The sequence below is a fragment of the Hyperolius riggenbachi genome, chromosome 3 (genome assembly GCF_040937935.1).
Source record: "Hyperolius riggenbachi isolate aHypRig1 chromosome 3, aHypRig1.pri, whole genome shotgun sequence".
Classification (NCBI taxonomy): domain Eukaryota; kingdom Metazoa; phylum Chordata; class Amphibia; order Anura; family Hyperoliidae; genus Hyperolius; species Hyperolius riggenbachi.
The window spans coordinates 331,112,553-332,125,157 of NC_090648.1; the positions used below are offsets into that span (position 1 = coordinate 331,112,553).

At 43.8% G+C, this 1,012,605-nt stretch overlaps 6 protein-coding genes across 17 annotated transcripts; 3 read left to right on the forward strand and 3 right to left on the reverse strand.

The window, feature by feature from the left end:
* Positions 1 to 10,318: 10,318 nt before the first annotated feature.
* Positions 10,319 to 420,045, forward strand: PPFIA2 (PTPRF interacting protein alpha 2). 9 transcript variants are annotated; one of them, XM_068276855.1, is made up of 32 exons: positions 10,319 to 10,547; positions 74,473 to 74,723; positions 127,639 to 127,725; positions 229,818 to 229,919; positions 237,195 to 237,359; positions 260,535 to 260,609; positions 271,225 to 271,335; positions 283,690 to 283,914; positions 285,881 to 286,027; positions 287,770 to 287,904; positions 307,893 to 307,976; positions 312,046 to 312,177; positions 315,546 to 315,608; positions 315,756 to 315,847; positions 317,326 to 317,461; positions 317,841 to 318,058; positions 325,452 to 325,689; positions 327,191 to 327,220; positions 328,438 to 328,568; positions 329,159 to 329,313; positions 332,012 to 332,105; positions 344,019 to 344,100; positions 350,530 to 350,730; positions 353,243 to 353,305; positions 355,615 to 355,644; positions 366,361 to 366,536; positions 369,495 to 369,592; positions 381,449 to 381,624; positions 384,280 to 384,348; positions 386,829 to 386,988; positions 391,583 to 391,688; positions 417,846 to 420,045. In XM_068276855.1, exons 2-31 carry the CDS (start codon positions 74,475 to 74,477, stop codon positions 391,642 to 391,644), a joined length of 3,786 nt encoding a protein of 1,261 aa, XP_068132956.1. In that variant the 5' UTR covers positions 10,319 to 10,547; positions 74,473 to 74,474; the 3' UTR covers positions 391,645 to 391,688; positions 417,846 to 420,045. The 9 variants fall into 9 exon arrangements, with proteins under 9 accessions (XP_068132956.1, XP_068132957.1, XP_068132958.1 ...); XM_068276856.1 differs by having other exon boundaries at positions 283,690 to 283,911; XM_068276857.1 differs by lacking the exon at positions 127,639 to 127,725.
* Positions 152,230 to 155,809, forward strand: LOC137560763 (uncharacterized). Its single transcript, XM_068271912.1, has 3 exons — positions 152,230 to 152,767; positions 154,587 to 154,749; positions 154,903 to 155,809. Exons 1-3 carry the CDS (start codon positions 152,437 to 152,439, stop codon positions 155,807 to 155,809), a joined length of 1,401 nt encoding a protein of 466 aa, XP_068128013.1. The 5' UTR covers positions 152,230 to 152,436.
* Positions 420,046 to 432,700: 12,655 nt separating the features above from the next.
* On the reverse strand, positions 432,701 to 645,079 carry ACSS3 (acyl-CoA synthetase short chain family member 3). Its single transcript, XM_068276864.1, has 16 exons — positions 644,560 to 645,079; positions 530,980 to 531,124; positions 516,939 to 517,127; positions 515,487 to 515,621; positions 503,470 to 503,610; positions 495,258 to 495,338; positions 494,589 to 494,684; positions 488,271 to 488,422; positions 477,561 to 477,664; positions 468,500 to 468,595; positions 456,865 to 456,928; positions 452,151 to 452,232; positions 440,063 to 440,185; positions 434,163 to 434,262; positions 433,373 to 433,548; positions 432,701 to 432,969 (listed from the first exon to the last, which is right to left on the reverse strand). Exons 1-16 carry the CDS (start codon positions 644,910 to 644,912, stop codon positions 432,877 to 432,879), a joined length of 2,130 nt encoding a protein of 709 aa, XP_068132965.1. The 5' UTR covers positions 644,913 to 645,079; the 3' UTR covers positions 432,701 to 432,876.
* Positions 645,080 to 746,028: 100,949 nt separating this feature from the next.
* LIN7A (lin-7 homolog A, crumbs cell polarity complex component) lies at positions 746,029 to 915,764 on the forward strand. 4 transcript variants are annotated; one of them, XM_068276867.1, is made up of 6 exons: positions 746,029 to 746,209; positions 826,088 to 826,206; positions 863,490 to 863,561; positions 894,419 to 894,628; positions 907,133 to 907,347; positions 914,940 to 915,764. In XM_068276867.1, the coding sequence occupies exons 2-6, from the start codon at positions 826,138 to 826,140 to the stop codon at positions 914,965 to 914,967; spliced, it is 594 nt and encodes a 197-aa protein (XP_068132968.1). In that variant the 5' UTR covers positions 746,029 to 746,209; positions 826,088 to 826,137; the 3' UTR covers positions 914,968 to 915,764. The 4 variants fall into 4 exon arrangements, with proteins under 4 accessions (XP_068132968.1, XP_068132966.1, XP_068132967.1 ...); XM_068276865.1 differs by lacking the exon at positions 746,029 to 746,209 and adding an exon at positions 746,552 to 746,673; XM_068276866.1 differs by lacking the exon at positions 746,029 to 746,209 and adding an exon at positions 746,554 to 746,673 and having other exon boundaries at positions 907,133 to 907,351.
* Positions 915,765 to 937,798: 22,034 nt separating this feature from the next.
* Positions 937,799 to 941,646, reverse strand: MYF5 (myogenic factor 5). The gene is made up of 3 exons (XM_068272786.1): positions 941,044 to 941,646; positions 940,178 to 940,253; positions 937,799 to 939,082 (listed from the first exon to the last, which is right to left on the reverse strand). Exons 1-3 carry the CDS (start codon positions 941,542 to 941,544, stop codon positions 938,889 to 938,891), a joined length of 771 nt encoding a protein of 256 aa, XP_068128887.1. The 5' UTR covers positions 941,545 to 941,646; the 3' UTR covers positions 937,799 to 938,888.
* Positions 941,647 to 966,594: 24,948 nt separating this feature from the next.
* Positions 966,595 to 976,203, reverse strand: MYF6 (myogenic factor 6). The gene is made up of 3 exons (XM_068276869.1): positions 975,654 to 976,203; positions 969,666 to 969,756; positions 966,595 to 967,542 (listed from the first exon to the last, which is right to left on the reverse strand). Exons 1-3 carry the CDS (start codon positions 976,161 to 976,163, stop codon positions 967,409 to 967,411), a joined length of 735 nt encoding a protein of 244 aa, XP_068132970.1. The 5' UTR covers positions 976,164 to 976,203; the 3' UTR covers positions 966,595 to 967,408.
* Between the last annotated feature and the right edge of the window lie 36,402 nt (positions 976,204 to 1,012,605).

Below are 1,012,605 nucleotides of genomic sequence, written 5' to 3' on the forward strand. Positions count from 1 at the left end.
CAGCGGGGCTGCCGGGCAACTGGTATTGTTTATCAGGAAATAAATATGGCAGCCTCCATATCGCTCTCAATTCAGTTGTCCTTTAAAATTTAAAATATATACAGATAAGAAGTATGTTTTTTCCAGAGTAAAATGAGCCATACATTACTTTTCTTCTATGTTGCTGTCACTTACAGTAAGTATTATAAATCTGACATTACCAACAGGTCTTGGGCCAGCCCATTTCCTCATGGTGGATTCTCAGGGTTTTCTTTATTTTCAAAAGCACTTAGGGCCTGTTCAGACTATCTGCGTATGAAGAATGCGTTTAAAATCAAAGAAACGCAAGTTGAAAAACGCATGCGTTTTTCTTGCGTTCTAATGCGTATTCTATTGCATTTTGCACACACACGTGACCCAGGGGAAAAAAAAGAATTATGGGAACCGCAGAGGAAAACGGACGCTAAAAACGCAATAGTACGCGTTTTTGATACGCGTCCATAGACTTTCATTGCGTCCGTTTCTATGCGTGACGCACAGAACTGCGTGCAGCAATGCGGATGAGAAACGTATGCGTCTCATACGCATACATGTGAACTAGCCCATTCAAAAGCATGAGGGCTCGTTCCCACTGTTGCGACGCGATTTCGGCCGCATTCCGACGCTTGTAAAAACGCATGCAGATGCGTTTCCGCATGCGTTTTTACCCGCGATTTCGCATGCGATTTCACATGGCAGGGTGCCATGCGAAATTAACCATGACACTGCCAGGGCTAAATAAAATTTAAAAAGGTGCGAAATCGCACGCGAAATCGCGGGTAAAAACGCATGTAACAAACGCATGCGTTTTTACTATTAAATACATTAGCGGCGATTCGCACGGATTCCCGACGCAGGCGAAATCGTTGGCTCTTTTGTGCGTTTTTTTACCGCTGAAAAAAACGCACCTCAACAACACTACAGTGGAAACAGGCCCATCCACTTGCATTACATGTGCGGATCTGCATGCGTTGGACGCATGCAGATTCGCGATAGTGGGAACGAGCCCTGAGGAGCCGTTTCTATGCGTTTTTGGTACCCAGACAAGTTCCCTGAAAACGTCTAGGAACGCGCATAGTCTGAACAGGCCCTTAGTGAATGGAAGTTGCTCCGTCAACTGCCAAAAAAGTGTTCAGCGAGTAGGCATGGACTCACAAGTTGTTACGAATCCCTAATACTGGGCATACACGGTGCGTTTATGCGCCGGAATCGAGCCGCTGGCTCTATGCCAGCTCGTCCCCGCTCATCCGCACAGGTGCGTAGATCAATTCCTGCTCGTCCCCGCGGGCGCTTCTTATCTGCCGCTCGTTTTTTTTCTATTGTCCGCCCGCGGGGATCAAGCGCAGAATTGATCCGCCGCGGTGATCGGACACGTCGGATATTATCAATCGAGCCATCAGCGGCTCGATTGATAAGAGGAATCTGGGCCGTGTATGCCCAGCATAAGGACTCGAATTCATGATTTAAATGAGGCTTAACTGTCTACGCGCACTTCCTCCTTCAAGCCGGAAGGAGGAAGTGCACGGTGGTGACGCTTGCAATGGGTCCAAAAGGACACTTGCAAGTTGTTTGGAGCGCAGGGAGGACTATGGACCCATGGACTTATGGGTAACTAACCACTTCAGATCCAGCTGCACACCTGAGGCAATTAAGCCTCATTTAAATTACAAATTCGATCCTTAGGGACTGGTAACAACTCGTGAGCCCATGCCTTGGCAGCGAGCACGGAGGCTGGCCATAAATCTTTTTCAAGGACTGTCTTTATAAAGAATAAAGGCCATGCTGAGAATCCCCTATAGAGAGATGGACTAGCCCAAAACCTGTCGGTAATGTCAGATTTCTACTACTTACTGTAAGTGACAGCAACATAGGAGAAAAGTAATTTATGGCTCATTTTACTCTGGAAGAAATATGCTTCTTATTTGTATGTGTTTACATGTATTTAAAATGTAAACAGTAGTTTACATTTAATTGTGATGTTTAAAGGACAGTAGTCCTTTAAACATCACATTTCTGTCACCTATTAGACTTTGTTCACATCTAAAATCGAAATCACAAATGCCAGCGTTTTGTGAGTGATTTTTTCCCCCACCCTGCGCTTACCTGCGTGCTACGATTTTGTGTACAGCGCTTTTGCAGAGCGATTTGTTTTTTTTACTCCCTGATGCAAGTCAGGTAGTGAACTATTTGACCCGGAAAAGAATAGATACAATGTATTTATTCTTAAAAGCACGAACGCAATCACTGCACAAAGTGATTTTGTGAGAGTTTTGTGTTTTCCCTATACCTTCCATTTTAGCAAAATCGCCATAAAAATGGTACATGCAGCATTTGCAGAGCGAAAAGCTGACTTATCGCGCTAATATGAACTATCCCATAGGGAATTGCCGGTGCTGAAAAAATGCGCAAAACGCCCTAGGTGTGAACCAGCCCTTAAAAGGGTACTCCTCTATAGGTAAAGCCTGGTACACACATCCAATTTTAATTTGTCAATGACTGGTCAATTTTGCCACCTTAATGCAGTATGGGGCAAACAGATTTTGAACACTGTGAACAGACTGTGCAGGTCTAGCTCTCATTCTACATGAAAGTTTTAAAATTGGGCAATCAAAATCCGATGTGTGTATATACCTTTAGGCTACTTTTCACAGTGGTTGTTAAGTTGTGTTCCCTCTAACAGCAGGAACACAATGGAATGGGACAGCAGCGCTGCATGCTATCCACATGTTGCTCTGGGTACAGTGAAGCATATAGACAATAAAAAGTATGCTTCACTTTTACTAGTAATACACTGCATTACCATAACACACACGATTATACTGCCATGCACTCGCTGCATTTTGAACATCACTATAGGTTGTGCATTGCAGTGTGGCAGACTGCATTACAAAGTGGGCCAATATGCCACGCTGCATTGGACCACTGTGAATGTAGCCTTGTGCTGCCATACAGCTTCTTAGTGTCTAGCAGTTGTTAGTACATGTTATGTTACAATGTTATTTGGTATCATCCTTACACCCCTGCTATTTCTTGCTAGTTGGTTACTGCTATACTTCCTTTCCCACTGTAAGGCCTAGTACACACCAGAGCGGTTCGGCAGCGTTTTCAGATCCGATTGCGGATGTGGAAACGCTTTGGTAATGAATTTCAATGGGGTGGTGCACACCAGAGCGGGAGGCGTTTTGCAGTAACGCATACTCCCGGGCTGCTGCAGATTTTGGATTGCGGCGGCGTTTCAGCCTCCAATGTAAAGTATAGGAAAAACGCAAACCGCTCTGAAAAACGGCAGTTCAGAGCGGTTTTGCAGGCGTTTTTGTTACAGAAGCTGTTCAGTAACAGCTTTACTGTAACAATATCAGAAATCTACTACACCAAAACGCTTCACAAAACCGCAAAATGCTAGCTGAAACGCTACAGAAAAATAAGAAAAAGCGTTTCAAAATCTGCTAGCATTTTGCGGATCTACTAGCGGTTTTTGGTGTGTACCAGGCCTGTGGGCCCTTTTCCACAGGCTGTGATTTGCTTAAAAAAGCGTATCGCAGGCAGCCATTTTGCTGATTGCTAGAGCACTGCGATTTACACATAAATTGTAGTGCTCATTTTCCACTGTTGTGTATCGCTTTTTCCTCACATGCAATTGCCGGGCTGTGTAGGCTTCTCATTGTGATCTTGCTCAGTTTCTAATGGGTAAACAGTGCGATCACAGCCAGTGGAAATTGCTGCTTGCATGCAGCACGAGTGCGGGCGGAAGAGCAAGCAGCAATGCAGAAGGGTCATAACTTCACTTTGCATGTTTTTTATGGAGTGACTGCAGAGTGTGTGAGCTGTGTAACTTAATTGTAAATTTACCTATGGAAAACTCTGAAGCATAAGTAAGCATTAAAAAACACCTTGAGTCTTTATTCACTGAGTATGCTGTTTGTCGAGATGATCATTCAACCTGCTACACACATCCTTACAGACTGGCTCTAAACCGGAGCTCACTGCAGGTACAACCACACATGCACAGTGGCTCGTCGACTCACTGGCTGGAAGAGGGTCGCTGCGAGGCACTGGAGGAACACTTAGCGACAGCGCGGGCACAGGGTGGCTGCAGTGGGCTAGTGGAAGCCCCAGGTAAGAATTTTTTTTTTTTTTTTTTTTTACTTCAGTTTAGGTTTCTGTTAATCAATGGGTTTAGGTCACGTTGCTCCGTTAGAACTGATCCATTTAGCACATACTGCCAAACGGAACTTAAGTTTGGGGAGGCTGCAATAATTCTGGGGTGACTGATGCGTCTTATTGACCCAATGCAGATGGAACGCATTAAAACTGAAGCCCATTGCTAAATGCAAAACTGATCCGTTTCACTGACAGTGAACTGATGTGCAAGGTGTAATGTTCATATTTCCCCATGGCTCAAGTATGTGAAATTACAGGTTAACGGAGTGCTGACCCAAAAGCTTTTAGGGGTCATCACCATTTTTAAAATGGAGGACGGAGAATTCCATGGATCAAAGGAACAAACAGGACGCAGATGAGGAGAAAGAGATTGCCAAGTAGACTACACGGGAGGTAAGTATGATGTGTGTATGTGTATTTTGACTTTTATTTTTCAGTGCAGGTTTGCTTTAATGGGAACCTGAAGTGAAAGGAATACGAGGCTGCCATCTTCATTACTCGTTAAAGCTAATGCGAATCATAAAAACAAACAATCAGATTCTTACCTAAGGAGAGAAGAGGCCCTTGGCCTTATAGAGCTGTCTTGTCCCTTTCACAGTCCCCTCGTTCCATCGATGTCACCTCCGTTTGAATCCCTTGCCGCAGGAGACTTAGGAAGTCTTTGAGAGCATTAGTGCTCTCAAAGACAGGCAGCACCGTACTACGCATGAGAGAGCGCGCAAGCACAGACACAGTATGGCGCTGCCTTGCTTTGAGGGCCCTTGGGCTTCCGAGGCCTCCTGGGGTGGCAAAGATTAGTATTAGACCGATCTGACGAATACTGCTATCGGGGGTAACATAGGCTATCATTCATAAAGCATTTCCGCATGCGGAAATGCTTAAAACAGCTGACTTTACCAACCACTTAGCAAAGTCAGCATTCATAAAGGCTCTTTCCGCATGAAAAAAATGACACTACCGTGCAGATAAGAAAAAGACACCGAGAGCCCAATATGGTGTAGTATGCTCAGGACAATAGTGAATAATGTAATGTGAGAAGGTTATACTCACAAACAAGGGTTACAGCTGAGGCAACCACTGTGAATGCAGGTGAGGAGATTAGACCTGTCCTCACTCAGGGTTAAGAAGTCGCTCTCCGTAGATAGAAGAAAGGTAGGGGTGGGTTCCCCTTCCACCAAGGGTGGACACTATAATGACTTTGATGAACAGAGGCGCCAGCAGAATAAAAACAATAATTAAAAGTTTTAAAATATGCTGAGGGGGGCAGTGGTGGACTTACCTCCGAAAGCAGACTAGACTACTTGTCTGACATAAATAAACACTTTATTAGTACCCCAATAGATGCAACACGTTTCGCAGGACAGTAGCTATATGTGCTACCTGAGAGCTACTGTTTTGTCCCCTGTTTTATTGCCTGATGAAGCGGGCTTGGTCCTGCGAAACGCGTTGCATCTATTGGGGTACTAATAAAGTGTTTGTCAGACAAGTAGTCTAGTCTGCTTTCGGAGGTAAGTCCACCACTGCCTCCCCAGCATATTTTAAAACTTTTAATTATTGTTTTTATTCTGCTGGCGCCTCTGTTCATCAAAGTCACTACCGAGCAGAGTGATAAATCACCGCCTTGTGCGGTGATTATCGAAACAAATGTAGCAAAATGTTAATTCATAAAGATCACCGCAAGCGGTGTGAGGTCGGGAAGTACCGCTCCCTCTGATGTGGCGATACCAATGTAAGTGAATGGAGACACACAGACCTCCCAGGCAGCTGCAGCAAAGCGGAACATGGAGAAATGTATCAACTCTGCAGCTTTCGTGTCTCTGCAAGCCTACCGCCTGCCTACCGCCAGCCTAGTTCGGGGAATCTCCGCACTGCTACCGCACATGGATACTTTTTTATGAATGCCCACCCAGAAGTCTAAAACACCGCCAGCGGTGTTTTCCCGCACTGATTCTCCATACCGACAGCACTTTCATGAATGATAGCCATTGTTGGAATGAGGGGACTATGAGAGGAGTGGGAAGGCTATATAGGACCCAGGGCCTTCCCTCTCCTTAGGTATCTGTTTGTTTGTTTTTTCTTCAGTTCACATTAGCTTTAAAGAAAACTTGTAACAAGAAAAGTGCCCCTGGGGGTACTTGCCCGGGAGAGTGAAGCCTCTGGATCCTATCGAGGCTTCCCCTGTCCTCCTCCGTCCCACGGTGGTTTCGATGTGTCCCTTCGAGCAGCAGGTATGTAAATATTTACCTTCCCGGCTCCAGCTCAGGCGCAGTAGCGGCGCTCGGCTTGGGATCAGACAGAAATAGCCGATCCTAGTCAGGTCTACTGCGCAGTAGAGTGGACCCGACTGGCACCCGCTATTTCCACCTTTTCCCCAGCCGAGAGCCACTACTGCGCCTGCGCTGTAGCCGGGGAGGGTAAATACTGCAGACACTACTGCGCCTGCCCTACAGCCTGACAAATTGTCGGCTGTGGCTTTTGGAGAGGCCCAGCGAGACCACCGTGGGATGGAGGAGGACGGGGGAAGCCTCGATAGGATCCAGAGGCTTCCCCCTCTCAAGGTAAGTACCCTCAGGGGCACTTTTTTTGTTACAGGGTCTCTTGAAAGCCTGGTACACACCATGCAATTTTGATTTCAGATCCTATTTGAGTGAGTGATCAGATCTGACATTGATTGGCTATAGAAGACAGGTAGTGTACACACATGCATTTTTTTTTCTATTTCCGATCAGATTTCAAACTATTTTCCAAAGAGATATAAATTGAAAGTCAGTATTTTGATCATTCTGATTGAGGCCTGGGGCACACCAAAACCCGCTAGCAGATCCGCAAAATGCTAGCAGATTTTGAAACGCTTTTTCTTTTTTGTAGCGTTTCACCTAGCATTTTGCGGTTTTGGGAAGCGTTTTTTGGTGTAGTAGATTTCATATATTGTTACAGTAAAGCTGTTACTGAACAGCTTCTGTAACAAAAACGCCTGCAAAACCGCTCTGAACAGGCGTTTTTCAGAGCGGTTTGCGTTTTTCCTATACTTTACATTGGAGGCAGAAACGCCTCCGCAATCCAAAAAATGCCTCACCCCGGGAGTATGCGTCTCAGCGAAACGCCTCCCGGTCTGGTGTGACCCACCCTATTGAGATACATTGACCAAGCGTATCCGCATGTTATGTTATGGTGCCCATGTGGGTACCAATATATTGGTAGAACCACCAGGCAGATGAAGGAAAGAATAGGGGAACACACTCGGAATGTGCAAAAAGGGAAGCACAATCACAGTGTGCCTGTGCATTATGCCCAGGCACATGCAAGTGATCCCAAACTAATGTCATTCTGTGCACTAAAAAAAAAAAAAAAAAATGTGGAGGGGAACTGATATGACCAGAAAGATATCACAGGAAGAAACCAAACTAATTTATGAAATGGGAACACTTAGACCGGGAGGATTAAATATTGATATCGATCTGGTGTGCTTCTTGGGTGAATGAGGACAATTTGAAGCTAATACTGTCATTTTAATATTATTATTGAATATGTGGGATTTTATATGTACTCTTCTTTGACGTTTTTGTATGTACAGATGTGAAACGGGCTCTCACCAGGATGCTGTGGGTCTAAAAAAGGTGCATACTCGCTATGGCCGAGCCAATGTTAATTGTAAGTGTGAGGAGGGTAAGGAATGAAGTAGGTTAACGCGGAGAGAGTTATGTAGTACTGTTGCTTTAATGGTGCGGCCATGGAGACTGACATGCACGCGTAGGCTTCAAAGCGGCGGCACGGCGGTGCGAGCTTGAGCTGTCTGATTGGCTTTAATGGGGCGTCAGGGAACGACAAGTAGGCGTAACCTCAGAGTGGCTGCTCAATATGCATGAGACTGGAGCCCTCTGAATGGTTACAGAGGAGCGGAAGCCGCAGACGTCACGGGGTAGGCGGATGCGGAGAGGAGGGGTTGAGCATGTCTTATGCACTCACAGCCACTCCGGGTGCCAGCTCCTGATGAGTCAATTGACGAAACCGGTAGGGCGGTCCCCGAAGTGGCGGCAGAGTGCAAGGACCTGAGCGTTCGGTGAGGAGTGGACGGCTGTGCGCGCGGCAGCTGATACCAGCCTCGGCAACCAGGACAGCCCTCGGTGGCCCACACAAACGGGGGAGAGCCCGTCAAAAAACTCATGTGCTGAAAAACTACTTTTAACGTGTAAGTGCAATATTTTTTAGCATTAAACCTTTTAAAACAGTATTACGCTATGTTGTGCCTCTTTTTGGAGGTCTGTATCTAAGTTTATATGAAGAGGAAAACGTAAAGTTGGAGAACTGGAGATCCATTAACCCTGTGCTGGAAGTCCCAATATCCATAAAAGGCAACTCAGGTCGATTGGTCGGGGGTGACCAGGGAATAACCCCAAGGCGCGAATAGACCATATTGTTGGTCCTATAAGAGGGTGAGTCGTATTCCAGTTGGGTGTGGTGGTGGTGACAGAACCCGAATAAGGACTGTTTAGCAAGAAAAAAGCACTTAGGAAATAGGACTGTGCTGCGCTAGGGGTCACTGATAAACTGTCATATATTTTAAAATCTCAGCGCACTGCCTGATAAGAGGACTCAATTGTTTTGTGTACAGTGTGCGCGGTGTTACCTGCAATAAGCGTATCCGCAGCCGCAAGCGGCTGCAGAAACGCTCAAAAAGCCGCTCGGTGTACCCCAGCCCTGAGAAAGATCAGTTTTGAGCTTGGGACTGGTTGCTGGCAGTCAGCGGGCTATATATATATTTTTTTTTTTGCCTGATCTGACCATTTTCTTAATCCGAAGTGAAAAGTGAACAGTATATACAGAGCTTGATTATAATATTAGATGCAGATCATTAGCACAGAAGTCAGGCAACTGGCATTGTTTATTAGAATGAAGGCAGCTTCCGCATTCCTCTCACTTTAGATTCCCTTTAACCCTGTACCACCACCATCATAAAAAAGTCAAAATGAGGCTGGCAGAATAAAACAATAAATGGATGAAGATCTAGGACCATGGCTAAAAGTATCGGAGGCAGAGGATTAGCAGGGCAGCCAGGCAACATGCATTGTTTAAAAGCAAACAAATATGGCAGTCTCCACATAACTTCAGGTGTCCTTCACTGACGGATATTAACACTACTATGGGTATCATTCATAAACAGGCTGTCGGTAGTGCGGGAAAACACCGTTCTTCTCCGCAACCGGTAATTAAGACTTCTGGGTGGCCATTCATAAAGAAGTCTGCCTGTTGCGGAAGAAGTGCGGAGGTTTTCTGGAGGAAGCTGGCGGCAGCGTGGCGGAAGACATGCGGAAACATAAAAGCTGCCCGATTCCCTCCCTGCGCTGCTCTGTCTGATGCTGCTTGGGAGGTCCCTCCCATTCATTTATATGTATGCCGCCCGCCTATCGCTACTGTCGAGCAAGCGGTATTTTCCTTCCGGATACCGCTTGCTCTAATCTTTATGAATGGATGTGTTTGTTACTTTTTCTAGATTAATCTAGAAAAACTCCGCACAAGGCGGAAATGTATCGCTCTGTCACCTTTTCATGCGGAAAGAGCCTTTAAGAATGGGGCTTATGCTGAGTGGTCGGGAAAGTCACCGGTGTTAAGCATTTCCGCATGCGGAAATGCTTTATGAATGATACCCAATGACTGACACATTCTGAGTCTTCAAATGTACCCCCTCCTCCTTGTGATAGTAACAGTGTATTCCAACCTTCAGATCAATCTGCACCCATTTATGAGTCTCTGTAGAATAGCCATAATTTTTTGAAAGTAATTTAATGGAAATCTATTTGCATGAACAATATAACACAAATGACTTGTCTTTTTCACCCTTCCTTTTCCAATCATGAGGCTGAGTCATTGATTACACATCACAATCAACATTTCCTGCAGCATAAAATTATACCAAACAAGAATCTGTTTCACAGATTAGGATACATCTTTTTGCATTGCTTCTGTCTATGAAATCAGTTAATTTGCTATGCAGCATCTAGGTGATGCTTGTGCAGCTGTATCAAGAGGAAGGATGCTGGGGCTTTAAGAGACACCTCCCCTACTCTGCTGTAACAATGGTTTCTACCGAGCTCTGCTACCCATTGCAAAATTTGTAATGTGCCATTTTTGCCATGGATGCCTTTCCACTTGGGTGCTGACAGGGGAGGCAGACATGCAGAGGTGCCAAGCTGATTCTGGCTCCAGACGCTTGCCTGGAGGCTGCACTGACTTTAGCATATTGTGAAGAAGATTTGTGCTGGGATTGATGGGGATATGGTCCAGGAGGAGTGCTCTGTGTGAAGCCAGAGGAGACTGCAGACTGATTCCATTGATCTCTTGAAGAAGCAAGCAGACATATAAAATATTAGGTACTGACACATCTTATGCATGGATTGCTCATGATTTGGGGGGAAATAAACAACCAGCTTAGCCTTGCATGCCAATACCTCCCTAGCAAGTGTATCACTTGCTGCTGCAAAAACGTATTATTAAACGTGTTCCTGTCTATGGTGTTGTGTCATAATATGCAGACCTTGAGTAGTTGCATGCCTGTTTGTGTGTTTTTCATTACTTCTGCTTGCTATTTTCTGTGCTCCTTAAAAGGGCTGCTGGCTGGAAGGAGTTAAATAGGAGGAGGGATGTGCATGATGTAATGCAATTGAGACAATGGCAAAGGATTTTCCTGTAAGAATTAAAGCGTGCAGGTCTTACTATTCCAGCGCTGATAAATGATTTCAGGCTTGTGGGAAGAGGATGCTTTTTTTCCTAGGGATGCGGCTAAGATAAATTGATGGCTGCATGATCCCTGGAGGCATCTCTCTGACAGGCAAGAGGGATCTCGGCATCCATTCTGAGGATGGGGAGGGGGGGGGGAATCTGTAGCCTTAAGTGCTTGTATAATAAATAAGCTTCATTCATGAATAGAGAAATAAGCCGTGACATTGAAGCGTCTCAGCTCTCCTCCACCTGAGATGCATCAATAACGGAGGAGGATGCTGAGCCCTCATTAGGGGAGATGCAGAGCACCTGTGCTAGGCTCACCACCATGCAATCAGGTGCTGCTGGGGGATTACAGGCGAGGAGGAGACCCAGCAGAGCTGCATGGACTCTCTGGGGAGACTTATCAGGGGGTTCTGTGATAACAGATACTGGAGGAAGAAGAAGGTACATTGGAAAGTGTGATTCAGCGAGGGAGTGGCAGCCAGGGATGTCTCTTGTTAGGTGTAAATTCGGCTGCACCTTGTGACTGACGAGAATAGGAGTGCTAATTTGCAGGAGGAGGGATGACGATCATGTGACTTCAGTAAAATGCCACTGCACATGGTGTAGGAACTGAATGAAGCTTGGTGTAGGGCATTACACCCCATTGCTGGACAACGATCATTTTCTGTATTATAAGATATACCAGATGAAAGTATTTAACAGTTCTAATAGTTATAGCTAAATCTGAGATTGGTATCACAACTTTTTAGTCAAATGGTTGAGTAGTATGCTGATTTTATTAAAGGACACCTGATCTGAGAGGTATATAAAGGGTGCCATATTAATTTCGTTTTAAAGGACAACAGTAATGAGCGATATGGAGGCTGCCATATTGGTTTCCTTTTAAACAGTATCAGTTGCCTGGCAGCTGTGGCTAAAAGTATTAGAGGCAAAGGATCAGTAGGATAGCTGGTATTTCTTGAAGGCAACCTGAAGTATGGCTCTGTGCTCAAGCTGTTTCCAAACAATCCTCCGGGCCCCCTGGCATGGCCCACTTTGTTTCTTCAGTTACCGCCCACTGTACCTGTGTTGCCCTGGCCGCATGCATCCTCATTCTCAATACCATCACCGGGAGCATTCTGCGTAGGCACAGTAGAGGTTTTCTTGTACTGTGCCTGAGCAGGATGCTCCAGTGTAGGTAGCTAGTATAGTTCTCCCCAGTATAGGTATATGTGCCTCCAGTGTTAGGTAGTTAGTATAGTTCCCCCGCAGTACAGGTGCCTCCAGTGCGCCGGTGGAAGAGTGGGCAGAACCTACTCTCCTTCCTTTTGCCACACGGTGTCTATCTTGTTCCTCCCAGGTGTTGTCACTTTAATAACCGTGCCCCCTGTGATGACATGTGGCGCTCTTACCAACGCGTCAACGCATGGGAGGAAGTAGATTGTAGCCACATGTGGCCGAAGGAAGGTGAGTAGTTTCTGCCCGCTCTCCCCCGTCGATGCAGCCGTTCTCCCCCACGCTGATGAGCCGCTCTTGCCCCACCCCTTAATACTGGTAAACCGGGATTGTGCATGGTATGATTACCATGCACAATCAAACCGCGGTATACCGTCATACCAGTATACCGCGGCAACCCTAGTATCAGTTAAAACCTGTTGCTCCAGGCAATTGCATCACTTTCCGCACACTTTGCACCAGTTCTGATAAATTCACACTGTGTGTGAGGGCTGCTGCACACTACAAAAGCTTCTCTAATTGCTTTGTGATTTTAAAAGCTCTTGCTAATGTTATCCTATGTGAGTGTTCTTACTTATAGCATTGCATTAGCTAGAGCTTTTAACATTTCTAGCATTTAAAAAGCTCTTGTAGTGTGTGCCAGCCCTGAGATAGATTACTAGAAGGGATATTTCTGCGTGCTAGTGCAGTTTAGGGGACCCAGCAGGAAACCTTATTGGGAAATTCTGCTAATTTGATTGGATGGACAGCACCCTCGAACTGCTAGGTTGAAATAAACTACACCCCCACTATTCAGCCAATCGCAATGCTTTGTGCTCTAGAGATTGGAGCATTGTTCCCTATGAGGTTTTTTGCTGGGTCCTCTAAAGTAGACTAGCACATATTTCTGTTTTAGGTTCTGAACCATCCAGGTCATGGTAAATCCATAAAGAAAAAAGGTATCTTTTTGTCCTAGAAAGACCTCTCCTCCATGGGTGGCAGAACTGTTTGTCCGGCAGTTAAGCCTGTTGGCTGCCGGCCACAAGCGCCATTTGGCTGCAATTGCATAAAGCCAAATGTCCGTGTTTGGTAACGCCACACTTGTCACCCGGAGTGAAAAAGTCTCGTGTGTGTGTGTGTGTGTGTGTTAATTGCGTTGTCTCTTGTCCATCTTGTGTGCTGAGTGATACCAAGTACCCAGCCAGTAGAAGGAAGAAGCCCATGGAAAAGAGGCCTTCAGGACTCGTTCACACTAGAGACGTTTTTGGCCCGATTTTTAAAAGTACCTACAAAATGCTTGTGCAATGAATCTCTATAAAAGGTTTATATCAGCGCGGTTCATGCACTGGGCATTCAGCAAAGCGGTGCCTGGGCCATTTTCGGGGCAATTTTGCTATAATGAAAGGTATAGGAAGAGCGCTAAACGCTCACAAAAGCGCTTGTGGGGCATTTGCGCTTTAAAGAATAAATACATTGTATTTATTCGTTTCCGGGTCAAAGAGTTCACTTCCTGACTTGCGTCGGAGTGAATTAAAAAAACGCTCGGGAAAAGCACTTAGAAAAGCACTTTTTACAAAAACAGAACTCCCACCCATGCGCCGTTGGTGGGTCTTGAGGACAGGGTTGGGGAACTCTGCCCTATAGGACACCTGGGACAAACTCCTTTTTGTAAACCATGATTAACCCTCTACACTCACACTGAAGTAGGAACTCTTGTAATGTTAAAAACAACTTGCATGAAATTAGCATTCAGTAGCACTAATGGAGGCTGTTCACTCCCATGCACATTTCATGCAAATTAGTGCAACTGAAAGGAAATTTAATGCAAGTTGTCTTTCTAATTACTAGAGTTCCTGCTTGATGTAAGTGTCTGAGTGTAGAGGGTTAATTGTTGTTTGCATGTAAGTTAACCACTCCCCTCAGCACCTCCTTTCCGATTTAAATTCTGCGCTCTCCATAGGATGAGCACTGCTTCCCTTGCTTGTATGTTTGGGCATGAATCCTCACGCCCACCGGTCCACTATTCATGCCTGTCCCCCTTTGTTCTGGTGTAATATCTTCTCTGTCAGGGCTGGTGTAAAAATCCCGGTCAGGTTGCGCACTACTGCGCAAGCACTGGAACTGCAGCGCATGTCCTTGATCACACTCTTGTAGCTGAGAGCACATTGCGCATGCGCAATAAGTCATTAAGCAGAGCACTCCCGGCCTTGGTGAGCACGATCAAGGATGTGTACCGCTGTGCCAGCGCTTGCACGGTAGCATGAGACCTGGCCGGGACTTATGGTATTTATTGCACTAGAATGGAGGGAGATGGATGTGAACAGGGGGAGCAGAGGACATGAAGACTAATGCCCACACATGCCTGGAGCCTTGATTTTTGTAAAGAGGAGTTTGCCTTGGGTATTCTTTAGTGCCAATGCTCTTAGGGCCAGTTCAGAAGAGCCTGAACCAGCTGCCTGGCATTTCACATGAATGCTATTCTGAAAGCGTGCATTAAAGGCGTACGAGAGGGATCGGCGCAGGAGACTTGGGCGTAGGATACAGCCAGTATATGACTGACCATGCTGCTGCACAAGTTCCCGGCCGTGTTAAATACTATTCTCCCTCCAGACCGCCATGGATGGTGGGGAATGAAATAATTCAACTTCCAACAATTGCTGGAGGCTGAATTATAGTGTTTTAAAAGTAACTCCAGCTCCGTCTTCTGACGGCACCAAAGTTACCCCCTGTGTGCCGCTATAGCTGTAATTCCTACTACGGCCTATGGTGGCGCCGGCTGCACCCAGGTCTCCTGCGCTGGATTCGGTGTGTTCGGTGAGAGGAATATAGAGGCTTGACATATTTATTTCCTTTTACACAATACCAGTTGCTTGGCTGTCCTGCTGGTCTATTTGGCTGCAGTAGAGACTGAACAAAACAGGAACAAGCATGTAGCTAATCTTGTCAGATCTGACAATGTCAGAAACACCCGATCTGCTGCATGCTTGTTCAGGGTCTATGGCTAAAAGTATTAGAGTTAGAGGATCAGCAGGACTCCCATGCAACTAGTTTTGCTTAAAAGGAAAGAAATATGAAGCCTCTATATCCCTCTTGCTCCAGTTGTCCTTTAAGCAGATTTAGTTGTTCTTAAAGAGAATCTGTATTGTTAAAATCGCACAAAAGTAAACATACCAGTGCGTTAGGGGACATCTCCTATTCCCCTCTGTCACAATTTCGCCGCTCCCCGCCGCATTAAAAGTGGTTAAAAACAGTTTTTAAAAGTCTGTTTATAAACAAACAAAATGGCCACCAAAACAGGAAGTAGGTTGATGTACAGTATGTCCACACATAGAAAATACATCCATACACAAGCAGGCTGTATACAGCCTTCCTTTTGAATCTCAAGAGATCATTTGTGTGTTTCTTTCCCCCCTGAGGGGGGAGTTCATAGCAGAACCACAACACTGAAGAACTTGGCAGCCTTCCAGACACAGGCTGACAAGTCTGACAAGGGAAAGATACATTGATTTATTACAGAGACTGTGATAGTACAAAGTGCTGCAGTAAGCCAGAACACATTAGAATAGCTTTTGGAACTTGTAGGATGATAAAAAACAGGATGCAATTTTTGTTACGGAGTCTCTTTAACCCCCGCACAGGGGACACTAAGATACGGTGGTAAGCAACCCTGGAAGCAGCATGTTACCTCAAATGACTGGGAAAATTGGGATCGGAACTAGGCGTTAGCTCAAATGTCAGTAAGTGAAGGTACCTGTGCTGCTAATTTATCTGAATTGTAGAAACCCGTGTGAACAGGCCCTTATAGAAACAAGGGGGAACTCTTGATTATTGAAGAGTACCCATTGCCTGGCTTTCATGCTAATCCTTTGCCTCTATTATTTTAAGGGCTCGTTTACACTGGCGGCATTGCCACTTTGCGGTGCGAACCCCGCACCGCATACACCCGCATGTACTTCTGGTCGAGCTGTGGCTCACTACAATCACTATGGGACCCCCATGCAAACTGCAGCATGATATCCATAAATCTAGACCCACCGCCTCTCAACGTGACCAGAAATGTGCGTCAGTGAAAATGATTCTATTGATTGACCTGCAGTTTGGTTGTGGTGTGGCAATCGCACTGCACCGCGTGCATGGTCTCTATAAAGGATGGACCATGAGACAGATCTCTCACTGATCAGAGAGAGCTATGTTGCCTGCTCATACACTGCAGATTGATTCCCAATAGATTTCAACATGAAATCTATCCAGAATCAGCCTGGTGACCCCGCCTTCGCTGCCTGCCTGGCCACACCCTAAATATATAATATCCCACCCATGCAGTGTACAATCTAAACTGTCCCACTGATGCACCTCCCATCCTTATATGCCATTACCCCCATGTCTGCCATTATAGCAAATGCCGCCATGTGGTGGCATGTTTGGTGTCTTACACGCCCCTGGTGCCACATTGTGATGATGGTGGAGGAGACCAGGAGTTGCTCCAACAGGATAGATGAGAATTCTACTACATGGATGGAACATTTAGGGGTCTGTGATCGGGGGTCCGTCGCCTACATCGGTTGTCATAATCTTGCACACCATTGCCTCTGTCCACCCGATCGACCACATCAGACCGAAATTTTCCAGCACGGTTGATCGATACCTTTAGACGATTTCTGGACGAAATTGATCTGATCATCGAACAGGCATGTTTGTTGCGGCGCCTGTCACAGACACATACACATACGCAGTAGATTATGCTCCTTTAGTGCATGTCCATCCTAAGACAGCCTTTATTTCTGTTGCTATAGTTTTTTTATTTTTTATTTCTTTGTTACCTTCTTATCCACTTAAAAGTAAACTTAAGTGAAGAAGGGGGGGGGGAAGCTGGGCTGTTGCCACCAGTCAGCGGCTACAGCGCATGTGCGGCCTATAGCTGCGTGGTCTCGGGACTGTTCTGCGCATGCGCAGTAGTGAATTACGCATACTATGCATATGCAGAATGCTCCCGGGCACGGTGCGCACTGCCCAGTAGCCAGGGCCGGATTTAGGCCAAGGCCACCTAGGCCATGGCCTAGGGCACCACAGGAGGAAGGGCACTAAAGCAGCAGGCTAAACTGGTGCAACATTTGCAAGCTTGCAAATGCTGCAATGCAGGGAGATCAGGCAAGCACCTGAACACGGTACTCTGCTGACAGCCGCCTGTGCAGCAGTTACCTTGCTCTCTGTGCACTTTTGAATTGTGGCTTGCAGCTATTGACTTGGGCAGCATTGGAGATGGAAAGCAAGAGGAAGCTTCTGCACTGGAGTCGAGCAGAGAAATGAGCGACACTGATGGCTGCTGCAGTGTTAAGGTGAGCTGGCTACCTATAGTGAAAGGTGGGGGGTGGGAAAAGGAGGGATTCATCTTAATTTAGGGAGTCACCTAGCTACCTATACTGGAGGGAAAGGAGGGAGGGGTCATCTGGCTACCTATACTGAAGGAAAAGGGGGAGGAGTCATTTGGCTGCCTATACTGGGGGGTCATCGGGCTACCTATACTAGAGGGAAGGAGGGGAGGGTCATCTCGCTACCTACATTGAAGAGGGGCGGCTGGTGACAGTGGCCTAGGGCAGTAAAGAGTACAAATCCGGCCCTGTCAGTAGCCCAGCTTTGCGGGGTCATCGCTACTGCCTGAAGGGGATCAGGAGGTTGTAGTGGGCAGAGTAGGAGTCCAGGGGCTGGAAGAAGACCCAAGTAAGTTAAAATGCTTTAGATTTCCTTTAAGAATTGAACTCCAGGGAAACACAGATTGCTGGTACAGATTGTATGTATTTTATGGGTGCAAAGGGTTAATTCTAATGACATTTAGAGTGTCCATCGTCTCACAAGACAGCAGTGACTTAGTTCATGGCAGTTTGGTAGGAGAGGAGGGATCCCAGTAGATGAACAAACTGTTCTTTTTGCATTACTGGACTCTGTTCACACTCCTGAAGTTGGAACACTACACACCTGTTGCTCTGGAAATCAGTTAGTCCACAGGGATAATACAGCATGTATGAGATTACATATTGTTTGAATGAAAGACAGGTGGTCCCCTACTTACAGACAGGTTCTGTTCCTGAGAGGTTGTTTATAAGTTGTTGTTGAGGCTGGATTCACAGTGGTCAGTTGCAAAACGCATGCGTTACAATGTCTGAAATGTAATGGAGACTGGACAAAGACTTTACAATCAGATACAATGCAGTGCTGTGAACAGACCCATAGAACTGCATGGGCACTGGGCAGTGAGTTGACATGCAGAATTATTCTGCAATGTAACTAGGGATGCTCATTCGGATTTTGCAGAATTGAAATTTCCGAGTTACGGTCGGAACTCTGAAAACTGAACTCAGAAATCAGATTTGTGCGGAAATACTGCATTACTGCAATTTGGTAATTTTAGCCCAATCACAGAACTCGGAAACACTGGACCAATCGGAGAATGCAGAGTCAATTTGTAAGTATTTGGCCAATCGGAGAATGGCAAAAATGACCCAAAAAAACCAATACTTGGAAATCCGTGAAATCTGTAATCGCCAATGGCAGAGATCGGAAATTTACATTTCCATCGTCCCTAAATGCAACTGAGCACTGTGAACTAGTCCTTAGTGTTTTCATTTGCGTTCACCTTTACACAATATTATAAAGTATCACCTAGATCATGGGGACACTCTGGTTAGAGGACTGTCCCATGTGGTGGGACCTGTGGCTTACAGTTATTGATAAACACACAAGAGACCTGCTGGATACTCCTATAAGAGAATCCAAGTTTTTAGAGGCAGTTAAATCCCTTAATCCTGGCAAAAGCCCAGGCTTTGGTCAGTTAACAGCTGAATATTATTATCTATACGCAGACCATTTAGCCTTGGACTTCTGTGATTTTAATGAATAATAACTGTAATATAGATACCTTTTTCGAAATGAACTAATAAAGCTGTGATATCTTTGATGCTTAAGAAGGGGCGTTAAAATGATTGTGAACTACAATGGAGACTTGACTTTAATGCAAAGCCTGCATGCAGCAAGTTAGCATAAGGGCTCGTTTCCACTATCATGAATCCGCATGCGTCCAACACATGCGGATTTGCACATGTAATGCAAGTGGATGGGCCTGTTTCCACTATAGCGTTGTTGAGGTGCGTTTTTTTTCAGTGGGGAAAAAACGCACAAAAGAGCCGCAGAATTCACCTGCGAGTGGAATGCATGCGAATCGCAGGCAATATATTTAATAGGGAAATCGCATGCGTTTTTCTTACGCGTTTTACGCGTGTGATTTCGCATAGGAACCAATGTAAATTAACACAGGCAGTGACATGGTTAAAAACGCATATAGCCTAACCTATGCGAAATCGCATGCGTAATCGCAGAAAATAACGCGGAAAAACCCACACCTGCATGCGATTTCATCAACGGTGGAATCCAGGTGATTCCGCACCGCAATAGTGGAAACGAGCCCTAACCTGATCAGTTAGAATGCAGTACTGTGAACAGGCCCATAGGATTGTAAGGGCAGTGACTTGACAGTTGACACACACATAATTATCCTGCAACACCGCTGAGCACTGTGAACAGGGCCTGAACCTTATAATAGGCTTAAAGATAAGGTTCAGGCACACTAAAAAAATAAAAATCGAAATCCACTTACCAGGGGCTTCCTCCAGCCCGTGGCAGGCAGGAGGTGCCCTTGGCGCCGCTCCGCAGGCTCCCGGTGGTCTCCGGTACCCAACCTGGCCAGGCCGGCGGCCAGGTCGGGCTTCTTCTGCGCTCCATTATGCATGTCACGCCGGCGCGCTGACGTCATCGGACGTCCTCCGGGTTGCACTGCGCAGGCTCAGAACTACTGATAATTCCCATTCACCGATCTAAGCCCCCCAGAGAAATACAGACGCTTTCTAAGCCGAGAGCGCGGTATTTCTGCTCGGAAAAATTGTTTGCAGCCTCCTAATAGTTCCTGGCAGCGTGATCGTATTACTTTGGATTCTATGTTGGGATACCTGCAAATTGTTTTTTGCAAAGTATGGCAAATAAGCGAAAATATCTATACTGCCATACGTTTGCCCATATATGTCAGACCTAATAGTCACAAAGCAATATTATTGGCACTTGACGCCGAACAGGCATTTGGCAGGTTTTTTTTTATTCTGTTTATAACAAATTTTTTTGTTTGGGAGAGAACTTTGCTAGCAGACTCATGAAACTGTATGCTAATCAATCTACTTGTATTAAACCTGAGCGGTCTGGACGAGCTGAGCTCGTCCAACACCGCCGGAGGTCGCCGCTCAGGCCCTGCTGGGCCGATTTTAATCAAATAAAAAGCAGCACACGCAGCCGGCACTTTGCCAGCCGCGTGTGCTGCCTGATCGCCGCCGCTCTGCGGCGATTCGCCGCGAGCAGCGGCGAAAGAGGGCCCCCCTAGCCGCCTGAGCCCTGCGCAGCCGGAACAAAAAGTTCCGGCCAGCGCTAAGGGCTGGATCGGAGGCGGCTGACGTTAGGACGTCGGCTGACGTCGATGACGTCACTCCGCTCGTCGCTATGGCGACGATATAAGCAAAACAAGGAAGGCCGCTTATTGCGGCCTTCCTTGTTTATTCTGGGCGCCGGAGGCGATCGGAAGATCGCCTCCGGAGCGCCCTCTAGTGGGCTTTCATGCAGCCAACTTTCAGTTGGCTGCATGAAATAGTTTTTTTTTTATTTAAAAAAAACCCTCCCGCAGCCACCCTGGCGATTTAATCAGAACGCCAGGGTGGTTAAGATTAACAGGACCAATTTTTTCAGAATTTAATATCTCCGATGTTTTGGGACAAGGGTGTTTCCTCTTTCTCACCTCCTGTACAACCTGGCACTGGAACCCCTGATTCGGACCATGCAGGCAGTGGCGTAGCTAAGGAGCTATGGGCCCTGGTGCAAGTTTTACATGGGGCCCCCCAAGCACTCTATACATAACAATTGATACAGCGCACCAAAATTTGCCAAGGATTTCCACAGTGCCAGAGGTGCGAGTAGGAAATGGGAAACAGTTTGTTAATGATCACTACCATATAAAGCATCTATAGAAGTGATTATTAAAGAGAACCCAAGGAGGGTTCTAAGAATCCTATTGGCACACAGAGGCTAAGTCTGCATATAATGCCCAGCCTCTGTTGCTATACTGACTCCCCCCAGCCCCCCCCCCCCCCGGCGCTCTGCTGTCCCCCATAAATTAAATGCCGTGCTAGCAACATCGCTAGCCGACTTTTTACATCTCCACTGTCACTCTCGCCGCTCCCCGCCTCCTCTATGTTGCCACTCCCCGCCTGCGTCTTTTCCCTCCCCGCTGATTGGAGGGAAGGGACGCAGGCGGGGAGTGGCGATATGAAGTTGGCGGGGGAGTGGCGAGAGTTACAGTGGAGATGTAAACCGCCTGCTATCGACACACTGTGTGTCGCTAGCACAGCATTTGATTTATGGGGGACAGCAGAGCACAGGGGGGCCTGGGGCAAAACAGTATAGCAACAGAGGCTGGGCATTTTATGCAGACCCAGCCTCTGTGTGCTAATAGGATTCTTAGAACCCACCTTGGGTTCTCTTTAACAGCATGGGGCCAATAGAGAGCTAATATTGTACTTGAGGGAGGGCCCCTCGGGGCCCCTCTGACTCACGGGCCCCGATGTGGTTGCTACCTCTGCAACCCCTATTGCTACGCTACTGCATACAGGATAATGAGTCCATTACTAAACTGAAAAAAGGCTCGAAAGGCTTCAAAATCTGTTAGGGGTAAAAACTAGTAAAATCTCTCCCAACTATTTCTTGTTAATTATGCACCATGTTGTGACTTGGAGAGAGGTTGGGAGGTATAGGAATAATGACAACTATTGGGCTGGAATGGAATTGCAGGAATTGCACATATTGAAAGATGAGGCAGCACTGTCCAGGAACCCAGAAGTATTAGAAACTCTTGCTAGATCTTACACACACCCCTTGCTAAAACCAAGCCTGACAGTATGGAGGGACTATGGGTAATACAGTGCATGCGCAGCAATATCACTGTTACTTCCGCACGTAAGTACCATGAGATACACTAGTAGTGTGACCTGCAGTGCTCTAGTAGCGTGCTCGCTACTACAGTACCGGTAATGTTACCAATGTTTAATGAATCAACCCCTATATCAGGACAGTGGCAGGTAGCCCACCCTTACTGCTCTCTCTTGCACACAACCACGATTTTGTCCATGGTCTGGAACAGGCCTGGTTCTGAAGGGCAGGACTCGAGCTTGATAACAGAATTTGCAAAGACTGCAGAATGGTTGCGCTGATGGCAGCTGACCCAGGTGGGAGGAGCCCTGTGTACAGTCTGCTTCTGCTACATGCAACTGGCTAGCTATATAAATTATATAAATAAAGCAGACTTTGAAAAGTTTTTTCTGAACAAGACTAGACCTCAAAGCCCTTTCGTATTTATAGCAACATTTTATTTAAAGCCAAACATATTACCAATATAAGGGCTATGCTGGGAACAGGATCTTTCATTAGTGCTTGATAACAAGAGTTGGTCTAGAATTATCAGAGAGTGATATATGGCTCCCAAAAAACACTGCCTTTCAGCTTGTGCTGTAGAAGTTAGCCATGAGTTAGTACTCCTTCCCCAAAAACCGTTTTGGTAAGGGGATTGTCAACTCCTCAGAATGTTGGAGATGATGAACCAGAAGAGGGTTCTATGTGAATATATGGTGGTCCTGCCTAGTGTTGGGCGAACAGTGTTCGCCACTGTTCGGGTTCTGCAGAACATCACCCTGTTCGGGTGATGTTCGAGTTCGGCCGAACACCTGACGGTGCTCGGCCAAACCGTTCGGCCATATGGCCGAACTAAGAGCGCATGGCCGAACGTTCCCCGAACGTTCGGCTAGCGCTGTGATTGGCCGAACGGGTCACGTGGTTCGGACCCGAACGCGCTCTGATTGGCCGAACTGTCACGTGGTTCGGGTAAATAAATACCCGAACCACGTCATATCTCCGCCATTTGTCTGTGGGTTTAGCTTTGGGTAGGCAGGCAGGGTAGTTCGCGCTCCAGCCACGCTAGCCAGGGTCCCCCCCAGTCATTGTGTGTCACTGCTGGGAACAGTAGTACACCGCTCGTTCAGCCACACTATATAGCATTCTGTGTACTGTTCTGTGTCTGCTGGGAACAGTGGTACACCGCTCGTTCAGCCACACTATATAGCATTCTGTGTACTGTTCTGTGTCTGCTGGGAACAGTGGTACACCGCTCGTTCAGCCACACTATATAGCATTCTGTGTACTGTTCTGTGTCTGCTGGGAACAGTAGTACACCGCTCGTTCAGCCACACTATATAGCATTCTGTGTACTGTTCTGTGTCTGCTGGGAACAGTAGTACACCGCTCGTTCAGCCACACTATATAGCATTCTGTGTACTGTTCTGTGTCTGCTGGGAACAGTAGTACACCGCTCGTTCAGCCACACTATATAGCATTCTGTGTACTGTTCTGTGTCTGCTGGGAATAGTGGTACACCGCTCGTTCAGCCACACTATATAGCATTCTGTGTACTGTTCTGTGTCTGCTGGGAATAGTGGTACACCGCTCGTTCGCCACTGTATAGCATTGTGCTCTGTGTCGCTGCTGGGAATAGTGGTACACCGCTCACCCGTCACTGTATAGCATTGTGCTCTGTGTCGCTGCTGGGAATAGTGGTACACCGCTCACCCGTCACTGTATAGCATTGTGCTCTGTGTCGCTGCTGGGAATAGTGGTACTGTATAGCATTTCTGTACTGCCACTGTACTGCTGCCAGTCAGCGTGTACTGTAAGGATAAGTGAAATGAGGAAGAAATCCGGTGAAAGAGGGAGGGGCAAGGGAAGAGGTGTTTCCCCTGACGGTTCACGTACAGGCCACAGGGGAGCACCCAAGAAAACCCACTCAATACCGCCCATGTTGTCCAGGACAACAACCCTCACAAATCCAAAAGAACAGGACCAGATAATTACTTGGATGACCTCTCAAGCGTCCAGCAGTGGGTTAAGCAGCACCAGCACATCACGCACGAGGTCCGAGTCCTCAGCCAGTTACAAGGAGCCAGTGGGCACAAAGCTGACACAACCGGCAGCGACACCACGCACACAACTGCCAGAGAACCAGTCCGATGAATTACCTCAGGACACAATGGGGTATTCGCAGGAGCTATTCCCAGCCCAACAAACTTCCACCTTTCAAAGGTCAATGGAGGAACAGCCAGAAATGTTGTGCCTGGATTCACAACCGTTAACTGTGGGAAATGCACCGCGCACTGAAATACAAGGCGAGTCCGAAGAGGACTCGGAAACCCAAATCCCAGAGCAATTTGGGCAGGAGGGGTTGCAATTGCAGGAGGTCGGCCGACAAGATCTGGAAGACGACGTTGGAGTGTGCTGCGCAGAGGTTGTTGTGGGGAGCTCTACTCCACGGCGGTGGCCCACAATGACATATGACGAGTTTGAGGAGATGGAAGAGGAGGGTATGGACAATGTGGACAGAGACCCAGATTTTGTTTGTGAACGAGAACATCGCCGTCGTAGCAGCAGCACAGATGAGTCTGTTGAAGAACACACTGCTGCACGAGTTCGCCTTGTGCCACAAGGTAGGCGGCGCGCAATTTCAGGCACCACAAGCGTGGAAGTTCAAGTGAGAGGCAAAAGAGGAGCAAACAGAAATCGCCAGCAAGGAGGCAGGTGCTCCAAAGTCTGGGCTTTCTTTGAAGACTGCACTGAGGATGTTACCATGGCGATTTGCAAGGTGTGCAAGACCCGCCTGAGCAGGGGGAAAAATATTAACAACCTCTCCACCACCAGCATGAGCCGTCACATGCTATCCAAACATCCCACTCTTTGGGCAAACGCGTCAGGACAGGGTACCAGAAACAACACTGCCTCCCTTGGGTTCACCAGACTCACCACCAGACCCGCCTCAGCAGCAGCAGTAGCCCAGCCATTGCGTGGTTCACAACATTCACAAACATCAGACGACGCTGACACTGTCACTTTCCGGAGTAGTGCTCTTGAGGTCTCCCAGTGTTCATCAAACACAACAACCAACAGCCCTTCCGTGTGCAGCGCTACGGTTCAGTTGTCTGTGTCGGAGATGTTTGAGCGCAAGAGGAAATTGCCAGCAAATGACCCCCGGGCCGTGGCAGTAACAGCCAGCATAGCCAAGCTTCTGGCCTGCGAAATGCTGCCATATCGATTGGTGGAGACAAACAGCTTCAAGGGCATGATGTCAGTGGCCACCCCACGTTACGTGGTTCCCAGCCGCTACCACTTTGCGCGCTCTGCAGTGCCTGAGTTGCATGAGCACGTGGTCAGCAAAATAACCCGAAGCTTGAAGAATGCCGTTGCCTGCAAGGTTCACCTCACCACTGACACCTGGACGAGTGCGTTCGGCCAGGGTCGATACATCTCCCTTACCGCGCACTGGGTGAACCTTGTGGAGCCTGGCAGCGATTCCTCACCTGCTACGGCACGGGTGTTGCCCACGCCACAAACAGCTGCACCGCCGTCCCTCCCACTGGATAACAGCAGCACCTACCTCTCTGACTCCTTCTCCTCCAACGCATCTCAAAGCTGTACCTCATCCGGAAACGCTAACCCAGCAGCAGTAGGATCGTGGAAGCAGTGCAGCACAGCTGTTGGCATGCGTCAGCAAGCGTTGCTGAAGCTAATCTGCCTTGGGGATAAGCAGCACACAGGGGAGGAAATTTGGAGGGGAATAAAGGAACAGACGGATTTGTGGCTGGCACCGCTGGACCTGAAACCGGGCATGGTTGTGTGTGATAATGGGAGTAATCTCATTCGCGCTTTAAGGTTGGCTAAGCTGACACACATCCCTTGCCTGGCGCACGTGATGAACCTAGTAGTTCAGCGGTTCCTGAGGACATACCCAGGCGTGCCCGATCTGCTGTTGAAGGTGCGTCGAGTGTCCAAACATTGTAGAAATTCCAGTACTGCTTCGGGGGCACTCGCCAAGATGCAGGAGCGCTTCAATCTCCCCCACCATCGCTTGCTGTGTGATGTCCCTACGCGCTGGAATTCTACGCTGCACATGCTAGCCCGCTTTTGCGAGCAGAAGAGTGCAGTGGTCCAGTACATGACGGCGCAGTACCGAGGCGCATCCGGCCAGCTGCCAAGCTTCTGTGGATCCGATTGGGCCAACATGTTGGACCTCTGCCAAGTCCTCCAAAATTTTGAGCAATCCACGTTGCTTGTGAGCAGTGACAACTCTTCAGTCAGCATTACCATACCACTGCTGTGTTTACTGAAGAGGTCGATGTTAAAAATCAAGGAAACAGCTGTCATGATGCAACTGGGGGAATCTGAAGGAGAAAACGATCAGCGTGATGGTACCAACATCAGGCCATCCGCCTCAGGGAACGCTGGCCCCAGCAGCTATGACGAAGAAGAGGAGGAGGAACAGCTGGAGTTGGAGCAGGAATTTCATGCCACCACTGACGAGGGCCAGAGCGGTGCACGTTGGACTTCCACAATTCAACGCGAATGGTCATGGTCAGCAGAAGCAGACCAGGAGGAAGGTGACGACTATGATGCATCACAACAACTATCACAACGCTCACAAGAGGATGATGAGGATTCTGGTAGGACTCTGGCACACATGGCTCAATTCATGCTAGACTGCATTGAACGTGACCCACGCATTGTGCGCATTCTGGACAACACCAATTACTGGGTTTATACCCTTCTGGATCCACGGTACAAACACAATGTTCCAAAACTGCTTGAAGAAAGAGTCAGACAGGTCAAAATGGAAGAATACCAGCAGGCCCTTGTGGAGACTTTAGAGAGGAGATTGACATCCTCCCCCTCCTCTAGCCAGTTGTACGCAGACAGACTGACTTCCGCAAACCCAGGACGACCAGGAGGGCAGCAAACAACGCAAGCCGCAGCTAGTACCCAAAAGGGAATGGTATCGGCAGTGTCCTTGGAGTGGGAAAATTTTCTGACACCCATGCAGCCGCAGCCCACTGAACAGCAAGCGTGCAGATCCACCTCCAACACCGATCGCCTGGAGAAGATGGTCAAGGACTACATGTCAGATGGCGTAGCTGTGTCGAACCATCCATCTGCACCCTTCAACTATTGGGTATCGAAGCTAGACACCTGGCACGAACTGGCAATGTACGCAATAGAGGTGCTGGCTTGCCCGGCAGCCAGCGTTATGTCGGAACGCTGTTTCAGTGCTGCCGGAGGCATCGTCACAGATCGGCGTATCCGCCTCTCTACAGAAAATGCAGACCGTCTGACTCAAATTAAAATGAATCAATCCTGGATTGGAAATGACTACGCAACACTCCAGGACCCCAACCAAGTAACATGACCAATGAACATCTGGGATGGTGTTGCGTTTCCGGGCCCTGTTTATTGAACCTCTCATCTGTATTACATTTATGACTGCATGGCGGCAAAAAGCATTGCTGCTATATCCGCACGCTTTTTGTCCACATGCAAGGCCTGGGTTGTTGTGTCTCACAAAGCGTGGCCTTCTCCTCCTGCGCCTGCTCCTGTTCCATCACGTCTGCTGCTGCTGGGTTAGCGTTGCCGCGTGGTCCCTGTTTATTGAACCACTTATCTTTATTACATTTATGACTGCATGGCGGTACAAAGCATGCTATCCGCACGCTTCTTGCCCTCATGCAAGGCCTGGGTTGTTGTGTCTCACAAAGCGTGGCCTTCTCCTCCTGCGCCTGCTCCTGTTCCATCACGTCTGCTGCTGCTGGGTTAGCGTTGCCGCGTGGTCCCTGTTTATTGAACCACTTATCTTTATTACATTTATGACTGCATGGCGGTACAAAGCATGCTATCCGCACGCTTCTTGCCCTCATGCAAGGCCTGGGTTGTTGTGTCTCACAAAGCGTGGCCTTCTCCTCCTGCGCCTCCTCCTGTTCCATCACGTCTGCTGCTGCTGGGTTAGCGTTGCCGCGTGGTCCCTGTTTATTGAACCACTTATCTTTATTACATTTATGACTGCATGGCGGTACAAATCATGCTATCCGCACGCTTCTTGCCCTCATGCAAGGCCTGGGTTGTTGTGTCTCACAAAGCGTGGCCTTCTCCTCCTGCGCCTGCTCCTGTTCCATCACGTCTGCTGCTGCTGGGTTAGCGTTGCCGCGTGGTCCCTGTTTATTGAACCACTTATCTTTATTACATTTATGACTGCATGGCGGTACAAAGCATGCTATCCGCACGCTTCTTGCCCTCATGCAAGGCCTGGGTTGTTGTGTCTCACAAAGCGTGGCCTTCTCCTCCTGCGCCTCCTCCTGTTCCATCACGTCTGCTGCTGCTGGGTTAGCGTTGCCGCGTGGTCCCTGTTTATTGAACCACTTATCTTTATTACATTTATGACTGCATGGCGGTACAAAGCATGCTATCCGCACGCTTCTTGCCCTCATGCAAGGCCTGGGTTGTTGTGTCTCACAAAGCGTGGCCTTCTCCTCCTGCGCCTGCTCCTGTTCCATCACGTCTGCTGCTGCTGGGTTAGCGTTGCCGCGTGGTCCCTGTTTATTGAACCACTTATCTTTATTACATTTATGACTGCATGGCGGTACAAAGCCTGCTATCCGCACGCTTCTTGCCCTCATGCAAGGCCGGGGTTGTTGTGTCTCACAAAGCGTGGCCTTCTTCTCCTCCTGCGCCACCCTCCTCCTGTTCCATCACGTGTGCTGCTGCTGGGTTAGCGTTACCGGTCCCTTTTCCTGGAACCTCTTATATGTATTACATTTATGACTGCATGCCGACAAAAAACATGTTACCTGTGCAAAGAAAACAGACATTTCCCGCATTTAAAAGACAGTTTTCCCTTTGAAACTTTAAAATCGATTTTCTCAAAAACTATAAGCTCTTTTTGCTAATTTTTTTTTCCTCTTGTACCCACTCCCAAGGTGCACATACCCTGTAAATTTGGGGTATGTAGCATGCAAGGAGGCTTTACAAACCACAAAAGTTCGGGTCCCCATTGACTTCCATTATGTTCGGAGTTCGGGTCGAACACCCGAACATCGCGGCCATGTTCGGCCTGTTCGGCCCGAACCCGAACATCTAGATGTTCGCCCAACACTAGTCCTGCCTTCCTTTACTTTAATTTTTGAAAGGAAATAGTCTTTCCTGAGTTTGATGCTGGTATAATTAATGAAGTTTGGTCCTTATTTTGGATTTGTTCTGTTTGGGTTGTAAGACGGGCTCAAAAAAATGGTGTATACTGCCACCTTGATTGTGTGGAATTTTATTTTTCAAAGTGTGGGGCACAACAATCTTAAAAACAATCCTCGGAATGGCTTGCACAGGATTTTTTATAGACCAAAACAGCTAAGCTCTTTGATCTTGTCCCAGTGGAGAATAGCAGTTGGTATGTTCTTGGGGCTTTGTGGACATCCACTCAAAATACTGCCTTGTGAGTAGGCATGATCAAAGAGAGCTGCAAATGCTTCCGAGTTTATGCAAATATATGCAATTTGAAATGGACCAATCAATTTAAACCCAGGTTTAAAAACTTACTGCACCCGGTACAGTATAATCGCGCCCTGGTAAACTTCATTTAAAGTCCCAGGGCCGCGAAAATTAGTCAATGGGAGCGGGCGGCCGCTTCCCACGTGCACTACCGTTGCCGCCGGTTAGCAGGGACATGAAAGAATGGGAACACAGTTAACTGGAAGCCGAATTACATAATTCCCTACCATTTACGTGGACCTGGAGGGGGAATAGTAATTAATACCAGCGGGACTTGTGCAGGTTGTCCCAAAAAACCAAGATCTTTTCTTTGTTTTCAATCGATAAATTTGATCTATTTTTTTTTTTTTTTTTAGATTGGATATGTTGGAAATTTCAGACCAACTTTTATCAAGAATTGTATGGTGTGTGTGTGTTTGATGGTTTGTCAATTTATGTACAGCTCCAATAAATTTTTTCTGAGCTTTCAATTTTTATTCATGATTGGGGGGAAAAGTGAACATAGGTGTGTGGTACATTGGTCAGATTTTTGAATTGTTACAATCAGTCAGAAAAATTGATTGCTATCCTTGAATTGATAATAGAAATACACATACACATCTATGTTTTATCATCTTTACAATACGTTTTCAGCACCTGGCCAGTGAAAAAGCGCTAAAACATGGGTTAAGAAAGTAGTGTCAAACTTAAAGCAAACCTGAAGGCTTTGTTCACATCTAAAATCGCAAACGCCAGCGTTTTGTGAGTGATTTTTTTTCCCCTTCCCGGCGCATACCTGCGCGCCACAATTTTGTGTACAGCGCTTCAAAGCGCCTCTGTAGAGAGATTAGTTTTTTCACTTCCTGACGCAAGTCAGGAAGTTGACCCGGAAAAGAATACATACAATTAATACATACAATGTATTTATTCTTAAAAGCGCGAACACAATTGCCGCACAAAGCGATTTTTGTAAGCATTTTGCGCTTTTCCTATACCTTCCATTGTAGCAAAACACCCTAAAAAATGGTACATGCATCGCTTTGCTGAGCAGAAAGCAGACAAAAGGCCCTGATATGAACTATCCCATAAGGATTCATTCAGGGGTCTAGTCCTGGGAAAAGAAGTGAGTGGACTCACTTGGAGAACTCCGGCGCGCCACAAAATGGGCGTGGTCAAGCAACCCGTGGGCGTGGTCATGAGTGGGGCCAAATATACTGACCTTAGCAGTGATGTAAAAGGTCTGCCGAGGAAGTTTGAGCTCTGCCGTAGTGTATCCCCCAAAAATAGATGTAATCTGACAGCATTTCACCAAAAAGACACATAATCTGGTAGCAGTTCCTCCAAAATACAGATAATATGGAAGTGCTTCCCCCAAAATAGACAATGTGGCAGCAGCAGTTCCACCAACATACACATAATTTGGAAGCCGTTCCCCAAAATACGCGAAACCTGGCAGTGGATCACCCAAAATACATGTAACACCCAAAGGACATATAATCTGGCAGTAGTGGTCCCTCAAACATACACAATCTGGCAGCAGTTCCCCAAAATACACGTAATCTGGCAGCAGCCGTTCCCCTAACATACACATAATCTGGCAGCTGTTCCCCAAAATACATAACAGCGGTTCCACAAAAATGCAGATAATCTGACGGCAGTTCCTGCAAAATAGGTACCCCCAGGTAGCCAGGTCTGTAGGTGTCCCCAGTATAAGTAGCCATGAGTATAGTAGTCCCCAGTATATGTAGCCAGAGGTATAGTTGCCGGGTATATGTGCCCAGTATATGTAGCCAGTGAGATAGGTCCCCAGTATATGTAGTCAGGGGTATATGTGCCCAGTATATGTAGTCAGGGGTATATGTAGGCAGGGGTATATGTGCCCAGTAAATGTAGGCAGGGGTATATGTGCCCAGTATATGTAGGTAGGGGTATATGTGCCCAGTATATGTAGGTAGGGGTATATGTGCCCAGTATATGTAGGCAGGGGTATATGTGCCCAGTATATGTAGGCAGGGGTATATGTGCCCAGTATATGTAGGCAGGGGTATAGTCGTCCCCAGTTTATGTAGCCAGGGGTATAGTCGTCCCCAGTATATGTAGCCAGGGGTATAGTCGTCCCCAGTATATGTAGCCAGGGGTATATGTGCCCAGTATATGTAGGCAGGGGTATATGTGCCCAGTATATGTAGGCAGGGGTATATGTGCCCAGTATATGTAGGCAGGGGTATATGTGCCCAGTATATGTAGGCAGGGGTATATGTGCCCAGTATATGTAGGCAGGGGTATATATGCCCAGTATATCTAGCCAGGGGTATATGTGCCCAGTATATGTAGCCAGGGGTATATGTGCCCAGTATATGTAGCCAGGGGTATATGTGCCCAGTATATGTAGCCAGGGGTATATGTGCCCAGTATATGTAGGCAGGGGGTATATGTGCCCAGTATATGTAGGCAGGGGGTATATGTGCCCAGTATATGTAGGCAGGGGGTATATGTGCCCAGTATATGTAGGCAGGGGGTATATGTGCCCAGTATATGTGCCCAGTAAATGTAGCCAGGGGTATATATGCCCAGTATATGTAGGCAGGGGGTATATGTGCCCAGTATATGTAGCCAGGGGTATATGTGCCCGGTATATGTAGCCAGGGGTATATGTGCCCAGGTAGCCAGGTTTGCTCCCAGCAGGAGGGGAGCAGCGCAGAGAAGGAGAGCTATGGGGACAGCGGGGATGGGCGGACATCCCCCCCCCTCCCCCATCCCTCACCTTCGTGCTCCCCTTCCTGCCTCTCCCCTCCGGTGTTTTGAAGTGTCGGGCCCGGCGGTGAAAGTGGGCAGAGACTTACCGCGTTCCAGTCGCAAGGGACGCTCCGCTCTGTGTGCGGCTAGTCTGGTCTTCTAGCCGCACACAGAGCAGAGCGTCCCTTGCGGCCGGAAGAAGGCGGAAAGTCTCCGCCCACTTTCGCCGCCGGGCCCGACACTTCAAAACACTGGAGGGGAGAGGCAGGAAGGGGAGCACGAAGGTGAGGGATGGGAGGGGAGATGTCCGCCCATCCCCGCTGTCCCCATAGCTTTCCTTCTCTGCTCTGCTCCCCTCCACGCAAGCCAGGGTGAACGGCGTCCACGCTGAGGAAAGTGGGTGGACGCCGTTCACTAGCGATTTTAGGGCATTTTTTAAAATCGGCGCTCAAAAAAAAGTGAAACGCCCTAGGTGTGAACGAGCCCGAAGTGAGTAATTTTTTGCGCCTTTTGCTGCCTCTGGTCGCCCTTCATAGATTGTAATATCATACACCCAGAGTTTCTAAATGGCCACCAGAATTCAGTTGTTAACCCTATAAATCTCATTAAAATATAACATTACAATGTAATGAGTTAGGGTGGAGCGGAGGTGAATCGGAGTAGGCTATGTAGCTAAATCTGCTAGACAGACTCCATTACCTTGGAGTGGTTATTAGAGCAAGCTGGCTGGCTCATCCTGAAAGTTGCTGTAGCCCACACTGGGGCTAGGGGGCAGTACAGTGTTGCAGTGTGTGGTAATTGCACTCACATTTCCCCAGGGCCCTTTCACACAGGCAGCTGATAAGCCTGTCAGCTGCTCTTTAGCCCCCGCTGGGGGGGGGGGGGGGTTGGGATCGCTCTGTGCCGGCGCTGTACAGGTGTCCCCCTGCGCAAAACGAGATGCACTCAGACTCAACATGTCGCATCCTACCACCGCTCAGTACACCCACCACCGTGTGTCAATGCTTGATCTGGAGTACACGCTTGACACGCGTAGTGTTAAAACCTCAGCAATTTGGCTGCATTTAAAGGGAACGCGAGACGAAAGGGATATGGAGGCTGTCATATTTGTTTTGTTTTAAACAATACTAATGGCCTGGAAATCCTCCTGATTATCTGCCTCTAAGGGCCCATTTCCACTGCTACGGAAATTGGGTGAATCTGTAGTCTCCCCGCAAGCAAATCACGCGGGGAAACTCTACCATAGGGGATAATGCTGCCGCTGTCTGAATCACTTGCCTTAGCGATTTGGTCGACATTGCAGCATTTTTCTGTGTGGGCAGCAGCGGATCCCATAGCTGTGCATGGCACGGATTGTAGGATTCGTCTGCATACCAGGAAGTGAGTGTGGTGGCTAGTGGAAACGGGCCCTTATACTTTTAACCATAGGTCCCGAACAAGCAGGTACTCTGACTCAGCTGACTCTGGGTTATGCCAGAAGATCAACAGGGTTCCCAGGCAACTGGCATTGTTTACAAGGAAATAAATATGGCAGCCTCCACATCCCTCTGATCTCCGGTTCCTCTTAAATTGCTCCAGAATTGCACTGGCGGCAAGCTGATGCCCACTTCCTATGTGGAGTCAGGAAGCAGTTTTATTTATGTGCACTTCTGTAAGGTGACATTGCAGCCAACTTTCCTGTCAGTGCTGGAGCTGCTGTTCTGACAACATTGCTTGAGAAGCAGCACAACACTGAAATTAGCAGACTAACCACTTGTTATGTTGTTTTCTCAGAAAGATCTGTAGGAGGTTAGAACTGTAAAAACATATAATTATGTGATGGTAATCTTAGGGGGAGTGATCTGAAATTCAAACACACAATATTCTACTATTGTTTAATTGCCTAGATGACTGGGGCTTCCATTATACCGCTCTGTAGGGATGAACAAGAAACAAGAACAAACTGTTAAAGTAATAGATTTCTGTATAGGCTATTAAGTGCTGTTGATTTTAACTATACTTTGCTGGACTATATAAAAAAAACCTTCACACTGGGAGAACCTGGAAGGCTGAAATCTTTCAAAGGAATTCAATAGTTCCTGTACTGACCTACAGCGTTTTGAGTTGTGATTACAATAGATCATATAACAATTGCCATCATACAGTTGTGTATAGGCCAGCATGTGAGCCAGTGGTGGCAGGTGAAGGTGAGCTGACAGAATGCAGTTAATAAGCCATTGTAAGATCATTCAGAACACAAAGCATGTGTGTAGAATATGTCCCTATTAGCCCTTTCCAGTCTATTTTTATTATCATCGGTTCAAAAGCTTTTTATTAAGATATGAAAATATCACCTGGCTGGATAAATAATTTTCTGACAGGTCCGATCTGATCTAGCTCGTTTCTCTTAACGATTTTTTCATAGAAGTAAACAGAAATTGTTGAGAAAAATGATTGGAAAATCAAATAGAAAAGAATACACATTTTTGTTTACATTTTTTAATCTTATTTGGGACAATACTGAGGATTTGATACAATGTAAAGTAGCAAGTAGTGCCTACACAACACATAGCACAAAGTCCAATTGGGTACAAGAGTAAACTAAGAACCTTGTGTTCAATAGGCTTCTATTGATGTCTTGTTCAAAATACTGTATCTTCACCGTGACTACCTAGAAGTGAGTGACCACCACCAACACCCTATGTGAGTTTACTCCCTGGACCTTCACTCGGTTCTATTCGTGCTTTGGACTTCTCCCCCACCTCTCTGGCTCAAAACAACTAGGATCAGGGTGTAAGAGATTCTCCTCGGTGACCCTGTTGATCCTCTGGCATAAGCAGTCTGAGTCAAAACCCTGGATCAAGCATATGGCAAATCCAACAAAACCTGAGTCAGGGCTGCATGCTTGTTCGGGGTCTATGGCTACAAATATTAGAGACACTGGATCAGCAGGACTGCCAGGCAACTGGGTTAAAAGGAAATAAGTATGGCAGCCTCTTTATCCCTCTCTCCTCTGTTTGCCTTTAAAAATCTAAAAAGATATTACGCTCACAGATTCCTCGATAAAACACTTGCATAGAGTTTTTTTGAGGGCTGCTCCCCCCTGTTACGTTGGGCACCGACTGGCTCTGAGGTCCTGCTTTTTGTGCGGGTTGGCAACTTGGCATGGTCCGCTACCACAATGCCAGGATGCCATTCGGGATCCTTACATTCTCTTGATGCTCTTAGTTCCACATCCAGACTCCGGGTGGAAACTCAGAAGCTCAAATCATGCGTTACAAATTCAGTGTGAGCGAACCCCTTGGAATGCTTTACTAGGCCCGCCCTTGAAGCCAGAACTCAAACTATATCCTTCTGGCAGCTAGATTGCTTATTGCAAGTGCCCAAACTATTAATTGATCATTCAAGCAGTATTGCAAAATAAAGCAAATCTGTGTTTACAAGTGTGTATGGTGGCTAGAATATGAGTCCCTAGTGTATGGATTCATCTAGTATGGAATTACAGGAAGCAAGGCAATGTTCCTTCATAAGCAAAGTGAAAAAATATATTCTATTGCAAAGGAATGACTCACATGAGCTTAATGATGGTAATGAGACACTAGAATACTATATCAGAGCCTCAGATAGGTAATAAAGGGACAGAGAGACTTGTTTGTTTGGCTATAGTTACTGTTATTCTTTGTCAATCCTAACAAAAACCGCCATAGAATAAAATGTTGGGTAGAATATAGTTTGTCATGGAGCAATTGTGCAGAATATATTCCAGTATTCAAGAATACTCTGTTGCATAATATAAACTTTACCCTGGCAATGAAAAGTTAATAAAAAAAGATTTTTGCAGAAAATGACAAGATAGTGTAAACATTTTATTAGAAAATATTTCTGGTTTACATTACATTTACATTTCATAGCTATATTCCTTGGAGGCTACAGCGTTGCATAGAATGAGACCTCCCAAACACAGTTCACTGTTCTAAATAAAACATCAACCATTGCTGCTGACCACTGCAGCCATTGCCAGGATTGTACCAAGGCATGGCAATGGCGGGTGAATGCATGGGGTGTGATTGAACGGTAACTCTACCAGACTCTTTTTTTTTTTTTTTTTTTTTTTTTTTCCTTTTCTCTCTCACCCCCCCTCCCAACATCCAATCAGATCACTGCTCCGTGCACGTCTGCAGTGGCCAACATTCACTAAGCTTATTTCTTGTCCTTTCTGAGTTGCTTTTAATGTTATCAGCATAGGGATGTAATTTAGTATACACTAAGCAATCTACCTCATGCATTCTTAAAGTTAAGGATTATGCCATTTAAAGTGAACATGAGAGCTTAAAATTATAAGAAAACAAACAGAGGCCTCTGGGTCCTTATGAGGCTTCCTCAGCCAGCCCGATCCAGCACTGGCACCCCTAAACAAACTTTAGCAATAATGATGGTCACCGCTGCACACATGCACACTAGTGGCTTTCTGCTCAGGCTCTGGTGGAAATAGACGAGCCCAATCAGGTCTGCTTTACTACACAGTCAGTTCTGGCCGACTCCCTTTTTACATCTACATTGTGTGCTGCTCATCGTCCCTCCACCTGTCTGCATAGTAGCAGAATAAGTTGCTAGTCTAAAGGCTAGCAACACACTTGTACGAAACTCACCCCTAAACTTATGTCCCAGGGATAAAACTGCAATCTCTGCGACATAAGTTCAGAGCATGTACCTAACTTTATGACTGACAGCTGTCATATATTCTAGTGTAGTGGGCCTCAAACTACAGGCCGAATGCGGCCCCCTGAGGCTTTTTCACTGGTCCCCAAACACAAAATGCAAAACTTATAGATGTGGCCCACTGCACCTTTATCGGCGGCCCGCAATACTGGCACCACCCATCCACATACTGTAAAAGCCAGCAAGCAGTCATTTGCTGACATCCAATTCTGCATCAGGTGACACTGTTTTCCAACTAGATGGCAAGTTGTCACCTGGGTATGCTTCACTGTCTGGTGCACAAAGACATTCTTTGGGTGCTGCATGACTGAATAGCTGCTGCTGGGAGTTCTCCTCCCCGCATGATTGGGGGAAATCAATACCTATTAATTAATAATTATCAATATTCAATGTAATGTTTTTCAACATCCATTTTATGAATGTTCCCGCCCCCCGGGAGTCTGAAGTACATTGACCTGGCCCTTGACTGAGAGAGTTTGGGGACCCCTGCTCTTTGTGACTCTTTAAAGGACACTGAGGCGAAAATCAAATGAAATAAACGATTGTATCTATCTTCCTTCTCCTAAAAATGACTTTTTAAGATTATTCCACAGCAAAGTTTTTGCTCAATGACACATTCATTGAAGTATGCCAGAGCTAAAATCTATGAACTATTGAACCTTTTTATCTCTTTCCTGCTCTCAGCCATTTTCTGCTAGGAAAGTGTCTTATAGTTGGATTTTCTTATCAGTGAGGGTCATACTGTAGTCACTTCCTGTCTGAGTCAGCCACTTACATACCTGATATTTAACTCTTTCGGGCAGAGAAAGAAAAAAAGGAACACAGCATAGTTATTTGTGTTCTCGGCACTGTACATACCCATGTCTATCTCATCATGTCACATGTCACCTCGGGTATCCTTTAAATGCCGGGGGTGGGTGTTCAGCAAACAATTAGATAATGAGCCATCCTCATTAACCCTACATGTGTTTTCAGGATATTATGCACTGAGAAAACACCTTTAAACAGACAGCCCATGTTAATATATTGGCTTATAATTTTTTTTTTTCGTTATGCATTTTAAAATGCACATGCAAAACCACAAATGAGTTAATGAATACGGCCTGATGCATGCAGTGAAAAGCATGTACACGGCTGCAGTTGACTCCGTGTCACAAGGTCATCAGAGGGCTAGGATGTGAAAGCTTGTTTCCTGCTATGACTAAGACAAGATCCCCGCTGTACCTCATGTAGGGAATGGTGCTTATCACATTGTGTCATGTTCCTACCTGTGTGGGGAACACAGCACTGAAGCGTGGCATTTGGCATTTTTCCCTTTTACAGGTCAAAAAGATGAGAAAACAGTGCTGACATTGCCCTTAGGTGTAAACTAAATGAGATTTTGTGGCTGTGTGATTGCACAACCGTTCCTGCAGCCCTTCTACATAGCATTTTGCAAGGCTGCTGGAGATTCATTGTGACCTCTTTCTATTTTAAATAGAACTGAGATTTATCTTGCAGAGGTATATTAGAAAAATAGTAAGCAGCATTCTCCTAAGTCGAATGATTCACTTGCCCTTTTTAGTCACTGGAAGCAATTTCTCACACTTCCCATGATGAATTTGGAGCAGATGTAGCCGGTTTTATAGGACAATCAAAAACTTAGTGATGCTTCAAACTACATTAGTGATTCTCCCCCCATTCCTATCAACCTTGACAGTGTCTGCAAAGCTCTTCATAGCTGCCATACACCGACAATAGAGTGCTTCATCACATCTGACCAGGAGATCTGATCATTGCTATCTGCACAAGCATGTCCGTTTCATGAGTGCCTCTTCTGCTTCAAGGGCAGACGCAGAGACATTAATGGATATGCAGACAGCAATGATCTGCTCTGATGTGTGTTTGATTTGTATGGCTGTTAATTTCAGTGCTGATAATAGAATATCAGTAACAGCACTTTATTTGGCTTTGAGATTTCCCTTCTGTTAAAGAGACCCTGTAATGAAAAAAAAACCCTCTGGAGGATACTTGCCTCGGGAGGGGGAAGCCTCAGGGTCCCAATGAGGCTTCCCTATCCTCTGCAGCTTGGGGGAACCCAGCGCTGTCCCTCGATAGATCCTGACAAGACAGCACAGGTGCAACTAATATTTACCTCTCTGTGACCCTGCGCAGGCGCACTAGCAGCTCTTCGTTCGGATAAGGCGGAAATAGCCAAACCCGAACGTATCCGATCTACTGCGCAGTAGAGCTGCTAGTGCACCTGCACAGGATCGCGGTAGGTAACATTTACCTCGCCGCTGTTCAGAAGCAATAGCGCTGGATTGCCAGGACACCGGAAGACCAGGAAACCTCGATAGGATCCAGAGGCTTCCCCGTTCTGAGGTAATTATCCCCCAGGTATTTTTTTTTTCCACCATTACAGGTTTTCTTTAGAGGAACTGTCGCAAAAATCTTAAGATTTAAAACACATACAAATAAGAAGTACATTTCTCCCAGAGTAAAATGAGCTATAAATTACTTTTCTCCTGTGTTGATGCAGTAGAAATCTGACATTACCGATAGATTTTGGCCTAGTCCTTCGCTTCATAGGGAGTTCTCAGGGTTTTCTTTATATTTAAAAGCACTGAGTGAATGGCAGTTGCTCCGTCCAACTGCCAAAAAAGTGTGCAGAGAGCAGGGGGGCTGGCCAGCATCTTTGTATAAATCTTTTTCAGGGATTGTCTCTATAACGAATAAAAGCCATGCTGAGAATCCCCCATGAAGAGATGGATAAGCCCAAAACCTGTCGGTAATGTCAGATTTCTACTGCCTACTGAAAGTGACAGCAACATAGGAGAAAAGTAATTTATGGCTCATTTTACTCTGGGAGAAATATACTTCTTATTTGTATGTATTGTGAATTTTAACATTTTCGCGGCAGTTCCTCTTTAAGTCTGGTACTAATCCACTTTTGGCCAGTTTTACCATGTCCATGTAGTGTGATGGTTAACAGATTTAGGAGCACTGCCAATTTCTGTTTCAAAAAAATTTGGTAAACCATTTTGGTACTTATCCGTTAGCCGGGCGCATCCGGCAGGTGGCGCTAATTACTATTCCCCCTCCAGGCCGCCATGGATAGTAGGGAAAGATGTAACTCTAGTGGAGTTTTGTCGCCACCTGCCGGATGCGCCCGGCTAACGGATAAGTACCACCATTTTATGGCCAGCTGCCCCCAGGTTCACACTGGTTTTTGTTAAAGAGAACAGATGCGGACATTCAGTAGGACTATCAGCTGTGTATCCACCTGACTTCTCCACAACGCAACTGATGGTCCCAACCCCATTTATAAGGCAAGAACCTGACAGGGCACACCTGTGAAGCGAAAACCATTTCAGGTGACTACCTCTTGAAGCTCATCAAGAGAATGCCAAGAGTGTGCAAAGCAGTAATCAAAGCAAAATGTGGCTACTTTTCAAGAACCTAGAATATGACACTTTCAGTTGTTTCACATTTTTTGGTTATGTACTATACTTGCACATGTGTTAATTCATAGTTTGGATGCCTTCAGTGTGAATCTACAATGTTCATAGTCATGAAAATAAAAAAAACTCTTTGAATTAGGTGTGTCCAAACTTTTGTTCTGTACTGTGTATATATACACACACAAACATCACTTCCTGGTTAGCGGCCATGTTTTTTGTTTGTAAACACTGCCTAAAACCTGGCGATTTAAGAGCCAAGTTCGCGTTGGACAGCGACAGAAATGGCAAAGAGGGACCCAGGAGATCATAGTGACTTGATTGGTATGTTTTTTTTTTTTTTTTTTGTACAAATTGGACAGTACAGATTCTCTTTAAGCAGTAGTATCTTTTAGGTTACTTGAAATTCTGCATTTATTCTAATATTTTCAAATGGTTATGTTTAGTCTCCTGCTTACCTCTCAATGATTTACCATCCCGCGTTTCATCATTTACCTGTAAGCAACTTCTAGTTCCAAGTGCTTGGATCTGGTTTTTTTTCCTACTGTACTGCTTAATTGATCAGCAACACCTTTATTCTTCAGCTAAACAAGGGTTTGGAGAACACATGAGTATACAGTAAATACCCAGTGACACTTTCACATGTTTACATTGTCTTGTGAATTACTACATAGCAGATCTCTGCATTATCTTGTTATAGAAGTCTGAGCTTTGTTCCAACATCCAGGGCCTAGCGCTGTCACACTGCCTTTACTTGCTTTGCTGAAGGCTCGTGAACTAAATAGAGGTAGCTTAGAGTTCAAACTCCTCCAGGCTCCAAAGCCTCCCAGAAGGCAACCTAACATGACTGGAACCAGCAGAGGCAGCCACCTATATTAAGTGTAGTAGGAGGAAGAAGATTGCCTTTAAGTAATACAATTTTAGGCTGGTCTTTAAAGACTCCTACATAACAACTTTGTGATTCAAGGAAGTGAGGGTGAGGGTGGGGGCGTACGGTTTGTAGTTCTGCCCTGTTGAGCAATATAAATATATTTGGTATCCTGACCATGTTATCTGACTGAGCTACCTGCATAAGTGTTGCAAACTTACTAAAGCCTAAACGGGATCTTGTACTTCACTTATAATACATGACTTCACACACAAGTATCTGGAGCATAACAAAGGACATTGGAGCTTCACTGTGGGAAGCACAGAAGAAATGGCTCATAAGGGCGTATGTGAAATCCTTCCCAGGTTGATTTGAAGCAGATGTGACTTTTAGACTCATACATATTTTATCACAAAATTCAAGCGGGCATATTGTTAAAGGATGCATAGTTATGAAAAAGGTGTATGTTTGTTTGAATAAACCATAATATTGGACAAAGGTAAGGTTGCTACTAAAATGTGTAGTATACATGGAAAGTGTCCTGTATGATAAGTCTGCTCTATTCAACCTTGAGTGAAAGAGCTAAAAATAGGGCCACCCAGCATCTCATTTCAGCTGGGTGCAGCTGTCTCCCAATAGCTGATGGCAGATAGAGGCTCACATGAGGTGACTGCTACATACATTCTACTCTGCTGCTTCCTGTCACTTACCTGGGAACAGACTGAAAGCAAGGCACTTACATCACCCTTGAGACTTCAATGTGGAAACGCAATGGAAAGTTTGCGTAAAGCTTTATTGCAGTGCTGAGTGTTTGCGGGCAGCACACCATTTCATGTACATTTGTTAAATTGCATTTTAGAGCCAATAAAACGCTTGCATCTGTGCAAAATCAAACTGACAAGTTTTTAAAGCAGGCCTGACTTCCTCTCTGCGCTATGAGATAAGCAACAGCATAATAACCTTTAAAGGAAAAAAAACGTGTTTGTTACAGCTGATAAAAATCCTGCAATAAATCTGCAGTGTCTACTTTTATGGAAGCAGACAAAGGGTTAACACCCTATGTTGCTGAGATTCTTGAACTGACTCAGCTGAGAGGTGAAATTACACTTGTGATTAGTCACAGATAAGAGGGAATTAGACAGGCTAAACTCTCTAAATACTTGCAGGATGCATTCCTCTGGTTTTCCTTCTGTTCTGTGCAAGAGTTAAGGACCACTTTTAGGTGACCATACACAGGCGGATTCTGCCATTTATCCAATGTCCCCAACATATCCAGTCATTTCATACAGATTATCGATTGATTGGGGAATGTGTTATTCAGGGGAATCTGCAATCAGGTTCACACAGCTTGGGCAGTCTCCCCAATTCAAAACTATATATATTTTGCAACTCAAGATATGCTTCTGCCAGAAAACAAACAGAAAAGTGCAGCTTACTTCATCCAAAAAACCTATGCAGTTCCACTCAGCAAATCAAACAAAAGTCCTGCGTTTCTTCAGCAACCAACATTATGAAGTCTTTGCAGACCAATATTGTGTACAGTCCACTTATTGACACATCTCAGGGTTTTGTTGTAGCAAGAGGGTTACCTTCCCTGTAGCACTGGGAAGGCCAGGCAATCTGTCACAGCTTGACTCCCCAGCTCAGCAGCAACACCCCTGCTCAGGAATCGCTTCCTCTTCCTTTCCAGAGCCCAGTAAAAATTAAGCCACACCTGCAGGCGAGGTAAACCTCTTGTGTGTCAGTCATCTGTTTAGCTAAGGAGACCAGCCCTGGGGTAGAATGGAAAGACCCGCCTAACCTTTCCTTTATATTCCATAGTCCAGGCACTGAACAACTGAGGAACGTGCAACCTTGAGTTGCAAATTATCCCAGACTCCTTCCCCAACTGCCTGTCTAGAGAGAGCCAGAGCCAAAAATGGCAGGAAATGTATCTTTCATATAGGACCCATCACTGGAGCCCCATACACCAGTGTTCCCCAATCCTGTCCTCAAGGCCCACCAGCAGTGCATGTTTTGTGGAAATCCACACAGGTAGTTAATCATCTCTGCTAAGACACTAATTACCCCACCTGTGTATGTTTGTGGTTCCTGCAAAACATGTACTGTTGGTGGGCCTTGAGGACAGGGTTGGGGAACTCTGCAGTACAAGAAGGAATGTCAGAGGTTTGAAGCCTTCATTACTTTGGGTTTGCATTAAGAATTAATGTGCTACAAAGTCCTAAAATTCACACAAGACGCTACCATGATTCAAATATTTAACTCCTGCAGATTCCAAACCTAATCTTCCTTGAGAAGGGTACCTCTCTTATTAAACCAGTGGTGAGTCAAATATTACAATCTTACATCCATGGCTACAGACTCCTGACACAATCTTTCTTTGTTCTGTGTTGTTTGCTAAGAGTGCAACTCAGATTGGCTTTTATGATTTATTACGGTTTGTATCCCAGCTAAGCGAGTGATCCACCAATTGCCCTTTTCGGTTATACAACAAGATTATTAACCTCCCTGGCGGTAAGCCGCCGCAGGAGATCACATGGCCCTGGGAGGGTTTTTTTTTTTTTTAATAAAAATGGTTGTATTTTATTAAGCTAGCACTTTCACTAGCTAACCATGTGGCCCAAGTCCCTCCGGTCCCGCCTGATCGCTGCCGTTATACGTACCCCCAGGGATCCCGCAATGACGCAGCCTCCCAATCAGCTCCAGGCTTCGCTAAGGAAGGAGGATCGGGACTGCTCATGACGTCGATGACGTCATGTCCGATTGTCGCCATAGCGACGAGTGAAGCTCATTGAAGCTGCGGCTGTCACGGGATTGCGGACGGATAAATATTGCCGGCGGCAATCGGGGGGGGGGGGGGGGGGTCGGTTTTGTCAGAGAGGTGCCGGGGGACTTTGGGCACATAGTTAGCTAGCAAAGTGCTAGGTAACAAATAAAAAAAAGCACTTAAAAAAAAAAAATCCCTCCCGTGGACGCAGCCACTGAAACTGCGTACCGCCAGGAGGGTTAACGTGTAACAAATAGTGACTTTGATTGCATATAACTAAATTATACTAATTGTTGTGTTTTTGTTTTTTTTTTACTTATTCTTGAGCCAGGGTTAAATGAGTATCTGTTGGCATACTTGTTTTGGATCAGTGGAATTGAAAGTATTTAGGGCAGAGGATCACTCAGCACAACAGCCATACAAGTAGCAGTTTTCATAGCAGGTTGGCAACGGTCCATTGAACTCTGCAGTTTGGCACATCCCTTTCAGATCGCATGACCTTCTGCTTGCTGTTGGCGGATATATCGGGTTGCTTTTCTCCCAGTATTTGTGAATGACAGCAGTGACTTTTCTTTCTCCGCTACTCTGGACTCATTTTACATTCCTCCTCCTTCATGCACTCAGATTTGTCTTAGTTATCCTTTTTTCCTCTACAATCAGGAAGTGAACTCTTTGACCTGGAAATTAATCAATTAAATGTACTTTGTGAGGTAAATCGCTTAGCCAAGGGCAATTTTTTGTATACCTTCCATTGAAGCGCACCCGCTCTAAAAATGGTGCAGAACCCGCATTTGCGATTGAAAAGAAAGCACATCGCTTATGTGAGAACAAAGTGTGAGAAGTAAAATTATTGCTCAAACTCTTTTAAAACTCTTTTTAAAATAGCCAGAACTTTTAAAAAGCTCATAGTGTGAACAAGCCCTTATAGCCCCCTATTGACCGGGTCATTTTTTACAATTTGGCACGTCACAGATTTAATGGTTTTTTGCTCGTTCATACAATTTAGCACACAAATTTCTTCTCACAATTAGAGCTTTCTTTTGGTGGTTTTTGATTGCTGCTATTTTTAGTTTTTATTTTATTAATAAAAAATCCCAAAATTTTGTGGAAAAAAAAAAATACAGATCAGTAAATGGGCTTCTTCTTAAATTGGCCCTAGACTAAGATACATACACTACACAATACATACATAGACATATGGCTATGGCAGGGATTAGATTGTGAGCCCCTCGGAGGGACAGTTAGTGACAAGACAATATACTCTGTACAGCGCTGTGTAAGATGTCAGCCCTATATAAATTATATAAAGTCTTCTAGCGCCAATTGTTGGCTGATGGCTGGTCCCCCACAGGAGCTCACGATTGTGCAAACTCGTGCCAAATCTCGTTCCTTGCGAGATGACTCATATATGCGTTGCAAAAAAATAGGTGTGGACCCACTGCCATTAAGCATTAGGTTATGCCCCCATATATAAGACCACTCCATCACCTCGTAGCTTGACCATCCCTGAAAATGTGTCATCTAGTACAATTACTGTATATACATAATATGTATTGTACCTGGCCATTCCATTGGAATTTCTAGATGATGGTGTTTGAATCTCCCAAACTGCCTAGGACTTCACTTCTCAGCTCGCGTGATTGGGTGGGTCTTCCACGTGTGCTTGCCACTGAAAAATTAACCAGGCTTAATTGGAGAAGTGCTTGCTTGCTTGTTAATGAAAGTCGATGTGCATCATGTTCAGATAGTGAAAGCTGCTGTATTTGCTGAAATGTTTTCTTTTTTCTATTTTTTTTTTCCTCTGCAAATTTGTGGTTTAGTTTTCAAGTTAATTAATGATCCTTTTAGCCAACACAAGCAGTTTATAGAATAAATCAAGCAACTATTGATGCAGAGACTGGACTGGTTTTTCCTAAGGCTTTATACTAATTGTTGGCTATGATAACCCAGCATGCCTCAGTGCTGGAGTGGTTAAGAATAATATAATGAGCCCAGCCAGAGAATGTTTTTTTTTTTTTTTTTTTAGATTTTTACTATTCTCAATGGAAAGGAAATAAACTATATATATATATTATAATTTTTTTTTTTTTTTATTTATTTATTTTTTTGCTGGAGCTACTCATGCTGGTTGGGATACCAGTCCCACTCTTAACTCTTAAAGCCAATGGGTACCGGTAAAAAAAAGAAAAAGTCAGATACTCACCTAAGGAGAGGGAAGGCTCGGTCCTAATGAGCCTTCCCTTTCCTCTCCCGGTGCCCTCGGTGCTGCGCTGGCTCCCCCGTTCGCGTCCGCCGCCGCAGGGACTTCGGAGGTCTTCAGGTGCACTCGGGCTTCCGAAGACGGGCCGCTCCATACTACGTACGCGCGAGCGCATCATAGAGGGCGCTCGTGCATGCGTAGTATAGAGCGGCCGCGTCATCGGGAGCCCGAGTGCTCCCGAAGGCTTCCGAAAGCTCCCGAAGGCATGCGGAAGTGGCAGTATTTGACCGAACTGGTTGAATACTGCCACGGGAGATCCTGCGTGGGACCGGGCACTGGGAGAGGAGAGGGAAGGCTCATTAGGACCGAGCCTTCCCTCTCCTTAGGTGAGTATCTGACTTTTTCTTTTTTTTACCAGTAAACATTCACTTTAAGCCCCGTCTACACGAGGCGATCGGTGGCTCGATTAGCCACCAGATCGCCTCTTCCTCATCCCCGCGCGTACCCACTCGCCCGCGCGTGCGTCAGATTCGATCCCCTGCTCGTCCCCGCCGGCGCCACTTATCTTCCGCTCAATTCCCTGCCATTGTTCCCTCGTGGGGAACGAGCAGGGAATCGGCGGTGGCGATATCCGTCCTGACGGATCTTATCAATCGAGCCGCATCAGCAGCTCGATTGATAAGTAACATTGCTGTTGCATCGCTTCGTGTAGACGGGGCTTAAAGGTGCATACACACATCCAATCTTGATTAGCCAATGTCACTTCCATGCAGTATGAAAGCTTACTTATGCAATCTGTTCAAAGTACGGTATTCAAAATCTCTTGGCCCTCATGCTACATGGAAGTGGTAAAATTGATCAATCAAGATTCGTTGTGTGTACCAGAGTTTGAACAGCAATGCCTCCACTTATTAACATCTGAGTGCAAGTTCCTGCCTATCAGATGTTCCATTCAAAGATTTTGTAATGTAATTGCACACCCAATAAAGCCTCAAAGCTCCAAACTGTTCCTCTTTTGTCCCACTTTAAGAATTGAGGAACAGATCTGTAAAATAAAAAATATATTAAGTAAAAATAGATATTTTTCCCTTACGTTACCTCCCACATTCTCCAATAGTTGCCCCCAATTTTTTTTGGGGAAAAAAAGTACAATAAAGAAAACATAAATAGTTACCATTAGTGACTGAACTTGTGTTACTGTTAATTTGTAAATTATGGGCTTGTAATTAGGGATAGACGCAAAACAGAAAAAATGCACCTTTTTTATTTACAAATAAATATTGGCACCATACATTGTACTAGGGAAAAATTGTAAACGTTGCAGTAACCAGGACAAATGGGCATATAAAATGTGTGGGTTTTAATTATGGTAGCATGTATTATTTTAAAACTATAATGTCCGAAAACTGAGAAATAATGAATTTTCCAATTTTTTTTCCCCTTAATTTTCCTATTAAAGCACATTTAGAATAAAATAATTCTTGGCAAAAAGTACACCCCAAAGAAAGCCTAGTTGGTGGCGAAAAAAACAAGATATAGATTGTTTTGTTGTGATAAGTAGTAATAAAGTTACGGGCGAATGGAAGGAGTGTTGAAAATTGCTCTGGTTTTTTTAAGAGGCCATACCCTTTAGTATCATAATGAATTGCATATGTAGTACAGATAATAGAAAAGCATTGGTATAGGGAGTATTCTGTGTGAGAGTAGGGTTATGTCACAGTGAAATACTGGTATTTTACTATTGTAATTAACCACTTGAGGACCGCCTACAGGCTGGGCCTAAATGACCGCAATACGCCCATCGGCGGCGAGTCCTCTTGTGGCTTCTGGCCGGGGATCGCGCGCTGTTATCCTCCGGCAATAGGCTCCACCCACCCACGTCATCAACCCACCGGCCAATCGGAAGCGCCGGTGGGTTGTTAACCCGACGATCGCCGCATAGGAAGCGTATAATACGCTTTGTAATGTATACAAAGCATATTATACAGGCTGCCTCCTGCCCTGGTGGTCCCAGTGTCCGAGGGACCACCAGGGCAGGCTGCAGCCACCCTAGTCTGCACCAAACACACTAATCCTGCCCCCCCTTCCCTCTGATTGCCCACAGCACCACTAAGACCCCCCCCCCCCCCGCCCACCCCTCAGACCCTTGTTTACACCCAATCACTCCCCTAATCACCCATCAATCACTCCCTGTCACTATCTGTCAACGCTATTTTTTTTTAATGCCCTAAACTGCCCCCTGGGGACTCCTGATCAACCCCCCCGCCGTGTACTGTATGCATCTATCCCCCCTGTATTAACCCACTGATCACCTGTCAATCACCCCCTGTCACCACCTGTCACTGTTACCCATTCGATCAGACTAAAATCTGCCCATTGCGTGCACCCAATCACCCGCCCAAACGCTCAGACTGCCCTCAGACACCCTCCCCCCTTATCAATTCGCCAGTGCATTATTTATTTACATCTGTTCTTCCCTGTAATTACCCACTGATCACCTGTCAATCATCCCCTGTCACTGCCACCCATCAGTCACCCCCTGTCACTGCCACCCATCAATCAGCCCCTAACCTGCCCCTTGCGGGCAATCTGATCACCCACCCACACCATCAGATCGCCTGCAGACCCGCCGTCAGATCACCTCCCAAGTGCATTGTTTACATCTGTTCTCTCCTCTAAACACCCACTAATTACCAATCAATCACCCATCAATCACCCCCTGTCACCACCTGTGACTGCTACCCATCAGAGTAGACCCCTATCTGCCCCTAGGGCACCCAATCACCCGCCCACACCCTCAGAACGCCCTCGGACCCCAGCCCTGATCACCTCGCCAGTGCATTGCTTGCATCTATTCCCCCCTCTAATCACACCTTGAGACACCCATCAATCACCTCCTGTCACCCCCTAGCACACCTACCCATCAGATCAGGCCCCAATTTGCCCCGTGTGGGCTCCTGATCACTCGGCCAAACCCTCAGATCCCCCTCAGACCCCCTTCCGATCACCTCCCCAGTGCATTGATTGCATCTATTTTCCCCTCTAACCACCCCCTGAGAGACACACATCAATCACCTCCTGTCACCCCCCCTAGCACTCCTATCCATCAGATCAGGCCCAATACAACCTGTCATCTAAGAGGCCACCCTACTTATGACCGGTTCCACAAAATTCGCCCCCTCATAGACAACGTGTCATCAAAATTTGCAGATGCTTATACCCCATAACAGTCATTTTGAGACATTTGGTTTCCAGACTACTCACGTTTTTTGGCCCGTAAAATGCCAGGGCAGTATAGGAACCCCACAAATGACCCCTTTTTTTTTAAAAAAAGACACCCTACGGTAATCTGTTAGGTGTATGACGAGTTCAGAGAAGATTTTATTTTTTGTCAAGTTAGCGGAAATTGATTTTTATTTTTTTCACAAAGTGTCATTTTTCACTATATTGTGACAAAAAATAAAATCTTCTATGAACTCACCATACACCTAACTGAATACCTTGGGGTGTCTTCTTTCTAAAATGGGGTCACTTGTGGGGTTCCTATACTGCCCTGGCATTTTAGGAACCTAAACCCTAAACCGTGAGGAGTAGTCTAGAAAACAAATGCCTCAAAATGACCTGTGAATAGGACGTTGGGCCCCTTAGCGCACCTAGGCTGCAAACAAGTGTCACACGTGGTATCGCCGTACTCAGGGGAAGTAGTATAATGTGTTTTGGGGTGTATTTTTACACATACCATGGGTGGGAGAAATCTCTCTGTAAATGGACAATTGTGTTTAAAAAAAATAAATCAAAAACTTGTCATTTACAGAGATATTTCTCCCACCCAGCATGGGTATATGTAAAAATACACCACAAAACACATTATACTACTTTTTCTGAGCACGGCAGTACCACGTGTGGCACTTTTTTGCAGCCTAACTGCGCTAAGGGGCCCAAAGTCAAATGAGTACCTTAAGGATTTCACAGGTCATTTTGAGACATTTGGGTTCAAGACTATTCCTCACGGTTTTGGGCCCCTAAAATGACAGGGCAGTATAGGAACCCCACAAGTGACCCCATTTTAGAAAAAAGACACCCCAAGGTATTCTGTTAGGTGTATGACGAGTTCATAGAAGATTTTATTTTTTGTCACAAGTTAGCGGAAAATGACACTTTGTGAAGAAAAAAAAAAATTAAAATCAATTTCCGCTAACTTGTGACAAAAATAAAATCTTCTATGAACTCACCATACTCCTAACGGAATACCTTGGGGTGTCTTCTTTCTAAAATGGGGTCATTAGTGGGGTTCCTATACTGCCCTGGCATTTTAGGGGCCCTAAACCGTGAGGAGTAGTCTTGAAACCAAATGTCACAAAATGACCTGTGAAATCCTAAGGCTGCTTCCACACAGGGACGTTACAGGCGCACGTTCGTGCAGCCTGTAACGCTCCCCCAATGCACAGCAATGTAACACAAGTGGGCTGTTCACACAGCCCATGTTGCGTTACATGTAACGCTGTACGTTCTTAAGAAAGCGCAGCATGCTACGGTGTTAAAGCGGCTTAAGCCGCGTTAGACTGTCTGCACACGCGCAGTCATGTTGGGGAGGAGCGGACGTGCAGTGTGACGTGTGCAGTGTGACGCTGTGACGTGCAGTGTTTACTTCCTGGAGCGGCCGCTCTGTGCGGTGATTGGCCGGCGGGATCACGTGATGCTGCATGCGTCCAAGAGTACGCATCACGGCATCACGGACGCCAGAGTGAGCTGCACAACGCGGCTCACTCTGATGTCCACAACGAAGAGCACCAGGCGTCGCGTTAGGTGCAGGTTATGCGAATTTAACGTGGCACCTAACTTAGTGTCTTAGTGTGTAAGTAGCCTAAAGGTACTCATTGGACTTTGGGCCCCTTAGCGCAGTTAGGGTGCAAAAAGGTGCCACACATGTGGTATCGCCGTACTCAGGAGAAGTAGTATAATGTGTTTTGGGGTGTATTTTTACACATACCCATGCTGGGTGGGAGAAATATCTCTGTAAATGACACTTTTGTGTGTAAAAATAAATAAATTAAAAAAAATTGTTATTTACAGTACCTTTAGGCTACTTGCACAAAGTCCAATGAGCACCTTTAGGCTTTACAGGGGTGCTTACAATTAGGCACCCCCCAAAATGCCAGGACAGTAAGCACACCCCACAAATGACCCCATTTTGGAAAGTAGACACTTCAAGGTATTCAGAGAGTAGCATAGTGAGTCCGTGGCAGATTTCATTTTTTTTTTTTTTGTCGCAAGTTAGAAGAAATGGAAACTTTTTTTTTTTTTTTTTTTTTGTCACAAAGTGTCATTTTCCGCTAACTTGTGACAAAAAATAAAATCTTCTATGAACTCACCATGCCTCTCAGTGAATACTTTGGGATGTCTTCTTTCCAAAATAGGGTTATTTGGGGGGTATTTATACTATCCTGGAATTTTAGCGCCTCATGAAACATGACAGGTGGTCAGAAAAGTCAGAGATGCTTCAAAATGGGAAAATTCACTTTTGGCACCGTAGTTTGTAAATGCTATAACTTTTACCCAAACCAATAAATATACACTGAATGGATTTTTTTTTTATCAAAGACATGTAGCAGAATAAATTTGGACAAAAATGTATACAGAAATTTTACTTTATTTGAAAAATGTCGCACAGAAAGTAAAAAAAAAAAATCATTTTTTTGACAATTCATGTCTATTTTGATGAATATAATAAAAACTAAAACTCGCAGCAGCAATCAAATAGCACCAAAAGAAAGCTGTATTAGTGACAAGAAAAGGAGGTAAAATTCATTTAGGTGGTAGGTTGTATGACCGAGCCATAAACCGTGAAAGCTGCAGTGGTCTGAATGGAGAAAAAGGCTCTGGTCCTTAAGGGGCAAAAAGACTGTGGTCCTCAAGTGGTTAAGTAGTAAGATATCTGTAATTTTACTGATATTCTACTAGTGGGGATCTCCAGCGCCCTTGTTACCGGGTGCCTTCTTTTACCTGCATGCTGTTATCACATTTTGGAGCTGCTCTTTCCTCACAGAAATATAAAAATTATCAAGAAAAAAAAGGAGGCTGGGATTTTAAAGGTGGCCACTAACAGTCCAATTTCTAGCGAAAAATCGTTCGAGCGATCGGATTGGTTGTAAATAATCTCAGTTGATGGGCACAACCGATAACGAATGATTATAAAAACAATCGCCCGATTGAATTTCCGTCGAACCAAAATTTGGAATTTCTTGTTGGTCGTGATAGATCGGAAGCAATGATTGGTTAGTTGATGGTGTAGTGAACGATTTTTCGTCCGATCAGAATTTCTGATCGATCGAACGATTTTTCACTAGAAATTGGACTGTTAGTGGCCACCTTAAGGGTGACAGGCACACCGCGGAAGTACCATAGACCGCAATACAAATTGCCCATATGGTGCTACAAGGCGGTCTAGTTTGGATGCATGCACTCGGCTATCATGAGTTCAGCTACACTGTAGCCAAACATCTATATAGTGTTGGGGGTGGCTCAACACCCAATGATTATCAGTTTGGTTTTACTGCAGCTGACCTGATATAACAGTGGGGATTGCGGGTGTATCGATTTTATGTTTGGCTACACTGTAGCCGGGCTCAGGTAGCCTCAGGGCCAGAGGCTTGGGGCCCGTTTCCATTAGCACATAAACCTAGCCGAATCCTTAGAGTTTTCCCGCAGGCAAATTGCGTGAGGAAACTCTGCCGTGGGAAATAATGGCGCCGCCAGCCGAATCGTTTGCCCTAGCGATTTGGCCAACATTGCCACCAGTTTTTGTGCGTGAGGCAATGAATCACATAGCCGTGTATGGCACGGCGTCTGGGATTCGTGTGCGTACCCGCATATCCGGAAGTGCCGCTGCGCGTGGTGGCTAGTGGAAACGGGCCCTGAGTATTAGAGGGCGGGAAGGGATTTAGCTATTAAAAAAAAAAAAAAAAAAAAAAAAAAAAAAAAGCTGTGCACCATAGGTTAGGATGGTGTTAGGCATGAAGAAGAAAGCTAGGGGTAGGAAAGGAGAGGGGAAATCAGTGTAAGGCGGTTACAGGAGAGGTTAATGTTGGTCATCAGGAGGAGAAGTTAATGTGAAGGAGGGAGAAAATTACCATTTATTTGTACCTATACTGATTTGGGGATGGGATATGCACATATCAAAATAAATATTTACACAGTGTGCGTTGCTTTACATTTTTAAATTACGTAAACAGCACGGTATGAAGGAACAGGGAGTCATCTCAATGGTGGCAGAGTGAAATTGAGTCAGGAGGACACAAGACATGCCAAACTTTTTCAGCTGATGCTGGCAGAACAGCCGTTGCGACATTTTTCTTTGTTTTGGAGGTGTTTTCTTCCCACCTTTAGGTCACCTGAGATGGTTCTAGCCAGAAAGCAAGCATTTGGAGTCCTCAATGAGAACTGCGTTCAGGGGGGTTATGCCTGAAGTTGATGGTCAGTTTGGCAGTTTTTGATGAGTTGAGGCATAGTCTATTGTCCTCACACTACCAGTTGCATATCTTCTCAGTCTCCTGGTAGACTTGTCCAAAAGGCCTATGATGGTGGGATCATCTGCAAACTTGATCACCTTGACAGAGTTGTCCTGTGAGGTGCAGAAGTTCGTGTATAGGGAGAAGACGACTGGTGACAGGACGCATCCTTACGGGGCGCCAGTGTTAGCGGTTTGAAATTACAAGGTGCAGGGCTGGCCTTTGACCTGAGCGAACGGAGCGGTTGCTCATGGCGCCGGCTTCCAGGGGTGCTCTTGTGATGTGTATTCAACTGGTCCTGGCCGCATTTCTACCTGCTAGCTGCGGCTGCAGGCTCTGGGTCCTTCTGTGGCTGCTGCAAGTGGTAGCTCCACCCTCTGGTGCCGCTGGGGGTGATGGGGGCGAAGACTCGAGGAACCTGCTGCTGCCTCTTGCTGAGTCTGTGCGAGTTGTGCGTGCCAGTAGTGCCGGCCCTCGCTCACAGGCGATGTTTTTGCTGCATACTAATCAGAGAGAGATCTGCTTGCAACTCCTGGCCATCTTCTGTTCCTAGCTACAAGCAGAAAAGTAAGATTTCCCAACTGCCTCCCAGTTGGGGAAGTGTGTGTGGGGGGGGGTACCTATATACGCTAAAGGGGGGGGGGGAATCTGCCTATATACACTAAAAGGGGGGGAGGAGGGGTAGATCTGCTTCTATACACTGAAAGGGGATCTGACTATATATTAAAGGGGATCTGCCTCTATACACTAAGGGCTCGTTTCCACTATCGCGAATCTGCATGCGTCCAACGCATGCAGATCCGCACATGTAATACAAGTGGATGGGCCTGTTTCCACTGTAGCGTTGTTGAGGTGCGTTTTTTTCAGCGTGAAAAAAACGCACAAAAGAGCCAACGATTTCGCCTGCGTCGGGAATCCGTGCGAATCGCCGCTAATGTATTTAATAGTAAAAACGCATGCGTTTGTTACATGCGTTTTTACCCGCGATTTCGCGGGCGATTTCGCACCTTTTTCAATTTTATTTAGCCCTGGCAGTGTCATGGTTAATTTCGCATGGCACCCTGCCATGCGAAATCGCAGGCGAAATCGCGGGTAAAAACGCATGTGGAAACACATCCGCATGCGTTTTTAGAAGCGTCGGAATGCGGCCGAAATCGCGTCGCAACAGTGGAAACAAGCCCTAAAGGGAGAGGGGGATAATCTGCCTATATGCACTAAAAGGATCTGCCTATATATACTAAAGGGGGGGGGATCTGCCTATATACACTAAAAGGGGGGAGAAATCTGCCTATATACACTAAAGAGGATCTTGCACATGGGCGTGTGTGCGCGTGTGCACGTGCAAAGAGGATGAATGGGGGGGTGGGCACCAAAATCTGGTTACGCTCAGGGCGCTGTGAAACCTAAGGCTGTCCCTGACGAGGTGAAAATGTCATCATTATTTGGGTCCTGTTTGTAAGGCAGACCTTGAGCCATAGGCAGAGGGTGGGATGCATGTTGAGTTGTGTCAGCTTGTCGAAGAGGATGTTTATTTATAAATGTTTATCAAGTCACGTCTCATTTTTTTTTTCAAAGCTAAATAAGTTAGGCCAGTTTGTCCATCCGTTCTTGAAAAATAAGATCTTCCATCCTAATTAATTTAGCTGCCTGTCCTTGTACACGTTCTAGAAGGTCAATGTCCTTTTACATAGTGTGGTGCCCAAAACTGTATCCCATACTCCAGATGTGGCCTCACAAGTGATTTATGCAGAGGGAGTGGCATATTAGCATCTCAAGATTTTATTTCCCGTTTTATGCATCCCAATTTTTTTTTGTGTATGCCATTTATTTTATATGGTGCTCTGCCATTCAAGGTAATTCTACCAATACCATTCATTTCCAAGGTGCATGACTTTACATTTATCAACATTAAATTGAATCTGCCATGTGCCTGCCCATATTTTGTTAAGGTCATATGGGCATGTTTATAAAAGCATTCCCTGGAAAGTATCTATATAAAGATGTCGGTCGACCTCTCTACGTTTGCAAATTATTTTGGCAGTTGGACTGAGCGAGTGCCATTCAGTATGTGCTTCTGAAAAATAAGAAAACTCAGAATCCCCGTGAGAAGATGGACTAGTCTAAAACCTGTCAGGTTTTTTTCAAACCTCTAGGAATTTTGATTCTGCTTGATGGCGTCTAACAGGTGGTCTGTTTTCATTATCCTAAAAATTTATGCCGTCCTAATAAAACATTTTTTTTATCAGTGTGTAAAATGTGTAGATCTGTGCTATCAGAAAATGTTAGTATGGTTTGAGTGTTGGGAACACTTCAATTTCTGAAGTAAATGCTATGTTTGTAGCTGGAGATGGCACAGCCTATTTGGCTTTCGGGCATGTACTTAAAATCTGGCTCCGTCTTAATCACATTATTCCAAGTCAAATTTCAGTGGGCTTTTCTGCTGCCCTTGTCCTTCATCCAAAACAGCACTATGCCAATGCCAGGATGTAGGAGCAGCACAATGTGAACAACGTGTGACAGTGGAAGCACTGTGAACATGAAGGGTTGCTCAAAGCTCAATTAAAATGTCAGTGTTGTGTATACAGTCAGACTCTTGACATGGCTGGAAAGGCCACGTCTTGCCTGCAGACATGCATCATCTTCTGAATCTCTAACTGTAATTATGTACCATTGAGGCAAGGAACTTGAAAATGAGATGTGCAAATGAATGGGGCTTCATGGATGCCCCCCCTAGGGAGCCACAATCTCCATCTTTCAGTGCCAGCTTATTTTGCATGGGCACTGGTGTACTGAATCTGGAAGGCCAGACCTGTATGCCAGCACTGTCACCTACTTTGCAGTAAGGTCATGATCCCTCCTAGATGTGATTACAATTATGTTATTAGTGTTAAATTTGGATACCTCCAAAGTGCCTATGTATACTTGTCTATAGTCAGAAATATTCAGCCAGTCTTGTAACTCATGCTACGTACACACATGCGACAATGATCGTTCGTTGAGAACGACGAACGAACTTTTAATTGATGAAAGAACGACCTAAGTAAAGTTAGTTTTAAAAGGTGTGTAACGATCTGATCGTTAGAACGAACGTTACATCACGTAAAGCAACTATTGCGCCTGCGCATAAAAATGAGAAGTTTCACGGAGAAATTGTGAAATGCGCATGTCAAGCCTAATACGAACGACCGTTTCCAACGAGGCTCCCTTTGCTGAATCTGTCATTTAGTTTGGCACTGTTATTGGCCTGAGGAAGCGAGCTCTGACCCGCGAAACGCGTTGCCTGTGCTACTAATAAAAACCTTTGTAAAATACAAAGATTTTTTTGTCACTGAGGTAAGCCACCTCAAATTTATTTCCCGTTTTTAAACTGTTTTTAGATGCTTTTATTACACCAGGGCGCCTCTTATACCCTTATTGTACTTTTGCAAACGATCGTCGTTGGTTAAAATCCGCAGAGACAGAACTTTCTTTTGTAGCGATTTGGCTCGTTCGTCGTTTGCCTTAATATTCGGTGGTTCGTTTTTTGTAACGATCGTCGTTGGTAAAGATCGGGGAACGATCGTTACAAACGAGTATAGTCGCATGTGTGTACGCACCTTAAGACTCTTGTCTTGCTAAATGCTGTTCATGACATAATTCCCCCCTCCCCCTCATTTCTGATTTCACCCTTCCTGTGTCACATCCCTTCTTATTGTGCAGTAGACACAGGAAGCTGGATGGTTTTACTTCATAAATGTCACATGACTGGCTGTGCAGTGTAGTTGGGGCCTGAGAAGCATAAGATAAAAGCTTATGTACAGTAAATTAACTTTATGTATTCAGCTGCAGATGAGGTTGGTAGTAGGGATTGGCACGTGTCCAATAAACGCCTGTGTTATCTATAGACGCCCAAGCAGTGAGTTTGGCACCTGATGCGTATAGTAGTCTATTGGCTTCTACATAGGAAAAAATGGTTGTAGTTAATCGTAGCTGATCAACTGCAACTAGCCGTTGTTTGGGTGCTGGGGTTAGTGGAGTGGGACGTTAGTTTTGGGCACTTGAAGGGGGATGGGGCCCCCAGTGCACAACTCATGCGGCAGCCCCACAACGTGCTTATTCAACGGTTGAATTATAAGGATATTCATTGTTCGTGCTTTAAAGAGACTCCGTAACAAAAATTGCATCCTGTTTTTTATCATCCTATAAATTCCAAAAGCTATTCTAATGTGTTCTGGCTAACTGCAGCACTTTACGCTATCACTGTCTCTGTAATAAATCAATGTATCTTTCCCCTGTCAGACTTGTCGGCCTGTGTCTGGAAGGCTGCCAAGTTCTTCAGTGTTGTGGTTCTGCTATGAACTCCCCCTTCCAGGCCCCTCTATGCACACTGCCTGTGTATTATTTAGATTAGAGCAGCTTCTCTCTTATCTTTTACAAGCTGGATAAATCGTCCTCTGAGCTGGCTGGGCTTTCACACACTGAAGAATTACAGACAAGGGCAAAGCTGTTAACAGGAAGAAAAGAGCAGCCTGAAACTTCAGTGCATGAGAACAGGGGGAAGAAACACACAAATGATCTCTTGAGATTCAAAAGTAAGGGTGTATACAGCCTGCTTGTGTATGGATGTATTTTTCTATGTGTGGACATACTGTACATCAACCTACTTCCTGTTTTGGTGGCCATTTTGTTTGTTTACAAACAAACTTTTTAAAACTGTTTTTAACCACTTTTAATGCGGTGAGGAGCGGCGAAATTGTGACAGAGGGTAATAGGAGATGTCCCCTAACGCACTGGTATGTTTACTTTTGAGCGATTTTAACAATACAGATTCTCTTTAAGAAAAATACCTGTTAAAACCTGACTGGTTGCTGGTAACAATATTTTTCTTATTTTCTTCACTTTTTATGAGACCTGAAACTGTGTGGCAAATATTTTCTCAAGTGCTATTTGTTGAGTAAGTGGAGCATTTTAGTTCAGTGATGGAAAGTGTTTATTGCTGTTTTTCGTGTATTTGTATTTATTTCTCAGCATGCATTACTGGGTCCTCTGCTATTTACCAGCATTGTTACTTTAGTCTCCTGTTTGTTACAGTATAGAAATGGCCCTCTAAAATTACCCTTGTTTCAGCGTTTAGCTGGATTTCCTTTGAGCAGGTTGTAATTTTGGCAGACATAAATGTCATATAGAATGTCTGTTTACGTTGATGTGACACACACCGGTTATTCAGGAGGGATTTTTCATGTTTTGTCATGAAGCATACGCATACCTGTCATTAAATACTAGGCACCACTTCTACCACAAAGCATGTGGAAATATATAATTGTAACCCTTCAGGAAAAGAACCCGCTGTGGATTCTAAAATTGACAGTTTTGTACGTTTTGCATCTGAGAATATTGACGATACTTCTGTAACATAACTAGTATTTTTAAATTCAAAACAGACCTATTAATCCATACCACGGCAACCACAAAAATTAGTCTTAACCAATCAGACAGTTGGGCTGCTCAGCATTTTAGGGTGGCCACACAAGTTACAAGTTTTCTGTTTGATTTTACCCCAATTAGATAAAAACTACCAGTTAAAAAAAGAGGGGGACACAGAGAGCCCAGTATAGTGTAGTATGCTAAACAAAGGGTTGGATTTGAACAGTATATAGTGTATACAGGTCCTTCTTAAAAAAATTAGCATATTGTGATACAGTTCATTATTTTCTGTAATGTACTGATAAACATTAGACTTTCATATATTTTAGATTCATTACACACAACTGAAGTAGTTCAAGCCTTTTATTGTTTTAATATTGATGATTTTGGCTTACAGTTTATGAAAACCCAAAATTCCTATCTCAAAAAATTAGCATATCATGAAAAGATTCTCTAAACGAGCTATTAACCTAATCATCTGAATCAACTAATTAACTCAAAACACCTGCAAAAGATTTCTGAGGCTTTTAAAAACTCCCAGCCTGGTTCATTACTCAAAACTGCAATCATGGGTAAGACTGCTGACCTGACTGCTGTCCAGAAGGCCATAATTGACACCCTCAAGCAAGAGGGTAAGACACAGAAAGAAATTTCTGAACGAATAGGCTGTTCCCAGAGTGCTGTATCAAGGCACCTCAGTGGGAAGTCTGTGGGAAGGAAAAAGTGTGCCAGAAAACGCTGCACAATGAGAAGAGGTGACCGGACCCTAAGGAAGATTGTGGAGAAGGACTGATTCCAGACCTTGGGGGACCTGCGGAAGCAGTGGACTGAGTCTGGAGTAAAAACATCCAGAGCCACCGTGTACAGGCGTGTGCAGGAAATGGGCTACAGGTGCCGCATTCCCCAGAAACAGCGGCAGAACCGCCTGACCTGGGCCACAGAGAAGCAGCACTGGACTGTTGCTCAGTGGTCCAAAGTACTTTTCTCGGATGAAAGCAACTTTTGCATGTCATTCGGAAATCAAGGTGCCAGAGTCTGGAGGAAGACTGGGTAGAGGGAAATGTCCAAATGCCTGAAGTCCAGTGTCAATTACCCACAGTCAGTGATGGTCTGGGGTGCCATGTCAGCTCCTGGTGTTGGTCCACTGTGTTTTATCAAAGGCAGGGTCAATGCAGCTAGCTATCAGGAGATTTTGGAGCACTTCATGCTTCCATCTGCTGAAAAGCTTTATGGAGATGAAGATTTAATTTTTCAGCACGACCTGGCACCTGCTCACAGTGCCAAAACCACTGGTAAATGGTTTACTGACCATGGTATAACTGTGCTCAATTGGCCTGCCAACTCTCCTGACCTGAACCCCATAGAGAATCTGTGGGATATTGTGAAGAGAAAGTTGAGAGACGCAAGACCCAACTATAATGGATAGCGGAGATACCGCCGCAATAGCAAGCGGCATGGCGGCTATCTCCGCGTCGCAGCCGGCGGTTTCCGCTGCACAGTTACATGCTGGTGCTTTGCCTGGTCCTTCTATTGCTCATAGACTAAGGGCTACGTGCACACGCCGAGCGAAAGGACCTTTATGCATCTAGAAGGGGAGTCAGCTGATCACTCGGTCAGCTGACTCCAGCTATGCTCTGGATTGGCTGAGTGACTGGGGCGGCGCTATAGAGCGCGTTTAGTATATATAGGACCTGACTGTCAGTTGTTCCGCGTCTGCTGTTGCATATGCTACGTGTTAGCACTCAGACCTAGTCCGATCCCAAAGTGTGCAAGAACGAGCTGGAGCTGTGGATCCACACTTAGCCAGATTCTGTTGATAGCTTAAAGTACTAATTGAATTGTAGTATTTATGACCTTCTGCTAGTTTGACCATTCTTTTGCTCTCTGATTCGGTACCTTTGCCTATCTGATATAAGTTGCCGACTCTGCCTGAACTACTACTCTGATTTAGCTTCCTGTCTCTGTACCGTATCTGTCTGTGTGTTGCCAAACCTGCTTGTCTGACTCTTCTGCCCTCACCAGGGAGCTTAGTCGTGGTGAGGGACTCTCAGTTTAGTTATCACCTGCTCCTCAGGTAGATAGCTGCAGTATAGTCTGAATCACCTGCTCCTCAGGTAGATAGCTGCAGTATAGTCTGTATCACCTGCTCCTCAGGTAGATAGCTGCAGTATAGTCTGAATCACCTGCTCCTCAGGTAGATAGCTGCAGTATAGTCTGTATCACCTACTCCTCAGGTTGATAGCTGCAGTACAGTCTTAATCACCTGCTCCTCAGGTTGATAGCTGCAGTACAGTCTTATCACCTGCTCCTCAGGTGACTAGCTAATACAGCACTGTCGGGATCTCCTGCCCCTCAGGGAATTACCTGCTGCAGTACAGTCTGAATCACTCGCTTCTCGAGTGATCACTCTGTATTGTCTCTCTGTGCATCACCCACTCCAGCCTGCTGGGGTACTGATTACTATGTTCCTTAGAGATACCAGCCCCTCTGGGATAGTGGGTATCTCCATCAATATTTACTGTTGCACCAAAACACTATCTTACACCTGGTTGTCCTGTGTCTTGCTATACTTGTATTATTGGTGATTCTGCAGATCACCACATAATCAGGTATAACATCTGTATTATTGGTGATACTGCAGATCACCAATAATCAGAAAATCTGTTCTTGCTGACACCAATTGTTACACCAACACTCTGGATGAGCTTAGAGCCGCTATCGAAGCATCCTGGGCCTCCATAACACCTGAGCAGTGGCACAGGCTGATTGCCTCCATGCCACGTCGCATTGAAGCAGTAATTTCTGCAAAAGGATTCCCGACCAAGTATTGAGTGCATAACTGAACATAATTATTTGAAGGTTGACTTTTTTTTTGTTTTAAAAACATTTTCTTTTATTGGTTGGATGAAATATGCTAATTTTTTGAGATAGGAATTTTGGGTTTTCATGAGCCGTATGCCAAAATCATCAATATTAAAACCATAAAAGGCTTGAACTACTTCAGTTGTGTGTAATGAATCTAAAATATATGAAAGTCTAATATTTATCAGTACATTACAGAAAATAATTAACTTTATCACAATATGCAAATTTTTGGAGAAGGACCTGTATACTCACAAGTGTGGGTTACCGCCTAGGTAACCACTGTACAGGCAGGTGAGGAGATTAGACCTGTCCTCACTCAGGATTAAAAGTCGCTCTCTGTAGATAGGAAAGAAGATGGGGATCGACCCCCTCCACCAGGGGTGGATAATGGTAATATAAGAGTAAACAGAGGCACCAACAGTATAAAAAGTATTAAAAAGTTTAAAATCCTCAGGAGGTGGTGGACTGGCCTCCCCGAAGTAGACAGGATACTGTCAATTTTTATACAACAGGTTTATTCATATACTCTAAGACAAACAGTGCAACGCGTTTCACGGGCATATTTCCACTTCCTCAGGCAATAAACAGGAGTACACAGTATAGTCTCAAGGTCACGATAAGCACCTCTGTCGTGACTTTGAGACTATACTATGTACTCCTATCTGTTTATTGCCTGAAGAAGCGGGAATATGCCCGTGAAACGCGTTGCGCTGTTTGTCTTAGAGTATTTTTTTTCCTGCTTTCTAATTTCCTGCTTTCTCTATTTATTTATTTATTTATTTATTTATTTATGTATTATTTTAAGATTGGACACATTGGAAAATTCTGACCAAATTTACCAATAATTGTATTGTGTGTTATAGATTGTCAAATTGTATTCAACCAGAATACATTGTATTTAACCATGTAGTACATGCCAAAGTTTGTTGTTAGTATAAACAAAAAGGATGGAATTATGAAATGGTATATGTATATAATGGCAAGATAATGCATGTAGTGTGAAAATTTATATACTTGGAGTTGTGGTGGTGTTTTTTGTCTGTCTTTTGTAGAATTTATAAAAATGTCACAGGAGTTATTTTGTGTGGGTGAAGTTGGTGAGGCTTCTGTTCTCGGAGCAGTGCTTTTCAGCGCTGCTAGATTTGGGCGCAGCCGGCGCCTTCATAGGCTTCAATAGGAATCATCCCTAATGAAGCGCTCAGTGAGTAACGTCGGCTCCGTCAGACGACGGAGCCGAGGTTGCTTAAAAACATTATAATTTGGCCTCCAGCAATCGCTGGAAGCTAAATTATTTCATACCCCCACTATCCATGTCGGCCTGGAGGGGGAATAGTAATTAAATCGGCCCGGACTTGTGCAGCAGCAGGATCAGCTATATACCGCTGTATCCTGCGCCCAAGTCTACCGGCGCCGATTTCAAATGTACTCTTCTGTTCTTCATATCATTTTTATGTTTGAGAGCTGCCAGTGGCATGGGAGGTGCTAATGTCAACTAAATTAATGTCCTTTTGATTAGCTAATAAAGCATCCTTTAATACAACAGAGGAACATGGATAAATAGCTCTTGGTCCTTAAAGAAAACCTGAACTGAAAATTAAGTCAAAATAAGCATACACAAGTCATACTTACCTTCCATGTAGTCTACTCCTCAGTGTCTTTCTCCTGTCCCACGTCCTGTTTGTCCACTGTGATCAAGGGAATTTTTCGTCCTCCATTTTGAAAATGGCCATTACCCATAACAGCTTTCTGGTCAGCACACAGTTAAACTGTAAGATCACCCACTTGAGCCATAGGGACATTACCTGGTACATCAGTTTTCCTCTCAGCTATAACTGAAAGCAACTGATATTTTATTGACAGCAACTGATATATTTCAGATCTGACAACATATTGTCAGAACTGGAAGGGATTATTGTCAGAAGAAAATGGTGAGCTTCTGAAAGTAACGGATGGCAAGGTAACTATGTAATGTTGATTTGAAGTTACCTCGTGTTTATTTTACATATTTTTACTCAGTACAGGTTCTCTTTAACCACTTCCCAACTGAGGGGTTTTACCCCTTGACCACCAGAGCAATTTTCACCTTTCAGCGCTCCTTCCATTCATTCGTCTATAACTTTATCATTACTTATCACAATGAAATGAACTATATCTTGTTTTTTTCGCCACCAATTAGGCTTTCTTTAGGTGGGACATTATGCCAAAAATTATTTTATTCTAAATGTGTTTTAATGGGAAAATGGGAAAAATGTGGGAAAAAATGTATTATTTTTCAGTTTTCGGCCTTTATAGTTTTCAAATAATGCATGCTACTGTAATTAAAACCCATGAAATGTATTTGCCAATTTCTCACGGTTATAAAACCGTTTAAATTATGTCCCTATCACAATGTTTGGCGCCAATATTTTAATTGGAAATAAAGGTGCATTTTTTTCAGTTTTGCGTCCATCCCTAATTACAAGCCCATAGTTTATAAAGTAACAGTGTTATACCTTCTTGACATAAATATTTAAAAAGTTCAGTCCCTAAGGCAGGGGTGCCCACACTTTTTCGGCTCGCGAGCTACTTTAAAATTTGCCAAGTCCAGGAGATCTACCAACATGTAAAGTGTTGCAGACCCCCCCCCCCCGTCACGAATAGCCCCCAGGTACAAGTGCCTCCAGTATAGGTAGCTAAGTATAGGTTCCTTCAGCAAAGGTAGCTGGGTACAGGTGCCTTTAGCATAGGTAGGTGGGGATAGGTACCTTTAGCATAGGTAGGTGGGGATAGGTGCCTTTAGCATAGGTAGGTGGGGATAGGTGCCTTTAGCATAGGTAGGTGGGGATGGGTCCCATTAGTATAGGTAGGTGGGGATGGGTCCCTTTAGCATAGGTAAGTAGGTGGGGGTGGGTCCCTTTAGCATAGGTAGGTAGGTGGGGGTGGGTCCCTTTAGCATAGGTAGGTAGGTGGGGATGGGTCTCTTTAGCATAGGTAGGTAGGTGGGGATGGGTCCCTTTAGCATAGGTAGGTAGGTGGGGATGGGTCTCTTTAGCAAAGGTAGGTGGGGATGGGTCCCTTTAGCATAGGTAGGTGGGGATGGGTCCCTTTAGCATAGGTAGGTGGGGATGGGTCCCTTTAGCATAGGTAGGTGGGGATGGGTCCCTTTAGCATAGTTAGGTGGGGATGGGTCCCTTTAGCATAGGTGAGTGGGGATGGGTCCCTTTAGCATAGGTAGGTAGGTGGGGATGGGTCCCTTTAGCATAGGTAGGTAGGTGGGGATGGGTCCCTTTAGCATAGGTAGGTAGGTGGGGATGGGTCCCTTTAGCATAGGTAGGTGGGGATGGGTCCCTTTAGTATAGGTAGGTGGGGATGGGTCCCTTTAGTATAGGTAGGTGGGGGATGGGTCCCTTTAGTATAGGTAAGTAGGATAGGTGCCTCTAGCGTAGGTAGGTGGGGATGGGTCCCTTTAGTATAGGTAGGTGGGGGATGGGTCCCTTTAGCATAGGTAGGTAGGTGGGGATGGGTTCTCTTTAGCATAGGTAGGTAGGTAGGGATGGGTCCCTTTAGCATAGGTAGGTGGGGATAGGTCCCTTTAGCATAGGTAGGTGGGGATGGGTCCCTTTAGCATAGGTAGGTGGGGATGGGTCCCTTTAGCATAGGTAGGTGTGGATGGGTCCCTTTAGTATAGGTAGGTGGGGGATGGGTCCCTTTAGTATAGGTAAGTAGGATAGGTGCCTCTAGCGTAGGTAGGTAGGGATAGGTTGCATTAGCATAGGTAGGATGGGTGCTCAATCACTTACCTCTCTCCAGCGGCGATGTCTGGTCTCCCCTCTCGGACTCGGAGCGATCCGGTGTAGCGTGAGCAGCCCCGCATGCGCAGTAGGAGCCAGCGTCCTGTGCAGCCACTGTCTAGCGTGTGCGCGTGTGCCCGGCGCCGCCAGCCAGCCATGACGTCGCGTCAAGGCCTCTACAGCCGCGCCTCCTCTCTCTTCCCCGCTTCCTATTGGCTGGCGGCTGGCAGCAAAATATGATGGGAAAGCTGCCGGCCGCAAATTGTGATGGGACGCGGCCAAGAGGCCGCGATCTACCAAATAGGCGGTCGAGATCTACCGGTAGATAGCGATTGACCTATTGGGCACCCCCGCCCTAAGGTAACTATTTATGTATTTTTTTTAATTGTAATTTTTTTTTTTTTTTAATTACAAAAAAAATAAAAAAATAAATAAAAAAAAACAAAATGGGGAGTGTGGGAGGTAAGGAGGTAATTTTTAGTGTAAAACTAATTTATTTGTATGTAAAAAATGCTTTAGGGTGTAGTTTTACTATTTTGGCCACAAGATGGCAACAGTAACTTTTTGTTTAATGCAACCTGCAAGCGTCCTTCCGGACGCTTGCAGGAAGTACTCGGAGGCTGAGAAAGTTTTTTTTTTTTTTTTTTTTTTTTTTTCTCCTCACAATGATCGCGCTGCTTAGCAGAGAAGCAGCGGATCATTGCGGGGCTTAGATCAACGAACGGGAAAGGATTTTCCCGTTCATTGATCTCCGGGCGAGCGGCCAGCGGCGTATTTACCAGCGGGAGTGCGCGCTAGAGGGAGCGCGGGCAGCGACGGGAGCACGGAAAGTACGGATTTCTCTGTCCCTGGGAGTGAAAGGATGGAAAAAGGGACGTAGAAATTCGTATGCGTGGGGGTAAAGTGGTTAAAGGACAACTGTAGCGAGAGGTATATAGAGGCTGCCATATTTGTTCCCCCTTAAGCAATACCAGTTGCCTGGCAGCCCTGCTGATCTATTTGGATGCAATAGTGTCTGAATAACACCAGAAACAAGCATGCAGCTAATCTTGTCTGTTCCGACATTAATGTCGGAAACACCTGATCTGCTGCATGCTCATTCAGGGTCTATGGCTAAAAGTATTAGTTAGGCCTGGTGCACACCAAAAAATGCTAGCAGATCCGCAAAATGCTAGCAGATTTTGAAACGCTTTTTCTTCTTTTTTCTGTAGCATTTCAGCTAGCATTTTGCGGTTTTGGGAAGCGTTTTTGGTGTAGTAGATTTCATGTATTGTTACAGTAAAGCTGTTACTGAACAGCTACTGTAACAAAAACCGCCTGGCAAACCGCTCTGAAGTGCCGTTTTTCAGAGCGGTTTGCGTTTTTCCTATACTTAACATTGAGGCAGAAAGGCATCCGCAATCCAAAATCTGCAGCAGCCAGGGAGTATGCATTTCTGCAAAACGCCTCCCGCTCTGGTGTGCACCACCCCATTGAAATACATTACCCAAGCGGATCCGCACCCGCAAGCGGATCGCAAACCGCAGCCGAAACGCTCTGGTGTGCACTAGGCCAGACAGAGGATCAGCAGGACAGCCAGGCAACTGGTATTGCACAAAAGGAAAAAAAAGCATGTCAGCCTCCCTACAGTTGTCCTTTAAACATACAAGACCTTTTACATTGAACACAGAGAGGCCCAAATAAACCAGAATTTTGTCATGAAATGGTGCCATATGCAAGCCATTTCTACTGATTTTTCTTGCCAATCTCTGGTGACTGATTTAGAATTGGCCAATTAAAACCTCTTGCTTCCGCTTAACCAGCTGTAAGCTAATTGATCATCATCAGCAGCAGCTGTTTTATTCATTAAGATGTATTTTTTTCAGGGTACAGTGTTAATTCGCTGAGTACAATTAAGAATAATCTTTAAGTAGGCTCAACTTTGTTCATATGAACAGTGTTTTCCATTAAGAAAAACAAAATCCACAACCACGATTCCACCGCAATCCACAGGGTTAATGGGGAAATTGCGAAGCATTTGCAATTTTCTGGCAGGAGAAAAAAAAAACAGCTGGAAATATTTTGAACCACCAAATTGCTGAAAAATTGCATAATTGCAATTCCAATGCCATTTTTCTGAGCTCATATACAGACACGACATCTGCAATTGGAAAAAAATCACATCTCAAAAGAAGCGCATTAATGGAAACACTCCCGTGTAGTGTCCATTAGTAAAGTGAGTAGCTAACGTTTTTTGTGATCAGATCACAAAACGCACTCTAAAAATTGCCCTGAGTGGTTGAAAACTGAAATGCTAGTGGTAGGAGGTGCCCAGAGTAATAAAATACATTGAGGTCAAGAATGATGGGTTAGCCTACCTCTCTTTAAGATTGAGCCAGCTACTGGAAATGATATTTTATTGCATAATAACTACGCTTTTCACAGATTTGGCCCTGCTTTTTCATGTCAGTAACAAGTTGTGCCATGTGGCATAGATAAGACCGGAACGAGCACCCTGTATCATTACCTCTTTCATAGGTGTTTGTATGGATCTGCTTTCACAGACAATTAACCCAAATACAGATGGAAACTTCACAGCTGCCCCACGACCAACAGAGTTTACGTTTAATGGACATGTTAAGCTTTGACAAATGCTAGTTGTGGATCACCTGGAATGCCTGATAACTGCTTTGTGAAAACACTTACAAAATACTGCTTGGTTGACAGCTGTTAATTCTGTTTGTATCAGAAACCATGATCACACCGTGCCCCAACCATACTGAAATAAGTTAGAATTTTAAGTGAATGTGTTTAAAAGTGGATACCAAGGTCAAGTAATTGTGCAAAACTCACTGTGTTTTGTCTGGCCATATGTAGCCACCTCTTTAGCAGCAGCTGCCGTTAGGCACATACCTGCTGTGCCAATTTGCAAACCTGGCTTAAGTGCACTAAGGTGCACATGGAAGTGCTGAAGATAGTTATGCTGGTGGGGTTTCCAATGTTGCTAATGCCATAAACATGCCCTTGTGGCTTTAAAAATTGACAACTGGATAGCATGCTGGTAAATGATATAACGTGGGCTTAATTTTGAACAATCTTCTCTGCGACGGTCCTGTCTTTCCGACACTAACAGACCAATCTTCCAAAAAAATGAAATCGACCAGCACCAGGGATTTTTAATAGTTATATTCACCTTTCCACAGTAAATATGGAGACATATGGTCCACTCACTGTCCCATGCCTTCTCAAGGGTACCTGCCACTTAAAGGAGTACTATCGATTGAAACGACTTTTTTTTTTAATACTGTATATTAGTGTACACATTACCACTAGTGCTAGGGGCACTTTATTTATTCACCCAGGTCTCTCTCTCACTATCCCTGCTTAAAAATTCATTTCTCACACAGCTCATAGTAGTTTGGGTCACCCTGAGCTGCTTGGTTACTCTGCCACACAGCTCACAAATATATTTCACTGTGTCACTCACAGCATGCAGGAGACATGAGGAGAAATAGGCTGATCTGAGGTGGTAACAGGTAACTAAATGAGCTGTAATATTGCTGGAATATAACTAGCTATAAACAATAGTCTGTGTTTACACTCAGTCTGGCTGCTGCTTGAGGTGATTCACTCCAGGCTGCATCCACTTTACAAGCTGCTGAGAGGGGCAGACCACTGTTTACAATTAGCATTATTAGTATCTTTATCAGTCAAGAGAAGCAAAGATAATAAACACACATTGCTAGAATCTTTAACCCCTTACCACCATATCAATAAGATTCTTTCAGCAAGGTGATAATTAAACTAGAAACTGAGGAGTTGATAGCAACTCCCCTGTGCAGACATGGGCTTAGCCCTCTGGGAGCAGTCAGCATATAGATACATTTGTATCAAACACTGACGGCCAAAACTGACGGAGGATTTTACAGCTGAGAGGAACAGCTGTGTGAGGAATCAAATTGCTCCTAGTACTTGTCCTAATGTGTGCTACAACATACAGCATTTAAAAATAAATGCATACATCGATAGTATTCCTTTAAGAAAGGATGGGATTACTATCCCAAATGGCAGCTTTCCATTAGGGACCATACCTGATGCAATGTGTTTGGACATTATAGACAATGATGTCCCAGCCGCTGCAACCTGAGTTAGTGGTTGTTGACTTTAGGAAACGCGCTCCCGCCCCCCCCCCCCCCCACCCCCAATCTGCATTGACGGCTTGGAAGTGGAAATAGTCCCCTGTGCACGTCTCTTGGGCACGACCATCTCCAGGGACTTAACCTGAAAATCCAACACCACATCCACACAAAGAAAGGCCCAGCAGAGGCTGTTTTTCCTCTGCCAATTGAAGAAGTTTGGTATGTCCCAGAAACTCCTGACGAGTTTCTATTCCGCCACAATCGAATCTGTACTCTGTTCCTCCATCCTGGTCTGGTACGCTGGTTCCTCCGCCAGCGACAGACACAAACTACAGTGGGTGATAAGATCAGCGGAGAGGATAATCGGGAAACCACTCCCCCCTCTGGACCTCCTCTACAATTCCAGACTGCGCTCCAGAGCACTGAGGATTACTAGCGATCCCTCTCATCCAGGTTACCGCTTTTTCAGCCGACTCCGCTCAGGCCGGAGGTTCAGGTCCATCGCCACCAGGACCTCAAGGCACAGGAACAGCTTCTTCCCCTCTGCTTTTAACTCTCTAAACTCTATTCATAAACTCCCTACACACGCTGTTAATCCCCCCTCGCAAGCAGGGTTGGTCAGAACCCGATTACATTGACGCACCTTACGCAATTTGTAAACCTGGGGATGAGAATGCGGAATCATCCAGGATGATGATCTATGGCAGTCCAAAGTTAAAAACATTTTATAGCAGTAGCGCAATTGTGTTCGAAACTGTATTTGTATTGCATTGTGTTTTGTTTAACATTTACACTGTTTTGTGTTTTTCTCAGCCCTATATGCCAAGTCCAATTCCGGGCACGACCCAGTCGTGCTTGGCGAAATAAAAATGATTCTGATTCTGATTCTGATAAATGCAATCCTTAGAGCTGTAATTGCTGTGTTCCTGAGTGGACCCTATGGCAATGGGCGTCCGCAGAAAATTTTCCAGGGGAGGGGGGGGGGGGGGGCAAAAAGGCGGGGAAGAAGATTCCGGTGAAGTTGTGCTGCGCGTGCCGAAAAGATATGAGGGCTAAGTTGTGCTGCGCGCTTAGCGCACCGCACCTAAAAATGGGTGTGCCATGTACCAGAATGTGGGTGTGGTCAGAGGGGGGGAGACATGAACTTAGCAATGTGGGACATTAGATTAGGACAGTGGTGGCAAACCTTTTGGAGGCCGAGTGCCCAAACGGCAACCCAAAAGTCACTTATCTATCGCAAAGTGGCAACAGCAATTTAAACTAAATACAAACGTTTTAACTCAAGTTAAAAATAAACTGTGAAGATGAACAATTTTATCAATCCTACTCCTGAAAAATGTATTCATTTTTTTTTTAGAACCTCCCAGTTTTATTTTCTGTTTTAAAAAGCAGGTTTAATGCTATTGTCTCATATGAAGATGATTCAGCTTTTCCCATAGTCTCGCAGTTAGCAATCATGTGACCCCCCAACAAGACAAATTCAGCAATCATGAGGCCCCCAACAAATCATGAGGCCCCCAACAAGACAAATTCAGCAATCATGAGGCTCCCAACAAGACAAACTCAGCAATCATGAGGCCCCCAACAAGACAAATTCAGCAGTCATGAGGCACATAGACAGCATTTCCCATAAGAAGGCAGAATGCCCCCTTAATATGGTAGACACCTCTCACCTGGCTTCTCAATTCTCCTCTACTGGCTGCTGTGCATGGCTGGCCTGGCAATACTGTTTTTGGCTGGATTGGGGAGGATGTGTGGGCTTAAAGGCTTTGCGGTGATGCTGTGGCCGGGCTGGCTGGCGGTGATGCTGTGGCCGGGCTGGCTGGCGGTGATGCTGTGGCCGGGCTGGCTGGCGGTGATGCTGTGGCCGGGCTGGCTGGCGGTGATGCTGTGGCCGGGCTGGCTGGCGGTGATGCTGTGGCCGGGCTGGCTGGCGGTGATGCTGTGGCCGGGCTGGCTGGCGGTGATGCTGTGACCGGGCTGGCTGGCTGGCGGTGATGCTGTGGCCGGGCTGGCTGGCGGTGATGCTGTGGCTGGGCTTGCTGGCGGTGATGCTGTGGCTGGGCTTGCTGGTGGTGATGCTGTGGCTGGGCTTGCTGGCGGTGATGCTGTGGCTGGGTTGGCTGGCAGTGATGCTGTGACCTGGCTGGCGGTGATGCTGGGCTGTGCTTGGCTGGTTGAAGTAAAGGCTGGCCTGACTGGTAGTGATGCTGTGGCCTTTTTGACAGTGATTCTGGGCTGGTTGTCTGGTGGTGATGCTGGGCTGGCTGGCCTGAATAGTTTAGGTAGTGACAGGTGCCCCCTAATTTAGGTAGCGCCAGGAGCCCCCCAGTTAGGTAGCGCCAGGAGCCCCCCAGTTAGGAAGTGACAGGTGCCCCCCAGGTTAGGTAGTGACAGGGACCCCATGTCCAGTTAGGTAGTGACAGGGACCCCCAGGTTAGGGAGTGACAGGGACCCCCAGTTTAGGTAGTGTCAGGGACCCCCAGTTTAGGTAGTGTCAGGGACCCCCAGTTTAGGTAGTGACAGGGACCCCCAGTTTAGGTAGTGTCAGGGACCCCCAGTTTAGGTAGTGTCAGGGACCCCCAGTTTAGGTAGTGACAGGGACCCCCAGTTTAGGTAGTGACCGGGACCCCCAGGTTAGGTAGTGACAGGTGCCCCCAGGTTAGGTAGTGACGGGGATCCCCAGTTAGGAAGTGACAGGCGCCCGCAAGAGTAGGAAGTGACCGGTGCCCCCCAGGTTAGGTAGTGACAGGGCCCCCCCAGGTTAGGAAGTGACAGGGACCCTCAGGTAGTGACAGGGGACCCAAAGTCCAGTTAGTGTCAGGGACCCCCAGGTTAGGAAGTGACAGGCGCCCCCCAGGTTAGGTAGTGACGGACCCACAGTTTAGGTAGTGACAGGGACCCCCAGGTTAGGAAGTGACAGGCGCCCTCCCTCACCTTGCAGCGTCAGACCTCAGTATCAGCCGGCGACCCGACCAGTTAGAGCGGACGCACCACGCTCTATATGTGGAAGTAATGTCACTTCCGCATATCGGTGTGGTGTGCTAGGTCCTAGCGCCCGCACTATTGGTCACCGGCTGATCGAGGTCTGGGAGCAACGGCTAGAGGGGGGGCAGCGGGCGTCCAGGGCAGATGCCCCAATTTGCCGGACGTGCGGACGCCCGTGCCTATGGCTTTAAATTCATGGTAGAAAGGTGAATAATTAAACCATTGCTAAAAATCTCAGGTGCTGGTCGACTATGTTTCTTCGTGCTGATCATGTGGGATTAGAGCTTTTTGACCAGGGTTCACATCCCGGCTCTAGCCAGTAAGCAAAACAGTAAGGGGTCTTTGGGCAAGGCTTCCTAATGAGTCTGGTCACCCATGAGCATGTTGCAGCTCTGGAGCTTTGAGTCCGCCAGGAGAAAAGTACAATATATATGTTCTGTGTCTTGTCTTGTGTGTCTACTTAAACCAAATCCACATTTATTGGGAACATTGCCTTTCATTATCAATATAAAATTGAAATTGGGGTAAAAATTCTGGAAATAATAGGTCTCCGTTCTAGCCTTCTATTCTTTTAATAGCAAAAGATGGCATTAAACGTGTCTGTTTTGTTTACACCTCACAATATTTTTGGAAACCATAGTAGCATCTATGCAAAGAAGAGAGATTGACAGCCCTTCACAGTTCACACCAAGCATTCAGTTTCATGTCCAGGTTTACAGCCTGTTAATCCCTAATTACAATGATCAATAATACGGTTGGCAGCATGAAAGAGTAGTTGGCAATACAGGAGAATTGGGAGCGAAATTAAAACTGTTCAATAATGTAGCTATGCTGTCTGATTAAATCAGCTAAGCCCGTGAGTTCCACTCTTATAAGACTATTGTTGGTTATAGTGATCCTTTATCCCACCCTCTATGTAGCAAGAAGTGAGGAACATGGTGTGATTTTTTTTTTTTATTATTCAAGATTCTTCTAATGCCAGCATCTACTGTGGGACTGTGCAATAAACAATACATAGGCCCATATGCAATTAACTTTTTCTCCTGAGTTTTATCTTTGGAGATAATTTTTCTGCTTCTAGTTACAATAACTTTTCAGTAGCAACAAGTAGCTGAACAAGTATATCAAAAATATTTTGAGTATGTTTCTGTTTTGCTGGTGGCTTAGAAAGCATTTTAAGTTATGAAAAAAAAAATTGAAAACTCTGAGAAAATTGCTTGTGCGCATGCATCAGAAAATTGACAATCTACCATACACCATTAGATTTTCATAAAAATTGATTTAAATAATCCACCACTCCTGATTTAACTTGCATCGGGGGGGGAGGGGGGGATGACACACTTCTAGTTTTTTTGAGGGACAACCAATAATTTTTAGCGCATTGCATACAATCAGATCATTTTATTATTTAGTGTGTGTGTGGCCAGTTGTGGGGGCCAGTTGTGTCAGTTGTGGGGGCCAGTTGTGTCTGTTGCATGTTTGACGCATCTTAAAATGTTGAAATAGTTTCTTTGCAATCTTTATAGAATTCTCCTCTCTGTTCCCCTAGAAATGATGTGTGAAGTAATGCCAACGATAAACGAGGACACCCCTATGAGCCAGAGGGGGTCCCAAAGCAGTGGCTCGGACTCCGACTCTCACTTTGAGCAGCTGATGGTGAACATGCTGGATGAGCGCGACCGGCTGCTAGATACACTGCGAGAAACCCAGGAAAGTCTCGGCTTGGCTCAGCAGCGACTTCAAGATGTCATCTATGACAGAGACTCCCTCCAGCGCCAGCTGAATTCTGCACTGCCCCAGGTATGCTCCGCCTACACTGCTGCTTTGCCTCTTCTCTTGTAAAAGAAATGTTTTCTGAGAGCTGTAATTTAGTTAGACCTGTTTTGTGAAGGGGACTGTCCTCAGTGGTTTATTACCTGCATTCTTTTACTTCAAGTATAAGATGTGCCGTAAAGAGAACTGTTGGTAGATCTAGAATACTTGGCAATGGAATTTGCTCTGTCAGGCATTATGTTAAGTTACCTCTTGAATCTCAGAATATGTAATGTCTATGACCAACTTTTTCCTCCTGTCACCTCTCCCTAAGGATTACATGAGTACATGTTGACTGGGTAGAATAGAGTTCTAATGAAATGCTACTGAACCAATTTGGTTTGAGTACAGAATAGTTAGAACCTCTGATGGACCAATGTTTGTTCCCATTGCAGAGCTTTCACTTTATCTCTTGCTGTTATAACCAGTACTTGCCAGAACGGAAATTAAGGCGTTCTATCCGTAATGTAGATAGAGGCCTGGAAAGCTTTATCCATTGCCATTTAAAAAGCTTCTCTAAACTTAAAATTAATAGTAAAAAGCTAGAGCTGGCTAGTTCAGGAGTGTCATGAAGTGCTTACTGCACCACTTCACTATTTTCCCCAGGTAGTTGGATGTCCAGACTACTCCTCCCCCTTCCAGGTGTCTATCACTATCCTTTTAGCTAGAACCACATCGCTACTATTTAGTTCTGACAGGCGAACACTGCAAATGCAGCGCTGGAGACTTGAGCGCAGCCGGCACCACCATAGACCGTAATAGGAATTACAGCACGGCGCACAGTCAGTAACTTCGGGGCCGTCAGAAGACTGAGCTGAAGTTACTTTTAAAACACTGTAATTTGCCTTCCAGCAATAGCTGGAGGCCAAATTACATCATTTCCCACTATCCAAGTAGACCTAGAGGGGGAATAGTAATTAACGCTGCCAGGAACTTGTGCAGCAGCAGGATAAGCCATATACCGGCTGTATCCTGCGCCCAAGTCTCCCGGCTGTGAATTCTCCCAGGCGCCTGGCAGGCTCTAGCTCCCTATGACCAATGCTAGCCAGGGCATGCATGTGCCATCTAATATTAGATTATGGGAGCCAGGAGAACCAGAGCTAACCAGCCGATGATACACTAATTCAGGAATGCATCCATAAAACTGCAGTATTATTAACCAAAGGTTACAGGTAGGTATGCATTCTTTGAATTAATAAAATGAGATGTTTAGAAGCTCCTCAAACCTCCTCAAAATCCTCAGTCACCCCCCCCCCCCCCCATTTTTTTTCCTTTGAAGGTTTCAGGCAAGTAAAAAAAAAATGCAGGCTTTTATTTTTTGTTATTTCTTGCTTAGCATGAGCTTTAAGGCTACTTGCACACCAAAACGTTGCGTTAGGTGCTACGTTAAGGTCGCATAACGTGCACCTAATGCAAGGCCTGGTGCTCCTTGATGTGGACGTCAGAGTGAACCGCGTTGTGCAGCTCACTCTGGCGTCCGGGATGCCGTGATGCGTACTCTTGGACGCATGCGGCATTACGTGGTCCCACCGGCCAATCGCCGCACAGAGCGCCCGCACCAGGAAGTAAACACTGCACGTCACAACGTGCAGTGAATATTAATTAGCCATGTGCCTGGCCGCTCTCCGCTCCTCCCCAACATGACTGAGCATGTGCAAACAGTCTAACGCGGCTTAAGCCGCTGTAACGCCGTAGCATGCTGCACTTTCGGGAGAACGTGCAGCGTTACATGTAACGCAACGTGGGCAGTGTGAACAGCCCACTTGTGTTACATTGCTGTGCGTTGGGGGACCGTTACAGGCTGCACTAACGTGCGCCTGTAACGTCCCTGTGTGTAAGCAGCCTAAAGGTATTTTATGGGTTAAGTTTGAAAATACCTCCCTGGGGAAAACTCAGAATAGTGTCCCCTCAGAATGATGCAAGTATAGCGAAAAATTGGTCCGTTTGCCATCACAGTTCTTGAAAACCAATAATCTCATAACTAGCTGCATCTTGCAGTTGCTTAAAATTACAGTTGATGAGTTTTTGTTTTTTTCAATTTAATTTGGTATGTAGCCCCACAATGTACACTATAAGAGCTGTGTTCTGTATATACATTTTGGGTAGTGTTTCCAACTTAAAGTCCTCAAATGGATCATAATCAAGCACTGAACTCTCTATAGCATAATCTTGCTTTTGTGATTTGTCTGTAGACCAGTGCATAAAGGTTTAGGGACAAAAGTGTGAATCTTTATGGTAAAATATAGAATATAGGTCAAATATAATCCTCATCTGCATATCTACAACTTCTTTGAGTCATTTCTGTCAACCTTATGAGTCATCTGCATGATCCTTTCTGTGCAGAGGAGTCGTTAGCACTGTAACGTGTGCTGGCAAGCTTTTTTTTTCTTTTTCCAAAGGTGCCAAATAAAGACTGCGATGATCTATATCAGAGTAGTGCCCTCTATAAGCTATATAGGAAGTCGTGCTTACAAAGGCAGCATGCTGAAGTCTTTGCCTTGAGGATGATCGCTTCATGCCTACATATCCAACCACCCACGGTGTATGAGGTCCTCCAGTCAGTGGGAACAATGCTGGAAAGGGAAGAAAATGTATTGGGGCTGAAAGCTTGAATCTATTTATAGCAAAGTGCTCATAGTGAGCTCTGTGCTTTCCTGTGGCAGCAAGCAAAATGTGGAGTTATTTTAGGATCACGATTGATAATTGAACGTGTGCAAGCTCTAGTTAGGTGGGCAATTTTTCAATACTGTTGCTTTCCGCGCTTTACTTTAAAGCAGACCAGAATGCCATATAAAACGAAAACCTAACCATAAATGTACATCCTCCCAACTGTGCCCCTTAATTTCAAACCACGGTCTTGTCTTCATTTAATAATGCACATGTGGGTAGCAGAGCCGGATTAAGGCCAAATGGGGCCCTAAGCAAAAGTAGCAGATTTGCCCCCCCCCCCCCCTTCCGTTAGCCCCCTCTGCTCCCCACCCCTGCAAAAAATGTAATATTCTTTAGTATTTATATAGCGCAGACATCTTCCGCATCGCTGTACAGAGTATATTGACTTGTCACTTAACTTCCCCTCAGAGGAGCTCACAATCGAATGCCTGCCATAGTCCTATATCTACGTATGTATCATGTAGTATATGTATCATAGTCTAGGGCCAATTTAGGGGGAAGCTAATTAACTTATCTTTATGTTTTTGGGATGTGGGAGGCCTGACTGAAACATTGTGCTATCTGTGTGTTGTACATCTGCATCATGGAATAAAGACAGTTTTTGGATACATATCCTTTATTCGGGTCGAGTCCTGTATGGCATATTGTTCACTTTGGTCAGGGCCAGTTGACTGTCTGTTTTTTGGTGGGTTTGTTTGGTTGGGAGAGGAAATTGGAGCATTTAGAGGGCACCTGCACAAACCCAGGGACATAAAACACTAAACAGGCTGTGTGTTGGCTCGTATTCTAACCTAGGACGCTATTGCTGTTGGGCAACAGTGCTAATTATTTAGCCACCACACATATCCTCCTTGTGGCGTAGCTAAGGTGCTGTGGGCCCTGATGCAAGTTTTACATTGGGGCCCCCAAGCACTCTATACATAACTGATACAGCGCACCAGAACCTGCCAATGGCAAATACAGTGTCGGAGATGCAAGAAGGGGATGGGGAACAGTTTAATGATTACCACTATTCAAATCATCTATAGAAGTGATTGTTATGAGCATAGGACCAATAGAGGGCGAATACTGCAGTTGAGGGAGGGCCCCTCTGGCCCAAGAGCCCCAATTCGGTCGCAACCTCTGCACCACCTATTGTTACGCCCCTGTATCCCCCCACCCACCCTCTGCTGCAGGGCACCACTTGCTCATGCACCCCCTGTTGTCACGTTACCCTCTTCATTAAACAGTACATGCTGCTCGTGTACATCTGAGCACAGTGCCTGTACAGTGCTCATTCATTTAAATGTAGCAATAACATTTGATAATTTGATCCACAATAATTAAGTGCAACATTAAATGTGGGTACGTAGTTTACGCCTCTGCCCATAACATTTGCCATTGACCCAGTAATATGTCTTTCCCTTGATGCATATTTTTTTTCCCTCAGGTCCGTATCTTTAAAGGATACCCGAGGTGACATGTGACCTGAGATAGACCTGTGTACAAATAACTATGCTGTGTTCCTTTTTTTTTTTCCTATGCCTGAAAGAGTTAAACATCCGGTATGTAAGTGGCAGTTCCTGTCTGAGTTAGGACTGGGTCAGACTACAGTGTGACCCTCACTGATAACAAATTACAACTATAAAACCCTTTCCAAGCAGAAAATGGCTTCTGAGAGCAGGAAAGGGATAAAAAGGGTCAATAATTCATAGATTTTAGCTCTGGCGTACTTCAATGAATGAAGAAAACATAAAGACGAACAGACTGGGCACTGTCCCGTTGTCAGCATTTATTGCCAGCATGCAGCCATACATACATCAATGGACGTTGAGTTACATCAAACCTGTCAGGCGTCTTGCATCTGTACAAATGGTGATGTATCCAGTGTGACTTGCGTGGGGGAGCGTGGTGACCAGGGCAAGGTGGATGGGCACAACAGCCGTTTCACGCTGCTACAGCACTTGCTCACATGCGTATCCAGGCAAATGGCGCGTCCGGGTCTCCGACATCAAGGCAGGAGGCCCCGCCCAGTGCGCACGCCATTGGTCCGCTGGCCGGAGTTGGAGGAAGTGTTTAGAGTGGAAGGTGAACGAGCGTCAGTACTGGCGGAAGTGCACGGGCAAAGGGTCCATGCAGACGCCAGTACTGACAGAAGTGCAAAATCCGTATTGGTAATTAAATAAAGATTTGTGCAAACGTGTCACAGTGACTAATTAAAGAAGAACCCTATTCATTATAGTGACAATTATGGCTGCACAAAAATGTGTGTATTACACACCATTGAAGTCATGACAGGTCGCTGCAACGTGACTGCAGCAAGCTGACTTAACCCTTGTTCCACAATAGAGTACGAATAATTAAAAACATTTTTATTTATTTGAAAGGTTACCTATCTACTACTATAAAAGCACTATGGGAGGGGGAGACCTCTGTTCTAGGAGGAGTAGTCGAGTGGAATTCCCGACACATTGTGCGATTATGATCGCAGCGCGTGAGTCCAGTAAATAGGACTCAAATAGGGTTAGAGTGGGCAGAAAAAACAGAAGAGCACTCTATCAGCACAAGAGTGTTCCCTCATATGTTGGCTGCAGTGGCAAATGGTCCCCCGACTGGAAGACCATAATTAGCAACCCATTTCAATCGTTCAACAAGTGCCCACTGCCACCATAGCATACTGATATTTATTCAGCCAGGAACACCCACATCTAAAGGGAAAAAAAACAGGATGCCCCAATCGGCACAGCAGGGAGTGGGGACCGCGCACCGAGCAGGGGGGCAGTCACCGCATGTGTCACCTAGGGGCAGCTGCTGCTCAGGCTGGGAGGGGGCAAATGTACTACCAAATCCTCCCCAACACCAATTGAAGTCGTGGCACGACTGTCCCCCGCGTGTGCACCAACCCCCGCCCTGCTGAAGCCAAAACCCAGCAATCTAATCGTTACTGGGATTACGGGAGCCTGAATGGCACCCCGGTGCAAATTGCATCTATAAATATAGGGCACACTGTGAATCACCTAACATGGGTGCCACTGGCTGGACAAGAATATGACATCATGGGGGTCAATTGACCACAAGAAAGGGGCAGTTAGAAAATTACAGGTGAGGGCAATCAATTTACAAGTATAAAAGAGTCGGGGGCAGATCGCGAAAAATCCAGGAAAGGAGCAGAAAAAGCTATAAAAAGTCGTAAAAAATCAAGAGGGGAGGAAAAAGGGGGAGAAGGAAAGTAAGGAGCGAGGTCCAAAGGACTAGGGGGAAAATATCTCCAACAAAAGTGGATAGGGGTCATCCAACCGGGTAACCACCACGAGGTTAGGGGTCAAGGAAGCACGCCAATTCCAATCTGTCGTTGGGGCCCAAAGGCCCCATGGCTTCCGTTTGCAAAATGATTTGCGATTCCTGTCTGGTCAATTTGTGGTTGCGATCACCCCCTCGCATCGAGGGTGCAATGTGCAAGAGGCCCGCAAATTTAAGACACGAGGATTTACCCCCATGTACATTGCGGACATGTTCGATAAGGCGTTGGCACCCCTTGCCACTCTTTATGGAGCCATGATGTTCCCCACTCTCTCCTTCAAGGGCCTGGTCGTTTTGCCCACGTAAAAAAAAAACATGGACAAAACATGACATATGAAACAAATTTTGTTTGACAAGTTAGGAAAGCTATCACTTTCCATCTCACTGTGCCCAATTGGTAGCTCGTGCCTTCTACCATGTATGGGCAGAACTTACAATGGCCGCAGTGGTGGTTCCCTTTAGGCCATCTAGCAGATTCAATTCAGGGGTGAAGGTGACCGATATTCACTCCGGATTAAGGTGTCTCCCAAGGTGGGTGCTCGTCGGAAGGCTACTTGTGGGGGTTTAGGGAAAACCTTCTGCAGGTTGGGGTCCCTAATAATCGTAGACCAATTCTTCTTCACAATTTGTTTGATTTTGTTGGACATGGGAGTATAATCGAGCGTGAAGGTGATGGATCTCTCATCTCCCCTTTGCTTCTTCCTTACTAGAAGAGAGGCACGGTCCTTACTTCTGGCCTGATCCCTTGCTGCACCCAGGAGGTCCATCCTGTAGTTTCTTGCTACAAGACGTTTAGTTAGTTAATTGGGCACGTCACTGTGCATATCAAGCTATAGCCTGAAGTGTGGACTTGTGAACGGGATATCACATGTTTACTGCAGGTGTGATCTAACCCCTCCTATTGCCGGGTGCCCAGCACAACTTTCTTTTTTCTAACATGTACTTCAATGAATGCGCCATTGAGCAAAAACAATAAAACAGTAAAAACTTAAAAAGTAGATTTAAACAGAAATTAAAACTTTGGAATATCCTAAGTCATTTTTAGGAGAAGGAGGATAGATACAATTGTTTGTTTCATTAGTTTATTTTCACCTCGGGTGTCCTCATTTTGTTCCAGCTTTCCAGGTGGGACACTGACAGTGCAGTGGAACACAATTCTTCAAAGTCAATAACCAATTATACAATACAATAACATTTGTAAAGCACTTTTCTCCCATAGGACTCAAAGCGTATATATGTTAAGCTTGGAGGTGTAATCTCCACAGTCAGCATGCAACACATAAGCTGACGTGAAGGAGGTACACACACCAGCACAAGGAATCAGGATATCCCCAGTTTAGTGGAGGAGAGGACTGACTCCAATAGGAGATTGTGGTGCACAGAGCCGGTGCAGATCCGAACAGCCACAAACAACACTTTCGTAATAACGTCTCAGCGCAAAGTAGCGCTGAGCGCATAAACCAGGACTGAGGAGATCAGGACAGGTAGACAGAATGAACGCTTGCTTAACTAGCCACTACTTAGTGACAGCAAGCGTCCACAATAAAACAGACTGGAATGAGGTAGCCAATGCGTTTGCAGCAATGGCGTGCCTCACCAAGACAGGACAGGATAGTCAGGAAATAGCAGGATCAAGATAGATGAACGTAACACAGAAAAATATACAATAAGTATGATTTCCTAGCGTAGTACAATTACAGCTATCAATGAAACTATTTGTAACGTCTGACTAACATATGTATATATCGGCAAGGAACCGATATATGACATAAGCAGGAACTCTGACTAAGACTGGAGTAATACAGGGAACAGGACTCAGAAGGATTCGCTATCTCTTCGCAGAGATGAACGCAATCCACAAACAGGACCAGGAACAGGATTCTAGCTCAGCACGGGTGCTCACGATACGCGCAAACTACCAAAACGTGCTGGAAGGCTGACTAACTGAACACAGGAAATAAACAGTTCGTGTACGTATATATCAGCGACACTGATGTATCAACGTAACACTAATACAAGGAAAATAACAAAATGCGCAAGTATGCGTATATATTGGCGATGAACCAATATATGACACAAGACAAGCAAGTAACAACTTCTAGAACAAGAGCAGAACTAGGAGGACTCGCTGACCCCTTCGCAGGAGTCAGCGCAGTCCACACGGACCAGGAACGAGGTGGGGCACGAGCAGAGTAACAGACAGAATCTGAGACTATGGTAGCTCATGAGGCATTGCAGGAAGCAGTTCTTTATACTGAGGTCATCCAATGGGAGCAGACCTGCAGATTCCCACACAAGTGAATGGTAATTAATCACAGGCTGATAGCAGGAAAAGGCAGACAATGATCTGCAGCCTGCAGGAAAGGGATTGCCCCTCCATTGCAGCAGACAATGTTTGTTTACACAAAAGCATATTAAACTGTCATTAACTTCAGAGCGACTGCAGATGGAATCAGCAACTAGTTTAAGTGCAAACCAAACTATGCAAGCAAATGCATGTAATGACATTAGAACTGCTTGGTTTGCAATACCACTGCAGTCAGCAGTAAACGCTGCAGAAGCGATCATAACAGTATAGATACGTCTCAGATCAATACAGGGTTGCAGGCTGGACTGTGTTACAAAGGAAATAGTCAGGTGTTCCTCCTAAATGCCAGACTAAACAGGTGGTCTGTAGAAATGGATACCTCCTAGTGAAAAGGCATCAGAATAAATGTATGAATACCTAATTATAGTCATTTATGGATAGTATTTATGCTAATATTAAGCCATATTTCTTGTGCACTATTTGTTTAGGAAAAGTTATTATATATAACATAAATAGCTTTAAAATCCATTTCCTGGCTTTAAATGTATAGCTATACCTGTGTGGTTACTGTCTGGAAGTGGTAGCAGTCTGAGAGAAGCTGTATTGCCAAACATGCTTGGTATAAACATGCTCTTTACAGGGACTGGCTAATCATGCAAAGTGTACACGTGTTCAGTTATGGTCCTGCAGCTGTGCTTTCATTGTTGAATAAATAAAGAGAAATGGCCAAAGTGTTACTAATTTGGGTTGTCTAAAATGGGCGTGGTTCAGGCTGTAATCTACAATGTCATAGCATAGAAACTCTCTATGGTATGTATGCAAAGGCTTGTAATTAGGGGTGTTAATGCGATGCAAATAATTCCCAGTTGATGCAAAGTTATGCAAATTAGGTATGCAAATGTATTCAGCTTGAAAACAAGGTCCAGCCATGGGAGTGAGACAGGGGCACAGTAGGACCGTGCGTGCACGGTGAAACATGTCTGGCTGCTACCAAAAAATATATACCACTGGGGGAGACAGCAGAGGAACGGAAGGGCCCAGGAGGACAGCGATGGAGACCACGGCCTGCATGGGGCTGGACTCAGCACCAGATAAGTATAAAAGCTGCTAGGTTTAAGGCCTCTTTTCCATGGATGTCTGACTTGATCGTGTCTGAACTGCTTGTTTGTTGAGCAGTTCAGCGTCCTATCTGCCGCCTACAACTGCCTTTTTGGGTGCAATTTAAATGCAACTGAATGGCAGAGGTTGTAACCCCATGTGTGTCAGGCGATGACATGTGGCGGCATTACCATGTGGCATAAAACCGTGTTATGCCTTGTCTGAGCACAGCAACCTCTGTGCTCATATGCAACTGCGTGGGGGAGGGGACCTGTCCGCCGCCGTGCCGAACACTAGCAAGTGCATGGCTGGTGGTGGATATTAGCAGCTGATAGGCAGTGAATTCATGGCCTGTCGGATACATGTGGAAAAGAGGCCTAAATGTCTAAGGTACACTTAAATAACATTGTGAAATCGGGGATACTGCTCTTTTTCTTCCCTGATTGAATGGCTGGTAGTTACTGACAGCTCCAGGCTGGAGATCAATACCAAACCACTCACTTGTTTTACCACAGGTTATTCTTTGTGAATTGACACCTGTTGAGGTATGTACCTTTTTATAAGTTGGGCATTTCAGATCCGAATCAGATTTATTCGCCAAGTACGTCAACGACATACCCAGAATTGCTTGTGGTTCACATGGCATAGGCAGAGAATACATGATGATAACATACATCCAATACTACAATAAATATACAATACAAAGATACATAGACCTTAACTTACATCCAATAGTGCAATAGATATGCACTATTGGATGCACTATTGGATCCATACAGCCAGTGGTGTAGCTAAGGAGCTGTGGGCCCCGATGCAAGTTTTACAATGGGGCCCCCCAAGCACTCTATACATAACAATTGATACGGTGCACCAAAACCTGCCAATGGCAGCCCCAGTGTCAGAGGTACAAGAAGGGGATGGGGAACAGTTTGTTAATGATTACCACTAGTCAAAGTATCTACAAAAGTGATTATTATGAGCACAGGACCAAGAGAGCTAATACTGTAGTTGAGGGAGGGCCCCGAAGCGGTCACAACCTCTGCAACCCCTATTGCTACGCCCCTGCATACAGCAAAAGCCTTAGTGAATCGTCATTTTACAAAACCTTTGCTAATATCAGGTATTTTCTGCTTTACCGAAAGTAGTAATGCTTAGTGAATTGAAACCATTGTGGTAAAGTGAAAGACTGGCTTGATGTCCATTTTACAAATGAATCCATATAGATATAGAGATTGTTTAACTTGCAATTACTCCCACTGTAAACTGTGGTACATATTTGCTCTTGTAATCATTAGCAAGTGAGGCTTACCAAATGTTCCAATCCTTTGCTGCCACAAGTTTAATTGAGCCAGTGCCATCTAGTGTATAAACGTTTATTTGCTAAGATGTTAACAAGCTGCATCTTACATAACTGCTTTTTTTAAATTGCATTGTGTTTAGGAAATTCTGCTTTTATCGTGCAGCCTTGTGACAATCAGGTTGAAAGTAATTAGGAAAGAGACAACCATTTGAATTCTACATTTTACAATGTGTATTTACTTTTTACAAGTTTTATACATTTTTCATTCTTTGCCCATTGTAGAATCTTCCCTCATCCAGAATTAGAGGTGTTGACTTTTTTTTTTGGTCCTTTAGTGCATCTCTGCCAAAAGTTTGTTTTACTGAGAGCTCTGAAGACAGTACAAAATATACCTGGTCTCCCAGAAAGCTCTGGGTGGAGAATGCAGCATAGCTTAACAGCCTAGGCCCAGAAAAATTACCATAAAAGTTGGTTTCCTGAATCATTGACCAAAATCTTATGTCAAATCAAATCAAATCAAAGATAGCTTTATTGGCATGACCAAGATTCATACAGGTATTGCCAAAGCAAGGGGAAAAAGGGGGACATGGGAGGGGGTGGGGTAGGGGGACAATGGCTAAGCAGTCTGTGGACATTTTTAGGTTTACAGTTCCGTTATGCTCCTCTCAGTCTGTGGCATGCTGTGACATAGCGTGCAGCGATTGTCACTGTGGATTCCTCTTCTCCCAGTAGGATATATGTTTTTCTCTCATCTTCTAGTGTGAGAAAGTCTGGGAATAGTTCCGACAATTTCTTAAAGTAAGTGTCCCTGGTTGCAGTATATTTGGGGCAGTGCAGCAGGAAGTGGCTTTCATCCTCACGGGTCTTCTGCTCACAGTGTTGGCATAGTCTCTCCTCCCTGGGTTTGTACGTCTGTCTGTGTCTCCCAGACTCTATTTCGAAGTTGTGAGCACTCAATCTGTAGACACTCAGGATTTTTCTCTCTTGAGAGTTTTGCAGCTTTTCCAGGTATGGGGCCATTTTATATTCTCTTTGTAGAGACTGGTATATGGCTAGCTTTTGTGACTGTTTTATTTCACTCCTCCATTTTTCCACATAGTCTTCTTTGCTCTTAGCTGTGGTGTGTTTTATCTGTACTTTTGTTATGACCTGTGGGTCGGGGGTTGGAGGGAGTATAGAGCTGACCACGACTTTCAGTGCACACGGCTTTTCTTGGTCTTCATTGTGCAGCATGGCTTTGTAGTGGGGTGAGTCGGGGCTGCTGCTCTGTAGGTGGGCCCAGAAGGACAACACTCTCTTCTGTATCTCAAGCAGTAATGGGAATCTCCCCAGCTCAGCTCGGCAGGCATTGTTTGAGGTACTCCGATGGACATGGAGAAGGTGTTTGCAGAACTCAAGGTGGAATATTTCTGTTGGGCTGGATTCCCATTTTGATTAGTCTGGGTAGGTGGTGGGGCCCCATACTTCACGTCCATACAGTAGGATTGGGGTGATGACACTGTCAAAAACCTTCAGCCAGACCTTTACTGGTGGTTTGAGGTGGTACAGTTCTTTCCTGATGGCATAGAACGTTCGGCATGCTTTGGCTTTTAGGGCCTCCATGGCTGACTTAAAGAGAACCTGTACTGAGTAAAATTATTTAAAATAAACACATGAGGTAACTTCAATTGAACATTACATAGTTACCTTGCCATCGTTCCTCTCAGAATCTCACCATTTTCTTCTGACAATAATCCCTTCCAGTTCTGACAACATTTTGTCAGATCTGAAATCTATCAGTTGCTGTCAGTTTTATATCAGTTGCTGTCAGTTACATCTGAGAGGAGAACTGATGTGTCCATGTTTCTCTATGGCTCAAGTGGGCAATATTACAGTTTAACTGTGTGCTGACCAGAAAGCTGTTATGGGGTAATGGCCATTTTCAAAATGGAGGCCGGAGAATTCCATTGATCACAGTGGACAAACAGGACACAGGAGAGGAAAAAGAGATTGAGGAGTAGACTACACGGGAGGTAAGTATGACTTGTGTATGCTTATTTTGACTATTCATTTTCAGTACAGGTTTTCTTTAAAGGACTTACGAGGCCAAAATGTCTAAAAAAGCAAAGTACCTGTAAGCTGTTTAAATGCACGGAGGACGCCGTCCGCGCCCTCCGTGCAGTTCCGCCGGGTCCCCTACGATCCACGCTACAGTGCGTGGTTCGGGGGGTTGGCCGTAGAGCTGCGCAGCCGCACTCGCGGCCAGGCGGACTGCGCAGCCGCGGCCAATGGAAGCGGCCATATTGAGAGCGGCACGAGAGCCCGACCCGGCCTGGGGGGTTGGGGTCGGCGCGGGGGGCGATCTCAGGAAGGGGACCCGGCGGAACAGCTTACAGGTACTTTGCTTTTTTTAGACATTTTGGCCTCGTAAGTCCTTTAAGGCTTCCTGATTGGTTGATTTCCAGACCAAGGTATATTTATCGGTTCTGCTGATTTTACAGTCATTGAGTATAAAGGATGGGCTCTGGGCTGACCTGTTTTGCCTCTGGAACACCATGGTTTTGGTTTTCTTTAGATTAATGGGGAGTGCCCATGTTGTGCTAAATTCCTCCAGGATTTCTAGGCTGTCTTGTAGACCTTCTTTAGTTGGTGATAGCAGTAAGAGGTCATCTGCATACAGTAATAATTTCACTGTTGTTTAGGGATGATAGGACGGTCGTAGCCGCTTCATCAGGTCAAATATACGTGCTGAGGTATCCTGCCGTATGCCTGGGCGCCAAGTCGGGCTCATTGGCGCCCAGGCATACGGCAGGATACCTCAGCACGTATATTTGACCTGATGAAGCGGCTACGACCGTGAAACGCGTTGTCGATGTGCACAATTAAACTTTGAACCTCCTTTTATACGGTTTGATTACTACTAATAAGGTAGGCTATCTCTAAAGTTATAGAGTTGTTATATTAGTTGCCACATACATGCACACAAACCAGGGACGATACCTAAAGTCTCCCCGATCCTACACGGGCGCCTCCTATCATCCCTAAGCTTATGCTATATCCTCTTGGAGGATCCACAGATACCAGGTATACCCTGTCAGATCTGAATTTTTCCTGGAGAGACGACCGGACCGGACGGGAAAAGGCCGAGTGAGGGCGGTACTCCCCCACACGCCTAGACAAGTGGTTGCCCTTAGCAACCCACACTTGTGAGTATTATTCTTTACTACTAGTAACTTGACGTCAGTCCAACGATAATACACCAGATTGGGCTCCCGATCTCCCTGTGTTTTTGTCATTTCAAGTTTGAATTTCACTGTTGTGTCATGCAGGGTGAGTCCTGGTGCTGGTGAAGCCTCTAGGGCTGAGGCTAATTTGTTGATGTATATGTTGAAAAGTATTGGACTCAGGCTGCAACCCTGTCTTACCCCCCGACCTTGGAGGAAAAAAGGTGTTCTTTTCCCATTTACTTTCACACTGCACTTGTTCCCAGTGTATGAGCTCTTTATGACATCATATGTTTTCCCTCCTACTCCGCTCTCTAGGAGTCTCAGGAACAAACCTGGATGCCACTGAGTCAAAAGCCTTTTTAAAGTCCACAAAGCAGGCAAATATTTTTCCCTTTCTTCGTCTGTGTACATGGTGCTTGATAAGGGTGTGCAGGGTGTAGATGTGGTCGGTGGTGCGATGGTTAGGCATAAAACCTGCTTGGCTCTTACTGATAACATTGTGCTGTGTGAGAAAGGTGAGGATTCTCTTATTCAGGATGCTGTTGAACAGTTTTCCCAGTGTGCTGCTCACACAGATGCCTCTGTAGTTGGCTGGGTCATAGCGATTTCCACTCTTGTAAATAGGAGTTATGAGTCCTTCATTCCAAGCCTTCAGGGAAGCAACCGGCGTACAGGACCAGGTTGAATAGTTTCCATATTGCAGCATGGATTTCTGGGGTGCCAGATCTGATCATTTCTGATAGGATTCCATCTGTGCCACTAGCTTTTTTTTTTTGCCTTTCATGGATTGTATCTTCTCTTTTATTTCCTCCAGTGTGAAAGGTGTGTCAAGTGGGTTTTGAAAATCTTTCACCTTCTCCTCCAGGTTCTTTAATTTGCTGAATATTTGTACTTGTTCTGGGCTGAGTTCTTTTATAGGCATATCTCTGTATAGGTCTTTGAAGTATTGTAGCCAGACTTCGCCATTTTGGATGTGCTGATTATTTTGCTTGGGTTTTTTGCCAATTTGTTTCCAGGTCTCCCAAAAGGAGTTGTCTTGCAGGGATTCTTCAAGACGTTCGAGTCGATTTTGGATGTGATTTTGTTTTTTCTTTTTAATGGTCGCTTTATATTGACGTTGTGCGGCGTCATGTGCTGTCCTCAATTCTATGTTGTTTGGATGTCTGTGTTTTTTGTTTGATATGGCTCGTAGGTTGTTTCTTAGTGACTTGCATTCACTGTCGAACCATTTGTTTGAGTTTTTCTTTGATGGTCTCTTTTGGGCAGTCCTTCTTATGTTGGCCATTTCTGCAATGGTGTGTAATATCTGGTTGAAGTACTTTGCTGCTTGCTGCACACCTTGTTGATCAGGGTTGTAGGTATACGTTTGATAGTCCAGAAGTAGCTGTATTGCTTCTGGTCTGTTGAGAGTCTCCTTGTACTTTATGGTTGATTCTCTGGACCATTTAAAAGTGGGTGGTAGGTTACACAGGCTTCCTGGATGTTGTTGTACAGAGGGTTTGCTTGAGGAATTGATGTATAGTAGGATTTGGTTGTGGTCTGACAGGTGTGATTGTGGGGTGACTATGAGAGCGCGAATGCTTGCAGGGTCCATGTCACTGATGGCATAGTCCACCACACTGCTACCTACATGGGAGTTTAGTGTATATCTCCCTAGAGAGTCCCCTTTGGTTCGGCCATTAAGGATGTGAAGTCCTAGACCTTTGCAGAGGTTCAGCAGTTGTTTCCCATACTTATTGACTGTGCTGTCATAGCTGTTTCTATCTTTCTGTATGGTTTCAGGGTACTGGGTCTCAGGTCCAAATATATGGAAATTGCCTTCTGAGGTGAGGTAGTCTTTTTCTGTTCCTGTTCTGGCATTTAGGTCACCATAGATAAGTATTTTCCCCAAGGTTTGGAAGTGAGCAGCTTCCCTTTGTAGGACTTGGTAGCTCTCTGGATTAGAGTATGGTGATTCTGCTGGTGCAATATATGCTGCACAGAGGTAAATGTCAGTCTGAGAAGAGATGATGGGGCTGCTTAACTTTAACCAGATGTGGCTCTTCCCTCTCTTCACTGGTTTGATGTATTCTTGGAGCTCCTCCTTATACCAGATAATAATCCCTCCTGAGCAGCGGCCCTGCTTGATATGTTTGTGTTTCTGGGCTGCAACAGTGAATTCCCGATAGCCAATGGGTACTGATGACTCGTCCTCTGTCTGGGTCCATGTCTCTAAGAGGATCTGTATGTCCACCTTTCTTAGTCTTTCTTCAAAGTCTGGGTCGTTTATTTTGGTTCCAAAAGCTGAAGCATTCAAGCCTTGAATATTCCAGCTGCTAATTATGAGGGGTTTCATATTGTGTTTGGTTTTGTTTACCTTGTAATGAGCTGTTTATAGGGCAGTCAGTTTTCCACAGTCCATCCTTCAGCATATTGTGTGTGGCAAGTAGCAGTTTCCTTAGTTCTTCTGCCATGTCAGTGCTCTGTGGTGTTATCTCAGTTGTAGGTCTTGTGGTGGCTGGGTTTCTCCTTTGTTGCCATCTCAGAGGATTCACATTTTGGTTTACAGAGCGATTTATGTTATGCCTTTTGGGGGTAGTCTGGCTTGGATTGGCTGGTACTACAGCTGTCTGGTGTCTGGGCGTCAGAGGCCTCTTAAGCACCAGGTCTTTAAACTCTTTTGCCAGCAGGCTCACTCCTCGCTTATCGAGGTGTTTATTGTCATATAGATGCTGATCTGATATAGAGAAATGTTCTGCCAGTTGTAGGTTTGCTGATGGGCTGATTTTGGTAGTCAGCTGCTTATTTATATCCTGGATTATCTGGGGAGAGATGTATTTTCTTGGTAGCAATTTAGACAAAATGATTTTGGAGCTAGGGAATTGTTTTTCTGTGGCCATTATTAAGGAGGACAGTTTGTCTGCAATGAGGTCTTGTCTATTGTCCAGGTTGTTTGTCCCTGTATGTATGATGATATGCTTAGGGGCAGTGAAGTTTGGCTTGTTTATGGCCTCTGCTGCTTTTTCAATTGTTGGGCAGGGTATTGTTTTAACATGTTTCCCAGGAAAAAGACGTCTTGTATTGATGTATTTCCCATTAGAATCAATTATCAGTGCTATGTCAAAGCTTGGTCTCTTTGGCTGGAGTCTCTCTGCAGAGGTGTTATTGCTGTTCTTTGAACTTTGAGATGTGTACTCCCGGGCTGCTGCAGATTTTGGATTGCGGAGGCATTTCTGCCTCCAATGTAAAGTATAGGAAAAACGCAAACCGCTCTGAAAAACGGCAGTTCAGAGCGGTTTTGCAGGCGTTTTTGTTACAGAAGCTGTTCAGTAACAGCTTTACTGTAACAATATATGAAATCTACTACACCACAACTGCTACACAAAACCGCAAAATGCTAGCTGAAATGCTACAGAAAAAGAAGAAAAAGCGTTTCAAAATCTGCTAGCATTTTGCGGATCTGCTGGCGGGTTTTGGTTTGCACCAGGCCTAAAATGAGCTGTAAATTACTTTTCTCCTATGTTGCTGTCACTTTCAGTAGTTAGTAGAAATCCGAAAGAACTGACAGGTTTTTGACTAGCCCATCTCTTTGTGGAAGATTTTCAGTATTTCATTTATTCTTTACAAAAGCACTCCCTGGGAAGGATCTATACATGGAGGCTGACACCCCCCTAAGCGCCCCCACCACCACCTTTTTTCACACTGTTCTAGCAGTTGGCCAGCATCATTGTATCAATCCTTTTCAGGGAATGTCTTCATGAAGAATGAAAAGCCTTGCTGAGAATCCCCCATGAAGAGATGGACTAGTCCAAAACCTGTTTTCTAGATTTGCCAGATTTCTACTACCTACTATAAGTGACCGCAACATAGGAGAAAGGTAGTTTATAGGTCATTTTATTCTGGGAGAAACATACTTCTTCTTTGTGCATGTTCATGTGTATTTTAAATTTTACAATTTTTCGTGATAGTGGTCTTTTAAATCCTGCACATTTCTGGTTCTTGTTTCAAATGGAATTCTTTCACCTGAGGCACATCTTTCCTTCTCTCTAATAATGTGGCATTCCAGACCTGCAAGTTTCAGACTCCTATAGACAATTGGAATTCATTAAAGTGAACTTCCAGACTAAAACTCTACTCAGCAGCACTCAAAAGGCTTGGTGTTTCTTTAACAGTTTCACAGCATCAGAACTTTGTTTTTGTTACCCAAGCCTCATTTTTAGCTGCACAGAAGAAAACTGCCCGGGCATTTTTCCCCTGATGCTGTGCAAAGCATGATGGGATTTCTGATGATCTTGTTCTGCTGTTTTGGTGCAAATTTATTTATTTTTTTGAATTTGAGATATGAAGCCTAGCGCGCACAGCTGGGAGGGGTGATCAGGACACAGGACAGTTGGAACTGTGTCTCCCTGTCACCTCCTTTCAACCAAAAAGATGGCTTCCCCATGAAATCACAAACATTTGCCTGTTCCTATTAAAACTGGGTGGGTAAGAGAATATATTACCTGTCTATGTTAATTAACATAACTAATGTAACTTAATGACAGTAAGTTTGTTTAGGCTGGAGTTCCCCTTTAAACACCACTAAACTTTCCATAACACGTGCTTGTTCTATAAATAGTGTAACTTCCATTATGCTGCACCCAACATGTCGGTTACTTGTTAAACATGCGTTTCTGTTTACTGGCTGACTTGGGCAGCGTAAGCCAAAGTATGTTACACAGGCAGTTTTCTAGGTATGACTTGTACACTTATTGACCAGCGATTTCCCACTTACATGCATTAGACTTTTTAACTTAGAGAGAAGTATACGATTTCCTGCTGAAATTAGAGTGCACAGATGACTCTGAAAATACTTTCATAAATACCATTTTCTTGCTACCACTACACATGTAAAGCAAGTATAAAGTTTGATTCATAATTTCCTTTTACATTTCTTTATAGCCAGTTGGGCACTAATCTTGAGATTAGTAGATGGTGCCAAGTTGTTGTTTTTTTTACTCCAAGATGTATACTGTCACCTTGGATTCTAACAAGTTTATTATAATGAGAGTTGAAACAATAGCAGACTAAGTTGATAGGTAATGGTTAATGACCTTCAGGCTACTTGCACACTAAGACGTTGCGTTAGGTGCCACGTTAAGGTCGCATAACGTGCACTTAACGCGACGCCTGGTGCTCTTCTATGTGGACGTCAGAGTGAGCCGCATTGTGCAGCTCACTCTGGCGTCCGTGATGCCGTGATGCATACTCTTGTGCGCATGCGGCATCACGTGGTCCCGCCGGCCAATCACCGCACAGAGCGGCCGCTCCAGGAAGTCACAACGTGCAGTGAATATTAATTAGCCATGTGCCTGGCCGCTCTCCGCTCCTCCCCAACATGACTGCGCATGTGCAGACAGTCTAACGCGGCTTAAGCCGCTCTAACGCCGTAGCATGCTGCACTTTCGGGAGAACGTGCAGCGTTACATGTAACGCAACGTGGGCTGTGTGAACAGCCCACTTGTGTTACATTGCTGTGCGTTGGGGGAGCGCCTGTAACGTCCCTGTGTGTAAGCAGCCTCAATTATAAAATGGTGATGATATGCTATATAGAACTAGCTTTCAATTTTAGTGCACATATCTTCACTATTCAATAAGATACTAGGAGCCGTTTGGTGCTTGCAAAACTTATAATGTAAACCATCAGGTGGAGCTCCAAACTTTATTTGCTGTTTTCTTGATCAGACGTCACTTGGTAGATAAAACACACCTAACCTGAGAAGCAGGGCCGGGCCGAGGCAGAGGCTGGAGAGGCTCCAGCCTCAGGGCGCAGTGTAGGAGGGGGCGCACAATTCATTCAGTTGTCATTCCCAATTGTGTTTGAAGCAGAAAGAAATAGGAAAAGGGGATACATGGCAGTGACTGCAAGTCAGATAACTAGATATTAAGGTATTGTGGAGGTTGGGGGCCCTGGGGCGCCTCTTATTCTAGTAGCAATCAGTGTGTGATGGCTGGGGCGGAGGGATGGAGGGGCGCACTTTGGTGTCTCACCCTTGGGTGCTGAAGGACCTTGTCCCAGCTCTGCTGAGAAGTTACTGCAGATTACTTTAATATTAATTTATTCTTATTAATGTATAAAGTGCCAGCATATTCTGTGGTGCTTTACAGAGTAAGAAACAAACATGGGGTCTTTTCCTGATATTCGGTGAAGGGGCATACAGTATCATTTTTTTTTCTCACAATCCAATTACTTCCTGCCCATCTTCATCTATCTGGTTATTTCAGCAGGCTTAGGAAGTGGCATCCATTTTCAGATTCATCGTCCTTTAACGATTTAGGATCTTTCAGCCGCTGGCATATTGATCTCTGCTCACTTGCCTTGCTGCCAGCTTCCTCTCCTGTACAGACAGTCTGAGAAGCCTTGAGCTCTTCAGCTTCAGCTTGATGGTCTCTGAGGAATGATTTAACATCCTGTGTGAAAAGTATACATAAAAATATGATGGGGGTAATGGTGTTGTAAATGTGTAGTGAGAGCCTGGGAAATACCGTGTTTTTACAGTTCATGTATTTAATCTGTATTTTGTGGCCTTTCCTGCTGTATAGTGTGCCAGTGCATGCCAATTCCAATGCTCCTGGTCTGGTATTACATAAAGGTAGAGATCGATATCCAGTGTAAAGATGAGATTTATAAAATGGGAGACTAATAAAAGCTGTACACAGTCTTCCATGGCATTGTGTCAATGGTTTAAGTATTAAAATGTGTATTACCAAGCTGCTTGAAAGATTCCGCTGTGCGCACAAGCACTCATACTGTCCTGGCCTTAAAGGGAAGATCCGCGCATGATATAAAAAACAAACTGCACTTACCTGGGGCTTCTTCCAGCTCCTGGCAGTCGATCGGTGCCCTCGCCGCAGCTCCTCCCCTCCTGGCGTCCAGTGGTGAAGAAGCTGACCTCACCAGGTCGGTTTCTGGTTTAGCTTCATATGCGCTCCGCGGCGCGGGTCACATGGTGTGACGTCATCTGGTCTCTACTGCGCAGGCGCAGTAGAGACCCGATGACGTCCCTACACCACGTGACCCCCCCCCCGCCGGTGTTATTCACAGAGATTGGGTCCGACCAGATACATTTTAGATAAAATAATCAAGTAGTTACATGCCTCATGATAATTCATCAAGTAGTCAAATGGCATCAGATTTTCCGACAAAATGCAATCAGATTGGCGGCAGATTTCCCCACGAAATGCAAATAGATTGGTGGCAGATATCCCCACAAAATGCAATCAGATTGGCGGCAGATTTCCCCACAAAATGCAAATAGATTGGTGGCAGATATCCCCACAAAATGCAATCAGATTGGCGGCAGATTTCCCAACAAAATACAATCAGATTGGCGGCAGATATCCCCACAAAATGCAATCAGATTGGCAGAAGATACCCCCACAAAATGCAATTAGATTAGCGGCAGATATCCCCACAAAATGCAATCAGATTGGCGGCAGATATCCCCACAAAGTGCAATCAGATTGGCGGCAGCTATCCCCACAAAATGCAATCAGATTGGCAGCAGATATCCCCACAAAATGCAATTAGATTGGCATCAGATATCCCCACAAAATGCAATTAGATTGGCAGCAGATATCCCCACAAATTGCAATTAGATTAGCGGCAGATATCCCCACAAAGTGCAATTAGATTGGCAGCAGATATCCCCACAAAATGCAATTAGATTGGCGGCAGATATCCCCACGAAATGCAATTAGATTGGCGGCAGATATCCCCACGAAATGCAATTAGATTGGCGGCAGATATCCCCACAAAATGCAATTAGATTGGCGGCAGATATCCCCACAAAGGCAGGCCCCCAGTTAGTGAGGGCCCCCATGCTGGAAGGGGGGGCAGCGGGCACAGAGGGGATGGGGAGGGGGGGAAGCTTCCCCCCCTCCCCCACCTAAAGCCCCCCCTTCCATGCTCCCCCCCAATTAGGTATGCAGGTCTCAGTGCCCCCATGCATGCTGGAAGGGGGAAAAGTGGGCACAGAGCAGCGGGGAGGGGGGAAGCCACCCCCTCCCTCACCTAGGGCCCCCCCCCTTCCGCACCCCCCCCCTCCCTCCAGAATTGCACCCAGCAGCGGCAGCAAGCAGGAATCAATTACCAGCATCAGATTGATAGCTCTGCGTGCCGCTGCTGGTCTCGGTCTCCTGCACTGCTGTCCAATCACACTCTCCTAGGAAGTACTGCGAGAGCGTGATTGGACAGTCAGTGCAGGAGACCAGCCCAGCCCAGCAGCACGCAGAGCTATCGATCGGATTCCGGCAAGCTATTCCCCGCTGCTGCCGCTGGCTGGCTGGCAATTCTGGAGGGGTGGGGTGTGCGGAAGGGGGGGAGGCTTCCCCCCCTCCCCACCGCTTCTGTATAAAGATATTCCCTGAAAAGGATTTAAACAATGATGCTGGCCAGCTTCCCTGCTTGCTACACAGGTTTTTGGCAGTTAGACAGAGCAACTGCTATTCACTAAGTGCTATTGAAAATAAAAAAAATCCCTGAGAATCCCCTATGAAGAGATCAACTAGTCAAAAACCTGTCACTTTCTACTACCTACTGTAAGGGCCCATTTACACTTGAACGTTTTGCCGGCTATTTCGGCAAAACTCTCAAACGCTAGTGCTTTTGAAAGCGCTAGTGTAATGAAACCCTATGGGCCCGTTCTTACTTGGGCAATTTGCGGTAATCGCCGCAAATTGCCCAAAAACCGCTAAACGCAAAATGCGTAGCCTGCACCATTTTCAGGCGATTTCCCGGCGATCAGGTTTCAGTGCTATAAAAGCGCTAAAAACGATAGAGGAAAAATTGGCAAGTGTGAATGTCAATTTTTTTTTGCGTTAATCGTGCAAAATCGCGATAGCAAAACACTAGCAAAAGCGCTAGCGTTTTGTGATCAGCAAGTGTGAATGGGCCCTCAGTGACAGCAACATAGGTGAAAAGTAATGTATGGCTCATTTTACTCTGGAAAAAATTTACTCATCTGTATGTGTGTCCACATATTTTAAATTTTAAAATGTTTCCCCATAGTGCCCCTTTAAGGGTGGCCACTAATGATCCAATATTTTCCATCCAGCCTTAGCAAATTTATGTAGTAGAAGAGTAAACTACTCTGGGTACAAGAGGAAAAAAATTGTTTTGCCTGCATGGGGACAAGAGGTTAAAGAGGCTCAGGAGGGGGGACCCCACATCATTTTTTATTAGTATTATTTCTCACACTCTGTACTTAAAAAAAAAAAAAAATAAATAAAAAAAAAGTAAAAAAAAAAAAGTAAAGTTGCCGGAGATCTTTATACGGCTATATTGCGGCTGTATAGTGATCCCTGGCCAAAGCGTTGCAGCTCCGGAGGGGTTTCCAGGGGGTCTGTATGTAATGCGTATGGATCCCCTGGAAAACTCATGAAATTCATTGCTCTTTCTTTTGATATATGTAAAATTACACTACCGTTAGGTTTGCTACATTATCTGTCATTTATGGCATTTAAATGTATACTTTTTTTCCTATGAAACTTTGAAAATCTATTTTTTCAAAAACTGAGGTCTTTTTTGAAAAATTAAATGTTTTCCTCTTGTACCCACTGTCCCTATTTTCATACTATGAAGTGTTAGTGTTTCTTGCATAAATGGGGGCTTTGCTATTAGCCTGCCAATTAAGTCTATGGAGCACACTGCAAACAGCTGGTTCGCAAATTTTTTGAGGAAATTCGCGTTTGCCATTCGCAAATGGAAAATTCTATGTTCGCTACATCTCTAGCTACCTATACTAGAAGGGAGGGAGAGATCTGTGGCTCTCTATCTGTGGGAACCAGAATTCTGCCTAGGTTGTAGGGTAGGGTATCCAATACTTTTACTCAAAGCAAGACGTTTTGAAACCGGATGATACCATTTATTGGCTAACCTGATTCAAAGCTACTTGGTTTTACTGATTAGCTAACACAGTATAATACTCTACTGTTATTTCACTCAATGTAATGCAAAACAATTCAGAACTTATTTAATGTTACAGACTATCCAGCAAGCTCATGGTGACCCAGAACTCAATGGCGTGTGTAAGGGGCTACAATGAAACAAAAAGCCCTCCTACTAAAATGTTAAGCAAAACAAGTTTGCCTTCTTAGGCCTCTTTCACAGTGCGGCGACAGTCGCACGTTAGAAAATGTTTCTACGCAGACTAACGCACAGCAATACTAAGTCTGTGCGACATTCACAGTGCACATGTTGCGTTTGTGTGTAAAGTGTAGAATTATTAGAAAGTGCTGTATGCTGTGCGTTATACACGTTATTAGCTGCGTTAGACTGTTGCACATGCTTAGTAATGACTTGGAAGCATACTTTTCATTGCCTATATGCTCTAATGTATGCAACGATAACGGGGCATTAAGTTGTGTTGCGACTTTTTGGGTGGCGTTGCGTTGTAAATTGCGTTGCGACTTTAACATTGCATCAAACCGCAACCTCATGTTGTGATAGAGGCCTCAAAACAGAAGGTATTTGTGATAATTCAGGTTGAAGTGAGCATATGCTTGCAGGGTAGTCTGTAACTCTGGGTGTTTCAAGTCCTACTCCATAGAGCCACATTAATCCATTCCATGCACTGATAAGGCTCAACAAATCCGTCTGTATGCATGTTGAATTATTGGGGCTCTGTACAATTAACAAGCTGACACATCATTGCATTCCAGCCGTTCTGGAGGTGTGACTAGCTTACAGGGGCATAAAGGGATAATTTGCATATTCAGCAGTGATGCATCGTGGAAGACAACATATGCTCACTCGAACCTGAATTATCGCAAATACCTTCTGTTTAAAAGAGTACCCGAAGCGGTGCAGTGAGGGGGCAGATGGGACACAGTCATGTTCCCTACTGTAGGATATGCCTCTGTGTCTGCCCCACGCCGCTCTCTGCCCCCAAGCGATTGTTGCTACTCCAGAGGGTAAGGGAACCCTTATTTAAATAAATGGGTTCCCTTACCCTCTTAAAGCTAATGGGAACCCTTATTTAAATAAAAAAAGTCAGATACTCACCTAAGGAGAGGGAAGGCTCGGTCCTAATGAGCCTGCCCTCTCCTCTCCCGGTGTCCCCGTGCTGCGCTGGCTCCTCCGTTCACATCCCCCGCCGAGGGGACTTCGGAAGTCTTCGGGAGCCGAGTCCTGAAGACAGGCGGTGCACACGCGAGTGCGTCATAGAGGGCACGCGTGCGCAGTGTAGAGCGGCCCGTCTTCGGGAGCACTCGGGCTCCCGAAGTATTTCCGAAGCCTCCCTTCGGCCGGGAGACAGCGGTATTTGACTGAAACGATCGAATACCGCTACGGGGGAGCCAGGACAACAGCGAGGACCGGGAGAGGAGAGGGAATGCTCTATGGGACCCAGAGCCTCCCTCTCCTCAGGTGAGTATCTGACTTTTTTTTTTTAATATGGGTTCCCATTCACTTTAAACATTTAGGCCTTCTGGGCGTAGAGGCTACGTTCAGAAGGCCATGTGTGCTCCCGCGGCCTGCGCGTCTGCTCCTGCGGCCTGCAGTTCGTTAGCCGAGGGATCAATGAATCTGGCCATGGTGCCCGATCCCTTTCCCCTGCAGAAAAATCTACGGCTTCTCTCGGAAGCCTCGCTTTTTCTGCCTCTTGCGTCCCCCTACATCCCTCTAAGCGTACATGTTACGCTTAGAGTGACGTAATTGTAAACAAACTCATGGCTAGTAAAACTACAACTACATATAAAAAAAAATAAAAATACATACATTTACATAAAAAACATTACAATTTACATCTCACCCTCCCAAAAATACCCAAATAAAATGTTTATGAAAAATTTTTTTTTCCAAAAAACAAAAACAAAACGTAAATATTTACCTACGGGTCTAAACTTTTTAAATATGCATGTAAAGATGAAATATTTCATATATTTTTTTTTTTTATTATAAGCTTGTAAATAGTGATGGATGCAAGATGGAAAAAATGCACTTTTATTTCCAAATAAAATATTGTCGCCATGCATTGTGATGGGGACATAATTTAAATGGTGTAATGCCCGGGACTATTAAGCAAATACAATACGTGGGTTTTAATTATGGAGGCACATATTATTTTAAAACTATAATGGCCGAAAACTGAGAAATAATGATTTTTTTTCTTATTCTTCCTGTTAAAATGCATTTACAGTAAAGTAGCTCTTAGCAAAATGTACCACCCAGAGAAAGCCTAATTGGTGGCGGAAAAAACAAGATATAGATTAGTTCATTTACCTAGTGATAAAGTTATAGGCTAATGAATGGGAGGTGAACATTGCTCGGATGCATAAAGTGAAAAACGACTGAAGGCTGAAGTGGTTAAAAGTCCACAGCTGCTCCCCCGCCACTTCGCTGCCTCCCTGCACGCTGCTCTGTGTGTCACACACAAACCGAGAGCTCTTCCAGCGTCGTGACCCCAGGGGTCACAGAAAACAAAACTGGACTGCTCTGTACATAAAATCTGTCTGCTGTGAAAATTGCACTAGACAAATGGCCAGGGGTCTCTGCTGACCCCCACCCCCCACTACTCCTGCGGTCTGTTGGAGTGTGGTGTAGCTATCCCCCAGCCACTCAAGTGCAATTACTCATGAGATACTGATATAAGGCAAATTATACTGAGCAATCATATACTGTATGTGCAGTCTCAATGACCCAGTGTATACAGCTAAACCTGAAAGCAGACTTTCAGGGTGGTGTCTAAAACAAACGTACACACTTATGGGGTGCTCATATTATATTACAGTGCTACCACACACATACAATCCCTCGGCTGTGTTCTTTTTTTTTTTTTTTTTTCTCTGCCTGAAAAAGTTAAACATCAGGTATGCAAGTGACGGTTTCTGCCCGGGTCGTGATTGCGTGGGACGGGGTCAGACTACAGTAGAACTCTCACTGATACGTAATTACAGCTATATAACACTTTCCTGTTAGTAAATCACTTCTGAGAGCAGGAAAGAGATAAAAAGGGTCAATAATTCATAGATTTGAGCTCCGGCATACTTCAATGAAGGTGTCATTAAAGCGGACCCAAACTAAACGTTTTTTTAATTCAAAATATTTACTATATACTCGAGTATAAGCCGCCCCGAGTATAGGCCGACCCACTAACTTTTACCTAAATATACTGGGAAAAATGACTGACTCCAGTATAAGCCGAGGGTAGGAAATGCAATGTTCCAACGGTGCAGAAGAAAGCATTGTTTAGAGAATATAGATGGATTGGAGGAGGAAGAAAGTACATATACAGTGGAAAATGCCAGACTGGAATGGTGTGTGTAGCTGACATCTGTACCCCTGCCATTCTAAAGTGCATACAGGTGTCTCCTGACCTTGCTGGACTCCACCATAGCAGAGCAGTTTGAGACACATTTGTTGGTTCCCAAAGAGGGACAGTTGGGAGCTTTGTATGTGGTGCGTCTTTCTCCCTCTCACCTGTGCCCCCCTCGCATGTGCTGCATATGGCCCCCCAAGTGCCAATATGCGATCTGGAAGTGCGCAGTAACGGCTGTCCACGTAGTGCTCAGCGTATGCAGTGTGCCCGTGCAGAATTTGGGAGAGACTTCTGTGCCGCCCACCCCCGTACTGAGTTCCTGTGTGTCCCCGGGCATATGCGGTGCTGGTGCATCCGTTACTCACCCTCTGGTGCCCGATTGTCTCCCCGGCATGTTCGGCATATGCAGCGGTGGTGTTTGTCACTCTGCCATCTAGTGACACCTGTAATCACGTCATAGCAATGAGACCGCGGCTACGAGAGGCAGAGGGATTCCGAGCGGCGCAGACCGGTGAGTGACTAACACACCACAGCTGCATATGCCGCACATGCGGTGGAGACAATTGGGCACCAGGGGGTGAGTAACGGGACGCACCAGCACCGCATATGCCGGGGGACACACAGGAACTCGGTACGGGGGTGGGCACACAGAAGTCTCTCCCAAATTCTGCACGGGCACTCTGCACACGCTGATTACTATGCGGACAGCCGTTACCGGGCACTTCCAGATCTCATATTGCGGCAGGGGCACCTGGGGGGGGGGCTCTCTGTGCTTATATGACTCGAGTATAAGCCGAGACCCCCACATTTGGGCCACTTTTTTGGGCTCAAAAACTCTGCTTATACTCGAGTATATATGGTAGTTGCACCACTCTGACACATACAAAGATAAATAAACACTCCTTTAAGCCTATGAGCATTTCAGTGCAAGCTTTTCACCCTTCTCTTTTCATAACTAGGGTTATACAGGTGGCAGCTATTAGCAATTCCTACTTTGCTGGACACCATCTACTCCACCAGTCTGCCGGATTCTGTCACGGCAATATGAAAGGAAGGGAGGGGTTCCTCCAATAAATGTAAACTATTTTATATTCGTCATCATGCAGCTGAAAAAAGGCTGCTATTTATTATTATAATTTAGAAAATTTTATTTCAGAAATCTTGTATTTTTAATTTGGGTCCACTTTAAGCAGAGACAATTAAACAGTAAAAACTGAATAAACTACATTTAAATATAAAATAAAACTGTGGGATATCTAAAAAAGTAATTTTTAGGAGACTAAGGATAGATACAATTGTTTTTCTCATCGGTTTATTTTCACCTCGGATGGCCTTTAACAGTGTCGGTTGTAGACTTCTTTGCTCCCTGAGGCAAACTTGTGAGGATGCACTTCCCACCCCAATTTGGAATGATCGCACAGCACCCGAAAATCTACTTTGCTTCATTTAATGTTCTCACATAACATGTTGCAGCTCTACACAATAGCACACTGGCTGGCTGTGAGTCTGTGACAAACTGCTCACTCTCAGCCACTTTATTCCTCCTCAGGACGGTACACACAATACAAAAATGCTGCCCCTGAAATCTCTGCGCCTGATGCAAATATTTCACCTTGCTTCATGAGAGAACCGTCCCTGTTTATAAATGACGGAAGATGACCGCCTCTGTATTCCTCACTTCAGGTTCCCATCTGAGCTCTCTCTCCTCTTGGTCATAATATTAGTCTCTGTGGCTATTACTGTGGCTTTCATTCCCATTATTTTAACATGCAGCACTGTGCAATGTGTTTGTTATACAGTATATGTTTTGCTTATAAGTATATATACAGTAGTAGTATTTTTATCAACACCAAATTTTCAGATGCATAAATCTTTAGTCCACTAGATGGCGACAGGAGCGTGCTTTTTGTTTCAACTGATGAGCTACAGAATTCCTCTTGGTTAGTATTACAGCTATGGTGCTGCATAGATTGTGTATACAGTATATGTATGGGAAACAGTAAATTCGGGCGCCTGAGGCTAGTGGACAAATCGGGCGCCGCCATTCACTCCTATAATAAATATCGTTTAATGGGCGCCCGATAGGAAAAAAGGGCGCCGGTGAAAAATAACGTTTTAAAAGCGGCGCCCGGAGACTTAATGTTTTATTACTGCTTCTCATGATTACACATTATTTAATGATTTATACATTTTTAAATATTATTTTTAAACGAAAAACAGTGCAATATTTTTTTTAAAACATTCTTTTTAAACGAAAAACAGTACATTTTTTTTTTTACATTATTTTTAAACGAAAAAACCAACAGGGGGGTCTTAGGTTTAGGCACCAACAGGGGGGTCTTAGGTTTAGGCACCAACAGGGGGGTCTTAGGTTTAGGCACCAACAGGGGGGGTCTTAGGTTTAGGCACCAACAGGGGGGGTCTTAGGTTTAGGCACCAACAGGGGGTCTTAGGTTTAGGCACCAAAAGGGGGGTCTTAGGTTTAGGCACCAACAGGGGGGTCTTAGGTTTAGGCACCAACAGGGGGGTCTTAGGTTTAGGCACCAACAGGGGGGTCTTAGGTTTAGGCACCAACAGGGGGGTCTTAGGTTTAGGCACCAACAGGGGGGTCTTAGGTTTAGGCACTAACAGGGGGGTCTAGGGGTTAGGGGTAGGTACAGGGAGGGTTACTTAGGCACCAACAGGGGGGGTCTTAGGTTTAGGCAGCAACAGGGGGGCCTAGGGGTTAGGGGTAGGTACAGGGAGGGTTACTTAGTAATTTTTTTTTTTTAACGTTATTATACGTTTCAGTATTTAAACGAAAGATTAAAGTTTTTACAATTGCCGATTTAATGCACATTATTTAATGATTTATAACTTTAAAAAACATTAATTTTAAACGAAATACAGTACAATACATTTTTAAACGTTATCCATGCTTATCGTTAAAAACCCGGCGCCCTTTTTTCCCAGCGCCCCTTTTTAACGTACGCATATGTATGATCAGAGAGAGAGGATTCCTAATTTTGTCTTGCAAGCAGTTTTGCAGAAATGTAATAATCTTCAGTTTCCTCAAGGTGTGTCAAAGTTGATGTCAATGGAGGATGCAAACAGTTGTAATAGGTTGCCATGCAGTGTCTTACGACTTCTTTGTCTCTCTATGAATCTCTGAGACCCCACAGTGATGCACTACTTACTTAGGCTTGATGTGACCTGGGCCACTGTAATTTCAGCAGCAGTTGCAGCAAGCCCACTTGTAACAGCGCCAAGAGGTGCTGGTTACTGAATCTGTTCTCAATTATACACAGAGTTTGTTCTTCAGAGGTTCTTGTAGCAATATGTAGTATTGCAGTTTAGCCACTAGATGTCTCACTACTGTTATTAAGGATTCAGCTTTGTACAACTTGTTGGTTCCTCCCTGTGTATGTGTAAAGGACACAGGCTTGTGTGATAAGCATGAATAAAGCCTCTCAGTTATAATCTACCATGTGTGTCTGCAAATAGAAGAAACCTAACATAACAAACAGTTCTAGCCATTTGAACCTGAAGTGAGCGGGATATGGAAGCTGACATATTTACTTAATTTTAAACCCCACTAGTTTGCCTGCCAGCCCTGCTGATCCTCTGGTTTTAACTATAGACCCTGAACCAGACTGCAGATCAGGAGTTTCTGGTAATAATCTGATTGGATGGAGTCCCTGCATGCTTATTTCAGGTGTATAATTCTGATATCACTGCAGCCGAAAAGATCAGCAGGACAACCAGGCAACTGGTATTGTTTAAAAGGAAATAAATACAGTGGCATCCATATACTTCTCGCTTCAGGAGTCCTTTCAGTAGGAAAACAAAGATGGAGCTTGGGGCATATATGTTCTGATCTTTGCATAATGGCATACATATGGTGTGTGCATATGGAGAATAGACCTGCTGATTTCAGTAATAAGGAAAATACTTGTGAAAACACTTTTCCCCTCATAGAGAAAGTCTGTGAACTTGTTTGTTTTTGTAAATATGTGCACCTTCATGTATATGTATACAGGCCACAGGGACATGCGGTAACTACAAATCTTGATGCCCCCAGCAAACATTTGCAGGGGGTTTCCCTATGTTCAGCCTCTGGCAGAGCAAGGCAGGCGGGGGACTGCAGCATGTAGTTGTCAAATCCCATACGCTTCTCTACTCTGCATGATCATCATTGTAGGCTACAGAGGTAGCACTTAGGGGGCCTATATTAGTGTGAGGATTGGAAGTAGGGGCGCCTTCTGTGGCTGCAGAGGCTGGATACCTTATAGACCTCTGATGGATAGTAAACTATTGTTGTCAGAAGGTGACTGGTCAGTCATATTCGGCTTTCTCTAATGCTTTTTCTTACATTTCTGTTAATAATTACGGTAGGTAATCAAAAGTAGGGCTGTGACGAATCCACAATTTCTTCGAATCTGAATCCGGATCCGAATCTAAAAAGGTTCTCGAATATCTCGAACCTTTCGAATCCCGAATCTAACGAATCCTGCACATAAGAATTGTGCGATCCATGGTATAGTTGCCCGCAGTATAGGTACCCAGGCATAGGTAGCGAGGTAAGGTGCCTTCAGTATAGCTAGCTAGGTATGGGTGCCTTCAATATAGGTAGCTTTCAGTACAGGTAGCAAGGTATAGGGGCCTTCAGTATAGGTAGCAAGGTATAGGGGCCCTAAGTATAGGTAGCAGGGTATATGGGCCTTCAGTATAGGTAGCAGGGTATATGGGCCTTCAGTATAGGTAGCAGGGTATATGGGCCTTCAGTATAGGTAGCAGGGTATATGGGCCTTCAGTATAGGTAGCAGGGTATATGGGCCTTCAGTATAGGTAGCAGGGTATATGGGCCTTCAGTATAGGTAGCAGGGTATATGGGCCTTCAGTATAGGTAGCAGGGTATATGGGCCTTCAGTATAGGTAGCAGGGTATATGGGCCTTCAGTAAAGGTAGCAGGGTATATGGGCCTTTAGTAAAGGTAGCAGGGTATATGGGCCTTCAGTAAAGGTAGCAGGGTATATGGGCCTTTAGTAAAGGTAGCAGGGTATATGGGCCTTCAGTAAAGGAAGCAGGGTATATGGGCCTTCAGTATTGGTAGTTAACTAGGTATAGGGGCCTTCAGTATAGGTAGGTAGGTAAAGGGACCTTCAGTATAGGTATATAGGGTATAGGGCCTTAAGTATAGGTAGGTATGTAGGTAGGTATAGGGGCCTTTAGGTAGGTATAGGGGCCTTTAGGTAGGTAGGTATAGGGGCCATTAGGTAGGTAGGTAAAGGGACCTTCAGTATAGGTAGCAGGGTATAGGGCCTTAAGTATAGGTAGGTATGTAGGTAGGTATAGGGGCCTTTAGGTAGGTAGGTAAAGGGACCTTCAGTATAGGTAGGTATGCAGGTAGGTAGGTATAGGGGCCTTTAGGTAGGTGGGTAGGTAGGTGTAGGGGCCTGTAGGTAGGTAGGTATAGGGGCCTTTAGGTAGGTAGGTAGGTATAGGGGCCTTTAGGTAGGTAGGTATAGGGGCCATTAGGTAGGTAGGTAAAGGGACCTTCAGTATAGGTAGCAGGGTATAGGGCCTTAAGTATAGGTAGGTATGTAGGTAGGTATAGGGGCCTTTAGGTAGGTAGGTAAAGGGACCTTCAGTATAGGTAGGTATGCAGGTAGGTAGGTATAGGGGCCTTTAGGTAGGTGGGTAGGTAGGTGTAGGGGCCTGTAGGTAGGTAGATGTAGGGGCCTTTAGGTAGGTAGGTGTAGGGGCCTTTAGGTAGGTGGGTAGGTAGGTGTAGGGGCCAGTAGGTAGGTAGGTGTAGGGGCCTTTAGGTAGGTGGGTAGGTAGGTGTAGGGGCCTTTAGGTAGGTAGGTAGGTAGGTAGGTATAGGGGCCTTTAGGTAGGTAGGTATAGGGGCCTTTACGTAGGTAGGTAGGTAGGGGGGCCTGTAGGTAGGTAGATGGGTGGGTAGGTATAGGGGCCTTTAGGTAGGTAGGTGGGTAGGTAGGTATAGGGGCCTGTAGGTAGGTATACGGGCCTTTAGGTAGGTAGGTATAGGGGCCTTTAGGTAGGTAGGTATAGGGGCCTTTACGTAGGTAGGTAGGTAGGGGGGGCCTGTAGGTAGGTAGATGGGTGGGTAGGTATAGGGGCCTTTAGGTAGGTAGGTGGGTAGGTAGGTATAGGGGCCTGTAGGTGGGTAGGTAGGTATAGGGGCCTGTAGGTAGGTATACGGGCCTTTAGGTAGGTAGGTATAGGGGCCTGTAGGTGGGTAGGTAGGTATAGGGGCCTGTAGGTAGGTAGATGGGTAGGTAGGTATACGGGACTTTAGGTAGGTAGGTATAGGGGCCTTTAGGTAGGTAGGTAGGTAGGTATAGGGGCCTGTAGGTGGGTAGGTAGGTAGGTAGGTATAGGGGCCTGTAGGTGGGTAGGTAGGTATAGGGGCCTGTAGGTAGGTATAGGGGCCTGTAGGTAGGTATAGGGGCCTTCCCCATGCCTCCTCCGCTCACCCCCCTCCCCCCTCCCCGGCCTCCTCAGCCTCCTCCGCGCCCCCCGTGCCTCCTCCGCTCCCCCCCCCCCCCCCCCGTGCCTCCTCCGCTCACCCCTGCATGAGTATCTACTCACCTTTCCGTGGAGCGCAGAGCGGCAGACCCCTTCGATACTTCCCTGTTCCCTCTAGTGGCTGGACCGGCTCTTACTGATGACATCATTGTAAGAGCCGGTCACTAGGGGGAACCAGGAAGTCGGCGAGAGGTCTGCCGCTCTGTGCGCTCCGCTCAGGTGAGTTGATGCTGGCGAACGGAGGATGCGCGGGGGGGTCGGAGAAGGTCGGGGGAGGACGAGTGCGGGCGGGGGCAGCGGCGTATGCGGCGATGCAGCGTCGGGATTCGGCGGATTCGGAAAGTGAAAAATGGCGTCGGGATTCGAATCCACGAATGTCGAATATTTCCCAATATTCGAGGGATTCGTGGATTCGCCGGATTCGTCGTCCCACCCCTAATCAAAAGCATTACCAGACATCTCACCAAGCTGTAACACCTCTGCTGATTTTGCAGCACAATGGAAAATGCTTTTATTCACAACTCTACACAAGATAAACCGTGCTTTCGCTGAACATGCTTATATAAAGTGAAACTGCATTAGAAGTGAAATTTCTCATGGCTGAAGTGGATGCTTAAAGGGTTCCCGAACTGACATGTGACATGAGATAAACATGTATGTACAGTCTCATTCCTAATTATAACTACTAAGCTCTTCATTTTTTTTTTCTCCCTGAAAGCGTTAAGTATTCAGGTATGCAAGCGTCAGTTTCTCTCTAGTTGGGATCTAGTCGTACTATAGTGTAACCCTCATTGAAATGGAATTGCATCCATAAAACTTTTGCCTGGCAGAAAATCACTTTTGTTTGCAGGGAATATAGTTCAAAAAAAAGTCAATAGTTCATAGATTTTGACTCTGAACTGTGTCAGACTGTGTGAAAGACTGTGTCAACCACCAGAGAGAGTAAAACATTAAACTAACATTTTAAGCCCTTAAAGAGAAAATAAAACCGAGATTTTTAAAAAGTCATTTTTAGGAGTAGGAGTCTTGATATAATTGCTGATCACATGAGTTTATTTTCAGTTCAGGTTCCCTTTATGATGATTTCAATTTTTTTTTCGTTAGGTGAGAATCTGTAAACGAATCAATTTGCTAGGGGAAAAATGTATTATTATTTTTTTTATTATTATTTGGTTTTTTGTAACTCTTGGCCATCTATGGCAGAACACCAAAATGTCTTATGTGTGCCACCATTATTTTATCCACCTACCAGCCTTAAAGAGAATCTGTATTGTTAAAATCGCACAAAAGTAAACATACCAGTGCGTTAGGGGACATCTCCTATTACCCTCTGTCACAATTTCGCCGCTCCTCGCCGCATTAAAAGTGGTTAAAAACAGTTTTAAAAAGTTTGTTTATAAACAAACAAAATGGCCACCAAAACAGGAAGTAGGTTGATGTACAGTATGTCCACACATAGAAAATACATTCATACACAAGCAGGCTGTATACACCCTTCCTTTTGAATCTCAAGAGATCATTTGTGTGTTTCTTTCACCCTGCAGCTATCTTCCACTGAAGTGTCAGGCTGTTTCTTCCTGCAGAGTGCAGACAGCTCTGCCTGTATGTAATTCCTCAGTATGTGAAAGCCCAGCCAGCTCAGAGGAGGATTTATCCAGCTTGTAAAAGATGAGAGAAGATAGAAGCTGCCCTAATCTAAATAATACACAGGCAGTGTGCAGAGAGGGGCCTGGAGGGGGGAGATGCATCACAGAACCACAACACTGAAGAACTTGGCAGCCTTCCAGACACAGGCTGACAAGTCTGACAAGAGAGAGATAAGTTGATTTTTTTACAGAGATGGTGATAGTAGAACGTGCTGCAGTAAGCCAGAACACATTAGAATAGCTTTTGGAACTTGTAGGATGATAAAAAAACAGGATGCAATTTTTGTTACGGAGTCTCTTTAAATACTGGGTACAGCTTCAAAAATCTTCCTACTGTACAGCTCCAGTAAATGGTTAACAGGATTTTCCTAACAGTTGAGTTTGTTTTCGTGTTTAATCCACCATGTGACGCTGTGTATCTACATTTGCACTGAGACTGCTTCAGTGACTAAATCGCTCACCATGGTGAGATGCTGCAGCCTGGTATTATGTAAATGTAGGTCATGTGCTGCTCTAATGCTCACACCATTGTTTTCATATGAATTTAATCTCTTCTGATAACAGAACGGTGGCTACATTTGTAACATTTTATTTATTTAAACCTTTTTGTATAAAGTCATGATGTAGAAGAACACAGATACGGGTTGTATGCATTATGAAATAAACTTCTGATGTAACTACTTAGATAATAAATCTGTAGACATGGAAACCATTTTAGGAGACAGCTATGTGTATGCTGGATGAGATTTTTGAACTGCTGAAAAACATGTATGGGTATATAGTGATGTGCAGAGAATACTATAAATAATTGGTTTGTATTTACATAGCACTGACATATTCCTCATTACTTTACATAGTTATCATTATGTTGCTAACTGTCCCTCAGAGGAGCTAATCCCTATCACGTCATGAGTCTGTTTGCAAACTAAAGCTTGGTGCACGCATCCAATCTTGACTGGTCAATAGAAGTGCGGTTTCTGCCATCCATCCTCTGCTGTAGCCCTCCTCTCTCTGCTTCCTGGTCCCAAGTCTTCCTGCATGTCACATGATCCTCCGATCGGGTCGCTGTTATGTCCCTCGAGAACCTCCAGGCGCAGGAGCATCTTCTTCCTCCAAGCAGTCCTCCTGCTAAACTCCAGGTCCCATGGCGGACAATCCCTCTGGCAGCACTGCCGTCCGATGGCAGCTGAACATTCTAGCTGCCTAGCTCAACACCCCCATTGTTGTTCATTGTTGTTATTTTCCATGTGGATGACGATATGCATGTCATTTGCTTTATTGATATCCCTATGTCTGTCTTTGCTCTACTGCCATTGCCGTGTGAACCACAAATAATTCCGGGTATGACACTGGTCATACCTGGATAATAAAGGTGATTCTGATGATTACTTGTAATGTGCAGATGATTATTGTTACAATTTTTTTTTTCAGTCCAATCTTACCAAATGTATAGAAGAAAAGTAAACTGAGTGAATATACTGTTGAATGGATATTTAGGTAGTCCCTTTATTGCACAGAAAATGGTAAGATTGGACATAAAAAGATTGTATCATTAGAGAGCAGGCAGTTGCAGCAGAGCACAGACACATGTATATACTTAATAAGGGAGCATAGAATATCTGCTATACAGTACTATCAATATTATACTATCACAGTACCTAACCTGCCTATCACACTAACCCTCCCGCTGCCTGTGGGGCAATTGCCTCCTTAGCCTCTATGGTGGTGCCGGCCCTGTATCCAGTGGAGGTATCCATTGGAGAAGGAAGAGAGCCACTTCCTGTGAATATGCAGATAGATTTAGGGTTAGGTATTGTGTTAAAGACTTCTGTTACTACTTTCATTGTCTTCATTTTACTTTAATAAATGTTATTTTTTATAACAAGACTATTTCTTTGCAATCAGTGGACCCCTGGCCAGCCTTCCCCAGATTTTGAATCTGACTGTCGATCTGGTTGCAGATTGAGAAGTAATATGGGCACCCTAAAGAGGAACTTTAAGCAAGGATTTAACTTCATTCCAATCAGTAGCTGATACCCCCTTTTCCATCCATTAGAAATCTCTACCTTATCTTGAATAGAACATCAGGGAGGGTCTGTATGGCTACTGTGGTGAAATCCCTCCCACAGTGTGATGTCATAACATGGCCCTAATAGCTTGCTGTCTGTGAACCTCTTTGCATTGTGGCATATAATTTTTTTATTTATTTTTTTTTACCACTGCCATGCAAGCAATGCAAGTCCTCTCAGTAACAAACATTCCACCCAGATCACCTGGCAGAGCTGAAGATTTCAGCACCAGTAATACATTTCAGAATGTAAATCGGGGAGAGAATGATTTCACAATGGGCAAACACTAATACTTTATAACTGAATATTGTAAAAAATAAGCAATGTTATTCATTATTTTCACTACAGTTTTTAGGATTCATGGTTTCTGTTCAGTTTTGAGTGAAGATTAATTGCTGATATGTCCGCATATGTTTAAAGCGGACCTGAACTCAGAATGTCCTCTCTGCTCTAAAAGATACGCAAAAGCATAATAACCTTTAAACAAAAACATTTTTCTGGTTACAGCTGATAACAAATCCTAAACTAAATTTGCACTGTTTCTACTTCTTGTATAATGGAAGCAGACACAGTGTTAACATCCTGTGCTTTCAAATGAGCTTATCTGCCATCTCTGCCGTGGCAGTCATGTGACACAGAGGAGAGATCAAATTACAACTTGTGATTAGACACAAATGAGGGGTAATTAAAAAGGCTAAACTCTCGAAATACATATAGGGTTCATTTCTCTGTTTTCCTTCTGCCCTGTGCAAAAGTTCAGGTCCATTTTTTAAGATAAAATTTTATATGGGGTAAACTTTTCACACAAATGTGCAGTTCGTAAGATAAATGAAAAAGGTCTGAATGAACAAGGAGTATGAAGGACTTTATGATCCCTGCTGATGTGCAGACAAAGCCCCAGGGATGGGAGAATAGTTTATGCATGAAATAGTATTTTGTCCTCATACTTACTAATATTACTAATTCTTGTTGTTGTTAGTTACAAATTGTAACTGGTGCTGTTATTGTGGGCCGCTAAATCTTATTGCACACTGAGCCAAATATAGCTGTTCTTCCATTAATGTTCATATCTAAAAACTGCTTGGTTTATCCTTAGTTGACTTGAATTTATTTTTTAACACTACTATATGTGGAGCATTCCTGAACTCTCACTTTTCTCCAGCTATGAAATAATCATGCTGACATTATACTGTTTCACTGACACGATTTGCTTCATCCATGACATGGTGCTGTAGGCCCAGTGGCCCTGGGGAGACAAAATCTAGCACTGTAGCTCTCAATCAGCTTCTGTGACAAGCATAGACTACATCACAAACAAATGTCAACAAAATGTCAGGAGCATGCACCCGGAATGATCAACCGCCTTAAAGAGGCATCTTATAAATATGTAGCATGTTGAGAAAAAGGTGATGATTGGCACGATTTTAACTGCCTCATTCCAACATTCATGTCACATTTGGCCTTTTATAACATACATTTACACAACTTTTTGTAACTTTAATGGTTGCTTCGGTAATAGTTTCTGACAGGTTTAAGAAAGTTGCTACTTTGAAGCGTGTACATGTTTAAATAAAAAAAATAAGTGTGGTGGTAATTTGGGCACCTTGGATAGCTGTTAGTAGAATACTGGTAAATTACCGACATTGTACTATTGAACAGTAGGGATGAAATAACCAATGCGCTGCCTCACAGTCCACTACTTGAAGTCTACAAAGTGCAACCTTTTCTGATTCCTTCACTTCAGGTCTTCCACTTTAATGCACCTCAGAAAACAATAAAAAACCACAGATAATCGCACAGGATGTATGACTTCGAGAATCTTCCACCATATGTCACCCGTGTGGTGTGGTACAGTTTCACCTCCTGTGTATATTCCACCACCACTAGGAATCTCTCTCACCTTTCGGTATGGCTGCCCAGACCCACAGACAGCACACCCAGCTTAATAATCACACTGATGGCTTCCAAGATACTTCTACTTTAAAATATGCCTCGCATTCATGCAAAAAAAATATAAAACATGGCATAGACTGTTTCACAGGTACTATGAGGGATACCACTACCATATATGTCACCGTGTGATGATTACTGGGGGTACCACCTCAGCACGCTGTGCACCCAGCACCATCAGGGATTGTGCTCACCTTCTATCTATGCTGCCCAAACCACAGACAGCTTCAATCACTTGTGTGCACAATCCTATGGTAAATGGTCGTTCCCCTCTCTGTGACCAATGGCTTCTCAACCCAGCAAGTACCAGACCAGCTGCAACTGGATAAGCTTCAATAGTGTAAAACCTTTTAATAAGATCAAGTATAAAAGTAGCACTACTCGCAAACATCAAAATTTGTCAGGCATATCAAACAAATCTGAGGACGTCTCCTCCATGCACTTCAGCATTTCCTCCCTTTAGCCACGCCCAACCCGTTTCGTTACACGACTCATGCTGCGTAGGAGAAATATCTCTGTAAATGGACAACTTTCTGTAAAAAAAAAAAAAATAAATAAATAAAATTCTCATTTACAGAGCTTTTTCTCCCACCCAGCATGGGTATGTGTAAAAACACACACCAAAACACATTATACTACTTCTCCTGAATACGGCGATTCCACATATGTGACACTTTTTTGCAGCCTAGGTGCGCTAAGGGGCCCAACGTCCTATGAGTACCTTTAGGATTTTATAGGTAATTTTAAGGCATTTGGTTTTTAGACTTCTCATGGTTTAGGGCCCCTAAAATGCCAGGGCAGTATAGGAACCCCACAAGTGACCCCATTTTACAAAGACACCCCAATGTATTCCGTTAGGTGTATGATGAGTTCATAGAAGATTTAAAACTGACCCCAGATTAGAAAGACAACACGCCAATGTATTTCATTAGGAGTATGGGGGGTTCATAGGTTTTATTTTTTGTCACAAGTTAGCAGAAATTGATTTTTTTTTTCACAAAGTGTAATTTTCCGCTAACTTGTGACAAAAAATAAAATCTTCTATGAACTCACCATGCCTCTTAGTGAATACTTTGGAATGTCTTCTTTCCAAAATGGGGTCATTTGGGGGTATTTATACAATCCTGGAATTCTAGCACCTCATGAAACATGACAGGTGCTCAGAAAAATGCATGTCTTTTAAAAATCAGCAGCAATCAAATAGCACCAAAAGAAAGCTGTATTAGTGACAAGAAAAGGAGGTAAAATTCATTTACATAGTAGGTTGTGACTGAGCAATAAACCGTTAAAGCTGCAGTGGTCTGAATGGAAAAAGTGTTTGGTCCTTAAAGGGACACTTAAGTCAAAACAAAAAAAATGAGTTTTACTCACCTAGGGCTTCCAATAGCCCCCTGCAGCTGTCCAGTGCCCTCGCAGTCTCCCTCCGATCCTTCTGGCCCCGCCGGCAGCCACTTCCTGTTTCAGTGACAGGAGCTGACAGGCTGGGGACGCGAGTGATTCTTCGCGTTCCCAGACACATTAGCACCCTCTATGCTGCTATATGGTATATGATATATGCTATAGCAGCATAGATGGCGCTATTGTGGCCAGGAACGCGAAGAATCACTCGCGTCCTCAGCCTGTGAGCTCCTGTCACCGAAACAGGAAGTGGCTGCCGGCAAGGCCGGGAGGATCGGAGGGAGACGGCGAGGCCACCGGACAGCTGCAGGGGGCTATTGGAAGCCCCAGGTGAGTAAAACATTTTCTTTTTTTTACTTAAGTGTCCCTTTAAGGGGTTTTAAGGCTGCAGTCCTTAAGTGGTTAAAGTAGAAGAATCTTGGAAGCTGGGTGTGCTATCTGTGGGTCTGGGCAGCCATACCGAAAGGTGAGAGAGATTCCTAGTGGTGGTGGAATATACACAGGAGGTGAAACTGTACCACACCACAAGGGTGACATATGGTGGAAGATTCTCGAAGTCATACATCCTGTGCAATGATCTGTCTGTTTTTAATGGGTTTCTGAGGTGCATTAAAGTGGAAGACCTGGAGTGAAGGAATCAGAAAAAGTTTGCACTTTGTGGACTTCAACTAGTGGACTGTGAGGCAGCGCATTGGTTATTAATATATCATGGTTTTTGATGTTAATGTGACACTGGACTTGTGCAGCAGGCCCACAGTATAAGCAAACAGGTTGTAGTGATAGATTGTGGAGCATGCCAAACACCCCCCCCCCCCCTCCATTTTTTTTGTAAACCGTAGGGATGGTCAATGAGAGATTCTCCTTGTATTCAGATTTCATGTAAATGTTATGCAGCTTGGACCAATTAAAATTGACAGGGAATTATTCAGGTTTGTCCAATTTTGTGTGTTGCCTAAAACTAACCGCCGCCTAGGTGGTGCCTAACCCTAACCACTCCCCTTGGTGTTGCCTAACACTAACCACTCCCCTTGGCGTTGCCTAACACTAACCACTCCCTCTGCAGAAACACCCTTTTAGATATATGAACGATAATACCTTTGAAAACGTAAAATCTGTACTTATTAAGGAAATAATATGACAAATGATACCGTTATAAACTTCTAAAACGATAACTACCTCAAAAACTTTAATGTTATAATCTTATTAGCGAAATTTTTCATGGCACCCTTTTATTCATGCTTTTTTTGCCGTATTAACGATAATTGCATTAAAGTCTATGGTGGTGCCCTTTTTGTCCACCTTCAGCCGGCGCCCTTTTTTTCCTGCTCCCCTTAGAATGCAGATAAAGTTATGTGCATTGCAGATGGTCAATGAGATGCTTATAATTCCAGGTTATTATTATTATTATTATTATTATTATTATTATTATTTAGTATTTATATAGCGCCGACATGTTACGCAGCGCTGTACAATGTATATATATATCTTGTCACTAACTGTCCCTCAAAGGAGCTCACAATCTAATCCCTACCATTGCCATATGTCTATATTATGTAGTGTAAGTACTGTAGTCTAAGGCCAATTTTAGAGGTAGCCAATTAACTTAGCCGTATGTTTCTGGAATGTGGGAGGAAACCCACGCAGACACGGAGAGAACATACAAACTCTTTGCAGATAGTGCCCTGGCTGGGATTCGAACCAGGGACCCAGCGCTGCAAGGCGAGAGAGCTAACCACTATGCCACCGTGCTGCCCAAAATTCATGCAAAATGTTTGCCGCTTGGAACTGGGCAAATCCAAATCGTTAGGAAGAGCATTTGATTGGCCCAATTCCAAACTGGGGACAATTTGTGTTAAATTTGCATTCAAGCTGGAAATTAGCATCTCATTAGTCATCTCTACTTGCAATTTATGGGGCAGATCAGAAGCCACTCAGTGTTAGGGAACCCATTCCTGTTTCTTGCCCCTTCTTAGCTGGAGGGGAATATGGTAACCTTTTTACACAAATGGGTGACATTTAATTGTATGGAGACCGTGAAAAAAATGTGACTGCTGGAGGACCCTGAGCATCTTCAGCATTATGGTCACTGGAGTCGGCATGACAACTGAGCTGTTCGTTGTATGCCTGCCTTGGAGTGTGTCAGGGCCACCTAGACAGCTGCTTAGTTTCTGTGTAAGTGATACAGAATCTTTGTTTCTGAAACCATGCATAATAAATACTGCTATGTATTTATACATTGCACAATAATTCTTTAAAGGGATACTGTAGGGGGTCAGGGGAAAATGAGTTGAACTTACCCGGGGCTTCTAACGGTCCCCCGCAGACATCCTGTGTTGGCGCAGCCACTCACCGATGCTCCGGCCCCGCCTCCAGTTCACTTCTGGAATTTCAGACTTTAAAGTCTGAAAACCACTGCGCCTGCGTTGCCGTGTCCTCGATCCCGCTGATGTCATCAAGAGCGCACAGCGCAGGCCCAGTATGGTCTGTGTCTGCGCAGTACACTCCTGGTGACATCAGCGGGAGCGAGGACACGGCAACGCAGGCGCAGTGGTTTTCAGACTTTAAAGTCTGAAATTCCAGAAGTGAACTGGAGGCGGGGCCGGAGCATCGGTGAGTGGCTGCGCCAACACAGGATGCCTGCGGGGGACCATTAGAAGCCCCGGGTAAGTTCAGCTCATTTTCCCCCGACCCCCCTACAGTATCCCTTTAAAATAAAAGCATTCTATGGTATTAACCCTGGGTGTAAGCAGAGCAGAGGATATGGCAACAGTAATGTCCCTCTGAAAGCAAAAAATGTACAAACAGCGTGCATCTAGTAAATGGAAGAACACCTCTAGAGTTACCAATAACATGAATATACTATAACTGAACTGCACTATTGTCTGAGATATTTAGGCTCATATATATGGCCTCAATTCACTAAGCTTAACTCCTGTCTTTAATAACTCTTCTGAGCTGTTTTACAGTTATCACAATTATATCACCATGGTGATGACTGTAAAACAGCTCAGAAGCGTTATTAAAGACAGGAGTTAAGTTTAGTGAATTGAGGGATTATTACTAGTGACAAACAGTTGGTAAAACAACAAAAGAAAGCAAGACATCTTTCATATAATGAGCTGTGATGTTACAGAAGCATTTTGGCTTATTTTGGGCTCAGGGACCAAATTTATCAGAGGACCCAGAGCGCACAAAAGGTCAGTGATGAAGACAATGTACAGATGGCACTGAGTGAATCATTTTACTTGTCGCACTTTTTTTTATACACATCACTGACTTTGTGTACAGTCTATAATTAATAAAATGGGGGGCAGGGCCAGTTTAAGCAACAATGGGGCCTCAGGGCAAAATAAACCTGCCCCCCCCCAACAGATACCCTGGAACAAAAATCGGCATTAAGGGACCTTTTTTTTTGCAGCTGGTATAGTCAGGGTGTGAAGCCCCAATCGGTCGGAGCTCCGCATTCTGGCTACCCCAGCCTGCATGGGGGACAAGGGGTTAAAAGTTTCAGGAGGGGGGACCCCACATAATTTAAAAAAAAAATCCTACACTAAACATAAAAAAAAAATTGGGAAAATAGGAAAAAATGCCAAGGATCTTCATGCAGCCATATTGCGGCTGTATAGCGATCCCTGGCCAAAGCGCTGCGGCTGCATATGGACCCCCTGGCAACCCCGTCAGGAAATGTATTGCTCTTTCTTTTGATGCATGTAAAATTACACTACCAATAGGTTTGCTACTAAAAGTGACATTTACCGCATTTAAAAGTATACTTTTTTCCTTCGAAACTTTAAAATCGATTTTCTCAAAAAACTATAAGGTCTTTTTGAAAAAAAAAATGTTTTCCTCTTATTTCCAATTATCTCCTTAACATATCCTGCAACTTTGGGGTTTCTAGCGTTTAAGGTGGATTTGCTATTAACCATTAAAGTCGGCGGGTTTTTAAATGTGTATTTTTTTTCCTTTGAAACTTTAAAATCGATTTTCTCAAACTATAAGGTCGATTTGAATTTTTTTCCCTCTTGAAGCCACTGGGGACCCCTACAAGCTCTGGGGCCCTGGGGCAATTGCCCCCTTTGCCTCTATAGTAGCGCCGGCCCTGATGGGGGGTAGAGATGAGCCCAGAAAACAAAAAGTAGAATAAGGCCTGGGACCCACTACCAGCGCTTTTCTAAACACTTGTGAATTGTAAAGCACTTGCAAATATAATGCTATTGGGTAATTGGGGGGGGGGAAAAAAAAACACATCCCTCAAGTGGGATCATACACATAGCATTAAATTAGCAAGAGCTTTTCAAATCACAATCTTTAAGTAAAGTGCTGCTAGTTGGTTCCAGGCCTTAAATTGATCAAATCCATTAGGAGGTGGCTTACCTCAAGGATCACATAGTATATGGAAAAAGCAAAGTTTATTTGCTCTATGACAACTCTTTTCATGAGCACCTAAGGAAAACTTCCTTAGGCCAAGATTCTGTGCTTAAAAATAATACGCTAAAGGCTCATACACACATCAGACTATAGTCTTTGGAAAATTAAAGATCACAGACCAATCTTACCACCCTTCATGTAGTATGAGAGCCATACTCTACACAGTCTTTTCTATGGAGCTGAACTCCACATCAGAAAAAAATATTTGCAAGATGCTGCACACACAGATGCTGTACAGATACAAAAGATCAAGACAAGACAAGACAAATAACATTTATATTGCGCTTTTCTCCTTGCGGACTCAAAGCGCCAGAGCAGAGCAGCAGCCACTAGGGCGCGCTCTATTGGCAGTAGCAGTGTAAGGGAGACTTGCCAAAGGTCTCCTACTGAATTAGTGCTGGCTTACTGAACAGGCAGAGCCGAGATTCGAACCCTGGTCTCCTGTGTCAGAGGCAGAGCCCTTAACCATTACACCATCAGTATCTGCAAAAGATCTGTTCCTGCCAAAGATCCGTTCCTGCAAATTGCATTCATAGTCTATGAGATCTGCAGATCATCATACACACATGATTTAACTGACATTCATCTGCAGATCAAGCAATCATCTGCAGATCTGAAAATCCATCCTGGTGGATCTGATCTGCAGATCAATGTCAGTTAAATCATGTGTGTATGATGATCTGCAGATCTCAGGCCTAGTGCACACCAGAGCGGTTCTGCTGCGGTTTGCGATCCGCTTGCAGGTGTGGATCCACTAGGGTAATGTATTTCAATGGGCTGGTGCACACCAGAGCGGGAGGCGTTTTGCAGAAACGCATACTCCCGGGCTGCTGCAGATTTTGGATTGCGGATGCGTTTCTGCTTCAATGTTAAGTATAGGAAAAACGCAAACCGCTCTGAAAAATGGCACTTCAGAGCGGTTTGCCAGGCATTTTTTGTTACAGTAGCTGTTCAGTAACAGCTTTACTGTAACAATACATGAAATCTACTACACCAAAAACGCTTCACAAAACCGCAAAATGCTAGCTGAAACGCTACAGAAAAAGAAGAAAAAGCGTTTCAAAATCTGCTAGCATTTTGCAGATCTGCTAGCGGTTTTTGGTGTGCACCAGGCCTCATAGACTATCATTGCAATTTGCAGGAATGGATTTTTGGCAGGAACAGATCTTTTGCAGATACTGATCTTTTGTGTCTGTACACCATCTGTGTGTGCAGCATCTTGCAAAGATTTTTTTCTGATGTGGAGTTCAGCTCCATAGAATAGACTGTGAAGGTATGGCTCTCATACTACATGAAGGGTGGTAAGATTGGTCTGTGATCTTGCCTTTTCCAAAGACTATAGTCTGATGTGTGTATGCACCTTAAGAGGTACTCAATACTATATGCCAGTAATTAGTGTCTCAGCTAGGTGGATTCCATGTAGCTGAGACACTGATTACCCCCCCCCCCCCCCCAGTGTGCATATGTGAGGTTGCTTGCAAAACATGCAAACTTGCAAAACATGCACCGCTGGGGAGTTACGAGGACAGGTTTGGGAAACACTGCTATATGCATAAAACCATAAGTTTGATTCACTAATGAAAAATAAATTGCGGTTTTATGCGTATAGTATTGAGTACATCTTATATTATCTCTTCCCCCCCCCTTGTGTTTCATACACTCCCTTGGAGGGCCGAGCTTTTGCCAGCTCTATGTAGTCAGTTTTATCCCTGGTTTTTCAAGAGGACAACCAAAATAGAGAGAGGCTCTTGTACCTGAGTGGAGATGGTATTTATCCGCAGGCCTTATTGGTTGGTTGCCCTGTGGAGAGTACCATTCTCCTTTATTCTATACCTACATTGCCTAACATACTGCACCATCTGGGCCTCCATTGTCTGCGTTGGTTTGTCAAGGAACCTATCCTCTCTCAAGCCATGCTATAATTCATAAGCTGGACAACTCCAAATTTTGATATTTTGATAGATGGGATTTTGCACTTATTGGTGGACATGCTAATTTAGCTGCATCATTCTTTTTATTTTTTTTTATTTTTTTTTGGGGGGGGGGGGGGGGGGGTTGAAGTTGGTCCTTGTTCATAGAATGAGGATTTTTGTGAATTTGAAGCTCCTTACAAAAGTTACCCTGCTCCTCCCCCTTGTTGTTCTACCAACCATTTGCCAGTTATCATTTTTTTCACAACTTGGGCACCAGAGCTGTTTATCTACTTACCAGTTCTGTACGTAGTAAGTGATATACTTACAAAGGAAACTGGCTCTCGCATCTCGCACATCCTCTGGCCTTTTATAACCAATGTTATTAAAAGAAAAGCTTTTATAGTAAAGTCATTTTTTCACTTTCTGTAGTGTATAGTTATACTATTTTTAGCCCCAGAGATGCTCTGTTCCTTGTCTCTAATATAGGTAATTTGAGAGAAAGTGGAATAACTGGGTTCTAATCGCTGTGGATATCCACACCTCCATCCATTTGTGTTACTGCTTGTAACAAGGTCATTTTGTTGTTCCCAAACACATCTCTCCCCTCACAAGAAACACATAGTGGATGTTTCTGGTAAGGCTTCATGCCTAGGGATCTCTCTAGGCAGTGAGAGTGATACAGACTGTTATTCAGGGCCAGTTTAGACTTTTTGCTGCCTGAAGCAAACCTGTGAGGATGTGCCCCTCTCCCTAACAACCCCCCTCCATCCCAATTTGGAATGATTGCACAGCACCCGACCATTTACTCTGCTTCATTTAATGTCCGCACATGACACTCTCTATTCCTCCTTAGTCAGGACAGCCGTGCCACCTCCTCCCTGCTACTGTGCAAGTCAAATTAAACACTGCTGCTCTCCTGCCTCTCCCCTCCTCACTCACTGCCAGACTCCTCACACAGCATAACAAGCTGCTTTTCCTCACCTGCTTTTTCTCCTCCTACTCTGGCTGCATGCTGTTAGTGTAAGCACAGTACAAACATGCTGCCCCTGTAATCTCTGCATCTGATGCAAATGTTTCACCTTGCTTCATGAGAGAACCGGCTCTGCGGTTATCTCTATTTTCTACTCTTTACTGAGGAAAGGGCCAAGGCCAAAAGTGACATGAGGAGATAAACATGTGCATGTACAGTGCAAAACATAATAACCAGACTGTTTTACTTGTTTTGTTTCGCTGCCTGAAAGATTAACATTTTAGGCATGGAAGTCACAGCTAAAGAGATAATAGAGATAAAAAAAGAGATTAAGGGTCACTTAATAGGCTGCCACTGAGCAGAGACAACAAATTATTCAATCTACTTTGTAAATGTTTAAATATAAAATAAATCCATGGGATAGCTAAAAAAAGTAATTGTTAGGAGTAGGAGGATAAATACAATTGTTTATCTCATCATTTTATTTTCACCTCGGGTTAACTTTAAAAACGTCACTATCTGTGCTTTGTGGTCACCACAGCACCCATTTCTGTATTATTTCCAAGCACTTTGTGGGCAGCTGTACAGATGTGTTTCCAGAGACTTAAATAAAGCTTCCCTCATAAAGTGTTTCCCATGATCCTTGGATGTGGGGTCTTCACACGCATATGTGATAGCAAAAGGGTAATGCCAAATGTGGTGTCTGATTTTCTGCACTGCTGCCATTGTCGCTGTATGCAGGAGCAGCTTGCTCCGTGACGATGATTCACACGCCTAATTATACGTGATAGCTCAAGATGTTTGTAAAACTGGTATTTAACTTCATCTTTTCAGCATTGTAACAGGAGGAGTTCTAGATATACCTGTGAATTGTGATCACATATTACTGCATCCAATATTTAGGAGCAGCTTGGGGGAATCAACTGTTATTGACAAAGTTTGTATAGAAAGACATGGAAAGGATTTAGGGTTCAGTAATGACGTGTGGAGTATTTTTTTTTTCCTCTTGTGTATGTTTGGGATTTTGAATATTGAACTAGATACATTTAATTTCCTCAGACTTGAGTACACAATGCTCACAATGTAGTCAGTAACTCAGACAGATCTTTTCATGTGGTGTTTTGGGTGTGCATGTTTCAGCATGTTCTTAGCCAAGGAGGCTGTTTGGGGCCATTGCTTCTGAAAGAGTGAGAACAGCCACCTTAATGCCTCACCAAAAAATGACAGATCTTTTCAGCTGAGAGCATTGTTCTCCTCCTTGCCACACGGAGAGGAAGCTGCTCCATTGTGTGCCACACTCTAGTTCCTTCCCCCTTCCTCCACAATAGAATGTGCTGCAAGGTGTGCATGGCAATGGATGGGGCACAACCTCCATGCAAAAGATAAGACAAGATAGTAGCTTCACGATGCAGTTCCTGCTTGCTGATGATCTGAGTTTGCAGAGGACCAAAGTTTAGATATTTTACAGAACCTCTCAAGGATAAGGATACATAAGTAGCTCAGGTGCTTGGCTCTGTATTTTGGTTGCTCATCCTGTGGCTCAGGAGCATGCCTCGGTAGCTCAGGTGCTTGGCTCTGTATCTTGGGTGCTCATTCTGTATCTTGGGTGCTTGGCTCTGTATCTTGGGTGCTTGGCTCTGTTTCTTGGGTGCTTGGCTCGGTAGCTCGGTTGCTTGGCTCGGGTGCTGGTCCTGTGACTAGGTGCTCGGCTGTGGAACTTGGTCCTGTGGCTCGTAGACTCGTCCTGTTCAGGTGCTTAGCTCTCCATCTCGGCTCTGTGGCTCGGGTGCTCGACTCTGTAGATTGGTTGCTTGGCTCGGGTGCTGGTCCTGAGGCTCAGGTGCTCGGCTCTGTAGCTTGGTTGCTTGGCTCGGGTGCTGGTCCTGAGGCTCGGGTGCTTGGCTCTGTAGCTAGGTTGCTTGGCTCAGGTGCTCATCCTGTGGCTCGAGCACTGGTCCCCTGTGGCTTGGGTGCCCAGCTCTGTAGCTTGGTCCTGTAGCTCAGAGGCTTGTCCTGTTGTTTGGGTGCTTTGCTCTGCAGTTCAGGTTTGTGCCTCGGGTACTGGTCCTGTGGCTCGGGTGTTCTGCTCTGTAGCTTGGTCCTGTAGCTCGGAGGCGTGTCCTGATGTTCGGGTGCTTTGCTCTGCAGTTCAGCGTTGTGCCTCGGGTGCTCTGTTCAGTGGGGCAGAATTCTATACTGTACGGACATCATTCACTTGTTGTTACTGTATATACTCTCCTTTGATCTGATTTCACAGCAGTAAGACTTTCCACCTTCTGGGAACAAGTCATAAACATGAAATCAGATGGAGTTTCAGAGCCACCTTTTTGAAAATTAATAAATAAATTAGGTCGTACTCAGATGCAGCATATACATTATTTCAAAGAACTTGAAACCATTTTGGGACTAAATATTTTATACTAACAATGACATTTTGGACTCCCAATTCTTTTGCTCTAACTAGCTCTGCTAGGTTTATTTGATGAACCCTCCTCTGGTAAACATGCACAATATTTGATGCGTATCCTATGTTAATATTCCCGCAAGGAAATATTACAAGTTTGGAAGGGTGACACCTTACCATCCTATACATTTCTGGAAACGCACAATAAATAAAGCCCTTTCGTTACTTCGAATAATGTATAAAAATTGTAATTATCCACAGCGATTTGATAAGATCTGGGCGCCATGGTATAATAATGTTACGACTTCTGGTATTCTTCTTTCTGACACTTTTCATTTTATCCCTTCCTTCTATTTTCTCTCTGGTTTCTGGCGGCACTAGTTCACTCAGCTTGGATTTTATTTTAATTCACTGTGTTTTATTGTTATCCTTAAACATATATTCAACATTATCTACAGCTACTGCACATGTAATAACCTTACGATTATATATTATTTTACCAACGCGGTTGTTACTGCTAATATCTCTGTATTATCTTTTACTGCTGGAGAACAATGCTGTCATATCTGTATCTTGTTCTGATGTGTAAATAAATATTGATTTGTTAAAAAAAACTAGTGAAGCCTGACCTTTCAGAGGTGATATGTGTCAAGATTACTGCTTACCTAGGTTTGATTCCAGATCCTGATTTCTTTTCCTGAATGTAGATGATGAATACACTGCTCCTGTATACATAGCTTTATGCTGCAATTAGAGCTGTATATACAGTAAACACTCTATCTGAGGACATCAGGATTGTTGCCACTGTTATATTTTCTAATAAAAAAAATCATTAAAGGGAAGTGTTTGCCCTGCATTGCTTTTTCATGCTTCAGTGCGTTTATCTGTCTATGGAATGAATGGGGATCAATGTATTCAGAAGACATGTTTGTTTCTGTCTGCTGTGTGCCAAATGCCAGTGTTTAGCTGCCCCATCATTCTCTGTTGACGTGCCTTTATCTGACAATGCTTTGCTATTGGTCTGAGTTCATTTTAGACTCTATTCTGATCGTGCCTTTTGGCATATTGTCAAAAGTAAATTGTGTTTGTAAGAGTGCAAATGACACGGAGTATGAGTAAAATATTCTGTGAGGGCTGGTGCACACCGAGCGGCTTTTTCCGCGTTTTCAGATCCGCTTGCGGCTGCGGATCTGCTTGGTCAATGTATCTCAATGGGGTGGTGCACACCAGAGCGGCAGGCGTTTTGCAGAAACGAAAAATGCCTGGGTGAGGCATTTTTTGGAATTCGGATGCGTTTCTGCCCCAATGTTAAGTATAGGAAAAACGCAAACCGCTCTTAAAAAACGCCTGTTCAGAGCGGTTTTGCAGGCGTTTTTGTTACAGAAGCTGTTCAGTAACAGCTTTGCTGTAACAATATATGAAATCTACTATACTGAAAACCGCAGCAGCAATCCGCAAAACGCTAGCAAAACGCCTCATAAAAATAAAAAAAAGCGTTTAAAAATCTGCTAGCGTTTTGCGGATCTGCTAGCGGGTTTTGGTGTGCACCAGCCCTAAGTCTGACATTTATACACAGAGGAGAACCTTAGTGCTGCAAAATGCAGCCTGCTTCAATCTCATTTTTGTCTATAGTAATTTTTTATAAAAAGATCAAGGTTTTTTTCCCAGCCAAACGCCAAATTTCACTTCAAGCTTCGGGCCAGGGTTTCCAAATCTTATATTTTAATATTGACACATCTACGTTATGCAGATTCTGGGGCTACTTACACCTACTCAGTGGCTAGACTGCATTTAATGAGCCACGAGACTTGTATAAAATCATATGTGTCAGTAGTTAAAAGGAACCTGAGGTTTGAGACCTATGGAAGATGCCATATTTATTTCCTTTTAAACAGTACCAGTTTCCTGGCAGTCCTGCTGATCTTTCTAGTCAGTAGGGTAAAAATTGCACACCTGAAATGAGCATGCAGCTAACCTTGACAGGTTTGTCATAGACCTCTGATCTGCATGCTTGTTCAGGGTCTGTGGCTTAAAGTATTAGGCTAGGTTTCCACTTGAGCGTTTTGTATTAGATTTTTTGCATAGTAAATGTGCATTAGTTTAGCAACAAATGGTGGTGAATCAGGCCATTTCCATTTCATGTGAATTTTTGTAAGCGTTTGCATGCAGAAAAAAACTGAGGTCCTGCTTAAGCGTAAAATTCCGATATTTTACGCTTATCAGCCACAATTCCCGTACAATGCTTTGCAATGGCATCAGATAGCAATGCAAATTTCCGCTTTATTTGCGCGAAAATTCGTATTAAATGCATAATTACAGGAAGTTGTCAGCAGTCATTACTAAGCTGTTACTAGGTAGATCATGGTTAATTTGACTAATGCGAATTTTCGCGTACGAAAAGTCGCATAAACGTGTACAAATTTACATGCCTTTTTTTTTTTTTTGCCAATCAGAAAAATCGCATACAACTTTTGGATGTGAAAATGCCACACTACAGTGGAAGCGTAGCCTTAGTGACAGAGGATCAACAGGACAACCAGGTAATGTGCATTATTTAAGAGGAAATAAATGTCAGCCTCATTATCTCTCTCACCTCGGGTTCCCTTTAAAGGAATGGGTTGGCAACACGTGCATCCGGAAAGTATTCACAACTCATCATTTTTTTTACATTACATATATTACAGCCTTATTCCAAAATGGATTAAATTCAGGTTTTTCTGAGAATTCTACACTCAACACCCCATAATGACAACGTGAAAAAAGTTTACTTGAGGTTGTAGCAAATTTATTAAAAATGGAAAAAAAATTGAGAACACACATGTACTGTGATGAAGCTCACAGTTGAGCTCAGGTGCATCCTGTCTCCCCCCCGATCATCCTTGAGATGTTTCTGTAGCTTAATTGAAATCCACCTGTTGTAAATTCAGTTGATTGGACATGATTTGGAAAGGCACACACCTGTCTATATCAGGTCCCACAGTTGACAGTTCATGTCAAAGCACAAACCAAGCATGAAGTCAAAGGAATTGTCTTCTAACCTCCGAGGCAGAATTGTCTCACTACACAAATCTGGGGAAGGTTACAATTTTTTTTTTTTTTTTACTGCTTTTAAAGGTCCCAATGAGAAAAGTGGCCTCCATCATCCATAAGTGGAAGAAGTTCAAAACCACTGGGACTCTTCCTAGCACTGGCTGGTCATCTAAACTAAGCGATCAGGAGAGAAGGGCCTTAGGTATGTTACCAAGATCCCGTTGATCACTGTTAGAGCTCCAGAGGTTCTCTGTGGAGAGAGGAGAACCTTCCAGAAAGACAAACCTCTCTGCAGCAATCCACCATCTGAAGTCCTGATAGGGACAACAAATGGCCTGGCAGGCTTTAAACTTTTTTTTCTTTGGAACCAATTCATACCTATGATTTCACATTTTGGAAAACCACATTGTCAGAGCAAGGGTGATGTGTGTACAGTGGTATTACAGAACATGACTAGGAGGACAAAGTCATGCATCCAGCAGTTTATGCGTGTCTTACCCTGGCACCTTCCCACCTTACTGAAACCTCGTTTGACCAGCACATGCCATTATATGAACTGCCTGGCTGCCGAAATACATGCACACAGCATCTGTAGCACTGACAGTGGTTAGAACCACTGGAGGCTGATAGACCGGAAGTGATGATGGGACCAGTTGGGTGTAGTCACTGAGTGTGTGGATCGAGATGCTGTATAGCTGAGAGTACGGGAGGTGGAGTATCTGGGTCAGCCTGTGAGATGCTGTGGTTGGTGAGGTCTGGGATTCCTGGGAGATGCCAGGATATTGCGCACTGCTATTTGATATGAAGTTCATGTAACAAATTAATTTCAAAGTAAGCATGGTTTTATTGGCATGGGCAATTACATTTGTTGAGGATTTTATGCTATAGGAGAGTTTGTTCATTCCCGAGGTCTTCTTATGTAGAAGAGAAGAGAGAGAAGCATATATGTAAACCACGCGTATTTCCGCTGCAGTTAATCCCTGAAGTGGAATTATATCTGGTCTTTGCTTTCCTGACTCTTTAGGTAAACATACAAAACAAAAAGCTAGCTTTTGCATTACTCCCAATGAAATGTGCAAAAATGGCCACTCTTTTCATATACACGTAATTACTGATCAAATTTGAAGAATTTGTATTCCGCAAATCGAAAACAAAAATAACAATTGTAACTTGTGTGGCCACCTTAAGGCTAGGTTCACACTGGTCAGTTGCATAATGCACACGTTATGAGTGCGAGCTGCAATGGAGACTGGCCATAGACTTTAATACAAAGCCTGCCTGCAGCATGATCCATTACAACGCAGTGCTGTGAGCAGCTCCATAGAATTGTATGGGCATTGAGTTGACATGCAGAATTCTGCTACGCAACTGAGCACTGTGAACTAGCCCTTACACTTTGTTACTGTCATAAAATTAGCATAATATCAACTTGGAATTATCCAAAAGTGTCTAATTGACCACCCCTGCTTAGCATTTGTTCTTGCCTTATTGATGGTTCTACAAAATGAGTACAGCATTATTTATATTTGTTTGATCTGATGTTTCGAATGAGGGTATGCATGGCTACTTATCATTTGTTTCCAACAGATAGAAGCAACATAAGCATATTGTGGATGCCTGTAGGTAGTGATGGATGAACATTGCTTGCTGACCATTTGCTGATTTGCGAATGGTCCACTGAAAATTTAGCAGTTTGCGGTGGACCCCATTGACTTTAATGGCAGATGAACTTTAAAAACCTTCAGGGCGCATTTGAAGCCACAATATCTTTTTGAATAGGTGCCAAATCTGTTCATAAACATGGGCAGGGGCATTTTTTACACAAAATAATTATTTTATGTAGAGGCTTTTTTAATATGTAAATGTGAAATTTGCATTTAGTTTATAGATTTTTTTTTTTTAAATAAGTTCTTTAGAATGGCCGTCATGTACACCTCGGTCAGGTGTGATTAGGGCCGGCTAAATTACAGTTTAACATATTTATGATATAGTTATAGAGAATGTTTAACAAAAAAACAGCCCCTGGTGGTTACTTACCTTAGAAGGGGAAAGCCTTTGGACCCTGAGGCTGCCCCCATTCTCTTCACTCACCGGCTACCAGTGCTGAGAGCCCCTGAAAAAGGTGCAGTAGTGGCTGAAATATTTACCTACTGCCCTCCTGCCCAGATGCAGTAGTGGCTTTCCGATGGGCACCAGCGGAAATAATCGAGCCCTTTAGTTCCGCTATACTGTGCAGTGGTATTTATCTAGTACTAGTACTATCTTGTGTTGCAAATAGTCTTTGTGACAGGAACTCATTCATGTCCATGTACACTTTACCCACTTTCTGCAGTATAATTTAAAAGTCTTATTTGTGCACTTTAAAGGGAACCAGAGATGAACGATTCACACAAAATAAACATATCAGTTGATAGCTTGTAAAGAATAAATGCTCTACCCGATAATTTTGCCACTCTGGTGTGCCTTTTTGAGTGCTTTTCATCCATTATTGCTCCAGGAAATATCCAATATGGCCGCCGGCTCATATCCCTTCTGCTTCCAGGTTATGAGGTGTTCTGGATGTGCTGTCTAGCCTCTATGAGACTATAGACAAGCAGGGCTGCTGCTGCAGCATTTCATCTGTGTGCTTTCAACTTCATATTCTGGTATGCTGTGTGGCTGCCTGTAGGAAGTGTCTCTCATAGTAATGAAACTGCATACAGTAGATAATAATGACTGGCTGCACAGACAGAGCACACAGATCACACAGCCACACTTGTCTGTTTCAGAGATTTTTCCTGCAGCAGCAGCCCCTCCTATGTCATCAGAGCTCTCAGTATGTAAAGCAGGAAATCTGATCCAGGAGGGGGAAGGCTTGGGCTTGAAAAGACTCCACAAAAGAGTGACTCAGCTATAATGATTCCAGGTCAAACCTCGACTGACTCAGTCAGGGATTCTTATCACAGCTGATTATAGACAGATTAAGCAGAGAAGATTTAAACTAAAAGCAGGGTAGGTGTTTACTGTCAGGTTCCCACTGATAAATGTAATGTAATGTAATTATATACAGTGGTATGCAAAAGTATTCGGCCCCCTTGACGTTTTCCACATTTTGTCATATTTCTGCCACAAACATGAATCCATTTTATTGGAATTCCATGTGAAAGACCAATACAAAGTGCTGTACACGTGAGAAGTGCAATGAAAATCATACATGATTCCAAACATTTTTTACTAATAACTGCAAAGTGGGGTGTGCGTAATTATTCAGCCCCCTTTGGTCTGAGTGCAGTCAGTTGCCCATAGACATTGCCTGATGAGTGCTAATGACTAAATAGAGTGCACCTGTGTGTAATCTAATGTCCATACAAATACAGCTGCTCTGTGACGGCCTCAGGGATTGTCTAAGAGATTATTGGGAGCAACAACACCATGAAGTCCAAAGAACACACCGGACAGGTCAGGGATAAAGTTATTGAGAAATTTAAAGCAGGCTTAGGCTACAAAAAGATTTCCAAAGCCTTGGACATCTCACGGAGCACTGTTCAAGTGATCATTCAGAAATGGAAGGAGTATGGCATAACTTTAAACCTACCAAGACCAGGTCGTCCACCTAAACTCACAGGCCGAACAAGGAGAGCGCTGATCAGAAATGCAATCAAGAGGCCCATGGTGACTCTGGATGAGCTGCAGAGATCTACAGCTTAGGTGGGGGAATCTGTCCATAGGACAACTATTAGTCGTGCACTGCACAAAGTTGGCCTTTATGGTAGAGTGGCAAGAAGAAAGCCATTGTTAACAGAAAGCCATGTGGGGGACACAGCAAACATGTGGTCAGATGAGACCAAAATGGAACTTTTTGGCCAAAATGCAAAACGCTATGTGTGGCGGAAAACTAACACTGCACATCACTCTGAACATACCATCCCCACTGTCAAATATGGTGGTGGCAGCATCATGCTCTGGGGGTGCTTCTCTTCAGCAGGGACAGGGAAGCTGGTCAGAGTTGATGATGGATGGAGCCGAATACAGGGCAATCTTGGAAGAAAACCTCTTGGAGTCTACAAAAGACTTGAGACTGGGGCAGAGGTTCACCTTCCAGCAGGACAAGGACCCTAAACATAAAGCCAGGGCAACAATGGAATGGTTTAAAACAAAACATATCCATGTGTTAAAATGGCCCAGTCAAAGTCCAGAACTAAATCCAATCGAGAATATGTGGCAAGATCTTAAAACTGCTGTTCACAAACGCTGTCCAACTAATCTGACTGAGCTGGAGTTGTTTTGCAAAGAAGCATGGGCAAGGATTTCAGTCTCTAGATGTGCAAAGTTGGTAGAGACCTACCCTAAAAGACTGGCAGCTGTAATTGCAGCAAAAGGTGGTTCTACAAAGTATTGACCCCGGGGGCTGAATAATTACGCACGCCCCACTTTGCAGTTATTTATTTGTAAAAAATGTTTGGAATCATGTATGATTTTTGTTCCACTTCTCACGTGTCACCACTTTGTATTGGTCTTTCACGTGGAATTCCAACAAAATTGATTCATGTTTGTGGCAGTAATGTGACAAAATGTGAAAAACGCATGCTTTTGCAAACCACTGTAAGGGCTCATTGCCACTATCGCGAATCCGCATGCGTCCAACGCATGCGGATTCGCACATGTAATGCAAGTGGATGGGCCTGTTTCCACTGTAGCGTTGTTGAGGTGCTTTTTTTTTTCAGCGGTGAAAAAATGCACAAAAGAGCCGCAGAATTCGCCTGCGAGTGGAATGCATGCGAATCGCATGCAATGTATTTAATAGGGAAATCGCATGCGTTTTCCCCATGCGTTTTTTGCCACGAATTCACATAGGTACCAATGTAAATTCACACAGGCAGTGACATGGTTAAAATCTCATATACCCTCACCTATGCGAATTTGCGGCAAAAAACGCATAAGGAATCGCATCCGCATGCAATTTCATCAGCGGTGGAATCCAGGCGATTCCGCCCCGCAATAGTGGAAACGAGCCCTAAGTCTGGCTAGTGCATGCATGCTGCTGCCCATGGCATGAATGGCATAAAGTGGCTAACCAACAAAGATTGCAGTCAGATTCTTTAGCTGTGGACAAAATCAAAAAGCTCTGCCTCCCCCCCTCCCCCCCTTCAAATTGTCTCTATTTAAATATGTAATATAGATAATGATATTCTTTACTAATTTAAGAGGACCTGTCACTGCATTCTAACTTTTTTTTAAATTCAATAACCTTCTGATCAAACTGAAACTGCCAACATATGTTGCACAGAGGCCATATACTATGCAGATAATTAGTATTGGACAGGTGAATGCTGATCTGCACTGCTCTCATTACTCATTAAGAACAATGCTGGTGCAGAATTCACTGAGGAAAAAATGTATCTTGTTTTTTTTCTGTGTTTATAGCTTCAATTGCTTGTATAGGCCAGACGAGACACAGGCCTGATTGTGCCATATTCTATCAGATCATGTGTTGCGTGCAGCTAGGTGAAAAGTGTTTGGGTTTCATGCAAGACATCCTGTTCTCAGCGGTGAGACATCTGTTATAATGCATCTTACCAGGTTACATAATCTCCGAAAACATGAGGACACAATTTGTTTAGTAATCATGTGCAAATGTTTTATCGTGTCAAGATGGTGCTATTGTGTCAATATTACTATTAATAAATATCAAACTAGTGGAAAAAGACAAACCTTTTTTTTTTCTCCCGACTTCATCCGGCATCTAAACTGAGACTGTTTAACCTTTGAAATACTGAAAACTAGTGGCAAATCAGTACTCCAGGCCATCAGCAATGCAGTCACAAATGCGTAGGCTACACAATGTTCACAGGGCCCCCTGCAGATCAAAGAACCAACTCCCATTAGTCACAAATTATCCTATAGCCACCAAAAGCCTCCCCTCCACGTAGTAGCCTAATCCTGTCTTATTGAGCTATGATGGATTAGCGCCATTAACCCCTCCCTCCCCCCACAACATTGTGGCTAGTAGTCTCGTATCCCCCACCCCCTGCATTGTGGCCAGTCCTTCTGCCACTCGCCACTCATCACCATGCAGAACAGTAGCGTAGGGAGTGGTGTCAAACCAACCTAATCCGTTGTAGGCTTTGAGTCTCCTCTCCCTCCCAGGAGCTGCACTGTATGCTGCTATATTCTGGCTGCTGAGTGATGACCTAACTTCATCGGAGGCTGGAGTGCGTTGTCATACAGCGTGGTTCCCAGGACAAAGAGGAGACCCGATGAAGCCTATGGCAGATTAGGTAGGTATGACAGCGATCCCTGAACTACTCTGCATGATGGTGGGGTGGCTCGAGTATAGACAGCTGTGGTGCCGCTACACGGTTATCGCTAATGAAATAACTCATGCACAGCACCCAAATGGTTAAACACAATTTAATTCTGTATCCATCTCTTTATGATGTAGTAAACACTGCCTTCCTCTTGCTAAGCTGCTCCCACTTGGTCAGCTGGTACCATCCCTAGTCATGTGATACTGTTGACAGGATTAGTGGACCTGGGTCTTCTAGTTAACCAGAAAGAGCAGATCAGTGAGAGAAGAAGGGACTGGTACAATTTACAAGTCAGGCGTGAGTCTCGCTCCATGAGCAGTTGCACACAGGTTCACTTTAAAGTGTATTTTACACATTAAAAACCCAGCTTTTATAATTAGTGGAATTTAAGCTGGCACAAAGCAGAAACTTGAATCTTATTTTCCATCTTCCATTTTATAGTGGTGGTTTTTTGAGATCTGCTAAAAGGGTCACCAAAGTGCTTTTTGAACAATCATGCAATTATTGTGCATTACTTAATCTCCTTAATAGCTGTGGACCCATTGGCTGCCTATTTATGAACAAATTATACGCTGTGTACACTGTCTGTACACTAAAGCTAATATCTTTCCTCACTGCTATTCCCTCCATATTTGTAAAGAAGGGTCAAGCAGGGGCTCCATATCTCTTTAGGGTAAGAAAGAAAAAAAAGGTAATGCATTATACTGTGTATTTGGACTATAAAACGCAATACTGTATTTCTCTACCAAAAGTGGAGGGGAAAAGTCTATACATCTTATGGTCCAAATAATACATATTTGGACCGGCGCCAGATGTCTCAGGTTGTCCCTCACAAATACCTATACTGTATATTGCAGCGCCTGCTGCCACCAGTCCCCCTGTGTCCTGGTTTGTCCCCCTGTGTCCCCATTCGTCCACTGCCTCATTGGAAGATGGCTTCCAGAAACCTGTGGTTACTTCCTGTCGATCGGAGCTGTGTGCACCTGGCTGCATGTATGCACATGAGGACAGAGGACACGGAGACAGAGGGGGAGAAAGTAGGACACAGGATAAATGGGGACCCAGGAGGTACAAGGAAGGAACAAAGGGGACATAATGATGGGGGAGGGGGGGGGGGGGGTCCATAAGATGCCCCTGCAGCATAGCCGCACCGGGTTTTGTATGTATATATTTTTCCCCCTTGTTTTTATCCTGTAAACCTAGGTGCGTCTTACAGTCTGGAGCATCTTATAGTCCAAAAAATACTGCAATTTTTAATGTGTTGCCCTTGAAAGACCTCTTTACTAGTTAAGGTTAAGTTCACATTGCATGCATCCACTGCATAGATTGCTAAATTGGCGGTTTCTGGCAATGCATATGTTACAATACGTGGTATCTCACCGCCATGTATTTGGAATGTGGGCAACGTGTGCACGTTGTCCGATAGACCACAACACGACTCACATTATTACAACGGTACCCGACACACTATGGATCTACTGTGCCAATGGCGTACATGCAAAAAGGGCGTCGGGGAAAAAAGGGCGCGGGGTGTAAACAGTAAGTGGCAATAACGTTTATAAAAAATATGTTGTATTTTGTTTACAATAATGTTTTACAAATTAAAAAAACATTAAATAATGTGAGTTCGCAAATTGTAAAAATGATAATCTTCCCTATTTTGAAAGTGAAACTTATAATAACGTTTGTTAAAAAACGATAATATATGTATAATAATTATAATTGTATAATATTGTGTATAACCTTCATTTATCGTTTCTTCATGTAATAAAATCTGAAAATATTGTTTAACAATGAAAAATAACTGTAGTAAAACATTTCTAAATATTACTAACATTTTAGTACAACTAAACCTAACCCTACACTCACACAGAACCCCCCTGGTGGTGCCTAACCCTAACCACTCCATGGTGGGGCCTAACCCTAACCCCCCCCCCCCCCCCCCCCTGGTGGTGCCTAACCCTAAATCTCCCCTGGTGGTGCCTAACCCTAACCACCCCCCTGGTGGTGCCTAACCCTAACCACCCCCCTGGTGGTGCCTAACCCTAACCACCCCCCTGGTGATATGTTTAATATATTTGTAAACATGATTTGTCACAGGCGCAGTTATAAACGTTAATAATCTCCGGCGCGCTTTTTTCCTGTTCGGCGCCCATTAAACGATATTTATTATGGGAGTGAATGGCAGCGCCCTTTTTTCCACTAGCTGCCGGCGCCCTTTTTTTATGCTTCCGTGCCAATGTGAATGGGCCCACTGTAAGACCACTGCAGTGCTTTGCTGTGTGATTATTATATGTAAATGACATTATTTTACGCACCGCAGTACATATAGTGTGAATGCACCCTGAGGCCTGAGATACACTGTGAGTGCTTTTTGAGCGCTTTTTCTGACCATCCGCCCTTTAAAAACCAAACAAAAAAACCCCGCTCCCATTGACTTGCATTAAAATCGCAGTAAAATCATGATTTTTCAAAAAAAAAAAGCAATTTCTTTTCATTGACTTTCATTGCTTAATTGTATGCGATGCAACACACAGGAAACATGCAGCACCGTTTTCTCCTTCTGTTACATTCCTGCTGTAACAAGGAACGCAAGCCCATTGTGAACCTAGCCTAATAGGTAAAGATTTTAAATTAATGAATGCGTAATAAATAGGCCTCACTTCCTGGCTAAAATTATTGCATTAAACTTATTAAGCTGTCTTTAGCAAATAACGTTGTCTTAGGCCATCTGGGGCATATGCCTGATGAGGTACCCATATTTTTGTTTTAGGCAGGAAGAGAAAAAGGGGGTTCTAAATGAAACCTAGAAACAAAACGAACGTGAACTTCCGCAAATGTTCACGAACCTGGCGAACCGCCATAGACTTGATGATGTATAGGGGTGGGTTGAACACGCTATATGTTCGCAGAGAATGCAAACAGCGGAAATTCGCTGGAAACTTCCCGCGGGCAAACTCTCTAGTGATAAGGTCTTTTTTTATTCTATTTAAAAATTGGTATTTGCCAGACTGTCATGCACCCTCTGTTTGTTTGTTTTTTGCCTTTGTTTGTTTGTTTTTTGTCTTCAAGACTAAAGTGCACCCAAGTGCATACAATCATGTTTTGGTAACTTGGCAATCAATAGGCAAAACCAAAAACCCCACCATTGTAAGGCACAACATCATGATTGTTGGTTAGGAGAACAGTTACGCAGATGTTTGGGTGGTGAAATGAAAGAATCTGCAGGACTAGGAATGTTTTGGAGCCTGGACAAAAATAGAATAGCTAATGTGTGGCCAGTGTAATGCTTAAAGATCACTTTTCATTAGAAAACTATGTACACAGCCATCTTGATATCGTTAGGTCTGGTACACACTTTCAATTATGATTGGCCAATCATTGACCAATTTTACCACCTCAATGTAGTATGAGATTTTATCTACACAATCTGTTTGGAGTATTCTATATCTGTTGACCCACATACTACATAGAGATGGTAAAATTGGTCAATCATAATTGAAAGTGTGTATCAGGGTATGTACACCCATCCAATTTTGATTGGGCAATTTGACTACTTCCATGTAGTCCAAAAGATTTTCAATACTTTGAATAGATTGTGTAGGTAAACTGTCATACTATATGGAAGAAGGAAAATTGACAGCTTTTGAAGTTGGGAAGCATTGACAGGCCTGCCCTGACTTAAGTCAATATATGCCGAAACCATAGCATGAGTCTGACAGCCCTGAAACGGTCACATATCTGTAGAGTTGTCCCGAACGGTTCGGCCATGAACATATTCACGTGAACATCTGTGGTTCGCGACGAAACGCGAACTTTATGGCGAGTTCGACCCGCCCCTATTCTACATGATTGGGCTAATATTGACCATCTACATCACAGTCAGCAGACACATGACAGCCAATCAGGCTGCACACCCTCCTGGAGACACAACCCCCCCCCCCCCCCCCCGCCGCGTCGGCCATTATCTCATTCGATGTTGCTGCAGTAGTAAGAGAAGGGAGAGAGTTGCTGCAGAGATTAGGGAAAGCTTAGTTAGGCTCTTGTAGCTTGCTCCTAGCTGATTTTTGTTGTTGAAAAGCGCCACAAAAAGAGCTCTGTTCAGAGCGAATGTTCTTGTGAAGTTTTTTATTTTTTGTGTGTGTGCCACTGACGCTGCATTATACAGCCCTGTGTGTTGCAGCTGCCCCTTGCTAATTGCTATACTGTGCAAGGCCCAGCACACTCAGTGCCTACCTTTTCACTGCACCTGTGTGTGACAGCTGCACATTTATAATACCAGTCCGACCGTGCATACCTGTTCCTGTTCACTGCACCCTGGGTGACAGCACGCAGTGTTATATAATACCAGTCACTGCATAACTGTTAACTGCACCTGTGTGTGTGACAGCTGCACATTGTATTGATACCAGTCACTGCATACCTGTTCACTGCACCTGCGTGACAGCTCAGCGGTGTTTAAATTTTTGTGTGTGTCTGCCTCAGATGAGAGCAATGCCATCTGTACTCTCTGCCACCAAAAATTGAGCCGTGGAAAGACCAAGACAACTACCTTACGAAGGCACATGATTACAAAGCACAAACTGCAATGGGATGACCACCTGAGGAAATTCGGCACACAAAAGCAAAGCCACACACCGCAGTGTAAGATACCATCACGCGATTATTTCTCAAACAAGGCAATACCCAAACTGTACCATGATGTTGAAAGGCAAGTGGTGTAATCTCTGGCACACAGCGTTGGGTCAAGGGTCCATCTGACCATGGATGCCTGGTCTGCAAAGCACGGCCAGGCCTGCCCGAAGACTAAGTTAGTCCCCACACACAGCATCTCTGCCTGCATGCCGTGTGACTGCCTGCCCCAAGACTAAGTCGGTCCCCACACAGCATCTCTGCCTGCAGGCCGCTTGACTGCCTTCTCCGCCACCACCAACAGGGTCCAGGACTTCAGGTGGATTCCTGAATTTTTAAGGCCGCTATAATAATTTTTCTGGTGCGTGTAGATGCCTACCTAATTTTTCTGGCTGCACTGCGGCTGCAGCAACAAAACAAAAGGCATGTACATGTGCCAATTCCCCTTCGTGATCGTTACCTTGCCGCAATGAAGGGGCTTACGTATCACAAAGAAGCAATGACCGGCTAAATGAGTGTGTTGGAGTTGGGGTGCACACTTGACCCAAGAAGATAGATAATAAGGTCGTTGCTTCATTGTGGACAGACCAAATTCGATCAGCTGGACACCCGGTCACTGTTGTTCTGTCATTCAGCTACCTCAGCCCGACCATATGGGCTTGAAAACCGCCATCGCCTGCACTCTCGACATGGTGCGCACCAGTCCAGCACGGCCGTCACTACACAAACAGCTGTTTGCGGTGCGTTACACAGTGAGTTTAGTCTGTCAGTGTGAAGCAGTACACTAATTACACTACCTGATTGATGTATACAAGATGTATATATGTATATATATGTATATATATGTGTATATATATGTATATATATATATGTATATATATGTATATATATATATATATATATATATATATATATATATATATATATGATGTTTTGAAGCACTTTAGGCCTCCAATTTAGCAATACAATGTGATTTCTGCCCTTAAACCCTGCTGTGCGTAAAATGCAGATTTTTCCTCGGGACTTTTGGCGTTTATCCCACTCCGCCATGCCCCCCTCCAGGTGTTAGACCCCTTGAAACATATTTTCCATTACTTTAGTGGCCACAATTAGAGTTAGTTTTGAAGGTTCACTTGCCCATTGAAGTCTATGGCGGTTTGGAAGTTCGCATGTTCGCAAACTTTTTTTTACATGTTCAAGCTTGAGGTTCGCGAACCAAAATTGGAGGTTCGCGACAACTCTACATATCTGTTGCTCCAGGGTATCTGTACTGACACGTTACATCATGAGATAAACAGGAAAGTGGTCATGTCTGCAGTACTGCCAGAACAAAGTGCTTGGGCTACAGCAATACTGACATAAGCTGACCTAGAATACCCATAAAACTGCACCGCTTATATTTTTTTTTTTTTATCTGTAATTGGTGCGGTTTTATGGACATTTTTGTTTTCCTCACTTCACTCATGAGATACTGTATGTATATTTACAATGCCATGTCTGCTTATAACTAGTGTTCATTTTATTTCTCACTGAGAGGATTTGACATACAAGCATGCAAATTATAGTTTTCTCAAGTCAGGACTTAGTTGTAATATAGCCAGGGCCGGTTTAAGCAACAATGGGGCCCCAGGGCAAAATAAACCTGGGGGGCCCCCGCAACATATACCCCGGAACAAAAATCGGCATTAGGGGACCTTTTTTGCAGCTGGATAGTCAGGGTGTGAAGTCCCAATCGGTCGGAGCTCCACATTCTGGCTATCCCAGCCTGCATGGGGGACAAGGGGTTAAAAAGTTTCAGGAGGGGGGACCCCACATAATTTTTTAAAAAAAAGAATTCCCACACTCTAAACATAAAAAAAAAAATTGGGAAAATAGGAAAAAATGCCAGGGATCTTCATACAGCCATATTGCGGCTGTATAGCGATCCTTGGCCAAAGCGCTGCGTATAGACCCCCTGGAAACCCCGTCAGGAAATGTATTGCGCTTTCGTTTTGATGCATGTAAAATTACACTACCGTTAGGTTTGCTACTAAAAGTGACATTTACCGCATTTAAAAGTATACTTTTTTCCTTCGAAACTTTAAAATCGATTTTCTCAAAAACTATAAGGTCTTTTTGAAAAATTGTTTTTTCCTCTTATTCCTAATGATCTTTTTAATATATCCTGCAAATTTAGGGTTTCTAGCATTTAAGGGGGATTTGCTATAAACCATTAACCACCCTGGCGTTCTATTAAGATCGCCAGGGCGGCTGCGGGAGGGTTTTTTTTAAATAAAAAAAAAACTATTTCATGCAGCCAACTGAAAGTTGGCTGCATGAAAGCCCACTAGATGGCGCTCCGGAGGCGTTCTTCCGATCGCCTCCGGCAGCCAGAAGTAACACGGAAGGCTGCAATGAGCAGCCTTCCGTGTTTGGCTTCTCCTGTCGCCATGGCGACGAGCGGAGTGACGTCATGGACGTCAGCCGACGTCCTGACGTCAGCCGCCTCCGATCCAGCCCTTAGCGCTGGCCGGAACTATTTGTTCCGGCTGCGCAGGGCTCAGGCGGCTGGGGGGACCCTATTTCGCCGCTGCTCGCGGCGGATCGCCGCAGAGCGGCGGCGATCGGGCAGCACACGCGGCTGGCAAAGTGCCGGCTGCGTGTGCTGCTCTTTATTTGAGCAAAATCGGCCCAGCAGGGCCTGAGCGGCAGCCATCGGCGGTGATGGACGAGCTGAGCTCGTCCATACCGCTAAGATGGTTAAAGTCGGCAGGTTTTTAAATGTGTATTTTTTTTCCTTTGAAACTTTAAAATCGATTTTCTCAAAAACTATAAGGCCGATTTGAATTTTTTTTCCTCTTGTAGCCACTGGGGCAGCTGCCTCCTTTGCCTCTATAGTAGCGCCGGCCCTGAATATAGCTAACCATCACTGGTAAATTACAGCCATAAAACTCTCTTGCCTGGCACAGAACAGCTTCTGAGTGTAGGGGCGAGATAAAAAAGTCAATAGTTCATAGGCATACCTCGGGCAGTGGCATAGCAATAGGGGTTGCAGAGGTAGCAACTGCATCGGAGCCCTTGGGTCAGAGGGGCCCCGAAGGGTCCACCCTCTATCACAGTATTAGCTCTCTATTGGTCCTGTGCTGTTAATAATCACTTCTATAGATGCTTTGAATAGTAGTTATCCTTAACGCACTGTTCCCCAACCCCTTCTTGCACCTCTGGCACTGTAGTTTTTTTGTTTTTTTTTGTATGTTTTTATACGCCGTATCAATTGTTATGTATAGAGTGCTTGGGGGGGCCCCATGTAAAACTTTCACCGGGGCCCATAGCTCCTTGGCTACGCCACTGACCTCGGGGACACTAGAAGACCCTGCCATGTAGCTGAGATGGTAAAATATGTAACAGTATTTTTTTTTTTAGTTTTTTATACAGAACATACTGGGGGAATTCTAAATGAAAATAAAATTTCAGTATTATAAAGAAGACTTGTAATGACTCCTATAAGAACATACAATATTATTCAAGATAGCCATTTTTACTTCAACTATCCTGATTTCAGATGCTTTGTCTAACTATACATTTCTATATTGTTACGTAGTCACGCCCTCCACCCCAGTGATGTTTAGCCTAGACTATGTCATGCTGCCTTTTGCACCAGAGCACTCTGGGAGATTAGCTGATGTTTCTACTCCTTAACACAGAGAAGGGAAAAATACCACCTCACCTTGCCAGCGGTAAAGATGCCAGAATCACTTACAAATTTAAGAATGTAAATCGGGGAGAGGTAAGATTTTACAATGGGCAAATACTGACTAATTTATAAATGACTATTGTAAATGGTACTTGTACTGTAAATCAGTATCTTCCATCAGACCCCAGCTCAATTGTAATTTTTTGTTCGTGCACTGATGAAATATGATTTTTTTTTTCCATTTGAAAAGCTTTGTTACCAAATGTAGCAAGGCACAAACCTGTGGAGCTAAAATAAGCTCATAAAATGAGAATGTGCGTGCATTTTCCAGCACGATTTATAGTTCCAGCTGTCAGTGGATGCTCGGCCAGATGTGTGCTCAAGGTACCACAAACTTTACGCTAGTGATTAAAAATCTATTCATCTCTTAATGCCCACGCTTGGTAAATGTACATTTAATTAGGGTGAGGTTTGTTGTGTTAGCGCAGCCATGCCTTTTTATATGTATCAAAGTGATTGATATTATGGGAAATGCTGTAGGCTGCTGGTAAGCGTACAGGGTTAGTGATAAATAAATCTGCTGTGCTCTTAGTGTGATCCTAGCAGTGACAGTGTCTGACCTGCAATCAATCTGAAGTGTCATTTCATTCAGGTTGTGTGTCAGTAGAGGTCCCTGCCTTGCACTGATCACACACGCTGCATAGGATGCTGTGTGTTTATTGGTTAGCTAGCTAGGATGCTTAGCATAATCACTTTGCTAGACTGTGGTTGAAGGGAGGTGATTATCACTGAGAACAGATGGGCAGGACCAAAGCATTGCCAGATTCTGTGCAAGCTTCATACTGTAGGGCTCCTCTCTTTTCCCCATCTGATTCCCTATGTGTTTTTATGTCACTGCGTTTACATGCCCTGTGAGGTTCAAATGAGAGCAGAGGCTGAGTACCGATCTTGCCCTCTGCTCAGAAATGCCGGGGATGGAGCCTTTTAAATGCTCGTGCATGGAAGGGATAGGGCAGCTTCTGCATTGCACAGTAGTCTTTCGTAATGCATGAAAGGATTTATAAAGGACCCTTAAATCCCTCGCCTGCATCTGTATCATTTTGTGGATTGTATCGCTTGTGACATCAGAAATGATTTTCTCGGAGATGAACACAGTTTCCGGATCTCCTAAAGTACATCCACCAAATGGGACCAGGTACTACAATTTCCAGGTATGTTTGGGACACGCAGCTTTCACAATTGCTTGATCTTTGGTTGTCTACTATAGCTTTAAGTTATTTTTCTGCTCTTCTTATTGGTGTAATTGTTTTGGTGAGTATAACATGCAGCCACTGACCCTGTGTAGTGATTGGTATTGACAGAAGCAGACTTAAAGTGCAATCATTTATAGGTGTAAATCAATAGATTTAAAGTCTAAGCTTTTGATAGGAACTACTCAGTCTTGTTCATCAATGTTATCTTGATTATCTTCTGCCATAGATTATAATCGCACACTATTATAATAGAGCTAGATGCAGCTCCTGAAGTTGCCATCCTTTGATGTGTAGAAAAGAAAGCGGAATAAAGCATATTTTGTTTGTGATCAATGTCAATGCGTACATGAGCCTTCAGTGTGTGGTGTAAGCACTGCAGGGGGCACTACCACCCCGATGAGCCATCTACTGCTTCAACAAGTTAGTAGCAGACCCCTAACAGTGAGATTAGTACAACCTGCATTGTCACGGTTTCTTCATACCGAGAAGCAAAAAATCCCATAATAGCTTTAATTTTATATATTCAACCGTGCTCAACTCTTGGCAGTACTTGGGCTTTGAATAAGCATTTCTAAAAATGTTACGGGGAAAAAAAGACTATTTTTGCTTGCTTTTGAATTATTCATGGACTCTGACATGACTATGGAATAGCGTAAAAGAAATTATTAGCTCTCATAGGATATGGATTCCTATTGCTGTTTTGTCTGACTGTATTTTCACAATAGGGATTTCTTGTGAATGTGCCGTGTGTGCAGTTTTATAGGTCTCAATGCATACATTTAATTAGATGTCTGAGAAATATCAGGTTGCCAAGAGGACGATTCATCTGAGGATCTTTAAATAGCTCTGATTTTTTTTTTTTTTAATATAATTCTATTGCTATACAGAAGGTAGTAGCATGCAGGGACCCATAGCAATCATTCCGACAGTCTATGGTGACTGCCAGTTGATGCTCCTGCCCTGCTAGGTGGGAAGGTGCTGTTAGTACACAGCTGTAATAATGTGCATATTGAATGGTCAGGTGAAACATTCAACCCACACTTCAATATAGCCTTGGGGTTTTTTGCAGATTTTATTTATTTTTTGTAAGTAGACCATTTCAGGGCTCATTATGATGTTTTGGAAATGAAGCCTCATGTGTAAGATGCGATTATATGAGTAGCTGCCCACATATGTAATATTGTGGTCTAGGTGGAATCCGTTCTGTTCGCTGATAATGAAGGTACAAAAAAGTCTGTGTGCCATTTTTTTGAAGGGAATTGTATTTTCATTTAAACTCAACTGAACTTTTTTCACTTTTATTCCAGTTCTAACATTGTTTTAGTAACTTTCCTGGCCAGAGCTGCAGAACCTGCAGTGTGTTTCATGAGCCTGCCATCTTTCCTTTAGGAAATTACTTTACCTGCAGAACTGATTCACATTGATTGAAATCTGACAGCTGCTGCAAACGCTAAAGGGTTAGTTGTGCTCCTGCATTTTTTATATGTTTTGTTTACAAGGCACAGCAAGCTGATGCTCTTATTCTGTGCTGTCAACTCCATAGAACTTCACTGGTTGGGTGTGTATTTGTTATATATGTGTATGCATCCATACCAAGAAGTATAAATATTTGTTGGTTCCCTCACTCTGCTGGCAAAACTTGTTTATTGAAATGAATAGCACCAGTGTATGGTGCTCAGACTGGCCAACACCATTTTGTACACTGGACATATGTGGCACAATTCAGACAATTAGCACTGTTCACACCAGGCCAGCTGCACTGCATTTTGACAGAAAGCAAACTGATTCAAACTGGATAGATTGAAGCCAACAGTGTTTTGCTTTTTGTACCGGTTCACATATATCCGTGTGTACCATGTTCATTTTTTTCTGTTGGTTTTCTGCAATGGACAAATTCACCCAGAATTAGGGAACATGTTGCCTGGCTGGATAGTGTACTGGTTAAGGGATCTGCCTCTGACACAGGAGACCAGGGTTCGAATCTTGGCTCTGCCTGTTTAGTAAGCCAGCACCTATTCAGTGGGGAGGCCTGCTACCGCCTATAGAGCCAACCCTGGTAGCTGTAGCTCTGGCGCTCTGAGTCCGGCAACAGAAAAGCGCAATATAAATGTTTGCTGTCTTGTCCAATGGCATTCATCTGTATTGATCCTTGCAACTGATCACAGTGCCTGTCTGGACTGGTACAGCTTGCTCATGCAGTATACTGTAGATATGGCCTGTTATTGTGAGAACCCAGCCTTATTAAATAGGGTGGCGCAATGCCACCCCATTTCACAAGGCAATTCACTATGGTCAGTTGCCAGTGAATTGTTTTTTAGGTTTAAAGGGAACTGGAAGAGAGATGGATATGGAGGCTGCCATGTTTATTTCCTTTTAAACAATAATAGTTGCCTGGCAGCCCTGCTGATCTTACTGGCTGCAGTAGTGTTTGAATCACACACAGGTATGCAGCTAATCTTGTCAGATTTTAGTCAAAAACCTTGAACCTGCATGCTTTAAGAGTTTTTGGCTAGAGGATCAGGACAGTCAGGCAACTGGTAAATTAAATCAATTAGTAAGCCTCCATAGCTCTCTCACTCCAGGTCCCCTTTAAAGGCTAGTTTTAGTGGTTTTAAAGAAAACCTGTACTGAAAATAAAAGTCAAAATAAGCATACACAAGTCATACTTACCTTCCATGTAGTCTACTCCTCAGTGTCTTTCTCCTGTCCCGCGTCCTATTTGTTCACTATGATCAAGGGAATTTTCCGTCCTCCATTTTGAAAATAGGCATTACCCCATAACGGCTTTCTGGTCAGCACACAGTTAAACTGTAACATCGCCCACTTGAGCCATAGGGAAACATGAACATTACCTGGTACATCAGTTTTCCTCTCAGCTATAACTGACAGCAACTGATATTTTACTGACAGCAACTGATATATTTCAGATCTGACAAAATATTGTCAGAACTGGATGGGATTATTGTCAGAAGAAAATGGTGAGCTTCTGAGAGGAACTGATGGCAAGGTAACTCTGTAATGTTCACTTGAAGTTACCTCGTGTTTATTTTAAATATTTTTACTCAGTACAGGTTCTCTTTAAGAAATGCTTCATTGTGAAGCAGTTTGAAGTATTTAGGTCTTTCACACAAAGTCTGTTGCGTTGCATTGCGATTGACAATAGTAATCCGTAGCATTCTTTGCATTAACTCAGTAATGCGTGCATTTACAGTAGTGGTGAAACATATTTTCATGCTGCTGTATGCTTCACTGTATCGTTGCACCGCGTGTGTAATGCACAGTGCAACTTTTCGGCAGTGTTCTATCACAATAAAAGTAATTTCGCGACATGATTTGCAATTACAATTCAAAATTGTAATGCAAAATTTCTGAAAAAATCCTAATGAAATTTGGTTTTAACCGTAACTTTACAATTTTGCATAATTTTTGCGTCATTTTGTGCCAATTTAGTGATTAATAGCAAGCCCCCATATGTGCTATCATAACCAGAATTGCTATTTATGTTAAGGGGAATAGTGGGAACAAGTGGGAAAAAAAAAGTCCCTGTAGTTTGAGACTTGATTTTGAAAATTAAGGACGCATTCACACTGAGACATGGCGTTTAAAGTCGCAGCGCGTCTACGTTCAGAGGTAATGCACTGCAAGCAGTGAGTTACCACAACGCAACATTTTTTTCAACGCGACTTTAACGTCGCACTGTGAATGGCAGATAGGATTATCATTGCAGTGCGGTAAGCTGCGTTATAAGACTTTTTATAACGCAGCTCTGCAACGTGAATGCGACCTTAAAGGCAACTGGTTTTTAAACTCTGTAAAATGACATTTTGCATTTAAAAACCATTTTTCCATTGAACTTTTAAAATCCATTTTCTCAAAGACTACCGGGTACTTTTGAAAAAAACATTTTTTCTTTAACTTGTTCCTGCTATTTCCGTTAAAGGAGAACTGAAACGAGTGGGATACTGAGGCTGCCATATATATTTCCTTTTCAAGTGACCCAGAGAAGAAAAATATATAAGACTAGTAGACCTAAGCCCGTTTCAAAACGGGCTCTAGGTCTGTGTTGAAACCCCACCTCCCTCCCCTCCCCTCTCATCCCCTTTCTTCCCTCTCATCCCCTTCCTTCCCTCTCATTCTCCCCCGTGACCGCCGCACAGTCACTGCGCATGCGCGCGCCCATCGTGCACCCGCCGCATGCCCCTTCTGGCCCCATCAGCCTCAGCTCTCCTTAGTCTCTGCATCCCGGGACACACACACACCACACACACACACACACACACACGCACACACACACACGAAGTGCAGGGATGGGACGTAGAGACACAGGAGTTTTATTATAGAAGATTTTTACTTGCCTGGGGCTTCCTCCAGCCCCATAAGCATGGATACGTCCCTCGCTGTCCTCCTGGGTGCCTCCGTTAAGCCGCAATCCGCTCCCGGTATTCGGCTCAGTTGGGTCCAGTCTGACTCGGTGACGTCAGCCGTGGTCTCCTGCGCTTGCGCAGAAGGCCCACTGCTGACGTCACTGAGCCGAATACCAGAGCTGATTGCCGCTTAACGTAGACATTCAGGAGAATGACGAGGGACGTATCCATGCTTATGGGGCTGAAGGATGCCTCTGGTAAGTAAAAATCTTTAATATCCGTAGTCTCTGGTACACTTTAACCTCTTGAGGACCCTGGGCTTAAACCCCCCTAGTGACCAGGTCATTTTGTTCAAAATTGGCCACTGCAGCTTTAAGGCCAAGCTGCAGGACCGCACAACACAGCACACTAATGATCCCCCCCTCCTTTTGTCCCCACCAACATAGCTCTCTATTGGTGGGGTCTGATCGCCCCTGCAGTGTTTGTTTTTTTAAATATAAATATTTATGTTATTTTTTTTTAATTAAATTTGTGTATTTTTTTAAATATTTTATTCCCTCCATCCCTCCCACCCCCCAGGCAGCCAATAACGGCGATCGGCTGTCATAGGCTTCAGTCTATGAGAGCCGATCGCTCTCTCGTCCTCCAGGGGGACAGCCGTGTCACACGGCTGTCCCCAGTACAGCGCTGCTGCAGATCGCAGCGCTGTACAATACAATTAAGCGGCGGTTTCGCCGTTACAGTCTCCAGAGCGGCAATCGCCGCTCGGAGACTGAAGGCGGAGCTCCGCTCCGCCCACCAAGCAGGAGATGCGCGCGCATCCTGCGCGCGATCTCCTGCAAATGCAAGCCCCAGGACTTTCCGCCAATCGGCGTTAGGCGGTCCTGGGGCTGCCGCCGCGGCCACGCCTACCGGCGTGTAGCCGTCGGCAAGTGGTTAAAGGATACCCGAGGTGACCTGTGACATGAGATAGACAAGTGTAAGTACAGTGCCTAGCACACAAATAACTATGCTGTGTTCCTTTTTTTTTCCTTTCTCTCTGAGTTAAACATCAGGTATGTAAGTGGCAGTTCCTGTCTGTCAGGACTTGAGCAGACTACAGTGTGACGCTTACTGATAAGAAATTACAACTATAAAACACTTTCCTAGCATAAAAATGGCTTCTGAGAGCAGGAAAGAGAAACAGTTCATAGATTTTAGCTCTGGCATGCTTCAATGAATGTGTCATTGAGCACAATCAATACAGTAAAAAGTAGATTTAAATATTAAATTGTGGAATATCTTATTTTCACCTCTGGTGTCCTTTATGCAATAACAGTTACCTGGCATTCCTGCTGATCCTTGGCCTTTAATACTTTGAGCTACAGACCCTGAGCAAGCATGCAGCAGATCAGGTGTTTCAGATATTATTGTCAGATCTGACAAGATCAGCTGCATGCTTGTTCCTGGTATTATTCAGACACTACTGCAGCCAAATAGATCCGCAGGCAACCAGGTTTGTTTGAAAGTAAATAAAAATGGCAGCCTCCATATTCTTTTCACTACGGTTGTCCTTTAACATGCTTTGCTATTAATTGATAGTCACCATGAAATTTCATAAAAAGCTTTCCAGATTGTGACTACGTATGGCTGTAATTCAACATTTTTCGCAGCATTTCATGTAATAGTTATTAGGAGATTATGATCATCGTTTGTGTTTTCATCCATATTTGATTGTGCACCATCATCACCACTTTTGTGGTGCTACCTACTAGTATGACGGCTTTCATCTGCTCTTCTGCTGCAAGTAAGTTCTGCCATGAGCTTCCCATGCTGTGCCTGGCTGACAGGATTACTTTGTACAGTAATATGAATCCTATGTTTTTGATCAGCACATCAGGACTGAAAGTACAGGTAGGGAAAGGACTGCTGAGAAGTGATCAGGCCTAGTTGGAGAAGTCATGTCATGTGTCAGTGAGTGAGATCAGACATGTTAGTAAGGTTTTTTGCTGTTGCACAGGATGTAAAGAATCAGGGAATTACAGAGAGCTGGATAAGTAAGATGAAACAATTAAGCCAGCAGACCTCACATGTTTGTCTGGTCGGAGGGAAACACATGACAACCAAAGGCTTCTTAGCTCTCTTCAGAGGAGCAAAATCCAGTAATTAGTTAAACTTGCATTATTGATTAGTGTATAACTGGGGGTGGTTAGCAATAATATAGCATTATACACATCAGCTACACAATGTGAAATACTGGAAATACCACTATGAAACAGGATAGGAGAATAATGCGGTTGAGGTTGCAGTAAGAAGGGTATCACTTACCCAGTACTTAGTACTGAATGTTACCATGCCATATCCACATCAGGGCCCGCACTACCACAGGGGCAACTTGGGCAATTGCCACAGCCCCCCCCCCCCCCTTTCTCTCCCATATTCCCCCACTTGTGCTCACTGGGGCCACTGTAAAGCTTTTGGCAGCAGCAGCATAGAAAGTCGCCTCTCTGGTAGACGGAGAGCATGGACTAGTGGAGCAGTGTGACAGCATGCCAGACACGTGAGTTACTACTATGCTGCAGCTGCCAAAAAATAAAGTTGGGCAGTGGAGACCTGGTAGAGGTGGAGGGCAGTCGGCCTGAGGGCCCTGGAGAAGGGGAATTAGTTTTCAGGAGGGGATGTCAGGTAAGTGGATGTGTGGGGGAGGGCTGATTACGTTTGCCCTGGGGGCCTCATTGTAGTTAGAACCAGCCTTAACCCACATACACCCAAATATAGGACGATTTCACTTATTTTCCTCGCTGGTTTTCTTCCGTATTGCAAAACAAAAATACAGTACGTTTAAGATTAAAAAAAAAATAATAATAATAATCCCCAAAATCTGTGATTGTGGAGGAGTGATCAACAAATCCATCTCCAAAGTCCCAAAACTATAGTGAGAGTTGCTTTTGAATTTTTGTCAAAGTAATTTTCGCATTGAAAATTACATTTTTGATTTCAAGAAAAATATTCGTGAAGATACATTGGGCTCTATTCACAAAACTTCTCATACATGACTTATTTATCACCTAATTGATAAAAAATAACATTTCAACAAATTTACAGGCAAAATTATCACTCAAAGAAAGTTGTTCTTGGTTATCTTCATTTCAATATTTCTTTTCTTGCCTGAATCATAATATATTTTTGCTCTTTGGGAACTTAAAAATGTAACATAGATAAGGTGAAAACAGGTGAAAAAGCTTTGTGAATCATGCCCATTGTATTTTCACAATATGATGAAAATGCAAAAAATCATTTTAGTAAGCAAATGTGCAGAAAACGGCAAAATTTATGACATTTTACAATAGCATTTTCACTCGAAAATTAATGCAAAAAGAATATTGGCATTTTTTGCTCATCACTGATATTTACCCCAACATATTCAGGGAAAACATTTCTCATTGAGAGTTGCTCATATACAGTATTTATTTATTTTTTCAGGGAAGATGAGGTAATTCTATAGGAAGGCTTAGCCGGATTTGCTAGGTTCCTTGCATTAAAGCAGCTTTATCTAATTTTCTCTTGATCCCAAGGTTTACCCAATGGCTTTCCTAAATACACAATATACACTGACAGATGACTAGTTTACATTTGCATTTTCCATAATTTATATTTTACATGGCTCTTCTTTACAGAAATGTTACAGTATAGGTTTTGGCCATAACATCGTTAATACTTGATGCACAGATATCTGTATGAGTAACCTGCCTCCCCCTGCCTAAGCCCTATTTCATTTTCTGTAGCATAAAAAATACCCTTGCCACTAAGGCCTAGTCCACACTAGGTCCGGAAACGTATCCGTGGCTGCGTTTTTCAAACCGGATGAAAAACGGAGTCCCGGATACTAATGTTGAAAATAGCAGCCAGCCTCACCCAAGTAAAAAACGGATCCGTCTGCGTTTGCGGGGACCCGTTTTCAAAACCTGAACGGAAGGTCCGGATCTGCTGCATTTTCACGGACCACGGATACACGGATGGGTAGCGCAAAGCAATGGGAAAACGCATCTCCATCTCCACAGGCAAAATAGCACCAAAAACGGATGACAAAACGGAAAGCCTGAACTTCCTTCTCCTCCCCTCAACGTCATCTCTGACAGCTTCCTGTTTACGAGCTGGGAGAGACACGAGTGCAGCCATCATGCCCAGGAGCTTCATCAATGTGGAGGACTTCATTATGGCCGTCCAAGAGCGGCCAGAGCTGTACGATAAGAAGAATGACCTCTATAGTGACCTACAGCATGCCAGGAGGGTATGGGAGGAGATCACAAAACAATTTGTTCCTGAGTATGACAAGTTTCCATCCAGGAAGCAGGCCAAGGAATGTAAGTGTGCCCCCTCATATCTGTGTTGTTTGAAATACATGTTTTTAAGTAATCTAAATGCCACTCTCTGCCCCCCCCCCTCCAGTGTCTCCTAAACTGCCACTCTTTAGCCCCCCACCGTCCCCTCCCCCCCCTCAATCTACCCCCCCTCAGTGTCTCAAAAATGCTCTGCCCCCCTGAAGTGTCTCCTAAACTGCCACTCTTTAGCCCCCCACCGTCCCCTCCCCCCCCTCAATCTACCCCCCCTCAGTGTCTCAAAAATGCTCTGCCCCCCTGAAGTGTCTCCTAAACTGCCACTCTCTGCCCCCCACCGTCCCCTCCCCCCCCTCAATCTACCCCCCCCTCAGTGTCTCAAAAATGCTCTGCCCCCCTGAAGTGTCTCCTAAACTGCCACTCTCTGCCCCCCACCGTCCCCTCCCCCCCCCCTCAATCTACCCCCCCCTCAGTGTCTCAAAAATGCTCTGCCCCCCTGAAGTGTCTCCTAAACTGCCACTCTCTGCCCCCCACCGTCCCCTCCCCCCCCCCTCAATTTAGCCCCCTCAGTGTCTCAAAAATGCTCTGCCCCCCTGAAGTGTCTCCTAAACTGCCACTCTCTGCCCCCCACCGTCCCCTCCCACCCCCCCCCTCAATCTAGCCCCCTCAGTGTTTCAAAAATGCTCTGCCCCCCTGAAGTGTCTCCTAAACTGGCTTCCCCAGTGCCACACATGTTGCATTTATAAGAACACTCATCTGTAAAAAGTTTAGAAAAAGTTTATTAAACAAAGAAAGAAACAATTAAAAATTTACATATAAAATGTGTAACTAAAAACAGCGTAATCAACCCCCCCCCCCCCCCCATCACCCACCCACTAAAAAAAACAAAAACAAGTACAGCAACAACAATGTCCACTCAAAGAGGCACAATAATGTCTTGGTATGGGAAGTACTCCTCCGGCGACAAGAAGTACTGTGCCAACCGATCCCGATTCCTCTGGGCCTGAACCCTACCCCTTGTCGCATACCGGCGAATTTGGGGCAAGTAGTCCATGTCGGCATGCTGGAGATTGTACCCTTGCTCCTGTCGAACAAAGTTGTGGAGGATGCAAGCTGCTTTAACTACAGCTGTGGCGTTGGCAGGGCTCAGCTGTAGTGGCGAGTGGAACATCCTCCACTTGTTCGACATGATGCCAAATGTACACTCCACCATCCTACGAGCCCTTGTCAACCGGTAATTGAACACGCGTTGCTGGCGGCCGAGGCCTCTCATCCCATACGGCCGCATGACATGGTGTGACAAGGCAAAGGCCTCGTCGCCAACAAACACGTAGGGGTAGCTGGGCGATGTTCTTCCAGGCCATGGCTTGTCCCCGGGGATGTCCAGCCGGTCCTCATTCAGTAGTCCATGTAACCTGGAGCGCCGGAATATCCCCGAGTCACTTGAACCGCCGTAGGAGCCAACGTCGACGTATACAAACTTGTAGTCTGCGTCGGCTACAGCAAGGAGTACCAAACTAAAGTACTTTTTATAATTAAAATACAGACTCCCACTCCTCGCTGGCTTCTGTAGCCGCACATGTTTGCCGTCAATGGCTCCTAGGCAGTTTGGGAAGTTGCACCTATCCCAGAACAGTTCAGCAACCTCTATCCACTTTTTAGAGTCGGGAACCGGCATGTACTTCTCGACGAGCTTGCTCCAGATCACCCGGCTTGTCCTGTTCACGATGTTGGCGACGGTGCTTTTGCCCACTCTGAATGTTAGATGTAAACTTGCATAGCTTTGTCCCGTCGCAAGGAACCTGAAATGAAATGACAACATATTGTTTGTTTGTTGTTTACACAGTTGAAAAAATGAAGACAAAATGGCGAAGTATACGGGACAGTTTTGTCAAGGAACTTAAGGTGGAGAAAGACGAACAGAGGAGTGGAAGTGGGGCATCGAAAAGGACTCCATATTGCCACACTCGCCTTCTTTCATTCTTACGACCACTCGTACAAGCGCGAGGGTGAGTGAGTGACGTTTGCAACTTGAAATTGCTGTTATGTGTATGCTCTCCCACAACAGTTTAATCTTTGTAGTTCAATTTTTTTTTTTGTAAACACCGATGCGCCTCTACTTTTCACACATGTAACCATTGCTGTTTATTTTCTACCCACAGTACTGAAGATAATTTTGATGCACTCATGGATGATTCTAATGAAGCACCTGCCGCGACAAATAGGGATTCGTCCCCTGAACATTCCTTTGAAGACTTGACAACCATCAACGTGGATGACATAGTAGAGGATGATTCTATGACATCTGAGTCACCAACCCCTTCCACATCTACTCCACGGCCAGACGCACAACCTGCCACCGACAAAGCAAATGCTGAAACCACTCGTTCAGAAGCCAGACGACCAGCTGCTCGCCCTACAAGTGCTCGTGGACAGAGCAGAACAGCTAATGTTCAGATGGCTGGAGCTGTTTCAAGTTTGGTGGGAATGATGCGCAATCAAGAAAGTATGGTTTCACGAAGACTACAGGATCCAAGTTCTGGTATATCACAACAATATTTGCAACACATAGAAATGCTAAAAAATCAATTAGATGAATCCAACCAAGTACTCCAAAAGGAAAGGCAGATGTTTCAGGAGCAGATTCAATCTCTACACATGCAGCATCGCCACGAGATTGACCGGATAATGCAACACCAGAACAGCCAAGTGTACTACTCGGTGATGTCACTTTTGCCTTTCATGGAACAAGTGCCACGACATCGTTTAATACAGTGCCAGTGTAGTTTGCTTGAGTGTATCAAAAGTCATTTTGAATTCTCAACTGCAACAAGTAGGCCACCTAGCGCATGGCAACCTTCTCACACTCAGCCATACCAGGGTCCATCTCCCTCTCAGTCATACCAGAGTTATCAGCAAGGCCCTTCCTTCCCTCCCTCTCAAGCAGATGAACGTCCCGTTTATACTCAGCTAGGTGGCAGTATGCAACCCAGCCCCCTTAATACGTCTCCCCAGCAAATAGGTGGAAACTACTCCTTGTTTTTTTATGAACAAGATCCTAAAAAGTAGGATTTGCTGCTCATGTCCAATGTCCCACACCCCCTGGTTCACTAGATTTGCTACCTGCCTTTGAAGGCCTTGTGATCAACACATGCCCAACGTAGCTTTCCATCAGCACGACAAAGGGATGAAGTTGATCCTAGGCCTTCAATGGCAGGTAGCTCAATCTACTGAGGCAGGCAGTGTGTGGGATCCACCTTGTGAGCAACATTGTTGACATTTTATAGAAATTTTAAGATGTGTTCTAGGTACTGCACTTAAATTACTTTGCACTATAGAGCTTTGATGCTCATGGCCAATGTCCCACACCCCCTGGTTCACTAGATTTGCTACCTGCCTTTGAAGGCCTTGTGATCAACACATGCCCAACGTAGCTTTCCATCAGCACGACAAAGGGATGAAGTTGATCCTAGGCCTTCAATGGCAGGTAGCTCAATCTACTGAGGCAGGCAGTGTGTGGGATCCACCTTGTGAGCAACATTGTTGACATTTTATAGAAATTTTAAGATGTGTTCTAGGTACTGCACTTAAATTACTTTGCACTATAGAGCTTTGATGCTCATGGCCAATGTCCCACACCCCCTGGTTCACTAGATTTGCTACCTGCCTTTGAAGGCCTTGTGATCAACACATGCCCAACGTAGCTTTCCATCAGCACGACAAAGGGATGAAGTTGATCCTAGGCCTTCAATGGCAGGTAGCTCAATCTACTGAGGCAGGCAGTGTGTGGGATCCACCTTGTGAGCAACATTGTTGACATTTTATAGAAATTTTAAGATGTGTTCTAGGTACTGCACTTAAATTACTTTGCACTATAGAGCTTTGATGCTCATGGCCAATGTCCCACACCCCCTGGTTCACTAGATTTGCTACCTGCCTTTGAAGGCCTTGTGATCAACACATGCCCAACGTAGCTTTCCATCAGCACGACAAAGGGATGATGTTGATCCTAGGCCTACAATGGCAGGTAGCTCAATCTACTGAGGCAGGCAGTGTGTGGGATCCACCTTGTGAGCAACATTGTTTACATTTTATAGAAATTTTAAGATGTGTTCTAGGTACTGCACTTTAAATTACTTTGCACTACTGATGTTTGCTGCTCATGGCCAATGTCCCACCCCCCCCCCCCCCCCCCTCGGGGTCAATAGAGCTAATCTTTCTCCCTGAACAGCAGATAGCAAAGACAATTGTCTATTGTCCAAGCTGGGCTGACCCCGGTCATGTGCAAGACATGTGTTCTGGGGGGAAGGGGAAAACAAAGACACAAAATGTAAAGACTTGAATGCCTGAACAGCAAGTACATGTTCTGAACCTGTCTCTTCCAGGTTGGAAGGAGAACTTTATAACCTACCATGTTGGTAGTTTTTCAATAAAAACTCCAAAAAAAATAAAGTTTTTGTTTGTTTACAAAATTGTCTCCTCATCAATACAAAATGAAAAGTGGTATAGGTAAAGCAGACATTACTTACCGCAAGGTGATCAGAAGTTGTTCCTCTGGGGTGATGGACTTCCGCAACCTGGTGTCTTTCTTCTGAAGATGGGGCCTCAACATCTCCAGAAGTTTATCAAAGCTTCAAAAAGGAAAGGAAAACACCATTAGCAATGTGACAAATATGGGAACAGGACAAGGTAAAGTATAGGTAAAATTGTTAATCAAGTGTACTTACACACTCACAGACATCCGGCAGTAGTTGAAGAACTTTGGTGGGTGTCGTCTGAGGTCTCTGTAGAGCTGAGAGAACTGCCCTTTCCTCTCCCTCTCTTGTAACAGGGGATGCACCCACCACCGTCTCCGACTTGACTCCAGGAGGTTTCCGGCATAGTACAGCAGGACACCCAGCCAGGCTAGGTTAAGCCAGTACATAAAGACAATGGGGTCCATGGCCTTGGCTGGGCAGCAGTGCTGGAGTGGCTGGAGTGCTCTCCTGCTGGAATGTGCTGAAAACAGGTGTTTCACACAATAGACATCAAAGCCACTCCCAAAACACTCCCCTGTACATTAAAAATATCCTTACATGGTGCTCATCTACTTTCTTTACAGAAAAACCACTCCCACTTCCCTGCTATTGTTCCAAATCCACTCCCACAGCCACCGCAACTACATTCCCCATGCTCAAAAAAGGTTATTTAACCTTTTTTTTGAAAACATTAACCACACCCATGTCCTGCCCACTGAATTGACCACACCCATGTCCTGCCCATTGAATTACCATTCAAATTTATTGATTATTGTCCCAAAAACTCCTCCCTTTTGGCTTCAATTCCATTGAAAGGCATAGAAACGTTTTCTGTCCGTTTTTTGGGGTTAAAAACGGACCGGAAACGGATGCAAAACGGATGCACTTTTTGGTAAAACGGATCCGTTTGCGTTCCGCGGGAGTTCCCCTGAGCACGGACTGCTGCATCCGTCCTGCAACTGGGTCTAGTGTGGACCTAGCCTAAATGGGAGTCTTAAACAAAACCAAGAATCCCTCTACTGGGTGCAAACCTAAAGGTGGCCATACACCAGGCGACTTGACGGCCAATCGACCATCCAATTCGATTATAATCAAATGAAAATCGGTCTCGCCAAGTGCATACCCGAGCCAACAATGCAACCAATTTCAGGAAGAAAATTGGTCACATTCTCGATCGCGCCTGCTGTAAGATGTTTCTCAACTGAGTGCCCGGCGGTGCGGCGTGCAATTTCCTGACGATCAACTAGTGCGACTAAATCCCAGATGCTGTCCCCTAATGTAATTGTCCCCTCTAATGTAATTGTCCCCTCGTGCCCAGTGTAAATGTATACATTACCTCTCCGTGGCCTCCGCTTGTCCCCCTGATGGCTTCAGGCATTCCATCTCTGCATACACCCACGCCCCACGTGGTTTCCTTACTAGGAAAAGACGTGGGGCCAGTGGGGACAAGCGGAGGCCGTGGAGAGGTAATGTATACATTTACACGGGGCATGGGGGGCATACATTAGGGAGGCAAGGCACAGCGTCGAGGCGGTGGATGTGGCGTACAAGGCCAATTCCGAATCGATTTCAGCATGAAATTGATCGGGAATCGTCCTGCGGTGTATGGGCAGCTGAAAGATCTCTCATCAGATTGGATAAGAGAGAGATTCGTCTCTTGTTGGAATCTGCCCATACATAGCTAGATGTATGGGCACCTTAACATTTGCCCTAAATAAAACCTCAGAAATGAACAGTCTTTATCGGCTCAAATTCCAAATACCCTTTGATCAGTCAAACACAAACACATGGTTCCCAGTGCAAGACTGGTTAGACCAGGGGTGCCCACACTTTTTTGGCTCGCAAGCTACTTTATAAATTCCCAAGCTTGCGAGATCTACCAACATTTAAAATAGCCAGGTATAGGTGCCCCCAATATAGGTAGCTAGACATAGGTCCCCCCCATATAGATAGCTAGACATAGGCGCCCCCATATAAATAGCTAGGCATAGGTGCCCCTCACATATAGATAGCTAGACAAAGCTTCCCCCTCATATAGTTAGTTATAGGTGCCCCCCATATAGAGATCACCTTAGGCATAGGTGCCCCCCACATATAGTTAGCTAGGCATAGGTTCCCCCACATATAGTTAGGTATAGATGCCCCCCTTATAGATATCACCTTAGGCATAAGTGCCCCCCACATATAGATAGCGAGACATAGGTGCCTCCCATATAGACAGCTAGGCATAGGTGCGCCCCTCTCTCCACCAACCACTGCTCTCCTCCACATTGTTACTACCCTTCACTGACCCTGCATGCCCGGAGGAGCATGCAGCATGGGACCTCACATTAGCGGCGACCAGCAGTGGAGAGGAGAGTGGAGGGTAATGGCGTGTATACAGGAAAAGCACTTCTTCTATACACGCTGTTACCCTTTGCTCTCCACTGCCGATCGCCACTAATCACAGGTCTCAGTGCTGCTCCGCCGGGCATGCAGGATCAGTGAGGAGGATCCCGACAATGTGGTGGATGAGAGCAGCGGACTGGAAGGAAAGGGGCGGGCCGGGGAGGAAGGAGGTGGGCATGGAAAGAAGGGGGTGGGTGGGACGAGGCTCTCGCCTGCCGCGCAGCTCCCTTTTGCCTCTTCTAATCGTCGATTTGCTGCTCTGCGTAAGGCACGGCATGGTACGCCAGCGCTGCATAGTCAGCGTCTGATGTACTAATTGAAAATGCCGACCGCGATCTACCAAGCAGTCCTTTACGATCTATTGGTAGATTGCGATCTACACATTGGGCAGCCCTGGCTTAGACTGATCAAATCAGCCTTTTTATCTTACCAGAGCATTGGTCTCAGCACATCAAGTCCTGGAGAGGACTTTGGGTAATTGGAAGTGCAGAGGAGAGAAATCTGAGGCACATGTACACACCACCTATCACTTTCCTGGAGACCCTCTCCCTGCTACTGTGCCACACTTGTTTTGGGATATAAAATATATGGGCATCTTTATTGTCTTATGAGAGCTTATTCAACCACTTCAGCCCTCAGTCGTTTTCACTTTATGCATCCGAGCAATATTCACCTCCCATTCATTAGCCTATAACTTTATCACTACTTATCACAATGAACTGATCTACATCTTGTTTTTTCCACCACCAATTAGGCTTTCTTTGGGTGGTACATTTTGCTAAGAGCTACCTTGCTGTAAATGCATTTTAACAGTAAGAATAAGAAAAAAACTGAAAAAATTCATTATTTCCCAGTTTTTGGCTATTATAGTTTTAAAATACATGCCTCCATAATTAAAACCCACGTATTGTATTTGCCTATTTGTCCCGGTTATTACACTGTTTAAATTGTGTCCCGATCACAATGTATGGTGACAATATTTTATTTGGAAATAAAAGTGCATTTTTTCCGTTTTGCATCCATCACTATTTACAAGCTTATAATAAAAAAAGGAAAAATTTAATCTTTACATAGATATTTAAAAAGTTTAGAACCTTAGGTAAAAAAATTTTTTTTTTAATTGTAATGTCTTTTTTTTTTTTTTATTAACCATTTTATTTGGATATTTTTGGGAGGGTGGGATGCAAATAGTAATTTTTTAATGTAAATTTATTAAATTTTATTTTTTAATGTAGATGTAGTTTTACTTTTTGGCCACAAGATGGCAACCTTAGGTTTGTTTACATGATGTCACTCTAAGCGTAATATGTACGCTTAGAGGGACGTAGGGGGACGTAGGAGGCAGAAAAAGCAAGGCTTCCGAGAGAAGCTGTCACTTTTTCTGCGGGGGAGAGGAATCAGTGATTGGGCACCATGGCCCGATCCATTGATTCCTGGGCTAACGATCCGTGGCCGGGAGCATACGTGCACGTGCGTGATCGGCAGCGGGAGCGCACATGGCCTCCTGGACATAGCTACTATGTCCAGGAGGTGAAAGTGGTTAAACCATACCTGTATTGACATGTGACATGAGATAAACATAAGCACATGTAGTAATAGTTCTAATAAGTCTCCAGTCCCTTTCCGTTTCCCAGTACAGCAAGAGTTCTTCTAAAGCTAGAAACTTAAATTATCTTTTCAAATTAACTTGTTCAACAGCTTGTCAATTTTAGTCCAGTCTCCTGAAAAGTAAATAGAATCTAAAAGGCTGGTATCTGGCGGGAAGAAGGCAGATAATGAGAATTTATGCAGGAAAGTTCAATAGGTCATTAATTTGGTTTATTTTGCAGATTTTTGATTCTAAACTGAAGCTTTGAATGTTTGATGCAATCTTAAAATTAAGCAAATAAAAATATGAGACTGTTCTATGTTACTAATGTTATGTTTATCATCAGTACTACACACCCAATTATCTCAGTTTATTTTCACTTTAGGGAGAGGGTTACTTTACAGTTTACCCAGACAAATCAATGATTAGACAAACTAAAAGATACAGTACACAGAATTTAATCATCAGCTTTCAAATCTGTTCCTCTCTGATTATCTCAGAAGCAAAATTTACAATTTCTGCAAATTTCTTGATGATCACTAGTGCCTCCCATGTAGTCTACTCATCAATCTCTTTCTCCTCTCCTGCGTCCTGTTTGTCCGCTGTGATCAATGGAATTCTCTGTCCTCCATTTTGAAAATGGTCATTACCCCATAACAGCGTCCTGGTCAGCACACTGTTAAACTGTAATATCGCCCACTTGAGCCATAGGGAAACATGGACATTACCTTGCACATTCAGTTGTAACTTACAAAAGCTGATATATAACTGACAGCAACTGATATATTTCAGTTCTGACAAAATCTTGTCAGAACTGGAAGGGATCTCTGTAAGAGTGGGTCCACACTAGACCCGGTTGCAGGACGGACACTGCAGTCCGGATCAGGGGAAGTACCCACCGTACTGCAAATCAGTTTCCGTTCAGGTTTTTCCCTGACAGAAAACGTCTCCATCATTAGGAAGGAGTGGGAGGATTTTTTTGGGCCAATCATAAAGCTCAGGCTATCCGTTTTAACATCCGTTTTTTGCCTGTGGAGCTGGAGATGCGTTTTCTCATTACTTTCACTACCCCTGTGTGTATCCGTGGTCCTGATCCGTTGCGTGAAAATGCAGCAGATCCGGACCTTCCGTTCAGGTTTTGAAAACGGATCCCTGCAAACGCAGACGGATCCGTTTTTTACTTGGGTGAGACTGGCTGCTATTTTCAACATTAGTATCCGGGACTCCGTTTTTCATCAGGTTTGAAAAACGCAGCCACGGATACGTTTCCGGACCTAGTGTGGACTGGCTCTAAGAAGAGAATGGTGAGCTTCCGAGAGGAACTGACGGTGATGTTAGTATGTAATATTCATTTGCAGCTACATCATGTGTTTTAAATAATTTTTCTCAGTTCAGGTTCCCTTTAATTCACTTGTTTTTATTGTGATTGTGGCCAATAAATCCATGTGATTTTTGTCAGTGTTCTCTGCTTCTTTCAGTTCAGCATTTATTGTCCTCCCTGGTTACGCGTGTTGATATGATTGTTAAAGGGGACTGGCTTACAAATAGTTTTCTGCTTCTCATGAGCTTCTTTTGACCCTATTTTTTCCTCTTCAGCATATTGTATATGCAGTTTATGGTATCGACTAGGGATGGTCCATAGAATGCAAATAATTCCAAGAAATACAAATTCCACCTCAGTGAATTTGATTGGTCAATTTTCAAGATGCATAGATCATCATAATTTTGTATCAATTCAGGATTATTTGTATCTCATTGAACATCCCTAATGTTGGCATTCTGATATTCCTTGCGCCTGATGAAGTGGCGTCAAACCCCAGTAGCCTGAATGATCTCTGTTTCTGGGGCCTTCAGACGTATCCTTGGATTTATTGTGTTTCTGATAAGGCCTCCTTTCCACGGACAGTTGAACTGTGCGCTCAGCAAGCAGTGGCCAGACTGCAGTGAGCAGCTATCAGGCAGCAGTAAGCAGTTGTGATAGTTTGAGAGGCTTTTCACTGCCTATCAACTGTCCATGGAAAAGAGGCCTAAATGTTGCATCTTGGCCTCCACTGGTATGTAAAATAAATGACTTGCTCTATGCTCATACATGAAATCTAGATGTTGGGTAAGAGGTGTTTGTGTTTAGAAAATAAAAGCTTAATAAGGTGTGGGATTTAGCACTGAATTGCTGATGAGCTCCAGCTCACAAAACAATTGTAAATCTAGGTGTACCTCATCCTTTTCTCACATGGATCGGTTTTGTCTCTTTAGGAATGAGGAATAAAGATAAAATATTCAAGTTGTATAATCTTAAATGCCTCAGTTTCTAGAATGCTGCAAGACTTTATGATAGGGCACCAGCTATAAGCCACTCTTTGACGGCATGCCATGTGTTCTTTAGATGCTGACGAGCTGCAAACTGCTACCACTGCTGTCTGCTAACATGCCATAATTCACTTTCTAGCATAATTCTAAGTAGACAAGCTTTTAACTTGGAGAAGGAAATGAGATGTGTTAACAGCAGGGATGGTTTCAGCAGAGGTAGGAGCAGAGCAGGATCATCCACAAGCCAAACTGGGTAGGGGCCTTCTCTGACCCCACTCCACCTCAGAGTACCAAAAGGACCATAAGGGGAGCGACAGCTACTACATTGCATAGGGCCATATTAAATCTTAAAGGAGTGCTGTAGTGGGGTCGGGGGAACATGAGCTGAACTTACCTGGGGCTTCTAATGGTCCCCCGCCGACGTCCTGTGCCCGTGCAGCCACTCACCGATGGTTCGGTTCCCGCCTCCAGTTCACTTCTGGAATTTCCAACTTCAAAGTCAGAAAACCACTGCACCTGCGCGGCCGCACCCTCGCTACTGCTGACGTAAACAAGAGTGTATTGCGCAGGCCCAGTTTGGTCTGCGTCTGCGCAGTACATTCCTGGTGACGTCAGCCGAGCGAGGACACGTCTGTGCAGGCGGAGTGGTTTTCCGACTCTAAAGTCAGAAATTCCAGAAGTGACCCGGAGGCAGGGCTCGGAGCATCTTTAAGTGGCTGTGCGTTCACAGGACGTCTGCGGGGGACCATTAGAAGCCCCAGGTAAGTTCAGCTCATTTTACCCTGCCCAACCCCCCGGGGGTAGTCCTTTAATCCATCTCTGGGTAGGAGCTTTGACGTGGCCATAAGATCAAACTGATCATGTATGATGCTATCCTTTTGTAAGAAACCATTTCAACTACCATACCTCCCACAAGAGACAAGACAAGAAGAGGATTTCATAGTTTTAAAAACTTGTATGACCACCAGTTTTGACATTTTTAATCCATGAAAGTGTTTAAGTTAATCAATAACTCTACTACAAACTCTACTTCAAGCAAAAAGCCCGGTTCTCACGGGCGTCTCACTGAAATGCTTTTCTGCAATCTTGCAGAAAAGAATTTAGCTTCAGCATTTCCAGGTGAGCTGCATTTTTCACCCTTACAGGGTGACACTGAGATGCGGCGGTAAACGGAAGCAACATGTTTCGTCCTGAATCACCTCAGACAACTGCAAAATCTGGATCAAAACATGGCATTTGCGCAAACAACTGTAAATGTACTGCTTATTCATTTAATGGGCAGCAATTAAACCAGTGCCACAGCTGTCATTTACCGCCCGGCAAGCATCCGTGTGAGCCAGCCGTAACTCTACTTTAAAACTCTTTAGTGGTGATACAGACAGCAATGGGACTCCCCACTTGTTTTCATGTACACTGGTCTGTAAGGCTCAAACTGCATGGTTACATTTCTCAGAAGCAAGAGATGCAAATAGCTCATATATTTGGGATTTTATTGGGCTGAGGATAAAGTGATTATCAGCAGGAAGTACAGTTGCTCTGTAGTATGACATTGATAATACAATTCTCTTGTAGATACAGGCTGACGACCTTAGTGCCATGGCATCCGCTTCTTGTGAATCATCTTTAGAAGTTATTGGAATGTGTGATAACTGCTTGATAATAAGTGATCGCTGGAAGAACTGGAACTTCTCTGCTCTAGCATTTGATAACTTTTTTATTCAAATTGTTGGTTTTCCTCTCTAGCCACTTTACTGAAATTGTCATTACTAAAGGAACCAATGACTCACTGAGAAATCTGTAGGCCTATTCCATATTTCTTTTTTGAGCATAGATTTTGACAGGGGGCAACCATCCTCCGCTACTCTTGACCTGCAGAGCTCAGCTTTGTCCTGACTCCTATTTTAGGATAAAGTATTCAAGATTGAATAAGAATGCAGTGAGAAGCTGACTCCTCAGCCTTCCCCCACACTTGTCAGACTGCTGCCTGGCCAAGCTGGAGTATGAACTAGGCAAGGAACATACAAATTTTGTATGGTCCAGAAATCCCGGTAGCTTTGTTGACCTGACAGAGCTCAGTAGAACTTGGTTTTGAAAAGTTAGGCCCCTTTTCAAGGAATTCACCACCTGTCATCTGGTCCTGGGCACCAGCCAGGAGTTGGTAGCACTCAGAATAGGTGCTGGAAAGGCAGCCTACTACATAATTACATTTAAGCATGGCTGAGCCCAGATACTGCAGGTCATATTTTTTATTTTTATGCTAACACCACCGCACATTAAACGATGACTCGCGTGGTGTTACAAACGCTGCATGAAATCGCAGCCAAAGGGCCCTCATGGCCAGGAGACTAAACTGCCCAACAAGCCTGCAGTTCAGCTGTTCATGGAAAAGAGGACTTAAAGGGATACTGAAATGAGGGCAATACGGAGGCTGCCATTTTTTTGCTTTAGTCAAAACCTTGTCCGTTACCTGACTTTTTGTGCTGATGCTCTGCCTCTTATACTATAATTAACTGGCCTGGAAAGAGCTTGCAGCTTGCAGATCAGATGCTTTGACTCTGGTGGGATTCCACTGGCTGCATGCTTGTTCCATGTGTATGTGACCGTGACTCAAAAACACTTAAAGCCAAAAGCTCAGAATGACAGCCAGGCAACTGGCATTGTTTATATGGGAATGAAGATGGCATTGTACATATTTTTCAACTTCAGGTTCCATTTACAAATTTACAAATAAGGCCCCATTCACACTTATAAAACACAAAATGCTAGCACTTTTGCTAGTGTTTTGCTTTGGCTTTTTTTTGGCGATTAACGGCATTCGCACTTGGGGCGATTTTCCGCGATCGCAATTAGCGCTTCTATAGCACTAAATGCGATCGTCGGGAAATCGCCTGAAAATGGTACAGGATACAATTTTTTGGGGGGGCAATTTGCGTTAATTGCCGGCGATTAACGCAAATCGCCCAAGTGAGAACAGGCCCATAGGTTATTATTGCACTAGCGCTTTAAAGAGCGCTGGTGCCTGAGCGTTTTACCGAAATCGCCGGCAAAAGCTCTAGTGTGAATGGGGTCTACAGTTTAACCACTTAAAGAGAACCTGTACTGAGCAAAAATATTTAAAATAAACACATGAGGTAACTTCAAATGAACATTATATAGTTACCTTGCTATCAGTTCCTCTCAGAAGCTCACCATTTTCTTCTGACAATGATCCCTTCCAGTTCTGACAATATTTTGTCAGATCTGAAATATATCACTTGCTGTCAGTAAAATATCAGTTGCTGTCAGTTATAGCTGAGAGGAAAACTGATATACCAGGTAATGTCCATGTTTCCCTATGGCTCAAGTGGGCGATGTTACAGTTTAACTGTGTGCTGACCAGAAAGCTGTTATGGGTAATGGCCATATTCAAAATGGAGGACGGAAAATTCCCTTGATCACAGTGAACAAACAGGACGCGGGACAGGAGGAAGATACTGAGGAGTAGACTACATGGAAGGTAAGTATGACTTGTGTATCCTTATTTTGACTTTTAATTTTCAGTTCAGGTTTTCTTTAAGGACCACAGGCTTTACCGCCCTGATAAGTGGTCGGTGTGGACAGTACTACACGGATTGCACTAAAAGGAGAAATGTAAAATAATGATTTAGTCAGTGATATTTATAGATGCTACAATATTCACCTGTTTATAGAACGGTTTTCTCACAGCACATAATTTTACTGTGGATGAATAGAATTTTATAAAAATTGTGCATTATTACTGTATTTATAAAACTCACTGGAAGCAGCTTTAGTTGAGCCGTGGACGTGTTTCATTGGTGTGACATTTACTGGCAGGTCTACCTTTGTGTCAATACTTGTGTTTTTCTAAAGAGTTCCTATAATTCGAGTAATTGTGCCTCAGCTAGGCTGTATGATTTGCTGTGTGTACATCATTGGGCTTCCCAGGAGGGTTAACTAGCTTAAAAATGCTAGCACAGTGGTTGTTAAGGTCTTTCAGTATTGCCAAAGCAAGAGTTTTTATCCACCCACTGAAGTAGTAAGGAAATGTGTTTTTAACATTTGTCTAATCTTCTTTTCAGTGAAAATGTAGGTAACTCCTGCTTTTATAAACACTTGAATAAAGCTCGCCATGATCATTAATCTATTCTATTGGGTGGTAGTTATTGATGTCCCATTCAGTAGCATACTACATGCGATTCCAAATTTTTTTTTATATATACGATCCAATTTTTTTAAAATTCCGATTTAAAATAAGTACCGCATGTTGCTATGTTTAATCTGGATCAAAAATCGGTTTGTATAAAAAAAAAAAATCGGGATCGCATGTAGTGTGCAAGATGCCTCCATCATATTTAGGCAGAAACCGATTTATTATATAATGCAAACTATTGCAGTTCATAACAGTGTGCTACTTAAAGTGAACCTTAACTGAGGATAAAAAAGAAGTTTAACTTTCCTGGGGCTTGCTAGCCTGTGTGTGCGTCGGGACAAACCAATCCTCCGGTCCCCTGCAGAGAGCTAGTTTTGTTTCTGGCCAGTCAGTGGCCACTGGGTGCGCACATTCTTGATCATGCTCCCGTCACTGTCCTCTGTGCATGCGCAGTACGAGTAAATCTTGTACTGGGTAAAATCTCGTTCTGGGCATGCGTAGGACTGCTATGGGAGCATGTCCTGTCGGACTCAAATAGTTTGCAAGGCAGCCACTAAGAGCGCACTCAGTAGGCAGTAGCAGTGTTGGGGAGTCTTGCCCAAGAACTCCTTATAGAATAGGTGCTGGCTCACTGAATAGGAAGAGCCAAGATTTGAACCCAGGCCTCCGAAGTCAGGAGCAGAACCCTTAATTATTACACTATACAGCAATGAACAATGCAGTTATCAGCATAGTTTAAGCTGGCCCTTGTCACTGAAAGTTCGGGTAATGTTTGTAAAATTGTTAGTGAATGAGGCCCATTTCTTGCGGAGCGTATGTTGTATATTAACAAGGTTCACAGTTTTGATGATAATTTTGCTGCTTCTCATCACTTGAAATGAGTCTCCAAGCTCTAATCTCCTGTGTATATTTCATCAAAGCAATTCAAATTCAACACTTCTTTTAGAATATGTTATGTAAAATGAGTAAATGCAATATGACAGTTTGGGCCAATTCAGATGCGATCTTTATTTTTAACTGTGAAAAAGAAAATTGCAAAAATGTACAAATAAACTTGAATGCTCCGTTTTCATGTTTAGAAAGTGTTTTGTTTAGCAAAGTGATATGAACTTGGTATCTCTAGAACCGCTTATTCGCTTAAGCATATTGAGGGCCTTTAGTGAATCAGAGCCATATAGAGAACACGAAGTACAGCTTCTCCCCCTTAAGGTAACCCCTGCATGCATTTTAATGATGCTCTATTTTTTTTTTTTTTTCATATTTTGTAGATTAGCAACTGTCGTAACTCTTATAAGGTAAATGAATGTTTTGTGAACCGCATAAATACAGACTGAAGAGCTTCATAACCTTTAGGAAAAAGACCTTATGACATGTGCAAGTGATGCTGGTTAACCTCTTGAGGACTGCAGTGCTAAACCCCCCTAGTGACCAGGCCATTTTAAGCAAAATGTGCCACTGCAGCTTTAAGGCTAAGCTGCAGATCTGCACAACACAGCACACACGTGATTTCCCCCCCCCCCCTTTTCTCCCCACCAACAGAGCTTTCTGTTGGTGGGGTCTGATCGCCCCCAGATTGTTTTTTTTTTTGTTTACAAATATTTTTGTTTCTTTTTTTATTAAAAAAAGCGTGTTCTTTTAAATCTATTCCCTCCCTCCCTCCCTCCTTCCCCACAGCCAGCCAATTGTGGCGATCGGCTGTCATAGGCTTCTGCCTATGAGAGCCGATCGCTCTCCAGTGTCCCAGGGGGACAGCCGTGTCACATGGCTGTCCCCAGTACAGCGCTGCTGCCGATCGCAGCGCTGTACGGGTAAATAGACGGCGTGATCGCCGTCTATCAGTCTCCCGAGCGGCAATAGCCGCTCGGAGACTGAAGAGGGGGCGGAGCTCCGCCCTCCGAGAATGAGATGCGCGCGCAGCGTGCGCGCGATCTCATTCAAAACAGAGCCCCAGGACTTTACGCCAATTGGCGTTAGGCGGTCCTGGGGCTGCCGCCGCGGCCACGCCTACCGGCGTGACGCGGTCGGCAAGAGGTTAATGAATCCATTCTATGTAAGAGTGTATAAGTGCTTATGTCTTTGATTAGACTTTGATTGCAACACTGAAAAGAGCATAACTAACAATATATGAAGGAGAAAAAAGGTTCATCTGCATTCTTTCACAAATATTCAAGGGTTCTAATTTAAAAACCTGTGCTGTAACCTATTGTAATTGGATATCATTATTGAGCTCAAATATATAATGCTCACTTCCTGCCATTTTTACATGGTCCACAAACAGCCCATCAGCCAATCAAGTGCAGTGGTATACACCCGTGTCTGCAGTGCCAAATATCTTGCAGGAATTGCGAAAGTTCAACAACATTCAGGTGAGATGGCTCAGTCAGCCATAGTCATAGACTGTCACCAGCAGGGGGCACCACATGCAGGTATACCCTCTCCTTGCCCTGATCCCTAACCACTCACCCGATTCTGCATACTGGAAGCTGCAAAAAAATTAAAATGAATTAAAAAAAAGTAATTAATAGAAATTTTATTTGAAAACCTATGTTGGGCTGTAACATATTGTATCCAAATTGGATATCATTATTGAGCTCAAATATATAATGGACAGTTTGGTTTTTCATCCTACTTCTTTACTCTGTTATATCAACCAGGTAGATTAATTTTTGTACAACAATCTTTCTACAATTCTTGCATGCATGAGTGTGGACACAATACACGGATGGCATAGAGACTTAAGCTGGCCACTAACGGTCCAATTTCTAGCGAAAAATTGTTCGAGCGATCAGAAATTCTGATCGGATTGGTTGTAAATAATCTCCATTGGTGGACACAATTGATTATGAATGAGTGAAAAATATGTCGCCCGAATGAATTTTTGTCGAACGAAAATTTGGATTTTCTTGGTGGTCGTGATAGATCGGAAGCAATGATTGGTTAGTTGATGGTGTAGTGAACGATTTTTCGTCCGATCAGAATTTCTGATCGCTCGAACGATTTTTCACTAGAAATTGGACCGTTAGTGGCCAGCTTAACCCATTCGCGTTCCGTCATTTTCACTTGAGAAATGTTCACCTCCCATTGATTAGCCTATAACTTTATCACTACTTATCACAATGAACTGATCTAGATCTTGTTTTTTCCGTCACCAATTAGGCTTTCTTTGGGGGGGTACATTTTGCTAAGAGCCACTTTACTGTAAATGCATTTTAACGGGAAGAATAAGAAAAAAACGGAAAAAATCATTATTTCTCAGTTTTCAGCCATTATAGTTTTAAAATAATACATGCCTCCATAAATAAAACTCACGTATTGTATTTGCCCATATGTCCCGGTTATTACACCATTAAAATTATGTCCCTATCACAATGTATGGCGACAATATTTTATTTGGAAATAAAGGTGCATTTTTTCCGTTTTGCATCTATCACTATTTACAAGTTTAAAATAAAAAAAATATAGAAATATTTCATCTTTACATTGATATTTAAAAAGTTTAGACCCTTAGGTAAATATTTACATGTTTTTTTTTTTTATTGTAATTTTTTTTTTTTATATTAAACATTTTATTTGGGTATTTTGGGAGGGTGGGATGTAAACTATAGTTTTATAATGTAATCGTGTGTTGTTTGTAATTTTTTTTACTTTTAGTTGTAGTTTTACGCAGGGGGGAGGCAACGGCCAGAAAAAGCACAGCTTCCGAGAGAAGCTGTCGCTTTTTCAGCGGGGGAGAGGAATCAGTGATCGGGCACCATAGCTCGATACATTGATTCCGTGGCTACCGAGTCCGCGGCCGGGAGTGCGCGTGCACGCGCGCAATCGGCCGCGGTAGCGCGCATGGTTCCTGGACGTCCGGGAACCAAAATGGGTTAAGGCTTTGTTCACATCTAAAATTGAAATGACTGACTCCATCGATTTTCAATTTTGTGAGTGAGTTTGGTTTTACCCTCCCGGCGATTACCTGCACGCTTCGAATTTTTGTAAGGCGCTTTTCTATGTGATTTTGCACAGCGATTTGTTTCTTCACTTCCTGACGCAAGTCAGGAAGTGAACTCTTTGACCTGGAAATGAATAAATACAATGTATTTATGGAGAAATCGCTATACAAAGCGCGATTTCGAGCGTTTTGCGATTTCCCTATACCTTCCATTGAGGCAAATCGCCCCAAAAATTGTAAAGGTGAGCGGATCGGACTTGAACCGCTCAGATGTGAACACTCTCATAGGGAATTATTGCACAAGCGCTTTTAGGGCGATATTGAAAATCGACGGTGCTTTAAAAGGCTAAAACGCCCAAGGTGTGAACAATACCTAAATGGTGAGCACTCCATACTCTCATATGTTGCTCCACAAAAGCTGAGGCTAGGGAGGCGCCCATTTCAAATCAGAAATGGTAATTAACTGTAAGGAATAGGCACAGGTGACTCAATGGATTCACATTAAATGTATGCTACTTTCTAAACGGCTTCATATTAACCTACATCATTATCATTCGATCTAAGGGCTCGTTTCCACTATAGCGAATCCGCATGCGGGCACTGCACGCGGATTCGCATAGGCAATGTAAGTGGATGGGGCCGTTTCCACTTGTGCGGCTGCGGGAGCGTTTTTTGGTGCGGCAGAAATCTGCACGGCAGAGCCGTCAGATTTCGCGTGCTGAAGGAATGTGCGCGAATCGCCGCTAATGTATCTAATAGGGAAATCACATGCGGGGTGACCATGCGTTTTTTGCCGCAAAATCGCATGCGATTTCGCATAGGTATTAATGTTAATTTACACAGGCAGTGACATGGTTAAATTCGCATATACCTTACCTATGCGGAATCGCATGCGAAATCTCGGCAAAAACGCATGCAGAATCGCACCCGCATGCGATTTCGTCCGCGGTGGAATGCAGGCGATTCCGCACTAGTGGAAACGAGCCCTTAACCACTTGCCGACCGCACACTCATAACGTGCGTCGGCAAAGTGGCAGCTGCAGGACCAGCGACGCAGTACTGCGTCGCCAGCTGCAGCCTAATTAATCAGGAAGCAGCCGCTCGTACGAGCGGCTGCTTCCTGTCAAATCACGGCGGGGGGCTCCGTGAATAGCCTGCGGGCCGCCGATGGCGGCTCGCAGGCTAGATGTAAACACAAGCGGAAATAATCCGCTTTGTTTACATTTGTACGGCGCTGCTGCGCAGCAGCGCCGTAAGGCAGATCGGCGATCCCCGGCCAATCAGCGGCCGGGGATCGCCGCCATGTGACAGAGGACGTCCTGTCCATGGCTGCACAGGACGGATAGCGTCCTGTGCAGCCCGGATCACTGGGGGGACAGGTAGGGGAGGGAGGGGGAGGGAATGTCGCCGCGGAGGGGGGCTTTGAGGTGCCCCCCCGCCACCCACAGCAGGCAGGAGAGATCAGACCCCCCCAGCACATCATCCCCATAGGGGGGAAAAAAGGGGGGCAATCTGATCTCCCTGCCTGCACCCTGATCTGTGCTGGGGGCTGCAGAGCCCACCCAGCACAGATCAATCAAACCAGCGCTGGTCCTTAAGGGGGGGTAAAGGGTGGGTCCTCAAGTGGTTAAAGTGACACTTGTGAATGCTTAATGGTAAGACATTAGTCCATATATCATAAACCCAAAGACAATATATACTGTATATTTTAAATCACATTCCAAAAATACTATTTAGCCCATTTGAATTGCAGCTATGACTGCAGCAGTGCTACGGCCCCGGTGTAGAAACCGCTACAGGCTTTGTACAGCTTCAGTCCAGATTTCACTAGTAGGGTGCCAGAGGTGGGGTTTTGGCAGTGATTACAGAGGCTACTTTGGCTGCACTATTGTGTGAAATTTCATGCCGGGGACAATGTTTAGAGGTGTTGTTGGGTGTAGTTTGGGGGGGGGGGGGTTAGCTCTAATCATACATGGCAGTAGATGCAGGGTAGGTTAGTGTGACAATAGGATAAGATAGGGGATAGTAGAATATCTGTAACCCTACTGAACCTATGATAAATAACAGGTGAGGTCGTATATTGGTAGACTTACTGCAATAGTTCACACCCATTTTTCTTCATGGCATGATGTATGAAGGAACAGTGCCATGGAGTAATTTCAATAAACTGGCTGTAGGGTCATGAGATTTATAAAAAGGGGATATTGAGCTCATCTGTAGCAATCCTGTGTCCAAGTGCTAACTATCTGACCAAGATGGATGGCAAGAGGGTCTTATGGGGAGGAGTGAAGGTTCTGGGAGGGATGGTATCTGGGTGTAATAGTAAATCTTAATCCATGTTGATTACTTGGTAGAATAGAACAGTGTTTTATATGCAGATAAAAATATTGTTTCCAACAGAGACTATCAAATAGGTTTGTCAAATATGGTTGCAGGTCAATGCATTTATACAGATGTAATTCTGCAGTACGATGGTGTATTCAGCTTCACATAATGCATAATTATAGTACTGTACTGTGATTAAATATTCAAGCACTACTGTATACCTCTGAATAACCACACATGCATGCATAACTGCTCCATTATAGCTCTGGAAAACAAAAATCTGCTTTCTTACAACAGAAAGTATTCGCAATACTTCAGGTTGCAGTGAGCTGGAGATGTCTCTCAGTGCTCCACTGCTGAAATATGCAAATTACCCATTGTTGTCCCTGTGAGCTAGCCACACCTCCAGATCTGCTGGAATGCAATGATCTTTGTTTTCCATAGCATTTTAGTAAGGGGGCTTTTTGGTCCATTGTAGCCCCTTACACACTCAATGAGTTCTGGTTCACCATAAGCTTGCTGGGTAGTCTGTAGTATTATAGCTCTGTAAAACGAGTTGGGCTAAAGGCAGGCTTTAAGACAGCAGTTCTGCATGTGTGTCTGGCTGTTCAAGGACATAAAAGAATATTCACTTACCGTATTAACTATTAATAATTGAATACTGGAAAACCTATGTCACTTGGGCTTACTATCAATTTTAAAAATGTGTGGCTAATTGAAATGTAAAGCCAACGGATACATATTTATTGCATTTTTTTTAGGAATTAATTTCATTTTAACCCATGGACCTGAAGGGAGAGGAATATGGAGCAGACATATTTATTTCCTTGTAAAACAGTGCAACTTTCTTGGCTGTCCTGCTGTTCCTCTGCCTCCAGTACTTTGAGCCATAGACCCTGAACAAGCATATGCAGATCAGGGGCTTGATTCACAAAAGAGTGTTAACTGATAGCACGGCCGTTTTTGCGTGAATTTTCCCATTGCATGTGATCGCAAATTTTCGCGTGAAACGATATTGTTTTCGCGTGAAAATTCGCGATCATGCGCAATGCGAAAATTCGCGCGAAAACGCCCGTGCTATCAGTTAGCACTCTTTTTTGTGAATCAAGCCCCTGATTTTTTTTTTTATTTCAAAAGATTTGTATTGGGTTTATACACATAGCGATCACAACTGGTACAGCAAAAGGCACAAATTAAAACAAAGTCTTAACTAAAGATCATAACAATAATTATTCTCAACAAGCATAATATAACACCTCTGTAGTTAAATGCTGTATCTAGAGCTAATTATGCCACTCCTCTATCCTTCATTCACATGACAACCCATTTTCTTCCACCTCCTCCAATACCATATTCCAATTAAATCCCACCCCCCTAAACCAGTCCCACCCCGACTACACTCCCTCCCCCCACCCCTCTCTTCTCTCTCTATGAATCACCAAATAAAACATTAAAACACATCAGATAGTATCAGACCGTATTAGACAATGGGCCTCAATGTCCAAAGGTCAATACAATATATCAACCATGAACCCCAAACATCAGTTTTCCTGCTTCAGATATACACACACACACACACACACACACACGAATCAATTTTATTGGAATTCCACGTGAAAGACCAATACAAAGTGGTGTACACGTGAGAAGTGGAACACAAATCCTACATTATTCCAAACATTTTTTACAAATCAATAACTGCAAAGTGGGGTGTGCGTAATTATTCGGCCCCATGAGTCAATACTTTGTAGAACCACCTTTTGCTGCAATTACAGCTGCCAGTCTTAGGGTATGTCTCTACCAGCGTTGCACATCTAGAGACTGAAATCCTTGCCCATTCTTCTTTGCAAAACCGCTCCAGCTCAGTCAGATTATATGGACAACATTTGTGAACAGCAGTTTTCAGATCTTGCCACAGATTCTTGATTGGATTTAGATCTGGACTTTGACTGGGCCATTCTAACACATGGATACAGGGCCAGATTTACCATAAGGCACTGTAGGCCCGTGCCTACAGGCGCCTGATGATGGCGGGGCGGCTCACTTCCCTCCCCTAGTGCCTCCCTCCTTCCCTATGCAGAGTCCTGAGCAGAGCGTAAATGAGAGTTTAGTCACCTGGCTCTCGACATTCCAATGACAAGATCTCCCATCAGTAAGGAGACACCTGTAGCTACCTATGACTGGTAAGGGAGAAGTCACAGCTGGGTCAACCAGCACACTTGTGGGGCGGTTCAGCAGGGGTTTCTGGGTTTCTGGAGGGCAAAGTTTAGAGTGGCAGGACATCTGTGCCTATAGGCTCCTGTGATGTAAATCCGGGCCTGCATGGATATGTTTTGTTTTAAACCATTCCATTGTTGCCCTGGCTTTATGTTTAGGGTCGTTGTCCTGCTGGAAGGTGAACCTCCGCCCCAATCTCAAGTCTTTTGCAGACTCCAAGAGGTTTCCTTCCAAGATTGCCCTGTATTTGGCTCCATCCATCTTCCCATCAACTTTGACCAGCTTCCCTGTCCCTGCTGAAGAGAAGCAACCCCAGAGCATGATGCTGCCACCACGATATTTGACAGTGGGGATGGTGTGTTCAGAGTGATGTGCAGTGTTAGTTCCATTTTTGTCTCATCCGACCAGAGCACCTTCTTCCACATGTTTGCTGTGTCCCGCACATGGCTTGTGGCAAACTGCAAACGGGGCTTCTTATGCTTTTCTGTGAACAATGGCTTTCTTCTTGTCACTCTTCCATAAGATCCAACTTTGTGCAATGCACGACTAATAGTTGTCCTATGGACAGATTCCCCCACTTGAGCTGTGGATCTCTGCAGCTCGTCCAGAGTCACCATGGGCCTCTTGACTGCATTTCTGATCAGCGCTCTCCTTGTTCGGCCTGTGAGTTTAGGTGGACTGCCTTGTCTTGGTAGGTTTACAGTTGTGCCATACTCCTTCCATTTCTGAATGATCGCTTGAACAGTGCTCTGTGGAATGTTCAAGGCTTTGGAAATCTTTTTGTAGCCTTAGACTGCTTTAAATTTCTCAATAACTTTATCCCTGACCTGTCTGGTGTGTTCTCTGGACTTCATGTTGTTTTTGCTCCCAATATTCTCTTAGGGCTGGAACCCACAAGAGCGGTTTTGTGAGCATTTCTGGAGCGATTCAAAACGCTAGCGTTTTGCCAAAACGCTCAGCTAATGTTAATGGATGGGGCAACTTCCACTGGAGCGATTGCGCTTCCTGAAATCGCAAGCGCAGGACATGCAGCATTTTGGGAGCGTTGGCGCTTCAATGTTAAGTATATCATCGCTGGCGTAATCGCTCATCAAAACCTGCAGGGAGCGATTTTGCTAGCGTTTTAAAGTTACTGCATACTGTAACAAAATTAAAATTAATTGAACGAACCAATCCTACTTTAAAACGCTAATCGCTACACAGCCGCTGGCAAATTGATACACTTTGTAAAATCACTTCATAAAACGCTCATGAAACCACATACAAACTGCTCATACAAAACGCTAGCGCTTGCGATTAGCGATAGTGTTTTGCAGTGGGTTCCAGGCCTAAGACAACCTCTGAGGCTGTCACAGAGCAGCTGCATTTGTACTGACATTAGATTACACACAGGTGCACTCTATTTAGTTGTTAGCACTCATCAGGCAATGTCTATGGGCAACTGACTGCACTCAGACCAAAGGGGGCTGAATAATTATGCACACCCCACTTTGCAGTTATTTATTTGTAAAAATGTTTGGAATCATGTATGATTTTCATTCCACTTCCCACGTGTACACCACTTTGTATTGGTCTTTCACATAGAATTCCAATAAAATTGATTCATGTTTGTGGCAGTAATATGACAAAATGTGGAAAACTTCAATGGGGCCCAATACTTTTGCAAACCACTAAGTAAAACTAGATTTATTTCTCATGACTCATGAGTCCTTTAACAAGGCAGAGATTGTGTATTATAAAAAGCAGCTGTGATAGTCTGATGCAATCTTAAACATTAAGCTATTAAACTGAAAATAGTAACACGGAAATTCGTATCATATTTTTAATGTTCTAATTATACTCCATACTACACATATAATAAATTATCTCATGAGTTTATTTTCACTGCAGGTTCACTTTAAGTGTGAATGTGTGTCAGGCTCGCACACGAGATGCAGCAAGCGTGCAGTTTCTTATGCCATATGGTGACTGCGCAGTGAACCATGGCCACAGTGATTCTTTCATCTGTATAATGGCTATGTGTCAATCTATATTATGCATCTGACCCTGTGAACAGGAATACCCATGCGGCATTTCTGTAAATTCTATAGTTAATCATCTGTTGTTCCAGTGTAATTGGTATGTAATATGGCCTTAGGTCCTGAGTGGGAGGAGTCAGTCATTGCTTGCCAGTTTTCCATGCTGGCAGTACACTGCGGTGGTGACTGCATCAGAGTTGGTACAGCGTGATACAGGCATCCCTCTCTGATTCCATCTCTTTGGTAGCTGTAGTGAGTTTATATTTCTCTGTACTTAGTACTTTGTTTCCTAATCCAGCACACAGAAGCTGTGATCATTGCTGAAAGCGTTCAATATTCTTTCTGCCAGTGACAGTCCTGAAGCCTGGTACACATTTTCAATTATCATTGGCCAATCAGTGACCAATTTTATCATCTCCATATAGTATTAGGGTCAACCGATATTGAATACTATGAACAGATTGTGTACATCATTTCTCATACTGCATGGAAGTGGTAAAATTAGCCAATCAAAATTAGATCCGTGTAACAGGGATTAGACTGGCAGCAGCAGGCATGTGATATAAATGCTTTTTAGATAGGTAAAGATACCTAAAAACAAAAGGCTTCCTTTACTATTTTACTTTAAAGGACAACTAAAGCGAGAGGTATATGGAGGCTGCCATATTTATTTCCTTGTAAACAATACCAGTTACCTGGCAGTCCGCCGATCTATTTGGCTGCAATAGTGTCTGAATAACACCAGAAACAAGCATGCAGCTAATCTTGTCAGATTTGTTGTAGACATCTGATCTGTATGCTTGTTCAGGGTCATATGGCTTAAAGTATTAGATGCAGAGGATCAGCAGGACAGCCAGGCAATGTGCATTATTTAAAAGGAAATAAATCTGTCAGCCTCCATATCTCTCTCACCTCGGGTTCCCTTTAAAATGCAATCAAGGATGGATGATGAGGATTGGTTAGAATGCTTCTCCACTCTTACAAGAGGAAGTTTGTATTTTTTGCTGATTGAGACCAATGTTAAGATATATTCCATAGGGCCTATTTAACCCCTTCTCGACTTCACCAAGCTAATTCGAACCTGTCTTTATTTTGTTTCAGAGGGTGTGGAGGAGTGGGGACATTTTCTCATATGTGGTGGACCTGGCCGTTAGTGTCTCACTTTTGGAATAGAGTAATCTCATTGATTTATAAAGTTACCTCCTTCTCCATTAATTTGGACCCAGCAATCGTTCTCTTGGCCCATAAACCACTTAACTCTACACGTCAAATCCATCGACTGATTCAAATCATTGCAATGGGGACTAAATCATATTTAGCAGCCAACTGGAAATCATCCTCCCTTCTAATTGACCAATTAATTAATGAGGACCACCAAATAATGATATATGAAAGGATGTTAGCCATATCCTTAGCTAGAATGGACCATTTTCAAAAAACATGGGAACCCTGGGTACAATATGCAGAAAATAGGAGTTTGAGATACTTTACTTTAGCTAGGTTTTGATTAAGTGGTATGGGACCAGAAGTGTGACTACTTCTGCACTCGCTTTAGTGATCTGCCTGTCCAGTGCTGAGTTCAGACCGCTTCATAACTATTATATTTATAAGGTTTAAACCTGGAAAAATCCTTTATTCTTGACCACCACCTGAATCCTTTATTTTTTGGTGTACTGTATTTAGTAGAGTGGGAGAAAGGCGATAGCTAGGATCTTCCTGGCCTAGGTTGCCTTCCCACCTACATTTTTTTTTTATGTGTAAGTGTTGATATTTTTATGTTGATTTAATTTTATTCAGAAAGCTTTTTAGCTATTTTGATGAAGGTTTATAGGACTTCAGTATCCATCAGGATTGATAATTGGATGACTTGTATCATTGGTGCCTTTTTACCCTTTGTTGGGGTATTTCCAGTTTATAATTCTGTTCATAGATTGGCACTTTTTCATTAAGGTGTGGTGCTGGTATTATTTGGTAACTAGCATACTGTTATATTCCTATATTATGTCATTTTTATGCAATGCTCTTGCATTGTATGTTAACTTTGAAGCTTTCTTTAATAAAACCGTTTGAAACTAAACTGCAATTAAGGAATGCTGATCAGTTTACTGGTCGATTAAGCTATTGTTTTCTATCAGTGGCCTGTATGGGGTCTGCAGTGAGGATGCACAAACTGGTAGTTGACTGAGTTTAATAAAAAAAAAATGCCACCTGAGGCAGATGCATTCCTATCACTAGGTACAGTGAGCTCTGAGCACTAGTTTCTGCAGAGTTTGTACAACTCGGTTATCATTTGAGTCTTCTCTTTGAGTCCTGCTAATCAGTAGCAATAGGGGATGCAGATGTAACGACCTCACCGGGGCCCGATAAGGGCCATCCTTCAACAGCTTTATTAGCTCTTTATTGGTGCTAAGCTGGTAACGATCACCTCTGTATGTGCTTTGACTAGCTGTAACCATTAATAGTGTTCTACCCCACAGCCTATACCTCTATGACACTGCAGTTTTTCTTGGCAGGCTTGGTGCCCCATATCACAAATGTATGGAGCGCTTGAGGGGGCCCATTGTAAAACTCCCACTGGGGCCCAGAGCTCCTAAGCTACGCCTCTGCTGGTAATCTTTAACATTTTCTGTCTCCCTGCTGCTAACTTATCTTAATCCTAACCTTCCCTGCTTACCGTATATATCCCCAGTGGTCACCTCTCCTGGGTCTACTGTAAACCTTTAATGACCACATTCTTCACCCTTCCCGATAATCCAAACCGCGTCTAATGAAGAAAACCTCACCATAACCCTGTTTTGTTTTTAATGTAGCTCGTCTAAATGATCCCTATATACCAAACTCAAAAAACTTCAAATTAGATTTTTACCTAGCCATAGAAGACAACCCAACACTAACTTGGTCATTAACACCTCCAGCTGTACTGCATTTTCTTAGCAAAAAAAAAAAAAAATGCAGAAAGCAATATCCCATTTTAATGGTGCATAATAATAATAATAATAATAATAATAATAATAATGCAAAACATGCCGTGTTTCAGTACTCTAAAATAAATCCTGCATGCTGCTTTTTGATACTTTGACCTGCCAGCTGTACATGTAGAAAGACCACGCAACACAAAATATGTATTTCTGGCATGAGCAAACTTTCACACTAACCCACCAATGACGTGACTGGATCTCGCTCACCCCTGAAACTGGTAGTACTTGCCTATCAAGTTGATGAGTACTGACAATTCAGTGACCTCTGCACTGTGCTAAGGCTTTGCTGCTCCATACTCTTCTCTCTGTTCCTGGTCAGAACTGGGCGTCCCCTTGTATCCAGGAGACTGTCACGACTGACAATGAAATGAGAAATGATGGTTTGTCCTACTGCAATCTCTTTCCCTACTGGGATGTCAGATTAACCTACATCCCAGAGGAAGCTGAAAACGTGGAAGTGATTAAGCTGTGGTGAAAAGACCTTTGCTTTAGAATGTGTAAAATACTCTAAAAGAAAAAAAAATACATTAAAAAAAGAAAGCAACTCCTTTTCTTTCATAGTGGATATTTTAATCAGGAAAACATCTTATCTTATTTCCGTATATGAAACCTCTCCGCACATAGATCAGCACAGCATTTATGACACTTCTCCCCAGGCTGGTTATAGTGGATCTGCCATGAAACAGATCAAACCTGAGCTGGAAAGAAAATCGGTCATGTGGAATGATCACTGCCGAGTCCTTCTGACACCGGATCTGGTCACTGTGCTGCGCTCACGTTAATGTGACTTTCAGCAATTTAAAGCGGAATATAACCCTGCATTTCAACTTTGCTCTAAAACATTATATACAGCATATTATATGCAACCAGCATTTTTTTTTACTAGACCAGCATTGGAAGGGTTACACAGGGTTTTAAAGTTCCTGGAGATTTCTGCAGACACATCCGAAGCTGTAATAGATACATTTTGTTTACATAAATGTATCTAAGTGTTGAATGTGACTCACTCTCTCTGACTGAGCTGGAGGACAGCCAAAGTGTGTAACATTCAACACTTAGATACATTTATGTAAACAAAATGTATCTATTTCAGCTTCGGATGCGTCCGCAGAAATCTCCAGGAACTTTAAAACTCTGTGTAACCCTTTCAATGCTGGTCTAGTAAAAAAAAACTGCTGGTTGCATATAATATACTGTAAATAATGTTTTGGAGCAAAGTTGAAATGCAGGGTTATATTCCGCTTTAAGATGACAGATTGCAGCTAATACAGCATGAAGTAGGAAGCAACTGAATGTGTCAATATAGGACATGGAGAGTGTCTTCCAAGCAGATATTTATCCCACTGTTTACCTCGCCCAATCCATCTTCATTCTCTGCTCCAGACCATCTATTGCCATATTTCCCACAAGCACTGACTGTATGGGTTTTGGGTAGGAATGATTAATGAGATGCAAATATTTCCAAGTTTATGCAGGATTATGTACATTTTCATGCAAATATATGCAGCTTGAAAATTAACCAACCAATGTAAACCTTGGTGGGACTTGATTGGTCCATTTTCTACCGGTAGCTGCATATATTTGCATAACAATTTACATAATTCTGCATGAACTCGAAAATATTTGCATCTCATTAATCATCCCTAGTCCTGGGTCCATAAATGCTGTCTCATGATTTGTCCTCTACTCATTAGACACCAAAATGTTAGTCTCCATAAAATATTTTGCTATTATCTAGCAGTGAGGATGCTACAGCCAGCAGCACATCCAGGGACTGTTAGGGACCTTTTCACAAGGGAACTTTTTCTTTTTAAACCTCAAAATTGTTTAGGAAAAACAACTTTACTTATGTTAGCCTGGGTCATAAAAAATGAGTACTTCAAAGAGATATTCTAATGGTGGCCATACATAGTACAATTTTTTCATACAATCTTACGATTTCTGTGTAATATAGGGAACTGCCTAAATTATCCTTTCAGTATATTCACTTAATTTACCCTTATACTACATAGAAATGGTAAGATTGTATGAAAAAATTGTACCATGTATGACCACCATAAAATGTATGTACATAACGTGTCGTAGATCGTGAACTTGGTCAAGATGCTTAGGTTGTGGGTATTCCTGTGGAAAGGGGGATGGCACGCAAGTATGAGACAGGCAGTTCTTCACTTCCTCAGATGGTGATTGCTGATAGTGGCACCCCCTATTTTGTGAACATAACACTAATCTATCATATCTCCTACCACTTATACTAATACTACACTTTACTAGAGATGGCCCGAACCTCCGCTTTTCGGTTCGCGAACTTCCGCGAAAGTTTGGTTCGCGCAAACTTTTGCGACCCGCAATAGACTTCAATGGGGAGGCAAAATTTGAAAACTAGAAACACTTATGCTGGCCACAAAAAAGATGGAAAAGATGTTGCAAGGGGTCTAACACCTGAAGGGGAGCATGGTTGAGTGGGATAGACGCCAAAAGTCCCAGGGAAAAATCTGGATTTGACGCAAAGCAGCGTTTTATGGGCAGAAATCACATTAAATGCTAAATTGCAGGCATAAAGTGCTTTAAAACCTCTTGCATGTGTAATGTGTATACATCAATCAGGGAGTGTAATTAGAGTACTGCTTCACACTGACACACCAAACTCACTGTGTAACGCACCGCAAACAGCTGTTTTTGTAGTAACGGCCGTGCTGGACTGGTGCGCACCATGGCGAGAGTGCAGGCTGTAGCAGTTTTCAAGCCCATGTGGTCAGCGGGCTGTGGTAGCTCAATGATAGAACAACCATGACTGTCCAGCTGACCAAATTTGAACTGTCCACAATGAAGCAACAACCTTATTATCTTGGGTGTAACTCCGACCCCCCCCCGCCGACACACTCATATCGCTGTCGGTCATCCCCTTCACCGCGGCAAGGTAATGATCACGAAGGGGAATTGGCACATGTACATGCCTTTTGTTTTGTTGCTGCAGTGCAGCCAGAAAAATTAGGCAGGCATGTACACACACCAGAAAAAGTAGTATAGCGGCTGCTGCTACCAGCGGCCTTAAAAATTCAGGAAGCCACCTGGAGTCCTTGACCCTGATAGTGGTGGCGGAGAAGGCAGTCAAGCGGCCTGCGGGCAGAGGTGCTGTGTGGGGAGCGACTTAGTCTTGGGGCAGGCAGTCACACGACGTGCAGGCAGAGATGCTGTGTGTGGGGACTGACTTAGTCTTCGGGCAGGCCTGAGCGTGCTTTGCAGACCAGGCATCCGTAGTCAGATGGACTCTTGACCCAACGCTGTGTGCCAGAGATGTCACCACTTGACTTGAACATCACGGTACAATTTAGGTATCGCCTTTTTTTTAGAAAAAATTGCGGCCTGGTATCTTCCACTGCGGTGTGTGACTTTGCTTTTGCTTTTGTGTGCTGCTTTTCCTCAGATGGTCATCCCATTGCAGTTTGTGCTTTGTAATCATGTACCTTCGTAAGGTAGTTGTCACTACGCAGGTCTTGGTCTTTCCACGGCTCAATTTTCGGTGGCAGAGCGTAAAGATGGCATTGCTCTCATCTGAGGCAGATACACAAAAACATTTCCACACTGCTGAGCCCTGGGGTGATGGCACTTTGGTGGTGGCGGCCGACTGAGTGTTAAGTAGGGTGCCAGAATCGGAGCAGGAGGAGGAATATATGTCACGCTTCCGTGCGGAAGCTGAGAAAGATGAGGTGTTATGTGTTAAATAGTCAACTACGTCCTGACAATATTGGGAGTTGATGGCACGTGCCTTCTTCTGAACATTCAACTTTGGTTGAGGGCCGCATGAAATCACGACAGTGCGACCTCGAACAGACCTGCCAGGTGGCCTGCCTCTGGCACAGTAGTAATTATATTACCAAGGGGCCAAAGGCCAGCTTCGACTGACTGATAGGGCTTTATATGATGCAAGTGGGCCACACACACAAAAAAAAAGATCACAAGAACAAGATTAGCTCTCAAAAGAGCTGTTGAGGGGTGCTTTTTTAGCAATAAGAATCAGCAAGGAGCAAGCTAAGAAGCCTACAAGAGCCTAACTAACCTTTCCCTATAGGTCTCTGCACAGCAGCTATGCCTTCTCTAATTACTGCAGGCACACGAGTGAGTCCAATGCCTGACACTGCTTGCCTTTTTATAAGGTGGGGGGCCTCCAGGAGGGAGTGTAGCCTAATTGGCTACTATGTGCCTGCTGACTGTGATGTAGCGGGTCAAAGTTGACCCTAATGATGTAGTATAGGAGGCAAATCCAACAGCCATAAAGTTCGCGTTCGAACCACCGAAGTTCGCCAGGAACCGTTCGGGCCATCTCTACACTTTACAGTTTCTGTGATCCCTTGTGCTTTTTCTTCTTGGATAGATTTGAAATAACATTTTGTCATCTTAAAGAGGCACCGTAACAGCATATATTAACATGTAATATAATATTATAATGTTCAAGATACCCAATTTTACATGAATTATCCTGGTTTTGACATCAGAAATACTTCTTATATCTATCTATATATAGCTTTATATTGGTATGGAACCCCACTTTCCCAGTGATGTTTAGCCTAGGCTATGAGGTCACACAGCCTTCTGCCGCAGAGCACTCTGGGAGACCAGGGCCCATATGCAATTCACTTTTTCTCCTGAGTTTTCTTCTAGGTCAGTGTTCCCCAACACTGTCCTCAAGGCCCACTAACAGTGCCTGTTTTGTGGAAATCCACAGAGGTAGATAATCCGCTCTGCTGAGACACTAATTACCCCAGCTGTGCATGTTTGTGGTTTTCTGCAAAACGTACTGTTGGTGGGCCTTGAGGAGACGGTTGGGGAACTCAGGTTCTAGGTGATATTTTCATACTGTGTCATAAAATGGCTTTTAAGCCACAAGCAAGCAAGAAAATACTCAAAATAATTTTGTTAGTACTTGTTAACCCACTTTTGGGTACTTTTTGATTGCAAAATGCTGAAACGTTATTTTAAAGAGTAGATGAAAATGATCTCTTAGGAGAGAACTCAGGAGAAAAATGTAATTGCATATGGGCCCAGGTGTTGTTTCTGCTTAATTCAGAACAAACATTCCTCCGGAATGCACCTTGCCAGCAGTAAAGCTGTCGCTGTGATACATTTAAGACTGTAAATCAGTGAGAGGAGAGATTTTACAGTGAGCAAAGCAAACACAGGCTAATTTATAGATAAATATTGTAAAATATAAGAAATTTGAATGTTACATTCGGTAAACTTACTATTTAATTACTTTGTGCTCATGTATAAAACAAAAGCATTCCACAGTAATTCTAAAGAATCTGGCAGATGGAGCATCAAAATTAGCTGCCAGTCAATGGATTGGTGTTGAAAATAAGTAATACATCTATATTGCCCCATGCAGGTTATTACTCCAGCAAGGTGGGAATTGCTGAGCAGGTTCATGGCAACATTTCCTCTACAACGATGCTGTTGCCATGGATGCATACTGCGCTTTCTGTGAGTTTTTAAAAGCCTTAGCAGATTGAAACAGTGCAGCACTGATCTTTGTTTAGGGTAATTATCTTGTATTGAAACAGAGTTCCCCTTTAAAAATCAAGCCATAAGCACTCAATGCTGTGTGCAACATTTTCTCCTTATAACCATAAATAATCTCCCTTTTCCTATTCCTTTAATACTTTAATATTCAGGAAAGCTCCACTCAGTCTGGAAAGCCTCTGGGTAATGAACTACTTTAATTTGCAAATTTTAAGCGTTCTTTTCATAGCTGCTGGAAATCTAATGGCAAATCATGTGGTTGACTGATCAAGAAGGATGCAGTCTTTTCCCCAGTCAACTTTCAGCATAATTATGTGCACAACAAGCCGCGCATTATTATCACCGTCCACCTGGGACTATCCATAAGCGGCATAGGAACTCCATTTGTGGCTTGAAAGTGGGTTTTTGTGTAAAGCTACATACACAAGCTGGTTTGAATTCTGCTTTGACAGACGATAACGACCGCCTCGGCCGAGAATCTTGAAAGAAACCAGTGTGTGTGCAGTGGCTGTCTGACATCTGCCAAGGAACCAGCATACCAGATGTTTAGAGATCCACATGAGCGCATTGTTCTCCTCACTCCTTCGCGTGCGCAGTACTGTCACGCCGGCCGCCGTGATGACGCGAGGCGGCCGCCGTGGTGATGTCAGACGTGATGTATGAGGAAGGAGCCCAACACTCGAGCCCAGTGTCGCTGGGAGCCACCGGGCAGCCATTTCTGACCAGGCCCTGGGAGAAGAGCTGGATGGATGCCGTGGGACCTCCCAACCTACGGTGGGCTGCAGAAAGCCCCAGGTGAATACCAATTTTGTTTTTATTCAGAGCTCGGAGTCCTTTTAAAGATGCATACCTTTCTGTAGCTTGTGCTCTCCTCTTTCATTTGATGCCTGAATCGCCATTCTACTATAGTTTTTGCTCTATTTCAATTTAAAAATTGCGGCTGCCATCTTGGCTATGTTATAACTTCCGGGTCACCCCTGTCTTCTCTGTTAGAGAAATGCATCAATGAATGAAGCAGGAAGAGGAAGTGACACGCATGGCCATTGCAAGAGGCTCCTCCAGAGAGGTCATAGCACGACTTTGTCGGAAGTCGTCTGGCTTAAAGGCATGCCCATGAGAAGTGCTTGGAGTCCCTTTAATGCGGAATATAATCCTGCATTTCAACTTTGCTCTAAAACATTATTTACAGCATATTATTTTCAACCAGCATTTTTTTTTTACTAGACCAGCATTGGAGGGTTACACACAGAGCTTTAAAGTTCCGTGGAGAGAAATTCTGCCGCAGCCGAAGTTTAGATAGATACATTTAAGTAAACACAATGTAACAAGTTTATTTACATCTTACTGCATATCCCAATCACATTTCCAATGATTACACATTATCTTTTTCGGAATGTATGATGCACAGAATTGATTGTTCCTCCAATAGTGTCAGTTATTGACATTTGGTTGAAAAGCATTGTACATCTTTGTACTATGGCCATCATGTTTGATTGTTGGCATGACATTCTTCCATTAAATACTACTTTTTTTGCACCAAACATAATGATGCCTATATTCTAGCATTCCATATCTGACTCGCCTATCCCCAGAAAAGTATCCATCAGTACTGTATTGCTATTTGCAATAAGAAAAGTATATATTTTTTTATTTTGATAGCATAAGCTTTTGTTGTCTAGCTTAAAGTGGTCAGAAAGCCAGCATTTCTACTTTGCTCTAAAAGATTCATCACAGCTTGAAAGCTACTATCCCAGATTTTTTTTTTTTTTTAGCAGAACATCACTGAAATGGTTAAACAATGCACTTTGTCCTGCTATTCAGCTTCAAATCCGCATCCAAACTGGAGATAACAGTATCTTTGTTTACATTCCAATGTTTTGTGTGTAAACACAGTGTAACAAGTAAAAAGGAGCTCTTTGTGAAGCTCTCTGTGCTTCAGGCACACACACAGTTCAAAATAGCACATGTGAAGATGTCAATATATAATAAAAAGCAGTTTGAATAAAATGCAATGACAGCTTTTAGGGCATGAGAAATAACACTTTGGAAACTTGTAATTTGTAAACAGACAATATTACTTATGCACAAAAGCAAATATGATAACTGTATGAGTAATAAAAAGTAGGAAAATACATTTTTATTGAATGTTATGTCTGAGTTTCAGACCACTTTAAGGCTACTTACACACCAAGACGTTGCATTTTAAGGGACGTTATGGTCGCATAACGTGCCCCTAACGCAACGCATGGTGGTGCGGGACAGGACGGTAGAGTGAGCCGCGTTAGGCGGCTCTATCCGCATAAGGTCTCCCAGAGTGGCGCTGATTGGCCGGCGGGACCATCACTCCGCATCACGTGGTCCCGCCGGCCAATCAACGGCCGCCAGTGCGGTACATATTAAGTAGCCATGTGCGCGGCTACTGTAGCGGCATCTCCCTGCCTCCTCTCTGCCCCCCACTGAGCATGTGCAAACAGTCTAACGTGGCTAAAGTCGCTAGAACGCACATCATGCTGCACTTTCACTACAACGTGCAGCGTTACATGTAACGCAACATGGGCAGTGTGAACAGCCCACTTGTGTTACGTTGCTGTGCGTTGGGGGAGCGTTACAGGCTGCACTAACGTGCGCCTGTAACGTCCCTGTGTGGAAGCAGCCTAAAAGAGTCATCAAGCTAATTAACCTACCCCCGATCTACTTACCTGTGACTTCCTCCAGCCCCTTGCAGCTGACCTGTCCCATGCTGCAGCTCCGCTCTCAGCCGCCGGCCCGGGATCCCCGTAGGTGCTGAGGGCGACCTCGAGGTCGTCCTCTACTGCACCTGCGCTAGTGCCGCTGTCAATCAAGTCCACTTTGTCCAGACTGTACTGCGCAGTAATTCTGAGCCTGCGCAGTACAGTCCGGACAATGTGGACTTGATTGACAGCAGCGTTTGTGCAGGTGCAGTAGAGGACGGCCTGGCGAGACACAGTGCGGGGACCCCAGGCTGATGGCTGAGAGCGTGGCTAGGGTGTGGGACATGTCGGCTGCAAGGGGCTGGAGAAAGCCACAGGTAAGTAGATCAGGGGGTGGGGGTACGTTAATCAGCTTGATGACTCCTTTAAGGTGGCCACACACGATACAATAAAATTATCCGATTTTATGGCAATTCCATAAAAACGATCGGATTTCCTGGAAGATCGAAAGGTTTTTTTGGTACTTATCCGTTAGCCGGGCGCATCCGGCAGGCGGCGCTAATTACTATTCCTCCTCCAGGCCGACATGGATAGTAGGGAAAGATGTAACTCTGGTGGAGTTTTGTCGCCACCTAGAGGATGCGCCCGGCTAACGGATAAGTACCGTTTTTTTTTTGTTTTTTGTTTTTCTTTTATGCATGCTAGTAATCTGATTGGATTTCCTGTTTTTTATTGATTAAAAATCGATTGGGAGTGGTGGATTTTTCTGATCAATTTTTTTGAAAATTGGATGGTGTGTGGTAGATTGTCAATTAGTGTATACACCCAACCAATTTTCTCAGTTTTCAATAAATTTTTTCATAATTTGGGGAAAATTGAACATGTGTGGTACATTGGTCAGATTTTTGAAATGTTACAAAAATTGATTGCAGAGTGTGTGGCCACTATTGGGCTACAAGCATGCAGATCCTCAGATTTCTATTTTTGATGGTTTGTTTTGTGACTTCTTGAAAGAGTTGTGATGTGCTTGGAGTAGATTAGGCAGGTTGCAACATGCTTAGAGTAAGTTGGGCAGGTTGTTGTGACATGCTTGAAGTAAGTTTGGCAGATTGCTATATGCTTCAAGTATGCTACACAGGTTGCTACGTGCTTGAAGTAAGTTGGGCAGGTTGCTGCATGCTTAGAGTAAGTTAGGCATGTTGCTACATATTTGGGGTACCGTATATACTCGCATATAAGCCAACCCGCATATAAGCCGACCCCCCCAACTTTTCCCTGAAAAACCAGGGAAAAATGATTGACCCACATATAAGCCGGGGATAGGAAATGCTGGATTGGTGAAGCCCCCCAGTGTGTCCCAGTATAGCTAGTATAGGGCCCAATATGGGTAGGTAGTGCCTCAGTATAGCCAGTATAGTGCCCAGTATAGCTAGTAAAGTGCCCAGTATAGCTAGTGTAGTGCCCAGTATAGCCAGTATAGTGCTCAGTATAGCCAGTATAGTGCCAAGTATAGCCAGTATTCTGCCCAGTATAGGTAGGTAGTGCCCAGTATAGCTAGTATAGTGCCCAGTATAGCTAGTAAAGTGCCCAGTTTAGCTAGTATAGTGCCCAGTATAGCCAGTATAGTGCCCAGTATAGGTAGGTAGTGTCCAGTATAGCTAGTATAGTGCCCAGTATAGCTAGTATAGTGCCCAGTATAGCTAGTAAAGTGCCCAGTATAGCTAGTAAAGTGCCCAGTATAGCTAGTATAGTGCCCAAGTATAGCGCTCCCCCCGCGGCCGCCGCTGCTATTACCTGCTTAGGCAGCGGCTTACTCTAATCTGGGTTCCCGTCTCATGTTCCTTATAAGTGTATCACAGCAGCGCGCCCGGCGCTGCTGCTGTGACGATACAGGGGGCAGGAAAGAGCGCGGCTCCCTGTAGCGGCGATCTGTATCGCCGTTACCAGGGGAACCGCTCTTTCCTGCCCCCTGCATCGTCACAGCAGCAGCGCCGGGCGCGCTGCTGTGATACACTTATACGGAACATGAGACAGGAACCCTTATTAGAGGAAGCCGCTGCCTAAGCAGGTAATAGCAGCGGCGGCCGCAGGGGGGAGGGGGGAGCGGGGCGCGGACCATCCGACCACTAGACCACCAGGAAAGACTCGCATACAAGCCGACACCCCAACTTTTGACCCCCTTTTTGGGGGTCAAAAATTCGGCTTGTATGCGAGTATATACGGTAATATAAAGCAAACAGAGGTGCCAAAAGATTAAACATATATATTAAAATTCTTAAAATTGCTATGGAGGCAGTGGTGGACTTGCCTCACGAAGCAGACATGAGAACTGTCAATTTTGAAACAAATGTAAATTTATTGGAATACTCCAAAAACAAGGTTACAAAGCATTTCGCAGGTTTAATCCCGCTTCATCAGGCAATAAACTAGGAGTATATGCAGAGCCGTCTCTGTCATTAGGCAACTCTAAATTTTGGCCTAGAGCGCCGTGGGTGGAAGTGGGCGCTCTTTCGCCGCGCTGTGTGTGTGTTTATTTTTTTTTTTCACTATCAGGTCGGCGCCGGCTGTGACAGGCAGCTCAGCCTGTGCCTGGTGCCGCCTACTGGTCCGCCCCCTTCCTCTCCCTTCAGAGCGAGCAGCCGGCTGTGACAGGCAGCTCAACCTGTGCCTGGTGCCGCCTACTGGTCCGCCCCCACTACCTCTCTGTGCAGAGCGAGCGGCCGCACGCTAGTTCGTCTATACGTGCGGCGCCGCCCCTACCTCCGCCCTCCGCCTGTCACACGTGCTTGAAGGCACCGTGTGACGCACCAGGGACCAGTGCCACCGCCGGCTGGCTACAGGAGACTTCAAGGCACCGTGTGACGCACCATGGACCAGTGCCACCGCCGGCTGGCTACAGGAGACTTCTGCAGGTGAGTAAATGCTGCCCACATTAGCATAATTTACTGGTGATTATCTCCTTATCTCCTACGATTATCTCCTGGTGAACGCTGGCCGCATTACGATTATCTCCTGGTGAACGCTGGCCGCATTACGATTATCTCCTGGTGAACGCTGGCCACATTACGATTATCTCCTGGTGAACGCTGGCCGCATTACGATTATTTCCTGGTGAACGCTGGCCGCATTACGATTATTTCCTGGGGAACGCTGGCCGCATTACGATTATTTCCTGGTGAACGCTGGCCGCATTACGATTATTTCCTGGTGAACGCTGGCCGCATTACGATTATTTCCTGGTGAACGCTGGCCGCATTACGATTATTTCCTGGTGAACGCTGGCCGCATTACGATTATTTCCTGGTGAACGCTGGCCGCATTACGATTATTTCCTGGTGAACGCTGGCCGCATTACGATTATTTCCTGGTAAACGCTGGCCGCATTACGATTATTTTCTGGTGAACGCTGGCTGCATTACGATTATTTCCTGGTGAACGCTGGCCGCATTACGATTATTTCCTGGTGAACGCTGGCTGCATTACGATTATTTTCTGGTGAACGCTGGCCACATTACAATTATTTTCTGGTGAACGCTGGCCACATTACGATTATTTTCTGGTGATAGCTGGCCACATTACGATCATTTTCTAGTGAACGCTGGCCACATTACAATTATTTTCTGGTGAACGCTGGTCACATTACGATCATTTTCTGGGGAACGTTGACCACATTACGATCATTTCCTGGGGAACGTTGGCCACATTACGATCATTTTCTGGGGAACGCTGGTCACATTACGATTATTTCCTGGGGAACGTTGGCCACATTACGATTATTTCCTGGGGAACGTTGGCCACATTACGATTATTTCCTGGGGAGCGCTGGCCACATTACGATTATTTCCTGGGGAACGTTGGCCACATTACGATTATTTCCTGGGGAACGCTGGCCACATTACGATTATTTCCTGGGGAGCGCTGGCCACATTGCAATCATTTCCTGGGGAACGTTGGCCACATTACGATCATTTTCTGGGGAACGTTGGCCACATTACGATTATTTCCTGGGGAACGCTGGCCACATTACTATTAATTCCTGGAGAACGCTGGCCACATTACGATTATTTTCTGGGGAACGCTGGCCACATTACGATTATTGTATGGTGAATCATTGCTGCATTATAATTATTTTATAGTGAATCATTGCTGCGTTATGGTTATTTTCTGGGGAAAGTCTGCCGCATTACTTTTATCTTATGGTGAATCTTTGCTGCGTTACGATTATTTGCAGCAGGGGGGCACCACACGGGGAGGGGGGCGCCACCGGCATTCTCGCCTGGAGTGACAAAATGGCTAGAGACGCCCCTGAGTATATGGCAGTACAAGGTCAAGATTTCGCTCAGGGCCGCTGACAGAGGCCACAGATGAGGCCCCATAAAGCCTTGCTAGCCTGGTAAAAGTAGGGTCTGAGTCTGCAGTTTTCTCTGTAGAGACGGTCAATCACTGCCTCTAAATCTACCCACAGAATAATGAAGTCTTTTTGCCCATATTTAACTGGAAAAGCCTTTGGTGAGTGGGTTCATTGAGGTGGTGTGAAGCTCTATGGTATCAAGCTAGACTAATTGCACAGAATACATTATGAATACCATATCTGACATTATTGCACATAAATGACATATAAAGAGAATGAGTGACTCTGGTGAAGGATTTGGGTACACACATGACCTTAAGCCCCATCTCAAATTTTCCATTGTTTGTCTTTCATTTTCCACTAAAATGCTATACTCTGCTTTATTGTATTATCCTTGCAATTAGGAAGAACAAATTTGGCATGTCCATGGTCAAATCAAATGTAAAATGGGTTTAATGGAGTTAGTGTCACTGTTAAACATATTTTAATTAAATGTGAGCCTAATAAGCCTGTAAATAGAGAGACGTGCTTGGAATAAAAATGACACATGTAAAGGAACTTTCTTAGAACAAAAAAAGTGTTTTAATAAGCCTGTACGGATATGAGTGATAATGTAGTGCATTCATCTATGCCAGTTTTAAAGGGACACTTAAGCCAGGAATAAAAAAAATCAGTTTTACTTTCCTGGGGCTTCTACCAGCCCCCTGCAGCCATCCTGGGTCCTCGCAGTCACTCACGGAGCCTCCATTACCCCGCCGCCAGCTAGTTTCGTTCTCTGACAGGACTGGACATACGTATTTTTTTTTTTTTTGCGTTCCTGTCCGCAGTAGCATCCTGTGCAGGACACTATTGAGGGTGGGAACATGAAGGATACGCTTGACCAGGCCCTGCGTAGGTGCATAAAGCCCGCCAACTCCCTGTCAGGGAAAATGCAACTAGCTGGGGGCGGGGGACTGGAGGATCCACAAGTGACTTCGAGGGCACGGGAGAGCTGCAGGGGGCTGTTTTTATTCATGGCTTAAGTGTCCCTTTAATATTTGTCCCCTGAGTGTTTTATAATTTGCTTGAAACCTCCGAAGGACCCAGAAAGTTCACAGTGGCCACTGCGTTGCTTTCCCTACAGCAGCAGGAACTGAACAAAACAGATTGGGAAAGGGTCTGTACTGCAATCCACCAGTGTGAATAAAGCCTAAAGGTGCGTACACACATGCGACTATAGTCGTTTGTAACGATCGTTCCCCGATCTTTACCAACGACGATCGTTACAAAAAACGAACCACCGACTATTAAGGCAAACGACGAACGAGCCAAATCGCTACAAAAGAAAGTTCTGTCTCGGCGGATTTTAACCAACGACGATCGTTTGCAAAAGTAGTACATCGTTGGAAACGGTCGTTTGTACTAGGCTTGACATGCGCATTTCACTATTTCTCCCTGAAACTTCTCATTTTTATGCGCAGGCGCAATAGTTGCTTTACGTGATGTAACGTTCGTTCTAACGATCAGATCGTTACACACATTTAAAAACTAACTTTACTCAGGTCGTTCTTTCATCAATTAAAAGCTCGTTCGTCCTCCACACAAACGATCGTTGTCGCATGTGTGTACGTAGTATTAGGCAAGGATCACACCTGATAAACACAAATTTGCATTATAATGGACAGCCCATGGAAATGAATGGGCTTGTTCATGTCTATTGTAGGGACAAGCAATGATATTATCATTTTCCAAGTTGACGCAAATGTATGCACATTTTTATTCAAATATATGCAGTTTAAAAAAAAGGACCAATCAATTTAAACCCGGGTTTAAATTGATTGGTCCATTTTCAAGCTGCATATAGTTGCAAAAAAATTTGCATCAACTTGGAAATATTTGCATATCATTGATAATTGTCTGTTGCTAAAATTAGCATGTAGGAAAAAAACTGACAGACTGCTGCATCCTACAAAACACAAAATGCTCACTCCCAGACAGCACTCTGCCATTTATATAGTCTGCAAACTGTTAGTCAGCCAATAAGAAGTGCAAATGCCCTACAACTAGTCTGAATGACTCAGCCTCTGCTTAATTAAGTATTGCAGCCATAAACAGGAGAGGGTTCAGTCACACAATGGCTATCATTCATAAAAGTGTGTTCGGTATTTTAGACTTCTGTGTGCTAATTCATAAAAATGTTTACAGTTGCGATAGAAGTTCGGTGATTTCCCGAACTAGGCTTGCTCTAGGCTGGCGTTAACATGAGAAGCTGCCTGAGTTGATACATTTTCTCCTGCAGAGACAGCGTTAGAATAAAAGAAGCATCCTCAGCTTCCCTTTAGATGTGCGGTTTTTTTTTTAAACAGCCTCTGTTTGCCCTGAATCTGCGCTGAATCTGTCTATTATGCTACATACACACTTGAAAGATTAATGAAAGATCTTAGACCAATTTTACCCACTTCCATGTAGTATGAGCGCATACTCTACACAGTCTATTCTATGGAGCTGCACTCCCCATCAGATAAAATCTTTGCAAGGTGCTGCACACAAAGATGCTGTACACATTCAAAAGATCCAGTGCAGTTTCTAGGCTAAAATGCACCCAGGGCGAGTGTGTACAAATTGCGCCCCCCCCCCCCCCTTCCCAAGCAAGGTATGGGTGCCCGCAGTATAGGTTAGCCAGGTCTAGTTGCACTTAGTATAGGTCCCCCCAGTATAGGTAGCCAAGAATAGGTAGCCAGGCATAGGTGAGCCAGTATAGTTGCCCCCGCTATAGGTTAGCCAGGTAGGTGCCTCCAGTATAGGTAGCCAGTATAGTTGCCCCCAGTATAGGTTAGATAGGCAGGCGCCCCCGGTATAAGTTAGTTAGGTAGGTGCCCCAGTAAAGGTTAGCTAGGTGGGTGCCTCTAATATAGGTAGCCAGAATAGTTGCCCCCAGCATAGGTTAGATAGGTAGGTTCCCCCCAGTATAGGTTAGATGGGTAGCTGTCCCCCAGTATAGGTTAGATTAGGTAGGTGCCCCCCAGTATAGGTTAGATTAGGTAGCTGCTCCCCAGTATAGGTTAGATTAGGTAGCTGCTCCCCAGCGTAGGTTAGATTAGGTAGGTGCCCCCCAGTGTAGGTTAGATTAGGTAGGTGCCCCCCAGTGTAGGTTAGATTAGGTAGGTGCCCCCCAGTGTAGGTTAGATAGGTAGGTGCCCCCCAGCGTAGGTTAGATTAGGTAGCTGCCCCCCAGTATAGGTTACATTAGGTAGGTGCCCCCCAGGGTAGGTTACATTAGGTAGGTGCCCCCCAGGGTAGGTTACATTAGGTAGGTGCCCCCCAATAGGATAAATAGGTAGGTGCCCCCCAGCGTAGGTTAGATAGGTAGCTGTCCCCCATAATGGAGGGGGGAGCCGGAGCCGCTGGGAGGGCAGCCCGACCTCTCCCTCCCTCCCTCTCCTGGGCCGCCCTCCGTGCTCCCCCCTCAGATGTTGAGCGCAGCAGCAGCAGCAGCAGCCAGGGAGGAAGCGCTGTAAACAACATACCTCCCTGCGTTCCAAGCGCTGCTCTCTCGCCGCCGGTCTCTTCCTCTCTGCCGCCTATACGATGATGCACACGCTGGTTCCTGTTAGCCGGAACCAGCGTGTGCATCATCGTATAGGCGGCAGAGAGGAAGAGACCGGCGGCGAGAGAGCAGCGCTTGGAACGCAGGGAGGTATGTTGTATACAGCGCTTCCTCCCTGGCTGCTGCTGCTGCTGCTGCTGCTGCGCTCAACATCTGAGGGGGGAGCACGGAGGGCGGCCCAGGAGAGGGAGGGAGGGAGAGGTCGGGCTGCCCTCCCAGCGGCTCCGGCTCCCCCCTCCATTTCAGCGCCCACCTCCCAACAGCGCCCCGGGCGGCGGCACGGGCCGCACGGCGCTAAAAACGGGCCTGAAAAGATCAGTATCTGCAAAAATCTGTTCCTGCAAAAGATCCGTTCCTGCAAAATGCATTCATAGTCTATGATATCTGCAGATTCTCATACACACCTTGTTTAACAGACATTCATCTGCATATCTGGCAATCATATGCAGATCTGAAGATCCATCCTGGTGGATCTGATCTGCAGATGAGAACCACTACAAAACGCTATCGCTAATCGCAATCACTGGCGTTTTGTATGAGTGGTTTGTAAGCGATTTCATGAGCATTTTCGGTATTCTAAAAAGTGTAATCAATTTGCCAGCGGTTGTGCAGCGATTAGAGTTTTTAATTCTGAATGGACCTTTCAATTAATTTTCATTTTCTTACAGTGTGCTGTAATGTAAAAACGCTAGCAAAATCGCTCTGTGTAGGTTTTGACGAGCAATTATGCCAGCGATTATATACTTTACATTGCAGAAACGCTACAGAGAAGCTACAGATTAGTATTGCATGCGGTTCATTCTATCAGGACAACAGAATTTCCCTAAACTTTATGAAGCCAGAAACTGCTCCCTGTGACCGACTGACCGTGTGAGCATAAAAAAGAAATACTGACCTGTATAGGCAAAAACTAAAATGTTTTCCCCATGTTAATGGTGCTATTAAAGAGAGATTGATGGCCATAAAAAGGGCAGCACGGTGGCGTAGTGGTTAGCTCTCTCGCCTTGCAGCGCTGGGTCCCTGGTTCGAATCCCAGCCAGGGCACTATCTGCAAAGAGTTTGTATGTTCTCTCCGTGTCTGCGTGGGTTTCCTCCGGGCACTCCGGTTTCCTCCCACATTCCAAAAACATACGGATACGTTAATTGGCTCCCCCTAAAATTGGCCCTAGACTACAGTACTTACACTACATAATATAGACATATGGCAATGGTAGGGATTAGATTGTGAGCTCCTTTGAGGGACAGTTAGTGACAAGATATATATATACACTGTACAGCGCTGCGTAATATGTCGGCGCTATATAAATACTAAATAATAATAATAATAATAATAATAAAATCAAATTCCTATTACCCACTACTCTGTGTTTTATTCTGTAGTCTACATCCTGACCCTGAACTGCAAGCATTCCAATATCATCATAAATGTATCTGTTGTAATGAATCTTATCTCAGTCTGGCTCTTTTCTTGTACATTGCCGGGGAGATGGAAGCTAAAAAGAAAAGTCTTGTTATATCACCTTCTTCCCACATTCCTGCTCCTTGCTAATTGGCTGAGGGCAGTTCAGTGTGACACAAGGCTGTGAGAAGGGACATAGACGATAAATCACCTCATCCCTCTGCAGAAGCTGCTGAAATCTGCTCACGAGTTTACAAAGCAAACTAGATATGACTGTGTAGTTAAAGGGGCACTATGGCGAAAAATTTTAAAATTCAACCACTTCGCCCTATCTGGACGGATATATCCGTCCAGATGGGCACTGCTGCTGCAGCCGTGTGGTGCGCGCGATCGGGCGCGCGCCCGCGCGCGCTCCCGCTGCCTCCCGCTGCCCCCCCGATCAGTGAATGGGAATATAATTCCCATTCACCGATCTAAGTCTCCGGCAGAAATGCCGACGCTTTCTCATCAGAGAGCGCGGTATTTCTGCCCCCAGGAAACATCACCTTCTTCTTATAGTTCCTAGATGCGAGATCGTTCGCATCTAGGAATTTTTTGAATGTGGCCATCTTGTGGCCAAATAGTAAACTGCACCCACATAACTAAATTAAATAAAAAAATACATTATATTACATCTAAAATTAGCTATTTACCTCCCAAACTAAAATTACCCAAATACATTTTTGTATTTAAAAAAAAATAAAAAAAATTACAATTAAAAAAAAAAAACTACATAAATAGTTACCTAAGGGTCTGAACTTTTTAAATATACATGTCAAGAGAGTATCTTATTAATTTTTTTAAAATTATAAGCTTATAAATAGTGATGGACGCAAATTGAAAAAATGCACCTTTATTTCTAAATAAAATATCGGCGCCATAAATTGTGATAGGGACGTAATTTAAATGGTGTAATAAGCGGGACAAATGGGCACATAAAATGCATGGGTTTTATTTACTGTAGCATGTATTAATTTTAAACTATAATGGCCAAAAACTGAGAGATAATTATTTTTTTCCATTTCTATCTTAATCTTCCTGTTAAAATGCATTTACAGTAAAGTGGCTCTTAGCAAAATGTACTACCCAAAGAAAGCCTAATTAGTGGCGGAAAAAACAAGATATAGATCAATTAATTGTGATAAGTAACGATAAAGTTATTGGCGAATGAATGGGAGGTGAACATTGCTCGGATGCTTAAGATTTTCGACGCTGTAGGCTGAAGTGGTTAAAATATGTGCAAATATAGACAAATAAGAAACTACATTTTTTCCAAAGTAAAATGAGCCATAAAAGTATTTTCTCTTATGTTGTTGGCACTTATAGTAGGTAGTAGAAATCTGACAGAAGTGGCAGGTTTTGGACTAGTCCATCTCTTCATGGGGATTCTCAGCAAGGCTTTTATTCTTTATAAAGATATTCCCTAAAAGGATTTAAACAATGATGCTGGCCAGCTTCCCTGCTCACTACACAGCTTTTTGGCAGTTGGACAGAGCAACTGCCATTCACTAAGTGCTTTTGAAGATAAATAAATCCCTGAGAATCCCACCATGAAGAGATGGACTAGTCCAAAACTTGTCACTTCTGTCAGATTTATACTACCTACTGTAAGTGACATCAACATAGGAGAAAAGTAGTTTATGGCTCATTTTACTCTGGAAAAAACATACTTCTTATTTGTTTGTTTGCACATATTTTACATTTTTCAATTTTTACCATAGCGCCCCTTTAACCTCCTTGCCGGTTATCCCGAGCTCAGCTCGGGGTAACCTGCGCAGGAGGATTTCTCAGGCCCCGCTGGGCCGATTTGCATAATTTTTTTTTCCCTACACGCAGCTAGCACTTTGCTAGCTGCGTGTAGTACGCGATCGCTGCCGCTCGCCGCCGATTCGCCGCTACCCGCCGAGCCGCCCCCCCCCCCCGCCCCAGACCCCTGCGCAGCCTGGCCAATCAGTGCCAGGCAGCGCTAAGGGGCGGATCGGGGTTCCCTCTGACGTCACGACGTCTATGACGTCGGTGACGTCATCCCGCCCGGTCGCCATGGCGACCGGGGAAGCCCTGCAGGAAATCCCGTTCTCAACGGGATTCCCTGCATACTCTGATCGCCGAAGGCGATCGGAGTGGGTGGGGGGATGCCGCCGCTTAGCGGCTATCATGTAGCGAGCCCTGGGCTCGCTACATGATTTAAAAAAAATAAAATAAAAAAAAAGTGCGGCGCTGCCTCCTTGCCGGATTTTTTAGACCGGCAAGGAGGTTAAGGAAGGAAATTACATCAGGATTGGCTTCAGTCACAGGCAGTAAAAATGGAACATTTCTGCATTATTTTATTTTTATTTACTATATAAAATTCTCTGAAATCAAAATGTGGGCAGTACAATACATATGTTATGTAAATGGTTACATAATGTTATGTATCTACGTTTATCTATTTGTTTTTTCCCCCCTTAGGATAGTATGGCTGACCCTTGTGCTTTAAGGGTTAGTTCACAGAGCTCAGTTCTGTTACAGAATAATTCTGCATGTCAACTCACTGCCCATACATTCCTGTGGGCTTGTTCACAGCTATTGCATTGTAACTGATCGCATTAGGGCCCGTTTCCACTGGAGCGGTTTCCGCTCCGAATCCACAGTTTCCCCGCAGGCAAATCACGCGGGGAAACTATGGCGCGCTGGCTGAATCGCTCACCCTAGCGAATCGGCCGACACTGCCCACAGTTTTCATGCGCGAGGCTGCGAATTCCATAGCCATGCATGGCACAGCTTCTGGGATTCGCCTGCGTTCCTGCAGACCCGGAAGTGCCGCCGCGCGTCTCAATGACGAGTGCTGCACAAGTGGAAACTGGCCCTTATTCTAACTTTGCTTTGTATTCCATTCTATATTCCGTTTCCATTGCAGTTCACACTCATTATAGTACGTGCATTATGCAACTCACTACTGTGAACCTAGCCTGGGGGATTCAATTGGTCTGAAATTACAGGGAAGATTCACTGAAAATGCATGAAAATGTTTAGGAAATGTAGCTCGTGTTTGTTGCCAGAGTCTTGACAGCACATGAGATTTCTAGGTACTAGTGAAGAATAACAAAAATGGTGTTTTCTGCATTGTAAATAGCTTAGCCATATTCAGTGAGTGTTGTTAAGCAGTTATGGAAGAAGAGAGCACTGATTACTTGATTATGCTGTCAAGACACTGTTATGAATGGCAAGCAGCCAAAGAGTGGTATACAGGAAGGTGAAATCACTCTGATCCATGTGCTCTTTTGTAAACTGCCCCCTAGTGGTGGAGTTGTGTACACAGGAATATAAATTCATGTACAGTACTTTGATATTTCTGATGGATCACATTTCCCTTATTTTATATTGCATGGCTTTGTTTCAGCTGTTCTAGAGCAGCATTTGTTGTAAACATTCCCTGTATGCTCCTATCCAGGCAGCCCAGTATAAGCAGTGTATGCATCACACACACACACATAGGTTGTTCTGGATTATACAGTTACAAATTTAGCAGAGCTGTGATATTTCACACGTGGAGGTGTGAGGCGTGTTATTTGTATGTACCCAGAGCGGTATCTTAGCAACCTGCAAATGAAATGGCATACTCTGGGAAATGGAAATGGTGTTCTCCATTTAATATTTAATGTAAAACATGTAAACGCTGAAAATACGAGTCCTTGTCACTGGTGTATTTTAATATTTATGGTAAACATCATTTTTACTCCAAGTGACAGACTTGCAAACACAGCATCTTGTAGATTTAGGTAAGCACTTATTCATATCATGTAGTTATTCTCTTCTTGTCACCACGTTGTTACACGTGGCTGTTTTCAGTACTTATGAACAAGGCAGACAAACTATTCAAAAAAAACAGTCAGTGATGTAAAAAATAGAAAAAAACTTTGAGGCAGATTTATAAAAGCCAGTGCATGCAAAAATGGTTAGGCACCACCGGGGAGGTGTGCTTTGAGGTAGGCAACACCAAGGGCAGTGGCGTAGCTAAGGAGCTATGGGCCCCAGTGCAAGTTTTACAATGGGGCCCCCTAAGCACTGTATACTTCACAATTGATACGGCGCACCAAAACCTGCCAATGACAACTACAGTGTCAGAAGTACAAGAAGGGAATGGGGAACAGTTTGATTACCACTATTCAAAGTATCTATAGAAGTGATTATTATGAGCACAGGACCAATAGAGGGCTAATACCGTAGTTGAGAGAGAGCCCTTTGAGTCCCCTCTGGCCCAAGGGCCCCGATGCGGTCACAACCTCTGCAGCCCCTATTGCTACGCCCCTGACCAAGGGAGGTCTTTGGGTCAGGCACCACCAAGGGGGGTGTTAGGGTTAGGCACTAACGGCAGGATCTTAGGGTTATGCACCACCAGGGCGGGGTCTTAGGGGTAGGCACCATGGAGGGGGTGTCTTGAGATTAGGCACCACCAGGGAAAGGTTCTGTGTGAGAGTAGGGACACGTTAGGTCATATTAATCGCTTTTCTTGGCTATATCTAGCGCCCTTTTATAACCAAAATCATTTTTCTTGGCTATATCCCATGCCTTTTTTTAAACTAAATTCCCTTATCTCAGCGATATCCTGCACCCTTTTATAATCCAAAGCACTTTTCTCGGCTATATGTGGCACCATTTTGTACCATAAAATAGTTTATACATAAGATATTTCTTTAGCGTAAGAGAATGTTCCCAGCCAGGTGAGTGTTACCTTTGAGATCTGAGACTGTTGGGTTTTAAAACTATATCTGCTTCTAAGGAGATTAAGATGTTAAGTGTAGTTGTGATAATTAAAATGTTCACACTAAATCTCTCCTTTTTGTAAATGCAATTGTTGATTGTAATGTGTGAGCCCTTACCAGACTCGCTCACTTCATGTCTACGTCTAGAATGGTGTGAAGGAACCTGTTTTGCAATTCAATGTCGAACTTCCTTTTTTCCCACGTTAACTTTAGACTGTTACAAAATTACTAACAGAACATTTGGTCTGATGTTGGTTTATAACGCATGTATACAGGGCCGCCATCAGAAATTTTGGGGCCCCTCACACATCATCAGGCCTGGGCCCCCCCTCCCTGAGCCCACCCACTGGTTGATGTGCCCACTAGCCACCCCACCACCGTGTCGGTGCGCGAAGTGCGCTGCAGCGAAACGTGCATGACTGAAGAAAGCGGCATGCACAGTTTGATGCAGCAAAAAGTTGGCGTGACCATGGCATGTTGTGGGTCGAGCCAAATACTAGCAAAATACATGTAATCCCCAGTTAACAAATGAGAGAGGGACTTGTAGGTCCATTGTTATCCTTTATCCGTTCTCGTTTGTTCCTCTCTTTTCTTCCTGTGCTTCTTTTGCCCCCCTCTGTCTCACCTCAGTTTGTGCCTCTTTTGTGTCCCTGTGTGTGACCTCATGTTCCCATTTCATCTCTTTTCTCCCTGTGCATCTTCTGTCCACCTCTGTTCCCCCTGTGCCTCTTTTATCCCCCTGTGTTACCTCTTGTCCCCTTCTGTCTCAGCTCGTCCCCCTGCCCTAGCCAGGTATAGGTGCCCCCAGTATAGGTATCCAGGCATAGGTGCTCCCAGTATAGGTAGCCAAATATAGGTTTCCCCAGTATAAGTAGCCAGCTATTGGTGGTGCCCCAGTATAGGTAGCCTGGTGTAGATGCCCCCAGTATAGGTAGCCTGGTATAGCTGGTGCCCCAGTATAGGCCAGCAAGATACAGGTGCCCCAGTATAGGTATTCCACTATAGGTGGTGCCCTGGTATAGGTAGCCTGGTATAGTTGCCCCCAGTATAGGTAGCCTGGTATGGGTGGTGCACCAGTATAGGTTAGCCAGGTACAGTTGCCCCCAGTATAGGTAGCAAGCTATAGGCGCCCCAGTATAAGTAGCCAAGTATAGGTGGTGCCCCAGTATAGGTAGCCAGATACAGGTGGTGCCCTCAGTAAAGGTAGCCAAGTATAGGTGGTGCCCCATTATAGGTAGCTGGGTATAGGTGGTTCAAGCCCCAGTGTAGGTAGCCAGGTATAGGTGGTGGCCCAGTATAGGTAGCGTTTAGCCAGATATAGGTTAGGCCCCAGTACAGAAAGTCCACTGTAGCGGGCTCACTCATCTGCTCCCCACGTTCAAGCGCTGATGTCACTCTTCTCTCAGTGCTGCATCGCGGTGTACTTGTTAGTGAGCCACAGGCCCGCAGCCAGCACATGCGGCCCTTCCAGTGCTTTGGGGGATGCAGGGCCCCCAGAAGCCCTGGGCCCCTCACTGCAGTGTCAGTTGTCGTCGTCGTCCCCCCCCCCCCCCCCCGATGGCTGCCCTGAATGGATAGTGGTTAAAGCACCCTACACCAAAAAATAAATGTTTTTATACATTGTGAGTGCAATACTTGTTCTTTTAATTGTGGAATAAATGGAATTATGCTATGTTAGGCGTTCTGTTTGAGCTTTAAAGGCCTGCCATGCCATTTTCTGGATTGTCTGGAAGTTGTGGATAATTTTTAAATGCTTAAGCTGGTCCTATAAATGGTCAGCCATCCTGTCCAGTGAGCATATAGCATGCCAAACCAGGCACTTGCTGGTGGATTGGAGCTCGTTTTTTGACTGGTCGTGTTGGGAAAGGAAGCAACATCGTGAGACTGGATTACGCTGTGTTGTTTTGTCTTTGCTCTGAGCCCTCTTTCTAGGGCCATTCAAAGTCGGTGGAAAGAGGCACTACAGCGGGCAGATGATATGTACTGAAGCTGCACTTATATAGTCAGCCCTCCTATCTGGTGAGCCTGTACCCTATCTGTTTGAGAGACTGGTGGAGGCAATAGTGTCGCAAAGCTACACACAAGGCTTTAAATGTAGTGTGATTGCCTATACAGGATTACGCGGTTTCTCTCTATCTCTGAGTGTAGAGTAAAAGAAGATTACGCTGGAGAGACACTACACCTCATATATGAAAGCTTGTATCGCTGATCTGTAACAAATCAGCAACTGACATCAGTGAGCGTTTATTGTACTATTATTTTGTGGACACTGATCTTGGACATTTTGGACTTTTGTACTACTGTGCGAGCGCTGCAAATACTCTGCTACATACATTAACTAGGGTGTTGATGCCCCCAATTTATTGCAGCAATCTACAGTAGGAATTTTGTTGGGGCTAACTGAGAGGAGCGCATTAACCACTTTTTTGTGTGTTTTAGTTTACTTGAGCATTGGCTTTATTATTCCACTTCTCCTGGCATCACATTCCACCTCTCCTAATGCCACACTCCACTGTGTGTGTGTAAGATCTATAGCATAGGGTGCTGAAGATCGTTAGTTGCAGTGGCGGCGCTACACTGGGGCTTACCCAGGCTTAAGCCCCAGCTGACAAGCTGTCAGCCCCTGCAAAAGACCCCCTCCGCAGGGTTGCCAAGCAGCAGGAGGGGTGGAAACAGAGAGAAGAGGAAGCTGTGTGGACAGTGGCGGAGAAGGGGGCCGTCTCCCCCCCTTCCCTCACCTTGGGGCTCCCACTCTCTGCCTCGCTCCCCCCTCCGATATCAGCGGCTGGCGTCAGAAGACTCACTCTCTTCCCAGCGCGGCTGATCTGTGCGCCGCTCTGGTCTAGTCTAGACCAGAGTAGCGGCGCACAGATAGATCTCTCTCTCCCGCGCTGGGAAGAGAGGAAGTCTTCTGACGCCAGCCGCTGATATCTGAGGGGGGAGCGAGGCAGAGAGTGGGAGCCCCAAGGTGAGGGGAGGGGGGAGACGGCCCCCTTCTCCGCCGCTGTCCACACGGCTTCCTCTTCTCTCCGCTTCCACCCCTCCTGGGGACGCCTATACACATGGTTAGTCCTACCTACCTATACTGGGGACAACTATACACCTGGCTACATATACTGGGCACATATACCCCTGGCTACATATACTGGGCACATATAGCCCTGGCTACATATACTGGGCACATATAGCCCTGGCTACATATACTGGGCACATATACCCCTGGCTACATATACTGGGCACATATACCCCTGGCTACATATACTGGGCACATATACCCCTGGCTACATATACTGGGCACATATACCCCTGGCTACATATACTGGGCACATATACCCCTGGCTACTTATACTGGGCACATATACCCCTGGCTACATATACTGGGCACATATACCCCTGGCTACATATACTGGGCACATATACCCCTGGCTACATATACTGGGCACATATACCCCTGGCTACATATACTGGGCACATATACCCCTGGCTACATATACTGGGCACACATACCCCTGACTACATATACTGGGCACACATACCCCTGGCTACATATACTGGGCACATATACCCCTGGCTACATATACTGGGGACATCTATATCATTACATGCATTTAGTGGTGAAAGGCTGTCTCTCATTACGTGCATTTACTGGTGAAAGGCTGTCTCTCATTACATGCATTTACTGGTGAAAGGCTGTCTCTCATTACATGCATTTACTGGTGAAAGGCTGTCTCTTATGTGCATTTAGTGGGGAAACGCTGTCTCTCATTATGTGCATTTACTGGTGAAAGGCTGTCTATTATGTGGATTTAGTGGGGAAACGCTGTCTCTCATTATGTGCATTTACTGGTGAAACACTGTCTCTCATTACATGCATTTACTATTGAAAGGCTGTTTCTCATTACATGCATTTACTGGTGAAAGGCTGTCTGTCATTGCGTGCATTTATTATTGAAAGGCTGTCTGTCATTACGTGCATTTACTTCATATTTTTTTTTTATGTAACTACATTAGCTGGTACAACTACATTACAGTTTGCCCCGCCCACATGATGTCATGACCATGCCCACTCCTGTCTCGTGCTGCAAGTTCCCCCCCCTTGAGCCCCGCCAGCCAGCCATTGTGCCCCTTTTGAGCCCCCCCCCCCAAATTCTGAAGCTGGAGCCGCCGCTGGTTAGTTGCCTAATTGCAAGTTACTAACTGGGTCCTGTTCATTCTTATTTTGGGCTTGAGAGCAGTTATAAAAGAAGTTGGTTCATACTAAGATCACCAGTTTATTTTTATTGCAGTTGGTCTGACAGTGATTTTATGGGATGGAAACCTGCTCAAACACTGGAAAAGCTTACCAATGCCTTACTTGTCATTGAGTTTACCTGCTATGATTGAAAAACTTAAGTAGTCCTTCAAAGTATTGATTACAATTCTGTTATTATTAAAATCTAACCTGTGAGGAAAAGAGCAGATACTTGCCTCTCCAGGAATGCTCCATCTGTTCCAACTCTTATTTTCTTTCAGGTCTATTCTCTCCCTTCGCGTCACTGATGCAGTAGTGATGTATCTTTCACAACCCAGTTAACTAAAACAGGCATAACAATATCATGTTTAGGACAGTAACCCAGGCATCAAACCCAAAAATGTCAGACTGCAGGGCAAGCGTGGTAATTACTAGGCCACTGTGTTACTCCTAAATGACATTACTGAATGCACTTATTAAATCTTTTATGCCTACTTATCATTCTGACAAACTTCTAAAGTGTGCATCTTCCTGCAGCCTGACTTCTGTCGGGAGCATATCAGTTTATGAAAGGGTTACTGCCAGAACAATGGATACTTTTGGAGCATTCATCTGCTATTGGTGAGGCAGACTGAACTCGTTTCCTTGGATCATGAAGTATTCTCGTCATCAGCAGGGACTGCATCCAATTTTGCATAACATCTGCCACAGGTTTCTGATCACCAGTGCCAGGACATATAATTAATCTGTATTAGTCACAAGGTAGTGTGTGAAAGCTTGGAATTCTTCATAAAACTATGCTGGAAAATGCCTCTTAGAATCGGTTCATAGCTTGATGTTCTGTCTTTTCATGTGTAGTTGTCCGACTACTATAAAACCATAGCCTATGCTAAGATGGCATAGCTAATTAAAGTGGCAGACCAAATTTTGTTTTTGTATAGTTTGAGAAAAGGTTCAAATATTTTTTTTTTTTAATCCGGTTTTAATTGCTGTCTCAGTACCTTGGGAAAAGACCCCCTTTACAGTGACACTTCTCCAAAGACTACAATGTGCCTAAATGTGAAGTTCAAGTCCTATCCAAAATCCTAAAGAAATAGCTGTTTTGGAGGTGTCAGTGGTCACTACACTCTACCTTCTAGCCACTAGAATCTACCGATCACTAACTTCTGGCCTCTACAATCTACCTATGCCTACCTGCTGGCCGCTACAATCTACCTATCCCTTCCTGCTGGCCACTAAAATCTACCTATCCCTACCTGCTGGCCACTAGAATTTTAATGATCACTACCTGCCTGCTACTATCTGCCTATTACTACCTGCCTGCTTCTGTAATCTACCTATTGCTAACTGCTTGCCATTACAATCTATTTATCTGTATCTGCCTGCTACTACAATATAACTATAGATAAGGATTTGGTGTGTGGGGGCAGAGGGGAGTCGGGGAGACCTGTAGGTTTGGCCTGTATGGGGCCCAGAAAATTCTGATTGCGGCCCTGGGTGTTGCCACTCAGTTCTTCTTGGTCTGCATTTGACCCACATGGTGTTATGAATGCTGTAATTTGGCTGCATTAAAATTGCCCCTGATTTGCACTGGAGGAGCAGCAAACGGTAGACTGAACTGCTCTGCATGCAGGCAGTTCGGCCTCCCTTCTGAAAGAGGCCTAAAAGCACCGCTATCTTTGCTGAAAATGGAACGTGGGAAGTAGTAGCGCACAAAAGACTGCAGAAGTTTTACGCTGATCAACCATCAAGTTTCTTCCTGCTGTCTCCCTACACCAGTGCAACTATCTGTGAAAGTTATTGTGTTTGTGAGTTGGAGTGTGCAGAAGATTAATGTGCAAGTATGCTTTAGATCTTTAATTCTAGGTGGTTTTATCAGTGAACAGTATATTTGTTTTTAGGCGCTGGTCCTATAGAAAATGGTGCAATCAGTATGTTAGACTCTATTTTCAGTATTGCAGCCTCCACACCTGACCATAAGTCTTTATAATTAATCGAGAGCATCAATGAATGTTTAGAAGGCATTTATACACAATTATAAAGTACGTCTAAGCAATGTGCATGCATCAAGGGGTACTTGAGATTGCATCGTGTGTACCAGGCATAGGATCTATATCAAATCTGCATGCAAGCTAGGATTATTTGCATCTCATGGACCATCTCAAGTCAGTATGTGGTGGATAGTAGCTCTGTGTTGGAGAGTTAAAAGTCCCTTGGAGGGCATCTTCTAATGTGCTGGTTTCTTCCCAGAGTTCGTAAACCAAATGAGCACCTTTACATGGGTGCTTGTGTGACTGCAGCAAGGAAAGTGGGATATTGGCTCCTTTAGAGATGGATCTCCATATTTCTTGTCCTCAGTCTAGACCTTTTTTCACATGGGCGGCTTACCTGCTTGCTTGTTGTACAGTTTACCATCTTATATGCTCCTTCTGGATGCAATTTAATGCAGCTAAAAGGCAGCCTTTGTAACCCCGCACGTATCAGCAATTGAAACCCCTGGTATGTCACGCAGTGGTCCACCCAGCAGCTGAAAACCACATATAGTTGTGTCTGAATGCGGCTGTGCTCCGCCTGCAACGGATGCCTCTCACTGCCCATGCCAAGCATCAGCAAGGGAGAGTCCGGTGCACAAGAGCAGCTGACAGGTGGTGGATATACTGCTTTTAACCTCCTGTAAAAAAGTGGCCTTATAGTGCCAATACTATATAAATAAAGAAAATATAATTTGTTTTGCAGAGTATTTCTCCTTTGCTGGTGGATTTGCAGTACATCTTAATGAAGACTGCATCTCAAAATAATTGTACTCTTTAGAGATTATCCAATTTTCTTCCCTTCTGCATAGTGATTAACATGCTTAAAAAAAAATATATGTATATTCTGTCTGCAGGGACTCTTTGCATTCTATTAGCTTTATCTAGCAGTAAATTGTTCTATGTGGTTGTGGTGGAAAGAACTATATACTCCTAAAAACCCTCAGCAAGCATGTTCAGAATTAATTGAATTTGCACATAATTTACATTTCCCTACTTTTGATCTCTGCTGAATGACTTTTATTCTCTGAGGAATAAATTCATGTCTACCTTGTAGTTAACAGTATGTACAAAAGCAGATCTTGTACAGATGTTCCCCAGTCTGCCCTCACTGCGTTCCAGAAGAGTTGTGGGAGAGGCCCTGCCTGGGTCTTAACTTGCCCTCTTCTTCTTCTATTATCTAGTGGAGAAGGAGACGGTAGTGTCCTGGCAACCAGGCTATGGAAGAGAGCCTCACAGTCTAACGGGTTGATCATATGATCATTTCCTCTAACAGCACTTTCCTGTACATATACAGGGATTACTGCATATGTGCATCTGCTTTTGGATTCTACAAATGGATCAGGTTGCAGGGAGATTGTGTTTTGTATGGGTTTTAGAATTTGGCTCTAAAAGGTGTTTAGGTATTTCTAGGTTTGTCCCTAAACTTTTATTTTATGTGACAGTAAATGCCCATCACACAGGATTCATGTGTGATCATTCTATAGCAATTTGGATGTTCTAAAATGATCACATGAAATGATGGATTAGGCCTGCAACCCACTACAAAGTACAAAGCGCTATAGCAATCGTTAGTGATTTGTGACAGCGCTTTGCAAGAGATTTTGGGAGCGATTTCCCAGCTCCTATACAATACATTAGAATAGAAACGCTCCCAAAATGCTGCATGTCCTGCAATTGCGATTTGCCTTGTCGCAATTGCTCTAGTGGAATTTGTCCCATCCATTTACATTGGCAGAGCGTTTAGGGAAATAGCTAGCGATTTGAAAGTGGGTCCCAGCCCTAAATTGTGAGTGCTTTTAAAAGAAATTTGATCATTTCATCATCACATAGGAGCGCCAGAAAGTATATACTTATAGTCCAATCCAATAGACCATTTCAAAACGTACAAAAAAGCGTTTAACCCTTTAGCAGCCAATTTATTTAGAGGCTTGCAAGTGCTCTAGGCCAATTTATTTTAGCACATTTTTTTTATTTCTTGTTAATTTTCCTTGCGTCTAATTAGTACTGCTGTAATGTGCATTTATGGCCACTTGTCACTAGGGGGCAGTGTGAGACAATAACAGAGGACTCTTGCTTTCAGTTTTTATATTTTCTGCAAGTAGAGAGAGATTAAAGCATTCCAAGACTTTACAGCGCAACAAGTTCTGCCGAAAAGCAGATCACTATTAAAGCTGCTAATAGGTAAAGGGGCCCATTAATGATTGTACAATCTAACCACTTCTATGCAATAAAGAATCCATGGAAAGCATATTACCCTTCTACTACATAGATTTGGTTAGATTGTACAGTCAAGATTGTATCATTGATGGGTAACTAGATTATTTTGCAACTGTTTTAAAACTTTTAAAATCAATAGTTTAAGATGATTGCCTGAAACACAGCCTTGTCACACTATATATATCTGTGTGTGATTCCATGGGCATCATTAAACCTTGTTTTCTACTCTTATAGTGCTCTGGTGATGCTCCGCTTGAAAGGAAAAAAAGCTACATTGACTGAGTCTGATAGACTTTCTTTTTGGAAAGCCCAAAGCCTGCATTGTTCTGCATGACTGTCCCGTGATGGTATGGCTTGATGTATCTATTCATCCTGTTCTGCTTCAGGAGTACTAGAGATAGTATCCCATTCTCCTTGTGTGCTGTATAATCACCCCACATGCCAAGCTTTTCCTTTGTATCATTTTCCTTCTTTGGCATGTCGTCACCACACCAGCTCCCTTATTGTGTAATTAATACTGTAAAAAGCTAATGCGGTGATTCCCCCAGTGTACTCTGTATTTATTGTACAGTTTTGCTTTTGCAGTGAGTTGCCCTTGTTCTAGAAGAGGGGGGGGGGGGGGCTAAAGGAAACTAACTACTGCCTTCGAATATTTCCTGATGCTTTCAGTGGAAGAACTCTTCTACTTTGTTGCTGGCGCCTATTTTTTCATATTTTCTTTAAAAAAGCGTTTACACATTTTACAATTGAAGAAATGAAAGATGAAAAAGTACTATCAAAATTTGAGTATTTTCTTGCTTGCTGGTGGTTTAAAAGGCATTTTATGGCAAGGTGTTAAAATATCATCTAGGAGAAAACTCAGGAGAAAAAGTGAATTGCATACGGCCATTGTCTACAGATTGGGGCAGTAATTGCCATGCAATATACTAGTACGTCACACAGTGCATACATAGCACTGCCTCATGGGTACACTGATGCTCTATGCAGCAGTTTGTTGACACAATGCACTACTGCATTTTGAGCACAATGCAGAGCAGTCCCATTCAGTATAGTTGAGTGGGGCCGCACTGCAATAGAGAACATAGCTGATGCATACCTCCCAACTTTGTGAGATGAGAAAGAGGAACACTTAAGTCACACCCCGTCATACCCCTGATCACGCCCCGTCACACCCTTAGTCACGCATACAATAAAGCTTTTATAAGAAAAATATGATGTTTTATAATTCAAATCTCACTCGTCCTTACTATCCTGGTTCATTTTCCTTTATTTTAGCATTTTAAAATTAAGTAAAATATCAATTTTAAAAATGGGAATAAAGTTTAGAGTCAAACGCACACATTTTTTAGTAGAGAAATGTATATATTTACATAGAGGGACAAATGAGGAGGAAACAGGGACAAAGGGACAGGGCTCCCAAAGAGGGAACTGTCCCTCTGAAAGCGGGACAGTTGGGAGCTATGCAGATGCAATGCATTCGTTTATAATGCACGGCCACCTGTGTTGCTAAAGAAAGTGCAGTGTGTTCAGGCCTTTATATCTTGCTCCAGAGAAATAAGACGGCAAACAGAATACGCAATTCCAGATAAACATTAGTTTGTGTCATGTGCAGAAACAAATCACTAAGAAGCCTTTATGGTCACTTTCTGTAATGCATTGCATTGTGTCCAGGATGGGCTGATCCCTCCATTATACAAAGAAATAAGAAATCGCTTAAATTGTGTCTGTTACTTATTCAGATGACAAACTTCTTTGAAATTGCCCCATTTTGAGCATTGCGCTGAAATCCCGAGCAATGTAATAGTTCCACAAACACTGGTTCACACGACAGCTGGAGGCCCCGAACTCTCTCACTGGCCGGAGCCCCTACACCACCATGCGATACCTAGAGCAAAGTGCGGGTGGGCCCCGGGAACTCTCATCCCCAGGGAATTCACCCTCACTGCCTCTGAACTTAATGCAAACAGCAACACACACAATTGCTCACTCCCAGCTAAAGCGATTTCCTACCTTTATCTGGTCAGCAGGCGCCTGTCAGCCAATCAGGTGCACAGTTATACACCCTTTGCTTGCTGTACCAAATCTAGCAGGAATTGCATAAATAAGGCAGCATTCAGGTGGGAGACTTTGGTCGGACGTAATCGTATGTCGCTAGCAGGACCGCCTTGTGCAGGCATCCCTCCCACAGGGGTCCCTCCCTAACCACTCACCTGTCGCCCGCATCCTGGAAGCTGCAAAAAAAAAAAAGAATTTAAAACTACAAACACTGGTTCACATGACAGCTGGGGGCCCAGGACTCCCTCACTGGCTGGGGCCCCCAAACCACCATGCAATACCTAGAGGTAGGTGCAGGTGGGCCCTGGAATGTAATAGTTCCCATAGTTCCCATGTTCTATGTTCTGTGTATATCACTTATATAACTGCATCCATGGGAATTGGATCGGGCCAAATCTCTCTTACCTAGAATATGACAGAGTGCTGAAAATTATTTTAAAGGAAACCTGTAATGAAGTTAAAAAAAAGTTGATCTTACCTGGGGCTTCCACCAGCCCCCTGCAGACATCCTGTGCCTGCGCCGGGACAAAGTGATCCTTCGGTCCCCCACTGTGCCCACTTTCAGTTTTGCAGTCGGCGGGCCACTGCGCCTGTGCGGCCCTGGATGTGCATGTCCTCGCTCACGTTCACGACACTGGGAGGGTACTGCGCCTGAGCAGGATGCTCCTGGCATATGGAGTGTGAATAAAGATGCGCAGGGCCAAGGCTGCACAGGCGCGCAGTGGCCATCGACTTGTAAGTCGGCAAAACCGAAAGTAAGCCGCGACAGGGGACCGGAGGATCGTTTTTTGTCCCAGCGCCGGCACAGGACATCTGCAGGGGGCTGGTAAACGCTCCAGGTAAGTTCAACTTTTTTTTTTAAGTTCATTACAGGTGTCCTTTAAACAGAAGATGAAGAATTAATTCCTAGGCGAAAACATAGAGGAAAAAGTGAATTGAATAAGGGCCCAGGGGCCATATGTAATTCACTTTTTCAACTGAGTTTTCTCCAAAGTGATATTTTTATAACTTGTCAACATGTCTTTTAACCCACCAGCAAGCAAACAAATACTCATAATAATTTTGGCTTTACTTTTTCACCTACTTTTTGGTACTATTTCCATAGCAAAGTGCTCAAAATTTATTTTAAATAGAAGATGAAAAATTATCTCCTAGGAGAAAACTCAGGAGAAAAGGTGAATTGCATTTGGCCCATTTTGTCTTTCCTCCTTTGAAAGAAAAAGCATGTTTAATGGAAGAATGATGATTCATGCACATAAGAGAATGCATTTCATGGGTGCTGGCCCACTTCCTCAGGTCAATAAAGTGCTTTGGCAGTCACGAGTGTAAACACCTTTAATATGCACTGCTTGTGCCACTCTGAGCTATAAATAAAACAGGACATGGTGAATGTGGCATATATTTTAAAAGTAAAACGTCAACAGAGCCAGAACACCTGTAGAAGGTCATGGTCCAGCATGGGGGGAAAGCCATGGCCACACATCGGCAGGGAGGGTGGATGGTCCCCCCTCATCTTGGGCTCTCTCCTCTGCGCAAGAGATGGCCCGAACGGTTCGCCCGCGAACTGTTCCATGCGAACTTTGGGTGGTTCGCGTTCGCCGGTGAAGGCGAACTTTTGTGGACGTTCGATTCACCCCCATAATCCTCCATTGAGCAGAACTTTGACCCTCTACATCACAGTCAGCAGGCACATTGTCACCAATCAGACTACACTCACTCCTGGAGCCCCCCCCCCCTTATAAAAGGCAAGGTTCTCCTGTCGTTTTACTCACTCGTCTGCCTACAGTAATTAGTTAAGGGACAGCTGCTGACAGACTCTGCTAGGGAGCGTTTAGTTAGGCTCTTGTAGGCTTGTTCCTAGCTGATTGTTATTCTTTATATTACTCTCTCTCCCTCCTCCCTCTCTCCCTACTCCTGGAGGGAGGAGGATCTTGTCTTCCAGGGAATTGTAGTATTTCAAAAGCCAGCTTGCATACCTTGGTTGGGAATTGAACCCAGGTCTGAGTGCGTGGTAGGTAGCTCACTTCACCACTATACCACCACCAACACTACATGCTGAAGCCAGCGTAGCATGTACCATTATGATCTATCCAAGAGAAAAATTAGCTTGCTTAAGGATTTGTAGCATGTCAAAAGCCAACTCGCATTGGCTGGGAATCAAACCCAGGCCTACCGCTCTGTAGGCTGCTATCCTAACCATTATACCACCAACACAACACACTACAATGCTACATGCTGAAGCCAGCTTAGCATGTACCATTGTGATATACCCAAGAGAAAAAAGATCTCTTGGGTATATCACAATGACCAATTTCCACCCAAAATTAAATACAATTCCGCGGAAAGTGGAATCAGTATCAAACTGGAATGCCCACAAATATGCACCTATCTGAATTTAAAATTTGCAATTATTTTTATTTTGTGATATTTCTTAAATTGTTTGTTTATGCCTAAGTCCATTTCAGCAATTCCATTCCAGCAATGGATTTTTCTTTATAAACCAAGGCAGCGAACAACCACATCTTTAGTGTTGCGTAGAACGAAGATGCAGCAGATGAAGTGGTTCTAAGGCTGATCTGCCTTTAAACAGTAAGGCCAAGTTCACAGCAGGGGCATTTTTAGGCATAGGCATTACAAACTATTGCCTGGAGAGCCATTGGCCCTGGGGGAGGTGCCACACCCCTGGATTAAGCCCTGCCCCTGAACTAAGCCCCACCCAGGGACTAAGCCCCACTCCCACAGGTGTTCCACTACCTTCTTCTGTGTGCAGAAGCAGGAAGTTCTGTGTCCTGCTGTCCCCTTTTGTGCCTTCTTCTGTCCCCCTTTGTGCCTCCTTCTGCCCCCTATGCCAACTCTAGCCCCCTGTCCTCCTTTGTGCTTTCTTTGGTCTCCCTTTGTGCTTCCTTCTGTCCCCCTTTGTGCTTCCTTCTGTCCCCTTTGTGCCTCTTGTCTCCCTGTGCCTCCTTCTGTCTCACTGTACCTCCTTCTGTCTCACTGTGCCTCCTTCTGTCCCTCTGTGCTGCCTTCTAGCTCCTCTGCCTCCTACTGTCCCTCTGTGTGCCTCCCTCTGTCCCCGTGTGCCTCCCTCTATCCCACTGTGTGTCACCTTCTGTCCCACTTTGCCTCCTTCTGACTCACCTGTGTGCCTCCTCCTGTCTTCCATGTCCTCCTTCTGCCCCCCCCCCCCCACATGTGCCTCCTTCTGTCCCCTTGTGCTACCTCTGCTTCCTTGTGCATCCCTTTGTCCCATTGTGTCGAGACTCCTTACATCTCATGTCCCTGTATTAAGCATCCACCCTATACACCACATGGTTCATATATTCTATAGTGTGTACATGTTTTTTTTTCTGCCCTGGTCCACAGTAAGGCGTTGTGGTGCAACGTAATGGCCATATTGTAATGTGGCTTTCCTCACTGTGATTAAATACTGATGCAACATTCACAGTCCTGCTGGTGCGGCCTAACATCGTGTTGCATCCCAACGCACTGCATGCAATGTATTAACTCAAAACGTGTGTTAAAGTGCTGAAGCGACCTAATGGAGAAAAAGGCAGAAACTCACCTATGCAGAAGGAAGGCTCTGGATCTAGTGCCTTTCTGATTCTCTCTGTGCCCTGGTTCAAGCTATGTCACCCATTTTGCAGGTGTTTCACCAACTGGTCAAATATGCCTTTAGGGATTCTTAGCAGGTTTAGACGCACTCATGTCCATGAGTTCTTCAGAAGATGGGTGGCTATGTACTGTGCATGTGCAGGAGCTGCCAGTCTTCAGAAGCCACCAGTCTTCTGATGCCCTTTGGGGACAGCACTGCAACGAGGATACCAAGAGAGAACTGTAAAGATGCTATATAGGATCCAGAGCCTTACCTCTCCATAGGTGAATGTCTTTTTTTTTTCTTATTCGCTTCAGTATTGCTTTAACAGTGAAACATACTTTTCATTGACTGTATGCTTCACTGTATGCATTACAGCACACAGAAAAAATGTGGTCCAAATTTTCTGTTGCATTCCCTACTTTTGATGAGAACCCAATGCCCACGGAGAATCTAGTCTAAGGCTATGTTCACAATAACACGTTGTGGTACATTGGACAATATAATCACATTGCTAATTATATTATAATGTTATGTTCACATTGATGTGTCAGCAGAGTGGTGCAACAGAATCGGTTGACATAATGCAATGCATGCAGTGTGGTAATGCAAAATGTGTGCCTTAGCAGTTGCAGTGAAGTATACTGTCTATGCACTATACACTCAAAATGTTTGATGCAACATTTTTACCTCTGTTACGCTGTGATCCTGCTTTTTCAGGAAGTCTTAAAAGTAGCCTTAGGCTGCTTTCACAGTAAGACGTTACAGGCGCACGTTAGTGCAGCCTGTAACACTCACCAACGCACAGCAATGTAACTGCAATGGGTTGTTCACAGTGCCCACGTTGCATGACATTGTAACGCTGAACGTCAATCTGAAGTGCAGCATGCTACGGCGTTAGAGTGGCTTTGCCGCGTTAGCCTGCTTGCACAGGCATAGTGATTAGCCACATGGCTAATTAATATTCACTGCACTGTGCTGACGTCACTGGCGGGACCACGTGATGCGTAGTGTTCCGCTCACGTGGTCTCCACCAGCGCATGCGCACTACAGTACGCATCAAAGAGCCGCTTAATGTGACTCTTTGCTAACGTCCTCTGCCACCACCACCATGCGTTGCGTTAGGGGCACGTTATGCGACCTAAACGTAGCACCTAATGCAACGTCTTGGTGTGAAAGATGCCTAAATGTGTAGTAAGTCTGAGTGGAGACTACTAAATTCCATAGAATCTTGGAAGTACCATATTTTTCAGACCATAAGAAGCACTTTTGCAAACTACTTTTTGAAGATTATCATCTGATCGCTCATTGATTGTTCATTTTCTATAGATTTGGATCTAACGTGTGTATGCAGCTTTACTTAAACAATGAAAGTAAAATAACACATGATGGAGTGCCATAATGCACTGCCTTGCACAATTACCTAATGAGAAGCTACTGTACCCTTAGTTATCTGCACACTTCCAGGATAACTCAGATGTGTAGACAGTAGGGATGATCAATGATCAAATAATGTGTCCTTGCATTCAAATGTCATGTAAATGTTATGCATCTTGAACTTGGAACCACAAACACTGGTTCACACGACAGCTTGGGGCCCCGGACTCTCTCACTGGCCAGGGTCCCCAATTCACCATCCAATATCTAGAGGAAAGTGTGGGTGGGCCCCGGGAACTCTCACCACCAGGGAATTCATCCCCACTGCCTCTATACTGAATGCTGATTGCAACACACAAATTGCCAGAGCTGGGAGTGAGCAATTGTGTGTATTGCAGTCAGCATTCAGTATAGAGGGAGTGGGGGTGAATTCCCTGGTGATGAGAGTTTCGGGGAGTGAGAGAGTCCGCGGCCCCCAGCTGTTGTGTGAACAAGTGATTGGGGTTTTAAATTATTGTTTTGCAGCTTCCAGGATGCGGGTGACAGGTGAGTAGTTAGGGAGGGACCCCTGTGGGAGCAGTGCCTACACGGGGTGGTCCTGCAAGTGACATAATCTATGATTACGTCAGACCGAAGCCTCACACCTGAATGCTAATTTATGCAATTCCTACTAGATTTGGTACGGCCAGCAAAGGGTGTATAACTGTGCACTTGATTGGCTGACAGGCGCCTGCTGACCAGATAAAGGTAGGAAATTGATATACCGGGAGCTGAGTGAGCATTAGCAATTGTGTGTGTTGCATCTTGAACTCGGGCCTTGTGACATCACTTTTGTTTACAGCTGCAAGTGTGGTTAAAAGAAGGGATGACCAACGAGATGCAAATAATTGGACCTTGCACACAGCTTTTCAACCTCAAGGATGTAAAATTTGATCTTGCACACAGGTGCAGCGACATAGTTCAGATGATTGTGGAAAGTATCTCCGTATATTTCCAGTCATTTGCTTTTCAGCATTCCTCGGAGAATGATGAAAAAAATAGATGTTTCCTAGTATTCTCCCACACTTTCACAGAAAAACAACTTTGATCACATCGTTCTGGGGCCGCGGCATACTACAAGATTGCAGGATGACAGAAACGCAGACATGGCAAGCAATCCCTCAAAGCCAAGCCTTGTAATTGCTGCTGATTATATATAGTGGTGTTGATGACTTTGAAAAAAAATAAGAAAAATAAAGAGATGACTAACTCTGTGGGCTGGGTTTTGTATTATTAGCACCAATAACAGTACACCCACATTTGTGTTCTCAAGAAAGTTGTGTTTCCATAGAAACTGTTTTGGGAGATCGCTTTTAGCGCAGCAAATTACTTTAATTAGACTGACATAAAAACACGACTATTTTGTTGTCCAGTTTAGATTGAAAGAGGCATTTGTTTACCAAACTGAAGTATATTTTTCTTTAGCATATCAAAGGGCTTATATAACACAATTGACTGTTAACTTGTTTCTGTAGGATGGCTTTCCTGTATGCACGTTATTTAGCAGGTGTTCAGCAACTGAAATGTCAGACGTTTGTAAGCCTTTAATTAGCACACCACATATATTTTCCTAAGCATATCTAGCACTATGCTGTCAAGTAAAAAAAAAAAAAACTAAGGTTTTTTTTTTTTCATTTTAAGGTGAAAATAAACTGCAAACATAGATAACTGCATCTGCAATCCTAATCCTAACTAGGACTTTCCTAGAATTCAATTGTCTTTATTTTGTATCTAAAAGGTAAAAATGTCACTTTGATTTTGCTGTCTCAGGGGAGCATTGTTTTGAAGTACAACTGAAGTGAGAGGGATATGGAGGCTGCTTTATGTATTTCCTCTTAACCACTTTATGCCCGTGCATAAAATGGATGTTTATAAAACCTCCTATTTCCGGTTTCTAGGTTAGTGTTAAGCACATACTGGGAGGTGGGGGGGGGAGGGGGTTTCATAAAACCTTCATAATGCCTCATAGGACATTTCTTTTTGCTAACCACCTACTTCACTCGTATGTTAATGTTATTGGTAGACCTGGTAAAGGGCAAGGCATTAGAAGGCTCCTCATTAGAAGTCTAGGTTGTGTTGTTTATCCAGAATATGATGGTCTAGTTCTCTTCAGCAATAGAACACTAGCTTTTAGAGCGAATACAACAACGTTTGATTCACAGGCAGGAGTGAACCTTTCTTGTACATGAGGGAGGACCAGATCCTAGTTTGGCTTTAAGAGCAGTTTTTTTTCCCCCCTTCCTTTGATAGAGACACTATCAGGTTCACATCAAAGCCTTTTGAGGCAGCAGAATAAGAATCGAGGGAAATTCTCTCCACTGTAGACACTGGCGACAGTTAAGATGTAACATGTTGAAATACGGATAACACCGTTTAGTTGAAATAAAAGTGGTGGTTAGGTGAAAAAAAATTCACCGACCACAAAGGGGGATCCATAAGAGGGAAGTGCAGGTACTTTCAAAGTATTCGAGCAAATCTCACGTAAATGGAGTAGCAGCATGAAATTCTAGTGTTACTGGTTTAGCTGCTTCACTGCCAGATCTTAAAGTGAAACTCCTAAATTGCTGCAGATGTACATATATTCAATTTGCTGCTCCACACGTTTTTTTGTTGTTGTTGCTATTTTATGTTCAAAAGTAAAAAGTATCTCTCTAATTCCGTTTCCAGCCACTGTTGCACCCATTGCACTTCATATAAATAACAATTGGGCATCTTTGGTGGTGTTTGGGGGGGGAGAAGGGGGTTAAGGTTAGGCATGGGAAGAGGGATTTAAGGTTAGGCATCGGGGAGAGGGTTAGGGTTAAGCATCGTCTGAGGTGGGGTCGAGGGGTGGTTGGGGATTGGTGGGTTGTTGGTTAGTGTTAGGTGTAGGTAGATGGGAGGGTTCTGTGTGAAAATAGGGTTAGGTTTAGCTGTAATCAATTATCGGTACCCTTTACTGATATTTTGCTATCTTAATATAAACTTTGTAGTAGTAGAATATCTGTAAATTTGCCAGTATTCTACTAGCCGATATTTTGGGTGTCCAAATTTCCCAGCACCCTTTTTCCATGTACGCAATTATAATTTATAGAAAATGTATATGCTGCATGGTGATGCCCTTTGGATACTTTCTGTAAACATTGTTCACGAGCACAGAGTTTGACATTTGTTTGTTGTTTTTGATTTTTTTTTGTTTAAATATTAAAAAAAAACATGACCATCTACATATTTACCCCTGAGGGCCCTTTCTCAGTGCTGTACTTTGTCTTTGTCTTCTCACTACTAGTATTTGAGATCCAATTCCAATTGCTTCTGAGTGCACTCATCATCCTGCTTGAATTTTTGGTATAGTTGAGCTCCTAGACTTTGTATAAGAGCTCAATCGCAGTAGTGCAAATTGGGAAGGAAAACAATCAAATCACAGCATGATTGCTTTCTAAATGGAAAAAAGACCCTTATTCCCTATGCAGCCATATATTTGCCCAGTAGGCAAAATGGTAACTGTGGGAATCCACTCATCCCTCTCCATGAGAGCAATACCAGCCCACAGGGTTATTAACACTGAAAAAGAGTGCTGGGTAATTAGGCATGTTCTTTGCTCCCCTTGAAATAGTTGCCCCATACAAATTAAGGACAAGAAGCTTGTTCCCATCTTATGTGCCCCAAGAGGTAGGGGTAATGGGGTAGGAGACTTTAAAGGAACCCAAGGGTGAGAGACATATATGGAGGCTGCCATATTTATTGCCTTTTAAATAATACCAGTTGCCTGACAGTCCTGCTGATCATTCTGGTCAGAAGTGTCTGAATCACACAAGCATGCAGGTAATCTTGTCAGATTTGTGTCCAAAATATCTGCTCTGCATTCTTGTTCAGGGTCTGTAGCTAAAGGTATTAGACAGTGGATCTGCAGGATAGCCAGGCAATGTACAGTTCATTGTTAAAAAGGAAATAAATATGTCATATGTCCCTCAGCTTGGGTTCCTTTTAAAGACTCTAAAGACGCCTTTAAAGAACACCTGAACTAAGAGGTATATGGAGGCTGCCACATTTATTTTCTTTTACACAATACCAGTTGACTGTCTATCCTGTTGACCTTCGTCCTCCAATACTTTTAGCCATAGACCCTGAACAAGCATGCAAATCGGGTACGTGGCCTGACTGAAGTCTGACTGGATGTTTCAGATGTGTAATTCAGCCACTACTGCAGTCAAAGAGATCAGTAGGTCTGCCAGGCAACTGGTATTGTGTAAAAGGAAATAAATGGCTACCTACATATACCTCTTGGTTCAGGTGTTTTTTAAAAGCATCTTTAGGGTCTTTAAAAGGAACCCAAGCTGAGGGACCTACGGAGTCTTACATATTGATTTCCTTTTAAACCAGTGGCGGACAAAGCCAGCGATGGGCCCCTGTGCAGAATAAATGAAGCCGGCCCCATGTGAGTGGGTGTGAACATAACAGATCAAGACTGGATCCAAATAATGCCGATAAGATAAAAGTACATGAACCTAGGTCACATTTTGTAGGCACTGTACTAATATAGCACACATTTTAAACATGTATATGACTGGGGCACAAGTTAATAACACTGTTTCTCTTGAGTTTCAAAGAGAGATGCATGGAGAAAAGCCTAGAGGATAATCAGGCCCTAACTGGTCCAACTGCATGGGCCTTAGAGGACATGGGGCCCCTGTGCTGCTGCACAGCCTGCACGGGCCTATGTCCGCCTCTGTTTTAAACCATGATCTGTACATTGCGTGGCTATCCTGCGGATTCCACTGTCTAATACCTTTAGCCATAGACCCTGAACAAGCACGCAGATCCGATATTTCAGACATACTGTATATGGCAGCCTCCATGTCCCTCTCACTTCAGGTGTACTTAAATAACAAAGGAATCCCTGTTATTTATCCCCCCCCCCCCAAGAGACTGAGAACAGGGTTATATATTTATAAGCTTATTCATTCCATAATCAGCTTACATGGTAAAGACAGGAAATAGACACAGAAATACAACTTTTTGTGAATGTTCTGCTTTTGTAATTAATGCCAATACAAGAATCACAGTTGTTATCCTTTGGAAGGCTTTACAGAGTCTTGCTTGTCTGAGCCCAGAGATGGATTATGATGTAATAGAGCCCTAGGCAAGGTAGAAGATTATCTTTGTGCCCCTTTGTGTTTCTTTTGGTAAGCTGAAATAGAGAGAGGTCAGAGAAGTTGACAGGTGGGCCCCTTGACACTCACTAGGCCCCAAGCACCTGCCTAGGTTGCCTGGTGGATGATCTTGCTCTGTCTGAGCCCCCTGCAATCCCAACATCATGACATCTAATACCCCAACGTAAGGTATTAGAGGCAGCAGGACAGCCACACAAGTTGCATTGTTTAAAGAGAAATACATAGGCAGCCTTCATATCCCTCTCACTTAACTTGTCCTTTAATAAATGTATACTACATTCTCCGCATCCTTTATTAGTAAGATTTAATACACAATGGCTGTGTTGTGAAATGTATACCTGCATCATTCAGTGGTAGAAATGTCAACTCTGAAAAGCATTATTACCCCAAGGACATTGCTATACAGCTGGGTAACCTTGCTGTGGACTGGGAAACAGGAATGTATTAAAAAAACATGATTAGTCCATCTCCCTATACGCTCCTAAGGCATTGTCAGATGCTGAAGAAAGCCAAATGCTAAAACTCCAGTCAACACTGTGTCCACTCTGCATTGTCTGCTGCAAAAATGCTGAAGTTAATTATTTATGAGTTTAATTGTGCTTACTTTCACCCGCTTCCCAGCTGAATAACTTGTGTACAAACTTCAAGAGTGCAGTTGTGCCTGTCATATTTTATTAGCAATGCAAAGGCTTCCTTACCTCTGGGCTTGTAAACTATGACCAGACGTACTTTTCTGTTCCAAACAATGATTGTGGATGACAGAATTCCCCTGCTTCGTGTACATTTGGAAGGGAAATCTAGAAGTCGAGGCCATTAGCATCTCCTAGCATTGTGCATAACTCAGTACTACACAAGGGAAGAGAAAATGCTTTAACTTGTGTCAAAAATATGTTGAGTGAAAGTGGATACAAGCCATCTTGTCGTAGCTTTGATTAAACACAGTTTTAATATGGTAAGCTTGTGAAGACGGGAATGTACATTTGCTGCTAAATTAAATGTGCAGCTTATCCTCCTAGCTTCATTACTTAGGGACTCCCTGAGACCAGATAAGCGTGCAGGATGTAGGCTGGAAAGGGCAGAACTCTCTCCCCTGGTGTGTTTTTTTTACTGCTGTGGTATGTGTGTGCATACTTTCCACCTCTATGTACATTCTGGTACCTGATCATTTATTGTGTATTGCTGTATCACATAGGCTGAAAAACTGATAACTGAATGAGCTCTGCTGACTGTTTTGCGAATGAAAATACCAGTTTTCCATTGACTCACTAGGTAGTGATGCCAAGTTTAAAATGATAATTAAGGTGTGTGTGTGTGTGTGTGTGTGTGTGTGTGTGTGTGTGTGTGTGTGTGTGTGTGTGTGTGTGTGTGTGTGTGTGTCAGTTACTGGAAGGGTCAATAATTCAAATTTTCACTCCACTCAGAGGCTAATTGAGAAGATTGCCTTTGCATTACAAAATTCTATGGTTGTGTTGAGGTGTACTGAGGCGTAAATAATGCAGAAAGGCTTCTGCTGTGTTTTTGGTGCTAGGAACTTTCTCAACTTTGTTTGCACAGCAATTAATTAAAGTGTACCCGAGGCAACCCTTGGATTAAAAAAGACATACTTACCTGAAGAAGAGGGAAGCTTATGGATCCTGTAGAGGCTTTCCTCAGTTTCCTCATTGCTGAACACGACCCCCTAAAGAAAACTGGCAAGGGCTTTACGGTAAGAAGATCTGGGTCGTTCCTCGGCTCTCCAGGCAATAGCGGCTCCATGCTACTGCACAGGGCCGGCCATGCTTGCACGGGTGCAGAAGAGTAGATTAGATCTGATGTTCCAGAGGGTCCTGGCAAACAGAGGCTTCCCTCTTCTCAGGTAAGTATGCATGCAATGTCATCAATAAGCTTTGGTGAAGTTTAACTTCTTGCCGACCGCTCCACGCCAATTGGCCTGAACGCAGCGGCAGCTCCAGGACCACTCCACACCGATTGGCATGAATGGCCTTCTATTGGGCTCCGTCTTCAGTCTCCCAGCGGCGATCGATTGCCGTCTAATATACCTGTACAGGACTGCGATCTAAGGCAGCGCTGTACTGGGGACACAGAAGCGATCGCTGTGATAGGCTGACAGGGGGAGGGAGAAAGGGTGAAAGAAAACAAAAATAGGCATTTTATAAAAAAAGAAAAATATTTGTAAAAAATAAATAAATAAATAAACGTTGAGGGAGCGATCAGACCCCACCAACAGAGAGCTCTGTTGGTAGGGAGAAAAGGAGGCGGGGGGAATAATTTGTGTTCTGAGTTGTACGGCCCTGCAGGGAGGCCTTAAAGCTGCAGTGGCCCAATTTATGAAAAATGGCCTGGTCTTTAGGGGGGTTTAACACCGCGGACCTCAAGTGGTTAAGTATGCCTAAGTGACACTAGACCAGTCTTTTAGTGTTTTATATAAGTATTTTGTTTAATTATTTAGAGAAAAAAGTGTGAGCTCCTCTAAAGGAACAGTTGTGGACATGAATTTAGTACTGTGAGTAGTTTGGAAAATGTCAGCACTAGAAGTATAGATAATTATTATAAGAGGTTTTGCATACAGCACTGTCGGCATTCTAGTCAGTTTGGTTTAGGTGACTTTGTGATAGCTTTATGCTATAATTACTGTAAGAGTACTTTTGGCTGAGGTTCTGCTCTAAGAGGAAAATAGAAAAGGCATTGCTATTTATACAATTTGTAAGTGGTTGGTATTGTTTCACGTGAATGTTTTTTATTTTAACTGAAACGGGGTTATCCCATTATTTAGGCCCGTTAACACGCTCCCTCCTCCACAGCAGCTGAATTTCATAGACTGAGAGTGATGCCATTGCCATTGTTTGGTTTGACATGACAGCCACACTTTGGCAGACTAGGCTGCAGCAGTATTTTCTGCTTATGGATGGCAGGAGTATTACTTGCTATGTATAACATGTCTGGTGTCAGGAATGATCATGTATGACACAATGGTGCAGTCTGCTCAGCGCAATGGACACAGAACCAAGCTGAAGGCTGCCTTCACACTACATCTGCTGAAAAGTCACATCACACATTTTCAGTGCGATGCGACTTGTACAGTGCAACATACAGTCCATAGACTTATGCTTGCACCGCATCTCAAACTGTGCGTGTCCCTTGGTAACACACTGCATTGTTCTGTCAGGACTTGATGCACCGTAGCACAAAACTACCAGTGTAAAAGGCTCTATTGAAATGTAATTGCATCAGGTTTCAATGTGATAATATTGTCATTGCAATGGACATATTGTGAGATGTGCCTAAGGGAAAACTACTGTGATATCTTCTCCCATACAAAAAAATGGCTATACACCATACAGTCTTAATTGCAAAAGCTTATGCAATTCATACATAATTGTAGCATTAGGGACAACAATTTGAGAGTACTTTGTACAGATTTCCAGAGTGCCTAGAAATGGTAAGGTTAAACAAGATTGTATTAGGGATGGTTGGAAATGCTGATTTTTGCCGATTTGCCATTTCTGTTTTCTGTTTTCTGTCCGAGTTTTTGGTTATTTTTTACATTCTCTGATCGGGTTCTGTGAATGGGCTAAAATAACAGAGTTGCAGTAATGCCAATCGGAAACGCGGATATTGCATGAAAATCCGAATGGTTTATGTTTATGCACCTCCTCAGACCATTAGCCAAACACAAATATAGATTTTTTTTTTTAATGCAGTTTATTAAAATTATAGAAAAAAGTAATTATTTTCAATTTCTTTCCACCCACCATCCAAACACATGCCACAGTTAAGCAAATTTTGCACAGAAATGTGAAAAGCCATCTATAAAAAACAAAACTTTGTATAACAAGCTTTGTCAGTAGTGTTGGAAACTCCTGCAATCAAAACTTTAGGGTCAACAATTCAGTTACCGGAGACCGTATCATACATATTTGTGTAATTATAGCTTGAATTTGTCATGTATTTTTTTTACAGTTTTAGTTGACGTGTCAGTTGCTATTTTGCATTGGCCAGGCACTTGCTCGCACTAAGCATGAGCCATGCACGTACAGCCGTCATATTGAGTCACATCTGGGCAAGGCTGTACTCAGGTGTAACAAGATGCAGGTTCATTTTTTGTTTGCTACCAGGTAACTGCATAGTGTATCAAGCACTGCCAAGTGTGGGGTTACAAATTGCAGCTGGAAGACACCCGGCTCTGGCTGAACTGCTGGACAAGTGCCTTATGAAGGCTCTGGGTACCAAAGTATTGGTAACCTGTAACAATGCTTGACACAAAGTACAGGATATCTCATATCATGTAATAATCTTACATCCCAGGCTCATGTCCAAAAGCTTTCAGTGATGTAGCAATACCAGAATGTGTTCACCAATGTTCCCATGGCGCCACAATTTCTAAAACCATCAGGGAAATTCTGTGCAGCTTTTTCATGGTATTTTACAACCTGAACTGTCTTTATACCAATTCTCTGGAAATATTCCTATTATGTGGGGAAAAAATGTTTAGTGCGAATTGGGGATTGCCCACCCTACTTTCCATGCCCAAGTTAATTAAGATCTAGGAGAGATCTTAATACGGTAGATGATTATAAAGAATAATATAAGACCCAGGGCATCAAGCTGGTTATGACAGTGATTCTAATAGCCTTCGAGGAAGCAGCTGTGTAGAGTTATTGCTAAGAAAGTGCCTGATCTGGAGAAGGGGGGATCCTGCCCCCATAGGACAGATCTTATGTACCCTCATAGATTAAAATCCTGAATCCAAAATATATTTGAAATGTTCTGATTATTTCTATCCTGCCAGCTCAGTGCAGGCCTGCTCTATAGTGCAGGAGGAAAATCAGGGCTTCCCATAACCTCTATTTTACCCACGACTGTCTGCAGATCACTTTCTATATAGCCTTACATAATCACCAGATTTTTATAGTTTGACCCACCACTAAGCCACACTAAAGTTTTAAGGTTTTACAGACTCCCAGATATATCTCCTCCAGATATCATTGAGTAAGCTGGGCTCTGCTAGCAGTGGGATAATGTCATAAATTTGGCCTGCCTGAGATGCAATGTCTGGCCCTGTAGAGAAAATTTCTCACAGCCTTGTGGGTCTACTTTCTCGCCTGCGAGGTAAACCTGTTTATTTGCCTGATTTCAAATCTAAAGTTTTACAATAACCAACTCTATTTGATGTTCTAGCATTCATAATTGATTAAATGATCACATTGAAAAAAAATCACAATTCATATAATGTTCTTAATGGGCCAATTTGTTTCTTTTGATGTGACCATTTTAGTGAATCAAAGGTGCTGTTGAATGGTTGACAAATCTGCCTTCCAGTTGTGAATATTAGTCACACTGTATGTAAAATAAAATAAAAATTAAATGCATAAATATTTTTCATACTGGTTGTCAGGACTTCTGTCTAGAACTGTATCATGGCAGTGCAGTGATCTGAAAATGAGCTCATTGTAACTTCTCTGCACATGTGTGCAGTTGAAAGTGGCCCTCAGTGTGAGCTCTAGTAAGCCCTAACATTCATGTTGTTTTGGTGTCAAGGTCCTTGTGAATGTACTGCTGTGTTTGCTGCTCTTCAGACACTGCAACTGCTGGATCTAAATGGTGATAAATGTTTAAGCAATGACCTTTCTTCTTTGCTTTTTACAGGAGTTTGCTGCACTTACGAAAGAACTGAACGCATGCCGGGAACAACTTCTTGAAAAAGAGGAGGAAATTTCAGAACTGAAAGCAGAAAGGAACAATACAAGAGTAAGTTGAAGGAATAATAATGTTATCTTGACCTGTTACCTGATGAGGAGGTAATGAAAATGTGAATTGTCTGTGTAAGAGACACACACATGATAAAGCTACTTTCTAGGCATTATTATTATTATTGATCATTGTTCATAAACCTCTAACATATTAACCAGTGCTGTACAATAAATATGAAGACATAGACAAGTCATATATCACAGTATGGGGTCAATATGCATTTAAACTGTTGGGAGGGGGGGGGGGGGGGGGTGTTGACAGAGTACAATGGAGATGGAGAGTAGGCAGGGGTAACAGATGGGTCTTTAAGGCCTGCTTGAGTAGGTTAAAGGGGGGGGGGCAAGCCTTTTTGGGGTGGTGGGGGGGAGTTCCAGAGAGTAAGGGCTGCTCTGGGAAAGTCCTGGAGCCTTGCATGTGAGCATTTGATGCATGGGATGGACATCCATAGATCCATAGAGTGGTGGAGGAGTGAAGGGTGTGATTTGGAGAAAACTGAGTAAGAACCTAGGTGTTTGAGAGGGAGGTATGCTGGATGGATTTATAGGCCAGTCAGAGGAGTGTGATTTTAAAGGCAACCTGAAACAAGAGTGCATGAAGGCTGCCATAATTGATTTCCTTTAAATACCAGTTGCCGGTCAGTCCTGCTGATATCTTTAGCTGCAGTAGTGTCTGAGTCACATACCATGAAGCTAATCTTGTTTAGATTTTTATCAGAAACCTCTGATCTGCAAGAATGTTCAGGGTCTATGGCCTAAAGTGTTAGGGGCAGAGGATCAGCAGGACGCATGCATGTAATTATGGCCCCGGCAAATGTGGGTGCAGGGCAAAGCCAAAAACGTCTCACCCTGCTTCTGCAAAAGTTCTAATGGCATTAATTACCATTTCCCCTCCAGGCCGCCGTGGACTCAGCATAATTCACAATATCTGAGAGCTGACTCCTGTCTTAGCCCTGTTTTTATAGTCATTTTGACTGCACCCAAATAAATGTCTGAGCCCTGCTATAGCTGTAATTCACATTACGGCCTATGATGACACCCAACTTTCCTGCACCATTTTTGCCTGTCTCGCAGTCGGTCAGCCAGTCAACTAGTGTTGTTTAAAAGGAAATAAATATGGCAGCCTCAATGTCCCTCTCACTTCAGATTCCCTTTAATTCTGAATGAGACCAGGAGCCAATGAAGGGGTTTGCAGAGTTATGCAGCTGATGAGGGAATGAGCCTGGCAGCCACATTCAAGACGGATTGCAGGGGTTGGAATCTGGTCTTTGGAAGTCCAGAAAGGAGAGCATTGCAGTAGTCCAATAGAGCGCTAACAAGTGTATGGACGAGGAGTTTGGTGGTATTGATAGTAGTTGAAGTCAAATGAGGAGATAAGACTGTTATAGTTGTAGTTGTGGCTAGTTTTGTCTAAGATAATTGGGGACCGCCAGTGCTGTCTCGGTAAAGGAAGCAGAATGGAAACTGGATTGGAAGTGGTCAAATAGGGAGTTTGAGTTAACCTCCCTGGCGGTATTGACGGTTATACAGGTCAATACAAAATATTCTGTGGACAGTATTGACGTTCTTACACGTCCATACTCTTGTGCACTGTATACTAAACCATTGCTTGATACATTTTGGCAAGAAAAAAAAAGGTTATGAAATTTCATTGGATCACTTTTTGCACAGAAATCCTGGGGAAATTGAACAAACACCAGGGAGGTTAAGGAAACTTTTTCCTTTTTAAACTAAATAGGGCTGTACTGAACTTCAGAGGGTTTCCGGTTTTGGCTGTAATGCTTTGCAGTAAATTCCAACTCGGCTCTCGTTTACTCCTCTCCTTCTTCAGCCACACCTCTTCCTACCCGTCCAGCCTCTTTATACATGACCACTGTCCTAATGCAAAGTCCATAGTAGTGATGGTCAAGCAGATGCAAATAACTTCGTGTTGATGCAAATTTATGCAGTTTGAACTTCGAATTTTACCTCAGCAGGATTTGATTGGTTCATTTTCAAGCTGCATAAAATAAGTTTTCATACATTTGCATCAAATCGAAGCTATTTGCATCTACTTGACCATCACTAGTCCATAGAATGACCATGTGTGAAGGGGAAGGGATGTAGGTCACATCTCATTGGACTCTTGAAGGCTCAATATACAGCTTTACTACATTGGCTTTTTTTTGGAAGGGGGGGGGGGGAGAGATTGTTCAAGATCACAAAATAGGGAAATTTTTAAAATCTATCAGAATTTTTCTAGTCTCTGTGGCCACTTGGGAGATGTTCTCCACTGAGACAGGAAAATCTATGCAGACACAGAGTCACAGAGTGCTTCATGTCACAGAGGTTACAAACCTTTCTCATACTTCTAGGAATATTTGCTGCTGTGTTACAGTTGGAGTTATCACCTAACTACTTGTTCTCAGTGACCCTCTCCTGAGAAATGTCCCCTTGGACAGCTGTTCAAACACACCCCGACAAAACTAAAACTAGTCCATTTTTCTTTCTTTCCATGTGAATTTCCACATTATTAGCAGTTGAATCACTTTTTCAGTAGAAATAAAATCTCTATTAGCTGTAATCTGTGTATCTATGATCTATATAGTATCATTATTTATAATTTATGTAACACCAACATCAAAGCAAAAAGTGGAGCTTTCATCCTCAAACCATCTGCAGAGAGCTGAATTATGGAATCTGGTGGTTACAGAGAAGGGCTATGCTTTCCTTTTGCTTTTAAATTTGACTCTGGCACTACTGAACATACTTGGAGTATCCTAATGGGTGTAATTGTGACAGTTATTGAATCTTGCTGTGATATTTCCGACCTTACTTGATGCAAACAAACATATTTTGAAAAACTCCAGTGGCCAGGTAGCTAATACGCCTCGCAGATACCAGCTGCTACCTAACTCTCTAGAGTCTTGTCTATGGCTTTCAGTGGAAGCACATTAATATACTGTTGGCTCTTGCACTGGACTGACTGGCTCCCATTATTTCCATTCATTAGATCGCTGCAAAAGGAAGCAATTAGTTTGTAATATCAACATTAACTTAACATAATTCACAGTATTTGATATTTAAAGCCCAGCTGTGAGCACAAATGGTGTCCTAGTCCTATAGGTATCTGGTATCAAAGCATGTTTTCATTTGTGTATGAGCTTATTAAATAGCTATTGAAAAAAATATTTAAATGTATCCGGTTAGAAGCAACTTCACCAGTTTCTGCATACATGAGTTAGTTTCAACTCCCCTTCTCCTAACTCTGTCATGCTCTCTTGAAGTGTGAACAGCACAATTAAGTGTAACCTAGAAGCAGCAGTTCCACTTGAAGAGCTTACTTCGATCTTTCAGTTGTTTCAGTTCATATGACCTAACTTTTATATCAGAAGCTTTATTGGGCACTAAACAAAAATGTGGTCACTGGTCAATCAAAGCTATCCGGTTGGTGAACTAGAAGGAACTGTGCAGGAGCTTGAACCCAAACTTGATCAGGAAAATTAAACTGAGATATAAATAGGACTTTCCCGCAATCCCACTGTCTTATTTTGTGTTTAAAAGTGTAATTTACAGTCCTAAATTATTAACCCTTACAGTGGAAAAAGCAGAAAGTTAACCAGCCTAGCTCTATGTAGACTTGGAATTGAACATACTGTACACATTTATCTTGTCTTATCATGTCAATTCATGTGCCCTTTACCAGCAGTCGTAAAGCCTGTATTATGCTGAAGTTGATAACATGCAGTCATAAAAAGTAGTAGTGAGTTTGTAATAGGAATGGAAAGTAACACATTAATTTAAAATCCTAACTTGCAGCACAGCAATTCTATTCATGTAATAAAATATGCGTGAAACAATGTAGGTTTTGCAAAATTAAAAACAAAAAAAACCTGATGTAATAAAATCATAGACCCTCACTACTTATTGCAACCTACAGCTGCCTGCTCACTCACCCATCCCCTCCTTTTCCCTCCACTAGTCAGCCTAAGGTCATGCCTCTCCATTAATGATCAACTGGCATGAATTGGCTAGTAGGGCACAGGAGTTTTTGACTGACTGGTAGTGAGCAGGTAGCTGGAGGCTGTGGAGGAGAAGATGAGTGTCTGTCGATTGGTGTCAGTTTTTTTTTCTCTTACAGGAATACTGTAGGGGGTCGGGGGAAAATGAGTTGAACTTATCCGGGGCTTCTAATGGTCCCCCGCAGACATCCTGTGCCCACGCAGCAACTCACCGATGCTCCGGCCCCGCCTCCGGTTCACTTCTGGAATTTCAGACTTTAAAGTCTGAAAGCCACTGCGGCCTGCGGTGGGGCCAGAGCATCGGTGAGTGGCTGCGCGGGCACAGGATGTCTGCGGGGAACCATTAGAAGCCATGGGTAAGTTCAACTCCTTTTCCCCTCCTACAGTAGTCCTTTAAGTTAGTGCTATAACTTTTTGCAAGACTTAATTAACAAACACAGGAGAATTGTATAAATTTGATGAGTCACAGATTGGGATGGTGAATGAGTTGCTAATAAGTTGATGTATTATATGCACCTTGGAAATGACTCAATCAAATGCAGCAGCAACTACTGTGCCTAACCGTGCCATTTTCAAGCTGTACGTATAATAATGCATAATATTTGTATCATCTCAGAAATGTGTAAATTGTGTTTCTCGATAGCCATCCCTAGTCAGAGAAACCATTATAGACTTTTTGTTGGGACATTACCATGATCTACTTTAAATTGAAGGAAGAGCCACATATGTCTTAAGGGGTCTATTAATAGTGTGATATTTTTATTTCACAATCGTATTTCCAATCAATTATTCACGCTGAATTGTATGGAAACAGAAGCTCACAGACCCAAGCAATACAGATCAATTACATCAGGGCTGTGGAGTCGGTACAAAAATCATCTGACTCCAACTCCGACTCTGATTCCTCAGTGTATGAAACCACTGACTCCGACTCCAATTCCGACTCCAGGTGCCCAAAATGGCTCAGACTCCTCGACTCAGACTCCAACTCCGAATCCACAGCCCTGAATTACATTATAAATCATTTACTTAAACTAGTCCATCAGCATGGAAGATTGTGTGCATACATATGATCACTACTGGCTTTAATATTGTGGATAGTTTCGACCCATTAATGCTGTGTGATCTGAATGATCTGCTTGAAAATCCAATTGTTCACTAAGAATCGCACCATTAGTGTGCACCCTAATTACAAAACATCTTTTTTTTTTCCCCAGACCATCTTTTTCCACTTGTATGCTTATCACTGGTTATGGCTAGAAATGAGCAGCAAAATTTTGTCATTCCATATATAGGGCCAGATTTGCAACTCTGAGCCACAAAGCAAGAGACTGACTTAACCATTGCAATTTTGATTCAGTGTTTTGCATTGAAGTCTATTATATCAAATTTCTGTGTTAATTGCAAAGCCCTCAAACATACGGTCATCAATGAATTTGCTATGTATGTCAAGGCACTTGTTGAACATTTCTGGAAAAAAAATCTTAAAAGCATCTTTTAATTTTTGCAAAAATCATTCTTGGCAGAGAAATGAGTTTATAAATCCGGTGGGGTGGGATTGTGGAATCTTTTTAATTTTCTTTTTGTTTGTTTTTTTGCTAATTTGCATCTCTTTGCTCCAATCTACAATATTTTTCAACTGGCGAATCTATTAAAATGTAAGGTTGCAGAACACATTTAAATACACATTTCAAAAACTCACAGCTTGGGATCCTCCCTCCTAAGCACTTTTAACACTTTGCCCCTCATTTGGGCTTATATTTACAAAATTGGAGGATGCAGGTACCTCCACACCTTGGGTGGAGCAATACTAGCCCACACAATCAATCAGATCTGGCAGCACTCTTAAAGCGGATCCGAGATGAAAAACTAACTATAACAAGTAACTTGTCTATACCTGTATATCTTATCTAAAGTTTAGATGGTTTGTACAGCAAATCTAGCTGCAAACAGTTTTAATAGAATATGATTATTTATTCCTGTGATACAATGACAGCAGCCATGTTGTTTGTAAACATTACACAGAAGCAGGCTTATCTGTATATTGAGCCATCAGCCTAATCCCCTCTCCTCCTCTCTCCTCCCCTCTGCCTCTGAAATTAATGGCTAGTAACACCTCCCCCTCCTCCTGCCCAGACTGAGCTCCCATGAGCCCTTGCTACTGCCAAGGCTCTGAAAACCTGTGGGCGTGGCTTTTTTAGTTTATAGGGAATTAGAGTATTAAAACAAAAACAAAGAAGTATTTGGCTTGAGGAATGCCCTATAAACAATAGGAAAGGAACACAATTATGCAATGTGTAAAAGTTCACCTCGGATCCACTTTAACAATAACACTCTAATAATAACTCTTCCTCCCCCCCTCCCCCCCATACTTGCATTGCACCATTGTCCAATGTTAAGTACAATGAGCTCATACTCACCTTGCATTTAGCGAGATCGTGTAACTACTTCCCTGCATTGGCGGTAGGCTCTGACAGAGTAACTTTTGTGGAATCTGGAAGCACCATTTTATATCCGAGACCCTCACATGTTCACCCACAGGGGAAATTAGTATTTAAATACATTCGTACCCCTTAACCATTGCCACAAAGGGTTACAAAATAAAAAAAACCTACTGATTTTAAAAAAAGAAAAAAAGCATTAAAAGATTTTATTTTTTTTTTAAACAAACTACAAACACTTTTATAAGTGTCCCCACATTATTATCCTGTTATAATTTTGACCAAAAACCCAAACCATCCCTGCAACCAACACATGTCCACAACAACCCCATGGCAAGCTTAGTTTGTTTTCATTTCAGTTACTGTTGTATCTTTTATCGTGCATTTTTGACTTTTCGCTATTTGATCAAACTGCTATGCACTCTTTTTGATTCTGAATTGACAGTCCAGTACAACTGACCTTTTTAAAGCACCAGTCATTAATTTATTCATATTGTCTAATGGATCATGTGTCTGGAGAATGTTGCTCATCTTGATTTGATCATCGCGCACCTGAACATCGGAGAACGCAACTAATGCACGAAAGCGTGAGCTGCATTTTTTGACACATAGGACTCATGATATGAAACCCAAGGGGAGGACTTTGATTTATAGATTTTTATTATTTTTTTTGCTTTATTTTTGTTATTTCGCTTCATGATATCTTTCTACTGTACCACATAGTATTCTGTATGCATATATTGAGACTGAAATTTCAGTAGCTGTTTCAGTATATTGGTGTGAGCGCTTTATAAGCATAGAAAAGCATTAATTTATTGACATTAAATTTAACAGCTATTGTTGGAGCATCTGGAGTGCCTTGTTTCAAGACACGAGAGGTCATTAAGGATGACGGTGGTAAAACGCCAAGCGCAGTCCCCCTCAGGTGTTTCCAGCGAAGTTGAAGTTCTCAAAGCTCTGAAATCCCTCTTTGAGCATCACAAAGCTCTGGATGAAAAGGTATGCCATTATTTTCATTACCAGCTTTTACTCCATTTTGTTGATTTGTGATTTGATCAGCTGATGTTTAGTAGTGTCCTACCATGACCAAGATCTCAGGCTAAAAATATTGAATATATGCTGACTGTCAGAGGCAGAGCAGACGAGCAGTAATTAGGAGCTCTATATTTAACTGCACCTTCAGGCTGCTGACATGCCTCTCTGAATAATGCTGAATCTGTCAAATATTTAGATACTCACTGCCACAATTCCCCCTTTAGATGTCCATTTATGGGAGCAAGTTTCTCTAAAATAGAAACCGTGATGTCTGACCTGTGGACTGTAATTAATTGCAGAGAGTAATGAACATTTGTAGATTAAAGTGTCATTCAAGTTGGTGGCAAAGTGTAATCACAGGATTATTGTACAAGTCCTGCTGTGATATAATGGAACAATGTTTTAATGAGTGTGTAGGCAGTAAAGCTTATGAGGTTAGCTACGTAATCCCCAGTGTTCTATATTCCCTGCTAGTGCTATAAGGAATATGCACATTCTATTTCAAGCTAAATTCCACTTGCATTATTCAATTACTACAAACATAGATCCGTGATTCACAAGTCTTTTTGCAATTATTGTGTTATTAAATGTTATCTTAAGATTTTAAATCTTCAGCCAGCTAAATATTTTATAAAACTTTCAGTATGCTTACAGGGCACTTCTTTTAAAGCTTGGCAACAGTTCACTCTGTACTGATTGGAGTACTGTTGCTAGAGTAACAGAGTGCCCAGCAAGCTCATGGTGAAGCAGAACTCCTAGGAGTGTGTAAGGGGCTAAATAGGTAAATAATAAATGAATAATAGGTAAATAATAAATAAGTAATAAATGCTATGCAAAACAGAAATAAGCCTTCATAAAACAGAAGCTATTTGCAATTGTTCAGGTTGGAGTGTGCTTGTGTGTACCACAGTGCATCACTGCTGAATTGCATTGCATGTTGGATTATTGCGGCTCTGTACAATTAACAAGCTGACACATCATTGCAACCTAGTAGTTCTGGAGGTATGTTTAGCATTCAGGGACATAAAAGGATGATTTGCCTATTCAGCAATGATGCACTGTGGGACACCACAGAAGCACACTTCAACCGAAGTACTGTTGCTATAACGGTTTCTAATAACTTCCATTGTGCTAAGTGAGTAATTAGCTGCCCAGGGCAGGACCCTTCTTTACTTTTAACACCTACACTAATGCATTTGTTTGTGCGTAGATGGACAACAGGAGGCCATATATGCTTACTTATTTAGCCTTATGGCTTATAGCTATAATTGCTACAGAGCATTGTTGCAAATCATTACCTGCTTGTTCCCCTTTGTCTGCCTGGATAGTGCACACCATTTTAATAGGCCGATTATAGCATATTTTTTCACTGTAGCCTTATCACTCAATGAGAAGTACTTAGCAAGCCAAACAAATTTATTTTAGACGCTTTGAATGATGATATTAAAAGATTTGAGCTCCATCCATTCATACATTTTACTGAAATTGTTCTGGTTATCTATATCAAAACAGCAGCTTTGTGGTCTTAGTCATTACAGGCATGAAATAGTGAGGGGTAGTTTTCTTTTTTTCCCAGAAATGTGATTTGAATTGAAAACTATGTGAAATATTTTGTAACAGTAGAGCCAGGCATAAAGCACTCCTGCATGTAATCTCTTGTAACTTTGTGTTTTATACCTGTTTTGTCTGTTTCATGATTGCTTTTTACTTGACAGTTACGTTTTGCATAGGTGTGATCATTTTATTGATCAGAAAACCCTTTTATTTTATTTTCCATAAACTTTTTTAACATTTTTAAGTTTACCACAACTAAAATAGAATTTGCATAGATAAGACAAAGAAATAGGGAGGGTCGGAAATGTGGATTTCCAATTCTGATGGATTTCCACTTTCCAATAAGCGGCTTTCTGATTTCCATGGACTTTCTGATTTCCACACACAGATTTTAGTTCTTTGTTCTTTTTTTGTCAATAAAGTTTAATTGAAAAAATGAAAACCACCATTTTTACGGAAACTTTTTCTTTTTTGAGTGGATGTACATTATTATGCGGAATATGCATTGCTGATTGGCAACTGCAGTAAACTTCTGCAATTTCTGATTGGTTTAATACTTCCGAGTCTTCTGATTGGCCTAAAATTTCCACAGTAAGCCGATTTCTACAGCACGATACGGATTGTACTGGTAGTGGAACCCACTAGAAGCACTTTTCTAAGCCTTTTCTGAGCACTTGTGATCTGAAAACTCTTGCTAATGCAATGCTATGGATGTGATTCTACTTGAGCAGGGGTCAGGAACCTTTTTGGCTGAGAGAGCCATAAACTCCACATATTTTAAAATGTAATTCTGTGAGAGCCATACAATATGTTTCAAACTGGGACAGTAGGGCTTATGTCCTTGTTGCCATGGTGATGTGTATACAGTTGAGCCGCCGGGTAGCGGAAGTGTCAGACATGTCTTCAGCTTCTTTTGGGTTTCAGCAACATCAGCAATTTCCCAGAGAGCCAGACAGGAGAAATACAGACTAACAGCTTGTACAATTAGCTAGCTGACTTGGGGGTTGATTCACTTTGTAGGAGGAGATCCCCTTAAGTGACAGGCAGCCTATTGGGCCAATCAAAGTGTGGGGATCTTGTTCTAAAAAGTCACTGGACCTGACAGGATCCAGAGTGGGACAATTGGAGCAGCTATTCATTTTGAGGTAGTGCAAGTAAGTTAGTAGTGTATGCTACAGCAGTAGCGTGCAGTACTTTGAAACATTTACTTGCACTGCCACACTAAGCTGCGCTGCTTGAGCATTGTAGCTTAGTGAATCAACCCCTACTGATTTGTCTGTGAGCCAGATGTAGCCATCAAAAGAGCCACATCTGGCTCCCGAGCCATAGGTTCCCTACCCTTGCACTTGAGGGATGTGATTTTTTTTTTTTAAATCCCCCATAGCATTGCATTAGCAAGAGCTTTTCAAATCACTAGTGCTTAGAAAGTGCTGCTAGTAGGTTCCAGCAACATGTTGTATCCAGCGCAGGAGATTTGGGCACAGCCGGCGCCACCATAGAAATATTTATTTCCTTTTAAACCAAAACATTTGTCTGTCAGTCCTGCTGATCATTCTGGTATCAGTAGTATCTGAATCACACACCTGAAACAAGCATATGGCTAATCTTGTCACGTTTTAGTCATAAAGCTCTGATCTGCATGCTTGTTCAGGGTATAGGGCTAAAATTATTAGAGGCAGATGATCAGTGGGACTGCTAGGCAATGTGTATTGTTTAAAATTAAATAAGTATGTCAGCCTCCATATTCCCCTCACTTCAGGTTGCCTTTAATATAATCCATACAGTTAATGTCTAAACATGCCAGTCATTATATAATATAAAGATTACGTTTCTTATCAGTATTCCAAACTCCTCCTGAGGACTTAACCTTCCTGGCTGTAACCCCGAACGTAGTTCGGGGTAAGCCGCGCAGGAGGTTTTCTCAGGCCCTGCTGAGCCGATTTGCGCAATTTTTTTTTTGTTGCTGCACGCAGCTAGCACTTTGCTAGATGCGTGAGCACACCGATCGCCGCCGCCCCGCGCCGATTCGCAGCTATCCGCGTCGCTGCAGGCCCCCCCCCACCTAGACCCCTGCGCTGCCTAGCCTATCAGCGCCAGGCAGCGCTGAGGGGTGGATCGGGACTCCCTTAGACGTCATGACGTCGGTGACGTCATCCCGCCCCGTCGCCATGGCGACGCGGTAAGCCCTCCAGGAAATCCCGTTCTTTGAACGGGATTTCTTGATCGCCGGAGGCGATCGAAGAGGGTAGGGGGATGCCGCTGCACAGCCCTAGGCTCGCTACATGATTTAAAAAAAAATCAAAAAAACTGCTGCGCTGCCCCCTGGCGGTTTTTAATAGACCGCCAGGAGGGTTAATCACAGTGGGACGTTGCAGTGCTGCGTTATAAAGTCTTATAACGCAGCTTACCGGCCGCACTGCAATGATAAGCCTATGGGACATTCACAGTGTGACGTTAGCGTTGCATTGTAACGTGTAGCGTTATGGTAACTCACTGCTGCAGTGCGATACCTCTGAACGCACACGTTACCAGCTACAGGAAAGCATACTTTTCATTGCCTGTATGCTTTACTATACCTACTGTATGCGCCGGTAATGCAGAGTTTATGTGCATTACCACCTTTTTATTTGTTGCGTTGTAATGCTGCATTGTGACTTTAATGTCGCACTACAATGCAACATCCCATTGTGAATGCAGCCTGAATGTCCAGGTCTTCTATAGGTGAGCGCTAATCTGAAATGCTGTATGTCAGGAACAGTCATGCCTGGGAGATTCCTTCTAAACTGCACTGGAAATAAAAAGGAAAATGTAAGCTACTTTACCTATATTATAGTTCTTATAAAACATATGCTCATTACCGTATCATAATGAATCTGAAGTGCCATCAAAGATCACAAGTGAAACCTGTGTGGCTAGTATAAAACAGAGGCAAGACGCACATCGATTCTCTGCTTCATGTGACAAATACTTTGGCCAACACAGGGGGCGTTTTCTTTAGCACATATTCATTTCCAATGGCTTTGCTTTTTGTCCCTTCTCCTTTAACTCTGGTGTGATGGATCAGTGATTTTAAAATAGCTGGCAGTGACAGAATTTTAAAATAGCTTGCAGCTATACTTAGAACATTGGTCCATTTTAATTAAGTGCCAATGAGTAGTGTAAATTTTAAGGTAAATCACAGAAGACGTGATGTGAGTAATAACACGCAATAAAAGCATTGTAGTGGTTTAAAAGGGCAATTATTCTGCTTGCTTGGGAGCTGCATTGTGCGTTGTAATTTTGTTTAAGTAGAAGACAGCATGAACTATGTGTATTTGCTTGGCTAAAAGCAGCACCACACTATGTAAATCAGATTTCACAGGCAAGAACATTAGGAGACAGAGAGGAGATATTTTTAGTGCTGTTATGAAACTGGTGCATATGCTTAGGAGTTGCCATTAACAACCTTAAAAGCTGTTCCACCACCACTACATATAGTACATATTTTCATTAATCTTTAATAATTGCCTTTGTATTGGAAGTAATAAATCACCCAGAGTGAAGTTAAAAAAAAAATCTTTTTACACTAATTACTATAACATTCAAATACCTCATACACTCAGTGATGTTCTCTCTTTTAAAATTACTGTTTCCCTATGTGATAAGGCTCAGCTAAAGCACAATTGAAGTGAGAAGAATATGGAGGCTGCCATATTTATTTCCTTTTAAACTATGCCAGTAGCCTGACAGCCCTGCTGGTCTATTTGGCCGTGGTAGTATCTAAATAACTAGTGATGCTCATCCGAGCTCGGATATCCGAAATACTCGGATATCCTAGCTCTTTTTTCACTATTCGAGCTCGAATACCGAGCTCGAATAGTATTAGCTATCCGGGCTGTGCTGTCCGAGCGCACTCGGATAGCAATCAGCTATCCGGAGATATCCTAGCTATCCGAGCTCAGATAGCGTCACGTCAGACGTCACCTCGAGTCCTCACAAGCGAATCAGAGGGCTCCCAGCCCTCTGACTGCAGTCAATCACAGAGGGGGAGCCTGGCTAAGCCCCCCTCTATAAATAGCGGGCGCCATGTTGCCTCACTCGTCCTGCTGGCGACTTACTGACTGACTGTACGGAGAGATTGCTCCAGTGCTTTTTTTCTGTGCAAGTGCATTTATTGTTCAATACAGTAAGCGTTTTTACACTCCAACACTTTATATTCACCTGTATTGCTTTGTATTGTAGATAGATTGTATTTTAGGCAGTTTAGTTTGTGTTATTAGGGACTAGGGAAGGAGACTGTCACTGGTGCTGCTGCAGCCAGCAGCTAGGCGCTGTGCCTAGGCAAGGCAGCCTGCTCTGCTCTGTGCTCTAGTCTCTAGTTACATGTGCTCTCACCTGTCCTACTCTACTGTACTACTTCTGTGTTAGATAGATTATTGTACTATTTTGTAGTTAGCAGGCCCAGCTTTACTGCTATACCTGTCCTGTAGCTGCTCTCTGTAATCTAGCCACACCTGTTCTATTGTTTAGCTAGATTCTTCTATTGTTTAGTTAGTACTGCAGTACTGCAGTCAGTGCTAGTAGTTGTTAGAGTAGTAGTAGTACTACTGTGTTATCTTTCTACAGAACTGCTGTGCTGTGAGCAGTGCCAGTGTGACAGTTAGTGTGCACTAGTGTCTTCTCCTCTGCTGTCTGACTGGCACTTGGCACGTGCCACATCCGGCATGCTCCTGGCACACGTTACACCTGCTGCTGCTGCTGCTGCATTGCCCTGCTCCTGCTGCCTGTGCAGCTCCCACCGCCAGGGTGCCACAGGCCACTGATACCACCTATATTTAACCCAAAACACAATTGCTGCGTAATTTTTTGGAGGTGTCTGGTGTGAAAACTGTCATGTCCCAGTTGTGCGGTTGGACTTTGGACACAATGTGGGCTGCACGACTGCTGTCTGGAACCTAGGCCTGATGTTAATTTACAGCTATTTTTTGGGGGGGGATGGGGGGGGGGATTTTAAGTCCCCACATTATCAATTAGTGTTCCCCTTTACCAAATAATGATGCTACATGCCTCATATACCCTAAAAACTTTTTTAAAGCAATTTAAAGGCCACTTCCGGTTTTTCTATCCGGATATCCGAATTTGCCCGGATAGCCCGGATACTGTGGTCGAAAATCCGATTTGCATTCGTATCCGAAAATTTTGAACTCGGATATCCGACCCGGATCGGATATCGGGGTATCCGGATCCGAATCCGATCCGGATTTTGAAAAGGGGTATCCGAGCATCACTGTAAATAACACCAGAAACAAACATGCAGCTAATCTTGACATACAGTGGGTTGAAAAAGTATCCGGCCCCCTTGAAGTTTTCCACATTTTGTCACATTACTGCCACAAACATGCATCAATTTTATTGGAATTCCCCCTGAAAGACCAATACAAAGTGGTGTACACGTGAGAAGTGGATCGAAAATCATACATCATTCCAAACATTTTTTACAAATCAATAACTGCAAAGTGGGGTGGGCGTAATTATTCGGCCCCTTGAGTCAATCCTTTCTAGAACCACCTTTTGCTGCAATTACAGCTGCCAGTCTTTTAGGGCATGTCTCTACCAGCTTTGCACATCTAGAGACTGAAATCCTTGCCCATTCTTCTTTGCAAAACAGCTCCAGCTCAGTCAGATTAGATGGACAGCGTTTGTGAACAGCAGTTTTCAGATCTTGCCACAGATTCTCAATTGGATTTAGATCTGGACTTTGACTGGGCCATTCTAACACATAGATATGTTTTGTTTTAAACCATTCCATTGTTGCCCTGGCTTTATGTTTAGGGTCATTGTCCTGCTGGAAGGTGAACCTCCGCCCCAGTCTCAAGTCTTTTGCAGTCTCCAAGAGGTTTTCTTCCAAGTTTGCCCTGTATTTGGCTCCATCCATCTTCCCATCAACTATGACCAGCTTCCCTGTCCCTGCTGAAGAGATGCACCGCCTGAGCATGATGCTGCCACCACCATATTTGACAGTAAGGATGGTGTGTTCAGAGTGATGTGCAGTGTTAGTTTTCCGCCACACATAGCGCTTTGCATTTTGGCCAAAAAGTTCCATTTTGGTCTCATCTGACCAGCGCACCTTCTTCCACATGGTTGCTGTGTCCCCCACATGGCATGTGGCAAATTGCAAACTGGATTTATTATGCTTTCTGTTAACAATGCCTTTCTTCTTGCCACTCTTCCATAAAGGCCAACTTTGTACAGTGCATGACTAATAGTTGTCCTATGGACAGAGTCTCCCACCTGAGCTGTAGATCTCTGCAGCTTGTCCAGAGTCACCATGGGCCTCTTGGCTGCATTTCTGATCAGTGCTCTCCTTGTTCGGCCTGTGAGTTTAGGTGGATGGCCTTGTCTTGGTAGGTTTACAGTTGTGCCATACTCCTTCCATTACTGAATGATCGCTTGAACAGTGCTCCGTGGGACGTTCAAGGCTTTGGAAATCTTTTTGTAACCTAAGCCTGCTTTTTAATTTCTCAATAACTTGATTCCTGACCTGTCTTGTGTGTTCTTTGGACTTCACGGTGTTGTTGCTCCCAATATTCTCTCAGACTACCTCTGAGGCCCTCACAGAGCAGCTGTATTTGTACTGACATTAGATTACACACAGGTGCACTCTATTTAGTCATTAGCACTCATCAGGCAATGTCTATAGGCAACTGACTGCACTCAGATCAAAGGGGGACGAATAATTATGCACACCCCACTTTGCAGTTATTTATTTGTAAAAATGTTTGGAATCATGTATGATTTTCGTTCCACTTCTCATGTGTACACCACTTTGTGTTGGTCTTTCATGTGACATTCCAATAAAATTGATTCATGTTTGTGGCAGTAATGTAACAAAATGTGGAAAACTTCAAGGGGGCCAAATACTTTTGCTACCCACTGTATCTGTCAGATCTGCTGCATGTTTGCTTAGGGGTTATGGCTATGTCTTTAAAACAAGGCACAAGATGTCCTCCCTTCATATCTTACAATATGATCCACCTTAAGGGCATGGAAACTATTTTTCAAACAAACTCTCTGGATACACAATGGCAACATGAAAAAAAAAAAACCATTAGAATATTGCCTAAAAAATGGGTTGAAGCTGGGGTACAATATATTAACTACAACAATAATCTTTCTATAGCAATTTTCTCTCTTAGGACTCAAAGCGCACGGTCTTGAGAGACTGGCGAATTGGGTGAGTCAATCCATCTCACCATCCACATGGAATGCTTACGCAAGGGTGTGGAGTAGATGGGCGGATCTAGAGAGCATGTTCCCAGCTGGGAACCCCCGGGACAAGGGGGAACTTATGCTATATTTTCTATTTGATATCTGCAATGGGGCCTCCTCACCCGCTGTAGTGGACAAGGCATTAGCAGCCCAGCATTCCTTATTAAAACTTAAGGGCAAGGCGGATTTGACAAAGGGTTTCTTGATCTGTCAGGTGGTTAAAGGGACACTTAAGTCAAACAAAAAAAATGAGTTTTACTCACCTAGGGCTTCCAATAGCCCCTGCAGCTGTCCGGTGCCCTCGCCGCCTCCCTACGATCCTCCTGGCCCCGCCGGCAGCCACTTCCTGTTTCGGTGACAGGAGCTGACAGGCTGGGGACGCGAGTGATTCTTCGCGTTCCCAGACACATTAGCACCCTCTATGCTGCTATATGGTATATGATATATGCTATAGCAGCATAGATGGCGCTATTGTGGCCAGGAACGCGAAGAATCACTTGCGTCCCCAGCCTGTCAGCTCCTGTCACCGAAACAGGAAGTGGCTGCCGGCGGGGCCAGGAGGATCGGAGGGAGACGGCGAGGGCACCGGACAGCTGCAGGGGGCTATTGGAAGCCCCAAGTGAGTAAAACTCATTTTTTTTGTTTGACTTAAGTGTCCCTTTAAAGGTATGTTGATGAACGGATAGGCCTGGGTTGTATCAAATCCTTTCAAGATATTCGTAATAGAGGTGCCCACCTGTTTTCAATTCTGACATGCTATACCCCATATCCAGAAAAATGTCCCTTTAATCCCACATACCTTTAAAGTTGTTTTATTTGCTACTCTCCCAAAAGGAATGTGCGCATATAATAAAGGCTCGGATTAAAAAGGGCGCCAAAAAGGGAACTCTGATGTAGAGGATGCCAGACACCAGCTGCAGCAACTGGCCTGGCAAGTAGAAGAAAGGAAGTGGAGTGAATTTTCTTAGGATGGGACTAAATACCATGTTCACCTTTGCTCTTGTACCTCTTCCACTTCTTGAAAGGGTGGTACCTCAGATCGGACACCATGTACTCTGATCACAGGAAGTTTTCTTAGTAAACTCTAGCTAAACCCTACTAACACTCTAAAAACACCAGCGTCTAAATCAGATGTTCTTTGTAGTATAGCTTGCTAAAGTATATATTCAGCTGTTGCAGTAACCATCAGGGATACCCTCATTAATGTGCCCTTAGACACTTTGCATGAAAGCCTTTTGCTTATAAAGTATTTCAAACATACAATTAATATGGTTGTGTGGTAATTAACTTAAATTGATATTCTAGACCAAAGGGATGTGAAATCATTGATTCAGTAGGTTTTAATGTAGTGCCCTGATGGTCCAGTTTTTTTTTTTTTTTAATTGATCCTATTTAAGTATAAATGAAAGCATGATTCCGGAGACTGACCAGATACCAAACTGTGCTGTAAATTGAAAATTAGCAGTTATATTTTGTGTTAATTGCTTCTAGCAATTTTAATAATTGTTTAGCTGTGTGTTAATGTGAATCCTGCCTTCTGTGTAAAAACATAACCCTTAGTAACATTTTCATCGGCTAGATAATTTCACATTTTGTTTTTCTTTTTGTAAAGAGAATATCATTTAAAGGGCCTTATTCAGTTCACAGATATAGGAGGTGCAGAGAAATGGTTGGTGAAGCCAAGTACAACCTCACCGGGTTGGTGCCTGTACGTGTTTCAGCCACCCTAATCTAGCTCTTATGGAGGGGTGGGAAGCAAACAATTTAGAGGCATGTGACTACTGCACAATTTGGGTGCTGCTATTATTGAGTATAATGTTACAATAGCGGCAATCTAGCACCAAGACAGAAATTTGGGTACACAGAAAAATTGGTGGCTACAGGAAATGGCAGATACAACACACTTATGGTGCCCATACACGGTACAATAAAAACCGTTTTATTTTCCCCCGTATTCGATCTAAACGATCGAATCGAATGAAAGTCAAAAATCTTTTATTTTCTCAAGAAATTTGAAGGATAAATCCTATTTTTTTTCGAGAAAAATCTGATCAGACATGCTGGAAAAATTTTGATGATTGTGTGTTGTAATTGTATCATGTATGTTAAATTGTATGAAAAGATCTTTTAGATCCTAATTGTAAGAATTGTTTCAAATACTGTAATCTTGATTTGCATTGTCTTCATAACAAGATTAAAGGTAAAATATTAAAGTATGTGTATGATTATAATAATGTTATTATAATTATATTTTTTTTACTAAAGTAAAATAAGTTTGTTCTCATCAAGGAGAGTCCACAGGTACAATGCAAATACAATTTTGGCCTTCTTCCTGTTAGTTAATAGAGCCATTTGTAATCTCTCTGTGGTAACAATTCCCTCAGCATGAAAAAAACAAAACCTTGTGAGGTAAAACACACCTATATAGTTGCTCTGAGGTAATATTAACTTCACAATAAATAAATTGAAGCACTCAGAGGAAAAATACAGCTCAATAGCCGCTTTGAGCTACAACTGCTCGAGCTGAGAAAAAAAGATACCTGTTCAAAAAAGTAACTTCCGATCGAATAAACCATTAGTTCGAATACTTTATTTTTTTATCTCGACTTTTTTTTCTCAATTAGATTTTTCAGCATATTCGATCATTTTCCCAGGATTTTCAGCCTAATCGAATACTCGTGTATGGTACCTCAAAAACAACTATATGATTTTTCTTTTTTTGATCTAACGGGAAAATCGAAACAAATTTATCTAATTGAAAAAAATTGTACCATGTATGGGCACCATTAGTATCGGGAAAGCTAAAGCAATAGCGGCTGCAGCACATTTGGTACCAGGAAAGCAAAGCAGCTCTAGTGGATAGAGTAAACGGAAAAACGTAGCGACTACAGCAAAGTGAATATAGCGGCTACAACAATAAATAGCTGCTGCAGCACACTTGGTACAGGAAAACGAAAGCAGTTGTAGTGGAAAGTGTAAACGCAAAAGTTAGCAGCCACAGCAACATTGCAACAGTTGAAATTAACAGCATATGCAACACACATGGTATTCACAAAACAAAGTATTACAAATGTGCAGCTGTCACACACACAGGTAGTCACTGAATGTGCTGGGCCTGGCAGTGGCACAGTAGGAATTACCAAGGCTGTATATGCAACACAAGTGTCTGTGGGACACACACACACACACACACACACAAAAATAGATCACAAGAACAACATTAGCTCTCAAAAGAGCTGTTGAGGATGAGGAGTGCTTTTTAGCAATAAGATCAGCAAGAAGGAGTAAGCTAACAAGCCTAACACAAGAGCCTAACTAAGCTTTCCCTATATCAGCAGCAGCAAAGTTTTCTCCCTTCTTTAATTACTGACACTGCCTGTGTTTTATAAGGGGGGGCCCCAGGAGGGGGTATAGCCTGATTGGCTACCCTGTGCCTGCTGACTGTGATGTAGAGGGTCAAAGTTGACCCTAATGATGTAGTATAGGGGGCGGTTCGAACCGCCATAAAGTTTGTGTTCGAACGCGAACCACCGAAGCTTGCACGAATAAGTTTGCGGTCGAACGGTTCGGGCCATCTCTACTTTTTGGTGAAAAAAATGTCTGGCCTTTTATAAATATGATGATAAATATGTTTTAGGTTTTTATAATAAAATATAGGTTTTAATTATTAGATGATCTGACTCAAAACTTCTCTATATCTCTGAATACATTGAGAAGTTGGTGTTCCTAAAAGCCCCATTTGCCCATATGAAGATTAGTATCTTATGAGGGCTAAAAGGGACATACCTATATGTAACTTAAGAGACACTGGAGTCTAATAAAAATCATCTTTTTATTTCAAAAATGTCTTTAACATGATAGCCATAACTAAAAAGCTGCATCCCCGTGGTTGAAATCTAACTAAATCCCCCCTAACTCCCCCCTCCCTCTCCCCCACAAAATCTACAACATTCTTGGTCATGGATTTTGCTGCTGGAGAAGGCAGAGCTTTCAGCCGCAGCTCTGCCTCCTTACGTGTCAATCAGCGCGTATCTCCGCCTCTCCCCTGCCCCTCTCGGTGAAAGAAGACTGAGAGGGGCAAGGAGAGGCGGCGATCCGGGCTGATAGACGCGTGGAGAGGCAGAGCTGCAGCTGAAAGTTCTGCCTCTCATGGAAGCGCTGCCCCGATTGCTCCCCGGGGAGTTTGGGGGGGATTTAGTTAGATTACTGCCGCACGGATGCGGCATTTTAGTTAGGACTATCATGTTAAATACATTTTTGAAATAAAAAGATGATTTTTATGAGACTTTTGAGTCCCTTTTAATTGGATAATATTATTTATTAGGACCTTTTTGGTCCATTTTTAGGGCATTTGAATCAGATATATGTGATAAAACAGAGAAACCGAGAGCCCAATATAGTGTAGTATGTATTGGATCAGGGAGAATTAGTGTGGAGTAAGTATTATACTTACAAACATGGGCTACCGTTTAGGCAACCACTATATAGGCAGGTGGGGAGATTAGACCTGTCCCCACTCAGGATTAAGATGTCGCTCTCTGAAGAAGGAAAGGAGGGTTTGTCACCCTTCCAACCACCAAGGGTGGATATCTTGACAAGTAGATGTACAGAGGCTCCAAAAGGATAAAATATGCTAAAATTTTTAAAATATTCGGGTGGCGGCGGTGGACCGGCCACTCAGAAATAGACTTGATGCTGTCGCTTAAGATAAAGACAATTTATTCACATACTCCATGAACAGAACCGCCTCAGAGGCGCTATTCGTGACCTTGAGACTGTACTGTGTACTCCTGTTTATTGCCTGAGGAAGCGGGAATATACCCATGAAACGCATTGCGGTTCTGTTCATGGATTACCGATATATGTGATGATTTCCAACAAACACTGGAGATGGTGAATAAAGAAAACCGAGAAATGACTAACTCTTATAAAAACTTTTATGCATATGGCAAATATAAATCTTCCAAAGTTTATCAAGATTTGTGAAAAAGAGGAAGAAAAAAAAATTGATCCGCTCATTCACCCCTTCATAAACAACCACTTGCATGTTACAGAACCTGTGGTCAAAGCAGGAGGTGCCAAATCCTTGAATATTGATCTTGAGATGCCATTGTGTAATGACATTTGGCTCTTGAGATGCCATTGTGTAATGACATTTGGCTCATTATCTTCAGCTTGATTATGACTGCTTTTACCTGCCAAGAAGATTGGCCATAATGGCTATTGCAGTGCTGGGGCTGTCATGGTTACCTACTTGGAAAGGGGACCTTTGGTATCGAATGAGCTTGCGAAGAAGTGACCTGATTTTTCCTCTGTCCTAATAAACTGCATAATGTGACTGTTTACATTGGCAAAGTGCAACAGGTAACTGGTGCTAATGTATTGAAATGTATTAGTGCCTCGACAAGGTCAAGAGTAAGAAATGCCAAAATGTGCTGCCTTCCTTCCCCAGCACTCCTATCATTGCTTCCTTAATTTCCCTTGAGGTGCTATAGAGGATTTGAGCAGAGATCTGTTTCTAGACAGCACACGTATTAAGTGTTGCAGAAAGATGGGAATGGGTGATTCTTCTATGTTAGGAAAGATGTAATGACTTCATATGTTGCAGGTTAACATAGTAAAAGTTCACAAATTACCAGCATTGGAGTGTCAGAGGATAAGTGTGAGGGAGTTTAGTTGTAGCTTTGTGTTGCTAGGCATGGAGTGGCTTCTGCTAACCCCTAAGACTATGATTTGTGCACCTGCCAAAAAAACAAACAAAAAAAACACATTGTAAATGTAACCCTACCATCCCCCCAGCCTCCATAACTGTTACAGTACTTACACTGCATACACACACTAGACCAGGGGTCTCAAACTCAATTTACCTGGGGGCCGCAGGAGGCAAAGTCAGGATGAGGCTGGGCCGCATAAGGAATGTCACAATTGCGGCGCATCGCCGCCTCTGCCCGCCCCTCTCACTCTTCCTTCACAGAGAGGGGCGGGGAGAGGTGGCGATCCGTGTGGCATTGACGTCAGGAGGGGCAGAGCTGAAGCTGAAAGCTCTGCCCCTTCCAGGAAATGCCTGCGGATTGCCCCTCGGGCGATTTGGATCGTTTAGCGGCGGGGATGCGGCGGATTACTTGGGAGCCCTGAAGCGAATTATAAGGAAGCTTTTGACGGCGAGGGCCACAAAATATTGTATTGAGGGCCGCGAGTTTGAGACCCCTGTTACTAGACTGACAGTTTTCACTGTACTGGAAGACAGTCACAACCGACATCCAATATAAGGTATTCTGCCTGATCCAACTTGTAGATCAATTCAGACAACTATTAGGTGGATATTGTGCAGTCAGCCAAATGTGTACAAGGTTGTTCACATGACATTGTTCTAGAGCAGTGTTTCTCAACATTTTATCAGTGTGTACCCCTTTTAAAACCCTGTGCTCACCAAGTACCTCCTAGCATAGTAAACATTCTCACAAGTACCCCTTGACAAATATATATTTAAATTGTAGTACATAATTTATTCTACACAATTTCCAAGCATTTACTATTGCTTTTAAATAAGATTTATCATTACCTAAAACTCAAATTTTTTTATATTTGGTTAAGTAAATCAAGCCCGAGTACCCCCTGGAACAATCAGAAGTACCCCCTGGGGTACGCGTACCACACGTTGAGAACCTAGGTTCTAGAGCATGCGCACATGTAGTGTAATATGTCACTTGCGCTTGCAGTTTTTAATAAGATTGTTGTTTTGAATTTGTGTGTGTGGACCATGTCTTTTGAAATACTTATTGCTTCGTTTACCCAGGTAATGCCATCGGCGTTTATCGAATGTGTGTATGGACCTTCACTGTCTTGCAGCACCGTGTACACACACCATAAGATGCTTAGCCAATCTAGCCATAAGACCTCCCCTCTAGAACCAGATTCTCTGCTCTCCTCACCCATTCTGAAGAGGAACCGGTTTCTTGTGCTGGCCAAAGTCTCTTAGATCTTTTATTTTTTTACCCATAAAGGTTATCATGCTGTGACCTGTAATTTTTTAGAGCAGAGAGGAAATTTAGTAACTAGTAACTAGTTCCCCACTGCTGCATCGTGTATGTACGCCCCTGTGGACTTCACTTAAGCACCAGTGGCTTAGATTCACATATTGCGCTGTTTACATCATTGCAACAAAAAAAATGTATAGATTATTTTGGTGCCATAAGTGGCGATAAAGTTATTGGCAAATGAATGGTAGGAGCATGAACTGTGAAGATTGCTCTGGTTTTTAAAGAGACACTGAAGCGAGTAAAAAACTTGCTTCTTCTCTTATATTCAGCAGAGGTATGTGTGCCCCTGCTAAACCGCCGCTATCCCGCCGCACAACGGGGGTCCCTTACCCCCCAATTCCCCCCCCTGCAAAATCTATGACCAACTTGGGCGTAGATTTTGCTGCTCCTAGAGGCAGGGCTAACGGCTGCAGCCCTGCCTCACAGCACGTCTATCAGCGGCGCATCGCCGCCTCTCCCCTGCCCCTCTCAGTGAAGGAAGACTGAGAGGGGCGGGGGAGAGGCGGAGATACGCGCTGACAGACGCGCGTGAGGCAGGGCTGCAGCCGTTAGCCCTGCCTCAATCAGGAAGAGATCCCTGGCGAGGACGGAGGGGATTTGGGGGGTAAGGGACCCCCGTTATGCGGCGCGACAGCGGCGCTTTAGCAGGGGCACACATGCCCCTGCTGAATATAAGAGAAGAAGCAAGTTTTATACTCGCTTCAGATTCTCTTTAGGAGGAAATAAGCTGTGGTGGGGCAGTGGTTAAACACAGTGTAAAAGCTATACGGTACATACTGGGGTTAACATGCAGGTATAACCTGGTAAAATGAGTTAGGCATGTACTGTAAATTGCATTATTGGTTAGTGCCTAATTTTCAGTTCTCTTAAATACAGTTATGTGTAATAACACAAATACGTTATTATTATTATTATTATTATTATTATTATTTATTGTATTTATAAAGCGCCAACATATTATGCAGTGCTGGACAATAAATCTATACTATGATGCAAGGATGACAGACATAACAAGGTTATACAGCATAGAACAAAGTTATACAAGGCAAATTGTACAAAATACATGATCATGTGATATGGGTTGGTTAGGTAGGCCCAGTAATACAAGTACAGGCAGGAGCACATGATCCTGTAGATTACACTAGGGAATGGAGGACCCTGCCAGAGGCTTACAATCTAAAGGGTGGGGTGGAAACACTAGGATAACCACTTTATCCACCACTACAGTATATCTACGTCCTCTATAACTTTATCTAAGCCACGAGTCAGTAGAAATATGTCTTGTAGCAGAAGCAGTGTTGTGCAGGATTGGGCTTGCTCCTGTGCACATTTCTGGCACTATCTGATGCAGCACTTATTGGTAAACGGGAATATATGTTTCCTGAGCTAATGAGATTGATTTTTACCATTAAAAATACTTTTATTTTCTCAGTCCATTGTGAAAAATACACTCTGTAGCATTATTTCAGAAGTGAACATAATCTAAGTTTTGTGGTAAGCAGTAAGAAAAGCCAAACAAATTTGTGTTTTTTATCTACAGTAGTGCTTTTTATTTTTAAACGGGAATTGGTAAAACTGAGAAATGTTTTTTTTTTTCTATTTTTTTTCCTAGTTTTCCCATTACAATTCATAGAAAACAAAACTGTTTGAGGGAAAAATAGCATACAATGAAAACCTAGTTTGTCTTGAAAAAAACAATATATATTTCATTTCTGTGTCATAAGTAGAGATACAGTTATTTTTGATTAAATAAGGACAATAAGACATAGCTAAACTGTCAAAACTGCTCTGGTCCATAAGTGGGAAACAAGGTCTGGATGCGAAGTGGTTAAAGGTAACCTGCCAAGACTATTACCTGCTATTTCTGATACTTCCATCCAGAGCTCCCAGAATTCGTATAGGTTGGTATCTGTGGTTAAATAGTACGAGGAATGGGTGCTTAATATGTCTATGCATATTGTTTTGTGTCAGGAATACCACTTTAAAGTATATAGACACAGTAATGTAGGTATATACAATTATCTAGATTTGCATATTTATATGCAGTTACCATAGTGATGGTGATGAATATGATCTTTCCAACTTAGAAATACAGTGGCAAGTTCCGATTTAATCACCTCAAAACATTTTATTGTAATTTGACTGTTGAGCAAATGTAAACTAATACCCGACTCCTGTGAGTTACAGCTCTAAGGAGCAAAGAGGAGGGAGAGCAGATCCCAAATGATTAGGAGTATAGTGCAAGGAGCTGACTAGATGTACTGTAGGTTTATGTAAACATGGTGCATCCTCTGTCCTGTGACATCTAGCTGTAGGACTATGTGAACATGGGGCATCCTCTGTGCTGTGACATCTAGCTGTAGGTTTATGTAAACATGGTGCATCCTCTGTCCTGTGACATCTAGCTGTAGGACTATGTGAACATGGTGCATCCTCTGTCCTGTGACATCTAGCTGTAGGACTATGTGAACATGGTGCATCCTCTGTGCTGTGACATCTAGCTGTAGGTCTATGCAATCATGGTGCTTCCTCTGTCCTGTGACATCTAGCTGTAGGTCTATGTAAACATGGTGCATCCCCTGTCTTGTGACATCTAGCTGTAGGTCTATATAAACATGGTGCATCCTCTGTCCTGTGACATCTAGCTGTAGGTCTGTGTAAACATGGTGCATCCCCTGTGCTTTGACATCTAGCTGTAGGTCTGTGTAAACATGGTGCATCCCCTGTCCTGTGACATCTAGCTGTAGGACTATGTGAACATGGTGCATCCTCTGTCCTGTGACATCTAGCTGTAGGACTATGTGAACATGGTGCATCCTCTGTCCTGTGACATCTAGCTGTAGGACTATGTGAACATGGTGCATCCTCTGTGCTGTGACATCTAGTTGTAGGACTATGTGAACATGGTGCATCCTCTGTCCTGTGACATCTAGCTGTAGGACTATGTGAACATGGTGCATCCTCTGTGCTGTGACATCTAGCTGTAGGACTATGTGAACATGGTGCATCCTCTGTGCTGTGACATCTAGCTATGTAATCATGGTGCTTCCTCTGTCCTGTGACATCTAGCTGTAAGACTATGTGAACATGGTGCATCCTCTGTCCTGTGACATCTAGCTGTAGGTCTATGTAATCATGGTGCTTCCTCTGTCCTGTGACATCTAGCTGTAGGTTTATGTAAACATGGTGCATCCTCTGTCCTGTGACATCTATCTGAAGGTCTATATAGACATGGTGCATACGCTGTCCTGTGACATCTAGCTGTAGGTCTATATAAACATGGTGCATCCTCTGTCCTGTGACATCTAGCTGTAGGTCTGTGTAAACATGGTGCATCCCCTGTGCTGTGACATCTAGCTGTAGGTCTGTGTAAACATGGTGCATCCCCTGTCCTGTGACATCTAGCTGTAGGTCTATATAAACCAGGTGCATCCTCTGTCCTGTGACATCTAGCTGTAGGTTTATGTAAACATGGTGCACCCCCTGTCCTGTGACATCTAGCTGTACGTCTATATAAACCAGGTGCAACCTCTGTGCTTTGACATCTAGCTGTAGGTTTATGTAAACATGGTGCATCCTCTGTCCTGTGACATCTAGCTGTAGCTCTATGTAAACATGGTACTTCCTCTGTCCTGTGACATCTAGCTGTAGGTTTATGTAAACATGGTGCATCCTCTGTCCTGTGGCATCTAGCTGTAGGTTTATGTAAACATGGTGCATCCTCTGTCCTGTGACATCTAGCTGTAGGTCTATGTAAACATGGTGCATCCTCTGTCCAGTGACATCTAGCTGTAGGTTTATGTAAACATGGTGCAGCCTCTGTCCTGTGACATCTAGGTCTATGTAAACATGGTGCTTTCTCTGTCCTGTGACATCTAGCTGTAGGTCTATGTTAACATGGTGCATCCTCTGTCCTGTGACATCTAGCTGTAGGTTTATGTAAACATGGTGCATCCTCTGTCCTGTGACATCTAGCTGTAGGTCTATGTAAACATGGTGCTTCCTCTTTCCTGTGACATCTAGATGTAGGTTTATGTAAACATGGTGTTTCCTCTTTCCTGTGACATCTAGATGTAGGTTTATGTAAACATGGTGCTTCCTCTGTCCTGTGACATCTAGGTCTATGTAAACATGGTGCTTCCTCTGTCTTGTGACACCTAGCTCTAGGTCTATGTAAACATGGTGCTTCCTCTATCATGTGATATCTAGGTCTATGTAAACATGGTGCTTCCTCTGTCCTGTGACATCTAGGTCTATGTAAACATGGTGCTTCCTCTGTCCTGTGACATCTAGGTCTATGTAAACATGGTGCTTCCTCTGTCCTGTGACACCTAGCTCTAGGTCTATGTAAACATGGTGCTTCCTCTGTCATGTGATATCTAGGTCTATGTAAACATGGTGCTTCCTCTGTCCTGTGACATCTAGGTCTATGTAAACATGGTGCTTCCTCTGTCCTGTGACATCTAGGTCTATGTAAACATGGTGCTTCCTCTGTCCTGCGACACCTAGCTCTAGGTCTATGTAAACATGGTGCTTCCTCTGTCCTGTGGCATTCATCAGCATACTGGTCTATAATTATAGTGCATTATATTTATATCGATCAATGATTATTATTATTTTTTTTGTATCTCTATAACTATACTTGGTCTTGATTTTAATATTTTTATTAGTTGATTGTTGTGCCTTTATCCAGTTTGTGAGGAGTCTACAAAGAGCTGAGCTTTTGTGTGACTTGTGTACAAGTTAAGTTTGACTAAATAAGGTGATTTCTGGAAATGTAAGGCAGTGTTTGCCCATTGTAAAATCTTTCCTAACCCTTATTTGCATTCTTAATTTTATCACAAGTTGCAACTGATGGGAAGGTGCATCCTTTTGAATGTTTGCTGTGTGTTCCAAAGTGCTCAGAAACACCTGATCGCCCAGAGTACACTGGGAAAATAATGCTTCAGAACATCATGGCCTAGGCGAAGAATCACTGGAAGGGCAGGGTTTCATACCAATATAAGGCAAATTTACATAAAATTGGGTATCCTGAGTAATGTATAACTTTCTACTTTGTTACATTGCCTTTTTTTTTTAGCAGGTGCTTGTGACATTTCGTGCAAATGTTTATCTTCAGTTTAGAATGCACTGACATTTTTATTTGGTTTGTACACTATTTGAGAGCTTTTTTTTTTTTTTTTTTTTTTTAATTTTTTTTTTATTACAGCTGTGCAAAGTTAAAAATAAAGCTACCCGTACACTGCGTTGATTTCCTGCCGATATACAGCAACTTCGATCACTGTGATCGAATCTGCTATGAAATTGATGACGCAATTGTTGACAGATCGATCGATTTCCATCCAAAATCAATTGATTCCGTCTATCTGTCCTAGCGGAAGATTTTGCTCGGTTGTGGTCAGGTCGGGAGCGCGTTGTAAGCGGTAATCTACCGACGCAGCATAGCGGCAGTGATACAATACCGGTCCGCTGGCGCGAGTCCCCGGTCCGTGCTGACACTTACTCCGGCTGACATATCTCCTCATTACTTCTTGTCTCGTCCTGTGACAAGCCAAAGTTCAAACAGAAGAGCACCCTCTACTGTTTGTACTTCCGCTCATCACAGGAGGAGACAGGAAGTAATGAGGAGACATGTCAGCTGGAGAAAGTATCAGCACGGACCGGGGACTCGCGTCAGTGGCCAGGTAATGTATCACTGCTGGCGGGGGGAGCACACGGGGCAGCAAGCAGGCAGCAGGCGATTCAAAATCTGTGTGCAGTGTATGGGCAGCCAATAGATCCCTCTGTGATCAGATTCGATCAGAGAGGGGTCTATCTGTTGGTCGATCTGGTGCCAATCGACCAGTGTATGGCTGCCTTTACGGATTTTCCAAACCTCAAACAAATTCTCCCAGAATTAAAACCACGTCCTTTCAGATACAGTATATGTGAAACATTTAAAGGGGTACTATGGCAAAAAATTTTAACATTTTAAATACGTGCAAACATAAACAAATAAGAAGTAGAAATCTGACAGAAGCGACAGGTTTTGGACTAGTCCATCTGTTCATAGGGGATTCTCAGCAAGGCTTTTATTCTTTATAAAGATATTGCCTAAGAAGGATTTAAACAATGATGCTGGCCATTTTTCCTGCTCGCTACAAAGTTTTTTGGCAGTTGGAGGAACAACTGTCATTCACTAAGTGCTTTTGAAAATAAATAAATCCCTGAGAATCCCACATGAAGAGATGGACTAGTCCAAAACCTGTCGCTTCTGTCAGATTTCTACTACCTACTGTAAGTGACAGCAACATAGGAGAAAAGCAATTAATGGCTCATTTTACACTGGAAAAAAAATGTACTTCTTATTTGTATATGTTTGCCCATATTTTAAATTTTACAAATTTTCACCATAGCGCCCCTTTAACTATCAATAGATTAACTATATCACCCCAGCAGGCTATCAGAGCCTGATAGATTTGTGAGGCTGATTTGTTATTTCCTGTTTTAGCACTTGATCTCAATCAGCAAATAAAAGGCATGCAGATCTATTATCTAATCAAATTGGTTCTACTCCACGAATCCTCATACACCTACATGAGCATCACTTTTTAGGATTCAGGAAGTCTTTCCTCCAACTGTTAGATTTCTGTCTGATGGTACCTACAGTATAGGCATAATACTTTGGTCAGCTTGTATGGCTTATATTGCCCATATATCTTCTAAACTCTAATTTATACTGTCTGACAAATTGCCAACTCTGAACAAAACCTTTCCTTCAGTGCTTTACAGAGAACACATCACTGATACCACATATTCCCTCTTGAGCAGGCTTAAAATAAATGGTCAATTTTACTCTCTTGAGTCTATTTTATTTTATGTGAACCCCTTTTATAGATCCATTTTGTCTTGTGTGCAGTCTTTTGAAAACGTTGATTTAGTCACTGTTTATATTTAGGTCAAACACTGATCATATCTACCGTAGTTTAAAATTTCATGTAATTGCATGCCATTGAATTTCATTATTTGCAGTTTTCCTTCTCCAATGTTTGTATGTAAAATATCACTAAAGTTGCTACATGTGTTTTTTAAGTATTTTTGAGATACTGGTGAAAAATATTTTCTCTTATACCTTTGTTTTTGCTATTATGAATGCTATGGGGTTTTTTTTTTTTAATTATGGTATAGTTTGAACTACTGGAAATCCCAGTTGTTGTTTTTCTTAACAAAATAAAAATAACTGAACCCGAATGAATGCTCTTGAGTTGTAATGGGAGCAAGGAATATGTTTTAATGCACATTTTGTTTTTTCTTTCAGGTGAGGGAGCGGCTGAGGGTATCTTTGGAAAGAGTGTCTGCATTGGAAGAAGAGCTAGTTGTTGCCAACCAGGAGGTAACCATAAGATACTTTCTTCCCCCTTTTCACATTGCATCATTTCTCTACCTGAAGTGTTACATCTTTGGAAACTGTCAGCAAATAGCTGAATTTGTGCAGACAACTAAGCCTAGCCCACTGGAACTAGATGTCAGATGGAAGGCTTCCTTCTTATTTAGGTTATAGCGTGAGGAAAGCCATAGTGGCAGCTCCCACTGCGTCCATCACCCTGCATTAAACATACTGCAGCATTAAACATACTGCTACACATATGGCCACATTCTTAGCTCATTGACGTGTCTTCTTAGATTGCTATTTCTAATGAAAAGTAGGATAAGCACACTTGCAAACCTTTGAAGCAGCATATCTGTTACTGATTTAAAGTGATACTGTTTTGTCTAAAACAAGCATGTGAATAGTGTGGTCAAACTTTTGTCAGGTCACCTTATTTGCAAAATTATTCTGGGTATGTGGCCTAAAGTAATGGAGAAAGTGGATGACCAAGACAGCCAGGTAATCATTGCAACTACAAAACAAACAAAAAATACCCCCCCCCCCCCCCCAACTACCCATTTCTACCACTTTGAGATTCTGGCTGTGACACATTTGTAATAAGCTGAATCCATGTGTAAAATGTACATGCTATTGGATTTTCTTTACTTCTACCAGGCTGTAAGCATCTTCCTAGAACTATAAAGCTGTCTATTGTACTTTCTGAGTACCAATGGGCTAATTTATCAAGACAACTGATTAGAACAGTTCAGCATTAAACACATCTGCTTGTGTAGGTCTCCCTTGTGTCACTGAAACTGCTGAGACCCATTAAGGCTAGGATTCCACAAGACAACTGAAGGTGTCCTGTGATTTATGGAACCAAAACATTAGTTCTTTAAAGTCTGGGGAACTTAAATGCTAAAGAACCCATGATTCCTCAGATCAGGCAATCTCAAAGCATACATATGAATTGGCTGCCAGGAGACATTGGCGCAGGATACAGCCGGTATATGGTTTATCCTGCTGCTGTACAAGTTCCCGGCAGCGTTAATTACTATTCCCCCTCCAGGTCACCGTGGATAGTGGGGAATTATGTAATTCAGCTTCCAGCTATTGCTGGAGGCCAAATTACAGTGTTTTCAATGCAACTTCTGCTCCGTCTTCTGACAGCGGTGAAGTTACTCAGTGTGCGCTGCTATAGCCGTAATTCCTATTATGGCCTATGGTGGCGCCGGCTGCACCCAAATCTCCTGCATGTATTTTTTTTCTTGGGGGAGGGGTGGGGTGGGTGAAGCTAACCCTATTTTCAATACTCCTGTGCAACTTTGCAATGCCACAATACATTTTTTTTTTTTAATTTAAATTAGACTCGTTGGCAAAGTCCAAAGGTGATTTTAACATACGATGGAACAATTAAGGAATCAAGATTTACCAAAATCTCTTAAAATTCAAAGATGCACCGGGTCAGAAACTCCATTAGATGTGGATACTTCCAGGTGCATAGACATGTAATGCAGCTTGGAATTAGTATAGAAAATATCCATACAGGTAAGAAATTGGGTTTTTAGGAGACTCAAAATAAACATTATGCAAGATGCAACAACCGTTCATAAACGGGCTTTATTAAATACAAATCTTAAAAGTATTAATCCAATAAATCATGACTGATGAATAGGGATGAGCTTGCGGATTGGGAAAAGTTCAGATTTTTACATCAGAATTTCGACAGTTCTGGGTAACAATGTGAATTTCGGAAATTAACAATTTTCGAGTTCTGTTCCAACAATTTACATTGAAGTCAATGTCATGCTTACTTCCGTAGGTAATAGAAAATCCTACAAAAAAAGCTATCAGACTTTTTGAAGACACCGGGTAGTTTTTGAGAAAATGGATTTTAAAGGGAAAGACAAAGGATTGAAACTTATCTGTGGCTTCCTCCAGCTCCATGACCACCGTTGCCTCCCTTGCTGTCAGGCAACAGTGGTTATGGGTTTGGAGGACGAAACAGGAAAAAAGGGCGCAGGAGCCCTTACGGAAGAAAGGGCGCCCCATAATCTCTAATATTAAAAGCCATGATTAGTGTCATAAAAGGGAAATTTTGCCTCTATCAGGCGCCTGCCGACACAAAATGTACCCTTTTTGCCGCAAATTGTGGCTTTTACTTTGTTACAAAGCAGCTAATGCAATGCCGCAATTTGCATTTAAACAAACCCCTGGCGCCCGCGATTCCATCAGGCTCCTGTGGATGTGGAAATCTTGAATAATTTCCACTAATTGGGCGCCCTTCAACGCCCAAAATTAACTGCTTGGCTGTAGTAACATGAATTTACCTGGGGGGGGGGGGGGGGGGATAAGGGTTAGGAGAGGGGGAGGCTGGGCACCACGGGGGGGGGAGGAAGGGGGGTGGTGTTAGGTAGGGTTAGGCACCCCTGGGGGAGGATCAGGGTTAGTCACCACCCGGGGGTTATGGTAGGGTTCTGGGTACATACTAGCAATATACTACTATGGAAATTTAAGAGTAGAATATCGCTAATTTTAGCGACATTCTATTACCGGCAAAGCCGGCGCCCTTATTTTCCAGACTCCTTTTTTTCATGTACACCTGGAGAAAGCCCCAGGTAAGTATCAGTTCTTTTTTTCCCCTTTGTCTCAGGTTATATTTAACTTTCCATAGGAAAAGTTAATGTAAACCCAGTAAAAAAAAAATAAAAAAGACATTTTGCTGTGGTACACTTGCATTCAGAGTTCTGTGTTTCGAATAGACGTTTTATACATTTTAGGAAAGCATACCCAAGCCCCCAAGCGCTCCCAAGCCTCTTTAACCCTTTTGTCATTCATGCAAACTGATGTAGCCAGAATTGAGAGCCCGGACCGTGTGTTGCTTTGTACCCTGAGCCGTACCAGCCTACATGGCCCATGATGTCCCTGAAGTGGATTCTCTTTGGTCCTGTTAAAGGAACAATGGGGAGCCCCGGCAGCACATTTAAAGTTGCTTTGTTGGGGCTTGCTATACTTAAAGCGGTTTAACACCCAGCATTACAACTTTGCTTTAAAAGATTGCTTACAGCTTACAAACTATTATGCCAGATTTTTTTTTAAGCAGAAATTCACTGAATGGGTTAAACATGACATTTTAGTGTTGGATTTAACTAGGAATCCGCATCCGTTCTTATCTTTTAGTTACAAGTGTATCTTTATTTGGAATACAAATAGACATTTGAAAAGCCTGCCAGGGAAGCCCTCTTTGTTCTCTCAGAGCAGTGTTTGTTTGTTACATTGTAGATAGATACATTTTGTAACTAAACAAGCAAGCACAGAGGAGGATTTCTAGCTAAATGCAGCACTAAAATGTCATGTTTAATCCATTCAGTGAATTTCTGCTAAAAAAAAAATCTGGCATAATAGTTTATAAGCTGTAAGCAATCTTTTAAAGCAAAGTTGAAATGCTGGGTGTTAGATCACTTTAAAGAGACTCCGTAACAAAAATTGCATCCTGTTTTTTATCATCCTACAAGTTCCAAAAGCTATTCTAATGTGTTCTGGCTTACTGCAGCACTTTGTACTATCACAGTCTCTGTAATAAATCAATGTATCTTTCCCCTGTCAGACTTGTCGGCCTGTGTCTGGAAGGCTGCCAAGTTCTTCAGTGTTGTGGTTCTGCTATGAACTCCCCCTTCCAGGCCCCTCTATGCACACTGCCTGTGTATTATTTAGATTAGAGCAGCTTCTCTCTTCTCTCTTATCTTTTACAAGCTGGATAAATCCTCCTCTGAGCTGGCTGGGCTTTCACATACTGAGGAATTACAGACAAAGGCAAAGCTGTTTGCAGGAAGAAACGAGAAGCCTGAAACTTCAGTGCATGAGAGATGCAGGGGGAAAGAAACACACAAATGATCTCTTGAGATTCAAAATGAAGGGTGTATACAGCCTGCTTGTGTATGGATGTATTTTCTATGTGTGGACATACTGTACATCAACCTACTTCCTGTTTTGGTGGCCATTTTGTTTGTTTATAAACAAACTTTTTAAAACTGTTTTTAACCACTTTTAATGCAGTGGGGAGCGGCGAAATTGTGACAGAGGGGAATAGGAGATGTCCCCTAACGCACTGGTATGTTTACTTTTGTGCGATTTTAACAATACAGATTCTCTTTAAGTTATGCCGGCAGGTGACTAATTTTCTGCTCTGGTGGTTTCCCAATTCCCATTGCTGACAGAGTCCATATCCTACTCTACGTGCCACTATACAGTAGCTACAATTAACATTGCGTTCTATGCGTGCTCAAAGTACCAGGTGCCCAAATCACCCACTTTGCACCCAGAGGCCTCTTTTTCTCAAGGGCTCAATCACCTGTCTCTTCCAATAGTCATCTAACTTTTTAATCTATAAAACATACAGAAATATACGTGCAATTATGTTTGCCAGTGTCTTTGTGTTTTTCATATATTTGTATGGTAGGGATTTTTCCTCTATGAAGATTTAGATTCTCTTTTAGAGAACTTATCAGTGCAGCATTTGTGTGTGTCGCAAAATCTGAGCTCTTTGCTTCTGAGCAATCATGCTAATGTATGTTGCGCCAGCCCTGAGCCATAAATAAAAGGTACAGGAGTCGGGACCCCCAAGTGAAATCTGATCAGAGCACAGCTTTATTTTTCCATTTCACATCTAAAGTAGTGCAAGCTGATTTGATGAATGTGTGAAAGAACACACATATCCGTAATTTAGCATTAGCTGTGTATCACTAGCTAAGTAGGCTGAACACCAAATATCTGAAAAAGAAATGTAGGGCATTTGAGTATTAAAGACTTCTTCGTCTAGATTCATTTTAATCCTTTGTATTGAAAAGATTGCAGTGGTCAGCACAACATTGTGTTTGTTTGCACTTAATCACGGTGTTCATTGCAGAAGTTATTCAGGGCACATTTTCCCATGGAGCAGTGTCTCATATTCTGCTGAAGCTATGTGCAGGTCCATATGTCTAACAGGGGGCTGGCTATATTTTCATTCTCATGAGAAGGCTAGGATAGTGTACTGGTTAAGAGCTCTGCTTCTGACACAGGAGTCCAGGGTTTGAATCTTGGCTCTTCCTGTTCAGTAAGCCAGCACCTATTCAGTAGTAGACTTAGGTAAGAGTCCCGCTGCTACTGCCTATAGCGCACTCCCTAGTGGCTGCAGCTTTGGTGCTTTGAGTCTGCCAGGAGAAAAGCGCTATATAAATGTTCAGTGGCTTGTCCTGCATATGTACATATGTTTCTGTTTGTGTGTTTTTCACACTTTGTTAATTAAATTATTACATTTTTCTAACAGCTAGAATATCTAGTGAGAAAGAGTGACGCACTCAGACATTTAAAAGAGATATGTGACAGCTCTTATGTGCATATTATTTACTTGGGCATACTTATCAATATAGGTGCACAGAACACTACAGCAAAAGTATAGCAGTTACCATATCCACTAGTCAGGTTGTTTTTATAAAGCAGACATTCTGCTTGGTTGCTCTGGTAAACCTTTGCTCCAGGTTTCTTTGTACCTTTTTTATAACTGCCCTCCAATGTCTACAGCTGTACCACTCATCACTGCAAAATATCTTGTGTTTAAATAAAAGAAAAGTTGCCCTGGATCATTGAGCCACACCAACTTAAGCAAAATCCTGTACCGCTAATCCCAGAATGCAATGGTGGCAGCACTTATAAACTCTTGTGAGGTCCCAGAATTTCTACAGTAGATGTAGGGAGTACAAATGCTTGGAGGAAAGGAAAGGAGAGACCGCTGCACTCACGTGTATAACCAAAAGGGAGCAGGGAAATCAAATGCCAAAGTCCACATGCAACCAGAAAAATCCCGCTGCACCAGTTGGTTGGGTGAAATTAGAAAATCCTTTTATTGCTCTTTAATCCATCATCAGTGTTACAATAAAAAAGCTCACGCGTATCGGAGCGTAAGATGGCTCCTTAATCATAGCTTACAAACAAGAGTATGTTCACAGGTTATATAGTGCATCAGGTCACACCCTTAGGGGTGTGAACCCCAGACTTAAAGGTATATACAACACAGTGCTATTAAAAGGGTGGTATATATCACCATAATGCATAATATAAAATCCCTATTTAAAAACAAGTTATTTTATGTTTGACGGGGTGTACTATCTCCAGAGATGCGGAGCTTCTATGGGAGCCAAGTTCTCCCCATCCCTGGCAAACCTGTACATGGGATGGTGGGAGGAGCTCCGCATCTTTGGAGAACTTAACCCCTTTTCTGAGTCTATATTTTGGTATGCTAGATATATAGATGATCTGCTGCTGGTTTGGAGGGGGCCTGAGGGGGGCGTGTCACAATTTTTGGAGTACTGCAACAACAATGATCTGAACCTGTCCTTTACGATGTCCCATAATACCACGGGAATTGATTTTTTAGATTTACATCTGACTGGCTGTGTTACGACGGGGAAGATACTGACCAGAACCTTTAGGAAGGAATGTGCGGGCAACTCTTTACTTTTAGCCACAAGCTGCCATCCGAGACACACCTTAAGATCCATTCCATATGGAGAAATGATTAGAGCGGCAAGGAACTGTTCAGATCCAACAAAAATTAAACAAGAATTGGATCTAGTACAAACCAGACTTAGAGATCGAGGTTATCAGGATGGCCTCATTTCGGAGGCCAGAGACCGGGTTTTACATAAAACTAGAGCTGATCTATTAACTCCTGGATCTGGCTGTGGGAACAGGCAATCTAATAAAGGTATAAATTTTGTCACCTCATACAGTCTGGAATATGCCCAGATCGTCAAAATTATCAAAAAATACTTGCCTGTCCTCCACTCAGATCCTAAACTGCAAGCTGTATTAGCAGAGGGTTGTGGCTTTTCCTCACGACGCGCTCCTACTTTGGGCGCAAGACTTTCCCCTAGCTTGTTCCAAAGTGTCGATAGACCTAGACCCACTTGGCTGAGATATTTAGGCTCCTACAGATGTGGCTACAGCACATGTAGGTACTGCGATGTTCATGAACAAGCACGGGAGGTTCTCTCACTCTCCAGACATACCAGTTATGACATTAGACAATATATTAATTGTAATACCTATAATGTTGTATATCTGGTCATCTGTGTGGAGTGTGGGATGCAGTATGTGGGTTGTACTACCCGTCCCCTCCGGCAGAGAATTTCCGAACACTATCATGGGGCTGGAAGATGTCTCAGGAACGCTGCATATATTACCCGCGCCTCGAGCGTTTCCAGACATTTTTTCCATGTCCACTCAGGCAATATGTCAGGCTTTAGGTTCCATGGTATAGAAAGGGTATCACATTCCTTGAGGGGAGGTGACATTTATGGGAGACTTTTAAGGCGAGAAGCTTTCTGGATCTGGAAGTTGGGGACGCGTTCCCCTTTAGGACTAAATTCCAGATTAGATCTCAACACATTCTATGATAAGTAAGGTTAGGTATCATCCGAAAAATATAAAATAACACTAACAACTATGAATACTGAGTAGTTATTATGGTAGGTTGCTATGATATCATGCTGTATGAACTTGTTTTTAAATAGGGATTTTATATTATGCATTATGGTGATATATACCACCCTTTTAATAGCACTGTGTTGTATATACCTTTAAGTCTGGGGTTCACACCCCTAAGGGTGTGACCTGATGCACTATATAACCTGTGAACATACTCTTGTTTGTAAGCTATGCTTAAGGAGCCATCTTACGCTCCGATACGCGTGAGCTTTTTTATTGTAACACTGATGATGGATTAAAGAGCAATAAAAGGATTTTCTAATTTCACCCAACCAACTGGTGCAGCGGGATTTTTCTGGTTGCAGATGTAGGGAGTACCGAACATGTGTTCTGACTTTCCTAATCTGTGCCTGTCTGATATCTCTTAAAGGGAATCCAAAGTGAGAGCGATATGAAGGCTGCCATATTTATTTCCTTTTAAACTATACTAGTTGCGTGGCTGTGCTGCTGCTCCTCTGCCTCTAATACTTTTAGCCATAGATCCTAAACAAGCATGCAGATTAGCTGTTTCTGACAAAAATCTGCCAAGATGAGCTACATGTTTTGCTTCAGGTGTGTGATTCAGACACCATGGCAACCAAAGAGATCAGTAGGCTGCCAGGCAACTGGTGTTGTTTATAAGGAAATAAATACGGCAGCCTCCATATACCTCTCGCTTCAGGTTCCCTTTTACTGCTGTTTCCCTTTAATTCTGTTGCAGTGAACACTCATCATCTGTGAATTTTGTGAAGGAAGATCTCCACAGGTGACATGTCAAAAACCGTGTTTGACTTTTCTTATCCCTCCTATACATGGACAGCAGAGAAACCTATCTTTCTCAATAGGCTTCCTTATGTAGTTACAGGAACCAGTTTTTCTTGTGTGTTTCAAAAACACACTACAGATCACAGACAAGAGACCAAGTTCAGATTGGAAAGAATAAATCTCATCAGCCCACATGAGTGTGAGGTGTTTAAAAAAATGTACTCCACCTATGCAAAAGGCAACTCTAGGCAAAAGTCCCCAATAGCACCAGTTGGAAAGATTTGTTTGTTTTCGCTTGTGTACAGTACAGCGAAGAACATTAATGCATAGGTTTTTATCTTGGGGCCTGAGCAGATTTGGAAGCTCCTGTGCATTTTCCAGTAACACATAAATATTACAGACTGATAAGCATTGCTGAAAAATGCACAGAAGCATGCAAGTGTGCTTGGGCCCTTAGGCATTTGGAATGGTATTGTTTAAAATGGGGAGCTGTTATTTTGTGCCCGTGTGACTTTGATTGGTTTAGTTAGATGACCTTGTTGCAGCTGTCTAGGTGGCCTTACCTTTTGATTATCCTCTACAAACATACGCCATTAACCCCACCAGGACTAATTCTTTCTGATGTCACGTTGCTGACAGAAGCCCTTAGTTCTGTGACACTCATTGTTTTTATGAAACCTGCACTTTAAGTGAACCATTGATTTAAAAACAAGTTTTTCCTGAGCAATGTATTTAGTAGGGTGTCTGCCACACTCTTTCATAGGTGTACATGTGTGTGTGTGTGTGTGTGTATGTTGTATCTAGAATATTGTCCCAGGCCCTTACAGGTTGGAGAATAATTATCATGTATTGTGTACTGTGTGTGCTTCCTAACAAAAAAGTATGCCTAGGAGCATACTTCACTTGCTCTCTATTATATGTATTTGCCACTGTTATCTGTTCACTGCTTATAGTGACTTGTAACTGTCATGCTTTGTACCATATACAGCATACAAATATATATGCTTGGACTGAATGTAAATGCCCTAAGAATGTTCTTTATAAAAGATTACAAGCGGAAGTAACCCGTGCAGTACTGGGCAGAGCTGTAATTTAAGCCATGAATCAATACACATAAAGCTTTCAGGATACAAGTGACACAGGAAACGGAGTATCAGTAGCTGTAACCACAAACTTGGCTGCCCTCCAGAAGGATCATCACACACTCTAGCAGCATCTGAATGTCCCCTAGTTCATATTGTTGGTGACGTTTATTGCTTACCATTGTATGCATTTGGGATAGTCCTTATTGAAATGTCTGGATGCTCAGACCAGCCAGTAGCAATCGAACACAAGAAATTCAATTAGAATGCCAGCAACAGTTCCTCCTGCATTTATTTTAGGAGGAGGGGAGGGGAGGCTTATACGATTTTTTTTTTCTATGGCACTGGTAGAGATTCCACTTAGCTCCTTTTCTTAATCACACTTTCCGTTTTGGTCGCAAATATCATTATGTCCTCAGTACTGACCTGGCCACAGAGATCTCAACAAATTGTTTTTACAGGGAAAGGCAATATGAAATAAGTAATAATTTCAAGACCATTATATGTACCACACAAAAAAAGTACAGTAGCTCAAAAATCCCAAAAACTATACTTAATTAGTACTCAATCTGCAGTATGAAGAACCTCAACATTAATTCAAAAAATAAATACAAACTTTGCATCGATCAGTGATTAGAGACATCTTCAACAACAACAAAAAATAGCACATAGCTGACTATGCTGTAACAAATCTCTTGCTCTCGCTCTGCACTCACACAACACACAAACCTCTGACCCTAAATTAAGAGGATCCGTCCACTTGCCAAATGTTCTCATTAACCTATATCGTCCAACCCAAAAATTATCCTGGGGTTATGCTCCATCCGCAGAAAGGTAGGTAGGATCAAGCATGTTAGTGATAGAACAGTTGGTTGTCCAAGCGGGTTAGCAGGATACATAAAGTGCTATTCACCATCAAACAATCATCCTACATGTAGAAACCATGACTTGCTCTGGCTCTTAGGCATTCAACCGGATTGATCGGATCCGACATAACTTGAACATGTTGACACCACAGGATACATGAATACTTGCAAGGGTATCTCACCAATGTCCTTTCTTATGCTTCTATCCCCGGCTCTTGCTGAGTTGTTAGCAGAGTAGCTGTTCCATGTTGTTAAATCATTTTGTATCCTTTCATGCTTAGACAGTTACCTATGACAACAGTAAGCATTTTCTTACAGGTGCCAATAAATGCGAAGTCCCAGCATGCTTTGCACAACCCCAGATGTTTAATTTTGTTCCTGATTGCAGAATAATATTGGTGTCCATTTCTGTTTTTACAGATCGTTGCATTGAGAGAACAAAATGCACACATCCAGAGGAAGATTGTAACTGGAGAAGAAGATGAGGAACCGATGGAAGGAATGGAGCAAGGGCAGAAGGTCCATGACAAGGTAATGCATTACCTAATATCCTGTTGTTCTGTCGTAAGGTAAGTCTACCTCACTGAAATGCAACACATATGACTAAAGGTAATGCACGTTGTGCAGGATTTTAATACCCCATGTCTAGGCCTTCTGTGTTAAATGTGAACTTCTATGCTGTGACTTTCTCTCATGTAGGATAAGTCAACAATGGTGTCTTTACTCTGGGGCATTTTTAATCTTGCCTTTACTTATTTTGAGATCTTTGAAAGAGGTGGAGATCTGATCTTACAATACAAACGTGAATTCTTTCTTTATTTGTCTTTGAAATGGATAACTATTTGAATATGTGGAGAAAACGGCATTTTCTAAAGTAGGCTAGCCATTGAACACTAGAATGTTTGTAATCTTCCTACACAGATGACACCTATCTAGGTCTTGGTTCTGCCATTGACTGGGGTACAATATATTGTCATATGTCTGAGAGAGCATTCTTGGTTTACAAGTATGTGTTTGACAAAATAAGGAGACCCACTTCAAACACTCCTGACATATGCCAGCCCAGACTGTTGTACTACCTTTAGATGCAGATATTAGTGAATTATATGCAACAATGACCTATACATTGATGAAAAAATAGTAGATACAAAAATATTTTAGATATACTTGGTGTTTGATAGACAGGCTAATAAAGAAATGGCAACTTTAACTTTGATCATGTCAGCCTCATCTGCCCAGCAACAAATGACACATGCTGCAGATAACAAATATAATAATGATAATGAAATGCTACAAAAAATATAATAAATACTGTATAATGCTTTGGTCTTCTGACATGTCAGGTTGGGATTAATTTAAAAGGTCAAACTGTTCTCTTCTCCATCATGGTGGACTTAGACTTGATTCTACACAAATCCTCAGTATGTTTAAAAGTAAAGCCCAGAAAGTGGGGCTTTGCCATAGATGCTATGACTGAATTAAATGTACCTGCTAAGTTTAGGTTTAGTTATCCAAAGAATATTGTTCTAGACGTGGGCAAACTTTTTAGAGGTTGCCAGACAACAGGGCTGGTTCTAGCTACATTGGGGCCTGGGGCAGAAGTAACTTGCCCCCCCCCCCCAGGGCTGGCCCTAGACTTTTTCCGCCTGAGGCAAACTTAGAAAAAATCGCCGCTCCCCCCTTCTTTAAGCCGTGGGTGGAGGGCCGCCGAGCTGGAGGGGGTAGCAGGCAGGAAGGGGGTATTGGGCAACGCGGCGGGGAGGGGGGGTCGAACCCCTTCTCCCTCGCCTGGGTCCCCCGATCTGCGCTCCCCCTCCAGCTTTAAAAAGTTAAGTAGCAGCCGCTACTAGTAAGAGGCAACGGGCGGGGATCACTCACCTCTTCCACGTTCCAGCGTGCGTTCCACTGTCCTCACTGCCTGCAACGGCGCCCACTGTATTGTAAGTGGACAGCGTTGCAGGAAGTGACGTAAGTGGAGCGCACGCTGGAACGCGGAAGAGGTGAGTGATCCCCGCCCGTTGCCTCTTACTAGTAGCGGCTGCTACTTAACTTTTTAAAGCTGGAGGGGGAGCACAGATGGGGGACCCAGGCGAGGGAGGCGGGGTCCGACCCCCCTCCCTGCCGCTAGGCCCAATACCCCCTTCCTGCCCGCTACCCCTCCAGCTCGGCAGCCCCCCCCCCCCCGCACCCACGGACAGGCTGGTGGCGCCCCTCCAAAAGTGTCACCTGAGGCAAATGTTTCACCCCGCCTCATGAGCGGGCCGGCCCTGGCCCCCCCTAGCAATGATTCAAACCCCCCCCATGCAGCCCCAAGTCAACTCCCAGGATCCATCCCACCACACTACCAGCCACACATAATAATTAATGTCCATCATATGTCCCCAAAAGCATTGTTAGGGACCCCATTATTCCCCTCCTCCTTTCCTTACAAATTCAGAGTGTACGCACATTGGGGTCTTAAAGAGGAACTCCAGTGAACATTTTACTGTTGGCAGGTGATGTAGCTGCTGCATGGTTTTTGGCAGTTGGAAACAACAGTGAACAGCTATTTTCCACAATGCAACAAGGTTCACAGAAAGGAAACTGCCAAAAGTTCGAACTTTTCATGTGAGAGGGGTTACTTGTGAGAGGGGTTTCACCACAATATCAGTCATACAGCGCCCTCTGATGGTCTGTTTGTGAAAAGGAATAGATTTCTCATGTAAAAGGGGTATCAGCTACTGATTGGGATAAAGTTCAATTTTTGGTCGGAGTTTCTCTTTAAGTAATCCAGGCAGGACACAGGAGGCAGCACTGTGCTCTCCACTCCGGACTTCTTCCCATGACGCCTCGCTTCCTTGTTCCCTTCAGGCATGTATGGGATCACAATAGCTGAAGAAGGCATACATCTTTGGGGCCCCTACAGGCTCTGGGTCCCTGGGGCAATTGCCCACTTTGATTCTATGGAAGCGGCTGACAATCTAATCTTTCCTTCCTTTTCTTCAGACTTACCAGTGGATTGCACCCTCTTATAAATCCTTTGTTTGATATTTTTGAAGGCCTCTCTTAATTATAGACTCTACAGTGATCTAATTACCAACTGGAGAGTTTTCATGTCTGTGTTGTGAAGATGTATAATGATGATGAGTCAAAACAATGTTTTGCTCCCTATGTATTAAAGTGGACCCAAATAAAAAATACAAGATTTCAGAAATAAAATTATTTTCTAAATTATAATAATAAATAGCAGCCTTTTTTCAGCTGCATGATGAAAAATATAAAATATTTTACATTTATTGGAGGAACCCCTCCCTTTCTTTCATATTGCTGGGACAGAATCCTGCAAACTGGTGGAGTAGATGGTGTCTGGCAATGGAGGAATTGCTAATGGCTGCCACCTGTATAACCCTAGTTATGGAAAGAGAAGGGTGAAAAGCATGCACTGAAATGCTCATAGGCTTGAATGAGTGTTTATTTATCTTTGTACGTTTCAGAGTAGTGCAACTAAATATTTTGAATTAAAAAAATGTTTGGTTTGGGTCCGCTTTAATGACAATGGTACACACAATAAAATAAACAAGCAAGGGTTTCAGTTCTATAAAGTTTTACGATTAGAAAAGCATAACTTCTAATATGCCGTCTAAAAATATGATAAGAGGACAAATATATAAAATTCAGCAAGATATCACAGTAATAACATATAGTGGAGCCTGAGGTGCGTTTCGTGACCACAGATGGTCTCTTCTTCAGAAGCAAATAGCATAAATACATATCCCTCTGATCCCTTTAATAGAAATCAAGAAAGTGACCACTCAACAAGGTCTGTACCTTATTATCATCAGTAGCAAGGGTGTACGTGTGCTGTACATATTATCACCAGTCTAGTGATAGCACGACCAGTTCCAACTAGGGGATAATGGGCTATTGTAAAATCGCAAATAGGACGGAATGGTGTGGTAGTGTGCCAATAAGGATCTGTTAAAAAAATGCATGTTCCTTACCGGTGTCCAACCATACCATTCTGCCCTTCTGTGAACCCTTGCCGGTACAGAGAGAACAGTAGGTTCACAGTAGACCGATTTCCCCTAATTGGGGCTAACATGCTATCACTGGAGCGGTGCTTATTTAATGAGTATATCTCATACACCCTAGCTACTGCTGATAAGGTACTATTAAAGGGTTTGTTTGATTTTAACACCTGATCATGGAGATATGTACTAATACAATATGCCTCTGAAGAAGTGAATCTATGGTCATGAAACACGTGTCAAGTTGCACTGCATGTTATTACTGTGACATATCTTGCTACATTTTATATTTCTGTCCTTTTGTATGGATTTTTATATGGCATTTTAAAAGCTGTTTCATATTTGGGCGCTTGTTTACTTTAGGGGATAAGGAAATTCAACTACCATAATTGAATGGCCGGCACCCTCTCAAATTGCTAGGTTTACAATAGGTTGTAGTAAACTATGCCCACCCTATTCTGCCAATCACAACGCTTTGTGCTGTAAGAGGGTACTGTGAGTGGAGAACTGTTCCCTATGAGGATTTCTGCTAGGTTCCCTACAGTAGACTAATTGTTATCTATATATGTTATACTTTACACAACTCAAACCCTCACTTGTTTGCTCATGATCCACTTAATTCGCCAAGTACGACAGATGTCACACTTGGAATCATTTGTGGTGCATATAGCGTTTGTCTTTGTGCAATTAACAACATAGGTCATAGTGCACATACAACAGTGATCGCTAACATTGAAGACACACATATAGAAAATAAGACATAGGTTCAAAAAAGGATTCCAGAGGCAGGAGAGGGAGTCAGGGAGGTTTGCTGGGGAGGGGGTTTGAGTTCAGGAGGCTCACTGCTTGGGGGAAGAAGCTGTTCCTGTGCCTGGAGGTTTTGGTTGGGATAGCCCTTCCTGTAGTTGCGGCCTAAAGGGAGGAGATTGCCGAAAAGGCTTCCGGGGTAGGAGGGGTCATGTGCTATCTTCTTATACCAGGACCTCACTCTAGATTTGTGAAGGAGGTCCAGTGGTGGCAGGGGTGACCCGATGATCCACTCAGTGGCATTAAGTACCATTTTTGTGAAAAGGTCATCCTCACCATAAAAAGAATAGTTGTCCAGGTGTTTTGATAATGCATCGAGTAGTACAAAGCAAGTAACGGAGTAATATGATCAATTTTTGATGAGATTTCTGTTGACATCTGATTGAATAATGAGTATCTCAATGCCTTAGACCAGGGAAACCATCCATAAAAGTGAGTTATTAATACTTTTCCTGATCTGCTATGATCCTTACAGTGTATGACCAGCATTCCTTTTCCAGCTTGTGAGGTCTTTACACACAGAGATTTTGTAACGTATGATTCCCTTAAATTGCCGTTTCTTGAGAGCGGATGTTTTATCCACAATTCCCCCTTAGATATTTACTTTCACAGGTGTTTACAGAAAGTAAATGAGATGCAAGTAACCCGCAGCTGTGTCCTTTGGTACAATATTAATATGCGTACATTTTTTTTCCTTCTACTGAAGTGCGCTGGAAGCAAAAAAAACAGCTTGAAGCTCCTAAAAACATCTGTATTGCTGTGCTTTTTTGTGGCCATGTAGTGCCTGTGCAAAACATAGTGTATGAATGATATGAAGAAACTAATAAATTCCTTTACCCTATGCAAAGCTTCACTTGTAGTGACATGAGCAGCTTATGTTCTCTGTTTCTGCATCTCTAGCCTGGAGAGGAGGTAAAATCTCTCACATGTGTAGAACTATCACTGTCGTAAAAGGTTGGAAAGTAAGCAAATGTTTTTAAACAAAAAACAAAAAAATGTCCTCATTAAAGGTTTACCAACAATTTTTAAGGCATTGGCTACTATATCAAATGTATTCTTTTTTAGATTGAGAGCAACAATATTCTAGAGGAATATTTCCATTTACCTGAGCACAGTCATTCTAATGCAGGTGCCTGTGAATGTATTTCGCACAGGCTCTGTTCACACTATGGGCCTTATTCAATTCACTTTTTCTCCTAAGTTTTCTCCTAGGAGATCATTTTTAATCTTCTGTTTAAATTAACTTTTCAGCACTCTGCAATTGAAAAAGCAACAAAAAGATGGTTAAGAAGTACTGTAAAATTATTCTGAGTATTTTCTTGCTTGCCGGTGGCCTCAAGTCATAATACTGTATTGCTAATGTGTACAAATATCACCTAGGAGAAAACTTTGAAACAAAAGTGAATTAATAAGGGCCAGTATTTCCTGCTGGAAAGTTTGACTGACCATTCTGCGGACTCAAAACAGAGATTTAGAGGACTACAATGATTTTCTGTGGACCAGTTCACATTGGCCCATTCCCTCGGAGTCTGTTGCGAAAAAACTCGCTGCCTATACATATTTTTCGGGACAGTGGATTGCGTTGCTATTCATCTATGGTTAACTTTTGTAAAACTTCAGAGGAGGAGAAGAAAAAGTAGCATGAAGCAGAAGCCTGCTAAGGGTAGTATAAATTGGAACTTTTTGCGAATAAGTGTGATTAGATGCTAATCAGATTGGGTAGATTAATCACCTGTGGGGAAAGCCCGTCACCCGATTTGGTCTTTGCTTTCTTCCGGTTGCAATGCAAACGGCAAGTTGGGATTGGGTTTTAGCCTGGACAGAGGAGGGTCAAAGTGGGGTGATCTACTTCAAAGTTAGAAACTTGAGCATATAAAGTGTGTTTTGGGGGTGCCCAAGGTAGTGATTAGTAGAGGTAGAATTAAATAAGTATATTAATATAGCAATTGCTTCTAAAATTCATATGAGTCAAGTATGTAGCTTTTAAAGAGGCACTCATACCACTGTGAGAACAAGCTAAATAGATGCAATATCTGAGGTAGTGAGCCAGACCCATAAAACACATTTACAAATGGCAATAGATGCCCTTTAAAATTACCCTAAATGCATGATGAATTTGTGAGGTAAGTGCTATTCTTGCCTCTTTCACAGTTAAGATTATTTATTTTTCTTTATAGGGCTGCCTTTGAATTTTAAGCCGCAGTTTAGGACTTTTTGTTACATTTAGTAGTAGAAGTGGTTTGTAGTGTATTGCAGTAGCCGTCTCACATGGCTATGGGTGAAGAATGACTCCCATCCCACTTACAGCTGAGATAGCCATGTAAGGCATTTTTCACAAAAAAACATGCAAAGAATTGTTTTTATTTTGAAGCTGTATTGTAAGATCTTTTATTTCAGTATGTACATTTGCATAAATACTGACATAGTAACATAGTTTGGTTGAACAAAAAGATATCCGTCCATCAAGTTCAACCATAAAGGAAACTCAAGCTTAGAGACATATAAGGCTGCCTTATTTCTTTCCTTTTAAACCATGCACATTGCCTGGCAGCCCTGCTGATCCACTGCCCCTAACACTTTTAGCCATAGACCCTGACCAGGAACATCAGCAGGATGATGGGCCTTTTGTGTTTTTTTTTAGAAGGAAATAAATATGGTGGCCTCCATATGACTCACCTCTGGTTCCTTTTAAATTGCCTTTCTTACCAGGCTATTTACATATTGTTCTTGTATTTTTTTATGTGCCATACCGCATTCATTTTTTGAGAGTAGTAATTTTACTCACCAGGCTGTTGTTTTCTCACCAGTGACCTGGAGAGTCAGGTGTCGCATCACTGCGGTCACTTCAGAGGAACTTGCACAGCCTCCAGTGTGTGAGACTCATAGAATTAACAGCATGCCAGATTAACGGCCCCTGACATGCCTTTAATCTACATAGCATGGGAGGGAAGGGGTTAAGCGTTCTTCCTAGCAGGGGCGGACTGACAACTCATGGGGCCCACGGGCAATAGGAGATTATTGGGGCCCCATACCAGTGTTGGCCCACATTCCACGTTATTTTTTACAGACTAAGATATAATAATTTACTGACAACAGATATTTTACACTGATAAACAACCCTGCGCCGTGCTGAAAAATGGGTGAGGCAAAATATACATGATCTTAGCAGTAGTGTAAAACGTCTGCCGGGGAAGTTTGAACTCTGCCATAGCGTTTCCTCCCAAAATACATGTAATCTGACAGCATTTCACCAAAATCCATGCAATATGGCAGAGGTTCCTCCAAAATACAAATAATATGGCTGTCGTTCCCCCAAAATAGACGTAATCTGGCAGCAGCGGTTCCCCCAAATACACATAATTTGGCAGCGGTTCCCCAAAATATGTGTAATCTGGCAGTGGATCACCCAAAATACATGTAATCTGGCAGCAGTGGTTCCCCCAACATACACAATCTGGCAGCGGTTCCCCAAAAATACACTTAATCTGGCAGCAGCGGTTCCCCAAAAATAGTTAATCTGGCAGCAATTCCCCCAAAATTGGTGCCCCCAGTATAGGTAACCATGTCAAAAGTTATCCCCAGTGGAAGTAACCAGGTCTATAGGTGTTGCCTGTGCAGGTTTCCAGGTCTATAGGTGTCCCCAGTATAAGTAGCCAGGTCTATAGGTGTCCCCAGAATAGATAACCAGGTCTATAGGTGTCCCCAGTTTAGATAGCCAGGTCTATAGGTGTCCCCAGAATAGGTAGCCAGGTTTATGGGTGTCCCCAGTATAGATAGCCTAGGTCTACAGGTGTCTCCAGAATAGGAAGCCAGGTCTATATGTGTCCCCAGTACAGATAGCCAAGTCTATAGGTGTCTCCAGTATAGCTAGCCAGGTCTATTGGTGTCCCCAGTATATGTAGCCAGGTGTATAGGTGTTCCCAGTATAGCCAGGTCTATAGATGTCCCCAGTATATGCAGCCAGGTCTATAGGTGTCCCAGTATATGTAGCCAGGTGTATAGGGGTTCCCAGTATTTGTAGCCAGGTGTATAGGTGTTCCCAGTATTTGTAGCCAGGTGTATAGGTGTTCCCAGCATTTGTAGCCAGGTGTATAGGTGTCCCCAGTATTTGTAGCCAGGTCTATAGGTGTCCCCAGTATATGCAGCCAGGTGTAGAGGTGTCCCCAGTATAGCCAGGTCTATAGGTGTCCCCAGTATATGCAGCCAGGCGTATAGGTGTCCCCAGTATATGTAGCCAGGTGTATAGGTCTCCCTAGTATATGTAGCCAGGTGTACAGATGTTCCCAGTATATGTGGTTAGGTCTATAGGTGTCCCCAGTATATGCAGCCAGGTGTATAGGTGTCCCCAGCATAGCCAGGTCTATAGGTGTCCCCAGTATATGTAGCTAGGTCTATAGGTGTCCCCAGGAAGGGAGGCAGCCAGTGAAAGGGAGCGATGGGCACAGCGGCGGAGAAGGGGGGACATCTCCCCCCCTTCCCTCACCTTGGGGCCCCTCTTCCTGGCTCTCCCCTCCAGATGTTTAAGTTTCGGTGCAGCAGCAGACAGCGGGCGTGGACTTACTACTGTTCTTCCAGCCAGCGGAGGGAGCTCTGCGCGCCGCTAGTCTGGTCTTGAATAGACCAGACTAGCTGCACACAGATCACAGCTCCCTCCGGCGTCTGTGTAACAGCGGTAAATCCCCGCCCGCTGTCAGCCGCTACGCCGAGACTTAAACATTATCCGGAGGGGAGAGCCAGGAAGGGGGGCCCCAAGGTGAGGGAAGGGGGGGAGAAGTCCCCCCTTCTCAGTCGCTGTGCCCATCGCTCCCTTTCACTGGCTGCCTCCCCTCCTGCTCAGGGTGCTCTGGGTACTCGGCCCGTGCCCGAGTGCCCGAATGGTCAGTCCGCCCCTGCTTCCTAGACAGTGTGCCCCAGTTAAATCTAGGCTATTTCCTAATAGTCCAGGAAGAAGAGTGCCTTCTCTGTTAAGTGTGCAGCTTGTTCAATAAAGAGAATAGATTCTTCTATTGCAAAGCTATGGTCTCTGATGATTTATATCTTCTGGCATGCATCTTTTCTCATAGACCTTATCAAATTCTGGAGTCCAGCCAGAGACTTTAGGATTTATGTACCATGGATTGTATGTAGGGGAAGTGAATCCTGAAAAGCTTGGTTACTAGTATTGGTACCTGCTAGTTATATGGGAAAGATTAGTAGCCGTGTAAAACCTGTTTAGCTGACTCCAATGTTTCAGTGGCAGAAGCAAACCATATTACCCTGAACCGTTATGTACTCTATTGTACTTTTGTAAAGGTGTGTACATACGCACGAGTACGGTTTCTCACAGGGATTGAAACCCGTTTCCTCGGGCGACAGTTCAGGGCCCAAAGCTGTACAGAGCTGTAGAGGTGAGTGGAGGAACAACACATGGCACATGAAGGTGCGGCACAGAGCGGGAGTGGTCAGGAGTGAGAATTAGACTTGGGCAGCACTCAGACAAGATTACTTGGTAGCCCAACACATGAAGTGGTATCAGTGCTCTCCATACACAGCCACCTTGGCTGAGAACCACCTATTATGTGTACAAGACACTATACTATAAACTAGATTCCCTATGCTACAGCCCTATATTGTATATGGTGCTGGTCTTGATATACATCCTAATAGAGCAGGATCATCCACCAGGAAACCTAGGCAGATAAGTGGGGCCTAGTGGGTGTCAAGGGGCCTACCTGCCACCTTTTTTGACCTCTCTCTACTTCAGCTTACCAAAAGGACCACAAGGGGGCCCAAATCTACTATCTTGCCTAAGGCCCCATTACCTCTTAATCCATCTCTGCTTCCTGTTCATCTATAATATCTTCTGTGCTTTATCATAAATTTTCACTTATCCACTATACACACTGTGCTGTACCATATATATTCCACACTGCTCCATTTTATGCAATATGTTGAATTATGTATACTCTTCACAGGTGTCACGCTCGCTGTTCCGGCGTCCTTTGGCATCTGCATGTGCGTGTCCTTGCACACACGTGCCTAAATGCGTCTGGCTTTATTGCTCTTTCCAATTTCCTATGCTGTGCTGCGTCACTTTGTACACGTACACACATTTCCCATTACGCACGCATGCACAAAGACGTGCATGCTTAAACCATTATGCGTGCGCATGTGCAGAGATGTACGCTTCCTACTTTGCAAATTCCAGTGCCAATCCTCAGGAGACGCCAGTATATAAGCAGCACTGCAGTGCTGCCCGTTCTGACAGCTTGGCTAACAGTTGTTGGCGAACCTCTGCATTATTCTCCTGTCTGATCCCGTTGTGACCTTTGGCTAGTGATCTCGACCTCCGCTGGTTATCCGCCTGCTAACACCCTTGGCTTGTGCCCTTGACCTCCGCTGTTTATCCACCTGCCCTGATCTTTGGCTTGTTACCTCGACTCCAGCTATTGTTATCCTTGTGATATCTAGACTATTCCACATTGTAGCATCTCCTGTTTGCCTCGCTAGGAGTAGCGGCTCATCATCCCGTGCGGTGTGCTCTAGTAAAGACCAATGGCTGCTTAGACTCAATGCCCTGGGAGAGCCCGCACTTACCACTTGTAGCTGGGTCAACAGATCATGCTTCCTGAATTGCCTCGCAACAGGTCTGCTATAGACACAGTGCTATACCTGTATGCCCCACTGCATGCACTGTAAATGAGCACTTGTACTTTGTCAATAGTCTGACCCTATTCACCTGCCAGCCAATCAAAATCTAAACCCAAAAAATGTGTTACTTGTTGGCAGGCATCAGTCATCACCATATCCTACATAGTATATAAAGATAAGCCATTCACTGTTTTATATGAATTACTAGCTTAATAAAAATAAAGATTCCTCCATGCTAATATTTGCCATTATGATTTCCATTAAACTGTACTCTAGCTGAGGATACCAAGATACACCAGCTGCTAATTGAAAGAAAATTATTCAGTGGAAAACCTGTCATATCTCATAACTCCTTCATTTGCACCTCATAATAATGTTCCCTTTTTTCGTAGTATAATTATACCTACAGAAGATTACGGAGAGTTCATTTTACACTTCTAACAAATTATCCTGCTCATGAACCAAATACATGCTAATTTTCTACTCTTATTTACACTTGGTGTTCACCTGACTCTTTCTTTTTCATCTAATAAATGTAACCTCAGAATTTTTATGCAGATGGTTCCATAAAGTAAATGATCTGGTGAGGTGGAATTTTTTCTCTACTTTATCACCTAAAGAAAGCTCTACCCATTGCCATAAAATAGTGTTTAGGGAGGGGAGTTTGACTCTTGCTTATAGGCATCTGAAAAAAAATTAAAAGTACTAAACCTCACAGTAGGCTGTATTTATTTTGTTAAACTGTACTTTAAAGTCATTGGGAGTCATTAAAGCAACAAAAAAAGCCAGATAATTACCTAAGGAGAGGGGAGGCTCTGGGTCCTAATGAGCCTTACCTCTCCTTTCCTGGTGCCCTTGGTACAGTTCTGGCTTCCCCGTTTGGATCCCCCACTGCAGGGGACTTCTGAAGTCTTCCTGAAGACAGGCAGCTCCATACTGTGCTTGTGCAAGTACACGATAGAGGGTGCTCGCACGTGCAGAGTCTGGAGCGGGGCCGGTCTTTGGGAGCACTCAGGCTGTCTTCGGCAGCGGGGACAGAAGCATTTGACCAAATTGGTTGAATGCTGGGACGGGCAATGGGAGAGGAGAGGGAAGGCTCATTAAGACCCAGAGTCTTGCCTCTCCTAAGGTAAGTATCTGGCCGATTAAATTGGCCCCTGGCCGTGTCTATCAATGTAAGCAATTCCCATAGGCTCACATTGATAGACACAGTCAGGAGCCAATGAAAGTGGCTCCTGACTGGCTCACATGACTCTGCCGTCATAGAGACGGCAGAATGGATGTCCTCAGGCTCCCGGCATGCGGTGGGTATATGCGGCGATTCGTCGGGATTCCGTTGTTATTGTACAAGTGGTCTCTGGTCCATAAGGGGACACTAGAAAATAACTGTTGAATCTGCTTTCAAATGTGTAACTTATGTTTTTTTTCCTCCTTCTTGCAGAGATTATCGAATGGCTCTATAGACTCAAACGATGAGGCCAGTCAGATGGTGGAACTCCAAGAACTGCTTGAGAATCAAAATTACGAGATGACTCAAATGAAAGAGCGTTTGTCATCCTTGTCTGCGCGAGTTGGAGAGGTGGAGCAGGAAGCTGAATCTGCAAGGAAAGACCTTACCAAAACTGAAGAATTGAATACAAAATATCAGAGAGACATCAGGGAGGTAGTGCTGCTTAGTATCTACTGTAGAGAAATTTATATTAATATCAATTTATTATATTCTATATTGTATCTTTTTATTTATGGGTTGCTAAGCATGTGGATTAGATTAATAGTAACTGTGGAAGTTTTTTTTAGGCTTTTCTTAAATTAGTTTTTCTTAACTGTCTTTATCTAAAATAAATGCTTTAGCATTGTTATGGCAAGCATAGTGAAAGGCTGAATGCAGATTTTGAAGTTGTCATTTTTCCTGACAAGAGTTGGCGTAGTGTCAGGAGTGCATATAGAGTAGCTATGGGACCTGCCAGAAACTGTAATGGGGTGCAAGAAAGCAGACATTACCAAGTGTTTTGCTTAGGTGCTCAGAATAATACATTCATAATTAAAGTGCTGACACATGAGATAACCCTGAAGGCCTAATCAGCAATTTTTAATTGTGGGATGTTAAAAGTAATCTCATATTTAAATATGCAGGATTTTAGGTGATTTCTAATGGAATAATTGACTAACGTTGAATCCAAATCTAGTTGGAGCAAGTCTTTACGCATTCCAAGATTCTTGTTTATTTTCTAACCCATTTAACTCTACTAATAGACCAAAGAACTCTCTGCAGGCTGGAAGTCCCTGATAATATTTGTGCTATAATGCTAACGACTTCTCTGTGGCTGATATTGGGATTCTCTCACCATCTTGATTGCCCTCTTCTTCCTGCCTGCTGTGCATCACTGATCCCAAAGTGGATTTTTCATAATTCTTTTTGCCAAGTAACCATGGCCCATACGCAATTACTTTTTTTCTCCTTAGCTTTATCCAAGTTGAAATTTTCACAACTTTGCCCATATTCTATTAACTTTTTCTCCTGAGTTTTCTCCTAGGAGATATAATCTTCCATCTAAAATAACTTTCAGCACTTTACAGTAGAAAAAGTACCAGAAGTAGGTGAAAAATATCAAAACTATTTTAACTACTTGCTGACCACTCCACGCCAATTGGCGTGAACGTGTCAGCAGCCCCAAGACTACTCCAGGCCGATTGGTGTGAATGGCCTTCAATGGGGCTAGCAGGAGACTGTGCGTGCCGATGCGCGTGCATCTCCACTTGGAAGGTGGAGCAGAGTTCCGCCTTCAGTCTCCCAATGGCGATTGCCGCTCGGAAACCGCCGTCTAATATACCTGTACAGTGCTGCGATCTAAAGCAGCGCTCTACCGGGGACAGCAGTGTGACACCTGGTCTTTAGGGCGGGTTAACACCGCGGTCCTCAAGTGGTTAAGTATTTTCTTGCTTGCTGGGAACTTAAAGGCATTGTACAAAATACCACCTAAGAGGAAACTCAGAAAAAAATGTTAATTGCATATATGTGCTTGGCAATAAAATGCACTTTAAATCCCCAGCAAGCAAGAAAATACACAAAATAATGTTGATAGTACTTTTTTAAGCTACTTTTGGTACTTTTTCAATTTCAAAATGCTACAAAGTATTTTAAAGAGATAACTTGGGAGAAGAAGCGATTTGGAAAAACCTAAAAGAAAAAGTGAATTGAATAAGTGCTCTCCTAGGTGATATTTTCATCAATAAAATGCCTTTTAAGCTACTAGTAAGTAGGTAAAGCTCAGAGTAATTATTACACTCTATTGTAGTTAAACAAACACACCCAGCTCAGTGCAGTGGATTTACTCAGCATCTATATGTGGAATAAAAATTGCAAACACTGCAGTGAGAATGGTCCCATGGGGATACATAGTTGCAGCTTTTTTCTGATCACCAGGGATCAGCAAAGTGAAAAGTGCCCCTAGTATGAAGTTGGTTTTAAAGTCAGAGTGGAACTTCAGAGATGAACGGTTATTGGCTAGTAGTGCTGTAAGTAAAGACTTTAACGTGACCAGTAGTTTTGACTACTGCATATTTAGGTTAGTCTGTTTCACCTGCTCCTGTCTTTTAATTGCATTATTACAGTTTTCTGTTTGGTTTTCCAGGCTATGGCTCAGAAAGAAGACATGGAAGAGCGCATCACAACTCTGGAGAAGCGATATCTCAGCGCACAAAGGGAATCCACATCCATTCACGATATGAATGACAAACTGGAAAATGAATTGGCAAACAAGGAAGCTATATTACGCCAGGTTCAGTACATTTTTTTCTTGCTTTGCCTAAGTGGGTAAACCTACACATGACTAACCTCACTGCTCTTGCCATTTGTAGTAGCTTTTGAAATAAGAAACGTTTTTTTCTCCAATCCAAGTGTCAGAATTGATGTTCTCATATTCACTAGTAGGGTAAAACCACCCTGAGAGTATGGAGACTAAAATTATAAAAATCTCATGATTAACTGTATGAATTAAAATTAATTCTTGATACTGTATGATAAAATGAGGATTCATTTATACCCACAGAGTGTATCCTGTGACTCCCTTCAGTTGAGGGTAAAATTGCAGATACTCCATGACACACATAAAGTATACTTCTATTTACTAGGAGTGATCAGCATGTGAATGGTTTCAAAATATTCATTTTAGTTTTATTGAAGCATTACATATTCAGGTTTCTTTATATATGATTTATTTATCTAAAAAATTACTATAAATTAATTGACTATGACAAGTACCGCGCTAAAGCACCCCTGAGATGTACCATGGATTTTTGCACATCTGTTCCCCTAACACACACACGCACGCACACACATTCACTCTCTCCCCTTTACCTATATAAGGGTAAAGGACAGGCATATGGGGATTCCTTATTGAAGGAGGCTCACAGATATTCCCTCCAATACCTATCCTCACATACGGTGTGGTGAAGCCAACCTTTAACACACAGGTAGGGATGAGGCCCTCGTCTATGATATGGACAGTGCTTTGTACGAGTGGGCAGAGGCTTTGTCCCCCCTCTCTTACAGAGCACCCCATATCATGGACCGTGTGGGCTGGTAAAGGTAAGTATGGTAATGCCCCACACGGGTCGGCTCAGCCATCCTACCTATACCTGCAGGAGGAAAAATGTGTTAATAAAAGCTTGGGTGAGGTGGGCTACATCATAATGTTTTAGATTTCGCCATTTTTTAATAGAAAAACCAAAACCTAGAGAGTTAGGCGGATGATCGATAGGTTCCTCTCACATTCAGCATGAAACCGGCAATTGCACAGGGGGGGGAAGGAACTTGCTTGGAAATAAAGTGCAATCAAAAGCAAGTTTATTTTTTTTTTCTGCCCTCTCAGGTGAAAAGTACAATGGTTTGTGGTGACGGACACAGTGCCTGGTTTTTAGAACTCACCATCGCTTCACGCTGGCCAGTTCTGCAGTTGCATAGGGCCCATTGTGTTTGTAGCATTTGTGAGAGTTTTGAAGCGAAGGTGGGAAGACAATTAAACGGTACCGTAATCAATTTTGTAGCATCTTCCCTGGTGGCAAATGTCAACAAACGTACAATTACTGCGGATAAGGGATGGTCAATGAGATGTAAGTCCTCCAGCGGAATACAGGATTATGCACATTTTCAGTGCAAATGTATGCAGCTTGAAAATAGACTAATGAAATTCCAACTTGCCAGGTTTCAGTGGGCCAATTTTCAAGCTGCATGAATTTGCATTGAAAAATCTGCATAATACTGTAGGATGATTTGCATCTCACTGACCACTCCTACTGCTGACCCCAAAGGCAAGTTTAATTTATCCCATCTGGTTTCATGAGCACCAGCTGAATGTCAGTCAATACTTGCTTGTTAATTGAACCACCTTGGAATGCTGCCAGTGAACTACTTATTGGAATTTATCCTAATGTTGCACTCAAATAATAAGTGTTATACACATTTTTAGTGTGTTTGTCTTTTTATATCTAAAGGATTCTTATTGTTTTGTGTTAAGTGTAGATGGAAGAGAAAAACAGACAGTTGCAGGAACGATTGGAATTGGCCGAACAGAAACTTCAGCAGACTATGAGAAAAGCAGAGACTCTGCCGGAGGTAGAAGCTGAACTGGCGCAAAGGATAGCCGCACTTACAAAGGTACTATAAGAACATGGACAAGTTTATTTTTAAAGGACCACTATGGTGAAAAATTGTAAAATTTAAATTGCATACATTTAAAATGTGGATTTCTCCCAGATTAAAATGCACTGTACATTGTTTTTCCTATATCGCTGTCCCTTTGACCAAACCAGGTTTTGGACTAGCCCATCTCTTCATGGGGATTTTTTTTTCATTTACAAAAGCACTTGCTGAACAACAGTTGCCAAGTCCAGTTGCCACACTAGTGTGCAAATGAGTAGGGAGGCTGGCATCTTTGTAGAGATCCTTTCCAGGTATTTCTTTTTTTAAATAATACAGGTAAACCTGAGAGCCCCGTGTGAGGAGATGGGCTAGTCCTAAAGTCCTGTCAGATGTGTTTTTTACTGTCTATTGTACAGCAACATAGGAAAAAGGTACATTTTATATGAATGTAATTGTAAATTTACACTTGTTCACCATAGTGGTCCTTTAAAGGTTTCACCTAGCAATCTGCATTCTAGTAGATGTGGATCATTAAAGAGACTCCGTAACAAAAATTGCATCCTGTTTTTTATCATCCTACAAGTTCCAAAAGCTATTCTAATGTGTTCTGGCTTACTGCAGTACTTTGTACTACCACAGTCTCTGTAATAAATCAACTTATCTCTCTCTTGTCAGACTTGTCGGCCTGTGTCTGGAAGGCTGCCAAGTTCTTCAGTGTTGTGGTTCTGCTATGAACTCCCCCTTCCAGGCCCCTCTATGCACACTGCCTGTGTGTTATTTAGATTAGAGCAGCTTCTCTCTTCTCTCTTATCTTTTACAAGCTGGATAAATCGTCCTCTGAGCTGGCTGGGCTTTCACATAGTGAGGAATTACAGACAAGGGCAAAGCTGTTTGCAGGAAGAAAAGAGCAGCCTGAAACTTCAGTGCATGAGAGATGCAGGGGGAAAGAAACACACAAATGATCTCTTGAGATTCAAAAGGAAGGCTGTATACAGCTTGCTTGTGTATGGATGTATTTTCTATGTGTGGACATACTTTACATCAACCTACTTCCTGTTTTGGTGGCCATTTTGTTTGTTTATAAACAAACTTTTTAAAACTGTTTTTACCACTTTTAATGCGGCGGGGAGCGGCGAAATTGTGACAGAGGGTAATAGGAGATGTCCCCTAACGCACTGGTATGTTTACTTTTGTGTGATTTTAACAATACAGATTCTCTTTAAGTAAATGAGATGGCGTTTAATGTATAAGCCATTAAAACATGAAAAGTTCTTATGTTATTGGTACAATGCATTGAGCTTTGATATAGGCTTATTTTGCTCATAAATTATATCCATCGTTATGTTAATTTGGCTGATTTTTGTGTAAGGCTTGTGTACTTGAGCATTCAAAATTCAGTGAGCGTTGTTCACTGTCCGCCATGATCTATAGCAATGCAGTACTTCACCTATATATTAAGATTTGGATCAATAGTTTTAATAAAAGTTAAAGTATCTCGGTTATTGACAGAACAATCGATCTTGTGCACTGGCAGCATCATAAATGAGAAGTGCATGCCATCCTTCAGCAAATAACAATCCATCTAGCTTGACAACTGATTATTCAGTGCAGAATTTAAATTGATTGCTTAGTTAACCTATGTAATTTTTCCTTTACAGTCACTATTAAACGCACATTTCTGCTTTTCTTTCTTCAGCAGCAATTGTAATTTTCATTACATAGAAATACTTTTGTTGTTATGATTTATAATTGGGATACCAAGTTTATGGCAATATGTTGTTTAGAGCTCTCAAAAGAAGTGCAAGGACAACTGGCTTTTTAAACCAGGGCAACATGGTGGCGTAGTGGTTAGCTCTCTCGCCTTGCAGCGCTGGGTCCCTGGTTCGAATCCCAGCCAGGGCACTATCTTCAAAAAGTTTGTATGTTCTCTCCGTGTCTGTGTGGGTTTCCTCCGGGCACTCCGGTTTCCTCCCACATTCCAAAAACATACAGATAAGTTAATTGGCTCCCTCTAAAAATTGGCCCTAGACTACAGTACTTACACTACATAATATAGACATATGGCAATGGTAGGGATTAGATTATGAGCTCCTTTGAGGGACAGTTAGTGAGAAGATATATATATATATATATATATATATATATATATATATATATATATATATATATATATATATATATATATATATATATATATATATATATATATATATATATATATATATATATGCTGTACAGCGCTGCGTAATATGTCGGCGCTATATAAATACTAAATAATAATAATAATAACCGTTCATGTTTCAGCTATTGAACAAAGCGATGTTTTGATTCTAATGGGTTAGCCAAGACAACTACCGGTACTCCACTTTTTCTCCAGTTTTCTTTTGCATGTGTGTTGATAAATAAGCCCATAGACAGTAGTGGATGGAACGATGTGCAGACCAAATAGGTATTTATTCTCTGACCAGTACACAGAGGCGTAGCTAGGGCTTTCAGCGCCCGGGGACAAAGACTATTAATGCGCCCCCTAAAGGGAAGGCTGCGCCGTGCCAAAAAAGGGGCGTGGGCATATAATAAATGTGGGTGTGGTTATGGGTGGAGCCAAATGTACAGGAAGTTAGCAGGCTCACGCTCACCCACCCTCCCTCAGTATGTACCTTCCAGCATGTTCCAAGACAAATTCAGCAATCATGAGCCCCCCCCCCCCCCCCCCCATCAAGACAAATTCAGCAATCATGAGCCCCCCCCCCCCCAATCAAGACAAATTTATCAATCATGAGGCCCCCAACAAGAAACATTCTGCAATCATGAGGCCCCCAACAAGACAAATTCAGCGATCTTGAGCCCCCCAACAAATCATGAGGCCCCCAACAAGACAAATTCTGCGATCTTGAGGTCCCCAACAAGACAAATTCAGCGATCTTGAGGCCCCCATCAAATCATGAGGCCCCCAACAAGACAAATTCAGTAACCATGAGGCCCCCAACAAGACAAATTCAGCAGTCATGAGGCACATAAATAGACAGCATTTCACATAAATAGGCAGAATGCCCCCTTAATATGGTAGACACCTCTCACCTGGCAGCAGTTCCCCAAAATACACTCAATCCGACAGCAGTGGTTCCCCAAAAATATGTTGCCCCAGGTCTATAGGTGTCCCCAGAATAGGTGGCCAGCAGTATAGAGGTCCCCAGAATAGGTGGCCAGCAGTATAGATGTAGCCAGGGGTAGAGATGTCCACAGAACAGGTAGCCAGGGGTATATGTGACCAGTATATGTAGCCAGGTGTATATGTGCCCAGTATATGTAGCCAGGTGTATATGTGTCCAGTATGTGTAGTCAGGGGGTATATGTGCCCAGTATATGTAGGCAGGGGGTATATGTCCCCAGTATATGTAGCCAGGGGTATATGTCCCCAGTATATGTAGTCAGGGGGTATATGCGCCCAGTATATGTAGTTAGGGGGCATATATGTGTCCAGTATATGTAGTCAGGGGGTATATATGCGCCCAGTATATGTAGTCAGGAGGTATATGTGCCCAGTATATGTAGTCAGGGGGTATATGTCCCCAGAATATGTAGTCACGTGTCCCCCAGCATGAAGGGAGCAGCACAGTGGAGGGAGAGCTGTGAGCAGCGGTGGACAAGGGGGGCCATCCCCCCCTCCTTCTCTCACCTTAGGGGGCTCTCCCTCGCTCGCTCTCCCCTCCACAACTAATGTCCGGGTGGCTGGCAGCGGCGGGCGGGACTTACCTGCGTCTCGTCGCAGCGCCGGCTGGATTTGCCACTACTCTGGTCTAGTCCAGACCAGAGCAGCGGCTGCAGGACCCGAGCTTCCGGCGCTGGAGCGAGACGGAGGTAAGTCCCGCCCGCTGCGCCAGCCACCCGGACATTAGTTGTGCAGGGGACAGCAAGGGAGGGAGAGCCCCCTAAGGTAAGGGGGGGGGGGATGGCCCCCCTTCTCCACCGCTGCTCACAGCTCTCCCTCTTCTCTGCGCTGCTCCCCTCCCCCCCCCCCCAAAAAAAACCCCCTGCAGCTCAGCTGGGTGCCCTCGGGGACCTAGCGCCCGGGGGCACCCTTCCTACCCCGACCCCTACCCCCTAGCTCCGCGTCTGCCAGTACATACATGGGAACCAAGGTTGACAGTGTATGTGTATTTTTATATGATTTATCAAAGGTAAAGTAAAATGGTTTTGTAACCCATCACTTTAATCCTACTCTAACAGCATTTAGTCAGGAACTGCTGCCCAGTAGTGTTGATCGAACACCCAGTTATTCGGGCTCATGTCGGCTCGGCCGGACATGGTCCAGATGTGCGGGATATTGGGCAGAACACCGAGCCTAATTTAAGTCAATGGGGAACCTATGCCTAACAGGAACCCCCCATCTATGCCTAATAGGAACCCTTCCCCATCTATGCCTAATAGGAACCCTCCCCTAACTATGCCTAATAGGAACCCCCCATCTATGCCTAATAGGAACCCTTCCCTAACTATGCCTAACAGGAACCTCCCATCTATGCCTAATAGGAACCCTCCCCTAACTATGCCTAACAGGAACCTACCATCTATGCCTAATAGGAATCCTTCCCCATCTATGCCTAATAGGAATCCTTCCCCATCTATGCCTAATAGGAACCCTCCCCTAACTATGCCTAACAGGAACCCCCCATCTATGCCTAATAGGAACCCTCCCCTAACTATGCCCAACAGGAACCCCTCATCTATGCCTAATAGGAATCCTTCCCCATCTATGCCTAATAGGAAGGAACCCTCCCCCATCTATGCCTAATAGGAACCCGCCATCCATGCCTAATGGGAACCCTCCCCTACCTATGCCTAATGGGAACACTCCCCTACCTATGCCTAATAGGAACCCTCCCATAACTATGCCTAATAGGAACCCTCCCATAACTATGCCTAATAGGAGCCCTCCCCTATCTATGCCTAATAGGAACCCCATCTATGCCTAATAGGAACCCTCCGCTACCTATGCCTAATAGGAACCCTCCGCTACCTATGCCTAATAGGAACCCTCCCCTACCTATGCCTAATAGGAACCCTCCCATATCTATGCCTAACAAGAACCCTCTCCTATTTATGCCTAACAGGAACCCTCCACTATCTATGCCTAACAGGGACCCTCCACTATCTATGACTAACAGGGACCCTCCATTATTTATGCCTAACAGGGACCCTCCATTATTTATGCCTAACAGGGACCCTCCATTATCTATGCCTAAATGGAACCCTCCCCTATCTATGCCTAAATGGAACCCTCCCCTATCTATGCCTAACAGGAACCCTCCCCTATCTATGCCTAACAGGAACCCTCCCCTATCTATGCCTAACAGGAACCCTCCCCTATCTATGCCTAACAGGAACCCTCCCCTATCTATGCCTAACAGGAACCCTTCCCTATCTATGCCTAACAGGAACCCTTCCCTATCTATGCCTAACAGGAACCCTTCCCTATCTATGCCTAACAGGAACCCTTCCCTATCTATGCCTAACAGGAACCCTTCCCTATCTATGCCTAACAGGAACCCTTCCCTATCTATGCCTAACAGGAACCCTTCCCTATCTATGCCTAACAGGAACCCTTCCCTATCTATGCCTAACAGGAACCCTTCCCTATCTATGCCTAACAGGAACCCTTCCCTATCTATGCCTAACAGGGACCCTTCCCTATCTATGCCTAACAGGAACCCTTCCCTATCTATGCCTAACAGGAACCCTTCCCTATCTATGCCTAACAGGAACCCTTCCCTATCTATGCCTAACAGGAACCCTTCCCTATCTATGCCTAACAGGAACCCTTCCCTATCTATGCCTAACAGGAACCCTTCCCTATCTATGCCTAACAGGAACCCTTCCCTATCTATGCCTAACAGGAACCCTTCCCTATCTATGCCTAACAGGAACCCTTCCCTATCTATGCCTAACAGGAACCCTTCCCTATCTATGCCTAACAGGAACCCTTCCCTATCTATGCCTAACAGGAACCCCCTTCCCTATCTATGCCTAACAGGAACCCCCTTCCCTATCTATGCCTAACAGGAACCCCCTTCCCTGTCTATGCCTAACAGGAACCCTCCCCTGTCTATGCCTAACAGGAACCCTCCCCTGTCTATGCCTAACAGAAACCCTCCCTTGTCTATGCCTATCAGGAACCCTCCCTTGTCTATGCCTATCAGGAACCCTCCCCTGTCTATGCCTAACAGGAACCCTCCCCTCTCTATGTCTAACAGGAACCCTCCCCTCTCTATGTCTAACAGGAACCCTCCCCTCTCTATGTCTAACAGGAACCCTCCCCTCTCTATGTCTAACAGGAACCCTCCCCTCTCTATGTCTAGCAGGAACCCTCCCCCTCTCTATGTCTAACAGGAACCCTCCCCTCTCTATGTCTAACAGGAACCCTCCCCTCTCTATGTCTAACAGGAACCCTCCCCTCTCTATGTCTAACAGGAACCCTCCCCTCTCTATGTCTAACAGGAACCCTCCCCTCTCTATGTCTAACAGGAACCCTCCCCTCTCTATGTCTAACAGGAACCCTCCCCTCTCTATGTCTAACAGGAACCCTCCCCTCTCTATGTCTAACAGGAACCCTCCCCTCTCTATGTCTAACAGGAACCCTCCCCCCTCTATGTCTAACAGGAACCCTCCCCTCTCTATGTCTAACAGGAACCCTCCCCTCTCTATGTCTAACAGGAACCCTCCCCTCTCTATGCCTAACAGGAACCCTCCCCTATCTATGCCGAATAGGAACTGTCCCCTATTTATGTCTAATACGAACCACCCTCTTGCTGCCATTTTGCATTGGAGTCCAGTGAACTACTGTCCCAAGCATACCTGTGGCTGTTCCTGCAGAGTGGCGCTACATTTTAGCAAAACACTGATGCCACTGTTTTTTCTGAGCACTTTTGGTGCCTGCTATTTTTATCAGGACCAGGGCCGGATTTGTGCTTTCCAGTGCCCTAGGCCTGCTGTCACAACCCTACACCCCTCACCCACCACCACCATCACCACCATCAAAAAATATTCTGTCCAACACTCTGACTAGCGATCACTGGTTTGAATGGGCTCATTTCAGTTGCACTGCTCTGCCCCCTATTCAACAAATATTTCCTGTAATTTGCCCGAATGTGCACAGAAGCCGATATTTTTTCTGGGCATGCATACTTGAGAAATGACGCTGTTGTATGACCGGTACTTGCCAAGAATGCATAACGCTGTACCGGCCTTGGTTGCTGGGCAGGAGCGAGAAATTACAGGGAGCGTAAGTGGCCAGAGCATGCGCTGCTTCTTTGTCATCTGTGCGACTGGCTGCAGTCAGAGCCACAAACAGGGGAAAATCAAAAAGACAGGAATGTCAGGCACTATAGTTTAATGGTGAGCATGTTGACAAAAACATATACTTGACAATGCATAAGCAAAGTGTTGCAAGTTGCAAAATAAGGTCCAAAGCTGTACCTGGGTGTGGGTGAGAGGCAGCGGTGGTGGGCGCCAGTGAGGTGCACGGCCTAACGACCGCTTCGCATAGGCTAACGCCAAGCTTCTTCCGAGGTTAGTGCACTAACCTCGGAAGAAGCTTGGCGTTAGCCTATGCGAAACGGTCGTTAGGCCGTGCACCTCACTGGCACCCACCACCGCTGCCTCCCACCCACACCCAGGTACAGCTTTGGACCTTATTTTGCAACTTGCAACACTTTGCTTATGCATTGTCAAGTATATGTTTTTGTCAACATGCTCACCATTAAACTATAGTGCCTGACATTCCTGTCTTTTTGATTTTTGCCAAATATCTACCATTGTCATGAGCACATAGTTCTATGGGTGTGGTTTTTGCCTGATCTTCACAGCGTTTGCCCGAGTGCCTGCCAGCTCTCTCATAGCCACAAACAGGGGGCAGGGCAGTGCAATGGAGAGAAGCCCATCCAAAACATAGAACAGGTAAGTAGCAAACATCCTGTCAAGACCCACTTTGGATGTTCTGTTGTAATTAGAGTGGACCTGAACTCAAAACTTCCTCTCTGCTCTAAAAGATATGCAACAACATAACCTTTAACCTCTTGAGGACTGCAGGGCTAAAACCCCCCTAGTGACCAGGCCATTTTTAGTGAAATTGGCCACTGCAGCTTTAAGGCCAATCTGCAGGGCCGCACAACACAGCACACAAGTGATTCCCCCCCTTTTCCCCCCACCAACAGAGCTCTCTGTTGGTGGGGTCTGATGGCTCCCCCATGTTTATTTTTTTTTAATAAATATTATTGTTCGTGTTTTTTTTTTAAAAAAAACACTGTTTCTTTAAATCCCTCCCCTCCCTCCCTCCCCACAGCCAGCCAATTACTGCGACCGGCTGTCATAGGCTTCTGCCTATGAGAGCCGATCGCTCTCTTGTCCCCCAGGGGGACAGCCGTGTCACACGGCTGTCCCCAGTGCAGCGCTGCTGCTGATCGCAGCACTGCACAGAGTAAATAGACGGCGATCACGCCATGTAACAGTCTCCCGAGCGGCAATAGCCGCTCGGAAACTGAAGGCGGGGCAGAGCTCCGCCCCCCAAGCAGGAGATGCGCGCGCAGCCTGCTCGCGATCTCCTGCAAAACAGAGCCCCAGGACTTTTTGCCAATCGGCGTTAGGTGATCCTGGGGCTGCTGCCGCGGCCACGCCCGTCGGCGTGACGCGGTCGGGAAAAGGTTAAAGAAAAACATTTTTTGTTAGAGCTGATATAAATCCTGTAATAAATCTGCAGCGTGTCTACTTCATGCTTTCATGGAAGCAGACATATTGTTAACATCCTGTGCTTTCAAATGAGCTTAGTTGTTGTGGCAGTCAGGTGACACAGTGTAGAGATCAAATTACAACTTGTAACCGATGAGGAAGGATTAGACAGGCTCTCTAAATACATACAGGGTGCATTTCTCTGTTTTCCTTCCTTCCTGTGTAAGAGTTCAGCTCCACTTTAAATCTGAATGACATTTATTTATATTTGCTGAAAAATCTATGCATCTCTTTTGAATGCTGAATGTACATATGGTGGTGTGCTCTAACATATTGACAGTATACAGCAACAAAGTCTGAAGACTTTTTCTTTCAAGCCAATAAATGGTATCATCCTGATTCAAAACTCTCAAAACTCTCTACTTTCGCTGATGGCTAAGATGGTACAATGCTCTACTGCTACAGGAAAGGAGAAGGTTGCCAAACCATACACACTAGCATAGAGGTAGTAACAGCTCAGGTGTCCTTTAAAGTGACAGTTTAGCAATGAAAGGGAGGCAAACAGCATTTTTATTCCTGCAGTTCTCATATATGGTAGGAGCTGAAGGACAGAAAATGAGTCAGGAAAGAGTTAAACAAGACCACTGCTGGCTAGGAAGAAAGGGTTAGATAAGAAAGTAATTAATAGCTGCTGGGGTCAGTGTCACAGCTGTAAAAGAGAAGGTGAAGAAACTAGCAGAGCTCACTGATGACTGTGAATGCCTGCATTAAAACTCAGCGGAACTTAGTTCTATCTGCTTTGTAATGTAAATCCCTGGCATTTATCAACTTGTATGTCCATCATACAGAAGAATGATTGTCATAACACATCAAGATGTGTGAGAGAGAGAAGCAGGGATTGGGGAACTCTGGAATTCAGCTATTAGTACAGAGCAGGGCGCTGGCAGGCTACACTGCGGGACCAGACGAGATTATTTACTTTGACATATGACCTCTTCTCTCTCCAAGTCCTGCCGCCCTTCTGATCTTATCTGATTTTTTCGCCCTAGGCCATGGCCTTTGTGGCCTTCCCAGAAATCTGGCCCTGATCAGGACCCCCCTTGCCCCAAATCTCCCCAGCTCCAATTTAGCCCAAATTGTCTGTTTCACAATTATCACTCATAATGGATAGATAATGACCAGGATAGGCAACTATCTTTAAGGCTGGCTATTGTAGCAGTTCATCTAGTTTATAATACAAATCATTATACATAGTATATGTACATTAGAAACAAGCAGTTACATAATAGCATTCACAAAGAACACATAATAGCATATTAAGGTATATTTTGAAACTTGGAAACTGTAACATTTTACAGAATAAGTAGGACCCAAAGGGAATGTTTTTCTTCATAGTTACACTTGTTTAATGCATAAGATTATCTATACTGTTATGGGGTTGTTAGTTCCTGTTCTGCCCTAACTAGGAACAGTTTGTGACACTGTTTATGTAGAGAGTTAGTGAATCCTTTAAAGAGAACCCAAGGTGGGTTCTAAGAATCCTAATTGCACACAGAGGCTGCTGGGTCTGCATATAATACCCAGCCTCTGTTGCTATACAGTTCCCCCTACAGGCCCCCCTGCGCTCTGCTTGCCACAATAAATCATACGCCGTGCTAAGCGACGCACAGCGTGTTGATAGCCGGCTGTTTTATGTCTGTACTGTTATTCTCGCCGCTCCCTTGCCTCCTCTATGTCGCTGCTCCCTGGCTGCGTCCCTTCCCTCCAATCAGCGGGGAGGGAAGGGACGCGGGCGAGGAGCGGCGACATAGAGGAGGCGGGGAAGCGGTGAGAATGACAGTACAGACATAAACAGCCGGCTAATGACATGCTGCGTGTCGCTTAGCATGGTGTATGATTTATGGGGGCAAGCAGAGCGCAGGGGGGCCTGTGGGGGGAACTGTATAGCAACAGAGGCTGGGCATTATATGCAAACCCAGCCTCTGTGTGCAATAAGGATTCTTAGAATCCATTTCGGGTTCTCTTTAAATAAACCTAATTTTAGTTATCCTATCTGTGTGACTACTGAAGATTTAGAAAGACCATTTCTGCTTTTGTGCCTGACATTTAAATATTTGTAATTTTCACATGCATGTTTCTTTTTATTTCCTTCTTACATTCCTTTATTCAAGAACTTTGTTATAGAAATAATGTCTACATACAGTTAATGATCGCTTAACAGTCACATTCACATTAATGTTTGTAGGTGAATGAAAGGTATATATTAAAAGAAAAGCATAACCCTTGCTATTGCTGTCCCTTGGAGCTGGTAGCAATCGATAGTTGTACTTAAACATCTCCCATAAACCTCTCACATTCAATTTATCTAGGAAGTTTCCTCAGCCTTCTCACTAGTCTTTTACTGGAAACTGCACTGTATATCTGTCAAGCATTCTTGTTGCTCTCAGTAAATTTTGCCAGACATCTCATCCTGTTAAAATCTATGAATAGTTACTATTCTCACTTTTTCTAGACTGGATTTTTCTTTTATGGTAAAAGCAGGGATAGATTTACCATAAGGCACTGTAGGCACGTGCCTACAGGCGCCTGATGATGTAAAGGCAGCTCACTCCACCTCCCCTAGCGCCTCTCTCTCTCTTTCCCTATGCAAAGTCCCAAACGGAGTGTAACTGAGAGGTTACTCTCCCACCTCTTGGCATTCCACTGATGAGATTTCCCTTTAGTCAGGGGCACCACTAGCTACTTTATACTGAAGGGTATTTTTGGCTACCTAATACTAAGGGACACCTGTAGCTACCTATGATGGGCAAGGGAAGTAAGGTAGAAATGACAGCTGGACTAGCCAGCACACTTGTGGTGTGGTTCAACTGGTGTTTGTAGGTTCTTGGAGGGTGAAGTTTTGGGTGCCAGGACATGTGTGCCTATAGGCTCCTTTTTTTCACTCTCCTTGGTTATGAATTTCATAATAATTTCTTACATCATAATGCCAGACATCTAGGTCCACCGCACCTATCTAACCTGCTCACTTTTAGTCAGTTTTGGACAGGTTATAAATAGAATATTTGATCTGACCAGTTTGAGAATGTCCATGCAAGCAGGCATGCAGGCAATGTAGGGAGAGGCAGTGGAGGATCCATGACTGCATGGTGCACTGACTAGTAAAATACTAGCAGTTCAGCTGATGTGCACTAGATTTATGCTTTAAGAACTCCTGAACTGAGAGGGATCTAGATGCTGGCATATCTCTTTCCTTTTACACAATGCAAATTGCCTGGCTGTGCTGCTGTTCTCCACTTCTAATACTTTAAGCAATAGACACTGAAGCATGCCAAGCAGGTATTAATGACTGAACTCTGGCTGGATTAGCCTCATGCTTGTTTCATAATGTGTGAATCAGACACTACTGCGGCCGACGAGATCAGCAGGATGCCAGGCAACTGGTATTGTTTAAAAAGAAGTAAATATGGAAGCCTCATGATATGTAATTATCTCTGCGTTGTTTTTCAATAAACTTTTATTGTTAAAAAATAAGTATATATATATGGAAGTCTCCATATCCCTTTAAGTTCAAATGCACTTTAAAGGGAACCTGATGCGAGGAAAATTATTTAAAATAAACACATGACGTAGCTGCAAATGAATATTACATACTAACCTCACCGTTAGTTCCTCTCAGAGGCTCGCCATTTTCTTCTTACAGTGATCCCTTCCAGTTCTGACAATATTTTGTCAGAACTGAAATATACCAATCGCTGTCAGTTATATATTAGCAGCTGTTAGTTACAACTGAATGTGCAAGGTAATGTCCATGTTTCCCTATGCTCAAGTGGGTGATGATACAGTTTAACCGTGTGCTGACCAGGAAGCCGTTATGGGGTAATGGCCATTTTTAATATAGAGGATGGAGAAATCCACTGTTCACAGTGGACAAATGGGACGCAGGAGAGGAGAAAGAGATTGAGTAGTAGACTACGCAGGAGGTAAGTATGACCTGTGTATGGTTATTTTGACTTTTAATTTTCAGTTCAGGTTTTCTTTAAATCAAAACCAGATTGAATGTGCAGTGTGGAAGGAATCAATTAGTAACCAATCGATTTCCAATTTCAAATTTTTGATCATCTTGTCATGTATGGATAGGTAAAATATTTACTTTTTTTCACTTAGTAAATGTAATTCAAATTAGTTAGACCTACATCCTACTCCAATGCCTAGTCATGTGCTATGTAGGGATGGTCGGAATGCCAATTTCCGATTCCGCGGTAAATCCGCATTCCGTCATGTACCGATTCCGCCTTCCGCTACCAATTTCCGCATTCCAAATCGCGGAAATTCCGCCCGATTTTAACATCGATTTTCTCAAAAACTATAAACTTTTTTTTGCATCTTGTTCAGAAGATTCTGTTTAATAAGCCCTGAAAATTTGGTGGTTCTAGGACTTACTGGGGCTTTGTTATTAACTGCTAAAATCGGCTGATTTTTACTGTAATGTAAAATGCAGAAAATAGGCAGATGCAGATTTTCTGCATTTTACATTACAGTAAAAATCCGCCTACTTTAGTGGTTAATAGCAAAGCCCCCTTAAGTCCTAGAAACACCAAATTTTCAGGGTTTATTAAACCGAATATTGTGAACAAGATGCAAAAAAAGTTTTCAAAAAGACCTTATAGTTTTTGAGAAAATCGATGTTAAAGTCGGGTGGAATTTCCGTGATTTCCGGCGAAAATTTCCGCGATTTCCGGCGGAAATCCGCCTACGGCACTTACATTACCGATTTCCACATTACGATGCAGAAATGCAATTTCCGATCGGAATTTCGGAAATTGCATTTCCGCGGAATCCGAATGAGCATCCCTAGTGCTATGTAACCAGAACTGAGAAGTGCATGTTTCACAAGTCTGTCACATTTTTGAGGTTTGTTCTGAGGGCTGATTTGTTCATCATTGGGGATTAATAAAACAGAAGGGGCCTGATTCACAAAGCGGTGATAACTCAGTTATCACGCCTAAAACCATTTTGTGCTCTTTATCGCGCGCAAAATCCCGCGCGCAACTTCGCGCGCAGCGCCTATAGGGTTTAATGGGCACATCGCGCGCACTGCACCGTCCGCCGCGGGATTGCGCGCGCAAAACTTTGCGCGTGGGATTTCGCGCGAGTTTCATTTTATCACGCCTAAACTGAGTTTAGGCGTGATAAAGGGCTTTTCACAGGCGTGCAAACACTTTGCACCGCTTTGTGAATCAGGCCCATGATCTGCATTGCACCATTTAAAAAAACCATCAGAAGCATATTCCAGAAAAAAAAAAAACACTTTATAAGGAGCGCCAGATTTGGTCTTAAAGCGGAAATCTGTGCATCACATGGAAAAAGCTGCATGGGTTGCTAAAGTGAAGCTACAGAAATGCTATAGCAATTTAAAGGAATTCTGATTTGAGAGGGATATGGAAGCTGCCATATTTATTTTGAAAATTGCGCCTAGCTGTCCTGCTGACCCTGTGCTTGGAATACTTTGTCATACACCCTGAACAAGCATGCAGATCAGGTGCTCTGACTTAAAGAAACTCTGAAGCGAGAATAAATCTCGCTTCAGAGCTCATAGTTAGCAGGGGCACGTGTGCCCCTGCTAAACCGCCGCTATAGCGCCGCTAAACAGGGGTCCCTTCACCCCCAAACCCCCCACTGCGACACTTGGTCGCAGACTTGGTCGTTCCTGGAGGCAGGGCTAACGGCTGCAGCCCTGCCTCAAGTCGCATCTGTCAGCGGCGCATCGCCGCCTCTCCCCCGCCCCTCTCAGTGAAGGAAGACTGAGAGGGGCGGGGAGAGGTGGAGATACGCGCTGACAGACGCGCGTGGGGCAGGGCTGCGGCTGTTAGCCCTGCCCCAACCAGGAAGCGCTCCCCCGCATTACGGAAGGGATTTGGGAAATCAGGGACCCCCGTTAAGCCGCGGGATAGCGGCGGTTTAGCAGGGGCACACATGCCCCTGCTATCTATGAGGTCTGAAGCGAGATTTATTCTCGCTTCAGACTCTCTTTAGGTCTGACAATAGTAGCTGCATGCTTGTTTCAGGTGTGTGTGTGTGATTCTGGCACTACTGCAGCCAGAAAGATAAGCACCTGGTATATTGTTTAAAAGGAAATACATATGGCAGGCTCCGTATCCCTCTCACTTCAAGCTCCTTTTAAATGCTAATCCTGTATTTTTACAAAAGGGTAAAGTAATGTCTTACCAGCATAATTATAGTTATAGTTTGTAAAACAGCAGCATATTGCTCCCGTCAGAACCAGTGGCGGACACAGCCAGCAGTGGGCCCCTGTGCAAAATTGCAATTGTGGGCCCCTATGACCTGCGGCACGCTAAGGCAAAAATGGGCGTGGCTACAACCTGCGTCACGCGAATTGTGTAGCGGCAAAAATGGGTGTGCATACAACCTGCGCGGCGTAGCAATGACCGGATTAGGGTGGAGCTAACTGTAATTTAAAGTGAACCTGGGGTGAGAGTGATATGGAGGCTGCCATATTTATTCCCTTTTAAACAATACTAGTTGCCTGGCGGCCCTGCTGATCTATTTGGCTGCAGTAATAAACTGAATTACACCAGCAACAAGCATGCAGTTAATCTTCTCAGATCTGACAATATTGTCAGAAACCCCTGACCTGCTGCATGCTTGTTCAAGGTCTATGGTTGAAAGAATAAGAGGCAGAGGACCAGCACGGCAGCCAGGCAACTGGTATTGCTTAAAAGGAGAGAAATATGGCAGCCTCAATATTAATCTCACCTCAGGTTTCCTTGAAAAGTGCAACGCAAAGACAGTGGGCCCAAGTTTTGGTGACCCTTTCCCCAGAAAATTCACATAATTGTGCAGGTTTTCTCAAGAAAATACACATAATGTGAGCAGATTTGCCCAGAAAATAAATTCAATCATGTCGGCAGATTTGCCCAGAAAATACGTGCAATCATGTCAGCAGATATGCCCAGAAAATACGTGCAATCATGTCGGCAGATATGCCCAGAAAATACGTGCAATCATGTCGGCAGATATGCCCAGAAAATGCGTGCAATCATGTCGGCAGATATGCCCAGAAAATACGTGCAATCATGTCGGCAGATATGCCCAGAAAATGCGTGCAATCATGTCGGCAGATATGCCCAGAAAATACGTGCAATCATGTCGGCAGATTGGCCCAGAAAATACGTGCAATCATGTCGGCAGATTTGCCCAGAAAATACGTGCAATCATGTCGGCAGATTTGCCCAGAAAATACGTGCAATCATGTCGGCAGATTTGCCCAGAAAATACGTGCAATCATGTCGGCAGATTTGCCCAGAAAATACACGCAATCATGACGGCAGATTTGCCCAGAAAATACGCGCAATCATGTCGGCAGATTTGCCCAGCAAATACGCGCAATCATGTCGGCAGATTTGCCCAGAAAATACATGCAATCATGTGGCAGACCTGCCCAGAAAATACATGCAATCATGTCGGCAGATTTGCCCAGAAAATACAATACATGCAATCATGTGGCAGACTTGCCCAGAACATACACCTGCTAATATAAAAAGAAAATTTACTCACCTGCAGCAGCAGACCTCCTGTCCCAGCCTCCATCTTGCGCGCAGCTCCCATTTTTGGTGGGTGGGTAGGTAGGTAGCCAGGTGGGTGGATAGCCGGGTGGGTAGGTAGCCAGGTAGGTGGGTGGGTAGGTAGCCGGGTGGTTGGCTGGGTAGCCGGGTGGGTAGGTGGGTAGGTAGCCTGGTGGGTGGGTAGCCGGTTGGGTAGGTGGGTAGGTAGCTGGGTGGGTAGGTAGCTGGGTGGGTAGGTAGGTAGCATGGTGGTGTGGGTAGGTAGCCTGGTGGGTTGGTAGGTAGCCAGGTGGGTAGGTAGCCGGGTGGGTAGGTAGCTGGGTGGGTAGGTAGCCAGGTGGGTGGGTATGTAGGTAGCCTGGTGGGTAGGTAGCCAGATTGGTGGGTGGGTAGGTAGCCTGGTGGATGGGTAGGTAGGTAGCCTGGTGGGTGGGTAGGTGGTTAGGTAGCGGGTGGGTGGTTAGGTAGCTGGGTGGGTGGGTTGGTATCTAGCCTAATAGGTAGGTAGCCTGGTGGGTGGGTAGGTAGGTAGCCGGGTGGGTGGTTAGGTAGCCGGGTGGGTATGTACCCTGGTTGGCGGGTGGGTGGGTAGTTAGCCTGGTAGGTAGGTAGCCAGGTGGGTGAGTGGGTAGGTAGGTAGCCGGGTGGGTAGCTATCCGGGTGGGGGGCCCGACTCCTATCCTCCCTCCCTCACCTCGGGGGGCCCCCCCTCCCAGTATGCGCGGCCGCAGAGCGGCAAATACAGGAAGTCTCCGGGGCTCCAGCAAGCGCTAGAGGTTCAGCCGATTGGTCTCCTCTGTCTCCTCTCCTCTGTATACTGCTCGCTACTTCCTGGTTTAGTAGCGAGCGATATACAGAGGAGGAGACAGCGGAGACCAAGTGGCATAACCTCTAGCGCCTGATGGAACGCGGAGACTTCATATGTTTGCTGCTCTCCCGCCGCATAAGGGGGGACCCCGAGGTGAGGGGGGAGGATAGGAGTCGGGGCCCCCCAGGAAAAAAATAAGAAAAACAGCAGTACTTAATGGGCCCCTGAAGCAATGGAACTTCAGGGGCCCTCGTGCGGCTGCACGGCCGTATGTCCGCCCCTGGTCAGAACACACCTTTACCTAAAGTGACTTTGAGCCCACTTGTATTATTGTACGAAAATCATTCTTTAGTCACAAATAATTCCGGGTGTGGCGTCTGTCGCACTTGGCAAATAAAGTTGATTCTGACATCTGCATTAGCATGTTATTTCCCCAGCAGCGGCATAGGGGCCACGATCACAAGCACGACCAGGCCCGTGCATGCAGGGTGCCCACATGTGCCCCAGTCCTGATTCCCTTTTTCCCGCCCGATACTCACCATGCTACACGAAGGAGCGTGGCCGGCCCTGCTCTGCAGGGATGTCTGCTCCTCTCCCTGCTGGTGTTGTTCACAGCTCACTGTTCTCAGCACTTCCTACTCACTTCCTCTTACTTAGCACCGGACATTTGAACCAAAAGATTTCCGTGGCCATGCCTCCTGCAGCTCCCATGGAGACCACTTCTGTGCTGAATTCCAGAAACCTAGCCCTGCTGGTTCCCGAGGTTTGTATGACATATTAGTGGGGCTAGGGGTCTGCAATTCTGCACAAAGGTGACTTGGGGGTCCCCACCCTCCAATTGATGTCTGTAGTTGGTATGGCTGCAGAGGCCTTGGAGGGATAGTTAGAGCTAAACTGGTACTTCTAAGCAGGAGCACGACTACAGGGGAGCAGCCCCGGCAACCACAGGGGGCCCCAGAGCTGTAAGGGAGCGCTAACTACTATCTTTCAGATCAGGTGTTTTTTGTTGTTGTTTTTTTCTGGCTACGCTTGCTATGGTTGTGAGGATTATGAACGAACACACACACAGGCCTGGTGCACACCAAAACCCGCTAGCAGATCCGCAAAATGCTAGCAGATTTTGAAACGCTTTTCTTATTTTTCTATGGCGTTTTGCTAGCGTTTTGCGGATTGCTGCAGCGGATTTCAGTATAGTACATTTCATATATTGTTACAGTAAAGCTGTTACTGAACAGCTTCTGTAACAAAAACGCCAGCAAAACCGCTCTGAACAGGCGTTTTTCAGAGCGGTTTGCGTTTTCCTATACTTAACATTGAGGCAGAAACGCATCCGAAATCCAAAAAATCCCTCACCCCGGCATTTTTCGTTTCTGCAAAATGCCTCCCGCTCTGGTGTGCACCACCCCATTGAGATACATTGACCAAGCGGATCCGCAGCCGCAAGCGGCTGCAGAAACGATGAAAAAGCCGCTCGGTGTGCACCAGCCCACACTCACACACACTCGCACACACTCGCACACACTCGCACACACTCTCACAAACACTCTCTCACACTCTCTCACACACACACACACTCTCTCTCTCACTCACTCACTCACTCACTCACTCACTCACTCACTCACTCACTCACTCACACACACACACACACACACACACTCTCACACACACACTCTCACACACACACTCTCACACACACACTCTCACACACACACTCTCACACACACACTCTCACACACACACTCTCACACACACACTCTCACACACACACTCTCACACACACACTCTCACACACACACTCTCACACACACACTCTCACACACACACTCTCACACACACACTCTCACACACACACTCACACACACACACTCACACACACACACCTATCAGATTGTTTTGTTTTCCTGATAAGGGAATTGTGGCAATTTTCTTTATTGACAATAAAAATCTTATTATTAAGATTTTAAGATTATCATAACGAAGTATACAAAGCAGAGCTGAGTCTTGACAAGTCTATCAGATCACAAGATGCACCATATTCATCACTTGTTAAAAAAAAAAAAAAAAAAAAAGAAATAGGAGACCTCCTTTTACTGAGGATTATAGGATTATAAGGCCAAGCCAGTTTCTGAGCATTATTTACATAGCTGCCTCAGCAATGAGCACTCTACGCATACATCTTTTTTATCAAATCATTACTTCAGCCAATGGCATTTTGTTTTTCTTTGCTATAAACATTATCATTTTTGTTGCTTTTTATTTTTTTTATTTTTCATTTTTTCTTTAAAGACTTTGTGCCATTTTATTTAGTGTTTTTTAATCTTCCTTTGTGGTTTTATCAACTTTGTCCCTCTCCTTTTCCTTGATTTGTTAGTCTGATCCAACTTCTTCTACCTCATCTGATGATTATCAATATGTTATGGAAGCTAAGCTACAAGAAAAGGTCTCCATACGTAGGAAGGTAGTCCTACTGGACTTTACTTTCTATTGCTAAATAGAATCCATCTGATTTAGTTTTCCATTTCACTCTTCTTTTTCTTTACTTTACGCCTTGATTATTGATAATCAACCATTGTGCAGTTTAGTGCTTCAAGGGCTTCTGATTTACAGTAGCAGGTTTGTGTTTAAACCTTTGAGAAGTCTGCATGTTACATTTGGCTGATTTCACTGCTCATAAAACAGCCCTAATCTATTGCTAGCGCTTGGATGTAGCAGGCCTCTGTAGCTGACACATTTCAAGCAATGCTGTCCAGCTGCCTGCTTCAGTACTCTTTCTGTATCTAGAGTAACTCTGCAGTTAGTAGTAGCTTGCTTTAGTCTTCTTCTAACTTGCTGACCACCCCAAATCCTGCAAATATTCCCATTTCAGCTCCCTGTGGTTTTCTTTTTCTTAGGCAGAAGAAAGACATGGAAATATTGAGGAACGGATGAGGCATTTGGAGACCCAGCTTGAAGAAAAGAATCAAGAACTCCAGAGGGTGGGTATAATATGCTGCAATAATATACATATATAATAAAACTTCTAGGGTAAAACATGTGAATAGGTAGGCACTAGTTGTGGTGTTCATACATCTGGCCTGTATATGGCACTGTCCTACTTTCATTTCTTATAAATTGATCTCTACTGCTGTGGGTTGTTGGTTCCTGTTTATGCATACTGGAGACCCGAAGGAAAATACTGCTTTATGTAGAGAGCTGCTGAAGTTTGTAAATATACCTATTTCCAGTTAAACACTTACCTTTTTCAGAGTTCATATACCTCAAAGCCAAAACTAGTCAGATGTAAACCCTTTTAATTTTATCAAACCAAAGAGCTAGAACCTACTCCCTGATAATTGCATTTTCAGGTTGACAAGTCTTGAAACTCAATAAATGTGTGTAGTTTATTCCACATTGGTCCCAAATCTGAGTTGATTTGCACAGTAGTTATTTGAACTGCCTAATACATTTGGTAATAATTACTAAGCTAATAACAACAACTAAAATTGTAAAAAAATGAAATCTGTACCTATTTTGTCACAACAGCAAGAATCCTCCATGACAAATTCTCCCGAAAATTGCTGCACTGGCTGCTCCTATACCAATTCATAGAGACGTAGTTTGTCTTCCCAAATGGAGTTATTAGCATTACACCACTGATCTTTTTCCCGCTCTCAGAGTAATTTTCCACTGAGTAGAGAAACTGGCTCTCTCTGAAGGGCACTTGAATGGCACCCAAAATGTAGACTTTATTAAGCCACAAATGTTGTAGTGTGGTGTTTAATCCCAGCGTTACTCAGCCAGATAACACGAGGAACACAATAGACTTGTGAGCCTCAGATTCCGCTATCATAATCTAAGGAGAGCATGTGACTTCATGTTAGTTACCTTGTGTCATATTTGAGGATGTGATTTCAGATTCAAATCCTAATTCTGAAAAGAGATGGAATCTAACAAAGTAACACTTTTGCAATGGGTGTTGTGCTGTGTTGCTTCGAACAAGATAATTGAGTTGCTAATTTGATGCAATTATACTGAAATGGTATGGTCATATTAGCACATTATCAGTGCAGTGCAATCTGTTGACGTTATGCAGTGCGCATAGGTCGGTACCACATAACGTGCATGTTTGGTTGCAGTGTACCATGGCAGCATGGTGGTGTAGTGGATAGCACTCTCGCCTTGCAGTGCTGGGTCCCTGGTTCAAATTCCAGCCAGAACACGATCTTCAAGGAGTTCGTATGCTCTACACCAGTGTCTATGTGGGTTTCCTCCGGGCTCTCCGGTTTTATCCCATATACTCAAAACATACAGAGAAGTTAATTAGCTTCCCCCTAAAAATTAACCATAGACTATGGTGGACATATGACCATGGTAGGGATTAGACTGTGAGCCTCTCTGAGGGACAGTTCTGGTACAAGACTATATACTGTGTTCAACACTATGGAAGATGTCAGCACTATATAAATACTAAATAAAAATAATAATATGTACTGTATGTGTCATAGCACACACATGCAGTTTTTCCCCTCTGTTGCATTGCAATCCTGTTTTTACAGGGAACACAAAGCCCTAGTGCGAAAGTAGCAGTTTTGATAACACTATACGATCCAATAAGGGCTTGATTTCCTTTTTTGCAACATATGGTAGATCCATGTCTTCCTTCTGCTTCTTTTCAGACCAAATCAGCTGTCACAAGTCGCATCTATTCATCCTTAAATCCAATTCCAATTATCTTGTCAATTTATGGGCACTATGGAATGTTTTTCACCTGCTTCAGTTGGTAATGGAGCCAGGCTTGACAACTTGAGCTTTGAAAATGTGAGCTTAAATTCAAGCACCACTTGACAAAGGTCATACATTAAAGGGATACTTAATTCAAAAATAAAAAAATGATTTTTACTCACCGGGGGCATCCCTCAGCCCCCTGAAGCTGTATGGTGCCCTCGCAGCTTCGCTCCGATCCTCTTGGCCCCGCCGGCGGCTACTTCCGGGTTCGGCGACAGCCGCTGACAGGCTGGGAACGCGAGTGATTCTCCGTGTTACCAGCTGCTATATCACCCTCTATGCTGCTATAGCGTATATGTTATACGCTATAGAAACATAGAGGGTGATATAGCAGCTGGGAATGAGGAGAATCACTCGCGTTCCCAGCCTGTCAGTGGCTGTCGCCGAACCCGGAAGTGGCCGCCGGCGGGGACAGGAGGATCGGAGCGAGGCTGCGAGGGCACCATACAGCTTCAGGGGGCTGAGGGTTGCCCCCGGTGAGTAAAAATAATTTTTTATTTTTGACTTAAGTAACCCTTTAACTATTTAAACATCCAAATTAATTAATCCTTTCTACTTCTTCTGGTGATAAAGAAAGTGAAAACTTATCACCACACATCAATTGGTATTTGAAGTGTTAATTCACTAAAGAAGCTTGACTTATGTACATGTAGTGATAAGCTTTCACAGTGAGAGTATTATCGTATCATACCAATCTTTAAGTTATCACTTTTGTAGTTATCCTCACAAGTAGTGGATGGGGAGGGGAGGAGCACACGCAGGCAGGATGTAGCTCCACACTGCTGCCTCCTCCTGCCAGTGAGATTACAGCCAGCCTGAACTTGTGTATTGCAGCCAGGGAAGAGAGAAAGAGAGAGAGAGAGTGTGTGTGGTCTAGAATAGGACATCAGTAAAAAGGGGTTTATGTCGGGGGGGGGAATGGTTAGGGTCAGGCATTTGAAAGGAGAAAATAATGAAGGGAGAACAGATTGATCGGGAGAAGTGATGAAAACCGCAACGAAAACACTGTTGTATATCAGATAGTAAAATATCAGTAATAGCACTTCACTGATATTCTCTCGGCCTCAGCTGGTACCCAAGCAAATTGGAACGTCTATTCAAATATTTGAGGCTAAAATATATTTTATAGAAAGCAGCAGTACTTGCAATTAAAAAGTAGTATTTTCTGCTATGTATATTTTAGCTGGAGTTGATCTATATTAAAGTGAGAACCTGAGGTGAAGATAAACTGATGCGATAAACAATTGTATCTACCCTTATAGGCCTAGTGCACACCAAAAACCGCTAGCAGATCCGCAAAATGCTAGCAGATTTTGAAACGCTTTTTCTTCTTTTTCTGCAGCGTTTCAGCTAGCGTTTTGCGGTTTTGTGTAGCGGTTTTGGTATAGTAGATTTCATGTATTGTTACAGTAAAGCTGTTACTGAACAGCTACTGTAACAAAAACCGCCTGGCAAACCGCTCTGAAGTGCCGTTTTTCAGAGCGGTTTGCGGTTTTCCTATACTTAACATTGAGGCAGAAACGCATCCACAATCCAAAATCTGCAGCAGCCCGGGAGTATGCGTTTCAGCAAAACGCCTCCCGCTCTGGTGTGCACCAGCCCATTGAAATACATTACCCTAGCGGATCCGCACCCGCAAGCAGATCGCAAACCGCAGCGGAAACGCTCCGGTGTGCACTAGGCCTTACAGCTATTTTTTTTTTTTTTACATTCCACAGTTGTAATTTATGTTTACATTTTTAAATAGTAGGTATGAAGTTGTATTGTGTCTTCTTATTGACAGTATTTCCATATCCCAGAGCTAAAATATATGAACTATTGATCTTTTTATCTTTCCCCAGCTGTTCTCACCCAGGCAAGAGTTTTCATGGCTGTAATTCCTTATCAGTGAGGGAGGCTTTAGTCGTCTGGGTTCTGACTGGAGAGAAACTGCTACTTGCATACCTGTTTAACTTTTTCAGGCAGAAAAAAGGAACACAGCCTAGTAATTTGTATACTTGCCAATGTACATGCAGTATATGTCCATCTCATCATGTCACTTGTCACCTTGGGTACGCTTTAGGAAAGGTGGTGTCATTGACCTTTTCGTAATGTAGTAAGGATATACAATAAAGAAGAATGTTTAATACACCAGGGCAAATGGTATTAAGAAGATTGTTAAAGCTTTGCTGTATGCTCTTTTGGTTTTTAGTGGTGCTGACAGACAAGGACCATGGAGATCGTATAGATTTTTGGAAACAGTTAATGAATGTTATATATTTGTGTTTTTTTATGGTTTAGGCAAGGCAAAGGGAGAAAATGAATGAAGAACATAATAAAAGGCTCTCCGATACAGTGGATAGACTTTTAACAGAATCCAATGAACGCCTGCAGTTACACTTAAAGGAAAGAATGGCTGCACTTGAAGACAAGGTAATGTTGGTACTCCACATCTATGCTTTTGTAAGGACATCTCAGCATTTTTTTGTTATGCTCGGGTTTCCCAGTGATGCTGTACAAAATCTATACTTGGCAATAACTAATTATATTAGTCAGGCAGAGGACTGGGGGGAGGGGGTGGTGTGTCAGGTGTAGGTAGGGGGGAAGGGGTAGTAAGGGGTATATAGCTCATTAATGCCGATAGTGGAATGCTGGTAATGGAATTAAACAGTCAAACTATTGGCAACATCAGGAGCCCGATACAGATGCCTGTAATGTTTGTACTCTGCCATGTATCGGAGGGAGGGAAGAAGTTGGTGCCCCTGTGGCTTCAGGAGCTTCTCTCCTAGTAGCTATGCCTCTGGTGAGAGGAAGGGGGCCCAGCAGTGGTACAAGAGGCAATGTTCACATAGCTCTGAAGTGCATGAGGTAGTCCAAAGTATACGGCTTAATTGTTTGACCGTTACACAAGATTCCTCCTGAAGTTTTGTGTAATAACTGATGCAAGGAAGTACTGCAGGCTGATTTCCATTACATACCTAATATATCACCAGATGTATACTGTGTGCCAATACTTAAGCCTCATACCCTCTGTGATCTTCTGGTGGAAGTTCTGGTGTTAAGCTCATATTTATAGAGGAGAGCATAGCATTAAATGAGTTATCAGGGAAAATCTACAAAATGAGCTTTACTTACCTGGGGCTTTCTCCAGCCCCTTACAGCCGACTGTCCCACGCCGACCGCTCCGCTCTGCGCCGCCGTCCCGGTCTCCATGCGGAGGCCAACTCCGAGGTCGTCCACAATGCACCCGCGCGAAAGGCCTCTGTCAATCAAGCCCACGTTGTTTGCGGCTTACTGCGCAGATGTTGTTATCCGTGCCTCGGCTGAGTTTAGCTTCAGTTTTATGTACTGCATATACACATTTATCTTATGCTACATGTCCCTTCAGGTACATATATCAAGAAAATGCTGGGTACTTTTACTACTTTTTAAATATATTGCTCAGGTTTTGTTTTTTTGTTTTTGTTTTTTCCCCGAAGTTCAACTTTATATGACCTAACAATTCACTTTAGTTAAAGTGCAACTTTTATCAGAATTTCCCTTCTGCTCCAAAGGATTAGCCTCATCACACTTCGAGGGACAAACTATTAACTTTTTCAATAACCTGTTATCAAATAATTGAGTGTGTTTCACTCTGCTCCGAAGCTTATCAGTTGCATTGCCGTAGTGCGGCAGCAGCTACTCAGATTAGTCTCTGATCACTAACTACAGCTGACAAACTGAATCCTGTAGAGAAAATCTCTCTGCTGTGTTTACGCTGTGACTGTAAACAGAGGAGAAATTTCCCTCACTGAAGAGTGTTTGAATGAGCATGATACAGATTTACATGATGGCATCTCCCAGAATTGTTTTACTCTGAGCTGGCAAGACTTGTGATTTTGACACAGATTATATTACTTTGGGACAAAGGTAAGCAGTATAACTGTAAGGTAAATACTTAGTAGGGAAACAAGTTTTTGTTGTATGTTATTGCATACTGTTATTAGAGACTGTCATCATGCTGGATCAGTAAGGAACAACTGCTATTGTTAGTGCAGGAATATCTTTTGAAGTACACGGTGCAACTCCTGCCCATACTACACCTTTCTCTTTCTCCATAGAACAGTGCAGGCTGCAGTATGGCTAAGGCTAAGCTACCACAGTGATTATCCCTAAACTGTCACCTGAAACAATCACACATATTGCTTGGAGTGGTAGAAATTTTAAAATGTGTGTATAGCTTAACCTAGTGCAGTCTGTGCTGCTGCATTCCCTGAAAGAGCAGTTGGTTAAGATAAAGCTATGTAAACACACTGGATTAAAATTTGCCGGGACAGCCGTTAAAGGGGCACTATGGCAAAAACTAGGCTACTGGCTACTTGTCTGCTTGAAAGGTTATAGGCAGCATATTTTTGGAGATCCTGCAAGTCCTCCCCCTTTGGTGACCTGGGCTCTCTGTAACTGATCACCTCTCCTTTTTCCCTGCTGAATCTGTGCAGGACATTGGAATGCAAGCTGAGGCTACTCGGGAAGAGCTGGAGAAAAGAATGTAAATTAAGAAGTAAGCAAGATAACTTACTTGTATAGACTACGTTTTACACTGGGCTTGGCTCCATCTGCTCCCAGTGCTACGATCTTCCTCGGCACTCCGAGTACTCGCTGAACAGTTTGCATCTCCGTAAAGCATCAGCAGGGGGAGAGGAGAGTAGAAATAGCTGTTATAGCACAGACGGAGTCAGCAGAGGGGGGAGGACACATCGCATAACTTAGAAAGCGATGGGCAGGATTTCTGCATATGCTTTCAATAACCTTTCAAGCAGACATTTAAACAAAAAAAAATGCTTAGCATCACTCCTTATATTTGGCAATGCTACCAGGGTTATCCCAGTAGCCTAATTTTCACCACAAAGCCCCTTTAAGGACCATCTCGACCTAGAATCTAGCATGTGTACAACAGCCCCAACATCTGAAGATCCAGCATGCTGGATCTTTAGTGACGTCTGTCTACCCCCCAAGTGCATTGTTCTTTTCTCTCCACTAAGGCCTCTTTCACAGTGGGACATTGCGTTTGATACGACGTTAAACGTGCCCCTAACGCATCGCATGTAGGTCATGAAATTGGATGTTATTTTGCACTGCGTGTATCTTGGTGCGCCTTTTTTTAGCGCATACTGATGGAACGAAAATGGCGCATGCGTTACATTTAAAAAAAAAATTTTACTGAGCATGTGCAACACACATAACGCAGCAAATGTATTGCTAAAAGCACAGCATGCAGCACCTTCTAAATATTGCTACACGTTACACACAACACAACGTGTGCACTGTGAATGTCGCACAGACTTTGTATTGCTGTGCGTTAGCCTGCGTTATTTTTTATAACATGCGACTTTAATGTCCCACTGTGAAAGAGGCCTTACAGTAAGCCCACTCCACCATGCGTCATATGTCGTCCCTCCTCCTTTGCAGCAGATTGCTACCCTCTTGGCTGGTGACATGACTGTACACAACACTCCGCCCTAAACTGTAGCCTGATGGTTTGAGTCCCAATCCATACGGACGACAGTACGTACTGCAGTACAGTACTCGATAACCAGAAGTCTTTTTTTTTTTTTTCTTGCAGCAATACTAAAGGGGAGTAAGTATCACATTACCTGCCCAAAAGAAATCAGTCAGTTGCTTGTTTACTAAGCTGCTGTGAACCAGCTTGAATTAAAATATTTTTGCTCACTAAAATAAATGTGTTACTGTATCTATTATATTGAGACAATTTCAGCTTTAGATTACTTTTGATGTAACCTCTCTCTTTCTCTCTCAAACAGAATATTTTACTTCAGGAATCAGAAAATTACAGAAAGCAATGGGAAGAATGTTTACATGACAAGGTAAACAACCCCTTTTGTGCTTTATCTGCTGTGATCATTTTTACAATCTATGTTGTCCAAGTGATATAACTGAATATCAATGTAATATAAAATGTGTTTACAAGCACAGCACAACATGTATAATTAAACTGAAGTTCTTGCCTCTAGGAAAGATTAGCAGAAGAGCTTGATAAAATGAGAGCAGACGTGGATCAGATGAAGATGCGTACTGGATCCTTGATAGAACCAACTCTAAATAGGTAAATGTGGCCAGTGGTGTTGTGTTTCTGTCACTGTAATTCTTACAAATGCTTAAAGCGGACCTCCGGATGTAAAATAAAACCCAAGCTATCAGTACAGGCAGCAGTAGTTATAACAGAGTAGCAGGAAAACATGTCTAGAAACTCACCTGTCATGCCATACAATGAAGGTTTGTTGGTTAGCCACTCCCCCTTTCTGAAAAACGTTAACCTCAGAGCCACTGTAATGTTCCACTATTTGTGGTCTATAAGAACTGGAGTTCCATGCATGGGGTTAGTGTCTAGTGAGGTGTATTTTGGATGGGTGCACCTCTATGCATTTAGATCTTTACATTTTATAGCAGTAAAGGAGACAACAGTGGCAGGCACCACGGTCGCATGCAAGTAGCAAATAATATTACCACAACACACAATTTGTTGGGTACTTGGTATGGATAGATAACAGCGTGCTCTACAGTAGACCAGAAACTGTAGATCATTGACCTCAGAAAAAGTGAAGAGAATATATGGTCTGGCACTGCATTCACATTCCATAAAAAGAGCTTTAATGTGCTCGGCTCAATACGGTGGGCTGGAGGAAGCCCCAGGTAAGTTCCACTTTTGTTTTTATTTACTCCTGAGTCCCTTTAAAATCCATTTTCTCAAAATTTACAAGGCCTTGTTGCCAACCTGCATGCGTGTGTAGCGGTGGACTGTACCACTGATAAGCGAGTTGTTATTCTGCATTTTGTAAGTAGAACTTTTAATTTGCAATTAAATCATCCTTTGGTAATGCACAATGGAGCGCTTCATCTTTTTCTAGATTTGCTTTTTACAAAAAAATTTTTTTTATTTATTTTTTTTGCTGTTGTATTTGTTTTGCTTTTTCCCTACCATACGTGGCAAATTTTATGACAATATCATGTGTTGCCTGTGAAACACAGAATTTCACCGAAATGAGAATTTGGCTGCAAATTTTTAAAAGATTAGCTTTCAGGAGCACAGCTTCCCTCTGACAGATCTCATATTGATTTCATTTCAAATTAAGAGCTGAACAAGCACCTGCATTTTTTTGTTTTACATTCACACTAAATGACTGATTTTCAGGTTCACAATACTAAGTAGTACATTTCTCACAGTGATCTTGGACAACTATTGGACAACTATTTACTCCACGTTCACATCATGAGCCGCAGATGGCCGTGCGTTCAGAACGCAATGCATACGAATGCACGCCATCTGCGTGTCTATGCATTGTGTGGCTGATCCCATTCACTTAACGTGAATGAATCAGCCGCGCGTTTTGGTAAAAAATGCGTGCTGCATGCGTTCCCGGACCGCACTGGTCCAGAACGCATGCAGTGTGAACATCAGACAGTGCAGTCTATGCAGTCGGCCTCCTGCACGCGCTGCCGAAATCCGGACGGCAACGCGTGCAGTGTGAACGGGGCCTAACTGTGCCAGTCTGAATATGATACATTGTTTTGTATTTCTATCAGGCCTCACCTGGACACATCAGCAGACCTGAGATACTCTGTGAGCTCATTGGTGGACTCTCAGCCAGACTATCGCTCCACTAAAGTCATCCGGAGGCCACGCAGAGGAAGAATGGGAGTAAGAAGAGAAGAACCAAAGGTTAGATTTCTGAAAATCTTTTTGTATTAATTATAGTTATTTAATTATGTTATTTCCAAAGTCTGTTAGCCATTAAATCTCACAGAATGAAAGGAATATGCAGTAGTCAGTTAACTCTTCAATTGCATTGTGCCATAAAGTTTTGTAACAGCAGTTGTCTCTAGCAAATTGTGGCCGATATTCTTCAATGGAGTCACTACATGAAACTCCATAGAACTATATTGTAGCTAAAGTAGACCTTTCAATAAAATATGCCCTGCTTATGTCAATATGGACTATGTATTTTAAGCAATAGAACTGGGTGTGTGGGATAGATGCATTTATTTTAACACATTTATATGATTAACCAGAACAAACTTGATTTTTCTATCTGTTTTAGGCAAAATCTCTTGGGGACCATGAGTGGAATCGAACTCAACAAATGGGTGTCCTTAGCCATCCCTTTGAAAGTGATACAGAGATGTCCGATATAGATGATGATGATCGTGACACGATTTTTAGCTCAATGGATCTCTTATCTCCAGGTGGACATTCTGATGCTCAGACATTAGCAATGATGCTTCAGGAGCAGCTGGATGCCATCAATAAAGAAATCAGGTACATTTTCTTTCTAGCTCCTTTCATTATGGCATTGCCATACCGTAAGAATGGAGCAAAGTCCAAATCATTATTTAGGCCAGCAGCTTCCAAGGCATTCATTGTATAAATCCACCGGCTTTCTTTTTGGAGGAGAGCCTTCTCCCTATCCCCTCCCCTCCCTCTGTCCGGCAATTTATATGTACCTCTAAACCTTAAAGAGAATCTGTATTGTTAAAATCGCACAAAAGTAAACATACCAGTGCGTTAGGGGACATCTCCTATTACCCTCTGTCACAATTTCACCGCTCCCCGCCGCATTAAAAGTAGTTAAAAACTGTTTTAAAAAGTTTGTTTATAAACAAACAAAATGGCCACCAAAACAGGAAGTAGGTTGATGTACAGCATGTCCACACATAGAAAATACATCCATACACAAGCAGGCTGTATACAGCCTTACTTCTGAATCTCAAGAGATCACTTGTGTGTGTTTACCTTCTGTCCCCAGCTTCTCTCATGCACTGAACATTACAGGCTTCCTGCAGACAGCTCTGCCTATGTCGTTAATTCCTTAGTATGTGACAGACCAGCTCCTTTCACAGCCTCCAGAGGAGGATTTTTATCCAGCTCTCTTCTATCACTGATAAGATAGCAGAGAAGCTGCGGCTTATGTAAATAAAACACACACTGGAGTGTGCATAGAGGAACAGTTCAACACTGAAGAACTTGGCAGCCTTCCAAACACAGGCCGACAAGTCTGACAGGGGAAAGATACATTGATTTATTACAGAGATGGTTATAGTAGAAAGAGCTGCAGCAAGCCAGATCACATTAGAATAGGTTTAGGAACTTGTAGGATGGTAGAAAAAACGTTGTAATTTTTGTTACAGAGTCACTTTAAGCCAGTCGGGTCACTTCTGTGTGCCACCCCAAAATGTTTGGCTACTGCGTTCCTAAATTCACCATTCTTCTGCCTGGCCACACCTAATATCGCTTAAATGTTGTCCAATATGTTTCTTTAAAGCTTTCATGGTCATCCCTACATATATCTTTTTACACGGACAGGTGAGTTGGTAAACAATCCACTCCGACTTAGTTTATGAAACTCCGTATCTCCCACTCTTTGTCGCCTGTTGAATTCAGAAAGATCTTAGTCACATCTACAAACGGACATACCAAGCATCCACCACACTTAAACATGCCATTTAGGGGTTTACCTCCCAACCACATATTGTTTGTTTTAGCTAGTACCTGGGAGTGGACTAAAGCATCACGCAGACTCTGTGCCCTAAGGGCTACCATTAACGGTCTCTCCCCCACAGCTCTTGATATATCAGGGTCCGTCATCAGGACTGACCAATGTCTTCCCAAGATTTCTCATATTTTGGACCACTGGGCATTACAGGGGCTAATAAAGTGAATAAGGTTAGATCCCTCTTTTTACTCTCACCCCACCCCTCCGCCCAAAAGATTCTGTCTGGGCATGTTTATGGCCCTATCCACACTAGAGCACAATGTCTCATGTCTATACCCTCTATCGCAGAATCGACCGTACATCTCTCTAGCCTCCAATTCGAAGTCACTTTCCCGCGAGCCGTTATGGCAAATCCACAGGAATTGACCCGTGGGTATACCATCTTTCAGACTACGTGGATGATGGCTGGCGGCATGGAGGAGGGTATTATCTGCAGTTGGTTTACGGAAGGTCCTAGTTAATAGGCTTTGTCCCTCCATCCAAATCCACAGGTCCAAGAAGGAGATACCAGATCGGCTCCACACGTGAGGTTGCTGTTTCACTGATTTTGATTAAGCAGATCAGTAAAAGCCTCCAATCTCTCTTCCCCACCCCTCCACACCACCAGCACATCATCCATGTACCGGAGTGAAACCTGTACGTGTCTTTCAAACATCTCCAAGGTATAGACATCTTGGCGCTCCAACATGCCTAGATGTAAACAAGCATAGGCCGGTGCTCAGGCCGCGCCCATAGACGTGCCTCGCACCTGCCTATAGTGGGAGCCCCCAAAAAGGAAACTATTGTGCTCCAGTATGTAATGCAGCAAGACAGATGAAGTCATTGTGAGTGGGTATGTCTGGGTAGGTATCCCATAAAAAGAATTCAAGGGCAAAACCCCACCCCAGGACTTGATGCCAATTGGTGTTAGACGGTCATGTGGCTGCTGCCGCACTCACGCCTTTGGCGTGAGGCGGTAGTTAGAAAGTTAACGTGTATCGAGATGGGGGTAAGAAGGTCTTGCTTTCAAGATTTAAGTTTTACCTTAAGTTATTTGTGCATGTAGGGCAACAGGTTTTACAACACAAGCTGCTTCATGAGGTAAAGTAACCTACATGGGTTCCCAGGCTGTGTGGTGAGAACAGCAGTGTAGAGCGTTCAACCCACTTAGAACCGGTGACCGAGCGTAGGCACTCCATGGGTCTACACCAGTGGAGAGGCGTGGAAGCTCTGGACTGGAGTGGATGGTGTCCGTCCATTTGGATCAGAGAGGAGCATGAAGACACACCGCAGCACAGCCACAAGCCCTCAGGATAGGGAGGCTGTGACACTGTGCACATCGGCTTCTGCTCGAGTGCCAGTACGTTGGGAAAACTGCACTTATGTACTATAGGACCAGCATGCTGGTGCATCAGTGCATAGGAGAGGAGCAGTGCTAATTGTTAAACTATATTTATTGTATATAGAACATGTTTCCCCAGGGTCCTCCCTTGCTTCGTTAGGTGTCCCCGTATTTGTTCTCTTTTTGTCTACAACAGAGATGTATAACGCCAGTCTTCATGGGCCGAGGTCCTTACACATTTTTGGCACAGCTCAACTGAATTGTTGGGACTGAATCAGGGAAGGTGTGAACACATTTTTCTCAATTTCTCTATCCATCCTAAACACTGGCATGGGTATGGCCCCTGAGGACTGGAGTTGGATAGCCCTGGTCTACAAGCCCAGATTCTTGATAAAGTGTTCATTGACATGCTGCTAGTTGCAGCATATCAAACATTTAAATTAATTCATATTACCTAAAGCATAGGAAAGTATTCCCCAGATGTGCACGATCAGCAAGTTTGCATGTTGTAGCTCAGAATCTTAAGAGAAAAATGCTTATTGTGTTAGTGTTCTTAGCTGCAGTGGGGTGGAGGGAGGAGGGAGGTTCCATGGCGGGGAAAAAAAAGACACTAGGTCCCATGGGCTACCATTTAGCAAAAACGAGGTTTCATTTGCGATCACTTTAATTTTTCCGCCGGAATGCGGAATTCCGCGTAAATGTAATGGCGACGGAATTTAGCACTAGCGGAGTTCCGGAGAAAACGACAACAAAAAAGATTCATAACGATTTAATTCAGTGTTATATTATCGGTAAATTTACCTAAAATGTTGAACCTAACTATAACCTACCTCTCCCTACTCTCACACAGAACCCTCCCCTGGTGGTGCCTAACCCTAAGACCCCCTGGTGGTGCCTAACTCTAAAACCACCCTGGTGGTACCAAACCTCAAGTCCCCCTGGTGGTGCCTAACCCTAAGACCCCCTAGTGGTGCCTAACCTTAACACCCCCTGATCTCTGCTACCAATAATGCAATAAATTTCAATTTAATTGCAGCCACCCACTAAATAGCATAACTGCTTTCTATATTACGATAAATAACAATTATGCCCACATATATCAATAAATTACAATGGCGTCCATTTTTGGCCGAGACTTTTTCAACTGCTCCTAGATGTGAGATGCCAGTATACATTAAAAAAGGTAAAACCAATCGTGAACAGATTGCATTTTTATGATGTGTTAACAGTACTTTAAGTATATGCACTATTTAAATGTGCTCAACTTTACGATGCTGATGGTAAGACTTTACCAAAGCACTACCAATCTGTAAAATGATCATTGTACGGACATGTATAGGTTTATGCATTTTTCAGACACCCTAGTGTAACTTTATATGACTAAAAATTCTAGCTGCTGATGATCTGCCTGAATCGGTTGGAAAGGGGAATATTTGCTAGTCTTTCTTTTATTGTTTCTTAATCTGACTATAAAAAACTGGCAGGGCCGGAGCTACCATAGGAAAAAATGGGCAATTGCCCCAGAGCCTGTAGGGGCCCCCAAGATGTCCCTCCCCATCTTAACTGTTGCTCCCCAGGGACTCTGCAGAGTCTGTTAAGTTGGGAGGTGATTGGGGGAGGGTCAGCAGCCAGCTCAGGGGCCCAGGAGGGAAATTTGGCTGCAACAAAGGGCCTCTAATGGCGCTTTTTGGTTGGGGGATGTCTGTTGGGGGGGCCCAGGCTAATCTTGCCCTGGGGCCCAATTGTTACTTGAACTGGCCCTGAAAACTGGATAGGTCAGTCAATTAACTACCAGTGTCAATTGGCACCATTTTGACATTACAGCCATTTTATATGTGAATGGGGTTTTTCTTTCTTTCATCCCATTTATTATTATTGCTTTATAAAAAACTAACATATTCTGTGGCATTGTACAGCGTAAGAAACAAACGCGGGGTACATAATACAAACATTGGTATACACAAAATATAGACATTGGTACATAATGCAGAATTGGTAGTTATAGTAATTATAGCGACAAATGTAACCTGATGAACAAAATGTATAGCAAAGTCCTAGACACAAAAGGAATAGTGATCCCTGCCCTTACGAGCTTACAATCTAAAGTAGCAATATAGGCCAATCTAGTAAGAGAGATAATAGAGGAAAGATGCGGATTAGGTACCACTGCCCTGAATACATCTGAGCAGCAGAACAGAGTTGAAGGCAGGTCAGTAGATTACATTCACATTGACTGAAATGTCAAGTCTGCTTCTACCAGCAGCACCTGAGAAAAAAACCTACAAACATACATGCTGGTGACATTTGAAATAAGCTTTGTTACTTTGAGGGGGCTAAGCAACAGTGACTGGGTTTCAAGCTATTTTTAGTCATGGCAGTTCAGCTCTTTTGCCTGTGGCTGCTGTTCAAAAACATCCTGCTTCTGTCCTATTCTTGGGGACGCTGAATATACACTGAACACAAGTTTCGTGAGGATAGGCTGTGCCCGCAATACCTGCATTTTCTGTACATTTTTTATTGAATCATGCTGTTGTTCACAGCCAAGTGCTATGTCACACTCAGACATAACCTGCAATTAGCCAGAGAAAAAAACAAAACCTAATGTATGACTACTTCTAACTCTGAAATATTACATGGATTTATGAGGGGACGATGTGCATTTATATCAGAAAAATTTAGATTGTCATTCAGCAGTCATTAACGTTTTAAAGCTGGAATTGAAGAATTTGAATGTTGGCCAAGGAGTGAGAGGTTAGTACATTTATTAGGTTATGATCCTGTTAGTGTTCCCTTTGCAAACAATTGCAGTTTTTTCCTGTCTGGGACACAAACTGAATGAAGCATCGTTGGGCACAGAGCTACACTACAGCGCTCTCCATCCTGATTGGCTAAGATTGCTGATACCATCTGGGAAGGAGGGAAAGTGAGGGTGGAGAGGAGGAGTAACATTAGGCTTTAGGACAGTTTAGGATTAGGACAAACTTAGAGGCACCACAATAACAGTAGAATATAGTAAATTTATTCAGGATACACAATTTTATGGTAATTATCCGGGTTTCAGCTTCAGGGGCATAAAAAGATAATTAGCATATTCAGCAGTATGCATTGTGAGTTACACACATAAGTCTGAATTATCGCAAGTACCTTCTGTTTTAAGAAAGCAAACCATACTAAGCAGTTTCAGCCACAGAAACCCTTCATGTATCTATCCATGTGTAACCCCACTCTCCCAGTGATGTTTAGCCTTGCCTATTTAGTTATGCAGCCTTCTGCCCCAGGGCACTCTGGGAGACCAAGTGTTGTTTCTGCTCACTTCAGAACAACAACAAACAGTTCCACAGTGCTGCACCTTACCAGCAGTAAAGCTGTTACCACCTGTAACAAATTTAACAATGTAAGTCAGGGAGAGGACAGAGTTTACAGTGGGCAAACATTGAATAATTGATTGATAAATATTTTAAAATATTAGGAATTTAATTTGTTAAATTCAATACATTTTTTGCAATGTGGTTTCGACATTTTTGATCAAAGGTAATGGTTAAACATTTGGGTGGTAAGGAGTTCAGGATAGGCACAATGTTTCTTTTGGGCTGTTGGCAAGGTTGCACTAAGGGGGTCACAATTAGTGACGCGGGAAGTTAAAGGAAACAGGAATAGGCCCAGTGAAGAGGGTAAGGTTAATCAAGGCCAGGGAGGATTGTATCAGAAACACAGAGGCGCCAAAAGGATAAAACAATGTGAATAAAAAATAGGGGAAGAGGTACTCACCTCCCCATTGCAGATTCAACAAGATAAATGTTTCAAAAGTATTCTTTAATGGTGTACTCCAATAAATGCATTTAGTCAAATGCATTGGGTCTACCACCGTTCTTCCTGCCGACAGAGAGCGACCTCTTAATCTACCCCGAGGGGATGGGTCAAGTTCCCCTAATGCCTTGAAAGTGGTTGCTTGTCAGCAACCTACCTTTGTGAGTATATCTTATATTGTTTTCTTTTTACCATATTGGACAAAATACTACACTATAGTGGGCCCTCGATTTCTCTATTATTTTTACAAGGCCAGGGAGGAGGTAGTGGGTTAAAATTTGCATCCGTATAAAGGAGACAGGACCAAGAAAAGTCATGTTGGACCAATGTTACTGAAAGTGTCTGCCTTACTCAATTAATTTGAATATGTTGCATCTGGCTAAGTGCACTATTAAACATATATACTAATCTGGGGCAGGTGTAAAGTATCCAACTTTAGAACAGATTTTATTCACTTTTTAACCCGGGGAGGAGTGGATATGTTCTTAGGTGAGTGTGATGTCCTTCAGACTCTTCACTGAAAGTAACATGAATTTTAGAGGGGTAAAGGTTAGCTTTCATTGGGGCACCTTGTCTCTCTAAAAGCTCTATAGGCCAAGCATAGACAAACCAGTTAATGTGAAAGACAGAAGATATAATACTAATCTGGCCTGTTTCATTATTTCATATTTTATAATAAAAAAAAACAAACCCTCTGTTACATAGAGATGTATAATTGAGTGTTTAGTTTTGAATGCAATAGCCGACAGTGATTTTGGCTCCTCAGGGATAGCAGTGAGCTAAGTGGGCATGAAATCTTGCCATGCATCTTTTAGCACAGTTACACAGTCTGTGTTATGATCCTGCACTCTGAGGAGAAATCTGCCTGTCAAGAAGAGCTTAAATTATGTACAGGTCTTCCAAAGATAAAAATCTTGAAAGGAAGAGAATGAATGACCTCTTCAGCACAGCACTGACAAAGTGCAGCGTTTATTCTCTTTGGCGCCGTGTATGGCAATGCAGTATAAGAAAATATTTTATTTTTTTACCAGACTCATTCAAGAAGAAAAGGAGTCTACGGAACTCAGAGCAGAGGAAATCGAGAACAGAGTAGCCAGCGTCAGCTTGGAAGGGCTTAACTTGGCCAGAATGCATCCATGTACCTCTATAACTGGCTCAGTGACGGCTTCATCCCTGGCAAGCTCATCCCCTCCAAGCGGGCATTCCACTCCTAAGCTCACGCCACGCAGCCCTGCGCGGGAAATGGACCGCATGGGAGTAATGACGCTAGTAAGTTGCGAACGCCAAATAGTTTTACAGCTATTCATTTGTAACTACAAGTGCTTTTAACGCTTCCAGAAGTCCATTTGTCTTATACGTTCTGTGTTTTGTTTTATTTGCCAATGCATTTTTACTACACCAAAAATGTCCAGCTCCAGTCCTGGAGGACCATAGCCATGCCAGTGGTTAGGAAGGGCTGAAAATGGAAAAAATGTGTTCTACTTGATGAGCCACACCTGTCTTGATTCAGCCCCAGCAAATAATTTGAGCTGTGCCAAAAATGTGTGAGGACCTCGGCCCTTGAGGACTGGAGTTTGACATCACTGGTGTACACGGCAACAGTGATATGAATTTTCATATCTGGCAATCAAAAATGTTTGTTTTTTTTGTTTTTGTTTTCTATTTCAAATATTTTATTAGATTTTTTTCACAAAAATGGGTTACAGCAAATTGAGCAGTCACAAACCCATAAGATTAGACCCTCATGCCTTTAAATATACAGTAACTGGAGCATAATAGCGGTCCCCAGTGCATTTTGTATGGTTGTAGAGATATAGCAGAGCAGTGCTGTTCAGTGCAGGTAGATTTGGGCGCAGCCGGCGCCACCATAGACTGTAACAGGAATTACAGCTATAGCGGCGCTCAGTGAGTAACATCAGCGCCGTCATAAGACGTCAGCTGAAGTTGCTTTTAAAACATAATAATTCAGCCTCCAGCAATAGCTAGAAGCCAAATTATATCATTCCCCACCATCCATGGCGGCTTGGAGGGTGAATAGTAATTAACGCGCCCCGGACTTGTGCAGAAGCAGGATCAGCCATATACCGGCTGTATCCTGTGCCCAAGTCTTCTGGCGCCGATTTCAAATGTATGCGAGATACAGTGCCAGCACTGATATCATTAACCTCATATTGGGTATTAATCTCTTGCAAATGACTTTAACTCAAAAAATATGTGTAAACAATACAGCTGCTACATGCCGATGGTGGTCTTACTGTTCCACAATCTGCTTTGTAAAAATCTTTTTCTTCGGTGTTCACTATTACTCTGTCTATCATTCAGCTATAGCTAAATATTTCCTTCTCCTTCCTAACATCTAAAGCTGATCAGTCCCCTAACATACCCTTTTCGATGCCTAACTGTTGCTAGCTTATACTCCAATTTCATTGTCTTTGTTCACAGAATTTTATTTTACGAACTCTACAGAAGGTTATGTTATATAGATAAACACCAGCTATCAGTTATGTCGCACGTTAGACACCACTGTTTGGATAACATGACGCCCAAGCACCAGCGCTCAATTTATGTCTTAACCAATAACCAGAATTCCACTATGCTAACTATACTTTTATACCATTCCTTCTAATACTAAAAATACTTGTACACTTATCTGTTGTATCTTCTGTTCTTTGCCGAAAAAAAATAGTTAAAATTTGGATGTGTAGTACACTTTTTTGTATAATGTTACCTATTAATACTAATGGGATTTTTACCTTTTCTCTTATTTTAGCCTAGTGATTTGCGAAAGCATCGACGGAAGGTAAGGACTATTTTTTTTAATGGAGTATGCATTCAAAATTAATATGTGGCCATTGTTTAAGAATTCTGTTAATTCTTAGTCTGTATAGACAATGGATACTGTTCATCTTATGTATCATGTAGACCGATTTGGGCAACAAAGAATGGAAATTTGGATTGACACTGTAAGGCTGTTATAATAGGCAAAGTACCATAATTAAACTGATCACCCCTGCTTAAGGGCTGTCTTAAAAGATCATCGGGCAAACAAAGTGTCTACAGTCAGATCACCACTCCTTCTTTTATAAAAATACCTCACTGAGCCAACTACTTTATTTAAGCCATCTTTTACTAGATTAACTCTGTTCAGAACCTTCAGCAACATAGCTATCCTCTATGCTAGCCACGTCTGTACAGTACTCAGCCACAAGCTGTTCTGGTCCCTGTGGGCAACAGTCTTCGTACATGTGTACTAAGGCTTTAGACAAAGTCAACCACACCATTCTTGCCCATGTGTAACATAATTATAGATCTTTCCATTGAGTAAGGCAGGTATATATGGTTTAAATTATTCCACATTTAAATTACATGAGATTTCATAGAATACAGCCCTGGCTTAAACATAGTAAATAACTTCTTGCATCAGTAGTGGTACAGTAAAATTACTTATTTTATTCAACCTTATAGAATATCAAAGCTTAAAAATATGGGGGGCAAATATTATTTGATTATTTTTGGGAAACCATTGTTCAATTTTTGTGAAATATGATCTACACACGATCCTCTTGACACACAGCTGAGAACCTGCTCTTCATTGTAATCTAAATAGTACAAATTTGCATTGGATTGGTACTTATATGTCTACAGCAATAAATCTGTAAAAGGGGCAATGCTTACTTGAAAAAAGTACATATATATATATATATATATATATATATATATATATATAAAATTATTTATTTTTATTTTTTTGCCTTCTTATATGCTCTTCACTTTTGGTTTGGAATAAGATGTTTCCAAGGTTTTGTGGACTACTAAAAATGATTTTCTCTGAGATGTCACAAGGTTATTGCTATTTTGTTTAGCACGACTTAGAGCTGTGTTGCCGGCTTAAGTTGTATAAATCCATGCCAGTGGCAAAATAATATTAAAGTAATATGTTTTATATCGTTCTGATAACCAATATCTCATTCTGAGTCAGAATGGTATTGAGATAGCTGTGTATGAAATTACTTGCAGATTGCAGTTGTAGAAGAAGATGGTCGTGAAGATAAAGCTACGATAAAATGTGAAACCTCCCCTCCATCAACACCACGTGCTCTCAGGATGACTCATACTCTGCCATCTTCATATCACAACGACGCCAGAGGGTGAGAGGGATCATCTTTCTCAGCCTACCAACTAATTCTCTCTCTCTTTGTTATGGCTAAGATACATGGTTACATATAGGTAGTTAAAAGGTCTTCGTATGGAGCCATTGTTAGTTGTGCAATATAATTTCAGTATTTATTATATCCCTAGTTTAAGATAATAACATGGCATCCCCATTATTTATAAAAGCTGGCTTCTGGTTGGCTGTCCTGCTTGTTTCCTGCACTGGTTCGCTTTCCCCGTGTTCACTCCCATGTAGTGTGTGCTGATATTTAGGTGCAACAATGTGCACAGAGTGGATAATGAGTAAAGGCACTTTACAAGTGAGGAGGTTGCGATGTTGTGTTTCCTTCTGCACTCATTATACTGTCTGTGCAGACTGCTGAAGTGCAGGCAATGATAAACCCTGTAGGGAAGCAAAGTAGGCTGACCATCCAGGAGCCTGCTTTATTGTAAATATTGAGGGTGACTTATTGGTATATTACAATCGGGAAAAAATAAACCAAAACTCTTTACTTCTATACAGTATTTCTGACAGAAGCTAGTTCTTCCATAGTTTGCTAAAATAATCCTTCTTTACTTTTTATAGTAGTTTGACTGCTTCTCTTGAGCCTGATGTCCTTGGTCTAGTGAGTGCCAACAGCAGTCAAGACTCCCTCCACAAAGCTCCAAAGAAGAAAGGAATAAAATCCTCTATAGGAAGGTTGTTTGGCAAGAAGGAGAAGGCAAGACTCGGACAGCTTAGTAAGGAGTCATTGTTCTTTGAAGGGATTGTGTTACCTTGTCTGCAATATATATTGTATCTCCCCTAACACTGGCAATAATGCAAATGGGGTATACTCCATTCTTCACAGCACTGCTGACTGTGGTTGTCCTTTACTTGTACTGCTACATTCACACCAATGACAATGCGTGTGGCAGTATGTTAAGACTGTGCTCCATTCGCTTGGTTGGAATAGAGCGGCACCACACTGGATATCATAGTCATCGGCAGCAGAGCAAAATAGTGCACATAGCCCTTATAATTCCATCAGTATATAATGGCTTTGCTGCCCATGACTGTAGAAATATATCTCAATTATTATGATTTGAAGAAAAAAACCTTTGGTAATGGTTGAAACTGCATAACTCTGTTGTGTCTATTTACTTTGCTGCTGGTTCTTGAAATTGTGATCATTTTATGTAATATGACAGCAAACATTAATCAACATACGGTAATTTACAGCTTGTGGCCCCTGCAGGTACGTGCAGTGATCCTTTGGTTGATTTCTGAGGACCAAGAGCTGCACTTTTAACTGGGACCAAAGTAATTACATGACACAACCTTATCCATACGGTCACATTTGGGCCCCTAATTCAAGTCTGCAGAACATAAAGCATATTTTCTGCCGCCATTTTGCAGTGACAGAAATTATACTCTACAAGGAATCAGTCAAACGTCTACATTCATTTGTAGATGTGGTGGTTTTAGAACATGTGTATGTATGTTACATCCCTTGAAAGATTAGTTGGGGGAGGGGAAATGAACCCTCTGAAGCACTAACCCCGTCCCTGGTTTGAGTGGCTGGAGAGTGTAATGGTTAAGGGCTCTGTCGATGACACAGGACACCAGGGTTCGCATCTCGGTTCTTCCTGTTCGCTAACCAGCACCTATTCAGTAAGGAGTCCTTTGGGCTATACTCCCTGAGGGCCTGTCCACTCTTGTCAGTTGTTCTGTGCAATTTCTGCACAGGAAAATTGAGAATTAATGTTAATAAATGGGCTAGTTCACACTCCAATGCGTTTTTCACATGCATAAAAACAATTGATAGCAATGCGACAATGTCCGCCAACTCATGCAGAAAACTGATAGACAAAGTGGATCCAGCCTAACACTGCTACTGCCTATAGAGCGCTGCGTAGTGGCTGCAGATCTGGCGCTTTGAGTCCCCCAGAATAAAAGCGCAATATAAACGCCATTTGTCTTGGCTTGTCTTGTCATGGCGTTTCACTCCAATAACTCTATGGTGACTATTACCAGTAGATTGCTTTTGAAGCCTGGATCAATAACATATTTCCCAGTACATCACTCAATATTTAATCCGTTTAATTAATTTGCAACCACTGGTATTCGTTATTGAGCAATACTAAAGAGTATACTTCACTACTAAATACTACAGTTTACTTCATTTGCAACCACTGGTATTCATGATTAAGCAATATTAAAGGGCCACTATGAAAAACTAAAATGTAAAATGCATGTGTACACTACATATACATAACTTTGTCCCAGAGCAAATAATGCACAATAAATGATTTTATCTTTTTTAACGGTTACCTCTTTGGCTACATATACAAACTACATGACACTTGGCCAAGGTGGCTGTTTTAGATGGTTTTGGTCAATAACATAGTGTGTGTACAGGTGTCCCCTGAGGTTGCAGAAAAATGTAGCACTTTGGATCTTTAGTGACGGCGATGCCCAAGTCAATTGTTCCTCTCCCCCTCCTGCCTGTCTCCCGCCTTACTTATTTCTGACAGATTATAATATTTACTAAAAGTGACAGCTACTTATATGTTCTTATGTATTCTAAATATTACAGTTTTCAGCAATATTACCTCTTGAAATAAGAAAAGTACTTAATTGCATGGCTGTTTTTCTTATAACCAGTTTTGTACCTTATTCAACTACATTGTGCATAGACATAAAGCGAGTGAAAGAGTGTTGGTCACACACATATCCATGAATCTATGCTAATGGATCAGCCCAGCAGCTCCCCCTGGTGCTTGGTACTGTGATTTTAAAAGTAGAAGCTTCCAATGATTCATATTTTATTTTGATTGGTGTTGAGGCACCAGGCAAGGTCTAGCATGCTGATGTGGCCATAAAGATACATACCTACTCAGGATGAATGAGATATGGGGTCTTGTGTTTTTATTAGTAATCAGTGTTATGTGGGCTGAGCGTAGAATTGTCCACTAACATTTTCTCTGGAAAGTGAGGTTTAGAAGCATATTAAAAAATGTAAAAAAAAATCTAAACTGATGAATGAGATGTTTAACAATGTATTCGTAATATGTGTATTGAAATTATCAAGATTTGTATATCTTGAAGTGTGATTGTCATCGTATTCATTAGGACAGTTTATGAAAACAAATGTAATTCTTAATCTTTGATACAGGAGCACATGCTGATAAAATAGGTCAGCAATCCTTTTTGAAGAGTCTTGTGTATTTTATATGGATACACATTTATATTATTTCAGTAAAACAGAAACCAAAAGATGCATGTGCGTGCGTGTGCACACAAAGGTGTGTACACACAGACACATTATACAACATACTGTACATACATTTTATGTGTAAGGACCAGGAGAGGACTTAATTATAGAAATGTTTAGTTGGAAAGCTGTGTGTGATTACTGGGGCCTTGGTAAAGTCATGTGCTCATTCTTGGCTGCAGGAGCTTTCATGGATGCCGATCCTGGCGCTCAAGATTCTCTGGGGTTGAGTAAACTTGGAACTCAAGCAGAGAAGGATAGAAGACTCAAGAAAAAGTATGTCACTTTTAACAAAGCACGTCATATTTTATTTGATTGTACTCTGCTTAAAGTTCTGCATTGTTTGTGCCCGAGACAGTGGGGAGTATACCATTAAATGTCCACAGGTAAAGCCTACATAGATTTCCCTGTGAATATGTAATATCTGTTAAGGAAAAGAATCAGTTTCCAGGGAACAGATAAACAATTTTGTAGATGGCATTGGGTGCCAGGACACAGTGACCTAATGACCATTCCCTATATTCCCTCACTTCATATGTAATCACTCCATATAACCACACCTCTCCTCCCTACCAAATTGCACCAACCAATTAATTCCATCTGATGCTCCTAAAAGGCCCGACACTTCATAAATATTTGGATTTGGATCAGGGTCGGACTGACCCAGCGGTAACTCTGGTTTTCCCCCGGTAGGCCCTGTTGGTGGTATGCCCCGCTCACTTTTGTGTTCCTGTTACGTGGTGGGAGCTGGGGAGAAAAAGAGCCAACAGGCAGCTGAGGGTTGAGGCTGCTACTTTGCTGTGCCTGTGAGCGTGCACGTCTCACTGCTCACAGGGCTCGCAGTCCATCATGCCTCCCCGCAGCGGTCTCCATCTGGAACAATTAAGAGAGTTGCCGGCAGTATAAGCCCCGCCCCCTGATCACGGAAGCCCTGCCCCTCACACGGACACAGAGTATAGGAGGCTGGCTAGTGTGATCTCTGGCCTTGTCACTCACACACAGGAAGTGTGGTATCGAGCCCTGTGGTTGCTCACTAAGGAGCATGTGTCTGGCAGGTGAGCCCTGCCTGGAGGAAGCCCAATATTCTGTCCAGAGGAAGCCCCACCCCCGAACAGAGCCTGGTGGAGGCTAAGGAGGGTGTTTGTCTGGCATGTGGAAGAACGGATGGAGGAAGTCTTTCAATGCAGTGAGTATCCATCTACCTCCCCCCACTACCTACAGTGAACTTCTCCCTCCCCACTAGCTCCAGTTACCTTCTCCGCCCACCCACTAGCCCCAGTGACCTTCTGCCTCCCCCACTAGCTCCAGTTACCTTCTCCGCCCACCCACTAAACCCTGTGACTTTCTCCCTCTCCTCCCCCCCCCACCCACTAGCTTCAGTGGCCTTCTGCCTCCCACACTTGCTCTAATGACCTCCTTCTTCTCCCCACTAGCTCCAGTTACCTTCCTCCTCCCCCACTAGCTCCAATTACCTTCTCCATCCACCCACTAGCCCCAGTGACCTTCCCCTGCCCTCCCCCCCCCCCCCCCACTAGCTTTAGTGGCCTGCCTCACCCACTAGCTCTAATGACCGCCTCCCTCTCTCCACTAGCCCCAGTGACCTCCCCCTACTATCCCAAGTCACAATCTAATCCCTACCATAATTATAGTCCATTGTCCTACTATATTATTATTATTATTATTAATAATAATAATATGTATTTATATAGCACTGACATCTTCTGCAGCACTTAACAGAGTACATAGTCATGTCACTGACTGTCCTCAGAGGAGCTCACAATCTATTCCTACCATAGTCATAGTCTTATGCCCTACTATATTATTATTATGTATTTATAAAGCACTGGCATCTTCTGCAGCACTAATCTAATCCCTACCATATGTATGTTAACCGAGGCATTACATCTTATTAAAGGAGAGGGGGCTTCATCCAAAGTTTTTCAATTATGCTAGGTGCACACATACAGTTTTTTTTGACAGGTTTACCTTCCAGATCGATTTTTTTCCAACATGTCGGATCTGATTTTGATTGATTTTCTGAACGATTTCCGTTCACTTCTATGGAAATAGAGCAGAAAATCAATCAACATTTAGATCAGACATGTTGGAAAAAATCGACCTGGCTGGTAAATCTGCCAGAAAATTGTATGGTGTGTACCTAGCATTAGGACCATTATCTTTGCATAACACCACTACTTATTTTATGTACATTTGGCAATGCCTATGACCCATCCTGACCATGGCCATTTTCCAGTGCATTGCCAAACCCTTTTTTTTAACTAACCAGCTTCCCCACCTAGTGGATCCATCACCTGCACACTACACACACTAAAATATTCCTGGAACCACCCCTGCATAGTCATGTCGCTGTCTATATTTAGAGGAGCTCACAATCTAATCCATACAGTAGTCTATCATATTTTTATTATCATGTACCACTTACATCTTCAGCAGTAAAATATCAAGTAAGTAAGTGGCTGACTGAGCCCTGACTCAGGAAGTGACTACAGTGTGACCCTCACTGATAAGAAATTCCCCTTTTTATCTCTTGCTCTCAGAAGCCATTTTCTGCTAGGAAAGTGTTTTATAGTTGGCATTTCTTATCAGTGAGGGTCACACTGGAGTCACTTCCGGTCTGAGTCAGCCACTTACATACCTGATATTTAACTCTTTCAGGCAGAGAAAGAAAAAAAAAGGAACACAGCATAGTTATTTGTGTGCTAGGCACTGTACATACCCATGTCTATGTCATCGTGTTACATGTCACTTCGGGTATCCTTTAAATTATGGGGTGAGCAGGCCCCAGGCTGAAAATTCCCTGGTGGGCCCTCCGTGTCCCAGTCCAACCTGGATTTGGATGCTGCCCTGTATTTCAAGGATGACTTGAGTGCACTATGCTATGTCTTATTTACCTCCTTCTGACTGGAATCCAAATACTTCTTATGATGATTCCTTCTCCTCCTCCCGATTTTTGAGCGTCTATTGTGTTGCCTCCAATTAAATTTCAAAAGAAAATGCAAATAATGTTTCCTAAGTAAAGTAAAAGATGATTGACTACTACAATATATTCAATCATTAGAACACAGACACTAGTGTACAAGGATAGAGGTTTATGACCCAAGAAGATATTTCAAACATCACATAATTGCTGAATATTTAGTCACATAGGTAGGTGATTTGCAGAAATCGATATATGATTGTTGCTAAATCTAGTACAGTCTTTTTCCCTTTGTGAAACTTAGGCCTAGTGATAGACAAGCAGATACATGAGCAGATTTTCTCATGCAGTCGAATCAACAAACTGTTCAAATGACTGGTTAGTCTGAAAATGTAATTCTGCACTTGACTGGTGAGAAACCGAGCCTTTGATTGGTTGCTTAATGATTGGATGTGCTGGTATTAATCTGTTGTACAGCAAATGATTGATGGATGTAACGTGACAGGAGCAGGAACCTACCTCAACTTGTTTTAGAACAAAGCATTTGATGGACAGATTATTGCTTGAACAATTGTCCACATATCTGCCCATGTTTATCCAGTGCTGAATGGCTGCTTACTGGAAGGGAGTGTTACTTGGGTTAGATTTTCCTGGTTTATCACTGTTGTTTCCTCAAGACTTCATAAGATTAAGTGCATAGAAAGTGCAGAAACATGAATTAGTATCATTTATTTTCCTCTTATAAAATTGGTCATTTTTGTATTTTGACTGAAGGAGGAGGAGAAAGATGGTGATGTGGATTGTTTCGTTTCCTCTGTAAGTGCTGCATAAATATATGAATACAAAATAAATGTGTATGAATAAGACTATAGCCTCTTCACAGCTTATAACCGCCCCTCCATATAATCATGGACAGGCACTGCATGCACCAGTCAGAGCTATAGACTGACTTCATATATACAATTCCTGTACAAGAATGCAAAGCCTTCTGCTTGTCCTCTCTGACAGTGATGTTCACTAGATGAAATCCCAAAAGGTTTTATTTGGATTTCATCCAGGTAAGTAAATCACCTGGGCAGGTGGGCGAGGGGGGTTAAACCTACCCATCAGACGTCTTCTTTGATCCATCCCATGGTGCCTCCCATGATACATTCCAAACACTTGACGTGACTACAAACACTTCCTCCAACCCGGAAGGAGGACGCGTTTGTAATCACGTGACCACAGCTTGGAAAGCATCGTTGGATGCGCCGAGGGACAGATCAAAGAAGACATCTGATGGGTAGGCTTAACCCCCCCTCGCCCACCTGCCCAGGTGATTTAATTACCTGGATGAAATCCAAATAAACGGGCATAGGGGCCAGGGTCGCAGCAGTAACCCGTGCGACCGGACCCGCTCGTCCTCCCCACCTGCTGCTGCTAAGGGAGTCAGATACTCACTTTGCCATTTTCCAAGCACTACAAACTTCTTCCTGTTCTTGTGTTCCATCTCACAGTAAGAGTGCCCTCTAGGGGTGCTTTTACTGTGAGATGGAACAGAAGAACAGGAAGAAGATTGTAGCTGCAGCACGTGGATCGTTGCAAGTGAGTATCTGATGACTGCTGGTCCTGCTGCTGCGTCCCCCCTCCACCTGGCTACCTATACTGAGGTACCTATTCCTGACTATACTCAGTCATCTAATCCTGGCTATCTATACTGAGGTACCTATTCCTATCTATACCGAGGTATCTATCCCTGGCTATCTACTGTATATTGATGTACCTATTCCTGACTATCTATACCAGTCGTCACCAAAGTGTTTATGTCAAAGGCCGGGGTCAACATACTTCAGACTGCTGGGGGGCCGGAGTATACATAAAATAATGTAGAAAAACATAACATTGAGCCTATGTATTGTAAACAGTGCATATTAACATGGGCATCCCTCATGTCTCCCATTTAACCAGAGCACATTTTATGCTCCCAACACAACATTGCATATAGTATCCACCTACACAGCATGTGCAGGTAGTATGCCCCTCAACTCAGCAAGTGCAGTTATTATGCCACCAATACGGCATGTGCAGATAGTATGCTCAGCAACACAGTATGTGCAGATAGTATGCACTCCCAACACAGTATGTGCAGGTAGTGTGCCCTCCAAAAGAGCATGTGCAGGTAGTGTGCCCTCCAACATAGAATGTGCAGCTATTATGCCACCAACACAGCATGTGCAGCTATTATGCCCTCCAACACAGCATGTGCAGCTATTATGCCACCAACACAGCATGTGCAGGTAGTACGCCTTCCAACACTGCATGTTGATGTGATTATGCTTATTACAAGTTATCTCCTCCACCCATTAACCCAGAAGCCAGCAAATAACTGCTTTCTGGCTTCAATGTGGAAGGGCGTGCCAGAACTGCTATTCTATATGCGGGCCAATATTTAAAGATGCAGCGGACCGCATCTATATGTAATACATTTTTTGTGTGTGTGAGGGGGGGGCAGTAAAAAAGCCTCAGGAGGCCGCATTCAGCCCGCGGGCCTTAGTTTGAGGACCACTGATCTATACTGATACATCTAATCCTGGCTATCTATACAGAGGTACCTATTCCTGACTATCTATACTGAGGCATCTAATCCTGGCTACCTACATTGGAGGTAGCTACTCCTGGCTATTTAATGTAGGGTGGGTGGACCCAGGTCCAATTTCCACATCGGGCCCCGAGATTTGTAGCTACACCACTGCGGATAAACCTATTTGGATTTCATCCGAATACGTTTTTTTGAGCAGCCCTCAGCTCTCTGATCTACCACTGGATCTTTCTCACATAAACAGTTTGCTCCCTTTTCTCCACAGTAATGAAGCTGATCACAGTCTGCTTGCAAAAATGATTTCCAATTGGGTTTAAGGACAACTTCTTTACATTTAAAATACATGTGTAATAGTTGTAAGTTTGTCCTAGAATAAAATGGGTGCCAGTAAAAAAAGGGCGCACAGGGATAGTGGACAAAAAGGGTGCCGCCATAGACTGCAATGCAAAATATCGGCTATTCGACGCCCGACAGGAAAAAAGGGCGCCCGAGAAATAGCGGTTACAGGGATCGTGTTAACAAAAGTTTTTCGTTTACAGAATAAGGTTTATAACAAATATCGTTTACAAGTTCGTTTTGACTTTGTGTTATACTTATTTTTTCGTTTTTAAATTTCGCTTATAGCAGTTTTTACTTATTTTTTTCGTTTTAAAATTTTGCTTACAAAAGTATAACAACTCAATTTTTCGTTTATACTTCTTTGATCATTTAAAAATTCGTTTTCATATGTATAATGCTTAAATACCGTTTTTAACCTTATTATATTAGAAATACATCGCTTTTGGTATTAACTTTGTTTTTACACTTATAATGCGTTGATTATAGTTACTAAAATATCGCTTTTAATATTACTGTTATTTTAAGATTTCTAATGCGTACGTGATTGTAAGGCTATCTATTGTATTGTATATATTTATATATACTTTTCTCTATTTATAATATTAATGTATGTTATTTTAAGGCTATTTATTCTATTACAAATACTGTATATAAATTATTTTATTCATGTTATTTGTAGTGAAGTATTTTTAGGATTAAATATATTATTGTTTATATGTGTTTAGGGTGTTCGTGCGGTGGGGATGGTTAGGTTTAGGCATTACCAGGGGGGTCTAGGGGTTAGCGATAGGTACAGGGAGGGTTAGGTATAGTTACAGTATAATATACGCAACCAGGGGGTGGTTAGGGTTAGGCACCACCAGGGGGGTCTAGGGGTTAGGTACAGGGAGGGTTAGGTATAGTTACAGTGCTATATATACACCACCAGGTGTATATGGTTAGGGTTAGGCATCACCAGGGGAGATTTAGGGTTAGGCACCACTAGGGGGTTGCTTAGGTTTAGGCACCACCAGAGGGCGGTTAGGTTTAGGCACCACTAGGGGGTCTTAAGGTTAGGCACCACCAGGGGGGTCTTAGGGTTAGGCGCCACCAGGGGGGTCTTAGGGTTAGGTGCCACCAGGGGGGTCTTAGGGTTAGGCGCCACCAGGGGGGTCTTAGGGTTAGGCGCCACCAGGGGGGGTCTTAGGGTTAGGCGGCACCAGGGGTGTCTTAGGGTTAGGCACCACCAGGGGGGGGTCTTAGAGTTAGGCACCACCAGGGGGGTCTTAGGATTAGGCACCGCCAGGGGGGGGTCTAGGGGTTAGGGATAGGTACAGGGAGGGTTCTGTGTGAGAGTAGCTTTAGGTATAGTTACAGTACAATATACACCAGGGTTAGGCATTAGGCATCACCACGAGGGGGGGGGGGAGGTTAGGGATAGGTACAGGGAGGGCTCTGTGTGAGAGTAAGGATAGGTATAGTTACAGCACAATATATGTAATATATTACAATTTATTAAATTATGTATATTTAAACAAAGAGGGGGTCTAGGGGTTAGGGATAGGGAGAGATCTGTGTGAGCCTACAGTTAGGTATAATTGCAGTAAAATATCTGTAAAATATACCATTGCATTGCTATGCTTAATACAAGTGTAAATATCGATTTTGTTATAGACGCTATTTGACGTTTCATTTCATAATTCGTTTGTTGTTATAGACGGTATTTTGCCATTTCATTTCCGTTTATTTAACCTATTTAGCACTAAATTTTCGTTTACAACCTCTTAAACGAAAAATATGGTTTTGCATTAAAACTTAAAATTTCGGCTATACCCCGCGCCCTTTTTTCCAGGTGCCCTTTTTGATACACGCAATAAAATGCACTACAATTTTCTTATGCCAATGTGTCACTCTCTGTCCATCTCCTCGTGGGGAGTTTTCTGTTTTTTACTTACTCTCTGGAAAGGACCATCACAATGGCGCTAGAAATCCAGTGTCCAACTGTCTATTCAGGCAGTTGGAGTATGCCTCTGCCATACAGAGAGTGCTTTTAAAAATAAAAGAATTCCTGAGAATCTCTATTGAGAAAATTGAATCATCCAAAATTTGTCACAATTATACTGCCTACTGCAAGTGACAAGAACATACAAATAAAATAATTTATAGTGCATTTTACTCTTCGACAAATGTGTATTTTAAATGTTACTCATTTTTGTGATAGTGGTCCTTCAAGCTGCAAAGATCTTTTGATAGTCGACCAAAATGATTGTTCATAATTATCCTGGGCAAAAATGGAGTATGTATAGTGTCCACTGATGTTATTAGAATGGTCATTTGTGATGCATAAGGCTGGATCACTAAGAACCAACTTCTATTGTGGCGATGTCTCCTGTATTTTTTTTCTCAGCAGGTGGTCTGCTTGTTCTTGGTCTCCTATCTCTATAGTACAGAATACATTGTTTGCCATGGAGCCAAGCAATATCCACACACAAGTCAGACCCAAACTGTCACCTGACACAATCCAGAACAATCATGGACAACAATGCTCCAATGTAACTTTAGTAACTCTTTGTACAATAATGAATACTTCCAAATGGTCCGCTTCGCACAGATGGTCTACTACATCATAGGTTCTCAACGTGTGGTACGCGTACCCCAGGGGGTACTTCTGAGGGTTCTAGGGGGTACTCGGGCTTGATATACTTAACCAAAAATAACAAATTTAGAGTTTTAGAAAATGATACATCTTATTTAAACAGCACCAAATTAGTATTTTAGCTAATTAAAAGCAATAGTAAATGCTTGGAAATGGTTTAGAACCAATTATCATGTACTACGATTAAATATATATTTGTCAAGGGGTACGTGTGATAATGTTTACTATGCTAGGGGGTACTTGGTGAGTAGAGGGTTTTAAAAGGGGTACATACCAATAAAATGTTGAGAAACACTGTACTACATAAAGCGACTTATTACAATACCAGTGCCACATGCTCCATAGCGTCTTCACAATATAGCGTCTCCTTTTATGTTAAACATTAATATGTTTTTGCCTGTAAATCTTTATTAATGGCTACGGACAGAGCATTTTTTGTGGTTATCTCCATCACATTATTGCAAGATGAAAAAGAGGATGTAATCTAAAAAGCACCAAGAATGTAATTATATCAGTCTCAGATTAAAGCCAATAATTCCCCACAGAAAACTATTACTTCCTCTTTTCTTAAATCAGAAAACTCCTTGACTACAGATCTCTGCTAGCTGCGGTCATTGAAATGCAATTAGATTATCCGCAATACAAGCAAGGTAATGAAATGTAAAATCACAAAATCAATTATAGGACTAGCTTACTGAAAGGCATTAAGCCTTTTTCACAATCTTTCTTCAGGGTCTAAATCTATGTTGGAAAAGCTACAAAGTATATTTTCTTTATTCACTTGTCTGGTTGTCTAAATACAGTATGTTTCAGGCATCTCAGAAAGCAGTCTGGTTAGGCTTATTCCCTGATGACTGTTTTGGTAATGTTGCCTGCAGAGGGAGATCCCATAGACTTTTCATGATGGCTTTACTTCTGTTACAAAATATTGATATTTCTAGAATACTAAAATGTTTCTGAACAGACGTGTGACATGATTAGATAAACATGGGTACGTATACAGTAGGACTAAGCATTCAATTTGATTTTTTTTCCCCCATTGGAAGGGTTCAAAACTCTTGGTGCAGCTCTACTGAAAAGTAAATGCAAACACAACACTTTTATCTGACTTTGCAAACAATACTTAATGAAGAAAATGCTGAAAAGCACATACTGGTACTTTTTTTTTCTTTGTTAGTAGGTTAATGAACCAGCATTTACTTCATACAGAAATGGCTGCTGTGCAAAATTCAGAGTAAAAATGTAACCCATTTTAATTAAATTAGTCCTTGGTCTTTTCTTTTTTTTTTTAAGTATTTTGTTCTTATAAAAGTTGCATGTCAAATATTAAGTCCAGGAAATCTGCCCCACCCAATCTTCTCCTTTACCCCAGTACTCACATGCAAGATGTACCGTTTCAGGAGTGAGATAAACCTACTCAGTGTCCACATTGTCGCTCTTTCTGACATCAACCAGGTTTCCAGCTGTCCGTATGCCATCACCTGTTCCCCAAGCCATATCTCCCACCATACACTAGCTCTACAATCCCTATTGCTGCATCTTACAAGGCAGTGCCCAACAACAGTGCAATGCCTCCTCCAAAAGAACTGAATGTGCCGGTGCAACAAGTGGTCAGTAGAAATCAGATAGTACTGAGGGAAGCTAGGATGATGTGATAACGCAGTAGTCTTCCTCTAGACTTCCTGTGAGCTACCTTGTTAGAAGCTTTCTAACATCCTTGCTGGGCCATCACCAGCGGTTTGAAAAGTATTGCATCATTTCCTGCCCATGTGTTTTAAGTACTCAAATAGCTGCTAATCGTAGATACTGGAGATCCAACACTGATGGAGCATCATGTTACACATTTTTATGTAGAGAGAGGAAAGGTCTGCCTGTATAAGATTTCTAATTATTTTATGATGTGAAAACGTTAGTAAACTGAGAGAGATTATCTGAAAAGGTCAGCTAATCTTGGACAATTTTGTACATCCATGTTTTATTCATTAACAATTTCAGATTTACTGAATGATCTGCATGCCCCATTGAGTTTCAAATTGCTCGTGTATACTACCTGTTGGTTTGAGAAGGCTTTCATCTCCACAGGCTTCTATTCAGCACTTGTATTTCAAAATGACTTTCTTAAACACATTATTCAAGCACAGAGAAACAGCTAGTAAACTGGAGACTGGTAGTAGACAGGATTTAGATACATTTCATAGCATACAGTGTTCTGTCTCAATATTGATCAGCAGTTTTTGAAAACTCTGTGTACTAAAGATGCTATGCTTAAAGGGAAGGTCCAAGCAAAATAAAAAAAGAGTTTCACTTACCTGGGGCTTCTACCAGCCCCATGCAGCCAACCTGTGCCCTCGTAGTCACTCACTGCTGCTCCAGTCCCCTGCTGGCAGCTTGCCGACCTCGGAGGTCGGCGGGCCGCATTGCGTACATTTTTACGCATTTCCGCTAGTGCAGTAACATTAACACATACATTTTTACGCGTTACTGGTTCAATGCGTACGTTTTTACGCGTTGCACCACTAAAGCGTAAAAATGTATGTGTTAATGTTCCTGCACTAGCGGGAATGCGTAAAAATGTACGAGATCGGCAAGCTGCCAGCGGGGGACTGGAGCAGCAGTGAGTGACTACGAGGGCACAGGATGGCTGCATGGGGCTGGTTGAAGCCCCAGGTAAGTGAAACTCATTTTTTTATTTTGCTTGGACCTTCCCTTTAACCATTTAAAGGAAAACTGAGTGTTGGTGAGTGGAATTCCAGTGGATGGTTGGTTCAAGCAGTGGGGGTGAAGGGGATGGTAAAACCCTTTCCCCGACTGCATAACGCCTATAGCGCCAAAGGAGGCTCTCCCTGGACTGCCTAACGTCGATCGGCATCAAGTCCTGGGGGCGGAGACTAGCAGGGATCGTGCACGCACATCCCCGCTGTGGCACTCACAAACCACCTGCCATATCGTGGCTGGCAGGCTGAAAAAAAAAGAGAAAAACTGCCAAAATCACTTGTACAGATCTGTAAATGGCTCTCGGGGTGGGGGGGGGGGGGGGAGAGGGCGGATGGGCGGAGACAAAAAGAGACATTTTCATAAAAAAAAACAACAATAATATAAATGAAAATTCAATCAAACATAGCAGCAGCAATCAGGTGCCACCAACAGAAAGCTCTGTTGGTGGCAATAAAAGGGGGCAAGATTCATTTGTGTGTTAAGTTGTATGGCCGTGCAGCAAATTGTTAAAGCTGCAGTGGCCTGAATTGTAATAAATGGCCTGGTCAATAGGGGGACGGGGGTGTAAGCCTGTGGTTCTCAAGCAGTTAAATGGAGACCATCCCTTTGTCAGCTTAAATTAGCAACCAGCAAGGAGAGATTCACAGTCTGTTTGGGCAAGGGGGCATGTGGAAGCAGGTTGCTTAAGGCCTGAGCAAGCAGTCAAGGTGTAATGGGGCGGAGGGACACATTGTGGCACCTCTGCCTTGGTTGCTGGAAGAGCTTGTCTTGGTCCTGGATGCAGCTGTGAACTGTTTGCAGTGGCTTTTAGAAATGTTCATAAGCCTATGTAGTGACTACAACATCAAATCTATTTTTTCTAGCCTGAGAGCCCAAACATTTTGATTATCATGTGTGTTTACATAAAAGTGGTTATGAATTACTGCACTGTACTTTTTTCTAGAGAAAATTTGTTTTATTGTGTGTTTAAATCTATTTTTGCAGACACGAACTTCTTGAAGAGGCCCGTAGAAAAGGACTACCATTTGCACAGTGGGATGGGCCCACAGTGGTAGCGTGGCTAGAGGTGAGAACTTAAAATATTCTGTATATATAACTGTAAAAATATAGGAAATTCTGCTAAAACATCCATAAACAATTCAGCCAAATCTAGTAAAAAATGTACTGAACATTCACGGAACAATGGCATGTGCTTATACATAGATGATTATTATTATTGATTTATAAAGCGCCAACATATTCCGTGGCACTGTACAAAGTAAGAAACAAACATGGGGTACATAATAATGCAGACAATGGTGTACACCAAAATACAAGATACATAATTAGTGACAAAATACAAAGAATGATACAAAATATAGAATTGGTAATGACAGTGATAAAAGTAACATGATGAATAAAATGTGTAATGATTTCCAAGACACAAAGGGGGAGTGAGCCCTGCCCTTGCGAGCTTACAATCTAAAAGGAATGTGGGGGGGGGGGGGACAAGAGGAGGGGTAGTATGCAACAAATGTATAGAGGCAGTGTGTTTTAGGATACCTAGTAGGAGTGCAATTTGGTCTTAGAGCAAAGGGAAGTGGCCTAAGGTAGCACATATGCTTGTCGGAACAAATGTGTTTTTAGAGAGCGTTTAAAGGCAACAAAGGCTGGCGAGTGACGGATGTGTTGTGGGAGGGCATTCCAGAGGAGGGGTGAAGTGTGTGCGAAGTCTTGTAAACGTGAATGTGAGGAGGTGATTCTAGAGGTGGACAACCGAAGATCAACCGATCTGAGATTGCGATTGGGTTTGTATCTGGAAATTAGTGAGGATATGTACCAGGGAGAGAGATTGTGGAGAGCTTTGTAGGTTAGGGTTAGGAGTTTGAACTGAATCCTCTGGTTAATTGGCAGTCAGTGAAGAGGTTGACAAAGAGGGTCGGCAGAGGAAGATCGAGAAGAAAGATCAATGAGACCAGCAGCTGAGTTCAGTACCGACTGGAGTGGGGCCAGTCTGTTAGAAGGTAGTCCACAAAGTAGTATGTTGCAGTAGTCCAGACGAGAAATTATAAGAGCATGTATTAACATTTTAGTTGTGTCTTGAGTAAGAAAAGGACGGATGCGAGATATGTTTTTGAACTGAAGATGGCAGGAACTGGTTATGGAGTGAACACGAGGATCAAAAGAGAGAGATGAGTTGAATATTACCCCCCAAGCACCGAGCTTTGGGAACTAAAGTTATCGGAGTGTTATTAACATTTATTGTTACTTCAGGCGGAGAGGTGGACAGAGACGGTGGAAAAATTATTAGTTCTGTTTTACTCATATTAAGTTTTAGGAAGCGAGAGGAGATGAAGGAGGATATAGCAGACAAGCAGTCAGGAACACATTTGAGGAGGGAGTCAAGATCTGGGGCAAAGAGATACAGTTGTGTATCGTCTGCATACAGGTGGTATTGAAACCCGAATGAGTTGATTAACCTCCCTGGCGGTAAGCCCGAGCTGAGGTCGTGCTATGCCGCCGGGAGGCACCGCTCAGGCCCCTCTGGGCCGATTTGCATAATTTTTTTTTGTTACACGCAGCTAGCACTTTGCTAGCTACGTGTAACCTCCGATCGCCGCCGCTACCGCCGAGCCACCGCTATCCGTCGCGCCGCTGATCCCCCCCAAGACCCCGTGCGCTGCCTGGCCAATCAGTGCCAGGCAGCGCTGTGGGGTGGATCGGATTCCCCTTTGGCGTCAGTGACGTCATCCCGCCCCGTTGCCATGGCGACGGGAGAAGCCCTCCAAGAGATCCCGTTCTTTGAACGGGATCTCTTGATCTCCGTTCGCCTTCGGCGATCGGAGGGGCTGGGGGGATGCCGCTGAGCTATCATGTCTCGCTACGTGAAAATTATTATTATTATTTTTTTTTTAAAACGTATTTGCTGCCCCCTGGCGGAATTTAACAAACCGCCAGGGAGGTTAAGTCACCAAGACCGTGCATGTAGATGGAAAAGAGGAGGGGACCAAGGACAGAGCCTTGGGGAACCCCGACAGACAAAGCATGAGGAGAAGAGATCTGATCTGAGTAGGAGACTGTGAAGGACCTTCCAGAGAGGTAGGAAGATAACCATGTTACATAGTTACATAGTTACATAGTTGAGAGCAAGGCCTTTTATTCCTACATTTGAAAGTATTTGTAAGAGTAAGGTGTGGCCGACATTATCAAATGCTGATGACAGGTCAAGAAGGATGAGTATGGAAAATTGACCTTTGGATTTGGCTGTAAGAAGGTCATTGGCCACTTTGGTAAGGGCTGTTTCCGTGGAGTGCCAGACTGGAACTGAAAGCCAGACTGGAACTGATCAAGTAGGGAGTTAGCAGATAAATAATGTCTTAATTCTGCATGTATATGGCATTCAAGTAGTTTGGATGCCAATGGGAGAAGTGACACTGGGCGGTAGTTGGCAAGTGTGGTAGGATCTAGAGATGTTTTTTAAATAGTGGTGTCACAACAGCTTTTTTTGAGTGGGGACAGAAAGATGCCAGTGGAGAGGGACAGGTTAAATAGTGATGCTCTTGCAGGCATGAGAGATGAGGATAGTGGCGGAATGAAATGGGAGGGAATAGAATCCAAAGAACAGGTGGTTAGATTAGCTTTGGAGATTATAGAGGAGAGAGAATGTTCTGAGAGTGGAGAGAAGGCAGTTAGAGAGCAGTCAATGAGAGGTGTGGAGGTGGGATTTGAGGGCTGCATGGAGAATTCACTTCGGATTTTGTCAATTTTATCAGTGAAGTATGTTGCAAATTCTTCAGCTGATAAGCAAGATGAAGGAGGAGAAGGAGGGGGATGGAGAACGGAGTTGAAGGTGCTGAACAAGCGTTTTGGTTTGTGTAAATGGGCGGATGTTAGGGAAGAATGGTATACTCCTTTTGTTAACCCCGCCCTCTTTCCCACCACACAACACACCTTTAAAGCTATTCTTCTGTTTAATGCCATTCTCCAGTCCACAGCCTCTTCAGAAGACCCAGGTACAAATTGGCACCTCAGGGAGTTGAAGGTGTTAGTGAATCAAACCCCAAATCTCTATATTGTTCTACTTCATACTTAATCACAATAAGGCCTGAAACCCACTAGCAGTGCTCTTCTATGCACTTGTGATTTGAAAAGCTCTTGTTAATGTAATGCTAGGTGTGTGATCCCACTTGAGTCAATCACCCGTAGCCAAAATCTTTTTTTTTTTTTACATTAGCAAGTGATTTACAAAAAATAAGCATTTAGAAAAGCGCTGCTCGTGGGTTCCAGGCCTAATGGTGGTGGCTTTCTATCAAAATTTTAAAAAGAAAAAAATTCCCAAAGCTTGAAAGACTGCAACTAAGCTTATTATGTTTATGTATACTTTTTACTCTTCTCATGTTTGCATTGTTTTTCTCCATATGCTCCAGTTCCCCTTCTGATGATAGATATTCTTATCATAAATTATGGTAAAATGGTAAGAATATCTATCTGGTGGACACTGACAGTTATCTGCTAGAACCATTTCCTTCAGTACATGTGAGCCAAGTTGGAAGGGTTGTTTGAGTAATCGGGTAATAAAAGGGAGTGGACACAATACAAACATTATTATTTGTCCATAGTACTTTGTTCTGCTTAGCCTTCCCTACTTGCCTTTTGAGACAAATGTATATTTACACCTTGAAAAGTGGAGTACTGACTATCAAATTAAGATGCATTTTATACAAGTGTCTACAAGGATAGTCTGAAGAAGGCCTACTGGCCCAAAGCTTACTTTTTCCAATGGTTTAAGTTAGCCAATGTATGATATGATCCGATTCAAATCCTCTTGCCTTAACTGATGGCTATCACAGTATATTACTCTACTGCTACTAATATATATATATATATATATATATATATATATATATATATATATATATATATATATATGTACAGTAGCAAGTAAAAGTGACTTAGATGAAGATCAGATCACATTTTATGACCAATTTGTGCAGAAATCCATATAAAGGGTTCACACTCTTTTTTTCGTGCTACTGAATATCATTTGGAGTTGTTAATTTGTGGGATTATATGGATCGTTCCTCGGTACTCCATTTTGCATTTACCCAAGGCTTATCAAGGCATCAACAAATATCTTTATCAACAATATTCCATCCAATAATATTTACTAGCGAATCGTAAACCCTTCACAGGTAAGTAAGTATAAGTAAAGGGGGCATTTGAAGCTATTCAGAATCCAAATGATGAAATATGCAGAACCCCATACCAATCTACTGCTTAATTTGTTGTTACAAACATATAAAGAGTTCCTGAATCTGGTTCCTTCATCTCATGTTGATGTTTACTTATAGGGCTAGATTCACTAGGGGCTTGATTCACAGACAAATAGCATGCCTCATCAAAGTTAACACACCTTATCAGAGTAGCACAACAAACTTATGCCTCCTAATTGGCAATGACGAGAGCTCCACTCATTCTGCCGAGTCCCTGCGGATTCCCAGCGCTGTCTATGTTAGTTGATGTGTGTGGGACTCTGCTCACAACCCCCAACTGCCGACAGTGCAGGAAACAGGGCTGCTCTGACCCAAAGTCCAATGCTGTAGAAAGTGAGTTCCGCACGATGTCGGTAGAATCAAACGGCTTTATTGAATTAACACATAAGGGCTAAAACCATCACCACATGCTGACATGTTTCGGACGTTGCACGTCCTTAATCATAGCATAGGTGCAAGTGAGCAAGGGTGATCCTTAAAGAGAGTGGGACCACACCCAACAGCACATGCTCAAAGCTCCACCTTCACAGAAAAGTGCATCATAAAAGATTGGGCAGTGACCCAAACAATGTGATCAGAATAAAAAACATATACAAAAGTATGAATGCTTATGATTAGATACGTTACAAAAATACGCAGCAATAAATACAAAACAATATTGTATAAAGCAAACCAATAGATCAAGATGTGTGGTCCCACTCTCTTTAAGGATCACCCTTGCTCACTTGCACCTATGCTATGATTAAGGACGTGCAACGTCCGAAACATGTCAGCATGTGGTGATGGTTTTAGCCCTTATGTGTTAATTCAATAAAGCCGTTTGATTCTACAGACATCATGCGGAACTCACTTTCTACAGCGCTGTCTATGTTACTTGGATAGGGAGCGTTAACTTTGAAAAGGCATGCTATTTGTCTGTGAATCAAGCCCCTAGTCTTTATGAACAGGCGCTAGAGCATGAAGCATGTTACAGGCTTTGCGTTTGGTACATGGTTTTGCAAATTTTAAAAACCCAAAAGCAATAAAAGGAAAATAGTTTCTACTTAGAGGAATGCTGGTATTCAAATAAGAAAAAAAAATACGATATTTAACATGTGATACAAAATGTTAACCCTACATAGCAAGTTTCTTCCTGCTTCCATGTGTCCAAAGTAATTAGAGAGTTCTTTATTTACTGGAATTTATATGAGATGTGAACAGTGATGGCCCACACCATGCTCAGCTCAGTACCACCACCAGTATTCCCCAAAACGGTCTCACTGCAACGTGAAAAGAACACGTGTTTATCTAACTGGATTCAATGAGATCTGGCATTCTGGTACAAAAGGAGATAGTTGGAGCATGAAGGATACCCTGATAATGTAAGCATGTTTTTGAATCTTTGCCACAGAAATGATATAATGGTATACAGAATAACCTTAAAGCAAGTCCTTCTTTTTACAGAAAGTTACCCCCCTTCCCCCAATCCCCGTATATATTTTGGTCATGCCAATAAAGCTAATTTTAATTGAACTGAGCCGTTTAATCAGCAAGTGGCTTAACCATGTGTGAACTTTAAGTTCAGGATAGAAGAATGAACATTTGTATATATCTAACTTCTTCACAGTTGCTTAAAGTGAACCCGAGGTGAGAGTGATTATGGAGGCTGACATACAATATATTTTTTTTTTTTAAACAATACCAGTTCTCTGGCAGCCCTGCTCATCTATTTGGCTGCAGTTGTGGCTAAATCACAACAATAAACAAGCACGCAGCTAATCTTGTCAGATCTGACAATAATGTCAGAAAAACCTGGTCTGCTGCATGCTTGTTCAAGGTCTATGGCTAAAATATTAGAGGCAGAGGATCAGCAGGGCAGCCAGGCAACTGGTATTGCAAAGGAAATAAATATGGCAGCCTCTATATCCCTCTCACCTCGGGTTCACTTTAATTCTTAATGAACACCCTGATGAGATCACCATTTACTTAGGATTTATTCCAAATAGTTTTTGTCTACGGTTGTCCAGTCCATACAAAAACAAGGTTATAAAAAGTCATACAGTTATATAGTTTACCATGAAGTGTTCTGAAATACACTGTAGTTACCGTATATTTTCTTGAATAAGAAGTACAGTAATAATCCGTTCAAATGTTATAATTAATTTTACTTGGCATTTGAAACAACGGATTTTGTACTTTTTTGTTTCCTGTTCTTGACAATGCACTTATGTAATTGTTGTTTTTTTCCCCCTTGTTCTTCTTAGTTGTGGCTTGGAATGCCTGCCTGGTATGTAGCAGCTTGTCGTGCCAATGTAAAGAGTGGTGCCATTATGTCTGCGTTGTCAGACACTGAAATTCAGCGAGAAATTGGGATTAGTAACCCCTTGCATCGCTTGAAACTGCGCCTTGCTATTCAGGAAATGGTCTCGCTTACAAGTCCATCAGCTCCTCCAACATCCAGAACAGTGAGTAAGCTTCTTCCTGCAGCTAGCGAGATAAGCAGTATACCGAGCTCAGAAAACCATCTGCACGTTTTTCACTTTCATTCTACTTTTCTCAAGCAAATTTTAATATAACATCACCCAAGCTAACACATCTGTTTCTTCTTATTTTTTTCTTCAGTATACATGAAAATGGATTTTTTTTCTTAAGCTACATATTTGCATCTTTAAAATATACTGCACTTCAGAAAGATTTAAACCATTATGATCTTAAATTCTACAACAGTGTTTGCTGGCCCCATAGGAGATGCACAAAAAAAAGCAACATTAGTGTTGCGTTGTAAATGTTGCATTATGGGTCACACACTTTTGCAGTGCGTTACCTCTAAAGGCAGACGGTAACAGATACAGGGAAGCATACTTTTCATTGCCTGTAAGCATCACTGTACCTACTGTATGCGCCGTTAAGGCAGCAATAATGTGCATTGCAACTTTTTAGTTACGTTGGGTTGTAATTTTGCTTTGCAAAGTTAATGTTGCATCACAACGCAACGTCCCACTGTGAACCTAGCCTTTTTGTCCTTAAAAAAAATGGTACAAAGATTTATTGTTGAATTAACTGTGTAAGGGCTATGATAAGCGAAGGTGTCACAATAGTCTAGGCAGGAAAAGAGGTCAGGTACCTAGAGATGTTTTAGTAGTGTAGTAATGTTAATTTCTAACTTTCACATTTTTTTACGTTTCAAAATTCAGCTTTTTTTCCAATTATTTTTGTAATATTTGATAACTAAAACCTTCTCTGTCCATACAAAACAGTACCAAGATTTCCTGTTGGAATAATTACATAAGAGCTATGATCAGCAAAAGCGTCACTATATTCTAGACAGGAAAAATGGACAGGCACCGAGAAGTGTTGGTACTGTAGTTAGGCTAAAAGTATTTGTAAGTAAAGAGTGGTTGGGCTAATTATTTTAAATTCCGGGAAGTCTGCTTTAATTAGAACATACAGTGATGTTTTCATCCTGTATGTCATATGTTCACTTGATTACTAAAAATACAGAAGGATCTCAGTAATCCAGACCAGCAGTCCCAATAATTGAGACCAGCAGTCTCAACCTACCAGCACAAATTGTCAGCAGTACTCAGTGCTGAAGGCCAACTTCCTAGGCTGTTTGTGGTCTCTGCTGTGCTTAACAGTGCTCCCGACTGCCTAACACCAATAGGCGCGTGGAAGGTGGCAGCCCCAGAACAGCCTAATGCCAAAAGGTGTCAAGAATGGTGGGCGGGGATTAGCAGGGAATGCACACACATTCGATCTTTCCCAACCGTGACTTCGTGTTCAGCTAGCTAGCCGCGATTGTGGCTGACAGGCTGTGTAATGGCTGAAAACAGCGTACAGCGCTGCGATCTCCTGCAGCGCTGTACGGGGACAGCTCTGTCACTGAGCTGTCCCCTCGAGTGGCCCAAAAGATGATCGCCTCTCATAGGCTAATACCTATGAAAGCCAATCACAGTGACTGGCTCTCCATGGGAGGGATGTTGGGGAGGGAAATAGATAGAAAAATAAGTTGTTGTGTTTTTTTTATTTAAAAATAAATAAATAAAAATATAGCAGCAGCAATCAAATGCCACCAACAGAAAGCTCTGTTGGTGGCAAGAAGAGGGAGCTAAATTTTGTGCTAAGTAGTATGGCTCTGCAGCACTTGTAAAAAATAGTGTGGTCACTGGGTGGGGTGGGGTTACTATGTAAGCCTGTGGTCCTCATCTGGGGCTCCATTTCTTCCCACTATATTAATATACTTTCATTTACTGTATTTTAACATTTAATACAGAGTTTTTAGTACGCATATAGAGTGGGGTATAGTAGCTAGGCCTATTTCTAACATTGAGTCTCAAGCAACCAAAAAGCACACTTATTCGGCTCTCAGCTGATCTCACTTGCTGCCGGATAACCGAGACTCTACTGTAAATCTATGAAATTAAAGGTTAATGATTACGTTTCACCTGCTATTTCACTGACCGTATTTGTAACTACAAAATATCCTTATTTTACAGGTAACGTAAGCTCATTGTAGATACTAAACATTCAAAAATAAACAGATATGTTAGCCTTTCTTTTTATTAGAGATTACCAATTAGATGCGAATAATTTTGAGATATTTTACATTTTACACAAATTTTATACAGTTTAGAACTGGACCAAACAAACAAACAAAAAAAAAAAAAACAACAAAAAACTGCTGTACCCAATAGGTTCAATTCTGAGCTACATATATTTGTATAAAATTAACATATAATTTGTATCAACTTGAAGTTATTTGCCTCTGACCATCAATACTATACATTTAAAAGTTTAAATGGGTTAAAAATGTGTAGCGTGTGGGGGATTGTGGAACACGTATGTTGTGGAGGCACTCTGTATTTTTGCTGACTGTACTATTATTGCACTGTTAACTTACAGTGGTGCTGACTTTCTTCTTTAATGCTGCCTACCTAATATGGATCTCACCTGCACTCCCATGGGCCCTCTCATTAGCCATCTGGTAATGTATGGGTGACTCATGAGGAGATGGAGACTCTTACCGCTCCTGCCAAAACGGTACGTAACTTATATGGCATGTCTTAGTATTTACAATGTTTGTTGCATGATAGACAATGTTAAAGGGCTACTCCACTTTAGTACAGAAATCGTTATCACAGCTATAACATTATTTTGTAACTACAAACCATTACATACTACAATTAAACAATCACACCACAATACTGCAAATTGCATGCATTTTTTTTCAACAAGGTTGAACCCTGCATAACTCCATGGGGTGCATTTTTGTTCCCCCTAACAGGGATTCAGATCTACTGAAGCCAACTGATCAGCATAACAAGCAGACAAATGTCAGTTTTTTAACAGAGATAAATGGCCTCCCCTCACCTGAAGTGAGTAGTACCGTATATACTCGCATACAAGCCGAATTTTTGACCCCCAAAAAGGGGGTCAAAAGTTGGGGGGTCGGCTTGTATGCGAGTCTTCCCTGGTGGTCCGTGGTCCGCGACCCCCGCTACCCTCTGCCCGCTCCCCCCGCCGCCGCCGCTGCTATTACTTGTTTCGGCAGCGGCTTCCTCGTCCCCGGCGGCGCTTCCTCTTCCCCGCTCTCATGCCTCTATGAAGAAATCACAGCAGCGCGCCCGGCACTGCTGCTCTGATGATGCAGGGGGCAGGAAAGAGCGGTTCCCATGGTAACGGCGATGCAGATCGCCACTACAGGGAGCCGCGCTCTTTCCTGCCCCCTGCATCATCAGAGCAGCAGCGCCGGGCGCGCTGCTGTGATTTCTTCATAGAGGCATGAGAGCGGGGAAGAGGAAGCGCCGCCGGGGACGAGGAAGCCGCTGCAGGTAATAGCAGCGGGGGGAGCAGGGCACTATACCGGCCACTACCTACCTACACTGGGTACTATACTAGCTATACTGGGGCACTACCTACCTAAACTGGGCACTATACTAGCTATACTGGGTCACTATACTAGGTACTATACTAGCTATACTGGGGCACTACCTACCTATACTGGGTACTATACTAGCTAAACTGGGCACTATACTAGCTAACCTGGGCACTTTACTAGCTAAACTAGGCACTATACTAGCTATACTGGGGCACTATACTGGCTATACTGGGAACTATACTAGCTAAACTGGGCACTTTACTAGCTAAACTAGGCACTATACTAGCTATACTGGGGCACTATACTGGCTATACTGGGGCACTATACTGGCTATACTGGGGCACTCTACTAGCTATACTGGGGCACTCTACTAGCTATACTGGGGCACTCTACTAGCTATACTGGGGCACTCTACTAGCTATACTGGGGCACTCTACTAGCTATACTGGGCACTATACTAGCTATACTGGGCACTATACTAGCTATACTGGGCACTATACTAGCTATACTGGGGCACTACCTACCTAAACTGGGCACTATACTGGCTAAACTGGGCACTATACTAGCTAAACTGGGCACTATACTAGCCATACTGGGGCACTACCTACCTATACTGGGCACTATACTGGCTAAACTGGGCACTATACTGGCTAAACTGGGCACTATACTAGCTAAACTGGGCACTATACTAGCCATACTGGGGCACTACCTACCTATACTGGGCACTATACTGGCTAAACTGGGCACTATACTAGCTATACTGGGGCACTACATACCCATACTGGGCACTATACTAGCTATACTGGGACACACTGGGGGGATTACGCGGCCTGCACCAATCCAGCATTTCCTACCCCCGGCTTATATGGGGGTCAATCATTTTCCCATGGAAAAGTTGGGGGGTCGGCTTATATGCGGGTCGGCTTATATGCGAGTATATACGGTATATGGAGGCTGACACATTTATTTCATTTTAAACACCAGTAGCTCGGCTGTGCTGCTGATCCTCTTCCTCTAATAGTTTTAGCCATAAACTGAACAAGCATGTACCTCAGATTTTTCTGACAAGATTAGCTGCATGCTAGTTGAGGGGGGGGGGGGGGGGGTATTCAGACACTACTGATGCCAGAATGATCAACAGGACAGCCAGGCAACTTGTATTATTTAAAGGGTAATAAATATGGCAGCCTCCATATACCTCTCACTTCAGGTTCCCTTTAATACACAAGAATCAGAAAAAGTATCATAATCCGCTGCAGTGGTAAGTCCGTAGGAATCTTTCCAATGTGTAGACACATAACTTTTTAATCAGACATACAATCAAAGTGTGTGTGTGTGTGTGTGTGTGTGTGTGTGTGTGTGTGTGTGTGTGTGTGTTTCTCTACACAAGTTGTGGGAATGGCTAAATACTGAACTTTTATTTTCTTTTTCCATGCATTTCCATACTAACAATCTACTGCTGACTACATAGAAAGAGTCAGAAGAAGGGAGCTGGGCACAGGTATGAGATTAAATATTACTACGAATAAAAAGTACTTACAATAAAAAAAGGAAACTAATTGAACAGAAACATTTGAGGTAAAAAATGTTATTGTACCACCTGTTTAATGTGTTTTGAAATAAGCAAAATAAATATGCTCTTGATTGTTGTAGAAAATTCCGGTCTAGGCCAAACTGTGTTTTTAATATTTAGAAACATTTTGCCAGTGGTCACACAAGCTTACAGACATAACCTTAGAGGGGGATTTTTAAAGAGACTCCGTAACAAAAATTGCATCCTGTTTTTTATCATCCTACAAGTTCCAAAAGCTATTCTAATGTGTTCTGGCTCACTGCAACACTTTGTACTATCACAGTCTCTGTAATAAATCAATGTATCTTTCCCTTGTCAGACTTGTCAGCCTGTGTCTGGAAGGCTGCCAAGTTCTTCAGTGTTGTGGTTCTGCTATGCACTCCCCCCTCAGGGGGGAAAGAAACACACAAATGATCTCTTGAGATTCAAAAGGAAGTCTGTATACAGCCTGCTTGTGTATGGATGTATTTTCTATGTGTGGACATACTGTACATCAACCTACTTCCTGTTTTGGTGGCCATTTTGTTTGTTTATAAACAAACTTTTTAAAACTGTTTTTAACCACTTTTAATGCGGCGAGGAGCGGCGAAATTGTGACAGAGGGTAATAGGAGATGTCCCCTAACGCACTGGTATGTTTACTTTTGTGCGATTTTAACAATACAGATTCTCTTTAAGATGAGATCAGAAGTAAAGTAATATCCTACTGGTAGAAGGTAGGAAGGGTCAAGGAGGTGCAAATAATTATGCACATTCTGCACACAAATTTATGAAGTTTGACCATTTACTGTAAATCCCGCCAAGGTAGAATTATATGCCTTCTCATTGACTATCCCTAGTAGACTTCCTATAGCCATGACTCATTATAAAATGAGGTGTATATTAAAGCGGTATAAAACCCTGACATAATAATCGATAAAAACATGTTTTCCTACTTTTTATATGCCATACGGTTATCATATTTGCTTTTGGGAACGTATAATTTCTAAATGAATAATACGTATGCACAAAGTACACTTTTTTTGCTCTGAAAGTGGACTTTGCATTTTATTCATAACTGCTTCTAACGTAGGCAGTCCTGAGCCCCCTAAGAGTCCCTACAATGCTAGAAAATTTGCCACTGCTGAGCCATCATCCTTTGGAAAAATGTGAGATTTTGCAAAGTGAAATCGGAAGCCCTATGAAAGCCAATGGCAAAATTCAGCACATTTGCACCCCCATAACTCTGGTTGATTTATCACCCACCGACTTTAGCAGTTAATAGCAAAGGCCCCTTACATCCTAGCAACTCCAAATTTGCAGGATATGTTAAAAAGATAGTGGGAAACCATATTAAAATAAAAATTTTTTAACATTTTTATTTTTGAGGAATGCTCTGAGTGTGGGAAATCTGAAAAAAAATGGTGTGGGGTCCCCCTTCCCGAGCCTCTGTAACCCCTTGCCTCCCATGCAGGCTGGGATAGCCAGAATGCTGAGCCCTGGCCGACTGGGGCTTAGCACCCTAAGCTATACCAGCCCGCATGGTCCATGGTATGGGGGGGCTCTGGGGGAGAGGGGCGGCCAAGCCTTCCCCTCTCCCCCTTGTCCAATCCATGGACAAGGGGCTCTTCCCCACCTCCTGTGCCCCAGGAAGAGGTGGGGGCGACGACTCCTGGGGGGGGGGGGGTTCATGGTGGCATCTGGGGTCCCCTTTAAGAAGGGGACCCCAGATGCCCAAATCCCTCCCAGGAGAAATGAGTATAGGGGTACAAAGTACCCCTTACCCATTTCCACAAAGGGTTAAATGAAGAAAACCCACAATCACGAAAAAAGTCCTTTAATGTTCTTAATTAACCAGAAATACTGTACCTTAAAAAAAAATGTTCCCACGCCAATATCCTTGGTAATGATTCAACGAATACAGTATCCTCCAATCTTGCGATCTTCAATTACTTTGATTGAAGATCTCCCACGGCCGGCAATTAGCTGCTATAGCTTAGAATGCGTCCTGCAGACGCATAGCGCCGGCTCCCGCTGTCCTCCCCGCCTCCTCACCTGTCATCTCACCTAGCCTGGCACCTAGCAGCACCCATGGGTGCTGCTAGGTGAGGTGTGACAGGTGCAGCCAGGTGGGGAGGAGAGCCAGGAGCCTGCAGCTACGCGTCCAAACAGGACGCATTCTAAGCTATACTAACTGGCTCATGAATGAGCCGGTTCATTTGTATTGAATCGAATGAATCGGCTCCATAAGAGGATACTGTAATTCATTGGATCATTACCGAGGATATTGGCGTGGGAACATTTTTTTTTAAAGGTACAGGTACATTTTTCTAGTTAATTAAGAATATCAAAATACTTTGCTCGTGGTTGTGTTTTTATTTCATTTGTACCCTATACTCATTTCTCTTGGGAGGGGAGTGGGAATCTGGAGTCCCCTTCTTAAAGGGGACTCCCAGATTCTACCATGTACCCCCTCCCCCAGGGAGTCGTCGCCCCCGCCTCCTCCTGGGGCACGAAGGTAGGGAAGAGCCCCTTGCCCATGGATTGGACTCGGGCTCAGGGGGAGAGGGGAAGGTTTGACCGCCCCTCTCCCCCGGAGTCCCCCCATACCATGGACCATGCGGGCTGGTATAGCTCAGTGTGCGAAGCCCCAGTCGGCCGGTGCTCCGCATTCTGGATATCCCAGCCTGCATGAGGGACAAGGGGTTACAGAGGCTAGAGAAGGGGGACCCCATGCCATTTTTTTTTCAGATTTCCCACACTCAGACAGAACAGTCCCCAAAATTAAAAATGTTTAATTTTTTTTTTTAAATATTGTTTCCCACTATCTTTTTAACATATCCTGCAAATTTGGTGTTGCTAAGATGTAAGGGGCTTTTGCTATTAACTGCTGGGAAATATTTCCCACACTCTTTGACCGGCGTCATTTAAATGTATTGTTTTTTTTCTTTAAACTTTTAAAATCGATTTTCTCAAAAAGTATAAGGTCTTTTTGAAAAAAAAATTCCCCTTGCTTCCACTTTTCTTCTCAACATTACCTGCAAATTTGGTGATTCTGGCATTTAAGGGGGCTTTTCTATTAACCCTTAAAGTCGGTGGGTTTTGGGCGACGGTATCTGAATCTGGATTCGTGATCACGGGTTAACACCCGTGATCACGGCCGAATAAGTGTAAAATTCAGATCCAATCGAATTCGAAATCTGTATCGATCTTCGAATTCGAATTAGAGTTCTGGATTCATGAAAAACTACCTGTAATCATGGGTAAATTCGAATTTCGAGATCACTGGCGAGCAACCCTGATGGCTTACCCTGCTTCTGTACAAGTCCCAGCAACGTTAATTCCTATTCCCCCTCCAGGTCGACGTGGATGGTAGAGAATTATGTAATTCAGCTTCCAGCTATTGCTTGCGGCCGAATTACAGTGTTTTAAAAGTAACTTCAGTTCCGTCTTCTGATGGCGCTGAAGTTACTCCCTGTGCGCCGCTATAGCCATAATTCCTATTACCGTCTATGGTGGCACTGGCTGCTCCCAAATCTCCTACACTGGATACAACGTGTTCGATATTTACCACTTTTCCACCGGGGCGTAGAAACACAAACCATCCCTGGTGGTACCGCCGCTATGCACGCCGCTGCCGCCCGCACTCGTGCACGCCGCCGCCTGCTCGCCCGGAGATCAATGAAGGGGAAAAACCATTCCTGTTTGTTGATCTCAGCTAGTGTTGGGCGAACATCTAGATGTTCGGGTTCGGGCCGAACAGGCCGAACATGGCCGCGATGTTCGGGTGTTCGACCCGAACTCCGAACATAATGGAAGTCAATGGGGACCCGAACTTTTGTGGTTTGTAAAGCCTCCTTACATGCTACATACCCCAAATTTACAGGGTATGTGCACCTTGGGAGTGGGTACAAGAGGAAAAAAAATTTTAGCAAAAAGAGCTTATAGTTTTTGAGAAAATCGATTTTAAAGTTTCAAAGGGAAAACTGTCTTTTAAATGCGGGAAATGTCTGTTTTCTTTGCACAGGTAACATGCTTTTTGTCGGCATGCAGTCATAAATGTAATACATATAAGAGGTTCCAGGAAAAGGGACCGGTAATGCTAACCCAGCAGCAGCACACGTGATGGAACAGGAGGAGGGTGGCGCAGGAGGAGAAGGCCACGCTTTGAGACACAACAACCCAGGCCTTGCATGAGGACAAGAAGCGTGCGGATAGCATGCTTTGTACCACCATGCAGTCATAAATGTAATAAAGATAAGTGGTTCAATAAACAGGGACCACGCGGCAACGCTAACCCAGCAGCAGCACACGTGATGGAACAGGAGGAGGCGCAGGAGGAGAAGGCCACGCTTTGTGAGACACAACAACCCAGGCCTTGCATGAGGACAAAAAGCGTGCGGATAGCATGCTTTGTACCGCCATGTAGTCATAAATGTAATAAAGATAAGAGGTTCAATAAACAGGGACCACGCGGCAACGCTAACCCAGCAGCAGCAGCAGCAGCAGCACACGTGATGGAACAGGAGGAGGCGCAGGAGGAGAAGGCCACGCTTTGTGAGACACAACAACCCAGGCCTTGCATGAGGACAAAAAGCGTGCGGATAGCATGCTTTGTACCGCCATGTAGTCATAAATGTAATAAAGATAAGAGGTTCCATAAACAGGGACCGGCAACGGTAACCCAGCAGCAGCAGCAGCAGCAGCAGCACACGTGATGGAACAGGAGGAGGCGCAGGAGGAGAAGGCCACGCTTTGTGAGACACAACAACCCAGGCCTTGCATGAGGACAAAAAGCGTGCGGATAGCATGCTTTGTACCGCCATGTAGTCATAAATGTAATAAAGATAAGAGGTTCCATAAACAGGGACCGGCAACGGTAACCCAGCAGCAGCAGCAGCAGCAGCAGCAGCAGCACACGTGATGGAACAGGAGGAGGCGCAGGAGGAGAAGGCCACGCTTTGTGAGACACAACAACCCAGGCCTTGCATGAGGACAAAAAGCGTGCGGATATAGCAGCAATGCTTTTTGCCGCCATGCAGTCATAAATGTAATACAGATGAGAGGTTCAATAAACAGGGACCGGAAACGCTAAACCATCCCAGATGTTCATCGGTCATGTTACTTGGTTGGGGTCCAGGAGTGTTGCGTAGTCGTTTCCAATCCAGGATTGATTCATTTTAATTTGAGTCAGACGGTCTGCATTTTCTGTGGAGAGGCGGATACGCCGATCTGTGATGATGCCTCCGGCAGCACTGAAACAGCGTTCCGACATAACGCTGGCTGCCGGGCAAGCCAGCACCTCTATTGCGTACATTGCCAGTTCGTGCCAGGTGTCTAGCTTCATGCCTGGTTTCAGGTCCAGCGGTGCCAGCCACAAATCCGTCTGTTCCTTTATTCCCCTCCAAATTTCCTCCCCTGTGTGCTGCTTATCCCCAAGGCAGATCAGCTTCAGCAACGCTTGCTGACGCATGCCAACAGCTGTGCTGCACTGCTTCCACGATCCTACTGCTGCTGGTGCTGGGTTAGCATTTCCGGATGAGGTACAGCTTTGAGATGCGTTGGAGGAGAAGGAGTCAGAGAGGTAGGTGCTGCTGTTGTTATCCAGCTGTTTGCGGCGTGGGCAACACCCGCGCCGTAGCAGGTGAGGAATCGCTGCCAGGCTCCACAAGGTTCACCCAGTGCGCGGTAAGGGAGATGTATCGACCCTGGCCGAACGCACTCGTCCAGGTGTCAGTGGTGAGGTGAACCTTGCAGGCAACGGCATTCTTCAAGCTTCGGGTTATTTAGCTGACCACGTGCTCATGCAACTCAGGCACTGCAGAGCACGCAAAGTGGTAGCGGCTGGGAACAACGTAACGTGGGATGGCCACTGACATCATGCCCTTGAAGCTGTTTGTCTCCACCACTCGATATGGCAGCATTTCGCAGGCCAGAAGCTTGGCTATGCTGGCTGGCTGTTACTGCCACGGCCCGGGGGTCATTTGCTGGCAATTTCCTCTTGTGCTCAAACATCTCAGAGACAGACAACTCAACCGTAGCGCTGCACACCGAAGGGCTGTTGGTTGTTGTGTTTGATGAACACTGGGAGACCTCAAGAGCACTAGTCCGGAAAGTGACAGTGTCAGCATCGTCTGATGTTTGTGAATGTTGTGAACCACGCAATGGCTGGGCTACTGCTGCTGCTGAGGCGGGTCTGGTGGTGAGTCTGGTGAACCCAAGGGAGGCAGTGTTGCTGGTGGTACCCTGTCCTGCCGCGTTTGCCCACAGAGTGGGATGTTTGGATAGAATGTGGCGGCTCATGCTGGTGGTGGAGAGGTTGTTAATACTTTTCCCCCTGCTCAGGCGGGTCTTGCACACCTTGCAAATCGCCATGGTAACATCCTCAGTGCAGTCTTCAAAGAAAGCCCAGACTTTAACTGGCTGAGGACTCGGACCTCGTGCGTGATGTGCTGGTGCTGCTTAACCCACTGCTGGACGCTTGAGAGGTCATCCAAGTAATTATCTGGTCCTGTTCTTTTGGATCTGTGAGGGTTGTTGTCCTGGACAACATGGGCAGTATTGAGTGGGTTTTCTTGGGTGCTCCCCTGTGGCCTGTACGTGAACCGTCAGGGGAAACACCTCTTCCCTTGCCCCTCCCTCTTTCACCGGATTTCTTCCTCATTTCACTTATCCTTAAAGTACACGCTGACTGGCAGCAGTACAGTGGCAGTACAGAAATGCTATACAGTGGTGGGTGAGCGGTGTACCACTATTGTCAGCAGTGACACAGAGCACAATGCTATACAGTGGCGGGTGAGCGGTGTACTACTGTTCCCAGCAGACACAGAGTGGAAGTAAACACAATGCTATATAGTGTGGCTGAGCCGTGTACACAGAGTGGCATTAAACACAATGCTATATAGTCTGCTATATAGTCACCCCGAACAGGGTGATGTTCTGCAGAACCCGAACAGTGGCAAACACTGTTCGCCCAACACTACTGGGAGGGAACGCAGATTTTAGTACCTAAACACACGATACAACATGTTTTCCGGGGTCGGACTCTGAGGCACATACAGATGGTCCCGATCATCATCCTCATCATACAACTCTTCTCCTGAGTCTGACCCACCCACCACCTCTGCCACCCCAACATCCCCAGACACAGACCCCTCATCGTCCTCAACATTAACTTGGGATGCTGGCCTGAGCCAGACCTCCTCCTCCACATCAGGCCCCATCATCTCCTCAATGGCAGCCCTCATTAATCGCTCTGGCGACGGACTGATGGACACAACGTTCTCCTCCGGGGAGGGCTGCTGCTGACCACTGGCTGCTGGGGTGGATGTTATAGCTTGCGTGGGGCGTTGGCTGTTGCTGTTGTTGGGAGTGCTGCTCACAGCGGAGGTCTCTGGGGAACTCATGTTGAGCTCATATAGTGGTTGACGGTGAGTGGAGTATTACTGATCCCAGCAATATACACACTGACTGGCAGAGTACGCAATGCTATATAGTGTGGCTGAGCGGTGTACACAGAGTGGCAGTAAACACAATGCTATATAGTCTGGCTGAGCGAGCGGTGTACTACTGTTCCCAGCAGAATCAGAGTGGCAGTAAACAATGGTATATAGTCTGGCTGAGCGGTGTACACAGAGTGTCAGTAAACAATGGTATATAGTCTGGCTGAGCGAGCGGTGTACTACTGTTCCCAGCAGAATCAGAGTGGCAGTAAACAATGGTATATAGTCTGGCTGAGCGGTGTACACAGAGTGTCAGTAAACAATGGTATATAGTCTGGCTGAGCGGTGTACACACAATGCTATATAGTCTGCTATATAGTGTCAGTAAACAATGGTATATAGTCTGGCTGAGCGAGCGGTGTACTACTGTTCCCAGCAGAATCAGAGTGGCAGTAAACAATGGTATATAGTCTGGCTGAGCGGTGTACACAGAGTGTCAGTAAACAATGGTATATAGTCTGGCTGAGCGAGCGGTGTACTACTGTTCCCAGCAGAATCAGAGTGGCAGTAAACAATGGTATATAGTCTGGCTGAGCGGTGTACACAGAGTGTCAGTAAACAATGGTATATAGTCTGGCTGAGCGGTGTACACACAATGCTATATAGTCTGCTATATAGTGTCAGTAAACAATGGTATATAGTCTGGCTGAGCGAGCGGTGTACTACTGTTCCCAGCAGAATCAGAGTGGCAGTAAACAATGGTATATAGTCTGGCTGAGCGGTGTACACAGAGTTTCAGTAAACAATGGTATATAGTCTGGCTGAGCGGTGTACACAGAGTGTCAGTAAACAATGGTATATAGTCTGGCTGAGCGGTGTACACAGAGTGGCAGTAAACACAATGCTATATAGTCTGGCTGAGCGAGCGGTGTACTACTGTTCCCAGCAGAATCAGAGTGGCAGTAAACAATGGTATATAGTCTGGCTGAGCGGTGTACACAGAGTGTCAGTAAACAATGGTATATAGTCTGGCTGAGCGGTGTACACAGAGTGTCAGTAAACAATGGTATATAGTCTGGCTGAGCGGTGTACACAGAGTGGCAGTAAACACAATGCTATATACTCTGGCTGAGCGAGCGGTGTACTACTGTTCCCAGCAGACACAGAACAGTGAACAGAATGCTATATAGTGTGGCTGAGCGAGCGGTGTACCACTATTCCCAGCAGACACAGAACAGTGAACAGAATGCTATATAGTGTGGCTGAGCGAGCGGTGTACCACTATTCCCAGCAGACACAGAGTGGCAGTAAACAGAATGCTATATAGTGTGGCTGAGCGAGGTACACAGAGTGGCAGTAAACAGAATGCTATATAGTGTGGCTGAGCAAGCGGTGTACCACTATTCCCAGCAGACACAGAACAGTAAACAGAATGCTATATAGTGTGGCTGAGCGAGCGGTGTACCACTATTCCCAGCAGACACAGAACAGTAAACAGAATGCTATATAGTGTGGCTGAGCGAGCGGTGTACCACTATTCCAAGCAGACACAGAACAGTGAACAGAATGCTATATAGTGTGGCTGAGCGAGCGGTGTACCACTATTCCCAGCAGACACAGAGTGGCAGTAAACAGAATGCTATATAGTGTGGCTGAGCGAGGTACACAGAGTGGCAGTAAACAGAATGCTATATAGTGTGGCTGAGCAAGCGGTGTACTACTATTCCCAGCAGACACAGAGTGGCAGTAAACAGAATGCTATATAGTGTGGCTGAGCGAGGTACACAGAGTGGCAGTAAACAGAATGCTATATAGTGTGGCTGAGCAAGCGGTGTACTACTGTTCCCAGCAGTGACACAATGACAGGGGGGACCCTGGCTAGCGTGGCTGGAGCGCGAACTACCCTGCCTGCCTACCCAAAGCTAAACCCACAGACAAATGGCGGAGATATGACGTGGTTCGGGTATTTATTTACCCGAACCACGTGACCGTTCGGCCAATCAGAGCGCGTTCGGGTCCGAACCACGTGACCCGTTCGGCCAATCACAGCGCTAGCCGAACGTTCGGGGAACGTTCGGCCATGCGCTCTTAGTTCGGCCATATGGCCGAACGGTTTGGCCGAGCACCGTCAGGTGTTCGGCCGAACTCGAACATCACCCGAACAGGGTGATGTTCTGCAGAACCCGAACAGTGGCGAACACTGTTCGCCCAACACTAATCTCAGCCCCGATCATTGTAAAAAAAAAAGTTTCCCAACGTCCTGTAAGCGTTCTTCCGACGCTTACAGGTCGCATGAACAAAAAAGTACTGTGGCCATCTTGTGGCCAAATAGTAAAACTACATCCAAAAACATTTTCCATATATAAATACCTAGTTTTACATTATAGATTAACCCATTACCTCCCACACGCCCCAATTTTTATTTTATTTTTTGTAATAAAAAGAAAAAAAAATTACAATTAAAAAAAAGTACATAAATAGTTACCTTAGGGACTGAACTTTTTAAATATTTATGTCAAGAGGGTATAACCCTTTTACTTTATAAACTATGGGTTTGTAATTAGGTATGGACGCAAAACTGGAAAAAATGCACCTTTATTTCCAAATAAAATATTGGCACCAAACATTGTGATAGGGATATAATTTAAACGGTGTAATAACCGGGACAAATGGGCAAATACAATACGTGGGTTTTAATTATGGAGGCATGTATTAGTTTAAAACTATAATGGCTGAAAACTGAGAAATAATTATTTTTTTCCGTTTTTTTCTTATTCTTCCTGTTAAAATGCATTTACAGTAAAGTAGCTCTTAGCAAAATGTACCACCCAAAGACAGCCTAATTGGTGGCAGAAAAAAACAAGATATAGTTAATTTCATTGCGATAAATAATGATAGTTATAGACGAATGAATGGAAGGAGCGCTGAAAGGTGAAAATTGCTCTAAAGGTCAAGTGGTTAAGATCAGTTTTAGGGCTATGTTTTAAAGATTAAATTATATTATACTTTTAATTCAACGAAATCCTCAAAAAATAGTTTCACAGGTTACAAAATAAAAAATTGAATGGTCGAAACAAATTGTTGATGAGAAACTTTAGACATATTTGATTTTTTTTTCCAACAGTGCTTTATATTGATCTGTACTGTGGGCTAATATTGTAGTCCTATACTGCAAACCATACCAAAATCACTAATCACTTTCTGTATAAAATGTATTTCTCTAGACCCTGGCCTATGGAGACATGAATCATGAGTGGATTGGCAATGAATGGTTGCCCAGTTTGGGATTACCTCAGTACAGAAGCTACTTCATGGAATGCCTGGTAGATGCAAGAATGTTGGACCATTTGACAAAAAAAGACCTTAGAGTGCACTTAAAAATGGTGGATAGCTTTCATAGGTAAGTATGCTGAAGTGTGGATTGGTTATGTCTTTATTGCATGCTGATGACGTAGGTAGAGAAAGAAAGAGATATATGGCCCAATTCATTCAAATCTAACACTAGCGTAACTGTCAGGCATAAAATCAAATATAATTTCTGTATTTTTATCTTGTAAACAAGTAATAAGGATGCTTACCAGGCACTCCAAAAGTTAAAAATCACTATTACTTTTCTTCTCCATGAAAAGATCATTCCTCTGTTTCTTAGGCTCGTATTTGGTACATCTGCCATACAAAGGAAGTTGCAGGGCTTGCTAGGTTTTCTTTTTTTCTTCTTTACTTTCCCCTCAGGCATACAGTGGGATGCAAAAGTTTGGGCAACCTTGTTTGTCATAATTGTCCTGTATAAATCGTTGGTTGTTACGATAAAAAATGTCAGTTAAATATATCATATAGGAGACACACACAGTGATATTTGAGAAGTGAAAAGAAGTTTATTGGATTTAAAGAAAGTGCGCAATAATTGTTTAAATAAAATTAGGCAGGTGCATACATTTGGGCACTGTTGTAATTGTATTGATTCCAAAACTTTTAGACCTAATTATGGAACTCAAATTGGCTTGGTAAGCTCAGTAACCCCTGACCTACATACACAGGTGAATCCAGTTATGAGAGAGTATTTAAAGGGGTCAATTGTAAGTTTCTCTCCTCTTTTAATTTTCTCTGAAGAGTAGCAACATAGGGGTCTCAAAACAACTCTCAAATGACCTGAAGACAAAAATTGTTCACCATCATGGTTTAAGGGAAGGATACAGAAAGCTATCTCAGATATTTCAGCTGTCTGTTTCCACAGTTAGGAACATATTGAGGAAATGGAAGACCACAGACTCAGTTCAAGTTAAGGCTCGAAGTGGCAGACCAAGAAAAATCTCGGTAGACAGAAGCGACGAATGGTGAGAACAGTCAGTCAACCCATAGACCAGCACCAAAGACCTACAACATTATCTTGCTGCAGATGGAGTCACTGTGCATCGTTCAACCATTCGTCACACTTTACACAATGAGATGCTGTATGCGAGAGTGATGCAGAGGAACCCTTTTCTCCACCCACAGCACAATCAGAGCCGCTCGAGGTATGCTAAAGCACATTTGGACAAGCCAGCTTCATTTTGGAATAAGGTGCTGTGGAATGATGAAACTAAAATTGAGTTATTTGGGCATAACAATGGGCGTTATGCATGGAGGAAAAAGAACACAGCATTCCAAGAAAAACACCTGCTACTTACAGTTTATGGTTGTGGGGCTGTGTGGCCAGTGCAGGGACTGGGAATCTTTTCAGTTGAGGGATGCATGGATTCCTGGAGACCAATGTCCAGGAATCAGTGACAAAGCTGAAGCTGCGCCGGGGTTGGATCTTTCAACAAGACAACGACCCTAAACACTGCTCAAAATCCACTTAGGCATTCATGCACAGGAACAAGTACAATGTTCTGGAATGGCCATCTTAGTCTCCAGACCTGAATATAATTGAAAATCTGTGGTGTGAGTTAAAGAGAGCTGTCCATGCTCGGAAGCCATCAAACCTGAATAAACTAGAGATGTTTTGTAAAGAGGAATGATCCAAAATACCTTCAACCAGAATCCAGACTTTCATTGGAACCTATTGGAAGTGTTTAGAGGCTGTAATTTCTGCCAAGGGAGGATCTGCTAAATATTGATTTCATTTGTTTTTTGTGGTGCCCAAATTTATGCACCTGCCTAATTTTGTTTAAACAATTATTGTGCACTTTCTGTAAATCCAATAAATTTCATTTCTCAAATATCACTGTGTGTGTCTCATATATGATATATTTAACTGACATTTTTTATCGTAACAACCAACGATTTGTACAGGAAAATCATGATGATTAACAAAGGAGGTAAGTCTACCACTACCTCCTCTATTTACCAAGAATTTGGTTTTAAAGCTCATTTAGCTTCCTTTTATCCTCTGTTCTCCTGCATTATGATGATTAACAAGGTTGCCCAAACTTTCACATCCCACTGTAACTTATACAGCCTTTCCCTCCAGTTTTCCCCTCCCACACTCTGTTCCTCTCTGATTGGTCAATATTTCTCATGCTGAGACAATGCACTCTAGAGCTCAGCTGGCTGGGAGTGTCTGAAGACTGGGAGGAGGGTGGGCAAAGTATGCACAGAGTAAGGGTGGAAATGTCAGGATTAGCTTCAAGATGGACAGGCAAAATGGAAAATCCTAAGAAGGATTTTCGTTTTTTTTTACCATAGAAAAATCACTAAAATCAAAATGTGGACAGTGCAATACATATGTTATGTAAGTAGAGCAAGTATTTATCTACTTATATATGTGTTTTTTTTCTGATATAGTATGGCTGACAGCTCCTCTTTAATGACTAACATTAGTCTAACACAAGTAAATACCTTATTTTTCCGATCATAAGATGCACCTGACCATAAGACGCACCTAGGTTTGGAGGGCAAAAACCAGGGGAAAAGAATATACTAAACCTGCTGCTTCTATGGTGCAGGGGCATCAGACCCGCCAATCACAGCCACCTACTGCTCCTTTGCTAACTGGTGCCATTGATCTCACGGGTGGAACCACAGCACCATCATTGGATACACTCCCTGCACTCGCTCAGTAGCCGTGACCAATGAGATGTCACTACTACTGAGCGAGTGCTGCAAGTGGCCCCAATGACGGTGCTGTGGTCCCACCCGCAGGACCATAGGAACCAGTTAGCAAAGGAGCAGTAGGTGGCTTTGATTGGCAGTCAAGCATTCAACATTATTAAAGGAGATTTGCATTCCTAGAAGTCTATAGGCTGAAGTTTCTTTTCTGTTTTTTTTTTTTCCTTATCAAATTTACATTCTTTTATTTTTCAATTGTTGCTTATTAGTCAGCGTTAATAAATGTGAGTCTTGATGTCATTTTCATAAAACCATTTTTACTCACCAGAACGAGCCTACAGTACGGAATTATGTGCTTAAAGAAGTTGAATTATGACAGAAAAGAGTTGGAAAGGCGAAGAGAAGTCAGCCAGCATGAAATAAAAGGTAAGCTCCATGTATTGTCTCGGTTTACCATGTACTGTGACTCATAGCTGAGCAATTCGTTAGGAAATGAGACGTCACTGCAGCCAAGCTCCATTATCTTGTATGACAGTTTTGGAGCATTGCTGCACTGCTTGTTCTGGCTTCCTTAGTATTTACATGCACCGTGTCACATACAGTTCCACTAAAGCCATACAGAGAGATTGGCGTTTTGTTTCTCCTTAAGATATTCTACATTTTTTTCAGCTACAGATAAATGCATGCAATGCAGACGTTTGCAGTGGTAATGTAAAAAGTAAAATGTTTGACTGGCAGTCAGTTTTATCCTTAAAAAAATCTGTTTATGATGCACTTTACCTTTTCATTCACTGGTATGTACCGTATATACTCGCATATAAGCCGACCCGCATATAAGCCGACCCCCCAACTTTTCCATGGAAAAACAGGGAAAAATGATTGACCCCCATATAAGCCGGGGGTAGGAAATGCTGGATTGGTGCAGGCCGCGTAATCCCCCCAGTGTGTCCCAGTATAGCTAGTATAGTGCCCAGTATGGGTATGTAGTGCCCCAGTATAGCTAGTATAGTGCCCAGTTTAGCTAGTATAGTGCCCAGTTTAGCCAGTATAGTGCCCAGTATAGGTAGGTAGTGCCCCAGTATGGCTAGTATAGTGCCCAGTTTAGCTAGTATAGTGCCCAGTTTAGCCAGTATAGTGCCCAGTTTAGGTAGGTAGTGCCCCAGTATAGCTAGTATAGTGCCCAGTATAGCTAGTATAGTGCCCAGTATAGCTAGTAGAGTGCCCAGTATAGCTAGTAGAGTGCCCCAGTATAGCTAGTAGAGTGCCCCAGTATAGCTAGTAGAGTGCCCCAGTATAGCTAGTAGAGTGCCCCAGTATAGCTAGTAGAGTGCCCCAGTATAGCTAGTAGAGTGCCCCAGTATAGCTAGTAGAGTGCCCCAGTATAGCTAGTAGAGTGCCCCAGTATAGCTAGTATAGTGCCCCAGTATAGCTAGTATAGTGCCCCAGTATAGCCAGTATAGTGCCCCAGTATAGCCAGTATAGTGCCCCAGTATAGCTAGTATAGTGCCTAGTTTAGCTAGTAAAGTGCCCAGTTTAGCTAGTATAGTTCCCAGTATAGCTAGTATAGTGCCCAGTATAGGTAGGTAGTGCCCCAGTATAGCTAGTATAGTGCCCAGGTTAGCTAGTATAGTGCCCAGTATAGCTAGTATAGTTCCCAGTATAGCTAGTATAGTGCCCAGTATAGGTAGGTAGTGCCCCAGTATAGGTAGGTAGTGCCCCAGTATAGCTAGTAAAGTGCCCAGGTTAGCTAGTATAGTGCCCAGTTTAGCTAGTATAGTACCCAGTATAGGTAGGTAGTGCCCCAGTATAGCTAGTATAGTACCTAGTATAGTGCCCCAGTATAGCTAGTATAGTGCCCAGTTTAGCTAATATAGTGCCCAGTTTAGGTAGGTAGTGCCCCAGTATAGCTAGTATAGTACCCAGTGTAGGTAGGTAGTGGCCGGTATAGTGCCCTGCTCCCCCCGCTGCTATTACCTGCAGCGGCTTCCTCGTCCCCGGCGGCGCTTCCTCTTCCCCGCTCTCATGCCTTTATGAAGAAATCACAGCAGCGCGCCCGGCGCTGCTGCTCTGATGATGCAGGGGGCAGGAAATAGCGCGGCTCCCTGTAGCGGCGATCTGCATCGCCGTTACCATGGGAACCGCTCTTTCCTGCCCCCTGCATCATCAGAGCAGCAGCGCCGGGCGCGCTGCTGTGATTTCTTCATAGAGGCATGAGAGCGGGGAAGAGGAAGCGCCGCCGGGGACGAGGAAGCCGCTGCCGAAACAAGTAATAGCAGCGGCGGGGGGAGCGGGCAGGGGGTAGCGGGGGCCGCGGACCATGGACCACCAGGGAAGACTCGCATACAAGCCGACCCCCCAACTTTTGACCCCCTTTTTGGGGGTCAAAAATTCGGCTTGTATGCGAGTATATACGGTATTCACTATTTAGAACATGCATATCCTTAAAGAGACTCAGAGACAAAAATATTAATAGATTTATACATACCTGGGGCTTCCTCCAGCCCCATCAGCATGGATCGCTCCCACGCCGCTGTCTCTATTGCCAGTTCCGTATCCAAATCATCGGCCAGTCGACGCAAGAGCAGTGCGCTCCCTCCGTATTGTGCATGTGTAAAGCAGGCGCCGGCGAGATTGAGGGAGTCCCTGCGCATGTGTACAACTGGCCGTGTCCAGCGGAAGTGACGGGACCCAGTACCGGCTGTAGAGGCAGAGGACGGAGACGTGGGAGTGATCCATGCGGATGGGGCTGGAGGAAGCCCCAAGTATATATATAAATCTGATAAATATCTATAAAATGACATCTGAAGTGAGAGGTATATGGAGGCTGACATATTAATTTTCTTTTAAGCAATACCAGTTGCCTGGCTAGCCTGCTGATCCTGTGCCTCAAATACTTTTAGCCATAGGCCCTGAACAAGCATGCAGCAAATCAGGTGTGTCTGCCATTCCTGTCAAATCTGACAAGAATAGCTGCATGCTTGTTTCTGGTGTGATTCAGCCACCACTACATCCAAATAGATCAGCAGGGCTGCCAGGCAATTGGTATTGTTTAAAGTCAATGTTACCCGACCTATAAAAACAAAAGTCAGATACTCACCTAAGGAGAGGGAAGGCTCTGAGGTCCTAATGAGACTTCCCTCTCCCCTCCCGTTGCCCGGTCCCCCTCAGGATCCCAATAGCAGTATTCGATCAGTTCGGTCAAATACTGCCACTTCCGCCGCCAAAGGGAGGTTTCGTAAGTCTTCGGGAGCACTTGGGCTCCCGAAGACGGGCCGCTCCGTTCTGCGCATGAGCCCTCTATGACGCACTCACGCGTGTGCAGTATGGAGCCGTCTGTCTTTGGGAGGAAGTCTTTCGGCTCCCGAAGACTTCCGAAGTCCCCCGCGGCGGGGGATTTGAACAGAGGATCCTGAGGGCACCGGGAGAGGAGAGGGAAGGCTCATTGGGACTCAGAGCCTTCCCTCTCCTTAGGTGAGTATCTGACTTTTGTTTTTATATGTCGGGTAACACTGGCTTTAAAAGGAACTAAATATGGCAGCCTCTGTCTATATACTTCTTGCTTCAGGTTCCCTTTAAATAATAGTAGTAATAAGAACATTAGCAGTCAACATGACATTTATCATAACTTTTGTAATTATGCCTTGTTCTTCATGTACAATACAGCCAGAGATTGCCGGCATATAGTCATGTAGGCTTTTTTTTTTTTTTTTTTGCACTCACCTATCTCAGTTTCACCCAAAACTTTTGTATGATTTTGCAGAGCTGATGTATGGGAATTGCGATTTTTGTCCCTTCCTATTATCCCTATAAAGTTTGCCAGCTGATAATATAAACTTAATATGTTGAATGGGTGTACTACATCAGTGTTAGTGATCCAATGCATTTACCTACTATCCCTTTTGTCATTTGTGGATTTTATAAATCAGGCAAACATCAGCCTCCATTGGGGAATTTAGGTGAAAATGACTTGTTTCCCCTGGAATGGTTGTACTTCTTCAAACTACCCTTTGCCATGTTGTTCTGCAAATTAAACAAAATTAAACAAAACAGATGGTTGTTATGGGCAAAAAGCACAAACATTCCCCACACATCAGGCCCTTGGCCACAGCTTCATCTTTCTCAAGATGATCTATATTGGGGATACTGAAGATCAGTGCCCAATGATCCTGCCCCAATATCCCATAACTAGAGGTGGAGAGAGTTGGCCAATAGGAGGAGGGCAAGAGGAGCCTCACTCCTAATAATATGCAACATAAGAGTAAGGACAAACGACTATTAGGCCTGGAACACACTGAACCATTTAAGACACGTTTTTGAAGCTCTGGCAATCACCGGCACTTTCAAAAACACTTTGCTAGTGTAAGTCTATGGTGTTGAGCACAATAGAGCACTTGCAATTTTGGAAATTACAAACGCAGGACATGCAGCATTTTGTGAGCATTTGGCCAATACATAGTATGAGTTACCCTAATCGCCTAAAAATACATCACAAATCACTACCAAAACACTGACACAAAGCGCCAGCACTAGCCATTGCGCTTTGTCAGGTTATGACTAAGGCTTGGGATGCACTAAAAATCACAAACGTCATGCTTTCACTGATATGTCTTACTACAGGATTTAGGCATCGTTCTCACATTTTTCTTTTTTCTTTAACTCCTTTTTGCAATTTAACTTATATTCGGTAAGCCTTTGTGATTATAGTATACACTGTATACCTTGGACCTCACAAACAACTAATCAAGATCCTGTAATTTCTCTCTTATGCTTCCCCCTCTTTTTTCCCTGTATAGTTAATAAAGCTAATTATCTGAAGTGATCTCCAGGGGTCCATGTAGATATTCTGCAGATGTACAAGGGCTGTAGTGCTTATTAGTTAAAGCACTTAGACAAGTTATTTTTAACTCGTCTTTAACTGTTCACTTCCCAGATAAGTTTACATAAATATAAGCAAAGTAGCTTTAATGGATCATCTGTCTGCTCTTAAAGTGAACCTGAACATATAAATAGCTTTTATTAAAGCATTCAGTGTTCTACTCTTAGGGCCTGAACACACAAATGTGCTTCTGTCTGCTTTTCAGCAATAGGTATCAGTCTATTAACATTGATATTTGCTAAAAACTGACAGAAGCACGTGTGTTCAGACCCTTAGGCCTTTTACAGTGGGACGTTAAAGTAGCACGTTATAAAAATGTATAACGCAGACTAACGCACAGTAATACAAAGTCTGTGCGACATTCACAGTACACACGTTGCGTTGTGTGTAACGTGTAGCAATATTTAGAAAGTGCTGCATGCTGTACGTTTAGCAATACATTTGCTGCGTTGTGTGTTGCACATGCTCAGTAAGGTTTTTTTCTTAAAATGTAACGCATGCGTTGTTTTCGTTCCATCAGTATGCAACGAAAACAGCGCACCAAGAGACACGTAACGCAGTGCAAAATAACATCTAATTTCATAACCTACATGCGCTGCGTTAGGGGCACGTTGTGCGACTTTAACGTCGCATCAAACGCAACGTTCCACTGTGAAAGAGTCCTTAATCAGTTTTATATGATAATTTTTTGTGACACCACCGCATGAGTTGGGCGCAGGGTGGTGTAGCTAGTAAAAATATCAGTACTTAAACCACTTTGAGACACTGTGTCTGTGGCCCTTTAAAGACCAGATTATTTTTTTCTCAAAAACTGGTAGTGATCGTGGTTATTAACTCACAATGATTACGGGGTCAGGAGCCAATTGGCTCCTGACCAAGATACAGAGCTCTGCTGTCAGTGTGGGGTTGGGTTGCAGCATTGCAGTATCGGTGTGAGCACAAACGTGGAAGTTGAAATCTACGCCCTGGCTGAGATAAGTGGACATAAACAGTACAGATGTGGCGAACGGTTCCCGAACCGTTCGCCGGCGAACATCTGTAAATCCCTGGGGCTTTTACTACTTCCGGGTCGCTCTGACCCGGAGTAGTACGCCTGTGCTGCCCGGCGGAGCGTGTCCTAGATCGCGCTCCTGTTGCCGGGCACTTTCTGCGCATGTGCGTGACGTCATGAGCGACGTCACGCTCATGCGCAGATAGTGCCCGGCAACTGGAGCGTGATCTAGGACGCGTTCCGCTGGGCAGCGCAGGCGTACTACTCCGGGTCAGAGCGACCCGGAAGTAGTAAAAGCCTCAGAGATGTTCGCCGGGCGAACAGTTCGCCACATCTCTAATAAACAGGGTGTAGATTTCAACTAGCCCAGTCCGGAAGAGGTTATATTACCAATATTGTATTATATACACAGCAATCTATTCACAAACAAACCCTCCCTTTCTAGTGCTTAAAACTAATACTGGTGCCCATCACAAGCCCAACGCACCACCTAGGTTCCTTATTACTGATAATTAGCACAGGGGACTAGGGACTACTAGTTAGACTTTCATTTAAAAAAAAAATTATGAGGGTGTTTTTACACCATATGAGTTTGCGCTACTTTTTAAAAATGTATGTATTTTCCGTGGGAAAACCAGCTGCAATGCACTTCTTAAAACCAGTATGTGCTTTCAAATTTGTGTGCCCATGTTTTTCATATAACCTTTTTTTTGGGGGGGGAAACAAATATAATTTAATATAATAGATGGCAGGGAAAAATTCAAACTTGCATACTAATGTGCACCAACATACAGAAACACCCATGTTAATAATGCAAGCTATAAACACTATCCTTTTCAAATATCCTCCCTTTTCAAATATCCTCCTTTCAAGTGGGGCTACCGACTTATGTATCGCTTCTCATAGAGTAAAAGGAAAGTAAAATAGTATATAAATATAACATTTGCATATTTTGCCACACTTTACAGCAGTCAAAAAAAAAACACAAGAAGGCCTATTTTTAAGTGAGATTTTTAACAGAGTTGAATCATAATGCACGTAACTTGAGAGTGACGTATACGATTGATAACAATTGCATAACCTTTTTGGATCTGAAGATCAAAAAGGGAAGAGAGAGACTGGAAACAAATGTGTATAGGAAAGAAACAGCTGGGAACACTTATTTGCACGGGCACAGTTTCCATCCCAAAACCCAAAAATGGGGGATCCCATATGGACAAATGGTAAGATTAAGGCGAAATTGTTCTGGCGACCATGATTTTGTAGAGGAAGTGGAGAAAATGAGTAATAGATTTAGAAAACGAGGATATCCTGAAGAAGTGCTAGAAAAGGCAAAAGATAGAGCTATGGAGTTAGACAGACCTCATTAAAAAGGAGAAAAAAATATGAGGTAGATGAAAAAGTGAGACTCATTACAAGATATGTTTCACATTGGCCTCAGTTGAAAGACATACTAAACAAGCACTGGTATTTGTTAGAAAGGGACCCGGTTCTTGCTAGAATTGTGGGCTCCTATCCAGCCATGACGGCGCGGAGAGCACCAAATTTGAAGGACGCATTAGTAAAAACTGAAGTTTATTCAAAATCCCAAGCCACCAATGTACAGAGTAGGGGTTTTATTGGCCCCAAACCAGTGGGAATGTACCCGTGCGGAAAGTGTACCTACTGTAAATTGGTTCATAAAACAAAAAAGTTTGAAAATGCAGCAGGAGACAAACAATAAGATATAAGAACTTATATAAACTGCAATACAGTGGGAGCCGTATACATGATAACGTGCCCGTGCGGCCTCAAATACATTGGCAAGACAGGTAGATTACTGAAAAAACGCATAGGGGAACACATAGCCAACATAAAAGGTGCAGATGAAGATAGCCCCCTGGGAACTCACTTTGCTGTGTTCCACAATAGTGATCCGAGTCTATTGAGATTTAAAGGCATAGTGAAACCCAAACAGAGCCTAAGAGGGGGTGATTATGATAGGTTGCTATACCAGGTAGAAAGCAGGTGGATATATACCCTAGGCACTTTATATCCTGGAGGGCTAAACACAGACTTAAATCTGGCGGTGTTTTTGCCAGATTAAATTCTATATGATCTTGCCTTGTTTAGTAGGAGCAGAGGGTTACGTTGCCATGGATGTAATCTTACAGCAGCTTTATGCTAATTTCCACTAATATTATCACTTTAAGTAGTTGGGACATTGGTGTTGCAAGAAAAATAGGTTGCACCAATGCCGAAATATATGTTGTGATATGGGTGGAGGTATGCATGTTGGTTGCATCTGGACTACATAGGATAGCAGTGGATGGATAAAATCCTGTTCAAAAAATGCTCAAAAAACGCTTACAAATGCTCAAAAAATGCTCAATAAATGTTCAAAAAATGCTCAAAATATGCTCAAAAAATGCTCCAAAGATGCTCTAAAAAAACGCTTTAAAAATGTTCTCAAACTGCTTTAAAAATGCTTTAAAAATGCCATAAAATAGGATCTAGAAATGACCGAAAAATGCTCTAATAACGCTTCAAAAATGATTAAAATAGGATCAAGAAATGTTGAGAGAACGATATATGAATGATCAAATAAGGGTCTAGAAACGATTGTTCAAAGTCGGGTAAGAAGCAATAATGACGAAGGACTGTGTATCAGGGTCCCTGTAAAAAGGAAAGTGTTAAAATGAAAAAGTGGCTGACTCCTCCCCTGGGCGTAGGCGTTTCCGTAAGGAAGAGAGAGAGAAAAAAAATGCACTACGAGATAAAAGGGCTGGGCGATGTTCCTCTGTCACATCCACAGCAGATGCACTGAGGAAGCCCGCGTGACGACTAGTGGGCGTAACGCGTATGCGAGGCGTGGTACATGCCGCTGGAAGAGAGCGTGTGACGCTATGTACCCCTCCACCAGCACATAGATTTAGCAAGTCTGGCCGGTCAGAGAAGACTACCCCTCAACTCGTGGAGTATCATTCAGTGATGGCAGAGGAAGCCGCGGGACGCCGCGGACACAAGTCTACAAGCGCTGAGATGATCTTATAAGAGACGAGACGTGATATGAGGTGGTGAGTGCTGCTGAGCAGCATTGGAATAAGCATCATATAAGGACTATGCATAATTAAGAAAGCTCAAGGGAGCCCTAACCATGCTGTGTGAGTGCAGCCCATTGTAGAGGAAGGTGTAGTCCATGGACATTAGTATTTCCGTGGAAGATTAAAGCAATATATGGAACTGTGATGCGGAAATTATACTGACTAGATCTCAAACAGAATTCCATTGATAAATGCGATGCTGCAAAGAAAACTAGATAGATCTTGAATTGCTATTCAAACTGAGCATTTTTTGTGCTGACCAGGCCATAATTTGCATGTGCATGTGTTGGTGTGAATGGGGAGCGCTCCAATCCAATATAGGCATTGTTTTTAGGGGGGTAGGGGTTGTTTATTGCGGGGTTTGTATACTGAATTAATAAATTGTGAAGCATTGTGAGAAATTGGTTCCCTTGTTTTGTTGTTAAGGATATTGGCACCCTTTGCTCTACCTAAAGGGGTAAATGCACATTAACCACCCTGGTGGTATTGACGAGCTCAGCTCGTCCAGGAAAAACTTGCTGAAAGCGGTATTGACGAGCTGAGCTCGTCAATACTGCCAGGGAGATTTATTGTTTCTCTGCCCCGCCGGCTGCACTTTTCCCTCATCAGAGGGATTCCCCAGGATGGCTGGATGCCTGTCAGCACGCTGTGGGTAGCGATCTGTGCTACCCACAGCGTGCAGAACTAGCATCCAGCCACCCTGGGGAATCCCTGTGCAGCCATCGGAGCAGAGAATGTGCTCAGCAGCATGCGGGATTCCCCTTCTGTGCTGCGGGTGGCTGGTGCGGGGATCCCCTCTGTGGGGGGGGGGGGGTCCCCTGCTGTGCTGCGGGTGGCTGGTGCGGGGATCCCCTCTGTGCGGGGGGAGGGTGTCCCCTTCTGTGCTGGCTGGTAGTGGCCGGTACCGGCGGGGATCCTCTCTGTGGGGAGGGGGGGGGGGCATCCCCGTAATTTGCGTGCGGGTGACCCTGTAGTGTGTGTGGGGGGGGGGCGGGTATCCCCCCTATGGGGCGAGTCTTGGCCGGTCGGGGACACCCCCTTCTGTGCGGGGGGGGGGAGGTGGGTATCCCCTTCTATGAGAGCTGTGGGTGGCCTTTCCCTCCTCCCTCTCTGTCCCCCGTGCCCTCCTCACCCCCGATCCTGTGTCCCCCCCCCCATCCCGTGTCTCCCCCCTGTCAGTCAAAAGCCCTGCTTTACTCACCTGAGGGCTTTCTCCTGCGCTGGCCGAGATGCACACCCTCCATCTCCATCGCCGAAGTCCCGGTCTCTGTAATTACAGTACGTGGCTTGGTGACGTCACCAAGCCGCGTACAGTAATTACAGAGAACACGAGACTTCGCGATGGAGGAGGAAGTGCGCCGCTTCCGCCGCAGGAGCAAGCCCTCAGGTGAGTAGATCAGGGCTTCTGACGGGGGAGACACGGGATTGGGGGGGGGGGGGGGGCACGGGGGATCGGAAGGGATGGGGGGAAGAGGAGGGAGAGGCCACCCACAGCCCTCATAGATGGGGACACCCACCTCCCCCCACAACAGAAGGGGGTGTCCCCGACAGACCATGACTAGCCCCCATAGAAGGGGATATCCCCCACACACACAGAAGGGCCACCCAGCCACCTGCACGCACAGTATGGGGATCCCCCCCCCCCCACAGAGGGGATCCCCACCGGCCACTACCAGCCAGCACAGAAGGGGAGCCCCCCCACAGAAGGGACACCCGGCCAGAGTCAGGGGGCAATGGGGGGGGTGGGGGGGCAGAGGCACCCGCAAACCTGGCTCCCTATACATATGACTCCCTACACCTGGCTGCACATCTGTCTCCTATACACCTGGCTGCACATCTGTCTCCTATACACCTGGCTGCACATCTGTCTCCTATACACCTGGCTGCACATCTGTCTCCTATACACCTGGCTGCACATCTGTCTCCTATACACCTGGCTGCACATCTGTCTCCTATACACCTGGCTGCACATCTGTCTCCTATACACCTGGCTGCACATCTGTCTCCTATACACCTGGCAAACATCTGTCTCCTATACACCTGGCAAACATCTGTCTCCTATATACCTGGCAAAACATCTGGCTAAACTATTCCTGGCTAATACATCTGGCTAACTATACATCTGGCTAACTATACCTGGCTATACATCTGGCTAACTATACCTGGCTATACATCTGGCTAACTATACCTGGCTATACATCTGGGTCTTATACTCACCATTGGCATGCTGATCCCTCGTCGCGTACCTCTGATAGCTTCCCCGGTGCCTTCTTCCATGTCCCTTGGCGGATTTTGCTTCTCCCTTGGAGATCACATGTCCCCCGTCGATCGGCGTTGATGGAACCAGTGTCACACAGCATCATCAAAATCTCGCAGCAAACACTTTTTTTTTTAAATTTAATTCAATACAATAACCTGTATTGAATTCAATACAAAAAAAAAAGATTGCAAAAAAAAAAATTGGTTGAAAATTATGGGAAATTAATTGAACCACTTTTTGCACGGAAATCCTGGGGAAATAGAACGCCAGGGTGGCTACATAACCTGTTCTCCATAATTTAATATGGTCCCCGTGTTTTTCATATAACCTTTTCTTTTTTTTTTGGGGGGGGGGGGGGGGGGGGACAAATATAATTTAATATAATAGATGGCAGGGAAAAATTCAAACTTGTATACTAATGTGCACCAACATACAGAAACACCCATGTTAATAATGCAAGCTATAAACACCACCCTTTTCAAATATCCTCCCTTTTCAAATATCCTCCTTTCAAGTGGGGCTACCGACTTATGTATCGCTTCTCATGGGGTAAAAGGAAAGTAAAATAGTATATAAATATAACATTTGCATATTTTGCCACACTTTACAGCAGTCAAAAAAAAAAAAAAACCCCAAGAAGGGCATATTTTTAAAATGGGTTATTTCTGAATTTTTCTGGTCTTTGTGTTTATAAAACTATTTTCAATGTGAGTGGCACTTTCGCATTACTGCAAAGATACAATTTTTTGCATCCCTTTAGTGATGTTAACCACATTTTATAGCATGATTTTTCTATATATATATATATATATATATATATATATATATATATATATATATATATATATATATATATATATATATATATATATATACACACACATTTGTGTCAGTGATCTTTATCTTTAATTTCTTGGCAAGAAAGAAATAATTTTTTTTTTTTTTACTTTTTTTCTTCTTAAAAAGATGCCCTCTGGTCTTCAAGCACTTTTCTGAATATACCGAAGTGAAGGTGATAGATTGAAATGTGTGACTAATGATGATTGTAATGCTCTGTGTTTTCCTGTGCTAGATGTGTTGGTGTGGAGCAATGACCGGGTAATCCGCTGGATCCAAGCAATCGGTCTAAGAGATTATGCAAACCTCATTCTGGAAAGCGGGGTACATGGTTCTCTCATTGCTCTGGATGATAACTTTGATTACACCAGTCTGGCACTGTTGCTCCAAATCCCAATGCAAAATACTCAGGTAAAGCAGCCTAAGTTTGTCTTTTAGACCTGTAATTGTCATGCTGTAGCTAGTTCCATTTCTAGCATAAATTGAAACCATAGCAGTTCTAAGGTGCAATACTTTGTTTAAAGGAATTTATTATCCAATACCTAGAATAACTGGGCATACATCTGTTAGTGAATTTCTCTGAGAATTTGGGAGTAACCCAAATAAGAGTTGATTTATTAAATTATCTGCCAGTAGTAGACATTATAGCAACTTTGAGCCAGATTATTTTACATGCATCACAGGGGACTTACCATCATCAGTACATTACTCCTTCCTATAAATATTTTACTTTTCTGGGTTCACCATTGTGGGTACAAAGCTTTGGCACGTAATGACCGTTACCTGTGTACTAGTTATGTGCAATGAACTGCGTGCATTTTTATTTTTTTACAAAAGTGTGCAGCTGTGCATTAACATTTTAGCAAAACTCAAACACTTGTGGGAATGAAGAGAATGGGTTCAAATGGCAAACTGCATGCACTTGTGGTTCTTTCTGGATCCGTAGTGTCACATGGTTGAGGAAAATAGGTGTTTCTGCCTGGTGGGAGTGAGCCCGTAGGCCTCATTCACATCTAGCTAGCACAGATGGCCGTGTGATCCGAACGCAGTGCATACGATCGCACGCCATTTACGCCGCTGCTGATTCCATCCATTGACAGTGATGGGATCAGCTCTGCGCTTCTGGGCAAAATGCAGGCAGTAGTACGCAAGCGCTTTCTAGCGCATCGTACTGCTGCGCAGCGCAGTATATGTGAACGGTAGAAGGGCTGTCTATGCCCTTCTGCCGTTCCTGCGTTTCAGCACATCATACGCGCTTCCAAATGCGCACAGAAGCGCGTATGATGTGAACGAGGCATTAGAGATCTTTTCTACTAGGAAATGCGTTTGGAAAGAGACATGTTTGCATTGCAGTGTGATTTGCAATTTACACCACCGCAACCTGGTGTATGGCACAATTAGGGTGCTTTTGCACTATGTAGAAGGGCCCTGTAGTGAACACCTCGAAACGTGCATGTGGTTTTCCACCTTTATCAGTATTTGACCCTAAATGTAGTAAAGTTAGTTGACAAGTCCATTTACAAAGATGAAAATGCACATGTAAGAATTGAGCTCTTAAAATAAAATTCACATGTGCATAGACCTTAATCTTCTAAACTAAATGCACAATATTAGTGTACTAATTATTCAGCCCCCTGAGTCAATTCTTTGTAGAACCACCTTTAGCTACAATTATAGCTGCCAGTCTTTTAGGGAATGTCTCTACCAGCTTTGCACATCTAGAGACTAAAACCCTTGCCCATTCTTCTTTGCAAAACAGCTCCAGCTCAGTCAGATTAAATGGACAGCGTTTGTGAACAGCAGTTTTCAGATCTTGCCACAGATTCTCGATTGGCTTTAGATCTGGACTTTGACTGGGCCATTCTAACACATGGATATGTTTTGTTTTAAACCATTCCATTGTTGCCCTGGCATTATGCTTAGAGTCGTTGTCCTGCTGGAAGATGAACCTCCGCCCCAGTCTCAAGTCTTTTGCAGACTCCAAGAAGTTTTCTTCCAAGATTGCCCTGTATTTGGCTCCATCCATCTTCCCATCAACTCTGACCAGCTTCCCTGTCCCTGCTGAAGAGAAGCACCCCCAGAGCATGATGCTGCCACCACCATATTTGACAGTGGGGATGGTATGTTCAGAGTGGTGTGCAGTGTTAGTTTTCCGCCACACATAGCGCTTTGCATTTTGGCCAAAACGTTCCATTTTGGTCTCATCTGACCAGAGCACCTTCTTCCACATGTTTGCTGTCCCCCCCACATGACTTGTGGCAAACTGCAAACGAGACTTCTTATGCTTTTCTGTTAACAATGGCTTTCTTCTTGCCACTCTTCCATGAAGGCCAACTTTGTGCAGTGCACAACTAATAGTTGTCCTATGGACAGGTTCCCCCACCTGAGCTGTAGATCTCTGCAGCTCGTCCAGAGTCACCATGGGCCTCTTGACTGCATTTCTAATCAGCGCTCTCCTTGTTCGGCCTGTGAGTTTAGGTGGATGGCCTTGTCTTGGTAGGTTTACAGTTGTGCCATACTCCTACCATTTCTGAATGATCACTTGAACAGTGCTCAGTAGGATGTTCAAGGCTTTGGAAATCTTTTTGTAGCCTAAGCCTGCTTTATACTCAATAACTTTATCCCTGACCTGTCTGGTGTGTTCTTTGGACTTCATGGTGTTGTTGCTCCCAATATTCTCTTAGACAACCTCTGAGGCTGTCACAGAGCAGCTGTATTTGTACTGACATTAGATTACACACAGGTGCACTCTATTTAGTCATTAGCACTCATCAGGCAATGTCTACGGGCAACTTACTGCACTCAGACCAAAGGGGGCTGAATAATTACGCACACCCCACTTTGCAGTTATTGATTTGTAAAAAATGTTTGGAATCTTGTATGATTTTGTTCCACTTCTCACATGTACACCACGTTGTATTGGTCTTTCACGTAGAATTCCAATAAAATTGATTCATGTTTGTGGCAGTAATGTGACAAAATGTGGAAAACTTCAAGGGGGCGTATACTTTCTCAAGCCACTGTATTTGCTTCTATAACTGCAAATTGTCACTGTTCTTGTTTCAGGCAAGACAAATCCTGGAGAGAGAGTACAATAATCTTTTGGCACTTGGGACTGAGCGACGTCTCGATGAGGTAAGATTATGTATATTATTTTCTAAGATTGAAAGATGTGTAATTTTCCACTGGTGAAGGTTAGATCTGAGCAGCAGTGGATACACAAACTGGTAATTGGGCAGCCTCTACATTCTGCTGTATTAAATACACCCATATAACCTTATATTATAAAATAATAACAATATGGTATAGTTCCATGCCTGATTTCCTTCAATGAGAGTCCAGCAGAGGTTTACATAGCAAAGTTCTTTTTACCAGTAAATAGTCACATGTTCAATACATAAGGGGAGTTGGGGGAAATAAAGGTATATACGATGCTTCCACATTCTAACTACTTTACTTTTCACTGTGCATAACGTAAGCAGAGCATATGTGGGATCTTATCTGCCCCCTCATCCCTATTGAGTATTTGCATTTACAGAGCCATATATTTAACAACCATCAGGAAAAAACAAATCTAAAACTGATATAAATGTACATTTTATCGATATAAATGTACATTTTATTCCCAGAGTGAAATGCAAAACATCTGACAGGTTTTGGCCAGTCCAACTCCTCCTTATTTATTTACAAAGCACTGAATGGTTGTTGCTCAATCCTACTGCCAAAATAGTGTGCAAACACGTGCGTATAATAAAGTCTCCAGTTACAAAGGGCAACAGATATAAACAATATTAACCACTTCTCTACCACAGGTTTTTTCCCCTTCAAATGCTCTTCCCATTCATTCAGTAATAACTTTATCACTAATTATCACCCTAAGATGATCTATACATTATTTTTTGCAGAAAAAACTAGGCTTTCTTTGGGCAGTACTTTATGCTAAGAATTATATTATTTTTTATGCATTTGACAGGGAAGAAGAAGAAAAAAATGAAAAAAAATCACCATTTCTCAGCTTTCAACCATTGTAGCTTAAAAATAAAATGTGCTATTGTAGATAAAACAGACACCTTTTATTTGCCAATTTGTCCCAGTAATTACAATGTTTAAATTGTGTCCCTAGTACAAAGTATGGCGATAATATTTTATTTTGGGTTAGGGGTGAAGGAGTTTCAGAAATAATGAAAATGTATTTAATTTTTCTATGGTAAGTGAATAATGGTGTATTTGGAAGTAGTTTTACTTCTTGGCCACAAGATGGTGCTATACGTACTCAGTTTTCTAAAAATAGAAAACAGAACCAAATATTTAGATGTATTTATAGGTGTTTGTAAACAAGGACGTAGAAAAGCGTGGCAGAAGTTGCTAAGTGGTTAAAGTTATCGTTTAATATAATGGGCACCAGAAAATGATGTTGAATATAATTTATAATGCTGATATTCTACTGTTCCCCACTTGTAACCTCTATTTTCACATTTACTAAAATGAGGACCAGTAAAAGTGATAAAATATCGTTTAATCTACCGATATTGTGCTACTTCATTTATATAGTAAAATATCTTTAATATTTTACTGTAACCTAACCTTTCCCTCAAACAGAACCCTCCCTTGGTGCTGCCTAACCCTAAAACCTCCCCCTGGTGTGGCCTAGCCATAATCTTATTTTGTTTGTGAAATATAAATTGGTAATTGATCATTAATGGTTTTAGCTAACATAAAATCAAAAAACGTAAAAATATTTTATATGTAAGTTTGTTAAAAAAGATAAGTTGTAACATAGATGAGAATAGCTGAAGCTGTTAGTTGTGGTGCAAAAAGATGAAAAGTAAAAAAAAAAGGAAAAATCTGTGAAAGCATACGGAACAATTTTTGAAACCATTGTACAGTTTTAAAAACAATTATTTGTTAAATAATGGGTTATTGTAATTGATAAATTTGGCATGGAAATGAAAGTTAAAGATAACAAGTGATATTTGTTTCCTATTTTCACTGTGTCCTTTTACAAACTATATAATTTTTTTTATATCAACATGGCGCCCTTTTTATACACCTTGTGCAAATAGAGAAAAGATTTGCATTGATGTGAATAAGGCCTCCTTTTTAATAGGCACCGTTATTACGGTTTAACGGGGCAAACTAGCAGGGAGCCTGGCTTACATCTTTTGTATAGATCCTTGCCAGGGAGAGCTTTTATAAAGAATAAAGATAATCCTGATGGTCTCTCATAAGGAGATGGACTAGTCCTAAATCTTTTTTTTTTGTTTGTTTTTTTACTACCTACTGTCAATGACAAGATCGAAAAAAAAATTATAGTGCATTTTACTCTGAAACAAATACATTTTATATTTATGTATTTTAAATGTTTCAAATTTTTCATGAAAACTGTCCTTTTAAAGCAGGATGTAAATCCAGAGATACATTGCTCTGACTCACGCCATAAAAATGTAGGACCCCAGGTAAGGCAGAAGAAAGAAGATGTAGAAACTGCACATCCATTCTAGTGACTAGAGATGCACTTTAAGACTCAGAGTTGTGCTGCACAAAAAGAAGAAAAACATATCTGTGTGAATAAATTGTGGCTGTGCTCTGTCATTTGGCACATTTTGTATTTTCAGAGTGATGACAAAAACTTCAGACGTGGGCCCTCCTGGAGGAGGCAATTTCCACCGCGCGAAGTCCATGGAATCAGCATGATGCCAGGCTCTTCAGAAACACTGCCAGCAGGATTCAGATTAACAACAACATCCGGGCATTCACGGAAAATGACAACAGATGGTACCGCTTTATTTTTAGCTTTGCTTGCAGCCATAGGACAAACTATTGTGAAGAAGTATATTACATTGATTTATTATGTCAAAATAACACATTACATGTTTACAGGATTTTGGTGGTAGCCCAAATGAGAAGAATGTTCAGTACCTCTATAAATTAAGTGGTTATAAGAAAGAAATAAAAATATAACCCAACAAAATGTTATCTTTTGATTAGCAGAGTAAGGTGCATACATTTGAAAAAGTCACGGGCTAATTTAGGCGCAACGTTAAATATCGATATTCCTAGCAATATCGGTAAATAACAATTTAAGCGCAACGTTAAATGACAAAATCAATAACAAAAGGCAAATTAAACGATCAATAGCGGTATTACATTATCGGTAAATTTACCAATAATGTTGAACCTAACTATAACTTAAAGAGACTCTGTAACAAATTTTTCAGCCTTAGTTCTTCTATCCTATAAGTTCCTATGCCTTTTCTAATCTGCTCTGGCTTACTGCAGTCTTTCCTAACTGCACTGTCTCTGTAATAAATCAATGTATCTTTGCTCTGTCCTGTTTGTCGGGCTAAGGCTTGATTGTGTGGAATGTGCAGGGCTGCTTGTGATTGGTAGAAGCGATACACACCCTCTGCAGGCCCCCTGCATACTCTGAATGACTCACACACTATGCTTAGCTGAGCCTATTAGAAGCTGGTTAGTTTGTTTGTAAACACTGCCTAAATCTGTTAATTACAAGCCAGGATTGCAGCAGAGAGTGGCAGAAACAGCACAGAGGGGCACAGGAGAAAATAATGAATAGAATGGTATGCTTTTTATTGTAAGAATATTAGAGTACAGATTCTCTTTAACCTATCCCAACTCTCACACAGAACCCTCCCCTGGGGGTGGCTTACCCCAAGACCCCCTTGGTGGTGCCTAACCTTAACAAACCCCTCCTCCCCCAATAATAAGATAAATTTCAAACTAACTGCAGCTGCCTGCTAAATAGCGTAACGGCTTTCTATATTATGATAAATAATTATTCCTAGATATCGATAAATAATTGTGCGCACATATCGATAAATAAGAATTACGCCCATTTTTGGCCATGACTTTTTCAACTGCTAAGTAAGGCTGCATTCACACTGTATAGATGAAAAACTGATCCTATACCAACTGATTCCTTTTCCTTTTTAGTTTCAAATGGATCCATTTGTGATGTTAGCATCCGTTTCTCCCATTCCATTTCACATTGCCACTTAACTCTGTATACCTGCTGCCGTCACATTCACATTCCTCTTCTCCTGCATGGGTTTACTGCACAGGAAACGTGTTGGTACACAAACTGGAGCCCCAGCAGAAGCATCGAGACTCTTCATTGGATTGCAACAGACCAATCTGAATCCTCCCTCAAACCAGGGAAGAATTCTCATTGCTCAGTTACAATCCAATCAGAGTCTAATGCTTCTGATGAGGCTTGGATCTGTATAACGGCACTTCTCCTGTGCGGACAAATATGCATGTGATGGCAGGAGGTGAGTAACTTATGTAGTGGCCAGCCTTGTGATAACAGATGCTGGTCATTCTCATAGGCTTTCATTGATTCCTTCAGGGTCTCGTCCAGCCTATCCGGAACACTTATACAGGAATCATATTTGTGTTCCCCTCTTTGGAACGGAACCTTTCTGAAAGGACTAATCCAATTGCTTTGAATAGGAACCATTTGCATGCATGCTAATCTGTTACGCTAAATGAAAGGTTTTTATATGCAGTGTGAACTCAGCCTCAATCAACAAATCAAACTTTATAAGAATTTTTTTTATTTTTATGTAAAGGTAAGAAAGTATTTGTCTACAAAACAACCTTCCAGCTGTTTTCCTATCTAGACTGGAAAAGTGAAAGCTGGAACTGAATTATCATAGGTGACATTCTTTCCTCAGAGACTAAGGGCTTGTTTCCACTGTAGCGGTGCGGAATCGCCTGGATTCCACCGCAGAAGAAATCGCATGCGGCTGCGTTTCCGCATGCGGATTTAGCCGCGATTTCGCATGCGATTTCGCATGGCAAGGAGCCAGGCGATTTTAACCATGTCACTGCCAGAGTAAAGCTCCATAGCAAAGCATGCGAAATCGCGGGGAAATCCGCATGACAAAGCCGCATGCGATTTCCCTATTAAATACATTAGCGGCGATTCGCATGCATTCCACTCGCAGGCGAATTTGTTGACTCGTTTGTGCGGTTTTTTTACCGCTGAAAAAAACGCACCTCAACAACGCTACAGTGGAAACAGGCCCATCCACTTGCATTACATGTGCGAATCCGCATGCGTTGGACGCATGCGGATTCGCGATAGTGGGAACGAGCCCTAAAATTTACCCAGGTTCTTATGCAGAATTCTTCAGTGCCTCCTTATCAAGTCTAAATGAAACAATACACAGTGGAGTGGCTGAAGTATGCATTTCTCTCTGCTCTTCTAGCTCATTATTGCTGTTTGTGGAACCATATGCTTATGGCCAGAGAAAAGTTTACCACTTAACAATATTATAATTCAATTGGTAATAATGTTTCAACTATTGATATAAATGTTACATTTGAGAGGATAGTATTTACATGTTTGCTACTTATGTAAGGAGTTATTTAGTGATGTTTACAGTGGGCAGGTACAAGAAGGAAGAGGGGCTTGTTTAGTTACCTAACCCCAGTACTGTCCAGTGTGGGTAAAGCCCCTCTCCTAGTTCACTGTTGTATAGCCTCCCTGGCGGTATGGATGAGTCTGACTTCAGGAAAAAATAGCTGAAACCAGTCAGGTTCATCCAGCAGTTCTGATGCGGGGTTCTGTATTTTTGCATTTATATGCTCTGGAAACCTGCATGCGAAAATTCTCACACATTTTTTAATGTGGGAAAAAACATGTTATCTTCCAAAAAGCTGAAATGTGGTGAAATTGTGGCCTGTCAGAAAGGGAAAATTATATATTTTTTTTATATGATTTGTGTGGGAACCTATTATTATATGCAAAATGTATACTAGGTCCGATCATCTCTAATTGTCTCTGCACGCCAGAGAGCACATACCTCTGGGCCACTGCACTTTTTTTTCAAGCAGAACCCAGCTTCCTGCTGTAGCTGTCACTAACACCAACAGCTGTGCCTGTTACCTTTTTTATGATAGTGCGTCTTTTGACGCAGAAAGGGTGTACTCTGGGTCAGGTGGCATTGAGCAGCCCCACTAAGAATGGGGACGAGTTTAGGCGAACTCCTGCAGGAAACCAGCACCAGTTTTATTAAGCAAAACATTTCACATTGGGTTCTGCTCTATTTTACTTTTTATCATGTAATCCTAGACATGCATATACTACATTTTGCATTTCAACTACTCTCTCTGAAACAATACATATTACTGTTTCTAAAGGTGTCAATCAACAGATCACCTAAATAGTGCCATTATTTCTGCAAAATTGTCTTGCTAGAGATCTGCAGATTGCCATATTTATAAAACTGGCAACTGGCTAAAATACATCTATTGCCAATAATTATCAGCTCAATGCCATATTATAGATCTCCAAATAGCATTCAGCCATCATAGGCTTCAGTGGAGAAAAGAAACTTGTGTTCCAAACCTGTTTGCTGCTTTGTGGATAGTCAACTTTAAGTGGTGAGTCATGGTGGCCATTAATGGGCCACAAATCGCTACTAATTTTATTTTTCTTTGAACATTCCATTTTGGTAATGGAATGAAGCTTTGGGTCACCACTTTGGATATTTTACAGCTATGCAGGGACACAGCAGAGTAGACTTACCACAGCACTTGGTACCCTCCTCTCCTTTCACCAGCCCACTGTGCTGCTGAATCTTCCATAGGCTCCTGACGCATGTCACGTGACAGGCAGCAGGAGCCACACAAAGTATGCTGCAGTGCAGCCGGCCGTTGTATGGAAATGAGGGCACTCAGTGACTGGACACATTTTGCTGGAGGTGCGTTGGCTGCCCACTGCTGCTTAAGGCCCTGGCTATTTTTTTCATTAACTCTCAACCAGAAGGTGTACTTATGCGGTATCAACCACTCCCTGCCAGTGCCAGATAAGTGGCAGTCTACTGTAATATAGTTTAAAGTGTGTGGCAATTTTCAGCAAATGTTAGATACTTACCGTTGTAGAGAAAAGCCTCTGGATAGTCCAGAAGATTCCCCTTCCTCCTCAACCTCAATGTTTCAGTGCTGGTAACATCTGAACATATTTGACAAGCTTTGTTAAAGGTTTTCATAGCCATGTATGAGCTCTGCCATATTGTGCGAGTGCAAGTACCAGTAGCATGGAGCTGCTCATGCGCATTTTTTTTCTAACTCTGCCTGCGCAGTAGCACAAAGCCATACTTGCACAGCTTGCCCACACTTGTACAGGCAGGAGAGCATGGCCAGGAAGAGGAAGAGAGTCTCAGCAAGCAGTGGTGGGGTAGAGGACGATTGGAGAAGTCTCTAGCTCATCCAGAGGCTTCCCTATATTGAGGTAAGTATCTAACTTTTCTTTTGTTTTTGTTAAGTAAATGATGAATAACGTTTATACTTTTTTGTTTGTAAAATGTTATTTCTGAACAGACTCTTGTGTTTTTTTTAGGAGCTGCACCTTCTGGACTGCAGAGACTAGACAGTTCCACAGTCAGAACATACTCATGTTGACAGCACTAAAAACAAAAAAACTAAAAGCAAAGCACTGACTTACAGTAAGTATTGGGATTTGATTTGCATTCTCTAGTCTCTTGCCCACTACACAAGTAACTTGGTGAATGTGGCTACTCTTGCTTGTTGCTTTTATTGACTGCTAATTAAGGCTATCACTCACCAACAAGGTTAGCTGGAGGTGCCTCCTTGCCACATTATCAACAAGGGCTTGACATTTAAAACTCAGACGTTCTGAGTTTAGTGTTACATCCCACATTTTAACCAAATATTTGTCATAATTTCCCTCCCATAATGTGATTTATTCTTCAAAAACATGGCAAAAAGCACTTTAAGGATACATGATCAAATATACAGTAGACAAGGTGGGGTAGGTCATTTGCTTTGGTATTACAAATTACCAAACAAATGACCTACCCTATGTTATCTACTTTATATTTAAAATTGAACTGTAAATATATTTTCAACACACTGTTTCACCTACCTGGGGCTTCTGCAAGCCCCCAGCAGCCGTCCTATCCCATGCTGGTCCTCCACGAGCCACCGTTCTCCTGCTGCCAGCTACTTTCGGCTTTGCCGCCGGGCCACTGTGCCTGCGCAGTTCTGACCACACATATCCTTTCTTCACGTTCCCTGCTATTGCAGAGGGGAATGCAAAGAAAAGATACGCTTGGCAGGGCTGTGCTGGCCTCGACTTACAAGTCGCGTAACGGAGCGGCGGCGGGAGAATGGAGACTCGTGGAGGCCTGGTGCAGGACAGGACAGCTGCTGGGGGCTTGCAAGAAGCCCCAGGTAAGTGAAACAGTGTGTTTAAAAAGTATCTACAGTTTTGCTTTAACAGGTCATCCCCAGAAACTCCTTTTTGCCATGTTTTGGAAGAGTATTTTACTATATTATATTTTTGTATTGCCTTTCTCCACGCTTCTAGCCAAAACTGGAATGTACCATGTAAAGGCTCCGATTTAATAATTTAGAAAGGTTTAAATATGATCTTAAATACCTTATCTAGTAACATTCTGCCTGTCATGTTTTATGGTCACATACAGTATGTTAATGAATAGCTAGCCTTATACTGTGTGGCATAACACAGCAGCTCACAATTCTCCATCAGAGGCCATTCATATCTACAGATTGAAGGAAAGCCAAGTGCTGTACATTTTCCATACAGCTGCTGCAGAGAACCAGGTTTACATTACTTATCTGTAGTGCTTAAAGAGAAAAATAAAAAAACCTTTGACAATATTGCACCCATCGCATTAAACATTGGTGGAAGCGTAGCCAGGTAATGTTCTAACATTTTTGATAAGTGGGTTGCTGCATCAATTTCAGGCTACCACAATGTTAAAAAATGCGAGTGTATGAGAAAAGCAAATGCAAATACATTAAACCGCAAACGCAAGCATTTTTTTCAGCAATTTTGTTGCGATTCTAGGAGCTTATGAATAAGTTGTCCCAAAAACATGATCCTCCCAAGGGAGGGGGAGAGGCTTTTATCAACAATTCGTTAAATGAATGTGTATACTTAATATGAAAGCCTGATTATTTATTATTATTATTTTTTTTTTACAATTAAGGCTTGTTTGGTACTTTTCCGTTAGTCGGGTACATACTCTAGGTGGGGATAATTACTATTCCCCCTCCAGGGACAGTAGGGAAAGATGTAACTCTGCTGGAGTTCGATCGCCACCTAGAGGATGCGCCCAGCTAACGGAAAAGAACCCTTGTTCATACTACAAGAGTTTTAAGCGCTAATGATTTTGAAAAGCTCTTCCTAATGCAATGCTATGGGGGATTTTTAAAAATCACATTGCTCCAGTGAGAACACACACATAGCATAACATTAGCAAGAGCTTTTAAAATCACACAGCGCTTAGAAAAGCTCTTGTAGTGTGAACAAGCCCATATTGTTAATTATTTTGAAAGGCATGATCAGTTCTTAGTTTGGGCCCACTTTATGTATACCCCACCACCAGAAACTCATTTTATATCACTGGAAGACCTGGGAATTTTGCAGGTAGTATGTCGATTTTTTTTAAAATCAATTTCATGCTGAAATTGATTGAAAATGTGTAGTGTTGATCAGATACATCCTGCTTTGATTGTGACTAACAGATGCAGTAGATCCCTCTCAAAGTATGCAGTCTGAAGATAGCATATAGCATTAATTCTAGCCATATGCATAGCTGAAACTGAGGTACTTGCCCATTTATCAACAAAGTTGGAACTACACTTGCACATTTACTTCTTGCAGCATACATTTCACTGTTCCCAACTGCTAACAACTTCTGAACCATCACTAACCACAATATAAGCCAGTACTTTTACCTTACCAATAACACTAACACTCAGAACAAATGCTGCTTATCTATGGGCATGAGAACTGCAGATAATCCACATACTAAGTGCCAGAAGTAACCGTTTCCTCAGGCAGGCAAAGCACAAGTTTCTCTGCAGCTGCTGTACCGAAATTGAACTCTCCTGCTTTATCAAGTCTCCTCACAGCAAAACCAATTTGCATAATGCTTAGGACTGCTTTTAAAGCTTCCTGTGCAGAAAGATCTAAAAGTATCCTTTAAAGTCCATTAGTATTTAATTTGATGCAAAAGCTGCAGGATGGAAAGCTGTGGAAATCAAGGAGATATGCAACATCTTCTGCTGCCCGTATTGATACTATTGCCCATCTACTTAGTAAGCTGCACTTCTCTGAAAGGGTCAGTGTCCTGTGCACTAGCTCTCTTCTGCCGAGAGTGATGTAATCACGGCTCAATTCAACTGTCGCAATTACCACCATTTATTAGTGCTGGTAATTGCTGAACTCACATGAATGTGCATGCTCATGTTTAAATAACATTTTTCACATTAATTAACTTTTATTTTATTTTTATTATTAAACAGATATTTGAACTTTATTCAATTATAGATTTTGGAAGTTAAAAGTAGGGATGATCAGATATGAAAATTGTTCTGAGTTGATGCAAATTCTTAAGCAAATATATGCAGCTTGGAAATGGACCAATCAATTTCAACCTGGGTTTAAATTGATTGGTCCATTTTCAAACTGCATATATTTGCATACAAATTTGCATAATTTTGGAACAATTTGCATCTTATTGGTCATCCCTAGTTTTAAAGTAAAAAATGAGAGCACATGTACAGAATCTTCTCCAAAAATTGGCATATTGTGTTAAAGTTCATTATTTTCTGTAATGTGCTGATAAACATTAGACTTTCATATATTTTAGATTCATTACACACAACTGAAGTAGTTCAAAGTCTTTTATTGTTATAATATTGATGATTTTGGCATACAGTCGCTTCTGCCGCTGTTTCTGGTTCAAAAGTGGCTTGACCTGGGGAATGTGGCACCTGTAGCCCATTTCCTGTACATGCCTGTACACGGTGGCTCTGGATGTTTCTACTCCAGACTCAGTCCACTGCTTCCACAGGTTCCCCAAGGTCTGGAATCGGTCCATCTCTACAATCTTCCTCAGGGTCCGGTCACCTCTTCTCGTTGTGCAGCGTTCTCTGCCACACTTTTTCCTTCCCACAGACTTCCCACTGAGGTGCCTTGATACAGCACTCTGGGAACAGCCTATTCGTTCAGAAATTTATTTCTGTGTCTTACCCTCTTGCTTGAGGGTGTCAATGATGGCCTTCTGGACAGCAGTCAGGTCGGCAGTCTTACCCATGATTGCGGTTTTGAGTAATGAACCAGGCTGGGAGTTTTTAAAAGCCTCAGGAATTTTTTGCAGGTGTTTGGAGTTATTTAGTTGATTCAGATGATTAGGTTAATAGCTCGTTTAGAGAACCTTTTCATGATATGCTAATTTTTTGAGATAGGAATTTTGGGTTTTCATGAGCTGTATGCCAAAATCATCAATATTAAAACAATAAAAGGCTTTGAACTACTTCAGTTGTGTGTAATGAATCTAAAATTAATCAGTACATTACAGAAAATAATGAACTTTATCACAATATGCTAATTTTTTGAGAAGATCCTGTATATTACATGCATCACCCAGGTGATATGACTCCTTTCAGTCAGCATAGCAGCCCTTTGTCCATCATGCAGGCTAGTATTGCCAGGATAGCGGAGGTGGCAAGTGTGGGGCTCTGCCACTTGAACAATACCAGCCTCGTGGTCTATAATATGGCATCGGAGACTCTGCTAATAATACACTTTGCTTTGTAATAAATGTGTCTTTATTCTCGAAAATCTGTCAGGCTGCTAATAGCAAACTGTCCCACTTCCATAGTAAGAAGTTATCATGTAGAAAAACTATCATACAAACTTGTTTTCCATGATACATATTTCAAAGATATGGGGCATTTTTAAAGATGTGTAATCACAACAGCCCCACCCTCTACTGACAATGACGCAGTCCTATTTCCATGGTACAGTGTTCACATAAAAATGCTGACTGCTTTAAAACAATTTAGAAAAAAGGCATAATATTTTACAAAGTGTTTTCTAATTACGAGAAGATAATAGTACTAAAAGAAAAAAAACTCTTTTCAGTGTTGTGTTCTCCTAAAATGTCTATTCCAGGGCTGTAGGTGTTGCCTTTGTGCTACACTACAACAGGGAGCCATTGATAGGACCACTGAGATTCTTCACTAAGGTGGATTCCCACTGGTCAGGTTAATGGGAAGTCCTGACAGAGTAAATTGGGCCCATACACCGTGTGATTTCTGCCATTGAAAAGCCAATTTGACTGCTCTAATCGGTCAGAAATCGATCATGCTTCCTGCTGTATCGATTTCTAGCAGATTTCAAATTTGCTCGATTGGTCCAGATGGAAAATGTAGGTCGATCAGCTGCTGGCTAATCACTCAAATCAATGCAGTTGTAGTGGATCGAATGGTGCAATAATGCACTTCGATCGATTTTCAATAGATTTCATCCTGAAATCTATTGGAAATCTGTTCCTTGAGTGTGGCACACATAAGATACATTCCTGTCAGCTTCAATCTGACAGGCATCTAACATGTATCTGTCTGTTGGTCGAATCTGCTGCAAATCTAGTGTATGGCCACCTTAAGATACTTTTTAATTGCTGGGGCTTCTAGCATTCTGCTACTGTTGCACAAAGGAGAGCTCTGGTAAAGCCTCTATGAAGTTGCACTTTCCATCTCAGAAATCCCATTGGTCAGTGCATAAGCTCTCAGTTATGAGGCAGCAGTACAGAGAATGGAGTCCTGGCATATAGCATGTTAAATCCATCATCAGAGCTCCTTATTGATCCAGATTCCCATTGGTCAGGTTGCATATTGAGACAATTAATGTACCAATGGAGGATGTAAAGCTGCTTTGTGCTAGAGCTCCCTGTAGCATTGCAGCAGAGTCCAGCAGATTCCCTGCAATCAATGCAGGAGAACGAAGAATATAAAGGGATCCTAAGGTGATGGGGTTATGTATTTACTGCAATACATGTTGCCTAGCTGTACAGCTGATCCTCTGCCTCTAATACTTTTTACCCATAGACCCTGAACAAGCATGCAGAATCAGGGGCTCTGTCTGGATTAGCTACATACTTCTTTGAGGCAGGGAGCACAATGGTGTGCATTTCCTGGGGGTGTGGGAAATGCACACTAAATTGCACATCATGAAAATGCAGCCATCTACATTTTGCACTGCAATGTAAGACACAACATTTAGCTTGTTTCCACATACAGTATGGGAGTTGCGTGCAATTCACATACAATGCTTTCCTATGGGGGGGGGGGGAATAAGCATGCAGTTTTTCTAAAGGATACTGTATTTTTCTCCATTTAAAAAAACGGAGAAGAAAAAAAAAAAACACAACCAAACTTACGCAACCAGAATTGCAAAGTGCAAAGGAGAAAAAAAAAAATGTAGAAACATAGACAAGTGTGCTCCCAGTCTAAGGTGTGTGATTTAGACAATGCTGCAGCCAAAGAGCTCAGCAGGATGGCCAGGTAACTGGTATTGTTTAATCTCTCATACTGGAAGGTTCTAACCCCTACCTTAGCAACAGCCCATAAAGAAATTTAAAATATGGGGGGGGGAGCAGGCATGCTCTCTTCATGTTCACCACTCCCCCCATTCTCCTCAGTTTCCATGCAATGATCTCCTGAACCTACTTCCGGGTCAGGGGACACTGCACAGGTGCTGCCCAGCGATGCATGCCCTTGATTGTGGCCAGGAGTGTTCTGTGCATGCACACTACGTAGTTGTGACGTAGTGTGCAAGCGCAGAGTGCTCCTGGCTGAGCGCACGCAATCAAGGACACGCATCGCTGGGCAGTGCCTGTGCAGTATTTACTGTCCTAAAAGTAGGTTTGGGAACTGAGGGTAACGGAGGAGTGGGGGGCATGAGGAGAGCCTACTACACATTCCTGCTCACCCCATTTTTTTATTTCTATAAAGGGACAGTTACCGGTAAGCCAAAAAAAAAAAGAAGCTTTACTCACCTGGGGCTTCTACCAGCCCCTTGCAGCAGTCATGAGCCCTCGCAGCCACTCACTAATCCTCTGGTCCCCCACTGCCAGCTAGTTTCTTTTTCGCCGACAGGATTGGCTACGCGTAGCTTTCTCCGCATTCCCGGCTGCAATTATCGCTATTGCGGGCGTACAAAAATATGCGTTGCCGCATTACCAACGCATAGATATGCGGCAACGCGTATTTGTGTACGCGTTGCGGCCTGCAATAGTGCTAATTGCAGTCGGGAATGCGGAGGAAGCTACGTGTGGCCAGTCCTGTCGAGCCTGTCGGCAAAAACGAAGCTAGCTGGCAGCGGGGGACTAGAGGGTTAGTGAGTGGCTGTGAGGACACAAGACTTCTGCAGGGGGCTTGTAGAAGCCCCAGGTGAGTAAAACTCATTTTTTTCTGGCTTAAGTGTCCCTTTAACCACTTGCCGACCGCGCACTCATAACGCGCGTCGGCAAAGTGGCTCCTGGAGGACCAGCCACGCAGATGTGCGTCGCCAGGTTCTCGGTGATTAATCAGCGATCGGGTGTGTCACGTGGTGCCGCCCCCTTGTGACTACAACCCGCCGGCCGATCCGCAGCGCCGGCGGGTTGTAACTTTTCAAATTAGCCACTTGAAATCATATAATACAGTTTGTTTACCTAACAAACTGTATTATACTGCCTGCCTCCCCGCTGGTGGTCACACTTAGCGATCGACCACCGGCGAGGAGAGCAGGCACAGTGAGTGAACGCACCACACTCTTTAGGAGCCCCACAGACCCCACGATCACCCGCAGCACCCATCAGACCCCCCCCTGTACACCCCTGCAGCACGCAGCTTAGACCCAACCACCCTCCATATCACCCATCAATCAATCCCTGACACCACCTGTCACTCTAATCAATCAGATCAGATCCCCAACTACCCCTTAGGGTTATCTGATCACCCCCCACCCCTTCAGATCTCCCCCTCCCCTCCCTCCCCCCCTGTATACTGCATATCTCTATCTCCCTCTAATAGCCCACTGATCAATTGTCAATCACCTATCAGTCACCTGTCAATCATCCCTTGTCACCACCTGCCACTGCCCCACATCAGATCAGACCCCCCACTGCCCCTTAGGGACTTCTGATCACCCACCCACCCTTTCAGATCCCCCCGAGACCCCCCCCTGATCACATCAGCAGTCCATTGTTTACATCTTTTTTTCCCTGTAAAAACCCACTTATCACCCATCAATAACCCATCTATCACCCCCTGTCAACACCTGTCACTCAGGTATCTGATCACCCACCCACCCCTTCAGATCTCCCCCACCCCTGACCCCCCCCCCCCCTGTATACTATCCATCTCCCTGTAATCGCCCACTGATCAGCTGTCAATCACCTATCAGTCACCTGTCAATCATCCCTTGTCACCACCTGTCACTGCCCCACATCAGATCAGACCTCCAACTGCCCCCGGGGCTTCTGATCACCCACCCACCCTTTCAGATCCCCCCGAGACCCCCCCCCCCCCTGATCACATCAGCAGTCCATTGTTTGCATCTGTTTTTCCCTGCTGTAAACACCCGCTTATCACCCGTCAATAACCCATCTATCACCCCTTGTCACCACCTGTCACTCCTATCCATCAGATCAGACCCCCAACTACCCCTTAGGGGCTTCTGATCACCCACCCCCTCAGATCCTCCCCACACCTTACTAGTGCATTGCTTGCGTATATTCTCCCCCCTGCCATTGTGTATCTTATCTCCTGTCTGTAAGGCTTGATTGTGCTTTGTTTGGCTACAATTGTCTCAATTGTACTGTGATTGGCATCGATTGTCGTGTGATTGGCTTCGATTGTCACGTAATTGGTTTTCAATTGTCGTGTGATTGGCTTCAATTGCCCTGATTGGTTTTGATTGTGCCAATTGCCCTCTGATTGGCTGTTTTGCCCTGTGTCTCGATTGTCTCAATTGCCCTGTGATTAGCATCGATTGTCGTGTGATTGGCTTCGATTGTCACGTAATTGGTTTTTGATTGTTGTGTTATTGGATTCAATTGCTCCTTGATTGGCTTTGATTGCGCAGATTGCTGTAATTGTGTTGTAATTGCCTCGTGATTGTTTTTGATTATTTGTGATTGCTCTCTGATCCCCCAACCCCCCCTCACCGTCACTATCCTAGTGATCTAAAAACAGTGATCAGTGAAAACTGTCACTTTTTAGTATCACTAGTGGTAACAGTTAGGCCAGTTAGCTAGGCAAAAGGGTTGTTAGTGTCAGTTAGTGCTCAGCCCACTGCACCACAGTCACTAATTAGCGTCATCACTGTCGCTAATCAGCATTGGTACTATATAGTATCTGTAAGTGATCATTAGTGATCACAGTCAGATCTATATTAGGGTCACTAGGATCCACAAAAAAACGCAGTGTTTGCCCGATCAGACCTGATCGTTCGCCTGCACTGCGTTCAGCCCGCCCCACCGCAGTGACAGAAATTTATTTTTTCTGATCACTGCAAAAAACACTGTACACTAGCTGTGGCACTGTAAACAGCAGTTTTGATTTTTTTTTTAATCAAAACTCAGTGACCACAGCTTTCTACCTCTCAAGTACTCCATTTCGCTAGGTAGGTGCTCTTTTTCCTGGGTAGTCTCAGAGGAATACCTCCTAAATTTAGCAGGCCACCATGGCAAAAAAGAGGTTTTCCAATGAAGACATCTACAGGTACATGGACCAGTCGGATGAGGATGATTGGGTCGACTTATTCGACGAATCTTCTGGTTCAGAGTACGATCCTGTAGACAGCAGTGGCTCTCTGACCGATAGTTCCGATGACGAGGTTGAGGTCCCGGCTAGAGCCAGGCGTACCACACCCCATGTCACTGGACTGCAGGTGGCGGAAGATCAGTCTGAAGGGCAGCAGAGTGATGCTGGCGTTGATCTGATTTTTCTTGGTGAGGCATGCACCAGCAGCGCAGCATCTCCTGGACCTCTCAACACCAGTACTTCCGTAGAAGACCCTGGTGAAGTGGCGAACACCAGCCCGGAAGTAGAAACTGGTTCGGTGGTACGTGAATTAAGACCCGATTCGCAGCCACCAAGTAGACGGGCCCGTACTCCCATTGGTTTTCCAGAGGTGCTGGCAAACCCTGATTGGCATTCCCCTGATCCCGCCGCACCCGTACTGCCCCCTTTCACCGCCCAGTCTGGAGTCCAGGTGGAGACAGTTGAACTAGGATCGGCCCTAGACTTTTTTGAACTGTTCCTCACCCAGGATCTCCTTGACTTAATTGTGGCTGAGACCAACCGTTATGCCACACAATTTATAACTGCCAATCCGACAAGCTGCCACGCCCAGCCTTTTCAGTGGAAACCACTCCAAGTTTCCGAACTGAACATTTTTTTGGGCCTTCTCCTCAACATGGGTATTACCCAAAAAAATGTATTGCGCTCTTATTGGTCTACACGCCAAATACATAACATGCCCGTGTTCTCTGCTGCCATGTCCAGGACGCGATTTGAGATCATCCTGCGCTTCCTGCATTTCAATGACAACGACACCTGTCATGAAAGAGACCACCCAGCTTATGACCGGCTCCACAAAATTCGGCCCCTCATAGACCACCTGTCATCCACATTTGCAGATGCTTATACCCCTGAACAGAACATCTGTGTAGATGAGTCCCTCGTACATTTTACCGGGCGCCTTGGCATCAAACAGTACATCCCAAGCAAGCGCGCCCGGTATGGGGTGAAACTGTATAAGCTCTGTGATAGGGCCACAGGCTATACATCTCGTTTTAGGGTCTATGAGGGAAAAGACTCAAAATTGGAGCCGGTCGGATGTCCTGACTACCTGGGGAGCAGTGGAAAGATTGTGTGGGACTTGGTGTCACCCTTGTTCCAGAAGGGGTACCATCTTTATGTGGACAACTTTTACACAAGTGTGGCCCTCTTTTAGCACTTAAAGTTAGAAGGAATCCGATGCTGTGGCACCGTGCGGCCTAGTCGCCGGGGCTTCCCCCAACGGCTCGTTAACACCAGACTTCAATGGGGGGAGAGGGCCGCCTTGTGTACCGATGACTTGCTCTCGGTGAAATGGAAGGACAAGAGGGACGTTTACCTTCTGTCTACCATTCACACAGACACGACAGTACAAATTACACGGGCAACAGAGGTCATTGAAAAGCCCCTCGCCGTCCACAGCTATAATGCCAACATGGGAGGGGTGGACTTCAATGACCAGATGTTAGGGCCCTATTTAATTTCCCGGAAAACCAGACGCTGGTATAAGAAAGTGTCTGTGTATTTAATTCAATTGGCGATGTACAACAGCTTTGTTCTCTACAGTAAGGCTGGGAGAACTGGATCTTTCCTTCAATTCCAGGAAGACATTGTTTCGGCACTCCTCTATCCAGAAGGTGCCAGAGCCCAACCCCCAAATGCAACTAGCCGGCTGCATGGAAGGCATTACGCCTACCCGATTCCCAGTACCCCAACTCAACGCAACCCCAGAAAAAGATGTCATGTCTGCAGCAAGGCTGGAATAAGGCGTGACTCCCCCGTTTACTGTCCCCGCTGTCCTGACCAGCCTGGCCTATGCCTAGGGGAGTGTTATGAGAGGTACCACGAGAAGACACACTTTTAGAACCTAGGGAACTACAGACACAGCAGTAGGCACACAAGGGTCTCTCAGTGCTATTTCACACTGGCGCGATGCGTTAAGGCAAATTGCCTAGCAAAAGTCACACTTTGCGGTCCCCCCCTACGCCGGAAGTGCTTGACTTAACGCTAGTGCATGCCTACGTTACTGCGTGGCTTCTGCGGCAATTTGGGTCGGCCCGGAAGTCATGTTAGTCTACGGCGACGCAGTTAATTACTAGGCCGAATGCTACTCTTGTGGTATTCCCTGAAGATCTATTTTGGGCGAGACGGTGCGGCGGGCTCGACAGACCGGATAGGCCAGTATGCAGTGTGAACCCAAACATCAGGTTTTGAGAGATCCAAATACACTGGCCTGCCAGAAACCTCTCCTTTCACTTGGGACAGAATGCATAATGTACTTCGCCACATATCTGTGCGATTTGCACTTTGCACATTGACCCATGGGGGAGGAAAAGTTTATCCTCAGCTCGCAGGTAAAAAAAACAAAAATAAAAAAAACAGGTAAGCAAAAAAGTTCATATTTGGTTACCAATGTTATTGTTTGGTTTGAACATATTTAATAAAGTTTAAAAAGTTAATGTTATTGAAGTGCTTTGCTGCTTGCTTTTTTTTTTTTTTTTTCTTCTCTCTTTTTTTCCAACCGACCAATCAGCTGCAGCACTGATGATGCATCCTGACAGAAGCATTGCGCTTCTGTCAGGTTACACAAAATCGGTGCATGCAGCGCTGTAGGACGAGATTTCTCCTCCACAGTAAAAAAGATACGTTTGCCGAGGCATATGGGCCAAGGTGTGGTGTTGGGGATTCATATGCTTTGGCAAGCACTTTGTATCAAAAAAGAACTCAAGCAATGATTTCTCCATTCACATCGATCAATGTGGATGAATAAATCAGGATTGCCTGGGCATACGAGCTGGTGGGTTTGGATTTTTGGGGTGGCAGCTCCTATGTCCAGGCGGACGCCTTCCCCTCCTTTTTGTTTTGTTTTTTTCGTTTTTCTTCTCTCTTTTTTCTATCCAGACCGACCGACCGACCAATCAATCAATCAGCTGCAGCACTGATGGTGCATCCTGACAGAACATTGCGCGTCTGTCAGGTTACACAAAATCGGTGCATGCAGCGCTGTAGGACGAGATTTCTCCTCCACAGTAAAAAAGATACGTTTGCCGAGGCATATGGGCCGAGGAGCGGTGTTGGGGTTCATATGCTTTGGCAAGCACTTTGTATCAAAAAAGAACTCAAGCAATGATTTCTCCATTCACATCGATCGATGTGGATGAATAAATCAGGTTTGCCTGGGCATACGAGCTGGTGGGTTTGGATTTTTGGGGTGGCAGCTCCTATGTCCCTCTTTCTTTTCTTTTTGTTTCACATTTTTTGGCAGATATTTGTTCATCCACATTGATTGATGTGAATGAAGGGATGTTTGCCGTTCATTTTTCCTTTCAGCCCAGAATGCACTACCTGTATGCCCAATATAAGGAGTATAGCAGAAATACTGGCCATACATGTAATGATTGCAGAGGCCCTAAAATGCCAGGACAGACCCCACAAATGACCCCATTTTGGAAAGAGGACACCCCAAAGTATTCCGTGAGGTGCATGGTGAGTTCATAGAAGATTTTTTTTGTCACAAGTTAGCATAAATTGTTGTTTTTTGTTTTTTTTTCACAAAGTATCCTTTTCTGCTAACTTGTGACAAAAAATATTTTTTTTTATAAACTCACCATGCCCCTCATGGAATAATTTGTGGTGTCTTATTTTTAAAATGGGGTCATTTGTGGGGTTTAACTGTCCTGTCATGTGGGGGGGGGGGGGGCTAAATTGTGAGCACCCCTGTAAAGCCCAAAGGTAGTCTTTGCACGTTGGGGCCCCTTAGCGCAGTTAGGCTGCAAAAAAAGTGCCACACGTGCTATCGCCGTACCCGGGAGAAGTAGACCAATGTGTTTTAGGGTGTATTTTTACACATACCCATGATGGGTAGAAGAAATCACTCTGTAAATGGCAATTTTTTGATTTTTTTTTACACACAATTGTCCATTTACAGAGATATTTCTCCCACCCAATATGGGTATGTGTAAAAATACACCCCAAAACACATTGTACTACTTCTCCCGAGTACGGCAATACCACATGTGTGGCACTTTTTTGCACCCTAACTGCGCTAAGGGGCCCAGAGTCCAATGAGTACCAGTAGCATTTCACAGGTCATTTTGAGAAATTTGGTTTCAAGACTACTCCTCACGGTTTAGGGCCCCTAAAATGCCAGAGCAGTATAGGAACCCCACAAATGACCCCATTTTAGAAAGAAGACACCCCAAGGTACTCAATTAGGAGTATGGTGAGTTCATAGAAGATTTTACTTTTTGTCACAAGTTAGCGGAAAATGATTTTTATTGGGTTTTTTTACCAAGTGTCATTTTCCGCTAACTTGTGACAAAAAATAAAAACTTCTATGAACTCACCATACTCCTAACGGAATACCTTGGGGTGTCTTCTTTCTAAAATGGGGTCATTTGTCGGGTTCCTATACTGCTCTGGCATTTTAGGGGCCCTAAACCGTGAGGAGTAGTCTTAACATTTCACAGGTCATTTTGAGAAATTTGGTTTTAAGACTACTCCTCACGGTTTAGGGCCCCTAAAATGCCAGAGCAGTATAGGAACCCGACAAATGACCCCATTTTAGAAAGAAGACACCCCAAGGTATTCCGTTAGGAGTATGGTGAGTTCATAGAAGATTTTATTTTTTGTCACAAGTTAGCGGAAAATGACACTTGGTAAAAAAACCCAATAAAAATCATTTTCCGCTAACTTGTGACAAAAAGTAAAATCTTCTATGAACTCACCATACTCCTAATTGAGTACCTTGGGGTATCTTCTTTCTAAAATGGGGTCATTTGTGGGGTTCCTATACTGCTCTGGCATTTTAGGGGCCCTAAACCGTGAGGAGTAGTCTTGAAACCAAATGTTTCAAAATGACCTGTGAAATGCTAAAAGGTACTCAGTGGACTCTGGGCCCCTTAGCGCAGTTACGGTGCAAAAAAGTGCCACACATGTGGTATCGCCGTACTCGGGAGAAGTAGTACAATGTGTTTTGGGGTGTATTTTTACACATACCCATATTGGGTGGGAGAAATATCTCTGTAAATTGACAATTGTGTGTAAAGAAATCAAAAAATTGTCATTTACAGAGATATTTCTCCCACCCAATATGGGTATGTGTAAAAATACACCCCAAAACACATTGTACTACTTCTCCCGAGTACGGCAATACCACATGTGTGGCCCTTTTTTGCAGTCTAACTGCGCTAAGGGGCCCAGAGTCCAATGAGTACCTTTAGCATTTCACAGGTCATTTTGAAACATTTGGTTTCAAGACTACTCCTCACGGTTTAGGGCCCCTAAAATGCCAGACCAGTATAGGAACCCCACAAATGACCCCATTTTAGAAAGAAGACACCCCAAGGTACTCAATTAGGAGTATGGTGAGTTCATAGAAGATTTTACTTTTTGTCACAAGTTAGCGGAAAATGATTTTTATTGGGTTTTTTTACCAAGTGTCATTTTCCGCTAACTTGTGACAAAAAATAAAATCTTCTATGAACTCACCATACTCCTAATTGAGTACCTTGGGGTGTCCTCTTTGTAAAATGGGGTCATTTGTGGGGTTCCTATACTGCTCTGGCATTTTAGGGGCCCTAAACCGTGAGGAGTAGTCTTGAAACCAAATTTCTCAAAATGACCTGTGAAATCATAAAGGTACTCAGTGGACTCTGGGCCCCTTAGAGCAGTTAAGGTGCAAAAAAGTGCCACACATGTGGTATTGCTGTACTCGGGAGAAGTAGTATAATGTGTTTTGGGGTGTATTTTTACACATACCCATGCTGGGTGGGAGAAATACCTCTGTAAATGACAATCTTTTGATTTTTTTACACACAATTGTCCATTTACAGAGTTATTTCTCCCACCCAGCATGGGTATGTGTAAAAATACACCCCAAAACACATTGTACTACTTCTCCCGAGTACGACGATACCACATGTGTGGCACTTTTTTGCACCCTAACTGCGCTAAAGGGCCCAAAGTCCAATGTCCAATGAGTACCTTTAGGATTTCACAGGTCATTTTGCGAAATTTCGTTTCCAGACTACTCCTCACGGTTTAGGGCCCCTAAAATGCCAGGACAGTATAGGAACCCCACAAATGACCCCATTCTAGAAAGAAGACACCCCAAGGTATTCCGTTAGGAGTATGGTGAGTTCATAGAAGATTTTATTTTTTGTCACAAGTTAGCGGAAAATGACACTTGGTAAAAAAAAAACCAATAAAAATCATTTTCCGCTAACTTGTGACAAAAAGTAAAATCTTCTATGAACTCACCATACTCCTAATTGAGTACCTTGGGGTGTCCTCTTTGTAAAATGGGGTCATTTGTGGGGTTCCTATACTGCCCTGGCATTTTAGGGGCCCTAAACCGTGAGGAGTAGTCTTGAAACCAAATTTCTCAAAATGACCTGTGAAATCCTAAAGGTACTCATTGGACTTTGGGCCCCTTAGCACAGTTAGGGTGCAAAAAAGTGCCACACATGTGGTATCGCCGTACTCAGGAGAAGTAGTACAATGTGTTTTGGGGTGTATTTTTATACATACCCATGCTGAGTGGGAGATATAACTCTGTAAATGTACAATTGTGTGTAAAAAAAAATCAAAAAATTGTCATTTACAGAGATATTTCTCCCACCCAGCATGGGTATGTGTAAAAATACACCCCAAAACACATTGTACTACTTCTCCCGAGTATGGCGATACCATATGGGTGACACTTTTTTGCAGCCAAACTGCGCTAAGGGGCCCACAGTGCAATGACTACCTTTAGGCTTTACAGGGGTGCTTACAATTCCGCACCCCCCAAAATGCCAGGACAGTAAACACACCCCATAAATGACCCCATTTTGAAAAATAGACACTTCAAGGTATTCATTGAGGGGCATGTTGAGTCCATGGCAGATTTCATTTTTTTTTGTTACAAGTTAGCAGAAATGGAAAACTTTTTTTTTTTTTTTTTTTTTTTTGTGACAAACTGTCATTTTCCACTAACTTGTGACAAAAAATAAAATCTTCTATGAACTCACCATGCCTCTTAGTGAGTACTTTGGGATGTCTGCTTTCCAAAATGGGGTTATTTGTGGGGTATTTATACTATCCTGGAATTTTAGCACCTCATGAAACATGACAGGTAGTCAGGAAAGTCAGAGATTCTTAAAAATGGGAAAATTCACTTTTGGCACCATAGTTTGTAAACGCTATAACTTTTACCCAAACCAATCAATATACACTGAATGGTTTTTTTTTAATCAAAAACATGTTTGTCCACATTTTTCGCGCTGCATGTATACAGAAATGTTACTTTATTTGAAAAATGTCAGCACAGAAAGTTAAAAAAATCATTTTTTTGCCAAAATTCATGTCTTTTTTGATGAATATAATAAAAACTAAAACTCGCAGCAGCAATCAAATAGCATCAAAAGAAAGCTGTATTAGTGAGAAGAAAAGGAGCCAAAATTCATTTAGGTGGTAGGTTGTATGAGCGAGCAATAAACCGTTAAAGCTGCAGTGGTCTGAATGGAAAAAACAGCGCTGGTCCTTAAAGAGAATCTGTACTCTGAAATTCTTACAATAAAAAGCATACCATTCTATTCATTATGTGCTCCTGGTCCCCTCTGTGCTGTTTCTGCCATTCTCTGCTGCAAACCTGGCTTGTAATTGCCAGTTTTAGGCAGTGTTTACAAACAAACTAACCAGCTTCTAATAGGCTCAGCTAAGCAGAGTGTGTTAGTCACACAGAGCCTGCAGGGGGTGTGTACAGCTTCTAGCTAATCACAAGCAGCCCTGCACATTCCAGTCTGACTGCCTCAGCCTGACTGTGCCGACTATAGAGAGAAGATTAGATCATATAACAGAGATAACACAGCTACTGTGCAATTAGGAAAAGCTGCAGTAAGCCAGACCACATTAGAAAAGGCATAGGAACTTATAGCATAGAAGAAATAAAGATAAACAATTTGTTACAGAGTCTCTTTAAGGGGGGGTAAAGGCTGAGTCCTCAAGTGGTTAAGGGCTATGATATCCTTTGCAGTGTTCCCCCAACCCTGTCCTCAAGGCCCACCAACAGTGCATGTTTTGTGGAAATCCACAGAGGTAGTTAATCAGTTCTGCTGAGCCACTAATTACCTCACCTGTGCATGTTTGTGGTTTTCTGCAAAACATGTACTGTTGGTGGGCCTTGAGGACAGGGTTGGGGGAACTCTGCTTTAAAGCATAGTTCCCCAACCCTGTCCTCAAGGCCCACCAACAGTACATGTTTTGCAGGAACCCACACACAATTACAGGTGAGGTAATTAGTGGCTCAGCAGAACTGATTAACTACTCTCTGTGGATTTCCACAAAACATGTACTGTTGATTGGCCTTGAGGACAGGGTTGGGGAACTATGCTTTAAAGGACAGCTGAAGCAAGAGGGCTATGGAGGCTGCCATATACCTTCCTTTTAAGCAATACCAGTTGCCTGGCTATCCTGCTGATCCTCTGCCTCTACTACATTTAGCCATAGACCCTGAACAAGCATGCAACAGATCAGGTGTTTGACAAGATTAGCTGCATGCTTGTTTCTGGTGTTATTCAGACACTACTGCAGCAAAATAGACTAGCAGGGCTGCCAGGCAACTGGTATTGTTTAAAAGGAAATAAATATGGCAACCTTCATATACTTCTCCCTTCAGGTTACGCAGAAGTACAGAAAACTGGGAGGAAAGAAGTTTAAAGTAAATTAAAGAAGTATAAAGATTAAATGTATATATTAAAAAAAAAAACCATAAGTATACAAAGTAAGAAAATGCAGCATTCTTTTAGAAAAGATGAGACAGGTGCATGATGTAAAATTTACCACATAATAAAATGCTAAAGCAGTACGATTATATTGTAAAGGTGCATTCACATGAACATGTTAGCAGTGTAGTGGAATCCAGTGCTTATAATGCATTTGTATGCAGTGCAGTAATACATAGCATGTGCAGTTACATAGAAAGTATGCTTTGCTGCAACTGTTAAAGAGGAACTCCAGTGAAAATAATGTAATAAAAAAGTGCTTCACTTACAATTATGTATAAATGATTTAGTCAGTGTTTGCCCATTGTAAAATCTTTTAAATCACTTATTTACATGGTGACATTTTTACTGTTGACAGGTGATGTAGCTGCTGCATGCATTTTGTGGCAGTTGGAAACCGCTGTAAACAGCTATTTCCCACAATGCAACAAGGTTCACTGACAGGAAACTGCCAGGAGTACCACGGTCCTCAGACTTTCTTGTGGGAGGGGTTTCACCACAATATCAGCCATACAGAGCCACCTGATGATCCGTTTGTGAAAAAGAAAAGATTTCTCATGTAAACGGGGTATCAGCTACTGATTGGGATAAAGTTCAATTCTTGGTCGGAGTTTCTCTTTAACAAGCATGTTATGCAGTACTGCACTGCATGCATCACATAATTGCCAATGGATCCATCGCACTGCTAATGCACCAGTGTAAATAGTACCATTGCAATATAATTGCATTGTGAAAGCAATGCAACTATATTGTCCAACCCAATGCAAATGTATGAAAGTGGCCTTAAGCCTGGTACACACGTTCAATTTTAATGGGCCAATTTTACTACCTCTTTGTAGTATGTAGGCCAGCATTGAATACTATGAACAGATGGTAGCAGGGAAAAAGGGCGCCGGCTGAGGGTGGATAAAAAGGGTGCCGCCATAGACTTTAATGCAATTATCGTTAATATGGCGAAAAAAGGCACAGTGATAAATATCGTTAACATTAGAACATTCTAGTTTTTGAAGTATGTTATCCATTTAGACGCTTGCAACATTATAGTTTGACTTTTTTTATATGTACAGATTTTACGTTATTAAAGTTTTTATCGTTACCATGTGTAAAAGGGTGTTTCTGCAGAGGGAGTGGTTAGTTAGGCACCACTGGGGGTGATGGTTAGGGTTAGGTGCCACTAGGGGAGTGGTTAGTTTTAGGCACTACCAGGGGAGGTTACTGTGTGAGGGTAAGGTTAGGTTAAGCTGTATTGGTGAATTATGTAAAGCCATTTAAAGTGAATATCTTTTCGTTATTTCTCATCTGTTTTGACAAGGATGTTTATAGTTATCAGATTTTGTTAATAACTGGCGCTATTTCGTTTTCAAGTCGGGCCCTTTTTTCACGGCGCCCTTTTTTCATGCACGCGAACAGTTTACAGTGTAAATAAGCCCTTATATTATATGGAGGAGGCAAAATTGGTCAAATAATAAAATTGTGTGTACCTGGTGCACACATCCAATTTTGATTGGCTAGTGACTGGCCACATTTACTACATCTCCATGTAGTATAAGGGCTGGTTTACACTTCAAGAGCTATTCTAAGCGCTTGTGATTTTAAAAGCTCTTGCTAATGTTATCCTAGGTGTGTGTTCTCACTTGAGCGATGTGATTTTGTAAAAATCCTGCATAGCATTGCATTAGCAAGAGCTTTTCAAATCACTAGCACTTGAAAAGCTTTTGTAGTGTGAACCAGCCCTTAGGGCCCATTTGGAATACTTTAAACACATTGTGTAAGTAAAGGTGCGTACACACATGCGACTGTAGTCGTTTGAAACGATAGTTCCCCGATCATTTCAAACATTGATCGTTTTTAAAAAAAAAAGCAGCCAACGACCATTAAGTCTAACGACGGAAGAGCTAGATTGTTAAAAACGAACGATCTAGCTTGGCGGATTTTTTTCAACTACGATCGTTTGCAAAAGTAGTACATCGTTGGAAAACGATTGTTCGTACTAGGCTTGACATGCGCATTTCGGTATTTCTCCATGGAACTTTTCATTTTTATGCACAAGCGCAATAGTTGCTTTATGGGTGGGGATCATATAAAGAAATCTATACACAGAGGCTGGGTCTGGCTATAGTGCCCAGCCTCTGTTGCTAGTTGAATCCCCCTTAAGTGCCCCCTGCGCTCCGCTCTCCCCCATAAATTACGGCCGCGCTCTCAGGCATGGTTTACCTTACTAATGTCACTCACGCCGCTCCCCCCCGCCTCCTGCAGAGCGCCGGTCCCCGCCCGCGTCCCTTCCCTCCAATCAGTGGCGAGGGAAGGGACGTGGGCGGGGACCGGCGCTCTGCAGGAGGCGTGGGAGCGCCGTGAGTGACACTAGTGAGGTAAATACAGCCCGCTGCGACACGCTGCGTGTCGCCGGCGTGGCTGTAATTTATGGGGGAGACCGGAGCGCAGGGGGGGGACTTAGCGGGGATTCAACTAGCAACAGAGGCTGGGCACTATAGCCAGACCCAGCCTCTGTGTATAGATTTTTTTTCTAAGATCCCCACCTCGGGTTCTCTTTAAAAACTCACTTTACTTAGGTCGTTCTTTCATCAATTAAAAGTTCGTTCATCATTCACAACTAACGATTGTTGTCGTATGTGTGTACGTAGCTTTAGGCTTGGGACCCACTAGCATCCTTTTCTAAGTGCTAGTTATTTGAAAAGTTGCTGCTAATGCAATGCTTTTGGGGATTTTTTAATTCACATCAAGTGGGATCACACACCCATAGCATTACATTAGCAAGAGCTTTTTAAATCACAAGCACTTAGGGCTAGTTCACATTTGAGGCTGAATTGTGATCGTGATTTGGCGGGCAAAATCTTACGTTTTACCGGGATTTGTGCCTGTGAATCCCGTTTAATACGGCGAGAATCACTATGCGATCGTCCCCAAAGTGCTGCATGCATGCAGCTTAATCGCAAACTGCAGTGAGAATGTATGTATAGGGATCAGGGCCGTGCAGAGGGTCCTTAAGTGGGGGGTGCTCAAATTTATAGCAGTATCAAGCAGACTTTGTGTCTCCTTCCAACCAACTCTTTTGGCGCCACCACCCTCAAATCAGCAGTGATAGGTGCCCACTGTTAGTGGGTTAGAGTGGGCACAGTGGAGCCCACAGTGGAGGCACAGACTCACCTTTTATTACTGGGACCTCCAGGGCCGGTCCTGGACTTTCTGCTGCCTGAGGCAAAGATCGTAAAGGCGCCCCCCCCCCCCCCCCGGTATAAGTTAGATAAGTAGGTGCCCCCAGTACAGGTTAGCTAGGTAGGTGCCTCCAATATAGGTAGCCAGTATAGTTGCCCCCAGCATAGGTTAGATAGGTAGGTACCCCTAGTATAGGTTAGTTAGGTAGGTGCCCCCAGTATAGGTAGCCAGTATAGTTGCCACCTGTATAGGCTAGCTAGGTAGGTAGGTGCCCCCAATACAGGTTAGATAAGTGCCCCCAATACAGGTTAGATAGGTAGCTTCCCCCCAGTATAGGTTAGATTAGGTCGCTGCCCTTCAGTATAGGTTAGATTAGGTAGGTGCCCCCAGTACAGGTTACATTAGGTAGGTGCCCCCAGTATAGATTAGATAGGTAGCTGCCCCCAGCATAGGTTAGACAGGTAGCTGCCCCCCAGCATAGGTTAGATAGGTAGCTGCCCCCCAGTATAGGTTAGATAGGTAGCTGCCCCCCAGTACAGGTTAGATTAGGTAGGTGCCCCCCAGGATAGGATAGTTAGCTGCCCCCAGTACAGGTTAGATTAGGTAGGTGCCCCCCAGTATAGGATAGATAGGTAGCTGCCCCCAGTATAGGTTAGATAGGTAGCTGCCCCCCAGTATAGGTTAGATAGGTAGCTGCCCCCCAGTACAGGTTAGATTAGGTAGGTGCCCCCCCAGTATAGGATAGATAGGTAGCTGCCCCCAGTACAGGTTAGATTAGGTAGGTGCCCCCCAGTATAGGATAGACAGGTAGCTGCCCCCAGTATAGGTTACATAGGTAGCTGCCCCCCAGTGTAGGTTAGATAGGTAGCTGCCCCCAGCATATGTTAGACAGGTAGCTGCCCCCCAGCATAGGTTAGATAGGTAGCTTCCCCCCAGTATAGGTTAGATAGGTAGCTGCCCCCCAGTACAGGTTAGATTAGGTAGGTGCCCCCCAGTATAGGATAGATAGGTAGCTGCCCCCAGTACAGGTTATATTAGGTAGGTGCCCCCCAGTATAGGATAGACAGGTAGCTGCCCCCAGTATAGGTTAGATAGGTAGCTGCCCCCCAGTGTAGGTTAGATAGGTAGCTGCCCCCCAGTGTAGGTTAGATAGGTAGCTGCCCCCCAGTATAGGATAGATAGGTAGCTGCCCCCAGTACAGGTTAGATTAGGTAGGTGCCCCCCAGTATAGGATAGACAGGTAGCTGCCCCCAGTATAGGTTACATAGGTAGCTGCCCCCCAGTATAGGATAGATAGGTAGCTGGCCCCCAGTATAGGTTAGATTAGGTAGGTGCCCCCCAGTATAGGATAGATAGGTAGCTGCCCCTAGTACAGGTTAGATTAGGTAGGTGCCCCCCAGTATAGGATAGATAGGTAGCTGCCCCCAAAACAGGTTAGATTAGGTAGGTGCCCCCCAGTATAGGATAGATAGGTAGCTGCCCCCAAAACAGGTTAGATTAGGTAGGTGCCCCCCAGTATAGGATAGATAGGTAGCTGCCCCCAAAACAGGTTAGATTAGGTAGGTGCCCCCCAGTACAGGATAGATAAGTAGCTGCCCCCAAAACAGGTTAGATTAGGTAGGTGCCCCCAGTATAGGATAGATAGGTAGCTGCCCCCAAAACAGGTTAGATTAGGTAGGTGCCCCCCAGTATAGGATAGATAGGTAGCTTGCCCAGGTAGGTGCCCCCTCATAATGGCGGAGGGGGGAGCCGGAGCTGCGGTGAGGGCAGCCCGACCTCTCCCTCCCTCTCCCCGGGCCGCCCTCCATGCTCCCCCCTCGGACTTTAGGCAGCAGAGTTAGCGCGCAGGGAAGCGCTGCTGTACACAGCCTGATACATTACACACGCTGCTTCCTGTTTACACAGGAAGCAGCCGCGTGTGTATCAGCCGGCTAGGCAGAGAGGAGACCAGCAGGGCGGGAGCGGCGATCGGATCCAGGGAGGTGAGTAACAGGCTGTGTACAGCAGCGCTTCCCTGCGCGCTAACTCTGCTGCCTAAAGTCCGAGGGGGGAGCATGGAGGGCGGCCCGGGGAGAGGGAGGGAGAGGTCGGGCTGTCCTCACCGCGGCTCTGGCTCCCCCCGCTCAGTCACAGCCACTGGTGCCGCCCCTCCACTTCCTGCCGCCTGAGGAACCCACCTCACCCCGCCTCATGGGAGGGGCCGGCCCTGGGGACCTCTGTCCCTCTTGATCAGCACCCAAGCTTCTTTTCAGGCAAAGAAGAAGTGGTTATCAATATGCAGTGGTTGCTAAGCATTAGTAGATGCAAAACTGCAGTAAGTGCCAAGGTGCAGCGGGTGGTAAGATGCAAAGGTTCACTTTGTGCTAAGGTGCAGTGGGTGATGAGATGCCAAAGTACAGTCTGTGTCAAGCTGCTGTGGGTACCAAGGTCCAGTTTGTATGGTGTTTATTTGCAGTGGGTGCTATGCAGTATTGGGTGCTGAATGAGTAGCAGATGGTGATAAACAATAGTGGGTGCCATGTGAGTGTTAATTGGTACAGGGAGCCATGTGAGTGTTGAACATAAGTGAGTAGGGAGTGTCATGTGTGGTCTGGATGTGTGCCATGGTAGAGTACTCTCCCATATGGGTTCAGACCAAGGATGGGTACTGGGTGCTATTTGGGTCCTGGCCATGGACGGGTACTGGGTGCATATAATGGCTTTGGAACTTGGTGACGTGCGAGTGCTGTGCCATGTGGGTGTTGATTATGGGGGTATTTGGGTCTTAGATACAAATACTGAGTGCCAAGTGGGTACTGGGAGTGAGTACATGGTGACATATGGGTGATGGATGCTGGATAGTAGGGTATTTGTTGTCATGTGGGTGCTAAAGGCAGATGCTGGGTGCCATGTGTATTCTGGGTGCTGACACAGGGTGTCATGTGGATTCTGGCTGTATGGGTGTGTATCAACTATCATGAAGGTGTTGATTGCAGGTACTCAGTCCCTTGTGAGTTCTGGGTGCAAGTACTGGATGTGATGCAGATGAAGCATGTGGGTGTTGTGTGCAGGTACTGGGTATCACATAGGTGCAAATACTTGGTGCCATGCCTGCACTGGGTGCTAGCTATCGGTGGGCATTGTGTTTTATGTGGGTTCTGTGTGCAGGTACTTTGGGTGCTAGTACTAGTTATGTGAGTGCAGATAGTGGGTGCCATGTGAAGGCGGTGTGCAGGTGTGAGTAGTGAGTGCCATGTTGGGACTGGGTGCAAGTACTATGCCATGTGGTGTGGGTGTGAGTACTGGGTGTCCGCTTTAGGGTGAAGGGGTGCAGGTACTGGGTGTAATGTGGCTATTTGATGCAAGTACTAAGTGCCATATTGAGGCCGGATGTGAGTATTGGGTGCAGGGTGCAAGTACTGGATGCTTGCTATAGTGGGGGTTACTGGTTGAGTGTAATGTGGGTGCTGAATATTGGTGGGATTGTTGTGGGTGCAGGGGGTGGGAGATCACTGTGGGTACTGCTATGAATGGCATAGTTGCTGCTAGGGGAGGTAGAGGTTAGTGTGGTTGCTGGGGGAGGTAGAGCTCAGTGTGGGTGCTGGGGGAAAGGTAGGTCACTGTGGGTTCTGGGGGGGAGTAACTGTGGGTGCTGTGGAAGGTAGAGGTCAATATGAGTGCTGGAGGAAAGGGAGGTCACTGTGGGTCCTTTGGGGGAGGTCACTGTGTGTCTTGGGGGAGGTAGAGGTCATTGTGGGTGCTGGAGGAAGGGGAGGTCACTATGGGTGCTGCTGTGAATGGCATAGTTGCTGCTAAGGGAGGTAGAGGTCAGTATGGGTGCTGGGGGAAGCGTAATTCACTGTGGGTGCTGTGGAAGGAAGAGATCAGTATCGGTGCTGGAGGAAGGGGAGGTAGACTGTGGGTGCTGGGATAGTCAGTGTAGTTACTGGAGGAGGGAGTGGATGCAGGGTGTTGGGAGAGGTCGCCGTGGGCGCTGGCAATGGGAGAGATCACTGCAGGTGCTGTTTTCGGGTTGGGAGGTCCCTGTGGGTGCTGCAGGGGACAGGAAGGTAGCCACTGGGGGAGGGAAAGATCACTGTGGGTGCTGGGGGAGGGATAGGTCAGTGTGGGTGCTGGGGTAGGCAGGATCACTGCTAGAGCTGGGGAGGGAGAGGTCACTGTGGGTGCTAGGTGGAGGGAGAGATCACTGTGGATGCTAGGTGGAGGGAGAGGTCACTGTGGGTGCTAGGTGATGGGAGATATCACTGTGGGTACTGGGGAGGGAGAGGTCAGTATGGGTCCTAGTGGGAGGGAGAAGTCACTGTGGGTGCTAGGTGGATGGAGAGGTCCCTGGGGGAGGGAGAGGTTACTGTGGGTGCTTGGTGGAGGGAGAGGTTACTGTGGGTCCTAGATGGAGGGAAAGGTCACTGTGGGTGCTAAGGGAGAGGTCACTGTGGATGCTAGGTGATGGGAGATATCCCTGTGGGTACTGGGGAGGGAGAGGTCAGTATGGGTCATAGGTGGAGGGAGAAGTCACTGTGGGTGCTAGGTGGATGGAGAGGTCACTGTGGGTGCTGGGGGAGGTAGAGGTCAGTATGGGTCCTAGGTGGAGGGAGAGGTCAGTATGCCACACTAGGATTCCTGTTTGGGCCTCTTCACTGCAAAGTGTCCCAGGCGGGGGCGGAGCTTCCCGCGGGTGGGCGAGGCTTGTCGGGGGTGGGGCTTATTTTGCGCGCCGAGAGGGGCTTTTTTTTGAAGATTTTAAGGGGGGGGGGGGGTGCCTGGGCACCCAGAGCACCCCCCTCTGCACGTGCCTGATAGGGATACATTAGCAGCAGAAAAAGCGCCCAGTGTGAACCAGCCCTTAAAAATTGCTTAGTAACGGTCAATTATTGACATTAATAATTGCATGCATGAACCAGGCTTTAACCTTTACTTTTTGATACCAACCCCTACATTGCAACTTTTGACTTTGCAAAGCAAAAGTACATTACTTCAGAGAACAGTTAATGTAAAGTAATCCAACAATCTGTAAACTGCTCATCATTTCACAAGACTAATGCCACGATGTTCCTGCAGGTGTCCTCTTAATTATCTACCTGAAGTGCACTACCTAGGAGGAAGGCTGCTAGAGACCACCTGGGTGAAGCCTGAATGGCAGAGCGGGCACTGACTGATCTGCAGAACTAAAATGTGAAGATATTTTTATGTACCACATTATCATATGTTTAGTTTAAGAGACAGAGAACAAACTATAGTTATAAGAGTGGTTCCCATGATCCATAGAGATCCAACGTGCACAACTTAATGAGACGGAACCAGTCGTTTTTATGTTCTGTTATCCGTTTTTTTTTCCTTGTAATATACTAGAAATATTTAAGTATTTAATGTGCATTTATTTTATGAGGTGTAAGTCTTTTTTATTTTCTCAAGTGTAAATGGTTATAAATATGATTTTTAAAAAAATAAATAAAACAAAAAAGTTCAATGAGTCTATGTGGAAAGACCTGACATAAATAGTGTCGCTAATGTTTGTACCTTTCCATCTCACTGTTTTTACAGGGTTTTTTGGGGGATTGTAACAGTCAAACTAGTATGTTTAGCAGTAAGATGCCTAAACATTTCCCCTCTCTTAATGCCCAGCTGTATACCTGCCTCTGGTTCCATACAGTGCAATCTGCCAGAGGAACCCTAAGCAGACTCTGAGAGCCCTCCTTAGGTGAAACTCTTAGAGAAGCACTGTGATGGCTCTTCAAATAGAACGGACTGTTTACATATATCAGAAGCAATCGCTGAGACGCACCAGTGTTTAGTAAGAAGATAAAAATGTACCTGTGGACCAAGAAAACACTTTGATTTACTGAGAACTTCTTTTTTCCAGATCACATGCCAGTCTGCTGCATAACAAAAATCCACCTGTTTCCAATGTACAAAACAAAACTTTTTTTAGTCCAGCTTTTGAAGTTTTCTAGAACTTATTTTACTGTTCTGATCTTGCCAAGATGGCCATGTAAAGACCTATGTCACGATCCAAGGAAATAATTAAAAGATGCCTATAAGCATGAACCTATTCAGTCATAGTAATGTGCAGAGTCGCAACCAATAACAATCCATGTTTACTGATAAGATCTTGGTAACTTTAAACCAGAACTATGGGCACAATCAAAAACATAAGCCTGTAGGGAAAATCTTGCATCATCCTCTTTACCTCCAGTAGAGGTCAATGATTTTGTAATAATCCCATCTTGCATGTTAATCATATGCAACTTTGAATCAAGCCAGTCAAAAACTGCAGGTAGCACATTTTATTGGCCCACTTAGCTGCATACCATTTGCAATATGTGTAAGCTGCGAGTATTCGCATCTTTATCTATGCTCCTCATGCATCTTCTCTCCCCAGTGCTACTGTGACAGTGAAGATTCCTGCCCCTTCTAGCAGTAGGAACTTTGGGAAGGTAAGGAAAGCCGCTTTGATTGACAGGGCCACTACTGGCTTACCAGAACTGTCAGGGGTGGATGGCCGGTAGGGATGATTAATGAGAAAATGATTCCAAATGTATGCAACTATACGAAATTTGGCAATAAACCAATCCGCTACATTTGATTGGTTTATTTCCAAATTGCATAATATTAGCATCTCAACATCCATAACCAAAGTATAGCAACTGACTTATCTTCCCACATGTTTTCACTACCATTTGAGGTGGTCAATTATAGGCTAATAATTCTTGCTTGCAAATTTTAACCAATCAAAATCTTAAGCAAATGTTTGGCTGAATTACAAGCAAGCCAGAATTCTCGGCAAATCATTGATCACATGGTGGCACCAGGGAATAGGAGGCCTGCACATTGATGGAGAGGAGAACCAGAGACCACTGAGCTTCTCATTGTGAAGGTAAACATGGAGTTTTCACCTCCTTCTAGAGCTCCACTATAAGTTACATATCGGTATATTGCCTTTTGCACAACTCAACTGAATAAGCTCAGTTATAACGAAGTATGGACTCAATATACGGGCATAACTGCAATCTTCTTACCTACTGTGGCTTTCTTTGTTGTTTGCATCCGTTGCTTCGTCTTCAATAGTTTCTATGGACATTCCTCAAATAGGCGTTAAGATGATTTGAACTATTTGCCAACTTCCGCTGCTTGACTTTAGCTTGGAACCTGTCTTTTAGTTATTCCGTTCCGCCAATGCACGTTCATAAACCTTTATTTTACTGTCAGAGCTCATTTTTAACCAATGAAAGTTGGAAGTATATGGTGAAAAAATGTTTTCCTTCCATTGTCAATAAAAAAAGGGAAATAAACTCTTTGGTTTCTATAAAACTATGGTAATCTTGTTTTTAAACAAGTGGGGAGTTCCATATAGCCACTAGAGGACACTCTGCACTCACTGGAATTAGAGGACTGCAGGTTGCAACAAAGAAGAACCTTTTGTATCAGTGGGGAAACTAACCAGAAAACATAAATGAGCCTTAAAGGGATACTTAAAGGGGTTCTGTGTGTGTGGGGGGGCTGAGGATACAAGCCGCCACTTACCTGGGGCTTCTATCAGCCCCCTGTAGCAGTAACGTCCCACGCCGTCGTCCTCCGATCCCCCGCCGCCAGCTCCGGTCTAGCGCGGCAAGCCGTCCAACTGCGGCTTGCCGGCCCTGCTCGCTCCCACGTCATCGGAAGCTTACTGCACAGGCGCAGTACAAGAAAACTTAGTACTGCACCTGTGCAGTAAGCTTCAGATGACGAGAACAGCAGCGCGCATTATTTGGCTATGTCAGATGAATAATTGCCTGGTGTCGGGGAACGGCAGGTCGGATCGGAGGAGGACAGCGTGGGACATTACTGCTACATGGGGCAGATAGAAGCCCCAGGTAAGTGGCGGTTTTTATCCTCAAGCCCCCCCCCCCCCCACAGAACCCCTTTAAGACTACAAAAAAAAGGTTTAGCTTGCCTGGGGCTCCTTGCCCTACAGTCATCCTATGCCCACGCTGTCCTTCCGTGTCCCTCTAGCAAACAGAGGCAACCCCTTTAAAGCTGGCCATTCGCAGCCAGTCTGAGGCGCATGGCTCTGAGCTGCGCACCTCATGATTGCGCTCCTGTTGCCAGGAGTGAACTGTGCATGTGCAGAACGTTGCCTGGCATGGGGATGTGATGAGGAATGTGGCTGGTCAGCTTTAAAGGGGGTTTCCACTGCTCACTGGAGGGTAACGGAAGGACGGCGTGGGCACAAGATGACTGCAGGGGACTGCAAGAAGGTCAAAGTAAGTTAAACTGTGTTCTGTTTTTTTACAGGCTTTAGATTTTCTTTAACTGAGATTACATTTTATAAAATTAAGCAAACATTTCTGCTTCCTACCACACTGCTCTGTAAAGAAATGAAAGTCTGAGTTTAAGTAACCCTGTAGCAGGAGGGGGTGTGAAAGCTGCTATTTTAAATTTCCTTTTTCACTTGCTGGGCTACCCCATGTCGCTGTGGCCTCTTTCACACAGGAGGCTGAAGGCAGTGGATTCTTCACCTGCTGCTCCTGTACACTGGCCAGCAACTTGCTATTGCTTAGCACAGGTGGTGGAGAGGTGGCTCACATCTGAGGGCAGCCATGCTCAGATGTGCCATGCTGCTTTTCTGCCATTGGATAACACCACTGCATGTCTGTCATTGGCTGCATTAAATTGCAGCCGAAAGGCACTAATGGCCGGCAGACAAGAGGCTGAACTGCCAGACGAGCGTACAGTTCAAATGTCTATTTGCAAGAGGTTTAACACCTTCAGCCACAGACTCAGATTAGGAATGAACATTACGTGCTCTGATTAAAGTCTAGCCTATCAGTCACAGGTGTGATATTCAGACACTACTGTAGCCAAAAGGATCAGGACAGCCAGGTAACTGGCATTCTTTACAAGGAAATAAATATTGCAGCCTCCATATCCCTCTTTCTACAGTGTCCCTGGTCTGGTCTTGTAAATACATTCCACCTTAAACATTAAAACCTTTAGGGAGAGTTCACACCTGTATGTGCAGAAAACATGCAAGCATTGTTGCACGCAAATTTCTTCTGTGTTAAAATGTGCCGATTTTGTCACAGTAGTTAATAAGAGTGTGCACACTATGCAAATAAGCTGCAGTAACTTTTTCTCCCCACAAGCAAAAAAAATGCATTCAATGTAAGGCCCCGTTCACATATGAGCATTTTGCCAGCGATTTTGGCAAAATGCTGAAGCGCTAGCGCTTTTTAAAGCACTAGTGCCATAATACCCTATGGGCCCGTTCTCACTTGGGTGGTTTATGCAAATTGCCAAACGCAAATTTATATCCTGCACCATTTTCAGATTTCCCAGCGATCGCATTTAGTGCTATAAAAGCGGTAATCGCAAAAAAATTGTTAAGTGTGAATGCCGATTTTTTTCCGCGTTAACCACCAAAAATTGCCAGCGTTTTGCAAGTATGAATGGGGCCTAAATGAGCCCACTTAGGCCCCGTTCACACTTGCGTTTCTCTGCCAAACGGACCGGATGACCTGACCGGATCGGAACCGTATGGTTCTGATCCGGATCCGATCCGGTTAGGTTGCATCAGGTGTACATCAGGATGCGATCCGGTTCCGTTTGGCAAAAGAGAGTAGAAATAAATAAAAATGTTGGAGTCTGGGAGGTCAGCAGAAGGTGCACCTGTGGAATCAGGTCCTCCGCTGTTTAGGCCTCACCTCCACCTCCGACATACTGCTAACAGCTCCAGCACGTTGAAGTCACTGCTGCTCCACTCCAAAATGCTTCCCATGTGTCCCCATCCAAAATCGCCGCTACAATAAGCATAGGAATTGGGGTAGAACGTCAGGTGTTTGTAGCCAGTGTGTTCTGTGCTTCCGTTTCCGGATGGTGCAGTCAGGCTCCGGTCCGGGTGCGTGGGCCGGATGAGCCGGACCAAAAAATAGCGCATGTTGGAAAAGTGTCCGGAGTCCGGATCCGGTCCGGCTCCGTACTGTACGGAACAAACGTGTGTGAACGTCCGCATAGCCTTTGCATTGCTATGCGGAACGTACGTTCCGTTTGTACAGTATACGGTCCGGATCCGATCAGGCGGATCCGGACAGGGAACGCTAATGTGAACCAGGCCTAATGTGTGCGGCTTGTTTAGGGCTCTTTCACATGAACAATTGACAGCAGCACACTTAACTGCTTGTCAGCCGCTCCTGTTTATGCGAAGGGCACTTGCAGCTGACTGCAAGCTTCCAGCACTTGTGGTGGTCACTGCATGTGCGCCCGAGTGGGCAGCAGCCAGCCCTGGAAGCTACTGTTTTTTTACTTGGCAGTAACTGCATGTCAACAGCTAACATGCTTGTGGTTACTAACAATCTCATTCGGTTGCGTTAATTTGCAACTGAAGAGCGCTTAGCCCCGGCAGGCGCAGGCTAAACAATGCTTTAACGCACCATTTAGCTGTTTGTCTGAGAGAAGCCTTTATGTGAATTTGCATGTGTAAAAAACACATGCAAGTCAAGTGTGAACCCTGCCTTACAGGTATCTTTACAAATTGCATTTAGCATAATAATAAAAAAAAAAAACTATCAGGGTTTAAGACAATTCACCTCTGATGAGGAAATATGAAAGTTATCTGGCTGTGAAGCAGATTCGCAGGAGCATGTATGCAGGTTGTGTGATCCAGTGGCGTTCCTATAATAGGGCAGCAGGGAGCGCCCCGCTCCGGGTGTCAGGCGCCCCAGGGGGTGTCATCAAGGCCTCCCACAGAGGCCTGTGCAGGAGGTGGAAGCAACACAGAATGGAGGGGTGGTGGGGAAAGCGGCGGGGAGGGGGGACGGACCCACCTCCCTCACCTGGGTCCCCTCCTTCTTGCGCTTCCCCCCTCCTAATTAGTAGCAGCTTTAGATATGCGGGCAGGAGTGGGCGGAGAGGACTTACCTGCTTCCTGCGTTCCAGGCGATGGCGCACAGCGTCATCACGTGACGCTGCTCTCCGCCTTCTCCAATCTCCACCGCCCACTGTGCTTCCTAATTAGCGGAAGCGCAGTGAGTGACAGAGAAGTCCGAGACCAGCATCACGTGACGATGACGTGTGCGCCATCTCCAGGAAGCAGGTAAGTCCTCTCCGCCTGCTCCTGCCCGCTTATCTAAAGCTGCTGCTAATTAGGAGGGGAGATGCGCAAGAAGGAGGGGACCCAGGTGAGGGAGGTGGGGGTCTGGCCCCCTCCCCGCCACCCCTCCTTTCAAGCTTCCCCCATACGGGGGCAACTATACTGGGGGCAACTAAACTAGCTATACTAGGGGCAGCTAAACTAGCTATACTGGGGGCAACTAAACTAGCTATACTAGGGGCAGCTAAACTAGCTATACTGGGGGCAACTAAACTAGCTATACTGGGGGCAACTATACTAGCTAGCTATACTGGGGGCAACTATACTAGCTAATACTTTAAATTACAGTTAGCTCCGCCCTCATCTGGTCATGAACATGCCCATTTTTCGCCGCACACGCCGCAGGTTGTGGCCACGCCCATTTTTTTTTGGGGGGGGGGGTCTTTTAATACCCAGTACCGGGTGCCAAATGCCCTAGGTACGCCACTGGTGTGATCACTGCTTAGGAATACATGTTTCAGGCCAGACACTATTCCCAGCGCAAGTGATCACTGTACAAAGCAAATACAAATCCTTAGTGCAAGTTCCTTTATACTAACTAATCTCCCCATTAATCACAGCTAGTGATGGTCAAAGGGATGGCACGTAAATGTCACGCCAACTGTATGCAGCTTGAAGCTGGGCCAGTCATGATCATCAGGAAGTGCTTGTGACTGGCACATGTTCAGCCTCCATACATTTTGCATTAAATATGCATGCAAGCTAGAATAATTAGAATCTTACTTCATATCTTGATCATAGCCAAAAAAACTACAGCCAGAAACTAGCAATTTGCCCTCTTCTTCCAGATCACTCAGTTTAATTACGGTGATTTAAAACCACCATGGGATTTTTGAAGAGCATTAGAAGGATCCTAAGCCATTTACAACAAAATGCTGCAAAGTATACCATTGCTTTATTATAAATGGAAGATAATTACTTAACCTTTTTTACAGTGCGACATCTAGTAGACCATGCAGCAGACTGCTGAATATTGAGCAAGCAGAGACAAAGGAAGCATGCACTGCAATGCTTAAAGTTGAATTGGATATGTGCAAAAGTAATCTACCAGGAATGATGGGTGGGTGCCCAATGGCAGTTTCGCATGAAACAACTATCGAGCTGTCAGCGCCCCTCACCAACACAGTGCCGGTTTCCTGTCTTTCTATTTGCTACATATACAAATGCTACTAGATTGAGCCAGAGCACACAAATGCACCAAGGAGTAGGGCAACCACAGTGACAAATATGAAAAGGTTGAATAGTCTGTACCCAGCTTAATTTCTTTAGTTCTAAAGTGCCTAAAAGTATTCTTCAGTTGCAAGTACAGGTAATCTACTCACTTCAGCTAAACAGTCTAATTAGTACTACTATGCAGATGTTCGTTATTAACACGAAACTCTACTATACAGACACAAAGGTAATCCTAAACCCAGTTTCAGCCTGATTACATGGAAAACATATGCATGTAAAAGGAGCAAACACTAAGGGGTGGGGGGGCCCACTAGAAATTGCACCTTACCAACGCACCAAAAAAAAAAAAATACAATGCAATAGAGTTCTAATGCAGTTATATTGTCTTATGTGCTGTAATGCAGCAGAAGTAGGGCCAGATCCAATTCACGTTTTCTGTTTTAACTAACTTTTCAGCACTCTGCAATTGAAAAGCTACTGCAAAGTGAGGGAAAAAGTACTGTCAAAATTACTCTAAATATTTTCATTCTTGTATCTGTCTAAAAAGACCTATGGAGACTGACATATTTATTTCCTTTTAAAAGAACACCAGTTGCCTGGCAGTCCCTGCTATGCTTTCTGGTCAGTAGGGTCTAAATCACACACCTGAAACAAGCATGCAGCTAATCTTGCCAGAACACTCAGACATCTGATCTGCATGCTTGTTCAGGGTATATAGCTAAAAATATTACAGGCAGAGGATAAGCAGGACAGCATTATTTAAAAGGAAATAAATATGTCTATATATGCCTTATCCCCCACTCCTCAGGTCCCCTTTAGCCACTCAAGGACCATTGTGTTAACCAACCACCCCCCCCCCCCCCCCCCAAGACCAGGCATTTTTTGTAAAATAGGTCAATGCAGCTTAAAGGCCAAGCTGCAGGGCTGCATAACACAGCACCAGTGATTCCTTCCCCCCCCCCCCCCCCCTCTCTCCACCAACAGAGCTTCCTGTTCGTGGGGTCTGATCGCCCCCCAGATGCTTGTTTATTTTTTGGCTAATATTTATCTTATTTTTTTAATATATGTATTTTTTTTTCTTTCCCTCCCTCCTCTGGCCAGCCTATCACAGCGGATTGCCCCTGTGTCCCACAGGGGGGCAGCCGTGTCACATGGCTGTCCCCAGTACAGCGTTGCTGTAGATTGCAGCGCTGTACGGGTAAATAGACGGCGGTTTCGCCATCTAACAGTCTCCCTAGTGGCGATCGCCGCCACTAGGGAGACATCACCAAACAGGAGATGCACGCACAGCCTGCTCGCAATCTCCTGCAAAACAGAACCCCAGGACTTTAGGCAATAGGGGACTATCACTTTAGGTTACTTGCGTTTACAAAAAAAAGGAAAAGTTGTGAAAGGATTCCTAGCACATCAGAACTAGCATAAGTGGTTTTCATATAAAAGGCATTTAATGCTAATCCTTAAAAATCAAACACATTAAAATCCTAGAGCTGGCTGCATATTGTTCTGAATGCTTAACACCACAGGACATAAAAGGATTTTTACAAAAGAGCCCATCCCCAGAGAAGCTTGGGAGTCTGTCTCTAGTAAATGCTGTCAGGATTGTACCACAAACTACTTTCCAAAATCAATACTTTTCCAGGCAGAACTATATATAGCCAGAATTCACAATAAGAAAATATCAATATGAATAAGACAAAGCAAAAGTGGAAAATGGACTTCTCGTTGGACTAAATTGCAATAAGTAAAAATGCTGTTTATTTAGAAGTAGCAATTGTTTTATATGGCAGGAATATACAATAAATTAGTACTTAAGATGAACCAGGTTGATAGCGATATAACCAAGAACTAAGCCTCTCAATACCGTAATACACACAGAGCCCAAATATGGAAACGTTAATAGCAAATGCCATGGAATGTTTAGAAAAAGGATGGTCTGTTATTGTGCCCCTTTGAGATGCTTGGCAGCCCTACTTGGAAGGACAATACTTATCTTCTGCTAGTAGAGCACAATGCCTCCATAAGTGTCATCTGCCTACACACCATTGTGTTACAATCTGAAGTTCACATTAATGGATACAGAGAAAGTATTAAAAATGCAATGATGGCAGTTAAAGCATGTATGCAACTAATAACACCACAGCAGCCATGCATTACCATTCTAGCAATATATGGTAAAAACAGAGAATTTAAAAGTAATTAATCTAGAAGAGTGTAAAGTAGACGTGTTCAGGTTAGTAACTCTGGCATGCAGGGTTGGTTCTAGACTTTTTGCTGCCTAGGGCAAACTTGTGAGGATGATGCTCCCCCCCCCCTCCAGAAATGGTAGTATAGTTGCCTCAGTATGTAGCCAGCCTGGATGGGGAGCAGCTAGCACAGCGGCGGGCACAGCACTCCCCCTCAAGCTATTAGTTCAGCGTGAAACAATGCGGTGGCAGCATGCATGACGTCACATCCCACAAGTGTCCTCTTTCTTTAATGCCACCCACAGTGGGTGGGCGGTATTGAAGAAAGAGGAGACTTGTGGGACGTAACGTGGCACGCTGTGCACAGACATCTGGAATGCAAGAGTTAAGTGGATTACTCCCCGCCCGCTGCCACAAGTTTCATGCTGAACCAATAGCTGGAGGGGGAGCACAGATGGTGGAGCCCCAGGTGGGGGGGGGGGGGGTCTGACCCCCTTACCCACCGCCATGCCCGCCGCTCCTCCTTCCTGGATGCTACCCCTTCCAGCTCTGCAGCTCCCGCCCACCCACCCACAGCCAGGCGAGCACAACCCCCCCACTTCTGCCACCTGAGGTGACCGCCTCACTCCGCCTCATGGGCGGCCCAGGGCTGCTAGCATATGTAGTAGTCTCTCTCAACCCTACCAAGCTGTTCCCACTGCCCATTTATCACAATTCTCTAGTCATGTGATATTAGTGACTGGATTGGACGGCACAGGTCTAAAGTACACGTCTAGTAGGGCGGATAGGCATAACAAACTTATGACTCAGGCCCCAGCCTTAAAGGACTCATGAGGGGAACGCACAAAAAAAAGGTAATTACCTCATGGTCATTGCAGTGCTCCTAGCAGACTATCAGCGCCTGGCCTGTCACTGTGTGGCCCTCTGTTAGCATTATCCAAGCTGTAGCGCAGGCCCAGACCCTGCCCAGGGTTGCCCTATCAATTTGCGATTAAAAACGCTGCTTTAAAAAAATCAAACGTCTGCGCAGTTCTTAGCCGCTATTTCGGCTGCGCAGGTTCTCTGGCCTGTCCCCGGCCCGTCCTCACTCCCTTCACTCAGCTCTGTAAGTCATGTGATCGTGCCCGCATGGCCGCCCACATGATTGATTGAGGGACAAGTCCCGTCTCCCCATGCTCATCGCTGCTTGTCTCGGCTGAGAAGCCGTGGCTGACTTGTCCCTCAATCAGTCATGTAGGTGGCCGTGCGGGCACGCCCACATGACGTACAGAGCTGAGTGAAGGGAGTGAGGACGGGCCGGGGACAGGCCAGAGAACCTGCGCAGCCGCACTAGCGGCTAAGAACTGGGCAGATGCAGGATTTTTTTAAAGCAGCGTTTTTAATCGCAAATTGATAGGACAGGCCTGCACTACAGCTTGGATAATGCTAACAGAGGGCCACACAGTGACAGGCCAGGTGCTGATAGTCTGCTAGGAGCACTGCAATGGCCATGAGGTAATTAACTTTTTTTTGTATGTTCGCCTCGTAAGTCCTTTAAGCTTAGTACACACAATGCAATTTTCTGTCAGATTGACCCGATAATTTCCAACCGATCAGATCCCAATCGATAATGCAATCGATTTTGAGTACTTAACAGAAAATCGATTGCGTTATCGTTCAGGAGCAGTTTGGATGTCTACACACCTTGCAACTTCCTGAGATCCATTTGTCGATCTGACTAAAAACTGCATCGTGTGTACTAGGCTTAACTCCATAAATAGATGGACCCAGATTCTCTCTAAAAAGGAATTTGGGGCTAGAAATGCAATATTTATTTCCTTTTAAACACTACAAGGTGCCTGGCCATCTTGCTGATCTTTCTGGAAAGTACTGGCTGAATCACACACCTGAAACAAGCATGCAGCTAAACTTGTCTCACATCTTATCTGCATGCTTCTTCAGGGTCTATGGCTAAAAGTATTACATGGAGAGGATCAGCAGGACAGCAAGGCAATGCATAGTTTAAAAGGAAATAAATATGTCAGCCTCCATAGGTCTATCACCTCGGGTCCCCTTTCAGCCCCATTCAGTGTGAGTAATCCCATAGGATTACATGTGATACAGTGCTTTTGTGGCAATCAGCAAAGCACCAAGTATGAATGGGGCCTTAAAGTGACCATGTATGGAGAGGGTTATGGAGGCTGCCATATTTATTTCATTCTAAAGAATTCCAGAAGTCTAGGTGCTGGTCCTGTGCTTTTTACACTTTTAGATACTATAACCCAGAAGGAGTTTAATAATTGCATTATGGACAATTTTCACTTCAAATACCCAATTATACAAAGTGGATCCAAATATACTTTTCTAGGAGTGCCAGTTGCTGATACCTTATCAGGAAGGTATTCTGGTTCCTGGGTCTCCTTTTCATCTTTGGTAGGTCCATTCTCCACAAGTGCCACTGTGGCAGCAATGAAGATCAAGCAACTGAATTTTCTAAGATGGCTGACATTCTTGCACCTTACAGCAAGTGGCCCCTTTAAGGTAAGATGGTATCATTGAGTGACATGTCTGCTACCCCCTTACCACCACTATGAAAAATGACACTCACTGCCACTCTGAGGGAGCATGGGCCTGGTAACCAAAAGGAGAATGGGACCAAAAGCAACCTACCTGGTGAGGCAAGCATTACATTTTTTTTCTATAGTCAAAAAACATATGCCCAGAGACAGCATTAAGTGTCTTGTGCAATTGGATATTTGAAGTGAACACAGCTTCACTTTGATGCACTTCTTTAAAAAGTCATCCCCAGAGTATAGAAGTACTCAACCTGATTGCAAACAGATGTATTCGTTATCAAAAGCATTTTGAAATTTCTTCTACAGCAAGTGGAGGGCTGTTCAGAATTGTGTTCCTTCGCAAATGAAGAGCTCTAGTTACTGAATATTAAGTGGAAGCAACTGCGATGTTTAACTGTAAAAAGATCAAATGTTTCATAAGCGTCAAAAGCATTTTCTATGCATAGAACATTTAGAACCTGGTTGTATCCCGAAGACTTTGTGATCTACTAGGGATTGATTAAGCTAAGAGTTGGGCTGTTTGCATACCCTACGGTGCTGATGCATTGGCTCATTTATTTAAGTTGGGGAAGGAGATGTATGGCTGAAATTCCATAGACTACAAGAACTTGCTGGAGCAGCTCCCAGTATAATGTTGAATACAACCAGGCTCTGATTGTTGGAATAGCTCTTTGTCAACCCCACCTAACTAATAGGAGCTGAGATACACATAATGAGAGTTGGTACAGGATTATGCCGATTGTGGATGCAAATGTATGCAGCTTGAAAATGAACTAATCCAATTCCACCATGACAGGATTGGCTGCATACAATTAAATTCAGAATTTGAATACCTGTATATACTTGAATATAAGTTGACTCCAATATTTGATCCTGTTAAAGGGACACTTAAGTTAAACAAAAAAAAAAAATGAGTTTTACTCACCTAGGGCTTCCAATAGCCCCCTGCAGCTGTCCGGTACCCTCGCTGTCTCCCTCCAAACCTCCTGGCCCCGCCGGCAGCCACTTCCTGTTTCGGTGACAGGAGCTGACAGGCTGGGGACGCGAGTGATTCTTCGCGTTCCCAGACACATTAGCACCCTCTATGCTGCTATATGGTATATGATATATGCTGTAGCAGCATAGATGGCGCTATTGTGGCCAGGAACGCGAAGAATCACTTGCGGACCCAGCCTGTCAGCTCCTGTAACCGAAACAGGAAGTGGCTGCCGGCGGGGCCCGGAGGATCGGAGGGAGACGGCGAGGGCACCGGACAGCTGCAGGGGGCTATTGGAAGCCCCAGGTGAGTAAAACTCATTTTTTTTTTGTTTGACTTAAGTGTCCCTTTAAGATGGATTTATTTATTGACTCAAGTATACGTCTACAAAGCAAAGTTAATAGCTGCACTTAGAGACCAGGAGGCATTAATATGGTAGCTGCACTTGGGGACCTGAAGGGGTTAATGACTGCACTGCATAAAATATTGCCATTAACCCATCCTGGCTCTTCAGTGCAGTCAATAACTCATCCAGGTCCCCAAGTGCGGCCACTGGCCACTCCCCCTGCTTGGTAAGCATATCTTCTCCCCTCCCTTTCCTCGTTTACTGACTTGCATTCATATTTCATTTAACTTGTATGCAAGTTAAAATCGGGCCAGTCATAATAATTTTTCGGAGATCTTGATTCACACAGTTTCAATCTGTATACAATTTATATGAAATTTAAATGCAAGTTAAACCATTAACACTGATTGACGATCTCTGATCATAAGTGATTTGGACATCGGCACAGAATGTGGCTCGGTTCAGAAGATCCTGAACTAAGATAGATCTCTACAAAACTGGATATGGAGGCTGTCGTCTGTATTTCCTATTAAATATACCAGCTGCCTGGCTGTAATTCAGACTCATTGGCTTAAGTTATTGAGTCATGCAAGCATGCAGCCAGTGCAGTAAGAGTGGAGCTAGGAACTCTCATCTTCATGCACGTTCTGAGTCAGTGATGCAGAGGATATGTACAACAACCAGGCAAAATAGCATTTTCAAAAGGCCCTCAACAACAGTGCTGTTTATTTTCTATTTAGTTCAGGTTTCCTGTAAAGCCCATGTCAATGTTTATAGTAAACACTTATTATATCTAAAATATATGACGGGAGAGAGACATTAGGCTAACCAAAAAGTGAAGCTGGATAGAGGCTTTAGGAGTACATACAGGCACATTGGGGAGCTTCAAAAAGTACTTCCAGTGTAAAATAGAGGGCTGCAAGGTAACACTCTCTATTACTGCTCCCAGGATTGGTGGGTGGTAGGGTTAATTATTCACTTGCTAGACCATATTTCAAATATGACAAACTCCAATCCCTACTCGGCAAAGCCACCATGGCTGTTTTTCTGAAGTTTTCTGAAGCTCTGTGGCCACCCCCATTTGCTTTCCGGTGAGTGTGGTCATATAAATCTGAAGACTTCAGGAAATATGGCTGTGGCACTTTTTCAGATGGAGGAGGACATAGTTTCTGTCATTAATGAATTAAGGGGTGACCGGGGTGTAATTATCCCTACCACTGACCAATCCATGCAGCAATAATAGAGAGTCTTACATTGGAAACTCTTTGTTTTGCACTGGAAATAGTCTACCTACATACTGTACATACTCTTAAGGTTCACTAAATATTTTAAAAAATGTTTCTAAAACATCTTGGTGTAAATTTGCCGAGATACAGATTGGAATCACATCCAGTAGCATAATCTAAACGCACACAAAATCCAGACAGTTAAAACTTCCCCTTGAGGAATTAAGTACATCGGTCATAATTCACCCCAAGCCCATGAACATTGAAAACTTCTTGTACAGAAGTTCTGTTACAGGAAAGGAACATATTCCAATAAGCAGCACTTAAAATTTCACTTATAAAACATGGTTTAATGAGAGAAAATGGCATTTTTCATGATTGACACATAAAACTAGAGGTAGATATAAAAAGTTGAGAGAATGACATTAATTGTATACTGGTTACCTCTACCTATCTCCAACTATGCCACTGTGGCAAACAGCGCTAAATCGACATCAGAAATCCATTAAACGCTAACAGATGCATCTGTTAATAATTTTGCTTTTACAACTTCTTCTAGAACCCCAAACACACTCGGATCTTCTATAGTAGACCCAATCTAGAAGAGAAAGAGAAAAAAAGAAGAAAATAAAAAGTATACAAAAGGATGCAGAAAATCATAACCCATTATATTAAATCTAGTTAACCTATTTTTGCAAATAAATACAAAGAGTCTAGGTTAGGCATGGGAAAACTTGACCCTCCAGCTGTTAAGGAACTACAAGTCCCACAATGCATTGCAGGAGTCTGACAGCCACAGTCATGACTCATAAAGGTAAATGCATTGCAGGATTGGTAGTTCCGTAACAGCTGGAGGGCCGAGTTTGCCCATGCCTGGTCTAGGTGGACTTTTGAGCCCTCTTTTACTTTAATTATTAATGAACTTTATTAATAATGATGGGACAGGTATTCACTTTCTTATATTCAGCATCTAAACTCACCACTTTCCCTTACTAGTTTACCTTGTACGGCTTGCCATTCACCAGTGAGGATAATGTGGCTCGGGGGATCTTTCCAGAACGTGTTTTAGGAAGCTTCTCGACAATGATGACTTTCCGGAAAGCTGCGACTGGACCGATATGTTCTCGGACAAGCATCACTATTTCTTCTGACAGTTTCTCCTCTGCGGTGTTTACTCCTGGAAACATTCATAAGCGGTCATATATGGTTTGGTCACACAGTACTAAAGCAGTGTAAAGGTGTAAACGCTGCGTAATATGTTCTCGCTTTATAATATAATTAAATACAATAAATAAATATAATAATGGCTCCTGTTAAAATGGGTGCCAGACATAAACAATATGCAACTTATTGTTTAGCAAACTGGGCACCAGGATATGCTATAAAATATTGTTGATAATTCGGATAGTCTACTCTTTCACACTGTAACCTATTTTTAGTTCTAGTAAAATGGGTACCAGGGAAAGTGATGAAATACTGGTTGATCTACTGATATTGTATTACTTTATTCATATAGTAAAACATCTGTACTATTCATCAATATTTTACTATCACCTAACCTTTTCCTACTCTCACACAGAACCCTCCACAAGTGGTTACTAACGGTTACAACCCCCGCCACCCCTTCCTCCAGCGGACAGTTTAATCCCCAGTTTTCTTTGTGTAATAAATTTAGTATATAATCATTTTTGGTTTTATGTAACGTAGAAAAAATGATAATTGAGTAGTCAAAAAAACCCAAAAACTATTTTTTTTTATATATGTATATGAGTTTAACTGAGTTTTTCTTACCATTCTGCAGGACACACAATGCCAGTGGGACATGTCCTTTCAAGGGATCCTCCAAGCTCACCACAGCACAGTCTGCCACGGACTTGTGCAACATCACAGACTATGAAACAAGGCAATAGAGGCCACAGTAAGCAAAACAGATACCCAACAAAAAAATTATAATCCGTTACATTCTAGAAACTAAACACTCAGACTTTGTAGTCTACAAAAGCTCTTTGTTCTACCCTTTTCTTTTCTTTTTTTTTTCAAATTTATTTTTGGTTTTTCACATACATTTTTAAACTGCTTGCTGCCACATCCAATCAAAAAGTAAATAAAAAGTGAGAAAAATACCTGTGTAAAAATAACACTTCTGACATTTTTAAACTCTGATGCGCCTCTGGGACAGCTGCATCTCCTCAAACTAAGGGTTCTTTTCCAAGGGTGGAACAAGGCTGTGATTTCACCACCTGTCTGTTGCTGCCATAAACCAGCCAGGCAGTTGCTAGCATTCGGCACAGGCATTGGAAAGGTGCCCCCCCTTGGAGTTAGATAGGAGTGCAGCCGTGGCCATGAATGCGATAAGTCACTTTTTTTTGTGTCACCTTGTAACACCACCGCTTGTTAAATAGTGACATGTGTGAAGTTAAGAAAAGTTGCTATTTTTAGCTGCATGAAATTGCATCCAAAAGGAGCTCAGGGCCAGAAGACGGAACTGCCCGACAAACAAACAGTTCTAAAGTCCATTTCCAAAGATACTTGACTTGTCCAAAGATTCTAGATCTCTGCTGTATCTCAGGTCAATAAGTAACATTTCTTGTCTCCATCGCTTCTGATGTGCCGTCTGATTTTTATGGATGGCATTGTTGGACTAGTGAATGGACAATCTCATGGACAGTTGACAACCTCAAATCTCTGCCAGCAGTTACAGGTGGTCCCCATTTCTATCACAATGCACAGATGGCAAGTCCAAATACTAAGAAAGCTCTTCAACTGTAATAGGTGGCTCCACAGTCCCTGCCTGTTCCTGAATCCTCACTGTGGAAATCTTTGCCATGCTTTATATAAAGTAGAAAACCAAAACCAGCAAATTATTCTAGGTAATTTGCTAAGTATTGTGGGCAGTGTTGCCAACTCATCCCTTTAATTACTGACACATATGAATTATACAGGTTTCGTGGCTAGGCAGATGCAGTTAAGGCACTGATTATGTGCAAATAGCTCCAGAACCTGTATAACTTAGATGTGTCAGTAATTAAAGGGATGAGTTGGCAACACTGATTGTGGGAATCGCATACTAAAGTCAGTCATTGAAATTTCTGGTGCTTTCCTATTAAAACAACACAGACCCAATGTCCTGAATCTCATGAAAAATGCAGCAAAAATCGCAATGTTAAAATTGCACTGGTGGAAATGAACTTCCATGATTACCATTAAAATCCAGATACCATTGTGATCTTAAAATCGCAAGTGTTTGCATAATCACAACACAATGCAGCTTGTGGAAAAAGGCCCTAATGCTGCCTTTTTTAAAACAGTATTTCCAGATTTCACCTCCACATGAGCAAAACATAAACCCATAATGCATGCTAGCCAACCAAAATTATCTTTTCTTCTATGCTCTATCCCTCATCTTCATTGCCACTGCTGTGGAAGTGCCTGATCCTCCCCAGCAGCTGTGTCTCCTGTTGCTCTCCACCACCAGCGTACATGTACCTGGCCCACCCCTTACTCTCATCTGTCCAGGACTAATGCTACATACACACTTGAAAGATTAATGAAAGATCTTAGACCAATTTTACCACCTTACATGTAGTATGAGAGCCATATTCTACACAGTCTATTCTATTGAGCTGAACTCCCCATCAGATAAAAATCTTTGCAAGATGCTGTACACAAAGATGCTGTACACATTCAACAGATCAGTACCTGCAAAAGATCTGTTCCTGCAAAAGATCCATTCCTGCAAAAGATCCATTCATAGTCTATGATATCTGCAGATCCTCATACACACCTTGTTTAACAGACATTCATCTGCAGATCAGATCCACCAGGATGGATCTTCAGATCTGCAGATGATTGTCAGATATGCAGATGAATGTCTGTTAAACAAGGTGTGTATGATGATCTGCAGATATAGACTATGAATGCATTTTGCAGGAACGGATCTTTGGCAGGAACAGATCTTTTGCAGATACTGATATGTTGCATGTGTACAGCATCTTTGTGTGCAGCATCTTGCAAAGATTTTTATCTGATGGGGAGTTCAGCTCAATAGAATAGACTGTGTAGAATATGGCTCTCATACTACATGTAAGGGGGTAAAATTGGTCTGAGATATTTCATTAATCTTTCTAGTGTGTACACACCATAAGGATGATCAATAAGATGTATTTAACTCAGAGTTGATGCAGGACTGGGCAAAATTATGCAAATAGATGCAGCTCGAAAACAGACCAATCAAATTCCACCTTGGCGGAATTCAATGGATCCATTTTAAAGCTGGATACATTTTCACAAAATTTTTTTTGCATAATCCTAATTCTACTCATAATTATTTGCATTTCACTGACCGTGATGGTCAGTTTCCTCACACTAGAAATGAGGGCTAGGTGAAAGTGGAAAATTTAGTAATCCCCCAGATAGATGCACTACCACATGTAAGACAAGTGAGGAATGCCCATTTATATACAATGCAGCATGACTGTCCTATTATTTGTAAGTATACATGGGAAGTTGCTAGGAAAGAAACAAAGAGGGTATAAATAGTATTTATACATTTTTAGATATGCTATGAATCAGTGGCTCCAGATGTATGCCTGGCATTCAAGGCCAAAAAGAGAGAGCCCACAGTCATTCTATTTTTCCCAGAGATAGAGTTAGAGACACTGAAGCGAAAAAAAACCAAAACATTATGATATAATGAATTGGTTGTGTAGTACGGATAATTAATAGAACATTAGTAGCAAAGACAATACTCTCGTATTTTTATTTTCCGTTAGTTTTTTTTTTTTTATAATACATTGCATCATTCTCTAATATTTGCAGTTGACACACTACTCAGCATTACAAATGATTTTACAGAGCAGGCCAGTGAACTTTTGAACTGTTCTCTGCAGAAAAAAAAACAATACAAGTGCCATACACTTAATATAATGAGCTTCAGAAGACAAAGCTCTCTGAGACTTTAAGTCTTGGAGCTCAATGGCTCTTTTGCATAGATAACAACTGGAGTTTCTTAAAGAGAATCTGTATTGTTAAAATCGCACAAAAGTAAACATACCAGTGCGTTAGGGGACATCTCCTATTACCCTCTGTCACAATTTCGCCGCTCCTCGCCGCATCAAAAGTGGTTAAAAACAGTTTTAAAAAGTTTGTTTATAAACAAACAAAATGGCCACCAAAACAGGAAGTAGGTTGATGTACAGTATGTCCACACATAGAAAATACATTCATACACAAGCAGGCTGTATACAGCCTTCCTTTTGAATCTCAAGAGATCATTTGTGTGTTTCTTTCCCTCTGCAGCTATCATCCACTGAAGTGTCAGGCTGTTTCTTCCTGCAGAATGCAGACAGCTCTGCCTGTATGTAATTCCTCAGTATGTGAAAGCCCAGCCAGCTCAGAGGAGGATTTATCCAGCTTGTAAAAGAGAAGAGAGAAGCTGTCCTAATCTAAATAATACACAGGCAGTGTGCATAGAGGGGCCTGGAAGGGGGAGTTCATAGCAGAACCACAACACTGAAGAACTTGGCAGCCTTCCAGACACAGGCTGACAAGTCTGACAAGAGAGAGATAAGTTGATTTATTACAGAGATGGTGATAGTAGAACGTGCTGCAGTAAGCCAGAACACATTAGAATAACTTTTGGAACTTGTAGGATGATAAAAAACAGGATGCAATTTTTTTTACGGAGTCTCTTTAACTCTTCCTGTACTGAAATAAAACATTAGGAGCAGATACATAAGTCTAATATTGTTTCATTAACTGTACTACACATACACATCAATATATCATATTTTTTTTTTGCTTCATGTCTCTTTAAAGGGAGTAATGTAGCCAACCCAATGACAGGTAATTGGAAGGAATGTCACATTCTCCCACACTCTGCGCAGCTTGAAGTAAAAGGAATAAAGAAGTAATGTGGTGTTTGTAATAGGAGGGTCTAATGACAGGAGGAGACACTACTGCAAGGAGGCAACTAGGTGACTCAAAGATACTAATGAGGTCAAAGCTGCAAAGATTAAAATTTATTTACAGTGTATTTTTTTTTTATTACAGACTTTAAATTTAAAAGGTGAATTAAGCAATGTTTAGATTCTAGATTTCTCCAGAGGTCAGCTTTAAAAGAAACGAAAGGTGTGAGACTTTTGGAAGCTGCCATATGTATTTCCTTCTAACCACTTCAGCCTACAGCTTCGAAAATCTTATGCATCCGAGCAATGTTCACCTCCCATTCATTCGCTAATAACTTTATCGCTACTTATCAAAATTAATTGATCTATATCTCGTTTTTTCTGCCACTAATTAGGCTTTCTTTAGGTAGTACATTTTGCTAAGAGCCACTTTACTGTAAATACATTTTAACAGGAAGATTAAGATAGAAATGGAAAAAAATCATTATTTCTCAGTTTTTGGCCATTATAGTTTAAAATTAATACATGCTACAGTAATTAAAACCCATGCATTTTATGTGCCCATTTGTCCCGCTTATTACACCATTTAAATTACGTCCCTATCACAATTTATGGCGCCGATATTTTATTTAGAAATAAAGGTGCATTTTTTCAATTTGCGTCCATCACTATTTACAAGCTTATAATTTTAAAAAATTTAATAAGATACTCTCTTGACATGTATATTTAAAAAGTTCAGACCCTTAGGTAACTATTTATGTAGTTTTTTTTTTTTTTTTTTTAATTGTAATTTTTTTTATTTTTTTTTAATACAAAAATGTATTTGGGTAATTTTAGTTTGGGAGGTAAATAGCCAGTTTTAGATGTAATATAATGAATTTTTTATTCATTACAGGTATGTGGGTGCAGTTTACTATTTGGCCACAAGATGGCCACATTCAAAAAATTCCTGGATGCGAACAATGTCGCATCTAGGAACTAAAATGAAGAGAAGAAGTTTCCTGAGGGCAGAAATACCACGCTCTCTGATGAGAAAGCGTCGGTATTTCTGCCGGGGACTTAGATCGGTGAATGGGAATTATATTCCCATTCACTGATCGGGGGGGCAGCGGGAGCACGCACGGGCGCGCGCCCGATCGCGCGCACCACACGGCTGCAGCACCACTGCCTATCTGGACGGATATATGCGTCCAGATATGGCGAAGTGGTTAAACAATACCAGTTGCCTGACAGTCCTGCTGATCTTTCAGGTCAGTAGAGTCTAAACCACACTCCTGAAACAAGAATGCAGATAATCTTGCAGATTTGTCATAGACATCTTATCTGCAGGCTTGTTCTGGGTTTATGGCTTTAACTATTAGAGGCAGAGGATCAGCAGGACAGCCAGAAAATGTGCATTATTTAAAAGAAAAACATGTCAGCCTCCATATCCCTCTCACCTCGGGCTACCTTTAAGAGTCACACATGTATGTGAGGGCTGTCAGACATGGGCACAATCCAGTCATCATATGCTGGCAGACTTTCTTGGCTTGGCAGAACAGTCATGTAAATATGTATAGAGTGGAGTGTGTGAATGGGCTGTGAGTGAACAGCAGACTGCCAAATCAAATGTCAGGTGACAGAAATTCATCCCTGCATCCCAGGTGTCACTAAAAACTCATCCCTGCCTCCCATTAGATGCTGGCTTGCTCCAGCCAGATAGTGCTTCACTCATTATCTTTTTATGATACAACAATAAAAACTGATTGTCACCATAAACTATTAGTAACGGCTTAATTTACTAACCTCCTCTATTGCTCCTGCAGAAAGCCTGTGGCCAGCTACATTGATGACATCATCGACTCTGGACATGACATATACATAACCATCTTCATCCACAAAGCCTGCATCCATTGTGTCATAGTAACCCTATCAAAACAGAGGATACATGAGAGAACATTAGTTATCCACTTCACAGCACACTTGTGATTTTCTACTGCAGATGTCAGTTGTTATGTGAATACAAATAATCAGCTTCTCTATAATCAATGCTTGAGTGGAAGAAATGATGATTCCATCAAACACTGTGAGCACTATTAGTGTTGTGTGCCTACTAGGAATAGATGGGACCTTAAAATTTGAGTGGAGAGGACATTCTTTTTTTTCTACAGGAACCAGAATTATCAGAGGCTGAACCAGAATTTTGCAGTGGGTCAAATAGATCCCGAAGCTGATTAATCTGTTTAGCCTCTGGAATGCTAGTCCCAGTTCTTTAGCAACATTTTTTTTTCATTTACTATATATTCTGGGATATAAGACTCTGTTTTAACCCTTGAAAATCTTCTGAGAAGTCAGGGGTCGTCTTATACGCCGGGTGTCAATGATGCCGCGTGATACGCCCTATCCTGTTACCACCTCTCAGATCTCGCTGCTGAGGACTAGTGATGTCGCGAACTTCCGATTTTTGGTTCGTGAACCCTGTTCACTAACCTCCGCGGAAAGTTTAATTCGTGAAAAAGTTCACGAACCGCAATAGACTTCAATGGGGAGGCGAACTTCAAAATTTAGAAAAAATTTTACTGGCTGGAAAAATGATAGAAATCCTGTTTCAAGGGTTCTAATACCTGGAGCTCCTCCCTCCACCCCTCCTACCTATTCCCTCCTCCCTCCTACCGGGAGGTAGCTTACATACCGTGGCTGGGGATTGAACCCAGGTCTCAGTGTATGGTAGGTAAGTAACATATCCATTATACCACCAACACTACTAGCTGAAACTAGCCTAGCATGTACCATTTATGCTCAATCCAAGAGAAAAATTAGACAAGACAAATAACATTTATATCACGCTTTTCTCCTGGCGGACTCAAAGCGCCAGAGCTGCAGCCACTAGGGCACGCTCTATAGGCAGTAGCAGTGTTAGGAAGACTTGCCTAAGGTCTCCTACTGAATAGGTGCTGGCTTACTGAGCAGACAGAGCTGAGATTCGAACCCTGGTCTCCTGTTTCAGAGGCAGAGCCCTTAACCATTACACCATCCAGCCACTGCTTAAGGATATGTAGCCAGGCATGGCCTTGTCTTTTGTGTTCAACAGTTGTCCAAAGAGAACCCCAGATAGCCAAGTAGATTCATCTCTCTCTCTCTCTAGTAGGGATAGTCACCGCTTTCCGCGGAATTGTATTTTTGAGCATAAATGGATTGAGCATAAATGGTACATGCTAGGCTGGCTTCAGCATGTAGTACAGTGCCACTGTACCACCAACACTACATGCTGAAGCCAGCCTAGCATGTACCATTTATGCTAAATCCATTTATGCGCAAAAATACAATTCCGCGGAAAGCGGTGACCATCCCTACTAGAGAGAGAGAGAGAGAGAGAGAGAGAGAGAGAGAGATGAATCTACCTGGCTATCTGGGGTTCTCTTTGGACAACTGTTGAACACAAAAGGCAAGGCCATGCCTGGCTACATATCCTTAAGCAGTGGCTGGAAGGTGTAACGGTTAAGGGCTCTGCCTCTGACACAGGAGACCAGAGTTCGAATCTCGTCTCTGTCTGTTCAGTAAGCCAGCACCTATTCAGTAGGAGACCTTAGGCAAGTCTTCCTAACACTGCTACTGCCTATAGAGTGTGCCCTAGTGGCTGCAGCTCTGGCGCTTTGAGTCTGCCAAGAGAAAAGCGTGATATAAATGTTATTTTTCTTGTCTAATTTTTCTTTTGAATTGAGCATAAATGGTACATGCTAGGCTAGCTTCAGCTAGTAGTGTTGGTGGTATAATGGATATGTTAGTTACCTACCATACACTGCGACCTGGGTTCAATCCCCAGCCACGTTATGTAAGCTGGCTTTTGAAATACTGGAATTCCTTGGCAGAAGAGACCCTCCTCCCTCCGGTAGGAGGGAATAGGTAGAAGGGGAGGAGGGAGGTGGGAGGAGGGAGGTGAAACCTACAAGAGGCTAATTAAACTCTCCCTATCAGAGTGTGTGTAGCAGCTGTCCCTTAACTAATTAGTATAGGCAGACGAGTAAGTCAAATGGCTCAAGGACCTTGCCTTGTGTTATAAATCACCTTTTTGCTTCGACACCAGCAACTTCTTATAGTTGCGCCTCACAGACTGAGATACCTTGACTCTCAACACAGCAAGCATTATTGGAGATAGACCGTTCTCAGGCTTCTTCAATGTACAAGTTATTTATTCAGGAAGCATAAATACATATATAGTTCATCATATCCTAGCAAAGCAACTTCTTCTGTTTAAGTTCTTGGCGTTACAGCTCGACTAACCTTCCTCCTGAATGTTAGTCAGTTACCTTCTTTCTAAACTACGTTACATCTTCTAGACTACCTATGTACAGCATACATCATATCAGATTACATATAGAATGGAAATACTTAGAGGTTCCAGTCAGCATATAGATAGCAAGAAAGTAGGAAGCAGAGTGAGCTCCGTTCGCCCACCCGGCCCTTTAATACTGACCAGGAAAGAGTTAAATGTGACCTCATCTTAGCCATCGCCCAGACCCGACTATTGGCTTAGACTCCTCGTGATGTCATAATACACACCTACTCGATTAATATTTAATGAGGCCTTTCGCTTACATTCAGGAATGTGGTATTTTGTAAATATGGCCTATGTTTATTGTTCTTGTGTACATGTTGAGGTCAGTGAGACCTGTGGCCTTGTCCATAGACCAGCTTCTTGGTATGTCCTAGTCCTGCTGACAGAACTGTAGATTTTCTCTCTAAGGCCTAGTGCACACCAGAGCGTTTCCGCTGCGGTTTGCGATCTGCTTGCGGGTGCGGATCCGCTAGGGTAATGTATTTCAATGGGCTGGTGCACACCAGAGCGGGAGGCGTTTTGCAGAAACGCATACTCCCGGGCTGCTGCAGATTTTGGATTGCGGATGCATTTCTGCCTCAATGTTAAGTATAGGAAAAACGCAAACCGCTCTGAAAAACGGCACTTCAGAGCGGTTTGCCAGGCGTTTTTTGTTACAGTAGCTGTTCAGTGACAGCTTTACTGTAACAATACATGAAATCTACTATACCAAAACCGCTACACAAAACCGCAAAACGCTAGCTGAAACGCTGCAGAAAAATAAGAAAAAGCGTTTCAAAATCTGCTAGCATTTTGCGGATCTGCTAGCGGTTTTTGGTGTGCACTAGGCCTTAGAGAAAATCCCCTTAAAAGGACAAGTTTGCACCTCAAGCCTTTTTGACTAACTCAGTCCAAATAACTGAGGCCTACTTAAATTATAACAATCCCCCCTAAAAAGGCTTGATCCGTAGATCCCTGCTTCTGAACCCAGCAGTACCTGGTTTCTTTTCTTTATGTTTCTCTTTTCGATGTTCGTGCTCACACCACAACTTCTCTGCTCTAGGCGGTTATCCCTGGAAGAGAGGGCAAGACCTCTTGGTCTTCCTGTAACCAGGCTCTCTGGGGATGCCCTACTTCTAAGTCCCTCTATATCACATGCTCAGCATTTGCGTCACTTGCGTATCACTCACAAACTTGCATGACCACAGAAAAGTGAAACTCGTTTGTCTGTTACACGACGGAGCAGTGGCAGGTGCCTTCTAAAAGAGCGCCTTTATACAATCAGCTCCATACCAGGTACTACTACACCTATACCCATAACCCTGTATATCCCTTAATTTGGAAATATTGGTTCATGAGATTGTTTATGAGGCACCAATCTCTTGACCGTGTTAATTTGTTTGCGTAATTTTACACACAAACTCACCTGTATAATGATTCCCAAGATTGCCACCCCCATCACTACGACCAGTGGATGTAGGAAGAAATTCTGAATTGCAGAGGCCCAGTCCGAATGTCCCTGGAAAATCGCCAGAAACCGTTTCCACTAGGTCAGACTGGAACTCACCTGATTATATTTGTGTTCAACCTCTTTAAGATCACCTTGATCATGATGAAATATCACCTCTAATTTAGTGTTCTGTTTGTTTAACCGTTTTAACAAAGTGTGATCTTGTGTCAAAACCTGTACTCATTTGTCCCATGGCGTGTTATCTCTCAGGATGGGCACTTCCTGTGGAGCTTTGAACTTTAGAGTTCTCCTAACAATTTGAGGGATAACGTAGTCAAACCTGGATGACTTGATCCGCATGGGATCTACGTTCACTCACACAATATGTTCCCCTTGAAAGATCAACCCTATCGGAACAATTATGAAAATGTACAATGAATGTGTCAGACTTCATGTTTAAAAGACAAACTTTTCCTTCAGCCACCGGAGATATTGGTTTGGCCTTAGGAGGGATCTTTTGAATGGCAGCTGCGCACTCTGTGTAATTGAGCCAGCAGGCTTCCTCACTAAATCGGACTTGCCCCGGAAAACACAGGTACCTCTCTGAGAATTGCCAGCATGATGACAAATCTACTTGTTTCACCTCCCCGTCTAGCACCAAAAACCGTTGACCTCTCAGGTCATGGTGTAAGACATGTGTTGAGGAAACAGGTGTACCCAGGGATATTACTGGAAAAACTACCTGGTTTTCTCCACCGGTAGGAACTAAGGAAGTAGCGGTGCATAAATAATTGTCGCACCCTATCCATTTGTTTATCCACACCTCTCGGTGCCTCTATGCAAAAGATCCTTCCCCCGGAAAATCGACAAATCGCTCCTTGTCAAGTCTCAGCTGTAAAGGAGTTTTACCTTCTGATGAGGCTTGAGCCATTATCTTAAAATCTGCTGTTAACTCGGTCTGCATTGACAGGCATGCTGTCTCCCATGCAGTACCCCTAGCATGTGCAATCATCTTCTGAAGAATTATTTGAATGTGCCTTTGAGTGTACCCCTGAACTCTATAGGTGTTGTGCAATAAGTGTTCCAAAACCAAGTTCAGATGGTGTTGGGTACCCACATTCTGTTGTCCCAATGTGCCTAATTGTTGAATGACCTCTGTCATCCGTTCTATGTCTACACTGTTTGCCACCCCCATTCCAGCGCCCATGCCTCCCAAGAGTGTATCTGTTAAATCTCGGGACCTTCTTCTGGCTACACTATTCCCCGTGGAATGTGCCCATGACATAAAAGCCTGTACCAGGGTGGCAGTGACAGTGCTGCAGTTAGGGTATATATTAGATATTACCCACTCTTTTAAGTTAATCTGCCAAGTGATCAATTGAAGCTGGGCCTCCATGATAACTGGAGTCGCCCTCAGTTGATTTAACTGGAAAGGGACACTTTTTACAACCTGATGTGTATCACATGACGGTAGGTGGGGTTCCTGGGTAGTCACTGGCAGGGTGACTATCTGAGATTTAGGCGTTGTGGGAACCCCCACTTTTACCGTCACGGTTCCCCTTCTTATTATGCAAGTTCTATTTGGACCCTTAAACTCTAGGGACTGTGGGATGCAAAAACCGTATGTCCATGGTCCTTCATCCTCCCGGACTAAGGGCGCTATTTTTAAACTCCCCCCTTTTTAGTCCCATCACCCTTCCGTCATAGAGAGTCCCTGAGGTGCTACCTGATGTATCCCAGGATTCGACCTCTCTACTCCAAAAAGTCCACGGATCCATCAAACTCACATCCCATGCTAACCCTTGTGGCCCTCCCCAGAAGAATACGGTAGGTACTCTTTCTTCTGGGAAATTGATTAGCATATCAATGGCAAAAGATGTTCCCAACTGTCCTGCTTGAAACTTTGCCCTCCTTATGTCCTGAGGCAAAATGCGTACCTTAGGTCGGGAAGAATGTACTCTCTGCAATCTTTCGATTAAGAGTACCCCCTCACTTACCCATCTAGCATGAGGATAAGTGCTTGAGTATGAGTATTGTCTCATGTTGTGACCCATGTAGTGAGGAAGTTACCTGTGTGGACCCTCCCTTGCTCGGGATTGCTCTCCCCACCCTCTAGGTCACTTGAGACTGTGGCTGGATCTCGATTTTTACTTTTTGTTTCGAGAACCACAAACCCTCGGCTTTCCAGCCTTTACGTGTGTATAGTTGTTTCAGAGGCACTCTCTGTTGGTAGTTCCAGAGTGTGATGTTGTCCCCTGCGTCTCTCCTGCAGGAGAATTGACGCCTCCTGCTCGTTCCTCTCCAATCTGAAACCATCTCATTCTGTATAACTAAGACAAGGTATCCCTGAATCACACACTCCACCTTTTGCATGTACCCATTGTACTGCAATGTACCTTTTAACAAACCTTTGGATCGGTGCATTGATTCTGGGAGTGTGACATCCAAAAGCAGATTTACACTGCCAGCACACCTGACCCTTCAGACCTTTCACCTACATTGTGCCATGAAATTTGTTTGCACCTGGCACTTGTGCTCGTTTCCTCCATCCCTGCTTGGTCCATCTGTGCCAATCAGAGGGAGGTGTGAAAGGATCAGTACCTTTGTCACCAAACATTAACATGTTTGGGCCTTGTGTTCTCATTAACCCCTTATTATTCATGAGGATGTCCTCTCTTCGTTCTCCTAAGACGAAATGGCAGCCCAGGATCACCATCAGCACGGTACTCTTCATTATAAAAGCACCTCCTTGGGAAAGAAAAACATTAGCAATTTGCATTATGCTTTGCTCAGCAGTCAGTTTTTTTAGTCTCTTTCCGATCTCCGAACTCTCGTTTTTTAGTCTCTTTCCAATTTCAGGAATCTCGCTGTTCTCCAAACTCCGATTGGCATCTGGAACCTTTCACTTAACCGACTGACATCTCCATCTTTGCTGCCAGCACTGCAGCTGTCTCGATTCCATATTGCCAAACTCCTGATCCCGGACTTTGTACGCCTGCCAATTCAATCAGCTTTGGCAACTTCTCCACGAAACTGATTGGACCCCCGGAACTTCTGAGCGTAATCATTCTGTCCCCACACTGGCGCAGTGGATCAGTATCTCCCCCGGCAGTTGCGAGCCAGCCTCGGAGCGTTCCTACACCTCCCGATCCTGTTTAGGCTTGTAACTGCATGTGCACCTGCAGCTTAAGTTTAACGTCCAAGAGTTTTGCCACTGATTTCCTCGAATTGCAGCCCGTGTGCTGGCTCACGCACACCACTTATCAGCTTGATAAGCTTTCCAGTCCGCGTCTACTCCGCTTGTTTCGCTGTGGAATGTCTTGAAACCTTCGGCCCCTGACCAGGAAAGAGTTAAATGTGACCTCATCTTAGCCATCGCCCAGACCCGACTATTGGCTTAGACTCCTCGTGGTGTCATAATACACACCTACTCGATTAATATTTAATGAGGCCTTTCGCTTACATACAGGAATGTGGTATTTTGTAAATATGGCCTATGTTTATTGTTCTTGTGGTGTACATGTTGAGGTCAGTGAGACCTGTGGCCTTGTCCATAGAACAGCTTCTTGGTATGTCCTAGTCCTGCTGACAGAACGGTAGATTTTCTCTCTAAGAGAAAATCCCCTTAAAGGGCAAGTCTGCACCCCAAGCCTTTTTGACTAACTCAGTCCAAATAACTGAGGCCTACTTAAATTATAACACCTTGTATAAGGGGGGGGGGGGGGCTCCACCACTGAAAGCAGTCTGATTGGCAACAATGTGCCTGCTGACTGTGATATAGAAGGTCAAAGTTTTGCTCAATAGAGCATTATGGGGCGAATCGAACTTCCGGGAAAGTTCGCCTTTGGCAGGCGAACGCGAACCACCGAAGTTCGCCGGGAACTGTTAGGGACATCTCTACTGAGGACTTCAGTGAAGTGGCGCACGTACCAGATGTGAGAGGCAGAGGAGTTGGTAAATAGGATACAAGGGTGGGCCAGAAGGGTGAAAGAAGCGTGTTTTATGGGCACAGCTCAATCTATTCTTCAATACCTCTCTGATAAACAGGTAGACAAGGAGAGCTTACCAATCCACTTAGGGAGAGGCAGAGTTGACCAATCCAACCAGTCAATCGACTATATACGGTTATATACTGGGTACCACATACAGTACAGCAGCAGTATCTGTTCATACATTGCACCAGTTTTTTTTTTTTTTTTTGGTGTGTGGAAGAGGTGTAGTCTTATACTGCTAGTAAATCCAAAACTCTATACTTGAACTGGAAGAGTTGGGGGGGTCGTCTTATACGCCGGAAAATACGGTACTTCAATTGTAGAATAATTTGTAACTGTGTGTCAATCAAAATTAAATGGTGCAGAATTGATTGCTAAGCACAGAGCTACCTTGTTTAAGTGTCCTTGTAATTAAAGGGATATGAAGGCTTCCATTTTTCTTTCTCTATAGACAATGTCAGTTACTTGGTTGTTCTGCTGATCTTTAGGATTTAGGAGTGTCTGAAACACTCCCCTAATGCTGGGCATACACGGAGCGATCCAGCGGCTCAATTAGCCGCCGGATCAACTCCCGCCACGTCCCTGGGGATCAAGCGGCGAATCGATCCGCGCGGTGATTGGACCTTTTGGAAATTATCAATCGAGCCATCAGCGGCTCGATTGATAAGGAGAAACTGACCGTGTATGCCCAGCATAAGGCAAGCATACAGAGTATAGCTAGACTTTAGTTAGAGCACCTGATCTCCATGCTTATTCAGGGTCTGTGACTTAAAGTATCAGAGGCAAAAGATCAGCAGGACAGCCAAACAATGGGACTTGTTTGAAATGAAATAACCATGGCAGGCTTCATAACCATTTTACAGCAGTGTCAATTTAAATGAAACATGAAGTGAAAAAACAAAACCTTAGGCTATAATGAATTGTCTGTGTAGTAGGGATAATGAATAGAGCATTCGTTTTTTTTCTTCTTTATAACATTGCATCACTGTCACAGTTGTCGTTTTAAAAACCACACACTGTCTTTTAAGCTGTAACACGAAGAAATAATGACCCTTTGAACATTCCTGAGTAAAGTAGAAGCTGTCTCTCATTGTTTGGCTCAGCTGGTTAAGTGCTTCAGAAAGCAGGACTGTATTTGACCCAGTGGGTCGAATAGCTCAGACAAGCTCTCTTTTTGCAAAGGAAAAAGCAGATAACTGAAGGTTTTTTTGTTTTGTTTTTTTAAACTATCTGTATTGAAAACAATTAGACTCTTTTCCTTGCTACTAATCTATTTCTTCGCTGTACTACAGATACAATTCACTATCTCATAATTTAATTTTCGCTTCAAGCTTGCTTTATAGAAAATCTGTAGTGAAAGGAATGTAAAAACTGACATGATTATTCCTTCGAAGAATAAAAGAATAGGCAAATAAGGGGCTCCGATTTCCTTGCTCCCTCCTCCAGAACTAATTTTTGTGGGCGGCTGGCAGCGGGCGGAGAACGACTTCTTTCTTGTTTCAGTCTAGACCAGAGCAGCGGCACGCAGAGCTTCCTCCGGTGCTTGGATCAAGACAGAAGTAAGTCCCCGCCCGCTGCCAGCCATGCACAAAACGTAGTTCTGGAGAGGGGAGCGAGGAAGGGGAAGCCCCAGGTGAGGGAAGGGGGGGCATCCCTCCTCCCCCACCACTGTGCCCACCGCTCCACCTTCACTGCGCTGCCTCCCCTCCCCATGCTAGGGTGGACGACATCCACTCTCTAAAAAAAAAAAAGGAGGTGGACTTCACCCATCCCCTTTCATGCAGGACTCGACCCCTGACCCAATGTGGAAGTTTTGCCATGTAAAAAGTATGTACAATAGACACACACATGGGTACCATAAACATATAGACTCACTGGCCAGGTTCACATTGCTAGAACCAGGTTAGGCCTTGTTTTGTCTTCAGAACTGCTTTAATTTGTTGTGGCATAGAATAAATATATTGGAACATTCCTAAGAGATTTAGGTCTATTTGGACATGACAGCATCATGCAGTAAGGGCTTAAACCCACTAGCAGTTCTCTAAGTGCTAGTGATTTGTAAAGCTCTTGCTAATGCAATGCTATGGGGGATTTTTATAAAATCACATCACTCAAGTGGGATCACGCCCACAGCATTACATTAGCAAGAGCTTTTCAAATCACAAGAGCTTACAAAGGGCTTAGTAATGTACTGCTAGTGGGTTCCAGGCCTTACTGCAGATTTGATGGCTGTTCATCCATGATGCAAATCTTTCATTCCACAGCATCCCAAATGTGCTCTATTGGATGGACATCAGTTGTCTGTGGAGGCCACTAGAGTACAGTGAACTCTTCAGGCCTCTTTTCTATGAATGGCTGAACTGCTAATTTGTAAAGCAGTTCAGCCACCTGGTTTTTGGCCAATTACATGCAGCTGAATGGCAGTATTTAGTAACATTGCGTGTGTCACGTTTGACAGGCGGTGTTGACTGTCAGCAAAAAAGTCTGCCATGAAACAATGCAACTAATTGGGGGGATGGGCGGCGCCTGTCCACTGCCTGTTCAGATTGCTACCAACTGCCCGGCCGGTGGACAGGATCGGCTGAGAGGCAGCCTCAAGAAACAAGTTTGAGGTAACAGGAGCTTTGTGGCATAGTGTGTTATGCTGCTGGGAGTAGCCATCAGAAGATGGGTACACTGTGGTCATAAAGGGATGGACTCCATTTCCATGAACTGCCATTATCCATCAAATAACAAATGAAACATTGCATGATTCCTTAAAATACCAGAATGAAATACCGCATTAATCCGCATTAGGTAAAAATCTCTGTGAATTGTTATAAAGTTTTTTGATAAGTAAATGGTTCTGAAAATCTATGCCTGGTGTGTGAAAGGCTTGAAGGGATCTATCAGATGGTGGAATTTGGTGGCCATGTATAAGTGTATGACCACCATTATGCTGCATTTATATTGCTCAAGTTTCTTCAGGGTCTCTTAAGCCAGAGTAAATTGAAAAAAAAGACAACAAAGAGATACTTACCTACAGTGGTGGGCTCACGAGTCTGTAAGGACTTGAATTCGCGATTTAAATGAAGATTCATTGCTTCAGGTGTGCAGCTGGGAGAGAGGGTGTTACTTACCCATAAGTCCGCTGTCTTCTATGCATTTCAAACCTCTTGCACACGGCCCATTGGACGCGTTGCAAGACTCACTACGCCTTCAAGCGCATAGAAGACAGCGGACTTATGGGTAAGTAACCCCTTCTCTCCCAGCCGCACACCTTAGGCAATTAAGCCTTATTTAAATCACGTCTGAGTCCTTATGGACTCGTGAGCCCATGCCTGCTTACCTAAGGATAGGGAAGGTTTTGGGTTCTACAGAGCAGGGCTTCCCAACCCTCTACTCAATTACCACCAACAGTGCATGTTTTGTGGAAATCCACAGCAGTAGTTAATCAACTCTGCTGAGATGCTAATTACCTCACCTGTGAATGTTTGTGATTTTCTGCAAAACATGCATTGTTTGTGGTACTTGAGGAGAGGGTTGGGAAGCCCTGCGATAGAGCCTTCCCATTCCTCTCACGGTCCTCTTTTTCCAGCGCCATCACCACTGTTCCCCATCTCCCACAGTAGGAGGCTTCGGGAGCCCGAGTGCTCCTAAAGGCCGGCAGCTTCATACTGCGCATGCATGAGAGCACCAGAGAGCATACTCACGCAGTAAGGAGCCACCCCCATCTTCAGGAGCACTTGGGCTCCCCAAAGGCTCCTACAGCGCCACAGCAGTATTCTACCAAGCAGTCAGATAATGCTACCAGGGGTGACTTTGAAGAACATAATCACAACTGTGTCTAAATTTTTAGCAGTGCCAAAGATTTCAGCAGATGTAATAAGGCAAAGTGGAAATGTGCCTCTGTTGGTAACTGAATCCATCCATCATATCAAAAGGCCTATAGGCCACTATGATTGCTAACAGTCCCAACTTGTGTATATTTCCCCTGGTTACATATATCTCTGTCTCAAAGGTAATCTCAGACCATGTACTTCATCATCATATGCTCAGTTTATATTGCTTAGAAATACTTCAGGGTCACATAAAAGTGTTGGCTGATGCATTGGCTGACATAGAGCGGTAGTGTATGGTATGAAATATTATACTTACAGGAAACTTTGTGAAATACAGATCTCTAAACAACTCCTCATTCTTCCAAAGTGTAGAGAATGCCCCAGGAGGCAAAGGCAATCTGGAATTATATTTTAAAAATATATATTTTATTAAAACAAAAAAAGAGATTAGAGAACTAATATGAGGTGTAGGGATGATCAATGAGATGCAAATGATTTCTCCTTGCATTCACATTTCATGCAAATATTATGCAGCTTCAGCTTGAACATGGACCAATAAAAGTTGACAGGAAGTTATTTTGATCCAATCTCAAGTTGCATATAATTTATATGACAGTTGAATGCAAGGAAAAAGTATTTGCACCTCATTGATCATAATATCATTGGCTCACTAGTTTATGAATGATAATTTCCAGTGGGTGCGGCACTCTGTGTGTTATTGAATGCTCTCTGAAGTAAGTGATGGAAAACTCTGCAGTCCTTTTCTTTCTCAGTTGTTCTTGCAGTTTGACATTCAATTACCCTGACATCAATCCTGAACAAGAAGAATTCCTGTCAGCAGGCTTGTGTGAGCCTTGAAATAAGTGCCAGAACACCTGCAGGAGGAACAGCATCCCTTACCTTGTTCCTATCACCACCATGTACAGCTGTGAATGAGATCAGAGCTAGTGCAGGCAAGAAAGTGCTACGGTGTATGGCTAGTCATATCCCAGAGTGACTTCCATTTTATAACATTGCTATGACGATGCTCGAAAAATCTAAAGATTGTGTGATCATTGAATGACATTTCAATTACAATACCTTAAAGTGAGAGAGTATGTGTTTGTGTAATAAGAATAAAAAAAAAAATGAGATATATATATGTGTGTGTGTGTGTGTGTGTGTGTGTGTGTGTGTGTGTGTGTGTGTGTGTGTGTGTGTGTGTGTGTGTGTGTGTGTGTGTGTGTGTGTGTGTGTGTGTGTGTGTGTGTGTGTGTGTGTGTGTGTGTGTGTGTGTGTGTGTGTGTGTGTGTGTGTGTGTGTGTGTGTGTGTGTGTGTGTGTGTGTGTGTGTGTGTGTGTGTGTGTGTGTGTGTGTGTCAACCTCCATATCCCTCTCACTTCAGGTTCTCTTTAAAGTATAACTTAAGTGTGGAGGATGCCATATTTATTTCGTTTTAAACAATAACAGTTGTTTGCCAGCCTTGCTGATCTATTTGGCTGCAGTATTGTCTGCATTAGACACAAGCATGCAGCTATTCTTGTCAGATCTGACAATAATGTCAGAAGCACCTTTTCTGCTGCATGCTTGTTCATGGTCTATGGATAAAAGTAATAGAGGCAGAGGGTCAGCAGGATAGCCAGGAAACTGGTATTGCTTAAAAGGAAATAAATATGTCAGCCTCCATATAACTTTCGCTTCAGTTGTCCTTTAAAACAAACCTGAAGAGGAAGGGTAACTTAGTATATGCCTACTACTGTAAATACTCACCTGAATAGTTGGAAGCCCCTGAATGGTCCAGAGGCTTCCAGGATCCTATAAGACCGTTGCAGTGCAGGCTCACTCTCCATCTTCTAACCGTGCTACTAGCTGTGGAGGAGCGTATCCATACTGGGCATGTGCAAGCAAGATCTGTGCATGCCCAGTAGAATGAAGCTCCATGTGCACAGCTTTTTTTTCCAACTTAACACAATCATTTTTATTTTTCTGCTTTCTTAAAGGGAACCTGAAGTGAGTAAATTTATTTAAAATAAAGCACATGACATAGCTGCAAATGAATATTACATACTTACCTCACCGTCAGTTCCTCTCAGAGGCTCACCATTTTCTTCTTACAGTGATCCCTTACAGTTCTGACAATATTTTGTCAGAACTGAAATATACCAATGTGCTGACCAGGAAGCTGTTAGGGGGTAATGGCCATTTTTAAAATGGAGGACGGAGAATTCCATTGATCACAGTGGACCAATGGGATGCAGGAGAGGAGAAAGAGATTGAGGAGTAGGCTACTCAGGAGGCAAGTATGACCTGTGTATGGTTATTTTTACTTTTTATTTTCAGTTCAGGTTCTCTTTAAAGTGTAACTGTCAGGCATACAATCAAAAATCAATTCTTTATGTTTATCTGGTAAACAAGTAATAAGGATGCTAGCCAGGCAATCCAAACATTAAATATCACTCATGAAGAGCTGGGTTGGAGTGTCTGAAGACTGGGAGGAGGGCGGGCAATGATACACAGACCGAGTATGGGAGGAAATTAAGTCAGGATTCGCTTCAAGATAGACAGTCAAAATGGATATTCCTAAGAAGGATTTTCTCTTTTTTTACCATAGAAAAATCGCTAAAATCAAAATGTGGACAGTGCAATACATACTGAATGTTATGTAAGTAGAGCAGGTACTTATCTACTGATATATGTGTTTTTTCTGAGATAGTATGGCTGACAGCTCCTATTTAATGGATGTTTTCAAATTATGATGCATCATAAACCATTTGTTTATAAGTTATCCTTTTTGTGATACTGTAACATTATATGTTATCGCCGTTTCTGTAAAAACTGATTTCTGAGCCCTTGATAACAGCTCCATTATAACACGCTTTTGTGTTTATTGTTTCATGCAGGATATGCTGCCAAAATGTACAGTTGTATCAGTCTGTGGGAAGCTGGATCATTTTCCTTTGGCTTCCCTGCTCTCACAGGTGTCCAGTGAAGCGTATTCCAAGGCATCTAAATATCATTCAAGTGTGAAAAATGTAACATTAGGAGGGTCTTACAAGGGAATGTTACCTCTTGTGAACTGCAAATAAGAAAAGCAGGATATGAAATGGCACCAACTATGACCTAATACAAGTACATACACACACTATAAAATCATCAGGATCAGAGCTTGTTTCACCATTAAACGTAACTATTAGTCTAATTTTCGTACTGTATATGTGTTGCTGATGCATTAGACATAACCTGTAATGTAAAATATATTGAAAAATGCATTATACAGGTGACATATTTTAGTCAGAGCTAGAGCATAAAAATAAAACTGAACCCTATTAAAGTGGACCTGAACTCAAAACTCCCTTTCTGCTCTAAAAGATAAGAAACCGCATAATAACCTTTGAAGAAAAACATTTCCTTGTTACAGCTTATAAAGCTCTCCAGATATGCTATTGTGTAGTTACTTCCTGGTTGCTGGAGGCACAGAAAGGGTTAACCTCCTGTGTTGACAAACTCGGCAGGCAGCTGGGAGATCAAATGACACTGGCTCATTCCTTGCTGAGACGGGAGAATCATACAGGCCATTTTCTATAAACCGTTTCCTGTGCAAGAGTTCAAGTCCGCCCTAAGGTGTTTTTTTTTTGCCATTGCACTCAGATTAAAATATTGGAGCATGCACAGTTTGCCGATCACAAGGGCACTGTGATAAACATGTTAATCATGCCTTATCCACCGCTAATGCAACGCTTGCTGCATTTTTTGTGCGTTTGCGATCTCTATTTTCAATACCCACCACAAATCACCACTAAAAAAAACCTGAATATATAAAGTCAGCGCAGGTCTATAGTAATACAGCTTTCATCATTTTTTGGTATACAGGATCTTCGAACAAAAGGGTAAAGAAGCAAGGCTTACCAGATTCCAACAACCCACATTATAAGGTTGTAAACGAGTTTGATAGGTGGTCCGCAGAACTTTCAAATGGTGTCGTTTCACCAGCGATGTTGCACACTACAGATTCCTCCGGAATATAGTAGATATCCTGAGATCGCAGAGACTCACCAAAGGGGAGTCCAGTAGGATAGTGACATGAAAGAGATGTACGGCACATCTAAGTGTAAACCGTCTTTATTACATAACAAGTAAAACAATTAAAAACAAGGATAAAGGAAAACTCACATACGGGGCCCGTGCACTGGGAACCCCGAAAAAGTAGCGCGCATAAAATGGTCAATAGAAGACCTCAAATAAAATGGTGCCGCCTGTCGCCTTCCCGAGGCGGCACCATTTTATTTGAGGTCTTCTATTGACCATTTTATGCGCGCTACTTTTTCGGGGTTCCCAGTGCACGGGCCCCGTATGTGAGTTTTCCTTTATCCTTGTTTTTAATTGTTTTACTTGTTATGTAATAAAGACGGTTTACACTTAGATGTGCCGTACATCTTTCATGTCACTATCCTACTGGACTCCCCTTTGGTGAGTCTCTGCGATCTCAGGATATCTACTATATTCCGGAGGAATCTGTAGTGTGCAACATCGCTGGTGAAACGACACCATTTGAAAGTTCTGCGGACCACCTATCAAACTCGTTTACAACCTTATAATGTGGGTTGTTGGAATCTGGTAAGCCTTGCTTCTTTACCCTTTTGTTCGAAGATCCTGTATACCAAAAAATGATGAAAGCTGTATTACTATAGACCTGCGCTGACTTTATATATTCATTGCTTGTGTGGACTTTTGGACATTGTCCTTCTCGGCTGCGGTCGCCTTCTGCCTTGGCGCTGACACTTGTTTTTTATTTTTACTAAAAAAAACCTGCTCATTTTAAGTGGTGAAAATCATGATCCAATCTTTATTTTGGTTTTATGGAAAAGGCCAAAGCAGATGTTGCCAGGCATCCTATTTATAATATATTTTTAAGCATCCTTTTCATTTTTTCTATGCACAGTATTTACTTCTAGTTTAAACCCCTCTAAACATCAACAGAATGTATGGAAAATGTGCCACGATTCGTAAACACGCTGAAGACAAATCAGCCAAATAAAAAGTAAAACACTTACTTTACCACAATATTTCCCAGTGTTCTCGGCTTAACTTCATTCATGTCGCTGTCCAATATTTTAACTGTGAAAGACAAGATAGGGAACGTTTGTTGAATGGCTTTTCTCCTTTAACACGCTTACATCTCTTTGCATATTAAGATGCGAAACCAATACCAGCTACTTTCCAGCCGCTTAGCTGACACGAAAGATGGCCATGGATTGCTCAATATAAAGAAAAAAAAAATCTAAAATGTAAAAGTATTACGATAACCAGGATATATACTGTATATGCATAAACATTCAGAAAATAATTCTTCAAATGCTCTAAAAACTGCCTCAGCTTTTGGTTCTGCCATTTCTTCCATTGATTATTCAACAATTGATATCATGTCATAATGACAAAAGTGGCAGCCTGGAGAGGCAACATTCTGGAGGCAACCAAATCATTACACAAGACTTGACATTCTCCATTAAACCAATTAAGTTTCCCCCCCCTTTTCAGTTACTACACTGAGGAAGGATAAACAGACTGTGGTGACATTGGGCTAAAACTTTTGTTTCACTCTTGCATATGTTGACTTGACATCAATCACCCAATCAGTGTTCTTGTTTTTCTGCTCTCTCTCCCCTCAGGTTTTTTTTTAACCACATGTACCATGGCTGCATGGACACTAAATTTACTTTTTTTATGAACTGTAACTTTAGTTTATTTTTGGAGTGGGGCTCATATTTCCAGCATCTTCAAAAACCTGACATATAATTCTAGGGCTTATTTTGGAGTAGGTCTTATTGTTAGGGAAACAGTGGCGGTGTGGGTGGGTGACGTAGTCATGTCACTGACTGTCCTCAGAATAGCTCACAATCTAATCCTACCACAGCCATAGTGTAATGTCAGCCAATATTATCATGTATTTATATACATTAGACTCAGTTATCCAGAATTCAGGTAATTTGGTTAATTAGAACTCAAGCAAACAGAAAAAAAAATCTGGCCTTGCAGGATGCACAAAGCTATTTTTCCATTATATACCATGGTAATAAAAAAAACCACTCTCGCACCATCAGTGCAATCTACTAGGTCACCACGCAGTACACCAATTTTTCTGCAGTATGGCTGTGGGCAAACAAACTAACATCCGCTATCCTACTAAAAAAATAAATGCACCTGGCTACTTTTACACACTTCATTTTAAGTTTTATAAGACATACTATTGTAAGAATAGCAGGGAAACATTGAATCCATGTAAAATTATTTGTAAGAGAATACTGTATATATAAATTCACACAGTATCAAACTAGAACCACTAGGGGGCCATGTAACATAATAATAAAGTCGCACTCGCACAGGAAAATTACACAGAGAAGAACTTTTTCCCCCATAAGGTTATTTTTTTTCCTTTTTTAACCTCGCTTCCGTCTTATAATTTTGCTGAACCTGCATGCTGTTTCACAAGAGTAGCTTTGAGACAGTGCAGTTATGTCAAGCATTCCTCCCATTCGCTCAAACGTTGAGTCTAAATGCATGAAAAGTAATAACACACAAACATCTGAAAGATTAAATGTCTAAGTATACCTTACAGCTCTGGCAATGCCTCTGGTGTTTGGTCAAAAAAAGCATGTCTGTTGTTCTGCTGCTGACCACTTCAAGAAATGAACCAGCAGCAAACCCAGTATGCTGAAGGCCTCTTGCACACTACATGCGATTCTTATTTTTTATATGATCCGATTTTTTATTTTGATTAAAAAAATGTAGCAGCATGCAGTACTTTTATTTTCATTGAAATTAAAAATCGGAATTGCATTTAAGGTTTGATTCACAAAAGCGTGATAACTGATAGCACAGCGAATTGCCGTGCACAAAGGTTTGTGCGCGTACAGGATTACGTTCGCGTGTAAACGAAGGTTTGTGCACAATCACATGCGCACGTCATCGAACGCAAACCTTCATTTACACGCAAACCTAATCCTTTATGCGCATAAACCCTCGCGCGCAGCAGATCGCGTGATAACTGCTGTGCTATCAGTTATCACACTTTTGTGAATCAAGCCCTTAGCGTGCAAGAGGCCTAAATCTTTTTAGGGCCTGAGCCCACTGACGCAGTTGTGTCCACTTTTCAGTTACACATCAATGTTAGAGTTGCTGAAAAGCGGACACAACTGCGTTGGTAGGCTCAGGCCCTTAGAGAGTGGGCTTGAGGCACTAAACTGCGGTAAGATTGCCATGCACAGGCAGCAAATCACAACTTTAACAGTTCTAACAGTAAGGGGGCAGCGCACATTAAGCTAATAGGCTAACCCTGGTAATGAAGCTTACCCTATTATTGTAACATGTGTTACCGTATTAGCGTAACATGCTGCCTCTACACCCCCTTCCCCCCTGCCAGCGCATGCCAATCTTACTGCAGTTTAGTGCTTCATGTCCAATGTTTCCCAATCATAATTATAGCTGCTTGCAGATTTCTTTTGTAAGTCTTGCGCACCTGTTCCCAATGTAGAGTAAAACTAACATTTAACATTAGTTTTGCGGCATTGGAAAACTGACAGTTGACAGAACCTAAGGTTATTATAGGATTCACATTTGCAGTAAGCGGAATGCAAAACTGGGACCTACATGATATATCCTGGACAGCAGATCTGTTTCCCATAGAAGCCTATGGTGGAACTGTATCCACTCCAGACTCCAACCAGACCACAGCGAACCATTAGAGCAGTGAGTACACTGTCCGCTCCTACTGGTTGTTGGCTCTAGTGGGAACCAATTTTGCAGCCATTTTTGATTCTCTTGAACATTGATATCGCCAGAAAAATGCTGCATGCAGCACATTTGCGGTTTATGCAAATCTCAAATGCTGCGGTGAGAAAACCATACATTGTGATAGGGACATAATTTAAACAGTGTAATAACCACATTTGTTTTTGGTCAGCTGCTCCCACTTAACAGCCATGCTTTTGGTGTATATGCAGAGCTTCTGTTTGGGTTCAAGGTGCGTTTGTAGTTCCTGGGGGGGCTCAGCGCATCTCTGATTGAAGGCCATTCGGAGGCGGCCTGGTGTTGCGCTGATCCACCTTTTGCGCAATTTTCGATTTTTCAATTTTATTTGGTAGCGTACCCAGGCTATGCATATACATAGGTTAGAATTTAGTTAGTGTTAGGCCCCTCCCATGGAGTATTGACTTCTTCGCAGTGGGAGGGATGAGTACGTAATAGGTTGCATGCAAGCTGTTACAGGAAACCAACATCCTTCTCCAGTGGTAGACAGGTCATGATCGCCCTGGCACATACCTGATCGGTGCTGCGTTCTGTAGAGCCCACGCAGCACCGATCACTGGAATATCCCCTGGTCCTGTGAAAATTCACATTGCAAATGTGGCCCTTACTGGGGCAGCAGTGATGATTGGGGTTTTCTTGATGCTAATAAAACTACCTGTGCAAGTCCTGAATGCATGCTGTCACACACCTGTAGTTATATTTTGCTTTCTGTAACAGGAAATTGCCCTTAATCAATGCTCATCACCAATATTACCACTCACATCATCATTTCACATTCATAAAGCTGGCCATACACTATACAATCTCTTTTGAACAATCTTGCCCAATTTTACCAAACCTATGCAATATGAGCGCTTAACTGAACAATGTGCTCAAAGTATTTGCAATCTCAATTTCCTTATATTATGTACATGAAGTAAGATTGTATGATGTATGACCATCGTAAAGATTACCGTAGTTCCACCAGGATCTATTAACAAGCAGGCTCCATGGGATCTTCCTTCAGATAAGAACTGGTGTGGTTAAGCCCCAAAGGAAGTAAAAACAATCACGTAACTGTCAAACAAAACTATAAACAAATCTGCTGATTTGACCAAAAACAAGCCAAAAAATGTATTTCTATTTCAATAATTTCTCTTTTAAGAAAACAAAATGAATTACTAGAAAGATTTTATGCAAAACATTTGATTTTCAGGCGATTCTATAACAACAACAACAAATAACATTTGTAAAGCGCTTTTCTCCCGTGGGACTCAAAGCGCATAAGCATGGCTCCGACCATCGTGGTACAGAGGAAGAATTTTATAAATCTGGAAATGCCAGGCTAAACAGGTGGCTTTTCAGTCTGGATTTGAATAGCTCCAGGGATGGTGCTGTCTTTACTGGGTGTGGTAGGGAGTTCCAAAGAGTAGGGGCAGCATGACAGAAGGCTCTGTCTCCAGATTTTTTGAGGTGCACTCTGGGAGTGACCAAGTTTATAGAACTTGCTGATCTGAGGTTGTGAGAGGTGTGGTGCAGCTTCAGCAAGTCCTTCATGTATCCAGGGCCCAGATTGTGCAGGGATTTGAATGTCAGCAGTCCAATCTTGAAGAGTATTCTCCATTCTACTGGTAGCCAGTGCAGTGAGCGAAGGATCGGTGTAATGTGACAGTGGCGAGGCTGGTTTGTTAGCAATCTGGCAGCAGCATTCTGCACTAATTGCAGGCGACGCAGGTCCTTTTTGGGGAGGCCAGCATAAAGGGCATTGCAGTAGTCCAGCCGTGATGTGATGAAGGCGTGGACTAGGGTTTGAAGATCCTCTGGGGGAATCAGATGTTTAATCTTTGCAATGTTCTTCAGATGAAAGAAGGAAGATTTAACTACAGATGAAATTTGGTTTCTGAAACTCAATTCCCCATCGATTAGTACGCCAAGGCTGCGCACAAGGTTGGAGCTGTTTATGTCTGAATTCCCAATCCGGATTGGTGTTGCTTTAGGATAGAGCTGTTTTGATGGCGAGCACTGGCTTTGGACAAACAGGACCTCAGTTTTGTCAGCATTTAGTTTCAACCAGTTATCATTCATCCATGCCTGAAGCTCAGCTAAGCAAGAGTTTATTTTTGGGGTAGGGTCTGTTCCACCAGGTTTGAAGGACAGGTATAGCTGTGTGTCATCGGCGTAGCAGTGGTACGTCAGGCCATGTCGTTGGATAAGTGTACCGATTGGCAACATGTAGATTGCAAACAGCAGAGGGGATAGGATTGATCCTTGTGGCACTCCGAATTGTAGAGGTGCAGGTTTGGACATTATAGGTCCTAGGGATACTCTCTGTGTTCTGTCAGTCAGGAATGATCTGAACCACTGGAGGACTGATCCACTGATGCCACAGTACTCCTGCAGTCTGTTAAGCAGGATTTTATGGTCAACTGTATCAAAAGCAGCTGAGAGATCCAACAGGATTAGGATGGAGCATTCCCCTCTGTCCCTTGCCATGAGCAGATCGTTGCAGACTTGGATGAGGGCTGTCCCGGTTATTACACCGTTTAAACGATGTCCCTATCACAATTTATGGTGCCGATATTTCATTTAGAAATAAAGATGCATTTTTTTTTTCAATTTGCGTCTATCACTATTTATAAGCTTATAATTTTAAATAATATAATAACATACTCTCTTGACATGCATATTTAAAAAGTTTAGACCCTTGGGTAACTATTTATGTTGTTTTCGTTTTTGTTTTTTTATTGTATTTTTTTTTTTTTTATTAAAAATGTAAGTGAGTAATTTTTGGTGTGGGAGGGAAACTGCTTATTTTAAATGTAAAATAATATAGTTGTTTAATTAAAAATGTATGTGGGTGCAGTTTACTATTTGGCCACAAGATAGCCACTGTGAAAAAAGTCCTGGATGCGAACTATCTCGCATCCAGGAACCAAAAAGCAGAGGAAAAGTTTCCTGGGGCAGAAATACCACGCTCTCTGGATAGAAAGCGTCGGTATTTCTGCGGGGAAGTTAGAACGGTGAATGGGAATTATATTCCCATTCACTGGTTTGGGGGCTAGCGGTGGGTGCGCGCCCGATCGCGCGCACCATGCGGCGGGAGCAGCAGTGCCTATCTGGACGAGGAAGCTCGTCCAGATAGGCCGAAATGGTTAAAAAAAACATAATAACTAACTAAAAATGTGTTACAAAAAATTACAGTTCTTGCAAAAATGGGATTTGCATTCTAAGATCTGATCTTCTCTGGCCCCATAAAGGCAAGCCCAATCAAAAGACAACACAGTTTACATTCCTTCCCAACAGCATAGTAAACAAATGTTCTACCGACACTTTCCCCATGCTGGTAGGCATGAAACTCAATATTAGCACTTTTAACAATAACAACAATAACAATAATATTTATATAGCGCTCTTCTCCCTGGGGACTCAAAGCGCTGTGACCCTGCATTATGCAGTCTCAAAGGCAAAATGCTTTTCTAAGCATTTGTGATTTTAAAAACTCTAGCTGATGTAATGCTATGTGTGTGGTCCCATTTCAGGGATGCGATTTTTAAAAAAATCCACCATAATTAGCAAGAGCTTTACATATCACTGACACTTAGAAAGTGCTGCTAGTGGGTTCCAGGCCGTAGAGTGTTCATTTATTAACTGATGCAGCCAATAAGCATGTGGGGTCATGCCGCAGTACCCAAAGAGTGTGGTCTCAGATTCTGAAACAAACTTTACCTGAACAGTTACCTATGGAAGGAACAGGTTAAAAGTTCAAGTGTAAATGGCTGTGTGACCATTGATCTATAGTGCAATTAAAACTTTGTTTTGTTTTTTTATCATAGATCACTTGAAATTAAGTACACCAAAGCAGAAATGCCCCAATGGCCACACATTTGCTTTTACTTCAATATACTGTACCTTATACATCTCTGTGTCTCAATATACCTCAGTTCTCAATCTCAAATACAGCCAAAGGCTAGTATACAAATCCAATTTTAATTAGCCAATCACTGGTCAATTTTATCACCTCCTTGTAGCATGAGGGCCAACAGATTTTGAATGTTATGAAAATTGTATAAGCAACCTCTCATACTACATCGAAGAGGTAAAATTGGCCATTCATTGGGTAATCAAAATGGAATGTGTGTATCAGACTTTAGACCACTTCACGTCTCATACCTCCGATTGGTACTTTATTACATTAGCTGGTCTATGCAAGATACTATGGAAGGGATTAGATTGTGAGCTCCTCTGAGGGACAGTAAAGTGACAAGACAATATATTCTATACAGCACTGCAGAAGATGTTGGCGCTCTATAAAAACTAAATAATAAGATACTGGGTGACTAACAGTAATATTCGGCCATGTTTAGACACTTGCAGACACTATAGTGGTCTAATTTTCGAGGCAGGTCCTTGCCACAGTTTGAGGTGAAATTCTTTTTTAATTTAACATTTTTGGGGAACACTTTTTGTGACAAATTATTTGTATATTCTATACTGCTGGCCACAAGCTTCCATGTTTCTGAACCTGGAGTGTGTACACACGTCACATTTGCGTATCAAAAACCTGTTAAATCCCTGCACTGCCTGATTACAACTAACAACACTCTGCTACCGTATGTAGGCTAATGTATGCCAACATAAATGCTGTATGTACCGAATGCAGCTGGGATGGATTTCCGCCTTGTTGGAGCTAAAATATAACTTCCATTTCAGCAGACCTGACATTACAGTTCACTTTCACGCGCACCATGTGTGATTCACAGCTTAGAGATCATCTCAGAGTAGATAATAGATGTTCTGCATATCAAATATCTTCAAAGCTGTGAACAGCACCTTCTGTATAAACTCCACACATTCTAAAGCTTTCCACAAAGAAATGCTGCATGAAACGGGCAGAAGTGTTTAAAGATAAAACACTGACATGCTTCACCACTCTCCGAAGATAGAAAATAGACCAAAGTATTAACAGAAAAAAATCCCACACCAAAACTGGCTAAAGGTTCTATTTTTCTCAAAATTTGAAAAGTGAAAAATGCAGGGCTGTGGAGTCGGTACAAAAATCCACCGACTGACTCCTCAGGTTAGGATTCCACACACACACACACACACACACACACACACATACATACATACATACATACATACATACATACATACATACATACATACATATATATATACATACATACATACATACATACATACATACATACAGTGGTGTGAAAAACTATTTGCCCCCTTCCTGATTTCTTATTCTTTTGCATGTTTGTCACACTTAAATGTTTCTGCTCATCAAAAACCGTTAACTATTAGTCAAAGATAACGTAACTGAACACAAAATGCAGTTTTAAATGATGGTTTTTATTATTTAGTGAGAAAAAAAAACTCAAAACCTACATGGCCCTGTGTGAAAAAGAAATTGCCCCCTGAACCTAATAACTGGTTGGGCCACCCTTAGCAGCAATAACTGCAATCAAGCATTTGCGATAACTTGCAACGAGTCTTTTACAGCGCTCATCTTTGCAGAATTGTTGTAATTCAGCTTTATTTGAGGGTTTTCTAGCATGAACCGCCTTTTTAAGGTCATGCCACACCATCTCAATAGGATTCAGGTCAGGACTTTGACTAGGCCACTCCAAAGTCTTCATTTTGTTTTTCTTCAGCCATTCAGAGGTGGATTTGCTGGTGTGTTTTGGGTCATTGTCCTGCTGCAGCACCCAAAATCGCTTCAGCTTAAGTTGACGAACAGATGGCCGGACATTCTCCTTCAGGATTTTTTGGTAGACAGTAGAATTCATGGTTCCATCTATCACAGCAAGTCTTACAGGTCCTGAAGCAGCAAAACAACCCCAGACCATCACACTACCACCACCATATTTTACTGTTGGTATGATGTTCTTTTGCTGAAATGCCGTGTTATTTCTACGCCAGATGTAACGGGACACGTACCTTCCAAAAAGTTCAACTTTTGTCTCGTCGGTCCACAAGGTATTTTGCCAAAAGTCTTTGCAATCATGGACAAAATTGAGACGAGCCTTAATGTTCTTTTTGCTTAAAAGTGGTTTGCGCCTTGGATATCTGCCATGCAGGCCGATTTTTTGCCCAGTCTCTTTCTTATGGTGGAGTCGTGAACACTGACCTCAATTGAGGCAAGTGAGGCCTGCAGTTCTTTAGATGTTGTCCTGAGGTCTTTTGTGGCCTCTCGGATGAGTTTTCTCTGTGCTCTTGGAGTAATTTTGGTCGACCGGCCACTCCTGGGAAGGTTCATCACTGTTCCATGTTTTTGCCATTTGTGGATAATGGCTCTCACTGTGGTTCGCTGGAGTCCCAAAACTTTAGAAATGGCTTTATAACCTTTACCAGACTGATAGATCTCAATTACAGTACTTTTGTTTTTATTTGTTCCTGAATTTCTTTGGATCTTGGCATGGTGTCTAGCTTTTGAGGTGCTTTTGGTCTACTTCTCTGTGTCAGATAGCTCCTATTTAAGTGATTTCTTGATTGAAACAGGTGTGGCAGTAATCAGGCCTGGGGGTGACTACAGAAATTGAACTAAGGTGTGATAAACCACAGTTAAGTTATTTTTTAACAAGGGGGGCAATCACTTTTTCACACAGGGCCATGTAGATTTGGAGTTTTTTTTTTCTCACTAGATAATAAAAACCATCATTTAAAACTGCATTTTGTGTTAAATTATGTTATCTTTGACTAATAGTTAACGGTTTTTGATAAGCAGAAACATTTAAGTGTGACAAACATGCAAAAGAATAAGAAATCAGGAAGGGGGCAAATAGTTTTTTACACCACTGTATACATATATACTCATACGTACATACACATACATATATATATATATATATATATATATATATATATATATATATATATATATATATATACATATACATATACATATATATACACATACACATACATATATACATACACATATACATATATACATACACATATACACATATACATATATATATATATATATATATATATATACATATGCACATACATACACACACGCACAGTATATACATACAGTTCACAGTGGGTTGCAAAAGTATTCGGCCCCCTTAAAGTTTTCCACATATTGTCACATTACTGCCACAAACGTGAATCAATTTTATTGGAATTCCACATGAAAAACCATTAGTCATGCACTGTGCAAAGTTGGCCTTTATGGAAGAGTGGCAAGAAAAAAGGCATTGTTAAAGAGGAGCTGTTAGGTATAGGGTCTCAGAGAAAATAAACACATATATCAGTAGCTAAAGATTGGCTGTACTTACATTACATATGCATTTCACTGTCCACGTTTGGATTTCACAGAATTTGTATATAGTATATGCAGAGATAGATGCTCCTGACAGCTCATGGCAGGCTCCATGTTTGTGAAGCCAAATGTGTCGTCATGTCCTGCCTGCTTCTGATCACAGATAAGCTCGTTCTTGAACAACACGGTGTGCAGTGAATATTAATGAGCCATGTGGCTAGGAACAATAGCTGACTCCTGCAGTGTACTCTGCCCCGAGATTTATCAGTGCTTCGCGCTGGACTGATTAGAAGCTCCTGTACCGTCTCATTAGCAGCCGAGGGGAGGGCCCCAGAATGCTTTGCAGTATAGCTGCGGCTTGCGTCTTTATGGGTCTATAACAGACTTTAAGATAAGCACACATCAAAGGTAACTGAAATGTTTATCTTCACTAATGGCTTTTGAGCTTCCTTCTAAACTGTTTAACACAGGAGAATAGAGGTTTAAATTAGCTTCTGCAGCCTGACAGTTACTCTTTAACAGAAAGCATAAGAAGTCCAGTTTGCCACAAGCCATGTGGAGGACACAGCAACCATGTGGAAGAAGGTGCTCTGGTCAGATGAGACCAAAATGGAACTTTTTGGCCAAAATGCAAAACGCTAGGTGTGGCAGAAAACTAACACTGCACATCACTCTGAACACACCATCCCACTGTCAAATATGGTGGTGGCAGCATCATGCTCTGGGGGTGCTTCTCTTCAGCAGGGACAGGGAAGCTGGTCAGAGTTGATGGGAAGATGGATGGAGCCAAATACAGGGCAAACTTGGAAGAAAACCTCCTGGAGACTGGAAAAGACTTGAGACTGGGGCGGAGGTTCACCCTCCAGCAGGACAATGACCCTAAACATAAAGCCAGGGCAACAATGGAATGGTTTAAAACAAAACATATCCATGTGTTAGAATGGCCCAGTCAAAGTCCAGCTCTAAATCCAATCGAGAATCTGTGGCAAGATCTGAAAACTGCTGTTCACAAACGCTGTCCATCTAATCTGACTGAGCTGGAGCTGTTTTGCAAAGAAGAATGGGCAAGGATTTCAGTCTCTAGATGTGCAAAGCTGGTAGAGACATACCCTAAAAGACTGGCAGCTGTAATTGCAGCAAAAGGTGGTTCTACAAAGTATTGACTCAGGGGGCCGAACAATTACGCACACCCCGCTTTGCAGTTTTTTGTAAAAAAAATGTTTGGAATGATGTATGATTTTCGATCCACTTCTCACATGTACACCACTTTGTATTGGTCTTTCACGTGGAATTCCAATAAAATTGATGCATGTTTGTGGCAGTAATGTGACAAAATGTGGAAACCGTCAAGGGGGCCGAATACTTTTGCAACCCACTGTACATACACCTATCCGCACAAGCACACACACAGTACTTTATTGCTTTTGTACAGAGGTTACATGTCGCTCTCTGGCAGCCTGTAATACACATGGAGTATTATAAAGCACGCCTGACTGCTGAAGGGATTAATTATTGAAGTAGGACAGTGTTTTAATGGTGAAAGGGAAAATGTGGCAGGGGAAGGAGCAATTTACACAGAATTAAACCCAGTAATTGTTCTCATGCTGTGACACAGCTTTACTTACCATTATATCCTGGAACAGGCTTTCCTGCTTGACCTGGAGGTGGTGTCAAAGAATTTCCAAGTCCAATGCATGTTGCTGTAATAGCAGATCCAGTTTCTAGAAATAACGAATCAGTTATTTATTTAACATGAAAATCAAGTAATACGTAAGACCGACTGGTGAAAGTGTGTGTGTGTGTGCGCGTGTGTGCGCGTGTGTGTGTGTGTGTGTGTGAAAGAGTGTGTGTGTGTGTGTGTGTGTGTGTGTGTGTGTGTGTGTGTGTGTGTGTGTGTGTGTGTGTGTGTGTGTGTGTGTGTGTGTGTGAAAGAGTGTGTGTGTGAAAGAGTGTGTGTGTGAAAGAGTGTGTGTGTGAAAGAGTGTGTGTGTGTGTGTGAATGTGTAAGTGTGTGTGTGTGTGTGTGTGTGTGTGAATGTGTGTGTGTGTGTGTGTGTGTGTGTGTGAATGTGTAAGTGTGTGTGTGTGTGTGTGTGTGTGTGTGTGTGTGTGTGTGTGTGTGTGTGTGTGTGTGTGTGTGTGTGTGTGTGTGTGTGTGTGAATGTGTAAGAGAGAGAGTGTGTGTGTGTGTGAATGTGTAAGAGAGAGAGTGTGTGTGTGTGTGTGTGAATGTGTAAGAGAGAGTGTGTGTGTGTGAATGTGTAAGAGAGAGAGTGTGTATGTGTGTAAGAGAGAGAGTGTGTATGTGTGTGTGTAAGAGTGTGTGTGTAAGAGTGTGTGTGTGTGTGTGTGTGTGTGTGTGTGTGTGTGTGTGTGTGTGTGTGTGTGTGTGTGTGTGTGTGTGTGTGTGTGTGTGTGTGTGTGTGTGAGAAAGAGTGTGTGTGAGAAAGAGTGTGTGTGTGCACATACACTATCAGATTGGCACCTGATGTGGGCAAGAGATCGATCCCTCTTGTAACATAATTACCGAGGGAGCTGTCCCTACAGGACAATCGGCAAAAATGGGCACCTGCGGCTGTTTGAAAATGTGGGCGACACCATAGAGTGCATTGTTAATTAATTACAACTATAGCAGCACAAAGTGCAACTGGATAGCCCTTTGTACCTCCATCTGCCCCTCCACCAGAAATAGCAGCAGAGGAACAGATAGAGGCAGAAAGTGAGAAAATTAGCAGTGGAGAGTCAGATAATTGGTATGTATGCAAATGTTGTATGCAGATGGTAATTATATGCAAATCAATGCAGCTTAAAATGAACCAGTTAAACGCAGTAGTAAAAATGGATTGTGTAATGAATGGAGTCATTTTTGCTGTATTGCATTATGGACTTAACTAAGCAGAACTAATTGTTGTTCTGAGAACCTCTACTAGGAAGCCATGTTACAAATACAGTAAAACGTTGTACACACTGTGTAAGTCTAATCTGCCTAGTAGACTGTAGAGTAATGGAGACCCAGCAACATCGTCCAAAATGGATTCAAAGTATTTAAAAGCATACAAAAAGGATGGCTAGTTGTAAATGTAAAGTTTTGAGAGGGACATCCTCTCTTTCTCAACATTAAGGGTAAGAGGTACCTTTCTTCAGGAGGGGTGAACGCTGGTACCTAGTGGCTTTGCCATCGATAGGACTGTTAATTGATTTTCCCAAGAGTGAGACCGTATCCAGCTCTAGCTGGACACTCAAGTGTAGTCGGGTTTATAGATCTCCACCTGCTTTCAGCGGTTGGTTGCCCTTTCTTGTGATATATGCACCATTTAGGCTCTTGTAATCTCTGTGGTGTTCTTTTTTAGGGTGTGTGGTCACCCTACCTTACAGCTTTTTTTCTCAAGCTCAACAAGCCATGGAATACACTGCAGAAAAGCAACAGTTATTTATACTAAGGCTCAATATCAGGAGCTGACCAATAAAAAAAGCCCAGAGGATGACTGTGCTGGGTGTCCATATTTCTACAGTCTGTATATTAGCCCTCGGGGCAGAGAGGTATTGACTGGAGGCACATCACAAGTTTATTGATGGGTGCGGCCTATGGAGTGTTGCTAATCTGCCTAGAAGTACACGATTTCTATACCGGTCAGCTGCACTTGGCTCAGCAGAGTTAGTGTGGAGACAGATGTGTGCTTGTGCTCGCTTTCTTTAGCTGCATATGCTAGCTGTCCTCTCTTTCTCTTCTGCACAGCTTGTGGCTCAGACAAGACAGGCGTGGCAGGAATCTCAGGCATGTGGCTGTCCTCACCTTATTAGTTAGATCAGAGTTAGATCAAAGTGTGATTCTGGGAGTAGAGATCAGAACCTCAGCAAACAGAACAGTGACAGCGCTGTTGTACTGCATCATTTATGTCTTCTATCAGCAAATGTACAGGGAGATTCACATTTTGTATAAAATGCATATATTTTGCACAAATACTTTACATTTCCCCACCAGCCTTGTGTTGTTCCTTATTAATTGTTGTCGAATGGGAACAATTTCAGTGCACACAATATAGGATTCTTGTTTTTTGGAGGACAACAGCCACAGCTGGAGACGGTGAGCAAGCACAGAGCTATCATCCAACCTGCAATGCTGAGCCTAAGCCAGCCGACAGGTAGTGAAAACACATACGGCTAATCCTGACACACAAAATCTACTGAGCAGCCTGGCATAATCCTGCTTCCTTTAAGGCTCTAACAATACTACAAACATTATAGTGATATTTTATTCAATATAGTCCAAATATCTCAGTTTTTGGTGCTTCACTTGCACCTCCATGCAGTAAGGTTTTGTGTACATTACTCCTTGTGGATCCCTCTGGAGGGGTATTTTGTTCACGAATGAAGCACTTTATTAGGAACGCCTGTACTGTGATGGAAGGCATATACACATCTACATGATATGCTTACATACACCACCCACTGTTGCTAGTAGGAACATTAGTCATAGATCAGATTAAAACAGTATTGTCAGCCACAAAGTTAAATTCCATTTACCTACTGCTCTGTGTTTATTATGCAGCCTGTAACCTAACCCTGCATTGCAAGCATTCCAATCTAATCAGAAATGTTTCTGCTGTAACCAATCTTATCTGTCACACTGTCTCTATTCTGCTACATTGCCAATGAGAAGGTAACTTGTCATCACCCCTCCCACATTCCTGCTCCTCTCTGATTGGCTGAGGGTTGTTCAGTGTGAAGCTGCTAAAATCTTATCTATGAAGTGCTCACATGTTTCCAAAGCAAGCTAGATATGGCAGTGCAGTTTCTAAGAGAAATAAAAAAGTAATCAAAAAAACGACATCAGAATTGGCTTCAGTCAGAAGAAGTCAACAAGGAAATTGGCAGGAACAGTTTTCTCTTTATTTACTATATAAAATTCACTGAAATCAAAATGTAGACAGACAGTACAATACATATGTTATGTAAGTAGAACAAGTATTTATCAACATATGTTTTCCCTGGTATGGCTATCTCTCGCTGCTTCTTAACAAATCTTATGCTCAGTCCCCATCTTGTTGTGTAACACTTACCGTATATACTCGAGTATAAGCCGAGTTTTTGGGACCAAAAAAGTGGTCCCAAAGTGGGGGTCTCGGCTTGTACTCAAGTCACTATGAAGTCACTATGCAATAGTGTCCCTCCCGATGCACCCCCACCGCAGTGTGAAGAGCTCAACAGCAGCTCTAAAGAACTGTGATGTATTGCGTGCTCCCCGAGTGTCCCATCGGAATATGCAGAGCGGTGTAAGTGCTGCAGGCATCCTCCCCACCCCCCAAATGCCCGAGAGTCCCCCTGCACATGGAGCACTGGTAAATGAGGAATTTGTAGCATACCTCTTCCCTGTCATCACCCCCCGAATGTCCGAGAGTTCCCCGGTATGTGGAGCGCAGTGTTACTCTTTCGCTGGTTCCCAGTGCGAGCGGCTTTGATTCCTCTGCAACTTTTCAGCTGCAGTCTCATTGCTAGGGCGGCCTCTAGTGGTGCCCATCACGTACGCCACTTCAGGCGTCATAGTAATGGGACAAGCTGACAAGTTACAGAGGAATCATGGTGGCGTGCACAGGAACCACGGAAGAAAACAGCATTCCACTCCACATACCAAGGGACTTTCGGACATTAGGGGGGTGATGACAGGGAAGAGGTATGCTACAAATTCCTCATTTACCAGTGCTCCATGTGCAGGGGGACTCTCGGACATTTGGGGGGTGGGGAAGATGTCGGGGGAAAAGATATGCCTCAAATTCTGCTCTGGAATGCAGCACTTACACCGCTCTGCTTATTCCGATGGGACACTCGAGGAGCACACAATACATCACAGTTCAGGCAGTGGCACACACTGAAATAACCAGCTCTACTTTGCACATGGCTGAAAGTGAAGACACGGCACAGACACTGACCTGCGAGTTTAAGATGCACCACCACTCTGCAAATGCAGCTTCTCTGATCATGCTGTATTGGGGTGCACTCAGAGGAGGCAGCCAGTGCAATATTCAGGAGTAGAGATGGCAAACCACAATAGATATTTCTTTCTTGCTTGATAGTTGGTTTGATTACATTGATCCTTGTTATAATTATTGTGGTTAGGGCTGGATTATATTTTCTGCAGTAGGCCAATTGTCTTTTACTGTCTCTGCCTTTTAAAGGCAGCCCCTGTTCTGTATACTTTAGGCGTACCCTTCTATACACTGCAGTCCCCATGTGCAGCAGTAGCCCTCAATACAAGATTAATGTGCATATGTTACTTCTAACCCCCTCCAAGTCAACTGTCTTCTCCACACAATGCTTTGTTCTACACCATGAGACCCCCACATTTCCTACCCTCGGCCTATTCTCAAGTCAATTATTTTTTCTCATTTTTTGGAAGGGGGGGGGGGGGGGGGGGGGTCAGCTTATACGCGAGTATATATGGTAAAACCTGGAAACCACACACAAAAGCCAGCACGCCACATATAATCTTGTTAACACTTTCTGTCAGAGTTGTCTTCATAGAGTCATGATTACTGTACTTTTTTTTTTTTTTTTTTTTTTTACAAACCCATACAGAGCAAAACAGAGTGTGTAAAGGCCATTGAGTTAAAAGAATCAGAACTACAGAGCTAGGCTGCTGATCGTGTGTGTGTGTGTGTGTGTGTGTGTGTGTGTGTGTGTGTGTGTGTGTGTGTGTGTGTGTGTGTGTGTGTGTGTGTGTGTGTGTGTGTGTGTGCTCAACCACTCACACGATATGTCAAAAAAAGATGGCCGAGTACAAAAGATACTGCAGTCTTTTGGGGAAATCAAGATGTTCCATATTGACTGTTCAGTCAATCACTGGTGAAGGACTCCAGAGGACAATTGGCAGACTGGTTGAAGATGGCAAAAAGGATGCAGTAATTTAGGGAACCACTCTACAACTTTGGTGGGAAGACAACTGTCTAAGAATGAACACCACATAATTGCAACAGGCTCACTGGAGCTCAACAGCTAAAGTATTTATATCTGATGAATCTCACTTTCTGTTGATAACAGAATAAGAATTTAGCACCACTAAATAAATCCGTGGGCCCAACCTGCCTTGTGTCAGCAGTTCAGTCTGGTGGTCATTTGGGTTGTGGTTCAATGAGAGATTCATAGTATAAATGTGTAGCTGTAAAATCTGAGGACTCTTCAGTTGTTGATCTCAAACTTGTATAGGAAGGGTACTCTCTTCTATTGTATATCAGTAACACTGAATATACTGGCTGTCCAACTATATACAGTATACTTAGTACAAAGTGTTTTGTCAAACTGTATTATCCATATTGTCCTTGTTTGTCCATTAGTTTGTAAGCTATTTATTTGTACAGCACAACGGAATAAGTTGGTGCCTTATAAATGAATTATATTATTAACAACAACGTGCAGAGGCTTTTGAGGATAGATTTACTGACATGGGTAAGACTGAGGAGTTCACTGGCTTTGACAACTGCTAAATGTAATGTGCCTTCTTAAAACAGAAGGTATTTGCACTCACCCAGCTTAAGTGAGCAACTGTGTTTTCCCATGGTGCATCACTCCAAAAAATGCAAATCATCTCTTTATGCCTCTGTAAGCAAGGCTGCACATCCATAACCGCTGGTGCATAGTGAGCCTAGAGCTAATACATTTTACAGAGACAACAACTCTTGCAGCACAACGCAGATGTGAGATGACTAGTGTGAGTCTGTTCACCCGCCAACACAGTTTTCAAAATCCACTAGTGATGTTCGTGTATTACTTTTAGATAGTGATCCAACTTAGGTCCATTTTATTTATTCATTTATTCATTTTAAACAATGACATATTCTAGAAGTGAAACATAATGGGATTTAAAGGCAGCCTTAAATGTTTCAGTTTTTAAAGCAAATGGGGATTTACAGTAAGCCGATGAGCTGGATTTTAGTTGGAGAAAAGTATGCCACATCAAAAACCACACAAACTTAAAAACAAAAGTTTAGAGAAACTGCTGAGGCTATATTTTTGTTAATTTTATTCTAATACAGTAGAATCCCTTTATGGTAAACTCCAAGGGACCTAGCCATGGCCAAGTACCGGTGGTTTACTATACCAAAAGTTTACTATATCGGAATTTGTCATACATTGTATATTTATACAGACACATTTACTGGGACTTGGGGAAACAGTTTAACATAGTTTGTTATAAGGACAGTCTACTGTATAGCATCATTTAATCCGTCAAAACTTTTAAGCAATGCTGCACTAAGCCACAGAGGATATCAAGCCCATAGAGCAGCTCTAATCCGAAATACCAATCTGCAGAAAAGATCAAAGTAAGCAAAGGATTGTTCATGCACAAAAACAAAGAGACAAAATATTCCTTTTGCTCCAGTTTTCAAAACCTTCCCCATTTTCACAGCTTGCATTATCAAGGGGGACCTTCAAAAGCATAGTTAGCCATGTTACCTTTTTCAGCTACACTGTGCACTGGAGTGTTCCGCATGGAAATCCAGACAAGCCAAAAATAAAGCTAAAGCTCCTACAGATTTTAAATACTTGCTATGAGTTTCAATGAAGCAATTTCTACTACCATTTCTCTGCAAAATAAGCAACAGGCAGCTGAAGGCAAGTTAAAGAGAACATGAGGTGAGAGGGGTATGGAGGCTGCCATATTAAACAATACCACTTTCCTTGCTATCCTGTTGATCTTCTGGCATCAGCAGTGTCTGAATCTCACCCTGAAACAAGCATGTGGCTAATCCAGTCAGACTTGATCTGAATGCTTGTTCAGGGTCAAGGACTAAAAAGTAAAAAGGCTCATACACACGCGTGAGGCATGTCGCCCGATCCCTTGGAAAACATTATAGGGCCAAGGCTGACAGACTCATTGAGCGTCTGTAGGCTAGCAATGTGTACTGTTCCTATGCATGTGTGGAGTGACGCAGGAGTGATGTCATATGGCAGCGGGACAAGTGGGGAGGACAATGTCCTTGGCTGAAGTGATCTGCTTGGTGGGCAGAGCAGTAGAGAGGGGTCAGGGGTTGCCATACACAGGCTGTATTCTTGGCAGAGGTGGTCGTTATTATCTAGTCTGTAAAGGGAGCTTAAAGTAGAGCTGAACTCTTGCACTGGACAGAAGGAAAACAGAGAAATGAAACCTGTATGTATTTAGAGAGTTTATTCTGTCTAATTCCTCCTCATCTGTGACTAACCACAAGTTGTAATTTGATCCCTCAGTCAGTTGCTCGCCACAACAGGGAGTTAATTGGTAAACACAGGATGTTTTAAGAGACTGTACTAAAAAAACGCCCCCTGGGGTGTACTTATCTCAGGAGGGGGAAGCCTCAGGGTCCCAATGAGGTTTCCCCCTCCCCTGTAGCTGCAGGCAATCCAGCGCTGGCTCCCCCGAAGTGTCCCGCAATCCTCCCCTAACAAGCCTGACAAGGCTTGATATATTTACATTCCCTGGCTCCAGTGGCTGGCGTTTTCTTTAACCCTATATCTGTTTTCATGAAAGTAGGAAGTAGATTAACTGCAGATTTATTGCAGGAATTGTATCAGCTATAACAAAATGTTTTTCTTTAAAGGCTAAAGGCTCTTATGCTGTTACATATCTTTTAGAACAAAGAGGAAGTTCTGAGGTCCGCTTTAAAAGTCAGATGATCAAGTGAACAGCCGCAGAACTTGTTTGAAAGATATTAAATAGGGAAACCTCCATATCTTTCTCACCTGAGGTTCCCTTTAAGTTTTCTAATCATTCTTTACAGTTTAGCCACAAATACACCTCACTATTTATGATATGGTTTCAGGGCAACAAATACGTATAGTGAATCTCTCCTAACAGCTTTGTTTTCCCAATGACGTACATGTTACTAATAATGCTGCACAGATGGCTCTGCTCCACTGAAGAGCTATGGTACAGTCTTTAGTTACACAACCTTAGTATTAGTCTTTATTTATAACGCAACTCCATGTCATACAACACTGATCTATAAATACGATCATATCACTTAGCTGAAATCTGCTTGTGATCTGTTGTCTCCCCACACACCAGATCAATTAACTTTTGACCAATGTTGGACAGTTTATTGATCAGTTCAGAGTGGGTGGAGGGAGCAAGAGCGGGCAGCTATATAGTTTTGCATGGAGCAGTACAATGCCAGTAATTTAAATCTCTTATTAAATTTCAACTGAAATCTATCCAAAATCAAGTTAACAAAGAGGTAGAATTGATCAATACTACCAGTAGTCCCTACTTTGGTAATAATGATTTAGATCATTGAGTGATTGATTGCTTTCCATATCGGATATCGGGCAGGTATTTATGTCACCTCTGTTGCGATATTTTGCTAGGCTGTATTCTTGGAACCGGCAATCAGTTTTCCCATATTTGTTGGCCTGGAACTAAAGAGCTGTACTGACCGGGGGCTGTCAATGAAAGCCCAGTAAGAATTACCACTTTTTCAATGATCAATGCAGCCTGGAACTGTATCAGTCAAATGCAGTTGCAGCAGATTCTGACTAGTCTGATTCCAAGCTGCGTAGTAATGGGGGGGGGGGGGGGGGAATTTGTATCACCTCAGAGGCCCAGAACCTTTACTAACCATCTACTCAACCCTTCATGCATGGCAGTCAGTCAATTGTGCTGTAGAAAAATATGGTCCATCAATTGTTACTAAAAACAAACAAAATAGGCCTACTTACCAGTCTGCCACCAGTGATCCAGTACTGGCACTTTGAAGATACTCTTGGACCACTCCAGTGTTTCCACATCACAGCGTTCTCCCGCAACAAACAATGTACGGAACCTATTCAGTATCAAATGAACCAAAAACAAAAGCCATTAATATGTGGCCAATGTCCACCTCCAAGCTGGATTACAATAAGGCCTCTCATTTTACCAATTTTTGTCAGTATATTTTACTGACTTAGAAAAAGAATATCAACACTGTGGCCAGGTCTGAAAGATGATAAAGAGAATAATTCTATACTGGTTGAGCAGATGTGAGTTATAGGACACCTTAAAGGACAACTGAAGTGAGAAGAATATGGAGGCTGCCATATGTATTGCCTTTTAAACAATACCAGTTGCCTGGCTATCCTGCTGATCTACTTGGCTGCAGTAGTGTCTGAATAACACCTGAAACAAGCATGCAGCTAATTTTGTCAGGTCTGACAATTATGACGGAAATACCTGATCTGCTGCATGCTTGTTCAGGGACTATGGCTAAAGGTATTCGAGGCAGAAGATCAGCAGGACAGCTAGGCAACTGGTTTTCATTAAAAAAGAAATCAATATGGCAGCCTCTTTTTCCCTCTCATTACAGCTGTCCTTTAACTAAGAGACAGATATAGAGGTTGTAATTATTTCCCTTAAAACAATGCAAATTACCTGGCTGTTCTTCTAGTCTCTTTGGTTTCAGTATTGTCTGAATCACACACTTGAAACAAGCTTGTGGCTAATCTAGTCAGACTTCAATCAGAAACTCCTGATCTACATGCTAGTTTAGGGTCTATGGCTAAAACTATTAGAGGCAAGTGATAAACTGAACAGTCAGACAATAAGTATTGTCTAAAAGGAAATAAATATGGCACTCTCCATATCCCTTCAAGTTCAGGTGTACTTTAAAGTGGATCCGAGATAAAAACTTTTATTCATTGCATAATTGTGTTCCTTTCATATAGTTTATAGGGCATTCCTCAAGCCAAATACTTTTTTTGTTTTGTTTTAATACTCCAATTTCCTATAAACTAAACAAGCCTTGCCCACAGCTTCTCCAGAAAGCGTTGGCACTCTCAGCCTTAGTAGCAAGGGCTTATGGGAGCTCAGTCTGGGCAGGAGGAGGAGGAGGTTACTAGCCAGAGATTTCAGAGGCAGAGGGGAGGAGGGAGTAGGAGAGGGGAATGGGAGATACAGATCAGCTTGCCTGTGTGTAATGTGACAAACAGAACATGGCTGCCCTCGTATCACAGGAATAAATAATTATAAACAGCTGAAGCTGTCTGCAGCTAGATTTGCTGAGTAAACAATCTAAACTTTAGATAAGATATATAGACAGGTTACTTGTTATAGTTAGTTTTTCATCTCGGATCCACTTTAAGGCTGCGCCCAGTGAATTGCCTCTTTAATTCACATACAATGCACTTGTACCTATACACTGATATTTGTACTCACAGCTGGGCCGAGGACATCCTCAGCTTGTAACATTAACAAGCTTAAGACCCTGTTTTCAGCTACGTGATACCAGCTGCGCTTCAGGAAATGCAATGTGATCCGCAGGGACATCAGAAAGTGCATAGACTGCACAGTTTGCATTTTCCATCCATGAGTTGGGATTCACCCTGGAATTGCATTGACTAGTTTCTTGCATTGTGCAATGCGATTCCATTCATTATGATACATAGAATTGCAAGTGTGCCATGAAAAATCGCTGAGCAACTAAATGCTGTGCATCGTGGTGGCCCCCTGCATTATTTTTTATTCTTTATTTGTAGTAACATAAGACTTACATAAACCTAATTCCAATGATCTACTGCCCAGAGTGGTGGTGCAGCGCTGTCTTGGGAAACTTACACTGGCTGATCTTCACATTTATATTGTGCCCTGAGCTATGCTGCAGTATATTGTCCCATTCTAGTCACTAGCTCTGCGGAAAAAAAAAAGAAAAAATCTAGAGATGTATAGAGGTAATAAATAGGACTACATTTAAAATTGTGTGTATGCAAATTCCGTTTTTATAAAAATAAGCTTGGTGAGCATTATGAAAGCCCTTGAAAGACAAAGAATATGGTGTAGCTAAACTCATTACTGTTCCCCACCCAAAGTAACTCCTCCAGCAGGCCATAGCTGCAAATGAGCGTTGCAGTCTATGGTGTTGCTGTATTACAAGGGGCAGCGCTCACGCCTAGATGAACTGATCAGTGTGAATGTGCCTCCAGGGAAGAGTAGAGAATCTGTGCAGTTTCAACAAATGCTCCTTCCTGGATCTACACAATAGAGGTGTGATTGTACATAACTGTTGTAATAGTGCACATACACTTTAAACTTATTCATTTTTTAAAATAAGAATGGCAATTTGTGGCTTTGTTAACACTATATTTCATAATATATTCTTGTATGTCTAAAGCTCCGTCTACACGGAGCAATGTTCCTTATCAATCGAGCCACTGATGCGGCTCGATTGAGAAGATCCGTCATGTCCGATTTTGCCGCCGCCGATTCCCTGCTCGCTCCCCACAAGGGGACAATGGCAGGGAATCGAGCGGAAGATAAGCGGCGCAGGGACGAGGGCGAATCGAATCCGACGCACGTGCGTGCGAGCGGGGACGCGCGGGGATGCGGAAGAGGCAATCCGGTGGCTAATCGAGCTGCCGGATCGCCTCATGTAGACGGGGCTTAATAATGTGCAACAGCATGTATGTTCTCCGATGCATTTCAATGTCCTCATTCACATTGTATGCAGTGTGAAAAACTGGATCATTGCATAAGGTATTAATAAGGGTATGTTTTGTATTGTGGTGAGTGAATTTAGGTGCAAGATATTACAGATAATGATAATAATAATGGTAGTATCTTAGTCAAACAAAATAGTACGGGATATAAACTTCAAAAAAATCTCTCTCCGTCTCACCCTATTAATAATGCAATCAATTTACAAAAAATGGTTAAGGGAGCCAGAACCTATTCCTGATTATTATTAATTTATTCAATATCAAAAACACAAACAGTGAACAAGACACTCATAAAAAACCCCCCATAAAAACTACGTTTTATCAACTGCATGTGGCCAAGCTTTGCAAAAAACTGAGTCTCTGGAGTGCACTCCTATCAAAAAGCGCCACAAGTATATATTGGATTGCAATCTTAATTATCTTCAGGCCTAGGCTTCAATGATGATGATAAATTGTGACATCCAAACAATATGGTCAGCACACATCAACCCCGTGTGCTTACTAATAATATCTGTACGCCTCTATGTAATATACATATACATGTTGTTCATTACTGACACTGTGATTCCTATGTCAAACCTCTCAAGCCAATCTCCGCAAGACAATTGAACAGCAAACATACGTCAGCGCTTGTCAGGTAAGCAGTTGTGCGATTGAATAATGCAATAAGCTTTAGCTCATAACTCACGACCGGACGCATCCAGACCAGCAAGTGCTTCTGCCCAGTTGATTAGTTCAAGCGTGGTAGCTCTAAAGTCCAAAGGATCCCCCGAAAGGTGACGGGAGACAGCGGTATGAGAGGCAAGAGGAAGAGCATGGAGGCACGGAGGAAAGGCTCCGGCCACAAGCGGACGTCACAGACACCTGACGCGTTTCGTCCAATAGACTTCCTCAGACATGACGTACTGTCCACATGACCACCCCTTCTTATCCTCCAACGGGGCTGGATCATGCAAAATGTATGTAAGGTTAAAAGCATTACAGCGCAGGTTCACTGTGTGCGCAAATACGCGCTGACACTCCAAATACAGGATCGCTTCACAAAGTTCAGAGGAATGCCTTTATATTGAGGTCCTTATTCAGACCTAAGGGGTGCAAGCTTCCACATTGGTAAATCCAATAAGATTCCTTTCTAAGGAGCTGTTTATCATAGTCACCTCTCCTTGCACTTATATTAAGTTTATGGATGCCCATTACTTTCAATCCCCTAGGATCAGCATTATGTGCAGTCTTAAAGTGCAAGGCCATCGGATTCAACTTTTTCCTATCAATCGTAGTGCTTTTAATATTAGATACATGTTCACCAATTCTTGTATTTAGGGAACGGTAAGTCTTACCAATGTAGATCAAGTCACACGGACACCGAATCTGGTAGATAACTTTTTCGGTTGCACAATTGAAGAAGTTGTTTACTAAAAATGATTTAGATCTATCATGATTGTAAAACATATTTCCTTGTTGGACAAATCTACACATTTCACACCCACCACAGGTATACATTCCTTTTCTCCTATCAATTTTCATATTCCTTTCACAATTAAATTCACTATGTATAAGTAAATCTCCCAAATTGGCACTACGCTTAGCTGCCATGTGGGGATAATTGCCCACAATTTTGTGAATAATTAGGTCTCTAAGTAGTAGATGCCAATGCCTGGATAAAATAGATCTAACATCACCAAATTGTGCCCCATACGTAGTTACAATTCTCGATATTGGTACCTCAGCATCCTGAGAAATCAAAGACAGATTCTCCTTCTTAATCAACAATTCTTTCCTATTGCGGGCCAAAGCTCTATGATATGCTGTAATATTAATTCTATTTGGGTACCCCCTTGCCAGCAATCTAGCCCTCAACTCACCTGCTTCCTTTTTAAAAATCCTCAATTTTATTACAGTTTCTGCGTAATCGCAGAAACTGACCAGTGGGAACAGCCCATTTTTGAGCAGGTAAGTGAGAGCTAGAAGCCGACAAGAGGGTATTACCAGCTGTAGGCTTCCAGAATGTGCATGTAGTTAGGGTTTCCCCATCTTTCCTCATGTTTAAATCCAAAAATGAAATTGACTCTTGACTGCATGAAAAAGTAACAAAAATATTACGGTCATTTCGATTAAGGGCAGTCACAAATTGGATTAATTCATCCTTAGTGCCCTTCCAAAGCATCAAAATATCATCCACATAACGTAGCCAGAGGGCGACGTGCTCGACATACCCACGCATGGACCTCACAACCTCCTGCTCCCAATATCCCAGGTGAAGACATGCGTAGGCAGGAGAGCACGCCGCCCCCATAGCCACACCCCTCTTTTGTCTGTATGTCCAAGATCAATCTCATGCAGTCTGAAATAAAATCCGACTGACCCACATGATCACAAAAATAGATATTCAAAAAATGTTCTAAGGCCTCAAGACCCTTATCATTGGGTATTGATGTGAATAATGCCTCCACATCTAATCCCACAAGCCACCAGTCCTTTGCCACATGTACTCCCTCAATGCCAGCCAATGCATCCTTGGTATCCATAACGAATGACGGCAGACCCTTCACAATGTTTTTAATTTTTAGGTCCACAAATCCGGCCAATCTTTCAAGGGGGCCACCATTTCCCGAAATAATAGGGCGTCCCGGGGGGCACTCTAAATTTTTGTGAGTTTTTGGTAAAAAAATAAAAATGTTGGGATAGTGTACTCCTTAATTTGCAAATATTTTAGTTCTCTTTCCAAAATATGCCCCTCTAGGAAGCCCCACTGCAACTTGCGGTTCATTTTCTCAATCAAAGCCGGAAAAGGGTTAACTCTACATTTCTGTAGAATTGTCCCCCAAAAGGCGCAATGCCTCTTTGTCATAATTTTCCCTAGACATGATAACAACATTACCCCCCTTATCACTACGCTTAATTATAATATCTTGGATAGATTGAAGTTCCTTCAGGGCCTTTCTTTCATCTTTAGTTAAATTGTCCCTCCCCTTCTTTTTCCAATCCAAACCTCTCAAATCTTCACTGACTAATTCCATAAACATAGAAACATATTTATTTGTGCTCAAGGGGGGCATGTATGTAGATTTTGGGTGTAATTCAGTGTGAACCGGGGTTAACATTCTATCAACTTCAGCATACAGTTCTTCAAGATCTATATCATCAACATCTGCGGTCACCCGAGACGGATCCTCCAGGGGTCCATCGGGGGCCTTAAGGGAGTACATGCGTCTCAACTGGACCCTTCTCAAAAAAAGTTGTACATCTTTATAGGCTTCAAATTCATTGCCCATATTTTTAGGACAGAAATTCATCCCATATTTCAAAACGTTTAATTGTGGCTCAGTCAGATCTATTCCAGCAAGGTTAATCACTTCCATTTGGTCCACATCATCTTTAACTTCTATCTGTTGGAACTCCCCATCCCACTTCTCACTCTCGTCAGCATGCCTGCGTTTCCTTCCTCGTCTTCCTCTGCTTCGCTTACTTCTAAAAAATCTGAGCATTCATTAGAATCAGCCCCATTCCCAGGCTTCTTTTTATTTTTGTTATTATTCCTTCTCTGTCTACCCTTTCTATTTCTGCCTTCTTTTTTTTTTTTAAATACCATGTTTCTTATTACTACCATCGGTGCCGGATGACTCACCACCTGAGTCCTCAGTATTACTTCCCCAACCGACCCTCCTACCAGACCCTCGTCGCAAACCATATTTTTGTCCAGCAAGATTAAATATATCCCCTTTTTTGTAAGGAATCACAGTGTCAGTAATGAGCATATATATGTATATTACATAGAGGCGTGCAGATATTAGTAAGCACACGGGGTTGATCTGTGCTGACCATATTGTTTGGATGTCACAATTTATCATCATCATTGAAGCCTGGGCCTGAAGATAATTAAGATTGCAATCCAATATATACTTGTGGATCTTTTTGATAGGAGTGCACTCCAGAGACTCACAGTTTTTTGCAAAGCTTGGCCACATGCAGTTGATAAAACGTAGTTTTTATGGGGGTTTTTTTTATGAGTGTCTTGTTCACGGTTTGTGTTTTTGATATTGAATAAATTAATAATAATCAGGAATGGTAGTATCTTGCTGCTCTCTATTCCCTCTGCACACTAACCTCCCTCTTGTGGACACCAAACACTAACCAAAACAACTGTACCCCTCACCGCACCATAGGCACAAATTAACACTGCAGTCTGTGGTGTTGCTGTATTACATACAGTGCCAATTGCACCCAAATGAACTAACACAACTAATACAGAGTTCCCCAACCCTGTCCTCAAAGCCCACCAACAGTGCATGCTTTGTGGAAATCCACAGAGGTAGTTGAACAGCTCTGCTGAGACACTAATTACCCCACCTGTGATTGCGTGTGGTTTCCGGCAAAACATGTACTGTTGGTGAGCCTTGAGGACACTCTGAACTGGGGTTGGGGAACTCTGAACTAATGCATTTGAGTTTGCCAGTATCCCATTTACGCATTGACTTATGACCCTATGGAGACTAAGTGGTTTACACCAATGTAATTACAGTACAGCCTCTTAGTGTATTATATTGTGCCTCTACATACTCTATTGCCTGAGGAAGCATGTTCAACCCGCATCACAACATAGAGGAGTAAATCCCAGTAAAATTTGTGTTCTATAGTGAAATAGACCTATCATGTCATCTGTTGGGAGGTCCACCATTACCTCCCATTTTTAAACTGTTTTTAGTGTATTTTATTCTATTTTTGGTGCCTCTGTATTCCTAAACTAGTCTAGCCCAATTAAAGGAAACCCAAGGTGAGAGTGATATGGAGGCTGACAGGTTTATTTCTTTTTAAATAAATGCACATTGCCTGGCTGTTCCTGCTGATCCTTTGCCTCTGATACTTTAAGTTATAGACCCTGAACAAACATGCAGAGCAGATGTCTATGACAAATCTGACAAGATTAGCTGCATGTTTCAGGTGTGTGATTTAGACCCTAATGACCAGAAAGATCAGCAGCAATGCCAGGCAACTGGAATTATATCAATATGGCAGCTTTCACAGGTCTCTCACTTTGGGTTCCTTTTAATGGTTCTCTAGAAATGCCTTGGATACACCTTCATTGGACAAATATATACTTTACTGTATGGTGAAATGCACAGTAAAGTGAATTACTGAAGCGTATACAAAGCTTACACACAGCTACACACACAGCGCCCTTATATTTTTTTTCTGCTTATTTTTAAAACTTGTAAACAGTTTGGCATTACAACTTGAAGAGAAAGTCAAGCAAAACAACAAGCAGTTTGCTGTGAATAAAGCTAGTACAAGGGAATATTCATTGTATTAAGGTCAAGCTCTTTAGCCCTGGTCATGGAACAGGTTTAAATGGTTTATTCTCAGCACCAAACATTTAAGACTGTGGGTTTTTAGAAAATTGTGTATTCAGATCAATGTAAGCAGTATTTGGTAAAGGTCACAGATAATAAGAGATGGATAGCATGTCTCACATCATCTTCTAGTACGATGACTCTAATAATGTGGAAAATAATGAAGCAAGCATGAATCATTGTACTGTTGCCATCGGTGTATTTGTACTATCCTGCTGTGAGGATGCTTGCAGGAGTCTTGTGTCCCAGCTGATTAATGATGAAGATTCCTCTACCTCTGTAATTACTCAGACATCAAGAAATATGAGGCTTTATTTAGGATATTTGCCTTTCAGCATGACTTCTGTTCCTGAAGGGCAACTGTGCATGTTAAGCCTGAACATATGCAGCACTTTTTTATCTCAATACAGCATTAACATTAACCATTTAGATATTACACCAGCAATACAAGTGAACAGAACACATGTTTGCAGATTAATCCATCTACAGAGTGTGTGCACAAATTGTAACGCCAAAACAACCAGATCCCTGACAACGTGTAGTCAGCAATAAAAGAAAAAAGAAAAAAAAAAAAAAAAGAAAGAAAAAAACAAAAAAGAGATGAAATACACAATGTGAAACAAGTTGTCAGGCAAAAGATGGGCCATTCTGTTCATCTAGCCTTGTGATTTACGGTAGATGACTGTAGGCAGTCCAGCCAACGATGAAAACCAGCAACTGGGCCAAACTTTCCTTGTGGACGCTCCAGGAGGCACAGTAACGGCTGAATGACCATGAAGAGCAGAAGCACGCTGATAAGTTTTAAAGTGGTCTTCCCTACTGTAAAAACAGAAGTGAGAACAGAATCATACAACCCATGACCTTTTGTGAGGTAAGAATGGCTGAAGTGTGGTCACACCTGGAGTTGGTTCTTCCCCAGTGTAGTAGGCAATCAGAAGAAAAGTTCTGCACACTAGTTCTGCATTAGGTTGGGGGAATTCCTTCCAGACTGGTAGGACTGGTGGTGGTGGGGGGGGGGGGGGGAGGGGTATAACACTCTGCTAGGTGTGTTATGGAGGAACCAGGTCAGTAAGAGGTGGCAGCATTGAAAGGACGTTGCCCTGTGCAATTTTAGAGTACATAGAGTACAAAAAAAGAGAAGTGGCATTCATGTCTGCTAGGCAGATGGGTTCTAGTGACTGAACAGGTTGAAGCTTGGAAAGATATTCTGCAATTGTTGTATAACTGGTTCTGTCCAGCAGTTGTTACCACTGCTTTTGTAACAAACGAGTAATGTTATAAAAAAAAAAAAAAAAAAAAAACTCTGGTAACATCTTTGCAGCTTTAACAATAAGATAAAGAAAACACAGGATTTGTTTATTGTTTTATTTAAGTACTGCAAAAGAGGTTGTTGGAGTAACAGTTTATTCCAGACAACTGCCTGAAATGGATGATTTGAAATACAAAAAAAAAGAATATAAAATAATAAAGCAATTTTATTAAGTGAAGTCTGTCAGGACCATTGTGAAAAAGCACAAAGGTACAACAAGGTACACTACGAGAAGATGCAGAGACTGGCAAAGGTCATAAGAGGGCACTATGTCCACCAGAGGGCGTTATTTATAGGTGTAAAGCCTGTCAAGTTGCATTATAAAGAAGCATAGACTACGGTATGTCCAAGGGCACTACTAGGAATCACAGAGTGTGTGCAAGAGCATGACAAAGGGAAGAACATTAATCAGTGGTGTAACACGGAGATACAGTGTCTGTCAAGGCCAGAGGCGGGACAAGGTCCTCCAGCACCCAAGGCTGAGACACCAAAGTGCGCCCCTCCATCCCTGCCACCCCAGCCGTCACACACTGATTGCTATTAGACTAAGAGGCGCCACAGGGCCCACAACCTCCCCAACACCTTAATATCTAGTTATCTGGCTTGCAGTCACTGCCATGTATCCCCTTTTCTTATTTCTTTCTGCTTCAAGCACAATTAGGATTGACAGCTGAATGAATTCTGCGCCCCCTCCTGCACTGCGCCCTGAGGCTGGAGCCTTTCCAGCCTATGCCTCGGCCCGGCCCTGGTCAAGGCCATAACAGGTCACAATGCTCAACAGGTTGTTATTATTCACACAATTTTGAATGTAGTCACATTTATTAACTCTATATAGCTTTGGATTTTTTTCTGAGCTAGTGACTAGAGTGGGACTCTGTAATGCAGTTTAGTTTAGGGCACAATATGAATATGGAGACCAGCCCTGAAGATGCAGCCAGTGTAAGTTTGCCAAGACAGCGTTGCGCCACCACTCTGGGCAGGAGATCATTGGGGTTAGGTTTTATACTTCCTGTGTTACTAATAAGTAAAACAAACTTATTCCATTTAACTTCTAGCTATAAAAAAGGGCTCGAGTTCCAGTTTAGGTAGGCTTGTTAATGTTTTAAGTTGGGGATGTCTTCTGCCCAATAAGCAAAGCAATGCAAACCTGGACACAAAGAATAATTCCGGTTTAGGTGATAGGACAAATTATGGGGCGTAAGAATATACTGAACTTACCGTAAAACAGTTTAAATTGTTTCTCTGTTCTGTTTGTCACAATTAAGCAGCTATTATAGCATACATATCCATTTATATAGAACCTACTTTGTTAAAGAGTACTTCTTCCCCAAATCCGCCTCTGGATCTTGCTGACGTATGGCTCTGATTGCAGTTGGTGCGGTAAACATGGCCACCACTCCATGCTCTGATAGCACACGGAAATATGCAGAAGCATCTGGCGTTCCAACTGGCTTTCCCTGTGGACAGTTATTTTGAGATGATTATTAGAGGAAATGTATCCAGATAACAATAACAGCACAGCTCAGTGAAAGACAGAGCTCCAATATGACAGTCTGTTTTCTGGTAACATGTGCTATAGTTACAAAACAAATATGTTATTAATGGCCATAGTGTACACTAAAGCCTACTGCTCTGTATGATCACACTTAACCTTTGCCTTCTATACATTCGGTTTCATTTATTAAAGTTTAGCCTCTCTGGAACCAGCCAATACTGTAAGGCAACATTGTCAGCTTTGCAAATCTTCCTTCCAGCTCAGCTTGTTTAATAACACATTTTCACCTCTTTTAACCCTTCTCAATTTTTAGCTGGATTCCGTAACAACTTATGGCATTTTACTATAGCAAGGATAACATTTTCTCTTCTGGTCTTTAGCATGGACTATTGTTCTGGTAGTGCTACTATTGTGTGAAGGTTCCTATTGGTCCCAGTCATTGTGGTATTGCCCCAAAATTAAAAGGGACAGAACAAAAAGATAACACAGACAAGACAAATAGCATTTATATTGCACTTTCCTCCTGGTGGACTCAAACCGTGTGAGCTGCAGCCACTAGATGCGCTCAGCAGACAGTAGCAGTGTTAGGGAGTGAGGAAGCTACTGTTACTGGTGTACATTTCCATCAATGTATTCAGACTAAATCCTGTCACAAGGACCAAAATGAATTCTCCATTTAGAGCATATGCACGTTGATTTGAGCATCTGCCTGCAGTCAATCCTGTGGTGAAGCTGGATGCTGCCTGCCAGCGTGACAGAGTCCAAACTCTGTGTTCTTTGGTATCCATGAGTAGCCAAGCAAAGGTACAGATCCAAACCCACGAGATGAAATCTATGGGAAGTGGGTGCAGGGCTACTGCAATCCCCACCGCAGGTCTACCTTCCCGCTTACTAATTGGCTATTCATTGCCTGTCAGTCTCTGGAAAGTTGTGGCTGTGGTCGGGATTGCAGTCTGCTCATCCACCTCTTGTGGGCCAAGAAATTGCATGACCCAATGACTATGTGGACTTCTGAGAGGGAGAGTGCATGCAAGAAGCTGCAGGCAGTGAGGTGGTAAGGAAGTGGTCAAACCACCAGTGATCTGCTACAACCATGGGTTTACATTTTGCCAGGTTTGACAAAAGGTCTCTTTAAGTGGTCAGTGAAAAAAAGTGAGTGAGACAGTAGTTCAGTCGAGCCCCTATACGGCTTCCACCCTCTTTTGCTAGGACACAGGCAGAAACAGGAGTTTAAAATATGGACTGGGTAAGGTTGATCAAAATAATTCAGTTTCTCACCAAGATGTTCTAAACTGCTAAATGTCTCTTTTTACTTTCAAATCCACATCTTAAATGAACACATTTTAAATATCTGCACATTTAATATGTACATATTAAGTGTGTGTAATTAATATGCATTTACTTCATCAGTGGGACAAACACATTTTTGGGAGATATTGGGCTTTTCACAACATCTATACAAGAAACAGAGTTATTGCAGCACTAAGGGAGGGATCACACTTGCCTCTGTGGGAATCACAGACAATTTCCCACAAGTGTTTTGCAGCACAATTGTGCGTTTTGTGGTGTGTTGTCAGGTATGTGTTTTGTTTTGAGAGTAACCATTAATTGCAATGAGAAAACACAGGCACTGTACAGTGGACGGCATTGCAGGAAGTGACGAGAGGTGGAATGCACGCTGGAATGCGGAAGGAGGCGAGTCATTGCTTCCCCGCCGGCTACTTATACACTGACTATGGTAATAGCTGGAGGGGGAGAGCGGACAAGGGGACCAAGGTAAGGGGGGGTCTGACCCCCCTCCCCCGCTGTGCCTGCTGCCTCCCTACCTGCCTGCCACCCCCTTCAGGCCAGTGGCATACCAATAGGGGGTGCAGAGGTTGCAACCGCATCAGGGCTCTTGGGCCAGAGGGGCCCAAAGAGGGCTCTCCCTCAACCACAGTATTAGCTCTCTATTGGTCCTGTGTTGGTAATATTGACTTCTATATATGCTTTAAAAATAGTAGTAATCATTAAACTGTTCTCCATCCTCTTCTTGCTCCTCTGACACGGTGTTGTCCTTGGCAGGTTTTGGTGCACTGTATAAATTGTTATGTAAAGAGTGCTTGGGGGAGGCCCAATGTAAAACTTGCACTGGGGCCCATAGCTCCTTACCTTAGCTATGCCACTGCTCCAGGCTACCTATACTGGGAGTAATTATACTACCGAGGGGGGCTCTATCTTCACAAGTTTGCCTCAGGCAGCAAAAAGTCTAGAACAAGGCCTGAGCATGGTCTGTGTAAAAGCAGCTACACATCATTACAGAATAGTTATGTGATATTTAGGGTGCTTTTCAGAAGATCATTAAGATGCAAAAAGAATTGTGTGTTTAAAAAAAGGAAAAGAAAAGTAGCATTTTGGACAGTTAGAAACCCCTTTCTAGATGCTATTGCTGTCCACCTGCAGCATCTGCTGTCCTCTCCTCTCTCATGCAAGCTAAGAGTTCCTCATTGTGAACAGGTTACCATCCAGGTAGCTGGATTGTGACTACTGAAATCTGAGAATAATTCTGGAGAGCAGAATCCACAGAATAATAGGTTACTTGAAATGGACAATTAGATTAAAATAATTGTGGCTTGCATGCAAAGTGTATGCAACTGGTAATTGAGCTCATGATAAATGGAAATAAGTGCATTTGCGTGGCCTTATTCCAAACTGTAAGCAATTTGCATACAAGATGGAGTAATCAGCATTTTACTGACCATATCTGCATTGGACCTAAATCTGACCATAACTACATTGGGCCAGGTTTTCCCGCAGAAAGGAAGGGGGGAGGGGGCCAGGAGCTGGGGGGAGGGGGCTTCAACCCCTAGATAATGCATAGTAGCAGTGGCGTGTTATACATCACCAGATTCTGGCATTGATACAGGACCCTCTTCACTTCCTGCTCAGTTTGCAAGTGCCGTGGAGCCAGCCAATCACAATGCGGCTTCAGTCCCATGTGTATCACCGCCAGGAGCAGTACTATATATTGCTCCACTGCTGCTGTGCAGATCTGCCCACACAGCTCCCGGGCCCCCTGCAATGGCAGGGGTCGTGGGGGTTATTTATATGCCCCTGCCTATAGGTTACATACAATTCAGGTCAAAGGCAAATCTTTTACAGTTTCCATTCACTTCTGCGGTTTGCTGTGATTCTCAAATATTTGAACTTGATAAGCCACTGATGACCTTTATTTATCAATAATGAGGGTTTGCTGACATTTATTTACAGTATCCAGGTACTGTTACACTAGTAACTGAGTCACGGTTATGTCTTTATTTTGTTAACATCAGAAAAAGCTTAGAAGATGAAATGCACCACCAGAGCCTGCTGTTTCTATAGCAACAGAGAGTAGTTTACCTAGCTTTAAGCTACAGGAAATAATATTGTTTCAGGTCTTTTCAGCAGGTGATAAAGCCAAATAAAAAATAATCTATTAGAACAGAAAAATAATGAACAAAATACATATTCATTGAAGCACATTTGATTAATGCCAAGATAAAACAGTATGCACAATATTTACAGATATGAATATTCATAAACACAAAGATAATCTTCTGCTAAAATAGATCTAGGCAAGGTTAGAAGCTCTGCAATGCTGCAGAATATGGTACCCAAGGTATGATAACTACCAGTATTTACATATTCGCTGTGTCTAATGCCACTAACCTAAGGGCTGCTTCCCAATAAAGGGTAGCAATAACCATTGAATTCAGTGCAATGCATATACAGTATATTCAATTACAGCATCTGTAGCGGTCTGGGTGCAGACACTTCCATTTATTTCATAAATGGCAATCCAACCATCCTCTCAAGTATGCCTCAGGCAGCAAAAGTTCTAGAACCGTCCCTGTACATATCCATTGCACATTCAGCATCAGCTGCTTACAAATCAATACACCAGACATAGTGTGAAAGGGCCCTAAGGCTGTAAGAGCAATTGAAAAAAACTTTAACCAGCAGTCCAAACCTATACAGATTACCAGGGTTAGATTTCTACAAAAAAGTTTATTAGTCATATATACAGAGACCAGCTCAGGCCATCCAGTACACTGTGTTGGTGAGATAGACATCTACCTTATGTTACTCAGTCAGTTCATACAGAAATGCGTACACACAAAAAGTCTACAAATAAGGAACACATTTCTACACTTTTTTTTTATTTACTTTACGACAATGCCAGCAACCAAATAGCCTTTAAGAAAACACTCTGGCTGCTTTGATGCACAACTCCAGATGTCCACTGGAGAAAGCCTAGTGGGTGTGTCATATTTGCTCAACAAACCCGATTCTTTGGGTAAAAAAAAAAAAAATTAACATACCAGCAGTCAGAGGGTCAGAATGACATGGGTTGGAGAAGGAGTCAGTTCAAATGGTCTTGTCACTGGTTAACTGACATAAACCAGAATTCTGCAGGGTTTAAATAACTTAATCTTGGTTTTTAGCACTCTCAACCTTACAGGTTGATGTGAGCATGTAATTTGTGAGTAAAAAAGATAAATACTGACAAGCTTGGCCATACCCCTAGAACCTCCCTGTGTCTATTCAAGATCTGTGCTGAGATGAGCAAATAGCCTGTTTGTAAAAAGACAATATCTGCAAAATCTCATTTTGAAGGGTACCAAAAAAAAAAAATAAAAAAATAAAAAGCAAGTACCGGTACATGGGAATCCAACCACTGCAGTCTGCAAGGGATATAAACAATCAGAATGCTTTTTATCATTGCTTGAACCACTTGAAAATGTTTTGGGTGGGGTTGACCTTTAAGTTTACAAATTAATTTCCTAATTTTACAGGTGAATAACCTAGCCAATAAAAGGTCATAAATCGGTAGAACAAGTGGTGGCTTATTAAACGTACCATCTAGTCTTAAAGAGGAACTGTAGTGAAAACAACAATGAATACAATTGCTTATTGTTTACAATATTCAATTATAAATTATTTAGTCATTGTTTGCCCATTGTAAAATCTTTCCTCTCTCTGATTTACAGTCTAAAATGCATCACTGGTGGTGACATTATTTGTCCTGCCATGTTATTTGTGCATAGAACTCTCAGTAACAAACATTCCATACAGATCACTTGGCAGGACAGAGATATTGCTTGCTTGGCAGTTGGAAAAAAGCTATTATTTCCCGTAATGCAACAAGGTTCACAGACAGCAAACTGTCAGAACCTTGGTCATGACATCACATGTGGGAGGGGTTTCACCACAATATTAGCCATACAGACCCTCGATGATCTATTTGAGAACAGGTAAAGGTTTCTTGTGGTAAAGGGGATATCAACTACTGATTGGGATGAAGCTCAATCCTTGGTTAAAGTTCCTATTTAAAGTGAAATTCACCCTTGATAAAACTGCTGTAAACGTGTCAGCGCTGCACAAATGTTTTCAGCAACTTAATTTTTTTTTTTTTTTTTTAAAAGCTTTACATTTTCAATTTCTAAACCGCTATCAATTTCATATTACGTTAGTTTTGTAGTCTGTTATGTGCAACTTCTGTTCTCCACACTTTTCAAAAAACCAAATGACTAACAGCAACCTTTATATTTTCCAGTCTCGGTAGGGTCTGTACAAATCTGTGTGGAGCAAGCCAGCCAGACATAAAAGGCAGGACATTTAAAATAAAACATGTTATTATTCCTAACAATATGTAAAGATGAACTAAACTAAACAGGACACACAACAGAGACTGTATATTTCCCTAAATTGCAGATTTTAAAACTATGCAATATCAATCACAGTACAATGTTACTAGCAGGGCTGTGGAGTCGGAGTTGGAGTCGGGGCAATTTTGGGCACCCGGAGTCGGAGTTGGAGTCGGAGTCGTGGTTTCATAAACTGAGGAGTCGGAGTCAGGAGTCGGATGATTTTTGCCCAAAATTCACAGCCCTGTTAAATATTGGACTAAGGAGTCGGAGTCGAGGAGTCGGAGTCATTTTGGTTACCCGGAGTCAGAGTTGGAGTCAGAGTCGTGGTTTCATAAACTGAGGAGTCGGAAGATTTTTGTACCGACTCCACAGCCCTGGTTACTAGATGGCTTAATATTCTGTTTTCTTGTATCAGTCACTGAGAAACAAGTAAATTGTTCAAGTATAAACAGGGCATACCTCATACAATACTGACGAGTTCCCATGGAGTAGCGGTGCATAGCATATATAAGAATGTCCAACAACCCAGCCTAAATCAGAAGCTGCCCACCATACCTACAGCAAAAGAAAGCATATCAGTGTTTGAATTTGACATACAGGAACTGAAATAATATTATAAAATCTGTTCTAGCACTGCCTAGAAGGCAATAGGGTTAGCACTGCTAGGATCCTGGGATCCCAGCCCACAAATGATACAGTCTATGTGGAATCTTTATGTTCTCCCTTTGCTAGTGTACATTTCTTTGGGATAGTTCGATAACCAAAACTATATTGGCAGGTTAACTGGCACCTGACCATTCTCTCCCTGCTGTGTGTTTGGCTACAGATCAGTGTTGTCCTCTATGAAAAAAACAATCAGAAAAAAACCCACTTGTGACCGTTCCTTGTGCTCCAATGAAGGATTAATATGAACTGGGACCCACGACTCTCCCTTGCTACTTTGGTAAGATAAGATGGAGCATAGGGGTGAGAAAAGGTTCCAGACAGACCACTGGACACCCACCAGGCCCTAGGCACCTGCCTAAATGCCTTGTGGATAATAAGGCTCTGCTGTGCTCCCATCAAATGCTATGTGATCTGTTGGTTCTATATGAATACTGGACATTTATAAAATAAATGCAACCTTACTTCTCCTGGTTTCACTCCATAGACAGATGACATTGTCCAGTTCAACATCACAGCATATCCAGCTGTACTCCTTACAACACCCTGTATGTAAGAACAAGACAAATCTATTTAGCAAAAGGGTAAACTGAGTGAATATTTTTAAATGGATACTTAAAGGGATACTGTGGGGACCTCGGCAGCAGACACCCTGTGCCCGCGCATCCACTCACTGATGCTCCGGCCCCGCCTCCGGTTCACTTCTGGAAATTCAGACTTTAAAGTCTGAAAACCACAGCGCCTGCATTGCTGTGTCCTCACTCCCGCTGATGTCACCAGGAGAGCACTGCGCAGGCCCAGTATGGTCTGTGCCTGCACAGTACTCTCCTGGTGACATCAGCGGGAGCGAGGACACGGCAACGCAGGCGCAGTGGTTTTCAGACTTTAAAGTCTGAAATTCCAGAGGTGAACCAGAGGCGGAACCGGAGCATCGGTGACTGGCTGCGCGGGCACAGGACTTCTGCGGGGGACCATTAGAAGCCCCAGGTAAGTTCAACTCATTTTCCCCCGACCCCCCTACAGTATCCCTTTAAGATAGTCCTCCATATTATACAGAAATGGTAACATTGTACAAAAAAAAGACTGCATCAGTAATGATTACCTTAAAGTGTACCTGAAGTGAAAAAAGTGTCCCAAATGCATACTTAGCTCACCTTTACTGATCCAGCGCTGTGATCCCCGGAACCTCTTTGACAAGGGCCTATCAAAGAGTGCATGCAGTCACGATCCCATCCGTGAACAAGTATAGCCACGCCATACAGGGAGCCATTTTTCTAGTAAATGCAAGTGACTCTGCGTTATTGTGCAGGGGCAAGGCATCCTAAGCAGTGTAGCCATGCCCCTTCATGGATCGGAGCGTAGCTGGAGGGTTCCAGCACTGGATTGGTTGTCTCGAGGAGGATGCGGGAAACCTCTGAAGAAACTAGAGCATCGGACACCACCTTTTTCTACAAAAATTACCAGGTTTACTTTAAAGCTGATCCGAGATGAAAAACTAACTAGAACAAGTAACTTGTCTATATATCTTATATAAAGTTTAGATAGTTTACACAGTAAATCTAGCTGCAACCATCTTCAATAGAATAGGATTATTTCTTCCTGTGATACAATGACAGTAGCCATGTTTGTAAACATTACAAACAGGCAAGCTTATCTGCATCTTCTGTGAAAAAAAAATAATAATTCCCCCTCCCCTCTGCATCTGAAATCTCTGGCTAGTAATATCTCCCGCTTCTCCCGCCCAAACTGAGCTCCCATGAGCCCTTGCTACTGCCAAGGCTCTGAAAACCTGTTTAGTTTATAGGAAATTAGAGTATTAAAACAAAAACAAAAAAGTATTTGGCTTGAGGAATGCCCTAATGCAATGAGTAAAAGTTCATCTCGGATCCACTTTAAAATAGCCAAGGAAATGATGGTGTCGTTTTCATGGCATATGTCATGAACAGCAACATGAACAAGCATTGGGAATGTAAAACACTGTATGGCCTAGTGCACACCAGAGCGGTTCGGCTGCGGTTTGCGATCCGCTTGCTGGTGCGGATCCGCTTGGGTAATGTATTTCAATGGGCTGGTGCACACCAGAGCGGGAGGTGTTTTGCGGAAACGCATACTCCCGGGCTGCTGCAGATTTTAGATTGCGGATGCGTTTCTGCCTCAATGTTAAGTATAGGAAAACCGCAAACCGCTCTGAAAAACGGCACTTCAGAGCGGTTTGCCAGGCGTTTTTTGTTACAGTAGCTGTTCAGTAACAGCTTTACTGTAACAATACATGAAATCTACTATACCAAAACCGCTACACAAAACCGCAAAACGCTAGCTGAAACGCTGCAGAAAAAGAAGAAAAAGCGTTTCAAAATCTGCTAGCATTTTGCGGATCTGCTAGCGGTTTTTGGTGTGCACTAGGCCTATGAGTATAGAATTACATGACTTATAAGACTTTCTGGCAGAAATACAGAAATCTCACTGTTCTGTCTCAACTATAAAAGCACAGTAGAGCACAGTTATACAACAGATCCAAGTAAACAATAGGTTCTCTTACATACCACATATCACTGCCTTTGTGTGACTTTGACTAGATATCCATTATGTGACAGGACTAGCCAGCTTTTATATTTAATTACAACACATACTCTCTTTTTCTAGGTTATGTAAAATAAAGCTTTTAAGAGGAAAAAAATAGAAAATAAGCAATACAGCGAGAGAGAGAGAGAGAGAGAGAGAGAGAGAGAGAGAGAGAGAGAGAGAGAGAGAGAGAGAGAGAGAGAGAGAGAGAGATTTTCGGTTCGCGAATCTTGAAGGCGAACTTCCGTAAAAGTTCGGTTCGCGTGAACTTTTGCGAACCCGTAATAGACTTCAACGGGGATGCGAACGTTAAAAACTAGAAACATTTATGCTGGCCACAAAAGTGATGGAAAAGATGTTTCAAGGGGCCTAGCATCTGAGTTTTTGCATGGCGGAGTGGGATAAACACCAAAAGTCCCGAGGAAAAATCTGGATTTGATGCAAAGCAGCGGTTTAAGGGCAGAAATCACAATGCATGGTAAATTGGAGGCCTAAAGTGCTTTAAAACATCTTGCATGCGTATACATCAATCAGGGAGTGTAATTAGAGTACTGCTTCACACTGACAGACCAAACTCACTGTGTAACGCACCGCACACAGTTGTTTGTGTAGTGAAGGCCGTGCTGGACTGGTGCACACCATGGCGAGAGTGCAGGCCATGGCGGTTTTCAAGCCCATATGGTTGCCGGGCAGCGGCCTTAAAAATTCAGGAATCCGCCTGGAGTCCTGGACCCTGTTGGTGGTGGTGGAGAAGGCAGTCAAGCGGCCTGCAGGCAGAAATGCTGTGTGGGGACCGATTTAGTCTTCGGCGGGCAGTAGCCCTCCGGGATCCATGCCTCATTCATTTTGATAAAGGTGAGGTACTGAACACTTTTGTGACTTAGGCGACTTCTCTTCTCAGTGACAATGCCTCCCAGCTGCGCTGAAGGTCTTTTCTGAAAGGATGCTTGAGGCAGGGCAAGACAGAAGTTGGATGGCAAATTGTGACAGCTCTGGCCACAGGTCAGTAGTCCAAGGGTTCATCACTACTCACAGTGTCTACAGCCACACTTAAGGCCAGGTAGTCGGCTACCTGCCGATGGAGGCGTTGGTGGAGGGTGGATCCGGAAGGGCTAAGGGCGAATCGGTGGACTAAAGAATGTCCGCATGTCCGACATCACCATGAGATCGCTAGAACGTCCTGTCCTTGCCTGCGTGGATATGTAATAAGGATTACTGGCAGTGGTACCTTTATTCCGTTGTGCTGTGACATCACCCTTAAAGGGACTCCGAGCACAAAAAAAAAAAGAAAGTTGTACTCACCATGGGCTTTCTCCAGCCCAGTGCTGGTCGGGAGGTCCCACGCCGGCGTCCTGGCTCCTCTCCTTCTCCCCGCTCCGGAATGGCTGGCAGGCCGCAGCCCGGGCGACACTCTCCCGAGTGTCGGGCTTCTTCTTCCGCATATGACGCGGATTACGTCACACGCCGGCCGCCTCGCGTCATCATGGCGGCCGGCGTGAAAGTACTGCGCATGCGCGCTTTGTTTGCGCATGCGCAGTACTTTCACGCCGGCCGCCATGATGACGCGAGGCGGCCGGCGTGTGACGTAATCCGCGTCATATGCGGAAGAAGAAGCCCGACACTCGGGAGAGTGTCGCCCGGGCTGCGGCCTGCCAGCCATTCCGGAGCGGGGAGAAGGAGAGGAGCCAGGACGCCGGCGTGGGACCTCCCGACCAGCACTGGGCTGGAGAAAGCCCATGGTGAGTACAACTTTCTTTTTTTTTTTGAGCTCGGAGTCCCTTTAAACGGACTGTAAAGCATAGTTGCCAGCTTGTTCTGCAAGTGCTGCATCCTTTCTGCCTTCTGGTGATTTGGAAACATACCCGCCACTTTGTGCTTATACCGAGGGTCTAGTAGCGTGGCCACCAAGTACAGTTCATTACCCTTCAGTTTTTTTATACGGGGGTCCCTCAACAGGCTGGGCAGCATGAAAGATGCCATCTGCACAAAGTTGGATGCAGACGAACTATCAATCTCCTCTTGCTCTTCCTCAGTGATGCCAGCTAAGTTCTCCTCCTCTCCCCAGCCACAAACCATATCACGGGAAAGTTGAGCAGCACAAGCCCCTGCGACGCCTGCTGCGGTTGTTCTTCCGCCTTCTCCTCCAAACAACACCTTCCTCATCATCTGACTCCTCTTCCCCACACGACTCCTCCTCCTCATCCCCCCTCTGTGCTGCCGCAGGTGTTGAGGAAACATCTGGTTCTGATGAGAATTGATCCCACAACTCTTCCTCCTGTTCACACTCCTCCACAGCTTGATCCACCACTATACGCATGGCATGCTCAAGGAAGAAGGCATACGGGATCAAGTCACTGATGGCACCTTCACTGCGACTCACCAGGTTTGTCACCTCCTCAAACGGCCCCATGAGCCTGCAGGCATTTCGCATGAGTGTCGCATGAGTGTCGGCCAGAACAAGAGATGTCCCGAATGGTTCGCCGGCGAACGGTTCCAGGCGAACTTCGGTGGGCTCCACCCTCCTCCCTCCACATCCATATTACTGGTTTACCAGATAAAACTAAAGAATTGATTTTTGATTTTATGCCCAACAGTTACACTTTAACCAATTTGAGTAAAACTGAAGATTTTGTGATCTAAGTTATATTATTAACCTTGATTTCATGTTACGGAGTTAAACAAGTGTTCAATAAAACTCAGCGTTGTGAAAATTTTGGAAATGTTTGTTTCTTTTGTTCATTGAGCTACTGATTAAATTCATACTTTTTAAAGGGGGTATACTCATTCATGCTGAGCACTGTATAAACATTACATACACACAGAATGTGCATACTCAACTCCCATTTGCACCAATGTACCCAGTGGTAAGAGACCTAATGAAAGATATTGGGCTGCAGTGCTTACTAAGGAGAGAAGGGAGAGGGGGGGGGGGGGGGGGGGGGTATACCTGCAAATTAATTTTACATCCTAAGGCCACATACACACATCAGACCATAGTCTTTTAAAAATTAAAATGAAAGATCACAGACCAATTTTACCCCCTTCCATGTAGTATGAGAGCCATACCTACACAGTCTATTCTATGGAGCTGAACTCCACATCAGAAAAAAATCTTTGCAGGATGCTGCACACACAGATGCTGTACAGACACAAAAGATCAGTATCTGCAAAAGATCTGTTCCTGCCAAAAATCCATTCCTGCAAATTGCATTCATAGTCTATGAGATCTGCAGATCCTCATACACACCTTGTTTAACAGACATTCATCTGCAGATCAGATCCACCAGGATGGATTTTCAGATCTGCAGATGATCGTCTGATCTGCAGATGAATGTCAGTTCAACAAGGTGTGTATGATGATCTTCAGATTTCATAGACTATGGATGCAATTTGCAGGAACGGATCTTTGGCAGGAACAGATCTTTTTCAGATACTGATCTTTTGAATGTCTACAGCATCTGTGTGTGCAGCATCTTGGAAAGGTTTCTGTCTGATGGGGAGTTCAGCTCAATAGAATAGACTGTGTAGGTATGGCTCTCATATTACATGGAAGGGGGTAAAATTGGTCCGTGATCTTTCATTTTCCAAAAACTATGGTCTGATGTGTGTATGAGCCTTTACCCTACCATCAAGTTCCTCACCATTTTCTTCCAACAATAATTACTTCCAGATCTGACAAGATTTTGTCAGAACTGAAATATCAGTTGCTGTCAGTTACAGTATACCTGAAAGGACAACTGATTTGCAAAGCAATGTCCATGTTTCCCTATGGCTCAAGAGAGCTATATTACAGTTTAACAGTGTGCTGACCCAGAAGCGGTTCCTGGGTCATCATCATTTTTAAAATGGAGGACAGAGAATTCCATTAAATCTACACAAAACAATTACAGCGCCAAGCTTTACATGTGGTGATGATTATATAGGGATTTTCTATACAGATAGTACACACAGATAGCCCTATGTGAAAAGACCACAGAAATCACCTATAAGGGAAAAACCATTAGCATAATAGATACTATTACCAAAACAATTGTATATCAATATGATCTGATCATCCAATCAATATGATCCAGTATACAGTTCATAATACAATCCCAGCGTCTCAAACAATATAGTCTATGGCCTCAATTCACTAAGATCATGCTGGAGATAATAAGGCAAGAGAAAACTTACCTCCACATAAGAGAGTTATCTTATCTCTTCATTCCTTAAGTTACCTCCTCTGTAGTTATTTTACCTCCTCTGTAGTTAATTTACCTCCTCTGTAGTTAATTTACCTCCTCTGTAGTTAATTTACCTCCTCTGTAGTTAATTTACCTCCTCTGTAGTTAATTTACCTCCTCTGTAGTTATTTTCACATGCAGTTAATAAACAGCCTGTCTTTAACTCTGGAGTTATTTTAAGGATTGAAGAGTTAACTTAAAGACAGAAGAGTTAACTTTACTTTTGCCTGAGGTAAAATGTTTCCTGAATACTACATGCCTTATCACCATGGTAATAACTCTAGAAGAGTTATTAAAGACAGTAGATAAGCTTAGTAAATTGAGGCCATTGACTGGTGCGCTTCTGTCAGAAGAATGAGTGGTTTCTTCAAGATACAATAAGTTCAACGTCAGATCAGCACTCCTAGTGATTGCCTGTTGATCCATTACACCAGTTTCACCCTGTGAGATCCACACTCACCAACAGTAGAGGGCCTGGATTACATTGGCATCAGACGCTTTTGGGGCATTAATGGGCTCCCCTAGCCCACGATCCTCCTTGGTCTCCTTTACAGCAACCACTCTTCAATAGTACCACTGGGTCACTGCTTCATACAGTTTTCCTCAATAAACAATAATAAAAGCTCATTGCGCAGCTTGTTAAAAACAAAGTGACTTTAGTAAGCTGTTGCACTCACGTTTTTGGAGTAGGTAAAAAGCATTTGGAGTACAATGGGGGGGAGGGGGGGGGGGGGGGAGTCCGTTCTTGTACTCCAAATGCTTTTTACCTACTCCAAAAACGTGAGTGCAACAGCTTAATAAAGTCACTTTGTTTTTAACAAGCTGCGCAATGAGCTTTTATTGTTTATTGAGGAAAACTGTATGAAGCATTGACCCAGTGGTACTATTGAAGAGTGGTTGCTGTAAAGGAGACCAAGGAGGATCGTGGGCGAGGGGAGCCCATTAATGCCCCAAAAGCGTCTGAGGCCAATGTAATCCAGGCCCATTTTACTGTTGGTGAGTGTGGATCTCACAGGGTGAAACTGGTGGAGGTGTAGTGGATCAACAGGCAATCACTAGGAGCGCTGATCTGACGTTGAACTTAGATAATTCCATTAGTCACAGTGGACAAACAAGACGTAGGAGAGGAGAAAGACATTGATTAGTAGACTACACAGGAGGTAGGTGTGACGTGTGTATGTTTATTTTGACTTTATTTTTCAGTTCAGGTGTGCTTTAACCACTTGCCGACCGCACGCTTATACCGTGCGTCGGCAAAGTGGCAGCTGCAGGACCAGCGACGCAGTACTGCGTCGCCAGCTGCAGGCTGATTAATCAGGAAGCAGCCGCTCGCGCGAGCGGCTGCTTCCTGTCAAATCACGGCGGGGGGCTCCGTGAATAGCCTGCGGGCCGCCGATGGCGGCTTGCAGGCTAAATGTAAACACAAGCGGAAATAATCCGCTTTGTTTACATTGTACGGCGCTGCTGCGCAGCAGCGCCGTAAGGCAGATCGGCGATCCCCGGCCAATCAGCGGCCGGGGATCGCCGCCATGTGACAGGGGACGTCCTGTCACTGGCTGCACAGGACGGATAGCGTCCTGTGCAGCCCGGATCACCGGGGAGGGGACAGGTAGGAGAGGGAGGGGGGAATTTCGCCGCGGAGGGGGGCTTTGAGGTGCCCCCCCGCAACACCCAGCAGGCAGGAGCGATCAGACCCCCCCAGCACATCATCCCCCTAATGGGGAAAAAAGGGGGGCGATCTGATCGCTCTGCCTGCTACCTGATCTGTGCTGGGGGCTGCAGAGCCCACCCAGCACAGATCACAACAAACAGCGCTGGTCCTTAAGGGGGGGTAAAGGGTGAGTCCTCAAGTGGTTAAGAGCCAGCAGGGGTCAATGGCTGCAAAACTTTACCTTTGGCAGTCCTGTTGTTCCCGACGTATACAGGACATACAGTGGGTGATCGGATGGCAGGGGCACACAGTCATGAGGCTGAGCTTTCGCTAACTCTTCCGCCCAGTCAATATCCCTTCCAGGAGTTAGACGGACTTGTTCCTGATCAGAAATAAAAAAAAAAAAAAAATCAGTATAGAAGTAAAAACTGTAACAATACTAATAATTTTGTCTGCAGGTGCAGTTTCTGCCTCCCCTGATCCACTGGCACTGACACCCTGGCGCTTCAAGGGAAATTCTACTTCTGTGGAGAAAACAAACTGTGCGCTTTCCATTCAGCTCTACATATTGCAATGAGCAGGGCTGTGGAGTCGAAGTCGAGGAGTCGGAGCAATTTTGGGCACCCGGAGTCGAAGTTGGAGTTGTTGATTTCAAAAACTGAGGGGTTGGAGTCGAGTGATTGTTGTACACAATCCACAGCCCTGTTAAGTATTAGACTAAGGAGTCGGAGTTGAGGAGTCTGAGCCGTTTTGGGTACCCAAAGTCGGAGTAGTGGTTTCAGAAACTGAGGAGTCGGAGTTGGAAGATTTTTGTACCGACTCCACAGCCCTGGCAATGAGTAATGGCAAACACAAATTTAATTCCATTATTTTGTTTTTCGTATGCATATAAAATATAGTCATTCTGTTAGATATGAGAGTCCAAGTTTGTTGCCAGTCAATGGATTAGTCAAGGTGTTGAAAAGAAGTGAAAAAGGATTCTGCCCTGTGCAATGCATTGCTTATGCAGCAAGGTGGAGCTTATATACAATAATGCCCCCAACTGAACACACGGCACTGTGGCAAGGTGACAAATTAGTACAGGCCGGGCTTATTGTCAACTTTTAGGAAATGATTAGCTGGATGCAAATTAAGACAAGACAAATAACATTTATATTGTACTTTTCTCCTGGCGGACAGAGTGCCAAAGCTGCAGCCACTAGGGTGCCCTCTATAGGCAGTAGCAGTGATATGGAGTCTTGCCCAAGGCCTCCTTACTGAATATGTGCTGGCTTACTGAACAGGCAGAGCAAAGATTTGAACCCATGTCTCCTGTGTCAGAGCCCTTAACCATTACACTATCCATGCTGGAAACACAATCTTTAATAAAATTAAAGCACATAAAGCCTTGTGCAATATACAATGCTATTAAGTACTTTGTTCTTTACATAGCTGAATGCGCTGACAGCAAAAGCCCACAAAAATTATTACTGGAAATCAAATTTATCAGCCCATGGAGGTCTGGATTTGGAGTCCCACTCAAAATTAAAGTGGAAAAAATACTACAGGCTGATCCATATGATGTAATGTCCTCAAAAAACAAGACAAAATGAGGCTTAGTAGTGTGTGTGGCAGAGGCGGGACAAGGTCCTCCAGTACCCAAGGCTGAGACACCAAAGTGCGCCCCTCCATCCCTCCCACCCCAGCCGTCACACACTGATTGCTATTAGACTAATAGGTGCCCCAGGGCCCCCAACCTCCCCAACACCTTAATTTCTAGTTATCTGGCTTGCAGTCACTGTCATGTATCCCCTTTTCTTATTTCTTTCTGCTTCAAACACAATTAGGAATGACAGCTGAATGAATTCTGCGCCCCCTCCTACACTGCGCCCTGAGGCTGGAGCCTCTCCAGCCTATGCCTCGGCCCGGCCCTGGTGTGTGGCCTCCAAGTGCCTGGTATGACCTTCCTACAACGACTGCATATGCTCCGGATGAGGTTGCAGATGGTCTCCTGAGGGATCTCTCCTCCTAGACCTGGACTAAAGCATCCACCAACTCCTGGACAGTCTGTTGGTAGATGGAGTGAAACATGATGTCCCAAAATGTGCTCAATTGGGTTCAGGTCTGGGAAATGGGTGGGCCAGTCCATAGCATCAATACCTTCATCTTGCAGGGACTGCTGACACACTCCAGCCACATGAGGCCTAGCATTGTCTAGCATTAGGAGGAACCCAGGGGCAACCGCACCAGGATATGGTCTCACAAGGGGTCTGAGGATCTCATCTCGGTACCCAATGGCAGTCAGGCTACCTCTAGCGAGCACATGGAGGGCTGTGTGGCCGCCCAAAAAAATGCCACCCCACACCATTATTCACCCAGAGCTAAACCGGTCATGCTGGAGGCAGGCAGCAGAACGTTTTCCACAGTGTCTCCAGACTCTGTCACGTCTGTCACATGTGCTCAGTGTAATCCTGCTTTCATCTATGAAGAGCACAGGGCGCCAGTGCTGAATCTGCCAATTCTTGGTGTTCTCTGGCAAATAGTGTCAAAAAAGGATTGAAAAACACAGCAAATTGTGTGAAGTATAAAACAGCCCAACTTTTGCAAATGCACCAATCATCACTAACACCCCCCCCCCCCCCACACACACACACACCATGCTTCCAGAGTGAATGAGCTCTTTAACTTCTTTTATCTCAGTAATAATGTACTGCCTTACTATGAAGGGTGCAGGTACACAAACCGGGCCGGATTTGTACTCTTTAGCGCCCAAGGCTACTGCCTCCAGCCGCGCCCCCCCCCCCCCCTTTCCCCCTTTGGTATAGGTAGCAAGATGACCACTCTCCCCTTCCCTCCAGTATAGGCAGCCAGATGACCACCTTAATCCCTCATTTTCCCACCCCCCTTCAGTATAGGTAGCCAGCTCGCCTTCACACCGCAGCAGCCATCGGTGTCACTCAATTCTCAGCTCATTTCCAGTGCAGAAGCTTACCTTTCCCATCTGTCTCCAATGCTGCCCAAGTCCATAGCCGCTGGCCACAATGCAAACTTGCACAGAGAGCAAGGTGGCTGCTACACAGGTGGTTAGCAGCAAAGTACTGCGGTCAGGTGCTCGCCTGATCTCCCTGCATTGCAGCATTTGCAAGTTTACACCTGTTAAGGCTGCCGTTTTGGTGCCCTGGCTCCTGTGGTGCCCTAGGCTATGGCCTAGGTGGCCTTGCCCTAAATCCAGCCCTGCAAACAAAGCTAAAATATTTTGCATAAGAAAAGTGACTTCAGCCCTCCAAATGTAGTCCCTTTACAGTGATGTCATTTTTTATTATTATTTATTTAGCACCAACATCTTCTGCAGTGCTGTACAGAATATATGGTCTTGTCACTTGGCTGTCCTGCAGAGGGGCTCACAGTCTAATCCATACTATAGTCCAACAGTATGTCTGTATGTATCATGTAGTGAATAATAATAATAATAATAATAATAATAATAATCCGAACATTTAAAGCGCTCAACCATGCAGTGTTAGGGAGTCTTGCCTTGAACTCCTTACTAAACAGGTACTGTCCTGAGCCAGGATTCAACCCCTGGTCTCCCATGTCAAAGGTAGTGCCCTTAACCAGTACACTATCCAGTGTATGCATCAGACTAGGGCCACGTTAGGGGGAAGTCAGTTAACTTATCTGTATGGTTTTTTTGAGTGCGGAGGAAACCAGAGTGCCTGAGGAAACCCAAGCAGACACAGGGAGAACATACAAATTCTGTGTAGATAGTGCCCTGGCACCCAGCACTTCAAGGCTATAGTGCTGCCCACTACACCACTGTGCTGCCCATGTATGACTGTGTGAACCTGTAACAGTTGATTTCTTCATTCCCCTGTGCCGCTGAAAAAAAAAGTAAATGGCCTTGTATTGAATTGTTTACTCATTTCCTCCCAGCCACTAGCCTGTACCATGCGGTCTCTATGAGAGACATCACAGACAGGCCATACACATGACTGTACTTCAACACAGACGCGTGATTAGGTGGAATGATGTGCATGCTAACAGCACGTTGTAGGCCAGAAGGGGTGAGAATGAGAATCAGCAGCACAGTGACTGATATTTACTTTCACCGCAGGGGGAAGGGGGGGGGGGGGGTAAAGAGGAGGTGGAATAGAGGTGAACTTTACTTCAGAAGGTCACTTACTCCTTCCATGCATATTTAAGCTCACATAACCTCTAAACATACAGAAGAAAAAAAAGTTGCCTTTAAAGACATGAGAGCGCTGCTGTCTGTTGAACTATGGCAGTTAGAAGGCAGGTCAGAGCTGCGTAACTCTGCATAACATAAGTGAGGCCCATGCCCCGTCTGAACACCTGCATGGGCACCACAGACGTAAAATGAAATATCACATTTACTAAGAAGACATCTGCAATTCAATAATTATAGCAGATCACAGGGATTTTTGGCCAACTATTTTTTCAGCTTTGTTACCCTAATTTTATCTGCATAAGAAAAAAAAAAAAAAGCAATTATCAATTTAATTTTTGGGAAACTAAAAACTCCCATTTGACTTTTATTTGTTCATTGCTGGTTGCGAGTACAAATAGAAAGATTTTTTTAGAAGCACACCTGAACTCAGAGGGATATGGAGGCTGACATTTATTTTATTAAACAATGAAGATTGCCTGACTGTCCTGCTGAGCCTCTGACTCCAAAGGTGGCCATATATCAGGTGACTTGTCAGCTGATCCTTCATCCGATTTGAGAATCATTATCGAATTGGTTTAAAATCGGTGCTGCCCATAGCATGACCAGTCAACGATGCAACCAATTTCAGGCCGAAAATTGGTGGCAAGTATCGATCGCACATGCTGCAAGATGTAGGGCTGACTTGCTTGAGCGGGTGCGGCGGTAACAGCGTGCAATCTCGGAACAAACAAAAAAACTCCAGGCACTGTTACCTCCAATGTATAATATTCCCCCCCTGCTGCCCCTTGCAGTATACATTACCTGTCTGTGTCCACCGCTGGTTCTACCTTCATAGTGGTTGCCGGCGTAACACGGGGACGTGTGTGGCGTCGCACACACTCACGTATATGCCGCCACACACATGGGGCATGTGTATGAAGACGGAGCCAGCAGCAGACACTGACAGGTAAAGTATACTGCACTGGGGTAACATCTTACATTAGGGAAGACAGTGCAGAAAGTGGCGAGGCAGCGGATGTGGCGTCACAATGCCGATTCCCGAGAGATTTCAAGCTGAAATCGATTGGGAATCGGCCTGTGGTGTATGGGCAGGAAACCAATCTCTCTGTTCAGATTGGAGCAGAGAGAGATCTGTCTCTTGGTCAATCTGCCCATACATCTTCTGATATATGGGCACCTTAGCCATAGACCCTGAACAAGCATGCAGATCAGATGCTTCTGACTGAAGTCTTACTGGATTAGCCACATGCTTGTTTCAGGTGCATTAACCACACACTCCTGCAGCAAAATATAACAGTAGGCCAGACAACTGGTATAGTTTAAAAGGAAACTTTGCCACAAAAGTCATTTTGTAGTTTAAGGTTAGTGATACATTCACTTTCAATGTCAAAATGTGTACATGGTAAGCACACAACACCAGATGACGAACTGATAGAAGTGACTCATTTCATTCCTTTGAACACATGACAAGCACATGTTAAAGTAATCCTTGCACTAGGAAGAAAAAAAAATCAAAGAATATAAAGAATGATTACATGGCAGTAGAAATTAAAGGAATACTATCGATACCCAAGTGTTCTAAAATGACAGTGTGCAAATAATGTCTAAGTAGCTGTGTAAACATTTTCCTACTTTTCAGGTTAAATATCAGAGGCAAAAACTAATTTATTGAGGGTAGGATTTAGCTATATTGGGACAAATCAATTGCAGAAGGGGTGTCTGCTTCAATGCACAGCCAGTGTTGCATATCAGACTACAGAAAGCAAATATCAAACATCAAACTCTGAAAGCAAAAACAGTATGAAGAGAACAGAGGAAATTAACTAATTGTTACAGCTTTTCAGACACTTCAGTCAGAAACACAGGACACAGGATCTGCAGGGAGCTCTCTCTGTCACACACAGAGCTACACATAGAGTTCACTGATCAAGTGTGAGGGGAATTTCCCCTCTCCTCATGGCTCAGTCAGCCGTCAGTTTTGGCGTCAGTAAAGTTTGAAAGTATTTTGCTAACAGTAAACAAAGAAGTTGCTACTAAAATGTATACACCAGTACTTAGCAGCACTTCCCAAACAATTCCTGTGTCAATTGAAAAAAATATGTGAATCGAAAGTATTCCTTTAACTTCTATTCATGATGAATAAGCTGCTTCTGTCTGACACTTACTGGTAACTCTTACTGCTGACATGCTGAGGAAATATAGCAGTTCAAGCAAACAAAGTGCTTTGGGTTATCATTATTTTGTGTGTGGTGCTGACATCTAGGGATGGTCATTCAGATTTCGCAGCATTGAAATTTCTGAATTTCCGATCGGAAAACGGAACTCGGAAATCGGATTTCTGCAGAAATACTGCATTACTGCAATTTGAAAATTTTAACCCAATCACAGAACTCGAAATCAATGGACCAATCAGAGAAAGCAGAAACAAGTTTAAAGTATTTGGCCAATCAGAGAATGCAAAAAAAATGACAAAGAAAATAAAACACTACTCGGAAATCGGAAACAGATCTGAAATCGGATTTCTGTAGAAATACTGCATTACCACAACTCTGTAATTTTAGCCCAATCACAGAACTCGGAAGCAATGGACCAATCAGAGAATCCAGAGTCAACTGGGAAGTATTTGGCCAATCAGAGAATGCAAAAAATGACAAAAAAAACAAAAAAACCACTACTTGGAAATCGGAAACCAATTGGAAATCCGTGAAATCGGTAATCAGCATTGGCGGAAATCGGAATTTCTGTGGAATCGGAAATCGACATTTCCGAGCATCCCTACTGACATCGCCAGCAAGATGGCAGCTCCCGTGCAGCCACAGGTAGAGATGACTCGTACCTCAGATTTTGGGTTCGTGAACAGCGAACGTGAACTTCCGCAAAAGTTCGTGAAGCTGTGAACTCAGCAAACCGCAATAGACTTCAATGGGCAGGCGAACTTGAAAAACTACAAACACTGTTTCTGGCCACAAAAGTGATGGAAAAGATGTTTCAAGGGGTCTAACACCTGGAGGGGGTCAGTGACTACAAGAGGAAAAAAAATTCAAAAAGACCTTATACTTTTTGAGAAAATCAATTTTAAAGATCTCGTACTGAGTGTGGGAAATGTTCCAACCGCCGCCAACTTTAACGGTTAATAGCAAAGCCCCCTTACATGCCAGAAACACCAAAATCGCAAGGGAATGTTAAGAAGAACAGTGGGAACAATAGGAACATTTTTTTTTCAAAAAGACCTTATATTTTTTGAGAAACTCGATTTTAAAATTTAAAGGAAAATAGTATACATTTAAATGTGTAAATGACAGTTCTTAAGGAAAAAGTCCCGCTGACTTTAGCAGTTAATAGCAAAAGTCCCTTACATCCTAGCAACACCAAATTTGCAGTATATGTTAAAAAGATAGTGGGAAACAATATTAAGAAAAAAAATGTAAAATTTAAAAATTTCTTTATGTTCAGAGTGTGGGAAAATGTAAAAAAAAAAATGGCGTGGGGTCCCCCCTCTTGAGCCTCTGTACCCTCTTGTCTCCCATGCAGGCTGGGATAGCCAGAATGCGGAGCCCCGGCCGACTGGGGCTTCGCACCCTGAGCTACACCAGCCTGCATGGGTCCATGGTATGGGGGCCTTCTACTCTCCCCCCAAGCCCTTGTCCAATCCATGGACAAGGGGCTCTTCCCCACCTCCAGTGCCTCAGGAGAAGGTGGGGGAGAAGACTCCCTGGGGGGGGGGGGGGTCATGGTGGCATCTGGGAGTCCCCTTTAAAGACAGTCTGAAGCCAGATAAAAAAAATGGCTTTTTAGCTTATATTCAGCAGGGGCATGTTTGCCCCTGCTAAAACGCTGCTATCCCGCGGCATAACGAGGGGTCTTTACTCCCCAAATCCCCCCTGCTACCTCCGTGGAGCGCTTTCGTGTGAGGCAGGGCTATGAGCCGCAGCCCTGCCTCACACACGTCTATCAGAGGCGGATTTGGTCACTACCTCGGGGCGGGCGTGCATGCCTGCCTGCTGCCCTCCTTGGATGTGTAGTGGTAGCCGTTTCTCAGGCTCCACACCGGATTCCATCCCTCATTCCCTGGCCATTACCCGGGGTCACAAATGGCAGACTTGCCCACCTCCATATGATTCTCGTGAAAGGAATGTGGTGTCATCTTTGCCCGCCATAACTGGTTCTCGTTAAAGGATTTAAAGTACATTCATTTCAAATACACAGCAGGGCCTCGAAAGTCCTCCTCCTGTATTGTTATTTTTGGTCACTACCTCGGGGCGGGCGGGCGTGCATGCCTGCCCGCTGCCCTCCTTGGATGTGTAGTGGTAGCCGTTGCTCAGGCTCCACACCAGATTCAAACCCCTCATTCCCCAGCCATTACCCGGGGTCACAATGGCAGACTTGCCCGCCTCCACAGGATTCTCATTGTAGCGGTACTGAACAAGTACACAGCAAGTAGAAAATGTAATTTAAAAACAAAACGTAAGCTATTTAACAATGCCATGGAAAGTTGAGAAGGAAGTCACACATTACCTGACATCACTGAGTGAGGAAGAGCAATCTCGCCATGTTGCGCAGTAGTCCAGCATGGCCGTCACTACACAAACAGCTGTTTGCGGTGCGTTACACAGTGAGTTTGGTGTGTCAGTGTGAAGCAGTACTCTAATTACACTCCCTGATTGATGTATACACATGCAAGATGTTTTGAAGCACGTTAGGCCTGCAATTTAGCATTCAATGTGATTTCTGCCCTTAAAACGCTGCTTTGCGTCACATCCAGATTTTTCCCCGGGACTTTTGGCATGTATCCCACTCCGCCATGCCCCCCTCCAGGTGTTAGACCCCTTGAAAAACATCTCTTCTATCACTTTTGTGGCCAGCATAATTTTTTCTATTTTTCAAAGTTCGCCTCCCCATTGAAGTCTATTGCGGTTCGCGAACTTTTCCGCGAACCGAACCTTCCGCGGTAGTTCGCGAACCCGGTTCATGAACCGAAAAATCGGAGGTTTGCGACATCTCTAATAAAAACACAATGACGAAATAAGTCCTTTAGTGTTCTTAATTAACCAGAAATACTTACCTGTACAAAAAAAAAAAAAAAAGTTCCCACCCAATATCCTCTAACCTTGCAATCTTTATCTTGATTGAAAATCTTTGCCGCCCCGTGCGCTGTTATACTAATTAGTATAGAAGAGAATGCGTCCGAATAGGATGTATAGCGCCGGCTCCCGCTGTCCTCCCCATCTCCTCACCTGTCACCCTCACCTAGCCTGGCATCTGGTGCACCAATGGCACAGGTTGGTGTCAGTGGGAAGCAGCAGCTTTGCGTCCTCACATGACGCATTCTAAGCTATACAAACCGGTTCATGATCCGGGTCTTTTTAATGAATTGAATTCAGAGCCGATTCATTTGATTCAATTCAGTAAGGGGGCTTTGCTATTAACCGTTAAAGTCGGTGGCGGTTGGAACATTTCCCACACTCAGCATGAGATCTTTAAAATTGATTTTCTCAAAAAGTATAAGGTCTTTTTGAAAAAAAAAATTCCTCTTGTAGTCACTGTCCCACCTCCATGTACCCTGCAAATCTGGTGTTTCTACTATGTAAGGGGGCTTTGCTATTAACCGCTAAAGGTGGCGGGAGTTTAATTTTCACACTGTCAGAAGGAGAATTTTAAAATTGATTTTCTCAAAAACTATAAGGTCTTTTTGCAAATTTGGTGTTTATAGCATGTAATGAGGCTTAGCTATTAATCTATAAAGTCAGTGCCATTAAAGTCTATGGGAAAAATGCGAAAGTGAACTTTTTTGAAAAAAAAAATGTGTTTCGCCGCGAAATGCTGAGATTCGCACAAACAACTTTGCCGACGAACCGTTCGGGCCATCTCTAGCCACAGGGGGAGAAAAAAACGGGGAAAAAATCAACCATGGGAACAACAGTTACAATAGAGACATAGGCCTTGATTAATCATTGTCTTTGAGATAACTTTTTCCAGTTTGTTCAATTACCAAATTCGAAGTTTATTGATTTCTAGTTGTATTCATCAAGGTTTTTCCGCATTCAGTGTGAATTCGATAACAATTCGGTAACCATTCGGTAACGTGTCGATATTTCCATTTTACAGCGGTAATTTACCACAAGGCCATAAGATTCCCATGGAATTGTGGGTAAAAGGCAGTCCTTTGAACACTACGTAGCAACATTCTGAATAGGGCTTAACACCTAGACCAGGATTCTGGAAGTGGCTTGGGACAATCCCACAATTTCGCCAGCTGCGGCTTGATAGGAGCCTTTTCTAAAAAAAATATAGTGCAGCTAGCAAATTAGTTAACCCTGGCACTGCCTGTGTTCTCTTACAAGATGATTCAAGAGAAATGCAGATGTCCTGTTATAGCAAATAAATCTAGTCTCTTGCAAATGGATATGGTTCTAGACCTTATTCTTGCCCTTCTGCGCCTTTGAATCACTCTCAACTGATACATAAAGGGAACCTTACCTGTGGGGGGGGGGGGGGGGGGGGAGTCAATTACCTGGGGCTTTCCCAAGCCTCCCGCAGGACGCGTCATGCGGACGCGCTTTACGATGGGGAATGCGGAAGAAGAGCATGCTTTGCTGGAGGACGTCTGGCAGTCGGCCGAAAACGAAACTTAGCCGCGGAGGGAGACCGGAGGGCACCGAAGGATCAGCGTGGGCACAGGACGGCTGCAGGAGGCTTGGGAAAGCCCCAAGTGAGTTTTTTTCCCCCCACCGTTAAGGTTCACATAACCACTTCAAATGGCTCCATCTTCTCTGTCAACAATGATCTGACAGGAATAACGACAGAGCAGTAAAGGAGATAACTAATCCTAAATGTAACGCTAAACCACGCCCACTTTCATTTTCATGATTTGCACTTTCTTCCGTTTTAACGCATCACTAACGAATGATTACCGAATTATTACCGAATACGCTAACAGCTGTAGATAAATTTGATGAATCCTCAAATCAACTTAACGAATTCTGTATTTTACCGAACGGTTGTTAACCAATTCGATAAGTCTTGATAAATCGAGGCCATAGTGTGATAAGCATGTCTTTCTTTAATATACAGATAATATTACATTAAAAAATATGCCTTACAGGCATCTTGCAGTGAAAGGTATATGGAAGCTGCCATATTTATTTCCTTTTAAACAATATCAGTTGCCTGGCATTCCTGTTGATTTTCACAACTCTGAAACAAGCATGTGACTAAGTCAGTCTGATCATTGTAGCACCAAGTACAAGGGACAGACCTGTTCCTTAACTGTCCCTCTGATGGGCTCACAATCTAAGCATATACATAGGCTGATGCCCATGTATGTGTAGTGTATTGTATGGATTGCAGTGTAGGGCCAATTTGGGGGGGGGGGGGAGGGGAAATGAAGGTGGGATACAACAAAAATGTAAAAAAACGCCTTTTTTTAAACTCAACTAACATTTCCAAATGTCAAACAGAACATGAATATGTGTATGTTTTCACAGAATCAGACTATGGAGATGCCCCTATCATAATAATCCATAAATTCACAGCCTTTAGACGACTTAAGGTACCAGCATAGCAGTTCATTAGCAATGTATCGCAGGTCTATTTTCAGAAAGTATCATTTGTCTGTCACAGCTTTAAATATGAGTTATGTATAGTACCGTACCCAACACTTGTATCTGCACTTTCCCAGTCACTTGTGGATTGCACTTACAGGCCTTTCATTAAACCAGCTTTATATTTTCCTGGAGAGACTTTGCATATCCTCAGATTTTAATCACTGCTTAAAATAGGCTTACATTATCATATAAAGAATCTTTCCCTTTATTCCAACCGCTGGGACACACAAGGATATAACCAACATTTACCGTCAAATGTTATCCAAATAGCAGCGGTTGGGTAAAATAAACGGATGAGCTCTTCAACTTGACAGAATTGGACTCGCATCTCCTTTGTGACAGAAACAAAAAATCACTTCTGCAGCAATCTCAGCTTTGTGTGAGTGGTGTATAAACAGGTCTATTTTACAGCAAACCAGAAGAGAAAGCATACATGGCAGAATGTCTGCAATTTATGTTACACAAGTCATCACAGGAGATTGTTACCATTTTAGGTCGAGTATAAACAAGGACTTTTTCTGGCTGGTGTTGGGCCATTTCCAGGGCTTTTTCTACAAGCGGGATGTACTCCACTCTTCTGCCTGGCTCTATACCAAACGACGCTGTCACAATTAACTTGGGCTGCAGAATGAGAACATGTGTAATTATTTCCATTATCCCTATTATAGGAAAATGAAATGAAAATATAAATAGACAATAGGATAAGGTAGACAATACCAGTGATGGTTTAGAGCAACTTTGTCAATTAAACATAAAAGAAAAACTAGGTTAACACTCAACATTTTGAAAGAGCAAGAAATCTATATTACTTTATACTTCTTATAGATATGAGATGATAAGATATCCCTTTAACAGTCTCACATTATGTACTGAGCCAATGACATCACCAAATAAGAAGGTTCTTGAACTTGCACTATAATTTACTTTGTACATAGCAACGGAATGTGTTGGCACTTTATAAATCAGTAATAACAATGTCCACAGTTTCCTTCATTTCCTTCTACCCAAAACTGAAATCAACAAATGTGAAACCTTACTAAAAACAAACTGCCTCTAGGTATACACATTATATACAAACCCACCTCCTGTTTTCTCCCTATTCCTGTAAAATGTAAGCTCGCAAAGGCAGAACTCTCTCACCCGTTGATATCTTGGAATTTGCTATACATTTTGTTTGTGTTACATTTGTCACTGTAATTAGGTCTACCAATTCTGAATTAGGCTCCAGTGTCTATATTTTGTGTATTCCATTGTCTGTACTATTATGTACCCCATGTTTGTGTCTTACTCTGTACAAGGCAGATTTTGACCCTTTATAGATCAAAAATAATTTATAGTATAGTAACTGTGGGCCGGATTTATCAAGAGTGCCTGAGACAAAACATTAGTAGGTTTTTAGAAATCCGTGCAGAACTGTCTCAGGCATCCTAAGAAATCATTAGATAGTGCAGATTCCTTCTAAAACTGTTGTAAAATAGGAGGAGCTAGGGAGGTCTCTCAGACAGTGCAGTGTGTGAGGGGAATTGCTGTTGCTGAGGTAACAAACAAACCTGCTGTATTGATCACAGCAGGCTCTGAGGAGGAATTCAGCAGGGGGGAGGAGCACATCACAAATCAGGTCTAGCCTGCACTCCGCAATCATGTTTAGCCTGCAGTTCTACATCTGTAGAACGGCTATCAAAGCACTTCTTAATCTGTGCCAGTTTAGGGATGGATTTGCACTTTTAACTGTAGTGCAGCTCTAGAAATTCATGCTAAATTGCTACTATCACCTAGGATTTAAGAAGGTTCTTATCATGCAGAACTGTTCTCCCTGCTGGTTAGAACAGATTAAGAAAAAAAAACTGTCAGCAATACGTTGATAAATCTCCCCCTGAGACACTCAAACAGCTCTCTATTCTCCTACAATGAACGCATACATACTGGATGAGGCGTTACCTTTGCATGGTCAATGCGCACGGACAACTCCTTTGGTGCAAATCCCCCAAATATTAGGCTATGTATTGCTCCAATTCTTGCACATGCCAGCATGGTATACATTGCCTGTGGGATCATTGGCATATATATGACGACACGATCACCTTTCTTGACACCATATTTAACCAAAACACCGGCTAGCCTGGACACCTGAAAGCAAACAAAAGGTTAATGAAAAAAGGTCTGTGACCTGGCGGAGCCAGCTGCTACAATAGCAAGAAACCGAATAGCTAACAAATGGAAAGTACCAGAGGGACACAATTTAATGGATTGGATAGCACGTATGTTTAGGTTTTTTTTTTTAGAGCTCGAGGGATGGGAAGCAAATGAAGCAGAATCTGGTAGCAACCTACAAGGGTGGAAAGGGGCCTGGTATGGGTAAGGATGGCAGAGTGGATAGCTCAATGGTTTGACCTGGGCAATATGGGTGTTTGCACGGGTGATTATCTTTTCATCTGTCTTTTCTGAATAGACAGGGGATCCACATTATGGTAGCCACCTTAAAGATAAAACTTGGCTGACTATTTAAAATACATGTGGAAGGCCTTGAAATGATAGAGGGATAGATACGGGATGGGGTGAATAAAACAATACAACCATTCGCTTATGCCCTATAGTATTGTATGTTAGAATGAATGGAATGTTAATGCTCAGTTCAGGATCTGCTACATGACTTGCATACAGCCCAACTTTCTTCCATGTTCTATTGCCTTTCTATTATTCATTTATTAGCTTTTCTGTTTTTACTCATTGCACTTGACTTCCTCCTCTTTTCTTTCTTTTTTTTGGTTAATATATGCATAATAGATTTAAGCAACAATGATGTAAACATTGTCTCAACAAAGAGTAATCATACACAGTTGAGTCACACTGATACAGAGTTGTAAAAAAAATAAAAATCAATGAGTAATTTGTTTTGTTTGTTAATCTATCTTGTTTACATACATTCAAAATACACGGCAGAGATGATCCCAAGAAACAATAAGTGATTTTAGTTTCTGAGAGTATGGTTAGGGTTAGATATTTTTTTTACTTAGAGTTGGGTTACGGTTTATGGCCCCACTCTGACAGTCTTCGTTAGTATCACCATGATTAAGTTTGAACTCTGGTGGTCCTGGCAACAGGAAATAAAGGGCATGCATAACAACTGACAGGGATTCACAATATTCTTTACAAGCATTTGTTCTTGCATCTAACCCTGTTGGAGAGATTTCTTCTTGTAATAAGGAATGAGGTGTATTCTCCCTGGTGGTAACAGAGAAATAAAACACAAAAGATTTGTTGGATAGAAAACGTGTTGCTATAGTTCCTTTAATAGGTCTTTCATTAAAAAACTCAAGTACATCAGGAGATGTAAGGGCTCACTGCAGGTTCTGTTTAACGTATCCTTGTAGTCATTTTATATAAAAGGCTGCCATATTTATTTATTTTAAAACAACACCATTATCAGGAAGTAAAGATGTAGGAAAACCTATCACAGCTAACTGCAGTTAGCTTGTTTCAAAGTGGTCTGAAACTCTGACATAACAGTCATACAGATATCATATTTGCTTTTGTGCACACCTAATATTGTCTGTTTACAAATTACAAGTCTCCAAAGTGTAGTTTTTCTTGCCCCGAAAGCTGGCATTGGATTTTATTCTTTTTCTATTATAACTGCTTTTTATTATATATTAAAATCTTCTAATGAGCTATGCTGAACACTGTGTGTGCCTGAAGCAGAGACAGTTTCTCAGAGAGTGTTTGTTTACATTACAGTGTTGAAACATTTGTGTTTAACAAGTAAAAAAAAAAAAGATACTGTTATCTCCAGGTTGGATGCGGATTTGAAGCTGAATAGCAGGAGAAAGTGCTTAGTTTAACCATTTCAGTGACATTCTGCTAGAATTTTTTGTGGGATAGTAGCTTTCAAGCTGCGAGGAATAGTTTAGAGCAAAGTAGAAATGCTGGCTTTCAGACCACTTTAAGTACGGTAACTTTTAAAGAGAGGGCAGTAAAGCTCCATCATTAAATGAATACTATGTTAAAATTTGACAATGGCTCTCTGTAATAGAGCATTTTATCAAAGAGTTTGAAGTTCATCTCATGGTATTTGTCAGTTCTTCAACCTACTGACTTCATTAATACAGACAAAAGGTCAACTTCTGCACATGCAAACGCACAGCAGTTCTATTATACAGGTGAAGTGGCTGATAAAATAGCTGGGTTCAATATCTGGGCAGGAGGCCTGTATATTTATACTTCACAGCAGCGCTTATAGACACTCACGCTAAATGGTAGATCTCCAAGAGATCACTAGTAATATGCCAACAAATTATTTTCAATACATACTCCCTGCCTTAAAATGTCCACACAGGATACAATTTTTTAAATTTCTTTTCAATTCAAGGTTAACAATCAATGTACCCTACACCATTTATTTTGATAAAAAATTGATAAGAAAATCCACCATTCCCAATCGACATATCGAATAAAAATGGAAAATGCAGTCAGATTTCTTGCTCGAATTAAAAAAAAAAAAGTTACATTTTTCAAGACAACCTTTCTTTTTTTTAATCAAATTACCATAAAATCGGATAATTATATTGTATCGTGTGTGGCCATCTTTATTTTCTAGCTCCTCCAACTCCCATCTAGATTATGGGCAGGGTTACCTCCCTAGCCTTTCTCATCTCTGCTGAACATTCTCCTAAATAAATATGCACTTTTATATGTTTTCTATACCATGCAGTAAGTGTATGTACCGTAGATTTGTACTTGTGTTGTTGAAGGTTCTAGATGCATGTATTATGCATTTATTGTGCGCTCTACTGTCTGTATGTTATTCTGTGCAGCCCCATAGAAGATGAAGGATCTCTATAAATAAAATAATAATACATGTTTACACAAACCAAGTAGTTTAATCTAAGCACAATGTAGAGTGCTGTACTTGAGACAAGCTATTCTGAGATGTTATACAAACCATAATTGTTGCTGCGCTAACATTTATTTTGTACACTCGTTTTCAATTATAGCAGCCTCTGGATACACTGCTGAAGATATTCTTCCTATCAGTTATGATGCTTGTATAGTCCACATAAAACTGTGGGTTACAATTTCCTTCCATATTGTAACCCCACAACGTAAAGGAAAAATATAGGAAAAAAACACCTAGCATAATACTACAGCACAGTCCAGTAGTTTTCCCATGTGATCTCGGGTGCAATGCGTGGGAGCCACCCCTGAGCCCTAACCAGCTTGGGATAGCCCCTGCTTTGCTCCCTTTTTCTCTGGTGCTCCCAAGTCATGCTCAAATGATACACATGGACATATTGTGTTACAAGGTAGGTACCTATCCTTTGGGAGGCAGGTGTAGATGGCTCTCCCTGGCGGTGGCTATGCTTGGGGGGGGGGGGGGGGGTGTTCTGCCATTCTCAGCCTCCCCCCAGGGTGCTGGTTCAGGGGAGTCTCTGAGCAGTGAGTAGGTTTGGAGCTCTGTTTATGCGGCACCCCGTTTCATGGGGGCATGGGGGGGCCTACTCGTAGCGCCCCGGTAAAAGTGCTAAATGTTGCATAGACTAATCCCCGCAGGGCAAAATTTTGCTGTGTAATTAGTTGTAAGACCCTGCATAATCTGGCATGTGAAAGCAAATGGAAAATGCCATAAGCAATGCCTCTTGATTGAGCAAATTAGGCAAAGTCTGCAAAGCCAGATATATCAGGTTTCACTTGGTATTTGATGCACACTCTTCTGTTGAAATGATGATGATTGATCTTCCTTAGGATTTCCATCGACATTGATTCAGGACTGACCTATAGCTGTGTGCAAACACTTGGGCATCTCTGACCAATTTAGAAATATATTTCATTTGAAGTAAATAGTGTCAGACTGCTACAGGAAAATTTGTTCAAACTTATTTGCAAATTTTACACACATTTTCCTTTTATTTCTTGAATTAAAAAAAAATATATAGGTATTTGGTCTGGAGTTAGTCATGGAGAAAATCCGAAAACAAACAACGAAAGTTGTTTAGGTAATACTAACTGTAGAATCACAAACACTGGTTTGCACGACAGCCGAGGGCCCCAGTCTCTCTCACTGGCTGGGGCCCCCAAACCACCATGCGATACCCAGAGGGAAGTGCAGGTGGGCCCTGGACCTCTCACCTTCAGGGAATTCACAGCCACTGCCTCTAAACTGAATGCTAACTGCAAAACACACAATGTGCTCACTACCAGCTAAAGCACTTTACTACCTTTATTTGGTCAGCAGGCGCCAGTCAGCAAATCAGGTGTACTGTCATAACTCCTTTGCTTGCCGTACCAAATCTAGCAGGAATTGTATAAATTAGCATTCAGGTGGGAGGCTTCGATTGGACGTAATCGTAGATTACATATTTTACAGGGAAGCCCCATGTAGGCACATCTCCCACACGGTCCCCTCCTAACCACTCACCTGCCAACCGCATCCTGGAAGCTGCAAAAAAGAAATCAAAAAGCACAAACACTGTTTCGCAGGACAGAGAAACTGGGGCCCCCGGCTGTCATGCGAACCAGTGTTTGTGATTTCTTTTTTGCAGCTTCCAGGATGCGGTTGAAAGATGAGTGGTTAGGGAGGGGACCGTGTGGGACATGTGCCTACACGGGGCGTCCCTGTAAAATCAGTGAGAGAGGATGGGGCCCCCGGCTGTCGTACGAACCAGTGTTTGTAATTTAAAATTTATTTTTTGCAGCTTCCAGGATGCGGTTGACAGGTGAGTGGTTAGGGAGGGGACCGTGTGGGAGATGTGCCTACACACAGCGTCCCTGTAAAAGATGCAATCTACGATTACTTCCAACCGAAGCCTCCCACCTGAATGCCAATTTATGCAATTCCTGCTAGATTTGGTACGGCAGGCAAAGGATGTATGACAGTACACCAGATTGGCTGACTGGTGCTTGCTGACCAAAAAAAGGTAGCAAAGTGCTTTAGCTGGGAGTGAGCAATTGTGTTTGTTGCAGTTAGCATTCAGTTTAGAGACAGTGGGGGTGAATTCCCTGGGGCTGAGAGGTCCAGGTCTCGCCCACACTTCCCTCTAGGCATCACATGGTGACTTGGGGGCCCCAGCCAGTGAGAGAGACTGGGGCCCCCAGCTGTCATGCGAACCAGTGTTTGTGATTTAAAATTTATTTTTTGCAGCTTCCAGGATGCAGTTGACAGGCGAGTGGTTAGGGAGGGGACTGTGTGGGAGATGTGCCTACACGGGGTGACTCTGTAAAAGATGTAATCTATGATTACGTCCAACAGAAGCCTCCCAACTGAATGCTAATTTATGCAATTCCTGCTAGATTTGGTATGGCAGGCAAAGGATGTATGACAGTACACCCGATTGGCTGACTGGCAACTGCTGACCAAATAAAGGTAGGAAAGTGCTTTAGCTGGGAGTGAGCAAATTATGTGTTTTGTAATACTAACTGTACAAGATTTCCTAGCAAGTTTTTAAAACTTTAAAGAGAATCTGTACTCTAAACATCTTACAATAAAAAGCATACTATTCTATTCATTATGTTCATCTGGGCCCCTCTGTGCTGTTTCTGCCACTCCCTGCTGCAATCCTGGCTTGTAATTGCCAGTTTTAGGCAGTGTTTACAAACAAAAGACATGACTGCTAACCAGAGTGTGATAGGATGAGAGGAGCTCAGTCTGACTTACACAGAGCCTGCAGGGGGCGTGGAGAGGGTGTGTATAGCTTCTATCCCATGACAAGCAGAAGAGCACATTCCTGCCTGAGTACCTGAGCCCGACAAAGCAGTCAGAGGAAAGAAGATTAGATTATACAACAGAGATAATACAGCCACTGTGCAACTAGGAAAGGCTACAGTAAGACAGACCACATTAGAACAGGAATAGGAATTTATACAAGAAATAAAGCTCAAAATGTTGTTACAGAGTCTCTAAGTTTCGTCGTCAGGCATAATAATGGATCAGACCTGTATCACCAAGATACAGGTCTGATCCAGTATTATGCCTGACGATGAAACTTAGAGACTCTGTAACAAAATGTTCAGCTTTATTTCTTGTATAAATTCCTACTCCTGTTCTAATGTGGTCTGTCTTACTGCAGCCTTTCCTAGTTGCATAGTGGCTGTATTATCTCTGTTGTATAATCTAATCTTCTTTCCTCTGACGGCTTTCAGTCAGATTTCAGTCAAAAACTGGATCAGAACTATAACCAATATAGTTCTGATCCAGTTTTTGACTGAAATCTGACTGAATTTGCTGCCTGCTTGATCACCACTGACACCTGAAAGATGAGAAGGACTGCCAGGCAACTGGTACTGTTTAAAAGGAATTAAATATGGTAGCCTCCATATCCATCTCAAGCCTATCCAAATCCCTCAACTTACTTTCCTTCAAACTGCTCATAGTGGATTTCAATTCATGTTTACTTACAAAAATTAAAAAATACCTTAGTGCTAATCAAAATGCCAAACCGATGCCCTGTGCATGTCTGGGGAGGTGCGCATAAGCTTGCCGCACTTCCCATGGCCTGCCGTCAGTCTCTGTCTGCTATGCCTGTCGTTCTGTGCTTCCTGGTCGGTGCCCTTTGACACAGACATACTGCGCTGCACATGCGCAGCATGTCCTCTTGGGCTGCCTGTGACTGCGCTCGCCGAGGACCAAGTCTGCAGTGTGCACTCACGCAGCAGCGAGGACATACCCGGCGTAGGCCAGAGGACATAAAATGCACAGAATGTCCAGGTCAAAAGGCAATGACTGCGTCAACTAGAGGCCACAGAACAAGAGGTACAGCGGGCAAACGGAGGCGGACGCTTGGCCATAGGAGGTGTGGTAAGCCTATGTGCACCTCCCCACACATACTCAGGGCATCAGATAGGCAGGGAAATAAATGGAAGAGGAGGAATATATTATAGATAAAAAAAACTCCCAGCATTCAACTTTTTGGCACTAGGGCCAGCGCTCCTAAAGTGTGTGATAACTCCAAACCATAACAGCAGAAAAAGTTTTGCAAGTTTTGAATGCAGGATTAGCATCTTTATCACTTAATACACTCAGACCAGTTGCTGTTGAAATTTGATTTTTATGGTGACAATACCGCTTTAACAGTTTCACAGCATCAGAACTGTTTTTCTTACCCATTTTTAGCTGCACAGAAGCTAAGCTCCACCCCATCAAGGAAATCTGCCCAGGCATTTTTCCCCTGATGCTGTGCAAAGCATGATGGGATTTCTGATGTTGTTGTTCTCGTTGCCTAGCGTGTGCAGCTGGGAGGGGTGATCAGGACAGGACAGTTGGAACTGTGTCTCATGCTCCCTATCACCTCCTTTCAACTAAAAAGATGGCTGCCCCCATGAAATCACAAACATTTGCCTTTTCTTTTAAAGCAGTATGGGTAAGAGATTATATTATCTATCTATTTTAATTAACATAACTAATGTAACTTAATGATAGTATGTTTGTTTAGGCTAAATTTCTTCTTTAAGCAACAAATATTACCAATGTTCAGGACATCTTGGGTGCTTACCGGTGGATGAGAATTGTAAAGGATCCAGTATGTATATGTGTATATACACACGTACACATATATACACACATAATATATTACTATTTTCTTAAAGATAACACGGCTTCAACATTAAATTGACAAACCTATTACAGTTTTGATTATTCTTTACATAAAGCAATGACATAAAATGAGAGATTTGATTGAGCACATCATCAAACATGCTTTTAGTCTCATGAACAAGTAAACACGGTTGTACAGTGTGTTTTCATGTACTTTACAATGCAGAGCAATGGAGAAGCGGTCACATTCAGTACAATGGGAACTACTGGAATCTAGTGCTGTGAGGGCATAGAATGGGGTTTGCAGTTTTGCTGAAGGACACAATATAATTGGTCTAAGAAGCTTTGTGCTTAGTGGACATGACATGGTGTATTTTCATATCTTTGCATGACAGGCACACAGAGGATAATGTAAAACAGGAAAACAAAGACCCTCATTTTCAATCATTTCTCCTGTCACATATATAATCTCTTTATGCTTTCTTTGCAGGTATTGCTAATTATATATGAACAATAGATTTATTAGTCAACAGAATAAGCTATTCTTTTTTATAAATGCTTTAACCTCTTGAGGAGTACAGGTTTAGGGGGAATTGTAACAACATATAGTGGACTGTATTAAATTGTGCAGTGTATGCACTTACTGTATGGTAATTTTCATTGTTTCAACTTCAAACACTTCCAATAGCTATATATTTATGTATAATGTATGTAAACCTGCGCTGGCACTGAGGCTTTTTCCTAGGCTGCTTATTATACAGAATTCCTTCTGCAGCATTCTGGGAGACCAGCTATGTTTGTGTACTTGCTTGAGAACTCTCAGCAAACAAACATTCCGCAGAGATTACTTGCCAGTACTTAATACCGATTAAATAATTTATAAATCAATATTGTAAAACAAAAACACAAATTTATTGGTTAGTCTGTTTACAATTCCTCTTTAAAAGGTGTTCACTTAAAGATCTCCCCATTTACAAAGGATTTGTCTCCATTGCCCACTTCACTCTCCCAATAATACACACATGAAAAAAGATCCCTGAAAACCTATATTCGGTTAACCACTTGACGACCAGGGATTTTTTCAGTGATCGGTGCTGCGTGGGCTCTGCAGACTACCCCCCTTTTTTCCCCACTAGGGGGATCGCCGCCGGCTGCATTTGCTTAGCGGGGGGGGGCTATTCAAAGCCCCCCTCCGCAGCGTTCTCCGCCCTCTCGCCCACTACCTCCCTCTCCCTTCCCCTCTGAGCGGCGCAGGACGGATATCCGTCCTGCGCCTGATATGATAGGCTTCTGCCTATCAGATGCCGGCGATCCCCGGCCAATCAGAGGCCGGGGATCGCCGCAGCAGCGCCGTATGATGTAAACAGCGGGGATTTCTTCCCCGCGTGTTTACATTTTGCTGACGAGCCGCGATCGGCGGCTCTCCGGCTGTTCACGGAGACACCCTCCGTGAACTGACATGGAAAGGCCGCCCATGGAAACCCTCAGACAACCAGTTTACGCCAATCGGTGTTAGCTGGTCGTCAAGAGGTTAATTTGAACCGTGATCGCCATTGCTGCTGGTTGGTTCCCTTTTCCTCACTGAGCAAATGTGCATTGCCTTCTAGAAGAGGGGTGTGGCTGAGAAGCTATTAATCATCCCTCTAAATCAGAAGCATACAAGAGGGTGTAGCTGAGGTGTGCCTCAAATTCCCTCCTACTAGGATTATGAAGGGAATTATGGGAGATGGGAGGAAGAAGAGAAGACCAACTGCCAAGGAGCTGTACATGGACTGTGGGACGGTGGATTGTGTCATTAAAGAGGACCTACAGTAGTGATAGGAGAAAGGTGTGCTTTAGTAATATAAAAAATGACGTATCCATGCTAAGTAACTGTGCCATTAGTATATTATATATGGGGTAAGTATATGAGTATAGTATATGATATGGGGTAAGAATACACATAGCTGTTGCTGATCCTAGCCTGGGTCCCTTCAGTGTATCCCTCTCCAACACTGTAGCTGCTGGATTGCTTCTGTCTGAAGAATATGTAACCAGAGACGCCGTACTTGATTACAATCCATCTGGGACAATGTTTGCCAGAATTAATTTGCTAATTGTAATCTACCAAACAAGAAGTAAAATTTCCAATCAGTGTCCGGAATGACATTAATGACTTTCTGGGGGGTCTGGATCTGCCGATTTTATCAGATGAAGCGATGAAAGATCTTGACATTCCGATTACAGCTGTCAAAATTGCTTCTCATGCATATTAAATGTTACCATCAAGCATACCTCTCTCCACTCAGGCTTGCATAAATGAACACCATACATGAGGATTGCTGCTTTAAATGTAGATCATCTAATGCTGACATTGTACATATTTTTGCCTACTCTGGACGTATCTCTGCTATTTAATAGCTGAGCCCCAGCTCCCCTGCCTCATATTGGCTGTACAGCTGGCATCCAAAGCCAAAAATGTGCACCCATTTTAACTGCTTTGGGTTTATGTAGTGGCAGAATGGTGTACTGGTTAAGGGCTCTGCCTCTGACACAGGAGACCAGGACTCAAACCTCGGCTGTTCCTGCTCAGTAAGCCAGCACCTATTCAGTAAGGAGTCCTTGGGCTAGACTTCCTAACACTGCAACTGCCGAGTGAGCGCGCATTAGTGGTTGCAGCTCTGGCGATTTGATTCCGCCAGAAGAAAAGTGCAACGTAAATGTTATTTGTCTTGTCTTGTCTAACTATCCTTTACAGCCTCATCACAAAAGCAATGTGTTGTGATTACGGTAAATACTGAAGAAATGTTGAATTTCAATATTATAAACAATTCAAAATCAGTTTCACATGGTTATCATTAAGACAATGAATCCCCTTTCACTTACAATGGAAAGTTATTTAGAATATGAACTCCTGAAATAAGAATCCAACAAAATAATTTAATTTCCTAAACAGGAAATGTGCTATTTAAAAATAGTAACTCACACGATCATACAAGCAATATAAAACACACTTCATAAAACAAGAAAGTTAAATATTTTTTTTTCTGTGAGTTACTGTGTTGTCAATACTGTAAAAATTACAATGGTAAGCATTTAAGGGAGCGGGGTAAGCATTTAAGGGTTGTTTTTTTTCTTCTTCCCTGTATAGTCACAAAATTGTGTAATATCTGGTCACCATTTAATGTGTAAAGGTTACTCTAAATTAGTTCTGACTATGGAAAATAATTTGTAATAGAAACAGGTTCCTCCAGATTGCAAACTTCATGGAAAATGGATGAGAAGCACTTGCATGCAAATAGTAGCGTAACAAGCAGCACGCTAAACATTAAACAGCTCAAGGCATATTTTTTACCCTATTAAATAAGAAAATTACAGAATACGGAGTTTTTTTTTTTTTTTTATAAGAGATCAGTAACTCTAAACAAGTCTTTACTGATTCTCTAGGAGTAAACAACTGAATTTACAAAGAATAGAAAACACTACAAAATGTGAGTGCTGATAAAATCAGATGTGTGGCAATTGCTTAATGAATCATAAACTGGACACAAAACTTCTGCACAGATATTACTGAACACAAGAAAGATTCACAAGGTCAGAACAGCAAATATTTTATAGTATCATTCTAGCAAAGTATGTCAAAATGTGCATGTCACAAGATAAGGGTATACTCACCTCTCCATGCAGAGCACGAGCAATCCTGACTCTGTGCACACTACACAGAAGTGACAGCGGGTAAGAGCCTGGCTAGCTTCATTTCCAGGACGCTTGCAACATCTTTCACTTCCCTGACAGAAGTAGAACCACTACGCTCAGGCCAGATGTGAAGGAGCATAGTAGCATACTGAATTGGCTTTTTTTCACATGGTGACCCAACAGCTCTGCCAGAAGCCAGCATCAGGTCTCCAAATCAATACACCAGGGACAGGTGAGCTTTACAGGGAAAGGTGAGAATAAGTTTGGCATAAATTTGGTTTTGCCGCCCGGTTACTTTGGTGCAGGGTGAGCCAAATAATTGCTTACCCTTCTTCCACTAAAATTCCGGACAGCGTTAATGGCTATTCCAAATTGTAGCAACTCGGAGGGAGAAGTAATTTGGGGTTGGAATTACCCGTGCTCAGGGCACGTACCATAGCATTGCTGCTATAGCTGCAACAAACTCATGCATAGCGTATGCGCAGAAGCCCTGCCTTGTAAGTTTTACTTCAAAAGTCTTTGCAGAGGTTATAAAAAAATGAGGATTTCCCTGCAAGAGAGAGTGTTCGCTAATATACATCTTAAAAAACACAAGCTCATCTGTAAGCATGTAAGAATGTGGTGACAGGCACACTTCTAATCTTATAACAATATTATGAAGTGAATGCGCTCAGTAGTCACTTGGCATTCAGCTTCTGGAAAAACACAAGCATCATTATCTCCACATGTGCAATATGAAAGCAAGCAAGGGTGTGCAACTATCACAGAGGTGAAATTACACATTATATTTCACACTCCGTGTGGCGCAACAGGGTTCATTTTAAACTGTACTGATTTAAATTTTACTTGGGGGAAGGAGGTGGGGAGGGGTAGGAATCTGTTCCTTCCCATGCATGCAGAACATCTACCATGCTTCCTCAGATATCATGTGCTCCACCACCTGTAATGCAGGCCAGGCTAAATCTCACATGGTGGGGGTCAAGAACATTGTGGATATCCAAAGTCATTACAGACTGCGGGCACAACCAAAGTGAGACTAAAAGCCACAGTTGTGGTAAGAGTCTGAAGCTAAAAAAAACCCAGATACTTACAAAAGGAGAGGGAAGGCTCTGGGTACTATAGAGCTTTCTCGTACTCCTCAGGGTGTCTTCGTTCACCTGCAGGCTCCCCTGTTACTCTATGACGGATCTGTCGGAGACTGCTCTCTTCCACATTGGGCTGGCTTCGGGAGTCTTCGGAAGCACTCGGGCTTCAGAAGACGGATACTCCGTACTGAGCATGTGCGAGCGCCCTCTCTTGCGCAATCGCGTGTGTGCAGTACAGAGCCGCCCGTCATCGGGAGCTCCAGTGCTTCTGAAGGCTGCCGAAGTCTAAGACAGCAGGAGATTCAAATGGAGGAGCCTGCGGAGGAAGGAGGACACAGTGAGGAGAATGGGAAGGCTCTATAGGACCCTTTTTTTTTTTTTTTTTTATTGTTGTAGGCTTCGGATACACTTTAATAAGAAAACAAAACTGCTTTTATTATAATCATACTGTATATCACACATGAAATCCACAGAGTGGGATAGAGAAGCAGATTATTTTGCAAATACTTAAAGGGAACCTGAAGTGAGTGGAATATGGAGGATGACATATTTAATTTTAAACAATACCAGTTGCCACGCTGAGCCTCTGCCTCTGAGGCTGGGTTCACAGTAGGCATTGTGTTGTGTTCCCTGTAACAGCAGGAATGCAACAGAATGATTAAGCGGCCCTGCGCATTATCTGCATGTTGCTATGCATACAGTGAAGCATACAGTAAATTAAAAAGATGCTTCAAAATGATGCTTCATTGTCATAGTTAACACATGAGTTTTGGGGTAACGCACTGCATGCAGTGTGTTACGATGCTGTACACAGATATACTGCAACACACCCGCCACATGTGAACATTGGTATAAGTACGACATTGCAGTGTGGCAAGCCGTTACAAAACGGCCGTTATGCCGCACCCCACCACTGTGAACGTAGCCCAATTCTTTTAGCCACAGACCTCAAATAAGCAAGCAAATCAGATTTTTCCAACAAAATCTGACAGGATTAGCTGCATGCTTGTTTCAGGTGTGTGATTCAGACACTACTTATGCCAGAATGATCAGCAGGACAGCCAGGCAACGGTTATTGTTTAAAATGAAATAGATATGGAAGCCTTAGTAAAGCTTTCACCACAGGTTACCTTTAATCAAAAATAAAACAAAGTACATCACTACTAAAATGTAAATGCGGCTGGTTTCAGACTGCACATTGGTGTTATTGGTGCGGTGCACCCTAGGGCTGCACCGCACCGCCAGAAACAGGCCTTATAAACGCATTAATCCTTTTCTGGCCGACATCCAAAACAGCAAGAGACATTCGCTTGCGCTCGCTTCCTGTTCTAAAAATACAAAAGTGCACAGCAACGTATTGTAAAAATACGGTATCGTGCATGTGCGCCGTAATGCCACCGCCAACGTTTTTAAGAACTCCTACGTCACCATAGACTTACATGACTTCCAGTCTGATGCACGACACTGCAGGCCGCAGCAAAACCGTGTGGTAACATAGGCTTGTCCTTGCGTCGGGCATGCAGCGATTATGTCACTTCCACCACCTCGTGCCACAGTATGAAGTTCCCATAGACTTTCATTGACCTGTGGAGTGGGGATCTAAAATTACTGCACCACGCTGCCCCAGTGTGAAACCACCCTGAGGTGTGAGAATCAAACTGTTCTGTAACTATGCTTTGAAGAACACAGATGTTACCTGGGCATAAACATCTTTATAAGTAATATTCTCCTTCGTGTCAGTAACGGGACTGTCGTGTATAACAGCAATTTGGTCTCCTCTTCCATTTTCAATGTGGCGATCAAGAGCATTGTAACAAACGTTAAGTTCTCCTCCAGTAAACCTGAAACAAAATCATATTGCTGATTAAAAGAATGGTTTACCAATATATGAATGGTGGTTGTTCATGCTGATTTAGGATTACAAAACAGACAAACATTCAGCCAATCTGCATGAAACAATCTTGCAGATATTCCCTTTAATTCATTCCACTACATGACCTGATGTTTAAAGAGAGCACAGATAGATTCACCTGAAGAAATCTGGCCTCCTTCCTCGGGACGGACCCTCATTATTCCAGCCTCCTCTAGCAAGCACTAGCAAGGGTATACAGGAACAAGAGCCATAGCAGACATGAATGGCCTCAATTCACTAAGATCATGCTGGAGATAATAAAGCAAGAGAAAACTTGCCTCCACACAGTGAGAGAGTTATCTTATCTCTTCATTCCTTAAGTTACCTCCTCTGTAGTTATTTTCACACGCAGTTAATTAACAGCCTGTCTTTAACTCTGGAGTTATTTTAAGGATTGGAGAGTTAACTTAAAGACAGAAGAGTTAACTTTAGGTTTGCATGAGGTAAAATGTTGCCTGAATACTACATGCCTTATCACCATGGTAACAACTCTAGAAATGTTATTAAAGACAGGTGATAAGCTTAGTGAATTGAGGCCATAGTGAGTGGTGGAACCCTGCAGCACGTGGAGCCTAGAACTGCCTGAATGCCCAATGACATGTTTATTTGTGCAGGTAGACAGCACGTAGAAATGAATAATTTAGGTGGTTCTACAAAGTATTGACTTTAGGGGGTGGTAAATATTTATAAAGACTTAAAGTGTACCTGAAATGAGAAGAGTCTTAGGTACCATACTTGGGGCTTCCTTAGGCCCCCTCATTCCTCATCGTCTCCCTGGGTGGCTCCGGTCCCCGGCAATTAAGCCTGAAAGCCTGGTCAAGTCTTGCTTTGTTGCACATGCCCAGCCAGGAACGCTCCCCATCTCGCTCCCATGGCTGGGAGTGTTCTGCACTTACACAGTACTATTGTGCAGACGCAGAATGCTCCCAGCTGTGGGAGAGACACGGGGAGCACAACTGGCCGGGCCACGCATGTGTGATGAAGCGCGACTTGTCCAGGCTTTCAGTCTTAATTGCCGGGGATTGGAGCCATCCGGGGAGACGGCGAGGGGCAAGAGGCCTTAAAGCGGACCCAAACCAAACATTTTTTTAATTCAAAATATTTAGTTGCACCACTCTGACACATACAAAGATAAATAAACACTCCTTCAAGCCTATGAGCATTTCAGTGACTGCCTTTCACCCTTCTCTTTTCATAACTAGGGTTATACAGGTGGCAGCTATTAGCAATTCCTCCTTTGCTGGACACCATCTACTCCACCAGTTTGCCGGATCCTGTCCCGGCAATTTGAAAGGAAGGGAGGGGTTTCTCCAATAAATGTCAAATATTTTAAATTAGTCATCATTCAGCTGAAAAAAAGGCTGCCATTTATTATTATAATTTAGAAAATAGATTTTATTTTTGAAATCTTGCATTTTTAATTTGGGGCCACTTTAAGGAGGCTTAAAAAGGGAAGGTTCAGGGACTAACAAAAAAAAAAAAAAAAAAAAAAAAAAAAAACAACCATATCCACTTACCTGGGGCTTCCTCCAGCCCGTGGCAGGCAGGAGGTGCCCTCGGCGCCGCTCCGCAGGCTCCCGGTGGTCTCCGGTGGCTGACCCGACCTGGTCAGGCCGGTGGCCAGGTCGGGCTTCTTCTGCGCTCCATTGTGCGTTTCACGCTGGCGCGCTGACGTCATCGGACGTCCTCCAGGCTGTACTGCGCAGGCTCAGAACTACTGAGCCTGCGCAGTACAGCCTGGAGGACGTCCGATGACGTCAGCACGCCGGCATGAAATGCACAATGGAGCGCAGACGAAGCCCGACCTGGCCGCCGGCCTGGCCAGGGCGGTTCGGCCACCGGGAGCCTGTGAATCGGCGCCGAGGGCACCACCTGCCTGCCACGGGCTGGAGGAAGCCCCAGGTAAGTGGATATGGATTTTTATTTTTTATTTTTTGTTAGTCCCTGAACCTTCCCTTTAACCTCCTTGCCGGTTATCCCGAGGATTTCTCAGGCCCCGCTGGGCCGATTTGCATAATTTTTTTTTGTTACAAGCAGCTAGCACTTTACTAGCTGTTTGTAACTTCCGATCGCCGCCGCCACCCCGCCGCCGATCCGCCGCGCCGAGCCGCCTCCCCCCCCAGACTCCTGCGCAGCCTGGCCAATCAGGGCCAGGCAGCGCTGAGGGGTGGATCGGGATTCCCTATGACGTCCCGACGTCGGTGACGTCATCCTGCCCCGTCGGCATGGCGACCGGGGAAGCCCAGCATTAAATCCCATTCTGAACGGGATTTCCTGCTTACTCCGATCGCCGGAAGCGATCGGAGTGGCTGCAGAGGTGCCGCTGCTCAGCGGCTATCATGTAGCGAGCCCTGGGCTTGCTACATGATTTAAAAAATAAATAAAATTAAAAAATTAAGTGCTGCGCTGCCTCCTTGCTGGAGGAATTAGACCGCCAAGGAGGTTAAGGAATCCCCAGGTAAGTTTGGAACCTGAGACGAGAATTCTCGTCTCAGGTTCCCTTTAAGTATTCAGTTACTTTCTCCTATTTGTTGTATGATTCACAATAAAACTTATAGCACATGTTCAAAGTTGTAGGCATGTTCTGTCAATGAAATGGTACCATGGTACAAACGCTCAGGCAGCAAAACATGAAAAATGCCAAAGGGTGTGAATACTTTTGCAGTAGGAAGCCATTTAAATGGTCATGAACTCCCTACAATGCAGTGCAAGTGTTTGGAAATACATCTAAAAAAAATACCATAAGTTCTAATGTGTCTCATCTCCCCCTGATGTAAACTGATCCACTTTAACCAGTTCAAGAGCTTTTGACCTAAGGGAACTGGTCTTCACAATACTAAACAAGCTGTATTTACTACAAAATAAAGAAGGTAATTTACAAACATCAGTTTCTACAGAGATAGCAACATGAGAGTATCTGTCTGGAGGAGAATAAAATAAAAATCATGATTGGATTATTCATTTGTTAGGAATATATTAAACATCACAAGAGACTCATCAGACTGAGATAAAAGTGAAAAGCCAATAGAAATTCCCTATACCCTTTACTGAATATGTATAGGAGAAACATTTTTTCACAGGATGAAAGGGCTGGGTAATGCAAATACTTCCCAAACGCCCGCAGTCCCTGTGGACAGATAATTAAGCTGATAATAATGGACTCCAATTAGAGACTGGCGGAAAAATGTCACTCAACATAATTAAGTTAAAAACATTCAATACTATAACATGTTTCAAAGATATCTGAACACAAACATATAAAGCTAGCCTTTCCATGGCATTAGAAGCTGCTGCCAGTTAAAACCCATTAATTTTGTTGAGAATAGGAAGGTTTATAAAAAAAAAAAAAAAAGTGAGCCATGAAAGTTAGAGGAACTGTAGTGAAAATTACATGATTAATAAAATTGCTTATTTACAATATTTATTTGTAGATTTAGTCAATGTCTGAAATCTTTCTGCTCCCTGATTTACATTCTGAAATGTATTACACAGACACGGGACATTTATATTGCATTTTTCTTCTGGAGCACGCAAAGCTAGAGCTACAGCCACTAGGACGCGCTCTATAGGCAGTAGCGATGTTAGGAAGTCTTGCCCAAGGTCTCCTACTGAATAGGTTCTGGCTTACTGAACAAAAAAAGAGTAGAGGTTCGCACCCTGGTCCCCTGTGTCAGAGGCAGAGCCCTTAACCAGTACCCTTTCAGCCACTGGTGGTGACATCTTTAGTTCTGCCAGATGATCTGTACGGAATGTTCGTTACTGAAAGTTCTATGCACAGAGAGAGATACTGCTTTCCTGGCAGTTGGAAAGCACCTGCTAGACCTACCGGTAGCGGTGTTTCTGTCCTGAAGCTGGGACACGTCCTTAGGAGTTTGGGCACGCCCAGACACCTGTTGAAACACACAGAAAAAAAGGATTAAAAGCTCCCGCCCTCCCTCTAACCTCAGTGCATAAAAAAAGTAAACGACCGGAACACCAGGAAAGAAGAGAGGAGCGAAGCACCTCCTAGTGACCCCTAAACAACTGGCCCCAAGGAAAGTGCGAAGAAAAAAGGGTAGGGTAGCGGACAGTGTCCCAGCTTCAGGACAGAAACACCGCTACCGGTAGGTCTAGCAGGTGCTTTCTCCATCCCTCAGCTGGGACACGTCCTTAGGAGTGATACAAAAGTAATTAACCCACCTAGGGAGGGACTACAGCTTGGAGCACTTTCCTGCCAAACGACAAATCCTGTTGCGACAGTACATCCACTCTATAGTGTTTGACTAAGGTGGAAGGACTTGCCCAGGTCGCCGCCTGACATATCTGCTGAACCGTAGCCCCCGCTCTTTCAGCCCAAGACGTGGAAATGGAACGGGTTGAATGTGCATTAATATTGTCTGGTGGAGTGGAGTCTGAAATCTTGTAGGCTAATGAAATAACCTCACATAACCATTTAGCCATGGTTTGTCTCGAAGCATGCTGTCCCTTATTTTTTGATCCGTACAAAATAAATAAATGAGAGGTTCTCCTAAACTCTCTAGTTCTTGTCAAATAAGCTACTATAGCTCTCCTGACATCCAGACAATGAAATTCAGACTCCCTGGCACAAGAAGGCTGATCACAAAACGAAGGAAGCACAATATTTTGTGACCTGTGGAATTCCGAAGAGACTTTCGGTAAATAATTAGGATCTAAACGTAGGACAACCTTGTCCGGAAAAATAGTCAAAAAAGGATCCTTAATGGATAAAGCTTGAAGATCACCTAGTCTTCTAGCTGACGTAATTGCAACTAAAAAAATCACTTTCAGCGTCAAAAATTTTAGCTCGATTTCATCGATGGGTTCAGATGGAGGTCTGGTCAAAATATTGAGAACTAAAGAAAGATCCCATTGCGGTACTATTTTTTGCTTGATAGGCGTGGATTTCTGAATAGCCCGAAAAAAATCTTTGATTAGCCTTTCTTGTGCCAAGGGTCTATCTAGCAAAATAGACAATGCCGAACACTGTACCCTCAGCGTACTTAGAGATAAATTCATCTCCAGCCCACTCTGAAAAAAATCCAGAATAGTCCCAATCTCAGTCTGTACCCTATTATGAGAAACACACCGTGACCCAAAAACCTTCCATACTTTCCTATATATTTTGTGAGTAATGGGTTTTCTACACCTCAGCGGGGTATCTATCACCTTATCTGATACCCCTTTGTTTCTTAGCATTAACCTCTCAGGATCCATGCTGCCAGCTTGAACAACTCTGGCTTGGGGTGCACTAAAGGACCCTGTCGCAGAAGATCTGACCTCAGAGGAAGTGGTAACGGCGACTGACCTGACAGACTCAAGAGAGTGGCAAACCACCCCCTCTTGGGCCAAAGAGGCGCTATCAGTATTACACAAGCTTTCTCCTTCTGTACTTTGTCTAAAACCCGCGGGATTAGGTTCAGGGGCGGAAATGCGTAACCTAGATTGAATGTCCATGGTTCTGAAAGCGCATCCAATCCCAGAGAGCTTGAACTGCTGTGGAGAGAGAAAAATTGAGGAATCTTTGCATTGTTTGGGGAAGTGAACAGATCTATCTCTGGAATGCCCAATTTCTCTGTTATCCAAAGAAACACTTCTTGATTCAGTTCCCACTCTGCTTGATCGAGCTCGTGGCGGCTCAAATAGTCCGCCTCCACATTCAGCGCTCCTTTTATGTGAATTGCTTCGACTGACAGCAGATTTGTCTCTGCCCAACCGAAAATCTCTGTTGCCAGAAGAGACAGACTCGGGGATCGGGTGCCCCCCTGTTTGTTGAGATACGCAATCGCGGAAATGTTGTCGGAAAATACTAGAACATGTTTGTTCCGAATCAAAACTTGGAAGGCAAAAAACGCCTCCAAAACTGCTCGAAGCTCCCTGAGATTGGATGAACTTCCTGCCAGCCTCTTGGACCAGGTTCCTTGAGCCTGGTGACCTAATACAGTAGCACCCCAACCCCAGGCACTTGCATCCGTGTGGATTCTCACTGGGTCTTCCTGTCTCCACACTCTGCCCTTTATCAGATTGGAGGCATCCAGCCACCAATGGAAACTTTGTTTTACCTGACCCGGGATCTGAACTACCTGTTCTAAGGATTCCTGAGTTTTGTCCCAGATTGTTAACAACCATCTCTGTAGACTTCGACCGTGAAATTGTGCCCACGTGACTGCTGGAAGTGTTGCCGTTATTAACCCCAATACTTTCATTATGTCTCTGATGGACGTTTCCTGAGACAGTAAAAGATCTCTCAACTCTGACTGTAACTTCTATATCTTCCCTGATGGCAGAAAAATCCTGCCCCTGACAGAATCGATCACATATCCCAAAAATACAATTGTTTGGGTTGGTGCTAGATGAGATTTTGGATAATTGATGATCCACCCCAATTGTGTTAGAGTCTGAATCACCTGATCTCTGTGCTGGATTAGAGTCTCCTGAGTTTTGGCAAAAATTAATAGGTCGTCTAAGTAGGGAATTATTTGTATCCCCTGTAGTCTTAGAAATTTCATGACCTCTGCCAAAACCTTCGTAAAAATCCGGGGAGCGGTTGCAATCCCGAAAGGAAGTGCCTGAAATTGATAATGAAGACACCGGTCCTTCATCTGAACCGCGAAACTTAGATATTTTTGGTGTGACCGGGCAATCGGGACGTGTAAATATGCGTCCTGTAAATCTATTGATACGAAGTATTCCTCTCCCTGAAGAAGAGATTTTACCGACGCTATGTTCTCCATTCTGAATTTCCTGTACGTTAAATAGCTCTTTCTTTGGGGTTGCTGGGTTTGCGAGTGCAAAGCCCCCTTTCCCTTTGCCTGCTGGAAAGGACCATTTCCTGTGCTGAGTTTGAGATTTGGATTGGTCCTGCCCTGGCCTTTTGAAAATACTTTGTTTCTTAAATTGAAAATTCTTACGCTTAGTAGGGAATTGTTTCCCTTTCTCGCCGTAGTACGAGCGGAAATTCTAATAATTTCAACCGCTGCGTCTGCCAAAAAAGCCACCGATCTCAAAACTACCGGGAGTGATTTCACGTAAGTACTTAAGGCTTTACCTGAAGTCACGTGTGATTAGTGTTGGGCGAACATCTAGATGTTCGGGTTCGGGCCGAACAGGCCGAACATGTCCGCGATGTTCGGGTGTTCGACCCGAACTCCGAACATAATGGAAGTCAATGGGGACCCGAACTTTTGTGGTTTGTAAAGCCTCCTTACATGCTACATACCCCAAATTTACAGGGTATGTGCACCTTGGGAGTGGGTACAAGAGGAAAAAAAAATTTAGCAAAAAGAGCTTATAGTTTTTGAGAAAATCGATTTTAAAGTTTCAAAGGGAAAACTGTCTTTTAAATGCGGGAAATGTCTGTTTTCTTTGCACAGGTAACATGCTTTTTGTCGGCATGCAGTCATAAATGTAATACATATAAGAGGTTCCAGGAAAAGGGACCGGTAATGCTAACCCAGCAGCAGCACACGTGATGGAACAGGAGGAGGGTGGCGCAGGAGGAGAAGGCCACGCTTTGAGACACAACAACCCAGGCCTTGCATGAGGACAAGAAGCGTGCGGATAGCATGCTTTGTACCACCATGCAGTCATAAATGTAATAAAGATAAGTGGTTCAATAAACAGGGACCACGCGGCAACGCTAACCCAGCAGCAGCACACGTGATGGAACAGGAGGAGGCGCAGGAGGAGAAGGCCACGCTTTGTGAGACACAACAACCCAGGCCTTGCATGAGGACAAAAAGCGTGCGGAGAGCATGCTTTGTACCGCCATGTAGTCATAAATGTAATAAAGATAAGAGGTTCAATAAACAGGGACCACGCGGCAACGCTAACCCAGCAGCAGCAGCAGCACACGTGATGGAACAGGAGGAGGCGCAGGAGGAGAAGGCCACGCTTTGTGAGACACAACAACCCAGGCCTTGCATGAGGACAAAAAGCGTGCGGATAGCATGCTTTGTACCGCCATGTAGTCATAAATGTAATAAAGATAAGAGGTTCCATAAACAGGGACCGGCAACGGTAACCCAGCAGCAGCAGCAGCAGCAGCACACGTGATGGAACAGGAGGAGGCGCAGGAGGAGAAGGCCACGCTTTGTGAGACACAACAACCCAGGCCTTGCATGAGGACAAAAAGCGTGCGGATATAGCAGCAATGCTTTTTGCCGCCATGCAGTCATAAATGTAATACAGATGAGAGGTTCAATAAACAGGGACCGGAAACGCTAAACCATCCCAGATGTTCATCGGTCATGTTACTTGGTTGGGGTCCAGGAGTGTTGCGTAGTCGTTTCCAATCCAGGATTGATTCATTTTAATTTGAGTCAGACGGTCTGCATTTTCTGTGGAGAGGCGGATACGCCGATCTGTGATGATGCCTCCGGCAGCACTGAAACAGCGTTCCGACATAACGCTGGCTGCCGGGCAAGCCAGCACCTCTATTGCGTACATTGCCAGTTCGTGCCAGGTGTCTAGCTTCATGCCCGGTTTCAGGTCCAGCGGTGCCAGCCACAAATCCGTCTGTTCCTTTATTCCCCTCCAAATTTCCTCCCCTGTGTGCTGCTTATCCCCAAGGCAGATCAGCTTCAGCAACGCTTGCTGACGCATGCCAACAGCTGTGCTGCACTGCTTCCACGATCCTACTGCTTCTGGTGCTGGGTTAGCGTTTCCGGATGAGGTACAGCTTTGAGATGCGTTGGAGGAGAAGGAGTCAGAGAGGTAGGTGCTGCTGTTGTTATCCAGTGGGAGGGACGGCGGTGCAGCTGTTTGCGGCGTGGGCAACACCCGCGCCGTAGCAGGTGAGGAATCACTGCCAGGCTCCACAAGGTTCACCCAGTGCGCGGTAAGGGAGATGTATCGACCCTGGCCGAACGCACTTGTCCAGGTGTCAGTGGTGAGGTGAACCTTGCAGGCAACGGCATTCTTCAAGCTTCGGGTTATTTAGCTGACCACGTGCTCATGCAACTCAGGCACTGCAGAGCGCGCAAAGTGGTAGCGGCTGGGAACCACGTAACGTGGGATGGCCACTGACATCATGCCCTTGAAGCTGTTTGTCTCCACCACTCGATATGGCAGCATTTCGCAGGCCAGAAGCTTGGCTATGCTGGCTGGCTGTTACTGCCACGGCCCGCGGGTCATTTGCTGGCAATTTCCTCTTGTGCTCAAACATCTCAGAGACAGACAACTCAACCGTAGCACTGCACACCGAAGGGCTGTTGGTTGTTGTGTTTGATGAACACTGGGAGACCTCAAGAGCACTAGTCCGGAAAGTGACAGTGTCAGCATCGTCTGATGTTTGTGAATGTTGTGAACCACGCAATGGCTGGGCTACTGCTGCTGCTGAGGCGGGTCTGGTGGTGAGTCTGGTGAACCCAAGGGAGGCAGTGTTGCTGGTGGTACGGTGGTACCCTGTCCTGCCGCGTTTGCCCACAGAGTGGGATGTTTGGATAGAATGTGGCGGCTCATGCTGGTGGTGGAGAGGTTGTTAATACTTTTCCCCCTGCTCAGGCGGGTCTTGCACACCTTGCAAATCGCCATGGTAACATCCTCAGTGCAGTCTTCAAAGAAAGCCCAGACTTTAACTGGCTGAGGACTCGGACCTCGTGCGTGATGTGCTGGTGCTGCTTAACCCACTGCTGGACGCTTGAGAGGTCATCCAAGTAATTATCTGGTCCTGTTCTTTTGGATCTGTGAGGGTTGTTGTCCTGGACAACATGGGCAGTATTGAGTGGGTTTTCTTGGGTGCTCCCCTGTGGCCTGTACGTGAACCGTCAGGGGAAACACCTCTTCCCTTGCCCCTCCCTCTTTCACCGGATTTCTTCCTCATTTCACTTAAAGTACACGCTGACTGGCAGCAGTACAGTGGCAGTACAGAAATGCTATACAGTGGTGGGTGAGCGGTGTACCACTATTGTCAGCAGTGACACAGAGCACAATGCTATACAGTGGCGGGTGAGCGGTGTACTACTGTTCCCAGCAGAATCAGAGTGGCAGTAAACAATGGTATATAGTCTGGCTGAGCGGTGTACACAGAGTGTCAGTAAACAATGGTATATAGTCTGGCTGAGCGGTGTACACACAATGCTATATAGTCTGCTATATAGTGTCAGTAAACAATGGTATATAGTCTGGCTGAGCGAGCGGTGTACTACTGTTCCCAGCAGAATCAGAGTGGCAGTAAACAATGGTATATAGTCTGGCTGAGCGGTGTACACAGAGTGTCAGTAAACAATGGTATATAGTCTGGCTGAGCGGTGTACACACAATGCTATATAGTCTGCTATATAGTGTCAGTAAACAATGGTATATAGTCTGGCTGAACGAGCGGTGTACTACTGTTCCCAGCAGACACAGAACAGTACACAGAATGCTATATAGTGTGGCTGAACGAGCGGTGTACCACTGTTCCCAGCAGACACAGAACAGTACACAGAATGCTATATAGTGTGGCTGAACGAGCGGTGTACCACTGTTCCCAGCAGACACAGAACAGTACACAGAATGCTATATAGTGTGGCTGAACGAGCGGTGTACTACTGTTCCCAGCAGACACAGAACAGTACACAGAATGCTATATAGTGTGGCTGAACGAGCGGTGTACCACTGTTCCCAGCAGACACAGAACAGTACACAGAATGCTATATAGTGTGGCTGAACGAGCGGTGTACCACTGTTCCCAGCAGACACAGAACAGTACACAGAATGCTATATAGTGTGGCTGAACGAGCGGTGTACTACTGTTCCCAGCAGACACAGAACAGTACACAGAATGCTATATAGTGTGGCTGAACGAGCGGTGTACCACTGTTCCCAGCAGACACAGAACAGTACACAGAATGCTATATAGTGTGGCTGAACGAGCGGTGTACTACTGTTCCCAGCAGACACAGAACAGTACACAGAATGCTATATAGTGTGGCTGAACGAGCGGTGTACTACTGTTCCCAGCAGACACAGAACAGTACACAGAATGCTATATAGTGTGGCTGAACGAGCGGTGTACTACTGTTCCCAGCAGCGACACACAATGACTGGGGGGGACCCTGGCTAGCGTGGCTGGAGCGCGAACTACCCTGCCTGCCTACCCAAAGCTAAACCCACAGACAAATGGCGGAGATATGACGTGGTTCGGGTATTTATTTACCCGAACCACGTGACAGTTCGGCCAATCAGAGCGCGTTCGGGTCCGAACCACGTGACCCGTTCGGCCAATCACAGCGCTAGCCGAACGTTCGGGGAACGTTCGGCCATGCGCTCTTAGTTCGGCCATATGGCCGAACGGTTTGGCCGAGCACCGTCAGGTGTTCGGCCGAACTCGAACATCACCCGAACAGGGTGATGTTCTGCAGAACCCGAACAGTGGCGAACACTGTTCGCCCAACACTACGTGTGATACTAAAATTTTCCATCCAAATTTTTAAATTTCTGGAAATACAAGTAGCGGCCACACTAGGCAAAAAAGCAAAAGAAGCAGATTCCCATGCTTTTTTTTTTAGAAGCAAATCAATTCTTTTATCCAAAGCATCCTTGAGAACCCCCGCGTCCTCAAAGGAGAGGTCCGCATTTTTTGAGTGCTTGGATAAAGAAGCGTCGATTCTAGGACATTTAACAAATTTATCCATATCTGATTGAGCAAATGGGTATTTCCTTTTTGCCAATTTAGGTATAAATAACCGCCGCTCCGGCTCCTGCCATTGCGATGTAATAATATCCTTAAGGGATTGGTGGAAAGGAAACACTCTCCCAGTTTGCTGAGCCAAACCAGAATAAACTTGATCCTGGACCGAAAGTTCTCTTTGGATTTCCGGAATCTGTTCGGTAGTGTAGACCGCTTTAAGTAAATCGTTAATTTCATCAGTATTAAACAAAAATCTTGCTGGTTTTTTTAACTCTTCATCTGACTCCTCATCAGATTGAAGAGTTTCCCCCTCCTCTAAATCGGACCAAGTTTCCCTGTCCTCCTCTTCCTCTCCCTCCGGAACCCCAAACATATCACCCGGAGCCAGAGGAGGAATTGCCGGGGGTTCGCCGTCAGACAACCCGACAACGTTAGTAGTGGGATTGGAATCAATAGGGACCACTGGTGCAGAGGAAGGACCAGCAACAGGGGTCTCAGCAGAGACCGACAAAATAGAATCTTTAAATTTCCCCAAAGTGTCAGTCATGTCTTTCTTAACAGAACGCATTACATTTTTAAAAATAGCAGATGACCCTGAAGCAATAACTGCATTGATACAACCCTGACACAGACTTTCATACAAAAAACAGGAATCCTTATTAGTATTCACACTGATATATAAGGTTTTTCCTTATGGGAGATATCACTCCCACTCACCCCACCATCAGACTGCAGTTTGGTTCCTGATGTGGCTGAGGAAGATGCTGCCGCTGCCCCTGAGGCTGGCGCTGCTGCTGCCCTTGTGGATGGCGCTGCTGCTGCCCCTGTGGCTGGCGCTGGCGCTGCCCCTGTGGCTGGTGTTGCCGAGGCGGTCGACGCGGACATGGTGGACGCACTTGCGGACTCCATCTTCCACCATGTGGGATCCCTGGCGTCCTTTTATCCGCAACCAGAAGTGCAGTAACGCGTCACTCCGGTGCGACGTCTCCTCCTCCCGAGCTCTGCGCACTTGCCTTCAGCTGAAAAGGCCGACCAGTCTAGCCGCACGGGAGGAAGGAAGCTGGACAGCCCTATTCCACCCGAGGGCGTCCAGTGCAATGGCGGCAGAGGCACCTTCTTCTCCCGATGTCCGACAAGCTTCTTCCCGGCCTACACAGGTACCTCTGCCAGTGACAACTCACCCTCTGGTGAGAAAAAGAAAAAAACAAACTGGAGCTACTTTTCCGTGTGCTTCCGGGCGGAAACACAAAAACAACTGGGGTTAGAGGGAGGGCGGGAGCTTTTAATCCTTTTTTTCTGTGTGTTTCAACAGGTGTCTGGGCGTGCCCAAACTCCTAAGGACGTGTCCCAGCTGAGGGATGGAGAAAAAGCTGTTATTTCCCACAATGCAAAATTCACAGAACAGGACCATGGTCACACAGCTCACAGCTGTCAGGACCATGGTCAAGACATCACACTGTGGGAGGGGTTTCTCCGCAATATTAGCCATAAAGACCCCCCTGATGATCTATTCAAGAAAAGGTAACGATTTCTTGTGGGAAAGTAAGGCCACATACAGACATCAGACCATAGTCTTTGGAAAATGAAAGATCACAGACCAATCTTACCACCCTTCCTGTAGTATAAGAGCCATACTCTACACAGTCTTTTCTATGGAGCTGAACTCCACATCAGAAAAAAATCTTTGCAAGATGCTGCACACACAGATGCTGTACAGACACAAAAGATCAGTATATGCAAAAGATCTGTTCCTGCCAAAAATCCATTCCTGCAAATTGCAATGATAGTCTATGAGATCTGCAGATCATCATACACACATGATTTAACTGACATTCATCTGCAGATCAGATCCACCAGGATGAATTTTCAGATCTGCAGATCTGCAGATGAATGTCTTGACTGCCTTCTCCACCACCCCCTACAGGGTCCAGGACTCCAGGTGGATTCCTGAATTTTTAAGGCCGCTGCTAGCTAACAAACAGACTAATATTGTTCTGGTGCGTGTACATGCTTGCCTAATTTTTCTGGCTGCACTGCGGCTGCAACAACAAAAGGCATCAGGATCAGAAAAAAGGATTGGAGCGTGCACCTTCCATCAAGTGAATGATTTATTATCAACAGCGACAGTCAATACTTAAGGATACAGACAACTACGGCACTGTGTATAATGAAAAACAGTCCAACGTGGTGTAAAACACTTCTTACATGTCCATAGGTGCAGGCTCAACGGTGCTGGATGTGGGTGCGCGTACTAGGTGGGGCGACGGCCGTTTCGCGTCTAACTGACGCTTGGTCATGCGTACCACTTGTGCAAGCCAGCGAGACAGATTTTGTGTTGTGTAAACACACTAACACTCACGCTTTATAAGGGAAGTGCCACACGCTATATCTTTTCCCTTTTTGGATAACAACAAGAGGCATGTGCATGTGTCAAATTCCCCTTCGTGATCATTACCTTGCCGCGGTGAAGGGACTTGCGTATAACAATGAAGCAACGACCGCCGGCTATGTGAGTGTCCGCCGACATGATTGAACGCGTTTTCTAAGCAAATCCGCCGACATGATTGAACGGGTTTTCTGGGCAAATCTGCTCACATGGTTGAACGTGTTTTCTGGGCAAACCTGCTCATATTACATGTATTTTCTGGAGAAAACCTGCACAATGTGAATTTTCTGGGGAAAGGGTCACTAAAACTTGGGCCCACTATCTTTGCGCTGCAATTACAGTTAGCTCCGCCCTCATCCGGTCATTGTCACACCCATTTTTTTTCACTGGTTATAGCCATGTCCATTTTTTGCCGCAAAGCGTGCCACCAGCCATAAGCTACCCCGGATGTTGGTCCAGCACCTGCATAGCACCCCCCCAAAAAAATCCGGGACCCGCCACTGTGTAGCGGTGCAACAATTTCCTACTGAATAACATTACTGGGGACGCGCGGGGTGCAGGTATAAGTTCTCTGATGTGTATGCTGCACTGTATGGGTTGCATTGCAACAGTAGATGCAACTTTACATCACTGTTACAATCCTATTTTTCAGGATGCGCAACTCAATGTATATTGGGCTTGATTTACTAAACCGTGATAACTCAAATATCACATCTTATCAAAGATATCACACCTTATGAAAAGATATCACACCTTAACAAAGTAGCATAGCGAGTGCTACAAACCAGCAGGGGCTCAGGGCAGGACGAATGCCATTGCTAGTTGGCAGGCATACGTTTGTAGCGCTTGCTATGCTACTCTGATAAGGCATTAACTTTGATATGGTGTTACATCTTTGATAAGGTGTGATATCTTTTCATAAGGTGTGATATTTAACCTTTAGCCGACCGCGTCACGCCGATGGGCGTAAAGCACCATAGGAATATTATTGCATGGTGTTGCAATACGATACAATGAGATAGTCCATTGCGACAGAATGCAATGGACAGTGTGAAATGAGATCTACTAAGGGCAGCATGGTGGTGTAGTAGTTACAACTCTTGCCTTGCAACGCTGGGTCCCCAGTTCAAATCCCAGCCAGGGCATGGTCTGCATGGAGTTTGTATGTTCTCCCCGTGTCTGTGTGGGTGTTCTCCAGGCACTATTTCCTCCCACATCACAAAAATGTACAGATAAGTTAACTAGCTTCGCCCTAAATTGCATACACTACACGATACAGACATAGACATAGACATAAGACTATGGTAGGGTTTAAATTGTGCGCCAGTCTGAGGGACAGTTAAGTGACAAGACAATATACTGTGTGCAGTGCTGCGGAAGATGTCAGCGCTATATAAATACTAAATAATAATAATAACTTTGCTGGCTTACCTTGTTGCTTTTCCCCTAATGATCTAAACCTGTTCTACATTATAGAATAAAATAAATATATATACACTTTCTGAAGAACCATCCATCCATTCAGTTATAAAAGGTAAGATTTTGCAAACCTTGATTTTTCTCAATTATATGTTACAGCTTCATTGGTAACAAGAATTATTTAAATGCAAATTTCACAAGTTCATTTCAAGCCAACACATTTAAGGTTGCCAGGGGAACAGTTAATACAGTACATACGGTCTATGATTGCCCTTTTTAATTCCAGTTACACAGGTGCAATTGGTTTTTCTATCATGCACTGGAGGAACCAACTGTTTTACTTAATATTCCTATGGTTTGTGCCATTATTTATAACACTGGCTTTCAAGAATTCAAAAGAATGCCTCACAGAATATTATATTTGTTTAAAATATGGTTTAGGCAGAAGTACAGCTAGCCAACTCTTGCAGATACAATACCCTAAACTTACTATAGACTAAGGCCCAGTGCACACCGAGCGGTTTTTGGAGCGATCCGCCGGCCGCATCCGCCTCTAAAAACGCTTGTCTAATGTATTGCAATGGGATGGTGCACACCGGCGGTTTGCGGTTTTTGCCAAGCCGCAAACGCGCCTCCTGCTGCGCGTTTGCGGTTTTCGGAAGCGTTTCGTCCTCAATGTAAAGTATAGGAAAACCGCAAACCGCTCTGAAAAACGCTACTTCAGAGCGGTTTGCCAGGCATTTTTGTTACAGTAGCTGTTCTGTAACAGCTTTTACTGTAACAATATGTGTAATCTGCTACACAAAAACGCACCCAAAACCGCTAGGTATGTTTAGTAAACCTCTCTAAACATACCTTGAATCGCTCTGAAATCAGCTCCCAAAACCGCTAGCGTATTGCGGATCTACTAGCGGTTTTGGTGTGCACTGGGCCTAAGATGGGTTTTACAACACACTTAGGAACCTTCATTCACTACAGACTGTCATATAAACAAGCCCTTTGGAAGAGTGAATGAGCGTAGAATGGAGATCTGTGTACAGACACAATAGGTATGATTCACTAAAGTTCTCCCAAGAAGGGGATCACTGGAAAATATAATGTACCGGTACTTCAGGCTGTCCTGGACGAGTTATAAAATTAATGGAAGCAAAAAGGTGCACCAAATTATAAATCTTTCTGCAGCACTTGATATAGTCGGATATATAACAGGTCTGGGCTGGAAGTATTTCCCACCTACAGCAGTATAGAAAAGAATAACCCCCTTTAATATTTTCATTAGTTGTTTTTGTTGTCTGAAATGAAGGCACGTGCAAACACTACATTCCAGCAGTATCTATTGTGTGCAACTTATAACAGCAAAATGAAAGCTACAATCACAAATGTTTGATTAGTTCACCATACAAGTAGCCAATCATGGAGCATTCCAGAGCTTGGTATTGCAACTGAAGGCAAGCAATCAACTTTCTGTAGCAAAACACAATCAAAAGATCTCAGAGGTCCTCAGGGATTCCTTAACATTTGCTAATCTCTGCTGCAGACTCCATAAGGTGCGTACACACGCCTGATTTCTTCCATTCTGACGACAGTTTGCTTGTGGGTACAGTCTGTCAGCAGGCTGATAAGGCTAGTTTTGACCGATCCGCTGAGCGGATCAGTCAAAACCAGCCTCATCAGCCTGCCGATAGACTGTACACATGGGCACTGTCGTCAGAACGGCCGCCCCGCAGGCGGGTCTGACGACCCATAGTTTGAAGAAATCAGACGTGTGTACGCACCTTCATATAGAATACTTAACCTCCTTGGTGGTTATCCCAAGTCAAGCTCAGGACAAAAATCTGCAGCTCAGAGCGGTAATCCCGTGCCTGAGTGAGCTATATACAAGAGCTGCTGAAGATCTCTCTGTAGTATGTTTTGTTGTTGTTGTTGTTGTTTTTAGGGTCTAAAAGCCTGTGAAAAAAATTGCACGGCTTTTAGACCCTGAATCTGGAAATAATCATAATGCCAGGGAGGTTAAAAATGGTGACCAAAAAGAAAAGTATGACTATTGCCTAGAGCAAACAGCCATGTCAAAAAGAACAAAATATCATGATCAAATAAACAAACTATCTGGCATACATAAATCAGACGGCAGGAGCTATTTATGGTTGTTTACAAAGTACTGTTAAACATCTATGCAATAAAAAATAAAAACGGATTAGTCACTCAAAAAGCAGACCTTACTTCCTAGGTCATATGTTAGAAACCAAACAAGGGTACAGATTCAAGATTTTTCAGCCTCTTCATTAGAAAATCTACACGTGGCTCCTTAATCAAGGCTTGGCTGCTAATTACACATATTCTTTTAATCAGTTTACATATGTAGATTGGTTTATCTAAATTATTTGATTGAAAAGGAAAATATATAAAAAAAAATGTTTCAGGAATTATTGTTAAACATTGTGTTGACAACGGGTTTTACCATTTCACAGAGAAAACAATGCAAATCCTGCTGATAAATGCAGAGGCAGACAACGACAAAAATAGGCTTAATAAAATGATCTCATTTTTCTTTAACGCATACTCACTCAGTGAAAAGACAAAGGGCTCTTAGCAATCGTGCTGCAATGTGATTGTGTTTCTTTCCAATTTCCACCAATCATGATTCCATCACGATCCAGGTGTACTGTATTATTGCAGTGCGTTTTGAGGCCAAATGACCGGGGAAACGTTGTTGCATATTACAGATATGGAAAGGTTCCAATCTTCTATTATAATATTAAATATTTAGCACAGGAAGGAGTGAAGGCAAAACGAAATAAATCAAAACTGATAAGGCTCCTGGCCCGGATGGCATACATCCTCTGGTGCTAAGTAACTTAAGTTCTGTTATCGATAAACCCCTGTATCATAATCAGATTTATTTGTCAAGTACAGTGTGGGTTGTACTTGGAATTGGTTTTAGCACATACAGGGTTGGTGATAGAACAATATAACATACAAAACGGTACAGTAGAATGCACATGGAGAAGCTTCAATATAAAATACACAAACAGAATTACAGTCACAGGAAAGATAAAGTAGGATCAGTGGGATAGACTGAAGAGCTAAACAAGCGGAGCTGCCATCTGTGGCACTCAAGTGCTACACAGCAAAATTAGGTACTACACAGGCTGTCCATGGAGGTGATGGGGCAGAGAGGGAATGGGTCCTTTTCTGAGGTTGGCACTGAAGGGCCTGGCTACCCCAGTGACAGGGTCAAGGTGATGGCATGGCGAGGTACGTACATCTACGCCCCTGGGAGGATAAGTGAAGTCCTGTAGGACATAGCTATACTGCCCATGCAGCGGTAACTAGTTAATGTTAGTTCAGGCATGGTTTCATGGGTACAGGTTAGCGCAAGACTTTTGATAATGCTCAGTTTAGTTTTGTATTCCTGGAATCCGGAGAAACAGAATACAAATATTTATAACCACATCTGGGTAACAAACTGTTGTATGAGACACTGAAGAAAATGGTTATCTCAGCTTTTTCCTTAGGTAATAAGCATAAATTAAAATGTTTATTTTTAAAATATGCAGCCAAAAGACAACCCCCATCTGTCCTCAGTACGCTGTGTACTTTCATGTTAACACAAATTTCAAAATGTAATAATAATTAGAAGTTGACTCTAAAAACCTCAAATAACAATTTTGCTTTGATAAAGAATATCTGAACTAAAATGAACCATTAAAGTGTTTGAGTACCTATAGTTAAGTCAAAGGAAGAAGTTTTGAATAAGAAGATAACCATTTACTAACTAAAAGGAAAAAAAAAAGTACGCTTTCAGCCAATAAGCCTTCTTTAGACTATCCATGTATGCACACAGGAATATAACCTGAAAAAAAAAAAAACATACAACAAGACTACACCTCCTCAACACTTTGCAGTTACACGAGCAGGCACCGTCACATCATCCACTAGCCGCTCACATGACTGATTCCGCTATGGCGTCATCAGGGGCTTGTGCAGACTGGTGAGTAGCTAGTGGAGGAGGTGATGGTGCCAGCTCGTTATTGCACTGCTATTTACCTTTATGCGGTTCCAGACAGTCATAAGGGCCTGTAGGTGGATTTTTTTATATTTATTTTTTTTTTTTACACTGAGTTATGGGTTTACTGATAAGAAAATAAAAATGTGGTATAAATTACAAAACTCTTTACACTTACAGCCTTTATTTTTACCTTTGCATACAAACTTCACTGGATTACAATGTGTCTATTGCTGGAGGGAGTGACATATAATGAGGAGGTGGAGATTGAAAGAGCCTTTGACATAAGCAGTGGTGGAAATGTTCAGACCTTATAATTTTGGTCTTATACTGAACCTGGTAAGCCTACACTTTCATGGGTGTTGGATCTTCTTATAAGATTAGCGCAAAGGCTTTATACACAATTCAAGAAGAGGTCTCTTCTGACGACTTGTGGTTTGGTAGCTTTTTGAATTTACAGGTGTTGCTCAAGCACAGATATACATTCAATTTGATTAGAACTTAAGCAGTAAAGCAGGGGGAGAAAAAAAACACAGCAATATCAAGTGTCTAGCTGGATAGCGTACTGGTTACGGGCTGTGTCTCTGACACAGGAGACCAGGGTTCAAATCTCGGCTCCTCTGGTTCAGTAAGCCGGCACCTAGTGAGGAAACATTGGGCAAGACTCCCTATCACTGCTACAGCGTACCCTAGTAACTGCAGCTCTGGCGCTGTGAGTCTGCCAAGAGAAATGCATGATACAAAGTAAATGCTTTATGTTTGTGTCTGATTCTTGTCTTATTCTCCACCTTTTAGATTGTAAGCCTCTGGCAGGGCCCTCCCCCCTAGTGTTTCCAGTTTAATTATGCAATCTCACTGTTCAACACCCTTCTTGTGGACTAGAGCAGACTATTTTGACCAAAGACACTGAACTACTATTATCTAGACATTTGCATGATCTTGTTTTGTTGCGAGATCCTTGTATGCCCTACCTTCTATGTTAACCCATTTATTTATCTATTGTGCAGTGCTGTGTAATGTTTATAAATACAATAAATAATAACAGTAGCTACTCATGAGAATTAAACCTAAATAAAGTTTGTATTCAACTTGCTAAACTATCAGATGGTTTATTGAAAAATGTCCTTGAGTTGAGTTTCAAATATTATGGCGCCATTACTAACCAACTGATCATGGACTAATTTAGCACTTCATTTGGGTACCATGCCTAGCAGGACTTTATTCATCAGCACTGGCTGCAGTGTCAGGCTGAACAGGTTGCCTAGAAGTCAGCCTAACCTCCACTGTCTATATAGCAAAGCCAATAAACAACTATCAGAACTTAAATGCAACTGGTGAACCCAATGTCAGCTCTCATCAAAGGTTTTCCTCAGATAGTTAAAGGGAACTTGCATGCTTTTCCTCACTGGTGAGAGAACAGAGCCGATTCTCGACTTTTTGCTGCCTGAGTCAAACTTTTGAGGCCCCCCCCAATTTGGAATGATGGCACAGCACCTGAAATTTGTCACCCTCAGTATTGGTAGGTAGGTAGCCAGGTATAGTTGCCAACAATATAGGTAGCCAGTATAGTTTCCCCAGTATAGATAGCTAGTATAGTTAGAACAGGTAGCTAGTATAGTTGCCTCCAGTATAGCAAGTATAGGTAGCACGAATAGTTGCCCCCAGTATAGGTAGTATAGTTACCCCAGTATAGGTAGAATAGTTGCCCCAGTATAGGTAGCTAGTATAGTTGCTCCCAGTATATGTAGCTAGTATATTTTTACCCAGTATAGGTAGCTATTATAGTTGTCCCCAGTACAGGTAGTATAGTTGCCCCCAGTATAGGTAGTATAGTTACCCCAGTGTGGGTTAACCAGGGAGGAGGAGCAGCGGGCACACAACGGTGGGGAGGGAGCCAGAACCCCCCCCCCTGCCCTGGGGCACCCCCTTTAGCGCCCCCTCCAGATATTAGTGCAGTGTGTTAGCGGCAGCGGGCGGGTAATGAATGACTCACCTCTTCCTTCCGCGTTCCAGGCGTTTGAGAGCTGCGTTCCACAGTTGTTTTCTTCAATGCCAGCCACTGTACTTGTGGCAGTACATTCCTGCCACTGTGTCTGCTGCTCCTCCTTCCTGCTCTGCTACCCCTCCTGCTCATGCCCACCTCAAGCACCGCCCCCAGACTTCCGTCAACTGAGGAAGACGCTTCATTTGGTGTCATGGGTGGGCCGGGCCTGTGAGAAAACACTCAAAGTGATTGGAAGACACAGACTTAAAAATATAATGAAAGCATCTAACATTAGGTTACCTGATTTTAGTTTAATCACCTTGAAAGCACCATCATGCTACAGTATATGAATAGAGATACACTTTGGGGTTTCTTTTACCAACATTCTCCTGACCTGCAGAACTTGGACATTTAGCCTTTTCTATTGGGCCTTTCTTTAGGTCATATCAAATTATAGTACAGATTTCTAAACGTTTAGAGATTGAATATTTGTTTCACAGACAACTGACTTGTTAAATCTGGGACAACCTAGGGCAGGTATGTCAAACCGGTCCTATGAGGGCCGAGGGCCGAGGTCCTCACACATTTTTGACACACCTCAAATTAATGGATGGGTCTGAATCAGGAAAGGTGTGGTCCATCGGGTAGATTACATTCCTCTCTTTCTCAGTCCATCCTAAACACAGGCATGGATCTGGCCCTCCATGCCTGGAGTTCGACACATGTGACCTAGGGGTTTACCCAAGCAGGTCTTAAGGGTGTATGCATGTGGTTGCAATCATACAGCCGCTAATCTACTGACCTTTCAGTCATGCCACTATGTTCTGATAGGACTCAGACACAGTTTGGAGACTTCAGACAATTATTAAGGTGGTGACATTTTTTCAAATTCTTAAAGAACAAGTGACACCCATGCTAACCTGGAAATAAAAAACACATATATATATATATATATATATATATATATATATATATATATATATATATATATATATATATATATATATATATATATATATATATATATATATATATATATATATATATATATATATATATATATATAGATAAATACTACTTCTATTTACATTACAGATGTATTGTGCTATTCACATAATGATTCCTGTTAATTTTATAAAGGAAAAGCAGAAAATCCTATTCTAGGCAGTGGCCATTTTGCCAAGCTAATGCTGACATCATATCTTCCCTGACTCCCACTGAGGTGTATACTAGGAACTGCACTGGCTTTTTGTTTTCTTTTCTCCTCCAAATCGCTGAGTCACCTCAGCCTTGCTTGTAAACACAAGTGAGCAGAGGATCGTGTTTCAGATAAGAAGCTAGGCAGGGAAATAAATGGAAGAGGAGGAATGTATTATAGATAAAAAGAACCCCCAGCATTCAACTGTTTGGCACTGACTACTAAAGGGCCAGTGCTCCTAAAGTATGTGATAACTCCAAACCATAATCGGCAGGAAAAGTTTTGCAAGTTTTAAATGCAGGATTAGCATCTTTATCACTTAATACACTCAGACCAGTTGCTGTTGAAATTTGATTTTTATGGTGACAATACTGCTTTAATGTTCGTGGATTATGACATTCTCCAGTTTAAAGGGAACCTGAAGTGAGAGGGATATGGAGGCTTACATATTTAGGATTTTAAAGGGAACTTGAACTGAGTAAAATTATTTAAAATAAACACATGATGTAGCTGCAAATGAATATTACACACTTACCTCACCGCCAGTTCCTCTCAGAAGGGCTCCATTTTCTTCCCACAGTGATCCCTTCCCGTTCTGACAATATTTTGTCAGAACTGAAATATACCAGTTGCTGTCAGTTATTATATATCAGCTGCTGTCAGTTACAACTAAATGTGCATGTTTCCCTATGGCTCAAGTGGGTGATATTACAGTTGAACAGTGTGCTGACCAGGAAGCGGTTATGGGGTAATAGCCATTTTCAAAATGGAAGACAGAGAATTCCATTGATCACAGTGGACAAACAAGACGCAGGAGAGGAGAAAGAGGAGTAAACTACACGGGAGGTACCAAGTATGTCGTGTTTAAGTTTATTTTGACTTTTAAATTTTCAGTTCATGTTCTCTTTAAATTCTCTGGCTGTCCTGCTGATTCTCTGCCTCTGGCTCATTTCCACTGCTTACAAATTTGCATTGCAAAAATTCACATTAATACTGAATGCAATGCAATTTCAATGGAATTTTGTGACTCTCTTTCAACTGGCAGAGTCCCAGTGGATTGGCGTACAGCCCACGTTTTCCCATTATTTAAGAAGGGCAAAAAATCAGATCCAGGAAATTATAGACCTGTAAGCTTAACTTGTTGTATGCAAACTATTTGAGGGGTTACTAAGAGATACTATACATGACTTCATAGTAGAAAATAATCTTATTTCTCAGCATCAGCATGGGTTTACTAAAGACAAGTCCTGTTTGACTAACATGCTAAGCTTTTATGAGGTAGTAAACGCTAATGTGGATATTGGGAATGCTGTAGAGGTGATATACTTGGACTTTGCAAAGGCCTTCGACACTGTTCCCCATAAAAGTCTGGTGCAAAAGTTGAGGATGCAAGGACTGGGGAAGAGTCTGTGTTCATGGATAGGGAACTGGCTAATGGACAGAAAACAAAAAAAGAGTTGTGGTCAATGGATCATACTCAAAATGGGAGACCGTTAGCAGTGGGGTCCCACAAGGGTCTGTACTGGGTCCAGTGCTTTTCAATTTATTTATTAATGACCTAGTAGATGCAGTAGTGAGCAATGTTGCTATTTTTGCAGATGATACAAAATTGTGCAGAATCATCAACTCTCAGGAAGATAGGGACATATTGCAACAGGATCTGGATAAGATGGCTATATGGGCACATACATGGCAGATGAAGTTCAATGTTGACAAATGTAAAGTCATGCATTTTGGTCGTACCAATGGTCTAGCACCATACAAAATAAATGGGATACAGTTGGGGACATCAAACTTGGAGAAGGACTTAGGAGTACTCATCGACAACAAGTTAAATAATCGTACTCAATGCCAAGCCGCTGCAGCTAAAGCTAACAAAATTTTGGGATGCATTAAAAGGGAAATAAAAACTCGAGATGCTAGCATAATATTACCCCTGTTTAACACTCTAATAAGGCCACATCTGGAATATGGAATTCAGTTCTGGGCACCACATTACAAAAAAGATATTGCAGTTTTAGAGCAGGTGCAGAGACTAGCAACAAAATTGATACGTGGGATGGAAGGTCTCACTTACCAAGAAAGGTTAGATAAACTGGGTTTATTTAGTCTAGAGAAAAGATGCCTTAGAGGGAATCTAATTCCAGAGTGTAGAGACCGGCACCATCTATTTATAATGCTCTTTTATTTGAGATGAAACACACTGACAAGAAGAAGTAGCTACTTCTTCTTGTCAGTGTGTTTCATCTCAAATAAAAGAGCATTATAAATAGATGGTGCCGGTCTCTACACTCTGGAATTCGTTGTGAGTCAGGAGTGCTGTCTGTCTCTTTGACCAGGGCACATCAACAGTGATTTGTGAAGAGTGCTGTCTACAAGTACTATACAAGTTAGAGGGAATCTAATTAACATGTATAAATACATCAGAGGACAATATAATAGCTTGGCGGATGAGCTTTTTGTCCCTAGGCCTTCTCAAAGGACTAGAGGACATGATCTGCTCATGGAGTGTAACGAATGTGGAATTCTCTCCGTGATCAGCGCACAAGGTGTGCGCTGACACTGCGGAAATCCTCCACAAGCGTATAATTTGAGGAAACCCAGCAGAAGGTGCAATGCACCTGTAGAGGGAAATTCCTGTCGACAGGTGGAGCTGTGGAGTGCAGAGGAACAGCTCCTCTGCCCTACCACACACGCCAGACAGGAATTGTACGAAGGGAAGAAACGCAATCGCAAGAGAGGCGATTGAGAATGAGCACAGAGACAGATTGTATGTGTGTGCACCAAACTAGTCGCCAACCTGCGACGGTGCACACACCACAGCAGATATGAGGTAGGAACGCGATCGCGAGAGGTGCGATCGCCAGACGTGACAAGGCTACAGCAAGGCAGAGCACGAGAGTAGCAAAGGCACAGTAAATCATACAATGAGGAGATACGGAAAATAAATGCTAGCTAAATGCAAACACCGCACTCATTCGCAACAGTGCACGCGTTTATGCGCGGTCTCCACGTGATAAGTACAATAGAGACAAGCACATCTAACTAACCACCGACAGACAAACATGAAACAGAGGACGCGAGCGCTTGCTTAAAGGTTACCTCACCGAGTCTCCAGCAAGCAATCGTAGCAGACAAGACAGACACACGAAAACAGGAACAGGCGAGAGATAGGATCCACAGCACTAGCAAAAAGAGGCCAGTGAGATCCAGGGAGACAGAGAGATGGAGATCAGACGGATCCACAGCACTATCGCTAGGCGAGTGCGATCCAGGCAAGACAGATAGAGGAGATAGCTGGTAGCAACCGCTGCTCCAGCTATACTCCAAGAACAAAGATCAGCACGACTTCCTGTCGACCACCGCAGGGACAGGACAATCGCAACAGACAGACAAAACAGATATGCAATCCTAACTGCACTAGGGAAACTTGCCTAGTGCAGTCCCAGGAATTACTCTAAGCTAATCTTCAAACAATGAGCAAGGCTGACACTCTGAGTGTTTCACAGGAAGAATCCTTATGACCAGCGAAGGTCTGTGATATCACATGGTATATATAGAGCAAGCCTACAAGGGATGTGGCTAGGCAATTTGCATGACAAACGTATGCAAATTCTTCAGCAGCAAGCTGCACAACTGACAAAAGCTCTCTCTTCCAGAGACCTGCAGAATGCAGACCTGAACAGTGGTCAAAAGGCTGCCTGCCTGCGCAGGCAGCCACGCGGATCCTCACATGGAGGAAAAACTTTTTAGCCATTTATTTAGGAAAGGGTCCTTTACAGTAAGAGTGATTAAGATGTGGAATGCGTTGCCACAGGAAGTCGTTATGGCAAACTCTATACCTGCATTTAAAGGGGGCTTAGATGCTTTCCTTGCATTGAAAGACATCCATGGCTACAATTACTAGGTAATGCCTAATGATGTTGATCCAGGGATTTTATCTGATTGCCATCTGGAGTCAGGAAGGAATTTTTTTCCCTATTGGGGCCAATTGGACCATGCCTTGTAAGGGTTTTTTCGCCTTCCTCTGGATCAACAGGGATATGTGAGGGAGCAGGCTGGTGTACTTTGTTCTCTGGTTGAACTCGATGGACGCATGTCTTTTTTCAACCAAAATAACTATATATGTAACTATATGAATAGTATCCGTTAAATGATTTTTTTTTTTGTACTTTGTTTCAATCCGAAAAAAAGAAAAAGCATTGGATAGCTTGCTGCAGATTTTTACAACACACATCCATTTCCTATGTAAAGATTGCCAATTGCATTAGATGAATACAAAAATTGGCATTAAAAAAAAAAAAAAAAAATCACATAAAATTAAAGTGGATCCGAGATGAACTTTTACTCCTTGCATAATTGTGTTCCTTACATATAATTTATAGGGCATTCCTCAAGCCAAATACTTGTTTTGTTTTAATACCCTAATTCCCTATAAACTAAAAAAGCCACACCCACATCTTCTCCAGAGTGCCTTGGCGCTTGCAAGGGATTGTGGGATTTCAGTCTGGGCAGGTGAAAAAGGTGTTACTAGCTATAGATTTCAGAGGCAGAGTTTTCACAATCTGAGAGCTGCAGTGCAGATACAGATCAGTTGCCTGTGTAATGGAGGAGATAAGAGTGGAGTTTTCACAGAATATGCAGATTAGCATGCCTAGATACAGTCAAGCTTGCCTGTGTGTGTAATTGTGTAATAGTGACAAGCAGAAAACATGTCTGCTCCCATTGTATCACAGGAAAAATTATTAATATACTGTTTAAGCGGTTTGAAGATAGATTTGCTGTGTAAACTATCTAAACTTTAGATAAGATATATAGACAAGTCACTTGTTATATTTAGTTTTTCATCTCGGATCCGCTTTAAGTGGAAATTTGCATATGGAAAAACACATGTGAAATGTAAAAACATGTGAAACACAGCTTTAACCTAGCCTTTCATGCTGAAATCATTGTAAAGAGGTGTGCACTAACCTGCCGCCAGCAACAGATCCCTCTCTGATCAGATTCTTTTAGAGAGGGATCTGATGTTCGAATCTGCTGACTATCTGCCAGTGTATGGGCACCTTAATGCATGAACTGCATTGAGCTGAACTGATGGTTATCCTCAGCCTGCTTCTGTGCAGATTGTTTGTTATTGAGCAGAAAACACTTTGCGGGGTGAGGCTGAGAGTAATCTCGGTTATCTCACATATTTGTTAGACAAATTTAGCAGCAAATTGCTCTTCTTTGTGCTGGTAACTGCAAGGGCATGTTGGGCTTCACACTGGAGTGAGCATCCCATCTTCTCAACTCATTAGGAAAACCTTTATAAGATGGGAGAAATAAATTCAGAGTTCTACATATGCTCTCTCAGTCTGAAACCATTTGGAGAGCGTAAGGCAATAATTTATGATAAAGTAGTCATGAATATCAGTATAGGAAAGATCATTCTTATACTGAAAGTCAAGCAATGTTTATTGTAATGAAAATATTTTCTGAAGATGGAAAAAGGTTATCGTCATTTATGAAACACAAATGCAACCATTTGAATTTCCTCTTCTTGGTTTAGGTTTAGGAGGTTATTTTGTTCAGCAGGGTTCACACTTAAGATCCGTATCCAAATTGCAAATATGCAAAAATGCATTCACCTCACATCTAATGAAAGTCAAGGAAGATTCTTCTTTCTGCTACAATTCACTAAATTGCATTTGCGTTTTTGCAAGTGTGAAAAAAACATACATCTTGTACATAAATTTGCACATCGCTTGTGATTTCCCAATGACTTTCAGATTCGCACATGCTTTCCTAAAAAAAAAACAAAAAAAAAAAAAAAACCCATTGTCAAATAATGCTTCACTATGGAGATCTGCAGTGAAGTGGGGGTGCGTTTTCTTGGCCTGGTTGCTTTTTTTGGCACACTGTGTGTGCAATCCCCTATTGCAGACACAGTCAGCTGGCCATTGGCCAAGTGTGCCGAGGTGCCAAATAATCGTCCGCGGTAAAATGCAGCAGTTTTCCCACTCAAGTGTGACCCCTGCCTTATTAGCTGGAGCCCAAACAACTGGAGAAGAAAGCATAAGTACAAACCAATCTGCTGGCTAGTATTGGCCGAACACACCACCTCTGTGTCCTATTTCAGAAAATTTGCATTGGCGTTCAGATGCCTGCTGAAGCCAGCGCTCAAATTAACTGATCCCCAATCTCGCACTCTCTGCATATTTCCCCTTCTTTCCACACAATTACATTATTTAAGTTAGCATAAGAAGCCAACACTAATACTTGTATTAATCACATTTATTAACTCACATTTTCCCACATTTCACTTACAGTTCTCCTGATTTCCTCCCACATTATCATGCATCATCTCCTCACTGTGCACCAGTTTTCTAGTAATTATAATATGCCGTCCGAAAGAGAAAGTCTCAAATTTATTTTGAATATCCTAAAGAAGTTATTACTGGCTACTCTGGAGGACTAAAAATGCTAAAAGTGCTAAAATGTTAGATGTACTCAAACTTAAAATCAGTTATACCTATACAAAATGAGAGGCAGAATTAAAATTAACCAGTATAAAGATATATTTGCAAAACACAAATAGCAAGGAGGACCAACATTAAATAAACTGAAAGATGCTCTTGAAGTAAATACATCTAATGCTACGTACACACATGCGACAACGATCGTTCGTTGAGGACGACGAACGAACTTTTAATTGACGAAAGAACGACCGAAGTAAAGTTAGTTGTAAAAAGTGTGTAACGATCACATCGTTAGAACGAACGTTACACCCCGTAAAAGCACTTAATGCGCCTGCGCATAAAATTGTAAGGTTCCTTGGAGAAAAAGTGAAGTACGCATGTCCAGCCTGGTACGAACGATCGTTTCCAACGATGTACCACTTTTGCTAACGATCGTCGGTGGTAAAAATCCGCCAAGACAGAACTTTGTTTTGTAGCGATTTGCCTCGTTCGTCGTTTGCCTTAATAGTCGTTGGTTCGTTTTTTGTAACGATCGTCGTTGGTAAAGATCGGGGAACGATCGTTACAAATGACTATAGTCGCATGTGTGTACGCACCTTTAGAACACAAACTGAGCTTTAACAGGAACAATTTATTTACAAAATAAGGACCGGATTCACAAAGTTTTTCTGTTAAGTTATCTCACCTTATTCATTTAGGGCCCGTTTCCATTGTTGCGGAAACGGCATGCGAATCCACAGTTTCCCCGCAGGCAAATCGCGCGGGGAAACTCTGCCATAGGGGATAACAGCGCCGCCGGCCGAATCGCTTGCAGTAGCGATTCTGCTGGAACCCCCTACATAATTCGCAGCAGAGGCTGCAATTCACATAGCCGTGCATGGCACGGCTCATGGGATTCGCCTGCGATCTCGCCCACCCGCTCAGTGGTAACGAGCCCTAACTCACAATTTATCTCTCCTTAACCTCCCTGGCGGTAAGCCCGACACAGTGTCGGGCTAGCTGCCGCAGGGGATCGCATGGCCCCGGGACGGTTTTTTTAAAATAAAATTTGTTACATAGTCTTCAGCTAGCACTTGGCTAGCTACCTGTGCCCCCCAAGTGCCTCCGCTCTCCCCCCGATCCCCACCACAATACATAACCCCCCCACCCCCCCCCCAGGGATCCCGCGATGGCGCAGCCTCCCGATCAGCTCCAGGCTTCGCTATGGGGAGGATCGGGACTGCGCACGACGTCATGTCCGATCGTCGCCATAGCGACAACTGAAGCCAATTGGGGAGCTGCGGCTCTCGCGGGATCGCGGACGGGTGAGTGTTGCCGGCGGCGATTGGAGGGAGCAGATAGGTGCCGGGGGATTGGGGGACACAGGTAGCTAGCCTAGTGCTAGCTACGAAGTTTAACCCATTTTGGTTCCTGGACGTAGTTTCTACGTCCAGGAACCATGCACGCTCCCGCGGCCGATCGCGCGCGTGCACGCGCACTCCCGGCCGCGGATTCGGTAGCCACGGAATCAATGTATCGGGCTATGGTGCCGATCACTGATTCCTCTCCCCCGCTAAAAAAGCGACAGCTTCTCTCGGAAGCTGCGCTTTTTCTGGCTGTTCCCTCCCCGATGCGTCACTCTAAGCGTGTGCTACGCTTAGAGTGCCGTCATGTAAACAAACTCATGCCCGCCATCTTGTGGCCAAAAAGTAATACTACACCTGAAAAAAAATAAAAATAAAAATTAACACACATTTACATTATAAATCTATTGTTTACCTTCCACCCTCCCAAAACTACCCAAATAAAATGTTTACTATAAAAAAAACAAAAAAAAAAAACATTACAATAAAAAAAAAACAACCTGTAAATATTTACCCAAGGGTCTAAACTTTTTAAATATCAATGTAAAGATGAAATATGTCTATATTTTTTTTTTTATTTTAAACTTGTAAATAGTGATAGATGCAAAATGGAAAAAATGCACCTTTATTTCCAAATAAAATATTGTCGCCATACATTGTGATAGGGACATAATTTTAACTGTGTAATAACCGGGACATATGGGCAAATACAATACGTGAGTTTTAATTATGGAGGCATGTATTATTTTAAAACTATAATGGCTGAAAACTGAGAAATAATGAATTTTTCCATTTTTTTCTTATTCTTCCTGTTAAAATGCATTTACAGTAAAGTGGCTCTTAGCAAAATGTACCCCCCAAAGAAAGCCTAATTGGTGGCGGAAAAAACAAGATATAGATCAGTGCATTATGATAAGTAGTGATAAAGTAATAGGCTAATGAATGGGAGGTGAACATTTCTCACGTGAAAACGACGGAACGCGAATGGGTTAAAACAAGATTTATTCCAAAAATCCCTCCCGCGGATGCAGCCTCATAAATTGCGTACCGCCAGGGAGGTTAAACGACTTAAATCATGATTTATCTCTCCTTATCTAACTTAAAGGAAACCTTAACTGAGAGGAATATGGATGTTTACTTTTAAACTATACCAGTTGCCTGGCAGTCCTGCTGATCTCTTTTGTTGCAGTAGTGGCTGAATCACACACCTGAAACAAGCATGCAGCTAATCCAGTCTGACTTCAGTCAGAGCACCTACCTGATCTGCATGCTTGTTGAGGGGCTGTGACTAAAAGCATCAGAGACACAGGATCAGCAGGAGAGTCGGGCAACTAGTATTTTAAAAGAAAAAAACCATATCCTTCTCAGTTTAGGTTCCCTTTAACTCATGGTTTAGTTCTCCTTATTTGACATAGCTCATGGTTTAGCTCACCTTATCTATTTATCTCACGAATTATCTTTCCTTATTTGTTTATCTCATGCATTAGCACTTCTCAGCGGCCATGACATCACATGGGCGGAGAGAAATGTAATTTAACTGTGTAACAGTAAAGGTGGCCATACACTGGTCGATTTGCATCAGATTCGACCGACAGATAGATCCCTCTCTGATCGAATCTGATCAGAGAGGGATCGTATGGCCATCTTACTGCAAACAGATTGTGAATCGATTTCAGCCTAAAACCGATCACAATCTGTGGAGCTGCCGAACCCCCCCCCCCCCCCCCCTGCCCTCATACATTACCTGACCCGGCTGGCGCGAGTCCCCTGGTCCCAGCCGTCGTCTTCTCCGCTCCGGGCTCCAGACCGTTCCTGCAGCTAAAGAACTTCCTGTCCAGGGGAAGTTTAAACAGTAGAGGGCACTCTACTGTTTAAACTTCCTGCCGGGACAGGAAGTTCTGTGTAGCAGTAGCCGGTCCGGAACCCAGTGCGGAAAGAAGACAGTGGTGACAGTGGGGACTTGTGCCGGCTGGAACAGGTAATGTATACCTGCTGTATTGTGTCGGTCGTCGGGCATTCGAACGCCGCTATCGATGCACTCCCGACCCGCCGGCGATCGAGAGAAATCTTCCACATGGACGGATCGACGGGAACGATGGATTTCAGACGGAAACTGATCGAATCGGCCGTATATCGGCGGGAAAATTGTTAGGTGTATGGGCCCCTTAAGGAAGTAGGCCAAGGGGGGCGTGGCCAGCCGGCAATGGAGTGAGACGTGCCCCGCTGAAGCTCCCGACGTCTTGTGCCCAGCCAGCCCTATCTAATCCGTGTGCCCTCCGGATTTGTGTCCTGCAGCAGCGGCGGAACGTCCAGACCACCCAGCGGGAGTATGGAGGCGAAAGAAGCCGGTAGATCGCGGCGAACCCGCCGCGACGACAACGGGGAAGGAGACCTGCACAAGGCCCAAGATGACATCAGCGTCACCCCAGGACCCAAACTGAGCAAAGCCGCGCAGAAGGCAAGGGAGGCGGCGGCGGCGAAACTGCAGCAATATGCCTGCCACACCGCAGAGGAGAACACTCAAGGTACACCTGATACTGATGGGGAAACGGAGGGTGATGACTGGGACACAGGATCCCAACATAGAGGGGCAGCAGGATCTGATGCAGGCTCACAGCTCTCCTTAAATGTGCAGCCTGACATAGAGGAGGCAAGCCCAGAGCCAACACTAGCAGACATTTTGGCCGCAGTATACACATGCAATAAGGCAATTACAGCCCTTTCTGCACAGACTGGGAGCCTGAAAGAGGAGATTGGCCTTCTCAGGCAGGACCTATCAAACATCAGGGCCCGCACTACAGAGCTGGAGGGCAGAGTAAGTGGCTTAGAAGACAAAATGGCTCCGACTACACGTGATCTGAAAAGAGTAATTTCACATGCATTTGCCAATTCCGAGAAGAATGATGATCTGGAAAACAGGCTGAGGAGAAATAATATTAGATTCATAGGTTTCCCAGAGAAGTGCGAGCTACCTGACCCCACTATCTTTATTGAAAAATGGCTGGCGGAAACTTTTGATGTTAATTATCTCACAAAACTGTTTGCAGTTGAACGGGCCCACCGTGTTCCGTTTAAACAACCAAAGCCTGGTGCCCCTGCACGTCCTATCCTTGCAAGAATCCTCCACTACAGGGATAGAGAATTGATCCTACAGAAAGCGCGCCAAATGGAATCTATAACTTTTAATGGGCAAAATATTTCACTGTATCCTGATTTTTCTGCAGAAGTGCAAAAACAACGAGCACAGTTCCTCGTCACCAAGAAACGGCTCCGGAAGCTGAATTTGAAATATGCCATGCTCTATCCAGCAAAGCTCAGAATCATTGTAAAAGATGAGACTCATTTTTTCCAAGACCCAGATGATGCAATGCGATGGTTGGATAAAAATGAACAGCATTTAAAGGCCCAGTCTAACTCTGAAGAATCCTGAATATGCTTACTAATCATGGGTGGCTGGTCATGTTGGTAACTGTTGGGGCTAGGTTGACCCAAGAACTTTAAGTATTTACCTACATGCTGGAAGAGGACAGCATGTATGTCTTTGGTGCTATAGGAGGGCAGATACATTTATCCTTGTAGTTACATATTGAATTAAGGGCGGCTGGGGTGCTATTATACCCCTAGTTATTCATGGACTTATCTTTGATATGTCGAAATTGGTGGGGTGGGGGGGGGGGGGGGGGAGGAAAGTTCAATGTTTAAGGTACATACATACGTTATTGGACATGAAGAAATACAGAATATATTCAAATGTGTATACATGTATATTTAAAAGGTGTATACGGGTATAGATATATATAATTATTTGTGTCCCTGATTGAAGGGAGGGGTTAAGTATCCTTTAATTAACACGTCGGGAGGCTTCACTCTCGGGAAATCCAAGTGAGGGGTGCCCTTTGGGTCTTGACAGTGCGTGTGATTTTTATAGTACTGTCGGGCTCCGAGGAATCAGCTCACGCCATGTTGAGGGAATCTCTGGAGATCCGGAGTCCCTCTTGTTTTTTGATCCGAATGAAGATATGGAAATTGATGCTACTGTTACATATGTTATATGCTGAAGTTTATAGCTGTAGTTTAGAGGTTAGGGTTACGGTCACCATTAAGAAAATGACAAGATTCGCAGACCTTCAGAGAGCTGTAAAGCAATTTTTCTACTTTCACTTATGCATTTTAAATGTCTTAGTTGGAACGTGAGAGGGGCGGCCGACGCCACTAAAAGACAGGCCGTGTTTTCCTATTTAAAACAATTTGCTCCAGCGATTTACTGCCTACAGGAGACACATTTGACACGAGACAGGATTAACTGGTTTAACAAGCGTTGGGTTTCTCACTCATTTCATTCCATGCATTCATCATATTCCAGGGGAGTTTCCATATTAATTCATGTAGGAGTTCAATATGAACACATCCATGAGATAATAGATGCAGAGGGAAGATTTGTACTAATTCATGGGAAACTATTTAAGAGAGAGTGTATCCTAATAGCCATATATATTCCCCCGCCATATTCTTTTAGTGCAATTAAGGAGTTTCTCCCATACATTAAAGATAAAGCCAATCTGCCCCTTTTGATCATAGGAGATTTCAACTGTTGTCTCGACCTAGAGAAAGATAAAATGGACTTTAAAGGGAAGGTCCAAGCAAAAAAAAAAAATGAGTTTCACTTACCTGGGGCTTCTACCAGCCCCATGTAGCCATCCTGTGCCCTCGTAGTCACTCACTGCTGCTCCAGTCCCCCGCTGGCAGCTTTCTGACCTCGGAGGTCAGGGCCAAATTGCGTACATTTTTACACATTCCCGCTAGTGCAGGAACATTAACACATACATTTTTACGCGTTAGTGGTGAAACGCGTAAATTTTTGTTCCTGCACTAGCTGGAATGGGTAAAAATGTATGCAATGTGGCCCTGACCTCCGAGGTCAGAAAGCTGCCAGCGGGGGACTGGAGCAGCAGTGAGTGACTACAACGGCACAGGATGGCTACATGGGGCTGGTAGAAGCTCCAAGTAAGTGAAACTCATTTTTTTTTTTTGCTTGAACCTTCCCTTTAAGGGAGACTCCCCTAGATATACACACTTATACAGAACCCTTGGTGAATTAGGTCTTATGGAGTTTTGGAGATTGAGAAACCCGGACCTTGTAGAATATTCATGTTTTAATAAATCCCATATGACCTTATCTAGGATAGATTTGGCAGTCACTAATCAAGCCATGCTACCATATCTTAGGGATATTCATTATGAAGCACGTGGACTTTCTGATCACTCCCCTATCTGTCTTTCTATGCAGGAATGCAATGTACCCCCCACCTGTAGGCCCCCGTGGAAGATGAACGCCTTTTGGTTTCCTCTAATTACGTCCCACATCGAAATTTTGAAAAATCTACGCGAATTCTTTGAATTAAACGAATCGCCGTCTATCTCCCAGTGGACATGGGAAGCCTTTAAAGCATTTATTAGGGGGATCCTGATTGCAGCTATTAATAAAGTCAAAACGAATTCTATCGAGTGGGAAAAAATTCATAAACTTGCGGTTACAAATTCTGAAAAACGATATGTCACAAATCCCACTGAAGAATATAAACAGGAATGGCTTGCCACTCAGGATCAATATCATAAAATGATGCTGAGCAAGGCAAACCAGAGGAGATGCTTTATAAAGCAGGCGTTCTTCGACCAGGGGGACCAGACGGGGCATTTATTGGCTACCATTGTGCGGGCACAAAAAGGCTCTAACTTTATTACTTCATTAAAAACTCCTAGTGGTAGGATAGTCTGCCAACCCGACGAGGTTTTGCAGGAGCTAAAAAGATTCTATGCTAAATTATATCTATCCAAGGCAACATGCACAGATGAGGAGAGAGTTAACTTTGTTGAGGCAATTCCTCTGGCCAGATTGAGCGAGGAAGAGGTACAATTATTGGAGGCACCATTGTCCATAGACGAATTGGAGATAGCCATGGCATCTATGGCAAACAACAAGGCCCCAGGTACGGATGGGCTCCCATCCGAGACATATAAGCATTATTCAGACATTCTACTCCCTAACTTATTAAAAATGGCAAACAGTGCTCATGAAAAGGGATGTCTACCCCCTTCGCTAAATATGGCAACCATAGTGCTTATCCCTAAAGCAGGTAAGGACCCTTTATTAGCGGAATCTTACCGCCCAATTTCACTGCTAAATGCGGACGTCAAATTGATTGCTAAAGCCCTGGCCAATCGACTCTCTAAAGTAATCCAGTCAGTCATTTCACCAGATCAAACAGGCTTTATGCCTCAGAAAGCCACCGCTAATAATATTCGTAGGTTATATCTAAATTTACAGGCCCAGGCGGACAATGGGGGAAACAGGGCAATTCTATCCTTAGACATCGCTAAGGCATTCGATAGTGTAGAGTGGGAGTACTTGTACACAGTCCTGGGGTGTATGGGATTTGGGCCATATTTCATTGGGTGGGTAAAAACGTTATACCATTCCCCCTCAGCTGTGATTAGAGCCAACGGCTCGGTATCGCCCTTATTCAGGCTTCAGAGAGGTACAAGACAGGGGTGCCCTTTATCCCCTCTATTGTTCGCTATAGCGATAGAACCCCTGGCAGAAAGCATTAGGCAATCCCAATACATTACAGGTTTCAAATACGGCAGTATAGAAGAAAAAGTCTCGCTTTACGCGGACGACACCCTACTATATTTAGCGGACACACAATTATCACTAGAATCTGCTATCAGTTTATTGAATGAATTCGAGAGATTCTCGGGATTATCAATAAACTGGGATAAGTCCTGCTTAATGCCATTAGATTCCTTTGTAATACCCCAATCAGTGATAAATCTTGACCTGAAAGTAGTGGAGTCTTTTAAATATCTGGGCATAATTATATCAAGAGATCCTCAACAATTCCAACATTTAAATATTGCTCCACTATTAGATAGGTCTAGAGCAAAGATTAAGGCCTGGCTTAAGCTTCCTCTATCAATAGTGGCCAGAGTGAATCTAATCAAAATGGTATTAATGCCTCAGATACTATACTACCTGCATAACTCTCCGGTTTGGCTGCCCAAAAAACTATTCAAAGTTTTCGACAAAATGTTTAGAGACTTAATTTGGAACAAAAAACAACCACGGATTAAATTAGAGCGGCTACAATACCCTAAGGATGAGGGCGGGCTGGCTGTCCCCAACCCATGGATATACTTCTTAGCCTCCCAGCTACAACATTTGGGTGGGTGGGAACAGAATGATTTAAGGGAATCTAGTAGGGATCTTTTAAATCACTGGTTGAGTACGAACTCAATATACGAAGCGCTGGAGGGTGGCAGGGCCAACCTCACGGATCCAAAAATGCCCACTTTGGTTCTTATGCACAAGATATGGCATAAGATTCGTTACTTACAAAAGATAGAAGGATATACTAAATTTACACCAATCTGGCGGAATTCAAACCTTCCAGAACTGAATAACCTAGACTTTGGTCATAGGTGGGAGGGGGCAGGTGTTGACAAGTTAAGCCTAGCCTTTCCTAAAAATAAACTAATATCTTTAGACGCGCTGTCGCAACTAATGCCAAACACTCCTAAGGGAATACTTCAATTTCAGTATTTACGATTTGCTCACGCTGTAAAGAAACAGGCAGAAACATTCCAATTTAGGTCTCAGGCATCCTCGGTAATAAATATGGTTACACAGGCCTACACTAAGCAAGGTTTAATATCCTTATGTTACGGTATGTTATTAGATGATTTTCTAGACAAATTCCCACTATTATCTAGAAGGGCCTGGGATAAAGATATTCCAACTTTATCAGATCAGGAGTGGTTAGATGCACTACAGGCGGTTCCACTTCTCTCAATTAATGCCACTCAAAAATGGACGCAGTTACAAATTATTCATAGGACACACTATACGCCTAGCCGTCTGTATCGCTTTGGCATGCTCCCTTCCCCGACTTGTACCAGATGTGCTAGAGACCACGGGGATCTCTTACACATGTTATGGAACTGTCCCAAGCTTAGGAGATACTGGGGAGGGGTACTGGATGCTATAGATCAAATATTCCAAACAAAGGTCCCGCGCACAGCACTGGTATGTATTCTGGGAGCATATGAGGACGGGAATATATCTGAACATTCTAGAATAGCTGTGTTGAGAACATTATTTATAGCTAGAAAATTGATACTGCAATTATGGAAGCAAGTTAACCCCCCATCCCTGAAAATGTGGATTAGACAAATTAATGACTCTTTAAAACTTGAAAAAATTACATATGCACATAGGAATGCTACTGAAAAATTTGAAAAAATATGGGGTAAGTGGCTGAATGCGCAGGACTTTGTTGACCCAGACCTGGTGCGAGAACGAATATTGGCTACAATAGGACTATCCAGAAGCTCTGTGAATAACATGTAATAACGAATCTTTGCCATATTAAGCAATGCTTTTTCTTTCTATGTTTTTCTGATGTATGCTTAATGAAGGATGTAATGTATAGACTGTTATTATCGGTGACCTCAATAAAGCTTTTTTTGTTGACAAAAAAAAAAAAGGAAGTAGGCCAATATAGGTAGCTAGAATAGTTGTCCCCAGCATAGGTTAGATAGGTAGGTGCCCCCAGTATAGGTTAGTTAGGTCGGTGCCTCCAATATAGGTAGTCAGTATAGTTGCCACCAGTATAGGCTAGCTAGGTATGTAGGTGCTCCAATACAGGTTAGATAAGTAGGTGCACCCAGTATAGGCTAGATAGGTAGGTGCCCCCAGTATAGATTACATAGGTAGTTGCCCCCCAGTATAGGTTAGATTAGGTAGGTGCCCCCAGTATAGGTTAGATAGGTAGCTGCTCCCCAGTATAGGTTAGGGTAGGTAGGTAGGTAGGTGGTGCCCCCCCCCCCCAAATGGAGGGGGGGGGGGGGGGGAAGTCAGCTGCAGGGATGACAACCCGACCTTTCCCTCTCCCCGGTCGCCCTCCGTGCTCCCCCCTCCGACTGCAGAGTTAGCACAGGGAATCGCTGTAAATAGTCAGTAACTCACCTCCCTGGTTCCAATCGCCGCTGGTCTTCTCCTCTGCATAGATGTTGATACACACGCTGCTTCCTGTTTAGCAGGAAGCAGCGTGTGTATCAGCGTCTATGAAGAGCAGGAGACCAGCGGCTAGTGAGCGGCGATTGGAACCAGGGAGGCTAGTTACTATTTACAGCACTTCCCTGTGCTAACTCTGCAGTCGGAGGGCGGCCCCGGGAGAGGTCGGGCTTCCCTCCCCGTCGCTGACTCCTCCATTACAGCGCCCCCCCCTCCCTCAGCACGGCTATCCGGGGCTATATCACCCCTGCCAATCTCTCACCCCACCTGGTCGCACTTACCCCCCCACCCCACCCCCCCTTCACGACGCTAGTGGCACTCCTTACAGTTAAGGTGAAAAATATTACGTGTAAATCAACCAATAAATGCCTTATTTCAGTTAATGTGCACAGAGCAATGCAAAATGACCTCGGAAAGTAAAAGTTACTGTCTGCTGAGTAAAAAGCGCTAAAATACAAGATTACTGAAAGGAAACCAATTAGCCTAGAAGTGAAACTCCACACACGAGCGCTCCACAAGTCCTCCTTGTAATGCATTATTAGTCGCTTCAGTTAAGTTTTGGAACTTTACAGCTGACTGCATACTGCACATATCGGCAAGCCTGCATGCTGTACTCCCTGTATGGAACACTTTATTGGGAAAACTAAGTAACAGGTAAAAAAATGTTTTTTTTAAATAACTTCATATAATTTTAGGAACATATACATTTTGAAAAATAATGTCCCTATACTTCTGATGAGGATCTGGTCTGTCAGTTCATGTGCTCCTGGCGATGCCATGTGTATTATGATTGGGGGTGGAGCCAGTTGTGATCCCTGCTGAAGCCTTTCTTACTGGGTGATTAAGTCTCTTTAATGGATGTTAGGTTTGGCTTTGGCAGAGACGGCAGTTGGCCTATCCCCCATCTCACATGAAATACTGCCAGGGGCTCTGTTTTTTTGCTTGTTTCTTTCTGGAAGGGAGCAGAAGAAAGAGGGCAGTAGGCTATGATCACAGAGCCCTTTGCTTGTCTGCTGAGAGCTTGCAGCCAAAACTTTATATTTTTAGATTTCACCTGTTGAAGAGGCACTGTAGTAAGAGGCATAGATAGGGCTTTCAGTTCCCGGGGACAAAGGCAGTTTATGCTCTCCCCTTACAGTGAATCCAAAGGGGTTTAGCCATGCAGATTGTGGGTGTGGTCATGGGTGGAGCTATATAAATGCATAATAACATGGTAAAACATTATACGATGACTATGGTAGAGATTAGATTGTGAGCTTCTCTGAGGACAGTCAGTGATAGGACTATGTACTCTTGTAAAGCACTGCAGAAGATGTGTCTGCTATATAAACACCCTACAACAATATGGGAAGACAGACTATAACTAGGGTAGGGGTTGGATTGTGAGCTCCTCTGAGCGAGTACACTTAACGAAGTACACAGTAATGTCACTAAGTGCTGCAGAAGAAGGCCTGCTGGTGGTGGGCTCTGGCCTAGTGGGCTGGAGGCCTCAGGTATAGTGGGGTCTGGCTGGAGGCCTCTGGTTTAGGCCTGGTGGTAGTGGGCTGGGCTCAGGCCTAGAGGGTCTGGCTAGAGGCCTCAGGCCTGGTGGTGGTGAGCTCAGGCCTGGCCAATTGGGCTGAAGGCCTTATCAGTGATGGAGAGAGGGGGGAGGGGGTGAGGGGGGGGGGGAGGGGTCACAGGCAGGCAGAAAACTTACATCATGCAGTTAGGTTGCAGCATGTACCTAAAATGGCTGCTGCTGCTGCACTCACACTCTTTGGCCAGCTCACAATGGATGAAGCTGGCTCTATCTGGCTGGCAGATTAGAAGCGGGCTGCACTAATGCCATTAGAAGATGGGGGGGGGGGGGGTGGAGCTTCACAGCTAATGTCGCGTCTGATCCTGGGGCCTGCTTTCATGTGCCTCTGGAATAGAAACACAGGCTCAGGTGATGCATGCAGAGCAACAGTAAAGATGTCGCCACCTTTGATCAAGTTTAGAATCTAAATTAGGAAGAGGAAATATTTTACAATGGATAAAACACTGACTAAAAATTGTGTACATGTATATTGTAAAAAACAAAAGCAATTTAATTTGTTATTTTCATTAGTTACTATTCAAGATTTTCCAGTACAATTTTTTACTTTATTACCGGAAGTGCATTTCTATGAAGTACAATTATATGGGTCTAAACTAGGGCTTCAAGTCTTACAAAATACTTTTGCTTTGGTAGGAAAAAAAAAATCTTTGTTTGCACAGCAGACTTAGCTACAGGTCAACAATGTGCATGCCAAGAAAAAGACGGATAGATCATGAAAAGCACAAGCTCAATGTGACCTTTCACACACATCAAGTTTTGAAATATGTAGCCCATGAGTGCAGAAGCAAGATTCCATTGCCGAGATGACACAACCAGGGTACAGTAAAGGTCTATGGAGATGGTTCTTGTACTTCCACAGTTTTCATATGTGTAGCCACTGACTGTCATATACTTCCAATCTAGGAATTCTACAAAAGCATGCTTGTTCAGGGTCTATGGATAAAGGTATTAGAGGCTTAGGATCAGCAGGATAGTCAGGAAACTGGTATTGATTATAAGGAAATATGGCATCCTCCATATCACTCTCACCCGTGGTACTATATACTACAGAAACCATACTTAAAGTCCCATGTCGCACAACAGAATTTGTGTGCATTTTGAGTTTATTACTATTATTTAGTATTTAAAGAGCACTGACATCTTCTGCATTACTTTTACATCATGTATACAGTCATATCACTAACTGTCCCTCTAAGGGGCTCACAATCTAATCCCTAACAGTCATATGTCCATCATAGTCTAGGGCAGTGATGGCGAACCTTTTGGGGACCGAGAGCCCAAAAGTCGCTTATTTATCGCAAAGTGATGCTGCAGATCCATGCTGTCTCCTGTGCGCTGCCACTCGCACCGAATCAGGAAGTAGTGTGAGCGGCTATGGAAAGGAGACAGTGAGGACCCGGAGCTCTAGCCCTGGAGCCAAAGAAGGTGAATGTGAAGCGGTTACTTCTGCAGCGGCAGAGCTATGGAGGAGTACGGCAACATGATAAGTCGCCCCTCCTCCTCTCCCCCCGGCACTGCTCCCAGTCGGGCCGCAAACAGGGCACTCCATACCTCCCAGTTCAACCCTCCAGGCATGCGGCCAGATTGTCAGCGGTGGTGATGGAACACAGCACGCGTGCCCACAGAGACGGCTCTGTGTGCCGCTTCGGGCACGCTTGCCATAGGTTCGCCACCGCTGTTCTAGGGCCAATTTTGGGTAAGTCAAATAACTTATCTATATGTTTTGGGAATGTGCATGGAAACTGGATTGCCTGGAGGAAATCCACACAAACACGGGGAACGCACACTCCATGCAGATAGTGTCCTGGCTGGGATCAACAGGGCTGAGGAGTACAAAAATCATCCGACTCGGTTTAGGATTCCTCAGACTCCTCTAATTTGCATATAGCAATCTTGTTAATTGAAAGTAACTTAAAAGACATTACTGCAAAAGATTAGGAATTTCAAATTTATATTAAGATGGCAAATGCTTATGGGAACAAAACAAAGCTCTTGGTAAGGAAGCTGACACTCTACCCTGTAGGCCTGGGGTGCCCACACTTTTTCGGCTCGCGAGCTACTTTAAAATTTGCCGAGTCTGGGAGATCTACCAACATCCCCCCCATCATGAACAGCCTCCAGGTACAAGTGCCTCCAGTATAGGTAGCTGGGTGCAGGTCCCTGTAGCATAGGTAGCTGGGTGCAGGTCCCTGTAGCATAGGTAGCTGGGTGCAGGTCCCTGTAGCATAGGTAGCTGGGTGCAGGTCCCTGTAGCATAGGTAGCTGGGTGCAGGTCCCTGTAGCATAGGTAGCTGGGTGCAGGTCCCTGTAGCATAGGTAGCTGGGTGCAGGTCCCTGTAGCATAGGTAGCTGGGTGCAGGTCCCTGTAGCATAGGTAGCTGGGTGCAGGTCCCTGTAGCATAGGTAGCTGGGTGCAGGTCCCTGTAGCATAGGTAGCTGGGTGCAGGTCCCTGTAGCATAGGTAGCTGGGTGCAGGTCCCTGTAGCATAGGTAGCTGGGTGCAGGTCCCTGTAGCATAGGTAGCTGGGTGCAGGTCCCTGTAGCATAGGCAGCTGGGTGCAGGTCCCTGTAGCATAGGTAGCTGGGTGCAGGTCCCTGTAGCATAGGTAGCTGGGTGCAGGTCCCTGTAGCATAGGTAGCTGGGTGCAGGTCCCTGTAGCATAGGTAGCTGGGTGCAGGTCCCTGTAGCATAGGTAGCTGGATGCAGGTCCCTGTAGCAAAGGTAGCTGGGTGCAGGTCCCTGTAGCATAGGTAGCTGGGTGCAGGTCCCTGTAGCATAGGTAGCTGGGTGCAGGTCCCTGTAGCATAGGTAGCTGGGTGCAGGTCCCAGTAGCATAGGTAGCTGGGTGCAGGTCCCAGTAGCATAGGTAGGTAGCGATGGGTGCTCGGGTGCTTAATCACTTACCTCCCTCCAGCTTCAGCGGCAGTGTCTGGTCTCCCCTCTTTCAGCTGCAGGGCATCACATGTCGCCGGCTGAATAAGCGCTCCAGCGGGCAGCGTGATTGAGTGAGTCGTGCGTGCATGTGTTTATGTGTTGTGCGCGGCCCCCAGCCATGACGTCGTGTAATGGCAGAACCGCCCCTGGCCTCTCTTCAGCCGCGCCTCCTCTCTCCTCCCCTACTTTCTATTGGCCAGCAGCAGGATCTGATGGGACAGCTGCCGGCCGTAAAATGTAATGGGATCGCGATCTACCAAATAGACGGTCACGATCTACCGGTAGATTGCGATCGACCTATTGGGCACCTATGCTGTAGGCTATCCCAGCCTGTCATTGGCAATGTGAATTCCCTGGCATGTCGTCTATATAGTTAATAGATTCACAAGAGACCCATTATCAGTCAGGTTCTGGCGTTTAGCCACATCTATAGTAGCAAATATATCGGCGCCAAGGGACAATGGAACCGTCGCTGAGAAGAACAATGTCCAAAAGTTCAGAAGTCAGGCATACATCAAAGGTCAGCGCAGGTTTAGAAAGTCATTATATGTAGGGAATGGTAAATTCTTCACCACAATATATCAAATGCTCAGAGGTAGGTATCCGCCAAACATCAAAACTAGAAAAGGCTTACCAGCTCCCAACTAGTGTTGGGCGAACAGATTTGAATGAGTGGCCTGTGCGCTCCTCCAAACTAACTCTCCTCACTAATACACACTAAAACGCGGGTTGCTACAACCCCCAACGCCAGCTCAGTGCTATATTATGTGTCGAGTGCTGGATCGCTACACCTTGGGGGGTGTCAACCACCCTAAACAATAGAAAAGTAAGGGGTGAAGCGCTCAACAACACCCACACAGTGACACACAAGTTCTTGCAAGGACAGAATTTAGATCCCAGCAAAACGATAGGAACTGTTAGCATAACATTAATCTAGTAGATGTCACACTGTTACTAATACATCATTCCATAAATCATACAGTAAGGCAAACATTGAAAAAAGTCCACCTATGAAAAAAAGATTAATCAATGATTCTCTAAAACTCTGGCTTCCATCTAAATACACAATCCACTTGTATGGGATCCAGAAATGTTCCACAGCAAAAATAAGTAAAGTTCACAGTCCTTGACCTTGGACTCCCCTTAATTGCAACGATCCATATAAGTAAGCTGAAGTACTCTTACCATCAACAGTAGCTGATTATATTACAGATCAGCAGACAAGGCATGCATGTATGTGTAGTTCATTGGCCTGGACTTCCCTTCTTCCTAAGTGAAGCTCAAACAAAAGGACAACATAGCGTAATCCTGTTTCAACATCAGATCTAACCACCACCAGTGCTCACAGCGTGTCTCCTTTAGTTCTATCACCACAGTGAACAACGGGGGGAATGCACGCTCACCTATAACACTGGCTGATCCTGTGCTGACCAGCTATGCACGCTTTCTACTTGGAAGGTTCTTCACACTGTGTCCAGACCTTTAAAACTCAGAAGACAGTGCTCCCATAGCATAATTCCGGTTATTAAGTAAAAAGTTTACAATATATTGCACTCACATGTGTTAAAAAGATCTATGCGCATATAAAACATTAGGACGTCCTCACCGCTACCTCCTTCATTGAGCGTCTCCACACACCGCAGCTGAGACCCCGCCCTACCGGTTTCGTCATACGACTCATCAGGGGCATGTCCTCAGTCGGGTGTGGGGACGCTATATGCACGCTCTATGTAAATTACTTCCTGGCTTCGCGGCTCACATGACTCTGTATCCTGGACTCCGGCATCATGGCGTCCTATCACGGACGTCTGATCAATTCATTTATATACATCTCTGTCTTTCCATGCGAGCTCGTCACAGAGCCCGTCAGCAGTGGCAAGTCTATATTATTGTTATTCCGCACTCCTGATCAAATGAATTGATCAGACGTCCGTGATAGGACGCCATGATGCCGGAGTCCAGGATACAGAGTCATGTGAGCCGCGAAGCCAGGAAGTAATTTACATAGAGCGTGCATATAGCGTCCCCACACCCGACTGAGGACATGCCCCTGATGAGTCGTATGACGAAACCGGTAGGGCGGGGTCTCAGCTGCGGTGTGTGGAGACGCTCAATGAAGGAGGTAGCGGTGAGGACGTCCTAATGTTTTATATGCGCATAGATCTTTTTAACACATGTGAGTGCAATATATTGTAAACTTTTTACTTAATAAAACGGAATTATGCTATGGGAGCACTGTCTTCTGAGTTTTAAAGGTCTGGACACAGTGTGAAGAACCTTCCAAGTAGAAAGCGTGCATAGCTGGTCAGCACAGGATCAGCCAGTGTTATAGGTGAGCGTGCATTCCCCCCGTTGTTCACTGTGGTGATAGAACTAAAGGAGACACGCTGTGAGCACTGGTGGTGGTTAGATCTGATGTTGAAACAGGATTACGCTATGTTGTCCTTTTGTTTGAGCTTCACTTAGGAAGAAGGGAAGTCCAGGCCAAGGAACTACACATACATGCATGCCTTGTCTGCTGATCTGTAATATAATCAGCTACTGTTGATGGTAAGAGTACTTCAGCTTACTTATATGGATCGTTGCAATTAAGGGGAGTCCAAGGTCAAGGACTGTGAACTTTACTTATTTTTGCTGTGGAACATTTCTGGATCCCATACAAGTGGATTGTGTATTTAGATGGAAGCCAGAGTTTTAGAGAATCATTGATTAATCTTTTTTTTCATAGGTGGACTTTTTTCAATGTTTGCCTTACTGTATGATTTATGGAATGATGTATTAGTAACAGTGTGACATCTACTAGATTAATGTTATGCTAACAGTTCCTATCGTTTTGCTGGGATCTAAATTCTGTCCTTGCAAGAACTTGTGTGTCACTGTGTGGGTGTTGTTGAGCGCTTCACCCCTTACTTTTCTATTGTTTAGGGTGGTTGACACCCCCCAAGGTGTAGCGATCCAGCACTCGACACATAATATAGCACTGAGCTGGCGTTGGGGGTTGTAGCAACCCGCGTTTTAGTGTGTATTAGTGAGGAGAGTTAGTTTGGAGGAGCGCACAGGCCACTCATTCAAATCTATTGCCAGGTGTCAGTGGTGGTGCAGCAAACTCACAGGGATGGATATGTTTAATATTCGCAGAAGAGGGATCATTGATGTAGATAGGCTGTTTGTAAAAGAACCAGATATTGAACAGCAGAGCCTCGATACACTGTTTAGACAACTCCAGACATTGATGGTCAGAGAAACTAATGCTTGGTGGGATCTAGCCAGTCTTAATAAACATGCTAAGGAAGGGGTTATACCCAGACGGTTTAGGTGGGATGTCCTCCCCACAGATGGGGAGGAAAATGATGAGACAGATAAAGAACTAGGTGAATATCTCAACCAATGTGGTATTGGACTACTGAGGATCCTAAGTAAGAGGAAACAAAACAGACTAGATAGGTTGGGGAAAGAAATAGATGAACTAAAATTAAAATTAGAGGAATTTAAAGACCAGGATGAGTTCACAGATAATGCAGCGGTTCTGACCAAAATTATTCAGAAAAATGAGAAAGAGGTGAGTGATATTAAAATCAAGCGATTCCAAAATGAATGGCAAGAATATAAGAATAAAACTGCATATAAGTGGCAAGTAGAACAGGTGAAAAGGAAGAAAAATGAAGATCAGAAAAACCAGGGTCAAAATCCTAGTGCAGGGCAGGAGGCCAATTCTGACAATAGTGAGATACGTGTAGGCCCTCGACAGACCATTCCGGCCCAGGGCACTGAAATTCACGTGCATAGAGGACAAGAAAGGGGTTTCAATAGGCAGCGACAGAACCCCCACTTCCAACAGTCACCCAGAAACAGGCCCCTGCAGGGCAATAAACGACCATATGATGATGAGTGGCAACAATTACAATTTAGGAAAGGAAAGAATAATACATATGTAAATCCAGTGGAAGGATATAAGATGGTCAATCAGTTACAATATGAGTCAAATAGGAGATACGATCATTATGACCGGCAGTATGATCAGCAATATTACCAACAGCAAGGAAGACAACAACATAAGGAAGAATACTTACCCACATTCAATCGGTTCGAACCATTAGAAAGACAAACGGCTGAAACGGTACATCATCATTTTTTGGGGGGGCAGTCACCGAGAACCAATTGGGCCGAGCTAGAATACAATCAGAGGTTCGTGCGAAAAAGAGGAATAGACGAGGTAGACGGGGAGGAGGAGATAACAAAACGAAGAAAGTAAAAGAAGGGGAGGGTATTTTCAATATTAGTGGGGTTCCCCTTACAGATGTAGAATTGAAAATTTTGGATAAGGGGTTAAAATATGCGCCCCAACAAGGGCTCAACAAATTTGGTACATTTATTGATGTGAACAAATATGTTAGGAAGCTGAACATTAAGAAGTACTTTATTTCCAAAGAAGGACCTACTACGAAGGCAAATAATGGGTTCTCAGATATGACCTATATGCATACCTCTCTAAAGAATAAATCTACGTTTAATCCCTTGGATAACTCTAAGGACAGTACCATACAGGTGTTCAAAAATATGGTGCTGAAGGATGTAGAGAAGATTCAAGTCAAACAAAATGGTAGGGAACTAAAAACAATTAGGGAATTGAGCCAGAGGAAGGATGTTTTAATTAGACCTGCTGATAAGGGTGGTGGAGTGGTTGTCATGAAAACTGATCAATATAGGGCTGAAATGGAGCGTATCCTTGGGGACCACTCAACATACAAAAAATTAAGAGGTGATCCTACAATTGCATATATGAACGAACTAAGAAACATACTAAAGGAAGGCTTACAACAAGAAATCTTAAACGATGCTGAATTTAAATATTTGGTTATTGATGCCCCGAGAGTCCCGGTGATTTATCACAACCCAAAAATTCACAAAAGTTTGACGGAACCTCCAGGACGCCCCATTGTCAGTGGGATTGGATCCCTCAATCAAAGAGTCGGGGAATACATTGACTCTTACCTTCAACCAGTTGTAAGGAGATTAGCATTACTATTGAGAGATACCAAACAATTATTACAAACTATTAGTACAATGGTGGTGGAGGAGGATGACCTGTTAGTCACAGCTGATGTAAGTGCCTTATATACCATCATTCCACATGATGAAGCTATTAGAACTGTTGAGCAGGCATTGAATGTGTATACGGATCTGAAGAAGGAGCAAATTGATTTTATTTTAAAATTATTACAGTTTTCCCTTACCCATAACTATTTCTGGTACGGCGGTCAGTACTACCTTCAAACACTGGGTTGTGCCATTGGGGGCAAAATATGCACCCAGTGTGGCAAACATCTTCATGGATGACTGGGAGTTGTGGATTTTGTCCCAGCCACAGAGTGACCCAGTCAAAACCTGGAGGAGGTATATTGACGACCTGGTTTGGGTATGGAAGGGGAGTGTGGAAGAATTGAAGATATATGTGGATTGGCTTAACAGTAATAACAAGGGGATTGTGTTATCAGCAAAATGGGACAAGGGGCAGATAGATTTCTTGGATGTGGTCATATACAAAAAGGGAAATAAGTTGGGTACTAGAACCTTTTTCAAGAAAACGGACCGTAATGCGTATATCCCAGCTACAAGCTGTCACCATAGAAACTGGCTTAGAAGTATACCTAGAAGCCAGTTTACTAGAATCAGAAGGAACTGCACGGAGCTGACAGACTATGAGGAGCAAGCTGGGATGTTAATGCAACGGTTTGTTGATAAAGGCTATCAAGAGGTCCCACTGAGACAGGAAGTTGAGAAGATCAGAGACTGTGATAGGAATAACATGTTAATGGACCACCCCAAAAAATCAACAGGTGACCAATTCGAATTTGCTGTGTTTTTTGAATATAATGCACAGCATAGGGAAGTTGAACGGATAATAAAAAGATATTGGGGTTTACTTTGTAATGACCCAATTCTGGGGAATAGAATTCCCAAGAGCCCGAAGTTCATTTATAGGAGGGCAGGGAACCTTCAAAGAAGTCTTGTGAAGACATGCATTGATGAGCCAAAAATTAAGAATCAAATAGGACTTTGGGGCCAGAAAGGCTTCTATCCATGCAAACAGTGCAATCCATGCCTGGTCGCTCAGTCCAACAGGTCACAGCGAAATATATCCACCACCACTGGCGAAAGTTTCCCGATTAGAGAGTTCATCACTTGCGGGAGCACCCATGTTGTATACCTGATTTGGTGCCCATGTGGTCTCCAATATATCGGACGAACAAAGAGGATGCTAAAAACAAGAATAAATGAACATGTTAAAAATATTGAAAAAGGCCTGCTTAGTCATAGTGTTTCAAGACATTTTGCAGAAGTGCATGGGTCAAATCCAGCACACATGCACTTCAGTGCAATTCAGAAATTAACTGATAGGTGGCGGGGATGCCATAAGATACGTGAAATCTCTAAATTAGAGACTAAATGGATTTTCCAAATGAAAACTATGAGGCCTAGTGGACTCAACATAGAACTGGATCTTAATTGTTTTATAGCAGATGATTAAGGGGACACAGACTAGCAGTGATAGGATTAGGATGAGTGGTCACTAATGGAGTAATGTAGGCAATTAACACTTTTTGTATAGGTGGGGAGGTTGTTGAGGGGCACAGGGGGGTTAAGTGGGTTCTTTAGCAATTGTGCCAATCTAGTATACGGCGCGATATCTGATTGTATTCTCAAGCTCGTTAGATAATCGATTGCCAATTGATTGTTTGGTTACTGATATAGACACACCAATGGAGCACTTAGACAGATATGGGATTGGTGAGGGTGACACCCGGGCCCCAAGTCGTTTTCAATAGTGTATATATGGGGTAGTGATTGGGGGGTGTTATTATGACTTAAAGGAATTTGGGGGTTTGACATGTGGGCAATGTGTGTCACTCTGGCCAAAGTCACTAATGATATTAAATATTGGGTATTATAAAATTGGTTATTATTGGATGTAATTTTACTACAAATATACGATATGTGGAATGAATTGATGTTAAGACATAGTATAGATAGGGGGTGCTGTTGGATTCAGTCAGTTTAGGTTAAGTGCGGTCATATAGGTTTATTGTAGCTTAAGCACTTTAGTAATGTCTGTGATTGCAATTTTAATTTCTGTTTTAATTTCTGTATTAATGTTTATTAGTTAATTTTAGTTGTGTATTGGAGTATGTATGGTTTTTATATTAAGGTTCCTGGATCCGGCAGATGATTGTGCTAGTCAGTATATTTTATGCAAGTTCCGTATGGAGTGCGGAATAACAATAATATAGACTTGCCACTGCTGACGGGCTCTGTGACGAGCTCGCATGGAAAGACAGAGATGTATATAAATGAATTGATCAGACGTCCGTGATAGGACGCCATGATGCCGGAGTCCAGGATACAGAGTCATGTGAGCCGCGAAGCCAGGAAGTAATTTACATAGAGCGTGCATATAGCGTCCCCACACCCGACTGAGGACATGCCCCTGATGAGTCGTATGACGAAACCGGTAGGGCGGGGTCTCAGCTGCGGTGTGTGGAGACGCTCAATGAAGGAGGTAGCGGTGAGGACGTCCTAATGTTTTATATGCGCATAGATCTTTTTAACACATGTGAGTGCAATATATTGTAAACTTTTTACTTAATAAACGGAATTATGCTATGGGAGCACTGTCTTCTGAGTTTTAAAGGTCTGGACACAGTGTGAAGAACCTTCCAAGTAGAAAGCGTGCATAGCTGGTCAGCACAGGATCAGCCAGTGTTATAGGTGAGCGTGCATTCCCCCCGTTGTTCACTGTGGTGATAGAACTAAAGGAGACACGCTGTGAGCACTGGTGGTGGTTAGATCTGATGTTGAAACAGGATTACGCTATGTTGTCCTTTTGTTTGAGCTTCACTTAGGAAGAAGGGAAGTCCAGGCCAAGGAACTACACATACATGCATGCCTTGTCTGCTGATCTGTAATATAATCAGCTACTGTTGATGGTAAGAGTACTTCAGCTTACTTATATGGATCGTTGCAATTAAGGGGAGTCCAAGGTCAAGGACTGTGAACTTTACTTATTTTTGCTGTGGAACATTTCTGGATCCCATACAAGTGGATTGTGTATTTAGATGGAAGCCAGAGTTTTAGAGAATCATTGATTAATCTTTTTTTCATAGGTGGACTTTTTTCAATGTTTGCCTTACTGTATGATTTATGGAATGATGTATTAGTAACAGTGTGACATCTACTAGATTAATGTTATGCTAACAGTTCCTATCGTTTTGCTGGGATCTAAATTCTGTCCTTGCAAGAACTTGTGTGTCACTGTGTGGGTGTTGTTGAGCGCTTCACCCCTTACTTTTCTAGTGTTGGGCGAACACCTAGATGTTCGGGTTCGCGAACGTTCGCCGAACATCGCCGCGATGTTCGGGTGTTCGCGCCGAACTCCGAACATAATGGAAGTCAATGGGGACCCGAACTTTCGTGCTTTGCAAAGCTTCCTTACATGCTCCTTCCCCAAAATTTGCAGGGTATGTGCACCTTGGGAGTGGGTACAAAATATTTGAAAAAGAGCTTATAGTTTTTGAGAAAATTGATTGTAAAGTTTCAAAGGAAAAACTGTCTTTTAAATGTGGAAAATGTCATGTTTCTTTGCACAGGTAACATGCTTTTTGTCGCCATGCAGTCATAAATGTAATACAGAGAAGAGGTTCCAGGAAAAGGGACCGGAAACGCTAACCCAGCAGCAGCAGCACACGTGACGGAACAGGAGGAGCCGCAGGAGGAGAAGGCCACGCTTTTTGAGACACAACATCCCAGGCCTTGCATGAGGACAAATAGCGTGCGGATATAGCAATGCTTTTTGCCGCCATGCAGTCATAAATGTAATAAAGATGAGAGGTTCAATAAACAGGGACCGGAAACGCCAACCCAGCAGCAGCAGCAGCAGCAGCACACGTGAGGGAACAGGAGGAGCCGCAGGAGGAGAAGGCCACGCTTTTTGAGACACAACATCCCAGGCCTTGCATGAGGACAAATAGCGTGCGGATAGAGCAATGCTTTTTGCCGCCATGCAGTCATAAATGTAATAAAGATGAGAGGTTCAATAAAGAGGGATCGGAAACGCTAACCCATCACAGATGGTCATTGTTCATGTTACTTGGTTGGGGTCCAGGAGTGTTGCGTAGTCGTTTCCAATCCAGGATTGATTCATTTTAATTTGAGTCAGACGGTCTGCATTTTCCGTGGAGAGGCGGATACGCCGATCTGTGACGATGCCTCCAGCAGCACTGAAACAGCGTTCCGACATAACGCTGGCTGCCGGGCAAGCCAGCACCTCTATTGCGTACATTGCCAGTTCGTGCCAGGTGTCTAGCTTCGATACCCAATAGTTGAATGGTGCAGATGGATTGTTCAACACAGCTACGCCATCTGACATGTAGTCCTTGACCATCTTCTCCAGGCGATCGGTGTTGGAGGTGGATCTGCACGCTTGCTGTTCTGTGGGCTGCTGCTGCATGGGTGTCATAAAATTTTCCCACTCCAAGGACACTGCCGATACCATTCCCTTTTGGGCACTAGCTGCGGCTTGTGTTGTTTGCTGCCCTCCTGGTCGTCCTGGGTTTGCAGAAGTCAGTCTGTCGGAGTACAACTGGTAGAGGAGGGGGAGGATGTCAATCTCCTCTCTAAAAGTCTCCACAAGGGCCTGCTGGTATTCTTCCATTTTGACCTGTCTGACTCTTTCTTCAAGCAGTTTTGGAACATTGTGTTTGTACCGTGGATCCAGAAGGGTATAAACCCAGTAATTGGTGTTGTCCAGAATGCGCACAATGCGTGGGTCGCGTTCAATGCAGTCTAGCATGAATTGAGCCATGTGTGCCAGAGTCCTGCCAGAATCATCATCCTCTTGTGAGCGTTGTGATAGTTGTTGTGATGCATCATAGTCGTCACCTTCTTCCTGGTCTGCTTCTGCTGACCATTCGCGCTGAATTGTGGAAGTCCAACGTGCACCGTTCTGGCCCTCGTCAGTGGTGGCAGGAAATTCCTGCTCCAACTCCAGCTGTTCCTCCTCCTCTTCTTCGTCATAGCTGCTGGGGCCAGCGTTTCCTGAGGCGGATGGCCTGATGTTGGTACCATCACGCTGATCGTTTTCTCCCTCAGATTCCCCCAGTTGCATCATGACAGCTGTTTCCTTGATTTTCAACATCGACCTCTTCAGTAAACACAGCAGTGGTATGGTAATGCTGACTGAAGAGTTGTCACTGCTCACAAGCAACGTGGATTGCTCAAAATTTTGGAGGACTTGGCAGAGGTCCAACATGTTGGCCCAATCGGATCCACAGAAGCTTGGCAGCTGTCCGGATGCGCCTCGGTACTGCGCCGTCATGTACTGGACCACTGCACTCTTCTGCTCGCAAAAGCGGGCTAGCATGTGCAGCGTAGAATTCCAGCGCGTAGGGACATCACACAGCAAGCGATGGTGGGGGAGGTTGAAGCGCTCCTGCATCTTGGCAAGTGCCCCCGAAGCAGTACTGGAATTTCTGCAATGTTTGGCCACTCGTCGCACCTTCAACAGAAGATCGGCTACGCCTGGGTATGTCCTCAGGAACCGCTGAACTACTAGGTTCATCACGTGCGCCAGGCAAGGGATGTGTGTCAGCTTAGCCAACCTTAAAGCGCGAATGAGATTACTCCCATTATCACACACAACCATGCCCGGTTTCAGGTCCAGCGGTGCCAGCCACAAATCCGTCTGTTCCTTTATTCCCTTCCAAATTTCCTCCCCTGTGTGCTGCTTATCCCCAAGGCAGATCAGCTTCAGCAACGCTTGCTGACGCATGCCAACAGCTGTGCTGCACTGCTTCCACGATCCTACTGCTGCTGGGTTAGCGTTTCCGGATGAGGTACAGCTTTGAGATGCGTTGGAGGAGAAGGAGTCAGAGAGGTAGGTGCTGCTGTTGTTATCCAGTGGGAGGGACAGTGGTGCAGCTGTTTGCGGCGTGGGCAACACCCGCGCCGTAGCAGGTGAGGAATCGCTGCCAGGCTCCACAAGGTTCACCCAGTGCGCGGTAAGGAGATGTATCGACCCTGGCCGAACGCACTCGTCCAGGTGTCAGTGGTGAGGTGAACCTTGCAGGCAACGGCATTCTTCAAGCTTCGGGTTATTTTGCTGACCACGTGCTCATGCAACTCAGGCACTGCAGAGCGCGCAAAGTGGTAGCGGCTGGGAACCACGTAACGTGGGATGGCCACTGACATCATGCCCTTGAAGCTGTTTGTCTCCACCACTCGATATGGCAGCATTTCGCAGGCCAGAAGCTTGGCTATGCTGGCTGTTACTGCCACGGCCCGGGGGTCATTTGCTGGCAATTTCCTCTTGCGCTCAAACATCTCCGACACAGACAACTGAACCGTAGAGCTGCACACGGAAGGGCTGTTGGTTGTTGTGTTTGATGAACACTGGGAGACCTCAAGGAGCACTACTCCGGAAAGTGACAGTGTCAGCGTCGTCTGATGTTTGTGAATGTTGTGAACCACGCAATGGCTGGGCTACTGCTGCTGCTGAGGCGGGTCTGGTGGTGAGTCTGGTGAACCCAAGGGAGGCAGTGTTGCTGGTACCCTGTCCTGCCGCGTTTGCCCACAGAGTGGGATGTTTGGATAGCATGTGGCGGCTCATGCTGGTGGTGGAGAGGTTGTTAATACTTTTTCCCCTGCTCAGGCGGGTCTTGCACACCTTGCAAATCGCCATGGTAACATCCTCAGTGCAGTCTTCAAAGAAAGCCCAGACTTTGGAGCACCTGCCTTGCTGGCGATTTCTGTTTGCTCCTCTTTTGCCTCTCACTTGAACTTCCACGCTTGTGGTGCCTGAAATTGCGCGCCGCCTACCTTGTGGCACAAGGCGAACTCGTGCAGCAGTGGGTTCTTCAACAGACTCATCTGTGCTGCTGCTATGACGGCGATGTTCTCGTTCACAAACAAAATCTGGGTCTCTGTCCACATTGTCCATACCCTCCTCTTCCATCTCCTGAAACTCGTCATATGTCATTGTGGGGGGCCGCCGCCGTGGAGTAGAGCTCCCCAGAACAACCTCTGCGCAGCTCACTCCAACGTCGTCTTCCAGATCTTGTCGGCCGACCTCCTGCAATTGCAACCCCTCCTGCCCAACTTGCTCTGGGATTTGGGTTTCCGAGTCCTCCTCGGACTCGCCTTGTATTTCAGTGCGCGGTGCATTTCCCACAGTTAATGGTTGTGAATCCGGGCACAACATTTCTGGCTGTTCCTCCATTGACCTTTGAAAGGTGGAAGTTTGTTGGGCTGGGAATAGCTCCTGCGAATACCCCATTGTGTCCTGAGGTAATTCATCGGACTGGTTATCTGGCAGTTGTGTGCGTGGTGTCGCTGCCTTGTGTCAGCTTTGTGCCCACTGGCTCCTTGTAACTGGCTGAGGACTCGGACCTCGTGCGTGATGTGCTGGTGCTGCTTAACCCACTGCTGGACGCTTGAGAGGTCATCCAAGTAATTATCTGGTCCTGTTCTTTTGGATTTGTGAGGGTTGTTGTCCTGGACAACATGGGCGGTATTGAGTGGGTTTTCTTGGGTGCTCCCCTGTGGCCTGTACGTGAACCGTCAGGGGAAACACCTCTTCCCTTGCCCCTCCCTCTTTCACCGGATTTCTTCCTCATTTCACTTATCCTTAAAGTACACGCTGACTGGCAGCAGTACAGTGGCAGTACAGAAATGCTATACAGTACCACTATTCCCAGCAGCGACACAGAGCACAATGCTATACAGTGGCGGGTGAGCGGTGTACCACTATTCCCAGCAGCGACACAGAGCACAATGCTATACAGTGGCGGGTGAGCGGTGTACCACTATTCCCAGCAGCGACACAGAGCACAATGCTATACAGTGGCGGGTGAGCGGTGTACTACTATTCCCAGAAGACACAGAGTGGCAGTAAACAGAATGCTATATAGTGTGGCTGAGCGAGGTACACAGAGTGGCAGTAAACAGAATGCTATATAGTGTGGCTGAGCGAGCGGTGTACTACTATTCCCAGCAGACACAGAACAGTAAACAGAATGCTATATAGTGTGGCTGAGCGGTGTACCACTATTCCCAGCAGCGACACAGAGCACAATGCTATACAGTGGCGGGTGAGCGGTGTACCACTATTCCCAGCAGCGACACAGAGCACAATGCTATACCGTGGCGGGTGAGCGGTGTACCACTATTCCCAGCAGCGACACAGAGCACAATGCTATACAGTGGCGGGTGAGCGGTGTACCACTATTCCCAGCAGCGACACAGAGCACAATGCTATACAGTGGCGGGTGAGCGGTGTACTACTATTCCCAGCAGACACAGAGTGGCAGTAAACAGAATGCTATATAGTGTGGCTGAGCGAGGTACACAGAGTGGCAGTAAACACAATGCTATATAGTGTGGCTGAGCGAGGTACACAGAGTGGCAGTAAACAGAATGCTATATAGTGTGGCTGAGCGAGCGGTGTACTACTATTCCCAGCAGACACAGAACAGTAAACAGAATGCTATATAGTGTGGCTGAGCGAGGTACACAGAGTGGCAGTAAACAGAATGCTGAGCGAGCGGTGTACTACTATTCCCAGAAGCGACACAATGACTGGGGGGACCCTGGCTAGCGTAGCTGGAGCGCGAACTACCCTGCCTGCCTTCCCAAAGCTAAACCCACAGACAAATGGCGGAAATATGACGTGGTTCGGGTATTTATTTACCCGAACCACGTGACAGTTCGGCCAATCAGAGCGCGTTCGGGTCCGAACCACGTGACCCGTTCGGCCAATCACAGCGCTAGCCGAACGTTCGGGGAACGTTCGGCCATGCGCTCTTAGTTCGGCCATGTGGCCGAACGGTTTGGCCGAACACCCATCAGGTGTTCGGCCGAACTCGAACATCACCCGAACAGGGTGATGTTCTGCAGAACCCGAACAGTGGCGAACACTGTTCGCCCAACACTACTCCCAACAACCCACATTATAAGGTTGTAAAATGGCTCAGGTCACAGATAACATCCAGGGAACATCAGACGTCGTGAAGATCCAGTGGACATCCGTATGGAGGTAAAGTTTCAGGAATTTATATAGGAAAACAAAAACGGCAATATCTAAAGCTCAACACACACCATACAATCTTGGTTGTACAGATTTACCAAATCTATGTAGTATAAGGGCCAACAGATTGAAAATATCTTGAATGATTGATTGGCTAAGCTCTTATACTACATGAAAGTGGTAAGATTGAACAACCAAGATTGTATGGTGTGTGTTAAGCCTAAGCGTAACCCGTTTATTTAGATAAAATTTCTTTAAAAGGCAGTAGATATAAAAACGATAACTCACATACAGGGCCCATAAACAGGGCCCATTGATCTACGGCGGCACCATTGTCTATTGATCTACGATTGACCATTACATGCGCGCTAATCTTCCGGGGTTCCCTGTTTATGGGCCCCATATGTGAGTTATCGTTTTTATATCTACTGCCTTTTAAAGAAATGTTATCTAAATAAACGGGTTACGCTTAGATATTGCCGTTTTTGTTTTCCTATATAAATTCCTGAAACTTTACCTCCATACGGATGTCCACTGGATCTTCACAACGTCTGATGTTCCCTGGACGTTATCTGTGACCTGAGCCATTTTACAACTTTATAATGTGGGTTGTTGGGAGCTGGTAAGCCTTTTCTAGTTTTGATGTTTGGCGGATACCTACCTCTGAGCATTTGATATATTGTGGTGAAGAATTTACCATTCCCTACATATAATGACTTTCTAAACCTGCGCTGACCTTTGATGTTTAGCCACATCACCTTGCAGAAAAAGCCTCCGTCAGATATCATATATAGAAAAGGCCAGGGAATTTTCTGCAAGGAGATAGGGCTATGCACTGGAGCAGACCTGATAATGGCTTCCAGTGAACCTTATTTAACAGACAGACAATGGCCTCAATTCACTAAGCTTATCTCCTATCTTTAATAACGTTTCTAGAGTTATCACCATGGTGATGAGGCATGTAGTATTCAGGAAACATTTTACCTCAGGCAAACCTAAAGTTAACTCTTCTGTCTTTAAGTTAACTCTTCAATCCTTAAAATAACTCCAGAATTCTAAAGTTAAAAGACAGGCTGTTAATTAACTGCGTGTGAAAATAACTACAGAGGTGGTAACTACAGAGGAGGTAACTTAACTGCAGAGTAGATAACTTAAGGAATGAAGAGATAAGCTAACTGTCTCACCGTGTGGAGGTACGTTTTCTCTTGCCTTATCTCCAGCATGATCTTAGTGAATTGAGGCCTATGGCCTCAATTCACTAAGATCATGCTAGAGATAATAAGGCAAGAGAAAACTTACCTCCACACGTGAGAGAGTTATCTTACCTCTTCATTCCTTAAGTTACCTCTCCTGTAGTTAATTTACCTCCTCTGTAGTTAATTTACCTCCTCTGTAGTTAATTTCACATGCAGCTAATTAACAGCTTGTCTTTAACTCTGGAGTTATTTTAAGGATTGGAGAGTTAATTTAAAGACAGAAGAGTTAACTTTAGGCTTGCCTGAGGTAAAATGTTTCCTGAATACTACATGCCTTATCACCATGGTAACAACTCTAGAAGAGTTATTAAAGACAGGAGATAAGTTTAGTGAATTGAGGCCTATGTGTTTTAAACCATTAGTGTATCTCAGTGTTTCTCTGTGTTTTTTACGTACACAAGAGATGCACTTTTAACTACTTGATGCATGCCGTGCAGTATATTCACAGCCCTGCAAAATTGATAGGATGCACCAGGGCCTACAATTCTGCAGCGGCGTGCAGCCTACGCCTGCTCCCGTTCGCCCTTGTATGCACTGCCGTTACCGCCGCTTAGCAGGGAGGTTAATGAATGGAACTGCAGGTGCCAATTCATAAATCTAAGTCCCCGATTCAATAAATACCGGCGTCTACGAGACGCCGGCATTCATTGCATCTTCCTGTTACACTGCTGCGCATTACTTCTGATTCACGTGCTTACGTACGTAAATCGGAAATAATGACTGAGGACATCTTGTGGCCAATTAGTATATTACACCAAAATTCATTTTTGTTTAATAAAAATCCCCACACTGACTTTTATAATTAACTATTTCCCTCCCACACCCTCCCATAGTGTATACACACACCACACACACACACACACACACACATATAAGTAGTTACCTTAAGGACGGAACTTTAAAAAAAAAAATGTATGTCAAGGCAGTATATTACTATTAATTTTTAATTTATGGGCTTGTAATTAGTGATGGACGCAAAACTGAAAAAATGCACCTTCATTTCCAAATAAAATATTGGCGCCATACATTTTACTAGGGAAATTTTTTAAACTGTGCGTCCACAGTACAACTTTTATTTTAACACTATAATGGCCAAAACCTGAAAAATAATGCATTTAAACAAAAAAAAAATGTTATTCATGTTAAAATGCATTTAGAATAAATTAATTCTTGGCATACTGTACCTCCCAAAGAAAGCCTAATTGGTGACGAGAAACACAGGATATAGATCAATACGCTGTGATTAGTATTAATTAAGTTATTGGCGATAGAAAGGGAGGAGCGCTGACAGGTGAGAATTGCTCTGGTCCACAAGGGAGAAAAACCCGCAGTCATCAAGTGGTTAAAATTATGCCTGATACACACAATGAGATTTTCTGGCAAAGTTATGCTACATTCACACTTGAGATAAAAGTCTTTGGAAAAGGCAAGATCACAGACCAATTTTATCCAATTCCATGTAGTATGAGAGCCATGCTCTACACAGTCTATTCTATGGAGCTGCACTCCCCATCAGATAAAATCTTTGTAAGATGCTGCACACATTCAAAAGATCATTATCTGCAAAAGATCTCATCCTGCAAAAGATCCATTCCTGCAAAATGCATTCATAGTCTATGGGCTGGTGCACACCGAGCGGCTTTTTGGGCGTTTTCAGATCCGCTTGCGGCTGCGGATCTGCTTGGTCAATGTATCTCAATGGGGTGGTGCACACCAGAGCGGCAGGCGTTTTGCAGAAACGAAAAATGCCTGGGTGAGGCATTTTTTGGATTTCGGATGCGTTTCTGCCTCCAATGTTAAGTATAGGAAAAACGCAAAACGCCTGTAAAACCGCTTGATCAAGCGGATTTTGATGCGGATGCGTTTTTTTCAAGAATGCGCACTTCCAGGTCAAAGTGTGCTTCCTGTGTGGCAGATTTGCATGAGGGATTTTAGACTGCGCAGGAGGAAGATGGCAGCAAAGTGGTTTACGTACCCTTCTCTCCAAACCACAGTGTCACCTCTCCTGAACTAACCCACAATGTTGTTAAGGACCCCACCCTTTTTATATTGGGTTTTTTACTTCAATTGCTCAATGTGCTTCACATGTGTCATCAATATATCGCACTTTAACCCTTTGTTTAAGGTCTTTCTACCTCTTTCCTGAAAAACGCAAAACGCTTCCAAAAACGCTTGCAAAAACGCACGCAAAAAACGCGAAACGCCCCCAAAACGCCCCAAAACCGCGCTATCAAAATGACACTAAGCGGTTCAAAAAACGCTAGCGTTTTGCGGATCTGCTTGCGGTTTTTGGTGTGCACCAGCCCTATGATATCTGCAGATCCTCATACACACCTTGTTTAACAGACTTCATTTGCATATCTGGCAATCATCTGCAGATCTGAAAATCCATCCTGGTGGATCTGATCTGCAGATGATTGTCTGTTAAACAAGGTATGTATGATGATCTGCAGATATCATAGACTATGAATGCATTTTGCAGGCATGGATCTTTTGCAGGAAGAGATCTTTTGCAGATACTGATCTGTTGAATGTGTACAGCATCTTTGTGTGCAGCATCTTGCAAAGATTTTATCTGATGGGGAGTGCAGCTCAATAGACTAGAATGTGTAGAGTATGGCTCTCATACTACATGGAATGGGGTAAAATTGGTCTGTGATCTTGCCTTTTCCAAAGACTTTTATCTCAAGTGTGTATGTAGCATTACTGCCAGATCGATTATTTCCAACATGTCCAATCTGATTTCTAATCGATTTTCCATTCACCTCTATGAAAACAATCGATTGGAAAATCACTCGGAAATCAGATCAGACATGTTGGAAATAATCGATCTGGCAGTAAATCTCATCATGTGTACCAGGCATTAGCTGTAGAGTATCTACATATAAAAACTAGTGCTTAGTAAGAGTACATGCAAAGGATGCAGACAGGAATAGCCTAGTGTGTATGCATTTTTTCACAGTATCCGTGTATCAATGTAACGCTAGGAATACACAATGAGATTTTTCAGTTGATTTACTGTCCGATCTTATTTCCGATCTCATTTCCAATCGATCTTCTTACCTTTTCTTATCAATTTACATTTACTTCTATGAGTAATTGATCAGAAAAACTATCGAAAATAAGATCGGACATGTCGGAAATTACAGTGGGTTGCAAAAGTATTCGGCCCCCTTGAAGTTTTCCACATTTTGTCATATTACTGCCACAAACAATCAATTTTATTGGAATTCCACGTGAAAGACCAATACAAAGTGGTGTACACATGAGAAGTGGGACGAAAATCATACATGATTCCAAACAAATAACTGCAAAGTGGTGTGTGCATAATTATTCAGCAACCTTTGATCTGAGTGCAGTCAGTTGCCTATAGACATTGCTCGATGAGTGCTAATGACTAAATAGAGTGCACCTGTGTGTAATCTAATGTCAGTAGAAATACAGCTGCTCTGTGAGGGCCTCAGAGGTTGTCTAAGGCCTGGTGCACACCAGAGGAGTTTTTCTGCGCGTTTTGAGATTTTAAATCTGCTGCTAATGTTATCCTATGTGTCTGTGCACACTGGAGCAATGAGGTTTTGTAAAAAAAAAAATAGCATTACATTGGGAAGAGCTTTTGAAACCTCTAAAAGCTCTTCCCAATGTAATGCTATGGGGTTTTTTACAAAACCTCATTGCTCCAGTGTGCACAGACACATAGGATAACATTAGCAGCAGATTTAAAAACTCAAAACGCTCAGAAAAACTCCTCTGGTGTGCACCAGGCCTAAGAGAATATTGGAAGCAACAACACTGTGAAGTCGAAAGAACACACAAGACAGGTCAGGGATCAAGTTATTGACAAATTTAAAGCAGGCTTAGGCTACAAAAAGATTTCCAAAGCCTTGAACATCCCACAGAGCACTGTTCAAGCGATCATTCAGAAATGGAAGGAGTATGGCACAACTGTAAACCTACCAAGACAAGGCCATCCACCTAAACTCACAGGCCGAACAAGGAGAGCGCTGATCAGAAATGCAGTCAAGAGGCCCATGGTGACTCTGGACGAGCTGCAGAGATCTACAGCTCAGGTAGGAGACTCTGTCCATAGGACAACTATTAGTCATGCACTGTACAAATATGGCCTTTATAGAAGAGTGGCAAGAAGAAAGCCATTGTTAACAGAAAGCATAAGAAGTCCCGTTTGCAGTTTGCCACAAGCCATGTGGGGGACACAGCAACCATGTGGAAGAAGGTGCTCTGGTCAGATGAGACCAAAATGGAACTTTGTGGCCAAAATGCAAAACGCTATGTGTGGCGGAAAACTAACACTGCACATCACTTTGAACACACCATCCCCACTGTCAAATATGGTGGTGGCAGCATCATGCTCGGGGGGGTACTTCTCTTCAGCAGGGACAGGGAAGCTGGTCAGAGTTGATGGGAAGATGGATGGAGCCAAATACAGGGCAAACTTGGAAGAAAACCTCTTGGAGACTGCAAAAGACTTGAGACTGGGGCGGAGGTTCACCTTCCAGCAGGTCAATGGCCTCAATTCACTAAGATCATGCTGGAGATAATAAGGCAAGAGAAAACTTATCTTATAACTCTTCATTCCTTAAGTTACCTCCTCTGTAGTTAATTTACCTCCTCTGTAGTTATTGTCACATGCAGTTAATTAACAGCCTGTCTTTAAATCTGGAGTTATTTTAAGGATTGAAGAGTTAACTTAAAGACAGAAGAGTTAACTTTAGGTTTGCCTGAGGTAAAATGTTTCCTGAATACTACATGCCTTATCACCATAGTAACAACTCTAGAAGAGTTATTAAAGACAGGAGATAATCTCAGTGAATTGAGGCCTATGACCCTAAACATAAAGCCAGGGCAACAATGGAATGGTTTAAAACAAAACATACCTATGTGCTAGAATGGCCCAGTCAAAGTCCAGCTCTAAATTCAATCGAGAATCTGTGGCAAGATCTGAAAACTGCTGTTTACAAATGCTGTCCATCTAATCTGACTGAGCTGGAGCAGTTTTGCAAAAAAGAATGGGCAAGGATTTCAGTCTCTAGATGTGCAAAGCTGGTGGAGACATACCCTAAAAGACTGGTAGCTGTAATTGCAGCAAAAGGTGGTTCTATAAAGTATTGACTCAGGGGGCCGAATAATTATGCACACCCCACTTTGCAGTTATTTATTTGTAAAAAATGTTTGGAATGACGTATGATTTTCGATCCACTTCTCACATGTACACCACTTTGTATTGGTCTTTCACGTGGAATTCCAATAAGATTGATGCAGGTTTGTGGCAGTAATGTGACAAAATGTGGAAAACTTCAAGGGGGGCGAATACTTTTGCAACCCACTGTATCTATTGAACCATCTATCTGCTGGAAAAAACTTATGGTGTATTCCCAGCATTAGTCTAGTGGAAGTCAATGGAAACACACAAAAATTTGCATATGATATGCAAAAATTTGCATGTGAATTTGAAGCCAATTAGGGATACTAAGTGTGGAAGTTGCCTTAAGCTGGACCTTTGGCTTTAACCGTCCTTTGTGTTCACCCACACAATGCTTCCATGTACTGTACTCCAAAGGCTGTAAATGCTTTAATATTTGGGCTTTAAGTGGTCATTTGTCTACTAGAGACTCATTTTCTTCTCCCATTTATGGACTCTCTGAGAATTGCTTATATATTAGAGTGCAACAAACTAATCTTTTACCATGTATCTATTACCGGTCGTTCAGTTCGGCGCAGGGTGAGCTGAAATACGACTCACCCAGCTATTGCTGAAACTTGGGGGTAATATCAAAAAACGATTCCCCCTCCAAGTTCTAGCAACTTAGGAGAGACCTCCAATTTGTGGTCTGGCTATTGCCATCACCAGAATTACAGGGATTTCTTGAGAAATCTTCCTGCCCCACTACAGCCATTATAACATTACAGTCTATGGTAACAACTCAATAGACCCAATTAAGGCGCAGCGCGGATCAGGTACCGAGATGACCTGATCTGTCTTTGACCTGTGCAACATTTAGCTTCAAGCCAACTGACTAACTTGTTTGGCATTTGTTTCACTGTTCAGTCAGAGGGAATTGAAGTGATGGAAATGTCTAATTGGACACAGACAGTGAGGGCTCTTTCACATCAGAGCTTGCGTTGGAGAACGCTCAAAGCATACGTTTTGTTGTATGCCTTTTACTGCGTTTTGATATGCGTTGTACTGCAGTGAGTGTGCGTTTTTAATCCGTTTTCAATGCGTTACTGCACATAGAAAAACGCAGGTAATTTTTTTTTCTTTTAGTTGTCAACTTTCTACATTGTTCCTCTGTTGCATTCTGGGACTGATTGCCTGCGTTAACGGATTAAAAATGCGCATAGTGTGCGTTTTACATTGACTAACATTGTAACGCATAAAGCTAGAGTTGGCCGAAAAACTGCGCCTGGGTGCAGTGTAACGCAACGCACAAAAACGCAGCGTTATATGTGAAAGCTAAAATGAAAGTCTATGGACTTTCATTTCACCTTGGGTAACGCAAACTTTACCCTTTGCGTTGAAACGCAGAAAATCTGCCCTAATGTGAAAGAGCCCTAATAAACACCTGACAGGAGTGCCAGACCTTTCTCTCATGTCATCAAAAGAAACTTCTACTCTTAGGAGGACTCGGCATTCACAAGGCTGAATTTATTCACTATCCTCATGCAGGAACATTTTCTGGTGGCTGCCTTCATACATAGCAGCCACCCCTGTTACAAGAGTTTTTCATGTAATGACTTTTTTTTTTTACATTTCCTATAGTCCAATTTTCTTAATTGCTAGCTGAATGGAAGCAAGAAAGATCCAAGAAACTCAAAGTTGAAAAACAATTTTCGAATAGCTGACGCCCCTATGAACATCTGTTCAGACAATAATATGTAAATATAAAAAAATGTAGGACCACACAGACACTGCAACATTCATGAAGTTGAATGTTAAATGAACTTCCACACATGAACAAACGGTGCTCTGAAAAGTTCAGCTGAATTCTGGGAGACAAAGAACTGCTGAAGGAGTTGGAGGCCTCCGCTACTTATATATCTGCAATCACTTTTATCAGTCATTCATTGCAATGGCCTAGTTGGAGATCAGCAATCTAAAAGCTGGACTGATATTTTCCGCTGGACAAAGACTAAGCATTCTGGAGAATATAACTTGCTAAACTAATCATAGCTCTGTTAGGAGGAAGAAAGGTGAGGCTTTTAAACAAACTCCAACCAAATGGATGAAAGCACCATGCTGTGAGAGTGCTCTGCTGGAAAATGTGACTGGTACAACTCTTAAAATAGATGGCATCATGAGGCGAGAGAGGCAATTATGAAGCAGACTTGTGCTTGGTATTTGTGGCGCCCGATACATGATAATTACACGACGACCCCTGTGTGAAAGTATGGCGCACAGCATTTGGCGCTAGTGGCAGGATTTATTGAACAGCCAAATCAACTAGTGGCCTGTTGAGGGGGGTGTGGGGAAGGAATTGTGTTCGGTGTAGGTTAGGGAGGTAGGGGTAAGTTAGTGTAAGAGTAGTGTTTTCATAGGCAACATTACCTATATTGTACTACACCCAATGCCCAAAACAAATTATTGGCTTTACTGTGCACTGAATTTCCAAGGGTGTTTTTTCATGTACACTCATGAGGAAGGAGGGTTATGAAGAAGAAGCACTTAGACATCAGGAAGAAACATGCTCAATTATTGCCTATAATTTACAGAAACTATGTAAAACCTTCAACAAATTCCTAACTTTTAAAACTATTAATGGTTTTAGATTTCATAAAGTGAATTTTGTTAACCATGCAATATTTCTTTAACTAGAAAGAGAAATGTTGCTAGACTGGCTGTAGTGGACTTTATTACTTTATTGCCCCTTTCAGTGCTCAGCAATAACTGAGGCGTTTATAAGCAGTATCATTGGACAAATTGTATTGATGAGCTGGTTCCAATAGCAATGCTGAAATACAGTCACCTAAAGAATTATTAGGAACACTATACTGACCCCCTTTCGCCTTCAGAACTGCCTTAATTCTACGTGGCATTGATTCAACAAGGTGCTGAAAGCATTCTTTAGAAATATTGGCCCATATTGATGGGATAGCATCTTGCAGTTGATGAAGATTTGTGGGATGCACACCCAGGGCACGAAGCTCCCGTTCCATCACATCCCAAAGATGTTCTATTGGGTTGAGATCTGGCGACTGGGGGGGCATTTTAGTACAGTGAACTCATTGTCATGTTCAAGAAACCAATTTGAAATTATTCAAGCTTTGTGACATTGTGCATTATCCTGCTGGAAGGAGCCATCAGAGGATGGGTACATGGTGGTCATGAAGGGATGGACATGGTCAGAAACAATGCTCAAGCTCCCGTGGCATTTAAACGATGCCCAGTTGGCACTAAGGGGCCTAAAGTGTGCCAAGAAAACATCCCCCACATTACACCACCACCAGCCTGCAGTGGTAACAAGGCATGATGGATCCATGTTCTCATTCGGTTTACGCCACATTCTGACTATCGAAACTCATCAGACCAGGTAACATTTTTCCAGTCTTCAACTGTCCAATTTTTATGAGCTTGTGCAAATTGTAGCCTCTTTTTCCTATTTGTAGTGGAGATGAGTGGTACCCGGTGGGGTCTTCTGCTGTTGTAGCCCATCCGCCTCAAGGTTGTGCGTGTTGTGACTTCATAAATGCTTTGTTGCATACCTCAGTTGTAACGGGTGGTTATTTCAGTCAACGTTGCTCTTCTATCAGCTTGAATCAGTCGGTCCATTCTCCTCTGACCTCTAGCATCAACAAGGAATTTTCGCCCACAGGACTGCCGCATACTGGATGTTTTTCCATTTTCACGCCATTGTTTGTAAACCCTAGAAATGGTTGTGCGTGAAAAGCCCAGTAACTGAGCAGATTATCTTATTAGGAATTCAGGGCATATTCACAGTGGGATGCTGCGTTTTAATGAAACGATAAAGCCACAATGTGTCTTCGTTTAGAGGTAACACACTGCAAGCAGTGAGTTACCACAACGCAACATTTTCAACGCCACAAAAAAGTCACACTGAACGGCCCATAGGATTATCATTGCAGTGCGGTAAGCTGTGTTATAAGACTTTATAATGCAGCTCTGCAACATGGCACTGTGAATTCGACCTCACATTAAGGCATAGGTGGTCACTTGTATAGCCCACAAACAGACACATAAAATTTATATTGAGTTTTTCTCCTAGTGGACTCCAAGCGCCAGAGCTGCAGCTCCAAGGGCAAGCAAGTTCATTAGGGAGCCTTGCCCAGAGACTTCTTACTGTTTTACGTACTGGCTTGAGCTGGTATTCAAACCCTGGTCAAAGGCTCAAATCCTACATCAAAGGCAGAAGTTTTAGTACGCTATCCAGCTGACCTGGAAGTAAGGGACAGAAACAAAACTTCCAAAGGTACCCACAGATAGGTTACCTTTTGTGATTGTAACACTGATACAGGCCAACCATCTGCTGCACAAAAGAGCCTTCATTATCAAAATAATCAAGTACTTCCTGGACCATGAATTGCCAGTTCTTTTCAATTTTGCATCAGGATACATCAGAATCATTACAACCAGCCCGGTAGCGAATAGAAACTCTGTTACCTACTTTGTACTGCAGTACAGAAGATGGTGCCATGTAACAGCTGCAGTGCTGATCAAAAGGACACTTTTGGTTTTAAAATTTAGCTTATGTATATAAATACACTTAAAGGGATACTGTAGGGGGGGGGGGGGGGGGGGTCGGGGAAAAATGAGTTGAAGTTACCCGGGCTTCTAATGCCTGTCAGCGTGCTGACAGGCATCCAGCCATCCTGGGGAATCCCTCTGATGAAGGAAAAGTGCAGCCGGCGGGGCAGAGAAACAAGAAATCTCCCTGGCGGTATTGACGAGCTCAGCTCGTCAATACCGCTTTCAGCAAGTTTTTTTTTTTTTCCTGGACGAGCTGAGCTCGTCAATACCGCCAGGGTGGTTAAAGGGATACTGTAGGGGGGTCGGGGGAAAATGAGTTGAAGTTACCCGGGCTTCTAATGGTCCCCCACAGACAGCCTGTACCCGCGCAGCCACTCACCGATGCTCCGGCCCCGCCTCCGGTTCACTTCTGGAATTTCAGACTTTAAAGTCGGAAAACCAATGCGCCTGCGTTGCAGTGTCCTCGCTCCCGCTGATGTCACCAGGAGTGTATAGCACAAGCCCAGTACAGTCAGTGCCTGCACCGTGCGCTCCTGGTGACATCAGCGAGAGCGAGGACACGGCAACGTGTTTTTCAGACTTTAAAGTCTGAAATTCCAGAAGTGAACCGGAGGTGGGGCCGGAGCATCGGTGAGTGGCTGCGCGGGCACAGGATCTCTGCGGGGGACCATTAGAAGCCCCGGGTAACTTCAACTCATTTTCCCCCGACCCCCCTACAGTATCCCTTTAACCACCCTGGCGGTATTGACGAGCTCAGCTCGTCCAGGAAAAAAAAAAAAACTTGCTGAAAGCGGTATTGACGAGCTGAGCTCGTCAATACCGCCAGGGAGATTTCTTGTTTCTCTGCCCCGCCGGCTGCACTTTTCCTTCATCAGAGGGATTCCCCAGGATGGCTGGATGCCTGTCAGCACGCTGTGGGTAGCGATCTGTGCTACCCACAGCATACAGAACTAGCATCCAGCCACCCTGGGAATCCCTGTGCAGACGGCGGGGCAGAGAATGTGTGGGGCTGTGCAGGGATTCCCCTTCTGTGCCGGTGGGTGGCTGGTGCGGGGATCCTCTCTGTGCGGGGGCCAGGGGGGGATCCCCGTACTGTGCGTGCGTGCGGATGACCCTTTTTTGTGTGCGGGGGGGCGGGTATCCCCCTCTATGGAGCTGGTCTTGGCCGGTCGGGGACACCCCCTTCTGCGCGGGGGGGGGGTGTCCCCTTCTATGTGAGCTGTGGGTGGTCTCTCCCTCCTCTTCCCCCATCCCTCTCTGTCCCTCGTGTCCCCCCCTCATCCCGTGTCTCCCCCCTGTCAGAAGCCCTGCTTTACTCACCTGAGGGCTTTCTCCTGCGCCGGCCGCGATGGACACCCTCCTCCTCCATCGCTGAAGTCCCGGTCTGTGTAATTACAGTACTCGGCTTGGTGACGTCACCAAGCCGCATACTTTAATTACAGAGAACACGAGACTTCATGATGGAGGAGGAGGCGCGCCGCTTCCGCCGCAGGAGAAAGCCCTCAGGTGAGTAGATCAGGGCTTCTGACTGGGGAGGGGGGGGGGGGGGGGAGACACGGGATGGGGGGGGGGGAAGAGGAGGGAGAGGATAGTAGGGACACCCACCTCCCCCCCACCACAGAAGGGGGTGTCCCCGACCGACCACGGCTAGCCCCCATAGAAGGGGATACCCGCCCCCCTCCGCACATACAGAAGGGCCACCCGCACAGTATGGGGATTCCCCCCCTCCCACAGAGGGGATCCCCACCGGCCACTACCAGCCAGCACAGAAGGAGAGCCCCCCCACAGAAGGGACACCCGGCCACAGCATTGGGGGCAGAGGCACCCGCAAACCTGGCTCCCTATACATATGGCTCCCTAGACCTGGCTGCACATATGTCTCCTATACACCTGGCTGCACATCTGTCTCCTATACACCTGGCAAACATCTTGCTCCCTATATACCTGGCAAAACATCTGGCTAACTATTCCTGGCTAATACATCTGACTAACTATACCTGGCTCAACATCTGGCTAACTATACCTGGCTCAACATCTGGCTAACTATACCTGGCTCAACATCTGGCTAATACATCTGGGTCTTATACTCACCATTGGCATGCTGATCCCTCGTCGCGTACCTCTGATAGCTTCCCCAGTGCCTTCTGTCATGTCCCTTGGCGGATTTTGCTTCTCCCTTGGCGATGACATGTTCCCCATCGATCGGCGTTAATGTCACCAGTGTCACACAGCATCATCAAAATCTCACAGCAAACTTTTTTTTTTATTGAATTCATTGCAATAACCTGTATTGAATTCAATATAAAAAAAAAATGATTGCAAAAAAAAAAAAAAAAAAGAAAAATTGGTTGAAAATTATTGGAAATTAATTGAACCACTTTTTGCACGGAAACCATGGGGAAATAGAACACCAGGGTGGTTAAAGAGAATCTGTACTCTAAAATTCTTACAATAAAAAGCATACCATTCTCTTCATTATGTTCTGTGCCCCTCTGTGCTGTTTCTGCCACTGCCTGCTGCAATCCTGGCTTGTAATTAACAGTTTTAGGCAGTGTTTACAAACAAAAGACATGGCTTCTAACCAGAGTGTAATAGGCTGAGAACAGCTCACTGTGTGACTCATGCAGAGCTTGGAGAGGGTGTGTAAAGCTCCTGCCAATGACAAGCAGTGCTGCACATTCCACACATCCCAGCCTCAGCCCGACAGAGCCGACAGAGGAAAGATGATAAGATTTATTACAGAGACAGTGCAACTAGAAAAGGCTGCAGTAAGATACCACATTAGAACAGGCATAGGAACTTATAGGATAGAAGAAATAAAGCTCAAAATGTTGTTACAGAGTCTCTTTAAGAGTAAATACTAGATGACCTGAAGCAGCCCTAATTGAGGAATGATACAATCAAAATTATTCAAATGTCCATTGATTGGTAGTAAATATATCTCTGCCAACCAATCGAAAATGGGTGAGAAAGGTCCATTTTCTTAATCACTTAACAAATCAGACATGTTGGAAAATATTGAACAGTCCTCCATGGGTCCCAGTGTGTTTGTGCAGGTCTGACTGACAAACGTAGATTTTAGTGGAATACAGCTGTGGCTGCTGATGTGGGCAGAATGCAGCTGGTAATGTGCTTTCATGCTGCCAGTAAGTACAGCTCCAGTCTTGCACTACCTTCCCTTGTGTGCACCACAGGACACCTATGAGGGACAAAACAATTGCACCAAAAAACAGGAGATATTGGTCAACGCTTTCAAATACAGGCTGCATCGGAGTTAACCAGCTGCATAGATGTGCAGAGCCCACACACAGGCAGATTACACAACTTGCATTCAAATCAGATGCAGTAAAAGAGGACGTTGGCTTCAAGGACAGCCTGTGCACAGATTGTTAAATACTAGACTCTTCCACGACGATGACATGCCCTCTCCGAACAGACCTAATCACTAGCTAACAGTTAAAACTTAGTATGAACCCAAGGCTGCTAGCCATAAATTGTCTACACATTTTCTAAAGAACAGGGAAAAGATTGGCAGCGCTCAATCAGGCTGCAACTGAAATGAAATCAGAGGTGTACACCGCCCCCCAGGGACGTTAACTACACACCTTGAATACAAATCAGACACAAAACTATGCAATAAGCCCTAATCTATTGGTCCAATCAATCACCCAAGATACGGCTTGCAGATCTCCAAGTGTGTACATAACCTTGCCTTTTGTCATCAGTTTGCAAAATAAGTCATTTTGACCAATACACAGGGTTATACCAAACAAATGAAATCCAAACTGCTGCAGTTTGATCTTATAATCATCATAATAAACATCCATGTATCTCTCCTGCATCTTTATGTCAATAACAGCTACACTGACAATGTAAATAAATAACTATGCATGATAGGAAGTTATGGATTCAGTGAACCCTATAGCTATAAAACAATTAGTCTGTTCATTTGTCAACATAAAATCACTATGCTGATTAAGTGCACAAATAACCTGGCAGAGTATTGCATAACGGGATTCTCACACAAACTCTGTGAACCGACTGCACTGAACACACATCAGATGAACCTGCACGCACAGGCCAACATCTTTATGGTGAAAAATGCACATTAAAAAAAAAATAAATAAAAAAAAAAAAATGTACTTCCAAAACTACACAAGCCTGCTAGGCTTCATACACAGGTTACTACATTACAGAAGCTGCTACTTAAAACCCAGTATTATAACATGTATGCACGGATATAATGGGAGATATTACAACGCTGCCTGTAGATTCTTCGACGTCCCCCCCAGCACTGGCTGGCACTATGTGACGTAGCCTGGTGTCAGAGGTGAACAAAGTGTTGGACCTTGTTTGACACTTTGATCCACATAGGGTGGTGCCATGCCAGACCAGAACCAGCAAGAGGTTCCTCAGTGTTGGGCCTAAATGTGCCCACATAATATCTAAATTACGTGGTGCAGTGGCAGAGAATAGGGATTCCACACTTTGATCTAAAGGTGCTGATACAGTGCCAGATTTTATCTGGCAACAGCACCCCTAGCATCAGCCATACTTTCCTATGTTGCCCATGTTCATTTCAAAAGAAGTGAACACAGGCAAGATTTTAGGTAGGCTCAGTACTATATGTACCCAGGATTATATGATCATGGGGCTGATTCACAAAGCTTTTCTGTTGAATTATCTTATCTTACTATTCGCTCACAATTTATTTCTCCTTATCTACTGTAACAACTTGTATTTTCTCTCTACTTAATGGATTTATCTCCTGATTTATCTCTCTTTGCGCCTGATGCACTACGCTGCAGTAAAGTTGCCATGCTTAGGGTGCACGCAGCAATTTTACCATTACAAACATTGGGGAGAGCTCTGCACGTTACCCTGGGCATCACCACAGTATCTGCGGAGCATACCAAAATCTCGCATATACAAGAATAACGCATGCTCCCATCCACAGGTGCGCAATCAGGAGGCGTGCGGACTGGGACCACGTATCAAAATGAAAGTAGGGCGCTGTGCAGAACCGGCAGATCACTTTGGCGCGGGTATAGGGAGGATGTCTACAGGGGGCTGGTAGAAGCCCCAGGTAAGTTAAACTTATTTTATTCAGTTTAGGCTCACTTTAAGGGTCATTTTACACTTAATCAGTTGCTCTCAGTTATAACTGAAAGGACAACTGGTTTTCAAAGTAATGCCATGTTTTGTGTCTATGGCACAGTTCACACTTAACGTGTTTTAACTGAAAGCTTTTTCACAATGCACTGCTATGGCAAAAAATAAATAAATAATAAAATAAAAATGGAACGCATACTAACACATTAAGTGTAAAAGGGCCCTGCTAGTCTCAGAGAAAAATCAGAACAACTGATCTGTATGCATTTACTGATACTATATTTCCTGAAATAGAAGTCAACCTAGTGTAAAAAGGTGACCCAAATGTTTTACCCTTTTAATCTGGAATTTTTTTAATGACTTAACCTGCCTGGCGTTCTATTAAGATCGCCAGGCTGGCGACAGGACTGTTTTTTTTTTTTTTATAAAACAAAAAAAAACTATTTCATGCAGCCAACTAAAAGTTGGCTGCATGAAAGCCCACTAGAGGGCGCTCCTAATGCGTACCTTTGATAACAAGAAGGGCCGCGATGAGCGGCCCTTCTTGTTTTGCTTTCCTCATCGCCATTTGGGTCCTGACGTCAGCCGCCTCCGATCCAGCCCTTAGCGCTGGCCGGAACTGTTTGGTCCGGCTGCGCTGGGCTCGGGCGGCTGGGGGGGGAACCTCTTTCGCCGCTGCGCGCGGCGCATCGCCGCGCTGCGGCAGCGATCAGGTAGCACACGCGGCTGGCAAAGTGCCGGCTGCGTATGCTCCTTTTTATTTTGTGAAAATCGGCCCAGCAGGGCTTGAGCAGCACCCTCCGGCATCTCTGGACGAGCTCAGCTCGTCCAGAACGCTAAGGAGGTTAAGTAAAGTGTAAATCTATCCGAAAAGTCAATGGCTGCACTCCAGGACCCGGAGGGGCTAATAGCACACTATAAGTACTGCAGCCATAACCGCCTCCTGGCCCCCAAGTGTGGACAAGAACTCCTCTAGGTGCCCACGCATACAGCCATGAAGCCTCTTGGTACCCAACTGAAGTCCCAATCCTCCTCCTCAGTAAGCAATGCAGCCAGTCTCTTTACAGCTAGCTTAGGTAATCAGTACGGCCAGCATCTGTCCCCCTCTGATAACCAGTGCGGCCATGATCCATCCCCATTACTCCTCCCACAGGTAATGAGTGAGGCCAGTTTCTGTCGCTCCCAGGCAGTTAATCAGCAAGACAATCTACTGTCCTCTCCCAATGTGATGATCAGTGTGCCCAGGATCTGCCCCTGCCTCCCCCTTCCACCATCAGTGTACCATTCCCCAGTGTGGCCAGCAACTGTGTCCCCCCACCCCCTTTCAGTGTGGCTAGTATCGGTTTCTTCCCTCATGCCTTATCAGTGTAGCCAGCATGTTCCCCTCAACTCCCCCCGCCCCCCCTCCCCCCCACTGTGGAGTTTCTCCCAGCCATTACCCCTCACACAAACTGAGCAAGCTCCTGGCTCCAAGAGCTCCTGCAGCCTGTGGCTTACAAGTGTAAAGCATACAGAGCTGCGTGGAGTAATGTAGGCACAAACTTGGTTCCTCTAGCACATCCAAGACACCTCTGTGCAGACACTCTTATGCATAAATGCGGCCGCCTATAGCTGTAGGTAGCTTTTGAAAGGAGTGGATATACATCTGATCCAGGACTGAAGAGCATATGTGGCAGTACATCTTGTGGAGGAAAATCGCTTGAAAGACCTGGTCCCCGGTTCTGAGTGGGACAAAAGCTCTTCAGCCGACCAACCCATATGGGCTAATCGGCAAGAATCTCAGGTGAGATAATTTCACAGTTGGCTAACCAGTTTTCTCAAATTGGAGAGGAAGAGGGAGAGAATATTAGGACTTTGGGTACAATTGTTTATCTCTGTTTTCACTTCAGGCTTGCAATAAAAGATAAAAATAAAAAGTAAAAAAAAAAATTATATTTACTCTTTTCAGCAGGCTCTCCTGTTTTTGTATGCATGCTGATAACCTCAGTATGACCAGGTAGTTTATTACACCAATAAAGCAACCTTTAAAAACTGAATTTCCAGTATAATAACCACAATCACATATACAGTTATGTGCACAACATTGTAAAACATTACACAACACCGCAAACAAAAAAAATAATCGCCCAGTGATTACAGATTTTAATAAGCTAAAGCACTGCATTGGAAAGAGCAATTGTACCCCCAAATGTGACCAGCTAATAGGCCAACATATAAATGGAGACCACTATCAGCAGATAACCAGAGGCAGACACATCAGGTGGGAAATGTTGCAGAGATCAGCAGATCCTATATAATGGTCTGCTAGGCTTGCTGGCTGGCTCTACTAGTAAAACATTAAACAATTCCTAGGAAAGGAACCTTATCACTGGCACTTACACAACTCATTTAGAATATCATAAAAGTCTAATAAGCCAGATTGTACTTTAATATGTGTGATGCCAAAGTGGGTTCAGTCATTCACGTGTGCAGTATGTGGATAGACTAACCATAGGAGGAAAACAATATATACGCTTTACAACTTTGACCGCTTTACCTGGAGCTAACCTCTTGCAATAACAAGCATTTATTCTTCAAATCCAGGTAAAAGAACACATGTGCACACATTGGCAAGACAGGTGTATAAGCCTTTCACCTACATGTGTAAAAAAATACCTGAAGGGGTATTAAATTTCTGACATTGCTAGTGATGATATTCAAATGCAGGTTTCCTTATTTGGAATATTGGATAATGCTGTCCAAAGCCCTTCAGTACTATTGCCCACGGAGAGAGTAATAGAGCTGTGTTCCACGTTCTTTCAAGCTGGAACGAGGAAGAATTGGAGGCACATGCATTTCCAAGACTCTACATAAGTAATGGTACTGAAGTGCTTTGGGCACCATTATCTGGGTTTCTGAATAAAAAAAAAAAATCTGGATTTGAACCACACTACCCATCATTCTACTTGATCCTTCGGGTGACACTGCAGAGTACAGAAGTGTTCAACTGCTACAGCTGAGGGACGGGTCTGTCTCTATGGAGAAGGGAGGAGAAATGACACCACAGTCAATGATGGAGCCACTCAGCCTAGGCAGTTCTGAATGGCAATCTGAAATTTATCACAGGTGGTAGATGATCCCCCCAGAAGGTTTGTTTACTGAGAGTTCTATGCACAGAGGGAGACACTGCTTGCTTGGCAATTAGAAAAAGCCATTATTTCCCAAAATGCAAAAAAGTTCACAGACAGGAAACTGTCAGGGCCCTTTTCCACCTGCAATCGCTAGCGTTCATGCTGAACGCTAGCGATTGCTGAATCGCAAAATCGGCGATTCCCGACGTTTGCGGCCGCGATTTTGCTATGCTATGCACTGCATAGCAAAATCGCGGCAATTATCGCTCCGCCGCGCGTTCGCGTTCCCGACAAAAGCGAATCGCGGTAGTGGAAATGACCTACCGCGATTCCTATGTTAAAAAGCAAACCGTAGCGATTGTAAAATAGCTAGCGGTTTGCGGTTTTGCGATTCAGCCAGCGCAAACGCGCTGGTGGAAAAGGGCCCTTAGGGTGTGGGAGATGTCCTCAAAGATCTATTCAAATAAAGGAAAAGAAGTCTCATAGGAAAAGGGGTATTGGCTACTCAATTGGATGAAGTTCTAATCTTTAAGCTCTATTCATCAGTGTTTCTCAAAGAAGATTTACCAGGCACAGGTGATAAAGGCTAAAAAGAACAGTTCAGATGAGGTAATAGAGAGGTACATTCAGATCCTGTATGCATATTGCTCTGACTCTGCTCCAGACTGGGTGTAGGGAGACTGATGCTACTGGAACTCAGTCTGGCCATATCAAAAACTTGGTAAAAAAAAAAAAACAACAACAAAAAAAACCAAGCATGGTTGCCCAATGCAGTGATGGTTTTATGTAACATGGGGCCCTGGGCCAAAATTAATGTGGGGCCCCTCACATATACTGCACTGTAAACTTTTGACTTCAAACTGTCCCAGGCTTGTGGTGCCCCTAAGGAGCTGGGCAATTGCCTAATTTGACGCTATGGAAGCACATGTAAAAGTTTATTATGAGCAACTTGTTATAAGGAAATACATACAGCTGTGTTCAAAATTATTTAACTTGAGTGTTTTGGCCAGTTTGACGTTGATTTTGATCATTTCAGTCATCTTGTTTACAATTAAATCAAAGAGGCACTTGGAAGTCAGACACATATAACATAACATTTATAATGAAATAACCACAAATGTCTTTTCTGTTCTCACATCATTATCAGTTTTATTCAACCCCCAAGTGACATTCATTCTTAATACTCCGTACAACATCAGTCCACAGAACACTATCCCAAAACGTTTGTGGTATTGATCTGTGGACTGATGAAACAAAATTAGAACTGTTTGGGCCCATTGATCAATGCTATGTTTGGAGGAGGAAGAACAAAGTCCTATGAAGAAAAGAAGACCTTGCCTACTGTGAAGCATGGCGGAGGGGCAATCATGCTTTGGGGCTGTTTTGCTTCTGCAGGTACAGGGAAGCTTCAGCGTACCATGAATTCTCTTCAGTACCAGGAGACATTGGATGAAAATTTGATGCAGGCCATCACAAACCTGAGGCTTGGGAGACGTTGGACCTTTCAACAAGACAATGATCCTAAGCATACCTCCAAGTCCACTAGAGCAGTGCTTTTCAACCCATGGTATGCGTACCATCAATGGTACTTTAACTCTGGCCAGGTGGTATGCTCTGGGGAGATGAAAAGGAAGTGTCTATGGCTGCAGGGAGATCAAAGGGAAAAGTGATTTAGGGCTGGTCCAGTGCCTGGTGTTTTCAGGTTTATTTATGTATAACAATGTGAAGCACTAGGCTAGCTGATAAAAGCACAATTACAGAGCAATTAGAGGGTGGGCAAGCTGGTAAATATACACAGCATGATGCAGAGCTTGCCTGGAGGGTCCATAGGAAAAAAATCTGTCTGGTCTCTCCCCATTGTTATAATGACTGCATGTGTGGATAAGGTGTTAAACAGGTTGAAAAGTTTTTGACAGTCCCTAGACTCCAGGAGGGCTGCTTTCTGACTTGTGTGAGTCTGGCAGGGACAGGAGTCCTATTACAGGCAAGTAGCCTGTCTGATGACTGCAATACAGATAAGCTCTCTGTTCCATCTCAGGCTATTCTCAGTCTCTCTTCACTCCTCCTCTATCTGGGCTAGTGCACGGCAAAATCGCAATAGCAATCACTAGCAATTTGGGAATGCAATTTTGTGAAGTGATTTTAAGAGCAATTTTTTTAATGAATCGCTCCAAAAAAAAAAATGCTACATGCAGCGCGTTTGCAATATTGAAAAAAAAAAAAAAATCACAACTCTGCTGTTGGAACATCCTCAAACGGTTACATTAGCCAAGCGCTTTTCAAATCACTGGCGATTTGAAAGACACTCAGAAGCACTCTTGGTGTGCACCAGCCCTCCCTCATTCAGATCTTACATATGCAGTGCTAGGAGTGGAGTCACTGATGGGCGACTGCTCTGTACAGCAAGCAACAAGATTAAAAGCTCTCTGCCTCTGCCCTGTGTCTAGGGTGGCCATCCGTCCGGATTTCCGCCGGACAGTCCGGTTTTTGGACCCATTGTCCTCCGTCCGGCGGAAGGCAAAGGAGGGCTGCTAAATGTCCTCCTTTTCGGCCATCTCCTCATCCATCTCCCTAACGCTGATGCACAGGCGCAGTGGCACTGCCTGTGATGATGTCACACGTTACGTGTGACACGTAGCCGCAGCGGGAACAGAGACAGCCCATGATTGGCGGGGGGAGGAGCCGACCGGAAGACGAGCGAGCGCGACCCGGAGGCAGCCGCACTCATACTACAAACTACGCAGCAGCCCGCCGCACTGCCAGTCGCTCTGCAGCCAGCCAGCCAGCCAGCCACCGACCGCACTGTCTGCCACTGCCAGTGGCTCCACTCCGACTGGCTGCCTGCATAGTCCGCAGTAGTAGTAGTGCTAGCGGGCAGCCACTGTGTGTGACAGTAGCCAGGCTGCTAGTAACTAAAAGCCAGCAGTATTACTACTAGCGAGTCATTAAAGAGAGCCGTACTGCCGCCGTCCGTGGTCACTTCAGGTCAGTCCAGTCCACTCTGGTCAGTTGCCTTTGTGGGGAAATCTGCCAATAACTTTGCCTTTGTGGGGAAATCTGCCAATCACTTTGCCTTTGTGGGGAAATCTGCCAATCACTTTGCCTTTGTGGGGAAATCTGCCAATCACTTTGCCTTTGTGGGGAAATCTGCCAATCACTTTGCCTTTGTGGGGAAATCTGCCAATCACTTTGCCTTTGTGGGGAAATCTGCCAATCACTTTGCCTTTGTGGGGAAATCTGCCAATCACTTTGCCTTTGTGGGGAAATCTGCCAATCACTTTGCCTTTGTGGGGAAATCTGCCAATCACTTTGCCTTTGTGGGGAAATCTGCCAATCACTTTGCATTTGTGGGGAAATCTGCCAATCACTTTGCATTTTATGGTCGGCCGGCCCTCCACCATGTGGACTATTGTGCGCCACTGTCCTCGGAAAGATGTCCTTTTTAGGGTGCGATGTCTTCCTTTTTGGGGTTCTGCAAGTGGCCACCCTACCTGTGTCCTGCTTGGATAAAACAACTCATTCACACTATGATGGGGGCGGGCAGCTCTATTTAGATACTCATTGAATGGTGAACTTCTTAAGCTGGCCATACACTGGCTCGATTTGCCGCCGTTTCGACAGCAGATTCGATCACTAGGATAATATCTGCTGCCAATCGTTCGCGCTAAACGCACCCGCTGATCAGATTTCCTCCCGAAATAGGATCGGTCCGTCGATCGCGCCGTGCGGGAAATTACCGTCGATCGCCCGCGGGTAGGGAGCGCATCGCTAGCGGCGGCCGATCCAATACAGGTATACATTACCTGACGCTGGCTCCCGGGCATCTTCTCCGCGCTGCACCGCTCTGTTCCTGCTTCCATCCCAGCGTACATTAACTTCCTGTGTCACTCCAGTGACCAGGAAGTTCAAATAGAGGGCGCTCTATTTGAACTTCCTGGTCACGGAGTGCCAGTGTACGCTGGGATGCGGTGCAGCGCGGAGAAGAGGTCCCGGAGCCAGCTCCAGGTAATGTATATGGGGGGAGGGGGGGGGACAGGTGGCAGGAGCAGCTAAACAGATTGTGATCGGTTTCAGGCTGAAATCGATTCACATTCTGTTTGCAGTAAAGGAAGCCATACGATCCCTCTGATCAGATTCGATCAGATAGGGATCTGTCAGTTGGTCGATCTAATGGCAAATCGACCAGTGTATGGCTACCTTTAAGGTAGCCATACATCAGAAGATTATGGGCAGATTCGCCAAAGAGAAATGTATCTCTAATCGAATCTGATTAGAGAAATTTGCACCCAGAAGTGGGGAAAAAAGCTATTGTACTTTTACTGCCATTTGGTTCCACATACTTGTGCGAGAAGGCATTTTCTTTATTGACATGTATAAAAACTAAAGAAAGGAACTGTCTTCAGATGTATTCTGACTTGATTCTATCAGTAAGCACGGGCACAAATGTAATATTGGTTAACACTGTATGTATCCTTAATTATTGGCCAGCCCTGCGTAATATGTTGGCGCTTTAAAAATACAATAAATAATAATAATAATAGTACATACTTTATCCTTTTTTTTCCACTTATTGAGTTGTTGACATCTTACAAAATCACTGGTGGTACTTGAAAATTTTCATGCGATAAAAGTGGTACAATTTTTGAAAAGGTTGAAAAGCCCTGCTCTAGAGCATGGTTGCAGATTAAAGGCTGGAACATTTTGGAGTGGCCATCGCAGTCACCAGACTTAAAGCCGATTGAGAACCTGTGGTGGGACTTAAAGCAGTTGCAGCATGCAAGCCTAAGAATGTGACTGAACTGGAGGCCTTTGCCCATGAAGAATGGGCTAAGATAACCGTAGATCACTGCAAGACACTTGTGTCAAGCTATGCTTCACGTTTAAAAGCTGATATAACTGGAAAAGGATGTTGTACTAAGTATGAATAATTAATGTCACTTGGGGGTTGAATAAAACTGATAAGGATGTGAGCGCAGAAAAGACATTTGTGGTTATTTCATTATAAATGTTATATTATATTTGTCTGACTTACAAGTGCCTCTTTGATTTAATTGTAAACAAGATGACTGAAATGATCAAAATCAATGTCAAACTGGCCAAAACACTCAATTTCAGTGGGGGTTGAATAATTTTGAACACAACTGTATGTCAGCCCCCATATCCCTCTCAGTTTAGGTGTGCTAAGATGCCTAGCATACAAATGCAGGTGGTGGTCAGCCAAGCAAGTCAACCAAACCTTCGCAGAACGTTGCAATGTGCGTCTCCAATGTGCAGGGTTCTCATCAGAATTTTCAGAACTTCAGAGGAGCTTCCATCCAAGGTAAACTGTCGGAGCTCCCTATCCTGGGGCCAACACTGGATTACCTTCTGTACGCAGTGGCCAAGCAATACTAAATGCAGAGGTTACAACAACATCAGGGTCCCGGGACCTGAGGAACCCACATGGGCTCTTCTCTGGTCCCTGTATTCAGAGCTGTGGAGGCAGTACAAAAATCATCCGACTCGTCAGTTTATGAAACCACCGACTCCAGGTACCCAAAATTGCTGCGACTCCTCGACTCAGAGGGGATAATTACCACAACAGGAGCAATAAAGGTCTATGTGTGGTTTAAAAGGTGGTAAATCTTTAAAGCATTCTTTGTTCTCCATTTACACCTCTCACATACAGTGGGTATCTTTGGAAAACATGCTTGTTTGTGTCATGTGATACAGTGCTGAGGGGTGGGTCCAGAGTAAGATCTTCACTGGGGCCCATGGCTGTGTAGCTAATCCACTGTGTGTACTCCCCAACCAGGGGCATAGCAATAGGGGGTGCAGAGGTTGCAACCGCATTGGGGCCCTTGGGCCAGAGGGGCCCTCCCTCAACCACAGTATTAGCGCTCTATGGTCCTGTGCTCATAATAAATCACTTCTATAGATACTTTGAATAGTGGTAATCATTAACAAACAGCTCCCCATCCCCTTCTTGCACCTCTGACACTGTAGTTGCCATTGACAGGTTTTGGTGCGCCGTATCAAGGTGAATCCCACTATTCTTCGCACCGGGTCTGAGCTTTGAATATTAAGAAACAAAATGTTTGGCTGAAGCAGATTCCTTAATAGGTCATCTAATTCTCTAGCATACTAGGTCATAACAATCATCCCCCTCCAGTCATGTGAATTGCCGCACGTATTTCTGGGGCATTAAACATGTTGTCACACATGGTAAAGGATTATCAGAAAAGGGACAGCTCCCTGTGCAAGCACATTCTTTAGCATTATGTCAATTTGCTTTTTGATAGGCATTTCATTTTACATATTCCAGTGTGGTGAGAAAGCTACAGCTGAATGCTAATGTGTCATTATGTGCCTCAGTTTATAGGCAATACAGCAGAGCTAGTGCAAGGTGTGTGTGTGTGTGGTGTGTGGTGTGTGTGTGGGTGGGTGTGTGGTGTGTGTGTGTGTTTTAAATGCATTTCAAACAGAATAAAAGAAATATGGCAATTCATTCTGCATGTAGTATGCAATGAGAGCTTACCTGCACATCCTGTTAATATCTGAAATCCACTGGCTCACATAGCACATGGAGGTGGTAAAATTAGCCAGCCACTTGACCAATCAATATTGGATGTGTGTATCAGGCTTTAGTAAGCAAGCAAGAGGGGGGAGTGTGTGTGCGGGTTTGGTCTGTCGGGCCAGGGCAAGCAATCCAGGTCTAAACTGTGATGATGGGCATCTCTGCCTTGGGTGCTGCCCATACTGACAACAGACCTGCACTACTGAACACCAACAATAGCACCGTCTGTAGAATGCAGTTTTTAAAGTGCGAGAACGCTGACAACATTGAAAAGCAGAGTACGCTGTTTTCCCCCTAAAATTTTTTCCAGCCGGGTGGCATTAAAAAGTAGTTGGATGGCATGAAAAAGTAGCCGGGTGGGGCGAGATGAGAGAATGGAGGGCCGGTGCTTCTCTGCACAACTCTACTTACAGCAGAGAAGGAGGTGAGCCAATGACAGCCGGGTGCTCACCATAACTAGCTGGGTGCAGCACGCGGCTAAAAGAGCCTGGGGAGAACACTGGAGTATATTTTAAAAGGAAGTTCTACTTTCATTAAAATATTGCCATAAACAGACAGAGCTGAACAAGTCATTTTGCTAAGAGTAATTTATTTTACACTATCAGTTTGCAGTTAGTTAGCTGACTAGAAATCGGCTGTACTTGCAGGCAGGGCCAGTTGTAGTTGCAATGGGGCCCAGGGGCAAAATTAACCTGGAGCCACCCCTGACACTAGCTCACACCCCCAGTAAGCAGCATTAGGGTCCCTAGGGTCATTAGGGTCTGGCAAATTCCCCCCATCTACTAATGGCCAAGTGGTTCCCATTCTCCCACAGTGTAGCTAGCAGCATTGTGCCCCCCCCCCCCCCCGTACTACCTGTCGGCCTAGTGGGTCAAACATCTCAGACACCTTGTGGCTCTCCCCTAATCCCCCCCTCCCATAATTAATGTCTGGAAGAGGCAGCTTACCCCGCAATTTAATAGCCCTATGGCAGCAGCACTGCCTCCAATACCTCACAGGACTTTGCAAACAGGAAATTCTACTTTTAATGGAAAATATTCCTCCACAGCATAAATTTTGCCCCTGGGCTGCCAATTGCAGAGTGTGCACAGCAGAAGGGATGCAGAATGCTAGTTCCAACTTTGCAGTGTTTATGCTCCAGCAGTACTCCCTCCTCCTTTTCTAACCCATTGGCACTAATAACGGTACCTCTTCCTATATGCACCGACATGACGTCACATGCCTGCTTCACAGTGAGAATGCAGTGGTGGCTGTCCATGTAACAATGGCAATGGGAGGTACTGGATGAAGGAGGCCATGACCAAGTACCCATAGCAGGTAATGTATGTGGCACCTCCCTTTGCTGCCCAGTGCCACCACATAATTTCATATGCCGCTAATACGGGGTTTTATACTACATTTTTAAAATGTACAGAACTGTATTTAAAGTAGGTTTATTTTGGGCAATGCACAATATCGGCATAATGAACGTTTATTGCACAATGCGCAATATACTTCAGGTGGTAGTAACAGTAATATTGCTCGATGCTGTCTGCGCACAGCAAAACTACCGCTGCTTCATGCATCAACCCCACTGCAACAGAAACCATAACATGTTATGTTTTGTCTAAACTGATCAAGATAAAAATGAATATCCACTCAATACAGAGCTTAAAAATAAATACATTTTTAAAACATTATCTACATACCTATGATGAGGGGAGAGGGAGAATCCAGATGCTTCACACGTTCTCCTGGACACCACTGCCTTCCGGGACCCTCTGGAAGATCGCAATCATGTACGAGCAGCTTCAGTTTACAGCACAGGCACAGCTGTACTCCCACAGGTGCAGTATGGATGCGTTAGTACGGGGTTCCAGGTGCGGAAACGGTGGTCTCCAGGAGAATGTGGGAAGCCTCTGGAGAAGGGTTATCAAAATCAAATACAAAGTGGGACAAAATTTAACCCGGGGATTAAAGGAAACTAAGCATCCTTTCTTTCATTGGAATTTCTCCTGGTATTAAAAGCTATCATGTCCCCCCCCTCCTCCCCTTCTCACAGTCCTTATTTACAGAAGTCAGAGATGCAATCTTGGCACATTCACTCTAAATAATCCTTTTGAAGCAACTGTCCTAATTGCCCAATTATCAAGTAAGCGAAATCCTCACAATGTCTCCACGAACCAAAATTTATTCAGGACGTATCCCCATCAGATAAAAAAAAAAAAAAAAAAAAAAAAAAGGGAGTACTTAGACTGACATGTTTCGAACCTGCATGGTTTTTAATCATAGCCAATTTTATGTTTCACATCTACAAGGTTTTATAGAGGATGCCAAGGGGGGCCCTAGTCCCCAGACGAAAGATCCAAAGGGCCTCCCTTTTACGAATCATGGCCAGAAGGCCTTTGAAGGCCCGTATCGCTGAACACTATTTGGGGGCCGGCTGGCTTACGAATAGCATTTCAAATGTGGCGAAACATTTTCGCTCAGAACATGGGGGAAAACATGTCCAGTTTTCGATTTCAAGGCATTGAGAGGGTCTTTTTACCCCCCCCCCCCCCAAAAAAAGGAGGGGGAGATCTTCTGGCCATGATTCGTAAAAGGGAGGCCCTTTGGATCTTTCGTCTGGGGACTAGGGCCCCCCTTGGCATGAATGCTAGGTGTGATTAAGCTCTAGTGACTGGTTAGCCCAATTCTAAATCCCTTGCCCCATATTTCATATTGGTATCTGTTTGATTTCCATGTTTGATTTGAGTTATTTGCTTGTATACATATCCATTTGCTCTGTAAAATATTGATGTGCCTTCACCTTTAAGTGCGTTTGCTCTATTGGTTTTTATGTATCTTTGGGTCTTAATATAATTTTTTTAAATTTGTATATATAGCATTGTAAAGGCTGATGTGGCAGCCAGTTTTGAGGGTGCAGACCTTGGGATACCACCCATATGGGGCGTGGTCGGTCTGTTACCCCTCCTGGTTCCACCCACCATCCTCGATAAAACCTTGTAGATGGGAGACATAAAATTGGCTATGATTTAAGGTGGCCATACACTGGTCGATGTGCCATTAGATCGACCAGCTGACAGATCCCTATCTGATCGAATCTGATCAGATAGGGATCGTATGGCTGCCTTTACTGCAAACAGATTGTGAATCGATTTCAGCCTGAAACCGATCACAATCTGTTCAGCTGCTCCTGCCGCCTGTCCCCCCCCCGTATACATTACCTGAGGCTGGCTCCCGGGCGTCTTCTCCGCACTGCACCGCACCGCTGTTCTTGCTCCATCCCGGCACTTCCTGTGTTACTCCGTGACCAGGAAGTTCAAATAGAGCGCCCTCTATTTCAACTTCCTGGTCACCGGAGTGACACAGGAAGTATAAGCGTACACTGGGACATGCGGAAATGCGGTGCAGCGAGGAGAAGAGGACCCCGGAGCCAGCTTCAGGTAATGTATACATGCTCGGATCGGGCCCGAATCGTACGCCGCAAGCGACGCGCTCCTACCGCCGGGCGATCGAGGGTAATTTCCCGCACGGCGCGATCGTCGGACCGATCCGATTTCGGGAGGGAATCGGATCGGCGGGTGCGTTTAGCGCAAGCGATTGGCAGCAGATTCGATCCCAGGATCGGATCTGCTGTCGAAACGGCCGTGAATCGAGCCAGTGTATGGCCTGCTTAAGAACCGTGCAGGTTCGAAACAGGTCAGTCTAAGTACTCTTTATCTGATGGGGACACGTCCTGAATAAATTTTGGTTCGTGGAGACATTGTGCGGATTTCGCTTACTTGATACTGTGTTCCGGGCTGGGCAACCCCTGTTCCAGCACTGTCTCCTTCCTGTGAGTGGAGCGGTGTTTTTTCTGTTTCGTCTAATAAAGCAATTATTTCACCATTTAGCAAAAAAACCTGGGTCGTCTACTTGTGCTTCAAAATTCGTTTAATGTTAGCTTGCAAAAAATATATGACAAAACACGGTTCACAACAAGTTTAAAATTCTTAAAACCAATACAGACCACATAAGCTTGTTGTAATTTCACCCACTGTCCTCAAGATGGTATGTTACCGAATTGATCACCCAGCCGCAGCCTATGCAAATCAATCGGTTACCCAATCAAGATTGGACAATTGTGGGTCCTCCACCTGGCGCACACCGCGAGGCCTCCGCACTCACACAAGCTTGACAGTGTACTGTCACCCAGTAGAGCCTATATGGACCATCTACTCAGTTCAGAATGAATCATATTGGTTTACTGTATCAAGTATGAAATTGGAGGTGTAGTCAATTTAATAGCTTCCAGTGACCCCAAAAGGTTCCTCACATCTTGACAATTAGCTCACCGATAACCACCTCACTGCCACATGGTAAAGTCCATCAGACTTCCATCCACTGTGTGAACTCAGAACCTGCACAAGCAATATGGGTGTTGAATTGCTAGTTGTACTCATGACCTTGCTGCCAAACAATCAGATCTCATGCGGAGGGAGTAATACTCAGGGCTGACACAGTCCATTTGCCCGACGCTGCAAGCGCGTCACCTCAATTGCGCTGACTCTGCTGGCTGCTCCGGTCTCATCTTCTCCTTAGCTGCGGGGGGTCGCGGTGTTGCCCGGCGTCCCGGGACGTGAGCGCTCACGTGGTCCGCCTGACCCCGCCCACTGACGCGTTTCACCCCGCCCACGGGGCTTTCTTAAAGTGTGTGGGGATGGCCAATGCTGCAGCATCCCTTCCTTTTACAGGTCGTCATCCTGTTTCATGGCTCCTCCCTGGTTGCGAACAGCCATCTTGCTAGCTGTCAAACTAAGGGCAAATTCACTCATCTTCCATATACTCATTGCGATCTTATATTTTTCAAACAATAAGATGCAGATTCATGTTGTAATAGATCATCGTTTCACCTTAATTTCTTTTCTTCACTACACCTCCCTTTATTTTATTTTTATTTTAGAAAGTAAACCATATTCAAGTCAGAATTTAATCCGTCGGGGATCCGTGTCCCCAGACGGTAGATCCAGGTTGCCTCGATTTTATATAATTCATTTTCAATGTCACCACCTCTATGCGCCACCTTCTGTTTCACTATTCCCTTAAAGCGTAGTACAGTAGGATCTTTTCTGTGGTAACGTGCAAAGTGTGTTCCCAAAGGACTATCTATTTCAGCCTTTTCAATATTCTTTACATGTTCACCAATTCGAGCACCCAATCGTCGTTTCATTTTTCCTATATACAACAGGTTACACGGACACCTAATACAATACACAACTCTTTCCGAATTGCAATTTATATTGTCCCTGATTTCATAAGTTCTTGTTCCCTTTGCATTCATAAACGATTTTGTCCTCTCAACCAGGCTACACACACACTGCAATTTCCACAACTATACATCCCCACCTTTTGCGGTAACTTATTCAACCAGGTTTCTCTTTCCTTAGTCACAAATTCTGATTTCACCAGCTTGTTCTTTAGATTAGGTGCTTTTCTCGCCGTCATATAGGGTCTTTCCCACACCAAATTTCTAATTCTCTTATCAAGTAGCAGAACCCCCCAATGCTTTTGCAGCACTTTTTGCAAAGGGTACCAATGAGCCCCATACGCTGTGACAAATCTAATGGGGTTCTTAACCTCAGAACCACCCCCTTGATTTTTTCTGGGGGAACGACCTTTTCTTAACTCCTCCCTTTTTGTTTCCACCATTCTTTGATATTCCTGTTCTACTAGCTCTTTAGGGTAACCTCTTTCTCTTAATCTTACACTCAATTCCTGTCCTTCCCTCATGAAATCCTCATCTCGGGTACAGTTCCTTCTATGCCTATAGAATTGACCTCTGGGGACCGCTCTCTTCTGGGATTCCAGGTGGAAGCTGGAATAGTGTAGCAATGTGTTCCCCGCCGTGGGCTTCCTAAAGGTGGAGGTTATCAACCTCTCACCTTCTTTTTGAATTCTCAAATCGAAGAATGAGAGCGCCCTCTCACTCCACTCAAATGTGAACCTCAAATTTCTTTCATTTTTCCCTTAATCTCTCAATGAAACCGTTTAACTGATCCCTGGTACCCCGCCAGACCAGGAGCACGTCATCAATGAACCTCAGCCAGAGGCGGACATGCCTCTGGAAGAGGTCCATGGGGTACACATCCTGCCGCTCCCACAGCTGTGGGCACAGCTCACGTCCCGGGACGCCGGGCAACACCGCGACCCCCCGCAGCTAAGGAGAAGATGAGACCGGAGCAGCCAGCAGAGTCAGCGCAATTGAGGTGACGTGCTTGCAGCGTCGGGCAAATGGACTGTGTCAGCCCTGTGTATTACTCCCTCCGCATGAGATCTGATTGTTTGGCAGCAAGGGCGTGAGTACAACTAGCAATTCAACACCCATATTGCTTGTGCAGGTTCTGAGTTCACACAGTGGATGGAAGTCTGATGGACTTTACCATGTGGCAGTGAGGTGGTTATCGATGAGCTAATTGTCAAGATGTGAGGAACCTTTTGGGGTCACTGGAAGCTATTAAATTGACTACACCTCCAATTTCATACTTGATACAGTAAACCAATATGATTCATCCTGAACTGAGTAGATGGTCCATATAGGCTCTACTGGGTGACAGTGCACTGTCAAGCTTGTGTGAGTGCGGAGGCCTCGTGGTGTGCGCCAGGTGGAGGGCCCACAATTGTCCAATCTTAATTGAGTAACCGATTGATTTGCATAGGCTGCGGCTGGGTGATCAATTCGGTAACATACCATCTTGAGGACAGTGGGTGAAATTACAACAAGCTCATGTGGTCTGTATTGGTTTTAAGAATTTTAAACTTGTTGTGAACCGTGTTTTGTCATATATTTTGCAAGCTAACATTAAACGAATTTTGAAGCACAAGTAGACGACCCAGGTTTTTTGCTAAATGGTGAAATAGTGTTCAGGTTACCTGTAAGTCTCCCCAGCAAGGGTGGTGCATAATTTAAACACGAGGCCGCCAAATTCGATGTAAGATATTAAATAATAAAACAATTAGCTTCCTGAAATCTCTGCGGCCAGGGACGGACAGGCAGGCTTGCTGAAGTAGGCCAATAAAACTTTATTTGAATGTCAAATAAAAAGGTAAAATTGAAATTTATTTTAATAATGAAATATATTTTTGGCATGCATTTTTCATGTGCTATTGAGATTCCCTTGGTGTTTAAAATGGTGCTCAGTTCACTTTAAGTTGTGGGCAAAGTCAATGTCTAGTGGCCAGCTCTCTCCCATATAAAGTTCCCTGGTGTCTAGCAGAGGAGTAGTTATGGGTGGGCAAGGGGGGGGCACGCATGTCCCCGGGTGCAGCACTGTGAGGGCGCTCAGCACCCCCTATATGTGAAAGGCAGCTTGCTGGCCGCCTGAAGTGCCACGGCTTCTCTCCCTCCCTCTGCAGAGAACTGAGTTGATATGAATAACACCAGAAGAGTCACCAGCTCCGATGTTCAGGCAATGACCTCATCCCTCCTCTGTTACCAGAAGAGGACATTGGGCACGCTGCAGAGGCCAGATGATGGCATTGCTGGTTAGAGCCAGTGATTCCTTTGCTGTTCTGTATGGCATCTATAGGGGGGCACACTGGCTATCTGAACGAGGGAAGGGGGCACATTTGGCTATCATAACAATATTTCCAGTTTCTTAGAATCTAGTGGTCCCCCACCCACCCTAAACATCACTTCTGTCCAGTTCGCCCCCCCCCCCCCCTACAGTTCCCCGGTTTCTAGTGCTTCCCCCCATCCCTCCCATATATGGATTCCCTAGTGGTCTAGGGCTTCATCTCCAATATAGCTCCCCTGGTGGTCTAGAGTGGGTCAAACATAATACAAAGTGGGGAAACGACTTGTGGGCCAGAGTTTGACATGTTTGCTCTGTAGGATCCAGAGGCTTCCCTCTTCAAAGGCAAGTAGCTAATTTAGTTTTATTTTAATTGGGCACGCTTTAAAAATCAAAAAAATGGTGAATACTATTGTGTTCATACCAGCATGTTGAACATCCTTCAGGTTTGCATTTGGTTTATAGAATGTCCTGCTTTGCAAGTATCTCTCAACTGATTCTAGGTTCCTTTTAGATGACTTAGTGATGATATCTGTTCACTGTGTGTAGACCTAGGAAGCCGGCCAGATCATACATGGTGTTCTGTTTATAGAGCACACACTCAGCACGGGGATCTGTAGTGGCAAGTTGTGCTCTGTGAGATGAATGTATAGGATCTCAAACAGGCCTATATGAACAAGAGCAATACGTGCATGTCATAGCCCTGCGTACGCTGTGCAGAGAGAAAATCCTTATGGGCATTATACATGTGCAAACCCTGCATTAATCCTGCATCAGAAACAAGATTTTAAATAAGAGAGCTGAAGGAATACAAAGTAGCTCAGGTGCCGTACAGAACTAAAGAGCATTATGGGCACTTCCTGGTTGCATTAGGAAGGGACACAATGATTAGACTTTTCTCTCTAATACTAGCAAGAGGCTTTTTCACATGGATGGCTGACAGCAGCGCAGTTAACTGCCTGTCTGCAACTCTCGTATATTTGCCAGGTGGACAACTGAAGCGAGAGGGATATGGAGGTTGCCATATTTATTTCCTTTTAAACTATACCAGTTGCCTGGCTATCCTGCTGATCCTTTACCACTAATACTTTTAGCCATAGACCCTGAACAAGCATGTAGCTGATCAGGGATTTCTGACATTGTCACATCTGACAAGATTAGCTGCATGCTTGTTTCTGGTGTGATTCATACATTTCTGCAGCCAAACAGATCAGCAGGGCTGCCAGGCAATTGCTTGAAAGGAAATAAATATGGCAGCGTGTAGCTAGCTTTAATGGCCCGAGTGGGAAATGAAAACAAAATTTGGACTTACCTGGGACTTCATCCAGCCCCCTGTAGCCTGTGAGGTCCTCCGGCATCCTCTTCTTCCCTCTCCTGGTACCACTGGCAAGTGCCTGCGCCCATGTGTCATCACTCCGGTCGCCGTAAGCTTCATGTACATGTGTGGTTCTCTAAAGACTGAGCAACGCAGGAGGCTTATGGCAACTAGCGTGATGATGCGAGGTAGTGCACACGCAACTTCAACCGAAGTTACTGATTACTGGAGCCACCAGTGGGACCAGGAGAGGGAAGAAGAGGATGCCGGAGGACCTCAATGGCGACAGGGGGGCTGGATGAAGTCCCAGGTAAGTCCAAATTTCATTTTTATTTACCACTCTGGCCTTTAAAGCTGTCTCATGCACATAAGTCTGAGCGGGTGGCAGCCACCATCTAGATGTGACATGCAGTGCTTTTTATTTAAACCTGGACAAAATTACACTAGAACCTAAAGCCTATATAATCAATTCAGTATCCTCTCTTCCCCTCCCTCACAGATCATTTACCTGTTCACAAAGATTATGAAAATAGACTGATTTCTTTAGACTCACAGATAGGAGGTAAAAGGAACTGTATACAGAAGAGAAGCACTCAGAGATGACTCCAGAAGAGCCAGTGCTGTTAAGGTGGCCATACGGGCAGATCAACCACGAGACAGATTCTCTCTCTCTAAGCAGAGAAGGATTTGTTGCCAGTCCATTCATTCAGGCCGAGTCCTGATAGATGTCAGCATGAAACACTTGGGAGATAGCGGCTGGTGGTCTGTCGGGAATTTCTTGTATGTCGAATGGAGGCTTTCAACTGATTTTTGCCCAAAATCATCACACGGACATGTTGCTCTACCGACTCATTCAACCTGATAAAATTATTGATCGTGCTGCAAAAATCGGTAGCTGTATGTCCGCCTTTATATTCATAATAAAGGGAACAGGAAGCGGCTGGCAGAAGAATAGTGGACACTGCAGTAGGAAAGGCAAGTAGTTACACATTTTTGGATTGAGGGCGAGTAGCAGCATGTGCCGCAGACCTTCCTATAGAGAGCTGCAACACCTGCCACGCCCCCTCTTAAAATGGTCCTGTGCAAGGTATGATCACTGCAATGACACAGAACATTTCCTCTGGAAGGGAGGAAACAATGAAATAAAAATTTAAAACACATACAAATAAGAAGTACATTTCTTCCAGAGTAAAATGAGCCATACATTACTTTTCTCCTATGTTGCTGTCACTTACAGTAAGTAGTAGAAATCTGACATTACCGACAGGTTTTGGGCTAATCCATCTCTTCATGGGGGATTCTCCGCATGGCCTTTATTCTTTATAAAGACATTCCCTGAAAATGATTAATACAAAGATGCTGGCCAGCCTCCCTGCTCGCTGAACACTATTTTGGCAGTTGGATGGAGCAATTCATTGAGTGCTTTTAAAAACAAAGAAAACCCTGAGAACCCCCCTATGAGAAGATGATCTAGTCCAAAATCTGTTGGTAATGTCAGATTTCTAATACTTACTGTAAGTGACAGCAAATTAGGAGAAAAGTAATGTATGGCTCATTTTACTCTGGAAGAAATGTACTTCTCATTTGTATGTGTTTTAAATGTTAAGATTTTCGTGACAGTTCCTCTTTAGGACCAAAGCAATTTTCACCTGTCAGCACTCCTCCCATTCTTTCGCCAATACTGCAACTTGATCACAACTGATCACAACGAAATGATCTATATCTTGTTTTTTTCGCCACCAATTAGGCTTTCTTTGGGAGGTACATTATGCTAAGAATAATTTTATCCTAAACGCATTTCAGTTGGAATAATAATTAAAAAAAAATTAAATTCACTATTTCTCAGTTTTTGGCCATTATAGTGTTAAAATAAAAACGTTCTACTGTGGATAAAAACCACACAATTTACCCATTTGTCCTGGTTATTGTAATGTTTAAAAAATGTCCCTAGTACAATGTATGGCGCCAATAATTTGGAAATAAAGTTGCATTTTTCAGTTTTGCGTCCAGCAATAAATACAAGCCTGTAAATAAAAAAAAAAATTACAGCAAATTAACCCTCTTGACAAATATTAAAACAAAAAGTTCAGTCCCTAAGGTTACTTATGTAATTTTTTTCCCTATACAAAAAATGTTGGGTACTGTGGGAGGGAAATAGTCAATTATAAAAGTCAGTGTTGGGATTTTTATTAAATAAAAGTGGATTTTTGTGTAATTTACTATTTGGCCACAATATGTCCTCAGTCATTATTTCCGATTCACGAAGTAATGCGTAGCACTGTAACAACAGGAAGATACACTGAATGCAGGCGTCTCAGAAGCCAGGGTTTATTGAATTGGGGACTTCGATTAATGAATGGAAACATTCATCTCTCCGCTAATGGGTAACGTCAGGACTGCGCACAACGGCCACCCGCCGCTGAAGACTTAAAGTGGTCTAACACCCAGCATTTCAACTTTGCTTTAAAAGATTGCTTACAGCTTATAAACTATTATGCCAGATTTTTTTTTAGCAGAAATTCACTGAATGGATTAAACATGACATTTTAGTGCTGCATTTAGCTAGAATCCTCCTCCGTGCTTGCTTGTTTAGTTAGTTACAAATGTATCTATCTACAATGTAACAAACAAACACTGCTCTGAGAGAACAAAGAGGGCTTCCCCGGCAGGCTTTTCAAAGGTCTATTTGTATTCCAAATAAAGATACATTTGTAACTAAAAGATAAGAACGGATGCGGATTCCTAGTTGAATCCAACACTAAAATGTCATGTTTAACCCATTCAGTGAATTTCTGCTTAAAAAAAAATCTGGCATAATAGTTTGTAAGCTGTATGCAATCTTTTAAAGCAAAGTTGTAATGCTGGGTGTTAAACCGCTTTAAATTCACGGCCCTGGTACTTCAAGTGAAGTTTTGCCGGCCCGTGAATATACTGCACAAGATGCAGTAAGTGGTTAGATACAGTATATTACAGGCTTTTATTGCTGATGATGTCCCCTCCCCATATAAGAAAATGGTTTGCAGGAAAAAGTTAGATGCTCCTTCTGTAAGATTATTTTGCTGGCTGTTGAACAGGTGATCTGAATTGCAACTACTGTACTCAGCTTTTTTCCCACTCTGCAAAAGCTAGAATTCAACTGGGACTAATCAGATTCTGAAAACAGTTAATTACCTGACAGCTTCATTAATCAGATGTCAAGTAATTATTAGGTTCAGAAATATCATTAGCTCAGTGAAAAGTTCTAGATCTTTCCTGTGTAGTATGTTCCTATATTCCAAATATCCTCAATGCATTCTAGTTTCCACCAATAAAGCAAGCAATCTACTTTGATCCAAGTGTTCCTGAGATGAAACACATCTCAGGTCTATACTTACCTGGGGCTTCCTTAACCTTCCTGGCGGTAAGCCCGAGCTGAGCTCGGGCTATGCCGCGCAGGAGGCTCTCTCAGCCCCTGGTGGGACGATTTGCACAATTCAAAGTGCTGTGCGCGCAGCTAGCACTTTGCTAGCCGCGCGCAAAGCTTGATCGCCGCCGCTCTGCATCGATCGCCCGCATCGGCGGAAGAGGGCCCCCCCCCCCCGCCAGAGCCCTGCGCTGCCCGGACCAATGAGTTCCAGGCAGCGCTATGGGCTGTATCGGAGGCGTCTGACGTAAGGGACGTCGGCTGACGTCATTCCGATCGTCGCCATGGCGACAGGAGAAGCCAAACAGGGGAAAGCGTTATATACGCGTTCCCCTGTTTGCTATTGATGCCGGCGACGATCGCACTAGAGGGACACATGCGCCCTCTAGTGGTGTTTCATGTAGCTACCACTCTGGTAGCTTTACATGAAACCAAAAAAAAAAAAAAAAAAAAAAAAAAAAGGAGTTCTGCCTATTTGGCAAAAAAAATTAACCGCCAGGAGGGTTAAGCCCCCTTGAGGCCGAGTAGTCCCTCGCTGTCTCCCCGGGTGGCTCCTGTCCCCCACAGTACAGCCTGGTAGCCTTGCCAAGTCGCACTGTCTGCGCAAGTGCAGAACGTTCCGCGGGAGAGAGACGGGACGCGTGCCTGGTAGCGCATGCACAACTCGGCCAGGTTTTTGGGTCGTATTGGGGGAAGGGACAGGAGCCATCCGGGGAGACAGCGAGGTACTCAGGGGCCTCAAGGGGGCTTTAGGAAGCCCCAGGTAAGTATAAATGTGGGAAATGGGTTTTAAAGTGTACCTGAGATGAAAGATATCCAGGTACACTTGAAGGCCCTGTTCACATCTAAAAATCGCCATAGGGAAACATGGACATTAACTGGCACATCAGTTGTCCTCTCAGTTATAACTGACAGCAACTGATATATTTCAGTCCTGACAAAATGTTGTCAGAAGTGGAAGGGATCATGGTCAGAAGAAAATGGTGAGCTTCTGAGAGGAACTGATGGTGAGGTAACTATGTAATGATCATTTGAAGTTACCTCATGTGTTTATTTTAAATAATTTTACTCAGTTCAGGTTCCCTTTAAGCACATAAAAACATTAATGTAATTACATGATGCAGGAAGAGATGCCAGACGCTAGGAGGAGAGCAGAGTGGACAGAAGGTTGGACAGTGCTGCATAGCAGATAAGGTGAGATATCAGCATGGTTTCCACTCACGCAATACTCTGCATTCATTGCCTCAGCTGGAGGAGCCAAGCACAGCAGACAACGGAAGTCACTAATGCCACCGAGAAGGGGGGGGGGGGGGGGGAAGAGGACAGATAATCTAATGCCTACCTATCCTATACTGTAGTGAAATATTGGGGGATGTCATAGTCATAGATTAATGTCCTACCATATTATTTATTACTATTATCTAGTTACATAGCACGGACACCTTTGGCAGCACTACAGAGTATATAGTCATGTCACAGACTGTCCCCAGAGTAGCTCACAGTATAAACCTATCAGTCCTAGTCTACTGTCTAACCACATTATTATGTATTTATATACCCTAGGTATGCCACCAATGTACTGTATACTGTACACACACAGATTATACATTTTTTTTTTACATGCTCATAAAAAAAATTTCTGCATTTGTGGTATTCTGGGGTCGGCAGCTAAACTGTAACTGCATTTCTGCCGTGAATTCCACACATCAATAGGGGAAATGCAAAAAATACAACCGTCTCTATACATGACACTGCATACAGTGTCATATTGCCTGCCTTTAGTCCTGATGCTGCATAACCATAGTCATGTGGATGGGCATATAATGCTGGGAATACACGGAACGATCCGGTGGCTCGACTCCCGCCGCGTCCCCTCGGCCGCCCCGATCGATTCCCGCTCGTCCCCGCGGGTGCTTCCTTATCTTCTGCTCGATTCCCCGCTATTGTCCGCGTGGAATCGATCCGCGCGGGTATCGGACAGGTTGGCAATAATCAGCTGGGAGCATCAGCAGCTCGAAACACGGCACAGAAACGTACCGTGTATCCCCAGCATAAGGGCCCTTTCACACCATAGATTGCATAGCAAGAACACAATAGTTTTTCCTGTGTGCTTGCTGTTTAATTTTTGGTCTGATGCCAAAATCCCGTGGGATGGGTCTGAACAGCATTGCACCAAAACTGAAACAGTGCATTGGGACTGGATTGCACTAGTGGGAACACGGTGACATTAACACACGGGTGTCCTTACAGCTGGCAAATTCCATGCGTTTTGATAACCAAATTTAAATGCATGCAATGCAAAAGGTAACATGGTGGTATTTTTAAGGTCATTACACCGCAGCTTTTTTTTACCACCCTCAAAAAACATCCGCGTAAATGAGCATTAAGGCTACTTTCACACATGGTGCAGTGCGATCTGTGTACGTCAAAAGAGCACACTGCAGCACATTGCACAGCACCATTGCATGCAGACTTGTCACTAGTGGCCTTGGGCTAGAGGGGCTAACTAGAGGCCGTCCTTCATCCATCTTGTTAGCTTTGCATTGGTGCTTTGCTGACAATGAACACCTCTATATGTAAATTGAATAGTATTAATACTTATAAGGGAACCTAAAGCAGCAGTTTTGTCTTCCACTGACTGGCCAGCCGATGGGAAATGCGCCTGTGCAGCCCTGCCCTCGCGCGTCCTCAATCACGCTGCCGTGGCAGTGTCCTGCGCAGTAGATTTCTGTGTACTGTGCAGGATGCTCCTAGCAGCGGGAGCGTGATCGAGGAAGCATGCAGACGCAGTTTCCATCAACTGGCCAGTCAGTGGAAAATGAAACTTGGCTGCTGCGGGGAGCCGTGGGGAACATCCAGAGAGGACGCGGGCACAGGGAGGCTGCAGGGGGCTGGTAGAAACCACAGGTAAGTGAAATTATTATTTTTTTCACTTTGCTTTAGGCTACCTTTAACTGTTTCCTTACTCTGATTACACCTCTGACACTGCAGTTGTCCTTGGTAGGTTTTGAGGCTCCATATCAATAGAGTGCTTAGGGCCTCATGTAAATATCACACTGGGCCCAAAGCTCCTTCGTTACACCACTGCTTGTCCCTGCTGAAGATAGCAGCGATAGAGAAATCTGCATGCCCCCAAACATGTATGCAAGTGCAGTGCCGCTTGGAGCCCGATTGCACAGAAACTAATGGCAATGCACTTGCTTACACATCAGTGTGGTGCCATTTACTCCAATGCAATTGCATGACAAGCAGTACCGTTCGCCAAAAACTTTGCAGAGTCTGCTTTGCCAGCACTTCTGTCATATCACACCATGGGTACTGTGGCCTGTCTCATTGACATTATTGGCCACTGCAACAGGGGAGCGGTGGGAGAAAGTATAGCGACGCCATGCCCTATTGTGACAGGAATCTAAAGCTGTGAAGATGAAGAAGGAGCGGGGGGAAGAGACACTGTTCAGCTGGCCATGCACTTATAGATTTCCACTTACTGTTCCAAAACAATTGATTCCTTGGAGAAAAGAATCTATTGAAAATTGATCAAACCACAGCAATGCACTGTTCGGTTCAAATCAACGGCCTGTCGATCAGTTATGGCTCCTGCCCCAATCGACCTAGATTTTCCGTCTTGTCCAATACATACTTCTGATCGATTTTTGGTCAAAATCAAATTAAACATTTCATGCTGGGAACACGCAATGCAATTTCCCAACCTGATCTTTGGGAATCAGGCAATTATTTCCAATATGTCCAAACTGTTTCCAATCGAGAAAGGGATCGATTTTGTGAGGTTATCATTGGAAAATTGATCCCTTTATCAATCGGGAGCAGTTTAGACATGTACACACGGTACAACTTCCCATCCGATTACTCGTCGATCGGATGGGAAATTGCATTGTGTAGTCCAGCATTAAGGAATTGATCCCCATATGATTCTATCAAAGTGATTAAATCTGCAGAGAATCGAATGGGAAAATCGAAGGAGAGCTTTTGAAGCATTTTGCGATCTCCGGCGTGTTAGGTCAATGCTAGTCAATGGTGGTGATTCCACTGAAGTAATTTGATTTACCGGAAATTGCAATTGTGGTGATTTTCTTGAGCAATTGCGCTCCTGTTCAAAGTATAGGAAGTGATTTTTCTGTGCTTTTATTATCCCACAAGACTTGCAAGGTTTTTTTTTGTTTGTTTTTTAAAAACAGCAAAGGTGTGCATCCAGTCCACTGACAGAATCTACAGACATCAAGGTGACAGATGAGCAGAAGAGGGCCTCATTGTGCCAATCACTAGTTTCTGTGGCTACCAGCCATTCATAACAAAGCACAGCTTCTTTCAGCTCCATAGCAACAAAAATACATTTTTATAGACCAATCAGGTTAAAAATCACTAATACAAATTGCAATCACTTGAATTTGAGGAACTGCTAAGTGAGGGTAGTTGAGGTGTACTTACCAGCTTCTTCCAGCCCCCCAAAATATCTGAGGCCCCTCAGTGTATTTCTGGTGCCCTCCACTATTCCGCTGTCAGCCAAGGTAAACAGTCACGGCCTACAGCGCATGCTCCCGGGAGCATTCTGCACATGCGCAGCTGCAAGGGTACTTATCCGTTAGCCGGGCGCATCCGGCAGGTGGCGACAAAACTCCACCAGAGTTACATCTTTCCCTACTATCTATGTTGGCCTGGAAGGGGAATAGTAATTAGCGCCACCTGCCGGATGCGCCCGGCTAACGGATAAGCACCCCTACAAGTTTTACAAACTATGCATGCGCAGAACACTCAGCCACAGAAGCGCGATCGAGAAATCACATGCGGCTAGGACAGTGTATGGCGTGACAGCGGCACAACAGAGACTTTAGATACTAGAGTGGGCTTGAAGATACCCCAAGTAAGGTTAAGTAACTTTTTCTTCCCACATAAGATTTACTCTAATTCAAAATGACTTTAAAACCTCCAGGAATAGCTTCTAAAAAAGTGATAAAAAGACCTATCAGGGTAAGTTCACAGTGGGACATTATGTTGTGGGGCGATGTTAACGGCACAACGCAAAATTACAATGCAACAAAAAAGTCATAAAGCACACTACTGACGCGTTAACGTTGCCTACAGTAGGTACAGTGAAGCATACAGGCAATGATAAAGTATGCTTCCCTGTATCTATTAATGTGTACATTTAGAGGTAACACACTGCAGCAGTGCGTTACCATAAAGCAATATTTACACCGCAATGCTAATGTGGCACTGTGAACTTCACATAGACTTGTCACTGCAATGTGGAAAGCAGAGCTATAAGAATTTATAACGTGTGACCATAACGTCCCATTGTGAACTGTGGGGTCCAGCCCTTAAAGGATGCCTTAGCGCTGACACGAATGTAAAAACGGGGGGAGCCATGAAACAGGATGACGACCTGTAAAAGGAAGGGATGCTGCAGCATTGGCCATCCCCACACACTTTAAGAAAGCCCCGTGGGCGGGGTGAAACGCGTCAGTGGGCGGGGTCAGGCGGACCACGTGAGCGCTCACGTCCCGGGACGCCGGGCAACACCGCGACCCCCCGCAGCTAAGGAGAAGATGAGACCGGAGCAGCCAGCAGAGTCAGCGCAATTGAGGTGACGCGCTTGCAGCGTCGGGCAAATGGACTGTGTCAGCCCTGAGTATTACTCCCTCCGCATGAGATCTGATTGTTTGGCAGCAAGGTCATGAGTACAACTAGCAATTCAACACCCATATTGCTTGTGCAGGTTCTGAGTTCACACAGTGGATGGAAGTCTGATGGACTTTACCATGTGGCAGTGAGGTGGTTATCGGTGAGCTAATTGTCAAGATGTGAGGAACCTTTTGGGGTCACTGGAAGCTATTAAATTGACTACACCTCCAATTTCATACTTGATACAGTAAACCAATATGATTCATCCTGAACTGAGTAGATGGTCCATATAGGCTCTACTGGGTGACAGTGCACTGTCAAGCTTGTGTGAGTGCGGAGGCCTCGTGGTGTGCGCCAGGTGGAGGGCCCACAATTGTCCAATCTTAATTGAGTAACCGATTGATTTGCATAGGCTGCGGCTGGGTGATCAATTCGGTAACATACCATCTTGAGGACAGTGGGTGAAATTACAACAAGCTCATGTGGTCTGTATTGGTTTTAAGAATTTTAAACTTGTTGTGAACCGTGTTTTGTCATATATTTTGCAAGCTAACATTAAACGAATTTTGAAGCACAAGTAGACGACCCAGGTTTTTTGCTAAATGGTGAAATAGTGTTCAGGTTACCTGTAAGTCTCCCCAGCAAGGGTGGTGCATAATTTAAACACGAGGCCGCCAAATTCGATGTAAGATATTAAATAATAAAACAATTAGCTTCCTGAAATCTCTGCGGCCAGGGACGGACAGGCAGGCTTGCTGAAGTAGGCCAATAAAACTTTATTTGAATGTCAAATAAAAAGGTAAAATTGAAATTTATTTTAATAATGAAATATATTTTTGGCATGCATTTTTCATGTGCTATTGAGATTCCCTTGGTGTTTAAAATGGTGCTCAGTTCACTTTAAGTTGTGGGCAAAGTCAATGTCTAGTGGCCAGCTCTCTCCCATATAAAGTTCCCTGGTGTCTAGCAGAGGAGTAGTTATGGGTGGGCAAGGGGGGGGCACGCATGTCCCCGGGTGCAGCACTGTGAGGGCGCTCAGCACCCCCTATATGTGAAAGGCAGCTTGCTGGCCGCCTGAAGTGCCACGGCTTCTCTCCCTCCCTCTGCAGAGAACTGAGTTGATATGAATAACACCAGAAGAGTCACCAGCTCCGATGTTCAGGCAATGACCTCATCCCTCCTCTGTTACCAGAAGAGGACATTGGGCACGCTGCAGAGGCCAGATGATGGCATTGCTGGTTAGAGCCAGTGATTCCTTTGCTGTTCTGTATGGCATCTATAGGGGGGCACACTGGCTATCTGAACGAGGGAAGGGGGCACATTTGGCTATCATAACAATATTTCCAGTTTCTTAGAATCTAGTGGTCCCCCACCCACCCTAAACATCACTTCTGTCCAGTTCGCCCCCCCCCCCCCTACAGTTCCCCGGTTTCTAGTGCTTCCCCCCATCCCTCCCATATATGGATTCCCTAGTGGTCTAGGGCTTCATCTCCAATATAGCTCCCCTGGTGGTCTAGAGTGGGTCAAACATAATACAAAGTGGGGAAACGACTTGTGGGCCAGAGTTTGACATGTTTGCTCTGTAGGATCCAGAGGCTTCCCTCTTCAAAGGCAAGTAGCTAATTTAGTTTTATTTTAATTGGGCACGCTTTAAAAATCAAAAAAATGGTGAATACTATTGTGTTCATACCAGCATGTTGAACATCCTTCAGGTTTGCATTTGGTTTATAGAATGTCCTGCTTTGCAAGTATCTCTCAACTGATTCTAGGTTCCTTTTAGATGACTTAGTGATGATATCTGTTCACTGTGTGTAGACCTAGGAAGCCGGCCAGATCATACATGGTGTTCTGTTTATAGAGCACACACTCAGCACGGGGATCTGTAGTGGCAAGTTGTGCTCTGTGAGATGAATGTATAGGATCTCAAACAGGCCTATATGAACAAGAGCAATACGTGCATGTCATAGCCCTGCGTACGCTGTGCAGAGAGAAAATCCTTATGGGCATTATACATGTGCAAACCCTGCATTAATCCTGCATCAGAAACAAGATTTTAAATAAGAGAGCTGAAGGAATACAAAGTAGCTCAGGTGCCGTACAGAACTAAAGAGCATTATGGGCACTTCCTGGTTGCATTAGGAAGGGACACAATGATTAGACTTTTCTCTCTAATACTAGCAAGAGGCTTTTTCACATGGATGGCTGACAGCAGCGCAGTTAACTGCCTGTCTGCAACTCTCGTATATTTGCCAGGTGGACAACTGAAGCGAGAGGGATATGGAGGTTGCCATATTTATTTCCTTTTAAACTATACCAGTTGCCTGGCTATCCTGCTGATCCTTTACCACTAATACTTTTAGCCATAGACCCTGAACAAGCATGTAGCTGATCAGGGATTTCTGACATTGTCACATCTGACAAGATTAGCTGCATGCTTGTTTCTGGTGTGATTCATACATTTCTGCAGCCAAACAGATCAGCAGGGCTGCCAGGCAATTGCTTGAAAGGAAATAAATATGGCAGCGTGTAGCTAGCTTTAATGGCCCGAGTGGGAAATGAAAACAAAATTTGGACTTACCTGGGACTTCATCCAGCCCCCTGTAGCCTGTGAGGTCCTCCGGCATCCTCTTCTTCCCTCTCCTGGTACCACTGGCAAGTGCCTGCGCCCATGTGTCATCACTCCGGTCGCCGTAAGCTTCATGTACATGTGTGGTTCTCTAAAGACTGAGCAACGCAGGAGGCTTATGGCAACTAGCGTGATGATGCGAGGTAGTGCACACGCAACTTCAACCGAAGTTACTGATTACTGGAGCCACCAGTGGGACCAGGAGAGGGAAGAAGAGGATGCCGGAGGACCTCAATGGCGACAGGGGGGCTGGATGAAGTCCCAGGTAAGTCCAAATTTCATTTTTATTTACCACTCTGGCCTTTAAAGCTGTCTCATGCACATAAGTCTGAGCGGGTGGCAGCCACCATCTAGATGTGACATGCAGTGCTTTTTATTTAAACCTGGACAAAATTACACTAGAACCTAAAGCCTATATAATCAATTCAGTATCCTCTCTTCCCCTCCCTCACAGATCATTTACCTGTTCACAAAGATTATGAAAATAGACTGATTTCTTTAGACTCACAGATAGGAGGTAAAAGGAACTGTATACAGAAGAGAAGCACTCAGAGATGACTCCAGAAGAGCCAGTGCTGTTAAGGTGGCCATACGGGCAGATCAACCACGAGACAGATTCTCTCTCTCTAAGCAGAGAAGGATTTGTTGCCAGTCCATTCATTCAGGCCGAGTCCTGATAGATGTCAGCATGAAACACTTGGGAGATAGCGGCTGGTGGTCTGTCGGGAATTTCTTGTATGTCGAATGGAGGCTTTCAACTGATTTTTGCCCAAAATCATCACACGGACATGTTGCTCTACCGACTCATTCAACCTGATAAAATTATTGATCGTGCTGCAAAAATCGGTAGCTGTATGTCCGCCTTTATATTCATAATAAAGGGAACAGGAAGCGGCTGGCAGAAGAATAGTGGACACTGCAGTAGGAAAGGCAAGTAGTTACACATTTTTGGATTGAGGGCGAGTAGCAGCATGTGCCGCAGACCTTCCTATAGAGAGCTGCAACACCTGCCACGCCCCCTCTTAAAATGGTCCTGTGCAAGGTATGATCACTGCAATGACACAGAACATTTCCTCTGGAAGGGAGGAAACAATGAAATAAAAATTTAAAACACATACAAATAAGAAGTACATTTCTTCCAGAGTAAAATGAGCCATACATTACTTTTCTCCTATGTTGCTGTCACTTACAGTAAGTAGTAGAAATCTGACATTACCGACAGGTTTTGGGCTAATCCATCTCTTCATGGGGGATTCTCCGCATGGCCTTTATTCTTTATAAAGACATTCCCTGAAAATGATTAATACAAAGATGCTGGCCAGCCTCCCTGCTCGCTGAACACTATTTTGGCAGTTGGATGGAGCAATTCATTGAGTGCTTTTAAAAACAAAGAAAACCCTGAGAACCCCCCTATGAGAAGATGATCTAGTCCAAAATCTGTTGGTAATGTCAGATTTCTAATACTTACTGTAAGTGACAGCAAATTAGGAGAAAAGTAATGTATGGCTCATTTTACTCTGGAAGAAATGTACTTCTCATTTGTATGTGTTTTAAATGTTAAGATTTTCGTGACAGTTCCTCTTTAGGACCAAAGCAATTTTCACCTGTCAGCACTCCTCCCATTCTTTCGCCAATACTGCAACTTGATCACAACTGATCACAACGAAATGATCTATATCTTGTTTTTTTCGCCACCAATTAGGCTTTCTTTGGGAGGTACATTATGCTAAGAATAATTTTATCCTAAACGCATTTCAGTTGGAATAATAATTAAAAAAAAATTAAATTCACTATTTCTCAGTTTTTGGCCATTATAGTGTTAAAATAAAAACGTTCTACTGTGGATAAAAACCACACAATTTACCCATTTGTCCTGGTTATTGTAATGTTTAAAAAATGTCCCTAGTACAATGTATGGCGCCAATAATTTGGAAATAAAGTTGCATTTTTCAGTTTTGCGTCCAGCAATAAATACAAGCCTGTAAATAAAAAAAAAAATTACAGCAAATTAACCCTCTTGACAAATATTAAAACAAAAAGTTCAGTCCCTAAGGTTACTTATGTAATTTTTTTCCCTATACAAAAAATGTTGGGTACTGTGGGAGGGAAATAGTCAATTATAAAAGTCAGTGTTGGGATTTTTATTAAATAAAAGTGGATTTTTGTGTAATTTACTATTTGGCCACAATATGTCCTCAGTCATTATTTCCGATTCACGAAGTAATGCGTAGCACTGTAACAACAGGAAGATACACTGAATGCAGGCGTCTCAGAAGCCAGGGTTTATTGAATTGGGGACTTCGATTAATGAATGGAAACATTCATCTCTCCGCTAATGGGTAACGTCAGGACTGCGCACAACGGCCACCCGCCGCTGAAGACTTAAAGTGGTCTAACACCCAGCATTTCAACTTTGCTTTAAAAGATTGCTTACAGCTTATAAACTATTATGCCAGATTTTTTTTTAGCAGAAATTCACTGAATGGATTAAACATGACATTTTAGTGCTGCATTTAGCTAGAATCCTCCTCCGTGCTTGCTTGTTTAGTTAGTTACAAATGTATCTATCTACAATGTAACAAACAAACACTGCTCTGAGAGAACAAAGAGGGCTTCCCCGGCAGGCTTTTCAAAGGTCTATTTGTATTCCAAATAAAGATACATTTGTAACTAAAAGATAAGAACGGATGCGGATTCCTAGTTGAATCCAACACTAAAATGTCATGTTTAACCCATTCAGTGAATTTCTGCTTAAAAAAAAATCTGGCATAATAGTTTGTAAGCTGTATGCAATCTTTTAAAGCAAAGTTGTAATGCTGGGTGTTAAACCGCTTTAAATTCACGGCCCTGGTACTTCAAGTGAAGTTTTGCCGGCCCGTGAATATACTGCACAAGATGCAGTAAGTGGTTAGATACAGTATATTACAGGCTTTTATTGCTGATGATGTCCCCTCCCCATATAAGAAAATGGTTTGCAGGAAAAAGTTAGATGCTCCTTCTGTAAGATTATTTTGCTGGCTGTTGAACAGGTGATCTGAATTGCAACTACTGTACTCAGCTTTTTTCCCACTCTGCAAAAGCTAGAATTCAACTGGGACTAATCAGATTCTGAAAACAGTTAATTACCTGACAGCTTCATTAATCAGATGTCAAGTAATTATTAGGTTCAGAAATATCATTAGCTCAGTGAAAAGTTCTAGATCTTTCCTGTGTAGTATGTTCCTATATTCCAAATATCCTCAATGCATTCTAGTTTCCACCAATAAAGCAAGCAATCTACTTTGATCCAAGTGTTCCTGAGATGAAACACATCTCAGGTCTATACTTACCTGGGGCTTCCTTAACCTTCCTGGCGGTAAGCCCGAGCTGAGCTCGGGCTATGCCGCGCAGGAGGCTCTCTCAGCCCCTGGTGGGACGATTTGCACAATTCAAAGTGCTGTGCGCGCAGCTAGCACTTTGCTAGCCGCGCGCAAAGCTTGATCGCCGCCGCTCTGCATCGATCGCCCGCATCGGCGGAAGAGGGCCCCCCCCCCCCGCCAGAGCCCTGCGCTGCCCGGACCAATGAGTTCCAGGCAGCGCTATGGGCTGTATCGGAGGCGTCTGACGTAAGGGACGTCGGCTGACGTCATTCCGATCGTCGCCATGGCGACAGGAGAAGCCAAACAGGGGAAAGCGTTATATACGCGTTCCCCTGTTTGCTATTGATGCCGGCGACGATCGCACTAGAGGGACACATGCGCCCTCTAGTGGTGTTTCATGTAGCTACCACTCTGGTAGCTTTACATGAAACCAAAAAAAAAAAAAAAAAAAAAAAAAAAAGGAGTTCTGCCTATTTGGCAAAAAAAATTAACCGCCAGGAGGGTTAAGCCCCCTTGAGGCCGAGTAGTCCCTCGCTGTCTCCCCGGGTGGCTCCTGTCCCCCACAGTACAGCCTGGTAGCCTTGCCAAGTCGCACTGTCTGCGCAAGTGCAGAACGTTCCGCGGGAGAGAGACGGGACGCGTGCCTGGTAGCGCATGCACAACTCGGCCAGGTTTTTGGGTCGTATTGGGGGAAGGGACAGGAGCCATCCGGGGAGACAGCGAGGTACTCAGGGGCCTCAAGGGGGCTTTAGGAAGCCCCAGGTAAGTATAAATGTGGGAAATGGGTTTTAAAGTGTACCTGAGATGAAAGATATCCAGGTACACTTGAAGGCCCTGTTCACATCTAAAAATCGCCATAGGGAAACATGGACATTAACTGGCACATCAGTTGTCCTCTCAGTTATAACTGACAGCAACTGATATATTTCAGTCCTGACAAAATGTTGTCAGAAGTGGAAGGGATCATGGTCAGAAGAAAATGGTGAGCTTCTGAGAGGAACTGATGGTGAGGTAACTATGTAATGATCATTTGAAGTTACCTCATGTGTTTATTTTAAATAATTTTACTCAGTTCAGGTTCCCTTTAAGCACATAAAAACATTAATGTAATTACATGATGCAGGAAGAGATGCCAGACGCTAGGAGGAGAGCAGAGTGGACAGAAGGTTGGACAGTGCTGCATAGCAGATAAGGTGAGATATCAGCATGGTTTCCACTCACGCAATACTCTGCATTCATTGCCTCAGCTGGAGGAGCCAAGCACAGCAGACAACGGAAGTCACTAATGCCACCGAGAAGGGGGGGGGGGGGGGAAGAGGACAGATAATCTAATGCCTACCTATCCTATACTGTAGTGAAATATTGGGGGATGTCATAGTCATAGATTAATGTCCTACCATATTATTTATTACTATTATCTAGTTACATAGCACGGACACCTTTGGCAGCACTACAGAGTATATAGTCATGTCACAGACTGTCCCCAGAGTAGCTCACAGTATAAACCTATCAGTCCTAGTCTACTGTCTAACCACATTATTATGTATTTATATACCCTAGGTATGCCACCAATGTACTGTATACTGTACACACACAGATTATACATTTTTTTTTTACATGCTCATAAAAAAAATTTCTGCATTTGTGGTATTCTGGGGTCGGCAGCTAAACTGTAACTGCATTTCTGCCGTGAATTCCACACATCAATAGGGGAAATGCAAAAAATACAACCGTCTCTATACATGACACTGCATACAGTGTCATATTGCCTGCCTTTAGTCCTGATGCTGCATAACCATAGTCATGTGGATGGGCATATAATGCTGGGAATACACGGAACGATCCGGTGGCTCGACTCCCGCCGCGTCCCCTCGGCCGCCCCGATCGATTCCCGCTCGTCCCCGCGGGTGCTTCCTTATCTTCTGCTCGATTCCCCGCTATTGTCCGCGTGGAATCGATCCGCGCGGGTATCGGACAGGTTGGCAATAATCAGCTGGGAGCATCAGCAGCTCGAAACACGGCACAGAAACGTACCGTGTATCCCCAGCATAAGGGCCCTTTCACACCATAGATTGCATAGCAAGAACACAATAGTTTTTCCTGTGTGCTTGCTGTTTAATTTTTGGTCTGATGCCAAAATCCCGTGGGATGGGTCTGAACAGCATTGCACCAAAACTGAAACAGTGCATTGGGACTGGATTGCACTAGTGGGAACACGGTGACATTAACACACGGGTGTCCTTACAGCTGGCAAATTCCATGCGTTTTGATAACCAAATTTAAATGCATGCAATGCAAAAGGTAACATGGTGGTATTTTTAAGGTCATTACACCGCAGCTTTTTTTTACCACCCTCAAAAAACATCCGCGTAAATGAGCATTAAGGCTACTTTCACACATGGTGCAGTGCGATCTGTGTACGTCAAAAGAGCACACTGCAGCACATTGCACAGCACCATTGCATGCAGACTTGTCACTAGTGGCCTTGGGCTAGAGGGGCTAACTAGAGGCCGTCCTTCATCCATCTTGTTAGCTTTGCATTGGTGCTTTGCTGACAATGAACACCTCTATATGTAAATTGAATAGTATTAATACTTATAAGGGAACCTAAAGCAGCAGTTTTGTCTTCCACTGACTGGCCAGCCGATGGGAAATGCGCCTGTGCAGCCCTGCCCTCGCGCGTCCTCAATCACGCTGCCGTGGCAGTGTCCTGCGCAGTAGATTTCTGTGTACTGTGCAGGATGCTCCTAGCAGCGGGAGCGTGATCGAGGAAGCATGCAGACGCAGTTTCCATCAACTGGCCAGTCAGTGGAAAATGAAACTTGGCTGCTGCGGGGAGCCGTGGGGAACATCCAGAGAGGACGCGGGCACAGGGAGGCTGCAGGGGGCTGGTAGAAACCACAGGTAAGTGAAATTATTATTTTTTTCACTTTGCTTTAGGCTACCTTTAACTGTTTCCTTACTCTGATTACACCTCTGACACTGCAGTTGTCCTTGGTAGGTTTTGAGGCTCCATATCAATAGAGTGCTTAGGGCCTCATGTAAATATCACACTGGGCCCAAAGCTCCTTCGTTACACCACTGCTTGTCCCTGCTGAAGATAGCAGCGATAGAGAAATCTGCATGCCCCCAAACATGTATGCAAGTGCAGTGCCGCTTGGAGCCCGATTGCACAGAAACTAATGGCAATGCACTTGCTTACACATCAGTGTGGTGCCATTTACTCCAATGCAATTGCATGACAAGCAGTACCGTTCGCCAAAAACTTTGCAGAGTCTGCTTTGCCAGCACTTCTGTCATATCACACCATGGGTACTGTGGCCTGTCTCATTGACATTATTGGCCACTGCAACAGGGGAGCGGTGGGAGAAAGTATAGCGACGCCATGCCCTATTGTGACAGGAATCTAAAGCTGTGAAGATGAAGAAGGAGCGGGGGGAAGAGACACTGTTCAGCTGGCCATGCACTTATAGATTTCCACTTACTGTTCCAAAACAATTGATTCCTTGGAGAAAAGAATCTATTGAAAATTGATCAAACCACAGCAATGCACTGTTCGGTTCAAATCAACGGCCTGTCGATCAGTTATGGCTCCTGCCCCAATCGACCTAGATTTTCCGTCTTGTCCAATACATACTTCTGATCGATTTTTGGTCAAAATCAAATTAAACATTTCATGCTGGGAACACGCAATGCAATTTCCCAACCTGATCTTTGGGAATCAGGCAATTATTTCCAATATGTCCAAACTGTTTCCAATCGAGAAAGGGATCGATTTTGTGAGGTTATCATTGGAAAATTGATCCCTTTATCAATCGGGAGCAGTTTAGACATGTACACACGGTACAACTTCCCATCCGATTACTCGTCGATCGGATGGGAAATTGCATTGTGTAGTCCAGCATTAAGGAATTGATCCCCATATGATTCTATCAAAGTGATTAAATCTGCAGAGAATCGAATGGGAAAATCGAAGGAGAGCTTTTGAAGCATTTTGCGATCTCCGGCGTGTTAGGTCAATGCTAGTCAATGGTGGTGATTCCACTGAAGTAATTTGATTTACCGGAAATTGCAATTGTGGTGATTTTCTTGAGCAATTGCGCTCCTGTTCAAAGTATAGGAAGTGATTTTTCTGTGCTTTTATTATCCCACAAGACTTGCAAGGTTTTTTTTTGTTTGTTTTTTAAAAACAGCAAAGGTGTGCATCCAGTCCACTGACAGAATCTACAGACATCAAGGTGACAGATGAGCAGAAGAGGGCCTCATTGTGCCAATCACTAGTTTCTGTGGCTACCAGCCATTCATAACAAAGCACAGCTTCTTTCAGCTCCATAGCAACAAAAATACATTTTTATAGACCAATCAGGTTAAAAATCACTAATACAAATTGCAATCACTTGAATTTGAGGAACTGCTAAGTGAGGGTAGTTGAGGTGTACTTACCAGCTTCTTCCAGCCCCCCAAAATATCTGAGGCCCCTCAGTGTATTTCTGGTGCCCTCCACTATTCCGCTGTCAGCCAAGGTAAACAGTCACGGCCTACAGCGCATGCTCCCGGGAGCATTCTGCACATGCGCAGCTGCAAGGGTACTTATCCGTTAGCCGGGCGCATCCGGCAGGTGGCGACAAAACTCCACCAGAGTTACATCTTTCCCTACTATCTATGTTGGCCTGGAAGGGGAATAGTAATTAGCGCCACCTGCCGGATGCGCCCGGCTAACGGATAAGCACCCCTACAAGTTTTACAAACTATGCATGCGCAGAACACTCAGCCACAGAAGCGCGATCGAGAAATCACATGCGGCTAGGACAGTGTATGGCGTGACAGCGGCACAACAGAGACTTTAGATACTAGAGTGGGCTTGAAGATACCCCAAGTAAGGTTAAGTAACTTTTTCTTCCCACATAAGATTTACTCTAATTCAAAATGACTTTAAAACCTCCAGGAATAGCTTCTAAAAAAGTGATAAAAAGACCTATCAGGGTAAGTTCACAGTGGGACATTATGTTGTGGGGCGATGTTAACGGCACAACGCAAAATTACAATGCAACAAAAAAGTCATAAAGCACACTACTGACGCGTTAACGTTGCCTACAGTAGGTACAGTGAAGCATACAGGCAATGATAAAGTATGCTTCCCTGTATCTATTAATGTGTACATTTAGAGGTAACACACTGCAGCAGTGCGTTACCATAAAGCAATATTTACACCGCAATGCTAATGTGGCACTGTGAACTTCACATAGACTTGTCACTGCAATGTGGAAAGCAGAGCTATAAGAATTTATAACGTGTGACCATAACGTCCCATTGTGAACTGTGGGGTCCAGCCCTTAAAGGATGCCTTAGCGCTGACACGAATGTAAAAACGGGGGGGGGGGGGGGGCAGGGAGCAGGCATATGTACTACGCTCTCCTCATGTGACACGTGTCCTCGATCACTCGCCAGCGCACTTGCCACCGACCACCCCCACCTGTAAGAAGCTTTGGATGCCTATTAAAAAGTAATGGAGGGGGGCAGAGGACAACAGGGGAGCAGAGGGCATGAGGAGAGCATAGAATACACGCCTGCTCCCCCTGTTTTTATATGTGGCAGCACTAAGGTATCTTATAAAGTATTAAATTAACTTCTAAAAATGAAAAGTTGCAAGACATAAACCTACCAGTTTGTAGATGGGGGATTAGAGTTGTCCACAAGTTTGTTCCATGGCTTGAACCATGTGATATTTTGGGCTGCACGCCCCCACACTTGTTCTGGGTCTTTCACTGCAGACTGAAACACGTGGTCATAATTAGCAGAGTGGGTCTGGCTGCCCAGGTGTCTGCACCAGGTAGCACAGGCAGCCCAGGGCTTTGCAGAAAGTTGTGAGAAGTGTCTTCTCTGCCAGATGCCTTCAGCTTTCACGCTTGTCCTGTACGCCTGGTGGTAATGGCCAGTGCTAATGCTAAACGCTTGCTTTTTCAGTCCTGCGTTCCTGACGCCCTGTTTGGAGAGCCACGTTAAACCAGAGTACATTTTTAAGTTGCAGCTTGACTTTCCTGGCAACAGATGATGTGTGTATGAGTGAGACTTGCTGGAGCTGCCACAAAACCAGCACTGGACGAGATCCTCCTACAGGCCAAGCTGTGATCAGTCCTGTGCTGCACAAGGAGCCTCTCTCAAATCCTGCCCAGGTTTTCTAAACAAGCCACTTTTCTGCTGGGAAGAAAACATATTTGCACAATGCTGCGTTTGATTACATGGGGAAGCAAGTAATGTTTGAACTAGTTGTGTATTTGCCAGTTAGCTACATAAACACTTTTATTTCTTCCGGTTGCTTGATATTATTGTAGCCAGGATTACTTGTGGTCTGTGCTGTGTACATCTGAGGTGGTGCAGCCTCTGCAAGTGTATTCTAAGTGTACACATTAAAAAAGGTACATTATTACCGTAAAGGTAGCCACTCATGAGGGCTCGTTTCCACTGTTGCGACGCGATTTCGGCCGCATTCCGACGCTTGTAAAAACGCATGCGGATGCGTTTCCGCATGCGTTTTTACCCGCGATTTAACCATGACACTGCCAGGGCAAAATAACATTGAAAAGGGTGCGAAATCGCACGCGAAATCGCGGGTAAAAACGCATGTAACAAACGCATGCGTTTTTACTATTAAATACATTAGCGGCGATTCGCATGGATTCCCGACGCAGGCGAATTCTGTGGGTCCCGCCGTGCAGATTTGGCCCGCCGCCAAATCGCTCCCGCACGCCGCACAGGTGGAAACAGCCCCGGCCACTTCAATGTACCAAGCGAATCCGCATCTCGTCGCCGCATGCGGATTCGCTATGGTGGAAACGAGCCCTGATACAAATCTGCAACTGATCGTTTACTAACGATTATTCGTATGAACGTCCAGAAATGATCGGATGGGACTACTAACTGACAAAAATCTAACCAATCCAATCAGATTAAGGAAATCAATCCAATTTTTGGATCGATCCTATCAATTTGATTGGTTAGGAGATTTGTAGTCATTAGTTGTCCTAAACAATAATTTCCAATTGTTCATATGAATAATCATTTATAAATGATCGTTTGGCAAATTGTACTGTTAGTGGCCACCTGAAGGGCTAATTCACACTGAGGAACATCTGGGGAGCTTTTCAGTGCTTTGCTGGTCGCTGATGACCAGCAAAGCGCTGTGACAAATGTATCCCTATGGGATCAATCTCACAGCAGTGTTTGTGATTTGCATAAATTGCAGGTGCTCTGCATGCAGCACTTTGGGGCAATCAGGATTCTCGTTTTCATGAACAAGAATTGCCAATCGCTAAAATTTTATTCTGCAAAATCGCAATGGCTGGGTGATTTAAATTTTGCGATTTAAGTGTGAACCAGCCCTGGTTAGGAGTGATTTATGAAAAAAAAAATTCTGAGCATCTGTGATTCAACAGAAATAGGGAAATTGCAAAACACCAAAAGCGAATTCCTGAGCACTGTTATGAATAAATACATTGGGCTCTATTCTCAAAGAGCCAAAAGTACCGCAAAATTTTAGCGCTAAAGTCCCGCCAGCGGTAAACTCCGCATTTTTTCAGCATTCACTAACATTTTCCGCATGTTTGCCGCATGCGGGAAAAAAGATGCGGAAACAGCCATTATTCATGCGGGAATCATGCGGTAAAAAGGTCGCATGAAAAAGTGTTTAAAAAAAAAAAGTTAAAGTCCACCAAGCACAGCCCTTAAGCCTCCACACTTCATTACAGTCAATGGGATGCGGAATATATCACCTACTTCTTGTAGGTGATAAAAATTCGGTAATTAACGAAGAAATGATGCGCCTGAACATCTTTGAGAATTGATCTTTTATTGCGGAAAATACCGACTTTTGCGGAAATTTTACCGCATGAATCCCGCACTTTTATCACACTTTTTCCGCATGCGGAAAAAACATGCGGAACATTTTGAGAATCCCAACTTGCCGGTATTTTGGGTGCAAACTTCCCGCATGTACTTTACCGCATGCGGAAACTCATTGAGAATAGAGCCCAATGTATTTATTCATTTCATATCAAAGAGTTCCTTTCCTGACTGACATCAGGAAGTGTAAAAAAATCATAACTCCACAAAAGCGTTTTTCTAAGAGCAAATCGCTCAGCGCTTGCGCTAGCGATTTGTAATTTGAACAAGGCCTAAGCACTATATTCCAGCCACAAAGGTTAGTACTAGCAGCACCATATAGTAAGTTTGTAGCCAAGTCTATGAAAGTTGCATGCGAGTCACATAGGCCTAGTGCACACCAGAGCGGTTCGGCTGCAGTTTGCGATCCGCTTGCGGGTGCGGATCCGCTAGGGTAATGTATTTCAATGGGCTGGTGCACACCAGAGCGGGAGGCGTTTTGCAGAAACGCATACTCCCGGGCTGCTGCAGATTTTGGATTGCGGATGCGTTTCTGCCTCAATGTTAAGTATAGGAAAACCGCAAACCGCTCTGAAAAACGGCACTTCAGAGCGGTTTGCCAGGCGTTTTTTGTTACAGTAGCTGTTCAGTAACAGCTTTACTGTAACAATACATGAAATCTACTACACCAAAACCGCTACACAAAACCGCAAAACGCTAGCTGAAACGCTGCAGAAAAATAAGAAAAAGCGTTTCAAAATCTGCTAGCATTTTGCGGATCTGCTAGCGGTTTTTGGTGTGCACCGGGCCATAATCAGCAACAGACATTGCCAGCAGCTGTGCTAGCAAAGTGGTTTGGCTTTTTCCCACAGGATACATTGTTTAGAGTATGTTATAGATATGTACAGTGCTGCTCAAATCCGATCCGGGAGACATCCGGATAGTTGCCTGTCTGACGTCTTCTTCGTCCATCCCCTGGCGTCACGTGATTACAAACACTTCCTCCTTCCGGGTTGAAGGAGGAAGTGTTTGTAATCACGTGGAGCGCATAGTGGGAGGCGCTGACGGACGAAGAAGATGTCAGACAGGTAAGATTGGCACCCCCCCCCCCCACACACACACACACACACACACACACACACACACACAGGTTTACTGGGAGATAACTGGATAGCAACTATCCGAATGTCTCCCGGATCAGATTTGAGCAGCACTGGATATGTATCCTTTCCATTTCCTTCACCACACTAAACAAACCTGTCAGAGCACACTTACTACATAATATATGCTTTATATTTTAACAACTAACTACATCCAAAAACGATTGGGGATTTCAATAGCTTCTTAAAAACCGCTGCCAGATTTTACTGTTGTTTGGGTCCATATTGGCGATAATTTCACTCCCCATTTTGCTCCCTGTTGCTCTCAGAGGTACACACGTTGGTTGGCCAATTATACCACCTCCGTGAAGCGTGAGAACTTAATACCTACACAATGGGCTCTATTCACAATAAGCAGTTCAGTAAAGTCATTTTGGATGGTAAAATACCTCATACAGTATTTTACACTTTTTTTTTTCCAAATTCACAAACGGTTTCCCCCGTGAGGCCGAAGTTTGGTAATTTACTGAACAAACATGCTTCAACTCACTAAACCCTGGTCGGTAAGTATCACTTACCAGCCTTTTGGCAGGGAGCTGTGTGTGAGACTCGGAGGTTTTCCAGACTGTGCATACGGTCATCCCTTTAGATGTGCTGCAGCCACCAGAGGGAGCTCTTCTATGTGCTACAATACAAATATGCACATCTAAAGGGATGCAGGGAGATTTGTCAGCTAGTTCTGTTTTGTTACACTGAAAGACCCACCAGCATCCTATCGCATCCAATCACAGTGAGAAGCAGGCTGTGTGGCTCTCTCTATTGGCTGCCTGGCTCTCCCCAAAGGCTGTCTGTCAAGTTACCGCACAGAGACAGCAGAGGGAGAGCCAGTTATCGGCTACTGTGGTCTGGAGAAAATTACCAAACGCTTTTGACCGGTAAATGAAGTGTGGCATTCTTTGTGAATTGCCATCTCCCACCGCACAAGTGGGTAATTTACCTCATTAGTCTGAAACTGTGATTTTCTGTGCGGTACCAAGTTTGGTGAATTGTAATTTGGGTAGGTGATCGGTAAAATCTGCTCTTTTGAGCATTACCGAATTCTGTAATGCTTTGCGAATAGAGCCCATTGTGTTGATGGTATTTAACCTCCCTGCCAGTATGATTTCATGCGGTGCACGGCTGCGGGAGGTTTTTTTTTTTTTTTTTTTTTAGCATGTAGCTAGCCTAGTGCTAGCTACATGCTTCCCCCCTCCCTGCGGCGTCCGCCCAGCCCCTCCGATCCCCTCCTGCGCATAATCCCAACAGGAAATCCCATTCTGAACAGATTTCTCCTGCGCGGCATAGCCCGAGCTGAGCTCGGGCTTACCGCCAGGGAGGTTAAAGTCTGTCAGCCATCATACTATATGGAGGTGGTAAATTGGCCAATCAAAACTAAACTGTAGTCTGTACTGTCTACATCTGAGATGGAGGTTTAAAGGACAAACGCAAGAGGGATATGGAGGTTGCCATATTTATTTCCTTTTAAGCAATACCAGTTGCCTGGCTATCCTGCTGATCCTCTGTCTCGAATACATTTAGCCAGAGACCCTGAACAAGCATACAGATCGGGAGTTTCTGACATTTTTGTCAGGGCTGGTGCACACCAGAGCGGTTCTGGAGCGTTTTTTAAAAAGCTTGCAAGGGGAAAACCGCTTGGCTAATGAAAGTGAATGGGCTAGCGCACACCAGAGCGGTTCGTTTTTTCCACAAACGCAAACTCTGGGGCTGCAGCATTTTTTAGATTTCTGAGGCGTTTCTGCCTCTATGGCTATCATTCATAAAGCATTTCCGCATGCGGAAATGCTTAATACCGCTGACTTTACCGAACACTCAGCAAAATCCCCATTCATAAATGCTCTTTCCGCATGAAAAGCTGACATTCCCCTGAAGAGCGATACATTTCCGCCTTGTGCGGAGTTTTTCTAGATTAATCTAGAAAAGTAACAAACACGTCCATTCATAAAGATTAGAGCAAGCGGTATGCGGAAGGAAAATACCGCTTGCTCGACAGTAGCGATAGGCGGCGGATTACTTGTGAATGAATGGGACGGACCTCCCAAGCAGCATCAGACAGAGGAGCGCACGGAGGGAATCGGGCAGCTTTTATGTTTCCGCATGTCTTCCGCCACGCTACCGCCAGCTTCCTCCAGAAAACCTCCGCACTTGTATCGCAACAGGCAACTTTTTTATGAATGACCACCCTGTAGTCTTAAGTACCGCTTGCGGAGAAGAACGGTGTTTTCCCGCACTACCGACAGCTCCTTTATGAATTATAGCCTATGTTAAAGTATAGGAAAGTGGAAAACCGCTCTGAAGAACGCTAGATCAGAGCGGGTTTTCAGGCATTTTTGTTTCGGAAGCTGTTCAGTAACAGCTTTACTGTAACAATATTTGAAATCTGCTACACAAAAACGCTCCATCGCTCTGGAAATCTGCTTCAAAAACCTCTCTAGTGTTTTGCGGATCTGCTAGAGGTTTTTGGTGTGCACTGGCCCTATGGTATGACAAGATTAGCTGCATGATGGTTTCTAGTGTGATTCAGACACTACTGTAGCCAAATAGATTAGCAGGGCTACCAGACAACTGGTTCAGCATAAAATCTATTGAAAGTCTGTGTGCACTGCCTGCTGGCTCTCCCCATCTATGTCCTCCAGCTTTCCCCCCATCCCATTCAGGTCATGCTGAGTGTAGACGCACTCACCTGTCCACTGACACTTCCTCCATTGTCTTCTCTCCACTGATGGTGCTTCACCCTGTGTCTTCTCTCCTGGGACGCCTGTGTTGCATGACTAAATACTAGGGATACCGTGGCATGATGTTCCTTAGGTGACCACAAAAGGCCTGTAGTGTTTCTGATGTCACATAGGCGCCCTGGGAGAAAAGACACAGGCAGGAGAGTCTAGCCATGGAAAGAAGACATGGGGCTTGATTCACAAAGCGGTGCAAAGTGTTTGCACGCCTGTGAAAAGCCCTTTATCACGCCTAAACTCAGTTTAGGAGTGATAAGAAGAAACTCGCGCGATCTCCCGCGCGCAAAGTTTTGCGCGCAGCGTCCATTGAGCCCTATGGGACTTTGCGCGCGCAGCGCGGTGCGCTACGCGCGCAAAACTTTGCGCGCGGGAGCTTCGCGCGAAGAGCAGCACAAATCGGTGATAACTCAGCTTTGCACCGCTTATCACGCCTAAAGTCTTTTAGGCGTGATAACTGAGTTATCACCGCTTTGTGAATCAAGCCCATGGTAGGAGGCACCCCAGTGGACAGGGGAGTGTGAGTTTCAGTGGCGAATCCGCAAGTTGCTCGTCACAAAATCAAACACCGCAAGTGACACACTCCTGACCTGCCACCAATTGAGCAATAACTTTTGTCCAGTGTCATCGACTGAATCTCTAGTAGATTCAATCAAATGATCGAATGGGCTGTATATCAATGAAAGAAATCGACCAGTGTATGGCCACCTTAAGTATTGGTCTGATAAAGGTTGTATGTTGTATTGCTGTTACTTTAGCAGCAACAGAGAGATGTTTTGATGAATCAAGCCAGATAGATAGATATACAGTACTGTAATAAAGTTGTTGCACAATACCTGTTTGGAAGTTTACTTTCCATGCTGCTACAGAACTGGTTAAGCATCTCCCTATAGGTAGAAGGCATGCTGAGTCAGGATATGTATTTTCAGTCACTTGATAGCAGCTTACAAGACCATGCTATGACAGAGGGGTGGAACTATGAAAGCATACACTTAGCATATAAAAACAGGAAGATAAGCTACCAGCATGACAAGATGTAAACATCTGCGCACTGAGGCTCTTGCTGTACTGCTGCACAGAGATATTTGTGTCAAGCTGAAAGTAAATTGATATAGTTCTAGATACATTTCTCTTGCAAAACATTGAACTGTACATACCAATCTGAGCTGACCCCTATTGAATAGCTGCCTTTCTTTACTTGTTCCACCCCTTAATCAATTGTCAGGGGGTGTGGCGGAGATGAAGGGAGGCTGGTAGAAAGATTAACTTCTTCTGAGCATACTAACCTCTGTTCTGTCCTTTTCATACACACACTCTAGTATTTCCAGAGAGAGGCGAGTTAATCCTGCACTCTCCTACCAGATTCCTTTACTGTCCCTTGGGCTACTAAGACACACAATATTTTTCTTAAAGAGACCTTTATGAGAATAAGTCAATATTCCTATAGGCCGTCTTTCCTCTGCAATTGGTAAGCTTTTGCAAAAGTTAACTGCTGATTTTTTTTTACCCCTGGTCTTCTTTTTAAAAATGCTGAGCCACAACTGCTTTTGCTCAAATCTAACACAATCTTTAGTGAAAAAGTTCACAGGCCTGAAGACCCCTTTTACACTTGCAGGTTAAACCTATCTTGGGTTACCCTATTTTACAGCAAGGGGCTGCAAAAGCAATGAATGTCTAGACTTTCAGACCTATTGCGGTCCATTGTGGTGCACAGAAAGTATTCAAACCAATGCAAGGGCTGCAACACGTTACCACAAGCACTGCACTTAAAGGGATCCTTAAGCCTGAAATAAAAACATGAGTTTTACTCACCTGGGGCTTCTACCAGCCCCCTGCAGCCATCCTGTGCCCTCGCAGTCACTCTCGGAACCTCCTGTCCCCCATCGCCAGGTAGTTTCCTTTTCGGCGACAGGCCTGGCCACGCATCTGCTTCTTCGCATTCCCGTCTGCAATAGCACCTTGCGCAGGCACAGGATGCTGTTATGGACTGGAACGCGAAGAAGCAGACGTGCGGCCAGGCCTGTAGCCGAAAATGAAACTAGCTGTTGGCGGGGGACAGGAGGATCAGAGAGCGACTGCCAGAGCGTGAGCTCCAGAAAGTTGCAGGAGGCTGGTAGAAGCCCCAGGTGAGTAAAACTGATTTTTTTTTCCAGGCTTAAGTGTCACTTTAACGCACGGTGCTTGGGGTAATGGAAGTCTATGGGCGAAGCAGTAAGTGTAAATGCCAGTGACGTACTTCCTGCCCAGCAGGGAGTACGTTACTGAACAGGGGGGGGCACTATGCATATGACCATGTCACAATCTGCCGCAGGGTCATTTGATCGTCATTTGCGTTGCGGTGGGATGCGGCAGCCGTATTGTAACACATTGCAAAAATCAAGTGTAAAACCCGCCTTGAAGTTACACTTCTTCATCTTGTGCTTTTTTTTTTTTTACTGTTGATTGATTTGTCTCTAAGTGAATAATATGTACATCTGAATGAGCAATGAGCTTTTCCAGTAAGGCTCAAACTTGCTCCTAGGGGCTAGCTGGTTGTATTTACCTTTGCCCCCTGGCCTACCATTAGGGCTGGAACCCACTAGAGTGCTTTTTTGAGCGTCTAAGGATCGCTTTAAAGAACAAGCGACACCCATGCTAACCTAGAAATAAAAACAAATATATAAGTAGTTACATAGTTACATAGTTACATAGTTATTTTGGTTGAAAAAAGACATACGTCCATCGAGTTCAATCAGTATAAAGTACAACACCAGCCTGCTCCCTCACATATCCCTGTTGATCCAGAGGAAGGCGAAAAAACCCTTACAAGGCATGGTCCAATTAGCCCCTAAAGGGAAAAATTCCTTCCCGACTCCAGATGGCAATCAGATAAAATCCCTGGATCAACATCATAAGGCATTACCTAGTAATTGTAGCCATGGATGTCTTTCAACGCAAGGAAAGCATCTAAGCCCCCTTTAAATGCAGGTAAAGAGTTTGCCATAACGACTTCCTGTGGCAATGCATTCCACATCTTAATCACTCTAACTGTAAAGAACCCTTTCCTAAATAAATGGCTAAAACGTTTTTCCTCCATGCGCAGATCATGTCCTCTAGTCCTTTGAGAAGGCCTAGGGACAAAAAGCTCATCCGCCAAGGTATTATATTGCCCTCTGATGTATTTATACATGTTAATTAGATCCCCTCTAAGGCGTCTTTTCTCTAGACTAAATAAACCCAGTTTATCTAACCTTTCTCGATAAGTGAGACCTTCCATCCCACGCATCAATTTTGTTGCTCGTCTCTGCACCTGCTCTAAAACTGCAATATCTTTTTTGTAATGTGGTGCCCAGAACTGAATTCCATATTCCAGATGTGGCCTTACTAGAGAGTTAAACAGGGGCAATATTATGCTAGCATCTCAAGTTTTTATTTCCCTTTGAATGCATCCCAAAATTTTGTTAGCTTTAGCTGCAGCTGCTTGGCATTGAGTACGATTATTTAACTTGTTGTCAATGAGTACTCCTAAGTCCTTCTCCAAGTTTGATGTCCCCAACTGTATCCCATTTATTTTGTATGGTGCTAGACCATTAGTACGTCCAAAATGCATGACCTTACATTTGTCAACATTGAATTTCATCTGCCATGTATGTGCCCATATAGCCATCCTATCCAGATCCTGTTGCAATATGACACTATCTTCCTGAGAGTTGATGATTCTGCACAATTTTGTATCATCTGCAAAAATAGCAACATTGCTCACTACTGCATCTACTAGGTCATTAATAAATAAATTGAAGAGCACTGGACCCAGAACAGACCCCTGTGGGACCCCACTGCCAACAGTCTCCCATTTTGAGTACGATCCATTGACCACAACTCTTTGTTTTCTGTCCATTAGCCAGTTCCCTATCCATGAACACAGACTCTTCCCCAGTTCTTGCATCCTCAACTTTTGCACCAGACTTTTGTGGGGAACAGTGTCGAAGGCCTTTGCAAAGTCCAAGTATATCACATCTACAGCATTCCCAATATCCATATTAGCATTCACTACCTCATAAAAGCTGAGCATGTTAGTCAAACAGGACCTGTCTTTAGTAAACCCATGTTGATGCTGAGAAATAAGATTATTTTCTACTATGAAGTCATGTATAGTATCTCTTAGTAACCCCTCAAATAGTTTGCATACAACTGATGTTAAACTTACAGGTCTATAATTTCCTGGATCAGATTTTTTGCCCTTCTTAAATAATGGGAAAACGTGGGCTGTACGCCAATCCACTGGGACTCTGCCAGTTGCAAGAGAGTCACAAAAGATAAGATAAAGGGGTTTATCTATAACTGAACTTAATTCCCTTAGGACCCGAGGATGCATGCCATCCGGGCCAGGTGCCTTGTCTATTTTTAATTTATTTAGTCTTGCCTTCACTTCTTCCTGCGTTAAGTATTTAATATTACAGTTAGAAGATTGAGACTCTTCCGCCTCTGTAGTTTGCAACAGTGCTGTTTCTTTTGTGAAGACAGAAGCAAAGAAAGCATTTAATAACTCTGCCTTACCTTGGTCATCCACCATTGAGTTCCCACCCTCATCATCCTTTAGGAGTCCTATACAGTCGACCTTTCTTTTTTTAGAGTTAATGTACTTGTAAAACTTTTTTGGGTTAGATTTGATATCCTTAGCGATTTGTTTTTCAGCTTCAATCTTTGCCTGCCTAATTTCTTTTTTACAATTTTTATTGCACTCCTTATAATTGCTTAGTGCAGCCTCGGTCCCCTCCTGTTTTAAGACCTTATAGGCATTCTTTTTCCTCTTCATTTTATCTTTAACCTTTCTATTCATCCATAGAGGCCTTTTTTTATTCCTAGACATTTTGTTTCCATATGGGATATACATACTACAGTATTGATTGAGTATAAGTTTAAAAGCTTGCCATTTCCCTTCAGTGTCTTCCCCTTGTAGTACATTATCCCAGTTCACCAAACTTAGTGCCTGCCTAATTTGAGTAAACTTTGCTTTTCTAAAATTCATAGTTTTAGTGGTCCCGCTGCCCCGTGGCCTATCAGTCACCAGATCAAACGTTATCATGTTGTGATCACTATTTCCCAAATGTTCTTGAACCTGCACATTTGATACATTATCTGGTCTATTAGAAATGATCAGATCCAGTAACGCATTCCCCCTAGTTGGTTCAGTTACCATTTGAGTCAAGTAATTGTCCTGTAGTGCTGCCAGAAATCTGCTGCTTTTACCAGAATGGGTAGCCTCAATACTCCAGTCAATGTCTGGAAAGTTGAAGTCGCCCATAATTATGACCTCATTTTTACCTGCAGCTTTTTCAATCTGCTGTAGTAATCGCAGTTCTGCAGCTTCATTAATAAGAGGTGGCCTGTAGCATACCCCAATAAGCAATTGGCAACTTTTATTTCCACCATGAATATTTACCCAAACGGACTCCACATCTTCGCAATCTTCCTCCATCTCATCGTTGAGGACAGCTGTAAGAGAATTCTTAACAAAGAGACAAACCCCTCCACCTTTTTTCCCTGTTCTATCCCTCCTAAACACATTGTATCCTTTTAAATTAGCTATCCAGTCATGGCTTTCATCCATCCATGTCTCGATTATTCCCACAATGTCATAGCCTTTGTCATTCACAATGAACTCTAGTTCGTCTATTTTATTTGCAAGGCTCCGAGCATTGGTTACCATGCACTTTATATTTTTACCACCACATTTACCAATTTTGTTTACATGAAATGGGCTACATGAATTTTTACCAACCTCCTTAATCTTTACACTGTCCCCACCCCCCTCTCCACCCTCCATAATGATGGGTTCCCACTGTCTTTTTACCTCATCTTGTCTACGTATTGAGACTTTATCCTCCCGCCTCCCCCCAGATCCTAGTTTAAAATCTCCTCCAACCGTTTAGCCATCTTCTCCCCCAATGCAGCTGCACCCTCCCCATTAAGGTGCAGCCCATCCCTGCTGTAGAACCTGTAGCCGACTGCAAAGTCTGCCCAGTTCTCAAGGAACCCAAACCCTTCCTTCCTACACCAATTTCTCAGCCACTTATTTAACTCCCTAAGCTCCCTCTGTCTCTCAGATGTAGCACGTGGCACTGGCAGTATTTCAGAAAACACCACCTTGGAGGTCCTTGCTTTAAGTTTATCTCCAAGTACCTGAAAATCATTTTTGAGGACCTTCCATCTCCCACTAACTTTGTCATTGGTGCCAATGTGTACCATGACAGCCGGGTCTTCCCCAGCCCCACCCAGTAATCTGTCAATTCTTTCCGCTACATGCCGAACCCGAGCACCCGGGAGGCAACAGACTGTACGGCATTTGCGGTTTCTTCGACAGATTACCCTATCTGTGCGCCTAATAATTGAATCCCCTACCACCCGTACCTGTCTAGCCTTAGCTGCACTCCTATTCCCTTTCTCGTTACAGCAGTCTGCCCCTTGGTTGCTAAGGAGCACATCCTGCTGCATCATTGCTACTCCTGAATCATCCTCCCCAATATTACGCAAACAAGCATACTTATTAGTGAGGGACAACTCGGGACTAGCCTCCCTGCCACTTTTTCCCCTACCCCTTCTAACTGTGACCCAACTAGCAGCTGCCTCTGCTTCTTGGTCCGGCTGTACTCCACCCTCCTCATCTTCAACGGTTCCATCCAGTGTCTGGATCGTGAGATCCAAGCTCTTCTCCATGTTGTGTATGCTTCTCAGTGTTGCGAGATGCTTATTTAGCTCTGTGACTTCCGCCTCTAACTGAGCAACACGCACACACCCAGGGCAACAGTAAACACCCTCAATCCGCTGATCAAGGCATGCATACATGTTGCAGGATGTACGCTGTACAGCATAGTCCAACATGATGACTTTTGTGTGGGGATAAATTATTTAAAGTAAACTGTGGCGGTAAAAGATGAAACGGGAGATTGAGTGTAGCTGGGGAGGAGGAAAGGGAGAGTAAGTAAAGTTGGGGAGTGTGGGGAGGAGAAGGGGGGGGGAGGGGGCGGGAGGGGGGAGGGGGGAGGAGGGGAGGAGGAGGGGTGGAGGTGGAGTGAGTGAAGTTGGGGTGGAGTCCTCAAAATTTAAAGACTACACCACAACGTGCCTAGCACATTCTAACCAATGCAAAAAAACGCAATATTGATTAAAGGTTTTTTTTTTTTTTTTTTTTTTTTTTTTTTTAGTCCTTACCTACTTCCTCTCACCACTCTCTTTGTGCCTGTGTTGTTACGCCTGTTTTTAACGCCTATGCCACTTGTGTCGCAGCCACTTAGTGAGCAAGCCACAGACTGAGCAAGCTCAGTACTGAGTCCTGAAGCTGACCAAATACCTCCTGTTGCAGCTAGTCCCTCCCCCTAGCCAATTGCCTGCTGCAAAACAAACTAGAGGGAAAAGAAAAAAAAATTGTAGATAAATACTACTTCTACTTACATAAGAGATTTATTGTGCTATCCACTTAATGATTCCTGTGAATTTTACAAAGGAAAAGCAGAAAATCCTATTCTAGGCAGTGGCCATCTTGCCAAGCTAATGCTGACATCCTATTCTCCCTCACTCTTGTTTCCCCCCTCCCTTCTCTTGCTGATTGTGTATTCATTAGCTGCCCGCCTCCCAGAGTCTTCAGACACTCCCACTGAGGTGTAGACTAACAACTGTGTCACGGAACAGCCGTGAGAAACGCAGGCGAATCGGGAAGATTTGCGCAGTTGATTTTCTGATCGCTTCCCGGTTAGATTTGCGCAGTCATTGCAGCGATCAGAAAATGACATTTCTTCTTTTAAAAGACAGTTTTTGTTTTTTTTCCTTTTACCAAATGGCAGGAAGCCTTCAGCAGGAAAGTGTCCCAGGCACCCAGCTGTGCTAAGGGCCCATCCCTAAGATGAAGTCAGATAAGTAGCCGGACAGAAACAATTGAATGGAGAGAGAGTGAGACTCCTCGGCCCCGAACTCAGCAGGGAAGCCAACACGTAGCCCTGCTGTCTTAGCTTCAAAGAGACCCCAGTGAGCCATTCACCTAGAACTGACCTGCTGTAACTCCTAGATGTCTATAATAATCTATAAACTGCTATATTTGTCATATTTCCTGTGTTGCAAGGCTACCAGGCCCTCCAAACTCACAGAGTGTGCCCGGCTTTGCCTGGCGCTGGTACTGAGAAGGTTTCAGAACATTCTGAGGTAGGGGCTGTCAGGCAGTTTGAAAGTGACCTGGTGATACCACAGGGGCCCTACCCCTCGTGTTTGGTATCAGGGTGCTGGGTAAATCGAGACTGACCTAAAAATGTTAGTACATCTGCCCTGATCTGTACGGTTCTGTGAGATAGAGCCCATATATGGTTAGATATGATTTTTGGTTCCCAGGAGAAGGAGAGGACTCATCTCATGTTCTAAAGGGGTGTGTAGTTCCCGCCCTCACTCCCTCCTACTGGGTCAGGGGTATAACAATGGCAGAGGACCCAAAATCAATGTCCTCCACTTTGAAACATCATCCTGATTACACCCTTGCCAGCTTGAGGACATGCTGGCACCTGGCTTGTTTAGACTTTGACACTGAGTCCTCCACTCTAAAACCAAGGACTTAGCATTTCTTTTCCCAGAAAGGACATATTTCCACACACCTAAATATATTATTCCATTTTTTATTTCATACTGTGCTATTATTTGTCTCTATAGTTGATTTTATCGATTTTCTGTATATATTAATTATTTATGTTGCATTTTTAATAAACGACGCTAACGTCATTTATTTGTTCAGCTACCCTGCTATTCAACTGCACAAACTGAACCCTGGCTTTTGAAGAGTCGCTACTATTGTTGATAGCTAGATAAAATAGAGTGTGTTTAACCGTTTTCTATTTGCAGGTCTAGAGTCAGCCAGTTAGTGGGTTCCTCTGTCCCATGGTAACAGAGGTAGTGGCAGTTATACCCTGAAATAGTGTGTAATTTGTAATTACCGTAACTCACAGGCTCCCTTCTAGTCGGTCTGCTGCCAAATTCCCAGCGGTTTCTGCGCACCGATTGCGACCACAGATTGCATGGTCTGTGTGCTGAAACTGATTGGAAGGCATTGTGCGGTCCGGCCACTAGGGGCCCTGTGACAAACTGCACTGTTTTTTTTTTGTTTGTTTTTTTTTACACATCCAATCACTGAGTAACCTCAGCCTTGCTTGTAAACACAAGTAATGAGAGGGTGTTTCTCATAAGCAGCTAGGCAGGGAAATAAATGGAAGAGGAGGAATATATTATAGATAAAAAGAACTCCCAGCATTCAACTCTTTGGCACTGTTTGGCACTAGGGCCAGTGCTCCTAAAATATGTGATAACTACAAACCATAACAGCAGAAAAAGTTTTGCAAGTTTTGAATGCAGGATTAGCATCTTTATCACTTAATACACTCAGACCAGTTGCTGTTGAAATTTGATTTTATAGTGACAATACCGCTTTAAAGCACTATCTATTTCCCTGAATGCTCTGTCAATGTACATAAATGTAACAAATTCCATAGTAGCGATTGTGATTAGCAAAATCACAGTTGCAGGACATGCAGAATTTTGGGAGCGTTTGCGCTTAATGTAAAGTATTGAAGCGCTGGCAAATCGCTCATGAATCACTACACATAGCGGTTTGTGTGCAATTTTAAATTACTGCAAACTGTAAAAAGAAATTATGATACATTTAAAGGACCAATCAGAATTAAAATCGCTAATCACAAATCGCTATCACAATCGCTGGCAAAACGGTTACACTTTGGAAACCGCTCATTAAATCGCTTACAAAACGCTTATTGAAAACGCTAGCAATTTGAGATTTGTAGTGGGTTCCAGTCCTTAGTCACATTGGGCCCCATGCACTACACTGTGGTAAAGTTGCGGTGTGCAGGGAGTGCATTACCATTTCACTGGTATTAATGTTGAGGAGGCTGCATATTAACCTTTTAGAACCGCAGGCATCACCAGGTTAACACGTGTGTTGCTATGGTAATGCGTGGTGAAATGCACCTAACCACGGTAATGCTTCCTGCGCATGGCAACTTAGTGTAGTGCATCGGGCCCATTGTGTATTAAGACAAGGAGACAACCTTCACTTACTGGTAATTATTATTATTATGATTATTGTGTATGCATATTGCACTGACATCTTCTGCAGCTCTTGGCATAATACATGGTCATGTCACTGACTGTCCCTCAGAGGAGCTCACAATCTAATTTCTTACACACATCGTATTCTAAAGGTGACCTTCAATAAGACAATCTTGATTGTACAATCTTACCAAATCTATGTAGTACAAGGAGAAAATGAGTAAATATACTTTAGGTAGTGCCTCACATTATACTTTACATAGAAGTGGTAAGGTTGTACAATCAATATTGTTTCATTAATAGGCTAAGTCTAATTGACCAGTATTTTTTCAGAATGTGGGAGAAAGCTGGAGGGACTGAAAAAAACCCACGCAAACACGGGGAGAACATACAGACTCCATACAGATGATATTCTGGCATAGATGCTAGCACTTCTACATAAGAGTCCTATTTACTATGCTGCTGTGCCAGCTTAAAGGGAACCAGAGAGGTTGGGGGGAAGCTTTAATACATACCTGGGGCTTCCTCCAGCCCCATAGGCACGGATCGCTCCCACGCCGCCGTCCTCTGCTGCCTGGATCCGCCGGTACCGGGTCCCGTCATTGCCGCTAGTCGGCCAGTCGGCCGGCGGACACGGCCGATTCGCTGCATCACACAGAGCTCCTTCTATACAAGTACGCATGAGGCTGCCTGCTGTGCAGCCGCATGCGTACATGTATGGAGGGAGCCCCTGTGATGCGGACAATTGGCCGCGTCCGCCGGAAGTGACGGGCCCGGTAACGGCGGTTCCAGGAAGCGGAGGATGGCGGCGTGGGAGCGATCCAGGCTTATGGGGCTGGAAGAAGCCCCAGGTATGTATAAAGGCTTGTTCTTTTTTTTTCAGCCCGTTCCTCTCTGGTTCCCTTTAAAGAGGCACTTAAAGGAACCTGAACTGAGTAAAATTATTTAAAATAAACACTTGAGGTAACTTCAAATGAACATTACATAGTTACCTTGCTATCAGTTCATCTCAGAAGCTCACCATTTTCTTCTGACCATGATCCCTTCCAGTTCTGACAACATTTTGTCAGAACTGAAAGGGACTCCGAGCAGTAAATAAAAACAAAATCTGAACTTCCCTGGGGCTTTCTCCAGCCCACCGTAGGTTGGGAGGACCCTCTGCGTCCTCCTGGCTCCTCTCCCATGCTCTGCTCAGAAATGGCTCCCGGCGGCTGCCGGCGACACTGGGACTGAGTGGCGGTTCCCTCTTTCGGAACGTGATGACGCGAGACGGCCGGCATGGTGACTAGAGAGGTTGCGAACCTCCGATTTTCCGCGTAAGGTTCGGTTCGCGTAAAAGTTCGCGAACCGCAATAGACTTCAATGGGGAGGCGAACTTTGAAAAGTAGAAAAAATTATGCTGGCCACAAAAGTGATGGAAAAGATGTTTCAAGGGGTCTAACACCTGGAGGGGGGCATGGCGGAGTGGGATACATGCCCAAAGTCCCGGGGAAAAATCTGGATTTGACGCAAAGCAGCGTTTTAAGGGCAGAAATCACATTGAATGCTAAATTGCAGGCCTAACGTGCTTTCAAACATCTTGCATGGGTATACATCAATCAGGGAGTGTAATTAGAGTTCTGCTTCACACTGACACACCAAACTCACTGTGTAACGCACCGCAAACAGCTGTTTGCGTAGTGACGGCCGTGCTGGACTGGTGCGCACCGTGGCCAGAGTGTAGGCCGTGTTGTTTTTCAAGCCCATATGGTCGCCGGGCTGTGGTAGCTCAATGATAGAACAACAGTGACTGTCCAGCTGATCAAATTTGGTCTGACCACAATGAAGCAACGACCTTTTTATCTTTTGTGTGCCACCTCTAGTGTTGGGCGAACATCTAGATGTTCGGGTTCGGGCCGAACAGGCCGAACATGGCCGCGATGTTCGGGTGTTCGACCCGAACTCCGAACATAATGGAAGTCAATGGGGACCCGAACTTTTGTGGTTTGTAAAGCCTCCTTACATGCTACATACCCCAAATTTACAGGGTATGTGCACCTTGGGAGTGGGTACAAGAGGAAAAAATTTTTTAGCAAAAAGAGCTTATAGTTTTTGAGAAAATCGATTTTAAAGTTTCAAAGGGAAAACTGTCTTTTAAATGCGGGAAATGTCTGTTTTCTTTGCACAGGTAACATGCTTTTTGTCGGCATGCAGTCATAAATGTAATACATATAAGAGGTTCCAGGAAAAGGGACCGGTAATGCTAACCCAGCAGCAGCACACGTGATGGAACAGGAGGAGGGTGGCGCAGGAGGAGAAGGCCACGCTTTGAGACACAACAACCCAGGCCTTGCATGAGGACAAGAAGCGTGCGGATAGCATGCTTTGTACCACCATGCAGTCATAAATGTAATAAAGATAAGTGGTTCAATAAACAGGGACCACGCGGCAACGCTAACCCAGCAGCAGCACACGTGATGGAACAGGAGGAGGCGCAGGAGGAGAAGGCCACGCTTTGTGAGACACAACAACCCAGGCCTTGCATGAGGACAAAAAGCGTGCGGATAGCATGCTTTGTACCGCCATGTAGTCATAAATGTAATAAAGATAAGAGGTTCAATAAACAGGGACCACGCGGCAACGCTAACCCAGCAGCAGCAGCAGCAGCAGCACACGTGATGGAACAGGAGGAGGCGCAGGAGGAGAAGGCCACGCTTTGTGAGACACAACAACCCAGGCCTTGCATGAGGACAAAAAGCGTGCGGATAGCATGCTTTGTACCGCCATGTAGTCATAAATGTAATAAAGATAAGAGGTTCCATAAACAGGGACCGGCAACGGTAACCCAGCAGCAGCAGCAGCAGCAGCAGCACACGTGATGGAACAGGAGGAGGCGCAGGAGGAGAAGGCCACGCTTTGTGAGACACAACAACCCAGGCCTTGCATGAGGACAAAAAGCGTGCGGATATAGCAGCAATGCTTTTTGCCGCCATGCAGTCATAAATGTAATACAGATGAGAGGTTCAATAAACAGGGACCGGAAACGCTAAACCATCCCAGATGTTCATCGGTCATGTTACTTGGTTGGGGTCCAGGAGTGTTGCGTAGTCGTTTCCAATCCAGGATTGATTCATTTTAATTTGAGTCAGACGGTCTGCATTTTCTGTGGAGAGGCGGATACGCCGATCTGTGATGATGCCTCCGGCAGCACTGAAACAGCGTTCCGACATAACGCTGGCTGCCGGGCAAGCCAGCACCTCTATTGCGTACATTGCCAGTTCGTGCCAGGTGTCTAGCTTCATGCCCGGTTTCAGGTCCAGCGGTGCCAGCCACAAATCCGTCTGTTCCTTTATTCCCCTCCAAATTTCCTCCCCTGTGTGCTGCTTATCCCCAAGGCAGATCAGCTTCAGCAACGCTTGCTGACGCATGCCAACAGCTGTGCTGCACTGCTTCCACGATCCTACTGCTGCTGGTGCTGGGTTAGCATTTCCGGATGAGGTACAGCTTTGAGATGCGTTGGAGGAGAAGGAGTCAGAGAGGTAGGTGCTGCTGTTGTTATCCAGCTGTTTGCGGCGTGGGCAACACCCGCGCCGTAGCAGGTGAGGAATCGCTGCCAGGCTCCACAAGGTTCACCCAGTGCGCGGTAAGGGAGATGTATCGACCCTGGCCGAACGCACTCGTCCAGGTGTCAGTGGTGAGGTGAACCTTGCAGGCAATGGCATTCTTCAAGCTTCGGGTTATTTAGCTGACCACGTGCTCATGCAACTCAGGCACTGCAGAGCGCGCAAAGTGGTAGCGGCTGGGAACCACGTAACGTGGGATGGCCACTGACATCATGCCCTTGAAGCTGTTTGTCTCCACCACTCGATATGGCAGCATTTCGCAGGCCAGAAGCTTGGCTATGCTGGCTGGCTGTTACTGCCACGGCCCGGGGGTCATTTGCTGGCAATTTCCTCTTGTGCTCAAACATCTCAGAGACAGACAACTCAACCGTAGCGATGCACACCGAAGGGCTGTTGGTTGTTGTGTTTGATGAACACTGGGAGACCTCAAGAGCACTAGTCCGGAAAGTGACAGTGTCAGCATCGTCTGATGTTTGTGAATGTTGTGAACCACGCAATGGCTGGGCTACTGCTGCTGCTGAGGCGGGTCTGGTGGTGAGTCTGGTGAACCCAAGGGAGGCAGTGTTGCTGGTGGTACCCTGTCCTGCCGCGTTTGCCCACAGAGTGGGATGTTTGGATAGAATGTGGCGGCTCATGCTGGTGGTGGAGAGGTTGTTAATACTTTTCCCCCTGCTCAGGCGGGTCTTGCACACCTTGCAAATCGCCATGGTAACATCCTCAGTGCAGTCTTCAAAGAAAGCCCAGACTTTAACTGGCTGAGGACTCGGACCTCGTGCGTGATGTGCTGGTGCTGCTTAACCCACTGCTGGACGCTTGAGAGGTCATCCAAGTAATTATCTGGTCCTGTTCTTTTGGATCTGTGAGGGTTGTTGTCCTGGACAACATGGGCAGTATTGAGTGGGTTTTCTTGGGTGCTCCCCTGTGGCCTGTACGTGAACCGTCAGGGGAAACACCTCTTCCCTTGCCCCTCCCTCTTTCACCGGATTTCTTCCTCATTTCACTTATCCTTAAAGTACACGCTGACTGGCAGCAGTACAGTGGCAGTACAGAAATGCTATACAGTGGTGGGTGAGCGGTGTACCACTATTGTCAGCAGTGACACAGAGCACAATGCTATACAGTGGCGGGTGAGCGGTGTACTACTGTTCCCAGCAGACACAGAGTGGAAGTAAACACAATGCTATATAGTGTGGCTGAGCGAGCGGTGTACTACTGTTCCCAGCAGAATCAGAGTGGCAGTAAACAATGGTATATAGTCTGGCTGAGCGGTGTACACAGAGTGTCAGTAAACAATGGTATATAGTCTGGCTGAGCGGTGTACACAGAGTGTCAGTAAACAATGGTATATAGTCTGGCTGAGCGGTGTACACAGAGTGGCAGTAAACACAATGCTATATACTCTGGCTGAGCGAGCGGTGTACTACTGTTCCCAGCAGACACAGAACAGTAAACAGAATGCTATATAGTGTGGCTGAGCGAGCGGTGTACCACTATTCCCAGCAGACACAGAACAGTAAACAGAATGCTATATAGTGTGGCTGAGCGAGCGGTGTACCACTATTCCCAGCAGACACAGAACAGTAAACAGAATGCTATATAGTGTGGCTGAGCGAGCGGTGTACCACTATTCCCAGCAGACACAGAACAGTGAACAGAATGCTATATAGTGTGGCTGAGCGAGCGGTGTACCACTATTCCCAGCAGACACAGAACAGTGAACAGAATGCTATATAGTGTGGATGAGCGAGCGGTGTACCACTATTCCCAGCAGACACAGAACAGTAAACAGAATGCTATATAGTGTGGCTGAGCGAGCGGTGTACCACTATTCCCAGCAGACACAGAACAGTGAACAGAATGCTATATAGTGTGGCTGAGCGAGCGGTGTACCACTATTCCCAGCAGACACAGAACAGTGAACAGAATGCTATATAGTGTGGCTGAGCGAGCGGTGTACCACTATTCCCAGCAGACACAGAACAGTAAACAGAATGCTATATAGTGTGGCTGAGCGAGCGGTGTACCACTATTCCCAGCAGACACAGAACAGTAAACAGAATGCTATATAGTGTGGCTGAGCGAGCGGTGTACCACTATTCCAAGCAGACACAGAACAGTGAACAGAATGCTATATAGTGTGGCTGAGCGAGCGGTGTACCACTATTCCCAGCAGACACAGAGTGGCAGTAAACAGAATGCTATATAGTGTGGCTGAGCGAGGTACACAGAGTGGCAGTAAACAGAATGCTATATAGTGTGGCTGAGCAAGCGGTGTACTACTATTCCCAGCAGACACAGAGTGGCAGTAAACAGAATGCTATATAGTGTGGCTGAGCGAGGTTCACAGAGTGGCAGTAAACAGAATGCTATATAGTGTGGCTGAGCAAGCGGTGTACTACTGTTCCCAGCAGTGACACAATGACAGGGGGGACCCTGGCTAGCGTGGCTGGAGCGCGAACTACCCTGCCTGCCTACCCAAAGCTAAACCCACAGACAAATGGCGGAGATATGACGTGGTTCGGGTATTTATTTACCCGAACCACGTGACCGTTCGGCCAATCAGAGCGCGTTCGGGTCCGAACCACGTGACCCGTTCGGCCAATCACAGCGCTAGCCGAACGTTCGGGGAACGTTCGGCCATGCGCTCTTAGTTCGGCCATATGGCCGAACGGTTTGGCCGAGCACCGTCAGGTGTTCGGCCGAACTCGAACATCACCCGAACAGGGTGATGTTCTGCAGAACCCGAACAGTGGCGAACACTGTTCGCCCAACACTAGCCACCTCCACCCGAGACACTCAAATAGCCGGCGGTCATTGCTTCATTGTGATACGCAAGCCCCTTCACCGCGGCAAGGTAATGATCACGAAGGGGGATGGGCACATGTACATGCCTTTTGTTTTTTTGTTGCAGCCGCCCGCAGTGCAGCCAGAAAAATTAGGCAGGCATGTACACGCACCAGAAAAATTAGGGCGGAGCCACGGAGTGACGCAATCACGCAGAGCAGAGCGAGCACCGAGAATTTGTCTTGGCGTCTCGGCGGCATTGAGCAGAATAGAGCGGACACTGAAGGGTGATGTGGGTACTGGCGGCTGCTTGTAATTGACTCTACCTAAAAGCCCAAGTGTACCTAATACTGCTGACTCAATTTTTATATTTTTAAAAAAACTTTTTAAATAAAAACGGAGTTACACTATAGGAGGCTGGTCTTCCTGTCTCTTCTCTCCCTGCATGCTTTATACCTGAAGGACCCAACCAGATATGGAACAGCCCTGCATCCAACAAGTGAGATCGTAAGGTGACGGGGGGCCATACACCCCGGAGGCGCAGTTTGGTCTAGCTATAGACCGCAACATCTGGTGAGTGAGTCCATGAAGGGGGAAGAGGTGGATGTATACAATCTTATGCCGAGAGCGCAATTACCACTTAAAGAAAAATTAGTGTAGCGGCCGCTGCTAGCAGCGGCCTTAAAAATTCAGGAATCCGCCTAGAGTCCTGGACCCTGTTGGTGGTGGCGGAGAAGGCAAGCGGCCTGCAGGCAGAGATGCTGTGTGTGGGGACTGACTTAGTCTTCGGTCGTGCAGTAGCCCTCCGGGATCCATTTCTCATTCATTTTGATAAAGGTCAGGTACTGAACACTGTCCTGACTTAGGCGACTTCTCTTCTCAGTAACTATGCCTCCAGCTGCACTGAAGGTCCTTTCTGACAGGACGCTTGCGGCAGGGCAAGAGAGAAGTTGTATGGCAAACTGGGACAGCTCTGGCCACAGGTCAAGCCTGCGCAACCAGTAGTCCAAGGGTTCATCGTCGCTTTTCGCAGTGTCTACATCCACACTCAAGGCCAGGTAGTCGGCTATCTGCAGGTCCAGGCGTTGGTGGAGGGTGGATCCGGAAGGACTATGGCGAGGAGTTGGACTAAAGAACGTCCCCATGTCTGACATCACCCTGAGATCGCTGGAGCGTCCTGTCCTTGCCTGCGTGGACTTGGGAGGAGGAGGGTTACTGCCAGTGGTACCTTGATTGCGTTGTGCAGCCACATCATCCTTAAACGCATTGTAAAGCATCATCGACAGCTTGTTCTGCAAGTGCTGCATCCTTTCCGCCTTCTGTTGAGTTGGTAACAGGTCCGCCACTTTGTGCCTGTACCGAGGGTCTAGTAGCGTGGCCACCCAGTACAGGTCATTCGACTTGAGTTTTGTGATACGGGGGTCCCTCAACAGGCTGGACAACATGAGGACATCTGCACAAAGCTGGATGCAGACGTACTCTCCATCTCCTCTTGCTCTTACTCAGTGACGGGATGCAACTCCTCTTCCTCCCCCCAGCCACGAACAATATCACGGGAACGTGGAGCAGCAGAAGCCCCCTGTGACAGCTGCCGCAGTTGTTCTTCTTCTGCCGCCTCTTCCTCCTACACAGAAACACCTTCCTCATCATCACCATCACCAGAGTCTGACTCCTCTCCTTCCCCACACGACTCCTCTTCTTCCTCCTCCTACTCCCCCCTCTGTGCTGCCACAGGTGTTGTGGGAACATCGGGTTCGGGTGTAAATGGCTCCCTCGACTCCTGCTGCCGTAACTCTTCTCGTTCACGCTCCTCCACAGCTGTATCCACCACTCTATGCACGGCACGCTCCAGGAAGTAGGCGTAGGGGATCAAGTCACTGATGGTGCCCTCATCGCGACTCACCAGTTTGGTCACCTCCTCAAAGGGCTCCATGACCCTACATGCATTTCGCATCAGTTTCCAGTTGTTGGGCCACAACATCCCCATCCTCCCAGATTGTGTCCTTGTACTGTAATGATACAGGTACTGGGTGACGGCTTTCTCCTTGTCTAGCAGGCGAGAGAACATCAGCAGGGTGGAATTCCAGCGAGTCGGGCTATCGCAAATCAGGCGTCTCACCGGCAAGTTGTTTCTACGCTGAATGTCCGCAAAGCGTGCCATGGCCTTGTAAGAGCGCCTGAAATGCCCACACAACTTCCTGGCCTGCTTCAGGACGTCCTCTAAGCCTGGGTACTTGGACACAAATCTTTGCACGACCAGATTCAGCACATGTGCCATGCAGGGTATGTGTGTCAGCTTTCCCAAATTCAACGCAGCAATGAGATTGCTGCCGTTGTCACACACCACGTTGCCGATCTCAAGCTTGTGCGGGGTCAGCCATTGCTCCACCTGTTTGTTAAGAGCAGCCAGGAGAGCTGCTCCGGTGTGACTCTCCGCTTTCAGGCAAGACATGTCTAACACTGCGTGACACCGTCGTACTTGGCATGCAGCATAGGCCCTCGGGTGCTGGGGCTGTGTAGCTGGAGAGGAGATCGCGGCACCAGCCAAGGAGGAGGAGGAGGATGACGACAGCGAAGCTGTGGTAGCAGGTGGAGAGGAGGTGGCTGGAGGCCTGCCCTCAAGCCGTGGAGGTGTGACAAGTCGGTCTGCTGCGCAGCCACGTACTCCCTGCTTGCTGCCATCGGTCACCAGGTTGACCCAATGGGCTGTGTATGTTATGTAGTGGCCCTGCCCGTGCTTGGCAGACCAGGCATCCGTGGACAGGTGGACCCTTGACCCAACGCTGTGTGCCAGAGATGACACCACTTGCCTCTCAACTGCACGGTACAGTTTGGGTATGGCCTTTTGTGAAAAATAATTGCAGCCTGGTATCTTCCACTGCGGTGTACCAATGGCCACAAACTTACAGAAAGCCTCCGACTCCACCAGCTTGTATGGTAATAGCTGACTAGCTAATAGTTTTGCCACGCCAGCTGTCAGATGCCGGGCAAGAGGGTGACTGGCAGACATTTGCTTCTTACGCTCAAATACTTCCTTCATGGACATCTGGGTACTGCTGTGGGCAGAGGAGAAGGAACCGCTCAAGGGAAGAGGCGGTGTGTAGGAGGGTGGCTGTGAAGGTGCAAGGGAAAAAGTGGATGAAGACGATACACCTGAAGGAGGAAGAGGAGAAAGAGGGTGGCTTGTCTTTTGATGGGTGCTGCTTTTCCTCGGGTGTTCTTGCCATAGCTGTTTGTGCCTTCTCTCCAGGTGACTTCGTAAGGCACTTGTCCCTACGTGAGAGTTGGCCTTTCCACGGCTCAATTTTTGTTGGCAGAGACAACTCTTTACTCCGATCTGAGACACACACGTGAAAAAATTTCCAAACCGCTGAGCCCCCCTGGGATGATGGCGCTACGGTGGCATCAGCAGCTGACGTTGAAGGGCATGTTGGCTGGCTGGCCATAGCTGGCGATACATGGCGCCGGATACTGCCCCCAGCTGTTTCTGAGGACGAGCTCCCTCTGCTTCTATCATGGAGTCGTCTCCTCCTACTCCTCTCTGACTCCTCCTCTGAACTGTCCCCCTGGTCATCTCCTCTACCGGGAACATATGTGGTATCCGTATAATCGTCATCATAATCCTCCTGGCCAGCTGCACTTTCCTCAGACACCTCCTCAACTGCACCAACTTCAGGTGGTTCATCATCCCCCTCCTACATACTATCGCCACCTAACTCAGACGTATGAGGTGGTGTACCTGCGCCTTCTTGTTGTTGTTGCAGTAGTGGCTGGGAATCAGTGATTTCACCACCACCACCAAATAACTCCTGCGAAGTGTCAAATTAGTGTACAAGATACAGAGGCGCCAAAAGAATAAAAGGTAATTAAATGAACTTAAAAAACCAACTGGTTAAACAGAGGAGGCAGCGGTGGTCTTACCCCCTCCAAACAGACACAGGCAAGGACTGCGATTCAGACTCTGTGAGGCGCCGAGCTCGCTGATATAATACAGATGCTGTGACTCCTACTGTATTTTGCCTGAGGAAGCGGGATGTATGGCCCGTGAAACGCGTTGAATTGTTTTTTGGAGTTCCGAATAAATTGTTGACTGTCTGAATCGCAGTCCTTGCCTGTGTCTGTTTGGAGGGGGTAAGACCACAGCTGCCTCCTCTGTTTAACCAGTTGTTTTTTTAAGTTCATTTAATTACCTTTTATTCTTTTGGCGCCTCTGTATCTTGTACACTACATTGAGTCCACCCTGGGTGGAGGGTTGTTACCCTATTTTCCTGTCTACAGAGAGCGACTTTTTATTCCTGAGTGGGGTCAGGATTGTTCTCCCCACCTGCCTATACAGTGGTTGCCTATTGGTAACCCTGGTTTGTAAGTATAATTTCAACTTCTCATTTATTTTGTTGTCCCCAAGACGAATTACACTATTGGGGCTCTTGGTGTCCCTCTGCTTTATTTTCTTTGAAGTGTCAAATGCAGCGGATGTGGTGCTTGTTGTAGCGCTGGTGCCTACGGGAGATGAGGTGTTCTGTGTTAAATACTCAAGCACCTCCTCACGATTTGGGGAAGTGATGGCACGTGCCTTCTTCTGAGCACTGTATTTTGGGCCAGGTCCGCACGAAATCACAGCAACACCACCTCGCAACACCACCTCGCACAGACCTGCCGGTGCCTGGTGGCCTTCCTCTGGGTCTGTCTCTACCTCTTCCTCTACCTGGTTTGTCCATTTTGTCCATCTCGGGGGGATGATAGGTATATGCAGTGAGGTGGGTTCACTCAACACAACAGGTAGTTAGATGCAGTGAACTGGGTTCACTGAACAGTAAAGGTACTTAAAATGCAGTGAGGTGGGTTCTCACTCAACACAGCAGGTAGTTAGATGCAGTGAGCTGGGTTCACTGAACAGTAAAGGTACTTAAGATGCATTAAGGTGGGTTCTCACTCAACACAACAGGTAGTAAGATGCAGTGAGCTGGGTTCACTGAACAGTAAAGGTACTTAAGATGTAGTGAGGTGGGTTCTCACTCATCACAACAGGTAGTTAGATGCAGTGAGGTGGGTTCTCACTCAACACAACAGGTAGTAAGATGCAGTGAGCTGGGTTCACTAAACAGTAAAGGTACTTAAGGTGCAGTGAGGTGGGTTCTCACTCAACACAACAGGTAGTTAGATGCAGTGAGCTGGATTCACTCAACACAAAGCTAGGTATATGCAGTGATGAGGTGGGTTAAGTAAACACAACAGGTACTGGGGTATATGCAGTACTGGGTAGTACAATGTACAGCTCCCTGTCACACACATAGGTAGTCACTGAATGTGCTGGGCTGCTGGCAGTGGCACACACACTATCAATTAGAAAGGCTGTGCATGCAACAAAAGTGTCAGTTTGACACACAGAAAAAAAAAATATGTACAGGATGAGCTCTGAAAAGAGCTGTTGCTGTTGATGGGTGCTTTAAAAGCAATAATAATCAGTCAGGAGCAAGCAAAGCAGCCTAGAATCTAACTAATCTGTCCCTAGGAGAAAAAGTCTGCAGCAGCTGTCCCTTTCCTCTCTCTCTAGCAGGCACATGAGTGAGTGTAATGGCCGCCGGACCCTGCCTTATATAAGAGGGGGGGGGGGGGGGGGGGGCTCCAGGGCTTAGTGTAGCCTGAATGGCTACAATGTGCCTGCTGACTGTGATGCAGAGGGTCAAAGTTGACCCTCATAGTGCATTATGGGGCCGAATCGAACTTCCGCAAAAGTTCGCCTGGTGCAGGTGAACGCGAACCCCCTAAGTTCGCCTGGAACCGTTTGCCGGCGAACCGTTCGCTACATCTCTAGTGGTGATGTCTGACGTCATCTTTCCAGAAGAGGGAGCCCGACACTCGGTCCCAGTGTCGCCAGGAGCCATTTCTGAGCAGGGCCTGGGAGAGGAGCCAGAAGGATGCCGAGGGACCTCCCGACCTACGGTGGGCTGGAGAAAGCCCCAGGTAAGTTCAGATTTTGTTTTTGTTTACTGGTCAGAGTTTCTTTAAATATATCAGTTGCTGTCAGTTATTGTCAGTTATAGCTGAGAGGACAACTGATGTGCCAGGTACAGTCCATGCTTCCCTATGGCTCAAAGTGGGCGATGTTACAGTTTAACAGCGGGCTGACTAGAAAGCGGTTATGGAGTAATGGCCATTTTCAAAATGGAGGATGGAGAATTCCCTTGATCACAATGGACAAACAGGACGTGGGAGAGGAGAAAGAGATTGAGGAATAGACTACACAGGAGGTAAGTATGACTTGTGTACGCTTTTTGACTTTTCATTTTCAGTTCAGGTTTTTATTTAAGCTTCCACCACAGCCTGCAGCAGTCCCGTGCCCTCACAGTCACTCGCAAATCCTCTTGTCCCCTGCCGCCAGCTAGTTTCTATTCACCAAAAGGCCCGACAGGTCTGGCAACGCCTAGTCTTCATCGTGTTCCCGTCCGCAATAGTGCTATTGCGACGGGAACGTGAAGATGACATGTGGCCAAGCCTGCACAGGCGCAGTGAGCCTGTAGGCCGAAAACTAGAAGCCCCAGGTGAGTAAAACTCATTTTTTTTACTAGGCTTAAGGATCCCTTGATATAGCTGATGAGGTAAGGCTGTAGATATCCATGCCCTAATATTCTAAGTCAGTCTTTCTCAACCTTTTACCCTGGAGGAACCATGCAAATACTTTTTGGATCTCGAGGAACCCCTGCAAGTAATTTTTGTATCTCAAGGAGCTCCAGAATTTATTTTGCAGGTGGCTGTTTATGTCACTACTCCTTATAACAGTGCCCTTCATTATATGGCCTCAAGTCACTAAGATCATGCTGGAGATAATAAGGCAAGAGAAAACTTACCTCCACACAGTGAGAGAGTTATCTTATCTCTTCATTCCTTAACCACTTGATGACCGCAGTGTTAAACCCCCCTAAAGACCAGGCTGTTATTTGCAGCACTGGGCTGTGCAGGCTTTTCAGCCTCCTGCACAGCCCAGCTAAGGAGCATGGCGATCGGTCTCACCTCCTATTTTTGTCCCTAATGGGACATGCTGCCGGAGGGGTCCAATTGCTGCTGTCACATTTTTTTTTCTTTTTCTCAGCCTGTATCAGGCTGTTTATCTCTCCCTCCCTCCTCCCCTTCCCTCCTCCCCTCCGTGCAGAGAGTTGAACAGGACGGCGATCGGTCCTGTTCCGCCTCTCTATAGGCATCAGCCTATGAGAGGACGGCGATCCCCGGCCAATCAGAGGCCGGGGATCGCCAATCTCGTACAGCGCTGCCAGGGACCGCAGCGCTGTACGCTTGTAAACAAAGGGGATCTCTTTCCCCTTTCATTTACAAGCAGCCTGCTAGCCGCGATCGGCGGCTAGCAGGCTATTCATGGAACTCCGCTCCGTGAACGTGCAGGGAATGATCGCGCATGCGCGTGGCCATTCCCTGCCAAACTGCAGCTCCAGGTCTTGACGCCAATTGGCGTTAGGCGGTCCTGGGGCTGCCGCCGCGGTCACGCCCATTGGAGTGAGACGGTCTTCAAGTAGTTAAGTTACCTCCTCTGTAGTTATTTTCACACGCAGTTAATTAACAGCCTGTCTTTAACTTTAGAACTCTGGAGTTATTTTAAGGATTGAAGAGTTAACTTAAAGACAGAGTTAACTTTAGGTTTGCCTGAGGTAACACTGTAGTCACTTCTTGTCTGAGTCAGGACTGAGTCAGCCACTTACATACCTGATATTTAACTCTTTAAGGCAGAAAAAGAAAAAAAAGGAACACAGTATAGTTATTTGTGTGCTAGGCACTGTACAGACACATGTCTATCTCATCATGTCACATATCACTTCGGGTATCCTTTAAACCATGTTACACGATCTTGTGAAAATCATTGTTCGTTTAAAACAAAATCACCTCAAAAACTGCACCGTTGATATGAGCCTTAAGGATTTCTTGCCTGTTTCTTCCACTTCTCCAACACTTTTTACATTTGAGGGTTACTGTTGCATCACCTGTGCTTTATTTAGATGTTTATATATACTGTGATCAGTTCTTAATGTAGCACAAGTTGTTTTTTTTTCATCTTTCCTGTGTTCAGATATTAAAAAGTCGCCTCATTTCTGGATGTGCCCTTTAGCATAATCTGTTTGATCCCTTTCCAGCTTTTAAATTATTTCTTTAATTCTTCCTTCACAGTAGAGACCCTGGCCCCTATCCATTCCAGAATAAGTTTATTAACCTCCCTGGCGGTCTATTAAAATTGCCAGGGAGGCTGCGGGAGGGTTTTTTTTTTTATAAAAAAAAACTATTTCATGCAGCCAACTGAAAGTTGGCTGCATGAAAGGCCACTAGATGGCGCTCCGGAGGCGTTCTTTCGATCGCCTCCGGCGCCCAGAATAAACAAGGAAGGCCGCAATGAGCAGCCTTCCTTGTTTTGCTTATATCGTCGCCATAGCGACGAGCGGAGTGACGTCATGGACGTCAGCCGACGTCCTGACGTCAGCCGCCTCCGATCCAGCCCTTAGCGCTGGCCGGAACTATTTGTTCCGGCTGCGCAGGGCTCGGGCGGCTGGGGGGACCCTCTTTCGCCGCTGCTCGCGGCGGATCGCCGCAGAGCGGCGGCGATCAGGCAGCACACGCGGCTGGCAAAGTGCCGGCTGCGTGTGCTGCTTTTTATTTCATAAAAATCGGCCCAGCAGGGCCTGAGCGGCGATCTCCGGCGGTAATGGACGGATATACTCGTCCATACCGTCAAGGAGGTTAAGGTAAAATAATTCAACAGTAAACAGAATACAGGATTTCTTTGAACACAAAGGCCTCAATTCACTAAGATCATGCTGGAGATAATAAGGCAAGAGAAAACTTACCTCTACACAGTAAGAGAGTTATCTTATCTCTTCATTTCTTACGTTACCTCCTCTGTAGTTAATTTACCTCCTCTGTAGTTATTTTCACACGCAGTTAATGAACAGTCTGTCTTTAACTCTGCAGTTATTTTAAGGATTAAAGAGTTAACTTAAAGACAGAAGAGTTAACTTTAGGTTTGCCTGAGGTAAAATGTTTCCTGAATACTACATGCCTTATCACCATGGTAACAACTCTAGAAGAGTTATTAACCTTCCTGGCGGTAAGCCCGAGCTGAGCTCGGGGTAAGCCGCCGGAAGGCACTGCTCAGGCCCCGCTGGGCCGATTTGCATAATTTTTTTTTTGCTGCACGCAGCTAGCACTTTGCTAGCTGCGTGCAGTGCCCGATCGCCGCCGCTACCCGCCGATTCGCCGCTATCCGTCGCGCCGCAGCCGCCCCCCCCCCCCCAGACCCCGTGCGCTGCCTGGCCAATCAGTGCCAGGCAGCTCTATGGGGTGGATCGGAATCCCCTTTGACGTCACGACGTCGATGACGTCGGTGACGTCATCCCGCCCCGTCGCCATGGCGACGGGGGAAGCCCTCCGGGAGATCCCGTTCTTTGAACGGGATCTCCGGATCTCCGATCGCCGGCGGCGATCGGAGGGGCTGGGGGGATGCCGCTGAGCAGCGGCTATCATGTAGCGAGACTTTGTCTCGCTACATGAAAAAAAAAAAAAAAAAATTTAAAAAAAAAGATTTGCTGCCCCCTGGCGATTTTTTTGCAAACCGCCAGGAGGGTTAAAGACAGGAGATAAGCTTAGTGAATTGAGGCCAAAGCCTCAAAAATAAGTCTACAAATATCCAAAGGTTTAGCCTCTGTAAAGTGAGAATAGACTCTGCAAACAAGACTGTACATTACAACTAAATAACTGCATTAAAGTGAATGGGAACCGCTTAAAAAAATGAACTAAATACTTACCTAAGGAGCAGGGGCGTAACTAGGCCCCACCAGACCCCCCTGCAGAATTTCAGAGTGGGCCCCTACCCTCCCTCCCTGGGGCCCGCTCGGGCCCGTTTTTTGGGGGCTGGAGCGGTGGCAGCATGAGGGGAAAGCCTTGGCCACAGTCGGCGAGGAGAGGGGAAGTTCCCCCCTCTCCCTCACCTCGGGGCTCTCCCCTCTGCGCTCCCCTCCAACTTAAGTTAGAGTGTGGGCAGCGGGCAGCGTCGGGCTGATACATACCTTCCGTGCGTCCCACCGCATACTTCTCGCTCTAGCGTCTGACGTCACTTCCGGAAGTGACGTCAGACGCTAGAGCGAGGAGTATGCGGTGGAACGCATGGAAGGTATGTATCTGCCTGCCGCTGCCCACACTGTAACTTAAGCTGGAGGGGAGTGCAGAGGGGAGAGCCCCGAGGTGAGTGAGAGGGGGGGAACTTCCCCTCTCCCCGCCGACTGTGGCCAAGGCTTTCCCCTCATGCTGCCACCCCTCCAGCCCCCACAAAACGGACCGAGCGGGCCCCGGGGAAGCCCCCCCCCCCCCCCCCCGGGGGAGCAGGGGCTGCAGGCCCTATTGTTACGCCAGTGCTAAGGAGAGGGAAGGCTCTATAGAGCCTTCCCGTCCCTTTCATGGATCCCTCGTTCCAGCGTTGGCACCCCTGGTAGCAGTATTAGATCAAATTGGTCAAATGCTGCTTTCTGCTGCCAAAGGAGGCTTCGGAAGTCTTTGGGAGCCCGAGTGCTCCCAAAAAAGGGCGGCTTCACACTGAGCCTGTGTGAGCATGCTCTCTCAGTACAGAGCCACCCGTCTTTTTGGGAGCAGCGGGATATTCAAATGGGGGAGCTAGCGCTGCAACAAGAGCACCGTGAGAGGGGCGGGAAGACTCTATAGGAACCAGATCCTTCCCTCTCCTTAGGTAAGTGTCTAGTTTCTTTTTTTTAATTCCCATTAGCTTTAAACATAAAGAAACAAAATAGCCATCAACTAGAACTATTTTTTAAACTGTGGCGTTGAAGACAATCTGGCCCCTACTCAGTTAATTTTTCTCCTGAATCCTGTCCCAGGTACTAATTTTTAATTTTTCCTACAAAATAGCCCTTAGAGCACCTAATAATTAAATCAACCCTGTAGTGAAAGGGATATGAAGGCTGCTATATTTGTTTCCTTTTAAACAAAGACAATTTTCTGTCTGTCCTGCTGATTGTGTGTCTCTGGGAGTGAACACACATACAATTATACCACTTCCATGTAGTATGAGGCCAACAGATTTTGAATACTATGACTGATTGTGTTGGTAAGCTCTCAAACTGCATGGAAGTGGAAAAATGTTCCAATCAAAATTGGATGTTTGTATGCACCCTAGCACTTTCAGCCACTGACCCAGGACGGGTATAAACATTAAGTGCTGTGATCAAAGCCTGGCCATTTTAGCTGCATGCTTGGTTCAGGTGTGTGATTCACATAGTACAGCAGTCAAAAGGATTGGCACAACTACCAGGCAAGCCTCCATATTCCTTTCATTTACAGTGTGCCTTTAAGCAGGCAAAAAGGAATATCAAACTTATTTTTTGTATTTTCTTGCTTGCTCAGTGAAAAAATGTAATAGCACTGTGGCCCCTATTTCCAAGTGTGACATCCAATGCAGAAAATTGTGACATCCAATGCAGAAAATTGGGTAGTTGCTTAAAATGAGCTAGTTCTCTAGATACTTCTTCTGTCTTGTTAACTATCATTTTCTGATTCTATCCCTTGCCAACTGGACAATGCCCAATACACAAATCTCAGGTGCCTCATTGCATTTTTCTTTAAAATCCATATTCACATATCTACATTCTTTGGCGTTACACATCCCCTAGGTGCTCTTTGCAGTTTATCATATAATTAGAAAAATTGTATATCCCACCACTGAACACATTCATTATTCAGGTCAGGGCATTTTCCAAATTTCTAAACGGTCTAATCATATGCTCCACTTGTTTTTGTTTATTGTTAGAGCTATTATCATTAGATGTTTCTTTTGATTAATTTGAACATTTCTTCTTTTCAGTTTAAGAAGAAGAATGTTCTCTTTCATAGACAGATGTTGTTGATTTCAATCTTAACTCTTTTATAGGATCTATAAGATACTGCATCATGGTGTATTGCTCTTCAAGAGAGAGAGTACAAAAAAACCAAATATTTGTCTAAATTAAGCTACTACTAATTGGGGGTAAAAATCACCAGATTTACCAGATTAATTTTTAAAGGATACCCGAAGTGACATGTGACATGATGAGACAGACATGTGTATGTATAGTGCCTAGCACACAAATAACTATGTTGTGTTCCTTTTATTCTTTCTCTGCCTGAAAGAGTTAAATATCAGGTATGTAAGTGACTCAATCCTGACTCAGACAGGAAGTGACTACAGTGTGACCCTCACTGATAAGAAATTCCAACTATAAAACACTTTCCTAGCAGAAAATGGCTTCTGAGAGCAGGAAAGAGATAAAAAGGGGAATTTCTTATCAGTGAGGGTCACACTGTAGTCACTTCCTGTCTGAGTCAGGACTGAGTCAGCCACTTACATACCTGATATTTAATTCTTTCGGGCAGAGAAAGAAAAAAAAAGGAACACAGCATAGTTATTTGTGTGCTAGGCACTGTACATTAGTGATGCTCGGATACCCCTTTTTATTATTAGAGTTTGGTCGAATTCGAATAGTAAATTATTCGAATTCAGTCGAATATTCGAGTCGAATATTTTTTACTATTCGATTCGACCTCGGACTTCGAGCTCACTATTCGAGTCGGTATTCGAGCTCATTATTCGAGCTGACTATTCGAATTGGCCTTAAATAGCTTCCAACACTTGTTTTGAGGGTGAATGATGCAAGAAACATCTTTTTTTCCAAGTAACAACAGCAAGTGATTATGTGGGGATGTTCCTTTAAAAAAAAAAAGGTGGAAAGAGAAGTTGTGTCCAGAATTTTGTTCAGTACTGTATATACTTCTTCTTCTTTTTTATCTTCTATATCTTCTTCTTCTATATCTTCTTCTTCTATATCTTCTTCTTCTATATCTTCTTCTATATCTTCTTCTTCTTCTTCTATATTGTCTTCTTCTTCTTCATCATCTTCTTCTTCTTCTTCATCTTCTTCATCTTCTTCTTCTACATCTTCTTCATCTTCTTCTTCATCTTCTTCATCTTCTTCATCTTCTTCTTCATCTTCATCATCTTCATCTTCATCTTCTTCATCTTCTTCTTCATCTTCTTCATCTTCTTCTTCATCTTCTTCATCTTCTTCTTCATCTTCTTCATCTTCTTCTTCTACATCTTCTTCTTCTACATCTTCTTCATCTTCTTCATCTTCATCTTCTTCATCTTCATCTTCATCTTCTTCATCTTCTTCTTCATCTTCTTCATCTTCTTCTTCATCTTCTTCTTCTACATCTTCTTCTTCTACATCTTCTTCATCTTCTTCATCTTCTTCTTCATCTTCTTCTTCTTCTTCTTCTTCTTCTTCTTCATCATCATCATCATCTTCATCATCATCTTCTTCATCTTCTTCATCTTCTTCATCTTCTTCTTCTCCTTCTTCTTCTTCTTCTTCTTCTTCTTTTTCTATATCGTCTTCTTCTTCTTCACTTATTTCTCTTTTATATTTTTTTTTTAAAGAAATGCAGCTATTTTTGAGCGTAATAAATAGCTGGTGGCGCACGCATGTTGGAAGCGCCATTGTATGTGCTACCTGGCAGTGGAAACACACAGACAGCAGGAGGTAAATTCAGCAGCAGCAGCAGGAGGAGGCGGATGATTGTGTGGAAGCAGGCAGTCAATGAGGCAGGCAGCGAGACATAATAGGCTGTGTGGTACCTAGCGGTGGTACCAGGCCGTAAATACACAGCATGAGGTTCCAGACAGCGGTCGTGAAGCCCACATCATGTCCAATACACAACTGGGACAACACAGTTTTCAACCCGGACACCTCTAAAAATAATATCACACAGTATTAATAAAAAGTATATATAATTTTTTTGTTTTTTTAAAGAAATGCAGCTATTTTTGAGCGTAACAAATGAGCGCTTCCAACATGCGTGCGCTGGTGGCGCACGCATGTTGGAAGCGCCATTGTATGTGCTCCCTGGCAGTGGAAACACACAGACAGCAGGAGGTAAATTCAGCAGCAGGAGGAGGATGAGTGTGTGGCAGCAGGCAGTCAATGAGGCAGGCAGCGTGACATAATAGCCCTGGTACCTAGCGGTGATACCAGGGCATAAATAAACACAACAGGAGGTCCCAGACAGCGGTCGTGCAGCCCACATTGTGTCCAATACACAACTGGGACAACACAGTTTTCAACCCGGGCACCTCAGAAAAATTAAACCTTTTTTTTTTTTTTATGTTTTTTTGGTTTTGTTTGTAAAACAAATTACACAGATATATAGCTATTGTTTGACGTAATAGCTGGTGGCATAGTGGCAGCAGAAGGTAAATCTGTGTACCCTGGCGTTGGGAAACACAGACAGACAGCAGCAGCAGCAGGAGGAATGGAGGAGTAATTATGTGAGCAGCTATTGTTTGACGTAATAGCTGGTGGCAGAGTGGCAGCAGAAGGTAATTCTGTGTACCCTGGCAGTGGGAAACACAGACAGACAGCAGCAGCAGCAGGAGGAATGGAGGAGTATTGTGAGTGTGGCAGCAGGCAGGCAGCGTGACATAATAGCCCTGGTACCTAGCGGTGATACCAGGGCGTAAATAAACACAACAGGAGGTCCCAGACAGCGGTCGTGCAGCCCACATTGTGTCCAATACACAACTGGGACAACACAGTTTTCAACCCGGGCACCTCAGAAAAATTAAACCTTTTTTTTTTATGGTTTTTTGGTTTTGTTTGTAAAACAAATTACACAGATATATAGCTATTGTTTGACGTAATAGCTGGTGGCATAGTGGCAGCAGAAGGTAAATCTGTGTACCCTGGCGTTGGGAAACACAGACAGACAGCAGCAGCAGCAGGAGGAATGGAGGAGTAATTATGTGAGCAGCTATTGTTTGACATAATAGCTGGTGGCAGAGTGGCAGCAGAAGGTAATTCTGTGTACCCTGGCAGTGGGAAACACAGACAGACAGCAGCAGCAGCAGGAGGAATGGAGGAGTATTGTGAGTGTGACAGCAGGCAGGCAGCGTGACATAATAGCCCTGGTACCTAGCGGTGATACCAGGGCGTAAATAAACACAACAGGAGGTCCCAGACAGCGGTCGTGCAGCCCACATTGTGTCCAATACACAACTGGGACAACACAGTTTTCAACCCGGGCACCTCAGAAAAATTAAACCTTTTTTTTTAATGGTTTTTTGGTTTTGTTTGTAAAACAAATTACACAGATATATAGCTATTGTTTGACGTAATAGCTGGTGGCAGAGTGGCAGCAGAAGGTAAATCTGTGTACCCTGACAGTGGGAAACACAGACAGACAGCAGAAGGGCAGTACACAGCAGCCCACTGTAGGTGTAAAATGTGTGGCTGCAGGCGACGTAATAGTCAAAGTGAACCAGGCTGGCTTAGTGAGCAGGAGCCAGGAGGTGGTAAAGGGTGGTAAGGCACATTAACGATGGTTCTTCAGTTCATGTCCCCCTCTCGCCGACAACAGGGGCCAGGAACTCGCCTTCCACCCACGCCTGGTTCATCTTGAGAAACGTCAGTCTGTCCACAGACTTGTGAGACAGACGTGAGCGTTTCTCGGTGACCACGCCACCAGCTGCACTGAAGCAGCGCTCGAACAGCACGCTGGAAGGGGGACAGGACAGCACTTCCAGGGCGTACTGCGCCAGCTCGCTCCAGATTTCCAGGCGCTTGACCCAATACTCCATGGGATCAACAGGGGCATCGCTGTCAAGCCTGCTGTAGGACCCCATGTAGTCAGCCACCATTCGGGTCAGGCGCTGGCTGTGACCGGAGGAGGATGCTGCAGCATGCACCTCCTCTCTAGTCACTGCTGCCGGAGCCTCTACAGTCCTGTAGAGCTCGTTGCTGAGAGACAGCAGGTCTGTGGGGCGCTTGCTGCTGGATGCAGGCACCTGCTGCTGCCTCTGTGCTGGCTGGACAGTGGGGGTGGAAGGCTGGGGGAAGGCTTCCTCCAAGCGCTCAACAAGGGCCTGCTGCAAGCTCCTTATTTGTTGCGCTGGGTCTCCTGCAGGCGGCAGGAACTGGCTCAACTTCCCCTTGAGGCGTGGGTCCAACATCATGCTGATCCAGATCTCCTCCCTCTGCTTCATCTGGATCACTCTGGGGTCCCTGCGCAGGCACGCCAGCATGTGCGCTGCCATTGGGAAGAGGCGGGCCACGTGTGCTGGCACATCGATGGCAGTGCTGCTGTCCTCATCCTCCTCCTCTGCCGCCTCATCCTCTCTCCACCCCCGCACCAACTCAGCTGCGCTGTGCTGATCCCCCTCATCAGCAGCAAGGTCAGGGACCTCCACCAAGTCCTCCTCCTCCTCCCCCTCAGAGGTGGACTGTGCAGCTGGTTGCCGCTCCTGCTGGTCCAAGGCTGCCGCTCCCTGTTCCAGCAAAGCATCGAGGGCCCTGTTCAGCAGACAAACCAGGGGCACCCACTCGCAGACCATAGCATGGTCCCTGCTCACCATGTTAGTGGCCTGCAGAAAGGGAGCCAGCACTAAGCACACCTGCTGCATGTGCCTCCAGTCATCATCGGGGACGATGGACGGGATGTTGCTGGTCTTGTCCCTTCTCTGAGCGGCGGAAACAGTGGCCAGGGCAAGGTACTGGTTGACAGCGTGCTTCTGTTCAACCAGACGCTCCAACATCGCCAGGGTGGAGTTCCAGCGAGTCGGAACGTCAAGGATCAGCCGATGGCGTGGCAGCTCCAGCTCCTTTTGCACGTCTTCCAGGCTCGCACAGGCTGCAGCCGAGCGCCGGAAGTGACGCACAACGTTCCTTGCCATTTCCAGCAGTTCGCCCATCCCCTGGTAGGTGCGCAAGAACTTCTGCACCACCAGGTTCAGCAGGTGGGCAAGACAGGGGATGTGGGTCAGGTTTCCCCTGTCTATTGCGGCAACCAGATTGGCCCCATTGTCGGCCACCACCTTTCCGACTCTGAGGCCTCTGGGGGTCAGCCAAATCCTCTCCTGCTCCTGGAGTTTGGCCAACACATGGGTTGCCGTCAGCTTGGTCTTCCCAAGGCTGACCAAGTGCAGCAGCGCTCGGCAGTGGCGGGCCTTCACGCTGCTGCTGAGGTGGGGGGTTTGGCCAGGTGTGCCGGAGGATGGCAGAGGATCGGAGGAACCTGCTGCAGTTCCCCTGACCCTGCGGGGTGGCACCACCCACTGTGTTGCTGCTGCTGCTGTGCCCGCTGCTGCTCTCCCATCCTCACCCCCTTCCACCAAGCTGACCCAGTGGACAGTGAAAGACAGGTAGCGGCCTGTCCCGAAGCGGCTGCTCCAGGAGTCCATGGTGACGTGGACCCTTTCACCAACCGCGTGCTCCAGCCCTCGCTCCACATTGGCCATCACAAAGCGGTGTAGTGCAGGAATAGCCTTGCGGGCGAAGAAGTGTCTGCTGGGGAGCTGCCAGTCTGGGGCTGCACAAGCAAGCAGCGCACGCATGTCGCTCCCCTCCTGCACGAGCGTGTACGGCAGGAGTTGGGAGCACATGGCCCGTGCCAGCAAGCCGTTCAGCTGCCGCACGCGACGGCTGCTGGGAGGCAGAGCCCTAACCACCCCCTGGAAGGACTCGCTCAAAAGGCTCTGGCGTGGCCTTTTGCTGGCACGGGAATCAGCGGACACAGCAGAGGAGGCCACTGAGGACTGGCTGCCAGAACAGGCCTCAGTGTCGGCGGCAGGAGTTGCAGAGGGGGGAGGAGCAGTGCGTTTCCGCATTCCTGCTGGTGCTGCTGGAGGAGCAGGAGGGCGGGTGGCTGCTGTTGCTGCTGCTGCTGCTGAAGGCTGTGCAGTGATGGGTGTGGTGCCACTGCCAGCACCAGATGCCTTCAGCCTCTGGAACTCCTCATGCTGGTGGAAATGTTTCGCAGCAAGGTGGTTGATGAGCGAGCTGGTGCTGAACTTTAAGGGGTCTGCACCTCTGCTCAACTTCCGCTGACAGTGGTTGCAAGTGGCGTACTTGCTGTGCACTGTGGGCATGGTGAAAAATCGCCAGATTGGTGACAAAAACAACCCCCTACGGCATGGAACCGCTGCTGCCTGTCTCCCTGTGGTGGCTGGGGGGGGGGGGGGGGCTTGGGTGCGGCTGGTGGTGGTACTGGCAGATGCTGCTGCTGCTGCTGAGCCTGAGACACCAGCAGGCTGTGGGACCTGCCTACAGCTGCCAATGCTTGCAATGATGCACCTCCTTGCAAGGCCCACAAGCGCATCCTCCTCCTCCTCCTCAGAGCTGCTGATGACGACATCCCCTGGAGCTGGTGGCACCCAGTCTCGGTCTGTCACCGTGTCATCATCATCCTCCCCCTCCTGAAACATGTCCTGCTGGGATGATGACCCCCCAAACTCCTCTCCTGATGCATGGATGGGCTGCTTGACTGTCGCCACAGTCTTGCTGTCCAATCCCTCCTCCCCCAAAGTGCCCATCAGCATCTCCTCCTCAAAATCGCCAACAACAGCAGACAATACCCTGATGGTGCCTGGGGTAAAAAGACTGCTGAGTGACAGGTCGGCGACTGACGGTGAACTGGCCTCCTCCCCAGGCCCTGCTGGGCGGCTGCTGCGAACAGGGGTGGTGGTGGTGAGGGTGGAGGCCTCGGATGCAGAGCTGATGGCGGGCTGCTCATCCTCCGTCATCAGTTGCACCACAGTGTCTGCATCCTTTTCCTCAATGGGACGTTTCCGACCCAGCTGGAGGAAAATCGGAGCAGGTGTTATACGCTGCTGCTGCTGTGTCTCTGCAGCGTGAGTTGCAGATGCTCCTGCTGGGCGGCGCCCAAGGCGTCCACGGCCAGTGGCTATAGGAGGAATGTTAGCCACTGACGCTGCTGCTGCGGAACTGTGCATGGTGGCACGGCCGCGCCTGCGGCTTGCCACAATGCTGCTCCCTCTCCTCCTGATTCCCTTGCTGCCCTTCCCCTTGCCCAAACCGCGCTGGCTGCCACTTCCAGACATCTTCGATGTTTTGGGCGTAAACACAAAAGTTTTTTAAAAGGGCAGGTGAAAAGTGGGGTACTTTAATGGAGTGGGTTGGTGGGCGAGGTGACTGAGTGAGTGTCTAGTACAGTAAGTAAGTAGTAACAGTCAGGAAGTACAACTAGCAGTTACAATAATCAGTAGTTATCACAAGGAAATAGAGTGTGTGTACACTACAGACAGTGAGTGCACGCACGCGCAAACACGCGCAGGAGCTAGCCTATGAACAGAGACTGAGTGAGTGTCCCTAGTACAGTAAGTAAGTAGTAACAGTCAGGAAGTACAACTAGAAGTTACAATAATAAGTAGTAATCACAAGGAAATAGAGTGTGTGTACACTACAGACAGTGAGTGCACGCACGCGCAAACACGCGCAGGAGCTAGCCTATGAACAGAGACTGAGTGAGTGTCCCTAGTACAGTAAGTAAGTAGTAACAGTCAGGAAGTACAACTAGCAGTTACAATAATCAGTAGTAATCACAAGGAAATAGAGTGTGTGTACACTACAGACAGTGAGTGCACGCACGCGCAAACACGCGCAGGAGCTAGCCTATGAACAGAGACTGAGTGAGTGTCCCTAGTACAGTAAGTAAGTAGTAACAGTCAGGAAGTACAACTAGAAGTTACAATAATAAGTAGTAATCACAAGGAAATAGAGTGTGTGTACACTACAGACAGTGAGTGCACGCACGCGCAAACACGCGCAGGAGCTAGCCTATGAACAGTGGCTGAGTGAGTGTCCCTAGTACAGTAAGTAAGTAGTAACAGTCAGGAAGTACAACTAGCAGTTACAATAATCAGTAGTAATCACAAGGAAATAGAGTGTGTGTACACTACAGACAGTGAGTGCACGCACGCGCAAACACGCGCAGGAGCTAGCTTATGAACAGAGACTGAGTGAGTGTCCCTAGTACAGTAAGTAAGTAGTAACAGTCAGGAAGTACAACTAGAAGTTACAATAATAAGTAGTAATCACAAGGAAATAGAGTGTGTGTACACTACAGACAGTGAGTGCACGCACGCGCAAACACGCGCAGGAGCTAGCCTATGAACAGTGACTGAGTGAGTGTCCCTAGTACAGTAAGTAAGTAGTAACAGTCAGGAAGTATAACTAGCAGTTACAATAATCAGTAGTAATCACAAGGAAATAGAGTGTGTGTACACTACAGACAGTGAGTGCACGCACGCGCAAACACGCGCAGGAGCTAGCCTATGAACAGTGACTGAGTGAGTGTCCCTAGTACAGTAAGTAAGTAGTAACAGTCAGGAAGTACAACTAGCAGTTACAATAATAAGTAGTAATCAGAAGGAAATAGAGTGTGTGTACACAGACAGTGAGTGCACGCATGCGCAAACACGCGCATGAGCTAGCCTATGAACAGTGACTGAGTGAGTGTCCCTAGTACAGTAAGTAAGTAGTAACAGTTAGGAAGTACAACTAGCAGTTACAATAATAAGTAGTAATCAGAAGGAAATAGAGTGTGTGTACACAGACAGTGAGTGCACGCACACGCAGGAGCTAGCCTATGAACAGTGACAGTGAGTGTCCTAGTACAGTTACAGTATATAACTACAATACAAAATACAATCAATCAGTAGTAAAGGACAGCAGAAATACTGGTATAGATGAGAAATAAACAGAGGACAGGAGAGAACAGCTGCCCACACAGGCAGGCCCTGAGGCCTAAAGCTGTAAGCCTGCAGCAGCTGTCTCTCTCTATGTAACACAAAAGCTACTAACTAAAATACAATGTCTATCTAACTAACAACAATATAGGTGTATATAGGAGGTGTATGTGAGCAAAAACGCTAGGTGATTGACCACAATAAAGCTCTTGCTAAGCCAAAGCACAAAGGAGCAGATCTCTCTCTGTACAAAGTCAGGCAAGGACGGAAAAACTGAATATGGCGGCCGCTATTTATAGGGTAGGGGCTGGCCAGGGTCCCCCTCAGTGATTGGCTGCCGTCAGAGGGCCTGGGAGCCCTCTGATTGGCTCTAAGGACATCAATCTGGGCTATGACGCTATTCGAGCTCGGTATTCGAGCTCGAATAGCGCTGTTTGCTCGAATAGCGCAAATAGTGAATGAGCTATTCGAGTTTACTCGAATAGCCCATTCGAATACCTGCAGCTATTCGGAGCTCGAATACCGAGCTCGAATAGCTGAAAAAGAGCTCGAATATTCGAGCTACTCGAATATTCGAGCTCTGCTGAGCACCACTGCTGTACATACCCACGTCTATCTCATCATGTCACATGTCACTTCGGGTATCCTTTAAACCATGTTCGACGATCTTGTGAAAATCATTGTTCGTTTAAAATCCTTTAAGTACATTAAAAAAAAAAACTTAAAGCATGATACACAAATCCATTTTTGATTGGTCAATTACTGGCAAATTTTACTAGCTCCATGTAGTAGAATGAAGTCCAACAGATTTTGAATACTAAGAACAGATTGTGCAAGTAAGCTCTCATGCTACATGAAAGTGGTAACATTGGCCATCGATTAGCCAAAGTTGGATATGTGTATCAGGCTTAAAGAAAAGCCAAGGTTCAGAGACACATAGTTACCCAAGGATCGGGAATCCTCTGGGAATCCTCCTAATGACGCTTCCCTCGCTGTCCTCTGGCCCCCTGTTGTTTCTCACAAGCCCACCAGCTGATTGGACAATGCTCCCCTTCTGGCATGAGAGCAGCTACACCTGCACAGTAGCACACAGCAACTCATGCATGAGCAGCTGGCCCCAGATTAGAGGAAGCCCTTGTCAGTTATTTTTGGAGGGTCTGTGAGGGTGGAGGGGGAACAGTGGACAGCGAGGGAAGCCTCATTAGGATCTAGAGGCTTCCTTCTTTTTAGATAAGTATATGGTTTGTACACTTTAGGTATAAACTTTCTTAATAGCTTTATACTAAAGTCTGAGACTGGGAATAGTTACTGTATATTTGATACTGCTTGCATTAGACTTTTTGTCAGTGAAAAAAAAAACATGTCCAGACCTGTATAAATGTGATTGAAGGTTTACTGCAAAATATTTTAGCTTCTTTGATCTAAAAACTCACATCTCTACTAGTATACAAAGGAAAAAATGTCCATGATGGACAAAGAGGAAATAGGGTTTTCGGGAGACAAAACAAACTGTATATAAAACTATATTATTCATTAAACAAACTGAAATACATGACCTCAACTGTCTACATAAAGTATAAGTAGAATCGTAAGAGCCCACCGCACCAATGGGAAATCAGGATGTGCTGTGATCACCTCTGGAGCCACAAGGATCTTGTCAAATATTCCAAACGATCCGCACCATCCAAAATGAATATTTTATTAGCTCAATTTAAAATCATCATGACAAGTTAAAATCAGAAGTGGGTCTGTGCATTGTGATGACGCACAGGCGTTTCGGGCCAAAGCAGGTCCTTTATCAAATCATGACCAGCCCACAATGATGTCTAATCCATCAAACAGTTCATTTAAAGTCCAGAAGAGGACCACATAGAAGACTTCAACATCTACATATATACATATTCATATAAACATGGCCACCAATCAGAATTGTAACATGACTTTCCTGTATACATCCACCATATCCCATAATCCAGACATGCCGCCTCATATTATTACAATAGCACCAAAATACCTGTGTATAGGGTACTCACCAAGACGCTATGTGTGTATAAAAGCACACAAAAGCAGAGTTTTCACCACGGATCATAGTATCCAATCACAGGGGCGCCTACAGCGTCCGCCGTAGGACTTGGTCCAATCCCAATAGGGACATGAAAAGCCCTAAGCCGCATTGGCAATGAAGTGGCTGAGTCAGCCAGTCAGAATATCGAGAAAAAACGGCTGCCGTCCAGGACACACAGGCCCAATCACAAGACTGTATTAGGCAGCGACCAATGGGGGCAATGCATTGCGCAACCAATAGGTGGACCGCCGACGCCGTCCGCACAAAAACCAGGCCTGAACGCACTGGCCAATAGCGCGTCAGCCTTACACGTCCGCTCCCCACAGTCATTGGAAGCACATGATCGCGGAAGTCCGCGTCATGCGCCTTCCAGACTCTACGCTACAGCCCATACGTGATGGCCAATGGCATATAAGCCTACCACGTCCGCTCCCCGCAGTCCTAGAGGCACGTGATCGCGGAAGTCCGCGTCACGCGCCCCCTAAACCAACCGCAATTTGCCACGTATGCATGGGTAAAGCCACAGCTACACGCTATATAGGCAAACCCATCCAACCAATCAATAAGGATATTTAAATTAGCCATGCGGCAGGCCTATCAATAGTCCCTACAGAGACAGATCCCCTAGACTATGTCTAGATATGAGACACGGTGGATAATTCCCAGTAAGCAGCCACATGTCAGGACAGGGGACAGCTGAATCACACAACAGAATACAAACTAATGAAATATATCAAAATTGCCAATCTCACCCATCCCGGCATGTGGCTGCTCCCGCTGGAAAAGAAGAAATGCATGTCAGTATCAAATAACAGCAGTAAGGTCGTAGTCTCTATTGAGGCCCTTGGGCTCACAAGTCTCCAGTTTGTTTATCCAGTAAAATTCTCTTAGCGCTAGCAATCTGTGCCTATCTCCTCCCCTACGTGGGTGAGGTATCCCCTCTATAACCTGAACCCGCAGTTGTGAAAGGGAATGGTTCTTACTGCAAAAATGGTCAGAAACAGCCAAATCTCTATTTTTATTACGAATATTAGATTTGTGGGAAGCCATACGATCTGTCAAAGGTTGAGTTGTCTTCCCCACGTATCCCAGACCACAGGGACATTTTAATAAATAGATAACAAATCTAGAGTCACAATCGTAAAAACCATTAATCTTAAATTTAGTTCCCCGGCTGGGGTGGGTGAAGACATCCCCCTTGATCATATAGCTACACAAATGACAGTTCAAACATGGAAAGTTCCCATTTCTTTTGCTACTCATATTCTCAACTGGACCCAAGTCATTTTTTACCAACTTATCCCTCAAAGATGGAGCACGTTTATAGGAGAAGAGGGGGTAGTCATGAAACTCTTTCACTGTTGGAAGACCCTGTCTCAGAATCGGCCAGTGTTTATTTATAATATGTGCAATTTTGTCAGATAGTATGTTATAGGTCATTACGCAGGGTATTTTCTCGGAAATCCCCAATTTGGTTAGTCCCCGTTTACCATGATTATAACCTCTTGATCTGTATTTAAAATCTTCTTTCAGACAAAATGCCGGATATTTCCTGGCCAGGAATTTTTGTTTCATCTCCTGCATACGTATATCTTTTACTATAGAATCCCCCACTATTCTATCTATGCGTTTAAATTGACCCTTTGGTATATTATATTTTTACACATACCCATGCTGGGTGGGAGAAATACCTCTGTAAATGACAATCTTTTGATTTTTTGACACACAATTGTCCATTTACAGAGATATTTCTCCCACCCAGCATGGGTATGTGTAAAAATTCACCCCAAAACACATTGTACTACTTCTCCCGAGTACGGCGATACCACATGTGTGGCACTTTTTTGCACCCTAACTGCGCTAAAGGGCCCAAAGTCCAATGAGCACCTTTAGGCTTTCACAGGTCATTTTGCGGAATTTGATTTCCAGACTACTCCTCACGGTTTAGGGCCCCTAAAATGCCAGGGCAGTATAGGAACCCCACAAATGACCCCATTTTAGAAAGAAGACACCCCAAGGTATTCCGTTAGGAGTATGGTGAGTTCATAGAAGATTTTATTTTTTGTCACAAGTTAGTGGAAAATGACACTTTGTGAAAAAAACATTAAAAATCTATTTTCCGCTAACTTTCGACAAAAAATAAAATCTTCTATGAACTCACCATACTCCTAACGGAATACCTTGGGGTGTCTTCTTTCTAAAATGGGGTCATTTGTGGGGTTCCTATACTGCCCTGGCATTTTAGGGGCCCTAAGCCGTGAGGAGGAGTCTGGAAATCAAATTCCGCAAAATGACCTGTGAAATCCTAAAGGTGCTCATTGGACTTTGGGCCCTTTAGCGCAGTTAGGGTGCAAAAAAGTGCCACACATGTGGTATCGCCGTACTCGGGAGAAGTAGTACAATGTGTTTTGGGGTGTATTTTTACACATACCCATGCTGGGTGGGAGAAATACCTCTGTAAATGACAATCTTTTGATTTTTTTACACACAATTGTCCATTTACAGAGATATTTCTCCCACCCAGCATGGGTATGTGTAAAAATTCACCCCAAAACACATTGTACTACTTCTCCCGAGTACGGCGATACCACATGTGTGGCACTTTTTTGCACCCTAACTGCGCTAAAGGGCCCAAAGTCCAATGAGCACCTTTAGGCTTTCACAGGTCATTTTGCGGAATTTGATTTCCAGACTACTCCTCACGGTTTAGGGCCCCTAAAATGCCAGGGCAGTATAGGAACCCCACAAATGACCCCATTTTAGAAAGAAGACACCCCAAGGTATTCCGTTAGGAGTATGGTGAGTTCATAGAAGATTTTATTTTTTGTCACAAGTTAGTGGAAAATGACACTTTGTGAAAAAAACATTAAAAATCTATTTTCCGCTAACTTTCGACAAAAAATAAAATCTTCTATGAACTCACCATACTCCTAACGGAATACCTTGGGGTGTCTTCTTTCTAAAATGGGGTCATTTGTGGGGTTCCTATACTGCCCTGGCATTTTAGGGGCCCTAAGCCGTGAGGAGGAGTCTGGAAATCAAATTCCGCAAAATGACCTGTGAAATCCTAAAGGTGCTCATTGGACTTTGGGCCCTTTAGCGCAGTTAGGGTGCAAAAAAGTGCCACACATGTGGTATCGCCGTACTCGGGAGAAGTAGTACAATGTGTTTTGGGGTGTATTTTTACACATACCCATGCTGGGTGGGAGAAATAACTCTGTAAATGGACAATTGTGCGTAAAAAAATCAAAAGATTGTCATTTACAGAGGTATTTCTCCCACCCAGCATGGGTATGTGTAAAAATACACCCCAAAACACATTGTACTACTTCTCCCGAGTACGGCAATACCACGTGTGGCACTTTTTTGCACCCTAACTGCTCTAAGGGGCCCAGAGTCCAATGAGTACCTTTAGGCTTTACAGGGGTGCTCACAATTTAGCACCCCGCCCACTTGCCAGGACAGTTAACAAACCCCACAAATGACCCCATTTTGGAAAGAATACACAACAAGGTATTCCATGAGGGTAATGGTGAGGTCATTGAAAATTTTATTTTTTGTCACAAGTTAACGGAAAATGACACTTTGTTAAAAAAAAATAAAAAAAAAATTCTGCTAACTTGTGACAAAAATTAAAATCTTTTATGAACTCACTGTGCACCTCACATAATACTTTAGGGTGTCCTCTTTCCAAAATGGGGTCATTTGTGGAGTCTGTCCTGGCATTTTAGGGTCTCTGCAATCATTACATGTATGGCCAGTATTAGGAGTTTCTGCTATACTCCTTATATTGGGTATACAAGTAATGCACTCTGGGCTGAAAGGAAAAATGAACGGCAAACATACCTTGCTCCCCATCAATGGCAGATCTTCCTCCACATCAATGGCAGTGATAACCTCAGGAGAGAGACACCCCGTGCCACCCTGCACTCAGGGTGAGCCACCAACTTATGTGACTGGGCCTCAGAACTTTAGTATACAGCATTATGCCTGTAGGATACAGCAATATGCCTGCCAATAGAGATGACTCTGTGTGGCATTAAAGCATCATCATCGGCCCAAATCACATATAAACCGGGGGTGTCCACACTCAAGGGAAATTCAAACATGCCGTCTTATATCGCCAATCCAGGACAGATCAGCAATATCAAGCATGGAAACCGATCCTTCTTCCCACTTTTATGCTTACCCGTTTGGTCTTCAAGCTTACCTCTCCTCTCCCTGCGACAATGTGCAAAAGACCACTGAGTGTGTGCCTACTCCTGTGTCTGGAGTTCCCTAGGTTCTAATAGTGTACCTGCTCGTGGTACCTCTCAAAACACGGCCCTACGCATAGGCCAGGCTGGTCAGGACAGCGGGGACAATAAAAACTGGTGTCATTCCTTCTTCCAGTCCTGCTGCAGACACGACAACGTTTTCTTCGGATGCGTTGACCTGGGGCACACGGAATCTGATAGGCGTAATGCCTACCATGCAGTCGGCTAGTTGCATCTGGGGGGGGGGGGCCTGGCACCTCCTGGATACAGGATGTCCAGAATGATCTGTTCCTGAAATTGGAGGAAAGATCCAGTTCTCCCAGCCTTACTGTAGAGAACAAAGCTGTTGTAAACTGCCAATTGAATCAGATAAAAAGACACTTTCTTATACCAGCGTCTTGTTTTCCGGGTAACTAAATAGGGCGCTAACCTCTGGTCATTGAAGTCCACCCCTCCCATGTTGACATTATATTCGTGGACGACAAGGGGCTTTTCAATGACCTTAGTTGCCCGTTGAATTTGGACAGTCGTGTCTGTGTGAATGGTGGACAGAAAGTAAACGTCCCTCTTGTCCTTCCATTTCACCGCGAGCAGGTCTTCAGTACGCAAGGCGGCCCTCTGCCCCCGTTGAAGTCTGGTGGTAACGAGCCGTTGGGGGAAGCCCTGGCGACTAGGCCGCGCAGTGCCACAGCATCGGATTCCTTCTAACTTTAAGTGCTGAAAGAGGGCCACACTTGTGTAATAATTGTCCACAAAAAGATGGTACCCCTTCCGGAACAAGGGTGACACCAAGTCCCACACAACCTTTCCACTGCTCCCCAGGTAGTCAGGGCATCCGACCGGCTCCAATTTTGAGTCTTTTCCCTCATAGACCCTAAAACGACATGTATAGCCTGTGGCCCTTTCACAGAGCTTATACAGTTTCACCCCATACCGGGCGCGCTTGCTTGGGATGTACTGTTTGATGCCAAGGCGCCCGGTAAAGCGTAAGAGGGACTCGTCTACGCAGATGTTCTGTTCAGGGATATAAGCATCTGCAAATGTTGAGGACAGGTGGTCTATGAGGGGCCGAATTTTGTGGAGCCGGTCATAAGCAGGGTCTCCCCTTTCAAGACAGGTTTCGTCGTCGTTGAAGTGCAGGAAGCGCAGGATGGACTCAAATCGTGTCCTGGACATGGCAGCAGGGTACAAGGGAACATGATGTACTGGGTTCGTAGACCAATACGACCGCAATACATTTTGTTTCATTAGTCCCAAGTGAAGGATAAGGGCCAAAAAGATTTTAATGTCAGAAACTTGGACTGGTTTCCACCCGAAAGGCTGGGCATACATGCTCTCCGGGTGCTCGGTGATGAATTGTGTGGCTTTACGATTGGTCTCAACCACAATTAAGTCCAGGAGAACCTGGGTGATGAACAGCTGCAAAAAGTCTAGGGCCGTTCCTAGATGAGCTGTCGCCACCTGGACTCCAGACTGGGCGGTGAAAGGGGGCACTACGGGTGCGGCGGAATCAGGGGATTGCCAATCTGGTTGTGCCAGCACCTCTGGGAGTCTATGGGTACTACGGGCCCGTCTTCTTCTTGGTGGCTGCGACGGGGGTACTACTGCACTTGCCACCGTACCAGTTTCCACTTCCATGCTGACGCTCACCACTTCGTCAGGGTCTACGGAAGCACTGGCACTAAGTCCAGGAGATGCTGCGCTGCTGGTGCCTGCCTCACCAAGAAAACTATCAACAGCGCTAGCACCACCCTGCTGCCCTTGAGGCGGATCCTGCGCCACCTGCGGTCTAACGACTTGGGGTCTGGTACGCCTGGCTGTAGCCGGGACCATAGCCTCGTCATCAGTATCGGTCAGGGAACCACTGCTTTCTACAGGTTCAAAATTGGACCCGGAAGATTCGACGGATGATTCTTCCCAAAAGAACTCATCCGACTGGTCCATATACCTGTATACCTCGTCATCGGAAAGCCCCCTTCTTGCCATTTTGGATTGCTAAATTTATGGGGTTTTCCTCCGAGACTACCCAGAAAAAAAGAGCACCTACCTAGCAAAAAGGGAGTATTTGAGAGGTATTGGGGTTGGTGGGAAGTGGGGTCTCAGAGGCAATCAAACAATCACGGGACAATCAAATCCAATTACAGCACAATCGACTCCAATCACAGCACAAGCAGATCTGATGCACTCGGAAGGTGATGGGGGGAGGGTGGGATTGGGTGTGGCGGGAAGTGGGGTCTCAGGCAATCAAACAATCACGGGGCAATCGAAGCCGATCACGGGACAATCAAATACAATTACAGCACAATCGACTCCAATCACAGCCCAATCAAATCTGATGCACTCGGAAGGTGATGGGGGGAGGGTGGGATTGGGTGTGGCGGGAAGTGGGGTCTCAGGCAATCAAACAATCACGGGGCAATCGAAGCCGATCACGGGACAATCAAATACAATTACAGCACAATCGACTCCAATCACAGCACAAGCAAATCTGATGCACTCGGAAGGTGGTGGTTGGAGGTGGTGGGGGGAGGGTGGGGTTGGGTGTGGTGGGGGGGGGGGGGGAGGGTGGGGTTGGGTGTGGTGGGAAGTGGGGTCTCAGGCAATCAAACAATCACGGGACAATCGAAGCAGATCACGGGAAAATCAAATACAATCGCAGCCCAATCAAATACAAGCGCAGCACAATCGAATACAAGCGCAGCACAGTCAAAAACAATGCACTTGGACGGTGATTAGGGGGGGGGTCTGAGGGCGATTTGAGGGAGTGGGGGGTTGATCAGGAGCCTGCACGGGGCAAACTGAGTCCTGATCTGATGAGAGGCAGACACAGGGGGTTACTGATCGCAGATCAGTTAGTGATTGCTGGGGAGGACAGATGTAAACAAAGAGCAGGGGATGTAATCAGAAGGGGGGTATGAGGGCAATCGAGGGCCTGGGCAGGTGATCGGTTACCCCCGCGGGGCAGTTAGGGTCTGCTCTGATGGGTGGGGGTGCCAAGGGGTGATGGACAGGTGATAGACAGGTGATCAGAGGGGGATCAGAGGGGGATCAGAGGGTAAGGTAGCTGTATACAGATGTATACAGTATACAGGGGGGTAGTCTGGGATGGAGTCTGGGGGTGATCTAAAGGTAGGGGGGGGGGATCAGGGGTGACTAGGAGGCAGTTAGGGACCTAACGCAGGGGATAGCGTTTAAAGTTAGTGATAGGTGGGGGGGTTGGGGTTTTTAAAGGGGTGCAAGGGTGCTGGCAGGGGTCTGCTGGGGTGATCAGGGGGGGTATGAGGCCTGGGGTGGGAGATCAGGGGGGCTGTAGGCAAAAAAAAACGTGTGTGCTGTATACTCACAAAGTGCTTCCTCCTCGCTAGTGGTCTCTGCAACAATGAGACCACGAGGCGAGGAGGAAGCACGTATAAGGCACTTTGTTTACTTAACAAAGTGCCTTATACATTCTGATTGGCCATTGTTACGGATTCCTCCGCTCGCTGGCTCTGCTAAGTGGCCGGCGAGCAGAGGCAAAATGCCAGGCTTCCGACTCCCGGCGGAGGATCGCGTCACGGATGACGCGATCGCTCCGCCCACGCCCATACAAGGACCGCCGCATTTTGTCTATACGGCGGTCCTTGCGGCGTCAGCTTCCCGGCCGCCATTTGTCTATACGGCGGTCGGGAAGTAGTTAAATGAATATGTATATATGTAGATGTTGAAGTCTTCTATGTGGTCCTCTTCTGGACTTTAAATGAACTGTTTGATGGATTAGACATCATTGTGGGCTGGTCATGATTTGATAAAGGACCTGCTTTGGCCCGAAACGCCTGTGCGTCATCACAATGCACAGACCCACTTCTGATTTGAACTTGTCATGATGATTTTAAATTGAGCTAATAAAATATTCATTTTGGATGGTGCGGATCGTTTGGAATATATTACATAAAGTATAAGGACAATAAATCATGGCTTGATGGATGGTGATAAAAGAGCCTGATGCGCGTTTCGTGGTTCTACTGACCACTTCATCAGAGGCAAAATGACATTGATCAATTACAACATTTCAGTGTATCCCTGAGGCCTGTTTTACACCTGGCCAGTCCATTTGGGGTATGATGCTCCGCCCCATCGCACAGCAGCACACAAATTGTTATTCAAATGACTTTGCACATAGTGTGCTGACAAGGTGATATGCATAGCGCCCCCCCCCTCCACGCCCCCTTTGCTGCCCCTTGCCCAGTGATGTATTCCCTGCTGGATAGGAAGTAAGTCACTGGGATTCCCAGTCATATTTGTGTCATTCCGTCCCTGTTGCCAGCTTGCCGCCGACAAATTTAACATTTTTGCGTCGCCCAGTGACTTCCATGTATTTCGCCACCGCTGAGTCACTGTAGAAGTCCAATGGCAATGCGCTGTTGCGGAAGGTCGGTGGCCGATTGGAAACTTCTGGTACGACGCAACGCAGTAAGTGTTCTAGGACTCATAGGACTTTCATTACTGTTGCGTTACCCTGCGTGCAGAAAGGGTAACGCAATGAAAGCTTCCTAGCATAAAAGGGGCCTGAAAGGATGGCATGCATTAAATAATAAAAATTTTCCCCATCTGATCAGCTGTATGACTGCTAAATCCAGAACTTGCAAAATGAAAGGTGCATAGGTACCTCCAAAGTGTTCAGCCTGAGGATGCCTTTACTAGTATGTTCCTGTGATGGAGAGGGTAGAATGAAGAAATTAATATAGATTGTAAGCTTGCAAGGGCAGTGCTCTCTCGCCCTTTTGTTACACATTTATTCATATTAATGAAGTCACTGTTATTAAAAAAAACAAAGTATATAACCTTCTGCGCTAATCTCAAGATTCCTTCTCCAATATCACCACAAAACAAGATGCGCTTACCAGATTAAGTTTAGACCTTAGTTACAGGGTCTATGATAAAGCGTTATAGGACCAGCAGTTGGTGGTGTCTTTCCTCCATCACGAATGCAGATGTCCACAATTAATTAGGTAGTTACATCCACCAAGGTTCCGCAGTGCACACAAAAATAATAATAAAACTCATCTAAGCGTATCAATCTTTTAAAAATTTAATAGCAACAATGCTTAAAAACAGCAATGAAATGACACTCACATATGGGCCCTTGCAACAGGGACCCACAGAAATGACCAGCGTTGTATAAATACACAGGCCGCTGTCCAGCCAAATGTCAGCCACGCCCAACCGGTTTCACTGCTATAGTTTTCTCAGGGGCTAAAACTTTTTGTTGCAAGGGCCCAAATGTGAGTGGAATTTTATTGCTGTTTTTAAGCATTGTTGCTATTAAATGTTTATAAGACTTATATGCTTAGATTACATCTGCATTAGTGACAGAGGCCAGTAGGGAAGACACCAGCCGCTGGTCCTATGACGCTTTATCATAGACCCTGTAACTAAAGGTGGACATACACATAGATTTGCAGCAGATTCGACCATCAGATACATTTCTGGCAGATGCCTGGCAAGTCCAATCTGACAGGAATCTATCTGATGTGTGCCACACACTAGGAACAGATTTACAATAGATTTCAGAATGAAATCTATTTGAAATCGATCTAAATGCATTATTGGACCATTCGATCCAATGCAACTATATGGGCTATCGATCTGCTGCCAGCAACAGATCGACCTAGATTTTCCATCCTGTCAGATAGATCAAATTGATTGAAATCGACCGAAATCTGCTGCAAATCGATCGAAAGGGGAATTTAATAGAATGGATTTCTGATAAGGTCTAAACTTAATCTGGTAAGCGTATCTTGTTTTGTGGTAATATTAGTGATGGAATCATGAGATTAGCGCTGAAGGTTATATACTTTGTATTTTGAAGACACTACACTGGAGTGTTGGACTTTAGCAGCTTATCTTATCAAGGACGTCATATTTGATGGTTGCGCTGATATATTTTACTATTTTGTATAAGTCCCTGTTATTACCAATTCTGTACTTTGTACCGATTCTGCATTTTTTGAACCAACTCTGTATTTTGTATATTGGTGTATACGATTGTCTGTATTATTTTGTACCCATGTTTGTTTCTTACTTTGTACAGCGCCATGGAGTATGTTGGTGCTTTAAAAATAAATAATAATAATAATAAAATAGCTATCTAAATTACAGGCCTGGATAAACAGAAGTATTTTTTCTTAAGCAGGTAAGATTTTACATAAACTGCACTCAAACAGTATTTTTAGTTGGGTATAGTGCAATTTAGTTAACAAAAATATGATTTTTTTTTGCCATTGCATAAATATTACTTTGAGAAGCCTATCTATTATACAAAGGTACACCAAATCAGGAAAGTATTTTGTTGCTTAGGTCATCTGATCTGATTAAAACATGTTTGCTCAGATTAGATGATAACCACATTTCTACTTGCATATAATAATTTATTCTCTGCTCCGGTTTTCACTGATTAAATTTTAGTTTTATTCTTAGTTTGGGCTCTTATGCTACTTGAACATGAAATTAGAGTATATTTAAATACAGAACTTGTCGATGGAACTGACACCAGTAATCCAACTTGTATGAGAGCTCTTTGTATCTTCCAAGTTCCCTTTTACTGTACAAAATGAAGGCCTTTGTGAGCTAATAGCTAGAATTCAGACCTGATCTGAACAAAATGACTGAAGTTAAAACCATCTAAAAATAAATGCTATAAAATACTGGTTACTACAAACTCTGCATGCACTGAAAATTATAATTTAAAAGAAATCAGTCTATTAACTACAATATTCTGTATTTAATATGCAATGTTATAGCCGTGTACCTTTGGTGAAGAAATGGTGATCACTTGACCTGTTTGGGGCCACTTGCAGGTCTAGGGGAGAAAGTGGTTATGCAGTAGAAATGTTACTATACTTATTTTCCTCTATCTCTGGGGAGGAAGAAATGCCCTATACATGACAATATGAATAAAATCTGTATTTCAATATTGAATCTTACAAAAATGTGTACATGATCATGCCTGCAGCTGGCCACTCACAGACTCGTGATGTCACATTGCTCAGTAATAACTGTTTGCCAAACATCACTACAGGCTGATATGCCCCAGTCAATGACTGCGGTAATCACCAACCAATAAGCATTGACAATGTTTTTCTAACCATTCATTTTCTAAGAATTTTCTAAGAAAAGAGAAAGAAAAGACCTGGTAAAAAAAACATAGTTGCAACTTCAAACAAACATTTAAATAACACCTACATAAACTGATCCCATTTTCTTTATCTAAAAAGGAACCATAATGACGTACATTGTAATGTAGTAAATTATCTCAGGATACCCACATTTATATAAAATATCTTGGTTTCAGCATCAAAAGTGATTCTTATATGAATATATTACTGTATATTGGTAAGTAGTACCAAAACACACAGGTAAGTGAAGTGGCTTCCCCCAAATTGTCCCTAGACTACAATGGACACATGACTATGGTAGAGATTAGATTGTGAACCCCTCTGAGGGACTATGGGCTCAATTCACTAAGCATTACCGTATTCTGTAATGCGGAAAATGCAGAAAAAAGCTGATTTTTGTAATCAAATGTGTCTTCACTAAGGCTGTTACCGCATGGCAAGCCTAAATTACCAACCAGTAAGGTAAATTACCAACTTGTGAGGTAAATACCTCAATAAATACCAAGAAATGTAAATCACAAATAGAGCATTTGGTAAAACCAAGTCAGAAGTGAGGTATTCATCTACAGCTGTTGTTAACCAACAAACAACTTTCAAAAAATGTTAACGACAAAGGAGCCGGCCAATAGGAGGAGTCTCCACGCCCTGCTGATTCCTCCACTGGTGCCGATATACTGTCGGGCGTGACAAGTTTTTCTCCCTCAGGCAGCAGATAAGAGAGCCGGCATGGAAGAGGTTTCTCCTGCAACTCTTCATGCAAGGTACACACCATGAAATCGTCTGACAGATCTACTGTCAGATCGATTATTGTTTCAACTTGTTTCACAACAAAAGTGGTTTGATAATTGTGCTGCATAAAAGACTGCTGTTGAGCGTGTATGGGGCTTTAGTTGGTAGGCCCACCATGGACCGGAATTAGCAGTCTTTCTTGTGACATCCTATTGTAAATATACAGTTTCATAGATTGCATTGCTTTCTTTTAATTGAAAATGTTGAAACTGATATCTAATTTTATACTCTGATTTGCCTATTGTGTTTTTAATGAGCCATTTTGCCCCATGTCATGTAGTCAAGCATTGTTAAGCTGAATTAAACATAAGACTTGTAGCCTCTCAGCAGTAGAAGAATATCAATAATGTCCTACATAAAGGGCGCTAGGATGAAAACAAATTCCCACTTAACAGACATTTTTAACTTTACTGGGCTTATTTTGTATAAAGGATGCCAGGAATATTCAGTTTTATCTGTATTTTTTATTTTTTTTCCATTTTAACAGTACATTAAAAGTTATAGTTAGAGTTGAGCTGAAATTTTCGTAATTTCGCATTACTATAATTACGCATGCGAAATTTGCGATTACGATGCGAAATTAGCGTAGCGAAATTGCCATTAAAATCGTAATTGAAAATACCGTAAGCGTAATTTTCAACACGAAATTTCGCGTTTCGTTCATGCCGTAATTTCGCATTAAACGCTACCGTAATTTCGCGTTAAACCGTAACGCTCCGTATAATATAAAAAAGCCGCCGACTTTAAGGGTTAATAGCAAAGCCCCCTTAAATGCTAAGAGCCTCAAATTTGGAGAATATATTAAGGAGATCAGGAGGAATAAGAGGAAAAAAATTTTTTTCAAAAAGACCTTATAGTTTTTGAGAAAATCGATGTTAAAGTTTCAAAGGAAAAATGTAAACATTTAAAAACCCGCCGACTTTAACGGTTAATAGCAAAGCCTGCTTAAAGTTTAGGAACACCAAATTCCCAGGGTATATTAAGGGGATCAGTGGGAATAAGAAGAATTTTTTTTTTTTCAAAGAGACCTTATAGTTTTTGAGAAAATCGATTTTTAAGTTTCAAGGGCGAAAATGTCTTTTAAATGCGGAAAATGTCAGTTTTTTTTGCACAGGTAACAATAGTGTATTATTTTCATAGATTCCCCCAAGTGGGAAGAGTTTTACTTACTTCGTTCTGAGTGTGGGAAATATAAAAAAAAAAAACGACGTGGGGTCCCCCCTCCCAGACCTCTTTAACCCCTTGTCCCCCATGCAGGCTGGGATAGCCAGAATGCGGAGCACCGGCCGCGTGGGGCTCCGCACCCTGACTATACCAGCCCGCATGGTCCATGGATTGGGGGGTCTCGGAAGGGGAGGGGCAGCCAAGCTTTCCCCTCCCCCTCCGAGCCCTTGTCCAATCCAAGGACAAGGGGCTCTTCTCCACCTCCGATGGGCGGTGGAGGTGGAGGCCGCGATTTCCTGGGTGGGGGGTTCATGGTGGAATCTGGGAGTCCCCTTTAAAAAGGGGTCCCCCAGATGCCCACCCCCCTCCCAGGAGAAATGAGTATAGAGGTACTTGTAGTACCCCTTACCCATTTCCTTTAAGAGTTAAAAGTAAATAAACACACAAACACATAGAAAAAGTATTTTAATTGAACAAAAAACATAACCACGAAAAAAGTCCTTTAATATTCTTAATTAACCATTAATACTTACCTGTCCCTTTAAATAAATGATCCCACGCAATATCCTCGGAAATGTTCTATCAGTTACAATGTAACAAAGTTATTACAATATAACAACTTTGTTACATTTGTAACTACGCCGCACCCGACGTCACTCACCGCCGCCGCCGCCGCCGCGTCTGCGCTGCAGGACCCGACAGAGCTCTGAGCTATAGCTCAGAGCTCTCGAAAGCATCTTTGTATTTGGGCTCCAAGGAGCCCCATTGGTCCTTAGCAGACCAATGGGGTTCCTTCTGATTTGAAGGAACCCCATTGGTCTGCTAAGGACCAATGGGGCTCCTTGGAGCCCAAATACAAAGATGCTTCTCAGAGCTCTGAGCTATATAGCTCAGAGCTCTGTCGGGTCCGTGCAGGACGCTAAGTCCCCGCCGGCTCCGCTGCCCTCCCCGCCTCTCCCACATGTCACCCACATGTGGGTGACATGTGGGTGACAGATGTGGGCGGGGTGGACAGCGGGAGCTGCGGGGACTTAGCGTCCTGCACGGACGCGTATGCGGCGGCTGAGCGGCGAGTGGCGTCGGGTGCGGCGTAGTTACAATGTAACAAAGTTGTTATATTGTAATAACTTTGTTACATTGTAACTGATAGAACATTTCCGAGGATATTGCGTGGGATCATTTATTTAAAGGGACAGGTAAGTATTAATGGTTAATTAAGAATATTAAAGGACTTTTTTCGTGGTTATGTTTTTTGTTCAATTAAAATACTTTTTCTATGTGTTTGTGTGTTTATTTACTTTTAACTCTTAAAGGAAATGGGTAAGGGGTACTACAAGTACCTCTATACTCATTTCTCCTGGGAGGGGGGTGGGCATCTGGGGGACCCCTTTTTAAAGGGGACTCCCAGATTCCACCATGAACCCCCCACCCAGGAAATCGCGGCCTCCACCTCCACCGCCCATCGGAGGTGGAGAAGAGCCCCTTGTCCTTGGATTGGACAAGGGCTCGGAGGGGGAGGGGAAAGCTTGGCTGCCCCTCCCCTTCCGAGACCCCCCAATCCATGGACCATGCGGGCTGGTATAGTCAGGGTGCGGAGCCCCACGCGGCCGGTGCTCCGCATTCTGGCTATCCCAGCCTGCATGGGGGACAAGGGGTTAAAGAGGTCTGGGAGGGGGGACCCCACGTCGTTTTTTTTTTTATATTTCCCACACTCAGAACGAAGTAAGTAAAACTCTTCCCACTTGGGGGAATCTATGAAAATAATACACTATTGTTACCTGTGCAAAAAAAACTGACATTTTCCGCATTTAAAAGACATTTTCGCCCTTGAAACTTAAAAATCGATTTTCTCAAAAACTATAAGGTCTTTTTGAAAAAATTTTTTTTCCTCTTATTCCCACTGATCCCCTTAATATACCCTGGGAATTTGGTGTTCCTAAACTTTAAGCAGGCTTTGCTATTAACCGTTAAAGTCGGCAGGTTTTTAAATGTTTACATTTTTCCTTTGAAACTTTAACATCGATTTTCTCAAAAACTATAAGGTCTTTTTGAAAAAAAAATTTTTCCTCTTATTCCTCCTGATCTCCTTAATATATTCTCCAAATTTGAGGCTCTTAGCATTTAAGGGGGCTTTGCTATTAACCCTTAAAGTCGGCGGCTTTTTTATATTATACGGAGCGTTACGGTTTAACGCGAAATTACGGTAGCGTTTAATGCGAAATTACGGCATGATACGACTGTAATGCGAAAATTACGCGAAAATTACGCTTACGCGAAATTTCGCGAAATCCTTCTTCATTACGATTATGTACTTACGGCCATAATCGTAATTACACTAATTACGCGAAATTTCGCAAAATCGTAATTAGGTCATTACGCTCATCTCTAGTTATAGTACTCTGCTGTATCCACTGCAATAACGTATAATGTAAAGCCAATTCCTCTAAAAAAGATGACAAGTTTTGTTGCTCACAACTGCTATTATTTCTTGTGCCAAGCAGGGCTGTAAAAAGATGGCACAGCAAACGAGAAGGTGGACGGAGAACCTTTTATCACAGTAGCTATTTTCATTTGTGATCCTTACAAAAGATATAGAGCCATGTTCAGGGGCGTAACTATGAACCATGGGGCACTGCAGCAAAAATTTGATGGGGTCCCACAATGTTCACATCCTTTCCTTTGCCTACCCATCATAGCCGGCCTTTGACCTGAGTGACCAGAGCGGTCGCTCAGGGCGTCGGCTTCCAAAGGGGCGCCTATGGCTGGTTATCTGTACTGAGGGCGTCTACACCTGATTTCCTATACTTTGGGCACCTAAAGCTGGCTACCTTTACTGAGGGCACCAACACCTGGCTACCTATACTGGAGGCACCTATGCCTGGCTACCTATGGGGGGATGGAGACCTTCATCTGACTTCCTATACTGGGGGCACCTATGCTTGGCAACCTATATTGAGGGCACCTACACATGAGATCCTATACTGGGGGCACCTATACCTGGCTATCTACTGAGTCTGATGGCTTTTTGGGGGGGCGCACTGCGGCTATAACGCGTGGTGCAAATTGTCAGTGCTGTGCTATCATTCTAAATGGGGGGGGGCTAACTGTCCCACTGATTGATTTTATTAATATTCCTGAAAGGTTCTAGCCTTCATTTTTAAGTATATTCAGGATAATGCGCTCTTTCCATCCATTTCGTGGTTTCCTATTATACATATGTGACGTGTCACAGAGATCTGAGCATTTGGCATGATGTGTCACAGTGTCAAAAAGGTTGGGAACCACTGTCCTAGGAGATATCTCAGGAGAAAAGGTGAATTGCATATGGGCCTGTGTGTGTGTGCGTGCGTGCGTGCGTGCGCTCGCGTGTGTGCGCATGTGCACGCGGGAAGGATGAAGGGGGGGGGGTGTGTGACAAAAATCAGGTTTCGCTCAGGGCACTGTGAAACTTAAGGCCGGCCCTGCTACCCATGGTGACTCTCACAGCATTGAGGGTCACTATCATCATTTCTAAATCTGATTCTGATCACTTGCAAATTGTAAAAAGCCAGGCACAGTCAAACGAATGAAATCCACAGCAAACACTTTCCACTAGTGCGATGCGTTTGACATGATTATTTTTCCTTGATCGGGTTCCTTAGTGGAAAAGGGCCCATAGCATTTCAATAGCAGGTGCTTAGAAAAGCACTCATTTACCATTGCATATGTGTCAGCAGACTGGCTCCCCCTGGTGGCCTTGCAACGCTAGTACATGTTCCTTGCATAAATCTGGCCATGGGTAGCAGCCAAGTTTATTCCAATAGTGGTTGGCAATTACATGTTCAGGAACTGCACAGATTACTTCTTGCTTTACTCTTAATTTAGTCTGATTTCAAGTCTGCACACAGGTGTGTATATATATAAAGAGTAGAGGTGAGTAGGAACACCTCAGGCAGTCTTGTGAATATTTTCTTAAATTTTTGGCAAAACAGTTTCACAAAATTCATTAAAGTCAATGGGCCGACTTTAGAGGTTAATAGCAAAACCACCATACATTCTGTAATCATCAAATGTGATAGTTGTGTTAAGGAGAACAGTGGTAACAAGAGAAAAATAAAAGAGTTACTAAAGATCTTGTGGTTTTTCAGAAAATCTCATTTAAAGTGACCACAGGATAAATGGTTTTTAAATGTGATACAATTTGCAGCCAGTTTAGAAGGAGGATTTACCTGTTCATGGGATATGGGACTGGGAGAAAAGTGGACTACCAACAGTCACACAAACACAATCTGGAATGTACAAACTGCATGATGCAGATGGCTGATAGTTATGTACAGAATTTAAGACTAGGCAGCTGTGATATGCAATGTAACACAAATAGAAACAGGGTATTGAAATAGCTGTGACTGGAAATAAGCATATAATTTTTTTGTTCCTGCCAGAAGTGTAATTTTTGGGGGTGCAATTTTATGAACCAAAAAGATGCCACCCTGACTGTAAAGTATAAGACTATGTAACTGTGATGTGCAATGTAGCACAAATAGGAACACTTAATTACATGTGACTGGAAATAAGCATACAATTGTGGGGGTGGGGGCTGAAATAGCGTAATTTCAGGAGACAAGAAAAATAACATTTACATTGCGCTTTTCTCCTGGCGGAATCAAAGCGCCAGAGCTGCAGCCACTAGGGAGTGCTCTATAAGCAGCAGCAGTGTTAGGGAGTCTTGCCCAAGATCTCCTACTGAATAGGTGCTGACTTACTGAACAGGAAGAGCCAAGATTCAAACCCAGGTCTCCTGTGTAAGAGGCAGAGGGTGCAACACTCGGTAGAGCCCAAAGAGCTGCAATTTGTAACAGTTAACCTGAGTGAAAATGTCACACGGAATTAAATGAAGGTAATTTTTAATGGGTTTGGCACTGTACCCAGCATTACACAACTGGTAGGTACACACAGTTCTACCTTTAGATCAGCACACAATAGAGCCTAGTAATGACAGTTCTAAGTAGCCACAACAAAGATAGATAACAAGCTATGTGACCCTGCTATAGTAGTACACTTCATAGTAAGTAATAACATATTACACACAGTTCTACCTACCTACATCAGCACCTAATAGATCATTTTACAGGTTTAAAGAGGAACTCCAGTGAAAATAATGTAATAAAAAAGTGCTTCATTTTTACAATAATTAGGTATAAATGATTTAGTCAGTGTTTGCCCATTGTAAAATCTTTTAAATCCCTGATTTACAGTCTGACTTTTTACTTCTCACAGGTGATGTAGCTGCTGCTTGCTTTTTACAGCTATTTCCCACAATGCAACAAAATTCACAGTCAGGAAATTGCCAAGACCATGGTCCTGGGAGGGGTTTCACCACAATATCAGCCATACAGAGCTCCCTGGTGATCTGTTTGTGAAAAGGAATAGATTTCTCATGTAAAAGGGGGTATTAGCTATCGGGATGAAGTTCAATTCTTGGTCACTGTATTATGCTGCAGGGACAGATACTTGCTACTTAGCTGTACTGTATGTACAGCTAAGTAGCAGGTATCTGTCCCGGCAGCACAATACAGTCTCTTTTTGCCTCTCTATCTAGCTCCTATCACACTGAAAACACAACATGGACTGAAACACCCCTCCCTCCACCCTCTTTATATAACATACAGAGGGGCTGCAGCACACAACAGGAAAACAGTGACAGGGGCTCTTGGTTACGCTTTAACGCGTTTAAGCTCACCAACTGCGCCAAAGTGTCCCCGATCTGGTGAGTCCTACTCTAACCATACAATGCTAGTTTTTATCAGCAGTCTAGTGGGAACTAATCCAAAAACCCAAGAGTCAACTAAATGGGAAAAAAGGAAATTAAAAACACCTCACCTTTCACTAGCTACCAAACGAACTCTCTGGACATGTGCAATGCACTCATTTATGTGTTTAACTGTGCTAGAGGTGGGCGTGGTTATGCAGGCTCACAGGGGAAAATTATAATCAATCATCAAGGGGTGAGCAGCACAAACCAACTTTTAATGCAATTTTTTTTGCAAAGTATGCACGCAGCAGTGGAGACCCCAATCCCCACAAGAAATATATAACATACAGAGGGGCTGCAGCACACAACAGGAAAACAGTGACAGGGGCTCTTGGTTACGCTTTAACGCGTTTAAGCTCACCAACTGCGCCAAAGTGTCCCCGATCTGGTGAGTCCTACTCTAACCATACAATGCTAGTTTTTATCAGCAGTCTAGTGGGAACTAATCCAAAAACCCAAGAGTCAACTAAATGGGAAAAAAGGAAATTAAAAACACCTCACCTTTCACTAGCTACCAAACGAACTCTCTGGACATGTGCAATGCACTCATTTATGTGTTTAACTGTGCTAGAGGTGGGCGTGGTTATGCAGGCTCACAGGGGAAAATTATAATCAATCATCAAGGGGTGAGCAGCACAAACCAACTTTTAATGCAATTTTTTTTGCAAAGTATGCACGCAGCAGTGGAGACCCCAATCCCCACAAGAAATATATAACATACAGAGGGGCTGCAGCACACAACAGGAAAACAGTGACAGGGGCTCTTGGTTACGCTTTAACGCGTTTAAGCTCACCAACTGCGCCAAAGTGTCCCCGATCTGGTGAGTCCTACTCTAACCATACAATGCTAGTTTTTATCAGCAGTCTAGTGGGAACTAATCCAAAAACCCAAGAGTCAACTAAATGGGAAAAAAGGAAATTAAAAACACCTCACCTTTCACTAGCTACCAAACGAACTCTCTGGACATGTGCAATGCACTCATTTATGTGTTTAACTGTGCTAGAGGTGGGCGTGGTTATGCAGGCTCACAGGGGAAAATTATAATCAATCATCAAGGGGTGAGCAGCACAAACCAACTTTTAATGCAATTTTTTTTGCAAAGTATGCACGCAGCAGTGGAGACCCCAATCCCCACAAGAAATATATAACATACAGAGGGGCTGCAGCACACAACAGGAAAACAGTGACAGGGGCTCTTGGTTACGCTTTAACGCGTTTAAGCTCACCAACTGCGCCAAAGTGTCCCCGATCTGGTGAGTCCTACTCTAACCATACAATGCTAGTTTTTATCAGCAGTCTAGTGGGAACTAATCCAAAAACCCAAGAGTCAACTAAATGGGAAAAAAGGAAATTAAAAACACCTCACCTTTCACTAGCTACCAAACGAACTCTCTGGACATGTGCAATGCACTCATTTATGTGTTTAACTGTGCTAGAGGTGGGCGTGGTTATGCAGGCTCACAGGGGAAAATTATAATCAATCATCAAGGGGTGAGCAGCACAAACCAACTTTTAATGCAATTTTTTTTGCAAAGTATGCACGCAGCAGTGGAGACCCCAATCCCCACAAGAAATATATAACATACAGAGGGGCTGCAGCACACAACAGGAAAACAGTGACAGGGGCTCTTGGTTACGCTTTAACGCGTTTAAGCTCACCAACTGCGCCAAAGTGTCCCCGATCTGGTGAGTCCTACTCTAACCATACAATGCTAGTTTTTATCAGCAGTCTAGTGGGAACTAATCCAAAAACCCAAGAGTCAACTAAATGGGAAAAAAGGAAATTAAAAACACCTCACCTTTCACTAGCTACCAAACGAACTCTCTGGACATGTGCAATGCACTCATTTATGTGTTTAACTGTGCTAGAGGTGGGCGTGGTTATGCAGGCTCACAGGGGAAAATTATAATCAATCATCAAGGGGTGAGCAGCACAAACCAACTTTTAATGCAACCCTCTTTATACATGGCTGTGTCTGGATCTGTTCTGATTGGCTGCTGGGGCTTGTTGTGCGAAATGGGAGCAAACCCATAAGACACCCATTCTGCAATTTCTGCTGGAATTTTACTGCCAGACTGTTCTCTGGGCTGTGCCTGTGAATGATCAGTGAGAAAGTGACCACATGGCAAATTCCTGAGACAGTTTGCGGAAACATTGGGCCCGATTCATCGCAACAATCAAACGTAATATTCTCACTTGCTATCCCTGATAAACAGTGACTTAGTTGCATACCTCTGGGCCCGATGCAAAACTTTGACCTTGGCCCTTGAGAGGAGGGGGCAGAGCAGAGTGCAGATGCCTGTCATTGTGATTCGAGGAGAAGAGAGCATGGACTGGCACACCAGATGTAAACTTAAATGACATCTTCTGCTGCTGCGTCAGGGGATAACGTACAGCAGTCCCGCTGCCACCTCCGATATCAGCAAGTAGCTGAGTCCTTTGCCGGGCCCCGGTGTGTGACACTAATATCGGGACTTAGGATGGAGGCAGAGGCACAGTAATTGTAGTGTATTTGGCACGCACAGGCCCCCATAAAAGTACGGGATTGGATAAAATTGCGACCGCGGTCCCTACTCCATTGCTAAGGAAGCATAGCAAAGCAGTCTGTTACTGGGAACTCGCTGGTATAATGGCAAATATTAATGAAGATATTGCATAGAGCTTAATATGGATAACCAAAAGGATCCGGTAAGGGGATCCGGTCTCCACTTCACCTGATCGCTCTGTCCGCAGCCCGGGTTCACATTAAAATGGAAAGTGAAAACTGATCTGATCAATGATTGATCGGATCAGTTTTCACTCAATTTCGCCAGCAAATACATACCTAATCTACTGTAGCAGCTGGCGGTAGAGGCTTCCTCTTCTTCCGCTGTGAGTACACAGCGCGTCATGTGACTAGTCACATGATGCGTCATGTAGTCACATGACGTGGAACAAGACGGAAGCCTCTACCGCCGGCTGCTACAGAAGATTACCCTCACCCACCCGCCCTGCTGCTGCACCCTCCCTCACCCTCCCGTCACTCAGGTTCGCGTCAGCACATGCCCCCATCCCCCGTGGAACGTTCCGTTTCTTCACTAGTGTGAAGAAACGTTCTGTTTTCCATTGCCCCAATCCTGCAGTATTTTTTGTCCGGATCCGTTCCGCTGGGCAGAACGGTCCGGAAAATTAGTACCTGCAGCAATTTTTAGATCTGGGGACCGGAACATACGGAACGTATCCATACCAATGGATGCATGTGAATGGATCCATAAGTTAACATTAGATTCATTCACATCCATTCTGTTTGTACAGTATACCTTCCGGTTCCGATCCGGAAAAAAACGCTAATGTGAACCGGGCCTAAGTACATGTGCAAAACCCAAATCTTCCGATTTTTCTCATGAGGTTTGCATTCATGACAGGACGGTATATTACATCATTACATATTACAGTATAACCACTGTAAGATGAAAACAAAAAGAGAGACGTGATGACCAAAACTCAGCTGATCTAACATTTCTTGTAATGTGGAAGTAATTCCCTTTCCGTTGTCTTATTTATCTAGCTGGCTGCTAATAGAATGTCACTGATTACAGCACAAACATGAAATTCATGTGTGTGAATATGAAAGATTAGGTCAAACTAGGGCAGCCTCGGACGAGATTGCAACAGCACTAAACCTAAATTACATCCAAAAGATCAGAGCCACGTAAGCTTTCCCAAGAGGATGGCTTTTGTGGTAGAAATCTACTACTCCTCAAATCTCATGCCATCTGTTCTCTGTAGCTTTAATACTTTTATTGCATACTTGGATATGACCCATAAAGGCAGCTTTGTGTTTATAAAATATGATCTCACCAATACAGCTATCACTGGATTCATAAAATAATCCCACTGGCAACTCTTGCTTTTTATTATGCATTGCATTTGTATTCATAGTTAAGCGTTTCAGATGGAGCCTTAATGTGATATTTTATGAATATATTCATGTTCCTTAAAAGAGATGTAAATTCTTGACGTGATGTCATATTGCACACTTTTTATTTTACCCCACTGAAAATTATCCTGTATTATATGTGGACTACAGACAATAAAAAGGATGAATTAATTCTAGGGAGACCCTTTAAGTCTTTAGCTGAGGAATGCAAAATACCAAAGCCTTTTTTTCATCTCTTTTTAATATTCTGTGGCAATAACAAAGCAAAGAACCCAGTTATTGGATGGATAAAGATTCCCTCTAACAAATGTAATGCAGAGTACATTATAGCCTTCTTAAAACAGAAATGCAATGTTCAGGGCCGGATTTACCATAAGGCTCTGTAGGCACGTGTCTACAGGCGCCTGATGATGGAAAGGTGGCTCACTGCCCTCCCCTAGTGCCTCTCTTCCCCCCTTCCCTATGCAGAGTCCCGAGCAGAGTGTAAAGGAGAGGTTACTCACCCAGCTCTCTGCATTCCACTGTTTAGATCTCCCTTCAGTCAGGGGCACCTCTAGCTACTTAATACTGAGGTTACTCTAGCTACCTACGACTTGGGGTCACCTCCAGCTAATACAGGTAAGGGAGAAAGGACAGTCAGCACACTTGCGGTGCAGTTTGGTGGGGATTTGTAGGTTCATGGAGGGTGACGTCTAAGGTGCTAGGACATCTGTGCCTGTAGGCTCCTGTTTTGTAAATCCAGGCCTGACAATGTTTATTAACATGCGTTACTATAGCATTGCGGGAGTTACCAATGTACAGAGTTGGATTATCCACAAGGCAGTTGCCTAGGGCCTGGAGAGAGTCCAAGGGCCTGGTGGATGCACCCCCACCAAATTTTACTAAAAAGTCAGGTGATCATCAGTGGTGGGCAAAAACTGCTATCTTGCCTATGGCCCCATTTCATCTCCACTCTTTTCTGCTGATGTACCACAGGTTGCACTGATTGCAACATGCGCCCCACTAGTGGTGTAGGTACTGGTAAAGTTGCCATAGGATAGTGAATCTCATACTTTGTTCTACTGGGCATGTGCGGACCCTATTCGTGCATGCCCAGTACACAGAAGCTAGTATCTGGATGGGAGAACGGCCACAAGAGTATATCTGACAAGCTTTTGAAGCTCTCAGTACAGGAACAAGTGGGCAACAGTAGGATCCAAGAAGCCTCTGGATTATCCAGAGCCTTCCCTCTGCCTTGGTATAGTAAGTATCTATTCTTTTAAAAAAAAACATTTTGTCCGAAGTTCACTTGAATCAGAAGACATTTGCTGATAAACTGGCAGCAGGGGAAGTTAGGCTGGATGTTGAAGAAGAATAAGCAGGAGACTTTCTCTCAATGACCAACTTTATGTGAGTGCAGAGAAAAAAGGAATAATGTTTCCAGTTCACAGAACCATTAAACACGCCACAATCTAAGAGTGCATGGAGGCAGATAAGAAACTGCATTTATCTGAGGCTAAAAGAAGGTCCCAATTCACAGATGAGGATGATAAATTTTACACATGTGGAAACACACAACTCATATTATTGATTAGGCCTGTACTTGTGATGCATGTTATAATACACTTTTAAATTTGGACACGCTGCAGTGCACATTTTTCCCTACATAATATTGCGTACATTATGCAGAATAATGTGTACTGTGTTGTGTCTATATATAGCTGCGTTGTGGTAGGTTCACACCAGATCTAAAAATAGACCGTATTCTGGAACGGAGACAAGCAGATAAACAACAAACATGTTGATGGGTTCTACATTTTATATAGGCTCCATACACACTTTTTCAACCCATCCGTTTGCTCTGTTATGGTAGCAGAGCACTAAGTCCTGTCTCGCATGACTTTTCCAAATTCCACATATACTGCATATGCCAACGGACACAGAAACAGGCTACATCTGTTCTCACAAGTGCTTTCAACAGAAATCAGACACAACAAGTTAAAATAAGGGTAGCAGAGATATCAGCCCTAAACCGTAATTAAATAGGATTGATGTTGGTGGTAGAGTAAAGGCAATCAGGTATCCCTTGCTGTCAAAGCCTCAAAATACATGCTACAAAGGACACAACGGACAGATACAATAAACTTCACAGACACAGCAGATCTGTTGAAAATGCAAATCGGATCCACTGTGGCAATACACCTTCCCAGTCTGGCACAGTAATTGCACCTAGCTTCATAATGAAAGTTTGGAAGGTGCCTATGGCCCTGATGCTACATCAATCAGTGTAAAGCAAGCACCCAAGGAGGGGAAAAGGATAGATGTGCTAAGGCTTGTAGCGTCTCTGCACTCCAGACGTTCCAATACTTTTGCTGTATTATTATTATTACTAATACAGCAAAAGTTTGCAGCCAGTAGTGTGCCGTCTCTTTTCCTTTGTGTGTACAGCAGTGTGGCTGTGGGAGCAATCCAGCCGAGACAAGGCACCGGCAAGTATACGGGTTTATTACCTGGATCACCGTTCATCCATCTCCACTTACTTTTCATTGTTCCAATACTTTCTCTTCAGTCAAGCCAGCACCATCTGCAGTATTTAAAGCTCTTTATTTCTTTAAAAGAAGCATGAAAAGCTGTGAAAAGCTATGGCCCTGATGCTCTGACTTTTTTCATTTTCAGTTATCTGATCTATTGAAAGGGCCAGATTTCTGGAAAGGCTAAAAAAAAGGCCATGGCCTTGGGTGGCTGCAGCTAAGGGGGACACCTGGACCTGAAATAGGGGTTGAAATCAGAGACGCTTCTAGAGACCAGCGGACCAGCTAATTGCCTAGAGCGCCAGATTTATGGCAGGCGCTTTGAGGGAAAAAAAGTTTATTTTTCCTGTCCTTAGAGACTGAAAACTTAGGGAACGGGGATAAAAAGTTCTAATGAAAGCCTTTGCTGCTCAGCCTCAAATAAGGAATCTACAAAACTTTTGTCTACAACACTTTGCCTAATGTTAGTATTATCTCAAGATCTAGAGTGTCTGTGTGACCCCTGTCCTGCCCGCCCCACCTTATCAGGGCCGTTTTTATGGCCTTGCAGGGCTGCTATTGCCCGGGGTGCTGGGAGGGGGAGGGCGAAGAAGAGCCAGGCAGATGTGAGTAGCACAAGGACACTTTTTTTCCTGCATTTGCAGAAGAAGAGTTTTTTTTTCAGTTACTTCCAGGCTTCTTCCCAGAAGCCTGCTAGTGCTAGCAGCCAGTGACTCATTCGCCCAGCCCCCCCTGAACAACACTGGAGAGTGGAGACAAGAGAGGATCAGCTTGTAATTAGCTGCTTGTAACTAGCAGCGCTGTCCCTGTCAGAGCTGAGAGAGGATTAGCCGGGAGTTTTAAATGCTGCATTCTCTAGCCAGCATGGACTACGCATAGAAGGCTGCCAGGTACTACACACTATAACATCCTCCAAACGGCTATGATCTACGGAGTCAGTGTGCTATCTCCCATCTGCTCACATGCTGTGCCTGCTGCCCCATCTCCCTGCATAAACACACAGCCTAGTCACAAATCCCCTCCACCCAGCTCCTTCACTTAGCTGTAACCACCCTCCAGCATTCACTTTACACCAGGTAGCATACAGTTTGCCCTTGCTCTCTCTGCACCACCAGTTATTTGCTTACTCACTCCCCAGCCTATCAGCGTCCTCAATTATAAGCTCCCTACATCCCTCCCCCCTACACACGCACGCACACACGCACACACACACACACACACACTTTTTACATTGCACTTTACATGTCTATTGCGGTGTGCTCTTTTCCCACTAGTGCCTGGCATTTTTTCCCAGAACGCAGATTGCCGGCTTGTGCAAACCTCATTGTGCTCCATTCCCGACGCTAATATGGCGCGAATGCGTCAAGTGGAAAAGGCAGCTTGTGTGATCGCAATGCAGTGTGTTTGTGCTTGCTGGTGGAAATGGGCCCTAATTAATTTTCCTGGTCCTTCCTCAGCACCCTGAGGGCTGGAACCCACTAGAGTGATTTTCGGAGCGTTTAGGGAGCGATTCAAACCGCTAGCGATTTCCCTAAATGCTCATCTAATGTTAGTGGATGGGCCAAATTCCATTGGAGCGACTGCGATTACCAAATCGCAAAACTCAGGACATGCAGCATTTTTTAGCGGTTAGCGTTTTTGCAATGTAAAGTATATAAACGCTGGCATAATCGCTCATCAAATCCTGCACAGAGAGGTTTTGCTAGCGTTTTGAAGTTAATCGCTACACAACCGCTGGCATATTGATTACACTTTTTAAAATCGCTACCGAAAACGCTCATGAAATCGCTTACAAACCGCTCATACAAAACACTAGCGACTAGCCATAGCGTTTTGTCGTGAGTTCCAGGCCTCAATCATGTATTCACTCCCTCCCAGCACCTACAATTATGTGCTTACTCCCTGTTCAGCCCACCACCACAGCACCTAAAATCATGTGCACAATATATAAGGCAATGGGAAGCACTAGGCTGGTTGAGGGAAATAAATGTACAATTTGATGGCAAGCTGGTAAATGTACACAGCATGATGCAGAAGAGAGGCTTGCCTCCTACAGTGTCCTTAAAAAAAACTCTGTCTGCTTTCTCAACATTGTAAAGACTGCATGTGGTCAGCTAGATAAGGTATTACACAGGTTGAAAAGTTTTCGACAGTCCCTAGACTCCATGTGGCTGCTGCAGCCTTGTGTGAGAGACAGGCAGGACAGGAGTCACATTACAGGAAAGTCACCTCTGTGTTATGTGGCTGCAATACAGATAAGCTCTCTGCTCCATGTCAGGCTATTCTCACTCTCTCTCCACTCCTCCTCTCTCCCTCATTCGCCTTTGTTTCCCCCCTTACCCTAGTGCTGGCTCTCTTTTCCTCCTCTTAAATCAAATCAAAGATAGCTTTATTGGCATGACCAAGATTAATTACAGGTATTGCCAAAGCAAGGAGAAAAGGGGGACATGGAAGGGGGGTGGGGTAGGGGGACAATACCTAAGCAGTATGTGGAGATTTTTTAGGTTTACAGTTCCGTTATGCTCCTCTCAGTATGTGACATGCTGTGACATAGTGTGCAGTGATTGTCACTGTGGATTCCTCCTCTCAGTCTGTGGCATGCTGTGACATAGTGTGCAGCAGTTGTCACTGTGGATTCCTCCTCTCAGTCTGTGGCATGCTGTGACATAGTGTGCAGCGGTTGTCACTGTGGGTTCCTCCTCTCAGTCTGTGGCATGCTGTGATGTAGTGTGCAGTGATTGTCACTGTGGATTCCTCCTCTCAGTCTGTGGCATGCTGTGACATAGTGTGCAGCAGTTGTCACTGTGGATTCCTCCTCTCAGTCTGTGGCATGGTGTGATGTAGTGTGCAGCGGTTGTCACTGTGTTGGTTCCTCCTCTCAGTCTGTTGCATGCTGTGACATAGTGTGCAGCGGTTGTCACTGTGGATTCATCTTCTCCCAGTAGGATATATGTTTTTCTCTCATCTTCTAATGTGAGAAAGTCTGGGAATAGTTCCAACAATTTCTTAAAGTAATTGTCCCTGGTTGCAGTATATTTGGGGCAGTGCAGCAGGAAGTGGCTTTCATCCTCAAGGGTTTTCTGCTCACAGTGTTGGCATAGTCTCTCCTCCCTGGGTTTGTACGTCTGTCTGTGTCTCCCAGACTCTATTTAGAGGTTGTGAGCACTCAATGTGTAGACACTCAGGATTTTCCTCTCTTGAGAGTTTTGGAGCTTTTCCAGGTATGGGGCCATTTTATATTCTCTTTGTAGAGACTGGTATATGGCTAGCTTTTGTGACATTTTTATTTCACTCCTCCATTTTTCCACATAGTCCTCTTTGCTCTTGGCTGTGGTGTGTTTCATCTGCCTCTCTCTGGATAGTGTAATTGTTAAGGGCTCTGCCTCTGGCACAGGCAACCTGGGTTCAAATCTCTGCTTCTTCTTACTCAGTAAGTCAGCACCTATTCAGTAGGAGACCTTGGGCAAGACTCCCTAACACTGCTACTGCCTACTGAGCAAGTCAGCACTGAGTCTGCCAGGAGAAAAGTAATTATAAATATTCCTTGTTACTCTCTACTCCCCCCCCCCCCCCCAATCTTACCCTTACAATTGAATCACCCTATCTTATTATTAGTAACCCTAGCCTATAGCTGTCAATACATGCATTCATTTTTACAGACAGATTCTTTCAAAATGATCGAATATGGTGATTATCAACCACCACATCGATCAGAATTTCAATCAATCCATGGCAAAAATGTACCTAAAGTACAATCAAGCAGTAAATTTTTACAATTGGACACAGCGGTATAGAGGCGGTAGATCGGCGGCTCGTAGTATTGCGAGTATTGCCGCATTGCAAATATTTTCATGGAGGGGGGGGGGGCGCCACATGTTTCCTTGCCTGGAGTGACAAAATGGCCAGAGGCGCCCCTGGTTGACATACTGTATATGGTAGAGAAGGCTATAAATAGGGAGCAACACATAAAAAGAGGAAACTGATGCCCTAGGAAGCTGCTCATGAAAGAAAGGGGCTGCAGTACATGGCTGTTACTCATGAAGAAGGGGCTGCACATAGAATGGGAGGGGACTGACATACATGGATAGAGAGCTCATACTTGGCCTAGGTGCGGAAAAAGTATAAATCTGGCCTTGTCTACTGAATAGCTTTTCGGCACTGAGCAAGCAAAAAAATATTAAATACAAAGTGAGAAAACAGCAGAAGTAGCCTTTTCTGAATACCTGTGTGAGAAAAACATTTCTACAGAGAAGACTGAAATAGAAAAGGCTAGGTACCGTAACTCATAGGAGAGGCTAAGTGCATTGGGTATGTGGCTTTTATTCATCTTCAGGTCTGGAAAAGAGTAGGTCACCAATTAGATATCTCTGAAGATATTCATTTTAGGCATGTTTGAAATGGACTAATGCTAATTTTAGAAAGGCAGTGAAGCATTATTAAAAGTGGCTACATTTGTAACATAATGCTCTTGGGGGAATGCTTAATGTAGCAGTACTGCAGTCTTGTTTCAACTCACTCTTTTTCAGCTTTATCTGAATAATGGCCGAAAATATAGCAAATCTACTTAATAAATAGCCCAGTGAAACAGTAAGTGGCAGAGCCGTGAAGCCTGGAAGAGCAAGGGATATATATCGCCCTCAGCTATTCTCCAGCTGGCTAACAAGGTTGAAAATTACTCAGAGATCTGTACCATAGGCTTAATGCTGCGTAAAATTACAATGGTTGGGAAAGGTTGCTAATATTTCTCCATTAATGGCATATTCCTAAAAACAGGGTGATTTCTGTGTAGTACTTTGAAATACACAATTTTCAAGTGTGTTTTTAAGTAGCGTGTTCAGGTCTTACTTGTAATACATGTTTGTGTTAATCAGCAAGTCTTAAAAAGAGATACGTGGAAATAAAAGCTAAGATATGCAACAGTGCCAAGCTAATTAGAAGTCTGGGCTGGTGCTACCATAGGGCCAACCTGAGCAATTCCCTAAGAACCCCAAACAGGCTACTGGGTCCCCTCAGGTCTCCTTCCCAACTTTATTATGGTACCCAAGGCCCCTGCAAAGTTTTCTGCAGTGTATCGGCTCAACTGTCCCGGCTGGCTCCTCGTGGCTCTGTGCATTCCTGTCTCCATTACCGCTGGAATCTTCTCATTGACCTGGTGTCATATTATCTAATAACATGCGCTGGGTGAAAGAAAAGTGGCCCTGCTGCGAAGATGAATATAGGAATGCACAGAGCTATGAACTAATGGAAGTGCAGCAGGCACAAGTGGCTCGCTACACACCCAAAACATCTGCAGGTGACCACAATTAAGTTGGGATGATGACTCCTTTGTTTAAAAAAAAAGTTGGGACGATGCACGGGAAAGGTGGGGAGGGGTTAGCTGGCAGCCAGCATGAAACCCAGGGGGGGGAGGGATTTGGCAGCAGAGAGAGTCCCATAATACTGCTTTAGAGAGGGGGGTGGTCTGCCAGGAGGGCCCCCAGGTCCAAATTGTACCTGGAACTGTCCCTGTTAGAAGTTTAACTGTGCAAGCGGTGCAGACAGATCTTCCTGGGAATGATGGGCAAGAAGACATCAGCTGGTCCTTCATCAAATCTTCATTCTGCTGGGATATGCTGTGATGCTGACAGGTAAATGTGCCACAGATATGGTAAAATCCAGGAACAGCAGCATCTTTATTACATAATTATGTGCTACTTCTTTCTTCCACTTATTAATGACCTATGTGTCATTATAAATGACAGCTGTGGAAAGGCAACTACAATACAGCCTCTTATGTAACAGATAAAATGCATTTGCGCCTTTAATCACACTTCGAAATAATGAAGCAACTCACTTATTTACTTCTGTTGTCTGTCCTTTCTTGAAGACTGATTCAGAGAACAGAGTTGCAAGCTCAATGATCGTTATGGGCTTTTTGTAAAAAAAAACAAAAAACCTTCACTGTGTTTTAAATCTTCATTTTGATACTTACGTTAAGGTGACCATACACTGGTCAATTTTTGTAAGTCGATACCTACCTAATTTGATCAATGAATAGATTCTGCTAGAAATCAATGCCGTAAATGATACCTGGATGGAATTTTGACTTGAGAGAGGGTCAAGAGCCTGGCAGTAAGGGTGTTTAATTTTGGGAAGAGCGATGTGCAGTATAGGCATCAGAGCTTACACTCACCTGTCCGCTGGAGCACTTCCAGTGTCTCCTCTCCATAGCCAACAGGTGCTCTTCCCTGGGTCTCCTCTCACAGGGTGCCGGTGCCACACGACAAAAGCTAGAGGCTGAACACCAAAGTCTTCTAATGGTCACGTAAGGTATGTGCCATGGTGCCTCTAGTATTCGGCCTCTAGTGTCATGGGACACAGGCGCCCCAGTACAATTAGGACTATGCATAACAATTTAATACAATAATACAATAACATTTGTAAAACACTTTTCTCCCATAGGAATCAAAGCACATAGATGTGTCTTAGTCAATAAATACTTTCAGGGTGGTAGTTGGTGGAGTGCCAAAGTGTAGGGGCCGCATGACAGAAGGTTCCGGCTCCAAAGGTTTTGAGGTGGACTCTGGGGCTGACCAAGTTATAAGTTTCTTTTGATCTAAGATTGTGGGAGGGGTGATGGAGTTGAAACAAATACTTCAGGTATCCAGGGCCCAAATTGTGTAAAAATATGAATGCTAATATGCAAATCTGTGTTATGTCCCTAAGGCAGGGTTGGTTTGTTAACAGCTTTTTGGCAGAATATTATCCTAATTGTAGAAGGTGCTGGTTTTCATTATGAATGCATTACAATAGACCAGCTGTGATGTGATGAAGACACAAACTACGGCACAAGGTTCCTTAGGTGAAAAAAGGAACATTTCACCAAAAATGAGATTGTATTCCTGAAGATGAATTCCCCATCAGTACACCCAGGCTGCACACGTTAGCTAGGTTAGCTAACATTTAGTACATGAAGGTTGAAGCTAGGCTTAGTTGGTAGGTTAGTTTAGGATGAGGCATTTGGAAAGGATGAAGTTAAAGTTGGGAGCAAGGTTGTGGTTATTTTTAAAGGGAACCTGATGTGAGAGGGATATGGAGGCTGACATGTATTTCCTTTTAAACAATTCAAATTGCCCAGATGTCTAAAACCTGTTTAAAAGGAAACAAATATGGCAGCCTATATATCTTCTCATGCTTGAAAGACAGGAAAAAAGAACCGAGAGCCAAATATGGTGTAGTATGTACAACCAAGTATGGGAAAAAATTCAAATGAGAATATACTCACAAGTGTGGGTCACCACGCAGGTGACCAATATAACGGCAGGTGGGGAGAATTATAACCTGACCCCACTCAGGTTCAAAAAGTCGCTCTCTATAGAAAGGAAAAATGGGGATGCACCCCTCCACCTAGGGTGGACAAGATATGAGTGAAAATGGAAAATAGAGGCGCCAAAATAGAATAAAACAAGTTAAAAATGTCTAAAAGGAGGGGGTGGGTGGATCCACTACCCTCACATAAAAAGACCAGGCTGAATTCAAGCCGTAAACAATATAAAAGGTATTTATTAGTCTCCAAAAACAGTGCAACGCGTTTCATGGGCACACATCCCGCTTCATCAGGCAATTCTGAGGTAGGAGAACACTAGAAAGGGAAAGGGAAAACAAAAAGAAAACAAAGAAACAATGCTAAGAGGAACTCCAAACTTTCACAGCAGTTTGACACAATGCTAGTAGCAGTATTATCAAAACAGTTCATAACACGTTCCGTTAAGTTTTGTTTTGTGACGCATAAACAATTACTTCTGGTAGCTATGTAGGTACCCCTGCGAAGTTGCAGGCCCATATGATCGTTAAGTCTTTGTAATGTGCAGTGTCCGTCCACCCCTATGGTGGATGATGTTTAATGTGCAATGACCAACCACCCCTGTGGTGGATAATGTTACCCAGGATCTGTGCAAAATTCAATTAAGTATCATGTTTATCATGCACGGCGGCATGTACAAGTCAGGGAGTAAAAACCAATTGGACTTACCAGCTGTAGGTCATATGTGAACTAGAGCGCCTCTGTAGAATGAGAGCGCTCTCCTCTAGATGCCTTTATTAAATGGTGGGCGGCTGGGTCTCCCGCCGGACGGAATCAAGTACCGGAAGTGGACGTGACGCCAGGGTCGCAGAATGTGTCATAGGAAGATGCGGCCATAGCGGAAGATAGGGCCGCACAATGTGATGGTGGCGTTGCGTCTACGCGTCAGACGTCTGCGTCATGTCGCCAGTATCTGAATGCAGGGAAATGTAAAGGGGTGTGTGGATGTACGGCGGCGCATGCGTATAGGCGAAGGGTGGCGCCGCCACCACCATATCTACAAAGGGCAAATTGCCCTGCATATTGAAACAAAAACAATGTGTGTATATATATAAAAGGAGAGATACAATGACTTATATCAGTCATCAACCTAATAAGGGCAAGGAATTCGCCGCCCGAAGCCGAGTGCATAACCCACCGCTGTTGATGAATACAGCATATCTAGCTGTATGGTCGTAATGGGGCTGTGTGGCCATTTGTGTGTTATGCTGCCATCCGGTGGTCTGCAACTATATTACCTCAATCCTGAAATGTTTTTACAATCTGAAACATAATCTCTACTAACCCGATATTTATAAGGTTCTTAAATCACTATTCATATCTGTGAATTATGTGTACTAGCTTACTGACAACCATAGATGTAGTTGGAAAAGGTCAGGCATTGGTGGTTAATGGGGTAACGCTAGGTGTAGTCATAATACCTATAGAAAAATAGGAGAAGGTACATTCGCATAAAGACATAAAAACAAGACAATAAAAACACATATATAAAAAGTTGATTCCGTCCGGCGGGAGACCCAGCCGCCCACCATTTAATAAAGGCATCTAGAGGAGAGCGCTCTCATTATACAGAGGCGCTCTAGTTCACATATGACCTACAGCTGGTAAGTCCAATTGGTTTTTACTCCCTGACTTGTACATGCCGCCGTGCATGATAAACATGATACTTAACCTCCCCGGCGTTCTATTGAGATCGCCAGGGAGGCTGCGGGAGGGTTTTTTTTCAATTAAAAAAAAACTATTTCATGCAGAAAGCCCACTAGAGGGCGCTCCGGAGGCGTTCTTTCGATCGCCTCCGGCGCCCAGAACAAACAAGGAAGGCCGCAATGAGCAGCCTTCCTTGTTTGGCTTTCCTCATCGCCATGGCGATGAGCGGAGTGACGTCATGGACGTCAGCCGACGTCCTGATGTCAGCCGCCTCCGATCCAGCCCTTAGCGCTGGCCGGAACTGATTGGTCCGGCTGCGCAGGGCTCGGGCGGCTGGGGGGACCCTCTTTCGCCGCTGCTCGCGGCGGATCGCCGCAGAGCGGCGGCGATCAGGCAGCACACGCGGCTGGCAAAGTGCCGGCTGCGTGTGCTGCTTTTTATTTGAAGCAAATCGGCCCAGCAGGGCCTGAGCGGCAGCCTCCGGCGGTGATGGACGAGCTGAGCTCGTCCATACCGCTCAGGAGGTTAATTGAATTTTGCACAGATCCTGGGTAACATTATCCACCACAGGGGTGGTTGGTCATTGCACATTAAACATCATCCACCATAGGGGTGGACGGACACTGCACATTACAAAGACTTAACGATCATATGGGCCTGCAACTTCGCAGGGGTACCTACATAGCTACCAGAAGTAATTGTTTACGCGTCACAAAACAAAACTAAACGGAACGTTTTATGAACTGTTTTGATAATACTGCTACTAGCATTGTGTCAAACTGCTGTGAAAGTTTGGAGTTCCTCTTAGCATTGTTTCTTTGTTTTCTTTTTGTTTTCCCTTTCCCTTTCTAGTGTTCTCCTACCTCAGAATTGCCTGATGAAGCGGGATGTGTGCCCGTGAAACGCGTTGCACTGTTTTTGGAGACTAATAAATACCTTTTATATTGTTTACGGCTTGAATTCAGCCTGGTCTTTTTATGTGAGGGTAGTGGATCCACCCACCCCCTCCTTTTAGACATTTTTAACTTGTTTTATTCTATTTTGGCGCCTCTATTTTCCATTTTCACTCTTATATATCTTCTCACTTTAGGTTCCCTTTAATGGATTTGGTTAGTGTTAGGGTCCTTTTATACTATATAAGTTGCTGTCAATTGTAACTGAAACTGATGTGCAGTTCAGTGTCCATGGCCTCTTTCCCACTATATGCTTAAAAACTGAAGCTTTTTCACAATGCACTGCTATGGATATAAAAAACGCATTAAAACACAACGCATAGCAACAAATTAAACCGCATTTAGTGTAAAATGGTCCTAAGGCATTGGAGGGGTGGGTGGTAAGGTTTAAGCATAGTCCAGTGGGGAGGGAAAAAGGTTGGGGTTGGGCTACATGGGTGGCAGGCTAAACCAAAGCAGGAGAGGTCACATCACGGCTGCAGAAAATAAGACATTAGCATGATTAACCCCAACGTCTCACACTGAGCCTAATGACTCTCAAAATGAATGTACACATGGTAGATTATGAAGAGCCTTAAAGAGGAACTCCAGTGAAAATAATGTAATAAAAAAAGTGCTTCATTTTTACAATAATTATGTATAAATGATTTAGTCAGTGTTTGCCCATTGTAAAATCTTTTAAATCCCTGATTTACATTCTGACGTTTATTACATGGTGACATTTTTACTGTTGGCAGGTGATGTAGCTGCTGCATGCTTTTTTGGCAGTTGTAAACAGCTGTAAACAGCTATTTCCCACAATGCAACAAGGTTCACAGACAGGAAACTGCCAGGAGTACCGCGGTCCTCAGAGTTTCTTGTGGGAGGGGTTTCACCACAATATCAGTCATACAGCGCCCCCTGATGGTCTGTTTGTGAAAAGGAATAGATTTCTCATGTAAAAGGGGGTATCAGCCACTGATTGGGATAGAGTTCAATTCTTGGTCGGAGTTTATCTTTAAGGCGCATACACATACTGGACTTTTTCAAACTACGGGTCGTTTGTTCTGACGACGGTATCGGTTGAAAAGGGCGCCTGAGCTGCCTGTATGAAAAGGGCGCCGCCATAGACATCAATGTTATTTATGAAAATATGGGCCACAAGGTGTAGAAAAGGGCGCCCGAGTTTTGATATAGGCTACAAGCGGGCTCCCCTTTGTAGCCCATATTTTTTCGGCTACAAGGTTTTCGGCTACAGTAGGGCGCCCCTTTGTAGCCCATATTATTGCCTTTTTTGTAGCCGAAGTTTTTATATGGGCTATATCAGGCGCCTTTTTTGTAGCCTAAGTTTTTATATGGGCTACAAGCGCTGGAAGCCAAATTATTTAATTCCCCCACTATACATGGCGGCCTGGAGGGGGAATAGTAATTAACACATCCCGGAGTATTTTCGTAGCCGAAGTTTTTATATGGGCTACAAGCGCTGGAAGCCAAATTATTTCATTCCCCCACTATCCATGGCGGCCTGGAGGGGGAATAGTAATTAACACATTCCGGAGTTTTTTTTCTAGCCAAAGTTTTTATATGGGCTACAAGTGCTGGAAGCCGAATTATTTCATTTCTCCACTATCCATGGCGGCCTGGAGGGGGAATAGTAATTAACACATCTCGCAGTTTTTTTGTAGCCGAAGTTTTTATATGGGCTACACCAGGCGCCTTTTTTTTTGTAGCCAAAGTTTTCATATGGGCTACACCAGGCGCCTTTTTTTTTTGTAGCCGAAGTTTTTATATGGGCTACACCAGGCACCTTTTTTTGTAGCCGAAGTTTTTATATGGGCTACACCAGGCGCCTTTTTTTGTAGCCGAAGTTTTTATATGGGCTACACCAGGCGCCTTTTTTTTAGCCGAAGTTGGTATATATGGGCTCCACCAGGCGCCCTTTTTTACAGGCGCCCTTTTCATATAAACCCCTGACGACAGTTGCACATGAGTGCCGAGCGGATCAGTCAAAATCCATCTTATCAGTCTGACGACAGCTTGTTCTCACGTGCAACTGTCGTCAGAACGACTGCCCTGCGGGAATAGTTTGAAAAGTCCAGCGTGTGTATGCACCCTTAGTTTATCACAGTTGGTCATTACAATAAATATTACTGTATTCGGTAAACTGCAAGTAGCAAATCACTAAAAGCAAAGGGAAGTAATTCAGAGCAGGCAAACCCTTGCAACATGGATCTCATTAGTTTTTATGTCTACAGTACTTTTAGTGTGTGTGTACAGTACTTTATATCCTTCTATTTACATTCACAAAGAGCGATAGCGTGCAATAAATGGAAGGCAATGCAAGGCAAATGTTTGAGGATTAGTGTAATCAGAGTCAATGCATTTATGATGATCAGTAATTCAGCAGAGTACAATAAATATTGGCATTGCTCTAAGGCAATGCTAAAGGTTAATAAAAAGTTGTATAGATTTAAGTTTTTCTATATCCCACTTTCATATTGAATTCCGAAATCCAAAAAGGTGACTATGCCGCATGTTATTCCACGGTTCAGACACCAAGAAACAAAAGATTGCTGCCTTATATGGCCAAGAAAAGGAAGATTGAGCAACTGTCTCCTGATATCTGTGGGTAGTTTTGCACACGCACTTCTGTCACTGAAGAAACCAGATCACATTTGTACATGCTGTTCAATACTATACATGTCTTACTGTTCCACAAATGAGCATTGCCAATAGTAGGATTCTCACTGAGCTATTCTATATGTTTTTTTTCTGTCACAGAATTTATGACATTTTGGTTCTTGCAAACCTAAAAATCTGTGAAATCGACTGACTTCCTTATACATTGAACTGTATAGGAAGTGCAGTATTTATTTAAGCTAATAGGCCTGTCAGGTCAGCTGTTACGTAAGTCCTGCAATGTGGAGAACATTTGTTCTTTTAAGGCAAACATAAAAATATGTTTGCTCATATTAAGCAGTGGCTGTTAATGGACCTCAGATAGGTTCTGTAAATATATTGGCTACACAGGACATAAAGCAATGTGTATCAATTAGCCAGCTATATTTTTTGATAAGGGTGCTTTCAGTTTTGGGAGTTCTTCATTGTGTGTAAGAATTATAAACTGAAGCTGGGAAAAAGGGATGATTCCTGGTGGTTGAGACCAGGGCCGGTTTAAGCAACAATGGGGCCCCAGGGCAAAATAAACCTGGGGGGCCCCCCCAACATATACCCTGGAACAAAAATCGGCATTAGGGGACCTTTTTTGCAGCTGGTATAGTCAGGGTGTGAAGTCCCAATCGGTCGGAGCTCCACATTCTGGCTATCTCAGCCTGCATGGGGGACAAGGGGTTAAAACGTTTCAGGAGGGGGGACCCCACATAATTGAAAAAAAAAATTCCCACACTCTAAACATACATTTTTTGGGGGGAAAATAGAAAAAAAAATGCCAGGGATCTTCATACAGCCATATTGCGGCTGTATAGCGATCCCTGGCCAAAGCGCTGCGGCTGCGTATAGACCCCCTGGAAACCCCGTCAGGAAATTTATTGCGCTTTCGTTTGATGCATGTAAAATTACACTACCGTTAGGTTTGCTACTAAAAGTGACATTTACCGCATTTAAAAGTATACTTTTTTCCTTCGAAACTTTAAAATCAATTTTCTCAAAAACTATAAGGTCTTTTTGAAAAATTGTTTTTTCCTCTTATTCCTAATGATCTCCTTAACATATCCTGCAAATTTAGGGTTTCTAGCATTTAAGGTGGATTTGCTATCAACCATTAAAGTCGGCAGGTTTTTAAATGTGTATTTTTTTCCCTTTGAAACTTTAAAATCGATTTTCTCAAAAACTTTAAGGCCGATTTGAAAATTTTTTTTTGCCTCTTGTAGCCACTGGGGGCCCCTACAAGCTCTGGGGCCCTGGGGCAGCTGCCTACTCTGCCTCTATGGTAGCGCCGGCCCTGGTTGAGACTCCAACCGCCAAGGCTCTGCAATGAGAGAGACCAGGAGCCCGATTATTGCATTATCGTTAGGTGAAATTGGTATGAGTAAGATATGCTCACAAGGGTGGGATGCACTCATGCAACCTCCGACAGAGCTTACGAGAAATTAACTATTCCCGTTCGGTATCCCATATCCGCTTGGCAGGTACTGGTTAGTCGCTCTCCTTAGGTATTTGGACACGTGGTGTACCATATAATACCATATAATACTAAGGGTTGGACTACAACTAAGAAAACGTGTTGGAGTTGCCCAGAATATAATTATCTTAAATCATAAGGTATAAGAGTAATTTGGTCTTATCTCCATAAACGGACAAACCATATGAGTAAACGTTTTTAATAATGCACAAAAAAGACTGCGTTTCACGGATATTGGTCCACTTCCTCAGGTCAAAAACAAAGTGCCTAAGTCTGTAGCAGTCACAGCTGTGGGCACTTCTGTAGCAGTCACAGCTGTGGGCGCCTCTTAACCACTTAAGGACCACAGTCTTTTCGCCCCTTAAGGACCAGAGCCTTTTTCTCCATTCAGACCACTGCAGCTTTCACGGTTTATTGCTCGGTCATACAACCTACCACCTAAAGGAATTTTACCTCCTTTTCTTGTCACTAATACAGCTTTCTTTTGCTGCTATTTGATTGCTGCTGCGAGTTTTAGTTTTTATTATATTCATCAAAAAATACATGAATTTTGGCAAAAAAATGACTTTTTTAACTTGCTGTGCTGACATTTTTCAAATAAAGTAAAATTTCCTATACATTTGAGCGCGAAAGTTATTCTGCTACATGTCTTTGATAAAAAAAAAACCATTCAGTGTATATTTATTGGATTGGGTAAAAGTTATAGCGTTTACAAACTATGGTGCCAAAAGTGAATTTTCCCATTTTCAAGCATCTCTGACTTTTCTGCGCACCTGTCAGGTTTCATGAGGGGCTAAAATTCCAGGATAGTACAAATACCCCCCAAATGACCTCATTTTGGAAAGAAGACATCCCAAAGTATTCTGTGAGAGGCATGGTGAGTTCATAGAAGATTTTATTTTTTGTCACAAGTTAGCGGAAAATGACACTTTGTGACAAAAAAAAAAAAAAAAAGTTTCCATTTCTTCTAACTTGCGACAAAAAAAAATTAAATCTGCCACGGACTCACTATGCTCCTCTCTGAATACCTTGAAGTGTCTACTTTCCAAAATGGGGTCATTTGTGGGGTGTGTTCACTGTCCTGGCATTTTGGGGGGTGCCTAATTGTAAGCACCCCTGTAAAGCCTAAAGATGCTCATTGGACTTTGGGCCCCTTAGCGCAGTTAGGCTGCAAAAAAGTGCCACACATGTGGTATTGACGTACTCAGGAGAAGTAGTATAATGTGTTTTGGGGTGTATATTTACACATACCCATGCTGGGTGGGAGAAATATCTCCGTAAATGACAATTGTTTTATTTTTTTTACACACAATTGTCTATTTATAGAGATATTTCTCCCACTCAGCATGGGTATGTGGAAAAATACACCCCAAAACACATTATACTACTTCTCCTGAGTACGGCGATACCACATGTGTGGCACTTTTTTGCACCCTAACTGCGCTAAGGGGCCCAAAGTTCAATGAGAAATTTCGTTTCAAGACTACTCCTCACGGTTTAGGGCCCCTAAAATGCCAGGACAGTATAGGAACCCCACAAATTACCCCATTTTAGAAAGAAGACACCCCAAGGTATTCCGTTAGGAGGATGGTGAGTTCATAGAAGATTTTTTTTTTTTTGTCACAAGTTAGCGGAAATTGATTTTAATTGTTTTTTTTCACAAAGTGTCATTTTCCGCTAACTTGTGACAAAAAATAAAATCTTCTATGAACTCACCATACTCCTAACGGAATACCTTGGGGTGTCTTCTTTCTAAAATGGGGTCATTTGTGGGGTTCCTATACTGCCCTGGCATTTTAGGGGCCCTAAACCGTGAGGAGTAGTCTTGAAACCAAATGTCGCAAAATGACCTGTGAAATCTTAAAGGTACTCATTGGATTTTGGGCCCCTTAGCGCACTTAGGGTGCAAAAAAGTGCCACACATGTGGTACCGCCGTACTCAGGAGAAGTAGTATAATGTGTTTTGGGGTGTATTTTTACACATACCCATGCTGGGTGGGAGAAATATCTCTGTAAATGACAATTGTTTGATTTTTTTTACACACAATTGTCCATTTACAGAGAGATTTCTCCCACCCAGCATGGGTATGTGTAAAAATACACCCCAAAACACAATATACTACTTCTTCTGAGTACGGCGATACCACATGTGTGACACTTTTTTGCAACCTAGGTGCGCTAAGGGGCCTAACGTCCTATTCACAGGTCATTTTGAGGCATTTGGATTCTAGACTACTGCTCACGGTTTAGGGCCCCTAAAATGCCAGGGCAGTATAGGAACCCCACAAGTGACCCCATTTTAGAAAGAAGACACCCCAAGGTATTCTGTTAGGAGTATGGTGAGTTCATAGAAGATTTTTTTTTGTCACAAGTTAGCGGAAAATGACACTTTGTGAAAAAAAAACAATACATATCAATTTCCGCTAACTTGTGACAAAAAATAAAATGAACTCATCATACACCTAACAGAATACCTTGGGGTGTCTTATTTCTAAAATAGGGTCACTTGTGGGGTTCCTATACTGCCCTGGCATTTTAGGGGCCCTAAACCGTGAGGAGTAGTCTTGAACCCAAATGTCTCAAAATGACCTGTGAAATCCTAAAGGTACTCATTGGACTTTGGGCCCCTTAGCACAGTTAGGCTGCAAAAAAGTGTCATACATGTGGTATCGCCGTACTCAGAAGAAGTAGTATAATGTGTTTTGTGGTGTATTTTTACATATAACCATGCTGGGTGGGAGAAATATCTCTGTAAATGACACATTTTTGATTTTTTTTACACACAATTGTCCATTTACAGAGAGATTTCTCCCACCCAGCATGGGTATGTGTAAAAATACACCACAAAACACATTATACTACTTCTCCTGAGTATGGCGATACCACATGTGTGACACTTTTTTGCAGCCTAGGTGCGCTAAGGGGCCCAACGTCCTATTCACAGGTCATTTTGAGGCATTTGTTTTCTAGACTACTCCTCACAGTTTAGGGCCCCTAAAATGCCAGGGCAGTATAGGAACCCCACAAGTGACTCCATTTTAGAAAGAAGACACCCCAAGGTATTCCGTTAGGGGTATGGTGAGTTCATAGAAGATTTTATTTTTTGTCACAAGTTAGTGAAAAATGACACTTTGTGAAAAAAAACAATAAAAATCCAATTTCCGCTAACTTTTGACAAAAAATAAAATCTTCTATGAACTCATCATACACCTTAAAGAATACCTTGGGGTGTCTTCTTTCTAAAATGGGGTCACTTGTTTGGTTCCTATACTGCCCTGGCATTTTACGGGCCCAAAACTGTGAGTAGTCTGGAAACCAAATTTCTCAAAGTGACTGTTCAGGGGTATAAGCATCTGCAAATTTTGATGACAGGTGGTCTATGAGGGGGCAAATTTTGTGGAACCGGTCATAAGCAGGGTGGCCTCTTAGATGACAGGATGTTTTGGGCCTGATCTGATGGATAGGAGTGCGAGGGGGGTGACAGGACGTGATTGATGGGTGTCTCAGGGGGCGGTTAGAGGGGAAAATAGATGCAATCAATGCACTGGGGAGGTGATCGGAAGGGGGTCTGAGGGGGATCTGAGGGTTTGGCCGAGTGATCAGGAGCCCACACGGGGCAAATTAGGGCCTGATCTGATGGGTAGGTGTGCTAGGGGGTGACAGGAGGTGATTGATGGGTGTCTCAAGGTGTGATTAGAGAGGGGGGAAATAGATGCAAGCAATGCACTAGCGAGGTGATCAGGGCTGGGGTCTGAGGGCGTTCTGAGGTGTGGGCGGGTGATTGGGTGCCCGCAAGGGGTAGATTAGGGTCTAATCTGATGGGTAACAGTGACAGGTGGTGATAGGGGGTGATTGATGGGTAATTAGTGGGTGTTTAGAGGAGAGAAGAGATGTAAACACTGCACTTGGGAGGTGATCTGATGTCGGATCTGCGGGCGATCTATTGGTGTGGGTGGGTGATCAGATTGCCCGCAAGGGGCAGGTTAGGGGCTGATTGATGGGTGGCAGTGACAGGGGGTGATTGATGGGTGGCAGTGACAGGGGGTGATTGATAGGTGATTGACAGGTGATCAGTGGGTTATTACAGGGAATAACAGATGTAAATATTGCACTGGCGAATTGATAAGGGGGGGTCTGAGGGCAATCTGAGCGTGTGGGCGGGTGATTGGGTGCCCGCAAGGGGCAGATTAGGGTCTAATCTGATGGGTAACAGTGACAGGTGGTGATAGGGGGTGATTGATGGGTAATTAGTGGGTGTTTAGAGGAGAGAAGAGATGTAAACACTGCACTTGGGAGGTGATCTGATGTCGGATCTGCGGGCGATCTATTGGTGTGGGTGGGTGATCAGATTCCCCGCAAGGGGCAGGTTAGGGGCTGATTGATGGGTGGCAGTGACAGGGGGTGATTGATGGGTGGCAGTGACAGGGGGTGATTGATAGGTGATTGACAGGTGATCAGTGGGTTATTACAGGGAATAACAGATGTAAATATTGCACTGGCGAATTGATAAGGGGGGGTCTGAGGGCAATCTGAGCGTGTGGGCGGGTGATTGGGTGCCCGCAAGGGGCAGATTAGGGTCTAATCTGATGGGTAACAGTGACAGGTGGTGATAGGGGGTGATTGATGGGTAATTAGTGGGTGTTTAGAGGAGAGAAGAGATGTAAACACTGCACTTGGGAGGTGATCTGATGTCGGATCTGCGGGCGATCTATTGGTGTGGGTGGGTGATCAGATTGCCCGCAAGGGGCAGGTTAGGGGCTGATTGATGGGTGGCAGTGACAGGGGGTGATTGATGGGTGGCAGTGACAGGGGGTGATTGATAGGTGATTGACAGGTGATCAGTGGGTTATTACAGGGAATAACAGATGTAAATATTGCACTGGCGAATTGATAAGGGGGGGTCTGAGGGCAATCTGAGCGTGTGGGCGGGTGATTGGGTGCCCGCAAGGGGCAGATTAGGGTCTAATCTGATGGGTAACAGTGACAGGTGGTGATAGGGGGTGATTGATGGGTAATTAGTGGGTGTTTAGAGGAGAGAAGAGATGTAAACACTGCACTTGGGAGGTGATCTGATGTCGGATCTGCGGGCGATCTATTGGTGTGGGTGGGTGATCAGATTGCCCGCAAGGAGCAGGTTAGGGGCTGATTGATGGGTGGCAGTGACAGGGGGTGATTGATGGGTGGCAGTGACAGGGGGTGATTGATGGGTGATTGATAGGTGATTGACAGGTGATCAGTGGGTTATTACAGGGAATAACAGATGTAAATATTGCACTGGCGAATTGATAAGGGGGGGTCTGAGGGCAATCTGAGCATGTGGGCGGGTGATTGGGTGCCCGCAAGGGGCAGATTAGGGTCTAATCTGATGGGTAACAGTGACAGGTGGTGATAGGGGGTGATTGATGGGTGATTGATGGGTAATTAGTGGGTGTTTAGAGGAGAGAAGAGATGTAAACACTGCACTTGGGAGGTGATCTGATGTCGGATCTGCGGGCGATCTATTGGTGTGGGTGGGTGATCAGATTGCCCGCAAGGGGCAGGTTAGGGGCTGATTGATGGGTAGCAGTGACAGGGGGTGATTGACGGGTGATTGACGGGTGATTGACAGGTGATTGACAGGTGATCAGGGGGGATAGATGCATACAGTACACGGGGGGGGGGGGGTCTGGGGAGAATCTGAGGGGTGGGGGGGGTGATCAGGAGGGAGTAGGGGGCAGATTAGGGACTAAAAAAAAAATAGCGTTGACAGATAGTGACAGGGAGTGATTGATGGGTGATTAGGGGGGTGACTGGGTGCAAACAGTGGTCTGGGGGGTGGGCAGGGGGGGGGTCTGAGGGGTGCTGTGGGCGATCAGGGGGCAGGGGGGGGGAAATCAGTGTGCTTGGGTGCAGACTAGGGTGGCTGCAGCCTGCCCTGGTGGTCCCTCGGACACTGGGACCACCAGGGCAGGAGGCAGCCAGTATAATAGGCTTTGTATACATTACAAAGCCTATTATACATGCGTGCAGCGGCGATCCGGGTGCTAGCGAACGGTGGGCGGAGCCAGTCCCCGCCGCATAGCCACTCCCGCAGCCGCCCCCGCCGATGGGCGTATTGCGGTCGTTTGGGCCCGGACTTTGCCGCCGCCCATCGGCTGGGGGCGGTCCTCAAGTGGTTAAACTGAAGCTGCTTCTTTTACTTGCTCTTGAAATGTACAGTTTGAACATATTTAAAGAGGAACTGTGATGATCCACATCTGCTGGTGACATCATGAACTGTTTGCATGAACTTCCTCTGTCTCACCAGCAGAAGTCCTCGCTCTCTTTAGGGATTATGCAGCCTGAACTGCTCTCTGTCCACCAGCAGAGGTCTCTCCTTCAGGAACTATTCTGCTGCAGACTGTTAATGAGGGCAGGTCTGAGAACACCTGGACATTGTCATCTGACCTCCCAGCACACTGTATAATCAGCTCCAGCAGACCAGTTCACTGCTAGTTCATCGTACCTGCTACCTGTTCCTGATAGCAGTGCTCTAGCCTCCTTGCCTTGTTACTGTACCCTGCATCCTTGTTACCTTACGTGTATGACCTTTGCTATTCCTTGACAAATAATTTGCCTAAGCGATTATATTACTGTTTGTCTCTCTGGTGACTATTCGTTGCCTGTCAATATCTGGTTATAGATGTGTGTGTATATATTGTAAATAGTACATGTGTATATATTAGCCAGGGTCCAGGGTTATGTGTGCACACTAGTAATATACTGTATACTTAAGGCTTCCCTGCCCTGCATAGCCTCTATATCAGGGGTGCCCACACTTTTTCGGCTCGCGAGCTACTTTAAAATTTGCTGAGTCCAGGAGATCTACCAACAGTTAGGTAGCTAGGTATATGTGCCTTCAGTATAGTTAGATAGGTATAGGTGCCTGAAGCATAGACAGCTAGGTATAGGGTCCTTCAGTATAGGTAGCCAGGTATTGTATAGTTAGGTATAGGTGCCTTCAGTACAGATAGCTAAGTGTAGTAGGGGCCTTCAGTATAGGAAGCCAGGTATAGTGTAGTTAGGTATAGGTGCCTTTAGTACAGATAGCTAGGTGATGTAGGGTCCTTCAGTATAGGTAGCCAGGTATTGTATAGTTAGGTATAGGTGCCTTCACTACAGATAGCTAGGTGTAGTAGGGGCCTTCAGTATAGGAAGCCAGGTATAGTATAGTTAGGTATAGGTGCCTTCAGTACAGATAGCTAAGTGTAGGGGTCTTCAGTATAGGTAGCCAGGTATAGTGTAGTTAGGTAGGTGAACACCGCTCCACTCCACAAACTCGCTGCAGTGCTGGACCTGGGCAGCAAGTCCACAGTCATTAAGGAAAGAAGAGATGGTCCGCACTTGTCAGCAAGACAAACTGCGGACCACGAATCCAATAACACCTACAGCAGGCATCAAGGCTGACATGTCAGCCTTGATGCCTGCTGTAGGTGTTATTGGATATGTCCACTAATAAAGTTTGTCTTGCTGACAAGTGCGGACCACCTCTTCTTTCCTTTATAGTGTAGTTAGGTGTAGGTGCCTTCAGTATAGTTAGCCAGGTATAGTGTAGTTAGGTGTAGGTGCCTTCATTATAGTTAGCCAGGTATAGTGTAGTTAGGTGTAGGGGCCTTCATTATACTTAGCCAGGTATAGTGGAGTTAGGTGTAGGTGCCACTTACCTCCCTCCAGTTCCAGCGGCGGTGTCTGGGGCTCCTCCTGGTCTCCCCTCCTTCGGCCGTGCTGGCTTGAGTGCAGATGGGGGGCTAAATGTAGACCCCGGCAAGCTATGATGTTGCAGCGTCCTCCTCTCCCGCTGTACTGCCTCTCTCCTCTTCTGATTGGCCAGCGGCCGGCAGCAGAATCTGATAGCTGCCGGCCGCAAAATTTAACATGACATGGCCGAACAGCCGCGATCTACCAAATACGTGGTCGCGATCTACCGGTAGATCGCGATCGACCTATTGGGCACCCCTGCTCTATATGCAGGGAGCGCTTACTATATATATCTCTGACTGCAACTACTAGTCCAGTGTATGGTTTTCATTTTGTAGTTGCATATTTCCTTATTTTGATTACCTGATTGTTGTTGCACTCATTTATATTGCTGTGTATGATGTAATGTACACTGCTAATAACGTTTCTTATTTATGTTCCCTGCATTTGTTAATAAACTCCCTTTATTTATTTATTCCTGGCTTTGGTATTTCCGCTTTTTCCTAAACAGTGACATTTCAGTTTTATTGCAGGTCTCGTGCATTGCTCATGAAGTGCTATACAAAATGTGCAATGCATGATTCTTATGCAATCCTTACAACTGTAAAGTGGAAATGAACTCATCACCAGCGTGAAGCTGATGGCAGGTTTATCAGGGAAAACCCAGTTCTCCGAGGGTCCTGCAGCAAATGGAAATCCAGCTGAAAAGGTGAAACCCCTCCCACTCTGTAGACCTAATTAGATTTCAGCCTACTGATGCACAGCCTTGTGGGTAATGACATCACATGCAGTTCATTCCTGATTTGCATATGCTGATATTAAAGGATCGATATCTCAGCAGTTATATCACCTGCATTCTCCAAATTTTGAGTGTAAGGAGGGGAAGGCAAACTAAATCTGTGCAGCCCCACAACCTTGCTGGTTCCTGAGTTAGGGTATATTGAAGCTTTAGTGTAAATCAGTAGTGGTGGTGGGTTGCAGTTTGGCACAGAGGTAGTTTGGGGGGGTCCCCCCACATTACCCTCAAAATTTGGAGTTGTGTGGAAGCTATGAGTGCTGAGATACCGAGCCTTTAATATCAATAACATAATATAATGCAGTAGACACAGGCAGATTAGACAAAGCATCGGTATGGCAACTTCGTGGAGAGCAGAGATGTAGCAGCAGCAACAGCATAGGATCAGGCTCAGCTCTAGCATAGCAGCCTGGTGGAGAGCAGAGAAATAGCATAAAGTAACTCAGTGTGGAAAGCAGTTTGTTTCATACTGAAAATTGTAGCAACATTTTTTCTGCGATTGTGTTTGCAATACTTATTCATGGAATGAGCTTCGCTTCCTGAACGAGAATTGCAAACAAAACGCGGCAACATAGTGATTTTGCACCAATTTTCAGTGTGAATCAGGGCCCCAAGCAATCTGGATAAACGTGGGTATCTATATAAGTAAAAAATGGGTGTGTCTTCAACAAAGGGAATACAAAAACCCCTCTAGCCCTGCACCGTAGCAGTAAACATGATTCCTCCCATGCTGTATGAGGCGCACTTTTTCTACAACACTGACAGGGTAAAGGTTACGACACACGACACAATAAAATTATCCAATTTTACAGCAATTTGATAAAAACCGATCGTTTCCACAGAAAAGTCTAAAGCTTTTTTTTATATTCGATTGAAAATTCTGATCTGATTCCCATTCTGTTTTACTATTTTTCTCAATTGGAAGTGGTGGATATTTCTGATCAATTTTTTGCAAGTTTGTATGGTGTATGTGTGTTGTAGATTGAGAATTTCCTAAAATAGAGACAAAAGCAATTTTTTCAGCGTTTTCAATCATTTTTTTTTCATAATTGGAGAAACATTGAACACGTGTGATAGATTAGTCAGATTTTTCAAATGTTACAATCAATCAGAAAAACTGATTGTAAATCTTGAATTGAAAAGAAAAGTAAAACATTGTATGGTGTGTGGCCATCTTAACCATTTAATGGCATTCTAACATATTAAAACGTCATGTTTCAGCCTGTTCACGGTAACATGACTGTTTAATACGTCGCACGTTCCCGCCGCCGCTCCGCACGTGTGCGCGCCGCTCCCGCCACCGTTTGTCAGGTTTCCGTGTTGAGCGATTGGGAAAGAGGACCGAGCGGTCCTCTACTCAATCGCAATGCCTGGAATGAATGGACTTGACCGCGATCAGCGGCCATGTCCATTCATAAAACAGGAAGCCGTCACCTTGTATTTAAATTTAGAAAAAGGTGAACATTTCCTCAGGGCCGGCCCGCTCATGAGGCGGGGTAAAACGTTTGCCTCAGGCGGCAAACTTCTAGGGGCGGCACCCGCCCATCCGTGGGTGCGGGGGGGGCGGCCGCCGAGCAGGAGGGGTAGCGGGCAGGACGGGGGTATTGGGCCTAGCGGTGGGGAGGGGGGTCGGACCCCCCCTCCCTCGCCTGGGTCCCCCGATCTGCGCTCCCCTCCAGCTGTAATAGGAAGCAGCCGATGCTCAATCGTAAGAGGCACGCCTTCTCCGCGTTCCAGCGTGCCCTCCACTGACGTCACTTCCTGCATCGCCGTCCACTTACAATACAATTTTTTTTATAAATTTGCCTCAGGCGGCAAAAAGTCTAGGGCCGGCCCTGCATTTCCTATAATGGGAAAGTGTTCACGAGCGCCATCTTGTGGCCAAAAAGTAAATCTACACATACAGACACATACATACTTACACAATACTAATAAATTTAATAACTTGCATTACCAAAGCCCCCACCCCCCAATAAAAAAAAATACTTATAAAAAAAAATCAGCTAAAAAAATACATAAATAGTTGCCTTAGGGGCTCACCTTTTTTAATCTATATTTTATGATGGAAAATTACTTTTACTTTACTACATAGGGGCTTGTAATTATGGACCGAACAAAAGAAAAACAAAACAGAAAAATAACACCTATATTTCAAAATAATATATTGTCGCTCTACATTGTGATAGGGACATAATTTAAACGGTTTAATAATCATGACAACTGGGCAAATAAAATGTTTGTTTTATCCACAGGAGAACGTTTAATTCTAAAACTATAGAGGCCGAAAACTGAGAAATATTTTTCATCCATTATCCATTATTTTCTTATTTCTCCCATTTTTCCCATGAAAACACATTTAGAATAAAATAATTCTTAGCAAAATGTACTACCCACAGAAAGCCTAATTGGTGGCGAAAAAAACGAGGTATAGATCATTTTCTTGTGATAAGTAGTAATAAAGTTATTAGGGAACAAAAGGGAGGAGCACTGACAGGTAAAAATTGCTCTTGTTCGTTAGGGTAAAAACCCTTGGGCATGAACTGGTTAAGAAGGTTTGCTTTCTCTCTTTTGGTTAGCTCTTCTTCTCAGAACACTCACTTTTCTTTTGTTTTGTAAAAAACAAACAAAAAAACAAAAACAAAATAAAATGTTCTCCTCACAGATCTTCTTAAAATACAAACTTTAAAGGACTCCCATGGTGAAATAAAAAAGCCGTCTTTAGATACCTGGGGCTCCTTCCAGGTCCTAAATGTTTTCTGAGTCCCTCGCCGCAGCTCTGGAGCTCCACGGTGTCCCACTGGCCGCCCGTGAAGCTCACGGGTCGATGCTTCTGCACATGTGCGGGTGCACGCCCACCTGTGTGAAGTGAGTGGGATCATCACCTGATCCCCCAGAGTGCTCTAGGAGGGCAGGTTTAAATATCAATATACAGCAATATTTAGACGTAAAAAATGTTTCTGTTGGTAGAACCAGAGTAGTTAAAGAGTGCCGGAGGCAAACCACAGGTTAAAAACCACATGCTTACCCTAGGAAGAGGGAAGCCTCTGGATCCTGTCATGAGGCTTCCCACACCATCCTCCAGTCCTCCATTGCTGATCGCAGACCCCCTGAAGCAATCAAACAAGGGCTTGCCAGATTGAAAATTGAGGCGGCGCTCCTCTTCAGGAATGATCTCGGCTGTGCCTGTGTAGTGTAAGAGTGACTCCAGGCTACTGCACAGGCGTGGCTGTATTCATACAGTATGGGTGCAACACTTCAACGCTTGTGCATGAAGTGGAGTGCAGACCAGATCTTCTGTAGGGTCCCAGCAAGCTGTGTCAGTAGCGAGGAATACACGGGAAGCATCTACAAGATCTTACTTCCCCTCTTCCTTGGAAAGTATGTGCATTCTTACCCGAGATCACCTTGGGTTCTTTTTAACGTAACAATGTCTATCCAGACTAATTTATGTTATATTATATGTCATTGTGGATCCTCTTTAAGCAACTATGTGTAAATGATTCCGTTTTCTGTGTTCTAAAATTATTTAAATCATACTAATATTCTGCACAGAAAAATGCAAAGCCAATAGGTGGGTCAACATTTTTTGCTCCAGGAGTATGTACATATGATACAGACAATGTTATAGTCCACACAGGACTGATTTAAGTTGCACCTCCTATACACTGTACATTATAACATGAAAGATGATTTATTTTATAAAATAAATGCTAAGTACCTCGCCTTGATTCTGTAAATACACAACATCAGCACCATGGAGAGCAGAATATCAGACGGTGCTGGAACCATGAATACACCAAGGAAGAGTAAAGCTCCCGGCAGCGTTGGAGTGAGGGGCAGAGTCTCAACATGCCAACAATCAAATAAGGAGCTCACCTGTCTTTACTTTTGATTGCAGAACCCACTTTACTTGCTCACGGAGAATGTAGGGAAACAGAATATCCAGCAGTAACAAGCAGGCCCTGATTTACCTCACAGGAGCCTATAGGCACAAGGTTTAGTTAGCTATAGGAACTGCAGTAATGAGTAGCTAGAAGTGCCCCTGGCTGAAGGGAGATCCTGTCAATTCCAAGAGCAGGGTCAGTAACCTCTCATTTACATCAGGACTATGCATAGGGAAGTAGGGAGGGAAGCACTCGATGAGGGAAATGAGCTGCATTTCCACCATCAGGCGCCTGTAGGCACGTGCCTACATTGCCTTATGGTAAATCTGGCTCTAGTAACAAGCCAGGCACTTGTCAGAAGATGTTTTATTTCCTCAAAATCATGCAGTCACAACATGTGAATACTATATTGGTGAGAGTGGTGCAGGAGGTGGGGTGCGAGGGAGAAGCAGGACACACAGTGGTGGGAGAAATACAGCGCACTAAAGGAGCAAAGTAGTGCCTCCATTGCCCCCTTGCAGTGCCTTCCATCTCTCCTATGAATTGCCCTCCATTGGTATGGAGGGAACTATGCGGGACTATAGAAGGCACAATGGGTGTTTAAAAATGAGAGTATTAGAAGTGGCTACATACAGGAAACATCAGTAAATTAATAAAGAATTATCTTTGGCAGGGTTCACGCTTCAGATTCACATTTGTTTTCCCCATGCAAATTAGCATTACATATTCAAACCAATATAAGTCTATGGGATTTTCTCAGTAAAACACGGTTAATTTCAACTTGAGGCATAATTTTGCATTCCGTGTGTATTTTCCCACTGACAAGTATTGAGCTACAGTGGCAAAACGTGCACGTTGTAATGCAGGCGAACTCCCATAGTATCTAAAAAGTCATGTGTGATCACTCTTGTGTCTGCAGGAAACACAGATGATTCCTTGCAGGCATTTTCTACATGATGTGTATGCTTGTCTGCAATGATGAGCGAAATCGATATTCTTTTCGCATTCATTTTCGTGAAAATAATGTAAAATTTGACTTTCAAGTGAAAATGCCTTTGAAAATCAATTATTATTATTTAATATTAATATAGCGTTGACATCTTCCACAGCGCTGTACAGAATTTATTGTCTTGTCATTTAACTGTCCCTCAGAGAGGGGCTCACAAGCTAATCCCTAGCCTTAGTCATATATGGTGTAGTGTATGTATCATAGTGTAGGGCCAATTTAGGAGCAAACCAATTGACTTATCTGTATGTTTTTTGGGATGTGGGTAGAAACTGGAGTGCTAACCACCACACCAACATAATATGCGTGTATTTACATGTTATTTTTCATTTTTTTTGTGAATTGTCGATTTTAACTGTGTGAGTTTCACAGTTTTGTAAATTTTTACATTAAAAGGAGTGATTTTTTCAAATTTTTTACGAATTTTCACATAAGAAAAAAAGTGTTTTATTTGACCATATTGTGAAAATACTGTGTATTTTCGTGAATATATTGCCGAAATCAAAACTAGCAGTTTTGATGCGAAAATGAAGGACAAAATTGCAAGCAACACTGCATGTCTGCAATTGAACGCAATTTTTTGTTACAATTGCCAGTGGATGAGCAACTGCATGCGTGCTGCAGCAAAGTAGTGCAGGTTGTATCTTTTTAGCTTTATTTAGAGCCTGTTTCAACTAGAGTAGGGTAGAATCTGGCCTATTCCTCATATGGCTTGCCGTCCTAATCACCCTACAATGTAATTTTGGACTGCATGCAGAGCAGGGGCAAGGTCCTCCAGCATCGTATATTGAAAAAGGGCGCATGGAAAAAAGGGCGCAGGATGTAGCCGAATTTATAAGTTATAATGTAAAACAATGTTTTCCCTTAGTTGCGTTGTAAACGAAAATATAGTGCTGTATCGCTGTAATGAACGTATATTAAACGGCAAAATACCGTCTATAACAACAAGCGTATTCTGTAGTAAAACGTCAAATCGCATGTATAACATAAACGTATTGTTGAATGAAACGAGAAATAGCGTGTATAACAACAAACGGATAGTGTATTAAAACTATTATTAAAATAGTAGATTTTAAAGGTATTTCACAGCAATTTTACCTAACTGTAAGCTCACACAGATCTCTCCTTCTCCCTATCCTAACACCTAGACCCCCCCCCCCCCTTTGTATTAATACACATAATGTAATAAATTGTATATATTACACATATTGTGCTGTAACTATATCTAACCTTACTCTCATACACAGCCCTCCATGTACCTATCCCTAACCCCTAGACCCCCCTGGTGGTGCCTAACCCTAACCACCCCCTGGTGGTGCCTAAACCTAAGACCCCCCTGGTGGTGCCTAAACCTAAGACCCCCCTGGTGGTGCCTGAAACTAACCCCCCCTGCTGGTGCCTAAACCTAAGACCCCCCTGGTGGTGCCTAAAACTAACCAACCCCCTGGTGGTGCCTAAAACTAAACAACCCCCTAGTGCTGCCTAAACCTAAGACCCCGCTGGTGCTGCCTAAACCTAAGACCCCCCTGGTGCTGCCTAAACCTAAGACCCCCCTGGTGGTGCCTAAACCTAAGACCCCCCTGGTGGTGCCTAAACCTAACCACCCCCCTGGTGGTGCCTAAACCTAATAACCCCATAGTGCTGTATATTGCACTGTAACTATACATAATCCTCCCTATACCTATCCCTAACCCCTAGACCCCCCTGATAGTGCCTAACCCTAACCAATAATTTGTATATTTGTAATACATTAAATAGTCTTAAAATGACGTATACAATATTAATATTATAAATACATAAAATTATATATCACGTAAGCATAAAAAAAAATCTTAAAATAACCGTAATATTAAAAACGATATTTTGCTAACTATAGTCAACGCATTATAAGTGTAAAAAACAAAGTTAATACCAAGTATGATGTATTTCTAATACAATAAGGTTAAAAACGGTATTTATACATTAGTATAAGGTTCAAAACGGTATTTATACATTGGTATTTAAGCATTATACGTATGTAAACGACTTTTAAATGTTAAAACTAGTGTAAACGAACATTTACTTGTTACAGTCCTGTAAGCGTTCCTATAAACGACATTTAAAAACGAAAAAATAAGTATAACACAACATCAAAACGAACTTATAAACGAACTTGTAAACGATATTTCTTATAAACCTTAATCTGTTAATAGTAATAATAGAACGAACATTTACTTGTAACAGTCCTGTAAGCGAAATTTAAAAATGGAAAAATAAGTTATAGCTCCTATAAGCGAGATTTAAAAACGAAAAAATCAGTATAACACACAGTCAAAACGATCTTGTAAACGATGTTTGTTATAACCCTTTTTTGTATAAACGAAAACTTTTGATAAAACGTTCCTTGTAACCACTATTTCTCGGACGCCCTTTTTTCCTGTCGGGCGCCCAATAGCTGATATTTTGTATTGCAGTCTATGGCGGCGCCCTTTTAGTCCACTAGAGCTGTGCGCCATTTTTTCTCTGCCCCCCTCCAGCACCCAAGGCTGAGACACCAAAGTGCGCCCCTCCATCCCTCCCACCCCAGCCATCACACACTGATTGCTATTAGACTAAGAGGGCCACAGGGCCCACAACCTCCCCAACACCTTAATATCTAGTTATCTGGCTTGCAGTCACTGCTATGTATCCCCTTTTCTTATTTCTTTCTGCTTCATACACAATTAGGAATGACAGCTGAATGAATTGTGCGCCCCCTCCTACACTGCGCCCTGAGGCTGGAGCCTCTCCAGCCTATGCCTCGGCCCGGCCCTGACTGCATGCTGCAATTTCCTGCAGCATGCACCCTAAACCCTGGATTGGTGTGGCTAAGCAATGCGGTCTGTGGCTTTGCAGCAGCACAGGTGCCACGGCCAAATCATAAATACCGTAGCCGCGGCACATAGTCTATACAAGTGGTAAACACTATAGGAAATCACAGATGCTTCCTGAAAATGCAACAGCCCCATAGGAGAGCATTACATTCGCATGTGATTTTCCATTGCGGCAAAACGGTTGCAAATTCAACCAGTGTGACCCCCTGCCTAAATTCACTATAGCAGTATGATAACCATAGCACAGCTGTAGTCAGAGTTCTGTGAGAATTCACACAGTGCGTTTGTACTGCGCTTTGTGTACACCGGTCCCCAGGCACGTGACTCCGTTGTTGCCTTCTTCCGTCACATGACACAAGTAGGTCACATAAAAGAACATTCTCCAGGAGGAAATCCATTTCTCTCCTGAAAGAATAACATGAATATATGCATGTGGCATTAAACTTTGCACACTGACATCCTGGAGCTGTGCCACTTACATGATTTTCCCCCCATGAAACGTGAAGAAACATTAAGAACCCCCAACAAAAGGAGAAAGCAGGTGAATGCTTTGTACATTCTTGCGTGTTCCGGTTACCAGGGGAACATTACATGATTTAAAAATACACTTATGTGAAAAATGAATCAATCAAGTAGTGCATTAACCCTGCGAGTGCAGCAGCATCTGATGGACTGGCAGTTGGAGGGAGGATGCTGCTGCTGCTTCTCAATATGTTGGAGGGTTGTTGCATTTGATCTCTTCATTTCCTCTCTGTGGAAGACTTGCAATTATTGCTGAGAGATTGTCTCATTAGGAAGATAAAGTTAATAACGGCTCTAACGTGCTGCTGTCTCAGGGAGCTGTGCCTCTCTCTCTGCTTCTCTCTCTCCCCCCCTCCCCTCTCCATCTATCTCTCGCTCTCACACACACACAGCCAGCCAGTTCTGCTGCTCTGGCTCTCAGCATCACTCTGCATCCGACCACAGACATGGCGACAGTGGTCCAGCCCCTCACATTGGACAGAGGTAGGACCTGTGCCTGTGTGTGACATTACTGTGCATGCTAGACTGGTGGGAATGTCCTCAGTATCTCACAATGGATGCAGGCAGAGTGTAGTGTGGAACAATCCCCCTGCACAGCTCCACAACCTGAGAGTGTGCATTGCTGGAACAGTCACAGGGAATCCATGCTGGCCTGGAAAACGGGAAACATTACTTAGTGAAGCTTCATGTCATGCACATCAGATGAAGGCAAGCAGTAAATTGTTACCTGTGAAGGCATTGCACCCCCCATCATGCTGTTCTCAGGTGCACTGACTTATAACCTGCTCCTGATCATCTGGAAGGAAAATGTGCAAGCCAATGAGAGGATAGAGGTGATTGCATGCTGCTGTGCATGTGTGTTTTATGCCCAGTGAGAAGTTTGCTAGATGCAGGTGCTGCTCAGATGGTCAGCATGACACTACTGGAGCACTGGTGGAGGTTAGTAGAGGCAGGTGCTGCAGAGATGGTCAGGAAGACACTATTGGAGCACTGGTGGAGGTTAGTAGAGGCAGGTGCTGCAGAGATGGTCAGGAAGACACTACTGGAGGCTGGAGCACTGATGGAGGTTACTAGAGGCAGGTGCTGCAGAGATGGTCAGGAAGACACTACTGGAGCACTGGTGGAGGCTAGTAGAGGCAGATGCAGCTGAGATGGTCAGCATGACACTACTGGAGCACTGGTGGAGGTTAGTAGAGGCAGGTGCTGCAGAGATGGTCAGGAAGACACTACTGGAGCACTGGTGGAGGTTAGTAGAGGCAGGTGCTGCTCAGATGGTCAGTCCGATACTACTGGAGCATTGGTGGAGGTTAGTAGAGGCAGATGCTGCTGAGATGGTCAGCATAACTGTACTTGAGTGCTGGTGATGGGGACTGGGTGTCTATGAAGCTGCTGAGACAAGGGGGAGAAAATAGAGGATAGACAGCACCTGCTAGAGAGAGGAACTAAGATAGAGCAGGTGCTGCTGAGGTAGTCAGCATGACAATACTGGAGCGCTGGTAGAGGTTAGTAAAGGCAGGTGCTGCTGAGATGGTCAGCACCACACTACCGAAGCACTGGTGTATTAGTAAAGGTAGGTGCTGCTGAGATGGTCAGCATGACACTACTGGAGCACTGGTGGAGTTTAAAGAGAATCTGTATTGTTAAAATCGCGCAAAAGTAAACATACCAGTGCGTTAGGGGACATCTCCTATTACCCTCTGTCACAATTTCGCCGCTCCCCGCTGCATTAAAAGTGGTTAAAAACAGTTTTAAAAAGTTTGTTTATAAACAAACAAAATGGCCACCAAAACAGGAAGTAGGTTGATGTACAGTATGTCCACACATAGAAAATACATCCATACACAAGCAGGCTGTATACAGCATTCCTTTTGAATCTCAAGAGATCATGTGTGTGTTTCTTTTCCCCCTGAGGGGGGAGTGCATAGCAGAACCACAACACTGAAGTACTTGGCAGCCTTCCAGACACAGGCTGACAAGTCTGACAAGGGAAAGATACATTGATTTATTACAGAGACTGTGATAGTACAAAGTGCTGCAGTAAGCCAGAACACATTAGAATAGCTTTTGGAACTTGTAGGATGATAAAAAACAGGATGCAATTTTTGTTACGGAGTCTCTTTAATAGAGGCAGGTGCTTGTCAGATGGTCAGCAGGATACAACTGGAGAACTGGTGGAGGTTAGTAGAGCCAGGTGCTTCTGAGATAGTCATTACGACCCTACTGGAGCACTGGTGGAGGTTAGTAGATTCAGGTGCTGCTGAGATGGTCAGCATGACACTACTGGAGTACTGGTGGAGGTTAGTAGAGGCAGGTGCTGCTGAGATAGTCATTACGACCCTACTGAAGCACTGGTGGAGGATAGTAGAGGCAGGTGCTGCTGAGATGGTCAGCATGACACTACTGGAGTACTGGTGGAGGTTAGTAGAGGCAGGTGCTGCTGAGGTGGTCAGCATGACACTACTGGAGTACTGGTGGAGGTTAGTAGAAGCAGGTGCTTCTGAGACGGTCAGCATGGCACTACTGAAGCACTGGTGGAGGTTAGTAGAGGCAGGTGCTGCTGAGATGGTCAGTACGACACTACTGGAGCACTGGTGGAGGTTAGTAGAAGCAGGTGCTGCTGAGACGGTCAGCATAACACTACTGGAGTACTGGTGAAGGTTAGTAGAGGCAGGTGCTGCTGAGATGGTCATTGGTCAGCATGGCACTACTGAAGCACTTGTAGAGGTTAGTAGAGGCCGGTGCTGAAGAGATGGTCAGCATAACTATACTTGAGTGCTGGTGATGGAGACTAGGAGTCTATGAAGCTGCTGAGACAAGGAGGAGAAGATAAAGGGTACAGCACCAGCTAGGGAGAGGAAGGAAGACAGAGCAGGTTCTGTTGAGATGGTCAGCATGGCAGGAGTACTGAATACTGATGGGGTTTGGGAAACTGCTGAGACAAGGGGGAGAAGGTAGAGGGTACAGCACCCGCTAGAGAGCTGACAGAGCAGCCACAAACAGCTAGACTGTGTTGTCACAATAGAGTGCTGATGGGAAGGGGAGGAAGTACAATTCTCTTAATCAGATGTTAAAGGAAACAAGAGCTGAAAGCACTAAATTAAAATCAGTGTAAACAAGTCAGAAATGGAAAGCTCAAAGTGAAATGTAAATGCTTCTAGCAATACACTTCAAGCTGTTATACAAATGTAGAAAATTCATTTTGTATTGCTTAAAGCTGAACTGCAGGCAAAAACATCTATCTATCCTATCATCTATCTATCTATTCTATCTATCTATCTATCTATCTATCTATCTATCTATCTATCTATCTATCTATCTATCTATCTATCTATCTATTACACAGCAAATGCACTTTATATATTTTATACAGATAAGATAATTGCCTGAATCTGTCACCTGTGAACCCCTGTACAGCAAATCTTAGACTGAGTGGGGAGGTGTGATAAATTTGTGCTAATCCAAAAGTATCTAGAGATGCTAGATTTCGTTGCCCAAGACAATAGTTCATGATCATCAGCCCCATTACATCACTGATGACATCATTAGTGACCTGCCATGCTGAACTGTTGATGACTCTCACCATGTTTTTGGTGACACTTGAAGAGTACCTGAGGGGACATGTGACATGAAATAAACATGTGTATGAACAGTGCAAAACCTATTAATATCCAGGCTTTTACTTGTTTTAGTTTGCTGTTTGAAAGAGTTAATTTTTAGGCATGGAGGTGACAGCTTCTATCTTGTCGATACCTTGCCGGCAATATAGTAAACATCACTGATAAGCAAATTACAGCTATAAGGTTTCCCTGGCAGAATACAACTTCTGAGAGCAGAGGGATATAGAAAAAGGTCAACAGTTCATGCATTTTCATTTAGGGACACCTAATAGGCTGCTACTAAGCAGAGATGAGAAAACATTCATTCTACTTTGTAAATATTTAAATGTAAAGTAAAACCATGGGATATCTAAAAAAAGGTCATTTTTAGGAGTAGGAGGGTAAATACAATTGTTTATTTCATCAGTTTATTTTCACTTCGGGTTCACTTTAAGGCTTGTACAAATGCCTGCACAAATGCTCACTGACAAGTATTTTTTTAAGCGATGATCTATCAGTGTGCTGGTTGTCTGCAAAGTCCAAAGAACATGTCTACACCTGGATGTGTTCTGCAAAGTGCAGGGACAGCCGTAAGATTAGGTTGCCAGATGTGCTCTTCGGTAGGGCTGTGTGAGCCATTTGGATCTCATGGCTTTTGGGCAGAATTACAATTTTTTTTAGCAAGTAGAGCATTTTACTTATATTGAAAATGATTTGTGTATCAACTGCCTGGAGTTCTACACAAGTGATAAGGTGCATTTTCAAGCAAATGGGAATTGGCATTTAAAAAAAAATAAAAAATACATGTACAGGTATGTGTTCACAAAGTAATTATAAAGCATGTCTTGCAATTTTCCGCTTCTGAATCCATTAAATTTCCCTGTAAATTTGTGCCTGTTTCATCCAATATGGCCGTCGACTTTTACTTTCCTTTACGGGTCACCAGCTTCCCAAATCTCCTTCTCAAGATCTCTCAAGCGCTGTTGGTGCGAGAGACAGAATTTGTGCTCGCAGGCATTGGCACTTGTGCATGCGCACGCCTATAGAAGAGCGCGCGCATGCATTGCGTGACCAAGCATAGACAGATTTTGCACAGGCGCTCTCTGAGTAAGAGCAGGGAGCTGTGCATTATCGGGAGTGTGACTCAGAGGGGCGGGGAAGGGGCGGAGATGACAAAGCAGAGACAGAGCGGTAGAAATAAGCTCTGCCTCCTAATAGCAAGATTTTTGACCAAAATGGTCACATTTTTACAACTGAGTTTTTGGGTCTGTAGCCAGAAAATCGAAAAGGGGACTAAGCAGCATAGGACACTAAAGGGTAATTGGTCCTTTATTGAAAAAAAAGAACAACAAATCAGTTCCCATTCATTTTAAAAATTAAAGCTGCTCTAAGGCCCGGTTCACACTTGCGGTTCTCTGCCAAACGGACCGGATGACCTGACCGAATCCGGACCGGATCGGAACCGTACGGTTCTGATCCGGAGTTGCATCAGGTGTTCATCAGGATGCGATCCGGATCCGTTTGGCAAAAGATAGTAGAAATAGAATAAAAATGTTGGGGTCTGGGAGGTCAGCAGAAGGTGGACCTGTGGAATCAGGCCCTCCGCTGTTTAGCACTCACCTCCACCTCCGACATACTGCCAACATCTCCAGCACGTTTAAAATCACTGCTGCTCCACTCCAAAATGCTTGCCCATGTGTCCCCATCCAAAATCGCTGCTTCAATACGCATAGGAAGTGGGGTAGAACATCCGGATTTTTAGCCAGTGTGTTGTGCGCTCTCCGGTTCTCATTGGTTTGTATTGGCCGGATGGTGCAGTCCGGCTCCGCTCCGGATACGGCTGCCGGAGGAGCCGGACCAAAAAATAGCGCATGTTGGGTCTTATGCCGGAGTCCGGATCCGGTCCGGACGAAACGGACGCATGTGAACGCACGCATAGGCTTTCATTGCTATGCCGTGCGTCCGTTCCGTCCGTTCTGCATGCGGTCCGGCTCAGGTACGGCGATTCCGGACAGCGACCGCTAATGTGAACCGGGCCTTAGGCCTTGTTCTCATTATAGGCTTTTTGTTAAAAAGCGGCTGTGCAATGATTCTCTATGATTCTCTAGTTCATATCAGAGTGGTTCGTTTCTGATCCGCTTCCAAAAGCGGAGCTTGGGCCATTTTTTAGGTCGATTTGCCTCAATGGTAGGTATAGGAGAAACGAAAAAACGCTCACAAAATCGCTTTGGCAAGCGATTGTGTGAACGTTTTTTAAAAAAAAAATACATTGTATTTTTTTTTTCCCAGATCAAAAGATAGAAGCGTTCTGCAAAAGCGCTTACAAAATCGCCCACAAAAACGAGCGAACGTGCAGAAAATTGCCGGAAAACGCTTAAAAAAAAAACACAGAAAAAAAAAGCCCAAGCTGAACGCAATGTGAACAAGGCCTTACTAAGTGATTTACCTGTTTGAAATGGCCAGAGGTGACCTGACTCGCACTGAAGTATGACAGTTGACAGCTATTTCAAAGTGTAAGATAATAATTTAATATGAACCTAATATGAAGTACTCTCTGGGTCGTGGCTTGGCTTCCTATTGGAGGAAGAAAACAGAGGCAGAGAGCAGTGGGGGGAAATGCGTTATCGATGGGAGATGCTCTGAGGCTGACTTACAGCCTCCCATAAATAAACCCAGCTGGCAACAAGCAGATTGTCACTAGCCTGGCGATCTTTTAAGAGGGTGCAGCGCAGGGGGGGGGGGGGGGGGGCTTGGCAGTGGCGATACAATGATCCAGAAGCATGTCATTGTGCACACGACATGCCTCTGGGTCCTATTAGGATTATAATATGCCACCTCGGGTTCTCTTTAAGTGGAAAAATTATCATTCATCCATAATGGATCTAGCAGTTGTGTAAGAATTGCATACAGCACATTCTGCTAATAATAGCTCTTTGGTATCCTCTCAAGCAGCTGTCACCTCAGACATCTGCCTGGTTGTCTGTGCCTAAAAACAGCCCTGGACTGAATTATCAATAACAGCACAAGGAAAAGATACCTAGATACCAGAGAACTGTATAGGAGAGAGAAGGGGGCCACTAGACACCAGGGAACTGTATAGGGAAAGAAGGGCACCAAAAAACTATATAGGGAAGGGAGTTCCACTAAACATCAGGAAATTGTATAGATGAGGAAGGACCACTAAACATCAGGGAACTATATAGGGGATGGAGGGGGGCCATTAGACATCAGGGAACATTATAAGGGAGAGAGGTGGCCACTAGACATTGAGGTCTGCCTGTGAGTTGGTCCCAGGGCTCAATTTTGGCCCACTTTCTAATTGAATTTGACACCCCTGTTGTAGTCTGATTGGACTACTTATCATTTACTCTTCAATTGGTGGGCCTGAACAATCGTTTCCAATTGATCTCAATGATCCGATCAGATAGTGGATCTTTCAGAAAATTGGATTGTTAATGGGCAGACCGATAATGGGACAAGTTAAGCAGATGGCGGCTTCACACAAGTAATTAACAGTAAAGTGCTCATACACTGTTACATTTTTTAAATAGAGTAGTTATTAGATTCCATATAAACACTGAATCAATTGAAAAACTATTGAGACTTTGGCAAATATTATTATTATGATGTAATGGGAAAAAATAAATAAATAAATACTACTAATAAAAAAAAATATATATATATATATATATGTATGTGTGTATATATATATATATATATATATATATATATATATATATATATATATATATATATATATATATATATATATATATATACAGTAGAGTCTGGGTTTTCCGAATTTCAACTAGCCAGCAGTCTCAACCAACCAGCACAAGTCACTGTATTAGGCTGTTTGTGGGCTCTGCTGTGCTTAAAGACTAAGTTTTACTGCTCCCCCATAGTTAATATACTTTCAATTACTGTACATTGAACACGAAGTTCATGGTATGTCTATAGAGTGGGGCATAGTACTGTATTAGCTAGGCCCATTTTTAACATTGCCAGAAGCAGAAAGCACACTTATCTAGCATTAGCTGGTCCCCAACTGTGCCTGATAACCAAGACTATATATAGTAAATAAAGAGAAAACTGTTCCTGGCATTTTCCATTTTTATGTCTTCTGACTGAAGCCAATTCTGATGTCATTTCCTCCCTTACTTTTTTTTCTCCTAGAAACTGCATTGTCATATCTAGCTTGCTTTGTAAACACATGTGAGCACAGCATAGATCATGTTTCAGCAGCTTTTCCCTTCTCAGCTTTGTGTCACACTGAACTGCCCTCAGCCAATCAGTGAGGAGCAGGAATGTGGGAGGGGAGATAACAAGCTTCCTTCTCATTGGCAATGTACCAAATAGAGCCACGCTAACTGAGATAAGATTAATTACAGCAGAAACATTTATGATTAGATTGGAATGCTTGCAATGCAGGGTCAGGTTGCAGGCTGCATAATAAACACAGAGCAGTTGGTAAATGAAATTTATTTTGTGGCTGACAATCCCGCTTTAACTTCCTTAGCGGTAAGCCCGACACTGTGTCAGGCATACCACTTCCTGGCCCCAGGAGTCCCCCACGCTGCATAAATGAGATCCCGCGACTGAAAACCCTTTAGCTAGCACTAGGCTAGCTAGTACAAGTGCCAGGAAGCCCCCGATCCCCGCCGATCCCCCAGTTAATACATTACACCCCCCTGGATCCAGCGATTGCGCAGCCTCCCTGCACAGCTTCGGTCTCTCTATGGGGAGGATCGGGTTTGTGCATGATGTCATGATGTCGGCGATCCTCCCCATAGTGAAGACCGGAGCTGTACAGGGAGGCTGCGACCAACCGCTGGATCTAAGCTGGGTATTGTATAAATGGGGGAGCGGCGGGGATCGGGGGGTGCCGGGCATTTGTACTAGCTAGCCTAGTGCTAGCTATAGGGTTTTCAGTCGCAGGATCTCTGGGGGGGGGGGACTGGTGGGCACAAAATGGCAAAACCTCCTGAGCGGCGTAACGCTCAGGAGGTTAAGGTTTTGCATAGCTTTGTACAGCATAGGGCAGAACAAAGCTAGTAGCTGTAGTGGGTGTTGGACAAAAATTTCTAATGGAACTTTGTCTAGTAAATAATGATACAAAGTGATGCAAAGTGGTAAGGATATCTGGACTATCAGGAAGATATTGATTGTTTCACTGATCAACCATACATTTAATAGGGCGTTAATACCTTTATGCCTTTTCTAGGGATTTGTGACGTGGATTATTATAAAAGCATGTAGGTTACTCAGAGCCAGTTCTCTTGTGAAGCAAGGTGAAACATTTGCATCAGGCACAGAGATTACAGGGGCAGCATGTTTGTACGGTGTGTTTACACTAACAGCATGCAGTCAGAGTAGGAGGAGAAGCAAGAGAAGAGGTTATCATTGGGGAAAAGCAGCTTATTGTGCTGTGTGAGGAGTCTGACAGTGAGTGAGGAGGGGGAAGGCAGGGGAGTAGCAGTGTTTCTTTTGACTTGCACAGGAGAAGGAAGGAGGTGGCACTGCTGTCCTGACTGAGGAGGAATGGAGGACGACATACTGGCTGAGGGTGAGCAGCCAGCCAGCCACCCAGTGTGTTATTGTGTTGAGCTGCAGCATGTCATGTCTCAAGTTATGCATATGCTCCCTTTCGGACTGAGAACACTACATGAAGCAGAGTAAATTGTCGGGTGCTATGCGATCATTCCAAATCAGGAAGGGGGGATGGGAGGGTGCGCATCCTGATAAGTTTACCTCAGGCAGCAAAAAGTCTAGAACCGCCCCTGAGGTTACTCCTTCACAACAAGAATACTTTAACCAAAATCTATGCTAAATATTCTGTAATGTACATCAGAGAAATCCCATCCTGCAAATAACTCTGAACAGATTCCTTAATTCTAGGATTATGTAATCGGCTCTTGCCTCTACCCCAATTTGCTGTTCTTCTGTATACTTTTATGTTATTAATTATAAATGGTGCAGAAACACTTAGCTTTGCAAGTCTGATTTTTCTTTTTTTGATACACTAATACATGTTTGTAGCTTGATGTGAAGGAAAATCAATTGGAGTAAAGTCAATAGGAAACTATCTCATCATTGGACAGCAATCGAAGCATGAGACATATGTGCGACATCTCTGCTAACTTGCCCTGGGTCTGTTTCCTATACATTGGGGTACAATTATATATAACGCACAGAAGCTGCTGTTTATTAGGGCAGCAGTAATTTACAGTGAGGTCTCTAGACATGCTGTTGGAACGTAAATTGTTCTGGATTATATCTATGCTGAATTAAGTCACACAGAGCAGACTCAGTATTGTGACAGTACAATGACAGTAGCTGTATTCCCCCATGCATATACAATACAGGTATAATTAATTACAGCTTGAATTATATGTTTACTGACTTGCACAACTTGTGTTAAATACAATTAGTTATGGCAAAATATTTTGGAATAACTTGTATCCCTTGCTCATAAAATGCTTCGAAAATTGCTGAAACTGTTTTATACCTGCCTAAGTATTTTATTTGTAGAAACATGCCTGTTTAATTGTACCTGTTGGGGGATCTTTTTTGCCCAATATTACCATTTCTGTGTAATTTAAGGGGTTGATTAAAGTATTTATTCAATATATTCACCCAGTTACCCCAATACTACATAGCTTTGGTAACAATGGACAAAAAAGATTGGATCATTAGTGGCCACCATTAGGCATTAAACTTGATCTCTGAAATTTACACAGAAACAATTTCAGTGTGAGGCACAATCTATTTCATTCACCTGCTTAAAAATAAATAAATAAATAAATAAATAATGAACACTTTTCAGCTTTCTTTTGTTATTGTCGGTATTTGCTTTTGCTCACCCAGCTAAAACAAATTTGCTTCTGTTTACTTCTCTGGAGAGCCCCATGTATTTTACTTGCTGTTGGACTGCAAAAATTCCTTTCAGATAACAATGCTCCCTTAACTCTTTAAATTAAATATAAAAATAAAAAGTGAACTCAGGCAGGTTCTGTTTAGGTGTAGTTCTATATATACAACCATGTTTATATCATCTTGGCATATGTCAGTAAAAATTTAACGTTTGCATAGTGTGACGAGCAGGTTAGCATCTGCCTGGAGCAAGTTAACTATCTGCACACATAGAAATCTAGGTTATTTCCTTCACCTCATTTATGCTAGGGACTACATTTCTTTTAGAATACAAATCTGTGCCCAGTTAAAACTAGAAATCTCAGCAAATGAAGACTTCTCCAGGCATTAGATTATTCATGATTGGTTGAAGTGACATTCTGATGGATGTGCTCTGCAGCTTTCTCTGCTCAGGTAAATAGCAGTCTGCTGGTTTGCATTCTTAGGACCGGTTTCTACTGTATGACCTTGTAACAGTAGTGGCCCTGTTCCTCTTCTTAGTCCTTCTCCATAGGAGAAGACGAGAAGTCACATTCATTTGATGAGTCGTTATGCATCATGATATATGATTGTGCTGGGCTCCAACATCTTAAGGATTTATGGGGCTTTAGGGACTAGTGAGGATGGGTCATTGCTGTAGTAGGAATATCAGGTGCCAAGGGAATATATTACTTGACATTGTTGGCCTCCACAACTACAAGGCCACTGGTATGTGTATAAAAACACATAGTCATTAAAAACGTATTGTAACACCAAAGTCAAAATAACATACAGCGTGTGTACTAGTCCCAATCAAAACAAGTATTTTTCTGCTTAAAGCACCGAAGAAAATGCTGGTGCTATCTAAAGTAAAAATATAAATAAGTATGAAGCGTCCCCCTCTATATTTCCAACATTTATCATCCACCTAGAAACTGTATAATGTCTTGGCTGTTGATCAGAGCAGATGTGGATTGGTCTTGTATGTAGCATATTGGAATTAACATATACCATTTATCCTGAAATGTCACCACTTGCATAATCCTCTTTTTCAGTCCTGATGCTCAGTACTGGCTTGATGTGCTTTTATGTAACACTGATTCATGTGTGTATCCTTGTGAGGTTAGACATTGCATGCATTGTAGTTTGATGTGACGGATTTTCTTTTGCAAAAGGTAGAATGGAACGTAGTAGTTGGCAGAGGAATGCATCGTGTTGTACTCTGTATATTATGAATTTAATGAAAGCACATCAGTAGAGCAGATGTTGTTCATCTGAAGGCACTTGCTCAAGGCTGCTATAGGGCTGTCATTCCGACACATGATTAACATAGGCGTTCATATACTTGTACTGTAGTGTCTATGCATTAGCATTAATAATTTTCATACATGGATTAATGGATAAACAAAGTGAACTCTGTGCTGTGTCTGCATTACTCATAAGAACTCATGAAGGACTTGCACCAGAACACCCTGAATCCCTGCATGCTAAATAATGCAAATAGTCATTCCATCTCCTGACGTAGTACTCTGGCCAGAGACGCACCTGCAGTGCATAAAACAAAGTGAGCTGGCTGCCTCTAACATTATTTTCCTAGAGAAAGGAGAGGCAAATCATGGCAGTTTTGCACTGGTGTTCCAGCAGAATGTTACTAGTACCTTCATGCTGTGTGTAAAGTGCTGCATCCAGCTCTGCTATTGTATTCTACTGGCATCCCAAACGCTCACCTTGTTGGGGGCCAGAAAGAGCAAAGAAGTCCATGGCAGAGGAGAGCTGAGCAACACCTGGACACGGAACATGAAAACAAGATGCATAGCCATAGCTATTATTATAAATATTATTATTATTTATTGTATTTGTAAAGCGCCAACATACAGGTCCTTCTCAAAAAATTAGCATATTGTGAGTTCATTATTTTCTGTAATGTACTGATAAACATTAGACTTTCATATATTTTAGAGGCACAGACTAACCAGCAAGCTCATGGTGACCCAGAACTCATTGGGGTGTGTAGGGACTACAATGGTCCTAAAAGCCCCCTTACTAAGATGTTAAGAAAAACAAAAGTTTGCTTTCCTAAAACAGAAAGAATTTGCGATAATTCAGGTTGGAGTGAGCTCGAGATGTCTCCCAGGCACCACTGCTGAATATATGCAGTGGTGCCTGGGAGACATCTCGAGCTCACTCCAACCTGAATTATCGCAAATTCTTTCTGTTTTAGGAAAGCAAACTTTTGTTTTTCTTAACATCTTAGTAAGGGGGCTTTTAGGACCATTGTAGTCCCTTACACACCCCAATGAGTTCTGGGTCACCATGAGCTTGCTGGTTAGTCTGTGCCTCTCGGATTTACAAGCCCTACTCCATAGAGCCAAATTAATCCATGCCATGCACTGATGAGGATCAAACAATCCGAAACAGTCTGTATGCATGTTGGATTATTATGGCTCTGTACATATTAACAAGCTGACACATCATTGCATTCCAGCGGTTCTGGAGGTGTGTTTAGCTTCTAAGGGTACAATGGTTAATTTGCATATATTCAGCAGTGGTGCCTGGGAGACATCTCGAGCTCACTCCAACCTGAATTATCGCAAATTCTTTCTGTTTTAGGAAAGCAAACTTTTGTTTTTCATATATTTTAGATTCATTACACACAACTGAAGTAATTCAAGCCTTTTATTGTTTTAATATTGATGATTTTGGCATACAGCTCATGAAAACCCCAAATTCCTATCTCAAAAAATTAGCATATTTCATCCGACCAATAAAAGAAAAGGGTTTTTAAAACAAAAAAAGTCAACCTTCAAATAATTATGTTCAGTTATGCACTCAATACTTGGTTGGGAATCCTTTTGCAGAAATGACTGCTTCAATGCGGTGTGGCATGGAGGCAATCAGCCTGTGGCACTGCTCAGGTGTTATGGAGGCCCAGGATGCTTCGATAGCGACCTTAAGCTCATCCTGAGTGTTGGGTCTTGCGTCTCTCGACTTTCTCTTCACAATATCCCACAGATTCTCTATGGGGTTCAGGTCAGGAGAGTTGGCAGGCCAATTGAGCACAGTAATACCATGGTCAGTAAACCATTTATCAGTGGTTTTGGCACTGTGAGCAGGTGCCAGGTTGTGCTGAAAAATGAAATCTTCATCTCCATAAAGCTTTTCAGCAGATGGAAGCATGAAGTGCGCCAAAATCTCCTGATAGCTAGCTGCATTGACCCTGCCCTTGATAAAACACAGTGGACCAACACCAGCAACTGACATGGCACCCCAGACCATCACTGACTGTGGGTACTTAACACTGGACTTCAGGCATTTTGGCATTTCCCTCTCCCCAGTCTTCCTCCAGACTCTGGCACCTAGTTTTCCGAATGACATGCAAAAGTTGCTTTCATCCGCAAAAAGTACGTTGGACCACTGAGCAACAGTCCAGTGCTGCTTCTCTGTAGCCCAGGTCAGGCGCTTCTGCCGCTGTTTCTGGTTCAAAAGTGGCTTGACCTGGGGAATGCGGCACCTGTAGCCCATTTCCTGCACACGCCTGTACACAGTGGCTCTGGATGTTTCTACTCCATACTCAGTCCGCTGCTTCTGCAGGCCCCCCAAGGTCTGGAATCGACCCTTCTCCACAATCTTCCTCAGGGTCCGGTCACCTCTTCTCGTTGTGCAGCGCTTTCTGCCACACTTTTTCCTTCCCACAGACTTCCCACTGTGGTGCCTTGCGTAATATGTTGGCTCTTTATAAATACAATAAATAATAATAATAATACAGCACTCTGAGAACAGCCTATTCGTTCCGAAATTTCTTTATGTGTCTTACCCTCTTGCTTGAGGGTGTCAATGATGGCCTTCTGGACAGCAGTCAGGTCGGCAGTCTTACCCATGATTGCAGTTTTGAGTAATGAACCAGGCTGGGAGTTTTTAAAAGCCTCAGGAATCTTTTGCAGGTGTTTAGAGCTAATTAGTTGATTCAGATGATTAGGTTAATAGCTCATTTAGAGAACTTTTTCATGACATGCTAATTTTTTGAGATAGGAATTTTGGGTTTTCATGAGCTGTATGCCAAAATCATCAATATTAAAACAATAAAAGGCTTGAACTACTTCAGTTGTGTGTAATGAATCTAAAATATATGAAAGTCTAATGTTTATCAGTACATTACAGAAAATAATGAACTTTATCACAATATGCTAATTTTTTGAGAAGGACCTGTATTACGCAGCGCTGGACAATAAATATATACATGGATACTAGGATGACAGTCATAACTAAGTTATACACCATAGATACGCTGACCATACATCCCGCTTTACCCGGGACAGGGTCCCCTTTCCCAGGCTGCATGAGGTCCCTGGAAACGACCCGTTTTTATCCGCTGGACATCCCGGCCTCGGGACTCTGGCCACCGTACGATTGCATGAACTGTTCGCGGCGTCTTATAGATGCCACGCCAGTTCATAGCCCACAGCCCCGCCCCAGCCTGCATAGTGTTCCGGCAGGCAGAGCAAGGCTACGGGAAGATGGCGTCGGAAGCCCTGTACTGGAGACTATTTGTGTCTCCAGTACAGGGCTTTGGGTGCCATCTTCCCGTAGCCCTGCTATTCAATTCAGCGCGGGAGACTGCAGGAGGAAGATCATCCGGGGAGCTGCGTGCCAGAGTAGGCCGGGAGAGAAGACTTTTGTCAGGTGAGTAAATTCCTTTTTTTGCAGGTGAAATGTTGCCCACATTGCGTTATTTTCTGCTGAAATGTTGCCCACATGGCGTTATTTTCTGCTGAAATGTTGCCCACTGCGTTATTTTCTGCTGAAATGTTGCCCAATTTGCGTTTTTTTTCTGCTGAAATGTTGCCCAAATTGCGTTTTTTTTTCTGCTGAAATGTTGCCCAAATTGCGTTTATTTTCTGCTGAAATGTTGCCCACATTGTGTTTATTTTCTGGTGCCTGGGGTAACTGTTGCTGCATTTCTTATTTAATGGTTATAGTTGGCTATATTTGCTGCTTTGGGGTTACGGTTACACTCCGCCCTTACAATGTCATGGCCACGCCCATTTTTCAGCGAGGCGTGCTACGCATGCAGCGAACGCCCAAACCCCCCCCCCCCTTCGAACCCCGCCATGACCATTTTTCGGCACGCCGCGCTACATAGGATTTGCATCAGCAGTAACACACAGTAACAAAGAACTGTTTTTCTTTGAAGGATATTATGCTGTTGCTTATCTTTTAGAGCAGAGAGGAAGTTCTGAGTTCCGTTCCGCTCAGCAAGAGTTGCAAATGTTTGCTGATGATCCCCTTTGATTGCATGAAGGAAGGCGGTCTTAAAGATAACTTGAAGTGAGTGGAATATGGAGGCGGACATATTTATTTCCTTTTAAACAATGCACATTGCCTGCCTCTCCTGCTGATCCTCTCCCTCCTAATACTTTTAGCCATATACCCTAAACAAGCATGCAGATCACGTGACAAAAATCTGACCAGATTAGTTGCATGCTAGTTTCAGGTGTGTAATTTGACACTATTGAAGCCAGAAAGATTGCCAGGAAGCCAGAAAACAGAGCTGGAAAGTTATAGCCATCACCCACACACAATCCACAAACCTAAAGCGCTTCATGCAGCATTTTTGGAGCTATAATGAAATAATTGCATTTAGTGACTGTAGGGCCAAATCATGACCGCACCGAGAATCACATTTAAAATCGCAGTACTTAAAGTTTCAAAAATCATGAGTGGTTTCCGAAATCGCAAAGCTGCTGCGGGCCCTGGGCCTTAAAGAGGAACTAAACTCTTTTACAGGAGATAAAGAAAACACAGAGAACCCCACCCTGTTTGTATTTGGAGATAACAGCCTGTGTAATTCAACCTTATCTGCTAGTAATGTGCCACTGTAATTTGAGCTGTCATCTCTGTCTAATCTGTGCCACGGTGTGCCGTTCACACAGGTTATATGTAAACACAGGAGCTTAACCCTGTATATGCTCCCAGCAAACCGAGAAGTAACTCTACACTGCAGCATCTCTGAAGGCGCCCTATAAACTGTAACAAGGAAATTATTTTCTGTAAAGATTATTATGCTGTTGCTTATCTTTTACAGCAGAGAGGAAGTCCTGGGTTTAGGTCCGTGTTAATGAGTTGACGAGTCATGTGTCACCCTCCACTGGCAGTCATGGGTAGCAAAAGTGTAGGTTTAGAGTGCTGCTGACAGCTGCCTGCATACATAACAGATTGGGGAACTGAAAGCTAAGGTCAGAAGACCCAGCCACAAATGAGGACATGTATGACAAATTTTACTATCCTAGTACATTGGTAATCAACTATAACGTCACATGGGGGTCCAAAAAAATCTAATTTGACTATGAGTGCTTCAGTCTGAGTTTTTGAGTGTGCATATTCATACTTCCTCCTTTTCAAACCTATCATAGAAAAAAAACAGATTCTGGATCTCTGAATGGCACAATCCTATTTTGTATGTAGCCTTCAGTCATTATGTGGGGATGTCATCCAAAAGAAATCATAGTTAATAAAAAGGCTCTGAATTCCCAATTTTCCATTTCAAACTGTCTGCTCAGCCATATTCAATTTCCTTCCGATCCCTTAGCAAATTAAGGGCTCAGCAGATTCACCATACTAGTTGTAATGATGTGGATGCAATTGATAACTTTACATCCTATTTCTCACAGCTAGCCAACTGAACCACAGCTGTGTTCAGAGGAGAGAGGATGCTGAAATCTGAGCACTCTGTTTGCCTTGGCCAGCATCATTTGCATCACCATTTAAATCTACTGATTTGTTTGAATTTGTTTCAACAGATGTAAGTTTATTAATCTATTAACCTGCTATTCACCAGACTGGTGTATGTACACTTTCATAAATAATATAGGTGTATGTGTGTGTGTGTGTGTGTTTGCTTGAAGAATTACACCCGTATTCTGTTTTTATTATAATGTAAGGGCCCGTTTCCACTGTACGCGGTGCTACATAGCCGCATTGCACCGCGGCCGAACTGATACCAATGCACGGCAATGGAACAGTTTTCATTGCGTGCTGGTTATGCGGAGCGGTGCAGAGCAATCCGAGAATCTGCAGAATGCACGTCCCGTCTCCTCCAGTCACTTCTGCGTCGGCAATTGCAGAAGTGATGGGATGCGGCGAGGTAGCCACACTCACATCACTTCGCAAGTGGAAACGGGCCCTAAGTAATTTTATCACTGTCTTAAAACAGGACTGCAGGCAGTTAGAAAGGAACTTTGAGGCCTGGTGCACACCAGAGGAGTTTTTCTGAGCGTTTTGAGTTTTTAAATCTGCTGCTAATGTTATCCTAGGTGTCCGTGCACACTGAAGCAATGAGGTTTTGTAAAAAAAAACCATAGCATTACATTGGGAAGAGCTTTTGAAACGTCTAGCGCCCAAACGCTAGAGGTTTCAAAAGTTCTTCCCAATGTAATGCTATGAGTTTTTTTTTTACAAAACCTCATTGCTCCAGTGTGCACAGACACATAGGATAACATTAGCAGCAGATTTAAAAACTCAAAACGCTCAGAAAAACTCCTCTGGTGTGCACCAGGCCTAACACAGGTTTGATTTTCATTCCAGTCAGTAGCTGATACCACCTTTCCCACAAGAAACCTTTACTTTTCTCCAACAGGTCATCAGGGAGGTCTGTATGGCTGATATTGTGAGGAAACCCCCCCCCCCCCCCCCCCGCACACACACACAGTTTGATGTCATGACCAAGGACCAGACAGTTTGCTTTCTGTGAACCTTGTTGCATTGTGGGAAATAATGGCTTTTTCCAACTGCCAATTGTATTAATTATATTATTGTCACTACAGTTCTTCACTTTCTTCACTAAAATTCACTTATAGGCCTTGATTCACAAAGCCGTGCTAACTGTTTAGCACGGGCATGCTGAACAGTTAGCACGTAAAGTGGCGCTCGTGCAAAGTGCCGCAAACGCGCGATCGCGGCACTTTGCGTGCGCAAAAGTCCGCGAGCGCCACTTCACGTGCTAACTGTTTAGCACGCCCGTGCTAAACAGTTAGCACGGCTTTGTGAATCAAGGCCATAGTGTAAAGACAACATACTCCACTCTGCAAGAAGTTTCCTGCTGGTCCTTGGTTAATGCCAAATGTATACTTTTTGTGCTTCTTGGCCAAGTATGTTGTGGCTCCCCTTTCAGGTGCAGCAACGCCCGTTCCATGTGAAACCCTCTCTTCCATGTGTACCATATGTACCATCCAAGTATTGTAGCCCCTTTCTGTCACAAACACCTCCTTTGACCATCAATTTTCTCCTTTTCATGTGTTGTTTCCCATTTTAAGCCTTTTCTCTCATATGTACCAACCCCTTTTTTATGTTCAGGTACCCCTTTGGACTGCAGCCACCCAAGGGCCTCTGTTGGCTTTGTTGTTTGTTCAGGTGTGTTCTCACGTGGCACCTTCATTTACTGAACATATAGATTAGGTATTTGTTGGGAATGAACCTTGCAGGCCTGGGGCACTATGAAGGTGGCCCATAGGGATGGTCGGAAATGTCGATTTCCGATTCTGCAGAAATTCCGATTTCCGCCAATGCCGATTACCGATTTCACGGATTCCCGATCGGTTTCCGATTTCCCAGTTTGGGTTTCCGATTTCCGAGTAGTGATTTTTTGGTAATTTTTTGCATTCTCTGATCGGCCAAATACTTCCGAGTTGACTCTGCATTCTCTGATTGGTCCAATGCAATGCAATGTGATTGGGCTAAAATTACCGAGTTGTAGTATGCAGTATTTCTACAGTAATCCGGTTTCCGATTGGTTTCTGATTTCCGAGTAGTGGTTTTTTTTTGTCATTTTTTGCATTCTCTGATTGGCCAAATATTTTCGAGTTGTTTCTGGATTCTCTGATTGGTCCAATGATTTCGAGTTCTGTGATTGGGCTAAAATTACCAAGTTGTGGTAATGCAGTATTTCTACAGAAATACGATTTCCGAGTTCCGTTTTCCGATTTCCAATCGGAAATTCAGATTTCCGATCGGAAATTCGGAAATTTCAATTCCGTGAAATCTGAATGAGCATCCCTAGTGGCCCACAAATAAGGAGCTGCATTCCCCTCCTCACCCCTTCTCCCTCCCTCTGATGAAGAAGATAATGTCTTAAGGTGGCCACACACCATACAATTTTTTAAATATCTGTTCAATTTTAGAATTTCAATCAATTTTTCTGACTGATTGTAACATTTCAAAAATATGACCAATGTACCACACACGTATGTTAAATTTTTCCCCAATTATGATAAAAATGATTGGAAACTCTGACAAAATTGCTAGGGTGTGTATATTAATAAATTGACAATCTAACACACACCATACAATCTTTAGAAAGATTGAATAAAAATATCTGGGATTCCGGATCGATAAAAATCGAAGAAAACGGGAAATCCGAATGAAAAAAAAAGCTTTCGATTTTTGCTGTAAAATTGGATCATGTTATTGTATCGTGTGTGGCCACCTTTAGCCTTATATGAAGATAATGACTAGACTTATATGCCTTTAGAGAGGCCTTCCAGAGGGGTAAGTACTACTGAAGAAGCCCCTGCAGTCTAGGGCCATGTAAAGATTCCCACATCTTATCCTTGCTTTAATGTAAGGATCTCTTCTAGAGTGGGCATTGCTGTGCCACATTTGTTATTGGTGGGGAGGTTACACAGGTAGCACTGCTATTGGAATGGGTAGATAATAGTGGAATCACATATAACCCATGACAGATAGGCTGCCTGATGGTGGGAGTCACTACAAGGTGAGGGAGGAAAGAGATGGGAACATTAAGGATGCCATCAAAGCTTAGCTTTGGGAGGACCATTATTTCTATTCACATACCTGATTAGATCAATGCACTTCTTAGTGTTTTTATCTGCTATTCTATTTTCATGACAGTCATTTTATATTTTGTTGATGTAAAGGACAACTGTAGGGAGGCTGCCATGTTTTTTTTTTCCTTTTGTGCAATCCTCTGTCTCTAATATTTTTAGCCATAGACCCTGAACAAGCATGCAGCATATCAGGTGTTTCCGACATTAATGCATGCTTGTTTCTGGTGTTATTTAGACACTATTGCATCCAAAGACATTAGCAGGGCTGCCAGGAAACTGGTATTGCTTAAGGAGGAATAAATATGGCAGCCTCCTTATACCTCTCCCTACAGTTGTCCTTTAATTTTCATTCTTGATATGTATGCAATTCCTGGAAACCTATTTTAAGGTCTACCCTATGGCTTTGTCCCTGCTTTATTCACATTCAGCCTGAGGCTTTGACACTCAGGCAAGCTTCCAGTTATCAACACAACTGTTTCCCTACTGCTATTCATGTCACTGAATGAGCCAAAGCAATAAGAACTTGAAATGTGAATGTGTGCAGTTATGAATGCATTCCTCTGTACACTCGTATGTGATCGCATGTGTATGCACAATTCCTAAAGGACTACAGTATCTGTGCATGCAGCCATATAAAATTAAAGACACATAAATGGGGCATACCAATATCCATTTTAAGGAATGTGGACATTTATGATGTAATATGGAAAGTCTAAATCGTGTTTTCATATGGCCTGAATTATGTTGGTATCTAGTAATAACATCCCATCCCATAAGCAATCAGCCAACATTGACTGTAGTTTAGTCATTGCAGATTCATGGATGAGTCCATTTTTTTAATCCCGGATTTATTAAAACATAAACTTTTGAAGTGGATATATGTGTGGATTTGCAATCACACAAACACCTTTCAGTAACACTTTCAGTTACCTTTTAGTAGCATTCACTATAATACAAAATTACACTGGTGAGGGTTAGTGTTGGGCGAACATCTAGATGTTCGGGTTCGGGCCGAACAGGCCGAACATGGCCGCGATGTTCGGGTGTTCGACCCGAACTCCCAACATAATGGAAGTCAATGGGGACCCAAACTTTTGTGCTTTGTAAAGCCTCCTTACATGCTACATACCCCAAATTTACAGGGTATGTGCACCTTGGGAGTGGGTACAAGAGGAAAAAAAAATTAGCAAAAAGAGGTTATAGTTTTTGAGAAAATCGATTTTAAAGTTTCAAAGGGAAAACTGTCTTTTAAATGCGGGAAATGTCTGTTTTCTTTGCACAGGTAACATGCTTTTTGTCGGCATGCAGTCATAAATGTAATACATATAAGAGGTTCCAGGAAAAGGGACCGGTAACGCTAACCCAGCAGCAGCACACGTGATGGAACAGGAGGAGGGTGGCGCAGGAGGAGAAGGCCACGCTTTGTGAGACACAACAACCCAGGCCTTGCATGAGGACAAGAAGCGTGCGGATAGCATGCTTTGTACCGCCATGCAGTCATAAATGTAATAAAGATAAGTGGTTCAATAAACAGGGACCACGCGGCAACGCTAACCCAGCAGCAGCAGACGTGATGGAACAGGAGGAGGCGCAGGAGGAGAAGGCCACGCTTTGTGAGACACAACAACCCAGGCCTTGCATGAGGACAAGAAGCGTGCGGATAGCATGCTTTGTACCGCCATGCAGTCATAAATGTAATAAAGATAAGTGGTTCAATAAACAGGGACCACGCGGCAACGCTAACCCAGCAGCAGCAGACGTGATGGAACAGGAGGAGGCGCAGGAGGAGAAGGCCACGCTTTGTGAGACACAACAACCCAGGCCTTGCATGAGGACAAGAAGCGTGCGGATAGCATGCTTTGTACCGCCATGCAGTCATAAATGTAATAAAGATAAGTGGTTCAATAAACAGGGACCACGCGGCAACGCTAACCCAGCAGCAGCAGACGTGATGGAACAGGAGGAGGCGCAGGAGGAGAAGGCCACGCTTTGTGAGACACAACAACCCAGGCCTTGCATGAGGACAAGAAGCGTGTGGATAGCATGCTTTGTACCGCCATGCAGTCATAAATGTAATAAAGATAAGTGGTTCAATAAACAGGGACCACGCGGCAACGCTAACCCAGCAGCAGCAGACGTGATGGAACAGGAGGAGGCGCAGGAGGAGAAGGCCACGCTTTGTGAGACACAACAACCCAGGCCTTGCATGAGGTACCGCCATGCAGTCATAAATGTAATAAAGATAAGTGGTTCAATAAACAGGGATCACGCGGCAACGCTAACCCAGCAGCAGCAGACGTGATGGAACAGGAGGAGGCGCAGGAGGAGAAGGCCACGCTTTGTGAGACACAACAACCCAGGCCTTGCATGAGGTACCGCCATGCAGTCATAAATGTAATAAAGATAAGTGGTTCAATAAACAGGGACCACGCGGCAACGCTAACCCAGCAGCAGCAGACGTGATGGAACAGGAGGAGGCGCAGGAGGAGAAGGCCACGCTTTGTGAGACACAACAACCCAGGCCTTGCATGAGGACAAGAAGCGTGCGGATAGCATGCTTTGTACCGCCATGCAGTCATAAATGTAATAAAGATAAGTGGTTCAATAAACAGGGACCACGCGGCAACGCTAACCCAGCAGCAGCAGACGTGATGGAACAGGAGGAGGCGCAGGAGGAGAAGGCCACGCTTTGTGAGACACAACAACCCAGGCCTTGCATGAGGACAAGAAGCGTGCGGATAGCATGCTTTGTACCGCCATGCAGTCATAAATGTAATAAAGATAAGTGGTTCAATAAACAGGGACCACGCGGCAACGCTAACCCAGCAGCAGCAGACGTGATGGAACAGGAGGAGGTGCAGGAGGAGAAGGCCACGCTTTGTGAGACACAACAACCCAGGCCTTGCATGAGGTACCGCCATGCAGTCATAAATGTAATAAAGATAAGTGGTTCAATAAACAGGGACCACGCGGCAACGCTAACCCAGCAGCAGCAGACGTGATGGAACAGGAGGAGGCGCAGGAGGAGAAGGCCACGCTTTGTGAGACACAACAACCCAGGCCTTGCATGAGGTACCGCCATGCAGTCATAAATGTAATAAAGATAAGTGGTTCAATAAACAGGGACCACGCGGCAACGCTAACCCAGCAGCAGCAGACGTGATGGAACAGGAGGAGGCGCAGGAGGAGAAGGCCACGCTTTGTGAGACACAACAACCCAGGCCTTGCATGAGGACAAGAAGCGTGCGGATAGCATGCTTTGTACCGCCATGCAGTCATAAATGTAATAAAGATAAGTGGTTCAATAAACAGGGACCACGCGGCAACGCTAACCCAGCAGCAGCAGACGTGATGGAACAGGAGGAGGCGCAGGAGGAGAAGGCCACGCTTTGTGAGACACAACAACCCAGGCCTTGCATGAGGACAAGAAGCGTGCGGATAGCATGCTTTGTACCGCCATGCAGTCATAAATGTAATAAAGATAAGTGGTTCAATAAACAGGGACCACGCGGCAACGCTAACCCAGCAGCAGCAGACGTGATGGCGCAGGAGGAGAAGGCCGCGCTTTGTGAGACACAACAACCCAGGCCTTGCATGAGGAGAAGAAGCGTGCGGATAGCATGCTTTGTACCGCCATGCAGTCATAAATGTAATAAAGATAAGAGGTTCCATAAACAGGGACCGGCAACGCTAACCCAGCAGCAGCAGCAGCACACGTGATGGAACAGGAGCAGGCGCAGGAGGAGAAGGCCATGCTTTTTGAGACACAACAACCCAGGCCTTGCATGAGGACAAAAAGCGTGCGGATATAGCAGCAATGCTTTTTGCCGCCATGCAGTCATAAATGTAATACAGATGAGAGGTTCAATAAACAGGGACCGGAAACGCTACACCATCCCAGATGTTCATTGGTCATGTTACTTGGTTGGGGTCCTGGAGTGTTGCGTAGTCGTTTCCAATCCAGGATTGATTCATTTTAATTTGAGTCAGACGGTCTGCATTTTCTGTGGAGAGGCGGATACGCCGATCTGTGACGATGCCTCCGGCAGCACTGAAACAGCGTTCCGACATAACGCTGGCTGCCGGGCAAGCCAGCACCTCTATTGCGTACATTGCCAGTTCGTGCCAGGTGTCTAGCTTCGATACCCAATAGTTGAAGGGTGCAGATGGATTGTTCGACACAGCTACGTCATCTGACATGTAGTCCTTGACCATCTTCTCCAGGCGATCGGTGTTGGAGGTGGATCTGCACGCTTCCTGTTCAGTGGGCTGCTGCTGCATGGGTGTCAGAAAATTTTCCCACTCCAAGGACACTGCCGATACCATTCCCTTTTGGGCACTAGCTGCGGCTTGCGTTGTTTGCTGCCCTCCTGGTCGTCCTGGGTTTGCGGAAGTCAGTCTGTCGGCGTACAACTGGCTAGAGGAGGGGGAGGATGTCAATCTCCTCTCTAAAGTCTCCACAAGGGCCTGCTGGTATTCTTCCATTTTGACCTGTCTGACTCTTTCTTCAAGCAGTTTTGGAACATTGTGTTTGTACCGTGGATCCAGAAGGGTATAAACCCAGTAATTGGTGTTGTCCAGAATGCGCACAATGCGTGGGTCGCGTTCAATGCAGTCTAGCATGAATTGAGCCATGTGTGCAAGAGTCCTACCAGAATCCTCATCATCCTCTTGTGAGCGTTGTGATAGTTGTTGTGATGCATCATAGTCGTCACCTTCCTCCTGGTCTGCTTCTGCTGACCATTCGCGCTGAATTGTGGAAGTCCAACGTGCACCGCTCTGGCCCTCGTCAGTGGTGGCATGAAATTCCTGCTCCAACTCCAGCTGTTCCTCCTCCTCTTCTTCGTCATAGCTGCTGGGGCCAGCGTTCCCTGAGGCGGATGGCCTGATGTTGGTACCATCACGCTGATCGTTTTCTCCTTCAGATTCCCCCAGTTGCATCATGACAGCTGTTTCCTTGATTTTCAACATTGACCTCTTCAGTAAACACAGCAGTGGTATGGTAATGCTGACTGAAGAGTTGTCACTGCTCACAAGCAACGTGGATTGCTCAAAATTTTGGAGGACTTGGCAGAGGTCCAACATGTTGGCCCAATCGTATCCACAGAAGCTTGGCAGCTGTCCGGATGCGCCTCGGTACTGCGCCGTCATGTACTGGACCACTGCACTCTTCTGCTCACAAAAGCGTGCTAGCATGTGCAGCGTAGAATTCCAGCGCGTAGGGACATCACACAGCAAGCGATGGTGGGGGAGATTGAAGCGCTCCTGCATCTTGGCGAGTGCCCCCGAAGCAGTACTGGAATTTCTACAATGTTTGGCCACTCGACGCACCTTCAACAGAAGATCGGCCACGCCTGGGTATGTCCTCAGGAACCGCTGAACTACTAGGTTCATCACGTGCGCCAGGCAAGGGATGTGTGTCAGCTTAGCCAACCTTAAAGCGCGAATGAGATTACTCCCATTATCACACACAACCATGCCCGGTTTCAAGTCCAGCGGTGCCAGCCACAAATCCGTCTGTTCCTTTATTCCCTTCCAAATTTCCTCCCCTGTGTGCTGCTTATCCCCAAGGCAGATCAGCTTCAGCAACGCTTGCTGACGCATGCCAACAGCTGTGCTGCACTGCTTCCACGATCCTACTGCTGCTGGGTTAGCGTTTCCGGATGAGGTACAGCTTTGAGATGCGTTGGAGGAGAAGGAGTCAGAGAGGTAGGTGCTGCTGTTGTTATCCAGTGGGAGGGACGGCGGTGCAGCTGTTTGCGGCGTGGGCAACACCCGCGCCGTAGCAGGTGAGGAATCGCTGCCAGGCTCCACACGGTTCACCCAGTGCGCGGTAAGGGAGATGTATCGACCCTGTCCGAACGCACTCGTCCAAGTGTCAGTGGTGAGGTGAACCTTGCAGGCAACGGCATTCTTCAAGCTTCGGGTTATTTTGCTGACCACGTGCTCATGCAACTCAGGCACTGCAGAGCGCGCAAAGTGGTAGCGGCTGGGAACCACGTAATGTGGGATGGCCACTGACATCATGCCCTTGAAGCTGTTTGTCTCCACCACTCGATATGGCAGCATTTCGCAGGCCAGAAGCTTGGCTATGTTGGCTGTTACTGCCATGGCCCGGGGGTCATTTGCTGGCAATTTCCTCTTGCGCTCAAACATCTCCGACACAGACAACTGAACCGTAGCGCTGCACACGGAAGGGCTGTTGGTTGTTGTGTTTGATGAACACTGGGAGACCTCAAGAGCACTACTCCGGAAAGTGACAGTGTCAGCGTCGTCTGATGTTTGTGAATGTTGTGAACCACGCAATGGCTGGGCTACTGCTGCTGCTGAGGCGGGTCTGGTGGTGAGTCTGGTGAACCCAAGGGAGGCAGTGTTGCTGGTACCCTGTCCTGCCGCGTTTGCCCACAGAGTGGGATGTTTGGATAGCATGTGGCGGCTCATGCTGGTGGTGGAGAGGTTGTTAATACTTTTCCCCCTGCTCAGGCGGGTCTTGCACACCTTGCAAATCGCCATGGTAACATCCTCAGTGCAGTCTTCAAAGAAAGCCCAGACTTTGGAGCACCTGCCTCCTTGCTGGCGATTTCTGTTTGCTCCTCTTTTGCCTCTCACTTGAACTTCCACGCTTGTGGTGCCTGAAATTGCGCGCCGCCTACCTTGTGGCACAAGGCGAACTCGTGCAGCAGTGGGTTCTTCAACAGACTCATCTGTGCTGCTGCTACGACGGCGATGTTCTCGTTCACAAACAAAATCTGGGTCTCTGTCCACATTGTCCATACCCTCCTCTTCCATCTCCTCAAACTCGTCATATATCATTGTGGGGGGCCGCCGCCGTGGAGTAGAGCTCCCCAGAACAACCTCTGCGCAGCTCACTCCAACGTCGTCTTCCAGATCTTGTCGGCCGACCTCCTGCAATTGCAACCCCTCCTGCCCAACTTGCTCTGGGATTTGGGTTTCCGAGTCCTCCTCGGACTCGCCTTGTATTTCAGTGCACGGTGCATTTCCCACAGTTAATGGTTGTGAATCCGGGCACAACATTTCTGGCTGTTCCTCCATTGACCTTTGAAAGGTGGAAGTTTGTTGGGCTGGGAATAGCTCCTGCGAATACCCCATTGTGTCCTGAGGTAATTCATCGGACTGGTTATCTGGCAGTTGTGTGCGTGGTGTCGCTGCCGGTTGTGTCAGCTTTGTGCCCACTGGCTCCTTGTAACTGGCTGAGGACTCGGACCTCGTGCGTGATGTGCTGGTGCTGCTTAACCCACTGCTGGACGCTTGAGAGGTCATCCAAGTAATTATCTGGTCCTGTTCTTTTGGATCTGTGAGGGTTGTTGTCCTGGACAACATGGGCGGTATTGAGTGGGTTTTCTTGGGTGCTCCCCTGTGGCCTGTACGTGAACCGTCAGGGGAAACACCTCTTCCCTTGCCCCTTCCTCTTTCACCGGATTTCTTCCTCATTTCACTTATCCTTACAGTACACGCTGACTGGCAGCAGTACAGTGGCAGTACAGAAATGCTATACAGTACCACTATTCCCAGCAGCGACACAGAGCACAATACTATACAGTGGCGGGTGAGCGGTGTACCACTATTCCCAGCAGCGACACAGAGCACAATGCTATACAGTGGCAGGTGAGCGGTGTACTACTGTTCCCAGGCCCAGCAGACACAGAGTGGAAGTAAACACAATGCTATATAGTCTGGCTGAGCGGTGTACACAGAGTGGCAGTACACACAATGCTATAAAGTCTGGCTGAGCGGTGTACACAGAGTGGCAGTACAAACAATGCTATATAGTCTGGCTGAGCCGTGTACACAGAGTGTCAGTAAACAATGCTATATATAGCGTGGCTGAGCGAGGTACACAGTGGCAGTACACACAATGCTATATAGTCTGGCTAAGCCGAGTACACAGAGTGTCAGAAAACACAATGCTATTTATAGCGTGGCTGAGCGAGGTGCACAGTGGCAGTACACACAATGATATATAGTCAGGCTGAGCCGTGTACACAGAGTGTCAGTAAACAATGGTATATAGTCTGGCTGAGCGGTGTACACAGAGTGGCAGTACACACAATGCTATATAGTCTGGCTGAGCGGTGTACACAGAGTGGCAGTACACACAATGCTATATAGTCTGGCTGAGCGGTGTACACAGAGTGGCAGTACACACAATGCTATATAGTCTGGCTGAGCGGTGTACACAGAGTGGCAGTACACACAATGATATATAGTCTGGCTGCTGAGCCGTGTACACAGAGTGGCAGTACACACAATGCTATATAGTCAGGCTGAGCCGTGTACACAGAGTGTCAGTAAACAATGGTATATAGTCTGGCTGAGCGGTGAACACAGAGTGGCAGTAAACACAATGCTATATATAGCGTGGCTGAGCGAGGTGCACAGTGGCAGTACACACAATGCTATATAGTCAGGCTAAGCCGTGTACACAGAGTGTCAGAAAACACAATGCTATATATAGCGTGGCTGAGCGAGGTGCACAGTGGCAGTACACACAATGCTATATAGTCAGGCTGAGCCGTGTACACAGAGTGTCAGAAAACAATGGTATATAGTCTGGCTGAGCGGTGTACACAGAGTGTCAGTAAACAACGGTATATAGTCTGGCTGAGCGGTGAACACAGAGTGGCAGTAAACACAATGCTATATATAGCGTGGCTGAGCGAGGTGCACAGTGGCAGTACACACAATGCTATATAGTCAGGCTAAGCCGTGTACACAGAGTGTCAGAAAACACAATGCTATATATAGCGTGGCTGAGCGAGGTGCACAGTGGCAGTACACACAATGCTATATAGCCAGGCTAAGCCATGTACACAGAGTGTCAGAAAACACAATGCTATATATAGCGTGGCTGAGAGAGGTGCACAGTGGCAGTACACACAATGCTATATTAGTCAGGCTAAGCCGTGTACACAGAGTGTCAGAAAACACAATGCTATATATAGCGTGGCTGAGCGAGGTGCACAGTGGCAGTACACACAATGCTATATTAGTCAGGCTAAGCCGTGTACACAGAGTGTCAGAAAACACAATGCTATATATAGCGTGGCTGAGCGAGGTGCACAGTGGCAGTACACACAATGCTATATTAGTCAGGCTAAGCCGTGTACACAGAGTGTCAGAAAACACAATGCTATATATAGCGTGGCTGAGCGAGGTGCACAGTGGCAGTACACACAATGCTATATTAGTCAGGCTAAGCCGTGTACACAGAGTGTCAGAAAACACAATGCTATATATAGCGTGGCTGAGCGAGGTGCACAGTGGCAGTACACACAATGCTATATTAGTCAGGCTAAGCCGTGTACACAGAGTGTCAGAAAACACAATGCTATATATAGCGTGGCTGAGCGAGGTACACAGTGGCAGTAAACAATGCTATATATAGTGTGGCTGAGCGAGCGGTGTACTACTGTTCCCAGCAGCGACACACAATGACTGGGGGGGACCCTGGCTAGCGTGGCTGGAGAGCGAACTACCCTGCCTGCCTACCCAAAGCTAAACCCACAGAGAAATGGCGGAGATATGACGTGGTTCGGGTATTTATTTACCCGAACCACGTGACCGTTCGGCCAATCAGAGCGCGTTCGGGCCCGAACCACGTGACCCGTTCGGCCAATCACAGCGCTAGCCGAACGTTCGGGGAACGTTCGGCCATGCGCTCTTAGTTCGGCCATGTGGCCGAACGGTTTGGCCGAGCACCGTCAGGTGTTCGGCCGAACTCGAACATCACCCGAACAGGGTGATGTTCTGCAGAACCCGAACAGTGGTGAACACTGTTCGCCCAACACTAGTGAGGGTGTAGGAAACGTAAACCAATTAGAGCAGACCTATTGTTACAGTCGTAAACATTTTGGCAAGTCTGATTAGGCCATTGTGCTGACATTCCCACAAATGCAGATAAGGTGCACAGTGGTCTGTATGATTCTCCATTTACAGTGGCAGCAAACATAATGATTATTCACCTAGTGGAAGAATTGCAGAATGTACTGGTGCCAGGATTCTTAGGTAGCCTGTTGACCACTGCATTGGCGGTAGGTGTGAGTGACCCCTGGGCGTGGAATCTAAGTGACTACGGGTCTTCACTAGAGCACCCTGCAAGGCATGATGGGTTGCCACCCCTAGTGGACAAAGGACTACTTTGCTGCCTGGTATTGCCCCACCAGGAGATTCCACTGAGAGAGTTCAGACACAAAGCAAGCTCGTAATTAGTGAAAAGATAAAACTAGCCGAGGTCAAAGGGCAGGCAACGAGTAAACGATCTTTCACAACAAGCCAAGATCAGGATATGTAGATACTAGTGAAGTCATAAAAAAGCTGGGTCTATATAGGAATTCAGGGGAACAAGGTTTCACCGTGCAGGCAGGAATGAATTCAGGACACGGAGCAGGAAACAGAATAACCAGGACAAGGATACCGGGAGTCAGAAACCACAGGAAATAACTTTGAAGACCTGACAGTTATCTGCTGACCAGGAAGTGCTTAAAGGGAGCGTCCACAGAGTTAGTTAAAAAAAATAAAAATTCTAATCCACTTACCTGGGGCTTCCTCCAGCACGTGGCAGGCAGGACGTGCCCTCGACGCTGCTCCGGAGGCTCCCGGTCTTCTCCGGTGGCTCCCGGTCTTCTCTGGTGGCTCACCCGACCTGGCCAGGCCGGCTTCCTGGTCGGGCTTCTCCTTGCGCTCCAACGTGCGTCTCACGCGGTCGCTCTGACGTCATTGGACGTCCTACGGACTGTACTGCGCATGCGCAAAACTACTGCGCCTTTGCAGTACAGCCTGGAGGTCGTCCGATGACGTCAGCGCAACCGCGTGAGACGCACGTTGGAGTACACAAGAGCCCGACCTGGAAGCCGGCCTGGCCAGGTCGGGTGAGCTACCGGAGAAGACCGGGAGCCTCCGGAGCGGTGTCGAGGGCACATCCTGCCTACCACGGGCTGGAGGAAGACCCAGGTAAGTGATTTGTATTTTTATTTTTTTTCCTCTCTCCGTGAACCCTCCCTTTAAATGTGTTCTGAGTCTTTGAAATGCACAGCAGCTGTGGGCTCTCATTAATGCAAATAAAGTCTGTTCAGAAATATCAAGTCCAGAAACTGCACTGCTGGATGGCAGCAAGTTCTTTAGCAAAGCACACTGAGGCCTAAAGACACATTCAGGGAGCAACCTAACACCTATGTTGAGAACTATTTATTGTAAAAATTGTTGTGTCATATCTACTTTCCTTCCATCATGGTATTACACCATCTTACATAGTTACATAGTTATTTGGGCTAAAAAAAGACATACGCCCATCGAGTTCAACCAGAGGTACTTTGCCAGCCTGCTCCCTCACATATCCCTGTTGATTCAGAGGAAGGCGAAAAACCCTTACAAGGCCAATTAGTCCCAAAAGGGAAAAAATTCCTTCCCGACTCCAGATGGCAATCAGATAAAATCCCTGGATCAACATCACTGGGCATTACCTAGTAATTATAGCCATGGATGTCTCTCAATGCAAGGAAAGCATCTAATGCCAGTCTCTTATTATGTGCATTGCAGAAAATGGCCCCATCTTGCGCTTGCCACTGTTGCTTGCCTTGCCCAAAGAGGGTGTCAGGAAATTTGGGCGCAGGATGAAAGCAAAAACTGCATTGTTTTTTTCATAACTTGGGCTCCATCTTTTGCCGGCACCAAAATAACCCTCTGAGCGCCGCTATAGCCGTAATTCACATTACAGCTCATGGCGGCGCCCCAATGTCCGGCCCCTTTTTACCTGTCTTGGCTTGCTTTTGCCTGCCTGGTGATCAGGAATCTATGATAATCAGACTATTATCAATTTCACAGGTAAAATTCAAATAATCACTAATACGCTGTGGACCCATTATATATTTCTTGAGGCTTGCAAGGTTGGCACCAGCATTACAAGTTACAACATTTTACAGGCAGAACTATTGCAGAAAGACTTTTATCCACTTGAGGACCGTGGTGTTAAATCCCCCTAAAGACCAGGCTATTTTTTTTCATAATTGGCCACTGCAGCTTTAAGGGCTTACTGCAGGGCTGCACAACACAGCACGCGAGTGATTCACACCCCCCCCCCCCCCTAAAGACCAGGCTATTTTTTTCATAATTGGCCACTGCAGCTTTAAGGGCTTACTGCAGGGCTGCACAACACAGCACACGAGTGATTCACACCCTCCCCCCCCCCCCCCCGCTTTTCCCCCCGCCAACAGACCCAGTTGTTGTTGTGTTTTTTTTTTACAAATATTTGTTACTATTTATTTTTATTATTTCCTCAAACCCCCGTCCACCCACCGCCAGGCAATCATGGCAATCGGCTGTCATAGGCTTCTGCCTATGAGAGCCGATTGTTCTCTAGTGACCCAGGGGAACAGCCGTGTCACACGGCTGTCCCCAGTACAGCGCTTCCGTGGATCGCAGCACTGTACTTAGTTTCACAGTCTCCCGAGCGGCGATCACCGATCAGAGACTGAAGGTGGTGGCAGAGCTCCGACCCTCAAGCAGGAGCCAGCCCCAGGACCTGACGCCAATTGGCGTTAGGCGGTCCTGGGGTTGCCGCCGCGTTCACGCCCATTGGCGTGACACGGTCATTAGTTAGTTAAAGTTTTAAAGGACACCCGAAGCGAAAATAAACGAATGAAATAAACGATTGTATCTATCTTCCTTCTCCTAAAATTGACTTTTTTAAGATACTCCCCAGTTTATTTTATGTTTAAATCTACTTTTTAAGTTTTAACTGTGTTATTGTTTTTGCTCAATGACACATTCATAGAAGTATGCCAGAGCTAAAATCTATGAACGATTGATCCTTTTTATCTCTTTCCTGCTCTCAGAAGCCATTTTCTGCTAGGAAAGTGTCTTATAGTTGGAATTTCTTATCAGTGAGGGTAACACTGCAGTCACTTCCTGTCTGAGTCAGGACTGAGTCAGCCACTTACATACCTGATATTTAACTCTTCCAGGCAGAAAAACAAAAAGGAACACAGCACAGTTATTTGTGTGCTAGGCAGTGTACATACACATGTCTATCTCATCATGTCACATGTCACTTCGGGTATCCTTTAAGTAGCACAGTGGCGTAGTGATTAGCACTTTCACCTTGCAGCAATGGGTCGTCGGTTAAAATCCCAGCCAGGCGCTATCTGTAAGCAGTGTGTATGTTCTCCCTGTGTGGGTTTCCTTTGGGCGCTCTGGTTTCCTCCCAAAAACATACAGATAAGTTATTTGGCTTTCCCCTAAAATTGGCCCTAGACTACAATGGGCATGACTATGGTAGGGATTAGATTGTGAGCTCCTCTGAGGGACAGTTAGTGATATGAATATATCCATACTCTATAAAGTGCTGCAGAAAATGTCAGCACTATATAAATAATAATAAAGCTGCTTTCTTCACTTTCAAATTAGAGCATCTAATGATTACCATAAGGTAGCTGCTCAATGATAATGCCTGAAACGTTAATGGAAGCTCAAACATATCTCTAATATACTGGTCATTTTTCTTAGGATTACAGGTATACACAAAACATATAGCAATAAATGGTATATGTAGACTATATACATTCCTGTTTTGTGCGTACAGCTCTTTCTTTCCTTCCTCAAGGGTACTATGACTCTGGAGCCTAGTTAGCCTGCGTTTTAAAGGCTGTGATGCACAGAATGACTTGTATTTGTTTCCCTCATAGCAATGCTGCCGGCAAAACAAGCACACTGTAGGTTGTCCATAGCTCTTCAATGCAGCTCCACAGAGTGCTATAAATAGAGCTGTAATGACACTCCGTGGATAGAATGATATATTTCCATGTGTGATATATGAAGTTCCTGAGGTAAAAACCATTTGAATTAATAACGGTTTGCTGAAAATACATTTAGAATATTTAATTTGCTGCTAGTAAAATGTCTGCATTGCTGGCAGCTGTATGAGGTGGGATGGGACCTTCAGAAGTAGCACTGATCAGCCTAATGTACGTTAATGGGTATTTTGTGTGTGTATTTACTCTGGGGCACTCTGGAGTGTTGTTCCATGGTTTCAGCCTTTTCTCTAAAGTTGAGGTTCATTTAAAGTGGGATTGTTAGCTATAAAATCAAATTCCATTTACCACACTCTCTGCTCTGTGTTTATTTTGCAGTCTGCAACTTGTCCCTGCATTCCAAGCATTACAATATAATCAAAAATCTTTCTGCTGTAATACCATAAATCTTATCTCAGTCAGCCTGGCTCTATTTGGTACATTGCCAGGCAGAAGGGAACTTGTTATCTCACCTCCCACATTCCTGCTCCTCACTGATTGGCTGAGTGCAGTGCAGTGTGACCGAGACTGAGAAGGGAAACACACCTCACCCCTCTGCTGAAGCTGTTGAAACATGATCTATGCTGTGCTCACATGTGTTTACAAAGCAAGCTTGATATGACAATGCACTTTCTAGGAGAAAAAGAGTAAGGGAGGAAATTACATTAGGCTTGTTTTCAGTCAGGGGTAGTAAAGATGAAAAATGCCTGAAACCTTTTTCTCTTTATTTACTATATGAAATTCACAAAAAAATCAAAATGTAGACAGTATAATACATATGTTATGTAAGTAGAACAATATTTATCTACTTATATATGTGTGTTTTTCCTGAGATAGCATGGTTGCCCCTGCTGCTTTAATGTATAGAATTAATGCATGTGGCAGTATGTTGTACAGTGACACACCATGTAAGGCATTCCAGCCCTGATGGAAGTGAGTTGAGCGAGCCTTTGCCTTACACTTACACTTGATCCCATTTCTGCCTTGGTCTACATATAAGAAAGCATCAGAGCTTGCTAACCAGATCTGCTGAATTTGCTGCCTCTGTATGATGGAAGCTATCATTTTGCTTTTAGTAAATTCTGGAAATTGATGTACTTGCAAAGCTTTTGTTCCTGAGTGACATCTGATAGTTTCTGACACTACAGGAAGGATTATCTCTGCCCTCTGTTGAGAATTTGTTTACCCTAAATCAAAGTCAAGAAGTCAGGCAGTGCTGTTGCCTCCTCATAAAGAGACTTGAGAGAGTGAGATAGAAAAAAATAAGTATCTCCGCAAAGGAGATTTGAATGAGCAAATAAAGTGTATGTGTGGAAACACATTTCTTAACTCCTAGCTGACCGTTCCACGCTAATTGGTGTGAACGCGGCGGCAGCCCAGGACCACTCCATGCCAATTGGCCTGCAGTGCTGGGACGGGGTTTTGCAGGAGATCACTCGCGCCGATGCGCACGCATCTCTACTTGAATGACAGCTATTTACTCTGTATAGCGATGCGATCTACGTATGCGCTGTACTGGGGACAGCTGTGTGACACGGCTGTCCCCCTGGGCGGCAGGGAAGCGATCCGCTGTCATAGGCTGAAGCCTATGACAGCCGATTGCACTAATTGGCTGGCGGAGGGAGGGAGGAAGGGATAAGTAAAATTAAAAAAAATATGCAATTTTATTACAAAATAAGCAAGAAGTTTTAAATCAGGATACCATTTGTTAGCTGGTATCATCCTGATTTAAAACTTCTTGCTTTTACTAATGGCTAACACGGTACAATACCCTACTGCAACTATTACAAAATAAAAGAAATTAGTATTTATAAAAAAATAAATAAACATCCTGGGAGCGATAATAGCCCACCAACAGAAAGCTCTGTTGGTGGGCAGAGAAATGGGGGGGGGGGGGATCACTTGTGTTGTGTGCTGAGTAGTGCGGCCATGCACGAACCCTTAAAGCTGCAGTGGCCTTAATTGGAAAAAAATAGCCTGGTCACTAGGGGACGTTAGAACCGTGGTCCTCAAGTGGTTAAAGGGTGGCCACTAATGATCCGATCTTTTTCATCCAATTTTGCCAAATCTATGTAGTATTATGGTACCCATGCATGGTACAATAAAAAAGTTCGATTTTCCCGTTTTTCTGAATTAAACAATCAAATCGAATGAAAGTTGAAAAGAATCTTTTTTCTTTCGATCAAGAAAAATGAACGATTATCTGTTTTTTTCTATAAAAAATCCGATCAGACATGTTGGAAAAATCTTTATATCCGATCTAATGGAATAATCGAGCTAAATTATCTAATCGAGTATTGGTACCATGTACCAACTGAGTGAATACATTGAATGGATAGCCAGTCAAAATATACCATAGAAATTGTAAGATTGGATCATTAGTAGCCACCAAGAGAGACTTACAGTACCTAAGACTTAGATTTAGAAGTTCAGGTACACTCTAAATATTAGTATTGGTTTTCAGTACATAACATTATGGTAAAATGAGAGAAACCGATACAATTAAAGTATGCTGGTCATAAGGAAATATGAAAGCAGCCATTGTTTACCACCTGCTAAAAATGTTTGTTTGGTGGATGAAATGCTTGTCATTTGGCCATCTAGAAATGCTGTTTTAATCACTTATGTTTGCCAAATATGCAACTTGGATGCTCTGATGCCCGTCTTAATTTGTACTGCTGGTAGCTCAAATGTCTTACCAATGATAAGATACAATTGGAGAGTGAGCTCTGCCCATATGAAACCTGTTTATAAGGTGAAGGTATGTGCCTTATGCGTTATAAGGTGAAGGTATGTGCCTTTCACAACATTTTTCAATTGCTCCTCATCCACTCCGACACCTCTCTCAGTTGGTGTTCCTCAAGGTTCCGTCCTAAGACCACTACTGTTCTCACTCTATACTGCCTAAATTGGCAAAATCATCTCCTCCATGGGCTTCATCTACCATCTGTATGCTGATGACACCCAGATATACCTCCGCACCCCATATCTCTCCTCCTCTACCATGGACAAAGTCTCCGCCTGCCTCACATCCATTTCCTCCTGGATGGCCGCCAGGTACCTGAAGCTTAATTTGAACAAGACTGAGCTACTAATATTCCCACCCCGCACTGCTGCACTCCTCCCAGATCTGCACATCCCTATCGAAAATACTACCATCCGTCCTACCTTCCAAGCTCGCTGTCTAGGTTTTACCCTGGACTCTGAACTTTCCTTTACACCTCACATCCAAGGTATTGCTCGATCCTGCAACTTCCACTTCCGCAACATCTCCAAGATCCGCTCCTACCTGTCCCCTGACACCACTAAACTCCTTATCCACACCCTTGTCATCTCCCGCCTAGACTACTGCAATTTTCTTTTGTCTGACCTCCCCTCTAACTGTACTGCCCCACTTCAATCGGTAATGAATGCGGCAGCCAGACTGATACATTCTTCTCATCGCAGCTCCTCTACGACTCCGCTCTGTAAAGCCCTACACTGGCTCCCCATCAGCTTTAGGATCAATTTCAAAATCCTGTGCTTGGCCTAAAAATTGGTGCACAAGACCTTCCCGACCTACATCTCTGATATGGTCCACAGGCACATACCAGCACGCCCCCTCCGATCCTCCAATGACATGCGCCTAGTCGCACTATGCATATTTCAGTCCCATGCACGATTACAGAACTTCACCAGGGCTGCCCCCACTCTCTGGAACTCGCTCCCACCAGCCATCAGACTCACCCCTACCTTTAATACCTTCAAACAAGCTCTCAAGACTTACCTTTTCATGCTCGCATACCCCCCTACACCAGCACCATAATACATTCTGATATGCTGGGCATACACCTTTGCATTTATGCGCCGGATCGAGCCGCTGGCTCAATCCCGGCGCATCCCCGCTCGTCCCCGCGGGCGCCTGGATCGATTCCCGCGAGTATCGAGCGGGGAATCGAGCGCCTCGCTGATCGGACCTGTCAGAAATTATCAATCGAGCCATCAGCGGCTCGACTGATAAGAAGAATCTGACCGTGTATGCCCAGCATTAGGCACCCTCTCAACAGATGCACCTATTGTCTCCACCCCCACCCTTTGTTTGGTTGTAAGCCTCTAGCAGGAACTTCCTCCCTAGTGTTTCCAGCTTGATTATGCAATCTTACTGTCAATCACCCCTCTTCTGGACTAGAACAGTCTCTATTTGGACATATGACACTGTACTGTTATCAAATCATTTGCATCATCTTGTTTTGTTGTGTGTCCTACCTTGTATGTTAACCATTTATCTATTGTGCAGCGCTGCGTAATATGTTGGTGCTTTATAAATACAATAAATAACAATATGTGTTATAAGGTGAAGGTATGTGTCTTATGCTTTATAAGGTGTAGGTATGTGCCTTATACTCAGATGTGAGCCCATTACTATATGAGAAAAATGGCCTATATCATATTGTTGCCTTAAAAGGGGGTTGTAACATCAAAAGCAGTACCCTAAAAATATGTGTAAACCTCTTTTTTTTCTAAAATTTGTTCCTATATGTCCCCCTATTTTTTTTTTTGCTTTTCATCTGGTCTGGTTACCTTTGCCTATATACAGGAATTATGCAGAGCGATTGGGATTGTGGGAAGTTTTTTTTTTTTTTTTTTTTTTTTAGTTACAGCAACAAGCTTATCTTAACATGCAAATAGCAGAAAGAATACTGTTTTGGATAATATAAGGACACTATAACCAGAAGGTAATTGAATCCCCCCTCCCCTTGAAGACTTTACACAGTGATGTAATCCTTTTGTATAGGTGATGTCTGCTGTGGAACTGACAGTAACCTGTAGTATTAGGTAGAGTAAAATTAACACTGAGCTTGATATAAAAAAGAAAAAGGCAGAGTTGATAGGTGTATTTTTAGGTTGTATTGGAAGATTTTTAAGACAGGACAGTATGGAATAGATTTTGGGAAGCACTTCCAAAGGATCAACATAACAGGCAATACATATTCAGAAGGAGTCGGGTAATAGTTGCACCTATACTTGCCCTTTATTAGTACACTTTTTAATGGATGGATACTCCTGAAATGCTTTTGATTTGGAAAAAAAGACCTTTCATTGTCAAGTGCCTTATACATCTTATCATAAGAATTTCATCTTTTTTTCCTTTGATAAATTCATTCTAAACTATCTATTGACTTCAGCCTGTTTTTGAAAGTCAGTTGAGTACATTTCTGTGCAGTATGTCACCTAAAAGGATGCTTTTTAAGAACAGCTGTGCATCTGTTACTAGATTACAAAAGTGGGATTCTTGTGTTATGCCAAGTCTAGCGATAAAACATAAATACAATCTGCTCACTTTAGCATATAACATGCCTTACAAGTTACAGTGGAAGTAGAAACTTGCTAATCAAGTTCAGTTATTCCCTACAAAACAGTTTATAGCTTGTTCTGTGTGACTGTACAGTATTGTGCAAATCTGTAACTAGATGGATTAAAAATAAGAACTCAGATTGGCTACTGCTTGTTAAAACTCAGTAAAAAGGATGGAATGTCCCACCAGCATCACCATCTACAAACCCTCCCTGTACCTTATGGCTGGTTCAGACGGGCACTGCTTGTTTGAATGCCGTCGTATTTCCGAACTCAAACCCCAGTCGTTTTCAGTGAATCTTTTAATATTGTTTAAATTTGTTAAGTTTGTGGGGCTGTTGAGGACTTCATTGTGGTTCCTCTTCCTGCCCACCACCACCAAAAGACGTTTGCAGCAGTTGCAATTGTTTGCCATTTGTTGGCTTTTACTGGCATTTAACTGCAAGCAAAAGCAACTGATTTGTAGTGCTACACGTAGAATCCAAGATGAGATGTTTACAGGAACAATGCCAACTGCTGTCACAGTCATTTAAAAAAATGCTGTTGGAACACCTCAACTTCTCTTCGTAGAGTTTGGCATTATTGTAGACCAGAAATGTTATAAAAATAAAAGGATTGACCCCTTTAGAACCCATACCTCTGGAGAATGGTAAAGCAGGCCATCTGTGACAACTTGTCTCGGCATCATTGCAGAGACACATGTGGTCACATGGAGAAGGAGCAAATTGGCTGCAACTCTTCAATTCTACCAGCAAAGGCAGACCCACTGAAACTAAAGGAAGGATTTTTTTAAAGGTTGCACTGTAGAAGGATAAGTAAACCTACCCCTTTTTTATGATGTCAGTAAAGGTCACTTTGGTGAAAGACCACCTCTGGGACCCTATGATGTCTGAGCAACACCAAGACTTGAAAGTTGTTTGACTTTTTGAAACTAACAATCTAAGACGGTATAACATAAATGGACCAGAGCACAAAGCACCACATTAAAACAGTAGCTATATTGAAGGTGGTCTTGATAGATGAATTTGGAGGGCTTTGTGTGTCATGAATCTTCATGACACAGAACAGCCATTAATATCCCAAGTACTATCTATTTTCATTAGATTATAATCAGAATATCTGCATGTTTATTACCTAGGTGTAGTGATGGATGAACATTCACTGGATACTGTGTAGATAGGAGCGGCTGGGCACATCCAGTTAAGGCCCGGTTCACATTAGCGGTGGCCGTCCGGAATCGCCGTGCCGGAGCCGGACCGCTTGCAGAACGGACGGAACGGACGCACGGCAATAGTAATGAAAGCCTATGCGTCCGTTCACATGCGTCCGTTCTGCCGGACCGGAGCCGGACCGGATCCGGACCGGATCCGGACTCCGGCGTCCGTTTCAACATGCGCTATTTTTTGGTCCGGCTCCTCCGGCAGCCGTATCCGGAGCGGAGCCGGACTGCACCATCCGGCCAATACAAAGCAATGAGAGCCGGAGAGCGCACAACACACTGGCTACAAAAACCGGACGTTCTACCCCACTTCCTATGCATTTTGGATGGGGACCACATGGGCCAAGCGTTCAAAGAGTGGGGCAGCAGCGATTTCATGCTGGAGCTCGTTTTGGCAGCAACATGTCTGATGTCTGATAACGAGGAGGCGAACAACAGGAAGGAGAGAATTCCCAGGTTTACGAGTAAAAAATGCCTGGATCCATGGTCCCAACTGCAGTCTCTGTATCCACGGATGGTCTCCACACGTCCACCTGTCTCCAACAATGACCCCAGACCCTTCTGCTGACCTCCCAGACCCCAGGTATTTACAGGATGGTATCTCCTTAAGAAACCGGATCCGGACCGCAACCGTGTTCACACCGCATGGAAACCGGATGCAAACGGACCGGATCCGGACCGGATCCGGATAGGAACCGTACGGATCAGGTCCGGTCCGGCTCCGGTGCGGTCCGGACATCCGGTGCGGTTTTGACAAAACCGCAAGTGTGAACGGGGCCTAAAAGGACCTTTATTGTAAACAGTTTAAAAGTAATGCATAACATCAGCAGCAACAGTGTTCCAGGAGAGAGAGGGATTAGCATGAAAAGATAGTCGACGGCTGTTTCGCACTTCACAAATAAGTGCTTCTGAGGAAGCACTTATTTTTCTCCTGGTACACTGTTGCTGCTGATGTTATGCATTACTTTTAAACTGTTTACAATAAAGGTTCTTTTAACTGGATGTGCCCAGCCGCTCCTATCTACACAGTATCTGGCTTGGTGGAACTGCTTTTTGGGCTTTGAGCACTCCGGAGAGACCCAGTGAAGTGGTCCTGTGCACCTTCTCCTTTTTACTGATGGATGAACATTCACTGTTCGCCGTTTGCATTTATAGTTATAGTCTGTGGCCTGCAATCGCTGCACCCATAATTACTTCTTCCAAGTTACTACAACTCAGAGGGAGAATAGCTTTTTTACTCCGTTGGGAATATTAGCAGCAGCAGGGTGAGCATTTTGCTGGTGATTGAGGGACAGATAGATAGCAGTTTAGTGTGATCCATTGCTGTGTAGCTACTTCTATAGGTTGTCCTTCTCCTTGCAGCTCATCAATTAGGGACACTACAAGTCCTTTTGGGGACTGATCCTGCTGTTATTTTCTTTGTTGTTATTTGTGCTGTGGTGTGTAGCTAGCTTATAGTTCACCTCCCTTGTAGTATAGTGTAGTCCGTGGCTCTGGGACTCATTCCCACTTTGTGCTCAGTGAGTTGGGGCTAGCTATCCCATGTATCTGATGATAGACTTTATTGGGTTGTCTCATTGTGGATTTTAGAGGCCCTATTTAATATCAACTTTAGCATCCGCTCTTCAAAAACCAGTTGTGCTACAATTTTTCTTGCAATGATTTTGCTAAATCCTCCCCACAGAGGGGAAGAGGGTGGATGGCAATTTGTAGGTTTTGATTACTTTCTGGAACATGTGTTTAAAGTACAACTGTCACAAATCTGGGCATACCCATACTGAACATACATTAAAATAATTAATAATTAGAAACTGCCTGACGTGAAGGCCGCATGTGAAAATGCTCAGCGGATCTGGAGATATTGAGCACTGAAGTAATATGCAAACTTCAAACCTTCTTGTTAAAGTTGACCTTGTCCTACCTTCCTATATTGCATCATGGGACATTAGCTGACCAGTAGTTACACTCTGAACTTCAACCCACTTTAAGATATGTTGTGGCTGCGTATTCATCATATGATCTCTTCCTGTTGCCCAAATTTGTCATAGATTTGCATCAGGATTCTCACTACGCTTTGTCTTTTCATCACCTGTCACATTTATGTGTCATTGCCTTATTTTGGCATCCATAAGTTGCAGTGAGAGTTCATTTTTACAGCAGTTTTGATGTCTCCCATAACAGATTGTGCCAGAAACAACTCATTTACTGTATACGGCTCTTCACAGCCGAGTTATTGGTGTCATCAAAGGCTCATCTGAATTCATTACCCATTTATATTCAAATATTCTAACAACGTTCTTTTTTTTTTGCATTTAAAGTTGGAGTGACAGTAATGCTTTTTATTTTTTAAAAGACTACAGCTGTAAAATTACCAAGAAAATGATCCAGTTTTTTTTTTCTTTTTATATTCATCAGAAAATAAGATTTTCTGAGACTCAAGTTTTATCATTAAAGGGACTCCGAGCAGTGCAGAAACTATGGAAAGATGCATATCATTTTAAAGCTCTCTTTCTCCTCTTTCCAATGATATATAAACCGCCGCCCTACACCTTTTAGTTTTCGCTATTTTCGCAATTGAAATTGCCGCGGCCGCGATTTCAATCGCGAAAATAGAGAAAACTAAAAGGCGTAGGGCGACGATTTAGGTGTCGCCAGAAAGAGGAGAAAGAGAGCTTTAAAATGATATCCATCTTTCCATAGTTACATTGTATTACACAGGGCGACTTTTTCCTAAAGTCAGCAGCTCCATTCTGCTGAATGGAGCTGCTGACACTGGGGAAAGTGTCGTCCTGTGTAATACAAGTAACTATGGAAAGATGGATATCATTTTAAAGCTCCCTTTCTCCTCTTTCTGGCGACACCTAAATCGTCGGCGTACGCCTTTTAGTTTTCTCTATTTTCGCGATTGAAATCGCGGCCGCTGCAATTTCAATCGCGAAAATAGCGAAAACTAAAAGGCGTAGGGTGGCGGTTTATATATCATTGGAAAGAGGAGAAAGAGAGCTTTAAAATGATATGCATTTTTCCATAATTACTGCACTGCTCGGAGTCCCTTTAAGGACTCGTTTACAAGGACATATTTTAAAATTAGGGTTTCCAGGCTTTTTCAAGCTGGCAATCAGCAAGTTTTCAGCGGTTAGTAGGTGGAAAACAAGGCATTTAGTCACTCTCATATTGCACCTGTACAATGAACTCCATAGCTCACTACTAGTGATGTTCGCTATAAATAGCTATGAGTACGTAGCTACTCATAATCGAAATTTAAATTAGATAGAGCTGCCCGCGGCAGAGGGGGGGGGGGGGCTAATTACCTACGCCACTGCCTACAGCTGATGCATTCCACTCGTAATCCACGCAATGCCACTACTTCCCCCTTCACACCCGGAAGGAGGAAGTAGTGGCGTTATGTGGACCATGAGTGGAACGCATCGGCTATACGTGGCAGGATCAGTAAGTTACCCCCCAGTTGCCAGGGGCAGCACTCATAGCAAACATTACTGTGAAGCTGGATACGTCCTAAATAAAGATATCTATAGGTGGACAAGTGTGGACCATCTCTGTGTTTTCTTCGCTATCATTTGGAATCAAGCTTCTAGGTTCCTGCACTGTCCAGCTATGGGGGTAGAGCTGTTCATCTTTCCTATTGAACATTACTACTCACTACCGAAAAAGCACCATGGCCTCCAACATACAGTATATGCAGCGCAGGGTGTTTGCCAGTACAGGATGCTGTGTGCAGCCATCTTTTATTCGCCTTCAGCCAAGATACTCCCTAAACACACCCATATGAACAGGCCCACAGGTTACCTTAGCAGCATTTTATAGGGGTGCAGTTTACCACCCTGCAAAACATCCATGTAGCTAATGCTGGATACACACGGTGCGTTCGTGCACTCGATTTTCCCGTCGATTTGTTTATTTCCAACATGTCCGATTTGGATTTCGATGGATCGTTAGGTCGATTCGGCATACTTTGCATGCGAATCGACCTAACGATCCATCGAAATCCAAATCGGACATGTTGGAAATAAACAAATCGACGGGAATCGACGGGAAAATCGAGTGCACGAACGCACCGTGTGTATCCAGCATAAGACCTTATTGTGTGGACACATGGAGATCACAAAGTATGAAAACTAAGTATGGAACATACGTTATTAAGAAAACCATCCTTCTAAACATAGATCATCTTATGAGTAATAACAGCATGAATAAATCTGTTAAAGATGAACCATGATGACATATAATAAAATGTAATACATTATTCGTGATACCTATTTTTACATTAATTACCTTGGTTACAACATCAGAAACTCTTCCTTTATCTACTGTATATTATACTGTAATACTGTATATTGCTGTACTGTATATTGGTATGTAACACCGCCCTCCCAGTGATGCTGTCACACAGCCTTCTGCCCCAGAGCATTCTGGGCAGAGATGCATTCAGATGTAAGGGGCCCTAGGCAAGGTAGTAGATATGGGGCCCCTTTGTGGTCTGTTTGGTGAGCGCTCTGATTCTGGATGACCAAGTGTTGTTCCTGCTCACTTCACAAAGGGAAAAAAAACATGCCTCTGTGATATACCGTACCTTGCCAGCAGTGGGGGTTTCGCCATCTGTGATAAATTTAAAAATTCAATTCAGGTTGATGAATACAATGAACAAACATTGATTAAATAATTTATAAAGCAAAAAAAAACCCACAACATTTTATCCATTACATTTTATTCAGTCCCTCTTTAACTCTAGACCAGTAGTAGCTCTCAAACTTTAGCAAACTTTAGTCTAAGGACACACACACACACACACACACACACACACACAGCTCTCAAACTTTAGTCTAAGGACACACACACACACACACACACACACACACACACACAGCTCTCAAACTTTGGTCTAAGGACACACACACACACAGCTCTCAAACTTTAGTCTAAGGACACACACACACACACACACACACACACACACACACACACACACACACACACACACACACAGTTCTCAAACTTTAGTCTAAAGACACACACATACACACACACACACAGCTCTCAAACTTTAGTCTAAGGACACACACACACACACACACACACACACACACACAGCTCTCAAACTTTAGTCTAAGGACACACACACACACACACACACACACACACACACACAGCTCTCAAACTTTAGTCTAAAGACACACACACACACACACACACACACACACACACACACACACACACACACACACACACACACAGCTCTCAAGCTTTAGTCTAAGGACACACACACACACACTGTCAGGAGCCTGAATGGAGAAATAGGGTTTGACCACAGTTTGCAGTATACAGACACTGGAACCAGGAATTAAGGTGGAAAATAATGATTTATTGCGAATGCAATAATGCAAGCATACATGCAAGCATAATGCAAATATCACACAAACATATGCACAGCACACAATATATACAAATAACCCGGGAAGCAGTGACAAATATATACAACACCTGACTATCTATCTAACTAAGTGCATAATTATATATACAGGAAATATATACACAATCGCAGTACAAAAGGGATTAGGCAGAATATCAGAGTCAGCAGGAGAGCAAGGTCAGCAACAGGTAATCAGAAAAGCACGGTACCAGGGATTAGACAAAAGCAAGGTCTCAGACAGAATAAACAGGTTTGGCAACAGGAAGGCATACAAAGGAATCAGGGCAGGGAACAGGAACCAGGGTGTCCAGAAACTCAGACCTGGAAACTTAAAGTTCTGGCAATTAGCAAGGGGAAAAGGCAGTCCTTAAATAGTCCAAGTGATCAGCAACCACAGGATGCAGCTGGTGGTGAACAGTTTTAATGAGAGCTCCCATGAAGCCATCCAGAGGCCAAACAGGGAACTGCAAGTCTTTGTGAAGGCAGTAACAGGCCACCTGCTGGTGGATGGTGGAGGTTCAGGATAAGGCAAAGTCCTTAGAGCCCTCTGCTGGTGGAGCAATGAATGTCCAGGGCAGTCCAAGCTACTACCACCAACAGGCAGCAGGAAATGACAGGAGACAGTTCGTGACATAGCCCCCCCCTTAAGGAGCGGCCTCAGGACGCTCCACCATGACCTTACAAACCCACCACCAGGGTCCCAGGAGACGGCAGGCAAAACAATTTTAAATAGGGTTCGTAGTGGATACCATGGCTGGGTGATCAGGGAAGTAAACAAAAAATTAAATTTTGCAACTGTGTTTTTAGAAAACAGGAACGCATCATGAAGATCACCAGGCAGGGAAACAGGTTGGATGAAAAACTGTATAGCATCAGGCAGGACCCAGAAAAAAGCAAAAAGTACTGAAAACAGCAAATGCCAGACCTGGGTGGGCAGGGAGGGAAACAATGCCAACCAAAATATGACCAGAATTCTTTGAACAGCCAGCAATGTTGGAAACTGGACCTCAGGAAGCTGGAACACACACCGGAAACCATCAAGCAGTGAAACAGGAAACTGGCAGGCATCAGGCTTGATAACAGGTTGGCAGGTTTCAGGCAGAGCAGGAAACTGGCACGCATCATCAGGCTTGGTAGAAGACAGGACAGGATCAGACTTAACAGGAGATTGGCAGACATCAGGCAGGACAGGAGACTGGACAGGATCATCAGGCTTAGCAGGAAACTGGGCAAGATCAGGCTGAACAGGAGACTGGCAGGCACCAAGAGGCTTGGCAGGAGACTGGCATGCATCATCAGGCTGAGCAGGAGACTGGACAGGATCATCAGGCTTGGCAGGAGACTGGACAACAGGTTGGCAGGTCTCAGGCAGAGCAGGGAACTGGCAGACATCAGGCGATGCAGCAGGCTTGGTACCAACAGGGCAGACAGTAGTTTTGGCACCATCAGGAGCATTGGCAGCAGGAGTCTCTAGCGGGTGGGCAGCAGCAGAAGTCTGTGGAGGCTGGGCAGCAGCAGAAGTCTGTGGAGGCTGGGCAGCAGCAGAAGTCTGTGGAGGCTGAGCTGCAGCAGAAGTCTGTGGAGGCTGAGCAGCAGCAGAAGTCTGTGGAGGCTGGGCAGCAGCAGAAGTCTGTGGAGGCTGGGCAGCAGCAGAAGTCTGTGGAGGCTGAGCAGCAGCAGAAGTCTGTGGAGGCTGAGCAGCAGCAGAAGTCTGTGGAGGCTGAGCAGCAGCAGAAGTCTGTGGAGGCTGAGCAGCAGCAGAAGTCTGTGGAGGCTGAGCAGCAGCAGAAGTCTGTGGAGGCTGAGCAGCAGCAGAAGTCTGTGGAGGCTGAGCAGCAGCAGAAGTCTGTGGAGGCTGAGCAGCGGCAGAAGTCTGTGGTGGCTGAGCAGCGGCAGAAGTCTGTGGAGGCTGAGCAGCGGCAGAAGTCTGTGGAGGCTGAGCAGCGGCAGAAGTCTGTGGAGGCTGAGCAGCGGCAGAAATCTGTGGAGGCTGGGCAGCGGCAGAAATCTGTGGAGGCTGGGCAGCGGCAGAAATCTGTGGAGGCTGGGCAGCGGCAGAAGTCTGTGGAGGCTGGGCAGCGGCAGAAGTCTGTGGAGGCTGGGCAGCGGCAGAAGTCTGTGGAGGCTGGGCAGCGGCAGAAGTCTGTGGAGGCTGGGCAGCGGCAGAAGTCTGTGGAGGCTGGGCAGCGGCAGAAGTCTGTGGAGGCTGGGCAGCGGCAGAAGTCTGTGGAGGCTGGGCAGCGGCAGAAGTCTGTGGAGGCTGGGCAGCGGCAGAAGTCTGTGGAGGCTGGGCAGCGGCAGAAGTCTGTGGAGGCTGGGCAGCGGCAGAAGTCTGTGGAGGCTGGGCAGCGGCAGAAGTCTGTGGAGGCTGGGCAGCGGCAGAAATCTGTGGAGGCTGGGCAGCGGCAGAAGTCTGTGGAGGCTGGGCAGCGGCAGAAGTCTGTGGAGGCTGGGCAGCGGCAGAAGTCTGTGGAGGCTGGGCAGTGGCAGAAGTCTGTGGAGGCTGGGCAGCGGCAGAAGTCTGTGACAGCTGGGCAGCAGATTGCATAACATCAGGTGAAACAGAAGGCAGGAAAACTTCAGACAGGTTAACAGGCTCAGTAGTTTCAGGCAGGGCAACAGACTGTATAACTTCATGGATCTGGACCTTTGGCTTAGCATTTGGCTGGGCTGTTGGCTGAGCGCATGGCTGAACCGTTGGCTGAGCACTTGACTGGACCTTTGGCTGAGACCCTGATACAGTTTGTGTGAGCTGGCACTGAGACTGTGTGGGCAAGATACTAGATTCTGTAGGCTGTATGCAGTTTTCTGTATCTTGAGGCAAAGTCTCTACCAGCAGAGGGCGAGATTCTGCAGACTGAGGGCTACATTCTGCAGGCTGGGTGCAGGTTTCTGCAGACTGGATGCAAACTTTTGCAAATTGGATCAAAGTCTCTGCAGGCTGGAAGTGAGGTTCTGCAGACTGAGGCAAAGTCCCTGCAGGCTGGAGGCAATATTCTGCAGACTGGGAACAAGGTTCTGCAGACTGTGAGCAGGATTCTGCAGGTTGATTTGAAGTCTCTGCAGACTGGAAATGAGGTTTTGCAGACTGAGCACAAGGCTCTGGAGACGGAGGCAAAGACTCTGCAGGCTGGAGACAAGGCTTTGTAGACAAATAAACGGCAGGACTGGATTCTGGAGCATACAAAGTCTGCAAGAGTTGTGAGAGGAAGGCAAGAGTCTGTATAACAAGTGTCACAGGAACATTAACTGGAGGCTGCACCAAACAGGAGTTAGATGGAGGCTGCACAGGAGGCGAGATGACTGGAGGCTGCACAGGAGGCTGCACAGGAGGCGAGATGACTGGAGGCTGCACAGGAGGTGAGATGACTGGAGGCTGCATAGGAGGCGAGATGACTGGAGGCTGCATAGGAGGCAAGATGACTGGAGGCTGCATAGGAGGCGAGATGACTGGAGGCTGCACAGGAGGCGAGATGACTGGAGGCTGCACAGGAGGCGAGATGACTGGAGGCTGCACAGGAGGCGAGATGACTGGAGGCTGCACAGGAGGCGAGATGACTGGAGGCTGCACAGGAGGCGAGATGACTGGAGGCTGCACAGGAGGCGAGATGACTGGAGGCTGCACAGGAGGCGAGATGACTGGAGGCTGCACGGAAGGCGAGATGACTGGAGGCTGCACGGAAGGCGAGATGACTGGAGGCTGCACGGAAGGCGAGATGACTGGAGGCTGCACGGAAGGCGAGATGACTGGAGGCTGCACGGAAGGCGAGATGACTGGAGGCTGCACGGAAGGCGAGATGACTGGAGGCTGCACGGAAGGCGAGATGACTGGAGGCTGCACGGAAGGCGAGATGACTGGAGGCTGCACGGAAGGCGAGATGACTGGAGGCTGCACGGAAGGCGAGATGACTGGAGGCTGCACGGAAGGCGAGATGACTGGAGGCTGCACGGAAGGCGAGATGACTGGAGGCTGCACGGAAGGTGAGATGACTGGAGGCTGCACGGAAGGTGAGATGACTGGAGGCTGCACGGAAGGCGAGATGACTGGAGTAATGGAAGCTGTAGGAAAGTATTTGCGTCTGGTTTTGGTGACCACTCTGGAAACTGGAACAGCAGGTTCTCTTGATATAACTGGATACTGCCAGGACCAAGGTGTGGATCTGATAGCGGTTTGTAATGTTGCTGTTTTTACAGGTTTTTTAACTATTGCAGGTTCTGAGTTCTGGGCACAAGAAGAGATACATGGAGAATGAGCAGAAGGAGGAGAGTGGAAACAGGAAGAAAGTATTTCACGCCAGGCAGTAATCAACATAGAAGCAAATTCACGCTTACAGAGCTTATGCAGCATCACCTTGTTTGTCTCTCTTTAAATAACCATATAAGTGATCAATCTGATCAGAGTTAAAAATGAAATCAAATTGTTTTGTAATGGGCGATTGGCATTTAAGCTGTTTAGTAGCTGTGGGCTGAGGATTCTGAATGTGACAGACATTCGGAGGGTTAACTGAAGAATTTATTACTTGCAGGACTTCTAAATAGGCAGCAATTAAGGCAGAAGCGGATTCATACTTGCAAAGCCTATGCGCAATCAATGTCTCAGTTGCTCCTATACAGGCAGACACAAAACCTTCACTTTTGTCACAGTAATACTTAATAAATCCTTCTCTATCCTTTCTCAGAAAATCAAACAAATCATCAATCAGTTCAGAGTCAAAAATAAAATTAAATTCTTCTTTGCTGGGAGACTGACTTTGCAGCTCTTTAACTGCAGTGGGCTGGGAGTGAGTGGCATTCAGAGGGTTAACAGGAGGTGTGCATAATGACAAGATTTCTGAATATGCATTGATCAAAGCATGGGCTGACTCAGGCTTACATTTTCTGTCAGACAACAGATTCTCGACTGCACATTTACATCCAGAAACAAATGCAAAGCTTTGCTTAATGTAAAAGTCAAAAAATGCTTTTCTGTCTGTCTTCAAATAACTATAGTACATGTTAACTTGTTCAGAAGTAAAATCAACCTGGACAGGACTTATAACAGGTAAGGCAGGAGTTGTGGAACCTGCAGAGATAATTCTCTGCCATGCATTTAGCAAAAGGGAGGCTTTCCCATACTTGCATATTCCCTGAGTGATCAGGGACTGGAGGGAATCTATGCAAGCCTGCACAGTCTGTTTACCTTTGTTTGAGTAATGATCAAGAAAATATTCCCTGTCATCTTCAAACAAGTTAATCAGAGCTTCTATGGCATAATTGTCAAACGGTGGATCATAATCACTGACTACACCTTGGTCAGAATCAGGTTGCATGCAAATATTTGTCATTTTGGGGTATGCAAGATCATTCCAGATCCTGGCTAAATTTTCAATATCTTCTGTACGAATTATTCCTAATTTGACATAACTATATGTCTGGCTAATCAACTGCTGCAATTCAGCTTTAGAGAAATCAGCAAAATCTGCACGACACTCAGCTTCATCCTCATCAGCAAGCAATGCATAATAATCAATTTGTTGCAGATCCATTTTTGGACATAACAGCCAGGTATCAGTGTGCAGTATAGCTGCAGTGGTCAGTGTATATATGGCCAGAACTTTCTGTCAGGAGCCTGAATGGAGAAATAGGGTTTGACCACAGTTTGCAGTATACAGACACTGGAACCAGGAATTAAGGTGCAAAATAATGATTTATTGCGAATGCAATAATGCAAGCATACATGCAAGCATAATGCAAATATCACACAAACATATGCACAGCACACAATATATACAAATAACCCGGGAAGCAGTGACAAATATATACAACACCTGACTATCTATCTAACTAAGTGCATAATTATATATACAGGAAATATATACACAATCGCAGTACAAAAGGGATTAGGCAGAATATCAGAGTCAGCAGGAGAGCAAGGTCAGCAACAGGTAATCAGAAAAGCACGGTACCAGGGATTAGACAAAAGCAAGGTCTCAGACAGAATAAACAGGTTTGGCAACAGGAAGGCATACAAAGGAATCAGGGCAGGGAACAGGAACCAGGGTGTCCAGAAACTCAGACCTGGAAACTTAAAGTTCTGGCAATTAGCAAGGGGAAAAGGCAGTCCTTAAATAGTCCAAGTGATCAGCAACCACAGGATGCAGCTGGTGGTGAACAGTTTTAATGAGAGCTCCCATGAAGCCATCCAGAGGCCAAACAGGGAACTGCAAGTCTTTGTGAAGGCAGTAACAGGCCACCTGCTGGTGGATGGTGGAGGTTCAGGATAAGGCAAAGTCCTTAGAGCCCTCTGCTGGTGGAGCAATGAATGTCCAGGGCAGTCCAAGCTACTACCACCAACAGGCAGCAGGAAATGACAGGAGACAGTTCGTGACACACACACACACACACACACACACACACACACACACACACACACACACACACACACACACACACACACACACACACACACACACACACACACACACACACACACACACACAGCTCTCAAACTTTAGTCTAAGGACACACACACACACACACACACAGCTCTCAAACTTTAGTCTAAGGACACACACACACTCACACACACACACAGAGAGCTCTCAAACTTTAGTCTAAGGACACACACACACACACACACACACACACACAGCTCTCAAACTTTAGTCTAAGGACACACACACACACAGACACACACGAAAAGTCCTTCTGCCTTCTAAATTAAACATGTGATTAAAGCTTTAAAACACGAGTACTTCTGTGACTAAGATAAAAACTGTCACGTTTTCTTCTTTTCTTCTCACACCTGGTTGATGCATTTCTACAATCCGTAGAAACAAGGTTCACTTCCAAGCTACTGAGAAATACATCCTGAGGGGAAGGAGAGAAGAAGGAGCAATATTTAATTTCTGTAGTATGACTGAGGGCATCCTTAGGTGTTATGTCGACTAAGAAATTAGCATGCCTGCCATCTACCATATTGCTAGAGGTTCTGGTTCGAATCCCACCCACAACTCTATCTGCATGGAGCTTGTACAATTTCCTTGTATTTTTCCTTGTAATTCTTAAGTTAACTGGCTTCCTCCAAAATTGGGAAAGGGGGAAAAGCCCATGGTAGAGCCCATAGAAATATCGGCAATGGGGGGTGGGAAGTATGGGTGCCTGTGGCACTTGCAATGCAAAATACACTTACAAATAGCTGGTTATTTGGGGGGGAGGGGTAGGTTTGCCATTACAGGGTGGTTAAGGTTAGGCATTGTTATAATCCAATCCTGTCCCTGGGGGAGGTTTAGTGTGAGAATAGGGTTAGATTGTAAGCCTCTGGCAGGGTCCTCCCTTCCCCAGTGTAGCCTACAGGATCGTGTGCTCCTGTCCTATGACAACCTGTACTGTATTCCTGGGCCTACCTAACCAGTCCATATCACATGATCTGTATTTTGTACTGTTTGCCTTGTATAACTTTGTTCTATTTTGTATAACTTTGTTATGTCTGTCATCCTTGTATCACTGTATATACTTATTTTGCAGTGCTGTGTAATATGTTGGCGCTTTATAAATACAATAAATAATAATAATAATAATGTTTGTAAGATATCGGTATATTTTACTATCGTCATTTAACTGTAACAGTAGAATATCAGTAGCCTTAACGATATTCTGCTATTGGCTTTTCTGAGTGCCCCAATTTCTGGGGCGCCCTGTTTTCATGTATGCCAAAACTGGCCCTAGACTGTAGTAGGGAAGATAAATTGTTACACTCCATGAGGCACAGTAATTGGTGCAGTGCAAAAAGTTTCAGGACTGCATGAATGATTTACTAAAAAAGAAAAAAAGTACTTAAAAGCCACACCAAGGACTATTATAAATAATTAAACATTTTATTTGTGACCTCAAAAACCACATATGATATATATATATTTATATTTATTTATATAAAACACTACAGGACTAAACAGTTGAAATCAAAATCACCAAGCTCTGATTAACCAATTAATGTAAAATTAGATCAATCAATATAGATCCAGTCCCTCATTACTTCTATAAGTACAAATTCATAGTAATAAATAACTAAATAATTAATCAATTCATGTCAAGAGGGATGCCAATAAACACATATGTTACATAGAAGTGTAAAAAGTACATATGCAAAAATGCAACAAATCAAGTACCATAAATAGATAAATAACTAAGTACTACCAATTGTCACAACCAACCCAGTAACTTAGTTTGTGCACAAAACCACTCACTGCAGAGTGAGTTCAAGCAGGGAGAGAGACCGAGGGAGCCCTGGGGTTGAAGACACTTAAAACCTATAGTGAGAAAGAACCCACTTCATGTGAATGCAGAATAATATTGCTGTTAAGATATGCTTGCTTGTAGGAGTTTGGTAGCTAAGAGCATGCATATCTAGGAGTGGCACTAGTATCTTAAGTCCTCTGTTCAATTACCGTACCTACTTTTTTGGGGAAAAAACAAACAAACTGGGGAAGCTCCCCTTGCCCCTCAGCTTTGGGATGAGGGTGCTTTGCAGAGTGTGTATGTGTGGTGGGTTGTCATCTAGCCCCATTGAAAGCCATGTGGCCTGCCATGGTTGCCCGCCAGCTCCTGGCCACCCTATCTGGATGGCTGATTGAGGGTTTAGAGAAGCCTGGGAAGGAGAAAGGGTTCCTGCAGTTTTATTTGTTTTTCCAAATATTAAAAAGATTTATCTAAAATGTACTTGAGGGTTAGAGATATTGTTTCGCTGACAATAGATGTCTATGGCTATGGGTGGGCGGGAGGGGACACATGTCAGGTGCAGCACTGTAAGGGGGCTCAGAGCATGGCCACTGCACACCAAGTGAGTGGCTGCCTGAAGTGCCCCTGCTTCTCTCCCTCCCTCTGCAGAGGAGTGCAGAAGTGTTAACAGCAGCAGAACAGGGGGCGCACATCTATAGGGAGTACATATGGCTATCTAAAACGGGGGGGGGGGAGGGGCACATCTGGCTATCTAAACAGCATTTGTACTTTTGGCTCCACCCATCACCACACCCACATTCTGATGTGTGGCTATGCTGAATTTGTCCAGAGGGGGGCGCAAAAACTGTCTTTGTCCCCGGGCACTGAAAAGCCTAGCTATGCCTCTGCAGCCATGTCCTGGGGCATGATGCTTTGTAGCACTGGCTGGAAGTCACTTTGTGAATTCCTGATGTACCATTGCAGCTACATTCTGTAATATTTTCTTTCTTACATCTGTAATCAGGATTTTATTTCCAAGTTTCAGGACATCACTGCTTAAATTGGTTAATAAATCCTCTTCAGTGTATATATCCCTCTAGATCTATTATTTTCTCCTTACCATCACTAACTTGGCTTAGGACCAGACAGCCTTTATAAGCAGTGCAATAGTTGTATTTCACCACGTCTGTATAATCTGTATGCCAGCCAGTGGCGCAGCTAAGGAGCTGTGGGCCCCAATGCAAGTTTTACATTGGGGCCCCCCAAGCACTCTATACATAGCAATTTATACGGCGCACCAAAACCTGCCAATGGCAACTACAGTGTCAGAGGTGCAAGAAGGGGATGGGGGACAGTGTGTTAATGATTACCATCATTCAAAGTATCTATAGAAGTGATTATTATGAGCACAGGACCAATAGAGAGCTAAAACTGTAGTTGAGGGAGGGCCCTTCGGGGCCCTCTGGCCCAAGGGCCCCGATGCGGTTGCAACCTCTGCAACCCCTATTGCTACGCCCCTGATGCCAGCTAATTATGAATATATCTGAATGTGTAAGATGCATATTGAGCCATTTTACTATATGTTATGACTATGTAATTTATGCATACATTATATTCTGTTATGTCAACTTATGATTGTTGCTGTTTTATAAACTGATGTGACCACAAATGCAGAGATGTCTTATTACCTTGCAAGCTGAGATGCTGTTTCTTGAAGAATCAATCTAAAAGTCTGTCTGATGAAAGCTGCTATTGTCTGAAACAGAAGTTGAATTTTAGTTTCTGGGCAATTAGACAACTCTTAAGCATCTCTGTGAATGACTTAATTTCCTTAAAACTAACATTTGGTTCATGAGAAAACAATGCCAGTTGCCATGAGGCTGCCAGTTAGTTTGACATTAGATTACAGCTGTGTGATATCAATCAGTAGCATAAAGTACTACACTCTGATATGAACCTAAAGCCCCACTTTAAGATCATTTTTTTTATCTAGAATTTGTGGAATATATATACCGGTAATCATGTTCAATAGACAAACATGTGCATTGCTCACAAACCATTTTGTTTTTATTATTCTTAATTACCTTACTGCCTAGGTTTGCAAAATTGTCTTCCTGTGCCAAGAACAGATGCAGCATTGCTGAGAAGAATGAGGGATGATCAGATGCTTTTGAACACTGAACACAGGGGAATAGGATAGGGTGATGGAAGATGCAGAAAATGGGATGAGGAGATGGTTGTCAGGTGATCAGCTCTGTGCCCTGGACTGGAGTGAGTGCTGGTCCCATGCTGTATGGAGAGATGCTACAATCTGCTCATGCTCATATGTACTGGAAGGGATACAAATAGTTTTGGATTTATACAGCTTCAGCTGTTACAGCAGGCCTACCAGCACACCACTCGTCTAAGGATTGACACTAACTTCAAAAGCAACACTTACTTGCTCTCTTGGTAACTGCCTGTTTTTTGAAGCGATCCCTGAGTCACATGACTGACATTTCCCAAAGGGAATTTTTCTTGCACGGTTGCATCAAATATGAAAATTGTATCAGCAATGGCAAACTCACCTTTACTAACAATGAGAAATTCAGGAGGGTGAACTATGGTTTTAATCGCTACTTAATAAAACTGGATATAGACTTGCAAGGATGGCTGGATATTACCAGTTTTGGGCCATAGTATGTATCAACACCTCCATAAAAAGAGTTCTTGGCTTTATCAAGTGTCCCTTGTTTGGGCTGTAGAGGAGAAACTGAAAATATAAAGCAGATATTATCAATATCCAGTTAGAATAGAAGAGGCTTTCAATATTCAAACTAACCAATCACCTTTCTGCATATACCATTTGCCAAGCCATCTGTGCTGAGAAGACAGCGTCTATTTAAAAGAGCGCGTGGTAATTTGGGCACCGGTATTGCCGTTGTTTGAATATTGCGAATGATATTCAAATAATGGCTTAGCATCGGGAATTCTATATTACCGTCACAATGTAGCAATAACTCCCACTTACTCCCCACCACAAATAACAATGGTAGTTGGCTATACATATAGCCTATACCATTACGTAGCTATACCCATGCTACAACTGTTCTTGAGTTTGCCTATGTAATAGCCAAACTTTGGCACTGACTGTCACCCCAGCGCACAATAGCCAGACTTTGGCTATTTTACCCCTTGAACACCAGAGCAATTTTCACCTTTCAGCGCTCCTTCCATTCATTCGTCTATAACTTTATTATTACTTATCACAATGAAAAGAACTATATCTTGTTTTTTCGCCACCAATTAGGCTTTCTTTAGGTTGGACATTATGTTAAGAATTATTTTATTCTAAATGTGTTTTAATGGGAAAATAGGAAAAAATGTGGGAAAAATTATTATTTTTCAGTTTTCGGCCATTATAGTTTTTAAATAATGCATGCTACTGTAATTAAAACCCTTGGAATGTATTTGCCCATTTGTCCCGGTTATAAAACCATTTAAATTATGTCCCTATCACAATGTTTGGCGTCAATATTACAAGCCCGTAGTTTATAAAGTAACAGTGTTATACCCTCTTGACATAAATATTTAAAAGTTCAGTCCCTAAGGTAACTATTTATTTTTTTTTTTGTTGTATATGTGTATATATATATATATATATATATATATACATATATATATACAATGGTGTGAAAAACTATTTGCCCCCTTCCTGATTTCTTATTCTTTTGCATGTTTGTCACACTTAAATGTTTCTGCTCATCAAAAACCATTAACTATTAGTCAAAAATAACATAATTGAATGCAAAATGCAGTTTTAAATGATGGTTTTTATTATTTAGTGAGGAAAAAAAACTCAAAACCTACATGGCCCTGTGTGAAAAAGTGATTGCCCCCCCCCCCCCCCCCCCCTTGTTAAAAAATAACTTAACTGTGGTTTATCACACCTGAGTTCAATTTCTGCAGTCACCCTCAGGTCTGATTACTGCCACACCTGTTTCAATCAAGAAATCACTTAAATAGGAGCTATCTGACACAGAGAAGTAGACCAAAAGCACCTCAAAAGCTAGACATCATGCCAAGATCCAAAGAAAATTCAGGAACAAATGAGAACAAAAGTACTGTAATTGAGATCTATCAGTCTGGTAAAGGTTATAAAGCCATTTCTAAAGCTTTGGGACTCCAGCGAACCACTGTGAGAGCCATTATCCACAAATGGCAAAAACATGGAACAGTGATGAACCTTCCCAGGAGTGGCTGGCCGACCAAAATTACCCCAAGAGCGCAGAGAAAACTCATCAGAGAGGCCACAAAAGACCCCAGGACAACATCTAAAGAACTGCAGGCCTCACTTGCCTCAATTAAGGTCAGTGTTCACAATTCCACCATAAGAAATAGACTGGGCAAAAATGGCCTGCATGGCAGATATCCAAGGCGCAAACCACTTTTAAGCAAAAAGAACATTAAGGCTCGTCTCAATTTTGCTAAAAAAAAACCATCTCAATGAGTGCCAAGACTTGTGGGAAAATACCTTGTGGACCGCCGAGACAAAAGTTGAACTTTTTGGAAGGTGCGTGTCCTGTTAAATCTGTCGTAGAAGTAACACAGCATTTCAGCAAAAGAACATCATACCAACAGTAAAATATGGTGGTGGTAGTGTGATGGTCTGGGGTTGTTTTGCTGCTTCAGGACCTGGAAGGCTTTCTGTGATAGATGGAACCATGAATTCTACTGTCTACCAAAAAATCTGGAAGGAGAATGTCCGGCCATCTGTTCGTCAACTCAAGCTGAAGCGATCTTGGGTGCTGCAGCAGCAAATCCACCTCTGAATGGCTGAAGAAAAACAAAATGAAGACTTTGGAGTGGCCTAGTCAAAGCCCTGACCTGAATCCTATTGAGATGTTGTGGCATGACCTTAAAAAGGCAGTTCATGCTAGAAAACCCTCAAATGAAGCTGAATTACAACAATTCTGCAAAGATGAGTGGCCCAAAATTCTTCCAGAGCGCTGTAAAAGACTTGTTGCAAGTTTTCGCAAACGCTTGATTACAGTTATTGCTGCTAAGGGTGGCCCAACCAGTTATTAGGTTCAGGGGGCAATTTCTTTTTCACACAGGGCCATGTAGGTTTTGAGGTTTTTTTCTCACTAAATAATAAAAACCATCATTTAAAACTGCATTTTGTGTTCAATTATGTTATCTTTAACTAATGGTTAACGGTTTTTGATGAGCAGAAACATTTAAGTGTGACAAACATGCAAAATAATAAGAAATCAGGAAGGGGGCAAATAGTTTTTCACACCACTGTATATATATATATATATATATATATATATATATATATATATATATATATATATATATATATATATATATATATATATATATATATATATATATTATTTTTTTTTTTTTTTTTTAAATTGCAGAAAAAAATAAATTGGGGAGTGTGGGAGGTAATGAGTTAATTTATTGTGGAAAAGTAATGTATTTGTATATGTAAAATGCTTTAGGGTGTAGTTTTACTATTTGGCCACAAGAAGGCCACAGTGAGTTTGTTTACATGCGACCTGTAAGCGTCAGGTAGGACGCTTACAGGAAGAAGTATGAGGCTGGGAAAATCACAATGATCGCGCTGTTTCTAATAGAAGCAGCGGATCATTGCGGGGGCTTAGATCAACGAACGGGAATGGATTTTCCCGTTCATTGATCTCCGGGCGAGCGGGCGGTGGCATGCGGGAGCGCGGACAGCGGCATTAGCGCAGAAGGTACGGATTTCTCCGTCCCTTGGTTTTTTAGGGGGGAAAAAAGGGACGGAGAAATTCGTACCGCGGGGGGTAAAGTGGTTAACAGCTGAACCCAGACGCCAACTGTCAACCCCGCTCATTTGATCCTGAGTTCATCTATATAAAGGGGTTCTTCCGCGAATGAGGTATTGATTCAGTTTGAATCAAATTGAATCGAATCATGAATTGGACATGTCAGATTGAATCAAATCAAATTTAATCGAATCTGACAAAGAATCATATGGTGTAGATGGGACTGATTCATTCTCCCAGCAGCTTATCACTCTTTACAAACGAGTCTCTGTACGGCATCTGGTTGCCTAGCAACAATGTAAACACATATTCGGCAGCTCAGTGGAGCCCTTAGGGCTATAACTGTGATTCCTGCTAGAAGTGGGTTATACCACTGAAAACTACTTAGGCAGGAGTTATGGTTGTGAAAAGAAAGTAAAAAAAAAACACCCCTAACAAATGGATTAGCCTTCCAGTCCTTCATACGTCACTATTTACATTACATGTTGTATTAATGAAACCATTCATTTTTAAAAAAAACTTTTTACACTATTTTAGAAGGATGTTTAATAGTTTATGCATAAACCACTTTTTATTTTTTTCCTCATTCGCGGAAAAACCCCTTTAAATAGCTGAATCCCAGCCCCTGCTGCATGTCTGTGTCAGTTGGCTGGCTCTTGCATTCAGTTTTGAGCCCTTACTATTCCAATTGGTACCCCTTTTTTCCATAAGCAGAGGTCTGTGTCAATTGAATGACTATTTCACTTATTTTTGAGTGCTTACTACTCAAATTGGTACTCTTTCTACATGATAACTGGAGTTTGGCTATATGGTGCCCAATTTATGCATTCGGCACAACATAGCCAATAAATGTACATTGTAGTCTATGGAAGAGCCCAAGCCTGTTCCCAATGAACCCGTCTCAGGGCAGACCACAGTCATTAGAAAGCCACCTAATCTACGAGACAGCAGTCGAATTGAGTGACAGTCATCTCATGTCTATGGGCATCTGTAGACTTGTGACATATTTGCATTGTCCTCTATTGCACTGGAAATGTGGATTTTACATTCTTACCATGGGCAGCAGAAGAATAAAATATAAAGTTATACTTGCAAATGTGCTAAGTTTGTCTGTACATATTAGATGAACTAAGCTGCAGTAAAATTCCTTTGGGTTTTTTTCTTGTGAAAGAACATCTCTGAATTATTTGATGTTATGAATGAATTTGAGAAACACAGTCCTGTATTCATAAACACTGAAGCGTCCTAAAGAGTCAACAGCGCTTCTGCTGCTTTACATGCAATAACCTCAACTTGTACTCCAACTAATTAGTTTTTAATGAGGAACCCCTAATCATAATCATTCATTCTTTTAGGAATACTGACTACTAATTCATGAGGATGCTTCCGGAATGCTCTGTGTTACAGACCATGTGAAATATACAGATTGTGATGTCCTAATTCACAGCCGGAGTTAGGCATTCTTGCTGTTAGCAGAGACAATGGCCCCTATTCCAATAACTTTTCTCTCGCGTTTTCTCCCAGGAGATAATTTTTCATATTACCTACAAAATAACTTTTGGGCACTTAGCAATTGAAAAAGTACTAAAAAGTGGGTTCAAGTGGTAATATCAAACTTATTTTGAGTATATCTTTGCTTGCTATGAAAAAAACTTATGATATGATGAATTGTATGTTTAGTACGGATAATGAATAGAACATTAGTAGCAAAGAAAGGAGTCTCATAATTTTTATTTTCAGTTATATAGCTTTTTTGCATAATTCTGTCACATTTGCAATTTTAAAACCACACTTTTAAGCTATAAAACAAAACAGAAATAATGACCCTTTGAACTTTCCTGCAGTAAAAACCTTATCTTAAGTTGTCTATCACTGTTTCTTGGCTGTTTAAGTGCTTCAGAAAACAGGTCTGTATTCAACCCAAGTTGTGTCAAATAACTCAGAGAAGCTTTTTTTGCATAGTAACAACTGAAGTTTTTTGTAAATTCTTCCTGTACTGGAAAACAATAATGCTAATAACGTTCTATTTCTTAGCTGTAGTACACATACACCTTTTTTTTCATAAATATATATTTTTTTTGTAATATTATTACTTATTTTTTAATTTATTTTATCCCATCCCCGCCCTCCCTCCTCTCGCAAGCCAATCACTGTGACCGCCTGTCATAGGCTTCAGCCTATGACAGCAGATCACCGCCGAGACTCTGGACTCTGTCCCCAGTACAGCCTTGCTGTAGATTGCAGTGCTATACACGGTAAATAGACGGCGGTGTCGCCATCTAACAGTCTCCAAGCGATCGCCACTGGGAGACCTCTGCCTACCAAGCAGGAGATGCGTGCGCAGCATGCGCGGTCTCCTGCAAAACGAAGCCCCTGGACTTTACGCCGATCGCCATTAGGCGGTCTTGGGGCTGCCACCGCAGCTATGCCCCTCTGCGTGTTGCGGCCGGCAAGCAGTTAAAAGGTATTTTATTAATAAGGTGTGAAAACACCACCTGTGAGAAAAGTCAGGAGAAACTGTAATTGTTCAGGGGCCAATAAGTCTAAGTACAGAATTGATTCCATATGGTGACACTTTCATGTACAAATGGAAATGAACATAAAGGTGTCATAAATTGCTCCTTAAAAAAGTGTGAAAACAATCTAGCATATTATCATATTACATGCAAGTGGAGCACATTTATTTAACAAAGTAAAATGTATTTTAATTAATGTTTAATTATCATAGTTTTATTTTATTTTATTTTTTAAATTTTCATTCATCCTTGTGTAAACACTTTAATATCAAAAAATGATGTTCAACCCAACAGGAAAATAAAAATATTATATCCCCAAAGAATACAAAGTCCTTTCTAATTCTTTTCCATTCCGTTTTAGAAGCTTTCATCACTGTATTCCATCATCATCATAGCCCCCCCCCCTTCCCCCTGGGAATTACAGATCTAGTGAAAGCAGGGAATTTTGAAGCTTAAAGTGAACCTGGCAGCTTTTAAAGGCTTAGTACGCTATGTATGTAAGATGCCAAAGTCACAAAGTCATTGCATCTGTTCCAGTTATAGCCAAAGATGCAGTCATTATGGACCGAAATCTCCTGCACTCTGTGTACGTCTTCTTATATTCCTCACCTCTACAACATAGCATTGTTCCTGTTTATAAGGTCTGCTGTTACCACCCCCTGTTCAGTAGGATGGATTTCTATTGGCCGCTGAGGTTCTCTGTTTGCCAGCACAAGCAGGCCTAATAAAAAAAGTGGTCAAAGTTGACGGTGTAGGGCATATATAAGAGGTAATATGGCTGGATCAGGAAATCACTGTTTTTCAATCACAATAGTTTTGATTTTGACGGGCTAAAAGAACATGAAGGTACCTTGGATAGGGGGCATCTTATCTACAATATGCAAATAGCTTTCAACCATATTGAAGTTGGAACAAAAATTCCAATACTGGGCTACTTATCACTGCTCTGCCAGTCGCCCGTAACTTTTATCCCACCTAGCTTATGTTTTCATAGGAAATAGTGGTGTATCATTACTTTTGTATTCCTAAATGTTCATAAACGGTCTTGTGCCGGCTAATGCTAATTTATGGAGAGCTAAGACTGCTGGGTATAGAAACAGTTGACATGACCGCTAAGGATAGAATCACTGCACTGAAGAGTGCAGGATATAAGCCAGAGCTGATCTAGTCAGAAATTGTCCAGTGTTAGGTAGTAGGGCTTTAACATTTAAAGGTTATCAGGTTTGCTGTGAAGGTAATAAGTAGGTTTCAGCGAGTTTTATTTTGAAAAATAATTTGTATTTGCTTGCTAATTTAAAATGTACATGCTTGATGTTGAATATTTTATTGATTCTATTTGATCAGTATGATGGCTTTGATTTGGGGGCAGATGTATTTGCGCCAGAATTAGCTCCAGTCTTCACAACTAAAAGCTAACCTGTCCTGTAGTTCCTTTGACCTGATTCCATCCTCACTAAATCTCCAAATGAGAAAGTAGGAGTAACACCCTAGTTCAGGCATTTATTTTTTTAATGCTTGTTGTATAGAATATATCATAAAAATGTACAGAGGTTTGTACTTTGCACATAAATCATTCTTGCATTAGTCTTTTTTTTTTTTTTTTACCTGGCTGACTGAGCAGTGCTGAGTTTATTCCCTAATCTATTTGTGCTCCTCCTCCCTATCCCGTAAGGTGGTGGGGGAACACCTATATGGGGGAGGGGGGACCAGCCAGTGTTTCTCACTGAACACAGGACTGACCCTACCCCCAGGAGGGTGTAAAGGGAGGAGGCTGGCCAAGTCAGAACGATCAGCACTATGCAGAGGAGAAAACGAACACACTGCTGGTTCTCTCTATATATTTTGCGCTCAATTATCTGAGAAATGTAACTTACTTTTCAAAAAGTATTTGAAAATTGTGCACGTAATGGTATAGTCCCCTATTTAACTCTACGAACAATGAAAAGTCCAGCAAAGAAAACTAGGACATTGAATTGTGCTTCAGTGTTCTGGATTCAGGACTCCCAGGAGTACACTGCTAGCTATGTGAACATGAATAAAGGAACAGCTTGATGTCTATGCATCACACATCCTGGCACCACATCATGTCTCAGGTGTTGTGCATGGCGCCGTGTCTGTGAATGCAGAGCCTCAGTCTCAGTGGTAAGGAAGGGGTGATGTGAAGTGGTAAGCGCTGCTCTGCACTTCCTTTGGTGTGAACAGTCTGTCATGGCAGATTGTGAGATTCTTACTTTTACATATGGCCGTGAGAAAACACATTTTTTGAATAAATGCATTGAATAGGTATTTTGGACCATTCCTCTTTAGAGATGTCGCAAACCTCCGATTTTCGGTTCGCGAACCCTGTTTGCGAACCTCCGCAAAAGGTTCGGTTCGCGAAAAAGTTCGCGAACCGCAATAGACTTCAATGGAGAGGCGAACTTTGAAAATTTGAAAACATTCTATTGGCTGGAAAAATGATAGAAAACATGTTTCAAGGGCTCTAATACCTGGAGGACCACCCTCCTCCCTCCTCCCTCCACCCTCCTCCCTCCTCCCTCCTTTATGCTCAATACAAGAGAAAAAGTAGACAGTAAGCCAGCACCTATTCAGTAGGAGACCTTAGGCAAGTCTTCCTAACACTGCTACTGCCTATAGAGCATGCCCTAGTGGCTGCAGCTCTGGTGCTTTGAGTCCGCCAGGAGAAAAGCGTGATATAAATGTTATTTGTCTTGTCTACTTTTTCTCTTGTATTGAGCATAAATGGTAAATGCTAGGCCAGCTTCAGTTAGTACTGTTGTGGTACAGCGGTTAGGGTGCTTGCCCACCACACAGTGAGACCCGGGTTCAAATCCCAGCCAATGTGAGATGGCTTTTATGCTACAAATCCTTAAAGGGAACCTAAACGGTGAAGGATATGGATTTTTCCTTTTAAAATAATACCAGTTGCCTGAATCGCCTGCTGATCCTGTGTCTCTAATACTTTTAGCCACAGCCCCTGAACAAGCATGCAGATCAGGTGCTCTGACTGAAGTCAGACTGGATTAGCTGCATGCTTGTTTCAGGGTGTGATTCAGCCACTAACCTAATGTTTCTATTGCATTGAGCATAAATAGTAAATGCTAGGCCAGCTTCAGTTAGTACTGTTGTGGTACAGCAGTTAGGGTGCTTGCCTACCACACAGTTAGACCTGGGTTCAATTCCCAGCTATGGTATGTAAACTGGTTTTTGAAATAGTATAATTCCCTGGCAGATGAGACCCTCCTCCCTCCAGTAGGAGGGAGGAGGGAGGAGGGAATAGGTAGAAGGGGAGGAGGGAGGAGGAAAGCAGCTGTCCCTTAACTAATTAGTGTAGGCAGACAAGTGAGTGAAATGGTATAAGGACCTTGATTGGAGGAGGGAGGGAGGGGGGGCGGGCCTCCAGCAGTGAGAGCAGTGTGTTTGGCAATAATGTGACTGCTGACTGTGATGTAGAGGGTCAAAGTTTTGCTCAATAGAGCATTATGGGGCGAATCGAACTTCCGCAAAAGTTCGCCTGGTGCAGGCGAACGCGAACCCCCAAAGTTCGCCTCGAACCGTTCGCCGGCGAACAGTTCGCTACATCTCTATTCCTCTTTACAAAACATTTCTAGTTCATTCAGGTTTGATGCCTTCCGAGCATGGACTGCTCTCTTTAACTCACACCACAGATTTTCAATTATATTCAGGTCTGAGGACTGAGATGGCCGTCCCAGAACATTGTACTTGTTCCTCTGCATGAATGCCTTAGTGGATTTTGAGCAGTGCTTAGGGTTGTTGTCTTGTTGAAAGATCCAGCCCCGGAGCAGCTTCAGCTTTGTCACTGATTCCTGGAAATTGGTCTCCAGAATCTGCTGATACTGAGTGGAATCCATGCATCCCTCAACTTTGACAAGATTCTCAGTCCCTGCACTGGCAACACAGCCCCACAGCATCGATGGAACCACCACCATATTTTACTGTAGGTAGCAGGTGTTTTTATTGGAATGCTGTGTTATTTTTCCTCTAGGCATAATGCACCTTGTTACGCCCAAATAACTCATTTTTAGATGTATCAGTCCACAGCACCTTATTCCAAAATGAAGCTGGCTTGTCCAAATGTGCTTTAGCATATCTCAAGCGGCTCTGTTTGTGCTGTGGGCAGAGAAAAGGGTTCCTCTGCATCACTCTCACATGCAGCATCTCCTTGTCTAAAGTGCACCGAATGGTTGAACAATGCACAGTGACTCCATCTTTGGTGCTGGTCTGTGGGTTGACTCTGACTGTTCTCACCATTTGTCGCTTCTTTTTATCCGAGATTTTTCTTGGTCTGCCATGTCAAACCTTAACTTGAACTGAGACTGTGGTTTTCCATTTCCTCAATATGTTCCTAACTGTGAAAACAGACAGCTGAAATCTCTGAGACAGCTTTCTGTATCCTTCCCCTAAACCATGATGGTGAACAATGTTTGTCTTCAGGTCATTTGAGAGAAAATTCAAAGAGGAGGGAAACTTACAATTGACCCCCTTAAATACTCTTTCTCATACTTGGATTCACCAGTGCATGTAGGTCAGGGTTCACTGAGCTTACCAAGCCAATTTGAGTTCCAATAATTAGTTCTAAAGGTTTTGGAATCAATAAAATGACACTAGTGCTCAAATTTATGCACCTGCCTAATTTTATTTAAACAATTATTGCCCACTTTCTGTAAATCCAATAAACATCATTTTACTTCTCAAATATCACTGTGTGTGTCTCCTATATGATATATTTAACTGACATTTTTATCGTAACAACCAACGATTTATACAGGAAAATCATGACAATTAACAAGGTTGCCCAAACTTTCACATCCCACTGTAATTATAATTACCTGCAAAATTATTTTCCAAATAGTTTGAAAGTTCACATTACGATTTCATAACGTGATTGCGAATTTGATAGTGAAAATAAGTGCTATTCTAAATATGTGCACATCACTAATACAAAGTGGACTTATATTGACATATGCATTCTATACAATTAGTTCTGGTTCACACGGGCATGTGTGAGACAACTGGCAGTTAAGGGTGTTTTGTCATTACATTGCATATTGACTCCCGAAGGGGACACGGAAAGGCCAAAAGGTAGTGTAGTGTCCAAGAAAAGACAACGGGATTTACCCCAGCGTTTACACGAACAACGCAAAAACAATATAAAAAACGTTTCCGTGCATTTGAATGGAATAGCAATTGATCCATTTCAAATGATGCTTTCATGACCCGCCGAAAATGAAGCTTTCACCACCCATCTGAAAAAGCCCTAATGCTAGGTACACACCATACAATTTTCTGTTAGATTCTTATGTTAGATTTACCTACAACATGGAGAAAAGCTAACAGAAAATTGTATGGTGTGTACCTAGCATTAGATTCAGTCTTGTGAATGGGTCTGGCTATGTTACCCGGCATAGCTCAAATTATACAGTAAAAATGTCTGGGCTTAGATCCAAACACCACTTATTTGAGTTGAAAGATGCTGCAACTCCAATACTGTAAACACTGTTGGATCTTTTTTTTTAACTATTTAGCTAGGATTGGGAAAATGTAGAACATAGACATGGACATGAGATGAGAAGATTCAATTACAGAACATATATTTTTTATTAGTATTAATTTTTATAGTGGCAGCATCTTCCATGAAAGCTGATAATCCTGGCAGCCTCTGTATATGAGCCGCATGTACTTCTCATTGGACATTGGCATTGTGCCTCGTTTACTTCAATAGGCAATCACAAAATATGACTATAATGCCGTAACGCTGTTTTCTAAGCACAACATTAACAAGGTGTCTCTCTCAGGTTAAAATGAAATTCTTCCTGTCACCTTCCCAGTAATGTTTTGCACTAAGCTGAAATTGATTTGACGTTATGTCATATAAAGCTAGCATCTCCTATTAAGGCTATGTAATGTGTGGAATTGTAAATTCAGCAGATTTTCTATGAAACCGGAACAACTGCTTACTGCATAACATCTCACCTGCACTTCTGTTGTAAATTTTATTATATACTTAATACAGATGGCTTCATTACTGAGAATCTCTTTGAAGTAAGGGTTCTTCATGTTAATAAAGCAATCCATATTCTGTGCAGTCTCTTGAGTTCCTAGTCACTCTGTGAAGCAGTGTGCTAAAAATAGCCTTTTTTTCTCCCTCAGACAGCAATGTTCCCGACCCTGTGCACAGAAGAGGATACTGCCATTGTTGTCATATATTTTTCACTGCATGGCACTGTGACCACCGCATTGGCCACTAGTGATGCCATAAATAGTTCTTGGTTTTTTTCCAGCAGCTGGAGTTGTGCAATATTGATGACGAGATGACTCTGTGTTGTCAGCTACCAGTGGATAAACTGGCAGTTGTTTATATGTCTTACAAACCTTGAACCATTAAAGCCGGGCAGCAGATCATTTATATTAGGTAAAGTCATGTTACTGTGAAGCGTACGTATTATAATACCGCTGGTGATAGTGAGTTGGCCACATGGTGAGTCCAATAACAGCTCACCCTACTGCTGCTCAAATTCCCAGTACTACATACTATTCCCCTTCTGAGTCATAGCAACCCAGAAGGAGAAGCAATTTGGGGTCCGGCAATGACACTTTGCAGTTGAAGAAGTACCAAAAAGTAATATGAAAATTATTCTGAGTATTTTCTTTTTATTGACCAAGTGTAAAAAAAAATCACCTAGAAGAAATCTCAGGAGAAAACGTTAATTGCATAAGGGCGCCTAGTCGTCACCAGTGCACCACTGTCAATCAGTGATCGATGGACTGCTAGTGTCTAACAGGTTATGGCCCCTGAGGTTGTCCCAAAGAAGGATGAAGATTCAGTGGGGGTCATGAACACTTGGTAGGACTATGCTGATAATTTGACAGTTCATAGAAAAAAGTTGAGGTTGTTATCCCCTTCAACCATTTGAACAGTATTTACACAAACCCACTTTGAATGCAACCTAGCATAAGTTGAATACCTCCTGAATTCTCCTAATCATACATTTTAATAACATAATGTAGCGTTTAATATACAAGTGCAATGTTAATTTGTACAATATGAACATGTATTAGTGACAGACTCCTACATACACCACAGTGACTGACCACTGTGAAAGGTTTCCTGTTGAAACATCCCTCAGTTTCAGACCCCGCCCTCCCAACTTTGTGACAGACCCCAGTAACAGATGACAGATCTCCAAAGACAGATTTCATTGAGTACCTGTAATGATCTGCTCAGCTGTCTGCACAGGCAGACAGCTGTTTGACCATTCTTTAGGTCTGAGTGCTACAGGTCTCTGGAAAAGAGACCTGTCTTCCCTTTGCAAGCTTCAGAGTTGCTCTGCTGCTGAGGAATTTGCATACACTTGTCATGCAAATTGCTTAGATGTTTCCTCTGATGGCTTGCAGTATAAAAACCATTCTCTCCCAGAATTCCTTGCTGGTCATGATGGTTTGTTCCTGCTAAACTCTCCTGGAGTATCAGCCTTGCTATTGTTTGCTAAGATTATCTTAGAGTAATTCCTTGGGACTCCACTAGGCATCCCTTCTAGTGCAGTCAGGTTGTATTATCTGTATTGCCTTGTTCTGTCTCTCTGTCTCGATTGTCTTGTCGCCAGTGGCGGTCGACAGGAAATCGTTCTGTCTGTCTGGGAGTGTAGGCCAGAGCTGCGGTTGCTACTGGCTGCTCCATCTGTCTGGAATGCATTAGCCCTAGTGGTAGTGGCAGTGCTTCCTTCTGTATTCTGCCTTAGGGGTGCTAACCAGAGCAGCGGTTGCTACTGGTAGCCCCATCAGTTTGTCTGTCTGTATCGCATCCGCTCTAGCGGTAGAAGCGGTGGTTCCTTCTGTATTCTGCCTTAGGGGTGCTAGCCAGAGCAGCGGTTGCTACTGGTAGCCCCATCCCTCTGTCTTGTCTGGTACGAACGCTTGCTGTAGGCTCGGTGAGGTAACCGTTTAGCAAGCGTTCGCGTTCTCTATTTAATGTTTGTGTTTCATTGGTTAGTTAGGGTGGCACGCTTATCACTGGGCGCCTAACGCGCTGTGATCGTGTCTTTAACGCGTTCGCTGTTGCGAATGAGTGCGGTGTTCGCGTTTAGCTAGCGTTTGTTATTTTCTTTGATGTTCTGATTGTTGTTGCTTGCTGTGCCTTTCTCTACATTTGTGCTCAGTCTAGTTCAGTCTTGTGTCACTTTTGGCAATCGCCACACTTGCGATTGCGTTCCCACTTCAGTTCTGTTGTTGTGTGTGCACTGTCACTGGGTGGCGACTAGATTGGTGGACACACATACATTCTGTCTCTGTGCTCTTTGATTCGGTCTTGTGTCACTTTTGCAATCGCCACTCTTGCGATTGCGTTCCCACTTGTTGCTTGCTGTGCCTTTCTCTACATTTGTGCTCAGTCTAGTTCAGTCTTGTGTCACTTTTGGCAATCGCCACACTTGCGATTGCGTTCCCACTTCAGTTCCGCTGTTGTGTGTTCACCGTCGCTGGGTGCCGACTAGATTGGTGGACACACATACATTCTGTCTCTGTGCTCTCTCTCTTTAAGGGCTATCTTGCCCTGCATTGCTTCAACTCGTACAAAGTCCAACTGGCATCTGTGGCCGTGCAGAGTCTGTGTTCATCTGCACTCCACAGCTCCATCTTCCGGTGGGAATTGCCCTCTACAGGTGCATCACACCCAAGCTGGGTTCTGACAAATTACATGCTTGTGGAGGATTTCCGCAGTGTCGGCGCGCGTCCTGTGCGTTGACCACGGAAATAATTCCTCATTTGTTACAGTATGACCAGCCAAACCGAAATTCCGAGTGTAGAGGGAATTTCCGATTTGTACGTGTTTGTCCAATATGGTTCTTATACCTTTAAGAGCTTTAAAAGACTTAACGCTGAAACTAAAGAGGACTTCCTTTCTGAATGTGTAAGATTTTTTCTGAATCCTACCTTTCAAATTACTGACCTGTCCACGTCAGCTCTCCAATTCGCTTATATTCTATTGCAAGGAGATCTGTTTGTGTGGGCTTATGAGATATTGAAAAGCAATTCCTGGAATAATAATCTTTATCAGTTTCCCACTGGTTTAAACTGCCTGGGTTACCACCCATTTTTGATGAGTATGTATCTCCTAATCAGTCTGCTGTTCTATCCCTTCCATGCAAAACCATTCAGTGTGATAATAAATGCAGTAACAGCTCCCTTGTATCCAGACAGCAGCCACTTATAGCAACTACAAATAAAGAAATAATTTCTGTCAAGTCTGAAAAGTGCAAAGATGTACAGAGGCGCCGGTAGGATAAAAGTTGCTAAAAGGTTTAAAATGGTTTTGGTTGCGGTGGTGGACCAGCCAACCAAAAACAGACAACAATGCTGTCGAAATTCAAGAATATGCAATTTATTCAATTACTACCAATATAAAAGTCGCAACGCGTTTCACGGGCACAGACCCGCTTCTTCAGGCAATGAAAGACAGGAGCAATACACTGGAAAATGACAGAGATACATAAACAACCATCAGAATACTATGTGTAGAAACATTGTATAAGTTCGGTGTATCGTATACAAACATAAATAATATAACGTGGAAAAACACCATATCTATATATTCTCAGGATGGTACTACATTTCACTATGACATTAATCAAAAAGTGACCACTTAGGATGGGGTAGTCAATTCTGCAATAATCTGTATGTCTCAAACCTGTACAACTAGCTCTATATGTGGCCGTACATACAATAATATAAGTATTGGACCCAGGGGGGTGCGCAATATGAGCTAAGCTGTATGAGTGGGTTATGTGGGAGAACTAGTAGTAAGTGAATGATACCTGAGCCTCATGAAAACTTAATTACAGTATGGTGGACTGTGGGTGGTGCGCATGGTGCCTAGGGTGAGGGGGAATGCAAATGTCGGACTGCAGCGGCGTGAGAGTGGGGGAGTATACACTTACCAGCGTGTAATCTAGAAGTTGCTTGGCACCTCTGTGTCGGCGTTTTCCGAGTGAGGTTTTTTTTTTAAAAAACCCCTCACTCGGAAAACGCCGACACAGAGGTGCCAAGCAACTTCTAGATTACACGCTGGTAAGTGTATGTGGTTAAAAAACCCCTCACTCGGAAAACGCCGACACAGAGGTGCCAAGCAACTTCTAGATTACACGCTGGTAAGTGTATACTCCCCCACTCTCACGCCGCTGCAGTCCGACATTTGCATTCCCCCTCACCCTAGGCACCATGCGCACCACCCACAGTCCACCATACTGTAATTAAGTTTTCATGAGGCTCAGGTATCATTCACTTACTACTAGTTCTCCCACATAACCCACTCATACAGCTTAGCTCATATTGCGCACCCCCCTGGGTCCAATACTTATATTATTGTATGTACGGCCACATATAGAGCTAGTTGTACAGGTTTGAGACATACAGATTATTGCAGAATTGACTATCCCATCCTAAGTGGTCACTTTTTGATTAATGTCATAGTGAAATGTAGTACCATCCTGAGAATATATAGATATGGTGTTTTTCCACGTTATTTATGTTTGTATACGATACACCGAACTTATATAATGTTTCTACACATAGTATTCTGATGGTTGTTTATGTATCTCTGTCATTTTCCAGTGTATTGCTCCTGTCTTTTATTGCCTGAAGAAGCGGGTATGTGCCCGTGAAACGCGTTGCGACTTTTATATTGGGAGTAATTGAATAAATTGCATATTCTTGAATTTCGACAGCATTGTTGTCTGTTTTTGGTTGGCTGGTCCACCACCGCAACCGAAACCATTTTAAACCTTTTAGCAACTTTTATCCTACCGGTGCCTCTGTACATCTTTGCGCATCCAGAAGTCCACCCTTGGTGGAAGGGTGATCCGCCCTACAGTTTCCTCCTATCCACAGAGAGCAACGTCTTAATCCTGAGTGGGGACAGGCTTGTTCTCCCCACCTGCCTGAACAGTGGTTGCTTTGGAGGCAACCCTGGTTTGTGAGTATAATACTTACACTTCATATTACATTCCACTCCCTTTTAATACATACTACACAATATTGGGCTCTCGGTCTTCCACCTTCTCAAGTCTGAAAAGTGGAACACACTTGAATGTGATGAATCCAGAGAGATTTCTCAGTCTCAGGTTTTATTCCCTCAAGCAAAAGCATATGTGGATCCTATTATAGGCAGAATTATACATTATATTAAAGCTATAAAAAAGTCCATGCTTGTTTCTGATCCCAACCCGTATGAGTGTTTCTTTGATACAGGGTTGTTTGAACCTCCATTCGCCCCGTGGAAGATTGGGGCTTTGATTGAGGAGTTTGAATTTGATTGGAAAGCGTTTTGCGATTTTTACATCGCAAAAAGCGAAGTGATTCTTAATGCTTGTATTGATTCTATGTACACTTTGATTGAATCTGATGAGTGTGACAAGTGTTTTGTGGCTCCGGTGATTTGTGTGTGGCAGACGATTTTGGATGAATTGCACACACACCAACCTATTGATTCCAATAAAGAGACACCGTTATCAGATGATTGTTCCTGCCTTTCTGGGGTAAAGCAAGTGAGTTTAGACACTGTGCGACCTGAAATGAATAGGTGTACCTCGATTGTGGACACCTGTGTGAATTCTGGTAGATTCTCTTCTGCTTGTGTGAAGTTTGAGTCTGTGCGATCTGATGCCTGTTTCTCAGATGATCTGTAATAATACAACCTGATCCTCGTGCCTGCAATGAGCCGGATGCTTCCGGCTTGCGTTCCACGCGTTATCAGATGATTGTTCCTGCCTTTCTGGGGTAAAGCAAGTGAGTTTAGACACTGTGCGACCTAAAATGAAAAGGTGTACCTCGATTGTGGACACCTGTGTGAATTCTGGTAGATTCTCTTCTGCTTGTGTGAAGTTTGAGTCTGTGCGATCTGATGCCTGTTTCTCAGATGATCTGTAATAATACAACCTGATCCTCGTGCCTGCAATGAGCCGGATGCTTCCGGCTTGCGTTCCACGGCATCTCCTCCAGCGGCCGCAGGTGGGGGCGTGCGTTCCAGAGGACGCACAGGACGTACGCGTCAAAGTACGCGTCCGGCCAATGCGGACAGGCGTACCGGAAGTGACGCGACGGGACGTACGCGTCAAAGTACGCGTCCAGCCTATGCGAGAAGGCGGCAGGCGTACCGGAAGTGACGCGTAGAGAGGCTATAAAGGCGTTTCCGGTACGCGGCTGCACGCCTGTTATAGCGTGTAGTTTGGTGCATGTAGGCTAGAGTAGGTTTGCTCCTGAACTTTGTTCCTAACAAAGAGTGTGTTGATCTCTGAGTTACAGCCTTGCTGTTAGTACAGCATCAGCTCCTGGCTGCTGTGACTCAGTCCTAGTGCCTGATACCTGTATTGATACCTGTGTTTGACCCGGCTTGTAATTAGACCGTTCTCCTGTCTCATCCCACAAACCATTACCTGATACCTGCATTGATACCTGTGTTTGACCCGGCTTGTAATTAGACCATTCTCCTGCCTCATCCCACGAACCAGTACCTGATACCTGCATTGATACCCGTGTTTGACCCGGCTTGTATTTAGACTTTTCTCTTGCCTCATCCCCTTTACCTGTGCCTGATTTCCTGTGTATGACCCGGCTCGGCTAGACCATCCGCCTGTCCTTCCTTAACGCTGTAGGGCAGGAGTTAGTGTTATCCGTGACGTCACGGTCAGTCGACCGTCACATGATCCTGCTATGGGGAAAATTCCTAAACCATGCAGCCTCAAAAGTAATGTTAATATGACTGATAAGGTTCCTCATGTTTTTGTCACAACCTATTCTGCGAATACATCTATGTCTCGCTCTGTTCACACCTGTAAAGGCACGTTGCCAGATAACAGTTGTGCCAGCTTTTCTGTTTTGAACGCTTTGCAGTCTGCTCTACAGATTGCGGAGGCATGTGCTTTGGAAGCCTCAGTTTCACAACCTAAAGCGATCTTGGATTTGCGGATTTTGAAATAAGACTTCAGTGTCTCTTTAAGAAGCAAGGGGGACCAGGGCACGGAAAACCTTAGCAGAACTGGTACCAAAATGTTGCAGATGCCTGAATCAACGATTATGATCGGTCGCTCTAGGTAACTACTCCATATGTGAACCTGTTTGGCACAAACTTTTCTCCCATTTTCTGTGCACTGGTTTTGTTATATCTGCTCTGATACCTTTAAAACACTACAAAGCAGATAATGCACATTAAAATGACTGCTCACAAATGCAATAAAAAATATATTTTTAATTAGCATATTTATAAAACAATAAAAAGACTAAAACGACTTCTTCTCTAGCATTTAGAAACCCTGCAGGCTGGCATGTTCTGTCTTGTGCCTGTCATTTTCTTTATAATTTCTGTAAAAGTACATCTTGCAAGTCAAGATATGATTATCTCATACAATGTAAGCTTTGCAGCACTTCTCTGATTGTGACTGCTGACATTTATGCTGTAAACAAACATGGTTTAAAATTCTGATTAGAATAGTTACACAGTTATTCTGAATAGAAGAGGGTCTGGTTATTACCTGAAAGCAGAGCTGGTTTATCACCACACAGGGACCCAGACAGAGGGGGCCTGTATGAATTTTGAGTTTTCCAGCCTCCCAGTTTATCGGTTGACAAAGTGCACAGACAAGTTAGAAGATCTCAGTCCAATGGGGAACAGGTAACTCTAATGCATTGTACTGCAGCAGAGGCAACAGTCCCTGAATGTATTGTTCTCCTCTCCTCCCCTCCCACTGGTAGCCACCCTGTTGTGCACCATGCGCTTTCACTCCTATCTTCCCCATAGAGAAAGATGCTTTGCACTCTACAGTGCTCGGTCCCCAAGTGATGAAGTCCCAAAACCCTTTGCACAACGGTTATTGTGCACGTGTACACACCCTAAAGGACACCTGAAGTGAAGCAGAGGATTTTGCCGCGGGCCGTTGACTATAACATTACTGGCACAGTAGTGCCCATCTCAGGTGCCATGCAGCCGGCACCAAAATGACATAGTAGCTACTGCACCAGTCAGCGGCCTGTGCTTGGGTAATTGCTTCTCCTTCCGAGTTGCTATGACTCAGAAGGGGGAACAGTATTTCACACCCCTCGGAATTTGAGCGGCAGCAGGGTGAGCCGTCATTTGGCTCAACCTTTGCCCAAATCACCGGCGGTGTACATATACGCATGCCCCCTAAAATGAAAGATATGGAGGCTGCCAGATTTATTTCCTTTTCAAACATACTAGTTGCCTGGCACCCTGCTGATCTTTCTGGCTGCAGCAGTGTCAAAATCACCACCTGAAACTAGTATGCAGCTAATCTAATCAGACTTTAGTCAGAAAGTAAGATCTGATCTGCATGCTTGTTCAGGGTCTATGGCTTAAAGGGGAACTGAAGAGAGAGGTATATGGAGGCTGTCATGTTTATTTCCTTTTAGACAATACCAGTTGCCTGGCAGCCCTGCTGATCCTCTGCCTCTAATACTATTAGCCATAGCCCCTGAACAAGCATGCAGCAGATCAGGTGTTTCGGTGGTTCAGACTTATAAGTCTGATCTGACAAGACTAGCTGCATGCTTGTTTCTGGTTTTAATCAGATACTACTGCAGAGAAATAGACCAGCAGGGCCGCCAGGTAACTGGTATTGATTAAAAGGAAATAAACATGACAGCCTCCATATACCTCTCTCTTCAGTTCCCCTTTAAAGTATTAGAGGAAGGACAACCAGGCAATTTGCACTGTTTAAAAGGAAATAAAAATGTCAGTGTCCATATACCTTGCACTTAAGGTGTCCTTTAAATATTGATCACCAAGATCAACATATTTTTGTAAAATGGCAAGACAATATTTAGGGATATGCTTTTTGAATGTTAAAGGGAACCAGAGAGAAACATTAATAAAAAAAATAGAACAAGCTTTTATACATACCTGGGGCTTCTTCCAGCCCCATAAGCCTGGATCGCTCCCACGCCGCCATCCTCCGCATTTATTTTTGTACATTTAAAACGGTAAAATATCAGATTTAGTTAGGCATCTATACTACATTGGATTAGTTGTATATTAAACATCTGCTACATTTATTTCATATTTTTGAAAAGCTAACATTGCTAAATAAGTATTTGGCCCAACTATCTCAGATTATCTAATTGTTTAAACCAATTTGAAAGGTAAAATATCCAAAAATAATTTTTTGCTAATTTTTCTTTACACCTGTGACACTGATATTTATATAAATGTTATGATCTATAACATCCCTATTTGTTAGGAGTAAAACGTAATTGGCATGGACATCTTGTAGTGTAAACATATTTTTACTGGCTGCACTGATATAATGCTAAATGCTAAGCTTGCTGCGGGCATCAGGGGGATAAACTGACTGAGATTATATGGAGTACATATTACATCAGTGCTTTAAACCTAGAAGTACAGATGACTGTGGCTGGTTCTGGCTTTTCACAAGACGGGATTGGGAGATGCTGACTCCTTAGTATACTCTCACTTTTCAGAGTATGTGCTTCTGTAACCTGTAATGGATTGGGTAGTGATAATCAAAGTGTTCTTGTATGCAAATTAGTCCCAACCAAGAGCAGGGATGGGTTAAGATGTAATGGGGCCCTAGGCAAGGTAGTAGATTTGGGGCCCCATGTGTTCCTTTTGGTAAGCTAAAGTGAAGAGAGGTCAATGAAGGTGGCAGATGGGCCCCTTGACACCCATTAGGCCCCAAGCACCGGCCTAGGTTGCCTGGTGGATGATCCTGCTCTGACCAAGAGGCAGAAGCTGCTATCAGAAAAATCAGAGCTTCTAGCAGGTGATGCATTTAATCATCACATGTGATGCTGATAGATACAGTATTGTAGTAGTCTACTAGCAGCCTTCCAACAACAGTTTTGTCGAGATTTTGGTGCAGTCTTCCATTGACCTTCTGTCATTGAATGAAACTATTCTATTTTCTTATTTCTAACACCCTCCTCGAGTATGTGTACTACTGGTTGAGAACCTAGGTCTTAAGCTGGCCACTAACGGTCCAATTTCTAGCGAAAAATCGTTCGAGCGATCAGAAATTCTGATCGGACGAAAAATCGTTCACTACACCATCAACTAACCAATCATTGCTTCCTATCTATCACGACCACCAAGAAAATCCAAATTTTCGTTCGACGAAAATTCATTCGGGCGACATTTTTTTCACTCGTTCATAATCGATTGTGTCCACCAATGGAGATTATTTACAAGCAATCCGATCAGAATTTCTGATCGCTCGAACGATTTTTCGCTAGAAATTGGACAGTTAGTGGCCAGCTTAAGATGATGCTTGGTGGAATAAAGGATGCTTATTTTATTCTCTCCTTAGCATGCGCCCCAAGCGAATATGTTTAAATAGTAGATATGTGCGTATTTGATTTTTTTCCTAAATGTCAGGCATAATCAGTTTATGATACTCAAGAGGGGCAATTAATGGTTGAGTATGTGACTGATTTAAGCAGGAGACTGATTCGCAAGTCTCTGACTGGCTAGTCATTTTGGCTGGACAGGAAGCAACTGGGAGTTGGTCACATGATCATGACCAGCCATTCATAGAGTAACAAATCAGCTGCCTGATCAAAATGGCCACATTTCTCCTTAAATTTTGCTCCGTAAGAATTCATGTACAAAAAAGTGGATTATCTCCATTCAGCATTACCTGTAATCTGTTTTTAAACTAGAAGTAAAGATTTCTACTGTCTGCTTCCCTCTTTTTTGACTGCCCTTTTAATAATCCCTTGTCATGGCTCATTAGCCACTGTTAGTAGTGTTATTTACTGCTTTCCCTAATTATTAGAGTAGAATAAGATCTGCCAAATCCCAAAAGAAAGTCAGATAAGAAGTTGACATAATGGTGCTGCGTTTAGATGGCAAGCCAGCTGCCTCCCCCCTTCACAGCATAATTTATGCCAAATGGCTCCATAGTGTAATACCTTAATTGGAGCATTCAAAACAGCAAAGACTGTAAAATACTCACCTTTGGGTATTTCCATTGCTAGTAACTGTACACATTTTGCTGCTTACCAGTTTATTCATCTGTGACTTTTCAGTGGCTGCTTGTTTCAGTTTATATTCAGCCAGCCTGTGTAGGAAAACAGTCTATGGGACAATTTGCATTTTTTGCCTAAAAGCCTCTGTGTAAAATCTGTGGCTTATTGCAAGTTGTAATCTTCTTCCCTCGGAGCCAGGCTGCTTTGAAAGGTTTTGTATTTGCCTGCCTGTGCATAATAATTGTTTCCTGCTTTATTCATTCAGATGTTTCCCGAGCTATAGAATTACTGGAAAAGCTGGAGACGGCGGGAGAAATGCCAGTGCACAAGTTACAGAGTCTGAAGAAAGTGCTCCAGAGTGAATTTTGCACCGCTATAAGAGAGGTATGCTGATAAACAGAAGCATCATTTGTGTTCAAAAAAAAATCTGGCAAATTTGTGGATGAGTGATAAAAATTGTTAAAGAGAACCTCTCACAACTGGACTTATGCAATTTCATGTAAGGGTCACTTAGAAATGTGTGAATGGGTTTATTTGCTTTCCCATGTGCAATTCTGGAGTGTAACAAAAGCTGGTGACATTTGGATAGATTTTAGCGTATTTGTCTCCAACACTCACTTTTACAGTGGATTACAAAATAATTTTTAACAATAAAGGATTACAAAATAATTTGATGTAATCTTTGAATTGTTTGAAAAAAAGGATTTGATTCAATACAATCAAAATTTTCATGATTTTCTCAATTCAAATGACTGCATGGGAGATATGCAAGTCATATAACGTGTTTTGTAATTTGGGGTATGTACACTAAAATGTATGTGCACTATCTGGGCATGCACATTCTGATGTAGTTTAGTGAATATACCCCACTGTAACAACTGAAGTGTTAAAAAAAAGCTAATGCTATTACAAACAGCACTGGGGTTCAATGATCGTCCACTTAGTGGAGATTCTATTAATTTAGATATTCTATAATTTTAGCTTGCATGCAAATGTAATGCAGATTGTATGCACTTTGGAATTGGGCCAATCAAGTGCATTTCCTGTTTATTTTGATTTTGCGCTATTTCAAGCTACAGGGATCTTGCATTATATTTGAATGCTAGCTAGAATTGTTTGGATCACATTGATCATATCTATATTTACTTAGAACAGCAGGTGCATCCACTGTGTGGTTTCTCAGAATATCAGCATTGAATCTCAATGAACATTAGCTCTAGTAAAAGTATGAAAAATGGAAACAAGGTCCTGGTAGATTGTCTATTCTTGGCAATTTTAATGTGCACTGTTTAAAGTGTAAAAATGGGAGGTTTCTTTCAAATCACCTCACAACATTTAATGGGATTTAGATCATTTGGACAGGACCATTCCAGAACCTTCTATAGCTTTTATTTTCAGCCAATTCTTGATGAATGTACTTTGTCAACAACAAAGATCATCTTAAACTAAGTATCTGAGATTGAAATAAGACACGTTCATCTGCAGTTCTCTCTACTCATTTGCAAAATTGCCTTAATTTGCAAAGTTATGTTGACACAAAAAGCTAATATCTATAAAGCCAAAACTTTCCATGGGGTATACTATTTTCAAACGGCTGTAATTCATCTTCGGATTCCTTAGTGAAGTGCTCTGTCAGACACCTCAGTAAAGCCTGACAGTCACAAATTTCTTGAGTACCTTCATCATTGGCGGGCAAATGCAAAACAGGACAGAAGAAAGTGGTTACCTCAGTGAGAGGCTTGAGGGACTCAAATTCACGTTTTTCAAGCCCACTATACTATATTAAATACATTATAGCTCCATAAGAGTATTCAATGCTTTAATACCAGCTTGTTAGGCTACAGCATTATTTTAATGCCTCCAGTCAGTGATGGTACTTTTATTTGCCCTCTAATGGAAATGCTACAGAGTCTGACATTTTTGCATCTATTGAAACAAGGCATATTGCCTGGCTGTTCTCCTTAACTTGGCCACCATACTCCAAGCCACTGACCCAGAAAGAGTATGTAGATACTCTGAATAATATCTGTCTAAGAAAGTGTTAGAGGAAGTAAATCATCCAACTGCATGTGCCACTTTGGACTGGATTTCAGCACAAAAACCTTTAGAAAGACAGCACCAGCCGGAAAAGTTGTGATACTGCTGCTCCACTGTCAGCTCTGGAGAGAGGTAGCACATTAGAAGAGGAGCAGTACAGGGGAGCACCATTGGATTCACTAGGTAATTTGGTAATTTCCCTGACCCTCCCTCCCCCAGCACAGAGTGCACTAAAGAATAAGGAAGCTTCAGAACCATCAGTGAGAAAGTACATTGTACAGAACTTGGTTCTCAGAGCCGATGGGAAGGGAGAATTAGTGAGCATCAAATCATAGAGATTACTTTTGTTTGTATTTCCACCTCATCAAGAGCTGGCTGAGTAGGGAAAGGGCAGAACTTTGACTTAAAGGACATCCGAGGTGAAAATAAACGGAAGAGATAAACAAATGTATCTATCCTCCTACTCCTACAAATGAATCCTGCAGTTTGTTTCCCGTGTATCAGCTAAGCAAATAATGTTTTATGCTGTATTGTCTCACATGCTGACACAGTCTTTCAGAGTCTTTCAGTGTCCCAGACATGAAAATGTATGAACTATCGACCTTTTTTTTATCTATTCCCGGGTCTCAGAAACTTCTCTGTCTGAAAAGTATTGTATGGCTGTATCCCCTTATCAGTGAGGGTTAGATTTTAGTCCCCTCTTGAGAGAAACTGTCATATGGATACCTAAATGTTAACTCTTTCAGACAGAAAAAGAAAATGAAGAAAACAGTTAAGTTATTTGTCAACTTAACACACACGTCTATCTCATCATGTCAGATATCACCTCGGGTATACTTGTATCAATGTCTGGGGAGGAAACATACTTTTGTCAGTATTATTGTTTGCAACCAGGGGTACTGCTCATAGCCTCAGGACAGGCAGCACATAGGAAGTGGGCTCATAGCTGAACTGACCTTGTGGTTCTGCTTAACCCATTTGCAGCTTTAATATAATTATCTTGTATGAGATAAAAGCACTGCTTTTGACCTCAGTCGGCAGAACTCGTTGTGCTGTAAATTCTTCGAATGCTTTGATCTCTCTCTACTAGCATAAAATATAAAAACTGAAAGTCTTGCACTGCCCCTAGTGACAAGTGGCCATAAATACACATTACAGCAGTACTAATTAGAAGCAGGAAAATGTAACAAATATGAAATAAAAAGAAATAAAAAGTGCTAAAATATATTGGCCTGGAGCACTTGCAAGCCTCTAAATAAATTGGCTGCTAAAGGGTTAACTATAGTATGTTAGCGCTATAGAAACTGTTATTTTTTTATATTTAAAGGTTTTTTTTAGAACAGGTTCAGTCAATATACATATGACAAACATTGTATGAGTATAAAAGTCACATAACCGTACAGGCAATTCCGAGAAGATACCCATTATGTATAATGTGATTAGAGTCCAACAATTTTCACATTGACTTTTACTGTGCCTGTGTGTATAATTATAAAACCAAACTTTTCTCAGTAGAACCTCAATAAGCATAATATCACCCTATTGAAAGGAGAGGGTGTCAGTTAAGGCACTCCCCTCCTAACCCCATAGATGAAGAGAGATAGAAAGAGAAAGAAGAAAGAAAGAGACTAAAAGAAAAACTAAGGAAAAGTCAGCCATGGGGCCAAGGACCAACTATTACATGATATCATAGAGCTTATATTTAGAAAGATGTATTACCCCAAACCCTGGAGAAAATGTGCATCTTATCCTGGAGTTTAGCCGTCAGATATTCCAAATTATAAACATATTTTAATCTAACCTGGAGTTCTGCTATTGTAGGAGGGTGAACATCCTTCCAGTGCCTGGAAATCAGGCAACGAGCTGCTGATAGAAAATGATTTGTTAACCTGGATGAGGAGCTTTTGAGTTTAGGTAGGGGTCTGGCAAGCAGACAGATCCATGGATCAAGAGGAACCTCTATATCAGCATGTCTTTTTATGAATGTTATAACCTCCGACCAAAAAGATTGGATTTTAGGACAGTCCCACATGATATGATGTAAAGCAGTGTTTCTCAACATTTTATTGGTATGTACCCCTTTTGAAACCCTGAACTCACGAAGTACCCCCTAGCATAGTAAACATTATCACAAGTACCCCTTGACAAATATATATTGAATCGTAGTACATGATAATTGGTTCTAAACAATTTACAAACATTTACTATGGCTTTTAATTAGCTAAAATACTAATTTGGCTTTGTTTAAATAAGATTTATAACTTTTCTAAAACTCTAAATTTGTTATTCTTGGTTAAGTATATCAAGCCCGAGTACCCCCTGGAACCATCAGAAGTACCCCCTGGGGTACGCGTACCACATGTTGAGAACCTATGATGTAAAGAACCAGTATCTCCACAATTCCTCCAGCATGCCAAAGATATTGAGGGGAGCCATTTATTGAGACGTACCGGAGTTTTATACCACAACATCATAATTTTGTAAATGTTCTCCTTAGTTTGGACGCAGATGGATGATTTGGCTGCATTCTGCCATATCTTCGACCAGATGTCTGGTGTGGTTGTGGTATGGAAAGCTTGGTCCCACTATTGCATATATTTATGTTGGATCTCAGGGTGGAATCTCTTAGGGTCATTAAGCCACGTATACAGCATAGAAATTAAGCCTTTTTGCTTGGGGCCTCCCTCCCAGATAGACTCTAAATCCGTTTTTTTGGGGAATTCCAGAGTAGTAGATATTGTACTTGTAAAGTGGCGAATTTGAAGATACTGTAGAAAATAAGCATCTGATAAGTTCAGTCTCTCTTTTAATATGTCAAATGAATATAACTTTCCAGTGAAAGGGTCCAGTAGATCTCTGATACATTGGATGTGATTAAGCTTCCATATGGAGTTCTCTGCTGTATTTAAACCAGGGGGAAAGTTAGGGTTACCAAATACAGGAATATAACTAGAAATTTTAGAAAACAATGTTAATCGTTTACCTAGAGAAGACCATAGGCGAACATTAGATGATATTGAAGAGTATATCTGGTACGATGGAAATCTATTGCCCAACAAACCCCACAGTAATGCACTGGGATGATGTGGTTTAAGAGCGTGAAACTCCATTTGGGCCCACCTAGCGTGTGGACCTCGTTCCACCATGCAACCATTTGCCTAACCTGTCCAGCAATATAGTAGTTGTATAAATTTGGGACTGACAGTCCCCCAGCATGTTTTTGGAGAGTAAGAATAGATCTTACAATGCGGGGGGGGTCTGCTGTGCCAAATGAATCTGAACAGTGATTTTTGCAGAGGAAGCAAAAAAGATTTAGAAATCCAAAAAGGTATTGCTGAAAAAAACATATAGCAATTTGGGAAGGGAGTTCATTTTAAAAGCAGCCATATGGCCAAACCAAGAGATATGATAGTCTTCCCATTTACGTAGATCAGAAATTACCTTATTAATTATGGGGGTGACATTACATCTAATAAGACTAGAGGTATGTGTGGTGATTTGAATACCTAAATACTTTAGGCTGGCGTTTTGCCATTTATATGAGAAATTGGACTTTAAGGTGTTCATTGTTTGTACAGGTAGATGAAAAGATAGTATTTCGGATTTGCTAGCATTCATTTTATAATTGGACAGTAAACCGTATTTGGAGAGCTCTGCATGCAACACTGGGAGGGAGATGATAGGGTTTGTTAGAGACAGTAGGACGTCGTCCGCGTATAACGATATTTTAAAGGTAGATTTTCCTATTGTAATACTGGTAATATCAGGGTTGTCCCTTATCCTCGCAGCCAACGGCTCTATGGATAAAGCAAAGAGCAGAGGGGACAAGGGACAACCCTGTCTAGTCCCGTTAGATATTGTAAAATAATCGTTGGGGTCGGTGTAGGGTATCTTAAGAGCTACGCTTGGCTTTGAATACAATTTATGAATGGCATTTAGAAAGATGCCCCCTATCCCCATTTTATCCAAAGTTTGGAACAGAAAGTCACAACTAAGCCGATCGAAAACTTTTTCTGCGTCCAATCCCAGAAAAACTGACGATAATTTGTGGAAGTTAATATGATCTACTAAGTTTATTGCCCTACGGATGTTATCTCCTGCATATCTACCTGTTATGAATCCCACTTGGTCGGCGTTAACTAAAAATGGCATCATAGGAGAGAGTCTGTTTGCTAAAATTTTTGAGAAGATTTGATAGAAACTGTTATTATGCTGGAAACATAGGAACCAACTGTACATTTGGAAGTCTATATATGTGAGAAGCTGAAATCAAAATTGCCCCATTTTCCCCCAGTAAACTTACATTTTGGTTTCATTATTTTTATTGATTTTTAAGTAATACAACAGAAATAACAAGAGAAACAGTTGTACATATGCGGTACAATTGAAACAAATTTGGTTTGCGAACGTTCTGGCAGCCAAAGGCACCATGTACCAGAAAGGTCAAACCTAAATATACAGTATGTACAATCTTAACTTCTAACAGTAAACACAGAACATAAAATATGGTCCTTAGAAGCTCCACAGTGACCAGAACTGGGAGCTTTTCTTCACAGACAGGGCTAGAAAAGAGGTAGAGCAGGGCTAAACTGCCCACTCGCCCTCCATGTTCCCCAGCTCCTGACCAGGGGACCGACAGAGAGAGTAGAGAAGGAGAGAGGTATGGAGGGGGAAGAGAAAGAAAAGAAAGAAGTAAAGGAGGTAAGAGGGTAGAGTCCAAGGGAGTCCAGAGGAGTCTAATATGTTGTGAACAGGTTGGCGTCTATGTTTGGGTACTCAAAATCTATCCAGGGTTGCCATATACGTAGGAATTTGTTATGAGTGTTGAGCAAAACACTTGTTAGTTTTTCATTAACCATGAATTCTGACATACGTGCTTTGACCTCTAAGAAGTTTGAGGGCGTTTTCTTCCAGTTCTTTGCTATTGTCATTTTAGCAGATAGGAAGAGGAAGGAAGCAAGTTTATTTTTATTAGTCGTGAGACCATCAATCTTCCCATGGAAGAGGGCTAGCCACGGATCTTTTCGTATGGTGGTGTGAAAAAGGGACTGTATGAGTCCAAAAGTCCTGTTCCAGAAACGGGTAAGACGTGGGCATTGCCACCAATTATGGTACATTGTGCCCTCCCTTCCACAGCCTCTGAAGCATTTGGAGTCGATAGCTGAAGAGAGTTTGTGCAGCCTTGAGGGGACAAGGTACCACCTAGTTAGTACTTTATATGCAGATTCTATAGCGTATATATTCGTGGAGCAACTAGCTATGCGAGACCAACAGTCAGACCAGTCCTCACTTACCCTATGTTGCCCTAGTTCTCTTTCCCAGCCTGAGATATAAGGATGTAGTCTAGCAGATTCTAGTCGGGAAAGTCTGGAGTAAATTCCAGAGATAGAGCCGGGACGGGATGGACTCCCAAGGCACATATTCTCAAAAAATGAGGTTAGCAGTGGAAATTTCTTGTCTCGCGTGAGAGCAGAAATCCAGTGTTTTATCTGTAAGAACCTGAAGTGTTCCTGTGGAGGAGGGTCATACTTATCCTTGATATCTACCCAAGAGATAAGACCTCTGCTTGTAAGGAAATCCTTAACTAGAAGGAGTTGGTGGTCTGACCACCATTTAAAGGAGTCAGGATTATGGTATCCCGGTGGGAAAAGGGGGTTATGTATAATCGGACATAGGGGAAGGTGTGAGGATTGCAGTCCTCCTGAATACCTGAATGAGTCCCAAGTGGTTAAATCTGAGGAGAGAAAAGGACTTAGTTGCTTTGGCCTGAGGTGTTTTGGAATCCAAAGGAGAGTCTGCAGTTTAATAGGGTGGCAGTCGGGTATATCTAAAAAGGTCCAGAGCCAGGCATCCTGTATTTTATAGAGAGACAGGAGTCGAGCTGCTGTAGCTGCTCTATAATATAGAAGGAGGTCAGGAACTCCAAGGCCTCCATCTAACCTATGAGCTAGCAGAGTAGATTTATTGATTCTGGATCTCTTACCGGCCCATATAAAGGCTAGTACCCCGTTCTGAAGTAACCGTAGAAAGTGTGGCGGGACACCAATGGGTAACGTCCGAAATAGATATAGAATCTTTGGTAAGATAGACATTTTGATAGTGTTTATTCTGCCGAACATAGACAGAGGCAGATGAGACCAGCTCGTCATTAGTGCAGTGATTTGCTTGAGGAGAGGAGGCTAGTTATGTTCGAATAATGTGTCCGTTGTAGGGGTTAAGGTAATTCCTAGGTAGGGTATGGAGTTGGCCCATTGGAAGTCTAGAATTGAAGAGATTTCTTCTTTGAGGATGGGGTTTAAGTTTATGTTCATTGCCAGAGATTTTTGAGCGTTGATAGTGAGGCCTGAGATATTTGAGAACCCTTTCAGAAGGGCTAGTAGGTTAGGGATAGAGGTCAGGGGTTGAGTAACAGCGATGAGCATATCATCAGCAAACAGCAGGGTTTTGTGATGAACTCCAGTGCATTCTATACCTGATATGTTTTCCTGCTGACGAAGAGCTATAGCTATTGGCTCTAGGGCTAAAGTAAAAAGCAAGGGCGAAAGAGGGCACCCTTGCCTGGTACCCCTTTGTATTTGAAAGTATCTTGAAGCATGGCCTATATACCTAACATTGGCAGTGGGTGAAGAGTAGTGTTGGGCGAACAGTGTTCGCCACTGTTCGGGTTCTGCAGAACATCACCCTGTTCGGGTGATGTTCGAGTTCGGCCGAACACCTGACGGTGCTCGGCCAAACCGTTCGGCCACATGTCCGAACTAAGAGCGCATGGCCGAACGTTCCCCGAACGTTCGGCTAGCGCTGTGATTGGCCGAACTGGTCACGTGGTTCGGGCCCGAACGCGCTCTGACTGGCCGAACGGTCACGTGGTTCGGGTAAATAAATACACGAACCACGTCATATCTCCGCCATTTGTCTGTGGGTTTAGCTTTGGGTAGGCAGGCAGGGTAGTTCGCTCTCCAGCCACGCTAGCCAGGGTCCCCCCCAGTCATTGTGTGTCGCTGCTGGGAACAGTAGTACACCGCTCGCTCAGCCACACTATATATAGCATTGTTTACTGCCACTGTGTACCTCGCTCAGCCACGCTATATATATAGCATTGTGTTTTCTGACACTCTGTGTACACGGCTTAGCCTGACTAATATAGCATTGTGTGTACTGCCACTGTGCACCTCGCTCAGCCACGCTATATATAGCATTGTGTGTACTGCCACTGTGCACCTCGCTCAGCCACGCTATATATAGCATTGTGTGTACTGCCACTGTGCACCTCGCTCAGCCACGCTATATATATAGCATTGTGTTTTCTGACACTCTGTGTACACGGCTTAGCCTGACTAATATAGCATTGTGTGTACTGCCACTGTGCACCTCGCTCAGCCACGCTATATATAGCATTGTGTTTTCTGACACTCTGTGTACACGGCTTAGCCTGACTATATAGCATTGTGTGTACTGCCACTGTGCACCTCGCTCAGCCACGCTATATATAGCATTGTGTTTTCTGACACTCTGTGTACACGGCTTAGCCTGACTATATAGCATTGTGTGTACTGCCACTGTGCACCTCACTCAGCCACGCTATATATAGCATTGTGTTTTCTGACACTCTGTGTACACGGCTTAGCCTGACTATATAGCATTGTGTGTACTGCCACTGTGCACCTCGCTCAGCCACGCTATATATAGCATTGTGTTTTCTGACACTCTGTGTACACGGCTTAGCCAGACTATATAGCATTGTGTGTACTGCCACTCTGTGTACACCGCTCAGCCAGACTATATAGCATTGTGTTTACTTCCACTCTGTGTCTGCTGGGCCTGGGAACAGTAGTACACCTCTCACCCGCCACTGTATAGCATTGTGCTCTGTGTCGCTGCTGGGAATAGTGGTACACCGCTCACCCGCCACTGTATAGCATTGTGCTCTGTGTCGCTGCTGGGAATAGTGGTACTGTATAGCATTTCTGTACTGCCACTGTACTGCTGCCAGTCAGCGTGTACTGTAAGGATAAGTGAAATGAGGAAGAAATCCGGTGAAAGAGGAAGGGGCAAGGGAAGAGGTGTTTCCCCTGACGGTTCACGTACAGGCCACAGGGGAGCACCCAAGAAAACCCACTCAATACCGCCCATGTTGTCCAGGACAACAACCCTCACAAATCCAAAAGAACAGGACTAGATAATTACTTGGATGACCTCTCAAGCGTCCAGCAGTGGGTTAAGCAGCACCAGCACATCACGCACGAGGTCCGAGTCCTCAGCCAGTTACAAGGAGCCAGTGGGCACAAAGCTGACACAACCGGCAGCGACACCACGCACACAACTGCCAGATAACCAGTCCTATGAATTACCTCAGGACACAATGGGGTATTCGCAGGAGCTATTCCCAGCCCAACAAACTTCCACCTATGAAAGGTCAATGGAGGAACAGCCAGAAATGTTGTGCCCGGATTCACAACCATTAACTGTGGGAAATGCACCGCGCACTGAAATACAAGGCGAGTCCGAGGAGGACTCGGAAACCCAAATCCCAGAGCAAGTTGGGCAGGAGGGGTTGCAATTGCAGGAGGTCGGCCGACAAGATCTGGAAGACGACGTTGGAGTGAGCTGCGCAGAGGTTGTTCTGGGGAGCTCTACTCCACGGCGGCGGCCCCCCACAATGACATATGACGAGTTTGAGGAGATGGAAGAGGAGGGTATGGACAATGTGGACAGAGACCCAGATTTTATTTGTGAACGAGAACATCGCCGTCGTAGCAGCAGCACAGATGAGTCTGTTGAAGAACCCACTGCTGCACGAGTTCGCCTTGTGCCACAAGGTAGGCGGCGCACAATTTCAGGCACCACAAGCGTGGAAGTTCAAGTGAGAGGCAAAAGAGGAGGAAACAGAAATCGCCAGCAAGGAGGCAGGTGCTCCAAAGTCTGGGCTTTCTTTGAAGACTGCACTGAGGATGTTACCATGGCGATTTGCAAGGTGTGCAAGACTCGCCTGAGCAGGGGGAAAAGTATTAACAACCTCTCCACCACCAGCATGAGCCGCCACATGCTATCCAAACATCCCACTCTGTGGGCAAACGCGGCAGGACAGGGTACCAGCAACACTGCCTCCCTTGGGTTCACCAGACTCACCACCAGACCCGCCTCAGCAGCAGCAGTAGCCCAGCCATTGCATGGTTCACAACATTCACAAACATCAGACGACGCTGACACTGTCACTTTCCGGAGTAGTGCTCTTGAGGTCTCCCAGTGTTCATCAAACACAACAACCAACAGCCCTTCCGTGTGCAGCGCTACGGTTCAGTTGTCTGTGTCGGAGATGTTTGAGCGCAAGAGGAAATTGCCAGCAAATGACCCCCGGGCCGTGGCAGTAACAGCCAGCATAGCCAAGCTTCTGGCCTGCGAAATGCTGCCATATCGAGTGGTGGAGACAAACAGCTTCAAGGGCATGTCAGTGGCCATCCCACGTTACGTGGTTCCCAGCCGCTACCACTTTGCACGCTCTGCAGTGCCTGAGTTGCATGAGCACGTGGTCAGCAAAATAACCCGAAGCTTGAAGAATGCCGTTGCCTGCAAGGTTCACCTCACCACTGACACTTGGACGAGTGCGTTCGGACAGGGTCGATACATCTCCCTTACCGCGCACTGGGTGAACCTTGTGGAGCCTGGCAGCGATTCCTCACCTGCTACGGCGCGGGTGTTGCCTACGCCGCAAACAGCTGCACCGCCGTCCCTCCCACTGGATAACAACAGCAGCACCTACCTCTCTGACTCCTTCTCCTCCAACGCATCTCAAAGCTGTACCTCATCCGGAAACGCTAACCCAGCAGCAGTAGGATCGTGGAAGCAGTGCAGCACAGCTGTTGGCATGCGTCAGCAAGCGTTGCTGAAGCTGATCTGCCTTGGGGATAAGCAGCACACAGGGGAGGAAATTTGGAAGGGAATAAAGGAACAGACGGATTTGTGGCTGGCACCGATGGACTTGAAACCGGGCATGGTTGTGTGTGATAATGGGAGTAATCTCATTCGCGCTTTAAGGTTGGCTAAGCTGACACACATCCCTTGCCTGGCGCACGTGATGAACCTAGTAGTTCAGCGGTTCCTGAGGACATACCCAGGCGTGGCCGATCTTCTGTTGAAGGTGCGTCGAGTGGCCAAACATTGTAGAAATTCCAGTACTGCTTCGGGGGCACTCGCCAAGATGCAGGAGCGCTTCAATCTCCCCCACCATCGCTTGCTGTGTGATGTCCCTACGCGCTGGAATTCTACGCTGCACATGCTAGCACGCTTTTGTGAGCAGAAGAGTGCAGTGGTCCAGTACATGACGGCGCAGTACCGAGGCGCATCCGGACAGCTGCCACGCTTCTGTGGATCCGATTGGGCCAACATGTTGGACCTCTGCCAAGTCCTCCAAAATTTTGAGCAATCCACGTTGCTTGTGAGCAGTGACAACTCTTCAGTCACCATTACCATACCACTGCTGTGTTTACTGAAGAGGTCAATGTTGAAAATCAAGGAAACAGCTGTCATGATGCAACTGGGGGAATCTGAAGGAGAAAACGATCAGCGTGATGGTACCAACATCAGGCCATCCGCCTCAGGGAACGCTGGCCCCAGCAGCTATGACGAAGAAGAGGAGGAGGAACAGCTGGAGTTGGAGCAGGAATTTCATGCCACCACTGACGAGGGCCAGAGCGGTGCACGTTGGACTTCCACAATTCAACGCGAATGGTCAGCAGAAGCAGACCAGGAGGAAGGTGACGACTATGATGCATCACAACAACTATCACAACGCTCACAAGAGGATGATGAGGATTCTGGTAGGACTCTGGCAAACATGGCTCAATTCATGCTAGACTGCATTGAACGTGACCCACGCATTGTGCGCATTCTGGACAACACCAATTACTGGGTTTATACCCTTCTGGATCCACGGTACAAACACAATGTTCCAAAACTGCTTGAAGAAAGAGTCAGACAGGTCAAAATGGAAGAATACCAGCAGGCCCTTGTGGAGACTTTAGAGAGGAGATTGACATCCTCCCCCTCCTCTAGCCAGTTGTACGCAGACAGACTGACTTCCGCAAACCCAGGACGACCAGGAGGGCAGCAAACAACGCAAGCCGCAGCTAGTGCCCAAAAGGGAATGGTATCGGCAGTGTCCTTGGAGTGGGAAAATTTTCTGACACCCATGCAGCAGCAGCCCACTGAACAGCAAGCGTGCAGATCCACCTCCAACACCGATCGCCTGGAGAAGATGGTCAAGGACTACATGTCAGATGACGTAGCTGTGTCTAACAATCCATCTGCACCCTTCAACTATTGGGTATCGAAGCTAGACACCTGGCACGAACTGGCAATGTACGCAATAGAGGTGCTGGCTTGCCCGGCAGCCAGCGTTATGTCGGAACGCTGTTTCAGTGCTGCCGGAGGCATCGTCACAGATCGGCGTATCCGCCTCTCTACAGTAAATGCAGACCGTCTGACTCAAATTAAAATGAATCAATCCTGGATTGGAAATGACTACGCAACACTCCAGGACCCCAACCAAGTAACATGACCAATGAACATCTGGGATGGTGTAGCGTTTCCGGTCCCTGTTTATTGAACCTCTCATCTGTATTACATTTATGACTGCATGGCGGCAAAAAGCATTGCTGCTATATCCGCACGCTTTTTGTCTTCATGCAAGGCCTAGGTTGTTGTGTCTCAAAAACCGTGGCCTTTTCCTCCTGCGCCTGCTCCTGTTCCATCACGTCTGCTGCTGCTGGGTTAGCGTTGCCGCGTGGTCCCTGTTTATTGAACCACTTATCTTTATTACATTTATGACTGCATGGCGGTACAAAGCATGCTATCCGCACGCTTCTTGCCCTCATGCAAGGCCTGGGTTGTTGTGTCTCACAAAGCGTGGCCTTCTCCTCCTGCGCCTGCTCCTGTTCCATCACGTCTGCTGCTGCTGGGTTAGCGTTGCCGCGTGGTCCCTGTTTATTGAACCACTTATCTTTATTACATTTATGACTGCATGGCGGTACAAAGCATGCTATCCGCACGCTTCTTGCCCTCATGCAAGGCCTGGGTTGTTGTGTCTCACAAAGCGTGGCCTTCTCCTCCTGCGCCTGCTCCTGTTCCATCACGTCTGCTGCTGCTGGGTTAGCGTTGCCGCGTGGTCCCTGTTTATTGAACCACTTATCTTTATTACATTTATGACTGCATGGCGGTACAAAGCATGCTATCCGCACGCTTCTTGCCCTCATGCAAGGCCTGGGTTGTTGTGTCTCACAAAGCGTGGCCTTCTCCTCCTGCGCCTCCTCCTGTTCCATCACGTGTGCTGCTGCTGGGTTAGCGTTACCGGTCCCTTTTCCTGGAACCTCTTATATGTATTACATTTATGACTGCATGCCGACAAAAAACATGTTACCTGTGCAAAGAAAACAGACATTTCCCGCATTTAAAAGACAGTTTTCCCTTTGAAACTTTAAAATCGATTTTCTCAAAAACTATAAGCTCTTTTTGCTAATTTTTTTTTCCTCTTGTACCCACTCCCAAGGTGCACATACCCTGTAAATTTGGGGTATGTAGCATGTAAGGAGGCTTTACAAACCACAAAAGTTCGGGTCCCCATTGACTTCCATTATGTTCGGAGTTCGGGTCGAACACCCGAACATCGCGGCCATGTTCGGCCTGTTCGGCCCGAACCCGAACAGCTAGATGTTCGCCCAACACTAGTGAAGAGTACAGCCAGCATCTTGATCCAGTTAAGGAAGTGGGGGCCAAATCCCCATTTGGTCAGGGTGTATTCTAGGTAATCCCATGAGAGGGTATCAAAAGCTTTGTATACATCTAATGATAAAAATAGGCCTGGTATATTACGGGTGCGGAGAAAGTGAATAAGATGTGCTGCTCGTCTAGTGTTAACACTGGCATGTCTGCCCGGCACGAATCCTACTTGGTCTTTGTGTATTATGCGAGGAAGAAAAGAGTTCAATCTTTGCGCCAGGATCTTCCCTAAGATTTTAAGGTCCGCGTTGATAAGTGAGATGGGCCAGAATTGATGGGCTTGTAGGATTGATTGCTCAGTCTTTGGAATCATTGAGACTGTGGCCTGTAACATGGAAGTTGGGGGTGCTATGCCAGCACGTAAGGCATTAAAACACAGTGCTAAAATGGGGGCTAGGAGGTCTGCGTATTTGCGATAGTATGCGCTTGAAAATCCATCCGGACCCGGCATTTTGTTTGGTTTTAAAGACTTAATTGCTTGTAAGACATCTAGGGTGGAGATCTCTAAATTAAGGGCCTCAATGCTAGGCTGTGGAAGGGGGGGCAACAGGAGACTTGAAAAAAGGATATCAGCTGTCTCCCTAGGGAAGGGTGAAGATTGCGTGTATAGCTTGAAGAGGAAGGAAGTGAAGATGTCAGTAACTGTTTTAGGGTTAGCCGTAACCGTGCCGGACTGTGTGCGGATCCTATGGATAGGCAAAAAAGGAGGTCTGTTTTTTAATCTACGGGCTAAGGGGGGTAGAGGTTTGTTAGCGTAGAAGTAATAGAACTGCCTTCTCCAACGGAGTTGTTTTTCTACATGTTCGCTAAGCAGAAGATCTAATTCGGTTCTAGCTTTATTTCTTAAGGTCCTGTTAGAGGTGTAGGGGTTAATTTTCAATTGAGCCTCAAGGAGTTTTAGGTTGGCCTGTGCTTTTTTAACCTTAAGGAGCCTTTCACATTTAAGAGAGGATGCTAAACTTATGAGATGGCCTCTCATCATTGCTTTATGCGCTTCCCATAGGGTATATGGGGAGGCAACTGACCCTTGGTTGTCAGCGAAGAAGTGCATGAGGTGTTGCCTAATCTGGTCTGAGTGCACTTGTTGGGGGAGAAGGGAGTCATTAAGCCTCCAGGGGTGGTTAGTTCCTCTTGGTATGAGTGATAGGCAAGTCAAGGAGACCAGGGAGTGATCAGACCATGATACCGTGAGGATTTTAGTTTCTGTGATATTTGGAATAATTGATTGGGGTACAAAAAAAGGGTCTATTCGACTGAAACTATTGTGAGCATTAGAGTAGAAGGTGTAATCTCGTGAGAAGGGATGAAGTTCCCTCCATATATCTATTAGCGTGTATTCAGCGAGTTGTTGTACTATTTTGGGGCCTGTAGGACGTGGGGGTGTCTGCAGAGGTTGAGATTGGGTATCAGGTCGGTATCTGTCTAAGTTGGGATCTAGAGCCACGTTTGTGTCACCTGCTATTATAGAAAAACAAAAAATTGCTTTCCTAAAACAGAAAGAATTTGCGATAATTCAGGTTGGAGTGAGCTCGAGATGTCTCCCAGAGCACCACTGCTGAATATATGCAAATTAACCATTGTACCCTTAGAAGCTAAACACACCTCCAGAACCGCTGGAATGCAATGATGTGTCAGCTTGTTAAATTGTACAGAGCCATAATAATCCAACATGCATACAGACTGTTTCGGATTGTTTGATCCTCATCAGTGCATGGCATGGATTAATTTGGCTCTATGGAGTAGGGCTTGTAAACCGAGAGGTACAGACTAACCAGCAAGCTCATGGTGACCCAGAACTCATTGGAGTGTGTAAGGGACTACAATGGTCCTAAAAGCCCCCTTACTAAGATGTTAAGAAAAACAAAAAATTGCTTTCCTAAAACAGAAAGAATTTGCGATAATTCAGGTTGGAGTGAGCTCGAGATGTCTCCCAGAGCACCACTGCTGAATATATGCAAATTAACCATTGTACCCTTAGAAGCTAAACACACCTCCAGAACCGCTGGAATGCAATGATGTGTCAGCTTGTTAAATTGTACAGAGCCATAATAATCCAACATGCATACAGACTGTTTCGGACCTCTCGGTTTACAAGCCCTACTCCATAGAGCCAAATTAATCCATGCCATGCACTGATGAGGATCAAACAATCCGAAACAGTCTGTATGCATGTTGGATTATTATGGCTCTGTACAATTTAACAAGCTGACACATCATTGCATTCCAGCGGTTCTGGAGGTGTGTTTAGCTTCTAAGGGTACAATAGTTAATTTGCATATATTCAGCAGTGGTGCTCTGGGAGACATCTCGAGCTCACTCCAACCTGAATTATCGCAAATTCTTTCTGTTTTAGGAAAGCAATTTTTTGTTTTTCTTAACATCTTAGTAAGGGGGCTTTTAGGACCATTGTAGTCCCTTACACACTCCAATGAGTTCTGGGTCACCATGAGATTGCTGGTTAGTCTGTACCTGCTATTATAGCTGTTCCTTTTTTGTGATGAGAAATTACCTGCAATAAGTGACTAAAAAACTGTTCCTGGCGAGAGTTGGGGGCATAGTAATTCACAATCGTTAATTCCTGGTCATATAGCTGACCAATTAATAGTAAGTATCTGCCTTCAGGGTCCGCAAACTGTTTTTCACAGCGAAACGGGAGGCCTTTTTTAAAGCAGGTAAGAACTCCTTTAGTTTTGTCATGGGCACAAGCGGTGTAGAATTCGGGGTAGTGTTTACTCATAAATTTTGGGCAGGAGGAGACGGACAATCTAGATTCCTGCAGCAAAATAATGTCTGCTCTGCAGGATTTATAATATTGAAACGCTGTGGAGCGTTTTTGTGGTACTCCGAATCCCTGGACATTGTGTGAGATGAAGCGAAGTGGATTAGACGCCATATTAAGTTTTCTGGCGGGTTAAGCTAACGTCACTCCAAAGGACTCCAGTGGACTCAAATATGGGAGAATAGAAATAGAAAAGGGATAGAGAAGAAAAGATAGAGATAGCAAGGAAGAAAGGGATGGCCAGGGCCGGGGAGCAAACAAAAAGACACAAAAAGGTCTCCCTAGATGACTGTAGGTCATATTTGGGAGTCATGGTGGGGGTCGCAACTGCCAGCTGCATGGCTGGATAATATGGGTGGGGGTGCAATAGCATTCCCAAGGTAGAGAGGCATTTTTGTGGGTTGAAATCTTGGATGCTGAAGGGAGAGTCGGGGCAAGATCCGAGTGTGGCTCAAGGCAAAGTTACTAGAGGCATGGGAAAGTCAATTCAGACAAACCATGGTTTAGAGAGGTCAGTTGATTCGCCCGGGTTAGTAAACTTACATTTTGGCAGTTACATCTTCATATAAAGCCTTTATGGATATTTCTATAGCATTCAAATGACACAAAAAACAATCCAGTAAACTCTATTTTATAGATAAATATTTGTAGGTGATCCATTCTAAAGATTCTCCACCAAAACGTATTGTGGCTGATGCAGTGTAAAATCCTCAGTGGAGGAAGACTGGATAAGAAACATCTCAGAACAAGCTTCCACTTATTTCTTTCTTTTATGCATTATATTCAGTGGGAGGCAAGACAAGTCCTGTGGAATATCTCTCTGTAGAGCGCAGAAGCTGTTTCTTTCCCAGGCAGCTCAGTAAAACATGACTTATTCTCTAATGCAGTGTTCTGACTGCACATCCTAATGAGAGGCAATAAAGGATAAACAGCAACCAAGTAATCCTGATTCATGCGCTTAATACCTAGATTCCTACCACATGGTAAGGTTCATCAGAAAATCATTACATGTGAATTACTCGTGTAGATTCCTGTTGTTGGAAATAAAAAATGCAAGTTTTATCTGTTGTTGGTAAACAATTATAGAATTTGCTCCACATACACGAAAATAATCATTTTCTAGAAGAAGTTATACAGCTATAATGCTGCTCCTATAAACCAGAGGTGTTTTGAATTGGTTAAGGTACATTAATGGGCACTGCATACAGTGAAATCGCTACTTAGGGTAGAGGACAAATAAAGCTGTAGTTAAGGCTGTGAGGATAGAACCGGTCCGTATACTCAAGTCAAGGATTCACAAAATACTGAAGAAAGCTGAATTATGCAGACGGAACAGAAGTACAGGTATAGAATAATACCTGCTAAATTCCCTAGAATATAATATACTGTTTATCCCTCATAGAAAAGACTACAGTGAATGTACAGTATTTCATAGTACATACCTAACACATGAAAATGTTGCTTTAGCTACACCAGGTCTGAAGAATGAATGGGGTAATAAGCGTATTGTGCCAGGAAAGGGATGAAGGGGAGAGGTTTGGGTTTAATATAAGGGAAAGACCTACCATTAAGAGGGTAGACTATGTGAACAATGGCAGAATAGTGTCATAACACTGGCGGAAACTAAACTGTATAGCTGAAGCAGCATATTATTGGGAATGTGAATCCTGATCTCAAAGCACAAGAGCTGCTACCATACATTACCCCCCCCCCCCATTAGCACAGGCTATTTCAAAAAATGCCCTCTGTGCAAATGTGCAAACATTTTCTACTCTTTTCAAAAGTAGATAAGAGAAGTAGAGAACAAGTGATTGCAGCACTCCTTTCAAACTCGCAATGTTGTTGGGGCTGCAAGGAGAAGAGTAGGATAGTACCCCTAATCCTACTCAATAGTTATAGTAAGTAAAGAAAGATGGAATCCTGCAGTCAGTAATCTGTAGGTTTAATAAAATCTAGCACAGCATACATCCAATATAACTTTAAAATGTAATATAAAACCAGCCAGTGTACTGTGGCATATTTCCCCACCATCACAACACCCACATCCAATCACAGCGTCAAAACACCATGACCATGGTCCTGACAGTTTGCTGTCTGTGACCCTCGGGGCATTGTGGCAAATACATTTTTTTTTCAACTACCAAGCAAGCAATATCCATCTCTGTGCATAGAACTCTCAGCAACGAACATTTTGTTCAGATCGCCTGGCAGAACTAAAGATGTCACCATCAGGGATACATTTCAGAATGTAAATCAGGGCGAGGAAAGATTGTGTAATGGGCAAACACTGACTAAATAATCTATTAATGAATATAAAAAAAAAAAAATTGTATTTATGTTATTTTTTACTACAGTTCCTTTTGCCTGGAGCTGGGTATGAAGCCAGATAGGGCTGGCACCTATGGACACTGAGCATAAGATCGGTCAAAGCTCAATGATGTGTAAAGTGTTATAACCCATAGGAACCAAATGCATATGTTATGGGTTACTGCTCTGTTTGTACTGCTTTTTGAAGTATTAAATAGACTGAGTTGTAATGCTAGGCAGCTGCTGTGTGCTTAGCAGAAGATCACTAGAGGAAATTGGATTGTCACATCAAGGCTTTTACATGCAGACTGCTGCCATCTCCCTCCAACCAAATTTAAAGAGCTGTAATAGAACTCTGGGAAATGAGCATATGGGGATATTTAAAGAGCTGTGGTGTAAAAACGTAGATTCTAGTGGCAGAGCATTTCAGGTTTGTGAATAGAACTTATTAATAACTCTTCTACAGTTTCTTCACATGCTAATATGCAAATTGCCTGATTTTGCAGACTATTTGTTTAGTATGTTAATTTCCACTGTTTGCAATAAAGAGAAAGCATAATGGTACTTGATTCATTTTATTTATTTATTTAAACTGCGCAGCAGTATATTATCCGGTTCAGCACCGCAGTGCCGAAAATCTCATGCATCCGAACAACGTTCACCTCTCATTCATTCGCCTATAACTTTATTGCTACTTATCACAATGAATTGATCTATATCTTGTTTTTTCCACCACTAATTAGGCTTTCTTTGGGTAGTACATTTTGTTAAGATTTATTTTTTTCTAAATCCATTTTAACAGGAAGATTAAGAAAGAAATGAAAAAAATTCATTATTTCTCAGTTTTTGGCCATTATAGTTTGAAATTAATATACGCTACCGTAATTAAAACTCATGTATTTTATTTGCCCATCTGTCCTGGTTATTACACCGTTTAAATGATGTCCCTATCACAATTTATGGTGCCGATATTTCATTTAGAAATAAAGGTGCATTTTTTCAATTTGCGTCCATCACTATTTATAAGCTTATAACTTTAAATAATATAACATATTCTTTTGACATGCATATTTAAAAAGTTCAGACCCTTGGGTAACTATTTATGTTTTTTTTTTTTATTATTGTTTTTTTTGTTTTTTTAATAAAACAATGTATGTGGGTAATTTTTTTTTTATTAAAAATGTATGTGGGTGCAGTTTACTATTTGGCCACAAGATAGTCACAGTGAAAAAAGTCCTGGATGCGAACGATCTCGCATCCAGGAACTAAAATGCTGCGGAGAAGTTTCCTGGGGGCAGAAATACCGCGCTCTCTGGATAGAAAGCGTCGGTATTTCTGCGGGGAAACCGCCGGTGTGCACCAGCCCATAGAGATACATTAGCCATGCGGATGCGGATGCGGCCGGTGAACACCCAGCGGATCGCATCAAGATCCGCCCGGTGTGCATTGGGACTAAACTCTGTCATCCGCACCCAAAACCGCTAGCGTTTTGTGGATCTGCTAGCGGTTTTGGTGTGCACTAGGCCATAGACAAGGAGAGCTGACCAATCCACTTAGGGAGAGAGAGAGTTGACCAATCCAACCAGTCAATCGCCTATATACTGTTACCACTATATACTGGGTACCACATTCAGTACAGCTCCAGAATCTGTTCATACATAGCACCAGTATATGAATTTTTTTTTGGTGTGCATTGGAAGAGTGAGGTAGTCTTATACGGTGAGTATATCCTAAACTCTATATTTTAACTGGAAAAGTTGGGAGGTCGTCTTATACGCCCAGTCGTCTTATACGCCGGAATATACGGGTATATATTTTTTTAAATATACACAATCAATTACATTTAAAAGTATCTGTTTTTTCTTGGAACGTGAGAGGTCTGGGATCCAAAATAAAACGTACATTGGTCACTAATTTCATCAAACATCACGCACCTCACATCTGCTGCCTCCAAGAGACACATCTTGTGGGAGGGAAAACTTTAGCACTAAAGAAGCCCTGGGTAGCACATGCGTATCACGCAACATACTCATCATACTCCAGAGGAGTCGCAATTCTTATTAAAAAAAACCTGCCCTTTCTCCTACATGAAATTAAAACCGACCCAGGAGGTAGATATGTTATCTTAAGAGCTACCATTAACCAGGAAGAATTAATCTTAGCGAATATATATTTACCTCCCCCAGCGGATATCGCCATACTAGACAAAATAGTTTCCATTATTGCGCAAATGCCCTCCCAGAAATTTATACTTTGTGGAGACTTTAACTTGGTGCACGACCCAAGCCTCGACCGTCTCAAGTGTAATAATAGAGACACGCTGGAATTTAGCAAGTGGCTGGAGACATACTCCCTAATAGATCTTTGGAGCTGGAAGCATCCCACAACAAGAGCTTACTCTTGCCATTCAGCTTCCTATGGTTCCTTATCTAGGATAGATATGGCTCTAGCCCCCCACGACACCCTCTCATTAATTAAAGCCAGTCAGTTTCTTGCCAGAGGGATCTCTGACCATGCACCCCTGGAGTTAACTCTATTGTTGGGACCCAAGCCAAAAGATAGAGTCTGGAGACTATCTAAGCAATGGATTGTTGACCCCACAATCGAGGATATTATAAAACGTCAAATTAAGTTATATTGGGTTCAAAACACAGAATCCACTACTCAGCAATTAGTGTGGGATGCGAGCAAAGCTGTTATAAGGGGGCAATACATGGGGGCCATCAAATTCGCCAGAGACCAAACTAAAGCATATGTGCAATGGAAAGAGAAAGCTGCCACAGACCTTAAGACAGAATATATTGCTACTCATACGCTGATATATATACTCAATGGCAACTGGCTCTGACACAACTGGAACTATACAGGGTAGATTCCACCAAAAAGAGTCTCCTCGCGCAGAAACAAAAAATTTTTGAACAAGGGGATAGAACTGGGAAACTACTAGCCTGGCTATCAAAAGACGCTCAACTCAGCACTGCTATCCCTCGGCTTTTTGACGAAATGCACAATAATATTGTCACTGATCCCGGGGAAATAAATGAGGTCTTCTTTCAATTCTATTCCAAGTTGTACACAAGCAAATCTCAAAAGAGCGATGCTGATCTCACGCAATATCTAGCAGACACTAATTTACCAACCCTCTCCCTAGAGGACCGAGAAACACTTGACGCTCCAATAACAATTACTGAAATAATTGACGCAGTTGCGGATATGCAGACAGGTAAGACCCCGGGCCTAGATGGGTTCCCTGCCGAATTCTACAAACAATACTCGGTATTACTAGCTCCTAAACTGAAAAATACCTTCCAAAAATCCTTTGATAGTGGTTATCTTCCTCCCACTATGTCAGAGGCCCTAATAATTGTAATCCCCAAACCAGGGAAAGATCCCACAAGATGTGCTTCATACCGGCCTATATCCCTCTTAAATACAGACGCGAAAATCCTTGCCAAAATATTAGCCACTAGACTAAACTCATGTATTCGCAAGATAATTCCTCATGACCAATCAGGATTTATGCCTGGTAAAGGCACGGATATAAACCTGCGCAGGTTGATGACCAACGTTGCCGCCTCGCATATCAACACCGGGCACCGAGTGGTAGCCTCGTTGGACGCCAAAAAGGCATTTGATACAGTGGAGTGGAATTATCTATGGGCAACCATGCGTAGACTTGGGTTTGGGAATATTTTCATTAAATGGGTTCAGATGCTTTACGATTACCCTAGGGCTAAGATTCGCACAGGCAATGTGATATCGCAGTTCTTTAGCCTAAAGAGAGGCACTAGACAAGGGTGCCCACTGTCACCTAGTTTATTTGCCATAGCAATGGAACCAGTCGCTGCCCGTATCCGTCAATCTTCTGCGGTGAAGGGTCTATTGCTGGGAAATTTACATGAGAAAATATCCCTCTACGCGGACGATGTCCTTTTGTATCTCAACGATTCCCACACCTCACTCGATGCAGCTCTTTACCTTTTTGAGGAATTTGGTGAGATGTCGGGAGTTAAGATTAATTGGAACAAATCCATACTGTTTCCTCTAGATGATATATCTCTTATAACACCCCCGGCAAGCTTTCCTCTCGTGGTGGTTGACCAATTTAAATATCTGGGTATTCAGATAAAGAAAGATATCCTGCCCAAGTTTACGTATGTGTTCAGACAATGCCCAGTGTGGCTTCCAACGTCACTATTTAAACGTATAGATAGAATAATTCTATCCTTTATCTGGGCAGGCAAACAACCCCGACTTGCTCTAGACCTCTTGCAGCTTCCCAAAGCTAGAGGAGGTTTAGCACTTCCACACTTACAAAAGTACTTCTGGGCATCGGTGCTTGTTACTGTACGTTGGTGGTTCTCTCAAGATGAGTTGAACCCGGCGGTGAATGCTGAGGCGGCAGTGTTAGGCTCCTACGAGCAACTCACTAACCTTCCGTACAGAGGCCCTAAAGCCAACCCACAAACTACTACAGCTATGTCAACAACTTGGAAGGCCTGGGTTACAACTAGATCCCACATTATTAAACCCAATACTATCTTACCTTTCACGCCACTATGGGGAAACCCAAACTTAAAACATTTCACCACCATCCCTGACCCAGTGGTTTGGGCAAGATACGGTATAAAAAACATTTCCCATATTCAGCATGATAAGTCCCTAAGCACGTTCCAAGATTTGAAAATTCAACATAATCTTCCCAATAAACACCTGTTTCGGTATCTGCAACTGCGTCACGCCCACAGATCACAGTTTGGCTCTAGACCTCCAGACTTAAACACTGACAGACTAGAACAGCTGCTTTTAACCAAAGACCTCCCCAAAACTCTCTCTGCTATCTATACTGAATTGCTTAATAGCAATCATCCAAGATTACATAAAAGTTTCCAGAAATGGTCAACGGACGTTCCTACCCTGACTGGGGCAGACTGGGACTCGATTTTAATAGAATTCCCTACCACAGTAATTGCGGCTAGCGACCAACTCATACAAACTAAATTCTTACACAGAGTCTACCTGACTCCTGAAAGATTACACAGGATGTGCGACTCTAACTCAGATCTCTGCTGGAGATGCTTGGTAGGTATGGGTAGCTTCACGCATATCTTTTGGTCGTGTCCCAGGGTTGTCCCGTTCTGGGAGAATGTCCTTATTATCATTAACAAACTATTACAGACTTCTTATCCACTGGACATGGGGATACTCTTACTTGGGAGATTGGGCAAAACTAACCTCTCAATTCATAGACAGACCCTGCTTAAACTGCTCTGTTTTTATGCCAGAAAGGAAATTTTAAAACTCTGGAAAAAACAGTCCATCCCTACAGTTGGCATGTGGGCTAAAACCATTAACAATGCTCTACCATTATACAGGAACACATATCTAAGCAGAAAAAGTCCAAAGAAATTCGGAAAAATCTGGGGAATTTGGGAGAGCAGAATTCTGGATCCAACGAACGAAAACTTTATTCCAATCTTGGATTAGGGGTGTGGAGGGGTCACAGACCGGGGGCAGACAACACTCTACCTTCCTTCTTTCTTCTCTCCTCCTTTCTTGGTGGGGCTTCCCACCCACTTCTCTATCTACTCTCTTTTCACAAGACAACCTTGGTAACAACATCTAGATTCTTATATGCAAGCACTGAGAAATACCTCAATGCAATGAGACACTGCCTTATACTGTATTATCCTATGATGTTTTTGACGATGTGATATGTAACATTTACACAAATGCTGTACAATCTTGCTGTGATATGTAACACTTGCACAATTGCTGTACAACCCTAGCTTGTTTCTGTACTTTACTCTGCAGTTCTTGAAAAATGCAATAAAATTCAACTGTTAAAAAAAAAAAAAGTATCTGTTTACCTCCCCACTCCAAAAAAGCCCAAATAACATTTTTAATTAACCTCCCCAGCGTTCTATTGAGATCGCCAGGGCGGCTGCGGGAGGGTTTTTTAACAAAAGAAAATCTATTTCATGCAGCCAACTGAAAGTTGGCTGCATGAAAGCCCACTAGAGGGCGCTCCGGAGGCGTTCTTCTGATCGCCTCCGGCCAGCATAAGTAACAAGGAAGGCTGCAATGAGCAGCCTTCCTTGTTTGGCTTTCCTCGTTGCCATGGCGACGAGCGGAGTGACGTCATGGACGTCAGCCGACGTCCTGACGTCAGCCGCCTCCGATCCAGCCCTTAGCGCTGGCCGGAACTGATTGGTCCGGCTGTGCAGGGCTCGGGCGGCTGGGGGACCCTCTTTCGCCGCTGCTCGCGGCGGATCGCCGCAGAGCGGCGGTGATCAGGCAGCATACGCGGCTGGCAAAGTGCCGGCTGCGTGTGCTGCTTTTTATTTGATAAAAATCGGCCCAGCAGGGCCTGAGCGGCAGCCTCCGGCGGTGATGGACGAGCTGAGCTCGTCCATACCGCTCAGGAGGTTAAAAAAAAAAAAATTACAATAAAGAAAAAAACAACTTAAATAATTACCTAAGGGTCTGAACTTTTTTTAATATGCATGTCAAGAGTATATCACTATAATTTTTTAAATTATAAGCTTGTAAATAGTGATGGACGCAAATTAAAAAAATTCACCTTTATTTCCAATTAAAATATTAACGCCATACATTGTTATAGGGACATAATTTAAATGGTGTAATAACGGGGATAAATGGGCAAATAAAATATGTTGGTTTTAAATATGGTAGCGTGTATTATTTTAAAGCTATAATGGCTGAAAACGGAGAAAAAAATATTTTTTTCCATTGTTTTCTTAATATTCCCGTTAAAATGCATTAAGAAAAAAATAATTCTTAGCAAAATGTACCACACAAAGAAAGCCTAATTGGTGGCGGAAAAAACAAGATATAGATCAATTCATTGTGATAAGTAGTGATAAAGTTATTGGCGAATTAATGGGAGGTGAATGTTGCTCACATGCATAAGGTGAAACAACGCTGAAGTGGTTAAAGGTTATTATCTTTTAGAGCAGAGAGAAAGTTCAGGTCCACTTTAACTGGAAAGGTCTATTCTTAAAGGGAACCTGAAGTGAGTAAATGTATTTAAAATAAACACATGAGGTAACTTCAAATTGCCATCAGTTCCTCTCAGAAGCTCACAATTTTCTTCTGACAATTATCCCTTCTAGTTCTGACAACATTTTGTCAGAACTGAAATATATCAGTTGCTGTCAGTTATATATCAGTTGCTGACAGTTTTAGCTGAGAGGACAACTGATGTGCCAGGTAATGTCCATGGTTCCTTATGGATGAAGTGGGCGATGTTACAGTTTAACAGTGTGCTGACCAGAAAGCTGTTATGGGGTAGCGCCATTTTCAAAATGGAGGATGGAGAATTCCCTTGATCACAGTGGACAAACAGGACGCAGGAGAAAAGAAAGAGATTGAGGAATAGACTACACGGGAGGTAAGTATGACTGGTGTATGTTTATTTTGATTTTTAATTTTCAGTTCAGGTTTTCTTTAACTAAGTTTACACACAGAAGAAGGAACCTAAAGATAAAAAAGAATTCCAGCAACTGACAAGATATAGTTCACCTCTAATCCTGACAACTGGTGTGTAATACAATAGTAGCTATGAAACAGCAATTTGGGTATTACATATTATTAATAATTGTTTAGAATGTGTACAAATGTAGAAATTGTACTATGAAAAAAAATGTATACAATTATTACCTAGTCCAAGCCCACACAACTACTTGTAATGATTTTATTGTATTTTATCATGATTAGCAATTATGATGTCTCAGCAGTTATTTAGTGGAAAGTTCAGTAATCGATCAAACTGTCTTAATGTTAATTAAACATATTATTGGGCCTAAATAAATAGCACTAGATCTGTTAGTGAACACTAACATGGCATTATTGGCATAATGTTTGTGAAGGTTTTAAGCTCATTGGCCACAAAGCCAAACCGGCTCTCCAGCTGGATCGGTGCCTTTGCTTTGAGTTTACTCATTTGAAGCCGTTCCCAAGCTTAGTTAATCAGTAGAAGCATAATGTTTTTTTGGTCAACAAGCTGAACTTGCCCAGTTTTATTGTTTCATGACAAATGGTATGTAGTCATTATAATTGGTTCTGTTCATTAATAAATAAGTAGCAAGACCGTGCTGAGGAATTGTACAGAATTAGGTCTAGGTTATACTGGCGACATTACACACATGAGATCAAGCGTTTTATAGGCATTTGCTTCCTTTGCAATGTACTGATTTTAAATGAGGCGCTTATCAACAAAAGGCTAAACCTTGTACACATGTAAGTTGTGTCACCAGCAGAGATTGGGACTCGATCCATCAGTCAACAGTTTGGGGCGATTGCTCTACACATGTGTTGCTAGCCTGCATGCTAGCAATGTGTTCTGTTGCTATGGAGACAGGAGGAGAAGGGGCAATGCATAGTGCACAGCAAAGCGGGAGGGTAAGGAGGCAAACAGTGCTTTCAGCCTGCACACTGGCAAGAGTATCTGACACTCTGGAACCCAGTGGTGCATGAGGACCACTGTACACATGCCAGATTATTTTAAAGAGGTGGCCTCAATCGGTGTTACAAACCCCACAGAGCAAGCACAGGTGATCACTGTTTGCAGCAGGATATAACGAGGCTGAACACGGAAATAAGTGAATGGTGTTTATTAAGCACAACCACACAGTGTATATACAAACAATGAATAGTGCAACCAAAACCCTAACTAGTCTAACTAAGAAGTCATAAACAAATATACAATATATACACTTAATTGAGGAATACACACAGAAACAATATACAGGTATATATACAAAATACATACAATATATTTACACATCAGATCGCAGTACAAGATCGCAACACAGAAGCAAGGTCAGAGGCTAGCCATAAATCATATACCGGATAATCAGAATAGAACCAGGGATACAGAGGACCAGAAACACAGGAGACCAGAGTTCAGCAAGCACAGGGGAAGCTATGTGATGTTCTGGCACCTGCTGTAATGAGAGCTGGTCTTAAGTAAGGTGAGCATTGGGTGTGTCAGCAGATCGGCCTGCAAAGTCCCAAGCAGGTTGACCTCTGCTGGCAGGAGGTGGATATCCCAAGAAACTCCAGAGTCTGATGCCATCTGCAGGTAAGACTGAGGATTGCAAGTTTGATGACATGAAGTGCACAGCCCCCTAGTGGTGGATATAGAAAGTACATAAGTCCCGCACACACTGCCACCAGCAGGTAGATCAAGTCCTGAACAGGTTCCTAACAGTACCCCCCCTTTAAGGAGCGGCCTCAGGACGCTCCAACAACCACGGTAATCTCCAGAGCCAGAGTTGGTCTGAATCACACAGGAAGTACCACCACCAGGGTCCCCAGAGCCATCCTGATAATCCCCTGCCAATGCCGTCAACCAGGGTTGCAGGATACCCAGAATAATGGCTGTACTCCGAAGCATAATCCACAGGCTCTGAAACCAACACATTTTACCTAGACCCAGATACCATCTGCCTGTAAGAAAGTTTTTAAACTCCCAGAGGGCACTGGCAACCCCAATGGAGTCCTTACCAATGCCCAAGGGCCTGGCAACCCATCCTGAAGGCAAGAGAAGCCAACCAAGGACTCTCCCTCTCCTCCAGGGGTCACCGGATTCAGGAGAGCAGCAGAGGTCAAAGGGTAGGAACTCACAGTGAGGAGAAGCCTGGAGACAAGCCACAAAAAACTGGGGTTTCCTATACAGAACTGTCAACAAGGCTGGCAAGGCTAGCAACAGGAATGGCCTTATCCCTGGTAAGGGAACAGAGAACCCTGGGGTTGAGGATCCTGGGATGACAGAGGCAACTGCAGGCACCTGGTTCAGAAGCACTTGTTGAGGCTGGGAGGGAGTGGTAGTCATACGTTCCAAACAAAAGGCAATAGCAGACAGGCAAACATCAGGTAGGACAGTAAACTGAAGATCACCTACCAGGAAGGCAGGCAGGGCAGCGGACTGGCAGGCAACAGACCATAGAACATCAGGTGGAATAATGAGCTGGGCAGCCGACTGGACAACGACAGGCTGTTCAGCAGGAGTCTGTGGAGGCCGGGCAGAGGCAGCAGCAGGAGTCTGTAGAGGCCGGGCAGAGGCAGCAGCAGGAGTCTGTAGAGGCCGGGCAGAGGCAGCAGCAGGAGTCTGTAGAGGCCGGGCAGAGGCAGCAGCAGGAGTCTGTAGAGGCCGGGCAGAGGCAGCAGCAGGAGTCTGTAGAGGCCGGGCAGAGGCAGCAGCAGGAGTCTGTAGAGGCCGGGCAGAGGCAGCAGCAGGAGTCTGTAGAGGCCGGGCAGAGGCAGCAGCAGGAGTCTGTAGAGGCCGGGCAGAGGCAGCAGCAGGAGTCTGTAGAGGCCGGGCAGAGGCAGCAGCAGGAGTCTGTAGAGGCCGGGCAGAGGCGGCAGCAGCAGGAGTCTGTAGAGGCCGGGCAGAGGCGGCAGCAGCAGGAGTCTGTAGAGGCCGGGCAGAGGCAGCAGCAGGAGTCTGAAGAGGCCGGGCAGAGGCAGCAGCAGGAGTCTGAAGAGGCCGGGCAGAGGCAGCAGCAGGAGTCTGTAGAGGCCGGGCAGAGGCAGCAGCAGGAGTCTGTAGAGGCCGGGCAGAGGCAGCAGCAGGAGTCTGTAGAGGCCGGGCAGAGGCAGCAGCAGGAGTCTGTAGAGGCCGGGCAGAGGCAGCAGCAGGAGTCTGTAGAGGCCGGGCAGAGGCAGCAGCAGGAGTCTGTAGAGGCCGGGCAGAGGCAGCAGCAGGAGTCTGTAGAGGCCAGGCAGAGGCAGCAGCAGCAGGAGTCTGTAGAGGCCGGGCAGAGGCAGCAGCAGGAGTCTGTAGAGGCCGGGCAGAGGCAGCAGGAGTCTGTGGAGGCCGTACAGGTATGGTAGATGAAGGAGTAGGAATGGCAGATGATGAAGTCTGTAAAAACTGTGCTGGAGGCTGGAACACTGCAAACTGTGCTGGAGGCTGGAAATCAGAATGTTCACCAAATGGCTGGGAATGAGCACACTCTGCAAGTGGTTGAAAGTTTACAGATTCTGACAGCGGCTGGAGGGCTGCAGAGTCTGACAGCGGCTGGAGGGCTGCAGAGTCTGACAGCGGCTGGAGGGCTGCAGGGTCTGACAGCGGCTGGAGGGCTGCAGGGTCTGACAGCGGCTGGAGGGCTGCAGGGTCTGACAGCGGCTGGAGGGCTGCAGGGTCTGACAGCGGCTGGAGGGCTGCAGGGTCTGACAGCGGCTGGAGGGCTGCAGGGTCTGACAGCGGCTGGAGGGCTGCAGGGTCTGACAGCGGCTGGAGGGCTGCAGGGTCTGACAGCGGCTGGAGGGCTGCAGGGTCTGACAGCGGCTGGAGGGCTGCAGGGTCTGACAGCGGCTGGAGGGCTGCAGGGTCTGACAGCGGCTGGAGGGCTGCAGGGTCTGACAGCGGCTGGAGGGCTGCAGGGTCTGACAGCGGCTGGAGGGCTGCAGGGTCTGACAGCGGCTGGAGGGCTGCAGGCATTGCAGGGAGATTACAGTTCATAGGCGTTGCAGAGATATTGCAGTCTGCAGGAGGATAACAGTCCATAATTTTTACAGGAGAAATACAGTTTGCAGGTGGATTACAGTCCATAAGTTTTGTAGAAATATGGCATTCTGCAGGCATGGCAGGAAAAATACAAGTCATAAGCTTTGTAGAGATATTGCAGTCTGCAGACATTGTAGGAGGAATACAGTCTATAGGCTGTGCAGGCTGATTACTGTCCATAAGACTTGCAGGAGAATTACCACCTGCAGACATTGCAGGAGGAATACAGTCTATAGGCTGTGCAGGCTGATTACAGTCCATAAGACTTGCAGGAGAATTACCTTCTGCAGGCTGAAACAAAGTCTCTGCTGACAAGGTGCAGAATTCTGCTACTGGAGTGGCTGGAGGCAGGGCTGTTACAGGATTGATTTGAAGAGAAGCTGCTGGTAATTCAGGTTGCAGGGTGCATTTTGAAGATGCAGATTGCAGTGAAGACTGTATGTGGTTAATTGATGAGGTCGGAAAGAATTTGCGTTTATTCTTAAATGCCACTTTAGGTTTGAAGCAGGGTGAGGATCTAATCTGAGTAACAGATGCAGGCAACTGAGAGAATTTAGGAGTGGTTGCTATGAGCGATGGCAACATGGACTTTTGCGTAGTGACAGGGTACTCCTTAGACCAAGGCATGGATCTAATTGCGGTCTGAAGAGAGGCTGCACTCTTCCGGATCACAGGAGCAGGTAAATAAGTATTCTGGGAGGTTGTTGCTATGGGCAACGGGTTAGCAGGTTCTTTGGTTGTAGGTGAGTGCTGTTTGGCCTGGGTAGTGGATCTGATTTGAGTACATGCAGAGGCTGAGATATTTGGAGTCACAGGTGCAAATGAATGAAAGTCCTTGGAGGTGGTTGCTATGGGTAACGGGTATACAGGCTGTTTACTCATGACTAAGTGCTGTGAACTCTGGTCAGAGAACAGAGGAGAGGAGGTAGTGACAAGGTGAAAATCAGGGTTGTCACATATGAAAGATATTTTATTCCATGCACCAACTAGAGGAGCAATCATTTCAAAACTACAAACCCTCCTGTTAGACAGACACAAAACAGAGTTGGAACATTCTAACCGGAACTCTTTAGATTTGTTGGAATAATATTCAACAAAGTAATCCTCATCATCCTCCAATAAATCGAGTAACATCTCCACCATTATCAGATCATAAGGTGGATCCAGATCATTGCTAGGATAACCAGAAACTGACAGATTGCTCCAGATTTCTAGCAATGGCTGGACCTCTTGTCTGCAGAACACACCTTGCTGCACATTATCCTGCAGCTGTTTGATCAGGTGGAGGAGATCATTCTTGGGATACTCAGAGAAAATCTGTCTGCAGTGATCTCCCTCCTCATCAGCCAGCAACATATAATAGTACATCTCACTGGAGTTCATTATGAATGACTGAGTGGATAAACTTCACAGACAGGAAGTTTTATCAGCCCTTTGATATATATCAAGCTGCAGTGATCAGAATGGCCAGAACATACTGTTACAAACCCCACAGAGCAAGCACAGGTGATCACTGTTTGCAGCAGGATATAACGAGGCTGAACACGGAAATAAGTGAATGGTGTTTATTAAGCACAACCACACAGTGTATATACAAACAATGAATAGTGCAACCAAAACCCTAACTAGTCTAACTAAGAAGTCATAAACAAATATACAATATATACACTTAATTGAGGAATACACACAGAAACAATATACAGGTATATATACAAAATACATACAATATATTTACACATCAGATCGCAGTACAAGATCGCAACACAGAAGCAAGGTCAGAGGCTAGCCATAAATCATATACCGGATAATCAGAATAGAACCAGGGATACAGAGGACCAGAAACACAGGAGACCAGAGTTCAGCAAGCACAGGGGAAGCTATGTGATGTTCTGGCACCTGCTGTAATGAGAGCTGGTCTTAAGTAAGGTGAGCATTGGGTGTGTCAGCAGATCGGCCTGCAAAGTCCCAAGCAGGTTGACCTCTGCTGGCAGGAGGTGGAAGTCCCAAGAAACTCCAGAGTCGGTAAGACTGAGGATTGCAAGTTTGATGACATGAAGTGCACAGCCCCCTAGTGGTGGATATAGAAAGTACATAAGTCCCGCACACACTGCCACCAGCAGGTAGATCAAGTCCTGAACAGGTTCCTAACAATCGGCTACCTCAGCCAATAACCATCTAGCCACTGTATGAGCTTTGATCTCTTTTTAAATCTCACCAGTGTTTTCATATTGGAGAGGGGGACACACTGCTGATTGATCTATCCCTTCATATGCTGAAGTTTGAGTCACCAGCCTATTTTAGTAGAGACTGACCTTGAGCACTGAATCCTAACTTAAAATTGTTTTCAATTGCTCTGCTCAGTGATGAAACACTTTCAAAGCCCATATTACCTAAAGTACTTAGACAGCTGCGTTCAAGACACATTGCCAACAACGTAGTCTACATAGTAAGGGACAGTGTACATCTGCTGCCACCCTCCACCCCCCCCCCTTGCTGTCACATGATTAGCTGAATCGGAACTATGCTATTATATTACTGTAAATAGGTGAATAAATACCAAAAAGTAGGTTTGAAAAGTGCAATGATTATACAGCATATGACTATTCCTGAAGCCTGTTTCATAACGGGCGTGAGGGAACTCTGTGCATAAGCCAGCGACCTCCATGCATGCCCACCCATGGCCACAACCCCAGTGTGACCCAGCACACGCGCACCTGTGCACGGCTTGGCATCTGACATGGACGCAGCCGATGGACTCCAGACTCAAGGCTTTAATTAGATAGGATTTGGCTTTTTATTCTAACACTGTATGACAACACACTACTTAAAAAAAGGTGCCGTGAACAGCAGTAAATGGTATGCTGTGTTCAAAGAAAATGCCTGGTGCAGAAAAATTTGTTAATGCAGAAACTTCTCTGGACATAACTAGATGGTTAAAGTTGTACAGCATCGGTCATGATCAACTGTGTTCACTGACAGTTGGGGGGGGGGGGGGGCTTTACTGGTGTGCTGGCCATTTCTGGATGTATGATTCTTATTAAAGGGATCCTTAACTGAGAGGGTTATGGATGTTTCCTTTTAAACAATACCAGTTGCCAGGTAGTCCTGCTGATCTCTTGTGTTGCAGTAGTGGCTGAATCACACACCTGAAACAAGCATGCAACTAATCCAGTCTGACTTCAGTCAGAGCACCTGATCTGCATGCTTGTTGAGGGGCTGTGGCTAAAAGTATTAGAGACACAGGATCAGCAGGAGAGTCAGGCAACTGGTTTTATTCTAAAAGAAAAAATCCATATACTTCTAAGTTTAGGTGCCCTTTAAGTGGAAACCAACTATTCTTTGCTCAATCACCCTCTACCTTGAATTGATGGTGTACCACTACTACTTGGTTGAAGTAAATATGCTGTAGTCTAACTAAACTGCCATTTTTGTATTGTGCTTTTGCTAACTGTCATAGCTGCTGGAGGGTGAGCATTACTAAAAAGCATTGCCCATTGATCTTATGGGTACAAAGAAAGAGGGTCACAGGGGCAAACGCAGGATTTTTAAGGGGGGGGGGGGGTTCCTGAAAGGTCCAGAAGCACGTATGGCCCGAGTGCTTCCGAATACAGGTGGCTCCATACTGCCCATGCACAAAAGTGCGCTGGCGTATTACGGAGCTGCCTATCTTTGGAAGTACTCAAGGACACTAGTGTTTCTGACGGCTTCTGGTAGCAGCAAATGTGAACGGGGTACAGCGCTGGAACAACTCCCCAAGAGAGGAACAGGAGATAGACTTAGTTTGGACAATTCAGTGGAATATGCTACATAGTTTCACATAGCGCAAGCGATACCCATATGATGCAGGGATATATGCATCTGCAGAAGATGTCGGCGCTACATAAATACTAAATAATAATATTTTGCCTCACCAGGATTGCACTTTTATTTAGCTTTCCTGTAAGACAAGAACACACAGTCAGCTCTAGGGGAAGAGGGAAACAAAGGTGAATGAGGGAGGGCTGGTGCACACCAAGAGTGCTTCTGAGCGTTTTTCAAATCAACAGTGATTTGAAAAGCGCTTGGCTAATGTTACCCTATGTGGGTGTTCCCACAGCAGCGTTGTGATTTTTTCAAAATCGCAGGTATACTGCATGTAGCATGTTTTTGAGCAATTCATTCAAAAATCGCTCTGAAAATCACTTCACAAAATCACACTCACAAATTGCTAGCGATTGCTATTGTCATTTTGGCGTTGCACTAGCCCAGAGAGAGGAGTGGAGAAATTGAGAATAGCCTGAGATGGAGCAGAGAACTTATCTGTATTGAAGTCCCACATCACACAGGCTACTTGCCTGTAATCGGACTCCTGTCCCTGTCAGTCTCTCACACAAGTCAGAAAGAAGCCCTCCTGGAGTCTAGGGACTGTCAAAAACTTGTCAGCTTGTTATCCACACCTTATCCACACATGCAGTCATTATAACAATGGGGAGAGACCAGACAGATGTTTGCCCACAGACCCTGAGTCCAGGCAAGCTCTGCATCATGCTGTGCATAATTACCAGCTTGCCTGCACTCTAATTTCATCATGTCTGACACTTCTGTGCTGTGGAGAGTCCAGGACTCCATAATCAACATTCTCTCACTGCAGGCTGCATCTTCTTGTGAGGGAAGCTGGGCTGCCTCTCTCATTCTATTAGCTGGAGGGAAGCACCAGAAGTAAGAAGGGAGGGAGAATGAGGCTGTTTATATTATGCGGGCTTCCCTGGCTGAATACACAGCTCAGTGCAGGGGGGAGGTTCCAGACACCCGGAATAGCCCCCTGAGTTCGCCAGTGGGTCACATCTAGCTATTATTTGTGCCACTCTTGAAATTAGCAGTCCCAAACAGAGAGCATTTTGTCTTGCTAAAACTCCTCTGATAGACTCAGGATCACATACATCCTGCTTCTCCCTGTTATACCCAATATCACAGCATATCACGTCACCATGGTAATTACAGTTAGTTAAAAGCTCATTAGAGATGACAGTTTAGATGATCAGAAGATTTTAAACCTTTCTCCAGGCACAGATGTGAAAATATCATCTAATAGCTTAGTATTCAGAATGCTCGGTGTTACATTTTGTGAAAATAAGCTTAGGCTTGTGCATATATAAAAAAAGAAAAAGGGGAAAAAAAGACTCCCTTAAAATGATGAAAACATGACTAGAAATGAATCATTACCCAATCATGACCAGCAACTTTATTTAGTAATTTTCAGACCCTGTAGGTGTATCTTCTGCCCTTATTCATATTGTATCATTTGGCTGTTCAGATTGCAAGTGGGCAATCTCAGACTGAATTTTTAGGAGAATACTGCAGTCATAGCATGATGTAATCAGCGTTTAGGCTTCTTATCTAGTCATATAAAAGTGATCTTTGCAACATTGCCACATAACACCAATGCTCACTACATTGAATACCCATAAAATGGAGAATCCTTTTCAAAATTGGCATGCTAACATTCAAATCCCTACACCACCTAGGCCCAGGATACCTGAAGGATTTAATGCAACTGGGTCACACCTCCCACAACCTCAGGTCAAAAGGATCCAATAACTTGACAACCTCCAGATTCCAACTAAAAACCTCTGGAGCCAGAGCTTTCTGTCATGCTGCCCCTATTCTGTGGAATGCCTTGCCAAACTTAATCAAGACAGCTCCAACTCTGGATACATTTAAATCAAAGCTGAAAAGCCACATGTTTAGTCTGGCATTTATGATCACATGACTTTATACCTTTACTCATCACTGTGCACTGATCTGAGACACGCTTATGCGCTTTGGGTCTATACGGAGGTATACTTCAGGGGCAGATTTATCATGGTGAAGGATTTCAGTTTATGCAGCAATCTTATTGTAACCATGCTGACCAGACAGACTGGATGAGATAGCGGGGGCTGCTATCCCATAGTTATGCCACCGGACACTTACTGGGTATGTAAAGAGCATTTGTAAAGCACTTTTCTCCTGTGTTACTTAGAGCTGATGGTTAGAAAAATACCATTAAAGTTTGTAACTGAAGAACCTTAGTTAGTTTTGCATAGTCCTTCTCTTCTTTTTTCAGGCTATGTCTGTAAAGGGATAGGTGTATTGTGCCTTTTTATATTATAGTTCATAAGCATAGATAAGTTCTGGGTCTACATATCTATAGTATTTTATATTTTATAACACGCATGCACTCATTAACACACTAACCTATCTCATCCTTTCTTATAGGTTTACCAGTACATGCATGAAACTATTCCTATAAATGGCTGTCCGGAATTTCGTGCCCGCGCCACTGCTAAGGTGAGATCCTAGCTTTCAAATTGTAAATATTTACATAGTGACAAACACATTCAGGAAACCTGTACTTCCTCAAAGTCCAGCACCATGTAAGAAATGATAGGACTTTTATGTCACAGGCAATTTCAAATGTTGTATTTATTTGGAAAAAACTCAGAAGATATAGTAAATGGAAAATAAACCAAGCCACAAGATAACAGAGTACCGTATATATTAAACATGCTACATCTTGTGTATTCTGGGTTGCCTGTGTGTGGTGGACCCGGCAGTACTTGCTTATTTCATGGTTTGGGTAATTAAACTTCAGCTACTGAATGGAAAACACATAGGCCAACATGCACTAAGCTTTATCAAACACTTTATCAAACGTTTGATAATTTACCTCATGGGTAAAATCTAATTTTGAATTCACTAAGGTGTTATAGATTTATTGAACGTTTTATCGATAAAACATTTGATAAATATATAACGCCTTAGTGAATTAAAAATTAGATTTTACCCATGAGGTAAATTATCAAACGTTAAAAAGTGTTTGATAAAGCTTAGTGAATTGAGGCCTATCTGTATATAAAAACTAAACATATTGCACTATGTTCTTGTGCTATAAAATACAATGGTTGGTGGTAGTGTTGGGCGAACAGTGTTCGCCACTGTTCGGGTTCTGCAGAACATCACCCTGTTCGGGTGATGTTCGAGTTCGGCCGAACACCTGACGGTGCTCGGCCAAACCGTTCGGCCATATGGCCGAACTAAGAGCGCATGGCCGAACGTTCCCCGAACGTTCGGCTAGCGCTGTGATTGGCCGAACGGGTCACGTGGTTCGGACCCGAACGCGCTCTGATTGGCCGAACGGTCACGTGGTTCGGGTAAATAAATACCCGAACCACGTCATATCTCCGCCATTTGTCTGTGGGTTTAGCTTTGGGTAGGCAGGCAGGGTAGTTCGCGCTCCAGCCACGCTAGCCAGGGTCCCCCCTGTCATTGTGTCACTGCTGGGAACAGTAGTACACCGCTTGCTCAGCCACACTATATAGCATTCTGTTTACTGCCACTCTGTGTACCTCGCTCAGCCACACTATATAGCATTCTGTTTACTGCCACTCTGTGTCTGCTGGGAATAGTAGTACACCGCTTGCTCAGCCACACTATATAGCATTCTGTTTACTGCCACTCTGTGTACCTCGCTCAGCCACACTATATAGCATTCTGTTTACTGCCACTCTGTGTCTGCTGGGAATAGTGGTACACCGCTCGCTCAGCCACACTATATAGCATTCTGTTCACTGTTCTGTGTCTGCTTGGAATAGTGGTACACCGCTCGCTCAGCCACACTATATAGCATTCTGTTTACTGTTCTGTGTCTGCTGGGAATAGTGGTACACCGCTCGCTCAGCCACACTATATAGCATTCTGTTTACTGTTCTGTGTCTGCTGGGAATAGTGGTACACCGCTCGCTCAGCCACACTATATAGCATTCTGTGCACTGTTCTGTGTCTGCTGGGAATAGTGGTACACCGCTCGCTCAGCCACACTATATAGCATTCTGTTCACTGTTCTGTGTCTGCTGGGAATAGTGGTACACCGCTCGCTCAGCCACACTATATAGCATTCTGTTTACTGTTCTGTGTCTGCTGGGAATAGTGGTACACCGCTCGCTCATCCACACTATATAGCATTCTGTTCACTGTTCTGTGTCTGCTGGGAATAGTGGTACACCGCCCGCTCAGCCACACTATATAGCATTCTGTTCACTGTTCTGTGTCTGCTGGGAATAGTGGTACACCGCTCGCTCAGCCACACTATATAGCATTCTGTTCACTGTTCTGTGTCTGCTGGGAACAGTAGTACACCGCTCGCTCAGCCAGAGTATATAGCATTGTGTTTACTGCCACTCTGTGTACACCGCTCAGCCAGACTATATACCATTGTTTACTGACACTCTGTGTACACCGCTCAGCCAGACTATATACCATTGTTTACTGACACTCTGTGTACACCGCTCAGCCAGACTATATACCATTGTTTACTGCCACTCTGATTCTGCTGGGAACAGTAGTACACCGCTCGCTCAGCCAGACTATATAGCATTGTGTTTACTGCCACTCTGTGTACACCGCTCAGCCAGACTATATACCATTGTTTACTGACACTCTGTGTACACCGCTCAGCCAGACTATATACCATTGTTTACTGAAACTCTGTGTACACCGCTCAGCCAGACTATATACCATTGTTTACTGCCACTCTGATTCTGCTGGGAACAGTAGTACACCGCTCGCTCAGCCAGACTATATACCATTGTTTACTGACACTATATAGCAGACTATATAGCATTGTGTGTACACCGCTCAGCCAGACTATATACCATTGTTTACTGACACTCTGTGTACACCGCTCAGCCAGACTATATACCATTGTTTACTGCCACTCTGATTCTGCTGGGAACAGTAGTACACCGCTCGCTCAGCCAGACTATATACCATTGTTTACTGACACTCTGTGTACACCGCTCAGCCAGACTATATACCATTGTTTACTGCCACTCTGATTCTGCTGGGAACAGTAGTACACCGCTCGCTCAGCCAGACTATATACCATTGTTTACTGACACTCTGTGTACACCGCTCAGCCAGACTATATACCATTGTTTACTGCCACTCTGATTCTGCTGGGAACAGTAGTACACCGCTCGCTCAGCCAGACTATATACCATTGTTTACTGACACTATATAGCAGACTATATAGCATTGTGTGTACACCGCTCAGCCAGACTATATACCATTGTTTACTGACACTCTGTGTACACCGCTCAGCCAGACTATATACCATTGTTTACTGCCACTCTGATTCTGCTGGGAACAGTAGTACACCGCTCGCTCAGCCAGACTATATACCATTGTTTACTGACACTCTGTGTACACCGCTCAGCCAGACTATATACCATTGTTTACTGCCACTCTGATTCTGCTGGGAACAGTAGTACACCGCTCGCTCAGCCAGACTATATAGCATTGTGTTTACTGCCACTCTGTGTACACCGCTCAGCCACACTATATAGCATTGCGTACTCTGCCAGTCAGTGTGTATATTGCTGGGATCAGTAATACTCCACTCACCGTCAACCACTATATGAGCTCAACATGAGTTCCCCAGAGACCTCCGCTGTGAGCAGCACTCCCAACAACAGCAACAGCCAACGCCCCACGCAAGCTATAACATCCACCCCAGCAGCCAGTGGTCAGCAGCAGCCCTCCCCGGAGGAGAACGTTGTGTCCATCAGTCCGTCGCCAGAGCGATTAATGAGGGCTGCCATTGAGGAGATGATGGGGCCTGATGTGGAGGAGGAGGTCTGGCTCAGGCCAGCATCCCAAGTTAATGTTGAGGACGATGAGGGGTCTGTGTCTGGGGATGTTGGGGTGGCAGAGGTGGTGGGTGGGTCAGACTCAGGAGAAGAGTTGTATGATGAGGATGATGATCGGGACCATCTGTATGTGCCTCAGAGTCCGACCCCGGAAAACATGTTGTATCGTGTGTTTAGGTACTAAAATCTGCGTTCCCTCCCAGTAGTGTTGGGCGAACAGTGTTTGCCACTGTTCGGGTTCTGCAGAACATCACCCTGTTCGGGGTGACTATATAGCAGACTATATAGCATTGTGTTTAATGCCACTCTGTGTACACGGCTCAGCCACACTATATAGCATTGTGTTTACTTCCACTCTGTGTCTGCTGGGAACAGTAGTACACCGCTCACCCGCCACTGTATAGCATTGTGCTCTGTGTCACTGCTGACAATAGTGGTACACCGCTCACCCACCACTGTATAGCATTTCTGTACTGCCACTGTACTGCTGCCAGTCAGCGTGTACTTTAAGGATAAGTGAAATGAGGAAGAAATCCGGTGAAAGAGGGAGGGGCAAGGGAAGAGGTGTTTCCCCTGACGGTTCACGTACAGGCCACAGGGGAGCACCCAAGAAAACCCACTCAATACTGCCCATGTTGTCCAGGACAACAACCCTCACAGATCCAAAAGAACAGGACCAGATAATTACTTGGATGACCTCTCAAGCGTCCAGCAGTGGGTTAAGCAGCACCAGCACATCACGCACGAGGTCCGAGTCCTCAGCCAGTTAAAGTCTGGGCTTTCTTTGAAGACTGCACTGAGGATGTTACCATGGCGATTTGCAAGGTGTGCAAGACCCGCCTGAGCAGGGGGAAAAGTATTAACAACCTCTCCACCACCAGCATGAGCCGCCACATTCTATCCAAACATCCCACTCTGTGGGCAAACGCGGCAGGACAGGGTACCACCAGCAACACTGCCTCCCTTGGGTTCACCAGACTCACCACCAGACCCGCCTCAGCAGCAGCAGTAGCCCAGCCATTGCGTGGTTCACAACATTCACAAACATCAGACGATGCTGACACTGTCACTTTCCGGACTAGTGCTCTTGAGGTCTCCCAGTGTTCATCAAACACAACAACCAACAGCCCTTCGGTGTGCAGCGCTACGGTTGAGTTGTCTGTCTCTGAGATGTTTGAGCACAAGAGGAAATTGCCAGCAAATGACCCCCGGGCCGTGGCAGTAACAGCCAGCCAGCATAGCCAAGCTTCTGGCCTGCGAAATGCTGCCATATCGAGTGGTGGAGACAAACAGCTTCAAGGGCATGATGTCAGTGGCCATCCCACGTTACGTTGTTCCCAGCCGCTACCACTTTGCGCGCTCTGCAGTGCCTGAGTTGCATGAGCACGTGGTCAGCTAAATAACCCGAAGCTTGAAGAATGCCGTTGCCTGCAAGGTTCACCTCACCACTGACACCTGGACGAGTGCGTTCGGCCAGGGTCGATACATCTCCCTTACCGCGCACTGGGTGAACCTTGTGGAGCCTGGCAGCGATTCCTCACCTGCTACGGCGCGGGTGTTGCCCACGCCGCAAACAGCTGGATAACAACAGCAGCACCTACCTCTCTGACTCCTTCTCCTCCAACGCATCTCAAAGCTGTACCTCATCCGGAAATGCTAACCCAGCACCAGCAGCAGTAGGATCGTGGAAGCAGTGCAGCACAGCTGTTGGCATGCGTCAGCAAGCGTTGCTGAAGCTGATCTGCCTTGGGGATAAGCAGCACACAGGGGAGGAAATTTGGAGGGGAATAAAGGAACAGACGGATTTGTGGCTGGCACCGCTGGACCTGAAACCGGGCATGAAGCTAGACACCTGGCACGAACTGGCAATGTACGCAATAGAGGTGCTGGCTTGCCCGGCAGCCAGCGTTATGTCGGAACGCTGTTTCAGTGCTGCCGGAGGCATCATCACAGATCGGCGTATCCGCCTCTCCACAGAAAATGCAGACCGTCTGACTCAAATTAAAATGAATCAATCCTGGATTGGAAACGACTACGCAACACTCCTGGACCCCAACCAAGTAACATGACCGATGAACATCTGGGATGGTTTAGCGTTTCCGGTCCCTGTTTATTGAACCTCTCATCTGTATTACATTTATGACTGCATGGCGGCAAAAAGCATTGCTGCTATATCCGCACGCTTTTTGTCCTCATGCAAGGCCTGGGTTGTTGTGTCTCACAAAGCGTGGCCTTCTCCTCCTGCGCCTCCTCCTGTTCCATCACGTGTGCTGCTGCTGCTGCTGCTGCTGCTGCTGCTGGGTTACCGTTGCCGGTCCCTGTTTATGGAACCTCTTATCTTTATTACATTTATGACTACATGGCGGTACAAAGCATGCTATCCGCACGCTTTTTGTCCTCATGCAAGGCCTGGGTTGTTGTGTCTCACAAAGCGTGGCCTTCTCCTCCTGCGCCTCCTCCTGTTCCATCACGTGTGCTGCTGCTGCTGCTGCTGCTGCTGGGTTACCGTTGCCGCGTGGTCCCTGTTTATGGAACCTCTTATCTTTATTACATTTATGACTACATGGCGGTACAAAGCATGCTATCCGCACGCTTTTTGTCCTCATGCAAGGCCTGGGTTGTTGTGTCTCACAAAGCGTGGCCTTCTCCTCCTGCGCCTCCTCCTGTTCCATCACGTGTGCTGCTGCTGCTGCTGCTGCTGCTGGGTTACCGTTGCCGCGTGGTCCCTGTTTATTGAACCTCTTATCTTTATTACATTTATGACTACATGGCGGTACAAAGCATGCTATCCGCACGCTTTTTGTCCTCATGCAAGGCCTGGGTTGTTGTGTCTCACAAAGCGTGGCCTTCTCCTCCTGCGCCTCCTCCTGTTCCATCACGTGTGCTGCTGCTGCTGCTGCTGCTGGGTTAGCGTTGCCGCGTGGTCCCTGTTTATTGAACCTCTTATCTTTATTACATTTATGACTACATGGCGGTACAAAGCATGCTATCCGCACGCTTTTTGTCCTCATGCAAGGCCTGGGTTGTTGTGTCTCACAAAGCGTGGCCTTCTCCTCCTGCGCCTCCTCCTGTTCCATCACGTGTGCTGCTGCTGGGTTAGCGTTGCCGCGTGGTCCCTGTTTATTGAACCACTTATCTTTATTACATTTATGACTGCATGGTGGTACAAAGCATGCTATCCGCACGCTTCTTGTCCTCATGCAAGGCCTGGGTTGTTGTGTCTCAAAGCGTGGCCTTCTCCTCCTGCGCCACCCTCCTCCTGTTCCATCACGTGTGCTGCTGCTGGGTTAGCATTACCGGTCCCTTTTCCTGGAACCTCTTATATGTATTACATTTATGACTGCATGCCGACAAAAAGCATGTTACCTGTGCAAAGAAAACAGACATTTCCCGCATTTAAAAGACAGTTTTCCCTTTGAAACTTTAAAATCGATTTTCTCAAAAACTATAAGCTCTTTTTGCTAAAATTTTTTTTCCTCTTGTACCCACTCCCAAGGTGCACATACCCTGTAAATTTGGGGTATGTAGCATGTAAGGAGGCTTTACAAACCACAAAAGTTCGGGTCCCCATTGACTTCCATTATGTTCGGAGTTCGGGTCGAACACCCGAACATCGCGGCCATGTTCGGCCTGTTCGGCCCGAACCCGAACATCTAGATGTTCGCCCAACACTAGTTGGTGGTGATCACATTTTTGCAATGCAGGCAGATAATTATATGTATGTAGCTGGGAATTAACAGATCTGTCAAGACAGGAGTACTTTTAAGTCTGTTATGGGGTTCATTCATTAACCACCCTGGCATTCTGATTAAATCGCCAGGGTGGCTGCGGGAGGGTTTTTTTTAAATAAAAAAAAAACTATTTCATGCAGCCAACTGAAAGTTGGCTGCATGAAAGCCCACTAGAGGGCGCTCCGGAGGCGATCTTCCGATCGCCTCCGGCGCCCAGAATAAACAAGGAAGGCCGCAATGAGCGGCCTTCCTTGTTTTGCTTATATCGTCGCCATAGCGACGAGCGGAGTGACGTCATCGACGTCAGCCGACGTCCTGACGTCAGCCGCCTCCGATCCAGCCCTTAGCGCTGGCCGGAACTTTTTGTTCCGGCTGCGCAGGGCTCAGGCGGCTAGGGGAGCCCTCTTTCGCCGCTGCTCGCGGCGAATCGCCGCAGAGCGGCGGCGATCAGGCAGCACACGCGGCTGGCAAAGTGCCGGCTGCGTGTGCTGCACTTTATTTGATAAAAATCGGCCCAGCAGGGCCTGAGCGGCAGCCTCCGGCGGTGATGGACGAGCTGAGCTCGTCCAGACCGCTCAGGAGGTTAAGCTTCATCAGGGAAACTAAGCCCTACAGATCCAACTAAGCTACTCTGCCAAACCTGTGGACATGGCAGCAAGGTCACCTATGGTAATTGCTTGGACTCCATCAGATTGTGATCCAATCTATTTTCAAAATGTCAGTCATAAATTGAACCACATAAAAACCCAGACTTATTCTGAAACCTGCTTTACGATGCCAGGATTCTCTTCTGAAGAAGTGAACACTACTGTATAGGTGTTTCATGAAGCATGTTGAGATTTATGAATGTCTTGGCTCCAAAACCTTTATGTATAAAACATTGAAACAGCTACCTTTTCTCTACAGGGATCTCTGGGTATGGAGAACTATTCCCTAAAAAAGGAGAATTGTCCTGTATCAGATCCTATTCTGCAATATGAGTAGGACAAATCAGCTATATGTGTACTCTACTTATCTGATTTAAAACAACATTAAGACATGCGTCTCCTTTATAGTGTACTACTAGTGTTGAGCCGAAATTTCCGAAATTTCGCGTTACTATAATTACGCATGCGAAATTTGCTATTACGATGCGAAATTATGGTAGCGTAATTGCCATTAAAATCGTAATTGAAAATACCGTAAGCGTAATTTTCAACGTGTAATTTCGCGTTTCGTTCATAACGTAATTTCGCGTTAAACCATAACGTAATTTCGCATTTCTTCGTAATTTTGTGAATTTCGTAATTACTTGTTAGCAGGGTTGCTCGCGAATTTTCGCCAAAGGCATTTTCGTCTGCATGGCGAATTTTGATGCGAAATATCACTACATGGCGAATTTTATATGCGAAATAGCATTCCGTAACGCGAAAACGACATGAAAATTAACGCTTACAGTAATATGAACGATCGCGAAATTACGTTATGTAACTACGCTTACAAACGGTTGCATGCAAGGCAAATGTAATTTCGCGATACCCACTGTAATGCGAAAATTACGCTTACGCGGAATTTCGCGAAATCCTTCTTCATTACGATTATGTACTTACGGCCATAATCGTAATTACACTAATTACGCGAAATTTCGCGAAATCGTAATTAAGTCATTACGCTCATCTCTATGTACTACTTTTGTACTTTTAAACATCTTGTCATCTGTGATTTTTCTTTTTGATAATTTATTATATTTGTTAATAAAGCTACAGATTTAACTACCATTGGATGACCTGTCTTCAGCATTCTCCAATTAACCCCTTGGTTTTAAAAATAGCACATTGACAAACACCCATTTATAGTTCCACTTAGCCGTATTTAATAACATAAATGTACATTAGGATGTGGGGATAATCTATAAACAACTTTATAAAAAAGTATAAAATCTTCAGGTGTTTAGGATCTGTACATAGGAGAGGAAATTGGACACAAGAATCACTGGGGCAACAAACTTGGGAGGCCCCTAACAAACTTTTGACAGGGCATTACCCGCTTTATATCCACCTCCTCCCTGTATAGCTATGCTCATCTAGCATTTCCATCTCTCCTCTGCCAATATTGCCAGCCCTCCAGAAGAAACAATGCCTCCCTAGCAATGCCATCCCCAATTTCTGTCCCACACCATATGCAGAAAGCACTGGCACCAGTTTTATATTTACGTGTTCCAGCATGCATCAGTGCTCTCCTCCCATCTGCTTTGCTCTAACTCTCCTTGCATCAACATAGCCTTGTCCTGATGTTGGTAAGGTGTTGCTGTGATGTCACAGCTCCCCCGCTCAGGGCCGGGCCGAGGCATAGGCTGGAGAGGCTCCAGCCTCAGGGCGCAGTGTAGGAGGGGGCGCACAATTCATTCAGCTGTCATTCCTAATTGTGTTTTAAGCAGAAATAAATAAGAAAAGGGAATACATAGCAGTGACTGCAAGCCAGATAACTAGATATTAAGGTGTTGGGGAGGATTGGGGGCCCTGTGGCCCTCTTAGTCTAATAGCAATCAGTGTGTGATGGCTGGGGTGGGAGGGATGGAGGGGCGCACTTTGGTGTCTCAGCCTAGGGTGCTGGAGGACCTTGTCCAGGCTCTGGCCCCGCTAGTTACGCTACTGATCTGAATGTAAGACAGCTTTGCAGAAGGGGTTTTGTGCAGTATCTTCTGAATCGGGAGCTAATACACTGCTAGTTCAGTCTCTGCCTTTGGTTAAATTATGGAGGGACAGTCCAGCAACTCTCTTTTTTGGCTATTTTAGTTCAAGTGATGTCTGTGGTTTCATAAGAACATGAATATGCAAGTTATAAGGAAGCGCGTTGAAGATTTTTACTGTGGTGTAATGAGCCCTGAAATGATAAAGACATCTAGGTAGAGCTTTTTGACACAATGCAAGCTTGAGGAAAAGAGTGCCAATTGTAGATGTCTGTCAAAAGTAGTCTACTACTTTCACTTGTGGAAGGACTTCAGATTCAGCAAGACTGACAATGTGTTATAGACTTAATGGAACTTAGATTTAGCATGAAAGTCAAGGTAGTTGTTTCTGGTTTGTAAAAAGAAACCTCTGCTTGGGGAATTTTTGGAGAAACAGAGACTATGATAATGTTATGAATACATCAGTGAAGACTTTGTGTTTATGTTCATTCTGACACTATTCAACATGAAATCAGTGCTGGTCGTAATGGAGAAAGCTACGCTTACGGATCATTACGCGTAATTTTACGCTATTACGCATTACGAATTTACGCTTACGGCATAGACAGTCAATTTCGGTACATGTCTATAATTACGCATTGCACTTACGCAATTACGCGTAAGTATACCGTAATTCGGGTAATTACGTTATAGGCTTACGCGTAAAATCCTACTAGCAATTAATGCGTAAGGTCATGCTGCCAAGAGGAAAAGTTGACGCATGGATCAATGTTAGGTAGCCGCCGACTTTAAGGGTTAATAGCAAAGCCCCCTTAAGTGCTAAGAGCCTCAAATTTGGAGAATATATTAAGGAGATCAGAAGGAATAAGAGGAAAAAATTTTTTTTCAAAAAGACCTTATAGTTTTTGAGAAAATCGATGTTAAAGTTTCAAAGGAAAAATATATACATTTAAAAACCCGCCGACTTTAACGGTTAATAGCAAAGCCTGCTTAAAATTTAGGAACACCAAATTCACAGGGTATATTAAGGGGATCAGTGGGAATAAGAGGAAAAAATTTTTTTTCAAAAAGACCTTATAGTTTTTGAGAAAATCGATTTTTAAGTTTCAAGGGCGAAAATGTCTTTTAAATGCGGAAAATGTCAGTTTTTTTTGCACAGGTAACAATAGTGTTTTATTTTCATAGATTCCCCCAAGTGGGAAGAGTTTTACTTACTTCGTTCTGAGTGTGGGAAATATAAAAAAAAAACGACGTGGGGTCCCCCCTCCCAGACCTCTTTAACCCCTTGTCCCCCATGCAGACTGGGATAGCCAGAATGCGGAGCACCGGCCGCGTGGGGTTCCGCACCCTGACTATACCAGCCCGCATGGTCCATGGATTGGGGGGTCTCGGAAGGGGAGGGGCAGCCAAGCTTTCCCCTCCCCCTCCGAGCCCTTGTCCAATCCAAGGACAAGGGGCTCTTCTCCACCTCCGATGGGCGGTGGAGGTGGAGGCCGCGATTTCCTGGGGAGGGGTTCATGGTGGCATCTGGGAGTCCCCTTTAAAAAGGGGTCCCCCAGATGCCCACCCCCCCCCCAGGAGAAATGAGTATAGAGGTACTTGTAGTACCCCTTACCCATTTCCTTTAAGAGTTAAAAGTAAATAAACACACAAACACATAGAAAAAGTATTTTAATTGAACAAAAAACATAACCAGGAAAAAAGTCCTTTAATATTCTTAATTAACCATTAATACTTACCTGTCCCTTTAAAAGCCAGTTCCCACGCAATATCCTCGGAAATATACTAATCAGTTACAATGTAACAAAGTTATTACAATGTAACAACTTTGTTACTTTGTAACACCACCGCACCCGACGTCACTCGCCGCTCACCCGCCGGCCGCCGCATACACTCTAAGTCCCCGCCGGCTCCCGCCGTCCACTCCGCCCACACCTGTCACTCATATACATGCTGGCACCCATGGGTGCCAGCATGTATATAGGTGACATGTGGGAGAGGCGGGGAGGGCAGCGGAGCCGGCGGGGACTTAGCGTCCCTTCACCCGACAGAGCTCTGAGCTATATTAGCTCAGAGCTCTCGAAAGCATCTTTGTATTTGGGCTCCAAGGAGCCCCATTGGTCCTTAGCAGACCAATGGGGTTCCTTCAAATCAGAAGGAACCCCATTGGTCTGCTAAGGACCAATGGGGCTCCTTGGAGCCCAAATACGAAGATGCTTAGAGAGCTCTGAGCTATAGCTCAGAGCTCTGTCGGTCCGTGCAGCGCAGACGCGGTGGCGGCGGCGGCGGTGAGTGACGTCGGGTGCGGCGTAGTTACAATGTAACAAAGTTGTTACATTGTAATAACGTTGTTACATTGTAACTGATTAGTATATTTCCGAAGATATTGCGTGGGAACTGGCTTTTAAAGGGACAGGTAAGTATTAATGGTTAATTAAGAATATTAAAGGACTTTTTTCGTGGTTATGTTTTTTGTTCAATTAAAATACTTTTTCTATGTGTTTGTGTGTTTATTTACTTTTAACTCTTAAAGGAAATGGGTAAGGGGTACTACAAGTACCTCTATACTCATTTCTCCTGGGAGGGGGTGGGCATCTGGGGGACCCCTTTTTAAAGGGGACTCCCAGATGCCACCATGAACCCCTCCCCAGGAAATCGCGGCCTCCACCTCCACCGCCCATCGGAGGTGGAGAAGAGCCCCTTGTCCTTGGATTGGACAAGGGCTCGGAGGGGGAGGGGAAAGCTTGGCTGCCCCTCCCCTTCCGAGACCCCCCAATCCATGGACCATGCGGGCTGGTATAGTCAGGGTGCGGAGCCCCACGCGGCCGGTGCTCCGCATTCTGGCTATCCCAGTCTGCATGGGGGACAAGGGGTTAAAGAGGTCTGGGAGGGGGGACCCCACGTCGTTTTTTTTTTATATTTCCCACACTCAGAACGAAGTAAGTAAAACTCTTCCCACTTGGGGGAATCTATGAAAATAAAACACTATTGTTACCTGTGCAAAAAAAACTGACATTTTCCGCATTTAAAAGACATTTTCGCCCTTGAAACTTAAAAATCGATTTTCTCAAAAACTATAAGGTCTTTTTGAAAAAAAAATTTTTCCTCTTATTCCCACTGATCCCCTTAATATACCCTGTGAATTTGGTGTTCCTAAATTTTAAGCAGGCTTTGCTATTAACCGTTAAAGTCGGCGGGTTTTTAAATGTATATATTTTTCCTTTGAAACTTTAACATCGATTTTCTCAAAAACTATCAGGTCTTTTTGAAAAAAAAAATTTTCCTCTTATTCCTTCTGATCTCCTTAATATATTCTCCAAATTTGAGGCTCTTAGCACTTAAGAGGGCTTTGCTATTAACCCTTAAAGTCGGCGGCTTTTTTATATTATACGGGAGCGTAATATTACGCGATTACGGCAGACTGTGTAATTTCAATGGGAGTTTACTGTCTTACGCGTAATTTGTTACGCGTAAAACGTAACCCAACGGTCTATGCATAATTAATTACGCGTAATACCGTAGCCTTACACGTAACGCTTACGGTGCATTTGTAGTGAATTACGATGCGTAATTACGCTAATGCGTAATTACGGCCCAGCACTGCATGAAATTGAGAATACAGTTCAATCATTAAAAGTGTATGTTTTGGAAAGTCCACCTGAACAGAGAAGAATATGGAGGATGCCATATTTAATTATTTTTCAATAATAAGAGTGGCCTGCTCATAATTTTTGGCTGCAGTAGTAGCTGAGTCACACAAGCATTTGGCTAATCCAATCAGAGCACCTGATGTGCATGCTTGTTCAGGATCTATAGCTTAAAATATCTGAGACAGAGGATCAGCAGGATAGCTACACAATTTGAATTTTTTAAAGGAAATAAATATTCCTGCCTCCATATTCCTCGCACGTCAGGGGTGCTTTAACACAAAAAATAAAGAATGTAGACAGTAGGCCTTTTCTACTGACCATGTTTGGATACACATTTTGTAATGCATATTTTCAGGCATTGTGATGATAATAGTAGTGTCCCTTTTACACAAATTTGTTAATTTTTCCCCAAATGCAAATGCAGTGCATGCAGCAATTACCCTGCACGTTCCCTTATTTTTGTTCTACGAACTGTTAGGAAAATGCAAACGTACTGTGAGGCCAGTTTTAGGCCTGGAACCTACTAGGAGCGCTTTTCTGAGCGCTTTGTGATTTGAAAAGCTCTTGCTAATGTAATTCTATGGGTGTGCTCCCACTAGAGCATACATGTTAATCTCCGGCCTGTGGGCCAACTCTGGCCCTCTGAGCCATTAAATTTGGCCCTCAAGCGGTTTCCCCACTTTACATTATGTTTGGCCCACTCTAGACCACCAGGGAAGCTATATTGGAGGTGAAGCCCTATAACACAAGCGAAGCCCATTGGGGGAAATAACTAAACACTAGTGAACTGTATAGGGGAGGGTGGCGGCCTCTAGACATGAAGGAACTGTCTAGGGGGGAGGACCACTAGACAACAGGGAACTGTATAGGGGCTGAAGGTGGGCCCATAGATACCTGGAAACTTTATGAGGGAGGAAGGTGGCCAGTAGGCATTGAGGTTGGCCCGCGACTAGGTCCCAGTGTACAATTTTGGCCCACTTTGTATTTGAGTCTGACACCCCTGCACTAGCGCGATATGATTGTATAAAAATCCCCCATAGCATTACATTATCAAAAGCTTTTTCAAATCACTAGGCTTAGAAAAGGCTACTAGTGGGTTTGAGCCCTTACACCTATTTTGTGCATTGGGGTGGAATGCGATGCTCCTGCCGCATCCCACCGCAACGCAAAAAATGATAAGCATATGACTCTGCAGCATAGTGCACCCAGATGTCCCCTAAGGGACCGCACTCACCCGTCTTGAGTGACCACTGTGAGACTGGTCAGAGTAGGTGTTGATGTAATTCCCTTTCGAGCTGTCCTGCCGTCAGATGCTCTCCCCTTCATATAGGTGATTCTCTTTCACAGTCCTTCAAGTTAGACTCCTCAGTATACCTCATAAATATAAATGAGATCCCATAGCGTAACTCTGTAAAACTTTGAAAGGTTTATTAGGTTAAAATACTCACAAACAATGGAAGATTTCAGCGTTTAGAGTGTTAACGGGCTCTCCCCCGTGCCTCCCGGGTAGGCTTGAAGAATTGCACCGTTTCTCCGCCGGCTGATAGTTTACATTCACGTCCTCGCGTCCTGGCGTGCTTCCTGGTTATCCTCTGGCTCCACCCTACGCGTTTAGTCACTGCGCTTGACTCATCAGGGGCGTGGTGAGTCACGCGCAGTGACGAAACGCGTAGGGTGGAGCCGGAGGATAACCAGGAAGCACGCCAGGACGCGAGGACGCGAGGACGTGAATGTAAACTATCAGCTGGCGGAGAAACAGTGCAATTCTTCAAGCCTACCCGGGAGGCACGGGGGAGAGCCCGTTAACACTCTAAACGCTGAAATCTTCCATTGTTTGTGAGTATTTTAACCTAATAAACCTTTCAAAGTTTTACGGAGTTACGCTATGGGATCTCATTTATATTTATGAGGTATACTGAGGAGTCTAACTTGAAGGACTGTGAAAGAGCATCACCTATACGAAGGGGAGAGCATCTGACGGCAGGACAGCTCGAAAGGGAATTACATCAACACCTACTCTGACCAGTCTCACAGTGGTCACTCAAGACGGGTGAGTGCAGTCCCTTAGGGGACATCTGGACATCTTCTATCTGGCATTTGTGGAGCGCTTTTTAACATCTGATAACTGTCGAGAAGGGTTCAGCTATACCCAATTAAAGGCGCATACACACGGGGACAATTATCATTATTGTCCTCTCAAGAGAACTGAAATATTGTGACTTTATCATTGTAGCGCCGTTTAAAGAGATAAAAGCATAGTGCGCCGACAGAGTCATACGCATAGCGCCGCCCCCTGTTCAGTGACTTACTCCCTGGTGGCAGGAAGTACATCACTGGGATTCCCGTCGGACCATGCATGCGAGCCTCAATGCACCGCACGCCATCATTTACACTACTCGTGTCACCCATAGACTTACATTACCCCAAGCACCCTGTGGGGTAACGCACTGTTGCCCTTGTGACAGCTTGGATACTTCCAGCGCACCGCAAAGGACCGCAATAAGTGTGAATGTCTCCATAGACTTTAATTGTTTTTGCAGCCCCTTGCGGCAAAATAAGGTAACACAACGCAGGTTTTCCCTGCTAGTGTAAAAGGGGCCTGAAAATGACTGATCATACAGAAATTGCAATGAAAAAAGCTTGCTGTAAAATAGAAAAATCGCCTGTGATTGCAATTTTCAATGGTAAAGAGCCCTAAACGAATATGACAAAATTCTGGCTATGATCCTGTAATTGGCAATTTATAAAAAGATACATGTGCAGCAATCTGGAATAAATGAATGCAGTACATCAGTTCAGAGCACGTTAATCAGTACATCAGTTCAGAGCATGTTAATAATAAACGTGTATTTTAAAGATCATGAATCCAGGTGTCAATGCTTCTATTAGCAATTTGTCTTTCTCTGTACTTTTCAAAAGCTTTTGAATGAAATTCTAGATTTGCCTTTCACTCAGTTACTATGGAACAGGTGCAGCGCTGCTTTTGTTGCTGGAGAGTCTGTTATCTCCCATTCTTACAGCTATCTTCTCATTTCTTTGTTAATCATGTACAGGAGCTAGATGGGAGGTTATTCAAACTAGTCTAAATTTGTACTGTGACATAAAAAGTGTTTGAATAGAAAATGATCTGCTCAACCACCTTAAGGAATTTCTACAAGAAAGAAAAAGAGTACTTTAAAAATATCTTAGCTTGTTCAGCGAAATCAAGCTAAGCAAGTAGGCTGGATGACTGTGAATAGTGTTAAGCCTCTTTTACACAATACACTGAAAAACTGATGCATTTTAAATTTCCATAGCAATGCATTGTGAAAAAGCTTTGCGTTAAAACGCGTATAGTATCAACTGAGCCATAGGTAAAGATGGACATTACTTTGAAAATCAGTTGTCCTTTCAGTTAACTGAGAGCAACTGATATATTGTAAAAGGAGCCTTAGTGTTCAAATTCGGAAGACCACACTTCAGCACCATACAGCACTGAACCTGCGGACAGGGTCAGGAGGAGTTTGCTTACTTGTAAGGGCAGCTCACTTGCCTGCCGCAAACATGGAGTTCCGTGTTTCAACCACGTTAGTCTCCAGGTCAAGCTGGCTCTGCCTCCTCCCTGCCCACATGTTTCGACCAATCACCTGGACTTTGTCAAGGCAACAGGAAGTGATTTCGGTGTGCATGTGAGCTGCCCTTACGATCCTTACACCACTGGAGTCACTGTCACCTGGCTTGTGCATACATACTCTACTGTCCTGCAGACATCGGCTGTTGAAGAGCGGTGAGATCCGTATATTATCTGTGCCGCCATGCACCATAGTTTACTGGCATTTGCAATCTACTTAGCGTTAGGGTCAACACACTGTTTGCAATGCTGGCTTGTGTTGTGTGATCTGGCTGTGTGATGTGTGTGAGACCGGTCTCCATTGTAGGGCTTAGCCATTAGGTTGTGGAGTTCCCCCGATTCAGGCTTTTAGAGTGGGGTATCCCCTGCTGTGTGGGAATATGCTGATGCTGTGATTGGCTAATACATTTTCCTTTTACTTTAATAACAATAACATTTCTATAGCGCTTTTCTCCCATAGGACTCAAAGCACTTAGGCTCTCTCAGATTCTGTAATTGGTCGTAGGATGAAGTGTTAACACACAAAATTATATTTCTGCAAATGCCAGACTGAACACGTGGGTTTTCAGTCTGGATTTAAACACATCCAGAGATGGAGCTGTCCTGATCTGCTGAGGTAAGGAGTTCCATAATGTAGGAGCGGCATGACAGAAGGCTCTGGGACCAAAAGTTTTCAGGTGGACTCTGGTTATGACTAGATTTTTGGAGCCTGGGGATTTTAGATTGCAGGGAGTGCTACGCAGCTGCAGCATTTCTTTCAAGTATCCAGGGCCCAGATTATTTAGTGACTTAAATGTCAGTAGGCCGATTTTGAATAGGATCCTCCATTTTATAGGTAGCCAGTGAAAGGACTGGTGTTATATGGCAGTGACATGGTTGGTAAACAGTCTGGCAGCAGTATTCTGTATCAGCTGTAGGCGGTACAAGTTCTTCTTTGGAAGGCCGGTGTAGAGAGCATTGCAATAGTCCAGTTGGGATGTAATGAAGGCATGAACTAAGGTTGGGAGATCTTCTGGGGGGGGGGGGGGGGGGAATGAGGTGCTTGATTTTTGCAATGTTCTTCAGGTGAAAATAGGATTATTTCACCACAGCAAGAGATGTGAGTTCTGAAGCTTAAAGAGACACTGAAGCGAAAAAAAAATATGATATAGTGAATTGGTTGTGTACTATGAATAATTACTAGAAGATTAGCAGCAAAGAAAATATTCTCATACTTTTATTTTCAGGTATATAGTGTTTTTTCTAACATTGCATCATTCTATAATATGTGCAGATTACACAACACTCAGCATTCAAAATGAGTCTTTCAGAGCAGTCTGTGAAGTAATGACCTCTCCTCTAGCAGAGGAAAAGTAAATAGTCCAGGAACAGTTGAGATAATAAAAGTCAGATAACAGCCCTCTCCAGGACTAACTTAGTGGGAGAGCTTAATGGCTTGTTTGCATAGAGATAACAACTGGAGTTTCTCAACTCTTCCTGTACTGGAAACAATTACACTGATGTATCTGATCTTAATGTTTTATTTCTTAGCTGTGCTACACATACAAATCATAATATCATCATTTTTTTTTTCGCTTCAGTGTCTCTTTAAATCCCTATCAATTAGAACTTTGGGGTAACGTGTGCAATAATGCAGAGGTTCCACTGCCCTCCTTAACATACCCTGCTATTAACCGCTAAATTCAGCAGGCGTTGAAACATTTCCCACACTCAGAACAAGAACTTTAAAATCGATTTTCTCAAAAACTATAAGGTCTTTTTTTCATCTTATTCCCACTCTACTCAACATACCCTGCAAATTTGTTTTTTTTCTAGCACGTAAGGGGGCTTTGCTATTACCCGCTAATGGGGGTTCGCGAAGATTTGCAGTAGTGAAAATGTTGATGTTTGCTACATCACTAGTTATGATATTGGCAGCCACAACAGTTTATTGGTTTCAGGCAAGTTAGTGTTAGGCATAGATGGTGGTAGGTTAGTGTTAGGCATAGGTAATGGGTAAGAGATAGATGATGGGAAGGTTAGTGTGAGACTAGGATAAGGTAAAGTGATAGTAGAATATTTGTAAAATTAGCAATATTGTATGTACTACCTGGAATAACCGCTAGTAAAATATCAGTAAAATGACTGATAGTGTAATCCGGAATAGCCGCTGGATAATATAGGTAAAATTATTGATATTGTACTATCTGGAATAGCGCTAGTAAAATATTGGTAAAATTACTGATATTGTCCTATCTGGAATAGCCACTTGTAGAATAGGGGTAATATTATTAATATAGTTAACTAGTATATTGTGGGTGTACAGTGGACACTGATCCTGCTCCACCCCTCCATCGCATGGCACACATTGTCCACTTCCCTCCATAGTGACAGAACACAAGCTAGCAACAAGTCTGTATAACCTCGGCCATGAACTGTCAGTGCCGACCAAGGGATTGAAGTGCACACATGTGAGAACTAGTGCCTGGCAGGGACCGGGAATCAATCTCCCAGGTGACAGTTTAGGGCCAATGCTGTACAGAAGCGTTGCTATGCTAGTCTCTAGGCTAGCAACACGTTCTGTTATTATGGAGCGGTGGAGGGATGACAAGTGATGCATCACAAAGTGGGAGGGGTAAAGACTGAGATAAATACGGTGGGGCAGGGTTCAGCCGAGATAATCCAACATGCCAGATCTCTTGTAGACACAAGAGTCGGTGGCAGCTATACACTCAATATTCTCAGCAGAGGCAGTCTTTAGAGCCACCTCGGTCGAGTTTAATCCGATGTGTGCACAAAGCTTCAATATCATCCGCAACTAAAATGTATCTCAGCCCTTGAGAACTGGAGTTGGAGAACCCTGGTCTACTGCGCCATAATCAAATATTAATTTTATGCAGACTGGCTGCTAAGATTCCCAGCAAACCAGTAATACACCCTATTGTAAACTTTATTGTTATAGCTAAACCTAATTATTCTACAAGGTCTAATTAACAAAAATATATAGCAAATACATGAAATGAATGCAATCATTTTTGCACTGTTGGTTTTAGCTAACATTAATTTTAAACGCCAAATGTTTGTCTTGCGGGAACTGTGACTCCTGATCTGTAGGAATCAGTTATTATAATTTCTGCCTGCTGACTTTTATTTATGGATGCTCTGATTCTTAGAAGTGTAATTGACCTCACTGTTGATAGAGCATAAATCCTAGCTGTGTTTCCTGGTTCATGCCAGTTCATTACTGTGTGCATGCTCATCCTGTAGCACCCCCTGCAGAGAGCATCAGTGCCTTGTCTCAGTGACCTTGTCATTAGTCTGTACTGCATGCACAGCTTATTCCTCTGTAGTTTTTAAGGTGTCTAAATTTTCAGATGCAATGTAATCTACTATAGCACTAGTTTATTTTTCATGTCGAGATAAATAAATGTTGAATTAGAAGATTTTTGATGTTTGAGTTTCCCAGCTACGATACAGCTGTGATTTAAAGGCCATTGGATACTTTTCTCTTTGATGACTTTGCCATCTGTATCCTAGTAATGCAACTACACTATGGTATTGTATTGTAACAGTACAGGCAGCCCCCCCCAGAATGCAGGTTCTGTTCCAAGAGATTGTTTGTAAGTTAAATTTGTTTGTAAGGCAAGTCCTCCTGTGTTAAAAACATGGTGAAACGTGGATAAATGATTTACTTTCAGACAACTCTGGATTTGGACATACAGATAGTCCTACTTTTTTATTACATATTTTTGTTCTTAAAATGGTATGGCTCAGACAGAGGATCAATGGGGAGCCCCAGCTTCAGATTCAAAGATGCTTTGCCTGGGCTCCTATGCACACAGTAATTACAGTGACAGATAAACTGTAATTATGCGATGGAACTTGTGGCGAGAGGCGTCGGGTGATTAGCGGCAGTATGTATATTTACAGGGGTGTCCGGCAGAGCTACTTTGGGGGCTTCCAACTTCCAAAATGTGTGGTGACCCGACAGGGAGCTCTGGGAGTCTCTTTATTAAAGGAGACCCCCAGATGCTGCGGTGGAAGATGGCGGCGATGTTCGGCGGGTGTGCGCATGTTTGGGGAGTGAGGCCGTGGTGCTGAAGGACAGTACACAACGTAAACCTCACTCCCTATCGCCCGGTAATAGGGAGCATCGTTTAGGCTTTCGCCTGAGTAACGCTCCCTAACGATCGACCATCGCACGAAGGAGATTTGCCGGTAATCCTCACGCGATGGCAAGTGATAAGTAGCTTGCATCTGCAAGCTACTTATTGCCTAGAATAGGATATGGCCCAAAGTGTGGTTTAAAGCTGCAACTGTGACAGAATGGTGCAATGTTATAAAAAAGCTAACTGAAAATAAAAATGATACTTATATCTTACTTCTTTTGCTTTAGGTTTGCTTTAAATGTTACAGTATTGTAGAAACTATTATAAATAGTATAAGCCACTTTAACCACTTTACCCCAAGGCGGTTTTTACCTTAACCCATTCGCGTTCCGTCGTTTTCACTTGAGCAATGTTCACCTCCCATTCATTAGCCTATAACTTTATCACTACTTATCACAATGAACTGATCTATATCTTGTTTTTTCCGCCACCAATTAGGCTTTCTTTGGGAGGTACATTTTGCTAAGAGCCACTTTACTGTAAATGCATTTTAACAGGAAGAATAAGAAAAAACGGAAAAAATTCATTATTTCTCAGTTTTCAGCCATTATAGTTTTAAAATAATACATGCCTCCATGATTAAAACTCACGTTTTGTATTTGCACATATGTCCCGGTTATTACACCGTTAAAATTATGTCCCTATCACAATGTATGGCGACAATATTTTATTTGGAAATAAAGGTGCATTTTTTCCGTTTTGCATCTATCACTACTTACAAGTTTAAAATAAAAAAAATATAGAAATATTTCATCTTTACATTGATATTTAACCACTTCCCGACCGCCGTATTGACAATTGGCGGCCGGGAAGTGGACCCCGCAAGGACCGCCGTATTGACAAATGGCGGCGGTCCTTGTAGGGGCATGAGCGGAGCGATCGCGTCATCCATGACGTGATCCTCCGCCGCCGCCTGGCTCCGCTCACCCGCCGCAACATCCCGCCGGCCATACGGAAGCGCCGGCGGGATGTTAAACCGACGATCGCCGCATAAAAAGTGTATAATACACTTTGTAATGTTTACAAAGTGTATTATACAGGCTGCCTCCTGCCCTGGTGGTCCCAGTGTCCGAGGGACCACCAGGGCAGGCTGCAGCCACCCTAGTCTGCACCAAGCACACTGATTTCCCCCCCCCCCTGCCCCCTGATCGCCCACAGCACCCCTCACCGTAAAATGCCAGGGCGGTATAGGAACCCCACAAGTGACCCCATTTTAGAAAAAAAGACACCCCAAGGTATTCTGTTAGGTGTATGACGAGTTCATAGAAGATTTTATTTTTTGTCAAAAGTTAGCGGAAATTGATTTTTATTGTTTTTTTTTCACAAAGTATCATTTTTCACTAACTTGTGACAAAAAATAAAATCTTCTATGAACTCGCCATACACCTAATAGAATACCTTGGGGTGTCTTCTTTCTAAAATGGGGTCACTTGTGGGGTTCCTATACTGCCCTGGCATTTTAGGGTCCCTAAACCGCGAGGAGTAGTCTAGAAAACAAATGCCTCAAAATGACCTGTGAATAGGACGTTGGGCCCCTTAGCGCACCTAGGCTGCAAAAAAGTGTCACACATGTGGTACCGCCGTACTCAGGAAAAGTAGTATACAGTGGAGGAAATAATTATTTGACCCCTCACTGGTTTTGTAAGTTTGTCCAATGATAAAGAAATGAAAAGTCTCAGAACAGTATCATTTCAATGGTAGGTTTATTTTAACAGTGGCAGATAGCACATCAAAAGGAAAATCGAAAAAATAACCTTAAATAAAAGATAGCAACTGATTTGCATTTCATTGAGTGAAATAAGTTTTTGAACCCCTACCAACCATTAAGAGTTCTGGCTCCCACAGAGTGGTTAGACACTTCTACTCAATTAGTCACCCTCATTAAGGACACCTGTCTTAACTAGTCACCTGTATAAAAGACACCTGTCCACAGAATCAATCAATCAAGCAGACTCCAAACTCTCCAACATGTGAAAGACCAAAGAGCTGTCCAAGGATGTCAGAGACAAAATTGTAGACCTGCACAAGGCTGGAATGGGCTACAAATCCATTAGCAAGAAGCTGGGAGAGAAGGTGACAACTGTTGGTGCGATTGTTCGAAAATAGAAGGAGCACAAAATGACCATCAATCGACCTTGCTCTGGGGCTCCACGCAAGATCTCACCTCGTGGGGTGTCAATGGTTCTGAGAAAGGTGAAAAAGCATCCTAGAACTACACGGGAGGAGTTAGTGAATGACCTCAAATTAGCAGGGACCACAGTCACCAAGAAAACCATTGGAAACACATTACACCGCAATGGATTAAAATCCTGCAGGGCTCGCAAGGTCCCCCTGCTCAAGAAGGCACATGTGCAGGCCCGTCTGAAGTTTGCCAATGAACACCTGAATGATTCTGTGAGTGACTGGGAGAAGGTGCTGTGGTCTGATGAGACCAAAATAGAGCTCTTTGGCATTAACTTAACTCGCTGTGTGTGGAGGAAGAAAAATGCTTCCTATGACCCCCAAAACACCGTCCCCACCGTCAAGCATGGGGGTGAAAACATTTTGCTTTGGGGGTGTTTTTCTGCTAAGGGCACAGGACAACTTAATCGCATTAACGGGAAAATGGACGGAGCCATGTATCGTGAAATCCTGAACGACAACCTCCTTCCCTCTGCCAGGAAACTGAAAATGGGTCGTGGATGGGTGTTCCAGCACGACAATGACCCAAAACATACAGCAAAGGCAACAAAGGAGTGGCTCAAGAAGAAGCACATTAAGGTCATGGAGTGGCCTAGTCAGTCTCCGGACCTTAATCCAATAGAAAACCTATGGAGGGAGCTCAAGCTCAGAGTTGCACAGAGACAGCCTCGAAACCTTAGGGATTTAGAGATGATCTGCAAAGAGGAGTGGACCAACATTCCTCCTAAAATGTGTGCAAACTTGGTCATCAATTACAAGAAACGTTTGACCTCTGTGCTTGCAAACAAGGGTTTTTCCACTAAGTATTAAGTCTTTTATTGTTAGAGGGTTCAAAAACGTATTTCACTCAAGGAAATGCAAATCAGTTGCTATCTTTTATTCAAGGTTATTTTTTCGATTTTCCTTTGATGTGCTATCTGCCACTGTTAAAATAAACCTACCATTGAAATGATACTGTTCTGAGACTTTTCATTTCTTTGTCATTGGACAAACTTACAAAATCAGTGAGGGGTCAAATAATTATTTCCTCCACTGTAATGTGTTTTGGGGTGTATTTTTACACATACCCATGCTGGGTGGGAGAAATCTCTCTGTAAATGGACAATTGTGTGTAAAAAAAATCAAACAATTGTCATTTACAGAGATATTTCTCCCACTTAGCATGGGTATGTGTAAAAATACACCCCAAAACACATTATACTAGTTCTGAGTACGGCGGTACTACATGTGTGGCACTTTTTTACACCCTAAGTACGCTAAGGGGCCCAAAGTCCAATGAGTACCTTTAGGATTTCACAGGTCATTTTGCGACATTTGGTTTCAAGACTACTCCTCACGGTTTAGTGCCCCTAAAATGCCAGGGCAGTATAGGAACCCCACAAATGACCCCATTCTAGAAAGAAGACACCCAAAGGTATTCCGTTAGGAGTATGGTGAGTTCATAGAAGATTTTATTTTTTGTCACAAGTTAGTGGAAAATGACACTTTGTGAAAAAAAAAACAATTAAAATCAATTTCCGCTAACTTGTGACAAAAAAAATAAAAACTTCTATGAACTCACCATACTCCTAACGGAATACCTTGGCGTGTCTTCTTTCTAAAATGAGGTCATTAGTGGGGTTCCTATACTGCCCTGGCATTTTAGGGGCCCTAAACCGTGAGGAGTAGTCTTGAAACAAAAATGACCTGTGAAATCCTAAAGGTACTCATTGGACTTTGGGCCCCTTAGCGCAGTTAGGGTGCAGAAAAGTGCCACACATGTGGTATCGCTGTACTCGGGAGAAGTAGTATAATGTGTTTTGGGGTGTATTTTTACACATACCCATGCTGGGTGGGAGAAATAACTCTGTAAATGACAATCTTTTAATTTTTTTACACACAATTGTCCATTTACAGAGTTATTTCTCCCACCCAGCATGGGTATGTGTAAAAATACACCCCAAAACACATTGTACTACTTCTCCCGAGTACGGCGATACCACATGTGTGGCACTTTTTTGCACCCTAACTGCGCTAAGGGGCCCAAAGTCCAATGAGTACCTTTAGGATTTCACAGGTCATTTTGAGAAATTTTGTTTCAAGACTACTCCTCACGGTTTAGGGCCCCTAAAATGCCAGGACAGTATAGGAACCCCACAAATGACTCAATTTTAGAAGGATACACCCCAAGGTATTCTGTTAGTAGTACGGTGAGTTCATAGAAGAATTTATTTTTTGTCACAAGTTAGCGCAAATTGATTTTTATTGGGTTTTTTCACAAAGTGTCATTTTCCGCTAACTTGTGACAAAAAATAAAATCTTCTATGAACTCACCATACTCTTAACGGAATACCTTGGGATGTCTTCTTTCTAAAATGGGGTCATTTGTGGGGTTCCTATACTGTCCTGGCATTTTAGGGGCCCTAAACCGTGAGGAGTAGTCTTGAAACAAAATTTCTCAAAATGACCTGTGAAATCCTAAAGGTACTCATTGGACTTTGGGCCCCTTAGCGCAGTTAGGGTGCAAAAAAGTGCCACACATGTGGTATCGCCGTACTCAGGAGAAGTAGTATAATGTGTTTTGGGGTGTATTTTTACACATACCCATGCTGAGTGGGAGAAATCTCTCTGTAAATGGACAATTGTGTGTAAAAAAAATGAAAACATTGTCATTTACAGAGATATTTCTCCTACCCAGCATCGGTATGTGTAAAAATACACCCAAAAACACATTATACTACTTCTACTGAGTACGTCAATACCACATGTGTGGCACTTTTTTGCAGCCTAACTGCGCTAAGGGGCCCAAAGTCCAATGAGCACCTTTAGGCTTTACAGGGGTGCTTACAAATTAGCACCCCCCAAAATGCGAGGACAGTAAACACACCCCACAAATGACCCCATTTTGGAAAGTAGACACTTCAAGGTATTCAGAGAGGGGCATGGTGAGTCCGTGGCAGATTTCATTTTTTTTGTCGCAAGTTAGAAGAAATGGAAACTTTTTTTTTTTTTGTCACAAAGTGTCATTTTCCGCTTACTTGTGACAAAAAATAATATCTTCTATGAACTCACTATGCCTCTCAGTGAATACTTTGGGATGTCTTCTTTCCAAAATGGGGTCATTTGGGGGGTATTTATACTATCCTGGAATTCTAGCCCCTCATGAAACATGACAGGGGGTCAGAAAAGTCATAGATGCTTGAAAATGGGAAAATTCACTTTTTGCACCATAGTTTGTAAATGCTATAACTTTTACCCAAACTAATAAATATACACTGAATGTTTTTTTTTTAATCAAAAACATGTTTGTCCACATTTTTCGCGCTGCATGTATACAGAAATTTTACTTTATTTGAAAAATGTCAGCACAGAAAGTAAAAAAAATCATTTTTTGCCAAAATTCATGTCTTTTTTTGATGAATGTAATAAAAAGTAAAAATCGCAGCAGCAATCAAATAGCACCAAAAGAAAGCTTTATTAGTGACAAGAAAAGGAGCCAAAATTCATTTAGGTGGTAGGTTGTATGAGCGAGCAATAAACCGTGAAAGCTGCAGTGGTCTAAATGGAAAAAAAGTGCCTGGTCCTTAAAGAAAACCTGTACTGAAAATAAAAGTCAAAATAAGCATACACAAGTCATACTTACCCTCCATGTAGTCTACTTCTCGGTGTCTTTCTCCTGTCCTGCGTCCTATTTGTTCACTATGATCAAGGCAATTTTTCCATCCTCCATTTTGAAAATGGCCATTAGCCATAACAGCTTTCTGGTCAGCACACAGTTAAACTGTAACATTGCCTGGTACATCTGTTTTCCTCTCAGCTATAACTGACAGCAACTGATATTTTACTGACAGCAACTGATATATTTCAGATCTGACAAAATATTGTCAGAACTGGAAGGGATTATTGTCAGAAGAAAATGGTGAGCTTCTGAGAGGAACTGATGGCAAGGTAACTTTGTAATGTTCATTTGAAGTTACCTCATGTGTTTATTTTAAATATTTTTACTCAGTACAGGTTCTCTTTAAGGGGGTTAAAGCCCACAGTCCTCAAGTGGTTAAAAAGTTTAGACCCTTAGGTAAATATTTACATGTTTTTTTTTATTGTAATGTTTTTTGTTTTTTTATAATAAACATTTTATTTGGGTATTTTTGGGAGGGTGGGATGTAAACCATATTTTTTTAATGTAATTGTGTGTTGATTTAAATTTTTTTTACTTTTTGTTGTAGTTTTACTTTTTGGCCACAAGATGGCGGCTATGAGTTTCTTTACATGACGTCACTCTAAACGTAACACACGCTTACAGTGACGCATCGGGGAGGGAACAGCCAGAAAAGGCGCAGCTTCCGAGAGAAGCTGTCGCTTTTTCAGCGGGGGAGAGGTAGTTTCTACGTCCAGGAACCAAAATAGGTTAACGGACAAGAGCGATTTTCACCTTTCAGTGCTCATCCTGTTCATTTGCCAATAGTTTAATCACTACTAATCACAATGAAAATGATCTATATCTTATTTTTTTCACCACCAATTGGGCTTTTTTGGGGTTGATATTTGTTTTCAGTAATTACTTCATTTTCTGTGCATTTTAAAGGGAAATACAAGGAAAAAATACACGATTTCTCCAATTTCATCCCCTATGGTTTTAATATAAACACTGCTACTGTACATAAAACCCACACATTTTATCTGCCTATTTGTCCTGGTTATCACAACATTTTAATTATGTCCCTAGTACAAAGTAGGGTGAAAAGATATCATTTGGAAATAAAGGTGTATTTTTTTGTTGTTTTTTTTTTCCATTATTTTCACATGCGCGTGCATGGGGATGCACGTGCACGTCCGGGAGCATGCACGTGCACCCGCGGGAGTGCGCATGTGCACACGCGCACAGCGGCAGCAGCACTTTCTGACTTATAAAAACGTCCTGGAGCCATTAAGAGGCTCTTGCAGGACGCTTTTATAAGTCAGCATGTCATTAAATGGTTGAAACTTAAAAGCATGTTGAATGAAACAAAAAAAACATAGTTTATACTATGGCCACAATTCACTAAGCTCTATCAAAAACTTTATTAAACGTTTGATAATTTACCTCATGAGTAAAATCTAATTTTGAATTCACTAAGGTGTTATAGATTTATTGAACATTTTATCAATAAAACATTTGATAAATCTATAACACCTTAGTGAATTCAAAATTAGATTTTACACATGAGCTAAATTATCAAACGTTTGATAAAGTGTTTGATAAAGCTTAGTGAATTGAGGCCTATATGTCCAAATCCAGGGTTGTCTGAAAGCAAATCATTTATCCGCGTTTTACCATGTTTAACACAGGACTCAACTTACAAATAAATTCAACTGACTATCACTCACCTGGAACAGAACCTGTTTGTAAGAAGGGGAACATCTGTATAGTATAACCTATGATTTTTGGTTGTTTTGAATTTTCTTTTAAAGGGTTTTAACCACTTTACCCCCGCCCGTACGAATTTTTCCGTCCCTTTTTCCATCCTTTAACCCCCAGGGACAGAGAAATCCGTACTTTCCGCGCTCCTGCCGCTGCCCGCGCTCCCGCTCGCTCTAGCGCGCACTCCCGCGGGTAAACACGCCGCCCGCCGCTCACCCGGAGATCAATGAACGGGAAAATCCATTCCCGTTCGTTGATCTAAGCCCCGCAATGATCCGCTGCTTTTCCGCTAAGCAGCGCGATCATTGTGAAAAAAAAAACGTACCCAGCCTCCTAGTACTTCCTCCAAGCGTCCGGAAGGACGCTTGGAGGTCGCATTAAACAAAAAGTTACTGTTGCCATCTTGTGGCCAAATAGTAAAACTACACCCTAAACATTTTTCACATACAAATGAATTACTTATACACAAAAAATTAACTCATTACCTCCCACACTCCCCATTTTTTTTTTTTGTAATTAAAAAAAAATTAAAAAATGTACAATTAAAAAAATACATAAATAGTTACCTTAGGGACTGAACTTTTTAAATATTTATGTCAGGAGGGTACAACACTGTTACTTTATAAACTATGGGCTTGTAATTAGGGATGGATGCAAAACTGAAAAAAAATGCACCTTAATTTCTAAAAAAAAATATTGTGATAGGGACATAATTTAAACGGTTTTATAACCGAGACAAAAGGGCAAATAAATTTCATAGGTTTTAATTACAGTAGCATGCATTATTTAAAAACTATAATGGCCGAAAACTGAAAAATAATTAATTTTTTCCCACATTTTTCCTATTTTCCCATTAAAACACATTTAGAATAAAATAATTCTTGGCATAATGTCCCACCTAAAGAAAGCCTAATTGGTGGCGGAAAAAACAAGATATAGTTCATTTCATTGTGATAAGTAATGATAACGTTATAGACGAATGAATGGAAGGAGCGCTGAAAGTTGAAAATGGCTCTGGTGCTCAGGGGGTAAAACCCCTCAGTGGTGAAGTGGTTAAACTAAGATGTTGGTGCTTTAGAAATACAATAAATAATGATTACTTATAACAGTTTATACAATATTGTAACTTGTTACAACAGAAATATGTGATACAAGAAAACAGTATTGTATATTTTGTACATGAAGACAGCTTTGCTTGTACTGTATCTCTGAAAACGTTGTAACTCAAGTTGTTGGTAAGTAGTGGAGGGGACTATGGGTAATATATATTGTAAAGAGGCACTTTAGTGACATATAGTAGAATGCAGTAAATTATTCAGGATACCCACTTTTACAGTAATTTACCTGATTTCACCATCAGAAACACTTCCTATATTTATATATTGCTTTATATTGGTAAGTAGACCTCCCATTGATGGTTAGTTTTTCAGCTATGTGGAATTTTTCCCTCAGAGCATTCTGGGAGACCAAACATTATTTTTACTGGCTTCGGAATACTCAGAAGCAAACATTCTGCAGAGCTGACAGAACTAAATATGTCACCACCTGTGATCCATTTCATAATGAACATCAGGATTAGGAAAGATTTTACAATGGGCAAACACTGACCAAATCATATACAGGTAGTCCCCGACTTACGAACGCCCGACTTACGAACGACCCGCCGATATGAATGGCATAAATTCTGTGTTTCCATGGGAATAAGTCAAAACATTTTTTTTCAAATTAGACTTGTAGTTTTTGAGATCAACGATTTCAAAAAATTCTGAGAAAAAATGGCTTTTAAACTTGTATAAACAGGTACAAAGGGCAAATGTGACACAGAGGGGGACACCGGAGACACAGGGGGGAACAGAGGAGGTACAGAGGACAGAGATAGCACAATGTTCCCACTTAAGAACAGATTCAGGTTAAGAACGAACCTACAGTCCCTATCACGTTCATTAACCGGGGACTACCTGTATAAATGATTATTGAAAAAAAATAAAGTACTTTTATTTATTCATTATGTTATTTTCACTACAATTCCTCTTTATTAATGATAATCCTGTGCATTCAGCCAGGGCCAAATCTTCCTTTCAGACCTGCAGTAAAGTCTAAATCATTTCTTATAAAATGCTTTTATTTCAGGCCACGGTCGCTGCATTTGCTGCCAGTGAAGGCCACTCCCACCCTCGTGTAGTGGAACTGCCCAAAACTGATGAAGGACTTGGTTTCAATGTCATGGGAGGGAAGGAGCAGAATTCCCCGATTTACATCTCCCGCATCATTCCAGGAGGAGTAGCAGAACGACATGGAGGACTCAAGAGAGGAGATCAGCTGCTATCTGTGAATGGAGTGGTAAGATGAACACATGTCTCATAGTGCTAATAGCCTGACAAGTCATTCTATAGTTCTTCTGAATCATTAGTTCAATTGTAGCAGCAAAAGATGTGCATCAGTAAACACAGCTATGACCCAAAATAACTGTTTTATAATAAGCATTCCATCCTGCACACCTGCAGGTATTAAAGTTAATGTGAAGTGAAATTGAAAACAAACAAATATTTTACCATTTTACCTATGGAGAGGGGAGGCTCTGGGTCCTAAAGAGCCTTCTTGTTCCTCTCACGTTCCCCTTGTTCCAGCGTTATCATCCCTGCAAGAGCTTTTCAACCAGTTGACCAAATACAGCTCTGAGCATCCTCTGAAGGCTTCGAAAGCTCCCAAAAATGGCCCAAATATGGGCCGCTCCATACTTGCGCATGTGCAGTACAGGTCCATCCGTCTTCAGGAGCACTCGGACTCCTGAAGCCTCCTGTGGCAGCAGGTTTGAATGGGGGTGACAGCGCTGGAATGTGAAAATTCAAATAGGCCCATAGATGCTGGAGGTGGAGATGGAGATGGGTCACGTGTCTATGACTTTTAACAAGATTGCTTCACAAAGTGTGGGGCGGCTTCACCACCTACCTTTTGGAGAGCACTCCCAAATGTTATGAACCATGTGAGCTAGTATGGCTCAGGGGTTAGTGTCCCATGCTCATGGGATCTACATTCTTTGAGGAACACTAGCCTGCAAGGTGGGGGGGGGGGGGAATGGGGTTAGTAAGACTTGGGAGGGGCACACTGTTTAAAATAAAAAAAATGAAAAAAAAATTCCCGTTAGTTGGACACTGCTTATATGCACACTATTGGAAACATGTATTCACTTCCCATCACAATGTACCCGTGCCTCACATTTGTTTTACATTTGTGGGCAGATTGCCATCTGGGCAGCGCCATGGTCAGGAATGTACATGCTAACACTGTTTTCATGTGTGCTGTTGCAGTAGGAGCCAGACACACCTCCAGGCATACATAAAGGAGTGATAGCTTGCTCCTTCTCTATACCATTTGCATCCACCTACTGCTAAAGTAAGCTGCAGGATTACCTTGGCAAATCCCTTGGGTTAGTAAGTTAGGCCCTGAAAGTATAACAGATCAAAAAGAGGACTACTTAACATACAAGTTGTACAGTATTCAGGGCTCGTTTCCACTATAGCGAATCCGCATGCAGGCACTGCATGCGGATTCGCATAGGCAATACAAGTGGATGGGATTGTTTCCACTTGTGCGTCGTGCGGGTGCGTTTTAGTGTGCGGGGAAAATCTGCACGGCAGAGCCGGTGTCCTGTCTAAGATAGCTACCCATCCAAAATAGCTACTTTCAGCACTGCGCATGCGCACTTCCATAAACGCGTCACAGGAGGGAGGAGGGTCGTCTGAAATAGCTACTTTTCTGCTGCACTCAGAAAAACTATCAAACCTACTAGTACAGAACTGTTGCTAAAGAAGAAGTGGCAACTAGCCGCTGTGCAGGCTTGCCGAGATCTCATCTCCCTTCTCCTCTTCTTTACTACACAGCTGCGTGACTCGCAGGGCAGCTGATACTCCCTCACTCAGGCTGACGTGCTTCTCCCTGCTTCCTCCTGAAGGCTGCAATGTCTGTCCTCCTCGCACAGCAGAGCGGTGTATATCTCTGGCATACACCTCGTCTAGTGCTGTGCATCCCTCTTCCCTGCTCTCTCCTCTGCTTCCATCAGAGCTCCTCTGCTATAATTCACATTTGTGCAGCTCCTGACTGAGTTGTCATGTGAGAAACTCGGGAAGCACAGTACACTGGGCAGCTCGCCTCTGATGAAAGTGTAGGAGAGGAGCAATGCACAGCGCTGGATGAGGTGTAATGGAATTATAAACTGCTTTGCTGTCATGTGCCTTAAAATACAAGGTGGTGGAGGACAGACATTGCAGGGGGGAGGGGGAGAATGTCAGCCACGAGGAGTGTGTGTGTGGGGGGGCTCAAATTACATCAATCTTTGTGAGACGTAATATACTGTACATGGGGCAGGTGAGGGAAGAGGGTCAGTAATGCTGGCCACTTAGTTTTTTCGTTGGGGGGAATGATCCTGGGTATACATAGGGGAATAAGAGGACTATTAGATTAGTAGGGGGGGGCACACATAAAATGCTGGGAGGGATAGTCATACTAGCCACTTTGCAGGGGAGGGGGGTTTAAGGTGTACTGGCCAAACTTTTCTGGTGGGAAATTGGTAGAACATGATATGAGGGGAAGGGCAGGGGGTAAGGTGCAGAGCAGGTGAAAACGGGGCTGCCATAAGCACCAATATTAAAGGCCGCAATTAACGATATGGACAGTACTTAAAGGGAACCAGAGACGTTGGGGGGAAAGGTTTTATACATACCTGGGGCTTCCTCCAGCCCCATAAGCCTGGATCGCTCCTACGCCACCGTCCTTCACTGCCTGGATCCGACGGTACCGGGACCCGTCATTTCCGCGAGTCGGCCGGCGGACGCGGCCAATTGTCCGCATCACAGGGGCTCCCTCCATATACCTATGCGTGCGGCTGCAAATTGCGCAGCCACATGCGTAAGGGTATGGAGGTAGCCCCTGTGCATGCGGACAATTGGCCGCGTCCGCCGGAAGTGACGGGGCCTGGTACCGGCGATACAGGAAGCGGAGGATTGCGGCGTGGGAGCGATCCGCGCTTATGGGGCTGGAGGAAGCCCCAGGTATGTATAAAACCTTTTCCTATTTTTCCCTATCCTTCCTCTCTGGTTCCCTTTAATAATGTGCTGCCCACATTGCGATTTTTCTGGTGACTGCTGCCTTTCTGGTGACTGCTGCCCACTTTTACTATTATTTTCTGGTGACTGCTGCCCACTTTACGATTGTTTTCTGGTGACTGCTGCCTTTCTGGTGACTGCTGCCCACTTTACGATTATTTTCTGGTTACTGCTGCCTTTCTGTTGACTGCTGCCCACTTTACAATTATTTTCTGGTGACTGCTGCCTTTCAGGTGACTGCTGCCCACTTTACGATTATTTTCTGGTGACTGCTGCCCACTTTACAATTATTTTCTGGTGACTGCTGCCTTTCTGGTGACTGCTGCCCACTTTACGATTATTTTCTGGTGACTGCTGCCTTTCTGGTGACTGCTGCCCACTTTACGATTATTTTCTGGTGACTGCTGCCCACTTTACGATTATTTTCTGGTCACTACTGCTCACATTACAATTTTCTGGTGCCTGCTGCCCACATTGTGATTTTTCTGGTGACTGCTGCCCACATTGCGATTTTCTGGAGACTGCTGCCCACTTTACGATTATTTTATGGTGACATGCTGCCCACGTTACGATTATTTTATGGTGAAATGCTGCCCACGTTATGATCATTTTATGGTGAAATGCTGCCCACTTTACGATTAATTTCTGGTGAAATGCTGCCCACTTTACGATTCATTTCTGGTGAAATGCTGCCCACTTTACGATTCATTTCTGGTGAAATGCTGCCCACTTTACGATTCATTTCTGGTGAAATGCTGCCCACTTTACGATTCATTTCTGGTGAAATGCTGCCCACTTTAAGATTCATTTCTGGTGCATTACGATTATTGTATGGTGAAACGCTGACCCGTTACAATTATTTTATAGTGAAACGCTTTATTTGAAATGATTATTTGGCACCTATGGGGGGGCCCCATCCAAATTTTTGCAGGGGGGCCCAGTGATTTCTAGTTATGCCCCTGCTAGTATATGCCCAAGTGTTATACATACTTGGGGCTTCCTCCAGCCCCATCCACACGAATCGCTCCTACGGTGCCGTCCTCACTCTTCTGGTATCGGGTCCCATAACTTCAGCCAGTTGCGGCCAGTTGTTGCATGCGCAGTGTGGCTGGGAGCGTTCTTTGCCTGCACAGTACTCCCAGCTGCCGGAGAGGGACGGAGGGATCGCACTGCGCATGCGTTGACTGGCCACTGGCCAGTTGCAAATAATTATAGCTGGGGTAACTGGAAGAAGCTGCGCATGCGCAGTTATGCACAGTCCGTACAGGCACTGGTAAAGCAAGTTGAAAAATCTGTTGGGTCGCAAAATCTTTCACCACATCAATCTAGTGGGAGGCATCAGCAGCTACTTTAATAGTATTTAGATATCACAGTGGCTGAATCCGGTGTAATGAAAAATTTTGCAACCCATCATAGTTTGCAACTTGCCATAGAGGACAGTGTATAACTGCGTAGGCGTGGCTTCTCTCTGTTAACACGCCTGTCATTTTTTTGCAACCACGGATCCCATTAAGCTAGAAGGGGATTGTTCCCGTCCCCTGTAGCTCAACTAATAACCCCCCCCCCCCCCCCCGCCGAGGGAACAATCCCCCTCTTGCTCAACTAATAACCCCCCTGGAGGGAACAATCCCCCCTTCTTGCTCAACTAATAACGGATCCCATTGAGCTAGAAGGGGATTGTTCCCTCAGGTGTTATGAGGCCCAGGATGCTTCGATAGCGGCCTTAAGCTCATCCAGAGTTTTGGGTCTTGCGTCTCTTAACTTTCTCTTCACAACATCCCATAGATTCTCTATGGGGTTCAGGTCAGGAGAGTTTGCAGGCCAATTGAGCACAGTAATACCATGGTCAGTAAACCATTTACCAGTGGTTTCGGCACTGTGAGCAGGTGCCAGGTTGTGCTGAAAAATGAAATCTTCATCTCCATAAAGCTTTTCAGCAGATGGAAGCATGAAGTGCTCCAAAATCTCCTGATAGCTAGCTGCATTGACCCTGCCCTTGATAAAACACAGTGGACCAACACCAGCAGCTGACATGGCACCCCAGACCAGAGAGGTAAGTCCACCTGAACATCCCCCTCTTTTAGACGGGTTTTAAATGTTTTTATTCTACTCTGGCGCCTCTGTACACCAAGCTTTACTGAAGTCTTGATTCCACCCTCGGTGGAGGGGTGCTACCCCATTTCCTATCCACAGAGAACGACATCTTAAAAACCTGAGTGGGGTCAGGTTATAATACTCCCTACCTGCACTTGAAGTGGTTGCCTATGGGTAACCCATGTTTGTGAGTATATCTAAGATTTTTTGTTTTAAACCACAACCAACTTAACAATACTACACCATATTGGGCTCTCGATTTCTCTTAGTTCTTCCAAGCATACTCCCTCAGTATGTACCTTCCAGCATGTTCTGTTCCATAACTGTTTGTAGCCCCAAGTCCCGTCCCCCCCCCCCCAGGCTCACGCTCACCCTCACCCACCCTCCCTCCCCAGGGCCGGCCTTAGGTTTCACAGCACCCTGAGCGAAACCTGATTTTTGTGCCCCCCCCCTTCATCCTTTTCCCACGTGCATACACACACACACACACACACACACGCCCATATGCAATTCCCCTTTTCTCCTGAGATATCTCCTAGGACAGTGGTTCCCAACCTTTTTTATGTTGTGACACATCATGCCAAATGCTCAGATCTCTGTGACACATCACATATGTATAATAGAAAAAATACTATTAATAACCACGAATGAATGGAAAGAGCGCATTATCATGAATACACTTAAAAATGAAGGCTAGAACCTTTTAGGAATATTAATAAAAACAATCAGTGGGACAGTAAGCCGCCTCCTCCCCCATTTAGAATGATAGCACAGCACTGACAATTTGTACCACGCATTATAGCTGCAGTGCGCCCCCCTCCAAAATGCCCTCAGACTCAGTAGGTAGCCACTAGCCAGGTATAGGTGCCTCCAGTATAGGTAGCCAGGAGTAGGTGCCCTCCTTCAGTATAGGTAGCCAGCTATAGGCATCTCCAGTATAGGAAGTCAGGTGTTGAAGCCCTCAGTATAGGTAGCCAGCTATAGATGTCCCCAGTATGGGTAGCCAGGTGTTGGAGCCCTCAGTATAGGTAGCCAGCTATAGGTGCCCTCAGTATAGGAAATCAGGTGTAGGTGCCCTGAGTATAGGCAACCAGCTATAGGCGCCCCCTTGGAAGCCGGCGCCCTGAGCGACCGCTCCGGTCGCTCATATCAAAGGCCGGCTATGTCCCTCCCTCAGTATGTACCTTCCTGACCTGGAATGTTCCATAACTGTTTATAGCCCCCCCCCCCCCCCCCAGGCTCACGCTCACCCACCCTCCTCCCTCTGCCAGGCTTCAAGTTCGCTCACCCACCGTCAAATATGCCGCCTGTATAGACAGACAGTAAGTGCTGTGCGGTGTGCGCTGCCTTTGGTCCTGAGCTGCCTCACCTAGCTCTGGCTGATTTAAAATCCGGTCCGGCTGCTGCCTCCACCCTGGGCTCCACGCACGGAACGCTGTCTAACCTCAAGCCTCTAGGAAGTATGGGGCTGGCTCGCTGGTGGCGCCTCTGTCTCTCTGCTGACTGCCGCTCTGCTCAGCGTTCCACTTCGGCGATGACGTGTGACGTCACTGAGTGGGGAGATCCGGCTCGGCGCCGCTGGCGGTGAGGATCGATAAAATAAATGTATAGATTAAAGAAAAAAAAAAAGACATTGCAGCCAGTGGCGTACCTAGCATATTTGGTACCCGGTGCTGATTATCCAGTCAGCTCCCCCCCCCCTAATTGGGGCTACGTAGCGCGGCGCGCTTAGCGAAAAATGTGTGTGGTCATAGACCAAAATGTGGGTGTGGTCACGGGTGGAGACAAGTTTACATGAACTTAGCAATAGTGGGACATTAGATCAGGACAGTGGTGGCGAAAAGTCACTTATCTATCGCAAAGTGCCAACAGCAATTTAAACTAAATACAAACATTTTAACTCATACATGAACATTATGGAAAATCCAAGTTGAAAATAAACTGTGAAGATAAACCATTTCATCCATCCTACTCCTGAAAATGTATTTTTTTTTAACCCCCCAGTTTTATTTTCTGTTTTAAAAAGCTAAAAAAAAGTAGGTTTAATACTATTGTCTCATATGATAATGATTCAGCTTTTCCTATAGTCTCGCAGTTAGCAATCATGAGGCCCCCAACAAGACAAATTCAGCAATCTTGAGGCCCCCAACAAATCATGAGGCCCCCAACAAGACAAATATAGCAATCATGAGGCCCCCAGCAAGACAAATTCAGCAATCTTGAGGCCCCCAACAAGACAAATCCAGTAACCATGAGTCCCCCAACAAGACAAATCCAGTAACCATGAGTCCCCCAACAAGACAAATCCAGTAACCATGAGTCCCCCAACAAATCAAATTCAGCAGTCATGAGGCACATAAATAGACAGCATTTCACATAAATGGGCAGAATGCCCCCTTAATATAGTAGACACCTCTCACCTGGCTTCTGAATTCTCCTCGCCTGGCTGGCAATACTTTTTTTGTCTGGATTGGGGATGATCTGTGGGCTGAAAGGCCTGGCAGTGATGCTGTGGCCTGACTGGTGGTGATGCTGTGACTGGGCTGGCTGGCGGTGATGCTGTGGCTGGGCTGGCTGGTTGAAGTAAATGCTACCCTGACTGGTGGTGATGCTGTGGCCTTTTTGCCAGTGATTCTGGGCTGGTTGGCTGGTGGTGATGCTGGGCTGGCTGGCCTAGATAGTTTAGGTAGTGAGAGATGCCCCCTAGTTTAGGTAGCGCCAGGAGCCCCCCAGTTTAGGTAGTGACAGGAGCCCCCCCGTTTAGGTAGTGACAGGAGCCCCCCAGTTCAGGTAGTGACAGGAGCTCCCAGTTCAGTTAGTGACTGGTGATCCCCAGTGTGTGTAGTGACATGACCCCCAGTTCAGGTAGTGACAGGCACCCCCCATTTAAATAGTGATAGGCACCCCCAGTTTAGATAGTGACAGGCACCCCCCAGGTTAGTGACATGGACCCCCCAGGTTAGATAGTGACAGGGACAGCCCAGCTTCAGACCTCAGTATCAGCCGGCGACCAGTTAGAGCAGGCGCACCAATCTCGGTGAACACCACGCTGTATATGCGGAAGTGATGTCACTTCCGCATATCAGTGCGGTGTCCGCTAGGTCCTAGCGCCCGCATAGTGGTCGCCGACTGGTCGGAGGTCTGAAGCTGGGCTGCTCCTGCCTGGCAGCGGGGACGGCCCGGGGGGGGGGGGGGGGAATTAGCAGGCGGCCAGGGGGGGTGTAAAATCCTCAATGGGCGCCCTTGGGGACCTAGCGCCCGGGGGCACTTGTCCTACCCCGACCCCCCCCCCCCCCCCAAGCTACGGGTCTGGTCTAGGGGCCTGGTGGATGCTACCCCCACCAAATCTAACTAAAATAGTCAGGTGACCATCAGCAGTGCACAAAAATTGGGCTAGTCTACTTTAGGGGACCCAGCAGGAAACCTCATAGGGAAATCTAGCTAATGTGATTTGGTGGACGGCATGCTCTTGAACTTCTAGGTTGTAATAAATTACACCCACCCTGTTCAGCCATTCACAATGCTTTGTGCGGTAAAGGATGCTGTGATTGGAGAATTGTTCCCTATGAGGTTTCCTGCTGGGTCCCCTAAAGTAGACTAGCGCCCAAAAAAGTGCTATCTTGTCTAGGGCCCTATTTCATCGTAATCCTTTTCGGTGCTACTCTGCATGCGGGTGGGGGCTATAAGACGAATAAGTGTGGAAAGTTTGGTTGGTTTTGGCCCTGCCCAATTTACTGCATTTTAATCCCAGTCCCCCAGTGAGTAACTGTACCAAGTTTGGGGACCCTGCTATTAACCGTCTAAGAGCGGCAGCAGTTTTAAATTTTCCCATTTAAATGAATGGCTGAAATTTGATTGGCTGTTGTACACTCCGCCCAATTTTTGTAAATTTTAGCTGCAATCACCTAGTGACCCACGGTGCCAAGTTTGGGAACTCTGGCTTTAATACTGTGCGAATTTCAGCGGTTTAAAATTTCCCATTGAAGTCAATAGGGAAAATCTGATTGGTTGATTATGGCTCCACCCACTTTTGGGGGTCCCCAAAATGTGACAAAATGTTTCAGCTTCACTCCATGACCAAAGTTTGGTGAATGTAACTTCAAATTTGCATTGGCTGCTGGTAGCTCCGCCCACTTTAGGGTGACCCCCCAAAATACATATTTTTATTTGGGGTTACACCTACAATATGTGGTCCGAGTTTGGGGAGTGTAGCTTCAAAACTGTACGAGTGGCAGTGATTTAAATTTTTTCCCTGTCAAAGTCAACACGGAAAAAGGGGTCTTCCGGGGTCCGCCGCAGGGGCCCGGAGGGTGGGATCGCTTATTAAAGCACAAGCAATATACTTTGCTTTAAGACGAATAAGTGTAGAAAGTTTGGCGCTTGTACCCCTAAAACTGTGGAAGGCGTAGCGTATAGAAAATGGGGAGCGCTAATAATAACAATATTAATAATAAGAAGAAGAACGAGCTGAACTAGAAGAACAATCTATTGGCTATTTCATAGCCAACATAATTATTATTACATAAATAAGATCTGTAACCTATCACTCAAGGGCAAACAACATTATGCAGCATATACACAGGGTTTGTTTTTTGCCATGGTAGCTAATTCAGACAGGGTAGCTTTTACGGACACACTGTGCTGTCTGATTTAGCTACCGGTAGCTAAATCAGACGAAGTAGCTAAATCAGACACCACACCGGCAATGCTTTTAATAGGGAAATCGCATGCGGCTTTGTCATGCGGTTTTCCCCGCGATATCGCGTACGATTTCGCATGTAAGGCTATGGAACTTTACACAGGCAGTGACATGGTTAAATTCGCCTGCTTCCTAGCCATGCGAAATCACATGCGAAATCGCGGGGAAACCAGCATGCGGAAACACATCCGCATGCGATTTCGTCCGCGGTGGAATCCATACAGTGGAAACGAGCCCTAAATCACCTCCCAGGTTAATTCACCTATATAATTGGACAAAGGACACACGATTGCTGGTAACATTCGATTGAAAAGTTAATACTAATTCTAGTGGGAAGTCTTAAAATTTTATGTTGCAGTGGTGCTAAATGTTTATTGAAACCACCCTTTTGTCCATATTTCCACATTAGAAATCTCCCCATCTACATGATGTATTACTGGTAATGCCTGAGACTGTCAATAAGCTAAAATCTCCTCTGCTTTGCTGTAGAAAATGTATATAATTTTCACCAGTCTTCTCTCTGCATGACACCGGATTTATTTTCTACAAGGAATGCCAATGACAATTTCATATAATAAAATGGGGTGCATGGGTAGAGATAAAGCACTCTGGGGGTATATCTCAGGGTTAATGCCATAGCAAGTAAGGTATGCTTCACTTATTAGCGCTCATTCTCACCTAGCTCCCTGCGCCTGTCAATCACCTGGCTTACATCCAGAGATTCTTGCCATAGGCAAAAATATACAGTAACGACTCTAAGAAACTGCTGAAGGATATAGCAGCTTAAGGGGATAAACTAGCCATACGGAAAGCTCCAGTACATGACATAGAGGTGCTCCTTCTGAGCCAAGATCACGACCATTTCATTCCAGGAAAACATTCTTCATTAGTAAGAATAGGCTACGTGCTTCTCATACTTTAAAACTATAAATTAAAGTGAAACTCCACATTTTTGAGAGTTGCTACAAAACATATAACAGTGCTCTGCAAATCTTTTGTGGTTCACTTACCTTAAAAAGTATCTTTCCTTTTTTTTGTTTGCAGCAATTTATGGCATTCCAAAACCGATTGAAGCCAAGTTGGCTCTTTTTTGCGAGCCATAAATCTGTACTTTGTGTGGTGTACAGACTGTCTAGAGAGACCCATTTTAGCTTCAAGACTTAACTAGACAGAGAAGGAGCTTGGTACTTGTTTGCCACATTTGGTCTATTGACTGGTAGGAAACTTGTGCACTTCCAGATAACAGTCTGCGTTACAAACCATGTTAAAATAAATCTTAAGTGTTATAAAAAAAAAAAAAAGTTACTTACCTCAGTAGTGGGAAGCCTTTGAATAGTTCCAGAGGCTTCCCATATCCTCTTACAGCCCACCGTTCCAGGGAAGTCCACTCCTGAATTTTTAATTGTTGGTAAGGGTGAAATATAGAAACCCCCTCTGGACAAGTCAGATTACATAATCCAGAGATTGATGCACAATGTATGATGCTACCTGCAAAGGTGCAAAGGTGGAGTTTCTTCCCCAGCACAGAGCCATAACTCCTCCCTCCCTGTTGAGAGAGATTCACTTTGTGTCAGCCCTACCAGAGTTCCATTCTGCTCAGTGTGTAATAAAGAATTTAACCATTCCTATGTGCTCCCCAATGTTTTTTTATAGAAGTCACAAATACCTTTGCTCAGCGTGCAATAGGAAATCCTTTCCCACGCTTCCTTAAAGTAAACATTAAAGGAATACTATCGATTAAAACAACTTGCTGTGGAAAGCATTTTCTTGACAAGTTGTGAAACTATCACCTAGGAGAAAACTCAGGAGAAAAAGTGAATTGCATATGGGCCCTATGTGTATTACGGATGATAAATAGAATATTAGTAACATAAAAATGAGTCTCTTATTTTTATTTAAAATTTTATGACTTCATTTTTTTAAGACTGCATCAGACAAGTCACAGTTGCTGTTTAGGATCCACACCATGCCTTTGAAAATCCACTCTCTGAAGTTGAAAGAGAGGGATAAGTAATGGCCCTTTAAACTTTCCTGCACTTAAACCTCATTCTCTCAGGGCCCGTTCACACTAGAAGCGCTTTTCTGAGCGTTTTGCGATTGATTAGCGTTTTTTAAAATCGCTCCTATTCACTTTCATTAAAATGGTGGTAAAAATCGTGGAAAAATTGCAGCGATTTCGCGATCACTTACACAAATCACAGCGATTTTTCCACGATTTTTCCCACGATTTTAATAAAAGTGAATAGGAGCGATTTTAAAAACGCTAATCAATCGCAAAACGCTCAGAAAAGTGCTTCTAGTGTGAATGGGCCCTCACTGTTTCCCAGCTGTTTTAGCCTCTATTTACTTTTCAGGTAACTGGAATAAATTCAACAAGCTGTTGACAAGCTCTTTTGTACTGGAAAACAAAGTGAATTCAGAGCATTTCTTACTCGGGCTATTGTATGTACCTATGTTTATCTCATCATGTCACATAACACTTCAGGTATGCTTTAACCTTTTAACCTCCTTGACGGTATGATTATTTCCAAATGTATTGTCCAAAAGCGGTGCAATTTTTTCTCAAGCTTTTAGACATTAAAAATCATACCGCTAGATAGATCTGTGGCAGCCCTGCACATTCCACACCTCCGATGGATTCAATTTGGGATTACCACTCTGAGCTTTGGCTTTCTGGCCTGAGCCAGACTTGGGGTTACTGCTAAGGAGGTTAATAAGGGGAGGAGTTTAGACAGAACATAGACTTGATTTTCTATATATGCATTTGACTCCTTTCTTGTAATGCTAGTCTGTGGTAATTAAGACAATTACCAATAAAGCTATCATGTGCCGACCATCCTCATAATACATTTTACAGCAGGAAAGTTTTGTTGTATATAACAGTGAGTCAAGTTAGAGGATAGGTTGGCTGGCCTATTGACAGACAGTCCTTTATTTTCATGTATGCAGAGTGTGGAAGGAGAGCATCATGAGAAAGCGGTGGAGCTGCTGAAGGCTGCAAAAGACAGTGTGAAGCTGGTAGTGCGATACACACCCAAGGTGTTGGATGAGATGGAGGCTCGCTTTGAAAAGCTGAGGACTGCCAGGCGTCGACAGCAACAACAGATATTAATCCAACAGCAGCAGCAACAACAGCAGCAACAGACACAGCAAAATCATATGTCGTAGGTGAGAGTTTTCATTGCTTTCACTTCTTATCTGATGCAAGCACAGTACTCTCAACTTAGACTATACATGTACAGTTGTTATGGGGGAGGGGGTTTCATGCATTTTAGCCACTTTATTGCAGCAAACAATTTTTATTAATACATCAATTCCAATCAAAAACCCGGTGTCATTTTGATTACAAAGGAAAAGCAGCCTAAGGCTCCCTGCACACTGCAAATCCGTTTTCCGATTTTGATTCCGATTCCGATTTTCAATTCCGATTTTCCCTGAATACATTAAACAGAATAACGGATCAAAAAATGCAGTGTGCAGTAAAGAAAAAAATCTGTATTGGAATCGGATGTAAAAACCGATTAAAAAGCGGAATCTGACTCGGAAATGCATTCAGTGTGCAAGAGGCCTAACACATAAAATATAGTAAACTGCTTAAATAATATTTAAAAAGCAAGATGTTTCTGAAAAGTGCACAGTTTGTTTCCTTTTACCGTATGCATGGGGAATGAGCCAGTATAGCTTTCTTGTGTACAGATATCATTTCAAGCTATACCTACAAATGTGTCTTATGAAAAAGTAGCAAACATCAGTAACATAAATTGTATCAACCTTTTGTCAGCCATGCCCGAGTTATCTTGTGTATGTAACTCAGGGCAGTGGTGCCCTGGCCTGCTATACTTGGCCGGCCTGTCACCCCCATATGCAGAGTAGCACAGGAAGCGCTTTCGTATTTACTTATTCATGGCACTGAATCAGGTCTCTTCTTTCACCACAGAGTGGCGCTATATGCGGACATCATCCTTCGGGTCCTGATCACGATATGACATGTGATTGGGACCCAAAGGAGGTTGTCCACATACAGCGTGGCTTGGTAGTGGAAGAAGAGACCCGATTCAGCACCAAACATTTCCTGATTTTTTTTAAACCAATAGGGTTTTTATTGATTTTATAAAAGGTAGTCACAACATACAACAGTAATGTTCAACATTAAGAGATACATTGTCCAACCTGCATTATATGCAAAAATAGTATACATTTAGTATATAGATGTAATGATTAGGCAGCATAATGAAGAGGCTCATGCAGCAAGAGTGATCAAGAATCTTTGTGTTTGTTCTTGTTAGGTGTACAGCACCTCATGCAACTCATATTTAACAGAGGTTAATTCTATTCCCCACTTAAAGAGACTCCGTAACAAAAAATGCATCCTGTTTTTTATCATCCTACAAGTTCCAAAAGCTATTCTAATGTCCTCTGGCTTACTGCAGCACGTTCTACTATCACCATCTCTGTAATAAATCAACTTATCTCTCTCTTGTCAGACTTGTCAGCCTGTGTCTGGAAGGCTGCCAAGTTCTTCAGTGTTGTGTTCTGTGATGCATCTCCCCCCTTAAGGCCCCTCTCTGCACACTGCCTGTGTATTATTTAGATTAGTGCAGCTTCTCTCTTCTCTCTTATCTTTTACAAGCTGGATAAATCCTCCTCTGAGCTGGCTGGGCTTTCACATACTGAGGAATTACATACAGGCAGAGCTGTCTGCACTCTGCAGGAAGAAACAGCCTGACACTTCAGTGGAAGATAGCTGCAGGGGGGAAAGAAACACACAAATGATCTTTTGAGATTCAACTTTCCAGACATTGACTGGAGTATTGAGGCTACCCATTCTGGTAAAAGCAGCAGATTTCTGGCAGCACTACAGGACAATTACTTGACTCAAATGGTAACTGAACCAACTAGGGGGAATGCGTTACTGGATCTGATCATTTCTAATAGACCAGATAATGTATCAAATGTGCAGCTTCAAGAACATTTGGGAAATAGTGATCACAACATGATAACGTTTGAGCTGGTGACTGATAGGCCACGGGGCAGCGGGACCACTAAAACTATGAACTTTAGAAAAGCAAAGTTCACTCAAATTAGGCAGGCACTAAGTTTGGTGAACTGGGATAATGTACTACAAGGGGAAGACACTGAAGGGAAATGGCAAGCTTTTAAACTTATACTCAATCAATACTGTAGTATGTATATCCCATATGGAAACAAAATGTCTAGGAATAAAAAAAGGCCTCTATGGATGAATAGAAAGGTTAAAGATAAAATGAAGAGGAAAAAGAATGCCTATAAGGTCTTAAAACAGGAGGGGACAGAGGCTGCACTAAGCAATTATAAGGAGTGCAATAAAAATTGTAAAAAAGAAATTAGGCAGGCAAAGATTGAAGCTGAAAAACAAATCGCTAAGGATATCAAATCTAACCCAAAAAAGTTTTACAAGTACATTAACTCTAAAAAAAGAAAGGTTGACTGTATAGGACTCCTAAAGGATGAGGATGGGAACTCAATGGTGGATGACCAAGGTAAGGCAGAGTTATTAAATGCTTTCTTTGCTTCTGTCTTCACAAAAGAAACAGCACTGTTGCAAACTACAGAGGCGGAAGAGTCTCAATCTTCTAACTGTAATATTAAATACTTAACGCAGGAAGAAGTGAAGGCAAGACTAAATAAATTAAAAATAGACAAGGCACCTGGCCCGGATGGCATGCATCCTCGGGTCCTAAGGGAATTAAGTTCAGTTATAGATAAACCCCTTTATCTTATCTTTTGTGACTCTCTTGCAACTGGCAGAGTCCCAGTGGATTGGCGTACAGCCCACGTTTTCCCATTATTTAAGAAGGGCAAAAAATCTGATCCAGGAAATTATAGACCTGTAAGTTTAACATCAGTTGTATGCAAACTATTTGAGGGGTTACTAAGAGATACTATACATCACTTCATAGTAGAAAATAATCTTATTTCTCAGCATCAACATGGGTTTACTAAAGACAGGTCCTGTTTGACTAACATGCTCAGCTTTTATGAGGTAGTGAATGCTAATATGGATATTGGGAATGCTGTAGATGTGATATACTTGGACTTTGCAAAGGCCTTCGACACTGTTCCCCACAAAAGTCTGGTGCAAAAGTTGAGGATGCAAGGACTGGGGAAGAGTCTGTGTTCATGGATAGGGAACTGGCTAATGGACAGAAAACAAAGAGTTGTGGTCAATGGATCATACTCAAAATGGGAGACTGTTAGCAGTGGGGTCCCACAGGGGTCTGTTCTGGGTCCAGTGCTCTTCAATTTATTTATTAATGACCTAGTAGATGCAGTAGTGAGCAATGTTGCTATTTTTGCAGATGATACAAAATTGTGCAGAATCATTAACTCTCAGGAAGATAGTGTCATATTGCAACAGGATCTGGATAGGATGGCTATATGGGCACATACATGGCAGATGAAATTCAATGTTGACAAATGTAAGGTCATGCATTTTGGACGTACTAATGGTCTAGCACCATACAAAATAAATGGGATACAGTTGGGGACATCAAACTTGGAGAAGGACTTAGGAGTACTCATTGACAACAAGTTAAATAATCGTACTCAATGCCAAGTAGCTGCAGCTAAAGCTAACAAAATTTTGGGATGCATTAAAAGGGAAATAAAAACTCGAGATGCTAGCATAATATTGCCCCTGTTTAACTCTCTAGTAAGGCCACATCTGGAATATGGAATTCAGTTCTGGGCACCACATTACAAAAAAGATATTGCAGTTTTAGAGCAGGTGCAGAGACGAGCAACAAAATTGATGCGTGGGATGGAAGGTCTCACTTATCGAGAAAGGTTAGATAAACTGGGTTTATTTAGTCTAGAGAAAAGACGCCTTAGAGGGGATCTAATTAACATGTATAAATACATCAGAGGGCAATATAATACCTTGGCGGATGAGCTTTTTGTCCCTAGGCCTTCTCAAAGGACTAGAGGACATGATCTGCACATGGAGGAAAAACGTTTTAGCCATTTATTTAGGAAAGGGTTCTTTACAGTAAGAGTGATTAAGATGTGGAATGCATTGCCACAGGAAGTCGTTATGGCAAACTCTATACCTGCATTTAAAGGGGGCTTAGATGCTTTCCTTGCGTTGAAAGACATCCATGGCTACAATTACTAGGTAATGCCTAATGATGTTGATCCAGGGATTTTATCTGATTGTCATCTGGAGTCGGGAAGGAATTTTTCCCTTTAGGGGCTAATTGGACCATGCCTTGTAAGGGTTTTTTCGCCTTCCTCTGGATCAACAGGGATATGTGAGGGAGCAGGCTGGTGTTGTACTTTATACTGGTTGAACTCGATGGACGTATGTCTTTTTTCAACCAAAATAACTATGTAACTATGTAAAAGGAAGGGTGTATACAGCCTGCTTGTGTATGAATGTATTTTCTATGTTTGGACATACTGTACATCAACCTACTTCCTGTTTTGGTGGCCATTTTGTTTGTTTATAAACAAACTTTTTAAAACTGTTTTTAACCACTTTTAACCTCCTTGGCGGTATGAAAAATACCGCCAGGAGGGAGCGCAGCAGTTTTTTTTAATTTTTTTTTTTTTTTTTATCATGTAGCGAGCCGAGGGCTCGCTACATGATAGCCGCTGCTGAGCGGCATCCCCCCGCCCGCTTCGATCGCCTTCGGCGATCTCCGATCAGGAAATCCCGTTCATAGAATGGGATTTCCTGGAGGGCTTCCCCCGTCGCCATGGCGACGGGGCGGGATGACGTCACCGACGTCACTGACGTCGGGACGTCATTGGGAGTCCCGGGCCACCCCTCCGCGCTGCCTGGCACTGATTGGCCAGGCAGCGCTGGGGTCTGGGGGGGGGGGGGGGCGCGCCGCAGCAAATAGCGGCGATCGGGCGGGGGCCGGCGGCGATCAGAGTGCTGGCGCAGCTAGCAAATTGCTAGCTGCGTCCAGCAAAAAAAAAATTATGAAAATCGGCCCAGCAGGGCCTGAGCGGCACCCTCCGGCGGCTTACCCCGTGTCACACACGGGGTTACCGCCAAGGAGGTTAATGTGGCGAGGAGCGGCGAAATTGTGACAGAGGGTAATAGGAGATGACCCCTAACGCACTGGTATGTTTACTTTTGTGCGATTTTAACAATACAGATTCTCTTTAAGTATAAAGAAAGGTTGTGTTAGACGTGTTAGGGCAGAAACATGACTATACTGACATGACACATTAGTAGACTGGTATATGAAAGTGAGCATTGGGGGACAACCAGCTTAGTACATTAAGAGTGTTCCTTCCATTTGTCCCAGACTAGGTGGAACTGCTGCACCTGTTTCTGTTGCAGGTAGACCAGCTTCTTGAAAGTTAGACCATTATCAAGGCACTTAAACCAGTAGAATTGGGGTGGAGGTGGGGGGAGCAGGGGCAATCCAATTAAGAGCAATCTCCTGTCTAACAGGAATTACGTATACATTTCTTGGTGTTAGGGTGTATTTCCCCATCGTATATCATACTTAGAATCAAGCTGTCCGATTCAGCGTCACGCCACTATAGAAGGGGTAAGATAGGTCTGATGTAGAACATATAGTTGTTTGGCACGATCCTTAATACAGAGAGATACTTTCTTACTGATTCTAGTACGTCTTCCCAGTCCTCATCATCCAGATCAAGGATGACCTGTGCCAAATTGAACGTTTCCTGATTTTACTTTGATCAGGTAAACTTTAATTTATTAAGAATAAAGCTAGCAGATATTGATTAATGGTTTTGAAAGTCCTGCTGACATCATCATTTAGCCCTACTAAACCATCATTGCAGCTGGTCAATTGAAGGTGATTAATGCTATCAATTACCTGTTAGAAGCATGCATCAACTACCTGTTAGACACAGGACTATATATCCCATAGTACCTAGCAGTGACCCCTGCCTCATTGACAGCCTGGAAGTCTCAAACATGTGCCTGGAATAAAGCATACCATGATGTCTTGCTGAGTGATGCGGTGGGTAAGCATGGGCAACCACAATACCAGTAGAGGGGAGAGCGTGCAGCCAGAGAGATCAATGTAAAGCTGTTGCAAAGCAGCGTTACTACTAGAGGAAAAAAGAACACACAAGTCATTTTAAAGACTGCTATTTATTTTAGTTTTCAGTTAGGATATGAATATATTTATTCTTTTCTGCCTTACTTCTATCTTATAACTCACTGTTCCAATGCAAATGAATAAACTCAATCGCTATGATTAGCATTTTAAACAATTAATATTTCTAGAAACATTCAGATGGGATAATTCACTGATTAAAATAAATTCTACTGCGCAGAATATACATTTATGTATTCTGTAAAGATAATTGTTCTGTGCACTCAGGGCACAGTTACACTTGCATTTGCATTTTTTGCACACAGTTTTTTTTTTATTCTTGGACACAATGCGTGATCAGATCATCCTCAATTTGTACACTAGCCATGTGGACTTTATATGCTCTGCCCTACAGGCACTCTTGTTTCATCCACATTCCAGAGACATACTAGTATGTTAAATATTTTCCTCCAAAACTGGCCTAAGACTATCGTTATCGTTATACTAGGACTATGGCAGAGTGATTATACTAGGACTACGGTAGTCATAATACTAGGACTATGGCAGAGTGATTATACTAGGACTATGGCAGAGTGATTATACTAGGACTATGGTAGAGTCATTATACTAGGACTATGGTAGAGTTAATATACTAGGACTATGGCAGAGTCATTATACTAGGACTATGGTAGAGTCATTATACTAAGACTTTGGCAGAGTCATTATACTAGGACTATGGCAGGCAGAGTCATTATACTAGGACTATGGCAGGCAGAGTCATTATACTAGGACTATGGCAGAGTCATTATACTAGGACTATAGTAGAGGCATTCTACTAGGACTATGGCAGAGTCATTATACTAGGACTATTGCAGAGTCATTATACTAAGACTATAGTAGAGTCATTTTATTAGGACTATGGTAGAGTCATTATACTAGGACTATGGTAGAGGCATTATACCAGGGCTATGGTAGAGTCATTGTATTAGGACTATGGCAGAGTCATTTTACTAGGACTATAGTATGGTGAGGTAATTTTGTTTTTATAATTTTTTAGCACATACTATATTTTTATCAATTTAGTTTGCGTCAGATTTGCTTTAAGACATATAAGGGTTAATTTGCAAAGCTTTCTCATGAATGATGTCACCTTATGTATTACCTTAATGGTAAGGAGCGCTAATGCATGAGATAAACAGATAAGGAGGAGTAATTCATGAGATAAACATACAATGAGAGATACATCATGAGTTAAGTCAAATAAGGAGAGATAAACCATGAGTTATGTTACAGAAGGAGAGAAAAATCACAAGTTAAGTCAGTTAAATTGTGAGTTAATAAAAAAGGTAAAATAATTCAACAGACAAGATTTGTGAATCAACCCCATATATTTCATTTTCCATTCCTTAAGGAATTCCTTAAGGAATTAAAGAAAGGAATTATATTGTCATAGTTAAGCAGGACAGTAGAATTTCATATCTAGAGATTGCCTGATATCTTCCATGTATGCAGTGAATAGCTGAACACCTATCATGCTAAACACCACTGTAAAACCCACCACCAGTCATCAAAGTGCAGGTGCACCTTTTAATTAGGTAAGAAATAACACTTCAGTGCTAGACTGCTAACAGCCTCACAATGGCAGTTCATACTTTTGCTCTCAGTTGTTTTGCTCTTTTTCTCTATTGTAGGCTTTTCTCAAGAAAGAAGCAGCGATAGAACCATAACCATGGAGCAATGCCATCTCTGGGAGGTGCATTCCCAAGGATCACACAAGAACTAGCTCCTGTTATCTAGCAAACAGGTGGACCAGTAATCCTTCGGAACAGCTGTTAATAAGCTCTCCCTATAAAGATGATGTTTTGGTAGATAAGAAAACCTCTTTGTTTTGGGCTTACCTTCCAATATTTAATGTATGCATTTAATTTAGTATTGTGTAAAGAGGATTATAGAGTCTGTCATTGACAAGTTCATTCCTATAGTTGGGTCTGAGTGCCTGAGATCGTGTCTACAAATTCGAATTGTTCACTGGACACTGAACTGCATCTGTTTTCTAGAGCACCAACAGACCAGCACTTGTACACCACAAAGAGTACAATTCTATACTGTACATTGTAAAATTTGTTGTTTGTAATAAAATTCAATATTTTTTCCTTACTATAGTATAAGATATTACATTTATACGGTTTTATGTTTTTAGACGCAGCAGCGTTATTACCTTTTGTGTTTTATATGTTGACCTCAAGCACTCAATGTTCGGTACTGTATCTGCTGCTGCGTTAGCAAAAAGATGCTGTAGTTTACACATGATAAATATATGTAGCATAAATACTCTATCTGTACATGAAAAGGAGATATTATTTGTCATTGTGTGTTGTAGACAATGAACATTTTATTTTACTTGTTCTTCTATTTCTGTTTGAAGAATTGATACTTATTTATACAATTTGTTATATTAAAGTTTTCCCAGTGTTTATAGTAATCATTTATTGTCAGAATTAAATATTTTCTAATAAGTTTGCATTGTATGTGTCTTTTTTTAATCAAAAAACTTTTATGTAGTCATAGGCATAAGCATTCATCCTTATATTTGATGCTTGATTATTAGGTTAAAGGGAACCTGAAGTGAGAAGGATATGGAGGTTGACATATTTATTTTCTTTTAAAGAGAAACTCCAACCAAGAATTTAACTTTATGCCAATCAGTAGCTGATACCCCCTTTTACATGAGAAATCTATTGCTTTTCACAAACAGACCATCAGGGAGCGCTGTATGACTGATATAGTGGTAAAAACCCCTCCCACAAGAATCTCTGAGGACCGTGGTACTTTTGACAGTTTGCCACAATGTAACAAGGTTCACAGACAGGAAATAGCTGTTTACAGCTGTCTCCAATGGCCAAAACAGCTAGCAGCAGCTACATAACCTGCCCACAGTAAAATGTCACCATGTAATAAATGTCAGAATGTAAATCGGGGAGAGGAAAGATTTTACAATGGCAAACACTGACTAAATCATTTATACATAATTATTGTAAACATGAAGCACTTTTTTTATTACACTATTTTCACTGGAGTTCCTCTTTAAACAATACCAGTTGCCTGGCAGCTCTGCGGCTGTGCTCAGATCTCACTCCCTGAGGGGGGAGCCTGTGCCGGGCACTAACAAGCACCCCGGCTTGTGCAGGAGAGCAGCTGACAGGCAGTGAAAGGGTCCTAATGGTGGCCATACATGGTACAATTTTTTTTTCCGATTAGATAATTCCGTTCGATTACACATGAAATAAACAAGATGTTCTGAATAACAGTACATCAGAATCAGAAGGCATAGTTTGCACTGAATAAGAGAACTTGCCTGAATGTAAAATACTTAATTTTATTACCAACTTCAAAACCCTCAACCCCTTGTATTACCAACTTCAAAACTGCTAGCCTATGCCCCTTGTGTGACCAGTGCTTGGCTTCTGCATTTATGCATGGATTGATCTGATGTGTCTGTGATAAGACGGAAAAGGACATGACTTGACTTTCATGGCAATAGGTGCAGCTGTATTTGAGACCTGGATAGTGAGTGCAGTGCTGCTGCTCAGATGGTCAGGCTTCATTACAGTTATCACTTCAGGACCACTTGAAGCAGTGCAAAAGAAATCGATCAAATAAGGCACGATCTGACTTTATTTCTAAGATCCCTATTCCCTAACAGGCAAAGCAGCTGATTGTTATTTCTTTATGTATGGTTAGTTATTATTTGCTTAATGTAAGTTAAACTGGGCTATAGGTTTACTTAGTTCATGTGTCTGCAACTTCATTTGTAGTGTTGAAGGCTGGTGGGCAGCCTTGGCAGGCAAACTTCATTATCTGTAGTTGAATGAGTGCATTGGAGCCAATGCCATATATGATATACATATTTCCAGACCTTCCAGATTGTGTGAGAGCCCTGAATTTTTGATCACATACAGTAAATAGCAATTGTACTCAAATTAAGGGATGTCCAACTCGAGGTCCTCACACATTTTTGTCACAGCTCAAATTGACGGGACTGAATCCAGTAAAAGTTTGATTCATCAAGTAGAACAAATTTCTCTATTTCTCTGTCCATTCTAAACACTGGCATGGAAATGGTCCCCGAGAACTGGAGTTGGACATCCCTGTGGATGGTGGTCATTTGTTACCCAGCCCTTTTACTTATTAGTCCAATATAAACATGCACAGTCAGGTGTGCCAAGTGGCCTGTCTATGGTCAGGAGAAAGAGAAGGAGCAGGTAACCTGAGATAGAAATGAAAAGCTGTCAGACAATTGCACAAAATGTAAGTTTCATTTTTCCCACATGTAGTATGAGTGCAGACACTGAGGGATGATTGTATGGACATTTTGAAATGTTCAGATCAGATGACAATCGGTGTATGTTCCCATTGTCTTGGCTAAGGAGTAAGAGTTTTACAATTGGCTCCCTTAAGCACTCTATACTTAACATGTGAAATGGAACAGGTTCAAAAAGTTTAGGGGTTTAGGATTAGGCATATGGGGTTTGGTTAAGGTTAGGCAGTGGGGTGGAGCAGTTCAGGGTTAGGCACCAGAGGGGGTTGGTTTAGGTTAGGCAGCAGGGTGGAGTGGTCCAGTGCTAGGCATGGGGGTGTGGGGAAGGGGGGGGGGGTGTTGAGATTAGGCAGCAGGGAGGAGTGGCTCAGGGTTACACACCAGGGGGAATTGCTTAAGGTTAGGCAGCGTGGGTGAAGTGGCCTTAGGTTTAGGTGTAGCTGGAGGGAGCACTGAGTGTGACAGTAGGCAAGGGTTTTATTATACAATACCTGCTCATGTCTCCTCCACTTCCTGGTTAGTTTGCAAGTGTCCTGCAGCTAGCCAATCAACATGCAGCTTTAGTCCCTGCATTTTGATTGGCTGGCTGCAAGACACCTGCGAACTAACTAGGAAGTGGAGCAGATATAATCACCGGGAGCAGGTAATGTATAATAATGCTAGATGCCGATAAAGACATTGAAATGTCCTAAAACATTAAATAATGTTAAGATATCATTACCAGCATCACCCTGCGCCATGATTTTGAGGCGCTATTTTATTAATGTATGCCCAAAACTTACCAATTACAGATGCAGTGTCATAATTATGATAGTTAATAATTTCTATTATTCAAAGCACATATAGAGGTGATGATAACAGCAACGCATGAATAAAGAGCTAATACAGCAGTTGAAGGAGAGCCCCTAGTAAACCTCTCTGGTACAGGAGCTCCTTTGCAGTCACAACCTCTGCATCCTCCATCCACTGTATTTCATACATTTGCATAATCCTGGATCTACTCAAAATTATTTGCATCTCATTGATCATCCCTAGTAGAGAGAGGTGTGCTTTGTATGTGATGTGACCATACATTTCACAGGAGGCTTTTCTAAGTATTTTCTGTACCATATATATTCTCAGCTATTTTGAGTATACATTCTTTAAAATGTGTTGCAAAAGGGCTTCTAAGTCTTTGTGATCCAGAATTTATTATGTTCCTTTGAAATACACAACATTTATTTCCTATAGCAAGGGAATAAGTACTTGGTGAATACAAAAATAAAAAGACACCTACATTGTCAGCAGGCATCGGAAAGTCTTTGTCCAATAATGTGATACATAACTGAGCGATGAGTCACACAAATAACTGGAAAAATTAAGTATGAGTTAAATATACCCAGAGATATTTACAGATGCGGGTCATCTGAACTGCTAATAAGACTAAGTGCAGATAACTGCATGAGTCAGAACAGAGGTTCCAGATAATCTAATGAAAGGGTTCATTACTGCCCCTGCCAGTAGCACAGTAGGCTTCTTTTCACCTTTGAGTCACAATCTATACCATATAGTGGAGTACAGAAATCCTGAGCTCTATTATGATGCTCCTACTGTGTGGTAAATTGTTTTCCATAGTGTGCTATTTTAAAATGCCTAACACAATCTCTTGCTTTGGACTGAACACAAAAAGAAGTACAAAAGCTCATTAAAAGCACTGCTTTCAACATGACTATACAAAAACTGATACGCTGCATGATTTTAAGAAGCAGAACCTGATGGGTATCCATAAGCACCAATGCCATGGTACATGTGTCAACAGCAAGATACTTCAGGTAGGCCTTAGGCCAATTTGGTGCCATTTCATTTAGGCACCTGATATTGGATTTATCAGCAGTCCCAATGCCAACAGATAATTTATGTTATTCTTGGTTTGATGCTTGTGAAGGATGGTTAGGGTTAAACAGCTACATGGATTGGTCTCAAAGTAGGTTAAATTAAATTGTTCTGTATGTCAGTCTACACCAGTTTTTCTCAAACCTGTCCTTGTGACTCCCCAATAGTCCATGTTTTGCAGACAACATCACCTATGCACAGATGGGGTAATTAGTGTGTCAGCTACATGGAATCCACCTAGCTGAGACACTAATTGCTCCACCTGTGCATAGGTGAGGTTACCTGTAAAACATGCACCATTGGGGAGTCACAAGGAGAGATTTGAGTAACACTGGTCTATACTTTGAAACTGATTCCATGGCACATGTATGCTAATAAGACACTTCAGCTAGACCCTGGGAGATACATTAGGGCATTTTGAAGCCTCCTCATTTGGGCACCGGATTTATCCACAGCTTCAATGCTAAAAGGTATGTATTGGGATTTGTGTCAGTAAATGGAGGTTAGTATTAGCTGACATGATCTGAAGGTCTCTTAGTAGCAGGTTATGTTTAAGAAAATTATTTGGTGAGGATAACAATTAAATGTTGAAATAATACCCTAGGTCAAGGTTAGAGCTGTAGGAGGAGACAGTAATAAAGGGGTTTTGGTATAGGAAGCAGTGATAAAGGAGGTACCGTCAGTGCAAATGTTTCGTAACGAATTTAGGCTGTCCAGGACCTATTACAAAAATACTTCACTGCACGTGTGTACATGGCTGTGCTTTAGCTCAAACATTATTTAACTACACTTTCACCACTCATGCATTCTGTTGTAACATGGACGGAATTGCTCACTTATGTCTCCTGGCAGAATACCTGTCCAGGTTTTTCGTATGACATAGGCTTTCCACTGTTCACTGCTTTCAAACCCTAGTAAATCAGGCCTATGCCTTTGTGTAGAGTAGAACTTCTACACTTATCCTATACTTTTAGTGTCAATAGCTTTTGTTGAACATGAAGAAATTATAATGGCAAAGTTATCCACAAAAATGCTTTTACTGTTAACACAAATGTTAGAATAAAAGCATAAAATTTTTTCAAATTTGTCTGTATGAAATACAGGTAATGCTTATGTGGCATTCTAATACTGTTGCTTAGGCCCCTTTTACACTTAATCAGTTGGTATGCGTTAGTGTGCGTTAGTGCGGGTTGGTATGTGTTTTTTCCATAGCAGTGCATTGGGAAGAGGATGTCAGTTAAAACGCATTAAGTGTGAAAGGTGCCATAGGAAAACATGGGACTTACTTTGAAAATCAGTTTTCTTTCCGTTTTAACTGAGAGGAACTGATTAAGTGTAAAAGGACCATTAGGTTTACCTAATAATAACTATACAAATCCTACAACCAAAATGAAGGTAATTTTTTTGGACTTCTGTCCGAACCTGCCATGCTGTAAAGATTGGTGTCAGCAAACAGAGAGAATCTGATTATTGGTGATCTGCAGTATCGCCAACAATACAGATGTCACCTGATTATTGATGATCTGCAGAATCACCAATAATACAAGTGTAACTAACCTCTGGACACCTAATACAGTAAATGACAATAAAGACAGTAATAATTCACAAGATCGTGGAAATATCCACCACACGGCAATTCCTCAGAGGTGTGGTTACCTCTGAATGGGAACCCCGTGTGTGAGATCCTCAAACCGGGCAAAGAGAGGAATCTCGGCCACTGGCAGTAATCGTCTGCTAGGGCAGGCGTCTCCGAGAGGGAAGCCTCAGAGATAACCCTACAGTGGGAGACGTTCCACTGAAGGGAGAAAGGTCAGACAAGCAGAGGTTCGGCAACAGAGAAGGCGGCAGCAGTACAGAAACGGAAGGCTGATTCAGAGTCGGTAAACAGGCAGGGTCGGCAACTTGAATCAGATAGGCAGAAGTACAAGAGCAATTAGAGTAAAGAGTAGTCAGGGATAGCCAGATTCAAAACACAGGTAAATATAAAAATACAATCCTAATCTAAGGTGTGACGTCCTTGGTATCAACACCTAGGAAACTGGACTAAGGTCTGAGCGCTAACACAGATGTATTCACGACAGCAGACAACTTGCTACTGACAAGCAAGTTCTATATGTAAATTACATCAGAAAGGAAATGTGTGCATCAACCAAGTGAACCTGACAAATCTGGCTTTGCAAATTTGGCCTATTGGCTAATCACGAGACATTGCTCATGCAAATATGCATTTGCTTTCACATGCCTAAATATGCAGGGTCAAAGACCAAAACCGCAAAACAATCGCCCTGCGGGAATTAGTTCATGCTACATTAGCACTATCCAGGGGCGCCACGAGGAGGCTTCCCATTGCCCCCCGTATGGGGGCATTGGGAAGCCTCCCCATGGCGCTCCTGGATAGTACTATGTAGCATGAACTAATTCCCGCAGGGCAACCGCTTCGCGGTATTAGTTTTTGACCCTGCATAGTTTGGCATGCGAAAGCAAATGCATTTTTGCATGAGCAATGCCTCATGATAAGCCAATTTAGCCAGATTTGCACAGCCAGACTTGTAAGGGTTAAGCTTGGCGTTGAGCACGCATAAATCTTCTTGTAGTAAGCATTTTGCAATCTCTATCCTTTGGAGGCAGGTGGTGGATGGCTTGCTCTAGGTGGTGTGAGCCCTGGAGTGGACTGTCTGTGCCTGTTTCCCCCCCCCTTCTGGAGTGATGTGTGCGAGCCAGCCCTGAGCCCTCAGCTTGGGGTGACCCATACTTCATTCCTTTCCCATGCAGTGCCCCCAAGTTTATGCGCAGTAGCAGAACGCAATGGACGTTAAGATAAGTGCCTGTTTTTAATTTTTGGGAGGTGGGTGCGGATGGCCCCCCCCCCCCGGCGCTGGCCACGCTTGGGGGGGTCGTCCACGCCACCCAGCCTCCCCCTCCAGGGTAACACTGTGGTCCCTAGGCAGTGAGAGAGCCTGGGGCCCCGCAGTCCCCCCGGTTGTATGGGGGCATTGGGAAGCCTCCCCGTGGCGCTCCTGGATAGTGCTATGTAGCATGAACTAATTCCTGCAGGGCAACCGCTTCGCAGTATTAGTTTTTGACCCTGCAAAGTTTGGCATGCGAAAGCAAATGCATTTTTGCATGAGCAATGCCTCATGATAAGCCAATTTAGCCAGATTTGCACAGCCAGACTTGTAAGGGTTAAGCTTGGTGTTGAGCATGCATAAATCTTCTTGTAGTAAGTTCTATATGTAGCCCGAGAGCTACCCAGCACCGCCCCAGAGCCCCAGCCAATCCAAAGGGCTGCTGGAGTCAGCTGACCGGCTTGGTCAGCTGACTCCCCGTCTTGAGGCATAAAGTTCTTGTCTCCTCGCGTGTGCGCGCGTCATGCGGAGACTGAAAGCTGGCAAAGGAACGGGGGACCCCACCGGCAGCAACCATGCGGCGGAGTCCGCCGAGCATGCGCACTGCCCCGCTCGGCATCCCACACTCATAGATGAGAGCCTGTGAAGCGGAGCCCGCTGCCGCGTGCACACTGGCAGCGGGTCCGCTACCCATTACACATGCCCACTCATCTACTGAAACTATAAGGTAGGTAAATAGCACTTATACTGTATTATATACCCTCTAGTAGCTGGAAGATTCAGCTTCCTTGTTTTCTCGGCAGATAAAATAACAAGATCCAAGAAGTTCCTGGGGTTCATTCAAGTGACTTAAGCATTCTATAATTCCTAAATTTGTAATAATTTCTATATATTTGTATAATGCTTTTCTCCTGTCGGACTCAAAGCGCTTGCGAGGCAGCCAATAAAGCACACTCAGTAGGCAGTAGCAGTGTTAGGGAGTCCTGCCCAAGAACTCCGTACTGAATAGGTCTGAATTCTACTGAATTCTACCACTACTATGTCCTATGTCTCCCACTGGACTAAATGGCCTCAACAAATGCTTGCCACAATTGAATGAATGCGATAAATTCTGTTAATCAGAATCATGTGCTTAACGTTTTTTGGCATGATGAGAAGAGCAGAATTCAATACATCATATGCAATGCATTACGCTGTACTCATCATTTTTACGCACCTAATTCGGCTTAACGCAGTTTAGTGCATATACCCCAATGTAAGCAAATTTTTTCATGGATGTAGACCAATTTAACTAAGGTAAGTACACTTGCAACCTGAAATAAATATCTGCACCAGAGGTTCTTACTTTCCTGATCTGCTTTGTCACTCCAAGAGGGTGAAGATGTTCATTTTGCATTCTGAACCTCCATAACTGTTTCAAGACACTTACCGGTACTCAGTTCCTATGTCTCCCACTGGAGCAAAGGGCCTCAAAAATGCTTTCCACCCTCTACTGTCCTGAGCAATCTTGCCTGTCTCGATCCATGATGTCTTTGCATTTTTTATTTTCTCTACCACACTTCTCCAAATTGCCTTTGGTGACCCTCTTTTTCTTCTACCTTGGGGATTCCACCAGAAGACTTCTTTCTCAATGGCATTGTTCTTATGAAGAGTGAGGCAAATCCATGCTCACGTTCTTTGTTTGATCTGTACATCCCCTGGCTCTTGTATGGCTCTCTCCCACAATTCTTTGTTCAAAATTACATTTGACCACCAGAGATTATGTATTCTTTTAAGACAGCGATTTAGAAAAGTTTGGAGGCTTCTTGTTATCTCTATTGTCATCTTCCATGTCTCACAGCCTTACAGGAGAACTGCCTTCATGTTGCTTTGGAACATTTTGAGTTTCGTTTTTAGGGAGATACCATGGGATCTCTATATTGGAAATAGTTGTACAAAGGCTGCATTTGCCTTCCTAGTGCGGCCTTTGACAACATTACTGGCACCACTATCCACTGTCACCAGACTGCCCAGATGCTGAAACTCTGTCACAGTTTCAATGTGTTTCCATATACTTGAAACTCACTTTCAGGATCTTTCTAGACATGTTCATTTTAAATGTATAATACCAAATATGTTATTTAGCAAATTTTAACTATAGTACAAAGTTATTTGGCAAACTGAAGAATTTAATTTGTCTTGAAAAATTGACACTGTCCTTTTACTGCTAAATCACTGCTTGCTGTTGTCAAGGTAACAGCATGCCGCATATAGAGTCTACAAACAAGTAAATGTCACAAAACACAAAAGAACATTTCTTTATTTTCTTTCTGTATACCACTGACCAGCATACCTGATACACACCCAACATCCTCTCCTGGTCACATATTATGACCTGCTGCTTTGGAATGCCTAGGTTGTGAAGATTTGCCTTTATTGTATTTTATGTTGCACATTTGCAATTGATGTGCAGAGGAGGAATTGGGTCATCCAGAAAGTACAGACAATTTCCATGTATTCGCTTAAAGAAACATTTTATTTAAGACACACTGTATGTTCTGATTATTTCCCCACATAATCACCTCCTTTACTTGTCATATCCTTTTATAAGGTATCCAATCTTTTTGTTTTAGTTGTATCATACTCCTCACCTAAGGGTTGGAAGATATGGGGTGGATGGGGTGTTGGGGTTTGGAGGTGTTCCCATTAATGCTGCTGAACAAAAAGTTGTCAGCATTCTGCAGTCACATGATAAGCTTTGGAAGGAGAGAAAAGGTTCATGCAAGTTAAAGTGGCTGGATAGTGTACTGGTAAAGAGTACTACCCCTGAAATAGTTGAACCAGGTTCAAATTCTTGCTGAAGCCGGCACCTATGCAGGGTGGCCTATTGAGCTTGCCCTTAGTGGCTGCAACTCTCAAGTTCTTTGAGTTTCACTGGAGAAAAGAGCTATACAAATGTCAGTGCTATAATTAAATTACACAGAAAGAATACATTATATGACAGATAAAAGCAAACAGGCATTGCCGGTACTTCCTGGATGAGCCTCGAGTGTGTGACATCAAGGCTATGACACTAAAGTAAAGCAAAACCTTTAATTTCTGTCATCTGGCAGGGATCAGGGCTCGGATTCTTGGGTTCTTGGGCGACAGTTTGTGAATGAGTTATATACAAGCTCGTTGTTAGCTTTCAGGCTAGTGACATGTTTGTTGCTATGGAGGGAGGTGGATGAATAATGACCAGTGCACGGCGGAGTGGCTTCCAGCCGGTGGGGGGAGTGGAAGGGACAAAACACTCAGTGGTAGCTTGGGCATCAGGGGCTGCTAAGAAACCGGCATGCCAGATTTTTAAGTAACGTTGGACTGCTGCTGCACACACACTAAACTAGATCCCATGATGTCACCAAGAAAAAGGTGAGATACAGTGATTATCATGTGAATAAATCACACTGGTCCCTGTCCCTTTCCCTAGTCTGTAATTAATTAAAAAAAATGTCCTCACTGCTACCTCTGCTGCTGTTGGAATGATTTAGCTCATAAGAAGTGAGTTGAATCTGCACAAGAACATAAAAAGAAGTCAAAGCTGAAAACATTTTTAAACTTTTACAATTTATCCATAACTAATATAAAACAATTGGAAACAAGAAAAAACACAAGCGCTCACAGATGAGTTACAATTCAGGGTTATTACAATAATCAGACAAAACCAAACACTGGGTCACAGTGGGGCGCTTCCTTGCTATTGGTGTAAATAGTAAAAAGTCAAAGTATAAAAAGGAGATAGCGCTCTATGGTAAAGTCATTGTTGCTAGTAGTGAAATGACATCAACCGTATAGGTGGAGCATGGAACACACACTCCCCCCATCTGGAATAACTCACCGGATGATGCGGCCAATAGGGCCCGACAACGCCTCAGGGGTATAGGCCACCCCCCAGCCACACTGGCACTAACTGCTGGGCACTTGTAAGCCTTTCCAGGAAATAGGTCACCAACTGTGTCGTTACGAGGAAACGAGCGGCGGTGTTTGAGCGTGGTTGGAACTAGCGTGAGTCGGAGCGCTTCCCCTATAGATGCTCTTAGGCTCTAGCTTATATGCCCAACACACCCATGCCGCATCCGCTACCATATTTTATTGCCTAAACCTTTTTTAATAAACGTGGGCGCTGACCCTGATACTTTTACGCTATGTGAGGCGTGTTTTTTCTTTTCCCCTGGAGGACATTATTGCGTGGAGTGACTACACACAGTTGGTGACCTATTGCCTGGAAAGGCTTACAAGTGCCCAGCAGTTAGTGCCAGTGTGGCTGGGGGGTGGCCTATACCCCTGAGGCGTTGTCGGGCCCTATTGGCCGCATCATCCGGTGAGTTATTCCACATAGGGGGGAGTGTTTGTTCCATGCTCCACCTATACAGTTGATGTCATTTCACTACTAGCAACAAAGACTTTACCATAGAGCGCTATCTCCTTTTTACACTTTGAATATAAAACAATTGTTCAATGCTAGGCTATAAATGCCTCAATTGTTAAGGTGCTCATAATGTTTGTATATATCCTTTTGAGTACTTACAAATGAACAAGGCCATGGCTATAAAAATGTGCTTGTTACATTTTGTTCTGGGTTGTTTTAATGAATTGTACACTGTGTGTGCCTTTTCAAGATAACTAAAACTGAAACTTGTATCCGGAGGTCAGTAAAAATGATTACATGTGTTCAGCAACTCTGCTACAAGAGGGGGAACAATGGGAAAATGCGTGCTTTGCTAATGAGTGAATGCAAGTAAAAGCCACTAGAGGGTGCTAAAACATTATTAACCTTACTCCATAAAGTCCTGTGGGTAGCTTGCATGAATTATGAGATCTATGTATCTACTCTATATCTATCTATCTATCTATCTATCTATCTATCTATCTATCTATCTATCTATCTATCTGTCTGTCTATCTATCTATCTATCTATCTATCTATCTATCTATCTATCTATATATATATCTGTGTTCAGTTTTCATTGGAAATAAGCCAGCAGCAGGCCATAGGTATTTTCAAGGATATAGGTATTTTCCAGCATGCTTTTATCTTCCTGGTAGAATGAAGCAATGTCTTCACAAATACGTGCTTTTTATCACTCCTGGCCATCATATTTATGGAACGGTCCTTCATGAGAATTGTTTTTATTGCCACACAGGAGCCACTTACATTTAAGTCTGCAGCGGAAAGTAGCAGATGGAGGATGAAAGTTGGTTGCTATGTGACAATATGGAAAGGTTTTCAAAAGGCCACTTTGTTAAATTATACATAGCTTGTTGACTTCTACATGTTCTAAAAAATGTGAAGTAATAACTCAGTCTGGTCTCTGGCACAGATTGCCTTACCCGTGGCTGTGTAAGCAAGATCTACAATAAAAGAGAAGGAAACAGAAAATACCTCTGAGACCAGAAGTTTGTGCCTTTTTCTTTACTTTATCATTTTATTTAGCAATAGCTTTTAGAGATAATAGAAAATAGAGTCTTGTGACCAATAGGCAGATAATAAAGAAGACAACCCCAACCCCTGCCAAAATCTCTGCTGCTAATGCAGTGCAGTGGGGCAGATTTGTCAGAGACAGTGCAAGGAAAATTGGGACAAAACTGGTGTAGAGCGAAATCAAAAGTGGAGTAGTTGCCCAGAGTGACCAATCACAATCTGTACTACTTGGTGTTTGCTTGAATTTTTGGTAAATATGTATTGCTAAATGATGGTGTCATCAAGAAAAACTATTTGCAGTAACAGCGAATTCCATTTTTGTAAACAAATTTCAAAGATATAATCAGAGGAGCCAGGATCAGGAAACTGTTTAACGTATTGCTATGAGTGAAATGTAGGCGCTTTATAATATCTTATTGTACATTATATCTTCCATGAAATACCATGGCAAATCTCCTACTTGCCATCTTGTGGACATTTTGAACATTGCAGTTTTGTAACTTCTCTATTTAGTTGTCATCCTTCAGACGTGTAGACTCTCCTAGGAAGTGTGTACATACTGTGTACCAGTGTTCCTCATTTTGGTTGGACAGGTCACCTCAGCCCTATAGGACCTCACACCTACAGCCAACCTCATTGTGGATGTGTCTGATAGCTTCTTCAAACTCGACTTAAATAAAATGTGACCAAAATGTGACCATATGCCTTATTCATCTTAAACGCTAAGCATTGCAGTCATTTTCCTCACCCCCCAAAATACATTGTTGTCACCCTTGACTCTTCACTTCCCACATCCAGAATATCTGTAGATCCTGCTAATTTCACTGTTTGCAATATTTCTAAAACACAGTTTGTCCTCTGCGCAGGGACCACCAAACTCCTACTACAAACTCTGATTATCTCTCCTGTTGACTTTTGCGACATCCTCTTAACTGATATTTCCCTAACAAGATATTTCTTAACTGATATTTCTCTAATTGATATTTCCCCTTGCTTCTTGGGTCCATTGTGAATTCTACAGCTTGACCTATTTATCCTTCTCACTACCCCCTACTTTGTAATAATCTAACAGAGTGACCACAAAAAAAGGGGGTGAAAAAGAAAAATGTGTTTTGTTAAGTAAGACAGTCAAGCAATCACATCATTAATAATGTGCAAAAAAAGTTTTGAAGCCCAAAAGACAAAAGACTGGACTGTTGTATGGGCAGCACGGTGGTGTAGTAGTAGATAGTACTCTCACCTTGCAGCGCTGGGTTTGAGGTTTGAATCCCAGGCAGGGCACTATCTGCACAGAGTTTGTATGTTCTCCCTGTGTCTGTCTTGGTTTTCTCCGGTCACTCCAGTTTCCTCCCACATCCCAAAAACATGCAGATAATTGGCTTCCCCCCTAAACTTGTCGCTAGGCTTCAATGGTTATATGACTATGTTAAGGATTAGATTTTGAGCCCCTCTGAAGGACAGTTACTGACATGACTTTGTACTTTGTAAAACACTGTGGAATATGTCGGCACTATATAAATAATAATGATAATAATGTTCATTGAAGTAGCTGCCTGACAAATATATGTGAAGCTGATGAAAAGTTAGAGATAACTTCCCCAGTATGTAGCTCCAGTAGATGCAGGGATGATGCTGACCCAGTGTAGTAAGAGTGCAGTGACTGTCCATGCTGCTTTGGAACTGTTCAGCTGCCCCTATATTCGTCAGGTAGCTAAGAGTAGCCACATAAAGACGGCATCAACATTTTATTTTGTAATTTACAGTCCAGGGCCCTTTACTGAAGTCATCACCTTCTTATATTGTAGGGTTGTCTTTTGCCCAAATATTTTCAGTGTGGTATAGTTATTTGTGCATTTGTTGGATGACTCTATCTATACTGCTTTGCACCCATTGCATGCGTGCCTGCCCATTCTCACAGCGAATACAGAAATGTGTCTTCATCATCACACTTCACAGTTAGAATGAATGTGTGACACAGTTTGTGTTTCCTACTACTGTCTTTTATTCTCCTCAGTGGCAAATGTTTTTTTCACCATTTAATGTCACATGTGCAGGCTTATTAGTGTTTTAGGATCTCTTAAAGGGATACTGTAGGGGGGGTCAGGGGAAAATGAGTTGAACTTACCCGGGGCTTCTAACGGTCCCCCGCAGACATCCTGTGTTGGCGCAGCCACTCACCGATGCTCCGGCCCCGCCTCCGGTTCACTTCTGGAATTTCAGACTTTAGAGTCTGAAAACCACTGCGCCTGCGTTGCCGTGTCCTCGATCCCGCTGATGTCATCAAGAGCGCACAGCGCAGGCCCAGTATGGTCTGTGTCTGCGCAGTACACTCCTGGTGACATCAGCGGGAGCGAGGACACGGGCGTGCAGGCGCAGTGGTTTTCTGACTTTAAAGTCAGAAATTCCAGAAGTGAACCGGAGGCGGGGCCGGAGCATCGGTGAGTGGCTGCGCCAACACAGGATGTCTGCGGGTGACCATTAGAAGCCCTGGGTAAGTTCAGCTCATTTTCCCCCGACCCCCCTACAGTATCCCTTTAAGGTGTTTTGTGCAAAAAATCCTTGTAGTTGTAATTCATAATAATCAGTAGTGGCAAATAGGGATGCAGAGGTTTCAGCCGCACCTGGGCCCTTGGGCCAGAGCAGCCCTCCCTCAATGGCAGTATTAGCTTTTTATTGGTGCTGTGCTAATAATTATCACTTTATAGATGCTTTGAATTGTGGTAATCATTAAAAAACATTCCCCATCCCCTGCTTGCACCTCTAATGCTGAGGCTGTCCTTGGCAGGTGTTGGTGCTCCATATCATTTGTTATATAAAGAGTTCTTAGGGGGGCCCAATGTTAAACGTGCACCAGGGCTCAAAGCTCCTTAGCTACGCTACTGACAATCAGATACTATTGTGATCATTCAGATTTAAAGGGTAACTCAACTTAAACTTGAGTCTGTGTCTGTGTTTGTGAGTGTCACCATTACCTAAATTAAATAGGACATCTTTCAATTTCATTTTGCTACTGCAGTATCTTTCCAGTAAACTAGTTTAAAACTATAAGGCCTGGAACCCACTACAAATTGCAAATCGCTATCGCAATCACTAGCGTTTTTAATTAGTGTTTTGTAAGCGATTTCATGAGCCTTTTCTGTTGATTTTGGTAGCGATTTTAAAAAGCGTAAACTTTTTGCCAGCGATTGTGTAGCGATTTGCGATTTGCACTTTTAATTCTGATTGGTCCTTTCAATTAACTTTCATTTTTTTACAGTGTGCAGTAATTTAAAAACGCTAGCAAATCGCTCTTTGTAGGTTGTGACGAGCGATTACGCCAGCATTTATATACTTTACATTGCAGAAACGCTAACACAAAACGATAACGCTAAAAATGCTGCATGTCCTGCGTTCGCGATTTTGGTAATCGCAATCGCTCCAGTGGAATTTGGCCCATCCATTAACATTAGCTGAGCATTTAGGGAAATCGCTAGCGTTTTGAAAACTTCCCTAAACGCTCAAAAAATCACTCTAGTGGGTTCCAGCCCTTATGACAGTACTCAGCTGACTAAAATAATTGTTTGGAAATTTGGATCGATGTATGGTGATTCGTCATTGACCGGCACCAGTAACACTACCCACTCCCATCGATCATCATCTGGTTAATCGTGTGGGAGATTTTACCATGAATGGGTTCCTGAAGGGTATCAGACCAAGGACATGTTCCAGCTATTGGTTTAGGGAAAGATATTAGCATCGCAAAGAGATGTATTATTATTATTATTATTAGTAGTAGTATTATTATTTCATTTGAAGAGGAACTGTAGTGAAAATAACATAATGGATACAATTGCTTATTTTTTTCACAATATTCATTTATAGATTATTTAGTCAGTGTTTGACAATTGTAACATCTTTCCTCTCCCTGATTTACATTCTGAAATGTATCACTGGTGGTGTTATCTTTAGTTCTGCCAGGTGATCTGTACGGAATGTTTGTTGCCAAGTTTTTTGCACAGAGGGAGACACAGCTAGCTTGGCAATTGGAAACAGCTCTCATTTCCCACAATGCAACAAGGTTCATAGACAGCAAACTGTCAGGACTATGTGGTGGTGGAGGGTGGGGTTCACCACGATATCAACCATAAAGACCCCGGGATGATCTAATTGAGAAAAAGTAAAGAGATCTGGTGGGAAACAGGGTATCAGCTAATAGCAACCAGAAAAGGATCCCGCTGCACCAGATGATTCGGTAAAGTAGAAAATGTCTTTATTGTTTAATCCAGCATCACAGCAACAGATGAAAGCTCACGCGTATCGGAGCAGACGGCTCCTTAATCATAGCTACTCATTGGAATTAAGTTTAATCCTTGGTTAAAGTTCCTCTTGAAGTGAACGTTCTCCATACTGCTGATAAAGTTCCATGACCAGTAATAGTAAATGTACAAAATCCATGTATGTTTTAGATGAGCCAAGTATTATTATCTGTACAGTGCTTAGTCACTGGGTGAAAATATGATACTAGCAGGGACAAGCCTTAGTGGAATACATCACAGATATATGGGGAAATCACAGATATAAGCTACTCATCAAATGCCTAGCAATTGTACTACAACAAACGCCTGCTAATGACAGTCTAGTTTCAACAGTCAGAGGAAGGGGGCAGGGGTGTAGGCTGCCATTTTGACAAGACATTTATAAACATCCTGCAAGACTTCTTTGACGTTTGATGGTATGTTTTGATATGTGGGATGGATGGCACCTGCTTGAAAGGGGTTTGATGAGATTCATTTGCATCTAATTTAGGAGTCACCATGCACTGGCATTTGAGGCCCCCCCTGCAGTACATTCAGCACTTGGAAATATCTTTTTTTTCTGTTTCCCACAGGATGCGTGTTACATGCTTTTCTTTCACAGTTGTGAATACAGTTGAAATGAAACTTTGGGCAGATGTAGAGGAAGGAATGGAGACAAGTGATCATCTAGCAATTAACTGCTTTTAATTTATACTGTAGTGACTGTTGTGTCATATTTAAGAGCGGGTATTGTTAAGAAAGCATTGCAATGTCATAATTTGTGTCTAGAAAGTAGAGATTAACAAACTAAAATAATGGTTCTTTACAGGCCAGCCAGGGCCGGCACTCTCATTGAGGTCTGGGCCCCCGACCTCTGCAGACCCACGCCCTGCTAAATACTGCCTGCTCCCCCGCTCACTCTGCTCCCCGGGCCCTTGCTAACAAGATGCAGGAGCAATTACTCACCTCTTCCGACGAACGGCACAGTTCGGGCACTCTTGCCATGCTGTCCTCCACCTCCCCTATGACCCGGCGCGTGTTTACTAATAACATGTGCTGGATCACAGAGGAGGTGGAGGACAACACGGCAAGAGTGCCCAGACTGTGCCGTCTGCCACAAGAGGTGAGTAATTGCTCCTGCAGCTTATTAGCAAGGGCCCCCAGGGAGCAGAAGTGATCGTTGGAAGAGGGGGTATTCGGGCAGGGGGCCCACCCATTCAATTTGCCCCAGGGCCCCGGAGCCCCTTAAGCCGGCCTTGAGGCCAGCATCATATCTCAGATCTTTGATTAACTGAATAATAAGCAAGTTTGATCAGTTGGTGATAACTGTTAATATTCAGCTCTGTTAAATTAGCATTTTGCATTGGGTATTGTTTTAAATTATATGTTTCAAATTCAAACAAAAGCAGGTGTGCATTAATAGGACCATGTCCCACAGTATACAATGCAAAACGTACTTTCTCATGTGATTGCCAAATAGTGTTCATAAAAGATCCCCATAGGTTGACAATAATAATTATAATAATAATAACAATAATAATACGTAGTAGCAGCAGTAGTAGCATTAATATTATTTTTGTTCTTATTAATGATTTATACAGTGCCAACATCGTCCGAGATCCTGTACAACAGAATACAGGGTACAACAATGCAAAATAAACAATACAATAGTTAACAGTACAATACTATGGTGGATTACAGCTGATGCAATGAACATTGAACTACAGATTTTAACATAGGGTGGAAGATATGTACACATATTACACAGCATTGAGACACGGAAGGGGAAGAGAGACCTGGCCAATAGGCCTTACAGTCTAAAGGGTTAAGGGATAGGACAATAGTTGAAAGGAAGCTGTGTATGAGATGGCAAAAATGTGGTCGGTGGCCAAAGTGTCCTAGGTAAGAGACTATGCTTGCCTGAAGAGGTGGTGTATGTATTGAGGGAGGGAGTTCCAGAGCAGGGGAGAGGATCAAGAAAAGTCTTGTAAGCAGAGCCGGGACAAGGTCCTCCAGCACCCAAGGCTGAGACACCAAAGTGCGCCCCTCCATCCCTGCCACCCCAGCCACCACACACTGATTGCTATTAGACTAAGAGGCGCCACAGGACCCACAACCTCCCCAACACTTTAATATCTAGTTATCTGGCTTGCAGTCACTGCCATGTATCCCCTTTTCTTATTTCTTTCTGCTTCAAACACAATTAGGAATGACAGCTGAATGAATTCTGCGCCCCCTCCTACACTGCGCCCTGAGGCTGGAGCCTCTCCAGCCTATGCCTCGGCCCGGCCCTGCTTGTAAGCGAGAGTGAGAAGATGTGACCAGAGAGGAAGACAGGATACTATTGCTAGTAGAGCAAAGATTGTGTGTAGGATGGTATTTGGAGTCAAGTTTATTCCTAGTGTTGTCACCTTTCACAGTGCTTTACACAGTAAATAATCATATAACTATCTGTACCTAAGAGAAGCAATTTCATACCTACCACAGTTGGTCTAATAGCCTTAAAGAGACTCTGAAGCGAGAATAAATCTCGCTTCAGAGCTCATAGTTAGCAGGGGCACGTGTGCCCCTGCTAAACCGCCGCTATAGCGCCGCTAAACGGGGGTCCCTTCACCCCCAAACCCCCCACTGCGACACTTGGTCGCAGACTTGGTCGCTCCTGGAGGCAGGGCTAACGGCTGCAGCCCTGCCTCCAGTCGCATCTATCAGCGGCGCATCGCCGCCTCTCCCCCGCCCCTCTCAGTGAAGGAAGACTGAGAGGGGTGGGGAAGAGGCGGAGATACGCGCTGACAGACGCGCGTGGGGCAGGGCTGCGGCGGTTAGCCCTGCCCCAACCAGGAAGCGCTCCCCCGCTGAAACGAGGGGATTTGGGGGTGAAGGGACCCCCGTTTAGCGGCGCGATAGCAGCAGTTTAGCAGGGGCACACGTGCCCCTGCTATCTATGAGGTCTGAAGCGAGATTTATTCTCGCTTCAGACTCTCTTTAACTTAATCTAGGATCAGATTTGGAGGAAACAATTAACATATCACAATGATGTTTTTAATGTAGAAGGAAATCTCAAGAGCCTGGGGAAAACACATACAAACACAGGGAGACCATACAAACTCCATGCAGATAGTGTCTAGACCAGTCTTGGTCCACCATTCACCTTCACCACTTTGACGGACCATTTCTCATTAACCCCGTCCATCCTGGATGGAGATCCACTATTTGCTCTGAAACACGTATTACATTAACCAATTTTTTCCTGACTGCCTCTCCATTTTTAGCCCTCAATGTCCTTGGTGAGAGTTATATGGAGGCTGCCATATTTATTTCCTTTTAAACAAAAACACTTGCCTGGCAGTCCTGCTGATCTATTTGGCTACAGTAGTGTCTGAACTACACCAGAAACAAGCATGCAGCTAATCTTGTCAGATCTAACAATCTTGTCAGAAAAAAACCTGATCTGCTGCATGCTTGTTCTGGGTCTGTGGCTGAAAGTACATTCGGCAGAGGATCAGCAGGACAGCCAGGCAACTAGTATTGTTTAAAAGAAAATAAATATGTCTCCACATTACTCTCAGCTCAGATTCACTAAACCTGCAGCTGCCCTGTGCCTGCACCAGGACAAACTAAACCTCCGGTCCCCCTCAGCGACCCAGTTTACGGCCCTGGCTGTGCGCATCCTCGATTGCTCTCCATCTGCCGGGAGCATCCTGTGCATGCACAGTATAAGAAAATCTTGTAGTGCACATGTGCAGGATGCTCCCAGGGATGGGAGCGTGATTGAGGATGCATGTGGCCAAAGCCTCACAAGCAGTGGCATACCTAGGGCATTTGACACCCGGTGCTAGGTATTAAAAGAAAACCCCCCGCTGCACAAAAAGGAAAGGAGCGAGTTTGGTATACTAAGCAGGCCATGGCGGGTAATGCAAGGTATAGATACCCCCAGTATAGATAATATAGTTGCCCCAGTATAGGTAGCATAGTTGCCCCCAGTATATGTAATAAAGTTGCCCCCAGTATAGATAGCTAGTATAGTTGCCCCCAGTATAGGTAGTATAGTTGCCCCAGAATAAGTAGTATAGTTGCCCCCAGTATAGGTAGTATAGTTGCCCCAGAATAAGCAATATAGTTGCCTCCAGTATAGGTAGTATAGTTACCCCAGTAAACATTGGTTTGTCCTGGCATGGGCACAGGGCGGCTGCAGGGGGCTAGTAGAATCCCCAAGTACGGTAAGTTAAACTGGCCTTTTTTATTTTTTTATTATAGGTTCCCTTTAAGCATCCCAATTTCCATTTGCTTCTTACTACAGACTTCCTAATGTTTATGTTCCTTCCACATATTGCCTGTCACTGGTTTCCTTGACACTTTTTCTTGTCAGTTATCTGACTACCACCAAATAGCACATTATTTGGAGTTGTCATGTATGATATCTGTTTGCCATTACAATTAGCCCTTCTGTTAATGGCATATGCCTGTGAGTGGTATGAGGCACACGTATCCATCTTTAGTATTCATATGTGTCTCCTAGTCTCTTAAGCTAAGTACCCACAGGCAGATGAGTCTGGGATCTCCGCCAAAGAACAATCATTCCCCGATCCATCTGACCGAATCTGCAAGTGCCGTTTGCGCCATCGTACACAAACACAAAATCCCGCAAAAGTCAATGAGGATTGTAACTATCCCCCAGGATTTAAACAAATGATCGTTGTGGGTGGCTTGCAACGTTTAAAGTTGTTTAATTAATTTTTATTAAACGATGTTGGGCAAAATCATGGAAAAAATTGTTTGGCACAAGAGATAGTTCAGAAAGATTGCCTCAGGGGTATGGACCTTTAGAGTCACAGGGAACCCTTCTCCTGTCCTCCACCCTGGCAGCATTGGACACCTGGAGCACACAATGGTGGGCAGCTTAAGGCTGCAATATAGTATAAGCATGTACTAGAAAACATGGGCCTACTGTGGGGTGAGCTATTAAGTGGTGACACATTTTGGAGGGCCCTGGAAAGAAAGCAAAGCAATGATAATACTGGGGGCTATTCACACATCCTATTTGTCAAAAGTAGTCTTGTCTACTCTGATCACACCTCCTCCCCTTCTAAACTGCCGAAAGGTGAATTTTGGCTGTTGTGGGTTGCTGCAGATAGTTCACTGGTGCTAGAGCTACCTTATTGATAGTGATGAGCAAAATACAAAATTATTTCAATTAAGGCAGGAGCTTGGACTGGAGTAAGTGCTGGTTTACACTGAATGTACTGAAGTGAGCTTTGCTGCAATGTACAACCAATGTGCATGGTTTCCCTATCCGTCAGTTTACATGCATGTGTTTTAACTGAAAGCGCTGCTGCATGCATTGTTTTCTGTGTTGTTGACCCAATGCATACAATAGCATAAGACAATGCATAGCAAAACAACAGAAAGAAGCTCAGAACAACTCATCAGTTAAAACATATGCATTTGTATGCACTTTCATTGTAAACCAGCCCTAAATAATACAACTGCTGCTAGAAACTTTAATCTGTTTCTGTCTCCATGAGACTGTGGAAAATAGGAAAACACTGTAGTCAACAGTAATAGTACAATATTTTGCTTATCACTGTTTATTAAGTATGCTTAGATATGTTAAAATGTCAATCAGACTTATTCAGTAAAGAAAAATATGAATGTGTTCCAGAAGTATGTAGGAGTGCAATCTTTCACAATTCCCCATTTTGTATTTACTCATATTTAGCAGCTGAGCTGAAGTTGCCATAACATTATATTTTTAAACATACATTTTCATGTAAATGTGTAAGAATAAAAAGTGGAAGCCTTAGTTTAATTTAACAATTTATTAATAATATTGGTAGAAAGAATTATGTGCAAATATACATAGGAGAATTTCCATACTTTACAAAGCTGGCGTGAACTGGAAGTGTATATACTGGCAAACGTTGAGGTACAATAACTCTCAGCACCAATCAACTTTCAGTTTATTGAGACAGATCAGCGGCACATGAGTTCTGATTGGTTACTGAGAGTGACATCACCCTGTGCTCCTCTTATGGAAGGCATTGTGCTGTTTCTGCAATAATGTACCAGTCTTGCATTAATTATATGTATGTACTTTGCCAAAATATATTCATAGTGTAGTAGGACATTCAAAGTAGCAGCCAAAATTATTATTTTAAATTCTGCATTTTTCATTCTTACAAATCACATCTGACTTTGATGTAAATGCTAAAAGGTTTTCTGGAAAGATTGCCGGTTTGGTGGATGTCATTGTAGTCCATTTGGTTTTACAGAAAATCCGAGGTGAGAGGGATATGGAGCTTGACATATTTATTTCCTTTTAAACAATACTAGTTGCCTGGCTGTCCTTCTGATCCTCTGCCTCTAATACTTTTAGCCATAGACCCTGAATAAGCATGCAGATCAGGTACTCTAACTCAGCTGACTTTTTACTGGATTAGCCATATGCTTGTTTCAGGGTTTTGAATCAGATACTACTTATGCCAGAAGATCAACAGGGCTGCCGGGCAACTGGCATTGTTTACAAGGAAATAAGTATGGTAACCTCCATATCCCTTACCTTGGGTTCCCTTTAAAACCCATTATCTAAATGACAAAGTGCACTAAATGCCATTTAAATGCAAGAAATATATATATATATTTAATATCTGCTTTTGTTATTAACTATCAGCCATTCGAGCACCTGTTCATAAAAGTTAATTGCCACAGCAAGTAGAATAGGTAAAGTCTTGTTAAATAGAATCTGTAGCCTAGTAAAAATATAATTTAGTTTTTTTATATAAAAAAAGTCCTTATATACATATTTATGTTTGCAGTCTATATGAAAGGCCAGATCCTGTGAGTTAGGAATCATCTTCATTGAAAGCATCGGGCTTTGAAAAGGTGTTGGCGAGTTTAAAGGACGTGGTACACTGGTCTCGAGTCGGGGGTGTCAGGGGTCCTTGGCATGGAATCCGCACTGTTGGAAGGAGATAAGGAGATGGAGTCTTGCAGAGGCAGGACACATTGCTCAGCAGAAGCAATTCGGTCCACTATACTAGACAGGCAGTCAAGGCTGGAGAGCGCTGAAAGCTTGTTTGTAGGAAAAGCTGTGAAGCAAAGCACAAAAATACTGCATTATTTTCAGATAGCAGCATACAAGTGTAACATCACTAAGGGCTCTTTTCCACTACGGTGTTTGCGATGGCTGAATTGCAAAAACGCAAACCGCTAGTGATTTTCAAATCGCTACGGTTTGCTTTTTAACATAGGAATCGCGGTAGGCCATTTCCACTACCGCAATTCGTTTTTTACTCAATCGCAATCACGCCGCGAAACGATTATTGCCGCGATTTTGCTATGCAGTGCATAGCATAGCAAAATCGAGATCGCCGACGTCGGGTAATCGCCGCGAAATTTAGCACTTTTGCTGAATCGCAATCGCTAGCGTTCAGCGCAAACGCTAGTGATTGCTAGTGGAAAAGGGCCTTAAAGAAGAGTAAAGTGAAGTCACTGTGAACTGTACAGAGTATATAGTCATGCCAGTAAAACCTGGTACACACTTTCAATTATGATTGGCCAATCACTGACCAATTTTACAACATCCATGTACTATGAGAGTCAACAGATATTACCATAAGCAGATTGTGTAGGTAAACCCTCATACTACATAGAGGTGGTAAAATTGGTCAGTGACTGGCCAATTATTTTTGAAAGTGTGTACCAGGCTTAAGAGTGCATGCATACATTCAATTTTGACTGGCCATTGATTGGCACATTTTACTACTTCCATGTAGTACAAGAATTTACCTATACAATCTATTCATAGTATTCAAAATCTGGTTTTCCTTGTGCTACATGAAGGTAGTAAACTTGGTCACCATTGGCCAATCAAAATTGGATGTGTGTACCAGGCTTAATGCTTGCCATAAATCACAGGCATTCAGTTCCCTGCTCTGTAACTTCTCCTGCATCACGAAGTCATCATAACTACCATTTGCTGCATATTACACCTATAACATCACTATTAAAGTTTCATTACAAGCAGAGACAGGTAACATGACTCTGCAACCACTCCTGAACTACAACCTAATCAGAGTACAGAAAAACATGTGCACCAGTAATAATAACAGATAGAGTAACAATGCATGCTGGGACCTGTAGTTCTCCAGCAGCTTCCAATACAATCTATGTAAAATACTTACCGGTTTGTAAATCAGAGCAGTAGGCATTGTTGAAGCTGCTGTTTCTTCTTGTCCATTGTGGGCTGCTGCATTCTGTCTGGAAAAAAAAAAAGAAAACATCAATAAATAGACGTTCCCATAAAAAGCCCCATTCAAAGGGCCTGTGTTTTATAGGTCATTGAGTATTACTGTCTGTGCGCCACATTAGCAGCGCTTGGTGTCACACCTTGACCTAGAGTTTCGGAAAATCTCACAAGCTTTTATGACATCAACTGGTGCAAATTCTGAGGTTTCTCTGAAAACCGAGCCGCATGGCCAAATTGAAAACTCAGAAAAATGTGTAACATGTTAAGCATGAAGAATGGATTGAGAATGGGGAGGCCAGACTAATTTCACTGGAGATCTTTTTCCCTGAGTTTCTTTTTCCCAGCCTGGCATATGGACAACACTGTACGGCGTGTAAAGGCCAGCTTCACATGGGGAGGATGGGGGATACTATAGCATCGCTTTATGTGTATAGTCAGCTTGGGCATCTACTCTGCACACAAGCTTCTTTCTGTATATTAGAAATCTGTACACATTTCTTGTATATGGGAAGAAGAGAGTAATACATATATTTCTGTACTTCCATACAATTAATAGTCATCTATAGTGAAAACAGCCTGATTAATTGAAACTTGAACTAAACAAATAATAGCTAAGTTGCCCATAGCAACCATATAGGGTTCGGTTTGCATCATCTAGAAAAAAAAATGCAACCTAGGTTGCTATGGCAATACATCTTCTACTGTTAACATACATGTTCCCCACTGTATAGCAGATGCTGAAACAAACCTACATACTAAAAAATACAGAACAGAAGTGTGTTTATGCTGCACAGTACTTACCATGCCTTCAGAGCAGCTGGACACTGGACTGTTTGGCTCAGAGCAGCTTTGCCCGGGCAGGCTGTAGTAACTTTCAACTTGTTCTCTTAGAAGGTCTTGGAGGCTTTCTATGTATTTAATGGCATTTCTTAAAATCTCCACTTTGGGCAGGCGTTGGTTAGGGTTTGTGGTGGTGCATCTCTTAAGAGTTTCAAACGCATGGTTGACTTTCTTCAGCCGCCTTCTCTCCCTCATTGTAGCTGCCTTCCTTCTGTCCATGGTGGAGGACTTTCTCTTGCAGGCTTTGCATGCCCACATGAGACAGTGGCCAGCCTGGTGATGGCCGGAGGGGGCTCTCACATGTTCCTCTTCATCTGACTCCTGAAAGCCTTGATTGTGAGCATCATAGGTGGACATCCCATGCTCAAAGTCATCTGTAAATTCCTCCTCCGGAGAAGGGATGCAGGAGCTGTCATAGAAGAATTCGGAAGGGGAAAAATGGCATCCATCTACTATCTCCATTCTTATGCTGCTAGGGAGGCTGAGAAGATGCACAGGCAGGTTCAAATGATCAAGGCTCAGGAAATGCCTTTGCAGTGTATTTGGCTGATTTGCTGAATAATTAGTAAGACTAGGTGAAGTGCTTCTGTGGTGAAGCCACAGCTTTATATATATCACCTTTAAAGGAGGGTGGTCCGCAGAGACCAATATCCATTAGCATATCCTACATCATCCCCCTACAGGGGCTGTCTAAGAGAGCCCCTCCTTCCCCCCAATGTCTGCTTGCAGTTTAATGGCTTTTTGACACTTTGCTATTTGTTTTAGGCAGTTTTCTCTGTATGAGGAAATGCATCATATGGTTGCCTCTAACACGCACAACTTTTGTTCCAATCATTTTTAAAGCGTTCACCCCCCAAAAATATTCATTGTTGTTTTTCTGTAGGGATTCATTATTTATTAATAAAAAAAAAATTGTTCACTTATATTGCTAACTCTTGAATATACTTTTTGAATTTATTTTTTATTCAGGCATCTGTATGGACACAATAGCGGCAATAAAAGGAGCAATACAGCGAATATGGTTATTTAACAAAACATTGCAGGGTTATATCATTCATACTGATAACAATAGGAATAAAGTGATATTGCACTGTGATGAGGCTATGACACTTATAGATAGTACAGAACCATAATATAAGAGTGAATGTGGCTATAGTCACAATAGGAAATTGAGTTTGAATGTGATTATACACTTTTATTTCTATAATCCTGTAATGAACCTGATCCTTTGGTGTCACAACAGTAGCCAGTCACTCCTTCCTTGCACAGATCCAGATGGGACCCAGCTGCTTCAAGAATCTCCACCCCTGGCTCTCTCAGCAAGTTCACACAACTCATTGACAAGTCTCCCAAAAGCTGCAGCAGGTCACTGGAGCTGTTAGGAGTCATTAAAGTGGTAATGAAGCCATTAGCAGGCCTGTGCCAAGGTGCAGGGACACTTGGGCCACATTGAGCTGACGGGCACATTTGGTTCAGGAAGGAGGAAGGTAAAAAGAGGATGTCAGCAATTCAGTGGGCACACTTTTCTGGATGGCTTTGTCACGTAGTCAGCTTTAATGTATAGCCGTCAACAATGGAAAACAAATAGTCACTGGGAGTAATGGATTTCTTGTATAGAAAGACATTTAGCTGGAAACTGATATAATGAATTTGTAAGCATTTGATGTTTTAGGTTGCATGGTTCCTACCGACATATTAAGATGAATCATAATTCTTTTGTTTCCAATATCTTTAAAGCTTACATTTAGAGCAAGTTGAGTAACATAAGGCAAAATGTGTGTACCGTACGCTCTCTGATTGCAAGCTGATTGTACACTTGCTTAAAAAATTCTTATTTTGTGGTATCGTGTGAAAATATTTGGTACCTAAATCTGTTACTCTATATTTCTGTTTGCATTTCATAATGATGCTGATAATAACAATATTTCTAATAATAATAATAAGCTTTTTAGGTGTGTATGGCCTACAGGTATAATATTATATATTTAGCGTGCAGGGGGTCCAGAAAGGCTGTTCTGTATGAAACCATTTTTAGGTAATAATAAGACCATTAACAGTAGTAATAATAATAATAATAATTTTCTGATTCTTACAATATGTGACTCATTGCTGTATGTTATAGCAAGGCACGCTGATATACAATGATATAATTAATTGAAATAATTGACTGTATATTTTTTATTTGACAATTGTTCATATTATTTTTTTTATTATTATGTTTTGCACTCATGTTTATTTAATTCATTGTACAATGATGATGTCACACTATAAATCATAAATTATAATGATAATTTATTGAAAACATATGTAATTTAAAACTTTCTACCCACTTTATTATAATTGTTCTGAATGAGAAAAAAAGGAATTATTGATTAACTTGTTCGCTTTTTGATTTCAAAGATATTTATTGGGTTATTTTTAAGCTTTTTAAATGGATATGAATAATTATAGCCATATTGTGTTTTTTCCCCTAAAACAGGCAAGGTAGCCTTCAGCACACTCACCAGTTTATACGCTTAGGTCACACAAACTTTTTCTTTATTCAGATTCTGCCATGCGCGTTTTATACTTTTGCATTGTACTTTTTGTTTGTTTATGCAGTTGAAATAATTGGCGAGGTATGATTTCTTTTGCTAGCGGTGCAGGCTGTGACTTAGAAATATGTTTGAAGTTCCAAATGAAGCAGAAAATCTGTGTTCTTGGAGTGTCACTGGTTTATGTGCGCTGAGTATTCCTGGGGGAGTACACTTTTCTTTTGTAAATTGATCTCCAAACAAATTAAGCACAACTAAAGCAATAGGCAAGTGGAACTAAATGGGGCGAAGGAAAACACCAACTACAAGGTCACTTAATGGGGCAGCACAGGATCTGTGCCTCTGGGATTTGGGAATTGAAGTGCTGAAAGTGGGATCACAGTGCACCCAAACAAGGTCTGGACAGGACTCATGTAGCCTGTCACAGAATGTACTGACATGCCATCAAAGCCATGGCGCTCTACTTATCCTATATAAAACATACACACCGTTTGTTTGACCATATCAAGCTGGGCCAACAGCTGTATACGGGATTTAGGTGATCAAACTCGGAACCATCTTCACTTGCTCTCCAGTACATTATTCAGCCATTATTCATTATTCAGCCATTATTCATTATTCAATATGACAAATGAACCTTTTCACTAATTGGGCAGACAAGTGGGCTTTGTAATGATAAAGAGGCCCTAACATAGTTACATTGTTAGTTTGGTTGAAAGAAGACATTCCTCCATCAAGTCCATCCAGAAAAAAATAATGAATAAAGTAAATAAGTAAGCATTCGGTACTTTTCCTGCTGCACCCTCATATCTAACATAACCTCCCAGCAGAGGCTAGAAGGCTAAGGCACTGCGCTCGAGTCCCAGCTTTCTATCAGTGCTACTGTACAATCTGCATGGAGTTTGTCTGTACTCTCTGAGTTTCTGTGGGATTTCCATGCACTTCTATATCCTCTGCATCTAAATACATGAAGGAAAACGAAATAGCTTCACCCCATATTGGTCTAGTATAGAAATAATACTATAGCCTGGAAAACACATCCAATTTTGATTGATAGTTTCTAGGGAGTGTCTGCAACACCTCAACCAAATAACTGTGTGTGCTAGGGCTCAAATCAAGAGCAATTATATCTCCTTGATAAAGCGAGGTGGCTCTCGCGGAACTAGTGGGATCTTGTCCTCTGAGGGGATTCCTTGTTGCCTGCTGTGCTGCTGAGATTGACTTTACCATTTCTGGGCTAAGTATCTCCTATTTTATGCACTACTCCACTTTATGCTCTTTTTCCTATGGGCTGCTCCTTTGCCTTATTTTTTTTACTAGGCATCTTATCACTAGTATTACTATATACTTGGATGGCAATTGTGCACTTTATTTCATAATCTTATATAGGTGATATTTGTTTGTGTGTGGTTTTTTTTTTTGCACAGGTGTTGGTCCTGTATCACATTAGGTTGTATACTGAACCCGGGTTCTCCCCCTGTTGGGCTCAATATTGAGCCTACTGTGGGGTTTTATATCTGACAGCAGCATTGTGTCATTATACAATATATTGCATTTAGAGTGATTGTTTCATATGCAGCAGGGATCATGTTGGAATATTTGCTTGGTTTTTAAATGGTTTTATTCTTAATTGAATCATCAGTACTGTGATTATTAATATACCCAATGTTGAATAAAGATTTTTGTTATACTTTTTCAAATTTTGCTGTGGGAGGTGCTATTTTTTAAGGGCTTTCTTCCTCTACCATATAATTAATCCAATTTTGATTGGCCAATCATTGGCCAATTTTACCACTCCCATATCATAGGAGAGCTTACCTTCACAATCCGTTCATAGTATTCAAAATCTGTTGTAGTTGGTAAGATTGGCTAGTTATCAGCCAATAAAAATTGAATGTGTGTACCAGGCTTATGACTATGTCAGACTCTCTCCAAGGGACAGTAATGGTGTGTACACACTTGAAAGATTAATTAAAGATCTTAGACCAATTTCACCCCCTTCCATGTAGTATGAGAGCCATACTCTAAAACTGGCCATACACTAGGCCGATTCCCGCCAGATCGACAGCAGATTCGATCACTGGGATCGAATCTGCTGTCACATCGTTCCCGCTACACGCCGAATTTCGATCTATTTCGTCCGATCCCTTCGATTGCTTCGTGCGGAAAATTACCGTCGATCGCCCGCGGGTAGGGAGCGCGTCGGTAGCGGTGTTCGAGTGCCCGATGACCGACGCAATAGAGCGGCAATACATTACCTGCTCCGCCGGCGCGACTCACCCTGGTCACCGCTGCTCCGTCTCCGGCGCTGGTCTCCGGGTCTTCACGTCTTCCTGCCCGGCAGGAAATTTAAACAGTAGAGGGCGCTCCACTGTTTAAATTTCCTGCCGGGCAGGAAGAAGTGAAGCATGCCGGGGCCGGAGACCAGAGCGGAGACGGAGCAGCGGTGACCAAGGGCAGTCGTGCCGGCGGAGCAGGTAATGTATGGGGGGGGGGAGCGGCGGCAGCACCACCACCACCACAGATTGTGAACGGTTTCAGGCTGAAATCGGTTCACAACCTGTTTGCTGTAAAGGTAGCCATACGATCCCTCTCTGATCAGATTTGATCAGAGAGGGATCCATCTGTTAGTCGAATCTGATGCCAAATCGACCAGTGTATGGCTACCTTAAGTCTACACAGTCTATTCTATTGAGCTGAACTCCCCATCAGATAGAAATCTTTGCAAGATGCTGCACACAAAGACGCTGCACACATTCAAAAGCTAAGTATCTGTAAAAGATCTGTTCCTGCAAAAGATCCGTTCCTTCAAAATGCATTCATAGTCTATGATATCTGCAGATCCTCATACACACCTTGTTTAACAGACAATTATCTGCATATCTGACAATCATCTGCAGATCTGAAGATCCATCCTGGTCGATCTGCTCTGCAGATGAATGTCTGTTAAACAAGGTGTGTATGAGGATCTGCAGATATCATAGACTATGAATGCATTTTGCAGGAACGGATCTGCAGATATCATAGACTATGAATGCATTTTGCAGGAACGGATCTCTTGCAGGAACAGATCTTTTGCAGATACTGATCTGTTGAATGTGTGCAGCGTCTTTGTGTGCAGCATCTTGCAAAGATTTTTATCTGATGGGGAGTTCAGCTCCATAGAATAGACTGTATAGAGTATGGCTCTCATACTACATGGAAGGTGGTAAAATTGGTCTAAGATCTTTCATTAATCTTTCAAGAGTGTACACACCATTAAGCCTGGTGCGCAATTTCAATTATGATTGGCCAATCACTGACCAATTTTACCAAATCAATGTAGTATGAGGGCTTCACAGAGGATCTACACAGTCTGCTCATAGTATTTCATATCTGTTGACCATCATACTACACAGAGGTGGTAAAATTGGTCCACAATTGGCCAATCATAATTGAAAGGGCGTACTAGGCTTTAGTGACACGAATTGTTTATGGCACTTTATGGCTTCTTTCACACTTGTCTTGCAAAGCTGCAGTAAAACAGGGTAACACAACGGCAATGCAAGGCAATGGGGCCTAGCAAACGTACGGTGACATGTTGCTTTGTGCCGTAAAGGTAACAGCACGTTATCGCTGGACTTCCACGACACAGCAGTGGCTGCAGAAGTAATGTAAGTCCATGGACAATGCAGGAAATTAGGCGAGGGGTGGCAAGCTGCATGCGGGTAGAGGAGGGCGCCGGAGCTATGCATATGACCCTGTCGGAGCACTATGCCACAGAGTCATATGATTGACATTTTGTACATTGCAGTGCGATGCGACGGGGGTGGGGCATCGCACCACAAATGCACTGGCCAGGTGTAAAACCGGCTGTAAGGTGGTATGGAGAACATCAGTGCTTTATTTATGTATAAAATAACTAATAGTAAAACAATAGCATATAAAATGCTGTATATATTTAACAGCATAGTGGCATAGTGGATAGCAGTCTCGCCTTGCGGCGTAAGGTCCCTGGTTTGAGCCAGGACATTATTTGCATGAAGTTTGCATGTTCTCCCCATGTGTCTTTCCTCCGGGCATTCCGGTTTTCTCCCGCATCAAAAAACATACACATAAGTTAATTGACTTCCCCCTAAAAAAAGAAAAAATGGTCCAGTACTATGATATGTATGTATACTGGACATATGAGTGTAGTAGGGATTAGATTGTGAGCTCCTCTGAAGGACGGATAGTGACATGACTATGTGTACTCTCTAAAGTGCTGCAGAAGATGTTGCTGATATATAATTATCTAGATACCATGATACTATCATGTACATGGCAGAACTGTTATAAGTGGGAGTACCATGTGTATGGGTAAATGTGTGTGTTCTCTCCTCTGTGTGAGGCATCAGCACTGAGTCTTGGGGCACTGGGAACCCAGGACACTTATGCAAACAAATGACTACCTGCTAGAGCTGCAGGACGAATGTGTGCGAGGGACAGCTGAAGAAGACATTGCGTTCTGCCTGGAGTTTGACTCCCAAGAGAGATCAAAGAGATGAATACTTTTAGCAGCTCTGGGAATACAAGGGATTGCTAGTTCCTGCAACAGAGTGAGGAAACATGACCAGGACTGGGAAGCAGGAAAACCTCTATGTAACCTCTCACTAGGCTGATTCTAGCCTACACAGCACAGCAGCCAAGTTATAGTATTATTGCATGAATTCTCAGCAGTCATAAGCATATATTTACTTTTATAGGTAGTACCACCACAAATAAGCCTATTATCAAGAACAAGTGTAATGTTTATGTGATAGCTGCAGATTCAATTTACAAAAACAAAAAGAAAAATCAGCTACTTCCACAATTTATCAGGATTAGAAAAATGTAAAGGACAACGGATGTGAAAGGGATGTGGAGGCTGACATATTATTCAATTCTTCCGTACACAAAGATAGACCGGGCACTGTCACTTATACGCTTTATTGCCTTTACAGCCATACATGCATTTCATCTTCATGTGAAAAATACATTGCGTCTGCCATACCATATGTGCCGTCCTTTTCTCCGCATGGTCACCACTATCCCCAGCACCCCAGCACCAGACGCACCAGGTTTGATTGCTTCATATGGTATGGCAGACGCAATGTATTTTTCACATGAAGATGAAATGCATGTATGGCTGTAAAGGCAATAAAGCGTATAAGTGACAGTGCCCGGTCTATCTTTGTGTACGGAACAATTGATGAAGTGTTTTCTATTCCATGTTTCCGGCTGCACGTCGCTTGGCTCATCCAGAAAAGCCTCCATACAGGTGCTGCATAGGGGTGCGAGTTACGAAACCACCACAGGTGCTGTTTCACCTCCCCTTTCCTCCCAAGATAATTTCTGAGTGCCGAGTGTTGTTTTATTTCTTTAACGTACTGACATATTATTCATTTTAAGAAATGCACATTACCTGGCTGTCCTGCTGATCCTCTATATCTTTTAGTCATAGATCCTGAACAAGCATGCAGATCAGATGAAAGATCAGCAGGATGGCCAGGCAACTGGTATTGTTTAAAAGGAAATAAATATGGCAGCCTCCATTTCCTCCTCACCTCAGTTGTCCTTAAAGTTCCAGAAATTCTGAAGTTCATATTGTAGTGTTAGGGCTGTGATGTATGACATAGCTCTATGTCCAATTCCAGGAGTTTGGGAAATCCACTCTAAGGACGACAGAAGCATAATATCATTTTTTTTTGTTATCATAAATGTAAACAAATGGCGGTGTATTTCAATTTCCAGATTTTTTTTATTATATCATAAGATCTGATCTAACAGCTACTTAAGAGAAAATTACAAATACAAATATTATTTTTCACCGCATCTTTAATTAAGTTACATAAAGTGAATTTGTGCTGCACAGGTAATAGTATTTGTTGTTTACTAAGGCAGCATTTATTTCTATGGTTTTGTGTTACTGTAGTTTTAAAGTGTACCTGAGGCTGTGCGGCGGGGGAGGCAAATGGGACATAGAGCCATGTTCCCTGGTCCATTACGTGCCTCTGTGTCCCCACTCTCTGCCCCCCTTCCTGTTCAAGGCGTCCGCCAGGGGCGTTCCTGCAGGGTTTCCAGAGCTGCCATTGGGCAGCTCTCTCTCCCTGGCAGCGCCCCCGCTGCTCTCCTGCCTCCCTGCATGCTGAGAGAGCAGCTTGCTCTCCTTCCAGCGTCATGACCCCAGAGGTCATGAAAATGAAAGTAAGGAGATGCAGGCCACAGGAGCGGCGGAGATTGACAAAGATGGAGGCTACCTGATCCACTCAGCCCCCCGGATCAGGTAGCATTGTTTTTTGTTATTTAGTTTTATGTCCCTACCTTGGGTTCTCTTTAAGCTGCACTGACAACAAATATACTTCTGCCATTTTATAAATCATGAATAAGTTGGATACGCAATGCACAGTCCAATGTGTAGATTTTTTTCACAATAGATTTTGCTGGATGGGTGTACATGTATTTTTAATAACAGGGGTGATAAAACAGGAAATTAATTATCACCCAGCGAAGTAATACAATACTGATTGGCTAAAGAAATCCATTGTAGCCAGTCACTACTCCCACAGACACTACTCCCACAGACACTACTCCCACAGACAGCTCTACAACATTCGTGACACTAGTGCTGGTATTAGACTGCTGAATCAGCTGACCAAACATGATTGGTCAACTAATCATGATACATTCTTGCTACTTCCCGTTAAGCCCAGTTTTGTACCACCTGTGACGCCTTGATGATCTGGGGCCATGATATTTATAAATATCTGTCTCAGCTCATTCACATTAATTAGCAACCCAAACAGGTTCCAGTTCTCTGAGTTTGTATATAGATCCTCAATAGGAAGTAGTGTGCAGAAGGGCCACAGGTCTAAATAAAACTTCCCACAAGTGATTATTGTATTTACAATTGCTTATGCTTCACCAATGACAGCTCACTTATAAATTGAATGCTACTTACAAAAAAAGGCTTGAAGCAAACCACCACCAAACCTAACCCCTCCCTAAAGGCGCTGAAAGGTTGCAATGTTACTTATTTTATTTAAAATGAAAAATAGAAGCATCAAACTGACAATCTATGAAATCGACAGCCACGCCATGCTCCGACTTAAGCTTTCTTGCTCTCTAAAACTATATTGTAAATGTAATTGTTAATCAATACTGCACTTACAAACCTAAAAGTATGTTTTGAGTGTGACAAGGAGAGATGGAGGAATTGTTTTATTCAGCATGTTGGTCTTCAGGCTTATCGATTTGCCTGTTAGGTTTGCTACTTTATACGACTATCCCAAAGAAAAATGACTGCGCTATCTGGAACAGCCAGTGAGCATTTATATGTATTTGCCTGTGAGGTTGACACATTGGAAGACATGCAGGTGACTGGGGGAAGGAAGGCTCTTTCTCCTTTGCTCTGGCTTCCAGCAACCACACACATCACGGTTCATTAAATTGGACCTGGGAGAAAAAAATAAAGCACAAGTTAGATATTTATCTCCATAGGATAATCCAGAGGCCTTCCCCATCCTCCTCACCCCCACCAATGTAGCTCTGGGACTCGCCATACACAAGGACTTGTTGAATATGTTTGCACAGCCGCGCTCCCAGCCGTGTACAGGCGTCACTGCACAGTGCAGGTGCAGTGATGGCCCGGGCATGCGCAGTAGTATGAAGCTGCTCAAGATCAGCTTTTTCCTCTATGTATGAGTGCAGCAGTGATGGCCCGGGCATGCACAGTAGTATGAAGCTGCTCAAGATCAGCTTTTTCCTCTATGTATGAGTGCAGCAGTAGAGGAAGTGCAGCGGTGAGCACTCTGCAATTGGAAAAGTACCAAAAAGTAGGAGAAAAAGTGCAGTCAAAATTATTCTGGGTATTTTCTTGTTTGCTAGTGGCTTAAAAAAGGCATTTTATTGATAAGGGCCCGTATGCAATTAACTTTTTCTCCTGAGTTATCTCCCGGGAGATAATTTTTCATCTTCTCTTTAAAATGTCATAACTCAGTTATGAAATTTCTCTTCCATCTCATTTTTGGCTAAATTAGTTAGGAAAAAGTAAAGTAACCCCCCCATGTACAAACTCCAAATTATCAGGGTGGGCGGTAATAGGATTTTTTAAACTGAACTTGTTTTTTCTTCTAATAAACATTTGTTTGGTGTTTTATCAACAGCACGGTGGCTTAGTGGTTAGCGTTATCGTCTTGCAGTGAAGGGTCCCGGTTCGAATACCAGCAACGGCACTATCTGCAAGGTGTTTGTACAAGTATAAGATAAGTTCATTGGCTTCCCCCTTAAATTGACACCATACATACATAGACATATGACTATGGTAGGGGTTACAGATTGTGAACCCCTCTGAGGAACAGTTAAGTGACAAGACAATATACTCTGTACAGAGCTGCGGAAGATGTTGGTTCTATATAAATACTAAATAATGAATATGAAATAATATTAATTATTGACAGATGTTAGCATTAATAAAGTAAACTTCACATACTCTACGGTCAATTAATATATCTTATGATGTTGTAAAAATATTGTTTGAGACAGGATTGATTTGCAATTGTCACAGCATATTGCTGAACGATGAATGTACATGATATCATAAAAACAAACTGCTTGAGTGAGTAATAATTTACTGTGGTCACTTGTTATAATTTTGGGCAATGAATGCACACCTAACATTGGGAAAATATTGCTGTAGATAAGATTGATTTACAATGCCACATGATATATGTCTGGGCAATGAATTTCCATGTGATAGTGTGTAACTATTGCTTGTGGGTAGGATTCACTTACCATGGCCCATATGACACACTTGAGAAGCCATATCTGATACACTTTGGACAATGGCCAGACAGCCAGAGCCTATTTATCACTCAGCCCAATCACTTGTTACTAGTGGTGGAGAACAGATGGAGGCACCCCTTGAAAGCAACAGCAAGAGTGCTGTAAATGTTTTGCACACAGATATTTAAAGATCATTAAGGATGTGTAAAGGCGAGAAGAAAATCACTTGTAGCCATTAACATAATTCACCTGGACTTTCATGTTGTTTTGTCTGTGCGGCCACTAGGGGGCAATATGTTTTAGAAAACACAGGTCTAGAATTGGTTTGTCATTTATAAAGCAGTATTTAATTGGTGATCAGATCTTTCATTTGATAAAGGATCAACAAACCCAATCGATATAGAAATGAATCCCTATTTACGAGAGTGAATTAAAACAACTTTGTTGTTGTTTTGAGTTAAATTTTTCAGTCTAATAATAATAAAAATAAAAACCTGTTGATCTGTGATCTATGTTATGGATAGATACAGTCAATTAGATGATAAATGTGGCAAATTTCAAACAAATTGTATGCAGCTTAGAATTAGCCTAATCAAAATTCACTGGAAATGTGCTTAATTGGCTAATATCTAATGATGCAGCATACTACACACCTTCAATTTTCATTGGCCAATTTTACCACTTCCATGTAGTATGTCATATGTATAGTCCAATACCATGAGCAGATTGTGTAGATAAGCTCTCATACTACATGGAGATGGTAAAATTGGCCAGTGACTGGCTAATCAAAGTTGTAGGTGTGTACGAGGCTTTAGATGACTTTCATAGTGACGTGTTGTGGTGTGTTGCGTCAGACAGTATAATTGCATGGCAAATGCGATGCCAATATATTGTAGTGGATGTCCACATCAGTGCGTTAGCAGTGCGGCGGATTCTGCCTGGAATAAAGTGACACATGGGCCCGTATGCAATTCACTTTTTCTCCTGAGGTTTCTCCTAGGAGATCATTTTTCATTTTCTATTTAAAAAAAAATCTTTTCAGCACTCTGCAATTGAAAAAAGGACCAAAAAGTAGGTGAAAAAAATGATTTTGACAATTTATGTGCTTGCTGGTGGCTTAAAAGGCCTTTTATTGACAATTTTTAAAATATCACCTGGAGAAAACTAAGGAGAAAAAGTTAAGTGCATATGGGCCACTGTGTGGACCAGACAATTGCCTCTATTTTAGGGACAACTGAAGTGAGAGGGATATGGAGGCTGCCATATTAATTTCCTGTTAAACAATACCAGTTGCCTGGCAGTCCTGCTGATCTATTTGGCTGCAGTAGTGTCTGAATCACACCAGAAACAAACATGCAGCTAATCTTGTCAGATCTGACAATACTGTCAGAAACACCTGATCTACTGCATGCTTGTTCAGGGGCTATGCCTGGAAGTATTAGAGGCAGAGGATCAAATGGATTGCCAGGCAATTGGTATTGCTTAAAGCGGAATATAACCCTGCATTTCAACTTTGCTCTAAAACATTATTTACAGTATATTATATGCAACCAGCATTTTTTTTTTTACTAGACCAGCATTGGAAGGGTTACACAGGGCTTTAAAGTTCCTGGAGATTTCTGCAGACGCATCCGAAGCTGACATAGATACATTTTGTTTACATAAATGTATCTAAGTGTGGCATGTGACTCATCTCTCTGACTGAGAAGGAGCTGGAGGGAGGACAGCCAAAGAGTGTGTAACATTTATCAATAGATACATTTTAACTAAATAGAATGTAACAATCTGAACTTCTGCATATCTCTCCACGGAACTTTAAACCTCTGTGTTTAACCCTTCCAATGCTGGTCTAGTAAAAAAAAAAAATGCTTTTTGCATATAATATGCTGTAAATAATGTTTTAGAGCAAAGTTGAAATGCAGGGTTATATTCCGCTTTAAAAGGAAATAAATATTGCCTCCTCCATATCCCTCTCAATTCAGGGGTACTTTAAGTCACTTTTTCTCTTAGGTGATGTTATAACACTTTATTAATTAAATGCCTTTTAAGCCACCAAGAAGCAAGAACATATTCTAAATCATTTTTTGCAGTACCTTTTTGCCTCGTTTTTGGTACTTTTTGGTGCTGAAAAGTTATTTTAAACATAAGATGAAAAATTATCTCTTAGGAGAAAACTCGGGAGAAAAAGTAATTGGAATAAGGGCCCTGGTGTGCATTTATAGTTACAAAGAGGGACATGTTTCATTGACTGTGCAGTGTGCAGATAATGTGCTTTCTCGATCAGTGCATTATAGAGAACACAACGCAATGCCCTCTGAGAACGTAGCCTTATAGTATGAAGACACCACTTGTCTATAGTATTTCACCTTCTGCACTACCTGCTGGTGAAACTAGGCACTGGGACATGACCATAATTACTATAATGACATGGAATAGTAGTTCTCTGTGAGAGATCTTGTATTTGGCTGGTTGAGTTGCAGTCTGCGGCAGTAAAGTAAACAACAGATGGATTCTGATGTTTTTCCAGGGTCTGCGGGAGGTGGGTCCCATTAACTTTACTATGCCATGTTCCAATAAAATACACACTACTATTTTCCTTACAAATCTATTTTAAAAGATAAGAATATATATTCTAAACTATAAAGACAACTAAACCAACACAAATAGAATGCCGTTATACAAATAATGAAAAACATAGACAAAATAAAATCTTAACAGATTGTATTTGATCTTTTAGCATATTTTTTTATTATTTGCATTATGATATGCTTTTTATTGTGTTTCCATCATGATTACAATTTGTAATAAAGAAATGCCTATTTGCCAAACGTGTGGAGTGATATAAATACCATATTACATATTACAGACTAGTAGGTATGAAAGCTAATGATGTTAATTTAAAACAGAATGCGATACTAATACCTGAAGCAGTGGTGTAGCATTAGGGATTGCAGAGGTTGCACAGGGCGAGACGGTGTAAAAATCCCCTGCGGCTCAAGAACGTTATTTGCGATGTATTTTGCAGCACCGATTATGAGTTAGCCAGAGGAGGCCCCCAGTATTAGGTAGCCAGATGTAGCCGTCCAGTTTAGGTAGCCAGGTGTCCCTTTAGTGTAAGCCCCCCAGTATTTGTGTCCTGATATGTCCCCAGTATAGGTAGCCAGGCATAGGTGCCCCCAGTATAGGTAGCCAGGCGTAGGTGCCCCTAATATAGGTAGCTAGGCATAGGTGCATAGGTACCTCCAGTGTAGGTAGCCAAGTATAGGTACCAACAGTACAGCTAGCCAGGAATAGGTGCCCCCAGTATAGGTAGCCAGGTGTAGGTGCCCCATTATAGTTAGCCAGGCATAGGTGTTCCCAGTATAGGTGTCCCTAGTATAGGTAGCCCGGTATAGGTGCCCCCAGTATAGGTAGCCAGGCATAGGTGCCCCCAGAAAAAAATGCTAACCCTCAAAGCATTCAGGTGATTTGCGGAACACTTAATTTGTTAATTAAAAATCAAAACCAATAAAAAAAAACTTTAACCCATGAAAATCAATCAAAAATTATCAATGCAGGCAAGAATTTACTGAACACTAATCTCAAGAGCTGGTATAAGCAACCATGTTATAAGCTCAATGGTTGGCCATGGCACTACAATGTTGAATTATCAGTCAAAACTGGCATTTTAATTCAAAATAAACATTTTTAAGGGACTTTGCTGGGAAGATCCTGGACTTGATTTTGCATATCTACACACTAAAGCCGGGTATATATATATATATATATATATATATATATATATATATATGCTACATAAACAGCATCAAATTCTGTGTCCTGCTGGGATCAGAACTCAATCCCTCAGTCACTGTTGTACAGGCGCATTGCTAGGAACCAGGCTAGCGGCATGTTATTTTGCTATGAAGGGAGAAGGAGGGCAAATGGGGCAGGTGCCATGTGGTAGTCGCTGATTTGCCTCTTTAACCCAGGGGCCAATCCTTGTTCATCAAATGTCAGCTGTGAGTCTACGCAAGGAAGCCATCTTCCATCTAGTCCTGTAACTTTCCATAACTGACATCTGGGCTTATGATACAAAATATGTCAGTCTTCATAATCCTCTAAATTCAGGTGTGCATTAAGCATTTATTAACCATTTTATTGGCTTCCAAGGGACTTGGAACTGGGCCAATCATAATCCCCTGGGGGTAAATTTGATTAGTTGAGTTGCATCTCGTTGACCCTCTGTATCCATAATGGGAGAATTGCACTCTCCCTTTTAGATTTGCTTTTATCATACAAAGGTAAAGGCACACTCTAGATTGATCAGGAAAAGGAAAAGATGAAGTGTGGCACTCCCTTACTTGCAGCGTGAGTGTAAGCGTGTCCACACAGCACAAAAACAATTTAAAACACACTGGTCTGCACCGATATGGAGTCTGTTAGACTCTGTCGCTGAGACGTGTGCTCCGCTTGAATGAGGAAAAGACAACCATATGACAATAAATATCAGAAAAAAAGGAATTGTTGCGTGCACCTTCCGTCCAGTGAATGATTTTATTATCATCAACAGCGACAGCTCATGCTTGAGGATACAGACATCCAAAATTACTGTATGTGTAGCAAAACAGTTCAACCTGATATAAACCAATTCTTACATATCTTCGGTGCAGGTTCGGTGGTACGGGAGGTGGGTGCAGGCACTGAAAGGTGGGGCGACGGCCGTTTCGCGTCTGTCTGACGCTTGGTCACGCGTTCCACTAAAGTGAGGAGGTGAGTCTTCCGGTAAATGACGGGATAAGTCCCGCCCCTTCCGGGATCGTCACTTCCTTTGGTGCAAGGCTTGTAGCCTAGGAGACCAGGACGCTGGTTTGCAATATTGTTAAATAGACAAAACCCATGTATGACGTTGCCATCAAGCTTATGACGCGCTGTCTAATTAAAGCAGCGCGTCATGTTAGCAGCCAAACGGAGCACTTTTCCGTGCTACACTGGTTAAGGCTGTGGCGGTCCGTAATATTTAAACGGTTTATCAGACCATAATACTTAGACGGAAAATGGCTGGAGGAAAATTAGTCTCCTACCACCGCTCTTTTTCAAGTTGCGGTAAAAACCTCCCGCACTTACAACTAACTATAGGGATGGCCGGTCATAGATGGGTGGCGTCAAGGTCTCGTAGGTCAGGACTAAGTGAACATACATGGTGACAGTGGATTAAAAATAGTGAGGTTGCTAGGAAGCACATAACAGGGTCACATCACGATACTAGTATCTAGCAAGGGGCACAAACATACTGCAACCAGTCTCAGATAGCCCAGCAATAATTTTCACCTGGGATATCAAAAGGCTATGAGGTCAGGATAATATCCCTAATCAGGTGCGCAAGATCAAAACTAGGTAACAGAATGAGCAAATATAAACAAATATCCGATAATCTACCAGAAATAATTAACATTAAACAACTAATAAAGAGCAGTGGCTACTGACAGGCTTAAACTGTCATAGAAGTGACCAGTAGGGAAATACAGGGAGATATAGGGAAATACTTAAGGATCTAACATACATGATAATTCTGTTTTGTCATTTAGACCCAGAGGGCCCATTGCGTCAGTTCTTAAAATCAATTTAGTTTCTCTCCTCAATAGAAGCCTTTCTCGATCGCCTCCCCTGTGAGGGACGTCTTGTTTTTCTATGGCTGCAAATCTAATAGATCTGCCATTACCACCATGAAACTCCCTCATGTGTGTTATAAAACGGGCACAACCCTTCCCTGATTTAACAGAATTAACATGTTCACCCACTCTGACTTTGAGGGGTCTGGTGGTTTGACCGATGTAATATCGATCGCATGGGCAGAGTATTACATAGACCACGAAGTCCGTCTGGCATGTGAAGAAGCCTTTTAGCTCTATCGTTTCCTTACCCAAACGGATGTGTTTTTTAGTATAGATATTTTTACACAAATGGCAGTGCCCACATCTGAAATTCCCTGATGGAAGAGCCGCACTCAGCCAGTCTCTAGATACCGGACTAGTAAATTCACTGCTGGTTAGAATATTTCTCAATGTTGGAGCCTTCCTAAAGGCCACCCGAGGGGGTTTAGTAGAAAGGAAGTTCAGATCAGGATCCCGTGTAATCATGGACCAATTCGAGTAGACTAAGCTTCGTATTTGTTTTGCCATAGGTGAATAATCAAATATAAAGGTGACTTTCTCACTATTATTACAACTTTTGGTTTTAGGAGCCAACAGGGCTCTCCTCTCTTGTTTCTTTGCTCTCTGTCTCGATGCTTTCAAAACATCTGCGTCATAGCCTCTACTTCTGAATCTAGAGGTCAATTCCTCTGCTTGGCTGTCAAAATCTGCCTCTCTACTGTTGTTCCTCCTCAACCTTAAATATTGGCCATAAGGAATGGCTTGGATTACATGCCCTGGATGGAAGCTACGTGCGTGGAGAACCGAGTTGGTGGCAATAGCCTTCCTATATCCTTTACTGATCAAAATATCATTCTCCACTATTAGCCTCAAATCCAGGAATGTAACTTCAAAATCATGAATCTCAGATGTGAACTGCATATTTATTGTATTAACATTCAAATATTGCATAAAGAGGTCAAACTCCTCTGTCGTACCCGACCACACCACCAGGACGTCGTCCACATATCTCGACCATTGCCTGACATTCCCCCGATACGGATTGTGATCGCTGAGCACCGCAGACTCCTCCCACGCCCCCAAAAAGAGGTTAGCATAGGTGCACGCCACCGGGGTCCCCATTGCTGTCCCAGACACCTGTTGGTACCACTCCCGGTCAAACAAAAAAGCATTGTTGGTCAGTACAAATTCCAGACATTCCAGAATGTACTCCACATATCTTAAGTCTTTATTTGTGCGCAACAGGAATTGTCTGACCGCGGCGATACCCAGTGTGTGTGGTATGCGGCTATAAAGACTGACCACATCGATAGTGGCCAGCCTGTCGCCGGGAACCCAGGTGGCGCGCTCCACCATGCGCAAAACCTCTAGGGTGTCCTTCAAATAAGAAGGCACCCCTTCCAATAGGGGGCGTAGGAGGTGGTCGAGATATCTGGACAGTCTCTCCGTGAGGGATCCACAGCCAGAGACTATAGGTCGCCCCGGCGGTGCGGTCAGAGACTTGTGCATTTTTGGTATATGATACCAGACTGGTTTACGGGGGAAGAGTGGGAGCAGATCTGTGGCCAATTTCATAGGGAGGAAACCCCCCTCTACTCCTCTCCGTAACAATGTTCGGAGGTTGTCCTGATAACGTAAAGTAGGATCAGCTGGGAGGGGACAATAAATATCCCTATCTCCTAATTGTCTTAATGCTTCATTGCGATATTGGGTGGTTGACATTATAACCAAATTCCCACCTTTATCGGCTTGTCTCAAGACGACTTCTTTGTTATTTTTAAGCCATTTCAATGCCCTCCACTCTTCTCCCGTTAAATTGGACTCCGTGGACTCGTAAATCTCTGCTTTGATCTCTCTCAGGGTACATTCAAAAAAATGCTCTAAGGTTGAGCCAGGGGTGACAGGGAAGGGTTGAATTGATCTACAGGCTCTGAATATACTCGGATTGCCCAATCCAAGGCATTTCCCCTCTATGGGGGGAATTCCAATATCTATTCCTGCTTCTTCTTCCAAATCTTGCAATACCTGTAAAATCTCCTCATCCGTGGGGTTCAACCGTACCTGTGGGAAAAACCCTAAGGTATTGGTATCACTATCCCCTGTCATTTGAGGAGAGAGGGAGAAATTGAAATTAGTAATAGAACCCTCATTGAGTGGGAATCGGGGGATTAATATATCCTGTTCCGTATCACTACTCATTATCATTGGGTCTAGATCGTGTGGAGGTTGGTCAGATGGTTTGGGTCCATTATCATTCTGGAACTTCTGCATTATCACCAATTTTCGCACCGATTTAAATAAATCTATGGTGAAGGACACAAAGTCAAAGTTTTGTGTGGGGCAAAAGTTCAACCCCTTTCTTAGTAGACTTTCACATTCTGAGGGGATCTCGACTCCCGAGATGTTCAAAATTTGAAGATTTTCTTGAGCGGTTATTAATTTAGTGCTTTCCTCTTCTTGGTTTGGGGTTTCAGTATGCTGGATCCATCCCATCTGACAGCTTTTAGTCTCCTGGCTAGTTCTTCTCCTTCCTCCCCGTCTGATCCTTCTCCTAAAGGGGCTGTTGCTCCTACACATTCTTCTGTCTTGGGTAAAGTACCTTTTTTAGGATTTCGTTTGATGTTCTTTTTTCTAGGGGTCTTATTCCCTTTAGATCTGTCGTTGTCACTATCAGACCCTGAATCAGTTGTCCAGTAGCCCCTGCTCTTTGGATTTTTCTTAATTGGTGCTGGGGGGCCCCAATTGAAGACCTTATTTTTATCAAAATCTTCTTTATCGCGGAAGAATTTTCTTAATTTTCTGGTTTTGATTTCGTCTTGTATTTTGAGAATTTTAGTCTCAATTTTAGAGGTTACTGTATTATATTTCTCTTCTGCAACTGACGCTTTATAATTACATTTGGTATCCTGTAGCTCATCTGATACTCTATTGTATTCTTTTATTGTGCGTGCTAAGACAATATCTTGTAATCTCTTTACATAGTCGAGATGTGCTGTTACCCAATCCTCTACAAATTCTGGGTCCTCTCGATACTCTGAGGGTTCCCTGTAGGACCTGAAACCCCTTGCCACTATACCTTCCTTTTTGTATCTTTTTAATGTGGCCACTGTCCAAAAGAGTTTTGTCTCTTGTTCACTTAGTCTTCCTAGTCTTTGCTCCAAAACCTTAGCACCCACCTCCTTATTAGCCTGTGTGGATTCTGCTGTGTTGGAAAAGAAGTTTCTCAAGTCCTCTCTTCCCTCAGCCACTTTTTCACTCACTAAGTTAAATGGATCAAAGTCAATTTCTAGATCCTCACTTGGTAATTCCTCAACATTTATTTCTTGTTGTTCATTACTTATTGTTGTCATATTGGGGTGCTCAACACTGATGGACGAATTGAATAAACATATGCAATGATCAGGAAAAGGAAAAGATGAAGTGTGGCACTCCCTTACTTGCAGCGTGAGTGTAAGCGTGTCCACACAGCACAAAAACAATTTAAAACACACTGGTCTGCACCGATATGGAGTCTGTTAGACTCTGTCGCTGAGACGTGTGCTCCGCTTGAATGAGGAAAAGACAACCATATGACAATAAATATCAGAAAAAAAGGAATTGTTGCGTGCACCTTCCGTCCAGTGAATGATTTTATTATCATCAACAGCGACAGCTCATGCTTGAGGATACAGACATCCAAAATTACTGTATGTGTAGCAAAACAGTTCAACCTGATATAAACCAATTCTTACATATCTTCGGTGCAGGTTCGGTGGTACGGGAGGTGGGTGCAGGCACTGAAAGGTGGGGCGACGGCCGTTTCGCGTCTGTCTGACGCTTGGTCACGCGTTCCACTAAAGTGAGGAGGTGAGTCTTCCGGTAAATGACGGGATAAGTCCCGCCCCTTCCGGGATCGTCACTTCCTTTGGTGCAAGGCTTGTAGCCTAGGAGACCAGGACGCTGGTTTGCAATATTGTTAAATAGACAAAACCCATGTATGACGTTGCCATCAAGCTTATGACGCGCTGTCTAATTAAAGCAGCGCGTCATGTTAGCAGCCAAACGGAGCACTTTTCCGTGCTACACTGGTTAAGGCTGTGGCGGTCCGTAATATTTAAACGGTTTATCAGACCATAATACTTAGACGGAAAATGGCTGGAGGAAAATTAGTCTCCTACCACCGCTCTTTTTCAAGTTGCGGTAAAAACCTCCCGCACTTACAACTAACTATAGGGATGGCCGGTCATAGATGGGTGGCGTCAAGGTCTCGTAGGTCAGGACTAAGTGAACATACATGGTGACAGTGGATTAAAAATAGTGAGGTTGCTAGGAAGCACATAACAGGGTCACATCACGATACTAGTATCTAGCAAGGGGCACAAACATACTGCAACCAGTCTCAGATAGCCCAGCAATAATTTTCACCTGGGATATCAAAAGGCTATGAGGTCAGGATAATATCCCTAATCAGGTGCGCAAGATCAAAACTAGGTAACAGAATGAGCAAATATAAACAAATATCCGATAATCTACCAGAAATAATTAACATTAAACAACTAATAAAGAGCAGTGGCTACTGACAGGCTTAAACTGTCATAGAAGTGACCAGTAGGGAAATACAGGGAGATATAGGGAAATACTTAAGGATCTAACATACATGATAATTCTGTTTTGTCATTTAGACCCAGAGGGCCCATTGCGTCAGTTCTTAAAATCAGTTACATTCCTGGATTTGAGGCTAATAGTGGAGAATGATATTTTGATCAGTAAAGGATATAGGAAGGCTATTGCCACCAACTCGGTTCTCCACGCACGTAGCTTCCATCCAGGGCATGTAATCCAAGCCATTCCTTATGGCCAATATTTAAGGTTGAGGAGGAACAACAGTAGAGAGGCAGATTTTGACAGCCAAGCAGAGGAATTGACCTCTAGATTCAGAAGTAGAGGCTATGACGCAGATGTTTTGAAAGCATCGAGACAGAGAGCAAAGAAACAAGAGAGGAGAGCCCTGTTGGCTCCTAAAACCAAAAGTTGTAATAATAGTGAGAAAGTCACCTTTATATTTGATTATTCACCTATGGCAAAACAAATACGAAGCTTAGTCTACTCGAATTGGTCCATGATTACACGGGATCCTGATCTGAACTTCCTTTCTACTAAACCCCCTCGGGTGGCCTTTAGGAAGGCTCCAACATTGAGAAATATTCTAACCAGCAGTGAATTTACTAGTCCGGTATCTAGAGACTGGCTGAGTGCGGCTCTTCCATCAGGGAATTTCAGATGTGGGCACTGCCATTTGTGTAAAAATATCTATACTAAAAAACACATCCGTTTGGGTAAGGAAACGATAGAGCTAAAAGGCTTCTTCACATGCCAGACGGACTTCGTGGTCTATGTAATACTCTGCCCATGCGATCGATATTACATCGGTCAAACCACCAGACCCCTCAAAGTCAGAGTGGGTGAACATGTTAATTCTGTTAAATCAGGGAAGGGTTGTGCCCGTTTTATAACACACATGAGGGAGTTTCATGGTGGTAATGGCAGATCTATTAGATTTGCAGCCATAGAAAAACAAGACGTCCCTCACAGGGGAGGCGATCGAGAAAGGCTTCTATTGAGGAGAGAAACTAAATTGATTTTAAGAACTGACGCAATGGGCCCTCTGGGTCTAAATGACAAAACAGAATTATCATGTATGTTAGATCCTTAAGTATTTCCCTATATCTCCCTGTATTTCCCTACTGGTCACTTCTATGACAGTTTAAGCCTGTCAGTAGCCACTGCTCTTTATTAGTTGTTTAATGTTAATTATTTCTGGTAGATTATCGGATATTTGTTTATATTTGCTCATTCTGTTACCTAGTTTTGATCTTGCGCACCTGATTAGGGATATTATCCTGACCTCATAGCCTTTTGATATCCCAGGTGAAAATTATTGCTGGGCTATCTGAGACTGGTTGCAGTATGTTTGTGCCCCTTGCTAGATACTAGTATCGTGATGTGACCCTGTTATGTGCTTCCTAGCAACCTCACTATTTTTAATCCACTGTCACCATGTATGTTCACTTAGTCCTGACCTACGAGACCTTGACGCCACCCATCTATGACCGGCCATCCCTATAGTTAGTTGTAAGTGCGGGAGGTTTTTACCGCAACTTGAAAAAGAGCGGTGGTAGGAGACTAATTTTCCTCCAGCCATTTTCCGTCTAAGTATTATGGTCTGATAAACCGTTTAAATATTACGGACCGCCACAGCCTTAACCAGTGTAGCACGGAAAAGTGCTCCGTTTGGCTGCTAACATGACGCGCTGCTTTAATTAGACAGCGCGTCATAAGCTTGATGGCAACGTCATACATGGGTTTTGTCTATTTAACAATATTGCAAACCAGCGTCCTGGTCTCCTAGGCTACAAGCCTTGCACCAAAGGAAGTGACGATCCCGGAAGGGGCGGGACTTATCCCGTCATTTACCGGAAGACTCACCTCCTCACTTTAGTGGAACGCGTGACCAAGCGTCAGACAGACGCGAAACGGCCGTCGCCCCACCTTTCAGTGCCTGCACCCACCTCCCGTACCACCGAACCTGCACCGAAGATATGTAAGAATTGGTTTATATCAGGTTGAACTGTTTTGCTACACATACAGTAATTTTGGATGTCTGTATCCTCAAGCATGAGCTGTCGCTGTTGATGATAATAAAATCATTCACTGGACGGAAGGTGCACGCAACAATTCCTTTTTTTCTGATATTTACACTCTAGATTGAGCAGTAGATCTTAAAGGTCCAACAGATAGAGGAAAAGAGTCAGGAACAATGGCTGGGAGACATGCTGGAGTCAACAAGAGAAATGAGATGTCTTAGTCCTCCAGACCACATTACGCCTATATAGAAAATATATCACTTATGGATAGAATTGCTATTAAACTGAGATTCCACTCTTGCTGAGAAAAAAAATGTTAGAAACAGTGCTGTAAATGTTTTTTTTATTTCGGAATGTAATGACATTATAATTTTGTATTCCATTTCAATTTGTAGCCAGCTTCTTGACCATGAGCTAAAGCTTATTTTCCTACGTGAAGATTACACTCTGTTTCAGTGCAGCCAGGCTGAATATTTTTTCCCTACATGAGTTCTTCTTAGTTTTTTTCAACACCTGCACTAATTAAGTGACTGGACATTGATTGCTTGCACTCTCTCAAGCTGGAAGACAGTGCTAGTGTGTGATGGGTAACTACAGTATGTGCCGAAAATCAAGACTATTTGGAATAAAGTGGTACATAAGGCTAAGTTCACACTGAATCTGTTGCAATGCACATACGGAACACCACAATGGCTTTCTAAATTAGCGTCTTCTGTTAATGCACGTGTAGCATTTTAAGGTTACAATGTCACTAGTCATTGGTAGCATGGGCATAACGTGCACAGTCTCTAGTAGCATTCCGCCATTATTACGACAGAATACAATGCACTGTGGATGTGTGAATGCGCTCAGTGCCTGATCACCACAGCACTTTGCTTTGCAATTATAACTCCTGTTATAGCGTAATACACATGGGCCCTTTTTCAATTTACTCTTTCTCCTAAGTCTTATCCTAGGAGGTAATTTTTCATTGTCTGTGTAAAATAACATATTAGCACTCTGCAATTGAAAAAGTAAAAGTACTATCAATATTATTCTGAGTATTTCCTTGCTTGCTGGTAACGTAAAAGGTATTTTATTAATAAGAGATGAAAATTCACATAGGAGAAAATTCAGGAGGAAATGTGAATTGAATAAAGGCCCATAGTGTGAAAATACCCTTATTCCAACAATGCACAGAGCCAGGGGCGTATCTGAGTAATATAGAGCCTATGGCAAAAACTGAAATTGCCCCCCCCCCATTCAGATCCCTCTTCCCCCCCCTAAAAACAACAACCCTTATCGTCTGCATGTGTTTAAGTTGCCTATGTTTTTTGGCTTGACATATTGCTAAAGTTACTTTTTTGGAAATATCTCTTCTTATTCCCTCTCTGTACTCTATTCTAACATTAAGCCAAGTGCACCCTACATACAAAAATTAAGTAACCATATTCTCCACATGACAGAACTAATCGAATTTGAGGTCTGAGTGACAAAGGGGGCCTGGGGGCTGGCATGGCGGCAAAGCACGGGGCAGGCGCAGCGGCACAACACAGAAGCAGGCATGGGGGTGCAGCACAGGAGCAGGCATGGTGCCCATGTTGCTGTGGCGCCCATGGCATGAGCCATGCCTGCATCCCTCTAGATACACCTCTGCACAGAGCTAAACACTAGGATTTGTGCTCATGCACATACACTCGCACACACACACGCTTGCACATACACGCACACAGATACTCATAAATATGCGCACACGCACACTCTCTCCCTCTTAAACATACACACTCACTCACGCACACACTCTCACAAACACACACTTACACGCACGCACACACACACAGACACACACACAGACACACACACACACACACACACACACACACACACAGACACACACACACTCACGCGCTATTTTAGAACTAAACAGTTCTAGCAGTACAAATCATTTCACTGAATACTTGATTTGAAAAACAAACATATCATTTATTTCAGCAAATAATGTTAATATACACCATAATAACTTTTAGCAAAGGAGGAAAAAAATCCCAGGATTTTAAAAAGACTGACTGAACCGCTAGTGAGTCCTTCAGTAACTGAATATCTCGGTGTTTGCAAGCCTAGCTTCTTACTCATGTTGTAAAAGAGCAGAGCTCGCCCCTGGCTGCAGAATGTGCTAAGCGCTATGTGATTGCAGAAATATCTCAGCAAGTCACATTGTTTTATTGTAATACCTCTAAATAGGCAAACCACTGACCAGGGAAACACAATCTGCTCTGATGATCTTATAAACAAGTCTAATATATAGATATTTATATATTATAGTACAGATTTCAAATAATAAATGATTGCTCGTGATTCATCATTCTGATATGTAAATATAAGTATATAAAATGATCTTTACTTACTGCAAAGATAGGAATGAATGTCTATTGAATAGAAAGGAAATTTGTTTTGGTTTATTTCATAAGAGTGAAAGTTTCAGATCAATATTTTTTCTTAACTGAAATACATTTGGAAGTATAAGAGAATATTTATAACTTTGCCATGTAGTTGAAATTACACTTTGAGGCATGTTTTCCATGAAGCTGCACAGAGAGCATTAAGAGCACTATTGATGTGATGATGAATGCTATAACCATTAATATCAAATCATTTGTAGAAGGCAAATTATTTGGCCTGATTTGGTGAGACTGGAAAGTCCATATTTTTGGAGTGTAGTGTCCATCAGTGACTAATATGTCTCTTGATGCTGGCAGTGGCAGATAGGCAGAATCTATCAAATGGGGTTACTGTTGTCTACCAGTTCCTGGATAGTGCATGGGAGCTTTGGCTCTTCGGATGATATACTGTCCACTATAGAGGAGAGGCACTGGAGGCTGCTGGAGGCTGAAGATTCGGGAACAGATCCTTCTGAAAAACAAATGTCAATGCCGGTGACAGATGCTTACAAGTCAGAGAGATTACAGCTGATTAACCACTTGAGGACCGTAGGCTTACACCCCCTAGTGACCAGGCTATTTTTTGCAATTTAGGCCAGTGCAGCTTTAAGGCCTCGCTGCAGGGGCGCACATCTCAGCACACAAGTGACCCCCCCTTTTCTGCCCACCAACAGCGATTTCTGTTGGTGGGCTCTGATCGCTCCAGTATTGTTTATTTTTTACAAATATTTATTGGTTTTTTTTATAAATAAACCTATTTTTTTAAATGCTCCCCCTGCCAGCCTATGACAGCGATCAGCTTCAGCCTATGACAGTGGATCGCTCCTGTCTACCCTAGAGGGACACGGCTGTCCCCAGTACAGCGCTGCCATGGATCGCAGCTCTGTACACAGTAAATAGACGATGGTTTTGCCATCTAACAGTCGATTGCCACTGGGAGACTGATGGCGGAGCGAAGCTCTGTCATCGAAGCGGAGATGCATCAACGCGCGCAATCTCCTGCAAAACCCCGCTTTAGGACTCGTTATGCGGTCCTGGGGCTGCCCCGAGATTACACCCATCAGCGTGACGCAGTCATCTAGAAGTTAAAGGAACACTATCATGAAAAACTGTAAAGTTTAAAATACGGTACATGCATATAAGTTGTACATTTCTCCCGGAGTAAAATGTACTATCAGTTTATTTTTTCCTATGTTGCTGTCACTTATGATAAAAGGTAAAATGTTGATAGATCCGACAAATTTTGGACTAGTACATCTACTCATTGGAGATTTTCAGTATTATCTTCATTCTTTACAAAAGCATTCCTTGGAAATAATCTATATAAAGTTGTAAGCCAGCTTCCCTACCGGTGTGCACACTATTTTGGCAGTTAGAGAGAGCAACTGTAGTTCAATAGGTGTGTTTGTAAATAAAAAAAATAGCTAAGAATCCCTTATGAGTATATGGACTAGTCCAAAACCTGACAGATTTGTCAGATTAGAAGGGTAGTCAGCACATCCCAAAAACGTATTTTATTGTAACTTGCAACATTAAAAAGCCAATGTTTCGGAGCCATGCAGGGCCCCTTTATCAAGGCATAAATTGCTCTAGGCTGCAGCTGCTCACTGGTGACACATCAGTGTTAGTGAGTGCTAAGAGGAGTTCTAACTTCCCATCTGATTGAGGTCTCTCCACCTTTGGGCGGCAGACAGATGGTTGCGTAGAGCAATTATGCCTTTATTAAGGGGCCCTATGTGGCTCTGAAACGTTGGCTTTTTAATATTGCAAATTACAATAAAATACATTTTGGGGATGTGTTGGCTATCCTTCTTCTAATGTTTCAAAAGCGACGTCAACCCCTTTTTTTCAGCTGAAGCACTCCAGTCACAAAAAGGCCTATTCCTGTTGTGAATGCGAGACACATCCTAAATATAGACAAGATCTGTCATATTTTCACTACCTACCGACATGGACATAGAGAAAAAAAGTAATTTATAGTATACTAGTAGACCTGAGCCCGTTTAAAAACAGGCTCTAGGTCCGTGTTCCTGGGCGCGCGCGCCCGCCAACGGACACGCGCACGCCTGCTCACCCACCACCGCACGTGACCGCCGCACATCCGGCCGCCTGCTCACACGCCACCCGCTGGACTCTCTGGCCCCGTCCCCGGCCTCCTGTCTCTGGGTCCGTGCTGCGCACATGCGCAGTGGGCAAAAGCACGGACAACGCTACACAGGGACAGGAGGCACGGACACAAGGGTTTTATTATAGAGGTTTTTACTCAGTGAGAAATGCACTTTTACACTTATTCATGTTTAACCATTTCAATTTTTTTCGTGATAGTTATTAATTATTTTAAATGCACAACAGTTTTTTTTCAAATAGTAAGATAAGCTAATGCTGTTACCTACGGAAACGTAAAATCATTTGATCGCATATATTAGCTGGCCTTTTAACAATGTTTCTTTGGAAAGCATCCAGTGTAGCTGGCAACCCTGTGGCTTTATGAGGAACACTTGACACCAGAATGGGAGGAAGGGTGGAGCTAAAGTGTGTAACTGTCTATCCAATGCATCAGCACAGCAAAAGACATTGGAGAAAGCATGGATTTACCTTCTTTGGGGTTCATTTCTGACATCGTGGAATGATTGGAAATTTTCTGCCAGTCAGTATGACAGCTGCTTAAGAAATCTTCTCTTGAGGCCTAAGTAAATGAGAAAGTGTAATAATATTACAATAAATACATACATCATATAAAATACTGTTCACAAGAACTATTTTATATTATAACAATTACATCTCTAGTGACCCAACTCACAATGAAATGCTGTTCATGAGGTATCAAAAGTAAACACAACAGAATATCAGGACATTGCTGTTTCATCCCATTCATTCATGTGCTAAACTAATTGTACTCTTTGAGGCATGCTTATGAAATGTGAAGTAGTATTTTACATTGGTGAACCAGATAAAATAATATGCTGAAAGAATGCTAATTGGCAAAATGGGTCAAACATGATGGCCTAAAGGTGATGAAAATGTAACATGAAGTTGACAAAAAAAAGTCTAAAAATATAAAAAAGGCAAATGTGGTGAAAAAGTGCCAACAAACAAGGTAAAAATAAGGGAAGGTAGACTGGGATTTTGGGGTTAGTTTATGCCCAGAGTGCTCACACTGAGTAAGGACGATCTAATGTGACCCGGGGAATCTTACCCAAAAGAGCACCTGACTTTGTGTGAATCATTGGGGTGAAAAACATCACGACCAGTATAGTGATGAGCCCAATTTCTTTTTCTGTTTTTACTTCCTTTTTTTTGGTGGTGGTGGTGGTGGTGTGTGTGTGTGGGGGGGGGGGGGAGGGTTTACACGTTTTCAAACTCAATAAAGCTAGAATAATCACTAATTTTAAATAACATATAAGAGGATAAAATTCAATTTTTGCCACTTTATAAACATGTTAGAGTTACTGATGATCAAGACAGCATAATCTTTTCAGGTAGTTTGATAGGCTAATGAAGAGAACATTGGAAAAAACACATAAAAATAGTGCAGTTGAAACTGACAAATGCAAGTGAAAAACATGCTACCAAGTGATGAAAACATAAATCCAGGCTTATGCTATAATTATGCCTCTCTGTCTTGACAAGTCTAAACATGCACTCAGGTAGTACCTCTCCATGAATGCCCGAGTAATAACGATACTGTCAAAAAGGATCACATGACATAAATTTCCAGCTATGATTTTAGGTACTGGATGTGAATGTTTGCAGATACTAATTAATTCTAGTACAGGATAGGATTAGCAAAGTGCTTATTAGGCTGGCTGGACTCTAACTTTAACCATAATTAAGAGTCATCTAAATACAGATGTCCCTGCCAATCAAATCCGTATTCTGATATTGCTTGTGCCTGAATGACGCTATGTTCCATCCTACACAACAGCATAGAGTCTTAAGGGGAATTTAGTAAAGAAAACATATAATAAGAAACAAGGACGTGAAGCTGTGTCTATGGCAAGCATTTGATCAGTGATCACATGCAGTGGTGGATGCTGAAAGAGAAAAGTTCATTACTTCACTGTCCATCATTGAATGTCCCCTATTAGTACACTCCCTATTTAGTGTTCTGTTCTGGACTAAAGCTACCCAAAAGCGATTTTTTTTTATTTTTATTGTTGTGTTGTTGCTTGTTTACAGATATCAGGCTGCCTTTTTTGTCAGGTACCTACCGTATGTGCTGATAACTATCATTTGCAAACACATCTCACGCCATTTCTGCAGATGCTTGGATGTCTTTGTATTAGGTATTTCAACAGTTTTAGCAGTTTTCAAACACTTTTCAGATGGTGATTTTCTTGAAACTGAAACACAATTACAGGAAAGGCTCAAACGCTGCATGCCTCATCTGTGACATTTTCCCTTCTCTAGCCTGCGTAGACTGATAAAAGAACTACCTGTGAAGGCCCGCTGAATGGTGCCAGAAAAATTAGGCCTTTGATTCTGTTTCGCTTTGAAAGGTTTTACTGGTTGCAGAATTCTGAAAATATGAATTTTAGGCTTATTAAGGTACCTAATGAATCGCTCATTAACACCTGACAGTGATAAAATAGAGCGTACCATATTAATGTATATCAGATGCAGAAAACATGGTTCCCATAAAATTGCTGTCAGATTTTACTTATGACTGCATATGTTCATTGCCACAAGGTTCATGTTGCTCACATAGCATTTACTTGTATGTTTTGCATATCATATAATACTATTAAAATCTGCACCTTAATTTCTTTCTGTATATTCCCGCCATATTGTATGGGTCGCTACTCTCAAACACCATGGGTGTGCACTGCCACTGAGCTATATAAACTACTCTGGCTATGGGCATCCAGAAAGTTCTTGGCTGTCTGGCATTGGTTTGGATGCTCAGTACTGTTGCATTCACTACTCTGGCTGTACAGTTGAAGAGGATTTCAGCCATGTCGTGTTTTTGGATACCCTTCTCTGATACTGAAACTACCTTAACTCTGCGTTTGGGCAACTAAGAAGGTTTCAATTTCAGCAGAGATGGACACTGGACACTGGAGATAAAGACCAAGATAATGAAAGATAGGTATCAGTTAGAGACATTGGGCCCCATATGCAATTCACCTTTTCTCCTGAGTTTTCTCCTAGGAGATAATTTTTCATCTTCAATTTAAAATAAGTTTAGCACTTTGCAATGGAATAACTACCAAAAAGTAGGTGAAACATTACTGTGAAAATTATTTTGAGTATTTGTTTGCTTGCTTATGGTACTTAACCAGTTCGGCCTATCTGGACGAGTTTCCTCGTCCAGATAGGCACTGCTGTTTTCCCTGCGTGGTGCGCGCGATCGGGCGCGCGCCCGCGTGCGCACCCGCCGCTAGCCCCCCGATCAGTGAATGGGAATATAATTCCCATTCACCGATCTAACTTCCCCGCAGAAATACCGACGCTTTCTCTCCAGAGAGCGCGGTATTTCTGCCCCCAGGAAACTTTTCCCCAGCATTTTAGTTCCTGGATGCGAGATCGTTCACATCCAGGACTTTTTTCACTGTGGCCATCTTGTGGCCAAATAGTAAACTGCACCCACATACATTTTTGATTTAAAAAAAAATATAATTTTACATTTAAAATTAGCAGTTTCCCTCCCACACCAAAAATTACCCACATACACTTTTTTTTTATTAAAAAAAAATACAATTAAAAAAAACCAAAAACAACATAAATAGTTACCCAAGGGTCTGAACTTTTTAATTATGCATGTCAAGAGAATATGTTATTATATTATTTAAAATTATAAGCTTATAAATAGGGATGGACGCAAATTGAAAAAATGCACCTTTATTTCTAAATGAAATATCGGCACCATAAATTGTGATAGGGACATCGTTTAAATGGTGTAAGAACCGGGACATATGGGCAAATAAAATACCTGTGTTTTAATTACGGTAGCGTATATTAATTTCAAACTATAATGGCCAAAAACTGAGAAATAATGAATTTTTTTCCGTTTTTTTTCTTATTCTTCCTGTTAAAATGCATTTACAGTAAAGTGGCTCTTAGCAAAATGTACCTCCCAAAGAAAGCCTAATTGGTGGCGGAAAAAACAAGATATAGATCAATTCATTGTGATAAGTAGCAATAAAGTTATAGGCAAATGAATGGGAGGTGAACGTTGCTCGGATGCATGAGATTTTCGGCACTGCGGCGCTGAACCGGTTAAGGTACAGTGTACTGGTTAAGGCTACTGCATTTGACATGGGAGACCAGGGTTCGCATCCTGGTTAGGGTCGGTACCTATTCAGTAAGGAGTTCAAGGCAAGACTCCCTAACACTGCAGGGTGGCCCCTTGAGTGTGCCCTTAGTGGCTGCAGCTCTTGAGCGATTTGAGTCAGACAGGAGAAAAGCACTATACAAATGTTCAGATTATTATTAAAAGGCATTTTATTTTAAGCATTTTATTTTTATTATTTTTATTAAAAGGCATTTTATTTTAATTCAGGTGAAAAGGTGAATTGCATATGGCCCTGGGTGTTAGTTAGGTCTATTTAGCTTTAAGCTAAGGCTAGCCAAGGTGTTTTCTTCAAGGAAGGATTTGTGTGTGTGTGTGGGGGGGGGGGGCAGGGGGGGTTTAAAGGGAAGAATTAAAGTTCTGTGGTAAGAAGTAGGTTTGACATCAACAAATGGGTAAATAAGACAAGGGAGGTTAAACTTAGGCCCCGGGAAAGGGTTTTTCTTCAAGGGGAAGGTCAGATTAAGGCATTGGTTGGAAGGGAGTGTTTGTGGGAGGTTAGCGTTAGGCAAACAATAAGTGACAAACATGAAAACTTGGAGCTGAAATGTGATGTCAGCGCCCAAACCACTAAGGCTGAACCCAAAGTACCCCACGGTTCAGAAGTCTGTATGACCCAGTCTATAAGTTTACTGGTCTGAATAGTGTAAAGATCATTTACTGCAGCACTTAAATGATATCCATGTTTACACAGAGTGTCAGAGTTTTGCTGTAGGACACTCTATAGAGTGGTCTTTGGCTATTTCTGCTACAACTGACAGGCTTGACATAAGTTTTCAAGACAGCTGCAGCAACAAACTCTTGGCCGAAGAATGGCTGAGCAGAACATACACTTCTCTTTCACAGCATAATATTGCAAGCTTTGTAAGCATTTTTTTTTATCACCGATTTATCATACTCTTGATGTGTGTTGAACATTTTTGACTGAAATGTGTGCTATGGAACTATTTAAATACATTCTTAGTTGTATACTTTGCAATGTTCACTGTTGTATTTCTTTTTATTGGAGTGTATGCTATACCATATGAACCATGTATGTGTACGTAGAGTTTTGCTGGTCCCATGCTACCCCCTCAACGTAAAGGAACCTTTTGCTGGGTTTAGGAGATTAAGCTGAGTTAAGACTCACAGGTCCCTACTCAATTAACTTTACTCCTGAGTTTTCTAACAAGAGATCTTTTCACACTTTATTAATAAAATATCTTTATACCCCGCCAGACAATGAAAACCTCATAAGTTGGATATTACTTTTTTACTCACTCTATAGTACTTTTTCAATTTTAAGTGTAAGAATTTGTGAAGTTCTTGCAATGTAAAACCCTAATTTACGATTTAAGAACAACTATTTAAGAACAACTCATTTAAGAACAACTATTTCAGCAGAATACTAGATTCAGAGTTCTCCCTTAAGACAGATTCTAGAGAACATAATTCTGATAATTTTAGTCAACATCTTGATTTTTAGAAAAGGTCAGCTAGCCTAGGACCTTATTTACTCCATGTGCAGACTGACTGACTCTGCCTGGGAATAGGAGGTAAAGTTGTTTTGTAGATAAGGCAATAAATGATCTCCTGGAAGAAAAGTTAGTAGAAAAGTTAAATGAATTGGAGCCATATATTTTTTTTTCCACTTTACTGGCATTGCATAATTGCTATGAGTTTTGTACTTTGGTAGAAAAAAAATAATTCTCGCACCCATATCCTTTAATATTGAAACGTAAATCTGAGAAGCACTGTAGAATTTTTGCAGTTAACTATTTTCCTTTGTAGAATGATTACATGCATTGCAATGGGTTATGCAACCCATTTGAAATGTGTTGTGTTGTTATAGATTATGCACTGTTCATCCTACTAGTCAGTTAAACTAGCCATCGACAGAGTACTCTAGTCTGTCGATGACAGGTTGGCAGCCGCTTCAGGAACCATGCCATTGTGCACTGCAGACATGCACACAGGCAATACATGCAGAAGCACAATATAATACGGTAGGTTAGCACGGGATAGTGCAGTTGTGAATGGAAGTGTTGGCCAATGTTTCCATAGACAATAAATGTACGAATGGATCATGTATAAAATAAAATAAATAAACAGCAGTTGCCCACCAGATGAAAAAAAAGTCTCGCAAATTGGTTTCCCAAATGGGATGATTTCCTATTCAGCTGTTCCGAGTAATGTGCCTATGATCAACTTCACCTCTAAATATTAGTGTTCTTTTCATTTTTTTCAGTGATTAATTTTAAGAAGAACTAGAAGGACTGATGTCACTTAGCACACTCGTCACACTTGCTTACATTGACTTCCTTAGGGCTATACGTGAAAGGTTCATCTGCCTTCTGGGGCTTGTCCTGTTGATCCAAGTTGTGGAGAAGGTCCTGAAGCCTCTCTATATAATTTATTGCACTTCGCAGGATTTCAACTTTGGGGAGTCTCTGGCTGGGGTTGGCAACAGTCCTTCTTTTCAGAGCCTCAAATGCTTCATTAATTTTCTTTAATCTTCTCCTCTCTCGTAAAGTGGCTGCTTTCCTCCTGTCCGTTGGGGCTGACTTGCGCTTACATGTCTTACAAGCCCAGATCAAACATTGTCCTGGACAGTGGGTCTGTAGACCAGGTGGGGCTAAAACGTGTTCCTCTCCACTGCTGTCACTTCCAGCCTCTCCTGGCAGCTGATCTTGACATGGGGATAATGTGCCTTCACTACCTGGATACAAAGGAGAGCCATCTGCCATTTCCAGTTGTTGTAGGGCTCCATTATCTCCTTCAAAATAAAAGAAATAGGAGCTGGTTTCAAAAAGGTCCATCATTATGCTTTGCCCCTGGTTACTGAGGCTGCCTGGGTGAAACGTTGTGCTCAAAACAGCACAGCCCTAAGGAATTTAATTAGCACAGTGACATAAGTCTGTGTCTTTATATAGCTACTGAAACTCTATCCAACTTTTATCTGTCGCAGTGCATCACCCTCCAAAACTGATTTCAAGAGTCTCCTGGGTGTAGCCCTGTCAGCTGTAACAGCCATGGTTTTCAAATTCCCCTTCAAGGTTAAACAGGAAGAAGATGGAAATGGCTGTTTTCAGAGCTGACATTAGTTTGTTATAAATAAAGAAGTGAAAATATATATAAAATATTATAAAATCCACCCTACCGGCATTTTACTTCTTCACTTCTGCAGTTCAAATGTACTCGGCTCTAGCAAACTAACTTTTTGATGTGAAATAGAACAAAAAATTTGCATCTATATCTGTGGAGATGCCAGCTCATGTGCTCCTTTGGAGGCATATATTCAGGGCACCCCATTGATAGATCCGGGTTAGTGCCCCGATCTCCCTCCCAATACGCGCCTTGTATGCAGTCTGCCGCTCACAAGTATGCCGGTGTGGAAATGTGAACCGTGGTGTGGCTTTCTTACTAGTGCGATCCAATTGCTCTGCAATCGGCAAATGCGCTGCATGCTGTATTTTTGGTGTGATATTGTTCATCCTGATTCAATAGGACTTACATAAATAATCAAAGAGCAAGCACAGAGGAAAAGTGATTGCATTCCTGTGGGCTGTGGGTTTTATCATTTGAAGGGTCACGGCCCCTCACATATTTATCATAAACAAGCAGACAAACACCTGAGACTGAATGATTTACAAAAAACATCCTTTATTATATAATATTCATTAGAAGTCAATGGATCAAAATTCCATATTTTGACGCCAAGATTTTAAGCATCTTTCCAGCTAAACATTTATCAGTCTTATGACCTCCTTCTCCCTTCCAAAAGATGTAAGCCTGGTACACACTTTCAATTGTGATTGCCCAATCACTGACCAATTTTACCACCCCCATGTAGTATGAGAGTTTACCTCCCCAATTTGCACATAGTATTCAATATCTGTTGACCCTCATAGTACATGGAGATGGTAAAATTGGTCAGTGATTAACCAATCATAATTGAAAATATGTTCCAGGAATAAGCCTGGTACACATCTTCAATTTTGATTGGCCAATGATTCACCAATTTTGACACTTTCATGTACATAGTGTGAGAATTTACCTACACACTCTGTTCATAGTATTCAAAATCTGTTGGCCCTCATGCTACATGGAGATGGTAAAATTGGTTTGTGATTGAGGTGTGCACCAGGCTTAAGGGTGTGTACACACATTCAATTTTGATTGCAAATGACTGGATAACTTACCACCTCTATGTAGCTGCATTATCTACTGCATCAATTGCATTATCTACGCGGCATCAATTGCACTCTCACTTTATACAAAACTTTAAAAACTTTAAAAATAATTCAACTCAGCAACAAATAACAGACAGGATCTCTCCTTCAGGACCCTCCCCCCTTTCCCCCCTTCCCTTCCCCTCCAGTGTTATTTCCTTCTTGATACCTAACTCTAATTTCCCGCTTACATGCAGTCCTTCCTCATGCCTTACCCTAACCTCCTAAACCTAATTGTTGTATGAAATCTTCCCTGACATATTATAATCTAGCCGAACTCTAATGCCTAGTTGTGGGATAGGGTAGGGTACACAAATCTGGCAACCAAACCACATAGCTGCTAACTTCAATTTGCAGGCCTGGTATGCACTACCCCCCCCTCCCCCCCATCTGCTTGCACATGGGGATGGGGAGAGCTACTACAAGCAGTAGTAGCAGGTGCCTGACCGTTGCTGTTCACTGGTGACCTAAGGCATTTTTACGAAGTTTTGTAAGGTGAGAGTCTACGATTGATAGTCTATTGGGAAGAGGTGTGAGGCCACAGTATTTATAAAAATATTAGCTGGATAAAATGGGTCTCTTTTAACGTTTTCAGCAATATTGTTGAAAATGTTACTCGTGGCCACTCTCTGTGCATGTGCATGTAACACAGTCACTTGTGCACAGCTTTTTCATCTGAAGAGTAGGGCCTGTAGCACAGGAAGGGGAAAAAAGTGAGCCCCCTTCACCCTGGAAAAAGCCCCTCCCCAGTGACTGCAGGAGCTTTTCTCCTGGTAATTAGGCTATTGCAATCAAAGCCATCAGCTGTCAGTTTAAGAGAGTCTGAAGCTTCTTTAAAAATCCGTTTTACCTCTTATTTATGTTAAGGATCATTGGCAGACTTAAAACGCACATAATTCGTGGCCGCACGAGGGTTTTATCACCCTGAAATCCCCAGGGCAAAAACGGGGGAGCATTTCCTGGTAGAGGCAGAGCTTTCTGCAGTAGCTCTGCCTCTCCTCGCATCAATGCCTGCTGATCGCTGCCTCTCCCTGCCCCACTCAGTCTTCTTTCGCTGAGAGGGGCGGGAGAGAGTCAGAGATCCACGGTGGATTGGCCTGAATGGAGGCAGAGCTACAGCGCTAAGCTCTGCCTCCCTGGGCAGCAAAATCCACGACCAAGAAAGTCGTGGATTTTTGCCCTAGGATTTGAGGGTGATAAAACCCTCGTTCGACCGCGGGATAGCTGCGTTTTAGATCTGCCATTGATCCTTAACATAAATAAGAGGTAAAAACTGATTTTTAAAGAGGCTTCAGATTAAACAGTACATGTAATGACTAGTAGAACATAAAAAATATTCAGGATACCACGTTTTATGTTAATCAATCCTGGTATCCTAGCAGGACTTAAAAGCATTCTTTAGTATACCCATTTTTATGTTTAATTATCCTGGTTTCAGCATCAGAAATGCTTCTGATAATTATATATTGCTGTAAATTGTCCTGCAGCCCACCTTCCCAGTGATGCTCAACTTGGCTATGCAGCCTTCTGCCCCAAGAGCACTCTGGGAAATCAACTGACACTCCTGCTCACTACACTGAGGGGACAAAAAAAATCACACAGCAATTTACCTTGCCAGCAGTAAAAATGCCAGCACCACAGATACATGTTAGAATGGAAATATGAGTTAGGTGATATTTTACACTGGGAAAACATTGACCAATAATTTCTAAATTAACATGTGAAAAAAACATAAGCAATTTTATTCATCAAGTTAAATTAAATAAAGTTCCTCTTTATTTGGAAACCACAATAAAAACCCAAAAAGAGAGTCTAACTTTTTTCTATTCTGTCCAAAACTAAAATAAAAAAAAAGATTATGTTTGATAATGAAAAATAAGTAATGCACTGCAGCCAAAAATTCACACCGTGGCTTTAACCTGAAAAAAAACAACAACAGTGAGGCATACTTTCCAAAAAAAGTATGCCTCAGTTCCGGAATACATGGCCGCGTTGCTGTGCTGAGACCTGCTGCACTACGATGCACCACATACCACATAATGGTCCATATGCAGTTACCTTCTTCTCCTGAGGAGATCATTTTTATCTTAAAATAACTTTTCAGCATTTTACAATTGACAAAGAATCCAATGTTGGTAAAAAAAAATAAAAAAAAAATATTGTGTGTATTTTCTTGCTTGCTGGTGGTTTAAAATGCATTTTATGCCAAGGTGTGAAAATATCACCTGGGAAAAAACTCAGGAAAAAAAGTGAATTGCACAAGAACCTCAGTGTGATAGCCTCATAGGGCTATCATTGCTTCTGTGACGGGATGTGGTATTTGCAGCAGTTGGGGCATGTGGAGATGCAGTAAGGCTTTGTTCACACATAAATCTGTACATTTTTGGTCCAGTTTTCCAGTTCAGTCCTCTCTTCTCCTGTCAGTTTTTGCATCAGTTTTCTATCAGTTTTACATGACTGGACTGGAAATGTACACCTTTTATGTGTGAACACACCCATGGAAACACATACAAAACTGACAGAAGAGGACTGGACACCTTTTTATGTGTGAACCAAGTGTAAAAGGGGCCTTATATTGTGAAACATGCAGCAATGCCAAATGTTTTATGTGGACATGTATATACTTATGCATGTTAATATTACGTTTATACATAAAAAACGGGCTCTAGGTCTGTCACCACCGCCACATGTCAGCAAGCATGCGCATGCCCCGCCGTGCACGCACCTTCTCGCCGCGCGCTCACACACACACCCGCCCCCAGCTGGCCCTCTAGCCCGTCCTGCTCCTGCTCCTGTCCTGCTCCTGTCCCAGGCATTCCATGCGGCACATGCGCAGTAGTGCAAATGCACGGACACACACACACAGGGAAAGGACGCAGAGACACTTAGGTATTATTATATAGAATATGTTTACATATCTGGAAATACAAATGAACAAATTACGTTTCTATTGCACTTAGTATTATACTTCAGGTCTTGTACCATTTGTATTTGGAGATTTCTATCATAATGCTATGGATTTCTTAATGGGGAACATTTATCTTAGAAAGTGTAAAACATGCAATGTTCTCGGGTTTGTTGTTCCATAGTCATAACACCATGCAGGGAAATCGGGAAAGTGATATTAGCCTGAATGTCCCACACATCCTGTGTCTGCAGCTGCCAACTGGCAAGTTTTACAGTTCCTTCAGCATGACCTCACAACATCAAACCTACACTAAGACCATGGCATTGCTACAATCTTGCCAATATAAGAGGCATTATAATACGGTTTGTGCTCAAATGTGGAAATGTCTAGAAACTTGAAAATATATTTTCTAACTGAAAAAAGAGAAGATCCCCGACACATAGATGAAAGTTTGCTTTTATGGTAATTTGCTATTCCAAACATAAGCACTGCAGTGGTACATATAATGTACTCATTTGTTATTGGTATAGTGTATGTAAATCATTATGGGGTTGTTCCATCTGTGTAATCTGCAGATACCACACTTTACAAATTCATTCAATTAAGGTGAATTTTATCTTACATTCAAGCAGGTTCATCAACACATGAATCATTTAAAAATAGCGCAAGTTAAAAGGGGCGTGGCTATTTCTTCAATTTATTTTATCTGCTATAAACCTTTCATGGCGTGTTTTTTTCGGTACCACGTTTAAGCAAAAAAGCTACGGTATGTTGTAATAAAGGCAAATTTTGCATTGGGGGAATCGGTACGGTTTGGCATCGGCAGAGGGATGACTCATGTGAGAACAGGATTAGATTAGATGTTAGTTAAATAATGGTAACAATTACTGATATTTGACTATCGGAATTATGCAGTGACAATAGTGAAATATCAGTAATTTGCTTATGTTCCACTTGTTTAAAAGAGGCGCCCACACTTGCGATTGCTACTAACTTAGCCACATTGTATTGACCTGAGGAGGTGGACCAGTACCCGTGAAACGCGTTTTCTTTTTTGTGCATCATTAAAATGACTTTCTACCTATTAGGCTTGCTCATTGACAGAGATAAGAATATATCATTCCTATACCTACTATTTAAAGTAAAGATATTCATTGGGTGGCCCTACAAGTTTTTTTTATCTCAGACTAGGGATATGTCATAATAGAATATCGGGAACACTAAAATCAGATGAACCAAACGAATGGAGTTTTTAACAGCTCTATTATGAGATTCAGAAACCACCTATGATAAAATATGGGATCCATGGGAAACATACTTCTTGAACTATATGCCCCCATGATTGAACTGGAAGTTTGAATGGTAACGGGGACCTGAGGAAATTATACCTTAAACATCAACTATTAAACGGAAAGACAGACCCACACAAATAGACCTTCTCCTCCTAGTTCTATTTTTCTCCTTATTCTCTCTAAGTTTTATTTTTCTCTCAATATACATCTCCTTCTCTTTTGCTTTACAATGTTAATAACACTCCTTAAGGCTGTTTATAGCACCAAGGTACAAATAGAAATCGACACTGTTAGAAGGACGATAAAATATCATAACCTCTGATATATATGTACCTCTCTTGTTTACAGAATCCTATATATGTGTATATAGTTGCATATGTATAGTGATCACTCAATGTTTCTGATCTAGCTGTTTATGCTTTGTGAATTCACTTAATAAAAATTTTGTGTTAAACGAAAAAAAAAGAATATCGGGAACATTTCACGATATTCTACAAATGGTATAAGTAGATAGTAGAATATTGGTTAATTTGCTGATATTCTACTAACCAATAAACTGCGGTCTTTTAAAAACACGGCTTTTATAAATGAATGCATCACTTGTTATCTGATTTGAGCAAGGTGCTGAACATTTTGTACAGCTATTGTACAGCTATTATTCTGCATCGATATATATATACAAAGTGGGCTGGCACCACAGAATAAAAATAAGCTCTGTATTGAAATGCCATTAAAATGACATAATAGTCAAAAAAAATAGGCTTTTGACTATTATGTCATTTTAATGGCATTTCAATAAAGAGCTTATTTTTATTCTGTGCTGTGGTGCCAGCCCTTTTTGTATGCATGCTATATGGGCCTCATTGGTACTGAGACCTTTGGCTTGGGCACGCAGGAATTTCTCCTTTTACTGAGTGCTCCTCCACTCCACGATTTTTGCAGATATATATGTATGTATATATATATATATATATATATATATATATATATATATATATAGTACTTATCCGTTAGCCAGGCGCATCCGGCAGGTGGCGCTGTTGATCTTAATTCCAATCATAATTACTTCACGTCAACCTGTGAATGTAAACGCCGGATGCGCCCGGCTTAAACAGATCAAGCCGCCGGCTTGCTTCGTGTCTCGCTCTTCTCCCCCTCTTGCCCTCTCTCCTATAGAACACTGGGGAGGGGACATGCGTGTCCCCCCAGAGTCGTTCGTCGCAATGCCGCGACGAACGACTCTGGGGGGACACGCATGTCCCCTCCCCAAGGCTCATACGAGAGAGGGCAAAAGGGGGAGGAGAGCAAGACACTCACGAAGCAAGCCGGCGGCTTGATCTGTTGACGTGAAGTAATTATGATTGGAATTAACATCAACAGCACCACCTGTCGGATGCGCCCGGCTAACGGATAAGTACCATATATATTTTTTTTGTACAAAAATTTTATAAAACAAAAAAAAGGTTTCCTCTATCTCTTCCAATAATACCAATGGGATCTCCTTCTGATATGTTTCTCCAACCACTTTTCATTGCTGATGGACACAGAAACAGTAATTAATAGTCAAGGGATTTTGGTGTTCCCTGATTACCCTGATAATAGAGCAATCAGACAACAGCCCCATACCCTGGGTAGAGAGTATATGATCACTTACTTGTCAAAGCGATCACCGCATAGCCCCTGCCTTTTAATTACTGGTCAGCATCAACAGCTTGCAGACGTCCAATGACAATCAGCGCTGGGGTTGCAGGTGGAAAGGAATTGCCAACCCTGCTTGCAAGGCAACTGAGTTATATTTATTTTACGTTAGGAAAGCACAGCTTGGCAGTGTAATATCAATTAACACCTGCTTCCTACAGATCTAACTCTCAGGCCTGGAACCTACTATGAATTACAAATCGGTAGCGCAATTGCTAGCATTTTTAATTAGCAATTCCTAAGCGAGTTCATGAGCAACTACAGCGATTTTAAAAACTGTATGCTTTTTGCCAGCGATAGTGATAGCGATTTGCGATTAGAGGTTTTAATTCTGATTGGTGCTTTCAATTTATTATAATTTTTTTACACTTTGCAGTAATTTAAAATTGCACACAAATCGCTATGTGTAGCAATTCATGAGTGATTTGCCAGCGCTTCAATACTTTATATTGAAGCGCAAACGCTCCCAAAATACTGCATGTCCTGCGATTGCAGTTTTGCTAATCGCAATGACTACTGTGGAATTTGTTACATTTATTTACATTGGCAGAGCGTTTAGGGAAATCGCTAGCGATTTAAAGCGCTCCCTAAACGCTCAAAAAAGTGCTCTAGTAGGTTCCAGGCATTAGTGCTCAAACTCACTAGAAGCCTTTTCTAAGCGCTAGTGATTTGAAAACGCTTTTGCTAATGCAAGTGGGATCACACCCATAGCATTACATTAGCAAGAGTTTTTCAAATCACAAAGCGCTCAGAAAAGTGCTCCAAGTAGGTTTCAGGCCTGAGGCTGGTTCATAAGTCATACAGAGAAAACAAGGTCTCTCATTCACACCTGATCGTCATCCAGTTGATTGAAGACACTAGATTTGGGATTTTACCTTTCTTTTGCCACATGCTGATGTGTTATGACATCATTTTCTTTCAATAAAACCACAACCAAATACATTTTTTGTTTAAATAAGTTGTTTTTGTCTAATGGGATTACTGTTTTGTTTTAAGTGGATGATGTTTGTGGATGAATTTATATAAAAATATAGAACATTATTAAGCGTTCACAAACATTCAAGCACTACTGAATACAATTATATATAATATTACAGAGCTACACTTTAACATCCCCTTATTTTTGGACTAAATGTGTAGAATGTGAATGCAGTGTACAGTTACGTAAGTAGAGATGGGCGCAGTGTAGAAGATAGTCTGATGTTATGGCCAGCCAGTTGGAGAGAGATGCATCTTTACTAAATAAACAGACATCTTCAATCCTTTATGATGAATTGTGTATTCATTGCAGTTCTCCAGTTTCCACATTGCTGCTGTTTATGACGTATAGGTTTAAGTGCTGTAACCCATGTGTCAAGAACTGTATTGACAAATGGCCACCACTGCATAAACACATTTACTATTTTGGTTGTTTTTTTTAAAGACCCTACAAGCCACCAAAAAAGATCTGCAAACTCTTTTATTATTGCAAAGATAAAGCTGCTGTCATTTGCAGTTTGGCTAGTTTGGCTATAGAGAACCATAGCCCTGCATGATATGCACTATGCACCATAAGCACTAATAACTCCACAACTCAGATTATTGAATATTGCACTGACATGTGACTGTTTATCCAGCCATACACTATTTACCTCTCACCAGGGCCGGCCTTAGGTTTCACAGCGCCCTGAGCGCACACACGCATGCACGCACGCACGCACACACACACGCACGCACGCACGCACGCACGCACACACACACACCCATATGCAATTCACCTTTTCTCCTGAGTTACCTCCTAGGACAGTGGTTCCCAACTTCCCAACCTTTTTGAAGTCGTGACACATCAAACCAAATGCGCAAAACTCCGTGACACATCACATATGTACTGTATAATAGAAAAAATACTATTAATAACCACAAAATGGATGGAAAGAGTGGATTATTCTGAATAAACTTAAAAAAATGAAGGCTACAACCTTTCAGGAATATTAATAAAAACAATCAGTGGGACAGTTAGCCCCCACCCCCATTAATAATGATAGCACAGCACCGACAATTTGCACCACACATTATAGCCGCAGTGTGCCCCCCCCCCATAGGATCTCATGTGTAGGTTCCCTCAATATAGGTAGCCAAGCATAGGTGCCCCAGTATAGAAAGTCAGTTGTAGGTCTCCCACCATAGGTAGCCAGGCATAGGTGCCTCCAGTATAGGTAGCCAGCTATAGGTGCCCCCAATATAGGAAGTCAGGTGTAGGTGCTCTCTGTATAGGTAGCCAACTATAGGTGCGCCCTTGGAAGCCGGCGTCCTGAGCGACTGCTCAGGTCGCTCAGGTCAAAGGCCGGCTATGCCTCTCACCATCTACCCAAACATCCTAGAGTTGTTTCTTTCTTAGTTTTGAACTTCAACTTCAAGTTTAATTCACATCTATTGAAATGATTATAACTCATGGCAAAAAAAAAAGGAATGTGTTTATCTTAATAAGTTTTCAGCATTCTCAGTAAACGTTACGCACAATGGGCTTGATTCATTAAGCTGTGTTGCTAAAGCAGCGCAGCTTAATGAGAGGAGCGCGAGTTATGCGCACGCTATGCTGCGGTAGTGCAGCGTAGTGTGCTCTGCTAACGTACTCGTGCTCCTTCTAAGTAACGGACACTCCTCTGAACCCGCCCTGAGCCAGTGGCTTTAATGGACGTGATCTCCGCACTTTGATTGGCCCGATAGGATGCCTGTCAAGTGACAGGCAGCCTATTAGGCTAATAAAAGTGTGGAATTCACGTCCATTAAAGCCACTGCACCTGCTGGGGCTCAGACCAGGAGCGGCTGTTATGAGTAAGGAGTGCAAGTAAGTTAGCAGCGCATGCTAGGCTGCACTACCATGTGTAGTGTGCGCATAAGCTGTGCTGCTTTAGCAGCGCAGCTTAATGAATCAATCCCAAAGAGATTTGGAAATATTCAGGCTTTTATTTTATGCTACACACTGGGCCTGATTTACTAAGGCATCTCTAGAGATGCCAGAGGATCTCTGGGGGGTTTTCATGATGCCCTTTTCACACTTATTACACTGAATCGTATGCGGTGAGACCTTTCAGGATCATTGTGGTGCGATTGCATAGGAATTGAAGTTTGAAGTGTGCAAGGAAAATAAGGGTCCCAGGAAATATTGACCATTTATTATAATTATTATTATTTTTGCTATGAAATTATTTGGATTTGCTACTCTCACCTCAAATTTCAGGAGAGGGTACAAAATAATTTCAAATAAAGGTTTGCTAAATTACTTTATAATGGTATACTAACTAGGGATCACTGGAGAGCAAAGTATTAGAACAGCTTACAGAAGCTAATGCAGCTCACCTGGGACATGGCTTCTGAGGAGCACTCTGGTCATCACTAGGGAGTCCCATAAGAGGAGATGGATCCTAGAGACCACTGTTTTTTTTTTTTTTTGTTTGTTTGTTTTTTGCTACAGGTTGCAGGCCCAGGCTTGTCCTAATGTCAACTGAACTAAACAAGTGACTCTGCAGCTTACAGATCATCCTGGAAGTCATAAACATGATACAGGCAATACCTATTACAGAAGTAGGAAGAAGGTAAAATAATGAACAATGAATGAGCAATACCTATTACAAAAGAAGGGAGAAGGTAAAATAATGAATAGGGAGATTTGGGCGCAGGGCAATTCTGATAAATGGCTCACCCTGCTCCTGCACAAGTCCTGGCAGCATTGATTACTCTTTCTCCTCCAGGCCACCATTGATAGTGGGGTAAGATGTATTTTGGATCCCAGCTATTGCTGGATACTGAATTACAGTGTTTTTGTAGTAATTTGTGCTCCGTCTTTTGACAGCGCCGAAATCACTCAGTGAGCGATGCTATAACAGTAATTCCTCTTACGGCCTATGAAGGCGCCGGCTGCGCCCAAATCTCCTGCGCTGTTTTCACAGGGTTCGCGATGACAGGGCTGCCAGAGAGCAGGCGGAAATGGAAAGCAGGCAGAGGTTGGGGGTGCTGACAGTCATGCTCAGTTGATGATCCAGGCAGAGGTTAGAGCAGGTGATGGTCAGAAAAGGTGGATAAGACTAGTGGAGGTCAACAACAGTCAGTAGCATTGACAATGTTTAAGAGGATCTTTAACCCAGCATTGAACTTCACCCCAATCAGTAGCTGTTACCCCGTTTACCATGAGAAAGCTTTACCTTTCTCAAATATATCATCAAGGGGGTCCGTGTGGCTGATATTGTGGTGAAATTCCTCTCCCAGTGTGATGTCAGGGTCATGACAGTTTCCTTTCTGTAAACCTTTTGCATATTGGAGATTAACGTCTGTTTCCAACTGTCAAGCAACCAGTATCTCCTTTTGTGCATATATCTATAGAAAAAGCAACCTTATCACATTGTTAGTGGGCGTGGTTATAGATAATGGCAGTTGCAGCAGTCTAGTTTTTTTTCTTGTCTTCCAGCAGTAAAGATGATGACGTGCAGGCCATGACAATTAAAAAGGGCGCCGCATAAACTTACTTTATATAACGCTATTTAGCGTTATAAGTGTTACAAAATGGCGCAGGCAGTGTGCCTTACACTTATAACGCTAAATAGCGTTATAAGTGTTCACAAATGCAGAGGGAGGAGAGAGGCAGCGGGGCTGGGGGCAGAGAGAGGCAGCGGGGGTCGGGGCAGAGAGAAGCAGCTGGGGTCGGGGCAGAGAGAGGCAGCGGGGGTCGGGGCAGAGAGAGGCAGCGGGGGTCGGGGCAGAGAGAGGCAGCGGGGCTCAGGGCAGAGAGAGGCAGCGGGGGTCGGGGCAGAGAGAGGCAGCGGGGGTCGGGGCAGAGAGAGGAAGCTGGGGGCAGAGAGAGGCAGCTGGGGTCGGGGCAGAGAGAGGCAGCAGGAGTCGGGGCAGAGAGAGGCAGCGGGGGTCGGGGCAGAGAGAGGCAGCGGGGGTCGGGGCAGAGAGAGGCAGCTGGGGGCAGAGAGAGGCAGCTGGGGTCGGGGCAGAGAGAGGCAGCGTGGGTCGGGGCAGAGAGAGGCAGCGGGGGTCGGTGCAGAGAGAGGCAGCGGGACACTGGAGGGCAAAGGCATCAGGGGAGGATGTGTGCAGAGACATACATTACCTTGTCCTGGGCAGCCAATCGCTCCTTCCCTCCGCTCCTGCACTTCTTCCATTTGTTTGCTGTAGTGCTGCAGCCGGCCAATCACCATATGGCTTCAGTCTCCGCATGGTGATTGGCCAGCTGCAGGACTACAGTAAACAAATGGAAGAAGTGCAGGAGCGGAGGGAAGGAGCGATCGGCTGCCCAGGACAAGGTAATGTATGTCTCTGCACACATCCTCCCCTGATGCCTTTGCCTTCCAGTGTCCCGCTGCCTCTCTCTGCCCCGACCCCCGCTGCCTCTTTCTGCCCCGACCCCCGCTGCCTCTCTCTGCCCCGACCCCAGCTGCCTCTGTCTGCCCCGACCCCAGCCGCCTCTCTCTGATGACGTGCAGGCCGTGACAATTAAAACTGGTGCACAGCGCCAGGGGAATGAAAAGGGCGCCGCATACACTTACATTATATAACGCTATTTAGCGTTATAAGTGTTACAAAATGGCGCAGGCAGTGTGCCTTACACTTATAACGCTAAATAGCGTTATAAGTGTTCACAAATGCAGAGGGAGGAGAGAGGCAGCGGGGCTCGGGGCAGAGAGAGGCAGCGGGGGTCGGGGCAGAGAGAGGCAGCTGGGGTTGGGGCAGAGAGAGGCAGCGGGGGTCGGGGCAGAGAGAGGCAGCGGGGCCGGGGCAGAGAGAGGCAATGGGGCTCAGGGCAGAGAGAGGCAGCGGGGGTCGGGGCAGAGAGAGGCAGCGGGGGTCGGGGCAGAGAGAGGCAGCGGGGCTCGGGGCAGAGAGAGGCAGCGGGGGTCAGGGCAGAGAGAGGCAGCTGGGGTCGGGGCAGAGAGAGGCAGCGGGGGTCGGGGAAGAGAGAGGCAGCGGGGGTCGGGGCAGAGAGAGGCAGCGGGGGTCGGGGCAGAGAGAGGCAGCGGGGGTCGGGGCAGAGAGAGGCAGCTGGGGGCAGAGAGAGGCAGCTGGGGTCGGGGCAGAGAGAGGCAGCGGGGGTCGGGGCAGAGAGAGGCAGCGGGGCTCAGGGCAGAGAGAGGCAGTGGGGGTCGGGGCAGAGAGAGGCAGAGGGGGTCGGGGCAGAGAGAGGCAGCTGGGGGCAGAGAGAGGCAGCTGGGGTCGGGGCAGAGAGAGGCAGCGGGGGTCGGGGCAGAGAGAGGCAGCTGGGGGCAGAAAGGGGCAGCTGGGGTCGGGGCAGAGAGAGGCATCGGGGGTCGGGGCAGAGAGAGGCAGCGGGGGTCGGGGCAGAGAGAGGCAGCGGGACACTGGAGGGCAAAGGCATCAGGGGAGGATGTGTGCAGAGACATACATTACCTTGTCCTGGGCAGCCAATCGCTCCTTCCCTCCGCTCCTGCACTTCTTCCATTTGTTTGCTGTAGTGCTGCAGCCGGCCAATCACCATATGGCTTCAGTCTCCGCATGGTGATTGGCCGGCTGCAGGACTACAGCACACAAATGGAAGAAGTGCAGGAGCGGAGGGAAGGAGCGATCGGCTGCCCAGGACAAGGTAATGTATTATTATTATTATTGGTTTATAAAGCGCCAACATATTCCGTGGAGCTGTACAAAGTAAGAAACAAACATGGGGTACATAATAATACAGACAATGGTGTACACCAATATACAAGATACATAATTAGTGACAAAATACAAAGAATGATACAAAATACAAATTATAGAATTATTAGAAAATGTATGTCTCTGCACACATCCTCCCCTGATGCCTTTGCCCTCCAGTGTCCCGCTGCCTCTCTCTGCCCCGAGCCCAGCTGCCTCTCTCTGCCCCGACCCCCGCTGCCTCTCTCTGCCCCGACCCCCGCTGCCTCTCTCTCTCTCTGCCCCGACCCCTGCTGCCTCTCTCTGCCCCGATCCCCGCTGCCTATACTAGCAGCCCCCTGTATTTTTTCATGGCGCACCGCTCTGCAATAAATGTATCATAAAACGCTATTTACCATTTTAATGTATTTACATTAAAACGGTAAATATCGTTTTATGATACATTTATCGGCAGAACGGTGTGTCATTTTTCTACCTGCGCCATTTTCAGATGGACCCCGTGCAGGCTCATTGTGGATCAAACAACATGAACGACTTACATGACGAATATCAATCATTTCTTAAGCTGTCTTCTATTTGTTAACTTCTCGCTTTGTAATGTATTGATCTATTTCTCCCCAACCCCCCTCCCACACTACTATTTTTGGGTAAAGTTTCCTTTTAAGGCATTCTGGTCACAGCAAAAGCAGAACATTGAGACTAGTGGTGGTCATCAAACACAGAAGATCTAGCTGGGTCAAAAAAGGATAAAGGAACAAGCAGTAGGAATGCAGACACCGGAATTGGAGAACTATTAGCACTGAGGGCTGTCGGAGGAGGGGGATTATATAGAATGACTTTGGCTGTAATTGAAGTCCCCATGTGTACGCACACACCACACTTTTGTAAACATATGCGCCATTCTCTGTATATGCACATGTTTAATCCAGCAAAACGGCACAAAAATATGTCCCCAGACACGAACATAAGGCCACATGCACCAAAACTGTGTGAACAAATGAAAGCAGGTTGCATGACAAAAGCAAAAATGTATTTAAAAAAATGGCAACTATGAAAAGCCACTTTCTGGAGCACAGTTAATGTTCTATAAAACTCCATCAACCTTTCACTAGCATATATCTGTGTATTCCTACATATTACTTCCACATCCTTGAGAGACTGTTCACTGAAGCTAATTCTATAAATACACCAAATTGGATCAATTTCCTCAGCATTTTTTCAACCTGCTGCTCTGGCTATCTATTTCATATCTTAGCCATCTGTATGTCTATGTAATGTAAATGCCATTCTTATACCGTTTCATACAAGATCCTTTCCCGATAGGACTCTCACACTGTGAGGTTTCACAGGTCTACTCTAACGTCTTGTCACCTCCGTTAACTTGTCCAGACATGTGAAAGACCAGGAGGACTTCCATGTGCTTCCAAACAAAATCCAGTTAAGAAATTAAACTGCTATGTTATGCAGCTGGGGGACTTTATTCACAGATACTGTATATAAGCTACTCAGTCAATTTCTAAGGTTAAGTTCACACCAGGTATATTGGTGCATAATGCCTCAACACGGGGATAGTGCAATGCACACTTTTCATATAATAATGATGTGAGTTGTTTCACAGAATGTGCTATGGAATACAAGAAAGGTCCACACACCATACACTTTAAGGAACCATGTTTATTATTCCATCACCAATACATATCTGAGCAAATTGCCAACAATCGTTTTTGGGGGCGTGGCCACCAAGCTATCCTTGCTGATAAGGTCAGTTGTGCAGTTACTTGAAGTGTATGGTGTGTGGACATTTCTTGGAATTCTTGGGTTTACTATTGCCACATGGTCCAGCACCCACCGAATCAGTGAATGTTGGTGTGTCATCATATGAACTAACAACTGCTATGGAAAACATGCATTTTTGCACACGTTAACTTTTTATACAGGGAACACACAATTCATTCTTCAAACACATTTCCCTGGGAGAAACAAACTCTCAGGGAAGGGTCACACTTGAGGCCATGGAAATACGCCAGTGTTTTCTCACGGCCCAATTTTTAATCTTAACCGAGAGCAGCTGACTGTTGGAAATAAGAAATCGCACGTGATGTGCGAAAAAAAGCAGCAGTTCTGGCTTTCTTTTCCCTGCTGCAGAAAACCCCACATTGCTCCCAGTGCACCGTGATTTTAAACAAGTGTATACCCTGCCTCACACCTATACTAAGTTTTATCTTATTTTTCTACAATTCTCTATTGATTCGAATATTTTATTGCATAAACATAAAAATGTAAATATTTTACTGTATCACATGTGGCCACCTTTAGGAAACTTATTCTTAAAGTGTACTCGTGGCTAATCTCAGGTACAAAAATACAGGGATGTTGGAGTCGGAGTCGAGAAGTCAGAGTCGGGGCAATTTTGGGCACCCGGAGTCGGAGTTGGAGTCGGAGTTGTGGTTTCAGAAACTGAGGAGTCTGAGTCGGGAGTCGGAGTCGCATGATTTTTGTACAAAATCCACAGCCCTGTTAAGTATTAGACTAAGAAGTCGGAGTCGAGGAGTCGGAGTCTGAGCAATTTTGGGTACCCGGAGTCAGAATTACCGACTCCACAGCCCTGCAAAAAATACATACTTACCTTAGAAGGGGATAGCCTCTGGATCCTGTAGAGGCTTCCCATGGCATCCTCTGGTCCCCATTGCCACAAACGGCCCTTCCAAAGATGTCTAACGATGACTTATTGGAAATCTGACCAGGGCCGCACTGCTCTTCAAGCATGAGCACAGCCATACTGCGTTTGTCCAAGTACGGTCGTGCTTGTGCACAATCCGCAAAGCCACTCCAGCACGAGCAACCCCGTGCTACTGGGCAGACGCAGCCATCTCATATGGGTGCAGCATGGCCGTACTCGTGGCAGAAGAGGAGCAAGGCAGAAGAGGAGCAAGGCCCCAATGTTAAGAAGGGTCCCAGCGAGTGGGGACAGTAAGAGTGAGGAGGACCCAGAAAGCCTTCATATCAGTGTTTCTCAAACCTGTCCTCGTGGCTCCCCAACGGTGCATGTTTTGCAGGCAGCCTCACCTAAGCACAGGTGCATGGAATCCACCTAGCTGAGACACTAATTACCTCACCTGTGCATAGGCGAGGTTGCCTGCAAAACATGCACCGTTGGGGGTCACGAGGACAGGTTTATGAAATACTGCTCTATAGAATCCAGAGGCTTGCCTCTTCTTAGGTAAGTATGGTATGTGTTTCTGAGTCCGACCTTCAGCTCGATTTTCTTTAAGTGTGTTTAAGTTGTCTAAAAAGGGATGTTGCTGAGTATTTCAGTAGACTTTCTTTAGCTATGTTTTTTAACCTTCCTGGCGGTAAGCCCGAGCTGAGCTCGGGCTATGCCGCGCATGAAGATATCTCAGCCCCTGGTGGGGCGATTTGCTCCATTTAAAATGCTGTACGCGCAGCTAGCACTTCGCTAGCCGCGCGTACAGCTTGATCGCTGCCGCTCTGCGGCGATCGCCCGCACGCAGCGCCGCAAGAGCCCCCCCGCCAGAGCCCTGCGCTGCCCGGACCAATGAGTTCCGGGCAGCGCTATGGGCTGGATCGGAGGTGTCTGACGTCAGGACGTCGGCTGACGTCCATGACGTCATTCCGATCGTCTCCATGGCGACAGGAGAAGCCAAACAGGGGAGCGCGTTCCCCTGTTTGCTATTGATGACGGCGACAATCGCACTAGAGGGACACATGCGCCCTCTAGTGGTGTTTCATGTAGCTACCACTCTGGTAGCTTTACATGAAACAAAAAAAAATTTAAAAAAAAAAAAAAGGATTTTTGCCTATATGGCAAAAAAAATTAACCGCCAGGAGGGTTAAGATAGAAGCATATGACTCAAATGATTTACAATAAAATATCTCCTGACTAACCTGCACTCTGTTGTCAGTTTTTGCTGAAGGGATGATTACTAATTACACAAAGATAAGGAAAACAGACAGATATGTTACAAGCTGGGAGGGAAAAGAGAATATTTGAGAATAACATTTTCCAAGCAGGGATCAACACACACTGTAGTTAATTTACTATCAATAGAGACACAGCAAGAAGTTTTGAATCAGGATGATACCATTTATTGGCTAACTTAGGGGTAAATAAAAAGCAAGCTTTCACCTGATAAGCCTTTTTCAGACTTAGTTCCTGTATCTTGTTAAAATATAGGAACTAATTCCAAGGAAGGCTTATTAGCTGAAAGCTTATTTTTTATTTTGATTCAAAACTTCTTGCTTTTACTGATGGCTAACACGGTACAATACTCAACTGCTTCTAGTGGCACAGCATAACAGCTTTTCCTGAATGTACGGGGGATTATATGCTTGTGTTTTTAAATAGAGATAAAATCAACAATGTAGTTTTATCACATTATTGACCTGGGTACAATCTTAGGACCTTTCTAGCAAATGCGTTTACAAGTAAATATACATTTGGATTTTTTCTGCAATCCATAAACGTCTACCATGGAAGATTCCATCAGACAATAATGGCCTCCTTCATAGAAGCACTTGATTTGCTCTGCAGAGGGGAAACATATTTTTCCGCCTGGAGAAGCCAGGGAAATGGGGATTTGGTTTTTCAAAGGTTAATCTTTTGTAGCCAGCTCTTTAATGCGGACTGAGACATGCATAACATCTTGAAGGATTTAGTGAGGAACAGCATAAAGCTTTTTTTCCTACAGACAATTGCTTTATTAATTTAGCTTCTTAGCCCTTTCTCCAGTGCTAAGTTATGAATTCTCTTGGATCCGACACCAACTGTCTGCACTGACACTTGTTCATTATATTCCCTTCAATGGAACAAATTCCCTTTCTTTCAGCTGTTGCAGCAATTTAGTGTAGAGAGAAGGCTCCTTACAGAGCTCTTTGTTGAACACACTTCTAGGGTTTAGGAACCACTGCATACGGGTGCCTGAACTATTTCACAGATCCATTGTACAGTTTGCCACTTGTTCTGCTGCACACTTACACAAAGGGAAACTATGTTCTGACCTCTCTTAAAAGCCAGAGAACTCTAATCAATTGGTTCTGTAGATTAAGCAATAAAGTCATGCTGATGGCAGATCATGCCAGGCGTACTTCTGAAACTTGCACGTGCACCCTTCCTCAAAGTGACATGTACTCACCACGATGTGTAGGGGCTTCATCTAAGGAAACTTTTATTTTCCCTTATATTAATGTACAGGTTAGGGGGAAAAATCTAAATGTAGATTGTTATACTTTCTAGCACAGGATTCCTATTCAGGAAAAATTATATAGTAAATGAGCAACATTCTTTTAACCAAGTTTCATTCTAACATACGGTACATATCAAAAAAGCCATTAGCTGTGTTATCGTTACTATTTTATTTATAGAGTAACAACATATTGTGCAGTATTGCAAGATAGTTTGGCATGTGTACAGCTGACAAACAACAAGACGACCAACTGATAACAAGTTGTTTGTCAGATCAAGCTGGTGGATCAACCTACCCAGCTATTGTGCAGGTTGGCACATGTTATGCAGGAGAACAGAGGCGCCAAAAGGATAAAAGGAAGCTAAATGAGCTTAAAAACCAAATTCTTGGTAAATAGAGGAGGTAGTGGTGGACTTACCTCTTCCAAGTAGACACACAACGACTGTAGTAAAGACAGTCAATATATTTTATTTATGAACTCCAAATATGCAACGCGTTTCGCAGGTTTGATCCCGCTTCATCAGGCAATAACGGAGCAATAGCCTGCCTGGCTCTTCTACTGACCACATATGCTATTGCTCCGTTATTGCCTGATGAAGCGGGATCAAACCTGCGAAAGGCGTTGCATATTTGGAGTTCATAAATAAAATATATTGACTGTCTTTATTACAGTCGTTGTGTGTCTACTTGGAGGAGGTAAGTCCACCACTACCTCCTCTATTTACCAAGAATTTGTTTTTTTAAGCTTATTTAGCTTCCTTTTATCCTTTTGGTGCCTCTGTTCTCCTGCATAATATTGAGTCCACCCTGGGTGGAGGGTTGAATCCCCTTTTTTCTCATCTACAGAGAGCGACTTCTTATTCCTGAGTGGGGTCAGGAAAATCTCCCCACCTGCCTTTACAGTGGTTGCCTAATGGTAACCCTGGTTTGTGAGTATTAATATTTACTCTATCTAGTAACCATTTACCAGTACATATTACACTATTGGGGCTCTTGGTGTTCCTTGTTTTTATTAGGTTGGCACATGTGTACAAGTCATTTGAACAACTGTGTTGTTTTTAAATGCAGACATGTGCAGTTTGCAGTTTAGCTTGTGCGCATAGTATTTAAAGTGTACCTGAAATGGGTACACTAAAACATTTTATACTTACCTGAGGCTTCCTCCAGCCCCATGAGCACTGATGCATCCCTCGCAGTCCTCCTGCAGTTCCCAACGTTCTCCTGGTATCGGTCCCGGGCATCTAGGTCAGTCGCGCCAGTCTGCTCTTCTGTGCATGCATGGCCCCTTCATGGCTGAACCAGTTACCGGGACTGCTATCAGGCAAACGGAGCCACCCGGGAGGACGCATCGGTGCTCATGGGGCCAGGGCTTGCTCTAGACTTTTTGCTGCCTGAGGCAAAGTTGTGAGAGTGCGTCCTCCCATGAATTTGAATGATCGCACAGCACCCGACAATCTGCACTGCACGTTATAGCTGTGGTGAGCCCCCCAAAAACACCCTCAGTATAGGTAGGTAGCCAGGTATAGGTGCCCCCAGTATTGGTAGCTAGGTACAATTGCCACTTCCTGTTTCTGCCTGGTGCTGCCCCCAGACGTCTGCCACCTGAGGAAGTTGCCTTACTTGGCATCATGGGCTGACTGGGCCTGACTGGGTAAGTATAACATTTTTTAGCGTGCCCATTTCAGATTTACTTTAAGTGAGTTGGTTGGTTAGTTGATTGGCATGTGTGTACATACTTGTTGTGTATACAACTTGTTGTGCAGTTGGTCAAGTTGTGCGGTTGGTTGTGCGGTTGGTTGTGCATTATGTTAGACTTGTCGTGTGTAGGAGCCTTTAACCATTTCTGCCGCCCGGACGTGAAGCTCACGTCCGGGCAGCTGCTCTGCTGCAGTGCCGTGCTCCCGCGCCCCGTGGTGTCCCCCGGTAGCCTTGGGATCAGTGAACAGGAACATGGTTACCGATCACCGATCCGTGTCCCCAGCAGAAAAACCAAAGCGCTCTTACAAGAGGCTTCAGTCTTTCTGCACGTAAAAATTTCTGCATACCCTTTGTGCTTCCGCTTAGTGAGAAGCACAAGGAGGGGGAAAAAACTCAAGGTGGCCATCTTGTGGCCAAATACTAAAACTACATCTACATATTTTTTACAATACAATTTACACATATAATAACATTAAAAATTAACTGTTTATTTCCCACACCAAAATATTACCCAAATAAAATTTTTAATGGAAAAAACGAATTACAAAAAAAAAAAAAAAAAAAAAAAGACATAAATAGTTACCTAAGGGTCTGAATTTTTTAAATATGCATTTGAAGGGGGTATACTACGAACATTTTTTACATTATAAGCTTGTAAATAGTGATGGACGCAAAACGGAAAAAATGCACCTTTATTTCCAAATAAAATATTGGCACCATACATTGTGATAGGGACAAAATTTAAATGGTGTCATAACCGAGACAAACAGGCAAATAAAATACATAGGTTTTAATTATGGTAGCGTGGATTATTTTAGAGCCATACTGGCCAAAAACTGAGAAATAATGATTTTTTTTCCATTTTTTTCTTATTAATTATGTTAAAATGCATTTATAAAAAAATAATTCTTAGCAAAATGTACCATCCAAAGAAAGCCTAATTAGTGGTGGAAAAAACAAGATATAGATCAATAAATTGTGATAAGTAGTGCAAAAGTTATTAGCGAATGAATGGGAGGTGAAAATTGCTCTGATGCATAAGGTGAAAAATCCCAGCGGGCTGAAATGGTTAAGGAGGCCATACACTCTATAACATTTCAAATAGATTAGATGATAGCTTTTTGATAAAAAAAATATTGTATCAAGTAAAAGTCTGTTATAAGTGAAGGTCCTCCCCATTGATTGTTGTTTAATCATTGCATCAATCAAACATTGATTGGGGGAGTGGTAAACGACTGCTTTATACTATTTGAAGCAGTATAAATGAAGCAGCAGCACGGATGTGATTGATATTAAATTAGATTTGTGAGATCTGATCCAATACTGAGTATTACAAGGTGGTTAGCAGGGAGATGTTGTCTGTTTACTGTTTACTTGATCTAATAGATGCCGAAGATCAATGTTCCAACATGGCCGCCCAACCGTAATTTTGGCTTCTTTAAGGCCCAAATTGAACGACTGGCTGAGAGGCCCACTATGACTCCCTCAAGTCTTAATAGTGCTCCCAAGGGACCTCATTGCACAGTGCTTGCAGGGGAGAGCATTCACATGTTTATATGACTACGTACATGCCACCAGGTCACACAAAGCACAGATCCCCATGGGTTTAGTGACAGAAGGTCACAAGAGGAACCTGTGCTGGCCAGGCATGTAAGTGGGCTCCATGAGCACTCTGTATTGAAACAGGTTCGTGGGGGAGCACTATTAAAACTTGGGAAGAGTCCATGAGGGAACAATATGATGTGGCTTAGCGGTGGTCTGTACATTTTCCCGAAAGTGTAGGACTAGTGTTGGGCGAACATCTAGATGTTCGGGTTCGGGCCGAACAGGCCGAACATGGCCGCGATGTTCGGGTGTTCGACCCGAACTCCGAACATAATGGAAGTCAATGGGGACCCGAACTTTTGTGCTTTGTAAAGCCTCCTTACATGCTACATACCCCAAATTTACAGGGTATGTGCACCTTGGGAGTGGGTACAAGAGGGAAAAAAAATTAGCAAAAAGAGCTTATAGTTTTTGAGAAAATCGATTTTAAAGTTTCAAAGGGAAAACTGTCTTTTAAATGCGGGAAATGTCTGTTTTCTTTGCACAGGTAACATGTTTTTTGTCGGCATGCAGTCATAAATGTAATACATATAAGAGGTTCCAGGAAAAGGGACCGGTAACGCTAACCCAGCAGCAGCACACGTGATGGAACAGGAGGAGGCGCAGGAGGAGAAGGCCACGCTTTGTGAGACACAACAACCCAGGCCTTGCATGAGGGCAAGAAGCGTGCGGATAGCATGCTTTGTACCGCCATGCAGTCATAAATGTAATAAAGATAAGTGGTTCAATAAACAGGGACCACGCGGCAACGCTAACCCAGCAGCAGCAGACGTGATGGAACAGGAGCAGGCGCAGGAGGAGAAGGCCACGCTTTGTGAGACACAACAACCCAGGCCTTGCATGAGGGCAAGAAGCGTGCGGATAGCATGCTTTGTACCGCCATGCAGTCATAAATGTAATAAAGATAAGTGGTTCAATAAACAGGGACCACGCGGCAACGCTAACCCAGCAGCAGCAGACGTGATGGAACAGGAGCAGGCGCAGGAGGAGAAGGCCACGGTTTTTGAGACACAACAACCTAGGCCTTGCATGAGGACAAAAAGCGTGCGGATATAGCAGCAATGCTTTTTGCCGCCATGCAGTCATAAATGTAATACAGATGAGAGGTTCAATAAACAGGGACCGGAAATGCTACACCATCCCAGATGTTCATTGGTCATGTTACTTGGTTGGGGTCCTGGAGTGTTGCGTAGTCATTTCCAATCCAGGATTGATTCATTTTAATTTGAGTCAGACGGTCTGCATTTTCTGTGGAGAGGCGGATACGCCGATCTGTGATGATGCCTCCGGCAGCACTGAAACAACGTTCCGACATAACGCTGGGTGCCGGGCAAGCCAGCACCTCTATTGCGTACATTGCCAGTTCGTGCCAGGTGTCTAGCTTCGATACCCAATAGTTGAAGGGTGCAGATGGATTGTTCGACACAGCTACGTCATCTGACATGTAGTCCTTGACCATCTTCTCCAGGCGATCGGTGTTGGAGGTGGATCTGCACGCTTGCTGTTCAGTGGGCTGCTGCTGCATGGGTGTCAGAAAATTTTCCCACTCCAAGGACACTGCCGATACCATTCCCTTTTGGGCACTAGCTGCGGCTTGCGTTGTTTGCTGCCCTCCTGGTCGTCCTGGGTTTGCGGAAGTCAGTCTGTCTGCGTACAACTGGCTAGAGGAGGGGGAGGATGTCAATCTCCTCTCTAAAGTCTCCACAAGGGCCTGCTGGTATTCTTCCATTTTGACCTGTCTGACTCTTTCTTCAAGCAGTTTTGGAACATTGTGTTTGTACCGTGGATCCAGAAGGGTATAAACCCAGTAATTGGTGTTGTCCAGAATGCGCACAATGTGTGGGTCACGTTCAATGCAGTCTAGCATGAATTGAGCCATGTGTGCCAGAGTCCTACCAGAATCCTCATCATCCTCTTGTGAGCGTTGTGATAGTTGTTGTGATGCATCATAGTCGTCACCTTCCTCCTGGTCTGCTTCTGCTGACCATTCGCGTTGAATTGTGGAAGTCCAACGTGCACCGCTCTGGCCCTCGTCAGTGGTGGCATGAAATTCCTGCTCCAACTCCAGCTGTTCCTCCTCCTCTTCTTCGTCATAGCTGCTGGGGCCAGCGTTCCCTGAGGCGGATGGCCTGATGTTGGTACCATCACGCTGATCGTTTTCTCCTTCAGATTCCCCCAGTTGCATCATGACAGCTGTTTCCTTGATTTTCAACATTGACCTCTTCAGTAAACACAGCAGTGGTATGGTAATGCTGACTGAAGAGTTGTCACTGCTCACAAGCAACGTGGATTGCTCAAAATTTTGGAGGACTTGGCAGAGGTCCAACATGTTGGCCCAATCGGATCCACAGAAGCTTGGCAGCTGTCCAGATGCGCCTCGGTACTGCGCCGTCATGTACTGGACCACTGCACTCTTCTGCTCACAAAAGCGTGCTAGCATGTGCAGCGTAGAATTCCAGCGCGTAGGGACATCACACAGCAAGCGATGGTGGGGGAGATTGAAGCGCTCCTGCATCTTGGCGAGTGCCCCCGAAGCAGTACTGGAATTTCTACAATGTTTGGCCACTCGACGCACCTTCAACAGAAGATCGGCCACGCCTGGGTATGTCCTCAGGAACCGCTGAACTACTAGGTTCATCACGTGCGCCAGGCAAGGGATGTGTGTCAGCTTAGCCAACCTTAAAGCGCGAATGAGATTACTCCCATTATCACACACAACCATGCCCGGTTTCAAGTCCAGCGGTGCCAGCCACAAATCCGTCTGTTCCTTTATTCCCTTCCAAATTTCCTCCCCTGTGTGCTGCTTATCCCCAAGGCAGATCAGCTTCAGCAACGCTTGCTGACGCATGCCAACAGCTGTGCTGCACTGCTTCCACGATCCTACTGCTGCTGGGTTAGCGTTTCCGGATGAGGTACAGCTTTGAGATGCGTTGGAGGAGAAGGAGTCAGAGAGGTAGGTGCTGCTGTTGTTATCCAGTGGGAGGGACGGCGGTGCAGCTGTTTGCGGCGTGGGCAACACCCGCGCCGCAGCAGGTGAGGAATCGCTGCCAGGCTCCACAAGGTTCACCCAGTGCGCGGTAAGGGAGATGTATCGACCCTGGCCGAACGCACTTGTCCAAGTGTCAGTGGTGAGGTGAACCTTGCAGGCAACGGCATTCTTCAAGCTTCGGGTTATTTTGCTGACCACGTGCTCATGCAACTCAGGCACTGCAGAGCGCGCAAAGTGGTAGCGGCTGGGAACCACGTAACGTGGGATGGCCACTGACATCATGCCCTTGAAGCTGTTTGTCTCCACCACTCGATATGGCAGCATTTCGCAGGCCAGAAGCTTGGCTATGCTGGCTGTTACTGCCACGGCCCGGGGGTCATTTGCTGGCAATTTCCTCTTGCGCTCAAACATCTCCGACACAGACAACTGAACCGTAGCGCTGCACACGGAAGGGCTGTTGGTTGTTGTGTTTGATGAACACTGGGAGACCTCAAGAGCACTACTCCGGAAAGTGACAGTGTCAGCGTCGTCTGATGTTTTTGAATGTTGTGAACCACGCAATGGCTGGGCTACTGCTGCTGCTGAGGCGGGTCTGGTGGTGAGTCTGGTGAACCCAAGGGAGGCAGTGTTGCTGGTACCCTGTCCTGCCGCGTTTGCCCACAGAGTGGGATGTTTGGATAGCATGTGGCGGCTCATGCTGGTGGTGGAGAGGTTGTTAATACTTTTCCCCCTGCTCAGGCGAGTCTTGCACACCTTGCAAATCGCCATGGTAACATCCTCAGTGCAGTCTTCAAAGAAAGCCCAGACTTTGGAGCACCTGCCTCCTTGCTGGCGATTTCTGTTTCCTCCTCTTTTGCCTCTCACTCTAACTTCCACGCTTGTGGTGCCTGAAATTGCGCGCCGCCTACCTTGTGGCACAAGGCGAACTCGTGCAGCAGTGGGTTCTTCAACAGACTCATCTGTGCTGCTGCTACGACGGCGATGTTCTCGTTCACAAATAAAATCTGGGTCTCTGTCCACATTGTCCATACCCTCCTCTTCCATCTCCTCAAACTCGTCATATGTCATTGTGGGGGGCCGCCGCCGTGGAGTAGAGCTCCCCAGAACAACCTCTGCGCAGCTCACTCCAACGTCGTCTTCCAGATCTTGTCGGCCGACCTCCTGCAATTGCAACCCCTCCTGCCCAACTTGCTCTGGGATTTGGGTTTCCGAGTCCTCCTCGGACTCGCCTTGTATTTCAGTGCGCGGTGCATTTCCCACAGTTAATGGTTGTGAATCCGGGCACAACATTTCTGGCTGTTCCTCCATTGACCTTTCATAGGTGGAAGTTTGTTGGGCTGGGAATAGCTCCTGCGAATACCCCATTGTGTCCTGAGGTAATTCATAGGACTGGTTATCTGGCAGTTGTGTGCGTGGTGTCGCTGCCGGTTGTGTCAGCTTTGTGCCCACTGGCTCCTTGTAACTGGCTGAGGACTCGGACCTCGTGCGTGATGTGCTGGTGCTGCTTAACCCACTGCTGGACGCTTGAGAGGTCATCCAAGTAATTATCTGGTCCTGTTCTTTTGGATTTGTGAGGGTTGTTATCCTGGACAACATGGGCGGTATTGAGTGGGTTTTCTTGGGTGCTCCCCTGTGGCCTGTACGTGAACCGTCAGGGGAAACACCTCTTCCCTTGCCCCTTCCTCTTTCACCGGATTTCTTCCTCATTTCACTTATCCTTACAGTACACGCTGACTGGCAGCAGTACAGTGGCAGTACAGAAATGCTATACAGTACCACTATTCCCAGCAGCGACACAGAGCACAATGCTATACAGTGGCGGGTGAGCGGTGTACTACTGTTCCCAGGCCCAGCAGACACAGAGTGGAAGTAAACACAATGCTATATAGTCTGGCTGAGCGGTGTACACAGAGTGGCAGTACACACAATGCTATATAGTCTGGCTAAGCCGTGTACACAGAGTGTCAGAAAACACAATGCTATATATAGCGTGGCTGAGCGAGGTGCACAGTGGCAGTACACACAATGCTATATTAGTCAGGCTAAGCCGTGTACACAGAGTGTCAGAAAGCACAATGCTATATATAGCGTGGCTGAGCGAGGTGCACAGTGGCAGTACACACAATGCTATATAGTCAGGCTAAGCCGTGTACACAGAGTGTCAGAAAACACAATGCTATATATAGCGTGGCTGAGCGAGGTGCACAGTGGCAGTACACACAATGCTTTATAGTCAGGCTGAGCCGTGTACACAGAGTGTCAGTAAACAATGGTATATAGTCTGGCTGAGCGGTGTACACAGAGTGTCAGTAAACAACGGTATATAGTCTGGCTGAGCGGTGTACACAGAGTGGCAGTAAACACAATGCTATATATAGCGTGGCTGAGCGAGGTGCACAGTGGCATTACACACAATGCTATATTAGTCAGGCTAAGCCGTGTACACAGAGTGTCAGAAAACACAATGCTATATATAGCGTGGCTGAGCGAGGTGCACAGTGGCAGTACACACAATGCTATATAGTCAGGCTAAGCCGTGTACACAGAGTGTCAGAAAACACAATGCTATATATAGCGTGGCTGAGCGAGGTGCACAGTGGCAGTACACACAATGCTTTATAGTCGGGCTGAGCCGTGTACACAGAGTGTCAGTAAACAATGGTATATAGTCTGGCTGAGCGGTGTACACAGAGTGTCAGTAAACAACGGTATATAGTCTGGCTGAGCGGTGTACACAGAGTGGCAGTAAACACAATGCTATATATAGCGTGGCTGAGCGAGGTGCACAGTGGCAGTACACACAATGCTATATAGCCAGGCTAAGCCGTGTACACAGAGTGTCAGAAAACACAATGCTATATATAGCGTGGCTGAGCGAGGTGCACAGTGGCAGTACACACAATGCTTTATAGTCAGGCTGAGCCGTGTACACAGAGTGTCAGTAAACAATGGTATATAGTCTGGCTGAGCGGTGTACACAGAGTGTCAGTAAACAACGGTATATAGTCTGGCTGAGCGGTGTACACAGAGTGGCAGTAAACACAATGCTATATATAGCGTGGCTGAGCGAGGTGCACAGTGGCAGTACACACAATGCTATATAGTCAGGCTAAGCCGTGTACACAGAGTGTCAGAAAACACAATGCTATATATAGCGTGGCTGAGCGAGGTGCACAGTGGCAGTACACACAATGCTTTATAGTCAGGCTGAGCCGTGTACACAGAGTGTCAGTAAACAATGGTATATAGTCTGGCTGAGCGGTGTACACAGAGTGTCAGTAAACAACGGTATATAGTCTGGCTGAGCGGTGTACACAGAGTGGCAGTAAACACAATGCTATATATAGCGTGGCTGAGCGAGGTGCACAGTGGCAGTACACACAATGCTATATATAGCGTGGCTGAGCGAGGTGCACAGTGGCAGTACACACAATGCTATATTAGTCAGGCTAAGCCGTGTACACAGAGTGTCAGAAAACACAATGCTATATAAATAGCGTGGCTGAGCGAGGTGCACAGTGGCAGTACACACAATGCTATATATAGCGTGGCTGAGCGAGGTGCACAGTGGCAGTACACACAATGCTATATATAGCGTGGCTGAGCGAGGTGCACAGTGGCAGTACACACAATGCTATATATAGCGTGGCTGAGCGAGGTGCACAGTGGCAGTACACACAATGCTATATTAGTCAGGCTAAGCCGTGTACACAGAGTGTCAGAAAACACAATGCTATATATATAGCGTGGCTGAGCGAGGTGCACAGTGGCAGTACACACAATGCTATATATAGCGTGGCTGAGCGAGGTGCACAGTGGCAGTACACACAATGCTATATATAGCGTGGCTGAGCGAGGTGCACAGTGGCAGTACACACAATGCTATATATAGCGTGGCTGAGCGAGGTGCACAGTGGCAGTACACACAATGCTATATTAGTCAGGCTAAGCCGTGTACACAGAGTGTCAGAAAACACAATGCTATATATATAGCGTGGCTGAGCGAGGTGCACAGTGGCAGTACACACAATGCTATATATAGCGTGGCTGAGCGAGGTGCACAGTGGCAGTACACACAATGCTATATATAGCGTGGCTGAGCGAGGTGCACAGTGGCAGTACACACAATGCTATATTAGTCAGGCTAAGCCGTGTACACAGAGTGTCAGAAAACACAATGCTATATATATAGCGTGGCTGAGCGAGGTACACAGTGGCAGTAAACAATGCTATATATAGTGTGGCTGAGCGAGCGGTGTACTACTGTTCCCAGCAGCGACACACAATGACTGGGGGGGACCCTGGCTAGCGTGGCTGGAGAGCGAACTACCCTGCCTGCCTACCTGCCTGCCTACCCAAAGCTAAACCCACAGACAAATGGCGGAGATATGACGTGGTTCGGGTATTTATTTACCCGAACCACGTGACCGTTCGGCCAATCAGAGCGCGTTCGGGCCCGAACCACGTGACCCGTTCGGCCAATCACAGCGCTAGCCGAACGTTCGGGGAACGTTCGGCCATGCGCTCTTAGTTCGGCCATGTGGCCGAACGGTTTGGCCAAGCACCGTCAGGTGTTCGGCCGAACTCGAACATCACCCGAACAGGGTGATGTTCTGCAGAACCCGAACAGTGGCGAACACTGTTCGCCCAACACTATGTAGGACCTGGGATGTAGGAACTTGTATGAAGTTTACACACAAGGTTCGGTTTATAAATATGTTCGAAAGGGGATGGAAGGCTACAAGATTCTCATGAATTGTTTTTGCAGCATCAGCAATCCATAAACATTTTCTGGACCTAACACAAGATAAACTTCAGGTCCCCTGTTGGATCCTCTATGCAAAGTAAATGTTAGGTGCTCTCCACTTTAAACTTGATGGCCCCCTGATGGCTGCCCTTATCATAGTATGCCTAACTGGTGATAAAGCTGGATACTAAGAAGCAGTACTGCCATTTTTTCATTACGGTATCTCTCTTAAGCATCAAGATGTCCCTGAATTCAGCAGGTCTTGCTGATATGAAAGATGAAAGTTTAGCTGCATTACCGTCTGCTGCAGTCACAACCCATGCTAGGTTGTAGTGAGATGTTCATCCTGCTCCAGGAACCCACAGGTGCTTTATAAAGTTCCATTATCAATAATTCTACTGTGATGGTAAGGGTGTATATTATGTGGCCTCACCATGTTCAATGATTACACAGCTCAGCTGAAGAATTCATTTTCTACACTTTTTAACACCTACAATGTTCAGCACTACAGAACCCACTACTCCTCTGAACAGGCAAATAAGGAGGATGAGGGGTATTTAGCACCACTTGACTAGTGTAATGTAATTTTAAAAAAAATACATTGTTTGCATGTATAAGAACAGATGGAGTTTTACAATTTTACAAAGTTTCTTTGACTTTTAACCATAAGGAATGAGACAACCACATGACAGAGAGAGATCAGGTGAAGGAGGTGTTTGGTTTTATTGTCACTGGATGAGCACAAATAAATAGATTTGTTTCAGTGGTTAGGAGTGTATCGAATGGTGGCTCTGAGGACATGGAGCAAATGAATAATGAAAGCTGACATCACGACACCCCCAGAGATTCACTTTAGATGAAAAGCCTCTATAAAACAGTAGGAAACATTCTTCAGAGAGAAGCATAGGGAAGAACCAAGTGGTCTCCAACTGTTCAGTTTTTAAAGGGCGTGTTACCTCACATGGTGTGTAACCCGAGTTTAATGGTGCACAACAGTGTCCCCATAAGTAATTGGGAGGCAACAGGCCACCCAGATACACAACTGGTCAGATTCACATTCCAAGGCAATTGATCAATCTTGTCTAAGAGAAGAAATCCATTTATTAGGAATCTATGACATATGGAGATCAGAGAACACAAGGGACATATACAGTACCTTAACAGCACCAGAAACAGTGCTGACTGCATGTAGGAATTATCATTGTATGTACTGCTGCTGCTTCTGCACTCCATAAAATATACATAGTTTAAAGTAGAACTCTGGACAAAAGTTTTTTTGGTTAACTTTTGGATGGAGTGGTGAAGGATTAGTATGTGTTCTGCATTTGTTTTTCTGTTTTGTTGTCTGTATGCCCGTTACTTTCACTTCCTATTTCCATTAACATAACAGGAAGACAGTGAATCCCTCAAACAGAAATACAGACACCAATAAAACTTAATTAGGACTATATAGAAGATGTTACAACAACCCAATTTGGGCAGGTATTGCTGAATTACGTTTGGTGTGATCCTTTGTCTTCCTTTTTTGGGGACACATTTTGACAGGTAGGAACCTGCCATGGAATAAAGATGACAGCCTCTAAATATCTCTCAGGTTAAGTTTCCTATAACTGCAACAGTATTACTGTACATGGATCTTCAGCATAGGGGTAAAATAAGGCTAGCAGCTCGGAAAGATCTGAAACTGGAATGCCTACCTACCCCATCCATGCGTCCTTATATGTGTTTTTTTTAAGAATGAACTGTGCATGCTCACAGATCTTACAGAGCTCCCGGTTGGAAAATGGAGGGGATCCAGAGGATGCCGAGGGACCTGACAGACTATGGGGGCTGGAAGAAGCCCCAGCTAAGTTAAAATTCCCAGTTTTGTGTCTAGTTCTGGTGTGCTTTAATTAGGCACCTTGAAGGCATACAGTATAATGCACTGAAGTCATCAGGATACCCAATTTTACATCAATTTTCTTGGTTTCTACATCAGAAGCTCTTCCTATATCCAAATATTACTGTATATTCCGGCGTATAAGACGACCCCCTAACTTTTCCAGTTAAAATATAGAGTTTGGGATATACTCGCCGTCTAAGACTACCCCTCTTCCACGCCCACCAAATAAAAATAAAAAAAATAAACATATACTAGTGCTATGTATGAACAGATACAGGTGCTGTACTGTATGTGGTACCCAGTATATAACAGTATACAGGTGATTGACTGGTTGGATTGGTCCAAATTCTCCCTCTTCCTGTCTCCCTGTTTATCAGAGAGGTATGGAAGAATAGATTGTGCTGTGCCCATAAAACATGCCTCTTTCACCCTTCTGGCCCACCCTTGTATTCTATTAACGTCCTTCTCTGCCTCTCAGATCTCGCACATGTGTGTCTGCAACGCTTCACTACAGTCCTCAGCAGCGAGATCTGAGATGCAGTAACAGGATAGGGCGTATCACCCGGCATCAATGACACCTGGAGTATAAGGCCCCGTTCACACTTGCGTTTCTGTGCCAAACGGACCGGATGACCGGACCAGATCCGGATCGGATCCGGTCCGGTTGCATCAGGTATGTATACGGCTGCGATCCGGATCCGTTTGGTAAAAGAGATAAACTATTTTACTTGTTGGGGTCTGGGAGGTCAGCAGAAGGTGCATCTATAGAATCAGGTCCTCCGCTGTTTAGGGCCTCACTTCCACGTCAGACATACTGCCAAACAGCTCCAGCACTGCTGCTCCACTCCAGAAATGCTGTGCCCATGTGTCCCCATACAAAATGGCCACTAGAAAACGCATAGGAAGTGGGGTAGAACGTCAGTTTTTTATGGCCAGTGTGTTCTGTGCTTTCCGTTTCCCATTGGTTTCTATTTCCGGATGGTGCAGTCAGGCTCCGGTCCGGGTGCGTGGGCCGGATGATCCGGACCCGAAAAATAGAGCATGTTGGGAAAGTGTCCGGAGTCCGGATTCGATCCGGCTCCGTTCTGTATGGAACGTACGTATGTGAACGTCCGCATAGACTTTGCAATGCTATGCGGAACGTACGTTCCGTTTGTACAGTATATGGTCCGGATCCGATCAGGCGAATCCGGACAGCGAACGCTAATGTGAACCAGGCCTAAGACGACCCCTGACTTTTCAGAGGATTTTCAAGGGTTAAAAAGTAGTCTTATATGCCAGAATATACAGTACTTCTTCTTAGTATGTCCCCCTGACCTCCCAGTGATGCTTAGCCCAGAGCCTGCCCCGAGCATTCTGGGAGATCAGATGTAGTTTCTGCTCACTTAGGAACAAACAAACATTTTGCATTCATGCACCTTACCAATACAAGATATTGTCACCTGTGATACATTAAATAATGTAAAACAAAATAAATATTTATTTTAAGAACCTAGACCCTGTACCAAAACAAGTAATTTTGTCCCCCTAGTTTATTTTATTTATTTTTACTGATCAGTAGCAAAACCATTAAAAAATGTGAAATCACATGTTAAATCACAAAAAGCTTTGGGTAGCACTTATAAGATAAATGTTATGTCAATTTTTAACTAGAGCAGGTACCAATTCACTCTGACAAGCTCAATATAAAAGGGCCAATTTAGGTATAAAATGTTTCTTTGGTTTGGCTTTTAGTTGTTTAAAGTCCACAAATGAAGAATTAATTAGCTGATAATCCACTTGTGTTTCTGAAACACCACATGAAAAGACACAGTTCTGTGAGAAAGCCATGTCCCATTTGTGAAGCCTGCACATCCTGACAGTTGCTAAATTGCATATGTAAGGGGTAGATTATTTTTTGTTAAGCCTATTGAAGATAAAAAGAAAGCTGGCATAATATGCATTATCACTTACAGTTTAAATGGATTCCACATTTGAAGCATTGCCTGTGAGATGAAAGTACACATGTATCAAATACGACCAGGTATAGAAAATGTTTCCCACTAATATTTCACCACAGCCTCTCAAAGCTGTGAGGTGTCAAATGTTCAGGCGTTTATAACACGTAGTCTGTCACACTTCATGGTAAGGAGTGGAGCTGTGCAAGAGCAGCGGGCAAGTGCAGACTTGTCTTCTGCAATGCTAATGTGGCATCAGCCACATTTTTCTTATTAATATCCACTGTGCTTGGAAAAGATAATCAGTTGATTTGATGGATGTCATTAAAGAGGAACTGTAACCAAGGATTGAACTTCATCCCAATCAGTAGCTGATGCCCCCATTCCCACTAGAAGTAGTTACCTTTTCTCGAATAGATCATCAGGGGAGTCTGTATGGCTGATATCGTGTTAAAACCCCTCCCTCAGTGTGTTGTCAGGACCTAGGTCCGGACAGTTACTTGTCTGTGAATCTTGTTGCATTGTGGGAAATAATGGCTTTTTTCAACTTCCAAACAACCAGTATCTCCCTCTGTGAGGGAGTATATATATATATATATATATATATATATATATATATATATATATATATATATATATATATACACATACATATATATACATACATATATATATATATATATATATATATATATATATATACATATATATATATATATACACTTTTAGCCTATCCCATTGTTAGGGGGTGTGGTTATGCATAATGGCAGTTGGTGCTGTCTGGTTTTTTCCATGTCTTTCTGCTTATTTGTATTGGCCTAGTTCCAAGCTGCATGCAATTTGCATCAATTTGCATGCAAGCTGGAATTTTCAGTATCTCAGTGATTGAAATCAAAGGTAGTAAAGTGGACCATTGATGGTTACTTGACCTTTAATTGGGGATTGTGCAGCTATTGGACAATGCATGGACAGCCTCAAATACCTCGTTCCAGTGCTCATTAGGGTTCTGTGAAAAAAGCCATAGTGAGAAAACTATTGTACAGGGCAACTCCAGGGACTAGATCTGATTTTAAGACAATTCCTCAGTTAAAATTCTAATTACAGTATCATACCTGTATGCATTACTTTAACTTTTTCCTGTTATATTTCTCTTTTCTAACTGTAAAACCACCACTTCCCGACCGAATGTGTGTAGGAAATCCACTGAAACATTACACTATTCTTCTGGTGCTGTAGATTTTTGCTATAAACAGCATTTATAGGAGTGTTTATAGCATTTTTGAACAGACCCAAATCATCTCATTTTTATTTGGTTTTTTGTTTTGGAGGGAAATCTAATCTGCTTAGATCATTTTTAAATTCTAACATGAATTGGGCAATAATTTCATGGATATCACGTATCTAGCTCAATTTTTCAGTCTCTTAACATCCAGGAATTAAGCTAAAACAATAGACTTTCTCTGTTACTTATAATAAATCACAGCAGGACCAGATGGCTCACTGTATGTATTCTCCACTGACGTGCTAAGTTATAAATATTCTGTCTATACTGTGCGAAATAAGAGCACATTGCCATATCTTTACATACAAAGCAGCCAAAGTATTCAGTTGGTTGTACATGTCTATGAAGTTAAAGCTGGCAGCACTAAAGTATATTACAGCATATTATGCATATAGATGTTGACTTTTGCCATATGGAGTTCACATACAGCTTTTCTATATTTTCTGGTACTCTTTGGCTGCTCTGCTTATATTAGATATAAATGATACATAAGCAACTTTGTAACCCAATTTCATTCTTAATAGAGAAAAAGCTGCTGCCTACTTCTGAGTAGATCATACCACTGCCAGAAGTCAAATAAAGGATTTGGCTGATTGCATTGTTTTAAAATTAGATCAGCCACCTCATTATCTGTGTACGGCCCACATAAATTTAGAACTTACATAGATGGAAACTATAATTTGTTGTGGTTTTGAGCATCTATTCAAAGTGTGTATGGGTGCCTTTCGATGCTTGCTGATGGTGTGTTGCAAAACCATCTCACGTTGCTATTGTGGCTGTAGCCCATTCTTATTCATATTCCTGCTTTCACAGAACAGAACAAGCTGCTCCGCATCAGCAATACCACCTGAAACCATAGTCCTTGATCATTATTGACCTTTAGATGATCGGCTCTGTGATCTGTTAAAGGAGTTCTTTGAGCCTCCTAGTTCAATACATGCCCTGACATACCCCCACCACATACTCTCACAACTCCTATACTGTGAACAGAAGACAGCTATATGTTTTTGATTGGTCAACCAAGATATGGCAAAAATGAAAAAGACTGGAGAAAAAGTCGCAAGCCACATTTATGTTTTGAAAAACAATCATTTATGATGTTTCCATGGAGCATTCTCTCAATTCATTATTACATTTAAAACATGTATACAATCGATACA

Coding starts and splice junctions, on each gene's coding strand:
- LOC137560763 (XM_068271912.1), top strand. CDS start 152,437: ATGGGAAAACGCATCTCCATCTCCACAGGCAAAATAGCACCAAAAACG. Junction 152,768..154,586: donor CAGGAAGCAGGCCAAGGAAT/GTAAGTGTGCCC, acceptor TTGTTTACACAG/TTGAAAAAATGAAGACAAAA. Junction 154,750..154,902: donor CCACTCGTACAAGCGCGAGG/GTGAGTGAGTGA, acceptor TTCTACCCACAG/TACTGAAGATAATTTTGATG.
- LIN7A (XM_068276865.1), top strand. CDS start 746,637: ATGGCGACAGTGGTCCAGCCCCTCACATTGGACAGAG. Junction 826,207..863,489: donor TTTGCACCGCTATAAGAGAG/GTATGCTGATAA, acceptor CCTTTCTTATAG/GTTTACCAGTACATGCATGA. Junction 907,348..914,939: donor ACACAGCAAAATCATATGTC/GTAGGTGAGAGT, acceptor TCTCTATTGTAG/GCTTTTCTCAAGAAAGAAGC.
- ACSS3 (XM_068276864.1), bottom strand. CDS start 644,912: ATGTACTCTGGTTTAACGTGGCTCTCCAAACAGGGCGTCAGGAACGCA. Junction 517,128..530,979: donor ATAAAGATGTTTATGCCCAG/GTAACATCTGTG, acceptor GTTTGCTTTCAG/GTGTCCAGGCTAGCCGGTGT. Junction 452,233..456,864: donor CTGGGAAATATTGTGGTAAA/GTAAGTGTTTTA, acceptor ATATAATTCCAG/ATTGCCTTTGCCTCCTGGGG.
- PPFIA2 (XM_068276855.1), top strand. CDS start 74,475: ATGATGTGTGAAGTAATGCCAACGATAAACGAGGACACCCCTATGAGC. Junction 327,221..328,437: donor TGCGAAAGCATCGACGGAAG/GTAAGGACTATT, acceptor AATTACTTGCAG/ATTGCAGTTGTAGAAGAAGA. Junction 328,569..329,158: donor TATCACAACGACGCCAGAGG/GTGAGAGGGATC, acceptor TACTTTTTATAG/TAGTTTGACTGCTTCTCTTG.
- MYF6 (XM_068276869.1), bottom strand. CDS start 976,163: ATGATGGACCTTTTTGAAACCAGCTCCTATTTCTTTTATTTTGAAGGA. Junction 969,757..975,653: donor ATAGCCCTAAGGAAGTCAAT/GTAAGCAAGTGT, acceptor TCATTTACTTAG/GCCTCAAGAGAAGATTTCTT. Junction 967,543..969,665: donor AGAAATGAACCCCAAAGAAG/GTAAATCCATGC, acceptor TTTGTTTTTCAG/AAGGATCTGTTCCCGAATCT.
- MYF5 (XM_068272786.1), bottom strand. CDS start 941,544: ATGGAGATAGTAGATGGATGCCATTTTTCCCCTTCCGAATTCTTCTAT. Junction 940,254..941,043: donor CCAGCTGCTCTGAAGGCATG/GTAAGTACTGTG, acceptor TTTTTTTTCCAG/ACAGAATGCAGCAGCCCACA. Junction 939,083..940,177: donor CTGCTCTGATTTACAAACCG/GTAAGTATTTTA, acceptor TTTGCTTCACAG/CTTTTCCTACAAACAAGCTT.